The following is a 1,153,433-nucleotide window of genomic DNA, read 5'->3' on the forward strand; positions in this document are numbered from 1 at the left end:
AATGTGTTTTCCTACTTCCAGAGAAAACTAACCTCTATGAATTTGGTACGGTCCACAGTAAGTGGGTACCTACTCCATGGAGACTTTGCTGGAGAGAAGGATAGGGAAGAAGTGATGTAAGGATTTATGTGTAATAAGCACCTCTAAGGACACCGATGCATTCATCTTCCTCCCTAAAAAGATGAGAGGAAGTGGATATAAACGTTAAGTAGGCGGAACTCCATGTTGAAATCTACCTCCCATGACAACTAAATACCTGATTCTCAACCACCTTATGAGTAGTTTTAACCTTCCCGTCCCATTTGAATATTCTGCAAGCTTTTTCTTGCTTCAAAAATATCATTAAAACATGTTTGGTACCTTAAAGCTATTGATGGCTTCCCTTTTGCTCTTAAAACAATGATATTAGAATGAACATGACCTCTCTTCTGCCTCCACCCTTGTACTGCAAGTGCTTAATCAGTAGCTTGACACTCGTCCTGGTGAGTTTCCTCTCAATGAGCATTTATTTAATGGCTGAGGAGTAACTTACACACACAGAAGCCTGAAAACAACTCATCAAATCCTCCAACTTCTTAACTCATAATTTTAAATCCATGCTCTTGAGCAAGAGTGGTGTTTCTTCAGTCAAAAGGAAAAAAAAAGTCCAATGAATATTTTTATGAAATATTTATTTGTAGATCAGAATTTTATATTCCATCATAATGAACAGGGTGTTTGGGGTAAACATAATACTTGGCAACAATCAATTATTTCAAGGAACTTACCTGACTTACCCTATTCTATGTCTCCTTTGTCTCCCCCAAACCTAATGTGACCTGACTGTTATAAGCAAGACATGGACAAATAAATCATTGAGGAAAAAAAAAAAAACAAAACTAGCCTGCCTTAAAGCTTTCTGTATTAAATATAATAAAAAAATCTTTATTTCCTCCGCTAAAGGGAGACATAAGATTTTATTATAAGAAAGACTATTTTAGGCAAGATAATATTGAGTTTTATACGTCTTTAACCTGGGAGTTCTTTTAAAAATTGTTATTAATTCCACTTCCCTAAGGAATAGAAAGGAAGCAATCCGTAGACATGTTTTCTAGTTTGGATGAGTGCCTTGGAGGGTTAGGTTGAAGCACAGAGAATCCGAGAACCGTTCATTTGGCTCAAAGTAGTTCATTTCTTCTTCTGGATCTGACAAACTCTGAATACAGGTGATCCAGTCTTCTCGGGTCTTCGGTAAGGAATACTGGGAAAATCCATGGGCTAGTGAGGCAGGGCCAGCACTGAGCAGGAATCTGAAGCGCCAGGTTCAAAGCCGGAACTGATAATGTGGTAGCTGTTTCTGTACTTTACTTGGCAGAGCAAGAAGCCCCGAGAGAGAATGAGCTGTTTCTAGCGGTTAGGTAGAACACCACCATCACCTCTTTTCTTTCTGGTGTTTCTCTTAGTCACTGTATGGTATGTTTACATCCAGGCCTTTTTTTGAAGGTGAAAGGATCAAAGAGAAAGAAATGAGAGGATTTATTAGGATGAATAGAAGTGAAAATCCACAAAAGGAGGAATACCTTTGAGCTGATGTGAGAAAGTCTCTCTTGTCTTCTTTTCCCTGAGCCTGAATAACACTGGGGCTCAAGAGAAAGCACAAGAGAGTGGAGGGAAGAATTCTGCCAGCGCTCCATTTTACTAAGGGAAAGAGACCCAAGTGGATTCTGTCCAATTCTTTATTTGAAAACATTCTAAAAGTAGTCAAAACAGCTTTCCTTGATCCATTAACTAAAACAGTGCCACAACCAGGTTTTCTATTGACCCTTTCAGAAAATTTTCATATTCCATTCTATTGTTAGAAGTGATTTTTTTTTCAAGCTTGACTTTAATAGTTGATCATGATTAACAGTCCTAAACCTGTGGCTTCTCTGAATGCCCTGTTGAAACCTTGCAATATAGTTTATAAGCCTAGAGCTGTCCTTCTGGTCAACTGTTTTGTCACTTGTGTGTTTTTTCATTAAAAAAAAAAATCAACTCACTATTTACTCTCAAATGTTGAAATGAAAAAACAGAAATGTTATGATGAGTAGATCTATAAATTCATTGTGTGAATTAATCCTTCTGTTGGACTTGGTTGTAATTAAGTTACACTTGCCTTTTGAACTCTGGTATGTCATTAAAGCATGTGGGTTTAACTTCTTACAGTAAACTCTTTCATTCAGGAATTATGCTAAAATTATTAAGCATGTGTAGAGTATGCAAGGGCTTCGTTGGTGGCTCAGTGGTAAAGAATCCACCTGCCAAGCAGGAGACCTGGATTCAACTTCTGGATTGGGAAGATCCCCTGAAGAAAGAAATAGCAACCCACTTCAGTATTCTTGCCTAGGAAATCCCTTGGACAGAGGAGCTTGGAGGACTACAGTCCATAATGTTACAAAGAGTCATACATGACTTAGTGAATAAAAACAACATAACATATTAAATAACCACACCATTAAAGCCCAATGTTGATAAATATTGATCCACTACTTTTTTTTTTTTTTAAGTCACTCAGTTGTGTCCGACTCTTTGTGACCCCATGGATAGTCCATGGAATTCTCCAGGACAGAATACTGGAGTGGGTAGACTTTCCCTTCTCCAGGGGATCTTCCCAACCTAGGGATCGAACTCAGGTCTCCTGCATTGTGGGCAGATTCTTTACCAGCTGAGCCACAATGGAAATCCAAGAATACTGGAGTGGGTAGCCTATCTCTTCCCTTCTCCAGGAGATCTTCCTGACCCAGGAATCGAACTGGGGTCTCCTGCATTGCAGATGGATTCTTTACCAACTGAGCTATCAGGGAAGCCCCCACTATTGAGTTAATATAAACCATTGTGATAATATAAGCTTCACCTCCAAAAACTATAGAAATTGGATTAAGGAACATAGCTATCTATTTCTAAGATGAAAGTATGAAAATCTAGGGATGCAGTCATTGACTGCATTTCTGTTTCCACTTAGTCATATAAGATCTGTGTTATTAATTATAAAAATTGTTTACTGTATATAATAGTTATATACTAACTATATAAGTTGTTAGTGTAATTCATCACCATTGTAGAGTCATCATTTCAAGTCTTTATCTGTCCTTTGGAGGCATTTTGCAAATAACGAACATCCTTTTAACATGCTTCCATGCTAAGCAGTTTAGACTTTATCCTGTAAGTGATGAGAGACAGTTAAGAATTTTAAAGCAGGCGGTGTCTTGATCAATGGATATTCCTAAGAGATCCCCCTAATGTAGTGTGCTGGATGCATGGGAGGGAGTTGAGTCTAGACATTGGAAGAATGATTATGGGTCTATTACAACAGCTCAGGGGAAAGCTATGGAGAGCTTGGAATGAAATTGTGAGAGTAGAGAAGTTAAGGATAAGATAGATTCAAGAGATATTCATGAGAAAGAATTAGAGTAAGAGGTGTGAGAGAGGGGCAAGTCGGATTCATCTTCAGAATTTTGAACTGGACAACTGGATAAATGCTGATATTATCCCCAGTAGGGAATACAGTAGTGGAGGAGGACTTGACAAGGGAAGAAAGAATATGGATAAGTGTGGACATGTTGAGTGTGCAATGTTTCAAAGACCTCAGTCTTCTGGGCAGCAATCTCCAGTGCATTTGAAAATGTGGCTCTCAAGTCTGGAAGAAAGGCTTGGCCTACGGTACAGGAAATCACTGGAAATCCCAGCTGTACAGTTTGGATGTTGGAAACCATAGGAGTGGATGAGATCAATAGGAAGTGATTCTGCAGAGGTCATAGTGCTGTTTCAGTGAATTTCCTAATGCAATATTTTTTTCCTTAATAAGAATAAAGCTTCAGAAAGCACAGGGAATTTCTTAAGATGAGGCTATTGTTTCTTTAACTTTGAAGTGGTGGATGACTGTGCTGTCAGAGAAAAGAGAAATAGTTAACATTGTTGCAAGAAGGAACATGGCCTTTTCCTCAACAGTGCTCCATCACTGTGAATTTTTATTTATTTCTATTACTAGTGAAAGCCTCACTAGGATGCTTATAGCGTGGCTTCTGAAAGTATTGCTCAATAATGTATTATTGGAATAATAGTGTGGATTTAGGTTGCTAGGTAGTACTATACATTTTATGATCGCTGCTCCATGGAAAGCTACCACACGAGCCTTTTCTATACTATATTTGCTAACCCTGTAAAAACATAAACCCAAATCCAACCTTACTCAACTTCTGTAACACAGGTCAGCCTGGGTGATTCACAAAGTCAAAACACTAAAGTAACATTGCAAGCAAAATAGAAATTGATCAAAATTTCATTGAATCAAGACTAACTTAGGGCGATGTGAATTTTCTGGGAGTTTATGATAGTTAGGAATTTATGTAAGTGCTTCTGTGATAAATATTTTAAAATAATTTAATATAAAAATCTTCAAAATTAAAGTTTTATACTAGGGAAAATGTGCAAAATAAAAGTGATGGGTATAATTTGAATATACAAATGTAAAGAAAATAACTATAGATAAAATCAATATTTCTTCTCCATAGAATGACTGACCAAAGAAGATGAGCAAATAATTTGCATAGAGGATGAATATTAAATTAACAAGCTTGATAAGAGCTATAGAAAAATATATTAAAGGAGATGCTCATAGGAGATACTCCTTGTTATACATTATATAAACAAATATAAATAAAATAATATAAAGTAAGTTTGCAGGGCAGTGAGAAAGAGGTGCAAATAAGATTTTGCAAACTCATAAAGTATTCCTAGATGAGAATTTCCTGGTGGTCCAGTGGTTAGGAATCAGCACTTTCACTACTGTGGCCTACGTTCGATCCCTGGTTGGGGAACTAAGACCCCACATGCTGTGCAGTTGGGTGCCCCCCCAAAGAAATCTCCTTAGAGAAAAGTTAGAAATGAAGTCAATAAATGTGATAGTACTCAATGATCAATAATCCCACTTTGGGGGATGCACCCAAAGTAAATATTTCTAAGAGAAAAAATGTATATTTTTGTATCCAGCTGTAGCAGTAGCAAATTACTTATCACAGTAAAAAATTAGAAACAAAATTTAAGGGATGGATTAGCAAATTATGACCTTTATCCTCATCAAGATATGATTTATGTAGATTACTTAGAAAATAATATAAAAAGTAGATTTAAGTTAAAAAAGAATACAAGTTATGTAATCATATATATTACAACTACATAAAAATTAAAGATATACATGCTGCTAAGCCGCTTCAGTCGTGTCCGACTCTGTGCGACCCCATAGACGGAAGCCCACCAGGCTCCCCTGTCCCTGGGATTCTCCAGGCAAGAACACTGGAGTGGGTTGCCATTTCCTTCTCCAATGCATGAAAGTGAAAAGTGAAAGTGAAGTCGCTCAGTCGTGTCTGAGTCTTAGCGACCCCTTGGACTGCAGCCTACCAGGCTCCTCCAGCCATGGGATTTTCCAGGCAAGAGTACTGGAGTGGGTTGCCAATATCTATAAAAATAGAAACAAATAATACAAATAGCTAGTGTTTTGAAATTAAGGCATAGGCTAAAGAGTTATTTTAATGTAAAAGTAATTAGAAATACTAGTACAAAAGAAAATATTTTGAATCTTTAGTAATAATTTTAAATTTAAGTTCCTTTCAAATTAAATGAGATGGTCAGTCTTTTTCAGGGGTCAAGATTAGATGTAAAGTAAATGTCCTGCTTAACCAAAATCTTAAGAATCTTGGTGTCAAGTGTGAATGTACTCTTTTAAAAACTCAGAAAACCTATAGCATAATAGCACATGTCTTTCGAGGCCTTAATTAATTCAGTCCATTGTTCCTTCTGCAATCATGTTAGTTAATTGTTCTTTCCTTAAATGTTGACATTATTAGATAGCTATTAATTTTTTAGCTCTAACGTATATCATGCCATCAAATCTGATGTCAAGGTACAGGAAAACCTCATTAATTTTGACCTTACTCAGTTGAAATTTGTGATAATTTAAGCAAAATGTACTTAAATTCTCTTTGAATCTAGTTTTACTAGATCAGGCAAACATTCCTGTGGCCAGATTCTCTGGGACAGCAGATATTCTGAAGACCACTCCCTCCAGTCTTCCTTATCTCTTATCTGTCTGAAACTTGTAACAGAGCATGGTGCCTTGGGATGGGGGCAGGCCTTCCCCCTTATTCTCTACTTTTGCTCTTCTCTAAAGCTACCCCACGTCCGAGGTCAGGGGCGGCGGCCGAGAGGAGCAACCCCAGGTCCAAGGAGCAGCGGCTGCACGGTCGCAGGAGGGCCAAGAGGAGCTACTCCACATGAAAGGTGAGGAGGGGTGGCAGTGAGGAGATACCCCTGGTCCAAGGTAAGGAGCAGCGGCTGTGCTTTACTGGAGCAGCCGTGAAAAGATACCCCACGTTCAAAGTAAGAGAAACCCAAGTAAGGCGGTAGGTGTTGCGAGAGGGCATCAGAGGGCAGACACTGAAACCATACTCACAGAAAACTAGTCAGTCTGATCACACTAGGACCACAGCCTTGTCTAACTCAACATAACTAAGCCATGCCATGTGGGGCAGCCCAAGATGGACAGGTCATGGGGAGGTCTGACAGAATGTGGTCCACTGGAGAAGGGAATGGCAAGCCACTTCAGTATTCTTGCCTTGAGAACCCCATGAACAGTATGAAAAGGCAAAATGATAGGATACTGAAAGAGGAACTCCCCAGGTCATTAGGTGCCCAATATGCTACTGGAGATCAGTGGAGAAATAGCTCCAGAAAGAATGAAGGGATGGAGCCAAAGCAAAAACAATACCCAGCTGTGGATGTGACTGGTGATAGAAGCAAACTCTGATGCTGTAAAGAGCAATATAGCATAGGAACCTGGAATGTTAGGTCCATGAATCAAGGCAAATTAGAAGTGGTCAAACAAGAGATGGCAAGAATGAACGTTGACATTCTAGGAATCAGCAAACTAAAATGGACTGGAATGGGTGAATTTCACTCAGATGACCATTATATCTACTATTGTAGGCAGGAATCCCTCAGAAGAAATGGAGTAGCCACCACGGTCAACAAAAGAGTCTGAAATGCAGTACTTGGATGCAATCTCAAACACGACAGAATGATCTCCGTTCGTTTCCAAGGCAAACCATTCAATATCACAGGAATCCAAGTCTATGCCCCAACCAGTAATGCTGAAGAAACGGAAGTTGAATGGTTCTATGAAGACCTACAAGACCTTTTAGAACTAACACCCAAAAAAGATGTCCTTTTCATTATAGTGGACTGGAATGCAAAAGTAGGAAGTCAAGAAACACCTAGAGTAATAGGCAAATTTGGCCTTGGAATGCGGAATGAAGCAGAACAAAGGCTAATAGAGTTTTGCCAAAAGAACACACTGGACATAGCAAACACCGTCTTCCAACAACACAAGAGAAGACTCTACACATGGACATCACCAGATGGTCAACACTGAAATCAGATTGATTATATTCTTTGCAGCCAAAGATGGAAAAGCTCTATACAGTCAACAAAAACAAGACCAGAAGCTGACTGTGGCTCGGATCATGAACTCCTTATTACCAAATTCAGACTGAAATTGAAGGAAGTAGGGAAAACCACTAGACCATTCAGGTATGACCTAAATCAAATCCCTTATCATTATACAGTAGAAGTGAGAAATAGATTTAAGGGACTAGATCTGATAGCGTGCCTGATGATCTATGGAATGAGGTTCGTGACATTGTACAGGAGACAGGGATCAAGACCATCTCCATGGAAAAGAAATGCAAAAAAGCAAAATGGCTGTCTGGGGGAGGCCTTGCAAATAGCTGTGAAAAGAAGAGAAGTGAAAAGCAAAGGAGAAAAGGAAAGATATAACCATCTGAATGCAGAATTCCAAAGAATAGCAAGGAGAGATAAGAAAGCGTTCCTTCACGATCAGTGCAAAGAAATAGACGAAAACAATAGAATTGGAAAGACTAGAGATCTCTTCAAGAAAATTAGAGATACCAAGGGAACATTTCATGCAAAGATGGGCTCAATAAAGGACAGAAATGGTATGAACCTAACAGAAGCAGAAGATATTAAGAAGTGGCAAGAATACACAGAAAGTGAAAGTGAAAGTGAAGTTGCTCAGTAGTGTCCGACTCTTTGCGACCCCGTGGACTGTAGCCCACCAGGCTCCTCTGTCCATGGGATTCTCCAGGCAAGAATAATGGAGTGGGTTGCCATTCCCTTCTCCAGGAATACACAAAAGAACTGTACAAAAAAGAGCTTCACAACCAAGATAATCACAATGGTGTGATCCCTCACCTAGAATCAGACATCCTGGAATGTGAAGTCAAGTGGGCCTTAGAAAGCATCGCTATGAATAAATCTAGTGGAGGTGATGGAATTCCAGTTGAGCTATTTCAAATCCTGAAAGATGATGCTGTGAAAGTGCTGCACTCAATATGCCAGCAATTTGGGAAAACTCAGTAGTGGCCACAGGACTGGAAAAGGTCGGTTTTCATTCCTATCACAAAGAAAGGCAATGCCAAAGAATGCTCAAACTACCACACAATTGCACTCATCTCACATGCTAGTAAACTAATGCTCAAAATTCTCCAAGCCACGCTTCAGCAATACGTGAACCATGAACTTCCAGATGTTCAAGCTGGATTTAGAAAAGACAGAGGAACCAGAGATCAAATTGTCAACATCTGCTGGATCATGGAAAAAGCAACAGAGTTCCAGGAAAACATCTACTTCTGCTTTATTGACTATGCCAAAGCCTTTGACTGTGTGGATCACAAGAAACTGTGGAAAATTCTGAAAGAGATGGGAATACCAGACCACCTAACCTGCCTCTTGAGAAAGCTGTATGCAGGTCAGGAAGCAACAGTTAGAACTGGACATGGAACAACAGACTGGTTCCAAATAAGAAAAGGAGTAGTCAAGGCTGTATATTGTCACCCTGCTTATTTACCTTATATGCAGAGTACATCATGAGAAACGCTGGACTGGAAGAAGCACAAGCTGGAATCAAGATTGCCAGGAGAAATATCAATAACCTCAGATATGCAGATGACACTACCCTTATGGCAGAAAGTGAAGAGGAACTAAAAAGCCTCTTGATGAAAGTGAAAGAGGAGAGTGAAAAAGTTGGCTTAAAGCTCAACATTCAGAAAACGAAGATCATGGCATCCTGCCCCATCACTTCATGGCAAATAGATGGGGAAACAGTGGAAACAGTGTCAGACTTTATTTTGGGGGGCTCCAAAATCACTGCAGATGGTGATTGCAGCCATAAAATTAAAAGATGCTTACTCCTTGGAAGGAAAGTTATGACCAACCTAGATAGCATATTCAAAAGCAGAGATGCTGCTTTGCCAACAAAAGTCCGTCTAGTCAAGGCTATGGTTTTCCAGTGGTCATGTATGGATGTGAGAGTTGGACTATGAAGAAAGCTGAACACCGAAGAATTGATGCTTTTAAACTGTGGTGTTGGAGAAGACTCCTGAGAGTCCTTTTGATAGATCCAACCAGTCCATCCTAAAGGAGATCAGTCCTGGGTGTTCTTTGGAAGGAATGATGCTGAAGCTGAAACTCCAGTACTTTGGCCACCTCCTGTGAACATTTGACTCACTGATGCTGGGAGGGACTGGGGGCAGGAGGAGAAGGGGATGACAGAGAATGAGATGGCTGGATGGCATCACTGACTCGATGGACATGAGTTTGAGTGAACTCCACGAGTTGGTGATGGACAGGGAGGCCTGCCGTGCTGCAATTCATCGGGTGCCAACAGTTGGACACGACTGAGCGACTGAACTCAACTGAACTGAAAATACTTAGATAATAGTACTTGATGCACAGGTCCTGAGTCATTTTGCAGACGTAATAAACCTATCCCCTCTCCAAAAAATGGAAGTAACTACTTGAAGACCGTGAGCACATGGCCCTGAGCCTCTGGAGCCTAAGGACTGATAGTGTTAATTCCTGTGACACCACCGTGCTACCTCACCATCAATCAGTCAGAGAACTGTGAACAATTACGGACCCTGTGACTGTCTCCACCCCTAACCTGGCTTTTAAAAGTGTTTTGCTGAAACCCTTTGGGGAGTTTTGGGCTTTTTAGGGCAGGAGCCACCCATCTCTGTGTATGGTCCTGCAGTAAACCTTTCTCTGCTCCAAACTCTGACATTTCAGTTTGTTTGGCTTCACTGTGTGTAGGGCACATGAACTTGGATTATCAAAATTACCTTTATAATGTAAAGCTTTGTTATCAAGTAGCACCCCAGGTTCAATCCCTGGGTCAGGAAGATCCCCTGGAAAAGGGAATAGCTACATACTCCAATATTCTTGCCTGGAGAATCCATAAATGAAGGAAGCCTGGTGGGCTGCAGTCCATGGGGTCCCAAAGAATGAGACCCAACTGAGTGACTAACACTTTGCCTTTTTTTTTCCCCCCAGCACAAAGGTACTGTAAGTCAGAGATCACAGTCCAGACACTTCCAAGAAGCTGTGTTTCGTTTGATCCATATGGTGTTTGTGTGTTTCTCCGAAATTTGAAAGCTTTTGGATGGAGCGTACACTGTTCAGTTCAGCATACTCCTCATCATCCTTACCTCATGTTACTTCGTGCATTTGAGTTCACCACTTCTTCAGCGGTTAAGATTGTCCCAGAAAACCGTTTTGAAAAATTCCACATGTTTTTCTTCTGTGATCTCTGGAATAGTATTTCCAATGAGAAGGGCGCATTGTCACATCTTTTCTGCTGCTTTGCTTTTGTTTATTAACATTTCACAGGCACAGCCTGGTGTCTTAATGAAACTGTACCTCCCTGAGGGCAGGGATGGGTGTTTAATTTGTTCTGTATCTTCTACAGTGCCCAGTGGGCTTCCTAGGTGGTGCTAGTGGTAAAGAATCTGCCTGAGACACGGCTCAGTCCCTGGGTTGGGAAGATACCTTGCAGGAGGGTATAGCAACCCACTCCAGGATTCTTGCCTGGAGAATTCCATGGACAGAGGAGCCTGGTGGACTACACTCTATGGGGTCACAAAGAGTCGGACATGACTGTGCAATTAAGCTCATATGCACAGTGCCTAGTAGAATAACGTTAGTGTAAATGCTCCATGACTATTGAATGACTGGCTAGTTGATAACTGAGGGTAAAGAGTCTAATACCAGATAGAATGATACTACTCATGCTGTGCTTTAAAGTTTGCAAAGCATGTGGATTATATTGTTGGATCTTTTCAGTCTCTCTGGACAGGAATAAGAGTGGTGAAGGGGATCAGAGCATGAACACCCTAGATTCTGAGAAGGGAGGTAGAAATTAGGATATATGAGTATACATGCTTATCCAAAGACATTTTGAATTAGTGCTTTCACCTTGAAATTGAGCTTTAAGACTCAATTGTCTAATTTCTGGTTGTTAGGGGAGAAACGGGCTGAGGAACTAGGTATCATTGCCGCTCACAAAATGTAAGGATCTGCTCCTTCTAGAAAAGATTACACTTCCCAGCTCCTATGGAGCTGGGATTGGCCACCAGACTAGTCTGTCTGATGTGCTGTGGGGACAACATGCACATACACACCGACCCTAATGAAATTTGCTTAATTCACACAGTTTCACATTAATTTCACATTTATTTTGTGGAACCACTGACTCCATGTTGTGATCATCTCACACCCTGCAACTCTGTGTTCTCTCAATAGGCTGCCCAGGTCTCCCTGCAGCCTCTTCATCCCCTCAGCTCCAGCAGGAGAACCCTACGCTGCTTTGTTCTTATTTCCTTTATTTAATTGGTTTCCATAAGAGGTCTCTTGCTTACAAATGCAGAGGGTACAGGGTAATGGCAACAGAGGGGCCAGCAGAAATGGGCAGAAGCATGATAAAAGGAAGGCGGCAGGAAAAAGAGGTGGCATCAGCCCAGAGGATGATGACAGGGACTGTTCTAGGAGTAAAGGACCACTTGGAAGGAGGCAGATGCTAAAGTGGAAAAAGAAATTGGGGGCCCAGACGCGTGGCTTACAAAGAAAAACATTAAAAGTTTCAGACAAGAACGTGAAGTGACAAGAGAAAAGGCAACTAGTGAGAGAAGAGTTATAAAATTTATCTCCATTTTGTTTTATCATTTGCATCATTATCCGACTGCCTCTGGTAATAAGATGTTTCAAGATGCCTTCAGATGGAGACGGAGTCTCTCATCCATATTGTCTGAGTAAAAGACATTGGGGCACATTTCTCAAGAAGCTTGAACAATCTGATTCTGTATCATCAGAAGAGTGCATCTTCTCTTCATCATAATGGTGAGATGAGAGATGTTTCCCCTCCACCCCCAAAGTGTTTAGGTGAAAAAAAATAAAAAGACCTTTACAGGTGTCAAAAAGCAAGATTCCAAAGAACTACTTTTTAAAAAGAAAAACAAGCTGGGGCAGATACAGTGTTGTCATATTTTTGCTATGTTGCAGGAAGGGAAAAAACAATTAATAAGGCAGTGCCAACTCTGACTGTGCTTAATAGGGGGTTATTTCCATGTGGGGCGTGTTCTCACAGGAGTTGAGTGATGCTAGAAATAACACCATGCAAATTCTTCCCCTTCTCTGTTACAGAGAACTCTTACTACCACATCGCATCACACCATATCTCCTGCTTTCCAGATTCAGTCTTCGTTCTGAAAGTCTTATTTATTCCTCCCTTCTGCCCCCATTGTATAATCTGGAGAAGAAAAGGGCCTATTTGGGGATGTATTAAAGAAATATTCCCCTGAGTACACAATGTAAATGTCTAGAAGTGTATTGTTCCCAATATATACAACAAGCTCCAAAAACCGCAGTGGATAATGGAGACTTGCTTTCATTGTTGGAGGACAGGCAGGTCTTCACACAGGGATGAAAGCTGTTTATCCCTTTGAAAAAAGACTGCCCAAGTTGAATAATTAATATCATTATGATAAGAACAAAACAGAGATTCTTTTAAAAGAGTAATGATGGTAGAGTCAGAATCTTAGTATGCTTGTGAGGGTGATTAAAATTGAATGCTCTGTCCATGTTTCCTGTACACTCCAGGAATTGCAAGCAAAATAAGATGGATTGGATTCAGCTAAAGGCATTAATATGCATGTTGTCAACTAAGCCTTTAACCAATTATTTTTTCAGAGATAATAAACATTTGACTGTTTTCTCTAGAAACCAGAAAGCCTGTTTTACTTGAAGTAATGAGCAGGGGCAGGCTGACTTTGAAGCTAATGCAGCTTCAGACTCTCAGCCACTCACCTGGGCCCTTTCTAAAGCTGTGAGAGAGGCCCTAATAACGTGTCCAAATGTTTTAGTAGAATTTGTGAAAGTAGCATATTTTAATTGCAAATAATTTAAGATTGCTATCTCTTTCCACTTCAATCTTCTCTGATTTTTCCCTTGAAGGAGGAAACAGACAGAGCTGGACTCCATCTTAGGCCAGGCTGCGAACTTTAGGCTACACGCATGGTAACCCTCCCAAAGGACACTGAACTTTGTGCCCGGTGTCTATAGAAATGGCATACCAATGGAAAACCAGACCCCCGGATAAAAGAGCCTCAGGACCTGGACTCTCCGTTGCCTAAAAGAATATACTAATCATCTCTGTAACAGAACAAAGTCGTAAATTCCATTAAGTTTATCAGGATATGACCACAGTCCTGTTAATAAATGTCCACTGTTTATCTAGTCTTGTGACACATGAATCATGAGCTAACTTTGATCATATCTCTCTCTTTTAGCTTGTCCAGACTAGTTTCAAGGAATTTGGGGAGGTGGGTTTGAGCAAGTACACTTAGGGTATATAAGGTTTTCACAAAAGTCGGTCATTGTCCTCGGCTAAGAGGAGACTCTGCCTGGGGCCCGCCGGTGTAATAAACTGCCCTCCACTGTCTGCATTGTCTTTCTGAGTGAGTTTGTTTCCCAGAACACGTGGCTACAACACCCTCATGTTGAATGTCCTTGAAATGGTGGTGAGCATCTTTGAGATGACGCTAAGAGGAAGTTGAATTAGGAATAATTTAATTTGGATTTAGTGAGATATATTTATGCAGCTTGCAATCAGTTTCCTGTGAAGTTATTGCCAGCTGTCCCAAGGAAAAGCTTCCAAGAAAACACCACCTGCGCCTTGTACCTACTCACCCAGGATTGCGGCTTGGAAGAGTCACAGAACATGTACTCTTTGGGTCATTCCTTTTCTCGTTGGAAAACAAGCTTCCCCACCTCACCTGACGTTGTTGACCACATTTGTATTTTGTCACAGCTTTTTTCTTTCCATTTAAATTTTCTCCCAAATAGAGTATGTGACCACTTAGAATTTTTGTTAAAGAACCAAAGCGTTATGTTTCCCACGAGAAAGCTGCTCAAGCTTTGTAACATGTATACATTAGTATCAAGGCGCTAAGATTTTTCATCGGCTGGGAAGAGAAACCCAAACATGGAAATGTAAAAAAAGTTTATTCAAAGAGTTGATAAAGCTTGATTGCACCACTTAACCTGTAATTTGGAAAAAACATTTTGAGATATTTTAATAAAAGACGTGAGAAATTACAGACTGCTGTTTGGGACATATTTGAAGAGTTCCTTCTTTTATAATCTACATTTATTTATCAAAGAGTTGAGAGAAAACTTAGATAATAATTAAAGGACTATGAAACAAAAAAGAAAAAGATTAGCTTTGACATCAATGGAAATCAATCTGACATTGAGAAGTGAATTGCAACCTTTTTCTTTTTTTTTTCAAATTATACTTTAGTTCTTTAAGAAGAAAAGAGAAATTCTGAATAGAAGTAATGAATAGCCCTTTGGATTGTTCGATAATCCAGTTAATGAAGGGGAGTGAATCATCTGTACACATTGGGAAATGATTTAAGTTTCTGGCAGGTTTGAGGCAAAATACTAATATTGATGAAGATCATGTAAAACTTTATAATACATTGCAAACTTGTTAATGAGTGCCATCAGTCCAAAGGACATATAAAGTGAGTTACTGTACAGGAAAACTGGAAAATCTTGAAGCCTTACAATTTATATAGAAAGAAATTTGAGAAAAGATTTTCTCCAATTCTACAACAATTCAGAAAAAAATGTACATTGCACTACTACCAATAAGTAAGAAATCTTTCTGAATAACCAACGATTAAAAAAACACAAATTTTGAATAAGCATCAAATTGGATTCTTTCTATTATTTTTATAGAAAACGATATAAATCATGATGTGAAGAGGTGTTCAAAGAGTATAAAGCTAAAAAAGGTAGAAAAGCAAATATTACCAAAAAGTCAAATAGCAACTAATAAAACCTGTTAATTTTTAAAAATGTCACATTTATAAATATCAGAATTCTTTAATTGTTGTGATTTATTTTCTCATGTTAAGTAAGGATTTACCTTCACATCAAATTTTCTTTTCCTTAAAGAAGGACCCTGAATTGTAAGCTTCAGGCCCTACCTTTTGGCTTTAGTGTTTGATCTGAAAGCTGCTGTGAGATAAATACACGTCTTTCCCCCCAGACTACGCATGGGCTTTGCATCTGCTGAGTGGGCCATGGACAAGAGTCTGCATCTCCAGGGTTCCTCTGGGTCAAGTGAGCTGGCAGAATACCTCCAACAGTGTCATGAGCAGCCTGGAGCAAGAGATTTTACCTCAATAAACAATGCTGTGAAATACAACCCAGCATCTTGTCATGCTAGAATATTGCTTTCTGAACTGTCGGACTAGGAGTTAGGAAATGCATACTTGCAACATTGAGAAATGGTGTTTCAGATTTCATGAATCCAGATGATCTTTGAAAACAGTTTTATTGAAAGGCATGTGGTCCTTGGAGGCAAAGGTTGTTCATTAGCAGGGTAAGTGAGTGACCAGAAGTCAGAAATAACGAGAGAGGTCTCCCCTGTTAAATAGGCAGTGAACATCAAAGAAGTGATACCACCTTCCACTCATAAGCTGCATTGTCCCTAGAATCTGCTCTTCCAGCGTCCGCAAGGCTGCTTGGAAAGTGGTTTCTAATAGACATAAAAATTTCCTTAAGATTTATTGAGACTCCACTGCATGTATGGAATTGCACCACTGTTGGACGAGATCATTAAGAGGATGTGACCGCCAGTGGACCCAGGCAATATAAAAACTCCTTACACCCTCCCCGGTCTTTGGAATATTCATTTCACCCACTGTTCTTACTCAGAGCCACTTCAAGGATGTAGCCTTGAGAGGACGTGTTATTAAGATCATCTGGAATGTATAGGACTTCCCTGATGGCTCAGTGGGTAAAGAATCTGCCTGGCAATGCAGGAGACACAGGAGATGAGAGTTCGATCGCTGGGTTCAGATGCCCTGAAATTGTTTCAGGGCAAATGGCAACTCACTCCAGTATTCTTGCCTGGAGAATCCCATGGACAGAGGAGCCTGGAGGGGTCACAATGGGTTGGACACAATTGCGTGGCAGAGCACCTTTGCACGCTGGAATGTGTATGTGCCTGAACTCCATTAGAGCTTCTATGTAGGGCCAGTAGGAATGGAGATTTCATCTTGCAGCTGCCAAAGACAGCAAGCCTAGTATGTGAGTTCCTTTCCTTATTAAAACTGTCACCTGAAAATACACAAAGGAGAAAAGACAATCTCTTTAACAAGTGATGCTGGGAAAACTGGTCAACCACCTGTAAAAGAATGAAACTAGAACACTTTCTAACACCGCACACAAAAATAAACTTAAAATGAATTAAAGAGCTAAATGTAAGACCAGAAACTATAAAACTCCTAGAGGAAAACATAGGCAAAACACTCTCTGACATAAATCACAGCAACATCCTCTATGACCCACCTCCTAGAGTAATGAAAATAAAAGCAAAAATAAACAAATGGGACCTAATTAAACTTAAAAGCTTTTGCACAACGAAGGAAACTATAAGCAAGGTGAAAAGACAGCCTTCAGAATGGGGGAAAATAATAGCGAATGAAGCAGCTGACAAAGAATTAATCTCAAAAATATACAAGCAGCTCATGCAGCTCAATACCAGAAAAATAAACGACCCAATTAAAAAATGGGCCAAAGAACTAAACAGACATTTCTCCAAAGAAGACATACAGATGGCTAACAAACACATGAAAAGATGCTCAACATCACTCATTATCAGAGAAATGCAAATCAAAACCACGATGAGGTACCATCTCATGCCAGTCAGAATGGCTGCAATCCAAAAGTTTACAAGCAATAAATGCTGAAGAGGGTATGGAGTAAAGGGAACCCTCTTACACTGTTGGTGGGAATGCCAACTAGTATACCTGTTATGGAGAACAGTGTGGAGATTCCTTAAAAAACTGGAAATAGAACTGCCATATGACCCAGCAAGCCCACTGCTGGGCATACACACTGAGGAAACCAGAACTGAAAGAGACACATGTACCCCAGTGTTCACTGCAGCACAGTTTACAACAGCCAGGACATGGAAGCAACCTAGATGTCCATCAGCAGATGAATGGATAAGGAAGTTGTGGTACATATACAAATGGAATATTACTCAGCTATAAAAAAGTGCATTTGAATCAGTTCTAATAAGGTGGATGAAACTGGAGCCTATTATACAGAGTGAAGTAAGTCAGAAAGAAAAACACCAATACAGTATATTAATGCATATATACGAAATTTAGAAAGATGGTAATGATGACCCTATATGCAAGACAGCAAAAGAGACACAGATATAAAGGACAGACTTTTGGACTCTGTGGGAGAAGGCGAGGGTGGGATGATCTGAGAGAATAGCACTGAAACATGTATATTACCATCTGTGAAAGAGATGACCAGTCCAAGTTCAAAGCATGAAGTGGGGCACTCAAAGCTGGTGCTATGGGACAACCCGGTGGGATGGGATGGGATGGGGAGGGAGGTGGGAAGGCTTTGGGGATGAGGGACACATGTACACCCGTGGCTGATTCATATCAGTGTATGGCAAAAACCACCACAACATTGTAAAGTAGTTAGCCTCCAATTAAAAGAAACTAATAATAATAATAAAAAAAACCCTGCCACCTACCAATCTGGAGTGGTCTGCCTCTTCCTTTGGTCCCTCCTTGCCCTCCATGTATAAGGCCATTTTGAATCACCCCAGGGGAACTCCTGTGGTTGCTAACTAACAGTCCGTGCTGGGAATATATGGATACCTAGATGCTGGTCTGTCTCCCTAAATAGTCAAAGAACTAGTTGGGAAAACTAGAGGTGGGGATGGTAGTGAGGTGCCAGACCTCATTTAAAAATCTTTGAAATTGGTACAGAAATCAATTCAGGCTGGGTTGACAGAAAAATACCCTCTGTGGAGGTGGCACTTAAGCCAGCGAAAGGGAGAGTGGGCTTCATGGGGAAAGGGGGTCTGACAGCTCCTCCCTCCCTCTGCACTTGCAAAAGTGAACAGGAGGAATGGGACTGCTGGGCCCAGGAGAGGAATAAAGGAAGAGAAGTGGTCCAGTTTGGGTGAAGGGGAATTGGGGATAGGAAGGGGGTGGTGGGCTCTGAAGTGAAAAAAAAAAAAAGCCTTGAGTGAGCTTGGATATTATTTTGAAGTTAATGGGCATTCCTGGAAGACTCTGGGAAAAGTATTTCAGGAAATTCCCACAGGGCCCTGGCTCTCCTCATCCTACACCCCTCCTGGAATCCACACTTCTAACAACTGGAAATGTATGTATAGAGGGGCCTGGGCTGGGTAAGCTGTTGTGTGTCAAGGGGCACAGCAATTCCAGATGTTTCTGCTTTTCTCCAAAGAGGTCGAAGATCAGCTCTGCTGTGTGTTAGCCGCTCAATCGTGTCCTACTCTTTGCGACTCCATGGACTGCGGCCTGCCAGGCTCTTCTGTTCATGGAATTCTCCAGGCAAGAATACTGCAGTGGGTTACCATTCCCTTCCGCAGGGGATCTTCCTAGCCCAGGGACTGAGCTTGGGTCTCCCGCATTGCAGGTGGATTCTTTAGTCTTCAAGGGAAGCCCAGACCAACTCTACCTTGACTTTAAAAAAAAAAAAATAGCACTACTATTACTGAGAAAGAGTAATTTGCAGGTGAACACAGTGTGTTTGTGTTTTCACGTAATACTTCTGTGTTTGTCTTAAAAATCTTACATTCAAAGATTCGGCCTATCAAAATGAGGAAATATGAAAGAATTAGCTCAGATATACTGGGGGTGCTGTCTGGTTTAAAGGACTGCATTCTACAAAGATCAAAGCGCCCAGCTACTAGGTGTAAACACTTCACATAGGACTGTGACCTGTGTGTGTGTGGCTCCTTCTCAGAAATGGGTGAGAAGCTCATGATATCACCAAAATGAAAATGTCCTACCACCATAACATTCTGTATCTCTGAAGAGACAACGGATCTGAATAAAAATGATACCTGCCCAAAGATATTAATATTAAAAATAAACGATACTACAGGTGGTGAAAGTACTGCTAAAATAGCAGCTTAAGAGAGAGAAATGAATAGATAAGTTTGCTTTTCACAAGAGGGCGGGTTTGCAGATGCCAGGAAATCTAGTTTTATTTAGGGATTATTCATCTGTCTCATCTTCTCCTCAAAGTCTTTAAATACCAGCATCTACTTTAATAAAAAATTCCAAATTCCTCAAACCTTCACTAGCAGTCCGCAAAGCACAAATGTAATCCGTACTATACAATTTAGCCCTTAATTACATTTGCCTTGCTTTGATTCCCATTGTTTCAACGCGTCAGCCTCCTGTGCTCAAAATAGATCTTAAGCTTCTTGAAGGCAAGAACCCAGCTTTCAACTGTTTGCAGCACGCGGGCACTTAACGAAGCCAAGGCTGATTTATGGACAATCAAGCCAGGATCTTAAATTTCAAACCTCAGCCCCGCCTAGGGAGACGCTTACCTGCCGCGGAGCCGGGCCGCCCACCGGGGGCCCTGTCTCGCTCCCCCCAACCCCCGGCCGCCCTTCCTCGTCGCTGTTCCCCAATCCTGCCAGCAGGAGGCGCCACAGACTCGGGTTAAGCCGTTTCCCCCTTTTTCCTACCCCACTTCCCCCAGCACATGACGTGGGAAGTGCCTCCGCCAGAGTCTTAGCAATAGGAGTGAGGGGGTGACGGGGTTTGGGGGTGGGGTGGGGTGGGGGGTGTGGAGAAAGAGGACACGCGCGCACACACACCTTGGGAGAACGAGCGTCTTCCCCCAGCTTCGTGGGTTTCTCCGCCCACCGGGGCAGTGTGTGAGAGGTAGGGTGTGTGTGTTGCGGGGGGGGTGGGGGGGGGAACGTTTTTGAGTGTGAGACCCAAATCCAGACCAGGCGACCTGTGATCTCCCGCCCTGCCCCCGCCCCCGGTGATTAATCCCCCTTTTTCTTACTCTCCCCATCCTCCCCTCGTCCTCCTCTCCCTCTCCCGCTGCCGCGCGGTTGACTTGCACAGCCTGCCCCCGCCCGCTTCCCCTCCCCCGGCTCCCATCACCACCAACTGGAATCTGGGCTCCTGCCTCTCCCCCACCCCCCACCTTTTTGGAGAAAGGCAGGTCCCCCACCCCCTTTGGAAAAAAAAAACCCACTTCCTTCGGCTTCTTCACCTCTAGGAAATCGCGGGGCTTTGCTCTATCGCAAGTGCTCGTCTGGGCGGTTTTTGAGCACCACCATCCAGAAGTGCTGGCGTCCGGATGCATTTGCCTTTGCTTTGCAAAGAAGAGTCGTGAACTTCAAGACCCTTCGAGATGGATAATTAATCCTGCTTTGCAGGAAAGGGAAACCCTCCATCCCCAGCCACCCCCTCTCCGGAGACCCTGCAATCGCCCAGGAGCTCCGACCCGGTACGTAAATATTCGCCTTGGAGTCTCTTGTCTCAATTTTGGGGTTTGGGGGATGTCAGGAAGATAAAGGGTCGAGGCGGTGGAGCCCTTAACCAACCTGGTTATTAGGTAAGGCTCTTAAAGCCGGCGGAAACCGGCACTTGCTCATTTGGACGTGGCTTTTCTTTCTTTCTTTCTTTTTTTTTTTTAAGATTTTTCAGGGTAGAGGGGTAGGGCACTCTGTGGTCCTTTGTTGCGGGGGTTCGTCCCCTTACCGAGCAGAGAGGCTGGGCATCGGTGCCCGGGGCCGGAGCCGCGCGCCGCGACCATCCGTCCAATAGACACGTTGCAGGTGAAGCCCCGTGCGCTGCACATCAGCGCGGCGGCGGCGTGAGTGTGCGCGCGGGGGCGCGTGCGCGCCGGGGGCGTGTGTGTATGTGTGTGTGTGTGTGCGCGCGCGCGTGTCAGTGTGCCCCTTCCAAGGAATGCCCAGTGTGCACCCGGTGCACAATCAGAACCCACTGAGCACGAGCCCGGGGTGGGAGGAGGCGCTGCTGCTGGAGGCGATGGGGACGGCGAGACAGACATGTCGGCAGCACTGCAGATGGGGCTGGGGGCCGCAGTTGCTGGCGAGTTAAGTGGGGCTTGTGTTTCTGCGTGTGTGTGTGAGTGTGTGTTGCTACAGGGAGCCGCTTCTCCCTCCCTGCTTCCCACTTCCCTCCTTCGCTCCCTCCCTCTCTCTCCCTCTCCCTTCTTCCATTCAGGTTGGCTTTCCCACCTCGCATCCATGCCTGTCCCAGGAATGGTATAGCCAGACCTTTTCTGAATTATTTATAGACCGGTGCCAGCTGTTTTCCATTCCTCTGGTGTGCACTCTGTGGGAAATGCAGGGTTTCCTCCCCCCTTTTCCTTAAAACGAATTGATTTCTTTTTTTCGGAATGCATTTTTCTCATCCTCTGGGGGACACTCGAATCAAACCCTGACCATCTCTTTTTTCCCCCTTAGGAAGGGGACGCTTTGGGAATGACCACGCTCCACGGAGGGACAGATCCCGTCCCCAGCTTCTCTACACAGAGCCTCCTCCACTAAAGCTCCAAAAACCAAAAACCGTAATTGCCCGAAGAATTGTTAAAAAAAAAAAAAAATAGTCCGGCCACTAACCTCACATGCACACGGAATAATCATTCTGGATTCTGCATTGTGAGCTGTTCTCCATAGCCTGAATTACCTTTGAATTCCATATTTTTTTTTCTTTGAATTTGCCTCTCTTCAAGACACAAGATTAAAACAAAATTCACGCTGAATTGGATTTTAAATGATCTTCCTTTTCTTTATCCTTCATCTTTCTTATGTGGATATGCAAGCGAGAAGAAGCGACTGGATATTCCCACCATGCTCACTCCCTTAATCTGTCCGTCTAGAGGTTTGGCTTCTACAAACCAAGGTAGGGCAAATCCGATTTCATTTTCTTCTCACCCGGGGTAGGGATTCCTTGTTTATCTCTCTCTTCAAGTCCCTCAAGTGGATTTTTTTTGGGGGGGGAAAGAAAGGGTAACAAGATACTCAAATAATGCTGTGTGGGGGTAAAGGCTTGTTACAAAGGGGGAGATCTCCCATGTTATTTCTTTTCCTGCCTCATCAAACAGGTTTGGGGTTTTTTGGAGGCATGGGGCTGGATATATGTAGGGACAGCCGTTGGATGGCAGAAGGGCTGGGAGACCTGTGTGATTTTCAAGTCAAATTGCAAATTTATTCACCCCGAGCTAAAGCTCTGATTTTTATGGGAATCGGGAAAGCTTTTTTTTTTTTTTTTCTTTTTTTCAGGCTGCCTTTCCCCCTTGCCACTTCCATGTCTCTCTAGCTCCTGTCTCTACCTTACTGGGCATCCTTTTTATGCCCTTTTTAAAAAATGGAGTAACGAATGAGGTTCTTGTAGCTGTTGCCCCGAAGTCCGCTTCCTGTGTAAACGCCGACCCTCGGCCAGAGATCCCGGGAGGCCTGCTGCAGAGGGGCAGGTCTGGGTGGGAAATCAGCCTGCTCTCAGAGCACCTGGAATTGGAGGGTGCTGCAGGTTAAGAGGACTCAAATTTTAGGCTCGGAAAGGAAGAATTCTGTCAGTATTCTGCTTTTTCATTTGTATTTTTTGGTGTGCTATTATATTTGAGCTATAAATTTCTCCTTCTGTCTACACATCTATTTATACCCACACATCCTCCAAGCAAACTGTTACTTGCACACTCTTGCAAAATGGCTATCTTGCAGAGTTCTAAAATGCTGTGCGTGTGGCAGGGGTGCAGAATTTGACACGTGAGTCTTTGTGTTAAACAAAGAGATGTGCAGTTTGCTTGGGTTAGCCATGGACCCTCCAAAGAGAATGAACACTTACATTTTTTCTCCCTCTCATCGAATTCTGCAACATGAGCAGTGTGGTTTGGCGGTATTTTCATGGACTTGAAAGGAGAAATAGCAGGAGAAATGGAAAAGACTTAGCTAATGGCTCTTCAGCTAGCCACTCATGCAATCCAAGACTACTCCTAGGAAATAAGATCGTCCACGGACTGGAGGGCCAGGGTGGTGAGCTGGCTACTCCACTGACCATATATTCCCAAACTCTGAAGGCACCCAAGGGTAGGAATCGGGTTGAGATAAAGATTTTCAAAATAATGTAGCAGAATCACTAGTACCAATAATCTTCCTGAAAGTATTCCACCTCCAAATCTTTTTTTCCAGTATTTTTTTTAATAATACTTTTAAACAATCTAAAATACGAAAGGGAAGTGGGAGAAGTCCTGGAAGGTCCTTATCACTCAACATCACTTTAGAGGAGAGTTAGTTCTTCATTGTCCAGAAAGAATGGATGGAATCGGATTCCCTGCTGCCCTGCCCCAGGTTTCATTCTTCTGAACATTCCTTGCTTCAGCTCTCATTTGTGACCATGATGTTATCAGAGTGACAGGTTGGGATCCCGCTTGGAGCCACACTCTTGCCACGGCTACAAACAGCCGGGGTGATCTAGTTGTGCGCTCACCTGGGACACCTGAGTGGTTCTCCGTCTGCTCTGCTCCTTCAGGCGGGAGGATGAGCTCTGAATTTGACTTCAGAATGGAACAGAGGTCTGGGTGGCAATAGCAGCTCCATGTGCAATGATCCCATAGGTGGGATGAACCAGTCGAGATGGGCCTCTGCCTCGCTTGCATTTCTGAGGCCACCCCAGTGCTCTCCACCAAGTAGGTCCTTCATCAGGTTGGTTGGTGATGAGGTTGTCAGGAGGCCTTTCACGCAGAGTCTCAGCCCGGTTTGCCCTGAACGCCAATGGGGTGAAGATAGGCTCCAGGCCATCCTTAGCCGGCTGTAAGCCTGGGCAAAGGACAAGACACTGAAAGGGGAGGACTAAGTGGTGGGAAAGCCACAAAGAGGAAGAATGGGATCTATCCGGAAAGAGCTTGTTGGGATTCAGGGAGAAGTCACCACAGGTGGTCCATGCCTTTCCACATCCAAAGCCCTTTTGGAGACCCTGGGAGGAGGCAGGTGTCCCGGTCTCGAGAGCAGATGTCCTGAACTCAGTGGTGTTCTGGGGTGTCTCGGGGCCATTGTTCTTCCCCCCCACTATCCCCGCTTTTTTCCCCCCCTTACTGTGCAAAATGCTGACTGGGTTCTATTTTGTCTTCTTTCCTCCTGTCAACTCCCCTGATGGCGTGGGCTACGTGGGAAAGAAATGTGGCTCCTTGTGGGAGGAAGAGCACATTTAATTCCAATCGAGGTGCCTCCATGATATGTAATTAAGAAAAAAATTAATAGGAAATAAAGACTTCCCAGGAAAGCACGGTTAAGGATGTTAGACTGGTGATTTCAAGGGAAGCAGAACAACATGGTGTCTTCCGTGTGTATGTTTCAGGTGTGGCAAAGCACGATGGAGCTGGGTACACAGGACGATGTGGCAGCTTAGAATAGATGCTGGAAGCAAGGAGGGGGCAGGGTGTGCCCAGGAGTGTCTCGTTTCTTCTCTCCGTTGGTTCCATCCCTGGGAAGCCTGTCTGTCTGAAAAGCCTTGCTTTGCCACTCTATCTGTATAATTTATCGGGGGAGGGGGGTGGTTAGAGGCAGAGAGACTAAGGAAGGAGGGGGAATGACAGAAAAGGAGGAGGGAGAGAAAAGATTCCTCTAGTCACTACTTTGCACACCCAGTGCCTTTCTGTTAGGCTGAGGGAGAAGAGAGACTTCCTCTGGTGAAGGGATGAACAGCAGGTACTTTGATTTTGTATTCCTGCTTCACCTCCAGAAATTTGGTTTCAGAACCTTGACCGTCTTCCTTGACCTTCACATTCACGCACCCAGACTTGTGTGTGTGGAGGTGGGGGCGCCAATGGGCATCTGGAGGGTGGACACATGGGCTAACATTGGTTGGTGGGGTGAGTGGAGACACAGGACTGAGCTGGGTTCAGTCCTTGGCCACATCATCATTACCTTGAATAACCAACTCCCATCTCCTTCATGAATATGATGAACTCAGGATATAGAGTTTTTTTCCCCCACTATTTTCTTGTTCAAGGATCTGAAAATTGAGATAACATATCGTCTAGTACTGACAGGCTAAAGCAAAAATTTAGTTAATATTTACAGTCTGTGAAATAGAGAAGGAGGCAGGGGAAAGGACAGGTTGTGTGTGAAGAAACCAGAGCAAAATAGCAGCTTATAGGAGGCAGGTGGAGCTCGTCATTCTGAAGGCTGGGAAACTATTGTTCTGAATGATGGCCTTCTCTCTCTAGTGATGGACAGTATGGCTGACAAAATCAGCCATCATCTTGGCTAACTTGCTGGGGTCAGAAGTGGATAAGCTCCTTTTCCTCACTGCCATTCTGCACCCTCCTTAAGAATTCTAGAAATTTCTTCCTTTCAGTAAACTACATTTGCAGTCTCTGCTACGGTGCATACAGTTGGATCGTAATATCTGCTCTCTCTGTAAATAAATATGAATCCAAAGAGTTACTGGTCTAATGAATTGTTCACATTTATTAAAGTGTGTCTCCTCTTTGCAACCACAAGAAGAAGTCTCCAGGGAGAGTGAATTAGTGGTTGAATTGATATTATCTTTCGTAAGGTTGCAGAAGATAGAATGTGAAGGAGCAGGCATAACTCAGAGGAGGTGGGTTTCTACAGCAGACCTGTGGCTGTTAATGAGGTTCCTGCAGCCAGGACCCAAGACCCATGGTGTGGATCAGCTCTTAGGGTTTTGTGAGCCCAGAGAGGTGTGTTCGGAACCTTGCAGTTGGTTCCTCAGTGACTTCCAACCATGTCATTTTTGTGTTTTCACTTTCCACTGCTTTCAGCTGAGGTTGGCAGAGAAGGGACCTGGTGCCTATGTAACCTGTCGTTGAAATCCTCTGTGACTACCCCAGGACGTTCTGCCTTCTCTCCATCACTGCGTGCAGATGACCATGAGTACACTTTATCCTAGTTTTGTTTATATGCCCTGTTTCCCCTAAGAAGTTTGTGGGCCCCTTGAGGGCAGGGAGGGGTTTATTCACCTTGGAATCATTTTTTACTTGGCACAGTGTCTGGCACATAATAGAGACTTGGGGAAATAGTAAGTAAATGAGTGTAGAGAAGAAGTGAACTATTAATTAGTGAAAGATGCTACTTGTTATTCATTCAGGTGGGTTTAGGAATGGTTCTCAGTTAGGATGTTAGAGGAGATCAAGAGTTTGAGAGCTCTGCGACACTTACGAAAGCATCTTCTCTGACCTCACGTAATAGATGAAGACACTGAGATCCAGGGACATTAGGTGATTTGTTTAAGTTGGGTAGCTGCTCACTGCCAAGGCTTTGTGCACTGCTCCTCTTAACAGAGAGAGATGTGGGGGTTATTTGTGGATTTCAGATGTCTGCATCAGCACTTCTCAAACTTTATTGTGAATAACAATCACCTGGGGACCTTGTTAGGATGTCCATTCTGAATCAGTAGGTCTGGGCTGGTACCTTAGATTCTGCATTTCTAGCCATCTCCCAGGTGATGCCCAAATTACTTGACCATGGATCGTGGGTCTACATCATTCCTGAACCCAATTCTGAATCATTGTGAACATTGGCAGTTCCACATGTGTTTCTGTTCCTTTGGGGAGTTCCAGCCTTTCTGCTTTGTTCTTAAAAATAGAAAGGAAAAAAAAAATCAGAGAGGAGGTTTTGTATTTAAGTTCACCCTTGTCCTTTCTTCCTTCTCTCTTCCACCCACGTATGTCGTTTGCCTCTTTGCCTCCGGTCCTCTCTGGTTTCTTATTCTGGTCCTTCTCATCACTGATTCTTCTCCTTCTTTTCTTGTACTCCAGCTTCTGAGTTTATTTATTTTTTGGTTTCTTTTCTTTCACACTATCTCTTCTTTTAACTTCATTTATTTTTGTGACTTTTGCTCTCCTCAATTATTCAACAAACATGTGTTAAGAACCAATTTTTGTCAAGCACTGTGTTATGAAAAAAATTTAGCTCTGGCTGTGCCTTCCAGTAGTTGGGCATTTAATGGGGGAGACACGTAAGGAGACCACCATGTCCTTGGGTAAGAGATGTAAAAGAGAGCAGCCTTGGAGAAAGAGGTGGGCTTCATGGAGGTGGTGACATTTAAACTACATCTTTAATTAGGAGTTTCCTAGAAGAAGGAGACGATGGTCGTTTCAGGAGGATGGAGCACAGATGGGGAGGCAGGTGTTGTCATGGGGCAAGCCTCCCGCTTTCGCTCACATCCCTTAACTTGGGGAGAAGATCAGCACATCATTGTGCTGGTTCAGTGATTAGGAATTTCAGATTCCAGACGATGAGGGCAGAGGATAATGTGAGGGTCTTGTTGAAAGAAGAGGGAAGAGAGTCCTTTCTGGTTTAGTGGCTCTACAGTTAATGAATCCTAGCCCTGTTTATTAGGCTTGCCTCTGGAATGAGCAAAGGACACCATCTTCATCTCAGGCCACGGCTTGCTACTAACTTTGCTGATGGCCGTTAGAAAGAAAGGGACAGCTGTTAGTTGGTTTGTAGCCAGGGAGAGAGCTGGATCCTAGCCCGGGCCAAGCTACTGGGAATGAAGGCCTAGCCGAGCCCCATGTGTTTCTAGAGGAAGGGAGGCAGGGAGAGGCCATGCCAGGCGGACACTAGCTGCTTTCTTTAATGGTGAAGGGGATTGATGAAAGAAGAGGGGCTCAGTTACTTGCTCTCAGGACATTCACAAAATGTTTTGGTGGCCTCTTTAGAGGGCTTCTTGTTTCAGGAGTGTTCTTCATGAGGCTGTCCTGGTGTAGACATGCTCAGAAGACACCTGCAGCTACCACTTCAGTGAACTGTAGCATTGGAGCCTAAGGGGAGATGGATTGGCAATGAATGTTCTGCTAAATTTTATTTGCGTGTCTCCCTGCTCCCCATCCTTCTCTACCCTTTTCCCCACACTTTCACCATTTCTCTGGATATTATGGTCTGTATATGTTTCATTAGCAAAAGGAACCTAAGCTCAGCCTGAAGAGCCACAGGTAAAGAGAGCGTACACCTGAGGGTGTGTGGATGAGCAGGTGGCACTGCTGGGTGGTGGGACTTTCATTTCGCGGTGACTGGAGGGGCAGGGCAGGGAAGGCATAGAGACAGGGCTGTGCTTAGAGCAGCGGGGCCGGGGGCCAGGAAGAGGCCAGGCCCAAGGGAGTGACAGGCCTGGAAGGAAAAAGAGGCCCAGTTTTGGACCCTGCTGGGGATCCACCCTTCTAAGGGGAGGTATCTGCCATCTGTCATGGAGAGCTTCCTAGATCAAGACAATTGAAGGTTTCAACTGGTTAACTCGCACGACTTCTAACAGCCACACCGCACTCCACACACGCCATCGTCTGTGGGTTTGCTCACCGCCTCATTCAGACCACAAATCTCCTCCTTTAGAAAGAAATGTCAAGTCTCAATTTCCTGTGACTCTTTAGAGAGACCCTCTCAGAGCTTCAACTGGTGAGAATTTCTTAGGAAATCGGATCTCATTTCTTTCGGAAAGAAGGGACTTCAAGGGCCGGATGAAAGCTGCATTGTTCGGGGAGGGGAGGAGAGGCTTGGGAGAAACCTGGAGCTTAGCTGATGTCTTCAGTCCTTTCCCCAAAGCCCTCTGTACCCCATGAGAATGCCCAGACATTCTGGGTTGACCCTCTCACCTCCCAGGGGTCTTAGTCTGGTCACTTTAGATTAGAGAGCAGTGTTTTTTGTATTTGTATCCAAATACACACACACACACACACACCCCACATGTTTGTGCAGGGACTTACCTGCCAAACATTAGTCAAAGATTTTCTTAAATGTAGTGAATGTGTCTGTGCATTTAGGTACAGTAATGCATGTGGGGTGTGTGTGCATGAAAGAAATGGGATAAAGCATATTAATGCTGACAGGCTCCTTGGAGATTAACTATCTTCCATAGGCCCCATTTTGAAGCTGTGACAGTATTTCGAGGTTAGCCACGGGGTCTAAAGCCACGTGCATGTGGCAGAGTCAGGTCCACGGAGTCCCTTTTCGGTGCCTCCCCTCCAGTGCCCAGCCCCGCTTGTCTCTTTGGGCTGCCTGGCCCTGAAGCCAGCCAGTGGTGAGCCCTTGGCCCCATCTTCAGAGCCCAGGGTATCCTGTTCCCCCTGGGTGTGTGAAGGGTCTTTACAGAGTTACGTTTTCCCAGGGTGTCCTCCGTGGTGGTGGGGGCGGCGGTGGTCTTGGCAATCAGAAACTCCTTTTGGTTTCTGCTTGTGTTCTTTTCCCCTGTGACCATGTGGCCCCCATGGATGCTGGGCATTGACTTCCGCATTTCTGGAAGAGCAAGACAGGCTCGTTAATCAAGCAAGACGGTGCTCCTTAGCCCCAGGTCAGTCACACAATCACCTGCAGAACTTTGGCAAAAACAAATACAGACAAATAACACCACCCCATGGTCATGGATGTCCGTGCCCAGGCTGACCCCGAACAGTTCAATTAAAATCTCTCAGGGCAATAGCCAGGCTGTGGTCATTTAAATACGTTTCCCAGGGAGCCTCATGTGAGGCCATATTTGAGAACCACTGGGCGAGATGACTGACAGGGCATCTGTTAGCTCTAAGCATCCTGCAGCTCTAGTATTTGAATGTGCAAACGGAGATGCTAAGGCTGTGAAATGGTCCCATGACCAGCAGAGCGTCCCTGAGTCAGAGGTCAGAGGAATTGATTGGAGTGTAAGGACCTCTAGTATACAGAGTGCGCCCAAAGGGTGGAACTGGTGTGGGCTTCAGAGGAGAGCTATAGTAACCCTGTTCCTGGGCGCTCTTACCAGTGACCTGCGCTGGGAACGGGGTGGTTGGGGGGAGGGGGAGGGACTACTTTCCTGGACACCCTTGACACAAGTGTGCCTGCCTGCAAGTAGGGTGCGTGGCCCCATGCCCTGTTCCACTTAGTCTGTATTGAGGGTGCCCCATTTCTCATTTCGGAGCGAGAGCCTCGTTTCACTCCTGAGTAACACTGTAAATGTAGGAAAACTATTAATAAATGGGGCTGGCTGAGCGGACCCTGATTGACTGGTGAGGGGTGTGAATGGGGCAATTATCTGAGTGCGGTTGGGACCCACTGGCCCCCGTCCCCTCCCTCTCAGCGCCTGGAGTTGAATATTAAAGGCATGAAGAGGAGGAAGAAGGTGGGAGGCAGTAAGCTTCGTTCTTCTGTGACTGTTACTTTAATCACTGACTGTTAAGCTGGCTGGCTTAATAGTTTTCTCACCTGCTTCCTTTTTGTCTCCCCATTTTAAAATCATTGTGAACCTAAATGTACAGAGGTGAGAGGAGAAAGCAGATTTATTGGATCTGTGTTCCTTTAAAAGGACAAATCATAAGAAAGTAAAAATAGTTCTGTTTTGGACGTCTGCTCAGAGCAGTTGGAGAGAAAGGTGATGAGCGTGGTTTGGACTCACAGTGGAGTTTGGTGTGATGTGCAGAGGTGTGAGCCGATGATTGTCTAGGAGAAACCTGAGCAGTGGACTCACTGATCTGCATTTCCCAGTATCTATTGGTTGGTCCTTTGGAAGCAGAACATCCGAATCATGGAGATACTACAGCCTCTTGCCTTGGGTTTGTTACCATGCAGACCACGCGTTCCGTGGGGCCAGAGTTGATGTCTTTGGGGTTCATGGCTCTCCTCTCGATCACCTTGTTAGAAGCTCTGAGATTGTTTCTGGGCTTAAGGGGAGACGGAACTCATTTCAGTCCGGTGCTGATCTCGTTTACGTGTGTGTCCTGGTTTTTCCTTCAGCTCACAGAGGAAGAGAGACTGCAGAAGAAATCTGACCCTGGCCAAATATAGGTGCTCAGATTTAACGGAAGGTCTTTCTTGGGTAGGAGAACATTGACCCCTTGGATTTTTGGAGGAAAAAAAAAATTACTGGGTGGGTTTTTTTTTCCTCCGTATAGAAGAGAAATCACTTTTGCTTGTTGATGAATTTGCCGTTTTTCCATGAGAATGAGACTCCTGCTTCCTGCTTTATGTCAGTTTAAGTCCTTGGTGCTTAGCAGAATGCTCTCTGCACATGGGCCTTGCTCAGAAATGCTGCTTGTCCATACTGATGGTGATAGAAATTAACATGCATTGAGGGTAAAGTTGACATATTTATACCCCTAACGTTTTCATCTCCTGGCCATCCAAGCACCTCGTGATGCTTCCGGTGTGTTTCACTAGAGCTGTATGGATGCGAGTATCTAGTGCTTGCTACAGACTGATGATGAAAACTCACCCATTTCTCAGTGCCTCACGTCTTTGAGTTTCATTTTACACTGTGTTTAATAAGGGCATTTCTTCCAAAAGCGCTCCCTTATCGCTTAATGTGCTTTTCCCCTTTGCTGCAAATTCCATGAAAATGCTGTCATCCTTCCAGGTCCATCTCTAAGACTCTCCTCCACCAAGTCTTTCTTGAGCTTCCCAGCTAGAAATAAGCCCTCTCAAGTCATCTGCATACATCCTCTTTTTATTTGCTTTTCACCATTCTCATGCTAACTTTGGGGGCAAATTCCTAGGAAGGACTTTTCGTCTCATGTGCCCCAGTTGCCTTCACTGCTCCAGGCTTTCTGGAATAAATAGGAACATGGTTACTCACCTTCCCAACCTCTCCTTTTTATTCTGTCGCTCTTTACAGAGAGGCTTTGATTTCAAGATGAAATTCAAAGTTGGTTCTGAAACTTACGAATGTCTTTCTACCACCCTAGCAGGGAATCTCAGTTGTTGGTCAGTCTGCGTTTATGTACCTCAGTTTGAGGTTAGGGAAGGAAATGAGAAAGTCCTGAAATTAGGTGGCCAGAAGTTGTAGATCATTTGGGAGAGAAATGGTGGGATGAAAATACTAAGAATTATTGATGTCAGTTTAAGTATAATAATCATCTAAAAGGAATGGCCTCACTTTTACTTAGGACAGTTTCAATTTTCTGTTGAAATTGGGCCTTGAATTGGCAATAGATATTTGTGGTTACGTTATATATGTAATATTCTGGCTTACATTACATATGTTATCTCATTCAATCCTTACCAGCAGGCTGACATTATTTTCTTTTTCTCAGATGGACAGAGTGAAGGTTAGAGAGCACAAGGGCACCCAGCAGTCAGCAAGCCAGGATTCCAACGGACACCCTTGGATTCTAATCCCTGGCTCTTGAAACTCTATAGAGCCACTGCCATGTAAAAGGCGGGGAGGGTTTATGTCGCATGTAGAGGACCCCATAAGCACATGTACTCTGAAACTTAGCTGAAGTGACTTCCTTCTGATCCTTTCTCTTTGGACTTCGCTCTTGGGAAAAGACAAAGTTGTTTTCAAGTAGAAAAATGCATCCTACAAAATAGCCAATTTCTGGACTGTAATTTAATTTAGTGAGGACAAGAGGTGAGAAAGTCATGGCATTGGCAATCAGCGTCTCTTTTATTTCACATGATGGTTAATGCTTGGACACCATCTTCTTAGCCTGTTCCTGCTGCTGCTGCTGCTAAGTCACTTCAGTCGTGTCCAACTCTGTGTGACCTCATAGACGGCAGCCCACCAGGCTCCCCTGTCCCTGGGATTCTCCAGGCAAGAACACTGGAGTGGGTTGCCATTTCCTTCTCCAATGCATGAAAGTGAAAAGTGAAAGGGAAGTCGCTCAGCCTATTCCTACCCTTCTGTAAATATCCTGCACCTCCAACTTGAAGATACCTCTTTTAAGAGGAAACAGTCCCCTTTGAACTTATTTAGTCTTGGACGTTCCGATGATTACCCATTTTCTCCCATCTATGTCTTTCTCAAACCCAGACTACCACTTTGAGTGCTTAGAATAAGAGAATGGTGATCAAGCATCCTGCTTCATTGTTGGGTTTTTACTAGCAGCAGAACTCACGATTATTATTCCATTAGATACACTTGCTTCATTCCAAAAAGGATATGAACTCTTTTCGTTTCAAATATCTGCGTTAACTAGTGACTCAGAGGGCACTTTTTTTTTTAAGTAAACATACAAGATAAAGATTCCATATCCCTGTTGTTGTTGCTCAGTCACTAAGTCATATCAGACTCTCTTTGACCCAGTGGACTGCAGCACGTCAGGCTCCCCTGTCCTTCACTGTCTGCCGGAGTTTGCTCAGATTCATGTCCATTGAGTCGGTGATTCTATCAATTTCCTGTGTCTTTTCTGCTTAAGAAAGGAGGTTGTTCCTTGGTGTTGCAGGGCGTTCTGGTGCTTAGCTTTGTCACGTGTGGATCTTAAAACTACTTTTCAGTAATTCGAAGCAGAGTGGTATTGGGGAAGGAATGCGTGAGGGGCCAGGAATCTGGTCCCATCTCAGCCCCACGTGCATGCTGTGGGACTCCGGCAAGTTACCCAACCTCTCTGAGTTCACGTCCTCATTTGTAAAATGAGACCTTTAGGGGATACAGGGATTGTGTTGTGGAGCAAGTGAGGAAATGTAAAGAACCCCTCAAACCATGAGCTTAATACACACACAACATCAGTGTTAATAACTCCACCCTGCTCAACATCACGGCTTTGCAACGGCCTCCAGTGCGGTGCGTGGACCACATACTCCCCGTGGGCAGGAGAAGAGGGAGCATCTGATGGGCAGGGGGCAGGCAGTGAGGCCCTGGCATTTGGAACCCAGAGCAGCAACAGGCACTGTGACCTGTGGTTTTTAATCTTTGGTCTCTGTCTCCTTCTCCGGTTCTCTTTCACAGTATTTATCTAGAAAACTAGATAAATGCCTGTCAGAAAGGAGAGCAAGACTAATCTTTCTAGCTTTATGTATAGAACCATTTTTCCCAGGCTTATCTTTTATCTTTACACAATCCGAGAAGGGGAGAGATGAAGATGGCGACGGAGGCAGGGGAAAAGGAAAATGTGAATGGCAGTCTCAGGCTCCCGCCTTTGCTCACACCTCCTGCTCTGCCGCGGTGCCCTCCCCACCTCCGCTCACCTGCCTCACTCCCGTCCTGTCTTCAAGATTCCGCTCAGGACTTCTCTGCCCCAGGTCCTCCTGGCACCCCCAGGCTGGAGTCACTGCCTCCTTGCTAACCATGGTCCTCTAGTTTGAAGTGACTCTTACCGTGTCTCCATTCCATCCATCCTGCTTTCTCAAGAGCAGAAAACACCTCTGCCCTCTACCCCGGGGGAGCCTAGCAGAGTTCTTGCATGGGGTGGGCATGTACCAAGTGGCTGGTGGTGTGATCTGAGCACTGACAGCTTCTGGGTTCGGTGCTTTCCGTGCATGAATGAATCTGACAATCCCAACCCCACCGCCCCCCCCCCCCCACCACCCCTGGAAGTGTCTGCAGTTATTGCCTGCATTTTATGGAAGAGGATACCTAGGACACAAAAGAGCCGGGATTTGAACCCAGCTGTCTGTCTGGAGCCCATGCTCTTAAGCTTTATGCTCTATAGCTCTGTAGTAAATTTTTATGGCCGACTTGAGTGGTCAGACACTTAGACATATTGTGTGTCCAGTTCTTCGTAATGAGGAGAGTGCACAGTGGAATTTGCAGGGTGGTTGGGACCGTGCTCCTTAGATACAGGACACGCCTAGCACCGTCTTCCAGAAAAGCAAGGGCATGTGTTGGCATCATCAGTGAGGAGCTTTGCTGTGGGTGGAATGGGCTGCACTTCTCTGCTTCTTGCTGTCATCACCTATTGGTGCCTAAAGGTTTTCTGGTCACCATCTCTGCCATTTTTGCCTCAGGTGTTCTGAGGGGACCTGCTAACCTGCACACCCCTCCGTTGTTTCTTATCACGGTCTAACATGGTGGCAGGTCCAGAAAACAGTGGTTGAAAACAAGCACTCAGGAGTCAGACAGCCAGAGCTTCCATACAGCTCCTTTGGTTTACTGGGCAGAGGTCTTCATTTCTCTGTAACTCCAGATTCCTTACCTGTAAGAGGGACTTCCCTGGTGGCTCAGATGGTAAAGAATCTGCCTGCAATGCAGGAGACCTGGGTTTGATCCCTGGATTGTAAAGATCCCCTGAAGAAGGGAATGGCTACCCACTCCAGTATTCTTGCCTGGAGTATCCTATGAACAAAGGAGCCTGGCGGGCTACAGTCCATGGGGTTGCACAGAGTCGAACACGACTGAGCGACTAACACTGACTTTCACTTTTCAAGATGTTCAGTTCAGTTCAGTCGCTCAGTTGTGTCCAACTCTTTGCCACCCCATGGACTGCAGTACACCAGGCTTCCCTGTCCATCACCAATTCCCCGACCCTACTCAAACTCATGTCCATTGAGTCGGTGATGCCATCCAACCATCTCATCCTCTGTCATCCCCTTCTCCTCCTACCTTCAATCTTTCTCAGCATCACGGTGTTTTCAAATGAGTCAGTTCTTTGCATCAGGTGGCCAAAGTATTGGAGTTTCAGCTTCAGCATCAATCCTTCCAATGAATATTCAGGATTGATTTCCTTTAGGATGGAAATTCAAGATGAGGTATTTATAGTTCTGGCCTTTCAGTCATTATGAGAATTAAGTGACTTATTTCACTTTGAACTGTATTTGTGACAGAGTTAGCATTCAGTAAGTAATAACTAGTATGACAGCCCCTGGTCCCCACCCAGTCAGAGCCAGTTTGGTGGTGAGGATGTAATGCATAGTTGTCCCATGTTTGGGGCAGTCATTTCTGGCTTAGGGCCTTGCAGATCAAGACTGGCACTGACCTCTTTGAATATCTTATTAGATCATAGATGGCAAGAGAAGAAAGTATGGTCAAGAGCTGACATGTTCCTAGAATATTAAGAGAACATGAATTCTAAGTCAAAAAAAAAAATACAGATCATATGCATAAATAGGCCCCAGTTAATCAAGAATTTAAAAGTTAAAGTGAGCTTTGGGCAGAATGAACTGATCAGAGGAGAAAAATAGAAAGCTGTAAGGAAACCTGTAAACAAACAAACAATTTGAGCAAGAAAGGGAAGTTTTCAACGAAAGAAGGAAACAGAGGCCAAGACAAACTGACTTGTTTGTAATAGTAATAATCACTTACATTTTTGGAGTGCTGTGTAGTTTCCCAGGTGGTGCAGCGGTACAGAATCTACCTGCAACAAAGGAGACTTACAGGACACCTGGGTTCAACCCCTGATCAGGAAGAGCCCCTGGAGAAGGAAATGGCAACTCACCTCAGTGTTCTTGCCTGGGAAATCCCATGGACAGAGGAACTTGTCATGCAGCAGTCCATGGGGTCACAAAAGAGTTAGACCTGATTCTTGTTCATTCGGTAAGTCGTGTCTGACTTTGGACACTGGATCCCAGGGACTGCTGCATACCAGCCTTCCCTGTCCTTCACTGTCTCCCAGAGTTTGCTCAAACTCATTCATATCCTTTGAGTCGATGATGCTATCCAACCATCTCATCCTTTGCCGCCCCCTTCTCTTCCTGTCCTCTATCTTTCCCAGCATCAGGGTCTTTTCCAGTGAGTCGACTCTTTGCATCAGGTAGCCAAAGTATTAGAGCTTCAGCTTCAGCATCATTCCTTCCATGAATATTCATGGTTGATTTCCTTTTGGATTGACTGGTTTGATCTCTTTGCTGTCCAAGGCACTCTCAAGAGACCCTTAGCGACATGACTTAGCAACTAATTAAACAAACAAAACAAATTGTTTGGGGCTTTCTCACGTTTTCTTCCCCACATATTTTTATAGTCCTGGTGTAGGAGAAATTCTGGGCAGAAACTGTTATCCCAATTTTACAGATGATGAAATTGAGGCAGAGAGTGCTCTAGTGATTATGCAAAAGGGTACAGTTGAAGAGAAAAAAAGAGATGGAGCTCCATCCCAGCTTTTGAGAATCCCAAGTCCAGTGTTCTTTCTTCTCTGCCTCCACTTTGAGAGAGACAAGGAGAGATGCTCGTTACGTTGGGTGAGAAAGCCAGATTGAAGAAACAAAGAGGAAAAATGATTTTGGTGAGCCGGCGAGCCTATTTAGGAAAAGTGAAGGTTGTGAAACCTGAAAAGATCAGGCCAACATTCTGTGCAAAAGACAGCAGAGTTTAGGGGAAGCGAGTTATCATTTTACTTCTTTATATATTTCTTTACTTTCCAAAGTTCCACAATAAAGTGAATTATTCAGAAAATATGCTATAGGAAATAAAAAAATAAAGACTTAATTATATCAAGAATTAGGTAAATGTAAAGGGGTAAAGATCATCACCATAAGGGCCAGAAGTATACCCTTACTTTCTTAGAAAATCATTGGGTACTGGTTACTCACATACAATCACATGTGTGTATTTGTGGGTTATGTGTGTATATGGGTGGGTATAACCTGGGTTCTAGCGTGGGCTAGGGAACACAAAACCACGTTAAAATTGGAGGGGATTTTGAAACATTAATTAAGAAGAGTATAGTGAATAACCCCAGGTCTTAAAGGCAGATTCTAAGCTGCCTCTAACAAGAAAGTGGTCACTGAAGGGCAGAGGCTGCCATTTGAGAAAATCACAGAGGACTGGAAAGACGTCTGAGGGCCAGCTTCTAACCTTTTTTAAAAAAGAGATGATGACTGAAAGTTACAAACTCAGGAACGTAAATGTTACAGTGGAAACATATTGAACGTCCCAGTCTTTTTCCAGATCCTTAAAGAGACCAGGCCTTCGCAACCATCAAAATGGCTTTTCAAGGAACAAACCTTATTAGAACTGTGGTTTTCTGAGAGGGACAGGCTTGGCAGACTGTAGGCAACTGATACGTTAATTAAGAAGAAGTAATGAAAGTTTTAGATTCTGACTTCCCTGGAGAATCTACCTTTTAAAAGAAAAATGGGGCGAGGTGAATAGATGGTGCTCAGAAGGGAGTGATGGGCAGCAGCGGCTGGCCCTGGAGATGCTGTGGAAGCGTGACTGCCTCTCACCTGGGGGCACTTGAACTCAGCCTCTGTTCTGTCCTCGACAAGGCGGGATGGTGAAGCCAGCGCTTGGCCTGCCCCTTGGGGACTGTTCCCCTGGCTGAAGGGTGGCAGTGTTCCTCCAGAGGTGGCTCTGCAGCTGTGGTGTGGAGAGCACCCTGCTTACAGCCTCTGCAATTCCTGCCACGACCCCCGCGCCCCACTTTATATTTGCCACCACGCCTCCCACTCCCTGCCCACCCATGCACTTGATCAGTGATTTCTAAAATGTGTCCTCTGGACTCTCTTCCCCGAAAAACCCACTTGTGAGCTAACTCCTCCAACTCCACACCAGAGGTTAGGCATGGGGGCCATGAAGGCCAGGTTCAGAACCCTTGCCCTAAGCCCTGTACCCAGGACACACCCTGGCACATATTCCTCCACTTCTTTGTCTGTGGAAAGGAGTGGGCTGTGGTGAAGAATCTTCCTGGAGGCTCCAGCTCCTGTGTTCTTCCAGTTTCAACCACCCTCATGGGTTCGATTACAGAATGTTTATGCAGGCTCGAGGTCAAGTGCAGGGCTCCAGGCTCTCTTTGCTGTGGAATCAGGCATTATGGCTGTTCCTCCAAGCGCCGACAAGCTAGGAGCTGATACTAGAGCACAAATGGCTGAAGGAGCAGGCAGAATTGAAGTTCAAGGTGGTCTAAGCAAGTGATGTAGGAGCCTCGGCCATCTGGCCAGACACGAGCCGGTTAGCATGGCCGCTTGCGGGCGAGGGGACTGGAGTACTTTGGAAGTAGTGGATGTGATTCAGACAAAGTAGATTCTGGGCAGAAACTACCACCTCATGCCTCTCCCAGTCTACCCCAGCTGACTCCTGGACTTTTGTCTAAGGCTCTGAGGGCAATGTCTAACCAGAGACAAATTCTCCTTTGGGACCCAGGGTAAGGATTTTTTTAGGTTTCTGAGAGGACTCCCCTCCCCTCCCAACAGAAGGGACAGTCAGTGAAAATAACTTTTTTGGATCCCCTTCTTCCCCTTCCTCCTGGTGGGAGCTTTGTATTTTTACTGGGTGTCAGGCAGTGCTTTTCCAAGCTGCTTGGGGCCAGCAACTTTAGGATTTCTAGGCTGGAACCCCTGTGGCTTTTAAACCAAAGCAAACTTGGAGATTTTGAATAGTGCCTCTGGAGGGAAAGGCCAAAAGCCACTCTAGCTTTGCCCAGATCATCAGCCCACAGGAGTCAGTGGCCAGGTCTTTGACGTCATGGGGCCTTGGGTTCAAAATCCTGAATTTGCCGCTTGCCACTGAGTGACCTTGGATTAGGCGTTTCAGTTTTTGGCCCCGGTTTCCCCTCTTGTGTGAAGTGCAGGTTATGTGAAGGTTCGATGAGGCGAAGTGTTATATAAAGTACCTGGAACTTTAGCTCCCGGGCCTCTGCCATCCACACCCTAGGAATAGGGCCGGGGAGTTCTCAGTAGGGCAGGACAGCAGAAAAGTGACGCTCCTCATTGGTCTTCTCCGTCTTCTGATTCTCCTACACAAACGCCTTCCCCAGCCTATCCCTCAGCGATCCTTCAGTCCTGCTCTCGTGCACAGAGGAGAAGCAGTACAGAAGCTGGGAGTGGTGTTTTTTTTTTTTTTTCCGAGTATAAGAAAGGCAGAGGAAGCATGTGAAACCTGGTGGCCTAGGATGACCTTGGGGAGTGGGGAATGTTTCTAAATTGGTCCTGAAGATAGTGGGTTGGGAGTATGAATGCGCTGTCCAAAGAGAGCTGAGCCTGGGATCCCAACGTTATGAGAGACAATGGCAGCAGCAAAGAAAGAGGGAGAGACAGAAAAAGAGAGTGGCAGAAGGGAAAAGAGGGAAGTGGCACGTCCAGTACATCAGCTTCAATCAGTTTCTTCGGCTTCTCTTCCCCTTTGTGTGTTGAGGACGAAAAATACAGGGAGGGCGAGAAAATGGGAGGGGGGCGGAAAGGAAAGGGCAGTAAGGAGGTTCCCCTTTCCAGACCCTGGGGACGGGACTTGTGTGGGCAGAGTGTCTGTCTGAGGTCAGACTGTAGTCCCCCAAGAGAGGGGACGCCCCCACTCCCCCGCCTGCCCACCTTGCCTGCCTGGCCGATGATGACAAGGATGGAGTCATCTGCAGTTTTGGCAGACTTCCGGGGAGAGTCGGAGAGCGACAGCTGCTCTCCTCCACCCTGGGAAGTTCCGTCTGGACTCCAGGGGTAGTTTTTGCAACCTCTTGGTGGAGGTCAGCCAGCCTGTCCACTAGGCCAGCCTCTCCTGGGCTTCCTTGGGCATCACAGCCACGGGCCAACCTGCTGCCCAGCAGACATGTGCTGGCTGCAGCCTGCTCCATGCCCATCTCTCTCTCGGTCTTGCCTCTAAATGGTGGCAGACAGACATTTTGGGAAGGAATTAAGCGTTATGAGTTCATTGAATGTCAAGCATTCAAACGGCAAATAGAAATCACCTTGGACTTTTCCCTTGGTTTTTGTCACGGTGTCTACCGGTCGCTTAGACAATCCAGGGTTAATTTTATACAGAATGAATGCCGTGTGTGAATCTCTGAGTTTAGTACCTGCAGGCTGGTGGGTTATTGGTCTTTGTGAAACCCTTCTGTTTCCATGGAAGAAGAGGTGGATGTGTTGAAGGCACTGGGTCCTGGTCTCCCTTTGGTGTCCAAATCAGGGAATCAGGAGTGGAGATGAGGTGGGCGTGGAGGCAGGGACCGCCTCCGGGTTCCTCCGTGCTTCTGGGCTCCAGCCCGGATGCAGCTGGAGCACGGAGCTGCTGCCAAATGAAGCCGTGCTCTCTGCTGCTTGCTATGTGAAAGAGCCAGCCTGGTGCATGTGTGTGTGTGTGTGTGTGTGTGTGTGTGTGTGTGTGTGTGTGTGTGTGTGTAAGACAGAGACGAAAGACACAGAGACAGAAGGACAGAGAGAAGATGAGAATATGAATGAAAAATCATTCCTTTGTGGGATACAAGAAGCCTTAGAGAATGTTCCCTGGGGCACCGATTCCAGGTTCTTCGTCGGGCACCAGGATATTTGAAATGCTGCCCAGGTGATTCTGATGGACAGCCAGGCTGGAGAATTGCTCCTCTAGACTTGCGCCCTGGCTGCTCTCCCCCACCTGCTCCTTTGTCTCCGGTGCTGCTTTATCACCCACACGGCCCTTTGCAGCATCTACTCCAGGTGATCGAGTCCCCGGTTTCTTTGAAACTCCTGGCCATTCTTGTCTGCCTGTCCGGTGGACCCGTGTTTCTAAAACACATGGTGGATTGATTAAATAAATGCTCTTAACCCTGTAATTTTATGCACACGGCTCTACATGCTGTGGAAATAACGGTTCTTAGATTTGTTATTCTAAGCGGATTTTTCAAATCGCCCAGAGGGAAAGAACTTTCTCTAATTTTAATAGAACAAGTGTTTATTTAGTTACTCAGTTAAAATAGTCAACGTTTTTACTTTTGATTCCTTTTTCTGCTATATTTCAAAATACACACTAAAGGAACTTGGAAATATGTTGGATTCATGGGTTCTCGCATGTTTCCTTGGCACATCAACCCCTTACCCACTGAGACATATTCTCCACTTTGTGTGCCTTGCACCTCAGGTCTCCAGCAATGTCCCTTCCCTAAATTATCATGTCTTTCTCACCCCCTCCCCCCGAAGACCTCAATTTGCCCTCTTTGTGACTTTCAGGCTCTGCTTCCTCCATTTCACTTGGATCCCCTGACTTGACCATGTGGAACCCTTGTTGCTGCTCTCCCTCCCTGCTCGACCACTGGAGTTTCCTCACTCTGTTTAATATCTCCACCACTGACCCATCGACCTGCAGTCGTATCTGCTTTTTCTGTTCTGTCACTCACACTACTAAGAGAGGATGACAAAAGTTCCAGAAGTCTCATCTCACTTGTCATGCTCAGAGTCCTTCCTTCCAAAACACCATCATCCCTGAAGGATGGGGGTGACCAGCCTTTGTCTGCGAGCCCCAGAGTCACATGCTCACCTCGTCCTGAAAGCATCACCTCCCCAGGCATTCACTCCAAACCATTGTTCACGGTCCTGTCTCCTGACACTTGGCTGAAAAAGTCAACACTCTCTGATGTACGTGTCCACCATCCTCCTCTTCTCAACACAAACGGTCATGTCTGTCTTTTGTTTGCTGGAAATTGCAGAGGGGCCTGCCTTCTGTCTTTCACGACGTGGGCAAGCTTTTTATTTCTGGCCCAATCCATCTTTTCATTAGAAGTTTTGCTGTCACGTTCAAGGCTCCTCTCCTGACATGATGAAATCCTGTCTTCCCACGGCTTCTTCACTGCTGCTTTCAATGGTGACTTTTTAGGCGGTTGCCCTAAATCCTTTATTTCTCCAAAGTGACATTCATTTTCCCCCAACTCAATCCTCCTTTCTGAAGTCCCCCTGTCTCTCTCTCAGAGCCTCAGAGCTGGCACTTCCGGGAGCCTATGCATCTCCCCAGTGCCTTGTCTCCAGCCCTCATGGGCTCTGTCTTCAGGACATTTTCACATATGATTCTTCCTTTCCACGAAAACGCTGGTCAAGCCTCATGTTAACAGATCATGGACCTTGAAGCTAAACTGCCCAACATTGTCAGTTCCTAGCAGTGAAACCTTTGAAAAAGTGTGCGACCTCTGAGTGTCCGTTTCCTTACTCATATAATCGGGGTAATAATAGTATAGCTGCTTCAAAATGTTTGGGACTTAAATTACTAAATATCTCTTAAGTGTTTAAAACTGTGCCTGATGCACTGTGAGGGTCCAACAAATAAACGTTCGATGTTACTATGACCTCACATCTGTAGTTCTCAGCAGGAGACCACGTGGCCTCTTGGGAGGCACTTGGCCACACTTGGAGCTAGTTTTGAATTTCACAACCAGGGAGAGGAGGGCTCCTGTCTCTTAGTGGGTGGAGGCCCCAGATGCTGCTCAGTTCAGTTCAGTCACTCAGTCGTGTCTCTTTGCAACCCCACGAACTATAGCACGCCAGGCTTCCCTGTCCATCACCAACCCCTGGAGCCTGCTCAAACTCATGTCTATCGAGTCAGTGATGCCATTCAACCATGTCATCCTCTGTAATCCCCTTCTCCTGCCTTCAATCTTTTCCAGCAACAGGGTCTTTTCCAACGAGTCAGTTCTTCATATGAGGTGGCCAGAGTATTGGAGCTTCAGCTTCAGCTTCAGCATCAGTCCTTGCAATGAATATTGAGGACTCATTTCCTTTAGGATTGACTGCTTTGATCTCCTTGCAGTCCAAGGGACTCTCAGGAGTCTGCAGTGTCCTGTAAGGCATGGGACAGCCCCCGGAAACAACAGTCCAGCCACAATGTCAGTAGAAACTCTGCCCTGCATCTTGGCCCAGACCCTGCCACCGCCTTCTCAAGGTGTAATCTAGTGTCTGCTTCTGTTTTATTCCTCAAGCCTCAGGTCTTTGGAAGACTCAGTTTATCACCTGGTTTCAGTGACATATTGATTCCCATGGTTCTGAAATCTCCATTTCCAGCATCCTAATGGCATCTCCAGTGGTTTTTCAGAAATATCTTCCCTGGAACATCCTCCCAATATTAGAAGATGTTAAAGAAAAAAACATTAATTTTTTTTAAATTGGAGTATAGCTGCTTTCCAATATTGTGTTAGTTTCTGCTAAACAGCAAAGTGAATCAGCCCGATATATACATATGTCCACTCTTTTTAAGATTCTTTCCCATATAGGTCATAGAGAGTGTTGAGTAGAGTTTTCTGTGCTGTACAATAGTTCGTTATTGTGTGTGCTGTGCTCAGTCATGTCCGACTCTTTGCGACCCCATAGACTGTACCCCACCAGGCTTCTCTGTCTGTCCGAACTCCCAGGCCAGAATACTGGAGTGGGTTGCCATTTCCTCCTCCAGGGCACCTTCCCAACCCGGGGATCAAACTTTCGTTTCCTGTGTCTCCTGCACTGCAGGTGGATACTTTACCCGTGAGCCTTCCAGGAAGCCCAGGTCATTATTAGTTATCTGTTTTATACATAGTACTGTGTATATCCATCCCAATCTCTCAATTTATCCCCCTCCCTTACCCCCTGGTAATCATGTTTGTTTTCTACATCTGTGACTCTATTTCTGTTGTGTAGATAAGTTCACTTGTACCCATTTTTTAGATTCCACGTGTAACCAATATCATATGATGCATGCACTTGTCGGACTTACTCCACTCAGTATTCCAGCATCCTAATGATGTCTCCAGTGGTTTTTCAGAAGGATCTCCCCAGGCACATCCTCCCCAAATGGGAAAATGTTAAAGGGAAAACATTAGGAAAAAAAAGACCCCTTCCTTCACCGTTCAGATGACCACACTCACAACGTTGCCCCGTTGCCAGTGGCACACTGCCCTGGCCTGGGTTCCCACTGGCTGTCTCCTCTGGAGCCCCTTTCGGCCAGTGTTTCCTTCGATCCTTATTTCCATTTCAGTGGCTACTGCCTCGTGCAGGACTCACGCTGCTTTGCCTGCCTTCCCTCCTCACCTCCATCCTTCACACGGCTGCTAGAATTGTCTCCATTAAACACTGTTTTCCTCTGCTCAAGAGTCCACAGTGGCTCTCTATTACCACTTATTAGCAAAAGGAAATTCCCCCACAAAGCCCATCAAGGCTTGACCTCCCTGTTGCTTGGGGCCCCAACTCCGGCGGCCATTAGCCTCTGTATTACTGCCCACCCCCCAGGTCTCTGGGCGCTTACCTGTCTGATCCCCTCTCACCCCGTCCTGTCTTTGCTATTTGGCATCTTATAATCTCCTGCCCTGGAAGGCCTTCTTCTCTCTCTTTTTGCCCAAACAGCTCCATCACCTCTTTCAAAGGCTGGCTCAATTTTGAACTCTCTGAGGAAGCTCCCTGAATAACCCACCGTATTCTCCCAGTTGTCTTCCTCTGGCTCTCGTTTTGGTCTTAAGTGCTTACTAGATGCGGTCTGCGTTAGTTTACACACGCTGAGCTGTATAAGGAATCCCTAAGTATTTTGAAAGCCTTTCTGTGTGTGCGTGTTTCGTTCCCTCCACCTTTTCTTGGGTCGTGCCTCTATTTTTTAAAGCTAATTCCCACAGCTCAAATAAAGTATACTAGGCATTGTAAGACTTCAATAAATGATGTCTCTGAAACTGTCTTCTCCATCCCCCTCCTTCTGAGGGCACTCCAGGAGGACCTCCAAGATTGTATTTTATGGGTGACTTTAAAATAACCTTCTCTTCTCTTTCTGTGTGGGGAGGAAGAGGAGGAGGAGGATGGAGGGGGGAAATTTGGTTTTGCCAAACACAGCCAACAAAACAGCTCTGCTAAAGAGTCAGCTATCAAGAGCAAGGATGTGGTTGTGAGAAAAAACACACTAGTGCCACGACCCGGGCACTTGTAATCGAGATGCTTCTTGGGGATAAAGAGGAGAAGATGGAACCCTAAAACCCTGTGCATGCCAGGTGCTTTAACTTCTGAGGGTAGCACCTAGCTATTGTTGAGCATTTTGCACCTAACAGCAATTTTTTTTCCCCATTTTGTTGAGAGATAATTGACATCCATCACTGTATCCATTTTAGGTAGATGATGGTTTGATTTGCATATATTATGAAGTAATTACCACAATAGGTGCAGCGAACATCCATCTTCTCACATAGTTCTCATGAAAGGAAATGGAAATAGCAAGGAATGAAGGGGAAAAAACACCCTTTTGGGACTGAGAGCTTTCAGAACTTTCTCTGCTAACTTTCCTGTATGTCATGAAGCAATGTTAGTGTGATTTAGGAGGTAGATGAAGACATTCCATTCTGCAGCCGAGGGTTGAAACTGAGGGCTGGAGAGATGAGGGACTTGCCTCTGGTTCTCATGACTGTTGTAAACTCAGGGTTCACCGCATGGGGCCCAGTGCCTCATCTTACTTTGTCAGCTAAGGTGTTAGGGGTCACACATCCCATTCTGTTGTGCTTATCATCAAGGTTGGACTGCTAAGGGATTCCTGGATGACATTAAAGCCTGTAGGAAGGAAAGTGGGGCCTTTAATGAACTTCCAGTTAGTGCTGTTGTCAACCCTACCCTTTAGTCCTAATCTCCATAGGCCTCTTCATGGCAACCTTAAGACCAGTGCTGTCCAGTAGGACTTTCTACCGTGAGCGAGGTGTCTTGTATCTTTTCTGTCCAATGCAGTAGCTCTTGGCCACACATGGCAAGTGTGCCTGGAGAGTTTCAGTGTAAATAGTCACAGGTGGCCAGTGGTTCCCCACTGGGCCTCAAAGCTCTAGAGTCGCTATTTCCTTATACTCAACATAGTCAGTAATTTGTCTAATCTGAATTTTTAATCTCATCTGCCTTCCCTTTTTACCTCTTGGGAGGTCCCAGTTTACCATGAAGAACTGAAGGTGGGAGCTTGCTGGGGAGCAGTGTTATCAGAGCCTGGACCATCTGTAGGAGGAGAGGCGAGTGTTGAGAGTCACCTGCCATCCTGGGTAGGGAGGGTTTACAGAGAACGAACCACCAGTTCCTGGGTCCCCGCCCTGTCCCCCGCCCCCAGCAGTCCCAGGCCAGCTTAGCACTCACATCTGGGGAGCCTCAGCCTCTTCCCAAGGGGCCCAGGCTGAGGGAGGCTGGACCGCATGGAGGAGGGCTCTGCGGGACCCATGGTCCCGCCATCACCATGTGGTCCGCGGGAAGGTTATTGAGGAGATGCAAACAGACTCACAGCTGCTCCTGTCTCCAGTGTCTATGGAGACACACCTCAGGAGTCCCTGTGGTTGAAGCCTTTCTTTACAGCTCTCCACCTCTCTTGTGTGTGTCAGTGTGTGTACACACATACCTTCCTGCCCACAACTTGCATTTCTCCAACAGTCCTCGTGTTTCCTGAGTCTGGACCCCCAACAGAGGCTCCCGGAGGCAGATATGTTGTTGCCAAGTCCAGCGGAAGCCTCAGAAAATGACCCCCCACTCCCAGGAGAGGAGCTAATGAAAGTGATAGGTTGATGTCCTGGCCTGACCTGACCTGACCTTCTCTTTGTGTGTGTCTTTCCCCTTTCTTCTTTACATATTCTACTCAACTTGAATTTTAATCTGATTCATTATTTATGCCTACAACAGGAAATACTGAGTTGTCTTTAACCTATGGGACAGAGGCTTTGGGAGCTCTCATCCTCCACAAAGGGAACAAACACATGGAAATGGAGGGGAAAGGGAGAAAGGGCTCTGCTCAGAAACCCAGCCTTTAATTTCAGGCCCAGAGGGAGGGTTCCGAGCTCTGATTCTCTGAGTCCAGAGAAATTGTGGAACCAGATAACCTTGACATTAACTGTTTCAGGCACATTCGTTGTGTTCAGTCACTAAGTTGTGTCTGACGATGTGACTCCATGGACTGCAGCACGTCAGACTTCCCTATCCTTCACTGTCCCCCAGAGTTTGCTCAGATTCGTGTCCATCTGCGTCTGTGATGCTGTCTGACCATCTCACCCTCTGCCACCCCCTTCTCCTTTTGTCTTAATCTTTCCCAGCATCAGGGTCTTTTTGTTTCTTCACGTTGGGTGGCTGAAGTATTGGAGCTTTAGCATCATTTAAGGGACATAGAGGCTACTTATCCAGGTAAAATGTGTCCTTTGGCTCCTTGTTGCTGTGGACGTTCATAGAAAAGTAGAAGTTGGTCATTCAGCAGCTTTCCGGTGAACTCTCAGGGGACACTCTGGGTCTCACCCGTGATGTCACAGCTGATTGCTGGTGCTGTGACACCACCCAGGGCTTCCAAGGTCCACACGGAATGGACAATTGGAGGCAGTGACTTGAAGAACAAGGTTCTGGGTTTCAGAATAAGGCGTTTAAAGCAGAACCAAGGTGGGAGTATTCAGGGCAGCTATGACGAAGAGTTATTGCCTTGATAAGGGATCCACCTGCCAATACAGGAGACGCGGATTTGATCCCTGGGGTCAGGAAAATCCCCTGGGGAAGGAAATGGCAACCCACTGCAGTATTCTTGCCTGGGAAGTCCCGTGGACAGAGGAGCTGGTGGGCTGCAGCCCATGGGATTGCAAAAGAGTCAAACACTACTGAGCGATTAAACAACAAACAAGAGATTTTTGCAGAATTTTCTCCCAGGAATGTAGATTTTTAAGAATGATTTTTCCCTGGCAGTCCAGTGGTGAAGACTCTGCACTCCCGATGTAGGGGGCATGGATTCTGCCCCTGGTCAGGGAACTACCATCCCACATGTTGTCAGTGAGTGGGGACAGGGGTGGGGAGGGAGAGAAAGTAACTCAGATTGCCACAAGCTGTCTTTTAAGTCACAGATCTAATAGCATCTGCCTTCTCTGAAAGCTTTCATGGCTCATTACAACCTGTAGACCCAAGTCCTCGCTGTCCCCTGCTCGTGGCCCAGGCACCAGCGTTTGACTCTCACAGGCTAGGCAGCCTCCTTCCCACTGCATTGCCTTCTTCTTTGTCCCCTGCTATCGTCATCGACAGGTCCTCAACAGCCTTTCTCGCCTTGGCGCCAACAGCTCATCTTCTGGCGCCCCTCCACTCTTGGCTTAGTCAGAATTCTAGCCGTTCTTCAAGGTCTCATTGGAGTCCCACCTCCTCTAAAAAGCCATCCCATAGCCATCAGACGGGTGGCACCTTCTCTCTTCCGCAGTCTTAAGCGCCCCTCTCTGTCCTCTACGTGGCGTTTGTCACTGCCGAGTCTGGTTTCAGATGATTAATACACACGTCTGACACCCCCACTGGACGGCGGGCCCTGGACGGCCTGGCTGCCTCTGTTCATCTTCATGTTCTGCATGGGATGTAGGAAGGCACATTGCATACGGGGAAGTGAAAGTCACGCAGTTGTGTCCGACCCTTTGCGACCCCATGGACTAATCCATGGAATTCTCCAGGCCAGAATACTGGAGTGGGTAGCCTTCCCAACCCAGGGATAGAACCCAGGTCTCCTGTGTTGCGGGCAGATTCTTTACCAGCTGAGCCACAAGAGAAGCCCAAGAATACTGGAGTGGGTAGCCTATCCCTTCTCCAGCAGATCTTTCCGACCCAGGAATCAAACCAGGGCCTCCTACATAGCAGGCAGATTCTTTGCCAGCTGAGCTATGAGGGTAGCTTTTTGCATATGGTAGGCACATTAAGTGGGTCTGTCCTTTGTTTCTTCGCTGACGCTGCTGGCTGTTTACCTGTAGCGCTTCCTCTGCCTTTTATGCCTGATTGATTGTTTCTAAGTATTGTATAACCTGTCCAGGCCCCAGCGTAGAATCAGGTAATGGACGAAAGCTGCCCCCGGGTCTGTGATGAATTCTGCCCAGTTCATCTCAAAATCATTCAGAGACAAATAATTTTAACTAACGAGAATAAATACATTTTGCTCCAGTTAGAACTTGTTCCTTGCTCTTTAAAGCCATCACTTTAAAGTTTCAGATTTGAATACAATTGGCCCTTCGTATTTTAGGGTTCCACTTTCAGGGAAGCAACCAACTGTGGATGGAAAATACCCGGGGTGGGAGTGTGGATCCCAGTAAGCTTCGAAAGGCAGGATTTGAATTTGCTGCTCACTGACTACTACTTACAGAGCATTTCCACTGAACTTTTTACATAGCAGTTCCATTGTATTAGGTATTGTGAGTAATCTAGAGATGATTTAAAGTAGAAGGATGTGCTTAGGTTTTGTGCAAATATCATGTAATTTTATACAAAGGACTTGAGCATCATGGAACTTTGGTATCTGCAGAGGGGACAGGGAGGGGGATGTCCTGGAATGAACCCCTCTTGTGCACCCAGGGACAACTGTACTCTGTTCAGTTAGAACCAGGGTGGCAAATTTAGACAAAATTCTAAGTGAAAGTGAAACTGAAGTTGCTCAGTTGTGTCTGACTCTTAGCGACCCCATGGACTGCGGCCCACCAGGCTCCTCCGTTCATGGGATTTTCCAGGCAAGAGTGCTGGAGTGGGGTGCCATAGTTGGCTGCAAATGTGTGGTAAGGCTTCAGTTCTCGTTGTTAGCCTTTAAGCATTTTTTAATCAACTAGAGTGTTCCTGATTTACAAGATTGTAATAGTTCCAGGTGTACAGCAAAGTGATTCAGTTATATATACATATGTATTCATTCTTAAGATTCTTTTCTCATCTGGGTTATCACAAAATATTGAGTAGAGTTCCCTACAGTGCTATACGGTAGGTCCTTGTTAGTTATGTCTCTTGTGCATAGTAGTGTGTGTGTACGTTCATCGCAAGCTCCTAATTTATACCCCCCAACCCCCACTTTTCCCCTTTGGTAACTGTAAGTTTGTTCTCAATATCTGTGTGTCTCTTTCTGTTTTGTAAGTAAGTTCATTTGCATCATCTTTTTTAAAAGATTAGATTCCACATCTAATGGAATGATATCATGTGATATTTGATATCTGATATTTGTCTGTCTGAACTTCGGTTAGTATGATAATCTCTAGGTCCACTCATTTTTCTGGACATGGCATTATTTCATTGTTTTTTTTTTAATGGCCGAGTAATATTCCATTGTATATATGTACCATGTCTTCTTTGGCATTCCTTTGGCCATGGACATGTAGGTTGTTTCAGTGTGTCAGCTATTGTTAACAGCACTGCAGTAAACATTGGGTGGATGCATCCCTTCAGATTATGCTTTTATCTGATGGGTGCCCAGGAGTGGGATTGCTGGATCATATGGTAGTTCTATTCTTATTTTTTTAAGGAACCTCCTTCCTGTTCTCCATAGTGGTTGTACCAATTTATATTCCCAGCAACAGTGTAGGAAGGTTCCCTTTTCTCCACACCCTCTCCAGCATTTATTGTTTATAGACATTTTGATGATGGCCATTCTGACTGGTGTGAGATAATACCTCATTATAGTTTTGATTTGCATTTCTTTCATAATTAGTGATGTTGGGCATCTTTTCATGTCCTTTTTGACCATCTGTATGTCTTCTTTGGAGAAATGTCAAATCTGTCCATTTTTCAATTGGGTTAACCCATTGGGTTAACATCTTTAATATTATTTCAGGGTGTCGGTTTTGGATGTGTGTTTTCCTAGACTATGTTTCCGAATGGTATTTAGATTGATTAACAGGTCAAATCCTGTTATAAGAAGTAGCTTGAACATGAAAACCTCTCTACTACCAAAGAATGCCAGGAATAAAGATCTAACTGATTTGTCTCAAATACTATTCAGTCGAATAGAACATTGTGCTTTAAAATTTATGATCAAATTGTAGTTTACTGAAGTATTCAGTTTCCTTCCTTCACATATCTTAAAGATGTTATGTTAAATCTACAATCAATTTTGTTGATCTCTTGAGATGGGAAGAGGATGAGGGGATGGGTGAGTTGGCGGAGGACTCATTTTACAAGCAGACTTCGCTGATGCTGAAAGTTTAGCCCCAGACCACTGCCATCAAGTGTGCGTGTGCTGTTTCTAAGTTGTGATCCCCTCTTTGCTGCCTCAGGGACTGTAGCTCGCCAGGCTCCCCTGTCAATCAAGTGAGTATTGACGTCATGTCGTGTGATGTTTTTGGTTACCCAGTGCATATAAAATTATAGTTACACTATACTGTAGTCTATTACATGTGCAAGAGTCTATTACGTTTTTTTTGTATCTAAATAAAACAATGTAGAAACCTTAATTACAGAATACTTTATTGCTAAAAAAGGGGAACCATCATCTGACAATGCAGGGTTGGCACAAACCTTCAGTTTGTTAAAAAAAAAAGAATGCAGTGTCTATGACTCACAATTAAACTGGGGTGCCTTTATATGCACCTGAAAGAAAAGAGGGCACTAACTTGCCTCTGCCCCTGTGTCCATCAGCTCCGTCATGAAGGCATTTCTCTAAAGTGGAAGTTTTCCCTTTTGATTGGATTCTTGGCAGGCTCATTGCACAAGGTTTTTAATTTCTTTTTTTCCAGTTTTGCGACAACCTATGCTCCTCTTACGTCATAAGAATTTTTTTTCCCCTTTAAAAAAGGAAAAGAAGAAAAAGTTCTTTTTTCTCTGGTTTGTATGTCCCCAAATGGTTCCCCTGATCTTGGATGGTGCTTGGTCCGCAGATGGCCTGTGTACAGGTCCAGTGGCAAACACTGTCATGCTTTTATGTAGAACTGAGAAGCCAGAGCTGACCTGAGCCTGGTAGCCTTGGGCTCCATCCTCTGTCTCACCCTCAGCAGCACCTCACCAGTGCTCATTGTCGTGGGCAGGCTCCTGCTGTCTCTAGCCTGGCTAGTTCCTTTTGTTGAATCATGTAGCAAAATCATGTTTGTTTGTGATGGTCATCTTTTTTAGAGCTGAGATGAGATGCATAATCAGGGTCAGTGTAGATTTGGCCTGAATCTAGTGGGCAGATTATATCTGAAAGATAAAGGCATAGAATGTAAATACAAAGAGGGACCACTCATTGTATGGTTGAGGATACTAAGACTGTACTGAGCAAGTGTCAAAGAACAAAACTAGTGCCTGATCCGAGGCCAGAACTCAGGCAACCCGGCTCCCATTCCACATCTTTTTGAAAACTACATTGATGGTTGACACGTTGTTTTGATCCCACATTTTGACTAGTAAAATGTTTTGGAATATTTACCCCCAGTGTGTATATACTTATTACATTGCTAGGAAAATAAGAGTCCACATCAGGTGGTTTGATAAAGGGAATGGAAGAGCTGACACAATAAATGGGGCATGGCTGATGCCATATCAACCCCAGATAGCAAAACAGGAAGTCAGTACTGACCTTTGAGTCACAAGGAACAGGAGGGAAGCTGTCCAGCGGGAGCTGGAAGGCATGGTGGCTATTTAGCTATACCTCCAAGGAGGAGGTATAGTCCCTGAGGTGTGCTGACCAGTGTGGAATATCCCAACTTCTCCTGGCTTTGGTACCCCTCCATCTGTGGGCAGTACCTTTATTGTTTAAACCTGGCCAGAGTTCGGATTTCTCTGGCAGCCCAGTGATTAAGTCTTCTCGCTTCCACTGCAGGGGACATGGGTTAAATCCCTGGTGGGGGAACTAAGATCTTGCAACCTAGCTGGAGTCCATGGCTGCAAAATCTGGGGAAGGTGGTCCACAGGGTGTGCCCCCTACCAACCAGGGCAGTGGAGGGGAAGTGTACGGAGACAGACCTTAGAGCCAAACAGGAAAATGGAAGTGGATTACTTTCCAAGGGTGACAGTGACACGGCCTCCCCTCCGTGCTCTTCTGCAGTGTGAGCTGGCTGCTCCCCTTTGCGGGTGGAGCCTAGTCCCCTCCCCTGTGTCTGGGCAGCTTTATGATCGCTTCCATCAACTGGGTCTGGAGAGAGATCCTAGGGGACTTCTGGGGAGAGGTTGCCTAGTGGCTGTCATTTGGTTTCTTGGTTCACTTGCTCTCTGGACCCTCCAGCTTCCGGGCAGTGAGAAGCCACCTGCAGAGGCTACTTCTGTGCTGCAGGCCAGGGTCCCTGCTGAGCCCTGTCCTGGAGAAGTTCCAGTCAATTATAGCATCTGGCCCTCAGAATCACCTCCCAGCCACTTGAGTCTTTCTTGCTCGGCCCCCAATGCTGTGGGTCTGAGACAAGCAATCCCACCGAGTCTTGTCCAGACTCCTAACCCTCAGAATCTGTGAGCATAATACAAGGCCTGTTATTTTATACCACTAAATTTTGCAGTGGTTTCTTCCATCTATCTATAATTGGAACACAAGTGACCAAGATGTTTATTTAGTACATAATTATATGTGTGTGCTGTCTAATATGTGGTGTCCATTATAAAGCACACAGAAAACCAGAAATTAAAAATGGGTGAGATAAATGTAAATAGAAGTTCTCACATTTTCTTCCCGTGCCTAGTGAATGGACTCGCCCAGAACCTGGGATTCTGGAGAGTATATATTATTCTATACATTAGATTCACGTCCAGAAGAGGATGGAATCATGGCTCCTTAGAAGTTCTGGTCTTCTTAGTAACCAGGGACTACTTGAGCAGTCTGTGAGGAGGAAAGACAGGGGGGCAGTGTCAGAGATGGGAAAGACATGATACAGAGGTGCCCAGGGAGGTAGGCAGTGAGGAGGGGAGATCCCATGAGGTGGAAGGCAGGGCTCCTAGACCGGTGATTTGTCCTGAAGCAGTGTGAGGCTCTGAGTCTTTGAGTTAACTTTCATTTCTACAGTGCCATTCTCGACCATCACATCACCCAATGTTGGTTCCTATGGACATGGTACTTCTCACGGTTAGTGTGTAGAGATGTGTTACAGTCTAATTAACCCAATAGGAACCATGACTGAGAGCTGATTCTAGAATTGAGTGCTTCAGTCATCTGAATATTTCTAGGAAGAGACTGCATGTGTGCGTGCTAAGTCTCTTCAGTGGTGTCTGACTTGTGACCCCAGGACTGTAGCCTGCCAGGTTCCTCTGTCCATGGGATTCTCCAGGCAAGAATATTGGAGAGGGGTGCCATTTCCTTCTCCAGGGAATCTTCCTGACCCAGGGATCGAACCCACATCTCTTACGTCTAGTGCATTGGCCGGCGTGTTCTTTCGCACTAGCACCACTTGAGCCATCTCAGGAAGAGATTGGGTGGAGTCTTTTGTCCAGTATGTCTCATTTCCTTTAAGGGACCTCTAGTGGATTCCATCAGTACACCTGGTATGCAGATATAGGTGCATACTTAAGGCCCTATGTACAACTTCATCCTTACATCACTGTATACATGCAGTTCTACCCCGTACCCCAGCTCCCAAAATTGACAGAAGGTTTTGGAATTTTCCTTTCTGCTTATATATACACAGATGTACTGATGAAATAAAATGTACTTATGTAGAAAACCTGTACAAATAAACACATCTAATCTATTGAGTATTGAGGAGAATTAATAAAAAATGGATGTTTTTTCTCCCTTTTCTGACAATCTGCATAAAGCCTATTTATCACCTTTTCTTAAAAAATTTTTTTTATTTTTATTTTTGGCTGTACTGGGTTTTCGTTGGGCTTTTCTCTAGTTGCAGCCAGTGGGGGCTACTCTCTAGTTAAAGGTGCACAGGCCTCTCATTGCGGTGGCTTCTCTTGTTGCTGAGCACGAGCTCTAGGGTGCAAGGGCTTCAGAAGTTGTGGTTCCCAGGCTCTAAAGCAGAGGCTCAATAGTTGTGGCTCACAGGCTTAGTCACTCTGCGGCCTGTGGGATCTTCCCGGATCAGGGATCAAACCTGAGTCTCCTTCACAGGCAGGTGGATTCTTTACCACTGAGTCTCCAGGGCAGCCCCTGTTGCCTTCTTACCATGAATGAATTACCTTTCGGGAACTGTACAAGTCCCCCAGCTGTACTGTGGGGTCAGCACTATTGGGGTGTGGGTTCACAGATGATGTCCTGGCCCTGGAGGAGCTCACAGTCTGGAAGGAAAGATGAATAGATGGTGGTTGAGACTGTTTTGTGTGGTTGGTGCTGAGACGGAAGTGGTGGGTGTGATATGCGGGGTAGCTGGACAGACACTTAGTTTCCATGAAGTCTTCCTAGAGTTTTGACAAATGGGGGCAATTATGCAGCTCTATCAACCATGAATTTCATATGCTTGGCTTTTGGGTGCATTGAGCTTTCTGCAAACAGACTGGATTATTTGACTTGAATATCTCTTAATGAGACAAGCTAATTTGCCCAAGGGGACCTCTTCACCCCTTACATTTAGGCTAAATGCTTTACATGTTGGATTTTCTTATTCTGGCTTCGGGGTTCCCATCTTCCGCTGGCATGAATTCTCTCTGGCCAGCCTAGCAAGCAGAGAGACTGTCTGGGGGCTCACTCTGATTTTTCCGTGTTGCCAGTCCATTCTTGGCCTTGGCTGGTCGGCACATGGAAAGTTTACCCGTACTGTGTCTAGGGTTGCCACATTTAGAGCATTAAAAATACTTTAACACTCAGTTTGGTTTACATTTCAGATAAACAAAGATCCTTTTTTTAGTATATGTTCCAAGTATAGCAACATTTGCATACTTATACTAAAAATATATGTTGTTTGTCATTGAAATTCAGATTTTATTGGGTGCCCTGTATTTTGCCTGGAAAGCCATATCATCGTTCTCCCTTGTCTTTCTTCTTCTTTTTTCTAAAAAAAAAATAATAATATTAATTAATTAATTTGGCTGCACTAGGTTTTAGTTGCAGCACACACGATCTTCGATCTTCCTTGCAGCATGCAGGATCTTTAGTTGTGGCATCTAGTTCCTTGGCCAGGGATTGAACCTCTGCACTGGGAGGGGAGAATTTTAGTCACCAGACCACCGGGGAAGTCCTGGCTTTATTCTTCTTGGAATGCTCACAAGGGAGTGAGAAATGTCTGCAGCTTTTATCTCTAGAAGCACCCCTTCTGGAGTGGAGTCTTATCCTTTGTTCTCTTTCCTGATCCAGCTTAGCTTTTTCCTATGCTGAGCATGGTTTGACCTGTCAGTCAGAGCGCCTGTGCTGAGCTTGCTTCTGACGGGGACTCTGGTGATATTAAAAATCTGGCCTTTGGTTGAACTGCATCTACCCAAGTGATATTGTACCTAAAACTTATCTTGTCCCACAGACTTTAAGTGGAAAGCTCTTTATAAGGAACTGTGTTGGAAGCCTGAGTCAGAGGCGGGAGTGAAGGCTCAGGGAGCAAAGAGCATTCACGGTCAGGCAGGAACCCGAGACATCTCATCTGACACATCAGAAGTGCTTTTTGTTTATTTCTTCATTGGGCAAGTGGCTCCTGGACTGGCAAGGAGCCAGATCCAGGCAGCACCGGTAATTTATTGAGCTTGCCGTCCATGCCAGACACTGCGCTAAATGCTTTCATGAATGTTCTCATTTGATCCTCACACTAATTTGATGAGGTAAGTACTCTTGTCACCTTCGTCTTGTAAGTGAGGCAACAGCTGAAAGCAATTGAACCACTTGCCCCAGGCCCCAGGTAAGTGGGCAAGCTAGGAAGTGAACCCTAGTTAGTTCTGGGGTCCTGCTTTTAACTATGATGCTTAGGCCTGGGCTGTGTGGTGAGTGGGTCTCAGTAGACCTTTGTGGGTTGATTTACTTGCCCTGTTTTAACGATTTCTAACAAGGAGGGATACATGACCCCCTCTTTAGTGACTTCTTCTGGTGTGGGAGGCCCCATTTTGACGGGCGGCTCTTCTGTATATGAATAAGACATCTTCCCGTCCACAGTAGAAAACCATTCCTCAGTATCAGTGGGAGAAGCAACCTGATCAGCCTTTCTGTGTAAAGTAGTGGCTCCTCTGTTTCCTCCAGCCACCTCTGGCCTTTCCTCTTAGTTTCTGTAGTCATCATGATCAAAGATAATTCAAGTGTCTATCTCTTAATGCTTAGTACCTTCTGTCGCTTTCTTTTGAATTCCTCCTCAATTACATGGATTAAGTGCATAGTGAATATGAGTTCAGTGGATTTGGATCTTGTGTCTTATGTGCTACAGATGCAGCCTAGCTGGGTACACATCGAATGTTGGGTCTTGTCTTTCTGTATCCATCTCTTTGTTTGCTTGGCTGCTTGTGCACGCCACTGAATGTACCTTCTTCTTGGTGTTGTGGTTTGTGAGCTTACTCAACAATACCTGAGCATGTTAAGTTTGGAATGCTTAACTCAACAATACCTGAGCATGTTAAGTTTGGAATGCTTGATTTGTGGAATGCACAAATTAAGTTTGTTAATAATCCTGTGTCCACCATGGGATGCTTGACACGTGGCACAGAGACCAGTGAGAGTGCAGATGTCACGTGGGGTGTGGTCATAAGAGCGTAGCGCCCCACACAGCCAGAGAGTCCCACACCAGTGGCTTGGAGCTGCTTGCAGTCGCCCCAGCACCTTTCGTGCTTTAAGTCCTGTAAAGACTTTAGGACACCCCATGGTCTCTCTGGTTGAGTGTTCAGATTGAGGGTCTTGGGAACCTGAGCAGCTCTGGGAAAAAAGGAGTAGAGAGGAAAACTGCTGTTGATGATCTCAGGGAGCCTGGATATGGGAGAGCTCTGGCACTGGAACAGTTGGGAACGTTCTTTTTGAAATTGCTCTGCAGCGGCAAGTTGCTTCTGAGATGTCTCTGATAATCATTCTTTTCCCCAGCTGAGGACTGCTTGCTGGCCATGCCAGAGTGAGAGCGCACAATGACCTTCCCCGCTGTTTTCTCTCCAGAAACTCTGGGTTCTTTAATCTGGGGACACAGCCCTGATCTGGAGCCCTGAGCGCTCACTCTTGGAGCTGAAGCAGAGATCCCCTGATGTCCAGCAAACACCCAGATACTCCTGCTGTTAGCCATTACAGGGACTCTCAGCCTGCTCTGCTGGGGGCCTGAGATACAGGGAAAGTCATAGGGTCTCTGGGAGCATCCTTTACAGGGTCATTCAGCTAAACGCTCCTTTCCCAAGCACTGAGTTCTTTCCAAGAAAAAGTGGTCCTCAGCAGTATGGCAAGTCTGTGGTCCCTGGGTTGCCCAAGTAGCTGCCCATCAGTTCAGAGGGTCCAAAGTGCCAGTCATTCTAGATGTTCCCTGTGTGCGCAGAATCCGTCCCCACTATTCTCATGATTCACCGATCAGCCTGCTTACATTGAGGCCTTTCTGGAGACTTGCACCCTCCTGGGTCTTGGCTGTGAATTAGGACGCAGCATCTCTGGTTTTGCTGATGGCATGGGTGTAACCTGCATTCAGAAGAATTTCAGATTTTCTAACCAGAGGTAGAGTTGCTTCTCGCAGGATCCAAGTCTCTTAGGTCTGGACCCCTCTCCCCTTCAGGAACATGGCTTTTGAATGAATAGACTTTGTTAAGTCACCAGTGTTGGCTGTGTCGCCACCAACTGTGCCACAGTCTTTGGCATCAGAGCAGAACTGGATGACTCTGGCAAAAATGAATTGGAGAGGATCTAAAAAATTAAAAAAAAAAAAAGAAATCTAAGGCCCAAATCTGTAGGACTGTGCTTTATCTGTGAACAAAGAAAAATAGGACTTCTTTGCTATTTACAGTGCTCTCTCAGCAAGGCACACACTTCTGCATCTTCAGTCCCCCCAGAGGGCTTGCAGAGGTTTGCTGTTCTTTCATCGCGGTGCATTTTTGAATTTAGCATTTAAACATATGGGGCAGGGTTGGATTGATCCTTATGAAAAGAAAGCATTTACCCGAAGTATACCCGCTGGCAGGGACTTTCTTTAGGCTTTTTCTATGAGGCACTGTGGCTGTGTTTGCCCCAGAACGATCTTTTTTGTTTCCATCCAACAACAGTTTGGCATTTTGTACTGTATTTACCCGTGTGCTACTTTTTGGGTATACCGTCTTTCCCTCCCCCAATAGCTTTCTTTTTTTCTATATTTAACTGAAAGATAGTTGGCTTTCGTATGAATAAGTGCCACTTTAAGGGTCTAGCTGGAACTATGGCAATGTTTGTCATAGTTTTCTTGTAGAGATGTCCTGGGGAGAGTGCAGAGAACAATTTCAGTTTAAAATGTGCTGCTGCAGAAATCACAGTGCTAAGATTAGATATTTTTTTGTGTGTGTGGGTTTTTTTTTTATTTTTTTAATTTTTTAAATTTTAAAATCTTTAATTAGTATACTGGGATTACAGGTAAACCTTTCCTCTCTCCTTCCTATGCATTAAAAACATTTCTATTGCTTTTTAATGAAAATAACTGTTATTAAAAGGCATCATTGAATTTTTAAAATGTGCTGCTTTCTTGGTTCTGGGACAGGCCAATAAGCCTAGAGGGTGATAGATAACGAAATTCACATCGTAGAAGTGATTTGGAGGAGAATCCATGCTTCATCCTCAGCTTCACGCTGGCTGTTGGTATGGTGGTTGCCATGGTGATGCTTCAGGTGTCATCAGCAGAGGATCTGGGCAGGGACTGCGAATGAGCCACAGCCACAGGTGGGGTCCTACAGGGTCCATGGCCACAGTTTTTTATGTCAGAGTTTCAAGTTGGAGAAGAGAAGATGGAATGGATTATTGAAAATACAAGACACAGGCTGGAGAATGTCCATGGAGATGTTGAAATATTACGTTGCAGGGTGTGGGAGAGGGTTGCTGTTGGATGTGTGTGTGCATGTGTGTTTGTGTGTCCGGGGCTGTGTGTGGAATTGTGGCTGTCTTTGCTCCTGTTATTGATCACAGTCCTCCAGTGACGGAAAGCTTATTTCTGAGCTATGTTCCAACTTGCCTGGCAAAGGCTGGTTCATGGACTCTGCTGCTTGCTGGGCCAAGCTGTTGACTCTCCCCTGCTGGGAGATAATGAGGAGAAGAAAGCAGCACACAGTCTTGGTGGTGTAATCCCAGGATCATTCACAGACATGGCGAGCCTCAGCCTTTTCCTACCCTGGGTGGATACATACATGCAACTTCAGGATTTATTAGCGTCACTGGCTGCACTTAGGTCAGCAGGAAAGTCAACAGGTCTTCGGTGCTCTAGAAGTTCTCCAGCACAGCATCCTTCAAGCCAGAGAACAGATGCTTTTGTGAGCTCATGAAGACATCCCAAGGAGTATGAAGGCAGGGACAGTGTTAAGGGACTGAATTTCCAGATCTCCAGTTTTCTAGTATATTCTTTCCTAAAAAGTTATCTGCTGGTGAAAGTGCTCTCTCCCTTTCATGGTTGTCCTTGTCTACTTTACAAAAGAGAAGGTTCTGTCTCATTTTCTTAGCATTTTACTATATACATTGCCCTAAGCTGAAAACCCTTCTTGGGCAGAGTGCACATAAAGGAATAATTAGAAATACTGGAGGGGCTTCCCAGGGGGCTCAGTGGTAAAGAATCCACCTGCCAATGCAGGAGGTGCCAGAGTGCGGGTTTGGTGCCAGGGTTGGGAAGATCCCCTGGAGTAGGAAATGGCAACCCTGGGAAATTCCATGGACAGAGGAGCCTGGCGGGCTGCAGTCCATGGGGTTGCAAAGAGTCAGACACAACTGAACGACTGAGCACAACACACACAAGAAATACTGGCGTCAGGGGAAACTTCCTTTATTCAACACAACATAAACTATCCTGTATCCAGCTTACTAAGAGATATATTTCAAATAAAATCTTTTTATAGTAGTTTTTGTTCAATTGTAGCAAAATGCATGTAACATAAAATCTAATAAGATTTTGCTATTCATGTTGAATACCCATCTGTCAAAATTTATCATGTATTTATGTTATTTTCCCTGAACGTTTACAAATAATAATTGTAATATTATCTCAACCCACAAAAGAACAGTTAAACACTTAGAGTTCATGATTATAGGTAACACACAATAGTCATAAACTTCAATTTATTTTGATTGCAAAGAAGCATGATAGAGAGTGATCATTCAAGTATTAATACTTTTGAGCATGATATATATTGTACTACCACACAATCTTGTGGGGGAAATGAGACAGAAATACAATGTAGGGAACCAAGGAAATGGTATAAAATTTATGGCACTTAAAGAAGAGCTCCACCTTATATTTTGAAAGTGCATGGTGGTAGATATGAAGTTACTCTGGTATTTACACTCCATTGAATACATTTGAAAGAGTGATGGAACTGTTTTTCTTAAAGTCTGTATATTTACTGTATGGCAGAAATTGTATCCTTTGGAACATTAAGACTATGGTGAGAAAAAACTTAAATGTCAGTTTAAAATCGGGCACCAGGGTGCATCATTTTAAGGAATCTTTTTTGTGGGTAACTTAGCAAAAATTTTGAAGACATTATTCACATGCTGCTCCCCTTATTCCAAATTTTATATATTGATACTAATTTCAAAGCCTAACTCTCAGTGAGAACCTACTATATAGCACAGGGAACTCTCCTTGTTGCTGAAACTCAGCTTCTGCTTCCCGGTAGGTGCTGACTAGAAATGCAGAGACAGAGTTTTGGGTGAAGTAGAAAAGAGTAGCTTTTATTGCTTTGCCAGGCAAAGGGGGCTGCCCTGAAGACCGGGTGACCCACCCTGGAGGCGCGGTAGTGAGGAGTTTTATAGTGTTCAAGAAGCAGGGCGTGATCCGCTCATGGACAGTTCTTGGATGGCTGGCATCAAGGTGAAGTTTCAAGCATCATTAACCTTCTGGTTTCAACCAGCCTAGCGTCTGTGCTCTTGTGGTCAGCAGTTTTCATCTGGAGGGGGTCTACTTCCTGTATGAACCATTCAGGACTGTGCGTCATTCTTTTATCTTTATCTTCACATTTCCCAATCATTAACTCTTGAGTCAGCCCTTCCCTTCAGAAGACAAGGACAGAGGGGCTTGTACACGGTTCTTACTCAGTGCTCTATCCCGACCGAAATGGGAAGGAAATCCAAAAAGAGGGGATACATGTATACATATAGCTGATTCACTTTGCTGTACAGCAGAAAAATAACAACATTCTAAAGCAACTGTACTCCAATAAAAATTTTAAAAAATGAAACAAAACCAGAAGCCTGACATTCCCTGTTTCACCCTCATTGGTGGAAATGAATGAATGGCCCACCATTCATTTTACTCTGTCCCTTCATGCAGTGGTCTGCACGATCTCCAGACTGTCCCACGGGGCTGCTCACCTCCGTTCCCAAAGGGGGCTTGTTCATTCACCCCTGACATCTCTGAGTTGTGCACTACAGGCAGAGGTTTCTCGTCTAAATCTTTTCCCTGGCACCTGCGCAGGAATTGAGTCTGGTGATGGCTGGCTTACTTCCAAGTCCGAATGCATCATACTTTGCTCCTGAAATTAAAGCCAGGTGAAGAAGCAGTTGCTTACATTACCTTGGCTAAGACACTTCAGCTGGGGTTGGAATGATCTGTTTTGCCACTGTCCTTTTTTTTTTTTTTTTTAATCTTTTTATTTTGTTTTATTTATTTGGCTGAGCTGGGTCTTGGTTGAAGCATGAGGGATCTTTAGTTGCAGCATGTGGGATCTAGTTCCCTGTCCAGGAATCAAACCCAGGCCTCCTGCATTGTGAGCTCAGAGTCATAACCATGGGGCCACGAGGGAAGTCCCACTGTCCTTATAGTCTTGATTTGACAGCTAGGCTACTTGTGGCATTCATGGGCATCTGAGCCAGTCCCCATCATTGACTCAGGCAGCCCATATCACTGCAGGCTTACCACCCTTCTGGGTACTGATGTGTCTGCTGTGCTTGGTGGGAAGGCTAGTTTTGGAGAGAGAAAGGTGAAAGTGAGTAGAGAAAATACGTTGCCATTGAGTTCACAGGGACTTAGTGCTGTCCTAACAGTTAAGACAAGGGGCTTCCCAGGTGGTGCTAGAGGTAAAGATCCTGCCTGCCAGTGCAGGAGATGCGGGTTGGAGACTTCAGTCCCTGGGTGGGGAGATCCCTTGGAGGAGGGAGTGGCAACCCACTCTAGTATTCTTGCCTGGAGAATCCCTTGGACAGAGGGGCCTGGCAGGGGTTGCCAAGAGTCAGACAGAACTGAAGCAACCTAACAGGGAACAAGACAAAGGCTCAAGCGTAGCCCCTGTAATTCGTCCCTAAAGAAGCTTTCCCCAGGATCACAAGGGCAGAGCCAGACTCTAGCAGTAACACCCAGGACTGTGATGAGAATCTGTAGTGATACGGAAATCACCACTTCTTCGGGAAAGGAAGTGTAGGTTAGTTACAAAATTGTAACACCTCAGAAAAATGCTTACCCTGGCACTTCTCAAGGAGAAGGCAATGGCACCCCACTCCAGTACTCTTGCCTGGAAAATCCCATGGATGGAGGAGCCTGGTAGGCTGCAGTCACGAAGGCTCTTTCTCAAGTCCTAACAATGATACAGCCAATGGATTAAGCCTGTGGAGCAAGGAGAGTAGCAGTTACTTAGTTGCATTTTGTTTGGGGTGGGGATGCCTGTAGCTTCTTTTTTTTTAATTGATCAGCCTCCTACCCCCTCCCTTTCTGTCAGACCTTAAGCCTCTAAGCCAATGCATATTCATAGTGTAAATTTAGGAACTTGTGTTGAATCCCTCTATTCTTGAAAAACACATGATACTAGTAAACCAGTTTATTCTTCTAGCCACAGGCGTCTGAGAAGTGAAGTGATGTGTGATGAACAACTCACAGTTCCAGGAACCATACAGATAAACTTACCCAACTGTCCAGCTTTTGGAAAAATTAAAGCTATGAACATGTTAGAAAGAGTTAACCACACTGATGGCTCCAGCTCTCCTTCTCAGCTGGGAACCTGTATATTTCTTTTGTAGTCTGCATGATCTATCCTGGGGACTTCCCTGGTGGTCTGGAGGCTAAGACTCCACACTCCCAATGTAGGGGGTGGGGTGTCCTGTCAGGGAATGAGATCCCACGTGCCATAACTAAGTCTGGGAGCAGCCAAATAAAATTAATAAAATTAATTAATAAAAGTTATTAATTATTTAAAAAATATAAAAAGTCCTGGTCTGAGACACATATTAACTGCATGAAGAACACTTGAACAATTAGGCAAAAGCGTTAATGTTTACCTCTTAGAACGGAAAGGGATGTTTCTTCCTTGGCCTTGAGTCAGCGCTGGGTTCAATCATTGTCCTTACTAACTTTGTGATCTTGGATCATTTGGTTTACTTTTTCTGATAGCATTCACTTTTATCATTTGTAAAATGAAAAGTACAGGGTCTGCCTTTGTAGTTGAGAGAAAACAAGGGTGAAATGCAGAGTAGGTGCTGAGCAATCAGGACCATTTTCCTCAAAGGCATCTGAATATGAATCCTCTGTGCAGGAGCTGAGCTGGAAGCTGAGCTAGAAGCTGGCGTACAGAGCCGGACAGCTCTGAGACTGGACAGGCCCCCGGCTCTGAGACTTACCCAGCAAGGGTGAATACAACTGGGGCAGAGGATGGACTCTGCCTGTGACAGCCTTGGTCGTCATTTGGTTATTTAGGCTATGAAATCTTGGGTTGTGTGACTAAGGTAGTAGTCTTGAAATTGTCATCCCCGTCCCCCCACTATGTGGTGGAGAAAGTTGTAGCAGATCACTGAAGGCACTTCTGGGAAGTGGGGAGCATGTGGCAGGTCAGCGGATAGTGTTTTGGATTTGAGAAATGAAACAAGAGAGGACCTAAATGGGGCTTCCCTGGTGGCTCAGCCGGATAAAGAGTCCACCTGCACTTCAGGAGACAGATGCAATCCCTGGATCGGGGAAGATCCCCTGGAGAAGGAAATGGCAATCCACTCCAGTTTTTCTTGCCTGGAAAATCCCCTGGCCAGAGGAGTCTTTCGGGCTACATACAGTCCATGGGGTCACAGAGAGTTGGACATGGCTGAGTGACTAACATTAACACTTAGAAGGGAATGGAAAAATCAGATAAAATGGGTATTGAATAGCCCATCTGCATAAAATTGAGGTTGTCTTTCTTAGCTTTGTTTTACAAAGGAAAAGTAAAGGTAAGGAGGCAAATATGGATCTACTGATAAAAGAATTTAACTACATGTATTCATTCATGGACAGAGGAGCCTGACGGGCTACAGTTCATGGGGTTGCAAAGAGTCGGACACAACTGAACAGCTAATACTTTCACTCTTCCTTCATTCATTCAGTTAACATTTCCAGAGTTTCTGCTATGTGCCGAGAACTGTCATAGTGCCTGCGATTCCACAGTGATCAGGCCAGACCAGCTTCCTGCCCTCGTGGACATGTTGCTGAAATGGGGAAGACAGTAAACAAACAGATGTGAATGTACTGATGTCAGAGGGTGATAAGGGCTGTCAGTAAAACTGAAGACAGATGAAGGGACAGGAAGGGATGGATGTTTCTATTTTAGGGGGATTGGATAGGGAGAGGCCTTTTGGAGAAGGTGACACTGAGCAGAACCAAGTGAGGAGCTGGGTCATGGAGGTAGAGAACTGGGCTGAGAGTGTCTCAGACAGAGGCAACAAACACGCACAGACCTTGGAGCAGAAATACACATTCTTGTTCAAGAAACAGCAAGTCAGCTGTGCGAGAGGGCAGTGAATGAACAGAAATAGGGGAGGTGGGCCGCAGACATAGCCAAGGGCCAGTTCACGTGGGGCTTTGTGAGTCACGGCAACTTGGGATTTCATTCTAAATTGAGTGGGAAACCAGTGGTGAATTTTGAGCACAGGCATGACTTAACGATCCTTTACATAAGCAAATGATCATCTCAAAAGTGCTGTCTTTAAATTATCATTTCATTTGCATAGCAAGCATGATGGAGGGTTCCACTCCCCACGTGAAGGTCGCATTAGAGGCCAGCAGTTACTGGCCTGGACTTTAGCTTCAGCAGACTTGGACATGACTCTTGACTCTACTTCCTAAGGTTTTGTAACTTTGAGCAAGATGCTTATATTCGGTACTCTTCTCTTTTCTCAGCCTTAAAATGGTGGAATAATATTAAGATCCACCTCAGGACTATTTTGAGGGCTAACTGAAATATCCCTGCAGCGCTGGCACATTGCTTCATGGATGGTGGCTGATGCCCTTCTCCTCAGAGAGGAGAGTGAGCAGCTCTGAGACTAGGGGTCAGGTCCTTCATCAGGGTTACCCCCTGCTCCTCCCTCATAGCTACCCCATACTGCATGCCACTGAGGATATGCTTTTTCTGGAACGGTGATGGGGAGGACCTCTTCAGGAGGGGTCAGGGAGGATAGTGGGAGACACAAGATCAAAATGCCCCCACTGTTGGCTCTCAAGATTCCCTGTGATTGATCCTCACAGGGAGACGGGTAATGAAATGGTGCTCCATCCCCCGGTATAGTGCTGTGTGTGCAGCAGGCCCTGGGTAAATATTTGTGGAAGATGAGAATCCTTGAAAGTGATTATTGTCCTTATTGAAAGATACCGAATGGTAAATTCCCATTAATTTGGATCCTTTTCATTTGTATGATGTCAGAGCTGATTTTTGTACTTTTTGCAAAAGAGTTGGAAATAGGTGACTTACCTCAGGTCTTTATAAAAAAAAAAAAAAGATTCTTAACGTAATTTAGGCTGATCAGGGCATTGTTAATTAATTTGCCTCATTTTCTTTTACTTAGTATTCCTGTGTATCTTCCTTTAAACTGTTATTTGTACAGCCACCGAAAGTCATAAAGTAATTATTTCTGAAAGATTTGAGTTTTCATTAATTTTGGTAAGATATTCTAGCCCTTCTTGAAAATTGCAAATGAACTCGATTAATTATGTTATTCAGTTGTACAAGTTAGGTTCTGGCAGTCAGTGCCCTGGCAAAAGGAAGAGCTGAGAAGGCGTGTGAGGGGCGCAGTTAGGATTGGAAGAAGAAATTTTCTCAAGTCCAGGCTAATGTTTCTAGGGCAAGAACTGTTCGCCGTTCAAGAACAGTGAGGGGGCTGCTGCCTAAGAAGTGGATCAGGAGGAAGCTCTGGGCTGTTCTCCCACTTCCATCAGATCAGCTGTCCCAGTGGACAATTCCAGTCCCTTCCCCACAAACACCCACTAATGAGGTCTATCTAGGGTCTTAGGAGCCTTTGGTATCGGGGGCAAGGTCAAAGGGGTAGTGAGGGAGAGGTTTGTCTGCAGAAGACGGTGGAAGGCAACGCTGTTCAGAGAACAGTGGATTCAAGATTGACTGCCTTGGGGCAGGCAAACTTGAGCCAGTTGTGACTCACGCATCTGCACCGTCTTTGACCTTTTGCCCAGGAGAGGGCAGTAACATGCTAACATTTAAGCTTTTCCAAGTGGTCCTCAATAGATGCTGCAGGAGCCTGCATAGCGTTAGTCACAGGTGAGCTTCATTTTCATTCTCACCGGATCAACATTTAGTCTTAGGTTTGTTTTTAGCCTGCGGTTCCCATGGTCTGCAGGCACACAGATCTGGAAGTGACACTTTCCACCCGTCCATAGACGACCGACATCCTGGAAACCTGCAGCGAGGCTCTGCTGCATTTAGTGCTGTGAGTGCCGCAGCCCTCGGCCACCACGTCCCCGAGGATCAAGTTTAAGGGCAGATTATACTGCTCTGTGCCCGCTGTGAAGGTGGCTGTCCTAGTCCCGACTTGACTAGCAAATCACACTGTCCAGCATTAGAGTCTCCATCCTACTACAGAGCTGGGTGCCTTGGAAACAAGAGATCCTGCCAAATCCCATGCATTGCACAGGGTTTGAAATGCAAGTAGCATTATTTTCCTCTTGTCCCTTAGTCTGTCTTCACTGCCAGAAGATTTGGTGCCCTGACCCCATCTTATCATGCATATGACTAAGACAGTCGACTTTCCGAGAACTTTTTAGCCCCAAGGTCTGTGAGGAGCTCTGTGCTGGTTGCAGGCATTTTTAGCTTTTGACCAGGCTCAGTATGGGAACATAATGTAGTCTCAATGTACTAAAAATAGGAGGAGGCATTGGAATATAAAATCATCCTCATTATCTAGCAACACTGTTTTGATTGTTGTTGGTAATTGGCTTAGCTTTATCCAAGAGTCACACACCAGTGTGAATTTCCTACCAACCCGTCTACCCCCTTCCCCCACCTGCCTGGGGCCAGCGGTACTGTTGGGGGCGGGGTATCATCTTAAATATAGTGGTTTATGAAAGAAAATGTGAGAAATGAAGGGAGAGTGGACAGGGTGAGTGGTGGGAGATGAGGAGGTTGATGAGGTAGTAGATAGTTAGGAGAGAAAGGGTCAGGGTGAACTGGAGCCTGGAGGGCCCTGTGAGGTGCCTGGTGAGCCCCCTGCTCCTGGTCATCATATTGGAAGGTGTGTGGAGAGCATGGATGCTTGTGAAATGGGCCTGTATATGAGAAGGCTGGAGGGAGAGAGAGAGAGAATGAGGATGAAGACAGAAACATTCACTCATCACGGACTTACTTAGCAGAGCAGTTCCGGGACGTCACCTCTGCTCCCTTCTGGCCACCTGGCCAGGCCCCTTATTTCCCATTGTTGAGTACGCGGTGATTTCCAGCCGGACGGCTTCCCTGGCCTCTGTTCTGCTAGCTAGCTTCACACTCTGTTGAGTTTCAGATATCTCTTGATATTCAGCCTACACGTGCCTTTGCTCAATTTCACCTCTTTGTGAGTCAGTTATACCCCCTGTGCCACCCTCATAAATCAATCTCTTCCCTCACTTCATCGTTTTGGTGATTGGGAGCCTTATCTGTTTCTGTGTTTGTGGGATGGGTCTGGGAGAATGGGTTGAGAGCAAATGAGAAAATGAGGAAAAAATGCAAAACACTGGGGAAAAATGCCTTTGGCTGTGCTCCTTGGAGTTCTTTAAAGGTTGCTGCTGCTGCTGCTAAGTCGCTTCAGTCGTGTCCAGCTCTGTGCGACCCCGTAGACGGCAGCCCACCAGGCTCCCCCATCCCTGGGATTCTCCTGGCAAGAACACTGGAGTGGGTTGCCATTTCCTTCTCCAATGCATGAAAGTGAAAAGTCAAAGTGAAGTTGCTCAGTTGTGTCCGACTTGTAGCGACCCCATGGACTGCAGCCCACCAGGCTCCTCCATCCATGGGATTTTCCAGGCAAGAGTGCTGGAGTGGGGTGCCATTGCCTTCTCCGACTGGAGTGGTTAGGTTTCCTTATTCCGCTCTTCCACAAATCACAAAGCAGGTAAATCACATCGCAGTGGATCTGGGGACTGTATTCCTCTGCCAGCTGATGTAGGGGAGTGCTAATGGCATGGGGGTTGCTGAGGGGAACAGAGTGGCAGCTTGAAAAGCCAGCCCCCCGTGCCCCCCCACCCCCCGGCAGAAGGTGATCTTGGTTTCATTTACACTACTGTAAGTATCTTAGGGGACTTGTGAAATTTAGTAATATAATCTGTGGATTTCTGACTCTTTCTTTCACATTTCATAAGCTCGTGATAAACGTTCTCCTGGACTGTCAACATGTGTCTGTGGGTTTTCAGGTCACTGTAGTAGCTTTTCAGCTCCTACCTCGAGGCTGGAGCTAACACATAGGGGGCCTTGTATTCTGTGCAGTCAAGTTGGGTAACAGTGTTTCTTGGATTAAAAACACTTGTGTTTTTGAACTGCTCTGGTTCCACAAGAGAATTTTAGAAGCAATTAGTAGTCAACTCTGGAGGAGAGCATGGTATCCCACTCCAGTATACTTGCCTGGAGAATCCCATGGACAGAGGAATCTGGCAGGCTATAGCTCATAGGGTTGCAAAGAGTCAGACACAACTGAAGTATCTTAGCATGCATGCACGGTACTCAATTAAGCTCTTCTACAGATCAATAAAGTTGTTCAGTAATAGTAATATTAGGTGGTAATTCAAAGACTGCATTCAGAATAGCTAGGGGATGGGGGAATAGTTCAATTGTTTTGAGGTGAGTTTTAATTTTATTTAATCCTCTATTTCTCTTTCCTGGATGAATGTGAGTTAATCAAGTTTGATGGTGATGACAAAAAGAAGAGAGAAATGTTTAGTTGCCTTTATTTAAAAATTAAATCAATTTTATTTAATTAAAATTTACATAAAATAAAATTTAGATATTTTAAACGTATAAGGTCAATAATCTTTGATAAATACATGCAACTACGTGATCACCCCTCTAAGTAAGAAATAGAACATTTCTGTCGTCTCAGAAGGTCCCCCTGCCCTGTTACAGTCGTTTTACTCCCCAGCTCCTTCACCCAAGGCAGGTATTAGTCTGATTTGTAATCTCTAAGGATTGGTTTGTCTATTCTAGAATTTCATATAAATGGAATTAAACATTATGTAGTCTTTTGAATCTAGCCTTTTTGGCTCAGCAAAGTGTCTGTGAGATTTATCCATTTTGTTGTATAAATCGGTGGTCTGTTCCTTTGGCTGAATAGTATTTTATTTATGGATATACCATAATATGTTTATCTTTTCACCTGTTTATGGACATATGGATTATTTTCAGATTTTGGCTATTATGACTAAATCTGTAAAGAACGTTCACGTCAAAATCTTTTTATGGACATATGTCTAGAAATCTTAGAAATACTGGATCATGTTGTTACATGATTTCGTTTTTTAAATTATCTTACTTTCAGCCTGAATATGTCTTTATTTTTAAAAATGCACGCTAAGTTGATTCAGTTGTGTCTGACTGTGACCCCATGGACTGTCACACGCCAGGCTCCTCATGGGATTCTTCAGGCAAGAATACTGGAGTGGGTTGCCCTGCCCTCCCCCAGGGATTTAAAAGTGCATTCCTTATAAGTAGCATATAGCTGCGTTTGCGTGACAGTCTCTTCCCTTTAACTGGAGAGTTAGTATATTTATATTTAATGTAATTATTGCTTCGGAAGTGTTTATGTCCACTGTCATGCTACTTGGATTTCGTTTGTCTCTTTTGCTTCTCTTCATTTCTCTGCTGTTTCTTTCTATCCTCTTTTAGGTTAATAAAATGTTGCTTAGTTTTCCATTTTATTTCCTCTGTTTACTTCTTAGTTATACCTCTGTTTGTTGATTTTAGTTGTTGCTCCAGGGCTTGCTCTATGTGTTCTTAGTTATGGTAGTCTATGTAGAGTCAACATTACATCTCTTCATGCTTCACGTATCACATAGTTTTCCCATAGTTTCTCCTTCCCGCTTCTTGCTTCAGATCTGTCACTTTCCAGTTCCCGCTTTCTGTTTCCTGATTCACACTTCCCACTTCACTAACTTAATAACCTCACAACAGCAACATTTTATTTAACTGCACACTTCATTCTTTGCAAGACTGTCTTATCTTTTACTTTTACCTATGCTGTAAGACTTTTCTTTATAATGCTATAATTATTTTGGCTTTAATAAACAGGACTATTTCTTGTAACTTATGAGAAGAATGAGAATATAGTATTTTATGCTTGCTCATTTGTTATTTCCAGTGGTTCTCATTCCAGTGGACCTGAGTATTTTCATCTGGTATTATTTTCCTTCAGCCTAAAGACCATCCTTTCGCCCAGCTTTTATTTGTTTAAAAATGTCTTTATTTTATCCTTATTCTTAACATCTTTTGCTAATAATAGAATTCTGGTTTGACAGTTATTTTCCTTTTAGCACTTTAGAAATATTGTTCCATTGTTTGCTGGTGAGCAATCATTTTTCCCCTTGTTTCTCTGTTCATCATTTGTTTGCGAGCTGCTTTCAATATCTTCTGTTTTTTCAGCTTGGTCTCCAAAAGTTTGGTTATGATTTATGTATTGTGATTCCCTTTATGTTAATCTTGCTTGGAGTTTGCTGAATTTCTTGGAATTGTTAAGTCAGTGTTTCTCAGTGTACTGGGGAAGTTTTTGGCTGTTGTTTCTTCAGATATTTTTTTCTGCTTCAGTTCCATTCTCTTTAAAGATCATTCTTTTTATCATTTGAGACTCCAATTATATGTGTGTTAGATCATTTGGTACTGTGCCAAATATCAATATGCAGCTCTTTCATTTATTCAGCCTTTCTCCCTGCTTTTCCTTATTTTTGTGCTGTGCTTGGACTCCAGTTCTCTTTATTATGGTCAGAAAATTGTCTCTAGGCAGAGAGCCAGGATGAAAAAAAAGACTAAATCAATGATGTTATTAATCTGTCTTCAAGTTCACCAACTCTGTCATCTCCAGTCTTCTGTTAAGCTGAACGAGTGATTTTGTTTTTGTTTCAGTTATTGTACTTGCTAGTTCTAGAACTTTCATTGGCATCTTTTTGCAATTTCTGTTTGCTACCGAACTTCCATATCTGTTCACTCATTAATACATTTTCCTTTAATTATTTGAACTTTTTTTTTTTTTACTTCTTTGAATGTAATAACTGCTAATAGCTACTTTAAAGTGTTTACTTACCAAGTCCACAATCTGGATCACATTTCCCATTTTCTTTATGTCTGTCAGTGATTTTATTAATTGAATGCTGGACATTGTGGATAATATATTTTGAGACTCTGGATTCTGTTATTTTGTTTGGGAAAGTATTACTTCTTATTTTCTCTTCAGTTGAAATACTGACTGATCACAGTGAGTTTGTGCCGACTTGGTTCTATGCTTTGTTGTTAAATGTCTATTCAAAGCCCATGGCTTTCCCCAAGCGCCTCTAGTTTGGTGGAAATCAATCTCTAAATTCTATCTCCATGTGGGTCTTGTTGGGGTTTAGAATTAGTCTTTATTAGAGTGAGACTAGAGTACATCTTATTTTAGGGTACAATCCTTGTTCCTAAAGGGCTTCCCAGGTGGCACAGTGGCAAAGAATCCGCCTGCCAATGCAGGAGACACGAAAGACAATTTGATCCCTGGGTCAGGAAGGTCGCCTGGAGGAGGAAATGGTAACCCACTCCAGTATTCTTGCCTGGAAAATCCCACGGACAGAGGAGTCTGTCCATGGCTACAGTCCTTGGGGTTGCAAAGAGTTGGACATGACCGAGCCACTGAGCACCTTGTTCCTTAGGAGTGATATTTCTGGAAATCTCCATTCAGGAAGGGCTGGAACTCCAGCAGAATCTAGCACTTCCCTGTTCCCAGTGGCACTCAACCTCTAGTGTTTCCTTTACTTCCATCTTTGTAGGAAATTCTATCAAGAAAATTATGGATGTCTTGCCCAAGATATATACCCAGCCCTCACTTACGAACTTATGGGTTCCCCTTTCTGCAAATTTCTCTCTGATACACTTCCGCTCAGATTCCAACCTTTTTAGCTGCCAGGAACTCTGACCTCTGCCCCCTCAGCATGGTGTGACCAGCGTGCTGTGTTGGAACTTCAGCTTTCTTTACTTCTCCAGTCAGGAAACTGACTCTGCAAAAGGCCAGAGAAATCACAGACTTCTCTCATGAGTTTCCCTTTTCTCAGGAGTTGAAATCTTACACAGCTTTTTGTCCACTGCCTGGTAACAGTTCTTCATGTACTTTGTCAGTTTTATACTTGCTTCCAGGAATGGAATTCCTTCTGTCATCTCTGCCTTAAAGTCCCAAAGACTTTTGGCTCTCCATCCTTAGACCCCTTGAGTTTCCTTTTGGAGCACAAATGGGAATAAACATTTCATCCATTTAGGCGAGAGGAGAACAGAAGAAACAAGGCATCAAGCTGCTGCCTGCGGTTGGGTTTTGTTAGCTGGAGGCGTGGGAGAGTCTTCCATGTGCAGGTGTTATTTTCTGGTTGCTGTTCACAGCAGCCTTGACAGATGACCAGGGGATAGGCTTGTGTGAACATGCTGGGATCGAACCAAGAGACTTACCTTTTGCATAGCGAGCTGGTGAGCCTCACTTGCAAGTGTGTGCAGCAGCAAATAGAAGCCAAGATTTAGGGCTCAGCCATGTGTGTGGGAGGTGGGGGTCTTGGTTCTGTACCAGTAATTCAGCCATGAGTTATGACCAGGTGCCCTGTTATATCACTCCATCATGATATGTTTGTTTGTTCATCTGTGGAGGAAGGGGTGTTAACCTGGGCCTGAGGGAGAGGTGAGCTCATAGAGAAGCAGTGTGGGGTCACACACACAGACCTGGGTTCTAATTAGAGTTAAAATCACTACAAGTGCTCTTGGGTAAATTACTTAATTTTTTGAGCCTTGGTTTCATTAATTCTTAAATGGGAATCATAATGCCTGTTGTATCCAGTCTTAAAGATAATTGTGAGAAAATAAAAGTATGTTTGAAACTGAGTGTTAGTTGCTCAGCCTTGTCCGACTCTTTGAGACCCCATGAACTGTAGCCCGCCAGGCTTCTCTGTCCATGGGATTTTCTAAGCTAGACTACTGGAGTGGATAGGCATTTCCTTCTCCAGGGGATCTTCCTGACTGAGGAACTGAACCCAGGTCTCCCACATTGCAGGCAGATTCTTTACCGTCTGAGCAGTAGCCCCTAAAAGTATGTTCATGAAAACTATTTTATCTAACCCTGTTTCCAAATCATTTTCTGAGAGTAAGAGAGTCAACGGCATGAAACTTCTGGCAATTTCATTATTGTTTGTTTTCTGGATTTTAGAAAAAAGTGTAGATGGAACCAGTTGGGTGGGAGACTTAAGCGTTCACAGAAGAAAGGAATATTAGGATTGGGGTCTGTGAGAGTAACCGAAGTAGGCGGCTGAGATGAGGTGGTGAGTGACCAGGCCTTTTCTGAAGCCCTCCTGGTGCTCAGCACTGTGCCAGAGGCTGCAGAGAACAGAGCAGAAGAGAAGGTAGATTTCCTACCCTCTGTGGGCTGTAGTGTCCTCAAGGAGTAAGAGTGGGTCCTGCAAACAGATGCTTCAGGAGAAGCAGCCGTTTGGGAAGATTCGTGACTGGGCGATATTGAGAGGTAAGAGGAAGGTCTGAGGAGGAGGCAAATGCCTACTGTTGCCTTTCCCAGCCCTGTTCACCTTCAGGCAGTGTGAACCTCATTCTGTCAGCTTCGATCAGTTCCTCTCCCATACCTGGCTTTACCAAGGCAGGTAGTTCTCTACCCTCCAATCGGTAGGATCGTGATACAAATCAGGCTCCTCCAAGCTTGGGATAGACTTGGGCCACGTATGTGCAGTCTTCCTTCAGCATGTCGTGTGCAGTCCTGCCATGAGTCTATTGATACTCTGCTTTCTTGATTTATCTTCCTGCATCTCGGTGGGGCAGGAGGCCATCTTTGAGCTGTAGTCAATTGGCTAGGCTGTACTTTCTCTACAGAGGTGCAGCACCTCTTGAGCCATGACATGGAATGGATAGAGTTGCATTTGGGAAGCCAGGATAGGTGGAAGTTGAAATTAGGATAGAATTATAAATGTAAAGCTGTTTGAGTGGGACTATATCGGGTAGATGCCTGGGGAAATGGTGATGCAATGGGTAATTAGCTGGAAACAAAAACAGATTGTTGTTAATCTGCTGGTCTTAGAGTTCAAGTAGTGGGCAACTAAAGAAAGGAATGGTCCTCACCTTAAGTTGATTGGCTAGAAAGCGCTGCCCCAGGTAAGGAGCCGTCCTTCAGGCTTTAAGGTTTCGGTCAGGGTCCTGCTAGGAAAGTGATGAATACTCAAAGGGTTTAATTGAAGAGAGCATGATAAGGGGACTGTTAACAGAAGTATGGCGAGAAATAAGGGACTCACCATGAACTGATGAATACATTCAGAGGCTAGCAACAGCCGGGAGATGTCATTATACCTGACAGAGGGAAGGGGAAAGACCAATGTTTAAGAAACCTGGTGAGAGCTGTGTCTATGGGAGGGGCTGCCCAGCATGAACTGTGGCTACACACACACAGACACAGACACACAAAGTCCTTCTGAATGCAAACACCACTTTTAACTGTTATCTTGGGATACCAATAAACACATGTCAGTCGTTTTATTTTTTATTATTTTTAATGACAAACATTTATTCTTTTTTAAGTTTTTTATTAGAGTATGGTTGATTTACAATGTTGTGTGCGTTCCAGCTGTGCAGCCAAGTGAATCAGTTATACATGTACTTATATCCACACTTTTTGAGATTCTTTTCCCATATAGATCATTACAGAGTATGGAGTGGAGTCCCCTGTGCTGTACAGCAGATTTATTTCATATATAGTAGTGTGTATGCGTCAGTCCTCACCTCCCAGTTTATCCCTCCCCCCCGACCCCCTGGTAACTACAAGTTAAACGTCAATGGGGGTGGCCAACAACAAGCATAAGTTCCCCCAAACAGGACCAAGCCTGTCATGTTTGAGTGTAGCAAGAAGGTCAATGTGATTGGAATGTAATGAACATATGAACATTAAAAGATAAGACCGGAGTGAAAGGGACAAAATCCTGTGGTGCCTTCTCGGCTGTGGTAAGAAGCTTGGATTTTATTCTGTGTGATAGAGTCATTGGAGGACACGCTCTGATTTATATTTTAATCCGGCTACAGTGTTTCAAAATACAGGTGAGAAATGATGGGGATTAAAGTAGAAGCCGTGAGATGGTGGGCAGTGTTAGATTCTAGATATGTGTTCCTTATGGAGCTGACTTAACTTGCATGAGGATTGCATGTGGACAGGGCTGAAGGAGCAAGAGGAATCCTGGGGTGACTGTGCAGTTGGGAGATGGTGGTGTTATTATCTGAGACAGGGGAGACTTGAGGGAGCAGAAAGAATGCAGTATTTTTGTATAAAGCAGCTTGAGGTATTTCTGATTTAGAAAGCTATTTGAGTCTTGAGTTTGGAAGAGGTCAGGACTAGAGATATAAATTTGGGAGCCAGCATCACAGATAGTATTTTAAACTATGAATTTGCATGCAGTCACTTAGCAAGTGACCCTAGGTAGCCAGGGGAAAAAAACCTTGGAGCATTTGTTATGAAACAAAGAGGCAGAGAAGGGACAGCAAAGACTGACCACTGAAATAGGAGGAAGCAAGGATACTGCAGTGTTACTGAGGCCAGAATAGACGTGTTTCACAAATCAGGGGCCAGTCTACACTGTTGAATGCACGTGAGAGATGGGATGGTAAACTGACCCTCGGATTTGGTGATATGAGGATCACTGGGGACCTCTCCATAAGCAGTGTTAGTAGAGTTAAAGGAGAGTGGAATGTGAGTAAATGATGTTCTGCAACTATTAGGAGATGAATGCCTCAGTTTTTCTCTTTTGTACCCACTGTATATACTGTTTTTTTTCCAACTGTTTCTACCAGGATATAATTTTTAGATTTTTCTTAAATTTTTTCCTGGTCAACCACCTCTAAATGAGCTCAGGTGTTTCTTTTCTCTTCTTTTTATTTTTTAGTTTTAATATTTCTTACTTTATTTTTATTTTTTTTTAGACATTTTTATTTTTACTTTATTTTACTTTGCAATACTGTATTGGTTTTGCCATACATTGGCATGAATCCATGTTTGGGAACTCAGGTGTTTCTAAGTAATGCCCAGAACTGAATATGATACTCCACGTGTGATCTGTCCCATGTGAAATATATCAGGGAAATGATTCTTTTCATTCTCAGTATTTTCTATGACTCCTGCCTAAGATAGATAACATTTCTTTATTTTTTTATTACAGACAGATTGAACTTTTGATTGATAGTTATCATCTAAGAGCTCTAAATCTTTAACACACTATTTCAAAGCCATTTATCCATCCTGTTATTAAATGGATGGTGTTTTCTCTCATTTGTTTGTTTGTTTGTTTGTTTGGATCCAAGTGCTGTACATGTAGCTTGTCACTGTTTCACTCATCATGTTTGTTTGATTTGGCTTGTTGAAGTTTATCTTGGGTCCATATTCTGTCACTCAGGGACATCCTTTTATAAACCAGTTCCTATTCCTTCATCCAAGTCATCAATAAACATGTTAATTACTTCTCATACTTTGTGAAAATGGGTGGGCATACATTATCAATTGCTGATGTATGTGCTGTGTTTAGTCGCTTAGTCATGTCTGGCTCTTTGCGACCCTGTGGACTGTAGCCTGCCAGGCTCCTCTGTCCATGGGGAATTCTCCAGGCAAGAATACTGGAGTGGCTTGCCATACTCTCCTCCAGGAGATCTTCCCAACCCAGGGACTGAACCCAGGTCTCCCACAGGTGGATTCTTTACCATCTGAGCCACAGGCAAGCCCAAGAATACTGGAGTGGGTAGCCTATCCCTTCTCCGGGGGAACTTTCTGACCCAGGAATCGAACGTGAGTCTCCTGTATTGCAGGGAGATTCTTTACCAGCTGAGCTACAGGGAAGCCCTATAAATTACTGATAGATACACATAGACAGGCCAAATGCTGTTTAAACACAATTTAAGAGTGAGGAAGGCCCTACAAAGTCAGAAGGTCTGGTTCTTACTTGCTCAAGATCATAGGCAGGAATGATGCTTCTGTCACCTGGATGTGTCTGATCCGGTTCCCCAAAGCTCTTTCCGAGCTGCATTGTCCTCTCCTCATCCTATCGTGAACCTCTCTGGCTGGGCTATTATCCTGCCCATCCTGCCCATAGTTTCAAAGGTCTCATGGGAAACCTGGCTTACTGTCCCACTAAAATCAAGATTCTTTATACTTTTCTCTGAATCACATGTCCAGCATCCTGATCAACAAAAGTTACAGTATGGTTCTAATTAAAAAAATAAGAAAGTAACTTCTAATCATTAATGTTTGTTTAGCACATTGTCATCTTCAGAGCGCTTTAATCTGTGTTTTCTCACTTACCTGTCACACTGAGCCATCACAATAACCTAGTGGCCTAGGATGCTTCATTTTGCAGATAAATTCATCATCAAAAAAGATAATAGCTTAGCCTAGGTTTCAGGACTGCTTATGAAGGGCCAGCCAAACTAGGATCCAGACTACTGACATGGGAGCCTGGGAATGGGGACCTGGACAGGTGGTGGAGGTCACCGTTGTTCACAGGTGATGGGGGGGGGGGGTGAGGAAAGCTGAAGCTTGGTGCTCCCCTGGACATCCAGGCTCTGTTGGACCAAACAGAGTAGCACCAGGTATGTGGCAGAAGACTGTGCTCAGATGTCCATCACTTATGGGGAACTCTTCTTTGGCACATCCTGGGGCCTGCCTTTCCCAGGCTCAGGATGGAGCTGAGCGGAGACCATATTGTTTGGATGTTATTATACTGGTGAGCGCCGAAGAATTGGTGCTTTGAACTGTGGTGGTGGAGAAGACTCTTGTGACGCAACTGAACTGAACTGAACTGATACTGAGTGGGGTCAGGGCAGAAATGAACCAGCAATGAACGAGTGCTCATTCCTGATGATCACGTCTTTCTTTCTTTCTTTTTATTTTAAAGCAACCACATCATTTGTTTATCAGTCTGATTTGGAGCTTGTCTATGAATCTGCAAGTTAGAGCCAGTCGTATGCCAGTCTTCCACTTAGAGGTCCGGTTCTATAAAGGATCAGTGATAGTGATTCTTGAACAAGTCTTCAGGTTACTGAAATGTCCTTATAAGCAGGATTTTGGTATTTAGGCAGACTTGAGTTCAGAACTACGTCTGTACTTACTGGGAACTTGGACAGGTTTCTTAAACTCTGATTTATTCATCTGTAAAATGGGGGATAATGATAGTGCATATAGGCATACTTGGTTTTATTATGCTTCACTTTACGGTGTTTCCCAACACTGCTTTTTTTTTAAAACAAGTTGAGGATTTACAGTAAGCCTGCACTGAGCAAATCTTATCAGTGCCATTTCATTCCAACAACATTGCTGACTTCTTTTCTCTATGTCACATTTTGGTAATTCTACCAACATTTCAAACTTTTCATTGTTACTCTATTTATTTGGTGACTTGTGCTCAGTGATCTTTGATGTTACTTTTGTGACTTGCTGATGTTTCAGATGATGGTTAGCATTTTTTAGCAACAAAATTCTTTAAAATTAAGGCATGTACATTTTTTAGACATAAGGCTATTGCACACTTAATAGGTTACAGTGTATTGTAAACATAATTCCTTTTTTGGCTGTGCTGCAGGCTTATGGGATCTCAGTTCTTTGACCAAGGATTGAACTTGGGCCACTGCAGTGAAAGCCCAGAATCCTAACCACTAGGCTACCAGGGCACTCCCTAAGCATAACTCTTACATATACTGGAAAACAACAACAAAAAAATGTGTGTGACTCGCTTTATTGCAATACTTGCTTTATTGTAATGGGCTTCCCTGATGGCTCAGTGGTAAAGAACCTGCCTGCCAATGCTGGAGATGTGGGTTCAACTCTTGGGTTGGGAAGATCCCCCTGGAGAAGGAAATGGCAACCCACTTCAGTATTCTTGCCTGGGTAATCCAATGGACAGAGGAGCCTGGTGGGCTACAGTCCATGGGGTCACACAGAGTCAGACCCCATTCAGCGACTAAACAACAACAAACACAACAAATTGTCTGGAATGGAATCTGCAATATCTTTGAGGTCATACACACACACACACACACACACACACACACATATATATATATGTACTGTATGTATTGAAGAAGGAAATGGCAACCCACTCCAATACTCTCGCCTGGAGAAGTCCACGGACAGAGGAGCAGGATAGGCTGTAGGCCATGGAATCACAAAAAGTCGGACTGTGCAACTAACTTTCACTGTATATATATGTATTATATATATATATATATATATATATACATGTACTGTATATAGATACTATATGTATAGTTAGTGGGGACTAATGGGGAAGGCAATGGCAACCCACTCCAGTACTCTTGCCTGGAAAATCCCATGGAGGGAGGAGCCAGGTAGGCAGCAGTCCATGGGGTCACTAAGACTTGGACATGACTGAGCGACTTGACTGTCACTTTTCACTTTCATGCATTGGAGAAGGAAATGACAACCCACTCCAGTGTTCTTGCCTGGAGAATCCCAGGGACGGGGGAGCCTGGTGGACTGCCATCTATGGGGTCGCACAGAGTTGGACGTGACTGCAGCGATTTAGCAGCAGCAGCAGCAGCAGCGGTGGGGACTAACTTAGTTAATCATATCAAAGTGTTCAGCATGATACACTCAGAATTCAGTGAACACTGACCATTGTTGTTGAGTTGCCATCATACACTCGGTGTTAGTTTAAGGGACTGGCTTCTTCTTTACTGTTTCTTTTCCCCTATCAGGTTTGTTTCATCTTAGCCCCATTTGCCTTACCCTTTTCAGTCTGAGGATCATTCACCTTGGTGGAAGAGATGAAAAGCAAGAATAAAGTTGAGTACCTCTGCCTTCTCTCTGTCATCTTTTAACTTTCCATCATCCTAAAAAGCTGTTTATATCACTTCCTGGATCATTTTCTTTTGAACCCAACTTTAACAAGTCTTTCAACCATTTTTTTCTTAGACTTGAGCCACTTTTCTTATAAGTTCATCCTCCTGTTTTTGTAACTGTCCTGTTTTTATATATTAGAAGTGTATCCTACTTTTATGGGCTTCCCTGGTGGCTCAGATGGTAAAGAATCAGCCTGCAATGCAGGAGACCTGGGTTTGATCCCTGGGGAAGATCCCCTGGAGCAGGGTATGGCAACCCTTTCCAGTATTCTTGCCTGGAGAATCCCATGGACAGAGGAGCCTGGTGGGCTACAGTCCATGGGGTTGCAAAGAGTTGAACATGACTGAGTGACTAAGCACACACATCCTACTTTTATACATTTTCTGATAAAATCTGATTTAATCACAGACTTCCTAGGTATCCATATTGTCTCTCTTTTTTTTTTTTTCATATTGTCTCTTAAATATCTGCATTGGGATTATTACCCTTTCCAGGTGGCACAGTGGTAAAGAATCTGCTTGCCAATGCAGGATATGCAAAAGATGCGGGTTTAATCTCTGGGTCAGGAAGATTTCCTGAAGAAGGAAATGGCAACACACTCCAGTATTCTTGCCTGGGAAATCCCATGGACAGAGGATCCTGGCGGGCTATATAGTCCATGGAGTTTCATAAGAGTCGGACAGGACTGAGCTACTGAGCATTGGGCTAATTAGCTATTAAACAGCCAGAATCAAATCACTTAAAGCAGTGTGTTACATCTCTTTTGAATCACATTGCTGTTTTAGAAATGTCTGTAGACTCAAATGCATTATTTCCAACTTTTAATTTAGCCTCAGAAATCATCTTACTAAATGACACGTCTTGTTCTTCACCGCATCCCATTTCTTTAGTATAAATTCCAGGAGGATGCGGTCATTTTCTCATAGGGATATCATTAATTCTACATAACCATCTAGGGCAAGCATCCTTCAACTATAGCCTGCAGAATAAATTGGGTCTGCTATTTGTTTTTATAAATAAAGTTTTACTGAAATACAGCCTTGTTCATTTGTTTACCTATTGTCTGTGGCCGCTTTTGCATTACAAAGGCCAAGATGAATAGCTGTGTCAGAGCCTGTATAGCTCACAAAGTGTAAAATATTTCCCTGTACAGGGAAAAAAAAATTGGCTGGCCCACTGCTAGGGCTTCCTGAGGGAGGAACCTTAATCCCTCCTTCGTAGCAGCTCTTCTCAAAGATTTCCTAGCCTTCTGGAAATACTGCTGTCAGAAGGAAAAAATCAGATACCCTGTTTTAAAATAATTAAACTTATAGCATGTCTAAATAATTGAAATCTCATCTCACAAACATATCTTGCCTCTCTGCCAGTTTTGTGATCTCTTTCAGGAAATATTTTCAATATCCTCTGTCAGGCTGAGATGCTCGGTGGTCTCGTCTTACTGTGACACTATTTTCTGTCTTATTTGCTCTTTGATGCAAATGCTGTCTGCCGTGGATCCTGGTTTGTGAATTTCCAGACAAGTCGACAACACCTTAAATGCCTCCTTTCCATGTTTGTGCTTCATAATGCCAGCAGAGCCAGGTGGGGGCCGAGTCTTTGACTTAGTTCATTTGTCGCTTGCCAGCAGAGACAAACACATTTGTCTGCTTCCTATGCTTTCATTGTGGGATAGACTCCCCTGCTGTCACCAGTTTCCAGCCACCGAGCAGAATGGTACTGGGGAGAAGCTGAAACCAGAGGGTCATTGTATAAGGTGGTCTCTATGTAGTGTTGTCAACTGAAGAAAGAACACACTAGCCAGGACAATAGCTGCTTCTGCTGCCTGGCGAGAAAGGACTGGGTACCTTGTTAAGCTTCCCTGGTGGCTCAGAGGTTAAAGCGTCTGCCTACAATGCGGGAGACCTGGGTTTGATCCCTGGGTCAGGAAGATCCCCTGGAGAAGGAAATGGCAACCCACTCCAGTATTCTTGCCTAGAGAATCCCATGGACTGAGGAGCCTGGTGGGCTGCAGTGCATGGGGTCCCAAAGAGTTGGACACGACTGAGTGACTTTACTTACTTATTTACCTTGTTTAGGGATGGATCATGTCTTTGGAGGACGTAAGCAGGCAAGGCGCAGTGGCTCAGGCATTAAGCCAGGTCCAGAGCTAGAGAGATGAACCTGTTAATTCATCAAACAGATCAGAGTGGGGTGCTGTTTTTTGGTGTTGGGTGTGTATGACTGTGGAGAAGGCAATGGCACCCCACTCCAGTACTCTTACCTGCAAAACCCCATGGACGGAGGAGACTGGTAGGCTGCAATCCATGGGGTTGCTAAGAGTTGGACACGACTGAGCGACTTCACTTTCATTTTTCACTTTCATGTATTGGAGAAGGCAATGGCAACCCACTCTAGTGTTCTTGCCTGGAGAATCCCAGGGACAGGGGAGCCTGGTGGGCTGCCGTCTATGGCGTCACACAGAGTCGGACACTACTGAAGCGACTTAGCAGCAGCAGTGTAGACTGAAGCAGGTGCAACTCCTGGATGCTGATGGGTCCCTGCCCCTGCCATTCCATCTCCATCACCATCACCCTCCCATTTCTGCCCTCACATTGCTCTTCTCTTCTGCTCCCTTCTTGGTCTGATTGTGCCCCTGCTGGATTTACTTCCTCAGTAAGCCACCACTGCATACAAACAGAAACTCAGAGTCCTCTTCTTCTTGGCTCTTTTCCTTTGCCTTCTCTGATTCGCAGTTGCCAAAATGTATTCTTTGTGTGTGTCTCCATTTTATTTATCCATGAACCCTTCAAATCAAAAGGAAAAAAGAATATTTCAGTTGGGATAGAGTTATGAGAAAAGAAGAGTTAATGGCTTCATATAAAAGCCAGTTATTCTGTATTTTAACAATAGGTCATTCACAGGGCTTATTGCAAGAACCATTAAAATCATTAACAGGTCATTAATGCTGACTTTGAACTAGCTCATCAAAATCTCACTATTAATAGCTTTAAAAACTGTTTGTAATGCTTGAATTTTAACTGTCAGGGATTAAAAGTGGAACAGACGACTATGGGGCTCCCTTGGTTTTAAGGTCCCAAGGGAACCTCAGGGTGTTTGGGGTCCTTCCTGAAAGCCTGAGGCCAATGTCATGGAGGGCAGTGGATGAGTTCGTTCATAAACCATCTCCTGGTGCCCCTGTCAGAGCAGAGATGAAGCGCATGACGTACCAGTGATTCTGTCCTGCAGAGCCGTGCACACAATCCTGTCTAGCACGCATGGGGATGGGTTGGAAAAGGAAGCTGTGTTTTGAAGATTCTGTCAGCAGATGCTCAAAAAAGGACAGCCTCCCCACTTTCTAGTGCCGCCCTTTCATGACGTAACACCTGTCATCTTTCGAGAGCCTCTTCTAACACCGTGCTCCTAAATTACCCTATAATTTCTTCCTGTTATCCTTGCCCCGACACGTGCTGTGAAGAGGATTTTGTAGGGGTCGGAGTCCTGGATGGGTCAAGTCACACGGGAGGCTGGGACTTAGTCTATAGTTAGAGACAAGGAGGTGCCGAGAGAGGTCCCTAAGGTGGAGTCGGGCCGACAATGTGGGCGATGCCAGGTGGAGGGCAGTGCTGCCAGTTCTGCCAGGAAAACAAAGAAATGCAAGGCTGGCTTTCATTCTGGGTGTACCTTAGAGGATACCTGGGTTCTGTGTTGTTAAAGCAAAGATTAGCAAAGATTTCCTTTTCCTTTAAGGTATGTAGGATATTAGCATTTCTATCATCATCTTCCTTTTTCCTTTGTAATTAAGGAAGCTTTTGTTCTTTTGATATGTGGCAGGGTGGGGGGGGATGATGGAGCAGGAGGAAATACTACTTTTGCATCCTTTTCCCCAATTTTATTTTATATACTGAGAAAATTAAGGAAAATGTAGATTAGTATTTAGGGAGGGTTGATACAGAAAGTGAAGAACTTAAGAGCCTCTTGATGAAAGTGAAAGAGGAGAGTGAAAAAGTTGGCTTAAAGCTCAACATTCAGAAAACTAAGATCATGGCATCTGGTCCCATCACTTCATGGCAAATAGATGGAGAAACAGTGGAAACAGTGGCTGACTTTATTTTTCTGGGCTCCAAAATCACTGCAGATGGTGATTGCAGCCATGAAATTAAAAGATGCTTACTCCTTGGAAGGAAAGTTATGACCAACCTACACAGCATATTAAAAAGCAGAGACATAACTTTGCCAACAAAGGTCCATCTAGTCAAGGCTATGGTTTTTCCAGTGATCATGTATGGATGTGAGAGTTGGACTATAAAGAAAGCTGAGTGCCAAAGAACTGATGCTTTTGAACTGTGGTGTTGGAGAAGACTCTTGAGAGTCCCTTGGACTGCAAGGAGATCCAACCAGTCCATCCTAAAGGAGATCAGTCCTGGGTGTTCATTGGAAGGAGTGATATTGAAGCTGAAACTCCAATACTTTGGCTGCCTGATGCGAAGAGCTGACTCATTAGAAAAGACCCTGATGCTGGGAAGGATTGAGAACAGGAGGAGAAGGGTAAGACAGAGGATGAGATGGTTGGATGGCATCACCAACTCAATGGACATTGGTTTGGGTGGACTCCAGGAGTTGGTGATGGACAGGGAGGCCTGGTATGGTCATGGGGTTGCAAAGAGTTGGATACAACTGAGCAACTGAACTGAACTACCTGGTGCGATGGTAAAGAATCTACCTGTGAATGCAGGAGATGCAAGAGAAGTAGGTTTGATCCCTGGGTTGGGAAGATCCCCTGGAGTAGGAAATGACAACCCTTTCCATCCAGTATTCTTGCCTGGAAAATCCTATGGGCAGAAGAGCCTGTGGGCTGTATTCCACGGGGTTGCAAAGAGTTGGATACTACCGAGCACAGTAGACAGCCCTGAAGATCTTACAGAGAGTAAAAGGTTGAAATGAACATCACGTCCTTTGGAGGAAGATGTGAAAAGTTGTCAAGGTGTGAGATAAGAAAGAGATCTCAGTATAGATATGGAGATGAGTGTTCCTAGGTTTGTCCCTCCAGACCCACTTTCCATCCTTCCACTCGTTTTTTCGTTGACAAGGCAGCTCCTTCTAACTCCAAACCTGTGTACGTGAGTCATCATGGAGGCAGAGTAGGGTTTGCTGATGATGGAGAACAACAGCAGCAGCTGCTGGGCTGGCCTCACCCCTAGCCTTCACTTCCACTTTGGAGCCTCGGTGGCTGGGGTTTCTGTAATCAGCAGGTGTGGCACTTAAGCCTGGAGTGGCTTTTAGTCTCCAGCAAAGATGGTGGCCTCCTTATAGGTGCTCCACTCAGGAGAGCAAGGCTGTTGGAAAACAAAGCTGGTGTCTCCTTAGCATTCATCCCTTTACCCTGAATGGCTTGATTTATTTTTATTACGCTGCTTCTCCAAACCCCATTGGATTTCTTCTCTCCTTTCTCTCTCTCTTTAAATAAAGTGTGTACCTAATGATTCAGACAACGTACCGTAGAGGTCACTCACCGTGTTGTACTTTGCTAATGTCTGACGGGTTGCATTTTATGCAATATAGAACTTTAATGGCATTTAGAAGTGCCTCATTTCACTGAGATTGCCTGTCTGGTCCTCTGCTTTCACCTTAGTTCTACGATCAGGTGACTTGTTCTGGTGCGTGAATATTAGAATCATTCCTTTTGCCCAGAAAAATGTCAACGTGAATTTCTTTCAAGTCGAATCAAAACGCTCTGATTTTTAGATCACTTGCGTTGTTTCTTGTGTTAATGTCTGAAAGGGTATTTTGAGAATTGCTGGAGGGTCAGACCTGCAGATTTCCAGTCACTTCAGATGCCGTAGAAGCTGCATCTTTATCGATGGGACTTTTTGGTTGCAGTCCACAGAAAATAGTATTAACTCATATAAAGGGGAAAAAGATGTATTTTAGATCTGAAGGGAAAGGAAAGGGAAGAGTGTCACAGTGCTTCCAAGGATCTGGGTAGCAGGAATTAATAAATGCATTTTCTTTCTCTCGGAGACTTTATTCTCAGAGAAAATGATGCTGGATGGCTCTGTGATTTCTGAAGTCACTATGGTGCTCCATTTAAGATTCAGATTCCGGGGGGAAAGGATGTTTCTGGTCTAACATGGGGCATCCTGTTTAACAGTCCCATGGAAGTTTTATCCACTGGAGAGGGAGTTGTTTCCCAAAACACAACTTGGGTGTTATTACCACCAGCCGGAGAATGGGGGCCCGGCAGGCAGAGACAACAGATGTCCAGTGCAGCGTCTGTCTTTAGTCTTCTGTTTATCTCTCTTCCAGATCATTAAGTAAGACATTAAATAAAACCGGACTTACCCTGGGTGCCACAGGCTCCCCACCAGGCGTTCCTCTGACTCTCTACATTATCACTGATAATTGTTCATTTGCCTTTAGTGAGGTTTTAGCCTCTGTGATGAGCTTCACACTCCTGCCAGTTTAAATTTCATGTAAGGAGTAAAGCTTCCAAGAGCTGCTGTATCATCTTTTTTTTTTTTCTAGAGTCAAAATGTGTTATTTCATTGACTGTGTGCTCCTCTCTACTAATCTTGTAATGCGACCCCAAATAACAATTCAGTGTGGAAGACTGCCACGTGGCCAAAACATCAGCTTTCCCTAGCCAGCTTCCCTCGTGAGAGCGAGGGCTCGAGCTAGGACAACCAGGGCACTCTGCTGTCTGCCATCCTGGCTAATGAACTGGAGACATGATTTCTATTTCAGATGACCTGCTGAAGCACTTTAGTGCTCTCCGAACCATTGAGGAAAGATTGAATTAGCCTCGGTATGGCAGCATAATCCAAGCATATTTGAGGCTATTTCAAATCCAGGGGACATTGGTAATGTTAAGAGCTAATAGTTATGGGGCGCTTACTATGTGTCAGACACCTTGTTCGTCACCTGAACCTTAACAACCCTATAAAGAAGGTACAATTATTAACCTCCTTTCCCCAATACAGAACCTAAGGCTTTGGGGCAAAATAACTTGCCCAAGGTTGCTGCTGCTGAGTCACCCCAGTCGTGTCCAACTCTGTGTGACCCCGTAGACGGCAGCCCACCAGGATGCCCCATCCCTGGGATTCTCCAGGCAAGAACACTGGAGTGGGTTGCCATTTCCTTCTCCAGTGCATGAAAGTGAAAAGTGAAAGTGAAGTCGCTCAGTCGTGTCCGACCCTCAGCGACCCCATGGACTGCAGCCTACCAGGCTCCTCGGCCCTGGGATTTTCCAGGCAAGAGTACTGGAGTGGGGTGCCATTGCCTTCTCCATTACACATTTACAAATACATATTTTATGTACTGTAACCTCTATGCTGTGCAGCCACTCAGGCTAGGTAAATACTTATCCATCCAGCCATCTCTTCACTGATTGCTCAATTCAGTGACTAAGATATGAATCGAGTGCTTAGGATGGGCCAGCGTGTTGGAGGCACCAGGTGTGGAAGGCAGAGCTGGTTAGACGCGATGTCTTCTCTGCCAGGAGGGAGCTCACATTCTAGTAGCTAATGTGTACGAAAACCCAGGGACTTCCCCACTGCCTGCCCTTCCCCACTGCCCGCCCTTCCCCACTGCCCGCCCTTCCCCACTGCCCGCCCTTCACCACTGCCTGCCCTGACTGTGCTGTTCATAGGGTATCCCCTAGGCTGCCTTGCCATCTAGAATCCCTTCGGAAACATGGGAGAAGCTTCAGTAGGCAGATGGGTAGATAGAGAGATAGGCAGATAGATGGATAGACAGATAGACTTATGTGTGTCACGTCTCCAACTCTTCCACCAAGATAGGCATGATTGCCGAGAGTGGAAACACGTTCTTCAGATTCTGAGTGTGTGGTAGAATGGCCTTCTGCAAGAGTTACATTCTTTGGTTTTGTATATTATCTTAAGATTTTGGGCTTCCCTGGTGGCTCAGAGGATAAAGCCTCGGCCTGCAATGCAAGAGACCCGAGTTCAATCCCTGGGTTGGGAAGATCCCCTGGAGAAGGAAATGGCAACCCACTCCAGTATTCTTGCCTGGAGAATCCCATGGACAGAGGAGCCTGGCGGGCTATAGTCCACGGGGTTGCAAAGAGTCAGACACGACTGAGCGACTTTGCTTTCACTTAAGATTTTAGTTCCTTTGTAAACTGAAGCATAGTTGAATTACAATGTCGTGTTGTTGTTGTTCAGCCACTAAGTTGTGTCCTACTCTTTGCTGACCCATGGACTGCAGCACGCCAGGCTTCCCCGTCCTTCACTATCTCCTGGAGTTTGCTCAGACTTACGTCCATTGAGTCAGTGATACTATCCAACCATTTCATCCTCTGTCACCCCCTTCTTCTCTGGCCCTCAATCTTTCTCAGCATCAGTGTCGTGTTACTTTCAGGTAAATAGCAGATTGATTCAGTTTTATGTATAAATATACCTTTTCAGATTCTTTTCCACTATAGGTTATTACTAGATATTGAATATAAGTTTCCTGTGCCTTACAGTAGGACCTGTATTGTTTATCTGGTTTATATACAGTAGCGTGTATCTGTTAATCCCAGACTCCTAATTTATCCCTCCTCCCCTTTCCCCTTTGTAACCATAAGTTTGTTTTCTCTGTGAGTCTAGTAAAATTGTATTTTAAAATGCCCCTTTCCCCCATAATATTTCAGTGATTATTTTAATGTAAAAATAAATTCCTAAAAGTAGGCACTGCAGAGTAAGCCGTGGCTCAAGGATAGGTACTGTGTTTCTGGGCTGTTTCTGTACCCCCAGTGCCCTCGGGGGCTGGTCTGTGTACTCGGATTTGAGAAGCGTGCAAGAGTCTAGTGTGTCAGCCAGGAGTCTCAGAAGCCTCCACAGCTGTTTTGAATGGCAAGTGGTTTAATACCAGAAATTCAGGGTTTTGGAAACCTTTGAAAGGCTGGTGGGGGGTGGAAGGCCAGGAAAGCTCTGTTCGGGAAAAAGGTGAATTCAGGGACTCGAGTGAAGCCCATGGGTTAATCTTAGATGTCTGGTGTCCCAGGCCAAGTCCCCTTTGCCGGGTGCCAGCACTGGATCCTCATGTCCAAGTGTTCCCAGATGATAGTCGCTTCTCTTTCTTTTCTGCTTCCCCATCTCACTTTGCCTCTCAGTGGTGGAGTCTAACTGGAAACACGCTGACCAGGGCACCTAGGAAAGGCAGTTTCTAAGTTCTGGAGAGCAGGTGTGTGAGGGAGAGCTTGGACCACATCCTTTTTTCTTTCTGGCCACACCGCGAGGCATGTGGGATCTTGGTTCCCTGACCAGGGATCTAACCCGTGCCCCTTGCAGTGAAAGCACTGATCTTAGCCCCTGAACTGCCAGGGAGGTCCCCAGCAAATAATATATCCTTACTGCACAACCAAAAGTGACGTTTGGCCTAGGGTAAGGCAGTAGCCATTCCTTTTTTTTTTTCTTCTACTGCAATCCCATCCCTTTCAGCCTTCCCTTTGAGCAGCTTAAAGTGCCAAGGAATGAGGTTCAGTAAGAAATGTAACCATGGTGGGGAAATTTAGTTTCATTGACTCTCTTCCTTTTTTATTTCACGTTTCCACTTGCCGCCCTCCTGGTTCTCCCATCCTCTTCTTTTAGGGAAGAGAAGGGCTGTTAGTCTCAGGATCGTGTGTCAGTTCCTTGGGGGAATTTATCATCCGAACCCTCTTCAGAGATAAACTCTTTAGGGAGACACGGTGAAAAGCTGAATTGATTGAAAAGATTTGTGGGGTTTTCCTCTGAAGGAAGGGACTTCCATTTTGTTTCAGTCGGTAAAGAATCTGCCTGCAATGTAGGAGACCCGGGTTCCGTCCCTGGGTCGGGAAGATCCCCTGGAGAAGGGGACGGCAACCCATTCCAGTATTCCTGCCTTGAGAATCCCCATGGACAGAGGAGCCTGGCGGGCTACAGTCCCTGGGGTCTCAGAGAGTGACTGAGCGACTAACACGCGGACACCTCTGAATGGATGTGACTTCCTCCTGTGGTAAAGAGTTAAGTGCTCCAGCCAGTCCATTTGCAGCATCTGGGACTGCGTCTTCAGGACGCTACTGATATGAAGCTAAAGAAGAAGGTCTGTTTTCTTTTAGCCCCTGAGGTCCTAACCACCCTCAGAATGGGGAGCCTTTCCACTCCTTTTCAAGTAGACTTGCTCTCCTTCAGCTCCCAACTTCTAAGCCAGATCTTGGCCAAAAGCTTTCGTTGGTTCATTCTGATGCTTCCTCACCTTTATGTAAATGAATACCACCATTTGTTTTTTTAACTCACACGAATTAAGTTGATGGACTGTCTTAAAAGACTGCATCACATGGTTTTTTGTTTTCTGAATTATTGTTAGAACTGTCATTAAGCCTGTAAGAAAAAGAAGCCATATGGCCTCTCTCTGGCATCGCTCATGTCAGACAGGGCCATTGTTTCCGTAATGTTGGGACCATTCCAAAAGCATGTATTAGAGAACATTAGCTTAGAAAAGAGTTTGAATTTTAGAAAAGTTGTGAGAGAAGCGAATGATTTAATTTATGAGCAAATGTTTCATTGGAAGAGTTTGAATAGCATCTATGAAGAATACTAATTTATAATCTTAAACTTGGCTTTATTTGCTTTCTGTATGGATTGTCTGTTGGGACTCCTATAACTATAGGCTCTAAACCACATTCAGAAGGTCACCAAGAACATAGGCACTCTGACTTAGAAGACTGAAGGTCTACATGTCTGTTTGTGGGAAGGTTTGATTCTGTGTGCATTAATACACTGAAATAAAGCAGGTAAATGTTGAGCTTTTGGGTTCTGCATGTGCAGGTAAAGAAGCTCAGGCTGTTGGTGGGAATTCCCCACCAAAGAGATTTAGAACAAGTGAATCTCTCTTTTTAGCTGAAGTTAGAAGTCTTTATTCCTTTTGAGAACAAGTGAGGTATTAAATAAGTGAAATAAATAAGTTAGTTGGACTGTCAATAGTTCTGAGTGGGTGGAAAAGATTGAGAAGGATCTGGACAAAGAAAGCTGACTTTCAAGCTGATTGTTCCAAAAAGAGATCGCAGGAGGAGGGGACTGAGGAATTCTTTTCCAGCTTTATTTTGATAAAGTTATTCATTTTTGGAGCTACAAACCCTGTATAAAGCAGGAGACCCCCACCTTCATAATGGGTAGTCTGTGAGTCAGTTGTCCACAGGCTTTTAGTGGGAGGAAGCAAATAACCACCCTTCTAATAGATTTTCTTTTTCCTTAATCAAGTCCCCATTGCAGGATATGAAACAGATAGAAAATGCTAGGAACTGGGATTCATGTTTTCAGTCTGTGACTGATCATTAGGCAAGTGAGGAGAATCCAGGACTGTTGATAGCTATGTGCCCATTTTATTTAACATTCAGATTTCATAGAGACACAGACACAGAGAACAAATCTATGGATACCAATGGGGAATGGGGGTGGAGTGGTGAATTGGGAGATTGAGATTGACATACACACACACACACACACGTGTATGTGTATGTATACAGATATATGTATATTTTAATACACTATTGATACTATGTATAAAATAGATGGGAACCTACTGTATAGTTCAGGGAACTCTACTTAAGTGCTTTGTGTTGACCTAAATGGGAAGGAAATCCAAAAAAGAGGGGATGTATGTATACATATAGCTGATTTACTTTGCTGCACAGTGGAAACCAACAATATTGTAAAGCAACTATACTCCAATTAAAAAAAAACAAAACATAAAAACAACTACCCCTAAACATCTAGGCCATCAAACTCCTATTATGAATCAGTGCATGGTAGTTATCAGAGTCAACTGAACCCAGATTTATTGTCTACTATTTTCTACTTATAACATTGTCTTTAATCTTCCTAGCGATACTGTGAGGTGTCCCTGCTATTCCCCTTTTACAGATTAGAAAATTGAGGTCCAGAGGAGTTAGGAGACTTGTCTTTTTAGATGTGCATAAGGAGAGACGAATGGACCTGTCATACCCAAAGCTGAATCCGAGGCTGTCTGATGGCAGGTCCTGGGTTGCTGCCACAGTGTGCCCTACTTGGTTTCTGGGGACCTGAATTCTATCATTGATGTTGCCAGCTGACCACTGTGATGTCTTTATTTGGGAAAATCCACCCAGCATGTCCCAAAAGCCTGGTGAGGTGACCTAATTTATAAGACAATACAAAAAAAAAAAAAAAACTCTACCCAAAAAATCCAATACTTTTCTAGCATCTGGAATAATAAGAAAGCAGAAAGAAGCATTTTTGTATATTCTGAAATTGTCACTTAAAATGAGATATTGTCATCTAATGAAACAAATGTTTCTCATCTAATAATTTTAGGCTAGTTTTGAGTATATGTTCATCTGTAATATTGTATAGTTTCCTGTGAATATTCTAGCTTGGGGTAAATGTACCTTCTGAAAACTAGTGTCCTCAATAAGCATGGCTTAGAAGATCAACTTTAGGAATCTAATATCATGCCAGAAGAAAGTCCAGCTAGCCCACACTTACGTTGGTCGTCGCTGTCTTTTTCTTCTTCTGCATCATTCCAGCTACTGTACTTTGCAGCCGCTTTTAACCTCCTGACATTCCTCTCATTACATCAGCTATCACTTGACGTCTCTTCTCTCTTTTATAACAGTACTACAGCACTTCCCAACACAGCCAGCCCACCCTGATGGTCCTCAGCTCCCTCTAAAATGTTTGGATCATCATCCAAAATGGCTACCTCCGGTGGCAGTGAGGGGTCTATTTTCAGAAAGAGCAAACACCATTCATAGGGATGGCCGGTTGCTGGGGCTTTGTATAAAGAAGCAGCATCCTTGATGTGGGATTTCGTTAGCAGGACTCAACTTGGAGCCTTCCCATAATGGGGCATGACCTGAACGGGCCAGATGTTCTTGGGCTGGTGGCTTCCATTTAGAAGAGGGCTCAGGTAGCCAGTGAAGACTGGGAAGACGAGAGACTTCTGAAACCAGGCCAGTTCTGGAGCTCATCCCGGGTGTGGAAGACTCGTTCCCCTGCTGTGGTTTTGTCCTCTTCTGGAAGCGCAGCTCTTCCCTCTCCCCTTGTTGCCTGGTGTACTTCTTTCTAGTCTTCAGTCCCAACTCAAGGCCACCTCTTGGGAAAGCCTTCCTTGACTTTCCCTATAGAATGTCTGTGCTTCCAGGCAGCTTATGTGGGCTGTGTATCTTTTACATGGTAATTACTCATTTATAAATTTATCTCCAACTATGCTTGGCGGAGAAGGCAATGGCCACCCACTCCAGTACTCTTGCCCGGAAAATCCCATGGATGGAGGCGCCTGATAGGCTGCGGTCCATGGGGTCGCTAAGAGTTGGACATGACTGAGCGACTTCACTTTCACTTTTCACATTCATTCATTGGAGAAGGAAATGGCAACCCACTCCAGTGTTCTTGCCTGGAGAATCCCGGGGACGGGGGAGCCTGATGGGCTTCCGTCTATGGGGTCGCACAGAGTTGGACATGACTGAAGTGACTTAGCAGCAGCAGCAGCAGCTGGACTTGGAACCCTATTGTCTGTGTCTTCCTGGGCAGGTGGTAAAGGCTTGTTATTGTTGTTCAGTTGCTAAGTCATGTCTGACTCTTTGTGACCCCATGGACTGCAGCACGCCAATCTTCCCTGTCCTTCACTGTCTCCCAGAGCTTGTTCAGACTCATGTCCATTGAGTAGGTGATGGACATATAAATGGTAAAGGCTTGGTAGATTTCTATCAAGTGAGCAGATGTACTTTCCCTTATTTTCTCTCACTTGGACTGTGATGTTTTGATTTTGCCTAGAGTAAGTGAATGAGAACGATCCACTAGACACATTTAATACCCTGGATGAAGGTCATGACTCTATTCAAGGTTTACACATTCCAAACAAGAGGACAAATCCTCTCTCTCTCTCAGCCCCCTTAGGGCCAGTCTCAGTTTGGCAAAGATGATAATTTGTGTAGGATATGAAACCTAACAAGCTTTCTGATTTAAAGTAAAAGCTAACTTAATATTCTTTATTGCTTCCTGGAATCTGATCTTGGCAAGATTAATGTAAAAAACATTGTGAAGTAAGGTAATTCTTGTAGGCTTTTGACCTAGTGAAATTAAATTGCCAGAGATCTCATGTTTGAAAAGGTCCCCAGCCATTTGCCCCTTATCTTCAGTCAGGGTACCGCCTTTTTATCACTGGCCTGAAAGCTCTGCCCTTTGGTGAGATTCCCCACAAAATAATCCCACTGCAAGCAAAACCCTTAGCAACTATTATTGACAAAAAGGTAGCTGAAATTTACATACATTCCCCCAAATACAGTGAACCAGGGAAATGCTGATTTTTACCTGCATGTTAAAAAGAAGTCTTCTGGCTGCCTCATGATCATGGAGGGCATTGGAAATAGCCGTAGAGTGACCTCATTTTCCTGCTTCCCCAAACCAGTCCCGGTGGAAGTAGCAAAGTCCCAGCACAGATACCAGCCAGCCGGTTGGAAGGGTTGTGATGTCTTGCTCGGAAGAGTGGCTGGAGTTAGCACTTTGGCATCAACTAGGGGTGGTTCTAAGGGTGTGTTGTCCAGTATGGGATACAGTACCCACAGATCATCTTTACATTTAGAATTAAAGTTAAATGAAATAACAGTTGAGTCTCTCAATTGCTGAGATGTATTTCAAGGGCTGCATGTTGGCCCCCGCGGATAGAAATGGCCGTCGCTGCAGGAAGTCCTCTTGGGCGGTGCTCCTCCAAGAGACCTGGATGCCTTCAGCATTACATCCGCAAGATGCCTGACTGTTCCAGAATGGCCAGGAGCAGTCCCGGGAGGCACTGCTTAAAATAGAGAGGACAGCAAATGGTGTTGGTTTGCCTGTGGCCAGGACTTGGGTGATGCCCTTAGGTCCCACTGGCAGGTCTGAAACAGCTAGTGGAGGGTGAGGAAATGGAGTGGCTCAGATTCAAGTTGAAACTGACCTAAGTTACCGTGTGGCTAACGCACACCAGGGCCTATGCTGGTTGCTTTCACCTCGCTTACCTTATTTCTGCCTCTAACATGGTGGCTCCTTGCCTGCTTTTTATGGATGAGAAAACTGAGGCTCAGAGGCATTAAGTAATGTGTAGAAGGCCACTTACTGGCAGGGCCTGAGATGGAACTTGGTGCTTCTAACTCAAGTTCAGTGGTTTTCTGGCTTTAGGGCTAGGGAGAGGGAGGGGGTGTAGGTGGGCAGAGAACCGGTCCAAGTGCCATTTATCGAAGAATTCAACCCAGTGGCTCCATCTAGTAGTCTCTTGGAGCCTGGTCAGAGGTTAGCCACTTGCTCGTGGCCTGTTGTCAGGGACTGTTGCTGAGGTGGGTTTTCCTTCCATGGGAGGCTTAGTGAATGGAATGAGGAATTTAGAATTAAAGATGAAAATACATCAGCAGTCATGACGATAAGAATAATTAGGTAGTCGATACTGTTCAGAGTGCCAGCTACTGTGCTGAGGGCTTTGCATAAGGTAACAAATTTAATCCTGTGACTACCCTAGGAAGTAAACGTTGTTTGTACCCCTGTTTTATAGATGAAGAAACCAAGGTTTGGAGAGAGAAAGTCAGTTTCCAAAGGCACAGGCAGCGAGGGGGTGGCACCTTAGAAACTACCGTCTCCATTTGAGGTATCTCAGATGGCCCTGGAGCGGGTGCAGGGTGGGTAATGTCGGGAATAGTGGGGCAGGAGTGCATGCCCAGCCCAGTGCTCTCTAGTCACATTAAACAGCATCTGCAGCGCCTCTGTGCGGAGAAGGCAATGGCACCCCACTCCAGTACTCTTGCCTGGAAAATCCCATGGACGGAGGAGCCTGGTGGGCTGCACTCCATGGGGTTGCTAAGAGTTGGACACGACTGAGCGGCTTCACTTTCGCTTTTCACTTTCATGCATTGGAGAAGGAAATGGCAACCCAGTCCAGTGTTCTTGCCTGGAGAATCCCGGGGACGGGGGAGCCTGGTGGGCTGCCGTCTACGGGGTCGCACAGAGTAGGACACGACTGAAGCGACTTAGCAGCAGCAGCACCTCTGTGAGCACCCTCCCCAAAGCTCATCTGCAGGTGGCACCTTGCAGACCATTCATTTTTCAGATGTTGAACTGGAGGCCTAAAGGGTCGAAATGACTCTCCCGGTGCCTCAGAGAGTAAGTGGCAGCACTAGTATTCCAGGACCCCTTATAGACCTCTCCCTGCCTCTCAGACTCCAGTTCTGACCCTTTCTTGGGATAGCGGGTTCTTAAAGGCAGCACCACATAGAAGTTTCTGGAGATAATCTGTGTGTGTCAGAGTATGAGTCTGTCCTCCACCATCCATTTGACTCCAGCCATTCCATGTATGTCTTGGGTTGTGCTGAGTATTCAGGCTGATATAAGAAGGCATAGGAGGTGTCGAACAGAAGATTCTAGTCTTAAAACCCATGTTTTAGTGCTGCATCTGCCTGTGCTCTGTTGGATCTTCCCAGGGTGGCGCTAGTGGTAAAGAACCCACCTGCCAATGCAGGAGACGCAAGAGACATGGGTACGATCCCTGGGTCAGGAAGAAGCCCTGGAGGAGAGCACGGCAACCCACTCCAGTATTCTTGCCTGGAGAATCCCATGAACAGAGGAGCCTGGTGGTCTGTGGTCCATTGGGTCGCACAGAGTCGAAGTGACTTAGCACATACGCACGTGCTGTAATGGGACTTTTGTTTCAGAAAAGAAAAGGAAATGTGGTGAACATGGCTTGTGCAGAACTATGGATAGACGCGGGGCATTCCATCCAGGCCATGTGGACTCTGGGTATTGGCGTTATAGTCTTTCTACCTGGACTCTGTGATGCTCACTGCCATTGTTACTCTTGGCTCAGGTGTAAGGAGGAGGGCACACTTGTTTTTTTTTGGGTGGGAAGATTGCGGAGTAAGGTGAGACGTTATCCAGCCCCCTGAGCCATAGGGCTGGGACTCTTGCCTGTGGGACCAGGAGACTGCCTACCTGCTCTCCTAAGCAGAGAACAGGAGGAGGAGCCCCAAGGGTCTGTAGTAAGTGTTCACACCCTCCTACTCTTCTACTTCCTGCTTTCCTATGGGTTTTTTTTGGCTGTGCCTCACAGCATGTGGGATCTTAGTTCCCCGGCCAGGGATCGAACCTGTCACCCTGCACTGGAAGAGCACAGTCTTAACCACTGGACTGCCAGGGAAGTCGGTTGCTTCCCCAGGCTGGGAGTCAACCAGAGCGGACACTTTATTGCATGTTTCAAAATACATATGCATAGATTCATCCCAGACAAATCTGTGAAGGGTATTATATTCAGCCCCATCTTAAAGATAAGGAAACCGAGACTCACAGAGGCCAGTCATACAGCAAAAGTAGTCTGAACCCGGCACCCCCAAATCCTAAGGCCACGTTCCTTCCACACTGTAGTCACCTTGGTTCTCGCAGTGTTAGTTGCTCAGTCGTTCACACCTCTCTGTGACCCCTTGTACTGTAGCCTGCCGGGGTCCTCGGTCCATGGAGTTTTCCAGGCAAGAATACTGGAATGTGTTGCCATTTCCTTCTCCAGGGGATCTTCTTGACCCAGGGATCAAATCCGGGTCTCCTGGATTTCAGGCAGATTCTTTATCATCTGAGCCACCAGGGAAGCCCTGATTCTCACAGAGGGCAGTGCTAATTCAGACACCACCTGAAACCCAGGCTGCCTTCACGTGGTCTCATCCTGACCCTGTGCCTGCAGGTAAGTACCGAGGAGGCTCAGGGGGGCTCCTGGATGTGCTGTGCTCTCTGAAACCCTCAAGGTGGTTTCCTGCCAGTCGTATTAAACATGCACTTGGACAGAAGCACGAATTCCTTCCTAGTGTCGTTCATGAAGCACCTCCTTTACATGCGAGATGTCATTCACTTTCTCCTATCTCTTTATGCCCCACTCATGTTCCCCTTCACCTCTGATCGTCTCCCCTATCCTTTGCACTCCTCTTTCTCCTATTGCTCTGGGAATAGCAAGAGAGCCTGGTTGGCTATTGTTCAGGGCATAGTTGTTGAGTCTCACCGGAGTGAGCATCAGACTGTGATGAGGGGCAGTGGCATCAGCTCCATCCTAAGACCGCCCTGTGCTGATCAGGGTGGGAAGCCCCAAGGGGCCAGCAGCAAGACCCCTCCCTATGGAAGGGGGAGGTGGCCCTGGGTTACAGGGGACTCCGTTAATCCTGCTCCTCCTTATTCCCCGTGCCCTGTGCTGGGGGCTATTCTAACTTCATCTGCTGGCCTGTGTGCACGGTGGAGGGCTTGGGGGGTCAAGCCTGCTGTTCTCCAGCTAAAAACTTTCTTCAGGAGGAGCTGGAAAAAGCCAGAGAAGGAGGCGAGTAAAAGAGGCTGAAATGAACGGGTAACAGAGGTTCGTGTGTCCCGGCAGCTCCACCTTCTGCAAGGCGGGGACCACGCTGACCCTGGCCTCCTGTGCTTGGTGGGGGGTGCCTGTGTGCGAGGGGCTGGGGGGAGTCTCAGACCTAGATGGAGCTCCCAATAAGGGAGAGAGACTATCTTCCCACAAAACTACAGAAGATAAGGGGCCTTCCAGAAAGCCAGCAGATTGGGAGTTTGATGTGTGGCCTGTAGTGAGCAGCTCCCCAAGGAGAACCCTGTAAAGATTAATAGATGACACAAAGTCTACAGGGCTTGCAGGCTGGTTCCGGTTTTCCAGGCTGGGAGGCCAGAGCAGATCCCGGAGAGGAATTCGCTTCCTAGCTGGCACCCTTGTGCTTGTATGCCTCCCCTCTCCCTTCCCAATTCCAGCTTCTCCAGAACCTTGGAGTTCACACTAGGCATCCAATCCTTTCCTAAGATCTCCTCGAGGCTGGACCACCAGTGATCCTTCATACATTCTTTCTTGGGGGCTTTCTGGGTCTGTGTTGCTGCATGTGGGCTTTCTCTGGCTGCAGTGCGCGGGCTTCCCATTGTGGTGGCGCCTCTTGTTTTTGGAACATGGGCTCTAAGCGTGAGGGCTCAGTAGTTATCGACAAGCTTCATTGTGGAATCTTCCTGGAGCAGGGATCTACCCCGTGTCCCCTGCATTGGCAGGCGGGTTCCTAACCATGGACAGCCTCTTCATTCATTTCTGTATTCAAAAATATTGTTTTATTTTGCTTTAGGTTCATTTGTTGTCGTTCAGTCACTAAGTCACGTCTTTTCGACCCCATGGACTGCAGTACGCTCCTTAGCTCTTATTTTTTCTTTATAAATTCTGTGTCAGTGCTAGAGATGCAGAAAGGAATGGGATCCAGTTGTTTTCTAGAGTTGTTTCTGGTCTAGTTGAGATAGCCTAGGATTGACACAGAGCTGTCACAGGAGACGTACCTGTAGGGTCTCGCCTGAGAACAGAAAGAGGCCTGGAGCAGGGCCAGCCCAGGGAAATGCAGGAAGGCTTGAAAATGCATTTCGCAAGAAGGCGACGCTTGAATTGCTCCATCAGGAGAGAAGGGCAAGGCAGCCCAGGCCCCCTGGGTCGTGAGTTAAGGTGGGGAGATGTGTAAAAGTCCAGCAGATTCAGGAGCCTTCAAGTCAAGGACAGTAGGCTTGAGGAGCAGTGAGGTGAGAATGAAAAGTCTCTGAAAGATGCAAACCGCAAAGATCATTTCTTGTCCTGCGAGGGGATTAATTCAGACTATATCCTGAGAGCTGTGGGAAGCCACTGAAGAATCTTTAAACAGAAGAGAGTGACATGGTGAAATTTACATTTTATTAAGAAAATTCCTTGGGAGACGGTGTGCAGGAGGATTGCTCAGAGCGGTGAGGCCTTTACAGTGATCCTGGCCGGAAAAGATGAAGCACTGAGCCTGAGCGGCAGCGGGAGACGAGATGGAGGGAGGACTTGGATGGAAAGATTAGCTATGGACGGGAGGGGGGTGCACCTTCTCTGGGGCGGAGGGAAGGGAGAGAGCAGACTGCATATTGCTGGAATAATTCTGTCCAAGCATTTCTTCCCTTTTCGTCAAATGAGACCAATTCCGTTTTCTCCCCTGCACCCAGCACCAAGGCGTGGTAATGGCATTGATTTTTGTAAGTACTCTGGCAGAAATTTGGAGGTGTTTATTTGTGTGTCCTATCGGTTTTATAAGACTCTTAAGCTCTTCAAAGGAGAGCACACGATGTATTTATCCATCTATTATGTGTGCCATTCAGCACACCAGGGAGACTTAATAAGTATTTAATAATAATAAGATCTAAGCCCCAGGAGCTTTATTGTATTTGTCAGTGAAGGAAGGAGGAGGTTTGGAAGCACTCTGTTTAAGTTTAAAAATTATAAGAAGAATCTCAAGTATTTGAACTTCTGAACACATTAACATCCATTCCTAAAATATAAATAGCTTCTGCTCTTGGTTTTCCTAGGTAAATAGTTTTAGTTGCCTTTTAGAGATTGTTTCTTAAAATGCAGGAGATGGTATTTCATTGTTGTGCCTTAATCTCTGACAGTCAATCAATCTATCTTGAGAAAGAAGAGGTTTTTACAAAGATGGCTGATGTTTTCTAATCTGGGTCCCTTTTCTCTTCTCTGATGTTTTATATAAATCAGAAAAAACACCATTTGTTTGTCTCTTAGTGGCAGCCTCCTCCTCTCTCTCGTATTTATTCCTTGTCACATTTATCTCCGTTACTCCTGGGTATACCTCCAAGCTTACAGCCCTCTTGTTCGCATCCTTCTTTCTGAGTATTTCTAGTCTCTGTTCCAGTTTAGGGACCAGTCAGATATCAGCCATCAGGCTGCTGGATACAGTGCATTTTCCCAGTGCCTCAGGTGCTAGACTTGCCTGTGCTCCTGTCTGTCGCGATGTATCTTGTTCATATCTTTCCCAGAGACTTTGATAAACCTGGTCAGGAAGTTTTACTGGATTTAAGAACAAAGCTGTTTATATCCTGCTCCCCTCCCCCCCTCCTGTTTGGACTCTCCATCACTAGGACACACCGCATGTATCTACTGGCCCGTTGGAGGAATATCGTTACCAACCATCCCAATAGGCTTCTGACCACCCTGTGTTGAACCCAGGTGGTCCTGATCCAAGATAGGCTCGCACAAGTGAGCACTGCTCATCTTTATCCACTTGGGTTGTCTCACAGTCAGCCATGAGTTTTCACAGCGACTTCTATGCATACGAGAGGTATTGGTTTGGGTGACAAGTTCGTTTGGGTTTTTCCTTAACATCTTATGGAAAAACCTGAATGAACTTGTTGACCAATCCAATAGCTATCCGACATGGCCTGCCTGACTGTGCCATGAAATTTTGAGCTCCAAAAGTTTGCTCAAGGATCAGTGGCTTTGATCAGGCTTTAGGAAAGTAGAAGGTGAGAAGAAAGTATCTTCACATTGCTTTCCTGGAGCCGTCCCTTGTTGCAGGGATGTCTATCCTGAGTGTGGTGTGTGTGCAGTATAGGGTAAGGGAGTCAGAGAAGGCGAGGTTCGGAAAAAGAATGAGACCAGCACTTTATAGGAACAGATCACCTTTAATAAGGTGAGAAGGGGCAGCAGTCAGATTAGTGAGATGCTGCACCAACCCAAGGAAAGAGTAGGTATATATAGGCATATATGTGGAAATCCACTGACTTAAGGGGCTTGTTCTTCTCTAAGGATGCTCGGAGTAGTTATCTCTTAAACTGCTGGGGCAAAGAATTCTGGAGATCGGCCAGAGGCTGGACGGGCTGGGAGCTGGGTGTAATCAACCTTAATGTCCATTTTTTTTCCTTCGGATAAGAGAGTTCTTTGTTTTGCATAGAATTGTGGGGAGGACCTGGAGGGGAGTTTTAACTCCAGGCTATTTTGAGCCGTGTCACTTTCCTTCACACAGTCCCAGGGCTTCTTCCATGACCTACGAATCATTTCTATCTTCTGTTAAAGTGGTTCTTCTCTTCTGGAGCAGACTAGTAGTATGCTTTGTGTTATATACATTTCAGACCACTTGGAACATCTTTTCTTACATTTCCAGGCAATCACTGAATACACTGGGGTGCGTTTTGTGTGAGGTTTTAAGCAAGCAGACATGACTTGAAACATGTCATATTAAAAAAAAAAAGTAGGGTGGGGGAGGGAACTGTGGAAAGTGGTGGCGGTGTTTAATCTGTAGGAGAGGAGATTGGGGCAGGACTCGACAGTTTTCTTCAAGCATTTGAAATGTTGTCATGTGAAAGGGGATTAAAGTTATTCTGTGTATCCCTCAGGAGCAGAACTAGGTGCAAATTAGAGGGAGGACATTAGAGTTCAGTCCATTATAAGGAAGAATTTTAGAGCTCGATGGTGAAGAATTTTTGTTTTAGAATCAAGCTTCTTAAGTTTAAATCCACCATCTGCCAGTTACTAACCACACTTGGATAATTTTTTTTAACTCTTCTAATCTTTTTTCATTTAATGTGGTTAATATTAGTATCTATCTCATGAATTTCTGTGGTTATTTGATAACATAATACTAGATAAATGCTCTTACCATGATTCATAGTGAGTACTTGATAATACTGGCAATTATTAACAGTCCAAACTGTCTCAAGATAGAATATGGGTTTAATGATAGTTTCCATCATTTCCATTGCAATTGAGCATTATAATTTTTTCTCTTCACAATTGAAATTCTTTAGAATATTTATGTGTTGTTTTTAAATCTTTTATTCCTTTGATGAAGGAGGTTGGTGGTGTCAGGGAGGAAGAAATTTTCTTCTACCCTTCTAGGTTCTTGCTGATGTAAGAGTGAAATCAACCTGAGACAGATTATTAGGAGAAAATCAAATATTTAATAATATGTATATATGAGGGAGACCCAGGAAAACAGAGCAACTAGTTACTCTGGGTAGTAGTTTGGGACTTCACAGGGGAGGAAGGCAATTTATATGAAGATGGAAATGCAAATATTTCATAAATAAATGTTTGCTGGGCCACACAGAGACTATGAGACACAAAGTGGACTGAGATCTGTAAGGTCCTGCCTGGACTTTCCTCCACCACATCCAGCCCATATTCTTTGCAGATATGTCTGGTGACAGCTCTATTCAGCGGAACAGGTCCTTAGTCTAAACTCTTTTAGGCCATTAAGGGGAAGATCAAAGTTTTTTCCTGAGTCTTTTGAGCCTTGATTGTTTTCACCTTAAAATAAACTACATGCTAAAGAGACATTTTGGGGTGGCAAATTTTGCTCCCTACAATGGAGAACTGAGAAGCTTAGCTTCCAGGGAAAGTTAAATTGCATAGATATTCTCATAATGTTTAGGAAATCAACTCTGAATATTCACTGGAAGGACTGATGCTGAAGCTGAAGCTCAAGTACTTTGGCCACCTGATGTGAAGAGCTGACTCATTGGAAAAGCCCCTGATGCTGGGAAAGATTGAGGGCAGGAGGAGAAGGGGAGGGCATGGAGTGGATGGGAAGGGGAAGGATGAGATGGTTGGATGGCATCACTGACTCCATGGACATGAGTTTGAGCAAGCTCCGGGAAATAGTGAAGGACAGGGAAGCCTCGTGTGCTGCAGTCCATGGGGTCGCAGAGTCAGACATGACTGAGTGACTGAGCAGCGACAACAACAGTGTCTTGAATTCAAAATAATGGGAGCATCAGGGAGAATGGATGAGGATGCCACTCTGACCTGGCAAAAGTTGAGTGAGGATTTCTTTTTTAAATAAAAGAATTAAGCTTTAAGACTTAAAAACATCATACGCATTTCTAACTAAGGCATTCACGGGTGGTAATAAGTAAAATGCCATTCATGCTCATCTTTTTTTAAAAAGAAAAGGATGAATTGTTTTTATCTTTTTATAAACATTGATATAATAAAGTCTATAACTTTTGAGTCCTTGTTTATACACTTTAAAAACCTGCGGTATAAGTGAACAAATATCAAATATCACGATCGATGAATGTTTATGTATATATATACTTACAGAACCATCACAGATAAAGATAAAATATTATTGTTGAGCCAGAAAGTTCCCTCATGCCCCTTTCCGATCAGTATCATCCCAGGTAGTGATATAACCGGTATTCAGACTTCTGTCAAGTGTTAGATAAGTTTTGTCTATTCTTGAAATGCATGTAAAGGAAATAAGGCAATATGTACTCTTGTGTCTAATGGCTTTTGCTTAACAAAATCTGTGAGATTCTTTCTTATTGTTGCATGTAAAAATATGCAAAAAACTTATTTCTAGAATGTTTGTTCCATTTTTTGTATTTAATTTATTTAAATTTTGTTTTCACTGGAATATAATTGGTTTACAATGTTGTGTTAGTTTCTGCTGTACAATGAAGTAAATCAGTTGTATGCATACAAATAGCCATACTCTAATCTTTGGAAGAAATGTGAGAGTATAAAGAGTTTTACACAACGTCACGCCTAGGCCTGTGATTAACAAATGAAGCATCTGATTCTAAATTATGTTAAGTAACTGTCATAGTTAACTCATGACCAAGTGACGTAGTATGCTGTATCTTCACCTAGATGCGTCTATTGCAAGCTTTATTCTGTGAGAATCATATACACAGTGTCTGAATTACATACAGAATTTGAATTATTTAAAATTACTTTGATACAAATCAAATCTCTTTGCTATTGGACTGGATCCTTAGGTTGTATACACACGTTTTGACAATGACATTTTTTGAACAGTTTATTCTGATTGTCCAAATAAGGAAATCATTGTCATCGTGCCCATTCACAGTCATAAAGCTCTAGGTACAACAAAAATGGAATCAATTGGTCTAAATCTTAACCCACTCATCCTCTCTCTTTCCTGTTCTTACTTTCTCTTATGTGCGTGCACGTGACCACAAACACACATGCACACACATACTCACAAGCACACGTATACCACCTTCAACAGACCCTGTGAAAACCACTTATTACTGAGATATAACCACTCATTGCTATGTGATTAAGTGGGTCACTGTCCCCCCGCAATAGTATTGTCTGTGAGACTCAAAATGTTATTCTTGGAATTGACTGAATGTAGCAAAACTGTATAGCGAGAGGATGGGAGAAGACAGAAGTCTGGTTGAAAATTGCCCTGCAGTGGGCAGTGCCCTTTAAGCTTTGATACTGGAGGATTAGGGGTCCAGGCAAGAATACCTGAGTGGGTTGCCATTTCCTTCTCCAGGGGATCTTCCCAACCTGGTCTTCTGCATTGCAGGTAGATTCTTTACCATCTGAGCCGCCAGGGAAGCCTGCAACAAAACCAGCACCAGCCAGAAGAAACACTGGGCAGAAAGGCCAGCAGCATCTTCAGACTTTGTGATCATCAGACACACTTTGTGAAACAGCCATATTTACTAGATTTAAATTGGTGGCAGGTTGCTGAAAGTCAGTAGCTTTCAGTTGGAAATGGCAACTCACTCCAGTATTCTTGCCTGGAGAATTCCATGGACAGAGGAGCCTGGCAGGCTACAGTCCATGAGGTCCCAAAGAGTCAGACATGACTGAGCGACTAACACTTTCACTTTCGCTTTTTGTTGCACGCTCCTTACTGAAAGTGGAGGGCAGGAAGTATTTCTGCAACTTGGTGGGTGACACCTTCTTTTCACCCCAAAATAATTTTAAAATGGCAGAACTCCTTATGTGAAGAAGAGTTGGAACTGTGGCAGAAGGAAGCAAAAGCATATGAGGATGGTAATGAGCCAGTCTTGGTCAGAGGGATATCAAATCAAAGCCAGCAATTTCAAATATTTTGAACACAGCTCCTATTCAAAGGAATAAAGAATAGTGCTCTCAATCGATGTGTTACTGCTGATTTCCAGACGACAGGACAGCACTAGGAGAACCCAGCCCCAAATCCAATTGTTGTTCCATTGCTCAGTCATGTCGGACTCTTTGTGACCCCATGAAGTGCAGCACACCAGGCGCCCAGTTCTTCCAATGAATAGTCAGGGTTGATTTGCTTTAGGATTGACTGGTTTGATATCCTTGCAGTCCAATGGACTCTCAAGAGGCTTCTCCAGCACCACAGTTCTAAAGCATCGATTCTTCAGCACTCAGTCTTCTTTATGGTCCATACATGACTACTGGAAAATCCAGTGGCAGCCTGTATATTTTTATCCAGATTCTAGATCTTCAGGTAGTTCTGTTATTGTTCAGCCATTGTCTCAAACTGGAGCGGAAGTGTTTCGGAAACTCTGCAGTCAGCTCAGGGATACATTGGGCACTATTTGTCAGTATCAGCAATACCCAGTTGAGATTCTGGACTGTTATCAGTAGTCATCCAATAAAAGCATAATTGGCACCAGAGTATGTCACCATCTTTATGGTAGCTCAACCAGGAACTAACTACCCATCCTATTTGTAAATCAGGTAATATGCTTAAATTAAATAGATGCAGTATTGAAAACTGTGCCATCAAAATATGATTTAAAATCAGGAATGGATGCTGCATAATGGTAAGCTATTTAAGATTATAAACTAGGCCAAGTGTTATGAGTTCTTGATTGGGAAAATTGCTGAGATGCTATTGTAGCTTTTATTTCTGGAAATATGCCTTCATATATTTAGTTAGTGAAAAAAAAACTCTAAAAAATAATAGGTAGTGGTAATAGATAATATTTATTGATCTGGTAATATTTATTAGGCTTTGTGCTAATTGCTATGCATAAATTAATCCCATTTAATTTTTAAAAATCTCTTTGAAGAAAGAGTTATTATTATCCTTCCTTTATAGTTGAGGAAAGTGAGGCTCACAGAAGGGAAATAATTCACTTCATGTCACACAGCCGGCAAATGTTAGTTCTGGCATTTTAATACAGACTAACACATACTTTATATATATCTGCATACGTGCATTTGAGTGTGTCGTATATAAACGTATACTCTTAAAAAAATCGAAGCATTGCCTAAGTGTGGCAGTTTTCAAAGTATAATCTTTAGTCTCTTGGAGTTTTCCTGAGAGTCTCAAGGGTTTGGGAGTCAATACTATTATAATAACAAAATATCTTATAGATACTATTTTCCTCTTTCACTATGTTGACATTTGCACTAATAATTCAATGGCAGTGATGGGTAAACTGCTGGTGACTTCATATAAATCAAGACAGTGGTACCAAGCTATTCTAGTAATTTTTGTTTTTAAACACCACCATGCATTCACAATAAAGCAATTCCAGATATATTATGTTTATTTGATGAAATATTAAAATTTTGTTTTGTTAATGCTATACCTTTGAATATGTGTTTAAAAAATAGTTTGTGTGATGAAATAGGTAGTATGCATAAAGCACATCTTTTTCTGAGGTATCATGGATATCCTGAAGAAAAGTACTTGGTGATTGAGTTGTGAGCTAAACCACACACTTTTTAAAAATACAAGACTGTTTTCAGCTGAAAAAGAACAGATCAGAGCTTTTAGAAGCGAAACAAAAACAAAAAAACCCTGAAAGTGAAAACTCATATGCTTGATTTACTAAGTTTCCATATAGCTGAAGAGAGAATTAGTGAACTGGAAGAATAAAAGAATAATCAGAACTAAACTGAACTGATTGCTTCTACCTAACTTCTCTCAGCATTCCTAGAACTCTGATTACAAGCAGAAAAGGTCTTTACTTTCTCATCCTATCCTTCACGTATTTTAACCTCTCTTACACATTTTCTTTTGTTCAAGGGGAACAGTGGGGAGGGTCTCATGTCCATTGAGTTGGTGATGCCATCCAACCATCTCATCCTCTGTCTTACCCTTCTCCTCCTGTCCTCAATCCTTCCCAGTATCAGGGTCTTTTCTAATGAGTCAGCTCTTTGCATCAGGTGGCCAAAGTATTGGAGTTTCAGCTTCAACATCAGTCTTTCCAATGAACATTCAGGATTGATTTCCTTTAGGATGGACTGGTTGGATCTCCTTGCAGTGCAAGGGACTCTCAAGAGTCTTCTCCAACACCATAGTTCAAAAGCATCAATTCTTCGGCTCTGAGATTTCTTTATAGTCCAACTCTCACATCCATACATGACCACTGGAAAAACCATAGCTTTGACTAGACGGACCTTTGTTGGCAAAGTAATGTCTCTGCTTTTTAATATACTATCTGGGTTGGTCATATTTTTTCTTTCAAGGAGCAAGCCTCTTTTAATTTCATGGCTGCTCTCACCATCTGCAGTGATTTTGGAGCCCCCAAAAATAACATCTCTCACTCTTTCCATTGTTTTCCCATCTATTTGCCATGATCTTAGTTTTCTGAATGTTGAGTTTTAAGCCAACTTTTTCACTCTCCTCTTTTACTTTGATCAAGAGGCTCTTTAGTTCTTCTTCACTTTTTGCCATAAAGATGGTGTCATCTGCATATCTGAGGTTATTGTTAGTTCTCCCGGCAATCTTGATTCCAGCTTGTGCTTCATCCAGTCTGGCATTTCACATGATATACTCTGCATGTAAGTTTAATAAGCAGGGTGACAGTATACAGCCTTGACATACTCCTTTCCCTATTTGGAACCAGTCTGTTCCATGTCCAGTTCTAACTGTTGTTTCTTGACCTGATAACCATACAGATTTTTCAGGAAGCAGGTAAGGTGATCTGGTATTCCCATCTCTTGAAGAATTTTCCACAATTTGTTGTGATCCACACAGTCAAAGGCTTTGGTGTAGTCAAGAAAGCAGAAGTAGATGTTCTTCTGGAACTGTCTTGATTTTTCAATGATCCAACAACGGAAGTTGGCAATTTGATCTTTGATTCCTCTGCCTTTTCTAAATCCTGCTTGAACATCTGGAAGTTCTCTGTTCACATACTGTTGAACCCTGGCTTCAAGAATTTTAAGCATTACTTTGCTAGCATGTGAGATGAGTGCAATTGTGCAGTAGTTTGAACATTCTTTACCATTGCCTTTCTTTGGGATTGAGATGAAAACTGACCTTTTCCAGTCACTCTGCCACTGCTGAGTTTCCCAGATTTGCTGGCATAATTGGGTAAAAGCAATATATTTGAAGAAAGTAAAAAGTGAAGTGATGCAGTCGTGTCCCACTCTTTGTGACTTCATGGACTATAGCCTGCCAGGCCCCTCTATTCATAGGCTTTTCCAGACAAGAATACTGGAGTGGGTTGCTGTTTTCTTCTCCAGGGAATCTTCCTGACCTAGGGATCAAACCCAGGTCTCCTGCACTGCAAGCAGTCTCTTTACTGTCTGAGCCACCAGGGAAGGCCTAATAGGGTAGAAGCGATATATTTGAAGAAATAATGTCATATATCACAAGCATAGATCCCACAATTGCGTCATAATGATAAAAGTTCTACCAGAAATATATACCAATTTAAAATTTGTATATACCTAAAACAGTGACCTATAGTAGCTATATATCTATCTTGATCTGTTTATACTTATAAATTAATAGTTTTCTAAGAGGAAAGAACAAAATATACAGACTCAAGAAGTATAAGTGAGGTCGCTCAGTCATGTCTGACTCTTTGTGACCCCGTGGACTGTAGCCTACCAGGCTCCTCTGTCCATGGGATTTTCCAGGCAATAGTACTGGAGTGGATTGCCATATCCTTCTCCAGCGGATCTTCCTGACCCAGGGATCAAACCCAGGTCTCCCACATTGTAGACAGATGCTTTACTGTCTGAGCCACCAGGGAAGTCTAAGAAGTATAATGAACACTAAAAATATGAATATGTGTATTTTTAATTTGTATTTCAAAATGACTTGTGCAGTAATCAACCCCACAGTGGTTTGTGCAGCAGAAAATCAAGTATATAAAAAATATTTTAAAAATAAGTCATAGAAAAATGGTGGGATATTATGAAGAAATGACAAGCAGACTAACTCCCGATTTCTCAACAGCAACAACAGAAGCCGGAAGATAACTAGAAACTTAACATGCTGAAATAAAGTAATGGGTATGTTAGAATTTTATGCTAGTGAAAATACCATCTAAGAATGAAAATAGCTGTAGGCCTTAAGCAAAATGAAAAGTAAAATTTTAGTCACTAAAGAACATTCTTAAGGTTATCTTTTAAGCAGAAGGAATAGGAGCCCAAAAGGTAAGGTCTGAGATGCAAGATGAAGTGAAGAACAAGTGATGAGCATGTGAACCTAAATGAATATTAACTGTATACGATCATAAAAAGAATAGCTAATAGTGAAAAAATAAAACTGGGGAAAATGAAAACAAAAATGTGATGAGAAAGTAATGGCGTTAAAGTGTCTTAAGAGTCTTATATTTTCTGAGAGAAGGGTAAAGAACTGTAAACTTTAGTAAATTATGTAGGTATGTTATAATTTCTAAGATAACCACTAAAACAATAGAACTGTGTATAATTTAAAGTAGCAGATGGGAAACAGAATGATAAAAATATTTAATCATCCCAAAGAAGCCAGAGAAAGAGGAAATAAAAAAAGAGAAACATAAGTGAGGTGGAACAAATAGAAAATGCAAAATAAAATGGTAAACTTAAGCTCATCAATTACAGAAACTAAAAATGATCTAATTAAAGAGAGTTATCAGATTGGATTAAAAATGTGATTATTTGCTATTTTTAAGTGACATATCTAAAACATAAGGCTAATGAAAGAATGAATATAAAAAGTTGGAAAGATATATACTTTATAATACTAACCAAAAGAATGCTGAAATAGGATGTAGAGAAAATGGAACCCTCCTGCACTGTTGGTGGGAGTGTAAATTGGTGCAGCCACTAGGAAGAACAGTATGGTGGTTCCTCAAAAAAACTAAAAATAAAGCTACCCATATAATCCAACAATCCCACTCCTGAGCATATATCCTCAGAAAACTCTAATTCAAAAACATATACACACTCCAATGTTCATAGCAGCGCTACTTACAATAGCCAAGACATGGAAGTGATGTAAGTGCCTATTGACAGATGGATGGATAGATAAAGAAGGTGTGGTATATATACACAATGGAATACGAAGAAGTAATGCTATTTGCAGCAACATGGTTGGACTGAGAGATTATTGTATTGAGTGAAGTAAGTCAGACAGAGAAAGATAAATGTATGATATTGCTTATATGTGGAATCTAAAAAAATGCTATTAATACAAATGAACATATTTACAAAACAAAAATAAACTCACAGGCCTAGAAAGCAAACTTATGGTTGCTATAGGGGAAATGGGAGAGAGGGATAAATTAGATGTTTGAGATTAAAACATACACGCTCAGTTCAGTTCAGTTCAGTTCAGTCGCTCAGTCGTGTCCGACTCTTTGCGACCCCATGGATCGCAGCACACCAGGCCTCCCTGTCCATCACCAGCTCCCAGAGTTCACTCAGACTCACGTCCATCGAGTCCGTGATGCCATCCAGCCATCTCATCCTCGGTCGTCCCCTTCTCCTCCTGCCCCCAGTCCCTCCCAGCATCAGAGTCTTTTCCAATGAGTCAACTCTTCACATGAGGTGGCCAAAGTACTGGAGTTTCAGCTTTAGCATCATTCCTTCCAAAGAAATCCCAGGGCTGATCTCCAGAATGGACTGGTTGGATCTCCTTGCAGTCCAACGGCCTCTCAAGAGTCTTCTCCAACACCACAGTTCAAAAGCATCAATTCTTCGGCGCTCAGCCTTCTTCACAGTCCAACTCTCACATCCATACATGACCACAGGGAAAACCATAGCCTTGACTAGACCGACTTTAGTCGGCAAAGTTAATGTCTCTGCTTTTGAATAGACTATCTAGGTTGGTCATAACTTTTCTTCCAAGGAATAAGCGGCTTTTAATTTCATGGCTGCAGTCACCATCTGCAGTGATTTTGGAGCCCCCAAAAATAAAGTCTAACACTGTTTCCACTGTTTCCCCATCTATTTCCCTGAAGTGATGGGACCGGACACTACTATATATGAAATAGATAACCATTATGAACCTACTGTATAGCACAAGGAACTCTCCTCCGTATCTTTTAATAGTCTATAATGGAAAAGAACCTAAAAAAGAATATGCATAAGACTGGATCACTGATAATACCTGAAATTAATTCAACTTTGTAAATCAACTATATTTCAGTACAAATTTAAAAAATAATTAAAAACACTAAAAGAAACCCCCAAAGAATGCTGATATTGGTATGTCCGTTTCATACAAAATAGATTTTATGCAGGTGGATCACTTTAATGATTAGTATTTTGGTTTACTAGAAAGATATAAAACTTAGATTATATGGACCTAGTAAGTGAAAGTGAAAGTGGCTCAGATGTGTCTGACCCCATGGACTGTGGCTCAGATGAACCTAGTAATACAACTTCAAAATATGTGTTATAAAGTTTAACATTTGTAGAAGGAGAAATAAAAAGATTCAAAATTATGATAGGAGATTAAAACATACTTCTCTTAGTCATTGATAGAAAGAGAAAACAAAAGATGCATATGGTTATAGAAGATTTGACCAATATGATTAACCAATTTGACAGAACAGATATATGCAAAACACTGCAGTACAAATCTGTGGAATACATGTTTTTTCAAGCACGTACAGAACATTTAAGATACCATTTGCCAGAACTTAAATCACATCTCAGTAGATTTCAAAGGACTGAAATCAAGATAAAAAGGACCTTATTTTTTCTGACCACAATTAAGCTAGAAATCAAGAACAAAAGGATAGCTAGAAAAATCCCATATATGTGGGATAAAAAGCTCATGTGTTAAAGGAAAAATCGAAATAGAAGTTTAGAAAGTATTTTGAGGTGACAGTGACAAACATGATGGACTTACCTGGTGATCCAGTGGTTAAGACAACATGCTCCCAATGCAGGGGGCCCGGGTTCTATCCCTGGTCAGGGAATTAGATCCTACATGCCACATCTAAGAGTTTGCCTGCTGCAACTAAGACCCAGTGCAGCCAAATAAATGAATTTTTAAAATGCTGTATATTTATACACAGAGGATGCAAATAAAATAGACCTTAGGAGGAAGTTTATGGTCTTTATTGCTTGTATTATAAAAGAAAAAGACTAAAAATTAACAAGCTAAGTATTTGTCTCATGAACTTAGATAAACAGAAATAAAATAATCTAGAAGAGTATAGAAGGAACTAAATAATCAAGAGTATAAATGAAAGAAATTGATAATATATGTGAAGTATTCACATACTTACAAATGTCTGGTAATGCTAGTCGTGAAAAAATGATAAAGGGCATGCATAAATAATCTAGGGAATGAAAAAGAGAATAAATTATAAATTCTGCATAAAATAAAGAGATAAGAAAATGGTAATAAAATCTGTATGCTGATGAGTAAGAAAATTAAATTAAAATAGAAAAATTATTAGAAAATAGAGCCCACCAATTTGTTGTTCAGTTGCCCAGTCATATCTTTAATATATATTAAAGAAATAAAAATCCAGATTATATAAAGGATACTTCCATATATCTTTATAAGGTTTCCATAATTTGTAAAGAAGTGAATATTTTTATATAATGAAGAAGAAAACTTGGTAGTAAAAAGGCTTTAATAGGCCCTTCCTAGAAAACGATACCTAAACGGTCAGTAAACATCTGAAAAGGTACCAACCCCTCAAGGAAGCAGAGGAATACAAATTAAAAACGTTATAGACTCAGGTTCAACCTCTGGATCGGAAAGATCCACTGGAGAAGGGAATGGCTACCCACTTTGATATTCTTGCCTGGAGAATTCCATGGACAGAGGAGCTTGGTGAACTACAGTCCACAGGGTTGCAAAAGTCAGACACGACTGAGCAGTTAACACAAAAACATTTACAAGTTGCTGCTGTATGTTCAGTGTATGCTCAAATGATTGACTAAAATATTTTGAACACCATCAAGTGTTGGAAACGTCTACATTCCTTGTAGAAATGTAATAGCCCAATTTTGAAAAATAGTTTTGTATTACCTATTAAATCTAAAATATATAGAGGATAAGTTTGAAGTTCATAGGGAACAGGTATATATGCATACGTACATACACACCCATGTGTATATATCCCTGCTCTGAATCACACATGCAGGTAAAAATCTAAGAGTTTCATCCATTATCATACCAGGGTTTCTTGGATGAGCGTTTACATGGCAGATTAGCTCCAAACTGCAATCAACCCAAAGGTCTTATCTGTATTCTAATGTAGAGAGTATTGATATATTGAATGCAGCAGTGTATAGCAATTAAGGTAAGTGAATCACAGCTGCATGGCTAAATCCCACAGGTGTGATAGGAAAAGAAGCAGAATGTGAAATAACATACACGGTATGATTCTATTTATATAACAATATAAAACAACTAAACCATACTCCTAGGGATTTGCCATAAGGTGAAATTTATGAAGAAAAGGAAGAAAATGATTAATATAATACTCAGTAGGCTGGTGGTTTCCTCCACTGGTGCAGGAGATGATCAAAACAAGGAAAGGGCTTACAGGGGTCTTTTGGGGGTAGTTATCATATGCTGTTCTTTGACCTGAGTGTTATAGGAATGTTTGCTCTAGAATTACTTGGAAGATTGTACATAAATGTTTTTTCAACTTTTGCTATGTATATTCCACAATAAGAAAGGAAGCCCTAAGCTGGGCTTCCCAGATGGCGTAGTGGTAAAGAATCTGCCTGCCAGTGCAGGAGACGCAAGAGATGCGGGTTTGATCCCTGGGTTGAGAAGATACCCTGGAGGAGGAAATGGCAACGTGTTCCAGTATTCTTGCCTGGGGAATTCCATGACAGAGGAGCCTAGCGGGCTACAGTCCATGGGGTGACAAAGAGTCGGTCACAACTGAACTGAGCACACACAGGCCACTTATATATTCTGGAGTATATTTGAAAAGAAGTTATATATTTAAGCCTGATATGAATAGAGATGGGGAAAGATCATTCTAGGATCAGAACATCATGAAAACAGCATGGAGGTGGGAAGACATGCCTATTTTGCGTCCTGTCAGTGGTCCCAGCATCCTTTATGGAAAGGTGGAAATTGTTGGGAAATTATAAGGCTGTAATGTAGGTTGGAGATGTATCTATCATGGGAGGTCCTCCTAGACTTGCAATTTTGAAATTATTCTTCAATAAGAAAAAGCCCTTCATAGATAAATACATCATCTTCTGCAAAACATATCTGTGGATTTCTTGAAAGAAAACAAGACCACGGCCATAACCCCATTGGCATCAGGCAGAATAAGAAAAGTTTTCAGCATCGTAACATGTTATTCTTTGTTTATACCACCTGACAGGAAGTGGACAGTTGGCAGTTTCCCCATTTGATTTATTTAATTATAGATGAATCATTTGCTTAGTTTATTATTTTGACGTAGAAAGCAATCATATCTAGTATTTATAGATTTCCAACTGTGTGTTTGGCATTTTTAACTGCCATGCTATGTTGTCTAGCAGAGCTCCTTGGGGCAAAAGTAGACACCACTCTGGATATTCCTGCCTAAGTTCATTTTCATTTGGATTGAACATGGCTTATGTAAGGCACCTGCCCAATAGCTCTGTGACTACACCGTCTTCAACTTGGCACTGACCCACTTATTGTTGTCAGGTTATACTGTCTTATCTTATTTCTACTGAACGTTATCCAGTCTTTTTCTTTTTAAGGTCAGTTATTCCATTTTAAAATTTTATATATATATGTGTGTGTATATATATATATATATATATATATATATATCTTTAAAATAGTTACATATACATATCTGTAAATATAGCTATATATATTTAAATATAGTTATGTATATTTTATATCTTATGTGTAAAAATATATATAGTGGGTGTGTTAGTTGCTCAGTCATATCTGACTCTGAGTGACCCCATGGACTGTAGCCTGCCAGGCCTCTCTATCTGTGCAATTTTCCAGGCAAGAATACTGCAATGGGTTGCCATTCCCTTCTCCAGCAGATCTTCCTGACCCAGGGATCAAACCGAGGTCTCCTACATTACAGGCAGATTCTTTACCATCTGAGCCACTAGGGAAGCCTATATATATATACATGTATATATATATCAGTTCAGTTCAGTTCAATTGCTCAGTTGTGTCCAACTCTTTGCAACCCCATGAACCGCAGTACACCAGGCCTCCCTGTCCATCACCAACTCCCAGAGTCCACCCAAAGCCAAGTCTATTGAGTTGGTGATGACATCCAGCCATCTCATCCTCTGTCGTCCCCTTCTTCTCCTGCCCCCAATCCCTCCCAGCATCAGGGTCTTTTCAAATGAGTCAGCTTTTTGCATCATGTGGCCAAAGTACTGCAGTTTCAGTTTCAACATCAGTCCTTCCAGTGAACACCCAGGACTGATCTCCTTTAGGATGGACTGGTTGGATCTCCTTGCAGTCCAAGGGACTCGCCAGAGTCTTCTCCAACACCACAGTTCAAAAGCATCAATTCTTCTGCACTCATCTTTCTTTATAGTCCAACTCTCACATCCATACATGACCACTGGAAAAACCATAGCCTTGACTAGACGGACCTTTGTTGGCAAAGTAATGTCTCTGTTTTTGAATGTGCTGTGTAGGTTGGTCATAACTTTCCTTCTAAGGAGTAAGCGTCTTTTAATTTCATGGCTGCAATCACCATCTGCAGTGATTTTGGAGCCCAGAAGAATAAAGTCAGCCACTGTTTCCACTGTTTCTCCATCTATTTGCCATGAAGCGATGGGACCAGATGCATGATCTTAGTTTTCTGAATGTTGAACTTTAAGCCATCTTTTTCATTGTCCTTTTTCACTTTCATCAAGAAGCTCTTTAGTTCTTCTTCACTTTCTGCCATAAGGGTGGTGTCATCTGCATATCTGAGGTTATTGATATTTTTCCCAGCAATCTTGATGCCAGCTTGTGCTTCTTCCAGCCCAGTGTTTCTCATGATGTACTCTGCATAGAAGTTAAATAAGCAGGGTGACAATATACAGCCTTGACGTACTTCTTTTCCTATTTGGAACCAGTCTGTTCTTCCATGTCCAGTTCTAACTGTTGCTTCCTGACATGCATACAGGTTTCCCAAGAGGCAGGTCAGGTGGTCTGGTATTCCCATCTCTTTCAGAATTTTCCACAGTTTCTTGTGATCCACACAGTCAAAGGCTTTGGCATAGTCAATAAAGCAGAAATAGATGTTTTTCTGGAACTTTTGCTTTTGCGATGATCCAGCGGATGTTGGCAATTTGATCTCTGGTTCCTCTGCCTTTTCTAAATCCTGCTTGAACATCAGGAAGTTCACAGTTCATGTATTGCTGAAGCCCAGCTTGGAGAATTTTAAGCATCACTTTACTAGCGTGTGAGATGACTGCAATTGTGCGGTAGTTTGAGCATTCTTTGACCTTGCCTTTCTTTGGGATTGGAATGAAAACTGACCTTTTCCAGTCCTGTGGCCACTGCCGAGTTTTCCCAATTTGCTTGCGTATTGATTGCAGCACTTTCACAGCATCATTTCTTAGGATTTGAAATAGATATTTTTTTTTACTTTGAAAAAGGTAAAGACCCCGCAAAGGTTAGTGTCATATGTCAATTTAATTAATGTAGTCTTAATTCCGTATCCAAATCTTTAATAATATATTTCAGGATGAGTCAGACAGTGTTGGGCTCTAAATTCATCTCCACTTTACAAGCTGTTTTGACCTGAGGCAAATTATTGGCTTCTCTAGATTTTAAGTTTCCTTATCTATAAAATGAGTGAAATAATTCTCATGTAAGCCTAGGACGGTATCTGACAAAATGTAATTTTCGTTAAGCAATGGTGGTAGTACTAAGTAGTATTAATAGTAATAATAGAAGTCATTATTATTGGCACTCGAGAATATGCCAGGAAATGCATTGAGCAGACAAGGAAGAGTTGCATTTGTGCTCTGTCTCTTGATTTCTCTCCACATCTAGCAAGAAGGATGCTCTGGCCACAAAGTACCAGTTCAGTGGCAACAGAGTTCTCTCCTGTGGTTAAAAGCATCAGCCTGGGAATCATACAGGCCTGGGTTTGTATCTTTACCCTGACTTTATTAGCTGTGTGACTTTTGCTTAATAACATAACCTCTCTCTAAAAAGCTTTAAGTATTAAAAGCAATTCTATGCATAAATGTCATAGCATAGTGGCTAACATAATTATTCAATAAATATTATTATTGTCAACTCTAGAAATAGTAATATTAATCAAGAATATAAGGCACTAGAAATAATGACTGGGGAAAAAAAAATCCCTCCATCTCAGACTCTGACCCTGATGGATCATTTGCAGCCTGTGGTCTTGGTTAGCTCAGAAGGAGAGGAACATAAGCAGCTCTTGTGGGTATTTATTATCATTGTTTCCTTTCTATCTCTCTTTGTCTCACCATTAAAGCAAGCCTTGTTGGCAGAGCCAGAGGTGTTTTAACATCTCTCTTTCTTTATTATGAAGAAGATGGCAGTGGGAGGTGGGAGGTAGGAGATGGACAATAAGGACCAAATTATTGATTTATTTTCATTGTGGTAAAAAGCACATAGCATAAAAGGTATCATCATAATCTTTTTTAAGTGTGCCATACAATGGTGAGTGGCGATTGTGCGGTGCTGGAGTGGCGAGTGGCCGGGCAGAGAGGGGATACCCCATGTCCAAGGTCAGCAACTGGGGCTGTGAGGAGATATCCCATGTCCAATGTCAGGAGCGGGGCCATGAGGAGATACCCCACGTCCAAGGTGAGAGAAAACCCAGTAAGTTGGTAGGCACTGAGAGAGGGCATCAGAGGTCAGACAGACAGAAACCACAATCACAGAAAACTAATCAGTCTAATCACTTGGACCACAGCCTTGTCTAACTCAAAGAAACTATGAGCCATGCTGTGTAGGGCCGCCCAAGATAGACGGGTCATGGTGGAGAGTTCTGACAAAATGTGGTCCACTGGAGAAGGGAATGGCAAACCACTTTAATATTCTTGCCTTGACGAACAGTATGAAAAGGCAAAAAGATAGGACACTGAAAGATGAATTCCTCAGGTCGGTAGGTGCCCAACATGCTACTGGAGATCAGTGGAGAAATAACTCCAGAAAGAATGAAGAGACGGAGCCAAAGCAAAAACAGCACCCATTGTGGGTGTGACTGGTGATAGAAACAAAGTCCGATGCTGTAAAGAGCAATATTGCATAGGAACCTGGAATGTTAGATACATGAATCAAGGCAAGTTGGCAGTGATCAGACAGGAGATGGCAAGAGTGAATGTCGACATTTTAGGAATCAGTGAACTAAAATGGACTGGAATGGGTGAATTTAACTCAGATGACCGTCATATCTACTACTGTGGGCAGCAATCCCTCAGAAGAAATGGAGTACCCATCATAGTCAACAAAACAGTCTGAAATGCAGTACTTGGATGCAATCTCAAAATGACAGAATGATCTCTGTTCATTTCCAAGGAAAACCATTCAGCATTATTGTAATCCAGTTCTATGCCCCGAACAGTAATGGTGAAGAAGCTGAACAGTTCTATGAAGACATATAAGACCTTTTAGAACTAACACCCAAAAAGTAATCCTTTTCATTATAGGGGACTGGAATGCAAAAGTAGAAAGTCAAGGAACACCTGGAGTAACAGGCAAGTTTGGCCTTGGAGTACAGAATGAAGCAGGGCAAGGACTCACAGAGTTTTGCCAAGTGAATGCACTGATCATAGCAAACACCCTCTTCCAGCAACACAAAAGAAGACTCTATAGATGGACATCACCAGATGGTCTACACCAAAACCAGACTGATTATATTCTCTGCAGCCAAAGATGGAGAAGCTCTATACAGTCAGCAAAAATAAGACTGGGAGCTGACTGTGGCTCAGATCGTGAGCTCCTTATTGCCAAATTCAGACTTAAATTGAAGAAAGTAGGGAAAACCACTAGACCATTCAGGTATGACCTAAATAAAATCCCTTACAATTATACAGTGGAAATAGAAATAGATTTAAGGGACTAGATCTGATAGACAGAGTGCCTGATGAACTATGGACAGAGGTTCATGACATTGTACAGGAGACAAGAATCAAGACCATCCCCCAAAAAAAGAAATGCAAAAAAGCAAAATGGCTGTCTGAGGAAGCCTTACAAATAGCTGTTGAAAGAAGAGAAGTGAAAAGCAAAGGAGAAAAGGAAACATATACCCATTTGAATTCAGAGTTCCAATAATAGCAAAGAGAGATAAGAAAGCCTTCCTCAATGATCAATGCAAAGAAATAGAGGAAAACAATAGAATGGGGAAGACTAGAAATCTCTTCAAGAAAAGTAGAGATACCAAGGGAACATTTCATGCAAAGATGGGATCAATAAAGTATAGAAATGGTATGAACCTAACAGAAGCAGAAGATATTAAGAAAGGATGGAAAGAATACACAGAAGAACTGTACCAAAAAAAACTTCACTACCCAGATAATCACGATGATGTGCTCACTCACCTAGAGCCAGACATCCTGGAATGTGAAGTCAGTTGGGCCTTAAGAAGCATCACTATGAACAAAGCTAGTGGAGGTGATGAAATTCCAGTTGAGCTATTTCAGATCCTAAAAGATGCTGTTGTGAAAGTGCTGCACTCAATATGGCAGCAAATTTGGAAAACTCAGCAGTGGCCACAGAACTGGATAAGGTCAGTTTTCATTCCAATGCCAAAGAAAGGCAGTGCCAAAGAATGCTCAAACTGCCACACAATTGCACTCATCTCACACACTAGTAAAGTAATTGCACTCATCTTACACACTAGTAAAGTTCTCCAGGCCAGGACAATATGTGAACTGTGATCTTCCAGATATTCAAGCAGGATTTAGAAAAGGCAGAGGAACCAGAGATAATTGCCAACATCCTCTGGATCATGAAAAAAGCAAGAGAGTTCCAGAAAAACATATATTTCTGCTTTACTGACTATGCCAAAGCCTTTGACTGTGTGGATCACAATAAACTGTGGAAAATTCTGAAAGAGATGGGAATACCAGACCACCTGACCTGCCTCTTGAGAAACCTGTATGCAGGTCAGGAAGCAACAGTTAGAATTGGACATGGAAGAACAGATTGGTTCCAAATAGGAAAAGAAGTACATCAAGGCTGTATATTGTCACCCTGCTTATTTAACTTCTATGCAGAGTACATCATGAGAAACACTGGGCTGGAAGAAGCACAAGCTGGCATCAAGATTGCCGAGAGAAATATCAATAACCTCAGATATGCAGATGACACCACTCTTATGGCAGAAAGTGAAGAAGAACTAAAACAGCCTCTTGATGAAAGTGAAAGAGGAGAGTGAAAAGGTTGGCTTAAAGCTCAACATTCAGAAAACTAAGATCATGGCATCTGGTTCCATCACTTCATGGCAAATAGATGGGGAAACAGTGTCAGACTTTATTTTGGGGGTCTCCAAAATCACTGTTGATGGTGATTGCAACCATGAAATTAAAAGATGCTTACTCCTTGGAAGGAAAGTTATGACCAACCTAAGTTCAGTTCAGTTGCTCAGTCATGTCTGACTGTTTGCAACTCCATGAATCACAGCACACCAGGCCTCCCTGTCTATCACCAACTCCCAGAGTTCACTCAAACTCATGTCCATTGAGTCAGTGATGCCATCCAGCCATCTCATCCTCTGTCGTCCCCTTCTCCTCCTGCCCCCAATCTCTCCCAGCATCAGAGTCTTTTCCAATGAGTCAACTCTTCGCATCAGGTGGCCAAAGTATTCGAGTTTCAGTTTCAGTTTTAGCATCAGTCCTTCCAATGAACACCCAGGACTGATTTCCTTTAGAATGGACTGGTTGGATCTCCTTGCAGTCCAAGGGACTCTCAAGAGTCTTCTCCAACACCACAGCTCAAAAGCATCAATTTTTGGCACTCAGCTTTCTTCACAATCCAACTCTCACATCCATACATGACCACTGTAGAAACCATAGCCTTGACTAGATGGACCTTTGTTGGCAAAGTAATGTCTCTGCTTTTTAATATGACCAAACTAGACAGCATATTAATAAGCAGAGATATTACTTTGTCAACAAAGGTCCATCTAGTCAAGGCTATGGTTTTTTCAGTGGTCATGTATAAATGTGAGAGTTGGAGTATAAAGAAAGCTGAGCTCAGAAGAATTGATGCTTTTGAACTGTGGTGTTGGAGAAGACTCTTGAGAGTGCCTTGGACTGCAAGGAGATCCTACCAGTGCATTCTAAGGGAGATCAGTCCTGGGTGTTCATTGGAAGGACTGATGTTGAAACTGAAACTCCAATACTTTGGCCACCTGATGCGAAGAGCTGTGTCATTTGAAAAGACCCTGATGCTGGGAAAGATTGAAGGCGGGAGGAGAGGGGGACGACAGAGGATGAGATGGTTAGATGGCATCATTGACTCGATGGACATGAGTTTGGATAAACTCCGAGAGTTGCTGATGGATAGGGAGGCCTGGTGTGCTGCAGTTCATGATGTTGCAAAGAGTCAGACGTGACTGAGCAACTGATCTGAACTGAAATGATATAATATTGTTAACTTCATGTGTATAGTTGTGCCACTGATATCTAGAATTTTTTCATATCATTAATCAAAACTCTGTACCCACTGAACAACAAGTTTCCTTTCTTCAATTCCTCCAGCCCCTGGCAGCTGCATCCCTACTGCCTGACTACTTGAGGCACCTCAAGTAAGTGGAATTGCACAAGATTTGTCATTTTGCATCTGGCTTATTTCCTTTACATGATGTCCTTATGGTTTGTCCATATGATAGGATATTCTTAGTTTTGTAGGTCCTTTTTTAAAGTTTTTGAGGAACTTCTATACTGTTTTTCCATAGGAACTGTACCATTTTACATTCTCACTAACAGTGCACAGCAGTGCACAAGGGCTTCACTTTTTCCATATCCTTGCCAACACCAGTTATTTTTATTTTTCCTAATGGCCATCCTATTGAGTGTTAGGTTATATCTTTTGTAGTTCTGATTTGTATTTCCCTGATGATTAGTGGCATTAAGCATATTTTCATATGCTTGTTGTCTGCGTATATTCTTTGAAGAAATGTCTATTCAAGTCCTTTGTCCATTTTTAATTGGATTGTTAATTTTTGTTGCTGTTGTGAGTTCTATATTCTTTATGTATTCTGGATGTTACCTCTCATCAGATATGTATTAGTAAATATTTTCTGCCATTCCATACATTGCTTTCACTTTGTTGATTGTTTCCTTTGCTGCACAGAGTTTTCCAGTTTGTGTAATCTCATGTGTCTACATTTGCTTCCATTGCCTTTCCTTTTGGTGACATATCCAAGAAATTATCACCAAATCTAATGTCATGAAGCTTTCCCACTGGGTTTTCCTCTCGAAATTTTATAGTTTCAGGTTCTTAACATTTAGGTCTTTAATCCATTTTAAGTTAATTTTTGTATGTGGTGTAAGTTAAGGGTGCAGCTTCCTTCCTTGTGTGTGGTTATCCAGTTTTTCCAGCACCGTTTATCAAAGAGACTATGCTTTCCTCATTGTGTAGCCTTGGCGTTCTTGTCAAAAGCCATTCGGCCATATATATCAGGATTGACTTCTGGGCTCTCTTCTGTTTCATTGATCAATATGTCTATCTTTATGCCAGCAACATACTGTTTTGGTTACCATAGCTTTGTAATATGTTTCACAATCAGGAAGTGTCTGAGGCCCTGAGCTTTTTTTTTCCTGTCTCAAGATTTTTTGGCTATTCAAAGTCTTTTGAGATGGCATATGAATTTTAGGATGGTTTTCTATTTCTGCCAAAGAAAAAAAAAGGCCTTTGGAATTTTGATGGGGATTGCAATGATTCTGTAGATCACTTTGTATAGTATGGATATTTTAACAATGTTAAATCTTCCAATCTATGAATATAGGATATATTTTCATTTATTTGTCTTTTCTTTAATTTCTTTGAGAATTATTTTATCATTTTCGGTGTGTAAGTCTTTTGCCTTCTTGGTTAAGTTTACTTCTAAATAGTTAATTTTTAATGATAATATGAATTTGTTGTTTTTAATCTCCCTTTCAGATTGTTCATTGTCAGTGTTTAGAAACACAACTGACTTTTGTGTGTTGATTTTATATCCTGTAACTTTGCTGAATTCATTTATTAATTATAACAGTTTTTCTGTGGAATCGTTAGAGTTTTCTGTAAATAAGATTATGTTAAGTGTGAACACAGATATTTTTATTTCTTTTTTTTTTTCAATTTTCATGCTTTTTATTTAGTTTTCTTGTCTGGCCTTCGTTAGAACGTCCAGTATTAAACCAAGTAGAAGTGACAGAAGTAGGATTCTTGCCTTGATCATGATCTTGGAGGAAAAGCTTTCAGTTTTTCAACCTTTGGATATGATGTTAGCTATAGGTTTCTCATGTTTTTCATTATGTTGAAGTAGTTTTCCTCTATCTCTAGTTTGTTGAGTGTTTTGATCAATGAAAGAGTGTTAAATTTTGTCAAACACTTTTCTGCATCAGTTGAGATGATCATGTAATTTTTATCCTTCGTGCTGTTATTGTGGTGTATTGCATTAATTGATTTTCATATATGAACCATCCTTGCATTACAAGAATAATTCTCAGTTGGTCGTCTAATTCTTTTAAAAGTGTATAATTCTTTTAAAGTCTCATTTTGGTTTGCTAGTATTGTGTTAAGAACTTTTGCATTAATGTTCATCAAGGATATTGGTCCATAGTTTTCTTGCAGCATCTTTGTCTGACTTTTGGTATCAGGGTGATGAGGGTATCATTATCAGGGTATCTGACTTTTGGTATCAGGGTAATGGCCTGATAAATGAGTTTGGAAGTGTTCCTTCTTCAATTTTTCAGAAGAGTTTAAGAATGGGGGTTAATTTGTCTTTAAATGTTTGATAGGATTCTCCAGTGAAACAATCAGGCTTTTCTTTGTTCAGAGGTTGTGACTACTGGTTCAATCTCCTTACTAGTTATAGCTTTGTTCAGAGTTTTAATTTCTTCATGATTCAGTCTTGGTAAGTTGTAGGTTGTGAGGAATTTGTCCATTGCTTATAGATTGTGTTATTGATTAGTGTGTAATTATTCATAGTAGTCCCTAATGATCATTTTTATTTCTTTGATATCAGTCATAATGTCTCCTCTTTCATTCCAGATCTTTGTTAATTGAATCCTTTCATTTTTCCTTTGTCTAGCTAAAAATTTGTCAATTTCATTGAGGTTTTCAAAAAACCAACTCTTCATTGATTTTTTCTATTTTTTTATTCTGTATTTTGTTTATTTCTGATTTAGTCTTTATCTCCTAACTTTGAGTTTAGTTGCTTTTCTAATTCCTTGAGGTGTGAAGTTAGGTTGTTGATTTGAGATTTTTCTTCCTTTTTAATGTGTTTGGTACAATAAACTCCCCGCTTAGTACTCCTTTTATTTCAAACCATAAGTTTTGGTACGTTGTGATTTTGTTGTCAATAAGGATCAAATTACTAAACATAATCTGGGTGCAGGGCATAATTCTCCAGCCAGTAGAACTAAATAATTAAAGCATACTCAATTATTTGTATTTTCCAGTGAAAATGTACTCTTGTTATGTATCTATCATCTTTTGATCTTCTATCTAAATATAGTTGACCCTTGAATAACATGGATTTGAAGAGTGCCAGATTCACTTGTATGCAGATTTTTTTCAATAAATATGTGCTACAGTACCATACAATCAGCAGTTAAGTGGAGGTGCAGAATCGTTGAGGGACAGTTGTAAAGTTCTTGGGCTCTGCAGGAGTCAACGCTCCTAACCTCTGCATTGTTTGAGTCAGTTGCATTAATCTGTCTATTAGTCTGTCTATCTATCTCTGAAATGGACTGTTAAGATTACCTAATACAGCATTTTTATTTTCTAGAGGGAGAATCCATGCTCAGAGAGAGAAGTGTCTTGCATGAGATCCCATAGCCTGTTACCTCTGAAGGTCTAAGGACTTCTGACTCAGTGGGGAGCCTCTACAGTCTACAGACTGAAAACAAAGTTAGCATGCATGCAGACACTCCAGAAAATTGTTTTGGGTAATGGTAGGTAAGGAGGTTAATAGTTTAATTTGAATTCTTGTCGAATATTAAAGATTTGGGAGTCTCTTACCGATTGCCTGATGCACTTTCGTTACACAGCAGTCTCTGTCCTCTGCACATGCTCATTTGTAACTTTTGGCTTTAGCAAGGCAGTGGGGCTTTAGCAAGGCAGAACTCTATCATGTTCTTTCATTGAGAACATGCTATCTGTCAGAGAAGGTGGTGGAGTGATTTGGATAGTGTCTGCAGCAAGGCTCTGGCTAGTCTGGGTCATGGTTTCCCTGCACGAGAGAGGCATGAGTTTGGCTGATTACGCGAGAAGCTCTGAGGAATTGTGCTCAGTCAGTGAGAAACTTTCCTAAGGTATCAGCTTTTCCGTATTTCTTGTGCTTTTCTCAGAGAGTTGTAGGGAGTGCAGGAGAGAATGGAATGATGCTTCTTTTAGGGCAGTCAAAAAGAGCAAGGGAGGATGGGGAGGGAAATGGGAGGGAGATTCAAAAGGGAGATATATGTATATCTATGGCTGATTGATGTTGAGGTTTGACAGAAAACAACAAAATTCTGTAAAGTAATTATCTTTCAATTTAAAAAAAAGAGCAAGGGAAGGAGAATTTTAAATGTTTGCAGTATTTTAAGTAAGCAGCATTATTATCATAGCTCATCATAATTATTATCATAAGTAGTGTCTGTTATGGGGGCCAATGTAACAGGTTTCTTTCTAGATACTTTACATAAATGATCTCAATTAATTCTCCCAGGAGTTCTTTAAGGTGGATATTATTATCTCAGTTACTGATATCTTTACAGATGAGAAAACTTGGTTTAAAGAGTTTACTCAAGACCACTCATGTCAAAGCCTGGTCAGCTCTGTCTGTAGTCCTTGCTAGAGAGTGAAATATGTAGATAAGGCTTAACTTGCCCATAAAGTGATAATAGTCTTTATATATATGGATTTCTAAAGGCCACCCCCAAAGACATTTTATATTCTGGACTTTTCTTTCTCAAGGACTTCCCTTGTCTACAGAGCCATGAGATCACCATGTGAGTATGATAAAATGATGAGATGGATTTTCTAGGGTGATTTATGGAAATCATCACCGTGTAGTTGTGCCTTCGTTCATTTTGGAGATGTGTTGCAAATTTTACCACCACCACTGTGGCCTCAATGATAAGCTTCTTACATCGTCTGTGTTTTTGTGACTGGATTCTTTGCATACCCTCTCTGCCAGTGGTGATGCCGCAGACCTTTTGAAGGACTTACTGCATCACTTTGCTCGTTTCATTGGACACCCTCTCCCCTTCTGAATTCCATTCCAAATATCTGCCTTGATCTTTAATTGCAATCCACTATGTACTTGTCATAGCCAAGCTCATCCTGCACCTTAGCTTCGTCAGCTCTGCACTCCTGTCCAGTCCTCTCACTATTACTCATTTCCCTTGGCACCATACTCCTGTCCTCAGCTCTGAATTTAGTGCCAGTTAAAGGAGCCTCCACATTGGATGAGCCCTCCATTACACCCCACCTCTTCTCTAAAAGCCCACTGTAATCCTCTACATGCATTATTTTCTGTTACATCAATATTGAGTTTCTAAACGTAGAAAATGGGCTTCCCTGGTGGCTCAGTGGTAACGAATCTGCCTGCCAATGCAGGAGATGTGAGTTCGATTCCTGGTTAGGGAAGATCCTCTGGAGGAGGAAATGGCAACCTGCTCCAGTATTCTTGCCTGGAGAATCCCATAGACAAAGGAGCCTGGTGGGCTACAGTCCATGGGGTCATGAAAGAGGTGGACATAACTTAGTGACTGAACAACAGCAACGACAAATGTAGAAAATATTTGCAAACGGAATTTGCCAAAATGGTATAGACGAAATATATAAGGTATATGCACCAACTATAATATGCACACATATATTTGGTAAAAGCCCACTGGGTATGAATGGAGTTGACAAGTTCTGCCAAAACGGTTTAAATCCTGATTTAGTCAACCTCTGCTACGTATAAGGATACCCTGATTAATATGCACAAGGATTCTCAAGCTGAAAGACACTTCCTTGTACCCCAAAGTTGGAAGAACTGATACAGCAGGAAAAGATCTAAAGATCCACATTCAAAACCTTTTTCTGAAGCCCTCAGATAACAAGCCTAATAAGTCACCTTGAAATACTTTACATATGCTAATCACAGCCACCAAGAATCACAAGGCAGGGCTAGCCAGCCTAATGCTGTACAGGAGCAGTAAAATATTTATTATCTGCAGAGTTCAGTTTACATTATTAACCCACTTTTCTGTCATTCCTCAAGAACGTCTCAAATTCTTGGCCTTTCAGATTTTTGGAAAGAGCCATTTTGATCTTACAATACCCATAAAACAAACACTGTTTTAGCCTCCACTTTCAGTTCATTCTGCTAATTGAGCAATTAGTGACCACCCAAGACCATTACACACAGATCAAAGCTTCCAGTCACATGCTCCCAAAAGCTTTTGAAGTCCCTTCAGTATACTGAGTGGATAAGGTAACAGTGCTCATTTTCTGGGTAGGATATGAGTAGGGCGTTACAGTAACTTTATTTCAACTCTCTAGTTTCTTAACAGTTACATTCCTGGGGGATAAACTTGGCGACCCGGTCAGTGGGAAACCTCCAAACTGGTCGTCCAGCCGCACTGGCTTTGCCACTGACTGTCAAGTGACCCTGAGCAAGGCTTTTTAGCTTCATGGTTTCTTTGGGTCTCAGTTTCTTCATCTGGCAAGAGAGAGGGTTGAAGTCAATCAACCCATACAACTCTTAGTTGCTCTTATATTCTTTAGTATGTGTCTACATGTTGCAGGCACATCCACATTATTTATACAATATACACATGCCTTCATAGGCTCAAAAAGGGGATGTGTATGCCTGCTAAGTCGCTTCGGTTGTGTCTGACTCTTTGAGCCCTATGGACTCTAGCCCGCCAGGCTCCTCTGTCTATGGGGATTCTCCAGGCAAGAAAACTGGAGTGGGTTATCCTGCCTTCCTCCAGGGCATCTTCCTGACCCAGGGATCGAACTGGCATCTTTTATGTCTCCTACATTGGCAGGCAGGTTCTTTACCAGTAGTGCCATCTAGGCAACCCCCAAAAGAGGGTGCAACCCTTTAAATAAACTTGAAAACTCAGAATTAGATCATGAATCTCATTCAACAGAAATGGTTCTTTCCAAAATGATTCATTCTGTGATTCCTTTAGGTCAGAAATAGGAAATATGTGACCCTGAACAGATTTATGCATCCAAGTTAATTTTATTCAGCTAATGGGGTAAATATTTCATATGCTTGCAGTTGCTAACACAACATGGCCTTAAAAAATTTAGAGGCAGTGCCTAAAAGGGGACAGGAAGAGACTCCATTAATCTGTGTCTCTGCCTTATTTCAGTTTTATCCATTTCTGTTTTTATCTTTTTTAAAGAAATTAAATGGTTGGTGTGAATAGTTGAAATGTAATATATAATTTTAATGTTTTTTAATATGCAAGTAATATATACTCACTGTGAAATATTTGGGAAAAATGAAAAAGTTGTCAGAAAGAAAAAAAAATCACTTAAATTCCAATAAAGTAATTGTTGTTAACATTTTGATATATTTCCTTGCAGCATTTGTGTATGAATTTTTATATAGATGGAATCATACAATATTTTTTTGTGCTGGATTTTTATTTAACATTGCAGCCATAAGGGATTTTTCTGTTATTAAAAATTCTTGGTAAACATAATTTTTTAGGGTATTTAGCATTGTGTCATACAGCTATCGCATAATTTACTTAACCACCTTCTTACTGTCAGCCATTTAATTACTTTGAATTTTTCACTATTATAAATGATGTTGCAGTGAACATTTTGGTGCATGAAGCTTCTCTGTCTCTATTTTACATTTTTTTTTTTTTTAGGATAGATTCCCAGAAATTAAATTACAGGGTCAAAGGTATGAACATTTTTAAGGCTCTTGATCCATAATGCCAAATGGCTTTTCCAAAATGGTTTTTTATCCATTTATACTTCCTATAGCAATATGTGAGAGTGCCTTTTTCTTTTTTTTACCATATCCTTGGCTACTCCCCTCTAAAAATTAAATTCAAAATATCTTTATGATCTGTTGGGTAAAAATTATACTCCTTTGCTGGGTTAATTCTTATTTCTGTAGCTACCTGTGACATTGAACAATTTTTCGTGTTGGTTAATCATCTGTAGTTTCTATTTTGTTAAAATTTCTGCTCTTATCTGCAGTATTTAAAAAATTCTTTATTATATTTATGAACATAATGGCTTTCAAATATCTATGTAATAAACATATAGAATTAAGTATAATGTGTAGATTTCAAAACGTGTCTCTCTATAAAGTGAGATACACTCGTGTATATTTTTTCACAGATTTCCAGGTAGCTGGAACCTTAAGTTTTTGCAGTTCAATGTTAGTTATTATAGTAATGATTAAACAAAGAATTAAATGAATGTTTTTCATCTAATATTTTGGTATGTTTCTTTCTTTATTTCTATGCATTATTCTATTAATTTGAATCTCAATTTTTTCTCTCACACTTTTCATTTGACATTACAAGTTTAGGATTTTTTTATGACTACCAAAAAATTCCTCAGGAAATAACATTTTCAAGGGTTTCTGTTACCCACTCCTAACTCACACCATCTGTCTTCTGCATCAGTCTTTACCAGCATAGGGAAAACCGAAGGCACATTTCTTCGGTAGTTGGCCATATGATTAGAAATCAATGTGTGTACAAGCTCCATGAATATTTTATTGATAACAGTGGTGAAATAGAGTGTGCTCGCTATTTTAAAATATAGCTGCTCAGATGTAATTCAAAAGCTGTTCGAAGCAATTTAATCATCTTTATTTGTATACAAGCTCTTAGATATGGGCCAAGTGCTAGTCATTGATCAGTGTCAATCAAGGTATTTGCATAGCGAACAAAGCTGGAAACCAACTGAATGGTTCTCAAGGGATGGAAGTGTGCGGTCAGGCCGCCTGTCAGCTCTGACTCCAGGTCCTCATCCTCAAGCGTGTTGCTCTGAGCTTTGGATCTACTGGTTCTGTGGAAGAGAAGATGCTTTCAGGATGTTAGGTGAATTCTTCTGGAGCAAGCTTTAGGATTCATTCTCAGAAATCTTCGTTGTATGATGTCTTCCTGGAGGGCTAACCGGATAACCTTCACTCCCCTGAAGTCCTCAGGAGAACTGTGTGGTTAATGTGGACCATACTTAGCCCCTGAGACTCTCATTGGAAGCCCTCGTGTCTTAGTGTATTCTAGGCTCTCAAGAGTGTTATGCATTCGCAGGGAGGAACATCTTTATCCGAGGTGGCAGTCTTTGCCTCTCTGACCTCTGCAGAACCAAGAGGGATAAACAAATGGTTGAGGAATAGAGCCAGTGGGAGATAGAGGTTCATTTTTCACCAATGTGATGTTTCAGCTCATGGCACCTAGAAATCTTGAGACTTCATCACCCCCTGAGATGCTTGTGCATCTCAGTGCCCGACTCTTTGTGACCCTGTGGACTGTAGCCTGCTAGGTTCCCCTGTCCATGGAATTATCCAGGCAAGAATACTAGAGCTGGTTACCATTTCCTACTCCAGGGGATCTTCCCGACCCAGGGATTGAACCTGCATTTCCTGTGTCTCCTGCATTGGCAGGCAGATTCTTTACCACTGAGCCACCTGGGAAGCTCTTGGGAAGTTTCATTTATTCCATTCCCAACATAGGAAGGATAAATCTAGACTGTGTGATATTTCATTATGAGAATTTGAAGTAGCTTTTTTAAAATGATATTCCTTATAAAGGCACTAGGACTAGAGAACCATGAGGCTATTTTATTGAATTTGACATGTAAGCATTAAATACAAATTAGAACTGGGCCACTGGGAGGTAGAACTTCTGATTCCTTTCTTCCCCTGTGTTATTATAGCCCTAAGTGTAAGCCTTTTCTGAGAGCTAATTTAAGGATCTTATCTTGGTTCTTTGGGATAGTTGTGTTTAGCCTATGGAATTTTAACTCAATTCATTTAACAATTATTATTTTTTAAACCTTTTTTTTTTTTTTTTTTACCACACCACAAGGTGTGCGTGATACTAATTCCCCAACCAGGTCTCGAGCCTGCGTTCCCCTGCATTGGAAGCATGGAGTCTTAACCACTGGACCACCAAACAACTATTTATATATGAGTCCCTAGGATGGTTTTTTGGGGGTTGAACCTGGCCTCTACCATTTTTTAACTGTAAGATTGTGCTGTAACTGTACTGCAAGTACTGTTGTCATAAGGAACCTATGAAGCATTCCTGCTGAGTTGTCGAGTATGATGCAAAAATAAGTGCCAAGTGAATATTGGTTCCTGTCATTATTTTTATTAGATCGTACCCTTCTAAGTGGCAAGGCTGATCTTCAGCTGTATTTTTAATAACTCAGAAGGGTGTCTTGTACATAGTAGGCAAATCGTTGCTTGACACGCTTAGTTTCTTCAGCTGCATCTCCTGGATCTGAGCAAGTCTTTTTCTCCTTGTAGCTTTGATGATGGCTGTGGTGGTGCTGGTGGTGGTGGCTCTGGTTGCGTATGTAAGATACATGTGATTTACATTGTTACTGTTGTTCAGTCACTAGGTCATGTCAGACTCCTTGTGACCCCATGGACTGCTAGCCTCCTCTGTCCATGGAGTTGGCTATTCTGAGGCTAAATAGAGGGCTCACTTTTGCAGGTGCCAGTCTGACACCTTTTACCAGTTCCATTCTAAATATCACTTTAAAAAACTTTGTAAACTGCATTTTTTTTTCTTTAGAAAGGTTATGTGGCTGCATCTGTACAGTAGGTGAGAACACTTAAATTTAGAATTACTAAGGAGACTGTCAGATTCCATGAGGTTAAGAATAAAATCCCAAATTGGCAGTGAAGGAGTGTGACCCTCATTGCATTTGTAGCACACTTATTGAAAGGCACTAAATAATGTCTTGGAATGACCATTATAGGTTTAAATGTAATTCAGTGGCACCTGTAATTTTCTCAGGGCTTTGAAGCTTAGTGAAGTTACAAGCTGGTCAGGACCTTGAAGAGAAGAGCAGGAGAGCACTGATGCAGAGGGACATGAGGAAGATGCTCTTCCTTCTTGAATAAGAATCACAGTCCCATTAAAAGAAAAATGCCAGCATCTTGGCTCACGCATATTTGCATATTATTCACATGCATTTGCATATCAAGTTCAAGAGGCTCTATCTTCAAGTACATAAAATAAATAGTGTAGTCTGCTGCAGTTGTGTTCCAATCCAGGTTCCAGGGCACTGCACAGATGAAGTACATAACACATTTAAAAGTCACATTCCAGGAGACGAAAGATGGCAGTCAGCTAAAGGCAGCTGCACATCAGTTATGCTAACAGGGAGCAGAGATCGCCTGGCTTGGCTCAAGTGGGACAGCCACTGCCCTAGAGCGTCCTCACCTGCAGGGGATGCTTCTCGAATGGGTCCTGAACACTCTGGGCGTTCCAGAATCAGAGACCATGGTGCCCAGGGTGTTGCCTCTCTCCCAAAGTGAAAAGTCTGCATGGTGCCCAATAGCACTGCTTTCCATGAAATCCTAGCTGAGCTGGGTGGGAGTTGCACCATTCACAGGGCTGTGGACCAGACATCATCATCCGCTAGATTTCACTGACTCTTCCAACCATAGAGACCTAAACACTCAAGATGGTTCAGGTGACAGCAAGGAGTAAGGTGGGGGAAACATTATCCCATAATATCTACAAGCCATCCTACAGCACTCCTTCACCTCAGTAAACAAGTAAACACACACCAAGTAAACATAGGGCTTGCTATGTAAATGCTGGCTTACGACAAATCCCTTAGCTTCATTTCTCACCAGACTGGTGCTTCTAAGCTTGTCTTACATGAGCATTCTAGTACTGCCAATGGTCGCACTGAGGAGCACATACCCCAGCTTCCTTGGTGGCTCAGATGGTAACGAATTTGCCTGTAATGCAGGAGACCGGGGTTCAATCCCTAGGTTAGGAAGATCCCCTGGAGGAGGAAATGGCAACTCATTCCAGTATTCTTGCCTGGAGGATTCCATGGACAGAGGAGTCTGGCAGGATACAGTCCAGGGGATTGCAAAGAGTCACGTACAACTCAGTGACTAACACTACCCCTAGTCAGCAGTAGACAGATGATAAGACTCAGTTGAGATGCTGTGGTTTACAGATCCCTGTATGGCTTTCAGAAGTTAGAGAATAATCTGAGAATAACCTGGACTCTTCTGAGTCCAGAAGTCCCTGATGTAGATAGGCAGGTGGTTAACCAAAAGGGTCTGAGAGAAGGGATTGATGGAGCAAGAGGAAATTCCTGGAGGTGACAACAATGTGCTGGTAGTAAGGAGTGGCAAATACGTGGGAGAGAGGACATCTGCATTGAAATAGTGTCCTTCATGTTTCACGTTTATAGTTCACAGAGATTTGACTTTAAGGATGTCGTGGGATCCTTGCAGTAGTCGTTGGGAAAAGGGAGGATGAACATGGTGGCAGAGGTCAGGGAAAGTAGAACTGATTCAGCAGTAGAGATAGCTTCAAAAAATTATTTCAAAAGAGAGGGACAGACAGACACACACACAGGAGGAGGAAGCACCAATTGATAGAGTCTGAATAGGTCCAAGTTTCTGTTCATTTAGAAAGGAGAAACCGTCAAGAGCCACGCAGAGGGTCAGGGCTCTTATTTTGTGACTGGAATTCAGGGCAAGCCTCCTGCTGTAACAGGCGATTGTGGGGTGATCAAGGAGGCAAGGTAGATCTGCCAAATGGGCAGGACGAGCCCCACAGCTGGGCAGCAGGGTCTCAGTTCCGCCCAGGCACCAGGAGAACAGAATTAAGATAGGAAGACCCGCTTGCCAATGCAGGAGATATGAGATGCAGCTTTGATCCCTGGGTTGGGAAGATCCCCAGGAGGAGGGCATGGCAACCCACTCCAGTATTCTCGCCTGGAGAATCCCATGGACAGAGGAACCTGAAGGGCTACCATCCTTGGGGTTGTACAGAGTCACACAGAACCATTTCAGTCCCCACTAATTGAAGGGACACAGACTGATGCCTTGGCCAGGCTTTGCTCAGAAGCCTAAAAAAAGATGAAATCTGTGGATGGGCAAGGCTATAGAATGACAGTGACTGATGGTAAGCTTTTGTGCCCTGCTTGTACAAGGAGATCCAACCAGTCCATACTAAAGGAGATCAGTCCTGGGTGCTCTTTGGAAGGACTGATGCTAAAGCTGAAACTCCAGTACTTTGGCCACCTCATGCGAAGAGTTGACTCATTGGAAAAGACTTTGATGCTGGGCGGGATTGGGGGCAGGAGGAGAAGGGGTCGACAGAGGATGAGATGCAGGGATGGCATCACTGACTCGATGGATGTGAATCTGAGTGAACTCTGGGAGCTGGTGATGGACAGGGAGGCCTGGCGTGCTGCAATTCATGGGGTCGCAAAGAGTCAGACACGACTGAGCAACTGAACAAACAGAACTGAACTGTGCTTCTCTGTTCGTATTACTACTGGGTGTTTTAGTTTTCCCAGGCTCATATTTACTTGTGGGAAGTGTACCTCTTTTTGTCATTTGAATGAAAGCCAGTTGTGTGTACCTTTTACTAAGTGCAAAACTCCATCCCTGGTGCCATTCCATAAACACTTGGAGGTTGAAAACACAAGCAGTTTGAAAAATATGGGTTTGGCATGGTCTTGGGGAACAGAAATTCTTCATTGCTGTTCCCATTCTGATTTCACGTGCCTGCTTCTCTTCACTTTTAGGTAAGTTATGTAAACTCAGGCACTTGATTTGTCCATTTACGGTAGGTGTTTAATACATTCAGACCTTGTGGAGGTTTGGTGAAAATTAATTAGGTAAAGGTTGTGAAGTATTTGGAAGATGAAGCCCTCAGTGATATTAAGTTGGGTGATTAGATCGTGTTACCTAAAACTCCCTGAGCAGCTCAGATAGTAAATGTTTTTTAATGCATATCCTGTGCTAATAATGAGCTACCCTGGTGGCTCAAATGGTAAAGCGTCTGCCTGCAGTGCTGGAGACCCGGATTCGATCCCTGAGTTGGGAAGATCTCCTGGAAAAGGAAATGGCAACCCACTCCAGTATTCTTGCCTGGAGAATCCTGGTGGGCTACCGTCCATGGGGTCGCAAAGAGTTGGACACGACTGAGCGACTTCACTTCACTTCATTTCTGTGCTAATAATAGGTGATGGCAACCTTGTTTTCCTTGCCTAGAGATGCTATATATGTTAATTTCAGGGTTAAATGCAACTGTGTCTCTGTCCCCTTTATTCTTATTCTGCTAGTTCCTGTTGCCTCTCATCTCTCTGCCTTCTCTTTCCAATGCCGATTCAGCTGTTCTGTTGTTTGCTCAACTGACTTGGAATTGGGACAAGGGAGCAAACAGGCTTATGAAAGTGGATGAAGGTGGACTGCAGACTGCATCAGTCCATGGCCACTAAGGCAGCGAGATTGTCCCCCTGCATTTGAGGACACAGCATGGTTTCCTTCACGTTTCAGCGTGATGCTGCTGTGTAAAGGTATTAATAGTACTTACCCCAGAGCAGGCTGTTGAAGTAAATACCTAAGAGCTATTGGACTTCTCTCCTTCTCAAGATTGTTTCAAAGAAATAAAATCCATGAGATTCAGAAACCCCCAGTCTTCATTACTCACGTTGTATAATTATTACGTGTCCTAGATGAGTGGGTAAGTGTAAGTAAAAGTAAGTCTGAAATAAATCCCCAAACTGTTTTGAAACCAGGTCACTTTGACTAAGAATTGAATGATTCTTTTAGGAGTTGGGATTTCCTTTAATTTATTTTTTCTCCTTCCATTCATGCTGTCTTTTGCTAATTTTTTTTGTAAGAGTCCTGTTGAATTTTCTGCTTTATCTTCCTGCCCCTCTATATTAGGTTTTTTTCTTGTTCCATTTTTCTTTTATTAGAACTTTTTTTAAAATTAGAGGATAATTGCTTTACAATGTTGTATTGGTTTCTGCCATAAACAATGCAAATCAGTCATAATTATTAATATACGTATATATATATATATCCCCTCCCTCTTGAGCCTCCCTTCTACCCTCCCATCCCACCAATATCACACATTTTAACACATATATATGAAATCTAGAAAAATGGTTCCGTTGAAACTATAGGGAAAGAATGGGGGCTTAGATGTGAACGGACTTGTGGACACAGCAGGGGGATGGGGGGCTAGGACAAGCTGAGAAAGTAACACTGACACACTTACACTGTCGTGTGTGAGACATAACTAGTGGGAAGCTGCCGTATAACACAGGGAGCACAGCTTGGTGTTCTCCGTATTAGTTTTGTTTTTTTTTTTAAATTTTGATTTAGGAGTAGAGAGAGCAAGCATCAAGCATCCCCATGATAATTTCTCTGTATTTAATTACAAAGGCATTAAAAAACTTCAGTGGTAGTTTATTTGATAAAAATTCATTGAGCTGTGTGCATACTTATAATGTATGTATTCTTCTGTGTAAATGTTATCGCTTAATGAACAGTGTTTTAAAAGTCACTTACGTTAGGGACTTCCCTGGTGGTCCCGTGGTTAAGACTTCACCTTCCAAGGCAAGGGGTATGGGTTTGATCCCTGGCCAGGGAACTAAGATCTCTCATGTGCTGTGGCTGGAAAACCAAAATATAAGACAATACAGTATAGCAAATTTGCAAAGCAATATGGTACCAAATTCAAGACTTTAAAAGTAGTCCACATTAAAAAAAACTTTTAAAAAGTCAGTTATGTTATTCATATTTTTGTAATCTGTTTTCTTCTTTGTGTTTTGGTTTCTTCTGTCTCACTGAAGAGTTTTTAAAAGCATTTCTGTTCATTTTTGTGATGGTTTTCTAGCTTGAAATTGTATTTCTTCTCCTCTGCTGGCATCAGCTGTGAATGTGCTGGTAGATGAACGTGGGGACCCATTGGCTTTTCTGCACTCCGCTAATGGGCACTCCCTTACGTATAGTGTGGGCTCCCCCAGAGGCTCAGTGGTAAAGAATCCACCTGCAAGGCAGGAGACGTGGGTTCGATTTCTAGGTTGGGAAGTCCCCTGGTAGAGGTCATGGCAATCCACTCCAGTATTCTTATTGGGAAAATCCCATGGACAGAGGAACCTGGTGGGTTATGGTGCATGGGGTTGCAAAAAGTCAGACACTACTGAAGCAACTGAGTATGCACACACGTACCTAGAGTACACAACAGGATCATGTGGGGCACTTGTGAAAAACACAGATCTCCAAAATTTATCTTCAGAAATCCTGCATCACCTTTTCTGGTGTTAGGCCTAGGTATCTATAGCTTTTGCCAAGTGCTCAAGTAGTTCTGAAGCAAGGTGCTTGCCGCTCATCTTTGGAGATACACAGCGTTGGATGTGGGTCCTTTAATAAACAGTAATCCTTGCCCTCCTTTTCATCCTCTCTGTGCAAGAATACTCTGTCTTATGAACAAGTTGTATTCAGAAAATTGGTTCTGAGACTTTCATTCAAAAGAACTTAAGAATACACCTCTTTTGGGAAGGTTGGTAGATTCCTAAAGCCAACATGTAAAAGCCTAATTAAGCTTTCTGGTTTGTTACCAGCTTTTCCCAGACCCTGTTGCTGGCAGCACCGGTTATAAGTGAAGTAGGGGTTGGGATGGAATGTGGATTATAGTTAGGGACAGCGTTGAAGGCCCCACCACAGTAGAAGAGCTTTTATATAAAGAGCCAAGTGGACATGAAGGAAGAGTGAAAATTCTTAACATTAATAGGGAAGAAAAGTTCATTTGGCATAGTTTCTAAGCATACCAGGTAGACAGCAAGCTCTTCTCTTAAGGATGTGTATTTGTGCTTTCAATTTTGAAAGAGGTTTCATCTCCATTTAGTTGTCACTTAGATTAGTTTTTTGGGGGCTCTGACTGCGTTTTTTCCCTGTGGTATAGTATTTATCCTTCATTCTCTGTAATATTTTTTCTACAGCACTATGTACAGCTGACACCTGGAATTTGAAACGGAATAAACAGAACTTGTTCCCTAAGTTGTCTTCCATCATGGACTTTGCCTTTCAAACATTGCTGTAGGGGACAGTTTTAGTACAATTTTAGTTTCCCACCTTTTCCACATCTCTGTCGCTCAGTTGTGTCTGACTCTTTTTGACCCATGGACTGCAGTACACCGGGCTTCCCTGTCCTTTGCCATCTCCAGAAGTTGGCTCAAACTCATGCCCATTGAAACGGTGATGGTGAGTCACTGAACTATCTCATCCTCCGTCGTCCCCTTCTCATCCTGCCCTCAATCTTTCCCAGCATCAGGGTTGTGTCCAGTGAGTCGGCTCTTCGCATCAGGTGGCCAAAGTACTGGGGCTTCGGCTTCAGCATCAGTCCCTCCAATGAATATTCTGGACTGATTTCCTTTAGTATTGACTGGTTTGCTCTCCTCGCTATCCAAGGGACTCTCCAAGTCTTCTCCAACACCACATCTTACTGCGTTTTATTCCTTGATGCGTTTCAGATCTGTTTTCACTTCTCCAGCTATTTTTTTATAGCCTGATTATCTTCTATGTGAATAGCTATAACTTCCTTGGGGAGGCTTCTCACTTTCTGTTATACTTCAGTCAATATGATAAATTCTAACCAGAATAACCCACTCCATCTGTACCTCTCTTTCTTTTCAAATCCCTGTGAGCAGCCAAGCTCATAGACAGAATTTTGAAGCAAAGGCACACACACAAAATTGTTTTTTTCAGTAAAGGAAACAAAACCTCCTAACTTTACATACATGTTCGTGACTTTAAAAATCCATGAAACTAGAACTGGAAGGGAACGTCCTCAACCTGACAAAGGGCATCTATGAAAATCCTTACAGGTAATATCCTGCCTAATGCTGAAAGACTGGATACTCTACCCTGAAGATTAGGAACAAGGCAAGGATGCTTCCTGTACCACTCCTCTGAGCAGTTGTATTGGGGGAAGTCCTAACCAATGTAACAAAATAGAAAAGGAAGGGGAAGGGAAAAAGAAAGGTGTATTTATGATCATCTATGTGGAAAGTAGCAAAGAATAGACCAAAAAACTAAGAAAATGAACCGGTAAGTTCGGTAAGGTCACAAGACCAATATACCAAAATTAATTGTATTTATAAATGCTATTAATGAACAATTAGAAATGGAAATTTAATAGTTTGCCTCTGCTGATCCCAAACTCCCATTCTGTCCATCCCCTAATCACCCCCCTCCCTCAACCACAAGTCTGTTCTCTGTATCTGTGAGTCTGTCTTTGTCCTGTAGATAGGTTGGTTTGTACTGTAGTTTAGATTACACATATAAGTGACTTACTCTGCTTAGTACAATAATATCCAGGTCCATCCATGTTGCTGCAAATGGGATTAGCAGGTGCAAACTATTAAATACAGAATGGATAAACAAGGTCCTACTGTATAGCACAGGGAGCTATATTCAAGATTCTGTGAAAAACTTAATGGAAAAATATGAAAAAGAATATGTACATATGTTATATATATATACAATCAAATATATAGTATAACTGAGTCACTTTGCTGTACAAAAGAACGAAGCACAACATTGTAAATCAACTGTACTTGAATAAAATTTTTTAAATAGGTAGAAATGTAAAAAATAAATTTATGACATCAGAAACATTATACTCATAGGGATAAATGTTATAAAATTTCTGACTTGGTATTTTTTTTTTTAATAAACGTTCTTTTTTTAAAAAAATTATTTATTTTATTTTTGACCGTGCCGGGTCTTCATTGCTCTGAGGGCTTTTCTCTAGTTTCGGCAAGCGGGGGCTACTCTCTGGTTGTGGTGGGCAGGCTTCTCATTGTGGTCAATTCTCTTGTTTTGCAGCAGGGCCTCTAAGGCGTGTGGGCTTGAGTAGTTGTGGCTCCCAGGCTCTAGAGCACAGGCTCAATAATTGTGACACATGGGCTTAGTTGCTCTACAGCATGTGGGGTCTTCCCGGATCAGGGATCAAACCTGTGTCTCCTGCATTGTCAGGTGGATTCTTTACCACTGAGTCACCAGGGAAGCCGAGTATTTTCTTTTTAATTTGTATCTTTATATTTAAAATATATATTTTTCAAGACAACACAAAACCAAAGTATACAACTCAGTGAATTATTATAAAATGCAAAATGAATACCCACGAAATCATTTCCACCACCAATTCAGTATTGTTAGGAAGTCAGTTCTTCTCAAAGTTTTGTTAAGATTCAACACAAGCCCCATAGAAATCCCAGCAGACTTTGTTTTTTCGTAGAAATTGACAGATGATTCTAATATTTATATGAAAAGGCAAAAAAGCCAAAATAACTTTAGGATGAAAGAGTAAAAACTGGAGGACATACACTGATTATGAGACTTACTATAAAGCAATAGTAATCAACTTAGTGCAGGAATGGCATAAGAATAGAGATAGAGATCAGTCAGGCTGCAGAGAGAGTTCAAAAGTAGATTCACACATGTGGGCAGTTGATTTTTGACAAAAAAAGAACCTCTGCTCATATTTTTTGTCATGTAAAAAATTAACTTAAAATGTATCATAGAAATATAACTGAAACTAAAATATTTTTGGAAGAAAACAGGAGAAACATCTTCGGGTCTTTTGTTGAGGTAAAGGCTTCCTACATGTACAAAAGCATGAACCATGAAAAAAAAAAAGCTGATAAATAAGATTTCATTAAAAAAAGAAACTTCTGTTCTTTGAAAGTCATTGTTAAGGAAATGATAAGATAAATCACAGGGTGGAAGAAAACGTGCAAAATGTTTGTCTTCTGTGAAGAACTTGTATTAATACGAAGAACCCTTACTACTCAATAGTATGACAAACAACCTAATTAAAAAGTGGGCAAAAGACATTTGATGAAAATAGGGATACAGATAGTAAATAAGCATTTGAAAAGATTCTCATCATCATTAGTTGGCAGGAAATTTAAATCAAAAATGTAGTAAGATACTGTTAAACGTCCAGTGGCATGGATGAATTTTTTTTTTTTTTTAGTTTATAAAAGAGGTAGAAGGAAGAAGGAAAAAGGAAAACTCACAAAATCTAATGTTGCTAAGAATATGGAATAACCGCTGGTGGGAACACAAAATGGTATAGCCACTTTAGAAGAGTTTGGCAATTTCTTATAAAATGAATATTACTCTTACCATATAACCCAGCAACTTCATTCCCAGGTACTTACTTAAGAAAAATGAAAACATATGTCCAAGAAGTGTATGTGAAAGGTATAGCAGCTTTATTTTAAAAATCATGAAAAGTAGGTAGATAAATACTTTCATACAAAGGAATATCACTTGTCAGTAAAGACAACCAAGTACCAACATAAGCCCCAATACTGAGAAGTCTTTAAAGCCACTATGTCAAGAGAATACATGGAATCTAGAAAGATGGTGCTGATGAATTTACTTTCAGGGCAGCAATGGAGAAGCAGATATAGAGAACAGACCTATGGATACGGGAGGATGGGAGGAGAGAGGGGGTAAGCTGTATGGAGAGAGTAACATGGAAACTCACAATACCGTATGTAAGATAGAGAGCCAGTGGTAATTTGCCGTATGATTTAAGGAACTTAAACAAGGGCTCTGTGACAATCTAGAAGGGTGGAATGGGGAGGGAAATATGAGGGAGGTTCGGAAGGGAGGGGATATGCGTGTACCTATGGCTGATTCTTGTTGATGTTTGACAGAAAACCACAAACTTCTATAAAGCAGTTATCCAAAAAGTGGCAAAAAAAAAAGAGAAAAAGTCAGACATATGATACGACTACATACAGTATGATTCTATTTATAAGACATTCTGAAAAAGGCAAAATTACAGAGACCAAATCAGATTCCAGGGGTTGGGGAGTAAAGTGATTGATTATAAAGGAGTACATGCAGGGAAATTTTTGGGTGATGGAGATATTCTATAATTTGATTATAGCGATGGTTACTTACATGCTGTATAAGTTGGTAAAACTTATATAACTGTACACTTAAAAGAGCTAATTTTAATATATGCAAATAATACTCCAGTAAACTAGACCTAAAAAAATTGTTATTAGTTAAAATTTACATACTGATGTATGCACCAATGAATAATTTGTCAGTTCTATTTAGTAGTAACAGACTTCCCCATTTGCATGGTACTTTTCAATTTGTATGCTATATTCATACCTGTTTTCTCATGTAAGTCTCCTAACCCTGTGAAATTGTGTTATTTTCACATCCTTGTTCACAGTTAGAGAGGACCTCCTCTCTGACCTTTAGAGAGCCTAGGTGATGTGCTCAATGTCACATGGTAAAATTTTTTCAAATTCTGGGCTTTTCCCACAATTTTTCAGTGCCTCTTTTTTTTGCTGGGGTGGGGGGGGGTGTTTTAATAATTGTTTATTTTTGGTTCTGCTGGGTCTTCGTTACTGCATGCGGAGTTTCTCTGTTTGTGGTGAGCAGGGTCCACTCTTCATTGCGGTCCACCAGCTTCTCATTGCAGGGGCTTCTCTTGTGCAGAGCGGGCTGTAGGCACGTAGGCTTGAGTAGCTGTGGCGCTCAGGCTTAGGTGCTCTCCGGCATGTTGGATCTTCCTGGACCATGTCCCCTGTATTGGCAGGAGGATTCCTATCCACTGTAGCACCAGGGAGGTCCTCAGTGCCCCTTTATTTATTACTTTATTTTTTGGCCATGGCTCGTGGTCTGCATGATCTAGTCCCCCAACCAGGGATTAAACATGAGCCACCTGCACTGGAAGCCTGGAGTCTCAATCGCTGGACCACCAGGGAAGTCCCCAGTGCCTCTTTAACAATTGCTTCTCATTATGGGTTACTGGATGTTCTTTCTTCCCCTGGACTCGCTGGGAGTTCCTGCTTTGGTGCCTTGCACTCCCGGGAGCTTCCTGGCGCTTCACTCAGTCTCTCCCCCTCTCACACGAGCTCTGTCAGAGCCCTTTCTTTTCCTCCAGACTTTAGGCCTCCTGGGAAAATGCTCTTGATGAGATCAGTCACTTCAGGAACCCACTGTGCCCTCTTCCTTTTGGCAAATATGACACATACCGTCATTTGTGTTGGCTATAACTAGTGGATCTCTGTGTTATTTCTTCATCTGTCGCTTGGAGAGATTTGTGTAAGAAAGAGCCTGTTGATTCTGGACAAGGAGACAGATGGAAATTTGGAGAACTGGCGTGGGAATGACCAAGTGCATGGCTGGGAGAAGAATAAGTGAATTTCCAGGCAAAATGATTAATTAGGTGCAGGGGTAAAGGCTCAGCAGACTGATCACTAAACTCTGTGGAGTTCAGACTGGATCTGTTGGGTTTTTGTCAAGCTACATCACTGAATGTCTGTGTAGGCTCTAAGGGGAAGAAGAGACTAAGAAATGAGATGTCAGGTTTTAAAGAAAAAAACGTTTTTTGGCAACCAGGAGGAGTTGATTCTGATGGGGATATTTTGATGTGGAGTGAGAGAAGAAGTTGGAGGAAAGATGGTTGTATGAAGACATTAAGAACTCACATCAGGTGATGAGAAAAGACTTTGGTGCCAAAATAAAGTAGCAAAGTCTGACTTAGATCTGAATATAAATTAGACAAAGGAAAATGACAAGGGCATGCAAAGAGCTGTGAAAGCATTTCAGATATGTCGACCTTGAAGTGACGCTGGGCAACCAAACAGATGGAGAAAAGTATAAAATGAGGCCTTTCTTTAACAGGTTAGGACTGAGTAAGATTTGAGTCACCAGCTCAGTTGAGGGAGGGAAAAGTATTAAATTCCGGGTAAAAATGGAGCTCTCTGGAGAGATGGGATGAGGAAAGAAAAAGAATGGTCAGAGAAACTAAGAGAGGAGAAGCAGAGACACTTGAGTGCAAACAGGTCAAGGTAAGCAAGGCGGTTAGGCTTCCAGAGAGATGATGACATAGGGGAGAAACAGATGATGAATACTGTCAAGCACAGTCAGGGAAAATAGAACAGCAGAAACAAGGAGGCAGCCGGAGATTTTCATGAACATATTGTTACTGACTCCTGTCAAGGTAGTTTTAGTCAAATGGAGGGGATGAAAGTGAGAAGACGCTCAAAAAGAACTTGGGACTAGAAAATTCAAAGAAAAAGGGAAAGCAGATTTGAAGAGCGAGGTGAGGAGTGCCATGAAGACATTGGAGAAGGCAATACCAAATGAATGAGAATGAGATATTCCCTGTTGCTCTGTAATCCACACACAGATGTGCACACACACGCTGAACCTCATACATTTTCGTTGGCCACTGTGAAGCCAGAGAGAATTTGCAAACTGAAAAAAAGCTGCCTGAGGATGAAGGGTTTCAATGAGGCTGTGAGATAGCCTTTGAATGAGCAAGTGAGGGTCCTAAGCTGGAGGAGCTGAGGGACTCACCTTAGGATGGAGATGAGAGAAGGAAAGAGACATCTGAGCCCAGGGGCAGTTTCAGGCAGTGGTCCAAGGCCATGGTGGTGAAGTTCGTCTTACCAACAGGGAGATGTTCCTGTTGAGAAGAGCACTGTCGCCATGAATAGAATCTGAATTAAAAACACTTCCATGAATGACATTTCATTAACACCTCAGTTTCTTAATCATCACAAAACTGGGGTCTTCTCAACAGTGGCTTTTCCAATAGCCATGTATGGATGTGACAGTTGGACCATAAAGAAGGCTGAGCACTGAAGAACTGATGCTTTCAAACTGTGGTGCTGGAGAAGATTCTTGAGAGTCCCTTGCACAGCAAGGAGATCAAACCAGTCAATCCTGAAGGAGATCAACTGAATATTCATTGGAAGGACTGATGCTGAAGTTCCACGACTTTGGCCACCTGATGCAAAGAGCTGAATCATTGATGCTGGGAAAGACTGAGGGCAGGAGGAGAAGGGGTCGACAGTGGATGAGATGATTGGATGGCATCACTGACTCAACGGACATGAATTTGAGCAAACACCAGGAGATAGTGAAGGACAGGGAAGCCTGGTGTGCTGCAGTCCATGAGGCTGCAGAGTCAGACATGATTTAGCAACTGAACAATAGCAAGAACAGTGGCAGCTATTATCCGCAGCAGAGCAGGAGTTGGCATGCTATCATAGGCCAGCCTGGTTGATTTCCCAAACAGCACTGGAGTTTTATTTGCCTTGGCAGTTGAGAATAAACTGGATCTCATGACCAGATATCTATTCCTCCCTTCCCGTTCTTCTATAGTGTCTTGTTGCCTCTCTCAGTTCAGTCGCTCAGTCGTGTCCAACTCTTTGTGACCCCATGAATTGCAGTACGCCAGGCCTCCTGTCCATCACCAACTCCTGGAGTTCACCCAAACTCACGTCCATCAAGTCGGTGATGCCATCCAGCCTTCTCATCCTCTGTCGTCCTCTTCTCCTCCTGCCCCCAACCCCTCCCCACATCACAGTCTTTTCCAATGAGTCAACTTGACACATGCAAGTACTAGAGTTTCAGCTTTAGCATCATTCCTTCCAAAGAACACCCAGGACTGATCTCCTTTAGAATGGACTGTTTGGATCTCCTTGCAGTCCAAGGGACACTCAAGAGTCTTCTCCAACACCACAGTTCAAAAGCATCAATTCTTCAGTGCTCAGCTTTCTTCACAGTCCAACTTTCACATCCATACATGACCACTGGAAAAACCATAGCCTTGACTAGATGGACCTTTGTTGGCAAAGTAATGTCTCTGCTTTTTAATATGCTGTCTAGGTTGGTCATAACTTTCCTTCCAAGGAGTAAGCATCTTTTAATTTCGTGGCTGCAGTCACTATCTGTAGTGATTTTGGAGCCCCCCAAAATAAAGTCTGACACTGTTTCCACTGTTTCCCCATCTATTTCCCGTGAAGTGATGGGACCAGATGCCATGATCTTCGTTTTCTGAATGTTGAGCTTTAAGCCAACTTTTTCACTCTCCACTTTCACTTTCACCAAGAGGCTTTTTAGCTCCTCTTCACTTTCTGCCATAAGGGTGGTGTCATCTGCATATCTGAGGTGATTGATATTTCTCCCGGCAATCTTGATTCCAGCTATGCTTTTTCCAGCCCAGCGTTTCTCATGATGTACTCTGCATAAAAGTTAAATAAGCAGTGTGACAATATACATCCTTGACATACTTCTTTTCCTATTTGGAACCAGGCTGTTGTTCCATGTCCAGTTCTAACTATTGCTTCCTGACCTGCATATAGGTTTCTCAAGAGGCAGGTCAGATGGTCTGGTATTCCCATCTCTTCCAAAATTTTCCAGTTTATTGTGATCCACACAGTCAGAGGCCTCTCTAGCAGTAAGTAAAGTACCTTAGCTGAGTACCCAGATTCCTCTTGTCCTTTTTCAGCTTTATCTCATGACCGCTCTTTCCATGAACTCCTCTTCAGCCGGACCACACTGTTTACTATCCCCGATCAACTTTGTGCCTCACAGTTTCACCACCCTAGTGCTGCCTGCTTCGTTTCTGTTCCTGCATCTGAGCCCAGTTTCTCACCTCAGATACCCTCAGAGCTGCTTCTTGAGAAAGCTGTCCTCACTTACCCAAGAGCCAGTCTCTCTCTGTTCATCTCTGTCCTTCTTTTTATCCTTCATGCCTCCTGATGGTCCAGTGTTGGGGAGTCTTTGTTGTCTCCTTGCTGGGGTGGGTGGTCCTTGTGAGCAGAAGCCCAGTCCTTGACTGCCTGGAACACTTCTCTCTGATCTGCAAAAAGAGTGAGTCTTCAGTAAGGATCTGTTGATTCATTGGACATTTGAGGGGAAAGGGGTAGGAACTGGTGTGTGAGGTCAGGGTTTTTGCTCTAGAATCTGTTTTTTCCCTAGGTTTCTTAAGATATAATTGACATACAGCACTGAGTAAGTTTAAGGCATATAGCATAATGACTTAACTTATTGTGAAATGATTACCATGTAAGTTTAATTAACATCTGTTGTCTCCTATATCAAGTTCTGACTTTAACGGGAAGGCCTCAGATACCCTGAGTGCACTCCAGATATCGGATGCTCAGATCTTGGCAAGTGGATTCCAGTATGGCCTGTGGCTGAGTTGTATCAGAGAGGAGTTTCGTTTGCCCTGGACCAGGCCTGGGAGGGGAGGTACAGGCCTGGCCAACTGGCCCTGTCGCTCCATCTCTATGGTGATGGAGGACATGGTGATGCAGGCCTCATATATGTGCTTTTCCAACAGTGCAAAAATGCTGGACTTAGGCAGAGAGAACAGCTTTGCTGTTGCTCCACTGTTAAGTCATATCCGACTCTTTGTGACCCCCATGGACTGCAGCAGGCCTGGCTCCTCTGTCTTCCATCATCTCCCAGAGTGTGCTCAGACTCATGTCCCTTGAATCGGTGATGCTATCTAACCATCTCCTCCTCTGTTACCCCCTACTCCTTTTGCTTTCAATCTTTCCCAGCATCAGGGTCTTTTCCAATGACTCTTTGCGGCAGCTAGTCAAAGTATTGGAGCTTTAGCTTCAGTATCATTATTTTTTCAAAACAGTATGAAATGTGAAGGGTGACGAGATTGCAACTATATTGTTAGCATTACAGCATCTTTTCCACTTTAAGAAAAAATGGAAAAGAAGAAAATATACAGAGTTAACTGTCATGTTGCCTTGAAATATCACCTTTATGGTTTCTTGTGTTGCTATATTTCTTTATTTACAAAGAAATTATTGGCTTACAATTTGACAATGAAAATTGACTCTAAAACTCATTTTTTCATGAAACAGATTCCATCCAAATCAAATCAAATGAATGAAAGTTAATGTTTCCTTACCCAGTTTGTTTCTTTGGTAACATAAATTCCCATTTAATGACCACATCTTCCTTCATGAAAAGACTTGGCCTTTCTCTGGGTTGTGCTTTGGAATCAGTCTGATAATTGCCTGGTGTATTTTTCTGATGTGCAGTGCTTTTACAGTCCCCACTCTCCAAATGCTAGCTCCCAGCTATTTTCTTGACATATTCTACAGACACTTACCCATCCTTTGCAGGGGAGCCAGTCACTCAGAGAATGTTACTGTTTATCACGCTGCTGACCAAACCTGGGCCTGAAGATACACAGGAAGCACTAGCAGTAGAAAATACAGTCTAAAGGCAGTCACAGTCTCTACTTAAGCCCCTATTCTTTGGGTACAAGTGAAAGAAAGTGAAAGTGAAGTCACTCAGTCGTGTCCGACTCTTTGTGACTCCATGGACTGTAGCCTACCAGGTTCCTCCATCCGTGGGATTTTCTAGGCAAGAATACTGGAGTGGGTTGCCATTTCCTTCTCCAGGAGATCTTCCCGACCTAGGGATTGAAGTTCGATCTCCTGCATTGTAGGCAGATGCTTTAACATCTGAGCCACCAGGGAAGTCCCTAGCAAGAGAGGCCATACCTTCAGGAGAGGCCATACCTTATTTAGTGATGGATGGGGTGGAGGTCAAGTCCTGCCTTTGCCATTTCAAACCTGAGAGTTTTCTAGGCATTATACATGAAATGCAGGAGGAAGCTGTATCACTTATGGTCAGAGTAGGAAACAGATAGCAACCTTCAATTGATTTAATTTGAAGAGAATTTACCAAGATGTCGGCAATGCACAGAAACCACAAGAGGTGGTATAGTGTTCTGAACTAGAAGCGACTTTGTGAAGTTACCACCACCTCTGGTCCTGAAGGAGGAAGTGGGGGAGGGATTTCTGGAATCTGGAGGGGGAACCTGATGGAGAGAGTCATGTGGAGAAGGATGTTTCATGAACTCCATGACCTTCAGTCAAGTGATACAGCCAGCCCACAGGGAACCCACAGGAACGGAGGCACAGAAGGGAAACAGCCCAGTCTTGGCTTTCTTATTCCCTTTCCTTTTGTCTGTGCTATCTGTTGGGTCAAACCCAACCGAACACCGGAGGGCTAGGATGTCCATGGATGTGCTCCAAGCAGGACTGCCTCCCTGGGCTCAGAGAAGAGTAGAGAGTTGAACTTGAGGGAGAAATGGACGACAGAGCGATTCACAGAATTTTAAAGCTGGAAGAGACTTTGAGAACAACCAGTCCATTTCTCTCATTTCACAGATAAAGAACCAGAGTCACGGAGAGGCTGAGCAGTTCTTTGTGAGTCTCCTGGCTCATTCATGGCAGGCTTGTAAGAGGGCCTGGGGGCTCCTAATCCTCAGTTCTGCGTCCCTTCTACTCTGTGTTTGTCTCGTACGTTTACGTGGCCAGCGAGAGGGGGAAGGGTGAGTGAAATTAGAGAGGAATGTTTCTCCTTATAAGTAATTCTCTGAGTAGGTGCTCAGTTCCACAAATAAGGTTAGAGAGAAATTTAAGTGAGCTCAGTTATGATTGGTTGCATGGTTAACAAATATGAAAATCAATGGCAAAAATAGAGACAGCATTATATATTAAGAAACGCATGACTGCATCTGAAGTTGGCCTGCGAACCAGGCTGCTCAGATGGTGTGGCTTTTGTCTCCTGTTGATTCTGGCCCTGCCACCATGCTCTCTTTGGGATCTTTTATGGCCTCGGGGTCTTGTTTTAAACCTTTGAGTGAAGGCTGAATCATGTTTGGGTACTATGCTTCAGCAGCAGCAGCAGCATCTTACAACTCAGAGACAAGGGAAAGAGGACTAATTTGTTAACGTATTGTACATCGCCAGTATAGGCACTGATTTACGCACATAGTGGTGGTTTAATCACTAAATTGTGTCCGACTCTTGTGACCCCATGGACTGTAGCCTGCCAGACTCCTCTGTTCATGAAATTCTCTAGGAAAGAATACTGGAGTGGGTTGCTATTTCCTTCTCCAGGGATCTTCCCAACCCAGGAATCGAACTCAGGTCTCCTGAATTGTAGACAGGTTCTTTACCAACTGAGCTACAAGGGAACCCCTACGCATACCAATATATATGCAAATGAACACTCAGATACATAGGCAATTATCAGCTAACAACACTGACCTAAGAATGACCCTGCAGGATATCAAGAGTTTGGGAATGGTATTGGTGTTTATGGTATTCCCCTCATATGTCAGTAACCCTTGGGAGAGAAGGATCTAAACCTTCCTTTATGTGTCAACAGAGATGGAGAGAGTCAACTTATTATTGCCTTTCTTAGGTACTTATTCACTGTTTCATGAAGTAATGTCATCAACAACCATTTATTGAGTACCTATTATATGCCAGACACTCTGCTAAGTACTGGAGGTAGATAAGGAAGACACATGTAATCCTTGACTTCACTTCATTAGGGTTTTCTAGAAAAGCATTTTATTAGCCAAACTAGTGAGAATCGGGTTCCCCCTTCCTATATTCCATGTAGGGAGAATCACTGTTAGTAAGTGAAGATCTGGTGATTAGTAAGTGAAGATATGATGAGATGGCTGGATGGCATCACCAACTCAGTGGACATGAATTTGAGCAAACTCTGGGAGATAGTGAAGGATGGGTAAGGAGAAGCCTGGTGTGTTGCAGTTCATGGGGTTGCAGAGAGCTGCACATCACTTGGCAACTGAACAACAACAGCAAAGTGCAGATACGGGTTCCAAAGATAATAAATGACTGTTTTTATGTAGTTGAAGTTATTGCATTACTTTGCCCCAAATTTGGTGGCTGTTTTGTGGCTGGTGGGAGATGGGGGAGTAGGTTCTGCTGCTGGTTGGTTCTAGAGTTTAAAGTCTAATTTAAATAATATTGTTTATATTGGATATCAGGTTGTTAGTTATAGACTAACTTTTGATGGAGCAAAGGTGTTTTATTTTTTTTTTAATTTTTATTTTTACTTTATTTTACTTTACAATACTGTATTGGTTTTGCCATACATTGTCATGAATCCACCACAGGTAAAACAAGCTATGTCTAAGATTAGTAGAAATTGTACTAAAGCTGGAGAGAGGGATGTGAGGGAAGCAGTCTTTGACTTCGAAGTAATTCAAGGCAAAAGAAGTTCCTTATCTGTCTCTGAACTGAATATATTCATATTCAGTAAATAATATCAGGTACCTGTTATTTGGGAGCTTCTCTGGTGGCTCAACAGCAAAGAATCTACATGCAATGCAGGAGCCACAGGAACCATGAGTTCGATCCCTGGATGAGGATGTGGCAACCCCCTCAAGTACTCTTGCCTGGAGAATTCCATGGACAGAGGAGCCTGGCAGGTTATAATCCACAGGGTCACAGAGTCGAACATGGCTGAAGCGACTTAGCACAGCACAGCACCTGTTATTGGGGCTTCCTTGGTGGCTCAGATGGTAAAGAATCCTCCTGCAATGCAGGAAACTCGGGTTTGATCCCTGGGTCAGGAAGATCCCCTGGAGAAGGGACTAGCTACCCACTCCAGTCTTCTTGCCTGGAGAATCCCATGGACAAAGGAGCCGGGCATCACTGACTCAGTGGACATGTGTTTGAGCAAACTCTGGGAGATAGTGAAGGACAGAGAAGCCTGGCATGCTGCAGTCCATGGGGTTGCATGGAGTGGACATGACTTAGTAACTGAATAACAACACCTGCTGTTTGCTAGGTTTAATTTTCAAATAAATTGTTTATTATTCCTAACAACTCTGGGGGTGATGTTAAGCATCTCCATTTTGTTGGGTTGGCCAAAAAATATTTGTTCAGGTTTTTGTGAAATAGTATATGAAAAACCTGAATGAACTTTTTGGCCAACCCAATACAATGAAGAAAATGAGGTCCAGGTAATTGAAGTTATTGCCTCCTCTGCACCTAAGGGGAGTAAGTGTCAAAGCCAAGTGTCAGTCCTACATTTTTTGACTTCTAGTTCCTTGCTTTCTCCTCTGTATCATAATTTCCTTCTAACTAATATTTTATTCTTTGCAGTTGTATTATATTATTTTCATTACTGTTTCCTGTTTTCTGTTGGTGAAGGAAATGGCAACCCATTTCAGTACTCTTGCGTAGGAAATCCCATGGACAGAGGAGCTGCAGTCCATGGGATTGCAAAAGAGTGGGACAAGCATGCATGCTTACCTGTTAGTAATTAGCTTGTTAGTCTCTTGGTCTCCCAGGTGGATTAGGTGGCCTCATGGAGCACCAGGTATGCTCTTTGCTAACTCATCACATTGTACTGTGATTTCCTATTTATTTATTTGTCTTGGACACTGGACTAAAGGCTCTTTGTAGATTGTATTCTATCCCATGTTAGGTCCCATCTCCTAGCACGTTCTTTGGCACATGGAAAGTGAAATGAAAGCTGCTCAGTCATGTCTGGCTGTTTGCAACCCCATGGACTATACAGTCCATGAAATTCTCCAGGCCAGAATACTGGAGTGGGTAGCTGTTCCCTTCTCCAGGGGATCTTCCTAACCCAGGGGTTGAACCCAGGTCTCCCTCATTGCAGGAGGATCCTTTACCAACTGAGCCACCAGGGAAACACATGGAAGGCATTTAATAAACATTTGTCAGATGAGTGAATCTTCACAGTTATCCTGTGAAAGCTGTTACTATCTCGAGTTTTACAGATGAGGGAGCTGAGGGTCAGAGAGGTAAAGAAACTGATCTCAGATCACATAGTAAGTTGAGAGTAAATGAACAGTGTGTTCTTAACTCCAAAGTTTTGCTCTCTTTGCCACAACACAGCACAGTTATCATAGGTGTTGCAGGAGAGCTTGGTAGAAGGTTGCAGTAGCTAGGGATATGCATAAGCAAGTAGAGTGATCATAAGGGACACTTGGAAATGGCCCTTCTCAACACCCCATTTTTAATTCTGTTTTAGTGCAGGCTGTTTTTCTTTAGCTCAGAACACCAGTGTTTTCTGGTTGAATGCATAAAGTTCTCGTGGTCCTTGCCCCATTCCTGGATCACTGTTATCTTCCCAAGGTCTTTGACCTCCTTTCCAGTAGATATTTTTCCTGCTACCCTGTTCCCATGATTGTCGTTCCTATTATCCATCACCCATTTTTACTGCTCATCACCCCTCTTAATAGTCAGTGACAAGCCAATAATTTTTATTAACACTTGAAAATGCTATTTTGCTGTTAAACCAATACACACGATTGCCCTAATCTGCTGCCAAATGGTAATAATCAGAATCAGGTTTCAAAAGGTTTGGATTTCACCAAGGCTGCCCACACTGTCCTTGGAGGCATATAAATTAATTATAATTAAGAACTGTGTGCGGATGTTGCAAGAGAAATTTTGAACAATTTTGGTGTCTGCTCTTGCAGAATATTAAAGAGAAAAAAAATCTATGACTGGCTGTTGCTGGTGAGAGTGTTGATCATCATCTATGTTTGTATTACAAATTCCTATGAAAATGCACACATGTAAAGTGACTTATAATCCTTTATTAGTTGCCTGTTCAACTCTAATGTCAAGAACTTGGGTGACAGTAGAAGTGACACTTCTGCTTTGAGCATACAGAAGGAAAGAACAGATGAGATAGAAAAGCCAGGATTTATCTACTAAAGTATTGCAGAACAAGGAGGTAGGTTGTATTAACAGAACAAGGCTGAGGTGGTATGCCTGCTTGGATTGAGTAAGAACAAGAAGGCTCTTTGGTGACAGAGGTCCTAGGAAAGCAAATTTCCCTGCTGAGGAATTCATGCTACACTGGCCCTTTCCAACGTGGGGACCACCTTTCCATAGGGTCTTGGGGACTGGTGGTCTTTGGAAGGATATCCTTTCCTGCATTTTGCAGGAAGACTTGATGGAGCCATCTACTCCCTAGTTTAGTAGTTTATCTACTAAAGTAGTTTAGATAAATGTTACCTGTATCATTTTCCTTTCTCCCGTTGATCCTGCTCTTCCCTGATCGAGCCCTTTTCCAGAAGTGATTTAACTAAAGGCTCCCTTTTCTTTGATTTTTATATTTACAATATTGCTTGTGGCTATGGTATGTTGAAATGGACTTGGGATTAGCTCGCACAGAAGTGTTTTTAGATTAGCTAAATACCCCAGCAGGACCATTAAACTGTTGTTACCATGTTGGTGACTACATTAAAATTGGGTTCGGCATGTTTATAGAGTGTACAGGTAGACTTTTATTTTGTCGTTCGTTTCATAGGCACAGTCTCAGCCCCCAAACTCCAGACCACCAGGATTTCTTACTTTGTTCCTTTTGAACAAAGAGCAGGGGCAAGGGAACTCAGAAGCTCCAAGAGTTTGGATGATAATAATAGTATGAAAAGGAGCAAGATGACAATATAGGGAGAAGCTGTAGGTTCTAAGTACACTAAAATTAAAAGTGTGTGCCTGCTCAGTCATGTCCAACTCTTTTCAACCCTGTGAACTAGAGCTCACTAGGCTCTTCTGTCCATGGGATTATCCAGGCAAGAATACTGGAGTGGGTTACCATTTCTTTCTCCAGGAGATCTTCCTGACCCAGGAATTGAACTCTCGTCTCCAGCTTGGCAGGTAGATTCTTTACCACTGCACCACCTTTTATATGTTATTGGTACAGATTTAGATGAAATTTACATGGATCTTGAATGCATCTGGAGGATTGAAATTGGGTTTCCAAATGCCTTGAATATGTAGATGGCATTTGACTTCAGAATGGCACTGGATAGTAGACGTGTGACATCAGTTATACTTTTTGCTTCAGATGATTAGTGAACACATTTGGCTAAGCTATTATTCTGACTCAAAGGCACCTCTTTGGTTCAACATTTGCTCTGGTCTTACAAATTTGAATTTAGGAAGTATTTAACTTAAAACCCCAAATTGACTTGGAACATAAACATTTTTTAAATGTTCTTAATAAAATTTTTCTTTTATTTTGGATCTGTTCTGCAGTGTTAAGTTAATCATACTTCTCTGTTTATGGCACACTTTCATTATTGGTTCAGATAAGGATGTCTTGCTCAGTTAATTTGTTCTCTATGTACGTTTATTCTTGTGTATATCTCCTAGAATAAGATAATAAAATTCCTTTAAAAATCCTGCTGTTATTTTGATAGGAATTGCCTTGAAGTTACGGATTAATTTGAAAGAAAATAGAACTCTCTAAATATTATGTTATCCCCTCTGTGAATGTGGTGTATGATTGCATTGTTCAGGACTTCTTTCATATCCTTTAATAAGAGTTTCAGCTTTTCTCTGCAGAGGTCTTGTGCATTTTTGCTAATTCCTAAATAATTTATAGTTGTTTTTGCTGTTATGACTGTTAACATTTTCTGGTTGGTTAAAAGATCTATTGATGTTTTCTCCGAGTAGTATTTATCTGGCAATCTCATTCTCCCCATGTTAATGTTAATAGTTTTAAAATTCTGTTGGATTTTCTGTCCAGATAACCATATTATCTTATACTACTATTTTTCTCTATCTTTTCTAGTCTTAAAACTTCTGTTTTCTTGACTTATTTACCAGGATGCTCAATATGATAGCACTAAACTTGCCTTTTTCTCATTGTCAAAAAAAAAAAAAATTTCTTAAGAGATTTTGGAGGAGTAGGATGGGGAGGTAGGAGAGAGGCTCAAGAGGGGGTGGATATATGTATACTTAGGCTGCGGTCTGTGGGGTCGCTAAGAGTTGGGCACAGCTGAGCGACTTCACTTTCACTCTTCACTTTCATGTGTTGGAGAAGGCAATGGCACCCCACTCCAGTGTTCTTGCCTGGAGAATCCCATGGGCAGAGGAGCCTGGTAGGCTGCAGTCCATGGGGTTGCTAAGAGTCAGACATGACTGAGCGACTTCACTTTCACTTTTCACTTTCATGCATTGGAGAAGGAAATGGCAACCCACTCCAGTGTTCTTGCCTGGAGAATCCCAGGGACGGGGGAGCCTGGTGGGCTGCCGTCTATGGGGTCGCACAGAGTCGGACACGACTGAAGCGACTTAGTACCAGCAGCAACAGCTGATTCATGTTTTGAAACCAACACAGCAGCATAAAGCAGTTATCCTCCATTTGAGGAGAAGGGAAAAGCTACCTACTCCAGTAATCTGGCCTGGAAAATTCCATGGACTGTATAGTCCTTGGGGTCACAAAGAGTTGGACATGACTGAGCAACTTAAACTTTCACTTTTTTTTTCCAATTAAAAATAAATTTTTAAAAAGTTTGGGGTATATACTCTTACAGGTAGACTGATGATCTCCTTTATTTCCTGTCATCAAAAAGTTAAGAAAATATTCTAACATTTATGTCATAAATAGGTGTTGCCCTTAATGAAATGTCTTCATTTTTTGAGATATTCATGCAAATGTCTCCTTTGGTCCATTAATGTGGTAATTATTTTTATTTATATTCTGATATTAAACCACCCCTGCATTTCTTGCGTAAACCACACTTGAATATTATTATTATTACTATTATTAAATATATTATTTGTTTTGTTAGCTAATATTTTGTTTAGGATTTTTTTGCCTTTATGTTCATAACTGAAAGAGACCTATGATAACCTTTTCTTGTACTATAATTATCTGGATTTATATTTAAACTTTTCTTCTTTCTCTGTTTTGTTCAGCTTGTACGAACAAGGCTCATTTCTTTCATATTTTATTACCTATTTTATTTCCTTTTGTTTTGGCAAAGGAAGGGTGAGTGTATTTGGTGCATTTGGATTGGGGACTTTTGATAACCATTTTATTTTCTTTAATGATTATTATTTTATACGAATTTCCTGCATTATTTTGAACCTCTTTTTGCTTTTTAAAATTAGATTTTATGCATTAACTTTAAAAGCAGCTAGCTTTCATAATATTCTTTTATCTTAAAATTTTTATTGTATATATTGCTATTGATTCTTTTTCCATTTCATTTGCATTTTCTCTTCCATTTCTCTGATCTTGTCAGAATTTTGTCTAATGTAGACAAAGGATCAGCTTATGGTTTTGTTTTTTCCTTGCTTTCTGTCTTATTGATTCCTTTCTTATCTTTTCTTATTCAGTTCCTTCTTGGGGTTGACTCTGTTCCTTAATAAGGGAAAATTTAATTACAATTAGTTACATTTTATTTTCTTAAAAATGAATTTAAAGGTATAGATTTCTCTCTAAATTGTTTCAGTTATGCTCTAGAAATTTTGATATTTAATATTTTCATTGTCAGTCTAGTCAAAGGATTTTTCATTTCTGTTATGATTTCCTCCATAACCTTAGTGCTATCGTTTTTAAAAACGTTTTGGATGTGGGACTTCCTTGGTAGGCCAGTGTCTAAGACTCTGTGCTTCCGATGCAGTGGACCCAGGTTCGTTCCCTGGTCAGGGAACTAGATCCCACATGCCACAGCTAACACCCAGTGCAGCCAAATAGATAAATTAAAAAAAAAAAATTTGGATGTGTGATACTTTCAGCTACCTTTAAAATTTTATTTGTAAATTTAATCATGTTATAGAAACTGCCGATCATTTCATATTGATTCTTTGGAATATACTGAGGCACTTTTGTAGAATTACTATTTTTCATGTGCTTAAAAATATATATTCTTTGTTGTATATGTGTTGCTAGATATCTGAAATAGTTGAAGCTGATTACCTATGCTTGGATTGTTTTGGTTTGGCGTTTATCTTTTTGATCGTTTGCCACTGTTTGCGTTTTTCTGTTGAATGTACCTGTTACTCCGTAGTGTGATTTTAGTTGCTGCGTTATACATGTTGTACCTTTATTTTTAGATTCGTATATATTCAGGATTATGGCATCTTCTCGGACCTAGTATGTGACATCTCTCATTGTCAATTTTAATATTTTCATCTTCAACTTTATTTTGTCTTGATACTAAAATTTTGATGGACATTCTCACATTGCCCTCCGTAAAGGTTGCATTCATGTATATTTCACTTGACTTACACTGTGTGAGACTTCTTTCCCCTGCGTTCTCCTGTGTAACAGATTTTAAGGCCTGTGCATCTGAACTTTCTGTCTTTATTGCTATCTTGGTAAACTAGACCTGATGTATGGTTCTGGCACTTTTAATCTTCAATTTATTCGCTGTCTGTCATATTCTAATCACAGTTGCCTTAATTGGGTCACTCCGAACACTGTCTTGACTGCATTAAGGATGGTACTTGGAGAATTTGACTTAATCATCTATTAAATCACATTTTATCCTTCCTGTTGGGGTTGCCCCAGGACTCAGTTTTCTCTGAGGACAGGATTGGTCCAGCTTCTCACTCAGATATGTCTTCCCTTGGAGTCCACTGTGGGCAAAGTGTAGACTGGCTCCTATTAGAGTTACCCGGCTCTGCTCATAGGCAACAACGCAAGCTGCTGTGGTCTTCTGCTTGCTGTAAATCTAAGGGCCACTCATCTCAAGCCACAAGGACGCAGAGGACCAGGAGGTGAACAGCTAATTCTCTAATCCTGCTGCTTTCTTGTTTCTGCTTGTGAATGCCTGGGTCTAAATTGACAGCATCATTTGAGGGGGTGCCGAACTTCATTGATCCCCATTATTGTCCCTGGCTCTAATGACTCTTGAATTCTGCTACACTTGATGGTAAGCTGTCTGGGGAGTTTGCTGCTACCCTCAGGCCAGTAAGCAACATTGTCTTCAGGGAGTTAGAACATCATGGAACTCATAGCTCCTACTGCCCCTCCTGCCCCCCACTGTGAGGCTCCTCTTAGCTTTCCTCTCAGGTTCTGCCAGCCACCGCACCCCCCACTTTCCATATGCCGACCTGGTACTTTCATAAATAGCCAGGTTCCTTGAACAACTTCTACAGAAGCGGAAAGGTAACATCCTTTGCATCTATAGAGCATTTTATATTCTTCAAAGCACTTCCAGCTGCATATGACCATTTGATCCTCACAAAAAAAATTCTTTCAGGTATTTAGGTTAGGTATATTATCCAAATTTCACCTGTGAGGAAATAGAGACAGTGATGAAGACTTGACCATCCCCAGGTACTTAATTAATGTGGAACTGGTATGAGAACACAGCTTGGTTTGGTTAGTGAACTTGTTTATTTCTTCATTAATTCACACACATACTGAGAGGGAGCAGGATGGAACCAGCAAAGGTTTTGGGGACCAACTTTGGTTTGAAACTTGATGACATCCCCTCTTAGCTGTGTGATCCGGTTCGTGTACTTGACCCCTTTCTCAGAAGAGCAGTTTCCTGATTTGTGCCTGTGCCATATGCTCAATTGTGTCCGATTCTTTGTGACCCCATGACTGTAGCCCACTGGGCTCCTCTGTCCGTGTCCGTGGAATTTTCCAGGCAAAAATACTAGAGCTGGTCGCCTTTTCCTTCTCCAGGGGACCTTTCCCACCCAGGGATCGAACCCACGTCTCCTGAATTGCAGATGGATTCTTTACCTACTCAACCATTCGGGCAGCCAATGCAGGGGAAAATTATATAATGTTCATATCTGATTTAATAATCCATGAAAATTACCTGGCAATTATAGTGTTTGGCATAGGGGAGATTATAGGTAAAATGTTACTGTAAATATATAATGTGTAAAATAGGTTAAAAATACAGGTATAAATGGCCAAATATTGATAATTTCATAATGGTAGGAACTCAGTGGTTCAGTCTTTTCTTGTTGTATCCAAGGCCCTGCTCGGCCCCAGGAACTGCAAATACAGGCGAGGTGAGGTTTTCTCGTGTGTCTCTATCTTCTAGACTGTGGTCCTGGAGGTTAGAACCTATCTCCATTGCCTCCCAGACGACAAGAACAATGTCTGCTAGGGAGGAGGTGCTTAATAACTGTTTACTGAACTGAAAAGGTTCATGCCTACCAGGAGATGACCAGGCAGTGAAGATAGGCAGATGCATCATCATATAACGCTAATACATTGTAATAGGTATTTAGATAGACACGCAACAGGCGATGGCAAGAGTCCAAGAGACAGGATGCTCAGTTCTCCTGGGGGAAGGGGAGTGCAGTCCAGAGGAGGGGCTGCGGCTTCATAAAGCAGGTTCCTGAAGACTGACCGTGGTCTGTGGGTGGAAGGGAGAAAAACCAATTTGCTTATCTTGGACTACAAGCTTTCTCTGCACCAACCCCCTTCTAATGTGTGAAATTGAGTTTGTATTCACGGCACTTCTTTGTTTGTCTCACAGTCCCTCTGTTACTGGTATCGTCCATAATGTATTGCTTTATAAAGTGCTTTGCTCGATCCTGAGTATAAAAGAGATGCTCAGTAAAACCAGAGTCTATTCTTCGAGTGTCACCAGTCTCCATCGCATACAAAGTGTAATATATTGTGTGAGAAGAAATAGAGGAATGTAAGAGGTGTCTTAAAGAGAGCAAATAAAACATCAGAATGGGAGAGGGAAGTGCATTAAAGTTAATAAACTGTCATGACGGAGTGGACCACTTTTCAGTGTGAAAGAGTCTGATGTAGTGACTGATGATGGTAGGATTAGAGCCCCACTTTAATGAAGTTAGTTGCTACTTTTGCCAACTTCTAAATCTTTTGGTTCTCCTTGAGAGTCAGTCCTTGAAATTTAATAGATGTGATGCCAATAGCTCTTTGAGATGCTGAACCCATCTGTCTTCTTTTGAGAATTCAGTGCTGCTGGACTCTGTATAGTGCTGCTTGGCTGGGAGCTCAGGGATAGAGAATTCAGCCCTCAGCTGCCCTGCCCTGTTGGGGACAGTTCAGCACACAGGTTTCCAGGGCCTCGTTGTCATTCCCTGTTTCCACAGAGACATAGCCAATGAAGCAGTCAAGAGCAAACCTTGCTCAGATGTGTGCCACTGAGCCACTCCTCTACCTTGCGCGCACAAGAAAGACAACGCCATCGATACAAGGCTCCTTCTTGGCAGTGGAAGGAGGACCACAACAGCAAGGGTTCCAGAATGTTTTCTGCCAAGACCTGGATCGGATTTGTGCTTCTTCAGCCACAAAATGTCCCCAGCATCTTAGCCTCAAATCATTAATGCTCTTTGCCGTCAGCCTGCTCTGCCTGAATACTGCGTTATCTTGCTTCACTCAACACCCTCATCATTATTGTTTTCTTTTTGTTAGTTAGACTCTCAAAGCTTTTAGATTCTTAATATCTTACTTCTCCTCCCGCCCCGGCCCTGCCCATCCCGCACCACCCCCCCACCCCCGCCAAACAAGCAGGAGATATGAAGCAGCATTTTCATCCTTGGTTACACTCTCTCTTTGGAGAAGAATGAAAACCCTAGTTTTGGTTTGGGGTGCAGTTTGTAGACTATTTCCTTGGAGTATAAAGATGCTATGTGTCTGTATTGGCATGCTGTTGTAATATCATTGACCTTGGCAACATCGCATAAGCGTTGTTGAGCTTCAGTTTCTCTGTTTGAGAAGCGGGGATAAAATGACTAGTTTAGGAAGACCAAAGAGATTGCATAGGAAGACATGCTTAATACGGTGCCTAGCACATCCCAGACGCATAACAAATGATTATACATCTCTGTGGAGAGCTGCACCCTCCGTCTGGTGCAGAGTTTAATACTTAGGGGCATATGTGAAAGTAAAAAGGCAGGAGATCTTTGTAAAAGGTAGAAAGTGGTGAATTGTATGCAGACATGAAGTCAGTCATTTCAGGAAGGAGACTCTATCAGTAATTTAATAGCATTTGTCAAAATCACCATACTTCGATGCATAATCAAATGGGAATAAAACTATCCTCATAGTAACTGATGATGTAAGAGGCAGTGTGATGTAAACCGGCCTGAAAGCTGGAAGATCTGGGTGCATGTTCATTTCATTTAATTGGCTCACGGTCTCGTACTTCTTAGGCTTTGCTTCAACACCCATAAAACGGTGATAATAATGTTTTTCTTATTTTCCCCCTGCTGGGTTATTGTAAGGATCAAAGGAGATATTTTTAAAAGTACTGCCCATGTATGGGTTGCTTTTGATTTAGTAATAAGAGCCAGATGGATTGCTGAAGAATCTGCAGGCTCTTTTCCTCTTTGAGGTGAATACGAAGTCCAGGTAGCAAGAATGGGGGCTTCAGTGTTTGTAGCTTCCTATATCTGGCTGCTCCAGGTCATGTTTTGTTGGTAGCCTCTGCTGAGCCCATTTTGCTGCTCATTTTGCCTGGCCTTTGCCATCCTTTGGCCTCAAGAGCCATTAAACGATGGGTTGTGACTCGGGTACCAGGGATCTCACAGCAACAGTTAGACCCCTTTTTGGAGAATCCTGTGTTGGTATACTTGGCGTGACTGCCTAGACCACTTGCATCCTCTTTCCATGGCTTGTCCCTGCCTGTCTGCTGATGATGGCTAAAGCAATAACATCTCTTACTGTCATGCTCAAGGATTTCTGATGCTTTGGGAAAGTTGTTTTTTTTTTTTTTTTTTTTCCCCTCTTACTCTACTGCTCAAACACAAGAGATAAGAAACCAAACCAGAAGATAAAAGTTGGGTTTGAGGATCAGGAGAAGGAGATAAGTTCCCTGACTTGAAGTATCCAGCCTCTCCCCAGACAGTGTGGGTTGTGGTTTAACCTCTGTTGTGTGTATGTTTCCAGGGAGTCGACGAGTTGAAGATGAAGCCCAGAGCGGAGTGCTGTTCCCCCAAGTTCTGGTTGGTGCTGGCTGTCCTGGCCGTGTCCGGCAGCAGAGCTCGTTCTCAGAAGAGCCCGCCCAGCATAGGCATTGCTGTCATCCTCGTGGGCACTTCAGACGAGGTGGCCATCAAGGACGCCCACGAGAAAGATGATTTCCACCATCTCTCTGTGGTGCCCCGCGTGGAGCTGGTGGCCATGAACGAGACGGACCCAAAGAGCATCATAACCCGCATCTGTGATCTCATGTCCGACCGGAAGATCCAGGGGGTGGTGTTTGCTGATGACACAGACCAGGAAGCCATCGCCCAGATCCTTGACTTCATTTCAGCCCAGACTCTCACCCCCATCCTGGGCATCCACGGGGGCTCCTCGATGATAATGGCGGACAAGGTAAAAGTGGGTCGCGGTGAGAAGAGCCTGAGGGCTGTGCTTGTGTCTAGAAGCTCCTTTCGTTTTGAATGGGTTGTGTGTCCATTTGTTTGTAAATGAATTTACCGAAATGGCTAAGAGATGTTGAAGCTGGTAGCTCGGTGATAAATTTTTTTCAAATACATGAATGAATAGCTCCTTCCAAACTCTGTTCTTCCTTGATAGTATCCTTTCTCTCCCCATACCAATTTCTGGAATCTAAAAAGCAAAATACCTTGAGGCAGATAGTTTATCTCCTTGGAGATACGGATGTCCTCGAGAAGTACTTCTTGCTAAGGTGTCGAGGCTCAACACGCATCAATCTGCACATATGAATGGATTTAATCCATAGAACCAGTCATAGCTGTGTTTTTCTCCAGGTTGAGCTTTGAAAGGCGGTGGTTCTTAACCTTGACCACACATTGGAATTTCCTAAGAGCTTTCTGCACAACCAGTGCCTGAGTCCTACCCCTAGAGGTTCTGGGGCACAGTCTGGGCTTCAGGATTTTTAAAAGCTCCCCAGATCATTCTAGTGTGCAGTTAAGGCTGAGAACCACTGCTGCAAGGCCACAAATAAATCATAGTCTCTGCTGCATTAATATTAGATTAATTGTCACATGACAAAATAATTATCCTGTGACACTGATACTTACCCTCTAACTGCAGGAAAAGTGTTTTGTCTGTAGTTATGTTTTGTTTTTACATTTTTCGCTTAGTTATTTTTCCTTGCTTTATACAATGGTTACTGCTTATTGCTTAAGTACTGTTATTTTCACATACATATTGTCTTTGCAGTCATTCATATCATAGTCATTCATATCATAGCATATCATCTTAGAATGATTCATTTCACAGATGCCGTATTTGTTTTGTATCACTTTGGGTTTCTTAAAGTGTTTCTACTTTTGCATTGTCATCTTAAACTTCTTAATGTCATTTTCAAAACTGCCTTCAGTTTTGTACTTAAAAGACATGTTGTGGGGTTAATGATGTTTGCAAACATCTCAAAACCTAGCACGGACACTGTAAGCCTGCAACTTGGCAAGTAGAGAACCATCAGGGTGCAGGGCTTAACACAGTGAAATAACCTTGCATGATCCCTATCGCCATCTGTTGGCAGCAGGCGGAGAGGACTCACGTCTGTTTAGGAGCTTCCTTTATTCAGTCTAGGAAAGGTCAAGTGGAAAGCACTAAGTGGAGGAACTTCAGTACCATATGAGAAAGATATTGTCCCATTCGCATGGATAAAGGCACGGGTAAGGATGTTAGAAAAATGTTGCCACAAAGAGCCCATGTAAGGGGAAGTGGGATAAACTTGAACAGAATGGAAACTATAGACTGACTATAGCAGAAAGTTGCTTCCCTGATAGCTCAGTTGGTAAAGAATCCGCCTGCAATGCAGGAGACCCCAGTTGGACTCTTGGGTTGGGAAGATCCCCTGGAGAAGGGATAGGCTACCCACTCCAGTATTCTTGGGCTTCCGTTGTGGCTCAACTGGTAAAGAATCTGGCTGCGATGCGGGGGACCTGCGTTCAGTGTCTGGGTTGGGAAGATCTGGAGAAGGGAAGGGCTACCCAGTCTAGCGTTCTGGCCTGGAAAATGCCATGGACTGTATAGACCATGGGGTTGCAAAGAGGCAAACACGACTAAGTGACTTTAACATAGCAAAAACTTCCCTGGTAGCTCATCTGGTAAAGAATCCATGCAGGAGACCTGGGTTCGATTCCTGGGTTGGGAAGATCCCCTGGAGAAGGGAACGGCAACCCACGCCAGTACTCTTGCCTGGAGAATCCCATGGACAGTGGAGCCTGGTGGGCTCAGAGAGTTGGACACAACTGAGTGACTAACACTGTACTATACTATAGCAAGAACTAGGGCTTCCCAGATGGCACTGGTGATAAAGAATCTGCCTGCCAAGCAGGAGACATAAGAGCCATGGGTTCGGTCCCTGGGTTGGGAAGGTGCCCTGGATGAGGGCGTGGCAATCCACTCTAGTATTCTTGCTTGGAGAATCCCATGGACAGAGGAGCCTGGTGAGCTATGGTCCGTAGGGTTGCAAAGAGGTGGATACAACTGGAGTGACTTAGTCACACATAAGCACACATAGCCAAACTTACTGAGGTTTTTACTCTAGGAAGATTTTTTTTGTCCTTAGTAGATTATATTTTAGCAGTGGTATTTTGAGGGCACAATATGCATGGAAAGAATACCAAGATGGATGAGACAAATTTTTGAGTGATAAAGAAGTGCAAAGTTACTGCGAGAGCAAGACAGGTGGAAATGATTGATTGATTTAGCATCTGTGGGCTTTAGTGCATCCTATGTTGTTTCAGGTTCAGCCTTCCCCAGTATAAAAGGTTGTTGGCTAAACTGGTTGATTGTGTCTCTTTTTTGCAGTTATTTGTTACGTCTCTTAGAAATGCATAATAATAACAGTGTAATAATTTGAGGAACGATGCAGTGGTGTGGAGAGACTGGCCTCTTTTGTTCATTGATGTATCCGAGTTGCTTTGAGTGTCTACCATGTGCTGGGCACATATTGCTTTGCCTGCATTATCTTATTTAACACTCTCAACAGCCCAGTGAGCTAAAGTAGTAGTATTCATTTCCATTTAGCAGATAAGAAAACAGGCTCAGAAAGGTTGAATAACCTCCCAAATGATGCTGCTAGTAAGTGACATCCGGAACTTTAACATTGGTGGCTGGCTCCATAGGCCATGTGCTTGATGACCTTTCAAGAGAATGGAGAGGCTGGCTAAGGTCTCACATACCATGATATTCTTTACTTCTTCCTCTGTTACCTAGTGGTGGGAGATGTCATCTCATGACAGGGGATCCATTGCTTGATTCATTGTGGCAATATTGGAGTCTGACTAGAGGAGAGGATTAATGAGATATGAAATACTGGAAGCTTGCTGCTACTGCTGCTACTAAGTCGCGTCAGTCATGTCCGACTCTGTGTGACCCCATAGACGTCAGCCCACTAGGCTCCCCATCCCTCGGACTCTCCAGGCAAGAACACTGGAGTGGGTTACCATTTCCTTTTCCAATGCATGAAAGTGAAAATGAAAGTGAAGTTGCTCAGTCGTGTCCGACTCTTCGAGACCCCATAGACAGCAGCCCACCAGGCTCCTCCGTCCATGGGATTCTCCAGGCAAGAGTACTGGAGTGGGGTGCCATTGAGTAGCATAATTCTGTAGGGGGCCCGTTGGCTACCAGCTCCAGGGGTAAAAACGCACGATGGAAGCCAGTGAGGAAGCCTCTTCTGGGTCATTGTAATGAGAATTCCCCTCTGATCTCACCTCCTATACCCTCCCCTCACACCACAGTCACACCTCCAAATCCCATCTTATCTTTTTCTCTCTCCATCAACAAAAGGAGGTAGGTGATGATTTTTAGGCCGCTGCTGCTGCTGCTGCTAAGTCGCTTTAGTAGTGTCTGACTTTGTGCGACCCCATAGACAGCAGCCTACCAGGCTCCTCTATCCCTGGGATTCTCCAGGCAAGAACACTGGAGTGGGTTGCCATTTCCTTCTTCAATGCATGCATGCATGCTAAGTCACTTCAGTCGTGTCCGACTCTGTGCAACTCCATGGACACAGCCCCCCAGGCTCCTCTATCCACGGAACTCTCTAGGCAAGAATACTGGAGTGGGTTGCCATTTCCTTCTCTATATTTTTATGCACTTCCCTCAAAATAGCCTACATAATATCTAACTGACTTTGGACCTGAAAAGAAGTTTCTGAAAGGCAGGTAGAAAGAAGAAAAAGGAGAAAGAAGCAAGCAGGAAGTCCTGGTGCCACAGAAGTGGGAGGGTTGAAGGTTCAGTCCCGGGGGTGAGAAGCCCCGACGGGCAGGGGGCGACTGCAGCGGCAGGCATAGGGGGGGGCCCAAGGACCACCGGGACCCCAAAGGCAGCAACACCGAGACTGTGGGCAGCCGGGAAGGAGGGACACTCACAGGCTGAAGAGGCTGAGTGGAGGGCAAATGGAAAGAGGCCCCCAGAGCTCCAAGAAATAAGCTTTGGGGACAAGTTTTAAAAATAAAATAACTTCACATTCTGAGGCCAGCTTTTTTTTTTTTTGATAGAAGTGTATTTTTGGTACCATGACCATATTTTACCAACATAGAATGGAGACATGGAGTTTGACAACACTGAATCAACTATGGGGGCAATAGGGCAACGCATTTGAAAGTGGAACGAATGCAGAAAAATCCAAGAAATACAGCTTTACTGCATGTAAGGAGTAGTCTTGAAGGTGCAATTGCCCCCTGAAGGATGGTGACTAAGCCTTCTCTTTTGCTTTCTTCTTCTAAGAGATAGGAAATTGCCACTGTTTTGACTCGGTTTTTTGTTTGTTTGAAATACAGCTCACTTATTACGTGTCTTTGTGGAAGATTGCTTTACAGGGATGAAATTCCCGATGCAGGGAGTCTGTGATGGAAGGAAGGTAGCACATGGAGTTATAAAGACTTTTTGGCACAAGTAGGGAGACATGAGCTCAGCATCTGGTCAGCTCACTTTTTTGCATATGCTAATTAATCACAAATATTAATTAGTGCTGTACTTTCCCTTTGAGGAAATGCTCTTGTACCATGGCAGAAAAAAGCATGGGAGCTGGTGGAGCAGCAGTCTTTTAAGCTCAGAATTCAGAGTCAGAGCAGTTTTAATAATCACTTGCTAGGTGTGAGGATCTGGCCAACTTAACAACCACTCACTCTAAGCCTTGGTTTTCTTGTCTATATCATGGGGACTATAATGTATTCTATTACAGGGTTGTTGAAGATTAAATGAGGTCATACAGAGCAGGTGCTTCACTAAGTGTCCAGCAAAGCATTCAGTAGGCTAAGCTGAAGGGCATATGGAGCAGAAGAAAGGGAGATGGCTTCATGATACAGGAGGAGAATTGATTAGAATCATAGCCAATTATATAGAACTGCAGACCAACCAAGGAGGCAGCTCAGGTGAAAACCTGGGAATGGGCTCTGAGGTGTGGTGGGAGCTTCAGTCTCACCCCACCAGGGAGGCCGAGACTCATCCGTGATGTAGCCCCTACAGGGCCAGCCAAAAAGGGACACGTTCATTTAAGGGAAAACTCTAATGAGGAAAGAACTGCTAGGCGCTTGTTGCAAGAGACTGTTTAGAATAGTAGCAGAACCCATTTAAAAATGTATGAGGTGATTTTTGGCAGTTCCCCACCTGAGAATAAAGTGTAGATTTTATTTTGCCTTTGTTATAATTGCTTTTATTCTCCCTGAGATGCTGGATTTAGGATGCCCGTCTGAATCCAAATAATGAACTGAAGCTAGACATAAACTTTCATTTCTTTCCAGGAGGTTTCTCTGCTGATTTGCTGAACTCTTGCTTGGGTTTTCAGATTTTAGCTCAGATAGGTTAAGTAACTAGTCCAAGATATCACAGCTGATGAGCAATGGGACTGGGATTCAGATCCCAGAAGTACCTATTATGAAGTCTGTGCTTTCTATTTATACAATTCTGCCCAACAAAGCTCCGCACTAAGAATTGTAAGTTGTGAGTTGTTTCAGTCTCCACTCTTACGAGCTTTGGGAATTGAGACAAACAAATTGCTTTAGCTTTATGATACTCATGGATACTCCATGATACTTCTGTTTTATAAGATTTAAATTTTGTTTTCTGCCCTGTGCACTTTACAACATTTTGAAGATAAAATGAAATAAAATAGTTGGAAAAGTGCTGGGCAAACAGATACTTTAGGTGAAGGAATTAAAAAGTGGCAATAGGGAATGACAGTCATTGACAGCTGCTTTGTCACTATCATTAGGACCAATGAAAGAGCCTGGGAGGGTTGTAGGAAGGAACCCAGAAAGAGAGACTTGCAGTAGGATCAGGCCAAAGAATAGAAGATCCAGGCTCTAATGCTGCAAGAATGGAAGAGAGCCGGTGTGCCGCTGAGTAAAGGATCAGGGTCTGAAAATAGATGCATTGATCAGACACAGAACCGTAACTAAGATGTGTGTCATGCTCCATACCTTGCTCCTCCCTGAAGGACAGGTGAAAATATTCTTACTCTGGCATCTGTTGCTATGATTCCTTCACTTCTAAATTTCTTGGCTGAGAATTCATACTTTGACTAGCATTCTGATTTTCTGGGTAGAGAGCCACGCTTTGGAATCCACCTGGGCTGAGGAAGATAGCCCTTATTCTCCTTCGTCCCCATCTCCTCCTCTCACTCTCTCTATGCTCCTTCCTCCTCCCCCTGCCTAATGGAAATAGGTTTGGAGGGGGTGGAGCCAGCGGTGGTGTGTGACCCTGTAAATCAGTGGTCCCCAACCTTTTCGGCATCAGGGACAATCTTCCATGGAATCAGGGGTGGGGGGATGGTTTAAGGAGGATTCAAGTGCATTCCTTTACTGTGCACCTTATTTCTATTACTATTACAGCAGCTGCACCTTAGATCATCAGGCGTTAGATCTCAGAAGGTTGGAGACCCCTGATGTAAATAGTCTTAGCGCTTCCATCTGCTCTTGTAGGTTTCCATCTCCAACAGAATCTTGAAACCAAGATGGCCAGGCTGTTCATAGCCCACTTTATGCTTCTTCCCTATGTTTCAGTGACTTGGAGGTTTTACCTTGCTTCTTAGTTGTTTGTGATACGGTATTTCTTGGGACAGCATTTGGTATTTCTTGCTCTTTCTTCAAGAGCAAATCTGGTGTTAGAACACTCTTGGGGGATGAGCAGAATTAAGACATAGAGGTGGGAGGGACAAGACTGTAACAAAGCTGATATCATCAGATGCCAACTTTGTGCCAGGCATGGTGTTAATGAGTATGTTAATTCTTAAGCAGACCTATGAAATATGTATTATTATTTCCTTTGACAGGGAAAAGAAATCAGAGAGAGTTTATGTATTGTGGCCAAAGTCACATAGCTAGAAAACTTGTGGGTCTGGAAGTTTTAACTTTTTTGATTGACTTTAAAATTCCCAGTCCACACACTGAGGAAGTCAGGGCTCATTTCTGGGGTTCTCTTGACATTTTGATCATGGAAATGAGGAGGCTGCTCTAGCTCTAGGTATCCCACTCATACCCAAAAGCAGGGACAGGCAGAGGTGGCTATTAAATCAGGAAAGTCTTCCCCATATCCTGGATCTCACGACCCCATATCTTATCACATGGCCATCCCGTGGGGGTTGCAGGCTCACTGATATAGTGGCAAGGGGGCAAGTGTTGGGACCAGCTTTGAGGTTCATCAGCAGTATCTCTCGAAGGAATTTAAGTGATCACCTGGGAATACAACCAGTATCTGTGTAACTCTAAGGCTCAGCATCTCTCATCTGTCATTTCTCCTCCTTCATACCAAACTACTTTTGTGCCATGTGTCCTCCAGAACTAGGGCCTTGGCTTGTCAGTTATGTCCCTTTTCCTTTTAATTATCCACTTCTTCCTCCTTGCTGGAATCTGCCCTCTAGCTTAGTGGTGTGTGTGCTCCTGGTATCAGTGCTTAGAACCCAGAGGCCAGGCACGTTGTGTCCTGAAGTACATAGGATAGTACCACCAGTCAAGAATAGTCTTGCCCAAAATGTCAATTTTGCCCTCATTGAACCTGTTCGGATCACTCTCATATCAATAAATAAACAAACCTGCTTTCCTTGACCCCAGGTTTTCCTCCTTCGCTGTTTCTTTTCATAGTTAAATTCCTTAAATGCTCATTTGAAATTGCCATTTTCACGTCCTCATCTTTCCCTTTATCCAAGATGCCCAATCCAAATGGGCTTTTCAGGTCGTTGGTGACCTTCTGCGGCACTGAACACTGTTGACCCTTTTAGTGCTGTTACAAATGTGATGACAAGAGTCGTGAGATTTGTCACAGGTTTGGTGACAGCAGGAATGAGGCTGAGTAGGGTTGAAACATGGTTAGGTCACAGAAGGGGACATGTCTGGGAAGCAGCTGGATTTGGGACTGGAGGTTAAAGAGAGTGATTTGGGCTGGAAATTAAGAGATGAGCCTTGTTAGCAAGGAGAGGATCGTTGGGAGTAGGAGGGTGGAGGAGAGGCTCAGAGCCAACAAGGGGACTAAGCGGGAAGTGTGTACAGAATAGGGATGGCCAGAGGAGGGGGAGATGGGAGAGAGCTAAAAAAACTTCTTTAAGATAAGAACATGAACAAGGGGAAAGAGAGGCTTCTATATAAAGCAGCAGGGAGCAACTGACCAATCTGGAAACTGACCGGGCCCTCACCTCCCCTTAGGACAGTTCTGCCTGCAAACAGTAAAGAAGCCTTACTTTCGGTTACTAGGGAGGGAAGGATGAGGGGAAGGGATAGTTAGGGAGTTTGGGATCGACATGTATATGCTGCTTTTTAAAATGGATAGCCAATAATGTCCTACCATATAGCACAGGGAACTCTGCTCAATCTGTGGCACCCTGGATGGGAGGGGAGTTTGGGGGGGAGACTGTGTGTGCGCTTAGCTGTGTCCGACTCTCTGTGGCCCCGTGGACTATAGCCCACCTGGCTCCTCTATCTGTGGAATTTTCCAGGCAAGGATACTAGAGTGGGTTGCCATTTCCTCCTCCAGGGGATATTCCCAACTCAGGGATTGAACCCGAGTCTCTTGCATCTCCTGCATTGACCAGCAGATTCTTTACTGCAGTAGTGCCGAGACACTCAGCATTTGAGAGGAGAATGGATACGTGTATACGTACGGCCGAGTCCCTCTGCTGTCCACCTGAAACTGTCACAACATTGTTGATCGACTATCCTCCGACATAAAATAAAAAGTTAAAATAAATAAATAAAGCCTTGCTGTGGGTCCCCTGCCCTCTGAGCACTCCTGCCCTCTATGCCTCTCACCACACGGCAGATTACCTGTGTGATTCTTTAGGAACTCAGATCCAACTGTGACACACTTTCATTTAAAACTTTCCCCTGGCTTTGCACAGCTGAGACTAGGACACCTTCTGGGATGTGGTCCCAGGCCACTCCTCCAGGATTTCCTCTTCACCTCCTGGCCCTCCCATGTCATGAAGACACACTGAGTTAGTCACCGCTCCTTGGACTGGTCCTTGATGGTTTACAGCTCTGTCTTGGGGCCTCCTCTTCTCCTGTCCACCCTGAAGAACCTACTCACTTTCCAAGAGAAATCATGGCACGTCTGTGCGCCCTTTTCTGACTCTGATCTTCACAGACTTTCTTATTTCTTCTTTTGATTTTTTGTTTCACCTGTGCCCTATTTTAGGGCCTTATGATAACCCATCTTGTTTCCTTATCTGTCTCATTTGCTGTACAATGGGCCCACTGTGGTGCAGGCCAGGCTTTACTAACTTTTGCGTTCCCAGCATATGCCATAGTGTCTGGTGCATAGCAATAGCCAATTTAGCAGAAAAGCTATGACAAACCTAGACAGCATATTAAAAGCAGAGATGCTGCTTTGCCGACAAAGATCTGTAGAATCAAAGCTATGGTTTTTCCAGTAGTCATGTACAGATGTGAGCATTGGACCATGCAGAAGGCTGAGTTCCCAAAGAACTGATGCTTTTAAATTGTGGTGCTGGAGGAGACTCTTGAGAGTCCCTTGGACAGCAGTCCTAAAGGAAATCAACTTTGAATATTCATTGGAAGGACTGATGCTGAAGCTGAAGCTCTAATACTTTGGCCATGTGATGCAAAGAGCTAACTTATTGGCAAAGTTCTGATGCTGGGAAAGATTTAGGGCAGGAGGAGAAGGGGACGACAGAGGATGAGATGGTTAGACAACATCGCTGACTCTCTGTCAGATATGACTTAGTGACTGAATAACAACAGGCAGCTGTTATTGCATGATTAGCAGTTATAATAATGGATACTCTCTATACACACTCCAGTGGATTGAATGCTGGCCCCCCAAGATAGATCTGTGTGCTAACTCCTGGACCCTGTGAACGTGGCCTCATTTGAAGAAAGGATCTTTATGGATGGAAATTAGGTTCTTATGATGAGATCATCTTGGATTAGCCAGACAGGCCCTAAGTCCAGTGACACATGTCCTTCTAGGAGATGGAAGACGGGAAGGCGTGGCATGGAGTCTGGAGTTATTTAGCCACAAACCAAGCAAACCACCAGAAGCTGTAACAGGCCAGGGAAGATCCTCCCTTGGAGCCAATGCTGTATTTAAAATGGATAATCAACAAAGACCTGGTGTAGAGCTCAGGGAATTCTGCTTAGCCTGGCTGGGAGGGGAGTTTGGGTGACAATGGATCCATGTGTATGTGTGGCTGAGTCTCTTCGCTGGGCATCTGAAACTATCACAACGTTGTTAATTGGCTACACCTCAATACAAAATTGGAGAAGGCAATGGCACCCACTCCAGTACTCTTGCCTGGAAAATCCCATGGGTGGAGGAGCCTGGTAGGCTGCAGTCCATGGGGTCGCAAAGAGTCGGACACGACTGAGTGACTTCACTTTCACTTTTCACTGTTCACTTTCCTGCATTGGAGAAGGAAATGGCAACCCACTCCAGTGTTCTTGCCTGGAGAATCCCAGGGATGGGGGAGCCTGGTGGGCTGCCATCTATGGGATCGCACAGAGTCAGACACGACTGAAGTGACTTAGCAGCAGCAGCAGCAATACAAAATAAAGAGTTTTTTTTTTTTAAAAAAAGAAGTAACATAATCCCTCTGACACTTGATTTTAGGCTCTGGCCTCTGGAACCGTGAAAAAAATTTTTTCTATTGTTTTAAGCTGCCAAGTGTGTGATGCATCCCTTAGGGCAGCCCTAGGAATCTGGTAACACCAACATCTCAGTGAAGAGGGGCGCCTTGGAGTCTCGTTGCCTGGATGTTTCCTGGCTCCACCATTTACTGTGTGATCCTCGGCAAATAACTTGACTTCTCTGAATCTTGGATTCCTCATCTATAAAATGGTGGTAAATATAGACCCTGTTTCTTAAGGTTATTAGGTAAAGCCATTAAACAGCACTTAGAAAAGGCCTGGTAAATAGCAGGAATCGGTAAGAGTGGGTCTGCGAGAGGTTTTCAGTAAGTCTCCATTGAATACATGAGTGAGTGAGTATAGTGATATGAATATAAATGCAAGCCATCCACGACAGGATCGGAGCTCACCGAGCTCCGTGGTGACTGGCTCATATATTCTGGATCCCTGGGACCCGGGGCAGTGCTGAGAGGTGAGGCGATACAGTTAGGCAGCTCTGCCTTGGTGGAACTTCAGGGCAGCGAGGCTCATCTTGAGCACCCTTTTCTGTGCTGCTGTCTCCTTGGGTTTGCTTTTGCTTCTCTGTTCTGTGTGCACACGAGCATGTGTGTGTGTTTCCCGCCGCGGTTGGTTGCATGTATCTTTCTCTTCTCAGTGCTCAGGACAGAGGATCTCACCTAGGCTGCCCTCCTCATCCAATGTCCTGCTTTCAGATTTTTCTTATTCTCTCCCCTGAAATAAAAATTTTTGCCTCTCTCCCCTTTATGCTCTTTCATTTCATACTTTTCATCATCTTCATCACAATTGTAATGAATCGCCATCATTTTTTATTAGCTGCCTGTCTTGCTCAACTACAGGCTTCATGAGGACAAAGGACTATGTCATTTTCCTTTTTGTATCTGCAGATCCTAACATATAACCTGGTACAGTCTAAGTCCTTAATATACACTTGTTTACATGTGTGGCTGGATTCATTATTTCAGTGCAGCAGCTGTCAGTAGCAATTAAAAATATTTTAAACCCAATGAAAATGGATGCTAGGATTCATCTCTGGTTACTGGCAAGTTACCTTCCTTATCTCTGTCCAGGCTGCTATCTCTCATCCTTCCATTCTTCACACCTGCCAGATGCCAGCAGTCAATATCTTGGCACTCACATCCACTTAATCTCCATCAGTCATGGCAAGAGGACAGTCTCAGGTCAGGGTGCATTCTGGGGTGGCAGAGCAAAGCTTTTATCATGCAAAGCAGATGGGTGCTGATGATTATCTTGACTTTATTAGCTTGTTTCAAAGGGAGATGCAGAAAGAAACAAACATTTTCAAAAAGTTTTGAAAGATAAACGTATGCAATTCCTGCGACATGCAAATCAGCCAGGTAACACCAGGGAAATTTAATCAGTGCAATTAAGTTTCCAATGGTAGAAGGAAGGGATTTTGAAACTTGCTTTAGCAAACAACAGCTTTTCTCCTTGATTTATTCATTCATTCCAAAAATATTTATTAAGTGTCTGCTGGGTGTCAGGAACTGTTCAAGGTCTTAAAGACATAGTCCATAAGAGAGGTCTTGTCCTCATGGTATATTGAGTGACAATAAACAGACGCATAAATGGAACAATGTTATTTCAGGCAGTGGTGACTGTTTTCATGAAAATAGCAGAAAGGGATGTTGTAGGCTGTTTTAGGGTTGTCAGGGAAGGTCTCTGAGGAGGTGGCGCTTGAGATTTGTATGAGAAGAACACGAGAATCTGAGTCTTAGCAGAAAGATGGGTATTTTTAATTCATTCTAGAAAGTGTAAGAAGGGAGCAGTGTAACTTGACTTAGCATCTTTTCAGTTGGAAGCAGTAGAGTGTGGTGGACGGGACATATACCCTGGTGCATTTTCAGCCCTGGCTCCATCTTTAAGAAGCTGAGTGACCTCTGCCTTGTTCTGTGACTTCTGTGATCTGTTTCTTCTCACCTCTGTGATGGGGTTAATACACATCAACTTCAAAGAGCTATTATGAAAGAAAAGAAAATAACATTTACAGGTCTCATTACTGTTAGGAACACTCCTGGTTTTAATAAATCAATGCTATTATCATTTCTGGTATGATTGAATACAAATTCCTCTGGAATTGGACATCATTTACTCTTGATATATGTACCAGTGATGTAGTTTTGTTGTTTTTACAAAATGTGTTTACTAACTTGGGAACACATTAGCTCTGCAATGGAAGAAGTTAGAAACATTGAGATTGGCTTTCCTCTCCCTAAGTAGTTTCCTGTCCTTTTGAGTTCATAGAGTTCCCAGTGGCCAGTGGCCAGTTCCTGGATTTGCATCGACATCATTGCAGCCCAATAGAATATCCCCCCTTTCTGAATGGGGCTTCTGGCTCTGAGAACAGTGCCACAGGGAACAGAGCACCCAGGGCAACATTTGGGGGTGAAGGGTGTGGGCACTGAGGGTGGGAGGTAGTGTGATGGCTCAGCCAGTGTAGCCTGCCTTGGGCTGAGGATTCCTGGCACAGCCCTAAGATGTCATGGCTGGCTACCATGTGTCCTGGATGCATTCTGTTGTCTTGAGAATATGTGGTCCAGGGTTGTAGAGAGCAGCAGCCTTCAGTCTTTCAGCATCGCGTTGCCATGACAACAGACCACTGTAGCCAGACCTCACTGTAGTTTCTCCACCATGCTGTCACCCACCCCTCCCACCTACCCCTGCCAACACCTGCCCCCTCCCTGTCACTCTTATTCCCACCTGCCCTCCGTGTGCATTCTCACACCTTCTGCCTCCAAAGGTCCTCATCTGCGTAGTCCTTCCGGTTCCCTCCAACCCCTTTGCCTTTCTTTCTCTTACCATTTCTGAGTTCTCATTGCTCATATGAAAGCAAATATAGTAAATTCTCAGGAAATAAAGCCACATGGCATCATAAGTTGAGAGGGTGATGGGAATGAAGGAGCTAAAAGATCATCAGAGAAAAGGGGGGAAAGGAGCTTGATAGAGTTTTGCAGTTTAGTTGTACAGTCTATGATCTTAAACTGACTTGAACTTAGAAGCAACAGAGAAACTTTAAAATTTTATTGTTATTATTATTTAAAAGTAGAGCATCTCTGATCCCATACTCAAGGATTCTGATTTAATAGGTTTGGAATAAAGCCCACTAATGGCAATTTTCACAAACTTCACCCAAGGGACTGTGAGGCACAGCCAGGTTTGGGTACCACTGAGGAGTAGAACATGGCGTGTTTTTAGGTTGTAAAGTTTTGCGATGGGTTAAGGTCTCTCCATTGAGTTTATTTTTGTGGTCTCCAGTGCAGTGTATTCGTGTGGCTGCTGTGTAACATTTAAGGAGCAGGATGAGGGATTGGAGAAGAATGAGAAGAAGCTAAAGGAAGTGAGAAGAGGAAAGAAAGTTGGAAGGGAGGGAGGAATGTGAAAATTATAAGGTGTGGGGCGGGGGTGGGGACAATCAGCCATCAGACACCAGGCTCCAATGCCCTTGCCCCCGCCTTTCAGCTGGAGTGCAGGCTCTGTCTTGGTCCGGAAGTAATTAACATGCTTTTTGGGATGTATTTTGATTCTAGATTTTCCCTGGTTATTGAGAGACTGGGGAGGACTAGATCTGGAGTTCCAGAAGAAGTCAGCTTCATTCTCTTTTCCCCTTTGAATAAAACAAATACCTCCTACAATTTAGGGCTACACCTTATATGAGATAGTGCCTGCTTACATTTAGCCAGTTTAACTCTCAAAGGAACCCAGGGATTTAGACAGTAGGATTGTTCTTTTTCTTTACAGATGAAGAAACTGAGGGTTGGAAAGGAAAGTGGCCAGCCACGGTCATGCGCTGGCAGTGGCAGGGTGAGAACGAGGACCCTTGTCTGATGAGAGTGACGTTCCGGGACTTCAGCGGGGGGCTGCACTTGCCCGGGGTCACTAGCATGGACTTGGTTTTCCTGAAACATCCAGCTTAGCCTGTGTGAGGTGACTATCCCAGCCGCCCAGAGAGCGACCAGCTGGAGCTTGACCTTTAAAGTTGATTCTTCTTCTAGTAGGTCTTGATTAGGACCTAACTGCTCCAAACAAGATAACAGCTCTGAAGGAGAGAAGAGATTGAGATGAGAGACAAGAAGCAGAACGGGCAATCCAGTGGTTAAGACTTCACCTTCCAGGGGTACGGGTTTGATCCCTGGTTGGGGAGATAAGATCCCACATGCCTCTCAGCCAAAAAGCCAAAACCTAAAACAGAAGTGATATTATAACAAATTCAATAAAGACTTAGAAAAAAAAGGTTCAAAAGAGGTTTTTTTGTTGTTGTTGTTGTTGTTTTTTTTTTCCTTTTAAGAGAGGTACGGGAGGGTGGCCAAAACTGCGGGTTGGTTCCCAGCCTGGGGGTGCCAGGGACCGAAGTCTCCGCTCTCCAGTGTGGACCTGCCCCCCTTCAAGCCCACCTGCTTCCAAGTGGATAGCCCAGAATTTGACTCCTTGATCATATCAGACTTTTCACTGACGTTTTGGGGGATTGGAGGATTATGTTTTTCTAGCTAGCTGTGTGTCTGGAGAATGTGAAATCAGATATACATTGGTCTGAGATTCCATCTCAGCAGATGAGAATTTGACAAAGAAGGAGGAATATTTTTGCTTTGCTGTCCTGGATGGCTACAGGTCGTGGAGAGAATGGTCTCTTCCTACTTTCTGAATAGTCACAGGAAAATCAGCTGTGACTGTCGCTGTGAGTATGCTAGTCACTCAGTCCCGTCTGACTCTTTGCAGCTCCATGGACTGTAGCCCGCCAGGCTCCTCCGACTGTTGTTGCTTTGGACCAGTCTCAGAGGGTGTCGCCTTCCTGGGGGTGGTAGTCAGAGGCCGCTCCCTGAGCCCCTTCGTGCCGTTTCTCTCTATTTGCTGGGCCTTCAACACCCACACTTGCCCTGTTAGTTTCCCTGATGATCAGAGACTGGTCTGTTTATGGGCAAGGGTGGTATTCAGGTGTGCCAAGGGTGTCTGTGTTGGGATGGAGGGACAGAGAGAAGGGTGGATGCAGGCAGCACCCAGGAGAGGCATGGCGTTCTTACGGTGTGACAGCCATTTCCTGAAGAGGACAGTCCGTCTGTCTCCCCGTCCCGTGGTTGGGGCAGCACGGAGCACTCATGGTGCACTCAGTACATACTTCACTGTGAGGAAAGAGCCTTTGCAGTCGGATGGGAACAGGACTTATGTTCCTGGAAAGGGGCCTACCTCGCAAGGTGGGATGGATGAGTGAGGTGTGTGTCTGCAGTTCTTTTCATCTCTACCATCTGTGAGCCTGTGACTAATTCTCCTCCCCCTGACCCAGACTGGCCGCTTGCCTGGACTCTCTCTGCCACAGCTCTCCCCCTGCAGCCCCTCTGAGCGGAGATGACAGAGGGTCTCCTACCCTGGATGGATGGTTCTGGAAGGCAGCGTTGATACGGAGAGGAGGAAAGGTCTGGATGCCGGGGTTGGAGCCCAGAGACAGGAATTGGGGCAGGATGTGTGAATGCATAGTCCTCAGAACCAAACAGGAGAGAAGTGGGGTGCATCAGTTGAAGTCCTCTCTGGCAGCAGCTCCGGTTGCACTCCTGGGGGCCAAGGAGGGGCACGGGGAAAGCAGCAAGGCCCCACGACTGCTCAGTGAGGTGGGGAAAACAGTGGTGGCCAGAGTCTAGTTCTCATCCTGCCTGCCCCACGATCTTCCCAGACACATCTAACCCGTCTGTATCAGAAGAATCCGTAGATTCAGATACGTTTCTCATGAAGCCTTGGTCTTTGATCATTGCTGCCGAGACTAATATTGATGGCTAATTTCCCCAAGGAAAGTAATGTGGGCTTTGGGGTTCTGAAACTTCTGCCATTCATCCCTGAAGTTTCTGTGTCCAAGGACAAGTCTCATTGGTCAGTGGAAGGGGACACCTGATAACACCTTGAAGAGTTACTGAGGTCACTTTGGTGCCTTCTGGATAGCCGTGTCGTGATTAGGATGGAAACCCGTCTGTTCAGCTGAGGAGGGGCCAGGAGGAGGCACCTCCTCATCCTTCGCTGTTTTCTATTCGTCTGCCCTTTCATCCAATAGTGAGGCTGCCCCATCATTACCGTAAGGGCTTCTGCTTCTAAGAGTTGCAGATATCTGGAACTGGTTTCCTGTGCACTAGGAGAGGGCAGCAGGGCTTGAATAGGGTTCTTTTTTTGTGTTTTTGTACTTTCAAGTAGCAACCAGGGCCACCTTTGTCATCCTGACCTCCGTGGTGTGTCCTGAGAAAATGACGCAATTGGAAAATAATGTATTTTTAATCTTCTTTTTAAACTCCCTTTTCCCATGCTCCTCTCTCCTCTTTTGACAGCTGCCACCTTGTTTAACCATCCTGTGTCCTTATTCTGCCTCTTGGCTGCCCAGAGGACGCCTAGCTCCCTGCCTCTAGGTCCCTGCTCTGCTCACTGATGGGGCTTCCCCCAAGAAGCATCGTATGATTCCATCTTCTGTCCTCCAAGGAGTGCCACCGCCCACTCCCCCCACCACCCCCCACCCCCACCCCAAGGATGTCCTTCTTGTGGGTCCCTGTTTCATTTCAATCTGGGAGACAATCTAATCAGTTAAGTCCTTGCATGGTTTTAAATAGACAAAAGCAGCTGATGTGTGACCCTTTCCATGGGCATTTATTTATATTTTAACTCAGAAGAAGGACTGAACTCATGGAGTTTCAGATACCATATTGGGCCATAGGGCAAATGCATATTTAAACGGGAAGGTACTTCCTTGACTCCCACAAATCCTGCCATTCGCAGGGAGCCTCGCTTCGGCCAGCATCAGACTAGGCTCCACTAGGGGACTTGGTTGCAAACAGAAACTAAAGGGAAGCCACTGGAGAAGGGTGTCAGGAAACCCCGACTGGCACAGCACACAGCCTGCCTTGGGGAGCATCTTGGCCAAGAAGCCAAGAGGCATCTCAGCTCACTCTGAAGAGTGGAAGAGAATCCCGTAGAAGAGGAAGCCCAGACTCCTCAGTGGACTCTAGTTCTAGATGTTTTAATTTTTCACACCACAGAGAAGTCTCAAATCCTACTGTTTGCACTAAGAACCCGGAGCTGTCCTTGCGCGCCCCTAGGGCTCTGCTCCCCGCCTGTCTGGATCTGGGTCCTTCTTTGCTGCTCTCGCTCTTAGACTCTCGGTTTCTCCTTCTCTCTGTCCTTCCCCCTCCTCTCTGCTCCCTGCTCCCCTCTCGTCTAGGTTCTGGCGTGTGTTTCTCTGTCCTTTTCTCCCCTTGTCTTCCCCCTGTATTCCATGACCCACTCTTCCATGTGACTTACCCTCTGTGTGGTGCACGCAGCCACCTTCATGCTTCATCCTGTCAGCATCCGGGTCCCTCAGTGGCCCACCTTTGGACCTGGCATAGTTAAAAGTTCCCAGGTGGTCTGCTCGTGGCCGTCAAACAGTCCTTTTATAGGTTGTGGCAAGTGGGTTCAGTTGGTCAGAACCTGGTATTTAATGAGGCCAACCAAAGATATGTCTTGTCTCTGTAGGAGCCACTCTGCGAGCTGCCTCTTTCATATCCACAGCCTTGGTCACAGGGAGACGGTGGCTGAAGGGCTCTGGTGGAATCCGTGCTAATTTATTGATAAAGGACATCAGTAATAATATTATATGTGTCTATTTTTTAAATTATATTTTTACGTTGAGATTATTGTAGATTCGCATTTTATGTTGTTAAAGGTCTGAAAAAGATTTGAGCTCAATGTTATGGACAGAATTCAGGCTCAGACAGCCCTGGACTCAGATTCTGGCTCTCTGTGACCTTAGCCTGGTTGCTTAGCTTCTCTGTGCCTCAGTTTCCTTAGCAGTGAGGCGAGGGCTGTGATGACAACAAAGCGCGCGTGGCCTCCGGCAGCCTCCCTCTGCCTGCACGCCTTCCCCTGTCTCTTCTGTTGCTAGGTCTTCAATTATGCTCTTTTCCTCCTTAAGTCTTTTTTTTTTTTAACCAAAGTCTCTAGAAAGTCTGCTTTTCCTCTCCCCTCCTCTTCTTTTCTGTTCTCCCTGTTTTGTGCTTCTCTTTCCATTTTCCTCTTGGCCTGTTCCTCATCCTAGTTTCTTGCTGTCTCCCCATCAGCCCATCTCTGAATTTTCACTTCCTTTCCAGGGCACGTGTCCTGATCCATTTCCCCCTGTCATTTACTCTTCTAGGCCCTTTGTGGTTTCTGGGAGAACGTACAGCCCTGCATTACTTATAAGCAGGAGAGAATAATTACAGAACTGATTTAATTACCTTTTCCACATAGATCCTGGGCTGGATGATGGTGGAGTGGAACATATCAGCTGGCACTTTTTCTATGAGGAAAAAGGGTTGTTTTGAGTGGCTCTGAGGTGGAGATGCAGCTATAAGGAGTCTGTAGGTGGTTCAGTGGTAAAGAATCCATCTGCCAGGGTAGGAGACATGGGTTCGATCCCTGATCTGAGAAGATCCCACACACTGTAGAGCGGCTAAGCCCGTGCACCACAGCTATTGAACCTGTGCTCTAGAGCCTGGGAGTGGTAACTATGAGCCCACGTGCTGCAATGACTAAAGGCCCCCAACCCTAGAGCCTGTTCTGCGCAACAAAAGAAGCCTCCGCAGTGAAAAGCCGGTGCACCATCAGAGAGGAGCCCCTACTCAGCACCACCAGAGGAAAGCCTGCACAGCAGTGAAGACCCAGTGCAGACAAACAGAAAAGTCTATAGCAGACTTAATCATGTTTGTCAAAGAACTGAAAAAAAAACATAGGCAGTTATACCCAGCTCGCACTATAAAAGATACGTATCGCCAATATCTGAATTTGAGGGGCTAAGTTTTTTTAGAAACCACTTTGAATCATAGAAGCCATGGAGTCGATGGAAGACTTCTGCTCATTTTTTGGGGAGGAAGATTGTATCCTCTTTCAGCTGCTCCATGGGGTTGGATAGAAATCTCACTTAGTGGTAGCTGGGGTTACTGCAGAAAGCCTAGACTGAACTACAGAGTTAGGAGGCCTGGTTCTCAATCTTCCTTCATAACCAACTACAGCTGTTTGACTGGTCATATCCCTTGATCTCTCTTAGTTTTAGTTTTGTTCATCTGCAAAATGGAGGGATGGGGATTCATAACGTGTGGAATGCTTCCCTAAAGGAGAAAATGGCACAGACATTAGAGGAGGAAAACCAAATTTGATCAACCAAGATTTGGGAGGCCTTCATGAAAAGTTCACAGCAATGAGCTACACAGGCCAGGCAGATGATTCATTCTAGAAGTTTCTGATAGGATGTCCAAGAGAAGCAGATGGCAATTACAGGGAAGCCACAAAAAAGAAAAGGAGTCAGGATGAGGAGATAAAAGTAGACAAAGGCAGTGAGGGACAGTGGTAAATATGGACACATGTGGTCAGACTGAGTTTTCAAGCTGCATCCTTTCTGATAGATTTTGAGGTTTGAAATAGAGGTTGCAAAGAGAAGGTTGTAGCTCCCTTCACTCGGTGAAGAAGGGAGAGGGCATTTCTGAACAGAAGCTCTCTGTGTTTATCTTTACCCCATCCTAGTCCCCACCCTTCTGCAGAAGTCTGGGTGCACATGTTACCTTGCATCCTGTGTGAGAGACCAGTTGGCCTGGAAGCAGTCTCAGAGACTAGAGCACTGTCCTTATTTCATGGTAGAGGAAACTGAGGCCAAGGAAGATTAAGTGGCTTGCCTGAGGCCACACTCAGTTGTCTCCTGGAGTTGGCCTGATTTTCCAGATTACCAGGTCAGTCTCCAGTAGGACTTTTACATCCACAAATCACTAATCCTGTTTACTAGTTCACGCTCCAGCAGATAATGTGATGTAATGAATTGCAGTCTCTCCTCTTTCCTGGCTAGAGGTGAAGGACAAGGGCAAATTCAAATTAGGATAAGGGGAAAACTTCTTTTCTTTTTTACCATTTTTGTGCACTGAATGTGGTCTGAGGTAATTGATTACAAGTATTTTTAACAAATCTGTCAGATATTGATAAAAGTAAATATTGAATGAATTTTTGAACTATGGTAAAAGACCTGTAACCCACTCCAGTATTTTTGCCTGGAGAATCCCCTGGACAGAGGAGCCCAGTGGGCTACAGTCCATGTAGTCACAGGTCAGACACAACTGAAATAACTTAGCATCCACGCAGGCATCCAACGCACACAAAAGACCTATATATTGGGGGTTGTGTGGATTTATGATAATCAAGGTATTCGGATGGAAAGTAGGTTTAGATAAAGTAAATTCCATCTCGGTGAGACTCCTCAGTGATCAAAGAAGCAGGTATCTTCCAAACTACTTACAGGTTGAAGGTGAAGATGAAGTTGCTCAGTCGTGCCTGACTCTTTGCGACCCCGTGGACTGTAGTCTACCAGGCTTCTCCGTCCATGGGATTCTCCAGTCAAGAATACTGGAGTGGGTTACCATTTCCTTCTCCAGGGGATCTTCCTGACCCAGGGATCGAACCAGGGTCTCCCACATTGGAGGCAGACGCTTTAACCTCTGAGCTATCAGGGAAGCCCTGGTGGTAACCTGTAACCTAAGAAAATACACATTTTTCTCCAAAAATGGTGCTTTGGGATTACCCCTCTTACTTTTCATTTTGAACCGTTCTTCTCACTAAGATGACTAGGAAAGCAGGACTCACATACACATGGACATTTGTCTGCAAAGGGGGATTCCTCCTGGAAGGGCAGGGAAGCCTCCAGAAAGAAAGAGCGTAGAAGAGAGATGAGAAAGAAACTCATCAGTATGTGTGGTTAGACTATAACCAAATCTTACATTTTACGATATTCTGCACTTTTCAAAGACAATTTATGTACTTTATCTTAATTTGGTACAACAGTTATACAAGATGGGAAGTACAGCTTTACCTTGTCTCTCTGAAGAATACAGGTAACCATAAGCATCATTTCCCTTCTCCCAGATATGGAAACAAAGAATTCAGGAAGTTAAATGATATATCAGAGACGAAAAAACTATAGGCTCCAGCACTGGAATCTAAGCTACTGCCTGGGAGAGGAGAGAACCAGGTAAACTGCCCTGAAGGGTGCTGAGTGTGGGGTCAGTTGGTGTCATGGGGAGTCACACAGAATCCAGCGCAGGTCGCCACAGGAGTTCTTGGTAGACCTTGGCTGATGAGATTTTAGTTGAATGAAGAGCTCAGGTAGAATTAGAGAAGATCAAGAAGTTATTTAGACGGGAGAAAAACAAGCCGTGATATGTTAAATCTGTATGGACATATCAGAAAGGTCAGGCCGTATCTAGGATGGGGAGATCACAGGTAAAGCCCATACAAAGGAATTTTAAGGTAAGGACAGGGATTAAACCTCAACATTCGTGAACGACAGACAACATTCGAGCAAAAGGTGGCAAAGCCGACAGTACAACCTCTCACTTTATCTGTCCTCTCTTGGCGGAAAAAAAGAGCCGCTAGTAGAGCTTTTTACCAGGGTACACTTGAACCTGTTCTGAACAAAGCTTAGAATGGCGGGGACATTTTCCCTTCATTAACACTTCATTAAGCTTTGTCAGATGTAAGCCTCCTAGCCAGATCCTGGCAAGGGACTCGTACTGAGGTGATAATGAGGAGAAAATGTACTAGGTTTTGGCCTACTCCAGAGCTGTTGAATGTAGGCTGAAATATATTTTGATAACATTGGCTTTAACATGGATATTAAGCACTATTTTATGCTGGGCAGTATAAATAGAATACATAGGCACAAGCAGAAAGAAGTGTGCATGCCAGTATAACATGACACATCTCAGAGAGATTTGGTGATTTGTTGCAAACGAATGATAAGAATCTGAGTCCTGTTGGATCCAGAAAATGCTAGGATCTTGAGAGATCTGCAACTTTTACCTATTATTTAAAAACTGCCTCTTTCAAAAATAGACATAATAATCTTGTGTGATTCTTGGGATGTTGGTGCTGCTAGCCCTCATCGATGACTTCTGGCTATGTAATATTTATCAGCTACAGGTGCTCTTAGAATTAAATAGCACTCACTTTTCAGAAGCATTCCCAGTGCTCCTAAAAGTCCTGTTACACTGTCTTAATATACCATGAAAGCCTGAAGGTGCAGACATTTTAAAAGAAAAAAGATGTATTTAATTTTAACTTTGAAGAAGCTTTTGATTTGATCATCCACACAAAATTGGAAAAATTTAAAAACTGGGTCAAATGTGAACGGCCCTTAGAAGTATTTGATGTGGACACAGGTGTCTGGAAGATATTATATTTATAATAATTAGCAATGTGATGCCAACCAAGGGACTTCCCTGGTGGTCCAGTTGTTGAGACTCTCTACCTTGATATTAATTTCTCATATAAGCTTTCTTCTCTGCAATCAACCTCTTGTGTCTTTTCAGTCTTCTAAGTTTATTAAGACTTTCAATGGCTCAGTCAAAGATCTCTCTTGGTAAATGTCACGTTGTACTTGAAAATATGTGATTATTTGCAAATATGTTTGATATTGATTTGTAACACAGAGGTTAAAGCATCTGCCTGGAATGCGGGAGACCCAGGTTCAATCCCTGGGTTGGGAAGATCCCCTGGAGAAGGAAATGGCAACCCACTCCAGTACTCATGCCTGGAGAATCCCATGGAGGGAGGAGCCTGGTAGGCTACAGTCCATGGGGTCACAAAGAGTCGGACACAACTGAGTGACTTCACTTTCACTTTCCTAGTGATAAGAGGACAATCTCTGCAGGATTTTAATACCTTTAGACCATGAAATTTTTGCTCCTTGTTTTATGTTCCTGGATGTGTTCCAATGTCTCCTAGTTTATAATCTATGCGACTTTGAATGGAATGTGTACCCTACTGTTGCGTGAAAATTGTATAAATCTTAATTATGGTGAATTGGTTCACAGTGCTTTTCAGGTCTACCGTATCCTTCTACTTTTTCATATATTCATTCTATTAATTTTCGAGAGTTTGATATTGAAACTCCAATTAAAGATCTTGATTTATCTACTTAAAAAATAATTGTAATAGGTAGTGGGACTACATGTAACTTTGGTCTGTATTTAAAAAATAAAGAAAGACTCTATAATTCCAATGCAGGATGAGCAAGTTCGATCCTTCATGAAAGAATGAAGATCCCATATGCTGTGCAGCCAAACCAAAACGAAACAAATTCACTTATACGATGTCAACCAAAATTTTGGAAGAGTGTGGTGTGCGTGGATGTGTGTGTATTCTGAAGAACGTAACAAATAGTGAAAGGGTATTTTCAAGGTGTTTTTCCTTGGCCTGGGGTTGATGCTATAGACTTTTTGAAAAGCAGTGTTGTGACTGCACCAAAGTAGATTTTCTAAAAAAGAAAAAAATAAATCATCCTGGCTTTCCTACAATAAGAAGAGGGCTTGGAAAGGGAAGATTTGTGGAATCCTTGCTGGGTACAAAACTTTATCTGTGTTATGTCATTATAATTATCTTAATTACTTTTGCGGTGAAAACTCATCACTTCCCTGAACCTCACGTTCAACCTTTTTCTATAGTGAACTGTAGACATTAGCTTTCTTTCCAGGTCTATGTTCACAAAAAATGTCAACATTTTGATAATTTCATTGAATGGTTTTAGGATTAGCTTCTTAGAAAGTGGTCTAGGATTAATTATTTATTCATTCAGTAAATACAATTGAGCATTCATTATGTGTTAGATCTGGTGCTTGTCACTGGGAGCACCATAGTGAGGTTAGAGAAATAGATGGAGAGAAATATAATTTTAATCTCTAGTAACATGCAGAACACCTCACGAAAGGAGAAAACGACTTGGAAATTAGATGAAGAAGACCTAATTTGAGAAACTAAAGTGACCTGTCCTGAGGTCAGCATGAAAAGTTTGTAGCCATGAGCTGCAAAAACCAGGCAGGGTCACTATGAATACTTTGAAGGCTTGCTCAGAAAAATGATGCCTGTAAGAGCTGCTGATAGCCATATTGGTGCTTGGGTAGGTCATTACCTACCAGTGTTAGTTGGATATGAAAAATGGAAGCAAAGAAATTAAAACCAAAATCCCAAATGTAACATAGTGAAAAACCTATGTAACTAAGTTCAGAAGATACTGAGTGGTGAGTGTTGTGCTGGACTACGGTTTTATATGCACTCAGTCACTCAGTCGTGTCCGACTCTCTGCTACCCCATGGAATGGAGCCCGCCAGGCCCCTCTGTCCATGGGATTCTCCAGGCAAGAATCCTGGAGTGGGTTGCCATTTCCTTCTCCAGGGGTTCTTTCCAACCCAGGGAATGAACCTGCGTCTCTTGCCTCTCCTGCATTGGCAGATGGATTCTTTAACACTGTGCCACCTGGAAAGCCCATAGTTTTTTGATGCCTGGGGAAGTCTTTTGAACATGGCAGTGGCGGCCCTTCCCCGGGCCTCACTTCTGCTGGGAGTGCCCCAACCTCAGGGGAGACTTTAGGGCTTCTTGGCACACAGCCTGTGCTGCCTGCTGCTAAGAGGTGAGATTCCTGGTTTCCTGATCCACAGATTCTAATTATTTTATAATCATGATGACAGTGGTGGCATGATAGAGCATGGTGAGTCTTCATTTTCCTGATTAAAGGTACATTTTGCAAACCCTGTACCAAATTATTTTCTAAAAAGAAAGGCCTTGGATATTTACTAAAAACAATGCTAGGAACTACATGATCTCAGAATAAAGGAGAGTCCTTTAAACTGAATACATTTAGCAGTATCAACACACGCTGCATTGTTCTTCTTTTTCTCATTTCTCTGGGCACCAATGATAACTTCATCATGGACTGTCATTGATCCATGGACTAGTGTTTGGGAAGCACTGGTGTAGATATTATTGCTAGAGGCGGCGTTACCAAGGAAATTACTTCTAAGAGCAGCAGATCCAGATGCGTCCCCTGAACTGTTGGTCTGGAGCTTGACAGGTTAGAGGCTTCACTCATATCCTGTTTCTCTGCCAGAAATCACATCGCTTAATAAAGAGTGTTGCACTGGGATTCTCCGGGGTATATCATAATCTCCTTCAGTGACTGACTGATGAGGCTCATGCCCTGGGGGCAGTGATCGATGTACTCTGTCTCAACTTTAGCGAGGCTTTTATTTCTGTCCTGTGTGACATATTCATCAATAATCTGAGAAAATAAAATCTAGGCACAACTTTCTGGTGGGAAGGTTATCTCACAATTGTGGTGTTGAGGAGGTGGGGGCTCGTCTGAGAGTCCCACGTCCTGGGTAGGTGTCCTGGCTCTGTCCTGGCCAGCTGAGTGACCTTGGACAGGTCACTTCATTCGTTGGTCTCAGTTTCCTTATCCATAAGAGAAGAATTGTATCCCCTGGGGCCCACCAGCTTGTCTTCAGTGTCCAAAAAACCCAATAGCAACTTTATGTTTACCTGCAACAAGGGCTTCTCTAGCAGCTCAGATGGTAAAGAATCCACCTGCAATGCAGGAGACCCAGGTTCGATCCCTGGGTCAGGAAGATCCTCTGGAGAAGAGTTGGCAACCCACTTCAGTACTCTTGCCTATAGAATTCCATGGACAAAGGAGCCTGTCCATGGCGGGCTACAGTCCATGAGGTCGCAAAGAGTTGGACTTGACTAACACTTTCACTTTCAGGCTATTTAGGCTAAGGAAAATAGTATGTTCCTTTGCTTTGAGTTACCAATATATAAGCTCACTGATGTATGGTTATCTCGTACTGCTCCAGTACCTATTCATAAAAAGAAGAAAACTATGATTACACATGGATAAGGGTATTATGTCATCCCTGTAGTGAAGGATGAGCTGCCTTCACTTCTTACTTCTGGCCCCTAGAGAATCAAGCTGAAGAAGAGATTCATACATTTACTCTTTAGAAATGTGTTAAAAATGACAGGATAAACAATTCAAGGCTCAGAGTGGAAAGAAAAACAAAAAAACAGAAGATGTAGCACATCAGAGATTAAAAATCAGTCGTGTAGTATTATTATAAAATTAAATCAACAAAGAAATATTCAGTGCTTTTGGACCTAGTTAGGAAAGGGATATAACTTGAACTGAAAAAGTACTTTGTTGAGTACCTGTTCAGCTCAAAATATATTTTATCAAATCTGATTTTATTTTTTACTTGTATTATTTGGGCTTCCCTGCTGGCTCAGTGGTAAAGAATCCACCTGCCAGTGCAAGAGACTTGGGTTTGGTCCCTGGGTTGGGAAGATCTCCATGGCAACCCACTCCAATATTCTTGCCTAGACAACCCCTGGACGGAGGAGCCCCAATCCACAGGATTGCAGATAGTCAGACATGACTTACTGACTAAACAACACCATTATGTTATTTATTCTATAATCTTACTGGTATTTTGGTTTCACTATAATCCTGTGAGGTAGATATTATTACCCCCATTTTATATAAATGAAAACTGAGGCCAAGGGATTTCAAGTGGTTGTCCAGGCTGCACATCAGGTAAGAGGTGCAGCCAGGAGTTAAACCAGGCATCTTGGCTCCAAATTGCAAGATATCCCTGCACTGATACATTCATTTTTGCCACTTCCTAATGCCGAGTAAGTGTCCAAGGCGCTTTTCTCAGCATTGGAATCTCTTTGCCTGTCTCATTCTGCTGTGTTTCCTTTCCAGTGAGATGACCTTGAGGTCCTTTCCAGCTGTATGTTTCTAGAATGCCTGGATTCTTACCGAGTAAACAAGTTCCAGGGGAGCAGAGCTGGCTCCAGTGATATGGAGGGGTGCACTGGGGCAGAACTGAGAGGCACAGAATGAAATAGAGCAGTGCGTCACACACTGTGGTAGCATACCTAATGTCCTCCTAGAGATGATGAGAACACAGCTCACCATTTGAGTTATGAGTGGTTCGGTCCTTCATTACAGGATAAACTTTCTCTGGCGAGGTAGGGGAGAAAATGATATGTTTTATTCAGAAAGATTCTCAAGTGTAAAAATATTCCATGATTCCTATATAAATACACACATAGGCAGATTTTCTATTATGGAGATGCTTTATGTTCATTAAATGAGCTATACTGGTCCATTCAATAAAATCAAAGCTTTGACCTGGGTTATTAGTCACTAAAGAAGCTGCATTTTCAATAGCTAATTGATGCTGTTGGGTGGCTTTTCATGAGCACATTATTCTTGGATCTTGGGCTTTTCTTGCGCCTGTCCTTGTTCCTCCTAGGACTGGGGCAACAGGGGCATAAATTTGTGGTGTGTAGTCACCAGAGCTTTGTCCGACACGTGGGTCTTCCACTTGGCTCTGCTTCTTGCTGGCTGTGTGACCTTGGGCAGATTATTGAAGCTCTTTGAGCCAAAGTTTCTTTGTCCATGAAATGACATTGGATGATGTAACAATTAAAAATGAGATGATACACATACGAGTGCTTTATTAAGCTATAAGCACTCTACAAGCATTAGATGTAATTGTCACTCTGGTTAGAAGGAACTGAAAAGAACTTGGGAATTTTCACCACAGTGATTGTGTGTGAGGTTACATTTCACCCCTTTTAAATTTCCATCATCCAGGAAAAGTTCTCGCCGCCACCTTTCCTCTGTGTAAATAAACCGTGGTAAAGCGCCTCCTGGGCTCTCTCACCCTCACTCTGTCACTTCATAGCCTTTATTCAAACTCCGCTCTTTTGTGCCTGTATATGTGACATCATACGCGTAATTAATTATACATGAGGGGAAATCAGCCTGCCAGACCACTGTGGAAACCACTGGATTCTTTGCTGTTCCTCGTAGGCTCATTCACCTTTTTGCACATGTGGGCTTCACACTATCAGAGCGGACTTGACCGGCAAGTGCCATCAGCACGTTATAAGGGTCCCTGGTGGCACCTTTTCTGCCACCTGTTGGCCAAGTGGATGGGTGCAAGGGTTGATCAAAAAGCAGCTCGGGTCCTGGGGCCTTGCTCAATGATTGCAGATTTGGTGAGCTCCCCAGAGGTGTGCTTCCAAGTGAGTGAGTGAGTGAGTCAGGTTATCAAAGAGGGTGAGTAGTGATTGGCTGGTAAGCAGGGAGACTGGTTTTATGCCATCTTGCATCACCGGGGAGCCAAGAGCAAGCTGCCAGTTCCCTCTGTATGACAGCCCTAAAATATATGTATCTCTTGAGCAAAACATCTGGTTTTTGTAACCACTCCCCCTGCACATGTCTTGCCCGTTAAACAGCTCTGAGGCCATGTTAGAAATCCTCATGTGTCACACCTGATCATCAGTGACTACAGGCTGAATGAGTGGTTTGACTCTATTAGTCCTTGAATAGGTGCAGGTAGAGGCCAGAGGGTTGGCAGTGTTGTTGCCAGATGAAACGTCTCGTGATGAAACAATACAAAGATAATTCAGTTGTTTTTCAAATGCAGGTTAATTCGCCAGAGGAATGGAAAGAGAAACAGGAAGGTCAGATAGAAAGAATAAGAGATTGGCAAGAAAAACAGCGCCAGAGTCTTTGAGTTCTAGGGGACTGGGGTACACAGACATGGGAGTTTCTGTGGGTCAAATGGACTGAGTTAGACTAGGAGTTTTTTCCTTAGAGAGTGAGGCTTCCAGGGAAATAGCAGGGGCTTTGAAGCGAGGCGGGGAACGGAGCATTTTGGGCCACGTCTGGCTGTATTCCAGGCATTGTACTAAGTGGGATTTTAAGTGGTGAGTTTATTAAACACTTAACGTTTTCCTCTCTCCTTTTCCCCATTTGCCATTTGTCTCATTCTCTCCTAATCTCACCCCTCTAATAGGCAGCCTTTTGCTCGTCTAAATTTTATAAAAACAAATGGTTTCACATTTCCTCTTGTATCGCCTTCCCAAATCTTTAAATCCCTTGCTAATTCATGGAGCTCCAGTTGGGAAAGTAAAAGCAGAATTGCTATCAAAGAATCCACGACATGGCACTTTCTATTAAATAGATATTGATTTGCATTTATCCATCAGCTCTTCCGTCTCACCCCAAATAAACCCACATAATAATAAGTGCTGATTGTGCTATGAAGTACAGTGTTGGCCAACACCTGAAGCCCTACGTTCTGATCAGACCGCCAGCCCCGAGTGCTTCTGTGTGGAAACCCTGAGCCACCGTTGAGAGTAGGGTGGCAGTCAAGTGCAGTGACTATGAAAGTCAAAATCGGGGTCTGCCCACTCCTAGCTCTTTGAACACAGGGAGTTATATAACCTCTTAGAACCTCAGGCTCTCATTTTAAATTAGAGTCATAATACTTTGTGGGGTCGACAGAGAAGGAAGTGCCTTATGGTTCTTGGCACATACACACACACACACACACACACACACATACACACACACTTGGGGACCCCCTTCTCACTTTAGTCTACACTTGGGCTTCACTCTTACACAGATACCTTATTCAGTTCCCCTAGCAATCCTAGGAGGTGGAGATTGTTGTACAGGTGAAGACATTTAGGACTCAGGGGGCTTGTGGTTTGAGTCTGTGCACAGGAAGTAAAGAGGGGAAGCTGCAGTATAAGTGGAGGGGGTGGGCGGGGGAGAGGGTGTTGATGGAGGGGTAAGGCCTGGTTTTCTTTGGCTTGGGATCTCGTGAGGCCTCCTGGGGGCCTGAGGTCTCTGCCTGGAGGCATGGCTACACAGGACTAGATGGGAGCCCCCAACTGGGCTGTGGGATGTTCACGTAACAGGACACTTTCTGAGAAGTCACAGCAGAGCAAGTGGAAATTTAAGCTTCACCTGTCAAGAAGAAATCTATGGGGCAAATGATGTGATGTAAGCAGATGAGCGAAAAGAGAGGGAGGCCAGGCCTGGGGAAACAATATACTTCTGCTTTTATTATTCTTGTTGCGGTTACCCGCATTGGGCGACCGGTGACACCTTTCCCCGCCACCCCCTTCCCCCTTGGTCATCCGCTGGAGCTGCTGTGTTCTCCTGTTCCATCCAGGGGCAGCCCGAGGCCCTGACGGAGGAAAGTGCGGAAGGGCAGGTGGGCAGGGTCAGAAGGGACCAGGCGAGGGGCATTCTAAGAGGAAGGGATACAAAGCAATGTGGAAGATAAAGACGGCTGAAGATGATTGAGAATTAGTTGCAAGGTAAAATAAATGCCGAACATGACATGCATAATTCAAGCAATTAACGTTCCAGATGGGAGAACAATTTTATATTCTTACTCATATTTTCAAAAGGTTCAGAGCCACTCGGTAAACTGTTTCCTGAATTCCTGTCATCACTGGCTTGATCCCAAAGAACCGCACATGGCATCATTTCATTTAGACATGGTTTCCAGGTGGATTAAACCTTTTTTTTAATAAACAATTTTCCCTCCCTTAGGCCACAATTCCCAGCCAGTGTGCCATGAATCGGTTATAGATGTGATTCTCCCCAGCCCTGTGGGCTACTGGATTCCCTTCCTTTTTGGCACAAGACCACGGTCCCCTTGGGGGTCCTAGCCCAGAGAGCAGCTTCAGTGTTGGGGCAGCAGTTCACATGAAAAAGATTTAAATACTGAATTAATAACTTTACGCCTTCGTTACAGGTTGTGTGCCTAAGTCACTTCAGTCGTGGCTGACTATTTTGTGACCAAATGGACCGTTGCCCGTCAGGCTCCTCTGTTCTTGAGATTCTTCAGGCAAGAATACTGGAAGGGCTTACCATGCCCTCCTCCAGGGGATCTTCCCGACCCAGGAATTGAACCTCGGTCTCTTAATGTGTCCTGTAGTAGCACGCAGGTTCTTTACCACTAGTGCCACCTGGGAAGCCCAAGATACAGGTTAACTCTAGGCAAATACAGCCCCCAACCTGCCCAAGTCCCAGGGGAAAGATCCTTCTCAGAACCCGAGGCTTCACTTAGCAAACCTCCCTTGAAGAACAGCTGGGCCCTGGGTAGCGTGGCCCTCTGGCCCACAGCGACTCCAGACCTCTTTCTTCTCTCTCAGACCCCCTACACTCTTCTCTCTCTTCTTCTTCATAGCTGAACTATTTAACACGCTGTTTAAAGATATGCCTGGCTGCCTCTTGGAGATTCAGAGTTGCCATGGCAATGTGGCCTGTTTCTCCAAATTAGGACATATTCCTGCTGCCTTTTTTTTTTTTTAACGTGATATGTTTTCTCTCTCACACAACTCCTTTGCTTCTTTAAATCCTTCCCTCTCTTTTTCCCCCAGAATGCTAATTTAAGTGCGTGTCCCCAGGACCAGCTAGGTCCCCAGCTTAAGGGGGCATTTTCCTGAGGTTCATCCCTACCCCAAGCCCCCACTCCTTCATTCTACTGCATGAGGGCTTGTGTCTGTTCCGGTCATTTCAGTGGCCTTCACACAGTCCTTTCTGCTGGGTTCACTCCTGGCTTGGCTCCTGTTCTCTCTGGGCTGAGCTCATAGCAAGTAAGTTTCTGTTTTACATCAAGGCTGCTGTGAATGAGAAACGGTAAGATAGAGACAGCTGAAGCTGAGATGTTAAGTATTCATTCTCAGAAACGTCTCACTAAGCACATAATCACTTTAGGGGATGTTCACAAGATAACCAGGATTCTGGATAAATGAGCGTGCGTGCATCTTGTCTCTTCCCTTATGACCCGTTTTAGGATCCTGGGAAAATATGAGCTTCAAATCAAGAAAGCTTAATAATCTGAGAGTAAGGACAGAAGTTGGCCAGTACTTTAAAAAGGGGGCAGGGGGAGGTATTCTTTTCCTTCAGGATTATTTCTGGTCCTTAGATGGTAGACTCTCTTTAAGTCACTTGAATTACAGCCTATGATGAAAATGGGGGAAGAAAGAGAATAAGAACAGGTCACAGATTTAACCCTCCTTTTCCTCCTCTCCATTGCTGGTACTCTGTCCTCGGCACATAAATGTCAATTAGAGAAGGTTCCGGGTGCCCAGACTCCACTGTACTTAGGAATCACCTGGAAAGTTAAAAAAATAAAAAAAGAAATACAAGTGCCTGCATTGTTATGCAGGCCCATCCCACCCTCAGGCTCTGATGTCATTGTTTTGGGGTGCACCCAAATGTCATTTTTGAAATCCCTCCAGGTGATTCTAATGTGTAACAGAGGTTGAGATTTACAAGCTTAGCTGGTGATTGTTTGGGAGGAAGTGATCCTGGCTTCTATACCCTTAGCTGTGAAGCAGCCATCTCTAAAATCTTTGGGGAAAAGAGGCACAGAATTCTCAGATTTAGTTCAAACCTTCCCCTCCCTCTCCACAGATCACTTTTAGAAGATGTAGGGTCTTTGTGAAACATGACCACTCTTTAACCCGTGAAAGCAGTGAAGGGAGAACACCACGCAATTAGCCAGATAAACAAGCGGGAGCTGCCCTAGGGTGAAGGTCTTCCAGCCGATGTGATGACAAGATGGGAACCCAGGCGGAGTCAGGGGTGCCTAATGTGAGGGCGCTGGGGGCGGGGAAATTGTGCGCTCTGGCGGTCCCTCAGGTCGAAAGATGATGCTCTTCGTGGTGAGCCTGAAAGAAACGTGACTCGGCATTTTGATGTGCGTCTGGAACTTGACCTAAAGCTGCTGATGGAGCTTCCTGTGGAAGGGTGTCTTCTCACTCGAGACATTGTCAGATGGAAGAACTGTGTTTCATCTTGCTCTCTTTTCTTGCTTTTGTCTGTACTCAGTGGACATAAGCAAAAAGTGGCGAGCCAGAATTTTGATCACATTCAGGAAGCATCACTAGAATGGCCATCAGCTTCCTTTCTTTCCTCTGTGAGTGTCATGGAGGAGGAACCATAGGGCTGAAGGACTTGACACCTCTTTGTCATCATAAGCTGTGACGCTGTGGACCAATCCCTTATCTCCTGGGACCTCACTTCCTAACCTGTAAAAAGAGCGAGAATGGGAGCGAGATAGGACCGTTAGGGCCTCTTGGGTTCTAAGGATGTTGTTTCCATCGGTCTCGCACTGGCAGTTTTCATGTGCTCACAGATACCTAGCAGGTGGCCACACAGTGACAGCCCCCTCCTGGACCCGGACGAGAGAGACACCAGATGAGAGGAATTCCGGATTTGGAGCATCTTGGGCTCAGGGTTCGTTCAGCAAAACCAAATCAGAAAACAAATTTATAACAGTTTTATAACAGAACTTATAGTTTACTCAACTAGTTTCATGAACAGGATTTAGGAATCAGGGACAAATCATAGAGTAAAATTAGAAAAAGGCCAAGGTTCCAAGGAGACAGAAAGGAAGAATGTTCTGAGGCCCATGGTGGCTGTCCTAAGGCAGGCTCTAGAGTGTTAATCCCCTGGACCAGGCCCAGACAGTGGGCCTAATGATTCTTACATTTGAATGCCTCCAACACTCTGAATGGTTAAAAATTGTAGGATATCTTAGTGGTCAGCTGTATTCCAAGGTCAGATTTATGGTATGTTCCTGGGTCAACACAGATCCACAGCACCTGTCTACTTTCAATTCAAGAGATAATTGTTTTTAATACTATGTGTAAAAGAAAGTGTGTTAGTCACTCAGTTGTGTCTGACTCTTTGCCACCCCGTGGACTGTAGCCCACCAGGCTCCTCTGCCTGTGGGATCCTCCAGGCAAGAATACTGGAGTGAGTAGCCATTCCCTTCTCCAGGTATCTTCCCAACTCAGGGATCGAGTTTGGGTTACCAGCATTCCAAGTGGATTCTTTACCATCTGAACCACCAGGGATTCCAAGTGCCAAATGCCCTGCCAGGCACTGTTTTCAAGAAGTATGCAAGCCCAATAATAACTCCAACTTTAATAATAACCATCATGCCAGCCATTGTACTATACCACTGTACTTTTCAAGGTACTGTACTGTAAGATTAAAAATGTTTTCTTTATTTTTTTGTGTTTGTTTTATATGTATTATTTGTCTGAAAAGTAGTTCAAACCTATTACAGTACAGTACTATATGACTGATTGTGTTTGTTGGGTACCTAGGCTGTGTTGGACTTAACAACAAATTACGAAAACATTCTCATTTGGAACTCATTCGTATGTATGGGACTTACTGTATTGTTTTTGGAGAAGGCTTGAAGGAAGGGTGGGCTTCCTATAAGTGGAGATGGTGCGGAGGATGGAAATGAGATAGAGGAAGAGCAGGGCTACAGAGTACAGCTGGCCTGGGAGGAGCAGCGAATATCCATTTTGGCTTTTCTGTCAGTTAGATGAGGGGAGAATAACAGAAGATTAGGGTGGTAAAAGGTGGAGAATTGACTTTATCTCTTTGGCAAGTAACATGATTTTGAAACTTTGCCGAAGAATACAGGAAGCTCAATTTCACTGATATCAAAAAATTCAAATTCAGACTGTAATGAGATACTACATTTTAGCCATCAGAGTGACAATTTTTTTCTTCATTAAAATACTTACTTTTGGTGAGAGTATAGGGAAATAGACACTCTCATAAATTCATGGTAAAAATATAAACCAGAATGACCTTTCAGGAAAACAGTTTGGTAATTAATGCCTCAAAAATATGTATACACATTACAGCTGCTGAACTTACAGAAAAAGACCCTATGACAATGCAAAAAATATTTATCTGAAAGATGGTTATCAAAGCATTATTTATCATAGTGATTTGAAACATTTTACACGTTCAGTGATGGCTACTTAAATTACGGCATGGAGGATAAACAACCATTAAAAATTGCATTAATGAAGACAAAAAATTAATGAAATGGTAAAATGTTATATTCAATAAATACATGAACAAAGAAAGTTGTAATAGTCAACAAATACTTTTTGATTCCCTATTGTGTTCAGCACGCAGTATTTACTGTGATATGCAGGGGATGGAGTGTAAATAAGAGAGACAGACAATGCACTCTAGGAGATTCCATCCAGTGCGGACTGGGTTGCATGCTGAAAGTTTTACCTGATAGTGGTGTGGTGGCGTGTACTGTATGGAAAATGATGCACAGTGTGGTGTGTGTTTTGTTGAGGTGGAAACTGACCTTAGGAGGAGGACATACTTATAAAAATGAATACACTGTGATGCTATGAGCAATGAGAAAAAGACACCAAAAACAATGTTATGATCACCAAATGAAGATAATGGACATGGTTTCAATGTTCTTCTGTATGTTCCTTATAATTCCCCAATTTTCCACATTACTAGATATAATACTCTTGCAATAAGAATACATATTATGAAAAAGAAACAGGTCCTAGGAAATTTGCTAAATTGTCCTGAATTCCATGTTTGTTTATGAATAGTACCTGCCTGCCCTGGTAGGGTTTTTAGATCTGTCTATATGGCTTATATTGTCCTATAGCTTAGTTTCTTAGCCTGGAGGTGTGTGTGTATGTGTATATGTGTGTGTATATATATGTGTGTGTGTGTGTGTGTGTATATATATATAATATGTGTTATATATTTTAACTTTTTCTTTATTCCTTTGATAAGGCATGTTACAAAGATAAGCTAATGCTAGTGTTTGTTCCAGAGAAGATGACAGTATTTGTCTTTTCCTCCAATTATATTCTCTGTAATTTCTCTACAGTTTTCTCTTTCATTAAGATATGAAAGACACATTCTCTTTGGGTTTGTCTGTATAGGATCATAAAGCTGGAAGTCTTATATCGAAACCATGTACTCCTCAGGTAGAAGCCTGAGTAAGTTAACCGGATTTGTTTCAGTTTTTGCAAGACTTACAGTTTTCTTATCTTAGTCTGCATTAATGAGTTATAATTCAAGTCACAAAAATAATAGAATTGGGTCATAACCCAAGGCGTAAGAGTGAGCTGACTAACTTGGTCCTGCCCTGGTTTGGCCTCTTCTTGGGCTGTAGGCCCTTACTTTCTGTAACATAATGTCTTCTGTAAGGTTCCTTGCTTTTGTCGAGTATGTTTCATGTGGGTGTCTTAAAGGACTTGGGCTTGGTGACAGGCCTCAACCATTTTCTGATCACAGGGTAGCAGACTCACCATCTGTGTCTGCCAGGGAGTGGGTGGGTCTTGGGTGCTTTGAGTTCTTTGATCCGAACCTCCACACACGCTCTCCTGTCTCATTCCCTCCTGTAGCCCTTCTCCCGCCAGCACTCTGCACCCCTTCTCCATGCCTGTACCTTCTTACACATTTTGGAAAGAGGAGGAGGACACTTTCTTTGAGGTGGCCCTTTTCTTTGAGACAGAGCCCCGGCCTCGCAAGGACGCCTTCATGTAAGCATGGGGCAGCTGCTTCTGTAAGGGAAGTCCTCCTTTCCTGCCCTGAATTCAGGAATAGCCTCATCTGAGACACAAAGAGAAAGGCTGCTGGAAACTGGCAGGTGGACTCGCCACGGCTGGTATTCTCTTGCCTCCTGCACCTCCCTCTTAGAGACTGGCATCCCAGAGGATCCTAATTTTAATTTGGATAAAGATAAATCTCAAATATTCAACCAGGATCCAGTGAAATCTGCATCATTCTCAGGTCTCAAATTGATCTGTTAGGCCAGGGCTGCACATAATGAAGCCGGAGTGGGTGTGTTGAAAGAGCAATTGGAGAGAAAGGGTGTCAGCCTCTCTGAGGACTCAGTTCCTCACTGTGTTTTCTTTTCATTCTAGACCACAGTCTGTTATCCATGTTCTAAATTCTAATTAAAAGTGAATTATACTATTTATTCAACATATACTTATTGAATACCTAGTACAGGCAGGTATTCTTGTGGCTGATGGATATTCAGGAATGAAGATACTTGTCTCAGGTCTCAGGTCTCATGGAGTACCCCCCTAATCTTGGGGGTACTCAGATAATACACCAATAAACAAGATAATTTCAGATAATGGTGAGTTTTATAAAGGAAATACAATGGAATCTTTTAATGCAAAGTGACTGGGAGAGTAGCTAGCTTAGATTGAGTACCCAGTGAAGATACTGAGGAGGGAAAGTTTGAATATTTAGTTTTTAAAAATTTATTTCTTTGACCATTCTGGGTCTTAGTTGCAGCACACAGGATCTGTTTTAGTTGTGGCATACAGAATCTTTCCGTTGCAGCTTGAGAACTCTCAGTTGTGACACATGGGATCTAGTTCCCCAGCCAGGAACCAAACCTGGGCCTCCTGCATTGGGAGTGCGGAGTCTTAGCCACTGGACCACCGCAGAGATCCCCAAGGAGGTAATGTTTGGACTGGAATTGAATGACAAGAGGCCACTTATGTGAAATCTATGGTAGACACACCCTAGTAAGAGTTAGCAGCAAGGTAAAGGCTCTGGTGAGGAATTGCGGAGAAAAAGGAAGGCAAATGTGGCTGAAGTGGAGTAAGCAGAGGATGACGGGTAGGCGATGAAGTCAGAAAAAAAAAGGCACTAGATCACGTACATCCTTAGAGACCATGGTAAAGACTTTGGATTTAATTCCACTTGTCATATGAAGCCATTGAAGGTTTCTTAGCAGAGACAATATGATATAATTTAACAGCAGTTTAATATCAAAAATGAAAAGTATGAGGCTTCAGCTCTCAGCCATGAAGGGGTAAGACAAGCTAGAATTAGCCCCCCACTCCCCGCCATAAAGAACTAGAAAATTGAAAGGAAAAAAGAAAATGGCTAATTTTAAACCTTGGAAAATAAGCAGCATAGGACCTGTCTTTCTGGGAAAAGTGAAGTCAGGTTATCCTATTCCGCTTACCTGGAGGTAATTCCATGTCTAAAGCACTGGGAGGGTTGACCTGAGTCGAGTTCAGCAGTCTCACTGAGGTAAGGAAACAGACATCATACTTTCAGGAGGCTGGGAAGGATTTCTGTGGGATTGAACACCTGAAATGAGAAAGAGCTCCAGAAATATGCATAGGGCTCCTCTTGAGTCTTTGTCCAAATATCAATCTGCATATTTCAAGAGAAACTCCCTGAGGTTGGAAAAGAACAATTTCTGAGGAAATAACAATTATCACGGAGTTGTAAGAAGAACTATGTCATGACTTAGGTAGGGCCGGGGACCTTTCTAGTTCCTTTAAGCCAGAGTGGAAAGACTACTGAATTCAACAGAAATCTCAGAAGGACCATGTCTTAGAAGTGGGGTTAAATTCATGTTAAAATAAGGGTTATTCTAGAATGTCATCAAAAGGAATAAACTGACCTGTAAGTAACTCTGCCAGAAAAAAATCTCACCTTTTTAAAAGGAATTCTAAAATTTAATACACACACCAGGAAAATATGACCTGTAAACAGGAAAAAGATTCCAACAAAACTTTAGAGGCGGAAATAACAAAGATATTCAAAGCATAAATAAAGGATGCTAAAAATGCTGTTATAAATACGTTCAAGGATATAAAGGAACATATGAATATGATGAGGAAGAAAATGGACGATTCTTATATTGTCTGAATAGTGGTATAATATTTGAAGAAAGAGTAACATAGTTTAAAGATGAATATTGCAAATCCTAGAGAAACCCGAAATCCAAAACAATGACAGTCCAAGAAAAGGCAGAAAATAAAAAAAAAGGAACAAAGAATAGATGTAAAAAGTAGGAAGCAAAGAGCAAAATGGTAAATAGAGGCCCAAACATTATTAATAATGCTAAATGAAAATGGCCTCAATATTTTATCGAAAGACATACATTGTCAGATTGGATAAAAACCGAGAGCTATATTAAGAAACTCTCTTTAGATATAAAGACATAGGTAAGTTAAAAAAAAGATGAAACAAAATATGCTATACAAATGCTAATCAAAAGAAATCTGATTAGGCTGTATTAATGCCAGATAAAAATTCAGGGCAAGGAATATTAAGAATATTACCAGGCATAAAAAGAGACATTTCATGATGAAAAAGTGTCCTTTTTTCCCAAGAAGATGTAACAATCTTAAGTGTGTGTGCATCTAATCACTTAAAAATACACGAAATAACCACTAATGGAACGCTATTGGTAAAGAGAAATAAACAAAAATACATTAGTAGTTTGAGGTTTCAGCACTTCTCTTTCATTCATTACAAAACAAGTATGCCAAAACATATTAAGTATATAGATGACTTGAGAGCATTGCCCATCATCTTGACTGTATGACTTTTGTAGAACACTTTATTCAACAACAGGAGAATATACATTCTTTTCTAGTACATATCTAACATCAAGACAGACAATATTCTGGGCCATGAAATAAATATCAATAAACTTAAACTGATTGAAGTCTTACAGGATGTATTCTGTGACCACATTAGAATTAAACAGAATTGTAGCTGGAAAATACTCAAATTTTGAAAACTAAGCAACAAACTTCTAAAAATAAATGGGTCTAAAAGAAATCACAAGGGTAATTAGGAGATACTTTGAACTGAATTAAAATGAAAAACAACACATTAAAATTTGTGTCATATGCTAATAAAGTGGTTAAAGGGAAATTTATAGAATTAAATGCTTATATTAGAAAAGAAGTGAGGTCTTCAGTCAATTAAGATTTCAGCTTAAGAATCTAGGAAAATAAGATCAATATAAATCCATAATAAACAGAGGAAATGAAATAATAAGAGGAGATATCAATGAAATAGAAAATAGATAAATGAGAGAAAAAAATCAAGGTAATCCAAAAACTGTATCTTCAAAAAGATCAATAAAATTGATAATCCTCTAGCCAGACTGAGAATTAAAGAGATTAAATATAATTGTCAATGTCAGTCATGAAACAGGGATACCACTATAGATCCTGCAGAAATTAAAAAATATTAAAGGAGTATCATAACCAATTTTATGCTAATAAATTTGACGACTTAGATAAGTGAATGAATTCCTTGAAATGTACAAAACTGCCAAAATTCACTCTAGAAGAGAAGGTAACCTAAGTAACTCTATATCTATCAAAGAAATAGAATTCCTAGGTAAATCCTGTCATAAAGATAATGCTGAATCCAGGTGTCTTCACTGTTGAATTCCACTGAATTATTTGAGGAAAGAATAATATAAATTCTACGCAAACTCTTTTAGGAAATAGAAAAAAAAGGAACATTTAAACATCAGTATTACCTTTGATAGACCCGGGAGACCCAGGTTCGATCCCTGGGCCAGGAAGAGCCCCTGGAGAAGGAAATGACAACTTACTCCAGCACTCTTGTCTGAAAAATTCCATGGATGGAGGAGCCTGGTAGGCTTCAGTCCATGGGGTTGCAAAGAGTCAGACACAACTGAGTGAATTCACTTATTATCTTTGGTACTTAAAATGAGATATTATAAGAATACTATGTACACTAATATTCCTCATGAACACAGAAGCAAGCATTTTCAACAAAATAATAGACAGTGAAAATATAGCAAGAAATAAAAAGGATAATACATGATATCCAAGAGGTGTTTCTCTCAGGAATGCTGCTGCTGCTAAGTCGCTTCAGTCCTGTCCGACTTTGTGCGACCCCATAGACGGAAGCCCACCAGGCTCCCTGTCCCTGGGATTCTCCAGGCAAGAATACTGGAGTGGGTTGCCATTTCCTTCTCCAGTGCATGAAAGTGAAAAGTCAAAGTGAAGTCACTCAGTCGTGTCCAACTCTTAGTGACCTCATGGACTGCAGCCCACCAGGCTCCTCCATCCATGGGCTTTTCCAGGCAAGAGTACTGGAGCAGGTTGCCATTGCCTTCTCCGCTCAGGAATGCTATGGTAGTATAAAATGTGAAAATTAATGTAATTTACTATATTGACAGAAAAAGAAGAGAAAAACCATATGACCGTCTTAATAGATGCAGAAAAACATTTTGGAAAAATTCAACTCTCTTTTCTGATAAAAACTCTCAACAAACTGAGTATAGAAGGAAACTTCCTCAACCTGATAGACAAATGGTAATTGAAAAACCTACAATTAGCATTGTACTTCATGGTGGAAGAGTGAATCCTTTTATCTTAAGATTGGAAATAAGGCAAGAATGTTTGCTCTTACTGCTTCTACTTAGCATTATACTAAGTCTTGTGACATACTGAAAAAGTCAAGAAAAAGAGAAACTATACAGATGAGAAGGGGAGAGATGAAAGTATCATGACATGATCTTAGAAAATTCTAAGGAATAGGAATAAAATCAGTAGAACAAGTGAATGGAGCAAGATTACAGGATTCAAAATATGTAAGAATCAATTGTATTTTTATATATTACCAAAGAAGAATTGGAAATTAAGAAATTTCAATAAAATACTATTTATAATAGCATTAAAAATGTGAAATAGTTATAGAAAAGGTAACAAAACATTGGTAAGACTTCTGCATTGAAAACTGTGAAGCATTACCTAGAGCAGTTGAAGACTTAAGTAAATGGAAAGATAGACTGTGATCAAAAGATTTACTATTTCTTTTAAGATTCAGATTTTTTCACCCTAATCTTTAGATTCATCTAAATCTCTATCGAATTTCCAGGGAATTTTTTGGTATAAATTGACAAGTTATTATGAAAAAGCTTATGGAAAATTGGAATTACAAGGGACCTAGACTAGCCAGTAAAATTCTGAAAAAGGACAAGGTTGGAAGATTTAGACTTCTTGATTTCAAAACCTACTAATACAGACCACGTGGTTACTGAGTACTTGAAAACTGCTAGTCCAAATGGCCATGCACTATCAGTGTAAAATACAAACCAAATTATTTTAGGACAGTAACCAAAAAAGATAAAATCTCATTAAAATAATTCTAAAACGAATACATGTTGAAATGATAACATTTTGGATGTATTAGGTTAAATAAAATATGTTGCAATACTAAAAAAAAAAAAAAAAAAAAACCTACTAATACGTTATAGTAATAAAGAAAGTGTGGTGTTGGCATAAGATGGATATATATAGATCAATGGAATAGAATAGGATTCTTAAATGGACCGTATACTAACATGTTCAGTTGATTTTCATTAAAGACGCCAGAATAATTCAAGGAAGAAAAGGCTTTTCAATAAAAAGTGATGGAACAATTGGATAGTCAAATCATGAAAGAAATTATTCTCAGCCTTTGGCAGGTATCTTAAAGGGATTAAAACTAGTAATTGTAGATTATGGTCTTTGTCATTTTTGTAAGAAAGATAGGAACTCTAGTCATCAAATCAACAATCAATGAAAAATATATCAAAAGATTAGCAAATGGATGCTCATTTATATATTTTAGCTTAAAACAAGATATAAAAGGTATAAATATTACTTGCTTCAACCAAAGTTTTCTGTCTATCCTGATATTATCAGATAAGAAGGCTTCTAGAGTAGTTACTTTGTATGGTTATTATGAGACTCAAGTGTTGTAAACTACTTGACACACAGAGCTTCTCAATAAATAAAGGTCTGTTTTAATACTACCCCTTACTTTCATTTCTTTGCCGTTCATATCATCAACCTTCATCTGATTCTGTCATATTTTAGTTACCTCTCCTCATAGGCACACTTTATTTTATCAAATAGTTTGTAAGTCCATGGGCTGTGTGCTTTTTGTAACCTCTAAACCATCCATCCCCCTGTGCCTGATACGTTTTAGGTGTTTGACTACTGCATTACAGACTGAGAGGGCTAAACCGCTTTATGAATGTTTTTCAGAATCTGTTAGATTGGTTGGCTCCTTTTGACCAAATAAGTTAGAAGGGTGGTACCATTATTTTTCATTAAATATGTTGCAAGTGTGGTTCCATAATTTCTTCATAGAGTTCTCCCTCTTTTTGCACATCCAAATTCTCTTCTTTTTTTTTTTTTAACTTTTATTTTTCTTTTTTTTTTTTTTAATTTTTAGTTTTTTATTTTTTAAACTGGAGCCGATTATACAGAGTGAAGTAAGCCAGAAAGAAAAACACCAAATTCTCTTCTGAAGCGCCTGTTAGTAATTCATGAGACTTTAGGCCCAGCCCTTTAGGAAACACAGTGCAGAAAAGAGAGTGGAGTGACAGAGCAAATTAAATCGCTCTGCATCTCATTCCTTTAGTTGCATTTGACTTGTTCTATGTGTTAAGAGTTAGGACGTATTTCATGACTAGGATTGAGAATATTTATGGGCAGCTTCTTACTGCTTCATTGCCTCCCATATTTATTCTGTTTAATGGAGAAAGTTAGTAATGTTTGAAGTCTCAGAAACTTCCAAGGAGTCCAAAAGTCCAAGGAATATATTTCCTTCATTTTTCACTCAAGTTGGTAGAAAACATCTGGCCCTGGGTGGGAGGACAGGCTTGTAATTCTTGCGAATTCAATTACTTACTTGATTGTAAGCTGTTCGAGGATAGTAACTGTGTCTTAATCATATATGGCTCCAAAGGAACATTTCACAGTGCCTGGTACTAAATTTTTCCTAAATGACTGAATGATCAGGGTCTCTGCTACTATTGGGTTGACCAAAAGGTTCGTTTGGGATTTTCTGTAAAATGGAAAAACTCATACAAACCTTTTGGCCAGCCCATTACATGATTCAGTGTTGATCTGAAAGTGAAAGTGAAAGTGAAGTCACTCACTCAAAGTTTGTTTTATATTTCTTTCTACCTCTCTTTGGATGTAGCCCCTTTCTTCCTCTCTGATTTCTTCTTCTTTCTGGACACTCGTTGCTTTCTATTGCTCAGCTGGTGATTAACTAATCCCTGATAACAATTCACTGATCATTAGGTTAGCCTTTGCTTGTGATATATCTTTTAGATATTAGCATTTTAACAAGATCTCCTCACACACAGAGGAGTACATTTCCCTGTTTTGAGTTTGGGGCCAGAAATGACCTCTGCCAAGTATATGTTATGTGTAAGGGAGGAAGTGATCCCTTCATTCTGGAACCTTCCTTGACTATATTGCTTGGTTTCAGAGAAAGAGAATGAGTTTGCCTGAAGAGCTGGAGAGGCTCCATATAAGAAATGATATTTGAGCTGGGTGCTGAACAATGAACAGTGGGTTTTTTCTCATGGGGAGGTGTTTGCAGATAGAGAACAGAGGTAGGAAAGAGGAGCGGTAATTAGGCATTATAGAAAGAAAAAAAGGAACAGCATGGAGAGAGACACAGAGATGAAAGAGCAGGTGTATTTTAGGAACATGGAGCAGTCTTGGGTAATAGGTAAATGTTGCATAGTAGGAAGTGCAAGGAGAGTGGAAAAAACAAAAAAGCAAACAAAACAAAAACCAGCTTGGGCTGGATTGTACAGGGTCATGTTCGTGATCCAGAGGAATTTGGTCTTTGTCAAAGGGCAGTGAAATGATCCAATTTCTGTTTTAGAAAGCTCTCTTTGGTAGCAACGTGGAGTGTGAATTTTTGTGTGCACGGAGATCAGTTATCAGACTGTTGTGGTAAATAGCCAAAAGTTAGTAAAGGCCCAGCTCTGGGAATAAAGAAAGAAGGATTGCCTTTAGGTAATTAAAAACATGTAGTAACCAAGTTCTCTATCATTGCTGTTCATTTGTTCATTAATCCAATCAATGTTTATCTGGACCTCTAATATAGGACAAGCATTATGAACTTGAGAACTAGAAAGGACATGGCTTCTTTTCTGTAGCAAACTCAAAGTTTAGTAGGGGAGGTTGGCATTTAACAGGTAAAATGCAGTGTGGTAAGCACTATAGCAGAGGTAAGCAATGTGTGCTGTTGGTATACAGAGCGAAAAGGCTTCTGAGAAGTTCCGTGAGGGTAAATTTAGTGTTTATTCACGGTTGTATCCTAAGCACTTGGTTAAGTTGAAGAATCTAACAGTTATTTAATATTTATTGAATAGATATTTGTGCTTGGGTGTATGTGTAATGACAACCTTGTTGTAGGCTAGAGAGGAACCTTTCTCTTGGTTTTGAAAATAGAAGGGTCAAAATGGATAGGATCATGTCTCCAGGTGGTGGGCTTAGGATAGCACTAGTTACTTGGCTTTGGATCTTGTTTCCTCTTTCCTATTGGGATGTGTATTATTTAGGGGGCCCTGTTAGCCACTGAGAGCTAGATACCCAGAGTAGAGTCAGAGTAACTATTTGTCCCCCTTTGGTATTTAATAAAGTTTTTTTTTGTTTGTTTTGAAGTTCTCAAAAGGGAAACTAAAGGAAAGTGTTTGTCCAAACTTTGCCAGAGATTTAAGAAGTATTCACCCAGGGCCAAGAGCTAAACTAGGAGAATCCAGTGAGGAAGGAGAAACCTCATAGCAGAAAGTTTATGTTGCTCATTGGTTGCTCCTATTCACCAGAAGAACCTCCATTTAATTCTCAACTCTGGAAGTTCTGAATTTCATTTATTAAGGGAGGTGGATTGAGTTCATGATCGCTTATTTGCTGGGGAGAAATCCAATATATTCTGAAAAACAAAGCATTTTGTTTGTGTAGTTCAATTATGGTTGAAGTCTGATCTAATATAAATTCATTTGGCAACAAAATCTGACCTAAAGTGATGTGAATCAATTTATAGTCTTAATTTAATCTTACAAGTGTTCAGTTTTTTTGTTTTGTGGGGGGAAACATTTATGTGTTTGATTATAGGGTCTTGTCCTAGACAAGGGGGGCTGTTGTGTAATATGCGGGAAATGTACCACCATGTTACTTTTAGAATTTAAAAAAAAATTTTAAGTGATCAACCATATGCTGCTCCTGGAGTCTTAGATATAAGGATTGTGGATTTAAAGCCTTTTGGACAAAATGAGTGTGAGCTGGGTTTTGAAGATGTACAGAATCTTGTTTTGCTTCTCAGCCAGAGGTGGTATTATCTCCTGTATTGGTTCACTAGGGCTGTGATAATAAATGCCACAGGCTGGGTGGCTTAACCAACAGAACTTATTTTATTAAAGTTTTGGAGGCTAGAAGTTCAAGATCTGGGTGTCAGCAGGTTTGGTTTCTCCTGTGGCCTCTTTCCTTGCCTTGCAGATGGCTGTCTTCTTGCTATAGGTCCTCTTGTGACCTTTTCTCTTATGAACATGTCCCTGGTGTCCAGATCTTCTCTTCTTATAAGAACACTGGTACTGGCCATTCAGTTCAGTTCAGTCGCTCAGTCGTGTCCAACTCTTTGCAACTCCATGAATCGCAGCATGCCAGGCCTCCCTGACCATCACCAACTCCCAGAGTTCACTCAGATTCACGTCCATCGAGTCAGTGATGCCATCCAGCCATCTCATCCTCTGTTGTCCCCTTCTCCTCCTGCCCCCAATCCCTCCCAGCATCAGAGTCTTTTCCAATGAGTCAACTCTTCACATGAGGTGGCCAAAGTACTGGAGTTTCAGCTTTAGCATCATTCCTTCCAAAGGAATCCCAGGGGACTCTCAAGAGTCTCCAACACCACAGTTCAAAAGCATCAATTCTTCAGCGCTCAGCCTTCTTCACAATCCAACTCTCACATCCACACTACTGGAAAAACCATAGCCTTGATTAGACGGACCTTAGTCAGCAAAGTAATGTTTCTGCTTTTGAATATGCTGTCTAGGTTGCTCATAAATTTTCTTCCAAGGAGTAAGCATCTTTTAGTTTCATGGCTGCAATCACCATCTGCAGTGATTTTGGAGCCCCCCAAAATAAAGTCTGACACTGTTTCCACTGTTTCCCCATCTATTTCCCATGAAGTGATGGGACCAGATGCCATGATCTTCGTTTTCTGAATGTCGAGCTTTAAGCCAACTTTTTCACTCTCCTCTTTCACTTTCATCAAGAGGCTCTTTAGCTCCTCTTCACTTTCTGCCATAAGGGTGGTGTCATCTGCATATCTGAGGTTATTGATATTTCTCCCAGCAATCTTGATTCCAGCTTGTGTTTCTTCCAGTCCAGCGTTTCTCATGATGTACTCTGCATAGAAGTTAAATAAGCAGGGTGACAATATACAGCCTTGACGTACTCCTTTTCCTATTTGGAACCAGTCTGTTGTTCCATGTCCAGTTCTAACTGTTGCTTCCTGACCTGCATACAGATTTCTCAAGAGGCAGGTCAGGTGGTCTTGTATTCCCATCTCTTTCAGAATTTTCCACAGTTTATTGTGATCCACACAGTCAAAGGCTTTGGCATAGTCAATAAAGCAGAAGTAGATGTTTTTCTGGAACTCTCTTGCTTTTTTCATGATCCAGAAGATGTTGGTAATTTGATCTCTGGTTCCTCTGCCTTTTTTAAAACCAGCTTGAACATCAGGAAGTTCACAGTTCACGTATTGCTGAAGCCTGGCTTGGAGAATTTTGAGCATTACTTTACTAGCATATGAGATGAGTGCAATTGTGCAGTAGTTTGAGCATTCTTTGGCATTGCCTTTCTTTGGCATTGGAATGAAAACGGACCTTTTCCAGTCCTGTGGCCACTGCTGAGTTTTCCCAATTTGTTGGCATATTGAGTGCAGCACTTTCACAGCATCATCTTTCAGGATTTGAAATAGCTCCACTGGAATTCCATCACCTCCACTAGCTTTGTTCATAGTGATGCTTTCTAAGGCCCACTTGACTTCACATTCCAGGATGTCTGGCTCGAGGTGAGTGATCACACCATCGTGATGTACTGGTCGTTAGTGGCTCCGATAATGACCCCACTCTAATGGCCCCATTTTAACTTAATCACCTCTTGAGAGGGCCTGTCTACAAATGCAGTCATATTGTGAAATTGTAGAGGGTGGATTAGGGCTTCCACTACATGAACTTCAGAGGAACACAGTTCATCTTGTACTAAGCCCTTGGGATGTTTTGAAATGTGTGAATGCAGATTAGAGGTTACGATGACTGTGACATTATTCTCACAGAACTGCTAAACAGCCTGTAGTATAAGAGAGCGCCCCTCTCCCCTGAAGGCCTAGCATGGAGGGAGGAGCCGAAGAAAGACCTGGACCCTGGGATGAGGTATGTCAGGGTGGTCCCGCCTTTGCTGGGAAATTGAGGTCATCTTCAGGGAATGGATATTCTCTTCTTCAGTCCAATGGCCACTCTCCCCTCTTCAAGCCCTTTTTGACTGGTTCCCTTAGGCAGCATTTCTGGACTCTCTAAAGCAGATGTCGTGAGGAAGTAGATTGAAGCATATGAGGTTTGGGCTGGAGTTTGGGCTCCTCAGTCTCTAGGAATAATGAGAAATTGACACTTTCTGTTTCCTCAACTCACCTGTGACTCTTAGACTGAAATAACACCCCTCTTTGAAAATAAATCCTGCTTTGTCTATAAGCTTGCAGTGGTATGAAATAAGACTGCATCCAGAGCTCAGCACTGTGCTCAAAAGCCAGAGCAGGAATTAGTGCCCGGAAATGGGCCTCTGGCATGCGTGGGGGCCAACATCTTCCTGAAGTGGCCTTTGGTTCCAGCACATCCCAGGGCTTTCCCACTGGGTTCTGTGCTCCTTCCTGCCCTGTGGAGAAAATGAAGAGATTGAGACAGTTCAGTCCCTTTCACATTTAGAACATTGAAATGCTCTACAAATTTTATCATGTTCATTAACACCATTATAGGTTGCTAATTAAATTATAGACCGGGGCATCACACAAAAGTTAAGAAAAACAACAAAATGACCCTATTTCATAGGCATTCATTGCCCAGCCAGTACTCCACTTAGGTTTTCTTGAGTCATGCTGAATTATTCAGTCTTCTTTTTACAATTTCAACATCCAGGAGAAACAAAAAACTGTAGCAATTGCCACTACAATACATAAATAAAAATGAATAATTCAGAACTCCTGTGTAATTTTACTCCCCCTTGTCTAACTCTGAGTGATCTTGGCTTTGCTTTCCATTTCACAATCCTCAGCAAGGCAGGCGGAGGAGACTTTTCAGGTGAAGCAATAAAGACATAGAACATTTTAGTTGTTGGCCCTGAAGATGCATTCCTGGGCTGCTGGAAACTCAGGGCCTGACTTTCATCCTCTCTGCTTATGTATATGTGCCCTCTCTGCTCTGAATTCCTCATCAGGTGATGCTGAAGGGGTTAAAAATCACAGCCCCATCTGTCCCCATCAGCAGTTTTCCTCTCCTTTGCTACCTTTCCTCACAACAGTTTTACCAGGAACTGTAGCTTCAGGCTCTTCTCAAATGTAGCGCTTTTGTGCATCTGTGCATTCCATGGGCGGAAAGGTCAGTGTCTCAAGTACATTTTATCAGGTGGGAAAAGATCTGAAGACAGGAAGGGGATTCTGAGGGTCCAAGCTGGAGTCCCCTGGCTAGGCCAGGAACCGTCCTGCCGTGCTCTGTCTAGTTTCTGAGCATCTCAGAGGAGTTACCAGCCCCTCTGAGCTCTCGGCTGCTCCTGGTCCACAGGCATCGCTCCAGCTCGACCAGAGTGCATATTATCGAGCCAGATTGTAGTCCTGTGTGCTGCTGGCCGGCTGTCACTCAGCCTTCAGAGGGGCCAGAGAGAAGCACAAGGGACACAAAACTTGTGCAGTCACCCATGCTTTCTTCTGTTGGAATTTTCTACCTGATTCTAGATGGCCCTTTCTGAACTTACATTCTGTTTTCAACATTCTGACCAAGGGATGGAGACTGAGAAAAAAATTCCTTCCAAATCTCCAGTTGATCACCCATACTAGCAATTAGGGGAGAGGCCCATAGACATTCTAGCAGTTAAATCCTTTATATTTGGACACCGGCATTCTAGGCAGACAAAAGAGAATCAGAGAACTGACTGCATGAGATTAGTAAGCACATCTTTAATCCACTACTTGATAAGATTTTTTATATTTCTGCAACTTCAAGTTTCGGGGTTTGGGGCTTTTGATTTTTATTTTTCTCCTTTTTATTCACCACCTCCCTTCCACCCCCAATGAAAGAGGAAGAACCATCTGATTTTTTTTCTTCTTCTTTCAAGGATATTAATGTATATTAATATCACCAGGCAGAAGCCCGGTTAGGGCTCCGCTTTCTCAAAATACCTTTAATCATTTGTGAGGGGTTGGGGGCATGTGATAATGGAGGTGGGTGTGGGAGCAAAAAAAGGGAGAGATGCTTCAGTTTGAGAGGGCCGGGAGGCAGAGTCGAAGAGAGCTGTTTCCATGGCAGTGCTATGGAAACCAGGTTCTGCCGCTCAGTCCTTCCCAGAGTAGAATTTCCATGCTTCGTATAGCATGCAATCCAAAAAAGGGTGCAGCCTCTTGCCCAAACTGTGACTTTTCATTGTAACCTCATTGTAATGTATTGTTCTGGTCTCTTATAAGTGGAGGAAGGTGGGAAAAAAAATAGGAACCTAGTCCAAATCACTGGTAGAAACTGTAAACCTTAAATCTTCTGTGAATTTTCTAATAAGATGGAAAGAAAAATTTTACCATATGTTGGCTGTCTTACCCGTATGCATCCACTTTTCCGGGTTCCATTTTATGGCATTGTCAAACCTCATAGTTTTACAGGTGTTAGCTGCTCATACCCGTTTGTTTGTTTTTTTAAATAACCCATTGGAATAAGGATACAGGATCTGACCCTTTAGGGACCTGTTATCTCTTCTATCTGTGCATAGACGGTGGTCTTAGCCATCCTATGATATGTATGTGTGAACTGATTTTCACAAATGGGGACCATGAGACAGACCATGGATGATTCTTCACTCTGCAAACACCTCTCCTGTGTATGCACTGCTGGCTGTTGATTTGTAGCATCATTTCATACACAGAGAACTGCAGCTATTTGTGTGTTTGTGTATGTATGTGTGTGTTGGGTCTCTTGAATCAGGGTGTTGATTTACACTTGCAATTATCACCTACTTGTGTTCTTTTAATGGAAAGATTATTGTGTAAGGAATGACGTCAAATGAAGCCCATGAATACAAGTAGCAGAAGAAAGCCTAAAGTCTACAAGTCCATTTTTAGAAGGACAGGCAGAAAATGTATGTGCGTTTTAACTCATCTTTCCACTTCAAAGAGAGACTTAATGGACTTTCATGAACTATACCAAGCCAGATTGTTTGCAGTGAGAGCTTATTTTGTTAGACTTTAAAAACTGGCAATCTTTCTTTCTTCACTTCTCCAGTTCTCATATTACACAGATACATCCCCAAAGACCCATTATTAGACTGTGAGCACATCTCTTCTCCAGATTCTTCAAATATCTCTGGTACATATCTGTAGAGCTTCCTTTTCTAACAACTCCATTTACCCCCTCAATAAGCAACTCACCCTTCAAGATTTTTAATCATTTTCTGCTCCAGGAATTTGTGAAACCCTGGATTCTCCATGATGATTTTATTCTTATAGTGTCAGGATTTAATATATATTGTCTGTTCTGAACGGTGCCTGATACTAGATTCAGTTGAAATCTATGCCTGTTACATGTTTTTTGATTTGAGAGGGTTTTGCCTCATGGCTTAACCTCAATATCAATTATGTTTGTCCATTGATTTGAAGAAAGTTGCCTTGAGTAATGCTTAAGTTACTTGCTGGCCACCTAAACTCATCATTCATTTATTTGGTCATATTCATTTGTTCCTTCACTCATTCAGCCTTTCATTCATTTATTGAACCGCAGATGGTTTCTGTGTGCATAGCTTTCTTTGTGTCTTGTATCAGTCATACCAAAGAAGCCCAGGGCACATTATATAGAGTTGAACCATAGGAAACTGCCAATATTCCACTGTTTTTGACCTGTAAAAGGGCAATTTTAAGACTTTAACCAAAGATAAAGGTGCGGTATAAAAAGACCTTGAAAAACAAGATTGACATTTAAAGATAGATTTTAAAAAATCCGAGAGCTAAAAGTTAAGGGAAGAGTTGAAAATAGCTTTCAGAGACAGGAAGAATTAGGAAATAAGAGCCGAGCCTGCTCAAAGTTCTAAAGTTTCTGCCATGGCCAATACAGTAATCACTCACCACCTGTGGCTATTTAAATTTCAATTTAAGTTACTTAAAACTAAGTAAAATTAAAAATTCAGTTTCTTAATGGTATAAGCCACATTTCAAGTGCTCGGTAGTCACCTGTGGCTAGTGGTTCTTACACTAGGTAGGTAACATTCCTGTCATCACCAGAGGCCCTGATGAACAGTGTTGCAAGGCAGAGAGGGTATTGGTCATGGCAGAAAATACAGGTTAAAGCAACTTAAACTTCCTAAAGAATATCTGTAATGATAGAGAACAGGTTTGGTGACTTGATGGAGACTCAGGTTATTCACTGAAATTCTTTCATTCTCTCCTTGGGTACTAAGCTTTATGACTGTTTCATAACTCTTAGTGGTCCCAGTGGGACTGGTCCTAAATCCTAGAATACATAAACTAAGCATCACATTCCAAAAATGCTTGTGGTGATTCTCTCCTTTGCTGGCCATCTCAGCCAACCCTAAATGTGACATGTGGGGTCTGACCTGGCTCTTCTTCTCTTGGACCCCTGTGGCTGGGACTGCACACTGAGAAATACATTGGAGAGGGAAGTTCTCATTAACCTGCCTTCATCGCTTTTGAGAACATCTTGTAATTTAGATTTAAGTTCCTAAATCCAAACACTTCCCAGGTTAACTGGAAACCCAGATATTTGGTCCTTACTCTGAATCTTTGCTGTTTCCTTCCTTGTGACTTTTTAACGTCGGTGGTAACTTTCTTATTGTATCTAAAAGGAAACATTTGGGGAAATCCTGAAGTGGTGACATGTCCCTGGTTTTTGCCTCTTAAGTCATTGTCCACACTGATCTGAAGACTCAGTTGATGGAGTGTAAGAACACATGTACACAGAGGCATAAACACTGTCAGCCTTGAGATTTTCCAGTTTCCCCAAAGGTGGGACTATACAGCTTCATTAAAACAAGACTGAGAAAAAGAAAGCATTTTGAGAAGGGTAATTTTGTTGCTTATTCTGTGATATTTCCTATTTTTATTACCCATTATTGACCTGTAGGTGCTCACTTCAGAAAAGGGATGTGTTCTAAATTCTTGACTTCTTTTATGCTTCATTGAGTGAATTAACACTTAGGAGGCAGCGCCCACCCACCCCCCCCCCCCAAAAAAAGTGAAAATGTTAGTCCCTCAGTTGTGTTCAACTCTTTACAACCCCATGGACTGTACAGTCCCCTCTGTCCATAGGATTCTCCAGGCAAGAATACTGGAGTGTGTTGCCATGTCCTTCTCCAGGGGATCTTCCCCACCCATGGATAGAACCCAGGCCTCCTGCATTGCAGGCAGATTTTTTACCACTGAGCCACCAGGGAAGCCCAGGAGGCAGGCACGCTTGGGTATAAATCCTTCATAAATGACTTCTGACAAGTGCCTCCATCTTTCCTTCTGTTTCCTCATTTGTTACAGAATCTTGTACGGTGGTCATTCGAATAAAATGAGAGTATGTGTCAAGCACTGGCACATAGTAGGTTGCTCATTAGTTATTATTATTTTTGTGGCTGCTGTTGTTATTGCTCTGCCTCCTCCCCCCCAATTTTATCCTCCCCGTTTCCAACTTCCTGTAACCAAGTCCCGGAAGTGTAGTGTTTGGGATCCACAGCAATCTCACATGCTTGCTTCGCCATCTGGTTCTCATTTTTGCCCACTCTTATTCTAGCCTTCTATCATAATTCTGATGTCCAGTATTCAAATGGATGACTCTTTAAATAGCTTTATTGCTTCGTCTTTACTTTTCTTGAGTTCCAGTTTTACATAAAACTTCCCCAAACTTCTCAATTGCTTACCTCACTGTAGCCTGGATTCCAGTTTGCCATGAACTGCCTTTACTGATTTCTACAGCAATCCTCTAAAGGCGAGTCCAGTGTCTTTTCACTCCTAATTGACATGGTTTCATGGTTTCAACATCATGTGTCTATGGTAGACACCCTGATCAGCATCTCTATCTTACTATTAATTTTCTTATTTCTTTTCCTCACTTCCGTTTCTTTCAGACATTGCCATTTAATCTCTTGCAGCTGCCTCAGATTTAATAGAGAAAAACAGAATTTTTTTATTTCATTTGCAGTTTTTATTTGTTTCATTTTATACTGTTCTTCTTATATGAAATGCAAAGCACTGTAGCAGGATTTTGCTCATGGAAAATGTTCAAAGTTGAAACAGATTTGGTAGCAGATGAGAAGAGGAAAAATGAAAAAAAATATGTACAGATGAAAATCGAGGTTGGGGAGAGTCAATAGTGGGAAATGCAAATGTAACAGGTGAATCATATTCAGTCTAAATGCCTGATCCCAGAAGTTATTTCAGTCAACATTTTGCTAAGAACTTTATTCCTACTTGAAAAGAATACTAACATTTTCTCGAAATTTCTTCTGTCAGGCACACTCCCGTGGGCATGCTGCTACACAGTATATCTTGCAAGTCTGAGACTTCCCAAATATTTATTGAATTGATTTTTATGGTTGCATAGATTGATTAACACAAAAATTGAATACTGCCTATGAATACCACTATATCTTACGAGTTACCAGGAATCCTACCTTTTCTCTTTGGAGACTTGTGGACATGGCTTACAGAGCCTTTAAAGACCCTAAAGGAAGCTATAGGCCCCCTTTCCAGGAAAATATCCACAAACCCAATTCTACGTGCAGTTTCAGGGGCTTCATGAACTCCTTGAGGTCCACTCAGAAACCCCAGGTTTAGCATCCTACTTTCTATTCATAGTTCACCCCTATTCATAGATTCATAAATTCTTCCTCCTTCCTTAACTCCATTGAAAGGTGACCTCTGTGGCCAGTTCCAAACTGAAAGTCTTAGTGCCATCATCCACTCTCTGCCCTCCAAGCAGGCTAGTGTGTTAGTTGCCAGACTTCGTAGCTTCATCGAGCCCAAGTTACTCTATTTTATGAAGGAAAACAAAAAAACCTGCTGAAGCATTTGTAAGTAATATTGTCCAGAAGGTCACTGTGCAGGCATAGAGAGGACCCTTCTGGATATCTGGCTGTATTTTACAACCATTAAAGAGGGTCTGTCCCTTGAAGAATGGGAATGGAATCATGGGGGGGTGCTTGGTTTCCATACTGTCATCTCTGGTTTGATTTGGCATCTTCCTCATTAGCTCCTTCCCCAGTTATACGTGCCCAGAGTCCACCGACTGAAACAAGGCCACTGTTCCCTTCTAGTTACCATGGGTGGCAGCGGCTCGTGATTAGATAAATGAATCTGGATGCTGGATATGATAAATGAACCCTACTCAATGCGACAGGCGGCCAGTCCTTCGTTGCCCACTGGTACGTTAATTCCAGTCCACACAGTGAGATTTCCCTCCACAATGATTATTTGTGGAGATGTTTTAGGGGTGCTGGAAAGAAGGAGAGAGGCCTTCTGTGACCCCCTTCTTAGACAGTTTGAACAACTGGCCCAGTTTGGGGATGTACTGACAGAGCAGAAAGGCGTATTATTCCTCATTCCTCTGTTTTCTCTGATAGTAGAAGCCATCCACATGTTTGGGGGTCTGCTGTGTGCCAGGCACAGTGCTGGGCATTAGGCAGAGGCGTACAAGCACCACCAAGAAGGACGCAGTGGCTGTTCATTCAGGAGTGCCTGGGGTTACTCATTGCTCATGAGCCGGTGCTCAGGGAGGTGGGCTACTGGCTCCACTCACCAGTAAGGAAGTCCTTTAGAATGAGCGTGTCTGCAGCTCAACTACGTTCATTCGACAAACAGGTGCAGATGCCCGTGGCTGGCTGGCCTCTGGGGCTACTGAGTGGACAAGGCAGAGTCCCTGCTTTGAACTTACATTTTCATGAAGGAGACAGAAAACAGATAACACAAAATCTAGTTTGGGGCAGAAGTTAAGTCCTGCAAAGAAAGGAAAGAAGGTAATGGGATAAAGAACAGCGGGTGATGGAGAGGGAGTTCGTTTTGAAAAGATGGGTGAAGTAGGTCTCTCAGAAGAGATGGCACCTTAGCAGAAGCTTGAAGGATGGGAAGGAAGAGGCACTTTCTAGGTTGAGAGAAGAGCCAGTGGAGAAGGCTGGAAACAGGAAGGCATTTGGCAGTTGCAGAACGAGCTAGAAGCCTTCCTGGATGCAGCAGAGTGAACGGGAAGGAGCAGCAGTTCAGGTTGGGGAGGGGGATAGGCTAGACCCTCAGGCCAGGTTGAGAAACCTGGGTGCTGTTTGAAGTATGCAGAGAAGAAATGGGAGGGCGTTAACGTTTACAGAAGAGCGCTCTGAGTGCTGGGGGAAGATGAGGTGGAGGCATAGAAGTGGCCAGGAGGCCGGTTTAGATGGTCATGCTTGCAGTCCTGTTGTGCAGCTATATCCCCGATGTTCCCAGCCTCAAGGAGCCCAGCTTCTGGAGGGTCTTGCTTAGCTCTCTCTTCCTTTCCTTCCTTAAACCATTTATAACAAAATTTCATGGTGACCAGCCAAGGTGGCTAATGTTTCACTTTACAAGTTCTCTCCCTGTCTTTGACATGTGATCCTCTGTCTCAGATTCTCTGTCTTGGAGTCTAAGAGTTTGAGTGCTAATGATTGCCACTGTTGGGTTTTCTTTTCTTTTTTTTTTTTAGATTTTTTTTTTTAACGTGGACCATTTTTTAAGTCTTTATTAAATTTGTTACAGTATTGCTTCTGTTTTATGCTCTGGTTTTTTGGCCACAAGGCATGTGGGATCTTAGCTGCCTGATCAGGGATCAAGCCTGCACCACCTACATTAGAAGGCGAAGCCTTAACCACTGAACTACCAGGGAAGTTCCATCACCGGTTTTTAATATCTCCTCTATAACCACATGCCAGGCATATAGTAGTATATGTTCTAATCCTCATAAAGTAATTAACCTCCAATTAAAATAAATAAATTTATATTAAAAATAAATAAATAAAATGGCAAAAAAAAAAAACCCTGTGCAGTGAAATGCTGCTCATCCTACTGAAGCTCAGAGAGATAAAGTCCCTCAGCCATGATCACACACTAGCACACGCGATAGCTGGGACTTGATCATAGACCTCTTGACCTCACAGTCTCCCTGCCACACCATAATGTCTCTCAGCTGAAAGGCGTGATGAGCTTAATTGGGAAAAGTTAGGAAATGGGTTTTTCTGAGATTGCACTTATTCTAGAGCTGTGGTTCTCAAGGGAAAGGGGTTTTGACCCTCAGAGACATTGACAGTATCTGGTGACCTTTTGGGTTGTGACAAGGGTAGAGGGTGTTCCTGCCATCTTACAGGTAGAGGCCAGGGAGACTGCTCAAGCATCTATGGGGCCGAGGCCGACCCTGCATAAGAATTATTTTGTCCAAATTGTCAATAGAACCAAGGTTCAGAGATCCAGTTCCAGAGTCATTTTCTGTATTCCTGATTGGTTGGTCCCTTTGATCAGTACCCATCCCCTATATTGCTCATCACCTTGATTGTATTTCTTTGCTCTGATTCTAAGGAGAAATTAGGATACACCTGAAAAAGAGCGACCTCTGTTGTCAAGCAGCTTTTTGTTTCGCTTTGGTTAATGAGTGGTTGTCTCCTAGCACCACTTGATCTATTGGTTGCTGGTGACCTGGGCTCTGATTTCTAGGGCTCAGGAGCCCCTGAGCCATTCTAGTGGAATCCTGGGGCCCCTTCACTGAGCTGCCATTGTTCCACGCTGGACTTCCTTTGGAGGGGTGCACGTCACTGGAAAAAGTGCTTCTGCCATGCAAATTGGGAGCAGGTCAACTCTGACTCCTTCCTGCAACCAAATTCAAAGTGACCTCAGCAGCTCTGAAATTGGGAACATGGTCTGGTGAGCAAATTGCCTTCTACCAGATAACGTGCACCTTCAAAGTTTAAAAATGTCGATGCATGCCCTCTGTGCTCCTCCCTGCAACAGTGCACGCATGCAATCTTTATGGGCATGCGATCTTTTTGGTTTTCTCAGTCTGGACACTAACACAATTCAGAGCTACTATAGTAATGACCCTATAAAAGCAGCAACTTCTCCACATGTTGCATTTTATTTTATATGTACTGTGCACTTAGGAATTTATTAAGAAGATAGATCTCATGCTAAATGTTCCTACCACAATAAGTTTTTACAAAAGAGAATGGTTTATAAAATTGAATAAAACATTGCCATTTGAAGCAATGTGGATGGACCTAGAGAATATTATACTTAGTGAAGTAAGTCAGTGAAAGATAAAGACTATATGATGTTATTTCTGTGTGGACTCTAAAAATTAATACAGAAACTATATACACAAAACAGAAACAGACTCACAGACACAGGAAACAAGTTAATGGTTACCGAAGGAGAGAGGAAGAGAGGGAGGGACAAATTATGAGCATGGGCTTAACAGATACAAGCTACTATATGTAAAATAGGTAAGCAACAAGGATGTACTGTATAACAGAGGGGATCGTATTCAGTATCTTGTAATAACCTCTGGGTGTGTGTCCATACATTGGATTTTAATTGTGCACTGCATGAAATAACCCCAGTCATCTGACTCTCTCTAGGGCACAAGGCTCATTCCATTACTTAAAAGGATCAAGGACTATGCACTATCTTGCTGCTTCTTGAATTCTCATGGAAGGCACGGTCCCCAGCTGGCCAGGCTGCTTGCGGCCCTGAAGCCATGACCGTCTTTCCCTGGGAGAACCTTGGTGTGGAAGCTGACGAGGGTCCTCGACTGGATGCCCTTCTCTCGGCAGCTCTTGGCACCTTTGCTTTCCTTCTGACTCGCCTGAGTACAAAAAATCGCCTCCCGCTTAATAAATGGCAACTTGTAATATTCTGAAACAAGGAGGCTAATCAGAGGCCCTGTTCTACAGAACAGGACGCTAAATGACAAGATTAATTTCCGTAATCAAGCAGCTTAATTTGGACACTTTCCCCTCTCTGTGGCTGATTGAAATTGAGGCGGATTTCGCTGTGGTGAGATTCTCCCCTGGCCTCGTAAATCTCACTTCCTGGGATGAGAAGAGAGGAGGCAAGGTGACTGTGGTCAGAGAGGAGATGGGAGGTGAGAGGGAGTGAAATGTGAACAGATGCAGAGAAGCAATTGGCATTTTCTAGGGCCCTTTATTAGACACTGTGTCAAGCGACTGGCCCAGTTGTCCAACTGATGACCACCCACCTACCTGAAATGTTTCCATCATTTCAACCAATCAGCATTGCAACCATGTAGATACACACAGTTTGGGCAGGAGAACATCATAGAAGTCTTCTCATGTGCCTGCCTCTTTCCCTAAAACAGCCCCAGAGACCTTAAGGAACTTGTGCCCTGTTCAAGCAAAAAGTCAAGACAGAAAGTAAAGAAACGAAGCCATCTCATGGGGTTTGCAGGAAAATAAACATAACACAGTGATAGATCTCACATTCATATAAAGTATTATCATTTATGAAGCACTTCCAGGACATTTGAGTGGCAGTCTATATTGCTCAAATTAGGATTTGAACTGAATATTTTTAGATCTTTAATAACACACATGATAATGACCTGCTTGCTTGTTGTTTCTTAGAAAAGTAAACACCTTACAGCGGAGATGCAAGCAGCTTCCTTTCTCTGGTGCTATAGTTAGCACTGAAGAGTATTACTTTCAAGGAAGAAAAATCACCAATCCTGCAGTTTGGGATAACTGTTTGGATTTGTGACCTTCAGGTTTTTCTCAATCCAGTCTTATTTGGGTTAGGAGGTTCTTTTATGCTGAGCCCTGAGCCCTGGTTTCTGGTGGGAAATGTGGTGAGGTGGGAGAACCTGCGGGCAAGAAATTTCAGTGCTGTAGGGTTTAAGGTTGACATTATCTTTGCTCCTCCATGAGTCATAGACGTTTTCTGGGCTTCAGTTTCCTGATCATAAAAGAAGGATGACAGTACCGATCTGTCTCACAGAAGAGTAACTAATAAATGATTACAAAGCTCTTCCCAAACATGAAGTACGAAATAAACACTAAAAGATAAAGTAAATTGACAGTCAAGGCCAGATTGAAATTAGTAGTTAAACAGAAAGGCTGTGTGTGTGCTGGGGGTAAGAGAGGGGCCACTTCTTGCCCGGAGAATCCATGAACTCTGGGTTCACTGTGCACACTGGCCTTCATCCTCATGGCCAGGATCATGGAGAAACACATTTAGGTTTATTTGTTCATTCATAAAATAATATTTGAGGACCTCTTAAGGGCAAGACGTTATTGCCTCAAGACACTCTTCTAGACCTCATGGGGTTTAGAATTTATTGGAGGAGATAAGACATAACCAAGGGAATATAATATATATCTTTATGAGAAGCGCTGCAGGAGCTATAAAACTAAGTGTTATATATGAATGCAGAGGGAAGCTTTAATTAGTGTGATCAGAAAAGGAGGTGGTATTTGAATTTCATGGATTTCCAAGGGCAAAGAGGGCGACAGTCTAGGTGAAGGAACCAGCATGACCAAATGTGAATGAAAGTGGAATAATTGTCACGAATGAGGAGTTTGGATGACTTGCTTTTGGATTTATGTTGAAGGACTGAAGAAAAAGGACTGAAAAATAAGTTGGATTAGAATGTGGAGAAACCTATATGACTGTGGAACACTAAAAGGCTTAAGAATATGTGAATGGGGACTTTCATGGTGGTCCAGTGGCTGAGACTCCGCACTCCAGTGCAACAGGCTGGGGTTCGATCCCTGGTCGTGGAACTATATCCCACATGCCACAACTAAGATTCAAATAAATAGAATAACTATTTTTTTAATGCCTTTAAAGGAAGAATATATGAATTTACAGGTTTTTAGGAATAACAACCTAAAACATGAAGAAAGCTCTGATCTTCAGGAAGAGGAGAGTGAAAATCAATTCATTAAATCTAAGTAATGCACAGTGTAGGCTGGACAAAACAGACAATAGAGGATTGAAGCAGCATTGAAAAGATTGCTTATCTCAATACAGTGTCTTGCTAACAAAAAGACTCTGCAAAAACCACAAGACACAGTGAGATCAGAGAGAAGAGGCAGAAGTTTGACAGGTTCATACTTGATCACACAGGAATGCATATCACAGCACAAAGATATAATTTGCCAGGTTCAGAGAAAGATGAAAATGGGTAAATAATGAATAAAGCACTTAGTGAAGTGACAGTTCCTACTGAGCACAATGTAATTCCATGGACTGTACTTTAAACAGAATCAGAGGGGCATAAAATGACCGGTTGGCAAAAACATAACTGCAGGTTCACAGGCAGAAAGGCAAATACCCATCTGGTTGACTTTCTCCATCAGCTGAGACTTGGCTGTGGGTAATTCTGCGTGAATTGTTCCCACATGAGTGTCTTCTGTTTTTTTTTTTTTTTTTTGGCTTCCTGCTGTTCCTACCCCTCCCTGTCTCATCAGAGGCTTTAGGGGGCTTAGCTATAAGCTCAAGTGAAAGAAATTTCATTTAAAGGCACTTTTTTTTTTTGCCTATTCACAATCCCCTAAATTTTATTTAAGGTATTCTGTTGGTTTAAAAAATGTTTTCATTTGGCTTATAAAACTCTTTGTAACATCATAGTGATATCAATGAAAAAAAGTCTGATTTTAGGGAACAAGTAGTATGGACTAGCCAACAGGGAGGGAAATAGCAGTTTGAGAACCTGATTTCTTAGCGCAACTGCTGGTTTACCAATTGTCTGACTAGGTGAGTCACTTAATCTCACTCATTGTCTGCAGGACTGTGAAAATTAGAGATTGTGTATGCACAGACATCCCCCATGCCCAGCACAAGATATGCACTTAATTTTCTTCTAGAATGAAGTGTAACTTAATTTTTTTTTCTTATTACAAAAGCAATACATGCACATGGGAGAAAAATTGGAAGAGAAGGGAAAAATGAGAGCAGACATCGTCTCACCAGATAGCAGCGCTGCAAACATCTCTCAGTGTGTTATGCACAGTAAAAATGAGGTCATACTATGCATATTGTTTTGTATCCAGCCTTTTCTTTTTATCGACATACAGTGATTATTCTTTCCTGTCAGAAGCATCCTATATCATTTCTAATGACTGCAAAGAATTCTGCAGTTTAACCAGTTCTCTATGGTTCAGCATTTTACTTTGCTTTCAAAATGAAGACTTTTACAAATAGCATAATGATGCATAGTCTTGTATATAAATCATTTTCTCTGTCCTTAATCATTTCTTTAGTATAAGCTTGTAGAACTGGGTTTACTTAAGGTCAAATAATATCAACATTTTGTGACTTTTGGTATGTATATTATCAAATTGATGTCCAAAAATTTAAAACTATTATATATGTTTGTGTAAGTGTATATGTTTGAGAATATCCAGTACTCTGACCTTTGCATTGAAGGCAAAAAACCTTTTCATGTTTAAGAAGGTATAATGTTATTGCTTAAAACTCAGAAAATAAGATCAGACTTGTGGTTACCAGAGGTGAAGGGCAGGAGGAAGAGAAATTGGAGGAAGGTGGTTCAAAGGCTCAAACTTCCAGTTATAAGGTAAATTGGGTGGGGGGGGGTCGGCTCGCAATATAGCTGGACATGAGTTAGTGACTGACCAGCAACAGCAGCACCATGATGACTATAGCTAGCACAGCTGAATGATATATAGGATGTTATTAAGAGAGTTAATCCTAAGAGTTCTCATCACAAGGAGAATTTTTTCTCTCTTTTTTAAAAATTATATTTAGATGAGGAGATAGATATTAGCTAAACATGGTAATCATTTCACAATATGTATAAATCAAACCATCATACTGTGTGCCTTTACTGTGTGCCTTAATTTAACACAGGGAGGTAGGTCAATTATTTCTCAATATAATGGGGAAAATGTTTAAATTTCTATTTAGTTGATCTTTCAATGAGCTTGAATTTTAAAAATATCCTTTTTAGCCATTTGAGTTTTATTTCGCTTTTGTGAATTGTCTGTTATTCCAGTAGGAGTTTCAAGTGGAAGCTTTCTTCCCCTGGGTCTGTCTTCATGATTTCACTTCAATAAATTATTAGTCTTTGTTTACATGTTTATTACTTTGGTGACACTTCAGATTCCTTCAGGCCAGCATCGTATCTTATTTGTTTCTATCCTGAGCACCAGCATAAGGACTCTTCTGGTGGGTGTGTGAAGAGCTGGTTCTCAAGTGAATGGAAAGATAGGAAGCAGTGTATGAAGCTGAGGGGCTTCCCAGGTGGTGCCATTGGTAAAGAACCTGCCTGCCGATGCAGGAGACATAAGAGACGCAGGCAGGTTCACTGCCTGGGTTGGGAAGATACCCTGGAATTGGGCATAGCAGCCCACTCCAGTATTCTTGCCTGGAGAATCCCATGGACAGAGGAGCCTGGAGGGCTACAGTCCATAAGGGTCGCAAGGAGTTGGACACAACTGAAACCACTTAGCAGGTGCACGCACAGACACATGAAGCTGAACTGGATTGAATGCCGCCCGCCTGCTCTCCTAGACTTGCACTAAGCCAGTGTAGGTAGGCCTCCTCTATGCCATGCTGGTGAGCAGAGCTCTTAGCTGCTCCCAGGGACAGACTGAAAGGCTTAGTTTGACTACAGGTGGGTGACATGTAAGATAGTGAGTCAGTTCAGTTCAGTTTAGTCGCTCAGTCTTGTCCAACTCTTTGCGACCCCATGAATCGCAGCACGCCAGGCCTCCCTGTCCATCACCAGCTCCCGGAGTTCACTCAGACTCACGTCCATCGAGTCCGTGATGCCATCCAGCCATCTCATCCTCTGTCGTCCCCTTCTCCTCCTGCCCCCAATCCCTCCCAAAATCAGAGTCTTTTCCAATGAGTCAACTCTTCGCATGAAGTGGCCAAAGTACTGGAGTTTCAGCTTTAGCATCAGTCCTTCCAAAGCACATCCAGGACTGGTCTCCTTTAGAATGAACTAGTTGGATCTCCTTGCAGCCCAAGGGACTCTAAAGTGTCTTCTCCAATACCACAGTTCAAAAGCATCAATTCTTTGGCACTCAGCTTTCTTCACAGTCCAACTCTCACATCCATATGTGACTACTGGAAAAACCATAGCCTTGACTAGACGGACCTTTGTTGGCAAAGTAATGTCTCTGCTTTTCAATATGCTATCTAGGTTGGTCATAACTTTCCTTCCAAGGAGTAAGCGTCACAAGAGAGTCAAGTGGCCAGCAATTCACAGAAAGACCTGAATGATCAGTACAGGTTCAAATGAGGCACTGCGTGTCCACAGGACTGCATTTCTTTTATTTTGTCAAGGTTTTTCCCATATGACACTTTGGAATTGTTATATCTGATTTCCTCAATTGATCGATCATGTCACCTAGAAGGAACTCTTTAAGTATGAAGATTCTTCGCTCTGTTTATTCTTGAGAAGGTCATTTTCATTTGCTTTCATAGTGGATGGTGGAGCCTGGCTGGGACATTGTCATAAGGTTCTCTGTCCCCTCAACCTTTGGAGAGGCTGGTGGTGGTGAAGCTCCTGGAGGAATTCTTCTGGCTTTCTCTCTCTGGAATCTTGTCTGTTTTGAGGTTCTGGTATTTACGGGAATAGGTACAGGAATGAAAAGAAGGAAGGACGTTGACACTAAATAATAAATCATTGGTAGATTTTTACGGAGTTTTGACACAGAGGTCACAGATTGTCATTTGAACATACTGTGGCAGAGTGTTTTATACAGTCTCTGTGCACTGGTAATATTTGCACAATATATTTGGCATCAGTTCAGTTCAGTCGCTCAGTCAGCATTATGTGCTTAATAAGCGTTTACTCTCCCTACTATGGAGCTTAATTCTAAATCTATAGTTACTGTCAATGAGTATATGTTGACATGACAGCTTTGGACTTATTACAGGTTGTCTATTGTTTGCTGGTTGTTGCTTTAGTAGGGGCAGATAGTTTTATAAATCTCCTGCTTATTAGGCATTCAACCAGAAACAAAAGAAAAAAGAAGATAAAGCTCCTTGAAGAATGCATTCTTAATCTGTATAAACTGTTAGCAAATGCTAACCTACTAGAATATTCTATTTGAAATATATATATAATTATATAGAGAGAACTTACATCTTACATCATTTACTTACATATTTATATCAGAATATGATATGACATTTAAACTATGTCTATGCAGTAGAAAGTGAATTTTTGATATTTACTTAGTTTATTGGATCGCTGTGGACATCCAAATCTTCTGAATGTTATGATCTGTTCATGGTAAGTATTCTTTTGAGCCTGTGACATCCAATAGGTCGCCCACAGAAGCAAAATCAATGAGGTAATAGCTATTTTTCTCTTTTTAAGTACATGCTTCCCAGGAATGCCATGTTGGTTTCATCTTGTAAATCTGCTTGTGGGACCAGAGGTGAAATTTATATCATACAGAAGCCCCAGAAATGGGCACAGAGTGACCGTTTGGACAGATAGAGGAGATTTAAGTAAACTTGCCCATGAAGAAAAATCATGAGAAATGTTATTAACTTTGAAAGTGACTTTAGTAAAGAATGATAAAACTGGTCAGGAGTTTGGATGACATGAGCCAAACCAAGGTTCACAGATATACCATGGATGAAGGAGGGGCTGGGAAAGGAAGATGAGCATGGCTATGCCCACAGTTCAGTGGACAGTATAACTCTCCCACTATAGGAGAGGGCAAAGAGAGGGTAAAAACTATACCCAAACCTAGCAAAGGCAGCAAAAAGTGGGGTCGAAAGGGAACCTAGCTGTCCTTAGGTCCTGAGGCTGTTGCAATGGGGAACTTCCTGTAGGGGGCCTTCACTTGGCCCTCTACCAGGTACAATCCTGGATACTGAATTGAGGGACAGAGTGGCATGCTTCAGTCGGGACTGAGGGAGTCGCTCTATACTCTTGATACCAGAAGTCTTCATATTCTGGTGCTGATCTTCCATCAACATTGAACCGATGGCTCGTGCTGGTCAGCAGGGTCCCCTGGGAGAAGTCAAGTGTTCTGGAGCTGGGACGTATCCCAGGCAGGCAGCAAGTTTTCAGGTCTGGCAGAGTTTCGTATTAGGATCCTTCATTCCCTCCACGGTGGCTCAGATGGTAAAGAATCTGCTTGCAACGCAGGAGATCTGGGTTCAGTCCCTGGGTCAGGAAGATCCCCTGGAGGAGGGCTTGGCAACACACTCCAGTATGCTTGCCTGGAGAGTTCCATAGACAGAAGAGCCTGGTGGGCTACAGTCCATGGGGTCACAAAGAAGTGGACTTGACTGAGCAACTAACACACACACACAGGTTCCCTCCCAGCCCCTGCTTAGCACATTCTCCTGAGGCTTCTCTCTCTAGCACTCTCACCGCAGGGGGCATCTTTAACATGCCCGCAAACCCCTGCCATCCTTTGACAGTCCATTTCTCAGGGAAACAATCCAGGATGCTCCTGACCACCTCCCCTCCTCCTCCCCTACTCCTCTTCTCCTCCCTCCCTCCCTCCCTCCCGCTGATTTGTTATTATGTACTGCAGCTGCCCGGAGGATCTTAAATAGACCCATAATGGCACAGCAGCGCCTCTTGGAAGTTTAAATATAACCTTCTTGTTAATCTTGTCTGTGGCGGCAGCGGGAACAGCACCTGGAGAAGAAGGCAAGGGGCAGGAGATGCCCTGGGGCTCTACCCTGAGATCGTGGCTTAGCCATCTCTCAGGTGTCCTGTGATCTGAAAGCCTTTGGACTCAGCCTCATGGTGGCAGTGCCTCTGCTTAAGTGGATTTGGTCCTAGACTGACAGTCCCTGGAAATGGAAGCACAGTGTAATACCAGAGTGAATGAGATGCAGCGAACGGCGGTGAAAACCCTGAAGTTCCTCTCCACCGTGTGCCATCCTCCACCGCCCTGAGCAGCTGACTGTGTTTGCGTTTCCTTTAGCCTTTGGCCTGGCATGGGGGCCTGCGGTGGGAAGGGCTAATTAGTGTCAATTCCATGAGTGGCCATGATTCTTAAAGAACAAGTGTATAAATCATAAGTGCTCCTGAGGCACAGCATCAAGGTCAGCTTCCAGGGGATGTGAGGGGTGGCCACCCTGACATGGGGCAGTGAAATTGTTCACGAAGAGAAGGAGGGCTAGGAATCCTGGCTCCAGTTCCCAAACATGGCAACATGTTCTTGGATTTAACAAATGTCAAGTGAAAGAAAGCGAAAGTCGCTCAGTCATGTTCAACTCTTTGAGACCCCATGGACTAGACAGTCTATGGAATTCTCCAGGCCAGAATACTGGAGTGGGTAGCCTTTCCCTTCTCCAGGGGATCTTCCCAACCCAAGGATCGAACCCAGGCCTCCTGCATTGCAGGCAGATTCTTTACCAACTAAACCACCAGAGAAGCCCAGGAATACTGGAGGGGATAGTCTATCCCTTCTCCAGCGGATCTTCCCGACCCAGGAATTGAACCAGGGTCTCCGCATTGCAGGCAGATTCTTTACCAGCTGAGCTACCAGGGAAACCCTAACAAATGTCAAGCCCTAATATCAATTCAGTCATTCAGTGAAAGTTTATTGAGTGCCAGCAGTTGTGGGGACTGTTCTGATCAGTGGAAGGAAGGGGCCATGGGGAAATGAAGTACCTTGTTAAATTCAAAGAAGATCTTAATGTTGGAATGAGAAATGATGCAGAGCAGAGATTTTTGGAGGATGTGTCCTAGTATATCCATCTGGTTTGATTTTTTTTCTTGTGGAAATGTTCTAGGATGTACTGCCTATCCAACAACAGGAGAAAAAAAGAGATAAGACGTTCAATGAAAGAATTTAACTTTCATAAGGCGTAAAAATCTATGCTAAACTCTTAGTTTTGGAAGAAGGGAAAAAAGTGATTTTTGTTAGCATCAGGCAGTTTACAATATAAAAGGGGAGCCCAAAACAGATAGGAATGAACACATTACATGTTTTTATATTAATAATATATTTTGGAGCATGTTGTGAGTTCTCATACATAGTTCTGCTTTATGCTTACGCTTCCCTGTGAGGTAGACATTGTTATCCTTATTTTATAGGAGAAAAAGCTAATACAGACAGATCAGGTAGTTTTCCCAAGGTCAATCAGCTAGTATCCTGTGGGACCATGACATCTGTCTCCAAGTCAGGTTATGTGTTGTTCATCTCTGTCTTCTTAGGGTCTGCTATGATATGTGCCTTATCCCACATTCTTAAATATTTTTAACTAAACAAGTGACTCCATCGGTTAATTTTCATAACACTGCAATCATAAGTTCATTTTACAGTAAACACACAGAGCATCTTAAACATTTCAGTAAATAGGTGCTGAGGAAAGGGGGTGAGTGAGAAATAACATGGGTCATTAGGCAGACATAGTAGGCTGCAGTTGACACATACACATACATGCCAGTAAGGATAATGATGAAAGAGAAGGAGGAGAGCGAAAAGGTTGGCCTGAAGCTCAGCATTCAGAAAACGAAGATCATGGCATCCGGTCCCATCACTCCATGGGAAACAGATGGGGAAACAGTGGAAACAGTGTGAGACTTTACTTTTGGGGGCTCCAAAATCACTGCAGAGGGTGATTGCAGCCATGAAATTAAAAGACACTTACTCCTTGGAAGGAAAGTTATGACCAACCTAGATAGAATATTCAAAAGCAGAGACATTACTTTGCCGACTAAGGTCCGTCTAGTCAAGGCTATGGTTTTGCCTGTGGTCATGTATGGATGTGAGAGTTGGACTGTGAAGAAGGCTGAGCGCCGAAGAATTGATGCTTTTGAAGTGTGGTGTTGGAGAAGACTCTTGAGAGTCCCTTGGACTGCAAGGAGATCCAACCAGTCCATTCTGAAGGAGATCAGCCCTGGGATTTCTCTGGAAGGAATGATGCTGAAGCTGAAACTCCAGTACTTTGGCCACCTCATGTGTAGAGTTGACTCATTGGAGAAGACTCTGATGCTGGGAGGGATTGGGGACAGGAGGAGAAGGGGATGACAGAGGATGGGATAGTTGGATGGCATCACGGACTCGATGGACGTGAGTCTGAGTGAACTCCGGGAGATGATGATGAACAGGGAGGCCTGGCGTGCTGTGATTCATGGGGTCGCAAAGAGTCGGACACTACTGAGCGACTGGACTGAACTGAAGGATGATCCCAGGTGACAGTAGACACACTGCAGTAATTAGACATCTAAGGTCATAGGAGTCATACTTGGGGAGTTATGGAAACATCGTGGGCCAGAGTAGACACGCTGGGAGTTTTAGAGAGATACCCAGGTCAGAGTAGATACACCTGGGAAAATGGGAAGACATCCCAGGTCAAGGTTGGGTTGGGTTGTTGGTTGCAGCATCCATATTTTCAGGGACCTTATTAGAAGTGTAGACTCTTGGGCTGCACCTCAGATCTTCTGAATCCAGCTATGACTTAAAAGACAAGCTGGGTGTGGTGGAGTTCGTGTGGAGGCTCTGCGCAGCCTGAACTAGGAATGTTATTGGAGATAGGAGATCAGTGGTGGTAAGGAATTAAGCTTTGCTAGAACATCATGGTCATAAAACAGCAGAAAGTAAGAGAGGATGCAGAGGCTCACAGGAGGCATATTCCAGTTCTGTCTTTGTATGGAATAATGGCTGGACCATTCAAGTTGGACAGCATTATTTTATTTAAAAAATCAAAAATTTTTCTCTTAAATTTGTTTTTATAGTTAAATTACAATGTTGTGTTAATTATTGCTGTATAGCTGTAATACTCTATTATAGCTGTATTACTCAGCTATAAAAAAGAACACATTTGAGTCAGTTCTAATGAGGTGGATGAAACTGGAGCCTATTATATAGAGTGAAGTAAGTCAGAAAGAGAGATACCAATGCAGTATATTAACACATATATATGGAATTTAGAAAGACGGTAATGACAACCCTATATGCAAGACAAGCCCTATATGCAAGACAGCAGAAAAGGTGTAGATGTAAAGAACAGACTTTTGGACTATGGAGGAGAAGGTGAGGGTGAGATGATTTGAGAGAATAGCACTGAAACATGTATATTACCATATGTAAAATAGATGACCAGTGCAAGTTCGATGCATGAAGCAGGGCACTCAAAGTCGATGCTCTGGGCCAACCCAGAGGGTTGGGTTGGGGAGGGAGGTGGGAGGCGGCTTCAGGATGGGGAGACACATGTACACCTGTGGCTGATTCATGTCTGTGTATGGCAAAAACCATCACAGTACTATAATGTAATGAGCCTCCAATTAAAATAAATTAGTTAATTAAAAAATTTTTTAATTTCTTTTTGCTTTTATAGTTGAATTACAATGTTGTGTTAATTCCTGCTGTACAGTGAAGTGACTCAGTTATATGTATTTATACATACGTTCTTTTTCGTATTCTCTTCCGTTATGGTTTGTCACAGGATATTGAATATAGCTCCCTGTGCCATACAGTAGGACCTTGTTTTCCATCCGTTCTGTACGTATCACTTTGCATCTACTAATTCCAAAGTCCCAGGTGGGTGGTGGATAGAATGACTGTCTCCCACTCTGCCCCGCCTTTGGCACCACTAGTCTATTCCCTACGTCCGTGATTCTGTTTCTGTTTCATAGAGAGGTTCATTTGTGTTGTATTTTTGATTCCACATACAAATGACGTCCTATAGTATTTGCCTCTCTTTCTGATTTTCTTCCCTTAGTGTGATAATCTCTAGGTCCATCCCTGTTGCTGTGAATGGCATTATTTTATTCTTGTTTATGGCTGGGTAGCATTCCATTGTATATAGTACCCCATCCTTCTTTATCCATTCATCTGTCAGTGGACATTTAGGTGGCTGTTCCCATGTCTTAGCTATTGTGAATAATGCTGTGACCATACAGGTGTATCTCCCTTTTTGAATTACAGTTTTGTAGGATACACGTCCAGGAGTGAGGTCACAGGATCATATGATAATCCTGATTTTAGTGTTCTGAGGAACCTCCATACTGTTCTCCAGAGTGACTGTACCAATTTACATTCCCACCAACAAGGTAGGAAGGTTCCCTTTTCTCCACACCCTCTCTGTAGCATTTGTTATTTGTAGACTTTATAAATGATGGCTATTATGACTGATATGAAGTGGTACCTCATTGTGTTCAATAATTTTGGTTTCTAGTTCTCCAATAATTAGTGAGATTGAGCATCTTTTCATGTGCCTATTGATCATCCGTATTTCTTCTTTGAAGAAACGTCTTTTGAGGTTTTCTGACAGCATTATTTTATAAGATTTGTAAAGGCAAAGACCATACCACATTTTTTTTTAGTTTTATGCCCAGTGAATAAAGATATTATTTCTGCCTTATGTACCATGAAACTCTTGTTGCAATTTATTTTAATCCTGTATGAAAATGGAGAACAATCAGTTGTTACTCTAGTCAATATGTATAGCTTTCCGCCCACTTGCATGAAGCTGGGCTAATTTGAAAATGGTAGGTCCTATCCATATTCTGTGAACCTTAGGGATTTTTCAAAATTATTAGCACAATTAGATCTGATGTGAGTGAAGCAGAATAAATCAATCCTTGTCCAATGGGTCTTGGTTCCTCTCTTCTGCACTATTATTTCGATAAGGGTACAATAGATTTGTATTTAAATTTCTTTTATTGGAGTACAGTTGATTTAGAGTGTTGCGTTAGTTCCTGCTGCACAGCAAAGTGAATCAGTTATACATACACGTATCTCCACTTTTAGATTCTTTTCCCATGTAGGTCATTACAGCATCTTGAGTAGAGTCCCTTGTGCTGTACAGGTTCTCCTTTGTTGTTGTTTTCCAGTTGCTCAGTTACATCCGACTCTTTGCAACCCCATGAACCGCAACATGCCAGACTCCCTCCTGGCATTACTATCTCCCTGAGATTGCTCAAACTCATGTCCATTGAGTCAGTGATGCCATCCAACCATCTCATCCTCTGTCATCCCCTTCTCCCCTTGCCCTCAATTTTTCCCAGCATCAGGGTCTTTCCAATAAGTCAGTTCTTCTCATCCGGTGGCCAGAATATTGCAGCTTCAGCATCAGTCCTTCCAGTGAATATTCAGGCTTGATTTCCTTTAGGATTGACTGATTTGATCTCCTTGCTGTCCAAGGGACTCTCAAGAATGTTCTCTAGTACCACAGTTCAAAAGTGCCAGTTCTTTGAACTGATTCTCATTAGTTATCTGTTTTATACATAATAGTTTATACGTACCGATTTAATCATCTGTTTATGGCTGAGAGTGAGAAATACTAAAAGTTGAATGCTTTACCTACCTTTAAGGACCTTGTTGGGGCTTCCCTTATGGCTCAGTGGTAAAGAATCTGCCTGCAATGCAGGAGATATAGGGTCGATCCCTGGGTCAGGAAGATCCTCTGGAGAAGAAAATGGGAGCCTACTCCAGTACTGTTGCCTGGGAAATCCCATGGACAGAAGAGCCTCATGAGCCATGGGCTCACAAACAGGCAGACACGACTGAGTGACTCAACAACAGCAACAACGGCAAAGGAGCTTGCAGTCTAAACAGAAAGAAGTGAAACCATCATATTCCTTGTCGTCATGAAATCTTTGAGGTGAGAATGAACAGGCATGACGGGTAATCAGAAAAACCAGGCTATCGTACCAGTTTTGCCACTAAATTGGCATTCTTGGAAAACACCTTCATTTCTCCTAGTCTCAGTTCCTCATCTGTTAAAATGAAGAGTTTGATCTGGGTGGACTTCAGGGTCTCTGCTATTCTCCTCCCAAGCCTGCAGGGGAAGTGGCGAGTCCAGTTGTGAAATGATGATGGGAAGGTCTAGCACACCAGACGGGAGAGGCGGACTGCAACAGGAAGCCTGTTTCTCTCACAAAGGTTTTTAAAAAATACGTGGATCCTTTTCCTTTTCCTTTATAAGGTGACAATATTTGCATTACTAATTGCCTGCTTTCAAGGTTAATGGACACTTCTATTTAAAATGGTCCTGAAAGCCTTTTGGAATTGGGGAAGGGCTTGGCTTGTCATTTGCAAGCCCAGCTACAGCTGATCCAGGTCTGTGCCCTGTGGTCACAATTATGTTCCCCTTTGGCCCTCTTCCTCCACTCACAAAGTGAGGTTAAACGGAGAGATTGCCAAGGAGTCTGGCAGTTTCCCTAGGCTGAGCCTTGTAAAACGGGGCAGGGACACAAAGTCTGAGGGTCCCACCTGGTCCTTAGCTTTGTAGGTCTGTGGTTGGTCATATTTCCAGGAGACGTTTTTTACAATATTTAAAGTGTATAAGACTTCCCAAGAAAATTGTACAGTATGTTTCCACTCATCTTTCTTTGGCAATGTCAGGAATAGGTGTTCCATGAACAGCTAACATTTACTGAACTCTTATCCTTGCCATGTACTTTAAAGCACTTTATATACATCACCTCACTGAATTCTTATAAAATCTAATGAATTATGTATTATTATTATGTCCATTTTATAGGTGAGAAAACTGAGGTTCAGAGAGTTTATGCCAGGTGGCATAGTGAAAACGCATAGCAAGGTCAAATCCAGTTCTTTGAGGTGTAAGCCTGTATTTTATAGTATTGTTTTGTTCTTTGTCATTGCCCAAACCTGACTTCTTTCTCTAGAAGAGACCTGTAGGGGAGCAACATTTGCCACTCCAAAGTTTTTCTTTGGCATGTGGATTACTTTCAGTTGAAATGATTCAGGAAGATGCCTTGACCTTCCCCCTAACTACTGACAGAATGTTTAGGATCTGGTCGAGGAAGGGAAATAGCTTAGATCACTATAGTATGGAGACAGGGAGGAACCTACCAAAGTCTGTGAAGAGCCCCAAGGTCTCGCTAAGACCCTGCCAACACTTGCCTTTCCATCTCCATGTCAACTGTCTTCCTCCCTTTTGTAGTCCCAAACCATTTCCCTCGACATCGTCTTTTGGCTTTAGCTGAAGGTGGTATTTAAGGTGAAGGTTTTAGCCATTTTGGTGAGTTGACTTCCCTGGTGGCTCACACAGTAAAGCATCTGCCTGCAGTTCAGGAGTGCCATGTGCTGTGCTTAGTTGCTCAGTTGTGCCCAACTCTTTGTGACCCCATGGACTGTAGCCCGCCAGGCTCCTCTGTCCATAGGGATTTTCCAGACAAGAATACTGGAGTGGGTCGACATGCCCTCCTCCAGGGGATCTTCCCAACCCAGGGATTGAACCCAGGTCTCCCACATTGCAGGTGGAATCTTTACCAACTGAGCCATGAGGGAAGCCCCCAAAATACTAGAGTGGGTTGCCATGCCCTCCTCCAGGGGATCTTCCACCCAGGGATTGAACCCAGGTCTCCCACATTGCAGGCGGATTCTTTACAGTCTGAGCTAATAGGGAAGCCCCCAAAATACTAGAGTGGGTTGCCATGCCCTCCTCCAGGGGATCTTCCACCCAGGGATTGAACCCAGGTCTCCCACATTGCAGGCGGATTCTTTACAGTCTGAGCTAATAGGGAAGCCCCCAAAATACTAGAGTGGGTTGCCTTGCCCTCCTCCAGGGGATCTTCCACCCAGGGATAGAACCCAGGTCTCCCACATTGCAGGCAGATTCTTTACAGTCTGAGCTAATAGGGAAGCCCCCAAAATACTAGAGTGGGTTGCCATGCCCTCCTCCAGGGGATCTTCCACCCAGGGATAGAACCCGTGTCTCTTATGTCTCCTGCATTGGCAGGCGGTCTCTTTACCTCTTGTTTGGTAGGAAGCCTATAATTCAGGAGATCTGGGTTCAATCCCTGGGTTGGGAAGATCCCCTGGAGAAGGGAATGGCAATCCACTCGAGTGTTCTTGCCTGAAGAATTCCATAGACAAAGGAGCCTGGTGGGCTATATAGTCCATGGGGTTGCAAAGAGTCTAACATGCCTGAGTGACTAACACTACACTGCTACACTCTCATGCACACGTTATTAACCTTTCATGTGGTTTTTCTCCTGTTAATCTGTCTCATGTCAATTTAGTTCCTAGACAAGCCAGAAGAACCTAGAAGGGCAGATGGAACTCTTTTCCACTCTGACAGATCTAACCATATTTAAGGATAATAGATCCCTTCTTATGTCTGCCTTGCACTCTGAAATTCAGATATTCTGATCTAACTTGTTCTTACCTTGTTACATCACTAACTCATTTGGCTTATTGTCCAGTAAATGTTCCTGGACCTTTTTTTTTCTCTGCCTAGTACAGACTGACTCAGCCTCTTTGTACCGAGAGGCACTTTACTCTTTTGGTTCTGATCATGTCACGATTGTGTGCTACAGTAATTCCAAATTCTGGTGGGTGAGCCCAGCTGAGTTCTGACTGCTCCTTTAGGTCCTGAAACATCAGAGTTGCCTGAAGCCATCCTCAGGCTCTGTAGCCGTACCCAGCCTTCCTGGGGGCTGGCTATGGGCACAGTGAGTTCCTCTCCTGGCCAGGCTAGCTGGCAGCAGAGACTCGGAGTGCATACCTGCAGTGCAGTCTGGCTTCTGTGCCCAGGAAGACGAGATGGCTCAGTGTCCATCTGGACTCACCGATCACCTCCTGGGAGGACAAAACCTGAATTAGATTGTCATGGCTGAACAGAAAAGGGCATTTGTGTATTCTGAGGCTTGGCGATGAGAGAAGCTCTTGCCAGCATTTTGCTGAGCTACGTCTTCCCACTCCATGGCTAGCATTATTTTTAGCCTCATTTCTTCTGATTACTCAATTGTCTTCAACAACTTTGTGAGGAAAAATGATGTCTCTGTCAGACAGTCTTAGAGGAATTTCTTGCTGGAGCTGCGCTGATGTGAAAACATTCTGTGTTCCTGTTGTCCCTGGCTCTCTGTGACCTCTCGGGTTTGGAAGGGGGAGGTGTGACAGTAAAGGGATGAACCGGGGGACGACTGTTCTGGTGATAGCACGTCTTGATTTGGTGTTTGATTTGGTGGAGCGGAACTTTTCCAGATGTGCTGACGTGGGCCTTCTGCTCTAGAGTCACCTACTGGCCACGGGCATAGAGAATGGAGGTGGTCTTTATTCAGGAACACAGAAGTAAGTAAACTACTCACCTTTCCTTTGCTTTAACTCTCTTCTACTTTCGTGAAGCAGTTGAAGACACAGATGTGAGCAGAATTAAAAATTTGCCCCCCTCCGCTTCTATATCCCCCCATAAGTATAATGTATGTATGTTAGTCGCTTAGTCATGTCTGACTCTTTGTGACCCCATAGACTGTGGCCCGCCAGGCTCCTCTGTCCGTGGAATTCTCCAGGCAAGAATACTGGAGTGGGTTGCCATTCCTTTCTCCAGAATCTTTCTGACCCAGGGATTGAACCCTAGTCTCCTGCACTGCAGGCAGATTCTTTACCATCTGAGCCACCAGGGAAGCCCAAAAGTATGATGGTGAGGCAGAAATTGTTATGTGCTCGAATGCTGAGACAGGGTTGAAAGAGCCCCACTGGAACACACGATTCAAATAGGGGCCAAACCATGGAGAACACCAAGGCCAGAGAGGGCTGGTCTACCTCACGGTTGTCAGTGAGGAGAGGGGCTGAGGCAAGGTTACTGGAACCCTTTGGGGAACTGATGCAGAATGGATTCAAATAAGGAAACAGAAGCCAAAGAGGAGGAAGAGAAAAACGACCACATTCAGCAGCATCCTGGGTCCTCAGCTCCTTCTGCTTGGAAAGGAGGGAGGGTGCGGAACAGACAAAGTGTGTCCTGAAATTTCCTCGAGGACTACAGATTTATGAGTCTCATCACTTTATCCAGAAGACTGAGGTCCACACTGGGCTTAGTTTGAATGGCGGACATTACAAATGCAGCAGAAATTAACACAACATTATAAATAAACTCTACTTTCCAAAAAAAAAAAAAAATGCTGTTAGGAGTACAACCGGTAGCACTGACTTCCCCAGGCCTCTGCACTCTGAGTGTGTATGTCAGTAACAGTTCAAATCACATCTGGTTTTGAAAGTGGAATGAATTGGGAGAATGGCATTGACATATATACACTGCCAGGTGTGAAATAGATGGCCAGTGGGAACGTGCTCTCTAGCCCAGGGAGCTCAGCTCAGTGCTTCCTGATGACCTCTAGGGGTGGGGTGGAGGGAGGTCCAAGAGGGAGAGGATATTTGCTTACATTATAGCTGATTCATGATGCTGTACAGAAGAAACTAACACAACATTGTAAAGCAATTATTCTCCAGTGAAGAAAGAGCATCTGTTCTTGCTTCCTTCTGCTCTTGTAAGACCACAGTCCCCACAAAGCTGTTATCTGCTGGGGTGGCTTGGGAAGCCCCCAGGAGGGCACGTCACAGGTTCACAGCTGGTTCTGATACCAGATTTGCTGCCATTTTCCAAAGTTTCCTGGACTTCCCCCTTGGTGCTGCTGCCGTTTCCTCTTGTTTTATGTGCACGGCAATGGAGTTCTGTGGCATCTGCCTTGCACGTCGGCCTCTTTCCAACCCTGCTGCCTCCTCCCTTGGGGACCACAGTCTCCCTGTGGATATGATGCTTTCCCACTGAGCACCTCCTCAAGTTCACTGGGGCCTTCCTCATGCCAAGGCGTCAGCATGGGCTGTGGAGAAGTGTCTGGTGAGAGCTCTCGTCCCCCGTCGTGTTATAAGCTATTACTACGGCCGCAGGCACGCTCGTGACATAATTTCTTCTAAGGTTTTAATGAAACAGCTTTTCAGTGTTTACTTACATCTCCTACTTTCTCATTCCCCGAGGACCTGCAGTCAGGCTGGGGGAACTTAAGCAATAACCATTACGATGGCTTCCAAGCTGCTCCTCCCACCCTGTGACTACAGCCTTGTGAGTGGATAGCATTTATTTGGTTGCTTCTTAAGGAAAATTTTCCCTCAGGGTGCTCCTTCGTTTCTCGTGAAAATAGACTTTTTTTAAACATATAATAAAATTCATTTATTCTAAGAACACAATTAAATGACTTTAGTAAATGTGTACAGTTACAATCTATTACTACATTTCAGTCTTTATATTTTCATCAGCCTCCAAATGTTTTCTTGATCCAGTTTTCTTTTCTTAAAAAAACTTTATTGGAGTATAGTTGATTTACAATGCTGTGTTTGTTTCTGCTACACAGCAAAGTGAATCAGTTATACATATACATATATCCACTCTTTTTTAGATCGTTTTCCCATATAGGTCATTACAGAGTAGTGAATAGGGGTCTCTGTGCTATACAGGAGATCCTTAGACACCAAGGAGATCAAACCAGTCCATCCTAAAGGAAATCAACTCTGAATATTCATTGGAAGGACTGATGCTGAAGCTGAAGCTCCAATACTTTGGCCACCTGGTGTGAAGAGCCGACCCACTGGATTAGACCCGGATGCTGGGAAAGATTGAGGGCAGGAGGAGAAGGGGGCAACAGAGGAGGTGAGATGGTTGGATGGCATCACTGACTCAATGGACATGAGTTTGAGCAAACTCCGGGAGATGATGAGTGACAGAGAAGGCTGGCATGCTGCAGTCCATTGGGTCTCAAAGAGTTGGAGATGACTTAGGACCAAACAACAACAAAATTTTATATATAGTAGTGTGTGTGGGTCAATTCCAGTTTCTCAGTTTATCCCTCCTCTCCCCCCCATCCCCGCCCCAGCCCCAGCTTTCCCCCCTGGTAACCCATAGGTTTGTTTTCTACATCTGTGACTCTATTTCTGTTTTGTAAATAAGTTCATTTGTAAATAAGTTCATCTTTCTTAGATTCCACATATAATATATGTTGTTCTTTCTGTCTCTGACCTCTTCACTCAGTATGACAATCTCTGAGTCCATCCATGTTGCTACAAATGGCATTATTTCAAAACCAAAGGGGATTTTTTTCAGAAGTCTCTTTTCATTCAGTCATAAAAGAATGAAAATAGTTGTCCGCAGAGCCCGCCCTCCAGTTTCCAAGACCTGCCTGAACATTGAAAACACATAAGATGGCTGAGGCTGAGTCAGGACCTTCATGGGTTCCAGGCCAGCTGCTGCCCTTTAAGGCGTGAGAGAGACTCTGCCCTCACTTATGGTTGGCAGCTGAGGCTGACTGGAAAGAGCATGGTATATGGAGTTAGACTTTGTGCCCTCATCCCACCTCTGACACCTACCCACTTCATAGCCTTGGGGCAAGTCCTTTAGTATCCCTGAGCTTCAATTTCCTTATCTCCATATTTGAGTTAAACTTTCCTACCCACAAGTCTGTTGAGAAAATGTAAAAGTTCATAATGACTGGTATTCTTAGGGTGAAGTCAGAGAATTGTAAGAAAATGATAACCTGTAGCTCAAGTGATAAAGAATGTGCCCTGCAATACAGGAGACTTGGATTCAGTCCCTGGGTTGGGAAGATCCCCTGGAGAAGAGAATGGCAACCCACTCCAGTATTCTTGCCTGGAGAATCCCATGGACAGAGGAGCCTAGCAGGCTGCAGTCCATGGGGTTGCAAAAAGTCAGACGTGACTGAAGCAACTAAGACTTTCACTTTCAATCCTAACTCTGCTCAGTGCTCTGTGATGACCTAAATGGGAAGGAAATCCAAAAGAGGGAATGTGTATATATATATATATATATACATGTACAGCTGATTCACTTTGCTGTACCGCAGAAACTAACACAGCACTGCAGAGCAACTAGAGGCCAATGAAAATTAATTTAAAAAACAAGAAAACACCCTCCTGAGGATGGACCGCGTCTGTCTATGGTATACTCTACACTCCTGTGGTTCTTTTTGCTGTTAAAATTCTGTGACTCTTTCACAAGAGGTGGAATGTTAAGCCTGTTGTCAGGAACACATTCCAGTGAAGCCCCTTCATTGTCTCCGCACTGTTGTTCTTTTCTGTAGTTATTATACAGTCACCGTGCTGAGATTAGTAAGGACCATGTAGGGGGCTCCCTGAGCACCTTCTTCTTTGCCTGAGGTGGGGCCAGGGCTGTGACACCCCTGTCCTCCAGGTCTCCCTGTGGGGTGGAGCTCTGGCCTCCTCTCTGGCCCTAAGGGCAGCCCCGGCCTTGCTTGACCTTTCATTCCTGGCCCCGCTCTCTGGGTCCTTATTGCAGCCTCAATCTTGCACAAACCAAACTGCCCACCTTGGGCCCTCTTTCAGCACTGGCTTAGGTCCTAACAAAGGTGCTTATTTCACTTTCACATCTTCAACAACAGGGGCATGTGTCTTCTCTGGACCTACGGTTCCTACTAAAATTTTACAAAATCGCTGCCAACAGGTACTGCCCACTGCCCACTTCCCACTGCCCTGCCACTATTGCCCCTGCCAAAAAACAGAATACAAAAAAGGAATCAGTCAGTCAGTTCAGTCGCTCAGTCGTGTCCGACTCTTTGGACCTCATGAATCACAGCACACCAGGCCTCCCTGTCCATCACCAACTCCTGGAGTTCACTCAGACTCATGTCCATCGAGTCAGTGATGCCATCCAGCCATCTCATCCTCGGTCATCCCCTTCTCCTCCTGCCCCCAATCCCTCCCAGCATCAGAATCTTTTCCAATGAGTCAACTCTTCGCATGAGGTGGCCAAAGTACTGGAGTTTCAGCTTTAGCATCATTCCTTACAAAGAAATCCCAGGGCTGATCTCCTTCAGAATGGACTGGTTGGATCTCCTTGCAGTCCAAGGGACTCTCAAGAGTCTTCTCCAACACCACACTTCAAAAGCATCAATTCTTCGGCGCTCAGCCTTCTTCACAGTCCAACTCTCACATCCATACATGACCACAGGAAAAACCGTAGCCTTGACTAGATGGACCTTAGTCGGCAAAGTAATGTCTCTGCTTTTGAATATGCTATCTAGGTTGGTCATAACTTTTCTTCAAAGGAGTAAGCGTCTTTTAGAGAAGAGAAATGATTTTCCACAGAGTGTTCATGTGAGATGGCTGTTATAAAATGCAGTGACCCCTAAAGTTATGGAAAACTTGAAAAGAGACCTCTGGGAGCTGCTGATGCTGGCTTTAACTGTCCATAACAATTTGCACCTCTTGAAAAGGAAAATAAAAACATTTTCATCTGGGTCAGGTGGATGCATGATTAGGGAATAGTGTAATAAAAAGAAGGGATATGTGTATACATATAGCTGAGTGATTTTGCTGTATAGCAGAAAGTAACATAGCATTGTAAAGCAACTATATACTCCAATAAAATTTTTAAAAAATGTTTTCTTCCTTTATAAATGAAATCTATGTATTCAAGGATTTGACTCTTCCCAGGTGGTGCTAGTTGTAAAGAACCCGCTGCCAATGCAGGAGACCTGGGTTTGAGACTTGGGTTCAATTCCTGGGTCGGGAAGATCCCCTGGAGGAAGACATGGCAACCCATTCCAGTATTCTTGCCTGGAGAATCCCACGGACAGAGGAGCCTGGCGGGCTACAGTCCATGGGGTCACAAAGAGTCGGACACGACTAAAGCAACTTAGCAGAGCACATATATTCAAGGAAAGCAGAGATAATGAGCTCAAAGAGAGATGATTCAGATCAGAAGGGCTTGGGGATGAGTGGGATCGGGGAAGCCTGAGGAGCCAAGTGTTCAGCTGAGGAGGTCGCTCCCTGCAGTAATATTACACAAGGGACCGAAGGCCCTACAGGCTGAAGCTTAGAGAGGTTTACTGCAGAGGTACTATGTGTGTGATGGACAGACTGGTGGAGGCCGGGAGAGCGCAGGGCAGATTCATACCTATACCAGGTAGTGCTTGCTCACCCAGTTTCATAGGAATTCAGAAGTTTGAAAGCTGGGTGGACAGCTCATAGGAGGAGTGGTCCCCCGCTGATATATCAAGTATCAGGCGGTGTGTCAGAGCCTGTAGAGCGAGGGTGATGAGGGTGTGTTTCTGCTTTAAACTTATGCCAGACTAGCTGAGTAGAATTTGCTTCTGATTTGCCTCACCTCTGGTTATGGGACCCCTCCACATGTCAATAAAAGCCAGTTGTGTGAAATCACCACATGGCCTCAGAAGCTCTGTGGTCTGAAGATGGATGGAGCACTGCAGACAAGCCAAAGATTGTCCTCCCACTCCCAGCCTCCTGGCCAGCAGCGTGATCCCATCCCCATCTTCTGGGTGATGGTACTAGCAAGTTACCACCATTCGATACCAGTGGTAACGTGGAACGTTGAAGGAAACCTTATTTCAACAGATTGAAAAAACAATGGCAGCTATCGTTTACTGAGCCCTGACTTCTTGTACTCATCCTTGTCCCCGATCATTTCATCTTTCCAGCAGTTCTTCCACAAGGAAAGGGACCACTATCATCACCTTTGCAGTTGAGGGAACTCAGTCTAATAGTGGTCAGGCAATATTCAGAGCCACTAACAAGCTGACCTTGTACTGGCCCTCAGGTCTAACAGCAGGATGTTTACCACCAAAATAGTCTTCTTCATTCTAGGGTGTCTTGAGGTTTGAGAAGGCCTGGCCCAGGGGATACCCTGAGAAGCAGAGCACCCTCAGCTCTTGCCCCTTTTGTCCTCCTCCAGCTCCTTTCAGCCTCAGCCAGCTTCTAAAACCTGTTGCTGGAATATGATGGCACACCCACTCAGTTTAATAGTAACATTCTTTTGCAGTTAGTGCCACTTAAGATCTCAGCTGGTGACAGGGAACCATTATTGCACCATTGTCACAGTTTATCATTGTGCTGCCCTGGCACGCATCCTGTCGAGGCAGTTGTTGAATATAAGAGTTTATAACCTCCGGCATGCAAAGCTATGGATAAAACACTATTTGACTGTTTTAAAAACATTCTCTCTTGCTTAATGAGGTTTTTAAGGGTATACAGGGGGAAAAAAATTAAGACTCTTTAAGAAGCCTTTGGCAAGAAGCTCCAGAGGTTTAGCTGGGGCTGACTTGAAATGTGGAGAGGAGCCATTGATCATTTGGTTAGCAAATGAAGTGAGTTGGACACTTGCAGGAGTTTTATTGCTCTCTCACCAGTGTCTTCCACTTGCTTAGGAGGTTGCGAGTGCAGAAGGCCTGATGCTAAGGGCCAAGGATGGCCTTCCTTGGAGAAAAAGGAAAAAAGAGTTCTCCTGGCTGCAGAGAGAGTTCCAACGGAGTCCTCAGAGTTCAAAGGGAGATGCCTTGGGTGAAGCTATTAATACCTTCTCTCAGATAAACAACCTCTGTGTCTGGGAGTGGCATTTAACTTCCAGGGGGAGCATCAAGGCAGAGAAATGACAGGCTCCTGAAAGAAGAGAAACCAAAGTTTATATAAGAGGCACATGTAACAGTGTCCCCAGTGGACACCAGGTAATTTCCGTATCTAAGTAACTGGGGTACTTTCTGGAAATCACTCAAGTTTTCCATCTTTTGATGACCTTGTATTTAAAATGAAGGTCTTGAGGTAGATGACCTCCAAGGCTCCATTGAGTGCAAAACTTCTATGGTTCTAGAAAATTCTAGAGTTGAGTATATTGATAAGATGATTGTACTTAGATTTTTTTAAAACTTTCTATAATTAGTATGTGTCTGTTAGTCGCTCAGTCATGTCTGACTCTTTGCAACCCCATGGACTATAGCCATTGGATCCTCTGTCCATGGGGATTTTCCAGGCAAGAATACTGGAGTGGGTAGCCATTCCCTTGCCAAGAGTTGAGTCTATGGATAAGATCATTATAGCTAGATTTTTAAAACTGTACCTTTCTATAGTTAGTATATAAAATCAGTTAAATTGGTTAAAATCAGTATTATGAGAGAAATGTGGTTATTTTATGAGTGATAGTTGCTGGAAAAGTTAGACCTGCACTCAGCATTCTGTTGAAAGGCTATAGTGGCCTCCCCTACGTTCCAGGGGTCTAGTTCTGTCCCTGAACTCGGCATCTTTTCTTAGGATGCAGGTGGAAAGCTTCATCACATACTGCCTCCCTTCCTTTGATGTTCCCTGGCTTTAGGAGGAATCTTTCCACGTCTCTCACCAGAGTCTCTCTCCAGCTACCACAGTGATGGAACCTGATATGTTTTTCACTTTCTCCACCATAATTTGCACTGAGATGTCAGGATACTGATACCAAGGGGACTTTAAGATTCAAGGGGCCTCCATGGGGTGAGGCTCAGAGAGGCCAGAAGCTCTTAGGAAGATTCTTCCCAGTGTTGTTGTTGTTTAATCACCAAGTTGTGTCCAACTCTTTGTGACCCCACAGACTGTAGCACACCAAGCTTCCCTGTCCTTCAGTGTCTCCCAGAGTTTGCTCAGATTCACACCCATTGAGTTGGTGATGCTATCTAACCATCTCATCCTCTGCTGCCCTCTTCTCCTTTTGCCTTCAATCACTCCCAGCATCAGGATCTTTTAAGATGAGTTGGTGTTTGCAGGCTGGCCTGAGTTTGCAGTCACCATCTATTACACTGGGTCAGTGGGAGGATGCTTTGGAGTTTCTAAGGGAAACTTTCTGGAGTAAACTTTTGGAATGTGGTGCATTTGTATATTGGGGAATGACCAGTCAGTCTTGTTAGAGAGATAAAGAGAGCGAGATCTGACAAAGACATTGTCATATTGAATGAAGTAAGTCAAACAGAAAAAGATAGATACTGTGTGATATCACTTGCATGTGGAATTAAAATAAAAAGATACAAGCGAACTCATTTACTAAAGAGAAACAGGCTCACAGATATAGAAAACAAACTTATGGTTATCAAAGGAGAAAGGAGGAAGAAGGGATAAGTTGGGAGTTTGGAATTAACAGATACACACTACTACATATGAAATAGATAAATGAGGACCTAGTGTACAACCCAGGAAACTACAATATATTCAGTATCTTGTAATAACCTTTAATGGAAAAGATCTGAAAAAGAATACTTATATACGTCTATGTATTTATATATGTGTAACTGAATCCCTGTGCTATACACCTGAAACTAATGCAACATTGTAAATCAACTATATTTCAATTTAAAAATAAGGTGAGCTCTTTTTCTTAGCAAGGTAGATTACATGTTTATGCTGATTGTTCGCCTTCCCTTTTCTCTACCATATCTGGAGTGAATAAAAGGAGATTGGACACCTTATTTACAAAAGATTGCTCCCACTGACCTAAACTGTCTCCCAACATGTTAAAGAGTCTGTTACTGGAGTTAATCTTAGTTGTGCACCTTAGGAGAACAACAGGTTATATGAAATCCTTAGATAATTCACAAACATTATGAAAGGTCATAATTCTTGCTCTTTCCCTCCATGAGGTCTTCTTCTAGCTGAACTGGCTATTGTTTGTATGTCATTTCACTGGGACTGCCCACCTTTTGGCAGAGGTGCTCATAAGCCTGCAGAGTGGGAGGAGCTGGGGGAGAATCAATGGTTCTGTTAAGTCAGACTTTGAGGAAAGAATGACTGAACGAATGCACATCAGCCTGAGAATCTGGAAATTTCTCTTCTAAGGGCATTCCCAGCAGCAAAGACCCATCTTATCTGCTATTACCTCCCTCTCTCCTGAACTGAATAGAATAGCATTCACCTTTTCTTATGATACGTGTGAGATAAGCAATGAATAACCGAAGACATCTGGAATTCAACTGAAGTTCCCCTTTAATACAGGTGTGTACCTGCATACTAAGTTGCTTCAGTCATGTCCAACTCTTTATGACCCTATGGGCTGTCGCCCACCAGGATCCTCTGTCCATGGGATTCTCCAGGCAAGAATACTGGAGGGGGTTGCCGTGCCCTCCTCCAGGGGATCTTCCTGACCCAGGGGTTGAACCCAGACCTCTTATGTCTCCTGCATTGGCAGGTGGGTTCTTTACCACTAGCGCCACCAACGTAAGGGCTTCTCATAAACTTGAGAAAGTTTTCCAAATAATACTGAGTGGATACCTTTCCCAGCCTAGGTGAAGCCTGACCTTCTGTTTCATCCAGTCACTTGTTACGCCTATTTTATAGGTCTTAAGGAAAAAAAAAACAAAAACAACAACCCTCTTACATGAGCCGGAATTGGGCGATGCAGAGGATGGACATAAAACCACAGGAAGAGCTGTCGATCAAAGGTTCCTTGGAGGAGGTGGATCAGTGTAACATTTTCTGTTCTCCTTTGAAGCCTGCATTTGTTGTCTGTCTTTTGTGGAGAGTCTCAAACTGGGAGGACTAAGCGCTCTTGAATAGACCCGTTCTCCCGAGCCCTCGGCAGCCCCTGCCACTCGTGGTGGCAGCTCGCACCCGCTGGGCAGCTGCGTGGGCAAAGAAAGGAACGGGCACCAGGCACAGCGGCCAAACAAGCTGTGTCAGTTTCTCTTCCTTCCCATTTGAGTTAGTAAAAGAGCTATTTCTAAACTTACATGGTTCACCTGAGCTTGTCGTCAGCGCTTTTTTCTTTTATTCAGCCCTGATTCTTGCAGTCAAAATGTGCCATATTCTTGGTTAGCATTCTGCTATAGTCTTGGTTCATACTGCTCTCTTTGGCTTTAGCCTCTCGAGACTAATAACGACCGGCCAACTGCGGGCCTGCTTTCTTAAGAGTGCAAGTGTATGCCTCAGGACCAGAGACAACCCTGGCTGACATTCTCTGTAATTAAAAGGGAGCACAGTTCTTGAAAAGCAAGTCTTGATATATTCAGCTTTGGGGTGCTCTTTGGGAGATCAGTAACTAAAGCAGGGGGTTCTTCCCTGATGGCTCAGAAGTAAAGGATCTGCCTGCACGGCCGGAATTGTTGTTCAGTCGCTTAAGTCACGTCTTTGTGACCCCATGGACTGCAGCACACCAGGCTTCCCTGTCTATCACCATCTCCTGGAGTTTGCTCAAACTCATGTCCATTGAGTCAGTGATGCCATCCAACCATCTCATCCTCGGTCACCCTCTTCTCCTCCTGCCCTCAATCTTTCCCAGCAACAGGGTCTTTTCCAATGACTCGGCTCTTTGCATCAGGTGGCCTTAGTATTAGAGCTTCAGCTTCAGAGACTCAACTTCAATTCCTAGGTTGGGAAGATTCCCTGGAGGAGGATGTGGCAACCCACTCTAGTATGCTTGCCTGGAAAATTCCGTGAACAGAGGAGGCTGGTGGGCTGCAGTTCATGGGGTCGCAAGAGTCAGGCAGGACTGAGTGACTGAGCACAGCACACCTAAAGCAGGACAGAATGAGGTTAGCATGTTTAAGGCATCAGTGTGACCTGTGTGGCCCTACAGAACTAGACACAACTGGGAGTGTGGGAGATTTAGTTCATTTATGTATTGAGAGTGTTACTGGGTGGACTATTCTTCACATGTGAATCAGATGAAGCCAAAATTTAATTTGGTTTTAGATTCAGTTTCTTCTTCTAACTTTGCAATCTTGGCTGAAGTGCAAAGGATAAGTCCAGCAGCAGCAGAAAATAAAATCTACATGTTTAGTTCAGTTGAAGCATTCTAACTTAAAAAAAGAAAAAAAAATGGGCAAAGGCGAAAATGCACATGCTCTGCTGGGGATACCACACGGCAAATATATTTTCCCTGGTGGCACAAAATTAGCATAAGATTGGAGGATTTGGAGTCCTTAATTCATGATCTGGTTCTGCTGATGACTCTGAGGCCTTTGGGCAGGTCATTAAACTCCTTTGTGCTCTCATTTATTACAATAAATATGGGAAATTAAAATGAAACCATGAAGTAGCTTAGTGTTTTTACTCCTGGAGTCCTTGATCCACTTTTTAGCTCTGCCACTTGGTAGATATTTGACATTGGACTGATCAACCTCCTGAGTCTCATCTGCTTGTCTATAGCATATAGATAGCATTAAGAATAGCTGTGCCCTAGAATTGATGCGCTGGTTAAAAGAGAAGGCATTTGGAGTGCTTAACACAGGGCGAGTTCATAGTGTATGTTTATTAAATATTACTACTGGCACTGTTGTTATTATGATGTCACTTTTATTACATAAAGATACAGTGGGAGATTAGGATAGCGTCTGAGTGGGTGACTTGTGTGGGAGTTTGGTGTTTAGGAAATTGCAAGCCTATGAAGCAAGTTGGGCAGAAACATGAATGTGGAGACGGTGGGAATATGGAGAAACACAGGTGTCCTGGGACATGAGGCATTGTGGGGGTTGCAGTCTGAGGCCAGCCTGGGAAGAGGCGTTGGGACAAAAGTGCGAGAGACGTGACTGGCTGTGTTTTGTAGTTCATGCTTGGTTCTGTGCACGATGTGAAAGGCTTAAATGTTCTGATGACAGGCCTCACTTGTTCACACACATGTTTTGTGATGATAATTCTTACGTGTTAAGATGGGATTAGAGCAAAGATGGAGGCCTGAGGACCAGCTAGCGACTGATTTTACTAGAAAAACAGATAAAAGTGAGGACTTCCAGAAGTTAGAGGCAAGTAGATGGGAAAGAGAATGGGCATTTAGAGATAAGTTATTATTGAATGAATGATAGGGATTCCTTTTTATTTTTCTTTTGAATTAAATGATTAGAAGTGAAAATATTTCACAAGGATTTAAAGGCAAGGTCAATGATAAAAGCAACATTTAGTGAGCGATGTCAGTTTGCTACTGTTGGATAGAAGCCACTATCCAAAACTTAGTGGCTTGAAACCGCAACCATTTATTAATACTAGGAGTCAACTGGACAGGACTCCTAGGAACCTAGGAGTCAACTGGACAGGACTCCTAGGAACCTAGGAGTCAACTGGACAGGACTTCTGGTCTCAGCTGGACTCAGGCATGTATCTGTGGTGAGCTTTGTGTTGGGTTGAACATCTCGGCCGAGTTCCCTCATCTGTGAGTGTTGGCTGGCTTTAGGCTGGTCTAGGATGACCTCAGTTGGGACAGCTGGGCTCTTCACCATGTGATCTCTCATCCTCCATTATGCTAGCCTGGGCTTATTCTCAAATCATGGCAGGTCCCCAAGAGAGAAAGCAAAAGTATGCAGAGCCTCCTGAGGCCTAAAGTTGGAACTCTCACATTGACACCTCCTGCATCATATGCACTGAAATGAGTCATTAGGCAAGTTTATTTCAAGGGATGAAGAGCTTGACTATCCTTCTCAATGGGAGGAGCTTCAGAGTCATGTTGCAAGGGGTGGATCCAGGTAAGCCATTGATGAAAGCCATTAGTACGTTCATTCTGCCGCATAGGGACAGCTCAAATTGAGCTCTTGTAGTCACGTAACAAACATGTATTAAGCACTTACTATATTCTAGTCACTACCGCAGGCATTTCCTGCCTTCAGTAAGCTTCCTATTGAGCAGGGAGACAGGGACCCCATAACTAGCTAGGCTGCAAAGGGATATGTTCTGTGTTAGTCATGCATTCATTCCTGTGCTCCTCTGATCTGCTCAAATGCAGACTCTGAAGACACTGAACCCTGAGGCTCAGCATCTCCTAGTTCTTGAGTCGGTTTACGCCAAGTCCAGCCAACAGGTCCTAGAGCTTTGCTGCTGGGAGTGGGCTTCTTTGTTTATTCAGAATAAATTTATTTCCTGTCTTTTCTGAGATCATTTGCTTCGTCACAGAGAGACACAGTTTGTCCCATGGAAGAGCCCAAAGTCCTTCATCTTGCCAGGAGTTCACAGACCTCAGTCAAACTCCCTTTGTTCATATGCCCCAGATTTTTGTACCTAGATCATCATGTCTTCATTATTAATATCATGATGTTTTAGCCTTTGAAATACTTTCTCTGTTAACACCCACCCAACTCTGCCTAGTGCTTGGAACAAAGGGCTGCATTTCCCCCTACTACCTGTGGTTTTCTAAAAATCCATTCATGCTAGTATTTCTCTTGTCTCATATTTTGGACATCAGTAGAATGTCCATAGCTTATTACGTAGGGAAGCCTGTCGTTTATAAGCTGAATGTAGGTATTGTACATGGAATGACTATCTTACTCCCCTCTTTCTCCCTAGGGCATGAGTCCTTCTTCTTTTCTTTTCTTCTTTTTTTCAGTATCCTGCTCCTTTGATTATTGAGATGGGAGAAGGATGAACTGATGTAGAGGAGACCCAAATAAATTTTCAGTGAAATTATTGAGTAAAGTGAAACTTTTCCTTTTTTTTGTAGCATATTACAAACTTGTTAGATCTTTCTGTTATTTAATGTTGAAATTGAGAGTACAAATTGTAGGGTTTTTTAATACTAAATAGTATTTAAAAGATCTCCCACTCAGTCTTTGAAAAATTTGATTTCTTTTGGGATTGATAGTAGACTTGTGTCAAATCATTGGTTCTCTCTAAATGTGACAGAGCTCTGGGTGCTCATACAGTATATGCCTCTTTCTATGAAGAATGGAAAGATCTGTTTTTCCCATCTCCATAGACTAAAGGATGGACACCTTCCATATCACTACCTTCTGAGTTTTTAGTGTGCTGATGAGCTGCAGTCTTGACCTTTAGTGGAGAGTTACAGTGAAACCAGGAGTGTGATGCGGAGATAAAAATACATGGGTGACTCGGGTCTGGAACAAAGAACCTCCCAAGCTTGATTCACCAAAGTGAAAGCTAGCTCCAGAATGACGTGCAAAGTGAAACTATAAAGTAGGGAGAGATCTTTTCTCAAAGCTGCAAGAAATGAGCCTCATTATCTTACTTTCAGAAAGGGAGCCATATTGAATCATCAATTTTAAAACTGGAAGGGCTGAGAGATGAAATGGAATTCTTTCTTTATTTTATTGAAGCCTCCACTCCAAGACAAAAATGATATCTGACAATCTGACAAATTCACCCCTTGAGAAAAGGAAAAATATAATACTATTCTTAACCTCAATGGCAAAGATCATCTGGATATAGAAGGGGAACGTTTGCTGTCAAGCTGCTTAGAAATGTTGACAGTCCAAAAGCCTAGTCCCTGGATGCTACTGGGAGAGTGAGTGTGTGTGTGTGTGTGTGTGTGTGTGTGTGTGTGTGTGTGTGTGAGAGAGAGAGAGAGAGAGAGAGAGAGACAGCCCCCTCCCTTCCTTTCCCCTGTGTACAGAGAAATGAACACCATTCCTTTTCCTCTGTACCCTTTTTCCTTCCCTTGACAAGCCTGCTGACTGACCTCTGCTTTCTAATTATGGAAAAGTGAAGGCTATTTCATCAACTCAGATAAATTCTGATCATGTTCTACATTCAACCTCGCTAGCTCAAAGTCCAGCACATAACTCGGGTGACATAATTGATCTACAGATATGGAAGAGCTGAGGTTTGAGTCTAGTAATAACGTATGTCCCCAGGCAGCACTAGTGGTAAAGAGCCCACGGGCCAGTGGAGGTTAGTTGTAAGAGTCTCAGGTTTGATCCCTGGGTTGGAAAGATCCCCGGGAGAAGGGAACAGCAATCCACTCCGGCGTTCTTGGCTGAAGAATCCCATGGACAGAGAAACCTGGTGGGTTACAGTCCATAGGTTGCAAAGAGTCAGTAGTGACTTGGCAGCAGTACAGTACTCTGTAATACTGAAAGTGTTATTCACGCAGTCGTGTCTGACTCTTTGCGACTCCATTAACTGTAGCCCATTAGCCTCCTCTGTCCATGAAATTCTTTAGGCAAGAATACTGGAGTGGGTTACCATTTCCTTCTCCAGGGGGAAGGAATCTTCCTGACTCAGGGATCTAATGCAGGTCTCCTGTGTCTCCTGCATTGCAGGCAGATTCTTTACCTTGTGAGCTGCCCGGGAAGCCATATGTGTAATTACCTCACAGTTTAATGTTATAGAGTCAGACAGAGCTGACTCAGTTTGTCCACATTTCACTACATAAATACCATGCTAGCAGAGTCTCACAAGGAACCCAAAATATCATTTGGTTCACCATCTCACTCAGCGCAGGAATCTCTGAGATGGAGGTGGTCCTGAGACCCTTTTTGTTGGAATGTCTCTGGTGGCAAGGAACTTACCTGAATGGTCAAGAGCATCTATTCGATTCAGGTTGTGCAACGTTTTCTTTATATTGAGGCAATATCTGCTGTGTTATAACTGCCATTTGGAAGATTATATTCTATCTGCTGGGGCTTCCCTCATGACTCAGTGGTTAAGAATCCACCTGCCAATGCAGGAGGCTCATGTTTGATCCTTGGGTCAGGAAGCTCCCGTGGAGAAGGAAATGGCAACCCACTCCCGTATTCTTGACTGGGAAATCCCATGGACAGAGGAGCCTGGTGGGCTCCAGTCCATAGGGTTGCAAAAGAGTTGGACATGACTTAGCAACTAAATACAACAATAATATTTGGAAGGGTCAATCATGGTGAATGCTTTCCTCTGACTAAACAGTCGTGAAATACTGGCAAGAATTCAAGCATAGAGATGGAAGTTGCTTACATAAATTAGGAGACTGGTTTAAAAAATAATTTGATGGTGAATAAATAAAACTTCAGATAAATTAACCAGGTAAATAAAAAGTATATTTTCACTGTCTGTACTTGGGCTGTACTTGGCTGAATTCACTTTATGTTACATTCAATCCATTTCGGTCAGGATAGGCACCCTCTAATTAGCTGAACATGTAAAACTGTTCTAGGTCATTATTTCTCCAATCAAAAAAAAAGGCAGAGGCTGGACAACAAGTTCCTAGTGAGAGAAGTTATTCATGCTTAAGGGAAACTGTAGCCTGTAAGTTCTCTAATTTTATATAATTTGCACCATCATGTAATATGCCTAGAGGAAGCTGTATTCTCCAGAATATCTTTCAGAGAGATTAATTTGTATTTTTTAGAAGAAGCAACTTGAAAAATTTGCCTGGGGTAGAAACTGAGTTTGAGGGACTTCAGGGTCCAAGAAATGGTTCCGCTTGGTGTATGAAGAATTATATGAGGAAGGTATAAATATATATAAAGAGAGAGAGGAAGGGAGGAGAGAGCCAGATGTGAACCAGCATGGAAAGAGTGCTGGTCCATTCCAGCAGTATTGTGGCCCTTCCCTAGGTCTACCAAGATCTTATGTCAAGTTACTGAGCTCACAAGATGGATGAAACAAGTGGGTTTTTCCCTCCTTTATATAGATTTCAATTAAGGCTGGACTTCAGATTTCAGTTGGTCTGGGTGGAACAGCAGTGGGCAAACAAGGCAGACATGGGAACTTGAGGGTACAGGAGGTGGTAGAAGTTCAGGAAAGATGGAGCATGCCAGTGTAAGAACTGATACTTGGGCCAACATCAATAAGACTGTCCCAGAGGAGGGAAGCATTCGCTGAGATGTTGGGCATAAGCACACCCTTTAAATATGTGCGTATTTTCTAAATATCAGTGTTCTTTGAGAGGGAGGAACAAAGGAGAAAGGCTTATGAATAACAAGGCTTTGGAGGAGAAATCATTCTAGGTGATGGTGATAAGTGTGTGCTTGCTAAGTTGCTTCAGTCATGTCTGACCCTTTGTAACCCAATGGGCTGTAGCTCACCAGACTCCTCTGTCCATAGGATTCTCCAGGCAAGAATACTGGAGTGGGTTGCTGTGCCTTCCTCCAGGGGATCTTCCAGACCTAGGGATTGAACCCTGTCTCTTATGTTTCCTGCATTGGCCACTGGGTTCTTTACCACTAGCGCCACCTGGGGAACCCCGCCAGTGATAGGAAGACACTAAATGATGTGAGGTCTTCTCTCCTTTGGGGACCTTTCATCCCAGTCGATGTGGATCTTGCAGCTGCTGTTGCTCTCATTCTGCAGTGGGCTGGCGGGTATTGCAGAGAAGCTCAGGGAAGTGAGGGTACAGACCTCCTGAACTTTCTCTTCTGCTGCCTCTCCTCTCCTGACTGACTTGCCTTTTCTGCGGTTTCCTGGCATAGGTGAGGCGGGCTGAATTTGGGGTGAAAAGATGAGGTTCAGAGGAGGCTGGAAACTCTTGCATGGTCAGGTTGTAGATGAGAGTTTGGTTAGGTGATCACTCTTGAGCAGAAGTGTCCTTAAGGAAGTTGGCGAGAGGAAGCCCTTGGCTCCCATTCACTCCTATTCTTGGCCTCCGTCTTAACTCCATTTTCTCTGTCTTGACCTTCTGTTCTTGGAACCAAGAGGGGCCATTGCAAAGACGACTTGGCGAAAGGATCCACGTCCAGAAGCTGTTCTTATTCAGGTCCTTCTTTTTTTGCTTCCAGGTCAGGACAGAGACAGGGCCACTAGGTTAATGGAATGGGGCTCAGGATTACCTTGGCTTTGGAACAGTGCCCCCTGGGGACTCCCATTAGCGTGTCCTTGCTCTCTCCTTCCAGCTTGCTCTCCCCGCCCTCTCCTCCACATCACTGTGCAGCTCCAGTCATCGAGATAAAGCTTATTTGTTCAAGTACAAACCTGGGGGATGAAAAGAAACAAACTATATGAAAATTTTCTTATTTTATTTATTTTTAAGTTGATTTTTTTTTTTAATTAGAGTTGATTTACAATGTTGTTTTGGTTTCAGGTATACAGCCAAGTGAATCAGTTATACGTATCCATATATCCACTCTTTTTTAGATTCTTTTCCCGTATATGTCATGACAGAGTATTGAGCAGAGTTCCCTGTGCTGCACAGCAGGTTCTCATTAGTTACCTAGATCATGTATAATAGTGCGTGTATGTTAATCCCAACCCCCCAATTTATCCCTTCCCCTGTATGTAAATTTTAATTTGGGAGCTTATTTCTCATCTACTTCCTTTCTTTGCCTTCTTTTGGTAATCACATTGTGCTCACTGTCTCCTTTTCTCTTTATTTTATTCCCTATTCCTCTTTCTGTCTTAAAGTTTTCAACGTATTCTCTTGTCTCTATTCTAATCCATTCCTGCTCCATAACTCCCATAAATTTCCCTTAGTATTAATTTAGTTTATTTCTGTTCTTTCCTAATAATGCGACACAAAAGGACCAAGCACATGCACACTGTAGTGTAAAATCATATCAATTTGTCCCCCTCTCAGTAATTTTCAAGCACATCACATCTTTGCTCTCTTTGAGTCCAGTCTCTGCAAAATTCCCATTTTTCCCGCCTTTAAAATGGTAATGCCATTTTATGTGAAGAAAAATGCGCACATCTCATACACATGAAAAATGTTTGCATCACCATGATGAAAAATACAGAAATGAAAAAAAATGATATATCATTTTCATCTTTAAATTGGCAAAATTTTAAAGAATATATTAACTGTGGAGTATAGTGAGGTCAGTACTTTCTTACACTGCTTATAAGAGTGTGAAATGATACAATGTTTTTGGAAAACAGTGTGTAAAAAATACATTAGTGACTTAAAATTAGTATCCTTGACTTAGTCTTCCCAAGTCTTACTTCTAAAGAGACTCTTATGACTTCAGATATTCTCATAGAAGTACAAAGATATATATTCTTTTTAAAACAATTTAGTTTGTGGAAGTAGAGTTAACTTACAATGTTGTCTCAGTTTTCACTGTACAGAAAAAGGATTCAGTGATTCATACACATACACACACATATCCATTCCTTTTCATATTCTTTCCAATTATGGTTTATCACAGGATAGCGAATGTAGTTCCATGTGCTCTACAGTAGGTCCTTGTTGCTTATCCACTTCATATGTAATAGTTTGTATCTGCTAACCCCAGACTCCCAATCTATCCCTCTCCCCACTCCGGCCTTGACAACCATAAGTCTGTTTCTATGTCTGTGAGTCTGTTTCTGTTTTGAAGATAAGTTCGTTTGTGTCCTATTTTAGATTCCACATGTACGTGCTATCCCGTGGTATTTGTCTTTCTCTTTCTGACTTATTTCACTTACTATAAGAATCTCGAGATCCATCCATTTTGCTGCAAATGCCATGGTTTCATTCTTTTTTATGACTAGTATTCCATTACACACACACACACACACACACACACACACACACTCCATTTTGTTTATCTATTTATCTATTGATGAGCACAAAGATACTCTAGTACTATTCACTGAGCACTTGTTCTGTGTCTATCACCATACTAGGTGCTTGACAGGTGTCATCTCATCTACCCTATGAAGCAAGCACATTACTGACTGATATTACAAATGAGGAAACCATGCCAAGAGAGGCTGAATAACTTGCCTACATTAACAGCTTGTTGGTGACTGAGTCCCGTTGCCACCTACATGGTCTAACCACAGACCTCCTGCTCTTAACCTCCAAGCTGCAGCACAATAAGACTGTTTACCTTTTGCTCAGCCCCATGAACGTTTAGGCAAGAAGCTCCTGTCTCCGTCCCCAGCCTCCAACCCAGTGTTTGGCATTCATTAGGCTCTTGATGAATATCTGCTGAAGGAATAGTTTAATTGAACCTTTATTGTCCTCAGAACCAAATTCTCACCTATGCTTGAACTGCTCCCACCACTAGAATCAGCTTCTCACCCTCTTAGTACCTGGTTGTTATCACCACTGCCACCATCGTCTTACTTCTCCGCTGTGAAAATTTTCCCCATTCCTGATCATGTATTATCCTTTTCTCTTCTAAACTCCGTAGCATTTGTTTTAATTCACTTTGTGATAATTGCGTTACAGTTTGCATTATTATCATTAGTGCTTTCCAGGCGTCAGAACTGTAAATTCTTTCTTATCAGGGCTAATTTCCCACAGCTTATTGTATCCTCCTTAGTGCTTAGTATGGGATCGTTCATGTACTGTATGCTCAGTTCAGTTCAGTTCAGCCGCTCAGTCGTGTCCGACTCTTTGCGACCCCATGAATTGCAGCGATACATGTTATGTCTTTAATAATAAATAGACAAGGCCAGATTATTCATAAAATACATCCTCCAACTACAGCTCTTGATTCAAAAAGAACTTTAGGAAAACACTGTAACATTATGGCACTGTTTTGGAAAATGATATTTGCTCTAACTTTGTACATTAGACTTTGGCAAAGTTAGTAATCCAGTAAGTGTTAGCCCCTTCTCTGATGCCCTTGTACCCTAGGGAAGGCCTGTAAGATCAGATTAAATACCTGCTCTAGACTAAGAATTTCACTAGTCCAATTCTCTTGAGTCTTATTTTCTCTCCCAGGGATGAACATTCTCCAATAAAGTTGGCTTGGAACCACACTGGTTTCAGAGTATCAGGCAAATGAGCTATAATTAGCCATCTGGATGTTCACCTTTCCCCTCATTACACTTCTTGTTTTTCACATTTTGATAAAAATCTACTAGCAAAATTAACTAAATTGAACCTAAAGTGGTTCTATCTTTATCTAAAACGTGTAACTAGTTTTATGTCCATATTTGTACTAGTCATCAGCTTGGGTTGAAAGAAGGGTCATATATATATTTTTTAATTTACTGTTAAAATTCCCTCATACCCATATTGTCAGGAAAAACAATTTTTCTCTCTGAAGGTCTCACTAGTAACCATGCCAGGTTATTCAAGAACACAAGGAATTTACTAGACCTCAGGAGGAGAGAGAACTGGACAGTCTGAGCAGTCTACATAGTATATCCCATTTTGGTTTGGCCTTTTTTTTCCCCCTGACTTGTCTTGGGCTTGCAGTGCTTCAAGTTACATTAATTTGCTCATCCACTGTTCCCAAGACGGGGTCATTGTCCTGGGATGTCTGTATCTAAAGGACTTCCAGCTTCAGCCTTATGCCGTTTTGAAACTGGTCCTCCTCCATGAACTTCTAGTCCCTTTCAAGTTGAGCAGGGTTCATGGTGCAGACTCCCCATTGCCTCATGGAGAGCTCCACCATTTTCTTTCCTGTCAGTGGTCTCAATCTGAACTATATCCATCTACAGAAGAATGTCCCGTAATTCTGCAGGAGTTCGGTGATACCAGTCTCTTTTCTCCCAGCTGAACCCTTGACCTGCATTACTTTCTCCATCTCTTCTCTAGAGATCACAGTTTTCCATACCAAGAGGGATACTTTGGGATGCCCCAAAGCCTTCGTTTGCTTCTCCTCCAGGAAAGAAGCTGCTTGTTTGCCTTAGGGAACTTCTGGGAGGATGCAGACTTCTTTCCCGAGGTCCACCTTAGTGAAGAAGCAGTCAGTGGCTTCTTTCACTAAGCAGTGTTAAGTTCCACCTCACCATGACCCTGCCTCATGTGTATTTAACAGATACTTTGTTGTTAATTCTCTCAGTTATGTCCAACTCTTTGTGACCCCATGGGCTGCAGCACACCAGGCTCCTCTGTCCACCTTTATCTCCCAGGGTTTGCTTAAATTCATGGCCATTGAGTTTGGTGACACTATCTAATCATCTCATCCTCTGATGCCCCTTTCTCCTTTTGCCTTCAGTCTTTCCCAGCATCAGGGTGTTTTCCAGTGAATCTGCTCTTCGCATCAGGTGGCTAAAGTATTGGAACTTCAGCATCAGGACCAGTCCTTCCAATGAATATTCAGGGTTGATTTGCTTTAGGATTGACAGGTTTGATCTCCGTGCAGTCCAAGGGACTCTCAAGAGTCTCCTCCAGCAGGACAGTTCAGTTCAAAACCATCAGTTCTTCGATGCTCAGCCTTCTTTATAGACCAACTCTCACATCCATACATGACTACTGGTAAAACTATAGCTTTGTTTATATAGACTTTGGCAAAATAATGTCTGTGCTTTTTAATATACTTAGTTTGTCAGAAACCGTGTCCTATGCATTGGCAGGCAGATTCTTATCCACGGCGTCACAAGGGAAGTCCAACAGATATGTACTCTCTCTATGTAGATCTTTCTGTATTGACTTCCTTCTTCCTATTTTGCACATGCGTGCACAATATTGTGCAGTTGTGCACAACTGAGAGCACACTAGCTATTTCAGAGAATGTAGAAATTAAATTTGAGAAAAACAAAAAAAAGTGGGCCTTTGAGTAGAGGGGAAAAAATGCCTCTTTCTTCGAGCTTTGCAGTTTCTACATGGATGGGAAAGAACTTACCAAGCCTATATTATGAGTCACTAGGTGGGCACATGGTAACACCAGTCCCTTCTGCAGTTCTAACCATCATCTCCAACCCAACACCTCAGCAAACTGCAGTTGTTCAAGAGTTCCCACTCTGCTAGTGTTTCAGTGTGAGATTCACAACTGTAATCAGTGACCTCTCTGGACCCTCCCAGAGAATAGACCCTAGAGCACTTACTTCACCACTGAGGATGTGGGTAAGAATAAAGGTTCAGGCTTTGCTCGTTGAGAATACATTCATTAGAGAGCCGGGGCTGGTTTTGATAATGATTAAGAGCATTGAAAGGGGGCTTCCCTGGTGGCTCAGACGGTAAAGCGTCTGCCTGAAATGTGGGAGACCCAGGTTTGATTCCTGGGTCAGGAAGATCCCCTGGAGAAGGAAATGGCAACCCACCCCTGCACTCTTGCCTGGAAAATCCCATGGACGGAGGAGCCTGATCGGCTACAGTCCATGGGGTCGCAAAGAGTCAAACACGACTCAGTGACTTCACTTCAAGAGCATTGAAAAGTGTGATTATTTTTATAGACCTGTGAAGATATTTAAAAATTAGTTGATTTGCGAAAGAAAAACAAAAAAAGACTGTACAGGGCTGCTATGTTGCCTGTGATAGAAATGGATTATGTCTTAAGGGATTCAGATATTTAGAATTTCAATTTATTATTTCTGCCTTCTCTCTTCTTGCTGTTAGTTCAGGTATTTACTCCATGAGGGCATGATTTAAATACTGCTTTTTTTTTCCCTCAGAATTATTTTGCATGCTTTATGTGTATGCTAGAGAGTTTTATAGTCTAGAACTTTGACCAGCAGACATGAGATGGTTATTTCATTGCATTCATGCTGGCTGGTGAGTCATGAAAGAGAAGCAAGGGAGTAAGGTGCATGCTGAACCATGGGCATGAACTGGAGTGAGAGTGGGGAGTGTTAGTCTTTTTTTTATGTAAATTTTATTTTTCTTTTATGTGGAAGAGGACTGAAGGTCTGAATTCAAAGCTTCTATGAAGGTTCCTTGGTCATCAGGCTTTTTACTGTTGTTCTTTTGTGTGTGTTTTGCTTGTTTGTTTTGAATCACACAAGCATGTAGGATTTTAGTTCCCCCACCAGGGATTGAACTCGAGCCTCCTGTGGTGGAAGTGCCTAGTCTTAACCACTAGACCACCAGGGAAGTCCCTAGTCTTTCTTTATGCTCAGAGCAAACCAGCCTGCAGATGAGCCCAAAGCTAACGGTATTCTTCAGACTGGGGACAGAACTTGGGTTGGAGCAAGCCGAGAGGAAATCTGTGATTTTCACACAGGAAGAGAGGGACAGTTTTCCTTATGATAGTGAAGAGGAATTGTATCTGGTAAAATAAGGTAACCTGTTGGTAAAGAGCCGCCGAAGTGGCACCTGCCAGTCAGACCCAGTAGAACCTCTTCCACCTAAGATCCAGTGCTAGGAACAATGGCTGAAAAAGATGACTTTTATGAAACTATAAGATGAGTATCATCCATGGGCTGGCGAATGTTGTTGACTGGAGGAGCAAGAAAAAGGCAAGAGTATGTCTCTTGGTCTGGAAATCAGCAGCCATTCAGTTGAGCGAATGACTGAAGTCATGGAAGAATCAGTAGGACCCATGTCAAGACAAGAGAAGATGGAGTGTTCTCACACACTCAGAAAAGGACAAAGTGGGAGCCCAGCTCTTATGGGTTGTATTGGAGGTCCAGTCAAACTTGGAAGCTGTGTTTAGTCAATTATAACTAATGCTTGGGCTCCCCAAGTGGCACTAGTGGTAAAGAACTCCTGCCGATGCAGGAGACTTAAGAGATGTGGGTTCTATCCCTGGATCGGGAAGATCCCCTGAAGGAGGGCATGGCAACCAACTCTAGTATTCTTGCCTGGAGAATCCCATGGACAGAGGAGCCTGGGGGGCTACTGTCCATGGGGTTGCAAAGAGTTGGACATGACTGAACAACTTAGCACACAGGCACACAACTTATGCTTAGGCTAGAAGGACAATAAAAATGATGATGGATTTGTCAACGTAACCAATTTGTAACTATGTAAATACATGTGAAATAAACCTCTTCCTTGACTGTGTTGTTGGTCATAATATATGGTAAATAGACTCACACTTACCAAATCTGAGAATTTAATCTGTGCCAGGCATTGTAGTCGCCACTTTCATATGTGTTATCTCATTTGATCCTCTTTACAGTTCTATAAATGAAGAATTCACCCTGTTATTTTGTAGAGGAAAATAATGCTTGGAGAAGTTAAATTACAATCAAGATCACAAAGAAGTATACAGATTTGAATCTGAATTCCAGATCTGTTTTTTTTTTTCCCCCATAGCCCTCATATGCGTCTTCTCTTTTGTACTTACTGCTTTGCTATGTTGGTTTCTTCCTTTTAAAACCACATACGTTTTTAAAGGGGCTTCCCTGATAGTTCAGTTAGTAAAGAACCCACCTACAGTGCAGGAGAACTAAGTTCGATCCCTGGGTCAGGAAGATCCCCTGGAGAAAGAAATGGGAACCCACTCCAATATTCTTGCCTGGAAACTCCTATGAATAGAAGAGCCTGGCGGGCTATAGTCCATGGGGTCGAATGAGTTGGACATGACTTAGCGACTACACCACCACCACCACCACCAAGTTTATAAAGAGCAAAATCTAAATTTTAGATGTTCACTTAGGGGTCTTTATGAAGTGGTGGCTATGGGAAACCAGTTACCCAAATCACAAAGAAGGTTGAGGCATCTGGGATTGAAACCAGCGAGTTAATGTTTGCAGAAATCTCGGAGATCAGGACCAGCTGTTCTTGTCAGACAGAATTCATCACAGAATATATTTAGACCATTATTCTCAGAGATAAATAATATATATCTGTCTTTAAGTGTGGTCAAAATGGACCAGGTTTGCAGTTTGTACATCAGGGGTGTTGAGATGCTAATGCCAAGGGCTAAATTCATGTTTTTTGTAGTTTGTTGTTCAGTCATGTCCAACTCTTTTGTGATCCCATGGACTGCAGAGCACCAGGCTTCTCCATCCATGGGGTTCTCCAGGCAAGAATATTGGAGGGGTTTGCATTTCCTCCTCCAGGGGATCATCCCAACCTAGGAATCAAGCCCATGTCTCCTGCATCTCCTGCACTGCAGGCAGAGTCTTTACCACTGAGACACTGGTTTGTTTTAAACTTTAATCTCAATGCCAGCAAATAACTCTGGAAACTCCTCCATGTACCAAATTTCAGTGAATTCTATTAAATATTCTGGAAACTAGCCTTTTTGACAGCTACTGAGCTACCATTTCACAAAGGGTTATACCCTCCGAATGAGCCAAATTTGGTCAAAGTCAGTGCACATTAAGTTTATTGACTTGATCGTGGACAGATAGGCCACTGTGAAATGCCCCGTAATTCAGAAGAAACAGAACACTAACTTTCTCTCGTCCTAAATGTATAAAGATGTAGGAAATGACTTGATGTAAACAGAGTGAAGTGAAGTGAAGTCGCTCAGTCATGTCCGACTCTTTGCCACCCCATGGACTGTAGCTTACCGGGCTCCTCCGTCCGTGAGATTTTCCAGGCAAGAGTACTGGAGCGGGTTGCCATTTCCTCCTCCAGCGGATCTTCCCCTCCCAGGGACCTAACCCGGGTCTCGCACATTGTAGGCAGACGCTTTACGGTCTGAGCCACAAGGGAAGCCAGAGTACACACTAGCTTTCTGTGCCATGAGAAAAAGTCAAGGACTGGCATGAATTTGGCTTCATTCAGGGCATATGGATACAGGACTTAAGTTAGCAAGGCAAGATGAGAGAAATTTCATTTTTTTGTAATGGTGCAGAATGGGATGTATTGAAATTTCAGAAGCCGAGAGCCATGTTCAGATTAGCAGAAACCTTTTAAAAAATAGAAGTTCAGGTGACATACATAGCTTACTTTCTCAGCTGTTAGATGTTGGTCTGATACTGCAGGAGTAACCTTCCCCAGTGCCCGACAGAGGTTCGTGTAGGTCCCCGTGGCCTTAGAGCATGTGGAGGCACTGTCTTGTTGCTGAGTTATGTGCCTGTGCTTCTCATTTTTCATTTTGCGTGTACAACCTGTGCACAATAATCTGAGTTACCTGACATCATCGACTGGCTTGCTTTATTTCTTTGGGAGCCTGTTTGCAAGCAACTTATGGTTAACCCTTTCAGTGCCTGTGAAAGGTTGTGGTTTTGTGAACATCCAGCATATCAAAGAGGCATAACTGCTTCTGCCTCTGAAAGTCACTCACTGAGTGACTGGAAACCCTCTTCTAGTACATATTTAATACAAACTGAAAAATAAAGCAAAAAACAATTAGGTATCCAAGGCATTTTACTGTGACCACATCAGGAGGATCTTTGCCTTTATGGAAAGGAAATGAGAGGGGAATCTGGGGCATTATTCTCCTTATGGAAGAAAAGAAGGAGAGAAATTGAGAGACAATGCCCAGTGTTGCTCACCAAGTTCAGGCCAGCTGTTCTAAGGAGTTTTCTGTCTGGGGGGTGGTATGGGTGGGGATAGAAAAGGTAAGCAGTAAGACTGAGATGATTTGAGCTCATGCAAGGAAAATGGTCTCATATCCTAGGAGACTGGAGAAGAATTTAGCTTATCTCTCAAGCCTCAAATTTAAATTTTAAAGATAATGCAAGTGTAAAAGATACCAGATACACATTTCTGATAAGTCTCTTATTTTATTGTGAAGGACCTTAGTAAAGAACAGTGGAATGCTGAGGCTTGGAATGGGCACATTTTCAAGAATCTGTCTGAGAAACTTGAATTTCCAGATTTCCCTGTAGGCTGTAAACTGGCAGAAGTTTTCATACTTGCTAAAGAAGAACCCTTCTCTTGCTTTTCCTGATGAATTTAGAGGAGTACAAGCACGATCCACTTTAAAAGATGCATTTGGACTTCAGATTTAAAATGTGTGTTCTTTGAAAGATATTGCTATAGAATAAAAAGATGCACACACACACACACACACCCCCCCCCTGCCAAAAAAAGAAGTTGAGAGAGATGAACTTATGCTTTGTCACCAAAGATTTGAATATTAAGAATTTAGTATAACTAAGCAACTGATTCCATGGAGGTCCTTGGTAGGAGGTCTTTTGAAAACTCTGTCTGGATAACTTAGATAATCTTTGCATCTTTGTGGGACTCAGGAAGACAAATACAAGGAGATGTTTTCTTATGAGCCAAGACGTTTCTTTTTTATGTGAAGCATAACTTGCAAACTAAACTGATTATTTCTAGTAACTTTGCTAATAAGTGGTTATATATGTAGCCAACATAAGCCTCAACACACAAACAATGACATCGTCTCTCACACCAGTTATACCTGAAAGCATCTCTGGTTCAGATGTGTCCTTTTTAAAAATTTTGGTTTATTTTTGCAAAAGGTGAGAAACTGTGTCACTGTGTGAATACTTGAGGATATGCCATTGCTACTATGTATTCGTTTAATTTCATGGAGCCAAGAACAAAAGCAGATCTTGAAATATACCCTTTGTTCATCAGTAGGCAAATAAGATTAAAAAGAACTTTATGTTAATTTAAGAGACATGGTGGGAGCTTTGAAAATTGATAAGTGTTTGGGTAGTTGTCTGTGTATTTTTGAATGAATGGGACATAGAGACTAATAAATTGAACTGAAGAAAATTTGATGTCAGGCTACTTTTGCGAGTAGCTTGGATCTAATTTTGCCATCATAGGTCATCTTTATGCAAGGAATGCTAAGATAGTTGATTGATCTCTTGATTGATACACACAATTATCGAACTCTGTTGAAGGGTCAGAGGGAAAAGGCCAAAGTAGAGAAAAAATTCATGGAGAGAAAGGAAAGAACAGAAAGTATCATTCCCCTAGCTCTTCTGAAGGAACTCTGAAAAGAAATCTTAACAAAATCAATTTGCAATCATTTGAAGAGAGAGGGTTTTTTAACTGAGTAGCTTGACTTCATAAAGGACAAGTCCTGTCATACTAATCTAATCTTCTGAGATGAAAATGAAAGGCTGGGTAGATCAAGGAGAAAGATTTATATATAATTCATTTAGACTGTGGAATGCTTTGGGTATGATACTGTACGGTACTTCTATCAGCCCTTACATCGCTGCCTGAGAGAGTGGACATCAGAGGCCCGTTGTCCACCTGAGGACAGATTGTCTAAAACTGAGCTCAAGGCCAGTGCTGCTTATATTTCTGTCCATAGTCTGGTATTTGGATTAAAATGCATAGGCATTTAATTTGCTCACGGCACAGAGCTGGTGAGAGAACTGGCAAAGAAAGAGATAAGTAAAAAGAAGCTTAAAAAATAGAGCTCTCCAGCCACACTGAATCTATGACAAATATTCTAAGCCTCATGTTATCATTTAGTTTAAAAAAGTCATCAATTCTTCTGTATATTTTGATCTTATTGTCCAGTTAGTTCACTCTGAGGATGAGGATAAAGACTTATACCTTATCTCTACTTGTTATAGCACGTGATGGGTATTTAATAAATATTTGATTGATTAGCAAACAACTAATAAGATCATAAAAAACCAGTTGTATGACATTCAATAAAAGAGGAAAGACAATGCCAAAGAATGTCCAAACTACCACACTTTGCATTCATCTCACACGTTACCAAAGTAATTGCTCAAAACTCGCCAAACTAGGCTTCAACAGTACGTGAACGGAGAACTTCCAGATGTTCAGGCTGCATTTAGAAAAGGCAGAGGAACCAGAGATCAAATTGCCAACATCCGTTGGATCATAGAAAAAGCAGGAGAATTCCAGAAAAACATCTAGTTCTGCTTCATTGACTATGCTAAAGCCTTTCACTGTGTGGTTCACAACAAACTGTGGGAAATTCTTAAAGAGATGGGAATACCAGAGCACCTTACCTGCCTCCTGAGAAATCTATGCAGCTCAGGAAGCAACAGTTAGAACCAGACATGGAACAACAGACTGGTTCCAAACTGGGAAAAGAGTATGTCAAGGCTGTATATTGTCACCTTGCTTATTTAACTTATATGCAGAGTACATCATGCAAAATCCTGGACTGAATGAAGCACAAGGTGGAATCAAGATTGCTGGGAGAAATATCAATAACCTCAGACATGCAGATGACACCATGCTTATGGCAGAAAGCAAAGAGGAACTAAGGAGCCTCTTGATGAAGGTGAAAGAGGAGAGTGAAAAAGCTGGCTTAAAACTCAGTATTCAAAAAATGAAGATCATGACATCCAGTTCCATCACTTCATAGCAAATAGATGAGGAAACAGTGGAAACAGTGAGAGACTTTATTTTCTTGGGCTCCAAAATCACTGTAGATGGTGACTACAGCCATGAAATGACTCTATTCAGTTCAGCTCAGTTCAGTCCTTCCATGCTTGCTCCTTGGAAGAAAGGCTGTGACCAACCTAGGCAGCATATTAAAAAGCAGAGACATTACTGTGTCATCAAAGTGTTGTCTAGTCAGAGCTATGGTTTTCCCAGTAGTCATGTGCGGATGTGAGAGTTGGACCATAAAGAAAGCTGAGCACCAGCGAACTGATGCTTTTGAACCGTGGTGTTGGAGAAGACTCTTGAGAGTCCCTTGGACTGTAAGGAGATCCAACCAGTCCATCCTAAAGGAAATCAGTCCTGAATATTCACTGGAAGGACTGGTGTTGAAGCTGAAACCCCAGTACTTTGGCTAACCTGATGCAAAGAACTGACTCACTGGAAAAGACCCTGATGCTGGGAAAGATTGAAGGCAGGAAAAGGGGATGACAGAGGATGAGATGGTTGGATGGTATCACCTACTTGATGGACATGAGTTTGAGCAAGCTCTGGGAGTTGGTGATGGACAAAGAACCCTGATATGCAGCAGTCCATGGGCTCTCAAAGATTTGGACACAACTGAGCGACTGAACTGAGCTGAACTGGATAGGGCGATAACGTGTACCAGGTCCATCATTAGTTGGTAGCATAACTATGCTAGTGGTTGGATACATAAGCTTAAAGACTCATGAAAATAGTCTGTGTACTATGTGAGGCTGGGATTAGACCTTTAGTAGATGACTGTGATCATTCTGTGGTTCACAATTAAAACAGGAAGTGTAAATTGTTCAGATAGGAGCCACAGAGATGATTTACAGAAGCTTGAGGCTGTGTGGTGTGGTGGTTGAATAAGCACACTCTGTAGGCAGACCCAGCTAGATTCTCAAACTAGCAGTGACCTTGGGTGTGTTACTTCTCAAAAGCTTACTTCCTCTGTTGCTGAAACTGAGAGAGTAATAGGGGTTACTGCATAGAGATATGAGAATTAATGAAGGTAATACATGTATAAAACACCTAATACACTTTAAACTCAATAAATATTGTAATAAGAACCATAATTGCTGAGACATAAAGGGATCAGTTTAGTCTAAGGAAGAAAAGGTTGAGAGTAAGTATAATAATCTTTACACACAAAGCAAATCACAAACCATCTTCTAAGTTGACATTGCCTTAATTTAGTTTGATAAAATTTTTGAGGACCTTTCATCAAGGAAAGACTTTCCAGGTGGCACTGGTGGTAAAGAACCCGCCTGTCAATGCAGGAGACATAAGAGACGTGGGTTTGATCCCTGGATCGGGAAGATCCCCTGGAGAGGGAAATGGCAACCCACTCCAGTATTCTTGCCTGGAGAACCCCATGGACAGTGGAGCCTGATGGGCTACAGTCCGTAGGGTCATAAAGAGTCAGACACAACTGAAGCAATTTAGCATGCACACACCAAAGAAAATATGAGAGCCAAAGGGTTGCATCTGCGGCATGATGGAATTGAGACAGAGCTAGGGAAGACTTTCTGAAAGTCAGGATTGCTGAACTCACTGGCCTGTGTAACTGAGGAAGAATGTGGAATTTTCTTTGAAGGCTTGGGAAATTGTCTAGTTCCTCCTCCCATTTTCCTGAACTGGTTTAATTGTATGTGAGCTGGAGAAGTGTCTTCTCAAGCCACTCAGGCTAGTGTGTCTTTTTTGAGATCCCAGGCTGGCATTTATTTAATCGAGCATTTAGGAAATGGCAACCCACTCCAGTATCCTTGCCTGGAAAATATCATGGACAGAGGAGCTTGGTGGGCTGCCGTCCATGGGTTGTAAAGAGTCGGGCATGACTGAGCGACTAACACTTACACTTATGCTGTGCTTACCCAAGGTCAACGTATTGGCACCTTTCAAGCAGTACCGAATTAACATCAACATGTCACCGTGGACCATCAGGATCCGCCATTTTGTTTTTGTCAACCTGGATCAGAATTCACAGCCAGCTGATAAAAGCCTGATAGGTGAATGGCTTTTCTGCCAAGTCTAAAGATAATGAGACCGTGTAAGAATCCTACTTGTCTGGGATGATTCATCTGTAGGCAGAGGCCCCACTGTGAAGAACCTAGATGAGAGATTAATAAGTGCCAGCATCTGATTGTAACCATGGCTCTGTACTACAGAGATGCTGATAAGGACGGGTGAAAGGCTAAGCTCTGAGTTTCTTTCTGTTTGAAACGCCAGTTGGCATTTTCTTTTAAAGAACTCTTTTTCTGCTCACATGCTTCCATGAAAGGAAATGTATTTAGGTGAAGTATATGAACTATAGAAAAGTAGGAGACCATTGAATGTGGTTTTAAAAACAAACAAATATACAAACTTCAAAAGAACAATGTATGTATCGCCCATTCCTTTACTCATCCGGTTCTTGTCTATAGAAGCGATCTTGCCACCTTTGATACTGCCCTTGTTGTGATGGCCACTGCCAGTCTTTCAGAATCAGATTGAGATACTGACAGCATTTCAGCTACCCGTGGCCCCAGAGAGGAGAATGGAAATGCTGGGCTAAAGGTGTAGGCCAGTTGTGGGTGTATTAATTGCTTCAGTCATGTCTGACCCTTTGTGACCCCATGGACTGTATAGCCCACCAGGCTCCTCTGTCCATGGGATTCTCCAGGCAAGAATACTGGAGTGGGTTGCCATTTCCTTCTATAGGGGATCTTCCTAACTCAGGGATAGAACCCGGGTCTCCTGCTTTGCAGGCAGATTCTTTAATGTCTGAGGCGCCAGGGAAATCTTCCAGTAAGGTCTTCATCTGTGGGACTAACGCTGTGGGGAAAGAGAGACAGCAAAGGAAGAAGCCTCAGCCTGAGTTGCATTGCTCAAGACACCAGTGCCCAGGACATCAGTGGCAAGATGGCCAGGATATTGGCAGAGTTGGTACTGCTGCATTGGTGGGGGGAGGGGCAGGCTGGACCAGAGATGGTGACCCTAGACTGCTTTGGAAACTGGATCTGTAGCATGGTACGTTCTCAGCCAAGTATTCCTTCTGTGTGTGGATAGAGAAATAGACAGGTGTTTTCTAGGAACATAGACAGGATCCTGTGGTTCTTCCTTTGTCCGATTGGGCACTAGATGTTAGTTCCAGCCAATGAAGCTTTGCACTCAGTGAGACTTCATATACCCACATGTCCCAGAGCTGGAGGGAAAGAAAATGAAGGGTAAGCAGTTAGGAATTCTGAACTCTTAAAGAGCCATTTGTGCTATTAACCCATAGGCACAAAGGAGGCATAGCTAAAGTGAAAGTTGAAAAATTCCAGCAAAAGAGAGTGATTTGCAGCATGAAGTGAACAAAGAAAATTTCAGAGAAACTTAGATGTAACCGATCCAGCACTGGACACCACTTTCACCATTTTGCAAGCCAGGCATTCTGGGGTCTAAACAAGTCTAAGGAGAGGCCAAGGGTGGGGAGATAGTGGACCTCACCTTGTACACTGCCTGCCGCAAGGGAGGAGCCAGCGAGCTCCAAAAAACCTATGTACGTGCATGCAAAGTCAATTCAGTCTTTGTGACTCCATGGACTGAAACCCTCCAGGCTCCTCTGTCCATGGCATTCTCCAGGCAAAAATACTGGAGTGGGTTGCCGTGCCCTCCTAGAGGGCATCTTCCTAACCCAGGGTGCAAACCCATGTCTCTTATGCCTCCTGCATTGTCAGGTGGGTTCTTTACCACTAGCACCACCAGCCCTCCAGAAAAACATATTTCGAATCAAATAACGCACACTTGGTGTGATTCAGGATGGTGTGGGAATGCAGGGGTTTGATACAATAGTGGACAAAGCAACATAAACTTCTTATTGTTAAGAGCAGGAAAGGGTGTCCAGTCTCTGTTGGCACCTGGATATAGGGAGCAGGGAGTGTCCAGCATCAAGGGTATTGGCAGGGACTGTGCAGAAAGTGGGAAGGTCTAAGTAGGGCTGTTCATCTGGTAGGAAGTGAAAGTCGCTCAGTTGTGTCCAACTCTTTGCAAACCCGTGAACTATACAGTCCATGGACTTCTCCAGGCCAGAATACTGGAGTGGGTAGTCTTTCCCTTCTCCAGGGGATCTTCCCAACCCAGGGATTGAACCCAGGTCTCCTAAATTGCAGGCGGATTCTTTACCAGCTGAGCTACCAGGGAAGCCCAGTCTTATCTGGTAGAGACAGGAATAAAAGTCACGCAGAAGTTTGGGTGGGCACTTAGTAAGTCTGAAGGGGGGAAGCCTTCATCTTCTGCACCCAGCCAGGCTCACATCATGTGCTCTAAATTCTGGAGTTGGAGCAGCCCAGTCAGCTCTAGAAGATGTTCTGGTTGAGGATGGGACACAACCAGTCCTGCTTTAAAGGGTGGAAGGCACAGCTGGTGGCCAAAATTCTAAGTCCACAGTCAAGTCAGGCAGAGCCAGGCAGGTGATGACAAGCAGTTGAAGATGTATATGTATATTTAATTTGCTTGTATGCAATTTTCTTTTCATTTCTGGAGCCCTTCAAAATGTGTTGCCTATTTTAGACAGAGGACCAAATTAGTTTGGAAAAGTGAAAGTTTCAAAGCTATGTTAATTGTGAACAGCCATCCTTGGCTTTCTGTGAGGAAGTAGTGATCAGTTTCTCAGTGCAGGGACCTGGGGAAACAGATCACTGGATATTTGTTGGGAGAAACTTTTTCAGGAAACTTCTTTCTGCCCCTGGAGGCAATGACTTGTTCAGTCAGTTCAGTCGCTCAGTCGTGTCCAACTCTTTGCGACCCCATGGACTGCAGCACACCAGGCTTCCCTGTCCATCACCATCCCCCAGAGCTTGCTCACATTCATTTCCATTGAGTCGGTGATGCCATCCGATCATCTCATCCTCTGTCATCCCCTTCTCTTCCTACCTTCAGTCTTTCCCAGCATCAAGGTTTTTTCCAGTTAGTCAGTTCTTCATGTCAGCTGGCCAAAATATTGGAGCTTCAGCTTCTGCATCAGTTCTTCCCATGAATATTCAGGACTGATTTCTTTGAAGATTGACTGGTTTGATCTCCTTGCAGTCCAAGGGACTCTCAAGAGTCTGCTCCAACACCACAATTCAAAACCATCGATTCTTTGGCACTCAGCTTTCTTTATGGTCCGACTCTCACATCCATACATAACTACTGGGAAAACCATAGCTTTGACTATATGGACCTTTGTAGGCAAAGTAATGTCTCTGCTTTTTAATATGCTGTCTAGGTTGGTATAGCCTTTCTTCCAAGGAGTAAGCGTCCTTTAATTCCATGGCTGCAGTCACCATCTGCAGTGATTTTGGAGCCCAGAAAAATAAAGTCTCTCACTGTTTCTGTTGTTTTCTCATCTATTTGCCATAAGGTGACAGGACTGGATGCTTTCTGAATGTTGAGTTTTAAGCCAGCTTTTTCACTCTCCTCTTTCACTTTCATCAAAAGGCTCTTTAGTTCCTCTTCCCTTTTTGCCATAAGCACGGTGTCATCTGCATATCTGAGGTTATTGATATTTCTCCCGGCAATGGCTTGTTGACCTGTGCCAAAGAGCACCATTGGTCCAGATTCTCAATTCAGCAATGTTTCATCTTTCTCTGTAGAGCAGCGACAGAAGGACAGAGACCTTTTTGTTTTCCAGGAATCTTTTGAAGAGACCCATGTGCATGAACATAGCTACTGTATTTAGAACCAGGGCTTTGTTATTTTCAGCAGCATGTAAGGTACCAGCACTCTTAGCTTTGTCAAGTATAAAATGCCTTTCCTCCTCATCTCCTCTTGTGAGCACCTCCCCAATTCTTTACTCCCATTGGTATATGAATATGATGCTCTGAGCAAATACATATTAAGAGATGAGAACATTAATATTTTTGAGACAAATGTCTACAGCTCCACTCTGAAAAATGCTGCTGATGCATCCAGTACCATCACTGGTCTCTACTTCACCCTGTTCTTGATTAACGAGCACATTTCTTCTGTAAACTCCACCCTCTTGGCTTAAGTGAAATAGAAAGATTTTGATGGTATAAGCAGTTTTGATTTTGGATTGCGTGCCTAATAAAATTTTTCTTTTCTCTTAGTTCTGTGGTTTAGTTTTACCATGCCCTTCTTTTTATCTATGAAATGCTTTTTTTTTAAATTCATGAAAATGCCCAGATCTATATCACTTGATTTTGTAAACTTGTCTAAATAAATTTAGTCTGATATTGATAATCCTAATTAATACTGTTGGTTTGATGTTTATACTATTTTCCTTTATTTCATTTTCCCCCCAACTTTTCCTATTCCCCTGCTTTCTCCACTTGCATTTATTTAAAAGTATGTTTATTCAGTCACAGAACGTGGTGATTGTTGAATATGTCAGCTCATTCTTTTATAGAAAAGGACCCCGTAATAAAAATACAAATCAGTTCATCTGAGAGTTGTTTTGATGTGCAGAAAACACTGGCCATAGTGAAGAATTTTAATTGAAGGTGAAATGCAATTGCCTTGTTAGGATTTTGGTGTCCTGATACCTTATAGCAGAGCCCAAGCACATTCTGAAAGTCCTCTTGGTATTCTCCAGGCCTTTTGCTTCCTGACTCAATTCTTTCACTTGAGTATCTTAGTGAGAGGGAACTGGCCTTTTTATTCTTCTCCTCTTATTGCCCTGTCTGTTGCTGGTAAGCTTTCTTCTTGCTAAAAAATTGTCCCTGAGACCTAGAATAGGAAGGACCTTGTAGACATTCTCAAAGTGAATACTTTTAGTTTGTTTCTCAGCTGTGGCTTAAATTCAGCGATTGAAGCACATCCAAGAGGGAGATTCAGGGAGGAAACTAGGACACAATTCAAGGAGAAAGCAAAATTATCTTCTGAAAGAACAAATAAGAAAAAGAATGCCGGCTTCTGGGGGAGTTGTTTAGCTATCCAGAATGGCTGTTAGACTAGCTCAATCTGCTTGAATGTCTGTTCATGGGCTTTTGAAAACCCAGAGCATTCTCTTTGTGTGCAAGGGTTTACTGAGAATGAATCTAGCGTTTAACTGGCAGGAAAGATCATGCTTCTCCACCAGTGAGCTTCCTTTGTGTGTTTCACTCATGATATTTCTGATTAATGGTGAGAACATCGGGTGTTTTTTTTCTTTCTTGAAGGGCTCACAGAATTGACACTAACCAAACCCACTCTAAATAGCTACACCAGCCTTAGTCATCTGAAAAAAAACGATGGTTGGTATCAGAGTTTATAGTCACCAAAAAGGGGATCTCTTGGAGTTGGGAGGGTAGAGAAAATCCTCCCTTTGTGTTGGGAGAGGAGAGATTTTTTGTCCCCATATTCTGCTTCTACTTTGTGCTCGGTGTGGAAGAAGTAGAGAAGAAATACCCAGGACTAACCCAGCTTGGAGGAACCTGACCTCTTAGCCCGTCATTTCTACACTTGCCTTCTAAATCTGATGGGTAGTGGAGGTTTTCAGCAAAAGCCTAGAGGTTCTAGCCTTTTTTCAAACACAGATCCTTCTTGAGAACTGAATTTAGAAGGAAAATAGAAGGAGGGGAAAGGTCAAATTTATTTAATCTAAATTTGCTTTAATGTCCTAGCAGGCTTGTAATCCCTGGGATGTTATACAGTGCTAAGATTTGTGCAGCATGAGGGACCTCAGAGGACATATGTATACCTACGGCTGATTCATGTTGGTGTTTGGCAGAAAACAACAAAATTCAATAAAGCAATTATTCTTCCATTAAAAAATAAATAAAATGCTGGACAATGTTATCAGTTCAATAGCCAACAAAAATAAACTACGTTTGAAAATTATCTATGGCTTCCCAGGTGGTGCTAGTGGTTAAAGAACCTGCCTGCTAATACAGGAGACATAAGAAATGTAGGTTTGATCTCTGGGCTGGGAAGATACCCTGGAGGAGGGCATGACAACCCACTCTGGTGTTCTTGCCTGGGAGATCCTATGAACAGAGGAGCCTGGAGGGCTACAAACCATGGAGATGCAGAGTCAGACCCGACTAAAGCAACTTAGCATGCATGCATGAGCATTATCTGGATGCAACATCAACTGCCACTCTTGTAATTGAGGTGTAATTGATATGTAATTTTATATTACATTTTGAGCATGCAATATAATGATTCCGTATTTGTAAACACTGTGAAATGATCACAGCAAGTGTTGTTACCGTTCCTCACCAAACATGTTACAAAACCTTTTTTTCTTTGTGATGAGAACTTTTAAGGTTTACTCTCTTAGCAGTTTTCAAATATGCAGTACAATATTATTAACTATAGTCATCATGTGGTACGTTACATCCCAATGACGTGTTTATTTTTTAACTGGAACTTTGTACCATTGACTTCCTTCACCCATTTCACCTACTCCCCATCTATTGCCTCTGGCAACCTCCAATCTGTTCTCTGTATCTATGAGCTTAGCTTTTTTTGTTTTTCTTTTTTGGTTCCATTTGATTTGTTTGCCTTTTTTTTTTTTTTTTTAAGAATCCACATATAAGTGAAATCATATGGTATTTGTCTTTCTCTGCCTGATTTATTTCACTTAGCATAATGCCCTCAAGGTCCAACCATGTTGTCACAAATGGCAAGATTCCATTCTTTTTTATGGCTGAGTAATACAGAAGCAAAAATAAACAAGTGGTACCACATCAAACTAAAAAGCTTCTGCACAGCAAAGGAAAACATCAACAAAATGAAAAGGCAACCTACTGAATGGGAGAAATATTTGTAAATCATATATCTGATAAGGTTTTAATATATGAAATACATAAAGAACTCATAATGCTCAATAGCAAAAAAAAGCAAACAATATGATTAAAAACTGGACAGAGGGCTTGGATAGATGTTTTTCCTGAACATGCAGATGGCCAATAGGCACATGAATGATGCTCAGCATCACACATCTTCAGGGAAATCAACTCAAAACTATAGGAAGATAGGAGCCCATACCTATTGGAATGACTATTATTAAAAAGACAAGAAATGACAAGTGTTGGTGAGGATGTGGAGAAGAGGGAGCCTTCGGGTACTATTGGTGGGAATGTAAACTGGTACAGCCACTCTGGAGAACAGTATGGGGGTTCCTGAAAAAATTGAACATAGATCTACCATATGACCCAGCAGTTCTACTTCTGGGTATTTATCTGAAGAATGCGAACACACTAACTAGAAAAGATACATGAACCCCACACCCCCACAGAAAAATGTGAACAAATACAAACACAAACAATGGCAAATTACTACTTTTTAAAATTCACCAGCTGTTTACTGAGAGTCCACTTTGGGCCAGGGCCCATTCTAGGTGCTGAGTTACAGCAATAAACAAATAAATTGATGCCGGCCTTCATGGTGTTCACATTCTAGTTGGGAAGAGGCAAACATTCATGATAAATACATTGTATTATGTTTGATGGTGGTAAATGAATGCTGTGGCAAAAATCAAAAATGGATTCATAATTAAGAGTAGGTTTCATATGTTGGCAGGATAAGAGGACTCAGGCCTACCTTTGATGGGAGAGAGTGACTATTGTATCGTATCGCAGGCTCAGGATTGAGCTTTGTTGAGAAGGTGAGGTCTTAGTGAAGACTTGTACCAGGTGTGTGTGTTAGCCCTGTGGGTACCTGGGAAGCTGGATGAAGTGTTTCAGGCAGAGGCTATAGCTTGAGTAAAGGTCTGGGGTGGGAATTAGTGTATTTAAGAGCAATCAGCATGCTTGGAGGAGAGTGAGAGGTAGAGTTGGAGAAGGTGGGATCTGAGGGCCAGTGGGGTTCCAATCCTGGGTGTCAGCTTTTTCCTTTTAGTGAGTTGGGAAGTCATTGAAGATTTGGGACCAAAGATAGCATCTTATGATTTAAGCTTTCAAAGAATCTTCTTGCTTCTTTGTTGTACATGAGACTGGGGCAGAGGCAGGAGGGCCAGTTAGCAGGCCTTTCAATGACAGGTGAAGGATGAGGGTGGCTCAAACAACGTGGGTGGTCAAAGGCTCTCAATGGACAGCGTTTTGAAGGTAAGGCAGTCAAGGTGTCCTGGCTGATTGGATGTAGAAGTCCAAAGAAAGAGAGGAGTTGTCAGTAGGAGGAGAGAATTGCCTTGAACTGAAATTGGAAACATTTCCATTTTGGATATGTTCAGAGATATCCAAATGGGGATGTAGAATAGGCAGTTTGATGTGTCAGTTTGAAGTTTTGGAGAAAGAAGTGTGAGAGCAATCGGCATCGAAATGGGATTTAAATCAGGAAACTGAGTGAGATTTCTGAGAAGGGGAACAAAACGAGGATCAAGGATTGACTCTGGGGCACGCCTGCTTCAAAAGATCAGAAGGAAGAGGAGGAACCAGCAAAGGAGATGGGAGAACAGCTACCAGTAAGTTAGGAGGACAGTCAAGTGAATATGAAACCCTGGAAACCAAGGGACGAGAGCATATTTAGGAGCCTGTGATGACCCAAGTCAAAGGCTGCAGATGGACGTTAGAGTTGGCAACACAAATGTCACCACTGCATTTCACAAGACGATCTTTTGGGGAGGAGGAGTGGTGTTGGAAGTGTGATTGGAATTAGTACAAGAAAGAATGGGAGAAGAGTTGGAAGAAGTGTAGATGATGCTTCATGGAATTTGCCGTAGAGAAGAATGAAGAAATGACTGGTACACTTCCTGCCTCTTGGGCTGGCTCCAAGGTGGATCCCCTTCACTTTTTGTACAAGTGCACAACCATTCAGGCATAACTGCAGACATGTGCCATCAGCATAGAAATTTGGAACCAGTTGAGACCATCAAGGTCATTTCAGTTCATCTCCCACCCAACAAAGGAATGTACTTTGTAATATTAATACAACAAACATTTAATTTTTTTTCACGTGCCACCTGGAGATTCAGAGATGAATAAGGTGCAATTCCTGCCCTTGAGAAATGCACAGTTTTTAATGGGACGAAGCATGCATATATGCTTCCCATGAGAAAAGGGAATCCTCAAACACCGTTGGTGGGAATGTAAATTGGTGCAGTCACTATGGAAAACAGTATGGCAGTTCCTTAAAAAATCAAAATAGAACTACCATTGCTGTTGTTGTTCTTCAGTCCCTAAGCCGTGTCTGACTCTTTGCCACTCGATGGACTTTAGCACGCCAGGCTTCCCTGTCCTTCACTGTCTCCTGGAGTTTGCTCAGACTCATGTCCATTGAGTTGGTGATGCTATCTAATCATCTCGTCCCCTGCTGCTCTCTTCTCCTTTTTCCTTCAGTCTTTCTCAGCATCACGGGCTTTTCCAATGAGTCTGCTCTTCATATCAGGTAGACAAAAGTATTGGAGCTTCTGCTTCAGCACCAGTCCTTCCAGTGCATATTCAGAGTTGATTTCCTTTAGGATTAACTCGTTGATCTCCTTGCAGTCCAAGGGACTCTCAAGAGTCTTCTCCAACACCACAGTTCAAAGCATCAATTCTTCGGCACTCAGCCTTCTTTATGGTCCAACTCTCACATCCACACATGACTACTGGAAAAACCACAGCTCTGGAGGAAGGAATGGCAAACCACTCTAATAAGCTTGTTGCAAGAACACCACGAACAGTATCAAAAGGCAAAAAGAACTACCATAAGACCCAGCAGTTCTACTCCTGGGTATATATTTGAAAAAACCCAAAACACTAATTTAAAAAGACACGTGTATCCCAGTGTTCATGGCGGCCTCATGTACACTTGCTAAGATATAGAAGCAAGCTAAGTGTCCATCAACAGATGAATGGATAAATAAGGTGTAGTCTGTGAGTGTGTATATATATACACACACACACACAATGGAATACAATTCAGCCATAAAAATGAATGAAAATTTGCCATTTGCATCAATAGGAATGGACTTGAAGAGTATTATGTTAAATGAGATGTCAGACAAAGAAAGATAAGTATTGAATAATATGACTTATATGTAGAATCTTAAAAAAAAAATACAGCAAGCTAGTGAATATAACAGGGCTTCCCTGGTGGCTCAGAGGTTAAAGTGTCTGCCTCCAATGCAGGAGACCCGGGTTCGATCCCTGGGTTGGGAAGATCCCCTGGAGAAGGAAATAGCAACCCACTCCATTATTCTTGCCTGGAGAATCCCATGGACTGAGGAGCCTGGTGGGCTGCAGTCCACGGGGTCACAAAGAGTCGGACACGACTGAGTGACTTTACTTACTTACTTACTTAGTGAATATAACAACAGAAAGGAAACAGACTCAGATACAGAGAAGAAAGTAGTGATTCCCACAGAGGAGGGAGTAACAGCTACGAACTATGAGGTATAAAATAAGCCAGCAGGAAACATTGTACAACACGGGGAATATAGCCAGTATTTTATAATAACTATAGATGGAGTATAACTTTTAAGGTTGCTAGTCACTGTATTGCACACCTATAATTTATATCATATTGTACATCAATTACACTTCATTAAAATTTTTTAGATAAATAAATATGGTGATGGGGCATGTATAAAATATTGTGAACGCACAGAGAAAAGAGAATTGACTTGGGAACGTCAGAAAAGACAATATGCATAAAAAAAGCTGACTTTTGAAATAGGCCTGAGAGATGAGCCTGGCATTTTCCGCATGGAGTGCTGGGGAGAATCCCTTTATCTGTTAATAATCCAGCTCCTTTTTGAATGTTCATAACGACAGCAAGCTCCTTACCTTACGAGGCCCATTTCATTTTAAACAGCTATAATTGTTGCAAATGTACTTTCTCCATTGAGCCCAATGGTGCCTTTTACTATTTCTGCTCACTGGTCCCAATTTTCTCCTCTGGAGCCAATGGGCAGAGACGTAGTTTTCTACCATGTAAGTCATTTTTATATTTGAAAACAGATACCATGTTCACTTTCAAGTTGTCACTTTTCCACATTGGAAAAGGGAAATGGATAAAGTCTCCAGCTTGGTTCCCTGAGAAGGTGATCTGAGGTGAAGTTGGTGCATAGGAGGTTTAGGAGTGAATGCTCTCCAGTCCCACACGCCCTGAATGGAAAGGCAGGAGTAGACAGAGGGAGAAATACAGTGTGAGACAGTATTTTCTTTCTTTATTTCTGACTGTGCTGGGTCTTTGTTGATGTGCGCAGGCTTTCTCTAGCTACTGCGAGCAAGGGCTACACTCTAGTTGCGGTGTGCCGGCTTCTCACTGCGGTGACTTCTCTTGTGGCAGAGCATGGGCTCCAGGGCTCACTGGCTTCACTAATTGTGGTGCACTGGCTTTGCGGCCCTGCAGCATATGGGATCTTCCTGGCCCAGGAATAGACCCTGTGTCCCCTCCATCGGCAGGTAGACTCCTAACCACTGGAGCACCGAGGAAGTCCTTTGATGCAATATTAACGGAACCTTGTGGGAAGTTCTGAAGACAGACACATCCTTCAGAGTTGCCCAGAATTAAGGCAGGAGGACCAGGTCTTTAGACTCCATGACCACCGGTCCCTCCGTACACTCTATCCACTTTGGGTGAGGGTCTGCTCTTCAGCTGAGGCAGTTCCCAAGGTGAACTGGCAGCTGAACCCCATTGCTAGTATATCCTTTATGTCTGAAGCAAATCTCTAAGGGACCTCAGTGATGTAGAAGAAGAATCTCATGTACTGCTAATTTTCTAGGCAGCAATTTTCTGAGGCAGTTAGTAGAATGAAAATAGGACTTGTTTTTGTCTCTTCTTATTAGCAAATAAACACCATGAACACCGACATGATGGGGTTCACCATAACAGTTCCAGACTGACAGGCTCTAATGTCCCATCGTAGCTTCCCTGTGCTGGCTGTACCTATTAGTCATAGCAACCCTTTATCTTGGACTGCTTTAAAGGAGCTCTGGAGGCAAGTTGAAGAAGTACATTCATATAATAAATTTGACTGGGAATCTGAGGAGACTGCTCCAAGGACCTGTGCACATAACATTTTGTAATGACACCAGGAGATAAAAATGTTAGTGGGGAAGCATAGTGAGCTGAGTTATATCCCTGTCCTTCATCCTAGAAGATGCTACTTCTTGTGGTGATCACAGTGCATGCTGGGAGCCTGCCAAGATGGATGCATGGCCACAGTCCTTTCCACTCCATGCACACATCAAGATTGCTCTTTGATTTGTGGCTGTGACCATAATTTGCAAAGGCTGTCACTGCTTACAACTTATAGTTAGCCCAAAGCTTTGTTGAAAAAGAGCTGTTCCGTTCCCGACTGCTATATACCAGATTGATGTGTCAACTAAATTAATAATGCTGGACCACTCATTATACCAGGAAACATTTGTCCAAGCTATAACTTTGTCTCTTGATTCCCATTTGGTTTCATTAACCTCCTCTTGGTGCCCCAGATAAAATCGCCTTGTAAGGCCTCCTTATTTAATGAAGGATTGGCAAGATAAGATGGTTGAACTGGGCATTGACAGGAGTGGAGGAAATCAGAAAAGTATGATCATGGAAGATGATAGAATTAGTAGGTAAGATAAGGATGTGGTGGAGGTAACTTGAAACCATATTAATTTTTCCTTTTTTTACTTTCACTGTTTATTGGCTTTCTTCACATAATAGCTGGCAGTTTCTTTAAGAGCTCATTTATTTTTGTGAGGGAGTTTTAAGAGAAGACTAAAAAGGAGAGGGTCAGGTTGGTATACAGTAGATTGGCTGTCTTTTAAATTCAGTCTCATTAGCATGGGCTCATTGACTATGGATGCCCATGGGTTTTCCTTCAAGGCTATCTCTAGCTGTGTTTTGGAATCAGCTGTGGCTTCACTGTGGCTGGAGCTTTGTGGGTGTTCAAGAACCTCCTTGTGATATGTTCATTTAGCATAGAATGGGCAGTAGTTTTACCCATCTAATCCTACGCCTGTGCATTTTAAGGTATATTTGGATGCATCTGTCCCTTAGTCATGTCCACTGGGCTGGTGAAAACTCAAGTGATAATGCATCTCATTTGAGAATCTCCCAAACTCCCCAGTTTAGCTGAAAGTAACAAGGGAAACACATGGCTGTCACTTTAAAGTGATCACAACCATTCTGGGTAAGTTGTTCTGTCACGGGCCTTCCTTTCCTGTTACTGTGGTTTTCTGTGGGTCCCTGACAAGTCTTGTCATAATTAAGCTTTGCTGTCTTGGATTCCCACACTATATTGTAACCCAAGAACAAGGTCAGTGTCACCTGAAGAGCAGTGTATACTTGGCGTTGAAGTGGAAGACGAGGAGCAGGGGCTGGGTGCATTAAAAAAAAAGAAAAATCACTATTCTGTTCCGTGTAGGAATGCAAGGGATTTCTGAGTATTAATTTTATATCTTGCAACTTTGCTATAGTCCTTAGAGGCTCCTCTTTGACTGTCTGTTTAAGCCAGGGGAGGGAGCCATTATAAACACCATTTTACCCTTAGCTCCAATAATTTTCTGGTGGCATCTTTAGGGTTTTCTATATGTAGTGTCAGTCATTTGTAAACAGTGAGAGTTTTACTTCTTCTTTTCCAATCTGGATTCTTTTTCTTTCTTTTTCTTCTCTGGTCGCTGTGGCTAGGACTGCCAAAACTAGGTTGAATAATAGAGATGAGAATGAGCACCCTTGTCTTGTTCCTGACCTTAGAGGAGATGGTTTCAGGTTTCACCACTGAGAATAATGTTTGCCGTGGGTTTGTCATGTATGGCCTCTATTATGTTGAGGTATATTCCTTTAATGCCTACTTTCTGGAGAGTTTTTTTTTTTTTTTTAATCATAAATGGATGCTTATTTTTGTCCAAAGTTTTCTCTGCATCTATTGAGATAATCATTTTATCTTTCAATTTGTTAATTTTGTGTATCACATTCATTGATTTGCGTATATCAAAGAATCCCTGCATCCCTGGGATAAAGCCCACTTGATGACGATGCTTTTTAATGTGGTGTTGGATTTCGTTTGCTAGAATTTTGTTGAAGATTTTTGCATCCATGTATATTGGTGAGATTGGCCTGTAATGTTTGTGCGTGTGTGGCATCTTTGGTTTTGGTATCAGGGTAATGGTGGCATTATAGAATGAGTTTGAGAGTTTTCCTTCCTCTGAAGTTTTCTGAAAGAGTTTGAACAGAATAGGTGTTAACTATTCTCTACACTTTTGGTAGAATTCACCTGTGAAGCCATCTGGCCCTGGGCTTTCTTTTATTCTGAAATAATTTCCATTCCCTCCCCCATGCATTCCTGGTACCCCACCCTGTCTATATCCCTGAGTCCCATGATCCTAAGAGGCTCCTCTTGGACTGTGTGTTTAAGCCAGAGGAGGGAGCCATTATAAGCACCATTTTACCCAGAGCAGAAGGAATTAACCCCACATGACTGAGCAGCTCCTGTTTCATTTGGATCACTTGGAAGAAAATGTGAAGAGTTCAAGCCACGTGAAGCACACCCAGCCCTGGCAGAGCCTTGGGCTGGCAGCTCTTGCTGCCGAATCAGGGTCTTTGGATACCAGCTGGATATCTCCCAGCCTGCATTTTTTTTTTTCAATAGCGAGTGCCCAAAAAATACTCAGCAATTTCTCAGCTATACAACAATATGTTTCTGAACTAAGAAATCACTGCATCATTTTGTTTAAAAGCCTGATCTCTTGTAACCATGCTTCAAAGCTCTGGTTTTGGGGATAAAAAAGCACTGCCCCCTTTGAATTAAAAACACAATTTTGTTAGCTTGGATAGTTATAAAATGGAGATAAACCATCATATAGGAGACAGGGGCCACTGACCAAGAAAAGAGACGCCATTACCCAGGAGGAAATCAGGGGAAAATAGACTGAAACAGAAGGACGAGGCCGAGAGGGTCTTCATTTTGTGGTTTCAGATTCTTCTAGCTGTAAGATGGAGATAAAACGCAGGGCCTGACATGTCCAAATGGTAGGTGGAATACAGCTTCAAATGGGAGAAATGTAAAAGGGCTTCTCCCTCACAAAGTGGGAGAAAACATAAGATGCTTAGAATTGACAGAGGGTTGTGTGTAATACACAGGTCAGACGGAGACCCTTGGCATTATAGAAGAAAGAGAAAGAGCTATTCTCTACACGCTGTTCTCAAATACAGGCTTAATCACAGATGACCTTGAAGACAAGTCATTGTAACTTGTAGCTTACATAGACTGACTGTGCCTCATTCTAACCTATATGCCTCATTACCAGAGTAGAAGACAGAGAGAAAACTCCATGTGCTATTCATTTAACAGTTATGTCTTTATAGACAATGCAGAGATCAAATCTTGTGCTACAGTGCACTTCCCAGCTCACCATACCTGAGCGCCACTCACCTGCTGGACCACTCACCTGCCCCCTCCCTACTTGAGGTAGATTTAAGGGCAGATTGAGGGCATTTTGGATTATTCCCCGAATTGAATGAAACACACCCACAACTGATGAATCCAAAAGTCTCAAAAATTGGAAAGAGCAAGTTTGTGTTTATATAACTTATTTGACAGCAAACCCTGACCTCAACTGACATGAGGCCATTTAGTCTTTATCCTGCTTTTTGTGACTCTTCCTACATTTTGCTCTAGAAATACTAACATATTTGATTTTGAGAGGCTGTCTGGGGCTCTGCAGTAGCCTCGAGGACTTCAAAGAGAGCATAGACCCAGGTTGGTTTTCTCCAGGGGAAGGTTTTAAGAAGGAGAGTATTACAGATGTTTGCAATTCAAACATATCCCTCTTTAAAGGCATCAGTGTGGAAAGAGTAATTGACACAAACAAACCTCTGTATCCAGCTGGTTCAGGCTCTCCCTCACCATCTTTGTTTTGACTTTTCTCTCTCTTTTTCTTTCTTTATGTTTCCCGCTCTAGGATGAATCCTCCATGTTCTTCCAGTTCGGCCCGTCCATTGAACAGCAGGCTTCCGTGATGCTCAACATCATGGAGGAGTATGACTGGTACATCTTCTCTATCGTCACCACCTACTTCCCTGGCTACCAGGACTTTGTCAACAAGATTCGCAGCACCATCGAGAACAGCTTCGTGGGCTGGGAGCTGGAGGAGGTCCTTCTGCTGGACATGTCCTTGGACGACGGGGATTCTAAAATCCAGAACCAGCTCAAGAAACTCCAGAGCCCCATCATTCTTCTTTACTGTACTAAGGAAGAGGCCACCTACATCTTTGAAGTGGCTAACTCAGTAGGGCTGACCGGCTACGGCTACACGTGGATTGTGCCTAGTCTGGTGGCGGGGGACACGGACACAGTGCCCTCGGAGTTCCCCACCGGCCTGGTCTCTGTGTCCTATGATGAGTGGGACTACGGCCTCCCTGCCAGAGTGAGGGACGGGATCGCCATCATCACCACCGCGGCCTCCGACATGCTGTCGGAACACAGCTTCATCCCCGAGCCCAAGAGCAGCTGCTACAACACCCACGAGAAGAGGATCTACCAGTCCAATATGCTGAACAGGTGAGCGCGCGGCAGACGGCGCACCGACTGTGGACGTCGGAGGGGGGCTCCGGAGACCGGGTCGGAGGTTCACGTGCCGGGAAGAGCCGTTCACCGTGTCTGTGGTTGAAGGCTGCCCACTGGGAGGGCCAGTGAGGGTGGGGGCGACCCAGCTTCAGAGCTTGCTGTGCGATTGTTCTTGTTTTAAGAAATACAGAACAGCTCCCCTCCTTCTCGATTGCTTCCCATATGCCTGGTCTTCCTCTTAAGAGTTTTGTGTGTTCAACCTCATTTAACCCTCAAGGCAACAACTCTACCAGGCAGCTTTTGAAAATTGCTTGCATTTTAGGATATAAAAGAATAGGCTTGTAGGTGTAAGCTGTCTAAGGTCATGCTGAGACTAAGAGGTTGAGTTTGGAGTTGAACACAGATCTCTCCGATGGCTACACACCTGATCACTGGGAAAGATGAGACAGGCATAGATGTGAGAGAGGACTGGCTCCTTACCTTCGGGATGATGCTGTGCCTGAGTCTGTAGGCACGTGAAGAGAGTTCGTCCCTTGGCTTATTTTTGTTTTCTAATAAATACTCTTGATTTTATTGAAAAAAGTTAAAAAATTAGTAAATACAAAGAATTTTACAACAAATAACAGTGTTCTCACCACCAGGAATTAGTTATTAATAGTTTGTCTTTACAGATATGACATTATAAATATGACAGAAATAGATGTTACATGTATGGTGATGTCTTTTTCTTTTTGGCTCATTGAACGTTTATTGTTTTTATTATTATTACATAAAATTTTTTTTTAATTAAAATTTTTTTTTTTGCTTCTCCTCTCTCTGCCTTTGAGATTAAGTGAGAGCACCATTGTAGAGAAAACTTTTATGGTTGCCCTTGTTCAGGTTTACTGAATGAGAAGGTATGGGTGGAATTCTGCTTCCCTGGCCTCACCCCTCCCCATGGACAGAGAAGCCTGGTGGGTTACAGTTAGAATCCAGCTTTTTGGCAGGACATCCTCATAGGGACCATTGTATAAACGAGTCAGGTACAGGTTCTGTATCTGCTTCTGTGGTTTTGTTATTTGTCCAAAGCTGCTACAGGTGGTGACCTGGATGGGTGGGATGTTGCGGGGTGGGAGAGGGGTCCAAGAGGGAGACCCTTCTCCAGGGGCTCTTCCTGACTCAGGGGTGGAACCGGTATCTCCTGCATCTTCTGCACTGGCAGGCAGATTCTTTACCACTGAGCCACCGAAGCCCAATAGCCGATTCATTTCATTGTACAGCAGAAACTAACACAACTTTGTAAAGCAATTATACGCCAATAAAAATTCAAATAATATGGAAGAGCCCCCCCCAAAAGTAAAGAAGACCTTAAATCTGAAGAAACAATCATTGCTGAAATAATCAATGGCCATCTTTCTAACTAGCTCCCTATGCATGTGTCCCTGTGTGGAGATGAATCTACAGTTTTACATAAATGAAACTCTAACCAGACATACTGTGCAATAACCTTGCTTTCTTTCACTCAACAATGTATTTTGGGTATCCATTTCACCTTTATTGTGAACTATATCAGACACATAGAAACATATTCAGAAAAACTTAATTCATACTTAGGTACCCTCCGCCCAGCTTAAAAAAAATAAAATATTAGAAAGTGTACTCTGGAGAGGTTCAAGTATATTTTATTTACAGGAGGTTGAATGTGTACCAACTAATGCTTATTTAACTTCTGGAAGGGACTTGAACTCCATAGCCTCTCAACTACTTTGCCAGTTCAGAGTTGGAACTAAAGGTAGTTTCTCTGTGACTGGACCTGGGATCCAGCCCTGACATTCCCCCGCCTTGAACTCCCTGCTCTCTCTGTCATTCCTCGTTATTCCCACTTGTTGCCAAAGACTATCTTGGTTTTCTTCCTGCCTTCCTGGCAGATCTGTCCTGGCCTCCCAGCTTGTTTGTTTCTTTACACTTCTCTTAAATGTTGGTGCCTCTCAGGGTTCTGTCCTAGCCACTCTGCTAGATTTCTCATCCATTGCTGAGAGTGCAATGTCTGTAAATTCCCCCAAATTGATGTCTCTGGCTGCAGAGTCTCCCTTGAGCCCCATATGTATCCCTCTAACCATGACCACATCTGTTCTCCTTTGGATGCTGTGAGCCCTAGAGCACACCATATCCAGAGCTCAACTGCTGTCTTATCTCCCATCAACCCTCCCCATGCTCTTCTAGCGAAATTGGCACCTCTTATAAAGGGATGTTGTTATTTAGTCACTCAGTTGTGTCTGACTTTTTGTGACCCCATGGACTATAGCCTGCCAGGCTCGTGTCCATAGGATTCCCCCAGGCAAGACTACTGGAGTGGATGGCCATTTCCTACTCCAAGGGATCTCCTAACCCAGGGATTGAACCTGTATCTCTTAGGTCTCCTGCACTGGCAGGCGGATTCTTTACCACTGAGCCGCCCAGGAAGCCCCTTATAAAGAGTACCTCTTATTACCCAGTGCCTACAATAAAAATATCCAAGATGTCCTTGGTGCCCCAGCCTTCTCTTACTTTGACCCGTGCGCTGCATCACAGCCCACCTCTGCTGACTCGCATTGCTACAGGGCCTCCTAAACACCTTCTGGCTCCCAGTTCTGCTTCTTTTAAATCTCCTCTGCAGTCAGAGTGATCTAAAATGAAAATGTGATTTCATCACTCTCGTGCTTAATACCTTTCAGCAGCTTTTCATTGCTCCTGTAATAAAGTCCCAGCTCCTTAATATGGTTTATAGAGTCTTCCACAGCGTGAGCCTTCTTGGCTTTCCAAAACTGTCTCTTGCAGTTCTCTCTCTTCAATGCCACCTTCCTGCCAGGCTGAACCTACCATGCCCTCCCTCCCTTCCAGCCCCTACTGCTGCCTAAGTGTGCTCCCCAGGTGCCCCTGCCCTCTTCTCCTGCCCCCTTTTCATCGTCCCTCAGGATTCAGTCTTGGCATCCCTTCCTCTGCAAGCCAAGCCCTGGGCTGACATCACTCTGTTACACACCTGCCCTGCATCCTCTGCCTTTCCAATAAAGACGATCGTCATTATGTGCTTTATCACCTCTCTTCCCTGTACGCTCTGTGGAATCAGGGACGCTTCTGTCTGCCTTGTTCACGCAGCATGAGAACGATCCTTGGATCGAATGCAGGACGTATCTCCGAGATGCCCATCACCCAGTACCTCCCTGCCCCACAGGAGCGTCTCTGCTCTGCTCCTCTTTTCAAGACAAGGGGCGTTTCCTTTAAAATCTTACTATGTGTTCAGTTCTGTACATTCATGCTTTCTCCTCATTGTCAGTGTTAAATTCAAATCTGATTCAGATGATTTTTCCAAATATTTGTTCATGAAAACCAAAACTAATAACGAAGGAATAGTGAGATGAAAACATCTGCCAAAGAACCCAAGGAAGTCAAGTGGGTATCACCTTAGGGTCCATGAATACGGTTTAGGAATGCCTGCTTTTATCTTAAAACTTCCTCTAGGTGAGCTGCCATCTGAAGATAGTACCTCTCATCTGGCTGACTTCATGTTAGACTGTAAAAGTTATCTGTGAAGCCTGGTTTCCAATCACCATATCTTTGAAACCATAATTGTTCTTAACCTTGTTGCCATCTTTTCTGGCCACTAAGGCAGCCTCTTTCATTCTCTGTGCTCTTTTTTTTTTTTTTTTTGTCCACAAAATGGGATCTTGGTAGCCCCACCAAGAATTAAACCTGGGCTCTAGGCAGTGAAAGCTCAGAGTCCTAACCACCAGATCACCAGGGAAGTACCAGTCCTCCGTCCTCCTTGCTTAAAGCTTATTGTCAAGAGGACCACAGACGCCCACCTTCACCTTCTTGTGCACAGTGGTCCTAAACAGAGCAAAGATGGCACAGTGCAGGCTATTCACACTTTCCTTGAGACCAGTGCAGAGCAGAGAGACAGTCCGTCCTCCCTCAGTTTGCCAAGTGCCGCATGTAAAGGGCTCACCAGGCTTACCAGAGCGCATCTCCACTGTTTCCTCCGTGAAGGTTCTCTTCTGCTCCTGTTCCCTGACTCTTCCAGGCTTCTGTCTCTGACTGCCTGCTGGGCATCTCCCCTGGACAGGATATCTCCCCTGTCCATGGACCCGCAGCCCACACACTTCTCCGTTGCCTTTTCCTTCCCCTTCTCCCCAGTGCAGCTGCCCCTGGCTCTAGAATCCAATGCCTAGCCTCTCTTAGTATTTGAACACTAGTATTCGAATAGTTTTTCTATTAGGATCCAGAAAGGATTGGGATTGACTAACAGGGACTCTTTAAGTTCATCAGTGGAATTCAATTAGGCATCCTTAGTGCTCCTCCTCCTCCTGATCTGAAATCAGCCCCTCCCCACTCCCATCAGAGCTCTGGTCTCACTAGGGTCACTCTTTTAAATAACAAACCAAGCAGCCACCGCATTTAGCCACAGCAGGAAATCTTGCAAATGAATTGTTGCAGATGCTGAGCTGTTTTCCAAGGAGGACTTTTCCTTTGGCCTGATGCTTAGCTCCCCGCAACAGCAGCAGCCCCAGGAAGGCTCCTCGGGATATATCCGGGGGGCACGTAGCCCCTGGTTGGCACCACGAAGACAGAGTCAGGAAATGGCTTCTTGCCTCACCTTCTGAAAACCCAGGAACATTCACAGACCCTGTAGTCCGTCCATCCCCAGCAATACTGCAAGGGGAGGGAAGGCCCTCATTCATACCTGACGAGACTGTGGCTTTCTTTCCACATGAGGGACGTTCCTAAGTCTTGACTTGGGGAACACAGACAGAAGGCTCTATGCTCTCCCTGAATCCCAAACAGAAACACATATTCGAAGGGATTTACTTGTTATTTAGGCTTCCCAGGTGGCTCAGAGGTAAAGAATTCTCCTGCCAGTGCAGGAGATACTAGAGACTCTGGTTCACTCCCTTCATCAGGAAGCTCCCTTGAAGGAGGAAATGGCAACCCAAATATTCTTGTCTGGAAAATTCCATGGACAGAGGAGCCTAGCGGGCTATAGTCCATGGGGTTGTGAAGAGTCGGACACGACTGACTGGCTGAGCATGCACACACTTGTTAGTTGCAGGAGGAAAAAAAATTTTTTTAATGATATATAAGCATTCTCACAAAGAATCCTTAAAATGAGCGATTTCCTTCACTGTCAAATGAATGTTATTTATCCCCCATCAATCCAAATTCCTTATTGATAACTTCTTAGCTCTTGGAAGCCTGGGGCCTATATCCAGACAGACTCCTGGACAAAGCTGTTTACCAGGATTGTAAGAAAAGTACAGAAACCCAGTTAAATTTGACCTTCAGATAAATGACGAATTTTTGTAAGCGTAAGTCTGACTCAATTATGGCATGGGACATACTAATATTAAAAGATAATGTGTTGTTTATCTGAAATTCAAATGTAACAGGGCTCCTGTATTATTTTTTCTTTTTTGGCCAAGTATGACAATCCTACTTGGTATACTGATAGGAATTCATTTTCTGTTAGAACTTTATAGCATTCATCTATGCCTTATTAGTAAATGTAGTACAGAGCCCTTATACCAAGACATGCTGAGAACATTTTGTTCCAACTGGGAACTTTATTTGGTTGAAAGAGTTGGAGGATTTCTTATGCCATACATGCTTGAAGTGAAGAATCTTAGTTGCCCAGAGAAGCCTGAAAACCTTTTGCTACAGGATGATCTGGAAGTGTTTAGGAAGTGATCAGGCAAGTTGTCTAAAGCCTCTCTTATCCCCCTGAGCTAGAGAAGATTGGTAGCTTTTAGTAGGCATGAAGAGCCAACTCTCTGGAAAAGACCCTGATGTTGGGAAAGATTGAGGGTAGGAGGAGAAGGGAATGACAGAAGATGAGATGGTTGGATGGCATCATCGACTCAATGGACATGAGTTTGAGCAAACTCTGGGAGATGGTGAAGGACAAGGAACCTGGAGTGCTGCAGTCCATGGGATCCCTAAGAGACACGACTGAGCAACAAGAAATAGGCACGTATCTGTGTGTTTCCTTTATCATTTCCCTAGGGAAACAGGTGACGGTGAATTTCCTTCTGAGTGGGCCTCCAGTACCTGGCCAGCATATTTCTGAAACTTGATGGTGTACCTGCTGCTCACCTCAGGGCTCCCCTTCTGTCTTGAGGACCCAGCACTCTTGTTTTTCATCCATAGCAACTTTGGGGACTTGTAGAAAGAGCAGTTGCTCTTTGAGGTCTCAATATAGAAAATCTCTTATCTTATTGTTGCTGTGCTCAGATGTGTCCAGCTGTTTGCAATCCCATGTTCTATAGCCCACAAGGCTCCTCTGCCCCTGGAATTTTCAGGCAAGGCTACTGGAGTGGGTTGCCATTTCCTTCTCTAGGGGATCTTCCTGACCCAGGGATCAAACCCTCGTCTCTTGCATCTCCTGTATTGGCAGGCAGATTCTTTACTACTAGTACCACCTGAATCTTGCTTAATTATTTTCCCCTGGTGTCCTCAGCTTTCCTACTCAACAAATGTTTTGTGTTAACCCCCGCCACCCCCAAATTCTTCCTTCCCCGTGAAAGTTGTCATCTCAAAAGGCCAGAATCCTCCTCTAGTGAGGTCTTTGAGGGATGAGGATGCGAAGGAAGGTTCTTTGTTAGGTTCTTTTTAAAAGAGCTGTGATGAACACGATCTTCCTCTAACCTTGGGGCAGATGCCACATCCTTCAAACCATTATGTTAGCGGGATCGTTCCCATGCGATGCCTCTTTGACTCTCCTGGCCTGAAAAATGCTGAGAGGTTAAGAAATGAACTAGGAGTCGAGTCAGTTAGTTTTCAGGCACTGTGAGCAAGACCAGCTTGGTTGATCCTATCTCTTGTGTGCATGATAAGTTGCTTCAGTTATGTCAGACTCTTTGCGACCCTGTGCACTATAGCCCACCAGGGATGGAACCTGCATCTCTTGAGTCTCCTGCCTTGGCATGTGGGTTCTTTACCACTAGTGCCACCTGGGAAGCCCCATCAATCTCTTATTGTTGTTAAATATGAGGGGCGTGCCAAGCACAGGCAGACTGAAGGTAAGGCAAATAGTTATTATAGGTTCATTTCGTAGAATTTATATGTGAGTCAAAAGTTTCCACAAATGCATTGTTCTAAGTGGACTGTTAGGCATGGTGGTCTTTACCTGATTGAAGAAGTCTACCCTGGTGGCTCAGAGGTTAAAGCGTCTGCCTCCAGTGCTGGAGACCCGGGTTCCATCCCTGGGTCAGGAAGATCCCCTGTAGAAGGAAATGGTAACCCACTCCAGTATTCTTGCCTGGAAAATCCCATGGACGGAGAAGCCTGGTAGGCTACAGTCCAGGGGTCGCAAAGAGTCGGACATGACTGAGCGACTTCACTCACACTCACTCACTAGAACCTAAGGAAAGCTCCATTTTTCACAAGAAATGTTTAGTAAGGCAAGACACAGTCTGTGTATAGAGAGACTTTAGCTGCTCAGTGGTGTAGCAGGAAATAGAAATTTGGGAAAATAACAGAAGAATCTAATAATCATAAAAGATATATTCATTGCTGATTGTAATTCAGGCAAAGCAAGCTTTAACTATTCATGGAGGAATGGCTGAATGTGAGGGTTATTCAAGCTCTCCTGTTTTTCTGTAGTCTTTCACCTTCCTCATGTCAGATATATAGATGGTCATTTCAGTAAGTGAGTCTGACTCCTTTTCCTTAAATTCAGGGAAGAGCATTCTGAACTGCTTAACACTGAGACCCTCTGCACGATTCCTTCCTTAGTCACTATTGAATTCTATGGCTGACGTTACTTACCAGTGACATAGTTGGGGCTTCCCTGGTGGCTTAGATGGTAAAGAATCTGCCTGCAATGTGGGAAACCTGGGTTCAGTCCCTGGGTTAAGAAGATCCCTTGTAGAAGGGAATCAGTCCTGTGCCGTGCTAAGTCGCTTCAGCCATGTCTAGCTCTTTGTGACACTATGGACTGTACCCCACTGGGCTTCTCTGTCCATGGGATCTCCAGGCAAGAATACTGGAGTGGGTAGCATTCCCTTGAGAAGGGCATGGGGTCTCACAGAGTCGAACATGACTGAGTGATTAACACATTTCATTACACACTGTTACAGTTGGTGTTTCTTTCCTCTTTCTTCTCTTTCGTTTTCCTCCTCCTCTTCCTCCTCCTCTTCCTCCTCAGTCTCTTCTTTCCTCCTCTAAAAAATTATTTACAATTTGGAGGAGAAGGCAGGAAATAGAGAGGGGGAGTGAGTGGGAAGAGAATTCCATTCCACTGAGGACAGTTTGGGGAGGGGATGGGATGCCCACTTGCTCTGGGCGAGAAGGCATAGGTGGTCCAGGATCTATGGGGAGGAATAGGATGGTGTCAGGAGAAAGGAAGCAAGAGCAGTGCAGGGCTGTGGCTTTCCATGAAGGAAGCAGACAGACTAATCCTCAGAGCACGCTTAGCCTCAGAATGTGGGTTGGTGGCGATGGTCAGGGTTAAGAAGATGGTCATAAGTACATGCTCAAAAGCAGCCCCATTGTCAGCCAGGCTGGCAAAGTTAATAACTCCAGTGTTGACTGCCTTTCTGAATGCGTTCTGCACACCCGGCATAGTGCGGTTATCTAACTGGATCCCTGCAAAAATCCTGATCCACGCAAATGTCCTTGGGAAACGTTTTCTTATCACCCTTTTAAGGGCAGCTTGTCCTTCCCACCCTCCCAAGCTCCCTGTCCCCGTCTCCTGCTTTTTTTCTCTCTGTAGCACTTATCTGACATGTTGTATAAATTTTATTTTAAAATATTTTGTTGTCTGCATTGTAGGCACTTGATAAATATTTGTGCATAAAAGCATGAATGAAAGCGGGAGCCATTATGCCCATTTTATGTTTGTAAGAAGCCCGAAGCCCAGGCTCGGGCAATGTGATGTCTGGGTCTGTCTGGGGTGCCTGGATTTCAGCCCCTCCCCCTGCTGCATAGTAATCAAGCTTTAAAGAAGCCCTGGCTGCCCTTAGAATCAGAGCATCATCGCAGCTGTGAGAGGCCTCGGTGCTCATCTCATCCAGCCCTTTCAAGGTACGTATTCTCGAGGGAGAGAGAGAGAGAGTAGGTAGGATGGTGAATGGATTTCACAAATGTGAGGACAGAATCTCAGAGCTGTCCCTTGGCTGTTGGAGGCAGGGCAGCGGCAGAACCCAGGGGTCCCACTGGGAGGAGCCACACTCTGCAGAGAACACACCCCCCTTGGCCGCCTGACCACAGACTTGGAGGAGCTGGCAGGCAGCCAGGGCTCCCCAGGTAACCTTTGGCCAGGTCTGGCAACGTCCCCATGATCCTTGCTCCCTTGTTCTTACCCAGACAAGGGTGCAAATTCACAGTTAATGGGAATCGAAGCTGGTGTTATTTCGGAATTGAGTGGGAGTCATTTCTCCATCTGCTCTCTCTTCCCACCAGAGGATAAAGGCTGGCTGGGTGGCGGTAAGGACGGAGGCGAGTTGCCAGAAAGCGCTAGTGCTGTCATTTATGGTTACAGACATGGGCTGGAAGCCCGAGTGAGGGCTGGACCACGGCCGGCCAAGGTCAGCTTAATGAACACAAGCTTCTTGAGAGTAGAGAGGGTTCTGTGGCTTTGGCATCTCTGTAAGACCTCGCACGTTTTAAATAAGTAATGGTTTGAGCCTTTCTCCGTTTCCTCTCCAGTGGAGCTGTCATGGATGCATAGATGGTCATCTCTCGGAAAGAATCCTCCAGGAACTGGTGTGGCTGATAAGGATCCGGAAGAAGTGGGGTGTTGGGCCTGGCTGACCTTGAGAAGGGCTTGCTGAGGGAACTGACCCCATGCTGCAGACAGGGGCACCCGGAGAGGTGGAGGAGGAGGGCAGTGGCTGGGGCTGGGGGTCAGGAAGCCCTCCCCGGCCCTTCAAGGTTTCATCAGTGGCACATTCTCTTCCAGGAGGGCCCAGTGGGGTCAGTGGGCCCAGACTGGCACCAGTCCCCAAGCTAGGCTGGCCGATCACACATGTAGGGACTGCTGCTGACAGATTAGAGCCCCTGCTGCTGGAATCTGTTCCCTCTTGTCCGGCTGCCAGCAGCAGCAGCAGGCGGGGGGCTGCCGACTGACTGCCTCCCTCGCTGCTCCGGCTTCACTGTCCCTCATTCATCGCTGCCTCACACCGCTCCCCACCTTCCTGCTTATTCTTCTCCATCTTTCTCTGTAGGGTGTTCTGTTCACTGATCTCTTGCTGCCCCTCTCTCTTTCTTCCCAGCTTTCCCATCCAAGCTTTAAAAGCTTTCTTGTATTTAGCTTTCTGTGGTCATACGTGACCCCGTGGAGTTCTTACACATGGACACACAGGCATGCACATTTATGTACATGTGCGTTAGATATCCACACAGCATGGACTTTTGTGTGTACCCTGCCCTGGTGGCTCAGACAGTAAAGAATCTGCCTGCAATGCAGGAGGCCTGGGTTCTATCCTTGAGTCTGGGAGATCCCCTGGAGAAGGAAATGGCAACCCACTTCACTCTTCTTGGAGAAGAGTGAAGAATTTCATGGACAGAGGACCCTGGCAGGCTACAGTCCATGGGGGTCTCAAAGAGCCTGACACGACTTAGTGACTCTCACTTTTGGCATCTCTCAGGTGAATAAAGAATTATTCAAAGAACTGGGTGAAAATATTTCACATAGAAAATGTCTCCACTTCTTCCTGTCACTGAGACCGTGTTGTTGATTGCCCGCAAAGGGCTGTAGATGGGACAGAAGTTGGGAAGAATCTTTCTATGTGACTTGCCTGCAGTTAGCTCTGGTGAATATCAACAAGGTATTTCCATCCACTCTGATTTCATTTATAAAGTCTTGGTGGCTGTAAGACTGGTTGCTAAGTAACCCCACATTTACTGTTTAGGTAAAGGAGATAGACGTAGTAGGCCAGTGGGTCTGTATCATGAAGTCCATAGATATCTTCTTTTTGCTGAAGGAAAGATCTTCCCTGGTGAAGCAGCAGAAATAGCCATGGCAGCCACACTGTAACCGTATCATATTCATTCTAAGCAGTCCTTTTCAGCACTCCTTACAAGAGGTCAGGGTGGCATCCAGATGAGGATGTGTGGTCCAGGTGAGGATGTATGTCACAGACCATTTAGTGTTTGACATCAAACCTGATTATCAGTACCTTCAGTTCATTCATGATCATGGCTGATGATGATCAAAGTGACCATTTTAATACACGGAATCTTCATGTCCATCGTCTCACAGATTCATTACAACAGAGCTGTGAGGGCTTTGTCTGATCACTGCACAGATAGACGGTGGGGATCAACAGAGGAAACTCTGACACTTACTTTCTTTTCATTTTCCCACCAGCATTTCCAGATATTCCTACGTACTTTTCTTGGTCATTGAACAAAAATCTACCAGAAACTTTTGTTCAAGTGAAATAGCACAATAGAATGGCATTATAATATAATTCATTATTACATAGATTATACTAATAAGTCAAATTTCTCTCATTTTGAGTAGGTAGAGAAAAAGCCAGGTATCTGAGTGTATTATAGATTATGACTCAAAATGGTGAGTGATCCCACAGGCTGTGTGTGTGTGTGTGTGTGCTCAGTCGTGTCCGACTCTTTGTGACCCCATAGACTGTAGCCCACCAGGCTCCTCTGTCCATAGGATTCTCCAGGCAAGAATACTGGAGTGGGTTGCCATTTCCTTCTCCAGGGATCTTCCCGACCCAGGGATCAAACCCTTGTCACCCGCAAGTCTCCTGCATTGCAGATGGATTCTTTATCACTGAGCCTCGTGGGAAGCCCAAATAAAAATTTTGGCAGTTCCACACTGCATGTTGGATCTTAGTTCCCCAACTGGGGATTGAACCTGCACCCCCTGAGTTGGAAGTGCAGACTCTTGACCATGGGGCCACCAGGGAAGTCCTTGTTGTTCAGTCGCTCAGTTGTGTACAACTCTTTTGCTGCCCCAGAGACATTACTTTGCCAATTAAGGTCTGTCTAGTCAAGACTATGGTTTTTCCAGTGGTCATGTATGGATGTGAGAGTTGGACTGTGAAGAAAGGTGAGCACTGAAGAATTGATGCTTTTGAACTGTGGTGTTGGAGAAGACTCTTGAGAGTCCCTTGGACTGCAAGGAGATCCAACCAGTCCTTTCTGAAGGAGATCAGCCCTGGGTGTTCTTTGGAAGGAATTATGCTAAAGCTGAAACTCCAGTACTTTGGCCACCTCATGTGAAGAGTTGACTCATTGGAAAAGACTCTGATGCTGGGAGGGATTGGGGGACAGGAGGAGAAGGGGATGACAGAGGATGAGATGGCTGGATAGCATCACTGACTCGATGGACATGAGTCTGAATGAACTCCGGGAGTTGGTAATGGACAGGGAGGCCTGGCATGCTGCGATTCAAGGGGTTGCAAACAGTCGGACACAACTGAGCAACTGAACTGAACTGAACTGAACCACAGCCCACCAGGCTTCTCTGTCCATGGGATTTTCCGGGCAAGAATACTGGAGTGGGTTGCCATTTCCTTCTCCAGGAGATCTTCCTGACCCAGGGGTTGAACCCACATCTCCTGCATTGCATGTGGATTCTTTACCACTGAGGCACTAGGAAAGCCCCCCACAGGCTATGTTTTGTTCCCACATCTCACGTGTGTTCACATACAGACTTACCTCCTTTACCTGAGAGAGAAGGGGTCATAAATTCAGCAATAGGTTGCACTGAACATAACCAAGAATCCCAAAGAAAGCAGAAAAGGGCTTTGAGCTAAAACCACGGACACAAAATCTTACCATAAAATGAATGTGGCCTATTTTATCTAAAGAGTTCATATACTGTAATTTTAATACATATTTCTAAGAAGCTTGTGGGACAGTTGGTTTAAATGTGGCATAGAGTATATGTAACCCCTTCTCCTCCTGCCCCCAATCCCTCCCAGCATCAGAGTCTTTTCCAGTGAGTCAACTCTTTGCATGAGGTGGCCAAAGTACTGGAGTTTCAGCTTTAGCATCATTCCTTCCAAAGAAATCCCAGGGCTGATCTCCTTCAGCCCTTCAGTTTAAACAAGATTCATGAACATATTTTTGGTGGTTTGTCCAGAACTGGTATGGTGGCTGCCTGGTCATCAGGCCCCAGACTCCTCCTGTTAGCTTTCTACTCTTTTGTTTATAGGGTGTGGCCTTTATCCCCATGCTAAAGATGCCTGTTTTAAGCAGCAGAATGAAGTTAGGAAGGAAGGAGGGCAGGTTGTTTCCTTTCAAAAAGAATACCCAGAAGGCCCATACTTTACTTCTAGCCCATCTGTCAGAAATCAGTCAAATCAGGGCACTGCTAGCTGCAAGAGAAGCTGGCAGTTCAGCTTAGTCTAGTATAATTTAGTTTTTGCCCTGGGTAGTAATAGGCCCAGTTAAAAATCCAAGTTCCCTTAACTAGAGAGACAAAGTCAAGGCTCTATGTTTGGTAGGTGACCATTTGTGTCTGGAGATAACTAGCTTCTCTGATTTCCCGGATGACAAGAGCTTAGAAATAATAAATAGGATGGGAGTTGGGTAGGTGAACTGATGGCATTAAGAAATAAATACAATTATGAGGCGCAGAAAGTATTAGGAAAATCCAGTGGAAGACCTTGAAAGGAACATTTGTCTAAGATCATTTGGGGCAGACTGCCTTATACTCCTTAGAAAACATATACCCCCTTTAAAAGCATCCCTGTAGAGCAAAACAGCATAGGCATTGTTAAGTCATCAATAAGAGCTTAAATTATATTGATTATCTTTTGTTTAAGGCATCAGTGAACTCTATACTACCTTTCTGAAATTTTCCATTTGAAAATGCTTCCTATAATCAAGAAAAAGCTTGATACTTAAAAATACGAAGCTTCAGCAATTTAGAAAATTTACTTTAAAAAAGATTATTGAGTGACTACTTTGTGCCAAGTGTTTTATATAGCCTTATTCATTTTAAAAGTACTGCTCAGAGGCATTATTACTTCCATTTTTCAGAGAAAGAAACTGAGATCTGGAAAGGTTCCATCACTTGCCTACTCCACATACAGATAAACTTGAGTTTCAAACCCAAGTCTTGATGGGTTCCAGGTGTACTTTGCCTCACGCTGTCCATCTTTCTGTGACTGAGGAGGTCAGATGGGCGTGACCTTGTTGGCCAACTCATGCGAAGAGTTGACTCATTGGAAAAGACTTTGATGCTGGGAGGGATTGGGGGCAGGAGAAGGGGACGACAGAGGATGAGATGGCTGGAGGGCATCACTGACTCGATGGACCTGAATCTGAGTGAACTCCAGGAGTTGGTGATGGACAGGGAGGCCTGGCGTGCTGCAATTCATGGGGTCACAAAGAGTCGGACACTACTGAGCGACTGAACTGAGCTGAACTGTGATGTAGGTGAACACATCATTAGCCTTGGGACGGAGAAGTCTGATAATAATATCCTTTCTTGACTGCTCTGCTGAATTCTTGTCCTGAAGCCGTGATCAACCTGGAAACAGTCCAGGAAGAGATATCTGTGCACATGTGTTCAGGACACCCCAGACCGAGTCTTTCTTTTCCTCCCCTTCCCAAGCTGTGTCACGTCTCTATTTATCCAGCCTTGCTGCGGTCTGTCTTATACCTTCCTTTCCAATGAGAAAGGTTGATTTTCCCCCCATATTCCTGTATTCCAAAGTCCTTTAAGTACGCCTATGAAAAAGCAACCACTTGTAGTATTCTTGGACCTGAAAGTCCTTTGAACTGAAATGAGAGCTGACTTTCTGTTCTGAGATCCAGCAAGGCTCCTGGAGGTGACATACATGTGGAAAAACACTGTCAGGGGCTTGTAATAAAACAAAACAAGACCTTGGCCCCTGTCATGATTTACAGATGTCCTCCAAGGCTGCTCTTCATTTTTGACAGGTCAGATAAGTTTGGATTTGCTTAAGGGTAATACTTGACTGCGGCTACTGCTGCTGCTAAGTCGCTTCAGTCGTGTCCGACTCTGTGCGACCCCGTAGACGGCAGCCCACCAGGCTCCCCCGTCCCTGGGATTCTCCAGGCAAGAACAGTGGTGTGGGTTGCCATTTCCTTCTCCAATGCATGAAAGTGAAAAGTGAAAGTGAAGTCGCTCAGTTGTGTCCGACTCTTGGCTGGAGACTGGGTAAGAGGGAAAGCAGTGCTTTGGGAGCGAAAGAAACATGATATGAAGAAGGTAGCTTTCTCTACTTCTTAATATCTCATTCACTGTTAGTTTTTGACCCCTTTTTATGTCCTGCACACTGTGCTGGGCCCTGGGTGCTAGGCATACAAATGACACGCCATCCATTTGCTTGGCATCACTAGCGGTGGAGCATCCACAGAAAGTTCTTTCCGTCTCCTTGTTTAGACTGATTTTTCTTATAACAGAGTGAATTGCTGAAGAGGCTAGAGGAATGAGCCTCAAAAACCAAGATCAAAATTTCAATATACATTTGTTAAAAGCTTCCAGAATTGCCTGATCCTTCTGACACAAGACTGTGATGGATCTCCTCTGATAGAGAACGAGATAGTGGAGTTGAGGAGGAGCAAAGAATCCTTCTGATATCGCTGATAGCAGCTGAATTCTTTGATCTCATGGTCACAGATTATTAGCCACCTGCAAACTCAAAACCTCATAAAAGAATATTCTTTGGAAAGGAATCGGATTCCCCTCCCCCACACACACATGTCCTGTGCTCACTCTCCAACAAGCTTAGAAACAGGAGCCACTGTGCTGCTGTGACTCCCAGGCTGCTGCTGCTGCTGCTGCTGCTAAGTCACGTCGGTCGTGTCCGACTCTGTGCGACCCCATAGACAGCAGGCCACCAGGCCCCAAGCTACTAGCAGCCTTCGCTTGCCTGTGATTTTACTTTGATGCCCAGTTGACCAAGGCTCTGGCTGAGAGCGACCTCTAGCGGCTGGCTCAGTCCTCAGGGAAGCGCTTCCGGGAACAGAAACATTCAGCAGATTCCAAAATTCACCCAGCAACCGTCAGTTCCTTCTCTAAGTCTTAGAGTCTGTTTCTGTTTTGTGACTTCATTTGTATAATTTCTTTTTATTGCCTACATGTAAGGGATGTCGTATGATATTTCTCCTTCTCCGTCTGGCTTGCTTTACTCAGTATGGTTGCCCGGGGAAAGGATAGGAGGAAGGGAGAGTTAGTTAGGGAATTTGGGATGGACATGTACACACAGCTATATTTAAAATGGATAATCTACAAGGACCTACTGTAGAGCACAGGGAACTCTGCTTAACGTTATGTGGCAGCCTGGATGGGAGGGGTGGTTTGGGGGAGAATGGACACATGTATATGTATAGCTGAGTCCCTTCGCTATTTACGAAACTATCACAACATTTTTAATCAGCTATACCCCAATACAAAATAAAAAGTTAAAAAAGAAATTAACCCAGACTAGCCGAGTGGAACACTTGTGTGTTCTGAACCATCCTCCATGTGATCGGCTTTTTACAGATTCTTTCATCAGCACAAGGAACAGATTCTTTCGTCAGTCGGTACCTACTATGTGCTCAAAACCATGGGGACCGGTCCAGAAGCTGAGTCTTGCTGGGGAATGAGTCCTGAGTCCCACAAACATTTCCCGAGAGCAGGGGCGGGGTGGCTGGGGTAGAAGCAGTAACAGAGAGTGAGGTAATGCAAATAAGCTGTGTTTGCTGTGATCATCAGAAGTTAACCTTTTCCCTTTCCAAACACAGGAGGCTTCTCAAATGTACCACCTGATGCTGACTCAACAGCCTCGGGGAGGTACTGATGTACTGACTTGCCACCAAGCTGTCTTCAGTTCCTTGTGTTTGGAGTTTTCCATGTCAGTGTTTCTGAGTCCTGACTATGTGTTAGGATTTCCCTGAAAGGTTTAAGAAACTGTACAGATCCCAGGGTCCCCCACAGCAACATTCCGATTTCGGTGTGTAGGATGGGGTAAGAGCCTGGGAATGCATGCTAACTTGCTTCAGTCGTGTCTGACTCCTTGCAACCCTACATACTGTAGCTAGCCAGGCTCCTCTGTCCATGGGATTCTCCAGGCAAGAATACTGGAGTGTGTTGCCATGCCCTCCTCCAGGGGATCTTGCCGACCCAGGGACTGAACCTGTGTCTTTTATGTCTCCTGCAATGGCAAGCAGGTTCTTTACCACTAGCGCCACCTGGGAAGTCCAAGGGCCTGGGCATGCACATATATGAAAAGCTCCTAAGTTGATTCTCAGAGGCAACCAGGATTGCAAGTCATTGTTCTCAGTTCAGCTGCCATTTTTATAGCCCCCCAAACCAGAATGGGGGCACAATGGTAAAAGGATCTGCCTGCCAACACTGGAGACTTGGGTTCAGTCCCTGGGTTAGGAAGATCCCCTGGAGGAGGAAATGGCAGCCCACTCCAGTATTCTTGCTTGGAAAATTCCATGGACAGTGGAGCCTGGTGGGTTACTGTCCATGGGGTCACAAAAAATCAAACGAGTACACACAAGAGAGAATGAACAGAATAGGGTGAAAGACAATGCTAGCATTTGCACAGACTTGAACTTGGTGCTAATGGGAGAATTTTCTTTTGATTCTCTCCTGAGGACCAGTCTAAAAAGTGTGATCCCTATCAGTGCTGTGAAATTTGAATCCCATAAATTTAAAGTTTGATTCAGAAAGAGTAAATACAGGAAACAGTAGAAAGGACACAGAGGATCCAGAAAGGGTGCCTAGAGGGGCATGCACTGCTGGCCCTCTTGCAGGTGGTCATGCTTTCCTTATACAGTCTTGGGTCCCTTTGCTGGCACTCTGTGTGTCTGTTTTATGCACAGAAATGAGTCTCCATCAGGAAAGCCGGCAACGTGAGCATCAAAGCAAATCTGACTTTAAATGGCATTTCAATTCCCCTGTACTTAGATTACCAACTCCAGAGAAAGAGAACTTTAATGCTTCAAATTTGATGTCTGCTGGCCTTGATGAGAAATGGCGGCTTTACTAAATTTTGGAGCACACAAGTGGTTTTAAAATTAAAGTTATTAGCACTAGAAAATGATGTTCTTTGTATTACTACACTGTTATTACATTTAATAGAATTGCTCCCGAAAGTGTTAGAGAATGAAGGGAAAAGCGGTTTAGAATGAGGAAGACACAGGGTAAGAGGTAAGATAAGGAAAAAAACAGTGGGCTGTCTTGATCTTACAGCTCTACCCCTGGAGGCCAGGGGAGCTCTCCTTCATGTCAACCCACTGAATTGGGCTTGAGAATATTCTGGTTGGGGGAGGGGTAGATTGCAGGTGGTTTCATAATATGTGGTATTCTGACTGCTGTGAGCCAGCAAGAAAGCTAGGCCAAGACACAGCTTTGAAATTGTATATTAAGGAGGACAGAATTTTTCAAAATAGAGTGATGCCATCCATCTTATTAAAGACACCGCAGGACAGAAGAAACTGTCCAGAGGAATAAGAAGAAGAGAAAGAAATGCTGCTTTATTATTGTTAAGGTTTTTTGTGATTTGTGAGTGAGAACTGTGACAGTCTCCAAACATACTTCCCAAGCAGGTGATTATTAGGTGACTGTGATCACTGGCCTCGATGCCCCGTCTTCCACCCACCCTGCCATTTCTCCTACATTTATCGTATCTCCTGGCGGAACACATGGCATTTTGCAGTGGACCCTTAAGGCCTTCGGACTTGGGCTTTGTCGAATGAACAGGAGGGAAGGAGTGCAGAACACCTGTGCTCCCCTGGTCTCCAGCTTTCAGATCTGGGCTCTTAAAGGAAGGCTTCTGGTGTCTCTACACTGAGAGCATAACAGGAGGGAGGAGATAATCACTATTAAGAAGAGTTTATTAATTGTCACCCAACACGTGTACCTCTTTGGGGCTCGACCAGGCATGTTCTAATAGAAAGCTGGTTCCTTAAGGTTGATTGAGACTGTCTCGTGAAGGCAGTCATATCTTTATTTTGCATTTGCCCAGTGACTGGTGATGTAAGTAGGATTATGTGTTTAGCTGTCTGTTTCTAAGTATGTAGAGTGTTTTTTTCCAGATTTCATGGCAGGGATGCACAGGACAATGTTGGGTTCTGCAATGGCAATGAATGGCAGATAAAGGGAGGTGTAGTTGCCGCCCCGCACTGCAAACCTCAAACAGTTAGGCATCCGTGGCTCTTCGTGGCCGAGAACCCGTGGCCCCTCTTAATGTTTCTTGTGCTTTACAGCAGTTTCCTTTTCCTTGCAGCCATTGTTTTCATATCAACTTTATTTCACCCTGGCTGTTTGGTGTTGTCTTCACAACCAGTCAGCAAGGAGAAGGGCCATCAGGGTTAATCCCCTTAGAATAGCCCACCGTCCTATCTTGCGTGTTAAGTCCAAAAGGTGACCTAGAGACTTCCAAACCAAGTGAATTGAGTCAGCCAAAGACAGAAACCATATGATATCACTTATATGTGGGATCTAAAATATTACAGAAAATAACATCTACAAAATAAAGCAGATGGATGTAGAAGACAGACTTGTGATTGACAAGGAAGAGGTGGGTGGGGGAGAGACGGATTGGGAGTTGGGGTCAGCAGATATAAACTATTCTATATAGGGTGGGTAAACAACAGCACCCTACTGTATAGCACAGGAAACTATATTTAATATCCTGTGATAAACCAGAATGGAAAAGAACATGAAAAAAAAATGTATATATTACTGAATCCCTTTGCTCTACAGCAGAAATTAACACAACGTTGTAAGTCAGCTATACTTCAACAAAATAAAAATGAAAAAAAAGTAAATTAGAGAACTTGCCAAAAAAAGGGTGACCTATAAATTTTATATTCTCTTCTGGAGGAGCTGGGGATACATCGGGAGTTGAATGGTCACCCGATGCTTCTTTTTCCTCTATTTCTGTGGGAGATGATGGTTCATGTGTCTTGGTGTCAGGAAAACTGAAACATGCTTCTTTTTCCACTGGAAAGGTAAAATTGGCAAGTAGGCAAAGAAAGCAAGTACAGCATTGACTCAGGCCTCGAAATCTTTTGGGTCCCGTGTAAAGAACACACATTCTACGTTTGTCAGCCCTACCAGGGACACGTGCTTCAGATTGTGAGCTCTTTTTTTTTTTTTTTTGGAAAAAAAATAGCCTGTCTTCCATGCCTTCTGAGCCTGGGAAAGGATCCTGCTTTCTGCACACTTGGTCATACCAGCTGTCGAATCAGTCACTCTGGTTATTAGTAAGCAGCAGGGAAATATGTCTATTAAAAAAAGAAATTGACAGGAGATGTAAAGAAGGAACAGGACATATCTGAGGGGGAAGAGACTTTTCAGAAATAAATGAGACTGGGGCATGATCTTGTAATGCCTGGGTACTGAGAGCCTGATCACAGAGCCCACAGATCTTACCATTGCTCCAGCCTTTGCTGGCCCACCCTGATGGTGTGGAGAGGAGTAGCATTAGGCAGGGGAGCAGTCTGTTCAATGCAGCAGCATCGTGCCTTCGTGGATTCATTTCAAGGGTGTGTGCTCCTGAAAGGGGCTGTATGGTCATAGTTCCTCAAATATATTCTGCTTTCCTTTACAAAGAAAGAACCAATGGTTGACAAGAATGGCAATGGTCCCAGCAAGCATATTCTAGGACTTTACTGCCGGATGGCTACCCTGAATGGTGGAAAACCCATCACCTTTGCATCTGTGCTTTCCTGGGGGTGGAGACATTGCCACTGAAGGCCTCAATGTGGCTAAAGTAATCTCTCTCAAATCAAATTGGGATTGGGAAGAAGTTGCAACCATGACTTGCTGAAGCAGATAATAAATAGGATTTCAGTGACCTGCAAAGAATGAAGAATTGGATATTGAGAGCAGGAAGCTAAGTTTTCCACAAATCTCTGTTGGTTTCCTTTTATCTACTGGATGCTGCTGCTGCTGCTGCTAAGTTGCTTCAGTCATGTCTGACTCTGTGCATAGATGGCAGCCCACCAGGCTCCCCTGTCCCTGGGATTCTCCAGGCAAGAACACTGGAGTGGGTTGCCATTTCCTTCTCCAATGCATGAAAGTGAAAAGTGAAAGTGAAGTCACTCAGTCGTGTCCGACTCCTAGTGACCCCGTGGACTGCAGCCTACCAGGCTCCTCTGTCCATGGGATTTTCCAGGCAAGAGTACTGGAGTGGGTTGCCATTGCCTTCTCCAGTATGTGATATATATATTTCTTAGCCAGCCATAAAGACCTTGAATATCTGTGTCTAATTTTTTTTAAAACAGTGTTTAAAAATTATTTATTTATTTGGGTGCATTGGCCAAATACATTATTTTAGTTGTGCCATGCAGGATCTTCATTGTGGCGCACAGGCTTCTCTCTAGTTATGGTATGCAGGCTTAGTTGCTCTGTGCCATGTGGGATCTTAGTTCCTCAACAAGGAATCGAACCTGCATCCCGTGCATTGGAAGGTGGATTCTTAACTACTGAGCCACCAGAGAAATCCCTGGATCTAACTTTTACAATTGGGCTTATCCAACTGCTTCCCTCTTCCAACTCCCTGCCTGGCCCCAACATACCCTGCTTGTGATCCAGCAACATCCAATGGCATGACCAGCCATACTCTAAATGTAACAGTTTCTTACTATTCCTTGCATCCATGTGGTTGTATCTCTAATATTCCTCTTTCAACTTCCGTGTTGGATACATGACTGTCCCTTAAGATCTAACTCGTGTCACCTCCTCCATGAAGCCTTCTCTAACAGTTCCAGGCAGAATTTGTCATCCTTCTCCTTGTGTTCCCACAGCCCCATGTTCACAACTGCTATTATCACACTTAGATGTGCGGGCGGTTCAAATTAAAAGTAGATCTGGGAGCGCCTGAGGCTGGACTGTCTCACTCATTTTCACAGGCACCCCAGGATTCAATGCCTAGAAGACTCACACATTTTTTTTTGGTGAATGAAAATGTGATTGAATCAATAAAGATGAAAGGTGGGGCTCATGCCTGTGGAGTGAAAAAGTGATTATTCTTTTTAAAAATTCAATATGTTATCCGTCATGTGTGAAGGTGATATTTCTGATTCATTGGCAGTAAAATGTAGACTTTGGACTAGTTTTAAACATCGGCTTTATGTGCAGAGTGCTCACATAGCCTTCTGCCTTCTAATCAGTAACGTGAACTTGGAAATGAGTTCTTACTGCCCTTCCTGCCTCTTATAAATAGTCAGACTCCATCATTCTTGCACAGCTCCCCAAAGTTGTCATTCTTTCCTCTCTACTTTCACAGCCTCTGTCCTCGTTAGCTTGTGCCCAGATTCCCATAACAAGCTGTTCTGGGTCTCCTTTTTATTAATATCACAAAAATCATCTTACTCACCATCAGGTTTATATTTTTCAAATATCATTTGGATCATTTTGCCTACATGATAAAGGATGGATGGGGACTTCTTTTAGCCACATTGAAAGTCATCCTCCCTAGACAGCAAATTTCTGCTTTCAAAATCTGATCTCAAATTAATTTTCAAAAGGGACTTCTTTTCTCGGCCTGCTCTTCTCTTTACCATCCAGCGATGCGGTCTCTTGCGTGGAAGGTGCACTGTGCTGAGAACACGCGTCTGTTCCCGTTAACTGTGTTATGAGTCATTTTACCTTTCATTTTACCTTTTCAGACTTTGGTTTCCTCATCTATAGGATAATGTCTTGGGAAAATGATTGCCTGGAAAGAATTGGGAAAAGATGAGCCCTGTGTTCCTTCTGATTAGGTTCTTTGATTCTTTGATTTTTATGAGGTATTGAACTTCCATGTTTCCTTCCAGCACTGTGATCAAGACTTGAATAGGTCTGAATCCAGAACTGTGGCCTCGTTCCCAGCACACACTATGCAGTAGCTGACTGAGCACCAGGAATAGAGTGGAGTCAGCGCTTGTGTGTTAAGCTTGCCCTTTGCATGCATATACACACCAGGAGCCATCCTTTTTCAAATGACTTAGTTTTCCGTTCAGCTAAGCTTTTGATTCACTTGATAAAGAAAAATAAATGGGCCAGATTTGATTTTCTTGGATTGAAAAGATCTATTTTGCATTCTTCCTGTCTCAGCAAACACTAACCTGCGGTTATTCACAGTCTAGTTACCCAGTTCTGAGCTGTCTGAGCTCCTTGATTCTGCTTTTCTCTTCTCAGGCCCAATTTTGGGTGGAGCATTTTCTCTTTAAGAAACATCATCTGAAGGTGAACAGGATAAAAGTCAGGGCAAGAGCCTCAAACTGCTTCTTGTTGACTTTTCTTATTTGATAAGGTTCTAGTAATGAGCTATTCAGCCTGCCCAAGGCTGAATTTTCTTGGCATCAATATAATCACTTCAACCTTGCCCTCCAGTACTTCCCTTCATCTCAGAAGAATGGCAGGGTATCTTTACCATTGCGTGTATCAGAAATTTGCAGTTATCTTTCTTTTTTCTCCCTCAAATGCTTCATCTCATCAACTTTCTAATTTTACTGGTTCTATAGCAAAATATATTTCTAATCTGTCCACTTCTTCCCATTTTTCCTGGTGTGTGTGTTAGTTGTTCAGTTAGGTCCAACTCTTTGCAACCCATGGATTGTAGCCTGCCAGGCCGCAGGCTTCTCTGTCCATGGAATTCTCCAGGCAAGAATACTACAGTGATTGCCATTCCTTTCTCCAAGGGTTCTTCCCCACCCAGGCATGGAATCCAGGTCTCCCACATTGCAGGCAGATTCTTTACCATCTGAGCTACCAGGGAAGTCCTACTTTTCCTAGAGTCCTAGTTAAGCTGGGCCTTCCCCATGGCTCAGCAGTAAATAATGCACCTGCATTGTAGGTGATTTGGGAGACATGGGTTTGATCCCTGGGTTGAGAAGATCCCTTGGAGGAGGAAATGGCAACCCACTCCTGTATTCTTACCTGGAAAAAAATCCCATGGACAGAGGAGCCTGGGGTCCATGGGGGTCTCAAAGAGTCAGACACGACTGAGCAACTAAGCATACATACCCACCTAGTTAAACACATGCTCACACTTAGTGTATGTAATTGCTTAATGTTTGTGTCTTTCTCTGACTAGACTATTAGCTCCATGTTGGCAGCAATATATCTGTTCCACTCACCATTGCATTTTAATGCTTGGCACTTTAACTGGCCCAGAGCAGGCACTGATTAAATATTTGAAAACGAGTTAATTAACTTAAACTAATTGGAAAATTAAGCTTTGTATTATCTATGGACTTGATTTCCTCCAGGCCTTTGGTTTATCTATTTAAGACTTTGTTTCAGGTTGTATTAGAGTCTTTATGTTTTTAACAAATAATGCAGTATATCTGTGCACAGAGCTATAGTTAGTGTGAAGGGCAATACAACAAAAAAGACATGAGCTAATTCTCTTCAAAACTTGAGTTTAGTTGAAGAAGCAAAGGCTGCATACATGAAATTTTTGAGTAAAAGTTTCAGACAAAATATGATTTAGTGCCTCAAATGGGTAATACAGTTCATATGTTACAATCAAACAATATTAACTACTTGCAGCTTTGAAACACTGGAAGAATTAGAGGCAGTGGAACGTGACCTAGACTTTGAAGCATATGGAATGTAGGGGCCCAAGGGTAGGTGACTTTCTCCAAGTGAGAATGATAGCATTAACTAATATTTGGACTTGACACTGAGCATGTGAGGGTTATATTGGGATCAAGTTCATCTGAATGGAATTGTAGACAAGAAATGGGAAATAAGCGTGGGGTTACCATGGGACAGAGTCATTTTCAGGGAAGGTTAGGGTTGGAAAGGTACTGTATTGGGAGTTGACATCTAATTATGTGACCTTAATCAAGTCATTTAGTCTGTTCAAATCTCATTTTTAAAATAGCACGGTAAGGAGCATGCATCAGTAAAAGGTAAGGATACATCAGCTTTTAGTTAATACATGTTATGTTTCTGTAAAGGAGTTGAAACGGACACCACTGAGGTATCTTTCTGCTTTAGAATCTTCTTTCTATGAAACAGCCTATTTGGTTTTTGAATCCATGCTTTGGGCTGAATGAGTATGACTGCTAACCAGTAGGCTGTGGAAAAGCCTGAAAACTAGATTGATGTCATTTAACTTTATCCTGGGAGGAGAGACTTGATGGAATGGTTATGTTGAGAAAATTAATCCTGAACCATTGCATGAAAGGAAGGAAAGAGTAGTGACCCAAGGTGGGAGACAAGTCAGAGCTACTCCAAATGCAAGGTGACAAAAGCCAGGATTTTGGTGACCTCAAAGATGGCAAGAGAATTTTGAAGAACACTACTCTCGGATCTGGTAGTGCCTTCCATAGAGATAATACAGGAGATGAAATAGTCAAAGCTGGCTTTTAGGTTTTGAGGTTGAACGGCTGGTGATGAATCAATGGAAATGAAAAAGTTGAAGCAAAAAACCTGTTTTTCACGGAAAACATGTTAAATTCTGAGCTGAGGGCAGGATGTGCCAGAGAGGATGTCTTGCAGTTCCTCCAGCTAATAGAGTCTGGAATCTGAGGTTACAGATTTGAAATTCATCAGAGTAGTGTTGATACAACTGTCAGTGGCCAGCTGAGAAAAGATCTGCTCTCTCAGGAGAAGAGTATGTAGGGAAACGTAAAGTGAGACTCGGCTGAGCCTTGAACACCCAGGACAGCTGGAGGGACAAGGAAGCAGAATTATTCAGTGAAGGTCACAGGCCAGTAGAGACAGGGAGGGACAAGCGGTGTGGTCTGCTCTGTAGGGGGCAGGGTAGTGAAGTCAAAAGAAATAAGTAAAAAAAGCTAAAAGGGTCATAGCGTCAAGTGTGGTAGAGAGGGCAGACACATACGGTCTGTACGTAGCTTTTATTTCTTCTTTCATACCATTAACTGTCATTGATCAAGGAATGATTATTTAGGTTTTTGATTATTACTCAAGTCAGTTGCCTATTTTTTTTTTTTTTTTTTGCCAAAAAAAATCTAGGATCTTAGTTCCCCAACAAGGGATTGGACCCATGCCCTCAGTATTGTCAGTGTAGAGTCTTAATCACTGGACCACGAGGAAACCCCCCCTTATTTCTGATAAAGGGCAACTGGAGCGGCCAAGATGGTGGAGCCAAAGGACTCTGGGCTCATTTTATTAGTTTTTAAACAGTGTAGGGAAAGATTTAAAGGGAAGGGAAGGATTCAAACATTTTCTCTTCATTTCCCGGTATAGGAAAATGTTGGTGGGCAAGGAGCTTAATACTCACTGTTGGTAAAATAAAATTTGGGTCGTTTACATGATATGGAAAACCAGAGGTATCTCTCAACATTCTGGCCCCATATTTATCAGCTGTGCAGCCTTGGCCAAGCTACCTAATCTCTCTGAGCTTGCTTCTTCATCTGTAAAAACAAGGGTAGCACTAACAGCTTCCTGTTGTCTTCATACTGGTTAAATGAGAATGTATGTAAAGTGTGTACAAAAAGACCTATACAAGCGCTCAAGAAAATGTACTCATTGGTTTTGTTATTATTGTTTGATGTTATTTGTTTTATTGGACTGTCCCTGCTCTGTTGATGTCAACAACTGAAAATGTCCTGGTCATCCAGTGGTTAAGACTCCTCACTTCCAACTGCTAGGGACATGAGCTTGAGTCCCAGTCAGGGAACTAAGATCCCACATGCCATGTGGCAAAAAAAAAAAAAAAATGAGAACTGTATTTAGAAAGTGTGAGCATTAAAGATTGCATTTCTTTTCCTCATTTCTTCCCAGGAGGGACAGATTTCTTCCACTCTAGTTTTGTGAGATGAAATCTACATGAAATCTGGACAGGGACTTGCCCCTGAATATTCCCTGCCCTGGGCTCCCAGCATCAATTTATCTAAAGGGTGGTGATGGCACATTTATGAAGAATGCTGAAGAAGGACCTGGACATGCTATATGATAGCAGAAATGAAATTGTCTTAGTCTCTCAATTCGAAGTGTTCTGCTGATGTGGGAATGGGGAATCATCTTGAAAAGGAAAAAAAAAAAAAGATGTGTACATTTCTGAGAGCAAAGATGCATGTGATGACAGTTTAGAGTTTTGCCCAGAGAGGCTGGCATTTTCCTCTGGGGGCGGTTCTTCTGTTTCCAACAGTGTTCCCGCTGCCTTCCGTGTTCTCTCCTCCTCACCCTTCTCCTCCACCCCCTCCCCATATGTCTTCCTCTTTGTCTCACCCACCCTACTCCTGGTTTCTTTCTGTCTCTCTCTTCCTTTGTAGGTTATTTCCCTTCAGTAGCAAAATGAATCCTGTCATAGAACAGACGATTACTTTCCCCAAATCCACTCTCCGTCTCATCACCTCTTTCTTCTCTGAAAGTTCTGGAATGAGCAAAAGAGGTGGGAAACAGTTTTTTCTACAGATTCGGTTGTACTTCTTCCTTGGTTTCTTGCCCCACCCCCTCCCCGATCATTCCAAACTTCTTCTCTAATGCTCTTTCTTCTCTTCTCCTCCAAGACTGTCTCTCCGTGAATCACCTCTTCCCAACTCAAGAATTATCTGGCCTTGAAAATCTCCATCTCTCAAAAATTGGGTCAGACAGGGAACTACCCAAAATTGGGAGGGACAGAAGGAATGAAGTTCTCTGAGAAGGAGTTCAGACATGGGTATCAGTAACCTGAACTGCCAGATGCAGCTGTTGGAATGGCAATGAATTATCTGGACAAAAAGAACAGATGGCAGGACTTGCAGAGACTAATTTATGTTACCTCCCACCTCCACTCAAGGTAATCTGCAAATGCTAGGTTATTGTTAGCCTGTTTTATTTTTCTCGTTTTGAAGCACAGGGTAACTAGTGTCAAATAAATGACAGCAAAAAGAAAACATCTGTCTTTGACTTTAATGACATTTCTGATTTCATCTCTTACTCAGATGAAACACAATACAGTGAATGAAAACCCCATTGTATTTTGTTGTTTATTGTGTGAGAAGACACTTGTGTATATAGAGGGTTTTACTGTTGGATGGTGAGGGAGACAGTTTTCTTTTGAATGATTGAATAAAGAAGGTGATAAGTAAATATCAGTTCTATACAAAAAATGTCAAGAGAGAATTAAGGGGAAAGAGCACGGTAGCTTACGAGGACATTCTGACCAGAGTTACAGATGACTGTTGACAGTGGTGGCAATAGAAAATTGTATTCTGGGACTTCCCCTGGTGGTCCAGTGGTTAAGACTCCATGCTCCCAATGCGGGGGGTGTGGATTCAATCCCTGGACAGGATACTAAGATCCCACATGCCACAGGGTGTGGCCAAAAAAAATTTTGTAAATATATTCTGTCCACCCATTTATCCATCCATCCACCCAATTTTTATTGAGCACTGTCTGTGGGCACAGCCAAGTGCTAGGTGCTGTGGGAGCTCTACCAAGTTTATGCTTGCTTCTTGTCACTAAGGAATTCTCAATATTCTCATTATGGAAGAGTGCACAAAGAATGTATTAACTGGCATCTCCCCCTCCAGGGCCTTTCTTATCCCCACTTCCTTTTTGAAAATTGTCTTTGAAGCCAAAAACTACAACTCTCTGAGTGTCTCCTCAGGATTAAAGTGCCCTTCAAGACGAAGTGCTGGACTGAGTTTTATAAAAACTTGATTTAGTTTTTGCTTTGTAATATGTGAAGGAGAGCATTGTGATGTAGAGGGAGTTATGGGCACCTTTGGTGGTTGGGTGATCAAACACTGGAGAACTATCAGACAGTGTGTCCTCACAAACAGGTTCCAGGCTTCATTGTCTCTTCTCACTCTTCCTGAAAATTCCATTGCCTCCCCAACTCCAACGCTAGCCCTGCTGACCGCAGCTCTGGGAGGGTTACTTCAGAACACCCTTAGCCCTGGGCTGCTGAGTGAAAGCAAAATGGTTGCAATTCAAGGACGTCAAAAGAGCATTCATTCATTCCCTATTCCCCACCCATTTCCTGGACGCCAACCACACTGCTGGCTTTGTAGATAAAGAGATAAAAGGCAAAGGTTCCTGCCGGTGAAGGGCTCCTCATGTCCACTGTAGAGGTAACCGAGAGAACAGCAGAAACACCACATACACTCAGGTTTGATACCTGAGGTTTGCCCGCAGTGCTACAGTAAGGGTGGCTGTGAAGCAGGTGAAGGTGTGTATCCCAGGTCTGGGGGAAGGTGGCCCTGCAGAGGCATGTCTCCATGATGCCCAGTTTCTCTATTACTAGCCTCACATTTTGCCCTGCCGCACCATTATCCAGAGCCGATAATGACGAGAACATGCATTTCCAGCTTTTACCCTCAGCCTCCCTGATTCCCACAACAGCCGTCTCAGCACCAGATACTTCCACCTTAAGATGACCATCCGAGTCTCTATCCTTATCACCATTTCAAAATGTCTGCAGAAATCATGGGTGAAACCTGGTGTTTTCGACAGTGCTAATCATCAGCGTTATAACTTTAGGGTTTACAAGTTTCTTACAATGTGTGGGGCTATACCTCCCATATACCAGCTAGACTTTCCAGAGAAGAGAAAGAACATGTCAGGGTCTCCCAGCTGATCAGGAGCCCTAGATTCCCAGATCACCAGATTCTAAAGCCCCAAAGGACCAGGTGCAGAGCCTTAAGATGACCCATGTGTTTCTACACAATCTGGGTAAAATGGTGATCCACAGTGATATTATAAATCTGCAGGTCAGTTGTAGAATTCATGGGAAACCGCTGCTGAAATATAACCTAAAGGTGAAGACTGTCGTATAGAGCCTAGCCATGGGATGTTGGGGCAAAATCATTGAGCTGGAAATCGGAAAACCTGCCTGCCAGCCTCAGTGTGCTTATCTTTGCTAAGATCACTTAACGTTTTGTGTCTGAATCTCCCCTTCTGTAAAATGAAGGGAAGGGGTGAAATGATCCCTCAGGTTAAGACGTTTTTTAGGGCGTGGACTTCGGAGCCAGACTTCCTGGTTCTGCCACTTTCTAATTGTATGGCACAAATCAAGTTGTTTAGTCTCATTGAGCCTCAGTTTCCTCATCTGAGAAAAAAATGAAGTACTATACCTAACTCACAGAATTGTCATGAGTATTCAATAGGTTAATAATTTCAAGGGCTTCAACACTGTGTGTGGCTTAGGGTAAATGTTAATTGTTTCCTGAATTTCTTTAAAAAAAAAAATGGTCCCTTCAGCTCTAGGGTATCATGATTCTTTGAAGCTTAGTTATTACTGGATATGGATAAAGAATGTGCAGATTACAAAGGACTTGCCTCTAAAGAAGAATGCTGAAATGGCAAAGAGTTAGGAGGACTGCAGTGGGAACCTCAAAGAAGGGATGTAGTGTAAGAAGAAATTAGCTGTTTCCTTGATGGAGCTGGAAATTCATGGGCAGAGATCTTTGTAGGGAAGCAAAGGGAGGTGGTGTAAGACTCTCGATTTTCCAAAAGCAAAGCAGAACCATAGAAGGTGTGCAGGATATATGAGTCTGGTTGCGTTGTCTGGAGTATCATGGTCAAGTTCATTGTGTAGTTAACAGCAGCTGCCTTGGTTCTCTGCCCTGGTTCTGGGCTGCCTCATCCTGGTGCTCAGAGTTCAGAGCTCGGTGAAGCAGGTGCTTCTCTTCACAAGCCTTTGTACCCTCTTCCCTGGAAACTACTCCATCTCTAGGTGGCACTAGTGGTAAAGAACCTACCTACCCATGCAGGAGACATAAGAGATGTGGGTTCGATTCCTGGGTTGGGAAGATCCCCTGGAAGAGGGCACAGCAACCCATTCCAGTATTCTTGCCTGGAGAATCCCATGGACAGAGGAGCCTGGTGGGCTACAGTCCATGGGGTCGCAAAGAGTCAGACAGGACTGAAACAGACATGACTTAACAACCACACCACTTGTTAAGCAGAGAGGGGAAATGAAAATATTCTAGTTGCCTGCATTTCAGTTCTATGAATTTTCCCCATAAATTGGTATTTCCAAATAAGTCCGAGCTCAACGAGGCAGAGGCCTTAAGCATCAGTCTGTCTGCTCTGCTCGGTTTCCCTTATTCTCAAGTGAGCCCTGTCTCTGGTTCTCCTGGTGGCACCACCTGCCCCTCCTGACTGTCAGGTTAGCTTAGGAAGCAGGTGTTTAAGACAGGGACCCTGAGCCTTGACGTCCTCATCCGTGTGACAGGAGAACACCTTGCAAATGTATTGTGATGATGAAAGGCAATCAGATGTGTGAACTCCTCAACCGCAGTGCTGTATCCTCCTGTTTCCCTCCTCCCCCTCCCCCGCCTCCTTTCCTTTCTGTCTTCTTCTCTTCCTTGTATTCAGAGCGACACAGTCTGGTGACTAACTCCCAATCTGCTCTTTGATTTCCCCAGAAGGGGAAGCAGTCCCTCCAGGGAACATAGTTAACCTGAGGCTATGTAGTGAGGAGGGAGACAAACCATGTGCGGGGGGAGGAAAGCAGAGTCAGGGCCCCTCAGCCAGAGTGGGTTCCGAGGGGCTGTGGGGCGCACCGAGCAGAAGAGGTACTGTTCTGTCCCTAGGAGGTGTTTGCCCATAACTGCCATCCAAAGTTACTGATTCAGGGGAAGGGAGAAGGGAAGGAGAGAGTTGTCATCTAATGAGGACCCACTGTGTGCTGGATGGACATGCAGTAGGAGGTATTGCGCCCTATCATGTTTGGAGTCAGTGACAGGAATAGGAGCAGCCTTGGGATTCTCTGCCTGGCCTAGAACTTCTGCTCCTTGGAAGCAGCTCTTAGTTTTTGCACGGGGAGTTTATGTGGAAGTCAATCCTAAGGGAAATCAACCCTGAATATTCATTGGAAGGACTGAGGCGAAGCTGAAGCTCCAATGCTTTGGCTGCCTAGTGTGAAGAGCCAACTCACTGGAAAAGACCCTGATGCTGGGAAAGATTGAAGGCAGGAGGAGAAGGGGACGACAGAGGATGAGATGGTTGAATGGCATCACCAACTCAACGGACAGAAGTTTGAGCAAACTCTGGGAGACAGTGAAGGAAAGGGAAGCCTGGCGTGCAGCAGTCCCTGGGGTCTCAAAGAGTCAGAGATGACTTAGTGACTGAAAAACAGCAATAATCTTGCGGAGCAGATAGTAGGGACCAGGAAAGGGGGAGAGTGAAGGAGGGAAGCCAATGAAAGGAGCTGTACTGAGCCAATCTATCCTGTGATGACCAGTGCTTAACCGCTCCAGCACTTTCTGGAAGAGGCTTCAGAAATCACCTCAGTGCAGTCACGTGATTGGTTTCAAGCTCGCATGGTGCTTCCAGCCTGACATTCTCACCCTACTAGTCTTCTGACCCCGGATTCTGCCAAAGTCATTCCATCGCCCACTGCCTCATTCCCTGAGCCACCGACTCAGGAGCATATTAGCAGTGCCCCAAGGAGGCTTTGCCAGGACCTTGACCCTCGATTCACAAGCAGGCACTCACGTGCCCACAAATTCTCTATCGTTCTTACCCACCCGGACTTAGGAGCAGAGTCATACTGAAAGGCACCTGCCTCAGATGAAGTCCTAGCAGAATCTCTGTGAAATGTCAGATCTCTTTCCTTTGGTGAGGAAGGAGGGTGGGATAAGGCTATAAGTCTGTATCTCTTGCCTCCCTTGAGGTTTCAGGAATACCCTCCTTCCCTGTGGACTCAAAGGCCCCCATGTGGGTCTCAGGGTCCCATTCTTTTCAGATTATTGTCACATAAGAGATAGTCCAAGATTGTGCATTTAGTCTCCTTTGTAGCGCTGTCATTGCTACTGGGTCTGCTTTTCAGCAGTCTGCCTATGGCTGTATGGTGTGAATCTCTTTATCCATGGCTGTCCAGGTTTCACAGAAAGCCTTGAGTGGATAGTTGGCTGACTTGATCTTTTCAGTTTTCTTTTGCAAAATGTGCAGAATATATCGACAAATCAGCCAGTTGCCCACATGTTTAAAGACAAAAGAGCCACCACACAACCCCATATGGCATTCTCTACCTCCACTCAGTCCCAGGCCACTGCCAGGGAGATTAGCATTTGTGAAGTCACACATGCCAGGAGTTACCACTACTCTGCTTACCCCAGCAGTGAGGTCTTCACTGCACCCCACAATCCCATCTTGGGGCTCTGATTTCTGTAACTCTTCTTAATACCAGCAGGCTACTTTGAAGACAGAGATTTAGGCAAAGACTTATATGTAGGTAGGTTTTTAAAAAAGCAACCCCAAAGAGCAGAAGTTAGGGACCAGAAGGGTGAGATGAGGAAGAAAAGAATGCTGAAGCAAGGGTGCATTATTGGATTGAGCACTGATAAAGGCCGGCGGTCCTTCATCCTAGCAGCATCCTCTAAGGAGTCTGAAGAAATATGTTTTAGATCTGTGTACTGGAAGGGGGAGCCTTATCTGTAGGCTCCCAGGCACTCTCCCACTGCCAGCTTGCACCAAGCAGTTCCTTCCTTAATATACCAGGTCATGGCAGCAGAGAAGCCCAGGGGGCAAGAAGCCAGAGCTGGACAGGATGTGCCCGGAGCGAGATCTGCATGTGCTGGCTGGTGCCTAAGCCCAAACAGTCACCATATTTGTGACTGAAGAGCAGGGAGATGAGAGGATTTAAGTGGTGCCCAAGTGGTGCCTGTTACAGCCCTGGTTGAACTATTTCCTTTTTTAAAAATTTTATTGAAGTCTAGTTGATTTGCAGTGTTGTGTTAATTTCTGATGTTCAGCAAAGTGATTCAGTTGTACATATGTATATTCTTTTTCATATTATTTCCCATTGTGGTTTATCATAGGATATTGAATATAGTTCCCTGTGCTGGACAGCAGGACCTTGTTGTCTATCCATCCTGTATATTCGTTTGCATCTGCTAATCCCGAACTCCCAATTCTTCCCTTCCCCTTGGCAACCACAAGTCTCTTCTCTATGTTGTAAGTCTGTTTCTGTTTCGTAGATAAGTTCAGGGTGTCATATTTTAGAATCCACATATAAGTGATATCTTATGGTGCTTGCCTTTGTCTGTCTGGCTTACTTCACTGAGTATGATCATCTCTGCGTCCACCCATGTTGCTTCAGATGGCATTATTTCATTCTTTTTGTGGCTGAGTAGGCCGCCTCTTCATGCCTGCCTCAAAGCATTTGAACGACTGCAGTTTCTCCTCCCAAGCCGAAGAAACACAATCATGATGACAAAGCCACAGTTCTCAAACTGCGACTTGATCCTGCCCAGAGCTCCCACCCCATCTCCTACTGTATTAACTTGCTCCCACTCCAAAACCACTTCTCACTCTCGCTTCTCACTTCAAACCTGCTACATCTCTCCGCTCCCTGATTAGCACTCTCTGCTGGTAAATCTGCCTTCAGAATTCATTGAGAAAGTGGAATTATTCTGCCAGGAACTCCCTCATTTTCATATTACCAAATCTGCCAGGGTACCTGCATCTGCACCGCTGCCTTCTGCCTTTTCTCCAGGTTCTGTGGACGAAGCTCCCCTGTCTCGTAGAGACCAACCCTCTACAAAGAGCACAGTCTAAGAGAAAGCACGAGTTTGAATCCAGATCTCTTGAATTCTTAAATACTGGCTCCTAGCCTTTTTCCTTTCTCAAAGACCTTGTGTTTTTTTATTTTTCTCTGTCTCTACTAGACCATTTTCTCCAGCCGTGGATAAGTTCGAATACCTCCTATATTAAAAATAAAACAGGGATTTCCCTGGCAGTCCAGTGGTTGAGACTTCATCTTCTATTGCAGGGGATGCGGGTTCAATCCCTTGGTTGGGGAGAAAGGTCCCACATGCCTAGCAGCCAAAGAACCAAAACATAAAAAACAGAAGGTATATTGTAACAAATTCAATAAGGACTTCCAAAAAAAGGTCCACATCAAAAATCTTGAAGAAATAAAACAATACCAAAAATCCACATCTTCCTCTGACTACCTCCACCTTTTTCTGTTCCTCGTAATAGCAAAACTTTTTGGAAGAGTTGTCTATGATCGTCTTCTGTCCTTCTTCACCTCCCATTCCAGTTGGGATTCCATTCACACCATATTAATGGAATGGCTCTTGTGACTCTTGCTAGAGTCACCAGTAATCACCATTTGCCCAAATAGAGTGGTTACCCTATTGTCATCTCCTCCTCGCTTAGCATTTGATACAAGTCACAGCTTCCTCATTGAAATCCCTGGTTTTCATGAAGCCACACTTCTTGTGATATTTCCTCCCACCATATTGGCTGGTTCCTCTCAATCTTCTTTGCTAGCTTCATTTTTTTCCCTCTCCATCTCTAAAGGCTGTCCAAAGGGCCCTGTTTGGCTCCCTTATTATTTTTTTTTTAATGTACACAGGTTTTCTATGTGATTTCATCTAGTTGATCACTTTATACATCTTCTTTATGCAAAGACTTTCAAATATTCATCCTCAACTCAAACCGCCACCTCAGAACCACATAGTTACCTCCCAGACATTTCTGCACAGCGTCTGGAAGGCCTAACATTGCCAAAAGAGAACATTTCTCCCCTTTCAAATTGTTATCTCTTTTGTCTTCCACATCTCAGTCAATGGGCAACCAAATTCACCCCATTGCATTTCTCACTCTTACATCCAAGCATAAGCAACTACTCTGGAGCCTTCCTTCTCCTCATAGAAAGCAATCCACTCGCCTTTCCACCAGTCGCCCTGTCCAAGATGCCACTGTCCTTTCCCTGGATTACTGCAGAACGCTTGAGGCATCCTCTCCACACAGCTCCTGCTGCTAAGTCACTTCAGTCGTGTCCAACTCTGTGTGACCCCATAGACGGCAGCCCACCAGGCTCCCTCATCCCTGGGATTCTCCAGACAAGAACACTGGAGTGGGTTGCCATTTCCTTCTCCAATGCATGAAAGTGAAAAGTGAAAGTGAAGTCGCTCAGTCGTGTCCAACCCTCAACAACCCCATGGACTGCAGCCTTCCAGGCTTCTCCGTCCATGGGATTTTCCAGGCAGGAGTACTGGAGTGGGGTGCCATTGCCTTCTCCGACTCCACACAGCAGCCAGAATGAATTTAACAAGAAGAACTCAGGGACTTCCCTGGCAGTCTAGTGGTTAAAACTTCACTTTCAAATTCAGGGGGTTTGGGTTTGATCCCTGGTCAGGGAATTAAGGTCCCACATACCTCAGGGCCAAAAAAAAAAAAGATCATAACAAAACAGAAGTGATATTGGGATAAATGCAATAAAGACTTTGGGATAAATGCAATAAAGACTTTTTAAAAATGGTCCACATCAAAAATAAGTAAATAAATCGAAGAAATCAGATGATACCGCTTCAAGATCCTCCCGTGGCCTCCTGACCCTCATGAGGTATTAGAAACCCGGCGCTTACTCGCCATGTCTGTCTCCTACTCTGTTTCCTTGGCTGCTGTGTGTTCAGTCTCCATCAACTTTCTTTCTTTCCCTCTTTCTTTCCCTCCGCCTGCGGAGCTTCTTCCTGCCTCAGGATTCTTGAACCTGCTTCCTCCTCTGGGTGGCATGTTTTTCACTGAACCACCTCACTCTTGCCATTTAAGTCTCAGTCTAACTGGTATTTGCTGGGAGCAACCCTTCCTCTCTGCCCTGGTCACTCCATCAAAGGGCCCTAATTAATTCTCCAAGGAGCAGCCATTCTTAGTTACTGTCTCATTGTCTCAATGTTGTGTGGTGGTTTTTTTTTTCCTTGTCTGACTCTCTTTGTAGACATAAGTGTCCTAAGTCCAAGTTCCAAGTCTAACTTGTTCACATCTGTTTCTGAAACATTTTTTCCGTCCCAGTATAGAGTAGATAATATACACCCAAAGAGCAAAGAAGTAAAAATTGTGCACTGAACAGGAGCAACTTTAAGACAAATCATTTGGTCTTGCTTCTACCAGTTTTCTGCCTCTCATCCCAGCTCTCGTTATGTAGAAATTCTAGGAGCCCAGACTAAGAATAACATGCTTATTTGTTTGTTTAGGGAAAAGTGAAAGTGAAAGTCACTCAGTCATGTGGACTGTTAGCGACCCCATGGAGTATACGGTCCATGGGATTCTCCAGGCCAGAATACTGGAGTGGGTAGCCATTCCCTTCTCCAGGGGATCTTCCCAACCCAGGGATTGAACCCAGGTCTCCCACATTGCCGGCAGATTCTTTACCAGCTGAGCCACCAGGGAAGCCCTAGTACTTGACCAGAATAAACTTCAGAGGATGAAGGGCCTTTGAGGAGCAATGGTGGAGTTACCCAAAGGCCAATGGCTCAGATGGTAAAGAATCTGCCTGCAATACGGGAGACCTGGGTTTCAGTCCCTGGGTGGGGAAGATCCCCGAGAGAAGGAAATGGCAACCTGCTCCAGTAATCTTGCCTGGAGAATTCCATGGACAGAGGAGCCTGGCGGGCTACCATCCATAGAGTCACGAAGAGTCGGATGCGACTGAGCAACAAACACTTTCACTTCAAGGGCCCACTCTAGGTTTTTCCAAGCCTTCAGAAATCTGCCAGTGGAAGGAAGGAACTCACAGGCATCAGTACATATTTCTTCCACAACTTGCTTTCTGATAACACTGAGCCTCAGCTCAGTGCCCTGCTAGTGAACATTCACAAGGAAATAATTGTGCCATCAAATTAAGTGCCTTCCTTAAGACCTCCGCGAAGACTTGTCAGCCCTCAGCACTCTCCCTACTCAGTGTCGTTAGTACCACTCCCTTCCCATCACATCCATCCTGTGCACTGGTGTAGACAGTCTGACACGGTGCTGGAAAGGCCATGTCATTTTTAATTGGAAATGTAAGAAAAGAAAGCCTGCTTGGTGGAATGTGCCAGAACCAAGGAACCAGACACCCCATGACAGGTGCCAGGCCACATGGGGGCTAGGAAAGTGGTATAAGTGAGGTTATTTTTAAAATTAGATGAAAGCAGACTGACTCCGCATTTACCCATGTTTCCATGAGCCCTGGGGACCGAGACTCAGACCTGTCTTTTTTGGCCCTGTCGGATCTCCCCTCTCCCGTTGCTGTAAGCAAAATATACCATCCCTGGGCGAAGCTCCTTCCTAGCTTCACATAGGAATGGTGGTTTGGGTTAATTGTCCCTTTTATCCATTGAAAGATGCACAAGGGAGTGAACCGGAAGTCTCCCATAGTTCTTGCAGCGGTGCTGTGATTGACAGTTGGGGTTCTCGCAAGCAGAGGCTTCAGAATCTCTGGAGCATCAATTAATGAGAGAGACTGCTGCAGCAAACTGCCTTCTGTTTCTATGAAATAAGATAACAAAAGAGCTGTCTCTGAGCCTGTGGCCCTAGAGCAGCTACATTTCAAAAGGGACAAGTTAGCCTGCAAATGGATTTCTGAACCAGAGTCCAAGGTCAAGATGCCAGAAGTAGCCACATGAATTTGGTAGCTCCGTTTAACACAAGCTTTTATGCATGGAAAAGAGCCCTTTGGATAATAAACAGAAATGTGGGCGTGGCATCGCTGGACCCCATGCACATTGTACTGTGATGGTGTCCTATAAAAGTGCCGCTATGTGACTTGTCACACGGATGAGGCGGTAAACCAGAGGGTCACCATCATTTTGGTGGTGTGGAGGGGTTTTCTTGACTGCACTTCCATATGAAAACAAATATTTGTTAAAATATATATCGGAGAATCTGGGCTTCTCAGGTGGCACTAGTGATAAAGAACCCGCTTGCCAGTGCAGGAGAATAAGAGATGTGGGTTCAATCCCTGGGTCAGGAAGATCCCCTCAAGGAGAGCATGGCAACCCACTCCCCCCACCAAGTATTCTTGACTGGGAAATGCTGTGGACTGAGGAGCCTGGCAGGTTACAGTCCAGAGAGTCGCAAAGAGTCATACACAACTGAAGTGGCTTGGCATGCATGCGTCGTAGAATTTAGACATTTTTCTGAAAAGAAACTATGTTCATGTGTTGGCATTTATAACAAAGAACAGGGGTGATTTTCTGATACTTGTCTGGTTTGTGTGGATCAGTGAATGGAGAAGTAAGTCTACACTCGAATGTTCATTTGAGTGGGAAAAAGCCAGCACAGCTGAATCATAGGTTGCGCTGTGGCCATCTGTACACCTAGGATAGGTTCGGTGTGCCACAGGGAGGCGAGAGTGCCGGGCGTGAGCAGGGATAGTGAGTGGTCTCCTTTGGCGACGGTGGGGGTAGGCCAGCTTTTGGCCTCTGGAAATGGAAGATGGTGGGTGATGAGGGGTGACAGGGAGTGTGTGTAAGTGACCCTAGTGTGTGAGGGGCTGTTGGGGAGGATTTGTGTGAGAGCAGTTGTGAGGGGTGGATGGTGGCCTCTCACCAACTCCACGAGTGGTGAAGGCTTAGCAGGCGTGGGCCAAGTGGGCGGGCAGTGTGGCTCCGTATTGAGAGTGGGAGGCCGGGGGGTGAAGGCGTTGGTAGGCATGATGCTTTGGGCTGAGTTGGAGAGAGATGCGTGTTAGAGCATGTTTTCTCCTCTTCGCTGTCAGTGTGAAGGCAGCCAGTGACCGTACTCCTGTTTAAATTGAACACATCGAAGCCATATCATCAGTGATAGTGCTGTGAGCTTTCTCAACCCTCCTAACCTCAGCCTCACGCCCCAGGGATTGCCTCCCCAGGATGTCACATGACTGACTGAAGGGGCTTCCAGGCCCTCGTTGGAAGTGGCTGTTGTGAGGCGGCCTTGCAGCTTCTCTCCTGCACATTTGTATCATCTGTGGTCTCACAGGAGTTGGCAGGCCACGCTTCCCGACACCAGAGAGGTGCTGTCGGGCAAGGTGAGCGTTTTCCACTCGGGAGTAAGCCAGCAGCAGCCCCACCCCCCCTTCACCTCTGCAGCCACCTTGGTCCAGGTGTTCGCCCTTCTTTCCTCGGGACCCCTCCTCACATTTGGATCCCCTTGGGGACGTTCATCGGAGAAGGCGATGGCGCCCCACTCCAGTACTCTTGCCTGGAAAATCCCATGGACGGAGGAGCCTGGTGGGCTGCAGTCCATGAGGTTGCAAAGAGTCGGGCACGACTGAGCGACTTCACTTTCACTTTTCACGTTCATGCACTGGAGAAGGAAATGGCATCCCACTCCAGTGCTCTTGCCTGGAGAATCCCAGGGACGGGGGAGCCTGGTGGGCTGCCATCTATGGGTCACATAGAGTCGGACACGACTGAAGCGACTTAGCAGCAGCAGGAGCAGTGGACGTTCATAGCTGCCACTCTTTCATGAAAACACTCTTAGCTGAGTTTCTTGAATGATCAGCCTGAGAGGCTTTGTCTCTTCACCTTAAAGGAGGGAGAAGGAGGAGGAAGAGCAGCCTGTGTAATGTGTGTATGTGAGTGTGTGTGTGTGGTGTGCAGGTGGCAGAGATGCTGTTCTGGGCACTGGAGTTCTCCCATGGCCCTCTGGAGAGTCAGCCAGGAGCTGGATCTCCACCTGGGGTGGGGAGGGAGAGAGGTGTGTGTGTGATTGTGTGTGTAGTGTGTATCATACATGTGTGGTATGTTTGGTGTGTGTAGTGTGTGTATGTGGTATGTAGTGTGGTGTCTATGTGTGTGTGATGTGTGTCTGTGTGATCGTGTGTGTAGTGTGTGTGATGTGTGTGTGGTATGTGTGATGTAGGGGGGTGGTATGTGGTGTGATGTGTGTCTGTGTGTGTGATGTGTGTCTGTGTGTGTGATGTGTGTATGGTGTGTGTGTGGTATGTGTATGGTGTGTGTAATGTGTGTGTGTGTGATTGTGTGTGTAGCATGTGTGATGTGTGTGCATGATGTGTGTGGTTTGTGTATGATATGTGTGATGTATGTAGAATGTGTGGTGTGTGTGTGTGGGGGGTGTGCAGAGGGCAGAGATGCTGTTCTGGATACTGGAGTCCTCCCATGCCCCTCTGGAGAGTCAGCTAGGAGCTGGATCTCTGCTGGGGATGGGGAAGGAGAGAGGTGTGAATGTGCGTTTGTGTGTGTGCATGTGTGTGGTGTGTTTGTGTGTGTGTGGTATGTGTATGGTGTGCAGAGTGTGTGTGTGTGTATGGTGTGTATGTGTATGTGGTATGTGTGTGATTGTGTGTGTAGCATGTGTGATGTGTGTGTGTGGTTTGTGTATGATATATGTGGTGTGTGTAGCGTGTGTGTTGTCTGTTGGGGGTGGCTGCAGAGGGCAGAGATGCTATTCTGGGTACTGGAGTCCTCCCATGCTCCTCTGGAGATTCAGCCAGGAGCTGGATCTCTGCTGGGGATGGGGAAGGAGAGAGGTATGTGTGTGCATGTGTGTGGTGTATATGGTGTGTGTGTGTGCGTGTGGTGTGTATGGTGTGTGTGTATTTGGTGTGTGTGGTGTGTGTCTGTGATTGTGTGTTTGGTTTGTGTGGCATGTGTCTATGTGGCTGTGTGTGTAGTGTGTATGCTGTGTGTGTGGTGTGTGGGGGAATAGTGTATGGTGTGCGTGTTTGTGCATGGTTGGACCAGGTCCCAGGATGGGAGGCTGACATGCCCATGTGAAACTTGGGGAGAAACCAGCTGCCCACGAGATACAAAAGACTTTGCTTCGTGAGGAGAAGCAGGAAGTTACCATTCTAGATTCCAGACACACAGAGTGGTGGAGGAGGGAGATGAGCCAAGAGGCCCCAGAGGAAACGGAGTCCCTTTCCCGATGGAGGGCGAGCCCTCCACCATGTGCTCCTGGTGGGATTCACCTGCCTGGTTCTTCCTTTAAGAGAAACTGTGGCCGTGGGGGAAGCGACCTCAGGGGATGAAGAGAAAGAGACTGATTTGCAGAACAAGGACAAGTCTGTTTTCAACTTTGGAGCCCCCACCCACCCTCAGGCTGTGTTTTTACCTCCACCTCCAGTGTCTTTGTGTTTTTCACTTTGGATTTATGACAGCGAAGGCATAGGTAGAATGATTTCTGAGGGTGGTGGAGAGATCGGAAATTCTTAACACTAAGTTGACCATCTGTTACACTTTTGCAAAAAGAAGATGGTTCTTCTGGGGTTTCTCGCTTCTACTTCATTATCATTCAACAAATATTTACCCCTTGCCTAATGCAGATTCTGTTCCAGAAGTCCTACTGTACCAACTACAGAGTTAGATACATTCACAAAGGCACTAGATTTAGTTTGTGATGCTGTTATTTGGGGCAGTTAATATGCCATTTTATAGAAGAGAAAACTAAGGCTAATAAGATAATTTGTCCAAGGGTTGATGAAGGAGATAGTGTTCAAACAGGGCTTTCTGAGTCTCATTCTCATGATCTTTTCATTATTCTGCACACCATGCTTTTATTTCAAATCAAAACTTTGTTTTGCTATCAGGAATTGTCAAGCTCTGCCTGTTTTCTGAGCTGTAGTGTATTTTAGGGTCAGCCAGACCTGATTATGAATCCCAATAAATCTACTGGGGTCTACTTGGATTCATAAACACCTACTATTTAACTTGTATAAAATTATCTGTACCTCAGGGTTACCAATGGTTAAAAAAGAGAGTTATTAATTCCTTATTTTAAGGCTATCTGTGAGGATTTTGTGAATATGTACATATATGCTCAGTCATGTCCACCTCTTTGCAACCCCGTGGATTGCATGCAGCCCATCAGGCTCCTCTGTCCATGGAATTTCTCAACCTAGAATACTGGCGTGGGTTGCCATTTTCTACTCCAGGATATGTACACACATACACATATATACACATGTGCATGCATATGTACAATACATACATCATTTTGTGTGTGTGTGTGTGTAGCTTAATATCATATATGACACACTTATTATATAGGAAACGCTAGTGCTCTTTCCCTCATTCCCCCTTCTGGTGAGAAATTCCCTCTTCTTATTTCCTGTGGATGCATAAAATTGAACAGTTTTCCATCATTCTTATTCTTATGCTTAAAGAACCAAGCCCTTGAATATTTAGTCATCACATCAAGATAGGCAGAGTCCTCATAGGTGATGAATAAATGGGAGAACTAACATTACTACATGTATGCACAGAACAGGACTAGAATGATAGAAATAACTGGTTGTAAACTCCTTCTATTTTATGTTTTCCCAAAGAATATTACATGACATTCATTCCCAGAAGACAGATTAATCCTTTACCTGAAGTTGTGAGAAAGGAGTTCTTTCACTGAAACCATATCTTTCTTTCTGACTTTCTTCCTCACCTTCATCCCATACCCCTGTCTTTAATCCTTTTTGAAAAATGTAGCCTTGATCTCTTATATGGTGATGCTTCTCACTGCATTGTCTTTTGAAGCATCTCATATTTTATCTGCCATGGTCCACTATGACAGCAACTGTACACACCTCTGTCCAGCATGGTCCCTCTGAAAGAGTAAGATACTGAACATCAGAAAAGCCTTGAGTAAGGTGCCACTGTGGGATTGCCATGAACCGTGGGAGCTTAGGGCTTTTTCTTTCATTTATTTATTGTTGGCTGCCCTGGATCTTTGTTGCTTCCTCTAGCTGCGGTGAGCAGGGGCTACTCTCTCGTTGTAGCGCATGGGCTTCTCGCTGAGGTGGCTTCTCTTGCTGTGGAGCATCGGCTGTAGGTTCACGGGCTTCAGGAGTTGTGGCACCTGTGCTCAGCCTAGCCCACAGCATCTGGAATCCTCCCAGACCTCAGATCAAACCTGCGTGCCCTGCATTCGCAAGCAGATTCCCTACCACCGGACCACCAGGGAAGTTCAGGGCTTTTTCATATTAGGCACTTAAATTAGCACTGGCTGATAACACAGTTATCAATATCTTTATCAATTGTTATTGATTTATCGATAACAATTATCATTTATATTTATCATTTATAATTATCAATAGCAGTTATCATTTATCAGTATATTATTTAAGTCCTCTGTCCTCCATGAAGTCCACTCTGACTTCACCTCTCCACACTATGCTCGCCTGTCTCTAAACTTGCACAGTATTTATTGCCTGTTGCATCACCTTAGTCTCAGGTCTGCATTTAATCAATGGCAGTTTATTAAAAGATTGTTTCATTCAAAACTTGGTCTTATATTTGCTGTAGATACAGAAGTAAGTTAGGTATATTCTTATTTCTGAAACGTTTTCAATCTTTTGGTCGTTTATGTCACCAATGGTCCATTGATACTTTAGTTGTAGATTTTTTTAAAATCCTATAGAAATTATTTCATGGCTCAGTCATGTTGGACTCAGATCATTATGGACAAGGTAATGATTTGGGGATAGATATTGTGGAGGAAATAAGTGAACACTGATAGAGACACACTTCATCACCACTTTGCATTAGAATCAAATTCTTCTACTTCCACAAATCATCTGGTTAAAATTGACATGAAAAATTTTAATGGCTTACAAAAGAGCTTGCTCTTATGAGATCATTATGACCAATTTGCTTGGCTTTGTCATCAGGGGGTCATATTTTGCAATTCTGGAGCTCATGCAGCCTTGCATTGCTCATTTGAAGAATCAGCGTCCAGGTTTTCTGAGATCATTCTTTCAGAGCATAAGCTCCAGATTCTTAAATGTGATCTTTTTTTTTTTTTAACCTGTACAATAGTTGCTATTCTAATTAGCAAAGAAATATAGTTCAAGGAACCATTCTTCGTTTGCTCATTCACTCATGGGTTTCTTCATTCATCTTACAATCATGCCTGCATTCATTCAAAACATTTACCAAGTGTTTCTTGAATGTTACTTGGAAGGTGAGGAATGAAGGCAGTGCTTTAACCTTCGGTTCAAGATTATTTCTGAAAAGCTCAATATTCTTGAACACTTTGGTAGCTCCTAGTTTGTTAATTCCATGCAGACAGAAAGATATTTCTCAGTCTAATGATATAAGAAGTTTAGCATGAATGTTGTTAGCTTGACTCCTGGAACTCACTTTCTGCCACATCTATATTGTTCTAGAAGTGAGTGTGACATGGAAGGTAAGAGTTGAGAGGTTTCAGAAAAAGTGAACGATGAATAAATACATAAAAACCACTCTCAGAATAATTCTCAGTTCATTCTGTCAGGTCATTAAAAAAAAAAAAAACACCTTGGCTTAGTCTCATTGTCTCCTTCATCACTCTTACTATTGGTACCAACATCAGCTGCATCATTCATCAGTGTTAGTACTATCAGACCCATAGCCCACCAGCAATGCGCTAGGCACCATGAATGAGAACATGTACTGAGGAGGCTGGACCACTGTCTTCAGGAGGTTGGCACCTAATTTGATCTTAGTAATAATAATGTGAGTATAGTGCATAGAAACATATTTCTTAGAATTCCGAAATCTCTTGGCTGAATATTTAACTTTGGTTCACTCAAGAATTAGGTCCTAGTGTCAAGAAACTTATTTTCAGAACATTTGCTCTTCTCAGTCTTTCGCTCTTCTCAGTCTTTCTAATCCTTTTGCGGGTGGATGGGAGGCTTGGTACCCTCCCAGAGTTTCCCCCTGGGCTTGAGATTAAGAGATAGCACTGATATTATTCATCAAAGTTTAGAACCCACAGAATACTTAGGACTCAGCAGGACTTTGTGGAATGGGGGCATTTGACAGAGAAGATATGACCTCCTTTTCAAAGAGCTTGGAGTCTAGGTCAGCTTTAAATCATAAGCATAGAAACATAATATTTCTTAGAATCCCAAAATCCCTAGGGAAGCTATTTCTCTCCAGTTTCTCTAAAGAAAGAGCTGTCCTTTGTTTAAAAATCTCCTCATATCAAGCCTCTGTCATGGACTATTTTCTTTTTTCTGCCATATCAGAGGAAGCATCTTACTGAACAGATCTGCCTTCCTCCTGTTTGCTGGGGCTTATTAAAAGAGCTGACTGCAAACAGATTTTTACTGCCTCAGTGTGGCCTTACATCAGGTAGCACCCAATAAGACTTGACAAGCTGACATCTCTTATCCATCAGCAGTGATAGGTAGGGAAGGGACCAGAGGGAGGAAAGAATTCTATTCCCACCCACTTTGCAAAGATGGACTTTGGTTGCAAGATAGAGGGTCCATTTTTAGAAATCTGTTTAATTTCTAGGTTGGAGTTTTGGGGGATTTTGTTTCTGGCTGGAAACAATACCCATTTTGTCACTGTTAAAAGGAAGCTAATCCTTCTGACTATATTTTGAGATAAGGCTTTTATAGAAGTAATCAAGGTTAGATGAAGTTACATGAGCATCAATCTTGATGCTGAAGCTGAATCTCCAATACTTTGCCACCTGATGTGATGAGCCGACTCACTGAAAAAGACTCTGATGCTGGGAAAGATTGAAGGCAGGAGGAGAAGGGGGCAACAGAGAATGAGATGGTTGGAAGGCATCACTGAGTCAATGGACGTGAGTTTGAGCAAACTCTGGGAGATAGTGAAGGAAGGGAAGCCTAGCGTAGCTAGCGTAGAAGTCTATGGGGCTGCAAAGAGTCGGACATGACCTAGTGAATGAACATCAACAATACTATCTTACTGATATCCTTAGAAGAAAATGGAGAGACAGCAGGGATATGTACACAGAGGAAAGTCTGTGGGAAAACACAATGGCCATCTGCAAGCCAAGGAAAAAGGCCGAGAAGAAAAGTACCCTACCAGCATCTTTATCTGGAACTTCTAGTGTCCAAACCTTTGAAGAAATAAGTTTCTATTGTTGAAGCCACCCCATCTGTGGTATTCTGTTACGGTAACTTTAGCAAGCTAATACCATTACCTACTGATTGATTATTCAGTCTATTAATTACATAGGAATATCCATCTCACCATTGTTTGGAATGTTCATGTCCACTCTTTAACACATAATTTTGAAGAATTTTGCTAACTTAGCTTTTAAGATATTTTAAACTCAATATCCCCCTTGTATATTTTGAGTTGGTTTTCAAATGTTTCTTTTCCACATCAGTTTAAATAGTTGTAAGGATTATATTTTGTAATAAATTTTATAGTATATACATGTATTAAATCATGCATTCACAATGAAAAATGAAAACAAAAAGGAAGCTGAAAGTTATATACCCTTTAGGTCACAAAGAAAGCCATAAGAATGAGTCCTTAGGAGGAAATAGGGAAAAACTTACAAACGCTAGTGCTAGAGCATCACGCTGCATTCTTCTCCAGCCAGGTAGCCTAACAGCTCTCTGTGGTTAATACTGATGACAAGCTTTTCTTTTTCAAAGAAGGAATGATCTTATAAACCCAGATTTCCACCAACTTTTGGCTCATCCTTGCCTTAGTTTTCTTTCTTAGTCATTGGTGACACTGATTTTTGGGGCAAAAAAGCAAATCTACCACCAGATTCTGACTTGTTCACTTACAGAATTTTCATTTAATGTGGAGTGAAATACTGGTGCATGTGACTTCTTGTTTGGCTTCCCTGTTGACTCAGTTGGTAAAGAATTTTCCTGCAATGCAGGAGACCTGGGTTCAGTCCCTGGGTCAGGAAGATGCCCTGGAGGAGGAAATGGCAACCGACTCCAGTATTCTTGCCTGGAGAATTCCATGGACAGAGGAGCCTGGTGGGCTACAGTCCATGGGGGTGCAAAGAGTTGGACATGACTGAGCAACTAACACACTTCTTGTTCTATCAAGAATTTGTCACCAACAGTGATGGCTCATCCCTAGGAAAGAAGTAAGTCATGGCTGCTGTTTCTTTGGAAGAATGCAAATATAAATACCTATTTCTGCTTAATTTTTAGGATAATTAGATTCTCTTATTCTTTTAGGAAGAAGTTAGTGCCTCTTTAGGTGGAAAATCACACTGGTCCTCTTATGTAAGCTGGGACCTCTTAAATATGTGAAGTTTACACCAATAAGGTCAATGTTCTTTGAAGATCACTTGCTTAAATTATTAGAACTAATAGGAACAGAAATTCACTGGAATAAAATCATCAATGTCTGCTAATTATGTTTGTGAGGGAGCATAAAAATGGCACATCAAATGCGCTGAAAGTGGGAGTAAGAAAGTCACGTTGTTAACAGAATCCCTCTCCACCAAGAATGTTAAGAGAAGTACCTAACATTTCTCAAGTTTATTGTGAAGCTTTTGTATCTCATTGACTCCCTATTATGCGTTTTAAAATTCCTTATATTCTACCAATATTTTAGTTTGGTATTCCATTATCTTACTGTGAATAATAAGCATCTGGAAGAGTAGACTGTATGCCTTCTATCTTGTATTTCTTACATTGCTAAGCACCTGACCTTGCACATAGATTTGGTCAATAAATATTTATTAAAATGAAGTAATAAGTGGCACTGGAGAAGACTCTTAAAAGTCCCTTGGGCTACAAGGAGATCAAACCAGTCAATCCTAAAGGAAATTAACTCTGAATATTTATTAGAAAGATTGATGCTGAAACTGAAGCTTCAATACTTTGACCACCTGATGCAAAGAGCCGACTCATTGGAAAAGACCCTGATGCTGGGAAAGATTGAGGGCAGGAGGAGAAGGGGGTGACAGAGGATGAGGTGGTTGGATGGCATCACCAACTCAGTGGATGTGAGTCTGAGCATGCTCCAGGAGATAGTGAAGGACAGGGAATTCTGGCGTGCTACAGGCCATGGGGTCACAAAAAGTCAGATACAACTTAGTGACTAAAGGACAACCAACAACAACGTGAAGTAAATTGAAATGAAAAAATATTTACACCACATAGACATATTCTGAATGTAAAGCACCAAGAGAAGCTATGTCTAAGAACTGTTGAAGATGTGAAGGTGACTAGAACTTTGGGGGATATTGACCATACTAACTTAAGGGTTTAAAATTTAGATGTTAGAAATCATGTGCTTGTACTTTATGGAAAGATGGTTCAAAAGCCAAAAAAAAAAAAAAAAAGATTGGCTTAAATGATACTCAGAGACTCTAAAATATGTTTTAAAAATAAAATTCTAATGAAAGTAAGTACACTAGGTTTTTCAATATATATTTTAGGTGTGAATTCAGTGACTTTTGACAAATGCCTTTTTAGGTATAATCCACATCTCCCAAAATATGGAATGTTTTCATGACTAAATGTTGCCTTATGGCCCTTCCCAGTTGATCCTACCACCTCCCAGCCCCCATTGACATGCAATATTAACCACTGATTTTTTCACTATAGACTATTTTTGCTTGTTTTAGAACTTAGTATGGGCATACAACATACATTATTTTGTGTCTGACTTCTTTTGCTCAGCATAATGTTTTGAGATTCATCCATGTTTTTGCATTTATAAATAAATTGCTCCTTTTTAAAGCTAAGTAATATTCCATTATGAATATAGTAGAATATGCTGTTTTCTGCTGACAATCATTTCAGGTTTTGACTTTTGAATGAAAATGCTCTGAACATTTTTGTTCATGTCCTTTGTGGACATGTTTTTTTTCATTTTTTCATTTTTCATATTTTTTTCATTTCATTTCTCTACTCTGAGGGTAAATACCTCAGAGTAGAACTGTTGGGAGAGGAGAGGTATATATTTAACTTTGTAAGATACAGACAAACCATTTTTCAAAGTGGTTAAATCATTTTACATTCCACCATAAACGTATGAATATTTCAGTGAACAGGAGCGAATGTACTGTAGAAAATTGGAGGAATGAAAGAACAAAAAGAGAATACTGAGAAATAATGCCTGTAGGAACAGCTATTAGAAAACTCTAATAAGGGTTGTGGTTAGAACTTCATGTTTGGGAACGCCTGTAAGAATTAAAGATTTCAAAATTAAAAAAATAAAAAAATAAAAAAAAGAATAAATCAAAATAAACCATGAAAAAAAAAAAGATTAGAGGAAAACGTATGTCTGGTGCCATATGAACCTGATGTGTTACTTAGAGCTTTAAGAACGATATACTGCCCAAGTACTCTTGTTAACTTTAAGTCACTGACTCTTCTGCCATTAACTTTCTTGTCACTGAGTCTGTTTGGTGGTATTTTCAATTATAGAACTTTCATTTGCTTTCTGTTGCAAACTTTTGTTTCAAGAGTGTTTGAGACTGCTTGTTTGAGTATTTTTATAGTAGCTGCTTTAAAATCTTCACCACATAATTCTCATATCCCTGCCAGCATGTTGTTGACATCTGTTCATTATCTTTCCCCACACAAGTCAAGGTTTTCATGGCTTCATGTGTTATGAGGAACTTTAGGTTGGGTTCTGGATCTCCAGAATGTTGTGTTCTGAGACTCTGAACCTTGTTTAGAGTCATTAGTTTGATGGGACTTTGCATTCTGGTGTTCTTCCCAACCTGCATGTCGATGTTTGATTTTCAGAGATCTCAGATAGTTGTTTTATGCATTATGTCTGGGTTTAATAGCTGCTTTCAGTGGGAGAGAAAAGTTGTCATGTATGGTCTCCATTTTATCTTACTGGAATCAAACCAGTGAACTTGAATTTCAAAAGCATGCATTCACAAAGCAAAAGAAAATCCAGTTGCTCATTTATCTCTGGTTAAGGGCAAGGATCTTTGTCATATTACCAATGTATCCCAATACTCAAAACACTGTCTCAGTTCAGTTCACTTCAGTTCTGTCACTCAATCATGTCTGACTCTTAGCGACCCCATGAATTGCAGCACGCCAGGCCTCCCTGTCCATCACCAACTCCCGGAGTTTACTCAAACTCAGGTCCATTGAGTCAGTGATGCCATCCAGCCATCTCATCCTCGGTCGTCCACTTCTCCTCCTGCCCCCAATCCCTCCCAGCATCAGAGTCTTTTCCAGTGAGTCAACTCTTCTCATCAGGTGGCCAAAGTATTGGAGTTTCAGCTTCAGCATGATTCCTTCCAAAGAATACCCAGGGCTGATCTCCCTCAGAATGGACTGGTTGGATCTCCTTGCAGTCTAAGGGACTCTCAAGAGTCTTCTCCAACACCACAGTTCAAAAGCATCAGTTCTTTGGTGCTCAGCTTTCTTCACAGTCCAACTCTCACATCCATACATGACTACTGGAAAAATCATAGCCTTGACTAGACGGACCTTGGTCGGCAAAGTAATGTCTCTGCTTTTGAATATGCTATCTAGGTTGGTCATAACTTTTCTTCCAAGGAGTAAGCATCTTTTAATTTCATGGCTGCAGTCACCATCTGCAGTGATTATGGAGCCCCCAAAAATAAAGTCTGACACTGTTTCCACTGTTTCCCCATCTATTTGCCATGAAGTGATGGGACCAGATGCCATGATCTTCGTTTTCTGAATGTTGAGCTTTAAGCCAACTTTTTCAGTCTCCTCTTTCACTTTCTAGAACTAAATAAATATCAAAGGCATTCAATAAATATTTCAGAATGAACAAAAAATAAGCTAGTAAACAAGGAAGAATACACTAATGTTCACTGAGCAGTATTACAAGAAGCCAATTAAAATAACCAATACCTGTGCCATTTTACAAGTTAATCAGCTTCTCTCTGTGTGTAGGTCAGTGTCTTCTTTTATATAATGAGAAAATTGATGTTTATTTCATAGTAGAAAAAATATGGAATTATCTAGCACATAGTAGGTACCAAGAAAAGAAAAAGCACAGATTCAAAATTTATTTTTCATTCCTCTTCAAACACAGAGCCAATAACCATAGCTTTTAAAATTGAGAGCAAAAATAACCAAAAGATGGGTTCATTTCATGGGGCAGTTGGTTTTGTGTTAACAGATGGCAAATGGAAGCAGAAATATTCTACTGCCATTTTCCTTCCATCTTCTCTATTAAGGAACATGAAAAAGGTAATACCATGGCTTTGAAGTAAGTATGAAGCTTCATAGGTGACTTTTGAAACTTTCCTCAGGTTAAGTCAAATTATCTCTGTAAAGCGAGAATCATAATACGTACTCCCATAGAGCTGTTCTAAGTGTAATAGGATAAAAATTATGAAAGTTTGGGGGCAACAGGAGAATATAGGCTTTTCTCATTTCCCAGCCTGTCAAAGAGAATCTTCTAATTGCCAGCTCATCTCCAAACCAGTTCTAATGGGCAGGCGTAAATTGGCAACCTTATTCCCTTATTCATTTCACTGCTGTTGACCTTTTGGTCCAGCAGAGCTGGGCTAAGTTTGACAGAACTCTGCCTGCTGAGTCACAGCCTACTCTGCCTTACTCCTACTGCGTGAAGCCTGCAATTTCTTTGGGACCTGCAGACCAAAACTCCATATCCATCAGGCTTCCAGCTTTGCTTGGAAACTCAACCTGGATCCACCTTGCAGCAACCCTGTACCAGAGCTCTGTGATAGACCAGAAGCCTGTTCCTCTTACCTGTTAGATTGCCCAGTCACCTGGCTCAGTATTTCGCCTGTTACTAACTCTCAGTACATCATTTCTTAACCAAAGAATTTTCTCTTTTTCATTCCTTCATTCCCGATATTGAATGGAAATATCCTCAATAACACTTCCAAACAGCTGAAGTAATCAATTTTTGACAACTGCTTCCACCCAGCATTCATATGTTACCCATCTCACATTTTCTACCTCGCCCATGCCCTGCATGAGGTGCTTAGTGAAAGTTTCAGGCTTTGCGCAAGAGATCTGGCAAGTGTTCAAAAATATGCCTTGGTTGCCTCAATTTAGTTGTTCATGGATACAACACTATTTAATTATTCTTCAGACTCCTGCAGACATTCTGAAGTCTACGGGAAGATGCTGTTAACATCTTGCAAACTGTGTGAATGTGTAGCAAATGGACATCTCTGTGAGGATCGTCAGCTCTGTTTATTACTCTTTGGCGTCAGAGCTGCTGAAGTCAGGGAGAGGATATAGGGATTAAATATGCAAAGAGGGGGTTAGAAGACAGTGAAGAAAGTGAAAGTCACTTAGTTGTGTCCTACTCTGCAATCCCATGGACTGTAGCTTGCCAGTTTCCTCTGTCCATGGGGTTCTCCAGGCAAGAATACTGGAGTGGGTAGTTGTTCCCTTCTCCAGAGGATCTTCCCAACCCTGAGATGGAACCCAGGTCTCCTGCATTGTAGGTGGATTCTTTATGATCTTAGCCCCCAGGGAAGCCCAGAAGCTAGAATCACAGGCTATCATTCAAAATATATCCTTTGGAACATGTGAGGAGACCTCCTTCATTGGACACAGTCCAGTGTAGAGATCTCCTGAGATGCCAGCTGATGCTAGGGTATACCTGCTGTTTGCCTTTTTAAAATTGAAGTATAGTTGATTTACAACATTGTGTTAGTTTCAGATTGTACAGCACGGTGATTCAGTTATTTGTTATTGTTGTTTAGTCACTAAGTTGTATCTTTGTGACCCCATGGACTGTAACCTGCCAGGCTCCTCTGTTCACAGGTTTTCCCATTCAAGAATACTGGAGTGGGTTGCCATTTCCTTCCCTAGGGGATCTTCCTGATCCAAAATCAAACCTGCATCTCCTGCATTGGCAAGAGAATTCTTTACCACTGAGTCACCCTTATAGATTATTAAAAAATATTGAATATACCTTGCACTATACAGTAGGTCTTTGTTGGTTGTTTGTTTTATAGTAGTGTCTGTATGTTGTGCTTCCCAGGTAGCTTAACTGGTAAAGAATCCTCCCGTAATACAGGAAACCTGGGTTTGATCCCTGGGTTGGGAGGATCAAGGGCATGGCAACTCACTCCAGTATTCTTGCCTGGAGAATCCCCATGGACAGAAGAGCCTGGCAGGCTGTGGTCCATGGGGTCGCAAAGAATTTGACACAACCGACCAACTTAGCACAGCACAATATAACCCCAAACTCCTAGTTTATCCTTCCTCCACCTTTTCCTTTTTGGTTAAACAAAAAACTCTAGGATGAAAAAAAGAGACTATAAGGACCTCATTGGTAGGGTAAATGGTGATAGGATTGACATTTGATAGGTTCTTCAGGAACAAAAACAAAATGAGACTTCCATTTACTGTCTCAGAGGGGAATTAAGGCCAAGGAGACAAACCAGACTCTGAGAATATTTATTAGAACCTTGAGTTTAAAAAATTCGTTCCCATTTGTATAAGGCCATAGTGATTTTTTTTAAAGATCTTTGAACAGAAAGGGGCTTATATATTGGCCTTCATGGGCAGCAGGAAGTGAAGGATTGGAGAGACTGATTTCCCTTGTATAGTCCTTGAGTGAAGAGCTTTTACAGAGGATAAGGAGCGTGGGGGATATTCCTGAGAGCTGGGGAAGGAGACTGTCTTGGGCACTAGCATCAAAGGAAGAGAAGATGGCCGTCTGGTCCATGGGCGCTCTCAGAGCCTGGAAAGATGCTCCGGGATGTGGTAGACCGACATTCCTCCTGCTGTTGTGGACTGTTGGTTCTGGAGGTCAGTCAAGCAGACATGAGAGAGCCCTCACGGGTGCAGTAACTCAGATGCAAAGGCAGTGATGAGGTGAGTAAGATGTGCACTCTGGGTTGAAGGGGTCTGGTAAAGCTTCAGAGAGAAGGTGGCATCTGAATGGGATTTTAGAGATGGTGCAGACTTTGAGGGTCAGACTTGCGGCTTTGGGAGTCCCAGGCTCAGGCTGGAGGAAGAAATGTGCGAGACTGCTCTCCATGTGGGCTTCTCCGATAGCTCAGTTGTAAAGAATCCTCCTGCAATGCAGGAGACTCGAGTTCAGTTCCTTGGTCGGGAAGATCTCCTGGAGTAGGAAATGGCAACCCTCTCCAGTATTCTTGCCTGGAGAATCCCATGGACAGAGGAGCCTGGCGGGCTATAATCCTTCGGGTTGCCAAGAGTCGGACACGACTGAGCACACACACACTTGCTGTTAATATAACTGCACTGTGTAAAGCCGGGGCTTAGGATATGTGACACATGTTGGTTTACTGGAAAATACAGATAAATAATGATTTTACTTTGACCTCTTCATTTTCTCTAGCGATTGAGTTCTGCTTAGGTCACTGAAAGAAACTATTTTATTTCTAACCATTTAGTCTCCCACTGGGAAAATATGAGTTCATGCATTTTTCTTTTGATCTTAATAGCACTAGAATATGATCATATTGGAAGATGGCACGTCTGATGTCTATTCAGTCCTTAATTCTACTGCTAATCCCTGCTCTTCCTCAGCCTTATTGACCCTTAGCCTTTTGCCAGTTCCAATAATTTCTGTGATCAATGAAACACCAGTAAACACTGTGAGAGTCATCAAATGAAATAGTTGTAAAGGACCTCTGGAGGTCACTGTGCCTATAGGTAGATGAGTTCGAAACCCACTATAGATAAAAGAGTTGTTTATTAGCACTCCAGGGATGGAAGCTGGCAGCCTCCCTTAAGTAGCTCATTCTAGTCATTAATCAGCTGGAAGGTTCTTCCTTGTGTCTAATTGAAATCTTTCCTGATTTAATTTCATTTGCTCCTGTTTTGTCTGCTTGGGTCAGGACTGCCGATGATTGAAAAAAGTGTTAGTTGCTCAGTCATGTCCAGCTCTTTGTGACCCATGGACTGTAGCCCGCCAGGCTCCTCTGTCCACGGGTCTTCCCAGGCAAGAATACTAGAGTGGGTTGCCATGCCTTCCTCCAGGGGATCTTCTCCACCCAGAGACGGGACCCATGTCTCCCGCACTGCAGGCAGATTCTTTACCTTCTGAGCCACCAGGAAAGTTCAGCAAATGAGCACTACACACTAATAACAGCTTTTCATGAATTTGAAGACAAAAACCTCATCGCCTTTCCACCTCTCTTCTCTAGATGAAACAACTCCAGTTTCTTACACTGTTCATCAACTGTTTCTTTTCTGTATCTTCAGCTATTTTTATTAAAGTTTTCTCAATTCTTGAGTTTCTCTACATTGTCTTAAAATAATTACTATAGTGAACATTCAGAGAAGGCGATGGCACCCCACCCCAGTACTCTTGCCTGGAAAATCCTATGGATGGAGGAGCCTGGTAAGCTGCAGTCCATGGGGTTGCTAAGAGTCGGACACGACTAAGCAACTTCACTTTCACTTTTCACTTTTCACTTTCATGCATTGGAGAAGGAAATGGCAACCCACTCCAGTGTTCTTGCCTGGAGAATCCCAGAGATGGGGGAGCCTGGTGGGCTGCCTTCTATGGGGTCAAACAGAGTCGGACACGACTGAAGCGACTTAGCAGCAGCAGCATAGTGAACATTAACTTAGACTGAGTGCAGAGTAACTGTTTGGGAGACCTCACTGATGACTTCCAGTGTGACAAGAATCATGGGCCTTTCTCAGTGAAAATTAAAATGACTGCTACTAGGGCCAGATTTTAGGTAGGGCTATTGGTGACACAATGCATTACAAGTTTCTGTTTTTTAAAATTGTTTTAAAAGACTTCATCTCATTGTGGTTCACCTGCATTTCTCTGGAATTCTCGTGGACATGACCATGTGCCTTCTTTCTGTAAAATTACTTTTAAATTATAAACCTAGAGAAGACAGGGCACTATGCCTTATATTGTGTGTTGTTTTTTTTTAATGTGATCAGTTTGGGAGTGGTTAGTGTATTTTAGAGTATCTTGTCCAAAGAACCTGAAATCATAGACAAATAACTGGGTAAAAGTGTATGACTTTATTTCTTCATGAAATGGCTTTGGGGTTCATGGAGAGAGTAAGGGGCTAAATAGGTAATCAGGATGCACTAAGTAAACAGATAATCAGGATTTCCTTCCTGGAGAAGGAAATGGCAACCCACTCCAGCATTCTTGCCTGGAGGATTCCACAGGGTTGCAAAGAGTCAGACATGACTGAGCACACACATACACAAGGTTGGGGAGCAGGGGGGTGAGATTCACCATTCATCAGATACCTCCCGTGTGTGGACATTGTGCTAGGTCCCATGGCTACACAAAGATGGGCAGAGATAGCACATCACCCTCAGGGGAAAGGATGACGAATGGATGGGATGTTAGAATCCAGGTATGTTTGTGTGGCAATACTATGGCACTTGGGCAGTGGAGGAGGGGCTGTCCCAGGAGGTACGGGCTGTGGGGCTATTCTGCTGAGATCAATCATTTGGCACTGATTTTTCAGGCGGGAGGAAACTGGCACCTCAAAGTTAGGGCTAAGTAAGAGATGAGGAATGAAAGTGCCAATGGCATGCATTTTACCTGTAAATGAAGAAATCACTGTAATAATGGTTAAGTTTTTCTTACTAATTTTTATTGGCATATAGCTGCTTTACAATGTTATGTTAGTTTTTTGCTGTACAGAAAAGTGAATCAGCTATAGGTTTAACACATATCCACTTTTTTCTTAGATTTTCTTCCCATTTGCTACTGCTAAGTCACTTCAGTCATGTCCGACTCTGTGCAACCCCATAGACGGCAGCCCACCAGGCTCCCCCGTCCCTGGGATTCTCCAGGCAAGAACACTGGAGTGGGTTGCCATTTCCTTCTCCAATGCATGAAAGTGAAAAGTGAAAGGGAAGTTGCTCAGTCATATCCGACTGTTTGCGACCCCATGGACTGCAGCCCACCAGGCTCCCTCGTTCATAGAATTTTCCAGGCAAGAGTACTGGAGCGGGGTGCCATTGCCTTCTCCATCTTCCCATTTAGGTCACCACAAATCATTGAGGTAGAGTTCCCTGTGCTATACAGTAGGTTCTCATTAGTTATCTATTCTATACATAGTAATGTATATATGTCAGTCCTAGTCTCCCAGTTCATCCCACCCCCTTTTCCCCACTTCGTAAATAGTTTTTCTTGAGGTTTCACAGCATCCCAGGTAAAGTTCTCAGTCCATCTACATGTATTAATTTACTTAACCCTCACAGCAGTACTGTGAGGCATTACTGTCTTAACTCCATGGAATGGAGGTACAGATGTGGAAATGAACAGGGAGGAGAAATCTCATGGAAATTCCTGGAGCGGTGGGTCTCAGTAGTGGGGTCAAAGTTCACTTGGAGACGATGCCAGTAGCATTTAAAGAGATGGGGCACCAGATGAGCAGGTGTGTGGCTGCTCCTAGGGGATTGGGGCTCGCTGAAGGGTGATGTGATGACCAGGAAGGACTGTAATGCTGCAGGCATTATTTCAGCATATTTCTGAAAATAGATAGTTGCAGAATGAGGGATGTGTGCTGGCTGAGTCATCAGAGATGCTGGGTGACTGCCGTGCAGGGATTGGCCATTCATGAGTGGGCTTCACAGAGATAGAGTCCTTCCTCTCTGTGTTAGCCTGTGCCCCTCTCCTTTCTGTCCTACTGATCTCTCTTCCTCTAGGACCACCCCCAGAGGTCAATTCCTTCTGGCCCCAGCCCTGGCTCTGCATGGCTATGAGGTGGCTCCCTGTGTGTGTGTGTGTGTGTGTGTGTGTGTGTGTGTGTGCTCAGTTGTGCAGTCATGCCCAACTCCTTTGGACCCTAGGGACTGTAGCCCATCAGGCTCCTCTGTCCATGGGATTATCCCAGCAAGAACACTGGAGTGGGCTGCTGTTTCTTCCTCCAGGGGATCTTCCTGGACCAGGGATCGAACCTGTGTGTCTTGTGTCCCTGCACTGGCAGACTGATTCTTTACCACTGTGCCGCCTGGGAAGCCCCATGGGGTGGCTCCCTATTTGACTCACATCATCCTCATATCATCATTTCCTTGGAGTATCACTATCGGCCTCCCAGTCTCAGCATCAAACCCTTTCTGACTAAGGCTGCAATGCCTTCTTCTCTTCCCATAACTACAGATGCTACCCTCATGATCCGGTCATTACTTTCTTATCCTTCTGATGACTTCCATTCCACTGGAGCCTTCAGAACTCCTCTCCTGCCTTGTTCCCATCCTCGATCACCCCTAGACCCATCCTACCCTTTCCCCTTCTTTGGGTGCCAGATATAGTGAACACATGACCCTGCCTATGGCCTGAGTTTCTATATGAGTTCAAGCTTGAATCTGAACACAGCTGTGAATGGAAGTGCCAGTGTAAGGGTCTGTACAGAATGAAGAGTGAATTTGTGCTCTTTTGTCTATTTATATAGTTGGTCCCAGGATGGGAAGAAGCAGCTTGAATTAAATTGATAAGACATCAAAAGAATCCTGTGGTCAGGCTTACTTAAAATAAGGACAAGGTGAACTGCATAAAAACATGCCTTGGAAGGTGATTATCCAGTTTTTGTAAACTGTATGCATCCTTGATTTTTATTACTGTGTCCATATCTATGATGGGATTAATTACGCTGTGGCTCATCAGTCAATGAATTATGAGTTCTTCCAAATATATATTCATTCTTATGTGTGTGTGTGTACGTAGAGAAAGGGATGGAGATTTAAAGTGAAAATAGAAGGTTAGAGCAGTTGCGTATAATGTGATGTATATTTTTATTGTATTTACATATTTATGCTTCAAAAGTATCTGAGCATATTGCTAAAATAATAATGTGGTTACCCCCAGAAAGTGAAATTATTTTTCTTAGTTGTGTTTTCTGATTTGCTACAGTGAACACATAACATGGGACTAAGAAAAAATATAAAATCATGAGAGGTGACAACAGTATTTTAGGAGTAACATAAATATGAAGAGTGGGCAGAAATGGAAGAGGTCATTATTACAGACAAATAAGGGCTTCCCAGATAGCTCAGTAGATAAAGAATCCACCTGCAATGCCGGAGATGCAGGAGATGCAGGTTTGATCCCTGGGTTGGGAAGATCCCCTGGAGGAGGGCATGACAACCCACTCCAGTATTCTTGCTTGGAGAACTCCATAGACAGAGGAGCCTGGTGAGCTACAGTCCATGGAGTCACACAGAGTTGGACACAACTGAAGCGACTGAGCATACAAGGGAGGATTATGAAGCCTGGAGCTCATCCTCCAGCTCACCTTACTTTGGGGCACAAAATATATGCCTAAAAGTTTTCCCCAGTTAGAAATTTATTTGAAGTGATAAATACCCCTGGAAGGGCAGAGATTTTCCAGTGATTCACAGGACATTTTAGCCCACAAGTCATCTTTGTGCAAATTGGAAAAAGATGTCCATTCCTTAAAGGCCTGCCAGGTGCTGGAGAATTGTCATAGTGAAAACACTCAGCAGTTGTATTCATGTTAGAACAATCCTCCTGAATGTGTACAGTGCTCTCTCTGCACACACATAACGGGCCATTCCTTCACCACTGTTTGAGTTAATAACATGGAGGTTGCTTTCCTCCTAGTTTGGCTGAGACCATAGCTTGAAAGGAAGATTGTCTCCAGGAGCACAGAAGCACATGGCACAGCAGGAGAAGCAGTGACCTTGGAGCACCTTGCAGGAGGTGTCTTAGAGCTCTGAATCCAGAAACTCTGGAGAGCCTGAAACCGCAGAGGGCACTAACCCAAAGCACAAAGAGGGACCTGGGCACCCAGGGTCTGAGAGCAGAAAGCAAAGAGATGGGGAATCCAGAAGCTGTCCTTCAGATTCTTGGTGCTGGCCCATGGTCTCCAGAATTCTGAAGGTCTTGGGACACTGTCCTTGAATTATTGTGGGGCCCCTCTTCATGGAGCTTTGAAAGTGAGCTGATTCTCCTGTTTATATTGGAGCTACATCCCAGGGATGAATAGACTTGTTGTGCTAATAGTGTGTGGCCCCCTATGGAGGGCAGATTAATGTGATCTATTTCTGTGTTCAAGCCATAATGTTCATTTAGCAGCTGTGCTTCTTGGTGTAGTTTATAGCCACTTATGACAATTTCCATCCTAGAGCTTTTCATCCATCACTGATGTAGAATCATTCAAATTCACTGAAGTCAGGAGCCTAAGAGCGACCAGGAAGCCAATGGATATCTGAGCAGACAGACTCTGAGCCTGCACTCTGGCTTTGTGTCCTATGATAAAGCGCTCCTTGGCTCCAGGCAGTTTTGATTGTTGCCAGTCATCAAGTTATCTAGTAAAAAGTGGATACCCTGAGACTCCCTCTTTAAGGGAAAGATCCATTTTTGGACTATTAAATGGTAGACAATTTGACAATTATGGTTCTGTTACTTTGGGTATGATGGTAGCAGCTGAGAAGAGAACAGGCCAGGGTCCCATGGGAAGCAGTTTCTGAGACTGATAATGGAAGAACTAGGATATACATGAAAGAGGTCCATGAATTCTAAGATTATGCTCATTATACGAATCTTAATTAGTGTGATTATTGGTTGGCAGATTGCTGAGGTTCTGTTATTGCTGAGATAATTCAAATTAAAAAAAAAAAAAACACTAAAACTTTCTTGGAGTTTGAATTGGCCAGTATTGGTCTGTGTACCAAAGACTCTGAACTCACTTAGAAGAGTTCCATGTAAATTTCTTAGTTCTCCAAGGATTCCTCTCACAGTTCCTGTAAACTCCTGCTTTGCGTTTGTCTTTCATCCAAAGGGCCCCCAGACCTGAGGGTATATCCAGGAGGATGGGAGCAGTCTTGCCTGCCTCTTGGGGTGCTCAGCTTAAGGAAAACCCCTAGGACCTGGTGACAGCATTTGAACAGGCATCTCAGCTGTGAAATTCTGGGCTCCTTCTGGTGGGCCAGCCTTCCGCACCAAAACAAAACCTCCACTGAGATCTGGCCTGAACTGTAGTGGTGGTGGTGGCTTAGTTACTAAGTCATGTCTGACTCTTGCAATCCTGTGTACTTTATAGCCCTCCAGGCTCCTCTGTCCAGAGCTGTAGTCAATGCAGCTAGAGCAGACACTGCTGTTATCATTAGAAAGATGAACTGGGCACCTACCAGACCGAGAATCCCGGGAGGGCAGGAACTGTGTCTGGTTTAAAATAACAACCAATAAGCTGATAGTTTTGCTATTTGAGAAGGACTCAACAAGGATAGTGTATTTTTCACTCCAAGCAACCTCAGTTAGTGTTTGACTCAAGCTGGTGGGTCTAATTCCAAGATGGTTCACTCAGACTGGTTCTGTCTGTCAGCTAGGAGTCATCATGACTCAGTTTTCCTCCAGGGGGTGCCACCACTTGGCTACTTGGGCTTCCTCAGAGCGTGGCTGTTGGTTCCACCTGGCACAGTGCCACTTCTGCTGTGTTTTCTTATTCAAAGCAGTCACAGGCCCTGCTCAGATTTACCAGGGCAAGGGAAGGGAGAGGGGATGGATAAGAAATATACTACCTCTTGATGGAAGAAGCACAAGCTGGAATCAAGATTGCCGGGAGAAATATCAATAACCTCAGATATGCAGATGACACCACCCTTATGGCAGAAAGTGAAGAGGAACTAAAAAGCCTCTTAATGAAAGCAAAAGAGGAGAGTGAAAAAGTTGGCTTAAAGCTCAACATTCAGAAAATGAAGATCATGGCATCTGGTCCCATCACTTCATGGGAAATAGATGGGGAAACAGTGGAAACAGTGTCAGACTTTATTTTGGGGGGCTCCAAAATCAGATGGTGATTGCAGCCATGAAATTAAAAGACGCTTACTCCTTGGAAGGAAAGTTATGACCAACCTAGACAGCATATTAAAATGCAGAGACATTACTTTGCCAGGTAAGGTCCGTCTAGTCAAGGCTATGGTTTTTCCAGTAGTCATGTATGGATGTGAGAGTTGGACTGTGAAGAAGGCTGAGTGCTGAAGAATTGATGCTTTTGAACTGTGGTGTTGGAGAAGACTCTTGTGAGTCCCTTGGATTGCAAGGAGATCCGACCAGTCCATCCTAAAGGAGACCAGTCCTGGGTGTTCATTGGAAGGACTGATGCTGAGGCTGAAACTCCAATACTTTGGCCACCTTGTGCAAAGACGTGACTCATTGGAAAAGACCCTGATGCTGGGAGGGATTGGGAGCAGGAGGAGAAGGGGATGACAGAGGATGAGACGGTTGGATGGTATCACCTACCCAATGCACATGAGTTTGAGTGAACATCGGGAGTTGGTGATGGACAGGGAGGCCTGGCATGCTGCAGTTCATGGGGTCACAGAGTTGGACACAACTGAGTGACTGAACTGAACTGAACTGAACTGAACTGAATCTCTTGATGGAGGAAGTGATAAAAATTTGTAGCCATTTTAACTGAACTCCAAATGTTCACTGGAGAAGATCTATTCAGAAGATTTGATACTAAAGTTGAATGTTCATTACATTTTCTTCCTTATAGAAAAGTTTCAGTTAGCTAAATTATATAGCCCAGAGGATGGGACTTGACTTCCTTAAAATTCCCATCAGCTCCCCTTCCAAGCCCTGGCAAATAAATGTACAGTCTAAGTGGGACCCATTTATTATGCAGATGTCTTTTTAACAAAAGTCCCAGTCTGCCATCATCGCCTAATCCACCCTCCCCACACACAAATCACATACGTTTCTTCTTTTATTGAAACACTGGAGCTGCCAGGACCCAGTTACAAGAAGAGCCCCTGGTATGCAGAGACCAAGGGAGTGAATTCCATGGTATGAGAATCTATCTGGTGTCACGAAAGTTGTGGTATATCCATCTCAGCTGTCATGTTACTTGTCAAATGTATTTATAACAGCAACAACAAAAAGCTTTATTTGTCCCTCTATGCTAAAAAAGTCATCAGCAAATTCACGTACATTAGTTTTTCTTCTAGAGATTTCAAACACATTTCCTTGATCAGTTCAATCTCTCTTCAGAGATTTTCTGCCCTACAAGTTGCAGATGTTTATTTGATTCTTCAGCAGATTCCTTATTCCGTTAGAATCACCCTGGTAAGTGTTCCAGAATCTGCTTGTTTTTCTTGAATTTAGGTGACTCGAGTAGCAACCACCTATCAATGGCCTGTCGGTTCCAGGCATATATGTGTGTTACACTGTCTCCAGGCAGCACTGCAAGGCACCGGTGGGTATTTGGAAAAGAAGGGGTGTCTGAGAGGCCAACTCACCTGAGGTCCTTAGTGCTGCCTCCAGGTGTGAACTCAGTCTTCTTAAGTCCACGGTCTTTGTGATGTTTTATGCAAGCCCACATCAGCCGTGATAGGTCCAACTGTACTAGTTTACCTCTCAGAGCCAACTTCTCTCCTTATATGGAGGCACTTGGCCCTATCCCCCAATAAACTGACTTAGCGAGCCATAATACTGAATCCATTTTTTAAAAAGATAGATAGATGAGATAGATGATTAGATAGAAAGGTAAGTAGAGGACAGGTAGGTAGATAGATAGCAACAATAGGAAAATTGGAAACAAAATAAAATAGACTTATTTTCCCACCACCATAAGACAAGCGTTTTAATTTTACTGTAGCCTTTTACCTTGCGCCCACAGATTTTTATACAATTGCCATTACAGGCATATACCCAATTTTCATTATGCTTTTCAGAACATGTTTTGATATTGGACTCTCCCCCAAGTTTTTACCTTTTATAATAATAATTTATATTTGCTAGTGTAATAGTCTGGGCGGATGACCAAAGTAGATGGATGGTTTTTTGGTTTGTTTTTAAAATATTTTTTTCTGTCTATAAAAGCAATTCATGTGCATTATAAAAGCATTTGAAAAATCTACATAAGCCTAAGAAGAATAAAAAGATTTTTGTTCTACTCAGAGATAATATTGTTACAGTTCGGAGTATTTTCTTCCAGGCTTTAAAAATACGTTATAAATACATTTTGTTTATATAGACACACATATGTCATTTTATTGTATGCAGAAGTGGGACAATGCTGAAAGCCACAATTTCAGCTAATGTTTGCATGTCTCCACAAAAGGAATTTTTTTTTCCCCCTGATGCTTTGATTTTCTAGAAGGACTCTCCTTTTAGAGAGTTTCATTGTTTCCCAGGAATTCCCTGGGATTTTTGAGACGTTCCTCAATGTGAAATTACTTCCTCCCAGGTTGGGCTGCATCAGGATAGAGCAGCACACACACGCTTCCTTTAGCAGAGCGTGTTATGCATTCATTGCCTCATAAACCATGGAGCAGGGCTGATAATGAGGTGGCGAGGTGACCTCTAGCTAAATGCTGAAGCTGGGCGAAACGATGCTATTCTGCGCAACTGTGGTTGCCTCTGGACAGACAATGCCCCAGCCTCTCACGAAGGATGCTGCAGACCTCATGGAGGAGAGTGTGCTGGGTCTACTTCATCCTACCTGTGAGATGGACGAGCAGATCTTCCCTGTTGTGGTTAGTCACTCAGTCCTATCTGACTCTTTACCACCCCATGGACTGTAGTCTGTCAGGCTCCTCTGTCCATGGGGATTCTCCAGGCAAGAATACTGGAGTGGGTTGCCATGCCCTCCTTCAGGGGATCTTTCCAACCCATGGATCGAACCAAGGTCTCCCATACTGCAGACAGATTCTTTATGGACTGAACCACCAGGGAAGCCCAGCTTCCCTGTTACTTTGGTGCATATTTCAGAGACGTGAGTTAAATTGGGTATGGGCGCTGAGTTTCCAGTAGGAGTAAATACTGTACACATAGCAAAATACATATCTTAGGATCAACATTCTCTACTTTAACTCTAAAATAGTAGAATGGTACAAGTCACCGGTCTTTTGTGTTCCATACAGGGTAACATTTTTAAAATGCAAAATTCTCTAAATGCACAGGGAAGTACAGAAAATACTAACTTGGATACCATGATTCCATTGCACAGATTTTTTTTTTAATTTACTTATTTATTTTGGCTGCTCTGGGTCTTTGTAGCTGTATGCAGGCTTTCTCTAGTTGCAGTGTGCAGGCTTCTCATTGCTGTGGCTTCTCTTGTTGCAGAACACAGGTTCTAGGCATGCAGACTCCAGTAGTTGTAGCATGTGGGCTCAGTAGTTGCAACTTGGGGGCTCTAGAGCGCGAGCTCAGTAGTTGTGGCACCCGGGCTAACTTGCCCTGAGGCATGTGGGATCTTCGTGGACCAAGGATTGAACCAGTGTCTGTTGCATTGCAAGTTGGATTCTTAACCACTGGGCCACAGGGGAGGCCCACTCTACACAGATTTAATCAAGATCAGTGTGGTCCATATTTGCTTTCTATCTCTCTGAAAGACAGTATTTCATGCTGGGTATACCCTCCCAACACACAATCTTGGAAAAAAGTCTTTTGGCATGAGGACTGGGAGCCGGGGCATCTTGTCAGCCTCTCCACTCTAGTTCCTGCTCTCAGAAGGTCACTGTGAAGTGAAATGATTCCCTCCGGTGACTACAGAACCCACAGGAGAGAAAACAAAGGGTAGAACAAAAGGAAAGATGAAGTCAGGCGTTGCCCAAAGCCTAGAGTGACGAGGGGGAAGGGGGTATGGTGGGAACACCGGCTGAGCTGGATGTTAATTGCACCATCTGTAAGTGTGTTAGAAGCCCCGATAGACGCAATAGACTGGTTTTTTTTTTTCTTTTTTTTCCCATCACATTTAGAGACAAGCTGCTTCCTGAATTGGATGAATTTTAAGGTTATGGTTGCACATTTAAAAAGTGAAAATTGAGGCTTCTCCCATTCTTTGCCTCTCTCCTGAGTTGTGGGAGTAATTCACAGCAATTCAGAATTTACATCTTGGAGCAAACTTGATGATTTGTCTTCATTGTATTTGAGGGAGAAAAAGAAGCCTCATCAGCCAGGGTCTGATTTTCCAAGAGCCTATCATTCAGTCACTTATTATCCATTTTATGAAGTTTCTAGGTCTTTTGCTTCCCCTGCCCCCTTCCACCTCCTGCTGGGTTTCGGTCATTTTTGCTGCTAGTTAGGACTTCTATCAGGGTGTGTGGAGGAGCAAAGAGAATGGGCAAAGCATTATTAAGTTTTGCTTCGTGATAAGAGCTCTACAAAGGACTCAGTGGGGGAGAAATGTGAGCCTTTGCCTACAACACGGTTTGAGTTATCTGTTGATTTGGGTTATGTATGCCTCCCTGTCCTCCTTTAGTCCTGGTGATGAAGAGTTGACTTGTGGAAAAACAGCTACAAAATACAGCTGAGAATCACAGTGAGCCTTGACTTCAGCATGGTCCTGTGATAGGACACCAATGAGAGGGAGGCTGCATCATCCATCGGAGTTCACTGAAGGGTCGAATTGATGTGCAGGCTTTGTCCTCATCCGGAATAGGCACACAGTAAAATAGAAGCTTTCAATAGGAGAGAGTGTGTTTGGAGGGGTAGAGTCTAGAATCACTTGGGACAACTTTCTCAAACTGAATGCAATGACTTCTCTGCATGCTAACTTTTGAGATAGGTCTGGGTATGGACTTCGGGTTGTATATCATCTTATGCCCTGACATGTAAAGTGAGAGGAATTGGAAAAGAACACTGAAAAGAGTTGAAGGAATTCCAAAAGGAGAAGGAACCTGGTTTCTCAGACCTGAGTAGAATACTACTTAGCCATGAAAAAGAACAAAGCGTGCCATTTGCTGCAACATGGGTGCTACTAGAGATTATCATACTAAGTGACATAGGTCAGGAAGAGACAAACAGATGCCATGTGATATCACTTCTGTATGGAATCTAAAATACAGCACAGATGAACCTATCTACCGAACAGAAGTAGGCTCGCAGACATGGAGATGGGACTGGTGCTTGCCAAAGGGGAGTGGAGGAGGGAGAAGGGTGTACTGGGGTGGGGTTGGCAGATGCAAACTATTACGCTTAGAATGGAAAAACAACAAGGTCTGACGGTACAGCACAGGGAACTATATCCAGTCTCCTGGGATAAATCATAATGGGAAAGAATATTAAAAAAGAACGTACATATGTGTATAACTGACTCATTGTGCTGGACAGCAGAGATTGGCACAACATTGTAGATCAACTCTACTTAACAACAACAAAAAAGAATTCTCATTCCTGAAGATGGGGGGCTTCTAAGTTAGCTAAATAAGTGTTGTCAGGTATATCTCAGGTCGCTTATGGGCGGCCGGCTCCCCACTTTTGCTAACATAATCTTCCAATGTGTGGAATGGCCCTGTTGCCCCCCGTCTTGGTCTTTTTTTTTTTTTTTAGTTTTTTATTTTTTTAATTTTAAAATCTTTAATTCTTACATGCATTCCCAAACATGAACCCCCCTCCCACCTCCCTCCCCATAACATCTTTCTGGGTCATCCCCATGCACCAGCCCCAAGCATGCTGCATCCTGCGTCAGACATAGACTGGCGATTCAATTCACATGATAGTATACATGTTAGAATGTCATTCTCCCACATCATCCCACCCTCTCCCTCTCCTCTGAGTCCAAAAGTCCGTTATACACATCTGTGTCTCTTTCCCTGTCTTGCATACAGGGTCGTCATTGCCATCTTCCTAAATTCCATATATATGTGTTAGTATACTGTATTGGTGTTTTTCTTTCTGGCTTACTTCACTCTGTATAATCGGCTCCAGTTTCATCCATCTCATCAGAACTGATTCAAATGAATTCTTTTTAACGGCTGAGTAATACTCCATTGTGTATATGTACCACAGCTTTCTTATCCATTCATCTGCTGATGGACATCTAGGTTGTTTCCATGTCCTGGCTATTATAAACAGTGCTGCGATGAACATTGGGGTACATGTGTCTCTTTCAATTCTGGTTTCCTCGGTGTGTATGCCCAGAAGTGGGATTGCTGGGTCATAAGGTAGTTCTATTTGCAATTTTTTAAGGAATCTCCACACTGTTCTCCATAGTGGCTGTACTAGTTTGCATTCCCACCAACAGTGTAGGAGGGTTCCCTTTTCTCCACACCCTCTCCAGCATTTATTGCTTGCAGATTTTTGGATCGCAGCCATTCTGACTGGTGTGAAGTGGTACCTCATTGTGGTTTTGATTTGCATTTCTCTAATAATGAGTGATGTTGAGCATCTTTTCATGTGTTTGTTAGCCATCCGTATGTCTTCTTTGGAGAAATGTCTATTTAGTTCTTTGGCCCATTTTTTGATTGGGTCGTTTATTTTTCTGGAGTTGAGCTGCATAAGTTGCTTGTATATTTTTGAGACTAGTTGTTTGTCAGTTGCTTCATTTGCTATTATTTTCTCCCATTCAGAAGGCTGTCTTTTCACCTTGCTTATATTTTCCTTTGTTGTGCAGAAGCTTTTAATTTTAATTAGATCCCATTTGTTTATTTTTGCTTTTATTTCCAGCATTCTGGGAGGTGGATCATAGAGGATCCTGCTGTGATTTATGTCTGAGAGTGTTTTGCCTATGTTCTCCTCTAGGAGTTTTATAGTTTCTGATCTTACATTTAGATCTTTAATCCATTTTGAGTTTATTTTTGTGTGTGGTGTTAGAAAGTGATCTAGTTTCATTCTTTTACAAGTGGTTGACCAGTTTTCCCAGCACCACTTGTTAAAGAGATTGTCTTTACTCCATTGTATATTCTTGCCTCCTTTGTCAAAGATAAGGTGTCCATATGTGTGTGGTTTTATCTCTGGGCTTTCTATTTTGTTCCATTGATCTATATGTCTGTCTTTGTGCCAGTACCATACTGTCTTGATGACTGTGGCTTTGTAGTAGAGCCTGAAGTCAGGCAAGTTGATTCCTCCAGTTCCATTCTTCTTTCTCAAGATTGCTTTGGCTATTCGAGGTTTTTTGTATTTCCATACAAATCTTGAAATTATTTGTTCTAGTTCTGTGAAAAATGTGCCTGGTAGCTTGATAGGGATTGCATTGAATTTGTAAATTGCTTTGGGTAGTATACTCATTTTCACTATATTGATTCTTCCAATCCATGAACATGGTATATTTCTCCATCTATTAGTGTCCTCTTTGATTTCTTTCATCAGTGTTTTATAGTTTTCTATATATAGGTCTTTAGTTTCTTTAGGTAGATATATTCCTAAGTATTTTATTCTTTTCGTTGCAATGGTGAATGGAATTGTTTCCTTAATTTCTTTTTCTACTTTCTCATTATTCGTGTATAGGAATGCAAGGGATTTCTGTGTGTTGATTTTATATCCTGCAACTTTACTATATTCATTGATTAGCTCTAGTAATTTTCTGGTGGAGTCTTTAGGGTTTTCCATGTAGAGGATCATGTCATCTGCAAACAGTGAGAGTTTTACTTCTTCTTTTCCAATTTGGATTCCTTTTATTTCTTTTTCTGCTCTGATTTCTGTGGCCAAAACTTCCAGAACTATGTTGAATAGTAGCGGTGAAAGTGGACACCCTTGTCTTGTTCCTGACTTTAGGGGAAATGCTTTCAATTTTTCACCATTGAGGATAATGTTTGCTGTGGGTTTGTCATAGATAGCTTTTATTATGTTGAGATATGTTCCTTCTATTCCTGCTTTCTGGAGAGTTTTTATCATAAATGGATGTTGAATTTTGTCAAAGGCCTTCTCTGCATCTATTGAGATAATCATATGGTTTTTATTTTTCAATTTGTTAATGTGGTGAATTACATTGATTGATTTGCGGATATTGAAGAATCCTTGCATCCCTGGGATAAAGCCCACTTGGTCATGGTGTATGATCTTTTTAATGTGTTGTTGGATTCTGATTGCTAGAATTTTGTTGAGGATTTTTGCATCTATGTTCATCAGAGATATTGGCCTGTAGTTTTCTTTTTTTGTGACATCTTTGTCAGGTTTTGGTATTAGGGTGATGGTGGCCTCATAGAATGAGTTTGGAAGTTTACCTTCCTCTGCAATTTTCTGGAAGAGTTTGAGGAGGATAGGTGTTAGCTCTTCTCGAAATTTTTGGTAGAATTCAGCTGTGAAGCCATCTGGACCTGGGCTTTTGTTTGCTGGAAGATTTCTGATTACAGTATCAATTTCCGTGCTTGTGATGGGTCTGTTAAGATTTTCGATTTCTTCCTGGTTCAGTTTTGGAAAATTGTACTTTTCTAAGAATTTGTCCATTTCTTCCACGTTGTCCATTTTATTGGCATACAACTGCTGATAGTAGTCTCTTATGATCCTTTGTATTTCTGTGTTGTCTGTTGTGATCTCTCCATTTTCCTTTCTAATTTTGTTGATTTGATTTTTCTCTCTTTGCTTCTTGATGAGTCTGGCTAATGGTTTGTCAATTTTATTTATCCTTTCAAAGAACCAGCTTTTGGCTTTGTTGATTTTTGCTATGGTCTCTTTTGTTTCTTTTGCATTTATTTCTGCCCTAATTTTTAAGATTTCTTTCCTTCTACCTGTCTTGGTCTTTATTCAGGCTCCAAGCTCCCTTTCCCTTGTGACTCCCCAGTCTTCCTTCTTCGCTGTCTTCTAATTTGAATAAGAACCAGTCAATTCACAACGGAGCCCCAAGTCCTAAGAAGGTTGTCATTTTACTAAAGAAGATCCTAAATACAAGATGCCGTGTCCTGAGAGTGGCCTACAGAGCTCACAGCTGTACTTTTTCTCCCTGTAATGAGTGGGAGTAGATGATGCAGCCAGACCCGCTCCAGTTCACATCCTGCGTCCATCCACACCATTCACAGGGTCCCTTAGATTGCCCCCCTGCATTCAGTCTCCACTTCTACTCCTAGGCTTCACATTCACATGGTTTCTCTGATCGGGACTATGAGCCCCTTAATGTGTCTTCATGCCAAGTGTTATTTTTCCCAACAACAAAGAAGTTAAATAGAAAGATGATTTGGCTCACTTATCTGCCCCATTTAAAGACTTGTCCTGGATTCTTACTTATAGGGATGGAGTATCATGTCCAACACCTTCCCTCATGACCTCAGTCTCTTCCCAGGATTAACCTTGTCATTGCTTCTTTCCACTCCAGTGACCTTATTCCCCTTCCTCCACCCTGTCCTGTGGCCACGACACCAACATTCCTACAGACTCTCCAGCCCTTTTTTCCCCAAACAACTCATTAATTAACTTTAATTTTTATTGGAGTATATATACATTGGTTTACAATGTTGTATTAGTTGCTGCTGTACAGAAAAGTGAAATCAGCTGTACATATACAAATGCCCCCTTCCTTTTGTATTTTCTTCCCACTGAGGTCACCACAGAGCATTGAGTAGAGTTCCCTGTCTGTACCATTATGTTCTCATGAGTAATCTGTTTCATACTTAGTATCAGTAGTGTATGCATGTCAATCCCAGTCTCCCAATTCATCCCATACCCCCTTGGTATCCAGACGCTGGTTCTCTACATCTGTATATCTGGTCTCTATTTCTGCCCTGCAAATAAGGGCATCTGTACCATTTTCCTGGGCTTCCCAGGTGGCACTAGTGGCAAAGAACCCTCCTGCCAATGCAGGAGACATAAGAGATACCAGTTTGATCCCTGGATCTGGAAGATCCCCTGGAGGAGGGCATGGCAACCCACCCTAGAATTTTTGGGCTTCCCCTATTAGCTCAGACTGTAAAGAATCCACCTGCAATGTGGGAGACCTGGGTTCAATCCCTGGGTTGGGAAGATCCCCTGGAGGAGGACAGGGCAACCTACTCCAGTATTCTTATCTGGAGAATCCCAGGGACAGAGGAGCCTGGCGGGCTATGGTCCATAGGGTCACAAAGAGTCGGATGCAACTGCAGTGACTTAGTACCTACGCACACTATTTTTCTAGATTTCACATATATGCATTGCTTTATGGTATTTGTTTTTCTCTTTCTGACTGACTTCACTGTATGACACTCTTTAGGTCCATCCATACCTCCAGGAGCACCTCAATTCATAAAGCAAATGTTAACAGCCAGAGAAGGGGAAATGGACATAAACAACTCATTCTTTGGAAGCCCCTAAAACAGCTCCCCCCACACAGCTCCTTCCATCAGTTCATTTCCCACACAGTTCCCTGAGTCCTCTAGGTTCTCCGCTCCTGGTAAGGCAGCCACAGTGCTTAACACTGTGTTGGTGAGTCTTCCCTCTCCTGGGCAGCGCTCCCTGCTGGGTTCCTCCTTGCTATGCTGTGTTCCTGGAAAATGAGGCAGTTGGCAGTCAGCGCTTGGAGAAGCAGAGAGAGGGGACCAGCAGGTGAGTGAACACATGTAGGTTTCCTGCAAGGCTTGCCTATCCTGACTGTGTACCGCCAGTGGGACGCACTCCCCAATGCAGATTTCTTTTTTTGGCCATGCTGTGAAGAATGTGGGATCTTAATACCCTCATCAGGGATCAAACCCGTGGACGCACAGAGTCTGAACCACTGGACTGCCAGGAAAGTCCCCAGATTCTTTTATTTCCTTGATCAGGGCTTTGCGTGTGTCTTTTTCAGTGAGTAGAGTGGGACAGTGTAGCTACTGCAGGAATCTTTTTGTAGCTTTCCACAAAGCACCAGGCTCCACCTCTTCCACAGGACTCGCAATCCTCTGCATTCTTCAGAGCCAGTCAGTACCTCTCAAGGGCATGCATAGCCTCAAGTCTTGTGAAAGGGGCTGAACTAAAGGATAGGTAGGCAAAGGGAGCCAACATACGAATATATTCCTTTACTCCACCCTGGAAAGGCTTTCTTCCCAGTCTTCAGCTCTGAACAGAGGAGTGGGAAACATCTCTTGTCTCTTCTCAGAAAGCATTAGTCGCTCAGTCATGTCCGACTCTCTGCGACCCCATGGACTGTAGCCAGCCAGGCTCCTTGGTCGATGAAATTCTCCAGGAAAAGAGTACCAGAGTGGGTTGCCATTCCCATCTCCAGGGGGATCTTCCCAACCCAGGAATTGAACCTGGGTCTCCTGCATTGCAGAAAGATTCTTTACCGTCTGAGCCATCAGAAGAGGTATTTTTTCCCCCATGATAAGTCTATGTGCCTGTTCAGGGATTGAAGTAGAGGGGAAGAGTGGACACGTGACTGGCAATATGAATTTTGTACACACATTTCTCTGTGTACCCCAAACTGGGAAAGCACTCCTGTGGTAGATTTTAAAAGTATCATTTAAGGATCAGACACACCTCAATTTTAATTCCACTTGTCATTTAGTAGCTCCGTGAGTTTGAGGAAGTGAGTCACCTTTCTGAGTCTTAGTTTCCTCATCGGTAACAAGAGATCACATGAGGTACCGTCTGCAAGACACCTGTGATAGAGTGAGTGCTTGGGAGACGCCAGGAGCTTCTGTCTGTATTCACCATGTCTGACACATCACAGGGTTCCATCAGCTTGAGGTTGCTCCTGTCAGAGGCCTCACCTCGTAAATTTTACTTCTTTATAGGCATGATTGAGTTAGTTTGGGAAGTGCTTCTTCAGACGTTTGGTAGTAGGAATCAGGATTAAAAGGCTGGTGTTACTGAAAGATAACGGAGTTTTGAGATAAGTGACGTCAAGGGTGACATTGAGCAGGGGGCAAGGAAGAATGCAGAGGAGTGCCTCTGTGGGTCCAGAGAAGGATTAAGGGTACCTGACTTTCTCATTTGAAACTTAGCTATTTATTTTACCTTGCTTCTGCTAAGTCGCTTCAATCATGTCCGACTCTGTGCAACCCCATAGACGGCAGCCCACCAGGCTCCCCCGTCCCTGGGATTCTCCAGGCAAGAACACTGGAGTGGGTTGCCATTTCCTTCTCCAATGCATGAAAGTGAAAAATGAAAGTGAAGTTGCTCAGTCGTGTCTGACTCTTTGCAACCCCAAGGACTGCAGCCTACCAGGCTCCTCTGTCCATGGGATTTTCCAGGCAAGAATGCTGGAGTGGGGTGCCATTGCTTTCTCCGTATTTTACCTTAAGACCTAACTATTCTCAGTTACTGTCCAAGCCCTCAGTGTCAACGGTGTTCCCTTTCTCCCAAGTTCAACCTTTTCCCCCCACCATTTATAAGAGTGATTCCAAGATCAAACTCTCTTTCACAGGAATGTTAGCAAAAGTTCATGTGCCTGACATGCAATTAGGCCGAACAAACTAAACTGGGGCATTTGGAGCAGAGAAAGGTGTATTGCAGGGCTGTGAGAGAAGACCGGTGGCTCATGCCCTGAAAGTCCAGGGCTCTCCTGGAGGGTTTTGGCAAAGCATTTTCAAAAGCTGGTGGGGTCTCAGGGTGTGTGGTCAGCTTGTGCACAGTTCTCTGATGGGCTGATGGTGAGATCGCAGGGAGGTGTCATAGGGGTTAACATTATCAGTCCAGGCTCAAGTAGTTAACAGCTTCCATTTGTTGGAGAGGGGGACATTTTTCACATCTGCAAAACAACTCGGGAAATGTGCCTCAGATATTGCCAAGAGGAGCTAAAGCAGACCTAATGGGAGAAGGGCTTGTCCCTGGAAGCCCCCATAGGGTTCCACTGGGTTACTGGAGTAGGTGGTGACCAGCCCTGGTCTCAGACCCGTTTTCAACACAGAATGACGTTTTTCTGGCCTGGAGAGTGAGGGGTAACTCTCTGCCAGGCTTGAGGGTTCTGCCATTGAGGGCTGAGGAGAGGCTGCCTTCAAGCTTTTTGGAGAGGCAGGTGGTGGTGGTTTTGTTGCTAAATAATGTCCGGTTCTTTGCAGCCCCATGGACTATAACTCACCAGGCTCCTCTGTCCATGGAATTCTCCAGGCAAGAATCCTGGAGGGGCTTCCCATTTCCTTCTCCAGGAGATCTTCCCAATCCAGGAATTGAACCTGGGTCTCTTGCATTGCAGGCGGATTCTTTACTGACTGAACCTGAGAGTAGGGGAAGTCACAAGAAAGTGAGGGAGGGAGTTCGCTTCCTGGGATGGTCTCTACACCCAGCTACAGTACAGAACCACCAGGGAGCTTTAAAATGTACGTTCCTCAGACTCTTCCCAGGCACAGTGAAGACCTGTCTCTGGAGCGTGGCTCACAAATTCATATTTTTAACAGGCTCCCCAGGTGAGCACTGGGGCTTCCAGGTGGCTCTAATGGTAAAGAATCTGCTTGTCAAGGCAGGAGATGTAGGTTCGATCCTGGGTGGGGAAGATCCCCTGGAGGAGGCTATGGCTACCCACTCCAGTGTTCTTGCCTGGAGAATCCCACAGACAGAGGAACCTGGCAGGCTACAGTCCATAGAGTCACGAAGAGAAACGACTGAGGGCCTGAGCACTCGCACCTACACACTTACCTATATGTATAGCTGACCACTTTGCTGTACAGCAGAAACTAACACAACATTGTAAAGCAACTATACTCCAATAAAAAATTAACTTTAAAAAATGTAATGAGTTTGGTGAGTCGAGATCACACATTTCAGGACTGGAGTTTGCTGGGAAACCAGAGAGAGATGAAGGTCCCCTAAAGTCCTGTTAGGGAGCCTGGGCTCCACCCTGTAACTCAGTGGGCAAATACTCCTCACTTCAGATCACTGGGTGACTTGCTGAAAACAGGAATTTCTGAGCCCTACTTCAGAGTGTAGGGTTTCCCAGGTGGCTTAGTAGTAAAGAATCTGCCTACCAATGCAGGAGATCCAAGTTTGATCCCTGGTTTCGGATGATTCCCTGTAGAAGGGAGTGGCAACCAGCTCCAATGAATGCCTGAAGAATTCCATGGACAGAGGAGCCTGGCAGGTGACGGTCCATGGGGTTGCAAAGAGTCAGATGCAACTGAGCACACACACACACACACACACACACACACACACACACACACACACACACACATCCAGTGAGCCTCAGAGACTCACTGGGTCCCTGACTCAGGTAGAAACCTGTGTGAAGTCCACATGAGGCGCTAGCCTGGGACTCCCCACAAGGCATGAAAGTCCTGGGGCTCTTGGTGGTTCTTAGATGTGATGTCCTAAAGTTATAAAACATGGACTGATTCTACATTATTTTCAGATTCAGAAAATAATCTCTCCAAGCACCTAAGTTTTCCAGGGACATCTGATTCTATTTTTGATGAAGCTTCTTCCGATGTTACAGGGTTGGATTCTCCACCAGGGGTAGCCTAGACCACCGGTGTAGAGACTTGGTACCTGTCTTACACATTCAACAGCATCTCCATCAGTGTTGTTGTCCCTCTTTAGGTCAACTGAAGAGTGAAAATAAAGCTATTCCTTCTGTGCATATTTCTGGAAAGAAAAAAAATAGTTGGGAAAACAAGCTATGGGCTATGGGGATCTTATTCACTTCCCTCAGGAATTTTTTTTTTCTCTCTCTTGGCTTTCCTGGGGGTCCTTAAGCCTCATTCCTAGGATCCCAAGACCTTCCTGGATGAAATTCGGATTTGGCAGCAGCCACACATCAGTTGCATTCTCACTCAAGTAGGACCTTTGGGTATGGTTAGAGAAAGAAACGAGAAGAAGAGTTAAGCTCCAAAGAGGATTCATCTCCTCTAGCTGGTTTTTGTCCATTGCTGAGTTCTTATCTCCACTTCCCACCAACACCTACTTACTTGGATCTTGACTTATTTTGGCAGTTCTCTGCGCGCGGACTGTGGTTGCCATGGAGATGTTATCCCGCGTGCCGCATGCTGTCTCATCTCCATCTCTTCCTTTCTCTCCAGCGTGCGCTCGCTCCCTCCATCCTCTCTTGTACACTCAGCCTGGCCCCGTTGTAACTGAGGACATCAAACACCGCATCTCTTCAAGCTATTTTGCCACTCTGCCCCCAGTCACACTGACTCTGTTTTAACTTTAACATATAATCAAAGCAACCTGGGAGTGACTGGAAGAGAGGGGAGGAAATTGACTCAAATGCTAAATTCCTTTACGTTATGCTAGGATGCTCAGGAGTTTGAGGGAATTCAGGCAAGAGTTAATCAAATTAACTTCCTTCTGCTTTCACAGGGATTAAACCTTTGCTAAGGTTCAGAGAGACTTATTAACAGTACTTTTCTGTTTTCCACCTGGACTGTTTCTTCATGTCCTGGTGTTATCTACAAAGGAGAAAGCCTGAGCTATTTCAGCTCCTAATTTCCCATCCATGAAATAATTCACTTTGTGCATTTTCTGCACTGACCCGAGGGTGTCTCGGAGGAAAGATATTGACATCCTGGGTTATCAAGAGTTGAGCCAGACATAGAAAAGATCTTAGTGTGAATAACTGAAGATTTGCCCTATTTGAATAACTACAGGTATTAAGCATGTTTGACTATGTGGACATTGGGGGAAAAGTTCTCTCCCTCCCCCACTGAGGTCATTTTATTTTATTTTTAAATTTACTTTTAAAATTGGAAAATATTAGAAGATAAATAACAAATTCTCCTTTTGTTTTTCTGTTTTTTAAAAAAGATCTTCCGATTCCATTGTTACAAACAAAGTATTTTTCTCTGTCCCTAAACTAGCGAAGTGAATTTATATTGGTAGAGAACACCCCCAATATTATATTTTATATATATTTCAGATTCCCCTAGTGCTTTTATTTTTCAAACTAAAAATCACTACCAGCAACTCTGTTATCAAGAAGTTCCTTTTGCTTTCTTATGGAATAAGATTTGAGTAAGTTACATGATTCTCAGAGGCAAACAGATGTTTTATGGACCATTCAAAGGGGAGAATGGTAAGAACATTCAAAGGGAAGAAGTTTAAAAGTTTAAAAACATTTCTGCTTGTGCAGAAATGAAGTCATCCCCACTGTTTGATTCATTGTTTTCCGAAAAGAAAGATTATAGATGTATATTCTTTAGAAGTTGCTCTTCTTTAAATCAATCTTTGGAGGGGTCACTTTCTACAGGGAATCAATACTGAGTGCTGATATCGATGCACTGCCGTCTGTGTGTGTAAGAGAGATGACACAGAAAGGTGGGTGTGAGCGGTGGGAAGTAAGAAGGCAGAGGAAAGGCTTTCAGGACTAGTCTTCTGGAAGTTCAAAAATAAATCAGTAAGTATTCATTGACTGCATACCGCAAGCAAGGCACTAATTTGGAATCTGCAAAGGATAATCGAAGGACAAGATTTGATACTTACCATCTAACAATGTCTTGTCTATCCAGACACACAAAATGATGAGTAACAAAAAGGAATAAGAGGAGCTCTGTGACAACCTAGAGGGGCTGGATGGGGTGGGAGGTGGGGGGGAGTTTCAAGAGAGGAGACATATGTATACCTATGACTGATTCATGTTGATGTATGGCAGAAACTAGCACAGTATTGTAAAGCAATTAGCTCCCAATTTAAGACAAAAGGATTTTTTGAAAAAAGGAACAAGATAGGTCAGTTCAGTTCAGTTCAGTCGCTCAGTTGTGTCCGACTCTTCACGACCCCATGAATCGCAGCACGCCAGGCCTCTCTGTCCATCACCATCTCCCGGAGTTCACTCAGACTCACGTCCATTGAGTCGGTGATGCCATCCAGCCATCTCATCCTCTATCGTCACCTTTTCCTCCTTGCCACCAATCCCTCCCAGCATCAGAGTTTTTTCCAATGAGTCAACTCTTCGCATGAGGTGGCCAAAGTACTGGAGTTTCAGCTTCAGCAACATCCTTCCAAAGAACACCCAGGGCTGATCTCCTTCAGAATGGACTGGTTGGATCTCCTTGCAATCCAAGGGACTCTCAAGAGTCTTCTCCAACACCACAGTGCAAAAGCATCAATTCTTCAGTGCTCAGCTTTCTTCACAGTCCAACTCTCACATCCATACATGACTACTGGAAAAACCATAGCCTTGACTAGACGGACCTTTGTTGACAAAGTAATGTCTCTGCTTTTTAATATGCTATCTAGGTTGGTCATAACTTTCCTTCCAAGGAGTAAGCGTCTTTTAATTTCATGGCTGCAGTCACCATCTGCAATGATTTTGGAGCCCAAAAAGATAAAGTCTGACACTGTTTCCACTGTTTCCCCATCTATTTCCCATGAAGTGATGGGACCAGATGCCATGATCTTCGTTTTCTGAATGTTGAGCTTTAAGCCAACTTTTTCACTCTCCTCTTTCACTTTCATCAAGAGGCTTTTTAGTTCCTCTTCACTTTCTGCCATAAGGGTGGTGTCATCTACATATCTGAGGTTATTGATATTTCTCCCAACAATCTTGATTCCTGCTTGTGCTTCTTCCAGCCCAGTGTTTCTCATGATGTACTCTGCATATAAGTTAAATAAGCAGGGTGACAATATACAGCCTTGACGTACTCCTTTTCCTGTTTGAAACCAGTCTGTTGTTCCATGTCCAGTTCTAACTGTTGCTTCCTGACCTGCATACAGGTTTCTCAAGAGGCAGGTCAGGTGGTCTGGTATTCCCATCTCTTTCAGAATTTTCCACAGTTTATTGTGATCCACACAGTCAAAGGCTTTAGGTCAACAGTTAATCAAATGCTGACATGTGGACTGGAGGCTAGAAAGGGCAGGAGGAGAGAAGCGGAGACAGGGAGCTGGGATGGTCAGGAATGGAGAGGGGGAAACTGGATTGAGACCACAAGCATGAGTAAGATTCCTATTGAATTCAATGGGAAAAAATAGAATAGAGGCAGGGAAATGCAGGTAATGGTCAGGGGACAGTGAAGAAGCCTCTTGGCTTCAGCAGGAGTTCATACAACACACAGAGAGACAGGGCCAGGGCAGAGAGGACTTTGATCATGGGCAGACTTTTTCTGTACGTAACAGAGAGTCACTGGGGTTCTTTGAGCAAGCAGCCCTAAGAGGTCTTGTCATAAGATGAAGTGCAGGTAGTATCTGGAAGGTGGGGGCGATTGATATCGGGCTGATGGCCCAGTAGAGGGCTGCTTTAGGTGTTCGTCTACCAAGTGACGAGGTCTAGTCTAGGATGAAGGTCATGGGACTTGAAGGGAAGGGCCAGATGCAAGAAGTATGTTGTAAAAACGGGACTGTTGTGGGGGAAGGGGTGGGTCGCTGAACATGGGAAACTAGGAAAAGGAAGATGGCAGAGACTCCTGGAAAGTTTCAAGACCACAGGAATGAGGCCAGTTAATATTCACTGTGAGCTGGGTCATAAAGAAGGCTGAGTGATTAAGAATTGGTGCTTTTGAACTGTGGTGTTGGAGAAGACTCTTGAGAGTCCCTTGGACAGCAAGGAGATCAAACCAGTCAATCCTAAAGGAAATCAACCCTGAATATTCATTGGAAGGACTGATGCTGAAGCTCCAATACTTTGGCCACCTGATTTGAAGAGCCAACTCATTGGAAAAGACCCTGGTGCTAGGAAAGATGGAAGGCAAGAGGAGAAGAGGGCTACAGAGGATGAGATGATTGGATGGCATCACCGACTCAATGGACATGAGTCTGAGCAAACTCTGGGAGATAGTGAAGAACAAGGGAGTCTGATATGCTGCAATTCACGGGGTCACAAAGAGTGGGACACAACTTAACGACTGAACAACAATATGCACTGTGCTCTGGGCAGCATCCCAAATGCTTGGTAAATATTAACCAAGTCAGAGAGAGGAATTAGAAGGTCAGTTAGTGTGAGGAAGAAGATAAAGCAAATGCATTTCCAGCCCTAAGAGTTTGTAACCGGGGAAATGTGAGCAGAAATGGTGATTGAAGGGTGAATGTGGGTGATGGGAAAGAGGTGGGAATGCAGGTGTAGAATCAGAACTCAGAGGAAGAGTTGGTTCCCTGAGGACGGCTGAAATGAACAGAGACGCTATAATTTCAGGGTTCCTACAAATTTTCTACAAAACCTCAAATAAGGGAAAAGAGAAATTAAAGCAGCCAACCAAGAAGGGAAAGAAGGAGCAATGGCAAGTAAAGGAGAAGAACCAAGATAATGATGAAACTTAGACTAGACACGTTTCCAAAGGCGGGGCGTGTCATGTGGCTTAAACCTGGGACGAGATGCAGTGGATGAGCACCAAGGATAATCAATGTATTTGATTGTCCAGATCATAAGTACAGTTCTGCCTCCCTCATGGAGGACTGCTGAGAGTTGATTGCAGCTCCAAAGCAATACTTTAAATATTGTATTTTTTAGGTCCAGAGAGAGCTTGAATATTCTGTGCCAAAGCAGGATAAAGTTTTTTTTTCCCCATCTTATCTGAGCCAAATAAATATTCTAACTCTTGTTGTCTGCCTCTAACAAGAGCTCCAAGAATATAGTCTTAGACTTTCATAACTGACTTCCTCCCAGAGCGTGATCTGAGAATTAATTTCTCTATAAGTTCAGTCAGGCTTACTGCTTTGTGGTCTGTCTCCTGTTTTCTTATAAAGAAAATTAATTCCATTTCTAGACTGTTTTGGGGTTTAGTGCTTGTGAAATGACAGACTGACAGACCCCAGAGATCTGGAGTTCTCTTGTTATTCTGTGAATGTATCTCCTGACCAGCAATGTGCCTCCAGTCTTCCTCAGGGCTATGAGAGCCCAGGTGGTTCTCACCTCTTCCCTGAAAACTTTCCTTAATGGTGCTGGCTTAAGGGACAGTTAGAAGCAACCGATGGACTGCTCCTTGGTGGTCTACATAGTGACTGAGTACTCAGGCTTTGAGCCATTCAGAACTGGGTTTAGATTTTTGTTCTACCATGTTAGGAGTTGGGAACTTACTTCCCTCTTCCCTGACCATCACTTCTGACAACAGTATCGTTAGTGGGAGGAACATGGGTTTTGGAGCCACTCAGAACTGAATGCGGTCAACTCCCTGTGGCACCAACCTTGGGTTTTCATTATCATGTGATCTGTCATTTTATAGCATTGCTGTGACAATATCATATAATGCGAAACATCCAGAACAGAGTTTGGCATGTGCTCAAAAAATGGTAGCATTTGCTAGAGGTTTTATTTTTATTTTTTAATTGAGTGACCAGAGCAGAAATATGACTTCTAAGCAATTTCACTTATAAGCTAGAAAGCCATGAGATTCATTTACCTTGGGGAGACAAAATTCTGAAAAAAAGGGGGGAAAATATCCATCAGCTTATTTTGTACATAATGGTAAACTCCAGCTGGTGATTTAGCTGATTTGACTGGTTCTGAGAAAGCAGCTCATAAGAGCAGCCTGATCTTTGTGCTCATGTTGCAAAGATGAAAGCACAACAGAGGGAGGAGCCAGAGCTGTGGCAAACTGTCAGACCCTAAGAGTGGTGGTCTCATCGCCAGAAGACAGGGGAACCTGGCCTGGCCTTGACCGTGTTAAGTCTGACCTGATAACTGAGCACTCAGGTAGAATGGTCCCACCAGGAATATAGAACTGAATGAAGGTCAGAAAGGAGATGGGAGCTCCAATGGAGATTTTGGAGGCCTTGGTATCGAGGTGATGATGGTTGATACTTGGCTGTGAATGTGTCTTCGAGAGAGAGCAGCGGTGAAAACCTGAGTCTTGAGTGCCCCAAGTTAGGGATTTCCCAGCAAAAATGGACAGGAGAGGGAGAGAGAACTGGTTCTAAAGGTATAGGAAGAACCAAGAAATTATCCTACTTTAATCCACAAATAAACAAAGGAAAGGGGAGTGCTGAAAATGTGGGAGTGTCATCTGTTAGTTGTATAATGTCAGGAGGAATAATGATGAAGCAAGAGCTACTGATTTTGTTTTGGTTATTGATGACCTCGTAAGAACTGTTTCTGTAGAGTGATAGAGACAAAAGCCTAACTGCAAGGGTTAAGGAGAGAGGGCTGATGAGGAAGTTGGGGCATCAAGTCTCAATTACTTTTTTTTTAAGTTTGTAGTAAAAAGAGGTAGAAAATGGAATTACTTTGCAGAAGTTGGAAAACAAATCTCTTTGTGACCTCCCCTGGCTGAGAAGGAGTTAATGTTAGATCTGCACAGTAATTTCAGAAGCATTAAAGAGCATGTTTCCATGGCAACATCAACCTACAGAGGGAGAGAAAGAGCTAGGATCCCCTGACAAAGAAGGAACAGCCGAGTTCTAGCCCCCACATGTACAGCAGGGAGAGATGATTACATGTTTCTTTCAGCTTCCCTGTGAAGATGCAGTTGGGGTTCATGTGCGCTGTCCTCTTGAGGACCAGGAAAGAGGGAAATGGGGTTGGATTTAAATAAACTCTTGCTCTCACCTTGCTTCAAATTCTGACTCAAGGGTCAAGCCACGTTAGAGTTATTGGAACAGATCAATGAATGTCTCTAACTAACTATCTAAAAATAGTTACATAAATAAACAAGTTTGATCTTCCCCTGACCTCTCTGCTCTAACTTGATCTAGAAACTGTGCTATGAAACACTGTGCTTCAGAGCAGCACTCATAGAAGCTCTAGAAACACAGGCTGTGTTTGACTGATAACCTTGGCTCAGCACTTTTGCACTGTAGTTTCTATCTTGATGTTTTCTCCTTGACAAGATATACATTTCATCTTACTATTTTCAGGTCCCTCGTATCCCTTTTAATACTGACAGGTGTACATTTCCGGTACCTTCAAACTCAACCAGACTTTAAGAGGTGGGTCCTCTTGCGGCACTGAAGCCAAAGAAAGCTCTTTTGCAGACCATGCTGCAGGAGCCACATCAACAAACTCGTTGTCGCTAACTTTCCCAACAGGTCACTTTCTTCACATCCATATTTTGTTCCATGTTGCATCTGGGACGTGTGTATCTTCCATTCCCCTGGTCTTTCCTTGGACCATAGACTCAGTAAATCACTTCACTTCCTATATGAAAGGGCATTATCCTTGGGACAGGCGGTTCATGACTGCATCTTCTGAAATGAAGATGTGCTCTGGAATGAGGCCACAGCCTCCACCACCCTCTGCCTCGCATCTGTAGCATGATGAAATTCTGAGACACCCGTCTCCCTGAAAGACATCATCTTCACCCAGATAACCTGAGTCCTCTGTCTGTTGGAAATCATCTCCTGCCCCTGGAATGTCTTCCTTCTTTTGACCACTCTTTTCCTTTCATTCAGTGCAATTGCTTCTAGAAATTTCTACTTAAAGATCTGTACCAACTGCTCCTGAAAGACTTAAGTCAACTCCCTTTTTCCATGGATGACAAGACAGTTCCTCGTAACCTCATTCCCAGTCCCTGTAACTAGAGTCATCTCACTAATTCCTTTGCTTACCTCTTCTTCTTCCCTTCCATAGAGCTGTTGCAGGGAGCTGAGGAATTAAGTGCATCAGAGCTACAGAGCGGCTAGGTGCTTTGTGTATGGAGGGATTGCCAGTCTGTTGGTCTTGTTGGCCATCTCAGGTAGAGGAGAGGGTAGAAACGGGCTCCCATGGCAAAGCAAACTGAGGAAATGGAGAAAGGTCAAAAGGAAGAGAAAAACCTCCTTCTCCCCTCGCTTTCATGCCCAGGTCACTTTGGATTTCTGACCAGAGGTTTCTTCTTGGGCATATGTGACCAGGGTTGCTTTCAATTAAGTCAGAATGGTTCACAGGTAGGAAAAGGCTTCTGAGCAGAGCTGGATGTCCTAGAGAAATCTTTGCCAGTCATTGTTTGGCTGATTTTGGCATAACCCCTGAGTAGGTCTGCCCGCTCGTGAGCTAGAATGGATGTCCGCAAAATATTAGTAGGCATAAAGTTGAAATCCCTGAAAAATATTAGTAGGCATAAAGAAGAAATACCGAATACTCAGTGATCAGCTCCCCTTTGATCTGCCTTGGCATTTTCTCTGGGAAGGTTCACTGCTTAGTTCTGATGGCCCACGCTGGGCTATATTCCAGTATATTGAGCACATCGTCTAGGGAAGAGAAGAGGGATTTTATTCAGGGCTTTGGAAAAAGAAAGCGGCTTTAACTTACATGCAACGTGAAAACATGAGCTTAAAATGAATCCAGGAGAGTTATTTGATTCCTTCCCACTGGGACTGTCACCTTTCTCAGTGCCTCTGATGACTCTGGGTTTCCCGTCACACCTTCACTCTCCTCACCCATCGCAGAAGTGATAAAGGGCCGTGGACATGAATACCAGGAGGAATTCCTTTCCCGTCTCAAGTTCTGTGCACAGTTCCCTAAGCTTTGGTGTCCAGCACTCTTGATTAATTGGCATCGCCAGTTTCTAAGGAACCCACAAGCAGAAGCGTGCCCCGCCAAAGGGAATTTTAAAGAGAATTACATAGTGTTCCAATCAGGGCTCTAGAAGGTCATAATGGGGGTCATTTCAAGGAGTCATTTATTCTAAACTAAAATTATGAGGTTATGAGCTCATCTTTTGCCTTCCTCAGAAAGCGAACTTTACATTGAAGTCGTACAATTAAATGATTCCCCACTGCAAAATACCTCACAGGGATAACCAATCACAGGAGAGACAACAGACATCCCCAAGCCTGAACAGCTGGAATATTGTGGGGGTGGGATGAATGTGCTGTTAATGGAAAAACAGATCCAGAGACTGGGAGACCAGACTCTGAACTTATCCTGCCAAAGAGTGGCAACATCTACCCAGGCAATATCTTCTGTTAAGCTTTAAATATGGAAGGTCAGACTGTGATCCAGAAGTCCCTGCAAACTCTAACATTCTCTGGTATCCAGGCAATACTGTTTTAAAGGTAATCATAATAAGAACACCAGCAGCAGCTAAAACTGAAGGCTCATTATGTACAGGTGCGTGTGCCCTCACAACAGTCCTGTGAGGTAAGTACTATTATTGTTCACATTTTCATAGTGAGGAAACTGAGGCAGGGAGAGATTAAATAGCTCATGAGATCACGCAGCTTCAGAACTGGCTGAGCAAGGACATGAGCAGAGGTCAACGGGCTGCAGAGTCCTTGCCTGTCCACACCGCGCTGCACTGCACATTGCTAATATTGGCGGTGTGTGTGTGTGTGATACATACTGCATTTCTCTCATCTTCACTTCACATATTCTGTTTCTCCCTGTGTTTTATCGTCGCTGTTTTTTCGTTTTCTTTTTTATTAAAGTATGGTTGATTTGCAGCATTGTGTTAGTTTTAGGAGTACCATTTCTCCCTTCTATGTTCTTTCTACTCACTCCTCATCACTAAGCATTTGAGGCATTCAGGACTTTTCATTCATTTGAATGTTAGTATCTTATAATGAGAACAAGCTCCTGGCTTTGACCCCAGATGAAAGAGTCCAGAAGAGACTTGTCCCCTGGCCATGACCTGCCACATTGACCACGCTTGGTGAAAGGAGACAGACATGAGGGTGAAAAGGTAGACAGCAGGCCATTGCAACTGGGGGCAGAACCTCTTGGAGCTCACTGAGTTTACATTTGGAGGAAGAGGAAATGCTCTCTACCTTCTTATATATCTGAGCAGAGATTGTCAGCAACTCTCAACGATGCCCCTCTTTTTCTTTTCATCTTGTGTGTGCTCAGTTGCTCAGTCGTGTCCAACTCTTTGCAGTCCCATGAACTGTAGCCCACCAGGCTCCTCTGTCCATGGCAATCTCCAGGCAAGAATACTAAAGTGGGTTGCCATTTCCTCCTCCAGGGAACTTTCCTGATCCAGGGACTGAACCCACGTCTCGGGCACTGGCAGCTGGATTCTTTACCACTGAGCCACCTGGGAAGCCCTTCTTTTGTTTTAGATAAAACTAATTCATGGCATTCAGTTGTGAAACAGAATTTGGGTAATAGAGCTCAGAAAACCTCATTGTCAGGCTCAGGGGTCTGAGAAGACTCTTTCCCTGCAATAGTTGGGAAGTTCACGCATCACCACTTACCCTCAGCCAGACTGCTAAGGGGCTGAAACACAATCCTTTTTCTTAAGATACTTTAATATCTCATTAGTGTTACACTACAGATTTAGAATTTCAATAACTGAGTTATGGACGAGCCCAAACGTGAAGCTTTTATGATTTGTAAAGAATGGTTCATAAAATGAATGGCATAAACACTACTTCAGAGAAAGTGTTTAGTCCACTGGCAGACAAACTATTTTTAATTTGCCTCACGTAATGATAAATTAATATTACAGTCTGCTCTTTAAATTAGTTTTTCCTGAGGTTCTAAGTATCATTTTGCAAAAGTGAGAAAAGGCCTGCACTTGACAGCTTGGGAAACTGGTATTTCTAATTATTTTGTTCAATAGCATGGTTTAGTGTTTTTATATTTGACATTGTGGCTCAAAGGAAACCTTTAAAACTTCTTCAAACCCCTTTTCCTCAAATAGAATACCATTGATGACCAGAATAAAATAATTCACGTGCCTTGAGAACACTGTCACATAACCTAGGAACTGACGGATCTAGAATTTGAACAGAAGTGGTCTGATGGCAGCATCCTTACCTTAAATGCCATGCACACTGGCTGCTGCTGCTGCTGCTGGTGATGGAGTATTATTTAGAGCACACTACATTCATTCCCCTCTACTTAGCTTATTTTTCCTATTTTCACTTAGTTTTCTTTCTACCAGCATTTAGGGGCATTGTCTATGTTGTTCACGTGAGTGCAGGATATCTTACTAATGAGTTACTTCTTCTGAGTCTGATCCTAGAAAAGGCTATTGGTAAATCCTAGAGAGAATTGTTCCCAGGCTATGGTCTGCCACAACGACCACATTATACTGAGTTGGCCATTTTAGATTCATTTTAATTATTATGAATTTCTATGCTGGGGAAAAGTCAGAACTTTGTTTAATTTCCCAAACCATCACAAGGAACATCTGAGTTTTAAATATTTACCTTTGTCTCCTAATACTGGTCTCTAACTAAGTAGCTTTTCAATGTTTTCAGTTCAGTTCAATTCAGTTGCTCAGTCGTGTCAGTCATGTCCGACTCTTTGCGACCCCATGGACTGTAGCATGCCAGGCTTCCCTGTCCATCATCAACTCCTGAAGCTTGCTCAAACTCTTGTCCATTGAGTCGGTGATGCTATCCAACCATCTCATCCTCTGTTGTCCCCTTCTCCTCCTGCTTTCAATCTTTCCCATCATCAGGGTCTTTTCCAATGGGTTAGTTCTTCACATTAAGTGGTCAAAGTATTGGAGCTTCAGCTTCAGCATCAGTCCTTCCAAAGAATATTCAGGACTGATTTCCTTTAGGATTGACTGGTTTGATCTCCTCACAGTCCGGAGGACTCTTAAGAGTCTTCTCCAGCACCACAGTTCAAAAGCATCAATTCTTCAGTGCTCAGCTTTCTTTATAGTCCATCTCTCATATCCCTACGTGACTACTGGAAAAATCAAAGCTTTGACTAGACAGACCATTGTCAACAAAGTAATGTCTCTGCTTTTTCATATGCTGCCTAGGTTGGTCATAGCCTTTCTTCCAAGGAGCTAGCATCTTTTAATTTCATGGCTGCAGTCACCATCTGCAGTGATTTTGGAGCCCCCCAAAATAAAGTCTCTCACTGTTTCCATCGTTTCCCCATCTATTTGCCATGAAGTGATGGGACAGGATGCCGTGATTTTAGTTTTTTGAATATTTACTTTTAAGCCAGCTTTTTCTTCTTTCACTTTCATCAAGAAGCTCTTTAGTTTTTCTTTGCTTTCTGCCGTAAGGGTAGTATCATCTGCGTATCTGAGATTATTGATATTTCTTCTGGCCATCTTGATTCCAGCTTGTTTTTCATCCAGGTCAGCATTTCACATGATGTATCCTCAGTTCAGTTCAGTTCAGTCGCTCAGTTGTGTCTGACTCTTCACGACACCATGAATCGCAGCACGCCAGGCCTCCCTGTCCATCACCATCTCCCGGAGTTCACTCAGACTCACATCCATTGAGTCCGTGATGCCATCCAGCCATCTCATCCTCGGTCGTCCCCTTCTCCTGTCCTGCATATAAGTTAAATAAGCAAGGTAACAATAATCAGCCTTGACGTACTCCTTTCCCAATTTGGAACCAGTCTGTTGTACCGTGTCCAGTTTAACTGTTGCTTCTTGACCTGCATACAGTTTCTCAGGAGGCAGGAAAGGTGGTCTGGTATTCCCATCTCTTTCAGAATTTTCCACAGTTCGTTGTGATCCACACCATCAAAGGCTTTGATGTGGTCAATAATGCAGAAGTAGATGTTTTTCTGCAACTCTCTTGCTTTTTCGATGATCCAGTGTTTATGTTGGCAATTTGATCTCTGGTTCCTCCTTTTCTAAATTCAGCTTGAACATCTGGAAGTTCACAGTTCATGTATTGTTGAAGCCTGTCTTGGAGAATTTTGAGCATTACCTTGCTAGCATGTGAGATGAGTGCAAATGTGCGGTAGTTTAAATATTCTTTGGCATTGCCTTTCTTTGGGATTGGAATGAAAACGGAACTTTTCCAGTCCTGTGGCCACTGCTGAGTTTTCCAAATTTGCTGGTATATTGAGTCCAACACTTTCACAGTATCATCTTTTAGGATTTGAAATAGCTCAGCTGGAATTCCATTACCTCCACTAGCTTTGTTCATCCTGATGCTTCCTAAGGCCCACTTGACTTCGCATTCCAGAATGTCTGGCTCTAGGTGAATGGTCACACCATGTGGTTATCTGGATCATGAAGATCTTTTTTTTTTTTTTTTGGTATAGTTCTTCTGTGTATTCTTGCCACCTCTTCTCAATATCTTCTGCTTCTGTTAGGTCCATACCATTTCTGTCCTTTCTTGTGCCCATCTTTGCATGACATCTACTATTTCTAATCTTTAGAAATAGAGATTTCTATTTCTAAAATTGTAAATTGTAAAACATTGTTCCTATTATTTTCAGGAGGACATGCATATGATACAGGAATTGTTAAAGAAACCGGCAAAAGCTTTTTGAAAAATCTGTGTTTGTTTTTTTTTTTCTCTTTCTTTATTTACTTTTGGTGCCTGGGCAGGGACTTAAACCCTGGACTCTCAGATTAAAAATTGGTTTTTGTCATTTAGATGATGGAGTTTAGCAGTGTAATAGCTGCAGTATTAATCAGGTGAAGCATCAAGACAGAGAACATCTCCTAGGAGTTGTGTTCTTCCCACATCAGGCAAGTGAGGTAGTCTGAGTTTTATAGATGATGGTCTATTTTATAGATAAAGGAGCTAAATGCTTTAAAAGGTAAGTGACAAACCAAAGACACAGTGACAAAGTTACAGGTTTTCAGAGCTGGAAAATCATAAGCAAAGGGGTCAAGAATTTGAGTCTCTTCCCTGGAACTGTGTTTCCTCCTTCATTACTTTGCTCTGAATAGCCGGAGAATGGAAATTTAGAGCTATGAAAAACTCCACATTTTTTAATAATTTTTTTTATTATTAATGGAAGGATAATTGCTTTAGAATTTCATGTTGGCTTCTGCCATACATCAACATGAATCAGCTATAGGTATACATCTGTCCCCTCCCTACTGAGTCTCCCTCCCACCTTACACCCCTTCCCACTCCTCTAGGTTGTGACACAGCCCCAGATGGAGTTCCCTGAGTCATACAGCAAATTCTTACTGGCTATCAATTTTACATATGGTAGTATATATGTTTCCATGTTACTCTCTCCATTCGTCCCCACCCTCTCCTTCCTCCCTTCTACTCGTGTCCCCGAGTATGTTCTCTATGTCTGCATCTCCATTACTGGCCTGCGAATAGGTTCATCAGCACCAGTCTTTCTAGATCCATGTCTGTGTGTGTTAGGTGCTCAGTCGTGTCTGACTCTATGTGACCCCATGAACTGTAGCTGCCCAAGCTCCAGTGTACATGGAATTCTCCATGCAAGAATACTGGAGTGGGTTGCCATTCCCTTCTCCATCTAGATTCCATGTATGTGCATTAATATATGATATTTGTTTTTCTGTTTGACTTACTTCTGTATAAGCTGTATAATAGGCTTTAGGTTCATCCACCTCATTAGAACTGACTCAAATGTGTTCCTTTTATGGCTGAGTAACATTCCATTGTATATAGGTACCACCGTTTCTTTATCTATTCGTCTGTTGATGGACATCCAGGTGGCTTCCATGTCCTAGCTATTGTAAATCATGCTGTAATGAACATTGGGGTACATGTGTCTTTTTCAGTTTTGGTTTCCTCAGAGTATATCACACACCTGTGGGCACCTTACTTTTGACAAAGGAGGCAAGCGTGTGCAATGGGGAAAAGATAGTCTCTTCAATAAGTAGTGCTGCAAGAACTGCATAGCTAAGTGTAGAAAAATGAAATTAGATCACTTTCTAACACCACACACAAAGATAAACTCAAAGTGAATTAAAAACATCTATGTAAGACCAGAAACTATAAACTGTTAGAGGAAAACATAGACAGAACACAGTATGACATAAATCATAGTCAGATCCTCTATGAGCCGCCTCCTAGAATAATGGAAATAAAAACAAAAATAAACAAGTGAGACCTAATTAAACTTAAAAGCTTTTGCACAGCAAAGGAAACTATAAACAAGGTGAAAAGACAGCCCTCAGAATGGGAGAAAATAATAGCAAATTAAACAACTGACAAAGAATTAATTTCCAAAATACACATCTAACTCATACCACTCAATACCAGAAAAACAACCAAATCAAAAACTGACATTTCTCCAAAGAAGACATACAGATGGCTAATAAACATGAAAACATGCTGTGTCGCCCATTATTAGAGAGGTGCAAATCAAAACTACAATGAGATATCACCTATCACCAGTCACTAATGGCTATCAAAAAATCCACAAACAATAAGTGCTGGAGCAGGTGTGAAGAAAATGGAAGCCTCCTTGCACTGCTGGTGGGGATGTAAATTGATACAACCACTATGGAAGATGGTATGGAGATGCCTCAAAAAAATGAGAATAATTTCACATTTTTGAGACATGATGTTGAGCAGAAAGATCACTGGTGTGGGGTGGGGACACCTGGATCCTCTTTCCAACCCTGTCATCTGATCTTGGTGAAAACACAAACCCCTCCAGACTTCATCTGCTTCATCTGAAAATGAGAGGATCGTCTGAGAGGATAGACTTGTCTCTCTTATTACCACATTAAAAGACATTCATTAAAAAAAAAAAAAGTCCCTTGTGAGAATCTGGAGGGCACAATGTGAACTGTGGTGCCAGGGCACTTGGTTTGCTGGGGAGATTCTGGCAGAGCCCTCTCGGACGCCTCCCACACATGGTGTACTGCTAAATCATTGCAGCGGATGAGCTCTGAGTGGCACGGTCAAAGTCAAAGAGGCACACAGGCCTTTTACCTCAGCTTGACCCCATTCAACCCAGCGGAGGATGACTTTGGCCACAGGCAGCAAATGTGTTGGACCTGAGCCCAGCAGGGTTCCAAGACTTTCTCCACAAGCCAGAGTCAGGCCGGAAATGCGATCGGTTTTACTTTCTGCAGTTTGTATGAGGGGTCTCTGTAGTTGAGGGCACATGATGGTGATGTAAGAGTGGTAAGAGGCCCATCTGAGGCTCTGATTTACTGATTTCACTTTACTTACTGAGGTAACAAAAAGAACCCTGAGCTTGAAATAAGAAGACTTGAACTCCAGTCCTGAACAGGCAAGCCACTGTGGAAAGTCAGGTAATATTGGGGAACCCATTTTCTCCTGTCCAAACTGACAGTTCTCAATGGATGGTTTTGAAGTTTTCTTCTAGTTCCAGTAATCTGAGATTTCTGCAGTGTTAGAACTTTATGAGATAAGCCATCATTTGGCTTATGGGTCAAACTACATCCCAGAGACAAATCAAGCAATATTTTTTAATATACCAAGCCTTGATGGGCCTTCCAAGGGACTAGGATCTTATGGGCAGAACTTCTGAATTTGAGTGCCACTTGAAGCTAGGCTTTCTCATTACATTCTTGAGGATGACATTTTCAGAGACAAACAGAATAGCTGTGGCATCTCTTAATAATATAGTCAAATCCTTTACTGAGGATTCATACACAGACGCTTTGAGGTTTTAGTTAATATTCAAAATTGACAAAGTGCCACCAGATGCAAAGGTGATTAGGTATTTTCAGATCTTATGGAAATTTGAACTGATTAATATGACCAGTTGACCTAGTTTATCCTCCATATGTGGGAGGCAGATTCCATTTCTCCCATGTGTTCCACTGACAGTTCAGTCTTGGTGAATATAATCATCCCACTTTTACTCGCTGAGGTCCAAAATCAGGCAAGTTCCTTGCCTTTAGATAATTCTAATCAGGCTAGTATATTATTTGTGTCTAAATGTTTCCTACTATATAACCTTGTATTTGTGTCATATTTTATATAGTTTTTCTACCCGCTCTTTCAGGTGATCATCACAACCTGATAAACTAGAGGTTAAAAAAAAAAATGGTGTTTCCATTTTAAAGAGGGAAAAACTCAGGTTCAGGGCCAAGGTCACAGGTCTAGAAGTGACTGCACTCCCGATTATGTTTTCACACTCTTCATTACCAATGAATGGAGTGGTCTGTCCCACTATTCTAAGGGCATCCTTGCTCAAGGCAAGTGTGTATCTGCAAGCTCCTCACTAATAGCTAAAGGTTGGCACGTCTCAGGGAATTACTCAGAAAAACACAATGTGAATGATGAATCTTTACACTGCTGAAGGATATGAATAATTAAAGGATACTCTGCAGGAGAGTATTTTGTGTACTGTCATAACATTTTATTAATATTTTTGATAAGTAAAATATATGGGAAATGTCAACACAGAATAAAATGAACATTTAGAACTGGAATAAGGTGAACATTCTAGAGAGAGAAAAATATATAAGGAAAATCAAAAGGATTGGGAGCAGGAACAAGTAGAGGAATTTAACTGCAGAACAATTACCCATCAATGTGGTTTAATTTTCTTAGAGTTTGAATTTCCCAACCTACCTACTCAATTCAAGGCTATCCCTTTTCAACGAAGTCATCTTGAGAGGCCATATGCTTATTCCATTCATGCTGATAGTTGCTTATATGATTTGGGGGCTTCTCTTTTATAATTGCCTTCTGAAATGGACACTTTCTTTGAAATATTCTTAATGGTGTTTTAGATAAAGTCAGAATTACTCAGAGACATGTCTGGTGAAAAGGAGGGTTCATTAGCCAGATAATTTCCATCTCTCCCCTATCCCTTCCTCCTCCTTCCTCTCTTTCTCTCCCTTTCCTTTAATCCCTCCCTCTCTTCTCCCTTCGCTCCCCTCCCTCCCTTCCTCTCTCCCTTCCTTCCTTCTCCCTCTCTGCTTCCTCTCTTGTGTTCTTCCAAAAAAGAGTCAAGACTAATTTTTTCCTATAAGTCACATACACTGCCTCTGAAAACTTTCAGAAATTAAAGTATAATGCCATATTGATGTAGTAAGAACCTATTTTCCAAATGGATTATGTCTGATGCTTAAATTCTGGTCTGTTAGTTTAAAATCATACTCCCTGAAATGAACTGCTTGGGACTTAGGTTAGACAATTGAAGTTGTTGTAAACTACTCGAATATCATCTGCTCACTACTGATGGGCGGGAGCAATGAGCTGAGAGGAGGAGCAGCGCAGAGGGTGGAGAAGATACAGATGGAGCCTTGCGTTGTTGAATCAAGGATGTTACATGTTTACCAACTGAAGGTGTCCAGAGATCACAGCTGAGAGGGTAGAGGGAGTGGGTTACATCATGGCACAGTGTAGCTTGGTGCAGGATCTCAGATATTAAAGCTGCTGTGGCGTGTGACAATCAGAGTGGGATGCTAGAGAACACATGGGACTGGGAACAGCTCTTTTTTTTAAATATAAATTTATTTATTTTAATTGGAGGCTACTTTACAATATTATAGTGGTTTGGCTGTACATTGGCATGAATCAGCCACGGGTGTATGTGTGTTCCCCATCATGAACCCCCCTCCCTCCTCCGTCCCCCTCCCATCCCTCTGGGTCACCCCAGTGCACCAGCCCCGAGCACCCTGTCTCATGCATTGAACCTGGACTGGCGATTCGTTTCACATATGATAATATAGCTCTTAAAATGTTATTTCTGCTCCCAATTAGCTGGGGGCAAATAATTTGACCTCTTTGTGCTTCAGTTAGTTCCCTATCTATCAAGTTAAAATTATAGAACCAAATGAGCTCATAGTTTCTTCAAAGACTAAAATTCATTTCATAAGGGATTCGTTGTTGTTGTTGAGTCACTAAGTCATGTCTGACTCTACGACCCCATGGACTACAGTCCACCAGGCTCCTCTGTCCATGGGATTTTCCAGGCAGGAGTACTGGAGTGGGTTGCCTTTTCTTTCTCCAGGGGATCTTCCCAACCCAGGGATCAAACCTGTGTCTCCTGCATTGGCAGGCCCATTCTTTACCACTGAGCCACCTGGCAAGCCCTTTATGAGGGATACATGATGAATATCTTCAAATGCTTGAAGAGCTCCCATGTGGAAGAAGCATTAGACTAAGACTGTATAACTCCTAAGGAGGATACCAGGATCTAGAGGTAAAAGAGGAGCAGATTTCACCTTTAGGTAAAAAAGAACTGCCCAACAGTGAGGTGGCTGCCTTGGGTTAGGGAATACAGTGATGAGCTCCCCATCAGTGGAAGTATTCAAGAAGAGCTGAGAGGGCTGGTTTTATGATGTCATAGAAAGGAAAGATAAACTGCGGGAACTGGGCTCGTTGATTATGAAGATCTCTTCCAATTTTGAGATTCTAGGGATCTCTGCTCTTTTGTGACCTCTGTTTTTTACTGCATTTGCCCTGGAAATGACAGGTTGAAAAGTCCCAGGCAGCTTTAGAAGCAGGAATGTGGTCCAGGAGGATTTGGTTCACAGTACCTAGACATATTTAGAATTTCCTGAAAGACCTACATCCTAGCAACCCTAGGTTGCTTAATCTAATGTTGCCTGGTAGCCTCAAAGAAGAGGCTCACAGTTTTTGTTAAATGAGAAGACTTAAAGAGGACCCTTTAGGCTGCCTTCTGCTCATTCTTCTTCTCCCCTGCAGTGAAGTAGAGAGCCATGGTTGGTCGAAGTTTTGAAGCCTGTCAAAGACTCCAGACAATCCCAGGATGCCCATTCTGCTTCTGAACAGAGACAGGTCTCACTGCAGCATCAGGTGCAAGGCTCCAGTGTAGCATGTCATGTGAGCGTGGAGCTAGTCATCACTGACTCCTTGAGCCATGGTGGTGGAGGGACCTGAATTACCATCAGCATGGTTGCACTGATGCCATGGGAATGAGCATGCCTGTGGGAATTCCCAGTGAGGGAACTTCATCAGGTCAGAGCAGCCAGAAGGGGAGAATGGGGTGAGCTGGGGATACAGGTGTGGAAAGACAGCTCCATTGGTCTGACTCTCATTATTAGCGTTTTTGCTAATTTACGTATCTGAACCTGAAGCACTCTGCGAAATGTCTTTCCCTCCTCCCTGGACCCCCACCCCACCTCTGCGATTTTCTGTTCACTGTAAAAGTGCAAAGAGACATCACTTTGCCAACAAAAGTCTGTAAAGATAAAGCTATGATTTTTCCAGTAGTCATGTTCGGATGTGAGAGTTGGACCACAAAGAAGGCTGAGTGCCGAAGAGTTGATGCTTTAAAATTGTAGTGCTAGAGAAGACGCCTGAGTCCCTTGGAGAGCAAGGAAATCAGCCCTGAATATTCATTGGAAGGACTGATGCTGAAACTGAAGCTCCAATACTTAGGCCACTTAATGTGAAGAGCCGACTCATTGGAAAAGACCCTGATGCTGGGAAAGATTGAAGGCAAAAGGAGAGGAGGACAGCAGAGAACGAGATGGTTAGATAGCCATCACCAACTCAGTGAACAAGAGTTTGAGCCAACTCCAGGAGATAGTGAAGGACAGGGAAGTCTGGCCTGTTGCAGTCCATGGGTTGCAAAGAGTTGGACTCAACTTGACAATTGAGCAACAATAATAACAAATAAAAGTTCAGTATCCCTGGTTTCCAGATGAGTTTGGAAGAACCAGATCCCTGACTTGCTAGACTCATTAAGTATGGGCTGGACAGAATTGTCGCAAGAGTTTGAAAGCATCAGTGTATCTCTGGGAGAGGAAAGACCCTAAACTCCAGCCTCTCTGAGCAGGAAGCTGTCTTGCCCACTCCCACTGTGTCTTGTCTCTACCACCCCACCCTTGAACTCACCTCCTTTTTTGAATAATCGTCATTAACACTTAATGAGGATTTGCTCTGCCCCCTGGTCAGCTATCTCATTTAAGCCATACAAACCTAATAGAGTAGGTTCTTTATTATCCCATTTTTGTCAAATTGTGAAAAAAACAGATATTCAAAAGGCTCAATAATTTGCTCAGTCATAGCTGCCAACTAAACTCAAGCCCATTGCTCTTATGTCAAATTTTTACATTATCTTTTCTTACCATTCCTATAATGTGAAAACTTGGATGGCAGTTATTGGATAATGAAATGGAAGCCCGAGGGACACAAGCTTTACGTGATATTTATAGAGCTATCTACACGTCAGTCTCCATCCACCTTTCTCTCTGTCTTCTTGACTGTCTTGTTCTGGCATACCTTCTTCATGCTTGTAACCTTCTCTTCATTCTCTCTTTACAGGTATCTGATCAATGTGACTTTTGAAGGGAGAAATCTGTCCTTCAGTGAAGACGGCTACCAGATGCACCCAAAGCTGGTGATCATCCTTCTGAACAAGGAGAGGAAGTGGGAGAGGGTAGGACATGTCTTTGGCAATTCTTGAGCTAAGTGGAGGGGTGGGGATCAGAAATTTTGCAACACACAGGAGGAAAAGGGCCACTTGGTTTTGGTCTCTGAGCTGGAGATCAATACTTTGAGAACATAGAGGAGGCCATTTCTCAAACGTGCATCTTCATTTTCTTGCCACTTTGGTCAATCAAGAGATGATTTTCCCTGTGTATTACCATTTTTATTGGTAGCTGTGCTGTCTGCAGCATGACTCTGTTTTAATGGAAGAGTGTGCAGGCACGGGATAACACAATTAAATGGAGAAACCGAATGATGGTGTAGGAGCCGTGTCCTACAGGGTGTACTGGGAGGCCTGTGAAACCTAATTTATGAGTGCACAAATTTGGATTTCCTGTGATTGGAGGCTTGCTCTTAGGACCTCTCCCACTGTCAGCTGATCACAGTGTCTGAAATTCTACTATTAGGCATTAATTTACATGGGTGCCAGACTGCCTGGGTTCAATTCCCAGCTCTCTACTCACTAACGTGGCTATTTACAACCTTGGGCAAATCTCTTAACTTCTCTCTGCCTCTACTTCCTCATCTGAAAAATGGGAAAAATAATAGTGTCAGTATCACAGGGTTGCTATATGGATTAAATATATTGATATCTGTAAAGGACTTAGAAGGGTTCTTGGCACATGGTAAGCACTCACTAGGTATTGGCTTTTATTGTTATACCTGATTCCTAGTTCAATACAAATGTTCCTGAGAGTCATTTCATTACACATGTTCATGAGAATCAGGACACTTGTGCCTTGAGATGCTTTGCGGAGAAATGGTTTCTCAGATAAATAAGATTAAGGGGTACTGTCTACTGTGTCTCACTTTGGAAGAGTCTCCAAACACATATTAATTTGAAAGTTCAGAGGTGTCCTTTTTGCTGAGGTGTCATTGACATATATCATTGTACTAGTTCCATATGTACAATATAATGGTTCAATATTTGTGTATATTGTGAAGTGATCACCACAGAGAGTCTAGTTAACATCCATCACTGTGCATGGTTCCAAATTTTTTTTTTCCTGTGATGAGAACTTTTAAAATCTACGCTCTTAGCAACTTTCAAATATGTAAGAGTATTATGAACCATAGTCTTCGTGCTCTACCTTACATTCCCATGACTTCCTTTTATAACTGGAAGTTTGTATTCCTTGACCAACTACCAGTCTGTTCTTTGTATTTATGGCTAGATTTTTTTTTCTTTTTTTTAGATTCCACATATAAGTGAGATCATGCAGTATTTATCTTTCTCTAACTTCACTTAGCATAAATACCCTCAAGGTCCATCCATGTTGCTGCAAATAGAGGTGTCTTAGCAAAGGAACATCTTTAATTTTATCTAATTTGGCATTTCCCCAAATGAGTTTTATCACGAGACCCTTTAGTTTGCGGAATCAGATTCTGTGAAACATGTTGAGGAACTCTGATTTAAGGCAATTTCTGCAGACTCTGTGGGCCAGTTGGCTGAGAGCAGACTTCAGGATGTCAGCGTGGCTCTGACTAGGATGGAAACCAGGCGATATATTTTCCGAGAGAGTAGCCAGGAAAAGAAGCCAGAGATAAACTTCTTGAAATTCACAATCTTGTCACAGAGAGACGTGGACAGGTGAAACAGGGCATGTGTGTCTCAGGCAGTGGGACCCAGAGCCTTGCCCTTCAAATGAAAGACGTCTTCCTGTCATGTGTTCCTCCAATAAGGGCTCAGCTATAAGGCTAACATCATACCCGGCGTCCTTGATTGAAGTTATCATTTGTTCCGAAATGGCTGTTCTCTGGGCTCCTGCTCTTCACCCCAATCAAGCTGCTTTTCACTGCTGCTGTGCAGACATAATAATTTAAGAAGTGTTCTGGGGCCGGCGTGTACACCAGGCACTTCTGTAGATCTCCAGAAGAGGAGTTATTAAAAACTGAGGCTTCATACGTGGAACAGAAGACGTCCAGCTGGGGATAGCTTTTATGCCGTAGACTCATGATTACTGACTCAAGTATGGGGCCTCTCACAGCCATCCTGTGTTAAAGAGACACCACTTCTACTCATTGGTGCTGCCTTCTCTTCCTTAGGCTGGAATCTGAGGCCTGGGACCCCTACCCCTTTCCACAGCTAGTTTCTCCTTCCTGGGGGTTGAATCCCTCCCCTCCTTATCAATTCTGCCTTTACTCTCACTCTTATATGTATTGCTTATTTTTATTTGATCCAAAAACCATGTGGATCATGTTTTAAATGGACCTCCCTCTCTCTGATGCACACACACTGTCTTATTTTTTTTAATTGTTTTTCTTTTAGATATGTTTTATTTCAGAGATCATTGGCATATTCAAGTGGCATCAGTAATCATCCATAAATAAAATTAAGCCCTAGCTGACAAAAATAAAGATTCAGATTGTAAAATGATGTGTTTTACTCAAAGATAACACTTAGTGAAATTTTTAATTGCATTGGCTCCTTATTAACTGGGAGCCCATGTAAGCATCAACCACACCTGGATCCAGGTGTTCAAAAAAGATCACTCGGGATGACACCCACTTTTATCCATTCAGCTCAGTTCTGGACATGGCTTCTAGAATGAACTTCCGAAGGCAGTTCTGGTTATGTTCTTTCTCTGCTCCAAACCTGCTCCAAGCTCCTGTGGTTTGTGAATTGGGCCCAAACTTTATCTCTTCTTGCATTGAAGGCACCGGTCTGTTTTCCAGCACCATCTTCTCTTTCTCGGTGTGTCCTGTATCACCATCAAGCAGCACCGGGTCCGTCGCTGTTCTGAGAAGGTGCCCCTGTACGTCTCGCTCCCTGTACGGCCTGTCATGATGTTTCCTTTTCCTGGAATGAATGGTCCAATTATACAAATCATAATCATCCTTTGAAACCAATTAAAATGCTGCTTTTTCCTTGCCTGATCTTTGACTGGGATTTCACTTTTTGCTCCCGTATCCCCTGTAGCATTGGTCCGCACCCATGTCAGCAACACTCGTGACAGCTGCCTGTGTCAGAGCTGTGTGTGTGATGCTTCTGCAGGGCAGAGGCTGTGTCTTCATATCGTCGTGTCCTCATGGGAACCTGGAGGAGCATGTCACACGGCTCAATAAACATGCCGAACAACTGAGAACCATTACATAATGCAATGGTCTAAAATCCATCATTAAGAATCCAAGTTTATGTTGTTGCCCTTGATACAATAGCTGAATTTTTTTTTTTTTTGGCAAGAGGAGATAAAATCTTTATGTAGATTGAGTTTTCATAGATCGTATTTTAAGTGTGCTAAGGGAGCTTGTTATTTAAAGAAATTTTGTGGGTAATCCTTTGATAAAGCATTTTGGGGGGATTGGGATCATACTAAACAGAATAGAATATTTCACACTGACTTGGTTACATCAGAGAACGCTGCTGCAGAGAGAAGTCAGTATTTTTTGGCTTTATGAGCCTCGTGGCTCCCAAACATGGAAGCCCCTTTGAGCAGGGAGGGGCAGCCAGGCTCAGGTGAAAGGCGTGTCTGGGAAATGGTGAAATTGAACATCCTTTTCTTCCACCATCACCCTGGCCCCCAGAACCCTTCTGCCTCCCCAGGATTCCTAATAGTGTTCTAAATGGTTCCCAGTGGTCCTGGGAAGATTTGGAGCTCAGAGAGGCAGGCCTTAGAGTGAGGATTCTACAGTGAAGAGATGCTCACTGGGGAGATGATCGAGGAGTGAGTCTCAACTTGCAGAAGAAACATGGGCTAAGGGACGGCGCTGTCGGCTTCTAGTGACATGCCTAACTCATGCGTGATCTGCTCCTTTCACTTGTCTAAGGGCTTTCTTTCCTCACGTCTAGAATGGTGGCATGAACAATGGGTCCTTCTCAGCTCTAACTCCTGAGATTACAAATTCATGCTGTAAAGAAATAGGACCTTGGCGTGGAAGTTGGGTGAGAGCTGGAACATACAGAGGAAGACTTTGTTTTCAAAGACAGTAGCTCCCAAGTCTTTCTTGTCACTTGGGTAAATATCATGACCTGAGCTGAAGCAGCCACGCAGTCAGGTTTATGTTTATTTTCTTCAGTATACTTGTTATCTGATATTTCGCTTATTTGTCTGCCTGTTTACTGCCTGTTTTCTCACACCAGGAGGCATGTTGCATGGGGCAAGGGCCTCTTTCACCTCTGTAATACCAGCACTTAAGAAGGGTGCTTGCCTCACTCCAGAGACCATTGTTCAATAAACGAAGAATCTGTATGCTTAGGGGGGTTGGAGTAGTGACTAGCCATTCACTTCTACCTCAGGCTCTCCTGTGCAGATGGAGTGGTTTACTGAACAGCTCGCAAGAGCACATACATCCCTGCATTTAGGGTGAGTGTCCCCAAGGACCAGCGAGGGACTCAGGGGCCCTTCGGGGAGGCCTCATCTCCAGACAGGCGTGCCCAAGCAGTGCTCGACAAGACCCCTTGGGTGGAGGAAGATTCATTAAGTTGTCAGTGTGAACCCCATGGTAGGATTTCACAGGATTCTTCCAGGTTTTTACAAAGCCACTGTCTTATAAATTCAGTTCCTTCCGAAAGACCCAAAGTAAAGGCAGGATGGTCTAGAGAACTGAGCTTGGTTTTGGAAATGATAGAGAGCCCAGTTCAATGACCCACATAGTTTTTTTTTTTTATCAACTGTGTTAGCCGAGCCACTGATATTACCTGAGTTAATTTTCCTTCTGTAATATAGGGCTTTGCCTAAGGCTATTATACAGATTAAAGGGGATTTTACAGTAACCAACTATAAAGGAGATGATAGTAAAACTGGTTAATGGTGGCTAAAACATAGCCAGTATTTTACGAATATCAACTGGTAGTCTCCACCCTCTTGGTACAATTTTTTAAGATACTATCTGCACATGATAAAAGTCAAATGATGCAAAAGAACATTCAGTGAAAAGAATGTCCTTTTATCATCTATGAGCCTTGGTTCCCCAGACTGCTCCTCAGAGCAATTGTTGTTCCCACTGTCACGTATTTGCTCTGAAAACACGCCAAGCATATACAAAGTTTCTACATCTACTCAACCTCCTTTTTTCCTTTTAAACAAAGGGTACATACTTTTGTGACCCTTTAATGGGATCCTGTATAAGTAGCCATTAAGGAGGCATGGAGGCAGGGAGCTGAAATAGCAGAGATCTCTGGATCAGAATTATATTCACAGAAAGCCAAGTACATATCTCTGGTAGGTAGAAATGTGAGGAACATTTAAAGAGGACTACACATACATACAGACATAGCCTGGTGAGTTGGAAAGGATAGGGGATGGTAGAAAAATATTTGTGTGCAGAAGGGTTCATTTCTAAGTCTCTCTAAGAGGGGGGCAGATGCATAAACTTGCATTAAAAATAGTCTGGCACAGAGAGGCAGTTCCAACAAGCATTCGGGCTTCTGTCTTTATCTGAGCCTCTCATGATTTGCTTCATTGCTGCTGCTCCCTGCTTCCATTTAATCGTTCCTAAAATGGGGATAATAAAAATGAAATGCAGTGGGGGTGTGTTCTGAGCAATGACTTCAAGAAATGATGATGGTGCATTTTCAAGCTGTAAGATATAAACAGACCTTAAAGGGACTGTCTAGGTCGGAACTGCGAGGATACGTATGGTTTTCACCTCCTCTATCCTTTCTCCCAAAAACACCAGACGTGTATTTTACAAGCCCACTCCCTCTTCCCTGCTTCCATCCACCAGAAAATACTCCTCCTTGTATAGAGTATGGCATTCTGTTTGTCCAGGTCATTCTTTGGGCTCCCCAAACCTCAGATGTCATTTTAGGCTTGCAGTCCTAACAGATTAGAGCCACATTCACCAGTGAAAGAAGGACTCCAAGAGAAAATGGTTGGTTGGAAATGCTGGGTCAGTAGTCTTATTTGTGAATTAATGTCTGGATCAGTAAGAGAGAGGAAGGTTAACCAAACTGGTAGAAAGATAACTCCCAAGAGCTGCTGCAGCAGCAACATCATAAACCAGAAGGTGCCACTGGCATTTGGAGCCTGAGATGAATGAGTCAGGTTAAAGGATGCTTCTGGTCACCCCGTATCCAGGAGACAGCACTAACCCCAGGCTGTGGATGCCCTGTCATACTGGTACCTGCGGTTGTTGTTCAGTCACTCAGTCATGTCCAGCTCTTCGTGACCCCATGGACTGTAACCCGCCAGGCTCCTCTGTCCATGGGATTTCCCAGGCAAGAACACTGGAGTGAGTGGCCATCTCCTTCTCCAGGGGATCTTTCCAACCCAGGGATCAAACCCGCATCTCTTGCCTTTCAGGTGGATTGTTTTACTGCTGACCACTGGGGAATCCCTTGAGGACTAGCAAAATCATATTCCAGGATGGTCAGTTTAGTGGTGATATGAGAAAGGTCGATCACTGCCGTGACACATTCCACTTGAAAGCCATTGACTCTTGACATGAAACAGCCTCTGCATCTCCCAAGCATGTGTGTGTGCTTGCGTGGGCTCACACACACACACACACACACACACACACACACACATACATCATGGACAAGCTGACGGGCTGCTCACAAACACAGGAACCACATCTGTTTGGTTTTCCACTAGATGTCTGTACCCTGCCTTAGACAGTGCTCAGCAGGCCAGTAAATACTTGATGATGGCTGGAACACTCCTGCCCCCACTTCATTCCACCTCCCACCCCAGGGGAGGAGCCACGCGCCATCCGCAGTTTCCAGGCTCACAGAAGGCATCTGAGGAGTGAAATAGGAACTCCTTCCCGTGTCGGTGTGTTTGCTCTGCCTCTCTCCATACCACCGCTTAACGGCATGTTCTTTTTGCTGACTTTGAACTGCGTCCTAATAGGCATCATTGGATTAAGGGATTAAGAAACAGACTCCATGGAGAAAGGCTGTGGGAATTGGGGTCATGGAGGGGAAGGAGGAGAGCAAGGAGGTGATGACTTTCTTTAAATCTATGAAGAATGATCGGACCAAGTGTTGACATCAGCTGTTCACTCTCTCTTCTCCTAGACAGAACCAGAGTAAGTGCGCTTAAGATCCAGCAGAAAGGATCTCTACTAGCTCCCAGGAGAATTTCTTCGAAGAGAGAAGTGTATAGTGCCAGAACTGTTAACCACGCCAGGGGCTGACTTTGGAAGAACCTAAAATCTGGGATATCTCTTAGGAGGCAGTCCGGCCCTGACAAGGCGTGGCCTCCAAGGCGTTGAGGGTTTTGAGTCTTCCCTTCTTTCTTACACATAATAATTGAGCACCTACTATGAGCCTAGCACTGCTCCCACCAAATTAGTCTTGTCATTTTCCTAGTTGCTGGGGAAAACAAAAAAAAGTACTGCAAGGAGAAGGATGCTGATTGTGACACAAAATTTCTGTAACCTAAGGTGATTTTTAAACTATCGTCTAATGTTTGGGTGGCCTTTCATGTTGCCTGGTTAGTAAAGACCGTGCATCTATATGACCCTGGCTTATAGACATGGCCTCTGGGTTGCATGCTTTTGGTTGTCTTTCCAAGTTGTTGATAATCACAGACTCTCACATCCAAGTGATGTGGCTCCCTCAGCTCCAAGAGCCATGGCCCATGTGGCTTTTTGTCTACACCCTTTTCTGAGGTTCCAGAAAGAGACTTGTGGGGTGGGGAGGTGTGCGCTTAGCCCTCAAAGTCTCCGCAGCCCTGTTAGTCCACAAAGTCAAGCTGCTGCCCCATGTACGTTTATAAAATAATTTGAAGAGCAGAGCAGGATGTATTGGGGGAATAGACTTCAGAAATGTCATTTCAGAAAGGCTGGTTGTCTTCATGTGCTGTGTTCAGCCACTGAATGAAAAGGATAAAAGACCAAGATAACCTTGGTTGACTTTGCTTTTGAAACCTATACCCGCTTATTGGGTTTGAGAAAAGCTGGACGGAGCTTGGAGACAGAAGTGCTGGCTTGACCTTGGCTTAAGGAAACACAGTAAAGAGAAAAGTGTCCCCAAAGCTGAAAGATGGCTTTCATCCACCTTGTTTACATTTTATTGAAATTTTTATTTCATGACAGGTGTCTCTGGTTGGCTCCTGAGTCTCTGAACCATCTTTCTAATTCTGGCTTATGATGTTTTTTCAGTAGTAGTACTGAAGAAGAAGTAGTGGTGTAGGGGGTAGTTACAAGACTCTTGTGTTGACAGACAAGTTAAAAACACTTATGATTTTCTTATTATAACATTTGTAATTTTCTTATTTGCTTATTAAATGTATTTAGGGGACAAAATAAAATTTACCCATTTCCATACCTACAAAGAACTAGCATTTACATTTCTTCTGTTTCTTATCTGATGCTTTTTTCTGTGTATATTATAATACAGTGGGATACAATAGAATTGGAAACACAACGTATGAACAGTTTGCAATCTTCTTCCTTTCACTATGATATTGTGGCCATATTCTTATTTTATTAATGTCATCTGAAAGCATGAAACTTAATGACTGCCTCATGTCCCATTGTAAAGATGTATTGTACTTTTTTTTTTTTTTTTTTGGCTTCATCGCATGGCATGTGTGTTCTTAGTTACCCAAACAGGGACCTAACCCATGCCCTCTGCAGTGGAAGCACAGTCTTCACCAGCGGACCACCAGGGAAGTCCCTGTATCATACTTCTTTAAACTAACTTCCCATGATTAAGCATTCACATGTGTATTCAATAGAGACTGGTACTCAGATGAGAATAATTTCAGAGTTTTTTGATAATCCAGCTTCGATGCCGTAAGATTGATGTCTAAGGTGACAAGGTTTGGTCACATTTTTGTTGTTGTATAATGACCCTAAACATTCAAAATGACATCCCCTTAACCTGAGAAGCTTGGGTTATATTAATTCAGTAACAGGAAAGTAGACACATATGTGGTGGGTATGTGTCTCTCCTTGGTGGTTCCTGGTCTGCTGGGAATCTCAGAGGGTTTTCTCTTTCTGATCATCTGATCCTCTAATTTCGCTGATAAGAATATTTATCATCTTTGTCAGTTACAACACACAGAAGATGGGGTTGGTCATGTGGTTTGTGTCTGCATTTTTCATCATGCTAGGACCATTTCCTTGCAAGTTAGAGGCCTTCAAAATTCAGGCACATGTTCCCAAGGAGCTAATAGGACTCATGCTTGTTGTGACATCATTTCTAGTGCTATTTCCCTTCTCTGTGCCCCAAGTGACCCAGAAAGACGAGAGAGCAGTCCCTTCTTTCACCAGTGGGGGCAGCACCTGGCTGACTCACAGGCACAGGATGATGTGCCTCAGGACTGTCAGAGGCCATCGTGGCAGAAGCCACTCCTTTTGAACCTTGATGTATTTTCTACTAAACTGGCTACTTTGTGCATACATTAATAACCTATTAACTTTTCCTGAAGTTTGGCATTAAAGCTGTAATATCTGAATGTCCTTCATATACAAGCATACCTCTGTTGATCCACCACCAGATCTTCTGCTTTGAGTTCTTCCTGTAGCACTGATGGATTTGTGCAAGTTCACACACAGTGTCTCTATCCGCAATACCTATTTCTGAGAGTTCGCTGAGACCAGGGTAGAGCAATTTGTGTGTACAGGAAGGGAAGCAACTGTCCTTGGCTTGTTAACTCTCCTGATTGGTCCCTAGTACAGAAATTTAAAGGGAAGTCCAATTAAGAAAATAAAGGCTTCCCTCGTGGCTCAGACAGTAGTGCATCTGCCTGCAATGCAGGAGACCTGGGTTCCATTCCTGGGTCAGGAAGATCCCCTGGAGAAGGAAATGGCACCCCACTCCAGTACTCTTGCCTGGAGAATCCCATGGACAGAGGGCCTAGTAGGCTACAGTCCATGGAGTCGCAAAGAGCCAGACATGACTGAGCCACTTCACTTCTACCTTTAAGAATGAAAGCTATTAATAAAAAACATGAATATAAACATCCCGCAACAGGAATAGAAGTCACATTATTTGGTATGATTTTTCTTTCTCTATTAGAATGATTTCTGTCCACAATTTGGTGAACATTTCAGTTCATTTTGAGAGTGAGTTGGGGGAGGGGGGGCTCTCACACTTTCTACCCACTCTCCCTCTCTGTGATCATGTGACCCAGCTGTTCTCTCCTGCCCGTAAAGGCTGCCAATTGCTGTTTCTACAAGCATTCCAGGTCTTAGTTCTATCAGCCAAGTGTTCTTAAGGTTTAAACTTAAAGCACCAAGGGAATGATGAGAATGAAAGTGTGGTCTTGGGGAGGCAAAGCAAGGAGAAGAGCAGAAGCAGAAGGTTGGGGAGAGAGTGATAGACCCCACGGGGAAGAGGACCAGTCTCCTCTGCTGTGCGTTCCAAGTGCACCATATTCTCCTTTTACACCAGACTCCACGAGATCAGGGATGGGGGAGCTTGGTGGGCTTCTGTCTATGGGGTCGCACAGAGTCGAACACGACTGAAGCCAGTTAGCAGCAGCAGCAGCCACTAGATCTCCTTTCCTGTTTTTCTAGTCTTAGAGTTTGATGTGTGATGTCTTCTGAGATCATCAACTTTGGCTCTTCTCGTAATAAAACATACCATTTTTTTTTTCACTCATCCTATAAGGAGAGAAACTTGCTGGTGAAGAATTTGAATACTACCGACCTCTTAGAATTTCTGGTGGATGTCTAAGTCTCCTTAACATTCTCTTCATAGAGCAGTGAAAAACATCTGTTCTCCCTATAGGTTCTGAGGAAGATGTATAGTTTCTAGAACACCGTAGCCTGAGATCAAAGGATCTTAGGAAGATTTGGCCTCTCGCACGTCTGACATTTATATGGCCCTTTAAGAGCAATGTGGTTTATGAAGAGTTTTATCATACAGGATCTAATTTTGATTCCGGTGAAAACTTTGGGAAATACTTGTGCAGTTACATAAACTGAGGCTCAGAAAAGTTGTCTGACTTGCCAAATTCATACACTTCAGGAATGGCAGTGCTGAGTGTAGATATTTACATCTGGCTCCATTTAAGTTCAATATGCTTTTTGCCTTGATACACAGACTGTAACTAGGCTAATGGGGTCAAAGTGTAGCAATACCAATGGGAATTCTTCTGTAGACCAGAGGACAGACCGCACCATGGACACATGTGAGCTCTATCACATGAGAGTGTTCAAACGAAGTGTTCACAAATGATCCTGTACTGGGAGGAGGGAGAGGTTGGTTCAAAATGTGATCGGCTGTTTCAGGGTAATATTTTCCTGAGAGGAACACGAAATGAAAAAGTAAGGTGGGGAGGAGTGGAAGAAGGGAGAGAGGCTGGAAAGGTAGAAGGAGCAACAACAGAAAAGCTTTTCTGCATCCTTACATCCTTATACCTTTTTGCTATTATTACAGACACCTGCTTCCCAGGTGGCAGGTGGTGATAAAGAACCCACCTGTCAGTGTTGGAGATGTAAAGAGACGTGGGTTTGATCCCTGGGTTGGGAAGATCCCCTGGAGACAGAAATGGCAACCCACTCCAGTATTTTTGCCTGGAGAATCCCATGGACAGAGGAGCCTGGTGGACTATGGCCCATAGGGTTGAAAAGAGTTGGACACAACTGAAGCAACTTAGCACGCATGCACACATTACAGACACACACACCTAAAAATACATCATGAACACACGCATCCATATTGTCTTTTTTTTTTTCAATTAGAACAATAACCTGTCTCTTCAAACTGAGGACAGAACACCTTTCTCCCAATAGCAAAGGCCACAGCTACTAGGCCACAGCTGTCTAGGTTCTGAGGGCATAGGGGGGATTTTGTAGCAAAGAGCTCACTTCTGCAATTGAAAGCTCTTCTAAAATGCAGCCACCGTGGCAGTGGCACTGTGGCCGTGCAGCCCCATTGATCAGACACCTGCTGGAGGTGCAGAGAAATGTTGAACCACCAAGGAGAATTTAAAATAGCTGACCTACAAAACAGTCCTCAAATCTTAGCAGGAGAGTGACATGAAATTTTAACTTTGTTTTCTATAAAACAGAATCAACCAAATATTTTATGAGTTCAACTAGCTAAGAGAGAGGAGTTTGAGGATCTTCTATAGAGCTAGCTAAAGATCCATTGAGAGAAATACACACAAATATATAAAAGATAAAGTAGAAGCCAAATTTGATAGCTGAGACCACTGGTCTGTGATTCATCACTGCCACTTCAGTATTTCCCAAAGTGTGATTTTGAGTTTCACTGTGGTACGTAAGTTAAGAAGAATGAGTGTTCTTTAATTTAAATAATCTACTTTAAAGTTTTTAAATTTGTTTTTGGCTGTGCCACGTCTTCGTTGCTGTGTGTCGGCTTTCTCTAGTTTTGGCAAGCAGGGGCCACTCTGGTTGTGATGAGAGGGCTTCTCTTTGCAGTGGCTCTCTTGTTGCAGAGCACAAGCTCTAGGGCATAAGGGCTTCAGTAGTTCTGGTGCACAGACTTAGTTGCCCTGAGGCACGTGGGGTCTCCTCAGACCAGAGATCAAGCCCCAGTCCCCAGTCCCAATACAGTATCCTGTATTGGCAGGATTCTTAAGCTCTGAACTACCAGGGAAGTCCTATTTATTTTTATAGTTATCTTCTCTCTTTGGCAAGTAACGCTTGTCTTACATTCACAATAATGATACGAATTTTTTAATAAATGTATTTTTTTAAAGAAGGTTATTTCATATATTAAACTAAAAATAGTGGAAATGGTGCACATATGTTACAAAAATTAGAAGAGTAGTTCTTGAGTGAAATTTGGGACATGCTTCCAGAAGGCAAAGGGTGTTACTGACCCCCGGTTCCCAAGTCACAGGGTCAGGACTGCCCTCTCGTTCCCTCCGCTTTCCTCCTCACCTCTCTGTGTTGAGTCTACACACCAGCATAATTGCGACAGCACCTTCTCCCAAACTCCTGTACTTTTATGGCTGCATGTCTTGTCTTATGCTTTCTCCTTAACCTTGGATTCTTGAACTTGTCCTTTGGGGCATAGTTAAAAGCTGAGAGGCATCATATCTTGCTGCCCCTCTGCCTAAAACAGTGAATCATACAAAGCAGTGTAAATAAATGTTGCTTCAGCTTTCTCATCCCTTTCTTCCCTTTCTTCATCTATAAATGGGAAGGATGGTAGCACCTACCTCAAACTGTTGCTGTAAGGATCAAACGAACTTTAATTCATTTAAAATTCTTAGCACAGGATCAGGTGCAGGCACTGTGCAAGCGTTAACTGGTCTTGAACATGTCTTTTCTTCTCGTTTTATTGAGATAAAATTGACAGTGTAAGTGTGAGGTGATTTGACTTCCATACATCATGAAATGATGATCATAATAAGTTTGGTGAACATCCATCATCTTGCATAGACTTAGCATTAAAGAAATAAGATTAAAAAGTCTTTCTGCTAATGACAACTCAGGATTTCGTCTCTTCACAATTTTCATGTATATCCTATAGTAGTATTAATTATATTTATCATGTTGTACACTACATCCCTGGGATTTATTTATCTTACACTTAGCAGTTTCTACCTTTTACCGCTTTCATCCAGTTTCACCTACCCGCACCCTCCGCCTTTGGTAGCCACAAATCTAAGCTCTTTCATATGAGTTTGTCTTTGAAGTATAATTGAACATATGTTAAACCAGTTTTAATACAACTGAAATTGGGTTCTAGAAAACAAGAAAATGAAGAAAAATGATCCATATGCACACATAAGAACATGGCTGGATTTTGGCCTTAGTTGCTGAAAGGATGTAGCTAGGAAACAACACATAGAATCCTTGACACACTTGATGATAAACTGGTCATGAATACGCTTCTTCCTTCATTCTTGAACAATGTTTTAACAGGGATTTTTAAAAATTGAGTCTTACTAATAATAAAAGAGTAGCAAGAGAGTTCCAGAAAAACATCTATTTCTGCTTTATTGACTATGCCAAAGCCTTTGACTGTGTGGATCACAATCAACTGTGGAAAATTCTGAAAGAGACTGGAATACCAGAACGCCTGACCTTCCTCTTGAGAAATGTATATGCAGGTCAGGAAGCAACAGTTAGAACTGGACATGGAACAACAGACTGGTTCCAAATAGGAAACGGAGTACATCAAGGCTGTATATTGTCACCCTGCTTATTTAACTTCTATGCAGAGTACATCATGAGAAACGCTGGACTGGAAGAAACACAAGCAGGAATCAAGATTGCTGGGAGAAATATCAATAACCTCAGATATGCAGATGACACCACTCTTATGGCAGAAAGTGAAGAGGAACTAACAAGCCTCTTGATGAAAGTGAAAGAGGAGAGTGAAAAAGTTGGCTTAAAGCTCAACATTCAGAAAACGAAGATCATGGCATCTGGTCCCATCACTTCCTGGCAAATAGATGGGGAAACAATGGAAACAGTGTCAGACTTTATTTTGGGGGGCTCCAAAATCACTGCAGATGGTGACTGCAGCCATGAAATTAAAAGACGCTTACTCCTTGGAAGAAAAGTTATGACCAACCTAGATAGCATATTCAAAAGCAGAGACATTACTTTGCCAACAAAGGTCTGTCTAGTCAAGGCTATGGTTTTTCCTGTGGTCATGTATGGATGTGAAAGTTGGACTGTGAAGAAGGCTGAGTGCCAAAAAATTGATGCTTTTGAACTGTGGTGTTGGAGAAGACTCTTGAGAGTCCCTTGGACTGCAAGGAGATCCAACCAGTCCATCCTAAAGGAGATCAGCCCTGGGATTTCTTTGGAGGGGATGATGCTAAAGCTGAAACTCCAGTACTTTGGCCACCTCATGCAAAGAGTTGACTCATTGGAAAAGACTCTGATGCTGGGAGGGATTGCAGGCAGGAGGAGAAGGGGATGACAGAGGATGAGATGGCTGGATGGCATCACTGACTCGATGGATGTGGGTCTGCATGAACTCTGGGAGTTGGTGATGGACAGGGAGGCCCTGTGATTCATGGGGTTGCAAAGAGTCGGACACAACTGAGCGACTGAACTGAAAAGTCTGCAACACAGCACAGCAGTCCGTGCTGGGCACATCGCCCCCAAAGTGGGGGTTGGAAACATGTTCAGCTTCGATTTAGGACCTTGTGGTTCCCAGTAACCATTAAATAACCACCAAACCACAGGAGGCAGTTGTGACTACTCCTGAAACCTCATATATAATGTGTCCTTGTGCCATGTGATCTCCTTGGCTTTTGTTTCATTGTAATAAACCACCGCTTTGTGGTTGATAGTAAAGAACAGCCAATCTCTCCTTTATGGCTTTCTAACTGTGCAGCAGGTAGGTTGACCCACAAGTTTGAAAGGAATTCCTCCCACAGGGGATGGTGGTTTATGTTCAAAGATAAGTCCCAGTCAGGGTTGACTGTAAAGGGGATGGTGGTGAAGTGGAGAGTGAATGATAGTAACAGTTGATGCATGAATAGTCTTACAGTTCATACCAGTGGTTCTAAAAGTGTGGTCCCCTGGCCCGCAGCAGCAGCATCACCGGGGAACTTACTTGAAATGCAAGTTCTCAGGTCCAATCTCTGAAGCTCCAGAGATGAGACTCCAAAAATCTGAGTTTTGACCTATAAAATGCAGGGGTATTTTACCACAGATGTTGCTTTTTCGCAAGGAGAAATGTCCACTTAATGGATATTGAATTCTGCCACTTTGTCACTGTTCTCTGTTCTCGTTTTATTTTCCAGCCATTTACTTTGAAATAAATCCGAATCTTTATCCCTCCACAAAGTTAAAGATAGAGCCAGAAGCCCAGCAGGAAAGAGTTAAGGCCTGCACCTCTCACTCCAGGAGATTCTGAATTATTCATGGTCTTCAGCTGCTGATACAGAGCTCCAGGATATTAGGCTGATTGTCTGAGGCTATTCATTCAGGAAATATCTCCTGAGCCCCTACTAAGTACCAGGCACTATTCCAGGTGTGGGGTAAACAGTACTGAATAAGATCAATAAATTTCCCACCCTCAATGAATTTATGTCTTGGTGAGGAGATGAGACAACAAACACATCAACAAATAAGTAACTGTCATCACTTCAAATAATATCAAGTGCCATTAAGGTGGTAAGATTGGGTACAGTGGCTCTCAACCACGTGACACCAGCCACCAAGGGGCTTTTAGAAATACCAGCCCCCAAAGCGGCTTCCCGGATGACTCAGTGGTAAAGAATCTGCCTGCCAGTGCAGAAGATTCTGGTTCGATCCCTGGGTTGGGAAGGTCCCCTGGAGGAAGGAATGGCACCCCACTCCAGTATTTTTGCCTGAAAAATTCCATGAGCAGAGAAGCCTGGAGGGCTACAGTCCATGGGGCCACAAAGAGTTGCACACAACTGAGTGACTAAGCATACACAAAGGGGCTTATTTAAAATGTATTAATTTTATGTCAATGCCACTCTCCCAGATCAACCCACCCTCTCCCTCTCCCACAGAGTCCAAAAGACTGTTCTATACATCTGTGTCTCTTTTGCTGTCTTGCATACAGGGTTATCATTACCATCTTTCTAAATACCATGTATATGCGTTAGTATACTGTATTGGTGGTTTTCTTTCTGGCTTACTTCACTCTGTATAATAGGCTCCAGTTTAATCCACCTCATTAGAACTGATTCAAATGTATTCTTTTTAATGGCTGGGTAATACTCCATTGTGTATATGTACCACAGCTTCCTTATCCATTCGTCTGCTGATGGGCGTCTAGGTTGCTTCCATGTATAATATCATATAAGAAACTAATCGCCAGTCCAGGTTCAATGCAGGATACAGGATGCTTGGGGCTGGTGCACTGGGATGACCCAGAGGGATGGTACAGAGAGGGAGGTGGGAGGGGGGTTCAGGATGGGGAACACGTGTACACCCATGGCAGATTCATGTTGATGTATGGCAAAATCAATACAATATTGTAAAGTAATTAGCCTCCAATTAAAATAAATAAATTTAAATTAAAAAACAAACAAAAAATGTATTATTTTAAATAAGTTGTTAGATAAATTTCTAAGGAGTATACCCAATGGCTGTTATTAATTTAACTGCAACTTAAGGTAAAAACCTTTCGGATGGTGCCCATATATCCCCTGTTTAAATGTTGTCTAGCTGCTTTGTTGCGGAGAAGGCAATGGCACCCCACTCCAGCACTCTTGCCTGGAAAATCCCATGGATGGAGGAGCCTGGTGGGCCACAGTCCATGGGGTCCCACAGAGTCAGACACGACTGAAGCGACTTAGCAGCAGCAGCTGCTTTGTTGAGACTCCAGACCCACTTCCAAGCAACAGGGAAAATGTGGGTAGTATTTGATCTATCGTTTTTCCCATGACTACTCAGTTTAAGAGAATTGGGATATGAATTTTTATAATTTTGACACACTGGGCTGTGAACATTCCACTTTTTATGCTTGATCTTTCCAAAGAGTCAGTAAGTGTTAACCCTCTTTGTTTACTAAGAACTGCATCTAGTCACATACCCTAACCTACTGTTCCAAGTGAACATGACATTGGGCTGTTGTGTCAATTATTTCGCTCCATCAGGTGTCTCCATTTGACCCTGTGGTGACATGACACGAGGACTTGGTGAGAATGTTTAGGAAAGGTAATAAATCACAGGATGGGTAAAACATGGATCATAGACATGTTCTACGTGACCTGGGGTGTTGTATTGAAGATTAAATTGGCTCTACCGTTTAAAATTTTATAGATTACCCTGAAACTCCAGATTTGTGGGTTCCTAGAAAATCAGGAGAGTGACCACCCTGGGCTCGCATTCTGCTGGGACTGAGGGGTGGACCCTCCTTGGAATGGAATGCATGCTTGCTAAGCAGCTTCAGTGATGTCTGACTCTTTGTGACCCTATGGACTGTAGCCCGCCAGGCACCTCTGTCCATGGGATTCTCCAGGCAAGAATACTGGAGTGGGTTGCCATGCCCTCCTCCAGGGGATCTTGCCTACCCAAGGATGGAACCCATATCTCTTGTGTCTTCTGCATTGGCAGGTGGGTTCTTTACCACTAGTGCCACCTGGGAAACCCCAGGAATACATGCTATCAATTCAATGCAGCCCTCTGGGGGTCCAGCCCTGTATTAACAGTCTGCCTAGTTCCTGCAGCCATTGGAGTCTGCAACTCCTATAACAGGAATGAGTTCAGAAAAGATGCAATCCCTGCTTAAAATTTAAAACATGTACCTCGAAAATGGGTACATTAAGGGTTAAGGAATTGGGTAAAAATGTAGAGGACACAACCCTTTGATTGCTTGCTGCAATTCTCCTTGTGGTCCCTAGGGGGCAGCTGAGAATTCTGAGCACTGTATTAAAAACACATCAGCCCCATAGCGCATCCACAGTTCTGGACTGTACTGAATCCTCAAATTCACCTTAGAATTGTAGAAGGCAAAAGACACTACCTGTCAAAGGGCTTTCTATTCGTCAGACAATGAAATACAGGAATATAAACTTCTAATGTCTTTAAAAGTTTTAGGCATGTGTGAATTTGTCTTTTCTCTTGGCAAAGTCACAAATAATTCTACCTAGATGAATATCCTGGAAAGGCTTCATAGACAAGAGCTTTCAAGGGGAATTTGAGTGATCCAAGGACATGTACCTGGCAAAGAAAGAAGGCTTCTGCAGAGAGAAATCTCAGCCAGGAGACCAAGAAAATGAAGGAAAGTGGTGGGCAAATGAAAGGAAAGAGATGTGGAAGGGGAAAAATGAAATCAGAATTGAAGGTAGGGGAAATGTCACATCTTAAGAATAGAAACCTGATGGCGATTAAAGACAGAGCAATAGAGTCTGAGTGTAGGGAGAGAGCCAGATGACTCCCGTTATGCCAGTCTGCTTAAACTAATGCAGAAAGAAAGGAAAAGTCAGCAGAGTCAGGGCAAAAGGAGGTTGAGGTTGTCCAGGCAGGAGAAGAGCCACACTCAGATGAGATTCCGAGCTTTCAGCTTTTAAGGCAAGGCAGGTTCATCATGACGGTATCAGCAGGGGTATCTTGATCTTCCTGCAAGTGCTAAATAAGGATGTAAAGGAGGGTGCTTGGTTTCTTTCTGTCCTGGAGAAGAGGAATTGTAGGTTTCTGGGCCCCCTGCCCCACCTCACCCCAGAGGTGAGAGACGCTCCCATCTCAGAACAGAATTTCCTATATCCAAAGAACTTTAGTGAGTAGGCAGCATCTTACTCTACTCTGCAAAGTTCAGATAAACAAACCTTTCTTCTTGGATCTCCACTGGCATCTCTTCTTTTCATGTGAGAGCAGAATCTCAAAGTCCACCAGAAGGCCTTGCTTTTCCTTCCTGTATTCAGTTACCGCTTCCTGTATCACACGGCTTCAGTTCAGTTCTGCGAACGTATTCTGAAGGGCTTCTCTGCAAAAGACTCTGTACCGGGTTCTAAGAGGAAATAAAGGTAAACAAGACACTCTGTCCTCAAGAAATGCATGCTGTTGAGAATATCACACAGGTATAATGTAGGGAAGAATGTGATGATAGTAGGCAGCCACTAAGGAGACCCCTCCAAATCTCTATGTATATTTTTATTCTCCCCATGACTGCTTGGGCTACTTAAGACTATACTTATGTGAAAGCCCAGAGGAGGAAATCATGGTTTTAAATGTATTGCACACAAAGTTGTGAGGATCTCTTTTTCAGAACCAGAGGAATCTCATTTCATCTTTAGTAATAAACCTCTCTTTTATGTACTGATATTTGTTGTTTATGTCTGATCCAAAAGTTCAGCAGTTGTTCACTGAGAAAAAGTTCATAAAATAGAGAAAAGCATAAAGAAAAAAATAAACTTCACCTCAAATTCTATCACCCAGAGATAATTTCTATTTATATATTAGGTTCTATCATTCCAATCTTTCCCACCATGCTCTTCCAGATTATAAATGTTTTATAAATGTAAGTGTGTATTTTTAGAAAATTGAGATAATATTATACGTCCTGTTATGCAATCCATGCTTTTCTATAACAATATGTTGTGACTGCTATGCTGTAAATATATATCATTAAAATATAAGAAATAAAATATGATAGAAAATATATCATTAAATATTTATCAAGCCATTAATTGATCTATTATCTACATATTGTTGTTGTTCAGTCACTAAGTCTTGTCCACCTCTTTGCGATCCTATGGACTGCAGCACACCAGCCTTCCCTGTCCTTCACTGTCTCCCAGAGTTTGTTCGAATTAATGTCGATTGAGTCCGTGATGCTATCTAACCATCTTATCCTCTGTCATGTATGCTTATGCAGTTGGTGATGCTATCTAACCGTCTCTATTCATCTGTTTATTTATCACGTAACTTTTGGTGCTAGGTATTATCTCATTAGTTAGAATCTGTGTGTGTAGATATATGTTACCAAAATCCTTCTCCCATCAATGCACCCCTTCCTCTTCCCACACCCCTGCCCCCGTCATTGACACATAAGGTGCAAGATTTTGGCCATGGCTCATTGGTCTGAGCATTTTAGCAGTAGGGGGGCTGCCCTTTTGGGGGTTTGCCTCCTGCATCTCTCACTTCCAGGTGACCTGCTAGAGGGGGAACACCAACAGGTGCTCCGGGAACGCCGGGCCGCCTGCCCGTGTTGGCCCTCCCTGCACCACTGAACGTGAACTCTGCTCCTCCTCTGAGCAAACACAGCCCTCCTGGGACTGCCGCTGTAGTTGCAAATCTGTCTCCTGGTGCTCTTTCCTAAATGCCTTTTTAAACATGTTCAATAATAGATGAGCACCTGGGCCCTTCTTCTAGGAGAGCTCCAGTGGTTTTCAGAACATGAAAAAGCTATTTGGCCCTTTAGAGCCGAGTCTTGGAACATCCCCAAATCCCCGTGACAGTGTTTAATAACCAGTCGCTCCAGGACAGCAAGTGGTTTGCCTGGTGGGTTTTTTTTTTTTTTTTTGCCAAATGATTTATTTTATTTTATTTTTTTTTTAAATTTTAAAATCTTTAATTCTTACATGCATTCCCAAACATGAACCCCCCTCCCACCTCCCTCCCCAGAACATCAGGGAAAGAGACACAGATGTGTATAATGGACTTTTGCCTGGTGGGTTTTGTTGCTCCATTTCCTCTCTGCGTTACTTTTTCAATCCTGTCCTCAACTCTCATTGAATCTCTGAAACCAGTCTGCTGGCATGGAAGTTCCTGATCTCTTCCCTTGCCCTTTTCTTTTTAAAAAAGTCTTTATTTATTTGGCTGCATCAGGTCCAGTTGCAGCATTCGGGATCTTCCGTCGCGGCTCATGGACTCTCTAGTTGCGGGGCGTGGACTTCAGAAGTTTCGGCATGTGGGTGCTCTAGTTATGACACGTGGGTTCAGTTGCCCTGCGACCTGTGGGATCTTAGTTCCCCAACTAGGGATCGAACCAGTGTCCTCTGCATTGCATGGCAGACTCTTAACTACTGGTTGGACCACCAGGGAAGTCTCTCCTCCCTGCTTTCTTTCTTTCTCTGGCTCCTCGCTGCTGTCTGCTTCAAGCAGGGTGTCCAGCCCCAGTGGGCCCTAAATTCCCAGATACAGGCAAGCCCATTCCCCTTGGCCTGTCCAGACTTGGCTCCACCTCCATCACTGCATGACCTTGGACAAGTCACTTAAGGTCCTCGGGCTTCAGTTTCCGTATCTATAAAGCAAGAATCCCCAGGATCCCTTCTAGTTCAGGCAGTTTGTGGTTTCAAGTACATACTTGGATTTTCCACAGTGTTCTGACTGTGCCATGGTTTTAATGGCGTCTATTTATTCGTTAATTTGTTGTAAGAATTGCTTATTTTTGGAACTTTGTTTCCTAGGTGGGGTAGCTCTGTCCTTGGTTCATAGGCTTTCTTAATGGCCACCTTTCTGGGATGGGAGCTGGGAAGGGGGGTTGAATTTTTCCACTGCCCTGCTTCTCTGGTCTTTTTAGTAATTGACAAAATAATGGTAGAGGGCAGGCTTCTTTGGGACCTGGCTCCTGAGCACTTGGGGGGAAGTTCTGATGGTCTGCCTTATGAGGTTTGACTGTTTGTGTCTCCTTCATGGAAGAGGCATGGGTGGCTGTGTTGCCTACATGTAAGTGTCACGGTTACACACACCCCCACTGGAAACTTCTCTCTTTATCTTTATTTTGTGTTTCTGGATATTGTTTGATAAGTGATCACTTATCTCTTTCTCTGAGATCCCTTCCTTCAATATTAGGAATAACTTATAGGTTATTTTTTTTTCCTTTATATGTTTTGAAGTCACTATTGTATTCTGAGACTAAATTGTATGTTACTGCTCTGGTTTACCATTGGTTGGATGAATTTTTAATTAGTGCCTGCCATGTGCTGGATCTGTTCTCCAAGAAAGAAGAGTGAGGGAAAATGGACAGAAAGATGGAGAAAGCAAGAGAGAACCAAGGAAAAGGGTCCTCACCACAAGAGAAGTTAGAAAGGGTGGACATTTCTCGAAAGGGATAAGGAATAGTGTAGACTGCACCCAGGACAGAAAACAGGAGAAATGAAGGGAAGAAATCAGAAGACTTTGGGAGTCAAAACCCTAGTTTGTGCCAGTTCTTCTAAAGAAGATTCTCGAAAGAGACAAGAGCCCTGGCTAACAGATAACAGTTAGTAATAGCTATCACTTCTGCAATATGTCAGTAGCATAGCCCAGGCCCTGTTCTAAGCAGATCACTTATATTAACTCATAGTAGTCTTCACAGCATTGGTATGGAGCATTATTTAGGGACAAAGCAACAAATCAAAAAATCATGAGGCCCAGAGAGGTATAGTGGCTTTCTGAAGGTCACACAGCTAATAGTTGGAGGAGCCAGGATTTGAACCAGGCAGTCAGACTCCAGAGATGGTATTGACTACCGCACACCATTACATGTATCATAAGGAAAGATCTGGTCCCACTCATGGCCCATTGGTGGGGCAGGAGACAGTATGGATTAATGCTCTAGCTTCTAAGTGTCCTGATGCCTGTCTCCTTCCCCATCAGTTCTCGCTGCTCTGAAATTCAAGCCTCATGCTGCATGTTTGCCAAAGGTGCTCAGCATGTTTGCTCTGGCCACAGGCATTGAGTATAATCATTGCTAGTTGGGCTGAGTGGTTCTATTCTGGGCCAAGTCTGGTCAGGAGAGCAAGTCTGAGAAAAGAGGGTATTTGGCCCACATGTTTGCTTGTACAGAGAGAGATGAGAACTGTATGGGTTTTGAATACCTTGGCTATCTTATGCCTGCTGGTTTCATGTAACTGAGAGTATGTGAAATGTAGAAAAATGGTAGTGATGAACCTATTTCAGGAGCAGGAATAGAGATGTGGACACAAAGAACAGACTTAGGGATACGGGGGAGTGGGGATGAACTGCGAGGGCAGCACTGACATGTATACACTACTGTGTGTGTAAAGCAGATCACTAGTGGAAACTGCTGTATGGCACAGGAGGCTCTGGCACAGGAGGCTCAGCTCGGTGCTCTGCGACAAGCTAGAGGGACGGGATGGTGGGGTGGGAGGCTCAAGAGGAAAGGGATATATACACACACATTGGAAGGACTGATGCTGAAGCTGAAGCACCAGTGCTTTGGCCACCTGATGCAAAGAGCTGACTCACTGGAAAAGACCCTGCTGCTGGGAAAGATTGAGGGCAGGGGCAGAAGGGGGCAACAGAAGATGAGATGGTTGGATGGCATCAGCAACTCAATGGACATGAGTTTGAGCAAAGTTCAGGAAATAGTGAAGGACGGGGAAGCCTGGTGTGCTGCAGTCCGTGGGGTTGCAGAGTCAGACACAACTTAGCAACTGAACAACAACATAGATCAGAAACTGGCACAGCATTGCAAAGCATTTGTATTCCAACTAGAGAAGGTGGCTCAGAGGTTAAAGCGTCTGCCTCCAATGCGGGAGAACCAGGTTTGATCCCTGGGTTGGGAAGATCCCCTGGAGAAGGAAATGGCAACCCACTCCAGTTTTCTTGCCTGGAGAATCCCATGGACTGAGGAGCCTGGTGGGCTGCAGTCCACGGGGTCACAAAGAGTCGGACACGACTGAGTGACTTTACTTACTTACTTACAACTTAGGGAGCTGCTTGTTTATTTCTTCAACTCTCAGAGAGAAGGCTGACATTCCCAATTCCATTTCTTCAGTCAAAATAGTGTTCCTCGTTGTTCCTGCCATCTCTGACAGTTGGAAGCTTCTGTTTCTCTTATTTGCAGATAAATAACCAGAACCTAGGCTAGAATGTCATCCTTCACCTAAGACCTGTTCTTAAGCCTTGGACTGGGCTTTGCAGAACTGGAGGCAGACCTAGCCTCACTTTCTTGTAATTGCCACAGTAACGAGTAGACAGGATTCCCAGACCCTTAGGTTTCAGGATTGTTCCAGCCCAGAAAAGCAAAACATATCAGCAGGATGGCCAAAACTAAACTCCAGAGCCCTTAGCAGTTTCAGCTCCAGAAGAGAACACAGTCAGTACTTGTTGTCTACAGAAACTCAGCAAAAATGAAAATAAACTGTCAGAAACAGAATTAGTTGACTCATGGGCAGCAAAAGTTTAGGGGAGCCAGTGCTAAGCTGCCTTGTCCATCTTCCCATGGGCATCACCCTGCAAGGCTATTGTCTGAAAGTTTAAGCAGAGACCCCCAGCTGTAAAGTGTTAGCAACAGATTTCTTAAAAGATGTGCTCTATGTCAAGATTCTCTCTTTGGTCTTTTCACGTACAAATAAGCAAATGGGATTAGTTCACCAGCACTGAAGCCTTTCATTCTCCAGTTTTCTACTTATTTCTCAACAGTCACACATTTTCAAATATTTTCCTACAACTTCTCTGCAAAGAACCCAAGGAAGCTTTTCTTTTCCTGGCCGCCACCTCCTTCTTCTTTCTCTCTAGCCCTGCAGTGAGCTTCTCATTACACCTCTTACCATGATAATTCCAGAAATAACATCTCCCTCTTCCCTCATGCCTTTTGTCTGTGGTTTCCCATTGAGCCACTCAAGCAGTGAGGGCTGCCCAGCAGCCTAGTGACCAGTGCAGTGTTCCTCTGCTTCTGGGCCTTGGAGGAAAAGTGCTGGAAACACAGGTGTAGCCCCTTGGTGTTTTGAGCATCAGAGAGGAGGGGATGTGGGAAGGAAGCAGCAAAATTGTGCAGCCGTCTTCTTGATCATTTTTGACAAAAGCAGATACCTCGTCCCAAGTCTGACTCAATGGATAGAAATTTGGGGGTAAAAGAACCATAGACCTATCCTGCAGAGAAGGGGGATGACAGACGATGCACGTGACCAGTTAATGGTCATAGACAAAACTCACCTGCGGTCACTGCATGGAGACACACTTGTTTGAAACAATGGAATATTATTCAATCCTTAAAACAGAAGGAAATCTGCAATATTCAACGGTGTGAATATTTTGTCACAGAGGGACAGACTTTGCATCATTCCGGTTATGTGAGGGCTCTAAAATAGCCACATTCATAGACTCAGAGAGGGACGGTGGCTGCTAGGGGCCAGGGTGTAGGGCATATGAGGCGTTGCTAACCGATGAGCATAAAGTCTGTGTAATGCAGGATGAAAAAGTTTTAGAGATCCACGGTGCAACATCGTACCTGTGGTCAATACTGCTGTATTGTGCATTTCAAAAGGTTAAGACAGTAGATCTCATGTTGTGAGAATAGAATATTTTTTTTAATTAAAGAAAATTTTAAGACATAAACTTATTTCAAAGATAAAGTCACAATATTGTCACTGTATATACCCAATGAGCAGAATGGAAGTTGTCTCACTTCCAACACTTGTCATACTATACAATGTGCTCCCGTTGTAGTGGCCTTTCCCTAGTGACACTGTGACTTCCTGGCTCTCAGTCCAGTTAATCCACTTATTTCCTTTCTGACCTCTCTTTGAGAGCTGATTCTGGTGACCCCTCTTTCGTTCTTGTGCCTTCCCCTCTGTTTGTGTCTCCTTCCTTCACTGGCTTACCTTTCACTCTTGTTCTCACCTTGCCACCCCATATTCACTGTGTACATCCAGGGTTCTGTCCTTAATCCTCTCATTCTCTCACAGATTGATTTACACAGACGTTATGGACAGCCTGTGTCTACAGGTGATAACTTAAAAATGTCTATACCCGGATTTTTCTCCTGAACCCAGACTTAGACTTAAGTGTCCAACCACCTTTAGTCTTTTTTTTTTTTTTCCCCCAGCATGGACCACTTTTTTTAAAGTCTTTATTGAATTTGTTGCAATATTGCTTCTCTTTTATGTTTTGGTATTTTGGTCACAAAATATGTGGGATCTTTGCTGCCTGATCAGGGATTGAATCCATACCCCCTTCATTGGAAGGCGAAGCCTTAACCACTGGACCACCAGGGAAATCCCCACCTTTAGTCTTACATCCCACAGAGACCTCAAGCCCACCAAAACCAAAACTCTCGTCTCCTCCTCTCTTCTCGCATCAACACTGCCACCACCATCTATCCAGTTATCAAGGTGGAAACCTGGGAACCATTCTGGGTTATTTCTCTTTCTCATCTATCCCTCTCGTATCTGCCTGCTTCTCCTTCTTTCTTCTCTTGTCATTTATTGCATGAGTCAGTGCGCTTTCCTCCTTTCCCTGACTCTTATCCAGTCCTGTTCTAATCTACCCTTCACACAGTGTTAGAGGGATCCTCCTAAACATAAAATTATTCACGTCTGTGTTCCCTGTCTCACACTTTGCCCTAGCGCTCCAGCGACATCAAGAGGAAAACTCAAAGCTACTCTGAGAAGCTTTGATTCTCATGTTCTGGCTCCAAACTCCTGCCAGCCTCTTCATTCTCATTTTCCATCATTCCTCCCCTTAAACCTGATCCTCTATCCACAAGAAACTGATTATGGTTCTCTGAATCTACCAGACTCTCGCCTCCCTCTCTTAACCTGCTTTTCCCTTTATCTAGAAGGGTCAATTCCTGTCTCAGGACTTTTCCACTTGGCTAACTCTTTTTTTTTTTTTTTCAGTTCAGTTCAGTTCAGTCGATCACTTGTGTCCGACTCTTTGCGACCCCATGAATTACAGCATGCCAGGCCTCCCTGTCCATCACCAACTCCCGAAGTTTACTCAAACACATGTCCATTGAGTCAGTGATGCCATCCAGCCATCTCATCCTCTGTTGTCCCCTTCTCCTCCTGCCCCCAATCCCTCCCAGCATCAGGGTCTTTTCCAATGAGTCAGCTCTTCACATGAGGTGGCCAAAGTATTGGAGTTTCAGCTTCAGCATCAGTCCTTCCAATGAACACCCAGGACTGATCTCCTTTAGCTTGGGCCAACTAATCAGTTGGTCTTAATTTTTGGATAAATATCTCAGTCAGTCACTTGCCTAACTCTTAATGACTCCTCAGGGTTCAGTACAGAAGTTGCCTCCTCTGGCGAGCTTTTCCTGACTTTTCTTGACGAGTAGATTACAAACTGAGTATGTTTGTCCTGGAACCAACTGATGCGTACCTTCATCCATATGCTTATCACACTATACTGTGCTTGCTGATGTGTGTCTTTCCTGATGTGCTTGCTTGAGTGTGTCTTTCTCCTGACTGCAAGTCCCTGCCAAATAAGAATTGAGTCCTTAATCTCTGTGTCCTCAGTACATGATGCAGCCCAAAACATAGTAAAGGCTCAGTAAATGTTAAACAAACGAATAAATGAGATCTTAAATGATCTTAAATGATCTCATTTAATCCACACAACTTCTCATTGGGTAAATGTTGTCCTTGTTTTATAGATGAGAAAACCTAGATCTGAGGAGGTTAAATAACTAGCTCAGGATCATGCGAATATCATGTCACAGAGCAGCTTGGGTCTGTCTGAACCTCATGGAGAGTTTGCATGGGCACTAACAGCATCTCCTTGCACTCGAAGCAACTTCTGATGTAGAACAGCTTTGAGCATGGTTAGGAGAAAGGTAGGGAAGTAGGAAAGAGTCATATTAATAAGTTAGGGTCAGAGTGAGGAAAGTTAGCAATAGATCCTAAAGCCCAGTGAAATGGATGGACTTTATGCTGGCCTTTATTTTAGTCACAAAATTTCTGTTAATGCCTATAAAATCAACACCAGTGCTCCAATTCACTAGCATTCACTGAGCCACTGTTATATGCTTGACTCATTGGAGAATGTAAGGCTAGCATTGCCGCTGCTGGAGAAAATCTGCCCTGAGATATCTTTCTTCCCCCTCTTCTCTCATTTCTGTCTCTCCCTCAAAAGATATTAAACTTCTTCTTAGGCTCCTCTTTCCACTGGGTTGCAGGAAAGATGTTAGAGACCCACTTGTCTACACATAGTTGATGACAAATTTGATTGATCACAAGGCCCATTTTAGTGGAGGACACAGTCACTGCCGAAGACTTGTGCTTCTGCCTGAATGCTGTCTGGGTCTGTTTGCATACCTGTGGGTCCATATCACCCTTTCTCCTTGCATGAGGAATTCAGTCTTGTCACCCTCTCTCTTTATCTTCCACATGCTAGTCTGGCCTGGGTGCTGTCTCTACCATGGGTTAGGAGTTCTACACCAGCTGAGCTCAAGGTTTCTGAGATGAGCAGTATGCTCCAGCTATCTTTCTCATTCCCTTTTCTCTGCCACTGGTGGATGTGCTTCAAAATGGACTTTCCCCTTATTGAGTGGAATGACCTCATCTTCATGGAAATATGTGGTAGATAAAAGAACAGACAGTAAAAGGCCATATAAACCCTTTAGGTTAAATGGCATTCTTTGCATTGATTTATTCACTCAAAAAATTTATTAAGTATCTACTATGCACCAGGCTCCAGTCCCATCACTTCATGGGAAATAGATGGGGAAACAGTGGAAACAGTGTCAGACTTTATTTTGGGGGACTCCAAAATCACTGCAGATGGTGATTGCAGCCATGAAATTAAAAGATGCTTACTCCTTGGAAGAAAAGTTATGACCAACCTAGACAGCATGTTCAAAAGCCGAGACATTACTTTGCCGACTAAGGTCCGTCTAGTCAAGGCTATGGTTTTTCCTGTGGTCATGTATGGATGTGAGAGTTGGATTGTGAAGAAGGCTGAGTGCCGAAGAATTGATGCTTTTGAACTGTGGTGTTGGAGAAGAGTCTTGAGAGTCCCTTGGACTGCAAGATCTAACCAATCCATTCTGAAAGAGATCAACCCTGGGATTTCTTTGGAAGGAATGATGCTAAAGCTGAAACTCCAATACTTTGGCCCCCTCATGCAGAGTTGACTCATTGGAAAAGACTCTGATGCTGGGAGGGATTGGGGGCAGGAGGAGAAGGGGACGACAGAGGATGAGATGGCTGGATGGCATCATTGACTTGATGGACGTGAGTCTGAGTGAACTCCAGAGTTGGTGATGGACAGGGAGGCCTGGCGTGCTGCGATTCATAGGGTTGCAAAGAGTCGGACACGACTGAGCAACTGAACTGAACTGAACTGAACTGATGCACCAGGCTTAGTTTCATTGAGTTAGACAAGGCGGTGGTCTGTGTGATTAGATTGACTGGTTTTCTGTGATTATGATTTCAGTCTGTCTGCCCTCTGATGCCCTCTCGCAACACCTACCATCTTACTTGGGTTTCTCTTACCTTGGACGTGGGGTATCCCTTCATGGCTGCTCCAGCAAAGCACAGCTGCTGCTCCTTAACTTGGATGAGGGGTATCACTTCACCACTGCCCCTCCTGACCTTGAACATGGAGTAGCTCCTCTTGGCCGACCTGCACCTGCACAGCAACATGGGGTTGCTCCTCTCGACCACTGCCCCTTGGGTGAGGGGCCACCCAAGACGGGCGGGTCATGGTGGAGAGGTCTGACAGAGTGTGGTCCACTGGAGAAGGGAATGGCAAGCCACTTCAGTATTCTTGCCTTGAGAACCCCATGAACAGTATGAAAAGCCAAATGATAGGATACCAAAAGAGGAACTCCCCAGGTCAGTAGGTGCCCAATATGCTACTGGAGATCAGTGGAGAAAGAACTCCAGAAAGAATGAAGGGATGGAGCCAAAGCAAAAACAATACCCAGTTGTGGGTATGACTGGTGACAGAAGCAAGGTCCGATGCTGTAAAGAGTAATATTGCATAGGAACCTGGAATGTTAGGTCCATGAATCAAGGCAAATTGGAAGTGGTCAAACAGGAGATAGCAAGAGTGAATGCCGACATTCTAGGAATCAGCAAACTAAAATGGACTGGAATGGGTGAATTTAACTCAGATGACCATTATATCTACTACTGCAGACAGGAATCCCTGAGAAGAAATGGGGTAGCCATCATGGTCAACAGAAGAGTCCGAAATGCAGTACTTGGATGCAATCTCAAAAACGACAGAATGATCTCTGTTCGTTTCCAAGGCAAACCATTCAATATCACAGTTATCCAAGTCTATGCCCCAACCAGTAACACTGAAGAAGCTGAAGTTGAATGGTTCTATGAAGACCTACAAGACTTTTAGAACTAACACCCCCAAAAGATGTCCTTTTCATTTTAGGGAACTGGAATGCAAAAGTAGGAAGTCAAGAAACACCTGGCGTAACAGGCAAATTTGGCCTTGGAATACGAAATGAAGCAGGGCAAAGGCTAACAGAATTTTGCCCAGAGAACACACTGGTCATAGCAAACACCCTCTTCTAACAACACAAGAGAATAGCCTACACATGGACATCACCAGATGGTCAACACCAAAATCAGATTGGTTATATTCTTTGCAGCCAAAGATGGAGAAGCTCTATACAGTCAGCAAAAACAAGACCAAGAGCTGACTGTGGCTCAGATCATGAACTCCTTAATACCAAATTCAGACTGAAATTGAAGAAAGTAGGGAAAACCACTAGACCATTCAGGTATGACCTAAATCAAATCCCTTATGATTGATTATACAGTGGAAGTGAGACATAGATTGGGGGGACTAGATCTGATAGATAGAGTGCCTGATGAACTATGGAATGAGGTTCATGACATTGTACAGGAGACAGGGATCAAGACCATCCCCATGGAAAAGAAATGCAAAAAAGCAAAATGGCTGTCTGGGGAGGCCTTACAAAGAGCTGAGAAAAGAAGAGAAGCGAAAAGCAAAGGAGAAACGGAAAGATATAAGCATCTGAATGCAGAGTTCCAAAGAATAGCAAGGAGAGATAAGAAAGCCTTCCTCAGTGATCAATGTGAAGAAATAGAGGAAAACAACAGAATGGGAAAGACTAGAGATCTCTTCAAGAAAATTGGAGATACCAAGGGAACATTTCATGCAAAGATGGGCTCGATAAAGGACAGAAGTGGTATGGACCTAACAGAAGCAGAAGATATTAAGAAGAGGTGGCAAGAATACACAGAACTGTACAAAAAAGATCTTCACAACCCAGATAATCACGATGGTGTGATCAGTCACCTAGAGCCAAACATCCTGGAATGTGAAGTCAAGTGGGCCTTAGAAAGCATCACTACAAAGCTAGTGGAGGTGATGGAATTCCAGTTGAGCTGTTTCAAATCCTGAAAGATGATGCTGTGAAAGTGTTGCACTCAATATGCCAGCAAATTTGGAAAACTCAGCAGTGGCCACAGGACTGGAAAAGATCAGTTTTCATTCCAATCCCAGAGAAAGGCAATGCCAAAGAATGTTCAAACTACCGCACACTTGCACTCATCTCACACACTAGTAAAGTGATGCTCAAAATTCTCCAAACCAGATTTCAGCAATACATGAACTGCGAACTTCCTGATGTTCAAGCTGGTTTTAGAAAAGGCAGAGGAACCAGAGATCAAACTGCAAACATCCGCTGGATCATGGAAAAAGCAAGAGAGTTCCAGAAAAACATCTATTTCTGCTTTATTGACTATGCCAAAGCCTTTGACTGTGTGGATCACAATAAACTGTGGAAAATTTTGAAAGAGATGGGAATACCAGACCACCTGACCTGCCTCTTGAGAAACCTATGTGCAGGTCAGGAAGCAACAGTTGGAACTGGACATGGAACAACAGACTGGTTCCAAATAGGAAAAGGAGTACGTCAAGGCTGTATATTGTCACCCTGCTTATTTACCTTATATGCAGAGTACATCATGAGAAACACTGGGCTGGAAGAAGCATAAGCTGGAATCAAGATTACCAGGAGAAATATCAATCACCTCAGATATGCAGATGACATCACCCTTATGGCAGAAAGTGAAGAGGAATTAAAAAGCCTCTTGATGAAAGTGAAAGAGGAGAGTGAAAAAGTTGGCTTAAAGCTCAACATTCAGAAAATGAAGATCATGGCATCTAGTCCCATCACTTCATGGGAAATAGATGGGGAAACAGTTGGAAACAGTGTCAGACTTTATTTTTGGGGGCTCCAACATCACTGTGGATGGTGATTGCAGCCATGAAATTAAAAGATGCTTACTCTTTGGAAGGAAAGTTATGACCAACCTAGACAGCATATTAAAAAGCAGAGACATTATTTTGCCAACAAAGGTCCAACTAGTCACTGGTTTTTCCAGTAGTCATGTATGGATGTGAGAGTTGGACTGTGAAGAACGCTGAGCTCTGAAGAATTGATGCTTTTGAACTGTGGTGTTGGAGAAGATTCTTGAGAGTCCCATGGACTGCAAGGAGATCTCTCTAGAGGAGATCAATACTAGGTGTTCTTTCGAAAGAATGATGCTGAAGCTGAAACTCCAGTACTTTGGCCAGCTCGTGTGAAGAGTTGACTCATTGGAAAAGACTCTGATGCTGGGAGGGATTGGGGGCAGAAGGAGAAGGGGACAACAGAGGATGAGATGGCTGGATGGCATCACCAACTCGATGGACATGAGTTAAAGTGAACTCCAGAGTTGGTGATGGACAGGGAGGCCTGGCGTGCTTCAATTCATGAGGTTGCAAAGAGTAGGACACGACTGAGCGACTGAACTGAACTGAACTGAACTGGGGCACCATGCTCTTATATAGTCCTCTAGCACTAAGATTTGGTCACAAACCCAAAAGACAAAAATGTCTGCTCTTATGGAATATCCTTTATAAATAGGGTGACAGAAAACAATGGAACTAAGTAAATTATACTGTATGCTATTTTTTTCAGTCGCTCAATCGTGTCTGACTCTTTCCAGCCCTTTGGACTGTAACCCACCAGGCTCTTCTGTCCATGGGGTTCTCCAAGACAAGAAGAAGAATACTCAAGTAGACTGTTATTTTCTCCTCCAGGGCATCTTCCAGATCCAGGGATCAAACCCTTGTCTCCTGCATTGCAGGCGGGTTCTTTACCACCTAGCCACTGGGGAAGCCCATACAGTGTGTTAGAGATAAATGCAAGAGATAAAGTGAATGAAGGACATTTGTCGTGTAACAGGGAAGGTGTTGATATTTTAGATAAGGAGCTAAAGAAGTCCTCACTGAGAAGGTGACTGAGGTGACCATTTCTGCTTTATTTGTAAGGGGAGTTCTTGAATTAAGAATCAAGCGGGAGAATCCAGAGTGAAGCGCTTCTATCACAGATTGTGGCTCATGGTGAATGCTCAGAGACCACCATTGAAAGCCTCCCAGAAGGGAATTGCTGGTTATCCAGGAAGGGCCATAATAACATGCATAGTTTTTGAATCCTTAATCCTATAGTTCTCATCCACATGTAAATGTTCAACTATTAGAACTAGATGGGTACTCAGAATATGTCTCTAACCCCTTATTTTACAAGTGAGAAAACAGAGGGCCAGAGGTTTGAACAACTAGGGCAGCTTAGCTGATGAGGAAGATGGGCCTCTTCTTTCAGAATATTTTCCCAACAGCCTCTTCTGGGGACTTTTCAAACCAGTGCTTAATGAAAGCTAGTATGGCTGTCTGTTGTGTTACTCTCCCCAGATTATTTATTTTTCGTTTCTTATTCTTCTCTCCCTTGTGAAGTCAACCACACAAGGCATTTATGTTAAAACCAATAGCCTAATAAGTTAAAGGAGAATGCTGGACTCAAGGACATTCAGCCCCAAGGCTCCCACATTTCCTGTGCCTCTTAGGTTTTTTATTTAGCATGTAATTTAGTCTTTCTCAATCATCGGATCCTCCAGGTCAGGGCTTTGTTATCTGCATTCTGAAGTTCTCACTGAACACTACCTATGTATGCCTTTTTCTTGGAAGGTGAAGATGATAAAGTCCAGAAGTGTTCATTGATCTCATACCCCTTTTCAACTAAACCCTGCCTGCTATCACAGGAGGTCCCTGCAATAAGATCTTTCATCCAGGAAGAGGCTGTTTCCTTAGAGGCAGTGGGAGGGAATCTGAAATTCTAGGAATTCTCATAGCACATGACAGTCTGTCCCTTAGGCCTTTCATACCTGCTACCTGGTCTTCTCTTCTCTGCTGGCTCAGATGCAGGGTGCTCAGATGCTCAGAATCTGCCCACAATGCAGGAGACCCAGGTTTGAGCCCTGAGTCAGGAAGATCCCCTGAAGTAGGAAATGGCAACCCACTCTAGTATGCTTGTTTGGAGAATTCCATAGACAGAGGAGCCTGGTGGGCTCCATGGGGTCGCAAAAAGCTGGACATGACTTAAGCGACTAACACACACACCTGGTCTTCCAAGTGGCTTAGTGTTACCTAACTGATTACATTAGAGCTGAGGCTGGCAGTGCTCTTCGTTCTTGCCTGCTCTAGAGATGACCAGTTCCAACCATTGGGAAGTCTGCTTAGTTATTCATGTACACCCTTCTCTGTCTTACTGGATTATAGATTCTGGGTGGGGGTAGTTAGGGCTGTGTCTCACCCCTCTTCACCTCACAGTACCCAGCCCTGGGCCTGGCATGGGATAAGTTCTTAACTGTTTGTTGAGCTCTTTCTGAAGCTGTGCTATAGAAACTGAGCATTATGATGGGTTGGGGAGAGCTAAGATTTAGGCTGCTCCCTCTATGCTCCCACGTAATTTGGCATGTCAAGATTTTGATACACTTAGTTTATTACAGTTCCAGTAATTTAACCAAGGCACATATAAAGTACAGTCCAACTCTGCCCAACAGCAGACAGGCCTAGCCAAGCCTAACCAATGAAATTTCAGCTGTTATAATCCACATCAAACAAACAGCCCCTAAGATATCTGAACCAACGCTCCTTGGCTTGTCAAACTCAAAGTCAGCCTCCTGCCATCCTCCTTTCATCCAACCCAAGCCAAATATTATTGAAGTGAAGCTGCGGGATTCATTGTTACCCAGCATTGACCGAACTTTATTCATCAGCCCCAGGCTTCTGCCTCCGGGGTACTCCTGGTGGGAAACTCATTATTGTGATTCTCAGAGCTTTTTTTCCTAGGTGGAGCCATTCTTTTTTGGAGAACATTTATTTAATTCCCTTTTGAGTGGGTGAGAACCTCTCTCTCTGGGGCAAGTCAGACAGCTTCCTCCATTCTAAGCTTCCCCATTTGGCCTTCTCCTCTGCCTCAAGGGTGAAGAGTAAGCAGCATTCTTCCACATCAAGGCCAGGGAGGCAAGGAACACACTATTATACTTCAGGTCTTTCATTTTAACCTTCAAGACCATATCCACTAGAGGTTCATAACTGCCAGAGGTCATATCATAGGCCAAATGTGGTGATATTTCATCAACAGTGCCAGTGAATGAGAAGAAAAGTGTGGAAAGGCATCATGCTGTATTGGAAAGCATTTGACCTTTAGCTTTACGGAGACTTAAGTTGAAATATGAGTTCTGCTGTTCACTGGCTTTGTAACCTTGACCAAAGTCACTTAATTTCTCAAAAGCTTGCATATTTAGGTCTTCAAAGCTTGCTTTTCTCTTCTATGAAATAGGAAGAGGAATTATAGTAGTTTTCTACTGCTGTGGAACAAATTCCCACAAATCTGGTGATTTTAGTTGAGGTAAACTCATTATCTCAGTTTTTGGAGATCAGGAGTCCAGGGTGTCTCTAACTGGATCTTGAACTGAGGGTCTTACAAGGCTGCAGTCCCAATATTGGCTATGCTATGTTTCCATCTGAAGGCTTGAATGGAGAAGAATCCCATTCAAGCTTGTTCTGTTTTGTTGGCAGGATTCATTTGCTGTGGGCTTCCCTGGTGGCTCAGATGGTAAAGAATCTGCCCCCAGTACAAGAGACCTGGGTTCAATCCTGGGTTGGGAAGATATCCTGGAGAAGGAAATAGCTACCCACTCCAGTATTCTTGCCTGGAGAATTTCATGAACTGAGGATCCTGGTGGGCTACAGTGCATGGAGTCGCAAAGAGTCAGACACGACTGAGCAATTAACACTTTCACACTTTGTTTTCATTTGCTTGTGTCTGCTTGGCTTGAGATTCTTGCGGGATGTGGTCTAGAGGCCCCTATGGTCCTCTCCACAGGCAGGTTGACAGCATGCTGTTTGCTTCTTCAAGGCCAGTGGGAGAGTCTCTCCCTCTAGTCTGTAAAGAAGAAATCTTATGTAACATAACATAGTCATAAAAGTAACAGTTGTATCACCTTTGCCATTAACGTAACCTAACCAAGGAAGGGAGGAAGGCAATGGCACCCCATTCTAGTACTCTTGCCTGGGAAATCCCATGGACGGAGGAGCCTGGTGGGCTGCAGTCCATGGGGTCGCTAAGAGTCGGACACGACTGAGCGACTTCATTTTCACTTTCCACTTTCATGCACTGGAGAAGGAAATGGCAACCCACTCCAGTGTTCTTGCCTGGAGAATCTCAGGGACAAAGAAGCCTGGTGGGCTTCTATCTATGGGGTCGCATAGAGTTGGACACCACTGACGCGACTTAGCAGTAGCAGCAGCAACCAAGGAGGGAGCATCTTACCACTTTTTGCCATATTCTACTGGTTAGAAACAAGCCCTCAGGGAGGAGATTATACAAGGTTACTCAGTAGGAGTCACCTTAGGGTGTATCTGCTGAAATAATATCTGCTCCCCCTACCCCCACATTCAGTTATGGTGAGGATTCAGCGAGATAATCTATGTAAAACATATGAAAAAATATATCAGTTCCTTTCTTCCTGTCTGGAAGAGTGATGTTTGGAGAATCTTGTTCAGTTGCTCAGTCATATCTGACTCTTTGCGACTCCATGGACTGCAGCTTCTATTCATAAGCTTCTGACTAGAAACATTACATGTATTTCTTTGGATTATTCTTTTGTAATTCCAGAGAGAGGAGCTTCAAATCATTAACCTCTTATGGTTTGCTGCTGTTCATGTTCTTGTTTTTTGTTCTGGAGAACAGCCACTGCAGACTGTTCCCTTGTTTATTAGTGAGCATTGTCTGAGGAATTAAAAAAACAATTCTCAGTGTCTTAAGGTGACTGATTAGAAAAACACAAGTTTCTGGGGCAAAATGATGCTTTCTGGTTTCTTCTAATCATTCCTTTCAAATATATGTCTTTCTTTTTACTCTTTCCCGGATTTCACAACAAGGCCTATGGATGTCTCCCACCTTTTCCCTGCTGTTTAAATATTTATTTGTGTAGAACTTGCCTTGCAGGAAAAATTCAAGTGAATCGGAGAAATCAGTGAATAGGAGAGTAGAAATGTTATGGAAGGTCAGGGAAAGGGGCTGTTGACATCATTCCTCATACCTGGAGCCCAATCTGGTAACTGTGGAAAAGAAAAATCAAGGTCTGGATGAAAAAAGGAGGAGGAGGTAGAGGAAAGGGGGGTTGGGGAGAAAGAGGAGGAAATTGTTTATTTCTATGATGAACTTAGTACCAAGAATTTGATTTTTTAAAAATTATGATTGTTTCCAGACTTAGAGTCAAATATCTTAAAATAATTTACATATCTACAGTGAAAGAAAATTCAGAATGACGTTGTCTCCACCAGCTGAATTAAATGGTCATTCATCATTGAAAAAGAGAGACAGTCCTCTATAACATAGGGAAGCATTTTAGTTGATTGCTGAAATAATCGATGGTATTTTCTTTTAATACAGATACTATACTGAGTTTGAACAATAAGTTATGTTGAAAAGGAACATACCAAATGGAAAGAGTACAGAAGACAGAGTCTAAAATCCTGACTTTGAAACTTCATAAATTTTTATCTATGGTTAAGTTACTTAACTGCTTCATACCTCAGTTTCTTCATCTTTAAAATGCAATAATAGTAACTGCTCATAGGAAGGTTGTAAGGATGAAATATATGTATATATATATGTATGTATGTGTATATATATATATGTATGTATGTATGTATATATATATAAAGAGCCTAGAAATCCAAGTTCAAGCCTGAGCTTTGCCACAAACAAGTTTTGTTGCCTTACACAGTCACTCAACCAATCTGAGTCTCAGTTTCCTCCTCCTTCAAGTGGGAATTCTGAAAGAGGCTCCTGTATTGATTATCAGTGATGTCACAAAGAAATGACAAGCATCAGGGCACACCTCATACATACCTAGCACTCAAGTACTTGAGAATGCACGGAGAAGGCACACATAAGCAGATAAACATGCATTTCTGGCAGATAAATTCCAGATGATGTTGAAGCTAGTCTAAATTTTACTTCTAAAATGTATTCAGAGTTGTAGCATTATATATACGTGTCATGGGAAAAGTTTATAATCAAAGAATGTGTGTAGCAATTTGCCACTGAGAATAATTAGGCCCTTCATCACGAGAGAATCACAGCCTGTCAGACAGGAAGGCACATTTGCAGGCATCTGATGGGAGCCCCTCATTTACTGATGAGGATACAGTCCAGGCTGGCAGAGGTTAGGTAATTCACCCAAGGTCACATGCTGAATGGCAGAGATGGAGCTGGGAACCAGGGCCTTGCCCTTCCCACCCAAGGCCCCCTCAGCAGGGCAGAGGGTGTGAATGACTGATTCCCAGGGAAGAAAAGTGAAGCTAGGTACTGACTTCTACATTCAAAACAATGAGACTTTTTTTTTTTTTTTTTAGAAAAAAGGTATGTTTTAAGCAATGATTTTGAGTATTTAATTTGACTTGTAAGGTCAAATTACTGACTTGAATTGTCAAAAATGTCACAAAGTCTACCCCAGATTCTGAAAAGAAGAGAGGCTTCTCTTTTCTAAACATCATTAAAGCACCTGCACGTACACTTCTCTTGACAAGTAAACACATTAAAGCTAGGTCTTGTGCTGGGCCCAGCCCTGGACCCACTTCTAGTTAAGCCTGTCATCAATGACTTGGATGCAGCAAGAGCATACTCATTAAGTTCATGGATGAGACTGAATCTAAAGTGGAGGCTAAAGCCTTGAGGGATGCGATTAGAATTGGAAATGGTCTCAACAAGTTGGACAAGTAATCAGAAGCTAACAGGATGAAGTTCAGCCAAGACAAGGGCAGAGGGAAGTCGAGGACTCAGAGAAAATCAAGACAAGAAAACTCTGAGACATGGACATGGCAGGTCGGGCTGAGAACTGCCAGAAGGTGTGTGGGCTACAGAGAACCTGGAAATAAACGCGACGCAGTTGTGGAGCATGAAGTTATGTGGTTACGGAGGTCACCCTGTGCAGCAATGCAAGTCAGTGTCTCTCTGTGGATCCTACGTTTTATGGAAAGGAGAATGGAGTCTGAAGTTTTTGTAGGATGTTTATGTCCTGCTCTGATCTTCTTGTAATAGAATTATGTCCACCAAAAAGTAATCTGGAGTAAGAGCCAGTGGTTAATATTGCTCGCAAATTTTAAAACCTTTAGCTAAAAAAAAAAGAAGAAAACCATTATCTTCATTATCTGGGCAGGTAGTGAGTGTGGCCCCTACCTATGAGGTAGGCTCCTCAGTTACACATTTGGTTCCTGCGGGTATAGGGCAACCTGGCCATTCTTTGATTCTAAGTTCCTCATTTTTCACAGATAATTCAGAATGGTCCAGAGGTATTTAATATTGTTTGTCTCACCATTATTTAAAATCAGCATGTCACTGAAGTGCTTGAACGCTTTGTCTGTGTGCAGTATTCCGTGATGTCTAATTCTTCCCACATAAGGATGGACTCGGAATAGAGAAGTCAGCCAAAGGGAACCCATAACACAGTGAGGGGGACGAGATGAGCTGGATTCTGAGCCAGGAGCAGAGACAACAGCTAGGAGAGGAACGGAGAGAAGGGTGGAATTCACAACAGCAGGGCAGCAGACAGGACGGAAGTGGGGGTTTTGTCTTACTTCCTTCCAAAACCCTGAATTGAATTTACACAGATGATCTCGTGTAATATTCAGATCTAGATATGAATACCGTTGATAAACATGCTTTACCAGTGGGAAGACTGAGGGCATGGGGTCACACTGAAGGAACATTGAGTCTAAGCCCAGTTTTTGAACCAGGTTTGTGTGACATCAATTCCTGTATTTTTAAAACCAACTGCTATCGTGTGTGTGCTCAGTCGTGTCCGATTCTTTGTGACCCCCTAGACTGTAGCTCACCAGGCTCCTCTGTCTGCAGGAGCTCTCCAGGCAAGAATACTGGAGTGAGTCGCCATTTCCTTCTCCAGGGGATCTTCCCAACCCAGGGATTAAACCCCAGTCTCATGTCTCCATATTGGCAGGCAGATTCTTTACCACTATGCCACCTGGGAAGCCCCAAACTGAACCAACTGGCCCCTAAACATATGAAAGAGGAAGAGCAGGGTGAAGAAACGATTGTGGCAAATTTAAAAAGTGAAAGAGAGAAAGATGAAAAGAGAAAATGACTAGAGAAAAATAGAACAGGGGTAGAAAGAAGGAGATATGGTAGGGGGAGATAGGTTAAGAAATGGAGGGAAAGGAGGCCTCAGTGAAATGAGGAGAGGGAGGTGTGAAACCCCAGCAGAGGATGTGCCGTGCATCTGACAAGCACGTTCTCAATGTTGATCAAGACCTCCTTCTTCCAAGACGCACTGCACTTTCCCAATCTCCCCAGAGAACTGGATCCCGTGGAAAACTGTAGACTCCACAGGAATTAAAGAGAACCTGGTGAGTATCTGCTGGAAAGTAAGAGGATGATTAAAAGGATGGTAAATGGAACACGTGTGGCAACTTAAAAGGAAATGGGACATTGGAACATTGAGAAGTGACCTATTAATGGTTTCCAGGTATGAAAAATCTGTTAACACTGACTGCCCAAAACCACAGGAGTTAACCGGTATTAGAGCAAACCACCTCCCTCTCTGTGAACACAGTGACAGCTTTTACTGCCTCTGCTGATGCAGGATCTTTTTATTTTCATGACCCATCCAAGGCACTTTCTGGCACTGGGATCTGCTGCTGACGGGCTGCCATGGTGTGTGGATCAAGAAGCATTGTTCCTGAGATTTCTCTGGGACCTTGAGTAGGATAGGCGTGATCAGAACCAGGACTTGCCTGGTGGCTCAGTGATTAAGATTTTGTCTTCCAGTGCAGGGGGTACAGGTTTGATTCCTGGTCAGGGAACTAAGATCCCACGTGCCGCAGGGTGTGGCCAAAAAAGTTTAAAAAAAGGAACCAGAGTGCCTTCCCTGGGAAGAATTGTGGCTTTTGGGGTGTCATCTGGGTTTGAATTTTGACACTGCGACTTTTGGCTCAGTGCCCTTGGGCAAGTTACTTAATGTTCCTGAACATCAGTTCTCTCTTCAGTAAAAAGGAAAAAATATAACTTACCTGGCTGGGTATGTAGACCTTCCTCAAGTTCGGAAGATTGGAGGTATTCCATAAATGCTATCCTTCACTTCCTGTTTCCTTCCTTTGGGGTACAACAAAGGGGAAGAGAATGCCTCCGCTTCACCATCACCTGCCATAAGCAGGGGAGTCAAGAGTAGGGAAAGAAGAGGGGTCACATTCTATGCCCAAAAAATTCACACTCATTCCTTTTCATAGACAGAGAAAGGATGGGGCTTGCCATCCTGTGGTCACCAGGAGTTCAGTCCTCAGTGTGACATGACTTACAAGAAGCTCACTCCACTCTCACTTGCCAAGTGGTTCTTCAGTGTTAAAGGCTGACGTCTATGCTCTGTTACTGGTATTATTAAAGATGGACCATTATGAAATGAGAGTTTAAGCACCCTTCCATAAAAAGAGTTGGACTCCTATGTTCTGGAGATGTGTTTAATTTGCAAATTATGAAGACCCTTTCTTGTGATGACTCAGATGGTAAAGAATCAGCCTGCAATGCAGGAGACCTGAGTTCAGTCCCTAAGTTGGGAAGATCCACTGGAGAAGGGAATGGCAACCCACTCCAGTATGCTTGCCTGGAAATTCCTGTAGACAGAGGGGCCTGGCATGCTACACTCCATGGGGTCACTAAGAGTCGGACACAACTGAGCGACTACACTTTCACTTTTTCACTTTTGTGCTATTGACTGAGGACTAGATTGAAAGCTACAAAGCTCAGCTCCACTATCTCTGGAAAACGAGACTTTCCCTCCAAGATGTTACTTTCTTTCATCAGTGTCAGTGCCCACTGACTGCCTCTGCCAATAACTCCTTCTGCCCGCACATACCTGTCTATCAGTGTTCATTCACCGGGATACTACATATGCCTATGGACGTATCTTGGCCCCGGTCTACTCCTTACCAAAAAAAGAATCATCATCGTCACTGAGTTCAAGTCCTTTAAATCTATCATTGTCATTTCCCAGTATTGTGGGAAACCTAGTACTAGTTCTTTTGAGGATTTTGTCGTTGTTGTTAGTTTTGTTTTTGTTTTTGTTTGTTTTCAGTTATCTTATATACCATACTCTAGAAAACAGGGTCAAGGGAAGTGTCCTTGTCTGGAAAATGTTTTGTGTACTTAAGCCACTGGAGATGGGGTTTTGCTCAGTTTCCTTGGGCAGATCTTGTTTATCCCTTTATTTTCTCTTACATCGTCTTTGGCTCAGGTCAAGGAGTACATAACTCTCACCATCTGGGACAGTGGAAAGATGACAGCAGGTCTCTGAAGAGCAGAAGCCTTCCTTCCCATTTCAGTGGGAAATCTGATCTTGTGTCTTTTAAGTCCCATTTGCCAGTCAGACCTGTATACTTATTTACAGGCCAGTGACATCATTTTGGCCTCAACTCTTAAACAAGCTCTGTTTGAGTTAGTGATACAATTTACTGATGTCGCTTGGACTTCAGTGATTTGGCACCCAAAGTAGAAGGGAAAAGGAAAAGAGTACTGAAATATTTATTTGATGGACTATGTGAACAGGGATCTTCATATGTCCAGCTTCTATGTATATTAAAGGATCTACTGACCTAAACAGGGAGGAAACCTAGTAAACCTTTTCATCAGGGTCCCATTTACACTTGGGTTATGAAGGATAATGGTTTCTTAGCTTAGATAAGGCTCAGTGTCATGATTATTGTTTTGAGAAAATGCTGACTAAGCCATGAACCATTTCTTGCTGCAGATGCAAAATGTATGGAAATTCTGACATTTCCTTACACTGATGGATGCCAGAACTTTACCAAAGATGGGACATCTCATTGAAAAGGACGCACTGATGTTTTTCCTAAGGAAATGTACACAGATGCACAATTCTTTTTTTCATTGTCCTTTTCTATGCACGTATCTTTTTTAACCTGCTCAGTGTGGGCCACGAGTGTCATGACCAGAAATAGACAAAAAGGAGTGTGAGCATAATTATGAATGGAATTTCTTCCCCCAGGTTTCAACTTAAATCTCAGTTGCTCAGGGAAGCCATCCCTGTGCCCCCAAGTCTCTAACTTAGCACCTCTTCTTGTGCATGACTCTGCCGCCCTGCCTTTCCTTGTTAGCTTTCAGAATGCATTAATTTCTTGCCCATGACCTGTATTTTTTATTGAAGTACAGTTAATTTACAATGTTGTTACGCACGTATTTATCCCAAACTCCTAATTTATCCCCTGCCCCCTCTGCTATCTCTTTTGGTAACCATAAGTTTATTTTTTATGTCTGTGGATATATTTCTGTTTTTGAATAAGTTCATTTCCATCATTTTTTTTTTAGCTTCCACATATAAGTGATATCATTTGACATTTGTCTTTGTGTGACTTACTTCACTTAATATGATAACCTCTAGGTCTGTCTGTATTGCTGTAAATGGCATTATTTCATTCCTTTTTATGGCTGAGTAATATTCAACTGTACAAGGTCTTAATAGATGGCGTCACCATTCACCCATGGCCCAGACCCCAAACCTCAGAGTCATCTTTTGTTTCTCTCTTTCTCTCCATCTCATATCATGTGTCAGCAATCCTGTCATCTTTACCTTCCAAATGTATCCTGAAAGTAACCAATTCACACTCCCTCTATTACACCACGATGGCCAAACTCACCACCGTCTCCTCACTTGACATCTCCGTCTACTCTTGCGGCCAGAGTCAGTGCTCTCTGTAACAGCCACAGTGGTACATTCAAAACAGAACATTTCATGTCAGTGACTTGCTCAGAGCCCTGCAACAGCGGCCCATCAAACACAGATGGTCTAAAGCCTCAGTGCATGGTCCCACCAGACTCATTTCCTGCCACTCTTCCATCAGATTCTCCAGTCATATTGGCCAACTTCCTGTCCCTTAAACACTCCAAAGAGATGCCAGTGCAAGATTGATGCCCGTTCAGAATTCCACCTGAAATTCTCCTCCTTTAGGTATTCACAGGACCCTCACTTCATACAAGTGTCTGCCCAAATGCCACCTCTTTGGAGAAAACCTCCCTGACCACCCTGTGTCCCATCACACACCTTCCTCTTTCCCACATTTAATTTTCTTAGTAGCACGTCACTCCAACTGACCCTCTATTATATGCTTGCCTACTGTCTGCCTCCCTCACTGGAGTGTAAACTTCTAGTGGGCAGGGGGTGGATTGTTCACCTCTGTCCTCAGAACCTAGAAAAATGCCTGTGTTCTAAGTGGTGTATAGTTGTTGAATGAAGGAATGAACAAAAACTTGTATTCTAATTATAACTCTTGGTATATGAAAGCTTTTTCCTGAGCTTGTGTTTCCACCATCAAATGCCAGAGGTGTAAAATATCTTCCCCAGCATAACGCATGGGAACTCAAGCACATACTCATTTCCTCCCTGCCACTGTCTAGGTGAAGCAGAATGTCTTACTTAAAGCAAGCAAACGGCTCTATTCAGGGCACCAAGTTAAAGAGCCCAGGTTCACACGTTTGCCAGTTCTTCTGTGCTCACACTCAATCTTTTGATGACTACTTACATCTGCTGTTTGCAGCAGACGATGAGTGTCTGTTGATTCCAATTAGACAATTATCTTTGCAGAAAAGCAGCAGGTGGGGGGAGGTGTTGCAATCCCAGATGTGCACTGCTCTTCCATCTTCTGCTCCTCCCTGTACCCTGAGCTAATAAAGTGGTGTCTGGGAAAGTGCTGGCAGGGTAGCGAGGGGGAAAAATGAGATAGGTATCTGGTCTTTGCCCAGAGGGAGCTCTTAAGGAGAGTCTATTGATTTCCCTTCTTTGTAGAAAACAGGAAAAAGTGCAAATGGCCCTCTCTCCATTACCAGTCCCTCTTTAGTCCTGCAGACTGTTTCATCATCCTGCACTCTTCCATGTGAAGAGGTTTGTTTTCTCGTATTTCTCTACACTCTGTTTTAACTTTTTATTTCATTTTGTAATATAGCTGATTAACAATATTGTGATAGTTTCAGGTGGACAGCAATGGAACTCAGCCACGTGTCTACATATCCATTCTCCCCCAAACTCTGCTCCCGTCCAGGCTGCCACATAACATTGAGCAGAGTTCCCTATGCTAACAGTAGGACCTTGTTGGTTTTCCATCTTAAATACGGCAATATGGACACATCCATCCCAGACTCCCTAACTAACTCTTCCCCCCATCCTTTCCCCCTGGTAACCATAAGCTTGTTCTCTAAGTCTGTGAGTCTCTTCTGTTTTGTAAATAAGTTTATTTGTATAATTTTTTTTAGATTCCACATATAAGGGATATCATATATTATTTCTATTTTTCTGATTTACTTCACTCAATATGACAATCTCTACATCCGTCCATGTTGCTGCAAATGACATGCACCCCACTGTTCATTGCAGCACTGTTTACAATGGCCAAGACATGAAAGCAACCTAAATGTCCATTGACAGGTGAATGGATAAAGAATATGTATATATATTCAATGGAATATTACTCAGCCTTTAAAAAGAATGAAATAATGCCATTTGCCTCTGAATTTTTAAATCTCCTTTTAGCATTAACATCCCATCAGGTCCCAGAACACACATTCATTCAGTGTCCTGCCTTACTGGACCACTCTCGGCCCAGGCACCAAAATGAAATCCATCACTTCCTGTTAAGTGCCAACACCAAAGTGTTTTTCAAGCATTGGCATTAAATAATGAGTTACTGGCTGAAAGGAGGGAAGTAAAGATATCAAGAAGCATCATAATAATACCCATCCCTGGTATGGACTGTACTGAATGGTATTCCCTAGAGGTCTGGGAAAATCCAGGAAGTAGCCATAAGTACAGATACTGAGATCTTCAAAATTCAGGATAGAGGGGACACATGTACACCCATGGCTGATTCATGTAAATGTATGGCAAAAACCACTGCAATATTGTAAAGTAATTAGCCTCCAATTAAAATAAATTAATTAATTAAAAAATAAAACATGAAAATGGGAAGCGATGAAGCAAGACCACCATATACAGAGCAAGCATTTACCAATCTCCCTACACCTGAGCCTCACACTCCCTCCCCAACCATGCTCAGTATGGCAGAGGGTGTCGCTGTTTACCAAAATGTGTTTGCTCTTCAACTTGGGGTGTGTAACTGGACTCTCTTTTCCAGATTCTCTTATAGTTAGGCATGGCCTTGTGACTAATGGCCCACCAATGCAACATGAACAGAAGCAATGTGTGTCATAAAATCCTCCCCCGCAAACTCAACTCTGCTCCTTCTATCTCTGTCTGGCTACAAGGGAAACACCTCCATGGGGATCTTGAAAGCCTCCTGTTGAAGATGGGAGAGTCTCCACTGGCCCCAAATACCTACATGGAGGAGGCTGCTCTGGCCTCCTCAGTGCAGTTACATGAATTAGAAATGGAATTCTACTGTGTTGGAGTTATAAAACACTTAAGAGATTATTTGTTACAGAGCTGATACACCAGATGCTGTAAGGTGGTTTTCAGTATGTGTATTGCTTTTTCCTCCATTTTATTGTGCCCTCAGCCCTCCATTTCTTTGGGTTCTATGTCCTCAGATTCAACCAGGATTGAATCCAGCCAACTGGGGTTGTTTGAACCCACAAATGTGGACCCTGCAGATGTGAGGCCCAACTCAGGGGCTTGAGCATCACAGATATGGTATCTTTGGTGGACTCTGGAACCATTTCTCAGGGGACCCCGAGGCACGACTGTAAGCTTCTTGAAAGAAGAGTCTGTGTCAAGCATCTTCTATATCCCCCATGGGGTCTCACATGCAACCTGGCCCAGCCCACGTGATCAGTAAAGAGGTGTCGGTCAGAGAGCTTATCTCTACATTTTATTGTAGGGTGAGTTAAAACATGAGTAGGAACATGGCCAAATCATATGGGCTTTTCATTTTGCTTAGAAATCCATCTTGGGGATGAAGGATCTCTTCTGTATGTACAGGAGCTCAGAACTGACATGGTCAGTGAAGTGTGACACACATTTTTTATTATCCCTAAATGGATTATCTGCTGTGACCTGGCTCTTCCATCATCTCAGCACATTCCTCTTGTCAACAGCTGTGTGGTAGGCGCTGAGAAGGGCCCTGAGCCAAGGGAGGATGAGAAACAAGTTGGGGAGGGTATTTGGGGATGAGTGCTGGTGTCATTGACTGGGTACGAGCAGATAAAATGTTATCTTTTTACTATTATATGAATTTCCTTATTATCTATTATGAGACATAATCAAGGGTTGAAATAGAAATACTAAAGTTAACAGCAGGTAGGGTTCTGAAATAACCCCTATCGTAGGCAAAACTGGAGCTTTAATCAAAGCAGGAATGTATCAGTTTGACATCGCAGCTCTTCAGGGAAGAAAAGGCATTTTATTTTCACCAGTTAGCTGTAGCCAGGCAGGTGACACATGGTAAATGTCAAAATCCTCATTGTAGACAGACATTATGTGTTTTACCCTGCGGTCCGTGATTCGTCCAAAGAAAACCCAGCCATCCTTCATCCTCAGTTGCAGGGGTCAGTGTCCTCATGAGCCTCTTACTGCCATCCGCACCCACTCTACTTCCTGCCACTAAAGACCCGCTTTTGAAAACTGATGCTCTAAATCAGTGGTTCTTTAACATCAGTGTGCTTCAGGTATGTTATAACCCAGATTTCTGGGTTCCACCCCCTGCCCCCACAGTTGCTGATTCATGGGGTCTGGAGTGAAGCCTGAGAACGTGCCTTGTTAACAAGCTCCCAAGTGATGCTGATGAGGCTGCCATGTGGACTACATTTTGAGCATCACTGGTGTAAATTCCCTCAGCTTCACTTCCTGTTAACAAAGGCATGTCCTAGTGTGACAGCCTGACAAAGGGAAGGATCCCAGGTTCTGATAAATGCCTTTCCCTTAAAGCCAGATTGAATCTGTGCATGCAGAGTGAGGCTGCTCAGGGCAACTGAGTGAGACATCCACTACCACCTTTGGCCCCCACTGGCTCTCTGCTTTGCTTCCCCATGTCTGCTCCCAAGTTTCCCCCTCAGTAAAATGAAGAGGTCACCATAGATGCTGTTGTTGTTCAGTTGCTAAGTTGTGTCCAACTCTTTGCGACCCCATGGACTATAGCACTCCAGGCTTCCCTGTCGTTCACCATCTCCCGGAGTTTCCTCAGACTCATGTCCATTGATTCGGTGATGCCATCCAGCCATCTCGCCATAGATGCTACTGCTGCTGCTAAGTCGCTTCAGACGTGTCCAACTCTGTGCGACCCCATAGACGGCAGCCCACCAGGCTCCCCCGTCCCTGGGACTCTCCAGGCAAGAACACTAGAGTGGGTTGCCATTTCCTTCTCCAATGCATGAAAGTGAAAAGTGAAAGTGAAGTCACTCAGTTGTGTCCAACTTTGCGACCCCATGGACTGCAGCCTACCAGGCTCCTCCATCCATGGGATTTTCCAGGCAAGAGTACTGGAGTGGGTTGCCTTCTCCTCACCATAGATGAGTGGACCTCAATCTTGCTGCATGCGGGAATCTACTTGGGAGATTGTTAATAATACTTTGTTTAGACTACATCCTGAAATTCCAAGATTGAGGTTGGGGACAGGGCCCAAGAATCAGCATTTTTTATGGGGCTAAATCTTTATTGAATCTGTTACAATACTACTTCTGTTTTATTTTTTGGATTTTTGGCTGCAAGGCATGTGAGATCTTAGCTCCCCGATCAGGGATCAAACCCGAAACCCCTGCATTGGAAGGTAAAGTCTTAACCACTGGGCCACCAGGAAAGTCACAGGGATCACCATTTTAATAGCTTTACAGGTGATTTTCACATACAGCCTGGTTGAAAAACACTGAATCTCTCTAGATTGTTTTCAGATCTAAGAGTCTACCCTTACCACCTCCCTCCCTCATGGAGTCTCACCTGGTCTCTCCACGCTAAGCCCAGTCCCAACCCTCAAGCCTCCCTGACTCTTTGCCCTGACCCCTTTCTATCTTTCCCCATGTACTTTATGTTCTATTCACTGGGTGACATGAATGCACTGCATACCTCATTAACTTCCTCTACTTAATTAGGCAAAGGACAAGTCCCAAACAACTGCAGAATGCATGGAAATTCACTGACAGAAGCATAAACAATGAATTAGGAGCACTTTTAGAACCCTTCGGAAATGTTAAGTGTGGAAGCAGAGACGGGACTCATTCCTGGAAAGTGACTGTGACTCATGAGGTCACAGGAGAGCCAAAACAGTACACATGGCGTTTAACACTGGCTCCATATTATTTATTCCCCTAGGCTGACCCGTTCCCCCTTGTTGTGATCCCAACAGATTGTACACATACAGTTGGTCCGCCATATCTGAGGATCTGAGCACTAACTGTACTATGTTATTTTATATAAGGGACTTGATCATCTGAGCATCCCTGGATTTGGGTCCCGGGGATGGGAAGAGAGGAGGCAATCCTGGAGCCAATATCCCATGGATATCAAAGGATAACTGTACTTTATATTTACTGTAACTCAAGTAAGTATAGTGAATCCCTTTTTCCTAAACAACCCTTTATCCTTTAAATGGGCTTCCCAGATGACACAGTGGTAAAGAATCCATCTGCCAATGCAGGAGAGGCAAGAAACTTGGGTTCAATCTCTGGGTCAGGAAGATTGCCTGGAGGAGGGAATGGCAACCCACTCCAGGATTCTTTGCTGTAAAATTGCTTGGACAGAGGAGCCTGGCGGGCTACAGTCCATGGGGTCACAAGAGTTGGACACGACTGAGCACAACATGAAATATCCCTTAAATAAGCAGAAATGAACTGGAAAATGGAAGCAGTGTCTGGGTGCCTTAGCTTTTCCCACACTTCCACTGTAACCATGCAGATAGTGGCAGTGAACTGGTGGCTTCACTTGGAAGGAATTAGGATGTTTCCGTTTTATTTCCTTAGTAGGTGCAGATTTGGAATTGCTCTGACCTTTTGTCTCGAACTAGAAACACTGGAAATCGCTTTCTTTTCTGGACTACACTTGAAGCTTTAGTTGGTGGAGCCTTTTCAATTTGATTATCATTCTCAATGAAGTGGTTTTTTTTTTTTTTTTTCCCTAGTCAAGTCGCTTTAGTTAAGTTACATGAAGGGCACTGGGGGCTTCCCTGGTAGCTCAGGTGGTAAAGAATCTGCCTGCAATGCAGGAGACAGTGTTCAATCCCTGGGTTGAGAAGAACCATTGGAGTCAGAAATGGCAACCCACTTCAGTATTCCTGCTTAGAGAATCCCATGGACAGAGGAGCCTGGTGGGCTACATCCATGGAGTCTCAAAGAGTCAGACACGACTGAGAGACTAACACACGCACACACACACACACACACAGAGGCACACTGAGGCAATATAGTCATTTAATCCCACCACGTGCTCTGGACAGAAATTCAGGGCTGGGGACTGGTGCCTCTCTGCTAATTAATCCTGCATGTCAGGCATCTGGAAACTGGCCTCTTCTGCCTCATCTGAGTTGACTAATTAATTAAGCTGTGTCTGTAAACAAGCCGTTTCTCCCCCAGCACTTTTTTGATCATCTGTTTCTTTAGCCACAAGCTGGTGACCCCATTTAATGGTGAACTACCTGGCCAATAATCTTGCTTTCCTGTGGGGCTGAGAAGTTTCCATCTAGAGGCTGTCCAGAACTATACAAGAAGCCCAGGCTTTGGAGGGAGGCCGATTAGGATTTGAATCCAGTTCAGCCGTTTATTAATTATGTGCGTGTGTACGTGCTAAGTCACTTCGGTCATGTCTGACTCGTTGCTACACTGTGGACTGTAGCCCACCAGGCCCTTCTGTCCATAAGATTCTCCAGGCAAGAGTTCTGAAATGGGTAGCCATTTCCTTCTCCCAGAGATCCTGCCAACCCAGGGATGCAACCTGGGTTTCCTGCATTACAAGCAGATTCTTTACTGTCTGAGCCACCAGGGAAGCCCTTATTAATTATGTGGACACAGGTGAATAATCTTGCATCTCAAAATGTCAGTTTCCCCATTTTCCCCTTGCAAAACCTACCACATGGTCCAGTGCCTGGGCATTTTCTCAATACAAATACTGCTAAATAAATAAATACTTTAATCATCAGGTTTTTTCTACTTGCTGCTACCTTGACCTTGTGCAGGGTATAGTCAGTTTCAAGACATATCCACACACAGTACCACATTTGTCTCTCTTGAACCCAGTGAGGGAGCTTGGGAAAATGTCATTACTCTCATATTTTACAGGTAGAGAATCAGGCTCAGGAAGGTTAAGGGACAAGATCCCAAAGCTGTTTAGAAGTAGAGACCGAGCAAGTCTCCACACCCCTGGCCAAGTGCTTTGAGATCAGTTATCACCCAGTCTGTAGTGCATGCTGTGAAACCAGATTATAAATACCAGGGGAAGAAAGAAAACAGTTTCATGAGATAGCGAAGACCACCTTCTACAAGAAAATGAAAAGATAGCGCTAATATAAAAGGTGTTGAAATACCTACTAGAGAAACATTATTTGATCCATGGAAACATGATGACAGTTTAACTTCCAAATTTCCCTCACCGTTCACCCTGCTTCTGTTGGCTCAGGGGTGAATTGTTAGTCATTGTTGGGAACCAAAGCTATTAACTAATTTCAATCACATTAATACTCACATTTGGACAGTTTGTTATATACTTTGGATTTTTCCACCAGCCCTGTGGAAATATGTATACATGCATATCGCTCTACTTTGCTGATAAAGAAGTTCAGACTCCAAGAGGTTGAGTGATTTGTCACATTCGCAGGGCTTGTCAGGAGTAGCGCTGGGCTTGAAATTCAGGTTTTCTAACTCTATGTTTAGCACTGTTCCAACAGTGCTACAATTAAGAAGGACTTACGTCAGCACTGTACTTATTAAAGAACTCTAAAGAACTTCGTGCTATTTTGTCTTTTAATTCTATCTCCATTTGTCTTGCTTCTTATCTTCTCCACTGGTTTTGCTTGCTAGCATAGCATTTTTCCAGAGGTGGCTATATTTCAGTTAATAACCTCTGCTATGTAACCACCACCCAAAACTCAGTGACCCTGAGACCACCACCATTTTGTTACTCGTCATTCTTTGGGAGAGTCTGGATTAGTATAAGCTGGGTGGTCCTTGGTCCGTGTATCACTCATCTGATGCAGTCAGGTGGCTCAACCGAGAGTGGGTAATCCAAAATGGCCTCACTCGTGTTTAGCTGTTGGTACTGGCTGTCGACTGAACCTCTTTCTGTGTGTTTGCTCACCCTCAAGGAGGCTGGTCCAAGTTTTTTCAGGGTTGCCAACAATAGTTGAATAAGGAAAGACCCTCTGCACTGCCATTTGTCAAATCTTTACACATGTCACATTTTTTGGTCTCCTTTTGGTCAAAGCAGGTCACAAGGGCATGGCTCCTGAGACATATGATTCATTGGGCGCCACTGACGCCTGCGTGCTGCTGCTACTGCTTGGTTGCCCAGTCGTGTCTGACTCTGTGCGACCCCATGGACTGTAGCCTGCCAGGCTCCTCTGTCCATTGACTTATCCAGGCAGGAATACTGAAGTGGGTTGCCATTTCCTTCTCCAGGGGGTTTTCCTGATCCAGGGATTAAACCCAGGTCTCCAGCATTGTAGGCAGAATCTTCACCATCTGAAGCACCTGAATAGCCCAACATCTACCATAAGTAGGTATAAACATAATATCTACCCTGTAAGATTATATTGAGAATTAAATTTGATAATGTGTGTGCATTGCTTAGCATGGATCCTGACATATAGTAAATGCTCAGTAAATACTAGTATTATCTCCATTAGCCCTTATTAGCTACCAAGAGCAGATTCTCCTTTTGAAATCCTGTTCACTTTTACATTCAGCTAAATTTTACTGAGTGCCCATGATGGTACTATTCTCTATGCTGGGCATTCAGGAAAAAAGAAATATTATTCAGCCTCTGCCATTGAGGAACTCATAGTCTGCTGAAGCAGAGGAGACGCACAAGCAAATAAATATAGTATCCTACAGCAAGTTCAGTGATTAAGATTTGCTCAGAGCATTTAGAGAGTATAGGAAGTCCTCTACATAAGAACCTTCAAGTTGTGAACTTTCAAAGATGCAAATGTGTATTCATGTGTCCAGTCACATAAGTTAGTTTGCACGTCTAGCGTACATTGTCACATGTGTATATCCTCTACAAATGGTGGAACTTTTGCGTGCTGTAAGATTAAAAATATTTTCTGTATTTTTGTATTTGTTTTTATGTATTATTTGTGTGAAAAATATTATAAACCTATACTACAGGTCAGTACTGTATAGCCGATTGTGTTAGGTACCTAGACTAACTGTGTTGGACTTACGGACAAATTGGACTTATGAGCATACTCTTGGAACAGAACTCCTCCGTATGTAGGGGACTTGCTGTACCAAAGAAGGATACCTAACCCCTGAACCCAGCCTGGAGGTGGGGTGCAGAAAGGCTTCTTGATACTATATAAATTAAATCCTAAAGGCTATGTGGCTTTCGTCTAGAAGGGCAGGGGTTTAAGGTAGAGAATATTATAGCATGAGTGAAGGCATTAGGGAAGAGTGTAGTGTGTTGTTATCAGAGTTAGAGATGAGGAACCTGAAGAGATAAGCCAAAAAGAAGGTATGAAGGCAAGAAAGACAGAGAGAGAGAAAGGGAGAGGGATGGAAGGAGGGTGGGTAGGAATGGGAAAGACAAAGTGTGGGAAATAAATGCATCCTCTTCCAAGGAGGTCAGGGACTTTTCTCTAGGTTAATGAGGAGGCATGAGAGGTTTTGTAAAGAGCTGGGGTGGAGTCAGATCTGTATATTAAGAAATCTAGGGCCAAGTGGGGAAGAAGGCAATGGGAACCCACTCCAGTACTCGTGCCTGGAAAACCCCATGGGCGGAGGAGCCTGGAAGGCTGCAGTCCATGGGGTCGCCAAGAGTTGGACATGACTGAGCAACTTCACTTTCACTTTTCACTTTCATGCATTGGAGAAGGAAATGGCAACCCACTCCAGTGTTCTTGCCTAGAGAATCCCAGGGACGAGGGATCCTGATGGGCTGCCGTCTATGGGGTCACACAGAGTCGGACACCACTGAAGCGACTTAGCAGCAGCAGCAGGGCCAAGTAGAGGAGGTAAGACTGGAGGAGGGCAGACACCAGCTAGGAATAATCCAGAACCCCAGGCAAGTGATAGAATATCTGAGAATGGAGGCCCGAGTGAGATTCTTTCCAGCCATTTCTACCCTGTGAAGCTGGGGAAAGTCATTTCAATGAGAAAAGGGGTGATTTCAGATATCCAAGTTTGGGACCGCATAGTCCAGAATATTCTGGAAAAGAAAAGCTATTTTCTACATATGTAACAGGTATGAAAGTGAAAAGTTGGAAAGTGTTAGTCACTCAATCATGTCTGATTCTTTGTGACCTCATGTGAGCCCACCAGGCTCCTCCGTCCATAGGATTTTCCAGGCAAGGTTACTAGAGTGGGTTGCCATTCTGTTCTTCAGGGGATCTTCCCAACCCAGGGATCAAACCCACATTTCCTGCATTGCAGGCGAATTCTTTACCATCTGAGCCACCAGGGAAGCCCATACTTGTCTACAAAAGGGACATTTTTCTGACTAAGGAGAGGTGGTAGACCCTCGACACCCTTAAAGTGTCTAATGAAGAATTTTGTCTTCTTGTGCGTGGTCTTAGTGAAGTGTGAGCAAACCATTCTGTGAATTCTCTAAGGGACCTTCTTGGACACACATCTTCAAGATTTTTTTCTTTTCTCTGTGGTCTAGTCTTTTAGAAATTTTAATACATTTTCAATGACTTTGACCTCTTCTGATTGTGCTCCCTTATTGCTTCAGTTATTTTTCTGTGACTTTTCAATGTTTATGCCTTGTTTCTTTTCACATATATTCACAACCTTATGCCTTGGATTTCCTGAATGATCATGCTCTCAACTCTGCTGTTTCCTTGTCCCTGAAAACACATTCATAATCATCAGACTTTACATCCAGATTTGTGGTCTGGAAAACATTGTCATTATACTTACACAATATATTCCTTTCCCAGAATTCCTCCTTATACTCTCTTCTCGGCTCTTGTGCGCAAGCAGCCTGCAGTGCTGAAAACAGCTCTCCGCAGCCTCCCCTGATGAGGCCCTGTTCCAGCCCTGGCCATTTTATTCCTTAGCTCCTGAAGATTTGCATGAGACCTCGATTTTGCTGGTTTGGTTAGTTCAGTCAACGTGCAACACTGGCGTCATTTTTCAGTGTCCTGAGATGTACTTGATAGAGGTTCTGGCCTTGTGTGTCTAAGATTTATGGGTAGATGCTTGCATATTTTCAAATAACCTTGTCTTTAAACATTAAATACGTTTCAAATTCAGAGAAGGATTATGATGGAGGATGTGATGAAACTCATCAGGAGGCCAAGGGCAGAGCGATCGGGGATCTGGTTCAGTAAACATTTGAAGAGCAGTGTAATCGCCTCTAGCTTCCAGAGGTCTTCCATGAGGAGCTGGTTTCTTCTACATGGTGGTGCTGCTTCTGCTTCATGTCTTCCATCCTGCTGCTCCTCTGGGCTCATAGGACATGGACTGTCTAAGAGTAGGGCAGGTAGGCTATTCTGCATCAGTACCATTCAGTTCAGTCACTCAGTCATGTTCACCTCTTTGTGAACATGGAGTCCCCCATGGACTGCAGCACACCAGGCTTCCCTCTCCATCACCAACTCCCAGAGCTTGCTCAAACTTATATCCATTATTTGGTGATCCCATCCAACCATCTCATCCCTGTCGTCCCCTTCTTCTCCTGCCTTCAATCTCTCCCAGCATCAGAGTCTTTCCAGTAAGTCAGTTCTTTGCATCAGGTGTCCAAAGTATTGGAGCTTCAGCTTCAGCATCAGTCCTTCCAATGAATATTCAGGACTGATTTCCTTTAGGATTGACTGGTTTGATCTCCTTGCAATCCAAGGGACTCTCAAGAGTCTTCTCCAACACCACAGCTCAAAAGCATCAATTCTTCAGCATTCAGCTTTCTTTATAGTCCAGCTCTCATATCCATACATGACTACTGGAAAAACCATAGCTTTGACTAGACGTACCTTTGTTGGCAAAGTAATGTCTCTGCATTTTAATATGCTGTTTAGGTTGGTCATAGGTTTTCTTCCAAGGAGCAAGCATTAGTACCATTAATTGAGCATTATTATTTGAGTATCAGTTATCAATTATTAATTGAGCATGAGTACCATTAATTGAGCATTATTACTACATGTTTCGGAAATGGCAATGGCACCCCACTCCAGTACTCTTGCCTGGAAAATCCCATGGATGGAGGAGCCTGGAGGGCTGCAGTCTGTGGGGTCGCTGAGGGTCGGACACGACTGAGCAACTTCACTTTCACTTTTCACTTTCTTGCATTGGAGAAGGCAACCCACTCCAGTGTTCTTGCCTGGAAAATCCCAGGGACGGGGGAGCCTGGTGGGCTGCCGTCTATGGGATCGCACAGAGTCGGACACGACTGAAGTGACTTAGCAGCAGCAGCAACTACATAGTTCTTGTATGTCTTATCCAGTAATTAAGGCAGTATAGAGCAGTGGTTCCCAACCTTTTGGGCACCAGGGACCAAATCTACCACTTAACCCAGTGTCTGGCACATCCTGAGTAGGTGTCCATGCATGCTAAGTCGCTTCAGTCATGTCCCACTCATAGGCCCCGCTATGGGCTGGGGTCTGCCAGGCTCTTCTGTCCATGGGCAAGAATACTGGAGTAGGTTGCCAATCCATCCTCCAGGGGATCTTCCTGACCCAGGCATCAAACCGGAGTCTTTTATCTCCTGCATTGGCAGGCAGATTCTTTACCACTAGTGCCACCTGGACAAAGATATGGCAACCCCCTCCAGTATTCTTGCCTGGAGAATTCCATGAACAGAGGAGGCTGATGGGCTGCAGTCCATGGGGTCACAAAGAGTCGGACATGACTGAGTAACTGACACTTTCACTTTCAGTGCCACCTGGGAAGCCCATCTTCAGTGTAAATAAACTCTAAATAAATATCTCTAAACATTGGGTATTTTCTGCTTGAAAATAGAAAGCATTCTACTTGCAAGGAATAGTCAGTTTCAAGACATCTCCACACATATTATCATGTTTGTCTCTCCTGAGCCCTAGTTGGGGAATTTTGGTAAATATTGTTACCCTTATATTTTACAGATAGAGAGTCAGGCTCAGGAAAGTTAAGGGACATGGTCACGCAGCTGTCTAGATGCAGAGCCCAAATGAGTCTCCACGCTCCTGACCAGGTGCTCTTGCTTTGAGACCAGGTATGCCCCTGGCCTTTAGGATGATGTGAAACTAGATTATAAATACCAGAGGAAAAAGGAAAGGAACAGTTTCATGGAAGATGATTTTTCTGTGGACTTGGAGGAGAGAGGGAGGCAGGGATGGTTTCAGGATGATTCAAGCACGTTACGTTTATTATGCCACGCTGATCTGACAGGAGGCGGAGCTTAGGCGGTAATGTGAGCAATAGGGAGCAGCTGTAAATAGAGAGGAAGCTTCGCTGTCCCACCTGCTGCTCACCTCCTGCAGTGCAGCCTGGTTCCTAACTGGACTGGTACTGGTCCATGGCCTGGGGTTTGGGCACCCCTGATACAGAAGAGTGGTAAAAGCAAAGACTCTGGTGTTAGAATGCCTGAATTCAAATCTTGTTCCTGGGCTTTTGAAACCTCTATATAAGGATCTTCTTGGAAGCTTCTGGTTATGAGCTATTGATCCTGGAAAAGGATTTGTGGGCAGAGTCCATGGAGAACAGAAACAGAGGTGAAAGGAATGAAAATAACTGGACCTGGAAGCACAGTTTAGCATGTGGGCCAATGGGTAAAAGAACCTTCCAAGTGAGATTGTCTGCAAGTAGAGACCCTGTGATTAGCCAAATTACCCCCAGCCCAAGGCCTGGAGACCAATGGTGGATGCAGCCACAAGTCACTGTGAGACTTGACCTCAGGAACTCTATTGATCAGCTCTTCTCATACCCAAGAACTTGGTCCTGCTTCTGCTTGGTCCCGTGCAGGAAGTGCTTATTTAGGAATGACGGTGGGATCTGCCTGTCACTGGTGACACAGCCTACTTGATGTTTACAGCTCAGTCCGCGGATGGACTGGGAGACAGAGTAACATGGCAGCTCTCAGAGAACCACATGGCTGGAATTAAGGAAGCGGCAGTTCACAAAGGGAGAGACTGAGCTAAGAAAAGGGGTCGGGAGAGAGAGTGGGTTGATGGGGGAGTGGTTCAGGCAGAAGATCGCTGGTTGGTAGCAGATATCTACAACCCAGAATTTAAAAGGTTAGGTAATTTGTCCAGAGTCACACACAACCAAAGCCAGGACTCCAATTAGGCCTTTTTGAGTTCAACACCTATGCATTTAACTAAGATGGTGAATTAGAATGAACTAGTGAAGTAAGTGAAAGCCTGAGTGCGCACATATGTACGTATGGAAATACCACTTCAGACCTTGCCAAGTCAGCTCTCAAATCTAGGAGTGTGTTAGCCTCTCAGTGGTATGCGACTCTTTGCGACCCCTTGAACTGTAGCCCACCAGCCTCCTCTGTCCATGGGGATTTTTCAGGCAAGAATACTAGAGTGGGTTGCCATTTCCTTCTCCAGGGGAGCTTCCCTTCCCAGGGATAGAACCCAGGTCTCCTGCATTACAGGCAGATTCTTTACCATCTGAGCCACTAGGGAAGCCCTCAAGTCCAGGAAGCCACATTCAAAACCTTCTGGTACTGTGGACTTTGGCTCTATCCTACCAGCTTGTAATCCAGGGTCAAGGTAGCAATGAGAGGGGAACCTGATGGTAAGTAATGTCCATGACTAAAGCCTGTAGCCAAGTCACCCCAGCAGGTCATTAACCCACCCTCATATGTTAGTCAGTCCATCAGCATCCGTGTTCATCTGTGTTCTCAAGCAACCAAAGCCTTGGGTGTGTTGCACACATGTCTGGAGCCCCACAATACAGGAGAAAGTTGATTCAGAGAAGGTGGGACACAGATTGGTGCTGATGAAGTTCAAGAGGAGATGGTTCAGGATTCAGTTTTGATGTTCAAGAAGAGGGGCCTTTTAGGGGGCAGGAGAAAGGTGGATCAGAGGAGAAGGTGGAGCTCAGGTCTGGGTAACTGAGCCCCTGTGAGTCCTGGAATGGACTCCGAGGGTTACTGTCCAAGGAGCAATAGTCAACTTGGGAAGTTTCCAACCCTCAGAGCAGGAGGACATCAGATACTAGAGGAAAACATGACGTATCCTTCAGCCTTTTTGAGCCTATTTAGTAAACTATTTACAATATCCTCTGATTTAAAAGAATTACTATGTTTTCTAAACTATCCATCTTGCCCCAGGGAGGGGCTTATGGGAGAGGAACACCTGGCTAGATGGCATTCGTTGGGTTCAAGGCCTCAGGTAAACCTAGAAGGATCATAGCAATTTTGTTCACATGATCTATTTTATTTGCACCTGAATGAAACTATTGCGTGAAACCGGAAGAATTGCATAGAGTTTACTCTGACATTTTGAAACACATCAAGTTGAGGATCTGAGAAGTTGGAGTGGTTTAACATTTCCCGTTGCATGGGGGAAACCATGTTTCTGAGAGGAGAGCGGTCATGTTGAGGAGCTGCACTGATGTTTCTGGGAGCAAGAGTGATAGTAACAGCAAGGAGGGGGAGAAGGAGGAAAATAGCAAATACTGGTTGTGTAAAACCACCACACACCATGCCCAGAGACGAAATCACTCGCCAGAGGTCACACAGCTTGCCTGTGTCCTGCCTCCCACAACCACCTGCCACAATCCTGTCGATGTCCCCCACTCCCAACAGACTTGGGCTGACACTTGGTGTAAAGTCTTCAGACACAACTGTCAACCCCAGTTTCTGCAGGGCTGAGATGAAAGTGGGAGGCTGTGGAGCTGAAACAGACTCTTCTCCAGACTCTTCCCTCCTAGAATCACAGAAGGGAAGGAGTAAAGAGGTCAGAAATAGTCTCATGGCAACATGGCATTATGCAAGAAACTTGGGCTTCCAGAGTCAAACAGATTAGCAATAATGTCCTAGACCAGATATCCCCAACCCCCAAGATCTAATGCCAGATGATCTGAGGTGGAGCTGATATAGTAATAATAGAAATAAAGTGCACAATAGATGTAACACACTTGAATGATCCTGAAACCATCTCTCCTCCACCCCCGTCCCTGGAAAAATCGTCTTCCACGAAACCAATCCTATGCCAGAAAGGTTGGGGACCATTATACCTAGACCCTTGATGAGCCTCAGTTTTTCATAATACTCACCTATCTGGGAGTTGGTGCTTGTGGAATGCCATCAGTCTGTGAGGTGCCTGGCACAGGGCCTAGCCTAGAGTAGCCACAGTGACTCTAATGCCATCGCAGTCTCTCCCCATGGTATTATCTGAAATGACCATAACTGTTGTCTGGTGCTGAGGGAATTAGCACCTTCCATTCCTGGACCCAGATTCTACCCCAGCATGCCGCTTCTCCATTCCTTCGCTCTCAGAGCAGGAGAGATGGAGGGGGAAACCATGGAGAACAGCGCCCATGCAGACAGCCATGACCAGCAGCAGCAGTGGGCCTGCAAAAACCCCAGGGAACCCCGGGCTCTCTCCGAGGGGCTGGAGTCAGCCGGGGAGAGCAGCTGAGGCCTGCAATGACAACTGACTCTCGGTGCCTCTGGGAGACACACGCAGGTGCCAGGCAAGAGAGGTTGGATGGGTGTGTGTGTCCAGAGCCCCCACTCCCAGCTTAGTATGTTTCAAAGATCAGGGCAGTCACAGATCAAATTTGAATATGGAAATAATTTTCTAACACATTTTTTTCAAGGCAATAGCTTTCCAGATCTTAGACATCGCTGAGTATGCACATGATGAGAGGATGTATGCAGCAGATAATGTGGTTGTACATGCAGCCATCCACATGGAACTGAGTCTGTCCAGGGCACCTTTATAATCTAGAGACAGAATCGAGAGACACAGTATGTGGGGCACCTCCTACCTCCTAAAGCCTCTCCATGGAAGAGCACTGGACTGATATCTAGCACTGGGGGCTTTCTGAGGATATGAAATATTTTCCCCCTAGTGAGTGACATTATAATTTACCAAGAACACACAGTCAATAATTTACCGAGAATACACTTGTTCAAGCCAGTACAAGGGACAGAAAGAGGTCAATAATATAGTCTCTGCCCTCCAGTGCTTAAAGATACATTCAGAGAAAGGAATTTGTGAATCAAGCTATAGCTAACATTTTAATGTAACTGCCCAGGGGAGCAGCTGACCCACAAAATGATGATGGAAGATTACATCGAGCTTCTTCTCTGGGCAGGGTGGCCAGGCACAGCATCGTGGTGGTCCTGAGACCCGAGGAGGGCTGGGAAGACGGCAGAGCGTTTGAGAAGCAGGGAAGGAGATGATGGAGGAAAGATTGTGCAGCCCTGAAAGCAAAGCTACCACACACAATACAGAAAAAGCTCGTGCAAAACGGAAAAACAAGGAACACTGGGAGGAGACATAGAAAACCAACTTGTGGTTACCAAAGGGGAGAGGGAGGGCAGCAGGGACAAGTTAGGAGCATGGGATTAACAGAATAAACTACTGTACATAAGATAAATAAGCCACAAGGACCTGCCTATAGCACAGGGAATTATATTCAGTATCTTGTAATAACCTATAATGGAATATAACCTAAAGAAATATAACTGAGTCATTTTGCTATGTGCTTGCAACTAATACAGTATTGTAAGTCAACTATCCTTAAAAATAAACAAAAAACAGTAAAGACTGAAATATTACAGCAACAAAGCCAAATACATCATGTTAATTAATATAAATGAGCAAAATTTAGTTCTTAATAAAGACTTTCAGGTTGGCTTGTACAGCAAAAGCCAACTTATGCTATACTCTAGAGTCACACCAAAAACAAATTTGTACTTTTATATTTTTTCCCAGTCCCTTTTAGTTATTTTCCATTGTCAAGGTTCATAGCATATATATTTCATCTTATAATGTTAGCTGTTTTATTATTTATTCCTGGCTCTATGTTTAAATTAGTATTGCAAATAATACTTCCAAACATTAAAAAAAAAAATGCTATGAGAGGAGGTAAATTTTTTTTTAAGTAAGAGTATGGAACCAAACATTCTATGTTAAAAGAGGCATCCAGTTCAGTTCAGTTCAGTCGCTCAGTCGTGTCCGACTCTTTGCAACTCCACGAACCACAGCATTCCAGGCCTCCCTGTCCATCACCAACTCCCAGAGTTCACCCAAACCCATGTCCATTGAGTCGGTGATGCCATCCAACCATCTCGTACTCTGTCGTTCCCTTCTCCTCCTGCCCGCAATCTTTCCCAGCATCAGCGTCTTTTCAAATGAGTCAGCTCTCCACATGAGGTGGCCAAAGTATTGGAGTTTCAGCTTCAACATCAGTCCTTCCGATGAACACCCAGGACTGATCTCCTTTAGGATGGGCTGGTTGGATCTCCTTGCACTCCAAGGGACTCTCAAGAGTCTTCTCCAACACCACAGTTCAAAAGCTTCAATTCTTCGGCGCTCAGCTTTCTTCACAGTCCAACTCTTGTATCCATACATGACCACTGGAAAAACCATAGCCTTGACTAGATGGGCCTTTGTTGGCAAAGTAATGTCTCTGCTTTTTAATATGCTCTTTAGGTTGGTCATACTTCACTTCGAAAGAAAAACCAAAAGTAAAATTTTGTGCATAAAAATTTACCAAAAGCAGTCAGAAGACAAATCTTAGAACAGAAGAATGTTTCAAGTATAAAGGGTTCCTGTCATGCTGTATATCACAGCTTGGAAAGACAAACAACTCAATAGAAAATGGGTGAAAAATGTGAACAGAAGTTTAAAGAGGAAAGTCAAAACAGATGTGCAAAGGTGCTCTGGCCCATTGCGAGTCAAGGAGATGAAAATTAGAGCAGTTAGATACCATTTTTTTATTCTTCAGATTAGCAAACATTAAATAGGGATGACAAGCTAGTGCTGGCAAGAATGTTAGCCAGGTGCACTCTTGTGCTTTGCTGATGGGAACTTCAGTCACTCTAAACCTTTAGTAAAGTATTCTTTCTGGCAACATCAAGCACATTTTCATTCTGCCTTTTTATTACTAGGAATCGATGCTTTGGATATACCAAGATACGTGCTAAGTGTTTTGGTTAACTTTTGGGGGAACACCCTAAATGTTTATCAGTAAAGGTATGACTGGATAAATAGGGTGCTTTCATTGTTAGGAAGTACTGTGCAGCTAAACGGCTTCCCTGGTGACTGAGCATAAAGAATCTGCTTACAGTGAAGGAAACGCAGGAGATGTGGTTTTGATCCCTGGGTTGGGAAGATACCCTGGGGGAGGGCATGGCAACCCACTCCAGTATTTTTGCCTGGAAAATCTCATGGATAGAGGAGCCTGGCAGGTCACAGAACATAGGTTCACAAAGAGTCAGACACGACTGAAGTGACTAAGCACACACGCAGGCATGCAGCTATTAAAAGGAATTAGGTCTGCCTCTATTGAGTTGGAAGGAAGTCCATGGCATATAATTAAGTGGGAAAAGCAAATCTGCCAAGACGTGTCTACTACGATCTGATTTTGGAAAAATACATACATACTCACATATACTCCTTCCTCAAATGTATGTGCATTCTGTGTGAATATAGAGAATGGATGGTTATATACCAGAAATTCACTTGGTTACCAGGAATGAAGGGAAGAAAATATTGAGCAAAATGAAGTGTTATCAGATACTTAACCTTTGAAACCCTCAGAGCTGAGATGCATAGCTCTGTTGATGTTCAGTCACTAAGTCATGTCTGACTTTGTGACCCCATGGACTGCAGCATGCCAGGCCCTTCTGTCCTTCACTGTCTCCTCAAGTTTGTTCAAATTCATGTCCATTGAGTCAGTGATACCATCCAACCATCCCATCCTCTGCCACTCCATTCTCCTTTTGCCCTCAGTCTTCCCAGCATCAAGGTCTTTTCCAATGAGATGGCAAAGGAGAAAACAGGAGGAGAAACAGGAGTGCCCTGCTCTCCTCAGATTTCTGTCCTGTTAGGAGTCTCAGGTCTGCCCCAGGGCAACCCCCACCCACGGTCAGGGACAGCTGCCTGATGGACGTCACTTTGGGATGGGATGGAGGTGCAGATTTCCCATCGCCTGGCAGGGACTATGCTGGTCCCTTCCACTTGCCCAGGGAAATGCCTTGTAGTTTGAAATTTTGCATTCCAACAGTCAGAGGAAGGCTTCAAATAAGCAGCGAGCATTTGCTGTTAGATCCAGATGTCATCTCCAGCCAGAAACAAAAATGCTCTGATTTGGGAAAAATAACCTCTGACGCTTAAAGAGGCTCTAATAAGTGCTTTTGTTCCAGAATCTTGAGAGATGACTTTGCCTGTATATGAGAGAGGGCATCCGGGAAGAGCTATGCCCTTTGCTCTCTGAGCAGGGACTGCAGCAGCCTTCGCAGCAGCCCTGCCTGGGCCCTTCTTCTCTACAAGGACACATTCCCCCAGGGGACAGACCCAGGGACTTCCAGAAAGAATATGTTCCCTGTGTGTCCCAGGGTGCCGACGGCTGCCACCTTCACTGCTGCTGGCGGAGGAACTCTAAAGCAGGAGGAAGACTTTGATGTCTCAAATCAGCACAGATTGGTTCTAGAATTTTCCTGAAGGAAGGCTTATGGCATAACATGCTATAGTTTTGTGAGGCAGACTTTCTTCTGAGGAGACTCCCCGGCCGAACAGGTGTTCAGCTTGTACTGTGAGAACTGATCAGAAACCCTCGAAATGACTTCGTGTTTCCCTGCGAAAACTAATCAGAGATTTTTTTTTTCTCTTGAGGAAGATGATTTCAGGTCTCCAGAGATCCTCTGAAATGTTTGTGTGGCAGGGAACTGCATTTTTTATAGACAGATGTTGTTGTTAAATGTGTTTGTGGAGATGATGTTTGCTTAGTGCCGCCCTCTGAGGAATTCAGGGCGCTTTACAGACATTTTCTTCATTATTTCTTAAGGATTTTTCTTTCTCCTGAACATATTTTACTCCTTGACTATAAATTTTTCATTCGGCGTTTCTCACTGGATTTTCTCTGAAATATTTCCTGTTTATTTCATTTCCTCCTACTCTCTGCATTTCCAAGATGATATACTCATGCTGGTTCAGCCATCCTAGAAAAGACTTCAAGATTTTCCCTTTCAGAATCTCAGGCTTCTCTTTCTGAATTTACTTTCACAACCCTTTTATAATGTTTTCACCATACTTTCCCCCTCTTGAAAGAATTGCTTAAAACATACCTTATTCTTCCACATAGATAGTCCCTATGTTAACTTTATTTGTTTACTTGTTTCTAACAGTCTTGCATCACAAAGAAGTTGAGGTAACTCTTGGGTTGGCCAAGAAGTTCATTTGGGATTTTCTGTAACATTTTTAACCCAACAATTTGTGGTAACTAAACACATTCTTTGGGCTTCCCTGGTGGCCCAGCAGTAAAGAATCAGCCTGCAATTCAGGAGATGCAGTTTGATCCCTGGGTTGGGAAGATCCCTTGGAAAAGGAAATAGCATCCCACTCCAGTATTGTCGCCTGGACAATTCCATAGATAGAGTAGCCTGGTTGGCTGCAGTCCATGGGATGCAGAGTCGGATACAACTTGGCAACTAAAACAACAGCAAACAGCAAACACGTTCTGAAACATGAGTACTGTGTATTGGCGTTGCAAATCTGATATTCATAGCAGAATTGTGTTTTTTTAAACCTGGTTCTCCTTTCAGTCCTAAAGGAATTTGTTAATTTCCTTCCCACTGTCATCATCCTTGAAGAAACAACCAAGAAAAGAGTATCACAACTGTAAGACAAGCTAATCTTCTGTAGACACAGGTCAGATACTTCTCTCCCTTTAGGAAATAATCTCTAAGAACACCTTTTTACTGGTCTCTCATCAGATGGAAATGTAGTAGGGAGCCTGTGTCCTAAAGAGATCTTGGAAGCATGCGAATATATAGAAAGCACCTAGAAATTACTCCATATTTTACAGATGTGGAAAGTGGAGCTTAGAGAGTTATAGAAATTTGTCCACAGTCATAGTAATACTTAGGGACATGTTCAGAATTTCATTTGGGAGACAAGACATCTAAGAAGTCACTAAAGACAGTAGTAAAGAGTGTGAAATAATGATTTAGTTACACTGGGCAGTGGTGAGCTGGTAAATGTTTAACGTCTGGGGGTCTGGGTGAGCAATGCATGCATGCTCAGTCACTCAGTCATGTCTGACTCTTTGCAACCCTGTGGATTATAGCCTTCCAGGCTCTTCTGTCCATGGAAATTTTTCAGGCTAAGATGCTGGAGGAGGGGTGCTACTTTGGGATCTTCTGACCCAGAGATTGAACCCAAGTCTGCTGTATTGGCAGGCAGATTCTTTACCACTGAACCACCTTGGAAGCCCATGTGTTTACATATCTGTGTGCTGGGAGTGGGCAGAGGAAGCCCCAATGTCAATGTCATGGTGCCTATGGCCAGTTTCAAACCACCAACCTGAAGCCATCGAGCAATGAGTTGGGAAGAGATGGGTGCAGGCCAGCTGGGTGTCAGGAGGAACAGTGATCTTCTCTGTGGGGGAAGCGGATCTGTAAGGAGGAGAACTGAGCAAGACCAACACTCCTCTCCACACATGTGAAGGACCATCTTTGGTCTCTACATGGAGCACCTGCAGGAATCTGCATCTTTGCTCTTGCTTTTATTTCAGCAGATAAACTGCTCTTCGTCCACTAAGCCATCACTTCCGTTTCAAGGCCCAGCTTTAAGAAAGGGTCCTGGTCAAAATATTCCCTGACACTTTCAGAAATAGTCACTACTACTCTGAATCCCAGAGTAATTTTTTAATACCTTTTATTAGGGTAATTAGCAAAGCCTGATTTGATACTATCGTCAGTAGCTAATGTCTTTCCCTCATAGTAGCCCTTATAATAGCCCTCATAGTCAACAGAAGAGTCTGAAATGCAGCACTTGGGTGCAATCTCAAAAACAACAGAATGATATCTGTTCGTTTCTGAGGCAAGCCTTTCAGTATCACAGGAATCCAAGTCTATGCCCCAACCAGTAACGCTGAAGAAGCTGAAGTTGAATGGTTCTAGGAAGACCTACAAGACCTTCTAGAACTATCACCCAAAAAAGATGTCCTTTTCATCATAGGGGACTGGAATGCAAAAGTAGGAAGTCAAGAGATATCTGGAATGACAGGCAAATTTGTCCTTGAAGTACAAAATGAAAAAGGGCAAAAGCTAACACAGTTTTGCCAAGAGAATGCACTGGTCATAGCAAACACCCTTTTCCAACAACATAAGAGAAGACTCCACACATGGACACCACCAGATGGTCAATACTGAAATCAAATTGATTATATTCTCTGCAGCCAAAGGTAGAGAAACCTTATACAGTTAGCAAAAACAAGACCAGGAACTGATTGTGGCTCAGATCATGAACTCCTTATTGCCAAACTCAAACTTAAATTGAAGAAAGTAGAGAAGACCACTAGACCATTCAGGTATGACCTAAATCAAATCCCTTATGATTATACAGTAGAAGTGACAAATAGATTCAAGGGATTAGATCTGATAGACAGAGTGCTTGAAGAACTATGGATGGAGGTTCCTGACGTTGTACAGCAGACAGGGATCAAGACCATCCCCAAGAAAAAGAAATGCAAAAAGGCAAAATGGTTGTCTGAGGAGGCCTTACAAACAGCTGAGAAAAGAAGAGAAGCAAATGGCAAAGGAGAAAAGGAAAGATATACCCATTTGAATGCAGAGTTCTAAGAAACAGCAAGGAGAGATTTAAAAAAAAAAAAAAAAGCCTTCCTCGGTGATCAATGCAAAGAATAGAATGGAAAAGACTAGAGATCTCTTCAAGAAAATTAGAGATACCAAAGGAACATTTCATGCAAAGATGGGCTCAATAAAGGAAAGAAATGGTATGGACCTAACAGAAGCAGAAGATATTAAGAAGAGGTGGCAAGAATACGCAGAAGAACTATACAGAAAAGATCTTCATGATCCAGATAACCACGATGGTGTGATCACTCACCTAGAGCCAGATATCCTGGAATTCAAAGTCAAATGGGCCTTAGGAAACATCACTATGAGCAAAGCTAGTGGAGGTGATGGAATTCCAGCTGAGCTATTTCAAATCCTAAAAGATGATGCTGTTACAGTGCTGCACTCAATATGCCAGCAAACTTGGAAAACTCAGCAGTGGCCACAGGACTGAAAAAGGTCAGTTTGGATTCCAATCCCAAAGAAAGCCAATGCCGAAGTATTCAAACTACCACACAGTTGCACTCATCTCACATGCTAGCAATGTAATGCTCAAAATTCTCCAACTGTGGCTTCACAGTAGGTGAACCGTGAACTTCCAGATATTCAAGCTGGATTCGAAAAGGCAGAGGAACCAGAGATCAAATTGCCAACATCCGTTGGCCCATAGAAAAAGCCAGAGAGTTCCAGAAAAGCATCTACTTCTGCTTTATTGACTACATCAAAGCCTTTGACTGTGTGGATCACAACAGACTGTGGAAAATTTTCCAGGAGATGGGACTACCAGACCGCCTTATCTGCCTCCTGAGATATATGTATGCAGGTCAAGAATCAACAGTTAGAACCAGACATGGAACAACAAACTGGTTCCAAATTGGGAAAGGAGTATGTCAAGGCTGATTGTTGTCACCCTGCTTATTTAACTTATATGCAGAGTACATCATGAGAAATGCTGGGCTGGATGAAGCACAGGCTGGAATCAAGATTACCGGGAGAAGTAGCAATAACCTCAGATACACAGATAACACCACCCTTATGGCAGAAAATGAAGAAGAACTTACAAGCCTCGATGAAAGTGAAAGAGGAGAGTGAAAAAGTTGGGTTAAAACTCAACATTCAAAACACAAAGATCATGGCATCCGGTCCCATCACTTCATGGCAAATAGATGGGGAAACAATAGAAACAATGAGAGACTTTATTTGGGGGGGGGGGGGTCTCCAAAATCACTGCAGATGGTGACTGCAGCCATGAAATTAAAAGACACTTGCTCCTTGGAAGAGAAGCCATGACCAACCTAGACAGCATATTCGAAAGCAGAGACTACTTTGCCGACAAAAATCCATCTAGTCAAAGCTATGATTTTTCCAGTAGTCAGGTATGGATGTAAGAGTTGGACTATAAAGAAAGCTGAGCACTGAAGAACTGATGCTTTTGAACTGTGGTATTGGAGAAGACTCTTTAGAGTCCCTTGGACTGCAAGGAGATCAAACCAGTGAATCCTCAAGGAAATCAGTCCTGAATATTCATCAGAAGGACTGATCCTGCAATTGAAACTCCAATACTTTGGCCACCTGATGCAAAGAACTGACTCATTGAAAAAGACCCTGATGCTGGGAGAGATTGAAGACAGGAGGAGAAGGGTTGGATGGCATCACTGACTCAATGAACATGAGTTTGAGCAAGCTCTGGGAGTTGGTGATGGACAGGGAAGTCTGGTGTGCTGCAGTCCATGGGGTTGCAAAGATTTGGACATGACTGAGCAACTGAACTGACTGAGTGCTTTCCCAGATGACGCTAACGGTAAAGAACCTGCCTGCCAATGCAGGAGACATAAGAGACGCAAGTTCGATCCCTGGGTTAGTACGATCCCCTGGGAGAGGGCATGGCAATCCACTACAGTGTTCTTGCTCGGAGAATCCTATGGACAGGGGAGCGTAGCGGGCTACAATTCATAGGGTCTGAAAGAGTCAGACATGACTGAAGGAACTTAGCACAGTGTCTTTCCCCAGGAGACTGTCCTTGAAGGACAAAGGACCATGTCTTACTCCTTCATTTTCCTAGAAGCAGTGCAGGGTGGTGGGTGGGAGCCCAGGCTCTGGAGTCAGACTGGTCAGCTTCAGAGCCAACACTGCTCACTTACCTTGATACCATGAGCAAGTCATCAGAACCCTCTGCTCTCGCTTGTAAAATGAGACCTTAAATTGCAGCCTCCATCTCACAAGCTCACTGTGACAATTCATGAGATTCCTGGGTGTGTTTGGTACTCAGCACATACTAAGCCCTCAGTAAGCATTGCCGGTGTTATTTTCTCGAGCACGTAACTCAGTGCCTGGCACAGAACTGATGTGCAGTTGATGTCAGTTGTGCTGCATTGAAGTGAAGCACAGATGTGATCCAGCGAGCTTGACAGGAAGTTGGGGAAAAGAGTGCTAGAGGAGACTGTGTGAGCACATGATTGCTAGGGAAATGAGAATGAGATAGTAAATGAAAACCGATGGATCATAGAACTGCAGGATCAGAACCTAGCTCTCCAGCTGTGATATGATGAACACACAGAGCAGGGTAGGATCACCTACTCCCTCCCCTCGCCCTGCATGCTGAATGCTCTAAAGTCTGGAAATATCCCATTTTTCATGGCAATAGCTTGTGTAGACTGCTGTTCCTTGAAATAGCTCCTTTTTAGTACTGTACAGTTGCTTTAAAAAATCTGAATGCTAGACATTAGTATAAATACTGTTGAATTTTGTTCCATTCCATTCAATCCATTATTCCAGTGAATTTGTGTTGCTTCCTACCTTAATTCTGCATTGCAGTCTATCTTCTATCCATTCTAGTTTGTGTTATCTGCAATTGGGTGAGCATGACTTCTATTTTGTTTTCTGAAACACTATACAGGCCACTTCTAAAAACAGCGTCTCCAGACATGTTGCTAGAGACCTCTTTCTGTGATAGCATTGATTCATTAAACGATCTTGTATTTTTTTTTCTCTTCGGGTATAGATTTTAGACTCCTTTCAAATCTATCAAGTATATGAGGATCTGTATTATATTCATTATTGTTCACAAGTTTCATGAAAAAACTTGCCAGCATGCTATGTCTGCAGCATTTTTGTTTCACCAATATAGCAAAGCTGTCAGAAAAGAAAATGCAGGCAACTTGTTGAAACCTGTTCCTGATTAACCTATGTGAACTTCCTAAACTGACTTCCTTTTCTGATTTTAACAAGAGATGTGTGTCTCAAAATAGTGAAGTTAACGGTACCAAGATAGATTAGACTCAATGCCCAAACCTCGACCATCTAAGTGAAAAGCCTGGACACAATCCTGAGAGTTGTGGAAGGCTGTTGAAATGTTTGAATAGGAATTATATGATGATACGATGTTTTAAGAAGATCCATCTGGCAGCAGAGTCCATGGTGGATGCTAGCAACACGTTATGTGAGGTTTAATGTTGCTCACAGTGATCCCAAAATAGGCTTCCAGATCACTGGACTAGCAATAAAGATGGAAGAGAATACATTTGGGTTTAAAGAAGAAAATCCAGGGAGACTATTGGGGTAACACAGCAGCAGTGAAAAAAAATAGATACTTTGGGGCTTCCCAATCTTTTTCACATAATGGAACCTGCAGAAAATGTCAATTTGGCCACTGGGGTAACTAGGGCTGCTTGGACAGGGCCATGACCCAATGTCATCGGCCCCCCAGGGCTGGGGCCTCCCTTCTTCAAGCCCCACCTCCCCCATATAACACAAAAAAGACATTATTAAGATCTCCACATAGACATTTTTGTTTTAGAAATAAGTAGTCTTAGCAATATGAAGCTATTTGGACATTTTCATTTTAGAAATGAATAGTCTTAGCAATAGGGAGAAAAACAAACTTGCACCAAGGTCAGGACCAGCAGTATGGAAGAGACTAGATGTGTAAAGGGAAGCCATGTTTGCTTCAGGGCCTAATTCTGAACAGATGTGAAACGTGGCTGATACTCTTGGAAGAAAACGAGCATCAAGGTTAATGCCAAACAAGAGAGGCCAGGCCACGAAGCCACTGCCCATGCTAGCTGACACAGGAGAACAGAGGCGGTGGCTATACAGCCTAACTTGGGCATGAAAGTAGGCAATACCCACCAGACATTTTCGGGGGAGGTATAGACCACAGCTAGGGGAGCGACGCAGCAGCAGCAGCAGCAGCAGCAGCAGGGAGGCACTGGGTAGAAACTGAGGTGAAGACAAACGCAGAAACAAAGCAGTAACTGAGTTTTGTATTAATGTGGAATCTAAGCCCGTTTGCTTGGAACTGTATGCAGTCCTGCCCATTTATTGCTCCTTGTTGGTTTTCGAGGCTCGTAAATTAAGGCGTTCTGTAGTTTTGGAGCCTCACCTGTGCTACTAATTTGCTTTGCTGCATGGAGCAAATTATAGACTGAGAAAAATGCAGGAACTTGCCATCTATGATTCCTGGCACTAATTGAAGATGTTTGGTTATAGAAAATTAAAAGGTGTTTCCTTTTTCTTCAGTAAATTCAATGATAGAGTGAAAGCAAGAATCTTACCAACAAGGTGTGCAGATTCTATTATAAAAACAGGAATGAACGGCTCTTTTATAAAGGAATGGAACCCACACATTTCCCCCAGTGCCTGGCAGCAGGGCCACCATGCGCCTGATGCCAGGGGCACCCACCCTTACACTGGAGTGTGTGACAGGGGGGCACACGGCCACATGTGACAGCTCACAGGGAGACCTCTCTGATTCCCCTGGGGCACCCACCCAGTCCAGCAGGTGCTATCTGCATTGATCTGTGACACTCATCACCCCCACCACCACACTCCCGTCCCCAGGCAAGCTGTGCTCTAGTCTTTTATTCCAATTCACATCCACCCAGTTGTCCACATGGCTTCCCCCTGGACCTCTGGCACAGGCCAAAACACATCCTTCTGGATTATTTGCTCCAGTCGCTCTGTTGACCTTTCCAGAAGTACGCTCTGCTCTCATCGTCCCACTCCTCACTACAGATAAGGAGAAAACACCGGCAGGCACTCCAGGCAGGCAGCTCTGGCCTCCTCCCAGCACTGGGCAGGCATCAGTTTTGCACTTGTCACTGGGCACTGTAAACATTTGATTACACTTTGACTCCTTCACTCCATGTGAGCTGGATGAAGGGCAGGGCTTCTTTGAGCCCTGGGGCTTAGCAGCATATCCAGCAATAGTAGGCCCTCTTTTCACGTTTTGTACATGGGTGAGTAAATGAATATCCTGCCTTCCTTAGACAGAGAAGGCAATGGCACCCCACTCCAGTACGCTTGCCTGGAAAATCCCATGGACGGAGGAGCCTGGTAGGCTGCAGTCCATGGGATCACAAAGAGTCAAGACACGACTGAGCAACTTCACTTTCACTTTTCACTTTCATGCATTGGAGAAGGAAATGGCAACCCACTCCAGCGTTCTTGCCTGGAGAATCCCAGGGACGGGGGAGCCTGGTGGGCTGCCATCTATGGGGTCACAGAGTTGGACATGACTGAAGCAACTTAGCAGCAGCAGCAGCAGCAGCAGCCTTCCTTAGATCTAGACACAATATTCGCATCCTGAGCACATGGTCTAAGGAGGATCCGTCTCTCTACTATGGACAAAGCCAGCATCTTTCACCTTCGTTTAACAGCTGACTGGGTGATGCGAGGAGAGGCCACCCTGTCTCTGCCAGTGGTTTCTGAGTCTTTCCTTTACCCCTGTGCAGGTAGGGAAGTGGAAAGACAAGTCCCTGCAGATGAAGTACTACGTGTGGCCCCGAATGTGTCCTGAGACAGAAGAGCAGGAGGATGACCACTTGAGCATCGTAACACTGGAGGAAGCCCCATTCGTCATTGTGGAGAGCGTGGACCCTCTGAGTGGAACCTGCATGAGGAACACGGTCCCCTGCCAAAAGCGCATCATCTCCGAGTATGTCACCTTCCCCGGGGCTCTGGGGAGGGAGTGGGGCCCGGGACAGGCAGATTGGCCCCAGCCGTTGGCACCAGGCTGGGATCCAAGACACAGAATCAACTGGGTGCCATGTCTGAATCCTGTTACTGTTGAGTGATGGGGTTTCTGGCAGCCCTGTGGCCTGGCATCTGGTTCTATCCAGATCGTGACCCAGGAGAATTGCTGCTAAACTACTGTTATCATTTCTGAGGCTTTGCCTGGGTTTCCATGAGATTCAAGTTCATAGAGATTTAAATTTACATTGGCTTTGAAGGATGTTTTTTCCGGTCAGCATGTCCTGACATTGTGAGATTTAGAAACATTTTGGGAAATAGATAAAACTAATCTTATATTGTTAGAAGTCAGGATAATGGTTCGTTTTTGGCGAGAGTGGAAAAGGTCTGGAAGGGAGATCAAGAGGTCTCTAAGGTGCTGGGATATCTGTACTTTCCTAATGCATTTTATACTTCAAAGGAACATTGAAAATTATAAGAAAACATGGTCCAGTGTGATGAGATAATGAGATTATTTTAGTTCTGTGTTCTGATTTATGTCTTCATTCAGGCCTGATATAAATTGTGCCGAGCTGTGAAGGGGTGCCTGCTTTGTGGTTGGAGTTTTAATGGCAAAGGGTAATATTTTGCCTCTTGTATAAAAGCCTGGTTTTTGTTGTTTTTTGTTTCTTTACCCGGTTAGAAATAAAACAGATGAGGAGCCAGGTTACATCAAAAAGTGCTGCAAGGGGTTCTGTATTGATATCCTTAAGAAGATTTCTAAATCTGTGAAGTTCACCTATGATCTTTACCTCGTTACCAACGGCAAGCACGGGAAGAAAATCAATGGAACCTGGAATGGTATGATTGGAGAGGTGAGTGTCAGGAGTTAAGGGCCGTTTCCATGTTTCATTTATTTCATCCAATATAAAAAATACTTATTTCACAATCAGCATTTTTTAATTGGAGTATAACTGCTTTTACAATATAGTGTTCATTTCTGCTGTATAACATCATGAATCAGTTGTATGTAAACCTGTATCCCCTCTCTCTTCTGCCTCCCTATCACCCTCCATCCCACCCCTCTAGGTGATCACAGAGCTCTAAGCTGAGCTACCTACTCTATACAGCAGCTTCCTGCTGTTGTTGTTTAGCCGCTCAGTCATGTCCAACTCTTTTCTACCCTATGGACTGTAGCCTGCCAGGCTCCTCTGTCCATGGAATTTCCCAGGCAAGAATACTGGAGTGGATTGCCATTTCCTTCTCCAGAGGATCTTCCTGACCCAGGGATCAAACTCTCGTCTCCTGCATTGGCAGGCGAATTCTTTAGCACTGAGCCACCAGGGAACCTCCCCGCCCCCCTCCACCCCCCAGCTATCTAGAAAATACAAAATAGTATAGTTGACTCTTGAACAACATAGGTTTAAACTGTGTGGCTCTATTTATGCATGGATTTTTCTCAATAAATACATCATCGGCCCTCCTTACCTGTGGGTTTTGCATCTTGGGATTCAGCCAACCACAGATCCTGTCCTGTTTACTAGCGGCAGTTGGTGGAATCTGAAGATAAGGAGGGCTGACTGTGGGACTTAAAGATCCTCAGATGTTGGAATCCACAGCAGGTATTGGTACCTGGCGACACTGAGGGATGACTGTAAATGAAATGTACTGTTCCCACCATGCAAAGGGAAGCACTGTAGGACCCAGAATATTTTCCCCATGTTGACCCTTCACCTCCCTGGGCACTCTTAACTGGAGCCTTGCACCTTTTTTCCTCAGGTGGTCATGAAGAGGGCCTACATGGCAGTGGGGTCGCTGACCATCAACGAGGAGCGATCAGAGGTGGTCGATTTCTCCGTGCCCTTCATAGAGACTGGCATCAGCGTCATGGTGTCACGCAGCAATGGGACCGTTTCACCTTCTGCCTTCTTAGGTGAGTGATGGGCTTGTAGGTGTGAGGAATATGGATGCAGGGACAGGGAGAGGAAATGAAGAAGAGGTACAGGCCAGGCTCTCTCAGTCAAGAGCTGGTTTGCCAGGAGCTTCCCTCAAAAATTCCCTCAATTTCCTTGCGGGGACCTCATCTTTCTCCAACATGGAAACTGAAGAACACCCTCAAAAATTGGAAGGTATCATTCCCTATTTAAAAAAAAAAATGCAGGACCGGTAGCAAGGGATCCTACTTGAGTCCCACTCCTGCCACTTCCTGCCATTTAACCTAGAACAAGCTTGCTCCCTGCTGGGACCCAGTTTCTTCATCCATTATTGCTGCTGTTCAGTGCTAAGTTGCGTGCTGCTCTTCCTGACCCCGTGGACTGCAGCACACCCGGCCAGACTTACCTGTCCTTCACTGTGTCCCGGAGTTTGCCTAAATTCATGTCCATTGAGTCAGTGATGCTCTCTAACCATCTTATCCCCTGCCACTTCCTTCTCCTTTTGCCTTCAATCTTTCCCAGCAGCAGGGTCTTTTCCAGTGAGTCAGCTCTTAGCATCAGGTGGCCAAAATATTGGAGCTTCAGCTTCAGCATCAGTCCTTCCAGTGAATATTCAGGGATGATTTCCTTTAGGATTGACTGGTGTGATCTCCTTGCTGTCCAAGGGACCCTCAAGAGTCTTCTCAGGCACCACAATTTGAAAGCATCAGTTCTTTGGCACTCAGCCTTCATCCGTAGAAGAAGGCATTTTGACTAGCTGATCTCTGAAGCTGCTTCCTGCTTTAATAACTTCTAATTCTGGATATCATTCAAATACCTATTTATTTCAAATTATCTTCAAGAATGGAGCTCAGTGCTACCAAAACAAAAAAAAAAAAAGGTTTTCTGCCTTCATATTAATTTTCAGAGGCTGCCAAATCAATCTATTCTGACCCTAACCTATCCCCCACCCTTCTCCATAGGAACCTGTACCTCACTCTCCAGCGTCACTTATGTGTCAAAAGCCTTCCATATGATATAAGACTGGATGAGGTGAGGCCAAGATTTCAATTAGATGAGGTCTTTTGTGAGATCATACTCCATATTTTTTTGCAGGGACTGTGAGAGCAAGAGATTGGAAAATAAAATGTCACCTTGAAAACAGACCACTGGCTAGGAGATAGGAAGCTGGTTTGGTCCTAAACAAGCTGAAGGCCCTTGGGCCAGTCACCGTCTCTCTAAAGGGCATTAATACTTTTTTGTGAGGATATTGGAATAGACAATGACTAACACTTCTTTCAGCTCCAATCTGGGGGAAATTATTGGAGGAACATACTCCAAGGCAGAGTTACAGATTCCAGAGAATTTTTCTATAATTACTCAGATTTCTCAACTAACCTCTTACTCACAGTAAAGTGACTCTCACCCTGCCAATTTTATGTGAAATGTTATTGGATAGCACACACCATGTATATTAATCCTCAGAGCAATTTTACCTATTTTATTTGCTTTTTCTCCTTTACAAGGGTAAATGAAACATTAAAAAATACAAATAAACCATATTGTAATTCTCACCTTGTCAGCCCAGCACTAACCTTAATTTCTGAACTAGAAGACCCAGTGACACTTCAGTGTAGCTCTAGGATGACATAGAAATGCCAGGCGAGGGGTGTGTGTGTGTGGAGGAGGAACAGTCAGTTAATTACAGGAGTGAGAGAAGTCAATATTTATTGAACACTTATTATGTGAAGGCCTAGGCATCACTATACCAATTTTGATTATATTATTTCATTGGCACTATTAACATACCCAGTTTATGGCTTACAATCTCATTTATGTAATTTTCCAGCAGTCTTCCAGCTAGTAAGGAGCAGATCCAGGATTAAAGTTTAGATGTGGCTGCCCTTGCAGCCTGTGTTCTGGTACATGTCGGGCCATTTCAGAGCTCGACTCCTAAATCAGGAACCAGTCCAGTGGGCTGGGACTAAGATGTGATTTTAAATGGCAAAGCACAGACTTTTGCCCTCAGAAGCCCTCAATGTTTATAACCTGGCCCTGCAACCTTCTGAGTATGAACTTACAAAGGGCTGGGACCGTTGAGTCTTAGTTTACTGCTCGGTAAAATACATATAATAATCCATAATGAAAGGGCCGTTATTAAAGGACCATAGAAACTATGTGGGGGAAAACCCCATGGACAGAGGAGCCGGGTGGGCTGCAGTCCATGGGGTCGCGAAGAGTCGAACACAACTGAGCAACTTCACTTTCACTTTTCACTTTTCACTTTCATGCATTGGAGAAGGAAATGGCAACCCACTCCAGTGTTCTTGCCTGGAGAATCCCAGGGATGGCAGAGCCTGGTGGGCTGCCATTTATGGGGTCGCAGAGAGTCGGACACGACTGAAGTGACTTAGCAGCAGCAGCAGATAGAAACTAAGTTGTGTAGACCAGTACAGATATTTTTTGTGTTTTATGTACTGAAAGTTGCCCTGGGCCTAATGAGGGGAAAGCCTAGAGACAGTGCTTTTACTCCATTATTCCCTAATCTCAGGCAAAGTGAGATTGGAGTAGGGTTGCAGTCAGTCAGAACCAAGGAGGAGAGGGTTTCTACTCCACTTTTTTATTATTCAGTCGCTCAGTTGTGTCCGACTCTGTGACCCCATGGACTGCAGCATGCCAGGCTCCTCTGTCCTTCACTATCTCCCACAGTTTGCTCAAATTCCTGTCCATTGAGTTGGATGGTTGGCCATCCAACCATGTTGTCCTCTGCCATCCCCTTCTCCTCCTGCTCTCAATCTTTCCCAGTACTGGGGTCTTTTCTAATGAGTCAGCTCTTAGCATCAGATGGCCAAAATATTGGAGCTTCAGCTTCAGCATCAGTCCTTCCAATGAATAGTCAGGGTTTATTTCCTTTAGGCTTGACTGGTTTGACTCTACTGTCTAGAGGCTTTGAAATGTACGTTCCACCCTCACATCTCTGGCTACCACGGAAAGGTTTTGCATTTCACAGTTGGAGTGTGCCTTATCAAGGTTCTTTTTAAATTAATTAAGTGACTAGGCTGTTATAATTCCCTTCGGAGTTCAAAAGTAAAGTAGATTTCAAAGTTAAGGAAATATTTTTGAGTTTCCAGTCCGTTTTCCCCATTTTCAGTTTCATCTTTATTAATGACTTGGAAGATGGAGAAAACAGCATGTTAATTCACGTAGCTCAGAGTTTACAATGAGATGTGACAGCTATTAAAGGCCAGAACTATTTTGAGGCACAATTGAGGAAGCATTGTACTGTGGGACTGAAGAGTGATTGTCCCTTTTCACAGGCCTCCAGAGAGAGAGCCACTGGAATTCAGTGTTCAATTACTGGATACCTCTGAGCCAGAGAGATTTAGATCAGCTGGAAAAGAGTCTCCAAAAATGATTAAAGAAATTAAAGAAAGCAAGTGTAGAACATTCCTGCTATCTTGCCTGGTCTTGTCCCATCAACCCTGTCACCCGGAAATAAGAACTAGATTGTGCTTGTATTGTTAATTATCATGTTCCTCTGTTATTTGCTACATTCCCAGTGTTGTAGATACTGATATTTAATTTAGATTGATTTTTTTTTGCCTGTATGACAACTTTATTTTTTTTAAGTTTTTTATTTTTTAAATTTTAAATTTTAAAATCTTTAATTCTTACATGCGTTCCCAATAACATAGTCTCATACACTAATGATATCTAATAAAATATACCATATCCAAGCAGGTTGAAAAAGTCAATCTAGGCAGGAAAGTTTAAGAGAAGTGAGGCAAGGAGGCAAGGGAGTCAGTCATTGTACTCAAGTATTACTGAACCAATTCAAGCCTCCAAGAGTGACTGAGTTTGTTGAGAATGAGCTTGGCCATAAGGCTTGAAAATGTTACTGAAAGCTTTCCTAGGTCCTGCTGTGGGGTGTATAGATGAGGGTGTAAACCAAGAGTGGGTCCCACAGGACTCACTTACTCCATGTCTAGTGTAGGGTTGGCCAAAAAGTTCGTTTTTTTCTGTAAGATGTTATGGAAAAATCAGAACGAACCTTTTGGCCACACGAGTGCAAGCTCAGTTGCTTCAGTCCGACTCTTTGCGACCCTACGGACTATAGCCCACCAGGCTCCTCTGTGCTTGGGATTCTCCAGGCAAGAATACTGGAATAGGTTCCCATGCCCTCCAGGGGATCTTACCAACCCAGCAATCAAACCCACAACTCCTGCAGCTCCTGCACTGTAAACGGACTCTTTACCACTAGGCCACTGGGGAAGCCCAACTTTTTGGCCACCTCAATACTTAATCTAGTTCCACTGTTTACTGAAAACCCAGATATCGGTCTCATCGTGGCAGAAACTCTCTGCAGTCTCAAACAGGACATGCAAGAGGCTGTCCTCACGTGTTTGAAAGAAAATAAATTTCCGCGTGCCTATCAGGGGAATGGAAATAGTCAGACACAGCCTCTTACTCCTCCCTAACCCAGGCCCTTACTCCTCCCTAACCCAGGCTCTCTGAAAGGAGCACACACCTGTGGTTTGTGTTTCCCAAAGAGACGCCTGGCACGGAGTGAAGGAAGACATGACTAAATCAGGACCCGTTCGTTCTGTTCTAACCGCGAGTGCTGGTGTTCTCCTTCCCCAGAGCCATTCAGCGCTGACGTGTGGGTCATGATGTTTGTGATGCTCCTCATCGTCTCGGCCGTGGCCGTCTTTGTCTTCGAGTACTTTAGCCCCGTGGGTTACAACAGGTGCCTCGCTGACGGCAGAGGTAAGGCGGCCGTATCCGCTGCATGTCTGCCTTTTCCTAGCTCCCGACCCTGAATCTCTGTGCCCCTCACCTGCTGTCTGCCTCCTCCCTAACCCCCAGTCTTCTGGGTCGTCCTCTTGGTGACTTGTTAGAAAGACTCCAATTAAGATGCTAGTTTGAATCTGTGTGTCCCCTCCCCGGCTTAAGCCTGACCCCAAGCCCAGTTCCACCCCTGGGCAAGTGAGAGCAGAGCTGGCAGGAGATACGTGTAACATAACCGTGTTAGAGGAAACTGTTGCGATAACCTTAGGCTGTGATAAGCAGTCTGTCTGATCAGATGGGCTAACAAGGCAGATGAGATGCGTGTATCAAGAATAAGAAAAAAAAGTAGACTGAATCATGGAAAAGCAAGGGCTAGAATTAGTTTCAGAATTTTCCAAATTCAGAGAATAAAACATCTAGAATGGTTAAAGAGAGAGAGAGAGAGAGAGAGAGAGAGAAAAGAAAAAATAGGTCATCCCAGGGTACATACCAGGGTAGTTGTGACTGAAAGAATTCTCCACAGCCAAAGGATCACCTCTGGTCTCTGCAGCATGTATCCGCAGCTCACATCACTCTGTCAAGAGGTAGAGATTTGGGTATTAAATAAAATGACTAGGAGATAACAGTCCTCACCCACAGCTACTTTGAGGGTGGTGCATCCATCTTCCTGGCTATGAAGGTCCACCCATGTGTTTGAGGCATTTGTGAGACTTCACACAAAGTTTACTGGGATTTCCAAAGGGGGCCAAGGGATTCTTCTAAATATCTCTTCTAAAACTTCCTGAGAACCCCACGATTAGGAAATATTATGCCTTCTCTGAGTCTTTTCCCATCCATAATGTGAACTTTATCCTGGAATTATGCCTCAAAGAGCAGAGATTCTTAATACATTAACTATAGGGCACTTAAAAGACAAAGATGCAAAGACCTCACATTCCAATATTCTGAATATTCAATATTCAAGTCCAGAGTGGGACTTGAACCACTATATGTTTCAAAACAGCAGTTCTCTACCTTGGTTGCATGTTAGAATAACCACTCCACCCCACGCCAATGTAATAAGAATCTCTGGGGATGCGGTGCCAGGCAGCGATATTTTGTCAAAGCTCCCCTTGTGCTTCTGCTGAATTTGCAGTCTAGGCTATGAACCACTCCTGTGCTGAAGGATTTCCAGGTGCACACCTACATTCTCATCTGGGGTGTGCATTCTGGGCTGGAAATTTGAACGTCTCCACCATGCAGAATAGTCAAGTACTTCCAGCTTGTGCCAGAAGGTCACCCAAAAGCCGTGACTACTCCCCATCCCAATTAGTAACGAGTGAGACATTGGAGAAGCACAAGAGTACCTACATATGTTGGCAATGTTAAGAACTGAAGCCAGCATGTACCCTCCGCGACCCACAAAGAAAATCAAAGCAGCAAATATTCAGACGCCAAATTCAGAGCAAGAACTTACAATGACTCACTTTACCAAAGGATGCTTGTCTTCACCAAGGAATTCAACGTAGGGCCACTTTAAATATCAAGTCCCCTTGGGGCATCTTACAGTGTACAAAACTTTGATTTAGACTCAACTCTTTCAATATGCATCTGCTCCATGAGATAAGGTCCACACACAGAGATGTGTGTGCGCAGTTAGACCTTAGGCCTGACATGTGTAGTCACTGATGATTTAGGCGGCAGAGCAGATGCTCAAAGGATCGCAGAAAGCATCGTAAGACCTGTGCTAATGTGCTGTAAAACTGTGTGTGCAGATGTTCGTTTCTGAAGCAGAGGAGCTGCCAGCAGACGCAGGGAGCAGGCGAGGTTTCACCATTGCCAAGCAGAGAAAGCAGAGAGGTCACAATAAATTTATGGGCAGAAGCCTTGCATGATCTACATAAAGTTTGGGTGGAGGACAAAGACAACCTACCTTTCTGCCTTTAGATTCATATGGCCAAGCCAGGGATCTGCGGCTTACTCTCTGGGCCTCCTGGTGTTCTCTTGTAAGAACAAAAGGCAGGCGCTGCTGAAGGCAACCTTGGCATGGGAGTGAGGTCAAGATTGTCTTTGAAAGACTGAATGCTGAGTGCTAGAAGCCACTCCAGAAAAATCAGGATCAACTGCATTCAAAGCAGTGTCAGTTGATAAAATTGGGGGAGGTCTGTGACCAATGGGCAGAAAAGACCCTGCATGGTTCTTGCTCATCTTCTTTGAAGTTTAATTGCTTTCTTGATACATACAAATATAAATTTTAAGGACAACAGTAATGAGGATGCAAAGGTGACCACAGTGGGATGGTTGCCTTTGTTACTCAGTTTTGATGGGATCTTAATGGTCTTCCATCCGTCAAGGCAGAAAGCTGGCTCCTCCATTGTCCTGGTTGAGTTATGGTCATTGGTTGGAGTGAGATCCCCCACACATCCCAGGCCTCTGGTTTTTCTCTTCTGCCTTCCGGAGGGCCCCAGAAGAAGTGAGACATGAACTCTCAACTGAAAAAGCCACCTATGAAAGGGCTGGGGCTTCACTGGCTGGTGTCCAGTCTGAGCAGGAATTTATCAGCCAATGTACTTGTAGGTTTAAATGGAACCAGTGAGTCTGTTTTGACCTTCTGTCCTTGTCTTTTTTGCCCCACCAGAGCCAGGTGGCCCATCTTTCACCATCGGCAAAGCTATTTGGTTACTGTGGGGTCTGGTGTTTAACAACTCCGTCCCTGTGCAGAACCCCAAGGGTACCACGTCCAAGATCATGGTGTCCGTGTGGGCCTTCTTTGCCGTCATCTTCCTGGCCAGCTACACTGCCAACTTAGCTGCCTTCATGATCCAAGAGGAGTATGTGGACCAGGTTTCCGGCCTGAGTGACAAGAAGGTAAGAGCGCCACTTGAAACTGCCCATCTTTCCCCTCAGTCCCGTCCTGAGCCGCACTCAGAGCTCTCATGGACCTGTTAATTTTCTAAATCTCTAAAATCGACCGTTCTTTCTTATGACTCCTTAAATTGGGACGCGGGAGCAGAAATCAGTGTCCCCACTGAAATAATATCACTGCACATTCGCCTTCTCATTTGTGAAAGGTCAGCACCAGCAGGCTCTGGGCTGCAAATGAGGGTCTTGGTGTGTTAGCGACTTTCTGAGCGCAGGGCTCCTGTTGCTGAGTACGCTCAGCACAGAGCGGTGAATTTGGGGTGTCATTAGAGGGCTGCCCCGCGCACGCACACTGAGCGCACCGGCTCCTTAGGCCTTCATTTTCTACCCAGGGCCGTTCGCCTGCACGTTGCGCCTTTGTTCTGCGCTCTCGCACGTTCCCAGAGCTGGGAAGGAGGATTGTTCTCATTGTGTCCTGAAGAAAAGTAGCTGCCCTTTAGCTAGATGATTGTCCAGGGTGGGAGGTTGGTGCACCCATGAGTGGGCTGTCCCCAAACCCAGCGCAGGCCTCGTTGCGGGCCTGTGCCACGGTTGGGGTCGGGGGGCGTGTTTGCCGGTAGCCATGATCTCTGGGTGAGGATATGCTCAGCACCTGTGACTCTCTAGGTCTGCTGGAACCACCAGTTTCCATGGAGCTCTGTCACCTGCACTTCTGGTGACTGGAGTGGTCCAACCCTGGCACGAGGGGCTGCCTTCCCGAAGTGCCCAGCAAAGCTTCTGGACACCTCAGAATCCTCTGGAGATTTTCACTTACCACAAATCTCCTCCTCTCTGCTTTCTTAAGATTTAGAAACCGTGATTTCCCGTCTCTACCCCCAGGAGAAACTGTGTGATACAGACAGACCTGTGTTAGACCAGACAGGTCACATGTAGTTGATGGTTTATCACATGTGCAGCTCTCCTCAAGATAAACCTAATTAACCACTGAGCAAATGGTTTGGGAAGAGGGAAAAGGAGAAGATGGTCTCTTTGGAGGCTCCAGTTATGGTTTCTCCATCGACTCATCACTACTCATCAGAACATTCAGAAGCATGAAGAATTTAACAAGCTTCTTAAGAAAATGAATATATATATATACATATATTTGTATACACACACAAAAGGATCACTCACGATGTTTTCCTCTTTATGTCAGCTCTTTCTCTGCTGTGTCTTCCTTTTCACTTTATTTTTCTTCCTTACTTTTTAAGCTATTCCCTCTCTTGTATTTCCTTCTCCTTTACTTTTAAGCTTTTTTGTTACTTTTTTATTCTAACTCCTGATTTATTATGCATTTATTCAGATATTCATCCATCTATTACTTCGTTTGTTTTAAGCCTTTCTCACCTTGTTCCCTGGTCAATATCCTTCCTTCACCATCATGATCCCCTCAGAAAATCTGAGCTAGACCTCTCCCCTCACTCCCTTCTACAACTGCTTTTTGTGCCCATTTCTGTAACCTGGGCAGTCATGGGACTGAGAACAGCTGATCCCTCAGGGCTGCATACCTGGACCTGCCCTAGCTGCAGTGGGCCGTATGTGTGTGTGTTAGTCGCTCAGTCGTGTCCAACTCTTTGTGACTGTAGCCCGCCAGGCTCCTCCTTCCATGGGGATTCTCCAGGCAAAAACATTGGAGTGGGTTGCCATTTCCTCCTCCATGGGATCTTACCAACCCAGGGATCAAACCCGGGTTTCCTGCATTGCAGACAGATTCTTTACCCTCTGAGCCACCAGGGAAGCCCTTGTCTCAGGTATAGCAAATAAAGTCCCTTGGAAGCACATGCTGTCCAGGACACTTAAATACCTGTTGGTTTTGTGGTGTGTACACTTAATTGGTGGTGGTGGTTTAGTCACTCAGCCATGTCTGACTCTTGCAATCTCATGGACTGTAGCCTACCAGGCTCATCTGTCCATGGGATTCTCCAGGCAAGAATACTGGAGTGGGTTGCCATTTCCTCCTCCAGGGGGTCTTCCCAACCCAGCAATTGAACCCTGGTCCGCTGCATTGCAGGCAGATTCTTTACCCTCTGAGCCACCAGGGAGGCCATGCCCCTCCTCTAACACAAACGTGACAGAGGCATGCAGGGCTCATCCCCACATGTGGGTCTGGCAGAGGTACGGAGGACCGTGTCCTCACATCAGGGGATGGCAGAGGTGTGGCCAGTCCTGTCCCCATGCAGAGGGTGGTGGAACCACGTCCCTTTGCAGTAAACAACGTGCTTGTGGTCAGGGCACTCTGGGCTGTTTGGTGAGGGAGCCACCACTTTTATCACATTGTTTTCTTCCAATGCCTCCGAGAATTCATTAGGACACTGTATTTATGTTTTCCATCCTCTCAAGGGCCATCCGGCAACAACTGAATGATTTTCTACTTGAGCTAAGCATAATTGAGATGGAGGGAGATTGTTTTCCCTTCTGCGACTTTGAAAGAACATACCGTTCTGGGCCACACCACTTGAACAGAGAGGCTCTGCCCCTGTCTGTCCTCCACACCATGTTGGTTATGTTCTGAAAAGATGGATCCCACCTTTGCTTGAAGAACTCTGTGGCTCCATTGTTTACAGTGTAAAGGTGACTTTTTTCAGATGTGGCTTTCAGAGCTTTTACTAATGATCCCCAGTGTGTGCCAACTATTGCATCTCATCTCATGTGTAGACTCATATGCCCTATGTTCCAGGCATCCTTGCCTCCTTCTCCTTCCCAACCACATGCCTCTGCACCTGCCTGGGTTGTTCTCCTCACTTCTGCACTCACCACACTCCTACTGAAATGGCAAGACAAATTCGAGATCACTTTATTTGTAAAGCTTTCTCATCTGGGAAGTTAGCCATTGTCTTCTCTGTCCTGGCAATCATTTGTACCCTTGTTATAACCCTTGTCTCCCACATTGTAATCTACACACCTGTACCTGACCTGTACTGTATCTGCCTCTTTTTTTTTAATATTTATTTTTGGCTGCACTGAGTATTAGTTGTGGCATTTGGGCTCAGTAGTTTCAGGACATAAGCTTAATTGCCCTGGGGCATGTGGAATCTTAGTTCCCTGACCAGGGATCATACCCACATCCCTTGCATTGGAAGGCAGATTCTTAACCACTGGACACCAAGGAAATCCCTCTCCCCCTGTTTGACCATGTGCTCCACAGTGTCAGTGACCATAACTTGGTTATCATTTTTATAAGAAGTCTGTGGGAAGAGAAGGAGAGAAGTATATTGAGTAGTCTCTTGCACAGAGCAATGGACTGAGCATGACAGGCAAAGAAAACAGCAAGAGAAAAGAGCCCTTTAACAGCTGTTCAGCTTGAACATGGTGATCTGATCCATTTCAGAACTCTGCAAATGACAAAATAGGAAATGGTAAGCATCCCACCAGAAAGTGTCAACATCATTCACATAATTATAGAAAACACTCAAGTAACTAATAACACACGACTGCATATCAGTGTCAGGAGCAGTATGATAAATCAGAGTTTTCTGACAGTACACTTAAAATGTCAAAATTCTTATTAGTTTTCCTTCAGAACTAAAAGCTAAGTCTTGGGAATGACTTTGCATGAGAGGAAGTCTATCTTGTGAATTTAGGAAAAAAAAAAAAGTAATAAAGCCATCAAAGCCATAACATTTTGCTTTGCAAAGAAATGAGGTGATTTTGAGGATTCTTTTTTCAGTGTAATTAAATTTTCATCAGGGAAGGTAACATTTGAAGTGGAGAAGGGTTTCTAAACTTGTTTTGACTCTCATAGATGACATATCTTCTATGTAAATCAGACCAAATTGTAAATATTGTGGAGCGATGATGGGAAGGTATTTGCCATCATTAAATCTATATATTTTAAGAAATTAACTTCAGTGTTTGCAGGAAAATGTTCCTGGGTCTTATTTATGTCAAGGTACGAAGTCAGAGTGTTCAGAGTTAAATTTCCATGGCATCCTATTTGGGGGTTCCTTTTTACTGGATGACTTCCGTCTTGCAAGAGCACATTGCATCAGTGAATTCAGAATGATTCCGCTGCATCTATAACTAGAAATGGTTGCAAGTTCTGACCTTTAGCAGCCCTACTGTACATTTCTTCAGCTCCCCCAGTGGGAGGAGGCTGTAAGGGGGCTGGTGACGTCTTTCTTCTCTTAACAAAGAGCCACAATGCTCATTCTCATATTCTCAGCTCTCCAGATGGGTTTCGCATTTTGCAGTCTGCCAACTACCATGTGGAGGGGAAAGAGCTTGGCCAGACAAACAGAAGACATAGTCTCTGGGTATTGGATACATTAAGTATTTTGCATCTATGTTACACAAATGATTTCCATGAGGTATGATTATTCCCATTTTACAGATACGAACACTGAGGCTCCAGAAAGTTTAGTGATTCCATAAAGCCCTACATTATCAAGGTTTGAGTTCAGAGCCAAGGTTTGTGCTCCTATGTGTCGGCCTCTAAAAAGCACTATGCCAGGATGTCTCCCTAGACAACATTAAGACACAGCTAAGATTGGTATTAACACCCTGCACCCACTTCTTCATTTAATCTCCCGTCTTCTCATTTAATGACTTTCAGTTTGGGTTCCGCTTAATCTGTCCCTTCTCAGGTCACCATACACCACCACTGCTATGACTGCTACAACTACTTCTACTGGTAGTAACAGTTATCATTATTATTAATAGAACTTCAACAGTGATGTCTCTGTGAACATTTTTCAGCTCTTAGGAACCAGGCATAATGCCAAATACATTACATAGATTATCTTATGTAATGGTGCTTTTAATATCTTCATTTGTAGATGAGAAAATTGAAGCTTGCAGAGGTTAAGTCATCTGCCCTTCTGATGTTCCTGGCTGGCTAATAGCCCCTAAACAGCCTGTCACCATGTCTAGATCCCAGTGCTCTTTCCAGCTAATCCTTTCTTCCTAACCTTCCCATCTACCTTTCTGATGCTTAGCAAGTGAGATCCTTCTCCTCTATAAAGAGTAGCTAGCTATCTAATTAACTCACCCCAAGTAATTAGATAGTGTTTTAGCATTTGCCTTTTATTTCATAAGTTTTTCAGAGGCATGCCTTTGAATGGAGGGTGATATTTCCTGGGTTTGAGCAGACTTACCGCCCACAAGATTGACTTTAGCCTGGGCCTTCTGTGACCAGGAGCTTTAAGCCATGGTTAGAGGGTGGGAGAGGGATGGGAGCAGGGAAAGAGGTCAGGGGCCGAAGGAAGCCTGCTGGGGGTGCGGAGGCTGCCAAGGTCACTAGAGGCTGCTGTCAGGCCGCGGGCTCCTGAGGGTACCTGGCTGCATCCCACCTCACGCATTCTCACCACATGAGTGACATATGCCTGCGTTGTATTTTGTTGGTTCTTTTCCTCGGGGAACTACAGGAACTTTATTTACTTGAAATGTCAAGAAGGTGTTTCTCTAATTAATGAGGGCAGGCATCTTCGCTTGCAGCATTGAAAGTGCCATCAGGACAGCCTTCTTAAAACTGAGGACTCCATGGCTTTTCTAGACAATGACTCTTCTGAGTTCCCGAGAAGTTCCACAAGCGTCTGGAAACTGCCTCATATCCTTCTGGCAGACAGGCACTGTATGACTTTTTAAATCAGTGTGCAAATGAATGTGTCAGTGTGCATTCTGGAAGAAACCCAGCCTGGTGAGGAGTGCATTTACACCGCAGTTACACTGGTGTGTGATGCTTGGGGGGCCCTTGATCATGAGTCAGGAAATGGGCCTTGCTTTCCCCTGTACAAATGGGACTTTCTCGCCCTATTAACTTTAGGCCAGGAGCCAGTGGGAGACAGCTGATCTCAAGCCTGATCTGTCACACGCTGGTCCTGGCCCAGGCCATCTTGGTTAGGTCCTGGAATACTGAGCTAAAAATAGCTCACCAAGGCACACAGCAGGCATGAACTACTAGCTGGGGACCTAGAAATGAGGGCCTGGGCCTGGCCTTCAGGTAGCTGAGCAAAATAAGGGAATGATTTATTGTGTGGTGTCCCCCAGAGTTGTCAAACCTCTGGTGCTTTTGTTGGAACTGGTCTAGAGCAGTTCTGGAGGGGGACTTCCCTGATGGTCCAGTGATTAAGAATCTGCCTTGCAATGCAGGGGACATGGGTTCGATCCCTGGTGGGGGAACTAAGATCCCACATGCCACGGGGCAACTAAGCCTGGGCACAGCAACTACTTGGCCGTGAACTCTGGAGCCTGAGAGCCACAGCTAGAGAGTCTGTGTGCTACAAGGAAAGATCCCACATGACATAATGAAGGTCCCACATGCCACAACTAAGACTCGACACAGATAGACAAATAAATTTTTTGAAAAAGAGGGCAGTTCTGGAGGAAATGACAGGAGAAGAAAACTCCCCAAACCCTGGGGTGGTAGTGGGTACAGGACACACATGGCTTCGGGGAGGGACACCAGCCCCTTTGCCTCCTGATTAGCTAGCTGAACCAGTCTACGCTATCCGTGGACCACCGCCCCCAGTACCACACCCCCTCATTCCTGCCAGGCCCCATCCAGATGGGTCCAAAACAAAGCCCTGGGGCTTCAGCAGCCCCCACTCTGTTACTCAGGGTTGGCTCTCACCACGTCTCCAGGATTATTTGAGAATGGGACTGCTTATGGTCCCCAGGTGGCTGCCGTGAACTCTTGATTCTCAATTTCATTCTTGACTTGACTGGCTGCCTTAACTGAGGCATCCAGTGGAGCTTAGCAATGGTCACCCTCCCTGTCCTGGGATACAGATGTCCTGGTGTTGACTGTGGGGCTCCCAAGGGGGCCCAGAGTCCCCTTCCTCTCCTTGTGTCCCCTTCAGTGTCAGGCTTCACTCTGTCCTCTTCTCCTTGCATGACCAACTGCTTCCTGACCTTCTGTGACTTCCCCATGTAGAGGTCCTCACCTCCCACCTCTGCTATACAGTAAGTTCCCTACGTATGAACAAGTTCCATTCCACAAGAAGACATGCATAAGTCCAATTTGTTGGTAAGTCCAACAGAGTTAGCCTAGGTACTCAACTAACACAATCAGCTATACAGTGCGTGTGTGTGTGCTCAGTCGTGTCCAGCTCTTTGCGACCCCGTGGTCTGCAGTCCTCCAGGCTCCTCCAGGCTCCTCTGTCCATGCAGTTCTCCAGGCAAGAATGCTGGAGTGAGTTGCCATTTCATACTCCAGAGGATCTTCCCGACCCAGGAATTGAACCCCCATCTCCTGAACTGGCAAGCAATTCTTTACCACTGAGCCACCAGGGAGGCCACCATAATAGGTTTATAATACTTTTCACACAAATAATATATAAACAAACACACACACAGAGAAAACATTTTTAATGTTATCGTACAGTACCTTGAAAAGTACAATAGTACAATAGAACAACAGCTACAGCGTACAGGGGCTGAGCAGGTATCCAGTACAGGCATCGAGGGAACAGTCAGGAAGAGTTACTGACTAGACGGGGGAGAGCAGGTGGGAGATGGAGGAGCTGAAGGATCGTCAGCCATAGGAGACGGAGGGCAAGCTGCAATTTCATTCACACCTGACGTTGATGCTACAGGTTCTGGTTCCTTGCTGGTTCGCATCTTTAAAAGCTCACAACTTGTAAGTTTGTATGTAGGGGACTTACCATACTGTCAGGGTTTCTTGGGATTGAACGGTGGTCCCCTAAAAGCTACGTCCACATTCTAATGCCTGGAACCTGTGAGTGGTGACCTTGTTTGGAAAAAATAATCTCTGCAGTTGTAATTAAGTTGAGGATCTCAAGTTACAATCACCCTGGATTGCTGCTAAATCCAATGCAAGTGTCCTTACAAGAGAAGGGCAGAGGGAGAAAGCTGACACAGAAGAGAAGGCCAGGAGGAGTAAGAGGCAGAGATGTGGCAGCCACAGAAACCCTGGGATCCGCAGGAAGCTGGAAGACCCGGGCATGGACTCTCCCGTAGAGCCTCCGAAGGGAGTGAAGCCCTACCATTGGTTTTGGACTCCTGGCCTCTGGACCGTGTGAGAATAAATTTGTATTGTTTGAAGCCACCAGGGATTTGTTACGGAAGCCACAGGAAGTGAACATGGAGTCTCAATACCCTCCCATAACCCGCACTCTCAGGGGCTTGCCCACCCCCACCCCCACCACCCCCCACCCACCACTCAAATCCCACTGCTTCTCTGGTCAGCCACCCACCCCTGTCCTTCCAAGCAGGTATTTCTCACCCCAGAATCCAGTTCCTCTCCCCACTAATCTCTTTGCTAGGAAGAACAGATCTACATCACCCTGAAGATTTGCAAAGATATGGCTTAAACCCAGAGGGAGTCTTCTCCCTGCAGCTTCATTTTAAGGAGACAATAAAAAGCCCCATGTGTTGCTGTGTGCTCACGTTTGCTGTGTCCTTGAGCCTGATTACTGATAGTTTATCCCCAGATGTAACGTGTGAGCTGTGTGTGTGCTCCACACGCAGGCTCTGAGCAGGAAGGTCATTGTCAGAGGGGACGGTGGACATGTTTTTGGCAAGGTGTATCATTTTCACAACTCTTCTGGGGAAAATATTATTCGTGCAGCCCTCTTAATATTCTGGGTTTTGCTGTGCTGCTCAAATTACAGAGCTGAAAGGGATGCTTGTTGGTCATCAGGCACAGGTGCTGTTTTTCTCATCAAAGGCAAACAGGTGTCCATGTTGATGAAGGTATCTTCCTTGTTACATAGGAAGGCACACTCATATGCACGTACGTGTGTGCATATGTGTGCACATATATGTGTGTATCTCTAGCCTCCAAAATTGTTGTTGTTCAGTTGCTAAGTCATGTCTGATTCTTTGCGACCCCATGAACTACAGCACACCAGACTTCCCTGTCCTTCACTATCTCCCAGAGTTTGCTCAAACTTATGTCCATTGAGTCTGTGATGCCATCCAACCATCTCATCCTCTGTGCCCCCCTCTCCTCTTGCCCTCAATCTTTCCCAGCATCAGGGTCTTTTCCAATGAATTGGCTCTTCACATCTGGTGGCCACAGTATTGGAGCTTCAGCTTCAGCATCAGTCCTTCCTTCCAGTGAATATTGAGGGTTACTTTCCTTTATGCCGACTGGTTTGATTTCCTTGCTGTCCAAGGGATTCTCAAGGGTCTTCTCCACCAACTGAGTCTGAAGCATCAAACAACTGGCTAATTAGGAACGTGACATTTAACAGAGCTGCATAAGGAATGTAAGTTTCCCATGTACGCAGAACTTAAGAAAGTTGTCTTTGCCTGGAAAGAGAGAAAAGATTTGTCTCGTTCTGCTTTCAGTGGAATCATCATTTTGTGAAAGGAAACAAAATGGAATGAAAGAAGGAAAAAGGAAAGAAAAGAAAGGAAGAAAGAAAAAAACGCACCTGAACCCAGTTGTAAACTAGATCTGCTCCATCCAACTCTTTAGAAAAGTGGTCCTGGGCAAGATATAGGAGAGTTAGACACCTTCCTGGAGCCATAGCTGTTTTTAAATTGTTATTACACAGATTAGCACGAGGATGAATCAATCCTCAATTTCCCCACCTGCATTGAATTGGGCTGGGCCTGAAATAGAAGCCAGCAATAAACAACAAACACTTTTATTAGCAGAAATCCAAGCATGTTCCACTGCATGCAGCACTCAAGTGCTGAGTGCCCTGGGAGTGGGAGGAGACAGTGCTTCTCTGAACTGATTGGATCCTTCAATTTATCTGCGTGGCGTCCAGTGTTGCTATTGTTTAGTCACTAAGTCGTGCCCAGCTCTTTGCGACCCCATGGACTGTAGCCTGCCAGGCTCCTCTGTCTATGGGATTTCCCAGGCAATAATATTGGACTGGGTTGCCATTTCCTTCTCCAGGGTATCTTCCCCACCCAGGGATAGAGCCCGCATGTCCTGCATTGACAGGTGGGTTCTTCAGCCACCAGCGAAGCCCTGTGGCTTCCGTATCGGGCCGTGTCGGGCCGTGTCTTCCAGTCGGGCCGTGTCTTCCAGTCGGGCCGTGTCTTCCAGGTCGGGAAGAGCAAGTGACCCTGGAGACTCCCAGAGAAGTTGGAATTTACTAGTGGTCCAATTTCTGGTTCCAAGAGAAGGGAGCTGTTGAATTTAGCTGACAGTTGAAAGCAGAGTCTTCACTCTGGAGTTCACTGACATCCAAGAAAAATAAGGGAGTTCTTCAACATCCTTTTCTGTCTGGTTAAAAGCAAACATTAGAAATAAGTGTTTCAGTACAAGGGAGCTCAGCTTTCACAAGCTTATGAAATCTTGGCTTGTGGGTTGAGGACTTATTAAGAATTACTAAGTTCAAGTCCTTCGAGACAAATTAATGCAGCCATGAAAATTTATATGTGGCCAAAGGCATCAAGCCTAAAATAAATCAAGTTTTAGAGGTGTCAGAATTGTATTCACAGTGAAAGCTATGGCCTGGACTGGCTCTGGGCTTTTGTGGATGTTTCAGCCTTTTGGCTCTTCCAGTGTTCCTCTCCCTGTTTCTATGAAGATGGCAAGAGAATAGACAAGGGGCTCAGTGGGCCATGTGTAGTCTCTTGTACTGTATTTTGGGAAGCTTTCTGCATAGCTGGGCATGTGCTCGGGGTAGGGTCGGGGAGCAAGGGTTGAGGGCAGGCCTTAGAGTGCCTGAAGCTGGAGAAGACCAACCATTTAGTTCAAGGGCCCCCAACCCCTGGGATCTAAAGCCTGATGATCTGAGATGGGGCTGATGTAATCATAATAGAACTAAGTGAAAGTAGCTCAGTCATGTCCAATGCTTTGCAGCCCCGTAGACTGTAGCCCACCAGGCTCCTCTGTCCATGGGACTCTCTAGGCAAGGATACTGAAGGGTAGCCATTCCCTTCTCCAGGGGATCTTCCTGACCCAGGGACTGAACCCAGGTCTCCCTCCTTGCAGGCAAATTCTTTACTGTCTGAGCCACCCGGGAAGCTCTAATAGAACTGAAGTGCACAATAAATGCAATGAGCTTGAAGTGTCCTGAAAGCACCCCCTACCTTCCCCTGTCTTTGGAAAAAACTGTCTTCCATGAAATCGGTCCCTGGTGCCAAAAAAACGTGGAGGCCCGTGATTCAGTTTACAGTTCAGGGTCAAGTTCTCCATTCTGGGCCAGTCACAGAGAGCCATGGAGAGACCAGTCATGCTCTATAGGCTCCGGGTGTTGTTGTTTAGTCGCTAAGTCCTATCCGACTCTTTTGTGACCAGACCCTCAGACATTTCCTCTGGTGTTTTAATCCAGCTCTAGCTGGGTGGCTGTGATTCAGAGCATCAAGGGCAGTGGCTCCAGGCCAGTGTGATCCTCAGAGCTGCCCACATGGCGGATCCCCAAGGTATGGCAGCTCAGACTTTCAGGGGGCAGAGTCGGAGGAAGATTGGAGTCTCATGTCCTCTCTGTAAACATTACAGGGTTAGTCTCTCCGTGTAGACCTGTCTGTGGTGTGAACACTGGGGAAGAGGTGGGTAGAGCAGGGTGTTGGTATCAAAGTCACTCGGGGAACCTTTTTCATCCAATTGGAAATTAAAGTCCAGGTGGAAGAAGGTCCCACCTGAGCAGCACCTGCCAGCATGCAGCCAGGAAACCGGCTGTATGAAGAGGGTTGTGAGAGAAAGTTACTCTGGGGAGGAAGTTATTGGAGGACTATGCCTCCTCTTTCCTCCCACCCGTCAGACCTACAGGTTTTGGGTGATCCTTGGAAGAGCTTGAGATTCACCCCCTGCAATTAGAATAGGGGAGAGACTGGCATTTCACTCCAACTTGAGAAGACCCAGGTGACGGGTCTTGGCTGGTGGTCCAGGGGGTGGTCCAGATGCCCACCAAGAGCTGCTCATGTCTACCTGCCCCAGGTCCAGGCCACACGGGCAGGAGGGGCCAGTCTGGGCGGGAATGGAGGGAGGTGATGTTAAAGATACCTGCCCATGGGCTTCCCACTCAGGATGAGGCAACCGCTAAACCAGAGATATGTAGGAGGGGTGGGCAGCCCGTGGAGGAGCTGAAGGGGCTGATGTAGACAAGTGACTGCCTTCAGGGAACCAAGACTGAGTGCTCACTAAAAAGCCCTCGGGAACTCCATGAGCCTGCCTGACCAGGAGAAGACTCTTATCTTGCACAGTGCCGGGTCAGGGTCCCACCCATCCTTGGCTCCTCTTTCCCTCTGCCTTCCACCCGAGCCCCCCGACCCCGCCAGAGAACAAGGGAGAACAGCTCAGGGTCAGGTCCCAGAAAAGCTGACTCGGCCCCCCTGCCAGGGACTAGGGTTCTTGCAGCCACATGTGCCGTCCTGGCCCTTGTTACTGAACAGTGAACTATTCAATGAACACGTACTACACGCCAGCTGTTGGAGTCTTCGTGTCTGTGGCTCCTTGCAGCCTCATGCCCACCCTGTACAATAGATACTACCAGTGTCTTTCTACAGACGAGGAAGGTTGTTTCAAGGATAAGTAAGTGCCCTGAAGTTACACACAACCAGGTGAGGGGGTTGGATCTGATCCGGGCAGAAGTGACTCCAGAGCCCACAGCCACCCCATGTACTCTCTGTGTGGACATGGGGACAAGGGACACACTCCTAGAGGCATGGCCCTGGGGTGGCAGAATCCTGTGTAGCCCCCGTCATGGGACCCTCTTTGGCCTGGCTTCTCGGATTCTTAAGGAGATGATTAAGGACCCTCACCAACCTATTAGGAGTGGGTAGACCCTCTACCCACCTGTGGATGCACAGGACCCTAGGAGAGTCTTCTGTTCACTGGGATCTGGGCATAGCCAAGGGCTCTGTTGTCCTTGTTTCCGAACTCATGTGTGTGCATGTGTGCCTGGTCACTTCAGTAGTGTTCAGCTCTTTGTGACCCCATGGACTATAGCCTGCCAGGCTCCTCTGTCCACGGGTTTCTCTAGGCAAGAATATTGGAGTAAGTTGCCATGCCCTCCTCCCTCCAGGGATCTTCCAAATCCAGGGATCGAATCTGCGTCTCTTAAGTCCTCTGCATCGACAAGAGTGGTTTGTTTGTTTGTTTGTTTGTTTTTTACCACTAATGCCACCTGGGAAGCCTTTCTGAACTCATAGCCCCTCGCATATTTAAGAGCCACTTACTTAATGTTAACTGGATGAATGAATGTTGTCAGACGCCATGTTTTCTCCCTTCTTCGAAGTAACTAATACACATACTTACTTAATCCAGCTAGAAAGGAAAAGATCCTACTCTTAAGAAAGAGGAAAGAATTGGAGAGGTGAGATGTGCACCCTTCTCCCCATTCGATCCTCTTCTTAAGAGGGAACTAAAGCAAGAACAGTGTTCACTTACTGCTTCTGAATTGTGTCCAAGAGACCCAGAAGAGCTTAAGTCTAGAAACCACCTCGACAGTAAAGGTGCTAGATGGATGCTTAATTCCTTCAAAGGTGCTCACCCATCTCCCAGCTCATCACTAGCACAGTAGTGGGCTCTGAGTTGAGGACAAGGCAGTTTCATTTCTTGCAAGAACTGATTGCCAGCAGACCCTGAGACAGCTGGAGCTCAGCCTTTTCTGGACTGAGTACAAAAGAGCTGTTGAGCTGCATGTCATCCTGGTACTGAAGAAAGAAGGCCGTGATGTCTAATGATGTCTCCTAGCAGCCTCAAGTCCAAGTTGAACAAGATGGCAAACAGCATTGCATTAGGAGGGACAATGCAGCCGTGGACCTCCCAGGCAGAGGTGCCACTAGGGAGCAGTGCCCTGCGTGGGGCGGGGGGATGGGGGGGAATGCACTTGAATATCCAAGGTTATCCTCCTATGTGCCTTTCTGGGGCACATTCACCCATCACTGCCAACACACGCACACACCCGAGGGTGCCAATGCAGGCTTGACAGGGAGTGCTGAGCCATTTCTGCTTTTTCCCTTTTCTTCTTGTAGTGTGGAGGTGTTAGTGTCTTCAGTTGTGTCCGACTCTTTGCAACCCCATGGTCTGTAGCCCGCCAGGCTCCTCTGTCCATGGGGCTCTCCAGGCAAGAATACTGGAGTGGGTTGCCATGCCCTCCTCCAGGGGATCTTCCCAACCCAGGGATCAGATGCATTTCTCCTTATAAAAGCACATCAAGTTAATTGTGGCCAGTTACACCCAAATTCCTTTCTCTCTGCCAACCAGGGCTCTCTCACCTGCTTCATTATGCAAACTGATGTTCAGATGCTAAAGCACAGAGCAGCTTTCAGCATGGCAGTGATTCCAGGTCGTGATTAGGAGAGGTGGCTGCCGGCATGGACATTGTGACCCTCTGATGCCAACAGAGGAAGCTGAGGAGGTTCAGGCGGGGATGGAGTCAGAACTGACACCAGCTCCCCAAGCACCTGCTACCTTGGTGCGAATTGGATCCTGATGTGGGAAGTCACTGCTAGATCTGTCAAGATTAGGGCTGATTTGGAGTCCAAACAGTATAGGCAGAAGAGCTTAATTTTTTAGATACCCCAGTGGTCTGACAATCATAGATACCATTCCACGAGATACCTGGGCATCCATAATCTGGGGGTCAGGTGTAACCATAAATGTATCCATATTCAGAATACCTGGAGGGACTTCCCTCGTGGTCCAGTGGATAAGAATCCACCTGTCAATGCAGGGGACATGGGTTCAATCCCTGGTTGGGGGACTAAGATCCCACATGCCGAGGAGCAGCTGAGCCTGGGCCCTGCAGTTACTGAGCCCACACGCTCCAGAACCTGCAAGCCACAACTAGAGGGTCCATGTGCTGCAACAAAAGATCCCACATGACATAATGAGGATCCTGCATGCAGCAACTGTGACCCAGTGCAACCAAATATATAAATGATTGATTTAAAAGAATACCAGAAGTCAAAAGCAAGCATGACCCACCATGTAAAGAGCACAGAAGGATCAATACACACACACGAAGAAATCAGTGGACAGTAAGATCTCACAGGGGCTTCCCAGGTGGCTCTGGGGTTAAGAATCTACCTGAAATGCAGGAGCCTCAGGAGACGCAGTTTCAGTCCCTGAGTTGGGAAGATCCCCTGGAGGAGGGCATGGCAACCCACTCCAGTTATCTTGCCCGGAGTATCCAATGGACAGAGGAGCCTGGCAAGCTACAGTCCATAGGGGTCACACAGAGTTGGACATGACTGAAGCAACTTAGCATGCACATGAGATCTCAGATTATGAGACTGATTTATTTGCAAAAGGCCAATATAGTTAATTCAGGAGCCCCTGTATGCAGAGTAGGAGTCTTCCCAATCATTACAGTGGGGAGGGTTGACTTCTCTCTTGTCCGCTCACTGTGTCACCTTGCCCCGGCACTTCAGAGCCTCGTCTTGAGTTAGGATTACAGTCTCTCCTCTCAATCCTGTCATTGGAAAGAGGCTTTTAACAGAATTATGTAATTGTCACCCTGGTCTTCTCTGCTGGAGGCGACCTGGGCCCGACATAGCTCACAGCAGTGGGGGCATCTCTGCTTGATGGTGCGGTTGGTTCCAGTGACGGGAACAGGGCTGGGATTTGCGGGGGAGGAGGGATGTCAGGATTCAGGGCAGTTTTCCAGCCCCTCCTGAATAGTCTTCATGAAGTGCCCTCAGTTCTTTGGTTTGAAGGGTCATGAAATCGCACATATCTCTGCACCCTGGATGAGTCCCCCTGGGTTACAGATGACCCAGGCAAGGCACCATTCCACTACCAGTCCCCCTCCCCCACTGGAAGCCCATACACGTAAAAAGAACAGCAGGCACCCTTGCAGTATCTGAAGGACGCGGTTCAGTGGTAAATGAAGAGTCCTTGAAAGACGGGGTGCGGGGGCAGTCCTCAGGCAGGGCTGAGGAGTCTGTGTGACCCCTGCTGTTTTAGAACATTTTCGTGTGCTTTCTAGTTTAAACATTTATATAGAGGACTAAAAAAATTTAAACTATCTGCTTCTTCAAATGAGATCTCAGGGACATTGAGTAATAGTTTAATCACAAGTTAGTGACATTTTTTTTGTGATAGTTTCAGGTGAACAGTGAAGGGACTCAGTCATACATATGCATGTATCCATTCTCCCCCAAACTCCCCTCCTATCTGGGCTGCCACAAAACACTGAAAAGACCCTGATGCTGGGAAAGATTGAAAACAGGAGGAGAAGGGGGTGACACAGGATGAGATGGTTGGATGGCATCACCAACTCGATGGACACGAGTTTGAGCAAACTCCAGGAGATAGTGAAGGACAGGGAAGCCTGGTGTGCTGCAGCCCATGGGGACACAAAGAGTTGGACAGGACCGGACGACTGAACAGCAGCAGCCCTGTGCTGTACAATAGGGCCTTATTGGTTATCCATCTTAAACATAGCAGTGCGTACCTGTGTGTATAATGTGTACATGTCCATCCCAAACTCCCGAAATAGCATCTCCTCTCTGCATTTCTTCTGTTTTGTAAGTAAGTTCATTTGTATCATTTCTTTTTAGATTCCAGGTGTAAGAATCGCACTTGTTTCATAGATCATCTCCCCTTTGACACCTAAATTCCTTTGGACTGAAAACAAAACAGACTTTTGGTCTTACAGACATGGGTCATACATGGGGACTTTGGGATGCCTGGAAGGGATCTTAGAAAAGCAACAGGGCCCAGAAAGTGGGGTCTGACCACAGAAAGGGAAGTGTGAGGGCCAGCCCTGACCCCAAGCAAGGGAAACTCCTTCCCCTTCCTCCAGGACTTCATCACCATTTCCCACCCTTCCCCCACCCCAGATACCCTGCCCCTGTCCTCTGACCACAGTCAGAAACCATCTCTGCCACCCTCCGTTAGAACCGCTGATCAAATGACCATTTCCTTCATCACACTGTAAGCTCCTTGAGGCAACAGACATGCTTTCAATAAAATAACTCTGTTCAGCTCCTGGGCTTGTGCCTGGTACATCACAGAAGGGTGTTAAGTGAATGAGTGTTCCCAGAACAGAAGCTAATAATATTAACACTAAAGTTCTGCACTCTTATGGATTAAATTGCCCTTAATGAGCTAAGCATTTACAGTCTCCTTTCTCTGGGGAAATGTATTTCTGTTTCCGAACAGCTGACTTATAAATGAACTATTGAGGACAATGTGTTCATAGGTTGGAGGCTGCCTATTAAAAATTGCATTTCCAAAGCCAAAAATAAACCAATTTTGTGTCGTGTGCTCCATTGCCATGTGAGCAACTGTGGCCGTCGTCCACGCAGTCCCTGTCAAAACCAAAATCTGGACTTCCAGTCTCAGAGTGGGCCAGTCATCCATGCCAGGAGTGGCCTTCCTGGGCTAGACGCTCTGCATTCTTGGTCCCTTTTACTTCTCCTCCCAGACCTTTTAGGCAGATGCTAACTCTGCTTTCCAGAAGGGAAATCAGAGACTCAGCTGCTGAAAAGTATGGCTTCACAGGTGATTCACCGGCAAAGGATCTGCCTTCCAATGCAGGAGATGCAGGTTCAATCCCTGGGTTGGGAAGATCCCTTGGAGGAGAAAGTAGCAACCCACTCCAGTATTCTTGCCTGGAGAATCCCCATGGACAGAGGAGCCTGGCGAGCTACAATCCATGGGATGGAAAAGAGTCAGACATGACTGAGCATGCCGCATATACACCCTGGAAAGTATATGATATGGCCAACTTACTAAGCCCCTCTGATGCCTCAGTTTCCTAATTACAAAATGGGGATAAAAATATTACCTACACTATAGTTGTGTGTTGATTAAAGATGTATAGTACTGTGTACTTACAATAACGTGAAATGCTTAGAAGAGTGTGTCCTAATCCCTCAGTAAATATTCGGGCAGATTCAGGGTTTGCCAAAATCCATCTTACAAAACCCACGCTGTTTCCATTAGATGATTAACATGTGCCCGGAAAGCCATAGACAAACTGCTCTCGATCCATGATAGACCTCCCCATGGTCCTCCCTCGACTCTCCCTGCACTTTATTTTGGTGAGATTCTGACATAGGGGAGTGGGGAGGACCTGTATGTCAGGGCTGTATGAAACGTATGCAGGGCAGGATGGAGGTGCCACCCTGCAGTGCTTAGACCCCCTGAAACTAGCTCTGGGTCCAGGGATGCCTGGAAGGAGGGTCTCTGCCATGGGAAGCAGGCACCAGATGCCTCTTTGCAGCCATCCTGTGGGAATTTTGAGAGTGAGCGCTAAGCATCCTTTCCTAGGTGCAGAGTGAGAGTTCAGTGGACGTGTCTTTTTATTTTTTGGTGTGCTGGGTCTTCATTGCAGCACATGAGCTTCTCTGTAGTTGTGGCACATGGGCTTTGTGGCCCCACAGCATGTGGGGTCTTAGTCCCCCTACCAACCAAGGACTGAACTTCGCGTTGCAAGGTGGATTCTTAACCATTGGACCGCCAGGGAAGCCCCTCAGTGGACATTTCTAAGTCTATGTCTTTCACCCACCACTGTGATAAAAAGCAATTTCAAATATCATTTCCTTAGGCAAGTGATCCCTACCACAAACATTTTCTTGGACAGTTTGCAGACCTGGGTTCCTCTTTAGGCCTTCTCTGCCTTCATGGTCCATATTTATTATTGCCCAGGAAGGGTCTGTCCTTCCAGATTCCCAGAAAAAGTAAACCTAACTGCTTCTACCTCAAGGTCTCTTATTAAAGAAGTGGGAATGGGCTTTAGCTGCACTGCGAATTACTGATGAAAACAGAGCATGTATTACACTCCTGCTTTTATTGTTAATACACATTTTGACTAGTTTAGCAACAGAAATTATGTTCTTATTGTTCTAAATGGCGGCTACTCTATCATAGTTTGTCTTCTAATAAAGGAAAGACTGATGTTCCCCGATTACTCCTTGCCGTTTAAAAGATTACCAGAAAATCAAGTTTGATGTGGGTTGGAGAGAACCTGAAACCCAGCGGTTTCCTTCCCTGAAGCTCCTAGTCTCAGTTGCTAAGCCAGGGAGCTCTCTCCCCGCTTTCTGCACCACTTAGGGTGTCTGCTGTCCGTGTCACGCTGAACACACGCTGTGTTATTGCACCTTATCTTGGGCATCTCTGTGATGCAAACCTAACGTGATGGTGTTCTCTCAACAGTCTGTTTCACTGACTCTCAGTCCTCATGTCTACTCCTCATTTATTCATTCAGCTGCTGCTGCTGCTGCTAAGTCGCTTCAGTTGTGTCTGACCCTGTGCGACTCCATAGACGGCAGCCCACCGGGCTCCCCCGTCCATGGGATTGTCCAGGCGAGATCACTGGAGTGGGTGGCCATTTCCTTCTCCAATGCATGAAAGTGAAAAGTGAAAGTGAAGTCTCTCAGTCGTGTCCGACTCTTAGCGACCCCACAGACTGCAGCCCAACCAGGCTCCTCCGTCCGTGGGATTTTCCGGGCAAGAACGCTGGAGTGGGGTGCCATTTCCTCAGCAGTAATCATAAATCTCTCCCACTGGCCCATCACAGGGCCTGACCAGGTCCTTCCCACCTGCCACGTTTCTCTTTAGCTTCACATTACAGGCTCCCCATTTGAATAGCAGCACCATGTTGTCAGCGCATGTTGCTTGTGGTCCACGAGGGCCCCACGATACTTTCTGACCATGCTTTGACAGAGCCAGTTCCTGCCCCTTCTTGCTCTGGGACACTGTGATTTTACATCCTGTCAAAGTTCCTTTGTACACTCTCTAACTGAACTGTATCCCTTTAATATCTTCTTTCCTCATGCCAGACTTACTACTTTGGGGTTTAATTCTATTTCCAAATGGCCAGCCATCCAATCCAATTTAGTGTCATCGCAGATTTAAGGAGCAAGTTTTCCATTCCATCATCTAAGTAATTAAAGAAAATGGGACCTTTCCCTGTGTGCTTAATAAGTGACCCCCCACACTCCCCACTCAAGCACTCATGTCTGCCTTTTCACCAGATGTCTCATCTGTCTTTTCATAAAGAGAAATGTCTTTCTTTACAGTTTGCTTTGGCATTGAGTAGAAACTGTGGCTCATACGGTAAAGAATCTGTCTGCTGTGTTGGAGACTGGGGTTTGATCCTTGGTTCGGGAAGATGCCCTGGAGAAGGGCATGGCAACCCACTCCAGTATTCTTGCCTGGAGGATCCGATGGACAGAGGAGCCTGGTGAGCTACAGTCTACAGGGTCACAAAGGCTAGGATGTGACTGAGTGACTAACACTCACACAGAGACTTTTCTTCCCTTCTGTTAATTAGCTCCTGATTTGAAATTTATAGACTAGTTTTACAGCAGGCTAGGTTCTTTGTCAAACCGTTGACAAAGGGAACATGACACACGCACTTAGAACCATTGAAAGGACCCAGTGGGCTGGTATCTTAAAAGAATGGTCATGGAGCTTGATAAGGAAGCTGGCGTAACTTCCTACTAGGTAGCTGATTCAATAGCCCAATTAGTGCACCCATTTACCTCTAATTATGTACACCCAGATAAGGGTCTTCAAAATAGAACTGTGACATGAAACTCATCTAGATTGTTCTCCCAAATATATATTGCAGTTCATAAGCAAGCTACCCTACTAGTAATTCTCTCTCATTTGCTTTATTCTAGAAAAAGTCTCTCTCCAAGCCTGAGATGAGACACACCTTGGGTTTTAAGTGGAAAAATAAATTTTAATGTGTCTTCTCTAATGCAAACTTGAAGTTGTTCTTCTGAAAATTCACACCAGACCAAGACTCAAGGAGGAAGGCTGTTACAGGAAAGTGCATTAATAGAGACAAGAGTTTCCAGGGAATAGTGACTTATTATATGTCCCTAAAAGACAGTCTAAGCCCAGGACATCCTGTAGGGCAGGTCCTCAGTTAAGCAGGCACCTAAAATCTGGAAGAGGTTCTAAAACAGGTTTTTCCCTCCCTGTGTGTTTTTCTCCTTTTTTCCCATTAGTGGAAATTATGTTATATGGCGTGATGACCAATCCTTCTTCCTTCAGGCAGCAGGCAGCAACTGCAAATGCCATGCCAGTGTTGGCTCATGCCAGTGTTGGCTCATGCCAGTGTTGGTGCTCTCTGGCTCATCTCTAAGTCCTATCTGCTTTATGAGTGATTTGTGCATGCATGCCATGTCACTACAGTTATATCTTGAGTCTTTGCAACTCTATAGACTATAGCCTGCCAGGCTCCCCTGTCCATGGGATTTCCAGGCAAGAATATTGGAGTGGGTTGCCTTTTCTGACTCCAGGGGTTCTTCCTGACCCAGGGATCCAACCCACATCTCTTGCATTTCCGGCATTGGTAGGCGGGTCCTTTACCATTAGCACCACCTATTTTTACCATATTTACGATGTTTACTTGTCTCTCTCTACTAGACTATAACCTCCATGAAAGCAGGAATTTTTGTCCTTATTTACTGATATATTCACAGTAACTGTAGAATAAATAGAATCTGGCAAATACATATCCTCAAACATTTGTTGAAGGATGAGTTAATGAATTATTTAATCAATGAATGAAATGAGTGAGAAGATAGTTACATAATTCATAGTGTTCATAGAGTAAACCAATACTTCCTTTTCTTTATTAGCCATTCAGATGTGAGGAACAGTAGAGGATAGTTTAATCACTAATGATGAGGAAGAGAGGGTAATGTAGAGAAATATTGGATATTTGTAGTCAGAATTTGCTCATCCTGTGATTGCTACTGTCAAATCATCTAAATCAAATAGGTGTACAAGAAGAATACTGAATAATACCACTATTGTGGCTCACTAGATCTTAACTTACAAAGTGATTTCAGGATTTATTTGATTTAGAAAGATTTGTTTGGCAAGATATTTGATTTTCTCCAAAGTCCCTGATTGCTCCTCATCTCGTAAGTGAGCAGGGTACAACAGGCTCTCTGTGTACCCATGTAAGTGCTTTCTGCTTTCCCATCACTGATGTAACAAGAGGGTGCTGTGCTTAGTCATTCAATCGTGTCTGACTTTGCAACCCCATGGCTGGTAGCCCACGAGGCTCCTCTGTCCATGGGAAGTCTCCAGGCAAGAATACTAGAGTGGGTTGCAATGCCCCGCTCCAGGAGATCCTCCCAACCCAGGAATCAAACTCAGGTCTCCCACATTGCAGGCGGACTCTTTACTGTCTGTGCCTCCAGAGAAGCCCAAGAATACTGGAGTTGTTAGCCTATCCTTTCTCCAGGGGATCTTCCCGACCCAAGAATTGAACCAGGGTCTTCTGCATTGCAGGCAAAATAACTATAGCAATGCCACTTGCCACTTTTAGGGGGGAAAGAGATAAATCATGATTAAACCCAGCTTATATGAAGGAATTATTAAAAGTGAAGCCAGTTTCAAAGATTTTTCTGGCATTAAACACAATCTGTTAAACCACTTTTCACCTTTCGGTTCTACTTTCCTGTGCCCGATCCACATCCAGCAGCTGGAGGCATAGTGGTGCTCACCGAGCATGACTGACAAAAGTAACCCTAAAGAGGAGTGTGTTACCAAAAGTTCGACTGATCCTCAGCCAAAAGGTTGAAAGTAAATGAGCTTTTGGCTTAACCCTGTCAACTGGAAAAATCAAATCCATTCCTCTCCTGATGTGGTTATTGATCTTTTACTGCTTTCCTTGTGGTTCAGACGGTAAAGAATCCACCTGCAATGCGAGAGACGTGGGTTTGATCCCTGGGTTGGGAAGATCCCCTGGAGGAGGGCATGGCAACCCACTCCAGTACTCTTGCGTGGAGAACCCCCATGGACAGAGGAGCCTAGGGGGCTACAGTCCATGTGGTCTCAAAGAGTTGGACAAGACTGCGCAACCAAGCACAAGCACAGCAGTCACCATAAAATAGTGATGTCCACCTTGTAGCTGGAGGCCCATCAAGGAGGAGGCAGTCACACTGGGTCCTCATTATCCCCAGGCATAGAATCCTGTCCCACTAATCACTGAGGCTCGCGCAGCTTCTGGTGCTGAGTTACTGCTTAACACATGTGTGGTGACCAGATGAGAGAGGGGATGGAGGGGGCAGGAACTGGGAATGGCCCTGTGGCCCTGGATAGGTCAGACTGCCCAGGCCTCTGCTTCCTACTCTGTACAGCTAGGACGTCACTCAATCGGCATTTCTCAAACTTTGTTTCACAGCCCACAATTGTCCTGGGAGACATAATGGGTATTCTTTTTTTTTTTTTTTTTGGAAGTTATTTATTACTTTACAATATTGTATTGGTTTTGCCATACATCAACATGTATCTACCACAGGTATACATGTGTTTCCCATCCTGAACCCCCTCCCTCCTCCCTCCCCGTACCATCCCTCTAGGTCATCTCAGTGTACCAGCCCCAAGTATCCAGTATCATGCATCGAACCTGGACTGGCTATTCATTTCATATATGATATTATACATGTTTCAATCCCATTCTCCCAAATTATCCCACCCTCTCCCTCTCCCAAAGAGTCCAAAAGACTGTTCTATACATCTGTGTCTCTTTTGCTGTCTCACATACAGGGTTATCATTACCATCTTTCTAAATTCCATATATATACATTAGTATACTGTATTGGTGTTTTTCTTTCTGGCTTACTTCACTCTGTATAATAGGTTCCAGTTTCATCCACCTCATTAGAACTGATTCAAATGTATTCTTTTTAATGGCTGAGTAATACTCCATTGTGTATATGTACCACAGCTTTCTTATCCATTCATTTGCTGATGGACATCTAGGTTGCTTCCATGTCCTGGCTATTATAAAAATTCATGGCAGAATGTGTCCTGGGAAATGCCATATCAAGATTAGATATGTCCCTTTACTGAAGGACGTATCGGAGCCCACTCCCGTGTGGGTCCCTCGTGAACCCAGAAGGGGATACAGTGAGCACTGTGGGGTCACTGAGCCCCCTCCCAGCACCAACACTCTACAGTCTAGAATGTCCCCTGCTGGGGAGGTCGACTCCATTGATCAGAGCAAGGAGTTCTGCTCTGTGTACACTGGGCAGTGTGAATGTGTGAGCATGTGCTGGGGTTTCCATTTCTCAGTCTGGAATTGACTGAGCTGATCAATGGCCAGGAGAGCAGACATGTGTTTGTCTCCTCACCATGCCCCTCCCTGGATTCCCAGCCCTGCCCCGGCACAGACCTCAACTTTGCCATCCCCAACTTTGTGTCTCTAAAGCTGTTTTTACTGTGATAGGAACCTCAGGTTGCCATGCTAATAGCTGGCATGCTCCTAAATTCCCAGGGCATCTTGACATATGGAAACCCTGGTAGTAATCCTGAGCAAGCAGTCTCCCCCAGACTGTGGACGAGCTGCTGGAGCTCTCCACGGTGAATCCATCTGTAGCATTTACTTAACATCTTCTTTTAAGGCTGTGTCTCTTTGCCAGCACCCACAACTTTCATAAGAATACCTGCACAGTGACTGCCCTCTCACAGGTCTGTCTGGGGGTCAGCATGAGTGGACAGAAGGCCATCATACCTCTTTGTAATGGTCTCACCTAAGAGGAGGTTGAAGAAACACCACCAAAACCACCTGTCAGGCGCAGGATGACTTCAGGATGAAACTCAAATGCCTCAGCCCTTCTGCCTCTGGTTCCTTCATCCCCATGTTATCAGAATCATCTCCAGCTCTGTCACATTTTTGGTGTGAAAGAAATACCCACACGCACTGTCAAGTCCTAATTTGACAAGCTCCCCTGGGATCACAGCTCAGATGTATTTTTTGAAGGGAAAACAGAGACGTGGCCAAGAAAGATGTCCTGCGCTGCTGTGAGGATGTTTTAACTCCTTATTCACCAGGGATACAAGAAGGGCACCTGCTCTGAGCACCGGTCAGTCTCAACCGAGCTGCTCGGTAACACACTTGAGGGATTTTTTAAAAATATAATAAATAGGCTTTATTTGTGCTATTTAATTCATTCACTCATTTAGTCCTTCAGTCATTCATATGGAGAGCCACTAAGTCTGAAGTTCTGTTTTAAGCGCTGTCTGGTGACACAGCAGTCACACAGCAGATCACAGTTCAGTCAGTCGTGTTGACTCTTTGTGACCCCATGGACTGCAGCATGCCAGGCCTCCATGTCCATCACCAACTCCTGGAGTTTACTCAAACTCGTGTCCATTGAGTCAGTGATGCCATTCAACTATCTCATCCTCTGTCAGCCCCTTCTCCTCTCGCATTCAATCTTTCCCAGCATCAGGGTCTTTTCAATTGAGTTAGCTCTTCACATCAGGTGGCCAAAGTATTGGAGTTTCAGCTTCAACATCAGTCCTTCCAGTGAACATTCAAGACTGATTTCCTTCAGAATGGACTGGTTGGATCTCCTTGCAGTCCAAGGGACTCTCAAGAGTCTTCTCCAACACCATAGTTCAAAAGCATCAATTCTTCGGCACTCAGCTTTCTTCACAGTCCAACTCTCACATCCATACATGACCACTGGAAAAACCATAGCCTTGACTAGACGGATCTTTGTTGGCAAAGTAATGTCTCTGCTTTTTAATATGCTATCTAGGTTGGTCATAACTTTTCTTCCAAGGAGTCTTTATTTCATGGCCACAGTCACTATCTGCTGTGATTTTGGAGCCCCCAAAATAAAGTCTGACACTGTTTCCACTGTTCCTCCATCTATTTGCCATGAAGTGATGGGACCAGATGCCATGATCTTTGTTTTCTGAATGTTGAGCTTTAAGCCAACTTTTTCACTTTCCTCTTTCACCTTCATCAGGAGGCTCTTTAGTTCTTCTTTGCTTTCTGCCATAAAGGTGGTGTCATCTGCATATCCGAGGTTATTGATATTTCTCCCAACAATCTTGATTCCAGCTTGTGCTTCCTCCAGCCCGGGATTTCTCATAATGTGCTCTGCATATAAGTTAAATAAGCAGGGTGACAATATACAGCCTTGACATACTCCTTTTCCTACTTGGAACCAGTCTGTTGTTCTATGTCACAGCAGATCACAGCAGTGATCAAAACAGAAAAAAATCTTGTCCTTCATATGGCTTGTATTCTAAAGGGGAGGGGGCAGAAAATGAAAGAAAAAGACAATTGTATACTATCTTATGGACAGAGGGGCCTGGTGGGCTGCAGTCCATAGGGTCGCAAAGAGTCAGACACAACTGTGTGACTTAGCATGCATACATATACTATCTGAAAAGGTGTTCACTGCCGCAGAGACAAGTAAAACAGAGAAGAGAGAATTGACAGAGGAACTGCAGTTTGAAGTAAGGTCTCTGACCTGAAGTTAGTGAGGGAGCGTTGAGTGTGTAGGACTTCTGGGTGGACAGCAGAGCAGGCTAAGGTGGGAGGTTGCCTGGTGGGTTCTAGGAACTTCCAGGAGGCCAGGGTAGCCTCAAGGGGCCAGCGAGGGGAGTCGTAGGAGTGGAGGTGATGGGGCTGAGCCCCTCGGCCACATCCTCTCTTTCCTCCTTCTAAACATGGAGGCCAACTTAGATTCCGCCGTGGCCTCTGCTTAGGTGTCTTCTCCATATATTCCTTCCATTATTGTCTCCTGGAAATTGGACTGACTGCCAGTGAACATTCCAGCCCAGGCCACTTATGTCCTTCAAGCTGTTGATTTAGCTGCATAATGATACTTAATGCTGCGTCCTTCACCGGCCTGACCACGCCCCGTGCTCTGAGTAGGGCTCCTGCCTGGATGCCAGCGCCGTGGTCCGCAGTCACACGTTCAAACTTTCTTTCCATCTTCCCTTGAGACACCTTGTTTGGGTCCCTCTGTGTCTTTACTCTTGTCTTGAGTGTCTTCACTGCATGTCTGCCTGTATAAACCTTGGCCCATCTGTAGGGGTTGCTCCATTGCTGCTTCCTCCCTGGAGTCTCGCAATGATCTCTACTCCTCTAAACCTGCAGAGCCATTACTTTCCTTTTGTCCCTCTTGGAACTTGGTATATTCCTTAGTCATTGGGTTTTCCTACTCTACATGTTGGCTGAGCACCTGCTCTGTGTATCTAGAACTCTGTGCAGTGTTTTGCAGTTAAGGGTGAGGACCCTGGACTGGAACCCTTGTTGTACTAGTTTCCAGCTAGGTAATCTTATTCAAGTTACTTACCTCTCTGGGCATCAGTTTCCAGGTCGGTTACCTGGGGATAATAATACCTTCCTCACGGGGTTGAAGGCTTCTCAGGTGGCACTGGTGGTAAAGAGAATCTATCTGCCAGTGCAGGAGATGCAAGAGACACTGGTTTGATCCCTGGGTTGGGAAGGTCTCTTGAAGTAGGAAACAGCAACACACTGCAGTATTCTTGCCTGGAAAATTCCGTGGGCAGAGGAGCCTGGCATGGGGCCCACAAAGTATCACACATGACTGAGCACGTAGGGTTGATGGGAAGATTAGTGAGTTACTATATGTAAACCGTGTATGCATTAACATGGATGTGTTAGCTGTGTCTGTGTTGTCTTAACACTTTTATTTCCAGTTGAACTATAATGTAGGAATTGTATCTACTGTCCCATTTCATTTCAGATTCTCATTTCAGAGCTCAGCAACGTATGTTCGGATGATTCCCCTGAAATGTGTGTTGATGCTGATACTTTATGGCCAGACACCTAAGACCTCAGGGTACACACACTATAACGTGGTAAAGTGAATACAGGAATCAGCCCACCTGTTCTGCTCTACCAGCTCAGGGACCAGACCTCAGCAAGCTAACATGAACTAGAATGCTACTATCTAATCTTAGGACATATTTTAGGAAATATTTATTAAGGATTCTAGATGCAAACTTTGCAAAATACAAAAGAAGTGACTGTTTTACAATGAGAAAAAAAAAAACTGGTCATTAACTCCTTTCTAGGAATCCAAAGAACTGATATTTTCTTTTCTACAAGCTCTTGTTTTGGCCACAGCAGGAGGGTAGCGACAGGAGGTGAGCCAGTACTGTGCCCTCCATCACGCTCTGCTCTCTGCAGCCTGTCATGGAGCCCCAGCTCCACGTTGAGCTCAGAGAGGTAAGGTGTGCCTTCCCCAGAGGCACAGCATCCAGAGCTGTGAAGACTACTTACCAGGCTTCTTACAGACAAGGGCAGGTTTCTTTTTTAAGTTTTTATTTTGTGTTATGGTATATCTGATTAACAATGTTGTGATAGTTTCAGGTGAACAGTGAAGGGACTCAGCCATACATATACATGTATCCATTCTCCCCTAAATCCCACTCCTGTCCAGACTGCCTCATAACATTAAGCAGAGTTCCCCGTGCCCTATACAGTAGGGCCTTGTTGGTAATCCATTTAAAATATAGCAGTGTGTACTGGCAACCATAAGTTCATTCTCTAAGTCTATATCTTTCTGTTTCATAAGTTCATTTGTATCATTTCTTTTCAGATTCCGTAAATAAGGGATGTCATGCAATATTTCTCCTCTCTGTCTGCCTTACTTCACTCAGTATGAAATCTCTAGGTCCATCCATGTTGCTACAGATGGCATTATTTCCTTCTTTTTATGGTTGAATAATATTCCATTGTATAAGTGCAGGTTTCTTCACATGCAAATTTAGGTGTGTTTGCCACTGTAGACAACTGCAGGACTAATATTAATAACAAGAGAAAAAAAGAACAAACATGACTAAGGTGTTAGGTTCTTCCTGAATGCTAACTCCGTTTCTGACGGTAGCAAAATGGAATCTTTCTCCAGGTACCCAGGGAGAGAACTGAGTTACTTTGGGCAATTTGATGAAATACTTGTATCTTCTAACTACATTCTGTGTTATTGTTGTCACAGTAATTGTTAATCAGACACCTATTCCAAATGAATTTGAACAATATTCTCTCCAATGAATAACGTAGAATGAAATATAAAACCAAATTTCTTTCCTCCACTTCCATCAGATTCTAATTCTCATGAACAGCTTGCCTTTCTAATCTGTCACTGCATATCCACAGCCAGCTTGTTCCATGGCAGGTCCTCGGTGGCTACCCTGGGCCCCAGGTTTGAAGTGGAGGATCTGTAATGAGATGCTGTTCATTCTTTCTGCTCTTAGAACACTGTCGATATTCAGTTTCAGAGCTAAGTGGTTTGTTTATGAAGTCGCTTAGTTAATAAAGGGTGGAACTCAGTTTTGAATTTAGATCTTCTTAGCCCATGACCCATGTTCTGACTTACTGTTCCATCACTACACTGCCTTTTCCAGCTAAGCACATTGTGCCTCCTTTCCACATCTTCCTGAGCACTGACAGGCCATCAAACAGTGAAGGTCATACCTGCAAGGAGTCTGGTCTGTGTTGTAATCTCACCTTCTTCTCTCTTTGGGCAAACAAGGGGTCACTGATCACCACGGAAGAGGACAGGAACCACTTTCTCCAGCCATTCTCTTCCACCTTCAGGGGTTACTTAGAGTCTGAAGTCACACACGCACAACTACATCATCCTAGATAAGCTGTAGGATAATATTATGGAAGAAATGAGAACCAGGCAGAATAATAAGATAATAATCATGGATGTACTTACTTTACATGGTGGTTTAGTTACTAAGTTGTGTCTGACTCTTGTGACCCCGTGAACTGTAGCCCTCAGGCTCCTCTGTCCGTGGAATTTTCCAGGCAAGAATAACTGGAGTGGGTTGCCATTTCCTTCTCCAGAGAATCTTCCTGACCCAGGGATCAAACCCAGGTCTCTTTCACTGCAGGCAGATTTGTTACCAACTGAGCTAATTTACTTTATAGTTCATAGGGAAAATGGAAAGGTCAAGAGAGAGAAGAGATGCAAAAAGAGGTGCGCTTGAGGGAGGAGGTCCCAGGCAGGAGGGTGACTCATGACCCAGAGCTCCCACTCCCAGGTATTTACCTTCAATGAAAATTTATTTTCATACTAAAACTTGTACATCCATGCTCCATTCATGATTATCCCAAACTGAAAGTAACTGAAATGTCCTTCCATGGGTGAATGGATAAACAAACCAGTGCAGCCACACAGTGGAATTCTACTCAGCAATAAATAGGAATGACCTTCAGATACAAGCAGCAGCATGAATGAATCTCAGGGGTGTTATGAGAAGAGAAAAGCCCGTCTCAATAGGTTACATGTTGTGTGATTTCCTTTGTAAGACAGACATTCTGGAAAAGACAAAACTGTGGAGACAGAGGACAGAGCAGTGGTCGCCAGAGGCTAAAGGTGGAGAGGGAACAACTCTAGAGAAAGAACATACAGGAGTTCTTGGAGGTGATGGACTTGTTCTGTGTCCTGTCCTCCTGCTGGTTACAAGATTCTGTACAGGGTTAGGGCTTTCCTGGTGGCTCAGTAGTAAGGATCCACCTAATAGTGAAGGAGACATGGGTTTGATCCCTGGTCTGGGAAGATTCCACATGCCTCAGAGCAACTAAGCCCGTGTGCCACAACTCCTGAGTCTATGCCGTAGAGCTCGGGAGCTGCAACTACCGAGCCCTCGTGTCTCAACTACTGAAGCCCAAGCACCCTAGAGCTCATGCGCCCCAACAAGAGAAGCCACCGCAAGGAGAAGCCCATTGTGCAACTAGAGAGTAGCCTCCACTCACTTCAACTAGAGAAAAGCCCAAGCAGCAACAAAGGCCCAGCACAGCTAAAGAAAAATAAATTTTAAAAAAGATTCAACGCACGATTAAAGTTCATTGAGTGAATGGGGAGTTATTGTTTAATAGGCACGGCGTCTCAGTTGAGGAAGATGAAAGATGTCTGGAGATGGATGGTGGTGATGGTGCACGACAGTACGAATGTATTTAATGCCACAGACCTGTACACTTAGAAATATTTAAAATGGTAAATTTTATTGTTAGAACAGAGGGACGGCTCTAAGAAGATTAAATGAGTGCCAAATGCATTTTTTCCTATGAATAAATAAAAGTAGCACAAATTCTTGTATTAAAAGCAAAAGATTCTCAGATTGGATCCCAAAGCAAAACCAAGCTATCAGTAATGGATTAGAAGATAGATCAATAACAAAAAAGAGTCCATTTTATATATGTGTGCAGGCTCAGGCGCTTCAGTCATGTCCGACTCTTTGTGACCCTGTGAGCTGTAGCCCACCAGGCTCCTCTGTCCGTGGGATCTCTCAGGCAAATACACTGGAGTGGGTTGCCATTTCCTTCTCCAGGGGATCTTCCTGACCCAGGGATCGAACCCATGTCTCCTACATTGCAGACAGATTCTTTACCGGCTGAGCCACCTGGGAAGCCTTCATTTTATGTACGTGATGGTGGTATTAGTCTCTCGTTCGTGTCTGACTCTTAGCAACTCCACAGACTGTATATTGATAAAATGAATGAATAGAGTAACAAAATTCATAGAACTGTACATCAGAATAAAGGAAGTCAATGATAAAACAGTCCTGTGGAAACGGAGGGCACTGATGCTAGTAACAGCGATGACGGGATGCGACTCGGGTAGGTCACGTGCTCCCCGCCAAATTCTGCTGTTCTGCCACCTCCTCTTCACTAGCACACCACCAAATGCCGCCCTTGCTGCCTAAACCTTCCCACCTTTTCTCCTGGGTGCCTCAGACGGCTGAGCTGAGCTGCATCTGGGCATTGATTCTTTTTGTGATTCAAATGTTAAAGCAGGAGTGCTGGGATGAATATTTATGCATGGGATTGTCAAGCTTTGCAGACAAAAGCCCCCAGATTCTGTCTCACGTGGATGGACTCTGCAAACAGGACGTTACAATATCCATCTCTACAAGGTCACAGTGCTGGTTTGTCCTAATTTGCATATGCTGATGGGACTCTGACTGAAGGAGAAAAGCCATCTTGCAGGGTCCCCAGCTACCCCTGAAGGGACTTATTGCCACCCTCTTCCTTTCATTTGCCTGCTGTCATTCCCAGGATCTAATGCTAAGGAACTTCGCTGGGCTGTGTCTGGTGGTCAGCACAAAAGCCTGGGTGCCATCAGCATGTAGAACGGTTTGTGTTTTCTTTTTTCCTGGCATCATGGCCTCAAAACTTCCCTGTGAGGACCTGTTTCCTCTCTCACTGTGGGAACAGAGCTGGACGAGGAGTGTCTTACAGTGGCTGTTTAGTCGCTCAGTGGTGTCTGACACTTTGCGACCCCATGAACTGCATCACACCAGGCTTCCCTGTCCTTCACTATCCCTCCGACTTGGCTCAAACTCATGTCCATTAAGTCGGTGATGCCATCCAACCATCTCATCCTCTGTCACCCCTTTCTCCTCCTGCCCTCAATCTTTCCCAACATCAGGGTCTTTCCCAATGAATTGGCTGTTCGCATCAGGTGGCCAGAGTAAGTATTGGAGCTTCAGCTTCACCATCAGCCTTTCCAGTGAATATTCAGGGTTGATTTCCTTTAGGATGGACTGGTTTGATCTCCTTGCTATCTAAGGGACTCTCAAGAGTCCAGCACCACAATTCAAAAGCATCAATTCTTCAGCACGCAGCCTTCTTTATGGCCCAACTCTCACATCCATAGATAGCTACTGGAAAATCCATAGCTGTAACTATACAGATCTTTGTCTGCAAAGTGATGTCTCTGCCTTTTAGTACACTGTCTAGGTTTGTCATAGCCTTACTTCCAAGGAGCAAGTGTCTTATAGTGGAGGGTTCTTCTAATGGGATGGGACATTCATGCCCCACCTCCACCCTTCCAAACCCAACCCACTCTTCCAGCTTAAATCCAGCCTCCTTCAAGAGCTGTCCAGGAAGCCAGGTTACTTGTACTTTCTCCTTTGGAGTTTCAGTGGCACTGGTGTACACCCTGTGGTGCTAATTTTATCTAGCTGTGCACGTGGTGTCTTTCACAGTCTTGGATGGTAGGGAATTATCTACAATGTTCCTGCTCTCCTTGTTTTCGCTGGCACCCAGACCCTCATCCCAGTGCATCTCCTTCTCGGCTCCTGTCTCTCTCCTTTATCCCTGCATGTCTCAGGGCTCTTTCCAGCACAAAAAACCCAGTCTTGACACTCAGCCAGAATTCTCTGGTTGCTTCTGATAATGATGATGATGACAGTTATAATAGCTAATCTAGTGTGTTTAACTTGTGCCAGGCACTATGCCAACATGTTGCCCAGATTAACCTGTTGAATGGTAAGAAGCTCAATGAGGTAGGTAGCATTATTAGCCCCATTGTACAAATATGGAAACTGAGGCACAGAGAAGTTAAGTGAGTTTCTCCAAGTCACACAGCTATCAAGCGACAGAGCTGGAGTTTGAACTCGGGCTGTTTGGCTCCAGGGGTTCTACTGTTTCTTTTCCCTTAGAGCATGGACTTTGTGCAGAATTCAACTCCCACTGGGACCCGGCACCGCCTCCCTCTTCAGCCCCAATGCCCCCTGGTTACCATGGCCGTATCTGTTAGTCTCCAGTAAAGACAAATGAGAGGAAACTCAGCAGGGGCCACAGGACTGGAAAAGGTCAGCTTTCATTCCAATCCCAAAGAAAGGCAATACCGAAGAATGTTCAAACTACTGCACAGTTACACTCATCTCACACACTAGCGAACTAATGCTCAAAATTCTCCAAGCCAGGCTTCAACACTACGTGAACTGTGAACTTCCAGATGTTCAAGCTGGTTTTAGAAAAGGCAGAGAAACCAGAGATCAAATTGCCAACATCCGCTGGATCATCGAAAAAGCAAGAGAGTTCCAGAAAAACATCTATTTCTGCTTTCTTGACTATGCCAAAGCCTTTGACTGTGTGGATCACAATAAACTGGAAAATTCTGAAAGAGATGGGGATACCAGACCATCTGACCTGCCTCTTGAGAAATCTATATGCAGGTCAGGAAGCAACAGTTAGAACTGGACATGGAACAACAGACTGGTTCCAAATAGGAAAAGGAGTATGTCAAGGCTGTATATTGTCACCCTGCTTATTTAACTTCTATGCAGAGTACATCATGAGAAATGCTGGGCTGGAAGAAGCACAAGCTGGAATCAAGGTTGCTGGGAGAAATATCAATAACCTCAGATATGCAGATGACACCACCCTTATGGCAGAAAGGGAAGAGGAGCTAAAAAGCCTCTTGATGAAAGTGAAAGAGGAGAGTGAAAAGGTTGGCTTAAAGCTCAACGTTGAGAAAACAAAGATCATGGCATCTGGTCCCATCACTTCATGGGAAATAGATGGGGAAACAATGGAAACACTGAGAGATTTTATTGTGGGGGGCTCCAAAATCACTGCAGATGGTGATTGCAGCCATGAAATTAAAAGACGCTTGCTCCTTGGAAGAAAAGCCATGACCAACCTAAACGGCATATTAAAAAGCAGAGACTACTTTGCCGACAATGGTCCATCTAGTCAAAGCTATGATTTTTGCAGTCATGTATGGATGTGAGAGTTGGACTGTGAAGAAAGCTGAGCGCTGAAGAACTGATGCTTTTGAATTGTGGTGTTGGAGAAGACTCTTGAAAGTCCCTTGGACTGCAAGGAGATCCAACCAGTCCATTATAAATTAGATCAGTCCTGGGTGTTCATTGGAAGGACTGATGTTGAAGCTGAAACTTTAATACTTTGGCCACCTCATGCGGAGAGCTGACTCATTGGAAAAGACCCTGATGCTGGGAGGGATTGGGGGCAGGAGGAGAAGGAGACGACAGAGGATGAGATGGCTGGATGGCATCACCAACTCGATGGACATAAGTCTGAGTGAATTTCGGGAGTTGGTGATGGCCAGGGAGGCCTGGCGTGCTGCGATTCATGGGGTTGCAAAGAGTCGGACACGACTGAGCGACTGAACTGAACTGAAGTGAATGACAAGTGCAGAAAGGGAATGCAGCCTCTCTCAGGGCCCTGTCCGACTGGTGTCTATCTAGAAACCCTTTGGCTCCTCTTGCCCTGCTAGAAGACTCTCCCTTCATCTCTTAGCCCCAGGGCTTCAGCCTTTGTAGGCCTGTTCGGGACAGCGCCACTTGCTCTGGGCTCCTCTGTCGTGGGCACGCAATTCTGTGATGCCCCGCACGTGGCTCCTGGCCCACTAGCCACACCAGGCTTGCCTCCTTGTCTGGCTTTGGTGTTTGCTGTTCCCTGCACTTGCTGCACTTTCCCCTGATCTTCACATGCCGAATTCCTCCTCTCATCCAGGGCTTTGTTCAGATCCACCTTCTCAGAAAGGCCTTCTCAGGCCAGCTGGGCTAAACTCGTCTTCCTGCCAGTCAGTCACCCTGTGTCCTGTGTCCAAGCTGCGTCAGTTTCTTCCCAGAACGTGGTTTTCACTACTTGAGATCACCTGTGGGCTCGTGATCTGTGACTGCACAGCAGTCTACCCCAGCACTTGGTGGCTTAAGCAAGAGCCATTGCACTGTATTTCCCCAACTTGTGAGTCAGATATGCAGGCAGGGTTGCCTGGTACCCCGACTGGAGCATTTGGAAGGTTGGGTTCAGCCAGGCCTGGAGACAGAAGTGCCTACACATCACAGCTCTGACATGGAGCCCATGGGGGTGTTGATTTCTTACAGAGGCCCAGGTGGAAACCACAAAGCTTCTTATGACAAATCCTCAGAAGTCCCAGTGTTCTTTCTGCACATTCTATTGGTCAAGCAAGTCACAAGCCCAGATCAGAATTAATTTTGGAGAGTGTAGGCTTCATCTCTTATACAAGGACTGGAAAAGAATCTGTGGCTGTGTATTAGTCAACTACGCATTATAGTTTATTTTATTTTGGGCTGCACTGGGTCTACATTGCTGCATGTAGGCTTTCTCAAGTTGCAGTGAGTGGGTGCTGCTCGCCTTGCGGTGGTGTCTCTTGTTGCAGAGCACTGGCTATGGGGCATTCGGGCTTCAGTAGTTATAGAGCAAGGGCCTAGCTGCCCTGGGGCACGTGAGATCTTCTAAGGTCAGGAATCAAACCTGTGTCCCCTGCATTGGCAGGCAGATTCTTAACCACTGGGCCACCACAAAGTCCCCAGCCCACTACATTAAAAAAAAAAAAAAGGTTTATTATCTGTCCCCTATGTTTACAGTATGAACTCCTTGAAGGCAGGTTCTTCCTCTCCTGTCACATTGCATCCCCAGCACCCAGAATATGGTGATAGATACTGTAAATATGTGCTGAATGTCTATAAGAATGAAATGATGAATGGATGAAGAAGTAAAGGAATGAAAAACTGAATGAATGTTTACATCCCTCTCTGCTATGTAAACTTCCTGAAAACAAGAGTCTGAAGTTTTCATCTTTGAATCCTCATAAATACAGGCTCTGCACTATTAGATGCTCAGAATATATATTTATCAAATAAATGGAGGCATTTAAACTGTTATCATTAAAAGAGTTGAGAGAGTTTTTCTCAGCACATACATAGGGGTTGAGTACCAGTAGCTGCTATGAACAAATTAATAATGCCATATACATAGTAAAATCGGTTTATGTATTTAATAAACAAGCAAAATGGACCAGATCTCCACTCCCTTGTTGTTATTCAGTCACTCAGTCATGCCCAACTCTTTGCAACCCCAGGGACTGCAGCACACCAGGCTTCCTTCACCTTCGCTATCTCCTGAAGTTTGTGCAAACTCATGTCTATTGAGTTGATGATGCCACTTCCTTGACATCTTGCCTTTTCCCTTTCTCTCTGAAGGGTGCAGAAGGGCCTCTCTAATGGGAGGGATTACCCCAAGTCCCCTCATCTCTGGGTTGGGGTGGAGCCTTTTTCTTGCCTCCACACCTTTCCCCTCCCTGATAGCCAAGATTCACTCACTTTGAGGTCATTAATGTGAGGGCTCAGATAATCATCTGAGCCTCTCAGATGGCTGAATTCTGATTCCCAGCTGCTCTCCAGGAGGATCAAGTGAGATTACAGGTCTCTTAACATTCTGGCACCTTCCTGCCCTTGGGTGAGAGCCTGCTTACAATTATGGCTGGATTCCCTGGGTTGAACCCTGAGAGGGAGTTGGCGTCTGATATTCCAGGAAGGGAAAGGTGCCCTCACCAGGTGGCCCCACATACACATGCATAGAGTCCCTCGCTGGTGAGCAAACATAGGACCTGGCAGCTGGTGTTTGAGCCGCGGTTGGAGGACTCAGCTCAAGGGTCAAGCCCCATAAGCTGGTCCTCCTATTTCACTCTGTGGCCTGGAACAACTCCTTGGTTTCTTCAGAGCCTCAGTTTTCTCATCTGTGAAATGAGACTGATCCCCAAAATTTCTTCATTTCTGTGTTTTTGTTCTTATGTTTTTTTGGTGTCTCCTGGTGGTTCAGCAGGTAAAGAATTTACCTGCAATGCACCAGACACAGGAGACCCGAGTTCGATCCCTGGGTCAGGAAGATCCCCTGGTGGAGGAAATGGCAACCCACTCCAGTATTCTTGCCAGGAGAATTCCATGGACCAAGAGCCTGGTGGGCTACAGTTCATAGGATCACAAAGAGTCGGATACAACTGAGCAACTAAGCACATGTTTTTATAATCTAGAGAAACATTCCAAGTTCAAGAAAGCTCTGTAATAGCCAAAGGTGACTAATAAGGAATAACTATATAAAATTCCCTGTTTTAAAATCAGACCAAGCTTTTTAATTCGATGCTGGTTTCCTTGGTGTATTGGGGGTCTTTAATTTAAAAAAAAATTTTTTTCTCAGAGTCCTCCCTGTTCCATGGATTTTAAGACCCCTGGTTCTGGACAGTACTAAGTTTTACTCCTTCCCCAAACCCCAGGGAGCACTGACTGCCGTTCAGGCTAAGCAAATGCCATAGAACACCTCACAGCTTGGAGTAAGTTTTATTATCGGGCATTTATTGGAAACATCAGGTGGTATTTGGAAGATCCTTCCTTTTCCTTCTTTCCTTCACCAATCTGGGACAAGAATTTTTCAGAGGAAAAGGCTGGCTTACTTCTGTTTCCGCTCTGGCTGATTCTGGGATGATACACTCACCCGTTTGGTCCCCAGACTGGCCAAGTTTAAGGAACAAATTAGGAAACAGGAGTTTTCCATCTTAGGGGACATAATCTAACATGGGATAGTTTTAGCTATGAGAACTTCACCCTCTTGGAAGCAGTTAATAGTCTTGAGAATTCGCCATGTGCCAGATATTGTGTTAAGTGATCCTAGATATTATTGTAATAGTAATTTAAAAAAAATACTTCCAGGAAAATAGGGCTCCATGAAGTTAAAGAACTAGCCCATGTTCATACAGTTGGTCAAAGAACTGGAATTTGAATCCAAATTGTCTGCCTTCAAGATCAATGCTTTCCATAGGCCTGTGCCTCCCATTCTTCTTGTGTTGGCTATTTCTGACTGTTTTCTTACAGAAGATGCTGTCACCATACAAGAGTCTTGCACTGTTGTTATATACTCCTTTATATCCTTAATAGTTTTAAACTGTTTTTAGAGATTTTTATCTCGCCAGTGGCTTGTCTTTCTGTGATCTTAACGGTGCCTTTCAAAGAGTTCTTCATTTTAACAAAGTCCAACTTACTTGTTTTTGATGTTGGATTATACTTTTGGTGTCACATCTAAGAAATCTTTGTCTAATTCAAGGTGACAAAGCCTTTCTCTAATATTTTCTTCTGGACGTATTATAGTTTTAGGACTTGTGTTTAGGTACATTGATCCAGTTCAGTTCAGTCGCTCAGTCATGTCCGACTCTTTGCGACCCCATGAATTGTAGCATGCCAGGCCTCCCTGTCCATCACCAACGCCCGGAGTTCACTCAGACTCACGTCCATCAAGTCAGTGATGCCACCCAGCCATCTCATCCTCTGTCGTCCCCTTCTCCTCCTGCCCCCAATCCCTCCCAGCATCAAAGTCTTTTCCAATGAGTCAACTCTTCGCATGAGGCAGCCAAAGTACTGGAGTTTCAGCTTTAGTGTCATTCCTTCCAAAGAAATCCCAGGGCTGATTTCCTTCAGAATGGACTGGTTGGATCTCCTTGCAGTGCAAGGGACTTCTCAAGAGTCTTCTCCAACACCACAGTTCAAAAGCATCAATTCTTCGGTGCTCAGCCTTCTTCACAGTCCAACTCTCACATCCATACATGACTACTGGAAAAACCATAGCCTTGACTAGACTGACCTTTGTTGGCAAAGTAATGTCTCTGCTTTTCAATATGTTATCTAGGTTGGTCATGGCTTTTCTTCCAAGGAGTAAGCATCTTTTAATTTCATTGCAATCACCATCTGCAATGATTTTGGAGCCCAAAAAAATAAAGTCTGACACTGTTTCCACTGTTTCCCCATCTATTTCCCATGAAGTGATGGGACTAGATGCCATGATCTTTGTTTTCTCAACGTTGAGCTTTAAGCCAACCTTTTCACTCTCCTCTTTCACTTTCATCAAGAGGCTTTTTAGTTCTTCTTCACTTTCTGCCATAAGAGTGGTGTCATCTACATATCTGAGGTTATTGATATTTCTCCCAGCAACCTTGATTCCAGCTTGTGTTTCTTCCAGCCCAGCATTTCTCATGATGTACTCTGCATAGAAGTTAAATAAGCAGGGTGACAATATACAGCCTTGATGTACTCCTTTTCCTATTTGGAACCAGTCTGTTGTTCCATGTCCAGTTCTAACTGTTGCTTCCTGGCCTGCATACAGATTTCTCAAGAGGCAGGTCAGGTGGTCTGGTATCCCCATCTCTCTCAGAATTTCCCACAGTTTATTCTGATTCACACAGTCAAAGACTTTGGCATAGTCAAAAAGCAGAAATAGATGTTTTTCTGGAACTCTCTTGCTTTTTCCATGATCCAGCGGATGTTGGCAATTTGATCTCTGGTTTCTCTGCTTTTTCTAAAACCAGCTTGAACATCAGGAAGTTCACGGTTCACATATTGCTGAAGCCTGGCTTGGAGAATTTTGAGCATTACTTTACTAGCATGTGAGAATTTCCTATATCTTGTGAGATGTGGAATGAAGTTCTCTTTTTTACATATAGAGTTCCAATACCATTAGTTAAAGACTGTTGTATCTTTACTGAATTGCCTTTGTACCATATGTGTTGATCTGTTGAGGGCACTCTGTTCTCATGATCTCTTTACTCTCTCTGTGTTAATGTCCCACTGTCATGATGACTACAGCTTTGTAAGTCTCAAAGTCAGGTAGTATGAGTCTTTCAATTTTGTCCTCCTTTTTCAAAATCATCTTGGATATTCCAGTTTCTCCATTATTTCTTTAGTTTTTAAGTATTCAAAGATATAAAACAGCATCTAGAAGTCTAAAGATAATTTAGAAATCAAAGTTAGTAAAGAGTAGCCCAGAAAACTTCCATAATCTAGCTTTATCAGGACATGAGGCCTTCTGGATATCACATTCCATTTGATTTGGTTAATCAAAAATTGTCATATCTATAGAGAGCAGATTTGTGGTTCCCAAGGGGAAGGGCTCGGTGGGGAAGGGAAGAATTAAGTGTTTGGGATTAGCAAATGAAAGCTGTTATATGTACAATAATAGAAAAATAAGGTCCTACTGTATAGCACAGCGTACTACATTCAGTATCCTGTGATAAACCATAATGAAAAAATATATATATAATGAATGGGCTTCCCAAGTTGCACTGGTGGTAAAGAACCTGCCTGCCAATGCAGGAGACATGAGACTAGGTTTGATTCCTGAGTCGGGAAGAACCCCTTGAGGAGGAGATGGCTACCCACTCCAGTATTCTTGCCTGGAGAATCCCATGGACAGAGGAACCTGGTGGGCTACAGTCCATAGGGCTGCAAACAGTCGGACACAACTGAACTGACTTAGCATGCATGTATAACTGAATCACCTTCCTGCAAAGCAGAAGTTAACACAACACTGTAAATCAGCTCTACTTCAATAAAAATATTTTTAATTTAAAAATAATTATTATATCTATCTTATATTGACTACCAATTTTCAAAAAACTAGAATGTAAAAATTTATACCAACATTGTACTGGACATGATTTCAACTTTCATTGATGTTTCAGAAAATACTTTAGACCCTAGAGTATCTCGGTCATTGTAAGCATCAGTTCTCACTGTCCTAACAAAATGGGAAATTACTGATTAAAGAGAGCACATTTGGTTATATTGCTGCCTGCCATGGTATCTATGAATACTCTACTTTTGACTGGGGGACACTATCTTTCAAATATCTGAAGTGTTATAACTGGCAGTTCTATGCATAGCATTCTGTCTCTTCCAATAAAGCATATTCATATTTACTTTAAACTTGTTATCTGCTGGGAACCATAAGAAGTACTATTAATTAAGGCAGTTGATTTCTGATAAGGTTAGCCATCACTGCTGTAGTATGACATTGAGCAGATAACTCGTCCTCTTTGGGCCTCTGTCTTCATTTGTAAAATTAAAGTTTAGACTAGTTAACCTTGAGTGGTTCATACAACTCTAAAATTCTTTGACTCTTTTGTAGTATCTTTATTTTCTTAAAAATCACAATCCCTTAAAAAATTATTAAACAAAAACTCTTAATGGCAAAAAGCACTGTGGTAAGTCAGAAAGTAGTGATTTTTTGATGCATCTCAGATTACCTAACCCCCCTGCATGACCTTACTTTTAACTACGGCCAACTCTAAGTAATGAAGATGGCATTTATGGTTACTGGTGCTGTGACATTTAGTGGCCCATGAAATCCCCATATTCTGAGAAGCTATAAGTGTCTCAGGTCAAGGGAAGGATAAAGGAGAATGGTTGTAAGCCCAGACAGCTCCAGAGCTTCAGAGAACTCCTAAGTTAGGCTTTTAAAGGTATCTTCAAAGATTTTTAAGATATCTTCACTTAGAAATGGCAACCCACTCCAGTATTCTTGTCTGGAAAATTTCATGGACAGAGGAGCCTGGCTACAGTCCATGGAGTCGCAAAGAGTTGGACACGACTGAGTGACTTTCACTGCACTTCACTTAATGTTGAAACCAACTGGACTTTAAATATCTACATTGGCTTTCCTATACCAGGCCACAGCATATATGACTGTGAACGCCAGTCATACTCTAGCTGATCAGTGCTGTCCTAATAGAATGATAAACTTGGAGAGTATGAAGTTTCCTAGAGAATGTAAAATGTAGGTATGAATTTAAACTGATATAAGAAGTCTTTATTGAGCACTTACTGTGTGCAAGATGCCGTGTCATGTACTTCCAATGCATTGTATTGTTTAATACACACAACAATCTTGAAAAGTAGACAGTACTGTCTTTCTATTATATATGAGGAAATGATGCACAGAGAGCTCCTGTTACTTGCCTTGGTGGCTCAGATGATAAAGAATCTTCCTGCAATGTAGGAGACCTGGATTCAGTCCCTGGGTCAGGAAGATCCCCTGGAGAAGGAACTAGCAAACCACCCCAGTATTTTTGCCTAGGAAACCCCATGGACAGAGAAGGCTGGCAGGCTACAGTCCATGAGATCGCAGACTTGGACACGACTGAGCGACTAACACACACTCAGAGCTGGTCTTCAATCCATATCTGTCTCAATCTAGAGCTTCCTGACTACCTCAGAGACCAGCTCTCAGAACTTGGTCAGCTTATTTAGAAAGTAAATGAATTTGTAGTATTAATTACAAGAATCTAGACCAAGAACACCAAGTACCGATGACTCACTCTTGGGTAAACCTGATGGAAGAAGGAACTCATAGAAAGTGTCCTGAAGAAATTGCTCTGAGTTACATGAATGAGGTGAAGGACATGAATTGGCTCAGGGAGAAAGGTGAGATCATGCTGAGGGAACAGACTCTCGGAGGCCATGAAGATACAAATGCCCGAATTGTGCATTCAGGAAGCAATATAAAGACTGATTACTGCAGGGCAATAGCCAGAAACAAAGCTGATGTCATAGGGGTGAAAATTCAAGAGATTTCCCTTTATTATGCTATGCCCTGGCAATCCACTCAGTTCTTAAACACAAGAGGGAACATAATTAAAATTGCATTTGCTTTTACAATTTATCCTACAACTCATGTAGGATACATATGGGCTTTTAAAGCATCAAGGAAAGTAAAGAGAGAATTTCTTAGCAAAACATATTTGCTACCCAACAAGTGATTTTCAGGAGTATGATGTAGCTTGCCTTACATCCTAGAGCCTTAATAGTCCAATAATGGGGCCTGGAAGCAGATTTTACACAATTTTCAGAAATAAAGGTAACTAGCCCACTGCAGTTAAGCTAATAGCTCATTCCCATCATCCCTGGTTTTGTGCAGTGTGCATACACAGGGCAGACGAGAGTGACAGATTCAAGTCAGGGGTGGGCAGTTAGAAAGCTCTCAACAATATGGATTAAATTGAGTTGAATTGAAGTTCACTTTCAGATAGCAATTGCTACTCCTGAGCAAGGGCTAATGTTTGGTGAACTCTCATTGGTCCCTTCCATGATAAATCCACAAATGTTAACTTAATATCTCTCCACATTTTCTGAAGCATTCATCTTCTCTGTCTCTCTTTAACTCTCTTTTTAGTTCCAGAGACCTAATGACTTCTCACCCCCTTTCCGCTTTGGCACTGTGCCCAATGGCAGCACGGAGAGGAATATTCGCAATAACTATGCAGAAATGCATGCCTACATGGGGAAGTTTAACCAGAGAGGTGTCGATGATGCACTGCTCTCCCTGAAAACAGGGTAAGAACTGCTTCCAAGCTCAGAATCTTTGCTGTGTTGCTCACATTTCTCAAACATCCGTGGAATAAGATGCACCGTGTTTGTGTGCCACACCAAGTTCAAGCAAAGACTGCATTTGCACTTTGTGGGTCTCCAGGTTAAACTGATGGTATAATTCAGATCCGTGTATGGAGATTCCACTGGTATTATTCACTTGTATATATTTTCAACAATTTTTACTTTACTTGCATGAATGTCACAGTGAAATAAGAATGTAATAGATATAAAAGTCAAACAGGAGAGTCAAGGCTAAAGTTCATGTGTTACACACAAAATAAAGACCTGCTGACCTGAAAGTGAAATTGATTTTGGTGTCTTATGGACAAGGGAGAACGAAACAATGAAAAGGGTGAAAGCTTTTAGATAACAAACAGTAAGAATATGTTAACTGATCTCCAATTCCAACAAAATTGGCACTCTTTGATCCAGCTCTATAATCTAGAGTGGATTGTTCATTCAGAAGAACTCACGAACTGCAAATATGTTGGCTTACATAATCTCAGCCATGGCGGTTCCTTCCCTCAGAAGCCACAGCTGTGGAATAAGACAGACAGTTGAGCCTGAGAGTTGTTGGAGTTTAGGTCTCATAGCTGATTTCCTGTGTTGTAGGACGACTGACAGCCTTTAGGCCTCCTGGTGGCTCCTGTTCGGAATGAGCCTCCCAGAGGCATGTTTACTTAAATACTGTTAGACTCTGGCTTATCGTTATAAAGTCATAGCAGATTTCAGAAGGTGGGATCTGAATTTGGGGGACAGATGACTCTGGGTTGTCTGGCCCCTGGTGCGATCACAGTTCTCAAGCCCTTCAGAGCTTTGACTTTCTGATAGACACCCTTCTAAAGGATACTCATGGACCTTTGGAAAAAAATGTTCTGTTTTTTGTCATGCCAGAAAAGGCTTCTTTTTTCTTAAGGAGGGGTAAAGCTAACTGAACTGCACTTGAACAGCTCAGGTCATGATGCCTGCCTTTCTTTCTTGCAAACCTCTCTATTACCTATATGAATATATCTGAATTTCTTCTCCATTTATTGTGTTTAAATATGGACCTGTACCTTCCTGAACTTGCCCCTAGCCTTTCCCCACTCCCTGCCTACTTCTCCTTGCAAAGCACTGTACATACAATGAGATTCTCATATGTTTGGGAACATGAGACATCTGAATTCTCCTGTATGTTGCATTGGCCGTGGCTTCACACATTCACTGTTGACCTGAGCCTATAATGCCACCACCCGCAGCAATTTGCTCCTCTCTTTGTGCTAGAAAACAAAATACTGAAACCTTTCTGACCGCCAAAATAGCATTGCCCATCCAGTACTCCTCGTCCACCTACACTTATCCCCACTCTGGACTGTAATGAACTGAGAAATGAAAAATGTTACGTAAGTCTAACCCATGCTATTTGTTGCTATCATTGTGATGGTTCCTTTTCATTATTTCTGTTATTATTTTTATTGATTCCTTTTTACTCCTTCTCCTTTTCAGACACAGCTTATGAGTTGGCTCCAGGCCCAACTTGCATTCTCATCATTCCCAACAGGAGGGAAAAAAACTCCTCCTTTCAATCTGAAATCATACAAAGAACCACCTGGGAGTTAGGCTTTAGCTTCTGGCTGAGTTCCACCTTGAGCCCTGCTTTGAACCAATTCTCCCCATAGTCTGCTGGAGTCCTACTTCTTCCTCTTAATGGCCCCATAGGTAGTTTTGGACTCGAATTCCTCCACTGGACTTGGTTTGTTTGCTCCTTTCTTGCACAGGAAACTGGATGCCTTCATCTATGATGCAGCCGTGCTGAACTACATGGCCGGTAGAGATGAGGGCTGCAAGCTGGTGACCATTGGCAGTGGGAAGGTCTTTGCCTCCACTGGTTATGGCATTGCCATCCAAAAAGACTCTGGATGGAAGCGCCAGGTGGACCTTGCTATCCTGCAGCTCTTCGGAGATGGTGAGTTAAAGAAAGGGAAAGTGTCTACTTGGCCTCTTCCTACAGCCAGTCCAAAACATCACCCTTCTTCCTTCCCTGTCCCTCTAACCTCTGCATTTCCATTAAGCATTTCATAGTATGCTAGGACATTGGGCGGTATATGTTAGTTTTCTAAAGCTTCGTAATGAGGTTGTTGTTATTGTTCAGTGGCTTAGTCATGTCCAACTCGTTACAACCCCATGGACTGCAGTGCACCAGGCTTCCTTGTCCTTCACTATCTCCCGGAGTTTTGCTGAAACTCATGTCCATTGAGTCAGTGATGGATGCCATCCAACCATCTCATCCTCTATTGCCCACTTCTCCTCCTGCCTTCAGTCTTTCCCAACATCAGGGTCTTTTCTAATGAGTCAGTTATTCACATCAGGTGGCCAAAGTATTGGAGCTTCAGTATCAGTCCTTCCAATGATTATTCAGTGTTGATTTCCTTTAGGATTGACTGGTTTGATCTCCTTGCAGTCCAAGGGTCTCTCAAGAGTCTTCTCCAACACCATAATTCAGAAACATCAATTCTTCAGCACTCAGCCTTCTTTAGGGTCCAGCTCTTGCATCCATATATGACTACTGGAAAAACTGTAGCTTTGACTATACAGACCTTTATCTCCTCTCTCTGGTCCCAGAGAAATGGCAAAGAAATCCATTCATGGCCATTTGCTCATCCTTCCCTCTCCTGCTTTGCCTCTCTCAGTGGAAGAGATAGGAAGCAGGGCCAGGTCCTCAAAGACAGACACTGGAAAGTACTCACTCGCCAGAGTGATTCCTAGAAGAGACAACTTGCTTTGAGAAAACCTAATCTCCTATTTTTATTTTGCTCACACCTTCCACATCCTGCTTCACTTTATTGTCTAAAGGACCTCCTTCTCCTGTTAGTCTCACAGAAGCTAATCTTGTTACAACGAGCAGCCTGACTGTACTTGGCCCCACAGGCCATCAACTCAGCAGTTCCCCAGTTGTGTCTGCTGAATCTTTGCTGGTAGGGAGAAGACAACATAGCTGGATTGGTAGACTCCAGGTGAGGTCAGTTGTTCAGTTAGGAAAATCATCCAAGTTTGATCCAAGAAATGAGCAAAAAGTGATTTGATGAATGCTGGAAAGAGGATGGGGTTCTAGGTGGAATGTTCCAAGCCATTTTAGTGTAAGAGCTTCTGTCACGGTGATGTAGCTGTCACTTCAAGGCAATAAGTGAAGAGCAGCAGTAGAGACGATTTGCAAAAGTTACCAGAGATTCCTGGGCTTCCCGGGGGCTCAGACGGTAAAGACTCTGCCTGCAACGTGGTGGACCCAGGTTCAATCCCTGGGTTGGGAAGATCTCCTGAAGAAGGGAATGGTAACCACTCCATTATTCTTGCCTGGAGAATTCCATGAACAGAGGAACTTGACAAGCTACAGTCCATGGGGTCACAAAAAGATGGACATGACTGAGCGACTAACACACACACACACCAGAGCTCCAGTCAGACTACGCAAACAGATTTCACGTTTTAAGCCAAAACTGGCAATTTTCTTCATGAGATGTTCAGATTTTTGCTTCTCTAGAGTTACATGTATTCTCAGGCTCATGGTTTCTTTTATTTTCCTCTTGCCTACAATTTCTACCTTTCTAGTTCCTAGTATCCACTGAAGTGGATCAAGGTTGTTGTAACCTGGCATGACTTGAATTAATCAAAACTTCTCTAAGCGGCATTAAAGGGAGTCAGGTCCAAATTTGGTGGTCTCATTTTATTCCAGCTTCCTCCCTTTTCCTGTGAATATTTATGTTTTCACCAAGAGATCAGGAAGTCTGAGGGCCTCTAGGGAATCAATCAATCTCTCCACCGATTTGTCTCTGTCTCTCCTCCCCCAACTCGATCTGCTTTGCACATTTCGTGAGAGCAATTTTCTGAATCGCTTCTTCCATTATGTTGTTCCTTGCTGTCTACAAAAAAAAAAAATAAAACCCGTGCAAAGTGCTTAGTCTGATACTCAGGTGCTCAGCAATCTTTCATCAACCTTTTGTATTCAGCTTCTTTTACCAACTGTTATTGTATTTGAATTGTTCTGCCAGCCTTTCCCAAATACGGCTTGTGTTTTTCTCCTTCCTCCCCTTGATCATGCTCTCTCTGCTGCCTGGAGTGCCTTTTTGTAAAATATCAATAAAAATTCACCCATTCCCCATGCCCACCTCCAAATCCTACCTTCCTCATGAAAACCCACTGGCCACCGTATCTACAAAATTACCCTGACTAATTCAGGAAGCTTTTATTACTTACATACAGCTTGTCATACTGATTGTTTATATACCAATTTACACTGGGTAGCTCAGGCTTACCTGGCTCAGACGGTAAAGAATCTTCCTGCTATGTAGGACGCCTAGGTTCTGTCCCTGGGTCGGGAAGATCCCCTGAAGGAGGGTATGGCTGCCCACTCCAGTATTCTTACTTGGAGAATTCCATGGACAGAGGAGCTACAGTCCACGGGGTCTCAAAGAGTCTAAGCAACTAAAACTTTCATACATTCATACAGGGCACAGAGGTAATGTCTTCTATCTCTGTATCACCTCTGGTACCCACATTGTGTTTTCATTGACCGCTTGTTGAATAACTTGATAAGTTTAACAGTATTAATAACATTACTAACTTTCTCTCTTGGTTTTCTTTATGCCTGTTTCCCTCTCTCTCATGTTTTCCTCTTTTCCCAACACCCCTCTCTCCCCCTCTCTTCTCTCCTTCCTGCCCGGCCCCCAGGGGAGATGGAGGAGCTGGAAGCTCTGTGGCTCACAGGCATCTGCCACAATGAGAAGAACGAGGTCATGAGTAGCCAGCTGGACATTGACAACATGGCGGGCGTCTTCTACATGCTGGGGGCCGCCATGGCTCTCAGCCTCATCACCTTCATCTGCGAACACCTCTTCTATTGGCAGTTCCGGCATTGCTTTATGGGTGTCTGTTCTGGCAAGCCCGGCATGGTCTTCTCCATCAGCAGAGTAAGTGGTTTGATTTAGGTGCCTGGAACTTGGGAGAGGAAGCTTAGCCTAGCCCATGCAAAGCAAAGAGTCCAGAGGGGCACTAACTCCAGCCTGAGGCTGTGAAAGCAAGAAGCCACATCATGTACATTTCCCCAGGGGGTAGTATGACATCATTTCAAGTGGCTCAGAGAACAGGTGATGCTGTTTTTCCTTCAAGAAATAGCTTTCTGTGTGGGGTTTGGGCATTTGGTTCTTAAAAAGAACTGGCAGATCTATCAGAATGAAACATTTGGCCTTTCCCCAGGTGCCTTTCATCACTATTAGTTAATTCTGCATAGGCTGGATTAATCATTTAATCCTTTTAAAAATCACATTTCTGTATAAATCATGACATATATCTCTCTTATTCTGACATGCAAATGTATATTGGTCATTTCACCATCCCGCTTTATATTTTAACCATGTATGCATTTGGAGCATTCAGGAGCTTAACAGAACTTTCAAAAATAAGTCCTGACCTGTTAAGAAATTTGCATTCCAGAAACTACCTTAATTGGAGCAAGAATACCACTCAAGTCCTTCTTTATTTAGTTCTCTTCTACATGACTAGTCTAAATGAGATTTGGAGCACAGTGTTGAATATGAATAAAGGGTCACGGGGAAGAGGGTTTAGTTTTTTTTTTCTTTTCTTTTCTTTTCTTTTCTTAAAAAAGCAGACTTTTTGATTTTCTTAATAAAGTTATGAGATTCATTCACAATAAGTGAACTCAGATGTCCTCTTAGAATAGAGGTCTAGGCTTCAGATGTAACCAACTTTGTCTCTAATGGGGTTATATAAGAAAATGGAGTACTCATTAAGTTGTCCCATCTTTTGATCATTTTCCTATAGTATTTTAGTTCTAGAGAAAAATGTCCTCTCTGGCTGTGAGCTGCTTCAGGCCATTCAGTTAACTGGAAGCAGGAGGCTGGGACTTGTGGTCCCTAAGCCACCTTTTTGCACCTCGTGGCACTTCCCAAGACCCCAGACAGGGAGCTGGACACAGCACAGGAAGCCTGTAGTAGAAATCCTATTTGTCGCCCCTCAACATAATCAATGGCTCTGAAGAGGACAAGTGCATTTTCTCCTGGCCATAATCAAGAAGGGTCAGAAAGGAGAAGAAAGCAGGGGAACTCTCTATTTTTTTTTTAAATGGGAGTATAATTGCTTTACAGTGTTGTGTTAGTTTCTGCTGTACAATGAAGTGAGTCAGCTGTATGTATACATATATCCCCTCCCTCTTGGACCTCCCTCCCATCCCCACCCCATCTCACTCCTCTAGGTCATCACAGAGCACCGAGCTGAGCTCCCTGTGCCAAACAGAAGCTTCCTACTAGCTACTTACACATGGTAGTGTATATATCTTCTCTTCTGCACTCAGTCATGTCTGACTCTTAGCAGCCCCATGGACTATAGCTCGCTAGGCTCCTCGTCCATGGGATTTTTCATGCAAGCACACTGGAGTGGGTTGCCGTTTCCTACTCAGGGAATCTTTCCAACCTAGGGATTGAAACCGCATCTCTTGCATCTCCTGTATTGGCAGGCAGATTTTTTACCACTGTGCCACCTGGGAAGCCCCTATTGTGTGTGTGTGTATATATATATTAATCTCCCAATTCTCTTGTAGATCTTTTATCTTGTGGCTGCCTCCAGGGCAGGGATGCTCATCTCATGCAAACCATCCTTCTTTCCCATCTAGCTGCCACTCTACTTTTGAATCTTCTCTCCTCTCATCCTCCTCCCTCAATCGGGACAGCCCCTTTCCAAATGAATCCCCCTTGTTTTAAAGACACTGTTCAACCAACTTCTTCTGCAAAGACCTTCCCTTGCCAGGTGGAAAAGTTCCAAATATGTCCACCTTTCAAGGCAGGGAACTAGAGATTGGCAGGAGGTTGGCCTGACTTTAGACTTGAGCCCAATCCTCTCCCTCTCTCGGACAGGGCTCTACACAAGAAGCTGCACACAGGGAGTTCTCAATCAATACTAATGTTAAGATACTATTATTTATGATCACAGTGAGTGAGAAACTTGAAGGAAGAAACCTGGAGCTAAAGAGAATAAAAGAGAGCATTCGACAAGGGAATTCTTTTAAAATTCATTTTATTGAAGTATAGTTGATTTCCAATATAAAATTTCACTGTACAGCAAAGTGATTCAATTATACATGTATATACATTCTTTTTCATATCTGTTTTACATTATGGCTGTTTACAGGATATTGAATATGGTTCTGTGCTATACTGTAGGACCTTTTTGTTTATCCATGTTATATATACTAGTTTGCCTCTACCAACCCCAAACTCCCACTCCACCCCTCCCGAACTACTCCACTCCAGCAGGGGGGTTCATGATTGCTATTTAGTCCTTAATATCTGTCCCAGGTCCTCCCTCCCATGGTGTAAGGCACAGCAGCAGAAATATCCTTCCTTGACCTCAAAGCTGCCTAATTGTCCTGTTGAATTTGGTTCATGCTTGGCTCAGGGAGAGAATTGCTCAGCTGTGATCTGATGATCAAAATCCTAAAAGCTGCTCAAAATTTGTCAGAGCTGATAAAGAGTGGCAATTGTGAGCGCCTGGGCTCCCCAGTCTTTACTGCCAGCCAGGGGTGACCAGCCAGGGCAGAACAACCCCAACGTCTGTAAAGCATTGCTGTTGATTTCCAGAAGGCTGACAGTGTTGTTTGCTATCAGTTGATATCATGGCCTCATTTCTGTGAAGCAAAAACCTCAGTGTAGAAAGAAAAATCAGTACAAATCAGTGGCGGAGTGAGGCATGAATCTCATGTCTTGCGATTCCAGTCCATTTGCTTAGATAACTTGGTGTATGCAGTGAGGCCCCTTTTGGAAAGCCAAGCCTATCTAATCAGACCCCAGCTTATGATGCATGCTACATTCTAAGTTGCTTCAGTCATGTCCGACTCTTTGTAACTCTATGAACAATAGCCTGCCAGGCTCCTTTGTCCATGGGGTTCTCCAAGCAGGAATACTACAGTAGGTTGCCATTTCCTCCTTCAGGGAAATCTTCCTGACCCAAGGATGGAACCTTTGTCTCTTAACATCTCCTGCAGTTGGAGGTAGGGTCTTTACCACTGGCCCCACCTGGAAAGCCCTAGGGTTCATGATGAGACTTGCTAAATGCTGGTGAATACGGCAAGCAAGTGGCAACCCACTCCAGTGGGTTCTGGCCTGGAAAATCCCATGAAACAGAGGATCCTGGCAGGCTACAGTCCATGGGGTCCCAAAGAGTCAAACATGACTGAAGGAGCGCACAGCACAGCACAAGGCAGGCAAGCTTCTAGACACAGGTTTCTATGAGTCTATAAGACCACCTCTTTCATGTTTTCCTGGACTTGTCTCAACCATTTAGGCAGTTATCGGGGGTGGGGATCCACTTGAGAGTCCGTTCCAACCTCACGAGAGATCTAACCCATCTCATCCACTTTGCAGGGTATCTACAGCTGCATCCACGGCGTGGCCATTGAGGAGCGCCAATCCGTGATGAACTCCCCCACCGCCACCATGAACAACACGCACTCCAATATCCTGCGTCTGCTGCGCACGGCCAAGAACATGGCCAACCTGTCGGGTGTGAATGGCTCACCGCAGAGCGCCCTGGACTTCATCCGCCGCGAGTCGTCTGTCTATGACATCTCCGAGCACCGCCGCAGCTTCACGCACTCCGACTGCAAGTCCTACAATAACCCACCCTGCGAGGAGAACCTGTTCAGCGACTACATCAGTGAGGTGGAAAGGACTTTCGGGAACCTGCAGCTCAAGGACAGCAACGTCTACCAGGACCACTACCACCACCACCACCGGCCCCACAGCATCGGCAGCGCCAGCTCCATAGATGGGCTCTATGACTGCGACAACCCGCCCTTCACCACGCAGCCCCGGGCCCTGGGCAAGAAGCCCCTGGACATTGGCCTTCCCTCGTCCAAGCACAGCCAGCTCGGCGACCTGTACGGCAAGTTCTCGTTCAAGAGTGACCGCTATGGCGGCCACGACGACCTGATCCGCTCCGACGTGTCAGACATCTCCACCCACACGGTCACCTATGGCAACATCGAGGGCAACGCGGCCAAGAGACGGAAGCAACAGTACAAGGACAGCCTGAAGAAGCGTCCGGCCTCAGCCAAGTCCCGCCGCGAGTTCGACGAGATAGAGCTGGCCTACCGCCGCCGGCCGCCCCGCTCCCCAGACCACAAGCGCTACTTTCGGGACAAGGACGGGCTGCGGGACTTCTACCTGGACCAGTTCCGTGCCAAGGAGACCTCGCCGCACTGGGAGCACGTGGACCTGACCGACCTCTACAAGGAGCGTGGCGAGGATTTCAAGCGTGACTCGGTGGGTGGTGGAGGGCCCTGTACCAACCGAGCTCATCATCTTAAGCACGGCACAGGCGACAAGCACGGCGGGGGGGTCGTCGGCGGGGTCCCGGCCCCCTGGGAGAAGAACCTGACCAACGTGGACTGGGAGGAGCGCCCTGGGGGCAACTTCTGCCGCAGCTGCCCATCCAAGCTGCACAACTACTCGACGACGACAGCAGCAACGGCGGTGGTGGCTGGCCAGAACTCGGGCAGGCCGGCCTGCATCCGCTGCGAGGCGTGCAAGAAGGCCGGCAACCTGTACGACATCAGCGAGGACAACTCGCTGCAGGAGTTGGATCAGCCGGCCGCCCCAGTGGCGGCCGTGACGTCCGCAGCGTCTAAGTACCCGCAGAGCCCTACCAACTCCAAGGCACAGAAGAAGCCCCGGAACAAGCTGCGGCGCCAACACTCCTACGACACGTTCGTGGACCTGCAGAAAGAAGAGGCCGCCCTGGCCCCACGCAGCGTGAGCCTCAAGGACAAGGGCCGCTTCCTGGACGGCAGCCCCTACGCGCACATGTTCGAGATGCCAGCAGGCGAGAGCGCTTTCAGTGGCAGCAACGATGGCAAGGCGGCGGCGCCAGCCGCGGGACATCACCACCACGGCAATCCCGGCGGCGGCGGCGGTGGCTACATGCTCAGCAAGTCTCTCTACCCCGACCGGGTCACGCAGAACCCTTTCATCCCCACTTTCGGGGACGACCAGTGCTTGCTCCACGGCAGCAAATCCTACTTCTTCAGGCAGCCCACGGTGGCTGGGGCGCCGAAGGCCAGGCCGGACTTCCGGGCCCTTGTGAGCAACAAGCCGGTGGTCTCGGCCCTGCACGGGGCTGTGCCGGGCCGCTTCCAGAAAGACATCTGTATAGGGAACCAGTCCAACCCCTGTGTGCCTAACAACAAAAACCCCAGGGCTTTCAATGGCTCCAGCAATGGGCATGTGTATGAGAAACTGTCTAGTATTGAGTCTGATGTCTGAGTGAGGGAAGAGAGAGGCCGAAGGTGCGTCCGGGAGGGTCTGGCTGTGGGCGTGTGGCACGCATGTCACGGAGGGTGAACGGGGGGTAAGGGGGTGAACTTGGTTCCCATTTGCTCCTTTCTTGTCGTTTTCATTTATTTTTGAGATCCTGGAGTTCTGATTCCTTCTGAGGGTGAGCCTGGTGACCAGCACCATTTCTGCCTCCTTTCCAGCACCCTCTTCCTACTTCCTCCTCCTTCTCGTCTGTCCATCCTGTCCCCGTTCCCAGTTCCCGCGAGAGGATACGGTAGGCTGTTGTTCCCAGTTCCGGAGAGTGGATAAGTGGGCTGGCTCGGCTAGAGCCGAGAAGGCAGTGGCCACAGGGGATCTTGCTCCTGGCGTGGAAGGACTCTTTGCCACCCGGTTGGAGCGAAGCCAAGGAGAAGCAGGAGGAGGCCACGGGGAACGCAGGATACCTCTTGCTGAACTGATCTGTATGTGTAGGTGAGGAAGCAAAAGCATCCCATAAGATCTATTAGCGGCGCACTGCCTGTGAATGAAAAGAGGCTTTTGCTAAATTCTTGTTGCTTAGATGGGTGTGTTTGGGGATCAGGTGCCAAGCAGAGGGTGGGAAGCCCTGTGTGTTTATATATAAGCCAAAAAAAAGTTTTCTCCAATTCCATGATGATGGTGAACTGGAGTGAAAAGTCATTGACAGATGATTAAAAGAACATTAGAGCAGTGTTTCGTGGCACATTAGAGACAAAGAAGGAGGGACTGCCTGTGCATGTGTGTCTGTATACACTTGCACACCTATTGTCTATACACACCTGTTGTCAGAGGCCTATTTGTGTAGAAGGCAACCTTGACCCCATAAAGCTGTTTCTTCAGTATCCCTAAGCAACAGGCTTTTTTTGGCTTGTATACAAACAAAGATGGTCCTATGTTATCTGAATTATGGCTCTGTCTCCCCCTTCACCCTTCCTGAATAAGGAGAATGGAAGTTCTTGACGAGAAGTTTCTGTGGCCTAGACAAAACATGTGGGTGAACATTCCTACAAGAGCAACATATACAAAAATAATTCTTTAATGGTTGCCAGGACTTTCAACTAGTCTTGGCCAAGAGCTTTCCAGGAAGGCTAAAAGGAAATAGAAGCAGCCAGGATTCTTTTGCACATAACCGAGGGCAGAATAGTGGGCAAAGCTCATTTGAGCTTTTGAGACCCTCAGCTGGCTATTTTGCGGGAAAGAGCTAAAGGAACGCTTTGAAGGGCAAGGGGCATCATTTATGATAGGATAAGTGAGAAGGGGGATGTTTTCAATGCTTTGATCCCTTCTTACTTAACCTGGAGCTAGGTGAGCAGGCTTGTTACCCCCTGAATTGGCCACAAGTGATATGGAACAGACAGTGCAGAGCTTTGAGCTTGCTCCTCAAGTACAGCTCAGGAGACAGGAGAGGAAAGGGAAGAGATTTGAAAGAGGGGACGGGAGACGGAGAGGGACTCCCCTGCTACCTCGTTGGGTCTGGCTCCCAGAGAATGTGACATTGAGCCCAGTGTGGACACTCTGTAGAAGCCCCTCCTCCTTCCTGCAGCACCTCCTTCATCTCCCAGGTCGTACTATACAAGAATAAAAAAGTATGTGTGTGTGTGTGGGTGTGTGTATATATATATATATATATATATATATATATATATATATATACACATATAAAACTCCAGGGATGAGGGTACTGGCAGACAGGAAGCCCCCTTCACTCAAAGTTGAAAACTTGAGAAGGGAAACGACTACTTGTCACTGCCAGTCCCGAAACTTGGGGTAGACGTGTTCCAGGGCTCAGTTCCACTCTTCTGCCAACCTCCCCTCTCCCCAGGTGGCAGCCAAAAAGCCGGGTCAGTTTAGAAGCTTGGCCACAGGATCTCCATGTTACACACAGGACATATAAACCAGAAAGGTGCTCATCCTCCTCTGAAGGAAGCTGCCATGTCTCTTGGAGAAATCCCATCCACCCCGACTCACCTCCCTTCCTCACCTCCCCACCCCGTCCTTGACTGCGACCTCTGCCCTCCTTGATTTTTACCTCAGTGTCTTTCATTTTCAAGCCAACTGAAGGCCTTGTAAAGCTTTGTTTTCTTTCAAAAATGAACCTGGGGGCAAGGGGCTGAACCTCTCACAGATTTGGAGAGAGGAGCACGGAGTGCTTTACCTTAGATTCAAGGAAAGACTCGGAGCGAGAGGACAGAGGGCGTGAGTGTCTCCAGGAGGAGGAAGGCGAAGGGCCATCAAACATTCTTCACCCTGACTCGATCCCAGGTCAGGGGCTCCTCCCTCACTCTTCCTCTTACCTCACCCCTTTCAAATAAAAAACCAAACCAACCATAGCGAACAGCAATCTAGAACAAAGGGGGCTCTGTTGTCTCCCGCTGGTGATAGAAATCAAGATGGTGTTTATTTCATATGTAAATATTTTGTTTTCTAATTCATTTTGTATAGATAAAGTGTTCTCTCTCGTGAGTATTCAGGGTGTTGGCTGGAGGGAGCGGGGTGGGGATGGGAATGAAGGGGGAAGTGTTTTTGTTAAGGGGTTTCATTTTCTGTTGGGGGGGGGGCAGTTTTGTACGGCTTTGGCTGCAGGGTGTCTGAGGTGAGAACAGTGAGCGGAAATGGAGGCCACAGTGGTGACGAAGCTGGGGAAGGGCTGTGGGTCCTTGCCGCCCACCTCACCAGTCTTCTCACTGGCCTGTGAGAGGTAGTCATAGACGGTGGGTGTGACTGGGCTTGGCTTGGGTCCAATTTGGCTTCAGGCAAACCCCAGGCCCAGCTTCTGTCTTCCAGGTGGCCCACAGATCACCAGCATCCGTGCCAGGTCAAGCTGGTGGCGCCATATTTCTCCTGTGGGCACCTAAGGTAGGAAAGATTCCCCAAAGGGCTTAAACCAGAACTGAGATCAAATCAGTCTCTCCTTGATGTGGCTAAGAGATTTCAGGAAGCTCCATCTTGGGAAATCTCCCCGCAGCTCAGTTTTTTCTCCCTAGTACCTGGGCTCCAGCCTTCTTCCTGCCCACTTCCTTCCTCCTGAGAAATCACCACCACAGGCACACCTGGAAAATTCCCATGAAGTCTCCTTCCTGGAAATACGTGTTATCTGGTTATGGGAGAGTAACTCTGGATCTGTGTCTTACAAATTTGCATGCTTTCCCGGAAGATTACCAGATCTGCTCCAAATTCAGTGGCCAGGAGATTCTCTTAGAAAGGTTACAAAGTTGGTTTTAGAGGTGGAAGGGTGAGTCTGGGAAGGGTGGTGCCTGTAGTGACTTTATATCTGCCTTGTCCTCACTTCCGCCATCAAGAAAGTGCTGTTTGTCTCAAGCCAGGTGTTCAGAACCTGACCTGGGGTTGACCAGACAAATAGAATTTCTTTCACTGGATTGTTGTCTCTGTGAAGGGTGGCAGCCTTCTCTCTCTTTGTACCGCAGGATGAAATTTCCAAATCCATTTTACTGGGATATTACATTTCTGTCCAATCGTCCCATCATCAAAAACTGTTGGCTGGTTAATTTCATTTCTCTAAAACCCTCTTTGGCCCCAGTTGGCCACTTCTCTTCAACTGGATGTTTGAATTGAGCCCAAATAAGATATTCACAGCCTGCCCAAGAAATCTTACAGAAAGGAAAGCTGAGCAATGCCAAGTTCTAGATGTTACTTCCTTTCAAATCCATGAGGATGAATTCCGCTGTCAGCCCCATCTCTTCCACAGATGGGTCTGGACCAGGACTCAATCTATCCAAACTGTGAGATTCCACAGACACCCTCAAGAGGGCTAATGGTTCCAAGTTTCTTCAGAATCCGTGATTTCTATCTCTCGTGTCCTCCATCATTCCCTTCCACTGTGGAAGTGAGTTGGTAGGTGTTGTCCTGTATCCCTCCTCTCGGTGGCCATGCTGAAATTTCAGCGTTTCTACCGACTTCAGATAATCTGACCCTTGAATTTGCCTGAATTAAGAGTGTGCACACCCTTCAGAGTGACGCATGTACAGTGGATCTTGTAATTTCAAAAAATGTCACTGTGTATCTTCAGCCAGAATGTGGGAAACATCCTTGATGTGGGTTTCCCCTGTACTGGCCACAGCCATGTTGTATTGAGGGAGAGAAAAATTCCCAAATGATTCCATTAAATGTTGGTGGTGTCAGTAGTGCCAAAACGCATGTGTAATGTGATACAAATAGGAGTCGTCTAGAAAATTAAGGGAATATCACCCGCCCAGTCTTCCGTGGCCATCAGAGAGTCTCCCATGGGTGAATTCTCTGCATGGGAGGTGAAGACACTGTGTTGCCAAAACGCAGCGTGCTGGTCACCTGCACATCTCATTTAAGAACTAGGGTTTCTTTATTTTTGTTTTTAATTTAATTTGTTTGTTCTTTGCTTATTTCAGGATTTAGGCACAAAATAACCAGATTGTTTGGGCAATAGCCTTTGGAAAAAAGCTATTCCAGAACTCACTTTATTCTTTTAATTTCCATCTCTTAAAAAAAAAAAAAAAAAAAGCCCTGTCTGTTTGACACTCTGTGTGTGTCTGGTGTGTTAAGAATGATTCAGATGTGTGCATAAATGATGCAACTGCAGTGCTACTGATGAATGTATTAGGGATTTCTAGGTATGTGGGCATACCTTCTATGCTGTCTGAACCCAAAGCCATATAAGAAATGTGTGCTCAGTAGGTTGCCAAATACTGGTTGAGCGTGTAATTCTTTGCTTGAGTGTCAACTCCTCCTTGTCTAAGGAACTCTGTGGATGAGAAGCAGCTCAGGGTAGGCAGTTACACTGGAATGGGTCTGGCGTTACAAATGGCATATGGCCCATGGTGTGACTTCAGGGGTCCTGAGAAGACCTTTCCTTTTTATTCCTCAGCCTCACTCCAACTACTGTCTTCCCACGCAGAGTTATCCCTTTAGCCCTGAGCTGCTCATCTGGGCATTTAAGTGAAAGTCATCCCAGGAAGGGTGCCATATTAAGCCATATTAGACATTTAGATATTGAAACACCTAGCTTACATTAGGGTTCTCATTTCCTTTCCTGGGAATAAAGTGATGGTAGAGGAAAGAGGGAGAAGGTAAAGAATGCTGAGAGTTACAGAGTAGGGAGGAAAGAGAGAGATTCCAGAGTGTAAAGACGTATAAACCATCTCATCTTTCTCTCGCTTTTATTTAAGGCTCATGTGACACAAAAATAAGACTCCCAGTTGGGAATCATTTCCAATAAGCTGTCACACGAGTGTGCAGTTTATAAATTCCTAACATTGTAACGGGTAGGACAAGCCAAGGGCTTTGACTCCTTCTGTAGGCAGTGGAAGACTGATGTTTCTCCTCTATTACAGGTTACTGAGTAGACAGCTGGAAAGACCAAATTACAATAGCAAAAAGTTACTGTCTGTCCCAGTTCAATTAATTTTCCCATGTAACTGGGTGGTTCTGGGTTTTCCACTTTCTACCTTCACAGAGGGATGATCCCAACACACACTAACTGATAAGGAGTTCCAGGACAAGGTATAGTTTAACCAGTGGGCAGTTCTTTTTTAGACCTACCAGGTGTTTCGGACATCACTAAAATGTAGATTCATCAGTCTGAGAACTTCTAATAATATTCTAGGTCTAGGGTTTCATTCTTGTTTGGAGGTTCCAGTATTATGTAAAATCCCAGGATGTCTGCATATATCCCCCCTCCAGCCCATTCCAACCACATTGACTTAATCACCCAGGGGCCCAATGGGTACTATGACCTATGTGCTCTCCTGACAAAGAATATTCCCAAGAACCTTAAATGAAAAGCAGTGCTCTTTCCATGCCTTGGAGAGATTAGTTTGGGGCCTCTAATTTACAATGCTGAAGACAGGAAAGAGAATTTTGCCCAAAGGGTGATAGATTAGGCTAGCAGTCCTGAGCATAAGTGGGCAGAATTAGGAGTCATCCATGTTTATCTGCCAGTCTGTCTATTTGCATCTATCTTTGAGCTCATCACAGTGAGTTTCTGGTTCTGTTCTGTGCTTTACAATAGAATTGCTGGTGTGGTTATGAGGGTGAAGACTCCTGATGAGAACTGAAGGTAGAAAGCAGAGCAAACGAGTAGAATTCCCCAGAGCCTTGGGACTCGTGTGTAGAATTTGTGCTTTGGCAAAAGTGAAAGAAAGGGAGCTTACTGCGAGGATTAAGGGTACAATTAAAAAGCACAACGCCAAGTCCATTACAAATCCGTTACTTAAAAGATCTGGTCTCTGCAGTTTAAACCTGAACTCTCTTTTTTTTTGTAATTATTTTAGTATTGTGGTTTACAGGGTAGAGCAGATTCCAGTACTACACAGGAGAAAAAAAAATTAAAATTCTGGTTAAATGTGTTAGTGCAATTAAACCAGTGTCTACTGAATGCCTATTATGCCCCTGGGCTGGTGCTGTGCAGAATATAAGAGAGTTTAAAATGGAGTATATTATACTCACATGTAATATGTGAACACAAAAGCATACAGTATTTGAATGTATGCACTATGTATGTATAAATAGGTGTGCATAAATGGGTAGATTTATACTTGCAAGTTTAATTTTTTCTGGCTTCAAGGTATGAGTCAAATATATTATGCATTATATTATCTTAAAAACACTGCAGAGATCCAGCTCTCCCAGAATGGCCATGCCCAAATCCTTTCAGAATTATTCTGCCTCCCAGTGCTTAAACTCTGAAGATTTCCTCTCTGCCCACTACCTAGCCTTTTCTATAATCCTGTCTGCCTTTCTTTGCGGTCCCTCGGTTGTTCTGGTCCATAAACCCCTCTGATTTCACTTACTTCTCTCCTTGGTCTCACCCTGCGTTCACCCATATCAACAACACCCTCCCCAGCAATGTCTCTTCCTCTCACCTTCTCACCACACCTACTTTATTTTTGACTCTGCATCCCATTCTCCCAACATCCACTCCATCTCCAAAACAGAAGGTCAAAATCTATGCCAGAGTGTGCAGCTCGGATCCATTTAATTGCACCTAACCCCTACCCAGCTCAGACATCTTTTTTTATTTTCCAATCTTGACTCCCCATCACATCTTCCAAGGGTTTGTTAAATTTGTTTTTATGTTCATTTTCACCTCATCTCTTCCTACTGTATTACTAACAAAATGTACCAGATTTTACACATTTCTCAAATGATCTCTCCTGTCTACCTTTAAATTTCTCCTGTGCTTCATTCGTCTTTACCATCCTCCCTCCCAACGTGGTGCCCCTCTTCCCGGTACTGCTGCTCACCCTTTGATCTCTTCTGTGGCACCCCAGCCAATAGCAATTTTTTCTGTTGCATCTTTAATCTTTTTCACACACCTGCCTACAGCCGTCTCTAAAAACAATCAATCCTACCATCATCTCCAAAAGCAAATCCTGCAACAGTCTCTAAAACCAAAACTCTTGTCAATACAGTTAGATCCTTGAATTCCTATCCTATCTCCAATTCTTTCACTTATAAGCTTCTCAAAAGGGTCATCTTTCTTTCTTCATTTCCTCCCTTAATGCTGGTGATTTAACTTTAAAATCGGGCTTCATCCTGTCACTCCACTTAAACTACTGTGGTAACCTTCCAGTGAATGTCTTAGACTTCTTGTTATAAAATCTAATAATTTTTTGTTTGTTTGTTTTATTTCTGCTCCTCAGTCTGATGAATACTACCCTAAATTTACTGCTGGGTAGCACCACATTCTGTAGAGTCTTTTTTTTTTTTAATTGAAGGATAATTGCTTTACAGAATTTTGTTGTTTTCTGTCAAACCTCCACATGAATCAGCCAAAGGTATACATATATCCCCTCCATCTTGAACCTCCTTCCCATCTCCCTCCCCATCCCACCCCTGTAGGTTGAGTTTCCTGATACATACAGCAAATTCACCTCGGCTATCTATTTTACATATGGTAATGTAAGTTTCCATGTTACTCTCTCCATACATCTCACCTTCTCCTCCCCTCTCCGCATGTCCATAAATCTGTTCTCTATGCCTGTTTCTCCATTGCTGCCCTGCAAATAAATTCTTCAGTACCATCTTTCTAGATCCCGTATATATGCGTTAGTGTGTGATATTTATCTTTGTCTTTCTGACTTCCACACTCTGTATAATAGGCTCTAGGTTCATCCACCTCATTAGAACTGACTCAAATGCATTCCTTTTTATGGCTAATATTCCATTGTGTATATGTGCCACAACTTCTTTTTCCATGCATCTGTCGATGGACATCTAGGTTGCTTCCATGTTCTAGCTATTATAAATAGTAGCAGCACGTTCTGATTTTGATCCTAGCCCTCTGGCCCTCTCTGTGTGTTCCCTCACTGATTCCTGCTCTTAGTCCTGTCCCATCAGCATCGACTTGCTGGGATGTTCTGAGCTTGACCCTCTTCTCCTTTCCTCTATGCTTCTATGGCAATCTTTCTGTTTTCCACAACTTCAACAACTCTCTGGATGAGGATGAAGTCTAAATATTCCCTTCTAGACCTGACTTTTTGCTTCAGCTTAATGCACAAATTTCCAGCCATGTCTTTAAATGTGAAGGGATTCATAGTATGGGAAGGTCACCTCTGACCTTATGGCCCCCCTGTTCGTTTAGCTTCTGAGCCACAGTCATCTTTCCCACCACCTTGTTGGTGGTCTAGTGAGCAGTCTATCCTATTCTTTCCGGTCAGTGTCATTGCTGTTTGACTCCCTGAACAAACTCTTAGAGCTGGTATTGTCTTTTCACTCAAGCTGCTCTGGTGACCAATCATGTTCCCTTCTCCTGACCAGCCTTCTCGATAATTTTCATTTTGCCGTAGAGCATGAGTTATTTTTCTGTGGGAGGCATCTTCTGCCACTGTGTGCTAATTTAAAGCATCCTTTAGAGAACCAAACTCAAATACATTACAGGCAGTGACAAGTCTGTTCTTCAAAAAAATGAACAAATTTCATTCTTCACTGAGACAGGAGGGGCTGGAGGAATTATTATGGGCAAGATGGGGCAGAATGAGACAACTTGGGAGGCACCCTAATGAAAATTAAAATGTAAGTCTGGGGGAGAAGTGTTCATCTCAAAGGCCTCGTTAAGTCTAGATGGTCCTATTTCAGGGAATGGGGATAGTTTAATGTTTAAGAACAAAATCCAGCTCATTCTGTTATGACACTTTTTTTAAAACCAGTGAAAGAAAGTCTGATAATAGCTGGTGGAAGGGTCGAGAGGTGCCATCCTTGTGAAAAAGGACATTAATGAATCTCTCTTGGTCAAGTGGAATGGAGAGACTTCCAGGGAACTCAGTATATCCAGAACATCCATGAGGTGTTCATGTCAATTTTTTTTTTTTTTTTTGGCCTACAAATACTTAAGAGAAGTGGAGGAAAGTTAGCGTAGGAGGAAGGGAAAGCATGGAGGCCTCCAATGGAGCATGGTTTTGTCCGGTGCCAGGAACTGCACCTGAGTCTCTTAGGCCCCTCCCGTTGGTTACTGGTGTTGATGGTAGCTTTGGAGACTCAAAGCTGATGACCTTCTAGGTGTCTGTTCCTTTGATCCTTCCCAGGGCATGAAAATTCAAACTTGGACCTTGTTTCCTGGGTATAATTAAAGTAACGATGGAATCATACTTCTCATTTTCCCTCTCCGCTTGTAATCTGAGATGCAGCAGGTTCAGAAGCACTTTCTGAAGCAGCTTCCTGCCCATGTGTAGCCTGGAAGTTGTTTGATCCAAAGCCAGAAATACCAGGGAAGGTAACAGCTATACAGGGAGGTGCCAGGGAAGTGAGAACCCCATCACAGCAGCCTTCAGCTGTAACCATGCCCCTCCCAAGGAGGGAGAAACCTGGGCACCACCAAACGTGTGCCGTCCTGGATGTCCGCAGGGAGTCAAGGCACGCAGGCCAGCCCTAAGCCCAACCCGAGGCAGAGACGGGGTAAGAGGGAGCCTAAGTCCCACACTGTGGCTCCATCCCCTTCTTTGTGTTTAGATGCATAGTCTCCGAGATCTACCAGGAGCAGAGCATCATGGGATGCGGTCCCAGGACTCTGAGTGCACTGGGCCGCCCGCTGATCTCAGATAAGAATATTTCCTGTTTCTAGGGGGGAGTTTTTTTAATTTTTTGAAAGACTAAAACATGCCTGCCTGAAACCTCAGTCTTCTACAGAGTCCTCTTTGTAGTTAACTCCCAATGTCATCATCATGTTTTCATTGTCTTTGATCATTTTCTTTCGAAATCAAGGGCTATTCGAATGTTCCCTTCGGCTGTGAGGTAGAAGCATCTGAAAATCAGAGGCTCAGCCTTGCCTCCTCTGTCTGAGCTGTGCTCTTTGTTGCTTATAAATTGCTTCCACAGATTCCCCCCAACAGCACGACAACACGTAATTTGGTCTCTCTGTCATGCTTGTGCACCTCCCCAACACACATCACAAACATACATGCACAGGCTCACTCTCCCAACAATCAGACCTCACAATGCCAACGTCACTCACATTATCGGGAAGCAGGGGTGCATCTTTGGTAGATGAAAGTGTTCATTTGGAACTCAATGGGTATATTACAGCCTGTGATTTCTCTGGGCTCTTCCTAGCCTGTGGATGGCTGTTACCTCAAGGTCTGACAGCATGTCTAGGCTTTATGTGAAGGGAGCATTTCTTCCTAAGAGAACAACGTTTTTGCCCTGCTGCCAGTCCCTGTTGAACCCTGTGGAATCCGTGTGGTCCTCTGATGTCTCATTAGTGCTTAGTGCTAAGAGGATGGAGATGCAGAAGCCATTCTCTGCAAGGACAGACAGGCTTGCTGCTTAGATAAATACCTCTCCACATGTGCCCGCATCTCCTCTTTGACAACAACATGAGCGGGGGTGGTGAGGTCTGCCTTCAGTGGGGACGGAAATGGCAAACATACCTTGGGAGATTCAATAATCTTTCTTCTCCCAGGGTTGAGAGCCGGGAAAATATCAAGACTTCATGTCAGCAGGAAGCAAAGAGGCCAGAGAAGCATCCAGACAGAACTCTTATTGCGAAAAACATAAAATGGCAAAAAAAAAAAAACACCTTTATTTCACTCGGATGCAATTGGAAGACAGCCAGGGCACTTACAGCCATGTTTATCCTTGCTCACATGTCCTCTTACATTCTTGTTCTCAGTTCAAGGATCTCAAGGTGCTCTATATTCTAACTTAACCCTCAGAACAGCCACACCCATGCACACATACAGTGTTAGAATGAGACTCTGAGAGAGCACAGGGCTGTCACGTGTGCTTGGTATTCATGTTTTCAAACCAGAGCCCAGCAAACCTAGTACAGTCAGCCCCACAGCATCTGAATGATGAAGGACCACACTTGCTGCATATCATGTGTACTTAGGATCCCAGAAAAGAGAACAGCTTTATTACTAGACTCCTCCTGGGCACTGGCAGTGACCAGGGCAAGTGCATTGGTTGTTTCTTGGTAGCAGGTGCAAGAAATGGGGCACATAGAAACTTGAGGATTCATTGCTTGAACATTCTTAGCTTAATTCCCATGTGAAATGGCCCTGAGCTATGGCAGTTTCTAGCCTGACTGTGCTCCCCCTCCCTGGAGAAGGATGCGGTTCCCAGGGTCACCAACTGCTCAATTACACCTCTACCATAACCTTCCCTCTGAATGGCTTCCTTTGGCATGGGAATACGATTGTCTTTTAATTTTATAGATGAGAAAGCTGAAGCACAACAAAATGTTATGCTTAGTTAAAACTAAGGTTATATAGGAAATTCTTGGAAGAACCGAAACTTGTCTGAATTTCTAACTCTCAGCCTAGGTCACAGAGTAATGTTGCCTGAATTGTCCACCACACCCTATGTTCAGCATCTAATGGAAGAAAAAAATCTTCATACCATACACACACACACACATTTGAGTCTACAGAGATCAGGAAAAAGCTAAGGAAAAAACTTCAGAAGGAGGAATGAGTAGAAAAGTTTCTGTAATGAAGATGAGTTGAAGGCTAAATCACAAAAAATGTTTTTGAATTTTGTGGAGTAACACATTGTGAATAATTTTTTATCCTTAAAAAAATTTTTATGTAGCATGAAACCCACTCAAATAAAAAGGTCAAGAAAAACTGAGACAGAATTTCTTCCAGAGTATTCCATGGGGACAGGAAGCCATGACACTCTGAAGGTGTCAGCAGATTTAATCAGCTGATAGTGAAGAGGGCAACCCCAAGACAGAGCCTTTTAGCCTCTTCTGGGTAACTCAGTCAAGTTCAAACACAGCAAACTTGAGGCTAATTTGAAGGCAGAAGTTAGTGCTGGAAGCTAAGTAGAAACATAAGGAAGTTCACATATACGATGAATTTCATAAGGAAAGAGTTATTCCCCATAATAATTATTGCTGCCTAAAGCCAGGAAGAAGGGTGGCATGGATGTTGCAAAGACTAATAAAGGTCTCCTGAGAATTCTTGTGAAGCCTTCATTTTGCCCCAGGATTATAATGGTAAAATCTTTAAGCAAACAAGGGCCAGGGAGTCCTGCAACCATCCTCTTTTGCAATCCACCCGCCCACTGATGAATGGTTCAAGCTCAGGAAGTAATCATCAGTCTTTCCAAAGAGAACAGTCTTTAGGTTGTGCCACAGAACAGATGTTGGTTCACACAGAGCATTCGGCTTATACCAAGAGCCATGAAAGAGCTCTTAAGTGTCCTAGTTCAATGTAGAAAGTTGTTTGTTTGTTTCATTTCATCAGTCCAGCCTGCCCCAAAGGAAAGACAGGAGAAGAAGTAGGACGTTGGAAAAGTAATAGCTGACTGGGGCAGTGGGGAGAGGGTGGGGGAGGAGTTCTGTACATCAATTACACAGTGTGGTCATTCCTCAAAGCCTGGTTCAGGACTCTGAGAGAGAATATGGGCAGAGAGAAGAGGTGAGTTTAATTCCTATGTACAAGGATGATTAGAGGAAGACACTAGAGCCCTCCTTAAGCTCAAAGTTTAGAATCAAGCCAATTACAAATATCCTTTCTCTCCTGTCTGTCTCCTGATATGCTGCCTGAAATCATGATGGTATCACAGGAAGCTAAGAGAGAGACAGGGGTTCCATCTTGAGTCCCTGGGAGCGTCATCCTTCACAGGAGTGATGTTACAGATACTGGGTCCTGATGCTCCTTCATAAGGAGTAGCAGAGCCAACGGCTGCTCATTGAGAGCATCTTTCATGCCTGGGATGACTATTCCCTGCTAGACTCAGCTCTCTTCATTGGAGGCAGAGAGGGGAATAAAAGGATTCCTGGGGACCCTCAGATCGAGAAACAACAGAGAATTATTTAGTCAAAACTACAGAGATGTTGTGCTTAGTATTAAAGATTATGGTAGCAATGAAAAAGCCAACCCTTCAGCAAAGCTGCCAAAAAGATAGCTCATAGAAATAGATAGGAAACATTATAACAGCAGAAATTTACAAAGAAAATCCACATCTGCACGGGACTGGAGTTGCTGAGCCAAGAGGATATGTACCTTCTCATTTGGAGTAGGTTTGAGTGGGCCTGGGTGCTAGGTGTCCCATGGAGAAGCAGCAGAGAGGAGAGTCCATTTCAGAGTCCAGGTATTTCCTGGGGCACCAGACTCCTTGTGAGTTTAAACACCTTCTCACTGAGACTTAGGGTAGGATGTAAGTTCCTCTGGGAGCATGGTTTCAATTTCTTCTCAAGATAGGGTTGCCCATTTGGTCAGCTCACATGTCTCCTTGGCCTCTTGCTTTCTGCAGCTGACTTGAAAGAATTATCTACATGATAGTTCAGGTAATTGGGTAAAGCCTGATGAGTGAAAAGATGAATAAGATCAAGCACAGAACTGTGATCTTCTGGGGCTGTGTTCATCCTTTTCTGGTTTCCTTTTTTTTCATTTTTCATTTGCTTTGGCATATTGCGGGGAAATCTACTTGATCATCACTGAGCAAATATCCTTCTGGCAGAGTTTGGTGGGAAAATTCACAGAGTATGAGTAGAATCAGTGTATTTCCTTTAATCCCAACTGTCTGTGGGATCTTCTTCTCTTCTCCAGAGCCATCTCTTCTTTGGGGCATTTGCTCTCTTCCTTTTCTGGCACTATGATGCCAAAATCAATTTCAGTGGTTGGCGCAGGACAAGAAGAATGGTGACTGTAATAGGAAATAGACCAAAATACCCATGTTTTTAGCCATTGCAAGCTGGTTTTTCTCACTGAACCCTTCCGATTTCTTACATGGAAACTATTCCAACTCTTCCTCACCTCTCAGCCTTCTTGGTGGTTCTCCTGGTCCTCTTCATGAATTTGGATCCCCCTCCTTAAGGAACGATCTATTCCTTAGCCTGCATCATTATCTAAACTCTTAGATTGTTCAAAGAAACTCTTAGTAATTTCTCATGGTTTTTTCCTCATTATTTTTTTTTAAACTTGGGAGATGGAGAAGCTTTAAAAGGAGAACGATAAGCAAAGAAGAAGTGTCTTATTGCCAGATGTCTCAACTCAAGGTCAAGTGCTGGGAAAGTGTGTGCCTGTCCCAAGGACAACCTCAGGTTCACCTAGTGGAGAAGGGCTACCCTGGTCACTCACAAGATAAAGACTCTGCCTGCAATGAGGGAGACCCAGGTTTGATCCCTGGTTTGAGAAGATCCCCTGGAGAAGGGAATGGCAACCCACTCCAGTATTCTTGCCTGGAGAATCCCATGGACAGAGGAGCCTGGCGGGCTACAGTCCATGGGGTCGCAGAGTCTGAAATGACTGAGCGGCTTTCACTTTCACTTTTTTTTTTTTTCCCCCACCAAATGGAGCAGAGATGTGCTGTAGAATATCAGGCATCCTCTGTGAGGATGTGCACCAAGGCTTTGATCAAGGGCACAGAAGCATTTCATGGTTGTCATGGGTATCATCTCTCTTTTTTATTATCTCAAAGCACAAGCCCGTGTGACAGGGCATGCTTGCATTCCAGTCTGAATCTTCCAGCGATATGACACTCTCCACAGCTATCCTTGGCCCAGAGGCCACAGACTCTAAATATCACACCCAGTGAGCTGTTGTACATTATATTTTTTAATCATTAACATTATCTCTCTATTGGAATGAAAGACAGAAGGTGAACTAGGAACCAGACACAGTGACAAGTAGATTAAAAAAAAATCTTTCTTCCAAAAAATGCTCTTTGCTGAGCATTTGAAAAAATCCAAAAGCAATGAGGTGAAATCAGGGTAGAATGGTCTGGGGGGAAGAGATGGTGACACAGATGCTCTGGTTTATTCTATAAGATTTGTTTGCTGTTCCCTATGAGCTGAGGCAGCAGGAGAAGCTGTGCAGATATTGATTGTTCAGAAAAAAATGGGGACATTGACATTAGAAAGAGACATAGGTTTCCTTCCAGGTAGACATGGGTAAACATACATCTTAACTCTTCCAAATGGGTCTACAAACCCTTAGGGTGGCTCCTCTCAAACGATTTCCATTCTCCAGTCAAAACTGTTCTGAGTGGAACAGTGCGAGCCGCATCATGGTTACGTTGACTTAAATTGGGAAGGCAAAGGGTGCTGGGGAGAATGAAATATATCAGGGGAATAGAGTTAGCTGAAGCTTTTCAATTTTGGAATGATTGTGGATCACAAACTTAGGTTACCTCTGAGAAAGAAAATCTTTTAAATAAAATTATATCTTCCCATCCCCAGTGAAAACACCAGGTTTCTAACCAGATTACTATTTTCTTCAGGAAGGAAATTGGTAGATTTGATTACAAATAGGCTTTTTTTTTTTAACAGATCGATTTAATCCTGAGTCTTACACATATTAACATAGAATTTACTGACTCAGACATGATCTTCTAAGCTATAAAATTGTATTGAAAGGCAGTAGATCTGTGTGTTCTGAGCAAACCAGAAATGCTGAAAAAGTGTTAAATAATCCTCCCAAATATTGAGTCTCTATAAATTCTACCAGACCCCCAAGGAATTTAAGAGTTATGCAACCAAAAGAGAGATTTTTAAGACTCAAGGTGATTTTTTTTCTAAATTATTGAAAAACACAGTAAGCCCAAGGACAATTCTTAAATCAGAAAAGCTCATAGAAAGTGAGCTCTACCCTTGTCATTTAGAAATCTGTTAAAGTTTAGAGTTGATAACCAGATTTTTGTTTTTGACTGAAACTCTTGTTTTGGGGAGACTTGGCCTGCAGTGTAGGAGCATGTTTTGGAGAGATGGTTTATTGGTGTGGTGATATTTATTGATACTTAAGAACGTGAGGTCTGTGACCTCCTGAAGCTTACATATTGATGAGAGGAAACAGGCAAGAAATCAATAAATGTATTTCATGTCAGACACTTCAATGCACCATGGAGAAAAAAATGAAGCAGATTGAGTAGGGGGTTGGGGATGATAGGGTGGGTGTGGTCTTGCTACTTCGTATAGGTTGGAAAGGAAAAGTTTCCATAAAAATGTGACAGTTGAGCAAAGGCTTAAAAGGAAACAAGGCAGTGAGCCTTGGAGTTTTCTAGATGACAGGGTTTTCAGCCAAAGAGAAAGCAAAGCCCCTGAAGTTGAACACACTTGAGGAACTTGAACATACTTGAGGAACATACTTGAAGAACATACTTCCTCGGGTGTGCTGGACATATTTGAGAAAGAGCCAGGAGGCCCATGAGTGAGGAGGAGAGTATGGCAGACGAGGTCAGAGAGTTGGCATTGACCTACGGGTAGGGAACTTACAGGCCATTATCGTAAGGGTTTTCACCAAGAGCAAGATGAGAAGTCACTGGAAGGTTCTGAGTAGAGAGTGATATGAGTTGGCTTCCGTTTCAAATGCAGCTTTGTGACCGCTGTGTTGGGAGTACCCTGTGAGAGAGAGTGGGCATTGGGAGAAGCAGCAGGACCACTTGCAAGGCTGGTACCTCCATCTAGGTAAGAAATGTAGTGGCTTGGGCCATGGTGTTAGTGAGGGAGGTGAGAAGTGATTGGATTCCAGAAATATTCTGAGGGGTTTGTCGAGGCCCTAGATGTTGAGTAAAACAAAGAAAAAGTTCAAGAATGAGCCTAGAATTTTTGGCCTCATCTACTGGAAGTTTGGAGTCACCATTAATGAGATGAGAATCTTGGGGTTTAAGTAGGCTGGGAAAGATCCTTCATCTAAGTGAGGTTCTGATATCTATCAGATGTCCAAATGGAAATGTTGATGAGGCTGTTGGATACTTGAACCTGGAATTTGAGGAAGAGGTGGTGCCTGAAGATATAAATTTGGAATTCAGAGGCATCCAGATTGTGTTTGAATCCATGGTACTAGATCTAGGCATCAGGACAGATCTCGGAATACAGGTCTAGTGAGTGCAGGTCTAGGAGTGAGTACTTCCCTGGTGGCTCAGACAGTAAAGAACCTGCCTGCAGTGCGAGAGACCCACACTGGGTCCCTGGGTTGGAAAGATCCCCTGGAGAAGGGAATGGCTACCCACTCCAGTGTTCTTGCCTGGAGAATCCCATGGACAGAGAAGCCTGGAGGGCTAGTCCCTGGGGTCGCAAAGAGTCGGATATAACTGAAGCGACTTAGCACGCAAGTTCAATGAGGGCAGCACAAAACACAGGGTTGAGGGCAACTGCAAAATGGTAATGATGCTTTGCCCTGGAATCAAAGCCAGGTGAGCGAAAAGTGAGCCTTTGTAAGGAACTGGAAATAATGAAGTGTAGTAGGGGGAGAGGACTGAGATGCAGGCTGGGGTCACCGAATGATTGAGCCAACTTCCAGAAAGAGTAATCTGGAAGGTGGAAGCTGGTCAGAATGTGTGATGCTTCAGACTGCAGTTTTACGGAGGTTGGAGTTACTGGTTGGGGGTCTGGTATGGGATGGGGGCTGCTGTTATGTAGAGGAAAAGATTATTGAAGGAGTAGAGGCCAGGGAACCGAGTGGCATTCTGGTGCCTCTTCTTCAATCCTGAAGGATTTGTGTGTGTGTTGTTTTTTGTTGCTGTCTTTAATGTTCACTAAAAACCCCATTGCCATCTGTGGTAGGCCACATCTATTTTTATAGATGTCAGCAAATGTGATCGTGGCTTGAGGCCGCACTTTGACTGTTTGCCCTAGAATGAACACATTTTCCCAGTAAATCTTGTCCTTTCTATTTTCAAGGTTCCCAACAAAGTCAGTTTCCTTGGGGGAAATCGTAATTCTTTGTTCACCTTTCTCTTCATTTATCTTTAGAAAAAGTCAAAGTGAAAAGGATTAGAAAGCAGCTTTGCTTCTGCCCAGTTCTGCTCAATGAAAGTTTTCTCTCACGGTTCGTTTTTATTTAGTATTTTCTTTTGTGACAGAGAGGAATATAAGGAAATGATGCAAAGTCTAAAAACCCTGGGTGAGAGATTTGAAAGATCAGGAGTGGGTTAGGAAGAAAAGGGCTTTTGAGTGGGGCTGCATGAAAAAGGGACAAGTGAGGGCTTTTAAGAAGGGCTGAAAAAAATCAGAAATTTGGCCAAGGGAGGCAAAAGGAAAAAGTCCACTTGCATCGGCATTTAAAGATTTAGCAAGAGCAACCTGGAGTCTGTCCCCAGGAATGTGCCTCTGACACAGATGGTGTGCTCTTTCTATTGTATATCCTGTGCCCTTAAAGAAAAAAAACAAAAAACAAAAAACTTTCATAATCTGAAAAACAGATAGAAGCTGTTCAACCATTTCTGGTGCACTAGTTCTCCAAACCATCACAGAACCTTGGGCAAGGCATGAATTTCATCACATCACAGCTACCACTGATTCAGCCTCTCTGTCCCCCAGTGAAGGGACCCCTGAGCTTAGTCATGCCCTGCCTGGCATTTTCCCCCAAAGATTCAACTGTGTTCACCCTGGCTTGTCTGATGCCATGTCTTGAGTTCTTGTATTAGGGGGATATTGTGACCAACTCAAGGGGGTACATCGTGCTTTATGCACTGAAGACTAAGAGGACCTTGTATAGGAAGGAAGAAGGAAGCAAGGGAAGAAAGCCAGGGACGGGGTTGTCACACTCTGTTTGCTTTCTGACACCTGGGAATGGAACCTTCCAAAGGTGAGCAGAAAACAACGTGGTTTCTAGTGCCTGGGTCTCAGATTTTTCCCTAGTTCAGGTTGCCTCCCACACCTGATTCAGCAGGTGCACCTGTTTGTTCAGGGCATTTGCAGGAGTGCCAGCAAGGGGCAAATCTTAGTAGGAGCCTGGTTACCCAATGACCATCCAGCATTAATATTTCTGAGTAGCTGGAAACTTTGAGGGAGCTAGACGGCATGTTACAATGGAGATCAGAAAGGGACGAGATGGAGCAGTGAGCCCTTGTCCCTAAGGGCACCTCTTCCTCTACTTGACAGAAGCCGGTGCTCCAGCGCCATCTTCATCACACTGAGCCACAATGACGCGCATGCGTGTGAGTGCCTGTGAGTCTGTGCGCGCATATGTGTGTGAGCATGGGGGTGAGGGGGGGATGATGGAAACCACAAACCACAAATTCACCGCATGATTGGGTTGCAAAACTCAGAGCCGCAGCCCTCCAGAGGCTCCATGGCAGAAGGGACACGTTTCTAGCTTTCCTGGTGTGGTACCCTCCCCAGGGAAAACACAGAGGATTCAGGTTCACCTTGACTCTGTGAGGCCCAGCCTCCCTCCCTGGGGTGGGCTCTCCTTCCTCTTGACTCTCAGATCCCCAGCCCATTCACCTCCGAGTTCTCTTTTTTGTTTGTTTTGTTTTCGTTTTCTGTAAATATATATTTCTTATTTTGGACGTGCAGGGGTCAATTGAGATTCTGGAGTGGGGGGAGGGGGCGGATGACTGGGTCTTTTTATTTTTTTCCTTTCTCTCTTGGATTTTGGTGTTTGAACTTGAAAAAAAATAATTACAAGTATATATATAAGCAAATGACTTACCTTTAAAAAAACAAAATAAGTTGATTTCATTCTTTTAATTTATCTTGTTTCTCATTGGGGTTGGGTGGGGGTGGGGGGTCTTTTGGGTGGAGGGCTTTTTTGTGAGCTGTATAGATTTCCAGTTTGGACTTGTTCAAAATGATGCAGGAACAAAAATTAAAATGAATTTAAAAAAGACACAACATAAAAACAAGAAAAACTTTGTGATGTATAAAAGCTGTAAATAGTCAAAGATTCTTTCTCTTTTCTAATGGCAAATTATTTCTGTCACTTTATATTCAAAAAATAAAGAAACCTACCACAAATTATCAGGGTAAAAAAATCAGAATCAGTGTTTTTTTGTTGTTGTTGTTCCTTTTGGTCTCTGTGCTTTCTTTACTGTGGCTTGGAAAAGCTTGTTATAATAAGATCCTGTTCAGAAAAAATTCCTTTCCTACACAGTTTTTCATGGTCAGTGGTAGATTGGACTGGTGAGTCCAGTTAAGTTAGGTGTCTGTTTCTGCTAGCTGATGCTGAAATTGTTGGTAATACTGAAAATTATGTTGGTAAGGGGTTGGGAAGAGGCTAAATAATTATGATCTTAAAGCAACTTTTTAGTTTCCATAACATTCTTTCCTTACTACACAATAACTGTCTTCTACTTTTTTCTTTTCAGCATGGAAAATTTTAAACATATTCAAAAGTAAAAAGAATGGTATAATAAACCTCCATATAGCCATTATCCAGCTTCAGTAATTATCAAATTATGCCAGTCTGATTTCAACCATATCCATATTTCCCCTTCTATATTATTTCAAAGCAAATTCCATAATGACATAATTTAATCTGTAAACATTTTACTACAGATCTCTAAAAATCAAAGCCTCTATTTTAGAGTAATCGCAATACCATTGTGACATAAAAAAAAATAAGCAATAATTCCTTGATAACATATCTAGTTACTGTTCAAATTTCTTGTCTCAAATATAATACTGTTTTACAATTCAGGCTTTTTTCTTATCATAAGCCAAATAAAGTCCACACAATTGGTTGCTCTTTCTCAAATTTCTTTTGAATCTGTAGTTTCACCTCTCAGCTTATTTTTTGAAATCTATTTGTTAAAGACATGGAATCTTTTATCCTGAAGGCATTCCGACAGTTGGATTTTGCTGGTGGCATCCCCAGGGGCATGACGGACATATTCCTCTGTCGTCTGCATTTTCTTTCAATTGTTAACTTTCTTACTCTTTTTTCTTTTTTAAGGTTTATTTATTTATTCATGGCTGCGCTGGGTCTTCGTTGCTGCCCACGGAGCCTTCTTCAGTTGTGGCAAGCAGGGGCTGCTCTTCACTGCAGTACAAGGGTCTCTCATTACAATAGTTTCTCTTGCTATGGATGGAGCACAGGCTGTAGGCCTGTGGACTTCAGTAGCTACGGCTCACTGTCTCAGTAGGTATGGCACACAGGCTTACTTGTCCCTCGGCATGTGGGTTCCTCCTGGACCAGGGGCTGGACCCTTGCCTTCTGCACTGGCAGGTGGATTCTTTACCACTGAGCCACCAGGAAGCCCTCTTTCTTACTCTTTAGTGCATTTCTCTTCCGTTGCTCAGAAATATCAGGAAAGTGAACCAACCTGCATTTTGACCAGTGTGCAGTGCATTTCAAAGAATTAGCTACTCAGATAGATCTTCCAGGTGGTTGGCAGTTGGGTGGATCTAGTCACAGTGTGACCAGGCTCCTCTCACAGTCAAGACAAGAAACAGTGCTCAGTCTGGCTCTTCAACCAGTCCTTCTGAGCTATTACATTTGCCTGCATGGTCTTTTTCTTCCTCCTCTAGTCCCAGTTCTGTCTTCGATTGTATATGTAAGGATACTGGGTGATTTCCTTTACTATACCTTGATTTCTAAATTATTCAAATTAAATGGTTTTTCTGATGATAAGAGAAATACATTCAGCTTTTCAAATGAAAATCATAAAGCACATTCCAGCATCACTTTATGAAGAGCCATGTGCTCCTCCTATAATCCTAGTGCTGAAAAGTACTATAGTGAGAACAGTTACTAAAACCCTATCTTATGACGTGGGGGCCTCAGCAAGTTAACACATGTGGCAAAGTCTTGACTAGAAGTCAGCATTTCTGGTCCTTGGTTCTGAGCATCTTTCAGCCCAGATAACAACCTTCCCCCCTCCTCTAACACAGGTTACCTGGAGCAGTGGTCCTCAATTCTGGTTGCATAGTGGAGTCATCTAGGGTGGTTTTAAAACACTGATGCTTGGACTCCCCTGGTGGTCCAATGGTTAAGACTCCATGCTTCCATCACAGGGGGCTCAGGTTCAATCCCTGGCCAGGGAACTAAGATGCCTCATGGTGTGGCAAAAAAAAAAGAAAAAAGAGTATGGGAATAAAATACTGATGCTTGAGTCTCATCCCCCAAAGATTCTTGTTCAATTATTCTGGGGTGCTGCCTGAACATCAGGCATTTAGAACTTCCCTGGGTGATTTTAATATGCAGCAGAGTATGGGGAGGAGAGAAGGTCTCATATTTACCCCTAATTCAACTCTGTGCTGTAGCTGCTGCCTGCTCCCATTCTCAAGCTCACTACAGACCACCTCACCACTCATGGCACATGGCACAGATGACCACCTTCTGGAACTCCTAGACCTGTTTTCTCCTCTCTCAGAGCTGCAGAATGAACCTAGGGAAGGCTCAGCTTACTCTTACAATCCAGTTCTTTGATTTTGCCTACCAACACAATCCACAGCCAGATAGAGATAGACTGAAAAGTTTGTCTACCCACAGGAAATTCAACACAGACATTTTAAATCCATGCACACACATTAAATACTATTCCCAAAACAAACACTATGACATCTAGAAAAATGGTAATTAATGAACCTATTTGCAGGGCAAGAATAGAGATTCAGACATAGAGAATGTACCTGTGGATACAGTGGAAGAAGGAGAGGGTGGAACAAATTCAGAAAGTAGCATTAAAACAGATATGTTACTATGCGTAAAATAGATAGCTAGTGAGAAGCTGCTGCACAGGGAGCTCAGCCCAGTGCTCTGTGATAATTTAGAGGGGTGGCATGGTGGTGGGGTGGGAGGGAAGCTCAAGTGTGAAGGGGTATATGCATACCTAGATAGCAGATTAAAAAGCAGAGACATTACTTTGCCAACAAAGGTCCGTCTAGTCAAGGCTATGGTTTTTCCAGTGGTCATGTGTGGATGTGAGAGTTGGACTGTCAAGAAAGCTGAGCGCCAAAGAATTGATGCTTTTGAACTGTGGTGTTGGAGAAGACTCTTGAGAGTCCCTTGGACTGCAAGGAGATCCAACCAGTCCACTCTAAGGGAGATCGGTCCTGGGTGTTCATTGGAAGGACTGATGCTAAGGCTGAAACTCCAATACTTTGGCCACCTCATGCGAAGAGTTGACTCACTGGAAAAGACTCTGATGCTGGGAGGGTTAGGGGCAGGAGGAGAAGGGGACGACTGAGGATGAGATGGCTGGATGGCATCACTGACTCAATGGACATAAGTTTGAGTAAACTCCGGGAGTTGGTGATGGACAGGGAGGCCTGGCGTGCTGCAGTTCATGGGGTCGCAAAGAGTCGGACACGACTGAGTGACTGAACTGGACTGAACTGAACAGCTGGTTCGCATTGTTGTATGGTAGTAAAACAATTATCTCCAATTAAAAATAAATTTAAAAAAATTAAAATGACTATTCCCATGATCACAAGAAGAAAACCAAAAAGTGATACCTATTCTAGGAAGTTGTTTTATTGGATGTCTCATTGTTGCTGGATTTATTCCAAAATTTGGAATGATCAATGATCTTCTAAGGACCAAATGCCTCTAGATAGTATCTGCTCTTGGGCTTTGTAAAATCCCTGTCAGTTACCATTACTTGTCTCACCTTAGTAGGTAATTAAGTGTACCGCACTCTCCTTCTTCCATGCCATCTGCCCTCGACACACACACGTACGCAAGTCCGATCTACTAACTGAAGTCCAGTCTACTAACTGCTGCAACATACTCAACAAGTTGTACTGGCTCTACGAAAATAGCATTTCTTATTTCAAGTCAAAGCGGTGACAGTGTTTGGTTTTCCCTCCTGTTCTCTGTGCACCAAGATTCCTCCAATGACTAATAAAATGGTACACTATATGACCTTCTACAATGTTTAAGTATACATACCCACAATAACTTTAAATATCAAGTTTTTTTCCTTTCTATGCTGCTTCCTTTTGAGATTAAATTTAATATTTGGACAGATCCTTCTTTATTCCCAGTGCATATGGCAGTGTGAGTTTTGTCCTATCTAGAAAACCTCCTGGACATCAGAAGAGAAGGTATTTTTTCCTTTAGTTAGACCTAAAAAAAACCACAGCGTTTATGTGCACCTGTTCTGTTCCAGGCCCTTTATTCACCAACTTATGTAATCCTCTTGGAACTTCACTAGTGGTCCAGTGGCTAAGATGCCGTGCTCCCAATGAAACGGGCCTAGGTTTGGTCCCTGGTCAGGGAACTAGATCCCACGGCCAAAACTAGGAGTTCACATATCACACAACTAAGACCTGGTGTAGTCAAATAAATAAATAAAAATAAATATTTTTAAAATGTATTTTAAAAAAGTATGTAATCCTCTTAATAAGTCCGGTTTCACAAATGTTACTATTGAGGTTCAGAGAGATTTATCAGCTTGCCCAAAGGCACACAGCTATCATGGATAAAGAAGACAATTTATGTGATACAAACTGCTTTAAAACCTCATGAAGCAGACAGTCTCCATTCCCAAGGGTCCAGAGAACTGTAAAGTAAGGCAGAAGGCAGGGGAATGTTTATGGGATGAAGAATAAAAAACAGGACGTAAGTATAGAGCCCAAAAATGCCTTGGTGTTTGGAGATTGGCTGACTAGACACGCTGTCAAGCAGAGCATTCACAGGGACACAAACATTGTCTAAGGTTTGGTTTACTGCCATGCCCCCCTCCCTGAGCAGAAACAACTCCATACTGAGCTTAGAAATGTGTGTCAAAGATCAGCAGTTCAAAGCCAGCAAAGCTGATCCCAAACATCCCACTCTCACCATTAAGTCAAATAGTCTGCAGATCTGTTCAAAGGAGAACACAATACATGTGAAGCCATTCTGAAAACAGAAGCATGCTCCAGATAAACGGAAGGTCATGCTATCATATCTATTAATGGCTTGGTATTCACTTGCTTGTTTCTGATACTCAGCTTAGTTACTGCTACTCACTTAGGCGATGCTCCTGACAAATCTTGCCCCTTTGGATGCTGTAACACTCTGCTTTTCCAAAGTGTCACATTTGGTAGGCATTCTGAGAATGTTATGCAGAAGTGGTCTTTGCGTGTGAAAACAGCCACTACTTCTGTCATTATAAATCCAGTCTATTGAGGATTTAATTTACCATACCTGTGCTAAATATTTCACACGTGTCATCTTATTTGCTCTTTCTAATAATGTTGGGACAAATCATATTTTTCTTTTCATCTCTCATCTTACAGGGAAGGAAACTGAAGCTCAGTGGGGTTACTTAATGTGTCTGGAATTTCACAGGTAGACCTCTCCACATAACCCGCAAATCCTCCCACTACTTTAAAGGTTTCCAGTGCCCCTAAAAACATTGCTTTTGTGGCAGCCTTACTTCTTTTTTTTTTTCTTTTCACCATGAGCCATGTGGTATCTTAGCTCCCTGACCAGGGATTGAACCTGCACCCCCTGCATTGAAAGGTGAAGTCTTAACTGCTGGACCACCAGGGAAGTCTGGCCTGCCTTCTTGACACTGCTTAATCCAGAAATTTTCAACTCTGGCTGCCTATTAGAGTTACCTGACCAGATTTCGAAAATTCAAGTGCTGACTACTCAGTAATTTGTAAAAGCTCATTGGATGATGCTAAGTTGGAGCCAGGGTTGGGAACAAGTGGTTTCATTTAATACCAGCAAATAAATCAGGGTCACAAGATGGGGAAGAGGCTGGAACACGTTCCCACAGCCCAGTAAAAACAGAGAAGTTTTCATGGCTAGAATACATAAAACCCAGAAATACTTTTTACCCTATGAGCCCCTAGGTATGTGAGAGCTATTGAGTCTTGCCTCCAAGCTCCACGTGCACCCGTCTTTGCTGCTTTGTGAATCCGTGCTGCTGCTACTGCTAAGTTACTTCAGTCGTGTCTGACTCTGTGCGACCCCATAGATGGCAGCCCACCAGGCTCCCCCATCCCTGGGATTCTCCAGGCAAGAATACTGGAATGGGTTGCCGTTTCCTTCTCCAATGCATGAAAGTGAAAAGTGAAAGTGAAGTCGCTCAGTCATGTCCGACTCTTAGCGACCCCATGGACTACAGCCTACCAGGCACCTCTGCCCATGGGATTTTCCAGGCAAGAGTACTGGACTGGGATGCCATTGCCTTAGCGGGTTCATTTCTACTTGACCAATCAGCCGATGTTAAGCTCTGCCAGTAGAGGACGCTGGAGAAAGAAGAAGACTTGCTCAGTCAGCAAGCCAGCCTCTCTGTGTGCAGGTGACCCCCAAGTCTACACCACACTGCTGGGCAGTTCCCAGGGTTCTAGAACCACCCTGATCATGAGGCCAGGGCGCGCCGCCACAGTGGTTAAGTCTCAGCTTTGCAGGTTCTCCTTAAAGAGTAAAGTCCCTTCCCTGTTCACTCTCCCCTCAGTCCCAGGGGTGGAAGCTCTTCTCTGCAGGGGTCTCTTCCTCTCCCCAGTAAACAATTATAGTCAGTCCCCTAGATACAAATGAGTTCTGTTCCAAGAGCATGTTTGCAAGTCCAACAAGATTAGCCTAGAAAGCCAACCAAGACAATTGGTTATAGAGTACTGTACTATAATAGGTTTGTAATACTTTTTCACACAAATAATACATAGAAAACACACACACACAAATTTTTAATCTTTCAGCACAGTATCTTGAAAAGGACAAGAGCTAGCACATGGGCTGGCATCAAGTGAACAGGCAAGAAGAGTTACTGACTGCAGGAGGCGGGAGATGGTGCAGCTGAAGGATCGTCAGCAATAGGAGATGGAGGGCAAGCTGAAATTTCACTCATGCCTGATGTTGATGGCATGGGTTCTGGTTCCTTGCTGGATTCAGTTCTGTCTAGCCACTTGAAAAAAATGATCCAGTGATGTCTGGATAGTAGCTCTTCTTCTCTCATCATAGACGGGATGGTAGCACTGAAGTGCATTCTGAACGGCTGCTGCGCCCTTCCTGTGCTGTTCTGCATTTGAGACCTATGCCTCAAAAACTAACAGAGCCTCCCCGAGTAGAAGTGACTCACATGACTGGACGTAGGAATGCCTGTTCACACCTTTGAAAGTTCACAACCTAAAGGTTCGTATGTAAGGGACTTACTCAGCTACTCAGGAAACATTCTTCAAGTTCCGTTTTCTCCATTTAGATAATTGGCTGTGGTTTCTCTTTCATTACTGAACCCCAATGGCTACGTTAGTAAAAGTCTCTCAGTTGTGTCCAGCTCTTTGCAACCCCGTGGACTGTAGCCTGCCAAGCTCCTCTGTCCAAGGAATTCTCCAGGCAAGAATACTGGAGTGGGTAGCAGTTCCCTTCTCCAGGGGATCTTCCCAACCCAGGGATAGAACCCAGGCAGGTCTCCCGCATTGTTGCTGGATTCTTTACCAGCTGAGCCACAAAGGAAGCCCAAGAATGCTGGAGTGGGTAGCCTATACCTTCTCCAGGGGATCTTCCTGACCCAAGAATTGAACTGGAGTCTCCTGCATTGCAGGTAGATTCTTCACCACTGAGCTACCAAGAAGCCCTATGTCTACACTGGGTTACATCAAAAACTTGTTTGCCGAATCCATCACTCTTTTGGTAACCTGGCTGCCAGATCACAAAGTGGAGATGGAGGAACATCTTCTCACAGGCTCCCCCGTGAAGCCTGAATAAGCATGTCCCTTTTAGACAAATAACAGATGTTGTATTTCTGAAAAAAAAAAAAAAATCTCCTGGGTTTTGTAGGAATATGGGGATCTAACTCAATTGATGATTTTAGTGAAGAAAAGACTCCATGAGGTATAGACTTCTTTGTGACAGTTAACACTGCAGTTTTGCTTTGCTTCCATTGCTTTATCACATCAGTAGGAGAATTCAAGTTAATTAACTTGCAAGCTGAATATTATTAGGAGACATTATTTCCTGACAACTTTATATAAATTATATTTACATAAGATGAGTTACATAATATATAATTTATAATTAATTTTCTACATGACTTAATAATAATTTATATAAGTAAATGCTTATGCTTTCATGTTTTATATTGATTCTGGTGATTGTGGTGGCAGTGGGGGAGAGAAAAGGAAGCCTTAATTATTTTGTCTCTGTCTATTTTTATTAGAGTAAACTTATTGGAAATTTTTGATAAAACTGGTGGTAGTGGTGGTTTAGACTCTTGTGACCCCATTGACTGTAGTCTGCCAGGCTTCTCTGTCCTTGGGATTTTCCAATCAAGAATACAGAAGTGGGTTGCTATTTCCTCCTTCAGGGAATCTTCCCAACCCAGGGATCGAAGTCTCCTGTGTCTCCTGCATTGGCAATCAGATTCTTTATCACTGAGCTACCTGGGAAACCTAAAAGCAGTGGTTTAAAGCAGATGGAGGCTGACTCAATGAGGCTGTCTTCTCTTCTCTGTCATTCTGTGCTGAGTTATGTCTGACTCTTTGTGATCCCATTCATTGTAGCCCACCAGACTCTTCTGTCCATGGAATTTTCCAAGCAAGAATATTGGAGTGGGTTGCTCTTTCCTCCTCCAGGGGATCTTTTCCATCTGGGGATCAAGCCCACATCTCTGGCACTGGCAGGCAGATTCTTTACTGCTGAGCCACCTGGAAATCCCTTGCTAAAGCTAGTCTGCTCCAAATCAACAATGATCACAAAACTTGGGTGAGGACTCTGGGGAGGATTCATGGGTGAGGCTTACATGAAGGTTCTAGGGGGAAAAACTGGGTTTCCACTGCTTCTACTTATTTTTATTAATTCATCCGTTTACTGTCTGCTGTACACCAGACATTGTTCTAGAGGTTAAAGAAGAAACAACCTGGAAAAAAAGAAAAATAGTCTTTCCATCAAGAAACTCCCATGCTAGTTCTTAATTGGGCAGAGCCTTGGAAAATCATTGTGGTCCCAACAAACATTGGGATTGACTTCCAGGCAGGACACTGTATCTGGCCCCACATATACTGGTCACAAGAAGTGTTCACTGTGCCTGGGGTGCCAGCTCCAATGGAGTGCCAGCTCCTGGGATATCAGCCTTTGCATCTGGAATGATGCATTAACTCCTTTTCAGGGAAGGGGTTCTCTTCCAGACAGATTCATTTTAAGGACAGCCTCCACAACAGAGGATGAAAACCATACCTGGATGGAAGTGAAAAAATAGATACATGGATATATGAGTATAAAGAACTCTGAAGTTGGGGGTTGGAGATAGAAAGAGGTAAGTGACATAGGAAGAGAAATTGCTTCCATGCAGTTGTCTTTCTGAGTCTCACAACATCCCTGACAGATAGGCAGGGAAATAGTATTGTTATCATATTATGGATGAGAAAACTGGGGAGAAGGGGCTGTTCCAAGATGAAGCTGTGAGTAAAAAGTGAGTCCCAGATTTTCCAGCCCAGTGTTCTCTGCATGGCACCAGGCTCCTTTCATGATGACTGACTGACATGGACAATTGCAGGACTTTTTTTTTTTGTTTAATGTAACATAAGATGATGAACGATGATAAGACAGAAGTGAAGGTGAAATGGAACCAAGTATGGCGATGCTTACTCCCTGGAAGGAAAGTTATGACCAACCTAGACAGCATATTAAAAAGCAGAGGCAGTACTTTGCCAACTAAAGTCTGTTGTTGCAGTCCTTTAATGGACCAGAACCTGGTGGTCCAGAGTCGACGATAAGAAAGTAAAGGAGAGAAAGAGGCTGATATTCCTTGGTTTACACAGAAAGCCAATAAAGCCCCTGCACGGGGCTTGCTCTGTTCACAAAGGCCTCAGGTGCCCTCTCAATGGGTGAAGGCGCAGAGCACCTTCTCAAGAGGGTCTCAGAAGCCCGGGCAGGAAAGTGAACTCAGAGAGCTTCTGTGCTCCAGGTGATCAGCCTGAAAAAGAAAGGGAGAGAGAGAGAGAGAGAGAGAGAGAGAGAGAAAGACACAGGGACCAGAGCTCTGAAGGAGCAAAGGTGTTTTAATTAATGTGGTGTGTGTATATATACTGTCTTACAAAGTTGTTATTCTTAGCAAAGATAAAGATTAAAATTCCAGACTTACAAAACATAGGCAATCCATATTAAAGAGAGAGATTTGTAAACAATCACTTTTACCGTAAGGTTCACAAGGAGGAAGAGGATACTTATCACTGTATAGAAAAACTAATGAAGGAAATGCCTGGATTCTTCAGCCCCCGGGAGAGGCTTGCCTCTCCTCTTAATTCCTGAGTATTCAGGAATTAATAAGGAGCAGAGAATTCCTGAGAGATCCAAAACACCACACAGGAAGCCTCCTGTTAAATATTTCCTGACAGTCTGTCCAATCAAAGCGATGGTTTTTCCAGTGGTCAGGTATGGATGTGAGAGTTGAACTATAAAGAAAGCTGAGTGTCAAAGAATTGATGCTTTTGAACAGTGGTGTTGGAGAAGACTCTTGAGAGTCCCTTGTACTTCAAGGAGATCCAACCAGTCCATTCTAAAGGAGATCAGTCCTGGGTGTTCATTGGAAGGACTGATGCTAAAGCTGAAACTCCAATACTTTTGCCACCTGATGCAAAGAGCTGACTGATTTGAAAAGACCCTGATGCTGGGAAAGATTGAGGGCAGGAGGAGAAGGGGACAACAGAGGATGAGATGGTTGGATGGCATCACCGACTCAATGGACATGAGTTTGAGTAAACTCTGGGAGTTGGTGATGGACAGGGAGGCCTGGCGTGCTGCAATTCACGGGGTCGCAAACAGTCAGACACAACTGAGCGACTGAACTGAACTGAACTGATGGAGACAGATGCACATTTTCCTTATGACTTTGACTGAGTCACTACTACAAGGCCTTCAGATGAAGAAAACAATCTGGCAGATCCTTTCAAAACATTTGCCCGCAAGAGCTGAATCGTATGAAACCACAGAACTCATGCTGGCTCTTCTGAGTTGTGGTGCTGGCAGGTAACGGCACAGAAGCTCCTGGGGAAACAGTGAAGCGAGGGCTGCCGTTTAGCTACAGTTCTGCTCATCTTGCAACCCGAGCTCCCCCATATCTGAGCTTGTCCTCAGGCCCCGGGTTGCCCAGTGTCACTCCCCCGCCATCCTGCTAAGTCAGCAAATACAGATGTTGTCCTAGGGGCTACAAATGTGCCAGATTCTTGCTGGGGCACTGACTTGCTAGAACCTCCTGGTATTTCAGGTTCTAAACTACCTCTTCCCTGCCCTTTAGCACCTGTAGGTTGGCAGTCAGTCACTTCTCTCCCATGTCACTCTGTGACCTACTGCCATTCCTGTCTAAGTGGGAAAGAGGGATGAATGAGGTGCTCCTAGGCTGCCCACAGTCACCGGAGGATTCATGTCATCCTCCCTAAACCCAGCCTCAGCCATCGAGATACTCTCAAGGCACACTGATGACCAAGGGGACCGAGAATATAGGCAACCGTAAGTATCAGAAGATGAAGCTCCATTGCTCTCCCACCCTGTCCTCACCCCCGTGGGTTCTGAGCCATGATGGCTTTGACCTACCTGGGGTAAACCCTAAAGAAGTAGAATTCAAAGGAACATTTGCAAAAATGATTGACAGGAGGGGAACAGCAAAGGCCACAACTCACTTGGGAGAGGGATCTTCTCAAGAGAGTCTGGGGAAAGGATTGAATGCTTCACTACACAATTACATGAGGCTTGAAGAAGGGAGGGGAGAAGAAAAGCAAATGTCGGCACAAGCATACACCCTCCCCCGTGCTTAAGGTGCCCTTCCCAGTAACAGAACAAAACTCAGCCATGGAAAGTCAAATCATCCTTTTGCATAGGAAGGTGACTGTCAGACATGGGTCAGGCTTCTGTTTTTTATTTAAACCTTTCTCTTCCTTCGGAGCTTTTGTCTCTAACATGCCTTAGGCTGAACTCGTCGAGAGTTAAGAGAGAGAATCCTAGTGTCAGAATCCCCAGGAAGGAAGCCGATGGGCGTTCTCCACAGTTACAGAGCCAGACAGACCCAAGACCTCAAGGGAATGCTTTCCTTGTTAGTGCAGGCTGGCACCCTGCCTGGCTGCGGGAAGGTCAGCCCAGCCCTCCCCTCTGACTGACTTCTTGCCCTTGGAGTCTTGGCTTCTGAAACAGAGCAAGCCGCAGTGTGAGCATGGAGGCATGTTAACTCCTGCGATGTTTCAGGAAGGGCCATGGGAGCCTCCTACTCGGGCTTCTCCCTTTGCAGCCTGGTCCCCTTCTCCCTTCAGTTTGCACTACCTTCTTAGTAACTCTGCCAGTTGAAGGAGAGCCCTGGTTTTCAGGCTGTAGTGGATACAGTGTTTCCCATCTTCTGCCATTGCTTAGGGCCGAAGCTTATTCCTTGGCATCAATTGGGAAAGTAACAGGCTTCCTGAACCCCCATCACAGCGGCCACTGCATCACATGGGGGCCGGGACTCGGCAGGTGGTATTCAACCCATAATAACTCCCTGTTCTTTTCCCAATTATCCCAAACCAATAGGTCCAACGCAGGCTCCACATTTTGCCTTTGCAAATTAGATGCCACAGGTAGCTTCCTGTTTGGATGGTTGAGAAAGGAAAATAACAAGCTTGCTTTGCTAGCGCTGCTGCGGTGGGTGTTCAGCGTCCTGGGGCTTCACAGCCTGGGTCTATCAGACCCATTTAATGCCCTTTCTTTCCAATCACAAATGCAAACCCTTCCTGGGTGGAGTTTGGTGGGGGTGGACCATCTGCAGCAGAACAGAGCAGAGCCACCACCGGAGGCCAACAGCAAGGAGGAAGTGGAGCACAAAGGAAACAGTGAACGGAGGCTGAGGCCTGGGAAACTGGAATCGGGCCTGATCCTGAGATCCCCCGACCCGCCCCCACAATAAATAGCACCTCCAACAGGACAAGCCCTTTGTGTGCACAGACCAACTGTGTTTCCACCACATCCCTGTGAGGCTGGGGGTTCAATGCACACAGCAAAAACATTGTCTTCAGATGTTCATGCTGCCTTGTCGGTTGGTGGAGGTTAGCATCAACCACTTCCAACGGAAGGAGAAACTGAGGCATCCTGGGTTCAGGGACGTGCCAGAGGTGGCTCAGTTCAGCAGTGAGGCAGTCCTGCCTCACTGACACAGATGCTCGGTTCAGACGTTCTGTGTAACTGCATCTCCTGTACCCCAGGATGGCTGAGGGGTTGGATGCATGAACTGACTGGGAGGCTGACTTCGGTATCCCAGTCCTAAGGCTTCCTACTCAACATGAGGGTGAACCAGATGGAAGCAGCGTGAGTCCCATCAGCTCAACAGGCAAGGCTGCTCCTTGATTCCCCCAAAGGGGCTCTCAGCTTAATGGACTAGAACTGAGCTCCATCCCCACCTCGGCCTTGAGGTGAATGAATTCCCAGCAGAGATGGGGCCTTTCCCCTCTTTAAGAAAACTGGAACTTAGGTGCAGAGGGGGCTATGCTCTTGAGGGCTTACTGCAGGGCAGTGTTCTTGAGGTGGGGTCTCAGGAGAGCCACAAGGCGGAGCCCTGGTGTCTTGAATGAGGGTGTTTTTAAAGTGATAATGTCCGCATATCTTGGTATAGTGGGGATGGATGTGTGGTTATTAGCGGTGTTTGATTAAAATTTAACTTCAGAGCAAAAGGGAAAAAACGAGAGTGAGTCACCTGGAACTTTGGGGATAGATAAGTTCGCACACCCTCTGCCTCTTCCTCCCTGAATTCTGTTTCCGTTCCTCTGCGCATCCGGGCTCAAAGTCGGGGTCGTCTTTGACTCTCCTCGTGCCCCTGGGTCAGTCAGTCATCATGTTCTGTCACATCTGCTCCTGGAACACGCCTAAATGCCTTCCCTGCCCTCCCTTGTCCGGGTCAGGCCCTCCAAATTTACCAGGGACAATGGCAGTGATGTCCTGAGGGCTCTTCCCCTGCCAGAGCCCCTCATGCCAGCCTTCCCTTCAAATTCGCTAGGCATGGGACTTCCCTAGCAGCCCAGTGGCTGCTGCTGCTGCTAAGTCGCTTCAGTCGTGTCCAACCCTGTGCAATTCCGTAGACTGCAGCCCCCCAGGCTCCCCCGTCCATGGGATTCTCCAGGCAAGAACACTGGAGTGGGTTGCCGTATCCTTCTCCAATGCATGAAAGTGAAAAGTGAAAGTCAAGTCACTCAGTCGTATCCGACTGTTAGCGATCCCATGGACTACAGCTCACCAGGCTCCTCCACCCATGGCATTTTCCAGGCAAGAGTATTGGAGTGGGGTGCCATTGCCTTCTCCAAGCCCAGTGGCTAAGACTTCCCAGTGGCGAAGACTTCCCATTTCAATTTAGCCGGTGCAGGTTCGATCCCTGGTCGGGGAGCTAAGATCCCACATACATCATGGCCAAAAAACCAAAACATGAAACAGAAACAATATTGTAAAAAAAAATCAACAAAGTCTTTAAAAATGGCCCATGTTATAAAGAAAAAAAAAAACAACAACAACAAAAAAAAACCCTACTAGGCTTGCCTTCCAGCACCAAGTGACCCCGGCCGTTTTCTAACAGAAGCCACCTAGCTCCTGACCACCTCCCAGTGAAGTTGGACCTCTCCCCTGACATCGTAACCTGGCCTCCCTCTCTGGCTTCCTGCCTAGCATCCACATTCTTCCGTCACACCCCGTACTGCCTGCTTTCATGCAGGTATTCCTGTGTACACCCCAACCCCCACTGTGTAGGGAAAAGCCCTCCTGTATGTCAGTTCTCCTCTACTTTGTTACTGACACTTCCATGACCAGACGGGTGGGATCTCCGCTCTTCAAGCCATGTTCTACAGTTCGGCTCGGTTCAGATGCTATGACCTGGGGACAGCATCAGGTCCTACAGGCTAATGACTCAGTCCCACAAGACTGTCCTCTCCCTCCACCGCAGATGCCCATTGTAAGTCCAGGTTGCCACTTATGCTTCTAACTGACCAGCTATCAATCAGAGGTTACTAGGAACTCCAAGGCAGTTTCGATTAATTGGCTAGAGTGGCTCACAGAACTCAGTAGCAGTTTACTTACCAAATCATTGATGTTTAGTCACTAAGTCATGTCCAACTCCTCTGTCCATGGGATTTCCCAGGCAATAATACTGGAGTGGGTCACCATGTCCTTCTCCAGGGGATTTTCCCAACCAAGGGATCAAACCCACGTTTCCTGCATTGGCAGGCAGATTCTTTACCACTGAGCCACCAGGGAAGAATTTACCTGATTACCAGTTCATTATAAAAAGACACAACTCAGGAACAGCTGGATGGAAGAGATGCTCAGGGAAAAGGGTCACTCTCCTAGCACGGCTGCCTGGTCACTAAACCAGAAGCCCTCCCAAAACCGTTGTTCAGGATTGTCACAGCGGCTGCCTATGTCAGCACGGCTGATAAACACATGGGCCGTTGCTGATTAAGTCAGACTCCAGCCCCTCTCTCTTCCCAGAGATGGAGGTGAGGATGAAGTTCCTCGGAAAGTTTCAACTCTGGTCACAGAGCTGGTTCCCACCCTGCAGTTTTCTAGGGGCTTTGTAAATATCACCTCATGAACATAAACTTCCCTCGCAGCTCAGTTGGTAAAGAATCTGCCTGCAATGCAGGAGACCTGGGTTTGATTCCTGAGTTAGGAAAATCCCCTGGAGGAGGGCATGGCAACCCACTCTAGTATTTTTGCCTGGAGAATCCCATGGACAGAGGAGCCTGGTGGGCTACAATCCATGGGATCCCAAGAGTTGGACATGACTTAGCGACTAAACCACCACCAACATAAACTCAGATGTGTATTATGGATAACAAAGACACCTTTAGCTCTCTGATCAGTTATGAAATTCTAAAGTTTTAGAAGCTCTGTGCCAGGTAAGGGGATGAACACCAAGTATACATCTCTTATTATAAATCACAATAGCCTACTTCCTCTATCCCATAAAATGCCACCTAAAATGTCTTCCATAAGACATTGGCAGGCAAATTCTTTATCACTGAGCCAGTCATTGGCGTCTCCTTACTGTGATCTCTCTCACGCCACTTGCTTCCCTCCTGTTCTCAGAAAGACCACAACCAGATCTGGAGGTCCTGAGTGATAGAGACCACTAACTCATTACTCCAGGATGTGACCAGGGGCTCAGCAGAGAGTAAAGATGGAATCAAAGTCTGTTAAGTTAAATGGAAAGTTTGGGGGCAAAAATGTCAATTTTGCCTTTTTTTTCATACCTTTATCATCCCTTTCATCTCCTCCTTTTCTTCCTTATGTCAACTAAGAAAAGATGCAAAATGCGAGAGTTTCTAGTTAAATTTTATTTGAGGCAAAATGAAGACTGCAGTATGGGAGACAGCACCCCAGATAGTTCTGAGAAACTGCTCCAACCAGGTAGTGGAGGAGGTCGATATAATTTTGGTGAGGGGGGAGTTCAGTGCAATCAAGCACTTATTTTACAAAAGGGTTTCTGCTCATCCCAAGGAGCTGATGTCAACATGAAGGGATTTAGTGCTTTTATAAATATGAAGAGATGCAAGGATTGGGATCATGAAACCACGAAAATATCTAACTATCTAAGGACCTATTCCACCAATTTCTTGGGAGCAGACTGCCTTACTCTCCACCCTGAACTCTCTTCAGGGCATGTTGAAGGTCAACAGCTTCTGCAGCAGAGGGCTCAGTCTTTGCATAGGCAGATGGCAAATGCTCTTGGCAAGTGCCAGTTTGTAATTTGCACCTGCAACAAATAACTGAGTATCTACTATATGCCAGGTAAATGCTTGTTGCTAAAGATACAGCAGTGATTAGACTTGACAAAAATTTTTTCTCCAGCAGAGCTTAAGGTCTGATGAGAGGGAGGCAAAAGATAAACCAAACATGTGAGAGACTTAGTTCACTGAATGATAATTAATGTTGTGTTGGAAAGTAGAACAGGAAAAGGGGGAACAAGTCCAGGGGGTGTGGCCAGAAAGGCTTCCCAGAGACGGTTCCTCAAGAGCAGAGAAAAAACGAACCATGCAGCATCTTAGGGAACAGCATTCTGTGAACCTAAAACAAGAAAACAGCCACTTATCTTACCAGCAAAATGGGTTTATTCAGTAGCAACAAAGAATTGCAATTCACGACATGCAGCTTCGAGGACCACAGGCAAAATTAGTGAAGCAAAGGAGAGGAAACTGTTTTATAGAGAAGGGGAAGTTGGGAGGGGCTATTGTAAACAAAAAGTCTATTGGAGGAAACTAGGAAGTTGAAGTATAGTGATTTTTCATTGGCTGAGCTGTTGCCAGGGAAGGAGAAAATCTTTCTTCCTCCTGCTGGCAGCTGTACAGTCACTTCCTGCTGGAGCCTATATCCCAGTCACTTCCACTGGGATCTGTGCTTCAAACGGCATGTGCTTGAGAGCGCCCCCTTCTGGCCTGCTGCCTCCATTTTAGTGAGTTTTCCTTTTATTAGTTTTCAGGTTTCTGAGCGGAAAGAATGGCCAGTGCAAGACTCAGTGGCTGGAATATGCATGATGTGTGGGAAGCGCTGGGTGAGAAGGAAGGAGAGGAGAGAGAATTTGTTTGAATTCTTTCTTCTTCCCTTCTACCTTCACTGTCTTCTAAGAGAAGCTCACCTTCACGGCAGGAAATCAGTATCATCAGTGCCAGTGGCTTAGACTGGTCAAAGCCTGGCTGCCGTTCCCTGCATCCCAGTCAGTGGAAGGCACACCAACCCTGGCTATGTGATATAACAGAGGGCCTAGATTCTTTGAAAAGTCCCCATTTACCAGTTAATTTTGGTGCTAACATAGCATTTGGATTAGTGCCCAGCTTTCTCTAGCTATGGCATTTCAGCACATGGCATGTGACTGATTCCCAGGTGCAGAGTATCTGGATGCAAAGGGAAATCAGATGGGAATGGAGAAACCAAAGGGAATGGCAGAAAGCCCTGCAGCTAGTGGAGGGCAGGGAACACATTCGTAAACTTCAGGGACCATGCAGTAGCTGTGTCCGACAGAGCTGGGTTGACCAAGCCAGCAATACCAGGGTATTTGGACATGGGTCGCTGCTGGATTCCTATGTTGATGCTGGGCAGGCGCCTGATCTTGGGTTCCCTCTTTATACGATGAGGGAAGATCTTACCGGTGGCCTGCTCTGCCCATGCTTCTCCTGACTTGTCTGGATGTATCTTTACTTCCAACCTCTTTCACACCAGTGTTTGTGTGTCTGCTTAATTATGTACAACTCTTTGCGACCTCATGGACTGTAGCCCGCCACACTCCTTGGTCCATGGGATTTCCCAGGCAAGAATGCTGGAGTAGGTTTCCATTTCCTTCTCTAAGGATCTTCCCGACCCAGGGATCAAACTCGAGTTTCCTGTGGCTCCTGAACTGCAGGCAAGTTCTTTATCACTTGAGCCACGGAGGAATCCCTTCACACCAATGATTCTGGTGCAAAGCCATCATTGCCTAGGAGGGTCTGATCACCCAGAGCTCCATGTCACAGGGTCAGTCTGTGCAGGGTCTCTATGTCCAAATCCTGGCGATGCTGGCTGGACTGCAGACAGCCCTGCTTGAAGTTGTAGAGGCACGTTGTCTCTTAGTTTTAAGGATTTCTATCTGGCCCTCAATGGAGACCCACACACAAGTGTTCCACCTCACTGCAGCATCTGGCACCAAGATTTCTCACCTGATGGAAAGTAGCCTTCAACATTTTCATATCTGCCTTCATAATGTGTGGTGCTGTGCTCTGCTAAGTCGCTTCAGCTGTATCTGACTCTTTGTGACCCCATGGACTGTAGCCCACCAGGCTCCTCTGTTCATGGGATTCTCCAGGCAAGAATACCGGAGTGGGTTGCCATGCCCTCCTCCAGGGGATCTTCCTGACTCAGGGATCAAACCTACATCTCTTAAGTCTCCTGTATTGGTAGTTGGAGTTCTTTACTGCTAGCGTCACCTGGGAAGCCCTTTGCCTTCATAAAAGCCACAGTCAAACTGTCTACAAAGATATAACACCAGCTCCTTATGTCACATAATCCCCACCAGGCTGTGGGCGAGGCTTTGCTGTTGTTGTTCCGATTTTCTAGATGAGAAAGTGTTATGTAAACAGCTATGTAATACTCTATGGATCTTTGTGTTTATCATTTTCATATCATTAAATGATTATATGCTTCGGGGTTCTTCGAGATGAGAAAAAAAATAATTATTCCATATTTAACTGAGTATCAGACAGCAGGTTAGGTACTTTGTATTTTCAAGTTTAATCACACAGCAACGTTGCTGATGGACAGGGAGACCTGGCGTGCTGTGATTCAGGGGCTCGCAGAGTCGGACACAACTGAGCGACTGTTCTGAACTGAACTGAACGCTGTGAGATTACCACCCCAGCCCTTCCCTGGTGGCTCAGTGGTAAAGAACCCACCTGCCAATGCAGGAGATGCAGGTTCAATCCCTGGTCTGGGAAGATCCCCTGGAGAAGAAAATGGCAACCCACTCCAGTATTTTTGCCCAGAAAATCCCATGGACAGAGGAGCCCAGCGGGCTACAGTCCATGGGGCCACAAAGAGTTGGACGTGACTTAACAACTAAACAGCAACAACAATGCTATTATTCTCATGTTCACCATGGAGGAAACAAAAGCTCGGAAACGTTAAAGAGCTTTTTTGCAGCTGCACAGCTCGTGGGTGACAGAGCTGGGATTCAGGTCTGTCTGCCTTGTCAGCCCGTGTGCTCCTGTAACACCGCCCCTCCAGAATCTGGAGAAGGAAGACCCCTACCAGTGGAGGAAGCATGGAAATTCTAAGATGATATGAAAACATCGTGCTGGGACTTCGGGTGAATGGTCACCCTAGCAATGGGTGTGCTCCCTGTGAAGTGTGCCAACACACACCTGGGGGTTACTCTAGGGGTGACAATGAAGCCCTGCATCCAGAAACAGATTATAAGAAGAGAGTGAAAGATAAAGGAGCACAGGAGTTCAGGTGCAAGGTCATTCACTCAAAAGTGGGTCTTTTTTTTCATCTCACTGAAGCCTCAGGTAGCTCTGATGCACAGCTGCTCACCCAGAGGTGACCACGGCCCCTTCCCTGGTCTCCAACTCTCCTCCTGACAGCTCTGGTTCTCCTCTGCCTGCCTCCTTCTTCCTGGTACACAGTCTCTCCTGTATGGAGAAATGCCTGTCCTCCAGGCCTAGGTCCACACTCAGCTATACTCGGATCTCTTAATTTCCATCGCAGACAAGTCTCAGGAAAAGTGGCCACTCTTGTGTAGTGAGCAGTGAAGAGGCTCTGTCCACTGGGCCAAGTGAGTTACACTTTTTTTTCAGTTTCTCACAATGACCCAGCGAGACAGGAACTGTAAAGTGAAAGGAGAGTGGTAGTCGCTCAGTCATGTCTGACTCTCTGCAACCACATGGACTGTAGCCCACCAGACTCCTCTGTCCATGGGATTTCCCAAGCAAGAATACTGGAGTGGGTGGTCATTTCTTTCTCCAGGGGATCTTCCCAACCCAGGGATCAAACCTGGGTCTCCCGCATTGTGGGCAGATCTTTACCGTCTGAGCCACCAGGGAGATAGGAACCTTAGGAGGACAAAATTGGCCACATCAAAATATCTCTAGCATGCCTGTTATTTCAAGCTGAAAACAATCAAGGCTCAAAAGATTCAGGAAGACCCTTTGACCTTCACCCTAACTGCCTGAAAGAATTTAGATTGAGGGCCTGTTTCTAGAATTTCCAGGGGATAATTACCAGAGAGATCTGCAAAGAATATGGGTTGGGCGTGATGGGGGACACTGGGCAGTGCCTGGAGCCCAGGGTCCTCTCTGTGTCCTGTGGTCTCTGCAGGGTCCAGCAAACATTTGTTTACCAAACATCTGCTTTTCCATCTTTACGTCAATTGCCTTCCTCCCCTTTGAAGTTGCAAACCACCACCCCCAACATCTGCTTTTGTCCTTAGCTGGAGCTGCTATTTAAGAGGAGGGCATCAGACATTTTGGCTCTTCTGTGTGTACATGTTAATAAACTTTTGTCTGATTTTCTCATGTCAGTTTAATTTGTAGACCTCTCAGAAAGAGTCGCACATGACTGAAGGAACTTAGCATGTATCACACAGCAGAAGAACCTAGAAGGGACAGATTTTTTTGTCTCTGACAGCACTATTATGATACCCACTTTAGGGACTGGCAAACTAAGAGTAAGGGACTTCCCTGGTGGCTCCTACAAGGCAGGAGACTAGGGTTTGATCCCTGGGTCAGAAAGGTCCCCTGCAGGAGGAAATAGCGATCTACTCCATTATTCTTGCCTGGAGAATCCCACTGACAGAGGGGCCTGGCGGACTATAGTCTGTGGGCTCGCAAAGAGTCAGACACAACTGAAGCGACTGAGCACGCACGCAAACTAAGAGTGACTTTAGTTACATGAGGGACTTCCAAACTCCAAGATCTAATGCCTGATGATCTGACGTGGAGCTGATGTAATAATAATAGAAACAAAGTGCACAATAACTGAAGTTGGTTTAATCATCCTGAAACTGTCCCCCACCCCCCCCCCACCTACAGTCCACTAAAAAATTGTTTTCTATAAAACTGGTTCCTGGTGCCAAAAATTCTGAGGCTTTCAGCTCAGTTGAGTCGCTCAGTCGTGTCCAACTCTTTGAGACTCCATGAACCGCAGCACACCAGGCCTCCCTGTCCATCACCAACTCCCGGAGTTCACCAAACCCATGTCCATTGAGTCGGTGATGCCATCCAACCATCTCATCCTCTGTCATCCCCTTCTCCTCCTGCCCTCAATCTTTCTCAGCATCAGGGTCTTTTCAGATGAGTCAGCTCTTCGCATCAAATGGCCAAAGTACTGGAGTTTCAGCTTTAGCATCAGTCCTTCCAATGAATATTCAGGACTGATTTCCCTTACGATGGACTGGTTGGATCTCCTTGCAGTCCAAGGGACTCTCAAGAGTCTTCTCCAACACCACAGTTCAAAAGCATCCATTCTTCATCGCTCAACTTTCTTTATGGTCCAACTCTCACATCCATACATGATCACTGGAAAAACCATAGCCTTGACTAGACAGACCTTTGTTGACAAAGTAACGTCTCTGCTTTTGAATATGCTGTCTAGGTTGGTGATAACTTTCCTTCCAAGGAGTAAGTGTCTTTTAATTTCACGGCTGCAGTCACCATCTGCAGTGATTTTGGAGCCCACAAAATAAAGTCAGCCACTGTTTCCACATCTATTTGCCATGAAGTGATGGGACCAGATGCCATGATCTTAGTTTTCTGGATGTTGAGCTTTAAGCCAACTTTTTCACTCTCCTCTTTCACTTTCATCAAGAGGCTCTTGAGTTCTTCTTCCCTTTCTGCCATAAGGGTGGTGTCATCTGCGTATCTGAGGTTATTGATACTTCTCCCGGCAATCTTGATTACAGCCTGTGCTTCCTCCAGCCCAACGTTTCTCATGATGTATTCTGCATATAAGTTAAATAAGCAGGGTGACAATATACAGCCTTGACATACTCCTTTCCCAATTTGGAACCAATCTGTTGTTCCATGTCCAGTTCTAACTGTTGCTTCCTGACCTGCATGTAGGTTTCTCCAGGTGGTCTGGTATTCCCATCTCTTTCAGAATTTTCCACAGTTTATTGTGATCCACACAGTCAAAGGCTTTGGCATAGTCAATAAAGCAGAAATAGATGTTTTTCTGGAACTCTCTTGCTTTTTCCATGATCCAGCAAATGTTGGCAATTTGATCTCTGGTTCCTCTGCCTTTTCTAAAATCAGCTTGAACATCTGGAAGTTGACAGTTCATGTATTGCTGAAGCCTGGCTTGGAGAATTTTGAGCATTACTTTACTAGCATGGGAGATGAGTGCAATTGTGTGGTAGTTTGAGCATTCTTTGGCACTGCCTTTCTTTGGGATTGGAATGAAAACTGACCTTTTCCAGTCCTGTGGCCACTGCTGAGTTTTCCAAATTTACTGGCATATTGAGTGCAGCACTTTCACAGCATCATCTTTCAGGATTTGAAATAGCTCAACTGGAATGCCATCACCTCCATTAGCTTTGTTTGTGGTGATGCTTCCTAAGGCCCACTCGACTTCGCATTCCAGGATGTCTGGCTCTAGGTGAGTGATCACACCATCGTGATTATCTGGGTCATGAAGATGTTTTTTGTACAGTTCTTCTGTGTATTCTTGCCACTTCTTCTTAATATCTTCTGCTTCTGTTAGGTCTATACCATTTCTGTCCTTTATTGAGCCCATCTTTGCTGGGGCTTTAGCCTTCTTGTTTTTGCTGTGCCAGTGCAAGCTCACACGCACGCGCGCGCACACACACACACACACACACACTCATTTACATCTAATGCTTTAGCTGCCAATCAGAACCTATTGTTTTCAAATCTATACCTGTAAGCAGACCTACATCTAAGCTTCAGAATAACATTTCTGCCCGCCTGTTACATGCATACCTGGGGGTCTCTTTGTAGGCTCAGATGCTTCCTCTCTAAAACTTGTTGGGACTTCGCTCATGTGTGCAGTGGTTGACACCCTGCTCCCAGTGTACGGGGCTAGGGTTCAATCCCTGGTCAGGAATTAGATGAAGTGACCATAGTCTGAAAGTAGGAGCCTACGTGCTGCAGCTAAGAAAGACCCGGTGTAGCCAAAGAAATTTTAAAAAATTTTTTTCCTAAAATAAATGGAATTTGTTAGTTTGTTCCCATCCCCGCTCCTCCTGCACCGATAGCTTGGCAAATGGCCCAGTCATCTGCTGGGCCACCCAAAGCAGAAGCTAGGAGCCACTGTCCACACCTTCCACACTGTCACTCACTCTGGCCACTCAGCTGCTAAATGGCTCTCAAACCTGCCCCTCGCCTTCACTTCCAGTTTCGGTTTCACCCACACTGCACACACTCTCACATGCTTTCCTGAAATACTACATTCTCTATGCCATTCAACAGCCAAACATTCTGTCACAGCCCCCTGTCACCTGCAAAATACAGAATGAACTCCTTGTAAGTCACAAATCTTCCTAATCATGACCTGTCCACTCTCCTTGCTCTATGTTCCATTCTCTCCCCAGCCCCAGATGCTCCACTGATGGTCTTGCCTTCACACCATTTCTTCTACGTGGAACATTCACCCCTTTCTCCCCATTACCACCTTCCCATCTTCTCCAGATCCTCACTCTGTAGAAAATTCCTATTGCTCAGCAACACATGGCCCCACCGTCATCCCTTTGTTTACTGATATGGCAGGTATTCTCTTCCTTCCCCCAGGGCTTACTGGCTCACCAAAGGCTGTGGCTGCAATCTCTGACATTCTTAGTTTATGGATATGGCAGGGAATATTCCATTTATCACTTCAGTTTAAAATTTAGTATCACTGTGCCCCAAAGGAAAAATGTCCCCCCCACTGAGGGAGGGCAAAGTGAAGGCTTCCTTAATTGTGCCTGAGGCAAAAGGTGACAGGAGTGACACCCTGAGAAGAACTGATGGTGGGGGCCAAGTCACAGTCTTAGTGAACCAGTAAGCCCTGGGGGAAACTCAGGAAGGGAAAGAATACCTGTCATCTAGCAGTAATCAGAGAGCTTCCCAGGTAGCTCAGCTAGCAAAAAATCTGCCCGCAATGCAGGAGACTCCGGTTTGATTCCTAGGTCAGGAAGTTCCCCTGGAGGATGGCATGGCAACTCACTCCAGTATTCTAGCCTGGAGAATCACCATGAAGAGAGGAGCTTGGCAGGCTACAGTCCATGGGTTGCAAAGAATTGGACACAACTGAGCTACTAAGCACAGCACAGCAGTCATCAGATTGCAGCCACTCCCTAGAGTGAGCCCTGAGGACACTCCTGTGAAAACACAGGAGACTTGTCCCAGATAGCTGAGGTGCATATCAGAGGAATGATCTCAGTGAGCCCAGACTCTTGCATCTTCCTATACATAGAAAAGCACTAAATTCTTTAATTTGACAAGTCTGATTTTCTCTAATTAACGGTAATTTTTTGATGCATCCGTTCCCATCACTTCATGGCAAATAGATGGGGAAACAATGGAAACACTGACAGACTTTATTTTCTTGGGTCCCAGAATCACTGCAGATGGTGACTGCAGCCATGAAATTAAAAGATGCTTGCTCCTCGGAAGGAAAGTTATGGCAGAACTAGACAGCGTATTAAAAAGCAAAGACATTACCTTGCCAACAAAGATCCATCTAGTCAAAGCTGTTGTTTTTCCAGTAGTTGGACCATAAAGAAGTCTGAGTGCCAAAGGATTGATGCTTTTGAACTGTGGTGTTGGAGAAGACTTTTGAGAGTCCCTTAGACTGCAAGGAGATCAAACCAGTCCATCCTAAAGGAAACCACTCCTGAATAGTCATTGGAAGGATGCTGAAGCTGAAGCTCCAATACTTTGGCCACCTGATGCAAAGAGCTGACTTGTTAGAAAAGACCCTGATGCTGGGAAAGATTGAGGGCATGGGGAGAAGGGGGCAACAGAGGATGAGATGGTTGGATGGCATCACTGACTCAATGGACATGAGTTTGAGTACGTTCCAGGAGATGGTAAAGAACAGGGAAGGCTGGCTTGCTGCAGTCCATGGGGGTGGCAAAGTGTCAGACATGACTGAGCGATGGAAGGACAACACCATAAATCTTTTCATGTTCCCGACTACCTGCTCTTTGTTGCAAAACTTCTATATATCCTAACCCTGTCCCCTCCCCCCTGCCTCCTTGGAGCTGTTCTCTCATCTCAGGGTTATTTGACATACTACCTTCCAAGTTTGAAGTCCTAAAAATTCCCACCGAGTAAAACCTAACTCTCAACTTTTCTTAGTTGACAGACGACAGGGACCAAACATCTCCATATTACCAGGGGCCATCATGAAAGCTAACCACAGTGCTTAGCTTTGAAGCACTTTAAATGACTCTTTTCCAAATAAAAGAGTTAGCAAGCTGTAACTAAATGAAGGACTAAACAAGGAAAAAGTGAATTCAGAGATCTATCTACTTACTGAAGGGTTACTTAGTCAGTGCGGTGTGGAAGAGAAAAGATCCCAGGATGGGAAACCAGTTTGGCTCACAGACAGTTGACCTCTCTGTAATTATATTTCTTGTTCAATTAGAATTGTCTTAACTAACGCTGCAGCAGCCCTGTAGCTGGGTTACTTGTAGTTCATGAGGGAATATGTCATTTAACTTACGCTCGACATTGTGTAATTAAACAGCAACTTCGTGCATCTCATTTCCCACACATACCAGTTAGCACACTTCCTTTTTTAAAGAAATGAAACTTGGTCTAGTGACTTGGGAGAAGTGGGGAAGGATTGAAGTCTTTCATCTATTACAGCCGAGGGAGGTGGTTAAACACATTGGTTAGAGTGCTGTTTTTTTCAGCTTGCAAGTCTCAACTTATGAGGAAGTTGTGAAATCAATTTAGGGAGTTCCATCTAACATTGTTAATGAACTCGAATAGGATAAAATGTAAAAAAAAAAAAAAGAGAGAGAGAGAGAGAGAGAGAGCATTGTACACAGCAAAGAGAATTATTAGCTTGTGATACTTTCATTTCAGATGCGTTTATTTGTCCTAGGTGGTAGTGTTATATTTCTTACGATAGATCACTGTCCAAAAGTTAGAAAACACTAGTTGAAAGCATGAACTTTAAATTTTGTTGCAATTAGCTCTACTGCCAACTATGACACCTGGGTGATCTTGGACAATTGTTTAAGTTCTCTGAATCATAGTTTTCTCTTCTATGACATAAGACTAATAAAAACTACTCAGTTCTTGATGTTATTATGTGGATTAAATCTTTGAAACATGTAAAGAAATTGGTTAGAATAGTGCTTGTCACAAAGTAAGAATTATACAAGTTTCAACATTATTATTATTATGGTCTCTAGTGAACAACTGGGCTGGACGTGAGCTATTAACCTCATAAAGAAGAAAGAAAAGGGACTTCCCTGGTGGTAGAATGGATAAGAGTCCACCTGTCAATGCAGGGGATGTGGAAGATTCCACATGCAAAGGAGCAACTGAGCCCATGCACCACAGCTACTGAGCCTGCCCTGCAGCTACTGAAGCCCATGTGCCTAAGAGCCTGTCCTCTGCAGAAGGGAAGCCACTGCAGCGAGATGTCCCCGTACAACAACTGCAGAGCAGCGCCTGCTCTCAGCAACCAGAAAAAGCCCAGGCACAGCAATGAAGACCCAGTTTAGTTCAGTTCAGTCACTCAGTCACGTCCGACTCTTTGTGACCCCATGAATCGCAGCACGCCAGGCCTCCCTGTTCATCACCAACTCCCAGAGTTCACTCCAATTCACGTCCATCGAGTCCGTGATGCCATCCAGCCATCTCATCCTCGGTCGTCCCCTTCTCCTCCTGCCTCCAATACATCCCAGCATCAGAGTCTTTTCCAACGAGTCAACTCTTCTCATGAGGTGGCCAAAGTACTGGAGTTTCAGCTTTAGCATCATTCCTTCCAAAGAAATCCCAGGGTTGATCTCCTTCAGAATGGACTGGTTGGATCTCCTTGCAGTCCAAGAGACTCTCAAGAGTCTTCTCCAACACCACAGTTCAAAAGCATCCATTCTTCGGCACTCAGCCTTCTTCACAGTCCAACTCTCACATCCCTACATGACCACAGGAAAAACCATAGCCTTGACTAGATGGACCTTAGTCGGCAAAGTAATGTCTCTGCTTTTGAATATACTATCTAGGTTGGTCATAACTTTCCTTCCAAGGAGTAAGTGTCTTTTAATTTCATGGCTGCACTCACCATCTGCAGTGATTTTTTTTGGAGCACAAAAAAATAAAGTCTGACACTGTTTCCACTATTTCCCCATCTATTTCCCATGAAGTGATGGGACCGGATGCCATGATCTTCATTTTCTGAATGTTGAGCTTTAGGCCAACTTTTTTGCCCTCCTCTTTCACTCTCATCAAGAGGCTTTTTAGCTCCTCTTCACTTTCTGCCATAAGGGTGGTGTCATCTGCATATCTGAGGTTATTGATATTTCTCCCGGAAATCTTGATTCCAGCTTGTGTTTCTTCCAGTCCAGCATTTCTCATGATGTACTCTGCATATAAGTTAAATAAGCAGGGTGACAATATATAGCCTTGACGTACTCCTTCTCCTATCTAGAACCAGTCTGTTGTTCCATGTCCAGTTCTAACTGTTGCTTCCTGACCTGCATACAGATTTCTCAAGAGGCAGGTCAGATGGTCTGGTATTCGCATCTCTTTCAGAATTTTCCACAGCCATAACCTAAAAAGGAAGTAAGTAAATAAAAAAGAAGAAGAGAACATGCAGGAATGCTTGTTCATGTGAGAAATAGAAAAAGATGCTCTTGATATACTGAGACAGTAATTCAATTCGATAGACATTTACTGAGCATCTACTACCCAGTCTCTGTGCTTAGGAGGTTGGATGCTTTATTTGTACTGCTCCAACTGGCAGGAAAGCACTAAGCCAAGCCTGGACCAGAATACCAAGTTGTGGAATGACGGTCCTTGCCCTTGAGCCCTTAAAACCTAGTCAAGTAGCTGAGATCCAAGAACAAGCGTCTCATTTACTAAAAGGCAGTATGTAATAAGTACCACATAAATGTTATACATTGTGCCACCAGAGAGCAATGAAAATAACTTCTGGCTAATGACATTCACGTGTGGGGAGAGGAGAGCGGCAAAGGAGGATCCCTTTGAGGAGGACTAGAAGAACAAGCACTACTTAAATAAGAGAAGACTGAAGCAAAAGGAGCCAGCAAAAGACAGTCAGAGGTATGGAGATGCGAGATTGTGATGCTGGTTTAAAGGAGCATGGTGTCTGTCATGAGGGCTGTAAGAGGCAAGAATGGAAGCAGAAGGGACTTCCCTGGCAGTCCAGTAAGTAAGTCTCTGTGCTTCCAATGAAGGGAGCAAGAGTTCAATCCCTGGTCAAGGAACTAAGATTCCACCTGCTGCGTTGTAGGCCCCAAAAAAGGATGAAAGCAGAAGGAGAACTGGGTTGATACCTTTGACTTTGTTGTCATTGATAATTGCCTTTTCTCCAGGTTCCAGCAACCAAGCACCTCTTCCCATTCTCACAGCTCAACTTCTTTGCATGACATTTAGCTATTTTATTTATTTATTTACTCATTTATTCATTTATTAAAGTTTTGTTGAGGTATAACTGACAAAACTGTAAGATATTAAAAGTGTACATCATGAGGACTTGATAGACATACTCACTGTGAAAGGATTCCTGCCGTCTAGTTAATTAAAACACTCATCACCTCACATGCTTACCTCTAGGGGTGGAAGGTAAGAACATTTTAGTTCTACTCTTTTTGCAGATTTATAGTCTACTATACAATATTATTGACTATTTTCACCATGTTTTGCATTAGATCCTCAGCTCCTAAACATTTTAGAGCTGAAAGTTTATTCCTTTCCATCAACCTCTCCCCACTTCTCACACCTGGAAAGCACTTCTTTACTCTGTTTCTATGGGTTTGATTTTTTTTAATGTCATGTGTAAGTGATATCTGTATTTGCCTTTCTCTGTCTGGCTTATTTCCCTTAGCATAATGCCCTCTAATGTATTTATTTGGTAATGTCTACCCTTTCCTCCCCTCCCCACCTGGCATCAGTACCGCTTGTATAGAGCCTGATGCCCAGTGAGAGGGGAGGAAAGGGTAGACATTACTAAATAAATACGTTACTTGGCATCATGCTATGGGAAGGGGCTTCCCAGGTGGCACTAGTGGTAAAGAACCCACCTACCCATGCAAGAGACGTAAGAGACACGGGTTTGATCCCTGGGTCATGAAGGTCCCCTGGAAGAGGGCATGGCAACTCACTCCAGTATTCTTGCCTGGAAAATCCCATGGACAGAGGAGCCTGGTGGGCTACAATCCATAGGGTCACAAAGAGTCTGACATGATTGAAGTGACTTTAGCACAGCATGGCACAGCATGCTAAGGGAAATATTCTAGAGACTACGTATGTTTCTTCCTGCACAAGAGATGACACAATGACTTTGGGGACTCATAATTTGGTGGGGCAGTGATGTGGAAAAGTCTCCTCCTTCTCCTTCAAAACCCCAGACTGACCTCTGACAGACTTTGCTCACAGAACCCTATCATACAGCCTTTCTTCTTTCCCAACACTCCTCACCTGCATGATTTCAGCTGCCTTCTGACAGTCTCTTCTCTCATACAATTCATTCTACACACCGACATCCATCCTCTTAAAATGTTACTGTCACCATATTGCTTTCCTGCCCCAAATATTCATAGGTTTCCCACAGTTCAAAGAATAAAGTCCAAAATCCTTCTCCTGAGGCAAAGAAGCTTTGGCAATGGCTGTGAAAGCTGCCTGTGGATATAGAAAGAAACACTAAGTGTTTCTGGTCCAGAAGCTGGAACACTCTGAGATGAGTTATTTCTCCCTTTGTAGCCCAAGTGATTTCTCCAACAGTGTAACTGAAAATTTAATACCAATGTCCCCAGAGTAGCATCTCCTGCCCACCAACCCAAAACCTCAGAGCAGAGCTCCACAATAAGTCTCACCACGCAAAGGCAAAGGTGCTTCGAGATAATATAAGTGTTCCAAAAACACGAAGTTCTTCCAAAGTTAACCTGGAGTGTTTACCAAGACTCCGTGATAACTTCCTGTAGAGGAGGCTTTGGTAGATTTGTTGAGTGGTCCAGTATGCTTTTTCTCCTTCCATTCTTCTGATTCCCATCAGTCTGGACCAGGGGGTCTATGCTAACCACACATTTGAATAAGATGGAGAGTTTTTAAAAAATTACAATGCCTGAGCCCCACTGCAGTTGACTCAAATCAGAGTCCCTGTGGTGGGACCCAAACATCAGATTGTAAAAATCTATGACCCTCTGATCAAGAAGTGAAACAGAATGGACTTGTGAGAAGGAAGACTTTAGGGAGTCCTGACTCTTTCTAGAACATCAAGTACCAAACTTTTAAGAAACTACATGAGTATGGGCTGAGGGTGGAGGAGAAACGTAATGGAGAGAGAAGGAAAGCTGATACGATTGAACTAAAAGCTAAGATATTTAAAAGCTAGTATATATCAAGGAGGCAATGATCAAAGGGCACTGACTTCCTTGAAGTCCTATGAGAAAAATCTCCATTTTACAGATGAAGAATCAGAGGCATGGAGAGAAGGTGAAGTATCTGCCAAGGTCAGCAATGTAAAGCTGGGAAAAATGAGGAACTGGGCTGCACACACTTTACTACAAAAGATTCCAGGCCCTTGGGGGCCCCTTTTGTTGTTTCTGGGTCCATTACCTTCCTGGGTAGGGTAAGCTGTTCATAATACAGCTCAAATCTCCTCATCCCAGCAGTACACTGTGCTCTAGTCCAGACCTTCCTCCTTCCTACTCCTCTGTCATTATGTGCCATCTGAAATTTCTCTGATAAAAATTGCCTAAATGTGTGAAGGAAACTTCATTGAAAAGTGCCCATCCCGGGTCTACGAGGAGCCTGCTTTCTTTCCATCTGTTAAATTTACCCATTGCTGAATTTCCCATCTGGTGCTAATGAGTGAATGTTTTCTCCTTCCCGTGTCATCATACTTCCATTATTATTGATACAACTGTGGCTTTTGAGACATGGCAGCCATTAACGATGGGAATCTTGGTACCTTGGCCAAGTTGGAAAGTGTGAATTCAATTGGGTAGGCAAGAGGAAGCTTTAGGAGGTTTCTGAGCAGAAGAACAATGTGGGACCTACTTTCGAAAATCAATCGGGCAGAGATATGTAGAAGGGATTGGAGCAGGGAAGGGAACAGTTGGTTGGAACATGATGTCGCAAAGCCAAAGGCTTGGAAATGTTGGCACGGAACACGTGGATTCGTCAGCACTAACCGTTCTCGGCAATGAAACCGTGGTCAAAGAGCATGGCTAGCAGATGATGCACTTGTATTAGCAGGACAGCACTTAAAATGTGTGTCTCTCCTGAGCTGCTTTTATCTTCAGATACCATATTAGGAGAAAGCTTCCATACATCTGTCATGACTGAGTGAGTGGCCTCCTTGGTGCACTAAAGCTTCTATTTTCAGACTTGAATGTCCCCAGCAAGTCACTCCATTTCAAAGGAATGAGGATGCTATTTCATCTCTCTCTCTGTTATGGAGGGTTGGATCCAGGCAGAACTTTCTTCTTTGACCACCTCCCCATGCATCGGCTCTTGCCTTTCCTTGGCCACTTTATTCATCTCTGACCCCAGGCTAGGCTGCTGGGTGTAGCAGGGGAACCACCCTTTCCCTCTCTGTGCCTTGTCTTCCACTCCTCCCGCCCTCTTCCCCAGTTCAATGGAGGCATGTACCATGTACTTGAGCTCTGACCCTGGTGTACTGACAGACAACTTCAGGGGCTAATGGCTTGAGATCCCGCCCCCTTGAGAAGGGCTTTTCTGACCCGATGGCCACGTCTTGCCATGGTCTACACTGCTGTCTGAACACAGTGGTCACCACGCTCATGACACAAGAAAGGCCTGGACAAAGTACTTGTGAACCTGTGTCCGATGTTTCTGCAGTTTCTTTCCATCTCTTCAGCCTAACAGGAGGAAGACCTCCATCAGATCCTCCCATATTGTAGCTACCGTGCCTTGGTATAAAAAGCAGGGTATGTAACCATCAATAGTGTGGGAAACTCAGATTTCTTTGTGCTCAGTCACTCAGTCGTGTCTGATTCTTTGTGACCCCATGGACTGTAACTGGCCAGGCTCCTCTGTCCATGGGATTTCCCAGGCAAGAAAACTGGAGTGGGTTTTTATTTCCTACTTCCTATTTCTTTAATGATTCAGAAAAAAAAAAAAGTTTCTAACTCACCATTCAGGCTAATTTCTCTGTTCCATCACTACTCCAGGAGCAGCAAATCAGCTTTCAAAATTTTCCCTCTGCCAGCCACTAACCGCAAGCAGGATCTAAAAGTCACCTCTTCCTTCCTTTCCCGTCTTTCCATCTTTCTCTCTTTTTCCGTTATTCTCTGTTGTGCGTCACCCTACTTCTCTTCCTTTCTTTAACTTCCAGTCTTCTTCTTATCCTCAAACAGAACAAGACAAATCACTCTGCTCCTTTTAAAATCTTTCCTATCGCAGCATAAAGTGGCAGTGTTAGTTACTCAGTCATGTCTGACTCTTTGGGACCCCATGGACCATAGCCCACCAGGCTCCTCTGTCCATGGGATTTTTCAGGCAAGAATACTGGAGTGGGTTGCTGTTTCCTTCTCCAGGGGATCTTCCCCACCCAGGGATCAAATCCACGTCTCCTGCATTGCAGAAAGATTATTGTCTGAGTCAGAAGGCAACTTCATTTGCCCAAGAACCCAAGGCAAAATCCTGGAGTTTATTCTACTGAGTTTGGTGATCATACTTGAACTTGTATCTGAATCCCCTGCAGAGCTTCTTAACATGCAGATTTCTAGGGCTTCAGCATCACGGTTAGTAATGAGGTAACTGATTTGAAGGTCTGAGACAGGCCATGAAATTTGCATTTTCTTAAGAGTTCCTAGGTGATGCTGATGTTGCTGGTCCAGCTGTCACACTTTGAAAACCATGGTTCCGGAAGCCTCCTCATTGTCCTTTTCGCTTTTCCCCCATCTGGCAAATAACCAATCAGGTTCCACTGATTTCTGTCTCCAAATTAGTCTGTCTTCTCCCTGCCACCCCTGTCCTAGCTCTGGCTTTTGCCATTCTTTCTTGAATGATTCCAACCACCTGCAAGCCAAGCCCTCCACCTCCAGTGTTGCCCTTTCCATATATACCACTAGTGAAATAATCCATCTAAAACTGCTCAGACCCCAAGTGTCCCCAGATAAAACCCAGAAGAATAAGGTTAGCTTTTTCAGCATGGCATGCAGTGTCCCAAGGGAACTGGCTCTGTCTACCTTCCCATCACTCCCTGTGGTGCAAAGGCGCTAGGACTTCGTAGCCCCTGCATTTCCATGTTCTGCATTTTCTGCATGTTCTGCATTTCCATGTTCTCTTGGATCCCGGTACGTTTTCTAGACCACTCCAGAAATGCATTCTGTCTGTGCAGCTGGCTCTCAGCTCAGCTTCCAATTGTTTAGGAACACTTCTTTTAAAAACCACCAAAGTGGGACTTCCCAGGTGGTCCAGCGGTTCAGACTCCCAGGCTTTCAATGTGGGGTGCAGGTTCAATCCCTGGTTGGGGAAATAAGATCCCATGTGCAGCTTGGTGCAGCCCCCAAAAAAACCCCAACATGACCTCAGTGACCCCATGCTCTTCTCCCAGGATTCCCTAGCACATCTTTACAGTATTTCTAAGCACCTGGTACTGAAATGTTCTGTTTGCACATCCTCTTGTGGCAGGAAATTGAGGGAGTTTTGTCTTGGTGAATGCTCTCTGAACTGATTTCCTCCTACAACTCTTCTCCTTCTTCTCCTTTTTCATCCACCCACTTCCCCTCGATCCTCACAGAAGAGATCAAAGATCCTGAAAGGGCCAGTAAGGGCTAAGCTTCCACCCACCACGGGCCCTCCTTGTCAGTCTGTGAAACCTAGTGATATTTTCTCATGTACCCTTGACAAGACAACAGGTCTCCTTTGCACAAAACTGGCCTTTCTCTTCACAGAGCTTGGGGAGCTCTATAGCTCTGGCTCTGCCATCCTATGTGGAACCCAACCCAGAGAAGAGTGGCCAAAAGCAGATTATTTGAGAGGCTGGCATGTGTGTTAAGTCACTTCATCGTGTCCGACTCTTTCTGACCCTATGAACCACAGCCCACCAGGCTCCTCTGTCCACGGGATTTTCCAGGCAAGAGTACTGGAGTGGGTTACCAAAACTGCCTCCCAGGAATCTTCCCAACCCAGGGACTGAACCCTCATCTCTTATGTCTCCTGCATTGGCAGGCTGGTTCTCTCCCACTAGTACCACCTGAGAGGCCAAAACCCTAAAGGAATACAATTCTTTTGCTGTGTTCATGGGTCACTGTGGCTGCAGGAATCTCCAACTCTGCAGAATTTGGTATCTCTCATGTTTTGCGTCTAAACTTGAATAAAATCAGGCTGGAGCATGCTGGTTCATATGAGCTGCTGCCCTCAGAGCATGGGGACAGGTCACAGAAATCAGGCATAGTCTCCTATGTCAAAATGTCTTGTCCACTGCTGTCTCTCAAGTTCTTTCTGCTTCAGCTTTTCTGAGCAGGAAATGACATTCTCACAGGAAGATGCCCCCAGCTTCTTAGCCATCTATAGGGTGTTGTGCTCAGTTGCTTCCGTTGTGTCTTACTCTTTGCAACCCCATGGACTGTAGCCCAATAGGCTCCTCCGTCCATGGGATTCTCCAGGCAAGAATACTGGAATGGGCTGCTGTGCCCACCTCCAGGGGATCTTCCCGGACCATGGATCGAACCCACATCTTTTATGTCTCCTGCATTGGCAGGCAGGTTCTTTACCACTAGCGCCACCTGGGAAGCCCCTATAGGGTATTAAAAGATAATAACTTTGACACTAAAAATGTAAATGGCCCAAATTGATGAGATTGGGAGGAGGCTAATGTAATATTTGGGATTAAAATTTTAAACTAGGCAAGATGAATAAATGTTGGAAATTAATCACACAAAGGACAGTGTTTCATCGAACCATTTTATGGACTCAGTACACTGTGCACATCCTCTTCTGGGCATATGCAAATGCACAAACCTCACATATTAAATAGACTAGAGGAGGAGAAGTGCTTTAGGTGTATAAAATATGATCATTTTCATTATTACAATTATTGCAAACCTGAACACTCTTTATTGGAATTGTTCTTTGCTTGGAGAAATTTGCAGGCTTTGGCAACTTTCCACCATTGTTATGAATTTCTGTGTCAAGAAGCAGGGTCTTTGGAGGGGAGAAGGGTAAAGGATGCAGAGAACCAGTTGGAAAAGAATCCTGTTTATTATCAGAGCTTCTCTGGCCTGACTGCTGAATATGTGGGCCATTAATAGTCTGGAGGCATCTATCCCATACCTTCCATCTCTGAGAAATAGCCACTGTATTCTGCACTATGTTGTCAGATCTTGGGAGACTAACAAGTTAAGAAATATGAGGATTCTTGCCAGTAGGAACTGCCTTGATCTATAAGCATCAGACCTAAGGGAAGCCCTGAGTTCTTTGTTCTAAAGCATAAGGAGGAATGACTGTGGTTGCCAGTTTTGAAAGAGTTGGACATGATTGAAGGGACTTAGCCCAGCACACAGCTGGCTTTGAAATGTTGGTGGAAATTCAACTTAAGGTGCAACAAGGTGCCCATGCTGCCACTGGTTGGGACTTCTTAGTTGGCCAGTAAAATGTATGGGAATTGATGGCAATGTGTTCACAAGAAGAAGGGGAAGGGAAGGATGAGAACCTTTACTCTAAGTAGCAGTGACCTCAAAAAGTCCAAGCTACATCAAATGCAGCAGAATATTCAAGGAGAATCCTTGATGTTTTATCATCCCCTCTAATCCCTTCTCCTTCGTTTCTGGTTCCTAAGACAGAATATTTTCAAACAATGATCATCATAGCTATGAAATTGCAACCCACTCCAGTATTCTTGCCTGGAAAAATCCCATGGACAATTGAGCCTGGCTGACAACAGTCCATGGGGTCACAAAGAGTCAGACCTGACTGAGAGCCCTGAGCACACAAGACACACTTAGGACTGTGGTACTCATTTTCCATGCATTACAGCATTAAAGTCATGCAGTAATCTTGTGGAGTATATACTGTTTTAGCCCCATTTTACATACAAAGAGACAGGTACAGAGAGGTTGAGTAACTTGTCCATGATCACACAGCTAATAAGCGGAGGAGGCAAGATGTGAATCCAGGTAGTCTGACCAAAGAGAAATGAAGAAAGTAACACAGTTTCCCTATCCCAGTGGAAAGATCAAGACTGATTGAAAAACAGAGACATTTGGATCCTCTAGTTGCTAAGAGTCTGATACAACCGAGTGACTTCACTTTCACTTTTCACTTTCATGCATTGAAGGAAATGGCAACCCACTCCAGTGTTCCTGCCTGGAGAATCCCAGGGATGGCGGAGCCTGGTGGGCTGCCGTCTATAGGGCTGCACAGAGTCGGACACGACTGAAGCGACTTAGCAGCAGCAGCAGCAGGAAGGACTACATGGTGGAGTTGGTCATGTTCTGAAACTCTGGGAGCCACAAGTAATCTGTGTCCTGCTCCAGGCTCAGAAAACACAGGAAACATTTCAATGCGGGTGTGGTCACCAGCCCCCAAGGTGGTGCCCAGAGATCCTGTTTAGTCGCTGCCATCACATGCCAGGGTTGGTCTATGTGACCAACAGAAATGGCAGAAGTCATGGTATGGCACTTCCAGCTTTAATCAGGGAGGCCTCTGTGATGTCTGGAAAGAGGCTTTCGTAGTCCCTCAGTTAGTGCTGAATCTCCAGGACATGAGGAGTAGATGCTGGATTCCTGAGCCATAAACAGAGAAATCAGTCAAGATCACCCAGAGCTCAGTCTATCCAGAGGAAGAGGTTAGTAGAAACTGGCACCTCTGCCACCTTGCAGAGAGCCCTGACTGGGGTGCTGAAATGCAGCCCCGATTCAGGTGTAATCTCTGCCTAGGGCTGCAGTAACACTGCACCACACACTGCTGCTGCTGCTGCTAAGTCACTTCAGTCATGCCCAACTCTGTGCGACCCCATAGACGGCAGCCCACCAGGTTCCCCCATCCCTGGGATTCTCCAGGTAAGAATACTGAAGTGGGTTGCCATTTCCTTCTCCAATGCATGAAAGTGAAAAGTGACAGTGTAGTCACTCAGTCGTATCTGACTCATCACGACCCCATGGACTGCAGCCCACCAGGCTCCTCCGTCCATGGGATTTTCCAGGCAAGAGTACTGGTGTGGGGTGCCATCGCCTTTTCTGGCACCACACACTAGGTATCTTCAAACAACAGATATGTGGAGTCTAGAAAAATAGTACAGACGACCCTATCTGCAAAGCTGAGATAGACACAGATGTAGAGAACAAACGTATGGACACCAGGCAGGGGAAAAGAGAGGTGGGATGAATTGGGAGGTTGGGATTGACATATATACATGACTGTTTATGAAATAGTTAACTAATGAGAAGGGCTTCCCTAGTGGTTCAGTGGTAAAGAATCGGCCTGCCAATGCAGGATACCTGGGTTCAATCCCTGGATCAGGAAGATCCCCTGGAGGGAAAAATGTCAATCCACTCCAGTATTTTTGCCTGGAAAATCCCATGGACAGAGGAGCCTGGTGGGCTATAGTCCATGGGATCTCAAAAAGTCAGACACAACTTAGCGACTAAACAACAAGAACCTACTGTATAGCTCAGGGAACTCTACTTAATGCTCTGTGGTGACCTAAACAGGAGGGAAATCCAAAAAAGAGGGGATATATGTATATATCTAGCTGACTCACTTTGCTCTATGAGCAGCAGACAATAACAACATTGTAAAACAACTATACTCCGGTAATTTTTTTAAAAAACAATGTAAATATGTCCTCACAGTTCTGGAGGCCAAAAGTCCAAAATCAAGGCATTGGCAGGGCTGTGCTTCCTGCAAAGGCTCTAGGGAAAAACCCCTGCTGGACTCTTCTAGCTTCTGGTTCAGTTCAGTTCAGTTCAGTCGCTCAGTCGTGCCCGACTCTTTGCAACACTATGGACTGCAGCATGGTGATGGCTTCCCTGTCCATCACCAACTCCTGGACTTGCTCAAACTCACGTCCATTGAGTCAGTGATGCCATCCAACCATCTCACCCTCTGTCGTCCCTTTCTCCTCCTGCCTTCAGTCTTTCTCAGTATCAGGGTCTTTTCCAGTGAGCTTCCGGTGGTTGCTAGAAATCCTTGGCATTCCCTGGCTTGTGGACACATCCCTACATCCGATCTCTGCTGCTGTCTTCACGTGGCATTCTCCTCTGCGTCGGTGTCTCTGTGTCCATCTGTTGAAATATCCCTTTTATTATGAGGACACGTGTAGTACAATCTGTAGGGTCCACCCTGTCTTAACTAAGTAACATCTGCAAAGACCCCCAAATAAGGTCACATTCATGGCTTTTATGTAGATGTGAATGTGGGGGACATTATTCAACTGAGTTCATCAAGTGTGAGCCTGTTGTGAAGAGTCTTCTTGCCATCGATTTCAGGCAACCCTGGTCAAGTGTGGCAGCCAGGCTGGATCCCCTCCAAGGGCTCAGCTTCTATTTCTCTGACCTCTGCTTATGCTCTCCCAAACTCCCTCTTCCCCATCTCTCTTACCATCCTTTCCAACTGCAGAGTGGCCAGCTGACATAGCTCTGGTCAGGAACTGAGATTAAGAATCTTGTTCCAGCTCTGTTGTTATGTGAGTTTTTCCATCTGTCAGCTGACCATTTATCAACCTTCTGCATCCGCTAAGGGTTAATGGTGTATTGAGTACGCATAGTCCCTTGGCTCTAATGTCACAGGATTATTGAAGAAATTGACAAAGAAATCATTCAGTATTTGCCTCTTTTTACCTCTCAACAGATTAATATTATCAACACTGATATTATAACCTTCTAGATGCCTCTATTTTAGATCTGCCCTTGTCTCCTCCTTTCTTTTCTTTTTTGAAAGATCTTTGGAGGCAGGCATGTGGGATCTTATTTCCCCGGCTAGGGATCCAACCCGAGCCTGCTGCTTTAGAAGTTTAACCACCAGACCACCAGGGAAGCTCCCCCCTACCCACCTCTCCTCTGGCTTGAAGATCTGGTAAGTACACACAAGGTCCCTACAGAACCATGACCCAATCACTACAACCTACCAACCGATGATGCTAAAGCCTCTGGTGCCAGCATTCCTCATCCTCACAGAAAGGCCCTGCCCTCCATGTTGGGGGAGCAGGCAAACAGAAACTGTCTCCCCATTCTTCTAAATCTTGGCACATTAACTTCTCCCCTTTCCTTTCTGAAAGGTTGAGCCACTGGCTCCCTCTTGCCTCTATTCCCGGTCATGAGAATCTGAGCTCTGCCACTTCCTCTCCCCACAAAGCATTCTGTGTCTCAGCAGAGCTTGTGCTGGTATGAGTTTGAAGAAAGCTCATTGCAGCCCAGGGACTGAGTAGGGAGCTTGCAGGGTGCCGCTGACCCCTCCCAGCTTCTGAGGTTGTCTGTGGCCGCACAGCTGAGATTCCCCTGCCTATGTTCTCTCTCAGCGTGCCACCCTCCAAGAGAAGCAGCTGACTGTAGGCTGTTAGCAGAGCGGGTTCTGAACCCCGAGACCTCAATTCCAGCCTGGACACCTCAGGGGAACCTGTTCCCTTGGAGCATCGTGTACCACTAAGTTTCCAGTTTTATGTTAGCTCTCAGGCAATTCCAGGTAAAACTAGGGTAAGAAGACAGCATATAAGCTAAAGGTTTGGTTTCCATTCTCATACCTCTGAAACCGAGGACCACAGTCTAGCACCTGCAGGAACCCAATCCTTACTTTGATGAAATGGGAATTCAAGGAAGGGAGGAATTAAACTCTAAGCTCCTTCTATTAATCAGAAAAATATATGTAAACCCAGTTTGAGAGTGAGCTCAAAACTCTACCTGAAGAACTGGGTCTTCTTGGAAGATGAAGGACCATTCCTGTTCTGAGTCCAGCAGACGGTCTGGGAAGCACAAAACCCATGTGGAAGAAGCTTCTCCTTCATCACAGGCCTTCAGCGTTCAGGCCAGACTGCATGAGGTGCAAGTAAAGCCAGTGAGGGACATGTCTGGGTGGAAATCCCGTGATGCTCAACGTCATGGTCTCAAGTCAGTCCAAGCTGGAAGGGTCAGTCTCTTCTATAGCAATGCCAGGAGAGGATTTTTGTTCATCTTCTAAGACAACTTTTTTTTTCATATTTTACAATACCTGAAACCAAGTTGCCTCTTATCAACCTAGTGTCTAAGTGTTAGTCACTCAGTCGTGTCCAACACTTTGCAACCCCATGGACTGTAGCCCACCAGGCTCCTCTGTCCATAGGATTCTCCAGGCAAGAATACTGGAGTAGGTTGCCATTTCTTCCTCCAGAGGAATCTTACCAATAAGACAGCTTGTAAACTTAGGGGGTAGGGCGCTAGCAGCACCTATGAAACACCATTCTCCATGCATTTACAGGGTTCCGCTGTTATTTATATTGCTCCTTTGATGGGTTGTTACTTTTTGTGAACAGAGTACATTGTGATTTGACTTTTTTCTTAAATAACAGCTATATTGAGATATAATTCATATATCACAAAATTTCACCACTTTAAAAGTAGACAATTCAGTGACTTTACCCCTAGGATTACAATACTTTTTTTTTTTTCAGTTTTACATGTATTTTTTTTCAAATTCTTTTCCCATTTAGGTTGTTATATAACATTGAGCTGAGTTCCCTGTACTACACGGTAAGTCCTTGTTGGTTATCCATTTTAAATATAGCAGTGTGTACGTGTCAATCCCAAACTCCCTAACTTCGCTCCCCTCAGCCTTCTCCCCTGGGAAAAAAAAAATGAAATTAGAACATTCTTTAACACCATACACAAAAATAAGCTCAAAATGGATTAAAGACCTAAATGTAAGACCAGTTATTTTTAACAGCCTTAGAGGAAAACATAGACAGAACAGTCTCAGTGGTCTGACTTTGAAATGAAAACTTACTTTGTATACACAGAGCACTATCAAAACAGAATAGTGGAGATTCACTGGCTAATATGGGAGCAAATGTTTGATCCTGGAGGAGTGACCACAATTCTTTGTCTTCTGGCGAAGCAACACTAAGTGCCCTCCAAGACATAGGAAAGGAAGATGCTTAATAGTAGACAAAGCTTAGTTGTGTCCGTTCATTGATGTGTGAACAAAAATCAACACAGAAATCACCGTTTTCAAAATTTTCAGAAGGATTTCAGCAGCTTAGAAGAAAATCCTCCAAGATAAATCTCTTGAGAAATTCTACATCCCAATGACCCTGATGACGCAGACACTGACATTGCGGGGAAAACACAGATATTGATAACTTCGAGCTGAAAACAATTTTAAAAAGTCAAGTTCTCAATATGTCACAGTTTTCGGAATTCCTTAACCAAGTCATCTACCTTATATTTTCTTCCTGATGTGTATGTGTGTGTGTGTGTGTGTGTGTGTATATATATATATATATATAATGCATGCGTGCGTGTGTGCATGCTAAGTCACTTCAGTCATGTTCAACTCTGTGTGGCCCTATGGACTGTAGCCCATCAGGCTCCTCTGTCCATGGGATTCTCCAGGCAAGAATACTGGATTTGGATTGCCACTTCCTTCTCCAGGGGATCTCCCCAACCCAGGGATCAAACTCGCATCAATTGTCTCCTGAATCGGCAGGTGAGTTCTTCACCACCAGTGCTGCCAGGGAAACACTATATATAGTCAAGGCTATATATTGTCACCCTTTTTATTTAACATCTATGCAGAGTACATCATGTGAAATGCTGGGCTGGATGAAGCAGAAGCTGGAATCAAGATTGCTGGAGTAATATCAATAACCTCAGATACGCAGATGACACCACCCTTATGGCAGAAAGTGAAGAGGAACTAAAGAGCCTCTTGATGAAAGTGAAAGAGGAGAGTGAAAAAGCTGGCTTAAAGCTCAACATTCAAAAAACAAAGAACATGGCATCTGGTCCCATCACTTCATGGCAAATAGATGGGGAAACAATGGAAACAGTGAGAAACTTTGTTTTGGGGGGCTCCAAAATCACTGCAGATGCTAACTGCAGCCATGAAATTTAAAAATGCTTGCTCCTTGGTGGAAAAGCTATGACCAACCTAGACAGCATATTAAAAAGCAGAGACATTACTTTGCCAACAAAGGTCCATCCAGTTGAGCTATTTCAAATCCTAAAAGATGATGCTGTAAAAGTGCTGCACTCAATATGTCAGCAAATTTGGAACACTCAGCAGTGGCCACAGGACAGGAAAAGGTCAGTTTTCATTCCAATCCCAAAGAAAGGCAATGCCAAAGAATGCTCAAACTACCACACAATTGCAATTGTCTCACATGCTAGTACAGTAATGCTCAAAATTTTCCAAGTAAGGCTTCAGCAATACAGGAACCGTAAACTTCCAGATGTTCAAGCTGGATTTAGAAAAGGCAGAGGAACCAGAGATCAAGTTGCCAACATCTGCTAGATTATCGAAAAAGCAAGAGAATTCCAGAAAAACATCTATTTCTGTTTTATTGATTATGTCAAAGCCTTTGACTGTGTGGATCACAATAAACTATGGAAAATTCTGAAAGAGATGGGAATACCAGACCACCTGACCTGCCTCTTGAGAAATCTGTATGCAAGTCAGGAAGCAACAGTTAGAACTGGACATGGAACAACAGACTCGTTCCAAATAGGAAAAGGAGTACGTCAAGGCTGTATATTGTCACCCTGCTTATTTAACTTATATGCAGAGTACATCATGAGAAACACTGGGCTGGAAGAAGCACAAGCTGGAATCAAGATTGCTTGGAGAAATATCAATAACCTCAGATATGCAGATGACACCACCCTTATGGCAGAAAGTGAAGAACTAAAGAGCCTCTTGATGAAAGGGAAAGAGGAGAGTGAAAAAGTTGGCTTGAAGCTCAACATTCAGAAAACGAAGATCATGGCATCTGGTCCCATCACTTCTTGGCAAATAGATGGGGAAACAGTGGAAACAGTGTCAGACTTTATTTGGGGCGGCTCCAAAATCACAGCAAATGGTGATTGCAGCCATGAAATTAAAAGACACTTACTCCTTGGAAGGAAAGTTATGACCAACCTACACAGCATATTAAGAAGCAGAGACATTACTTTGCCAAAAAAGGTCAGTCTAGTCAAGGCTATGGTTTTTTCTGTGGTCATGTATGGATGTGAGAGTTGGACTATAAAGAGAGCTGAGCACCAAAGAATGGATGCTTTTGAACTGTGGTGTTGGAGAAGACTCTTGAGAGTCCCTTGGACTGCAAGGAGATCCAACCAGTCCATCTTGAAGGAAATCAGTCCTGGGTGTTCATTGGAAGGACTGATGTTGAAGCTGAAACTCCAATACTTTGGCCACCTGATGCGAAGAGCTGACTGATTTGAAAAGATCCTGATGCTGGGAAGGATTGAGGGCAGGAGGAGAAGGGGATGACAGAGGATGAGATGGCTGGATGGCATCACTGACACAATGGACATGGGTTTGGGTGAACTCCGGGAGTTGGTGATAGATAGGGAGGCCTGGCATGCTGCAGTTCGTGGGATCGCAGAGTTGGACACGACTGAGCAACTGAACTGAACTGAACTGAATCAAAGCTATGGTTCTTCCAGTTGTCATGTATGGATGTGAGAGTTGGACTATAAAGAAAACTGAGCACCAAAAAATTGATGAAAAGACCCTGATGCTGGGAGGAGGACAAGGGGACGACAGAGGATGAGATGGTTGGATGGCATCACTGACTCAATGGACATGAGTTTGAGCAACTTCTGGGAGCTGGTGATGGACACCAAAGCCTGGCATGCTGCAGTCCATGGGGTCACAAAGAGTTGGACACAATTGAGCAAATGAACTGAACTGAACTGAATATATATCAGTAAGAAAAATTATGCTTCAATGAGCTTTAAAAAAAAACTTTTTAGAAGTCTTAAATAAAAATCCAATGTAACAATGCATTGTGTCCTAATTTAAATGGCAGCATTCTTTTTTTTCCTGGTATGTAAAATTATGGTGTGCCTTAAAATTTGTGATTTGTTAGAGCTGATGTAATGTGGTATGTGATATTTTGGATTCTCATCACTCCTCTTTTGTATGACTTAATTATTCAGTAAAGTTTTTAGAATCTTAAATATCCTTCACAGTCCTTTTCTTCACATATTTAAATTTCATAGGCACAATTTATAAGCTGGTATAATCATCACAGAGCTGTGGGCAACTACTGCAATACTAATTTGGGGGTCTCTGTGGTGACCTTTTGTAAAATTAGCTTGTATGTGGAGTTCATGATGAAATCCCAGGATTTGAACTCTTGAGTGAATGAAACCTCATATGTTAATGGCAAAAAAGAAAATAAACTCCTAGCCTTGAGAGAGTATTACCGCACATTTCAAACATCAAAGAAATGACCTCCTTTATAAACATGGAGGTTGTCTGCAGCATGTAAACATCGAATTCTTAGCTACTTGGCAGAATCTACCAAATTTCTTTCTCAGAAAACCAGCATTTCATTTCTAGAGGGCAAGCTGGGTGTCAGCTGGGATAATTCGATTTGCTCCCTGGCTATGTAGTTTATCTGGCACAGTGCCAGGCACTTAAGAGGCAGTTAATAAATATTTTTGAATGAGTGAATAAAAATCACCCCTGCTCAGTCTACAGGGATTACACACCAATTCTCAGTTCTTAGACCATGTAGGACAGTGAAAAATGTGCGGATTTTGGAAGAAGATGGATTTGCCTTCTGGTCACTTGTTAATAGTAATAGAACATATGGGTTTATGGGGAGATCCCCGGTGGCTCAGCAGTAAAGAATCCTTCTGCAGTGCAGGAGACATGGGAGATACAGGTTCGATCCTTGGGTCAAGATGATCCCCTGCAGGAGGGCATGGCATCCCACTCCAGTATTCTTGCCTGGAGAATCCCATGGACAAAAGAGCCTAGAGGGCTATTGTCCATGGGGTCGCAAAGAGTCAGACATGACTAAAGTGACTGAGCACAGCACAATTAGTGTAGTATTGTAGAGCATATACAGGGAATGAGGAATGCACAGGAAATGCTAAAAATTATGATTATCCTTATTATGATGGAGAATATGACAAGGACTCTTCTAGAAATACAGTCTGGGTGAAATGGACTTATTGGAGTAGACTAATTCCAGACCCCACCCACCAGTAACTGTGCTCGATTATATATTGTTAGGGCTCAGGGCCTAGACTGAGTGAGCTTGGGGGAGTACAAAGAAAGGATAACTAGATAAGGACAATCACACATCTGGTGACATAATTAAAGGTATCGTTGGTGTTTAGTCTCTAAGTTGTGTCCAACTCTTTTGTCTCTCAACCCCATGAACTATGGTGGCCTGGCTCCTCCCTCCATGGGATTTTCCAGGCAAGAACACTGGAGTGGGCTGCCATTTCCTTCTCCAGGGGATTGACCTGATCCAGGGATCAATCCCATCTCCTGCATTGGCAGGGGGGTTCTTTACCTCTGAGCCACCAGGGAATTAAATTGATAGGCAATGCTTAAGTTTATAGATTTAATTGAATTTAAATGAAATAAATTTAATTTATTTGAATTTAATATATAAATTAAATTTATAGGCTATGCTTAAGAATTGCACTGTCCGATATGGTAGACATGAACTACACGTAGCTATGGAAATTATAGTGTCAATTTATTACTTTTTAAATACAACCGAAAATTCAGTTCCTCAGTCACACTAGCCAAGTGCTAGTGACCACCTGTGGCCAGTGGCCAGTATATTAAACAGTGCAGCTATAGAACATTTCCACCAATGCAGAAATTTCTATTGGGCAGCATTGCTTATACTATCAGAGAAGGCACTGGCAACCCACTCCAGTACTCTTGCCTGGAAAATCCCATGGACGGAGGAGCCTGGCAGGCTGCAGTCCATGGGGTTGCTAAGAGTTGGGCACAACTGAGTGACTTCACTTTCACTTTTCACTTTTATGCATTGGAGAAGGAAATGGCAACCCACCCCAGTATTCTTGCCTGGAGAATCCCAGGGACAGAGGAGGCTAATGGGCTGCTGTCTATGGGATTGCAGAGAGTCAGACACGACTGAAGGGGCTTAGCAACAGCAGCTTATACTATAGCCTCCAAATCCTCTTACTATCCATGAAAATTGTTACAGACCATCCATAAAAATCTTTGTGGGATTTCTTGCTTCCTATAATTTTTTAAGAAGTAGTTCTAGCATCTGAGTAATACTATTGGTCAGTCTGAGGCAGTATGATGAGGAGGAAAGAGCACTATTTGAAACAACAGCTGGGCAACTTGCCTGACCAAGTCACATTACCCTCCTTCCTCAGTTTACTCATCTTTAAATGAATGAATTGGCCTGGATATCAGTCATTGATAGCTCTTATGCTTGTGGATTCCAGGAAACAGCTGTTGGCTGCATGCCATCTGCCATTTTGCAGCTGCAGCACTGCAAAGGAAAGTAGCCATGGTAAACAGCATTATTATGGACCACATATTTGTGTCCCCCCCAAATTAATACACTGAGGTCTTAACCCTCAGTGTAATGGTGTTAGGTGAGGGCTTTGGGAGGTGATTACATCATAGAGGTGGAGGCTTTTGAACAGGATTAGTGCCCTTATTACTTCCCTGGTGGCTCAGACGGTTAAGCGTCTGTCTAAAATGTGGGAGACCCGGGTTCGATCCCTGGGTCGGGAAGAACCCCTGGAGAAGGAAATGGCAATCCACTCCATTACTATTGCCTGGAAAATCCCATGGACTGAGAAGCCTGGTAGGGTACAGTCCATGGGGTCGCAAAGAGTCAGACACAACTGAGTGACTTCACTCAGTGCCCTTATTGGGCTTCCCAGGTGGCTCAGTAGTAAAGAATCTGCCTGTCAATGCAAGGAGACACAGGAGACAGGATTTGATCCCAGGTCGGGAAGATCCCTGAAGGAGGGCATGTCAACCCACTCCAGTATTCTTGCCTGAAACAAAAGTGAAAATGTTGGTCATTCAGTTGTGTCTGACTCTTTGGTACCCCTCTGACTCTTTGTAACCCATCAGACTTCTCCGTCCATGAAATTCTCTAGGCAAGAATACTGGAGTGGGTTGCCATTCCCTTCTCCAGGGAATCTTTCTGACCCAGGGATCGAACCCAGGTCTCTTGCATTGCAGGCAGATTCTTTACCATCTGAGCTGCCAGGGAAGTGAATCCCATGAACAGAGGAGCCTGGTGGGGTACAGTCTATGGGGTCACAAATAGTAAGACATGACAGCCTCTGGCTGACCGATTGCCTTTATTAAAGAGATCTCGGAGTGCTCTCTGACCCCTTTCCACCATGTGAAGACACAGTGACTAGGATGCAATCTACGAACCAGGAGGCAGGTTCGCATCAGATACAAAGCCGTCAGCACCATGACTGTGGACTTCCCAGCTCCGTGACTATGAGGAAGAAATTACTACTTAAACCACTCAGTTTACGGTACTTGGTTATAGCAGCCTGAACGCACTAAGACAACTATGAACAGCAAACTAGGGCTGTGTTCTATCGCAATACTCTTCACAAGCTCAGAAAGCTCTACCATCAACCCCTCTCTTAAGGCAGTCCCATGTATTGTGTACATATCTTTCTTGATATTTATTTCACTGCTCTCTCACTACCACATTCTATAAATTATGAGTTTCTTTAAGGTAGGCTCCTGGTTTCTTCATCATTATTTCTCAAGCCCCCGGTGTACAGAGAACTTGAAATGTTAGCCAATGTCTGAATAAAGATGGATCAGGCTTCTTTTGGGTCCTCATGATTAAAGTCCCTTGTAATGGATCACAGATGTCAAACCACTTGCTAAAGGTAGGGGGAAGATTCTGGAATCCAGGACCAGGTCAAGATGATGCCAAAGCCCATCTTATTTTCCTCCTACCACACTGCTTTGTTGAAGTCCATGTGTTTCTGGGATTTTAATTTGTTTTCCACATGGTTGTTGACTCTAAGGACTTCAGATGTAGTGTTTTGTCTCATCTTTCCATCTGTGAATTCATTAGACTCAGTCTGTCACTCTCTACATATATGTCCCCAATGCCTGTAAGCCCTAAGTCCAGCCTGGTCAATGTAACCACTGAGGCGAAACCATTTAAAATCTCAGTGAGGGACTTCCCTGGTTGTCCAGTGGTTAAAAATTCACCTTCCAATACAGGGGTTTGACCCTTGGTCTAGGAGCTAAGAACCCACATGCCTCGGGGCCAAAATAACCAAAACATGAAACAGAAGGAATATTGTAACAAATTCAATAAAAACTTTAAAAATGGTCCACATCAAATAAAATCTTTAAAAATCTCATTCATTTCTGTAAGAATACAACAGTTACTCACATGTGCTTTGCTGTATCTTCATTTCTCCTACTTCCTGCCACTTCCAAAGTTTATAGACCAAAGAAAGGTAAAAAAAATCTCAAGTGCTCAGAGATGACTCAATGTATTGTTTCAAGATCACAGTATTCTGTGTACAAAAGAAATGGACCCATTTCCCCCTGAGAAATAAGAGAATGAGCAGCTCCAATAAATAAGAAGACTGTATCAAAACAGAGATCACTGGAGAAAGAGCTGACCCGCAGCTACCCTGTCCTCTATGACGGCTTCATTTCCAGGCATTTGCACTCCTATCACATGTCTGTTTCCACATCTAGAATTTAGGTGTGTTCTAATACCCCATTGTTGTCATGGGCAGAAGAAGGGGGTTAGAAAACCACTTCTTTCCTAAATTCAGAAGGAATGGGGCCTGGCTACGTTCTTAGGAAAACAAAATTGTCATCAGAAAGTAGTACTTGGTAAATTAATAGAAATTTGTTAATTTCTATAATTGTATGATACTTTTTCATTTCAATTCATATGAATAAAGAAATTGTAGTACATATATACAACGGAATATATATTGGAATATATATATATATATATATATACACTCAGCCATAAAAAAGAAACCAATTTGAGTAAGTTGGACTAGAGCCTCTTATATAAAGTGAAATGAGTCAGAAAGAGAATATATATGGTATACAGAAATTGTAAAAAGAAATGAATTTGAGTCAGTTGGCCTGAGGTGGATGAACCTAGAGCCTGTTACACAAAGGGAAGTAAGTCAGAAAGAGACTATATATGCTATCTAGAAAAATGATGTTGATGAAGCTGTTGCAGGGCAGGAATAGAGATGTAGACCCAGAGAACCAATGTGTGGACACAGCAGAGGAAGGAGAGGGTGGACCGAAAGGATAGAGTAGCCCTGACCTATACACACTACCATGTGTGAAACAGATAGCTACTGGGAAGCTGCTGCATAGCACCCAGAGCCCAGCCTGATGCTCCTGATGAGATGACCTGAGGGGTGAGATGGGAGCAGGGAAGGGAGGCTCAAGAGTGAGAGGGTATATGCGTGAGTTAACGGCTGATTCTTGTTGTTGTTCAGAAACCAACACAACATTGTAAAGCAACTATCCTACAATTTAAAGAAAACACAACACATGAGTTGGATTGGCAGAGTCTGTGGGCTCCCTGGTTTTGTGGAGTTTGTTGGGGTCAGATGGTAAAATAATCAAACTCCAGGTAGATTCGGATTGGCACAGCTTCCAGACCAGGTGAGCCCCCCGTGTTTTTCTGTCTCTCCCTCTCCACCATCCCAATGCTTCATTTTCACTCCACAGCTGCCTGCTTCTCTTGGATCTGGAGCTGGTCCTGGACTTCTAGTTGGGGAAAGCCCTTCCTGATTCAAGCCATAACTATGAAAGTCCCACCCCAATGGCACCAAACTTAAAAATATTTCCTTTTAGGTACCACCTTTCCCCACCTGTAACTCTCTAGACTGGCTTTGCATGTATCTTCCTTGCTGCGTGCCATCATTCTGAAGAATTCCCTTTGTTGATTTTTCAGGCTGTTCTCCTTCAGTAGCATCAATTGCTCCAAGCTCACCTGCCCTCCTAGTCTTTTCCCCTTTTCTCCTTTCTCTTTACCCCAAAATCTAGCTATAAGACTTAAATGGCCAATGTTATCTTACCTTGAGAAACCATCCCCAATACAGCAAGTCCCTCTGAACCCAGGAATTATCAAGTCTTTTTTTTTTCAAAGACTCTTTTGGTTTTTTTTAATGTGTTTTTCTTTGATTGCCTTAGGATTTCCTCCAGTTTTTAGCCTATTTGCAGGGTAGAGATTACCGTGGGGCTAAAGTCTAATCAGATCTCCTGGGAACCAGGTTCTCTTTGATGCCTCACCCAGAGGTGGTCTTGCAGAATCCTCCACCAAAGAAGGAAGCTCACCAGGAAAATGCATGTCCACTCTATGGGGAACATTTCTAGTCACTTACTAAACTATGATCATTTGGGATTTAAAATAGAACTCCAGGGCCCTCCCTTGAAGATTAATATTTAATTCATAAATTATTTATTGAGTAACTGCACAGCTTGGTGGTGTAGGGAACTGCAAAAATAAGTAATACAGGTACATGCCTTAATGTGGCTTAGAGTCTAATAGGAAAGGTGAGATATAGATTCAAATACCTATATTATGCCAAGTGTGAGTATGTGCTCAGTCCTTCAGTCATGTCTGACTTTTTGCGACCCTATGGACTGTAGCCCACCAGGCTCCTCTGTCCATGGGATTCCCCAGGCAATAATACTGGAGTAGGTTACCATTTCTTTCTCCAGGGGATCTTCCTGTCCCAGGGATCCAACCTGTGTCTCCTGTGATTCCTGCATTGGCAAGCAGATTCTTTACCACTGAGCCACCTGAGAAGCCCTTATATTGTGCAATAGAAAATGATAAATACTATAGACAAGATATAATTTCTAGGGAGTCCCAGAAGAATGGGAGTATTAATCCATTTCTGGGAGTCAGGAAAATCTTATCATTTGAACCTGTGCTTGAAGGATGGTAGAATTTCAACATGGTGTGGTCACAGGCAAAGGCTCCCCCAAAGTCAGGAATAGAACATTTGAAGGTCACAGCAAGTCTTCCCATTGGGCTGGAAACATGGGTGTGGTGAGGAAGATGAAAAAGGAAATTGAAGACAGAGCTCACAGTTTCTTGAAAGCCAGAAAAGGGGGGCATTATATTTGTGGTTGATGGTGAACTATTGATGGCTTCCAACTGAGGAACAGTCTGGCTTGCAACTTAAGATGATGACCCTGACTAGATGTACAAAGAGAACCTGAGGAGGAAGAGACTGAATGTTATTAGGTTAAGGTGAATGACAGCATGAACAAACAAAACTCAAATCTCTGTGGCTTAAACCAGCACAGCTTCTTTCTCATCCTTAGGCACGTCTGCATCACACTGGCGGGGGCTCCCCCGCATCCTCATCCAGGACCCCATGGGCACAGGCTTCACTTTCTGGAATGATCTAACCCTCTATCATAGAACAGAGAGGGCAGAAGACACTTCATTACTGTTCAGACTTCTGTTAAGATTTCTGTGGTCAGAAAAAGGTTTGAGTTTATATATTAATACTTCCAGGAGGCATCAAGTCCAGGGGAGCATGATCCTGGTGAGCAGTAGTTATGTCTACCTCTTTGGGGAAGGGACATAAGTCAGGAGACTGATGCCACCATCCAGGATAGGAGTGTTAAGGATCTGGACTAGAATGTGTGTGTGCGTGCCAAATTGCTTCAGTAGAGTCTGACTTTTTGTGACCCTTGATGGACAGGGAGGCCTGGCATGCTGCGATTCATGGGGTCACAAAGAGTCAGACATGACTGAGCGACTGAACTGAACTGAACTGAACTGATGGACTGTAGCCTGCCAGGCTCCTCTGTCAATGGGATTCTCCAGGCAAGAATACTGGAGTGTGTTGCCATTCCCTTCTCCAGGGGATCTTCCCAACCCAGGGATTGAACCTGCATCTCTTTATGTCTCCTGCATTAGCAAGCGGGTTCTTTACTACAAGCATCACCTGAGAAGCCCTCTGGACTAGAACAGTGGCAGAGAACATGGAAGGGAAGGAAAATATTCATGAAATATTAGGGGGATCAGCAGCACTTGGATGTGCAGAGCTAAGGAAAAAAAGTACTGCCAGCTGGAGTTAAGCTTTTGCAAGTGTTGGTTACAGAGTTCTGGACTAAAAATAGAAATATGGGAAAAGTGCCCCCAGGATCTTCTGTGTTTTTCAATAGCACCAAGAGCACAGGAACCCTCCCCCTAGGGAAAGTGTTTATTTTGTGTATTCTTTCAATAATTTCACTGACTGGCTGAAAAATAAAAATTGGGGTGCTGAAGATCATAATAAAAAATGACTTATAAAGGGAAATAAAAATGATTACCCTTCCCAGAAATAAACATCAACCTTTAGTTCTGGATTGCCTTCAATGAATGGATACAATAGTTATGACATGGATTTCATATTCTTAAGTTTAAGTTTATATTAATAGATAGTATCTGATATTTTAGGGACCATGATAAAAGGAATCTTGAGGAACCAACTGGAAAAGTGCTGGAGTGTTCACTGATATCTTTATTTTGGTTTTGCATTTCATACTGGAGATTACATAACTCCTACAATTAATGCTTCTCAGTCCAAATAAATGACTCAGACATTTTTGAGATGTTGGGGTTTTTTTGTAGCACCTTTTCTAAATTAAATATGAAATTTAAGTAGTATTCAAATCTCTCTGACTTAGAATCTTCTAAACAACAGCAATAAAGAGATGTCAAAACCCATTCTTTCTGACTTTTTTGATGTGGTTTGTTTTTAAAGTCTGTATTAAATTTGTTACAATACTATTTCTGTTTCATGTTTTGGATTTTTGGCCACTAGGCATGTTGGATCTTGGTTCCCTGACCAGGGATGGAACTGACATCTCCTGAATTGGAAGGCGAAGTCTAAACCACTAGACCACCAGGGGAATCCCGTCAAAACTGATTCTGTCCATAAGCCACCTAGACAATATTTTCCATGATGACTCCTATCTAACTCTTAGTGAATAGTCAAGAGTAAAAGACACTTTGAGATTGATTCACCCTTCTTTCCATTTCCCCAGAATATCTGAACTAATTCTGAATTTCCAGGCTATGCAAAAGCCACTGATGCTGTTTTCTGGAAAAACTTCACTGAAAGTGTTGCTGGTTACCTTCTGTTGAGTGCTCATTGACTCACAGGGTTTTAGCCATGACCTTGAAGTCCAGGACTGTCCTGTCTAGGGAGGCTACCAGGGGGCCATGGAGCTAAAGAAACAAACTGTGTTCTCATAAAAAATGGGGGCCGCCACTCTTGCCACCCATCTTTCCAGACTCAGCAAGTAGGATACTCGCCTCATTATTGAGGTAAATGGCCCCCATCCTCCTCTTCCAGCGGGGGCCAGGAGGAAGTCTCCTTGAAGGGCAAGTGCATCATGAACACAACTGCTCGTAGAAGGTTGCTAAGCTGCACAATCGGGTTGCGTGTGAGCCGTGGGCTTTGCCCTTTTCTACATCTTCACCTGCACGTGGCTGCCAGGAAGAATCAGACACAGACACTGCCTTTCATCGCCCTTTCTCGGGGGCTGCTCTTCCCTAGAGACAGACTCTGCTGGGGCGTTTCTGAGCTGAGTCCAACAGACCCAGAAAATATGGCAAATGAGAGAGCCAGGATTTCTGGCAGGAAAAAGGAAACCAGCTTTCATGCTCAACGAGAGGCCCATCACAAATGGAGTGCAAGTGCATCAGGCCACAGCTGAGAAAAATGCCAAACTAGCAGGAACCTGTGCTTAGTTTTCTAGAACATCAACAGATAGAAGTACGGTCATGGCGCCCTCAGTCTTCTTCATCAGGGCTGACCAAGCAGAGAGACTCTTCAGCCCAGGAGACAGGGTGGGCAGAAATCCAAGGGAACAAAATTCTCTACTTACCAGCAGAGCCAGACACGCGCTCTCTCCCCCATGTTTATGCAAACAAGGCACAAGTCAAGCCATGTTTTTTCTGGAGAAAATCTTTTCCCATTTTTTTCTGTCAATAAAGAATCCACCTGCAATGCAGGAGACCCAGGTTTGATTCCTAGCTAGGGAAGATCCCCTGGAAGGAAGAATGGCAACACACTCCAATATTCTCACCCAGAAATCCAACGGACAAGGGAGACTGGGAGGCTATAGTCCATGGGGTTGCAAGAGTCAGACATGACTTGGCAACCAAACTACCACCACACATACTTCATTTTTCACAAGTTTGTGGAATGGGTATTACTAGTCCCATATATAAATGAAAGAAGTGTGTTTCAAAAAGTAAAGCATATTGCCCAAGATCATACAGCTTGTTAGTGAGGAAGGTGGGTTTAATTTTTCATTTTATTTCTTTTTGAAGGTTGTAGTGTTTTTAGTTTTTTAAATTAATTTTTATTGGAGTATGTTGTGTTAGTTTCTACTGTCCTGTGCTGGAATCTTCCTGAAACCATTCCCTACCCCTGGTCCATGGAAAAATTGTCTTCTGCAAAACTGGTCCCCAGTGGCAAAAACACTGGAGACCACTGTAAAGAGTTCGGGTTATTTACTTTGTTGATTGTCCCACAATTTAGAGTTATGTGATTGTTTTCTCATAAATATATTAAACATTTTTGCCAAGAATATACATAGGTGATATTGTGACTTCTTAGTACATCAAATTTGAAGTTTGTCCATTTGTCCCTTGGTTGGTGATGCTGAGTGTGTTCAGTTAGTTGAGGGGGTGCCTTCTGGGTTTCTCCATTGCAAAGTGTCACATATTTTCATTTATAGCTAATACGTATCAGTGGCATGATACGTTCAGACTGTGTGAATGTCCTTGTCCAATAACGTTCTCCCAGTAGCTTTATCATCCATTGATGATACTGACTTATTTTGGTGATTATACAGTGGTTACATTGTAACTTTATCATTTCTTCTCTATCTATTCCCTGGCATTCTTCTATTAGAAGAAACACCTCCCTTTTTTGTAGAAATAGTCTGGATTCAGGGATTCCTTATTTTATTAAGTGTATTATTATAGCCCATCAGTATTATTATTCTTGTGAATGATTGAATTTTACCAAACTGACTACTTCAAATCCCCTCCTCTGTACTTTTAACACATTCCCCTCGACTTTTTCCCTCTTGGTTTTTTCTCAGACTTTAAATTCTTTATTTTGTATTGGAGCATGGCCAATTAACAATGTAGTGATAGTTTCAGGTGAACAGCAAAGGGACTCAGCCATACATATACCTGTATCCATTCTCCCCCAAACTCCCCTCCCATCCAGGCTGCCACATAACACTGAGCAGAGTTCCTCTCCACAGTTTTTGGGCAATTCATTACTTTCTGATATTTCCTTACAAGACATTCCAGAACTTGAGGTTTCCATGCCGCAGACCTGGAATCAACCAACCGCGACTCCTTGGTGCCCTGGTTCTGTTTAACAGCAAGTGTTTCATCTTGCATGTATTCAAGACAAGTAAATAAACATATATATATATATATATATATATATATATATATTCTTTTTGTTGTTGTTGTTATCAGTTGCTCAGTCATGTCTGACTGTTTGCCACTCCGTGGACTATACAGCCTGCCAGGCTCCTCTGTCCATGGAATTTCCCAGGCAAGAATACTGGAGTGGGTAGCCATTCCCTTCTCCATATATATATATATATATATATATTTATTTATTTATTTATTTATATATATAGTTAGTTACTTACTTAGTCTCATGCCACTTTAAATCTAGGTAAAGAAGGCATTTTGAGGCATTGCGTTTTGGGGAGATGTGCCTCACGCTGGGGATCCCTCTGCTGTTCGCTTGAGTGTCACGTTTTGCTCAGCAGAGTGTTTCTGAGGGGATGTGGAACACAGAGTGGGGAATGTTATTTTTGACTGATCAGTTATAATAATTTGATCCGTGTCCAGTGAGTTTTCCCTCAATGCTAATCACACCGTAAACTGAGCCATAAATAGTAGTGTATATATGTAATATACACATTCTTAAATCAAATCTATTTATATACATAATGTACATTTATAAAATTCATTTACATATGCACATTGTGTATAACTATGCTTATATACACAATAGTCTTTTTTTTTTAATTTTATTTTTACTTTATTTTACTTTACAATACTGTATTGGTTTTGCCATACATTGACATGAATCCGCCACCGGTGTATACAAGCTCCCAATCCTGAATCCCCCTCTCACCTCCCACCTCCCACCCCATATCATCTCTCTGGATCATCCCCGTGCACCAGCCCCAAGCATCCTATATCTTGTATCAAACATAGACTGGCGCTTCATTTCTTACATGATATTATACATGTTTCAATGCCATTCTCCCAAATCATCCCACCCTCTCCCTCTCCCTCACAGTCCAAAAGTCCATTCTATACATCTGTGTCTCTTTTGCTATCTCGCATACAGGGTCATCATTACCATCTTTCTAAATTCTGTATATATGTGTCAGTATACTGTATTGGTGTTTTTCTTTCTGGCTTACTTCTCTCTGTAAAATCGGCTCCAGTTTCATCCATCTCATTAGAACTGATTCAAATTTATTCTTTTTAATGGCTGAGTAATACTCCATTGTGTATATGCACCAAAGCTACAGGCCAATATCACTGATGAACATAGATGCAAAAATCCTCAACAAAATTCTAGCAATCAGAATCCAACAACCCATTAAAAAGATCATACACCATGACCAAGTGGGCTTTATCCCAGGGATGCAAGGATTCTTCAATATCTGCAAATCAATCAATGTAATTCACCACATTAACAAATTGAAAAATAAAAGCCATATGATTATCTCAATAGATTCAGAGAAGGCCTTTGACAAAATTCAACACCCATTTATAATAAAAACTCTCCAGAAAGCAGGAAGAGAAGGAACATACCTCAACATAATAAAAGCTATCTATGACAAACTCACAGCAAACATTATCCTCAATGGTGAAAAATTGAAAGCATTTCCCCTAAAGTCAGGAACAAGACAAGGGTGCCCACTTTCACCACTACTATTCAACAAGTCATATTTAAATAAATTTGTATATGTGTGTATTATATATGTATTATACATATATACATATATAATACATATATCTATCCTTGGATATGGAAACTGAGAAACCTTTCAGGCACTCTCAGCTTTTTGAACTCCAATCAATGTTCAAGACTTTGGACTAAGAGATAAAGAGAAGTGAGAGCTAAGGGATCTTTCTGTCTTGGCAATCCATCCGGGGCTTTAGCCAACAGCTTCTTGAAGAGTTCAAGTATATTCGTACACTTGCTCTCGATCTGGCCAGAACAGCTAAATGCCTTTCTTTCAGTCACCTCCCAAATAGTGACTCCAGGCCTCTTCTCATCTGGTCCCATCACTTCATGGGAAATAGATGGGGAAACAGTAGAAACAGTGTCAGACTTTATTTTTGGAGGCTCCAAAATCACTGCAGATGGTGACTGCAGCCATGAAATTAAAAGACGCTTACTCCTTGGAAGAAAAGTTATGACCAGCCTAGATAGTATATTCGAAAGCAGAGACATTACTTTGCCGACTAAGGTCCGGCTAGTCAAGGCTATGGTTTTTCCTGTGGTCATGTATGGATGTGAGAGTTGGACTGTGAAGAAGGCTGAGCGCTGAAGAATTGATGCTTTTGAACTGTGGTGCTGGAGAAGACTCTTGAGAGTCCCTTGGACTACAAGGAGATCCAACCAGTCCATTCTGAAGGAGATCAACCCTGGGATTTCTTTGGAAGGAATGATGCTAAAGCTGAAACTCCAGTACTTGGGACACCTCACGAGAAGAGTTGACTCATTGGAAAAGACTCTGATGCTGGGAGAGATTGGGGGCAGGAGGAGAAGGGGACGACTGAGGATGAGATGGCTGGATGGCATCACTGACTCAATGGACGTGAGTCTGAGTGAACTCCAGGAGATGGTGATGGACAGGGAGGCCTGGTGTGCTGCGATTCATGGGGTCGCAAAGAGTCGGACACAACTGAGCAACTGAACTGAACTGAACTGAACTGAACTGAATGCTCACTTGTAAGAATTGAGTCGCCAGTCTATGTCTGATGCAGGATACAGCATGCTTGGGGCTGATGCATGGGGACGACCCACAGAGATGTTATGGGGAGGGAGGCGGGAGGGGGGGTTCATGTTTGGGAACGCATGTAAGAATTAAAGATTTTAAAATTAAAAAATAAAAATAATAAAAATAAAAAAATAATAAAACCTAAAAAAAAAAAAAAAAGAATGCTCACTTGATTTCCCTGCAGTAGACACTGGCATCCAGCCCATGCTTAATCTTAGAGTACAGCGGCGGGTAAACGTCTTCCTATTGGTTCCAGGATTGAAGCTGCTTTTCTCTCCTTGAGGTTGACTGCACATCTCCTCCACTTCACACGTCTTAGAGGACCTTCATCATTTTTTTTCCTTGTTATTCTCAAGTTAATATTTTTTCTCTGTATATATAACAAACATTTTTATCTTTGGAGGTTACTTGGTTAATGTTATTCAGTATGTTTAGATTAAAATTATAAGCTCTTAAGTCTCGATTATGATTAAGATGACTATAAAATTTTAAGTCTCATGGGATTCCAGCATCCTGAATGACCTCAGTCATTTCCAAAAAAATATACCTATTCTATCATCCATTTTGTTATTGCTTAGAACTTGTATGGCTTTTTGTTTAAAGGAATAATAAATTCACTTAAATTTAAAATGAAATGTCTTATAGTCTCTTTTATCTATAGCCCAATTCTTAGTTTTCTTTGAAATTTTACCAGATGAATTTGTAGAGATGCAGAATAGTTATCAGCCTAGATCTAAGTGGTGCTGCTGAGCGCTGGGGAGTATGTCTTAAGATTTAAGGCTGCCTGTGCGCCACATACTAGGCTTCTTCTCCAGGAGTCATGTACAGATGTGAGAGTTGAACCATAAAGATGGCTGAGCACCAAAGAATTGATGCTTTCAAATCGTAGTGCCGGAGAAGACTTTTGAGAGTCCCTTGGACAGCAAAGAGGTTAAGCCTATCGATCCTAAAGAAAATCAACCCTGAATATTCACTGGAATGAATATGAAGCTGAAGCTCCAATACTTTGCCCACCTAATGCCAAGAGCCAGCTCATTGGGAAAAGACACTAATGCTGGGAAAGATTGAAGGCAGGAGGAGAAGGAGGTGAGAGAGGATGAGATGGTTAGACAGCATCACCGACTCAACAGGCAAGAGTTTGAGCAAACTCCGGTAGATGGTGAAGGACAGGGAAGCCTGGCATGCCGCCATCCATGGGGTCACAGAAGGTTGGACATGACTTAGTGACTGAACAACAGCAACCACAGAAATCTGGGAAAGGTTCACTCTACTCTTCTCCTTTCATCTGTTAGTGGGCTCAGCTTCTTGTCTCTTCACATTCCTCACGGCAGGAATCATGTCAGCTTCCACGTCTTCATCTCAGAAAAAAAAAAAGAGCAAGATAATTTAAGAACCCCCAAGCACCTCACCTGCCCTGGCTGCCTCCTGAGGCTTGACAATTAAACTTCTCAGGGGGTGTTGATAGAAATGATATTGTTGTGATATTTGAATTACAGGCTCTGGACTCTTTCCCTGTGAACCCAGATGTGTTGTCAGGAACACAGCGGGCCTTCGTACTGTACTAACTTAACCATGTGCAGGTCCCATGGCACATATAAAGACTCCCCCGAAGCATAGTCTCAGCTAGATTGGGCATGAATTACAAGGAAATCCTACTGAACCCTACAGTCTGCCTGCACCACCAAGAAAGGCATGAACTCACAGTATTTGCGGCATGCATGAGTGTGTGCTAAGTCACTTCAGCAGCGTCAGACTTTTCGCAGCCCTACAGATTGTAGCCCGCCAGACTCCTCCGTCCGTGGGCTTCTCCAGGTGAGCCTACTAGAGTGGGTTGCCATGCCCTCCTCCAGTGGGTCTTCCCAAATCAGAGATCTAACCCATGTCTCTTAACGTCTCCTGCTTTAGCTGGTGGATTCTTTACCACCAGCGCCACCTGGGAATCCTATTTATGGCATGAGTACGGTATCAACATGTGGTTTTAGCCAGAGGAATTGTGTCAGCATCTGGTTACTTCAAAGAACAAACCAGCAAACATGTGTTGAGGGCCTATGGGCACATCTGCGTGCTAGTGAGAGTCGACAGAGTCAAGTAAGTGGGACGGTGGATCTATATTCACGGATGATTCAGAATGAATATCAGACACGGAGGGAAAAGGTCTGGAAGGATATATACTTAGATTAGGGGTCATTTGTAGATTGCCCTCATGGTCAGTGGTGGGTGGCTGGGGAGGACAGGCCCCAGGAGGAGTGAACAGACGCCTGACACACGGGAGGAGCTCATTAAACATTTATTGAACGAATGATGCTGAAGACATGCAAGAATGCCTCAGACTGAGGTTCCAGAATCTGTTGGGGGTCCAGTGGTTAAGAATCTGTCTGCCAAGGCAGGGCATATGGGTTTGATCCCAGGTATGGGAAGATAAATAAAAAGGAACCAGAATGTCCATGGTTAAGCATGAATTCTGCACTAACGGTTTGTTCTGGTTATTTGGATGAAATTGCTCTCTCTGATAACTGGTCTTTCTTCAGTTTCTAAGACAAACACAAATTAAGCCACAGGGTTGGCTGTCGGCTCCAATGTGGCCATGACAACCTGGATGAGGGAAGGCGTCCTGTCACCAGCGAGGTATTTTGAGGCATATTCTTCCAGTTAGTCTTGTGTTTCTTAGTGGGTTTTGTCTCTCCTCAATAGGATTACTCTCCCTCTGTTGCCTCAGTGACAAATTTCCCTGATTATACACATAACATTTATAATGACAAATACTCCAATAAGAACCCCTTTGGCTGATGGTACAGAGCAGGCAGACTGTAATTATGACATAAAGTGAGATGACGGGGATTTCATAGTATTGGCTAGAATCCATTTGCAAATATGCTGTGCCTGTGTCTCCTCCCCCATTTCAGAGTAAGCTTTCATGTTCTGAGTTGCACCCTGAGAAGAGCAAGCCTGTTGCCTTTGAATTTACATGATGGGGAGTCCCATCCAAGCCCACCGAAATCTCCTTGTGAGGTGAGGGCTCAAAGGACTGGGAGCTGAAGCCCAGTGAGGCTCTTGTCCTGCTGAAGAGTAAGCTTATCCACCTACTAGAAATTCAGCTTTGTGTGCCTGTCTACAGACTGCACACTGCAAGGGCAAAGGCTATGCCTATCTTGTTCACATCTATGATTTGCTGCCATGTTAATACAGTAGCATCTTCATAAGTATGTGTTTATATAAAGCAATGAAGAAATGATTGGCATGGAACGGCCATAGTAAAGGGCTGCCCTGAGTAGTGTGCCCTTAGTTGCTCAGTCGTGTCCAACTCTGCAATCCCATGGACGGTAGCCTGCCAGGCCCCTCTGTCTGTGGGATTTCCCAGGCAAGACTACTGGACTGGGTTGCTATGCCCTTCTCCAGGGGATGTTCCCCACCCAGGGGATTGACTCTGTGCCTCCTGCTTTGGCAGGCAGTTTCTTTACTGACGCGCCACCTGGGAAGCCCTGAGTAGATAGAGCATCTCTGAACACTTCTGCCTCCCTTTCACACGTGTGGTCCCCTCTCTCTGCCCTAGATCTCCCAGGGCTTATTCCATGTTCTAGAAGCTTGGACCATCTTCCAGCTGACAGTAAACCTTGACATGTTAGCTGACCACAGAGCATAACGTCTAAGGCTTCCAGAGGGCTACCAACAGTTTAAAGGAGTGACTAGATTTACAGTGCTGGGACTTCTGACACTGTGATCACCATCTGTGATGATCCTCAAAATGTACCAGGTGGGTGGTCCCTGTTCTGCCTTCTTATAAGGCTAGCCTGAACCTGTGACCTAACCTCCCTGCCTCCATTTCTCATCCCCCCGCCCCAAATAGGAGGATTATCCTCGTCTGAAGACTTTCCTCAACTGATTTTTTTTTTTTTAGTGAATTTTTCTTGATACTTACAGAAAAGTGTAATAAAAATCATGAGTTTAACTCAATGGATTTTCACAAAAAGGCCTCACCCGAATAACCTGCACTTAGCTCAACAAACAGAACCTTCCTAGGACCATGGATGAACCACTGTAGTACCACCTGGTTACTGCCCCCAAAAGATAATCACATCCTGACTTTTAACAGCATAGATTGAGTTTGGCCCACCTGTACTTTGTGTGAATGGGTGCGTGTATGCTCAGTCACGTCTGATTTTGCGACCCCATGGACTGTAGCCCGGCCAGGCTTCTCTGTCCATGGGATTCTCCAGGCAAGAATACTGGAGTGGGGTGCCATTTCCTTTTCCAGGGGATCTTCCCTACCCCAAGATCGAAACCCTGTCTCCTGTATCTCCTGCTTTGACAAGCAGATTCTTCACCATTGCACCACCTAGAAAGCCCCATATGAATGGGTACTTTATATGATTTGGTGATTATGATGGTATATAGTGGAATCTCACTGTGGCTTTGAGTTGCAGTTCCCTGATAACTGCTGACATTTGGCTGTTTTTCAAATGGTTATGAGCCATTTGGACATCCTTGTGAAACACTATTCGAGCATTTTACTCATTTGGGGGGATAGTTATCTTTTTTATTGATCTGGAAGAGTCTTTTCTATATCTTGGGTACAGAAAGATATAAAAGTATATTGCGAATATGTTCTCCCACTCTGTGGGTGACACTTTCCTTCTCTTAACATAATAGTATTTTTGAAGAATGGAAGTTCTTAATTTTTATAAACTCCAATTGATCATTTCCCCCTTTGTGATTTGTGTTTTTCTATTTCTATCTAATAAATTGTTCCTTGTGCCAAGCTTATGCAGACCTTTTCCTATTTTTTTCTTCTAGATGCTTTAAAAATATTTAGAGCTACAATCCATTGGGAACTGGTTTTCTGTGTATGGTGTAAGGTGGGGTAAAATTAATATTTCCCATTTAGATAGCCGATTCAGGTGGCACAATTTCCTGAAAGGGCTTCCCAGGTGGCTCAGCGGCAAAGAATCCGCCTGCCAATGCAGGAGCCACAGGAGATGCAGGTTCGATCCATGGGTCAAGAAGATCCCTGGAGGAGGAAATTGTAACCCACTCCAGTATTCTTTCCTGGGAAATCCCATGGACAGAGGAGCCTGGCATGAGGTCACAAAGAGTTAGATATGACTGAGCTCACAAGAAAAGGAAAAAGATTTCATGAAAGGATTATTTTTCCTCACTACCCTACATTGTTACTTTAGTGATAAATCAAGTGAACTCATATTTGTGATATATTTCTAGACTCTATTGTATTCTATTTGTCTATTTGTTTATCCTGGATCAACACCACACTGTTTTCACTATTACTTTATAGTAAGCCTGAATACACAGTGGTATAGCGGCTCCATCTTTGTGTTTCTTCAAGAATGTCTTGCCTTTCCTCATCCTTTTGCACAGTCTTACAAGTTTTAGAATCAGTTTGTCACTTCACACACACATACACACAGCACGCACAATTCTGCTGAAACTTTGATTATGACTATGTTGAATGTAGTCCCTTGGACTGCAAGGAGATCCAGCCAGTCCACCCTAAAGGAGATCAGTCCTGGGTGTTCATTGGAAGGACTGAGGCTGAGGCTGAAACTCCAATACTTTGGCCACCTCATGCGAAGAGTTGACTCACTGGAAAAGACCCTGATGCTGTGAGGGATTGGGGGCAGGAGGAGAAGGGGACGACAGAGGATGAGATGGCTGGATGGCATCACCGACTCGATGCACATGAGTTTGGATGAACTCCGGGAGTTGGTGATGGACAGGGAGGCCTGTCATGCTGCAATCCATGGGGTCGCAAAGAGTCGGACAGGACTGAGCGACTGAACTGAACTGAACTGGTGTTGAATCTATAGATCAATTCAGGGAGAATTCACATCTTTACAGTATTTCAATGCATTAACATAATATGAATCCCTTTATTTGTATGGGTCTCTTCATTTGCCTCAATAAAGTTCTAAGGCTGCAAGTGTATAATTTTGTAAGATTCATGCCTATGTATTTTATATTGTGAATGCTTTTCAAATTGTAACTATTGAAAAAAATTTAGCTAAAATTTTTATGCATAAATATGTAAAATATAAAAATTTGTTATTGATCCAGAGTCCAACATTCTTTACTTTACTTATCATTTCAGTAGTTTATCTGTAGACTGAAAAAAAATTTTTTCCTACATGAATTGTTATGCCGTCTGCAACATTAGTGGCTTTATTTCTTCCTTTTCAATCATTGTCCCTTTTTTTCTTATTCTTAGTGCCTTGACGGGGACCTACTATACTACTGTTTAGTTTTCAGGATCAGGCAGCCTTGACAGAGTTTTTTTTAATCATTTAAGTTGAAGCAAGGCCTCTCCTCATCTCAGGTCAACATATCTGAGCTTTCAATAAGCTGTGCAACAGGATAAAAGAGGGGGATGGGATGCAGAAGGAGACTTTGCCTTAGCAGAAATGGTGCTGGAAAAGGAGATGGAGTTCCATGAGCTGGAGATGAGGATGTGTTGGTCCTTGTGTGTGTGTGTGTGTGTGTGTGTGTGTGTGTGTGCTCAGTCATGTCCAACTCTTTTGTGACCCCATGGACTGTAGCCCACCAGGTTCCTCTGCCCATGGAGTTTTCCAGGCAAGAATATTGGAGCGGGTTGCCATTTCCTACTCCACAGGACCTTCCTGACCCAGGGATTGAACCCAAGTCTCCTGCATAATCCCCCCAGTGTGGGAGAATCTGACTCAACAGAATCACCAAATCCTAGTCTTGGAGAGCATCTCATTCATCTTCTACCCAAAGCATGGGTCCCTGGGAATATCTTGAAAAACTTGGGATTGGAGGACAATTGTCACCTCCATTACTAAGAGCCTCTTCAGAAACAGCCCATCAGCACTTCCATGGTCCCTGCCTGTTCCTTTCCACAGTTTATGACCTCACAGCGTTACCTGCCCACCACCTCCACCTTCTACCGAGCTGGGAATGGTTCTCACATTTTAATTCCGCTGCTTCATGAAATCTGGACCTGCCCCCTACGGGGGCCTGGGTGAGGTGCCCGTGGTGAGCCCGGCAGTGTCTGTAGGGGCTGGGACTGACTCCAGGGGGTGCCCCACTGATATGTCCTGTTGAGGGAGCCCCTTACCCTCTGTAACACTCATCGTATTCCTGGGCACTCTGATCCCGGGCTTCACTGAGGTCTGGTGGGACCCTCCTCCAGGCAGAGCAGATGGCAAAGACCCAATCCACTGCAGGAAGAAAGCCAAGATGCTGATGAAGCAACTGACATCAAGTTCCGCCTTCTCAGTGATTACACTATTGGGTAAGTTGGAAGGTGTCCCACCCTGCTTTATGCCCACTTTGGTTTTTACCAGCCCTTTTCCTTTTTCCTGGTCAAATATGATGACTAGTTTACTGAGGGAGACACCCCTCCCCCCGGCCCCCACATCCTGCCTCCCGGGTCACACCTGTGCCTCTCCGATCTTTCACTGTACTTGCTCCACAGGAGGCTTGCACACCCCAGAACTCTGCTCTGACTCCATTGCACATCCCGACAAATGCTCTGGACAAGAGGAAAGCCTGAGTCCCAGGGGGCTTTGTCCCGGGGGTGTTACACGGCCCTGGTCCAGGCTCCCATCTTTCTCCAGAGCTCGCCTGGGGAGCAGGAGAGTGTTCACTCCCTGTGGAGAGAAGCAGGAGGCCCAAGCTGCCAGCAAAATCTTTGTTCCCCATCAGTGAGGATTTCTCTTCATGCAAGAAAGAGAGATTGAATGGGGATGACAGATCATAGGTTCTCTCTCTTCTTTTGTATCCTGTCTCTCCTCTCTCACCCCTCCCAGCCCTTCTATGGCTGCTTTCAATTTCTCAGACCCTGAAGGAGGGAAACGAAAAAAGCAGTGACCTCCAGGGCTGCAGAGAACGTGCAGTTACTCAGAGAGAGGGAGGGAAGTAGAGGAGGGCGGGGAGGTGCAGTGGGGCTGGGCATGAATGGAGATGGGGGTGCCATTCAGGGCCTGCTGGCCCTCCCTCCACTTCACCCACGTGTGCATTCATTCCCCGCATCACCACCAGCACTAGGACACGAGCTGAGAATAATTCATTTTTATTGAAAGGGTTTTTTTTTTTTTTTCGTGTGCAGACATTGTGTTCTGCTTTTGCCATGACTATAAAGTCTCCAGTATAATTCTGGATTTAATTATAGTCCTATTTCGAGGGAATGAAAAAAAAAAATCACCCTGTGTCAGAGGCACAGATAATTGGTGGTGCCAGGTGGAACTGAGACACGGATTCTGGGGACCAGAGCAGTTGCTTCCGGCTGATTCAGATCTCAGAACCAGCTGGGCTTTGGTGGGGTTCAGGCCTCTCTGCACTCCAGCTTCAGAATTAATTAACCTGGGGCCCAGAGGGACAGGGAGGGTGTGACTTCTGAGTGGGCTACAGACCTACTCCTGGCCCTGCCCCCACTCCTTAGCTTGGCACCCCCACTCCCCAGTATTCTGATGACCTTAAACCAGGCCAAGGTTTTCCCTTATGGTGTGATTGTTAAATCCTTAGACCTGGGCAGAACCCTGGAATCTGAGTTATGGACATTCCCTTTGATTCTTGCAATTAGACTTGTTTGGAAACCCTTCATGAGGCAAACGGCTTGGCTTCTGAGGGTGAAGCTGGTGCTTCTGAACATGAGTCATTAGGAGACAGGAGACTCGAGCAGGAGCAGATCCAGGACTGCGAGAAGGACTAGCTCTGGACATCTGGTCCAGGTGTGCGATGCTTCATGGACACAGAGAGAGAGAGAAGTGACAAGAGAGGGACAGGGAAGAGGGGACCAGAAAGGAGAGGACGCTTAGTCCACCACAGAGAGCCTGGGTCAGCAAGAGAAGCAAGAGCGCCCAGGATGACACCGAGGGGAAGGCAGACACACAGTCAGGGCCAAACATTTGAACACTGACCATCCCAAGAGGAGGATTCAGAGAGGTGGCATGAGTCAGAGCTGGAGGTGTCCAGGAAAAATGCTCTCCACTAGAGGAGTTATTTATGGGTAATCTTCATTAAGCCAGCTTTACCTTTTTCCACAAAATTTCACAATTTATGTCTCTCTTTGGCAGTCAGCCTAAAATTATGAGCCCATATTTGAAATCTATCAGGGGAAGGAAAGAAACAAAGACGAAAGCAGTGGAAGCAGAAAGAGGGAATGCATTAAATGAAGGGGGACTGAAATCAGCGATGACTGAGGAATCAGGGAGAGACCCTTGGATGGACTAAGTCAAGGAAGAGAGACATGAAGGAACTGGAGCCCTAGGAGGGAGAGGGACATTTGCTGAGATTCCGAGAGTCAGAGGGAAAAAGAGAGAGAAAACAGTAGATAATAATAAAGCTCCCCCAAAGCAGTTATGTTTGCTTCCTCTCCTTGGTTTTCCTCTTCATCCTCCAATTCAGTCCCCCAGCGGGCCGCTTTGTTGGCTACTCCAGAGGGCATCCATCATAACGTAATCAAATACGTTCCCTGTGAGTGGTGCCCCCTGGAGTTGTGCACAGTGATTGTTCTGCCTCTGTCCATCTGTTTTCCTTTCTTTCACCACTTCCCGCTTTGGGTCCTCTTGCCGTGCTAATGGCCTGTGGCATTCCCACTCAGGGAAGTGAGTGCCTCAGAGCTGGTCCTGGTAGCTGGAACAAAAGTCCTGGGTGGGCTGCACCAGAATGGCACCTGGATCACAGCAGAGGGGACAGACTGCAGTCACACACGTGCCCCACCTGCAGAAAACACCATAGTCACATATGTGAAGCTACAGAGCTTAGGTGCTGAGAGGTCAAAGATGGTAGCACTTAGTGGCAACTACGAGGCAGTGTTCATTATTCCATGTGTATTCTGTCTCCTGGGCTTCCCAAGGGGCTCAGCAGTAAAGAATCTGCCTGCAACGCAGAAAGTGCAGGAGACACCATGGGTTCAATCCCTGGGTCGGGAAGCTCCCCTGGAGGAGGGCATGGCAACCCACTCCAGTATTCTTGCCTGGAGAATCCCATGGACAGAGAAGTCTGGCAGGCTACAGTGCATGGGGTCACAAAGAGTCAGATACAACTGAAGCAACTGAGTACATTCTGTCTTCTACATGAATTTGTAAGCTCTTCCAGGATGAAACTCTATCATGGAAAGTCTCTTTAGTTCTATTTTATTTGTGTGGTTAAGAAAGCTTGAGTTCAAAAAGTGTATCACAAGAACAATTGTTTCCATGGGAAAAATGGGTTAAAGACTAAAGCAATTCAGCCTTTCAATTAAAAAAAACAGTTATTCTCTGGCAGGAATTTCAAAAGTAAACCCTTTTTATAGCTCTGAGTGGGTAGCTGTAAAACCCAAACATCCCTGAGTAAATCCAACTTCTGATTATACGGAGCTTTTCTATAGAGATGCACCCAGCCTCTTCCTTCCAGCAGCCGTGGTACCCTTAACACATTCTTATCACCTCGATGGTCTGTGTTACTCCGACAACACCTCCCAGGACCAGTTTAGGGAAGGTGCAACAGGGATTGGTCTATGTGGCATATTTTATACCATTCAGGAAGTGGATCTCTGGCCCCTTAAAATAATCTTCCCTCAGAATTTGGGGGAGAATGGATACATGTATATGCATGGATGAATCCCTCCCCTGTTCACCTGAAACTATCACAACATTGTTAATTGGCTATTGAAAGTGAAAACATCGGTCACTCAGTCATGTCTGACTGTGCAACCCCATGGACTGTAGCCCACCAGGCTCTTCTGTCCCTGGTATTCCCCAGGCAAGAATACTGGAGTGGGTTGCCATGCCCTTCTCAAGGGGATCTTTCTGACCTAGGAATAGAACCTGGGTCTCCTGCATTGGGGGCAGATTTTTTACCATCTGAGTATACCCCAACACAAAATAACAACAAAAAAAATTTTTTTAACCTTTAAAAATGAGGATAATATGACAAATATTTCTGTCTATTGATCCACCCCAGATTGTTGTCTGAAGGCAATTCCTAAAAGTCTCAGTAGATTTGCTTAAAGAGAATTGGATTGATATCCAGTCAGTCTTCACTCAAAATAAAACAGGTATTGTCTTCAGTCAAGATTATGCAAATAATAATAATAAGCTTTCCTCACCTGCATCCCTGCCCAGACAGTACCTGACATTTCTCCTGGACCACATGCTCTGTTCCTTACTTTGAGATAGAACTTAAAAAATAAAAAACAAAAAACGCTTGGCATGGGCACAGACTAAGACTAAAGGGCCAATGAATGTTAATGTCCCCAGAGCAAGAGTGGGGAGGGGACATTACAACAAGGTCTCCCAATTCACACCTGTGGAGGGACGGTGCCTGGGCACCTGGGCATCTCCTCTGCAAAGCATTCCCAGCCCCTGAACCCCTGCCCTGGGTGAACTCATCTCCAGCTACTTAATCAGGCATCACCCCTTCATGATAGATTTCAGTGTCCCTCCTCCGTGCCCCAACCACTCCCTGGGCAGCATGTCACCACCATTTTCCCCACATCACACTGAATGAACTCTCCACGATGTGTCCTTCCCCATAAGAACACAAGCTGCACCAAGGCAAGAATCGAGCATTCTTCATTGAAGGGTCCTGGCGCTGGCATCTACGGTTCCTGGTACACAGTGGGCTCTTCATAAATGCTCCTTTTAAGCTGAATTTAGCAGCAGCATCATAGAAAGACTGTGAGCCTTGGAACCAGTGGTGGTCTCAGAACTTGCCAGCTTCATGACCTTGAGCAAACAGTGTAACTCGGAGCCTCTTCAGCACAAATGGGCAGAATTAGACCTCAGGTGGTTGAGGATTCATGAGACGATGAAGATGCTTCCATCAGCACAGGTGTTCCCTGGTTGTTTGTAATATGAACAGGAATCCTACAGTGAAAGTTGATGATGAGTCATCAGCCCTGCAAGTGTGTGTGTTGGACACCAGCTGTTTATACACTCCCTGGAAGAACATCTCTCAACATATGCTCGAGAGAGTGATCGAGGGACAGAGTCAGTCAAAATCAGGAATAAGAATGGAACGTGGCCAGTTTGAGGGAAGTCTCAGCCCTGTCAGATATAATCTACCTTCCAATCTCCTTGTGTCTTTCTTTTTAATAACATCTTGGGTTTTGTTTCATCATTCTAAGGTTTTTTTTCTTTTCTCTTTTTTAATTACTTGTACTTAAAACTGAGAGTTTAAGCTTGATTTACACCTTCTAGAAGTTCAGGGTGAGTTGAGGTAAGGAAATGCAGTAGCCTGCATGCTTGTGGGCCCCCAGACTCACGTATTAAATCCTAACACCTGAAGTAATGGCTTCAGGAGGTGGATCTTTGGGAGGTGATCAGGTCATGAGGGTGGAGCCATCACGAATGGGATCAGTGCCCTTACTGAGACCCCAGAGAGCTCTCTTGTCCTCTTCCATCATGAAAGGACACTGAAAAGACAGACATCTATGAAGCAGGAAGCAGGCCCTCGCCAGACATCTAACCAGCTGATAGTGGACTTGATAGTGGACTTCCTGGATCCTAGCACTGTGAGAAATAAGTTCTGCTGTTTCTAAGCCATCCAGGCAGGTCTAAGGCATTTTTGTTATACCAGCTTGAATGGCCCAAGAGAGGGAAGCTCAGTGATGCTACCTGGCACCTTATGCTTTTCATCAGCAGTTTTGAAGTGGACAGAGAGGCACAGTCTAAACTGGGAACATACCCCCCCCACCTCTCTCTTCAAAGTCTAGCTCTTCCAGGGTGGTGGAGGGCAGGGGTGGGCAGGGCAGGAGCAGGGCTCAGAAAGAATGAAGTGGTGCCAAGGGTGGTGTTATAACTGACAGGCTGGTGGGAGAGGTGGCCCTGGTGTGGATCTGAGATGCTTGTGCTAAAACTCTGAGTGTGTTTTCCAGGCCTAGAAGGGTTTTTGGTATGTGTGAGCGGACGGTGCACACCAGAGAGAAGACTCACTGTGTGCAAAGCACAGAGGCACAGGAAAGCCTGCCCTGTTCCGAGGAAGATGAGCACTTGGAAATAGCCAGAGAGAGCCTGGGATGAGGGGCAGATAAAGCAAGCAAAGGTCAGCTCAGGAAAAAGCACTTTCTTGGGAGACTTTCCCTAGTGGTCCAGTGGCTAAGACTCCATGGTCCCAGTGAGCGGGGCTCAGGTCTGCTCCCTGGTCAGGAAACCAGGTCCCATGTGCCGCAACTAGGAGTTCCCATGTCACATGGGAACCCCTGCATGCCCCAGTGAAGACCAAAGATCCCGAGTGCCACAACTAAGCCTGGGCACAACCAAATAAGAAATAAATAAATACAAATGAATATTAAAAAAATAACCTGGGTTTTATCCAGTAATGATGAGCAAACACTGAAGGACATTGAGGCAGGATGTGGCATCCTGGGAAAGTCTCCCAGGTAGACCTTGGCGGGCAGGTCAGAGAGGGTGAGTTTGGAGGGCAGGTGACCTGCACCAGATGTGGCGGGGAGCTCAACTCTGCTGCTTCGCTGAGGGCTGCCCCCCTCCACCAGATGCTCTCTGACAGACCCGTTCAAGCGGAGGTTCCGCCTGCCAGTTCCAGGCCACTTCCTCCTGTGCCCACCCCCACTGGCCTCCTTCCCAGTACTGCCCCAGCACAGGGCGGCCAGGAGAAACACCAGGCTCCCTGTGCAAAGTAGCACTTGCCACCAGTGAAGGAAGGTGGCCTTCCTTTTATGGGAGGCCTGGAATTCTTCCTTGACAACAGTTCTTAGATCCTTGCTTAGTTACAGAAGATCCCCCTCCCACTTTTCAAGTTCTCTCAAGAGCTGCTCCCACACAGGCCCCGCCTGCCTGATCTCAGCCTGCCACAGGCACCTCCTACTGATGCTGCAGAATCGACTCTCAGCAGGGGCCCTTTGAACACACACACACACACACACACACACACACACACACACACACAATGACCCCACAAGGCCAGTGGAGAGAAGCACTCCACGTGGGAGGTCCAGGAGGACCCAGTGTGATGGAAGTGGTGGCGGGTGGTGTTGGATCCACACAAATCCACACAAAACTAGGGCATCCCACCTAGAGATGATCATCCTAAGTGGAGTAAGTCAGAAAGAGAAAGACAAGTACCATATGATAGCACTCACACAGAGAGTCTAAAATACGACACACATGAGCTGATTGACAGAGACAGACTCATAGACCTAGAAAACACACTTATGGTTACTAAAGGGGTAAGGGGGTGGGGGAAACTAGGAGTTTCAGATTAGCAGATAAAGCGACTATATATAAAATAGGTAACAAGATTTTACTGTACAGCACAGGAAACCATATTCAATGTCCTTTAATACATCATAATAGAGAAGAAAATGAAAAAGAATACATATGTGGAGATATATATAAATATATATATTAGGCTTCTCAGGTGGCTCAGTGTAAAGAATCCGCCGGCTAATGCGGGAGCCACAAGAGATGCGGTTTTGATCCCTGGATCCGGAAAATCCCCTGGAGGAGGAAGTGACAACCCGCTCCAGTATTCTTGCCTGGAGAATCCCGTAGACAGAGGAGACTCGCGGGCTACAGTCCATGGGGTCTCAAAGAGTCAGACATAACGAGCAACAGAGCATGCCCACATACATATACATAACTGATTTATTTGATGTACATCAGAAAGTAACACATTATAAACAACTATATTTCAATTTAAAAAAATTAAGAAAAAACTAAGGGAGTCAAGAAAAAAAAAATCCTGAAACAAAATTCTAGGGTGCCCTAGATTCCTACTCTGCCTCACAGCTACCTTGTCAAATGGACAGATTATTTAACCTTTCTGAGCCTCCATTTTCCCAACTGTAAAACAGGAACAATATCCACCTTTCAGGATGATTTTGAGAACTAGAGACACTTTTTGTAAATATGCCTTTCTTAGCATTGTATAATCAGTTAAAACCACTAACGTGACGGACATTTCCACCCACATCAGCATTTGAGGCCTCCCATGAGGATTCTGTGCCCCACCTCACACTCTAAGATGTTCTGAATCAGTTTCATTTATTACGCTTGTTGAAATGCTACACTTGTTCAAAGCACCATCATAAACATTATAAGAAATAAAATATATAAGATAATAATGGTATCCTTGGGTTGTTTACAAAGGATGTGAGAATGGAATGTTTTGCTTAGAGGCTAGATTTTAACAGAGGCTTCATTTATTCCTTCCTTAACAGATCTTTTCAGACTTGACTTTTAGGGCCTGTGCTTCCCCCAAAGGAAAGGAAATAAGAGAATATATTGTTCTGTTTAACCCTAAGACAGAAATTCTTAATATTTAATGCTTTGGTGATTCTTTATTTTTTAATATTTCTATATAACTTTTAATATATATATGTATTTATTTATTTGGCTGTGTGGGATCTTAGTTGCAGCATGTGAACTAGCTGGAGCACGTGGAATCTAGTCGCCTGACCAGAGATTGACCTCCGGACCCCTGCACCGGGAGCATGGCATCTTACCCACTGAACCACCAGGGAAGTCCCTGGTGTTTTTCAAAAGTGTGGACCCATGTTCATCTGAATGTATATGTGAGAGCAAAAGAAAGGTGAAAGTTATTGCCAAGAACTAGGCCGATCATATAGCAGGAAAATCACACACGCACTCTGACCACCACCCCCACCCCCCCACCACACACACACACACCCTGCCGTCTTAGGACTTAGGAGGCCAATTACTAAACATTGGATCTTGAAGAAAACATTTAACTTCTCTACAACTGGCAATCATAATCTGTTCTCCAACTGTGTTAGTCATTGAATCCAATAAAATAATAGTCATAAATATTTCATAAAAGAGAATGTTAAATCGCTAGCAAAAGGTGATCAAGAAGTTGAACAGAAGCCAGACTTTGTACGAGTGAAGGTTAGAAGGTGAGTATGTGAGATGGGGAAGGCATTTTAGGCTACTTCTGGTAGAACACAGAGATCCAAAATTGACACCCACACAGCCTGGAGAGGGAGGAAAAGGACAGGGGACATGCGTTCTCTCTCATCAAAGGAAGAGGCCCAACTTCACCTAATACTCACTGATGGCCCCCTGGTCATTTTCCCCCATCCCTCCTGCGATTATCTTTTCTCCTTGTCACTGACATCCTCAATAAGACTGCCTATAGACTGCCTGATGGGTTACTGGCCAGTCACTATCTCCTTCATCAATACCTTGCACATGAAGGGCCTCTCAGAGGGAGTGACCACTACATTCAAGGTTCCAATCCAAAACCCTTGTCCGTGGAGTCAGCTTTTCTAACCCATTAGAATGCTATGATAACAACAACAACAAAAATTATTAGACGTTACTATGCTCCACGGTGGCTCAGTTGGTAAAGAATCAGCCTGCAATGAAGGAGACCCAAGTTTGATCCCTGAGTGGAGAAGATCCCCTGGAGAAGAAAATGGCAAACTTCTCCAGTATTCTTGCCCAAGAAGTCCCATGGACAGAGGTTCCTGGTGGGTTACAGTCCACGGGGTCACAAACAGTCAGACACGACTAAGTGACTAAACCACCACCACATACTCCATCTCTTGGCTAAGTCCCTTACGTGTATCACTCATTCGATTTCCACGCCAGTCCCCATGAGAGTTCTGCTATTATCTTCATTTCACTAGTGAGGAAACTGACATGTAAAGAATCACATACTGGGACTTCCCTAGTGGTTCAGTGGTTAAGGTTTTGCCTTCCATGCAGGGGTTGTGGGTTCGATCCCTGGTTGGGGAGATAAGATACCACATGCCTCATGGCCAAAAAGCCAAGCATAAAACAGAAGCAATATTTTAGCAGATTCATAAAGACTTAAAAAATGGTGCATGTTCGAAAAGGCCTTTAAAAAACTCACCCACCTAAAGTCGTGCAGTAAGTAATTGGGAGACCTGAGTCTGAATCAAAAGCTCATGCTCTTCTCTACATTCTATGAACTTGGAACCAAGTATGACAGCCTTGTACCCTAAGGTCATCTTGAGGTCATTAAGGGATTCAGCCCCTTCTTTGGAAAGATAAGGTCAGAGGAAAAAAGGAAACAGAAATCTCTTGTTTCATATGTGAGTAAGGGAACCAGAGTTGGAAACAGCGGCAATTGTGGGGCAGGCCCCCTGATATAATAGAAAGAGCATCCTCTGAAACGAGAAGGATGCTGTCTAATCTCCCTTCTGATTCAGCTGGAAAATTATGTGTTCAGGAAACCAGGGAGGCCCCTTATCCTGGAGGAACATCTTTAACAATCTCTTTTCGCCTCTGTGAAGTCTGGCTCCAAAACACAGAACTGACAGTTGTCATTAACCATGAGAAGACGAACAGAGAGGATGAGAAGAAAGAGACATCTAGAAACTCTTTTTTGGAGGTAGATATTTTTTCTTTAACTTTTCCTTCTGGCAACCAAATAACACATCTTGTCTCAGAGAGGCTTTCATGGCGTATAATTTAAAGCCTATAAATAGATGCCTGTTATTAACAAACACACACACTCACACACACATACATTTTTCTCTCTATTCAGACACCAGGAGAAATATTGCAGATGGAAGAGATAAGCTGTTTAAAATGGGAGGCACCTTTTCCTCTCCTCCACCAGCTGGATGGATGCCTCTGTCTCTTCCTCCGCCCTTGCTCTCAACTCTTTCTATTCTTCTCAGTTTTATTTCCATCTCTGTTCCCTTTATGCTGCTAAACTGCACCCTTCATGCTCTGACTGTGATCTTTCTGGAACACTCGCGACTTCCCTCTAATCTTTGTGCCTGAGTCTCTGCCTCATGAGTGATCAGTCTCCTTTCTCCCTTCCCAAAGGCAACTGAAAACCTTATCAGATTTCCCTAAAATTCTATCTGACACAGAACACAGAGGTGTGGCTACAACCACCTTGGTAGAAAGAACCAGAAGATAAGGTTTACAGAAGTTCCAAAAGAAGCTATGTCAAGAAATAAAAATGACAAGAATGACAATAAAATCTGTGTGCCAGCCACTATTTATTGCAGAAAATTTAAAACAGGATCTCTGATGGGGTAATATAAGATGATGAATTCATTAATGGTTAATATATTAAAATGTGCATTTATATGGCATAACAGATCCCAAAGAGCTTTTAAGTACATGATTTCAATTCATTTTCAAACCAATAAGCTAGAGGGCAGAAGGGACATGGTAACTGAGAGTGTATCCTCTTTCCTCAGGTACCATGGCCAGTGAGTGGCAAAGCCAAAGCCAACACCCAGTTTTATGTGACCCCTCCGCCCAGGAAACATTTGGGCTTCCCAGGTGGCTCAGCTGTAAAGAATTTACCTGCCAACACTGGAGACACGGGTTCAATCCCTGGGTCAGGAAGATTTCCTGAAGAAGGAAATGGCAACCCACTCCAGTATTGTTGCCTGGGAAATGCTATGGACAGAGGAGCCTGGTGGACTACAATCCATCAGGTCGTGAAAGAGTCAGACATGACCGAGTGACTACGCAACAGGAAGTACTCAGGCCTATGTCTTATTCCATTTTAGCCTTCATCACGATGAGTTATAACTGTCTGTTTACTTGTCTTTCCTCTCCACTCTTCTGTAAGTACTTTGATTGTATTCCAAGCACTAGGAAAATGCCTGACTCAGAGAAGGAGGGTAATAAACACTTCTTCAGTGGATGAATAAATGAATAAAGGAAAGACTGGGTGAACGCTCGATGCACGCACCTGTGTTCCCCAAATGCCAATGTTAAACTAAGTGGTAAACAAGGCGGAGTTTGCTGTGGGAGATTCTTTGCATCACCTCACACCATCCTGTTGGTTATAGGCTGCAACACTAGATCAGTTCAGTTCAGTTCAGTTCAGTGGCTCAGTCATGTCCAACTCTTTGCGACCCCATGAATAGCAGCACGCCAGGCCTCCCTGTCCATCACCATCTCCCGGAGTTCACTCAGACTCATTTTCTACTCAACCACCAGGGCCCCATTCCTTGAGTTCATTAGCTCCTGTCCATTCAGACAGTCTCAGCTCCTTTTTGCCCATGTCTAACTCTAGCTGTGGGCTTCCCAGGCGGCGCTAGTGGTGAATAACCACCTGCCAATGTAGGAGACATGAGACGCGGGTTTGATCCCTGGGTTGGAAAGATCTCCTGGAGGAGGGCATGGCAACTCATTCCAGTATCCTTGCCTGGAGAATCCGCATGGACAGAGGAGCTTGGAAGGCTATGGTCCATAGGGTCGCAAAGAGTTGGACATGACTGAAGCAACTTAGCACAAACACACAAAACCAGTTGCATTGTGCCACAACTTTCCTCCTATTACAGACTTTCAGTTTCTTAAGTAGCCATGTCTTACTTAATTCCCTCATTCATTAATTAAAGGAGGAAAACTAACATGAATTACATGCCAGACATCGTGAACTTAGGAGAATTGTACTTTAATCTTTATTTTATTGATGAGGAAACTGAGGCTCTGAGAACTTAGATAATTTATCAGAACATACCATAGGATCTTAATACATATTTCTTCAATGAAGGGGAAAAAAAAGATGGTGCAGGTAATAAGTGATTGATCAGGGATTCAAGGCCAAGCCTTTCTGATCCCAAAGCCCAACATTTCTCCAGTAGAGGAGCCTCTTCCAATTCTCATTCCAGCTGAAAGATTCCTTCCATTTCAAAGACACCATGAAGGATCCAGGAAATCACTGAACTGAAAAATCAGCCCCGAGTCTCCAGGCAAGTGTAATCATAATAATAATTCTTTGGAACTATTTTAATATTTTCTTCCAGAGAGCATAAGGAATAATATGCATAGTGCTTATCCCTGACTTGATTTTATTTACACACAAGGGGACTTGTTATTAGTTCCATTTTTCATGCTAAGGCATAAAGCTATTTCCTGTGTGACCCATGGTTACCAAGTGAGTGAGGATGGCTCTGGGGGATGAACTATTTCTCTGACCAGAATCATATACCCTGGTCCTTTCACTAACCCAACAGTTTCTTTTATTTGATTTTTAAAATAGCTTAGTTTTCATGTCTCCAAAAGGAGTGCATTAGCTGCTCAGTTGTGTCCAACTCTTTGCAACCCCATGGACAGTAGCACACCAGGCTCCTCTGTCCATGGAATTCTCCAGGCAAGAATACTAGAGTGGGTTGCCATTCCCTTCTCCAGCAGATCTTTCTGACCCAGCGATTGAACCTGGGTCTCCTGCACTGCAGACAAATTCTTTACCAACTGAGCCACCAGGAGACCTGGGGGCTAAAACAAAGGTGGTCAGCCCTCTCTTCTTTCAGAGATTCGGCTCTCAGCTGGCACCCTCTGGTAGTCAGCTTCTGCACATTGTAATCAAGAAAGATCCTGGAGTTCTGTAAAATCCTAATAAATCTTCTGAGCAGGCAAAGACAGACTAAATTATTTTCTCTCTTGATTTGGTATTGCTTCCCGGGTGGTTCAGTGGCAAAGAACCCGCCTGCAATGCAGGAGACACGGGTTCCATCCTTGGGTCAGGAAGATCTCCTGGAGAAGATGGCAACCCACTCCAGTATTCTTGCCTGAGAAATCCCATGGACAGAGGAGCCAGGCAGGCTGCAGTCCGTGGGGTCTGGCACGACTGAGCCTGCACGCAGGCACCTGGTGTCAGGATTAACTGAAGTTCAATATCTTTTTTTTTTCTTTTTTTTGAAGCTCAGTTTCTTTTGTCTTGGTGCTGGAAGAATTCAATGAGACGTAAATAGTGAGTTTACTAGCTTAGGATTCTTTTGGGAGATACAAGAGAGCAAGCAAGGGAGCACAGTAGCTCTGAGAACAAAGAGGACTCCATTTTATAATCAAAGAGAAAGTGGGGAAGGGGAGAAGATCGCCCTCTATCGCATCCTTGGGCAGACATCAAGGCTTACTGGTCCTTCTTTGGCCCTGTGTGTTTTAACCAGCACTATCACGGCATTGTTTAAATCATATGTATATTAGTCAAAGGGTAGTAACATATACTAAAATATGGTAATACTCACCTCAGGTTTTGGTATAATGTCCTCTTTCACCTAGTTTATTTCTCCTCTCACCTACATTTCTATCTTGGTTACATGCACAAGGACTATTAACTCTCTAATTTCATGCAACAAGATTCAGACCCCATATCTGTTCTCCTGTGTTTTAACAATCAGAGTTTGTGACTTGAGTGTGTCTGATCCTTGGCTGCACCTGGTCTTCCTTCAAGGTAGGTCAGCTGTCCCCAACCATTTAGCCACCAGGGACCAGTTTCCTGGAAGACAATTTTTCTACAGATGGGGTAGGGGATGGTTTCAGGATGATTCAAGCATATTACATTTATTGTGCATTTTATTTCTGTTATTATTACATCAGTCACACCTCAGATCATCAGATGTTGGATCCTGGAGGTTGGGGATCCCTGGTGATCATTGCTAGGTTACTGAATCCTTTGCTTGAGTGGTCGTTAGCTTATAACAGTTTACCAAACTCCCTTAAAATTCCTTTTCTGTCTTTAATCCCCTAGTGGGATTTCTAAACCAATTAAATAGTTGGTTTAGAAATCCCATGAACAAGGCTGAGCTCCAAAGAACTGATGATTTTGAATTGTGGTACTGGAGAAGATTCTTGAGAGTCCTTTGGACTGCAAGGAGATTAAACCAGTTAATCCTAAAGGAAGTCAACCCTGAATAATCATTGGAAGGACTGATGCTGAAGCTGAAGCTCCAATACTTTGGCTACCTGATGCGAAGAGCTCACTCACTGGAAAAGACTCTGATGCTGGAAAAGATTGAGGGCAGGAGAAGGGGGCAACAGAGGATGAGATGGTTGGATGGCATCACTGACTCAATGGACTTGAGTTTGAGCAAACTCTGGGACATAGCGAAAGACAGGAAAGCCTGGCGTGCTGCAGTTCATAGGGTCACAAAGAGTTGGACACGACTTCGCAACTGAACAACAACTCTATCCCTATTACCAGAAACACAAAATGAATAGTAGATTAATTTCAATCCCTTGAAATGTAAATGTACAAATGCTATGAATGATAAACCTTTCTTTATAGATTGAACTCAGCCTCTAATAATCTGAATTAACCAGAAAGAACTCTCCATTACTCAGACTTAACAGACAACAGAGACTTTGGGATTCCTACCGATTGGACCAGCATCTCTTTGAAAGCATGTACTGGGGACAACAGGTCAGGCCTAACAAGGACCTTGGTCTGCCATGAGGAACAAGGGAGCCCCAGTGAGACACAAGTATCCACGTCTGATGCTCAGCCCTGCACAGTGAGTAGGGACATGAGCAGGGGGCGGTGCCTGAGGCAGACTCAGAGCTGCAACTCTGTTCAGTGTCCTGGGCAGCGCACTGTCTCAATCATAACGCAGCAAATTTAGGACTGTGCCAATGGAGACAAGAACCTCAGCACCTCCCTTCCCTTTGCAGCCTGCCGGATGCCTGGCATCTGGGCCACAGTCCCTCTGCGGAGTCACTCCCCTTCCTGGAAAACGAGAGGTTGTTTGGACAGTGGGTTCCTGCAGATGGTTTTACTGCCTCATTCCAGCAAAGGTGCTGTATGGGAGACTGGGGCTCTGGTATCTTTTTCTCAAGGCTGACGTGTGTTTTGGGTACCAGTTCTTTCCCCCTTTCCCTCTTGGTCAGGTTTTGTTGGACACCAGTGACTGACAGTCTCGCAACAGTTACAAGCCTAAGCTGCCCTCTTGGGTTTTTGAATTTTAATGTAGTAAGTCATGTATTCGCTAAAAATAACATTTTAATCAAATGTTCTCTAGAACCGAACCGCACTGGGGCTGTAGCATTACAAAAGAAGAGACAAGGAAGCCTAGATCTAGATGTCAAAGTCGGTCAGAACCTCCTCGTTTCCAGTCTTCACAGCTGTAAGGAACTCCTATCACTCCACGTGTCATGGAACAAGACTGCCAGGTTAAAGCACAGCCTTCTTTGGAACGGCTGTTAAGGATAACAGAAGCTTCCCATGGGAGCCGTCATTTTCATACCTGGCTTTCATGCAGGGGTGAAATTCTGTATTTAAATTAACCACCAAGGCTGGGCTCTGATTAACAGACTTACAGATAATTCCGATTTCTGTTCACAAGCGCATGTCTCATTTTTTATGTTTTTCTCCCTGCTTGTGTATGTGCATAATTCAATACATAACTGCTGAGCCTAGAAAAAGGAGCAATTGTGCCTCTGTTTCTTCCTCTTTTTTTCATAGCTAATGTTTCAAAATACTCTTTTGAAATGCTAAGAGACTCTGAAATATTTAAGGAAACAGACTATTAGGATGAGAACGTAAGTGTCAAACAACAAAGAGGCAATGTAGCAATTTGCTATTCGGGGGAGACAGAATTCAGAGCTACCTTGCAGGAGACAAAAAAATAACAAATAAACTCTGCCTGACAACAGACCTCCCAAGCAGATCCCACAGAAAAGCTATGTAACACCAAACAATAACAAGAACAACAACAGTAATTTCCTTGGTTGAGACAAGCTGATTTGCATAGACATTAAACACTTTTCTGGCCATAATGACGGAGAGGGGTAGAAGCTTTCACCCCCATTTTCCAGATGAGAAAACGGAGTCTCAGGGAGGTTGGATAACTTGCCTAAAGTCACACAGCTAAGTAGCAATTCAGCCAGTGCTAAACCCACATCTTTTTACTCCCAAACTCAGTGCTGTTTTCAGGACACTCTGCCACAAGTGGAAGGCATTACCGACCTCCCATTATTCTTCGTTTCGAGGTAAACCTAGAGGAATAGCTCGTGCGGCCCTTCGTTTCTGGCTGCTTTAGCCTGAATGAAACTTATAGGATTATTCTTTTCCTAGTTCTTTCTTGGCAATAACTCTATTGAAAAAAAAAAAAAGCTCTTGTACAAAAAAAAAACAAAAACAAAAAAAGACAGCTAAAATTTCAAAGCAAGACTTCAGGTTGCTCTGTCTCACACCAAATGAGATATCTGTGGAAGACTTTAAAAGTAGAAAAATACTATATAAATGTAAAGCATTATTGTTGCCTCCATGTTTCATGAGCCCCAATAGAAATACTTTTTCCCCCTTTAAAAATTTTTTTTTGTTTAAATACAATGGATTTACAATGCTGTTAGTCTCGGGTGTACAGCAAAGTGCATCAGTTATACATATATTGACTCTTTTTCAGATTCTTTTCCCGTATAGATCATTACAGAGTATTGAATAGAGTTCCCTGTGCTATATACAGGAGGTTCTTATTAATTACCTATTTTATATATGCGTGCTCAGTTGCGTGTGCTCAGTTGCTTGGTCCTGTCTGACTCTTTGCAACCTGCCAGGCTCCTCTGTCCATGGGATTTCCCAGGCAAGAATATTGGAGTGGGTTGCCATTTCCTTCTCTAGGGGAGCTTCCCAGCCCAGGGACTGAACCCGGGTCTCCCCTCTGAGTCACCAGGGAAGCCCCCAAACACATGTAATACAGTTTAACAAATAAATGAATAAACTAAGAGAACACCCACATAATCCACCAGCCAGGACAAGAAAAGGAACACTGCCGGAGTCTTAGAAGCTTCCGAGAGGTAGCCACTGTGCTGGCTTCAGTGACTGTGATACGTTTCATTTTCTAAACTTTGGCTTCTCAATTTTGAAGTCTGTGGAAATGGTACCATTCTATAGGGAGTGTTTCATTCAGCATCGCGCTTGTGGGATTCATCCTTGGGTATACCTGTGATTGTGCTAGTCCTCTGAGTGAAAAACTACAGAGTAATTCCTCTACTCTATTGCTGATGGATATTTGGGTTGTATCAAAGTTGTATTATATACAGTGCTGCTATGAATATTCTTGGATTGCTTTGTACCCATATGAACAAGGTTTGCTACATTACTTTTCCAACTAAGGTCCATCTAGTCAAGGCTATGGTTTTTCCAGTAGTCATGTATGGATGTGAGAGTTGGACTATGAAGAAGGCTGAGCACCGAAGAATTGATGCTTTTGAACTGTGGTGTTGGAGAAGACTCTTGAGACTCCCTTGGACTGCAAGGAGATCCAAGCAGTCCATTCTGAAGGAGATCAACCCTGGGATTTCCTTGGAAGGAATGATGCTAAAGCTGAAACTCCAGTACTTTGGCCACCTCATGCGAAGAGTTGACTCACTGGAAAAGACTTTGATGCTGGGAGGGATTGGGGGCAGGAGGAGAAGGGGATGACCGAGGATGAGATGGCTGGATAGCATCACGGACTCGATGGACGTGAGTCTGAGTGAACTCCGGGAGTTGGTGATGGACAGGGAGGCCTGACGTGCTGCCATTCATGGGGTCTCAAAGAGTCGGACACGACTGAGTGACTGAACTGAACTGAACACCTGGGGTTACATTTCTGGGTACTTCTATTCAGAGGTCATATATTAAATAAAGTCAAACTGATTTCCAAGTGGTTGTACCAACTTCATTGACATCAGCAGCCAGGGAGAGTTCAAAATGTTCCATCACCCCTTCACTGTCAGACTTCAAGCATTTCTTATTGAATTGAGTATGGAAAGAATTTCATTGCTATTGTATTTGAGTTCAAAGATCGTATTCTCATATTTACCAGAAATTTCCTTTTTGTGAAGTGTCTGTTTATACCTTTTACACATATTTCCTATTTAACTTGTCTGCCTTTTCCTTAGTGAAATGGAGGAATATTTTTAAGTATTTTGAATACTAGTCTGTTGTTTGTTTTGCATGTTGTAAATATTATCTCCAACTTCATGGTTGATATTTTTACTTTTGATACCATTTGCTGAAGAGGATGTCTTGATTTTACTGTAGAAAAAATTTACAATTTTTCTTTATAGTTTGTGGGGTTTATGTCCTGTTTAAGAAATCTTTGCCCCAAGATCATGACAATATCTTTCCTTATTGATTTTCCTTTCAGCTTTAGTCTTTTATCCACTGAAATTGAGGTTTTTTGGTATGGTACAAAGTAAAGATCCAGTGTCTAATCATCTCAGCAATTTGTTGAAAAATTTTTATTTTCCTTGCTGATCTTTAAATCTGGTAGAGTCAAAGAATTCTACTTCTTCCAGAATATCTTGGATTTTTTTTATTAACCCTTTGCATGTTCATATAAATTTTAAAAACAGCCTGCTAATTTTTTTTTAAACTTTGGAATTTTGCTTGAGTAGGCATTAAATTTATAACTCAACTTGAGGACAAATGGCATCTTTGTAAAAAATTAACTATTCTGATTCATAAACTTGGTATGTCTTTCAACTTAGTTTTCTTTTTTACCATCTCTCAATAACACTTTATAATTTTCTCTGTGGATGTCTCAGACAAAAATATTTTGTTAGTACTATTCCCAAGGATATCATCTTGTTTTATGCTCTTCTCAATGGTAGCTCTTTTATTTCATTTTCAAATTGTTGCTTGATTATATGAATTAAATGTGTTGTTTAAGTATTGAACGTGAGCAGTACAATCGTGTCAAACCCCTATAATAATTACGGTAATCTCTATGCAGAATCCTTTGGATTTTCCACACATAATGAAATCATCTGTGAATAATGACAGCTGTTTCTCCCCACTTTTCAATTCTCATACCTTCTATTTCTTTTTATTATTTCACTGAGCTGGCAAGAGCCTCCAGGACAAGGTTGAATAGAAGCAGCAATCATAGGAATTTTTCCCTTGCTCCAAATTTCAAAATGAGAGCTCTCAAAGTTTCAACATGTGATGTCACATTTGCAATAAGGTTTTCATAGGCATCCTTTGTTGGATTAAGGAAATTTCACTTTATTTCAATTTTGCTAAGAGTTTTGTTATGAATGAATGTTGATTTTACTTAAGTACTTTCTTTGCATCTCTGTGATAATCACCCCATTTTTTTCTGTTTTTTCTTATAATGTGGTGAATTACATGATTTTCCAAAGTTACGTAATCATGCATTCCGAAGAGAAATGCAAATTAGCCATGATGTATTTTTTTTTTATATTGCTGGATTCAGTTGACTAATTGTAGTTCATGTTTTGCATTTACATTCATGAGTGAGATTGGGCTCTAATTTTTCTTTCTCATTTTGCTCTGTTGAGCATTAGAATCAAGATTAGGGTAGTATCACAAAGCATAATGGAAGATTTGCCCTTTTATTCTATTGTCTGAAGGAATGTGTTTAAATTGGAAATATTTCTTGAACATTTATAGAACTTACTGGTAAAACCATCTGTGCCTAGAGAGTTCCAGATAAGAAGTTTTTGTTTTACTAACTAAAAGAAAATTCAAGATACTTATTTCTTCTTAAGAAGGGTTTTGGTATGTTATATTTTTCTAGGAATGTATGCACTTTGCTTTTATTTTCAAACATATTGGGGTTAAGTTTTTTGTATATCCTATTATATTTTCAGTATTTGCGGTGTCTGTAGTAATGTCCACTTTTTCACTCATAATGTTGATTATTTGTGCATTTCTTCTTTATTTTCTTGATTAACCTCATCAGTGGTTTGTTAATTTTATTCATAGTTCAAAGAGCCAACTTTAGGGTTTGTTTGTTCTCTTTATTATATTTCTATTTTGTTTAATATTTTTCTATGACATTAATTTATCTTCTTAATTGTTTCTTTCTTGGATTTTACATTGCTTTGTTTTTCCTAGTTTCTGAATTAGAATTTCCAGCGTTTCGTTTTTCCTAATCCATGCTTTTGAGGCTATAAACTTTCCTCTATGTAATATTTTAACTGCATCTCTTGGTCTTCTGGTAACTAATTTGCAAAAGAAAGATAGGAAGGAAGGAAGGCAGAAAGGAGATAAGGAAAGAGGGAAAGAAGAGAAGGAGAAGGAAGAAATAAGGATGAAAAGAAATGAAAAAGTCCTGCTTTACAGCATGCCAATTTTATATTTATGTGTTTAAGTGCTTCACCACGACTGATTTCAAGCTAGTAGTGGGTTAATAACCAGCTGGAAAATTCCTAAATATCTAACATTCAACTCTTGCAAGGCAACTCTAGTACACCTCTGGCTATGTGTCTCAAATTTTAAATAGTATTTTCATTATTGTTTTCAAAATACGTTCTAATTAACACTATACAGTTGATCCTTGAACAACTCTGGTTTGAACTGTATGACCTTATTTATATATTTTTTTCAATAGTAAATAGTACAGTTCAACACCATCTACAGCTGATTGAATCCGCAGATGGGGAACTATGGATGTGGAGGACCTAGCCATAGATTTTCTTTTTATTGTTCAGAGGATCAGTTCCCTAATTTGCCCTCCCACTTTACTCAAATGTAAACTGTCTTTTCTCTTTAAGCCGAACTTCTTTGACTAGATGGAAGCACATGTCTAAATTTCCAATTACATGCAAATATTTTAGTTCATTTTTGCTTTTTATTTCTAGCTTAATTGGATTTTTATTGGAGATCACACTTGACGTAATTTCAATTCAGTGAAATTCATTGAGATTGACCCAAGGTCCAGAAATACTTGATTCACATGAACATCATACATGTGCCTAAAGGGAGTAGGTTTTCTGCAACTGTTTGATGCAATGTCTATAAGCATCCATTATGTAAAATTTTAAAATCTGGTTTAAATGTTCTAGACAATTATGATTGTTTCTTGTAAGATGTATCTCTGACTTAGAGAGATATACAGCATTACAGTCTACCACCTGGATGGTTATTATTTCTCCTTTTCTATCAATTTTTTTTTAATTTTTATTTTTACTTTATTTTACTCTACAATACTGTATTGGTTTTGGCATACATTGACATGAATCCGCCACGGGTGTACATGAGCTCCCAAACATGAACCCCCCTCCCACCTCCCACCCCACATCATCCTTCTGGATCATCCCAGTGCACCAGCCCCAAGCTTATATACTCTAAAGCTTAATTTTTTTAGTTTTACTTTTACATATTTTAAATTATAGTGTTTTGTTAATTAAAATGTGTCATTGTAAAATTTATACTCTTTAGTAAAGTTTCAGTTCAGTTCAGTCACTCAGTCATGTCTGATTCTTTGCGACCCCATGGACTGTAGCATACCAGGCTTCCCCGTCTAACTCCCAAAGCTTGCTCAGACTCATGTCCACTGAGTCAGTGATGCCATCCATCCATCTCATCCTCTCTTCCTCTTCTCCTGCCTTTTCAGTCTTACCCAGCATCAGCATCTTTTCCAATGGGTCAGTTTTTCACATCAGATAGCCAAAGTATTGGAGTTTCAGCTTCAGCATCAGTCCTTCCAATAAATATTCAGGACTGATTTCCTTTAGGATTGACTGGTTGGATCTCCGTGCAGTCCAAGGGACTCTCAAGAGTCTTCTCCAACACCACAGTCCAAAAGCATCAATTCTTCGACACTCAGCTTTCTTTGTAGTCCAACTCTCATATTCATACATGACTACTGGAAAAACCATAGGCTTGACTAGACCTACCTTTGTTGGCAAAGTAATGTCTCTGCTTTTTAATATGCTATCTTGGTTGGTCTTAACTTTACTTCCAAGGAGTAAGTGTCTTTTAATTTCACGGCTGCAATCACCATCTGCAGTGATTTTGGAGCCCAAAAAAATAAAGTCTGACAGTGTTTCCACTGTTTCCCCATTTATTTGCCATGAAGTGATGGGACTGGATGCCATGATCTTAGTTTTCTGAATGTTGAGTTTTAAGCCAACTTTTTCACTCTCCTTTTTCACTTTCATCAAGAGGCTCTTTAGTTCTCTTTCTGCCATAAGGGTGGTGTCATCTGCATATCTGAGATTACTGATATTTCTCCCGGCAATCTTGATTCCAGCTTGTGCTTCATCCAGACTGGCATTTCATATGATGTACTCTATTTACATGTTAAATCAGCAGGGTGACGATATACAGCCTTGCTATACTCTTTTCTCGATTTGGAACCAGTCTGTTGTTCCATGGTCAGTTCTAACTGTTGCTTCTTGACCTGCATACAGGTTTCTTATGGAATTTCTATTTCATATTAATGAACTCTCCTAAGATATCTGTTAATTAATATTTGTTACCTGTATTTTTTCCTATTATCTTTAACCTTTTTGTATCCTTATGTTTTAGAATTTTTTCTCTTGAAAACAGCACATATAGAAATGTATAGCCAGAACACCTTTGGAATTTTTGTTGTTTTTTCCTGGAGAGTTTAATTCATTCAAGTTTTTTTAAGTTCTAACACTTCAGGTTAAAAATCCACATCTTAATTTATGCTTATATTTGTCCTACTTCCATTTGTTTTCCTTTTCTTTATTGTCTTCTTTTTATTTATTTTTTTATTATTTCTATTTTCGTTCTATTAGAGAGTTATACATGCTGTTTCTATTCTTTTAGCACTTACCCTAAAAAATTCAATGTATAAAATTTTAAAGTTACAGATAGTATAAAGACTTTACAACATTTAGCTTCATTTTCCCTCACCATCTTATTGAATATTTCTATTCTTTTTCTTCTTTTCAATCTAATACTATTGTTGTTGTTTCAACAGTGACATAGTCCTATATAGGAACACATATTCATAAATTTTCTCTTTCTTTCTTCTTGCAAGAAGACCTGCCTGAGAGCAAGATATGCATCAGAAGGATGGGAAATCTAAGACAGAGATGGTGAGACAAGACAGAATGAAAACCAGTGGCTTGGCCTGATGGAGCCAGATTCAAGGGGAAATCTGAGAGCCCATGGTCAAACAGAGCTGGGGGCAGAGTTAGGTGAGATAAAAGAAGTCAGAGAAGTCAAGCTAATGCAAGAAGCCAAATCTTTTTTTAAAAATTAAAGTATAGTTGATTTACAGTGTTGTGTGAATTTCTGCTAAACAACAAAGTGCTTCAGTTATATAGACATTCCTGTTGATATTCTTGTCCATTATGGTTATCACAGGATATTGAATATATTTCTCTGTGGTCCCCAGTAGGACCTTGTTTATCTATTCTATATAAAATGCTTTTTTTTATCTGCTAATCCTAAACTCCCAATTCATTCCTACCCCATCCCCTCCCTTTGAAAGAAGCCAAATCTTGAAAAAGACAAATATCATATGATATCGTTTACATGTGAAATCTAAAAACTGATATTACAAATAAACTTACTTACAAAACAGAAACAGACTCACAAATATAGAAAACACATTCATGGGCATCAAAGGGAATATTGGGGTGTGAAGGGGAAATACATTAGGAGTCTGAGATTAACATATACCCATACAATGCTGTGCTGTGCTTAGTTGCTCACACGTGTCTGACTCTTTGTGACCCCATGGGCTGTAGCCTGTCAGGCTCCTCTGTCCATGGGATTCTCCAGGCAAGAATATTGGAATGGCTTGCCATGCCCTTCTCCGGGATACACACTACTATTTTATTAATAGAATAGGTAAACAACAAGGACCTACCTACTGTATAGCACAAGGAACTGTTCTTAATATTTTGTAATAACCTATAATGGAAAAGAATTTGAATCACTTGAAACTAACACAACATTGTATATTAACTATGCTTAAATAATAAATAGGTAAAAATTTTAAAAGAAGCTAAATCTTAGATGAGCAGTTGGGAACTAAGGGTCTGGGCAAGCAAGGCACAGAAAGTACCCAGTGAGTGGTCCTGACCACAGAAAGAAGGCATCACAACCAGAAGATCCATAATGAAGACAACTCCCACTTCAACAAGATAACATTTTATGCACCTTTTGCTGAGAGAGGCCCAAGCCCACAGACATGGTCAGTAAGTCAGGGAGCTGAAGGCTGAAGAGAAATAGGGGTGAAGAGGAAGAGCAGATCTTATTTCATCTGTGGACACTTTTCTGTTCAAGTATTGATCTCCCCAGCAGAGCACAATGCCCAGCACTTAATAGGCACTCAATAAATAGATAGCTGTTCATTTATGTATTGACTCTCATTGAATCAGTGGGACTGTGGCAGCCTCCAGAAGGAGAATAACACAAATCAGACTTGTTTCCTAACCTTGAGGCACTCAAGCCTAGGGCTTGAGATCAACATTTCACTGGAACATAAAGCAAGATGATGTAAGTGCTAAGCAGAAGTTAAAATGCCAGAATAAGGCCATTAGCTCCAATTAAGATTATCAGGGAGGACTTCATGGAGGAGGTGGCAGGATTTGGGGAGGGTCAACATTACAATGACAGCCATAGGGGAGAGTGTGAATCTCCTGAACAGGAGTTCAGATCTCCTGAGTTATTAGCCCTGCAGGTCAAACCAAGGACATACAGAGCTCTTGAGGAACGTCTGGAGAACACCAAAGAGAGACTTCTCCTTCACCCCTCCGTCATCCACCAGTGCTGTCCATTCCGCTTCTTTCCTTCCCGTCTTGCAATGCATGTCACACTCTGCCTTGAATTCCAGATGGACAAGTCCTGGGGCAGTCTAAGCTTCTGAGACTAGGAAATAGACCAAGGTAGATTGTCAGCAATTCCCAAAGCCCTGATGATAAGCATTACTGAGATTCAGCACTGGGTGGATGGTCAGCCACTCTCCACTCCCAGCCCAGACTCTGATGGTGGAGTTTTCACTGCAGCAAAGAAAGCAAGTGACAGGCATACCATGTAGCATCCACATTCTGTATGCAAGAACCCTTCAGGTCTGCTCCAACACTCAGCCTTCTCATAATCCCATGTTAGCACCAGAGAGGTTTCCAGAAGGGGAGGCAACACACAGAGCCTACCTAGGATCGTCTCTCCTACCTCTTCATGCCTGTCAACAGCACCCTAGGACTCCTGGTTGAGCACTTTCTCTGACTCTTTAAGGTCCACTTAAACATGGCACCACGAGCAGGGACCATTAGATTATTAGTGTGGGTCCCTGTGTCGTCAGCTGGCTCAGATGGTAAAGAATCTGCCCGCAATGCAGGAGACCTGGGTTCGATCCCTGAGTCAGGAAGATCCCCTGAGAAGGAAATGGTAACCTACTCCTCTATTCTTGCATGGAGAATCCCATGGACAGAGGAGCCTGGCAGGCTACAGTCCATGGGGTTGCAAAGAGTCAGACATGATTGAGTGACATTTTCACTTTCACTGTGCTGTCAAAGAAAAGGGGGTAATCTTTACCTGAGCCACTTTACAACCTGCCCACCCCTCCCCAAGACCGTCCCTCTGTAGCTCCTTTCTCCTTGCTTTCTGGACATCTGTGTTTGGAAACTTTACATTCCAACTTGTAGTTACACGAGCACAAAGATCAGAAGTTTCGGAGGCAAAGTCATGGCACATCTGTGTCATCACAGGTAGGACTGTGCTACACTCAGAGAAGATGCTCTGTAGAAAGACCATTGATCCTGAGGTTTGATTAACGTATTAGTTTCCTGGGTCTGACGTAACAAGGCACTAAAAACTGGGTTGCTTAAGAAAGCCTAAATGCATTATCCCACACTTCTGGAGATCGGGAGCCCAAATCAAAGTGTTGGCAGTGCTGGTCCCTTCTGACACACTTGGGGCAGAATCTGGTCTGTCTCCCAGCTTCTGGCAGCCTCAGGCACTCCTTGGTTTGTAGGGAGCATTCTCCCTATACCTTCACATCATCTTTCCTCTGTACATGGCTGTATCTGAGTCCAGATGCCCCTTCCTTATAAAGATGTTAGCTGCAATGTATGAGGCTTGATGTGATCTTGATGTGAACATTTGCAAAGACTTGATTTCTAAATAGGGTCACGTTTATTAGTACTGGGCATTAGGACTTTAGCTTCTTCTGCGGGGTACCATTTTACCCATGATAAGGAATATTTGGACATTTGCAGAGGGAAAGGCATTTCAGGCTGTAGGTAGAAAATAAGCTAAATCATGGAGATGGGCACGGAAGTGGTTTTATATGCTTGAAAGAGCGATTGGCTTCATTTAACTCTGAAATTAAAGTAATATCATGAATATAGATGCTTCTGAAAAGTGTGCCCATGTACATGAAATCTGTTTATATACAAATCCCCAGTGTAGACAGACTCTGACTCACTTTAGCTCTCTGGTTCTGCATTTGCCTTTCGTGTGAGTTTCAAGAGACTACAGTTGGCATGACAATGCTGCCTCAGTGCGTTCAGCATCTCCCTCAGTTTTGCAGAGGTGAGGCATTGCCTGATGGGATAGGGCACCCTTTGTGCCAGGTTGGTGGGACCTTTGATCAGCAACAGAGACGTCAGCTCAAATGGGCTCACAGAAAGGGAGACCGAAGCCTCGTCCATTGACTCCTCCAGAAACATTATGTAAACCAGGCTCATTTCCCATTCTGTAAGCACTGTGTTCTGTCCTGGATTGACAGCTCCTGGGAGACTGGCATCTGCAGCCTGCTTCAGGCAAGGAGGAGAGTTTGTCACATGTCACCTTCACTCAGGCACCACCTAATCCTTCAGCACGCCCCAGCTGTGACCCAGCTGCCACTTTGGAGAAAATCCACATGGCCACATGCAAACAACAGATGCTTTCCGAAAGTTTTCTGGTGCTGATGATGGTGGTGCTGATGGCCAGGGTGTGGGTGGAGGTGCTGGTGGTGGTGGCAGAGCTATGGGGGTGACAACCACAGTGCTGGTGACAATGCTGGGAGATGCTATCTCAACCCCTGACTTTTGTGAGCGTCACATAAGCCTGAAGCTTGATAAGAAGGGCAGTCAGGCTGTAGAACTTTTTATATCCCTCCTAATGCCTAGCCCGGGCTTCCAAGGTGGCTCAGTGATAAAGAATCTGCCTGCAATGCAAGAGACCAGGGTTTGATCCATAGGCCGGGAATATCCCCCAGAGAAGGAAATGGCAACTCGCTCCAGTATTCTTGTCTAGGAAATCCCGTGGATAGAGGAGCCTGGCTGGTTTATAGTCCATGGGGTCGCAAAAGAGAAAGACAGGACTTAGTGACTAAACAACAACAATGCCTAGCCCAGGACTTTTCCTACAGTAGCTGCTAAATCAGGATCCAGCAACTGAATAAGTAAATATTCAATATGATCATTTCCTATCAAGTTCACAGTCCCATACTTAAGAGTTGAAAACTCACTGTACAACGTATTATTCTGTGACCCTACAGAGTGTACGAGAACAAATCTCTTTCTTAAATTTATTTTATTGAAGTATAGCTGACATTGCAGGGCTTTCACAGTGGCTCAGTGGTAAACAATCTGTGTGCAGCGCATGAGCCGCAGGAGATGAATGTTCGATCCCTGGATTGAGAAGATCCCTGGAGGAGGGCATGGCAATCCACTCCAGTATTCTTGCTAGGAGAATCCCGGACAGAGGAGCCTGGCAGGCTACAGTCCATAGGGTTGTGGACACGACAGAAGCCACTTTAGCACACAGGCACACATAGGTGATTTGCAATGCTGATGTGTGCTGCAAAGCAAAGTGATTCATATATACACACACATATATATATAATATGTGTGTATATGTATATATATATATATATGTATGTTCTATTTCATATTCCTTCCCATTATGGTTTATCATGGGATACTGAATATAGTTTCCTGTGCTATATAGTTGTTTATCCATCCTATGTGTAACAGTTTGCATCCACTCATCCCAAACTCCCAATCCATCCCTCCTCCACCCGCCTCCTTGGCAACCACAAGTCTGCTCTCTATGTCTGAGTCTGTTACAAGAACAAATCTTGACTCTCTCTCTGGACACAGTAAGCCTTCGATTAATGAGCTCTATTAGTAGTGTTGTGGTCCTAATTTGGAATTTATAAAAGGAAACACAACAACCACTTTTGCAGACACAGAGCTGTGAGCCTCTTTGTCCACTTTAAACACCGGCAGAGCAGTAGACGAGTTCAGGAGAAGCTAGTGGGCCCCGCCGCTGGTATTCCCACCTGCTTCTACTCCTGCAGGATAACTGTTGGGGTACACGAAGGCTGGTGAGGTTACAACTGACCAACATGCCAATAAGTGACTCAGCAGTAAAGAAAGTACAGCAACTGTGGTTATTGACTCATACATCAAAGCTCACTAGCCGTGACTAACATCTCTAGGCCATTTGTCTTGGGGAAGCAGGGACTGAGGTTCTGAACTCAGACACCACCTGAATGTCCCTACTTAGCCCTTCTCAGAGAGGGAGAGTGTCAAGGTGCAGAGAGGGGTAAGTGCCCCTTCCACAAAGGAGACTCTGTCCTCTGGGACTGGCTTGCCTTTCCCATAGTTTCTTGTCCATTTCTTTTTCTTTTTCTGCTGTTTGTCTACTCCTTTCTATCTTCTCTGCATGTCCTCCATGAGGCATTAGACTAACTCATCTCATTTCTGCCCAAATGAGAAGGCAAAGTATTCAGAAAAAGGCCCAACTCCATTCAAAAGACCACATCAAGGCATTTTGGGTCTTTTACCACTGAAAAATATTGTGCTTTGAGAAGTCTTTGCACAAGTCTTAAGGCTGTGCTTTGCAGGCATTCTAAGTTTCTTCAGTCGCGTCTGACTCTCTTCGACCTCTTGGACTGTAGCCCGTCAGGCTCCTCTGTTCATGGGATTCTCTAGGCAAGAATACTGGAGGGGGTTGCCATACCCTCCTCCAGGGGATCTTTCCAACCCAGGGATCGAACCCATGTCTCTTAATGTTCCCTGCATTGGCAGGCAGGTTCTTAACCACTAGTATCATCTGAGAAGTCTCATTTTGTGTCTTTAAAAAATAAAGTAAGTAGCTAGCTCAGAGGAGGCATACTGCCCATCCCTGGTGCTAAGTCAGATATTACTCATCAAGATGGAAGATTCTCTCTCTCTCTCTCTCTCTCTCTCTCTCTCTCTCTCTCTCTCACACACACACACACACACACACACACACACACACACACACACACTTCAGATTTGACAAATGTTTGCTAAGCAGCCCTCAAGGGTGAGGTGATAGGTTAGCAGAGGGGATGAGAGCCTAGGACAGAACTGTGCCCTAGGCAGGTGATCACTGCTCTGATGGAGGTACCAAGTTCCCTGGGAGAATCCAAATGAGTCCAGCTGGGAGGCTTGGAAAAGTCAGCTGCAGCCCATTTCAATCAGGGCTTTGTTTTCTCCGGCTTTGTTACTGGTTGATTGTCTCAATTTGGGTGCGATCTGAATCAGCTGTCAGCATTGTGGAACTAAGCAGATCAGCTCTGCTTCTGTGTTCCTTAATCATAGCTCACATTTATTTAGAGCAGCTTTTCCACACAATCTCTCCATGCAGTATTTCATTTTATCCTCCCCCTGTCTCTGTGAACTAGCTCTGGCAGAAACCAAGGATGCCCAAGGTTGTGCTAGGTGCTGCCTCCCAGTGAGAACTCACTGTGCTTTTTGTTGAATGGAGTCAGCTGGCTGGATGCTTGAAGGATGTTACCTATTGAGGTTAAGTGACTCTTTCAAAATGCAAAATGCTGTGGGTCTTTAAAATCAGAACTGGGACCTTATTCCAGCCTTTCAATGTTTCTGCTCCCTGTTCCTCTCATTCCATCTTTAAGCATCATGCAGTCAGGGACCAGCTATTCCCAAAGTCAGGATAGCCCTCTTCCCTGAAACTCCCGAACCTACCAGAGTTAGCATAGTTTTCATAGTGGGGCATGGTTGTTTTCAGTTTCCATATTTATTTCAGGACAGCAGTCAAAGAAATATTGCTTTCTTTTGATTATTGGGCTTTCTCTTATGGCTCAGCTGATAAAGAATACGCCTGCAATGCAGGAGACCTGGGTTCAATCCCTGAGTTGGGAAGATCCCCTGGGGAAGGGAAAGGCTAACCACTCCAGTTTTCTGGTCTGGAGAATTCCATGGGTTCAATCCCTGGGTTGGGAAGAACTCCTGGAGAAGGGAATGGCAATACATTCCAGTATTCTTGACTGGAGAATTCCATGGACAGAGGAGCCTGGCAGGTTACAGACCATGGGTCTGCAAGGAGTTGGACATGACTGAATGACTAACACTTTCATAAGATACATTGGATCTCGTCATTGATTCAGTTCAGGTCAGTTGCTCAGTCTTGTCTGACTCTTTGCAACCCCATGGACTGCAGAACACCAGGCTTCCCTGTCCATCACCAACTCCCAGAGCTTGCTCAAACTCATGTCCATTGAGTCAGTGATGCCATCTAACCATCTCATCCTCTGTCATCCCCTTCTCCTCCTGCCTTCAGTCTTTCCCAATATCAGGGTCTTTTCCAATGAGTCTGTCCTTCGCATCAGGTGGCCAAAGTATTGGAGTGTCAGCTTCAACATCAGGCCTTCCAATGAATATTCAGGACTGACCTTTAGGACTGACTGGTTCAATCTCCTTGCAGTCCAAGGGACTCTCAAGAGTCTTCTACAACACCACAGTTCAAAGGCATCAGTTCTTCAGCACTCAGCTTTTGTTATAGTCCAACTCTCACATCCATACGTGACTACTGGAAAAACCATAGCTTTGACTAGATGGACCTTTGTTGGCAAAGTAACGTCTCTGCTTTTTAATATGCTGTCTAGGTTGGCCACAGCTTTTCTTCCAAGGAGTAAGCGTCTTTTAATTTCATGGCATTGATTAAAATCACCTTTTTATCCTTCCATTCTTTTGCCAGACAGACTTCTCACTACTCATAGCCCTAAACTTCAAGCAAATATTTATTTTATATTAATTACAGCTACATCTACATTTTTGTACAAAATATTATACAGCCATAATAGATATATGTATACGTATGACGGAGTCCCTTTGCTCTCCACCTGAAACCATCACAACATTGTTAATCTGCTATCCTCCAGCACAAAATTTAAAAAATTTTGAATATATGGCCACAGCTTAAAAGACATAGAAAATATCAGTCAAACTCCTACAGCATTGATGCAGGGTTTATTTTTGCATATCACCTTACCACATTTGCTATAGTGCAGGCAGTAGTTACAATGATAGTTTCGGACTATTTTTAATTTTCTTTCATCAGTTCCAGTCTATCATAAATATTTCTCATATTGCTCCACAGACATTATAATTACCATTTTAGTAACTACATACTATCCCATCAAGAGATGCATCGTTTATTGAATCTTCTACCTCATCCTTGAGTATTAAGTTATTTCCAGTTACTTATCATTATAAACAGCATTGCAGTGAAGATATTTTAATTACAGACCACAGTGTTTATCTTTGTTGCCCACAACTCCTGAGGATGCCCTGATTGTGAGCTTGACTTGTATAAAGAAGCAATATTCACTGTATAGTTTCTATATGCTTAACACTGTGCTACAGGTTCTAGAATATCATAAGGCACAATTCCCTCCTTCAAGAAGTTTACACTTTTAATGCATGGACACCAAGGGGAGAAAGAGGAGTGGAATAAATTGGGAGATTGAAATTGACATATATATATATACTACTGTGTGTATAACAGATAACTATTGAGAATCACGGGGTGGGGGAAAGGTACAATCTGTAGGACATATAAGTTAACCATAAAAATACCTTCCAATGTACATTAGGTATGGACAATTACTGTCTGATTCTGCTTATAAGAGGAACCTAGAATAATTAAATCCATAGAGTCAGAAAGTATACTGGTAGATGCCTTGGGCCCTTAGGGTTGGGAGGTGAAATAGCAAGTTAGTGTTTAACGGGGACAGTTTCAGTTTAGGAATGTAAAAAATAAAATTCGGGAGACAGATGATGGTGAGAGTTGTACAACGTGAATTTAGTGCCACTGAAATGTCCAGTTAAATAGGGTTACGACAATACGTTTTATATTATGTGACTTTCACCGCAATTAAAAAAAAAAACACTTTTAAAAAGGAAGTTTACATTTTGCTGAGAATGAGATAAATGTACTTTAGACCACCGGAAGCTATGGGAAAAGCTATGGTATGATATCCTCATGCTGTATAAAGGCTGGGGGGCTTGGAGCACTTTGCAAAATGTGTGAGTCAAAGGAGATTATTGGAAAGTAGAGTATGGATTGCAGTGTCTGCCGTCTCAGCATCCTCACCTCCCCAGGGCCCTAGCAACTATACCTCGTTTCTGTGCTGACTGATTACCAAGATCAAAGATATTAGCAACAGGGACCAGGTAAGCCCCAATTGTCAGAGAGAGGGCAGAGATGAGAGATCCAAGGATAGGGATGACTCTTAGAACTGGATCTCATACATCAGTAACACTGTGTCCCTGAGCAGAGCCTAACCAGGTACATCTGATGGAGGGGTTCACACTGACTAGGACAGGAAACATCCTCAGGACCAGGGCAAGATGCTCTGTGAGAACTAGCATGCTTGTTTGCCTCACTCTTCCCAAAGTAGAAGAACCACCTGGAAGCACGTTAATTCTATGGAATGGTAGGATGATATTTCATCTGGATATCTACTTAACAAGCATTTATTGGATATCCATGGGGCCACTGTGTTTGGGGAGCTGTGACAGACTTTGGGGCATATATCTGAATAATGTATGACTATTTTGAAGGCTCTTGTAATCCACTGAAGGAGACAGACTCATCAACAAATAATTGTCTTACGCACATGTGAGTGCTCAGTCGCATCTGACTCTTTGTGACACTATGGACTGCAGCCCATCAGGCTCCTCTGTCCATGGGATTTCCCAGGCAAGAATACTGGGGTGGGTGGCCATTTCCTTCTCCAGGAGATCTTCCCAACCCAGGGATTGAACCTGTGTCTCCTGCATTGCAGTTGGATTCTTTGTTGCTAAGTGATCAGGAAGGCAATGTGTGAGATAGAGCACAATAAAATAAGCGTTAAACTTAGAGAAGCAAGTGGTGCATTTTCAGTGGGATATTCAAGAGAAGAGAGAGGAGATGTGGAATTTCCATGGGACTTTGAAGACAGTGGCGTTCAATAGAGTGAGAATGGGGCCAGCAGCAGGAGGGAGCCCCTAGGTCAGGAATGAACAGGATACACGGAGAAGAGAAGCTGAGCCTGGAGGTGTGGTGATGCCAGGACGATGGAAGTAGGTGGAGCCAGGTCAGAGAGGAACCATCAGTGCCAAGGGTGTGAACTTGGTTTTCCATCGATGGTGAGCTAGTGAAGCTTCAGGAGCCCTTTAAACCTCTGGACTGAGCTGGGGCTCACTCCCAGGTCTTATTCTTCCCCCCCCAAAACTGTCCCCAGGCTATGATGCTCACTGGGGCCCCAGTAGACTCTGGAATGTTCTGGAACAATGGCAGCCTCTGATTCTGGCCACCCACCAGTGGCCCTTTGCCCTCACATACTAGTCTGGAGCACCCATCCTGCTGGGCACCCATCTCCTGGCTCCCAGTCATCTTCCTTTTGCTACAAAGTGTGAGTGCAGAGACCATCTCCAGATGACCAGGTCCACCATGTCTCCAGGAGGAAATAGAGCAAACCCTGGATAATCTAGGTCACCAAGGAACAGAGCCACCATGTGACTCTGAAACAGCCCTTCCCCAGGAATGCAAGGTCTGGAGGCTTCCAAGGAACTCAGTCTGAGCTTTGCTTTGATTTTTCCAATGCATGTGGGGTTGGGCACTGTGCCCAGGACACAAAGAGCAGGGGCTGTGAAAAGGCCACAGACTTTGGGATAATTCAGAGCCAAGAACAGAAAAGGCTTCTTTCCTAGTCCTACAATCTAAGACTCATGGGGGCCTCATTTCCCTGGTGTCTTCTTTGGGAAATGTGGTCACGAAACTACAGTTAATTGAGTAATTAATATATCTGCCCAGCATTGTTTTGAAGGTTCTTTCAGATGCTGAGGTGAAACAGACACAAATCTTTCTCTCAGGAGCAAATAGTTTGTAGAAAAGGAGACGTCGCCTGCAGAGAATGCAGGTGACGTGCCATAACCTTTGAGAGGAAGAATTGATTTCTTTCAGCTTGGAGAAAGAGAGAGATGCAGGCAAGGGTAGCTTCAGAAAGAAAGTGATATTTGCATCAGGAGAAAGGAAGCATTGAAACATGGGTTGAAATGGGGCAGGTAGAGATGGAGGGTAGGGGAAAAGAACATTCTAGGTGTGGGGGATGGAAAGGTTAACAAACCAGAGATGAGAAAGGGCAGAGCTTGCAAACAGTTTGGGATCCAAAATGTTGTTTTTGATTCATGAACCTTCAATGCCTTGCCCAGTGGTTCAATAATTGTCTATTGAATAAATGAATGAGTGAGTGAGTGAAAAGTCCTGTGATTTAGTTGAAGCATAGGGAACATGGAAGGAGTAATGAGAAATTGTGTTGCAAAGGCCATACCTTGAATGTGGACTTGATTCTGTAGGGAACTGGGGAGCCATTGAAAGGTTGTTAGCTGGGTTAGGGCATGATGAAAGCTGTGCTTCAGGCAGATTAACCCCATAGGCAGGACTGATTTGAGGGAGGCAGAGAGACCACTTGGGAGATTTTGCTGTAGCCAGGCAAGAGGCAATGAGCCCTGGGCAGCAGCCATGGGGACAGAGGAGGGGAAAGACCTGAGAGAGAATAGGAAGGCAGAATTGACTACAGACAGGTGATCAGAGTGCAGGGGAAGGAGAGAGAAAGAGAGGAGCAAAGATAACAAGGAGATTTTGAGCCTGGGTGGTGGGGAGGATGGTGATGCCATTAACAAAAATAGGCAACTCAGATGCTGAGAGGGAAGAATATGAGTTCCGTGTTGCACACACTTTTCAATCTGTACCACGAATCGAGTCTTCATCAGGAAGATATGTGAGCAGAGTGAATGGGCTCCCCAGGCCAAACCACAGCACCGTCTCATTTTTTTATGGACGAGGTCAAGACCCAAGTCATTTCCTGAAGGCTGCTTTTTCAGACAAACTCTAATTGTGCTTCACGCAGAGAATATTTTGGGAAAAAAATATTCCATTTTCATAATGATTTGAGATAAAAATTAAAAAAAAAACTGCCAGCCTTCTTCCTTTTCCTCAGTATTAATGAATTAGGTGATACTCAGACCCAATTAAAAACACATAAAGTCCCAGAATCATCTTTCAGATCTTCTTCACCAGTCAGTCACTTTCATTTTCTAAAGCTAGAATTTCTCATTTTTAAATATTGCATGAGAGCAGTATTTGACTATACTTCTAACACTAATTCAACAACAAAGAAAGTGTTGAATAAGCACTCTCTATGGACTGGTACCTTCCCAGGTGCTGCGAAAAGAGTGGTGAAAAGAGAAAAAGGAAAGCATCCCCCATCAGAGAGACCACAATCCAGGGCAGAAGATAAACAAAAAAACCGATGAACACATATAGCATCATATGTGCCAGAAGAGAAAGGCAAGCAGGCAAGAAATTTGAGACTTTTTTATTCTGTCTTCGGAGAAGGCATTAGGGAAGACTTCATGGAGGAGGTAAATGTCAAAGACACTTGACAATGACTTTGGAAAACTACTGTGGGACCATGATAGAAAGTTGTTCTGTGCAAAGGTAGAAGATGAAGAAAGTGAAGATGATGATAAAGTTTAAGAAGGAGGAAGGGAAGAGATAGGAGGAAAAACTGGGGCCAGATCATGAAGGCCATTATTGACGTCAAATGCTGAGACACGTGAACTTTATTTTGATGAGGTGGTTAAATTTACCACCTAGGTGAGTCGCTGTAACAGCATCGTGGAGAATGTTTCTGACAGATGAGATAGCTTTGAGTTAGTCCCGTGTGCCTTCTAAGTTGCTTCAGTCATGTCTGACTCTTTGTGATCCTATGGACTATAGACCATCAGAGTTTTCTGTCCATGGGATTCGCCAGGCAAGAAAACTGGAGTGGATCGCCATGCCCTCCTCCAGGGGATCTTCCTGATCCAGGGATCGAACCCACATTGTCTCTCGTATCTCCTGCATTGGCAGATGGGTTCTTTACCACTAGAACCACCTGGGAAGTCCTGAGTTAGTCTCACTAAACTATACTTCATCTGTAAATATTATAATACAGAGAAATGCATTGTTTTAAGCCATTGAAGTTAGATTTTCACTCATGAGAGTATAACTGGTACTAGACTTTTTTTTTCCCATTGGGGAAAAACTACCACACTGGAAAATACACAAAACAACTATTTTTCAGGCAATGAAAATAGCAAACACTGAACTGTGAGCTTTGAGAAAAGAGAAACGCACAGGGGACAGTGTGTGATCTGGCCTCAGCTGTCATGCGGTGTCCTTTGTTTTTGTTGTCAAACATGCCTGCCCCAGTTCAAGCAGTGAAGACATAGATTCTACCTCTTGATAGAGAAGAAAGAAGCAAGTGTCAAAAAGAGCCCGTGGGACTAAAGATACTCTGTGGTCACATTTGGAAAATGCAGTCTGTCATATCTACCCCATGATTCAGCAATTCCACCCCCAGGTATTTGCCCAAGAGAAATGAAAAGTACATAAAAAGACTCTTACACATATATTCATAGTGGCATTATTCATAGTATGTACATTCAATCCAAATGTTCATCAATAGGAAAATGAATAAAGAAATTGAGGTAAATTCATACAGCGGCATGCAACTCAGCAAAAAAAAAAAAAAAAGGATGGATTACTAATACACATGATAACATGAGTGATTCTCATAGACGTTATCCTGAGCCAAAGAATGAAATAGTTTATCTATATTATTACCTCATTTATATAATGTTCTAGAACAGACAAAACTAATCTTTGGTGAAAAAAATCAGAAAAATGGTTGTCAATGGGAGATGGCAGTATTGACTGGAAAGGGCTTGAGAGGATTTTCTGGGGTGGTGGATATATAATATCATGATAGGCGTATGGGATATATAGGCATTTGTCAACTCAATAAATTATATGCTTAAGTTCTGTACACTTGTACTATTTGAATATTTTCCCTGAAAAAATACAAATGTTGAACTCTAATTAGTAAATTTAGTTTCAGCAGTGGCACAGGTTAGGAGTTCCCAAACAATTTTCTGTTTATTCTAGGGCTGAAAAAGAAACAAGTAAATATATTGAGGATAGTAAGAGCCAGGGTTCTTACTGTTAGAAAAGAGAATCATATGTAGAAATAGAGGAGAAAGACTATGTCTCATAGGACACATGATTTTACTACATATGTATATGCGAATCAACTTTTCTATCATATATGTATATATATTCTAGCTCTGTCTCCTGAGAAAGCCTAGGAATAATGATATATCAGGAACACTAATTGTATATAGACCCAGCTTCTGGCTTCTAAATACCATCGTCTATTAAAAGGAAAGGGCTGATTCCAGGCAAGGAAAAGACAAGATAAGCCTGAAACATCTTGTTGCATAAGAAAGTAAGAAAATTCTCGAAACAATGTTGGGGATACATCCAAAGGACAGGCATGTCTCCTGGAAGGAGCTTCCACTGGCCAAATCAGGGCAATTTAAACAACAACAACAACAATAACGGTAATTTGTTATAACCCGTTGAATGAAATAAGAATCCATACATTTTTATGAATATGAATAAATACATGTTCCTTAAAAACAGTCCCAATGAGTAAATATAGAATGAATTAAAGAGTTTAGAAATCAATGGATGTAAAGACTTGTGGGTGAAAGTTTGATGAACGAGGAAATTTCCAGACTTCCCTTGTAGCTCAGCTGGTAAAGAATCTGCCTGCAATGCCAGAGACCCCAGTTTGATTCCTGGGCCAGGAAGAACCCCTGTAAAGAGAGATAGGCTATCCACTCCAGTATTCTTGGGCTTCCCTGGTGGCTCAGATGGTAAAGAATCTGCCTGCAGTGCAGGAGACCTGGGTTCGATTCCTGGGTTGGGAAGATCCCTGGAGGGAAGCATGGCAACCCACTCCAGTATTCTGATGACTGGAGAATCCCCATGGATAGAGGAGCCTAGTAGGCTACAGCCCATGGAGTTGCAAAGAGTTGGACATGACTGAGAGACTAAGCACAGACAGCCCAGCACAGGAATTTTCCTATCCTCAAGCTATTTCCCCATAAATCACGTATTAGTTACAAAGGAAGAAAGTGTAACTTAACAGATGAAAACTGGCAGATGCCACCTTAAACAAGTAATCAAAGTTAGCATCACCAGTACTGGGACAAACCGACACTGTGGGCCTGCCAAATGATATTCCTGCCAAAACTGACTAGCCTGAATTTACTCACGAGGAAACATCCGACAAACTTAAATTCTGTAGTGTTCTACAAGATAACTCGCCTGTACTCTGAAAAATGTCAAGGTCAAGAAAGACGAAGAAAAGCAGAGGAACTCTTTCTGATTCAAAGAAACTAAAGAAGCATGGCATCTAAGTGTAATGTGTTCAATCTTGGACCAGGGAGAACAAATTTTATAAAAAGAACATTATTGGGACAATTGATAAAACTTGAATATGGAGTGTAGATTAGATACAGCTGTCATGTTTTTCAGTGGCTAAGTCCTGTCCAACTCTTTGTGACCTCATGGACTGCAACATACCAGGATCCTCTGTCCTCCACTATCTCCTGGAGCTTGCTCAAATTCACGTCCACTGAGTTGGTGAAGCTGTCTAACCATCTCATCCTCTGCCACCCTCTTCTCCTTTTGGCTTCAATCTTTTCCAGCATCAGGGTCTTCAGGGTTATATCAATATTCAATTTTCCACTTTTGATGATTGTGCTGTGGCTATGTAAGAAAAGCTTCTTGTTCTCAGGAAATATGGAAATACAGAAAGAAGTATTTAGTTGTCAAGGGGTATGATGCCTCAAGTGGTTCACAGGCAAAAACCACACACACTCACACGGAGTAAGAGACAGGGAGAGAAAGAAGGAGGGAAAGAGGGAGAAACAGAGGCAAAACACAGACAGTTTGGGCACAGGTCATATGGGAATTACACAATTATTAATACTTTTCTGTACAGTTGGAAATTATATGTACATGAAATAAATTAAGACTGAGAAGAAAAAGGAGGTGACAGATTTTAGACCACTATAAGGAGTGGATGGAATAGGATACAGAAAATCATTGGAATGATTGGGTAACTCCTAGGTTTTTAATGGAGAAACTAGATGAATCATGATGTTATAAGCACACATCTAAGATGGGGAGGGTGGGAGTGGGAGATGAGATGATGAGATCACCTGGGCAGAACTGAGTTTGATGGCTGGTGGGATACGGCAGAGTTCCTCTGTGCAGCCATCATCCATTGCTCAATGTCTCCTGAAAGAAGGAAGCACAGAGAAGCCCCAGTTCACACACGCACTTGTTTCCATTTCCCATAGCCTGACTTGGTCATCCCAGGGCACAAACCGAAAAGACAATTGTGGTCCCAGACATGTAGCTCCAGGAATCACATTTTGAAATTGGAATGAGTTTGATGAAGATAAGGATTTGATGAATGATTGAACAGAAGTGGGGGTTAGTTGGTGCCCCAGATGCAGGATGCGGCATTTTCCCCAGGATGGGTTAATACAGGCTCACCCAGCACAGCCTCTCCTAGGAGGTCTCCTCTCTCCACCTACTTTTACGTCTTCTGCTTCCCACTCCCCCACCCCAACCTAAGAGGAATAACTTGACCTAAGAGCCCAACATTCTTCAGACAGACCACAAGATGCTAACCAGTGTGGTAGAGTCTTGTTAGGATCCTATGAATGTCTAGAAAACCTCACCAAGCTCCCACTTGTCTGGTCCAATAAAGACCTTTACTCTTATGATCTATACCCAGTTCACTCACGGGGCTCCCACTTGATAAGTTAGTCTCAGCAGTGTCACACGGACACACTTTGCCTCCAATTCAACACTTACTGGGTTTTTACATATGCCAAATATGTAGCCTACTTTTCAGGTAATTATTTTCTAGTTCTAGATCAGGCCCAGAACTCTGCAGTATTACTTCGCTCCATCCTAGCTGTGTTAAAGAAGTATGAAGTAGTTCAGATGTACGAATGTTTACAAAGAACAATACTATGAATTCCAGTGTGTGTGTTAGGTGACTGCATGATAAATTGCCACACACTTTGAAGTTTAAAACAGCACCTGTTCACTGGCTCACAGTTCTGTAGGACTGCTGTGTAGTCATCCATGTGGCTTGGTTTTCTACCAGGGTCTCAGAAAGCTTATATCAAGGTCTCAGCCAGATTTGCTAATTGTCTCATCTGTGGCTCGGGGTCCTCTTTGAAGCTCACTCATGTGGTTAACAGAAAGAGTCCCTTATTCTCAGGCCTCAGGTTCTAAAACTTTTCCCAGTTGGATTGTTCTAGAAGAGGTAGAGGGGGCAGTGAGATCCAGGATGTTGCCCTCACAGCAGTCTGGGGGAAGACAGTCCCTCATGATCAGCTACCTTGGGGATCAAGCCCTTAACTGGAGAATTAGATGGGCCTGGCCCCATGTTGTTTCTTGGGGGCTGTTTTGCAGTCTGGCTGTGACTGACTCACTTCCCAGAGAATTTCCATTTCCCACCTGCAAATGCAGAGATGGAGCTTGGGGACCAGAGAGAGCAGGAAGAGTCTGGAAGGGTAGACAGAGCTTCAGATTCAGCGTGGCTTCAAGAAGAAGAAGTTTGCAGGACACTAACTCTTTTCTTGGACTGCGAAGTATTTGCTTCTCTGTTAGATGACAGATTTGGTTCCAGTCCCACCCAAGCCTGGGCTTCCCTGGTGGCTCAGCGGTGATGAATCTACCTGCAATTCAGGAAATCCAGGTTCGATCCCTGAGTTGCAAAGATCCTCCCGTGCAGGGCATGGCAACTTACTTCAGTATTCTTGCCTGGAGAATTCCATGGACAGAGGAACCTGGCAGGCTATAGTCCTTGGGATCACAAAAGTGTCAGACACAACTTGCGGCTAAACACCACCACCACCACCCAAGCCTGATTTCTCTCCACGACTCACTCCATTAAGCGTCTGACCTATGGTAAGGGTAACAGAGTTTTAAAATGTGCTTCCTCATGCCAGCCTTCCAGGAAAACATTCAAATACATGCCTCGGCTAAATAGAAAACTAGCAAATGTTATTACCCTTTGGGGTCTCTGGCAAAGAGTCAAAACTATAAAAATATTAACAATGTTGATTGAAATTTTCTGATTATAAAAGTGATATGTGTACATTTTTCAGAGTGAAATGTTCAAAATCCATAAAGGGCAATAAAAATTACCCATAAACAGTGGTTAATATTTTGGGTGGTTCTAATCTTTTTATATGTAAATAGATAATAAGATCACATTATGTGAATCCAATTTTGCATCTCAGTTTTTATACTTTACACTATGAGCATTTTCCAGGGTCATTAAATATGCTTCAGAAACATGATTTGTAATCGTTTCATAAAATTCCTTCCTATGAGTACAATATAATTTATTTAACCTTCACCCATTTGGGGACACTTGTGCGTGCCATTTCCTACTTTTCTCTCTTATAAATAATGGTGTACTTCAGTTGCCTGTATGAATTTGTATTTCTTTCATTAAGGTAGATTCCTAGAAGTGAAATTACTGGGTCATAATTGTCAGGCCTTAGTAGCAAATAGCAGAACACGAAACTCAAGCTATCTTAAACAGAAAAGATTTTTGTTGTCACATGTAAATGAGAATTCCAGGAGGAGGCCAGATTTCATACTGACTGATTCAACAATGTGGTCAGGGACCCATTTTCTCCCTCTATCATCTATCAACCACAAAGGCAAGCCCTATCCTTGGCCAAGTCCCCTCGTGGTTATCAGCTACAATCCGGGCTACAGACATCATCAGTTACACTTAGCAGGAGGGTGTGCACTTCTGTCTCCACATTCCAAGCCTGCTTTGAGATTCAACCTGATGAGAGTATCTGTCCTACACCCATTCACACACCAATGACTGTGGATAAAGGGCTGAGCATTCTGATTGGTTTCAGTGAATCAGACTATCCATGAAAGTAGGGAAAGGGTGAACTCAGTCCCTGCTGAGGTCCAGCAGGATGAACATAACTAACTTCCCATCCTGACAAAGCTCTTTGCTCCCTGCCTTCAGTGTCCAGGAAGGAGAGGGAGAGAGATCCTGAGTAGCCATCCACCCCAGAAACTCAGCTTGCAGCCCACACCCTCTTGGGATCAAGCATAAACTTAATGGTACACGTCAGCAGGATACACGAGAGATGAGGAACTAAGTCCATTACCCCAGTAGAGCTTAATGGAATTAGACTATGGTGGAGATTCTCTTGGGTATGGAGCTTCCTTGTGATATTCTACAGACAAAAGCAAGATGAGGAAGAGGGTCTTTTCTCTAAGCTGTTGGGGAAGAAGCTCTTCAATTGAGGGAGCTCAGTGATAACCCTTGGAGCACCCTCTGATTTCAGAGATTTGTCATTCTGAGAGTTCATCTTTAAATGTCAGGTTTCAACACAAAATATTAGTGATCAGAACCTTTAGAGGCACTCTGCTACTGGTGCTATGCTATAAACTGGGGAAGTTACAGGATTGTATCTTACCTACATTGTCATGGCAACCAGCACACAGTCTGAGAGCACTCCTGGCAAAGTTCCCCAGCAACTGGTGGGCAGAGAATGTTGGACTCTGTGTGTTACTGGTTTATTGAGCAGTGAGAACTCAGTGGGGTGTGTTCATAAAGTAATTGTAATTTTTCCAGCTGCTGCTTCTGTCTATGCTCTGTAGAATCTCCTTTTCCTAATACATAGCACATCGTTCAACAAGATGGGGGGCAGATTCCATATTTTTCTGGTCATTTTTGCCTCCTAAAGTACAGTCCAGGTTCAAGTTGCAGCGGTTTTAAATCATATCTCTTTTCCCTCCAACACAGTTGGGAGCTCTGTCTTAGTTTCCTGAGTCTGCTGTTGTGTTAGTCACTCAGTCGTGTCTGACTCTTTGTGACCCCATGGACTGTAGCCCACCTGGCTCCTCTGTCCATGCGATCCTCCAGGCAAGAATACTGGAGTGGGTTGCCATGTTTCCTTCAGGGGATCTTCCCAACCCAGAGATCAACCCCGGTTCTCTTGCATTGCAGGAGGTTCTTTACCTCTGAACCACCTGGAAGCCATTACCAAGTATGATGAACTGGGTGCCTTAGAACAATAAGAATGCATTGTCTCATAGTTCTAGAGGCTGGAACTCCAAAATCAAGTCGTGAGGAGGGCTGTGCTCGCTGGGAGCCCCTTGGCCCTTGGCTCGTAGAATATAATTCCAGTCTTCACGTGGCATTTTTTTCTCTGTCTCATCACCTTGTCATCTCTCTGTGGATGTCTGTCTCCAGATTTCCCTATTATAAGACACTGGTTGTATTATTAGAACCCACCCTAATGACTTCATTTTAACTCGATTACCTCTGTAAAGATCCTATCTCCAAATTAGAACACATTCTGAGGTGCTGGGGTTAGGATTTCAACATATCTTATGGGGACGTAAAGTTCAGTGCACAATGAACTGTGGTCTAAGACAGTGATCTGACTCCAAGACCCCTCTTATGCCTCAACTCTGCAAACCCTGGCTCTTATAGGGATGGTGGGATGGGGGGAAATGAGAGGAAGGAGAAAAAGTGTCTCTTTCTGAGGCTGCGCCACCGTCTTGGTCTCTGCTGCTTGTGGCTGCTTCCCTAGCTTCTGCAGGTGGACCATGGAAGCCCTCCATGCAGCTGGCTCGCAGCTGAGGGCTGTCTCTCCTGGGACACATGTGTGACTCTCTAAGAGTGGCCTAGAAGCCACTTGGCGGCACAACCCTCTGATATTGAAGATGTAGTTCAGACTTGATCTCTTCCAACTGGGCATCCTCCAGCTCTCAGACCTGTGCATCACCTACACCTCCCGTCTCCTGATGGAGAAATCTGGACATCTAGGAATTGTTGCACCCCAGACACAAATTCCAAGACAGTAGGAAACATTTCACTCACCACCCTGTTATGTATGACAGACAGTAGGTAGATAGATAGACAGAAAGACTGGCAGACAGATGGGTAGATAAGTAGATAAATAGACCAACAGATAATAGATAGATAGATAGATGGATGTTGTTGTCATTCAGTTGCTTAGTCATGTCCAATTCTTTGTGACTCTATTGACTACAACACACCAGGCTCCTCTGTCCTCCACTATCTCCCAGAGCTTGCTCAAACTCATGTCCATTGAGTTGATGACATTATCTAGCCATCTCATCCTCTGCTGCCCCCTTTTACTTTTGCCTTCAAACTTTCCCAGCATCAGGGTCTTTTCCAATGAGTCAGCTCTTCACATCAGGTGGCCGAAATATTGGAGCTTCAGTATTAGTCCTTCCAATGAATATTCAGGGTTGATTTCCTTTAGGATTGACTAGTTTCATCTCCTTGCAGTCCAAGGGACTCTCAAGAGTCTTCTCCAGCACAATTCAAAAGCATCAGTTCTTCAGCACTCAGCCTTTCTTACAGTCCAGCTCTCACATCCATACATAACTACTGGAAAAAGCATAGCTTTGACTATATTGACCTTTGTTGGCGAAGTGGTGTCTCTGCTGTTTAATACACTGTTTAGGCTTCTCATAGCTTTCCTTCCAAGGAGCAAGCGTCTTTAATTTCTTGGCTGAGATCACCATCCTCAGTGATTTTGGAGACCAAGAAAATAAAATCTGTCACTATTGCCACTTTTCCCTCTTCTATTTGCTATGAAATGATGGGACCGGATGTCAAGATTTTAGTTTTTTTAATGTTGAGTTTAAAGCCAGGTTTTTCACTCTCCTTTTCTACCCTCATCAAGAGGGTAGTTCTTCTTTACTTTCTGCCATTAGAGTGGTATTATCTGTATATTTAAGGTTGTTGATATTTCTCCTGGCTATCTTGATTCTAGCTCATGCTTCATCCAGCCCAGCATTTCACATAATGTACTCTGCATATAAATTGAATAAGCAGGTGACAATATACAGCCTTGTTGTACTTCTTTCCCAATTTTGAACCAGTCTGTTTTTCCATGTCTGGTTCTAACTATTGCTTCTTGACCCACATATAGGTTTCTCAGGAGACAGGTAAGGTGGTCTGGTATTCTCATTTCTTTAAGAATTTTCCAGTTTGTTGTGATCTGCATAGTCAAAGTCTTTTGCACAATGAAGCAGAAGTAGATGTTTTGCTGGAATTCCCTTGCTTTCTACATGATCCAAGGAATGTTGGCAATTTGGTTTCTGCTTCTTCTGCCTCTTCAAAACCCAGCTTGTACATCTGGAAGTTTTCCGTTCATGTACCACTGAAGCGTAACCTGAAGGATTTTGAGCATTACCTTTTAGACAGATAGATAGACATAATCTCGCAACTAGGATATAACTGAGACAAATCAACAACAGATTAAAATCTCAAACGATGTAGAAGACAATAAATTAATATCAACCCAGAATTAGTGGAATTGTCCATGGGACTTTACTCTTGTTTTCTAAGGCTGATACATTTTAAACATCATTCTCATGAACTAAGAACATCTCATAGAAATAGTTGAAGAAATGTGTGCTGATTATGGGTGGACATTAGCAAAGGACACGTAATGATTGCTGCCATTTGCCAATTATTTTCTACAAGCCAGGCACTATGCTGGATGTTTTTATAAGCATTTTCTAGTTTCTCCCTCAAGCCCTGTTGGATAGGAACTGTTGCCTTCTCTGTTCTATAGGAAGCTGCTTAGATCAGCAAGGATCATGCCTCAAATCAAGCAGCTAGTAAGATCTGCAGCTAAAGTTGAACACAGGCAGCCTGATTGAAAGCTTACATTCATTCCCTTGTAACTTCCTGCCTTCCTTGGAATTCACACCACATACATGCTGCCGCTGAATCCTGATGACCTAGACAACTCTCCCAGATTGTTTCCAAAATTTCTCCTGCTCACATGACTATGCCTCAAGTTCACAGAACATTCAAATAAGTGCTCAATCAACAGAAATGTCCATCAACGGATGAATGGACAAAGAAGATGTGAGATATATAAAATGGAATATTACTCAGCCATATAAATCAATGAAACAATGCCATTTGCAGCAACATGGATAGACCTAAAGGTTATACTAAATGAAACAAGTCATAGGATAGTAGTTAGTAGTAGTAGTAGTTCACTTGCCCAGTCATGTCTGACTCTTTGTGACCCCATGGACTGCAGTATGCCAGACTTCCCTGTCCATCACCAGCTCCCAGGGCTTGCTCAAACTCATGTCCATCAAGTCAGTGATGCTATCCAACCATCTCATCCTGTCATCCCCTTCTCCTTCTGCCTTCAATATTTCCCAGCATCAGGGATTTTTCCAATGAGTCAGTTCTTCCCATCAGGTGGCCAAAGTATTGGAATTTCAGCTGCAGCATTAGTCCTTACAATATACATTCAGGATTGATTTCCTTTAGGACTGACTGGTTTGATCTCCTTGCAATCCCAGGGACTCTCAAGAGTCTTCTCCAACACCACTGTTCAAAAGCATCACTTCTTCAGCACTCAGCTTTCTTCACAGTCCAACTCTCACATCCATACATGACTACTGGAAAAACCACAGTGTTGACTAGATGGACCTTTGTTGGCCAAATAATGTCTCTGTTTTTTAATATGCTGCCTAGGTTTGTCAGAGCTTTTCTCCCAAGGAGCAAGCATCTTTTAATTTTATGGCTGCAGTCACTATCTGCAGTGATTTTGGAGCCCAAGACACTAAAGTCTGTCACTGTTTCCATTGTTTTCCCAACTATTTCCCATGAAGTAGGACTGGATGCCATGATCTTCATTTTTTCAATGTTGAGTTTCAAGCCAACTTTTTCACTCTCATCTTTCACTTTCATCAAGAGCCTCTTCAGTTCCTCTTCAGTTTCTGCCATTAGGGTGATGTCATCTGTGCATCAGGGGTTATTTATATTTCTCCCAGAAATATTGATTCCAGCTTTTGCTTCATCCAGCCTGGCATTTCACATGATATACCCTTCATATAAGATAAATAAGCATAGTGACAATATACAGCCTTGACGTACTCCTTTCCCAGTTTGGAACAACCAGTCTGTTGTTCCATGTCTAGTTCTAACTATTGCTTCTTGACCTGCATACAGATTTCTCAGGAGGCAGGTCAGGTGGTCTGGTATTCCAATCTCTTCCAGAATTTTCCACAGTGTGTTGTGATCTACACAAAGACTTTGGAGTAATCAATAAAGCAGAAGTAGATGTATTTCTGGAATCCTCTTGCTTTTTTGATGATCCAACATATATTGACAATTTGATCTCTGGTTCCTTTGCTTTTTCTAAATCTGGACATCTGGAAGTTCACAGTTCATGTACTGTTGAAGCCTGGCTTGGAGAATTTTGAGCATTACTTTGCTAGCATGTGAGATGAGTGCAATTGTGCAGTAGTTTGAACATTCTTTGGCATTGCCCTTCTTTGGGATTGGATGAAAACTGACCTTTTCCAGTCCTGTAGCCACTGCTGAGTTTTCTAAATTTGCTGGCATTTTGAGTGCAGCACTTTCATAGCATCATCTTTTAAGATTTGAAATAGCTCAACTGGAATTCCATTACCTCCACTCACTTTGTTCACAGTGATGCTTCCTAAGGCCCACCCGATTTCACACTCCAGGTTGTCTGGCTCTAGGTGAGTGATCACAGCATCATGGCTATCCAGGTCATGAAGATCTTTTGTGTATAGTTCTGTGTATTCTTGCCACCTCTTCTTAATATCTTCTGCTTCTGTTAGGTCCATACCATTTCTGTCCTTTATTTTGCCCATCTTTGCATGAAATGTTCCCTTGGTATCTCTAATTTTCTAGAAGAGAACTCTAAACTTTTCCATTCTATTGTTTTCCTCTATTTCTTTGCATTGATTGCTGAAGAAGGCTTTCTTATCTCTCCTTGCTATTCTTTGGAACTCTGCATTCAAATAGGTATATCTTTCCTTTTCTCCTTTGCCTTTAGCTTCTTCTCTTTTCTCAGCTATTTGTAAGGCCTCCTCAGACAACCATTTTGCCTTTTTTGCATTTCTTTTTCTTGGGGATAATGCTGATCACTGCCTCCTCTACAATGTCAGAAATGTCCATCCATAGTTCTTCAGGCACTCTGTCTATCTGATCTAATCCCTCGGATCTATTTGTCACTTCCAGTGTGTAATTGTACAGGACTTGTGAAACAATTCATACAGAGAAAGAAAAAACATGTGATATCACTTATTTGTGGAATCTAAAAAATGATGCCAATGACCTTATTTACAAAGCAAACTATGGTTACCAAAGAGGAAAGGAAATTAAGAGGCTGAGATTAACATGTACACACTACTGTATATAAAATAGGTAAACAAGGACCTACTGTATAGCACAGAGAACTCTACTCAAGGTCCTGTAAGTACCTATAATGGAAAAGAAAATATATATGTACTGATACGCATATGTATGTATAATTGAGTCACTTTGGTGTACCATTGAAATTAACACAGCACTGTAAGCTAACTATACTTCATCTAAAAAAATAAAGATAAAAAATCAGCGGGTCGTGTCATCTTTCTTCCCACATTAGCCTCTGCATCTCACTGCCTCTGGCCTCTAAGGAATCCGAAGAATTTGCATCCACCTCTACTGAATTGAGCTGTAGTTCCTGCTAATGAATGCTGAGTTTGAAATAGAGTTCATCAGTATTGTAGGTTTAAATAAGAGTGCAGGGGACAGGGAATAAAAATAGACCCCAGGAGGAAAAAAATAGTCCCCCTGAATGGAAACTGAGGGAGGGAGGGAGGGAAAATCATCATATTAATTCCTTTTACCTCTCACAGGTCAACTTGAAATATTCAGGCTAGAAGAAAATGTATGTCGTGTTGCAGAGACCATGTGCAATTATAATTAGCTCTGGCAGTAGTTGTGTTGCGTTGAAAGCATCTTTGAATATGAATTTTGGAGAAGCAAGAAGATAGAAATGAGAGAGCTGGAAACTGAAAAAAGTGAATGGGAGAGAAAGTCTAGACTGAGGCCAAGTGAGGGGAGGGAGCGAATTCAAGTACCTCTGGCCTTTCTCCTCAAAGCATCACCTGTCAAGTGAAGACCATCATTGTTCAAGGCTCCAGCAATGCCTACAATAAATGTCTAGCCACCATACAAGGTTATACATAAACGGATGAATGTAAACAGAGAGCAGGGCAAGAGAATTGGGCAATGTTGGAGTATAATGTACTCAAGTTCATGATTTCCATTCCTGCTGTATTTGGATGGAAAACAGAGTTTGCAATTCACAGTAAGCAATGAGCCTGGGTCGTCTTACAAGGAAGAAGATGCACATTTTGCCTCTGAATGGAAGGAGGGCTAAAATAATTACACACACACACACACACACACACACACACACACACACCTCCTTTCAGACACACTCATTGTTCCTTGCTAGTGACATCTGACTCCCTGACTTTCACAGCTAAACATTCCATGCAGATGTACTGAATCATTTTCATTTTCTAGGAGATGTAATAGACTGAGTTTGGTCCCTAAAGTGGTCAAAAAGTGGTTAATATAAAAATTCTCACAAATGAAAAATTCGCTCAAATATGTGTTTCAAGGAAAGACATTGTATTGGGCAGCTTGGATCACTGAACCATTGAAGGGAAAGGAAGAGAGGTGAACCTCGTGTAGATGACTCATTTTTCAAGCACTTTCAAAGATACAACATCCACATCCTCCTTGGCAGTCTTCGCTCAGTATCTATTAGCCTTTATGACTAGGAACGGCTTTGTTATATCCAACTCAAGTCACTCTTATCAAAGCCCAGATATGTGTCCTCTTGCAATGACCATTCACTGATATGCAGCTATTACAAAAACCACCACATTCCATCTCATCTTTATTTTCTGATCGTCTTTCTGACTGGATATTAAAAGATTCTTCCTATTCTGTGGAAGTTGCACTGCACTTCTGAAGGCCTCCATCACTTTTATAGTTGTTGTTTAGTCACTAAGTCGTGTCCGACTCTTTTGGAACCCCATGGGCTGTAGCCCGCCAGGTTCCTCTGTCCACAGGATTTCCCAGTCCCGAGTACTGGAGTGGGTTGCCATTTCCTTCTGCAGAGGATCTTCCTGACCCAGGTATCTAACTCAAGTCTCCTGCATTGGCAGGCAGGTTCTTTACCACTGAGCCATGTGGGAAGCCCCTCCATCCGTTTATCCATATTCAAAATTATGAAGTACTTAACTTCATAATGATATGAAGTGGATCATATCTTGGGAGGCATACAAAGGCAAAGGTACAATACAAGGTCCCCACCCTCCAGAGCTCACAACCTATGCCCTCTAATTGTTGAATCAGAGTATTATAGAAATATGAAGTCACGAAAGAGACTAGAGTCTTGTTGAAGCCACCCAGCATTTTTCAACCACACACACCAGTGTTTCTGATATTTCAGTGAGCCGCCAGTATTAGTGGGCATGTCACAGGCCGGGAGATATGTCCATTTCCAGGTAAGCCACCTTTCAAATGCAAATGCAAAGCATTTATAAATGTAGATACTCTCTTACCATTGATAAGAATACTTTGAAACATCTAAGTTGAAAATTATTCATCTAACTCAATTTCCTCCCAAATGTGGGGGCTGGGGGGGTGGGTGGGGGTGGTTTCTATGATATCCATGACATGGTTATCCAGATTTTCACCAAAAAGCCTCAGGACCAGAGGGTTCCTTAGCTAATGAGACTTACTCCATAGCCTTTTCTTTTTTCCTTGAAATATAGTTGTTTTACACTGCTGCACACTCCCCTTCATTCCCTGTATTTACACATCTGTCCTCCATGTCTGCATCTCTATTCCCGCCCTGAAAATAGATTGTTGTTGTGGTTCAGTCACTCAGTCGTGTCCTACTCTTTGGGACCCTGTGGACTGCAGCACACCAGGCTTCCCTGTCCAGAATTTGCTCAGACTCATGCCCATTGAGTCAGTGATGCCATCCAGCCATCTCATCCCCTGTTGCCCCCTTCTTCTCCTGCCTTCAATCTTTCCCAGCATCAGGGTCTTTTCAAATGAGTTGGTTCCTTGCATCAGGTGGCCAAAGTATTGGAGTTTCAGCTTCAGCATCAGTCCTTCCCATGTATATTCAGGGTCGATTTTCAGTGAATATTAGAATTGACTGATTTGATCTCCTTATGTCCAAGGGACTCTCAAGGGTCTTCTCACACATCACAATCCAAAAGCATCAATTCTTTAGCATTCAGTTTTCTTTATGGAAAATAGATTCAGCTGAACCATTTCTCAGGCCTTTCTTGGTGGCTCAGTGGTACAGAATCTGCTTGCCAATGCAGGAGGTGCTAGAGACGTGGATTCAATCCCTGGGTGGGGAAGATCCCTTGGAGAAGAAAATGGCAACCCACTCCAGTATTCTTGCCTGGGAAATCCCGTTGTTAGAGGAGCCTGGTGGGCTACAGTCCAGGGGGTTGTAAAGAGTCAGACACGACTTACAGATTGAGCATGCACCATTTTTCTCGATTCCATATACATACGTTCATATATAATACTTGTTTTCCTCTTTCTGACTACATTCTGTATGATGGAATCTAGGTCCATCCACAACTCTAAAAATGACCCAATTTCATTCTTTTTTATGAAGATGTGGTACATAGATACAATAGAATATTATCTAGGCATAACCTTTTCTTAACTCCCCCCATGTTGACCTCCGCAGAACAGTCCACACAGTTGAATTGTTAATGCCTCTCTGCCTTTGAGTGATACACACTGCCCCAGCTCTGCTCTGATTATATTGATCCCATCTTGGTTGATATCTCATTTGCCAGCCCTACATGTAGTCATAGCCTAAGGTTCAGACTTTGACCTCTGTCTCTTCTCTCTCGATGCCTTCTCTTTGGCAGCCATCCATTCTGAGTAAAGCCCTCTCAGACATACAATTCCCTGCCCAAGTTTCGCACTTAGCTTTAATTTTACATTTACCTGTGCCTCTGAACATTTCTATGTGAAAATCCTTCTATTACCTTGAATTCTATGCATTTAAATGAAGTGCTTCGTTCTTTCCACACAACTGAAATCTAACCTCCCCTTCTCCCTAGTTCCTAAGCTTGTCTATATGGCGTTGCCTGTTGTTATTCCTGGAATATATGGAGCATTCTAATATTGCTCATTGATTATGTATTATTATCCCATTTTAGGCTGTAAGAAATCTAGCCAGGGTCTTGTCTTATTTGTCTTTGCATTTTCAACCTCTAAGCCCAGCATCTGGTAAATCGCAGGTATTCAGTTAATGACAGACAGTGTATGTGTGTAGGTGGGTGGGTGTTATTGAATCCTCCTGAAATCCAGGCACAAAATATTTAACACCCACATTTGACCCTTCTCTCTTTTCAAGCCCATGTTCACCTGGTCCTAGAAGCTTGTTGATTTTTCCTTTGCTGTTTCTCATGTATGTCTATGCACTTTCCATTGTGAATAGTCACCTCTGCCCTTACTAGATCCTTCTAGCCTCATGCTTGGACCCCTACATCAGCCTCTTGAAGAGCTTCTCCATTTTTTAAAAGATTTTTTTCTTTTTAGATGTGTACCATTTTTTAAATCTTCATGGAATTCGTTGCAATATTATTTGTTTCATATTTTGGTTTTATGGCCATGAGGCATGTGGGATTTTAGTTCCCTAATCAGAGATCGAACCTGTACCCCCAGCACTGGAAGGCAAAGTCTTAAGCACTGGACTGCCAGGGAAGTCCCAAGCTGCTCCTTTCAAAGCCATTCATTTCACTGCCAGACAAATCGTTCTGAAACATCACACCCCTACAGAAGTTTGGTCTCTTGATTGCACAGAGGATGATATGTAAACTCAGTAAGACAGCTTTCACTGCCTTCATCATCTGGTCTTAATCATCCTCTTCTGTTTTTAGAGAAATTTTCTTTCTCTTCTGTTTTTTTACTTTTTATCTACTCCAGCCAATCTGGTTCATTTGTTTTCCTGCAACAGACGCTTTTCTTTCCCTGCCCCTGTACTTTTATGTAATTTTCCACTCTTCCTCCCTAATAAGGTCTTCTCTCATCTTCCATCATATTTTTAACCAATCTTCCCCATCCTTTCAACACAAGTTTAAGTCCTAAGTCTTCTGGGAAGCCTTCCCAGCCCACCTTTTTTGAACTCCTAAAGTTTTTACTATCTGTAGCATTCCCTGGGTAATTCATCACACAATGCTTTCTGACATCACTTGTGTTGGTCTTGTCTTAAGCTGCTACTTAACTGTCATAAAGTTATTTACTTTTCACTAATTTATGTCTTGTCTCTACAGCTAGATAAAAAACTTGCCGAAAGCAGAGACCCATTCTGATGTCTTTGTATTCCCCATAGTATTCAATCTAGTATCTTACACATAATAGGCACTCAATAAATATGTTGATTTATTTTCCCCCATCCTTCAAACTCCTGTTAAATACCACCTCAATCATAAGCCCTTCTCTTCAGACTTCAGCACATATATGTTTTCCTCCCTTCAAATTGCCTTGTACTTACTGCCTGTCCTGCGTAATGCGTGCATTGGGAAGGAGAATCCTGTTTACATCATCTTGTGTATAAACTGTGTTCATCCTACTGGATGAATGGGTCATTATCTTAGAATTTTCCTATATTCTTCTCAGGGCTAGGCACTGGTTAAGTTCCCAGTGAATAGTTATCCATTGATCTGAAATAGTTTCCAGTAAGGTATAGTTAAACAAGACAGACATTAGACAAGATAACCCAATAAGACTTGAATTGGTTATGAATACATATACATTATCACAGCTTGATGGGACTTCCCTGGTGGCCCAGTGGTTAAGACTTTGCCTTCCAGTGCAGGAGGTGTATGTTCGATCCCTGTTTGGAGAGCTAAGACCCCATATGCCTCGTGGCCAAAAAACCAAAACAGAAACGATATGTGACAAATTCAATAAAGATTTTTTAAAGGAAAAAAGCAAGTATTATCACAGCTTGATATAACTTAGTTTATAAGTAGGGACTTACAATGTTACGTATACACACAGGACATATATTTTCTGAGTCTGGGCTTCTACTGCTATGTAGATATATTGAGTCACTTGCCTGGGATCTACTTGGCAAGTTAGAGACAGGCTTAAGCAAACATAAATAACCACAGAATGATGGGTTTGAACCAACTAGCTTGTACCCACTGATGGATGCTCCTATAGACATCATGTGCTCAAAAGGCGGCTTTGGTGGCTAACGTGAAATAAGGCCTACCCCTCAAATTCTTTGAATTTTATTTAGTAATAGATTCATCCACTGATGTGTTCATTCCAGGTGCTGTGTTAGCATTGTTGTACAAAGGTGTAAAAAATAGCGTTAGCCCCAGCCCTACAGGAAAAGAATGACATAACAAATAACCACAAACAAATAGCAACAAATGTTATAAAATAAATAACTGAAACTTATTTGATGTGATTTGTTGGGGGCAGATCCGCAAGAAAGCACATTTAAGCCGGGGCTTAAAGGACAAAAATGAAGAAGAACTCAGCAAAGAGCATTCCAGAGAACCACATATGCAAAGGCCCTGAGGTTGATTTAGAGAGCCGAAGGAAGATTATGGCTGAAACATAGTAAATGAAGCCACTTTTATAAAGAACATACATTTACTACATTAAAAACATCACATTCTTTCATCCTTGCTGAGGGAGACACCTCAGGCCTTCCTTAATTCAATCTAGGGGCAGTGACCCAAGTGTAGTTCTATAGGTTGTGGTTGATAATGGAGGCAGTGGAGGAAGGAGAAAGGTTTTGAACTGTGTTGCAGAAACCTACTTTTGCCTGGAAAATCCCATGGATGGAGGAGCCTGGTGGGCTGCAGTCCATGGGGTCGCTAAGAGTTGGACACGACTGAGCAACTTCACTTTCACTTTTCACTTTCACGCATTGGAGAAGGAAATGGCAACCCACTCCAGTGTTCTTGCCTAGAGAATCCCAGGGACGGGGGAGCCTGGTGGGCTGCCGTCTATGGGGTCACAGGGTCGGACACGACTGAAGTGACTTAGCAGCTGCAGAAACCTAGATGTGGATTCAATCCATAGGTCAGGAAGATCCTCTGGAGAAGGAAATGGCAACCCATTCCAATATCCTTGCCTGAAAAATCCCATGGACAGAGGAGCCTGGTGGGCTACAGTCCAAAGGATCACAAAGAGCACAATTGAGCGACTAAGCATGCGCGCGTGCACACACACGCATATTAACACACATAAAGACCTGAGTTGACTTCCTTCTCTCCCTTAGATACTGTGTCAACTTGGACAATTCATTCCACCATGGTCTGAAATAAATGATTACTGATTCATTCTATTAAACAGTTATATACAAAGCACCTACTATGTGACAGGACATATTCTAGGTAGAGAATATAAAGAACGGAGATATGCTGCTAAGTCACTTCAGTCGTTTCCGACTCTGTGCTACCCCATAGACGACAGCCCACTAGGCTACCCCGTCCCTGGGATTCTCCGGGCAAGAACACTGGAGTGGGTTGCCATTTCCTTCTCCAGTGCAGGAAAGTGAAAAGTGAAAGTGAAGTTGCTCAGTCTTGTCTGACTCTTCGTGACCCCATGGACTGTAGCCTACCAGGCTCCCCCATCCATGGGATTTCCCAGGCAAGAGTACTGGAGTGGGTAAATGTATATATAATACATGTACTATACATACATGTGGGCTTCCCAGGTGGCGCTAGTGGTAAAGAATCTGCCGGCCAATGCAGGAGACATGAGAGATGTGGGTTCAATCCCTGGGTCAGAATCATTCCCTGGAGGAGGGCATGGAAACCCACTCCAGTATTCTTGCATAGCGAATCCCATGAACAGAGGAGCTTGGCGGGCTATGGTACAAAGGGTTGCAAAGAGTCAGACATGACTGAAGCAACTTAAAACATACACACACATACACACATGTGTCTTATACACACATGTACTGTACACATATTATGGATAGTACAGATTCTTTACTATTTGAGCCACCAGGGAAGCCCGCTATATACATATGTACCATATATATATATATATATATATATATATATATATATATATGAGTGAGGGTTGCTCAGTTGTATCCGACTCCTTGCAACCCCATGGACTATACAGTCCATGGGATTCTCAAGGCAAGAATACTAGAATGGGTAGCCTTTCCCTTCTCCAGGGGATCTTCCCATATATATACATATACTATATATATATATATATATATATATATATATATATATATATATATAGTACTATATATTGGAGAAGACAATGGCAACCCACTCCAGTACTCTTGCCTGGAAAATCCCATGGACAGAGGAGCTTGGTATGCTGCAGTCCATGGGGTTGCACAGAGCTGGACATGACTGAAGTGACTTAGCAGCAGCAGCGGTACTATATATAATCAGTGTATAGTACACGTGTGTGTAATACAGAGAATATAGACTAAGAAACAAAACAGGCAAAATTCCCGCCCTCATGGAGCTTTCATTCTAGCGGAAGTAGGCTAACTATAAACTATATACGTTTCATTCTCTCTCTCTCCACGCGTGCATGCATGCACAATGTGAGAAGTCAATAAAACAGGGAGGGACTCAGTGGCACTGGGGCACAGTAGGGAAAGCCTCATGGAGAAGATGACGTTTGAGCCAAGACTTGAAACAGGTGGGTGTGTAGGCCAAGTGGCTATCTGAGGAAAGAGTGTTCAGCCATGGGGATAGCAGTCAAGGCTCCAAGGCAGCAGGGTGCTGCTGTATTCAAGAAGCAGAACAGCAAGGAGCTTGGTGGTTCAAAGTGAGAAGCAGAATGATAAGATTAATCATGATGGGTTTTGTAAGTATCTTCTGCAAAATCGAGTGGTTCCATGGAAATCTGCAAGGGAGATTATACATGATTGAAATTGACATGTAGGCAAAATGCATGACAATGTTAGAATCATAGGCCTCCCTGATTCCAGGGAACAGAGTGTCTAACCAGGAGTGGGTGATAAAAGGCAAAATACAATGAAGAGACATGAGCCATAGGCCATCCGCTGTGGGAGGCTCTAGAGGGAGGGTGGGGATGGGGCTGATGGTGAGGGATGCTGGTAGAAGGTGAGGGGTGGGGGCAGGGTGAATGAGGTCAAGATATACGAATATGGAGGGAATGAATTTATCCCAGGGGAGACCATAATCAAGGCCCGGTGGACTAAATTCCTTCAAACAGGGAAACTAACTGACCTTAGCCTGTGTGGCTTCAAAGAAATAAGTTTACAGATTTTATGGACATGTTTTAAACAACGAAACAGAATTAAAGGAATTAAAAGAATTCCCAGAAAAGGGGGATTCTTCCCAGGAAAGTGAATCAACTTTTTTAAATCTAGTGACTTCCCTGGTGATCAAGTGGATAGGACTCTGTGCAGGGGACGTTTACTGCAGGGGGCATGGGTTCAGAACTCAACTGGGACATTAAGATTCCTCATGCCATAAATAAATTAAAATTTAAAAAAATTTTTAATTGATGTTTAACTAAGTTTCTTCCTTGATCACCTCCTGATAGCAGAGCTTTGCTGGGTGATTCACAGGTTTTATTTCATTTAGTCATTGGTCAAGCCCTATCCAATAGGCATCATTTCCCCCTTTTGATAGGCAAAAATGTATGGGGGCTCTTCATACCCTCTGTCTTCAAGGCCGAGCTTCCTGGCCTGTGCGCATTGGCGTGTGAATGTGCCTCAGATGGATTAGGGGTTTGGTGATGTATTACCAGCCTCCCCTTCTCCTTCTCCTTCTCCCAGGTGCTGGGGTGGCTGGAGGCCCTGGGAAGTAACTCTAGCCTTGGAAAGCTCTTCAGGTTATCACTTGTTACATGTGACATTAAAGGAAAAAAAAAATGACTGGCATTCATTTGAAGATTCTTAAAAAGAAGGGGGTTAGGAAATAATATTTTAGTGTTGAATTGTTTTCGTTTTTCCAAAGCAAGGTAATGATAGGGGCGGAAGACAAAAATCCTTGTTTTCTGAGCACATGATGACTATACATTTGGAAATGCAGGTCTGAGTAACAAGGAAGTGGACAGTGACTTAGAGATCCACAGGAACTGGAGGAGGGAGCAGGGATGTGGGATGTGGGGAGACCAAGTCTGGGCTCTGTGTGAAGCAGAGAAAGAGATGAGAGGCTGTGGATTAGCAGATGGAAAGACTTGGAAGAGATCTGTTCGTGGGAACTCATGGGGTTTTCTGCAGAAGTGTGTGATATAAACCCTCCTCTGATTCTCTACAAAATCTTCAGTAAACTCAAAGCAGCTCTATAGTTCTACAGTGTGGGTGGATCCACTGGAAAGAGAAAGAGGTGCTGACTCCTATTGGCTAAGCTGAGAAAACATCAGTCTGCCTGGAGGAGTGGAGCCAGGGTGGCTGCCCACACGCAGTTGGGGAAACTGAGGCTCGGAGAGTGTAGGCTACCCTCCCAGAGTCGCACAGGTAAAGCTGCTGAAAACTTGCAGTTTTCAAAGCAGGGGTTCTGCCCACTCCAGCATGCAGTGTGTCCTTGGACCATTTAGGTTGGGAACTTGGCAGGTACCCCCCAAATTCTGGCCTTGAAACATGTTTGTTTGTTTGTTTCCACCCACCTGGCCAGTAGGTAAAGCCACATCTGCACATCATTTTTTGCCTTGTTTGAATCAGCACAAGCTGAAAACAGAAAAGGAAGCAAAACAAACAAAAACTTACGAGACTTTAATTGGAGCTCAAGTGAACACAGGTGAACACATGAGAAGTGGAAAGGGAGCCTCAGTTTAGCTATAAATGATAGGAGATTGAGAAGAGATAGCTTTTGACTGTCTTTCATTTAAATAAAGAGGACAGCAGAAGTGGTCCTTCAGGAGAGACCGTTCAGAGGATTTGGGAAGTTGCAAGTCTGGTAGATCATAAAAAGTATATTTCCAGGGACAGCACATTTAGTAATATAAGTAAATCATTATTATTGTTTTTTTTTTTAATTTTAAAACTGACTTCCTTAAAATCGAGCCAGAAGGCTAAGCAGGGAGAATATTGAATCAGAACCTGAAGACTGGATGCTTTTTATTTTTTTCTTGTGCTCTTGTCCTTGGGCTTCTGCTGGGACAGGACTTATGCATCATTTGAGGAGCAAATAGCTTACCTGAAGGATAGTGTCTGCAGCTGCTGGCTGATACATTCTTTTTCTATATTGCTTACACAGAGATGTAAGAAAGTATGGGAAAGCAAGAAGAGTCTGCACCTATAACAATGTATCTTAACTTTTTTCTGAACTCTTTTTCAGATCTCTTTGGGTTTCCCTAATAGCTCAGTTGGTAAAGAATCCGCCTGCGATCCAGGTGACCCTGCTTCGATTCCTGGATTGGGAAGATCTGCTGGAGAAGGGCCAGGCTACCCACTCCAGTATTCTGGCCTGGAGAATTCCATGGACTGTATAGTGCATGGGGTTGCAAAGAGTTGGACATGACTGAGTGACTATCACTTTCACTTTCACTTTGGAGATCTGAAAAAATATAAGACTGCTGTTATAAAACAGCACAGAGGTGACTTCCCTGGTGGTCCAGTGGCTGAGACTCTGAGTTCCTAATGTAGGGAATTCCCAAATTCAATCTTCAGTCAGGGAACTAGTTCCCACGTGCCACAGCTAAGAGTTTACATGCCACCACTAAAAATCCCACATCCACACTGAAGATCCTGTGTGTCATAACTAAGACCTGGAGCAACAAAGTAAATAAATATGTTTTTTAAATGGCACAGAGACACATACGTTAAAAGTTTGTGTATAAGTTGTCAGGAAGTGCGAGTGGAAGGATGGGACCCAGAGCAGAGAACGCCTGAGACCTCCTGGGCAGTTCTCACAGTGCAGTCCCAGGACCACCTGCATTAGAGAGACCTGAAATGCCAGTTAAAAGTGCGGTCAGCCTCTCTGCCCCACCTCCAGACATACTGAGGAGGAATCTGTAAGTTTTAGATTCCAGGGTCTGCACTCTTCTCACCCTTCCAGTGACTCTTCTACACACTGTAGTTTGAGGACCTTGCCCTAGCATGCCTGTGAAGCCCAGGTTTAAATCTCCTGCTCTAGAACCATCTAAGCCTCCTGGTTTAAAATGCAGATTCATGCTCAGAAACTGTGATGGAGAAAGGCTAGGGTGGAAAGAAGAAATCTGCATCTTTATCGTATGTGTGACTGTGGTACAGAGACTCCAGCACCAGGTTTTCAGCAATGGACTGGAGAGTTGTCCCCTAGTTTTGTTGTCCCTCATGTGCCTGGTGCTGGAGCTAATTCAGATACCCAGACTTCCTCCATTATCGTGTGCAAATCAGTGCAATTACTTTGGAGGAAAATGTGGCCATATACAGTAATGCTGAAGACGTACCTAGCTAACCACCCAGCAACTCGCCAAGAAAAGTGTCTGCTCCACATCTCATTCTCTGATAGCCAAACCCAGCTGACAGTCATAACAACTCATAAACATTAAAATTTTGTGTCGTGGGTAATATAATTTCAAAAGTATTTCTATTTATCAAGGTCAGCTTATATCTTAACTTCTAGCAGGGACTGTTTGTTAGGTTTTCAGGTCAGAGATGAAGTCATATATGGATGTGAGAGCTGGGCTATAAAGACGGCTGAGTGCCGAAGAATTGATGCTCTCAAATTGCAGTGCTGAAGAAGACACTAAAGAATCCCTTAGACAGCAAGGAGATAAAACCAAGGAGATAAAAGGAGATAAAGGCAATAAATTTTAGATATTCCTAAAGGATATCAACCCTGAATATTCACTGGAAGGTCTGATGCTGAAGCTGAAGCTCCAGTACTTTGGCCACTTGATGCGAAGAGCCAGTTCATTGGAAAAGACCCTGATGCTGGGAAAGATTGAGGGCAGGAGGAGAAGGGGATGACAGAGGATGAGACGGTTGGATGGCATCACTGACTCAATGGCCATGAGTTTTAGCAGACTCCAGGAGATGGTGAAGAACAGGGAAGACTGCTGTGCTGCAGTCCATGGGGTCACAAAGAGTCAGACATGACTGAGTGACTGAATACAACAACCTGGTTGTTTAGCCCAACAATTCTACCACCACTTGACCAGAGTTGAAGTCATCTGAGGATGTAGACTATGGCTTCTTTAGCTTTGTATGGGCATCTCTGGTACAACTCTTAAAACATGATCAGTGCGCAGTAATTATTATTTAACCTTCAGATTCACTGAACATGGGTGGGCATCCCACCCCGTGTCATTGGTGCTCTTTAGAACAGCTCCTTTCACATAAAATTCTGCACCTGGACATGTCTGGGAAGCAGGACTCAGTGATCAAAGTCTTGCCCAGAGTAGAAGACATCCTCCTTTTTCCAATCCCCTCCTGGCAACAGTTCAGTGACTGAAGGGAGCAATCCAAGATGGTTTCCTTTCCTCAAAAAGTGGAAGGCGGATAGAAGTAAAGAGAGATGAATGCAACCACCCTCAACAATCCTTAGAACCAAATAAATGGTCTGGCAGGTCTTTGTGCTCCCAAATGAGCAGCTTGGAAGGGCTGCAAGAGAGAAGACAGCTTCAGAAAACCAACTGGTCTCCAGAAAGTTTCCTTGGAAACTTAGTTGAAAGTCAGCTTGGATCAGAACCCAGCCTCATTGATTAAACACTGGCTGAAAGACCACAGGGTGGTGATGAATTGCCAAGGAGCCCATTTGGGGGTAAGTATCTAATTGGCGCCACAGGATTTAGGGATTTAGGGTAAGAACCTGTCTTCCCTCACAGCTTTATTAACGATCTGGAAGTAGTTAGAAATGATGTGTTCATGCTCAGCTGGGGGCTGGTACAAGCAAGAGAACAGGAGAATAATGATACAAACAGACTCAACTAACTAAGGATAACCACGTGGCGTTCAGCTTAGAAAAATAATCTGCAAGATTTTTTATTTTTTTTAATCGGGGGATAAAAGAAAGCAAAGAGAAGAAAATGGATAATGGATATAACAACCTGGGCTTCCCAGGTGTGCCAGTGGTAAAGAACCCACCTGCCAGTGCAGGTCAGGAAGATCCCCTGGAGGAGGGCATGGCAGCCCACTCCAGTGTTCTTGCCTGGAAAATTCCATGGACAGAGGAGCCTGGCGGGCTCCAGTCCATAGCGTGGCAAAGAGTCGGACAGCACGACTGAAGCCACTTAGCACACATGCACACATAGCAACGTTCTAATTGAATGGTTCTAAAATCCAGGGGATCTTCCTTCTATAGAGCCTGGAATGTCAGGTCCATGAATCAAGGCAAATTGGAAGTGGTCAAACAAGAGGTGGCAAGAGTGAATGTCGACATTCTAGGAATCAGCAAACTAAAATGGACTGGAATGGGTGAATTTAACTCAGATGACCATTATATCTACTACTGCGGGCAGGAATCCCTCAGAAGAAATGGAGTAGCTATCATGGTCAACAAAAGAGTCCAAAATGCAGTACTTGGATGCAAACTCAAAAATAAAATGAGCTCTGTTCGTTTCCAAAGCAAACCATTCAATATCACAGTTATCCAAGCATATGCCCCAACCAGTAACGTTGAAGAAGCTGAAGTTGAACAGTTCTCTGAAGACCTACAAGACCTTTTAGAACTAACACCCAAAAAAGATGGCCTTTTCATTTTAGGGGACTGGAATGCAAAAGTAGGGAGTCAAGAAACACCTGGAGTATCAAGAAACACCTGGAGTAACAGGCAAATTTGGCCTTGGAATGCAGAATGAAGTAAGGCAAAGACTAATAGAGTTTTGCCAAGAAAATGCACTGGTCATAGCAAACACCCTCTTCCAACAACACAAGAGAAGACTCTACACATGGACATCACCAGATGGTCAAAACCGAAATCAGATTGATTATATTCTTTGCAGCCAAAGATGGAGAAGCTCTATACAGTCAACAAAAACAAGACCAGGAGCTGACTGTGGCTCAAATCATGAACTCCTTATTACCAAATTCAGACTCAAATTGAAGAAAGTAGGGAAAACCGCTAGACCATTCAGGTATGACCTAAATCAAATTCCTTGTGATTATACAGTGGAAGTGAGAAATAGATTTAAGGGCCTAGATCTGATAGATAGAGTGCCTGATGAACTATGGAATGAGGTTTGTGACATTGTACAGGAGACAGGGATCAAGACCATCCCCACGGAAAAGAAATGCAAAAAAGCAAAATGGCTGTCTGGGGGAGGCCTTACAAATAGCTGTGAAAAGAAGAGAAGTGGAAACCAAAGGAGAAAAGGAAAGATATAAGCATCTGAATGCAGAGTTCCAGAGAATAGCAAGAAGGGATAATAAAGCCTTCTTCAGTGATCAGTGCAAAGAAATAGAGGAAAACAACAGAATGGGAAAGACTAGAGATCTCTTCAAGAAAATTAGAGATACCAAGGGAACATTCCATGCAAAGATGCACTTGATAAAGGACAGAAATGGTATGGACCTAACAGAAGCAGAAGATATTAAGAAGAGGTGGCAAGAATACACAGAAGAACTGTACAAAAAAGATCTTCACAATCCACATAATCATGATGGTGTGATCACTCATCTAGAGTCAGACATCCTGGAATGTGAAGTCAAGTGGGCCTTAGAAAGCATCACTATGAACAAAGCTAGTGGAGGTGATAGAATTCCAGTTGAGCTCTTTCAAATTCTGAAAGATGATGCTGTGAAAGTGCTGCACTCAACATGCCAGCAAATTTGGAAGTCTCAGGAGTGGCCTCAGGACTGGAAAAGGCCAGTTTTCATTCCAAACCCAAACAAAAGCAATGCCAAGGAATGCTCAAACTACTGCACAATTGCACTCATTTCACACACTAGCAAAGTAATGCTCAAAATTCTCCAAGTGAGGCTTCACAATACGTGAACTGTGATCTTCCAGATGTTCAGGCTGGATTTAGAAAAGGCAGAGGAACCAGAGATCAAATTGCCAACATCCGCTGGATCATCAAAAAAGCAAGAGAGTTCCAGAAAAACATCTACTTCTGCTTTATTGACTATGCCAAAGCCTTTGACTGTGTGGATCACAATAAACTGTGGAAAACTCCTAAAGACAATGGGAATACCAGACCACCTTATCTGCCTCCTGAGAAATCTGTATGCAGGTCAAGAAGCAACAGTTAGAACTGGACATGGAACAACAGACTTTCAAATCAGGAAAGGAGTACATCAAGGCTGAATATTGTCACCCTGCTTATTTAACTTATATGGAGAGTACATCATGTGAAATGCCAGGCTGGATGAAGCACAAGCCTAAATCAAGACTGCTTGGAGAAATAGCAATAACTTCAGATATGCAGATGACACCACCCTTATGGCAGAAAGTGAAGAACTAAAGAGCCTCTTGATGAAAGTGAAAGAGGAGAGTGAAAAAGTTGGCTTAAAACTCAACATTCAGAAAACTAAGATCATAGCATCCGGTCCCATCACTTCATGGCAAATAGATGGGGAAACAATGGAAACGGTGACAGACTTTATTTTTGGGAGGCTCCAAAATCACTGCAGATGGTGACTGTAGCCATGAAATTAAAAGACGCTTGCTCCTTGGAAGAAAAGCTATGACCAACCTAGACAGCATATTAAAAAGCAGAGACATTGTCAACAAAAGTCCATCTAGTCAAAGCTATGGTTTTTCCAGTGGTCATGTATGGATGTGAGAATTGGACTATAAAGAAAGCTGAGCCCCGAAGAACTAGTACTTTTGAACTGTTGAGTTGGCAAACACTCTTAGGAGTCCCTTGGACTGCAAGGAGATCCAACCAGTCCATCCTAAAGGAGATCAGTCCTGGGTGTTCACTGGAAGGACTGATGCTGAAGCTGAAACTCCAATACTCTGGCCACCTGAGGCAAAGAGCTGACTCGTTAGAAAAGACCCTGATGCTGGGAAAGATTGAAGGCGGGAGGAGAGGGGTATGACAGAGGATGAGATGGTTGGATGGCATCACTGATACGATGGACATGAGTTTGAGTAGGCTGTGGGAGTTGGTGATGGACAGGGAAGCCTGGCGTGCTGCAGTCCATGGGGTCACAGTGTCAGACACAACTGAGCAACTGATCTGAACACATAACAAATCTAGAAATACTCAGGTAGGATCGGAAGTGAGCAGATCTTTGGAGGGTTGGGCAGCCAGAGGTCGCAATTATTTTAGGAACAATGAAGGAGGGTAGGAAGAGACGGAAGCAACCTTGTACCCACTTTACACCAATGCTGACTCTAGTGGTCCCATCCAGTCCCTGTGAGAGTCTTTCCCTAAGAGATGGATGGATGCTGATACCTCCACTCGATGACAGCTCTGTAACAGGTATGTGGATTCCTGAGAATGGAGGCCAAACATCTTGGATCTGGTGAGAAAACAGAGCTAGACAAGGGTGCCCAGGCCTGCCTGGAGAAGGTTTCATACTGAAGTGGAACAGTTTTCTTCGGAGAATACTGAAGGACACCCTGACACCAGGAGGAAAGCCCAAGAGGACTTAACATGAAATTCAGTTGAAATAGTTAGATACAATCAGAAAATCAAATATACAGTGCTGTAGACTAAGTATTTCTGTCCTTCCCCAAATTCATATCTTGAAACCTAATGTTCACTGTGATGGTGTTAGGAGAGGGGTCCTTTGGGAAGCGATTAAGGCCCTTAAAAAAGGAGACCACAAGGACTTCCCTGGTGACCCAATGTTTAAGGCTTCGCCTTCCAATGTAGAGAGTATGGGTTTGATCCCTGGTTAGGGAGCTAAGATCTCACATGCCCTGTGACCCAAAAAAAAACCCCATAAAACTGAAACAATATTATAGCAATTTCAATAAAGACTTTAAAGGATTTCCCTGGTGGTCCAGTGGTTAAGAATCCACCTGTCAGTGCAGGGAACATGGGCTCTATCCCTCGTCCAAGAAGATCCCACATGCCATAGGGCAATTAAGCTCATGCCCCAGACCTACTGAGCCCCAGCTTCTAGAGTCTGCTCTCTACAACAAGTGAAGCCACCTCAATGAGAAGCCCGCTATGAAGAGTAGCCCCCACTCACTGCAACTAGAGGAAGCCCATGGCTGCATCCAAGACCCAGCGCAGCCAAAAATAAATTAATCAATTAAAAACATTTTAAAAGAATATATTTTTAAAAGCCTATGCCTTTGGCACTGATAAAAATGTGGCCATATAAGCTTGGTCTAGCCTCTTGGTTACTCAGAGTAGGCTAACGCCTATAGCAAACAAGACCCCAGATGCAGTACAAGCAAAGTGTGTCTCTTACTCATATAAAATCCAAAATGGTGTTCCTGACCTACAGGCAGCTCTCTTTTAGGAAATAACACAGAGATCCAGTTCCTTTTATTTTCTGCCTCTGCAATTTTTAGCATTCAGCTGTCAAAGCTTTACTGCCCAATTGCCTCAAGCTGGCAGAGGAGGGCTTCCCAGGTGGCACTAGTGGTAAAGAAACCTGCCAATTCAGAAGACGTAAGAGACGCAGGTTCAGTCCTGCGTTGGGAAGATCCCCTGGAGGAGGGCATGGCAACCCACTCCAGCATTCTTGCCTGGAGAATCCCCTTGGACAGAGGAGCCTGGCAGGCTACAGTCCATGGGGTTGCAAAGAGCTGGACACGCCTGAAGCGACTTAGCACACAACAGAGAAGGAAAGAGCATGGAGGATCCTGTGTGGGAGATGATCCAGGGCCTGGCCTGGAAGTAGAGCACTTGATTCTGCTCAAACTATAGATTAGAACCCGGTCTAGAGGTCACACCTAAATGCAAGATGAGCTAAGAAACACAATCATTTTCTGCATGCAGGTTTGTGAGAAAACAGCTTTCTGAAGCACTGACCACTCTCTGCCCCAGGCTTCTTTGGCCAAGGGTGTTCAGCCCCTGCTCTTGGAAAAGCAGAATAAGAATATTTCATTCTCTTTGGAAACAACCTAAAGCCATTAGCAAAGAGAAGTATGATGGGAAAATAGGAAGGGATGGTTGTGTGTTTAGATGGCTTTGCTGTATACAAGGAGCTTGAAAGTGAGGACAGAAATGCCAAGGGGAGTGTATTAGGTTGAAGAGTGTCCCCTCCCCCCAAATTCAAGTCCAACCAGAACCTTAGAATATGAACTTATTTAGAAATAGGGTCTTTGCAGATGTAATTAGTTAAGAAGATACCATACTGCACTGTGTGTGTGTTGTGCTAAGTTGCCTCAGTCATGTCTGACTCTGTGTGACCCCATGGACTGTAGCCCACCAGGCTCCCCTGTCCATGGGATTCTCCAGGCAAGAATACTGGAGTGGGTTGCCATACCCTCCTCCAGGGGATTTTCCTGCCCCAGGGATCGAACCTGGGTCTCCTGCATTACAGGCAGATTCTTTTCCACTAAGCCACTGTGGAAGCCCCCGTACTGCATTTATAGCAGACCCTGATTCAATGACTCGCGCCCTTACCAGAGGAGAAAACAGTGACGCAAACGAGCAGGAGAATATCCTGTGAAAAGAAGAGGCAGAGTTCGGAGGGATGTGTCTACCAGTCAGGTCACGCCCAGGGTTGCTGGGAAGCACAGAACCAAGGAGAGGCAAGAAAGAAGAATCCCCAGGAACTTGGGAGAGCGCATGGCTCTGCTACATCTTGATTTCAGATTTCTAGCCTCCGGAACCGTGAGAGGAAACATTTCTGTTGTTCCAAGCCACTCAGTTTGTGGTTCCTTGTTATGTCAGCTCTAGGAAACGAAGCATGGAGTAAGATGGGTTCTAGCCACAACAAAGCTTGTTATGATCCAGGACAGCGAAAAGCCCTGCGTCCTGGTGTGCCACCAGGGCAAAAGGGAAGATCCCAGCTGGAAATCCTAACCCACCAACTGGGTTGGTGCCTGAGAATACACTTGCACAAGAGAGAGAAACAAACAAACAAACTCACCAGGAATTCGAATTCTTATTCTTAGATGTCTATACTGGAGGAAGAATAGGAGTAGTAATATTTTGTGAAAGTGAAAACATTAATTGTCCAGTCGTGTCTCTTTGTGACCGCATGGACTGTAGCCTGCCAGGCTCCTCTGTTCATGGGATTCTCCAGGCAAGAATACTGGAGTGGGTTGCCATTTCCTCCTTCAGGGGGTCTCCCAACCCAGAGATCAAACTCACATCTCTTGCACTGGCAGGCAGATTCTTTACCACTCAAGCCACCTGGGAAGCACAATTGAGGCAAGAGGAGAAGCCAAAGGGAGAAGTTTGAGGACATCCAAGCAAACTGCTGGCGTCACGATTCTACCATCTGGAGCTTGGAAATTTCAGCCGCAAGCAATTTGGAGAGTCACAGCTGAGTGCATATTAGTACAGTTACTTGTCATGTCTGTCTTGCCTCAGTTTACTTACTAAGCTGTTTCTCTCAGAACAGCAGAAAGCAGTGGCCACCACAAGTTGCTCATATAATATGGTTTTTGAATTGCTTTTCCCTGTCCACCTGTAGTTCTCTCATTTTTGTGAGAAAGAAAGAAAATCTATCTATCCACAGCAGGTGTACCTGTTTTCTCTCAGCCCAGAGTTGAGTGGACTGCTTACAGAGGAATTTGAACTGCCTGGGGGTTGGTAGTCTCAACCCAGTCTTCGGTTTTTGATCCCCATTTCAGAGCCCAATCTGGCTGGGCTCCAAGTAGTGATGCCCAGAGATGCAGCTGAGCTGTCAGGGTGCATAGACGGTGAGAGTGGAGAGGGGCACAGCCACTCAGCACGGACCTTTCACACAGGTGGGAGTTCAGCATTAGCTCTAGACAGTGTCTCCTACCCGTTCCCGGGCAGAAGAATCAACTAGGATGCTAACTGGTGGCACAGATTCTGAAGCTCCAACCCCAACTTGCTAAATTAGATTCTCAGGGGGTCTAGGAATCTGCATTCTTGCCACCATCTCAGGGGTGTCTATGATCAAGGAAGCCTGAGAACCCACCCCGGGGGCAGCAGGGAGCCTGGGAGGGTTTTAAGCCCCTGAATGAGGCAATCGGATTTGGGATATCTAAGCATCAGTCTGGAAGCAGGGAGGGGAGGACTGGAAGGTGATGAGACCACAGGTGGGGAGACCATTTAGGGAGCTGTTTTAATAATGCAGGAGAAAAAAAAGATGAGAGTTGAACTAAGGTAGAAAAGCAGTGGGAGCTGGAGGGGCGTAAAGGCAATAGAATCGACGGAACTCGGGAAATGAGCAGGCACCTCTCCGAGGTCCGCCGCTCATGCTGAGACCCCTCCAGGAAAGGTCTTGATCTACTGGCTTCATTAAAATAAGAACCCGTAGGAAGCAAGCGGCTTCCTGGTACTTTGCCGAAAGTCTAAATGTGCTGAAACACGTTCTTTAGCTTCCTGACCCATTTCCCATTCTCTCTGATTTCCAGCCAGAATGGTTTTCCTATCATAATAACCGCTGCAAGTTTCTACACCTCCTGACTGACTCCAGCCTTAAGCCCTCTGGCTCCTCTTTCCAGGCTTCTAGTCCTGCTTTTTCATGGGATTCCTTGGTCCTCCAGCCAGACCTCTGGGTGGAACAGTGCAAAAACCTTGTTTACAGCTCCTCGGGGCTCCCTGGTGCCCAGGGCCGCATGGAGGGTGTGTGGATCTGGTTCTCCACCTGCTCCAGCTTCCACCTGGGTGCTCAGACTTCCTACCCCCCGGCTCACAACCTTATCAACCCCTGCACTCAACAGTCTTCTCCCAGGCATTTCTTTCTCCTGTGCCCACATCTCTGAATTTTTTCTTTTGCTTCTGTTACTGACTCTGCGAATGAATGTTTTCATTAAGTTGTCAGAAAATCCTCCGTGAGGCTGATTTTCTTGAATCCCACGTGGGTCGGCCACCCCATGTTGTGGCACTCGCACAGACCCTGCTCTGCTGAGAAAGTGGTCTGACCAAAGAAACCTGGGGGTTTAGCGGGTTTTCTCCATGGGGATCTGCCAGGTAAGGCAATGCAGTGTTGGAACCGGCATCTTCTGAGAGGTGAGAGGAAATCTCCGGAGGGGCTCTTGGTTCATCGCAGGGAGGGAGGGAAGATGTTTCTACAACCTCTTCTGTGTTGTTTTTTCTCTTGTTTTGGTTGTTTGCGGGTATTGTTCTTCTTTTGCACTTAATCCCGATCCAACAGCTGTGTGCAGGATGACTGGAGGAATACTTCAATGTTCAGAGCGCCTGGGCTAGGGCTGAATTCCCAATGCTTCCAAAAGAATGAGGTAGGGTGGCAAGGGGCAGGGGACAACCTGCAGACAGGCAGGGCACAGCAGGGAGGTTCAGGGGAGGCGAGCGGAGGCCCCCTCTCCCTGGGCTAGGTATGGCCAGGCAGCTGGTGGGTTGGCACCATGGCAGGAAACGTGTCCAGGATGGGAGGCTGCGAGGCCTCAGTCTGTGGCACCACGTGGCAGCTGCAGAACGGCTGTGGCTGCCTCACCTACAGCCATGCCCTCCAAGGGGTCGAGAACTGTCCCAGGCACGCAATGCGTCCCTCCTGGCACGCTCAGGCCTCCTCTTGCTATGAACACAATTTGGCAGGGACCCTTTCCTTGAAGCCAAAAGAAAATTTATTTACAAAAGGAGAGATAAGGGCTTTTTTTCTTTCGCTCACCATCCCACTCATTTTTCTTCCCTGTCTCAGATAAGGGAGGCAGAAGTGTTTTAATTATGTTTTCAGCATGAGGGCACAGATGCTTCTTCCGTGCGATGCCCAGAGTCCCTTCTGGAGCTGCGGGACTTTTGTGCAGGGCTGTGTTCCTGGAGAGAAATGAAACAGCTTCTCGGTTGCTGGGAATGACACTCCAGCCTCAAGTGGGGGCCGGGGGACCAAGCCCAAGGGGGCTAGGCACAGGGAGTGTGAGTGGTTAGCACTCTTGGTGGTTTCTGAAGCAAGATTCTCAATTGCAAGTGGCAACTCTGGTCTTTGAAAGCCCAAAGCTGAGTCTGCCATCAATACGCCTGTCACATATGAGGCTTTGTCCTAGTGCAGCTGAAGATCTGGCTGTCTTGTCAGGGTGGCTACGATTCATCAGTGCCTTGCGTTTGTATTATACAGCCTTCTCTTGTGTCAATGCAAAACAACATGCCTGTGGTCTGTGAACCTTCCTGGGCATTCTGTGAGGTGGGAGGGCAAGAATAGTAAGCCCCATTTTACACATAGAGAAACTGAAGCATGGAGACAGGAGGCGACCACACACACACAGCCTACCACAATCCCACATGGAATTAAAAGTAAAAGTAATACCTTATCATGAGTATAAAGAAATCTGACAAAATGCTAGTCTTTCTGTCTACCTTGGTGGCCTTGAAAAAAGTGAAATATAGTAGTTTTTTTCTAAAATCACACCCCTTGAGGAAACGTGGTATGTGTACACACACACACACACACACACACACACACACACACACACAATGGAATACTACTCAGCCATAAAAAAGAATGAAATTTCCTCATTTGCAACAAGGATAGACTTGGAGGGCATTATGCTGAGTAAACTAAGTCAAACTGAGAAAGACAAATATTACATGATATCACTTATTTGCAGAACCTAAAAAATACAACAAACGGGTGAATATAACAAAAAAAGAAGCAGACTCACAAATATAGAGAACCAACTAGTGGTTGCCAGCGGGAGAAGATCCAGGGTAAAAGGTTAAGACGTACAAACTATTAGATATAAAATAAGCTACAAGGGTATATTGTACCACATGGGGAATATAGCCAATATCTTATAACTGTACATGGAGTATAATCTTTAAAATTTATAAATCACTATATTGTACAACTGTAACTTACATAATATTGTACATCAACTGTATTTCAATTAAAAAAAAAAAGAAGTAAATAAAATCACATCCCACCTGTCCTACTCCGCTGGCCCTGGATGGGAAAAGGGGCTGGGACAAGGTTTGCAAAGTAGAGGGTGGCCAGGGCGAGACTACACAAGGACCATCCAGAAAGGAATGGGTGGGTCTAGATCTGCGAAGAAGGCAGGGAAAGGACACATCAGCTCCTTCCCCACCCCGCGCCCACTATGGTCAGCCAAAGGCGACAGTGGGGCCAAGGCGCGTGGGACCCCTCAAGACCAGGGTGCAAAATTCCAGCAGGCCAGCGACAACAGGGAGAGAGTGATGGGCGGCAAGGACACACGCAGAAGATAAAGCCACAGTCCCGTTCACATTAAATGCTCTTTGGTTTTTATCGTAATTAAATGTTTTTTTAAATGTTAATGGAATAAATTGAACTTGACTTCCCCCATTTTCTCCAGATCCTGCAATTATGCTCAAGGCCTGTCTTGAAAGGATGCCAGAGGGTGATGGATTAACTCTAAAATAAATCAGATTTCCCAGGCTCCAGAGTTAGGGAAATCCAATAAGGGTTCCGCGCTGCCTCTGCGATGGAAGGACCGCCTCGCCCCTTCCCCCGGCCATTCGGGCGAGGGGCGGCCCAAGCACATACACCAAAGTCCATCAGGGGCAATGAACCTGGGCTGCTGCAGCCCAGTGGGGGAACGAGCCTGTGTCACCATTTCTGCCCAGCTGTCTCCTCTTGCCAAGCCTCCCTCCCAGTAAATATCTAGCTAGCGAGCTCTTGGAAATGAGCTGGGCATGATGCCAGCCAGACTCCCAGCCTGCCAGGATGGGTAGTGCAGGGGGCCAGGCACCTGCTCCCTCTGCTCTGCCTGGCGTGAGGTTTTTGTGCCCGGGTTTGCTGACTGGGGATCGATTTTTGGGCAGGAGCCAGGGGAGTCTGCACATGGTCTGCTCCCAAGCCTGAGTCAGCAGCAGAAGCTCCCACCTGTGCCTAGAGATACTGACACCAGGACCTGGGCTGGGAAGAGTCCACTGAGTCAGTGGACGTAGGATCATCTGAGTTCATCAGCAGTGGGGATACAGACCAGGCAAATGGAAATGAAGCCAGGTTTCCTACACTTTAAAGCCTCCTCAGTTTACCTCCAGCCTCCTATCTTCACACCCTCTCTTTACTCTCCTCACCTTAAATTTTCTCACTTCTCTCCATTAAAAAAAAAAAATGTTTATTTTTATTTGGCTGCACCAGGTCTTATCTGCAGAATATGGTAACTAGTTCCCAGGCCCCCTGCATTGGGAGCATGGAGTCTTAACCACTGTGCCACCAAGGAAGTCCCCCTTCTCTCCTTTCACCTTTACATATGTTGTTGTTCAGTCACTAAGTCGTGTCCAACTCTTTGAGACCCCATGGACTGCAGCACTCCAGTCCTCCCTGTCCTTCACTATCTCCCAGAGTTTGCTCCAACTCATGTCCATTGAGTCAGTGATGCCATCCAACCATCTCATCCTCTGTCACCCCCTTCTCCTCCTGGTCTCAATCTTTCCCAACATGAGAGTCTTTTCCAATGAGTCAGCTCTTCACATCAGGTGGCCAAAGTACTGGAGCTTCAGCTTCAGCATCAGTCCTTCCAATGGATATTCAAAGTTGATTTCCTTTAGGATTGACTGGTTTGATCTCCTTGCTGCCCCAGGGACTCTCTGACAGAACCTCCAGAAGTGTTTGTATGGAACAGGAATCGAAGCCTTCAGCTACAGGGACTGCTCACAAATGGGGAAGTTTTAGGATGGCCAAGAAAGAAGCTTCTGGCCATTAAAGGTTTTTTTGGAGTTTTTCTGAAACCAAACTGAGTATAGAGTTTCCCTTTCCACCTGCAAGGCAGACCTCTGACAATTTCCACATCAGCTGCATGTTGACTTATCGGTCCTTGTGTGTTGGGATTAGTTCAAACCCAGCATTCTCCATCTCTGGAGAACTTTACATTGAGCCCTAAGCCAGTCCTCCAGAGCTTTCTCACACACATGCTCCTTCCACCTTTGAGGAAATCAGAGAAATCTCAGACAGCTTCACACAGTGATGCCCTCTCCATGTGACTCCTGAAATGGCCCCTCGATGTTTCTTTTCTCTTCCTTGATTGAGAATGTTTCAGGTCATTTTATTAGGAGTTAGTTTCTCTCTGCCATTTCAAATGGTCCCAGCTTCTTAGCATGATGTCCAGAATGGAAGGCAAAATTCCCAATGATATTGGACCAGGACAGTACAGAATGGAAGATCATCTCCTGAGCTGTGGACTCTCTGCTTTTATTACACTCTATTATAGACTCTATTATTATAGTCCAAGATCCAAGCAACCTTACAGGAGACTTCACAAAGCAACTGCAGATTCTGTGGACACACTGCTAAACCTTTCCACATGAAATGCTGCTAAGCTATGCTTTCTCTTGCAATCACACTATTAGGGGCATTTGATAAATATCACCTTGCCCAATTTCTATCTTGAACTCGGACTTTCAAAAATCTTCCCATCTATCATCTATCAATTATCTCTCTGTATGTATGTGTGTGAGAGAGAGAGGGTTTACTCAGCTCCCCATCTTCTGAAAATATATATTACTCTTTGTGGCATGGCATGGCGTGTGCACTCAGTTGTATCCAACCCTTTGCCACATCATGGACTGGAGACTCCCAGGCTCCTCTGTCCATGGGATTTCCTAGGCAAGAATACTGGAGTGGTTGCCATTTCCTACTCCAGTGAATCTTCCAAGCCCAGGGATCAAACTCATATCTCCTGCACTGGCAGGCGAGTTCTTTACCACTGTGTCACCTTAAGTCCCAGATAATAAACTTGAATGCAGCAGAACAGAAGGAGGGCTTCCAAACAAGGCACCTACAGATGATTTTTCTCCACGTTCATTAAAGCACACCTTCAGTGCCCAGATGTTCAGCTAGTTACCAACAGGTTGATATATGCATGTATCCAACCATGTGTTTCTCTCTGGTCCATGAAACAAGACCATGGGAGCCCTTGTCACTCAGCTGACTGAAGTCCGCGTGTTCCCCCCTGACCAGCCTAACATGACCTTTGCAGATAAGGATGTCCTGCTCTGGTGTGCCCTCCGTAGATGCAGGCTGGATCCACGAAATCTTAGAATATTTTTCCAGATGCTACAGAGCAACCCTTCAGTAGGAAGGTTTGGCTATGCTTTGGCATCAAGCTCACAGGTTGTAGCTTAGAGAATACGTTGCCCCTCTGGCTAATTAGGGATGGTGGCAGACATTAGGGACAGACAATTAGGGTGGCAGACAATTAGGGATGGTGGAGGACACTGTCATTTGCTTCTTCTTCTCTTTCAGGCCTGGTGCCTTTTTTGACACAGGTGTGCCCTTCCCTCCAAGTTGTATGTTAGACTTCAGCCCATGAAGACTCCCCATGAACAACAGTGAAGCCCACACTAGGGGAAAAAGAAGTTTGCAATGCATGGGTGTGAGTTATCCTTGAAGGTCTTGCGGCTAACCACTGACTAGCCTCTGATTCACTTGGTGTAATGATGGTGAGAACAAGGCAAGGGAAATCTCATAAAAAGCCTAGAATCCAGCATTTGCCATCACCTTTCAGATATTTCTACTATCCTTCCTGTCTTGAGTCAGTGTTAATCTCAGTCCCCTCCTGCAAGGCCTTGAGTCCCTGTCCTCAGCAATATCCTTGGTTAGCCAGGTCACATGCTGGGAATGTGAATCCCTAAGGATGGACTAGGATGGGACAAAGTTCATGAAATAATAGGAAAGAGATGGGACTCCCCTGGTGGCCCAGTGATTAAGACCCCACGCTTCCAGTGCAAGGATCTCAGGTTCAATTCCTGCTCAGGGAACTAAGATCCCATATGCCATTGGGCATGGTCAAAAAATAAAGAAATAAAAGGAAAGAAATGAAGGGAATCATGCACCCCAGGAGGAAAAGAAATTACCTGAAATTTTGAAGAAGGAAATGGCAACCCACTCCCGTATTCTTGCCTGGGAAATCCCATGGACAGAGAAGCCTGGTGGGCTACAGTCATGGGGCCACAAAGAGTCAGACACAACTGAGCAACTGAACAACAACAAAAACCTGAAATTTACCAGGTTAGGACTCTAGGTAACCTACTCCATATACTTCTTGGGGGAAATGAGTCACCACTAGGGCTACTGGAGGGGTGGGAGAGGCTGATGTGAGGGGCACCCCTACAGTTTTCAATCGCTGGAACAATTCTCTTACCGCATTAAGGAAACAACTTGGAGAGAAAGAGGCAGAGGACAAAAGAGCTTGCCAGCTGCTTCTGAAAACAAACAAACAAACAAACCAAGACCTCCTAAGTGTAGAAAATCTGTCCTGTAATTCTTTTCTTCCCTGTGGTATTTTATAGGACCACCTGCAGAATTTCCACCTTTACCTGGTCAGAAGAGTCATTTCAGGCTTGAGCAATGCTTCTCTGTACCTTCAGGGCACTTAAAAAAAAAAAAAAAGAAAGAAAAAACCCTGATGCCTAAGCCACACCCCAGACCAATTGAGCCAGAGTTTCTAGAGTTGGGATCCAGGCCTTAGAACTTTTTAAAGCTCCCCCAGGGGACTCCAGCTTTCAACCACTGTTCCTGAGCCTCCCCCAAACCCAAAAGAATTAGACTCTCCAGGCATAGTGCCTAAAATTAGGATTTTTAAAAAGCACCTTCTGTGAGTTTCATGATGACATAAGATGGAACACTGCCCTAGTGAGACCTCTTCCTCCCTTTAAGGCATTCCCTAACCCTCTGTATTTACACTTTGCTTTATTTGCCAGGACACAGAGGTGGGAAGGATGGAATGCTTTGCCTAACACATTGGGATGTCAGAATGGCCAGTAATGAAAACTGTAGGGTGAGGAAGGCCGCTGGAATTCTGGAAGGGTAATTACTCAGGAACCTGACAAACTGACAAATGAAGCACTCTCCGTTTCAAGCAGAAAACCAAAATAAGACCAGAAGCATTTCCAGGCATCAGGAAGAGGCGGGGTGCAGTTTAGCTCAAGTTGCTCCAAGGACTCACCTGTACCTGTTTTTTCCTCCTACCCCAGGTTCAACACCGATACCCACCACGCAGGGCCATGGGCACAGGGGCATACCTGTAAGCATGGGTCACCCACACAGCACAGAGCCTGGAAAGAGGCTTACAGAAGCCCTAGCATGGGCCTGAGACCATCTGGGCAGGGAATTCTGGGCTTCAGGTGTAAAGCATGACAGCACATGGTGGTCTAGGTTATAGCAGTGGAGGTGCCCTCTGGCCATGTACACCCTTTAGCCTGGTTAATCCCTCACTCAGGGAATGGAGATGGGTAAAAGAAACAAAACAAGAGGAGGGCAAACTTGGGACCCTGGGGACTACAGAACCAAAGACAGAGGCTGGTTGCCCAGGTCTTAGGACAGCACTGCCCATGCAAGAAAAGGAAGGAAGTCTCTGTGCCCAGTGACTCCGCCCATTGGTCCAGTGGGGTGGAGCCTCCACAGGGAGTCTCAGCTTCTCTCCATAGACCTTGTTGCCTGGCAGGAAGTTTGTGTAAGACCCACAGGCTCTGGCCACCCAAGCCTCAGAAGAGAGCAAGATCCAGCTCCTTTTGTCTCTTTCCTGCCAATGAATACTCCCCTGCCTCCTCTAGTGGGTCAAGTTTTCTCATTCTGAATAGTTTTTCCTCCTCTAATTCCTTCAACAATATCCTCTAAATCAGGCGTCCCCAACCTCCGGGCCATGAATGGGTACCTCCTGTCAGAGCAGCTCTGGCATTAGATTAGAAGTAAGAAAGTGAAAGTGAAGTTGCTCAGTCGTGTCCGACTCTTTGCGACCCCATGGACTGTAGCCTACCAGGCTCCTCCGTCCATGGGATTTTCCAGGCAAGAGCACTGGAGTGGGGTGCCATTGCCTTCTCCAGGGGAGCTTCCCGACTCAGGGAAGTAAAGTGCACAATAAATGTAATATGCTTGAATCATCCCCAAAACCATTCCCCTCCCAGGCATCCATGGAAAAATTGTCTTCTAAAACCAGTCCCTGGTGCCAAAAAGGTTGGGAACTGCTGCGAATGCTTTCATTCCTGTCCTGTGTCCCTAATCCAGACTCTGGCCACACCTGACCTGGTTGCATTTTCAGACTATCCACCCATCTATCTTTCCCTCCACCAGGCTGTGTCCTGTGCAAGCAACCTTTTCCCATCCAGGGGCATTCTTCATCCCTCAAGGGGAGCTGTGTGTCTCAGGGTTTGCAGCCAAACCTCCTCCCTCTTTATCATCTTTGGCTAATATCCTGCCTCGTCCACTCCCTTGACCTGCTCTCTTTACCTTTGCCCCATCATATGAAAAGAGGCTCCTAGGCAAGGTGTCTGAAAACCCGAACTTGCACCTCCAAATAATTGCTGTCTTCAAACCGGTGACCTGCACCTATTTTAATAACATTCTCATTTCTCCCAAATGTTATTACAGTTTCTCTTTTGAAATTGCCTTAGAGAAATGAAGCGCATGCTTTTGAGGATCCTAGTCCTGGCCAGGCCCTGTCCACTGTTCAAGAACTTAATGTTCTGAAGAGCCCTCTGTTTCGTTTGGAGCAAAAGGAACATGAAGTCAGCTCTGAGGGATCAAATTAAGAATTTAGAAGATGAAGGATAGATTGCCCAAGCTTATCCTAGGAAAATAAATCTGGATGTGTGAAAAAGTTAAGTGAAATGGATCCCAGAAGAGTGAAACAAATGAAGAACAAAAAATATATATATACATCTAAAAAATGTTCAACTCTCAATGATTGAGTAAATATAGTAAAGTCATAGAATGGAATACTTGGAGCCTTCAAATTATTAAAGACCATGGAAAGTCATGGAACTGTATATGGAGGGGGGTGCGGGTAGGGTGGAGGGTGTGGTTACAGAAGGAAGACAGAGGCATCCTCATGTTGTTGGGCCTGCTCACCATCCTACTGTGGAGGTGGATAAATAACCTACACACACAATCAGATGGAACTAAATACACACACAAAAATGAGGACAAGTAAAATGAAAAAAATCTGAGCAAAACCTGTGGATTGTACCAATGTCAATATTTCAGTTGTATATTGTACTATAGTTTTACAAGATGTTACTGTTCGGGAAAACTGGATAAAGGACATAGGGTTTCTCTGTATTTTTTTCATAAATCCATTTCAATTTTTTTCAATCCCAAATGCTAGCCAGTAGACTGACTAAACGTTCAGTAGCATGCATGCGTGCCACATTGCTTCGGTCATGTCTGACTCTTTGTGGCCCCATGGACTGTAGGACACTAGGCTTCTCTGTCCATGGAATTTTCCAGGCAAGAATACTAGAGTGGGTTGCCATTTACTGGAGGAGGGCATGGCATAGATAGAGAAGCCTGGTAGGCTAGAGTCCACAGGGTTAGAAAGAGTCCAACACGACTGAAACAACTTCACACACTCACACACAGACCCCCACATTTATAAAGCTGACAGAATGAATTTCTTCAGAGCAAGACCTATATAATAAGGTGAGTTAGACCACGTGGTCAGATTGAGAGCTAATACCTCCTTAAATTTTGCATCTGGGTGCCTCTCTCTGCTCACCCTAGTCCCGAGCCTGTTTTGAAATTTTGCTTTTCAGTGAACTAGGGGTGAAGAGGCTCTCCAGGAAGTGGGCAGCCTGCAGTCTCCGACTCTGCAGGTCATGCAAGCTGTGTTATGGATTTCCACTCCAGGCTGATGGAGGAAACAGATGAAGAACAGGGCTGAGTGTACACAAAGCGGCTCAGTACAAGTCAACAGCAGACGAATGGACGTGGCCTTCTACACTCAGCTGAGATGCTCCTGTTTCTACCATTTGCAGTTTTCCATAAATATTTATTAAGTGCCTACTGTGTGCAAGGCATTTTTCTGGATAACAGGAAGACCACGCTGAACGATTCTCTTCTTTCACAGAGCTTAAATGTCCTCATTTTGGGACTGCACCCCTCATTTGGGGACAATTTTAAAAGTCCCACCAAGAGGGGGAAGGAGTGTTGGGGTGAATTGGGAGATTGGGATTGGCATATATACACTAACATATATGAAATAGATATCTAATGAGAAAAAATAAATTAAAAAAATAGAAAGTTCCCAGAGAGTGTTCTGGGCTGCAACAAGGCTACAGCTTTGGGCAGGAGTTTAGCCTCTGCGGTGTTATCTCATTTTGTCCAATTTCACAGGCTTTGATGTGTGGACAACCCATGGGATTGCAAAGTGTTAACAGATGGAGGGGATGGGAGGAAGCAGAAAGAGTGTCCCTCCCAGATGGAGAGATTGATTTATGTTAACCACATACGGCTACCAGGCAGGTGTCACTGTGGGTGGGAGTCTGGAGCCCTGGCAGCAGGCACTTTGGTGTGAGCCTGGCTCTGCCTCTTGCTTCTTTCCATGGAATTCGGCTTTCTCATATGTAGGTTGGACACAGGGGCTACACACCATCTGAGGCTGTTGTGACAGTTTGGGGTTTTTTTGTTTGTTTGTTTTATTGAAACAAAAATTGACTTACAATATTGTGTTAATTTCAGGTGTACAGCAAAATGATTCAGTTATACATAAACATAGATATTTATATACACATATATATATTCTTTTTCAGATTTTTTTTCCATTCTTGGTTATTACAAAATATTGAATATAGTTTCATGTTGTACAGTAGGTGCTCAGTTATCTATTTTATATATACTAATGTGTATCTGTTAATCCTCAACTTCTAGTTTATTCCCCCCAAGGGCTTTTTAAATTTCTTTCAATTTCAATTTTATTTTATAATATATTTGATTTACAATGCTGTGTTGGTTTCAGGTGTACAGCAAAATAATTCAGTTATACATACATATATATCCATTCTTTTTCAGATTCTTTTCCCATATAGGTTATTTCAGCCTGACATTTTTCCCAAGCACTTCCTTCTAGAGCTCAGTAGAACAAATGGCACAGTTAACACTTACAGATTTTAGTTCAGTTCCCCAAGTATTCATGGATCCAAAGGTTGTGCACTGAGCTCTTGGGGTAGAGGAGGGGTATTTCTGACAACTAAAACATTTCTCTTTGGGTTCAAAACAATTAGACTCTGAGCAACTAACAGTCCCACATAGAACAATAAAATGCATGTCAGTATAGGTCCATGAAAGGAACTGGGAGAAGCATTATCATTGTTCTAATCCACTGGTCAAGCACACTCTGTAGTGATGGCAGCACACTGAATGTCTTTGATGTGTCAGACACACGTGCTTCCAGAAAGAAATACTGAAGCTGATGCACTTAATGACCTCCTCGTCCAGCAGAAGAGACGAGTAAATAATTATAACTCTACTATGATTAGGCACAACGAGAGAAATTTGTATAGGACTCCCAGGAAAGAATGGGTGAGTTAGAAAAACTTATAAGACTCAATAGACAGGTGCAAGCTCCCCAGTGGGGAAGGCACTCTAGACAGCTATGTCTTTGCATGTGCAAAGTAAGCTGATGGTCCAACATTTTGGTACATTGGGAAAGAGCAAGCAGGACAGTGTGGCTCCAGCCAGATTTGAAAAGCAGGAAATAAGGAAATATGAGGGTGAGGTGTAAGGATCCAAGATCATGGAGGTCCTGTGATGCTCCATTGAGGAATTTCTCCTGTAAGCTGAAAGGATCCCTGCAGGGTTTTGAGGAGGGACAATCAAATTTACTTTTTAGAAAGAGAATGATTTGGGCAGGGAAGAGAAGATGAACTGGAGATGGAGAGAACAGTTTCTCCAGATGACCATTTCTATGGTGATTAAAAGTGCTTGAACTAAAACAATAGGGAGGGAAAGGAAGAGGAATCAAGAGATATTTACAAGCTGGAATTCCAAGGGCTCAGCGACTGATAGGATGGATGGGGTTGATAGGAAACTGGGAATGATTTTGGCTGCAAGTCTTCCCAACTGGCTCAGATGGTAAAGAATCTGCCTGCAATGCAGGAGACCAGGGTTCTATCTCTGGGTTGGGAAGATCCCATGGAGAAGGGAACGGCAACCCACTCCAGTATTCTTGCCTGGAGAATTCTATGGACAGGAGCCTGGTGGGCTATAGTCCATGGGGGTAGCAAAGAGTCGAACATGACTGAGTGACTAACACTTTCACTTTGGCTAAAGGCATTAAAGAAGACCATTGAATACTTATGGAAAAAATAGCTGTGGGGGCAAAGAAGCGATTGCATTTCAAGGAGGCTGCAGAGCTCTGGGAGAGAGGCACGCAGGCCTGTGTGTGGGACACTCTCCTGTCTACAATGCACCAGCTGCCTCAGGACTTGTGATGTGCAGCCACGTAGAGCAAGCCCTGTAAGAGCATCTTTGGGGCATGGCCATACCATGAGCACGTGCCGCTCCTCCCTGGCTCTGTCACATTTTTCTAAAGGCTCTCACAAGAGCCCACTGTTGGCAAAGCCACATTCAGAAGTCAAACTTGATAATTGATGCTATAATCCCCTGGATTCCCTCATTAGCAGCTGCTAATGGCTGGTGTGTTAACGATTCAATTAGGGCTCTAATAGGCCCATTGTCAACTGCATCCCTTCAAAGGAAAGGGCGGGGCTGGGAGAGATGACTGGAGCCAGCAATGAGGTCCCCAACAGCACCAGAGCCCTCCCCTTCCTGCTGTCCTTGACAGGGTTACCCTGGTCTGCATGGCACCCTCTGGAAGGCCAGCCTGGTGGAAGGATTGCCAGCCAGGAACCTGGAGACTTTCCCTGCTGCAAAAGAGGGCCCTTCCCTGGTAGTCCAGTGGTTAAGAATCTGCCTTGCAATGCAGGGGGCATGGGTTTGATCCCCGGTTAGTGAACTAAGATCCCACACCTCAGGGCAAATAACCCTGAGCACTGCAACCAATAAGCCCATGCACCTCAGCTAGAGAGCCCATGTGTCACAAACTACAGAACCCACACACTCTGGAGCCCTCGTGCCACAACTGGAGAACCTATGGGCCAGCACAGAAGGTTCTGTGTGTTGCAACTAAGACCCAAAGCAGCCAAGTGAATAACTCAATATTCAAAGTAGCTATACCATTTTTGAAAAATTGTTTTGACAATTATAATTCCTTTGCCTTTCCTTGTGAATTTTAGAATAATCTTATCTATATAAAAAAGTCTTGCCAGTATTATAAAAAAGGGAGTGGGGGCCCTCCCAAGTCTGAAGACCCAGATCTGGACTTGGGCTATGACTTGAGTGCATGCTAAGTCGCTTCATTCGTGGCCAACTCTTTGCAACCCTATAGACTGTAGCCTGCCAGGCTTCTCTGTCCATGGGATTCTCCAGGCAAGAATGCTAGAGTGGGTTGCCATGCCCTCCTCCAAGGGATCCTCCCAACCCAGGGATCAAACCTGTGTCTCTTACATTTCCTGCATTAGCAGGTGGGTTCCTTACCACTAGTGCCACTGGAGGCTGTGACTTACCCTCTCCCAATCCAGTAACTTGGGAGAAGACTCTTGAGGGTCCCTTGGACAATAAGGAGATCAAACCAGTCAATCCTAAAGGAGATCAAACCAGTCAATCCTAAAGGAGATCAACCCTGAATATTCATTGGAAGGACCAATGCTGAAGCTGAAGCTCCAATACTTCAGTCACCTGATGCTGGGAAGGATAGAAGAGAGGAGGAGAGGGGGGCAACAGAGGATGAGACAGTTGGATGGCAACATCGACTCAATGGACATGAGTTTGAGCAAACTCTGGGAGATGGTGAAGGACAGGGAAGCCTGGCATAGTGTAGCTGATGGGGTCACAAAGAGTTGGACACAACTGAGCAACTCAACAACAACACCAGCAAAGTTGGTGAGTTATCTTTACCTGACCACACCCACAGCCCTAACTCAAAGGCATAGACTCAGAAAGGATGCTATTACAGCACCTTCTCCAGCATTTTCCCTTAGGTCTTGGTCCATTGCCATCTCTCTGCCACTTTTTTCCTGCAAGCCCTTTGTTTTGGGAGATTAGCAACATGTAGAGTTGTTGGATGGAAGTAATGGTGTCAATAAACCTAGGGCCTGATGCAATCTAAGAGGCCCAGAGGAGAGCTCTGTGTGTGGCCTGAGCTTGTGGTTTATGGAACCAGATCTAAAAAGATCTGACTTTTTAGAGCCGAAGTTTCTCCTCAGCAAAACTTGGATATCTGGGTGGTGGTGGTGGTGGTGGTTTAGTCACTAAGCCAAGTCGCTAAGACTCTTGTGATCCCATGGACTATATCCTGCCAGGCTCCTCTGTCCATAAGATTCTCCAGGCAAGAATACTGGAGTGGGTTGTCATTTCCTTCTCCAGGGGATCTTCCCAACCCAGGAATCAAACCAGGGTCTCTTGAATTGCAGACAGATTCTTTACCGACTGAGCTATATCCAGGTAGCAGGCATCTAATTGGAGGGAGAGTCACGTGTATTTTCCAGTGGTGATTGGAAGAGAAGTAATCTCAAAACTTCTTAACCAGCCTTTTATTTAGTCCACCCATGGAAATGGAGGCTGGTACAATTTTCTCTGGTTCAGCATCAGAACTGGTTCAACAACAGACTTCAAGATCATTACCTCTCATGGTTCTGTTTTTCCCTTCATCTTCTCTCTCTTTTGCTCTTTTCATCCTCACTTCTGAAAAAAATAATCAGATAATATAAATGTTGCTGTTTAGTTGCTAAGTTGTGTCCAACTCTTTTGCAGACTGTAGCCCACCAGGCTCTCCTGTCTGTGAGATTTTCTGGGAGAGGATATTGGAGTAAGTCGTCATTTCCTTCTCCAACATAAATGCAAATGTTCCTTAAAGCATGAGCTATCCTATCTCATATCCACCAGCCTTTTCAGTTCCTACATCCAACCCTCTCCTCTCCCACAGGCCTCAGATCTTCCAGTGTCACACTGGAGCAGCCTAAATGGACTGGGACAGTGAGGCTTAAATTTCTGCAATGGGTGGACCCCAAAACGCAACAGCCCAAGAATAACAGAAGGTTTTTTCTTTTTCATCTTATGACATAGAGCAGGAAGCCAGGGAGCATTATGCTCCAAGGACTATTTAAGGGATCCAGACAGATGGTGGCTCTATCATCTCCAACTCATGGCCCCCAAAGTTTACTGGGAATCCCCAGTTATTGTCACCCATCAAGGTGGTGTGGTGGTAGGCAGCAGCTCATAAATAAGGTGTACAGCCAGGTCTGAAAGGAGCTCATGTCACTTCTGCTCACATTAGAGAGGGAGTTGGTCACGAGGCCATGCCTGGTTCCAAAAGGAACCACAAACGAGTCCTTGGCTGAATAATTACCTCTCAGCTAAAATTCTATTATGCAGCATTTGCTGGGAAATTAACAGTGGTTTCCATCATAGTATACACAGAAAAGTGCTTAATACCTAGGAAGCTGGTGCTTAATATTTCCTAATAAGCCCAGCTCTTTGAATTAGGGAGTTTCTACTGGGGAATGTGGAGGTGACTGGCATCATCCCGTATCCTTATTTCAGAATTCTTCAAAGGGAACCCTTCTATGCTATTGGTGAAAGTGTAAACTGGTGCGGCCACGGAGAACAGTATGGAGGGTACTTAAAAAAACTAAAAATAGAGTTAACATATGATCCAGCAATCCGACTCCTGGGCATATATCCAAAAAAGATTCAAAAAGATAAATACACCCCAGTGTTCACTGCAGCACTATTTCCAATAGCCATGTTGTGGAAGCAACCTACAAGCCCATTGATAAATGAATGGATAAAGAAGATCCCATACGTATATGCGGTGGTTTAGTTGCTAAGTAATGTCCAACCCTTGCAACCCCATGGACTGTAGCCCGCCAGTCTCCTCTGTCCATGAGACTCTCCAGACAAGAGTACTGGAGTGGGTTGCCATTACCGTCTCCAGAGGATCTTCCCGACGCAGGGATCAAACCAGGGTCTCTCGAATTGCAGGCAGATTCTTTACTGCCTGAGCCACGAGGGAAGCAATATATATAATGGAATATTACTTGGCCATAAAAAATGAAATAATGCCATTTGCAGCAACATAGATGAACCTCAAGATGATCGTACTAAATAAAGTCTGACTTAGAAAAAGACAAGTATCATAAGATATCACTTACATGTGGAATCTAAAACATAATACAAATGAACTTATTCACAAAACAGAAACAGACTCACAAATATAGAAAACAAACTTATGGTTGCCAAAGGGGAAAGGGAGCGAGGAAGGTATAAATTAAAAGAGTATGAGATGCGCACAACTATACATGAAATAAATAACTATATATAAATAAAAATAAATTAATATTTTAATATTAAAATATTATATAATAAAAACAACTAGACATAAAATAAATAAGCCACGGAGATCTAATGTAGAGCACAGGGAACTCTATCCAATATCTTGTAATAATCTGAAAATATATATATATAATAAATATATATATCTGAATCACTGTGCTCTACACCTAAAACCAAAACAATGTCATTCATCAGCTATACCCCAATAGAAAATAAAAAGTTTTAAAAAAAAAGCAAAAATTCTTTTTAAATAAAGGAAAATGAATTTTTCAAAGCTGTTTGAATCTGCTTCTCCTGGACTCTTTTGCTGCACCTTCCCTTCCCTATATCAGATATATTCATCAGCTGATGCCCTTCTGAGGCCTCTATCTCCCCCAGTTCACTGGCCTGCCTGGAATCTGGCCATGTGTCAGCCTTGCTCTTCATCACCAAAGGACTTCAGCAGGAATGTGCCAAGAAGGCTGTCAGCCACAGGCAAGCTTTCTGGAAAGCATGTGTCAAGTGCAGCATCAGAAAATGCAGCTCCCTTGAATAACTTAATATTTGAAAATTTAGCTCCCTCACTCCTTATCGTGTTACCCGGGTATTAGACTACAAGTGCAAGGACAAGGCCAATGCAAATTAAAATTATGTTCTCCTCATAAACTGTACAACTAGGGCAGGCCCTATTACCTAAAATCTTGGGATTTTGGAAGGCCCCACTTTCAACAGACCAGAGTAATCTTGGGAATAGATGAAATTTTCTAGTTTTGTTTTTTTTTTTCCTTTGCACGGAGCAACTACTGATAATGCACATTTGAATTATCATTCTTTGAATCCCAAGCCCAGAAAACAGCTGCTATAAGCTAAGTTCTACAACTCTAGTTTTAGGTTTTATTCCCACAAGCATGAAGCCCCGGACATGGCCAGTTTGGGGTGACAAAGGGCTGTCAGTTCCCATATGAGTGCAACTTAGCTTTGGAGCTGGGTGTGGGAGCGCGCCACCGTGTCCACACCCGTGACCACCAGATGAATAGCTGTCAGACACCAGCTTCGGACTAAAATCTGAAAGGATGCTTCTCTTCAGTGGACCATCTCAGGAAACCTGCTATCATGTTAATACTGTAGCCAAGACTCAGAAAATGAGTGTGTTTTGATTTAAAATAGACCTGAAATGAGACAGCCTTCAAAAGGCTGGCAAAATCTAGCCAGAGAAATAATTTTATTTCTGCTATTATACACTGACTTTTTAATTAAGATAAATAGGTTGACCAATAATAATAATTCGATTCTGACCTGGTCTTAAGAAGAAAGAATCCTTAGAAAGGAAAAAAAAAAAAAAAAACCCATTCTGACAAGAGCCTCTGGTCCATCTGCTGTGGGGAAAGGAGGACAGAGTGGAAGAAGTCACAAGGAGTGGAGACCCCCTAAGACTGACACCTGCCCACCAGGGACCTAAGATCCCAGGGAATACAGCTTTGTTTTATTGCCGCTTCAAAAAGTGAAAGTGTAGTTGCTCAGTTGTGTCCAACTCTTTGCAACCCCATGGAATGTAGCCTGCCAGGCTCCTCTGTCTGTGGAATTCTGCTTTGAAGCTCAACTCAATTCTGATCTTCTTTCTCCTACTAAATAAAAATTGGAGACCACATCCTCCTTAGAACACCTGAAGTGTAAATATGACCTCATATTGGAACCAGATGCAGGACATCAAGTGTAAGGTGGGGATTATTCTCTTTCTCTTTTCAGCACTCTGGGCATTAGGATGCTTTTTTCCTTTTGCTCTAGAGTTTAAAGCACACAATGCAATTGAAACATTGGTGGGCTAGGAAGGATTTAGGCGAACTGGTCTTTAATATCTCAGGCTAATCCCAAAGCCACTGGTAACAATGTGAACACACACATTGACCCCTCCCTCCCTTCCCATAGATGGACCTCTGACCCTCAAGCTCCCAGGGGCTGCAACAATGGGGAGGCAGGAAGGAGCAGAAGGTGAGCTTTATGCTTCTGGCCAGCCTCTGAAGATAAATCTATATGACTGAAAAAATGTGTAAATTTTTAAATTTTCATTTTAAAAATTAATTTTAATTAATTTAAATCTAATCATTTACCATTTAATTTTAAGTTAACTTAATATTTAATTTAATTTTTTAAATTACATTCATTAAACATCAGCATAGTCCAAAAGCGTAACCTGGGTCTAGATGAACTGAAGCTCTCACTCCAGATTTAAATAGGCTTAGTTTCAGTTGCAAGCTCCTGTTCTACACCAAGGTTCTTGAGGCCCTTCATGGCGGTTCCTACATCAGGGACAAACCTCCTTCTCCTCCTAGTTCTCTTTCTCTACTGTGCCCTCCCTTAGAATGAGGTGTCCTACAGAATTCACTCTCAGGTCTGGCTTCTGGGACAACATACTTACTTTCTGAGAGAGTGTGGGGATCATCAGAGCTTGAACAGTACTCAGGTTCCCAATTACAGAGCAGGCAGGGGCTCTGTCCAGCATGAGATGAAGTTCTGGCTTTCTTTCCTCTAGAAACTTTTTTCAGCTTCTAGATCCTTCTACTCAAAATCTAGCTTTCTGCCTTTGTTTAGTGAGAAATCTTTCCTGTGTCAGTGACTGTCTCATAGTCTGTGTGACATAAGCTCTTAGCTGGGGACGTGGAGTCCTGAATTTTACTCTCAGTTTCTGCCGCAGTGGCTCAGATGGTAAAGAATCTGCCTGCAATGCAGGAGATCCAGGTTCGGTCCCTGGATCAGGAAGAAGGAAATGGCAACCCACTCCAGTATTCTTGCCTGGGGAATCCCATGGACAGAGGACCTTAGTGGGCTACAGTCCATTGGGTCACAGAGAGTTGGATGTGACTGAGCAAGTAACACTTATTTTTTTCTGCCATGAATGTACCATGACCTTAAAAAAATCACATGACCTCAAACAAGTCACATGACCTCTCTGGGCTGAGTTTTCTCACCTGTAAAATAAGGAAGCTGAGTTTTCCTACCTTTTAAAACCTCTCCAGCTTTCATTTTGCTAGAAAATAAGTTCCTTCCTCCTCTAGATTCCCAGGGCATATTATTTATCCTCTGTAGACATGTTATTAGAGCTTATCTCTGTAAAACTATTCCCCCCACTGAACTATGAGCCTCTCAAGAAGAAAGACTGTACCCTAGTTATCTTTGTTTCCTCTGTTTCTGGGGAGAGGGTGGAAAGGAGTACTAACAAATGTAGTATTGTAGTAGTACCATTTTTGTAGTACCAAAATGTTAGTAGTATTATGTTTAGTAGTACCAAAATGTTGGAGTAGTACCAACATTTTTGAACTCTTATTAAAAGGGAACACTATGGGGCACATCATGCATAAAGTATTTATTTTAAAAGCTCTATTGCAACCCCTAACCTGCAGATGAAGCAACCCAGAGGTTGATCATCCCAGATCACAGAGTTGGATGCAAAATGAAACCCAGGTTTTCCTTTTTTGTCCCAGGACCCATCATGAAGCTGTAGGGCTTTGCTAAGACTCTCACAGCATCTAGAAGATTCTCAATAAATACTCATTAAGTGAATATTAAGTAAGTTCCTTTGTTTGACTTTTGGTCTTCCTGAGATGGGGCTTCCCTGGTGGTTCAGTGGTAAAGAATCTGCCTGCCATTCCAGGAGACTCAGGTTCAATCTCTAGATCAGGAAGATCCCCTGGAGAAGGAAATGGCAACCTATTCCAGTATTCGTATCTGGAAAATCCCATGGACAGAGGATCTTGGCAGGCTACAGTCCATGGGGATCTCAAAAGAATTGGACATGATTTAGCCACTAAACAACAACAGCAACAAATGACAGCCTGAAATGCCCTTTGATTCTTACCACCACTGAGGTGGGAGGGGGCAGAGTTGAGAGATGGGGTAGGAGATAAGTGCTCAGAGTGAAATTTTATTACAAGGATTCTTTAATTAAGAAGGGGGCAGGGCAGAACTCTTACTGGGTATGAAGAAATAATGATGAAATATTCTCAAGGTCTGGGTACTTCACCCTGAAGAAGAAGCCAAAGCCCTAATTTGCATCATCACTCAAGCTCCAAGTTCATAGAGGACACGATTGTTTACACAGCCCTGGAAAGTCACATTATTCTTTCTTGCTCGGGTGCCCCTCACAATTCCATACGGGCGACAGAAAGAGGAATCTATATCAAAGCCTCGAAGTGTGAGGAGCTTCCAGCTCCAGCAGCCTACAGGGTGCTTGGCCCAAGACCATGGCAAACACCGTGGGCTCCAACATGTTCCCCAAAAGTCAGCAATAGTGGAATTGAAATGGATTACTGTCTTCAGGGCACTCTAGTCCAGTACCCACACCTCAGAAAGGCTCTTTGGTTCTAGTTAATTTATCTTAAGCACAAATAAATTCCAAGAGCCAGCTGAGTTAATGTTTGCCTCGGGGAAGAAAGGAAAAAGAAAAGAGCTCATCTTTCCTCAGGGTGTCTTAGGATGGTGCCTGAAGCTCTTCACCCTCTCAGGACCCACTTCAATCTCTCAGTCTTGCACAGAGGCAGTTGATACTGTTGTAGCAAGGAGTGCTGCAGAACCATGAGCAGAAAGAGGTGTCTAGTGATGAGTTAACGCCTGCTTGCAGGCAAAGTACCAAATGAATAGCACATTACATTGAGTTCTTTTTTAAACAGAGTACTGCTTTAATGGCTGGTTGGAGGACAGGGCCATTTATGAAACGAAGAACAGGTCCTAAAATCTCAGAGAGGTGGAGGGTGCTATAAGATGTCCTATGAATCTAAATGCCATACAGTGGCCCTAAACTTTGTATTTTTTTGGCTGTTTAACCATGTAGTGGATTTTGTGCATCCATTCACCCAATAAACCTTACCGAGCCCCTGCCATGAGAGGTAGAACATATGAATCATTAGGAGTGTGGATTCTGGGGACTTCCCTGGTGGACCAGTGGTTAAGAATCTGCCTACCAACGCAGAGGACACAGGTTTGATCCCTGGTCCTGGAAGATCCCACATGCCGCAGGGCAACGAAGCCCCCACACTGCAACCACTGAGAATTCATGCTGCAATGCTGAAACCTGCAGGCCCTAGAGCCTGGGCTCCACAGTAAAAGAAGCCGCCACAATGAGAAGCCTGAGCACCACAAGGAAGAGTAGCCTCCACTCACCACAACGAGAGAAAGCCCACATGCAGCAGTGAAGACCCAGTACGGCTCAAAATAGTTAATGACCTTTAAAAAAGAATGTAGATTCTGAAATCATACTGTTTGGATCTGAATATGGAAATAGCTACCAGATAAATCTGTGACTCTGGGCAAATTACTTACATCTCCTGTGCCTCAGTTATCATATCTGTAAAGTGGGGATAATAATAGTCCCAATTTCAGAGGGTGGTTGTGATGATTAAATTAGCTAATATGTAAAGCACTAGGAACACGTCTGTGACATAGTGAGTGCTGTGTGTTGGTTATTACTGCATGCCAAGTGCTGAAGTCAAACCTGTCACCCAGGCAATTAAGATCCTTAGCTTAAAGATACTGTTACTTAATGGACTGGATTGCTTAGGTGGGTGGAAAGGACAAACAACAAAAGGACAAAGTACACCTTTGTTGGTGATTTTGGGAAACTTTACAGGGTAATACAGTATTTTTCCAAAAGTTTGATACATGTATGCTAGCTAATAAACCAGAAGGTTGTACATAGTATAGGGAATTTTTTTCCTTAAAATTATAATATATATGCAAAATCATGTGACAAATATATGTAAAACATGAAAAATGTCAATGGATATTATTATTATTTAATAGATTTTGCCTAAAAAAAGAGTTGATTTAAACAGAGAACTTCTAGTTTCTCATAGGATAATGGCAGCTACTTAAATCTAAACTTCTCGTATATCCCTCAGAACAAACGGACAAGTAGAAGTATAGCTAAACCTGCGGTCTTAGTACATCACTTAGTACATGAGACAGAGTATAGTAGATTAGATGATTTGACTCAGTTTAGTTCAGTTCAGTTCAGTTCAGTCGCTCAGTCATGTCCGACTCTTTGCGACCCCCATGAACCACAGCTCACCAGGCCTCCCTGTACATCACCAACTTCTGGCGTTCACAGAAACCCATGTCCATTGAGTCGGTGATGCCATCCAGCCATCTCATCCTCTGTCGTCCCCTCCTCCTCCTGCCTTCAATCTTTCCCACCATCAGGGTCTTTTCAAATGAATCAGCTCTTTGCATCAGGTGGCCAAAGTCTTGGAGTCTCAGCTTCAACATCAGTCTTTCCAATGAACACCCAGGACTGATCTTTAGGATGGACTGGATTGCAGTCCAAGGGACTCACAAGAGTCTTCTCCAGCACCACAGTTTGAAAGCATCAATTCTTCAGTGCTCAGCTTTCTTTATAGTCCAACTCTCACATCCATACATGGCTACTGGAAAAACCATAGCCTTGACCAGACAGACCTTTGTTGGCAAAGTAATGTCTCTGCTTTTTAATAGGCTATCTAGGTTAGTCATAACTTTCCTTCCAAGGAGTAAGCGTCTTTTAATTTCATGGCTGCAATCACCATCTACAGTGATTTTGGAGCCCCCCAAAATAAAGTTTGACACTGTTTCCACTGTTTCCCCATCTATTTGCCATGAAGTGATGGGACCGGATGCCATGATCTTAGTTTTCTGAATGTTGAGCTTTAAGTCAACTTTTTCACTCTCCTCTTTCACTTTCATCAAGAGGCTCTTGAGTTCTTCTTCACTTTCTGCCGTAAGGGTGGTGTTATCTACATATCTGAGGTTATTGATATTTCTCCCAGAAATATTGATTCCAGCCTGTGCTTCATCCAGCCCAGTGTTTCTCATTATGTACTCTGCATATAAGTTAAATAAGCAGGGTGACAATATACAGCCTTGACATACTCCTTTTCCTATTTGGAACCAGTCTGTTGTTACATGTCCAGTTCTAACTGTTACTTCTTGACCGGTACACAGGTTTCTCAAGAGGCAGGTCAGGCGGTCTGGTATTCCCATCTCTGTCAGAATTTTCCACAGTTTATTGTGATCCACACAATCAAAGGCTTTGCATTGTCAAGAAAGCAGAAATAGATGTTTTTCTGGAACTCTCTTGCTTTTTTGATGATCCAGCAGATGTTGGCAATTTGATCTCTGGTTCCTCTGCCATTTCTAAAACCAGCTTGAACATCTGGAAGTTCACAGTTCATGTATTGCTGAAGCCTGGCTTGGAGAATTTTGAGCATTACTTTACTAGTGTGTGAGATTAGTGCCATTGTGCAGTAATTTGAGCATTCTTTGGCATTGCCTTTCTTTGGGATTGGAATGAAAACTGACCTTTTCCAGTTGTGTGGCCACTGCTGAGTTTTCCAAATTTACTGGCATATTGAGTGCAGCACTTTCACAGCATCATCTTTTAGGATTTGAAATAGCTCAACTGGAATTCCATCACCTCCACTAGCTTTGTTCGTAGTGATGCTTCCTAAGGCCCACTTGACTTCACATTCCAGGATATATGGCTCTAGGTGAGTGATCTAACATCGTGATTATCTGGGTCATGAAGATCTTTTTTGTACAGTTCTTCTGTGTATTCTTGCCACCTCTTCTTAATATCTTCTCCTTCTGTTAGGTCCATACCATTTCTGTCCCTTATTGAGCCCATCTTTGCATGAAATGTTTCCTTGGTGTCTCTAATTTTCTTGAAGAAATCCCATGTGTTTCCCATTCTGTTGTTTTCCTCTATTTCTTTGCATTGATCGCTGAGGAGATGATCATGATCATGATGATTTGACTACTGTTCACCAAATAGTCACTCTCCCTCCCAACTAAGAAGCACTACCACCACCACTGACACTGAGCATGGAGATGTGACTTACTTCAACCAATCTCATGTGGGGAACGTGATGCAGGCAGAAACTTGTTGTGTGATAACATGGTTGCGTTTAGTCTTTTGCAATGAAAAAAATATGCCTTATTTAGTAGCTGGTCCCAAAAAGATGAGAGACACTTGAAGAAGAACTGGTTGTTACCTGCAGGTTGTAACCAAACCCACCCAAACACAGACTACATCACCTGAGTCTCAATCAACATGCAAAAACATAAGTGAAAAATAAGTATTATGTTATACTCCTGAGTTCTAGGGTTGTTTATTTGGCAGCAATAGTTGACAGACATAGAAATTAGTACCAAACAATATGGTACTGGGACAAAGATAGAAATATAGATTAATGGAACAGAATAGAAAGCCCAGAAATAAATCCACACACCTATGGTCAATTAGTCTATGGCAAACACTGCAAGGGAGAAAAGACAGTCTCTTCAATAAGTGATGCTGGGAGACCTGAACAGCTATATACAAAAAAAATGAAACTAGAACATTCACGATACACAAAAATAAATTCAAAGTGGATTAAAGAACTAAACATAAGATCAGATACTATAAGAGATGTTATGGGGAGGGAGGTGGGAGGGGGGTTCACGTTTGGGAACGCATATACACCCGTGCTGGATTCATGTCAATGTATGGCAAAACCAATACTGTATTGTAAAGTAAAATAAAGTAAAAATAAAAATTAAAAAAAAGAAATGGAAGCATTGTAAAATCAGAAAATTATGATTACGTATTACTGATGCTATAAAATAAAAATAAAGATATTCTGAAAAAGATTTAAACGAAAAAAAAAAAGATCAGATACTATAAAACTTTTAGAGGAAAACATAGGCAAAACACTCTTTAACATAAATAGCAGCAATACCTTTTTTGATTCATCTCCCAGAGTAAGGGACATAAAAACAAAAGTAAACAAATAGGACCAAATTAACCTCAAGAGCTATTACACAGCAAAGGAAATCACAAACAAAATGAAAAGACAACCCACAGAATGAGAGAAACTATTTGCAAATGATGCAACCAAGAGATTAGTCTCCCAAATTTACAAATAGCCTATGCGGCTCAATATCCAAAAAATAAACAGCTCAATCAAAAATGGGCAGAAGACCTAAATAGACATTCCTCCAAATAAGATATAAAGACAGTCAAGAGGCAAATAAAAAGATGCTAAACATTGCTAATTTTTCAAGAAATGCAAATCGAAACTACAATAAGATACCACCTCACACCAATCAGAATAGCCATCATCAAAAAATCTAAAAACAATAAATGCCAGAGAGAGTGTGAAGAAAAGGGAACCCTGCTACCCTGTTGGTGGGAATGTAAATTAGTAGAGCCACTGTGGAGAACAATATGGAGTTTCCTTTAAAAGCTAAAACCAGCTACCATATGATCCAGCAATCCCACTCCTGAGCATATATCAGAGAAAAACATGATTCAAAAGGATACATGCACCCCAATTGTTCATTGCAGCACTGTTTACAATAGCCAACACATGGAAGAAACCAATGTCCATCAACAGATGAATGGATAAACAAGATGTGGTCCATGAACAATGGAATACTACTCAGCCATCAAGAAGAATGAAATGAAATAATGCCATCTGCAGCAACATGATTATTGTACTAAGTGAAGAGATTATGAGACTAAGTGGAGTAAGTCAGACCAAGAGAGACAAATATCATATATACTGTTTGTAAGAAGAAAAATTTTTAGATGATACAAATGAACTTATTTACAAAACAGAAACAGACTCATGGACTTATGGTTACCAAAGGGGAAGGGTTAGGGAAAGGAACAGATTGGGAATTTGGGATTGACATGTACACACTACTATATTTAAAATAGACCAACAAGAACTTACTATAAATATGTGTGTATATACATATGTGTGTGTGTGTGTGTGTATATATATATATATATATTTCCTTTTTAAAGAAATTAGTACCAGAAGTGAGACGCTGCTGTAACAAAAACCTGAAATATTTTATATTAATTTGGGGACTAGGAAATAGGCAATGAGGAAAATGTTATAAAATGACAATGAAAAATAGTGTCTATGTTATACAGTGGCATATTAGTTCATAAATATTACCCGCAGTATCTTAGAGAGCAGAAAGTGTACCTAATAAATATTTAGTGTTTGATGAAGTTTTGAGGTAGAATATTGAAAGCGTGAACTGGTTGGGACTAGTTGATACAGTAATGCATGAAAGTGATTAGATCAGAAAAAAATACTACCAGTTGTCAAGCAATATTTAGAAGAAAAGTACAGGGTTGGAAAATAGAAGTACTTATTACTAAATCAAAGGTGCTACCATTATGAGACAGCCTCAAAGAAAATGCAAGATCCAGGTACTTCCAGTAAAATATGACCTCAGGATAAAGATCAAATCAAAGGTGTGGCTACAATACTTGATTTTTTCCCTAAAGAGCCTGTGTGTGTGCTCAGTCACTCTGTCGTGTATAACACTTTTGAGACCCCATGGGCTGTAGCCCACTAGGCTCCTCTGTCCATGGGATTCTCCAGGCAAGGACACTGGAATGGGTTGCCATTTCCTCCTCCTAGGTACCTTCTTGACCCAGGGACTGAACCTGCATTTCCTGTGTCTCCTGTATTGGCAGGCAGATTCTTTACCACTGAGCCACCTGTGAAGCCATGTCCCCGAAAAGATGAAAGTAAAGTCTATCAGATCTTTTCAACTGAAAAAAAGGACAAGTATAAAGCTGGAGACCATGGTTCCATAGTAGAATGGTGGGTCCAAATTTGCTGCAATTTAAGTGTAAAAAAAGAAATGCATGTATCGTGTGTGTGTGTGTGTGTGTGTGTGTGACTTTTGTCATTTGTGTTGATAGGAATCAAATGATAAAGCAAGAAGGAACTCCCTAAGGGTAGAGCCAAGCATAGTGAAGAACAAAGGTCTTAAGACTCCTCTTACAGGAGAGCACCAAGGCCTAATGAAGGAAAATTGCCACGTCCAATACAGAAGAATCTGACAACACAAGACCAGCAGGATTTCAGAATTTCTATGGATTGGTGACAACATCCTATGTGATTGCTATTCTCTCTCTTTTAAAATTAGAATGTTTGGAGTGTAGTTAGTCAATGAGAGTGCAGTTTACCTGCTTCTGGTCCATCTACACTGGCTACATGTGGAGTGGTGGTAGAGAACAATTTGCCTTCTTAGTTCAGAAATCTCTGGATCAAGAGAAGAAGCCGAATTCAGATTCAGTGTGGACTATGAGATCCTGGACTTCAAGCTCTATGCCATGATTTGGTAAGAATCTGGGGGCTCTTGGGACAAGAGTGAGTTTATTCTGAATATGGGAGGGACATAGATATTTATTTATGAACAAGAGGGAAGCCTATGGTACTAGTGTTCAGAAAATATTCACTCCTTGTCTTTTCCAACTTCCATGGAGAAAACATGTTTTTCTGTCTCATTGATTTTGGGTTCACTCATATGTCTTTCTTTGGTTAGTGAGGTGTGGTGCAAGTAGAGATTTGAAATATGTTCTCATAGATGGGCTTGGCTTCTTGAATTCCCGTCTTTTGTCATGAAATAACATGCTTTCCAGAGCCACAAGGAGGATGAAAGGCACATGGAATAAACCTGGATCCAATCCACATTAAGCTCAGCCAAATTTCAGGAAACCCAAAGATGATTAAGCAAGAAATAAATGCTTGTTGTTAGCTGCCACATAAGTGATTTCTTACATGATAATAGCTTACTGATACAAAAAGAAAGTTGCAAGCTTCATTTTACAAGTAAGTGGGAAAATAAACATCTAAACCAGCGGAACTACATCTGTAGCTCTTGCTAGAGCAGCGGTTCTGGGGAAGATTGTAAAGAAAAGAAGAGTGCAGTGTCCTAGAGATGGCAGAAGAAATATAAATATTAACTTCAGAAAGTGAAGATTTCATCCTGAGCTGAGAAATGCTGAGAAAATGTCCGGCATAGGAAATAAGACTACTGGCAACTGAGGGCTGAAAATAAGGGTGTTGAAAGGGTATATTTGCAAAGCTGGCAGTATTGGAAAGACAAAACTTCTGGGAGAGAAGACAAGTTGAGAAAGAACATGTCTGTATCAGTTATCAATTTACTGTTTCCCTGTTCCAAGCCCACGCTTCCTTGACCCACTTCATGATACTGAAGCTAGACCCTATAAACATGTCTCTTTTGCCAGCTGACACAAAATAAAGCTTTATCTACAGAGGATGCTGGATTAACACCAAGGTGATAGCCATATGAGCAGACTCTTCTTCCAGATTCTAGTTTGCCATTTTTTATCCAGCATTGCAGCCTAGTGGCAGTCATGGACCCACTCTAATTGTGTCCTCAGGCCACCCTGTCCCCGTCTAGTAATCACTTCTGACCCACTCCAGTGGGCCACTTGTTTGCTAGCTCCAATTGCATCTTCAAACCATCTTCTCCCCGTTTAGCGGCTGGTCTGGTTGGTGCCAGTGAGCCACTTCCAGCAGCTACACGCTTGGCAACTGCATCCCCACTTGACCCGTGAATTCCAGCAAGTCTCGTCATTACAGGCAGGCTGCACATCCCTCTTTAGATAAATCTGAGTCTCATGCTTGAAGGATATAAGGATGTTCTTCTAAGTCCTTAATTGCTTTATTTCTATTTTTTCTCAGCCTTAAAGTAGTAGCTGACATCTTTAACTTGCTTCTTCTAGAATCCTGAGAGTCCTCTTTTATCCCTTAGTAGTTAGCTACCTATTACTAGATAACAATTCTTTATATTAGGTTTTCAGTTTCCAATTACTGGTATATTTTTTATCTTCTGACTTATCTAGTGTCTCTTGGAGTGGCTTAGTGATAAAGGGAAAGTAAAAAGTGAGAAGTTGAAAAGAGTTCTACAGAAATAATGGAAGACTTCATCAGAAAATCAAGAGCATCCCTCTCCCCAAATAGAAAGATTTTTAAAGTGTACTTCACTCTATTAAAAAACAAAACAGCAAAGACACATGGCAAGTCAGTCAACTCCTCTCTCTCCTCCATACAAACCTCTGCTGTTTAGAAAACTTCCAAAACATTTTAAAAATAAATGGAAAATATCAGGAAACACCATGCAAAGCTGCTGCAGAAAGAAAATAGAAGTTGAGAAACTTTCAAATGATTAAAAGAAAACATTCTCTCCCAAATCAACCATGAAGCAGAGGCAAATGGTAACATAGTGCCTCAACATGAATTAAATATCATCTAAACAGCATTTGTGGAAGAAAGGTCTCTTTCAAACAGAAATTAAAAAATCTCAATACAGACTTAGAAAAAAAAGCCATAAAGTGAGAGTTGGCTGGACATGAATTTGGCAAAAAACAAAAACAAAAAAAACCCTGAAGAAATCAGACAAAATCTTCTCAGAAATGAAGACTAGATTATAAGGTGTTCAGATGAAAATAGATTTGGTTGAAAGGATATTAAGTGAAACTGAGAAGAGAAATGAAAACAGCTAAGAGAATGATTAGAAAATAAATAGGTAAAAAGTTTTAGAGAGAAAGTGATAAATGGCACTGGGATGACCTAGAGGGATGGTATGGGGAGGGAGGTGGGACGGGGGATTGGGAACACATGTACACCCATGGCAGATTCATGTTGATGTATGGCAAAACCAATACAGTATTGTAAAGTAAAAAACAATAATAATAACAAAATAAAATTTAAAAATAAATAAAAGGCACTCAAGGATGACTCTTGAAAAAGAAAAAAAGAAGACCCAACATTTGTATAATTGAAGATTCCATAGAGGAAAGCAAGACAAACAAAACAAAAATATCTAAACTACATTGCAAGAAAACTTTCCAAAAAAAAAAAAAAAAAGAACTGAATCTGCATGTTCAGAGTATCTATCAGTTCAGTTCAGTGCTTCCCTGGTGGCTCAGAGATTAAAGCGTCTGCCTCCAATGTGGGAGACCCAGGTTCGAGCCCTAGGTCGGGAAGATCCCCTGGAGAAGGAAATAGTAACCCACTCCAGTATTCTTGCCTGGAGAATCCCATGGACGGAGAAGCCTGGTAGGCTACAGTCCACAGGGTCGCAAAGATTTGGACACGACTAAGCGACTTTGCTTTCACTTTCTTTCACATTGCAAGACAACTTTCCAAAAATCAAAAAAGAAAGAACTGAATCTGCATGTTCAGAGTGTCTATCAATTCAGTTCAGTTCAGTTCAGTCGCTCAGTCGTGTCCGACTCTCTGCGACCCCATGAATCACAGCACGACAGGCCTCCCTGTCCATCACCAACTCCCGGAGTTCACTCAGACTCACATCCATCGAGTTGGTGATGCCATCAATCATCTCATCCTCTGCCACACCCTTCTCCTGCCTTCAACTTTCCCCAGCATCAGAGTCTTTCCCAGTGAGTCAACTCTTCACATCAGGTGGCCAAAGTACTGGAGTTTCAGCTTCAGCATCATTCCTTCCAAAGAAATCCCAGGGCTGATCTCCTTTAGAATGGACTGGTTGGATCTCCTTGCAGTCCAAGGGACTCTCAAGAGTCTTCTCCAACACCACAGTTCAAAAGCACCAATTCTTCAGCGCTCTCACATCCATACATGACCACTGGAAAAACCATAGCCTTGACTAGATGCAGAGTGTCTATATTATATCTCAAAACACCAGAACCCAAATAATGAACACTAGGGCATAGCCTAGTAAAATAAAACACTGAAGCTAATGAAACTTTTTTCTGGGACTACAGACATAAAAACTAAGTCATTTACAATTCATGGATACCAATTTAGCCTCCAACTTCTCAAAAACTCAGCAAAGCAAGTCAACAATGAGAAAGCAACATTTCCAATAACTCAAGAAATACAAAACTGATGACTTTTTTACATGTAGATTTCACCTTGATACAGCTTTTTTTTTTTAATGGAACTAAAAATTAATAGCAGATTCTGGGGGAAATCAGAAGGCAGCAATAGCATAGTTTTGTTTTTGGTTTTCAACCTCCCTGAGTCCTCACACTAAAACAAAAACAACTAGACAGCAAAACCAAGAGTTCACAGACAATATGAGAAGAATGTAAAATAACTAACAGGTGTTTCTGGGAAAGTTTGTGACAAAAGATCCTGAGACAAACACTTATTTTTCCCGCTCAGTTGTGGGTGAGTACAAGTGAACTGCAATAGGTTCAAAGGTAATGAGAAATCCAGCATCCATAAACCCGCAACACTGACCACTTTACAACCCTTTCCCAAAGGGACTCAGACTGAAGAGAAATCGCTGGGGTGAGATTAAAATTGAGCAGAACAAGAAAACTAGAGAAAAAAAATGCAAAATAAATTGAGAAAGGGTAACACAGCCAGCAGACTTCAGAAAGTGAAGTGCTATTTATTCAAGCTACACCAAACCACAGAAGAGAGAGCCTTGTGAAGTTAGAAAGACTATCTTGACCTGAGTACAGCTTTTTTCCTAAAATATCAGAGACACTAATTTCATATATATAAAAGCATACGAAAAGTATTGAGGTCAAATCCCACACAAATAATTATAAGAAAAAAAAATAAGAATAAATACCAGAATAATAAGCCTTCCAGGAGGAAAAAAAAAAATGCCCACAAACAGAACAAAACTGTGATCTTCCATTTCAAAACTAACTGAAAGACATTTAAAAGTGATGAAAGAGATGAATGAACAGCATTAAGTCAGAGCTGCTCAGAAGTGGAGCTACAGAACTCAGGAAACGATAACAAAAGAATAATTCCCCTCAAAAGTGAGAGCTAAACAAGGAAGAACACGTGGGGGAATAAGTACAACAGACAGCTCCTTAAGAGACAGTAGAGGTGAAAAGAAGCAAGGTTTTGAATCAAATGGGAATAAAGAAAGGAAAAGTGAGATAGAGAAAACCATTAAATATAGGCAAAGAAACTGCAGTATACAGATAATAGAAATTCCTGAAGAGAGAAATGAAAGCAAAAGAACATCATAATTGGGGAAAAAAAAAAAAAGATAATCCAAGGAAACTTTCCTATAATTGGAAAAAAATATTGAAAAAGCATAACTTATATCTGAGCATATCAACTCAAGGAAGACATATTCATACAATTACTTGACTTTAAAAATGGGGGTGGGGAGGAGCAATAACTAGATGAAAAGTGCAAGTGACTTACAAAGGAAAGAAAATTAGATCATTATCAGATTTTTGCCAGCAATGCTTTATGCCAGACCAAAAAAAAAAAAAAAACCCATCATTTACATTGAGTGAATAACAAGTTAAACTCTGACTTCTCCAACAATATATGTAATGTAAGACAGATGCAGTCTTCTCAATAAATTTAAGAAACTTAAAACTTGTGAATTTTACTGCATGTACATTATACTTCAATAAATTGAATTTCTTTTAAAAAATTGAACAACAACAACAAAAAAAAGATAGTAAAAGACAATGGAGAAACATCAGTAATATAGTCAAGGAAAGAAAGAATGACCCAAGGATTTTACATCAAGCAAGACTAGCCTTCAGGGATGAAGAAGACAAACTGTTAGTAACATACAAGAACCCAGAGAATATTGTTCTCATGAGCACCTCTTGAGAAATCTAGCAGAGAACAAGTTTCAGACAACCAAAATGACTATAGCACCTTTTACGCAAGCTTTAAATATATAAGTTCTCTGTCCTTGAAGGTCAGGTGTCCATGGGATAGCAAAGAGTCGGGCATGCCTGGAGAGACTCAGCATGCATACACACACAGACTGAATAAAACTCTACCAGGCAAACAGCCTAGATCTATAACCATAAATTTTAAGTAAAATAAAAGAATGATAGGAGAATCTATAAATGGAAAAATTCATTAAAGACATACATGTTTCTATAAAGAGCAAGACTCCTATGTTCAGGGATACAAATTAGGATGATAAAACTGTAAGGAAACACCCAAAAAGTTGAGATAGTGGTTACTTGTAGGAGAAGGGAAGGGAGTTGCGGTTGAGACACAGAGGGAGGAGGTTCTGAGATAGGTGAAAAGTGAAAGTTAGTTGCACAGTGGTGTCCAACTCTCTGTGACTCCATGGACTGTTGCCCGCCAGGCTCCTCTGTCCATGGAATTCTCCAAGCAAGAATATTGGAGTGGGTTGCCATTTTCTCCTCCAGAGCATCTTCCTGACCCAGGGACTGAATCCTGGTCTCCTGCTCTGAGGGCAGATTCTTTACCAACTAAGCCACTAGGTAGCAAAGTTCTATTTCTTGATCCAACATAGACCTTGACATATATTTCAAAGATGTTTGCCTTCATTAATTAATGCATTTGTTTGTGTGGCTTTCCATAAGTGTTTTTCATCTATGAAATTTTTCTGTTGGGGAAAGGAAGTTGAGTTAAATATTTAATACATAATCATTCAGGCAACATGTGGATTTGAAACAAAGTCATAAGAGTACCTAGCTGCCTAAGGTTAAAAAATACACTAAAATAGTGTTTAAGAGCTCAGGTCCTGGAAAGCCACAAATCAGGGTTGAAATTCCCATTCTGTTAACTATTGACTGTATGACCTCTAAGCTTTGATGTCTTCACCTAAGAATCAATATAATTATAACAACCTAATAGAACTGTTGCAAGGTATAAATGACATAACCCACATAAAGTACTCAGCCAATTGCATGCCACATGCTAATCACTCAGTAAATGATATTTGTTGTTATTGAGATTATTGTTTGGGGTAATGATAGAAAGTTTTATCCAAGTGTCATTTTCATGGATCACTGGGAACTCTGCGAGATCACTTTTGACATCTGTTACAGCAATTGAAGTTTTTTTCCTTCTCTGCTGCTCCAATGATAGTTCTGAGAAAATTCTGACTTCATTTCTTTAAACACTAAATGCTTTGGGATACATAGGAAAATGAAAAGTGTTATAGATTTCCAAACTATATTAAACCAATATAACTTGTTGCCCAGCTGCCACAGGGACCAGCATGGCAGTAACCACTAGATTGATGGGGACCAGAGAATTTGTGAGAACTCATTTAGCCTATGGCTAATGTGCCTACCATCTCCCCTGGTATTAGGAGACAATAGTTATGCTAAATCTCCCAGGGTGGGTCAGTATTTGGAGATGTGGCCTCTAAAGCAATTACCCTGCTCAGCATACTGATACATTTGTCAGTTTTATTACATATATATGTAAAGTGCATGGCCCATCTGTATTCAGCAGCCAACTGCTCCAACTGACCCATCCTGCATCACTGCCTGTTACCTAATTCCAGCAGCAAGTAGGGAGATGCCCTCTGGGATGGAATGCTTGCAATTAGTTTTGGTCCACTTTGGCCTAAGGGATAAGGTGTATAGGGTTATTTTATAAGCATCGCCACTTTCTATACCCTGCCCTTGGGGGCATACCTTCTATTCCCATTTCCCCTACCTGAATTTTCACAGCCAAATCAGCTCATGTCTGTTGTTATTTCACATCTTTTACTTTGCCTGTTAAATTTTGCACAGTGCTTTCCTCCTTGTCATTTCAACTGTATCAGGCAAGGATTATTAACCTCTTTTATTTTTTACAAAGAATCCCATCACCTGGTGATTCATGCTTGCCCAAAGTTCCACATGGCAGGGCCGGGACAGTTGCAAACCTCTCTCCATTACACATCTTACGTCTATGATTTCCTTTCACTTCCACGTGTCCTGCAGACACTGCATTCTCTTACAGGTAAAATTTAAGATACTTTATTTATGTATGTACCTATTTATTTCTACAGTTTTCTTAATCAATCAATTTTTTCTTTTGGCTGTGCTGGATCTTTGCTGCTGCGCGGGCTCTTCTCTAGTTGCAGCAAGCAGGGGCTACTCTCCAGTTGCAGGGCGTGAGCTTCTCATCGCGGTGGCTTCTCTTGTTGTAGAGCATAAGCTCTAGGCATGAGGGCATCTGGAGATGCAACTCCGGGGCTCTAGAGCGCAGGCTCCATAGCTGTGGGGCACAGGCTTAGTTACTCCATTGCATTGGGATCTTCCCGGACCAGGGATGGAACCCAGGTCTCCTGCATTGACAGACGGATTCTTTACTGCTGAGCCACCAGGGAAACCCTACTTACCTATTTACGTATGTGTCTATTTACCTATTTGTTGGTGGCTTATTTTACATATAATTATATGGCTATCTGATAGAAAAATAAATATGCAATTAAATATAATCTAAAAACAATTACTAGACATTTTTAATAAGTAATTAAACCAGATTTGCAAGAAAGTGTCATCATAAAAAATACATATACTTCTAAAACTCTATCAGAATGCTGACTTTTTCCTTTTTTCTTGGGAATGTATTCCATTTTCAATCCAATTATAATATTTTTTAAATAGTTGAAACATTCCCAAAAGTATGAAAGCTAATGAACACTTGTGTACTCAATACCCAAATGTCATCCATCTTCCCTTCAGATCTCTCCTTTTCTTGAAATGAAGTTCAAAGGAAAGGTTGAAGGCTCCTTTGTTCTCTTTTTCGAGTGCTATTCCTCTCCCATCCCACAACAAACCAGTATCCTGAGGGTAGTTTGTATCTTTTCCATTCATGTTTTAAAATATTTACTATGCATGCATTTATCCGTGACTGACATTCATTTATATAAAATCTTTACACAATGGCATCATCAGCCTGTATATATCAACATGCCATTTGATTCTTCCATTCAAGATGATGCTTTTGAGATCTATAATAGGTGAGATTAATCCTCTTCATTTTTGTGTCTACTAATATGTTTGAGCTTATTTATATCTTACTTTGCTTCTTTTGTTTTTTGTTTGTTTTTTTTTTTTTTTTTTTGCTTCATTGTCCCTCTTTTTCTGCCTTTTGTTAAATTAATAAAGTTGTCTTAGTCCTAATTTTCCTCATTTACTTCCTTGGAACCTGTAGACTATATTTCTGTTTTTTTTTTAATTGTTATTCCCAACTGTTTTAACAAACACCCTATTTATATAAAGCATAAAATTATTTCTATCTTTCTCTTTAACAAAACAAAGACTTTACCATACTTTAACCAACTGCTGAAAACTACCTCCCACTGCTAGAATTTATTTCTGCCTTTTTTAAAAAATTGGAGTACAGTTGCTTTACAATGTTGTATGAGTCTCTGTTGCACAGCAAAGTGATTCAGCTGCACACATGTATATATCCTCTCCCTCTTCAACCTCCGTCCCACACTTCACCCCATCCCAGCCCTCTCAGTCATCACAGAGCACTGAGCTGAGCTCCTTTTGCTACACAGCAATTCCCTACTAGCCAGCTATTTCACACACGGTAGCGGATATACGTCAGTCCTACTCTCCCAATTCGTCTCACCCTCCCCTTCCTCCTCCTTTATTTCTACTTTGTTATACATTACTAATTTTTACACTAATCCATAGCTGAGTACATTAACGTATTTTACTGGCTTGTTGTTCATGTTCTTTTTTGCTTTCTTCTAACTCAGGGTTTCTCAGCGGTGGCACTATTCACATTTTGAATGGACTCTTTCAAGCTTTCTATTAATAGATTCCTTTCCTCCCTCTTTACCTGTCCCAATTTCTGTGCCATCCTCAAAATCTGCTTTCTTTGTTAGCACATTTTCATTGGTTTAATAATTAATTTTAAAAACACTGAGATTTTGCTATGTTTTAGGTCTGGACAAGACTCTTGAGAGTCCCTTGGGCAGCAAGGAGATCAAACCAGTCAATCCTAAAGGAAATCAGTCCTGAATATTCACTGAAAGGACTGATGCCAAAGCTGAAGCTCCAACACTTTGGCCACCTGAGGCGAAGAGCTGACTCATTGGAAAAGACCCTGATGCTGGGGAAAGTTGAAGGCAGGAGAAGGGAACGACAGAGGATGAGATGGTTGGATGGCATCACTGACTCAATGGACTTGAGTTTGAGCAAATTCTGGGAGAGAGTTAAGGACAGGGAATCCTGGTGTGCTGCAGTCCATGGGATCAAAAAGAGTTGGACAGAGCTGAATGACTGAACAACAACAATAAGGCTCTAAGATGAGAAAATACATCCATGATTCAGATGCCAATGGTATTCCGAAGAAGCTTAGCATAAAATAGTAGTTAATGCATGTACAGAAATAATTATAATACACTCTGGGGATGCAGAGAAGGGGGAAGATTCATGGAAGAGGCATCATTTGAACAGGATCTTAAAGGAAGTAAGATTTGGACATGAGATTAAAGGAAAAGAATCCAGGTTAAAGAAGAATTATCAGTGATAACACAGTTACCCTTCCTAACTACAGCTCCCAGTCCTTAGGGATAGGAACCAGGGGTCTTAGTTTTGTATCCCTCCCTATGCTTTACGTAGGTCCATATAAAAAAGAGTTCAATAGACACTGAATGAATAGTTTTATTAAATATAGTGTGAAATGTTTCCCCACAGCTTGATCTCTAACTCAGGAAATGTGTTACACGTTTTTTAATTCATTCTAGCAATATTTATCAGTGCCTAATATATGTTAGCCACATGAAGGGTAATGATGTAGAAATGAGCAAATCAGGCATTCCCAGCAAATATCTCAGTCTCTTGGAGGGCCTCAGGCCCTGAGGCTGGAAGTATGCTGGGAGTTCAGCATTTAGCCCTTCCATGTGGAGGGAATAAGGGCTTCAATCAAGCAATTGCAAGCCTCTGAGTTCACAGCCCTCCCAACCCTGGCACTTCCTACTGACACTGAGGAGTCTTTGTTACAAATATGAGGGATTTTCTAGTGAGAAAGCAGCCTAGGGGCACATTTGCCCTGGGCCATCTCCCATTTGGCTTTACCCAGGGAACTGATGGGCTGAATAACCCCAGGATGAGAGCCTGAAGGGCAGCCCTGGAGGCAGGGGCTTTGTCTCCAAGCCACACAACCAGCTGTTCTTCGGACACTCTCTGCCCTCTTGTGTTTGAACTTGAGTTCTCAGAGGCCATCTTGCTCCCATGCAACTGATGACATCAGGAAGCCAACACAGTTATTCAGTTACAAAGATTGTGTGTGTGTGTGCGTGTGCACACACACACGTGTGTTTGTTGTTTCTTTAGTCTAACCCCTAAAAGATATATGTGCCAACAGGCTTTCCCCAAATTTTTACCTAAACCTACCTTCTGTTAAAATAAAAAGGAGACCAGGCTTAAAAATCCCCCAGAGAAAATCAGTTCAGCAACATAATAAGCAAGATAATCTAGTCTATTTCATGAACATAAGTGAATCTTACTCTATTTATTTTAGATGATTCTGATAATTATAAATAAAACAGGTTATCTTCCTGGAATGATAAAAGATAATTGCTTGGAACCAATCTCCCACCATCTGGAAACCCCCATTGTAGTAACCAATCATTAAAAAGATTAAATAACTTTCTCCTTTTCACTTTATAAGTTGTCAGATAACATCATGCCTCTGAGTTTCAGACCAGTTTCACTTTTGAAGTTTCTCTGTTCACAAATGGTTTGTTTGCTGCTAATCAAATATTCATATCAAGTAAAGCTCTCTGAATTGTCTTTGGCAATACAGAGGCTCATGTTTTTAGTTTGAAAGAATTCTTCATCCGTTAACTACACTAAATTTTAATTCTGAACAACCCCCTGCCAAAAATAAAACCCTTGCATTAAACCTTCTGCCGAACCTAACCTAATCACAAGACACAGTCCTAGGGTCAAGAATGGCGAGTTTTGGTAGAACAGGGAAATGAAGTCACAGCTAGAATTTGGACAATGCAGGTCTGAATTTCGACTGTGCGACTTTTAGCAGCGTCTGTGGATGTGGACTGAGATGATGGGCATGTGAATTTACACTCTGGACTTGTTTTTGCATCTGTAAAATAGGAACAATAATGCCACAATGCAACAACGGGGTTGTTGTGAGGGTTAAAAGCGAGCCTGCTAAATCTTCAATAACTCGTGACAATTTTATTCTTCTTATAATTACTACAGCCGTCCAGCAGCCGGCTCCAGGGCTGCAGGAGCTGTTGGTTCCTCCCACTCTCCATCTGCTTCCTCCAGGATCTGGGAAAGGGGGCCCCTGGGCTCAGACTCGAGAAGGGGGCGTGGTCAGGATGCAACTCCGCCCAGTCTGCCCCTTCTGAGCGCAGGCCCCACTTGCCCAAAGACAGGGCACACATCTGGCCCAAAAGACACAGATCCGGGCAACGGAATCGGCCTCACCAGTCTAGATCCCTTCCCTCCTACTGCGCGGTTTTGATCAGCAGGTTGCAATTTATCCAAGCTGCTGTGAACGTGGAAAACCGTCAGTTCTCACATTCTTGAAAAGCTAGCTCTGGGTCTTTAAACTAACGATGCCTCTGTGATTCACCCAGAAGCTCACTGTCCCCACTTCCCAGACAACCGGAAGGTGCGGAGTCACCAGGGACCCCACTCCCAGCCCACCATACGGGGTGGAATGTGCTCACCAGGCCGGGGGAGGGGGACCCGGGAGAGACCCGCTGTTTCCCGTATCCAGTCCCTCCCTGGCCAGAGCGCTTCGCAGATGGGGTGTGCCTTCTGTCTGCCGCAGTCTGGACGCCGTGTTCTTCACAAACCCGACATGAATTAACAACAGACCCTGAAAACGAGCACTCATTCTTTGCTCTCCCCGTTTTTCCGCCCCCACTCCCAGCCGCTTTCTCTCCACCTCAGGCATCTTCACAGCCTGCCTGATTAGAGTCAAAAAAAAAAACCCCACAAAACTGGCCTTTTGAACATCTGGAAAGCATCTGTCTGCCATGGTGTAAATGACTGCAGGTGGTGCTGGGGGGAGAGAGTTAATAATACTAATGAATAAGCCTAATTGATTATTAAGCTCTATTAGCCTGGCAATAATACCACCTTGGCATTCTGCCAATCCCTGCAACTTGGTTTCAGGCAATCCTTACTTTTCTGAGGATCAGGAAACGCAGGATGGATCAGAATGTCTGAACTAGAAAACTGCAGCGGACTGTGGATACCAAGAGAAATAAATGTGAGTAATGTAAGTATTTAAAATGTATACATCAATTGCATCCCCAAGGATCTCCAAGCACCGGAGCAGACTGAACCTAATTATGAATTTGTCTACCACCTCTTAACTTCATAGTTTAGCTACATGAAAGTGAAAAGTGAAAGTGTTACTCGATCTGTCCTGCTGGACTCTTTGCTATCCCATGGACTGAAGCCCACCAGAATCCTCCGTCCATGGAATTCTCCAGGCAAGCTACCCTTCTCCAGGGGATCTTCCCGACACAAGTCCCCGGCATTACGGGCAGATTCTTTACCATCTGTGCCACCAGGGAAGCCCTTAGCCTCATACAAATGCACAGTCAACTTGGAGAGTCAGAATGAGCTAGATTCTGCTCACTGCTGTGGTAACAAACATCCCCCACTCCTCATTGGTCCACAGTAGCAAAGGTTTCTTTCTCACCCATTCTACTGGTCCACCCCAGAAGGACAGCCCTGTGTTCCCCATCTCTACCCTAGGTCCTAGGTCGACAGAGAACTTCTGGTTGAGAAAAAAAAAATCTCATGGCAAAGGAAGAAGAGATCATCGGGACCCATAAGCTGGCTCTTGAAGTTTCTGTCATTTTTCATTTCCATCTCATCAGCCAAAAGAGTCACATGACCAAGCCTGGTAGGTATCCCGGCTAAGGGCCAACTTGGGTGACTCCACGTGGCTATGTGCTATAAGCACGTTTACCTGTGAGCTCCCCTCTAGGGTGACACTTGCTTCTCTGTGTGCCTCCTGTTTCCCTTCTCCAAGCCTTTGGGAGAAACAGATATGAGATTCTGTTACATGAGCGTACCATACTTTGGCCATAAGTACACAATCATGTGTGATTATGAGGAATATCCAGGCTTCATGATGAACTAGGAAAGGAAAGAGATGCCTACCTTGACCCAGAAAGGCTGATGGTTTGCTCTGTCTGGAGAAGAATGGTAAATCTGCCAGATGGTGAATGTTGTGAGAAGAGGGCAATCTTATGAGTTTGTGGTCATTGCTGTGGTGCCCTGGGGAATCTAATACATCCTACTTTGAGCTCTTCACCTAGATCCACTCAACTTAAGTCTTTAACAAGTGCTCCCTTGTATGACACTAGATGATTTTCTTCACTTTGGGCTCTGGAGCACAGACTAGCAACCAAGCCTGAGGGCCAAATCCAGCCCAAGGCCAGTTTCTTTATAGTCCTTGAGCTGAGAACGGTGTTTTATGGTTTTAATGAGAGAAAGAGGAAGAAGGCAGAGGAGGGAAGGAAGAGGACAAGACTGAGCGAAGTTGAGGAGAAGGAGCACGAAGACCATATGTGCCAGCAAAGCCTCAAATAGTTACTATTTGGCCCTTTTCAGAAAATATAAAGAAACTCTTGTATCAAGTTCATAAAATAGTTTAAGAATCTATGTTATCTGCAGCAACTCATACAAAGCAGATCATTTTTTTAAGCAGCAATTTAAAAAATATATTTATTTATTTGGGTGCATCAGGTCTTACTTGTGGCACACAGAATTCTCATTGCCACCCACAGGTTCAGTAGCCCTGAGGCATGTGAGATCTTAGTTCCCCTACTAGGGCTCAAACCTGCGTCCCCTGCATTGAAAGGGGGATTCTTAACCACTGGTCCACTAGGGAAGTCAAACTAGAATAATCCTCCAGAAGAAAGGAAAACTCTCATTATTTTTGATTCACAAAGTCAGGGAGCTGTTCCCGTTTCTGTAGTATCAGGTAGTATTTTGCAGGTGACCTCTTAGACACAAACTGCTATCCAGTGGTCCAAGGTCAAATTCACATCTTTAGTCCCTGAGCATCAGGCATAGGGAAAGGCAACCTCTCACAATCTGTCAGGTAGCCCAGCCAAACCTGTTGAAGAAGGATTGGGGATACACCCAGGGGAGATGCACACCCTCACTGCAGCCTCGGGTTGCAGAGATGTCCAGCACCCCTGGATCCAGCTTGGGAGAAACAGTTATAAGGAAGAGCAGGAGTCATGACATTACACCCATCTCTGTGCACCATCTTGAGCCTCTTACTGTTCAAATAATTCAAGCACACTCAGCACACATGCCATGATGGGCTAAGCCCCTGAGGGGGGGCACTCGGGCCTGTGTGCAACGTAGAAGCTAAGCAAGATGAGAAATACAGGGAAGCATACACCCACCAGGAAACAATGGAGAGCCTGGCATTGAATGATGATTGTAAATTGTCCCACCCCTCAGGCACTGGGCTGGCTTCAGTTTCCTCTCAGGGAAAAGGTTTGCATTATTTGTCCTGGGTATACCAGCACCCACTCCCAAGAGAAGACATTCTGTCTTGGCTTCTGTGTCTGCCTCCAAGTTCACACTCTGCATGTGGCATTCGGTTGAGGCTGTTCTTGCCTCCGAGCCTTTCGTCAGTCTTCTTGTGGACACACTCATGGCTGTGTGCTCATCTTTTTGTCTATAGCAGTGCAACAAGACAGAGATCACTGCTGGGGCTTCGACATCATGGACCATGCAGGGCAGTGATAAATGAGGGGCCTCTCAAAGGATGGCCTGTTTTTTACCCATCCTGGTCTGTCAGCTTCTGTGGCTGCCATAGACATGCTTCAGCAGTCATCCAATAACTTAGCTGTCCTTTGAAAGCAGCTATATTATTTGATTTTGTGGCCTTCACTTGGCCCAGAAACTTGGCATTGGCACTGCTACTTTGGAAACAGAATATCTGTTCTGGGAGCCTTTCTAAGGGTTTCTATTTCAAATAGAGCCAGAGCTCCGGGTTCAGCATCTGCAGCCCCTTGCCTTCATCAACATCTGAGTAGGAAAATCCGGGGCCCTCTCTGCCCTTCTGGGGCCAGGCTCTAATCACGTTCTCATATTTGGAAGTTGCTTGCCCACCTTCTCGTGTGATCTCCCTAAGACTTGCACATCAGGGGTTGAACTGGCTGCAATTTCCAAAAGTTACCGGGGAAACTCAAAATGCAGTAACTTGAATTTGCTCATCTTGGCAGGGCTGGGCAGGCCTCTGGGGTGTCTTTCTACCCATGTTGTCATTGTTGTTGTTGTTTTTATTGTTGTTGATGTTGTTTAGTCGCTCGGTCATGTGCAACTCTTTGTGGTCCCATGTACTGTAGCCCACCAGGCTCCTCTGTCCATCAGATTTCTCAGGAAAGAATACTGAAGTGGGTTGCCATTCCCTTTTCCAGGGAATGTTCCCATGTTGTTGTTCAGTCTTCAAGGCTTGTCTGACTCTCTGTCACCCCATGGATTGCAGCGTGCCGAGCCTCCCTGTCCTTCACTATCTCCTGAAGTTTGCTCACACTCATGTCCATTGAGTTGGCAATGCCATCCAATCATCTCTTCTGTCTCTCCCTTCTTCTTGTGCCCTCAATCTTTCCCAACATCAGGGTCTTTTCCAATGAGTTGACTCTGCATCAGGTGGCCAAAGTACTGGAGCTTCAGCTTCAGCATCAGTCTGGAAGTAAGTGGCTAAATTCAATCCTACAGGAATAGCCAAACTCCTCCCTAATTTGCCATCCTGGCTCCTAGCTGTCTTTCAACTCACAGGGAGAAGATTTCCCAGCCCTTGTCCAAAGCATTCCTCTTTCCCTCCCTCAGGATAACCAATAGTAGGAATATTTCTTATCTTTAGGGAAAATTCCCACTCTTATCTGTGAAGTATAACCCAGCCTTGTGATCAAAGCAATCATGATACTCTGTATATATCTCCCCAGAGGTCAACTGTCCAATCTTGTGTGAAATATGGAGGACATCTCATCTCCAGGCTGGGTAATGCGAGATCAACTCCTAGAGCCCATTCACAGTCTTTCTCCAACATGAGTGATGAGAAACTCAAACCAGTAGTTGGAGATTTCCCCCCAAAATACAGCAATTTCATGAACAGACCAATCTAAGTTCATAGGAAGAAAACAATCTCATCATTTAGAAGGTTCTTCAGGTGAGAGATGCTGGTGACCTGGACCACCAAGGGTCCAAGGGAGTGATGAAAAGAAAACAGATGCTGGAGAGATCTTAGGGTAAAAATCAACTGGCCTTGGCAAGATGGGTTAAGGAGGTATGAACCTTCAGGTATAAGATGAACTACTAGGTATAAAATAAATAACTGGCAAGGATGTAATGTACAATACAAGGAATATAGGCAATATTTTATAATACTTTAGAGTATAATCTATATAACTCACTATAAAAATCACTTTGGGGACTTCCCCAGTGGTCCAGTGGCTAAGACTCCATGCTTCCAATGCAAGGGACACAGATCCATTCCCTGATCAGGGAAATAAGATCCCACATGCTGCACTGTGAAGCCAAAGTAAAATAAAATAAAATAGTTTTTTTTAATTTATGATATTTTGACTCCACTTGACTTAGTATGAACAGAATGCTAGATTTCTAATTTAAAAAATAGATATGCAACAAGCAACAAAGGTTTACTGTATAGCACAGGCAACTATAGTCATCTTATAATAACCTATAATGGAAAATTTCAAAAATAATATATGTGTATACGTATAACTGAATCACCTGTGCATCTGAAACATTGTAAAGCAACTATATTTCAATAAAATATATATATTAAGAAATACAAAAGAATCTGCCTTGCAGGGGATATGTGTTCCATCCCTAGCTGGGGAGCTAAGAGCTCACACGCCATGTGGCAACTAAGCCCACATGCCACAACTGGAGAGCCCACGCACTGCAGGGAAGGTTCTGCATCCTGCAACTAAGACCCGACACAGCCAAATAAATCAATCAAATATCTTTTAAATAAATAAAATAAAAATCAAATCTGCAAGCAATAAATGCTGGAGAGGGTGTGGAGAAAAGGGAACCCTCCTACACTGTTGGTGGGAATGCAAACTAGTGCAGCCACTTTGGAAAACAGTGTGGAGATTCCTTAAAAAATTGCAAATAGAACTACCTTATGACCCAGCAATCCCACTGCTGGGCATACACACCGAGGAAACCAGAATTGAAAGAGACACATGTACCCCAATGTTCATCGCAGCACTGTTTATAATAGCCAGGACATGGAAACAACCTAGATGTCCATCAGCAGATGAATGGATAAGAAAGCTGTGGTACATAAGAAAGCTGTGGTACATATACACAATGGAGTATTACTCAGCCATTAAAAAGAATTCATTTGAATCAGTTCTGATGAGATGGATGAAACTGGAGCCGATGATACAGAGTGAAGTAAGCCAGAAAGAAAAACACCAATACAGTATACTAACACATATATATGGAATTTAGAAAGATGGCAATGACGACCCTGTATGCAAAACAGCAAAAAAGACACAGATGTGTATAACGGACTTTTGGACTCAGAGGGAGAGGGAGAGGGTGGGATGATTTGGGAGAATGGCATTGTAACATGTATACTATCATATAAGAATCGAATCGCCAGTCTATGTCTGACGCAGGATACAGCATGCTTGGGGCTGGTGCATGGGGATGACCCAGAGAGATGTTATGGGGAGGGAGGTGGGAGGGGGGTTCATGTTTGGGAACGCATGTAAGAATTAAAGATTTTAAAATTAAAATAAATTAATTAATTAATTAATTAAATTAAATAAAAATCACTTTGCTGTACTCCTGAAACTAATATAATATTGTTGTCAGCTATACTACAATAAAAAAGAATAGTCCAAAAAAAAAGCCTCAATCTCATAAAGGCATATTTGCTAAAGGTGCGTACTTTACATTCATAAATAATTTAGTATCTCAGTTTGCCTTTGGATTCAGGTCGGTCATGAATTTACACTTTCCTAATAGGTAGATATTCAACATTACGTGGCCTGTCAGGGCCCCAGTATAAGGAAAGCACTACTGATGCAGCCTGTCTTCTATATGTGACCTGTGGCTGAACCATTAAGTGGATATGCTCAACCAAAGTAGGGTTCTGCCAATTCTCATTTGGATGAAATGTGAAATTTATGACCCCCTTCTGATCCTCTGCATGATATAAAGGCACTCTCTCTTGAATGGTGCTAATCAGAGCCTAAGTTCTGCTCAACAGTTACACTCTTGAATTTCAATAGTTCTCTATACAGAAGTGTTATATCAGGTTAAATCATATGAAACTGCTGACATTTGATTTTTTTTTTTACCTCCAAAAATTGCAATTTCATATGATTCCACATAATAGTCAGAAAAGCACTTGCAGTTGAGAAGCTGGGTTCTGAGACGTGGCTGTCCTGCTTAGTAACTGCGAAGATGTAGCAAGTCACTGAGCATCTCTTTGAGCTCAGGTTTTCAAATGGAGCAAGCTTATGTCTGTTACATGGGATTACTGTGCAGATTAAAGGACCAACGGAAACTGACATACTCAATACATGGCCACTGAGTTAATGGTAAAACACTTGTTCATTTGTTACTTTATCTGATCTTCACAATAATCCTATGAAGCAGACACAGAAAACACAGTCTATTATTGAATTGCAGAGAAGAGGAAACTTGATACAGCGCAGACTCTAAATGGTTTATGCAGGATTATCCAGCTTGCAAGTTGCAGAGCTAGAACAACTGACACCTCAATATGTTTGTTTCTTGATCATGTAAGCACATATGTAAGCACATATAACTCACATATTGTGCTTCTTCTCCAGACCATGGCAAAAAAAGAAGAAAAAAAAAATAGACAAACCGAACAACTCTGCAGGAGTTAACTAAACTCTACAAAATCCTAAAGCCATGAAATACACAGCCAAACTTGAACATTCTGGAATCTTTTTTGTTTTTGAAGAAGCAAGGACTTAGTGTGCATCTTGTTAATGTTCTACCTACATTTTTATCCCTTTTATCTCTACAGTAAACTGCTGAGAGGGGTGAGAAGTTTTCATTTTCCAAATAAGAAAGCGGGGGCTCAGAGCGGTTTTGGTAAATTGTTCACACATCCTCATCCATTCTTACACATTCTCAATGACAGTTACTTCAAGAATCAATTTCCACTGCGTGGACAGTGGCCCACAATTTCCTGTTCACTAATCTGATGGGAACCTAGAAGCCTGACTTGGAATTGATGTGGTCTCTGATGGCCACGTTCATAAGGTTTCATAGACAGGAGATCAGAAGTTCTGGGTTCTGTTGGTTCTGACTCTGTGACCTTGGGCCGATTACTTAACTACTCTGAGCTTGCTTCCCTCTGTGTGAACTACAAAGTTGTCTTTTTCTAGCTTCAACATAGGGCTTCCCCAGTGGCTCAGTGGTAAAGAATCCACCTGCAACACAAGAGCCACAGAAGACACAGGTTCAGTTCCTGGATTGGGAAGATCCCCTGGAGGAGGCCAAAGAAACCCACTCCAGTATTCTTGCCTGGAGAATCCCATGGACAGGGGAGCCTGGCGGGTTACAATCCATTGGGTCGCAAACAGCTAGACACGACTAAGGCAACTTTAGTGCTCACACACACACACAGCTGCAACATGATCGACTCTATTCTTTAGAAGGTTCCATGACACAAACACCTGCACCTTGCTGTCCACATGGAAGTTACTGTAGGATGGACTTGGGCTGCTCCAAGAAGGTTTGTGAACCCGGCCTCCACTGCCACCAGCTGTGGGAAGAATTAATTGTGTCCGTCGATGTCAAAGACCAAGACAGGGAGCACTTGGAGAGGATTTTAAGTGAACTCTGGGTTCCCATAACCTTGAGGAGAAATCAGATAAAAGTCTAAGAAAGAGAATCCCTAGTAGCTTCCCTGGTGGCTCAGAGGTTAAAGCGTCTGCCTCCAATGCGGGAGACCCGGGTTCGATCCCTGGATCAGGAAGATCCCCTAGACAAGGAAATGGCAACCCACTCCAGTATTCTTGCCTGGAGAATCCCATGGACTGAGGAGCCTGGTGGGCTGCAGTCCATGGGGTCACAAAGAGTTGGACCCAACTGAGTGACTTTACTTACTTACTTTACTTAGTAAATATCCTGATCAGCTTAATACTCTAGGGAGGGTCCATTTCCAAACAACTACTTGCCCGGGTTTTGGGGAAATCATTCTGTCTGGAGAAGCACCGCCAGTGATCACCTTCACACTTCCTGCTGCCAGCCTTCATTTAGAATCATCTGCCAACCCTTGAGACAGGAGACCTCACAGTGGGTGTCATTGGAGGGCACGTCAATGCAGCTGGGGCTGGAATAACAAATTCCCCTGGCATCTCATTTCTCTCCTCAATTCTGGGGCCATGCAGCTGTTTTCTGGAGAGAAACTGGCAAAATGCTCCAGTTATCTCCATATCGACAACCTATCTGCTCTGTTCCTTCAACTTCTTAAGGTTTCAGAGATGTTGGTTCTTTGCTTGGACTGGTCTTATATATCTTACTGACATCCACCTCCTGATTAACTTACTTGGCAGCAGACACACCGCTACCCTGATCGTATCCTTCCCTGAGCTCCTGCATTCCCTTTTCTCTCTTCCTCAGATCCCCTGACCTGATGCTGCTCCCAGCATGGCCAGGCATCAGGGGTGCTGCCTTTTAACCCATGCCTGGTCGCTAGCCTCTTTCTTATTTTTATCTGGAGGTACATGACTCTGTACGGACGCTTGTCACCCTGCAGGCATGGCATTGTGGGCAGAGAATATACCAGCCCTGAAATAAATGCCATGTCCTTCAATCCTTGGGGGCAGGGAGCCACAGTAAATTTGCAATCCAAGTTGTGGTTCTGGTAATTAAGAAGGAAGCTGTCTAGCTTCTGCCTGAAGCCTGCTACTGTCTTCTAGAATGGCTGTGTTTCCTAAAGTCATCATCCCCAGGGAACAGGGATGCTGGGTAGTAGTAACGCCAAGGTTCTGATCACACTCTGACATGATTAATTAGATTCTTCCAGACCCAGTCACTCCACATTGTCCAGATGGATTTAATTTTCTCCTAATCCCCTTTACTGTGTTTTATGTAAAGGCAATGAAACCTTGCATTTTTCCATTAGATTCTGTCATCCCCTGGTTGTTAAATGTACTTACCCTTGGTTTTGTTCAGAAATCCAAACCAGAAAATTCAAATACCAGACTTATTTGCAGGCCTCTCTAATGATAGTTGATGTTAATCATAATAAATTAAAAGCACTGTGAGATCCTGAAGTAGTCTATGAATCATCTAAGGAAGAGAAAAGCACCTTCTGACCCATCCTAGAGATGAAATTATGGTTCTGTCGGTTCATTTATTTAATGAACACCTACTGTGTATAAGACATGTGGCAGTATCTAGGGGGCTGACAGAGATGTATCTGTCACAAAGTATACATTCAGGGAAATTGTGACTAACTGGTAAGATAAAGTAGATGTAAATGATAATGGCTTAAAGGAGAAAATCATTTCCTCAAAGAGGCAGATATCAAGAATATGAGATGTCATGTGCAAAAGACCTAAAAAGACATTTCTCCAAAGGAGACATACACATGGCCAATAGATGCATGAAAGATGCTCAATCTCTCTAATTACCAGACAAAGGCAAATCAAAACTACCATGAGGTATCCCTTCACACTGGTCAGACTGGCCATAATTTAAAAGTCTACAAACAGTAAGTGCTGGAGATGGTGTAGAGAAAAGGAAACCTTCTTATGCTGTTGGTAGGAATGTAAATTGATTAAGCCACTATTGAGAACAGTATGGAGATTCCTTAAAAACCTAAAAATAGAACTACCATATAACTCAGCAATCCCACTCCTTAGCATACATCTGGGGAAAGCTCTAATTTGCAAAGATACATGCACCATAAAATTCATAGTAGCACTCTTTACAATTATCAGACAGGGAAGCAATCTAAATGTTCACAACCGATGAAAGGATAAAGAAGAAGTGATACAGATACACAATGGAATATTACTCAGTCATGAAGAAGAGTGAAATACTGCCATTGGCAGCAGCATAGACGGCCCTAGAGATTATCACACTAAGTGAAGGAAGTCAAAGACAAATGTCATATATCACTTACATGTGAAATCTAAAACAATGACACAGAGGAACTTATTCACCAAACAGAAACATGCTCACAGACCTGGAAAACAAACTTGTGGTTACCAAAGTGGGGGTGATCAGTTAGGGCTTTGGGATCAGCAGATACAAGCTGCTATATGTAAAATAGATAAACAACAAGGTCCTACTGTATAACGCAGGGAGTATTTTCAATATCTTGCAATAACTTATGATGAAAATGAATATATATATAAAACTGAATCACTTTGCTATACACCATAATTAACATGACACTGGAAATCAAATATACTTCAATAATTAAAAAAAAAAAAGAAAATATTCTAGAGGAAAAAAAAAAAAGACTATGAGATTTCAGAAGAGGAAGATATTAGTAAAACCAGGAGGTAGGGGAGAGGGAGAGGTTGAGGAAGACTTTCTGAAGAGGAGGGAACTGACCTGAGTCTTCAGAAATCGGCACGATTTGAGGATGCAGAAACAGGGAAGAAGGAATTCCTCTGTGGAGGGAACACCAAGCATGGGGACCAGTCAGGATATTTATGAAGAAGAGTGTGAGGGGTGCAGAGGGCACAGAAATCGGTGTAAAAATAGATACATTTAGGAGCGATCATGAGCAACCTTGAGTGACAGCTTTCTTCTGTGGGTTATGGGAGGTTATTGAAGGGTTTTTGTTTGCTTTGTCTGTTCAACTTGCAAGATCTTAGTTCTTAAACCAAGGATTGAACTCACACTCCCCGCAATGGAAGTGCAGAGTCTTAACCACCAGGGAAGTCGTGTTATTGAAAGATTTGAGCTGGGGGGAAATGAGTTGGTCTTCAAGAAGATTAACCTGAAGAGAGGGTAGAAGAACCAGAAAGGTTGAAAAGGTAAAGCCATCATCCAGAGAAGAAATTTTCATTCTCTGATAATTGGATTTTGTGTTCATATCCAGTTAATCAGAATATTGGCAATTGAAACCACCTCCCCTCAGCTACTCGAGAGAAAGGGAAGTGCTGTAAGTGGTGAAGCATGCGGTGGCGAAAGGTCACGCGTCCTGAAATAGGACATCCTTTAGTGAGTGTGAAGCACGATTCATGGTATCACAATGAATTAAGCATCGAGTTATGAAAACCTTCACCTTTCACATTCTGATTCACTTTAAACAATTATTTGGTCTCCGGCTTTGAAAAGATGACATTTCATTAAGCCAGAGAGACTTAAAATGCTAAGTAAGGCAGATGAACTCAACAAAGAGCCCTATGACAATTCCAATTCAGAGACCTGTTTAGCTATTGTCGCTGTCATCAGACTGGCATCCCACACGGCACAGAGAGATGAGGAATCTAGCTGCAGATTAACTCTTGGGTTTAAATCACCAGTTTAACTCTTGGGCTTCTCTCTCTCTGCTTCATGTGCTGAAACAGCTTGAGAAACTGGAGTATTTTTAATAAATGTCATCTATGACTGAATAAAGGTGTCATACCAAAGCTGTTATTTAAAATAGCTTAGCACTTTATTATATATTTTAAAAATTTTTGTTAAGGTATAATTGATTTACAATGTCGTGTTAGTTTCAGATGTATAGCAAAGTGATTCAGTTGTATCTGTCCATGGAATTTTCCAGGCAAGGATACTGGAGTGGGTTGCCATTTCCTTCTCCAGGGGAATCTTCCTGACCCAGGGATCAAAACCGGGTCTCCTGCATTGCACATACTTTACCATCTGAGCCACCAGGGAAGCTTGATATAGATATAGATATAGATATAAAACTTTTAAATGACATATATATATTCTTTTTCAGATTATTTTCCTTTATGGGTTATTACGAGATATTAAGTATAATTCCCTGTTCCATACAGCAGGACTTTGTTTATCTATTTCATATATGATACTGTGTTTATGTTAATTCCAACTTCCTAATTTATCCCTCTCCTTTTCCTCTCCTCTTTGTTAACAGTAAGTTTGTGTTCTATGTCTGTGAATCTCTTTCTGTTTTGTAAATAAATTCATTTGTATCTTTTTTTTTTAGATGCCACATATGGCATCTAAAGTCATCAAAGAAATAGAGGAAAACAATAGAATGGGAAAGACTAGAGATCTCTCTAAGAAAATTAGAGATACCAAGGGAACATTTCATGCAAAGATGGGCTCAATAAAGGACAGAAATGATAAGGACCTAACAGAAGCAGAAGATACTAAGAAGAGGTGGTAAGAATACACAGAAGAACTATACAGAAAAAAGATCTTCATTACCCAGATAACCATGATGGTCTGGTCACTCATCTAGAGCCAGACATCCTGGAATGTGAAGTCAAGTGGGCCTTAGGAAGCATCACTACAAACAAAGCTCGTGGAGGTGATGGAATTCCAGTTGAACTATTTCAAATCCTGAAAGATGACGCTGTGAAAGTACTGCACTCAATATGCCAGCAAATTTGGAAAACTCAGCAGTGGCCACAGGACTGGAAAAAGTCAGTTTTCATCCAATCCCAAAGAATGCTCAAACTACCTCACAATTGCACTCATCTCACACACTAGTAAAATAATGTTCAAAATTCTCCAAGCCAGGCTTCAACAGTAAGTGAACTGTGAACTTCCAGACGTTCAAGCTGCTTTTAGAAAAGGCAGAGACACCAGAGATCAAATTGTCAACATCTGTTGGATCATAGAAAAAGCAAGAGAATTCCAGAAAAACATCTACTTCTGCTTTATTGATTACTCCAAAGCCTTTTCCTGTGTAGATCACAACAAACTGTGGAAAATTCTGAAAGAGATGGGAATACCAGACCACCTGACCTGCCTCCTGAGAAATCTGTATCCAGGTCAAGAAGCAACAGTTAGAACTGGACATGGAACAACAGACTGGTTCCAAATTGGGAAAGTAGTAAGTCAAGGCTATATATTGTCTTTCTGCTTATTTAACTTGTGTATCATGTGAAATGCTAGGCTGGGTGAAGCGAAAGCTGGGATCAAGTTTTCTGGGAGAAATATCAATAACCTCAGATACACAGATGATACCACCCTTATGGCATAAAGTGAAGAGGAACTGAAATGCCTCTTGATGAAAGTGAAAGAGGAGAGTAAAAAGTTGGCTTAAAACTCAATATTCAAAAAATGAAGATCATGGCATCCAGTCCTACTTCATGGGAAATAGATGGGGAAACAATGGAAATAGTGATAGACTTTATTTTCTTGGGCTCCAAAATCACTGAAGATGGTTACTGCAGCCCTAAAAGGCACTTGCTCCTTGGAAGAAAAGTTATTACCAACTCAGACAGCATATTATAAAGCAGAGACATTACTTTGCCAACAAAGGTCCATCTAGTCAAAGCTATGGTTTTTCCAGTCATGTGTGGATGTGAGAGTTGGACTATAAACAAAGCTGAGTGCCGAAGAATTGATGCTTTTGAACTGTGATGATGGGGGAGACTCTGGAGAGTCCCTTGGACTGCAAGGAGACCCAACCAGTCCATCCTAAAGGAGATCAATCCTGGGTGTTCACTGGAAGGACTGATGCTGAAGCTGAAACTCCAGTAGTCTGGCCACCTGATATGAAGAACTGACTCATTTGAAAAGACCCTGATGTTGGGAAAGATTGAGGGCAGGAGGAGAAGGGGGCTATAGAGGATGAGATGGTTGGATGGCCTCACTGACTCAACGGACATGAGTTTGAGCTGGCTCTTGGAGCTGGTAATGGACAGGGAAGCCTGGCATGCTACATTCTATGGGGTTGCAGAGTCAGACACGACTGAACAACTGAACTGACTGAACTGACAGTATCTATGATGTTTGTCTTTGGCTTTCTTCACTTAGTATGATAATCTCTAGGTCTATTTATTTTATTCTGATGATCATTTTTTTCTTTTCCCTCTTACTTTTTTTTTTTTTTTTTTTGGCATCCCCCATCACATTCCTCCTCTGCTCAGCATGTTGCCGCCTGCACCAGAACAATTTTCAAGATTAAGCCCCGAGGTGTCAATTCCCTCTCTTCCTTGATTCCCCAACTGACTAATCTCCCGCTCTCTCATTACTTCCTCCCTTAATGAGGATAGGTAGGAACATCCTCCAGAGACCATGCTACCAACATTTATATTTCTTCCAAATGAGAAGAGTAGGCACGTCTCCAGATCATAAAGAATATATTTATTTTAAGGTACAGTGGAGAGAACACACAGAAATTAAAGTTTGCTTAATGAGAGCCTTAGTCGTTTGCAGAAACTGTAGCTTATGCAGACTGCCTCAGCTTCATGCCAGCTCCAGTCTTTCCAACCTGGTGCTCTGGTTCAATAGTCTCATAATCCGGCCTTCAGGGTTCAGTTTACGAAACAAAGTGGGAGTTCAGAAGCAGAGATAACTCAAGAAACGTATTCTGAGTACAAGTTTCTGTCCTCTCCAGTGCTCTGCTTTCTCTTGGTGTAACTCTCTCTCTTTAAGGCCCTCCTTCTGTTTTATCATCCCTGCATCAAGACCCCTTTACGCTTCTCTGATTTTTAGGCTCCTAGGTGTTGTTCTGTCCCATCTTATCAGAAGCTTTGAGCCCAGCGACCTTGGTCAAGGACCCACATTTCCAAGTATTCTGGAGTCCCTCATCTGCATTCACTGTGGATGTCACTGAATGCATTGCCCCAAGCAAATGTGGAGACTCAACCCATTACATGCCAGCTGCCAAGTGACCCTGACTTAGGTGAGCTCAGTCGGTCTCCTCATCAACCCTGTGAAATCCATACTATAGAAAGGAAATTACATGTGCTGGAGAGATGAAGCAACTTACTGGGATTGACCCTTTGCACCAGACTGCTGACTCTCCCGGTTAGAGCCATGTGTTTATCTATGGACATTTGCAAACCTTCTTTTGTAGCCTTTAAAGATAGAATGGATGCTTCAGGGGTTTAAGAGGGGTTGAAAGTGAAAGTGACAGTCGCTTAGTCGTGTCCGACTCTTTGCCGCCCAGGTTTGCAGCCCCAGGAACTATACAGTCCATGGAATTCTCCAGGCCAGAATACTGGAGTGGGTAGCCGTTGCCTTCTCCAGGGGATCTTCCCAACCCAGGGATCAAACCCAGGTCTCCCGCATTGCAGGCGGATTCTTTATCAGCTAAGCCACAAGGGAAACAGAGGGGTTACGGCTTATTAGATGTACCATTATACTGAGGGGACATTCATCTATTTCAGGTCCAGAAAGTACTTATTATTGGAAAAGCTAGAGATTCAAAACACAGATTTGGAAAGTTGGTGATTTGATAATAAGATAAAGCATTGGGACTTCCCTGGTGGTCCAGTGGTTGGGACTTTCCTTCTAGTTGCAGGGAGTACAGATTTGATCCCTGGTCAAGAAGCTGGGATCCCACACGTACATGTATACGTGTATGTGCTCAGTCATGTCCAACTCTTTGTGACTCCATGCACTGTAGCCCACCAGGCTTCTCTGTCCATGGAGTTTTCCAAGCAAGAATACTAGAGTGCATTGCCATTTGCTTCTCCAGGGGATCTTCCTGGATTGAACCCACATCTCCTGTGTCTCCTATATTGGCAGGTGGGTTGTTTACCTCTAGCACCACCTGGGAAGTCCAAATCCCTCATGGTCAAAGGGCCAAAACATAAAAGAGAGGCAATATGGTAATAAATTCAATAAAAACTAAAAATGGACCATGTCAAAAGCAATCTTTAAAAAATGGTAAGTCAGAGCATCTATTGGTTGGGTTAGGGTCCTTTGACTTAAAGCAACAGAAACAGATTCTTCCTAATTGAAGTTAAAAAAAAAAAAATAGAGAAGGTTTTGGAAGAAAGGGTGGTAGCTCCCAAAATTGAAGAAATGCCTAAAGATGTGGAAGAGATCTGGGAAGGGCAGAAGCCAGGGTAACTCTGGGAATCGAGGTAACAGAAGCCAATTGACTGACTTATCAGGGTGCAGCCATAGGATAAATTAGCTCCACTTGTTGTTGCTGTGTTTTGTTTTGTTTTGTTTTTCATCTGCCAAAGATTCTACGTTCTCGGAGGCCGTCCAGTGGAGAACCTCGACTGATGGCCTCACCAACATGTGGAACTGCAAAGCACGTTGAGGGTCTCAAGCTGTAGCTCAGTTCCTTCTCTTCTTCCAGCTGATTACAGTGCAGTTGCTTCCATTTTACACAACCCTCTGGCAGCTGCCCACTCTAGAAGATTCCTTCTCCTCCATTACTGCCCAGAACAAACACCTTCCTATGCCTGTGCATGCATGCTCAGTCGTGTCCGACTCTTTGTGACCCCACGGACTGTAGCCCACCAGGCTCCTCTGTCCATGGAATTTTCCAGGCAAGAATCCTGGAGTGGGTTGCCATGTCCTTCTCTAGGGTAGCTTCCAAACCCAGGGATTGAACCCACATCTCCTGTGTCTCCTACATTGGCAGGTGGGTTCTTTACCACCTAGCCACCTGGGAAGGCCCAGCACCTTCCCACCCCAATGTTAACCCAGGAGGTTTTGCCTCCCACTCTCTGCTCTGTTTTCCAAACTTGAGGATGGCCAATCTCTAACAAAATATTGACTCACAACAACTGAGGAAAGATGGGTAAATTAATCTTTATGCTAAGTTGGTGTCATCATGACTGCATCAGAGCAAGTGGCCAAAGAAGGCGTGAATGTTTAACCAGTGCACTCAGAGGACCGGTATGAGTGAACCCTCATCCCCAGGGGATTAAGACAGTGGTCCTCTGCCCCCAGATTCTCAACTCCACCCCGTGCAAGATCTCAGGGTGCTACTCCCTGCAGCTGTAAACCAGGGTGACCTATTCTTTTGAACACCCTGATTTCTCTGCAAAGAAACATGCCTTGAGTCTGATTACCTCACACTGATAAAAATAGCTAATTCAGCTTTGTGCCGCAGACCAAAAAAGAAAAAGAAAAAGTCACGTTTCCCTGCAATTCACTTTTTGGTGACATGTGGCCCCCTTTGGTTTTTATTTGCTCCTGGCTCTTTGCTCCTCTGGGAGCATTTCCTATGTCCTTCTTTTCCTTTGTTCTCCATTTCTGTTGTGCCTCCCCCCTCCTTCATTTTTCTATCTTTTTCCTCTTGGTATATCTTTTTCTCCTTTTCGACTCAGATTAAAAACTAAACTGCAAAAGTCACTGGCTGAAGCTGGGGAGAGGCCTTGTGGGATCAGCCATTACACCAAGGATCGGATCTTCCTCTTTCCCTGGATTCCACATCCTCTCCGGCGTGCCTGTGGACCTGAGCTCTGCAGATTTTCACACTTCCAGCTGGCTTCTCTGCTGAACCAATTTCTTCATGTATCACCAGGGAAATAAAACCGACAGTGAAAATGATAGTATTGGTTTTCCATTTTACTTTACTGGCAATAAAATTGCAGAACTCCTCACAGAAAGAGCCCCTGTGTACTTGAACCACAAACAACACTGGGGAAGGGGAAGCCTTCTTCTGATACTGTAAAGCCACAGGCCAATTCAAACCTGAACTCACTGGAGATGTTCCTCAACTCAGAACAATTTGTATCGGGTGAGGCGGAAGCAGCAGGAGAAAATAAAAGTCTCCCGAAAGTGATCCAAGACCACCTCAACTGATCTGCTATGCTGAGAAATTCTGAAGTAGTAGGCATGGAAGTGTTTAAATGTTTTTGGAAGGATCTATTAAGACGGTGGGGCATCCCAAGTGGCTCAATGGTAAAGAATATGCCTGCCAAGCAGGAGACACGGGTTCAGTCCCTGGGTGGGGAAGATCCCTTGAAGGAGGAAATGGCAACCTACTCTAGTATTCTTGCCTGGAGAACCCCATCATCAGAGCAGCCTGGCAGGCTACAGTCCATAGGGTCACAAAGAATCAGACATGATTTAGCACCTAAACAGCACCAGCAGAATTAAGATAGTGAATCAGTAGAGAACTTGACTGAAATTTGATGCTGGCAGATGGAAAAAGAGTGTTTTAAAATCTGCTCACACGGCTAGGTTGTTATGTGATCGTCCTGCGTCACTTAACCTCGCTGGACCTCATTTCCACTGTTTATAAAACGAAGGAGAAGAAAACGTTGGGACTGACGATTTCTAACAACCTTTCTAGCTCTAAAATGCTATCATTCTAATCAGGACTAGAAGACTGTGGCTGACACTAAAGTGATTTAAAGTTTTTTCCTGTAGCCACCAGAGGAGTGGTAGGTAGTAATAGAGGTGAAGCCTCAGCAACCGTCTTGCTCCTTCTCATGAATCTCTGGCTTCTGGATGATGACGCTAAGAGGTGACTTGTTTGTCCTGGACTTCCCCTTCCTACCTATCATTCCAACCAAGCGACTGATGAACGAACTTGCTAGTCAACTGCAGGAATCAAAAAGCATGGGAGGAATGTGGAAGGAGGGTCCCAACTGAGCCTATGGGAAGCACTCTCTGCTCCAGACTCGGTGGGCCTGCAGGAAGAAAGAGAAACAAAGAATCTAAAACCTGATAGGACCCTATGTCTATGTCTCTACTTCTGCTTTGCAAATAAGATCATCTCTACAGTCTTGGAGACACAAGAGACATGGGATCAATCCCTGGATCGGGAAGATCCCTCGGAGAGGAGAATGGCTACCCACTCCAGTATCCTCGACTGAAGAATTCCATGGACAGAGGAGCCTGCCAGGCTACTGTCCATGGGGTCAGAAAGAGTCAGACATGACTGAGCATGCACGTACAATTTTTCTAGTTTCCACATATATGCATTAATATATGGTATTTGTTTTTCTCTTTCTTATTTATTTAGCTGTGTATGGCAGTCTCTAGGTCCATCTGTGTCTCTACAAATGACCTGATTTCATTCCTTTTATGGCTGAGTAATATTCCTTTGGATATATAGATGCAGAGATCTAATGTATGGACACCAAGGGAAAAGGAGGATAGCGATATGAATTGAGAGATTGGATTGACACATTTACACTCTTGATACCGTGTATAAAATAGAGCTTCCCAGGTGGCGCTAGTGGTAAAGAACTCACCTGCCAGTGCAGGAGACGTAAGAGATGTGGGTTCTATCCCTGGGTCAGGAAGATCCGCTGGAGGAGGGCACAGCAACCCATTCCAGTACTCTTGCCTGGAGAATCCCATGGACAGAGGAGCCTGGCAGGCTACAGTCCATAGGGTTGCACAGAGTCAGACTTGACTGAAGCAACTTAGCATGCATGCACACACAAAGTGGATACCTAATGAGAACCTACTGTACAGCACCGGGAATTCTATTCAGTATTCTGTGGTAATGTAAGTGGGAAGCAAATCTAAAAATGAGAGGATATATATGTGTGTGGCTGATTCACTTTGCTGTACAGTAGAAACTAACACATCATTGTAAAGCAACTATACTCCAATAAAATGAATAATTAAATTGTTATAAAACTTGGTAGGCCTCAAGACAAAAAAATATAGCTTCAGGAAAAAGAAAAAAAGAGGGAAGTGGAAGCAACCTTCCCCGCTTAGAGGAAACACTTTTTAAGAGAGCTGAGATTCTGTGTTGGTCATTTGCCTATTTACTCTCAGATGCATTCCCTAACTTTCTCTCGCAAAATCTATTTCCCAAGCTCACTTGCCAATGGTTTTCTCGCTGGGTTTGCTCATGGAAGGTACTAGCAGAGGATCAGAGGAGAGGATCAAGGAAGAAGACAGACTCTCTCCCTCTCTCTTATTCCCATCCTTGTGCTGGGGCTACTCTGTGATCCAAGACAGACCACTAGCATGTCTGTCTTCTGGCCACTGATAATAATTACCGCCTGCCCCCCCGTTCTCTCCCACCCGAGTTGGCGGCTGACCGTGAATGTTACTGTTCCTAGGCTGTCTCTCTGTTCTCTCCAAGTTCGCGTCTCAGCCTCTGCATTACCTTTGACATGCACTCCCCGTATAACATCTCTTCTGCAGGATCCCCTGGCCTGGGCTTTCTTTTCCTGGCCACATGCTGGTGGATGCCTGATTCTGACCGTGTGCTGACTCTGACCTGTCGTCTGTATGCAGGAATACTTCGGGTACTACTGTCATACTTTTCTGGTACAGTTCCCAGGGACATCACCTCCTAAAGCCCTCCCGACCTTGGTGAGAGAAAGATGGTCAGCTCAGGGCCTCAGTGGGGATGAAGTGACACCGAGAGTCACCGGACAGGTGGGCCAACTTGGCACCTCTGTAAGTAGCACACCAAGCCCACCTGAGAAATTGCACCAACTGCCCTTATAGGAACAGTTTAATGTCTGCCTTTGACTGCCAGTCACCTGGACAAATCAACCCAGAAAAGAAGGACGATATGAGAGGTTCTCACAGTCCAGAGCCAAGTACTAAAATTATTCCCACAACCCTTGACAGTTCTCACTCACAGTGCTATTTTCTAAGAGAGAAAAAATGCCAACAATAATTTGCAAAGCACTTTCAAGCTTTTATATCATTTGATACTCACATCCATTTCAAATGAAGGTTTAGATTTTCCAAAACACTCCAAGCTATTAAGTAACACAGGTTAAACCCAAATGAGAGTTTTCTGACCCAAGTTTCCATGCTTTATGAGAAGCGCATGGCAAGCGACAGTGAGGAATCCCAATAGGTTGCCAAGGACATACACAGAGGACATGCGGATTCTGGAGGCCACGTTCAACCTACACATATGTTTAGAGCAGTACCTGCCATACTGAATGCACACTTAGACATTTCCGTCTCTGTCTAGGTTGTGAGCTAGAGAGCAGGGACCTAGCTTTAGTTCATGTGAATTGCAGCGTCTAACAGAGCTTAAGACCTGGTAGCATGTTAGTGCTAGTCTCTTGGTCATGTCAGACTCTTTGAGACCCTATGGGCTGTACCCCACCGGGTTCCTCTGCCTGCGAAATTTCCTGGGCGAGAATTCTACAGCAGGTGACCATTCCCCTTTCCAGGAATCCTTAAGGTCTGGTAAGTACCCAGTAAACATTTGTTGGCTGCAAAAGATGAATCAGGGCAGAGCAAGCCACTGACTAGGCTGAGACAAATATCAATGGAATTTGCAGTTAGGATGTGATAATAGAGTCAGTCCAGTAAGTGGGTCTTGTGGAAATAAAAGGCTTCCTAGATCTTAGGATGTAGCAAGTCTCTTAAGGTCTCATCTTACATCTCCTCTTAGAACTGGAATTCAACCAGAAGACACCAGTCCTTTGGTCCTTGAGAGTCTCTGTGACAAAGCCAGTGTCTCTGAGACTGAGAATAATGATGAGACTGACTGAAAAGGAAAAAAGAGAAGATTCTGAGCAGCCCTACTTGGGTATTTGCCCTACATATACAGCTGCTGGTGGCTCAGAAGGTAAAGAATCTGCCTGCAATGCAGGAGACAGTAGAGACAGAAGTTCGATCCCTGGGTCAGGAAGATCCCCTGGAGAAGGGATGGCTACCCGCTCCAGTATTCTTGCTTAGAAAACCCCACGGACAGAGGAGCCTGACAGGATACAGCCCACGGGGTTGCAAAGAGCTGGACATGACTGAGCAGCTAACACCCCCACCCCCACATACACACATACACCTGCACACATATGAAATGAAGTATTGCAATGTTGCAATAATATTTTTAATTGTGGTAAGAGTCACAGAATATAAAACATACTGGTGCTGCTGCTAAGTCGCTTCAGTCGTGTCCGACTCTGTGCAACCCCATAGACGGCAGCCCATCAGGCTCCGCTGTCCCTGGGATTCTCCAGGCAAGAACACTGGAGTGGGTTGCCATTTCCTTCTCCAATATAAAACATACTATTCAACCCTATTTAACTGTACAGTTCCGGGGCCTTAAGTGCATTCACACTGATGTGCGACTCTCACCATCATCCGTCTCCTGAATTACTCACCTTCCTGAACTGAAATTCTGTCCCCATTAAACATTACATCTCCATCGCCCCCTCCCCACCCACCCCGGCCCCTGGAGTCTACCGAGGTACTTTCTGATTCTATGAATTTATTCTAGAAAGTACCTCATACAAGTGAAATTGAACAGTGTATGTTGGTGCAACAATACTTTTAATGGCAAACTGTCAGAAACCCCCCCCACCCCACCCCATCAAGGGAGTTGGTTAAATAAACTGCAAGACTTTTCATGGATTTATTTAAAAAAAAAAAAAGAATGAAGAAGCTCTTTATTGATTGATACAGAATCATCTCTAGGATATAGTGTGATGGGGAAAAAAAAAACAGGATGGAAACAGGACTTAAAATGTAAACTTTTGTGTAAGAAAGGAATGGAATAAGAATATGAATTCTTATCTGCCTTGTTTACGTAAAATAGCCCTGGGAGAATTCACAAGAAACCAATACAAAAACTTAGCTGTAGGGACTAGGAGTAGGGGATGGGCTGGAAGGGAACTTGGTGACAGTAAGACTTACTATGTGTCACCTGAAACTGTTTTGATCGCCGGAGTGTATTAACTAATCCAAATTTTAAATTCAATTTACTTCATTTCATTCATCAAAGACAAGTTATTAGTACTCTGGAATTCCTCTCCCTCTCTTGGTCTCCCAGAAATATGTAACTGTCAACCACTTTCCCCATTTGGGGGCTGGTGGGGGTCCACCTTTCCCCGTTATTCCACTTGCTAAAGTTGCCAGATACGGGAATGATTGTGCCTGCCTCAATCATCAGTGGATCTTTCTCAGTCACCAGGTTGTCATTCCCTAGAGAGCAGAGTACATGACTGACTCCTCTTTTTCGTTCCTGTCGTTCACAGCATATAAAAGTACTTTAAAATTAAATAAACCTCTGTTAAATGGAATTGAATTTTTCCTACTGCCAAATCTAATTCTGCCTTCAAAATCCTGAGCACGAGCCAGAGATTTCTCCTTCCTGCTCCTCAAATAGCAATTTTAGAATTCGTTTAGTGAAAGCACACTTGTTGGTTTCCGAAATGGCTTTTATAGTCCCCCAAAGTGGAAGGGGCTGTCTCTCCACACTACAGACAGTGGTGGTAGGGCAGACATCTTGGATAAAAAAGAGGCAAGTGACTGGGAGGCCCTTGTAAGCACATGCTTGCTTGAAAACACTGAATTAACTGAAGTACTGCAAACGATAGAGAGCCCAAGACTCAGAGTCCAAAAGGATGATGTCTTTCAGGTTTTGTCCAGATGTACCAGGACCCCAAGGGGCCTTGGGGTGGGGGCAGGCCCTTCACCACGTCTTCTGCTCTAGCTCCTCTCTGAAGTACCTGGATAACAGTATTTGATGCACATTTCCTGAGTTGTTTTGCAGATGTGAAAAAACCTTTCCATCTCCAACAAATGGACGATGTTAACTACTTGATGACCATGGAGACTGCAGCCTTGAAATTAAAAGATGCTTGCTCCTTGGAAGAAAAGCTATGATCAACCTAGACAGCATATTAAAAAGCAGAGATATTACTTTGCTGATAAAGGCCCATCTAGTTAAGGCTATAGTTTTTCCAGTAGTCATGTATGGCTATGAGAGTTGGACCATAAAGAAGGCTGAGTGCCAAAAAATTGATGCTTTTGAACTGTGGTGTTGAAGAAGACTCTTGAGAGTCCCTTGGACAGCACAGAGATCCAACCAGTCCATTCTAAAGGAAATCAGTCCTGAATATTCATTGGAAGGACTGATGCTCAAGCTGAAGCTGCAATCCTTTGCCCACCTGATGCGAAGAACTGACTCACTGGAAAAGACCCTGATGCTGGGAAAGACTGAAGGCAGGAGGAGAAGGGGACAACAGAGGATGAAATGACTGGATGGCATCACTGACAGGATGCACATGAGTTTGAGCAGGCTCCAGGAGTTGGTGATGGACAGGGAAGCCTGGTGTTCTGCAGTTCATGGAGTCACAAAGTCAGACACGACTGAGCAACTAAAGTGAACAGAACAGAGGACCGCAAGCACACAGTCCCAGGCCTCCTGGAGCTTAAGGACTGATAATGTTCACCCCTGTGACACCACCCTGCTCCTCACCATGAGCCAATCAGAGAATTGTGCACAAGCCAATCACAATCCCTGCAACCCCTCTCCCTCCCTCTAGCTTTTGAAAGTGCTTTGCAGAAAGCTTTCAGGGAACTGGGGGCTTTTTAGTGCATGAGCCACCAGTCTCCTTACATTACCCTGAAATGAACCTTTTTCTCGGGTCCCCAGGTGGCACTAGTGGTAAGGACCCCACTTGCCAGTGCAGGAGACACACAAAGAGGTGTGGATTCAATCCCTTGGTCAGGAAGATCCCCTAGAGAAGAAAATGGAAGCATTCCAGTATTCTTGCCTGGAGAATCCCATGGACTAAGGAGCCTGGCAGGTTACAGTCCATGGGATAGCAAAAGAGTCAAACACGACTTAGCAACTAAACAACAATAGCAACAAACCTTTCTTCATTTGGTACTCGAGCATTTCAGTTTGTTTGGCCTCACTGTACATGAACTTGCTTTAATACAGACAGACAAGTGCCCTTCTAAAAGGCCCTCCCCAGTGAGGGGACATAGGAAGTCAGAAAGTGTTTCTGTTCATTCATTCATGTATTCGCTGACTATCAACTACATTCCAGGTAGGATGGAAGGTATTGGGGTTTTAGCATTGAACCCTGTAGGACATGCTCAAAGTCAGGCAGGCAGTTGGAGCAGTATTACCAGCAACAGATAACTTCATATTCCCAACCAGGGCCTGAGCCTGCAGAAAGCAGAACCCAGCCACCTGTCCTCAGGGTATGAGCTGGTGGGGGCTTGGTAGGGCATCAGTAAAAGTATCAGGCTCTCAGTCATGTCTGAGTCTTTGCAACCCCATGGACTGTAGCCCACCAGGCTCGTCTTGCCCATGGGATTCTTGACACAAGAATACTGGAGTGGGTTGTCATTCCCTTCTCCAGGGGATCATCCCAATCCAGGAATCAAACCACTATCTCCTGCATCACAGGCAGATTCTTTACTGTCTGAGCCACCAGGACATCAGGGTCCCACATAAATGATTCAGTATTCAGGCCAGGGCTCCAAACGGAAACCCAATCATAAAAGTGATCACTGCAGTCAAAGAAGGCCAAAGAGGGCAAGGACTTGATGGGTATAGAATTTCCCACAGCTCCTATCAGACACTTGGGCCACCTGAGACTGTGGACAACTGGTCAGGACTGGCTTGTGTACTAGACAGAGCTAAGCTTCTGCGGAGAGGAATGAAAAAGACAGAGCTGGAGCCTAGAGCCTTAATACAAATGTTCTCATCTTATAAACACCCCTGTGAGAATCCCCTCTCCTGTTATTTCCCTCCCATTTCACAGTGCCCTTTTGTGCCCACTTCCAGTAAAAGCACCTGATTTTATCCTCATAAACACGGTAATGGGGCAAAGGGGAGAGTGTAAAGCCTCACAGCTTTACCAAACACACTTCCGTTGCTTTGATGTTTCTTTTGTAAGCTTACTGATATGTTTTCAAATCTAGAAAACAGGAAGTCTATATACCGGGAATCGAGGCTTCTTTGGTGGCTCAGCAGTAAAGAATCTGCCTGCAATGCAGGAGACACGGGTCCTATCCCTGGGTCAGGAAGATCACTCAGAGAAGGAAATGGTAACCCACTCCAGTATTTTTGCCTGGAGAATCCCATGGACAGAGGAGCCTGGTGGGCTACAGTCCATGGGGTCACAAAGAGTCTCGGACAAGACTGAAGCAACTGAGCATGCTTGCAAACATACTGGGAATCACAGACGGTGACCTTACTACTTCATCATTCAAAATCAGTAAGCACAGAAGGCTGCGGATTGTGTCCTGAATCAGTCATTAGTTAGCTAAGTGACCTAAAGATATCAATGGACTCTGATTTGTCCCATGAGAAATGGGAGCAGCCATGCCTGCTTTGACATATAAGGAAAATATACTTGATGTGAAATTTCTCCAGAAAGGAAGAAACACTATACAAACATGTAACTTTAAAAAAGATCATTACATTCTAAGTTATATAAAAGTAAGGCTATTTGAGATGAATCTGATAACATTCTCTTTGTGGTAGCAAGGTGGGTGCCTAGAAAGACAGGTTAGAGAACATTGTTTGGTGTTTTTAAAAGCTGCCTTGTTCATTATCTGTGACAATAATAGATTGCTTGAGGACTTAAATATCTTCCTGTGTTAAAGATTTTTGTTTTTATACCAGATGCTAGGATAGGACACAAAAACAGTCAGTGCACAAGGTTGAAACAAAGCTGATGGCTTTGCTACCTCTGAATATTTTTAGCTCTACTCTACCACCTTCAAAGTATCTGCAGACAGGAGAGACAAATATATTAGCAACTCAGAGAATGGCTTCAGAAATAATCAAAGCATCACATGCCGTATCCGGAAAAATTTAGAGATGTTCTTACAGGGGCACAGACAGTGTTTTATGAGCAAATAAAAAACACACAAATATCAAAAATATTGATGTTGTGTCAAAAAGAGCTCTGCCCTGAATAAACGGATGTCATAGAATGACACCACATAATTTAGGGGCAAGCCCCTCCCCTCCACAGAGAAGTCTCTGACACAGACTTAGACCTAATTCATTCAGCACTGTTAACTGAAAGGCTTCTAGGCTTCAAGCACTGTTCAACGTGCTGAAAATTCATTTGTGCCTAAAGTCCCTCCCCTCAGAAAGCTTATATTCTTCTAGGAGAGACAAAAAGAAACAAATATTTACTGTAATGTGATGTAGTTAGAAAACAAACTTACACTTACCAAAGGGAAAGGGTGGCGAAAGGATAAATAAGGAGTTTATCCCTGGTGGCTCAGATGGTAAAGAATCTGTCTGTAATGCAAAAGACAGGGATTCAATCCCTGGATTGAGAAGATCTCCTAGAAAGGGGAATAGTAACCCACTCCAGAAGTCTTGCCTGGAGAATTCCATGGAGAAGCCTGGTGGACTACTGTCCATGGGGATGCAAAGAGTTGGACATGACTGAGCAGCTAACACTTTCACTTTCATATATAAAATAGATAACCAACAAGGACCTACTGTATATAGGGAGCTATACTCAATGTCTTGCTATAACCTATAGTATAAAAGAACCTAAAAATTATATATGTGTGTGTATGACTGAATCACTTTGATATACACCTGAAACTAACACAATATTTGGAGAGGGCAATGACAATCCACTCCAGTACTCTTGCCTGGAAAATCCCACGGACAAAGGAGCCTGGTAGGCTGCAGTCCATGGTGTTGCTAGGAGTCGGACATGACTGAGTGACTTCACTTTCACTTTTCACTTTCATGCATTGGAGAAGGAAATGGCAACCCACTCCAGTGTTCTTGCCTGGAGAATCCCAGGGACAGGGGAGCTTGGTGGGCTGCTGTCTCTGGGGTCACACAGAGTCAGACACAACTGAAGCGACTTAGCAGCAGCAGCGGCAGCAACACAATGTTATAAATCAACAATATTTCAATAAAAAATGTAAACATACTGTAGAGGGAAATGCTATTTTAAAATATAGCAGAACTGTTTATAATAGCCAGGACATGGAAACAACCTAGATGTCCATCAGCAGATGAATGGATAAGAAAGCTGTGGTACATATACACAATGGAGTATTACTCAGCCGTTAAAAAGAATTCATTTGAATCAGTTCTGATGAGATGGATGAAACTGGAGCCGATTATACAGAGTGAAGTAAGCCAGAAAGAAAAACACCAATACAGTATACTAACACATATATATGGAATTTAGGAAGATGGCAATGATGACCCTGTATGCAAGACAGGGAAAGAGACACAGATGTGTATAATGGACTTTTGGACTCAGAGGGAGAGGGAGAGGGTGGGATGATTTGGGAGAATGACATTCTAACATGTATACTATCATGTGAATTGAATCGCCAGTCTATGTCTGACGCAGGATGCAGCATGCTTGGGGCTGGTGCATGGGGATGACCCAGAAAGATGTTCTGGGGAGGGAGGTGGGAGGGGGGTTCATGTTTGGGAATGCATGTAAGAATTAAAGATTTTAAAATTTAAAAAATAAAAAACTAAAAATTAAAAAAATAAAAAATAAAAAAATAAATAAAAAAATAAAATATAGCAGAGCATAGAGAGAGAGTAAGGGATGCTGTTTGAAACAGTTGTCAGCGAAAGTGACTCTGAAAAGGTGGTCCTTGAACAAGAGAGAAATGATGGAGTGAGCCATGGGAGAGTCCTTATCTGGCCGACATAAACATTTCATCTCAGGACGAGAGACCTTCAGCACATTGCCAAAAGGCATTTGACTGCAGACAAGCAGTCTTCAGAGAAGGCTGGAAACATCTTCAAAATGTGCCTGTGGACTGGGCTTGTATTCTTGCGCCTCTGCCATCAGCATAACAAGAGCTTTCCCTGGGGCCTGACTGCCCCAACCATGTAACCCCCAGGATGGAATCACATGGAACCCACCTAGTCCTACCCGCTGGGAGAAAGACAGACCGGACCTACAGCTGGCAGCAGAGCTCAAAGCCAAACCCGGCCTCAGCTGACCCACAGATGTGCAAGCATGAAAAATAAATGACTGATGTCACTGAGTTTTGAGAGCCTCATACTCAGCACTAGCCAATTTTCACAGTGTGAAGACAGTGGCAAGATGGTGATAAGTCTCAAGATAAAAAAACAAAAGAAGGAAGCAGAAAGGGCAGTTTTCATGGGAGCATGATGTATTGAAGATGACCAGAGATGGCCCCAGTAAGGAAGTGACGTGGGAGCAAGACCTAAAGGAGATGAAAGAAAAGTCCCTCAGATTTCTGGAGGAAGAGGATTCAAAGAAGAGGGGGAAGCACATGGAAAGACCTTGAGGCAAGAGAGTGTCCCAGTCCATCACAGAAAAAGGCATCCTGAGTGGCTGGAACAGAGTAAGTGCAGGGGACAACAGATAGAGGCGAGGTCAGGGAGGAAAAGGGACAGATCATGTGGGGACTCTTAGGTCCCAGGTGTAAAGTTTGAGCAGGGGAGTGGCGTAGCCTGACAATTCTAAGAGGATCGTTTAACCCCTTTGTGCCATGAACAGGGTGTAGAGTGGACCTGGGGGATTGGTTGGGAACAAATCACAGTAATCCAAGGGAGAAATCATGGCAGCTTGAATGGAGGCAGCGGCAGCAGAGGTAATGGGAAATGATCAGAATGTAGACACGGTTTCAATGTCAAGCTAATGAGACCGCAGTTGTCACCAATATGGATTATGAGAGACAGACTTCAGGAACAGCTCCAGCAGCGCGAAGGCTGCAGCTAGCACTGGCTATGATGGGGAAGACTGCAAAGAGAGTACATATGGGAGAAGGGCCTCAGCATCGTGGGTTGATGCTATTAAATCTGAGTTATCCATTAGTCATCCAGTGGGAAAGAGAGGAAGGCAACTGACATCTGGAGTGAAGATGTCATTCCAACTAGAGAGTAATCAGCGTATGGATTAAGTTCTTTCCCATGCCAATAAAGAGCTAAGGGAAGGGAGGAGAGACCAAAATGGAAAGCTGAAATCCTCAAGAGCTGAATGGCTAGTATTTCTACAGGCTCTTCTCTAGGCCATATGCAAATAGTTTAAATACCGCTCCGTTTAGCTCTCTTTCTCTGGCTTTGCCCTAGTCTGGGCTTGCCTTCCTCTCTGCTACACTTTGATGAGTTTCCCCTCAGCAACTGAGGCAAAGGCCAAACTCAGAGTTTATGAGACATGAACGACTCTGACTTCCAATGTCTTATTAATCAGGACTGATGCACTGGGAGCTTCGTATTATATTAAGAGGAAAGAGAACACTGCCCAGCTATGTTTGGGGCTAGAAAGAGGGAAAAGGGGATCTCTGATTCTGTAGACCTTCCTGAAGAGGTGTTGTCTCCTCCATCTGTAGGGGTGGCATGCCCTGGCTTTATCTGTTCATAAACTATAATGGGTTAGGGAGCAAGAAACAAGGCAACATTGCCCTGTTTGAAAAAGTGATACTCCCAACTGAAAGATTGGGACTGACATATACACACCAAAGGGAATGACAACCCACTCCAGGACTCTTGCCTAGAGAATTTCATGGACAGAGGAGCCTGGCAGTCTACAGTCCATGGAGTCGCAAAGAGTCAGACATGACTGAGCAACTAATACTTTCACTCTCACTTTCATGTATAAAATAGATAACTAATGAGTAGGGGGTGGCTCAGCAACAAAGAATCCGTCTGCCAATGCAGGAGATTTAGGTTTGATCCCTGGGTCAGAACAATTCCCTGGAGAAGGAAGTGGCAACCCACTCCAGTATTCTTGCCTGGGAAATCTCACGGACAGAGGAGCTTGGTGGGCTACGGTGCATGGTGTCATAAAAGAGTCAGATGCGACTTAGCAACTAAACAATGACTAGGTACCATGAGGCACAGAGGGGAAAAGGGAAGGTACAATCTGTGGGACATCTATTAAGTTAACCTTAAAAATGCATTCCAATATACATTAGGTGTGGAAAAATACAGTTTGATTCCACTTATATGGGGTACCTAGAACAGTCAGATTCATGGAGTCAGAAAATACATTGGTAGATACCAGGGGCTCCAGGGGAGGGGTATGAGGTGTGGATGAGGAGTTGTGTTTAATAGGGACAGAGTTTCAGTTTAGGAGTTGCACAAAATGTGAATGTGTGTAGTGCCACTGAACTGTACAGTTAAATGTGGTTAAAATAGTATGCTTTATATTATGCAACTTTTACCACAATAGAAAAGAAAAAGAAAAAAGCGATACTACTGTGCCCAGCTGAGACACCAAAGTTGGAGGAGAAATCTATAGAGAAAATAAAAGTGACCAACCTATGGCATGAAATGAGAACTGCAAAATAAATGCCCACAAGTTTGTAAAATCTCTCCAGAAACAATTGTTCAATGCCTCAAAGCAAGTTTTAAAATTTGATTCTGTTTTGCTGCCATAATCACAGATCTATTGCCAATAAGCTTCAGCCTCATAAACTTGAAAATGTTTTGTTTAGTTTTCAAACTTGGTGGCCTAGTAAACAAACAGAAGCTACAGGGAACAAATGTTTAAATTTATTTATTTATTTATTTATTTGGCTGTGTTGGGTGTTAGTGCATAGGTTTCTCTAGTTGCAGCACCCAGGTTTAATTGCCCCATGGCATGTGAGATCTTAGTTCCCTAACCAGGAATTGAATCCACGTCCCCTGCACTGGAAGGTGGATTCTTAACCACTGGACCACCGGGAAAGTTCCACAAACACTGAAATTAAAATGATCAAAAATGGGCTACAAACTTTGCCTTAGAAGTAGCCAATGTACATAAACTCTACTGAGGGAATAGAAGCCACTGAGGAGATTAACTTCAAAGAGAAAGGTCACATTGAAGAGTCAGGAGAAAAAAGATGTTCAAACCAGTTTTGGAATCACTGCTGAGAGGCCCTTTCACAAATCTCTAACACTGCTATAAACTGGATAGTGTGTCTATTTCCCTTTCACCTTGGGATAAATAGAGATCTTAGAGTTTCATGGCTTTGCTCATACATTGTAACATTTCACCATTCTTAAATTATGACAGAATCCTTAAAGGCTTAGGCTTATCAGGGACTTTGCATTTCAGGGAGTGCTGCTGCTGCTGCTGCTGCTAATTCGCTTCAGTCGTGTTCAACTCTGTGCGACCTCATAGACAGCAGCCCACCAGGCTCCCCTGTCCCTGGGATTCTCTAGGCAAGAATACTGGAGTGGGCTGCCATTTCCTTCTCCAATGCATGAAAGTGAAAAGTGAAAGTGAAGTCGCTCAGTCATGTCCGACTCTTAGCGACCCCATGGACTGCAGCCCACCAGGTACAGGTGGGCATAAAAGTCTGTACTACCCTCCAAAGATACATTGTAACCAGGCTGCAAGATCACAAGTTCAGTGTGCACTGGCCCCAGTGCAGGACGCCCAGTTAGGGAGCATCTCAGTTGGGTTCTCTCTTTGGGCCTTTGCCTCTAAACTAAACTAAACTAAACCCAAGTAAAGGAGATTCGGACAGCCTAGCAAGCCCAAGACTTTCACTCTCTGGAGCATCTCCTAAGGATAATTTCAGTCTCTTCCCTGGCCAACAGACAAAGAGAAATATAAGAGGGGAAAGGCAAATAAATGCGGTTCTTGAAATCATTCATAAAGGATGAAAAAAATTTTGAGAGGAAGAAAAAACGAACACTGGTCAGCCAGTGTGTTTTTGTGTGGGGGTCAGCAGTGGAGAAGACAGAAACACAAATCATTTCAATAAGGAAAGAAAGATTTTTCTGAGAAAATTATTCAGTGGTGGAAAAGGCTTCCTCAAAAAGCAGAGAGCAAAGCTACTGAGGGTGTGGGTTTCCCTGGTGGCTCAGTGGTAAAGAATGCAGGGGACACAGGTTCGATCCCTGATCCAGGAAGATCCCACATGCCTCAGAGCGACTAAGCCCCTGCACAATACAGAGCCTGTGCTCTAGAGCCTGGGAGCCGCAACTGCTGAGCCCCCATGCCCTAAAGCCTGCGCTCCAAAACAAGAGAGGCCACCACAATGAGAAACCCGTGCAGCGCAGCTAGAGAGTAGTCCCCACCCAACTGCAACTAGAGGAAAAAGTCCAGCAACAGTGAAGACCCAGCACAGCCAAAAAAAAAGAAGAAAAACAGTGACTGAGGATGCATTAATTCCTTTCTTTCTTGCTTGTAGGCACAAATTTATTTAGTAAACTCTATCATGAACCAGACACTGTGCTTTCATCTATATTAAGTTGTGTCTATGTGGTTCTTGGTCCCCACTCCTACCCAGGATATATTGAACCACATGAACTTCTATTCAGTCTCATTGCCCTGTCCTGAGCACATATAGTAAACATGTCTATTGGACGGGGAATGGCAGGCAGGGAGGAATCAACTACAGATGGGATTTCTGCGTTTGATGAGATGATTGGATTCGTTGAAATATTATTAATTTTAATCACATCCACCAACACAATATGGAAACTACTACTTAAAAAAAACACTTGACATGATAATTTTCAAAACTTGAGTAAATGAAGGTGAAAGACGCCTTTCCCATTCCACATACTTCGGTTAGACAGAGTTCAAACCCTGTCTGCCCAGATATCAAGGAAGAGCACTGCCTGTTGGACCACACTTGAAAATAAACAGGGCAATATTTTGCTTTCTTCTCAGTTAATCAGATTGTCACCAAGTAGGAACCCCTGGGAAACCAGTCAGGCTTTTTTGCACTTGTTTTCCTCTTCAAACTATGATCCAAATCACTGTAGCAGAAAAAGCCTCCATCACAGCCATAGAGCCTCTTCCGTATCCTCCCTAGGTGATGGAGAATGAACCCCAGTGAGCTCAGTAATCCATAGACTCACACCACGTAAGCATTAGAATAAGCCCTGAAGCCTTCTGTTCAGAGAGCATTAGAGAGCATGGAACTAAGACCAACAAGGGAGCATCTTTTCTTGTGCTACGGCAACGCCTCACTTCCACACAACTTGGGCAAAGATAAATGGACCACCTGCTCTCCATTTGTAGAGCTTCCCTGGTGGCTCAGATGGTAAAGAATCTGCCTACAATACCGGAGACTCGGGTTCAAGCCCTGGCTTGGGAAGATCCCCCTAGAGAAGGGAATAGCCACCCACTCCATGGAATTCTTGCCTGGAGAAGTCCATGGACAGAGGAACCTGGTGGGCCACAGTCCATGAGGTTGCTAAGGGTTGGGCACAACTGTGCAACTAACACTTCCACTTTCCTTTCACCCTCCATTCACCCTCTGCTTCCTGACAACTTTCCCACTGTTTTCACCCGTCTCCATTTCCATCTCAGGACTTTTCACTCTCCACGGGCACCTCTACCTAGGCTGCTGAGAGCTGTCAGCGCAGAACTGACTTGTCAATAGACTCAAGCAGTGATGAGGTGGATGGTGAAGGCGGGATGCTCTCTTGACCCCACCACCATTAGCAGCGCTGGCAAGCAGGGGAATGGAAAGAGCCGTGGGTAATTGGCCAGAACTTCTATGTATCCAGCCAGCGGCCATAGGGATGTGTATGATTACTGTCCCTCTGGCTTATCCCTTCATTTCCTAGCTCTACAAAATCCCCACCTCCATCTAAAAGAGTCTCCTCCCAGCCCAGCACAGAACTCATCTGCCTAAGCTAAACCATTACTGAATTCTTTCAACTCACCCTTGGCAATCATTTTTATTTAAAATTACCTCCGGCTTCTAACCTGGTCGTTAGCCGTCCCTGCTGAGAGCAGACTGGCTGCTAAGTGAGTTGGTACTCACGGATCCTGTACTCCTTATGTCTCTCTTCCTGTGACAGGGGACTCATGAGAGTGACTGCATGCAGCGACATGCAAGGTGTAAGACCTCCGGTCCACCCCTTGATGATTCTGCCTGGCTGCATGAGTTTGGGGGTGGGCACAAAGATGTGTTTCTGTCCAGTTAGGATAAGAAACCTCACGAACAGCCTCCATCATTAGGCCACTTTATTCTGCCTTTTGGAGTCACCAAAACATTCTAAGGGCTCCCCCGTGGCTCAGCTGGTAAAGAATCCACCTGCAATGTGGGGGACCTGGGTTTGATCTCTGGGTTGGGAAGATCCGTGGAGAAGGGAAAGGTTACCCACTCCAGTATTCTGGCCTGGAGAATTCCATGGACTGTATCATCCATGGGGTTGCAAAGAGTCAGACACAACTGAGTGACTTTCACTTTCACTTTTAAACTTTCTCAAAACTGGAAGATCTCAGAACACACTGTTTCGCATAATCTTCTTATTGTAGATGGGAGGAAATTTGTCTTCACAAGAGATCTTTTCAGAGATTTTGATTACTCAGGTTTTTAAAATTCCAATTGTGAATCCCCATACCCAGTTTAGAGGTGACTAACCTGGGAAGCAGAATAGAAGAATCCTGGGTTATTTTGGGGGTGATAACTTACCATAAAAGGTGAAGAAGGAGTACACACCCAGTATGAAATAAGTAGTCTCAGGCCAGATCTTATGAAAGTAGGGCATAGAAGGGACATCCTCGGCCTTCCTTTCCTAGGAGAGCAGGAGCATTGTTTTTTTTTTTTTTTTTTTTTTTTGATACAAAAGTGGTGTCCACTCACTGTGATCTTCCCAAAGATCAGGTCAAATGAACTCATTTTCTGGCTCAAAAATTCAGTGATTCAACCCTGAAAGTGAAGGTGTTAGTCGTTCAGTCATGTCTGACTTTTTGTGACCCCATGGACTGTAGCCCGCCAGGCTCCTTTGTCCATGGAATCTTCCAGGCAAGAATACTGGAGTGAGTGGGTTCCCATTTCCTCCTCCAGGGGATCTTCCTGACCCAGGGATTGAACCCAGGTGTCCTGTATTGCAGGCAGGTTCTATACCATCTGAGCAACCAGGGAAGCTCTACATCCCAATTAACTTCCAAACTCCTTAGTCTTTGCAATCTAACCTTACATACTCTCCCATCCCACTTCCTAGCCCTTGTTTACAAACTGAACCAGCCAAACTGAACTATTCTTACTCTTCTTTCCCTATTAAGTCCCACACTCTCCCACCTTTATTTGGGCTTTGTTCAAGCTGCCTGTAATGTCCTCCCTCACCTCTGGCCCATCTCTACAGGTCCACATCCCCTTGTCGTTCAAAAATAACGGGAGACAGAAATTGACTCAGAAGGAATTGATTGGAAAGACTGAAGGATATCTCATGAAAACGAAAAGGACTGACTACAATTGCATCTTACAGGGGACTAGCAAAAGACACAAGAAAGCCTCAGGAACAGTGATTCCTTTCTCTCATTCTGCCCCTCTCTCCCACCTGTTTTCCACACAGGCTCTATCTCTACTTCCTCCCAGGAGTCTGCTCTGCTGCCGTCAGACTCTGCTTTTTCTAGCTTTCCATATATATTGACCAAACATAGCCACAAAAGGCTTTCCCCTGTTTCTCATCTCCAAGCCCACCAGCCAGTTAACCAGCATCCTGCCGTGTATTCCCATTCCCAATGGATGGGGAAGGAGGTGTCATTGAGTCAGCCTTCCCAGTGGACTATCAGCTGTTGAACTCATCTGCCCAGCACTGGCCAAGGAAGGGAGGATCGTCGGGTATAATGACTGAGCTCTGTACAGGTATACCTGTGATGCTATGAGGGAGACAGTCTCATAGCTCCTTCTCAAAGCTTTCTCTGATTCCACCATCTAGTCCTCTCCTCCCTCTGAGCACCTGCATCACCTGTAGGTGACAGTCTGAGGTCCTTTCTCCTGAGCATCTTTCCCCTCCATGTGTCTTCTTCCAACGGATCCCTCCTTCACACCCAGACTCAGAAGCAGACCAAGCCATGTGCAGTTACTCACCCACCTTGCCTTGATATAGTGCCCAGAAATAGGCTGGTAGGAGTGACAGCCCCTGAGATATGAAATAATGTGAGCTGGTAAAGTACAAGGGGAGTGTAAGCTACTTCCTCCCAGGCTTGGATGTCACTACTTCTGGTAGCCTCTTCTAAGTTATTCTAAGAAAAAGGCACTGCAAGATTGGTGCACGCGACCTGGGTGGAAGAGAAAGGAGTAGTAACAAGACGATGTGGTTAGAGCTTAAGGCAGAATCCTAAAAGCTGTGTCCCTATTTAGGCTTCCCAAGAGCTGTCCTTAATTCTGTCATTCGAAGCTTAATCTATGATCTCACAATCTTAACAAATCTTTTTTTTTTTTTTTTTGCTTACAGAAGCCATAGTTTGCTTCTAGCCAATGAGAAGTGGGCAGACACAGTTCTTTTTTTTTTTTAAGCTTTTTATTTTGTATTGGGTGTATAGTTGATTAGCAATGTTGCGATAGTTTCAGGTGCACAGCAAAGGGACTCAGCCATACATACACGTGTTCATTCTCCGCCAAACTCCCCTAACCCCCATCTAGGCTGCCACATGACACTGAGGAGAGCTCCACGTGCTACACAGTAGTTCCTTGTCGGTTACCCATTTTAAATATAGCAGTGGGTACATGTCGATTCCCAAGCTCCCTGACCATCCTTTCCCCCATCTTTCCCCTTAACCCCTCTCCCACCCGTAAAGGAAGTTTGTAACTTCATTCTCTTAAGTTCCTAAACCTTTGGTGTGATGCTCATTACTTTTTCCATTGAATTTTCCTTATCTGTCTGCATGCCTTCTTTCTGCCATGAGTCTATGATGTCCCTAAAGACAAGGCTTTCTAAATGTCTCCAAAGCCTCTATCATGGAACAAAATGAAATTTTATAGTATGTTCACTAAATGAAAATGTACATGTCTTATTCCTATGACTAGGCACCTCATGAATTGGGGGAATAGCTGTGAATAAAAGGAAGTGACCAGTGTTGTAGAGGATGATGGTACAGTGTTCTATCTGGTTCCTGAGTTCCCCTTGCCTGTCTCCTCCTACAAGTCTGTGCCCAGGGAGATGCCAGGATAAAGAGAGGTGTGGCCTTTTGTTTAATAAATCTAGCATTTGACATGCTCCTGGGAGAAATGAATGAGAGATGACCCTTTACTGAGCAGAAGAGAAAGAACCTTCTTTCTGTTTGTTTTTTGATGTTTGTTTGTTTGTTTGTTTTTAAACAGCCTCCTGTGTCTATGGAATTCTCCAGGCAAGAATACTGGAATGGGTTGCCATTCCCTTCTCCAGGGGATCTTTCTGACCCAAACATCAAACCCAGGTCTCCTGCATTGCAGGCAGATTCTTTACCACCTGAGCCACCAGGGAAGCCGAAACTAATTTTTATTGGAGTATAACTGCTTTACAATGTTGTGTTAGTCTTTATTGTACAGCAGAGTGAATCAGCTGTGCATACACATGTCTCCTCTCAGAAAGAGTGTTCCTATTTCCCCATAGGCAGGAACATTGCCTCTTGAGAATCCCAGTCTCTTGCATGCTGAGTACATGGGCTTGGTTTCAGTATGGTTCAAGATAAGCCCCAAACACAACCAACTCCTGTCTAAACACCACAGATACAGTGGTTTTACGGAAGGACCTGGGCTTGTGTCCACTTGCTTCTGGAAAATTCCAAGGTCCAGGAAAAAGTGCACTGGAAATTTAGAACTGGGGGAGGAGTCCTAAAATCTTGTCTAACTTTCAGCTTCCTGCCAGCATGTGTTCCTCTTATCAAGTGCCTTCAAAACCCCACTGAAGGATTCAGATGTGTCCTTCTTGGTTGAGGAAGCTGCTCTCTCCCAACCCCTGGAGGTGCTATAGAACCTCCATGCCCAAACTCATCTGTCAGCCACCCTCATCACCCACAGAGCCCAGGCTGGCAGGGCCAAGCCATGAAGTTTAAAAAGAGCTTCCCACCACCCTTCCCCCACACCAGACCTCTGCCCTCAGCTTGCTCTGAAACAAGCGCTCAGGCCATCTTGGGCGCACCAATGGTGCCAGCCCCTGGATTCCACTCAATCCCTCCCTCCCCAGACCTCAGCTGGCCTTTATCTTCCCACACGCTTGGCATCTGACAAAGCCGTCTCCCTCAGGACCATTCAGCTGTGACATTTTCCCAGCGTGTCTTCTCCTTGTCAACATGACAGAGGGCAGGCAGCCTTTCAAAGGGAGAGAGAGAGGCCAGAATGCACAGGCACGCGCACACATGTGGAGAAGAGAGTGGGAGAGAAAGACCTCAGTGAAAGAGCCGCACAAATGGGAATGTACCCTAAGTAGCAACAGCTGAGCTCCGCACGCCCTTCTGATGGAGAAGACAGGGAGGGTGGAACCTCTGAACACACTTCCCAAAAGCCAGAAAGGGCTGGGAGCCATCTCAGTGGGGCTAAAACACAACCATTCTTGGGACAAAGCTTCCACTGGCCTTAAGGCTGCTTCCTGCCCTCTGATTTCACACCCATGTCCCTGCCTCGCCCAGCCGAGGGGGAAGCCAGAAGGGCATGAAGGCTCTGGGGGTGGGGGACAGCATGCACAGGTGGCCCAGATGATCCAGAAATTGGATTAAGTCAGTGGAAGCAAGATCTTAGAGTCTGAGGTAACCAGCAGAGGAAGAAGTTTCTGTAAAAGTATCTCTGGAGAGAAAGTAGAGCCCCACTGCCCAAGGAATGAAGGTCCAGACCAGAATTATTTGCATTTCAAAGGAAATAGCTAGCACCTGGGTTATGAAGGTTTATAAAGTCCACACTTACCTGTGTCTGTGTCCAGGTGTGTCCATGCATCCTTAGAGTGGACTAGGGGAGGGACAGGGTGAGAAGAAGCCAGACTTAGAAGTTTAAACAGCTGGATCCAAGTCAGTTCGGCTTCCCTGGTGGCCCCAACAGTAAAGAATTTGCCTGCAATGTGGGAGACCCACGATTGATCCCTGGGTTGGGAAGATCCCTTGGAAAAGGGAATGGCTACCGACTCCAGTATTCTTGCCTGGAGAATTCTATGGACAGAGGAGCCTGGTGGGCTACAGGCCTTGGGGTTGCAAAGAGTCCCACATGACCGAGCAACTAACACTTTCACTTTCTGAATCAGCTTGGTCACTAATCTTGGATGAACCAGTGAGTTGATCCGGTCCTCGGCTGCCTCACATATAAAATATGAACCTGAGCTAGATAACCTTGATGATTCCTATCAGCTCCAGTTTTTCAGGGGACACAATCTTCCATCCCACTGTGCGCCGACCGCTTGGGTTCATCCTTCCCCCATTAGATGACTTCCACCTGCATTTTGGTAAAGTTGATGAGCAATGTCAAGGCATCTCAATGCCCTGACGTGAATCCGCTGATTCTCCCCCAACAGAGATGGAAAGTGGAAAGAACCCCTCGCTTTGGGACCACAGAGCAGCAGGGCTGAGGCACAGGCCAAGCTTAGAGCTGAAGTGGAGGAAGTCAAGTCACTGTACACAGTCATCTCCCAGGTTATCAACAAAACCAGCCCCAGACCCACATCTGCTCTCTGAGCTCCCCACCCTGCGTCATACCATTAGTTCTCTCCCGTCTCTCATTGAGTGTTTGTTTAATAGTTGCTAAGACTCGGGAATAAGGAATCAGGGAGATAAAACTTTCAGGAATAAAAGAATGTAAGATAAAGCACTTTTGGCCTCAGAATTTGCAATGGAATTGGAATCTCTCCATCTCCCACAATTGCTTTAGTAATATCTTCCTTAGCAAGTAGTGGGATTTTCCTGGAAAGCTATTAATTCAAAAACATTCTCATTAAGTGCTAACTCGATTCCAGCACTGTGCTATCCTCTGAGGATAAAATGGTGAACAAGATAAGTTCTTTATGGAATTTGTAGGCTACAAAGGGAAGACAGGCTTTATAAAGTAGCAACTACACCACTTCAGATGATCAGTTATGACTGTGGTGTGTTGTTATATATAATATGGGGGTTGCAATGGTTAATTTTATGTGTCAGCTTGACTGGGTCATGGGGTACACAGACATTTGATTACATTTATTTCTGGGTGTGTTTATGCAGATGTTTCTGGATGAGTTTAGCATCTGAATCTAATCCAGATTGTCTTCCCTATGGTGTGTGGTGGCCTAGATGGTAAAGAATCTGCCTGCAATGCAGGAGACCCAGTTTTGATCCCTGGGTCAGAAAGATCCCCTGGAGAAGGGAATGGATAACCACTCCAGTATTCTCGCCTGGGAAATCCCATGGACAGAGGAACCTGGCAGGTTGCAAAGAGTCAGACACAACTTAGGGCCTAAACAGCATCGGGCATGAGAATCATTCAATCCATTGATGACTTGGTTAGAACACAAAGGCAGAGGAAAGGAGAGTTCTTGCTCTCCTGGCTGACTGAGCTGGGACATCCATCTCTCCTGCTCTTGAATGAGGATCTACATCAGCAGTGCTCTTGGCTCTCAGGCTTCAGACTCAAACTGGAAGGACACCACCAGCTTCCTGGGCCTCCTGTTCACAGACGGAAGATGTGACACTCTCAGCCTCCATCATTACGAGATCCAACTCCTTTGAGTAAGTACCTTTCTTATACACTTATCATTTATTTTACATACAGCTCCTACTGGTTCTGTTTCTCGGGAGAACACTGACTAATATGCAGCATAGGGTGTCAGGAAAGTCTTCCTTTTATGCTGGTGTTCATGGACTGCAGCACACCAGGCTTGCCTGTCCTTCACTGTCTCCCAGAGTTTGCTCAAACTCATGTCCATTGAATCGGGGATGCCATCCAACCATCTCATCCTCTGTCATCCCCTTCTCCTCCTGCCTTCAATCTTTCCCAGCATCAGGATCTTTTCCAATGAGTCAGCTCTTCGCATCAGATGGCCAAAGTATTGGAGCTTCAGCATCAATCCCTCCAATGAATACTCAAGAGTGATTTCCTTTAGGATTGACTGCTTTAATCTCCTTGCTGTCCATGGAACTCTCAAGAGTCTTCTCCAGCACCACAGTTCAAAAGCATCAGGAAAATGTTCCTTAAAAACGTAAATTTAAGCAGAGATCTACAGTGGAATGTGAGTTAGCTAGGTGAAGGAGAGGGAAAGGGAAAGGGAATGAACAAGGGAGAGAAATTAATGTGAGCAAAGGCCATAGCCACTTTGGAGAGCTGGAGGATGAGTGGCTTGGCTGGGCTGTTGAGAGCCAGGAAAATATTGATGAGAGAAAACCAGAGAAATAGAGAGGGACCAGACCATGCAGGACACTGTGGTATTGTTAAGGAGTTAGGACTTTATCCAGAGAGCAGTGGGAAGTCATTTACAATTTCTAAGGTCTCCAGGAGTTACAGGCATCCTCCATGTTTGTTTATTTCATTGCAGAATCTAGGCCAGTCTTGGTTTGAAGCGACGCCAGATGTACTGTCTCCGGAAAAGCTCCCCTGGGCTTCTAGAAGGCACTGTGGACTTCCTCCCGTCACAGTCTGTCTTTCCACCACTGAACCCATTCGCTGTGTGACAGACTGTGAATGGCAGGAAGGCAAGCTGGGAGGTCCAGCAGCGGGATTTCTCTTGACCTCTGTGGACTCCTGTCTGCCGACTGGAAAAGTCCAAGACCTCGGGTCTCTGTTTTTGTTCCTCCATACCTGAGTCTGCTTCACATCCCTTGGATGCTGGGGGAATAAATACGTGAAAGATGTGTGAGACTTTCCTGGGTGTTGAGGTTACACCAGTGCTCCTGTAGAGGACACATGGCCACGGGGCGGCCCCTGACAGCTCCCCTCAGTGGAGCCCACGAGAGCTGCCTGCTGGCCGGGGCTGTGTCTGTACGGCTGCAGCCTCAGTCACGCCCACAGAGAGGGCGAGGAGAGTGGAATGGCTTTCCAATAAAATGTAGTACCAACGGTGTGCTGGGCACAGGAAGTGAGCAAACAGATGACTTCCCTGAGGTGCAGAGTGAACCATAAGGCTTTCCTGGTGGCTCTGACAATAGAGAATCCACCTGCAATGCAGGAGATCCAGCTTTGATTCCTGGGTTAGGAAGATCCCCTGGAGAGGGGAATGGCTACCCACTCCAGTATTCTTGCCTGGGAAATCCCATGGACAGAAGAGCCTGGCAGGTTACTGTCCATGGGGTCACAAAGAGTCAGACATGACTGAGTGACATACTTTTTCATAGAAACCACAAATCAAAAAAAAATTTTGTTTAATAGCAATCAAAATTTCCCTGGAAGTGTGAAAATATATATATATATATACACACATACATATATACACAGGTTTCCTGAGTGCCAAGTAGGAGACATGGGTTCCATCCCTGGGTTGGGAAGATCCTTGGAATAGGAAAGGAAAACCCACTCCAGTATTCTTGCCTGGAAATCCCATGGACCAAGGAGCCTGGTGGGCTACAGTCCAGGGGTCACAAAGAGACAGGACTCTGTGACTATAGAACAACAGAATATATTACATATCATATATACAGATAATACATCTGTATGTGAATGGATAATATATATGGATGGATGCTACATATGGATAATATATATATTTGGATGGATCACATATATATATATGTATAATACACTTATACATGGGTGGATACATGTATATAAAATACGTACATATATATAAATATGTGTTAAAATTAGGCAGAATAATGGCTCTGCAGAGATGTTAACATTCTAATCCCTGGAGCCTGTGATTTTCTGTCTTCCAATGCAAAAGAGACTCTGCAGATGTGAATAAGTCCAAGGACCCTGAGAGGCAAAACTTTCCCCCTGCATTGGAAGTACAGAGTCTTAACCACTAGACCACCAGGGAAGTCCCTGGAAGGCGCTGAATCTGAATGGATATGATCGGTAGCTAGAGAGAGAAGATTCAGAATTCTTAGGACTTTTCAGACTTGGACAACCAGGGAGTAGCTCTTGACAGTCCCTAAACTGGAAAAATTTAAGAGTTTAGGAAATATAAGCAGAAATTTTGGGACAAGAAAATAATTTTGGCTTAAACCTAATTTCAGATACTTGTGGGACACACAAATAAGATGTCCAGGAGGAAACTGGGCACTGTTGTTTGGAGCCTGGTGGGGAGCTGGGCTGGAGGCATACATTCTGGGTCAGCATAGGGATGATTGAAATCCAGGGCTTCAGTAAGATTTCTCAGGAAGAATCTGAAGAAAAGAAGAAGGCTGAAGATGCATCACTGGGCAAGAGTGATATTTAAGGGTAGTAGAAGGTACTATGGACTTCAGGGGTCCTGGGTCTCACCCCAGGTCAATGGTTTCAGTTTTACTCTGCTGCTGCTGCTGCTGCTAAGTCGCTTCAGTCGTGTCCGACTCTGTGCGACCCCATAGACAGCAGCCCACCAGGCTCCTCCGTCCATGGGATTCTCCAGGCAAGAGTACTGGAGTGGGGTGCCATTGCCTTCTCCGCAATTTTACACTAGACCCAAACAAAGATGAGAGGAGGTTAAGGTATGCTGTGTGAGTCTGTGACCGTTTCCACAACTGAAGTCTCGCCCTACGTGGACTACTGTTTCCTTCGCTGGACTCAAGTGGACCAACTAGTTTGGCTCCTGGCCTGCCCTGCCCTGTGTCCCAATTCTAAGAGACATTGTGCTGCTATAGTGACCTCAGCTTGTACCATGTAGCTCTTTCCAACTAGGGAAGACTGATGAGACAAGGGCCATCAGTATGGATCTGGCCCTCAGCATACGGCCTTCAAAACTTTGCGTAAAATACAAGAGTTGTGTGGGAGGGGGTGGAAGAGACAACGCTGCAAGACTGGGCATTTGGTGCTTAGGGCCAGTAAGAACACAATGACCAAGAGTAAAATAGAGCTCTCGAGTCCCAGAACACTACAGGCCGACAGAAGAAGAACTGGTTAAAAAGAAAAAGGGACACGTGTCAGAGAGAAACAGAGTTGCCATGAGCAAGGAGAGGAGGAAGAGCCTTACTTAGCTGGGTATGTGCAGGGCCAGATGTCAAGTTCATTCCGCTAAACCAGAACATATTAAAGCTTCATCATGAGAGACCTGACGTACAGTTGCCATGGACAGATATCTACAGACAGTCCTCACTGGTATGAATGTAGGCATGCACAGACATGCAGGCTCTATTTTTAAAAGTAATTTCATTTATTTTTATTTTTGGCTGTGCTGGGTCTTGGTTGCTGCTGGGCTTTCTCTAGCTGAGGCGAACGTGGAATTCTCTCTAGTCGCGGTGCACGGGCTTCTCTTTGCCGCGACTTCTCTCGCTGTGGAGCAAGGCTCTCGGTGCTCGGGTTTCAGTAGGTGCGCCTCACAGGCTCTAGAGCTCAGGCTCTGTAGTTGTGGTGCCTGGGCTTAGTTGCTCCACGTCACGTGGAATCTTCTTGATAAGACTCTATTTTTAAAGCTCCATGAAGCGCTGCATCTGTTTAGAATCTTGGTGGAGATGAAATTGCAGGTGTGTGTAACTTGTCCAAATTCATCCAACAGTTGTAGGGTTATAATCCTCACGCAATGCTCCTCCATCCACCCCACACCCAATTTTGTCTTGCAGCAACGAAGTCCAGGCTGGTGGAACACCATGAAGAGGTTCTGTTTGCTAGAATTATGCCAACGTGTGGCAACCTAGATAGCATATTCAAAAGCAGAGACATTACTTTGCCGACTAAGGTCCATCTAGTCAAGGCTATGGTTTTTCCTGTGGTCATGTATGGATGTGAGAGTTGGACTGTGAAGAAGGCTGAGCGCCAAAGAATTGATGCTTTTGAACTGTGGTGTTGGAGAAGACTCTTGAGAGTCCCTTGGACTGCAAGGAGATCCAACCAGTCCATTCTGAAGGAGATCAACCCTGGGATTTCTTTGGAGGGAATGATGCTAAAGCTGAAACTCCAGTACTTTGGCCACCTCATGAGAAGAGTTGACTCACTGGAAAAAACTCTGATGCTGGGAGGGACTGGGGGCAGGAGGAGAAGGGGACGACCAAGGATGAGATGGCTGGATGGCATCACGGACTCGACGGACGTGAGTCTGGGTGAACTGTGGGAGATGGTGATGGACAGGGAGGCCTGGCGTGCTGCAATTCATGGGCTCACAAAGAGTCGGACACGACTGAGCGACTGAACTGCGGTAACTATCTCCCCACAATGACTTTTCACTTTGCCAGCTCTTGCAACAGAATCCTTTCTGTAGTTAACACAAGGATAAATGCAGCTTGGATAGCCCTCTCCAAAGGAACCCAAATTCTAAATTGGGTCTGAATTAATGAGGTTTTATAAACATATCACAGGCATGGGGCTCACCTCTGTAAATAGCAATTGGCAATTTCATTAATTGGGGTCAGGATCTGGTCTGTACTTCTCTTGTCAAATGCAATCAGTCGTGGGAAGTAGGATCTTCATTTATCATAAACCTGGTGTGCTTCTAAGTCAGAAGCTGTGTACTGGAGTTTCCCAGGAATGTAGTAACCAGTCTCAGAGATCTCTTCCTGGAATTAAAGTTCCCACCAAAACATAGGAACTTTCTTGGGCAAGTGAGTAATTATCTTTCAGGGGAGAGGATAGATAAAGACCTCTCTGAGAAATAGATGTGCAACAGTTAGTGCCAATGTATTTTGGATATTCGTCCAAAATCAAAGATGAAAACGCAGAAGAAATTCTCAGTAAATGTTGCAGTTGAGAACATAAGACCAACACCTCCCTTGGAAGTGAAGTGAAAGTCACTCAGTCATGTCCGCCTCTTTGAGACTCCATGGACTATACAATCCAGGGAATTCTCCAGGCCAGAATACTGGAGTGGGTAGCCTGTCCATTCTCCAGGGGATCTTCCCAACCCAGGGACTGAACTTGGGTCTCCTGCATTGCAGGAGGATTCTTTACCATCTGAGCCACCAGAGAAGCCCTAGGAAGCTAACTATTAAATCAGACTTTGGCAATAGGAGCCTATTATGTTCAATGGGGAACAGGATTGACCTATGGTATATCTGAGTTGATAAGTATGAGTAGCTCTAATAAATATATGCACAGCTTAACTGGATATGTTCGGGGTAGACTTCAAGTTCATCCCTCTACACTAGGATACACAAATGCATCATCATGATATACCCGACAAACACTTGCCATGAGCAGATCTTTACCAAAAGAATCCTTGCTGGTATCAATGGAGGCACAAACAGACATGCAGATTCTATTTTAAAATCTCCATGCAGCGGTGCATCAGTTTAGAACCTTGATTGTGGTGATCATATCACAGGTGTAGGCACATGTCCAAATTCGCCAAGATGTGTACATTAAATGTGCGCGGTTTTTACATATCGGTTGTACTACAAGAAAGTATATGAAGACTCTTGAGGGTTCCTTGGGCTGCCAAGAGATCAAACCAGTCAATCCTAAAGGAAATAAATTCTGAATATTCATTGGAAGTACTGATGCTGAAGCTCCAATACTTTGGCCACATGATGCAAAGAGCTGACTCATAGGAAAAGACTCTGAGGCTGGGAAAGATTGAGGTCAAAAGGAATAGGGGGCAGAAAGGATGAGATGGTTGGATAGCATGACTGACTCAATGGACATGAGTTTGAGCAAACTCTGGGAGATAGTGGAGGACAGAGGAGCCTGACGTATATATATATATATATACATATATATATATATATAAAACGCTGAGCAAACAAAAGAAAGCTGCAGAATGATGTGTACAGTGTACAACTATTCATATAAAATTTAAGACATGAAAATCAAGTCCATATATTTTTATGACCATATATATAGTAAAAGTTGTTGGTTTTTTTTTTTAATGTGGAATGATAAACACCTAACTCAAGGTGTTGGTTACTTCTAAGAAAGGAAGGAGAGAAACAAAATTAGGGAGGAGTATCCAGTGGATTTTAACTGTATTCATAACATTTTCTTTGAAATAAATCCTCCTGAGATAAAGGGAAAAAAGCATTTGTGTGTCTGAGTATATATTTCCACATACATAATGAATGGCTCCTAGATATTCTTCAGTGGTTGAGACATACCTGTCAGAACTGAAACCTTGAAATCTAGGTGCAGGCAGAAATAGAATACCTGGTATTTACATCTCACCTGGCACTTTTCAAAGCATTTTCATCATCTTAGATATTTTAAAATCATAAGTAGGCAAGTTCTGCAGATGTCATTATCCAATCTGACAGATGAGGTACAGAGAGGTAAAACAGAAGGACGAAGATGGAGAGCTGAGTTTTTCTCGATTCACAGGAGTTTTTCCTAAGTTGCCAATAATCACAAGCCTCTTCCTTCCCTACACAGCCTTCGGCATCCAAGTGCCTCCAGAGAGGAAAGCAGGCCTATGTCACTCTGAACTCCAATCTAGCCCGCCAGGCTGCTCTGTCCATGGGATTTCCCAGGCAAGAATACTGGAGTGGGTTGCCATTTTTTCCTCCAGGGTATCTTTCCCAACCCAGGGATCAAACCCATGTCTCCTGTATCGGCAGGCAGACTTTTTTAATTTTTTTTTTAAACCACTGAACCATCTGAGAAGCCCCAGTGATTCTAATACTGGGGGCCAAATGTCTGATCAGAAGCCACAGTTGACCCTTTTCCAATAGAGCTTCAAGAACTTTAGACGTATTTTGAAAGTAAAATTGTCTCTTAAAATGCCAGTGTGTGTTGTGGAAAGGATGTTACTGTGGAAATCGAGATGAATTAGATCCGTGGAATGAGACTGAGAATTTCTTTTCCACATTTGGAAAACCTGCATTTATTGAGCACCCACTGTGTACTTCACAGCCCTGAGCTACCTGGACTATATGATAGTGGAGGGGGGAAATATTCAAGTGAAATAAGCATGAGTCTTGCCCTCAACGGATGTTCACACTAAAGGAAATAGGGTTCATAAATAACTGGAGCACAGATGCAGTTGCCAGAAGGAGGTAGTGTGGATCCTCTAGGCGGGGGTCTCCAACCTGCAGACCGTGGACTGGTACCTCCTCTCAGATCAGCGGCAGCATCAGATTTGAAATAAAGCATACAATAAATATAATGCACTTGAATCATCCCCAGACCATCGCCCCACCTCCAGTGAATGGAAAAACCATCTTGCATGAAATCAGTCCCCGGTACCTGGCTGGGGACTGCTGCTCTAGGGCACTGAAGCGGGTATGAGGTGGGGTCTGCATTGTGTGCACAAGAAGAAGGTAAGAGGAGAGGCTGGCTAGAGAAAAGGCCTCAGCAGGACCTCAGAGAGGAGCCAAGAGAGTGAAGGTCCTGGTGTTTTCTCAGTCAGATTCAGGGTCCTCTGTCAAACAGGTGAAAACTAGAGCTTTGCTGTCAACAGAGACCAAAGCCACAGACCTGGACCCCAACAGGAATGCTCTTAGAAGAGGAATAATAATATATATATTATTGTTATATATATGTGTGTGTATATATATATCATTAGCATCCTCATTTTTCAGCACAGGAACGTGAACCCAGACTGGTTAAACCATTAACCTTATAGCACACAGCTGGCCAGTGGTAGCCCTGAGGCTCCGCCTCACTCTGGCTCTGGAGTCTGTCCTCTTCATCACTGGAATGGCTGCAGACACGTATTTGGGAAGCCTGCTAAACCCATGCTATTTGCTTTGGAATTACCAATCTGCCCAGGACGACTGGATCTGGAGTGGACAGGTCCAGCCGTGGGCTGGGATCAGCCAAGCAGATTCTCACCATGAAAAACAGAGAATGATTTCAGTCCCTGACTTTCCAGTTTCAATCCTAACCTATCCTGTTCTTAGATATCTGTTAGACTGTCTGAGATCCTTAAAATAGCCAGCTGCCCTTCTCAGTTGAGTGGTTTCTGTCCCTGTAATCCGATAATGCCTGTTGAAACCACATCCTCACAACATCCCCAAAGCGGATTTCTTTTCAAGATTGCTGATCATCACCTCTTAACAATGGACTCCAGTAGATCTTAAATGCTCTTATCACAAGAAAAAAAAAAATCGTAACTGTGGATGATGATGGGTGTTAACTAGACTTCTGTGGCAATCATTTCACAATATATACAAACATCAAGTCTTGTTTGCACACCTGAAGCACATATAATGTTTCAATTGCATCTCAATAAGAGAGACCAACTCCAGGGGCCTCTTCGTCCTGCTCCGGCAATTGCAGCTATGCGCCTAATCACTCTGCCTTACCCACTCTGTCTCTCCTCTGAACCTATATGTGGTCCCTCCACTGATTTCTTAGGCGGGCTACCTCTCATCATCTATACGGCTTAGGGATATCTACCAGGAAAGAGTCCATGATTCCTTAAGGCTGGAAATGCCCTCTTCTGTGCTCCAGGGGCCCTTCTGCAAAGGTATGTACCTCCCCTATGAAAGGGATATGACCAAATATTACATCCAGGCATGCACAGTCGCTAAGTCATGTCCTATTCTTTGTGACACTATGGACTGTAGCCTGCCAGGCTCCTCTGTCCATGGGATTTCCCAGGCAAGAATACCGGAGTGGGTATCCATTCCCTTCTCCAGCGGACAAACTCCTGAGCAAAACTAGCAAGCTACAGAAGACAGTGGCTCATGTGCCCCCTTTTATGGAAAAACTTTAGATGTGCATGTAAGAAACATAAGCAGGTCATGTCATCACTTGTGTAAATCTTCCACTGATGTTCAGTCATATAACAAAATGCAAAGGCCAGATCTAGCTTATGAGACCCTGGGGGATAGAATGCACCCATCCCTTCATCCCCACCTCTATTTTTTTTTTTTTTTTTTGCCTCACTGACTCCTTCTTTTTAAAGGCTCCTTGACTTCTTAAATTAATGGAGGCATAAGGATATTAAGGAAGTTCACTACCTGATTTCACCCCTGCCCCCATGTCTGGGCTTTTGATTCTTGTGAAACTGAAATGCATTGTATTACGCTTTCCTCCTAGGACAATGGGCAAATGTATACTCCCCTTAGATCCACTGTTGAAATAAGCATATGGCAAGAGGTACTTCATCAGAAGAGGATCTGCTCCTAGGTAACGTGAAACAAAAACACCCTGCAAATGTTAAATAAGTAAACACACCAAAAATATACATACATGTACATGCATGGATACATCGTTACAAAAATATTATAGTAGGTTGTTTTGGAGCAATGGGATCTCAAGAGATGCTTATTTTCTTTCTCTACCATTTAAAGATTTTACAAAAAAAAAATTAGCACTTTATAATAGAAAAAAGTGTTTTGATGTTAAAGGAAATACTGCAAAGATCTGGAGAGTGGACAGAAGTCTGTTCATGATATTCTAACCTCTTTGTGTGGTTGAGTCCTTTCTTGTTTCATTTATGTACTGATACCTTTTAATCTCTATTCTGTACTCCCTGTTCTCCCCCACAGGAAATAGCTCTAGTACTTTTGACATATATCTTTATATCTGGATAGAATATTGGGGTAAGTAGCCATTCCCTTCTCCAGGAGACCTTCCTGACCCAGGGATCACACTCAGGTCTCCAGCATTGCAGGCAGATTCCTTACCGTCTGAACCCCCAGGGAAGCCCCTTTCACTTTTCACTTTCCTACACGTACAAAGTACACAGTGCTATTTTGTGTCAGTACATATTTTTTATCTATGGAATTGTTTTCACATATTTATTTGTCCTAAAGATTCTATAAACTCCTCCCCGCAAGGAGTGAGAATTTATTTATATTTGGAGCTCTGTGGTCCACTATGGCATTCGGCATAGAGGAATAACACAGTAAATATTAGTGGAGCTGAACGAAATTTTACCACCCTTTTTTCTTAAAATCTCACCTTTACTGAGCTTCAGGAATTCTTCCTTCTCCTGGCTTCCCTCCTGCTTCCCTGGTTGCCTGAAAGACTCCTCCTTTCTTCCCATCCCTTAATTATGGGCCCTATCAAAGGTCCCCTCCTTGTGTCTCTCCTCCTTTCCTTCCACCTGACCCACCACGATCCACCTCTTCCATGCCTGTGGGTTTCATTATGATGTTGGCATAGCTGTCTCTCAAACCTTCATCTTGAGCTTTAATCTCTTAGCCAAGCTATTGACCCACATCCTCATCGAATAGCTGGAAGTCCCACAGGCAACTCACGCTCAATGTGGAATCATCACCTTACTTACCTCGCCACTTGAGACTCTACTTTCTCCTTTGTCCCTTCTCCTAGGGCAGGCATTAGCATCCTCCAGTCCCTCCATCTTTAATAAAACCTCTCCCTTCTCCACTCTCTATATGGGATAATTCACCAGAACCTTTCATTTCTACCTAACAGCTAACACTGTCATTCATAGCCAGGAGCTTTACTTGGTCCTGAGAATACAGGGATGAGCAAGACAGGTAAGTTTCTGATTCTTGGGAGACAGACAATAGGTAAATAAGCAGTGTGTTGCAGAGTGTGGTCAGTGCTGTGAAGGAAGGAAGCAGGGTGATGTGAATAATTGGGGCGATGAGGTTGGTCAGGAAGGGCATCTGCGTAGGATGAGAAGGGAATCTCTCATCAAAAGACCCAGGAAGAACAAGCAATCCAGGTTCCAGAACCAACAGATGCCAAGGCTACAGGCAGAGAAGGCGTTTCTCATGTCCAAGGAGCAGCAGTGAGCCCTTCACGGCAGGTCTTATGGAAGGGGGAGTCCTCATATTTGGATTAGATTGAGGGGGACCTGAGATGAGAACAGAAAGGGCCTTGGAATCCACTCAAGGTGTTTGCGTTTTCTTCTAAATGTGATAGGAACTCAAATGGCAGCATTTATGTAGAGCATGGAGTCTGAGCTGATTTATGCTTTTCCAAGTTCACTTTCATGGATGGGGATTAGGTGGATTATGGGGCTGGAGTAGGGAAGCAAGTTCAAAGTTTTTGCATAAGGCCAGGTAAGAGAGAGTGACAGCCTGAACTACAGGATGCCAGTGACCGCAGTGAGCGATGGACCAATTTGAGACTCACGTTGGAGGAGAAATTGATAGGACTTGCTGATGGACTGGATATGGAGGTGGGGGGAAAGGAGGAACCCAGGGTGACTTCTGCTGTAAGCAACTAGGTGGATGATCATGCTGTTTCATGAGTTGGGGACATATAAGAATAAACAGGGCCAGCTGGCAGTTGAGTACAGCAGGGAATGAAGAGTTTGTTTTAGACATGCTAAATTTAAGATGCCAGTGAGACATCTTGGTGGTGATGTCAAGTTGACGGTTGGATACAGCAAGCTGGAGCTCCATGGGGAGAGGTCCATTTAGAAGACATCGTTGTAGAGATGGCATTTATACCACAGGCACGCACAGAAGAAGGGAAGAAAACAGACAAGCCAGGAAGAGAAGAGGAAAGGAAAGAGGATGAGTCTGCAAAATTGCATGAGAAGAAGAAAGCAGTGATTACAGAAAAAATCCAGAAGAGCTTCTTATGAAACTAAGAAGAGTGTTTCATGAGGAGGAAGGGGTCAGGTATGCCAAATATTACTCAAAGACCAAGAATAAGCCAGAAAACTAACCATTTGGGCTGAGCAGGATAGAGACTGCAAAGTAATTTTGGCAATGCAGTGCTGTGAGCCAGACTGGAGCAAACTGAATAGCAATTTGTAGGTGAAGAAATGGAAGCAGTATGTGCAGACAATACTTTGGAGAAGTTTTACTATAAGCGGGGCTAGAGGTAGGGAGCAATGTCGCAACAGTCGAAGCTTTGGTGGAGATAGGGAATAACAGAGCAAGCTTTTATGTTGGTAGGAATGAGTATTAAAGAGGGAGAGACTGATCATGCAAGAAAAGGGAACCACAAAGAAGAAAAACCTTTCAAAAGAGCACAGGGGAGGGGAGCTTCCTGGTGGTCTAGTGGCTAAGACTCCACGTTCCCAGTAGAGAGGGCCTGAGTTTGATCCCTGGTCGGGGAACTAGATCCCACATGCAGCAAACTAAGACCCAGCACAACCAGACAAATGAAATTTTAAAAAAGCAGAGGGGAGGCACTGACCTCTGACAGGGGGCAGCTTTTGCCTCCCAGGAGGAGGAAAGATGGAGACAAAGGTAGCTACACAGGTAGAGAAACTGACCTGGTGGCTGGGAGAAGAGGGAGCGCTCCTCCAATAGTTTCCATGTGTTAATGAAGAGTGATGGGAGATTACCAGCTCTGATGAGGGTGGAAGGGAAAGAGATGGGGAAGGGGGAATGCAAGCATGAAGCCCCTGCTCTTGGTTTCTCTCGTTCTCTTTCCACTCCTAATGCAACAGCTCTACTCAAGACCTGACTGTCTCCGCTCTACCGCCGTGATGCCGATCTTCCATCCTGGCCACCTCCTAGTCTCTAGGTCCCTTATCTGCCCATCTTTGAAAGAATCCCCCTAAACCACAGATCTGCTGTGCCATGGGAACCTTTGATAGACTTTACTGTGTAAAGGCAATCCTGGCTCCTCATCCAGGCAGGCAGAGCACTCCATCTTCTGGTCCAACCTCCCTCCACTTCCTAGCACTCAGTCCACCCCTTCCTCTGTACCTGCTGCTGAACCACAGCTGCCTACTCATTACTCTCCCCAAATGCTATGAAGTCTCTCACTTTTATGTTTCTGTTCAAGCTCTTTTTTCCCTCTAGACAGGTCTTGTTCCCTCTTGCAGAAGCCCTACCCATCCCTCAAGATCCAACTTATATCTCACTCATTTCAGCAAAGTCCCCAGAACCTTCCATTAAAAGAAATTCTCATAGCTCCTTACCCCATTAAAATGTATTATTTGGGCTTCTCTGGTGGCTTACATGGTAACGAATCTGCCTGCAAAGTAGGAGACCCGGGTTCAGTCCTTGGGGCAGGAAGATCCCATTGAGAAGGGAATGGCAACCTGCTCCAATATTCTTGCCTGGAGAATCCCATGGACAGAGGAGTCTGGTGGGCTACAGTCCATGGGGTTGCATAGAATTGGACAAGACTGAGTGAGAGACACAACTGAGCAACTCACACACACACACACATACACAAAAGATCTAAGTCCATTTTATAGTGTCAGCATGTCTTCATGCTTGTATCATTTTCTGTATGTGTGCTCACATCTGTCTCTAAGAAAGGAAGGAAGAAACAGAGGGAAGGAGGGAAGAGAAGGGGCCAGAGAAATAAGAAGGGAAAGCAGAAGTACCTCTGCTGGTTCACCTCACTGCCTTGCATCAAACCGCTCAGCAGTGCTTCCCAGGACTGGCGAAGCCATGGCCAGCCCCCAGGCTCTCTTCATTGACAAGCCCCTGGCATCCTGGGCAGCCGCATTCTTCCTGCTCCCCTCTGCTCCCTTTCCTCCCTCCTCCCACCTTGTGCCTCCATTTTAGATGCCCAGTAATTGCCTGAAATCTTAAGCATCTCCACCTCTGAAAAGAGCAGTGGGAGGGAATGGAGAGAAATAGGGCAAAGAGATGAAAATGTAATGTTGAAAAATTCATATGTTATAGGCAGCACGTGCTCCACCTCACCCCACACCACCCCCCGTGCTCCCCTCCACACTCCTCTGCATCCCATCTGATAAAATTCTGGCGCAGACCAGGCAAGGCTGGGCCAAGTCTGTCTGGGGTGACAGAGCAGTCTCTGGTGAGCTGCGAGCGTCCACGTGTGCGCAGGAGGAAAAGCAGGACTTGGCTTCTGGGGGCCTGGGCTGTCTACCAGGATGGGGATGCCAGGGCGGGTAATAAGAAGACAGGGCTGGGAGAGATGTCCTCCCCTCCTAGAGCAAGCGCAGCCCTCCTCTCCCCATGATGTCAGGCCTGGCGGGGGTACTGCCCTCTGCAGAGTCACGGGCCCTGTGTTTTCCCACGCCTGTATTCCCTTCAGGAATCCTGAAAAGGCAGAGCACGACCCTGGGCCAGGGCGAGGGACTGGTCTCGCTCCTCTTGATGGAGCCCTGTTTGCTCCGAGTCCAGGGCGGGAGAGTTGAGGCGGCTGGGCTCTAGGTACCTGAAAAACCTCGATCTCCGTTCGCAGCCCTGCTCTCGCACTCCCCTCGCTGAGCACTGCAGAGCTGCGGCCTAATGAATGCCGCGCGCTGAGATCGGCAGGAGATGGGCTTGCGATTCCAGGCAAGCGGTCCCTGCGGAGAAGAGGCTCCGCCTGCTCGACCGCGACCCCTGGCGGCCGCCGGAGAAACTCTCCGCAGAGCTTCCGAAGCCAACGGGGCGGCTGGACAGGAAGCCAAGGGAGGATTTTCAAGAGAAATAGGGGTAAGAAATACACGCGCACACACACACACACTCCGCAGATGCTGCAGGCCAAGGAGATGGAGAAGGAAAAGAAAGCCAATTTTTCTTACTTGTAATCTAAACAAGAAGGCAGGGAACAATCTGTTAGAGATGGTGGGGGCTGATGGAGGGAATGGGGCGGGGAGGAGGAAGGTGGAAATGTGAAAATCTGTTTACAGTTGGAACAGAATCTGTTTAATATGATGCTTACACAAAATAAGACGTATAAGTTTTTCCCTGCTCTGAACTCTGCTTCCTTCTTTATTTCAACTAGCAATGGGCTCTGATCCGATTTTTTTTCTTTCACACTCTCAAACCAGCTGTATTTTGGAAGAGGCATCTATTCAGGGAAATCAAACATACTCTGGCTTCCTCCAGGGAGCCTGAGTCACAGTAGCCAATACAGGACAGGAGTCAAGAGCCTGGCCACTGGAGCCACAGTGTAAAGAAAGTAAGTCCCAGATAGGTCACTCACTAGCTGGGTGACCTCGGGCAATTTGCTTAGCCTCTCTGAACCTCCATCTCCTTGTCAAGAAAATGAAGGAGCCAGATGCCCCTCCAGTATTGTGATGACAAGGAAGTACTGGTGCCTGTGGTTCTTCTCCCCTCCTCTCGACATTCAGGACAGAGAAGCTACCCCAAGCTGGTTCTGCCTTCTCTTCCCGGGCAGGACCCCTTTGAGCCATAACTATGGTACCCTCAGTTCAAGAACAGGCCAAGTGCCTATGAGTACAGGCAGCTGAGTCCTCCATCGCTTTCCCTGACTCCCTCCCTTTCTTTCCCATCAGTTCACACAGCCCTCAAGCCCATGCCTTGCAGGCTGGGCAGCACCCACAAAATGGTAGGTGTGTGAGCACAGGTGTGTCTGATGAGCATGGAGCTTCTTGGCATGGAGCTGACCCCAGCTTGTGGTGGAGCCTGATGCCTTTCACCAGCTTCTCAAGGCTCTGACCAGTGTTAGCACTGCCAACATGCAGTGCTTTGAAATGCAGGGCACCCTGCTAGGGGCTGCATGAAGAAGAGGTTCTGTGGGAGGCCCCTGCCCCTAAAGAGCATAGTCTAGTCGGAGAGGTGTGATATCCACACGGGAGAAACCAAACAATGAATAAGGATTATACACAGCATGTTGTTGTTCAGTCGCTCAGTCGTGTCCGATTCTTTGCAACCCCATGGACTACGGCACACCAGGCTTCCCTGTCCGTCACCAACTCCCAGAACTTGCTCAAACTCATGTCCATTGAGTCGGTGATGCCATCCAATCACCTTGTCGTCTGTCATCCCCCTCTCCTAGCAGGTGTTAAGGGTCAAATGAAGACATCACTCAGTACTACAGGAAACCAGAGGATGGAAAATGGATTCAGATCAAAGTTGAAGGTTTTCCTGAGCCCCAGGAGCCATGAAAAGTGGTCCCGGTGCTTTGATGAAGGGGGCGGGGGGCCGAGCTCGTCCCTCTAATTCAGGATACATCCCTAGAAGGTTGTATCAGAGAATCTGCCGTCCATGGTGGGGGGACATGTACAGAAAGTCCAACTCCTCCAAGTCTCCCAAAGAGGCCGGACCCTTTAGTCCCAAGGGCCTCGGGGCTGACTTTGGGACATGACTCTCTTCTAAGTCTCCACGGCTGGCAGTGTGAACCCTCCTGCCCCTTCTTCTAGGGGCAAAAACTGAGTTGGTGCTAAATTCCTCGGGAGAAACAGGAGGAAAGAAGATGGGAAGCCAGTTCTTCATGATTCTTTATCCATGCATTCGTCATTTCTCTTATATAATCATCCATCTATCCATTTATTCACTTAATCCTTCATTCACTGTTATATTTAGCAATTGTTTTATGCCCGGCCAACCCACTCCAGTGTTCTTGCCTGGAGAATCCCAGGGACGGAGGAGCCTGATGGGCTGCTGTCTATGGGGTCGCACAGAGTCAGACACAACTGAAGCGACTTAGCAGCAGCAGCAGCATATGCCTGGCACTGTGTCCCAAGCTATGAGTCCAAAATAATTACCGATTTCCTCCCCTTCTTCTACCCTAAGCAGGAGTCTGTGTTACCCCAGTTTTTAAGAATCTCTTCTGTCCCACCCCATCTCAGGGACCGGATGTACCATGAGACTCACTTGAGTCACTCTATGCACTGGCAGGACCCTAATAAATGCAGGTCCCAATGCTCTGGTCAACAGACTCTCTCATATTGAATTGAATAGTTTCGGTTTTACAGATCCAGATCCACCCGCTAGTTCGTGAAGGGACAAAGAATAGGACCCAATGTGCTGGCTTCTTCGAATCAGATACAGAGCTGTGTCCAGCTCTGGCCTCTCACTGGATGTCTGATGCCTGACATGCCAACTGATTCTAGCCTGCCCTCACAAGCCCCTAGTCCCCGGGGCTGTCCACCTAGAGTCATTCCAGTTGCCTTTTATCCTTGCCTGCTGCCTCTCCCTCCCACCCCCTGACTTCATGGGTTTGTGACAATCGTGCTCTTTAAACTATTTCCTGGAGGATATTTGTGTATCTTTAGTGGTGGCAGAACGCTGTATAATTATCTCCCAATTCATCAGGCTCCTTAACAGGCAAATGCCTTTTTTTCCAATAAGTTTTTCTGGCTGAGGCACCAATAGGCCTTGTTGCTACGGAAACCAGAACGGTTCTGTCTCTATTTTAATGGTATGTTGAAAGCCCTGTGTGTCCGTGCATCACACATATGGCAGCTGTTCACTTTCTCAGCTCTTTTTTTCCCTTCCTTCCTCTACCGGCCTGTCCAGCAGTTCCCCTACAGCCCATGTTTCAGAACATGTCCTCCTCATCCGCAGCCCCTGCCAGACCCCTTCCTGCCTTTTCCTGTGCCTCCACCTCCCCCTCCCCTTCCATCTGGTGTTCTCAGCTGTTTAGAAAGAGATACCAGTTGGCTTGCCTGAAATCTCAGAGGGATAGAGAAGAAATGGGTAATGGTGGGAACAAAGCTTTGCAAAAACCTTTGACCAGCCAGGTGTTTCCTGCTGGAAGACTCATGGCCTCACTTGGCCACCTCCCTGGAACAGGGGGGCTTCTTCTTCAGAGGAGAGGAGATGGAAAGTTCAGCTCAGGGCAGGAGTGATGGGAGGAGCATCTTCAGAAGTACCATCTGCTGCTGCTCCTGGGTGTGGACTAACATCCTCCACCCAAGTCACCAGGTTTGGTTCAAAGACTGTTGGAGGTGGGGAGGGCCCCGCTGAAATGAGCTGTTTATGCACTTATTCCACAAACATTTACTGGACACTTAAAATATGCCAGACACTATTCTAGGCACTGGGAATATGCCAATGGTCCCTGTCCTCAACCAGCAAGACTAGTTTACAGATCACTGTTAAGACAACATGGTAAGTGGTGAGAGTTGATGTCATAGTGAGGCACTTAGGATCTGAAATCAGACAGACTTGACTATCAGCCTTGGGCCAGCATCTTTGAGCTGTAACCTTGGATAAATAACTGAACCTCTTTAAGCTTCAAGCATCTCATCCATGAATGTAGCATTCCAATTAAATTGTTTTCGATGATGCTAGAGAAGACTCTTGAGAGTCCCTTGGACAGCAAGTTCAAACCAGTCAATCCTAAAGGAAATCAGTCCTGAATATTCACCAGAAGGACTGATGCTGAAGCTCCAATACTGTGGCCCCACCTGATGCAAAAAGCCAATTCACTGGAAAAGACCCTGATGCTGGGAAAGATTGAAGGCAAAAAGAGGAGGGGGAGACAGAGGATAAGATGGTTGGATGGCATCAGCAGCTCAATGGACATAAGTTAGAGCAAACTCCAGGAGACAGTGAAGGGCAGGGAATCCTGGCATGCTGCAGTCCATGGAGTTGCAAAGCGCTGGACATGACTGAGTGACTGAACAGCAAGCTGATGTTGAAGTGAAAGTAACAAGCCTCTATGAGCACACTGCCCGTCACACAGTCCACCCTCAATCTATCTTCATTACCATGGCTGACATCGCGATACGATTACCATTGTCGAGGTGGTCAAGGGGTCACGATAACGTGGAAGGTGGCCCGGAAGAGGGGTTGGACTGGACACTTTCTACGTAAGGAAAGGGGAAGGGCGTTCTAGTCAGCGGGACCAGGGGGTGCAAAGGCAGGTGGCATAGACGGCAAAGTGCTTCTGTGTGGCTGCAGAGTCAGCTACCTGCGCCTGGGGACAGGGATGCAAGGGGCTTGTCCTGGGCTGTGAGGAGCTGGATTGGTACCCTGAGGGGACTAGCCCTGCATCAGCCCCCTTAGTGGGAGCGACCGGGAGACGCTTAGGTTTAAGAGTGACACAAGCAGATAAACCGTCCAGAGGGTTTTTCCTTGTGATACACAAAAATGCAAACATTAAGGGACTCCCAAGCCTTTCCTTGCTTTAAGAGTAAGTGATTCCAGGTGATCAAATGTGCATCCCTTGCTCCAGCACTGTCCAGGTCACCTCTCCCTGGGCATCAGGACATCAGTGCAGCAGCCCCAGCTGTGTGGCCTTGAACTAAGCACTGATATGATGGGCGGAGTACATAAGATGACTCTGCGAAAGGGCGGGGATATACGTATATGTACCATTGATTCATTGTGCTGTGTGGTAGAAGCTAACAACATCTCAAAGCAACTATACTCCAATAAAAATTAATTAATAAAAAACTATAACCCTGAAGTCTCTTCTAGCTCTTGATAACATGACTCCACAAAGAATTTAAAGGAGTGGTTGATGGCACTGAAGATGGAGTGATTCACAAAGGACAAAGATGTTGTGTGTGTAAAGAATAGTGTGATGAAGACGCAGAACACAGATTTGTGATTGCCAAGGGGGAGAGAGGTGAGGGAGAGGTGGAGGGGGATTTGGTATCAGCAGAGACAGACTATTATATTTTAGGATGGATAAACAACAGGTCTTATTGTATAGCACAGGGAACGGTATTCAATATCCTGGAATAAGCCATAATGAAAAAGAACATGAAAATGTATTAAAAAATAAAGCAAGTAAGATTTTGAAAAAAGAAGAGTAGTGTGATGATTGGAGAAGCAGCTTAAAGGGTGGAGCAGACTTGAGGTGTAGAAGGAATAGGCGTGATTTGGTGACTGAGAAGGTGCAAGAGAGGAAGGAGGAGAAGGGTCAGGGATAACTTGGAGGCTAATTCTGTTGTGCTTGGAAGCAAGTCAAGAGTAAGACTGGATGCTCTGTGGTCTTCTTAAAAGAGAAACAGCAGACCTGCAAGATCTGCTTTGAGTCACGTGGTGCATCCACTCTCCGCCCTCCACACTGAGCAAGCATTCCTGAACTTTGCAATCTAAAATGATGCCAAATTTTCTTTAATCTTGAGTTCAAAGTGAGACAATAATATCTGAAAATAAGTGTCAGCCTGGAGCTTCAGAATCAAAAGGAGATCAGAGCTGACCAAAGGATAGGGCACAGGGTCACATAACCTACCCATCCACAGCCACTCAACCTTAACAGAGCTCTGTAAGGGTTACAATGAATGCTTATATCTCTTTATTGAAGTATAGTGGATTTACGATGTTGTGCTAATTTCTGGTGCACTGAAAAGTAATTCAGATATAAATGTGATGCTATGGACGGTAGTTCACCAGGCTCCTTTCTCCATGGAATTCTCTAGACAAGAATATTGGAGTGGCTAGCCATTCCCTTCTCCAGGGGATCTTACCAACCTAGCGACTGAACCTGGGTCTCCTGCATTGCAGGCAGATATTTTACTGTCTGAGCCACCAGGAAAGCCTATATATATATATATATATAGTTTCTTATCATATATAGTTATCATTTATATATGATAAATGATTTCTTATCACTTATAGTTTATTACAGGATGTAGAATACAGTTCCCTGTGCCATACAGTACAACTTTGTTGTTTATCTACTTTATATATAGTATTTTGTATCTGCTGATCCCAAATCCTAATTAATCCTTTTCCCTTTGGTAACCATAAGTTTGTTGTTTATGTCTGTAAATCTGTTTCTATTTTACAAATAAGCTCATTTGTGTTATATTTTAAATTCTCTAGTACTCTTGCCCGGAAAATCCCATGGACAGAGGAGCCTGGTAGGCTGCAGTCCATGGGGTCACAAAGAATCAGACATGACTGAGCGACTTCACTTTCGCTTTTTACTTTCATGCATTGGAGGAGGAAATGGCAACCCACTCCAGTGTTCTTGCCTGGAGAATCCCAGGGACAGAGGAGCCTGGTGGGCTGCCATCTATGGGGTCGCACAGAGTCGGACACGACTGAAGCGACTTAGCAGCAGCAGCAGCAGCGTATAAGTGACATCTTATGGTATTTGTCTTTCTCTGACTGACTTCACTTAGTATGATCATCTCCAGGTCCATCCATGTTGCTGCAAATGACATTCTTTCTGAATGTTTATATTTTCAGGTGTGCATTTTCTCTTAAGAACTCACAGGGGCGCCATGGGGAAGGAGAAGAGACTGCTGCCGATTAAGGAGGCCTTCCAGCTGGCGCAGCAGCCTCACCAGAACCAGGCGAAGCTGGTGGTGGCGAAAAATTTACAAAAAAAAAAAAAAAAAAAGAACTCACAGGGAAGGGAGTTTTTGTTGTTTTTTTTGTTTGTTTGTTTTTGTGTTTTTTTGGTCCATTGACTAATTTGTATTCTGCATTCTTTCAAAACCATGATAATGAATTACTTCTGGTAATTCAGGAAGAAATGTATACACGTATTTTTCAGTGGGCTTGATGAAACTTCAAAAAATCTATGGCAGTTGGGCATTGGAAAGTGCACCATATGTATTTATAGAATTAATAATCAACACTTAAGAAACAAAGATCTATGGTAAAATTGTCCCTAAAGTGAGGAAAGGGAGCCCTACCTCGTGCAGAGCATTTGGTGACACTCTCCATTTATATAATCTCATTTTGACCTCACAACATCCATCTAAGATAAATATTCTTATACCTTTTGACACACCAGGTAAATGAAGTTAGTTAGTTAGTGTTAGTCGCTCAGTCGTGTCCGACTCTTTGCGACCCCATGGACTGCAGCCCACCAGGCTCCTCCGTCCATGAGATTTTCCAGGCAAGGATACTGGAGTGGGTTGCCATTTCCTTCTCCAGGGGATCTTCCCAACCCAGGGATCGAACCCGGATCTCCTGCACTGCAGGTTTTAAGGTCAGTTGAAAAACTTGCCAAATCGGTGAAGGAACTATGGTCACATCCCTGTTTGCCTGATTTCAAAGCCTCCAGTATGTTCACCATGGATCCTACAGAAAAGAATGAGAGGACATTTCTTGATCAATAGCAGGGTTGACCCTTGATGCAAATTCACAGAAATTAACACTTTCACACCCTGGGACCCCTCCCTAGAATCTGTTGGGTCACCAAGTCACTTCACCCTGTCCTCTCATCGTCCCAATTTCCCAGGCTCCAAAATTATTTTTCTCTTTCTCTGAACTCCAGCTTATAGCTCTAGACTCCTGTTGTTAAAAAGTAAGTAAATTGATTTAACTGATGCAACAGTGTGAGAATTTGTTGACTGCGCTTGTCCTTCCCTAGTAGTACTTACTTCGTAAAATCTGATAGAATCAAATGATATCTGATGAAAGAAGTCAAAGACAGTGAAAGAAAACAAAATGATAAATTTCAGGCAGAGGAGAAGGACACATGTGGGGCTCAGTGGGGGTTTTTTTTAATCAGCTTTTATCAAGATGTAATTGGCATACAATAAGCTACCTGTATTGAAAGTGTCAATCTGATAGGTTTGGGCATATGTAGACATCCATGAGGGCTTCCCATGGCTCAGCAGTAAAGAATCCGCCTGCAATGTAGGAGACCCAGATTCTATCCCAGGGTCAGAAAGATACCCTAGAGGAGGGCATGGCAACCCACTTGAGTATCCTTGCCTGGAGAATCCCTTGGACAGAGGAGCCTGGTGGGCTACAATCCATAGGGTCACAAAGAGTCAGACACAGCTGAATCAACAGTGCACACACACGCACAGACAACCATGAACCAGCACCACACTCAAGATGATAAACCTCTTTATCATGCCCCAAAGTTTGAATTTTTAATTTCCCAAAGTCAGACCAGTTTCTAAGCAAGGTGACTTTGTGGATAAAAGTGGCTCTGGTGACCACTGCAAAGCTCAATGACATTTCTGTGAACTAAATGCAACTTCCCAACCAAGTGATTTTTAAATCTGTTCACAACTGCGGAAATAATTCTGGGGAAAAAAATAAATAGGCTGTGCTGCTGCTGCTAAGTCACTTCAGTCGTGTCCAACTCTATGCGACCCCATAGATGTCAGTCCACGAGGCTCCCCGTCCCTGGGATTCTCTAGGCAAGAACACTGGAGTGGGTTGCCATTTCCTTCTCCAAGGACCTATTTAAAAATAAAAATCATGTTAGGGTCCTAATCTCCAAAAAATACATACTATACCTGATAACATATTCTACACAAGTTCTTGTTAAGAAAATACATTTGTACTTAACATGGGTAAACTATACATTGGAAAATTCTAGCAGAAGTGAGTCTGCTATCCAGGCCCCATGAGCCAACCCAGCAGATGTCAGGTTAAACTCAAGATTGAGGAAGAACCTATCACTGGACTGTCCATTCCTCAAGGACAGGAGGCATGCTTATTTAAGTTGGTGTTCCGGACACCTGTATTTCCTAGCTCAAGCCCAGAAGTGTTTGCTGGAAAGAAATGCTGAACTGCTCACTGGGATACCTAATCAGCTCCCCTGGTGGCAGAGTGGATTAGAGTGCAGAGAACACAGGTTCAACCCCTGGTCTGGGAAGCTCCCACATGCCGCAGAGCAATGAAGCCTGTAAACCACAACTGCTAAGCCCACACGCTACAACACTAAGGCCCAGGTACCTATACCCTGTGCTGCACCAGAGAAGCCACCGTAGTAAGAAGCTTATGGACCATAACTAGACAGCAGTCCCTGCTCTCTGAAACTAGAGAACGCCCACATGCAGCAACAGGGACCCAGTGCAGCCAGAAAAACAATAAAGCAGTGAAAGTGAAGTCGCTCAGGCATGTCCGACTCTCTGCGACCCCATGGACTGCAGCCTACCAGGCTCCTCCATCCGTGGGATTTTCCCGGCAAGAGTACTGGAGTGGGTGGCTATTTCCTTCTCCAGGGGATCTTCCCGACCCAGGAATCAAACCCGGGTCTCCTGCATTGTAGGTAGACGCTTTACCATCGAAGCCACCAGGGAAGTCAAAGCACTGAGTACATGTCAAAAAAAAGTTGTTTGAAATGCAATGCTCTCTGGTTTCACATAGGCGTGGGGATTCTCGATGAGGCTACTCATAGAAAACAACCCCTGCAGACACACTCTAGAGGTGAGCTGGAAGGAAACTCCTGGGAGAAAGGCTCTTGCTAGGATCTTGGGGTTCTGTGGACTCCTCACACTGAGCAGTGACTACCAGCAGATACTGTGCAAGGTTATGCTTTGGTGGGAGCGACAGCCAAGCACCCAGGCAGGGAGATGGGGGCCAAATGCAGGTGGAGCATCTAACCCACCATGGAGAGTCATGGAGGACCTCCCAAAAGCTCTGACCTCCACCCCTCATCCCAGCTCCCGGACCAAGTGCTCCCTGATTCTCCCCTTGGTCATCATAGCGTTTGTAGAACATCACGCTCTACCATTTAGCTTCCTTGCCTAAAATAACAGCCTACTCCAAGAATTAATACACTGATCTTAAGAAAACCAATCTTATCCTGGAGTGAAATAGCACGTTGAACAGATGCCAGGTGAATAGCAACATGGGATGGGACGTGAGAGCTACTGAGGGGCCCAAAGTTGAATAGATGGGGGTTAGGTTCCTCGGTGAAATCCTTCTGAGTTGTGTTCTTGTTTTTATCAGAATGGTGACATCTGTCTTAAAATATGTTTCAAGAAAGCTTTGTGGAGAAGAAAAACAGCAAAATGGAGAAAGTAAGACGATAACAAGGGAGAGAGAATAAAGAATAAGATGTGCTTATTCACTCAGTCCTGTCTGACTCTTTGTGACCCTTTAGACTGTAGCTCACCAGGCTCCTCTGTCCATGGGATTTCCCAGGCAAGAGTCCTTTGGTGGGAGGCCATTTCCTTCTGCAGGGGATCTTCCTGACCCAGGGATCAAACTAGTGTCACCTTCACTGCAGGTGGATTCTTCACCCACTGAGCCATCAGGGAAGCCCAGAGGATAAGATGGTGGGTAGGATACAGAGAAGAAAGAAGCACGAGAGAGAAGAAAGCAGGTTGCAGGGTAAGGATGGAGAGAAAAGGCCAGAAAATTGCTGAGAATTAGAGAATTAAAGAGACAACAAAGATAAAAGGAGGAACCTACACTGATGAATACACATTAGAGGAAATACAGGACAGAGAACAAAGAAACTGATGGCATCAGTGAGCCGAGGAGGGGGCGGCAGATCTCGGGCAGCCTGGTCCTCCGCGCTGCCGGAGGAGCCACCTGCTGCCTCTAAAGAAAAGTGTGGAGCTCGGAGCACAAGAGGGCTTTAACAGATCCATGATCACATCGGCACGACCCAGAGCCCCCTCTGAACATTCCTGGGGGCAAACTGCAGATAGCCACTTGTGTCACAAGAGCCTGCGTGAGCCCTGCTCCTAAGGACATCCTTATCCGTCCTTCACCAGCTCCAGCATGTCCTCTGGCATCTAAGACCAGATGGCCAAGAGAGGCCAGAGGCTTCTAGAAGTCTTCCGGGGCTGGCCTCTTGACACTGCAATGAAATCTCCACCTCAGCAGGCTGTGTCCAATCCAATCAGGCCAAACTTGAGAACAAGTGCCTCGTGAAGATTTTTCAAGTGTCGCCAAGACAGGATGACTGCCTGACACTAAGCTGTCCTCCAACTATGCAAATCATGAAACAGCAAATGTTCCCCCCTTAAGAGTCTGCGTAACTTTCTTTCTTTTTTCATTTACTACCTCCTTAGCCTGTTTGCAGTTAGAAGACATGAAAGGCATCTCCTGAATGGTGGTGCAGTTGATTGGAGAATACTGGTGTTGGTGTAGCCATCATGCTCCTCATAGCCAAAACTGCATTCCTAAATCATCAGTACAGATAAGAAACTAATAGCAAGATTTGAACGATATGGCTGTGTTTCAACAGGAAGCTAATAGGACCACTGCAATTAAACAGAGGACACTAATAGAATTAACCAAATTTACCAGCTATTATGAGGTCTTTGTTGCTCAAATCTAAGAGTCTCATGGGAGAACTCAAGCTCTTCAGTTCGGCTTACTTCACTGCCAGGGAGTGTGTGCTGTGGGCTAATTCGCTTCAGTCGTAGCCGACTTTTTGCAACCCTGTGGACTGTAGTCAGCCAGATTCCTCTGTCCATGGGATTCTCCAGGTGAGAATACTGGGGTGGGTTGCCATGCCCTCCTGCAGGGCGTCTTCCTGACCCAGAGATCGAACCCTCATCTCTTATGTCTCCTGCATTAGCAGGCAGATTCTTTACCACTAGCGCCACCTGGGAAGCCAGGGAGGACAGTAAACATCAAAGATAATATGACCTGCTGAGGTCATATAGCTGGTCATCCATCAGAAGATGGAGTGCTCAGTGGTCAGAGCAAAGGTGACACCATTTCTGTTTAATTCCATCTCTTGCTAAGGGTGGTTAAGACAATACCCAGGGCTGCCCTTTGGAAAGGATTGTCTACCCTTTGAAAAGTCAGGTGAGATCCAGGGGACCTCAGAGGAAAGGGGACAATCCCACTAGAAGAAGGCTCAGGGAGGCTAGACAGCCAAAGACAGGACAGGATAGAGCCAGACTGACCTCCACCACAATAAGACGCTGTTCCTTCTGGTGCTTCAGTAGTCCCTTGGGAGGCATTTTCTGGTAGGATAATGATAACTCTTGGGCTAAGAGTAACAAGTTCCACCTGTTGGATTGATTGTGTTTGCTCAGCAAGAGAATGTAGGAGACCAGGACCAAGCATGCCAGGATGCAGAACACCAAGGTCCCTTCAACTCTAAAAATCTATAAAAAAATAAATAATAAAAAAAATAAAATAAAAATCTATGACTGGGGAGGGACACTTGACCTCTTCCCTAGATCCCAGGGAACCAGCAAGTATCAAGTCAGAGAAGCAAAGAGCATCAGCTCAGCAACAAAAAAGACACAAGCGGAAGCCTACATGCTATTGTAACTCCACGAGGAAAGTTTACTTTTTAATCAATCATTGAGTGTCTTCTATACACTTTTAAAAATTGCTTACTGAACTAAAAATAGAGTTGCCATATGACCCAGCAATACAACCTCTGGGCCTATACCCAGACAAGACTAATTTGGAAAGATACATGCACCCCTCTGCTCACGACAGCACTATTCACAATAGCCAAGACATGGAAGCAACCTAGATGTCCAATAACAAATGAATGGATAAAGAAGCTGTAGTATACATGTACAATGGAGGCCTGCTGCTGCTGCTGCTGCTAAGTCACTTCAGTGGTGTCCAACTCTGTGCGACCCCATAGATGGCAGTCCACCAGGCTCCCCCATCCCTGGGATTCTCCAGGCAAGAACTCTGGAGTGGGTTGCCATTTCCTTCTCCAGTGCATGAAAGTGAAGTCACTCAGTCGTGTCCGACTCTTAGCAACCCCACGGACTGGACTGCAGCCTACCAGGCTCCTCCGTCCATGGGATTTGCCAGGCAAGAGTAGTGGAGTGGGGTGCCATTGCCTTCTCCAAACAATGGAGTACGACTCAACCATAAAATGAATGAAATAATGACATTTGCAGCAACATGGATAGACAGAGATTATCATACTAAGTGAAGTAAGTCAGAAAGAGAAAGGCAAAAACCACATGATATCACTTATATGTGGAATCTAAAATATGACACAAATGAGCTTATCTGTGAAACAGACTCACAGACACAGATAACAGACTTGTGGTTGCCATGGGAGAGGGTTGAGGGTAGTGGGGGGGACGGACTGGGAGTTTGGAATTAGCAGATGCAAACCATTATACATAGAATGGATAAAAAACAAGGTCCGACTGCATGGCACAGGGAACCGTCATCCGTACCCTGTGATAAATCATAACGGAAAAGAATTTTCAAAAGAATGCATAACTTTGCTATATGCCAGAAACTGACACAACATTGTAAATTACCCGTATTTCAATTAAAAATTGTTTATTGAGTGTCTGCTAAGTGCTTTATATACGCTATATCATTTAGTGTTAGTTGCTCAGTCATGTCTGACTCTTGGACTGGAGCCTGCCAGACTCCTGTGTCCATGGGATTCTCCAGGCAAGAATACTGGAGCGGATAGCCGTGCCTTCCTCCAAGGGATCTTCCTGACCCAAAGATCAAAGCCAGGTCTCCTGCACTGCCAGGAGATTCTTTGCCATCTGAGCCACCAGGGAAGCTCTACAAGAAAGCTGTTATTATACTTAATCGACAGGTGAGGAAACTGAGGCACCAGGAATTTAAACATCCTGTCCAAGGTGGCTGAGCTGGGGTTGGTGTGACTTCGCAGCCCAGGACTGCCACACTGCCTGTCTTGGAGAACATCCACAGACCATGACTGAGTCTGTCCTTCGGGTCCCAGAACATCCCCAGCCCAGCCCTGGACAGCTGCACACCCTTCTGACTCTCACTAAGGGAATTTTTCCCAGCCAGGTGCATCCTGGCTGGCCAAATGAGACATGATTGGGAATAATTGTGACATGACATGGTCTGGAATGAAGAGCAGATGGGGCTTGAGTGCACAAAACCCTTTGGGGTCCAATTTCAAGGGAGGGAAGTGTGGCCGTCTTAACGATTTCCAGCGCGCTCTGGCAAGAGAAGTCAGACAGGAAGGGTGACAGCCACGGCTGATGTGGTTTGCAACAGCCAATGCCAAAAACCATCTTCTGCCTATCCTCGTAAGCCATCCTTCCAGGCATGACTTGTCTGGGAGCCTGGAACCAAGAGGGGTCATGCGGAAGAGGCTGAGAGATAAGGCTAGGCGGAAGGGGCTCTCTTTGGGAAAGTTCTAACTATTATCAAGACGAACCCACGACAGTTCAGACCTTGCAGCAGTGGTTGAACTGAAAGCAGAGGAGAGGGGCAGAGGCATGTTGAAAAGAGCATTGAATTGGGGGATCTTCTGAAGACCTGGTCCCCAGCTCCATTTCTACCCTAACAAGGTATTGAAATCACTGACTCTCCTTGAGCCTTAAGCAAAGGGGCTAAGTCCCTTATAACTCTAAAATATTTTTAAAATCAATCTCTATTGGAATATAGTTGCTTTACAATGTTGTGCTGTTTTCTGCTGTACAGCAAAGTGAATCAGGTATACATATACATTCACCTCCTCTTTTTTGGATTTTCTTCCCATTTAGGTCACCACAGGGCATCGAATAAAGTTCCCTGTGCTGCACAGTAGGTTCTCATTAGTTACCTAGTGTATATTCTAAAATATTTTGCTGCTGCTGCTGCCGCTAAGTCGCTTCAGTCGTGTCCGACTCGGTGCGACCCCATAGATGGCAGCCCACCAGGCTCCCCCGTCCCTGTGATTCTCCAGGCAAGAACACTGGAGTGGGTTGCCATTTCCTTCTCCAATGCATGAAAGTGAAAAGTAAAAGTGAAGTCGCTCAGTCGTGTCTGACCCTCAGCGACCCCATGGACTACAGCCCACCAGGCTCCTCCGTCCATGGGATTTTCCAGGCAAGAGTACTGGAGTGGGGTGCCATTGCCTTCTCCCTAAAATATTCTAACCTGAGCCTATTAAATAGTCTGTAGAAAGGTATCCTTTCTGTGGAAATCAAAACAAAGGTACTTCTTATAAGAAATACAGAAATACAGGGGCATAGATGGGAGTCTAGCTTGCCAGCCTACGAGCAGAGAGGAATGGGTCTCTTCCTTTTTTTCTCCCACATATCAGACAGGCTACCTTTGGTTGCAAGTAAGAAAATGCCCTGATTCAACTGGCTTAAACAATGTGAAATCTATTCCATAAGAAGTCCAGAAGCAGGCCAGCTCCAAAGTTGGCCACATCCTCAAGGACCGAGATTCTTTCCATCTCTTCCCTCTGCCGTCTTCCAGGTGTGACTTTGTCCTCAGAAGTAGGTTCCCCAGATGGTGACAAAGATGGTTACCACATTTTCAGATGTCATTGCCAGGCATTACAAAGTCTAGTAGAAAAATTAAAACAGTCTCTTCCCAAATACCAAAACTTTAAGAGCAAAGAGACCTTTTCCAGAAGCTCTTTCATATCTCATTTTCCAAACGTAGTCATATACCTCAGGGGTCCCCAACCTCCAGGCCATGGACCAGTACCATTCCATGGCCTGTTGGGAACTGGACCACACAGCAGGAGGTGAGTGGCAGGTTACTGAGAGAAGCTTCATCTGTATTTACAGCCACACCCCCTACTCACATTGCCACCTACCTCCTCCTCCTGAGATCAGCCGCAGCACTAAATTTTCATAGGAGCTCGAACTCTGCTGGGAACTGTGCACATGAGTGAGCTAGGTTGTGTGATCCTTATGAGGATCATCCCCAAACAATCCCCACCCCAGCCTCCGTCCATGGAAAAACTGTCTTCCATGAAACTGGCCAAAAAGGCTGGGGACCTGCGATATACCTAATCCCAAGCAATCACAGGGAAGGAGAGCGTACACCGTGACTAACATGACGGACTCCACCCGTGCAGCTGCAGAACATGGGGAAAGGCAGAAACCTGAATGACCTCGGGGCGCCAGTCGCAGTGAAGAACTGGGGGCCTCTGTGGAGTTGATCCCTATGGCAAAGATAGCTACTTGCTTCCCAATACCCATTTTCCCTTTTTTCCTTAATGATATTAAACCCTAGTGCTTAACTGGGCAGTTAGTCAACCAGAATAAAGATAACGTTGGTCAGCTTTACGTTTTCACCCCTCTGTGTGGCTGCCATGTCATTGAACTGTGGCCAATGAGATGTTAGCAGGGGGCAGTGTTGACATTTTGAAATGTTGTTGAAATGGAGTTAAGTCAGCTTAAGAGACCTGTCAGCTGTATTTGTTTGCTTTCCTCTTTCTTCCAGCCGATAACCCAAATGTGATGGCTGGATGTCCATCTGCCATCTTGTACCATGATTCATCCCTAAGAATGGAAACAACATCCTAGGAGATAGTAAAGCAGAAAGACAGAAGGCATTGAGGTCTCTGATGATTCAACAGCCACCATGTCTGCCCTAGACAACCCATCCTCACTAATGAGAGGGAATATATTCATGCATGTTTAAGCCATTAGTGTCTGGCCTGTTGCTTAGCACTAGTGTGATTCTTAACTGGCAAGGAATGGCACACTCCATCTACATAACTACCTATATTAACCCTATGTAAATCATATAGATTAATTGAGTTTATTCTCTGTTTGAGAAGGCATGCCACATAGGATAAGGCAGTGAGAAGTCTTAGACGCAAACTGATCTGAGTACAAATCCTGGCTTTGTCACTTACAACCTGTGTGATCACTGGTAAGTGACTTCACTTCTTTGAGCTTAGTTTCACCATCTCTAAAATGGAGCTGGCTATTCTTACTTCCAAGGGTGGACTTGAGAGTTCAGTAAGAAAACATTTGCAAAGCAGCTTGTAATTGCATGTGGCAGACACATAGTAAGTGGTCCTGAATGTCTTAGGAAATAATCATAGACTCTCAATGACTTGGAGATTACCTAGGCCAATCTGCTCATGTTTGTAGAAAAAGAGAGCACCATAGGGATGAAATCTGGTCCCCAAAGGGTCCCTGAGGTCCCCGTTGAAAGGCACAGCTGCCATGACTAATCGCATGAAGGATGCATTCATCATTGCGTGCCCTGCATAGCATCTACACCGCTGATGGCTCTGGTGCTTCAGAACTTCTCTTTAGGCCACACGGCCCAGCCTCTGACGATGATCAGCAGCGAGAACCAGCCACTGAGAGGGTGTTCTTTTCCTGCACTGATATCATCAGTCACATCATGTGGTATTACTTTAATTGCAGTCCTATTTTTGGAGAAATAGATGGCTAAACATAAGCAGCTTTTTTTCTTAGCTTTTTTTTTTTTTTTTTTTTTTTGGTTACTGAAGCAAAGTGCTCAGTAAATAAGGACTGATTTGCATGGCATTTCGCATGAATAGCGATGCTGAACGAACAAGGTAACAGACTTTGAACTTTCATAGGCATTCTATTCAATGTTAAAATGTTTTCTTTGTTGTTGTTAACTCCCAGTAGATTTCCACTGACATTAAAATCGACCACAATTTGGGAGGCCTCTGGTGGTTACATTGGGAAAATACAAAACCGATTATAAACCTGTGTGTGTTTGTTAGCTGGGTGAAGTGAGTGCTTGTTTATGCACAGGGGGTTAGAAAGACTTTCCAAGGCATGGGAACCCTGGTTATGCTTGAGGAACCACCCGAGTTTTGGGCACCAGCAGGGTCTTGCTGGGAGCTGAAGAGGACCCATGCCATGCTTCCTCGGGGCAGAACTGGACAAAACAACACCCACAGACCTTCAAGAGCAAGAAACCAAAGTCCAAATTAACCACAAAATTTATATTATAGAGATAGTGATCTATTCCATCAGGGTACAAAAAAGATAGCAGGTTCTACTCAAAAAATAACTAAATAAAAGACTTTGGGTGTCTTTTCCACATCCACAATCAGAACCCTCCATCACTTGATAAACTTACCCAGCACGACTGTTCACATAACTCACCCCAGGGCCTAATTGTAGAGCGTAGCCATGACAGATAACTAGAAGAGAACAAATAAAACATAATCATAATTCTACTCGGGATTTAAATAATGCTTTTCCTCCCCAGAGGTCTAAGTGTTTTCACATAGATTAGAAGGTAGAGGTGAGTATTATGACCCCCATTTGTGGGGAAAGAAATAGAGTCAGAGATGTAAGCTGTCTGTCCAGAGATTTAGAATAAAACCCTATTAGATGTGAACAATCTCTTTTGATCTTATCTACACGTAACCCCTTCATTTCTCAGGTAAAGAAACTGAAGTCAGGATGGCAGCGTGACTTTGCCAAGGCTTCACCATAGGTGGCCACACCTAACCCTTCATGGAGGGTTACAGAAACAAAAGTTAAGCCTCCTGACAACCTGGTAAACAAACTGTTCCAGCTTTGTCAGGAACACAGCACCAAAACTGGGATTTCCCAACCAGCAACCCAAGAGCCGAGTCTCCTCGGGGTCACCAGCGTCTCGGTCAGAGTTGATGTCTACCTCCAGAAAATCGGAGAGGACCAACCAGGTAGGGAAGTTCCTTCACCTCGAGAGTAAGCAGCAGAATAACTGAAGAGATCTCACAGGAGCAAACGTGCCCAAAATTCATATAAGGATCTCCTCTCCGGGTCATCTCGGCTTCCCAGGTGGCTCAGTGGTAAAGAATCTGCCTGCCAACGCAGGAGACGTAAGAGACCCTGGTTTGATCCCTGGATCAGGAAGATCCCCTGGAGAAGGAAAGGGCAACCCACTCCAGTATGAAGAATCCCATGGACAGAGGAGCCTGGTGGGCTACAGTTTATGGGGTTGCAAAGGGTCGGACAGGACTAAGAAGCTGAGCACGCACTCCGTGTTAAAACACAGCATTCAAACTTCCCACCCGATTCCATCTTTCCACCAGCCTCAGAGTCACCCACATCCCAAAAGAAGATGCTGGGATGTTACTAAGAGCGTGGGATGAGCCTGGGTGGGTGTTTGCTCTCCGGGATTCTCCTCTCTGAGGCACCAGCCCACGGAAAGTCCCTCCAGGATCTGGAGATCCCTGAAGACCGCACTCTAGGGCTGCGCCGGGTGTGGCACGACACTATGATGGCCGGGGCTTTGCTCACGGGCTGTTGGGCTGCAGGAGGCCTAAGGAGCAGCTGTCAGGGCTGAGCTGTCACAGGCTGTGGAGGAATGGGCTGCGCGACGAGATAAGAAAAGGAGCTGTGGCACCATCTTCTTCTGTGAGGTGCTGTTCCAACAGCAGATAAGGGTTTGAGCAGAGGTTAAACCCACACAGAGCCTGGCCTCTCTCCTCTTGCCAGGGGCTGGTCCTCTTTCTCCACATGCCCTGGCTGCAGACAGTTCTTTCAGCCCCGGAGCATCTCCCTGGGATCTGGGGTAAGCTCTGTGTGCCCCTACCATCGAGGAAGGTAGAGGACTTCTCTGGCAGTCCAATGGTTAAGACTCTACGCTTCCAATGTCCAGGATGCAGGTCCCATCCTGGTCCAAGAGCTAAGCTCTCACATACCACTGTGCAGTGCTACCAATAAATTAATTAATTCAATTTTAAAAGAATAATAGAAACGTGAAAAAAAAAAGGTAGAAAACACTAGTTACTCTCTGCAGCCCCATCCCCCCACGTGTGTGTGTGTCTGTGTGTGTATGCTCAGTTGCTCAGTTGTGTGCAACTCTTTGTGACCCCATGTGCTGTAGCCCACCAGGCTCCTCTCTCCACGGGATTTTCCAGGCACGAATACCAGCCTCACTTACAGCCTCCTTAGTCAAAACCCATTTCCTCTACTGATAAAAGAAAGAAGGGGCACTCATGAGACTGCACATCAGGGCTTCTCTCAAATCTAAATGTTCTTCCCAGGGTCCTGCATCCTCACATCAAGAATAGATCCTACTTAGCAAAAATGAAGATGATAAGGAATTTCCAACTAAAGCACAGTATGTTCTAAGATACACAGGCATGCATGACATCACCGCTAATTCAGAATGGGGCTTCCCTGGTGGCTCAGCAATAAAGAATCCGACTGCAATGCAGTAGACAAAAGTTCAGTCCCTGAGTCAGGAAGACCGCCTGGAGGAGGAAAGAGCAACCCACTCCAGTATTCTTGCCTGGGAAATCCCACGGACAGCGGAGCCTGGTGGGCTGCAGTTCATGGGGTTGCCAAAGAGTCAGGCACGACTTAGGGACTAAACAGAAACAACAACAGCAGAAACAGAGATGATAAAGGCCTTCCAGCTAAATCACAATATGTCCTAAGTTACACAGGCATGGACAACATCATCACTAATTCAGATAATTACATAAATATTTACCACCCGAAGTCACTCTCCAGGGGAACAGAAGAGGAGGGGAAGGGTGATGGTTATGAAGTTGTTTGTTGAATTTCTTTACCCCACTAGCTCACTTTAGCTCACCCCAGTTTTGTTCCCGTGTTCCCCTTCCCCATGTAAGCTTCCCCAACAGGGTATTTTGTCAAACTTCTCAAGACCTGTAGACTTTGTAGGGTGCCCTTGAACCCTGAAGTTCAATGACATCTGCACCTATTATGCCCCAGAATTCTACCTCCCATCCCTCCTCCGTGGGCTTCCCTGGTGGCTCAGCTGGTAAAGAATCCGCCTGCAATGCAGGAGACCTGGATTTGATTCCTGGGTTGGGAAGATCCCTGGAGGGGGGCATGGCAACCCACTCCAGTATTGTTGCCTGGAGAATCTCCATGGATAAAGGAGCCTGGTGGGCTATAGTCCATGGGATCGCAAAGAGTCAGACACGACTGAGCAACTAAGGACACACACACAACAGCACACCCTTTCTCCTGGTCCCCACCAAAGTGGCAGCCAAGATGGGAAGGACACAGACATTGCAAAGCTCATTCTGGGTTTCTTAGGAATTTAACATCTATGTGGATAGTTCTCCAGACCTCTGCTTTTCCTTTCTCTCTCTCTTGCTGTCCACTTTTGGGCCATTTCACTGCTTGGTAACACTTCTGGTAGAGGACATGAAAAATTAGATGCAAAAATCTGATCAGTCTATTGTGCTATTTTCCAGAAGCTGAGGTGAATGATGGGCTGCAAAAGAAAGCAAAGCTATTAGCTACTGAAATCTGTAGATTTCAATTAACCTTATTTCCTCACAGATAATTGAGAATTGACATAAAGTTTTTTTCAGGTTTTTTTTTGCAACGTTCTTCAGAAAGAAAAAAAAATTTATTTCTGATGTGGATTTCCTGCTGGGTTGAGATGTCAACTTCCTGCTGGGTTGATGGAGACCCATTAACAATCCACACCTGCTGGTCAGAGCTGGGAGAGGGAGGCCTCAATCGAAGACAACCTACAGTCTCTGGGATCCCAGGTCTTCCCTGGTAGCTCAGCGTGTAAAGAATCCGCCTGCAATGCAGAAGGCCAAGGAGAGGGTTTGATCCCTGGGTCAAGAAGATCCTCTGGGAGAGAGCATAGCAACCCACTCCAGTATTCTTGCCTAGAGCATCCCGTGGAGAGAGGAGCCTGGTGGGCTACAGTCCATAGGGTCACACAGAGTCAGACTTAGCATGCACAGGGAAGTGCAGTCCACCCTACCCTCCTTTCACTGTGCTCTTTGTGCCCACATGTGCCACCACCAATGCCATGTCATTCCAGCCTGCCAGCTCCAGGCCAGCCCTCCTGCATGGCCTCGAGGCCCCCGACCCCGTCACCCAGTCAGACAGGCCTCTCACTGCCCCTGATCACACCTGACCTGCTCCAGCCTCCACTTCTCTCTTCCTTGCAGGCCCCTGCCTGAAGAGCTCAATTCCTGGGACTTCCCTGCTAGCCCAGTGGTTAGGACCCCATGCTTCCAATGCAGGGGACATGGGCTTGATCCCTGCTCAGGATATTAAGATCCCATGTCTCTAGATGTGAGCAAAAAGTGGAAAAAAAAAAAAAAAAAAAGAAGAGAAAAGAAAGCTCAATTTCTTTCCCAAACTCAAGCCATCAAGGCCTGGTTCAAGCTCAAAAGCATCATGTTAACCTCAGGATCATACCAGTCAGCATTGCTTTGAATTCTCCCCAACAGCCCCATCTTCTCCTTAGATGCATTCCATGGGCAAGTCCTGTTGTTGTCACAGATTCAAACAAGCACCAGAAAAAAGAAGAAGTAAAAACAGACACCCAGGACAAGGGTAGCAGCAGCCATGTGCCCAGAGGCCAGGCCCACTTGGTGCAAACCCAGCCTGCAACTTCCTCAGTCTGCCCACAAGTTAAGTCCGCCTCAGTTTCCTCTTCTGTAAAATGAGACTGGAGATAGAATCTACCTTCCAGATTTATTCTGAAACCTAAATAAGAAAAGATTATAAAGCCCTTGGCAAGGGTCAGGCAGAAAATAAGTCCTAGGTGCATGGTGATTATGGTCACTGTTAGCCACGTTCCCACCACCCCAGGGTCAGCTTCTGCCAGGAGAGCCCAAGGGTTGTATGGCTTGTAGGCTCGTACCTCCCTGCCTCCTGGGATTTTGGTAAACATCTCTTCCGGCGGGGTGAGGGGAGCATTAACAGATTCCTCTCTCTTCGCCCCTGCAAGACGCAGACATGTATTCATGATTCAGGAGCCACTTTCAAGTCGTTCCAACAATGAGCAGGGATTCCCAGGTGGTGCTGCAGCACCAGTGGTAAAGAACCCGCCTGCCAATGCAGGAGATGCAAGGGACAGGGGTTCGATCCCTGGGTCAGGAAGATCCCCTGGAGGAGGAAATGGCAACCCACTCCAGCACTCTTGCCTGGAAAATTCCATAGGCAGAGGAGGCTGGCGGGCTAGGCAAAGAGTATGGACCTGTCTGGGGCGCGCAAATGAGCACAAAGTGATCCAGCACCAAACTGGTTCTGCTCCTCAAAGCTCCATCTTTCCTTGGGAGGAGTTCATCCTAGAAGCGGCCTGAATCTCATGCAAATAGGCTACGAGGAGACCCAGCTCATTCAGTTTTCAGGCATCTCCAGATGTTCCCTATCTGAACATTCTTAGATTTTGTTCCCACCTCAAAACAATCCGAATTCAATTACACCCTCTTTGAAACTGACAATTTGTTAGAACCATTAGAACAAGGCCACCACCACTGCTCAGACCTCCCCCCACCCTCCACCCTACGTTCCCATCCTCCTCCCCCAGCTTCCTCCCAAGGACCCTTCCCCATTCTTGGCACAGGACCACCCCTCCCTCCCGGGCTATGCAGGCAGCGCCACCTTCTGGACTCAAGCTCTGCTGCACCTTCTCCTTCCAGTGGCACAGGTCAGAGGTCAAGAGCTGGTCCAGACATACCTTATATGTGGAATCTAAAAAGAAATGATACAGATGAGCTTATTTGTAAAACAGAAAGAGACTCAGAGACTTGGATAATGAACTTATAGCTTCCTGTATTTAAGATGGATAGCCAACAAGGACTTACTGTGTAGCACAGGGAACTCTGCTCAATATTATGTGGCAGCCTGGATGGGAGGGGAGTCTGGGGGAGAATGGATACATGTATATGTATGGCTGAGTCTCTTGGCTGTTTACTTGAAACTATCACGAGGTTGTTAATTGGTTACACTCCAATACAAAATAAAAAGTTTAAAATATCAAATAAAAAATTGTTTTTCAAAGATCTGGCCTGGAATGAATGGGTTTTCTCCCTCCTGCTAGCCCTCCACTAAGTGGACAGTTAGGCTGCAGTTTTGCAAGAATTCATATTTTCTATTTAAAAAGCAACAAGAAACATAATGCAAGAGAAGAATGAAAGGCCACATGTAAACAAGTCCTATAAATTAGGGAAAAGTGGTTCCATTTTAGACAGTCTTTTACCTTAAAAATGTGAAGTGTTAGTGATGACTACACATTCACATTTCTTTCTTTTTCTTTTATGCAACCTCCCGTGGAAAAGTATCAGCTTCATAATCTGACATTATGATACACCATTTGCCTTGGGATAAGAATAATTACTGGGAGAAGGACATGGCAACCCACTCCAGTATTCTTGCCTGGAGAATCCCTTGGACAGAAGAGCCTGAGGGACTACAGTCCATGGAACTGCAAAGAGTCGGACATGACTAAAGCCTCTTTGCATGCACCCAGAAATAATTTAGTCTAGAGATGCTTCCTAAGAAAAAGACAAAAGGATATAAACCCTTCTAGCGATGTCTAGACTGGAGAAGGCAATGGCAACCCACTCCAGTCTTCTTGCCTGGAGAACCCCATGGGCAGAGGAGCCTGGTGGGCTACAGTCCGTGGGGTTGCAAAGAGTCGGACACGACTGAGTGACTAAACCAAACCAGCGATGTCTAGAAGTAGGCTTGGGTTCCTCCCTTAACCGTAAAGCCTTGTTAGTATGAAAAAAAAAAAGAAAACCATCTTATGCACAATGTCTCCTTCTTCCCACCAGGTCTCAAGAAAAAATCCAGGATGGTTTCCTAGCTACCCTGTTAAACTACAGTTTTCAGAGTAAGTCACCTTAGGGGTAGGCAAGGTCTTTTTTTCTGAAAAGAGGATTTCTAGTTGCAGTTTTCCTCTCAGTGGTGTTGAATTTATTATTTGTAATGTATCATGCTTTGTGAATAAGTAATTATATTATTGGCAATTTTAAATTATCAGAATTGATGACAGTAGTAGCTGTTACTGAGCACTTGCTAAAGTATTTTATTCTAAAATCCATATAAGTCTTGTGTGGATACTAAGTTGCTTCAGTTGTATCTAACTCTGTACAACCCTAAGGACTGTAGCCTGCCAGGTGCCTCTGTCCATGGGATTTCCCAGGCAAGAATACTAGTGTGGGTTGCCATTTCCTTCTCCAAGGGATCTTCCAGACCCTGGGACAGAACCCGGGTCTCTTACATCTCTAGCATTGGCAGGTGGGTTCTTCACCACCAGCGCCACCTGGGAAGCCCATGCATGTCTTAGCTTATTTAAATCTTACAGCTACTCACTGCGGTGGTACTATCACCTTAAAAATAGGGAAACTGAGAGGAAGAATTGATGGCCCTAAGTCCCACACAGCCAGGATCTGAACCCAGCAGTCTAGCTCCAGAGTTTAACCGTCACCACATTCTGCTTTATACTAGATCAGCAAGGTGTGTCCAAGGTGACATACTAGTGAACTTTCCAGGAAAAAAGAAGGGCCATTCTAACTCCATAGCTCTCTCTTGCCCTTTACTTTTCTAATCCATTCACCCATCTATCCATCCATAATCCTTATCCTAATCCTAAATACATTAGTTAAATACATGAAAATAGAGGTAGCAAGGGAAAGAAAGAGAGGAGAATGTGAGTCAAGGGACAGAAGACAAGACAGACAACAGATGAGATTCTGACCCAGGGTCCTTAATCTGGAATGTGTGTGATTCGTGGATCTCTGAGGTTATATGCAAACACACAACGTATGTGCATATTTCTGGAGAAAGAGTCCATCACTTTCTGAAGCTCCTCAAAAGTGACTATGTCCAGAGAAGACTAGGAGCTCCTAGTGGCAGAAAAAAACAAAATGGCGCACACACCAGGCCTCTTCCCTGTTCTTTCATGTGGGACCATCCCCTAAACCAAGGGTCCCCAACCTCCAGCATCTAACACCTGACGATCTGAGGTGAAGCTGATGTCGTAATAATTGAAATAAAGTGCACAATAAATGTAATATGCTTGAATCATCCCCAAACCTTCCCCCCACCCAGGTCCACGCGAACGTTGTCTTTCACGAAACCGGTTCCTGGTGCCAAAAATGTTGGGGATCACTGCCCTAGGCAATCCAAATTCTCCCTCTTGCTCAAAAAGCGAAGGAAGACAAAAAAGAAGCTTATATTATCAAGAGACAGGAAGACTTGTCTTAAGAACTCATCAACAATGTTCTTAGCTACTCCCAATAGTCAATCCAGTAGAGAAAAATTCAAACATAAGAAAGAAAGAGGAATCAGTGTTTGCTAAGGAACTGCTCTATGCTTTTGTCATGTAGTCACCACCATGTCCAGCCCTTTTGCAGCCCCACGGACTGTAACCCACCAGGCTCCTCTATCCCTGAGACTTCCCAGGTGAAAATGCTGGAGTAGGTTGCCATTTCCTTCTCCAGGTGACCTTCCCGACCCAGGGAGCAAGCCCGTGTCTCCTGCTTGGCAGGCAGATTCTTTACCATCTGAGTCCTGGAAGCCCAGGACTTGGTTGATTTTTCCACCAACACTATGTTGTAGGTGTCATTGTTATTGTTGTCATATGATTAGTGTTAAAAGGCTTTGAGAATATGCAAATCATGTCCAAGTCCAGGCAATCAGCAAGGGACTGCCACATGAATCAAAGGCAAATCTTTCCAAAGTTATAACCTTGGATTCTTTCCCCTGGCACTTTCTGCCCTGAGAAAGGCAGGAAGGGTTAATCACTGAATGCATCTCTACAGACCTCAGCAGACCTTTTCAGGATCTGCTGAAATGAATATTGGTATGTGTGTACATGCGTTCTTGTGACAAGGTGGCAGTAATATCTCTGATGCAACAGATACTCAGAACTTAAATAACTTGAGGCTGTTATTGCTTCTAGAATCTGAGTCCTTCCATTAAAGTATTACCTGATTCCATTAACTATGCTAAGCAGCTCCCTATGCTAGGCCCTGGGTAGGGCCTAGCATGTCATCTTATAACACCCCTTTCAATAGGCCCCACAGTCCCTGCCCTCAGAAGATTCAGTGTCTAGCCAAGTCCACAACCATGTGACCAAATCATTACAATTCTGTGGAATACGAATTCGAACATTAGAACGTGCTGGGTTCAGTGGCCAAATAGAAAGGGATTAAGATGTTTAGGCTAGACCTTAAAGAATTAGGAGCTCACAGACAAACAGTGAATGTGTCCATTTGGCTGGGCCTCGGTGCCCAGATGTGTGGTCGGACATTTTCTGGATGTTTCTGGGAGGATGTTTTAGATGAGATTAACATTTAAATCACTGGACCTCGAGTAAAGCAGATTGTCCTCCAAAATGCAGTCCGGTCTCATCCAATAAAATGAAGACCTGAATAGAATAAAAGATTGATTTTCCTGAACAAAAGGGAATTCCTGCAGATGACCTGCAGACTTGAACTGCAGCATCAGCTCTTCACCTTACAGACTTAGGGCATGCCCACCTCCTTCCATAAACATAGGAGCCAATTCTTTAAAATAAATAAATAAACTAGTATATACAGAAGGCAGACAACAAGGTCCTCTATATAGCAGAGAACTATTCAGTATCCTGTGATAAACCATAATGGAAAAGAATGCAGAGAAGAATATATATCTATATATACATATACATACAACTGAATTAATTTGCTATGCAGCTGAAATTAACATTGTAAATCAACTATACCGCAATAAACTTTAAAAACAACCACTACTTTAAAAATAAATGAATGAGAGAGGAAGGGAGAAATATGTATATATTTCAGTATATGCGTTTATTTTGTTTCCATTGGTTGTGTTTCCCTGGAGAACCCTGATTAGTACACAGTGTGAGCAGGGATATTCTGGTAGAAGGAACAGCATGTGGAAAGGCGCAAAGGCAGGAAGCTGCATTAGGCAGCCCTGGGCACCCTCAAGAAGTTCAATCCATTTTTGCTCTTTGTTTTTTGCATGGGTGAATCTTTAATGCGTATTGCTAAGTGAGGGAAGCCAGTCTAGATGGGATACATACTGTATGATTCCAACTTCATGACATTCTGGAAAAGGTAAAATCAGAGAGACGGCGAAAAGATCATTGATTTCCAGGGCTCCGGGGGAAGCGTAGGGGGGAAGAATAGTAAAGCACAGAGCATTCTTAGGGTGGAAAGCTATCCGGTATGATACAGAAATGGTGCACATGTAACTCCATGGGTTTGTCAAAACCTGTACAAAGAGCAACAAAAGGCAAACCCTAATGTAAGCTATGAACTTCAATTAATAATAAAGTTATCAGTATCAGCTCATCAATTATAACAAATGTACCACATAATGCAAAATGTATGTGAAGTGAGGATTTATTGGAATCTCTATACTTTTGACATGACTTTTCTGTAAACCTAAAACTGCTTTAAAATATTCTATTAAAATTAAAAAACGATCAGAAAAACTCTCCTTTCTTGAAATTATCGACCTCTGTGTGTGCTGCATGCTCAGTCTGTCAGTCGTGTTCAACCCTTCGCGACCCTACGGACAGCGGCCCCCCAGGCTCCTCTGGCCATGGAATTTTCCAGGCAAGAATACTGGAGTGGGTTGCCATTTCCTACTCCCGGGGATCTTCCTGACCCAGGGATCAAAGCTGCATTTCCTGCATTGGCAGGGGGATTCTTTACCACTGAGCCACCCAGGAGATTAGTTGACCCCTAGGGCCATCATTCCCCCAACCCATTAGGGAAGAACCTCTAAGCTTCCTTCCTTGTCAGTCAGCTTATTTAATCCTGTTACTGATTGACCTTTGCTCCCTCAAACCAGATTCTAGGAATTTGATCTTTTTAGTCTGATCATCCTAGTGCTTTTTAAAGTGAACAACACATTGCTCAGATTTCCCTAAAATAATGCTTCTCAAGGAACAGTTGGAAGATTGATCAATTGGAACGAGCACAAATTTTATCCGTCACCTTGGCAGAGGCACATTCAACTACCACTGCCAGGAACAAGATGTTCTCCGGACATCGCAGTCTTTTTGCCACAATTTCAACATCAATGCCCCTTGAGGAAAATCTGTATCAGTCAAGATTCTCCAGAAAATAGAACCAACAGGATGTATGCAGTTTGAGTCCTGAGGCAGTCTGCTGGCAGAATCCCTTCTTGCCCACCATTTAGCGACTCATGGAGACAGTGAGATGAGTCACAATCATATCCTGTCAGAGAGTCTCTTTAAAGGTATCCAGGGACTTCCCTGGTGGTCCAGTTGCTAAGAATCTGCCTTGCCATGTAGGGCACACTTGTTTCCCCGGTTGGGGAACTAAGATCCCACATGCTACAGAGAAACGAAGCCTGCATGTCACAACAGCTGGGTCCACATGCGCCAACTAGCGTCTGTGCAAAACATCCCGCAAGCTGCAATTAAGACCCGACACAGCCAAATGAATGATAAAAATAAATAAATATTTTTAAAAGGTATCTGAATGTGTGCTTGCGCTGTGAGTGAGATTGAAGAAGCTCATGAAACCCTTGAAAATGTTTGTAAAATTGTGAATGCGTGTACAAATATCCAGAGAAAAGATTACAGCTTGTATCATGTCTTCAGTCTACACTCAACCCCATCCAAAGAAAATAGATAAACGAGATAAGAAGCTTTAACCATGTACAGAATCATGTCATCTGCAAACAGTGAGAGTTTTAACTCTTCTTCTCTGATTTGGATTCTTTTTATTCTCTGATTGCGGTAGCCAGGACTTCCAAAGCTATGTTGAATAGTAATGATGAGAATGGGCACCCTTGTCTTGTTCCTGCTCTTAGAGGAAATGCTTTCAGGTTTTCACCATTGCTGTGGATTTATCATATATACTTCAAATAATTTTTTTTAATGAAACTTTAGCCAGCAAAAGATCATTTGGTTATATTATAAAAAGACAGACCAGAACTACAGCTCTGTGACCCAGGTAGCTTGACATACATGTTCAGTGACATTCCAGAAATAATAACTTGCAAAAATGGATTCCTAGATGGCTACAGCTTCATTCTTCTTTGTTGGATTCGTCTCCTCTTGAAGCCTTTGGCCTGATGAACATGTTTCCTTTTTTCCGCCATGGCCGTATCAGGATCAAGGACCAAGCATTAGCACACTTGGATTCAACCTGGTCTTGGCTCTGACACTCACCTGCTGTGTTTCTGACAATTCTTCCATGGCCCTGAGCTTTGCTACATCGCAACTGTTGAGTTAAATAATCTCTCTAAGGTCCTACCTGCCTCTCAGGTACTGTCAGCAGTGATTCTGAATTACTGTCATCTGCATGTTGCTGGCATTGCTTCAGGCTGCTCTTCAATTCTCTGGACAGGTGACATCGTAGGTCTTCCTTCTACCTGCCCCTCTAATAAAGCTAGACAGCCATGCCGATTAGCAAAAGCCATGCAAATTATTTTGACTGGGAAAGAAATGCTACTCTGCAAAAGGAAGAATTTTAACATAACTCAAAATTATGAACCACAGAACGTAGCCGAGGATTCTTGAGACTGTGAATACTCACTGCTATTAGAGGAGCCATCACCGAATGATTAGGAGTAGAGAAAGACCAGTGCCTATCTTGCAGGATAGTTTGAAAAGTATTCTGATTATTATTTTTATTTCATATGGCCCATTAAGTCTGTTCAAAAGAGTCCTCCACAAGAGGTGAACCGTAATCATTTTTATTAGCTCTTCCACGTCTCATACATGAGCTTTATTTCACAATCAAGAATTTTCAGTTGCTACAATGAAAGCCATGGTTTGAGACAATGAAAAAAAATTAGATTAGGAGTTCTGAGACCTGAGTCGTGATCCCAGTTCATCCATTAAATAGCTACGGACACAGCTCCACGTACCATGACTAGCATGGATTCGATATATTTCTCTCCTACTTAACTGGCAGTTCCTTGGGGTCAGAGGCCTTATCTCATCTAAACTCATCTCTGTATCCTGGCTTCTAGCACAGTATATGTTACTTTGCAGGCATTTAGTAAACTTGCTGGCTGAGTGACAGAGAGAACAATGGATGAGCGAATAAAATTGCACTCTCTTTAGGGCTCAGTTTTCTTATCTATATAATATCTGCCATGTAAGGGTGTCTGGAAAATCCAGTGAAACACTCTATGTAAAGCCTCATCCTGCCCTGGTATCAGAAGAGACAAGATCATCCGAGAAAACCAGTCTCTGCTGACGGACTCATGGTTGACAAACCATGGTGTTGAGGCATTAACCCTCCCAGAGGATGTCGGAATTTTTGAACTTTGTTCCAAAAGAGTCGCGAAGCTTGTATTTTCACATTCTCAGGTTGAAGGAGACATCTGGGGACAATCTCCCATTCCCACCAATTACTCCATGGTGGACACCACCCTCGACCATCTTATCTCCAGATCCTGCATCATACTACTTTTTTTAAAGATTTATTTTAATGTGGACCATTTTTCAAATCTTTATTGAATTTTCAGGTGGCTCTAATGGTAAAGAACCAGCCTGCCAATAGCAGATGCAAGTTCAGTCTCTGGGAGGGGAAGATCCCCTGGAGGAGGGCATGGCAACCCACTCCAGTATTTTCGCCTGGAGAATCCCATGGACAGAGGAGCTTGAAGGGCTACAGTCCATAGGGTTGCAACTAACACTTTTCACAGAAAGTGATCCGGCTGCTGGAGAACACACGTAAGTGGGGGAAATGACCTCTCTGGGGTGAATTCTCTGCAACTGCCCCCTCAACCATTGCCGTAGTGCTTAGCATGTCTCTGAATGCACCTCCCCATCTCTCCCCAAGGGCATCTTTGAATACGGACGAAAGGGTTCTGCATTGCTTCCATTTTTCTGGGTGCAGAGTTTGTACACATTTTTAACTATAGATTCATTTTCTCAGTGTTTTCATTCCATTCAAAGCAACTCTGTGACAGTACATCATTTAGTGTATTTTGGAGAATGACAGGCAGCATATTTTAGACCAAAGAATTTAGTTCGAAGGAGGGGCAGAGTGGCGAAGGGGGTGGAAGGGAGGGATGTGTCATTTCACTGACTTTGTAGAGAGGCCAGCTTAGCACCTGCAGGTGACAGTGCAAAGTCAATTTTGGGAAAAAAAAAAAAAGAAAAGCAACTTTCTGATAGGCCTTGTCTGAACTCTTGTGGTGGGCATTTTGGCTGCCTCTCAACCTCCTCTCAAAAATATCTATTCCAGGGACTTTCCTGGTGGTCCAGTGGTTAAGCCTGCCAGGGGACACAGGTTCAGTCCCTGGTCTGGGAAGATTCCACATGCCGTGGGGCAAGGAAGCCCGTGTGCCACAAAAAGAGAAGCCACCACAATGAGAGGCTTGTGCACCGCTGCTAGAATGTAGCCCCTGCATTGCAACTATGGGAAAAAGCCCTCAAGTAGCAATAAAGACCCAACACAGTCAATAAATAAAAAAATATTTTAAGGTGCCATTTTTTGAAAATTGCCAAAGTGGCCATCTGAAAGAACATTGTATATATATACACACACATACATATATGTATATTTCAACCCCTCCCCTATTCCAGCTGTGAAACACTCAGGGATTTTGGTTGAATACACCCAACTCCTGGCTATAAGGGTTAGCCTTGATTGGAGCCATTCACAGTGACTGACTCAATAACGGGCAATGAGTTGAGGTATTAAGTCAATTAGCACATGTCAATCCCCTGATCAATCAATCCTAGCACATGTCACCTTGGGCAGAAGATCCAAGGTAGTTTTAAAATAATAATAATAGAATAAACAAAAGGCAGCTGCAGGACCCTCCTTCCCTCTAGCCCTGGAGGAAGCTTTGGTCTCTTTGCTGCTGGGAGTCATTACTTCATTCATTCTTCCCTCCAGCCTTGTGGTTTATTTTTTTCGAAGACTTTTCACTTTATATTGGGGTTTAGCCAATTCGTAATGTTGTGACAGTTTCAGGTGAACAGTGAAGGGACTCAGTGATACATACAGAGGTATCCATTCTCCCCCAAACACCACCTCCTAACCAGGCTGCCATGTAACACTGAGCACAGTTCCCTTTCTACAGGGTAGGTCCTTGCTTGTTATCCATTTTAAATATATCCAGCCTTGTTTAATCAGTGATCTATGTCTCAAGCACAGTTCACTTCTAAGTGTTGGAGATACTGTGTCTTCAATCTCGCAATCCAGTGAAAGAGGCAGAAAATAAAGAAACAGAGAAATTCATTGTATATTGTCAAGTGAGAAGGTCTTGGAAGAAAGAAATAAAGCAAGATAAGAAAACAGAAAGTTATGGGGTGTGATACTTAAGTAATTTAGGAGAGATACAACCAAAGAAACTGAGTGTCTTGGTGACAGCGTGGGGGATTAGCCTGAGCTGAGTAATACAGGAGGAGACATTTGGAAAAGCCAGAGAGAGAATAGGAAAAAGAGATTGAACGTGCAAGACAGTTTGAAAATAAGTCCATTACTTCATGACAGATTAGATTTGGGAGTTTAAAAAGAAAGATGAATCAAAAATTATTTAAAGGCGGTATTTTTAAAGCTACCATTCATATATCTTTAGTGGATCACAAAATCAACTTAATGGGTCACAACCAGATTTTTGTAACGGAGTAGATTAGAATAAAATGGATTAGAAAGCAACACACACAGTAAGGGGAAGTACTATTTTGTGAATTTTGCTTCAGTTGTATGTGTGCGTGTGTGTTGCATGTGAATGTAGAGCAGCCATGATGTGAAATGTATTTCTTACAGTGGGTATGGTAATTAAAAAAATGAAACAATTGAGTTAGAGGTTTTTAACCTGCATCCATGTAAGACTCCGGTATCTTTAAAAAAAAAAAAAATAGACAGTAACAAATGCCAGTGGCTTTGAAGATGAAAACTTTGAGTTTAAGGTTTCAAAAGAATATCTAAACAGAAAGGTGCAAAGGCAGTTGAAAACGTGAGTCTAGTCAGGGGAGATATCAAGGCTAGAGACAGGTATTTGGGATTTCCTGCAGAGAAATTATATTTGAAACTGCAGCAATAGATAAGTTTACTAGAGGAGAAAGTGTAGGAAATGGGGGAAATGTCAAGGATAAAGCCTTAGGCAATAACAGCATTTGGAGGAAAAGGGTGGGAAAAGAAAGCTACAAAAATGTTAGAGAAGGAACAACCAGAGGGTCAAGAAAAATCAAGAGATGAAAGACCAGGAGAGCGATGAGAGAACAGAATCTTAATCATGTCCAATGTTCTGAAGGGTCGAAGAGGATGACGTGAATTAAGAAAAGGCTGCTGGATGTACCACATAGCAACTTGCAGAATACTGATGGTTTTCAAGAGAACTCTTCTGCCAAGTGATGGAGCTACAAGCCCAGGTGATTAGAAGACAGAATGTTTTGTAGCAAAGGGAAGCATATGGCTTCAATTTCCAGCTTCATCAGATGTTTCCAAGGAACAGATCTCAGACTCATGGTCACACACTTATTTTGAGCCCTAGACCATTTCTTGAAGAACCTCAAATTTTTCCTCCAAGTGATGATCATCAACAACATCAAACAAGCTCCATGGGCTCAAAATAAGTGTGTCTCGGTCAAGGGATATGATTTTGATATGATTAATGCTAGTGGAGAAGTCCTAAGCATCTGGAGGGTCTCCCACTTCCTGCAGCCCTAGATCCATCCTGGGAATGCAAGGGGAATTCCTCTTTGGCAAGAGACTGTTGTTTTGCTTGGGAAATTCTCAAGTGGGACTTGTAGTCATGCAGAAGTGTACTTCAGTCCCCAAAGTGGGTGAAGGGATTAAGATCATGAAGACCCAAGGCATCTACATAGCAAAAGAGGAAGGTGTGTCTACCTTGAGTGCAGAAACTGTCGTGCTGTTTCCTTATTCTTGGCTTCCTCGAAACTCAGAGATTGACCCTGTGGTCCAGGATGGTGGAGGAGCGGGGGGAATGGGAGATGAGAGAGAGGAGTATATAAATGAGGGAAGTGTGGGGCTCCAGCAAGACTGTGGAGGCTGAGGACTAAGGAGAAAAACAGCCCGTTGGAATCTGTGGGTCAAGAGAGCGGCTAATAATGGACTAGAGATGAGCATACCAAGTGGAGTAAGTCAGAAGGAGAAAGACGAATACCATATGATGTCACTTATACGTGGAATCTAAGTGAAAGTGACAGTGTTAGTCGTTCAGTCGTGTCCGACTCCTTGCAACACCCTGGACTGTAGCCCGCCAGGATCCTCTGTCCATGGGATTCTCCAGGCAAGAACACTGGAGTGGGCAGCCATTCCCTTCCCCAGGGGACCTTCCCAACCCAGGGATTGAAACTGGCTCTCCTGCATTGCAGGCAGATTCTTCACTGTCTGAGCCACCAGGGACGCTAAACTATGACACAAATACACTTATCTACAAAACAGAGACAGACTTGAGAGAGCACAGAGAACACACTTGTGATTGCCAAGGTGGGAGAGGGATGGACTGGGACTTTCAGGTTAGCAGGTGCAAACTACTTTATATAGGATGGACAACAACAAGGTCCTATTATATAGCACTGGCGACTCTATTCAATAATCTATAGTAAACCATCAGGGAAAAAACAGGAAAAAGAATACACATGTGAATGACTGAATCACTTTGCTGTGCAGCAGAAATTAACACAGCATTGTAAATCAACCATACTTCAATCAAATTTTAGAGAGAGGCCAATGAATTCTAGCAGCAGCAGTGTCTCATACCCAGTTTCACACTGTTCTTCCCAAAGCTATAATTTTCCTATAATCTAAAGTCTTCAGTAAAGTTTCTCCACAGTTACAACCTATCACTACTAATAACTAACATTTATTGAGGGCTTACATTGTGCCAGCTGCTCTTCTAAGGGTTCCACATATTATTAAGCCATTAATCCTCACGGCAACTCTGGAAGGAACTATTATTATCATCCTCATTTCACTGAAAAAGAAATCCAGGTACAGAAAGGTGACATTACTTGCTTAAGACCATCAATCAGCAAGGGTCAGAGCCTGAATTTCAACTCCTAAAGTCTGACTGCAGAGCTACTTTCTGATCTTTGTTTAGAGTCACGTTTGCCTGGGAAATAAATGAAGGGAGAGTCTGTGATGCCACTTTGGGAAGGAATGTACCAGACATGTTGGTGCACCAGGGAGATGTAGAAATGAGTTGGCAGAGAAATCCAGGCTAAATTGGATTCAAGAGCTTGGCAATGACATTAGGAATATATATGCAATTCCTGGAGAAAGGGGGTACAGTGAATTGGGAGATTGGGGTTGACATACACACACTACTGATATTATGTATAAAGTAGATAACTCATAAGAACCTACTGTATAGCTCAGGGAACTCTGCTCAAAGCTCTGTGCTGACCTAAATGGGAAGGAAATCCAAAAAAAAAAGGGTTTATACGTATACGTATAGCTGATTCACTTTGCTGTCCGGTAGAAACTAATGCAACATTGTAAAGCAACTATACTCCAACAAAAATTAATTTAATTAAAAAAAACACACACAAAAGCAATTCCTGGGAACCTCAGAAGCCCCCGGGAAGGATGCTGAGCGCCTGCAGTACGTGAACAAGGACTTTCTCTGGGGGGATCTGCAGGTGGAAAGGATGAGTACCCCCTCCCCTCAGCCCCATGAACTGTGATGACATAGGCATCATGTCTGTCACAGGGCTCAGATGCTCAGTGATGGGTTGCTATGTATGTTAAGTCTTCCTGCCATCCTTGGAGCCTCTTTCTAAGATCCCTTGAAGAACAATCCAGATTTTCACTCAGTTACTACAATTCAGCTCCTCTTCACTGCCGATAACTGGCAGGTCAGCAAGATGGCCCTGAGACATGATGACTCCTTTTCTATCAGCATACTTCTCAAGCATCTTTGCAGCCTCCTAAGACGCTTTACATTCTGCAAAAATAATTCTATGTCTACAGAGATAAATCAACCAGGACAAAATCAGTTTTGCCCCGCTAAGAAAAAAGATATATGTAAATACGACTTTTGATCAAGGGAACTGAAAGCGGGTGGAAGAATAGGAAGTTTGTATGAGCAGTGAATGGTCAATTCAGCAGAGGTGAAGTGTGGTGGACCTAAACAAAATGGGGCAGAATAATATGTGTTCACTGCCTGTGTGTCTGTGGAGGAGGAATGCCAATGAGAAACTTCAGTGTGGAAAGTGAAGATAACTGCCGTCCCCCCAACCCAGAAGGAAAATAAACTGCTTATCAGGCAGGGTGCGTCTATGGTATATGGTCAGCCTTATTAGCATATCTTAATTGGAATTAGACTGTCATCACAGGACACATTGTGCGCTGGAGACTTAGGAGACAACATCGTTCATTTAAATTCCAAATGCTCGTCTCCTTTCCTACCTATTTCTTGAGTGTTTCCTTTTCGCTTTTCCTTTTCCCCACTTTATTCATCTCCCTTCTTCCATCTACAGTCACACTCTCACTGTTTCTGTTCGCCGTCCTAATCCCTCCCTTTCTACCATCACGTCTGTGATCTATTTCTGCAGTTACCAGAAACCACTGCTCCATGTCTCTCCCTTCTCCGTTTTCTTTTCTCTCTCCTTCCCATTATTCATCCTCATTCATCTTTCTCTTTATCTTCCCTGCTCTCTCCCCTCTCTCTCCCTCTTTTCCTATCTACCCGTCTGTCACTCATTCACCCAAGCTCAAGCTGACATAGGAATTAATTTATAATCTAAAAACATTCTCTGCTGGTGACAAGTTCTATTCACGGAGCTTATACACGGGATGGAGGGTGGCGTAAGACTGAATGCATCCCACAGCCATTGCTCTGAGATGCAGAAGTTTTCTTTCTTTTCTTTGTTTTTGGCTACACTGGGTCTTTGCTGTTGCCGTTTGTTGCTGCACTGGGAACTTTCTCTACGGATGGCAAGCTGGGCTACCTTCATTTTGGTGCCCAGGCTTCTTATTGCAGTGGCTTCTCTTGTTTGCAGGGCATAGGCTGGCAGGCTCAGGAGTTGTGAAGCACAGGTTTAGTTGCTCCACGACATGTGGGATCTTTCTGGAATCAAACCTGTGTCCCCTGCATTATCTTTAGAACAGGGCTGAGAGGATCACCCCGCTGAATATACATTTGGCCAAGACAGCGTCTCTCTTAAGGAAGACATTCTTCACCTTCAAAATGGAGCACACTGGCTCTAGAATCACAGCCTCATCTAACAGGGTTTGCATTGCTCTGCACTTGGCTAGCTCATTGCAGCAAGTGCTTGGCGGGTATCCTTGATCCTGAACGCAGTGGAGAGTCATGAAAGCTATTGAACTTGGCTCCTCTACAGCCTAGGAGCGAGCAGCCCCAGTTACTCCAGGACCCACGGCAGTACTGGTGGGTGGCGTGTTTGAAAGAGACTTTCAAATAAAGCAGAATAACCATACACCATACAACTGTTTCTCTCATAGACTCAACCTGGTTGTAAGAAGAATGTGCTGAGACATGAAGCATTTGGCAAGGAACACAGAAATGCTATAAATGGAGGTTTCTGCTTGATCCTCCTGGGTGGTGGTCTAAACTCCAGGGCCATGCCCAGGAGCTTGTGTCTGCTGGGAACAGAGTATTAATTATACACTGTCTTATGGGTAGAGAGTGGGGCTATTGGAATAACTCTTCCACAAGTTTGCATAAGCATGGATCTGACCCAGGGTGGGTCTCCGGGAGCACTTACATCGTGGTGAACTTGAAGATGCCAAGTTCCAGCTAGTGCCCTCCAGAAACTCTGGACCTTGGTCCAAGGATGATTTTCAGGGTCTCCAACAGATCACTGCCAAGTGAAATTTCTCCTGAACAGACACAGAGAAGCTCCACTTAACTGGCTTTCAAAGTGCTTAAGATCCAAGACTGGTTTGGGATTATTTAAAAGCAAAAACAAGGGACTATGGAAGCCTGCATTAAACCCACCAGACTCCAATTTCTCTAAAAATGACACTCAAGTATTTAGTTGATGGGGCTTCCCAGGTGGTGCTCCTGGTAAAGGACCCAATGCTTGCCAATGCAGGAGACATAAGAGATACAAGTTCAGTCCCTGGATGGAGAAGATACCCCAGAGGAAGAAATGGCAACCCACTCCAGTATTCTTGCCTGGAGAATCCTATGGATACAGGAGCCTGGCGGGGTGCAGTCCAAGGGTCGCAAAGAGTTGAACATGACTAAGCTACTTAGCACACACACATTTAGTTGACATGGCTATAAGTCACAGGGCTAAGTGTTTATGTCTCACTCATTATATCACATGGGGCAAGTGGTTGTATATTGTATTTGTTGTTCAGTCGCCCAGACTCTTTGAGACCCCATGGACTGCAGCATGTCAGGCTTCCCCGTCATTCACCATCTCCCAGAGTTTGCTCAAACTCATGTCCATTGAGTCAATGATCCCATATGACCATCTTATCCTCTGTTGCCCCTGTGGTTGCCCTTTACTCCTCGGTAGGACATGCCCGTGAGAAAGTATATTTCTCCACCCAGAAATGGAGACAGAGCCCAAATACTGGCTCAGTGGCTCCCAACAGTCTCTCCAGATGGTTTGGGTCTCCCATTGATGTTGTGTTGTTGGGACCTGGCCTGATATTACCCTGTGTACGGAACCTGACAGTGGGTATTCCACAACTAGCCTCCTGCTGCTCCCTTATGAACAAGAGGAGGATCTTGTGCATAGAAATTAGGTATGTCAGCAATCAGAACAGTAGGAAGGCTGTTGTCTGAGTCCAGAAAAATGTCCTCTCTAAGAGCCAAGAAAAATGATAGAAGGCCATGCACCATATGATGCTGGTCTTGGGGTGTAGGTCCAAAAAAAAAAAAAAAAACAGATCCCAAGTACATAACATCACATTTGATTTTTTCTAAGATAATTGGCATTTTTCTGAAAAAAAAAAGTTCAGTTTTGTTGATGTGTTTCAATGACTTCGTTAGAAGCCTAATTTGTGGGTGATATTGGAAATCAGATATTTCCAAGTTTCAAGTGAGAAAACTGAGACAAAGGTCATTAGGAGACACCACAAAGTGACTCAGGGAAAAGATAAACTTATGTATCTGGTTACTGACTCTCCAGGACTGTGTTGTGTTCATTAGATAGTCCTGAGTCCTTTGTCTAAAGATTAGTTGGGAGATTATACTGCCCAAGGCTCTTCTGTCTTCAAATATCCTGTTCCAATATCACCATATGTGCCCTCTTACTTCTTAGACCAGCCTGGCTGAGCTCTGGAAGACATGGAACTCAGTCTCAGCATTTATACTCAGCTACACATTAAGTAAGTGTCACTGACCAGCTATGCCCGTCAGTGTAATCAGCAAAGCAAACACCATCTCTGCACTATAGGAACTTAGAAAAGTGGCAAAGACGAGTCTGTAAAAGGAAATCATACCAATTATAAGGCACAATGTAGCTGTGATGGTGGAACCATGAACAGCGGTGTGTGGGCACCGTGGATTTCAACACGAGGGTAGGAGTCAGCAGTTCATGGGAGCCAGCATTTGAACTGGCTTCGAGGGGTGTGCGATTAACCTGGCAGGCGAACATGAAGGGAGAGCATTTCCAGTGGGGAGAATAACGTGAAAGTCGATGAAGTAGCAGAGTGTTTTTGGAGAAAAGTCAAGGGACCGTACACGTGAGAATGTGTACGAGAGGAAGCATATGAGTAGAAGAGACTGGAACTGGAACGGCAGATTGTGCCCAGACTTTGAAGTACTTGGGACGCCAGGCTGAGGTGATGAGACTTCATTCTTCATACACTAGAGCATCATTGAGTGTTTTCTAAGCAGACTAACGGCGTGACACAATCTGAACTTTCGAAAAGGGATGAGAGGAGAATGTGCATGGGAGATCAATTTAAGGGTGGTTTCTGCAATGGCCACCAGGGGGCACACTCACACTGACAATTCGGGACAGAAAAGCAGCAGGCCCAGGGTGGATACAGGAGCCAAGAACCCGAGGAGAACACAGAGGAGAAGGGGTGAAGGCGAGTAGGGTAATCTAGGGGGAACTTGGAGCTAGAGGCATGGAGTTTTATCATTTTAGGAAACAGTGGAAACAGTGTCAGACTTTATTTTGGGGGGGCTCCCAAATCACTGCAGATGATGACTGCAGCCATGAAATTAAAAGACGCTTACTCCTTAGAAGAAACGTTATGACCAACCTAGATAGCGTATTCAAAAGCAGAGACATTACTTTGCCGATTAAGGTCCATCTAGTCAAGGCTATGGTTTTTCCAGTAGTCATGTATGGATGTGAGAGTTGGATTGTGAAGAAGGCTGAGTGCCGAAGAATTGATGCTTTTGAACTGTGGTGTTGGAGAAGACTCTTGAGAGTCCCTTGGACTGCAAGGAGATCCAACCAGTCCATTCTGAAGGAGATCAGCCCTGGGATTTCTTTGGAAGGAATGATGCTAAAGCTGAAACTCCAGTACTTTGGCCACCTGATGCAAAGAGTTGACTCATTGGAAAAGACTCTGATGCTGGGAGGGAATGGGGGCAGGAGGAAAAAGGGACGACCGAGGATGAGATGGCTGGATGGCATCACTGACTCAATGGACGTGAGTCGGAGTGAACTCCAGGAGATGGTGATGGACAGGGAGGCCTGGCGTGCTGCGATTCATGGGGTCGCAAAGAGTCGGACACGACTGAGCGACTGAACTGAACTGAGCTGAACTGAACTGAACTGAGGCAACTTGAGATGGATTTGTTTTATGGGCAAGAGATAATGGAAAATCACATTTATTGAATTCCTAATACATATCACTATTGGAGAAGGGAATAGCAACCCACTCCAGTATTCTTGCCCGGAAAACTCCACGGACAGAGGAATCTGGAGGTCTATAGTCCATGGGGTCACAAAGAGTCAGACACGACTGAGAGACTAACACTCAACAACAACACACCACTGGAGAAGGGAATGGCGCCCCACTCCAGATTCTTGCCTGGGAAACCCCATGGGTAGAGGAGCCTGGTGGGCTATAGTCCCTGGGGTCACAAAGAGTCAGACACAACTGAGCCACTTTCACTTCGATACATACCAGAGACAGTTGCTAGGTGCTTTTCTTTATATAAATATATATATATATATATATATATATATATATATACAATTTTTATTATTTCTTGGCTGCACCAAGCAACATGCAGGATCTTTGTTCCCCAACCAGGGATCGAACCCAGGCCCCCTCACTGGAAGCACGGAGTCACAGCCACCAGACCACCAGGGAACTCCTGCTCGGGGCTTTTCTACTATTGCTGGTCTATACAGGATTTCTACATGATGACTGCACATAGTCCCATTTTATAGCCAGTGAATCTATCTGAAAAGTTCATTCACGGGACAGTTATTGAGCATCAACACCATGTCAAGCACTCTTCAAAGCCCTTGGGAGCGAGATAACCCCATCTCTCAGGAGGCATATGTGACATGGTGGGGGTGGGTGTCAAAAAAGCAAGTGAACAAGCGAACGAAGTGATCTGGATAGTGAGAATTGCTATCCGGATAATAGCCTGATAGTGTGATCGAGTCCAGCAGAGAAGCACTTCCTATAAACAGGTTGATAAATGAAATCCTCGCTGTGCTGGGGCCATTGAGCTGAAATCTGAACAGTGAGAATGAACCAAGAAGTGAAGACCTTTCTGGAAAAGAGGATTCCAGGCAGGGAGAACAGCAAGGGCCAAAGACCCCATGGAGGGAATAAACTTAACATTGTCCTGGGACAAAAAGGCCTGAATAGGCTGGGTATATTGAGAAGGGGTAGATTGGTAGCTGAACTGGAGATGTAGGTGGTAGACCAATCCCAAAAGGTCCTATAGGCTATTCTAAGGAATTTGAATTTTATTTAAACTTATAAGAAGTGTCCGGGCCGATACTCAACATTTGCAGCGCTCAGAACAAGACTTTATTTATTTTATTTTTGTCTGCACCGAGTCTTTGCTGTTGTGTGTGGGCTTTCTCTAGCTGTAGCAAGCAGGGGTCACTCTTTAGCGGCAGTAGGGGGGCTTCCCATCATGGTTCACGGGCTCTAGAGCACAGGCTCAGTAGCTGTGGCCCACGGGCTTGGTTGCCTTGAGACACTGTGGAATCTTCCCAGATGAGGGATCGAACCCATGTCCCCTGTATTGACAGGCAGATTTGTCATCACTGAACGACCAGAGAAATCCTGGACAAGGGATTAAGGGGAAGCCTCAAGCTTCCCAAATTTCTCTTCCACTCTGCTCCACCCTGCACCATAAGTGGTTTCACACACACGTGTGTGTAGACACCCTTAACCCCACGTGTAAGCACTGTCATCTGTCCCCTCAAACAGACATCCCTTGCTCACCCCTCAAGCCAAGAGTCCAGGTGGTCCATCCTTGGGAGGATAAACCTGGTGATGGGAAGGATGCATCCAAGAAGGATGCTTAGGTCTCTTTGGGCAGAAAGTCCCTCATACCCAAAGTGTGGTCTAGGAGGGGCTTGAGCTCCAGGCAAGAATGTCCTCTTGGCCCCTTGGACTTCCCCCAGAACAGAGCCATCTAGTCAGGACCCAAGACATAGGCCCAGGTTGTCCGAGTCTAAAGGGATATTACCCAGATCTATGTGACTTCAATTCCCAGCCGCTTTTCACTAAACATGTTTACCATGTTAGTGGGATCTCCTCTGAGACTTGGGTTCACTAAATCTAACATGCCCAGACATCCCATAAACACAGGAAGTTAAATGGTGGTGAGCTGGACATTCTGGGCCAACACCTAGGTCTTTAGAAGTTTCTGGCCCAAATTACAAACTGGCAAAAAAAAAAAAATATATATATATATATATATATGTAGGAACATAGTTGGTACTCAACCCAAAAGTGTTGACAGCTTTCAGTTTTTCAGGGTTTTCAAACCCTCAAACAATTTTTTTTTTATACCCTACATTGTGAACTCATAGACACCCTTGCTAATTAACACTCCCAGGAATCCTCTCCCTAAAAGTGACTTAGTAGGGGTCTCCTTCAAACCATCAGCCCCACTACTTGCCTCCACCCTGGCACAGATATCACACCACAAAGTCTTTTCTTCATCCATATCCACTGTTGGAGTACTAATAACCTGCAAAGAGACATCTCTACTAACACCTAGTGGGCAGCTGAATGCCAGTGAAAACTGGTTGACTACGTGAGGAAGCTAAGACACTTCCAGCTGTCAGCAACAGAGGGCGTTGCTCCATCACAGTGGTCCCTGAGTTCAGTCTGCAGGGCAAACTGCATTCACGAGACTTACATCAGGAACAGACTATTCTGTGAGAAGTGGAGATCAGAGTCTTGATTGACCTATTGGAGAAAGAATAGGTGAGGAAAAGTATATTAGTTGCCTACTGCTGTGTAACAAACTAGCGGCCCAAAACAGTGACACTTACAATTTCATGTAGTTTCTGAGGGTCAGGAATCTGGAAGTAGCCAGGGTGGGTGGTTCTGGCTCAAGGTCTTTTATGAGGCTGTGGTCCAGATTTTAGCCAGAGCTCCTATCAGGTTAGACTGGGGCTGAGAATCTGCTTGTAAAACGGCTCACTCACTCACATGGCTGGTGAGGTGATGCTGAATGTGGGCGAGAGGGTTCGTCACTATGTGGAGCCTTCATTGGCCTGTTGAAGGGCCCTTACGACCTGGAAGGTTGTCATTAAACTACATAAAGCTCCATCTCTAGGTGGAAGAGAAAAAGCACAGATGGTCCTGTGGGAGTTCAGGTTGGGTAGAAGAAAAGTAAGTGAAATGAACCCACCAGATACCTGTCAATACCTGGGCAAGTTACTTAACATCTCTGCCGCCGTTTACTTATCTGACGCATCAGGCTCATACCGGTACCTATATACTTAGTAACACATGCGTGCTCAGTGTGTGTCCGACCGCGACCCCATGGACTATAGCCCGCCAGGCTCCTCTGTCCATGGAATTTTCCAGGCAAGAATACGGGAGTAGGTTGCCACTTCCTCCTCCAGGGGATCTTCCCAATCCAGGGATTGAACTCAAGTTTAATTTACCTTCCAAATTGGCAGGCAGATTTTTTACCACTGTGCCACCTGGGAAGCCCCCGTATACTGAGTAGGGTTGTTTTAAGGTTGAAATGGATTGACATTGAAAAATCCTTAGAATGATGCCTAGCATATAGTATGTGTCATACGAGTGTCTTTTACAAATAAATCAGTAAATCAGTCAGCAAATCCATCAATAAATCAATAATTCTGATAACCCTTCATAGTTTTATTCTTGTCTGAGTAATCTTCTAATCCTAGTTACCCTGGGAAATTGCCTCTACTCTTTGTCCTCATCAGTTTTTTATCTGAGAGTTCCAGGAGGATAGAGTTGTCAAGATTGCTATATAGGACAACTAGCAATCGTTGTAAATATCTCTCATGAACTTGGAATGATTTGCTGGCATGTCTGTATCCTGTCTTCATTGTGAGCTTTCACAGAAGCTCTGTTTTCTTTTCCATGCTCCCTGTGCTTTGTACAACATCCAGCTCACAAATAAATGGACACACCCATATGACATTAATAATGCTATTTTTGATGATGATGATATAAAGGCTTCCAGAATCACCAAGAGGCCTCCTGGAATGTCTTTCCACAGGCGAGGCTGCAACATCACGTCTGGGTGGACCCTCCTCCTGCTGCGGGAGTGCTATTTTTAACTTGGGAGGGTAGATGACTGGCTGTTTCCAAAGGGTGGTTGAGAACACGGTGGTCATGCCCCTTTAGAGTTGGAGGTGGTGGGGGAATGTACATAATGGGGGAAACTACGTCCCTTTTTCTGGCTTTGTTCTTTGCCACTGTCCTGCCTGATTCCAGTTCCCTCATATTGCCGTCTTTCAGGTCAAAATTTTTAAAAAAGAAAAAATAGAAAAAGAAGAAAAAAATGTTTTTGAATGGGGCATAGTAATGAAAACGCACATTTTTTTAATTACGGCAGAAAGCCTGCTAAGGGGCTGAGAGCTTTGGGAATTTGTCGATATAACTAAAGCAGGTTAAGATTTAGCTACTCTGCAGTAAAACCACAGTTTTACTTAATATCATTTAAAACAAAATACCAGTTTTACAAAATGAAAGGAGCTACCACAGAGTATTGGAATGATCTTGTGAGACTTTCTTGTAATTTTTAATTGGTTTGGCTGTTTCCTAATTCATTAATTAAAAGGATTATAGGAACACGACCATGCTCTGTCTACCGTCGTTTTTTCCTCAGTGAAATTGAATATCTTTTGTAATAAAGTTGAACTGATGGTTCTGCTCTCCCACCCACCCCCCAAAAAGATATTTCTCCGCAATGACCTTGATCTAACCCTTTCTATAAACTAGATCCAGCTGCAGCTAAGTATGTCTAATAGAGCACAAGCAGGGTGGTGATGTTTTGACATAAGAACCCTGGTGTCCCTAGGGGCTCACGGTGGGAAATTTGCCAGTCTTCAACATCTGATTCCTCTCTGCAGGCAGCCTTCCTTTCTGCTGAAGCGGTGTGAGTCCTGCAAATTAGAACGCTAAGTCTTTCCCTGACATCTAGTGTCAATGTGTGAAATAACAGACCGGGAACCAGCCACTCTTTAGGATGAAGATACTCATCACCGAGCACTCCTTAAGGGTTGGCTCTTGGCCCCAGCCCTGAAAGATCCATCAAGAAGCATCTGGCAACTTCACACCTCACAGGTAGCCCTAAGACAGAAGGTCGAGGAGAGATCTGAAACATGGAGATGCATTAATTTCCTTCTTGTAAAATAAGCCTGATTGACCCAAGACTGGCATAGCATCCTTTGGGCTGATAAATAAATAAGTAAGATAAATAAATCTTCTGGCAGGAAAAAAAAATCAGAAATCATGGCTTCTGTCTTCATAAACTGTTTTCTTATTGCAGGTCCTTTTATTCTGAGTCCTCTCCAACTCATTCTCTGCCTTCACCTGACCTTTTTACTCTGGATTTCTCTGCTATATGGAATTTTTATAGAATGCACAATATAGGTCAACACATGTCAATGGAGAAAAAGATGGGTGGGAGCAGTTTCTGACTTCCGTTTCTTGACACTTGCTATCTAGCCCCAGTAATGATGTACTGATCGAACCCAGGTCTCCCACAATGCCGACAGACGCTTTACCATCTAAGCCACCAGGGAAGTCCCACTGTATTTTTTAGCAGAGGGATCATTGGCCGCTTGTGCTTTAGTTTTTCAGCCTCCTTGGCTGATGACATCATTGATGTAATTTAGAAGGTATCATCTCTGCTCTGAAAATGACTGCCAGGACCATACTGTCAAAAATGCTGCAGAACGCAAGGCTCCTGTACCGCAGTGACCATAAGGAAATTAGAATCATCCGGGAAATAGACACAGCCAGTTAGGGGAGCAGGGAAGAGGGGAAGCTTCCTGAGAATCAAAACCAACAACGTCAAGAGAAGAATGAGAGGCTGTGAGTAACTAGTCTGTGCCCTCCTCCAGGCAGCCCACTGAAATCTCTTCAGTACAGTTGACATGTGATCACGGGTCTCTTTAGATTACATGAAACTGACTCAGTAACCCATAACAGACTTCAACAATATTCCCTGCCAAGAAACCCCCTGCAAATATAGCCTATATCCCTGATGCTTCAATGGAAGTCTATTTCTCCTTCATCTTAAGTTAAAATTCTTTCATCCCTTCTCTTGTTTAGTCGGTTCAATGAGTATTTATTCAATGTCTTCTTCTACATGATCCAGGCAATGTGGTGGACTGCAGGCAAACAACGGACAAAAAGTCATTGAACAAGCACTCTAGGTACTTACAGTCAAGGGCGGCGGTGGAGGGTGGGGGGGTTGGGAGGAGGTTGGGGAGAAATACCTGGGTTAATTAGATCACGTGTCAGTAGTTTTTATGATCTGGCCCCAACTCAGAGCCCCTGAAACCATTATTTCTCTGTTTCACAGCCCAGAGATCTCTAAGGCTATCCTGCTTGCTTTTTACAACCTTTTGCTCACTTTCTGCCTCTAAATAATCGTGATCTAGTCTGGTAGGAGGCTCCACCAGCTTCTGGGCTCTGTCTATGGATGGTCAGCTGAGCCCACGGTCCATAGGCAGGCAGCACGGGTAGGGGGACAGGTCAGGCAAGAATGCCAACCCCCCTCCCTCTGAGTTACAGTGTTCCTGCCTGATGGGGAACAGGGTTGGGTCTATTCTCTCTGCAGTCTTGACTCTGATTGTTACCCAATAGCTACTTTAGGTAAATATCCCTACACACCTGTGTGATGGGCAGCAAGAAGCCTCCTCCAATGACATCTCGTATATTTCTCCTGGTGATCAGCCTGATCCGCATCTATGATGTAGCGTGTTGCCTTCATGCATGTAAATAATAAATTCTTTAGCCTTTCAAAACAAACAAAAAAAAAAACAGCAAATTTCCTAACAGCAGCCTTGTTACCGCAAATTTCAAGAAGCTAATTCCAAAAAAGGGAGGGAGTGCAAGGAATATAAATAAGGAAAAGATAGGAAAATCAATAAACACTAAAGGTCAACAACTGTCCCCAGAAAACAGCAAAAATATCTTTGAAGACTGATTATTTTTCTTTATTATTTTCCAGAGATGAGACTTCAAGTGAGTATATGTAAGTCTCTCACTTGGACGAACATGGTGAATTTGTCTTAAATATGGTGAAAATTGTGCTGACCTCATTGGAAGAAACACCTTTTTTAAAATCCTTCTGTATTTCAAATTTAGTGGCTCCAGAATGTATATTTGTGAGCCAAATGGCACAGAGAAAGACTCCCTTGAAACTCAGAATAGGAAATTCTTATTTTTTTTTTAAGCACAATTAGTTCTTTTTATTTTAGTTTAATCCATTTTGCAATCCAAAGGCTTTCCTTCAACATAACGAATGATACTAGCCATCATTAGAAAATCTAGAGAAAGTAGAGATGAAAATACAGATATTAAGTTGAAGTACATGCCACTTTTTTAATTGTCCTGATGGATAGCCCCATATGTTTAGGGCATACATGGCAAAAATAGAAACTCAGATCCTCGGGGAGAGAGGAAATGTATAAACAACTAAAGTTCAAGCAGTGTGATTTGAAAGCCAGCATCTGTCCCTCTCGTCCAGAGCGTCTCGTAATTTACTGCAGAGTAAACAGCGAGCATCGATTTCTGCCCCTCAGCTTTCTGATCTGCCATTTACCACCGTTTACCTCCCAGAGACTCGATGCTAGAAAAGCACTGTTCATCGGGCCTTTCCATAACAGCATATTAGAAGCTACAGAAAAAGCAGAGTTCAATCAGCTTCATGTCATGATGCCTTCCCCAACCAGTCAGCATTCAGGGTCAGCCTAAAGCCAGTTTTTCTCCTCCTGAACTACTTTTGCTATTTTTTCAAATTTTCTATTTCTTTCTTTATTTTTTGTTGCACTGCCTGACATGCAGGACCTTAGTTCCCCCACTGGGGATGGAACCCACGCCACCTGCACTGGGAGCACAGAGTCTTAACCACTGGACCACCAGGGAAATCTCACCTCCTAGACCATTTTAAAAGGGAAGATTCTTGGACAGGCTCTTGTAACTAACTCCAGTATATTCCTGTTTTTTAATCCATATATTTCTTTTTGCTCAAGCTTCGCAGTATTATGAGACTTTCTAGGCTGACTCTAAGAGCTTTTTTGAGAGGACAACTAAATTTTATATGAAAACATAGTAGCAACCTCCCCCCCCCCCCGCCCCCGTTCCTTAACTGAAAGTGTTTCAAAGATGTCCTACTTTGCTCAAAGGGCCAAGATCCATTAATCTATACACTGTGTCCGGTTCTCACAAAACTCATTTAACCAAAGATTTAGTAGAATCAAAGTTATAGTAAGAGGTTGGAAAAAGCATCAGATAAAACTTGCCTCAGAAAGTTAAATGTCTAAACCTAAAGTCAGAAAGGAGTTTCTTACGTAAAAATTTCAAAGGACTGGTAGAGGCTCCCTGGAACTCCAAATGAAGGACGTTTGAGGGCTGGCCCAAGCTCCATAGACAAGAGTGATGTGATTCACTACTATATATAAAATAAATAACTAATAAGGGCCCACTTGGGGCTTCCCTGGTGACTCAGCCATTAAAGAATCTGCCTGCAGTACAGAAGACAAGGATTTGATCCCTGGGTCAGGCGGATCCCCTGGAGAAGGGAATTGCAATCCACTCCAGTATTCTTGCCTGGAGAATCCCATGGACAGAGGAGCCTGGCAGGCTATAGTCCATGGGATCGCAAAGAATCAGACATGACTGAGAGACAGCATAAGAAACTCTACTCAGTACTCTGTAATGCCTTATATGGGAATAGACTCCTAAAAGATGGGTGTATGTATAACTGATTCAGTTTGCTGTATAGCAGAAACTAACACAACATTGTAAATAAACTATACTCCAATAAAAAAATTAATTTAAAAACTTTTGAAAATAGACATAGTCAAACAGAGAGATATCCAGTTTTTTCTCTCTTCCAGAGAGATTTAGGCCATTCCCCCCAGAAGTGTATGAGAAGTCTGGCCACTCCATTTCCTTACTGGCATCTGAAAACGTTGTCTTTTTCATTTTACCCAGCCCTGTGAGAATTGAATAGTATAATTTATGGTTTTACTGATTGTTTCCTCACCAAATAAAAAATACTGAACTCCACCCCACCACCCCCTCACCAAAAGAAAAAGGGCGTTGTGATTAATTGGTAGTGTCTGCCAAGAGTAAGGCAAAATGTTGACTCTGGTCTAAATTACCCAAGATGGGGCACTTTTTCATCTCTTAAGGTTGCTCCCAATCTTCCTCCATTTTGCATTCTACTTCTATCTTTCCCTTATCCCTTATAAATCCCTTGTAAAGACCTTTCAGAATCATGCCCCACCTTAGTCTTCTCGTCCCGAGACATCAAAAAACCTTTTCATCTTTCATCCTGGTACCTATTTTCCAACCCTTTAATCATCTTTGTTGCATGTTCCTACAGTCACACCAAACTCTTCACATCCCTTTGAACCACGGTGACCGATGCTGAACACAGTCCTCTAATTCAGACTATAATGTGACTAATTCAGAACATAGGGAAACTGTTGCACCTCATGCGAGTATTTCTCCATACGTCCTGGTACCACGTGGGCCTGTTCATCATATCACCTGACTCCTGTTCATGCCAGGTTCCTGTTGCCTGTGTCTAGGCATCATTCTGGATCCCCCATTGGTGAGATGGGTGTTCAGAGGCTTAACATCAAATTAGTTTGTCCCAAAATAGTTTGTCTCCATGTTGAGGATAACAGCATTTGGACAAAAGTAAAAGATGTCTTTAAAAAGGAAAAAAGACAAGCACTTTTAAAACAAAAGCAGATGTTAAACATGTCCAAAGGGAAAGCTTGTAAAAGGTAACATTTCTGATAAGCAAACTGAAGCAAATCGGATATTTTGAACAAGAAGTTTTGTAGGATACCAAGTTAAAACTCTGCGTCTGCCCTGGATCCATGCCCTGTTCTCTTTTCATCTTGCCATGGTTACCCCACCGCAGCGGCCTTGTTATCCCATGGAGAAACAAGATCGGGTCTAACACAGACAAAAAAATGACACTAATTTGAGGAAGCTCAATGTGGCCATTAAATCATTTAAAAGTAAAATTTTAAGGGTGGGACAGCTGAATTAAGAAGTGTCCCCTGTCCCAAGCAAGTTGGTCCAGAATTGACAAGTATACCCAGAAAAATATGCATGCTCCCCAGAGTTTAAATTCTGGGATGCTTCAGAGACCTCCAGGACTACTCTAGAATGGAACTCTTCAAGAATTTTCTAGAACCTCTTTAGCTTTGAAAGAGTGTGTGTGTGTGTGTGTGTGTGTGTGTGTGTGTGCGCACTCAGTCGTGTCTGACTCTTAGTGACCCAGGGAAGTCGACAGCTTCCTAAATGGCCAGCTTGCTCCTTATACTTTTCAGGTCCAGATCTGAGCTTATCATCTTCTCCCTCAAATTAATTCTTCTTCCAGCTTTCCTGTTTCATTAACAGCATGGCCAGTTTCCCAAAGTCCAGCCTTGTGACATCAGAATAATCTTTATTGGCTTCTCCTTGAATTCCTGCTAAGTCACTGGGTGACTAAGTCATGTCTTCTGCCTAAATCTCTTCCATCCCCACCCATCTGTCTAGTTTCTTCAGTTGTATTTCTTTCATCAACCACTGCACGCACATTTCCCTGTCTTTTCTTTTGCTTTGGAACCCACTCAATCATCTGCCAAAGTCATCCTCTCAAAGCACACTCCAATTATGTCATGCCCCCCACCAAAAAAAAAAAATTAATTACATCCCATGATCCCACACAATCAGCTTCAAATTCCTAACTCAGAGTTGGCCCCTTTTGCAGCAGAAACCCCAGTCTACCTTTCCAAATAAGTCACTTGCTCTAGCCAGCTTTCTACCCCCCAGGCTTTTTTCACCCCATCCTTCTGAACTAGCTACCCTCTTTCCCCCATAAGTACAACTTCCAAAATTTTACCTGCCCTTCAAATTCATCTCAGATGCTCCTCAGAGGCACAGGTGGGTGAGGGTCAGAGCAGATTTCTCTAAGACAGTCCAAAAGGATGTGTTATATAGGAAATCCGTGGATGGCTCCAGGGGAATTTGTCAGTGTCCTAAATGTCATGGAAAAAAAGTATGCACATTTTGCAGAGATGGGTTTTTAAAATCAAATTTAATGACCCCAAGAAGGTTTTTAAACACCCACCTAGGGGCATCTTTGGGATCCCTGGTGGCTCAGATGGTAAAGAACCCACCTGCAGTACAGGAGATCTGGGTTCAAACCCTGGGTCAGGAAGAGCCCCTGGAGAAGGGAATGGCTACCTACTCTAGTGTTCTGGCCTGGAGAATTCCATGACAGAAGAGCCCGGCAGGCTTGAGTCCATGGAGTCACACAGAGTCAGACACGACAGAGCAACTAACACGTAAGAGCCTATATCCCCGCTCCCTTCTCAGTATTAATCACGCAGCGCCTGCATTGGAACAACTCGTCCAGGTCTCCTTAGATGGGGTCTGTGACCCATCAAGTTACCCCCCAGCACCTCCCCTGGCATCTCTCACCCAATTATATTAAACATCTGCTAATTGCCAGGCAGAGTGCTACATGCTGACAGTAATAAATAGGTGGATTCCCTGCCCTCGAAGGGAAGCCATGCAGTTAAACCCACAATTAAAATAGTTTGTGAAAAACATTCTGATGGAATATGCACAGGGTATTATGAAGACATTGACAAAGGGCATCCCAGTAGGGCCTGGGGTTTGCCTGGCCACTCTTCCAGAGATGAGGAATATGCTGAGTCTTGAGGGATCAGAAGGAAGCAGGGAAAAGGGAGTAGCATGGGGAAAGACTCCCCACAGTGTGGAGTAAGTAGTATGTTTTAGTTCCAGGATAGAATGAGGTTGGAGAGGAAAGGTGGTGATGGACGGGTTCTGAATTTTATCATGAACAACACGAAGGCGCTGAGGAAGGATTAAAAGCATGGGAAGGATACGATGGAATTTGCATTTTAAGCAATCCTCTTTGCAACAGAGTGGAAAATGAGTTAGGGTCATGAATTCTTAAGAGACTTTTCAGCTCCTTTAAATAAGTGCTATTAAAGGTCTAAACTAACATCACAGCAAAATGGTTAGAAATAAAGGGAAAGAGTCTAGAAATATTCAGGAGTTAAAATCAACAAGACACAGTTACTAACTGGATGTAAAAAATGAGGGCGAAGGCAGAATCATGAATGATGCTCGGGTTTCTAGCATCTAAGAGCATCTAAGTGATGGGTGGTTGTTTCCTGAGACTAGGGACATGCAACGGGGAGGAACATACTGGGTTCTGTTGAATTCTTGGTGCTTATGGGACTGGAGCCAGAAAATCGGTCTGAGTCAAGATGCAGATTTTGAAACCATTACAAGATCAGTGGTGATTCATTGTATGAATTTTAATTAAGTCTCTCATGCAGAATACAGAGATAAAAGGAACAGGGGTTCAAGCAAAACAGACTAAATAAACCAAAAAAGATTGTTCCCTGGACTAGAGACTGTAAAGGATCCATTGACCCATAAGAGAGCAATTGTTTCGGAATGATGAGGGGAGAAGCTTGAGTGAGGCTGTAAAAAGTGAGTGAGGAGTCAGGCTGGAGAACCAGTGCCCTTAGACCAGGTGAGAAGGCCTTTCCCAGGCCAGTGTATTATGGCTCTCTCTGCCCCTCCCCTAGCCACATGTCTACGTCGACAAGAAGTCCTTGAACTTGGACTTAAAGGAGCATTCCCAGTGGAGCCCACACTCTCCTTCCAGATTATATTCTGATTATTCAGGACCCCAAGTTCCCTGCCCAAAAGTCCCCAAGCTCACTTGTAGCCTCCCTCCCCTGTGCTTCCTCTCAAGTCCACTCCATACAGAGGCCAGACCATGCCACGAGTGTGCATGCTCTTGGCCCAAGAACTGGCTGAGGGGTGGCCATTTGCAGGATGGAGAAGAGAGGAAAGCTGGGCTTGGATGTGTGGGCCAGGGTCTCCACAGTCAAGCCCTCAAGGTCCCTCAGGATGACGGATGGAGCCATAAGTGACAGGTAAGGAAGGCAGGCTGGGAAGCAGAGACCAAGCACCAAGCCTCCTCTGCAAAACCATGTTCTACCCCAGAACCCAAGGACTCTGACAATTCTAAACCCAATCCTGACTTTCTAGACATATATTTACCAAGGTAGAACCATGGAATACACTCTTTATTTAGCAGCACGTTAACTTGATGTGTAACATTTTAATATTGAGACATGGGAATTGTCTGGCAGCCCAATGGTTAAGGCTCCACATTCTCACTGCCAAGGGCAATTCAATCCCTAGTTGGGTAACTAAGATCCCACAGGCTGCAAAGCACAGCTAAATAAATATTCAGGCAAGGTGTGCAGACCTCCATTTGTACTCTCACTTGGGGCCCCACGGACAGCAAGAGGTAAAGTATTAGGGTAGAAAAGAGTGTTTTGTTTTGTTTTGCTTACAACAAGATAAAATTAAACATATTTTATCTACAAGAGAACATTTCCAGTAAAGAGAGAGAGAGAGAGGTTGGAGAAACAGTAAGAAGGGATGTGCCAAAAAGTATCCTTAAGGAATTAAGATAGCATGAAAATTCAAAAACTAGAGGTAAGAATGGGAAGGTTCACGGAAAGGTCATGGGAATGAGTGGCTGAAATGAAGTTAAGAGTTGTCTGCAATGAAAGGTTGTCTGCATTTAGCACTGTTCACAATAGACAGGACATAGACCAATGGATAAGAAGAAGTGGTACGTATACACAATGGAATATTATTCAGCCATAAGAGGAATGAAATCGCATCATTTGTAGAGACATGAATGGACCTAGAAACTGTCACAGTGAGCGAAGCAAGTCAGAAAGAGAAAAACGAATATCAAACATTAATGCATACATGCGAAATCTAGGCGGCTGCGACGGCACACAAGTACGACCTAGAGGAGCTACCCCAGGCCGGAGGTCAGGGGTGGTGGCTGTGCTTTGCTGGAGTAGCCCTGAAGAGAGACCCCACATCCAAAGTAAGTGAAACCCACATAAGATGGTAGGCACTGAGAGAGGGCATCAGAGGACAGACAGACTGAAACCACAATCACAGACAACAGGCCAATCTGATCACACGGACCACAGCCTTGTCTAACTCAATGAAACTAAGCCATGCAGTGTGGGGCCACCCAAGACAGATGGGTCATACTGGAGAGGTCTGACAGAATGTGGTCCGCTGGAGAAGGGAATGGCAAGCCACTTCAGTATTCTTGCCTTGAGAACCCCATGAACAGTAGTATGAAAAGGCAAAAAGATAGGACACTGAAAGATGAACTCCCTGGATTGGTAGGTGCCCAATACACTATTGGAGATCAGTGGAGAAACAGCTCCAGAAAGAATGAAGGGATGGAGCCAAAGCAAAAACAACACCCAGTTGTGAACGGGACTGGTGATAGAAGCAAGGTTCAATGCTGTAAAGAGTAATATTGCATAGGAACCTGGAATGTTAGGTCCATGAATCAAGGCAAATTGGAAGTGGTCAAACAGGAGATGACAATAGTAAACATTGACATTCTAGGAATCAGCGAACTAAGATGACTGCAGTGGGTGAATTTAACTCAGATGACCATTATATCTACTACTGCGGGCAGGAATCCCTTAGAAGAAGTGGAGTAGCCATCATAGTCAATAAAAGAGTCCGAAATGCAGTACTTGGATGCAGTCTCAAAAACAACAGAAAGATCTCTGTTCGTTTCCAAGGCAAACCATTCAATATCACAGTAATCCAAGTCTATGCCCCAAGCAGTAACGCTGAAGAAGCTGAAGTTGAACAGTTCTATGAAGACCTGCAAGACCTTCTAAGAACTAACACCCCAAAAAGATGTCCTTTCCACTATAGGGGACTGGAATGCAAAAGTAGGAAGTCAAGAAACACCTGGAGTAACAGGCAAATTTGGCCTTGGAATACAGAATGAAGCAGGGAAAAGGCTAATAGAGTTCTGCCAAGAGAACGCACTGGTCATAGCAACCACTCTCTTCCAACAACACAAAAGAAGACTCTACACATGGGCTTCATCAGATGGTCGACACTGAAATCAGATTGATTATAGTCTTTGCAGCCAAAGATGGAGAAGCTCTATACAGTCAGCAAAAACAAGACTGGGAGCTGACTGTGGCTCATCATGAACTCCTTATTGCCAAATTCAGACTGAAATTGAAGAAAGTGGAAAAAACCACTAAATCATTCAGGTATGGCTTAAATCAAATCCCTATGATTTTACAGTGGAAGTGAGAAATAGATTTAAGGGACTAGATCTGATAGATAGAGTGCCTGATGAACTATGGATGGAGGTTCGTGACATCGTACAAGAGACAGGAATCAAGACCATCCCCATGGAAAAGAAATGCAAAAAAGCAAAATGGCTGTCTGAGGAGGCCTTAAAAATAGCTGTGAAAAGAATAGAAGTGAAAAGCAAAGGAGAAAAGGAAAGATATACCCATTTGAATGCAGAGTTCCAAAGAAGAGCAAGGAGAGATAAGAAAGCCTTCCTCAGCGATCAGTGCAAAGAAATAGAGGAAAGCAACAGAATGGGAAAGACTAGAGATCTCTTCAAGAAAATTAGAGATACCAAGGGAACATTTCATGCAAAGATGGGCTCGATAAAGGACAGAAATGGTATGGACCTAACAGAAGCAGAAGATATTAAGAAGAGGTGGCAAGAATACACAGAAGAACTGTACAAAAAAGATTTTCACGACCCAGATAATCACAATGGTGTGATCACTCTCCTAGAGCCAGACATCCTGGATTGTGAAGTCAAGTGGGCCTTAGGAAGCATCACTACAAAGCGAGTGGAGGTGATGGAATTCCAGTTGAGCTATTTCAAATCCTGAAAGATGATGCTGTGAAAGTGCTGCACTCAATATGCCAGCAGATTTGGAAAACTCAGCAGCGGCCACAGGCTGGAAAAGGTCAGTTTTCATTCCAATCCCAAAGAAAGGCAATGCCAAAGAATACTCATACTACCACACAATTCCACTCATCTCACATGCTAGTAAAATAATGCCCAAAATTCTCCAAGCCAGGCTTCAGCAATATGTGAAATGTCAACTTCCGGATGTTCAAGCTGGTTTTAGAAAAGGCAGAGGAACCAGAGATCAAATTGCCAGCATCCGCTGGATCATGGAAAAAGCAAGAGAGTTCCAGAGAAACATCTATTTCTGCTTTATTGACTATGCCAAAGCCTTTGACTGTGTGGATTACAATAAACTGTGGAAAATTCTGAAAGAGATGGGAATACCAGACCACCTGACCTGCCTCTTGAGAAACCTGTATGCCAGTCAGGAAGCAACAGTTAGAACTGGACTTGGAACAACAGACAGGTTCCAGATAGGAAAAGGAGTTTGTCAAGGCTGTATATTGTCACCCTGCTTATTTAACTTATATGCAGAGTACATCATGAGAAACGCTGGACTGGAAGAAGCACAAGCTGGAATCAAAATTGCTGGGAGAAATATCAATAACCTCAGATATGCAGATGACACCACGCTTATGCCAGAAAGTAAAGAACGAAAGAGCCTCTTGATGAAAGTGAAAGAGGAGAGTGAAAAAGTTGGCTTAAAGCTCAACATTCAGAAAACTAAGATCACGGCATCTGGTCCCATCACTTCATGGCAAATAGATGCGGAAACAGAAGAAATAGTGTCAAACTTTATTTTGGGGGGCTCCAAAATCACAGCAAATGGTGATTGCAGCCATGAAATTAAAAGATGCTTACTCCTTGGAAGAAAAGTTATGACCAACTTAGACAGCATATTAAAAAGCAGAGACATTACTTTGCCACCAAAGGTCCATCTAGTCAAGGCTATGGCTTTTCCTGTGGTCATGTATGGATGTGAGAGTTGGACTATAAAGAAAGCTGAGCACTGAAGAATTGATGCTCTCAAACTGTGGTGTTGGAAAAGGCTCTTGAGAGTCCCTTGGACTGCAAAGAGATCCAACTAGTCCATCCTAAAGGAGATCAGTCCTGGGTGTTCATCGGAAGGACTGATGTTGAAGCTGAAACTCCAATACTTTGGCCACCTGATGAAAAAAGCTGACTCATTTGAAAAGACCCTGATGCTTGGAAAGATTGAGGGCAGGAGGAGAAGGGGACGACAGAGAATGAGATGGTTGGATGGCATCACCAACTCGATGGACATGGGTTTGGGTGGACTCTGGGAGTTGGTGATGGACAGGGAGGGCTGGCGTGCTGCAGTTCAAGGGATGGCAAAGAGTTGGACACAACTGAGTGACTGAACTGAACTGAACTGTGAAATCTAGAAAAATGGTGAAGATGATCTTATTTGCAAAACAGAAATAGAGTCACAGACATTGAGGACAAATGTATGGCTACCAAGGCGGCAAGTGGGTTAGGAGATTGGAATTGACATATATACACTATTTATACTAAATATAAAATACGTAACTAAGGAGAACCTACTGTACACCTCAGAGATCTCTACTCAGTGCTCTGTAGTGACTTAAAAATGGGAAGGAAATGCAAAAAAGAGGGGATACACACATACATAATGCTGATTCACTTCACTGTACAGTAGAAACTAATAGAACATTGTAAAGCAACTGTGTGTGTGCAGTTGTGTCCAACTCTTTGCGACTCCAAGGAGTGTAGCCCACCTCTGTCCATGGGATTCTCCTGGAGTGGGTAGCCATTCTCTTCTCCAGGGGATCTTCCTGACCCAGGGATCAAACCAGGGTCTCCTGCCTTGTAGGTGGATTCTTTACCATCTGAGCCACCAGAGAAGCCCTGTAAAGCAACTATACTCCAATAACAATTAATTTTTTTATTGTTTTAGCTTACAGTGATTGATTTATTACTTTTTAAAAATATAAATTTATTTATTTTAATTGAAGGCTAATTACTTTACAATATTGTAGTGGTTTTGCCATACATGGATCCACCACGGGTGTACATGTGTTCCTCATCCTGAACCCCCCTCCCCTTCCTTCCCCATCCCATCCCTCTGGGTCAACCCAGTGAAGTTGTCTGCATTGATCTTTTATCTGGCCTTGCTCTGACAAACATTAAATATAATGAGAGGTAAAGAATGTTAATTACTCTGGAGAAAGAAATTCGTAAAATCAGTTCAAGTATGCCACGTTGAAGTGAGTTTGACAACTTGGTTTATGGAGGCAAATCTGTATTTAAATATTACTGCCAGAATGATTTTAACTTTTTAAAAACAAGGTGACCAAATGTCAGATTCATTTGTGTAATCGATCACACTCATAAACCCAGTGCTATAATTCTCCAACTTGATTTTGCAAGGCCTAGTTACCTCAAGAGCTCTTGCAAATTGTGTTCAAATACTCAAAACAGGTTTACTTTTGATTCATCTTCAAAATTATAGATATGTGTGCCCTTTGTAATTATTTTATGAGAGCGAGGGTAAGTTGTGAAATCAAACTAAAATAGTAAGATTTCATCATTTCCAGAAGCCTGTCAATTATTGTACCAAGGAATAGGAATCATTCTAATGTTTCTAGGTAAACTGGATTTAAGCTATTGATATGCTAATAAACATAGGGAAATTAAGATTGATTCTAAATCTTGCAGTTGCAGAATAGAACAAGCACTCCCAGTTTAAGAACCCCCAGTTTAAAAAAGTACATATTTGAAGCCAGTCAGAGTCATGCTACATACCACTTTCTCCTATATTCAATGGTAAACTCTGACATGACCAGGGAAGAGAGATTCCCAGGCAGCCATGCCCACTTGGCGACTGACTCCTATTCATTTCCCATCTCTGCCTCTATCAGATATACTCCTCATGCAATGAAGGGTCTGGAGGGGCAACAGAGGGGTACAGGTTTCAAAATCTGACTAACTCATTTCCCATTGAAGATAACAATAATAGTTAAATCATTATTAGACTTATTTTCCAGGCTAGACTTACAAAAGTCATTTTAGCCCATATCATAAGTAAGATCATTTCAAATTGTCTCTATGGACCACATGCTGTGAGTTCCAGACAATCAGCTTAGGAAGATAACTTTTGGAACCGACATACATAGGTCTCTAAGCGGCTATCAATAATCCATGCAATTTGATTAATTTAATTTAAAATATGTCCAAGTATTATTTTCAGCTTTCATTGTGGGGTTTTTCTGTGTGTGCTTTACTCTGTGCAGTGATTTCATCCAAGGACACAGGGGACTAAAAGATGACCTGCTCCACATTGAAAGCACTCATCATATTGGTGTCAACATGAGATTGGGGTAGGCAGCATCAACTCTGCTTTCCACTCTTGATTCCAGGCCTCACTGCACCCAGAAAGCCTCGAAGCTTTCCTTCTGTCATACAGGTACGTCCCAGGTTGTGCAATGAATGGGTTCATGCAAAAGTATGTGATACACACCTTTGCGAATTGCTTTATATGTTGAAGACACATTAGTGGAGTTGACTATTTCAAAGAAAATTAGCAAGTGTCTCATTTCTTAATATCATAAGCCATTCTAATTCAAGATAATAACCTCTCTCTAATAGTTTGTGAAGTTCCTTTTCTTTTTTTTTTGTTTTTTGCTTAAAAGGCTTAATGAAAGCAAGATGAAAGTATAGTAACATTCAGTTGTCTGAAAGTGTTATTGTATAAATGCCTAATGCATTACCAGAAAGTAGCTTATTACATCGGATAAATGCCAAGTTGTCCAAATCAAACTGATTGACAACTTAATTAGGGGAAAATGTCATACATTTTTAGAAAGAAAACACCCACACAGTATAGGGAATCAGAATCTGTTTTTATATGCCTAGAGTTATAAACATTTGTATCAAAATATTTACAATTATAGTATATGAAATATCAATCTATTAAAGAAGAAGCCAAATACAGTACTAGAACAACCCACCACTGTAATGCAAATTACATGAGACATAAATGGCACAGAAACAAAGTAAAAGACCAGGGAATACATGGTTCACTCCAGTCATAGTTTAACCTTTTAACACAGTGCTAGTATCTCTTTTGGATATATCTGATACGCAAATCTGCCTCTGCACTCAAGACAGCCTTCTATAATCATATGATCATTAAATCATAATTAAAAAGTTCATCATCCCACAGTTTTTTGCTTTCCAACCCATTTACCCCTAGTCCAGATAATTTGGTGGCCCACCCTCCACATTCCCCTAACCAGAATGAACATAAAGAAATAAACTTAGTAATAATCCTTTTATATAAATACCAGCAATTGTGGCATAACAGCTCCCCTAAAGGAAAACTATATAAGAAATGGAATGAAAGGGGAGCTAGAAGAAGAAAAGTAGGCAAGATGTCTCAGATTCTCCCTAGGGTAGATCTTCTCAAATTGATAAAGGAAGTGTCTTCCACCAAAACAAACCCTTTAGCCAGAATCTGAGATGGCTTAAAAATACCTGCGCCAGGCCAGAGCAGTGACTGCTTAACCAGGATTACCATACTAATACCATACTTCTAAGTCCTACAAAGAAACACTCTTGTGGCAGCAGAGAAGCTCAATGACCATCGGACTGGGCACCACAAGAGTTTTTAGGGGTTTTTGCTTTTCCCTTAAAGAAAATATCTGCCCATCACCTACATTTTTATTTCTCTCACAGAAATTTTCTTATTTTCCTGGAAGTACAGACACTCTCTTCTTACTGTGACTGAAATCTAGTATGCTTAATACTTGACAATTGTATAGCACCTTTCACCCAAGGATGTGTAGTTTGGTTTGCATGTGTTTTAAGAAGCTTCCAAAATTGCCTTGCCTCATCCGTATTGTGGAACAGGCAGAACCTCTGATAGGCGACCCCTTCAGCTCATAAAGCTAGAGCCATCTCTGAACCCTGATCCCCAACTTGGCTAATCAGATAAAACTTCCTCAAAAGGGTATAATTTAGGGGGAGAGTAACAGATTGAGTTGCAAGGATCTATGTCCATCTCTCTCACATCTTATACTTAAACATGATTGCACCGAGAGAGGTTCCTAATAACATAACCCTAATATAATCCTGCTGTAGGACTGCCCCCTTTTCCCATAATTTGTGTGGTGCTCCCACCACTGAATTGGTTGTTAGTGGCTTTACAGAAATTCCAGAGTGCTGCCTTGGCTTTAAGCGAGAGACCAAGCAAAGTCCACGGCAAGAGGTCTCCACAAGGGACAGCTGTGTGAGGCCAGGTCTGGGTTCTGACCATGCCCCAGGCCTTCCACTGTGAAAATTTCTTTCTCAATTTAGCTAAGCCACCAACTTGGCCTTAATCACTATGTCTCTTCTTCCCATTTTGTCACAAATACCACAGAGTTAAATCTCTGCTTAACAAGAAGGATCCTGGCACAGTGGCCAAAGTCCTCCCTTGAGCCCTTCACATGGTGATGTTTTGCTTTGGGTCAGAAGGGCGGGGTGGCTTCCAGGCTTGGCTTATTCCACACAAAAACAATATCTGCCCTGGCCGGAACCTGTACCGCTGTGTTAACTGGGTGCAGTGAGTCTGAAGACTGAATTCACCCTCGGAAGTGGAGCCAGTGATGTGGCAGCTGCTGGGACCCCAGGCAGTGTGTGTAACGGAGAACAGCTGGAGGCCAAGCCCAGTGCCCGGAGGGAGGCCCCCTGGCCCACATCCAGGGAGCACCCGTCCCAGCCAATGGCTTTCTCCCAGGGCAGGGGCTGGACAGTACAGGACCCCCTCCATCATGTTTGGATTTCAGCCCCTCCCCCCTTCCATCCCCTCCCCCCCTTCCCTCTCCTGGTTTTTCCTGCTTAGCAACTTCCTCTCCCCTCCCAGATTCAAGGGCTCCCTCCTCCCCACCCCCCAGGTCCCCAGTAAATGTGTTCAGCCTTATTTCTTTCTCAGGACCAGATAAAGGATGCCGACGATGAAGCTGAAGCAGAAGCAGATCCAGGTCAGGATGAAGGAATAACCGTGGTGACTCTTCTCATAACCGTTTTTAGAGCTGTTGGCATAGTGATGAGTGTAGATGGAGGCCCCCACCATGACGCACAGCCCTGCAGTGGGGAGAAATGATTCACTGTTGGTTTGGTTTCTTAACATTCAAAGCGAGAAAAAGATTTATAACTTTAGAAAGATCCTATGTTCCTCGTGGGTGATGGGAAAACGAAATCTGAAGTTTGGACCCCAGCGGTGGTTCTGTTGATTGGCCCTGAACCAGGCTTGATGGTGATGTTGCTGTACCATTGGTGTCTGAGTTCTCACACCTGTACTGGTTTGTATGGCTGTGAAGTAAAACACAGCTCCTCTGGTCTTCCCCACTCCTCTCCACTGGCCTTCCCATCTAGACCCCAGCACACTAGGACAGGCTGCCCTGGGGGGATGCAAAAGAACACACCTTCCATCAGACTGCGTGTATTGGGAGAGAGGGAATGGCCATCAGCAATTTCACTATCTGAGGACTCCCACATGGCCTGCCCCTTCAACTGTCTTGAATACAAGCTCTGGCTTCCCAGGTCGCTCAGTGGTAAAGAATCCACCTGCCAGTGCAGGAGACACAGGTTCAATCGCTGGGTCAGGAATATCCCCTGGAGGAGGAAATGGCAGCCCCCTCCAGTATTCTTGTCTGGAAAATCCCATGGACAGAGGAGCCTGGCATGCTACAGTCCATGGGGTCATGGAGTCGGACACAACTGAGCACGACCCCATACAAGCACTACAGCTGGGCAGACCCCGGCTCCTTGGTATCTGCCCAGGAGCCCCAGGTTTAAACAGTGAAGCTGATGAGGGTTCTTACTTCAAGTGGCTATCAGGGGTTCTCCCCAAGAGCACAAATAACCAAGCCAGTAAATTGTACAAGGCAGTTTCACTGCCCCTAGTGCTCAACTGTCCACGCCACTGACAGCCCCCATGGTAAGATCTACAGGAAAGCTTTTTCTGAGTAAGCTGATACTCACAGCACACCAGCAAGGTGGCCCCGGAGAGGAAGAAGCGGTTGCCTTTCTCCATGGTGAAGAGCTGGAACACGAAGACCACAAGGGAGATGACGGAGAATATGATAGACAGGATCATGAAGGCCTGCACAGCCTTGAGGGCATCTACGGACAGAGAGCAGGGGGAGTGAGGACGTCAGGCTACCCAGCCCCCAAGGGGCTGGCCATTCCTCAAGGGCGCTAGGTACAATATCTTTGCACATACCTTCACCAGCGTAGGAAAGGTTGTCACCACAGCCACCAATGGTACAGTTTTTCCAAAGACCTACTGATTCCGCTCTCAAATCTGACACCACCCAGACCTGAAATCAAAAAGACATAAAGGAACTCTTCTCAGTACTCTGTTAGGTGGGAAAAGAACCTGAAAAAGAGTGGATATATGTACATGTATAACTGATTTGCTTTGCTGTACACCTCAAGCTAACACAGCATGGTAAATCAACTACAGTCCAATACAAATTAAAAAAAATTTTTTTTAAATCTGTTTAAAAACTAACTCCCTGGCTTGAAAGTAAAAGAAACAACCATCAGCTTGTGTCGGGACTAAATATATGCAAGATGCCATATTTAGCCATTAATACAGCTAAGAAGCTCATCTCTAGGTGGAAATAATGTCTTGCTAAAACTGAAGTCACAGAGGTCCCAAGGAAAAAAAGAGAGAGAAGAACGTACGACCGAGGAGAAGTTACCTCACTCTCTGGACTTCCCATTTCTCATTACTTAAAAAAGAAAGACGTAATTCAACCATTGGGGTTTTTTGGTTTTTGGTTTTTTAATCATTCTAAGGCTCTAAGAAATGGAAACTGTGCATGAGGAAATTGATTTTTAAGATGTACAATTCATACACCCTACAAAGACTGTGTCCAATAAAGGGCCTGGCAAAGAAGGTGAAAAAAGTTAAGGAAAAAATGTTCAACTGGAAAAAAGTAAGAAACATAAGGGGCAGCAAAGAACACAGCCTTGAGACTGGGAGATCAACAAGCCACGCTCATCTAACTAGAAGGATAAACCTTGATTGTCGCAACGTGAAAAGTAATCTCATAATAACATAGTCCAGGCAGACCTGTCCTGTGGGGGCAGCTGAAAGTCGAAAAACAACCCAAATCTATTCACTGAGGCTCACCACAGTGCCAGCACCCCCTCCTTCCAGGCCCAAGAGAAACAGTTATCCTTCTGGGATGAAAAACACATGCCCGGCCCTGTCTACACAGAGTGTCTGTTCAAATGCGAGTTACTGGAAAAGCAGGGCCGGGATGTCCAATCGCCTGCCTGTTCTTGATTTAATAAACAGCTGTGTGTTCGGCCCCATGTTAGAGGCTGATAATTCAGATTTCAGCACTGGGCATCCACTAAGACAGTTTGGAGCCATTTACTGGACCTGGTAAACTGAGAGACTTGGTGGGGGGCGGGTGTACAGAACAGCTAAATTCAAGTTTGGAGGCGTCCACACAGCGAGGGCTCTGTCATCACGGTGAAATTTCGTTGAATCTTGCTTAGAATCGTACCCACCGATATTGGCAAAACTCTTCTCTGAAATTTAAAACTCATTATCCTTCAACTGTAACAAGGACCCACAGAGATTCCGGGATCAAATCTATTTATCTAGTGATGCATGGCCTTGATTTTTAGGTCCAAGGAGTTGTCTTGTTTTTGTTTTTTCTGAGAAAAGCAAACTGGACTCTGCAGACTACCACTAGAGGTCAGAGGAGCCCCAGATTCAGAGAGAAGAGCCTGTGGCTTACTCTGTTTTCAGTCTGTCTTTTTTTTTTTTTTTTTTTTTAGTTAATTCAGGCAAACGAGGTTAATCTTGCATAATTCCACTCTCACATGCTATTCTCTGCTCAGAACTTGTATTTGTTGATCGGACCACCAAAGCATTTCATCCATCATCTCACTCCCATTTCTCCTTCTAATCAAGGTTCCCAGAAGGAAGTTGGGCCTGCCACATGGTGTCTTCATTATGTCCTGAATAAAGCCTGTCCCTCCCACGTGTACTCCCTGGCTGAGCACACCTCCTGGAATGCTTCCCAAGTTCCTTTCACTCTGCATCTCTAGCAGCGAGAAACCCCACCCATCTACCCATCCTCCAAGCTCCACCTCCCCCGAGAAGGCTCACTGTATTCTCCAACCTGGCGAGATCACTCATTTGGACACTTGTTATTAATATTTAGTTGTTTGAAGTGCAAGTATGTGTTTAATTTTTTCCACAACTAAGCTGTCAATTCACAATGGCTTAAACATCTTTTGTAGCACTTTGTGTAAATATTCAAATAACTCCCAAATGAATGAATGAACAGAACAGGACTCACGTTGGCAATGGTAGAAACAAATAACATGATGACGGTGGCAATGTGGACCACAAAGATACTCGCCAGTAACACCAACATCTTGGCTTTTCGTTGGCTTGAGGGTGAAGGGAGCTCTGAAAAGAAAGGAGAACACGAAAAGAAAAGGAGAGGTTACTCTCTCATTCAATGCATTATATCAGCTTTCCCCTGTGGGTGGGTTCTCTGCTAAAATCAAGAGGAGTTACAGTAAAAATCATCATGATTCCATAAATTTCTGCCAACACCTAATTAGTTAGCCCAGTTCCCCAAGTGCTTGTTCATCTGTTTATATAGATCTAAACAGAAAGAAAATTCTACCTCAGATATTTATATATTCATCCCTCTAATACAGCCTGTTTCAAAACAAGAAAAATTTTATGGTAACTGTAATTATTTTGTTTGCATTGTACAGGTGAAAAGTAGGACTTTGGTTTTTAAAAGGCCTTTCACAGCTGTCATTTCCAGGTCTCTATGCAACAATGTCATATAAATTTGCATTTTCCATTAGGGAAGTTGTCCACACTTCTATCAAACTGCTCACCAAGCGATTTTAATTGAAGCGGATGCCTTCCTAAGACTAGCAGCTATTACTCAATGCCCAGAGACCAAATGAGCTATAAATTTGATCCCGTATGAAATATAAAATGTGAGAGCCACAACTTCCACTATAATAATGCTGTTTGATATTTAATAATTATAACAACCCAATTACAGTTTAATGGTCTGATCACCTACCAATGGAATATTTAAGACTTGTGTTGCACCTGAGTCTTTGGGCTACATCATGGTAGGGACTCTGCTTTTGGTCTGGGGGCAGAGGGTTATATTTCCTGCAACTCAATATGACAGTTCTGAGGGCTGGGTGCAGCGGGAGGGATGAAACGTGCCTTTGGCTTGTGTGTGACATTTACCCAAACGCCAATCCTTCTGGACTCAGTACAGCCCATCAGCAGATGCATCCATCACATGGTGGATGGGAGGATGGGAAACCAACAGATTAAGAATGCGCATGGGTAAATGGAAGCATTCAGTCATCATCTCAGAAGTGATGAGGGGAGCCCATGGATCATCAAACCTAGAACATAATGGAAGTGTGAAGGATGCGTGAGGGGGCGGCTATTTTGATTGATGGCAGTGGCAGGAATGCTTTGTCACACCCAAGACAGTTAAGAGGTGGTGCAGGCTGGCTGGAACTTCAGAAGGAAAGGGTTCACATTACTCACACCCTAGGGAGGGTGGACGTGTGGCTGTCCCCTCCCAGGGAGGAGATGGCTATGAACATCCAGTACCTGTCCCACTTCTGTCTTGCTCCCTCCACCTCAATTAAAGCTTTGAGCTTGAGTCCCTTCCACTTCAGACAGGGTACTTATTGGAGAGCGTGGATGCAACCATTCCAACACTTCCAGTGCTTTTGATCTCTCCCTTTCCTCATCAGGCACTCCAAATCCAGAATGATCTACTGTACTCTGGTGGGGGGAGGGAGGAGGTTGCTGTTGACAAGCCAAGAGTGAAAGGCAGACACTGGCCTCCACTGCCAACCCTGACCCATTCCAACCACTCCCGCCCTCCTTCGCCATCTAAGCACTTCCCTACCACCCAGCCTCTTTCTGTAGAAATTTCTCCAATTGCAAATGATCAGAATGATGATGTTTACCATTCGGCTTCAGGGCAGACCTTAGAGCTTTTGTGCCTGTTATTCGTAATCTCCCCATACATTCCAGTGCATTTTTGCTTTTCTCAGATCCTTGCACACCTCCTCAGTCACACCTCCTCAATTTTCTGCTTGACTTTAATGCACAGTGAAAGGAGATTTTTTGAATCAGACAGAGGTTGAGTTAGAATCACATAAAGTTGTTTGACCTCCTGGTGTCAGTTCCCTCCTATGAAAGGTGGGGATTGCAATGCTCATCGTACAGTGTCACATTTAATCCTAGATGGAGAACTCCCAACACAGTGCTTGGCGCTTGGCAGATACTAATGGGGTTACTGTTACTGTTATTGTTATTGCTATTATATGAAACTGAGTGGCAACTGAGTCATCCGTTCACCAGGCTTCCCCATGTGAAACAATAGGATACCCGCTATCCAGTTCACAGGCAGTGTGAATAAAACCATTTTGGTCCTCTTAGAAATTATCTCTACACCTAACCTTGCTCCTTGCAGGGAGGGACCACTAGGGACCACCCTTGGGGATGAAGAGGAGAAACTGACTCTTCTCATCCCTGTGTTGGTCCCCTCCCCACTCCCCCCAGACTCACACCATCACTAGATCCTGATCCCACCCCTCACGGGGAAAGGAACAGGCCTGAGTTAATTCTCTGAATGCAAGGAATTAAAACATTATATAACGAGATTGTGCTTAATCCTCCTTGGGCTGTGGAAATTACTTTTTTTTTTTCCTTTGCTCTTAATTGACAAACATCCTCCTCCTAATAGGGGTTGAGGGGCCAGAGATGGAATACAATACACCAAGCAAGGCCTCTTATATGAGGTCAAGGGGAATGTTAGGAGTTTCCTTTCTGACACACTGCTGGGGATCCAGCAGAATTCGCTGTCTCCTTAGACGGCTCTGTAACCCTCCAGTGTTGAGCCTGATTCTTTTTGCCCCTGCTCACACTCTCCATTTTGATAATTTGAACATTCATGCTTTCCAAATACCCTGCTCATCCCCCTTGGCTAGTTCAGTGCCTCACCACCACCACCATCACTCCACATACCCGAGTTCCTGCCCACCAGTTCTCACTTCTTATCTAAACCGCAACCCTGCCTGATCACCATTCCCCTGTGAGGTTCAGGCGGGAGTGGGTGAGGGGATCAAGCAAGATAGCAATTTCCTTTCAGGATATTTAGATTTCTGTTATCACACCATGGTTTTTCCAGTAGTCACGTATGGGTTTGAGAGTTGGAACATAAAGAAAGCTGAACACTGAAGAATTGATGTTTTTGAACTGTGGTGTTGGAGAAGACTCTTGAGAGTCCCTTGGATAGCAAGGAGATCCAACCAGTCACTCTTAAAGGAAATCAGTCCTGAATATTCATTGGAAGGACTGATGCTGAAGCTGAAGTTCCAATACTTTGGCCACCTGATGCAAAGAACTGACTCATTGGAAAAGACCCTGATGCTGGGACAGATTGAAGGCAGGAGGAGAAGGGGACAACAGAGGACGAATTGGTTAGATGTTATCATCAACTCGATGGACATGAGTTTGAGCAAGCTCCAGGAGTTGGTGATGGACAGGGAAGCCTGGCGTACTTCAGTCAATGAGGTCACAAAGAGTCAGACATGACTGAGAAACTGAACTGAACTGAATCACACTATATCTTTCCACCCAAAAATGGAGCAAAATGCCTTGGATTAGCAAGTGTTCTTAGTGCACAGAACACACAATTTTATCTGCTTTTGGCTGTTGTATCGAGCCAGAAGTAGAAGCTGTTTACTGGAGCTATCACATAACACAGGTAGTAGCTTCTCCATCTTTTCATTGCCTGAAATTTGCCAGGTTTTATTGGGATCATCCATCGTCAGCTTAGAAGGGCTTCCTTGAATTTCAGTAGCCCTCCGCAACACATTTGGAAGCAGAATTAACTATCTTCTTAAATGTCTATCCCTATACTATAGGTTGCCCCTCTCCCAGCAGAGAAACCCCTAGATGGGAAGATGGGAGGTAATTCTTGAGATCTTTAGGGACCAGCATGTGTGTGTGCTCATCCATGTCTGACTCTTTGCAATCCTATGGACATTAGCCCACCAGGCTCCTCTGTCCACGGGAATTCTCCAGACAAGAATACTGAAATGGGTTGCCCTTTCCTCCTCCAAGGGATCTTCCCAACCGCGGAATGGAACTCTTGCATCTCCTGCATTGGCAGGTGGATTCTTTACCACCGCACCGCCTGGGAAGCCCACACACTGGGCAGGTGAGGCGAGACCTACCAAACTGGAGAGGAGTTTGGGTAGAAATAATAGAGGACCCGGTGCTCTTGAGATATCTACCCACCCATCACATGCAGGGCCGCTTTCTGAGAGCCTCATTCCCTGCCCTCATGTGAATCTCGCTTCATATAAAAGTACTGAAAAGGGACCACTTCTCAGCATTTATATCTTTGGAAGTATTGGCTGCTACAGCTTTCTGTCCTGGCAGTAGGTTTCACTAAAGCTGTCATTGATTTCTCTCTCTGACCTCATCAAAATGCTATGGATGCGTCTGCGTGTTGCTCTATTGGTGACAACAATTGAACAATACTCATAAAACATAACTGTTCTTGAGTAATAATTATCAAAGATTGCAGTTGTACATTTAGAAATTAAAGGATTATAATTTTACAGCATTTGAAATGAAGCATTTTAGGGAGGTTCAAAAGGGAGGGGACATATGTATACCTATGGCTGATTCAAGTTGATGAATGGCAGAAACGAACACAATATTATAAAGCAATTATCCTTCAATTAAAAATAAATAAATTTTTTAAGAATGAAAAAGCCTTCTCCAGTGGAAAGCAGACACTTTGTCCTAGCTGGGGAGCTCCAGACTGCAACGGAAAACAGCATGGCATTTTTGAAGTTCTAAGAGACAGCTACCCCCTCGTAGAGCATGGAAGCTCAGGCCCAAAGCTCATCATGTTGCTGGCGGGGCTTCCATAACAACGTTATTTGTGGTGCTTGGAGTTGGACCCAGGCCACCAGAGCTACTGAATCCACAGCATTCTCAAGGGATAGGATGTCCACTGACTGTTCTATACAGGGTGCCAGAAACAGGCCCCCCCACTGGAAGCAGGGTAGGATCCCCCTTCACCCTCACCCACCCAATAGACACGGGACAGGGTTGATCAGGGCTCCATGGGGCTGGGTGGGAAACTGAGAAAAGTATTGGAGGCATGAATGCTGATGGTAGCAGAGAAGTGACTGTCAAGATAAATGGAGGTTAGCCACTTCGAGCTACACACAGGCTCTCGTTATCCCTTTCCTGTTCCTCTCTGTGCCCTAATCGACAGGCCACCAGTTCTCTTTCCTCCACCGCCATCCTTGTTCCTGACCACACTTCCCCTTTCCTTCCCACATCACTCAGACCACAGTAGGGCAGCGGTCTCTTTACACTCCTGTCCCTGATACAAGCCTCACAGCCACTGACCATTCCAAATCTGGAAGAAGATCTTTGCTAATAGGACATTCATTGCAGTTAGTGAAACAACCTGAAGATTATGCTTGCTGGTGACTGGAGCTGTAAATGCCCAACTGATGTAGGGGAAGGGCTGACAGCCCTCTCTAGCTGGCTCCCTCCATTTCAATATTTATTGGTTTCTTATCTCCTCCCACAAAATGAAAGAAACAGAGGAACAAAGCCCTGAGGCTGCCTGCTATTGCTTCTTCACCCTTTGCAGGCAACCTAACACTTTCAGGGTGGTCTGCCCATGAGAAGGGCTTCCCTCGTGACACAGTGGCAAAGAATCTGCCTGCAGTGCAAGAGATGCAAGAATTGAGGGTTCCATCCCTGGGTCAGGAAGATCCCCTGGAGGAGGGCATGGCAACCCAATCCAGTATTCTTGCTAGAGAATACTGGACAGAGGAGCCTGGTGGGCTATAGTCCATAGGGTCGCACAGGGTTGGACATGACTGAAGCGACTTAGCACACATGCACAGCCATGAGAAATTAATCAGATCTCTGTGGACACCTTTCCTTTTCTGATGGGTAACTCACAGCAGAGACATTGAGAATCATCGACTTCTAGACAGACAGTCAAGATGTTGGTAATTCGGCATGATCACTAAGCCAGGGGTCAGATTGCTGACTGATAACTTCTTCCGAACCCTGGGGTCTGTCTGTTTATTGAGCAGCCACCACAGTCTGGGGAAAGCAGGGCCTTCGAGTAGTCTGAGGAACAGGGATTGGAAGCAATACAACAGAACAGAGCCCCAAGACCTACTTCTCCAGCAAAGGAAGTGATGGAAATCCTGGGCTTGAGTCACTGAAGAACTAGCCAGAGACCGGGGGTGTCACATGAGCAGAAACAGGGAGTCGGGGGCTTGTGTGAGTGATGGGAGTGGGGGGGGTGCAGTCCACAGAGCTCAGATGTCTGTGACTCACTGGGAGGGGTTGAGAGTCTCCCAGACAAAGGCAAAGTGGAAGCATCCTCGACCAGATGGCACAAGATAACTTTCTGAGAAGCACGTGGATCTGTCTCGAGAGCCAGAAGACAGTTTAGTCATTTCCCTGGCAGCCAAGACAGCCCAGACTTTTCTGGGGAGGCAGGAGCAATAGTGACCCGCTGCCGAAGTCCGCATTGCTCCTTGCTCTCATCCCAGGTTTTTACTGCCGAAAATAACACCGTCAGGTCACGCATGCTTCCTCCAGTACTTGTCTCCTGCGCATCCTTACTTGCCACTCACACTGTCACTGTCTAGCTGGGGACCACCCGCCTCTCCTATGATCCTCTTTCTGACCCTCCCTCTTAAGTATATCCTCAGTACCACTGGGTTATCTGACCAGGTCACTCCTCTTCTCAGATCCTCCAGACACACCACCACCCCACCACCAATCAGGAAAGAGGCTCCACACTGGCCCTGGGAATCCTAGGAAGTTTAAATCCTAGGATTAAAAACAAGTTTTTTTTAAAGGTCTGTTTTTATAGCCTTCCTCCAGTTAACTATCACACTGTTTTCAAGGAAGTTTAAATTCTGCCTCCTCTAGGAAGATTTCCCTGATACAGAGGTCAAAAGCAGTCATTTTTCTCCTGTTATTAAAATCATTAGTGGTAGCCCACCTGGTAACAGAATTATCTGTGGAAATGTTTGGCTCCCCAACCCCCAAGATTCTAAGTTTCTGAAAGGAGAATCTTTTCTATGACATGTGGCAATTATCTGTTCAGCCAGCAAATAAAAGAATCAAGAAAGGCAATATTTTCTTCCCTGTAGAAAAACAATGAATGTCAAGATAACTGAAGTCTTCATAATAAACAACAGAATTCTTGAGAGAAAATGATGCCCCCCTACTTTTTTTAATCTAGGTGAATTTTAGTCCCGTGTTATTTTTAGAAATTATTTCTATACCCTGATGCTGGGAAATATTGAGGGCAGGAGGAGAAGCGGATGACAGGATGAGATAGTGAAGGACAGGGAAGCCTGGCGAGCTGCAGTCTATGGGGTTGCAAAGGGTCGGACACAACTTAGAGACTGAACAACAATATGTATTGAACATCTTACTATATGCGAACTCTGAGAATATTCCCTGAGTATCTTTGACATTTGAATATGCAAGGTTATATGTGTGTTCCCTCTTATTCAAGGAGAAACAGGTCAATGCAAAGAAAAAAATCTTAAACTTCTAAATACTATTTTATCTACAGATTTGACTTTCCTATCTATTTCTTTCAATTACAGAAACTCTGGACTGAAAGGAGGCTTTAAAATCCCTCCCCAGAACATGAAACTCATCTACAAATCTATAACCAGGAACTACCTAAATCATGCTTAAACTTCTCCAGTCACGGGTAACTCACTATCAACAAAAATTTCCCCACTCTTTCATCAGAAAGGTCCTGAGAATGTATTAGGGGCGGCTCTTGGCAATGACTACCTCTATCCTACTTTTGCCCTTTGTCTAATGCTTCGTTAACAGCATTTTTCTGAAGTGGTCACTTTGCCAGCAGAACTTCCAGGTTATCAGGCTATTAGCCAGAGATCGCCCAATCTCAAGTAAATCATAACACAGTCCTGAGAAGACCCGACTGCCGGACAGACTCTGTCTTTTTGTCCATTGATGCTTTCAGTGAAATTCCCATCTCTGGATAACTGCAGACTTTGAAGAAGGCTTTCTCAGACCAAGACACAAGGCTTTCTCCAAAGCACAAGATGAGAGGCAGAGCCACTCCCAGTCGTACGATCTCCATGAGTCAGCCCCCATCTGACCGTCCTCCTTGGCGTCACACCCAAAACTGCAGCTGTGTTCCTCCTAGGAACACGGCGCGGGGTGGTGGCACTGATGCCTTTCTGTCCTCTACGCGTCAGGATCATTTTGCTGTTGTTGGTTTGTTTTGATGTGTTTATTTCCCACTGAGGATCATGTGGGTTGGCAAAATTAATATGCACTGAACGCAAAAGCAGAAGAGGAAATACTGTCTTTGGGGAGCAGCCGGAGAGGATGTATCCGCAGGAGGAAAAGGCTGGGATTAAAGACAGGCTCAGTGAATGAGACCTTGGATGAGGTTTTCTGACCATTGTTCTTGTTGTTTTATATCAAGTGTACTTTTCCATTCTAAATATTGTTTTTACATGAGGGTGGGGAATGGGGGGGCGTTAATTTATCCGTGGGAAACACGTGGAAAGAAAGAATCCTAAAGCACCATCTCCTCCTGCTTCTGGATGTCTGGATGTTTGGTGTGGCAAGAAAGAACTTCGGGCTGTACTTCACTGTGTACACTCATACTGGGGGGTCTGTTTTTCTTTTTTCTTTTTTCAAATGTGGGGCAGTTTTTTTTATGACCAGGAGAAACGTCAGCAGTCAAGCAGCAAAAGCAACAGGAATCTACATGCTCCAAAGAAAACAACTATTTTGTTTTTCATCATCCAGGAGGTGAGGGAACTGCACCTCCCACCTGCAAACAGCGTATGTTATAGAAAGGGTGGTGCTTATCTGGCCCTGGTGTAGATTGGCATGATTCTCACATAGTTAGGGATAAGAAAGTGGAGGTGAGGTAGTGGGACAAGCGTGTTCTTTAAGGGGAACCAAAAAGAAAGAAAAAGAGCACTTCTTTGAAAACCTGGCTTCAAAATTCTGACTCTTCTGACTTTGGGAAAATGACATATCCTCTCTGGACAGTAGCTCCTGGAGAGACAGAGTAGTGAATAGGAAAAAAAAAAAAAAAAAAACCATGAATTTTGGGTGCGACTCCTGACTGCACTCCTTTTTTAAAAAAGTTCAGATTCAATGGGTATAGTTGGCACATAAAATTGTAAGCTACTTGAAGCATACATCGTGGTAACCCCAGCCCCTTTTAACTGTCATCTGCATACCTCACAGCCTTAGCGTGAGGACCAAACGGCCCGTGCCTGATACACAGCAAAGGCTGCATGGCTGCTGGTTATTTCTCTTGTTCATTTATGAATCCGGAGAAACTTAACCCAGTGAAATGTGCTTGAAACTTCTCAGGCAGAATCCGAGGGCCAGCAACTCTGCTAAAAGCAAACAAGCAGCTTGAATCTTGTTTTGGCAAATGTTCCCAGAGAGAAAAACCTCTCTCTCTCTCTCTCTCTCTCTCTCTCTCTGGTTTCCCCTTGTCCTCTTTTGTGTCCGGGGAAGGGCTGGGGCTGGGTGACAGCTGCCAAGGCCAAGGCCAGACCTGGGTGGGGTGACCTAGGCCAGCCTCCGCCCCCAGACCACAGCTGGTCAGGCCATCAGGCGATGTCCCCAAGGCAAGGATGGAACCTTCGCTGTCTTCTACTGCTGACAAAAGAGGAGTGTTCTGGCGGCCAGAAAGTCTCCGATAGACAGACTGCCAAGATAATAACTAGGGTTCTGGAAGAAACTCAAGGTGTGGCCCAGCCCGGGGCTATGGGGGTTGGGGGGGGGAGCGGGATGGCGCTTGGGCGGGTCTGACAGTAGGTGGCGGCAACAGGCTTCAACCAGCAGGCTGTAGTCTGGGAGGTAGTGGGGCCCCCAGGGACAGATGCGGGTGTAGCCAGGGGCACTCCGGTGCCTGGCGTGGGCTGTGGGCCTGTGGCTCTTTCTGCAGGCAGTTGGTTGTTTAGAGGCTTAGCAGGGTTGAAGTTAATCAGTCCAGTTCCTTGACAAAAGTGGGGAAGCGAGTCTCCAGAGTGAAAGCAGAATCGGGATGAAACCCACTCCCTCGCATCTTCTGGGCCAGGCTTTCCCCACTGCAGCATAGCTTCTTTCCTACTTCTGGCAGAATTCTAGAACTTCTCAGATCTATTGCTTCATTCTGTCTCTCCAACCCCTCCTAGTTAATCAGAGGGTCAGCACAGACTCTCCAAAGTGATGCCACTGGAAATAAACAAAGGGCCTTTGGAGGGTCACTGCTTCTTCCTACTGAGTTGCTGAGAAGATCCACCAGCAGAAACAGCCCAAGCCGAAACAGCCCACCCTGCCAGCACTGCTGGCCCCAGAGGAGCTTCAAACATCCACCCCAGCCCCCACCCACAGCACAAGGCCCCCTCCCCAGCAGTGAAGCCCAGCCAGCCAAGGGAAGCTTGAGGTCTCAGCTTCGTTAGAATGTGGACACACCTGGCTGGCCTGACCTCTACAACCTCTCCCCAGCTCCCAGCATCCAGCCTCCCAGGCAGGGTTCTTTGATTATTTGAAAGAAGACATCAAAGTATCAAGGACCTCATTCTGCTGTCAGTCCTGACCTGACCCTTCTGGAAAGGGAAAAAAAAAAAAAAATGTCCCCAGGGAAAGACGACCACTGCACAAGTAATCCATAGAAATTCTAATATTGCCTCCTTAACAACAGAAGGTTCTTCACAGCGGAGGAAAGAAGAGGTGAGACAAAGAACGAAATTCTTGGCCCCAAGGACTATCCTGACATTGAGGGTGGGTGGTTCCCAACTCAGAGGGGAGGGAGTCAGGGGGACAGCATCTTCACATTTCTGCCCTCTTCTTTCGCCCTCTCCCTGGCTTCCTCTTTTCAGTTTCTCCCTCTTAGTGTTGTTCAATCTCTAAGTCCTGTCCAACTCTTTGAGACTCCATGAACAGCAGCATGCCAAGCTTCCCTGTCCTTCACCATCTCCCAGAGTTTGCTCAAATTCAAGTCCATTGAGTCGGTGATGCCGCTCAACCATCTCATCCTCTGTTGCCCCCTTTTCCTCCTGCCCTCAATCTTTCCCAGCATCAGAATCTTTTCCAGTGAGTCAGTTCTTCGAATCAGGTGGCCAGAGTACTGGAGCTTCAGCTTCAGCATCAGTCCTTCCAATGAATATTCAGGACTGATTTCCTTTAAGATTGACTGGTTTGATCTCCTTGCAGTCCAAGGGGCTCTCAAGAGTCCTCCAGCACCAGTTTGCAAGCTTCAATTCTTCTCCCTCTTCTAGGCCTTTCCATCTGCCCCCCTCTCTCAACAGGTCTAAGAAACCTCAGGCAGTTCCTTTGCTCCCGACCCCTTTCCTCCTGGCACCTCCCCTTTCCTCCTCCAAGCCCAGCTCCCCATCCATTCCCATCCACACCTTTTGGCCACACCCTCCTTGAAAAGAAGGTGAGGCTCCTTTCCCAGAACCACCTTTGTGTCTCTGTCTCTGGAGCCTGGTCTGGGTTCATTGGTGGATCACTTGCTGTTGTCAATGTCCCCGCAAATCTTCGCTAACTAGGCACTGCTCAGGTTTCATAAATCAAACCTCTTTCTTTCCTTCCGAGAGCTGGGTGAATGCTCACTGCTACCCAGTGGTAAAGCCCGCGGACATCTGTACTTGGAGAATCTCAAGTGGATGAAGCAGAGGAGTCCACCTGGGTCCTCCATCCTCCTGTTTCCAAGCAGACATGTTACATCATTTCACTTTCCTACCAGTGTTTATGCATTAAACTTGCTGTTGGCATAACCCACGGGACTTCTCCCAACAGGAACTATCGGATCTTAGAACAATAGGGTCTCAGGGCCACAAGGGTCCGTTCCCTCTCTTGAGAAGGCAAATGTTCTGCCCACATCACATGGCAGATTCAGAACAAGACCAAGCCCCTCAAGCCTCCTATTTAGCCATCTTGCACCTACCAGAGGGTTCCAGCCACCAATTTCAACCCAAGCCTAGCAGGTTCTCAATTTTAATTACCCCATTGGAAGAGAGAATTCATGAAACAGGCCTGGGAAATATGAAAACTGCCACATCCTCAGTAAGGCCAGGGGCACCAGTAGAGGAGTCCAATTTGGTTCCAGAGAAATGCCATTTCCACAGCAGAGAAGGAAAGAAGGAAATTGAAGTCGCTCAGTCATGTCCAGCTCTCTGCGACCCCATGGACTGTAGTCCACCAGGCTCCTCCATCCATGGGATTCTCCAGGCAAGAATAGTGGAGTGGGTTGCCATTTCCTTCTCCAGGGGATCTTCCTGACCCAGGGATCGAACCCGGGTCTCCCGCATTGCAGGCTTTAACCTCTGAGCCACCAGGGAGGCCCGCAGAAAAGGAGAGGTGGATCCAGATGTTGTGATTAAAATGAAGAGAGAGAAGCAGCAATCCCCACATGGGCTTCTGTTTCCATCTTTGTGGTTCAGTTTCAGCAGATTTCCCAGTTAAACTGAGAAAAATGACTTGTAACTGAAGTGTTACTTAGTGTGGTTTTGAGACTTGTGTGTATGGGGTATAGGGTATTGGGAATCCAAGCAAACTCCTAATTAGAAGCGTATTTCAGCTCCCTTGGTTACTAAATAGGAATCCAGGGTCATCTGGGCACAACTGAAAGGAGTATGGGAAAAGGGAAGTTTATGGTCAGAAAATTCCAGTTCTACACTACTTAAGGATTATGAGCCCTTTCCAAGGAGCTGGACATCCAGATTGCCTGCCGGCAATCAGACCGAGGTTATGTTGACTGGCAGCCTGTTGCTGTACTTACCATTACAGGAAGTAACAGTGGCAAGGCGTGGGCTCCATGAACTACAGACCAAGTAAAGGGACCAGCCCCACAAAGCCAAGTTTGATGCCTGCGTCTCTGGCATTGCATTGATTTAACCATGGCCTCGTGGTTGTCACCGGGTATCCCTCTGAGTACATATATCTGAGAGTCTCAGGTGGCTCTGGGCTTTTGTGCTAGGCAGCTGTGTATGCAGTCAGTTCAAGAAGAAACCACACGCTTTGCTTAGGAAAAAAGAGACCTCAGAATCAGATCACCTGGGTAGGGATGAGTATGTACATAGCCTCAAAACTTCAACAAGGTTCTCTGCTCTCTCTGAATCTTCAGTTCAGTTCAGCTTAGTCGCTCAGTCGTGTCCAACTCTTTGTGACCCCATGAATTGCAGCACGCCAGGCCTCCCTGTCCATCACCAATTCCCAGAGTTCACTCAGACTCACGTCCATCGAGTCAGTGATGCCATCCAGCCAACTCATCCTCTGTTGCCCCCTTCTCCTCCTGCCCCCAATCCCTCCCAGCATCAGAGTCTTTTCCAATGAGTCAACTACTTCGCATAAGGTGCCCAAAGTACTGGAGTTTGGGTGGTCATAATAATAATAACAGCAGCACAGATCTATCAAGTTATATCCATCAAATACTAAATAAGAGTCAAGTGTCTAGAAGATAAGGAGCATTGGATGGATCAACAGCAACAGCAAAAATGGAATAGATATTTTCAGGACTGGAGAACTTGGAAGAAAGTATACAAGTTATAGAGAAGCTAATTTTGCCAGATCTAAGAAACTCTAGCTATGAGAGTTGTCCAGTGAAGCGGGGTGGGCATGGAAGTACTCTCTAAGGTGCCAAGTCCCTTCTCTGGAAATTGTAGGAAAGTATAAAACACTCATCCATCCAAGGTGGTATGAAAATAAGATTTCTGCCTATGGCAGGTTGACCTCCAAGATCTGCACCAAACTCCACGCACAAATCAATGATGACACGTAACTATATTTGCCCTGTGCCTTTTTCTGAGGCCGTTTTTCAGATATATTCCCTATCTGATGCTGAGGCGCCTACAGAGAAGCCCTTTGGGTTCATCTCTCAGCCTTCTGAGGCACTGGCTGCTTTCTCTCCACTGGTCCCAGTGGGTCCAGGTACCAGCTGAAACCCCCAGAGCCACACAGCCAAGCAAAGACGGTCTGCATCCCCAGGGTGGGCTCTATGGAGCTCCTTCCCTCGATCCCCCAGAGTCTGGATGTCTATGGGAACTGGACGGGCCAAGTCTGGCCTAGCAGGGGAGCAGGAAGAGAGGAGACAGTCCCAGTCTTTTCCATGGTCTGTGGAAGGGACGTCTCTTCCCCTCTGAGACCTGAGGACCTCTCTTCCCCTCCTGGCAGGGAGCCACCATCTGCCCTGGGATGTGATCTGCCCTGGGTTGGTCCTCGAAGGCCTCCTGCCAACTCCCAGGACAGTTTTGTATCCTCAAACAATGTAAAATCTGGGGCATCCTCAGACCAGGACGCTAGACCAGACATCCTGCCGGTCTGCCCCCAACCCCTGTCTCAGTCCTCAGAGTCTGGGGTGGAATTCAATCCACCCCCGAGGGTGGGAGACAGTAGCAGGAAAAAAAAAGAAAAGAACTCCCGGTCCAGTCTTGTCGAGCATACATAGCTGAAATCTAGAAAAAAACCCACAGCCAAGGAACTCTCTCACTAATTGTTGGAGGAAGATGGGAAAGCAGGAATAAGAACAGCATGTTTTAAATTGCCCTTAAACTCCAAGCAGTAACACACAGCACACCTTTCTCTGCATAAAACTCCAGCGTAAAGTGAGACACCGTACAAACAGTGAGATTCAGGACAGTTTACGTGCCCACAGTTGTCAGTGTTTTCTGTTTCCTGACTGGTTAAATCTTTCTTACTAGTTTCAGCCTGCATAGGCTCAAAGATTTGTTTCTAGCTTCTCAGGATACCATTAATGACAATGGCCTCCCCAATCCAGGTCGATGTAATCTAGAAATAATCAACACTTCAAGCAAAGGTGGGAGTCCCCTGCACCTTAAAAAGTTGCCCTTGTACTAACTGAATCGTCCCCTGGAGGGCAACTTTAGCAGGCACCTTGCCTGGATCCAGGCTGATTATGTTTGAATCTTCTCTTCCAACGAACCACATTTCTAAAGAAAAGCTTAATTTCATCAGACAAGCTGTATCCTGTCATTCTCCTCGTCTTCTGTGCAGAGTGGGGTGGCAGGGCAGGGAGATACACCAGTATCTATGTTGAAATGGGCCACACCTCAGCCAACCAACATGCTAACCTTGAAAAGAAAAAGCAAATAGAAATCACCCTTCTTCCTTTTCCAGATCCTTTCATGATTAGCACAAGTGTTTGCGTTTGTACGGCCATGTTTTGGAAAGAGTGAGAAGTTGAATGTTCCAAAACAATCACTGCCTGGCATGCAGGAGAAAAAAAAAAAAAACACCTCACATCTACCTAAGAAAATAAAAATTATTTTAATATTTCTGATAGGCTGTCTTTTTGCTCTGCACCGAACTTGGCAGCTTCTGGGATAAAAGCATAAAGTGATGCAGAGTTTTGTTTTATTTTAAATAAGAACAGATGAAGTTCCCCCAACCCCACCCTGCCCTCCAAACCCAACTTTTCCCTGAGACCCCACCCTCCACATCTGGCCCAGGAGAGAGCTCTGAAATCCTCATCAGGCACCAGGAGCCCCCTCCTGCATTACATTTCAAACTTAAAGAGAGAAAGTTTCCTCTTTCTCCCTCCCTCTCTCCCTCTAACGGTTTTCTTTAAACAAGCCCACCCTGCTCTCCTCCTATCCCGTGGAAAGAAAATAAAAGAAAAGAACAAACATTTATTCTTTAACAAAAGTGAATGCACAAGCTAAAGGACAGCCGCATAAAATCCACCAGGAAAATAAACTGAAAAGCAGATGCTACCCACCCTCACCCCCAAAAGACTGGCAAGCAGAGAAACAACTCAAGTCCTGAGCAATTTAAATCACAGCAGAGCAGTTGACAAAGTCTGGCAAGCAGCCCACGGTGCAGTCTGGTTTCAAAGGTACGTCGGGTTTCCTCCAGAAAGCAAACGCTATCCTCTCATGTTCCAAAAGTCCCTGCTCCCAACACACTTTCAGAACAAGAACCCCGTTCCTGCAAGACATAATCACGGCCCAGACAGACTGATTGCCCCAACCCTGGGGCCCCCGTGAAACTAGATTTTACTGAACCTTAAGGGAAAGAGTTGTATCAATGCCTACTTTTAGCTGAAAAGCTTGAAAGACTCAATTCAAGGAGTCCTAGAGAAATAGCACAGGAAATAAGAAAAAGCTTCAGTAAGGTCAGAAGGAGGAGAGCAGTGGGAAGCAAGGAAAGTTCTCTGGTTCACTGCTTCCCAGCAGTGTCGGGAACTGTCCTACCTGAGGGTCCGGTCACCAAACCGAGGCGCCCTGAGTGGCAGGAGCTGGTGGCAGGCGTCCGCTCTCCTGGAGGTTTGTGACCACAGTGAGCAGAGGGCTGGCCTCTCGAGGTTATAAGTTTCCTGAGCTGGTGTGCTGGGGTGTGTGATGGGCGGTTTCTTTTTACTGTTTTAAAGGAGTTTCTATGAATCAGTCCGGCTTAAAAAAAAAAAAAAAGTGTTGGTAAGCTACGCCCTGCTCAGTTGGCAGGCAGTCAAGACAGGCTGGGAGGGAGCCATCAATTCAGAGAAGCCAGTTTAGGCTCCCTGTGACTCAGACACAGAGACCACAGTGGAAAAAGGAGTGACATGGCTTCAAATGGGCAACAGGAGTCACACAAACAGATCTGTTTACCGAAGCCCAGTCCTCCTCACCATAGAGAGTGGGTTGCCATGGATACAAGTAAAACACAGGTGATCAGCCCACACTTTTATCTGGTGGGGGCAGGAATAGGGGGACTGTAGTGCTCTGCCCACTGACATCCCAGCTAATCATCCCACAAATGTGCCATTATTCCTCTCCCATCAAACACATCCACAGCAGCTCACGGTCAGGAATGATCAGGTTGACTTCTGATTACTTCCCTGCCTGACCCTGGACACTGTCCTGGGGATGGGCAGGGGTGAAAAAGGGAACACACCAGGAGCCCTCGGAAACCTGTCTCTGAATGATGGAGGGCTGGCTGAACAGCCCTGTGATTAGGCTCCAGGAATGCCCAGCAGGGCTTCTCACATTCACAGTAGTCAGGAGGAAGTCGTCTAGTTAAGGACTTTGCTCTCTGATCTCTAAGTAATAATCACCTGGACCTTGCTCCACAATTGAGCACCTCGTGCATAATTGTCCCAGCCATCTCCCTGTCCCACTCCTCTCTCACTCAGCACCAGAGCCGGGAGGGGCCTTTAGAAGTCATGTCACCCCAAGGCCAGGCATCCGCTGGAGCCCAGAGTCCGGCTGCTCTCCACTTAGCCACGTGACTGTATGCCTGTATTTCCTGGGGTGTAAATGTGGTAGATAGTACCTCTCATGGAGTTATGGTGAGAAATACGTGTAGAGAGCTTATCGCATGCGTAGCACCTAATAAGCCCTTGATAAATATTAACTAGAATTAGTATTTTACTGAAGATGGAACCCAGGCCCAGAGAGGTGAAGTAACTGATCCAAGGAGAACAGCAAATTAGCAGGAGCAGCTGAGTCACAGATCAGCCACACCCAAAGCAACTCCATTTCTGCTGTTCTCTACTGTATCATGACAACTTATTTCAATTCAAACTATTCTTCTAGAACTTACTGATCCAGCCTATATATTTGCACATAGCCATGCACTAGCACTCTGTTTAGAGCACAGGGTCACAGATGTGAGCAAGATCTCTGTCACCTTGGAATTTATATTCCATAAAAGAATTTATATTCCGTAAAAGTGGGCTTCCCTGGTGGCTCAGAGGTTAAAACGTCTGCCTCCAATGCAGGAGACCCGGGTTCGATCCCTGGGTCGGGAAGATCCCCTGGAGAAGCAAATGGCAACCCACTCCAGTATTCTTGCCTGGAGAATCCCATGGACTGAGGAGCCTGGTGGGCTGCAGTCCACGGGGTCACAAAAGAGTCGGACACGACTGAGTGACTTTACTTACTTACTTACTTACAAGAATAGAGTAGGGACTGATGGCTGTTCAACTAAATGCCAATGAAACGAGGTGGTAAAATCGTAGGTGGATTTTAGTTTCTTCTGGGATGCATTTCTGTGTTTTCCAAATCTTCTGCCATGAACCTACATTACTTTGGTTTTTAAGAAAAGATATATTTTTTTAATATTTAGAAGGGAATATTATCTGACATGATTGATGAAGAAAAAACACAAATGCACACACACTTACTCCATCACTCATCTGATATAAAAATGCCTCTTTGAGAAACTCCTCCAGCAGTGGTTCAAGAGCAGCCTAAGTCTAGGGAACAGGGGTGTCTGATGAAGAGATCTGGAGATCTTCACGGGCTATAAGAGCAGAATGAAGGCGCAGCATCCCCGAGCTGCAGTTTGCCAGGCCACCCTACCTGCAGGCCTTCCCCCCACAATTCTGGGGCTTGCCTTTCACCTCCAAAGCTTTCTGCCAGTTTCAAATTCTCCCATGCCCCAGCGGCACGCGAAGCGGGGCCGGGTCCAGGAGCAGAGTCCAGGGATGCTGAGGGAGGGGTATGTGGTCTGGTTGCATTTTTTTAGAGAGAAATCTGGGGCTGGGAAACAGTGAGGTGGGGGGGACCATCTCCCTCCTGCCTCCCTCTCACAGTAAACAAATGGGGGGAAAAATCAGAAACTTGTCTTACGGTGCTTGAGCAGAGGAGTCATTTGGTCCTTCTGGACTCTTGGATTCCCAAACTTGATCTGCAAAGGAGAGGCAGTGAATTGAGAAAGGGGCTCTAGGGACTTTCTCCATGGTCCAGTGGTTAAGATTCCTTCTTTCACTGCCGGAGGCGTGGATTTGATCAGATCCCACATACCGCAGGGTGGGTACCGCAGGGTAGGTACAGCAGGTGCAGCCAGAAAGAAAAAGAAAGGAGTTCTGAGGACAGAACTCAGAAAACAGTTCTAGTTTTCCTCTCCCACCACCTGGTGGTGGGGAGGCAAGGGGGTGGGTCAGGGAATGACAGCTGTCCTGCAATTCAACCTTAAAATGAACCCATGTCATAGCTTCTAAGTAGGCCTGGTGAATCTCACATTCCTTTGTACTTTGAGAGACGTTCAGAGCTTGGAGAGAAAATGTTAAATGCCTTGATCTCAATACATACACACACACAGTGGTTATGTAAATACAATTGTCCTTGGGATCCAGTGGGAAGAGTGCTTCCAGGACCCTAAGGATACCAAAATCTGTGATGCTCATGTCTGTGATAGAAAATGGCATTCAGTTCAGTTCCGTTGCTCAGTCATGTCCAACTCCGCAACCCCATGGACTGCAGCATGCCAGGTTTCCCTGTCCATCACCAACTCCCAGAGCTTGTTCAAACTCATGTCCATCGAGCTGGTGATGCCATCCAGCCATCTCATCCTCTGTCGTCCCCTTCTTCTCCTGCCCTCAATCTTTCCCAGCATCAGGGTCTTTTCCAATGAGTCAGTTCTCCGCATCAGGTGGCCAAAGTATTGAAGCTCCAGTTTCAGTATCAGTACTTCCTTTAAGAGAGGTTGATTTCCTTTAAGACTGACTGGCTTGATTTCCTTGCAGTCCAAGGGACTCTCAAGAGTCTTCTCCAACACCACAGTTCAGAAGCATCAGTTCTTTGGCACTCAGCTTTCTTTATGGTCCAACTCTCATATCCATACATGACTACTGGAAAAACCATAGCTTTGACTAGATGGACCTTTGTTGGTAAAGTAATGTCTCTGCTTTTTAATATGTGGTCTAGGTTTGTCACAGCTTTTCTTACAAGGAACAAGCATCTTTTAATTTCATGGCTGCAGTCACCATCTGCAGTGATTTTGGAGACCAGAAAGAAAGTCTGGCACTGTTTCCATTGTTTCCCCATCTATTTGCCATGAAGTGATGGGACCAAATGCCATGATCTTCGTTTTCTGAATAGTGAGTTTTTGCATATACTCTGTGAACATCTTCACATATACTTCAAATCATCTTTAGGTTGCTTATAATACCTGTGCTGTGTGCTATGCTAGGTCACTTCAGTCGTGTCCAGCTCTTTGCAATCCTGTAGACTTTAGTATTCCAGGCTCCTCTGTCCATGGGATTCTCCAGGCCAGAATACTGGAGTGGGTTTCCATGCCCTCCTCCAGGGAATTTTCCTGAGCCAGGGATCAAACCTGCATCTCTTACATCCCCTGCATTGGCAGGCAACGTAAATGCTAAGTCAGTCATTGTAAATACAAGCAAATGTTACCCAAATAGTTGCCAGCAAACAACAAGTTCAAGTTTTGCTTTTTGGAACTTTCAGTTGGTTGAATCCATGGAGGTGGAACCCTCAGATACAGATAACCTGCTGTATTTCTAAAAGACGAATGCCAATCGTAGATTTCTGTTGTTCGGTTGCTCAATCGTTTTCGCCTCTTCGAGACCCCGTGGACTGCAGCATGCCGGGCTTCCCTGTCTAGCGATTTCTAAAAGCTTGGAATTAACCCTTGCCGTGTCAGTGAGCTCTCTTTATAAAATTATCAAGTCTGGGCAGGAAACTGGATCTGTCCCAGTGGAAGCTCCAGCTTACTCTGCCTCTGGATGTGATGAAAATAGCTTGATTCTCTTCCTGGCCGTGAGCTGGTGGTAAAGGGGTATAGAGCCACATGGGGCTGAAGGATGCCACTCCACTCTGTCTGTCACGCAGCTTCAGATCATCCAGGGTGATCTGCCTGTCCACTCTCAGTCCCCATTTCCCCCACTTGGCTTAGACACATTGGTTTTCCACATGGCAAGAACTGGGCAAAGTTTCATCTGACCTCAGTAAAGCCCTGGGAAGGAATGTCCCCTCTGGCCCATTTGCCATACTATGGTGCTCACACACAGGACTACATCCCCTCCTCCTCTGAAGCAACAGGCATCTGCTTCTGGCTCGATGCCATCCAGGGCAGATTTTCAAGTACGAACTGGCATAAATACTTTAAATGGATGTGTAAATTCAGGGCTTTTCAGGACAAGATACAAGGATAGATCATCTAAGTTAGGTCTGACCCCTTGTTGCTCTCAGAAAAGAAAACTCATAAGAGCTTGAACTTGCTCAGTTAGCCAAAAAGAATCTCAGACATGTTCCTCAAAGCTGTTCTGCTACTGCTACTGCTAAGTAGCTTCAGTCGTGTCCAACTCTGTGCGACCCCAGAGACGGCAGCCCACCGGGCTCCCCCACCCCTGGGATTCTCCAGGCAAGAATACTGGAGTGGGTTGCCATTCTAGTGGTAAAGAATCCACCTGCCAATGCAGGAGATGTAGGAGGTGAGGGTTCAATCCCTGAGTTGGGAAGATCCCCTGGAGAAGGAGTGGCAACCCACTCCAGTATTCTTGCCTAGAAATCCCATGGACAGAGGAGCCTGGCACGCTACAGTCCATGGGACCGCAAAGAATCAGAAGCGCCTGAACACAAACAAAGCTATTATATGTGCTGGGAGTGTCCAATGTTCATTTTAGCACTGTTTGAAAGGTAAACAGAAGTAAATGAAAGTTATATTGTTGCTGTTGTTCAGTCGCTCCGTCATGTCCAGCTGTTTGCAATCCCATGGACAGAAGCGTGCCAAGCTCCCCTGGCCTCCACTATCTGTTGGGGTTTGCTCAGATTCATGTCCACTGAGTTGGTGAAGCTATCTTCTCCTTTTGCCTTCAGCCTTTCCCCCAAAAAAGTTATATAGTATCTTCCAAAGTCAAATGAATGTTACTCCTTGCCACTCTGGTTTAAAAGTTTAGGATTTACCAAAAATGTCATGTTCCTCCCTCTTCCTTTATTTCTGCTATGCCTCTGCCTTCATTCCCTCCACCTACTCTTTCCTTCCTGTTCTTATTGTTTACTTTCTAAATTCCTCTCAGTGAAATATTTGAATATGATTTCATGAAATGAGAGGTCTCTAGGTACCCCCTGCATCTTCCCCTTTTTTGTCTCTGAGCAAGCTTATCCTGAAACTACTTTTGAAAGATTAAACTGATGAAACTCCAAGAATTTCCCAGAGCACAGGCTCTTGGCTGAGTATTTCTCAGCTGCGTGGAAAGTCTTGCTAGCAAAGTGGTATGATGCAGGTATTAATAATTATAGAATAGGGAGGGCTGTGTTGACAATGACATCTGAACTTGGCCGGAGAAGTGAGCCGACCCTGCCACCTTGGACAGCTGTTACTGTTGCTGAGTTGTTAAATCGTGTCCGACTCTTTGCAGCCCCATGGATTGTAGTCCACCAGGCTCCTCTGTCCGTTGGATTTCCCAGGCAAGAATACTGGAGTGGATTACCATTCCCTTCTCCAGGAGATTTTCCCGACCCAGGGATTGAACCCTCGGCTCCTGCCACATCCCCTGCATGGCAGGCAGATTCTTCACTGCTGAGCCACCTGGGAAACTGAATAATTACAATTACCAGACTGTTATAAATCGCCATGATCTATTTTTCAGGATGTGTATGGGTGGTCAGAATGGCTAAAAGAACAGATCTCCTGATCTGTGGCTGCTTGGTTACAGATTCATAACCAGAGAATAACAAGCATACAAATAAGCAGTTGTGATCAAAATAAAAAGTGAAAAGATTCTGCCTTTTTCCAGCTAATGCCAATAGTAGCCCATTCTGGAAGGTAAATATTAAAGGTATATCACCTTCACCACTTGGCCTCTCATGAATACATTATCCCTACTGCTTAATGGACCATTTCAGGTAAAGGACTGAATATTTATAAGGAATTAGAGATTTGACTATCTCTCCCTTTGCCTTGAAGGCAGCAAGCCCAGAGGGTGGAGGCTGACCACATAGCCTGTGTTCCATTAAAGTCAACCAAGTGTCCAATCCCCAAGTAATGGAATCTCATGTCCTCCTTCAAGATTTACCCCTTGAACTCCAATACTGGTCAGAGCAAACCTGCTCGCTAAACCCCCATCACTGTGAGAAAAGCAGTTAGAACATACCTTTGAATTTTCCTGAAGAAAACTGTCAGAGGAAGGGATATAAAGCTGGACAGTCCAGCCTGAAAGTCTTAGAATGTATTTCCCACTGGGAAATTGTGTGGTCAGCAGAGCACACAAGACTTCAGGACCCTCTTGAAGTGATCTTTGAGACCAAGCTTTAACAATTTCAGAGACCCAGATCATTTCTTGGTGAAAAAAAAAAAAAAAAACTGAAGTGACTCAATCCAACAAAGGTCCGTCTAGGCAAAACTATGGCTTTTCCAGTAGTCATGTATGGATGTGAGAGTTGGATCATAAAGAAAGCTCAGCACTGAAGAATTGATGCTTTTGAACTATGGTGTTTGAGAAGATTCTTGAGAGTCTCTTGGGCTGCAAGGAGATCAAACCAGTCAATCTTAAAGGAAATCAACCCTGAATATTCATTGGAAGGACTGATGCTGAACCTGAAGCTCCAGTACTTTGGCCACCTGATGCCAAGAGGTAACTCACTGGAAAAGACCCTGATGCTGGGAAAGATTGAAGACAGGAGGAGAAGGGGAAAACAGAGGATGAGATGGTTGGATGGCATTACCAAGTCTATGGGCATGAGTTTGAGCAAGCTCCGGAAGTTGGAGATGGACAGGGAAGGCTGGCATGCTGTAGTCCTTGGGGTCGCAAAGAATCAGACACAACTGATCAACTGAACAGCAACAAGAGTGACTCAATAATTCATCCTCACTGGAAATTCTTTCTGGTTAAATTTAAGGAGAATTGCTTAGAGTAATATTTTTAACTGTTAAGTCTTGCAGGACTAAAGAGATTTCTTTCAAACCCTCATGACTTGCACACATGCACACACACACACACATACACAAGGTAATCTGCTCCTCTAAACGTACAGATGCCAGGGCCACCTGACTCTTTGTGGGTGGTATGTAAGAAGTGTCTCAAGGATCTGGAGCCTGGCAGGGCTTGTTGCCGCAGAATTCACAGCCATTCTTCCTTAGCAGAGCTAGGTAAATGCTGACAAACACACAGAGCTCCTTTTCCAGACCCTTTGCCAATCATCCCCACCTTGGTTTCAACTATGCTTCATCCAAATTCCAGGGCTATCCCGTGCAATTTATTCCATTTCATCTTTCTACTTATAAATTCACTTTAACCATTCTGGTCTGTGACCCAGCCTCTTAATTACAGTTGGGGGATACCTACGTCTCTTCTGCCACCCATTGGTGCCTATTTGTAGAGTGGTCACTTCCACAGACTCAAACCAAATACGCCCAGTCTTCCTAATTTTTTACTCTTAAAGAGAGGTTTATCTCGATGTTATGGGGACCTCTTAATCTACCCCTGGTCATAACAATTTCCATTTGAAAATCCATCATGCCCTCACTACAGTTCTTTTTTCTGGATGGTGTTCTGGGAAGCACTCACTGAATTTTGAGGGGAGAGCAACTCCAAACCAGCCAGATGTGGGGACATTCACTGTCTGCCTCCTGCAGTCCTCACAGGATCCATGACAGCAAGGAGGATGTCCGATTTAATCAGCTTCTCTGATTATAAAAAACATGATTTCTGAACAAAATTCCAACAGTATGTGAAAATGTAAATAAGAAAGTTAGAAGTCATCCAAAAACCTCACTCTGAGGTAATTATTACAAAGACTCCTTTTTATCTGTTCATACACATATGTGGGCCTCCCCAGCGGCTCAGCGGTCAAGAATCTGCCTGTAATGCAGGAGACGTGGGTTCTACCCTTGGACTGGGGAGATTTTCTGGAAGACGGCATGGCAACCCACTCCAGTACTCTTGCCTGGAGAATCCCATGGACAGAGGAGCCTGGTGGGCTATAGCCCATAGGGTCACAAAGAGTCAGACATGACTGAGTGAATGAGCACGCACACACACACACACACACACACACATACGCATACGTATGTAAAATTTTACCCCAGGTGATGTATATGTTACATTGACACCTACTATTGCCACACAATAGAAAGTCAACAGAAGTGACCTTCTAGCTAAGCCCCACAGCTTCCCATGTCAATAGATGTAGGCACACATAATCGTTATTGTTTCATTGCAGTATAGGCATCACAGTAAGTCCCCTACATAGGAGCCCTCAAGTTGTGAACTTTCAAAGATGCAAATGTGTATTCGCGTGTCCAGTCACGTAAGTCAGTTCATGTGTCTGTCGTGCGCAAGCACCCTCTGCAAGTGGCTGGGCTTTTGTATGCTGCACAGTGCAGTGTAGAGTAGCACTTCCCAGGTGGCTCGGGTGGTGAAAAATCCTGCTGCAGGGCAGGTGACCCAGGGCTCGATCCCTGGGTCAGGGAGATCCCTTGGAGAAGGGCATGGCAATCCACTCCAGTGTTCTTGCCTGGAGAATCCCATGGACAGAGGGGCCTGGTGGGCTACAGTCCATTAGGTCGTGAAGAGTCAGACACGACTGAGCAACAGGGCACGGGAGCGCACGTGCACACACACACACACACACAGTATAGAGTACAAGAGTACAGTATCTTAAGCCCAGGATGTCTAGAAGCGAGCAAAAAAGCAGCAGTGATGTAGCTGGCACTACTGTACTTTTCAAGGTACTATACTGTAAGATTTAAAATGTTTTCTTTATTTTTTGTGCTTGTTGTGTATGTGTTGTGTGAAAAGTATTACAAACCTATTACCGTACAGTACTATGTAGCCGGCTGTGTTAGCTGAGTACCTAAGCTAACTTTGCTGGACTTACTGAACAAATTGAACTCTCTCAGAATGGAATTTGTTCGTAGGTAGGGGACTTACCTTATTTGTAACGCCTACAAAATATTCCATCACGTGCCTTCTATTATGAAGTATTTAAACAATTCCCTATTAATGGAAAAATGGATATTTGTGTTGCTTTGATTTTTTTGTCACTAGAAAGCAGCACTGTGGTAAAACTCTTTGAACATAGCATATCTCTACATGGAATGTCATATTTGCTATCTTATTAAATATTCTGTCCCTCATTCACTGGACAGGCATGTAGGATTGATTTCATCCCTCAGAGGTGTGCACGCAGGCTTAGAAAATGTCTTAAAGCTCTCTGGATCCTGTTCCTCGTGATTCGGAGGGCACCTGTGAGGCTCCATATCTTACGGCCCCTTTCCCAACTCTAAAAGCTCATGTAAGGCATGTATGAATGGATGCCAACCAGCTCTCTCTGGCCTCTACCTTCTCTTTTTTATCCCATAAACAATGATGGACCATTCATATTGTTGTCCTTCTGATCTTTCATCTAAGAAAATGGAGCCAAATCAGACCGCCCAACCCTAATGATATAAAGCTGGGTGGCTGCCAGGAATTTGAGATGTGAAAGATTCTGTGGCTCTGGCTACCTCTCCATTCGTGTTCTCAGCTGGAGGACACCCATTTCCCGAAATTCCAGGCTCATGGCGTCATCTCACCCATTTTGTGCCTTCATCCCTGGTTTCAGGGTGTGACCCTTTTAGATACACAAGCTACAGCTCACAGAGTTCTAGAGGGGGCACAGGAGGTAAGCCAGTGACCTGTCTCTGACCAACTTCTAGCTCGTCGTCTCTTGGTACCATGGGGTGCCCGCAGCAAACTGGGGGCAGGGAGACAGACCAGTCTGTGCTGCTGGAGCCCTTGCCAAGGGATTTCCAGCCTGCACCCAGAAGTAATAAAATGCAAGATCCCTGTTCTGGCGGCAAGGTGACAGCTGCATGGCTTCCTCAGCCCAGGGCTGACGGGCTGGTGAGCAGGGCAGGGGTGGTTGGCTGGTGAGCAGGGCAGGGGTGGTTCGCCGGACACTGGCTGTTGGGCTGTCCTCAGCCAGTGGTGGGGGGGAGCTCTGGGGCAACTTTGAGGATTCAGGTCCAAGACAGTTGTGAACTCCAGAAAAGAGGCCTGCTGAAGATAACAATAGTCAAAAACTTTCATTTGCATAGCATCTTCTAAATATACTTTCCTTGCATTTAACATCTTCCTTTTCCCATGTCATTTCAAGGGTGAAATTGAGGCTCAGAGAGGCCTAATAGCTTGATGAAGACCACAGAACTATTAAGGAATAGCATTGGGGTCTCTTAGGTATGTGGGAAAAGGGCCTTTGTTTATTTATTCTGGGCTGTGCTGGGTCTTTGTGGCTGCATGAGCTTCCTCTAGTTGCGGAGGGTGGGGTGCTCTCCAGTCACAGTGCCTGGGCTTCTCACCGAGGTGGCCTCTCTTGTTGTGGAGCAGGGGCTTCGTTGCTCTTCAGCATGTGAGATCTTCCTGGACCAGGGATTGAACCTGTGTCTCCTGCATTGGCAGGTGGATTTTTATCCACTCTACTACCAGGAAGTCCAGGTCTGTTTCGTTTTTTTTTTTTTAACTCTTTGTTAACTATTACTGTTTTTCTTTCCCCTATGTTGCTGAGTTTTTTGAGGCTCTTGGAAGCTATAAAGGGTCTGCTACAAATCTAGGATGGTCCAAAAGGCTTCAGGATTTCCAGACATCTGAGATGGTTTTGAGCTACTCCAGTTGAACACTGTCCAAATTAGAGCTTTCTAGACACTCACAGAGGAGCTGTGACTCCAAGAGGGCTCTAAATTCAGGTTCTCTGGGTGAGGAACTCCTTCAGCACGAATGACCCATGCAGGCTTATCTTGGCGATCCTGGGCCTACCTTGCCTGCCCTGTGATCTGGTGGGGGTCAGCCTCCCCAGGAACATTTGCCTGAGTATCCCGCTTTACCAAATTCACATCAATGAACCAGCTCAAGCTTGGGTTCCAGGCATGCTTCAGACTACCTGGAGACCTACCCTTCACCCCTCTAGAAAAGACTCTTCGTTGAGGGCAAAGAATGAAAGACTAAAAGGTCTTTATCACAGAAGGTATATCTGGTGGATTGGTCCACGGGAGGGTTAAAGACACAGTTAAGGACTTCTCTGGTGGCTCAGTGGTAAAGAATCTGCTTGCCAGTGCAGGAGATGTGAGTTCAATCCCTGATCTGGGAAGATCCCACGTGCCGCAGAGCAACTAAGCCCTCACACCTCAACTGCTGAGCCTGTGCTCTGGAGATGGAGAGCCACAGCTACTGAGCTCACGTGCCACTGCTACTGAAGCCTGCACGCCCGAGAGCCTGTGCTCCACAACAGAAGGAGCTGCTGCAAGGAGAAGTCCAAGCACTGCAGCTAGACAGCAGGCCTGGCTGACCACAACTAGAGAAATCTGTGCAGCAACAAAGACCTGGCACAGCCAAAAATAAATAAATGAATGAATAAAATTTTAAATAAAGACACTGTTAAATTGTCTTCTCAAAAGAGCATAATCGTTTTCAGAGTATTTTGAGGAGCGGCCTTCTAGTTATGGTCTGGGAAAAGGCTGTAACCTTGATATTTAGAGCTTGGGCAAAGTACTTAAGGTTCTTTTGGGAACAGTGGCACTCCACCTGCTTGGGTAAGAAGCCTGGCACACTGCTGACAATCCATGGTCAAGGACTGGAGAGTCTCAGTGAGGGAGAACACAGCCTCCCTCTTGAGAAAGAGCTGGAGGGAACATTCTCCTGGCCGGGAGGTGCCCTTCCATCTATGCACACCCCCAGAGAGCAACAGAGAATTCAGTGAGAGCAAAACCATTTAGGCTGCAGGGGAGTCACGCTGCATGAGCATAGGAGTCCTTCTCTGTTCACGGATGCATTCCAAGCACCTAGGACAGTTCCTGGAACAATTACTGTTTTTCAGTCAATAAATCGTGTCTGACTCTTTGCGATACCACGGACGGTAGCATGCCAGGCTTCCCTTCCCTGCCCTTCACTATCTCCCAGAGTCTCCTCAAACTGAAGTCCATGGAGTCAGCGATGCTATCTAACCATCTCATCATCTGCCACCCGATAATTATTTGCTGAATGAACACAGAAGGCGCCTGATAATTATTTGCTGAATAAATGAAGTGAAACCTTGCCTGCATTTTGAAAAAGAATGTGGGGTGAGCAGAGGAAGGATGTAGAGTGAGTAACAGAACAGAGAATTTTCCCCTTAAACATTTAAATTGAAAAACCCTACAATAATAATCGTCCTTTGTTTAGCTGCTTAGTTGTGTCCGACTCTGCAACCCCGTGGACAGTAGCCTGCTAGGCTCTGGATTTCTCAGTCCAGTCAAGAATACTGGAGTGGGTTGCCATTTCTTTCTCCAGGGCATCTTCTCAACCCAAGCATCAAACCCAAATCTCCTGCATTGACAAGCTGATTCTTTACCACTGAGCCACCAGGGAAGCACAATAATAGTAATAATACTTAAACCAGATCGTTCACCACAACAGCAATGAGCAAACTGGAAAAAAAAAAAAAAAAAACAAGCCCAGGTTCCTTTTACAAATATTGCAACACCTAAGATGAATAACTAGAGGGAAGGGAGGAGGGAAGGGAGGATGACACCGGTCACGTCAGCATCTTTGGTACTCTCGGCCGTGTACCCACTTGCGCTGACCATTTTAACAAAGGGCAAGGGAAAACGTGATGCAAGAAAGGTATGTGCCGTATGTCTGGACTTTTCGCTCACAAAGCGAAAAACAACAGAGAGAAGATCAGATCACAGAGGAGATGGGCTGTAGGTAAGCTTCAGTTCAGACACATTCCAAATCAGACTCGCTTGCACGTGCACGTCTCTGATTTCCTTTATCAGCAGAGCCAGCCCGACATCTCGCTTTCTAAGACCGGGAGAGGTGTCCCTCCGAGCCCACAAGTCCCTGGGCGCCTTCCCTCCAACAGGCCTCCTCTCTAAATTCCAGCTCCTCTCAGCAAGGTCCTGCATGTCTTAGTCCTTGCTGTATCTCAGCTCCCAACACAATATCTTGCATCTATTAGATTCGTTGTTGTTCAGTCATTCGTGTCTGTCTCTTTGCGACCCCAAGGACTGCAACACACCAGGCTTCCCTGTCCTCCGCTATCTCCCAGGGTTTGCTCAAACTCATGTCCATTAAGTCAGTGATGCCATCCAATCATCTCATCCTCTGTTGCTCCCTTCTTCTCCTGCCCCCAGTGTTTCCCAGCATCAATGAGGTGGCTCTTCATATCAAGTGGTCAAAGCATTGGAGCTTCAGCTTCAGTCTAACAGACACTCAATATCTAATTGTCCCCAAGTTAAATGAATGAATGAGTCCATCATTTGCCCAGTCAACCTGGAGTCCTCCTTTCCGCCTCTACATCCAAACTCAGCAGGTTCTTCATTTTTAAAAAATATTTATGTACTGTATTTATTTGGCTGCACCAAGTCTCAGTTGCAGCACTGAGGAGCTTCGGTCTTCACTGCAGCAGGCAGGATTTTTTTTGGGGGGGGAGAGGGGTTGCAGCATGTGAACTCTTAGTGGAGGCATATAGGATCTAGTTCACTGACCAGGGGCCAAATCCAGGCCCCCTGCATTAGGAAGACAGAGTCTTAGCCACTGGATCACCAAGGAAGTCCCCAAACTCACCAGGTTCTATTTAAGTGAATTTTAAAGTAAATATTTCAGGTCTGCCTCCTCTTTACATCCACCACTATGGTCTTCGCTCAGGCCTCTTATTCTGTCTCGACTAGTACAATGGCCTCCTGATACTGGTTTCCTTGTCTCTACAAGATCTGTATTACAAGCCAGCCTCCACACCAGGGGTCACAAACAGCCCACGTACACAATTTATTTGGCCCAGAAAATGTTCTAAAAACAATCCTCACCTTTAAAACCAGAAAATTTCTAAAACATTGGTTTTCCAAGGACTCTTTAAAAATCACAGGGAAAGGCAGCAAAGGGCCTAGATGAGCTGGGAAGAGCTGGAGGTGTGAAGCCTGCCACCCTCAGTGGGGAGGGGACATCCCTTCCCCTATTAGGCCTGATCCTTTGGTTTTAGGGGGCTGGTCTCCTTTAGGCATAGATATTTTCAGCCCCTGCTGTGTCCTGCCATCGGTTATCTGTGTGGAACACAGATCGGATCAAATCAGATCACATGGCTGCCACTTAACTTTGTCTGCAAGATAAAATCATGCATGCAAGACCCATCACACACGGGCCCCACGCTGGTCCAGGCCACCTTTCAAGCCTGGGCCCTCCTCGAACCCACTCCCCTCTTCAAAAGTGCTGGTCCTGTTTTCTGAGACTGTGTTCAAGCTCTGTTCTTAAGTTTGAGTACCTGGCCCTGTGCTGCAGTGATCGAAAGAACATGCTGGAATCAGACTGCTTAAGGGCAAACCCTCCCTAAGCCTTCACGTCCTCAAATGAGGATGATACCAGTTGACACTTCATGGTTTTATTGGGAGGGGCAAAGAAGTAGTATCTGTAAATCTCTTCACACAGGGCCTGGTGACTAGCCAGGGTTTAGCAAGTGATACCCGTGGTGTTATTGTTGCTGTCCAGCCCTTCTTGCCCTGAAGAAATGCTGTTTAACCTCTGTAGCCAGTTTAAATGTCGGTTTCTCAGTGAAGCCTTCCTCATCCCTCCATCCCACCCTAGCAATGTGAGTAATCCCTGCCCATGAGCCAGGAGGCTCTGCACTCACCTCTGGGACGGCATGTGCCACGCCATCTCACCTTTGACTGCACAGTATCCATCCCCTCTGGGTACCACTCACTCCCTAAGGGCCAGGATGGGCATCCTCAAACACCCAGTGCCTAGACCCTGTAGGTATTCATGTTTCCTGAATGAGTTGAATTGGATATGAACAAAAAGCAGCCAGAGAGGTAAACAATTTTTTTTTCCCCAAAAGATCACCAGGTGATGCCACTGCACCTAAATTCAGTCCATAAGACAATAAAAAGGATAAAGATAAATTCCAAGTATTAACAGTAAGCTACACCACTTAGTTGTATGACTTTTGCTTCTCTGAGCCTTGGTTTTCTCATCTGTGAGATGGAGATAATGCCATTCCCACCTCAGAGGAATAGATGAGGGTCTAATATGGGTAATGGGCTTCCCAGGTGGCACTAGTGATAAAGAACACCCCTGTCAATGCAGGAGACATGAGAGACATGGGTTCGATCCCTGGGTCGGGAAGATCACCTGCAGAAGGGCATGGCAACCCACTCCAGTACTCTTGCCTGGAGAACCCCATGGACAGAGGAGCCTGGAGAGCTATAGCCCCTAGAGTCGCAAAGAGTCGGACATGACAGAAACGACTTAGCGTGCACACATACACAATATGGGTAACACAGGTGACATTTTACAGAGTATAAATCCTTCCGTCCAGTGCCCAGCACAATCTGAACCCTTATTCAATGACAAGAACTGGAGGGTACAAGAATGAACTTCTTAAAGAAGCTAGATTATTAACCAACAGTTAATTATAAAGCATGGGTGTGGGTAGGAAAGGGAAGAATTAGCTCTTCCAACAAATACCAAAATCTGCAATGGGACTTCACCCAGAGCACTGGGCTTGGTTTGAAGCCCAGCTTTGTCACTCTGAAGGACTCTGAGCAAGTTCTTCATCTTTCTGAGCCTCAGCTTCTTCACTTCTAAAGTGAAAAGAATCAAAGCCATCCCAGAAGGTTGAGAGGAAGAGAAATGACATGACCTACATGGAAAGTTTGAACACAACTGCCACTGTTTCAATCACGTCTGTAGACTTAGACTCTGTTGATGATGATCAAAGGGTATTTGATATCAGAACACTAGAAATACCAATTTGAATTTAAGGATAATGCTAATAACACTAAAATGAAGGCTTAGTATGTGTTTTCTGATTTGGGACAGAGGGATCTCTACCCAAATCAAATCTGCCCAAAGCACAGCCCTGGTCCTGGCCACTCACCCGGATCTCTGCAGTCACTCCCTATCTTGTGTCCTCTCCCCATCTTGCCATCCCTCCCCACTAAAGGTGCACTGCTCTGATTCTTCTCTGCTCTTCTGAGTGACTGTCCAGGGCCACCATGACTCTCCTCTATGGAAAGGCATTTCATGGCACGCCACTGTTGTTGCTAGGGTACAATGCAAGCCCACTACTCAGGCAGCACACAAGGCCTTTCATATTTGATCATATCTCGGTCTTCAAGCCTCACATCCCCGCCACATGGTCCCTTCAATGTCCCATCTGGATGAAATGCTTCTTCCCTCTGACCTGGTCTTCAAGACTCAGCTCAGTCATCAACTTCCCGAGGAAGATACCCTCTGCCCCAGTGAGGATTTGGTACCCCTCCCGCAGCTTCCAAGCACACCTGTCTTAATACTCATCACAAGGAGATACAATACCCATTTACTGGTCAGTCTCCTCCTTTGCAAGATCCTAGATGACAAGAATGGTCTTTTGTGTTTGAATCTTCACTCATTACCTGGGAATTTTCTGCTAGTCCAGTGCCTAGGACTCTGCACTTCCATGACAAGGGGCGTGGTTTGGATCCCTGATTGGGGAACTTAGATTGCACATGCCAGAAGGAAAGATATGAGTCCTCACTAATTATCAACCATGCCTAAGCGTAGTTCTATTATTATTTTTGTATTTTAATTGAAGCATAGTTAATTTACAGTTCCATGTTAGTTTCAAGTATACAGCAAAGTGATTCAGGTTTACACAGATGGATCTATTCTTTTTCAGATTTTTTTCCCATTATAGGTTATTATACAATAGTAAGTTTAGTTCCTTGTGCTATACAGTAGGTCCTTGTTGTTCACCTATTTTATGCACAGTAGTGTGTATATGCTAATCCCAAACTCCTAATTTATCTTTCCTCTCACCCAGTGCTGTATTATTTTTATTGAACAAAACTTGCTTATTAAGTGAATGGAAGATTGAAAATGTACTATGAATACATTCATCTCTATGCCCTCTTTTAAAAAAAAAAAAAATCACTCATCTCCTGTCTAAAAATTCACTTTTACAGACATAAAGAAGTCAAACCTGAAGCGATGGTAGATGGTAAGGCTGTATAGCATTCTGCTCGAGCACACAGACATTGGCGTCTGAGGCTACTAACCCTCAGGCCTGCCTATATTGTGTAACCTCTTAAAAGCTCAGTTTCCTTCCCTGCAAAACAAATATAACAAGAGCACAAGCTTCATAAAGTTTTTATGAGAATAAAACAAGATAGTGCAGGCAAAGCACAATGCCTAACACATAATAAGTGCTCAGTAAGTGTTAAAAAGAAATGATGGGTTAAGCAGTCCTAGTAACGGCCTTGTGGATCAATGAATCAGCAAATAATTGAATGCCTGTCAGACAGACCTGTGTGAAGCCAAGAGGGGCCCTGGTGCCATGATGTTACAGGATTTCTGGATGGTGCGTGGGAGGGACATGTGCAAAGCCTTAGACATGCCTGTCCCCTGGAGACCAGGCCTCAGTGATGAGCACGCATATTGGCAAAGTGGCTTAAACATTCAGGGAGCCCCAGTTGGGAGGTTTTCCTACCACCCAGAAAGTCACCGTCTCCATCAGACCCTTCGGACTTTTCCTTTGCTCTGAAACACTCTGCTCTCTTCTCCCCAAGCTTTATTTATGAACCTTCCCAGTGCTGTCTGCCCTTCTTCTTTTTCTTTCTTTAGTTATTTATTGGCCAAACCATGAGACACGAGTTCCTTGACCGGGGATCAAACCCGTACCCCCTACAGTGGCAGTGAGGAGTCAGTCACTGGAGCACCAGGGAAGGCCCTCTGCCCTTCTTGACTCCCTCGCTAGAGCCTCCCTCAGGCCTTCTCCAGGCCAGTTGTAAGTGCCTGAAACGTCTCAGGGTGTCCTAATTGGGTTTATCAGGGTTTTATCATGTGGCTTTCGAACATTCACATGAGTGAACTGTCACGATCAGGAAGAGAGAGGAAGAGACACTGCTTGGCAAGACCAAACTGCCAAGGCCAGCTCCCGCCAGGTCTCATCCTGAGGGACCCTCCCGGGGAACGACTGATAGGCGATCGTCGACTCTGCGACGAAGCCGGGGATGCAGCACCCGCTAAGGCTTCCAGGAGCTTGCCGCCCCAGGGCTGATGTCCCGTCTACCTGCTCCCTGCCTTTTCTCATTAGCAGTGGAGTCAAGGCCCTCAAAACGCTTTCTTCCCTGAGGACCCAGATCAGACTGTGCAACCCCATCACACACTCCCCGCACCCTCACCCCCAGTGCCTACCGTCAACAGTGCATCATTTAACCTCTCATTGTCCCCACTTAGTCACTCACGCCAGGCTGAGTGCTCTCCACTGAACTACGAGTTTAACTACTGTTAACATCCTTCAGACTTATGACAAGATTCCACAACAACCATACAGAGCCCATCTCTTTATTTCACATAGTCATGCGATTCCATGACACTAATAATAATGGAACTTTATGTATATCTCTTACAACAGCTATGCTCTAAAAAAACAAAAAAAGGCTGGTATCCCCAATATCAAGATGAGGAAACTGAGACTCAGAGAGGGAAGTATCACATCTGGATTAGGAACTGGTTGAGCAAGACTTGAACCCATATCCCCAAGGCTGAGAACAAAGCATGTGCTCTTCTGCCCACACCACCACCCCAGTGGGCATCCCCGGAGCAAGGGATGCTCCCACACCCGTACTGCCTTCCAGTCTCAGATGTCAGGATGGGCACCCCAGGACATCCCTGGTAAATTTCTAGATCCCGATGTATTTATCCAAAGGGTGTAATTATGCAATATAATCGTTTTTCTTTAAAGTATTGCTTTACAATGTGGTGTTGGGTTCTGCATTACAACAATGTGAATCAGCAGATGTGTTCTCTTCAGCACCTCCGATCTTTCTTTTCGAAAATATTTATTCAACTTGCTTATTTTGCTGCACCAGTTCTTACTGATAGTTGTGGCACGCGGAATCTTTAATGTTTGTTGCAGCCTGTGGGTTCTTTATTTATTTATTTATTTTTTAGCCGCATCATTCAGGATCTTTTAGTTGTGGCTTGTGAACTTAGTTGTGGCGTCTAGTTCCCTGAGCAGAGATCGAACCTGGGTCCCCTGCATTGGGAATGGAACCACCAGGAAGGTCCCAACACGACATATTTTTCCTCGCTACTTTTTCTCCTAAGCAATTATCCTCTCCAGCATGTGATATAGCCTTACTTATTTCTCCTTGTTATTACCTTTTTAGCCCGTCAGCTCCCTGAGGGCAGGGGTTTATGATTTTTTTCACAGCATTCTCCAGGGAATGCCAAGTTTGAATGCTTGGCATGTTTTCTTTCCAGTTGACTGGAGTTGAGTTAGTTCTCTCTCTATTAAAGTCCCCAAAGATAGCAAAACAGGTCTTATAAATCTGAATGCCCACAACACTTTGGGAGGTGCCAGGCAGATAGATGTTATTTTAAAACCCGCTTGCCTGATTGACTGAGTAACAGATTAACACAAGTGAGGACCATAAGCCCTCTATGGAGGGACATAGATGTTTTTTAGCATTGTGAATTTCCCTCTGTTAGGAGAATTTTAAGGGCTTCTCAGGTGACTCAGTGGTAAAGAATGAACCTACTAACACAGGAGATGAGGGTTTGATCCCTGGGTCAGGAAGATCCCCTGACAGAGGAAATGGCAACCCACTCCGGTATTCTTGCCTGGAGAACCCCATGAACAGAGGAGCCTGGTGGGGTACAGTCCATGGGGTCACAAAGAGTCAGACAAGACTGAGCGGCTGAGCACGCTCGGAGGATTTAACTCACATACCAACGACATACCAGTTGGAGGTGGGGTGTAAAAACTGATTTCTCCTTTATTCCCCAAGATTAACTGCCAGCAAATCCTTTGTTCCTTCTCAAAGTAGTTTGCTCTCCTCCCAGCCTTGGAAGACCACTGGGTCCCTACGACACCTGTCACTCGGACAGCTCCCTCAGGCCAAGTAGGCTTCAGTAAATTGTACAAATTTTTGTACCTAGCCAGTCCAGGTGGGATGCATTTTCCTCAAACCATAGCAGGAGGGCCAACTCAGAGGGCAGAGAGATTTTGCCCCAGCCTTGCCTTCTCAAGCCAGGGAGCCAGGAGGTCTGCACGTGACTGGCTGTGCCACAGGGGATGGCAGTTTTCCGTGACGGTGTCACCTACTCTGTGCCTGTGTGTGCACATGCAGGGCAAGCTGGCTCTGCCTGATTCGCTGCCCCACCCCCACCACCAAGATGGGCTGGCCCCCTGGGGAGCACCGCGGTGTTGCAATCCTATGGGAGGGACCGGTCTTGACCTTATATGAGCATTCACAAGGTGCGGAGTCAGAGGACTAGCTCCATCTGCCACCACCCAAATCAGGCCACTAGTGGCAGTGGGCAGACAATGAAATCATCTTTTTTCTGGCTCCGGTGGTTACTATTTTTAACCATGTTGAATGGCCAGGAAGACCCTAAGGGGAAGGTAACCAGAGCTGCAAACACCCAGCCCAGGCATTAGTTTCCTGTTTGACAGAGGAGAGCTGTGTTGGGTGTGTGGGGAGGGCTGTTAAGTCTATCACAGTTTAAATTTTTTGCAACACTTCAAGAGGAAACCTTCAACTCTGCCCAAGCTCAGCCCTCATAGCAAAACTTCTATTGCCGAGGGTGAGGAGGTTGATGAGCCAGAGTAAGAAGAAGGAGGAAGAGAAAAAACGGAAAAATATTAAGCTTTAGTGAAACAGGATGTACTTAAAATTCTGTCTGTCTGTTAGCCGTGCAAAAACTGGCCTTTCTATGGGTGTGGGAGCCTCTGCAATTTCATACATATTTATAGTACTGGGCAAATTTGTGAACACAAGTCTAACAATGTACTTTAAATGAAGCTAGATGAAACGCATTCCTAATCCATGGGAAAGTTCTTTTTTTTTTTTTTGGTTATAATATGGTGTGGAGAAACGATGCTGGCTGAAGGGTCACAGAGAATCACATGGTTTAATACCAGCATGAGTCTGGATGGGAAGCTGGCTGATCCCAACCAGAGTGGGGCTCCCCAGAAAAGATCCAACCATTCACACAGGCCTGATCATCCCCAGATCTTGGAGCCCCCAGGAGCAGGGTGTGACTTCAGGAACCCCCCAACCCCTACCCCATCCTCTGCCTACCACGTTTCCCAGTGGCTTTTTGATGACCTGAATCCCTCCATCCAGATTAACCTCACTGCAAAGTAACTCTCCATCCACCAAAGGTCTCCAAGAGTCAGATCTTTCTAGACTCAGAATGCAGAAGTCATGAGTTCAAACCTTACATTCTGCTTCCTCTGATCTTCCTGTAATTTTACAGAAGTTTCTGTGACTGAACCTTAAAACTTACATTATTGTCTAAATAAGATAAGGGCCTGGTTCAACTTCACTGCTGCTGCTGCTAAGTCACTTCAGTCGTGTCCGATTCTGTGTGACCCCATAGATGGCAGCCCACCAGGCTCCCCAGTCCCTGGGATTCTCCAGGCAAGAACACTGAATTCTGTATGTACAGCTTCTTTACAGACTTGGCCTGGGTTTCCTCATTTATAAAATAAGGATACTGGACTAAAGTGTTAGGCAACTCAATAATTCAGAAAAGATTCGACCAAAACACACTCAATATCACTCCTCCATAGCCTATTTTTTTCCCCTTTTTACTGAGTCCTCCTAATTCTTTCTCTTTCTCACTTCCTGTTTTGAGGTCTTTTCCTCCATTCCAAAGGTATCATCACTGCTTCATCCTTTAAACTTCTTCAATTCAGTTCAGTCACTCTTTTGTGACTCCATGGACTGCAGCATGCCAGGCTTCCCTGTCCATCACCATCTCCCAGAGCTTGCTCAAACTCATGTCTCTTGCTAGACATGATAACATGTGTAGTATTCTGTTTTCTATTTTTTTAATTAAATGATACCATATGTAGCTGGTGAGAATAACTAGTTTCAAAACCATTTTGTACCTGATTCAGGAACTGTGTATGGCTTCTTCCTCCTTTAACCCTGTGGTGCTGGAGAAGACTTTTGAGAATCCCTTGGACTGCAAAGAGATCAAACCAGTCAATCGTAAAGGAAATCAGTCCTCAATATTCATTGGAAGGACTGATGCTCAAGGTGAAATTCCAATACTTTCACCTTATGTGAAGAACTGACTCATTCGAAAAGACCCTGATGCTGGGAAAGATTGAAGGCAGGAAGAGAAGGGGACAACAGAGGATGAAAGGGCTGGATGGCATCACCGACTCAATGGACATGAGTTTGGGCAAGCTCCAGGAGTTGGTGATGGACAGGGAGGCCTGATGTGCTGCAGTCCATGGGGTCACAGAGTCAGACACAACTGAGCAACTGAACTGAACTCCTTAACCCGATCATCACCTGCTTCAGCACAAACAGCCCTACAGGTCTAGTCTGCTTCTTTCTTATCCAGCCCTTCATGCATCTCGGAGATTCCCACCCCTTTGCCTGAAAACTAACATTTCCATGTAGCTTCCCCTTCTCTCTGAACCATTCTTTGTCCATCCTTCCTTCAAACCTTGGCCTGGAAAGCAACACCCATTCATTCCCTTCAGTGTTCCTTCATGCTCTTCTCTTTGCCATTTTGATGACATACTCCATGTCATTCTCTACTGGCTTCATGCTTATTTACTGACCTTTTCTCTAAAGAAAAGTATGAGACCCTGCCTGCCGTTTCTTCTGTACAAGTTAAAAGCTGAACTGTCACAGCCTCTCCTTTCTCTCCTTGGTGTCCAGTGCCACCCATGGCATATAGATGCTCGATAGTATTGTTGGATGATGGTTAATGGTGAAAGAACCCAGCTGATCTTGAACTCTCAACTAATTCAACAGCAATTAGACTCACTCCACTCTGCTAACTACACATGCTCCATTGCAATGAGGTTTCTTATCCAGGGTTGGGAGTGCAAACAAGTCTCATGTCCTGAGCCCAGGGCTTGGATCTGGATGCCAGGTTAGTGAAGGCTAAGCTCTCATCATGTTCTGCTGATGACTTATTCCTCAACTGTGACCTCTCTCAGTTTTTATTCTTATCTCTGCAAATTAGGGGTCAGATGGCCAGGCCAAGAAATCCTATGATGAAAGACTCTCCACAAAGGTATCATTTCATTTCTGTAAATATGATACTGTCTGTAGAGTCAACCAGTAAAGCAGTTTATATGGGGTGATAAGAATTCCTAGATGTTTGCTCATATTTCCTGAGCAAACTTCACATTTAACCTGAAGAACAAGAGACTTCAGTGTCTCTCTCTTAATACTACCCTATCATTGGCAAAAAAAAAAAAAAAATTGCCCAAAAGGAAGATCCTGGAAGGGTATGGCCTTCTCTCCTCGGTTTGCAGATAATAATGGATGAAAAATCACAGGAGACGTGGGTTTGATCCCTGGGGCAGGAAGATCCCCTGGAGCAGGGAATGGCAACCCATTCCAGTATTCTTGCCTGGAGAATCCCATGGACATAGGAGCCTGGTGGACAATAGTCCATAGGGTTGCAAAGAGTCAGACATTACTAATTAGCATGCACACACAGATGATAAGGCACTTTCCTAAAAGTTCGTTCTGAAGGCTTAAAAATTCAAACCTTTCCTCAAGTCTTTTTGGATTTGATCTCCTCGATGCCATGAGAAAATTTTCCTGTGCATCCTCCAGAAATACCAATTCTCACAATAAGACTTCAGAGTTAGACTGTGAATTTCAGCTTTGGACTTCTGTCAGAGGACTGTGTGACCCTCTCAGGACTGTCAGCAGAGTCATCCATGGCAAAGTCTGCAAACTTATCACTGGGAAAAATGGCATTGCCAGAGCCTCACAGTATTACTTGTGCAGCCTCGAGTACTCTGTGGAAGGAGGCAGGATAAAGCTGTAAACCTACACTGGACCATGCTTCTCTAGACTTACCCAGGCTTGTTCTCCAGAGGCCGAGAGGGATCAGTGTCAAGGGTGTCAGGGGGTATGCACAAGGAAATAACCTTGACGGAGAAGTGGTTTGTATTTTCTTGCAATAGAAAGCACCATTTTGCTACAAGTTCTAGAAAGAATATCTGCATTTTCAACTGTTTGATGAAATGAACTTCCAGCCCTTGTTCCTGTACATCTCACTCGGTCTTTGTTCTGCCATTCAGGACCTGCCAGCTCAAGACTCTGCATCCCCAAGAGCAGGGCCATGAACCTAGAAGGAATCTCCTCCATCAGGTTCAGCTGCAGACTTAAATCCACCCACCAAATGAAAGGGCGGTGGAGGGTTCACACACCTATGGCCAAAGTCACTCCAGTGGAAACATCTAATGTGTAACCTGAAGTCTTCCTTCCAGTGTAGAGAGGGCAATTTCCAGCCTTTCAGGCTATAACCCTCTTCTCCTTCCTTTCACTTTATTACTATGAGACCTATAAGCATTATTGTTTTTATTAATGCACTGAATTGAAACAGGTGGGTTTGGCCATTTGAGAATTTCTTGAAATAACAGAAGACCTCTTGGGGTACCCTGAACTAGAACTAAAAGTCCTTGGAGAAGAGGCTCTGGAGTCACATGAACCAGGTTTCATCTGATTTCCAGCTGCAGTGACTTGAGCAAGGCATTCAGCCACTCTGAGCCTCAGTTTCCTCATCTGTAAAATGGGGAGAACACCATGTAGCTAGTTGGGTTGTTAGTAGCAATAAATTTGATAAACATGAGTCAATTTCTTGGCACGTAGTTATATAATAAATGATAGATTTAACTCAGTGTAATAGGGAAGAGCAAATCTGACTTCAGATTGGCTCTGATTCTTTTACTTTACCCTTTGTGTTCCATGACTTAGAATGTTGCCTTAGCCTGAAATGTACAGGAAAGCCCATTCTGAAGGCTCTCACCTTTCAGGGTAAAACACTTTTCCATTCATATAGAGATTAAAAGTTGCAAAACAGAGAATAACATTTGTCCTGTTGGAGGTTTATAGGAACATTGTGACATGACCCACATAGACAGCTGTAAGAACAAAGAATTCTGACGCCGAGAAGTTTGCAAAAACCAGCAATACCCCGTCTTCACCTGGTCTTTAATAATGTTTTGCTGGAACGCTTTGGGGGTTTTGAAGGTTTAGGAACATGAGCCACCAGCCTCCTTGTGTGGTCCTGCAACAAACACCTCTCTTCTCCAGACTCCGATGTTTCGGCTTGTTTGGCCTCACTGTGCGTCAGGCACCTGAATGCGTGTTCAGTAACACCAGTGCATTAATGTCAGAGGAATAGATGCAATAGCAGGCAGGGGAGAAAACTCATGGATGCTGAACAGCTTATTCCTGCGGCATTTCTCTAGCTTAGGTCACCAAAGGATTAGAATTAACACGTATGCGAGGGCAGAGGTAAGCATAGCAGATAGGTGAAAAGAAAGGAGGAGAACAAGTAAACAGAAAGGTACATTCCAAATGAAATTACACAGGTGGGATCCAAGGACAAGGGCTAGGCTTTTGAGCCTTAGTCACCACTGAGGAGTAATGGGCTGGGATTCTCTCTCCAGCAGGGGTGGAAGTTCTGATAGGAGAAAAGCCTTATCCTTCCTCCCTGAACAGGCCTGCTTGAACCAGGGTAGTAAGCAAACCCGAATACCATCACTCCCAGAGCAGATGTGTGACTCTGTGAAAAGCCCAGAAATAGAAGGTGGAAAAGCTTGATAACACAAAACTTGAGCAAAATGCCGTGATTAAGGATCCACAGGGCAGTATTTGGGGGCAAAGTAAGCTACTTGTAACACCAGGCTTTCTAGAATCTTTCTAAAATAACAATGAATACAACCAGCTTACAAGAACTTTCAATCAACATGGCCACCCAAAATGCCAAGCAGAAATCTATCCAGTTCAGAAGCATGAAATACATAAGTTGGTGATTAAAAGCCAGGATGAAGTGTAGACATTTTCTGAACCACACACTGAACTTAGCCTAGCTTTTTATTTGCCTAGGCCTAAAGCCAATTCTAAGTGGGTTTACATATAAAAACTTAAAGATGTACATTCTAGTGAACCAGGACAGAATCAATTTTACAAAACTGGACAAGGTACTAATTGGAATATCGTATTGCCCTTAGAATCAAATATAAAACAAACAGTAGCTTGAGAATTTAACTCAACTTAGACTAAAACAAAGAAAATAGGGCTTCCCTGGTGACTCAGTGTTAAAGACTCTGCCTGCCAATGCAGGAGACACAGGTTCGATTCTGAAGAAGGCAATGGCACCCCACTCCAGTACTCTTGCCTGGAAAATCCCATGGACGGAGGAGCCTGGTCGGCTGCAGTCCATGGGGTAGCAAAGAGTCGGACACAACTGAGCAGCTTCACTATCACTTTTCACTTTCATGCATTGGAGAAGGAAATGGCAACCCACTCCAGTGTTCTTGCCTGGAGAATCCCAGGGATGGGGGAGCCTGGTGGGCTGCTGTCTATGGGGTCGCACAGAGTCGGACACGACTGAAGCGACTTAGCAACAGCAGCAGGGTCAATTCCTGGTCTGGGAAGATCTCACAGGCCACGGAGCAGCTAAGCCTACACGTCACAGTGAGTGAGCCTATGCTCTGGAGCCCTGGAACCATAGCTACTGAGCCCATGCAGTGCAACTACTGAAGCCCACGAGCCCTAGAGCCCTTGCTCTGCAATAAGAGAAGCCACCACAGTGGGAAAACTGAGCACCACACCTGGAGAGCAGCCTCTGCTCTTTGCACTAGAGAAAAGCCAGTGCAGCAAGGAAGGCCCAGCACAGCCTAAAAACGTATAGATAAAATGAGGGAAATAGAGCATTTGCCATTAGCCAACAATGATGCTGATGGTGATGATGATAATGATAATGATACTGTTACAGAACCAAACTTGGAGACACTTCCCGTGCACCGTGAAGCCAACCTACGGGCAACGGGCTGCGGTGAAGGGAAGTATGTGGTTAATGCAGGTCCAAGTAAGGGGTCCAGGACAGCTAGTGCATAAAAGATGCGGGCTTGCCAAGGGGTTTCAGGGAAAGGCTTATAAAGACGGGATGAGGGAGGGGGGTTGTGAGGTATGCGATCAGTTTGTGGACATTCTTCTGATTGATTGGTGGTGAGGTAATTGGGAGTCCGCATCTTCAGCCTTCTGGTTCCAACTTATCTGGGGTCTGTGTGCTTAACTTCTTCCATCTGGTGGGAGTTTCAGTTTCTGCAACAGCTCAAAGAACATGACTCAGAATGTCACCTATAGTCCTTGAAGGAGAACTAATGGTCCTTAACTTTGTTGAATGGCTTAACTATTATTATTTTGTCTTGCTCGACTGTTTTCCTTTTTTCCTGCATTTCCTCAGTTCTCTGATTAAATTTATTCTTTTTTGTAAAGTTTCTCTAAAGACAAAAGGCAGGTAGAGGACACTGGTAGGGGTCTATTCTGGAAAGGCGTCATAGGGCCCTGCTCAGTTACAGTCCTATACTTCCTGGCACTTGATTCCCAAAGTAATGACATTTATCTCTGTGCCCAGGGTGCGCCACTCCTAACTTTACTCTGCAATGACCTCAGTACCTTGTAAGTGGATAATCTAACCTCTGACTGATGTGAGCTTTGAAAAATGTGTTGGGCTGCAGACCCAGGGAACATTAGATACCACATAGGAAAATGAGAGAGGCGAAAAGCAAAGGAGAAAAGGAAAGATATAAGCATCTGAATGCAGAGTTCCAAAGAATGGTAAGAAGAGATAAGAAAGCCTTCTTCAGCAATCAATGCAAAGAAATAGAGGAAAACAACAGAATGGGAAAGACTAGAGATCTCTTTAAGAAAATTAGAGATATCAAGGGAACATTTCATGCAAAGATGGGCTCGATAAAGGACAGAAATAGTATGGACCTAACAGAAGCAGAAGATATTAAGAAGTGGCAAGAATACACAGAAGAACTATACAAAAAAGATCTTCACGACCCAGATAATCATGATGATGTGATCATTAATCTAGAGCCAGACATCTTGGAATGTGAAGTCAAGTGGGCCTTAGAAAGCATCACTACGAACAAAGCTAGTGGAGGTGATGGAATTCCAGTTGAGCTCTTTCAAATCCTGAAAGATGATGCTGTGAAAGTGCTGCACTCAATACGCCAGCAGATTTGGAAAACTCAGCAGTGGCCACAGACAGGACTGGAAAAGGTCAGTTTTCATTCCAATCCCAAAGAAAGGCAATGCCAAAGAATGCTCAAACTATGGCACAATTGCACTCATCTCACATGCTAGTAAAGTAATGTCAAAAATTCTCCAAGCCAGGCTTCAGCAATACGTGAACCGTGAACTCCCTGATGTTCAAGCTGGTTTTAGAAAAGGCAGAGGAACCAGAGATCAAATTGCCAACATCCGCTGGATCATGGAAAAAGAAAGAGAGTTCTAGAAGAACATCTATTTCTGCTTTATTGACTATGCGAAAGCCTTTGACTGTGTGGATCACAGTAAACTGTGGAAAATTCTGAAAGAGATGGGAATACCAGACCACCTGACCTGCCTCTTGAGAAATCTGTATGCCAGTCAGGAAGCAACAGTTAGAACTGGACATGGAACAACAGACTGGTTCCAAATAGGAAAAGGAGTACATCAAGGCTGTATATTGTCACCCTGCTTATTTAACTTCTATGCAGAGTACATCATGAGAGACACTGGGCTGGAAGAAACACAAGCTGGAATCAAGATTGCTGGGAGAAATATCAATAACCTCAGATATGCAGATGACACCACCCTTATGGCAGAAAGTGAAGAGGAGCTAAAGAGCCTCTTGATGAAAGTAAAAGAGGAGAGCCAAAAAGTTGGCTTAAAGCTCAACATTCAGAAAACGAAGATCATGGCATCTGGTCCCATCACTTCATGGGAAATAGATGGGGAAACAGTGGAAACAGTGTCAGACTTAATTTTTGGGGGGGCTCCAAAATCACTACAAATGGTGACTGCAGCCATGAAATTAAAAGATGTTTACTCCTTGGAAGAAAAGTTATGACCAACCTAGATAGTATATTCAAAAGCAGAGATATTACTTTGCCGACTAAGGTCCGTCTAGTCAAGGCTATGGCTTTTCCTGTGGTCATGTATGGATGTGAGAGTTGGACTGTGAAGAAGGCTGAGCGCCGAAGAATTGATGCGTTTGAACTGTGGTGTTGGAGAAGACTCTTGAGAGTCCCTTGGACTGCAAGGAGATCCAACCAGTCCATTCTGAAGATCAACCCTGGGATTTCTTTGGAAGGAATGATGCTAAAGCTGAAGCTCCAGTACTTTGGCCACATGCAAAGAGTTGACTCATTTGAAAAGACTCTGATGCTGGAGGGGATTGGGGGCAGGAGGAGAAGGGGACAACAGAGGATGAGATGGCTGGATGGCATCACTGACTCGATGGATGTGAATCTGAGTGAACTCCGGGAGTTGGTGATGGGTGATGGACAGGGAGGCCTGATGTGCTGCGATTCATGGGGTCGCAAAGAGTCAGACACGACTGAGCGACTGAACTGAACTGAGGAAAAGAGATTAACTAATAAATTAATTGACTCTTTTTTAAAAATTTCTTGAATATTTTATTATTTTTTAATTTAATTTTCATTTTATATTGGAGTATAGTCGATTTACAATATTGTGTTAATTTCAGGTGTAAAGCAATGTGAATCAGCTCTACATATACATATATCCATTCTTTTTTCAGATTCTTTTCCTATATAGGGTATTGCAAAGTACTAAGTTGAGTTCACTGTGCTATACAGTAGGCCTTTATTGATTATATATTTTACATATAGTAGTGTGTTTATGGGAGAAGGCAATGGCACCCCACTCCAGTACTCTTGCCTGGAAAATCCCAAGGATGGAGGAGCCTGGTGGGCTGCAGTCCATGGGGTCGCTAAGAGTCAGACATGACTGAGCAACTTCACTTTCACTTTTCACTTTCATGCATTGGAGAAGGAAATGGCAACCCACTCCAGTGTTCTTGCCTAGAGAATCCTAGGACAGGGGAGCCTAGTGGGCTGCCATCTCTGGGGTCACACAGAGTCAGACACAACTGAAGCGACTTAGCAGCAGCAGCAGCAGTGTGTTTATGGCAATTATCTTTTTCAACTGAGCATTCATTGTGTTATTAGCATACTGGCCAGGGATTGTGACTGTGTGCTTGCGTGTGTGTGAGTGTGTGTGTGTAATCAGTATGTAGGAGTCGTTACATGCACACATGTTTTAATAATACACATAATTAACAACTTAAATGTACTCATTTTGTTGGAATGTATTCCTCAGATTCTGGGACCCCTTAGAGGGAAACAGAAACATGGACCCCACTAGTGGGACCAGCGCAGAGTGAGTTATTTGTGTTGCTGAAACATATCGGGAAGGGTAAGAGGGAATGCATGGCCGAGAGTGACACGGACTCAGGAACTTGAGGATGGTCCTTACGTGGAAGGAGAGGAAGGCTTGGGAGAGTGGCGGGGCACGGGGGCGGGAGTGGTGTGTGGAGAAACAACAGCACGCCACGAGCAGTGATCTGGGACATCTTCCAGGAGGAGGGAAAGATGCTGACCGAGGGAAATAGAGGGGGTGTACTCCCTGCAGCCAGGAGTTGGACAATGGTTCTGGCTTCCACTGATTCAACGGACTTGAATTTGAGCAAACTCCAGGAGATGGTGAAGGACTGGGGAGCCTGGCGTGCTGCAGTCCATGGGGTCACAAAGAGTTGGACACGACTTAGCAACTGAAGAACAACAACTGGCTTTCAGAGATGTGACAAACCATGATGACTCGGTGCACACGAGCTCTGTTTTCTGTGCAGATTTACTCATCTGAGAAACAGGGAATGTCCCAGCCCTGCTGAAACAATAAACCAGGTGAGGCCGGAGAAAACGAGCTGCTGATTCAGAGGCTGGGGGAAGGAAGGACCAGGCAGTTTCTGGCTCCTTCTTCCGCATTCCAGCCTTAGGTTCCCTTCTGCCCTGTGCAAGACTCCAGGTGCCTGGCCTGCCCTGCCCTGCAGCCTCACGTGGAAAAGTCCTCTGTGGGGCAGATCAGATTCATTCAGCAACCTGAAGGCACAACACCGTCTCAGTTTTCTCTCCAGCAGCGCAGTATGAGGTGTGGCCTCCACAAGGACCACAGATTGGAAATGTCAGCTCACGTGGGAACGGGCACCTCAAATTCGTCTGGTCCTGTGTGGCAGAGTTTAGCTTGGATTCCGTTCCCCCTCATCTCTTTCCTCTTCCCCCTGTCCTACTTTCTCCCGTGGCTGCTAGCGGTTTTTCCATTTCATCCTGCAGACATGTGAGGCCACTCGCTCCCCAACCCTACTCTCCCACACATCTGGAAGAATCATGTCCACATCTGGACTCCATCCTCATCTGGAAGATCTTTTTCGACATTCTTTTCTTTGAAACTCAATCCGTGTAAGCTCTTGCTCAAAGGGCCTCTGAACCACTGGAATCGTTTGCACAGGCTCAGGAAGAAGGCTTTAGATGCAGCCCTACATGGTGGAATTTATGATTCAAACCAAACCCAACATGATGCTTCTGATGACTTTTTTTTTTTTTTCTCCATAGTAATTAGTTTTTCTTAGCTTCATGCTGAAAAGGGCTGAAAGTCTAGTCTGGGAGTGAGATGCTGGGTGATCAGAAGGGTAAGTAGAGTTTAGCAGCTCTGTGACATTGAATGAGATAGTCATTCCATCATCCATAAAATGGAGGCTTACTGTTTAAAATGAGATTAATAACCCCAATTTGCTACCCCCTAGGATTCTGCAAGGATGAGTGGGAGAACGAATCTGAGCATGCATGGTTGGGGGAACCTGGGAAAGATCAGGGCGGATGGAGAAAGAGAGACTGACTGTGCTTTTGCACATGGACTTCTCCATAAATCCATAGAAGACCCCAATTCTATGGCTCTGTGATGCTCCACTGACCAGGCAAAGGTAGGATTCTGTGGGACACCAGTCCCATTGTCAGCCAGGTGCCCTCATTCTAACCAAACTGACAGCAGAGTATCTGATCCAAGTCTCAAACTTAATGTGCACACAAACAACCCAGCCATTCTGACAAAAGGCAGATTCTGGCTCACAGGTCTGGGGTGGGGCTGAGGCTTGCGTTTCTAACAAGCTCTCAGGTGATTCCTCTGCTGCCAGTCCCCAGGTCAAATTTTGAATGACATGGTAATAGGGAGGTGGATCCCCAACCCTCAAATGCCACCTCTACTAACAAGTGAGTTTGTCATTTTTGCAGAGTCTAGGGCAGGAGAAGCCTGGAGGGAAATGAACACATTCCTGAAATGCACAAAGACCTGTTCAGCTCAATTTTGATCCTCTCTGCCAGAAGGCTAGGAACCATGTGGTCTCTTGGGTGTGAAGGGAAAGCTACCTACTTCACACCACTCCCTGCCTTCGAATATTTCCCCTCCTGAGTCAGGTTCATGCCTAGAGGAGAGAATGCCACAGCCATGGATGGCTGCCTTTGACCTTCAGCATGTTGCCCAACTCCCGGAGTTCCTTACCTAGGCACTTCCAACCAAACTCTTTTGCCCCTGAGCTATGTTGTCTAGCAACCAGAGGCAGGAGAAGGACAAGGAGGTAGGTAAAAAGTCAGGGAGGAAATCGGGGTAACTGAGGAGACAGGGCTGAAACCATCTGAGAGCTCCTAGCCACACAGACACCCACACCCAGCACGTGGAATGTTAATTAGCCTCAGAGGGAGGGCACCCCTGGGTGTGAACCTAGAAAGCAGGAGGGCAGAAGTTTACAAACATTCATTCTTTCCATCATATTATTTTAAAGCTATTAATAATAAAAGAAGGAGAGAGAAAAAACCCTACTTCTTAGATGTGTTGGCAAGACAGGAGGAAAAAACTGAAAAACTGCTTATAAAAACCAGGGGAACCATTCAAGGGTGTGGAGGGGGTGCAGAGAAGTTGGTAAAAATCCCATATGAAAAAACTAAAACATGGCTTTAGAAGTAGCCAAAAAATAGTTTATAGGAAGGTCTAAAAAGCTGAACTGAGACGCCACCCAGGCGTGGGCTTCTAGCGGTTCCCGGGGGAGGAGGGGCTGCAATTCCACGAGGCCACCCCGCTGCCCCAACACGAGGACCAGCCGTGCATCCCGGGCCGGGGACCATCCAACCAGAGAGAGGGCACTGAACCGCAGACAGCAGCAGGCCCAGGCGGCAGCTAACGTGGCAGGAGGGCTTTTGATTCCAGTCACTGGTATGGAACTTGTTTCCTCCCAGGATGAAAGCTTTCGTTCAGACCCGTAGACGGCTGTACCCGGCGCTGCTCTCGTCCTCCATCCTCCGGCTTCCTGCCTTCCCACACTCAGCGCCCGTTTCACATCGCAATAAGGATGCGCCTCCTAGAACACGGATGGAATCACGCGGCTCAAAAACTTTTCATCGTTCTGTTGCCAACAAAGGAAATTCCAATCTATTTAGCGTGGCATTCGATGCTTTTCACAGCCCTGCCCTGGTCTACTTTTCCAGAGTCATCTCCAGCTTCTCCTACTTGCCCCCAACCATCCTCCAGTTCAGTCCCTTAAGCCATACCGACCTCCTCCAAGCCACGAACGTTTTACTCTTCCAGGCCTTTGTGCCTTGCTGTAATTCCTCATTTGGTTTATCATTAAAACAAGCCCTATTCATTTTTTTTTTAATACAAAGAAACAGGGACTTCCCTGGTGGTCTAGAAGGGAAGACTCCATGCTCCCAACGCAAAGGGTCCAGGTTTCATCCATGGTCAGGGAAGAAGATCCTACATGCCTCAACTAAGAATCCTGCATGCTGTGACTAAGACCTGGTGCAGCCAAATAAATTACTTAAATATTTTTTTTTAATACACAGCAAAAAAGTTTTAAATTTTCAAAGGAATACACATGATTAATTTAATCTCTTGCCCTCCTCTTCCCTCCGCCTCTGAACTACTTCAACTAAACTGCCTTTCACTCTTTAAAATTTTCTCTCCTTGTGGTTACATTCATTTCTCTAGGAACTATTTTTGGGTTTCTAGAAAGTCATTTCTTAATTTAGCAATTTTGCATAATTTTTTTTTTTTTTTTTTGCATTCTGACTCTAATAAGAGTGCTTAGCATACAGGACACATACTAAAATTTTTATTTTCTTGGTGGAAACCATAAATCACTTTAAGTTATGAGACGAAGTAACATAAGATAAAAAAAAAAAAGTAAGTGTTCACTCTCTGAAGTTAGACTAATTGGGCCCAGATTGCCAGCTTCAACTGACTTAACAATTCTGTGTTTATGATGTCTTTATAAATGGCAGAAAATACAAATCCAAGTTTCCTTCAGCTGTAAAATCTGTACTGATCTCTCGTTAGACCTACAGCAAAAATGTCATCTACATTTCTCTTCCCGCCTGTCCAAGCTGCAGGTACTGCTTCCAGAATCCTACGTCTCCTTCTGGCTTGCTTTACTCTCTCCTTTTGCAGCTGTGTCCTCAAATGACTTCCTTCAAAGATGTGTGGAATTAAGGCTTTTCAACACTGCATTTGTCTGAAAATATCTTTTCTTCTGCCTTCAAAATTCACAATTATTTTTCCTGAATAGAATTCTAGTGAAAAGGAGCTTTCCTTCATAATACAAAGCATTTCATTACAGTCTATCATCTAGAGTTGCTCTTAAGCCTTCGGTGCCCATTTATTTGTGGGTTGTTGTTTTTTTTCTTCATTTCTGTCCCTGTCTCTGTCCCTCTCTGGAAGCACTTAAGATCTCTCTTTTAATATCAACATTCCAAAATTTTAAGTGATGTTTGTGCTATCTTTTATTCGTTATGGTGGGGAGTAGGTAGACCCTTCTGTCTTAACTTTTATATCCTTTGACTCTGGGAAATTCTCTTGTAATATTTCTTTGTAATTCCTTCCCACATATTTTTCTTTTGGATTGTCCATCAGCTGGATATTGAGCCCCTGGGTTATTTTAAAATGTTTTTGTTGTTGTTGATCATTTTATGCTCTTTTTCTTTTGGTTTCCTCTATTTTATCTTCCAACATTTTAATTAGCATTTTCATAGCATCTTCTTGTTTAATTGATGTGGTGTCTTCATAAATGTCTCTGAGGATACAAATCTGTTTCTCTCAAGCTCCTTATTTAGCCTGAACTATCTCTTGTGTTCCTATGAGATAATTTCTCTATTCCACAATGTTTCCTTTTCATGTATCACTATTACCCCAAATACCTAGTCACTGGTGGGATTATTAAAGCTGACTGTGAACTCGATGTGGCACTGTTGGCTATTGGGTTCCATTTCAGGGTGAATGGAAATGGAGCCCAGATGTGGCATTAGTTCCAACACGAAGAACAGATTGTTCATTTTCTTTAGACAGGGACGAACCTGTGGTTTCAAACCCAAGTTCCTGTGCCTTATGCACAGTGAGACCAAACAAATGGGAACCTCAAAGTTTGGGGCCCAATATGCTACTGGAGATCAGTGGAGAAATAACTCCAGAAAGAATGAAGAGACAGAGTCAAAGCAAAAACAGCACCCAGCTGTGGATGTGACTGGTGATAGAAGCAAAGTCCAATGCTGTAACGAGCAATATCGCATAGGAACCTGGAATGTTAGGTCCATGAATCAAGGCAAATTGGAAGTGGTCAAACAGGAGATGGCAAGAGTGAACGTCGACATTCTAGGAATCAGCGAACTAAAATGGACTGGAATAGGTGAATTTAACTCAGATGACTATTATATCTACTAGAGAGGGCAAGAATCCCTTAGAAGAAATGGAGTAGCCATCATAGTCAACAAAAGAGTCCAAAATGCAGTATTTGGATGCAGTCTCAAAAATGACAGAATGATCTCTGTTCATTTCCAAAGGAAACCATTCAATATCACAGTAATCCAAGTCAATGCCCCAACCAGTAACGCTGAAGAAGCTGAAGTTGAATAGTTCTCTGAAGATCTACAAGACCTTCTAGAACTAATACCCCCCCCCAAAAAAAAAGATGTCCTTTTCATTATAGGGGACAGGAATGCAAAAGTAGGAAGTCAAGAAACACCTAGAGTATCAGGCAAATTTGGCCTTGGAGTACAGAATGAAGCAGGGCAAAGAGTTTTGCTAAGAGAACACACTGGTCATAGCAAACACCCTCTTCTAACAACACAAGAGAAGACTCTACACATGGACATCACCAGAGGGTCAATACCAAAATCGTATTGATTATATTGTTTGCAGCCAAAGAAGGAGAAGCTCTATACAATCAGCAAAAACAAGGCCGGGAGTTGACTGTGGCTCAGATCATGAACTCCTTATTGCAAAATTCAGACTTAAATTGAAGAAAGTGGGGAAAGCCACTAGACCATTTAGGTATGACCAACATTAAATCCCTTATGATTATATAGTGGAAGTGAGAAATAGGTTCAAGGGATTAGATCTGATAGACAGAGTGCCTGAAGAACTATGGACGAGGTTCATGACATTGTATAGGAGGCAGGGATCAAGACCACCTTCAAGAAAAAGAAATGCAAAAAAAGCAAAATGGCTGTCTGAGGAGGCCTTACAAATAGCTGTGAAAAGAAGAGAAGCGAAAAGCAAAGGCAAAAAGGAAAGATATACCCATTTGAATGCAGAGTTCCAAAGAATAGCAAGGAGAGATAAGAACACATTTCTCAGTGATCAGTGCAAAGAAATAGAGGAAAACAATAGAATGGGAATGACTAGAGCTCTCTTCAAGAAAATTAGAGATACCAAGGGAACATTTAATGCAAAGATGGGGACAACAAAGGAAAGAAATGATATGGACCTAACAACAGCAGAAGATATTAGGAAGAGGTGGCAAGAATACACAGAAGAACTGTACAAAAAAGATCTTCATGGCCCAGATAATCACAATGGTATGATCACTCCCCTAGACTCAGACATCTTGAAATGCGAAGTCAAGTGGACCTTAGGAAGCATCGCTATGAACAAAGCTAGTGAAAGTAATGGAATTCCAGTTGAGCTATTTCAAATCCTAAATGATGATGCTCTGAAAGTGCTGCACTCAATATGCCAGCAAATTTGGAAAACTCAGCAGTGGCCACAGAACTGGAAAAGTTGGTTTTCATCACAATCCCAAAGAAAGGCAATGCCAAAGATTGCTCAAACTACTGCACAATTACACTCATCTCACACGGTAGTAAAGTAATGTTCAAAATTCTTGAAGCCAGGCTTCAGCAGTACATGAACCATGAACTTCCAGATGTTCAAGCTGGATTTAGAAAAGGTAGAGGAAGCAGAAATCAAATTGCCAACATCTGCTGGGTCATTGAAAAAGCAAAAGAGTTCCAGAAACATACCTGTTTCTGCTTTATTGACTATGCCAAAGCCTTTGACTGTGTGGATCACAGCAAGCTCTGGAAAATTCTGAAAGAGATGGGAATACCAGAACACCTGACCTGCCTCTTGAGAAATCTGTATGCCAGTCAGGAAGCAACAGTTAGAACTGGACTTAGAACAACACACTTGTTCCAAATAGGGAAAGGAGTATGTCGAGGCTGTATATTGTCACCCTGCTTATTTAACTTATATGCAGAGTACATCATGAGAAACGCTGGGCTGGATGAAGCACATGCTGGAATCAAGATTGCCAGGAGAAATATCAATAACCTCAGATATGCAAATGACACCATCCTTATGACAGAAAGTGAAGAAGAACTAAAGAGCATCTTGAAGAAATTGAAAGAAGAGAGTGAAAAAGTTGGCTTAAAACTCACCATTCAGAAAACTAAGATCATGGCATCTGGTCCCATCACTTCATGGCAAATAGATGGGGAAACAGTGGAAACAGTGACAGACTATATTTTGGGGGGGGGCTCCAAAATCACTGCAGATGGTGATTGCAGCCATGAAATTAAAAGGTGCTTACTCCTTGGAAGAAAAGTTATGACCAACCTAGACAGCATATTAAAAAGCAGAGACATTACTTTGCCGACAAACGTCAGTCTAGGCAAAGCTATGGTCTTTCCAGTAGTCATGTATGGATGTGAGAGTTGGACTATAAGGAAAACTGAGCACCGAAGAATTGATGCTTTTGAACTGTGGTGTTGGAGAAGACTCTTGAGAGTCCCTTGGACTGCAAGGAGATCAAGCCAGTACATCCTAAGGGAAATCGGTCCTGAATATTCATCGGAAGGACTGATGCTAAAGCTGAAACTCCAATACTTTGGCCACCTAATGCGAAGAACTGACTCATTTGTAAAGACCCTGATGCTGGGAAAAATTGAAGGCAGGAGAAGGGGACGACAGAGGATGAGATGGTTGGAAGGGATCATCGACTCAATGGACATGAGTTTGAGTAAACTCCAGGATTTGGTGCTGCAGTCCATGGGTTCGCAAAGAGTTGGACACGACTGAGTGACTGAACTAAACTGAACTAAAAGTTTGGGGCAGAGAAAGAGTCAAGCAGGGAGGGTGGGCAAGTCATGCTCAAAAGACCCAAATACCTGATGATTTTCAGGGTACTTTTTTAAAGGCAAAATTTGGGATGAGGGTTATAAAATGTATGACTCTTCCTGATTGTTGCCTCTGAGGTGGCTCAGTGATAAAGAATCCTCCTGCCAGGTGCAGGAGACACAAGAGATATAGGTTCAATCCCTGGGTCAGGAACAGCCCTGGAGTCAGAAATGGCAACCCATTCCAGCATTCTTGCCTGGAAAGTTCCATCGAAAGAGCAGCCTGGTGGGCTATAGACCAGGGGTCGCAAAGACTGAATGACTGAATGGCTGAGCATGAAGTGATTGGATGGTGTCCCAGGAATCCTGTGCTCAGCCTGAAATTACCATCCTCCACCTGGATAAGAACCTTAGTTCCAATAGAAGAACTCTACAGGATTTGTATCAGATAGTTATGTGTCCATATACCCCTTGAGGAGGAGCTAGCACTCTGCTTTATTGCTGCACCATTGTTCCTTGGCTGTTTCTCCTTTGTTTCTGCACTCCCTCCCTTCTCTAATTAGTAACTGCTGGAATCTGCCCTTTGGAACTCAGGGAAGGTCTAGGAGACAGGAATTTTTTCCCTACAAACAAGAATATAACCCATACAAATGAGATTCTGAAAAAGGGAAATCCAAACTATAGGGACAGGAAATAGTTGAGTGGTTGCCTGGGGCTGGATATAGGGACAAGAGATTGGTGACAAAGGGGCATGAGGAAATTGTGGGGATGACAGAAGTGACAGTGGTGGTTACTCAAAGGTATAAATTTTGAAACTCGATGAACTGTATTCTTAAAACGAGTGCATTTTATTGTATGCAAATTGTACCGCAGTTAAATTGGTTAAAAAGTAAATGACAGTACATACACACACACACAGACAAAAGAAACTGGGGACATGGTGGGAGGGGTCGGGGGTGGGGGTTGTACTTGGAAGGGTTTTTCAGGATGCTACTCAGTTTCAATCCTTCCCCACGACCTCAGGGTGGAGAAGGTGGGGGGTTCTCAGCCTATCCCTCCCTTTTGTGCTAAGTCACATCAGTTGTGTCTGACTCTTTGCAACCCTATGGACTGTAGCCAGCCAGGCTCCTCTGTCCATGGGATTCTCCAGGCAAGAATATCAGAGTGGTTTGCCATGCCCTCCTCCAGGGGATCTTCCAGACCCAGGGATTGAACCTGTGGCTCCTGCGTTACAGGCGGATTCTTTACCCATGAACCACCAGGGAAGCCCATGTCTCCCTTTTGCCCACCATCAAATCTAGAGCTTTCGAGTCCTGAACACTTTTAGGATTATTCAAGAAAAACCTCCACTAACAGTCACCCACACTGCTTACGTTCTTCACAAGACCAACTTCTGTCTCCTTCAGCTCATCAGCCCCCAAGCCTCCTCCCGAAACCAAGCTCCCCTAAGACCAAGTTCCCCGGTGGAGCTTACAATAACTTCTCTATCCAAAATTTAATTCCCTTTCTTGTCCTGCCCCTGTCCCCCTCAGGACTGAGGGATATCAAAGAAAGGAAGGATTAAAATTGAACAGGACCCCACCGGACCCTCCTGGGTATAGAAGTCTCCCTGAGTCCCTTGTTTATTATTTGCAGAAAAATGCTTTAGTCTCCTAGGCCCTCCCTGAGTTTCCACTTATCAGAGAAGTGAGGGAATGCAGAAACAAAGAAGCAGTCAAACAAGAAAAGTAATGATTGCTTAAACAATAGCGCAGCAACAAAGAATCCTAGTTCCTCCTCAAGGGATAAAATACCAGTCTGACACATTATCTTTGAGCTGTTCTGCAGAAACTAAGACCCCCGGCCAGGTGAAGGATGGAGGCCACATGCTGATCACAAGTGCATGCTGCTGCTAAGTCGCTTCAGTCATGTCCGACTCTGTGCGACCCCATGGACTGCAGCCTACCAGCCTCCTCCACCCATGGGATTTTCCAAGCAAGAGAACTAGACCTCAGATAACCAGAAGGTTCATGATTAAGATTCCCCAAATATCACCCTGTTCCCTCGCCACCAACCGATCAGAAGAGAGTCATGCACCCCACAGCTCTCACCCCCAAATATTGCCTCCCTGAAAGTCATCAGGAAGTTCAGGCCTTTTGAGAACAAGCTGCCTATTCTCCTTGCTTGGTGCCTTTGATAAACACTTCACTGACACCACGGTGCTGCGTCAGTAGACTGGCTTTGCCACATCAGATGAGTAGACTCAAATTCCTTTTGGTAACAGTCCTACTTCCTATAAACCACATGTCACATAATCGCCTATCTTCTGAAGACTCTTTCCATGTTGTCTATGCTATTGGAAGTTTATACTACATTTTTATTCCTTTGCTGTCATGTCATGGGGCTCAGAAGGTAAAGAAAGTAAACGTATTGTAAGAAACCAAAAATGACAATTTTAAAAGTTGCCAGGGAGAAGATACAGATCACCTCAAAAGAAACAGGAATTCTTAATATCTACCATAAACGCTGGCCAAGAGAATAACTTCTTCAACGTTGAAATTCAAGAACCTTCAGCCTAGAATTTTAACACCAATCAAACTATTTAAAATTGGGGACAAAATTAATGGTATAGCAGGCATACATAAGACTTCTCTTAATATTCTCTCGGAAGAAGTACTCCACTAAGAAGAACTCACTATGAGACTTATGTCAATTAAGAATAAATAAGTAAACACCATATATATTTTTATTTTTCCTATAAAGAAACAAAAAAGTGAAAGTTGAGGTATAGAGTAGGGAAGAATTGAAAACACTTACAGAGTGTTATTATTATACAACGTAGATAAGCAGAGGAATTCATAACCTAATGACATTATAGTGAATTTTTAAAGTGCAAAATTATATGTGGAATCTAAAAAAATGATACAAACGAATATATTTACAAAACAAAAATAGACTCACAGACAGAAAACAAACTTATGGTTACCAAAGGAAGAAGGGAAGTGGGATCAATTCAGTCTGGGATTAAAATATATACTCTACTATATATAAAACTGATAAACAGTAAGGACCTGCTGTATAACACAAGGAACTATACTTGCTGTCCTGTAATAATCTATAAAGTACATGCATAGTCACTCAGTCATGTCTGACTCTTTGTGACCCTACGGACTGTAACCCACCAGACTCCTCTGTCCATGGGATTTTCCAGGCAAGACTACTGGAGTGGGTAGCCATTCCATTCCCTAGAACCTATAATGTAAAATAATCTAAATAAGAATAGATACATACATTGTAAATCAACTATACTTTAATAGAATTTTTTTAAGAATGTGAAAATATACAATTTAATAAAATGACATTTTATGTGACTTAACTGAAAAACAGTAATTAAAATTTAAAAATAAACTCATTAAAAAATAAAAGTGTCAAATGAGCAAAGAATAAATGTAATACTTGCATAGATAAATAACCATTATAGAAGTGAAAATGTCAATCACTTTATGAGGCTAATAAGTAGAACCTTGATTCCATAACTGAATGAGAACAGCACAAATTATATTATCTACACTGTAGATAATTACATATTTAACTCATAGGACAAACTCTTGCAAGTCAACGTGAAAAAGATTGGAAATTCAAGAGAAAAATGAACAAAACATGTAATACACAATTTAGAGAATGGATACCAAGGATGAGATATGTATTTCTAGGAGAGCATAGAAATCAGAGAAATACAAACTTTTAAACAGTGACATACTGCTTTATTCACATACACATACACAATGCACAAAGATTCAGTTCAGTTCAGTTCAGTTCAGTCACTCAGTCGTGTCCGACTCTTTGCAACCTCGTGAATCGCAGCACGCCAGGCCTCCCTGTCCATCACCAGCTCCCGGAGTTCACTCAGACTCATGTCCATCGAGTCAGTGATGCCATCCAGCCATCTCATCCTCGGTCGTCCCCTTCTCCTCCTGCCCCCAATCCCTCCCAGCATCAGAGTCTTTTCCAATGGGTCAACTCTTCGCATGAGGTGGCCAAAGTAAAGATTACAAGGCTGGATAATACCAAGTGATGGAGAAGATTCAGGGCAATAGACTTGCCCATGCATTTCTGGAGCATCACCAAACTGGCACAAGCATTCTAGAGAACCACCAAGGAGTATTCAATGAAAATGGAGTACTCATACACCTTAAAGTACTCATACACCTTAAAGTACTCATACACCTTAAAGTACTCATACACCTTAAGGTACTCATACACCTTATGCCCAGCAATGCTCTGTGCTGGGCGGGTGCCCAGGGATGCTCTTGCCGAAGCCATAGCAACACAGGTTCAAGGTCGGATCGTTGAAGACTGTCAGATATGAGTCAATGATCGGCATTTGGGGGAAGTGGGAAATGAGAAAGAGAGTGGAAGAGAAATAGGAGTGATGATCAGGGATTAAGGGGGAAACAACCAAGATGAAACCAGACTCTGACCTTGCACAGCCTGTGAATGAATGGAGGAATGTGTTCAACTCTGAATCTGAGGACCCTATCATGGGTCAAGGCATGTGTAGTAGAAAAATACATGGATAGCAGCCACCTGACTGCTCCACTTGCTTTGACCAAGGAAGTGAGCTATGCAATGGAGGTGACACGTTCCTTGACCTTCCGACAGGCTCCCTCCCCTCCCCCCACCTCCCTGTCCATTCAGCTGGTCTCACCCTCTACAAACAAACCCCTCCCTAGTCCTCAGTAATCTTCAGGCTTAGGGTTTCCCACCCAAATCTCATTTCCTCCCAGAACACTTGTGGAGCAGGTTGCTCAACCCCTGAGTAACCCTGCCCACTTTACCCAGAGTCACATCAGACTAGTGCCCACCTCTGTCCCCTAAACTCGCCTGAGCCTCACTGCAGCCATCTCATGGGTCTCCAACCCTCGTGCAAAAGAAGCACTAAGGAACCAGATGGAGGGAAGATCCCGTGTTTTCTGGGGGAAAATAAATTACTTTCTCAGCAATTACTGGTGTACCTTCCTGGGTAATCAAACCAAGCACCTAGATAGAGAAGCCCCGCCCCCACACAGATAAGGATCAGAATGGACTTGTTGAAGTGAGTCGGTAAGATGGAAAAGGCAGTACAAAGGTGAACTCTAAGAGCTGGAGGAGTTACAAGAGATAAAGTGTTTTATGGGAATATTTCTTGTCTATATGCCTGCACCAGACTACTCTTTCAGACTAAATCCTCAGTCCTCTTCCCCCTAGATGTCTATCTCATGGCTCTGGCCTCACCTGGTTCCCTGGCGGACACGTGCTGTCCCATCTTTCCATTTCCTGCAGCCCACCTGGCATGGGAACCCCAATCTGGGACTTTGCCAGACTTCAGACCACGAATGTCAGAAAGTGTCAGTCGCTCAGTCGTGTCCGACTCTTTGTGACCCCATGGACAGTAGCTCACCAGGTTCCTCTGTCCGTGAAATTCTCCAGGCTAGAACACTGGAGTGGGTTGCCATTCCCTTCTGCAGGGGATCTTCCTGACCCAGGAATTAAACTCCAGTCTCCTGCATTGCAGGCAGATTCTTTACCATCTAAGCCATGGTCCTAAATCCTTTCCCACTTGTGTGTCCTCAGCAACCAAATAAAATAGCCAGTCAGCATCCCAGTGAAGCTCCTCTGATGAGCAAAACAGCACCCTGAGCCCTTAACAAGGAAAACCATAGAAACAGAAGGAGCTTCCCAGGTGGCTCAGTGGTAAAGAATCTGCCTCCCAATGCAGGAGACATGGGCTCAGTTCCTGGGTGGGGAAGATCCCCTGGAGAAGGAAATGGCAACCCACTCCAGTACTCCTGCCTGTGAAATTTCATGGACAAAGAATCCTGGTGGCCAACAGTACACGGCATTGCAAAGAGTCAGACACAACTGAGTGCCTGAGCACTGCTACTACTTTAGAAACAGAAGTTAAAAACACTGCCTTAAAGAATGTGAGCTAGTGTCTGCGAGTTCCCTGTTAAGTGTTAGCCATTATCCCAAGCACCTTCATACATTTTCTTTGATTTTTTTTTCACAATGACCCCAGCAATTAAAGCCCCATTTTCTCTGTTTTCCAGATGAGTAAACTGAATCTCTTCAAGGCTGAGGAATGTGTCTCAAGTAACAGCTGGTGAGTGACAAGTCCAATACTTCTGATTCCAAGCCCAGACATTTTCCAGAGCACCAGAGTTGCATTAAAGAGAACCCATCCGGCTTACAAATACAGAGCACTGTGACCTGAAATAGAATGTGTGCAAAAGAGCAAATGCTTGAAAAAATCAGCTCCAAGCCTGTGTGTTCTGGTCTCGCTGAACAAGACGGGTTCAACAGTGAAAGATTCAGAAAGGCAGTTCAACGTTTGAAATCTAGTTGGAAAGGGGGCTATAGATTGGCAAGGAAGAAAAAAGAAAGTTGGAATAAGCACCTTCCCTTAAGATTACTTAGACATTCCTGCTGCCATAAAACGAATTTTCCAGTCTGTCTCCCAGAGTAAGAAAAATCATGCTGAAACGTGGCAGGGTGAATTCAGGTTAAGACTACAGAAATATTTCTGGTGATGAGGTGGTTAAATACCAAACCATTTCATTAAAGGAAGTGGTGAAATGCAGAATTTTTTTTCCCCTCATGGATGATTTTGGCTTATTCCTGTTGGAGACAGGAGCTAAAATATATGAGCTCTAGAAACCTCACTTGGAGATCGCGATTCTACAGCTATAACTTAATTATGCTCGCATGAAAAGGCTTCAGGGTGAGCCATATAACAACAAACTATTACTCAAGCCCAGACCCTCCCAGAGAGCTGGTGTATAGCTTTTCACCTTTCCTCCCTGGTTCTCATACTCCAACAAGCATGAACCAGAAAGGGCCTGAGTCACTGGGTCACATGACTGAAAGTGCATTCAGGGCCTCTCCACTGTTGGCAGGGCCACATGAAACCAAAATCGCCCGTGCTCTGCGAGCCTGGGAGCACCAGACACTTACAGGTTCATGTTCAGAAACACCCCGGGGCAGCCGTCCAGCCGTTGGAGCTTTAGAGAAAATCCATCCCTGAAAATACTTCATTCCAAGGCACACTGGCCTCGCTGCAAGACCAGTCTAGCTGGCCACGTACATTACTGTCACTCATACGTGGGGTCCACTGAACGGCTGCAGATCTGGGATTGCGGGGGCTATTTCAGGATGCCTCTGTATTTCAGTATGCCTCTGTATTTCGGCATTATTCGCTGTTTTTCACAGAAGAGGACGTTTGCAAGGGCTCCATTCCTACCCATTCAGGTGTGTGCTGGCCAGTCAGTTGATTTGTTGGGTAGTTAGTTGCTTCATTGGTTGATAGGTTTGTTCATTTTGTAAGTAGCACAAGAGCACAAACCACCTCTGAGAAAATGATGTTTCACAGACTCGTTCACGATTTCACTGCCCCGGTGGGAAATCAGAAGAGGCCTTGAACAGGAAGTCCGCCTGAAGAAATTTTTCTCCTGCTCTACGATTTCCATTTTCCTACCAATGAAGGACTCAGAGACAATTTGGGTTTAGTCAGACCTTAGGAATCGTCTAGTACCATCTCGTCATCCAGGAAAGGAGGCCCAACCCTGGAAAGATGAAAGGACTCGCCCAGGTCACATATCTGGCCAGTGCCCTTCACTGGGGAGCAGACCAGCCCACACCCAAGGTGAAGGAGGAGGGAACAGTCCATTTCCTGCATGTACAGTGCCCTTCACCTGTCCATGTCCCAACTACCACCATCATCACCAAACGCCCACCTACGTTGCCTGCCTTACTGCTTCTAAGAACTCATTAAGCCTTTGATTTCCAGAAGGCTTTAAATAGGTACCATGGTGTCCCTTCAGTAGACATGGAGATGGCTTCCTGAACACAGAGGAAGGAACCATCCTCAGCAAGCTAAGACTGGGTGGCAGTTTTGTGTCGTTGCTTTCATCATTACCTTTTCCCCCTCATTCTTGCCTTTCAATTCCCAGAACCCACCTCCCCGACACTCAAGTGGATCTGTCAAGTATAGATCTTGGGGGTGCTTCAAAAAGCTGGGGTTTTCACATCAAAAAGCCTAGATAATAATATCAGCTGCACGGTCTCACTCCAGATACCTAGTGATTGGCATCTTTAAATTGGAGACAGTAATGCTATGGCGCCATGAGAATGAAATGACATCATATTTTGGGAAAGCCGGTTTGAAATTGTTATGAGAGGGAGTGTAAGGGATTTTCCTCACTGCCTTCAAGCTGCCCCAGGCCTGATCATGGGAGTAGAGTTCACAGCCCAAAGGAAGGGTGTCAGCAGCTGGGCTGGGCCAGAGGCAGGGCTGGAGATGGGAATGCGATTTACTCCACCTGTGTACACAGGAAAGAGATTCGTCCCACAGTTCTCGGAGGGGGTGTGGCTGGGGGCGTGGCAAGGGCTCGAAGGGGCTGGAGCCCAGAATGCACTGGGGGCAGTTCCAGTCAACCCCTGAAGCTGCTCTGTGTGTGTGTGTGTGTGTGTGTGTGTGTGCGTGTGCGTGCTCCAGTCAACCCCTGAAGCTGCTCTGTGTGTGTGTGTGTGTGTGTGTGTGTGGGTGTGTGTGGGTGTGTGTGGGTGGGTGGGTGTGTGCGTGCTTGCGTGTGTGTGTGTGAGTGAGTTTCTGTGTGCGTGCTTGGTTCTCATGGCTTCTGGAGCAGTTTAAAGAGGCTGCGTCACTGCTGGCCTGGCAAACAGGGAGCTTGCTCCAGGGCAGCAACTCATTTTTTTCCCCATCCTGGGCTTGTGCAAGTGGAGAGTATCTGGCATGTGGATGCCTCTTCCTTCTTACTCCAGATGCTCCAAGCGCTCACTTCTTCCTCCCACTCTACCTATCTTAAGAAGTCTTGACGAGAAATGATCATCTCCTAAGACGAACGTCTAACCTTCCTGCTCCAGCTCCAAAGACTTAGTTCCTTCCAGAAAGAGCATCCTCCTTTTTTTTTTTTTTCAATTGGAAGCAATGATATAGATTTAGCCATGGCAATGATGGGGGTTAAGAACAGTCTCTTTTTACTAAAGAAGAAAAGTGATGCTGTGCTGTGCTTAGTCATGTCCGACTCTTTCCAACCCTATGGACTACAGCCTGCCAGGCTCCTTTGCCCATGGGATTCTCAGGGCAAGAATACTGCAGTAGGTTGCCATGCCCTCCTGCAGGGGATCTTCCACACCCAGGGATGGAACCCAGATCTCCCACAGCTGCAGGCGGATTCTTTAGTGTCTGAGCCACCAGGGAAACCCAAGAATACTGGAGTGGGTAGCCTATCCCTTCTCCAGGGGAACTTCCCAATCCAGGAATCAAACTGGGGTCTCCTGCATTGCAGACGGATGCTTTACCAGCTGAACTGAGGAAAAGTGGGGGGAAGGGTAAATTAGGAATTTGGGATTAACATATATAAAATAGATAACTAATAGGAACCTACAAACTCTGAAAAATTCTTAAAGAGATGGGAATACCAGGCCACCAACCTGCCTCTTGAGAAATCTGTATGCCAGTCAGGAAGCAACAGTTAGAACTGGACTTGGAACAACAGACTGATTCCAAATAGGAAAAGGAGTACATCAAGGCTGTATATTGTCACCCTGCTTATTTAACTTATATGCAGAGTACAGCATGAGAAACGCTGGACTGGATGAAGCACAAGCTGGAATCAAGATGGCCAGGAGAAATATCAATAACCTCAGATATGCAGATGACACCACCCTTATGGCAGAAAGCAAAGAAGAACTAAAGAGCCTCTTGAAGAAAATGAAAGAGGAGAGTGAAAAAGTTGGCTTAAAACTCAACTAAGATCATGGCATCTGGTCCCATCACTTCATGGCAAATAGATGGGGAAACAGTGACAGACTTTGTTTTTCTGGGCTCCAAAATCACTGCAGATGGTGACTCCAGTCATTAAATTAAAAGACGCTTACTCCTTGGAAGAAAAGTTATGACCAGCCTAGACAGCCTATTAAAAAGCAGAGACATTACTTTGGCAACAAAGGTCTGTCTAGTCAAAGCTATAGTTTTTCCAGTAGTCATGTATGGATGTGAGAGTTGGACTATAAAGAAAGCTAAGTGCCGAAGAACTGATGCTTTTGAACTGTGGTGTTGGAGAAGACTCTTGAGTGTCCCTGGGACTGCAAGGAGATCCAACCTGTCCATCCTAAAGGAAATCAGTCCTGAATGTTCATTGGAAGGAATGATGCTGAAGCTGAAACTCCAATACTTTGGCCACCTGATGTGAAGAACTGACTTATTGGAAAAGACCCTGATGCTGGGAAAGATTGAAGGCAGGAGGAGAAGGGGACAACAGAGGATGAGATGGTTGGATGGCATCACTGAATCAATGGACATGAGTTTGAGTAAACTCCGGGAGTTGGTGATGGACAAGGAAGCCTGGCATGCTGCGGTCCATGAGGTCCCAAAAAGTCAGACACAGCTGAGCGACTGAACTGAACCAAACTGAAGAACCTACTGTAAAGTACAGGAAACTCTACTTAATATTCTGTAATAACCTATATGGGAAAAGAATCTGAAAATGAATGGATATATATATAGATATAGATATAACTGATTCACTTTGCTGTACACCTGAAGCTAATAGAACATTGTAAATCAACTATTCTCCAATATAAAATATTAAACTTAAATTTAAAAAAATTTTAGAGCACATCTTCTTTTACTCAACTCAGCCGCATACCTTTTTCATCACTTCCTGAATCCTCCTCCCTCAATAAGCATGGCACACGCCACCTTCAGTTTCTTCTCTCCACAGATTTTTTTCTCTTTTGCTTATAAACACGTTTAGACTTCTAATAACTTGAGGAATGTTCCTCTATACTTTCTCCATGATTTGCAGTCCTATTTTTATTTTCTTTCCATTGCCACACTTCTTAAGTCAGTGAGCGCTATAAGCACTCTTCTTTTCTTGAAGGAAACGGCAACCCACTCCAGTACTCTTGCCTAGAAAATCCCATGGACAGAGGAGTCTGGTGTCCATGGGGTTGCAAAGAGTTGGACACAACTGAGCGACTTCACTTTCACTCACTTTCATGCTCTATAAAATCTTTTCTCCCAAAGTTCGCCAAGGAGCTGTCTAAAGGTCAGTAACTGATTTTCTGGTCTCATTCTTCTTCTGCCATGTTGATGTTTCATTCAGTGGGATTCACTCTCCCCGTGGCTCCTACGGATGACCGTCATCTCTACTTCTTGTGGATCCCATGTCCCCCTGGGATAATTCCTCTTCCTTTTACTGCCTCCTAAAAATAGACGTTTGTTCTCAGGGCCTCTGCTGCTCTGTTTATTCTCTTTCCCTTATTAATTTCATTCACTCGCTTGGATGGATGTTTGCTTCATTCTGAAGACATGTCCAAAACCCTTGTTGGGGCTGGGGGCGAGATGGAAATGTAGGAGGTGAACTGAAAGATGCTGGGTTTCTCCTGAGGTCATGAAAACCTTCTAAAATGGACTGTTGTGATGGTTGCACATATCTTTGAATAGTCTAAAAGCATTAAATTGTGAATAAATACTTTAAATGAATGAATTGTATGATACATAAATAACATCTCAAAAAAGCTGCTAGAAAGTCAGAAGTCTGTAAGTAATAGACAATTAGAAAGCTTAATGGAAAAAATATCATCCATAAAGTCAACAAAATCTATAAATGAATAAATATTTTGTAAAATCTTTATTTTAAAAATTACAATACTGTAGTTCATATGAAAAGACCTGACTGAATGGAGAAATAACATATGTCTGTGAATGGAAGATTCAATATTGAAAAGACATTAATTCTCCCCAAATAAATTTATAAAAGAAATGAGATTCTATTCAAGTATTTATTCAATTCTACAATTCACATGTAAAGGAAAGGGGTTAAAAGGGTTAAGTCACTCCTAAACTAGATATAAAGTGAAAGGCAGGCTTGCCCTACTAGAGATCAAAACTTGACTATAAAGTCAAATTATTAAGAGTATATTAGTAAGAAATGGACAAATAAGCCAATAGAAGAGAGTAGAGAACTCAGAAGTAAACGCACATGTAAATTAAAACTTGGTATATGAAATAAATGACCTTAAAAGAAATCAATGGAGATATTTAAAGAAAAGATGGGATATTTAACCAGTGATCCTGATATGATTAATTGCCCACAAAATTATCTCTCTCTTCCACCAACCACAGAAATAAATTCCAAGTGAATTAAGGCATAAACTAGATTAAAAAAAACCTCACAAGTTTTAGGAGAAAATTGGGAGAATGTCTTCTTGATCTGAGTAGAGGTTTTCTTAAACAACAAAAAGCATGAATTTTTATTTTTTTAAAAATGGATTGTGGTGATGGTTTAGTCCATAAGTTGTGTCCAAGTCTTGTGACTCCACGAGCTGTAGCTCTCCAAGTTCCTCTGTCCATGAGATTCTCCTGGCAAGAATACTGGAGTGGGTTGCCATTTCCTTCTCCAATGCATGAAATGAAAAGTGAAAGGGAAGTCATTCAGTCGTGTCCAACTCTTAGCGACTCCATGGACTACAGCCTACCAGGCTCCTCCATCCATGGGATTTTCCAGACAAGAGTACTGGAGTGGGGTGTCATTGCCTTCTCCAAAAGTCTGCAGTATTACAAATATAAAAGCAAAGTGAAAAGGCAAGTCACAGCCTGAGAAATTATATTTTTCAGTGCATGTTATTAACAAAGGATTAATGTCTAGAAAACATGAAATGCTTATATAATTCAATATGAAAGAAGTAACCAACATAAAGCTGGTTAAAAGATACAAATAGAATATACACTGAAGGAAAAATCCAAGTGGCCAATGTATTTATGAAATGATGTTTAATTTCACTAGAACCAGGAAAATGGAAACTTAAAAAAACAATAATTAAAGCTTCTCAAGACCAAACCTTCTCAAATGTGCAGAGAATTGGGAATTCTCACTAATCGCTGGGGAGAAGGTAAATTGGGACAATCCGCTATGGATTACAATATGGCTGCAAGTAGTAAAATTGAGAACGTAGATTCTCTAAGACCCAACAATTCTCCTTCCAGGTATATATGCCTTAGTGAGCCAGGAGGCTTATTTTAATTTTTTTGTATTATCTGCAATAGCAAAAAAACAAAAAATGCTAAATAGAAGAATGAATAATTATGATTAAATATCTCTAGCAGTTATTTTAACATAGATAAATCCTTTAAAAAAGATTAATTGGGAACAAAAAATTAAAGAGAATCGCCTCCTGAATGACACATGCAGTATGATACTGTTTATATACATTTTTAAAACATGAAAACATCTTTTTAAACATCTTGTTCATAATATCTTAAAGTCACTCAGTCGTGTCCGACTCTTTGTAACCCCGTGGACTGCAGCCCACCAGGCTCCTCAGTCCATGGGATTCTCCAGGCAAGAATACTGGAGTGGGTTGCCATTTCCTTCTCCAGGGAATCTTCCCCACCCAGGGATCGAACCCTGCTCTCCCGCATTGCAGGCAGATGCTTTAACCTCTGAGCCACCAGGGAAATTCATTATCAAAGAAATTCAAATAAAAATAAGTAGATATCATTTTCTCATATTAGGTTATCATAAATATTTTTCTTGGTAATAATATTGGCAAAGGTATGATTCCATGAATGCTGATATACTTCTGATAAAGGTATGAATTATAACTAATATTCAGAAAAACTATTTGGCAATTTGGATAAAAGTGTCCATAGTTTTTTACTTTGTAATTATACTCTTAGTTACTTATTAGGAGCAAAAACAAGATTTGTGCTCGGAGATGTTATTTACAAGAGCCAAAAAGGAGCAAACAGAAAATATCCAAAATAAGGTAATGTTTAAATAAATTACAGATTATAATTTATCTGTAAGATAGACTATTAGTAGTCATTTACTTAAATGATGTTTATAAAGATTTCTTAAAGACATTGAGAAATAACTGTCCTTAGAATTAAGTAGCAATATGGAATATAGACCTGTATTAAAGTGTTATCCCCACTACATAAACATACACCAGGGTCCTCATTATCTACATAGTCATAATCTAAGTCATCAGAGTTCTAAGACTTAATGAAATGAAAGAGAGTCTAGAGAGCACAAAATCACTTGCAAAACTGCTAGCAGAAAAGAATTCAGAGAGTTAGATCAATAAAAAATTGAAGATAAAGTTAACAAGGGTGATGATAAAATGTGCCATACAAAAGAGAATAATCTGACTAGTAAAATATTCTGAGAGGTCCCTAAGGAAATTGATGAACTCTTCAAACATTTCTGCAAAATTGGTCTTCTTTATGCCTATGTTTCAAAATAATCCAATATGAATTGAAATGTGTAGTCTTAAACTATCTTTCGTTTTCTTTGTAATAATTATCTCCCAATCCCCTCCCCTGTCACTTCATTTATTGATATTTTCTTCTAAGAACTGGTGTATAGTTGAAAGTATAACCTAAATTTCATTTTAAGAAGGCTTGTGATAAAATTTCTTTTACATCTTTCATTATACTTTCTAGATGAAAAATCATAAGGATCCTTTTTAAGAACTATTATAAGATTCCATATATGTGTGTTAATATGCAATGTTTGTTTTTCTTTTCCTGACCTACTTCACTCTTTTGACAGATCCTAGGTTCATCCACATCAGTATAACTGACTCAATTTCATTCCTTTTAATGGCTGAGTAATATTCCATTGTATATATGTAGCACATCTGCCTTATCTATTCATGTGTTGGCGTAGAGGGTAGGAGGGAGACTCAAGAGTGAGGGAACATATGTATACATATAGCTGATTCATGTCATACAGCAGAAACTAACACAACATAAATAAATAAAATTTTAAAATTGAAAGTGTAAAAAAAAAAACAAAAAGGAACTGTTAAAAGACAAATGAGACATATTAAAAATTTTAAGAGGTTATTGGAGCAAATATTTGTTGGGATCAGCAGCACCAAACTGGAAATGATTAGGAGCATTCCAAAGTCAAAAGCCAGGGGAAAGAGTGACATAGGGAGCCTGGAGGCAAAGAAAGGAAATTGGTTATAACAGAAGCCTGGGTGACTCGATTGGTTTTCTTAAAGAGATGGGAATACCAGACTACCTGACCTGCCTCCTGAGAAATGTGTATGCAGGTCAGGAAGCAACAGTTAGAACTGGACATGGAACAACAGACTGGTTCCAAATAGGAAACGGAGTATGTCAAGGCTGTATATTGTCACTCTGCTTATTTAACTTATATGCAGAGTACATCATGAGAAACACTGGGCTGGAGGAAGCACAAGCTGGAATCAAGATTGCTGGGAGAAATATCAATAACCTCAGATATGCAGATGACACCACCTTTATGGCAGAAAGTGAAGAAGAACTAAAGAGCCTCTTGATGAAAGTGAAAGAGGAGAGTGAAAAAGTTGGCTTAAAGCTCAACATTCAGAAAACTAAGATCATGGCATCTGGTCCCATCACTTCATGGGAAATAGATGGGGAAACAGTGGCTGACTATTTTTCTGGGCTCCAAAATCATTGCAGATGGTGATTGCAGCCATGAAATTAAAAGATGCTTACTCCTTGGAAGAAAAGTTATGACCAACCTAGACAGCATATTAAAAAGTAGAGACATTGCTTTGCCACCAAAGGTCCATCTAGTCAAGGCTATGGTCTTTCCAGTGGTCATGTATGGATGTGAGAGTTGGACTATAAAGAAAGCTGAGCACTGAAGAACTGATGCTTTTGAACTGTGGTGTTGCAGAAGACTCTTGAGAGTCCCTTGGACTGCAAGGAGATCCAACCAGTCCATCCTAAAGGAGATCAGTCCTGGGTGTTCATTAGAAGGACTAATGTTGAGGTTGAAACTCCAGTACTTTGGCCACCTGATGAGAAGACCCTGATGCTGGGAAAGATTGAGGGCAGGAGGAGAAGGGGACAATGGAGGATGAGATGGTTGGATGGACTCACTGACTCAATGGACACGGGTTTGGGTGGGCCCCGAGAGTTGGTGATAGACAGGGAGGCCTGGCGTGCTGTGGTTCATGGGGTCTCAAAGAGTCGGACACAACTGAGCAATTGAACTGAACTGAACTGAACGTTTCAGTTTGATAACCTTGGGGCATTTACAGGTTGAGATTCTGATCTCTTTACATAAGCCACCTCGACATTAGAGCCGCTTCAGCCTCACAACCTCTTTTTCAACCAATTTAATGGTATTTATGAAACTTCTATTCCTATTTTAATTGAGTAACTTCAGATGATTCTAGGTTTAACAGTCTTCCTGGTTGTTATGTATAGGAAATAAAAAGTAGATAGCACCATCAGATAGAAATATAATGCGACCCACTCATGTCATTTAGACAAAATTAGTTTAAGATATATTATGGTTAACACAATTTTCTAAAATATTGTAATTTCTATACATCAGTTCAGTTGCTCAATTCATGTCCGACTCTGGCTCCCCATGGACTGCAGCTTGCCAGGTTTTCCCTGTCCATCACCAACTCCCAGAGTTTGTTCAAATTCATGTCCATCAAGTCAGTGATGCCATCCAACCATCTCATCCTCTGTTGTCCCCTTCTCCTCCTGCCTCCAGTCTTTGCCAGCAGCAGGGTCTTTTCTAATGAGTCAGTTTTTCACACAAGGTGGCCAAAGTACTGGAGTTTCAGCTTCAGCATCATTCCTTCCAAAGAAATCCCAGGGCTGATCTCCTTCAGAATGGACTGGTTGGATCTCCTTGCAGTCCAAGGGACTCTCAAGAGTCTTCTCCAACACCATAGTTCAAAAGCATCAGTTCTTCTGTGCTCAGCTTTCTTTATAGGCCAACTCTTACATCCATACATGACTACTGGAAAAACCATAACTCTGATTAGCCAGACCTTTGTTAGCAAAGTAATATCTCTGCTTTTTAATATGCTGTCTATACATTTATATATATAATCAAAACATAATCAATATAAAAATTATTAGTAAATCTAATAATAAATAAATTTCACTAACTCTCCAAAATACAGCCTGTATTTGACACTTAAAGCACACCTCAATTTGGACTAACCTTATTTCAAGTATTATATAGCTCAGGTCTAGAAGGAAATGCATACAAAGTGGTTATGTATAATTGAGGGATTAGATGTGAGAAAATATTTTCATGATTAACATTTTTAAACTTTGGCTTCAAGTATATCAGATTTTTAGCCTTCTTTTTTCTCTTACAAAGTGTAGTACTTTTTGTACATCTCTCATTTATGGCTGTGATATTTAAACAATACATTTTTTTTCTGCTATTTTTCCCTAACGTTCTTCACTAGTTGCATTTCATTTCCTACTTTGGCTTTTCTGGTTTTCTCAGCAAATTATTTCCATTTTTTTCCATCCTTTTCTCCGGTAGCCTGGCAAACTTCCACTTCTGAGATCATTTTACAGCAACCCTTGGCCACACCAAGTTAATTTCTTTCTACCCTTCCCTGCTTTCTCATGGGTCGAGATCGTTTTTTCATATGTTATTGAAACCATATTGTTTTCTTATGAAACAAACAGTTCTCTTAGATGTCTATGTCTTAAAAAAAAAAAAAAAAAACCCTTCCCAGGAGACTCTTTAAGCTACCGGAATTCACTTTGTTGATTTTCATTCTTTCTCTCCTTCAGGTTTCCTCCTGTCCTTCAGAATCATATGTTTTAGAATGCATCAGCTAGGTTGCTAAATTAAAATCTGAAATACTTGATCCTTGAACACGAGTATCACATCAAAAGTTCTGTTTCCAATCCAGTGCTTTAACTTCTCCACATCTTGCCATAAAGGGCTATTTTTCATTAAATGAGCCCAAGAGCTTCTTTTGTATCACTTCCGCACTATCCCCTTTCACAGAGACAGACACAGAGACTGCCGGGCTGCACTATTACATTCTGTAATGAACATTTTGGGGCAAGTTGTTCAAAGAAAAATGGAGCTTGGTCAGGAGACGCTGTATCATTTTCTTGAGGGTAAATTTCACTTTTCTGATGTCCCTAAAATCTCTGAGTTCGATGAGAAAAGCACTGTCAATATACATATTGGGTTGGCCAGAAAGTTTCTTCAGGCTTTTCCGTAGCACCTTGTAGAAAAATCCAAACAAACTTTCTGACCAACCCAACATAAGCAAAATAATGTTGAAATCTTCCTAATATATTAAGACATGTATTTTTATGTAAATATTATTGATTGTACATCAGGAATGATATATATTCCTTACATATCATTAGAGCTTTCCCTGTGGCTCAGAGGTAAAGAATCTGCCTGCAATGCAAGAGACTCAGGAGGCCCAGGTTCAATCCCTGGGTGGAGAAGTTCCCCTGGAGGAGGAAATGGCAACCCACTCCAGTATTCTTGCCTAAAAAATCCCATGGACAGAGGAATCTGGCAGGCTACAGGCCATGGATGGGGCTGCAAAAAGTCAGACACGACTGAGCACATTCCTTACACATTATTACTGCAAGACACTACACACTCAGAATATAGAAGGCACTTGTGTGTGCTCAGTTTAAATAACAGAAAAGAACAGAAAGGGGGAAAGTAACAGAGGTGCTACTCAGGTAGCAGCTTCCGGAATACTAATACATTCCTGAATACTAACGACTTACCAAAGTGATTCAGACACAACTTTAGAGACAAAATCTAATTCTCAAAACATCTGCTTGGAAACCCTCAGAGGCCACCCACAAAAAAACAAGATCTTTTTTCTCCCCTCGGGGCTGGGAGAGGAAGGCTGTGAATAATAGCTTCTTAATGAAGGAAATGGAAAAATAAAATAGAACAAACATTTGAATTGGGGGTGGAATGAATTCATGATAATTTATATTTGATATGTGATGGTGCTCAGGTGCTCAGTATCGTCCGACTCCTTGTGACCTCGTGGACTATAGCCTGCCAGGTTCCTCTGTCCATGGGATTCTCCCGGCAGACACTGGAGTGGGTTGCCATTTCTTCCTCCAGGGCATCTTCCCAACCCAGGGATCGAATGCATGTCTCCTGCATTTCCTGCATTGGCCGGCAGATTCTTTACCACTAGCACCACCTGGGACGCTCCATTTGATATGCACTGTGGGTAAAAGTGGTGAAACAGATCAAATGAGGTCATTTGAGAGAAGCGCGTTATCTGTTTATGTTCTGCGCCTCTCTATTTAAGGCTTAAAAGGAGACAGGTAGCCATGCTGAAGATGGTAACATTTTGAACGCATCACTATTTAGGAGCAGGTGGGACTTCCCTGGTGGTTCAGTGGTTAAGCCTTAGCCTTCCAATGCAGGGAGTGTGGGTTCAATCCCAGGTTGGGGAGCTAAGATCCTGCATGCCTCATGGTCAAAAAATCAAAACATATAAAACAGAAATAATATTGTAACAAATTCAATAAAAGATGTTAAAAATGACCCCCATTCAAGAAAAAGTGGAGGGTAAAGTACAAACTTTAAAAAATATACTTAAGAAGAGGTGAGAAAGACAGAAAAAAAGAAAGAAAGAAGGGGAAGGAAGAGAGAAAGGAAGAAATTTCAGTTAAGTATATTTCATTTGTAGAGTTGGTTTCCTGAAGGGAGGGATAAAACAAGACAAAATATTGGTTACTATTTGATTAAGTTAAAAAAAAAAACGTTTATTAACTACCTGCTCTGTCCTAGGGCTTCCCTGATAGCTCAGATGGTAAAGAATGCACCTGCAATGTGGGAGACCTGGGTTCTATCCCTGGATTGGGGAGATTCCCTGAAGAAGGGAATGGCTGCCCACTCCAATATTCTGCCCTGGAGAATCCCATGGACTCTATTGTCCATGGGGTCACAAAGAGTCAGACACAACTGAGCAACTTTCACTTTGCTCTGTCCTAACTCGCGCTGGGTGCCGAGGAGCGTCACAAGATAACTGGTATGAGAAGATCTCCGCGTAATGCATAAACATGTCTTCCTTCCCTCCATCACACGCTCACAGAGGATAGTTTAGTTTTTAGCCCACCACAAGGCAGGAATCCACATTAGGATGGAGCCTAAACCAATGCCAGGTCCTTCTGAGCAAGATCCATCTGGGGGAGTCTCAGAAGGAAGGTATGATTCCAGAATCCATCTGAATCTTGCAGAGTCAACTTTCATCTAGAATTATTGTCAGCGCATCTAAAAGCCATCTCTGACCATTCCCAGGATTCTCTCTGTCTTCTCATTAACCTCTAAGCTGGCTAGAGAGGAGCTCTGGGGAATGACTCAGGCCAGAACAGAATATTTAAGGAAGTGTATAAAGCATTACACATGACTAGTAGGTGCCACCTACTTGTGGCAGGTTACTCTCTTCCCCAAGAAAGAACAAAGGTGCTATAAGTTAAGGGAAACTGTGTAGTGCCAGGGATGAAAAAAGGAAGAAGAGGGGCTTCCTGGTGGTCCAGTGACTAAGGATCCACTTTCCAGTGCTGGCGTTGCGGGTTCTATCCCTGGGCAGGGAACTAACATCCCACATGCCATGGGGCAACTACACTGCAGGCACAACTAGAGAGCCACAACAAATGAGCCCCTGTGCCACAACCAAGACCTGAGACAGTGAAATAAATACATCTTTTAAATTTTAACTAAAAAAATTTTTTTTAGAGAAAGGAGAAGTAGAGTCTGGGGAAAGCCAAGAACCCTGGATTTGGGAGCCAGTCACCAGCTGTGCACCATTAATAAACTACTCAACTTTTCATGTCTGTTTTCTCAAACTCCAAATGATAATATTACCTATATTATTGATGATTAAATGAGTGAAGAGACCTGAATATTCCAGAAATGTCTAATGTAGATGTTAATTAATATTTGTGGAATTATGAAAGAGATATCTGGGTGGGTGAAAGGATCGATTTCTTAACAGCAAAGGGAGTGAGCTGGAGAGACCAGAGTTCTAAGAGAGCCTCTGGAGACAAAAAAATAGGACTAGACGCAGAAAGTTGGAAGCAAGCACCTGGCTTAATGCATCCCAGGGAGAAGTTACCCAGATAATTATATGCTGCTCTTTAATTTGGGAATCTGGGGTTATATCTGTATAATCCTATTAGACCTAAACTCTACATGCTGTCTGTGATAGAATTATGAGCAAAGGACACCAGAAGGGAGCCTAAAATCCACCGCTGTCAAGGGCTTTACAGTCTGGGGAGTGTTGTGTTCCAGAAGTAGTAAACATGGGCGGGAGGGAGCTGCCTGCTGACAGCCACCTGGCTACAGTCCCACCACACCCTCATCCCCATCCTGTCTGAAACTGCCCTCCTGGGGCTGGCCTGAAGCTGGACCAGATTCCACGTAAGCTGGGATGCAAAGCGCCTTTCCCTGGACAACCCAGGGAGACTCGGTATTTCTTCTTGGGTCCCAGTCCTAGGTTTCTTTCCTCCTTGTCCAGTTGTTTAATTTTGCCATTTACTCTGTTGCATATTTTCAGCCCACACAATAAAGCTGTGAGGAAACCAGTCCTGAGCTGACAAACAGGGCTGCAGAATTGAGCTAAAATGGTCCTTTGGATCCCACTCCTGGTAAATCCTAGAATGACCAGCTTTTCCCTTACATCTGCTTCCTCCTGTCAACTAAATGCCAACAAGGATACATAGCCTCAAAAACTTACTTCTATTTTGCAGACTGTTGCAGAATTCCAAGACGCTGTAAGAATTTTGAACAACCTAATGCAGGAATCGTTAAAAAGCAAACTGCAATTGGCTTTGGACAATTAATCCAGGTCAACAGGGACTTCACTGGTGATTCGGTGGCTAAGACTCTCGTGCCCCCAGTGCAGAGGGCACAGGTTCAATCCCTGGTCAGAGAACTAGATTCCACATGCCAAAACTAAAGATCTCACATGCCGCAAAGACCTGGTGCAACCTAATAAAAAAATAAATATTTTTTAAAATCTGGGTCTATAATAAGGTGATAATATTTAATGTTTAAATAGCAGGTTGAAGTTTATAAAATGTTTTACACCCGTTGCCTCACTTGATGAAAGCTGTATAGGCGAGGCATGCGTTTACTGTAGGCACCCTCTGATGGCTCAGGGGGATTCTAGACTCCTGGCATTCTTGCACTCCTTTAGCCACTCCCACATTGAATAGAGCTGACCACCATAAGAATGTTGCAGAAATGACGGAGTGTCACACTTCATCAGGACATTGTAACTTTCACCTTACCCTGCTCCTGGATCACTCTCTCTGGGAGAAGCCAGCTGCCATCTTGTGAGAACATTCAACAGCCCTGATGCCTAATTTTATGTTGTTAATTTGAAGGGGCTAAAGGAATGCCCAGATAACTGGAAAAATGTGATTGTGGGATATGTCTGTAGAGCTTAGCATTTGAATTAAAAGACCAAGGAAAGAAAATTGCCCTCACCAATGCAGGTGGGCATCACCCAATCCACTGAGGACTTGAATAAAACAAAAAGATAGAGGAAGGGCAAATTTCATTTTTCTGCTTGAGCTGAGACATCCATCTTCTCCTGCCTGTGGACAATGGCACTCCCCATTTTGGGGCTCTTAGGCTCAAACTGGGGTTTATACCATTGGCCTCCTGAATTTTCAAGCCTTTGGGCTCTGAATAACATCACAGGCTTTCCTGGTTCTCCAGCTTACAGACAGCAGATATTGGGATTTCTCAGCCTTCATAAATGCATGAGTCAATTCCTATAATAAAATAAATGTCTTTCTATGTCTGTGTAACTATTGGTTCTGGTTCTCTGGAGAATGCTGGGTAATTCAGCAGCAATGAAGAAGTCTACTTAATGGGGAACAAGGGCCTTCTGATAACAGCCAGGAGCAACTTGAAACTGGATTTTCCAGTCCCTATCAAGAATTCAGGTAATTACCACCTCTCCCTACATTTTTTCTTAAATAACAGCTATATTGAAATATAATTTACATCTCAAACAACTCACCCATTTAAAGTGTACAATTCATTTAAAGTGTGCAGTGTCTCTTAAGTATATTCACATGTATGTGTAACCATCATCACGGTCAGGGTTAAGATGTTATCATCACCTCAAAAGAAACTTTAGGTGTTACCTCCCTATGACCCCATACTCCCCAGCCCTAAGTAACTAGTAACCTATATTCTATTTGGGGACATTTCATTTAAATGTAATTATATAGAGTGTGGTCTTTTGTGACTGGTTTTCTTCACTTAGCATAATGTTTTCAAAGTTCATCCATGTTGTGGCATTTATCATTACCTCAATCTTTTTTACAGATGAATAATATTCCATTAAATGGTTATACCACATTTGTTTATCCATTCATCAGTTCATGGACATTTGGATTATTTTCAAATTTTGCCTACTATGAATAATGGTACTATAAATACTCATATATAACTTTTCATGTGGACATATGCTTTCATTACTTTTTGGAAGAAATGAAAGCATATGTCTACTCCATCATATATATAGGAGTGGAATTCTTGGGTCATACAGTAACTTTGTGTTTAACCATTTGGGAAACTGGCAGACTGTTTTGCAAAGCAGTCAAATTATTTTATATCCCTAATAGCAGTATATGAATATTCTGATTTCTCTACACACTCATCACTTTTTGGTTCTAGTTACCCTACTGAGTGTGAAGTGACATTTCACTGTAGTTTTTATTTGCACTGCCCTTACTCCTTGGAGGGCTTCCCTGGTGGCTCAGAGGTTAAAGCGTCTGCCTCCAATGTGGCAGACCCGGGTTCGATCCCTGGGTCAGGAAGATCCCCTGGAGAAGGAAATGGTAACCCACTCCAGTATTCTTGCCTGGAGAATCCCATGGATGGAGAAGCCCGGTAGGCTCCAGTCTATGGGGTCACAAAGAATCGGACATGACTGAGCGACTTCACTCCACTTCACTTCTACTCCTTGGAAGAAAAGTTATGACCAACCTAGATAGCATATTCAAAAGCAGAGACATTACTTTGCCTACTAAGGTCCGTCTAGTCAAGGCTATGGTTTCTCCTGTGGTCATGTATGGATGTGAGAGTTGGACTGTGAAGAAGGCTGAGTGCCGAAGAATTGATGCTTTTGAACTGTGGTGTTGGAGAAGACTCTTGAGAGTCCCTTGGACTGCAAGGAGAGCCAACCAGTCCATTCTTGGAAGGAATGATGCTAAAGCTGAAACTCCAGTACTTTGGCCACCTCATGCGAAGAGTTGACTCATTGGAAAAGAGTCTGATGCTGGGAGGGATTGGGGGCAGGAGGAGAAGGGGACGACAGAGGATGAGATGGCTGGATGGCATCACTGACTCGATGGACATAAATTTGAGTGAACTCTGGGAGTTGGTGATAGACAGGGAGGCCTGGCGTGCTGCGATCCATGGGGTTGCACAGAGTCAGACATGACTGAGCGACTGAAATGAACTGAACTGAACTGAATGACTAATTATGTAGAGCATCTCTCCATGTGCTAAGTGGTCATTTATACATCTCCTTTAGTGATATGTCCATCTGTTCAATTACTTTGCCCTTTTATTAGCTGAGTTATTTGTCTTTTAATATTGAGCTGTAAGAGGTCTTTACATATTTTAGACACAAGTCTCGTAACAAATATGTAATTTGCAAATATTTTCCTCCATTCTGTGGTTTGTCCTTTTACTTTCTTGACAGTGCTTGTTGAAGCACAAAAATTTTAATTCTTATGAAATCCAACTTATTCATTCTTTTCTTTTATGGGTTGTGCTTTGAATGTCATATCTAGGAATCCATTGCCAAATTCAAGATCATGACGATTTACCCTTGTGTTTCCTCTAAGAGTTTCATAGTTTTAACTCTTACAGTTAAGTCTTGGATCTATTTTTAGTTAATGTTTGTGTGTAGCATGAGATGAGTCCAGTTTCATAACTTTTGTGAATATTCAATTGTCTTAGTAGTTGGTGTGTCACACACACACAGCTATCTGAATAGAAGAGAAACTATACACTTAACTCTCCTTATAATGCCTACAGCGGAAGGCTCAGCTGACTAGGGCAGACACTGGTGGTTTAAAAATAAGCAATAGCCCAGAAAGCTGAGATAACGCTTCCAAAAAAGCTTCCTCTTATTTCTCAATTGAACAACCAGAGCATACGCCCAGATGTCTCCAAGCAGCCATTCTCAGGGCCAGAAAGAGAGGCTCAGACTATCCTCCCCCATGACCTGAAGATGAAGAGAAGGCTGACAGAAGGACCGTGGACGGTAAACAACCTTTAGGGCAACTTGGCTTCTGAACCAGGAATGTCAGCTTCTTATTGCTACAATTCAACCAGGGAATTTCAGAAGGTGAAAGAGTTAGGGTCCATTTCAGAGCAACACATAGAAAGAACTAACTGGCCACCCAAAACCTTATCTGAACCTAAAATGTTCTGCAGAATTGGGCAACAAAGTTGAAAGAAACAGCCTCTTCCTTGCAGGCTGTTAGTGCCAAGACTCCTTCTTGTACACTTGTAACTGAGTGAATACAGGAGCCAAGAAAATTAAATGGAATTTTTGGAACTCGAGACTGGGTGTGCTGCAAGCTGAGGACAGAAATATTCAGGTTGATGAAAGTGGGGTGTAGGCTTGTTTTCTTTAGGGTCCTTCCCATCCTCTAGCACTCTGGCCAATGTTCATGGAGTCAAGCTGACTTCCAGGCTTCCTTGCAATGACCAAAGTTCAAAGTAATATGTCCCCAAACTTCTCCATTTACAGCAGAAAATATTAACTGACAACTTCCTTTAAGACAGACTAGGTTCTGAAACTCCATATAACCAGGAAAACTGGTTCAAAAAACTGAATTTGACACCATATCAAAGAAACAGATGCAAAAGTACTGATAAGATAGTGATATGGGCAGACTCAAAGGCTACTGCAGAAAGCAAAGAAAAGGCCAGGGTGCAGGCCCTACATCTCCCTTCAGCCAGAACACACAGCTTTCTCTCTTCATAAACGTGGGCTCAGGAGAAGATTTAATTTGAGGGGAAAGGATTCAGATAAATGAAATGAATAGGTGATAGATAGATAGATGGTAGACAGATATGAAATCCATAAAACATAAAAATCCCTGGTGGTGTAGAAAGAACACTGCAGTGAGAGTTAAGAGACCAGGCTTCCAGTCCAGGCTGCCACTAGTGCCAGCTGGCCTTCAGCAAGTGATCAAAATGTCTAAGGCACCATTTTTTTTAGCTGATAAATGCCCAGTGTGTGCTAAAATTCTCTAACAGTCTTTAGGTCCAGCTCCAGAGTTGATTCCTTAACTACAAGAAAGCTCTCTCTGCCTTTAATGACCATAGTTTAAATCCTACCCTAGTCACCCCGTCTTGAGAAGATGGAGTTTTACATGGAGATAAGCCTGAGAAGTGTTAAGTCATCTCTTGGCTTAGAAAACCCCTGTAATGGAGCACAAAATTCAGTTTACAGATGGAATCAGCACACTGTAATTTAAAGAGAGCTATATGGTACCCTGGGCCATAATAATACCCCCAATAATGGTAATAATAAAAGCATACTGTTATTGAGAACTCATCATGGGTCAAACATGGGTCCCAACATCTTATACTTTTTGACTCCTTTAATTCCCACAACAGTTCTATAAAACTAGAACTATTAACATTCCCATTTTACAGATGAGAAAACTAAGGCTCCAAGTAGTTAACTGGCTTATCCATGATCACAGTGCTGCTAATAGCAGGAACAGACTTCAACACCAGACAGGCTGATGTCAATAATCTTGATGACTGCCCTGTTGGAAGAGGAAACCAAGATGGCGACCCTGTTGACATTTGAAGACTCATGAGAGAAGGGAGGAGAAATTGTAAAAGCAACAAAATACATTGTCTAGCAAAGAGGGAGCTACTCGATAAAAATTGGAATCCAGAGGGCTGCCTCAGAGATACTTCAGCATAGGCTGGCCAGACACACTGAGTTATTAAAGAGCAGTGGCTCCAAGGACAGAGGAGATACAGAGTGAAAAGGAGTTCTCCAGAGAAATGATGAAATCAGATTACTGGCTATTGGCAGAACAAGGGAAAGATAAATAGGCAGGCTCCAGCAGACAGGATGAGGGAGGCATGTTGGCAAGGGGAATTGCCAGAAATTCACACCAAGTATCCAGGAGTCTGTCTGCATTGCTTAATGGATCTAGGATAATTTGAATGGGACTTGTACACTGCAAGGAGATCCAACCAATCCATTCTGAAGATCAGCCCTGGGATTTCTTTGGAAGGAATGATGCTAAAGCTGAAACTCCAGTACTTTGGCCACCTCATTCGAAGAATTGACTCATTGGAAAAGACTCTGATGCTGGGAGGGATTGGGGGCAGGAGGAGAAGGGGACGACCGAGGATGAGCTGGATGGATGGCATCACTGACTCGATGGACGTGAGTTTGAGTGAACTGCAGGAATTGGTGATGGACAGGGAGGCCTGGCGTGCTGCGATTCATAGGGTCGCAAAGAGTCAGACATGACTGAGTGATTGAACTAAACTGAACTGTACACCACTCGATTCCTGGTTTAGATCTAAAACAGGGTTGGTTCTGGATCACGTGAGCTGACAGAGAGTGCTCTCTTCACCTGCTGAGAGAGCTTATCTTCCATATTTGTGCTGAATTTTGGTGGAAGAGGAGAAAGCGATGTAACATGAGTTAACATTTAAGACATTCCCTCTGACACTGGACTGAGTTTCTAAGACATTCCCTTCCCTGGACAATCTACACCTTCTAGTCCAGAATTTCTACTATCCTAATCTTTCCCTCACTCCCCTTGAGGTTAAATGCATATTCCACATGACTTATTTCTTTTGAAAAACTTTCATCCCTTGCTTCTTTCTAACCTTGGCAACAAGGAAGCATCGTTGTCTTTCTAGCTTTCTGGAAAAGCTAGTCTGCAGGACAGAGAGAAAGGGTCCACCCCAGGGCTGAAACTAACCAGGAGCTGATGGCAGGCCTGGTGCCTCCCAGGTGCAAATGACTCAAGTTATATTTGTAGGAAGAAGGAAGCAAGGAAGGAAAGGAGGGAAGGAGGGAGGAAGGGGAAAAGGGAGGAAGGAAAGAAGAGTTATTTTGGTTACTATTATAGCTGATTTAAGAATTTGATGATCTCCAGACCATACTAAGGGACTGACAGTCCCTTTCAGTGACAGAAGCCACTGAAAATTATAAAATGCATTAGGTGCATGCATGATAAGCCCCTTCAATCATTTCCAACTCTTTGCAACCCTATGGACTGTAGCCCACCAGGCTCCTCTGTCCTTGGGATTTCCAGGCAAGAATACTGAGGTGGGTTACCACACCCCTCTCCAGGGGATCTTCCTAACCCAGGGATCAAGAGGAATGTGGTAGGCTACACTCCATGGGGTCACCAAGAGTCGGACACGACTGAGCAACTTCAGAATGTATCTTTGAGTTCAAGCTTATAAATCTCTCTTAAATGTACACATGGCTTCGGGGAGGAGTACAGTCTTATCTTGATCATTCCGGAAGTGAGCAAGCTTATCAGACTCATAGGAGAGAGTGAATAACTGTGACACATTTTGAGAGCCCATGATTATTGGCCATTATTTAAGTGCTATTGCTTCTGGAAGTCCCTAAAGGTACAGTACAGAAGATGATGCTTTGGAGTGGGACAAAGGCAGGGAGAGACTGGAGAAGGCAGAGCTAAGGAGGACCTGAGGGTGGGTGACTAGAGGAGGGTGAGGACATAGGGGAACAAAGAAAGAGGATCATGTCCAAGGATAGGGAAGGACCCTGGAAAGAAACTGGATTCATTCACATATTTGTACAGGGCTGGGCTGGCCCCACCCTTTCCTTCCTCCTCTCCACCCACCATCACTTCTCTGCTTGAACTGTTGCTTCCTCCCCCTCCTCTTTCCCTCCTATGTCCTCAGTTGCCACTCGTAGAACGTATTGTCTAGGTGACAGAGGAAATTCACATTCACAATTGCTCAGAAAGGTGCCCAGTACCTCTATGGCATTCAAACAGATGAAGGTCTGGGAGGGGAAATTGGGAACAGTCACGCTGATGTTCTCAAGAAACCTGGAGTGCTAGGCTGGTGGCAAATGGGTTGGCCCCACCTTTCCCTGGCATTTAAATAAGCCCAGTGCTAAAATTATCACATTGGTATGGTGGTTGGTGACTCTCTGGAGGGCCCCTACAGCTGTTACATGATTCTCTGAGGCACAAGTCTATTTGTTAAGAAGCAGAAGAGAGAAGTAAGGGTGTGTTCACTCTCTGATCACATGTACAATGCTCAATTCTTGTTTGTGGGATTTGTGCCAGAGGCTGCTAGTTGCCTACTGTAGCATCTATTTTCACCTTGTCAACTAGAGAAATGACAGCATTTCCCAGGCTCCATTAAGTTCTGACCAATGCATTATAAGCAGAAGTAGTGAGTGGCAGCTTCCAGGAAATCTCTATAGGAAAGTTGCCAGGTGCCATTTTCCCCCACCTTTCTTAATTGTTCCTTCTTTCTGCTGTTGGGAGTGTGGATGTGATAGCTGGTGCTTGAGCAGCCACCTAGGGTCATGAGATGGAAATCAAATGCTGAAGACAGCAGAGTATTAATGTTAGGGGAAGCACACTGATTGAAACCGCCCACCTTGGCCAGGCACCATAGTAACCATTTGCATGAGCTGTTTTATGACAGGAGATCTTGATAAGGAATACGGGACTAATAAGCCACCACCAACTGGAAGAGTTCGGGGAAGGTCAAAAGGAGACACCGCATGTCCATCCATTTCCAAGAATCCCTCTCGCTAGCATCCATCTTGGCTGAGCGATGCGTGCACCACCAGGAAGGACTCTGAATTAGAATGATTGGTCAAAGACCACTCAGAAACTAATCCCATCACCATAAAACCCGACATTGATTGCGAGCCACGCGGCAGAGCAGTTCTCCTGGGTTCCCTTACCCTACTGCTCTCCACCCAGGTGCCCTTTCCCAATAAAGTCTCTTGCTTTGTCAGCACATGTGTCTCCTCAGACAATTCATTTCCAAGTGTTAGACAAGAGCCCAGTTTCGGGCCCTGGAAGGGGTCCTCCTTCCTGCAACATTAAGACCAAAGCCTGAGTTCCTGAGACTGTGCATGATTGTACCAACATTAGACAGCTTACCCCTAGACTTCTTATATTTAAAAGGAAAATAAATTTCTATTTTTTAAAAACACTGTTATTTTGGTTTCTTTGTTATATGTGACCTAATCTGATTCTAATTGATAAAGCCTCCTTTCAAGTTTTAGATAAAATACATAAGGTGCTCAGTTGTGTCTGACTCTTTGCAACCGCATGGACTGTAACCCACCAGGCTCCACTGTGCATGGAATTTTCCAGGCAAGAATACTGGAGTGGGTCGCCATGCTCTCCCACAGGGGATCTTCCCAACCCAGGGATCGAACCAATGCCTCTTGCGTCTCCTGCACTGGCAGGCATAGTTTTTTACCACTAGCACCACCTGGGAAGCCCCAGAGAACACCTAAGTTATCTTTATAAACTCTTGTCCAAAAATTCCATTGTCATTTCCTTAATTTCTCCAAGGGTTCTAAACAGGAAAATCCACTTCTCCTTCTTGCCAGGGATGTAAAAAAGGCCACGTTTGCATGGTTCCGGAAGATGCTCATCTCACAGTCTGAAAGACAAAGCAGAAAGTGGTGTATCACCTAGGCTTCCATCCAGGCCAAACTCTGGTCCAGATTTCCAGAGAGCATCTGTGTTACAGTCTGACTACTAAATAAGCACACAAAACCCACCGCCATTTAGACCATGAGTGAGCTTGGTAGTGATTCAAAGTTCCCAGATGACTTGGTGACCCTTAGATGACAAGAGGCTTAGGAAATAGAAACGCATCCTTTTCTGCTAGAGAATACCACACAGTGAGTCAGAACTGGTACAGCAGGACTGCGGCAAAGAATGGTTTCTCTGGCCGTTTCAGGAAGTAGTGAACCCCGGAGGGAAATGGCCAGTGATGAGAAGGGAGGGTGGAGGTTGGCGGGCTGGGAGGGAGCGAACACAGTGTTCCTGATCTCTCTTCCCTCCAGCTATGCTAGCCACGTGGTGTGCTTTGGTCCTTAATGGTCTTGCCCTAATGAACCTCTCTTCTCCAGTAACTCCCCATCTTCTCCACTACCATCCTCCCTGTCCTAAACATAAACTCGAGATCTTTCCCTGAAGAAACTCCCATAGCTACAGGTCTGTGTATGCTATTCTCTGTGTTTAGAACGCTCTTAACCTGTTCGAATGACATTTCCTCAGAGCAGCCTTCCTAGACTTTCTACGGCAATGTTAGAACATTGTTCCTCTGTGCTTTCAGAGCGCCTCGTATGTTCATACAAATTTCCTTCTTAGGGATAACGAAGGGCTGTCTCATATGCACTATAACTTGCGAAGATCTAACTGCACATGCTGAGTAAACAAGAAGAAGGAAAAGAAAACAAAGAGAAAGACATCTTTTTTTTAAATTCCCCACCCCCTGCAAAATATACCTTAGAGTCATAGGATTAAAAAAAAGGAAGTTCTAGTTGAAATGCAAAGAAAAATGCAGGAAGTTTCTTAGAGTCAGTTTCAGGGATTTTTATCGGGTGACTTCCCTTGGTCATTTCACGTTATGTGCTGACTTTGGACTAAATCTCTGAATAAGATGTGACGCTCCTGTACAGCATCCTGTGGTGACTTCTCTCTGAGTGTCCTCAGACAGAGGGCTCCAGGCTGCGAGCTTCTGAAGGGCAGCGACTTGTGTTCTTCATTTTGGGGTCTCCTGGGCTTAGAACAGTGTCTGGTAGACAGTTGATGCTCACTGAAGGTTTGTTGGAAGAAAGATTGAAGGATTCCAGCATTTCCCATTGGCTACACTATTATGTAGCGAAGCTATCACCCTCGCCTGTAACATTTGTGTCAGTGATCTCCCCAGCAACGGATGGGCCTTGGGATCCCACCTGCTGTGGCCTCCGCAGATTGCCTAGTTCAGCGATACTCAAGATGAGGAACTCGTACCAAAATGTAATCACAAACAGCTTCTTTCACATAAAGCAGAGATTGGCAAACGTCTGCGTCTCTCCACCCCAAGCCACATTCAACCCGCTTTCCATTTCCTGCCTTTACCAACTTCTGTTTTGTTTTGCTTTTTAATTGTATTGGAACACAGTCACACCCATACGAGGTATGTCATCTATGGCCATTTTAGTAGCATTGACTAGTTGTGATAGAGACTGTTCAGCAAAGCCTAGATTTTTTTTTTTTTTTTTTTTGGCCGCAATGCGAGGCATGTGGGATCTCAGTTCCCCTACCAGGGATCCAGCCAGTGCCCACCCGCAGTAGAATTGTGGAGTCTTAACCTCTGGACTGCCAGCGAAGTCTTCCTAGAATATTTTTCTACCTGACCCTTCACATAAAAAGTTGGTCAAGCTTTGATCTAGAGGTCCTATTCTAAAATGTCAGTAGAACCTAGCAGTGTGCTTAGTGACATGCGTGGTTGGCATTTTCGGTGCAAGCTCCTTCCGTGGGGTAGACAGACCTAGACTACTAGGGGTTTGTGGACTGGCTGGCTGCCTTTGACACTCCAGTCAACCGAGCAGTGGGGAAGGGTCGCTACTACCCATCTGTGGGTTCAAGGCTCAGGCTCCAAAAATGCAGAGCCACCACTCTACCCTCATAAATGCAGTCACCCAGCACTACAGACGCCCGGAACACTCCGCCATCTTAGGCGCCATATTTAAAAGATAAAGGTGTTGAGAAGCCGCAAAGCAGAGGCCCTGCCTGCAGGTTATTTTGATGAGAGGAGCACTTATGTGTGTTTATGCTTGTTTATCTTCATTATAATTAGACTGCTAACTCCTCAGGCTAAAACTTGTCTAACCATAAGCTTCTGAGTGTATACTTCATTACTAAGGGTAAATAAGTTAATAACAGGAAACCACCAAACTCTTTACTAGGAAAAAAGTTTTATTTTTATTCAATGCAGACTTTTGTGAAGTAATGGCCAATAATAATAATCTGGGTATAATTTTCCCAGTGTCTCCGAATTTTAGTATCTAATTAATTTCTTGGATATGATGGTATGAGAAGCTTTAGAAGAGATGGAATGCTGTTTGCTTTGTTTCTTGGTGTGTGTGTGTGTGTGTGTGTGTGTGTGTGTGTTTTAAATCAGAAGTGACAAGTAGTTTCAGAAATATAGTTTAGATTCTAAAAGTGAAAATGTTAGTTGCTCAGTCATGTTTGACTCTGTGCAGCCCCATGGACTGTGTGTAGCCCACCAGGCTCCTGTGTTCATGGTATTCTCCAGGCAAGAATACTGGAGTGGGTTGTCATTCCCTTCCCCAGGGGATTGTCTGGATCCAGGGATTGAACCCAGGTATCCTGCATTGCAGGCAGATTCTTTACCCTCTGAGCCACCAGGGAAGCACCAGATTGATTCTGGCTCTGCTTCTAATCCTGGCTCTGCACAAGCTGTTCAGCTCAACCCTCTCTGGCCTCCTGGGCCCACAGGCTTCCCTGACACAAGGATGACCTTGCCGGAATGCTGCCCTGTTCTGAACCAGTCCCTCTCTGCTTGGTCAGATTCACCTCTCTGTCCTGACACCCATGGTGTACTTGACTCACTCCCCCAGCCAGGCTGCAGCAGGGCATGAATGCCTGGAGGAGCTCTTTCATAGCCACACCTCCTGCAGCCCTTCCAGAAAGGCCCCTCAAGGATTCCAGCAACCAGCCCTTCCAGTTGGGCAGAAATTTCCTGCCTGGGCAACTGAGAAGCATTATGTGTTGTTTTATTTTAAATGCACGGTACATCCCCAGGCAGCCCCACCCTTTGTTCTAATTCCATTAAATCGATTCCTTTTGGCCCTTTATTTTCATGCATTAGAAAGGGGCCTGGGAGAGAGGTGGGGCTTCCTTGATGCTCAGACAATAAAGAGTCCACCCGCAAAGCAGGAGACGTGGGTTCAAATCCTGGGTCAGGAAGAACTCCTGGAGAAGGAAAAGGCTACCCACTCCAGTATTCTTGCCTGGAGAATCCCATGAACAGAGGAGCCTGGCAGGTTCCAGTCCATGGGGTCCCAAAGAGACACGATGAAGTAACACCACTTTGGGAGAGAAGTAGGGAGAGAAACTAAAAAAAAAGAGGTTCTCCATAAACAGATGAGCCTTGAGGGTCCCTTGTGCTCCTATGCTCTTTACTTTCTCCTCTCTTGAATGTGTCACCACCTCTCATCAATAGCAAGCTTGTGTCTGGTCTCCTCACCCCGAGGAGTACGGGGCTGCCTTAATTGAGCTGAAATATATAATGTCAAAAGAGTTGGCAATAATTAAAGGACAAAGAAGACATCTGTGTTTTCAGAAAATAACACATATGCATACTGCTTTTAATTTCAAACTAATAACAATGTCATGTTAATATAATTAATGTCTCATTTATTAGGTCTAGTGGGAAATGAGCTGTTCTACATAATTGATTCTCCCAGATTCCTAGAATCTAAAATTTTGGGTCTCAAATTCTTTCAACATTTTCCATTGGAACTCTTTCTAAATATATGGTATCATTCTCTATCTTTCTAAATAGAACTCACTCAATCATTTATTTATAGGTTTCCCTGGTTGCTCAGTAGTAAAGAACCCACCTGCCAATGGGGGAGACTCAGTTTCAATCCCTGGGTTGGGAAGATTCCCTGGAAAAGGAAATGGCAACTCACTCCAGTATTATTACTTGGGAAATCCCATGGAGACAGGAGCCTGGGGGGCTACAGTCCATGGGGTCACAAACAGTCAAACGTGATTAGCAACTGAACAATAAATAATAATATATTTACCCTCCATAAGTGAAAATGAAAGTCGCTCAGCCATGTTCGACTCTTTGCAACCCCATGGACTGTGAATTCTCCAGGCCAGAATACTGAAGTGGGTGGCCATTCACTTCTTCAGGGGATCTTCCCAACCCAGGGATCAAACCCAGTTCTCCTGCACTGCAGGTGGATTTTTTATCAGCTGAGCCACCAGGGATACGGACAGAACTATTCCTGTCATTATGATCTCATACCTGGTGGCATCCCCAGTCTTCCAGTATATGTTGGTAGAACAAATAAATGATTATAACCTCCAGTAGGGAACTTTGATGTTCAAAAATAATGAACTGTTGGGCCTGCAAATTATAGAGGGCTATTTGCTTTTACCTTGAATTATGTTTCTTGCATTTTTATTTGTGCTTTTATCATTCTTCTGTCTCCTCCCTCGCCATAAAGTTGCCAGCTTCTTGCTTCTGTTTCTAAAAATTTCTCCCTGCCCCATGAATGCATTGATTCTAATCTGCTGTACAGCAGAATTAAGCTTATTAGATCATGCCTGAAATAAAACAGAATAGTCTCTAAAAGAGGAGGACTCACTCTATGGATTTTTGATGCCCCTATTGGCTACCCCAAACCCCACATTTTTGCTTCCTTTCGGTTTCTCAGCTGTGTTTCAGATGGTTGCGTCTGTTGTATGAGTAACTCCCAGGTAAGTCAAGCATTACCAGAAAGCGATGATAGAAACTCATAGAAAATGCATCTTACATGGGTTAGAACCTCAAACCATCCAGGAAAAGAACGCTTCTGATCATAGGCTCTGACATCTAAAATAACTGGTTCTTCCAGTTTTATGAACCAAAGCCAACAGAACTCACACCCCAGACAATGAGGGGGCCCTGATAGGTTACACGAATCCTCAAAATTCAGAAGTAAACCCAATCTTCCATTTATCGGTGCTTTGAGTCTACTAGGTTTTCCCTCCCTGGGTCCTGGAGATTTCACATTTATCATGCCATCACTTCCTTGGTGGCTCAGACGGTAAATTGTCTGTCTACAATGCAGGAGACCCAGGTTCTATCCCTGGGTCGGGAAGATCCCCTGGAGAAGGAAATGGCAATCCATTCAGTACTATTGTCTGGAAAATCCCGAGGACAGAGGAGCTTGGTAGGCTACAGTCCATGGGGTCGCAAAGAGTCGGACACGACTGAGCAACTTCACAACTTCAATCCAGCAGTGCTAGGCACTTCCCAAATTTCCATGGAATGGAGAGAATCTTTGTGCAAAAAGACAAAACAGATGAAAAGCACATGGGTGGAAATCCTGATTTTGAGTTCACCAAGAAATTATTTAGGCTTCAATCATACATTCTTTCACTCACAATAAGTTCAATGAGGAGAACTGGCCCAAAATAGTGAGGGAGGAAGTGAGGAGGTGAGCTTAGTATCAGCCTTGTTGGATCCTACCCTTGGTATGCATCTTATATCATCTTGGTTCCAAAGCAGACTAGCTAAGGCATGAGTTTTGCCCCCTCAATGGTCTGATTTAGGGCCAGAGAGTTCCTTGTTGATTAGAATAAGTGAGGGAAGGGCCAGGACACAGAACTCAGGCCTCAGCACTGTGTCAGTGACTGCCCTAACAGGTGACCCTGGGCTGGCTGTCCTAGCACTTCTGGAGTCCAGTTCTCAGTCTGTAGAGGAAGTGATGATTGTATCCATCAGCTCCTAGGATGGTGGCGACTTTGTTCATTGGTGTTTGGAAAAGCTAACATCATTGGAGGAAGGCATTTATAAGTTTTACCCCCTATTCTTAGCTGAGTCTCTGTACAGCTGGGTTTTCTTGGCTGTGGTAATGGGGTTTCTATAATTTTCCTTTGGAGAACCAATTCCATGACCCTAAGAGTGTCATGGTGAACTGATGCCTTTATAAGCATCTTGTGTTTTCCTCAGATTCCTTTCTCATCCTATAGATGATCAACACCACTCCTCAACTCTAAGAAAAATTCTTTGAAAACTTTTTAATTCTAAAAATGTGTGGTATAAACTAGATTTTTCTGGATTGAATACAGGAGCAAACTGTGTTTGCTTAAATTTTTAAATTTTGAATCTTTTAGAAATGATTATGTTTTTCTAAGTGCATAGCTATCTTCTGCCATCGTTTTTAACAGCCATATTGGGGTATAGTTGACATGTAATAAAATGCACTGTTTAAATTGTACAATTTGAAAAGTACAGACAAAGATATACATCCACTGAGCCATCACTCTAATCAAGATAATGAACATATCCATCACCCCCTAAACTTTCCTTGTGCCCTTTGTAATCCCTCACTGTCTTCCCTTCCCCCATAGTTTGCATTTTCTAGAATTTTATGTTCAGTTCAGTTGCTCAGTCGTGTCCGACTCTTTGCGACCCCATGAATTGCAGCACACCAGGCCTCCCTGTCCATCACCAACTCCCGGAGTTCACTCAGACTCACATCCATCGAGTCAGTGGTGCCATCCAGCCATCTCATCCTCTGTTGTCCCCTTCTCCTCCTGCCCCTAATCCCTCCCAGCGTCAGAGTCTTTTCCAATGAGTCAACTCTTCACATGAAAGGAACAGAAAATATGTGCTTTCTTTTGCCTGGATATTTTCATTCAGTATAACTATTTTGAGGTTTATTCCATGTTGTCTGGTATACCATAGTTCATTCCTTTTTATTGCTAAATAATATTTCATTGTATGGATATACCACTTTTGTTTATCTCTTTGAGTATTATGGGCTTCCCAGGTGGTGCTAGCGGTAAAGAACCCGCTTACAAATGCAGGAGACATAAGAGGTGTGGTTTCTATCCCTGGGTGGGGAAGATCCCCTGGAAGAGGAAATGACAACCCACTCTAGTATTCTTGCCTGGAAAATCCCACAGACAGAGGAGCCTGGAAGGCTACAGTCCATTGGGTCACACACAGACACGACTGAAGCGACTTAGCATGCTTGCTCATGGAGTATTATAAACATCTGGGTTATTTCCAGTTTGGGGATAGGAATAAGCTGTTATGGACACTCATGTATAAGTCTTTGCATTGATGTATCCTTTCATTTTCTTGGGTAAATACTTAGGAGGAGAATGGCTAGGTAATATGGTATAATATTAGGTTCTGAATAGATCCTAAATAAATAGAGATTGTGGGCTTCCCAGGTGGTGCTAGTGGTAAAGAACCCATCTGCCTGCAATGCAAGAAATATAAGAGAATATGGTTCAATCCCTGGAGGAAGTTCCCCTGGAGGAGGGCATGGCAACACACTCCAATGTTCCTGCCTGGAGAATCCCATGGACAGAGGAGCCTGGCAGGATACTGTCCATATGGTCACAAAAAGTCGGACAAGACTGAAATGACTTAGCATGCATGCGCGAAAATAGAGATTGTGTTTGGAGAAAATCAGGAGCTCCTACATATAGTTCTCTTAATGCCTGCCAGTGTTTACCATGAAATTTTAAAAAACCCAACTTTCTTTTTCTTATATTATATTGATATTATATTATATTATAATGATAATGATTATATTATAATGATAATTATAATGATATTTTGCTTTTGTGTTACACAAAGCAATTTACAAAATGCCTTTGCATATGTTGTCTTAACATATCCTCACAAATAATTTCTTCTTCTGTTTCTCTGATTCTCTCCCATTGATTATCTCTCCCTGCACAGCAATGACATCTCCAAGACTGAATAAAATATTCCAGATGCTTTCTCAGAAGAACTACATGTTCAAATTGCTTTTGCTCCCTTTTTTCTCAAACCCTGCGTCATACCCTCTTGCCAAAAGGTACAGTGTCCCTACCTCAAAAGTGACTCCACAAAGTGTAGACCAGACCCCCCATTTGCCTGCTCTCAGATGCTGTCTTCTCTCTCTCTCTCTCTCATTTCCATGGCTACAGACTCATTAATCAGTAACACTGCAGGTTTTATCCTACAAACTTCATATTTGGGTTCTAACTCATTCGCAGACATCACCACTAAAAAGTACAGATGCTGCAGTTCCCAAACTCTAAATCATCTTACCATGTTGTTTAAGTTAGAAAACAGTATTATTTAGGAGATGCAACTAACCCTGCATGTTCACTTTTCTATACCAGGAATCATTCCGTTCAGTTGTTGCAGAAAATTTTAGAGAGACCTTTAGAATCTCCACTCCAACAGTCTCATCCACTCTCTCTCCATCCCCTCTGCCCTACCTTCTGCCTTTTCTCTGTTCATTCTTCCAACTTCTCCTATGATTTGGAGCAAACTCAGTCAAAGACTACAGCAGAGAATTCTAAAAAGAATGTTTTGCTTTGGGAAAACTGGTTTCCACACGGCAAAAGCTAGATTATATCCCTCCCTATATAAAAATTTAATTTATTCTGTAAACCAATATAATATTGTAAAAAAAAGTCATTGTCATAAAAAAATTAATTTAATGTGGATTTAATATTTTCTACATAACACTACCAAAGCACTCAAAATATGAAATGTAAAAAGTAGTACTAGAATGAGAGACGTCCCCCTAAGCAAATATAGCACCGAGAATGAATAAAGAAAATTTTTGATAGATTGACTATGTAAATTTTCCATTTCTGTGTGTGAAAGATATCATAACACGGTTAGAAAGTAAGAAGCAGGTTGAGAAAAAATACCTTATATATATATGTGTGTGTGTGTATATGTGTATATATATATATATATGTTTAGAAAGATTGCTACTGTTAATATACAAAAAGCTCCCTGCACTGAAACCCTTAAGATGTGTACATTTTACTGTTTGTAAATTTTACTTCAAAAAGTAAGAAGGCCTGTAAACAAATATTAAAGTCTGTTAGTGATAAACATCTAGAGTATTTAGAGTATAGATAGTGACAACTTATTCTGAAGTGCACAGAAATAAGGTGGCTTGATAAATGAAGAAAAGGATGGATGGAAAGATAAGTGATAAAGTAAAAATAGCAAAATGTTAGTGATAATTAAATTAATACATTTTAAATGGTGGGTTCATGGATGTCCGCTACACAATTCTTTCTGTTTTTCGGTAAGCTTGAAATTTTTCACAATAAATATTGGGAGAAAGCCCCTGAAAATAAGAAAATGCATATAACTCCGAAGAACAGTAAACAAAGCAAATTAACAATTTGGAATAAAGAAAAGCAAATGGACCAAAAAAGCCGGGGTCAAGGGAGATGTTTAATCTCACTCAAAATAGCAACAAGTTATAAGGCTTGATAACATCCAACAGAAATACACACACATAGGAAAAATATATGTGTAAGGACATTTATTGATTTTTTTGTTTAAAACAGAAAATATAGAAAGAAAAAGAAAAGGTGGAAAGGAAAGAAAGAAACAAGCCAAACACCCCTCCCTGGGGAAATGTTTAGTTACTGACGACTCCATGGTACAGAGGAGACTTAAGAGACACGGGTTCCATCCCTGAGTCAGGAAGATCCCTGGAAGAGGGCACAGCAATCCACTCTAGTACTCTTGCCTGGAGAAATCCATGGACAGAGGAGCCCGGTGGGCTACAGCTCATGGGGTCACAAAGAGTCAGACATGACTGAACGACAAAACACATACTGTGATAAACCAAAATGGAACGGAATGACTAAAGGGGCTTAGCACTCCATGGTGCAGAAACCTTGGCAGTACTGGAGACGAGCGAGGTAGTTCTGGGTGCTCTGACGTCAGATTTCCAAGGTCTGTTGAAAACATGAACGTCACAGAGTGAATCGTGTAAGATGACCGTTTACGTAAAATAATAACAGTAATAGAATTATGGGCATATGTGGATGCACAGCAAAAAATATCCAAAAGGAAAGTCAATCTGTGATTCATCTTCCTGCTGCTGCTGCTGCTAAGTCGCTTCCGTCGTGTCCGACCCTGTGCAACCCCACAGACGGCAGCCCACTAGGCTCCTCTGTCCCTGGGATTCTCCAGGCAAGAATACTGGAGTGGGTTGCCATTTAGGAAAGAGTAAAATTGGAGGGAAGGGAGAAAAATCCAGAAGGACATGAAAGTTTCTACCCTGTAGACTCTCATCTTATTTGAATTTTTTACAACAAGTTGGCAAACTTTGGTAACTTTTTAAATTACCTAAATTGATCCAAAATGCTAATAATGACTATTCTCTAAATATCCCTAAAACACCCTGTGAAGCTGCAAAATTCTGTCAAGAATCCACACATTTTCCCGGACTAACATCAAAAGCCTGAAGTCTCACAGACAAAACATCTGGTGATCTTTCATGGGATTTTTCTTTACTTTTCCTCTGAATGTCTCGGCATTCATGTCAATTAAGTCAAAATGGTCACAAGCCTATAAACCATGTGAAAGTCCTTTCTTCTCCCAATTACTCTGCTCGAGGGCTGAGCCCAACCCTGGACGCAGAGCCTGGTCTCAGAAGAAACTCCACTGAGAGAAAAAGATTCTGTATTCTGAGCTAAATGCCAAACAGTAGAGGGGTCAGGGAGGGGGCAGTTTTATAAAAACACTGCGTCAAAGGAAGAGAGGCAGAGATGAGAAGTGAGAAGACACAGAAGGAAGAGGGAAGCAGAGGCAGCAGAGAGGGAGGACAGGGTTTTGATTTCAAAGGGTGAAAATCCTGATCTGTGAAAAGAAATTCAGGTGGCATTTCACCAGCTTGGCTCACATGTGCACTTATGCATATTGGCTGCACACAGGAAACCAGAAGAGACTTTCTGGAGATTTCAGTCGTGTCTGACTCTGTGACCTCACGAACTGTAGCCCACCAGGCTCCTCTGTCCGTCATATCCTCCAAGCAAGAATACTGGAATGGGTTATCATGCTCTCCCAGCTCAGGGACCAGAACCCACACCTCGTGTCTCCTGCCTTGCAGGAGGGTTCTTTACCACTAAAGCCCTTCTGGAGGCAGGTGGAATGGTAAATCAAAGTGAAGTTTCTGTCCATGTAAATATGCAGACGTGGATAGAGGAGTAGAAGAGCTGAGTGGGGATACACTTTCTGAAAGATTATATGTCCATGATGAACAGGCTCTCTGTCCAGGGAAAACCTGAGCATTTCACAAATATTTTGTCATGACGGGGGAGGGCATTCAGCTTCTTGCCCTCCTGTGGCTTCTCTGGTGCAGACTGGATGGCTTGCATCTAGAATCTGCCAAAAATACCTCTGTCTAGGTGAAGATGTGATGTAACCAGTACCAGAATGTCCGTCATTCCCAGAGCACATGTCTCTGCTGAAGGAAAAACTCCCCCTGTGCTTTTGAGGGAGGCAGGGGTGCCCAGGTCAGCACGTCCTCATGTTACACCTCGGTTCACTCAACACACGTGTACTGAGTACCTAGTTAATGCCAGACACTGCGCTTTGCTCTGGAAATGCAAAAATGAGTGGCATGACCCACTCCTCAAGAATCTCACAGTCTGCAAGGTAAATATTTGCAAGACAATGGATGTTTGCAAAAGGTGCAGCGTCAGTACAAAGTCAACAGAGATCAACTGCTGGGGAAGGGAAGAGACAGGCCAAATGTCACAGAAGGTAAGCGCTCTTTAAAAATGAGTAGAAACTCAAGAGAATGAAAAGATAAGCTAAAGACTGCAAGAACATATTTGCCAAGGACGTGTCTGATGAAAGACTGTTATCCAAATATAGAAAGAACTCTTAAAACTCAACAACAAGAAAAGAACAACCTGATTTAAAAATGAGCAAAAAAATCTGATCTGACACCTCCCCTAAGAAGATATACATATGGGGAATTAACATATGAAAAGACATGCCCCGCCCCCGCACCCCCCCCCCCCCCGCCATCATATGTCATCAGGGGAATGCAAGTTAACACAGTGAGATACCACTATGTACCTACTAGAATGGCACAAATCAAAAACACTGAGAATGCCAAATGCTGGTGAGACTGTGGATTAAAAAAAACCTTCATTCATTGTTGGTGGAAACGCAAAAAGGTACAGCTACTTTGGATGACAGTTTGGTGGTTCCTTAAAAACTAAACATACTTTTTACAAAGTAATCCAGCAATCACAGTCCTTGGTATTCACCCATAAGAGTTGAAAATACATGTGCACCCAGAAGCCTGCACGTGGATGTTTATAGCAGCTTTATTCATAATTGTCAAAAACAGGAAGCAACCAAGATGCCCTTCAGTAGGTGAATATATAAACAAATTGTGGTACATCCAGAAAATGGAATAGCATTCAGCACTAAAAAGAAATGAGCCATCAAACTATGAAAAGACATTGAGGAACTTTCAGTTCAGTTCAGTTCAGTTGCTCAGTCGTGTCCGACTCTCTGCGACTCCATGAATGGCAGCACTCCAAGCCTCCCTGCCCATCACCAACTTCTGGAGTTTACTCAAATTTACGTCCATTGAGTCAGTGATGCCATCCAGCCATCTCATCCTCTGTCGTCCCCTTCTCCTCCTGCCCACAATCCCTCCCAGCATCAGAGTCTTTTCCAGTGAGTCAACTCTTCGCATGAGGTGGCCAAAGTACTAGAGTTTCAGCTTCAGCATCATTCCTTCCAAAGAAATCCCAGGGTTGATCTCCTTTAGAATGGACTGGTTGGATCTCCTTGCAGTCCAAGGGACTCTCAAGAGTCTTCTCCAACACCACAGTTCAAAAGCATCAATTCTTTGGCGCTCAGCTTTCTTCACAGTCCAACTCTCACATCCATACATGACCACAGGAAAAACCATAGCCTTGACTAGACGGACCTTTGTTGCCAAAGTAATGTCTCTGCTTTTCAATATGCTATCTAGGTTGGTCATAACTTTCCTTCCAAAGAGTAAGCATCTTTTAATTTCATGGCTGCAGTCACCATCTGCAGTGATTTTGGAGCCCCCAAAAATAAAGTCTGACACTGTTTCCACTGTTTCCACTCTTTCCCCATCCATTTCCCATGAAGTGATGGGACCAGATGCCATGATCTTCATTTTCTGAATGTTGAGCTTTAAGCCAACTTTTTTACTCTCCTCTTTCACTTTCATCAAGAAGCTTTTTAGTTTCTCTTCACTTTCTGCCATAAGGGTGGTGTCATCTGCATATCTGAGGTTATTGATATTTCTCCCGGCAATCTTGATTCCAGCTTGTGCTTCTTCCAGCCCAGCGTTTCTCATGATGTACTCTGCATATAAGTTAAATAAGCAGGGTGACAATATACAGCCTCGATGTACTCCTTTTCATATTTGGAACCAGTCTGCTGTTTCGTGTCCAGTTCTAACTGTTACTTCCTGACCTGCATATAGGTTTCTCAAGAGGCAGGTCAGGTGGTCTGGTATTCCCATCTCTTTCAGAATTTTCCACAGTTTCTTGTGATCCACACAGTCAAAGGCTTTGGCATAGTCAATAAAGCAGAAATCGATGTTTTTCTGGAACTCTCTTGCTTTTTCGGTGATCCAGCGGATGTTGGCAATTTGATCTCTGGTTCCTCTGCCTTTTCTGAAATCAGCTTGAACATCTGGAAGTTCACGGTTCACGTATCGTTGAGCCTGACTTGGAGAATTGAGGAACTTTAAATGCATACTACTAAATTAAAGCCAGTCTGAAAATCCTACATTGTATGATTACAACCATATGATATGCCAGAAATGATAAAACTATAGCAACAGTAAAAAGATCAGTGGTTAGGAGGGAAGGATGAAGAGACAAAGTGTTAGTTACTCAGTTGTATCCAACTGTTTGGAAACCCATAGACCATAGCCTGTCAGGCTCCTCTGCCCACGGCATTCGCCAGGCAAGAATACTGGAACAGGTTGCCATTTCCTTCTCCAGGGGATCTTCCCAACCCAGGAATCAAACCCAGGTCTCCTGTATCGCAGGCAGATTCTTTACCATCTGAGCCATCAGGGAAGCCCTTCAAAAAGGAATTTTTAGGGCAATGAAATTGTATTGTGTGATTCTCCATTGGGGGATGCATGTCACTATACATTTGTCAAAACTCATAGACTGTACAACACCAAGAATGAACCCTAATTTAAACTATGGACCTTGGATGATAATGGTATATCAAAGTTGGTTCATCAGTTTTAATAAATGTACCGTTCTGGTGTGGGCATTGCCAGTGGGGGTAACTGCAAGGGAGAAGCATGGAGGGTACAGGAATCTTCTGTACGTTCCACTCAGTTTTGCTGTAAATCAAAAACAGCTCTCAACAATAAAGTCCATTGGAAAAAAAAAAAAAAACATGAGCAGCAGGTACAGCACAGTTACCACGCATGCCAGCATGGGCTCTTCCTGTAGGTAAGAGACCCAGGCAAAGTCAAGTCCTCTGGATCGTACTTGAAGCGCTCCCAATACAAAGATAGATCTTAAAAGGTGACAATTATATTAGAAATATCGTATGATATCACTTATATGCAGAATCTAAAAAAATATATACAAGTGGACTTATTTATGAAACAGAAACCGACTCACAGATGTAGAGAACAAATTTATGGTTCCCGGGGGGGAAGAGTGACGGGGTGGGATAGTTAGGGAGTTTAGGATTGACATGTACACATTGCTATATTTAAAACAGATAAACAACAAGGACCTGGTTCTCTCTATCGCACAGGGTCCTCTGCTGAATATTCTGTAACAAACTAAATGGGAAAAGAATTTGAAAAAAAAAAATAGATAGGTATATATGTGTAACTGAACATATGCTGTCCACCCGAAACTAACAGGACATTGTAAATCATCTGTATCCCAATACAAAATAAAAAGCTGAAAAACAAAATAAATAGACAAATAAATAAATTTCCTGAGATTACAAAAAATATATGACAGTTATACTTGATGAGTTGGGGAAAGGCAGATCATGAATATCAAACACTGTGTTGAGAACAGTACACGGTGGCTGGTATGCTTGTTACCACCCTCCTCTGCTTCGTCATCTTCCTCCTTATTATGAACACCATTCCACTTTGGGGGAATGTGTTTAAGGCACAGAAATAGAGCACCCCACAAATCTCTTGGGACTTCACAGGCCATGTTGTATCTCTGGAACACAGGAATGGAGGTAAGAGCAGGAGGAGACAGGCCAGGTCTTGCTGAGCTATAAAGACCTTGGAGCTTTATCCTCCACCTAAACAGAGATGGTCTTAAGCAAGAGAGTCCAATAGATCAGATTTGTGTTTCTGAAAGACTGGGGGTGGGAGCCAGCCCCGGAAGGTGCTGCCATAGTCAAAGAGAGGAATTATGTTTTCCTGGGCCAAGGAGCAGAGGTGAGAGCAGAGTGGACGGAAGCTAAGCTGGTGATGCTGATAGACTTTCAAGACCACTTAGATGTCACAGGTGAGGGGGAAGAGGGGCTAGGGTGGAATTGGGGATTCCGGTTTTAGTGAACAAGAATGATGGGGACCTTAAGGGGAGGCACGGATCCAGACAGGGCAGTGAGATGAGGGGAAGTGAGCAAAGGGCATAAGAGTTCTCAGTCCCTGAGCACTTCCTGGATGGCCGTGGGCATCCTGGCCCCACCGATGATGAGCAGAGGCAGCGTTTAGGAAGCTCTGAACATGATCCCATCACCCTGCAAGGTTTCTGCATGCATTATCACGTTTAATCCTTCCATCAGCCTCATGAAAGGGGACACTGTTGTTATCCTTGTTTACAGAGAAGGATGTTGAGGCTTCAGTCGCCTAAAGTCATAAAAAGTAAGTGGTGAAGCAGAAATCTACATCCCTGTCTCCCTGACTGCAAAGTCCACATCCCCTAAACCAAGACACTCTACGGACTCCATGAATTATCATCACCTCCAGCCCTTTCTCCTCTGTGTGACCTAGAGACACGTGGCCTCGTCTTCCTAGCAGAGCCAGGCCCCATCTGGATGCATAGCTTGGTGAGGCAGCCCCCATCCTGAGCTGGGGACCCCCGGCAGGGGGCAGTCTGAACAGCTGCACTCGGGGTCCCCCAGCCCCATTTCCTAAGCATGGTTCCCTTGCTGACACCCAGAGCAGGATCAGGCCCCAGTGAGGACATCATGAGTCTATGAAGGGATTTCAGTGGCTATAGGGCGTCAAGTTTCACTCTGGTTAAAGGACACTTCCCAGAAGAGTGGTCCTTTTCTGGACTTGCTGCTTGCTACCTCCCTTGCCTGGGTGGTGTGCACTGCCCCAGGAACTAAATAAGCCCTGCTGATGGGGTGGGGTTTCAATTTAAAAGTGAGAAGTAAAACTAGGGGATAAAACTTGGACCAAGAAGAAATAAAAGATAGCTGTATATTTGGTACCATGGTCAGGAAAACCTTTGGGACTGTGAAATTTGCTTTCCTCAGCAATGTGGAGCAATAAAAATTGCTCCAGTTAATTAATGGTTCTGACTTTTAGCATAGCAGTTTCTAAATGCCAGTCCTCAGGCCAAGTAAGTCCACGATGAAGTGTCATGGCAAGATGAAATGGGAAAAATAAGGGCAAAGCAAAATGCATGTGTGTGTGTGTGTGTGTGTGCATGCATGCACACACGCATGCGTGAATGGACTATAATATACAGACTACATACATTTATCCATGTCAGTATAAGTTTTCCAACTGCCTTTCTTGGAAAGAACTCTCCTTTATTCTGAGACTATTATCTTCCCATTTTTAGATTATTTTTTTTACCTTCCAAGCAACAAGGCCAAGATTCTGGAACAACGATTACAGTTAGCAAACCTTATTTAATCAATTAGCCAACACTCGTTAAACATCTACCGTCTGCAGAGCTCTGGGGATGTCCCAGAAGCCAAGACCAACAACTGCTGCACTCACAGAGGTCACTCAGCGCAAAAGCTGAGTGCTGATGATGTCATCAGGAGCATAAGGAATATTGTGAAGGAGAACATGGGGAGTGACGGGAACATGTGACAGGCAGCAATGCCTCGCTGGGGCTCTGGGGAGGCTTCATGTAGAAAATGGCACTTAGGCTGAGCCCTGCAGGGTGGGGAGGAATTAGCTGGTTGTATTAACCCTAAGTGGCCGCAAAGAGTGAAGCAATGTTGGAATATTGCTCAGTCATAAAAAAAAGGAACAAAACTGGGTAATCTGTAGTGATATGGATGAACTTAGAGTCTGTCATACCAAATAAGTCAGAAAGAGAAAAACAAATATTGTATATTAACGCATATATAGGGAATCTGGGAAAATGGTATAGATGAACCTATGTACAGGGCAGGAATAGGACGCAGATGTAGAGTACGGCGGCAGCTGACGGAAGGGGAGGGTTAGGTGAACTGGGAAGTTGGTATTGACATGCCTGCACTACCAGGTGTGAAATAGATAGCTAGAGGGAAGCTGCGGAACAACACGGGGAGCTCAGCTCCGTGCTCCGTGATGACCTAGAGGGGTGGGATGGGGGGGTGAGGGCGGGAGGCTCAGGATGGAGGGGATATGTGTGTGCATACGGCTGATTCACTGTGTTGCACAGAAGAAACTAACACAACATGGTGCAGCAATTATACTCCAACGATAAATAAATAAATAACGGTTTTTTAAAGAGTGAGGCATTTTTTGAGGAATGGAGGCAAGGGGGTGAGGCTGGCTGTGTCACAGGGGCACTTTACTGGTTTACATCAGGGTTAGACCGTATGAAGTGCTATGTATAAAATAGATAAGCAACAGGAACGCACTGCAGAGCACAGGGACTTATGCCCATGATCTTGTAATACCCTGTGGTGGTGGTTTAGTCACTAAGTCATGTCCAGCTCTTGCAACCTCACGGACTGTAGCCTGCCAGGCTCCTCTGTCCATGGAATTCTCCAAACAAGAATACTGGAGTGGGTTGCCATTTCCTTCTTCGGGGATCTTCCTGACCCAGGAATCCTACCCAGGTCTCCTGTATTGCAGACAGATTATTTACCGATTGAGCTACGAGGGAAGCCCTGTAATAACCTGTAATGAAGTATAATCTGCAAAAAATACTGAATCGCTGTGCTGTACACCTGAAACTAACACTATATTGTAAATCAACTATACCTCTTATTTGAGGGTTGGGTTAAATAAGCTCTAAGGTCTACCCTGGGCAAACGTTCCGTAATGATGAATACATAACAGCTGCCATTTATCAAACATCTGAAAATTGAGGTCATGGTGGTAGGTGTTTTATGTATGTTATCAACTGTCCACATCACAGCCCCATGAGACAGGTGTTACTACTACCATTTTACAGATAAGAAACTCTGAGACATAGAGCAAAATTTCCCAGGTCATCCTCTAGTACCTAGCAGATCCAGGATTCAAACCCAGTTCTGCTTGATTCCCAGATTCATGCTCTTGCCACGAATTGCTGAGCACACTACCATCAAGTCTTACCATGCTCTGTAATTTAGTGGTTGTCCCCTGGGTATTCTACAACCTGGCATTCAGAGTCTCTTCTGTGACACTCTTCCCCTTGGTGCTAATCACCCTGGCCTCTGGGTTGGCCCAATATTGCCATCCCCCTGCAGCACTCTGCTCATAATGTTCATCCTTCATCTCCCCATCACCTCCTCCCTCTCCCACTGGAATGAAATCAAGTAAGCAACTGGATGATGACCCAGAAACAAAACACATTTGACACAGTCATACAAGCACATGAAAGGAGGTGTTACAGGAAAGGATATTTGAAGCCCAACTGGTCTAAGTGGCCTTAGTAGAGGGAATGAGATGACAATGCTCTTGATGGGCAGGTCACTATCAGGAGCTCCTGCAACTGTGACAATTGGACCAAATACAGAGGGGTAGGAGACACCCAGAGTCAGGCATGATGCTGACCCAGCATGGGAAATGGAATTCCTGAGGCTGTGGAACTGGGCTGAGAACCAAGGCAGGCATGAATGCAATGAGGAACAAAGCAAGAAACATCACAAGAATGGAGCCCAAGATTAGACCTGGCTCCAAGGGGCAAAGAAGGAGCCCAGTGCTTGACGAGGGATGCCTCACGTGAGCCAGACCAGCAGTATAACTTTCCAAGTAGGATGAGGGCTGGTTCTTTGTGTTGGGAGAAATTTGAGTCTGCTATCTTAGGGAACCAGCGAGACCATTTCAGTGATCTTGGCTGCTTTGGTTCCTGTCTTACCCCTGATACTAACTAGCTGGGTAACCTTGAGACAGCCATGGAAGACAGATCTTCTTGGGTCTCTTGTAAGTTTACACATCATATGAGAGAGGCACTGACAACTCTTTATTCCAGATTTATCTTTTCAAAGACATTGGTATAATATACAGCCTTGGAAGATAAGTCTCCCTTTGGAATAAAAATCAAGTCTTATTTCCCATCGTAAAAGATTTGCGTTCCCTAAGCTCAAGATTTCTTTTCTGTAATGAAACCCACTTTGTGTGCAGGTGCCATCCGCCCACTTTGCATATTTACTCAACAAATTCTTTGTCTTCTTTTCACCATCTGTCTCAGAGAGACAATACAGAGATCGTAAAAAGAAGTCACTGTAAATACTAGTGAGCTCCATTATTATTATTAATAGCACAAATTCTACAGCTTTTCCAAGTTCCAGCTCATTTCTTCATCTCCACAATGACCTTCCCCAGCCCTCCAGGACAGAGATTAGTCACACAATTTATTCATATCGTCAGACATTTTTAGGCTCATTTCTTGAGTGTTATTTTTAACTCCTGGACTTTATTAGTGTTTGAGGGCAGAGATAATATCTCCCACCTCTTTTGGATCCAGCATTTGCACTTAGCTTTATGGTAAAGATGACCAGTAAACATTTGTAAATTGATGTCACCATTCTACATACCTATTACCAGGAGAAGCTTAAGAAAAGTCAATAAGAAAGAATGTTAATTGTTTTTAATCAGTTTTACTGTCTCTGCGATACAGGTTTTATAGCCTGGAGAGAGGGCAGGCTGTTAAGAACTGTATCTGAAAGGCTGATTTAGCAGCTCGTGTGTTCATGGGATATTTACATCAAGGGTATTATTAGGCTCAGACTTAAGTATTTATATATGCAAAGCAGAATGCAATAATTCATACAAGTTCCTTTCAGCAGCTCATCATGTGGAACAGACCATCTGCCCACCCACAGGAAACAATCAGGGTCAAACCTCAGAAGCCACATCCCTGTTCCTGGGATCTCTGAGGCACAAAGTGTGTCATCTATTCAAAAACAATGTTAATGGAATTAAGTTCTTCGCTATTATGGTCAGCAAGCAATTACTCTTCTGAGCAAAAGCGAAACTAAGGCGATAAGAACCAAAATTAAGCTGATACTACAAATATTTATGATGCTATTGACATCATTATACACGTTCAGAATATGCAGACAGTTTATTGTCTCTGAGATACTTGTCCTGCAAGGTGGGTAGAGGTACCCTGGTCACAGTCTCATCGTCTAATAGTCATGCATCTCAGACACATGATTTACAAAGTACTGAGAATGTTCTCTCAATGAACTGTGCAAAGATGCTAAATTATTTCTACAGAGTCACCAGGACAAATGCAAAAGGCTACTGCCATCGGGTATGACAATCTACAAAGTAATATGAGTCTATCATTTCACAAACCTGCAAAGGAGGATTTGCACTCCCCAAGTGTTAGACTCTGACCGCATGGCAGCATCTCCCTCACCTATGAGCAGAGAGAAATGAGGAGGTTCTACAGAGAGCATCTTCCTGTCCCTTTATCTCCTGTGTTCTGGTCTAAAGTGCATATCATCTGTTATGTTCCTTAACTTGGATTTTCAGAAAATACCAAGATTCTCAAGGAACATCACAACCTGTGAAGTTAAGTGAAATCATGTATGTAATATGTCTGATTCATTATAAGCACTCACCAAACATTAAGTCACTTCTATCTGTTCTTATCCCTGAAGAAACCAGAAATTAGGAATAAGAATTTGCTGCCAAGGTACTTGGGCTTCCCAGGTGACACAGTGGTAAAGAATCCTCCTGCCAATGCAGGAGATGCAAGAGACACAGGTTCGATCCCTGGGTCAGGAAGATCCTCTAGAGAAGGAAATGGCAACTCATTCCAGTATTCTTGTCTGGGAAATCTCATGGACAAAGGAGCCTGGCAGGCTACAGACCAAGAAGTCACAAAGAATCAGACACAACTGAGCACGCATGCACACACACACACACACACACACACCAAGGGACTTCCCTGGGTGTCTAGCTGTGAGGACTCTATTCTTTCACTGCATGGGGCACAGGTTTGATTCCTGGTCAGGGAACTAAGATTCCACTTGCCATGTGGAACAGCCAAGAAAGGATAACTTACAATAAAAAAAATTTAATAAAAAAACTAAAGAATGTGCCACCAAACCCAAGAGAGCCATGACAGAAACTGCAGATCACTTCATCGAGTGCCCCATCCCGCCAGCCACACGAGGGGCAGAGGGCAAGAGGGGACCCAGGCATTTGTTGCCTCTGAAGATGGGAATACACGTCTTTCAAAGTCTGCTGCATGACGAGATCCACCCAGACTAATAGAATCTTTCCTAGAGGGTCAGGTTATCTATCCCCAGGCAATGGCACATGACACATCCTACTGGGAGTGTTCACGTGAGCCATCAGGAAATGGAATTTTAGCATCTCTTTCTTTTACCAGGTCACAAAGGATTTGCAATGTGATTGAATACAGCCTCTGACCATCACAGTTGTGCATGTGACAACCTCCAAATCACCCACTAAGCTGTAGGGAAGCAAAATTTGCTCCCTCCCCCAAAATGTACCTCTTTGGCCTGATGATTAATTTAGGCTGCTTATTTTTGGGAAACAGAAGACTCAGGAACTTTGATCTTCCCCATAACTGCCTAAAAGAATTTAGACAGAGGGACTTTCCTGGTGGCCTAGTGGTTAATACTCCAGGCTTCCACTGCAGGGGGCATGGGTTCCATCCCTGGTCAGAGAAGTAAAGATCCCACATGCTGTGTGGAGCCAAAAAAAAAAAGCAAAAAAAGACGAATTTAGGTAGAGGGCATGTTCCTGGAATAGAGCTGTCATCAGAGGGATCTGTGAAGAGTATGGGCTGAGTGGGGGAGATTCCAGCTGCAGAGCCTGGAGAACAGAGCCCACTTCAGGTCCCATCATTTCTGAATGGCCCAGCAAACAGTGGTTTACCAGGCATTTGCTTTCCTAACTCCATGTGAATTGTTTCCCTCCCCTTCAAAATCCCAAATCCCTACCCCTAACATTCTCTTTCATCTTTAGCTGAAGATGAAATCCTTCTTTAAGCTTCCCTGGTGGTTCAGACAGTAAAGAATCTGCCTTCAGTGCAGGATATCTGGGTTCCCTCCCTGGGTCAGGAAGATTCCCTGCAAGGAATGGCAGACCACTCCAGTATTCTTGCCTGGAGAATTCCATGGACAGAGGAGCCTGGTAGGTTACAGTCCATAGGGTCGCAAGGGAAGGACCTTGGCCAACACTCTGGTGAGTTACCTTGTTTTCCTGGGTCTCTCCCATGTATACTTGTTATTAAACTTTTGTTTCGATTTCATTCTTGTCAACTTCATTCTTAGACCAACTAGAACTACCTAAGAAGGGTAGAGGAAAATTTCTACCTTCTCAACAATGCAATCACTTCCTTCCAACCATGCTTCCCAGAGCTGGGGCCAGAGCAAACCTCCAGCATTTCCTTGATTGAGGAACGTTGCAGAGTTAATTAAAAATCAGAAACAAGGAGACTGATCTCACAAACCAATATATCATGCTGGTTGTTGTTTATGCCTAAGAGGTGAAATTCTAACCCTGGGTAAGTCAAAATACTCTCTCTATAAATTATGTGCAATTATGTCTGACAGCAGATAGAGCTATGTCAAGAATAAAGAGCTTTGAGATCTTAAGATGAAAGGACAGTTCTCTTTGCTGTCTGTGATGTTATTTTGCAGGAATCCCAAGTGACTACCTTTGTCCTCTTCTGTCCTGCACCTTCCTTTTCTCCCATCTGAGGAGATGGAGCTGAAGGGAGTGCTCAAAACCGTTCTCTCTGGTTTTCCAGAAGGGAAGGGGGGAAAAAAAAGACTCTGGATTGAGCTTCTAAATTTAAAAATTACTTAGAATACGCTTTTAAAACAAAAACTTCAGATAACAAGCAATTACTACAGATAATAAGCTCTATCAGAAGGACTTCTTGTACCTGCCATGTAAATATCCATGTTTTAATGAGTGTTTTGGCTTCATTTATCCAAGGGCCTTGGAATAATTCTTTAGCATGAAAGGCCCCAGGAGCCTGAAAGGGATTAATGACAGACTTTCAGTGTTATTATCTTCCCACTAAGACACCTGCAATCTGGGGGGCAAAGGTGAGTCTCCAGCCTGAAGCACTCAGATGAGCTATAGTTTTTGCTGCTTCAGAAAAGCTCTCCAGCTTACTTCTACCAACAGCATGAAGAAAAAAAAATGGCAGAGGCAGTAAATGAAGTGAAGTGTTAGTTGCTCAGTTGTGTCTGACTCTTTATGACCCCTCGGACTGTAGCCCACCAGGCTTCTCTATCCATGGGGATTCTCCAGGCAACAATACTGGAGTGGACAAGATTGCAAAGTAATTAGCCTCCAATTAAAATAAATAAATTTTTTTACAAAAAGAATACTGGAGTGGGTTGCCATGCCCTCCCCCAGGGGACCTTCCTGACCCAGGGATTGAACCTGTATCTCCCGCATTGCAGACAGTTTCTTTACCATCTGAGCCACCAGAGAGAATAAAAACGCTTATAATGATAATGGCACCAGAGAGACTTCCGTGTCACGAGGTGCTGTCCTCAGCATCTTCAATTTCATCCTGACAACAGCAGTAAGATTTTACATTTTCCAGATGAAGAAACTGAGGCACAGAGAGAGTAAGTAACTTGCTCGAGTTTAAATATCTGATAAATGGTGCAAGACAGGATTTGAATCTAAGTTGGCTGAGTCTGAAGGCTAAGCCCTTGACCAAAAAAATCAGTCAAGGCTATTTAATCCTGCCCATCTCATAAATGGCTTCACCAGCTCAATTCAGTTCAATTCAGTCAGTCAATCGTGCCCAGCTCTTTGCAACCCCATGGACTGCCGCACACCAGGTTTCCCTGTCCGTCAACAACTCCCAGAGCTTGCTCAAACTCCTGTCCATCAAGTCAGTGATGTTTTACCAGCTCAGGTGGTCTTTAAGCCTTTGTTCCTCTCTCCACACCTCCGTTCTTATCACTGATGTACACCAATCCTGTCCACCATGTCCAAGAAAGCATGTGAATGTGTTGCAAGCCAAAATCTTGGCTGTCTCTTGCAACAAAAGGAAGCTCAAGAAAATAAGAGGGTATCTGCTGAGCCTGTTCTCAGGTCTGTATAAGAAGCTGCTGTGTCAGGTCAAGGTGGGAGATCTAATAGCTGAAGGCTAAAGGAGGACTGCTTTTAGTTCCAGGCAAGCACTTTCAAATACAGACAAAGTGAAGCTCTTTCAGAAGAGCAGCCCAGGTGGCAAAAGACCAGGAGACTACAAATAAGAAATTGCCAAAGGAACTAGAATGATCTAGCCTGATGAAGAAAAGACTCAGCAGGACAGGAGAACTATCTTCTAACACCAGAGCTGTTCCTGTGGGAAGAAGGTTGAGGTCCTGCCTGATGGCTCAGTGGAGAAAACCCACCCAGAGGCAAAGAAGCTGATTTCAGCTAATGCTCAGAGCTGTCCAGAGACGACTGCACTGCCAAAACTGGGCAGGACCCTATGGGGCCTTCCCAGGTACAAAAGACTTTCCATGTCTCAGTTTCTTATCTATAGGGAAAAGGCTGCAGTCTCCTAGACCTTCTCTGAGTTCTGAAGGGCAGATTCAAGCAGTTACTAATTAGGAAAGGGAGAGAATGACGAACCAAAGAAGAAGTAGGCAAGAAACAATAATGCAGTGATGGAGTAGAGGCTTGGCCCTCCTCCAGGGATGTGCATAACAGTATCTGTGAGCTCTTCTGCAGGCCCTAAGACCCCGCTCAGGTGGAGGATGGTAACTGCAGGCTGGGCACACAATTCCTGGCGCACTGCCTGGTTACCTCACCACCAACCAATCAGAAGAAAATGACACACCCTGCAGCCCTCACTCCAAATGTTGCCTATAAAAACTCTTCAAAAACCATCAGAGAGTTTGGGGTTTTTTTGAGCATCAGTTGCCTATTCTCCTTGTTTGGCCCTGCAATCAACCTATCTCTGCTCCAAACTCTGACGTTTCAGTTTGTTGGTTGGGCCTCACTGTGCATCAGGCACACGAACTTGAGTTCAGCAACACCACCTAGTCTTGTATTCAAGTACACACTAGAAGACCACTGGCATCGTTGATAGCAATGCATTCTTTCAGCTGGTTTGGGTCTAGACTGTTACCGAAGGGAGACCCCTTCCAGAGCCCGAGAGTGGGGTCTTGTCTAACACTCAGAAATGAATTATCCAAGGAGACAGATGTACTGACAAAGCAAAAGGCTTTATTGGGGAAGGGCACCCAGGAAGAGGGCAGCAGGGCAAGAGAACCCAGAAGAACTGCTCTGCCATGTGGCTCACAGTCACAGATTTTATGATGATGAGGTTAGCTTTCTGGGTTTTCTCTGGCCACTCATCTTGACTGTGCCCACATTTGGTCCAATTCAAGGCCCTTCCTGCTGGCAAACACATCTCTCAGTCAAGATGTTTCCCAGCACGAGCGTTTTAGGGAGGTTGGCAGAACATCTTATGGGTTGGCCTCTCCTCCCTCCTTTTGGCCCCTCCCAAATTTTCCTGGTTAGTTTTCCAGTGGCAGTACCATGTCCCTTATCAGAACAACTCATGCAAGTGGTTATTTTCATGCCTGGCCAAGGCGGGCAGTTTCGGTCAATGGTTCCCTAACAAAATTACTGGTCACCAGAGCGAGAGAACACAGCCCTTTGGCTCCCGGATAACTTGGGTAGGTTGCAAAACATTTCCAAGCATGTAATTTTTTAATTTAGATGTACCAAAATTTTTGAGATAATAATCTTATGAATGATTTGTAACTATAAAGAATATACTCCGTATCCACTTTTCCATCATTTCCATTGCGGTAACTGAGCCCATTCCTTCACAGGCTTGCTCCGTTTTCCTCTATTTGTGAGCTCCCTGCCAGCAGAGAGAGGAAACAGCCCTGGAATGTTGTGCTGAATGGAAAAGGCAGGAAAGCACTGTTTGACTTGGAATTCCACGACATGTGGCAGGCAGGGTGGAGGAGAGACCAGGCTCACTGAACAGGGTGTTCTTTGGGGTCTAGGGAACTTGGTGAAAGAATCTAAGCTCAAAACAAATGGGAGGGAAGAGCAGAAGGGATGAGCAGGGACCAGCCTGGTGTCCTGACATGCCTGTCAGAAAACAGCACTTGGGATGAAGTTGCCTTGCCACATGGCTGCACGGCTTTGCTTTGCTTCATGCCTTTTTTTTTTTTTTTAAGAAAATACATCATAAACCTAGGGACTGAAATAGTTATATTTAATTACAGTGTATAGGGAGGGAGGAATTACGAGTAAAAGCAAGCAAAAGAGAGAGAGAATGAAAGATAGACTTAAAAGAGACCTCGTTGAAAGAACATCATTTAGGAAGATGAAGTAAATAGACTTGCACCCAGTCTGGGTACCAGGTCGATGCTGCCTTAATCCGGAGGTATAGTCGAAGCTCTCTCAGGTTCCCTTCTAGTGTAAGTAACATGCTTTGATTATTGCAAGGAGAAATTTCAGCCACTCACAATGTGAGAGAGCAAGGAGCTGGGAGCCACTTCATCCCCTCCTTTGCTATGAGGCTTTAACTGAATCCCCTCATCTCTTTGAGGCTTTGAATCCATGTGTGTCCACATGAAACTTTTAGGACAGCTGTTTGCAAGGCCCTTTCTAACTCTGAAGTTCAGTGAGTCAAACTTTAAGGAAATTATAATTTTTTCGAAATAATGTCCCCATTTTTTTTTTCATTTGAAAAGTCTTTGTTGAATTTGTTGCAATGTTACTTCTGTCTTATGTTTTGGTGTTTTGGCCACGAGGCATGTGAGATCTTAGCTCCCTGACCAGAAATCGAACATTGAAAGGGGAATCCCAGCCACAGGACAGCCAGGGAAGTCCCTAGAGGAAGTTATAATGGTCCTGGAATTATCTTCCTCCAGGTAAAATAAGGAAATGGAGAGAGTAGCAGGAAGGGAATTTGTCTCATGAGCATCTTGGTGTATTTGTAAAAAAGAACAGAGTCGATGACAAATATAAGCATAAAAGTCTCTAGACTTCTCTAGGGGATCAGTTACCTCTATCTACCTTTTTCTTGGGCTTCCCAGATGCCTCAGTGCCAAAGAATCCACCTGCCAATGCAGGAGTCACAGGTTCAATCCCTGGGCTGGAAAGATCCCCTGGAAGAGGAAATGGCAACCCGCTCCAGTATTCTCACCTGGGAAATCCCATGGACAGAGAAACCTGGCAGGCTACAGCCCACGGGGTCACAAAGAGTCAGAAACGACTTAGTGACTAAACAACAACAACAATCTTTGTCTTATATGTCCAATGGGAGGAGCAAAAGCAACCTCAGATATCCCCTTCTCTTCTGGAAATGTCCTTGAAAAATGAGGTGATGGGTGATAATAGTGACAACCAATAGTGTCCCTTCTTCTGAGGGACCTAGGAAGACATAATTGACCTACAACACATCAGTCACCAATTTTGTCATTGGCCAGGTCAGGGGTCATACTCCAAGCACCAGGTGTGCAAGTGGGTCACCCAAACCAAGAGTGAAAGAAAGAATCTGGAAGAAGCCTGAGGAAATGTGGAGTGGCCTGGGGGTGGGTAGGGTAGAAACACTCACAGAAGCATGTGGAAGACCAGGAAGCCAGAACAATGAGGGAACGGTTACCCTCCCACAGGAAATTCTGCTCTGGGCTCCTCAACTGCACCCCCAAATACAGCCAGGTGCTGCCTAAATGCTTGCCCGTGGCCGCACACAACACTAAGCAGAACAGTGATCAGTCAGTGCTGAAACACGAGGTTTGGGTCTGGATTGCTTTGTAAAAATTGATAGCACAGTCTGTGAGCTGGAGAGAGCACAGCCCTGAAGCCCTCTGGATAGCACCCCTTCCTGGAAACCAGTGGAGTCCTCAATGCTTCAGAAGTAGCTGATTATCATCTCTGGGCAAGAAGCCACCAAAAAGACCCATGCCTGTAGGGGTGGATGACATCATAATACACTTTTCTGGACCCCCTCCTGTGTATCAGTGTACATAGCTTTTATGGATGCCTTCTCACTGGTACTTGAGACAACCCCAGGAAGCAAATAGAAATGATATTATCACCCCTGCTTTAAAAATAAGAAGATGGAGGCTCAAAATAACTTAATGACACACTCCAGCTCCCACGGTTAGGGAGTGTCAGAGCCTAGACTTCAGTCTCTACATTAATGAAAGGCACTACTTCAAAAAAGAAAGAAAGGAGGCATACCTAGTCCTTCGGACTTCACTTCAGAATTGCTTTCATTCACACCGCTGTGGATGTAACCCCAGAGAGAGAAGTGCGTCCTTTCCCAAATAAGAGGCTCCCAAACAAGAGAGCCTGGTCTGCTACAGTGCATGGGGTCCCAAAGAGTCAGACACGACTGAGCAACTGAACAACAATCCTGGCAGATCTTTAGCATCTCCCTTGCTGACTCCCCACGTCCCCTACACACAGCTCCCCAGAATCACACTTGGTAGAAAAGTGAACAATTTCTGCTCTGCTCTGGCACCAGTGAGTAATTAATAGATTGAACACCCATGCCATTCTCACCAAGCCCCACCTGGCTCAGTGGCCACCAAGAAATGCTGTTGTTATTCTCAAGGAATTTGCAGTCTTAGCAAGTAGAAGATGCATATCAAGTTACACACAGAGCAAAAAGCTTCACAAAATGTCAGGATTCGTAGGCATACATAAAGTCGAAATAACAGATGGACAATGTCTCAATTAGGGTTTGGGTCGTACTTCTACGTCTAAAGCCAACTGCCCGAACAAGCGCCTTTGCTTTGCTCACTGTCACTAGTTGATAAAAACGTGTTAGCATGTTTCACAGACTTGCTTAGATATTGCTAGCCTTGTACCTACTACTACTGCATCTGTTACAGAAAGGTGGAATCCAGCTGCTCACCACCAATAGCCAATAAACAGGTTGGATTGGTGGAAAGTTTGTTTTATTTCAGATCCTGGCAACTGGAGTGGGAAGGGCGATCATCTGTCCAAAGGCTGACTCCCCCTACCCTGCAAAGCAGAGGGTGAGAGCTTTTATAGGTTAAGGGAGGGGCTACATGCAGAAACAGCAGTCAGCTCTGACAGTCATCTTCAAATTGGTCATCGGTGGTCTGATCAGCGTCACCTTCATTATTTTGGGCGCAGTTAATCTTCAGTTTCAGGGTCGGTTTGCTTTCATTTCTTTGAGGCCAGTTCTCAGAAATGTGGCAGCTTATGTCACAGCTACATTCTGGTCACCATGCAGCTAACTCCTCCAACTAGTGGGAGTTTCCATATCTATAAGACAGTTAACAAGATACAGCTCAGACCCTTAAGAAGGAACTAAAGGTCCTTGACTATGCTTAGTTCAGTCCAGTTCAGTCGCTCAGTCGTGTCCGACTCTTTGCGACCCCATGAATCGCAGCACGCCAGGCCTCCCTGTCCATCACCAACTCCCAGAGTTCACCAGACTCACGTCCATCGAGTCCGTGATGCCATCCAGCCATCTCATCCTCGGTCGTCCCCTTCTCCTCCTGCCCCCAATCCGTCCCAGTATCAGAGTCTTTTCCAATGAGTCAACTCTTCACATGAGGTGGCCAAAGTACTGGAGTTTCAGCTTTAGCATCATTCCTTCCAAAGAAATCCCAGGGCTGATCTCCTTCAGAATAGACTGGTTGGATCTCCTTGCAGTCCAAGGGACTCTCAAGAGTCTTCTCCAACACCACAGTTCAAAAGCATCAATTCTTCGGCGCTCAGCCTTCTTCACAGTCCAACTCTCACATCCATACATGACCACAGGAGAAACCATAGCCTTGACTAGACAGACCTTAGTCGGCAAAGTAATGTCTCTGCTTTTGAATATACTATTCAGGTTGGTCATAACTTTTCTTCCAAGGAGTAAGCGTCTTTTAATTTCATGGCTGCAGTCACCATCTGCAGTGATTTTGAAGCCCCCCAAAATAAAGTCTGACATTGTTTCCACTGTTTCCCCATCTATTTCCCATGAAGTGATGGGACCGGATGCCATGATCTTCGTTTTCTGAATGTTGAGCTTTAAGCCAACTTTTTGCTCTCCTCTTTCACTTTCATCAAGAGGCTTTTTAGCTCCTCTTCACTTTCTGCCATAAGGGTGGTATCATCTGTATATCTGAGGTTATTGGTATTTCTCCTGGCAATCTTGATTCCAGCTTGTGTTTCTTCCAGTCCAGTATTTCTCATGATGTACTCTGCATATAAGTTAAATAAGCAGGGTGACAATATACAGCCTTGATGCACTCCTTTTCCTATCTGGAACCTGTCTGTTGTTCCATGTCCAGTTCTAACTGTTGCTTCCTGACCTGCATACAGATTTCTCAAGAGGCAGGTTAGGTGGTCTGGTATTCCCATCTCTTTCAGAATTTTCCACAGTTTATTGTGATCCACCCAGTCAAAGGCTTTGGCATAGTCAATAAAGCAGAAATCGATGTTTTTCTGGAACTCTCTTGCTTTTTCCATGATCCGGCGGATGTTGGCAATTTGATCTCTGGTTCCTCTGCCTTTTCTAAAACCAGCTTGAACATCAGGGAGTTCACAGTTCATGTATTGCTGAAGCCTGGCTTGGAGAATTTTGAGCCTGCTTAATGACTACATTATTATCACTTGTTCTCCTTAAACTGTTTTCCTTTGTTTCTGCACGTCTTATTTCTTTGATGAAACTTATTCTTTGACTAATGTTTTCCACAGACAAAAGGCAGGCATAGGACATGGAGGGGAAGGATCATAGGGTCCTGCTTGGTTTTACTATCATCAGTAAGATGCTGCACAATTCCTTTACCCATTTAAATTCCTTGTATGTCAATTATGACTCAATAATAAGAGCTTTCATGAATGAGATGTTTACGCCTGACACTATTAAATGTTTTGTATGAGTTATCTCATTTCATTGCCTCTAAGACTCCAGGATCTCCACTGTTTAGACACAGAAACTAGAGAGATTTTGAATAAACCAGCTCCAAGTGCTATAAGTGGACCAAGTAGATTAGAACCCAGATCAGTCTAAATCCAAAGCTCTTAAGAAGTTCACATTTCCTCATTTTAGCTTTACAACATACTCATGAAATAAGTAGGAAAGATTTTAGTAACCTCATTTTAAAGACAAGGAAACAGATTTAGTCAAAGTTTCAATGACTTAACCTAAGAGTTTTGGCACTAACCCTATAATTCCATTCTACCTAAGATCTATTCCACCATCTTTATACAGTGCCAGCAACTACTTATATCAAGAAGAAAGGACAGACTATTATAATTGACTTGGAGACGGAAGTATCAGCTGCGTTTTAAAAAGTTATTTATTCACTGATTTATTTATTTGGCTGTGAGGGGTCTTAGTTGCTGCACACGTAATCTTTGACCTTCACTGCAGCATGCAGGACATTTAGCTGTGACACTTGAACACTTAGTTGTGGCCTGTAGGATCTAGTCCCTAACAGGGATTGAACCCAGGCCCCCTGCATTGGGAGCACGAAGTTTTAGCCACTGGACCAGGGATGTCCTCAGCTGCATTTTTTAACCATGCCTTTTTTTTTTAAACTGTTCTTTGCTACATGGCTAATATTACCTCCAAATGTTTAAATTCTACCCTTTACTCAACAGAGAATGTAGATGGTTTAGAATCTTCAAAGCCAAGCTAGAAATGACCTACATTTGAGAAAACTCCTCTCTCTTAGCCTCTCTCAAAGCCACATGTTGCCAGAGATGGTTGGAATCCTGAGCAGACTTTCTTGAGCCCTTATCCACTTAAAACTGGTTATTTTGAAATCACTGATGACTCAACTGACTCCAAATTCCGCTGGAATTCCTCTCCACAAGCCCTGTCCACTCTCAGTTTGCCTCCATGAAGATTCACCTTCTCTGGACTTCTGTCAAATCTTTTAATCACCGAGCTAAGCTGGGCAAAATGTGTGTCCAGGTCATGCTTGCATAGCCCTCCACTTAGATCTGCAACCCTACCGTAACTTATCAGAAAGGCATGAGTCATCCTCACGGTCACATCCTCAAGGTTACCCACACCAGTAAAACAATATGAATAAGACTACCTGGCTGCTGCGTGGGGATTAAATGAGACAATGAGCCAAATTAATGATGAGGAGTTTAAGTATATTAACTTTTATTAAGGAGAGTATGACTAATAAGTACATGCAATCAGATTCTTCTTTTAAATTCTGAACTAGAGCCCTTCTCAGCCAAATAATGATTTAAGAAAGAAAAAGACAGGAGGTAGAATTATTCACAGAATCAGTTTGGATCACCTTGAGCCCCTGATGTCTGGATGGATCAGAGAGAGAAGGCATGGTTGGGAACTACCTAACCTTCTGTATTAGAGGGAGGAAAGGTTGGCATGAAGAGGTTGTATTTTGCAGACCTTTGCATGTCCCTACATTTTCTGTTTTCCTTTGTTATAAATTACAAGCAGTAAGGCACAGGGCCTTCCCTGGTGGTCCAGTGGTTAAGACTCTGAGCTCCCAATGCAGGAGGGCTGGGTTCAGTCCCTCGTCAGGGAACTAGATCCCACATGTCGCAGCTAAGAGCTCAGATGCCATCACAAAAGATCCTGCATAAAAGATCCACTAAGACTTGATGCAGTCAAATAAACAAATGAATAAATGTGTTGTTCAGTCGCTAAGTTGTGACTGACTCTTTGTGATCCCATGAACTGCAACGTGCCAGACTTCCCTGTCCTTCACTATCTCCCAGAGTTTGCTTAAACTAATGAATAAATAAATAAGCAATAAAGCACACACCTTCCTGAAAGAATGTGTATAAGATGGGAGGGTAAGGAGGGCTGTTGAAGTCATTTCACTGTGTTAGTTTCTGAAGGCTCCTCTAACAAATTAACACAAAACTTGAAAACCTAAAACAGCAGAAATTTACTTTCTCATATTTCTGAAGCCACGAGTCTGAAAGTTGTTTCACTGGACCAAAATCAGGATGTCAGAGGGGCCGTGTTCCCTCCGGAGGCTCCTGAATCCTTCCCTGCCTCTTCCCACTCCAGGAGTGTGGCTGCCAGCATTCCTTGGAACATCACTCCAGTCTCTGCCTCCGTGGTCCTGTCATCCCCTTTTCTGTGTGTGTCTAATTACCCTCTACTCCTTCTTATAAGGAGTCATGTGATTGCATTTGGAGTCCACCTGATGATCCAAGGTCATCTCCCTATCTCAAGATTCTTAACTTCACTGTATCTGCAAAATCTTTTTATAGGATATTAGGTGACATTCACAGGTTCCAGAGATTACCACGTGACTATCCTCTTTTGGCGGGAGGGGTCCATTTTGAGGCTACCACAGCCACTTTATCTGCTAATCACTGCACCCAGCACTATTTACACCATTTTCGCCAGATCCAAAGGGGAGATCTTGGAGCTGCTGCTGACTAGACGACTCTGCTCGACCTTCAGGAAGTTTTTCTGTATACCACCCCACAAACTTGTCAGATACTAATACTACTGGATTGGCCAACAAGTCTGTTTAGACTTTCCTAAGATGTTACAGAAAAACCCAAATGAACTTTTTGGCTAGCTCAATAGACCAGTATGGGCTCATCCAATTAATTTCAAGTCAGCAAATGATAATTGAGTAAGTACACTGTGGGGATTTCAGAGACAACTAAGGTTTTGTTCTTTGCCCCCAAGAAGGTAAACTAGAAGGTAAACCAGGTAAACTAGAGGAAACCATGGTTTCACTTTCCTTTGAACAATAACACGATAAATGAGAGATCAATAACGATGAAGACCAGGAGTCACAGACAGACAAATCCCCTCGTTCCAAAGAGGTCTAATGGCAACTCTAGATGAATTTCCGAAGCATAGCCAAGAACTGTTTAGGAGTCTCTAGAACTTTTAATATTTTTTGGAGGGGTGAGAGGGGGACAGAAATAATTTAAAATTCATGGGGAAATTGCAATATAAATAATACAAAGAATAGTCCTCTTTCCCCAAATTTATCTATTGGTATAATTTTATCTTATTTGCTTTATCATATGTCCTCTCTCTCATTGATAAATAAATTCTCTCTCTCATAGATGAATACACTTTTCTAAATCTTCTGGTAATAAATTGCTTACATCAGGACCCGTTCCTCCTGAATACTTTGTTGTTTATTTTGCAAGAACAGGAATATTTGTTCACACAACTGTAATGCAATTAACAACTTTAGTGCATTTTGCACTAATATAATACTTGTATTTAATCAGTTATCAGATTTTTCAGTTATACTATTGGCTCAATAAAGTTGTTTATCATTAGTTTTTGTTTTTGTTTTTGTTTTTTTTTTCTCCTTCAGAACAAAATCCAGCCTAGGATCAGAGATTGCATTTGATTGTCATGTCTCTTTAATTCCCCTAATCTGAAATATTTCCCTAGATTTTCTTTCACTTTTGTTGACTCTGAAGTTTTTAAGGAACATAGTCCAACTTTTTAAAATAGAATGTTCTTTTTTTTTGGCCATGTCTTGCATCACATGGGATGTTAGTGCCCCAACCAGGAATTGAACCTACATCCCATCCCCTACATTGGAAGGCAAAGTCTTAACCACTGGACTGCCAAGGAAGTCCGAAAATAGAATGTCATTTATTTATCTATCTGCCTATGTTTTTATCAGTGGGCACTTATTAATTCCTGTTTTTTCAATGGTTTATCATGCAATGCAATGCAATGCTTAAATCATTTTGGCCTCCAATTGTACCAGATTTAACTGGTAGGAATCCCTTCAAGGTCCTTCCTGTGTCCTTGTGAATACCCCTCATCATTTTTTGTTATTCAAGAATTTCTTTGCTTTCTGGCAAAATGTTCCAAGTTCATCATGTACCTATCTTGTCCCAGCTCTGGAATTGGCCATTTCTTCAAAGAACTCTTGGAATTAGAGACCAAGGTTTGAGTGTCAGGTGCTCGTTGTTACCGGGGAGTCTTTGCTCCTAGGACCTTTCAGTAGACAAAGCTAGAAAATATACATGTATTTATATACATACATGGGCTTCCCTGGTGGCTCAGAAGTAAAGAATCTGCCTGCCAATGAAGGAGACATGCGTTCAATCCCTGGGTCGGGAAGATCCCCTGGAGAAGGAAATGGCAACCCATTCTAGTATTCTTGCCTGGAAAATCCTATGGACAGAGAAGAATGCTCACGAGAATGGATAGGCTACAGTCCATGGGGCCACAAAAGAGTTGGACAAGACTTGACGACTAAACAACAACAAATGCACATACATACAAACATAACACCCATATACCTAGTATATATACACACATATGGTGCATGTTCAGTCACTTAGCCGTGTCCAGCTCTTTGCAATCCTATGGACTGTAGCCCTCTAGGCTCCTCTGTCCATGGAATCTTCCAGGCAAGAATACTAGAGTACTTGCCATTTTCTCCTCCAGGAGATCTTCCCGCCCCAGAGTTGGAACCTGCCTCCCCTGCATTAGCAGGTGGATGCTTTACCACTGCACCACCTGACAAGCCTATACATACATGTACATGAATACATACACATGTGTATATATTCATGTGCACGTGTGTATAGATGTGTGTGTGTACATACGTGTGCATGTGTGCGCGGGTGCATAAAACCATGAGTTAACCTGCTGTCTCTAATTTCAGTCCACCCCCGTAGGGCTCCTTCCCGCCTTTCCCAGGTCACATTTTGATGTTTGTTGACTGAGCAGCATCCCTGGTAGCTCAGATGGTAAAGTGTTTGCCTAAAATGTGGGAGACTCGGGTTCGACCCCTAGGTCAGGAAGTTCCCCTGGAGAAGAAAATGGCAACCCACTCCAGTATTCTTGCCTGGAGAATCCCCATGGACAGAGGAACCTGGCGGGCTACAGTCCATGGGTTCACAAAGAGTCGGACACAACTGAGTGACTTCACTTTCCCCGTATAGAATTTCTCACTCCCGACTACATTAGCACATTCCTTCATTTGCCCAACACCACAGAACATCTAAAATAGTTTCAAAATTGCTTGACATATCTTCCCACGAGATAATTAAGAATATATACTAAAACAAGTTCAAGAGTTGGTTGCCGTTCTACCTCAGTCAAGATAGAAGGTAAATAGTCAAGCAACCTTTTCATGAATGACTAGATTCTTTCTTTCTTGTGCTTTTTTCCCCTTCAGTGTGATTGAAATACAACCGGATTCATTCGTTTTCAGTTTAGATTCTTCTTTCCCTTCCCGTCTTGCTTTAACTTTATTTTTGAATATGTAGAAGACTAGCATGCTTCCAGAAGTCAAACTATACAAACAATATTATTCACAGAGAAGTGTCACTCCCTCCTGAATCACTTCCAACCCCTCCCTCCAGTAAGTAATCAAGTTGATTGTTCTCTGATTTATCTTTCCTGTGTTTCTTTTGGTAACAATAAGGTATACGTATGTTTTATTTCCGCTCCCTTTTTACACAAAAGATGGTGTACTATGTATCCTCTTTTGTACTTTCCATGCTTTCAGTTAGTATTTCCTAGAAATCATTTGATATTAATAGTTCAGAGTAATCGCCCTTATTTTGTGGGGTTTTTTTCAAATACAGATCACAGTATTTCATTGTGTGTATATACCATAGTTTATTCAACCCATCTCCTATGCTTGGAGATATAGGTAGTTTCCAGTATTTTACAATTATAAATAACACTGCAGTGAACAACTTTGTGCATATTTATTTTCATACCTTTGAGGTACATCTTCAATGGGGAATTCCTAGAAGTTGAATTTCTGTGATCAAGGGAAGAAGCACTCATCAGTTCAGTTCATTTCAGTTCAGTCACTCAGCCGTGTCCGACTCTTTGCAACCCTATGCATCCCAGCACACCAGGCCTCCCTGTCCATCACCAACTCCTGGAGTTCACTCAGACTCATGTCCATTGAGTCAGTGATGTCATCCAGCCACCTCATCCTCTGTCGTCCCCTTCTCCTCTTGCCCCCAATCCCTCCCAGCATCAGAGTCTTTTCCAATGAGTCAACTCTTCACATGAGGTGGCCAAAGTCCTGGAGCTTCAGGTTTAGCATCAGTCCTTCCAAAAAACACCTAGGGCTGATCTCGTTTAGAATGGACTGGTTGGATCTCCTTGCAGTCCAAGGGACTCTCAAGAGTCTTCTTCAACACCACAGTTCAAAAGCATCAATTCTTCGGCGCTCAGCTTTCTTCACAGTCCAACTCTCACATCCATACATGACCACTGGAAAAACCATAGCCTTGACTAGACGGACATGTGTTGCCAAAGTAATGTCTCTGCTTTTTAATAGGCTGTCTAGGTTGGTCATAACTTTCCTTTCAAGGAGTAAGCATCTTTTAATTTCATGGCTGCAATCACCATCTGCAGTGATTTTGGAGCCTCCAAAATTAAAGTCTGACACTGTTTCCCCATCCATTTCCCATGAAGTGATGGGACCAGATGCCATGATCTTAGTTTTCTGACTGTTAAGCTTTAAGCCAACTTTTTCACTCTCCACTTTCACTTTCATCAAGAGGCTTTTTAGTTCCTCTTCACTTTCCACCATAAGGGTGGTGTCATCTGCATATCTGAGGTTATTGATATTTCTCCTGGCAATCTTGATTCCAGCTTGTGCTTTTTCCAGCCCAGCGTTTCTCATGATGTACTCTACATATATGTTAAATAAGCAGGGTGACAATATACAGCCTCGACATACTCCTTTTCCTATTTGGAACCAGTCTGTTATTCCGTGTCCAGTTCTAACTGTTGCTTCCTAACCTGCATATAGGTTTTTCAAGAGGCAGGTCAGGTGGTCTGGTATTCCCATCTCTTTCAGAATTTTCCACAGTTTATTCTGATCCACACAGTCAAAGGCTTTGGCATAGTCAATAAAGCAGAAATAGATGTTTCTGGAGCTCTTGCTTTTTCAGTGATCCAGCAGATGTTGGCAATTTGATCTCTGGTTCCTCTGCCTTTTCTAAATCCAGCTTAAACATCTGGAAGATCACAGTTCACATATTGCTGAAGCCTGGCTTGGAGAATTTTGAGCATTACTTCACTAGCATGCGAGATGAGTGCAATTGTGCGGTAGTTTGAGTATTCTTTGGAGAAGGCATTGGCAACCTACTCCAGTACTCTTGCCTGGAAAATCCCATGGACGGAGGAGCCTGGTAGGCTGCAGTCCATGAGGTCGCTAAGAGTCGGACACGACTGAGCAACTTCACTTTCACTTTTCACTTTCATGCACTGAAGAAGGAAATGGCAACCCACTCCAGTGTTCTTGCCTGGAGAACCCCAGGGATGGGGGAGCCTGGTGGGCTGCCGTCTATGGGGTCACACAGAGTTGGACACAACTGAAGCGACTTAGCAGCAGTAGCAGCAGTTGAGCATTCTTTGGCATTGCCTTTCTTTGGGATTGGAATGAAAACTGACCTTTTCCAGTCCTGTGGCCACTACTGAGTTTTCCAAATTTGCTGGCATATTGAGTGCAGCACTTTCACAGCATCATCTTTCAGGATTTGAAAGAGCTCAACTGAAATTCCATCACCTCCACTAGCTTTGTTCATAGTGATGCTTTCTAAGGCTCACTTGACTTCACATTCCAGGATGTCTGGCTCTAGATGAGTGATCACACTATCGTGATTATTTGGGTCATGAAGATCTTTTTTGTATAGTTCTTCTGTGTATTCTTGCCACCTCTTCTTAATATCTTCTGCTTCTTTTAGGTCCATACCATTTCTGTCCTTTATCGAGCCCATCTTTGCATGAAATGTTCCCTTGGTATCTCTAATTTTCTTGAAGAGATCTCTAGTCTTTCCCATTCTGTTGTTTTCCTCTATTTCTTTGCATTGATTGCTGAGGAAGGCTTTCTTATCTCTCCTTGCTATTCTTTGGAGCTCTGCATTCAGATGCTTATGTCTTTCCTTTTTTCCTTTGCTTTTCACTTCTCTTCTTTTCACAGCTCTTTGTAAGGCCTCCCCAGACAGCCATTTTGCTTTTCTGCATTTCTTTTCCATGGGGATGGTCTTGATCCCTGTCTCCTGTACAAGGTCACGAACCTCCGTCCATAGTTCATCAGGCACTCTATCTATCAGATCTAGTCCCTTAAATCTATTTCTCACTTCCACTGTATAATCATAAGGGATTTATTGTCAGGCTTTTCCGCTTTGTCAATCTGACAAATAAATGATTTTCTTGTAGTTTTAATCTACATGACTCTTATGATAAATGAAGTTGAACATCTTTTCATGTATTTAGGGCCATTTATATGTCTCTTTTTGTGCCTTGCCTGTTTCTGAATTTTGCCCGTTTTTCTATAGGCATTTTGGCCATTTTCCTTCCTTAATTTTTATAATTTTTTCTATATATTAGGGTTATTAAGCTTTTATCTGTCATACATATTACCGATATCTTCTCCCAGTTTGTTTTTTGTTTATGGTGATTGTTGCCATGAAGTTTGTTTTGTTTTTCAGTGTGGTCAAATCCATCTTTTTTCTAATAGCTGTATTTTTAGACATAGTTAGAAAGCCTGGTGTATGCAGTTAGAATCTGCATGCAACGCAGGAGACCCAGGTTAGATCCCTGGGTCAAGAAGTTTCCCCTGGAAGAGGAAATGGTAACCCACTCCAGTATTCTTGCCCACAGAATCCATGGACAGGAGAACCCGATGGGCTCACAAAGTCCATGGGGTCACAAAGAGTCAGACAGGACTGAGCAACTAACACTTTCACTTTTCAGAAAGCCTTTATTTACATCTAAGTTGTAGAGAAATTTACCCATGCTTTCTTCTGTATTTGTATAATTCATTTTTGCATTCAGATCTCTAGTTCATTTGGAGTTTGTTTTTATATATGGTATAAAAATGGATATAATTTATAGTTTTCTAAATGGCTATCAGTTTGTGGCAACACTATTTGTTAGAAGATCATCTTTGCCCTGGTGATTACAGACATCAGCCTTGTCAGATGCTGGGGGTTTATTTGTAGCTGTGCTTATTTCTGGACTTTCTCTTCTCCTCCATTGGTCTGTTTATCTAGCCATGCACCAGTTAGTACCATGTTATTTTAAGTGTAGAAGCTTTACAGCATGCCATATGTTCGGGCTAATCCCCCTCTGACATATTAAAGCATGCTATAAAGTCTAATGGCAAGGTAGTAGAGAATCCACCTGCCAGCGCAATGCAGGAGATGCAGAAGACATAGGTTCAGTCCTCGGTCAGGAAAATCCCCTGGAGGAGGAAGTGGCAGCCCATCCCAATATTCTTGCCTGGAGAACTCCATGGACAGAGGAGGCTGGCGGGCCACAGTCTAAGGAGTCACAAAGAGTTGGACACGACTGAGCACACACACACAACCCCCCCTCTGAGCTCTTTCCTTCCAGTGTTTTCCTAGCTAGTCTCATGCATTTATTTTTCCATAGGAATTTAATATCAATCTGTCTTGCTCTTTTTAAATGCTCCTTGGTATTTGTATCAGGGTTCCATTAAATTTATAAATTAACTTAGGGTGACCTGACATCTTGATCAAACTGAGATGTGCCAAGAACAAGGCGTGTTATTCCTTTTGTTCAAGTTATTGCTACTTTTAGATCTGATGTTTTCTCTTGGACATTTCCTTAGGTATCAGTCCATTCAACAAAATAATATTTGTTGAGCAGCTATTACACCCTTAGCACTATATTAAGCACAACAGAAATAAAGAAGCAGGTTCTGTCCTCCAACAGCTTAAAATTTCATAAGCGAGATGGGCTAACATTCCTGAAACAAAGCAAGCAGTGTGAGAGCCCGTGGAAGAAAGCCCCCCACAGCACAGCGAGACCGTCCATGCAGTGCAGGCTCTGAGGGCAGGCAGAGAAATGATGGCTAGAGTAACAGGGTAAGACTTTGTATGGAATTTAGGGTGGAATCATATGCCCTGAAGGTCATGTAGGACTTAGGTGGGGTGACAGGAAGAAGAAGGAATCTCAGTGAGGGGTACCTAGGTAAAAGCTCAGAGGTGGACTAAGCATGGCACTGCACAGGGCAGAAAGCCCCCAGCCGGACCCTTGGTTGGAAAATGCTCTTCAAGCCTCAGTGTTAACAGCTCCAATCCTCATTATGTACTTATTAAAATAACATTAGTGAACATCTACTAGTTTCTTAGTTCTTTAGAGTGCTAATTTCTGTCCATCACGACCTTCTCTGGGGATGCTCCAGAGCTGAGCTGTCCAGTAGCTACCAAGCTCTTTAAGCCCTTGGAGGAGTGCAGCTGAGGCACTGGATTTCTAATTGTATTTCATTTTAATTTACATTTTAAAAATGGAAGCAGGACTTCCATGGTGGCCCAGTGGTGAAGAATCTGCTTGCCAATGGAAGGGACCCAGTTTCCATCCCTGGTCCCAGAAGATCCCACATGGCGCAGAGCAGCTAAGCCTGTGCACCACGATGACCAAGCCAGAGCTCTGGAACCCACGAGCCACAGCTACTAAGCCATGTGACCTAGAGCCTGCGCTCTGCACAAGAGAAGCCACAGCAATGAGAAGCCCACGTGCTGCAGCTAGAGAGGAGCCCCACTCGCCACAACTAGAGAAAGCCCACCAGCAGTACAAAGCCCCAACACAACTGTAAATAAAATGATATTTTTAATAGAAGCTCCTAAATCCTCATTATGTACTTATTAAAATAGCAAACTAGTCTAAATGAACTAGAACCTTTCCCAGTGTAGATGACTTTTCCATTGGACTCAACTTTATTGAGGGAGGCCTGCGTTTGACATCAACAACAGCGCTGCATAAAATATCATTGTTAGATTGCAGTGTGTGTCTCAATTTTACTTTGTTTTCTAATGTGGCGACTGGGAAAGTTTAAATTACATCTCTGGCTCATATCGCATTTCTTTTGGGCAGCACTGGTCTAGGGTCTTACAACCCTGTGAGGGCTGGTCAGTGTCCCGTGGGAGCCATTCCCGACTTTCAGAAGCTGATAGTTTACTAAGATGCCCAGGTGATTCTTATGCACAGCAATAAAAGCATAAGATCTGGAGGACACAAAAGACATGCTGGCCTCTGGGCAGTAACCCCAGAGTGGCCCCAGTCCTTCTGAGGGTGGGGGGAGGAGGCAGAGTGAGCGGCAGGGAGACCCCTGCCTGCCACTGTGATGTCACAGAAGCAGCCTCCTGGGTCAGCCAGCCCCACCCCAGCGTGTCCTGGTTATGAGAGGACACCCTCTCCAGCCTACCTCATACCACCTGACCCCTCTGCTGGCAAGAGGGGCTCTGATTCATCTTCACACTCAAGGCTCATCCCACGCAACCAATTAAGACAGAAGGAACACTGAAACCCCTCTGCCTCATAACTTCAAAAGTGAATGAGCAATTCCTCTCAGCTGATTCAAAATGTTTGTCTCACCCAGAAGGTAGGTACCTTAAATTTTGAAATCTCATGACTATCTCATGTGTAGTCCCTTACTACTGGATGTGTAATATGGGTTATACAAACTCATCGTAAGGAGCTTGAGAACACTTGGTAGGGTTATCCAAAATGGAGTAAAAATGTGTTACTTGAGCCCCGTTTTTATTGATAAGCCCAGTGATGGCCCTACCCTGGCCTCTTGTTCTGTCATCATGTTCCATTAAAACTCCCATTTCTTTCTCCTTTGTCTCTTATCACACCTTTCCTCTGCTCCCAGGGCAGCTTAACGTCTTCTAGGTCTTTTTTCCCTCTCCATCTGTATGATTTCTACTACAAAATCTAGTCCCTGGAAAAGGCCCAATGGCATGGAAGTGATAGCAGTGATAAACCCGTCTATCACTCCAGTGAACTGAAAGAGATGCTGAGGCATTCCCATGACCAGCTCCAATCCAAAATCTGCTGGAACTAAGAAAGGACAGCACAATCTGGGGCTCTTCCTGGTCTCAGAATCTGCAGAGACACTTCCAGACCCAGAAAGACACTCATAGCCAACAAAGACATCTTGGCTTGTTTAGCGGAGAAAGCACATCTGGAAGTGACTTGCCTTCCATTTTGAGAAAGTTGGCAGCTCCCAGCTCGCAGCTCACAGGGTTACTAAAAAGAAAAAAGAAATGATGTTCATTCTCCTATATCTTACCTTTCCCAGGGGATAAAAATGAAACTTACAATTAGCTTGAGAAACAAAATACACACACACACACACACACACACACACACACAGAGCAATGTGGTGCACTGTTTATGGGCTGGAAGTTAGAGATCTCAGAAAAAAAGGAGTTTCTAAAAACAAAAAAAAAGACACTTCCGGAGCCTCAGAGAAGAGCTCACAGTTCTGAAGAACCACCAGATTATTGGGTTCAGCCCACTTCCCTGGTTCAGAATCTCCCTAAGCGATTAGATCATGAATAGGCCACCCCTCAGAAGGGAATACAGCTAGGACTAGCCGTAGTGAAAAAAAAAAAAAAACTTTATTGGTTTACGAGGAGAGATACAGAGGAAATGATGGGAGAGTCCGTTTATCAGTATACACCCGTGAAGTTTAAAGGAGGCAATCTGTTGCCTCATTCTGAATGCGCTCTCATAACTGGGCCACGGGTAAGGGTGACCAGGCCTCGCCTTGACCGAGGGGCGGCCTGGTCTTGACTCAGGAGGTTTCCAAGTTGACTCTGCGTTTACGAGCGTGTGGCCTTGAGACACTGGGGTTCTGACTTCTCTGGGTAGTGAGGATTAAACGTCAGTGGAGGGACTGCCAAACCGTTTGGGACAGGGACGGGGTAACCGGGGAGGACAAACTCTCTTTAATTCGCCTCTGAGAAAACAGTCGCTCAGGGAGGTTAGGGAACTTGGCCAAAATCTTTAGCAGAGTCGTGGGGTGGGGCAGGGACTAGAACTCAGATCTGCTGTGGGTTGGTGGCCTCGAAGTTCCGTCTCTCGGACCCACGAAATGAGGCAGAGACAAGGCCTTTCTGCAGAACAGGAGCCGGGGCGTAACTTTGTGGGAAGGGGGCAGGGTGCGCGGAGACCTTAGACTTGGGTTTCAGCTCCTCCCGACCCACCGGCTCATGAGCGGAATTCAGTGGATGAACGGGGATCTCCGCACTCCCTCCGCCCACCCCGCCTGAGAGGACCCTCGGGACGCCGTCCCCGTCCCCCTCCAGGAAGATGGAGAGGCCCTGGTCGGGGAGCCCCACCCGCTCGGGACATCCCGGCGCTCTGCCGCAGGGCTGGGCCTAGCCAAATGATTCAAAACAGGCTCCCGCCCGTCACCTTGGCAACGCTCTCCCGTTGCTAGGCGACCGGGCGCCGTAGTAAACCGAGGGCGGGCGTGTTACTAGCGGATGGGAGGAGGCCCGCGGGAACTAGCCCGACGTTCCGGCCCTGAGACTGCCGGGGAAGCTGGGGGAGACGGCAGAGAAGGAAGGGACGGGGTCGGGGGCGCATGCCGGATGCAAACGGGGGGCACCCCTGTAGAGGCCACTCCCTTTAGGCCCCTGCCCTCCCAGCCTGTCCCTGACACCCCACCACCCCCGCCCCGCCCCAGCAGTCCCCGAGAGCTCCGTCACCCCCGCGTGAGCGATTGCCCCACAGGATGCCCAGATGGGACTGCCCCTCTGATTCACTCCAGCTGCTTGAGGCATGAAGGAAGGCGGCTTCCTCTCCTGGAAATGACTGCATTTGCAAAAGCCCTCAAACAATTCCATTAAAAAGAGGAACGGGAAAAGCCACAGAGAAGAGAGCCCCCCGCAAATGATTTTCTTTGGCCCTCCCCACTGCACAGAAGTAGGTGTTCCCAGAACTCGGGGCCCATGTCAGGAAACTGGAGTCTTTTTCTTATTCTGTGAGTGTCTGGGGCCATGTGAACATGAAGCATGGTTGCATTAGGAATTAACCTGAAGCTGGGACACCTCGGAGCTCAATGTCCTGTAGCGGCTTTAGTGTTTTGGACACTTGGCATGGGCACTTTAGTGATGTTAGTTTTCCCATTAGGGCTGGGAAGTGGATATCAAAATGTCCTGAGCAAACGTTGCTAATCGTCCTTAGTAAATGTGTCATGTGTGAGGCATTGAAGTAACAATTGTAGTAAGGGCTACAGAACCTCAGAACTTTGGACATTCGAGATCTACCATCCGAAAGGGCTCCAGCCAGGAGGGAATCACAGGGCTTGGGAAAGGATATAACATTTCCAGTCTGTCACTGGCTTCTGAGCAATCTGATTGTACCCTAGTCTCTGTGAACTGAAGATAATACTTGCTCGTGAGATCACTGCTGTTTTCTGGGCTTGGCGTATCAAGCAGCAGGAATGTTTCCACAGGTGGGAGGAAGCATACTGGCACAGGGTCTATTTGATGAAATTCAGGGCGCTTCTGTGTAGGAAGGCCTAGGGTGTGTCTGTGAACCCTCTTTGCAACTTCTCCCTGCTCTTTCCTTTGTGAAGCAGGAGGATCCCTGTCCCTTTCACCATAGGAGGCTGTTTGGACACTTCTTCAAGATCATATCTTCAGCCATGGTCTTCCTAATTGTATCTGTGAGCCGGGTTTCCATTACGCACTTCATTCATTCATTCCATTCATTTGTGGCTGTTGGGGCTAGGCTCTGAGGATCAACAATGAATAAGACATAGTTGCCACTGTATCTAGAAAGTTAGTCAAGTGAACAGACCAGCCAAGTAAACCATGTGATGAGTTACAGGAGAAGGCACACAGAACAGAGCAGTGTAGACCACAGCCAATAACAACCGCAACATTTACACTGTATTCCAACCTTTCGTCTACTTAGTAACAGAAAAGAATTAGTTAATAGGGTCTGGGTCAGAAATCTGACTCCTGGGAGGATAGAGAGTATACTATCTATGTCCCAAACTAATGGAAATCAACTCTGAATATCATTGGAAGGACTAATGCTGAAGCTGAAGCTCCAATTCTTTGGCTACCTGATGTGATGAGCCAATTAGTTGGAAAAGACCCTGATGCTGGGAAAGATTGAGGGCAAGAGAAGAAGGGGACAACAGAGGATGAGATGGTTGGCTAGCACCACCCACTCAATGGACATGAGTTTGAGCAAACTCCGGGAGATAGTAAAGGACGGGGAAGCCTGGTGTGCTGCAGTCCATGGGGCAGCAAAGAGTCGGACACGAGTGAGTGAGTGAACAACGGTCCCAAACAAATCTTTCTTGGGACAAGATGCCAGAATGGATATATGCAAGAATTAAAAAAAAAAAAAAAAACTGGAATCCATAGCCCCAGGCTTGGACCTGAGGGAAGGGCTGTGCTTTGCAATCTTTCCTGGTTCAGGGAAGCCTGGCGTGCAGTCTGTGAGATCACAAAGAGTCGGACACATCTGAGCAACTGAACTGAACTGGTTCAGCATCTCAGCGTTCTAACCCACTGTTTTAATCACTTCTAATCTCCAGAGTAGACACAAACCAAATTGAATTCCTGTTCACAAAGTATGTGTGGGTGTCCCAAGACCAGTTTCTCTTTTTTTCATACCTAGTAAACGTGTTTTTGGACAGTGCAGGGTACAGTAACTGAGGACCTTAACAGTGATAAGTTGGTCCCAGCCCTTGGCTTTGTGATGTCACAAACGTTCAGTTGCACGTACATCCCTGTGGAGGTGCCCTGAGGGGGATCAGAGTCCAACACACCAAAGTTCAGTAATGTTCTGAGACATGGAATCTTCTCATCTGTGTTGAGTCAGGAGCTTCTGAGCCTACTCACATTATATTTATGTGGCATTGACTAGCAATTACTTTAAGAGAAGAAAGAGAAGGAACAAAACCTTAACATGCTCAAATTACAATGAAAGGAAGTGAGTGGGATACTCAGCTCTGATTTTTGTGGTCAGGCAGAGAAACTCATGCTTTGTCAAAAAGAGGAAATTGAACATTGTGGCCCAGGGTCCTTGGGGAGGGGATTGGGGCGGGGGGCGCGGTCTCAACATTGATAGCAGCTAGGAGCCAGCCAGTCAAACAAGCACGCACACTAAATGCACAGCTTCCTTCGGGTATGTGCATGTTAAGTCACCCATGTCCAGCTTTTTATAATCCCATGGCCTCTAGCCCACCAGGCTCCTCTCCCAGAGCTAGGCCTTAGTGTTAACCTCTCAGTCGTGTCCAACTCTTTGCGACCCCATGGACTGTAGCCCACCAGGCTCCTCTGTCCATGAATTTCCCAGGCAAGAATACTGGATTGGGTAGACATTTCCTTCTCCAGGGGATCTTACCTATCCAGGGATTAAACCCAGGTCTCCTGCATTGCAGGCTAATTCTTTACTGTCTGAGCCACCAGAGAAGCCCAGAGCTAGGTTTGGGAAGGCTAAAATAATATAATTTGGAAGGCCCTCTTTAAAAACAATAGTACAAAATGACAAGTACAAATTAAATAATAAGCGTCTTGGAAGGGGCCTGAGTAAGTAGGGGACCAAAAGCTAAAGTTTCATCAGCTCCACTCTCTAAATCTACCTCTAGACTTCCTCACATAACCCATCCGAGACTCTCATCTCCTTGGTTACAGACTCATCTCTCAATGGTTACGTGACTTCCTCCGTAACCCATCTGAAACTCTGCTGCTCCCATCTCCTTTTCCCTGGAGAGGGGATATTTCGGGCTATTAAGGTACAGGGGGCGCGGTTTATGAGCAGAGGCAATAAAAACCAAAGACAGGACTGTGCCAAAGGGTGACTCAAGCGGGATATGAGAAGTGTCTCCAAGTATTTGCAGGGTGGAAGCAGAGAGAAGGGAAAAGAATCGGTCACTGTTCTGGGGTGGAAAGGGAATGAGGATACGATTAAGTCAAGAAAAATGTGCACAAAACTCATCAGGAAACATTGTCGAACAGTATTTTCTGATACCTCGGAGTTGTATTTCCCATGGAAAGTATTTGAGGACCTACTGAGTCACTGAAAACTAAAACTGGCCACAGGAAAATGTGCCACAGGAAACAATCTTACAAGATGTCCTCGAGGGAGCAGCTGGATGGCCCCGGAGTTCACTGTGAGCCCTGAATTCCAGAGAGCTGACACATGGCTTCTATAGCTTACTGTGTGGGGAGGAAGCCAAGTCAAGAAAAGAGCGGGTGAGCCTGTGGGGTGGGGCAGCCACCTCCACCCACCTTTGCTGCTGGTGGGGCAAAGCATGTGATTGAAGAAGGAAAATATGGGAAGATAGTGCCACCCAGCGTTGAGATGAAAACTGCAGCCAGAAAACAGCAGCCGATTCAACGGTGAACAGGAATCAGAAATCCCCCGCTCCCTTTTCTTGAAGGAGAGGAGGGACATAAAGGGTCGTTTGGGTGATACAGACATCACCCCTGGACTGAAGCACACGTGCGTCAGACAAGGTGTTAAATAAGGCTGATAAATAAGGAGAAATATGGTAGGATACCCCTTATATGTGGGATCGTATAGTGAGTAAGTGAAAGACACTCAGTCGTGTCTGACTCTTTTCTACCCCACGGACTATACAGTCCATGGAATTCTCCAGGCCAGAATACCAGAGTGGGTAGCCTTTCCCTTCTCCAGGGAATCTTCCCAACCCAGAGATCAAACCCAGGTCTCCTGCATTGCAGGCGGATTCTTTACCAGCTGAGCCACCAGGGAAGCCCAAGAATACTGGAGTGGGTAGCCTATCCCTTCTCCACAGACCTTCCTGACCCGGGAGAAATCATATATGCGGAATCTAAACAGAAATTATACAAATGAACTTATTTACAAAACAGATACAGACTCACAGACCTCATGGTGGATGGGGGAATGGAAGGATCAGGGGAAGGGATAGTTAGGAAGTTTGGGATCTACATGTACACACTGCTATATTTAATATAGATAATCAACAAAACCATATACTGTACAGCACAGGGAACTCTGCTCAATGTTACCTGGAAGCCTGGATGGAAGGGGAGTTTGGGGGGAAATGGATACAAGTGTGGTTGAGTCCCATTGCTGTCCACCTGAAACTATTACAACTTTGTTAATCATCTATACCCCAATATGAAATTAAAAGTTTTTTAAAAAAATAGCATAGAGAATATATCGGGTGACAGGATCAAGATCAAAGGAGACTAATTGGGCCAGAATGTGGACTAATTCAAATGCTCCAAGGGGAGCCTGCCTTTGAGTCCCCAAACCAACTGCACAAACATAGGATGGGAGGATCATGACTCGGCTGGTGGCAGATCTGGTTGACATGGCGGAAGGGCAGGGCAGGGCAGAGAGGCTTTCGATAAATGTCAGCCCAAAGTGAGTCAAACAGGTGTGATTTTTATGACACGTTAATTCCCTGATTATATAGTTTTCAGTCTGTTCAGTTTTTTTACTTGTGTGATCAGAGTGGTGACTCCCAAGTTCCTCGCATGTGGAACCGGAAATTCAGAAGTCCAGCCCTGGGTGTATGCAAAAAGTTTTCTAAAATTACGGGTTCCTGGGCATCACCCCAGAACCACTATGGCAGCTCAGGATGGAGCCTGGGAATCTGCATATCTTCCAAAGTTGCAAAGATGGTTCTGATGCTGGTCAGAATTGAGCCCTACTGCTCTCAAATGTGGAGCCAACTTTGAGGACTTTACAATCAAGACAAACAGCTGGAATATAGAAAGCATCATGGGAGCAGACAAGGACAGAGAAGAGGGAACGGTCCTTAGGAAGAAGCATTTTCAAAGAATGGGTGACTTGAGTTCATCCTGACAAGAGGCAGATCCTTAGGTAAGAAGAGAAGACATTCCAGGAAGAAGGAAGGAAGAGCATCAGCCAGGACGAAGAGGATGAAGTCCCTGGGTATTCAGGGGAACACAGCAGTCTCCCCACCTTCTCAACCCAATTAATTGGCACAGCTTTTGAGGACAGAAAGCACCATTTGTATTTCTAGGGGACTGACAACAAAAGATATGCAATCAAACCCCTATTAATTTGCCAGGTTTGTTTGCTTTTTGTTTAAGTTTTAGAAATGTACTTTAAAAAAAAAAAATTTATCCCTTTACCCAAAGATTGGGAGAGACATGGTAGATAGCCACAGCACTGCTAACCCAGGGATTTATTTCTCTCCAATCCTCCTCCCTCTGTAGGCTTACCCCCAACACTACCTTACACAGATGGTCTCAGGATGTTATAATAATCCTTACTAATGTCACTTACTGGAGAGTGGAGACCACCCGAGACACCAGGAAGCCTTTCCATACCCATGGCTCTATGAGGCCCCTGACATTGCAGATCACAGGGCTTATGAAGGAGACGGAAAATCGGACACAAGGGAATGGGAACTGACAAAAGTTACTACAAAGCAATGGTGACTCTACAATGTTTTGTCTGCCATAAAATCAAGCCCAATCCATTCTCACCAGTTTCCTAGGGAGTGGCACTGAGATGGACACTCAATCACTGTGCACTTTTTTAATATATTTTTTAATTGAAAGATAATTGCTTTACAGAATTTTGTTGTTTCTTCATTCTGCACATGTAGGTCCTTGCGTCTTTGTGCTGAATCCCAGAGCCCCAGTGGCAAGCTCTTCTGTGTAATCGCTCAGGACAACTGGACCATGAGTGCCTTGTCAATTTTTAAATGCCCAAGTTCCCTGCAAGGCAGCATTTAATCATGAAGCACTCCAAAATATATGACAGAGGGGAGGGCTGGGAGGAGGTGGGAGGGGAATGGAAAGGGAGTTTTCCTTCTTCCAACACTAAACCAAAGGGATTTGGAGCACAGATGGCATCTGCAGTCATTCTGGACAAGCTGTGAGACAAGGACCATGGTCAAGGTAACCAGCTTCCCTCTCTTATTGTTTGGAACATGCATTTCATAGCTGTTTTGCTCCCGATTCTTTTGAGATGTGCCAGTCTCATCCATTTGTTGTCCTCACTAGTCTGTGTTAATCCTGAGGTTTTGCCATTAACCTATGTTGATGGAAGAATCACAGAAAATTGGTAGAAATTAATTATTGAAAAGTATAGATTTTCAATCTGTATATTTCCTAGTGGTCTGAGCCTGTGTCTGAAGCCACACACTGTCCCTTTTTTAGAGACTGAAGATTCCCCTCGTCTTGGGGCTTGTCAGTACATGCAAAGATGGAACGTGTCTGTGGCCGCTATTTCCTCTCCACGATCCCCTGAAGGAAACCACTGCCAAATTAGACTGTTCTTCTAAATCAAGAGCAAGGCATTTTTAGGGGGAAGAATAAAATATGTAGTGAAGGGTATGGCAGTGTGGGTGTTGAAGACAATTCTTGAAGATTCTTGAATGGATTCTCATTCAGTTATCAAGATAATCGTTGAATGAGGTTCCTTGAGTCTGTCCTTGGTAGACACTCCTGGGAACAGCGTCTTTGGACTTCATTCCAAGCTCTTTTTCTTCTCTTTTCAAAACTTTTTATTTTATATTCGAGTATAACTGATTAACAGTGCTGTCATAGCTTCAAGTGCACGGCAGAGCGACCCAGCCATCGTATACGTGTATCCATTCTCCCCCAAACTCCTCTCCCGTGAAGGCTGCCACATAACACGAAGCAGAGTTTCTCGTGCTATACAGTAGGTCCTTGTTCGTTATCCATTTTAAATATAGCAGCGTGTACATGTCCATCCCAAACTCCCTAACTATACCTTCCCCTTACCCTTCCCCCTGGTAACCATAAGTTCATTCTCCCAAGCTCTTTTTCATTCTCTGCTTCTCAACTTCTTAAGTTGGTTGTCACCTTAGTGCTGCTACAGAGTGGCTGGACTGTGGTGAGGGATTCATGACTCTTATTTTGGAATAACCTGATGAATAATTTGTGAATAGGTATGATTTTAAATGGATTGAGGGTAAAATAAAAATCTGGATGTGATGGGATAGTGGCTAAATCTCAGAGTTATATGGGGTCGAAAATAAAGTTGTCAAAAATGTAGAATTGCCCGAATCCTTAGTTCCATCTTTATACAGAAGAATGGATGAAGATGTTGTACCTTGAAGTCTATTTCCTATTCAAGCAATGGATATAAAAATAGAAAGGGTAACTAATTAAGAATAGCAGAACAATGACAAAAACAAATAGGATTTTCAAAACTAAAAAACAAGATGACAACATTCTTTTGGGGGAACAAAGGGGGCTCATAATGACTTCCATATCTGTCAATATAAGATCACCCCCGCCCCCTTCCAGGTATCATGGCTTTTGAGTCCTCACCAAGGTCACCCAGAGTCGAACCAACAATTCTTGCTGGAGTTAATTTGTTGAGTGCTTTAAAAAAACAAATCTTATTAGCAAATTGCTTTACAGAAGCTGTTTTATCATACATTTTGCTTACTGGCTTCTATCTACATATGAATCTGGTATATTTCTTATTGCCATAAAAAACTGCACTTTGTCGTGGCATGTACTGTTTTAGTCCCTGAAAATTATAAAGAACAAACTGTTATGATTCTAAGATAAAGTTGCCTGTTTAATGTAGAAAATGTTCAGCTGGAGATGATGAGAGAGGCAGATTTATGGGCCTGTCTTATTTAGCTATGGTTTTATTTACATCTCTTAAACTAAGCAGATTTGGGTCTGATTAATTCTGATGTAAGTGATTCCCCTTAGAAAGCTCAAGATGGTTTACTTTAGGAAGTGTCTGTCAGCAACTAAGTATGGGCTTCTTTTCCGTTCAGTATATATTAATATAACAGTACAAACTGCTTCGTAATGCAAAGTGTGAGACCTGTCAGATCTCTTTATTTTTATTAATAAATCAAATTCAGTCTGGCTCCATGCCACCACTCCCCAGCACTGAAACATCTAACTTTGGGACATTTTCATCTCATCCTTCTTTTAGGCTAAAAATGACAAGGTTGAGAGCTCCAGCCAAAGCCACGGGGGCTGCATTCATTCTGCAGCCACCCACCGGGTCTCCCCAGGCACTGCAATTGCACTGGGCTGTGGGGCTGCACCTGCAGGTTCCTTGTCCACCCGCCAAGGACACCCTCCCTATGGCTCCAAGGCCAGAGCACTCAGTGTCCCGCCTCCATTGGTACCACACAGCCACCCTTCATTTGAGATTCTCTCAGTTCAGGCATAGTGGATGGAAGCTGCACTCAGATCTCCACCTCTCTCAAAACCCATCACTCTATTTCCTCTCCAAGGGTTGCAGCATCCCAGTTGGTTCTCTGTCCTCCTACCCTCAAGAGCCCAGTGCCTCTATCTGCTCCCCTAGGGAGCATCCTCTTTATCATTCATTAGTAGGATAAATGGGCTTTTCTGGTGGCTCAGATGGTAAAGAATCTTCCTGCAATGTGGGAGACCCAGATTCGATCCTTGGGTCAGGAAGATCCCATGGAGAAGGAAATGGCTACCCATTCCACTATTCTTGCCTGGAGAATCCCATGGATATATGCCCCTTTACTCCTCTCAGAGGAATCGAACACAGGGAAAAGTGAAAGTGTTAGTCACTCACTCATGTTTGACTCTTTGAGACCCCATGGACTGTAGCCTGCCAGGCTCCTCTCTCCATGGAATTCTCTAGGTATGAATACTGGACTGGGTTGCCATTCCCTTCGCCAGGGGATCTTCCTGACCCAGGGGTTGAACCTGGGTCTCCTGCATTGCAGGTGGATTCTTTACCATCTGAGCTACCAGGGAGGAAGACATCAAAACCTTATATAGCTTCCCTGGTGGCTCAGAGGTTAAAGCGTCTGCTTGCATTGCCGAAGACCTGGGTTCGATCCCTGGGTCGGGAAGATCCCCTGGAGAAGGAAATGGCAACCCACTCCAGTATATTCATGCCTGGAGAATCCCATGGACAGAGGAGCCTGGTGGTCTATAGTCCATGGGGTCGCAAAGAGTCGGACACAACTGAACCACTTCACTTCACTTCACTTCATAAATTAAAACCCATTTATAACTAAAAGGAGTATAAATGGGTTTTTTTGTTAGATTGGAGCAATGGGGAATTTAACATGTGAGACATTATTATATGTCAGATAAGTGCCCAACATTTTGTTTGTATTATTTAAGTAAATCCTCGTAACAACAACAACAACAACAACAAATACCTCTCCACTACCTTTCCCTGACGACAAAACCAAAGATTACCAGCAGGAACATCTGGTGATCGCCTAATCCTTTTTCTCAACCAGATGCACACTAGCTCAGTGGCTTAATCACGTTACTATCTGATGCTTGTTCAGATTATCCCCAATAAGCGTTTTACTATAATAAGGTCCGGCTGAAATAAACATCATCGCTTCAGCGCCTGCTCCAGGCCACTCCTGGAGCCGAGCTCGCCCAAGGCTGCTTGGAGAAAACTCCTAAGGGCTGGTCGCGCCCATTGTGTTGGAGGAAAGCAGCTCCATGGAGTTTAGGGAGCCTCGGGGGAGGGCGCTGATCTCGGATCTCAGATGAGTCTCTAACATCAGGCTCCACGCGTGTGTGTTTTATTACAGATGGGGCTCCCGAAGGGCTTCTCTAGCCAACGGACATGCCTATCTGCCGTCCTCAACATGCTATCACTCAGCCTCTCCACAGCATCCCTGCTCAGCAACCACTGGTTTGTGGGCACACAGAAGGTGCCCAAGCCCCTGTGCGGGAAAGGTCTACCAGCCAAGTGCTTTGACGTGCCGGTGCCCCTGGATGGGGGCGGCAGCAACGCATCTTCCCCGGAGGTGGTGCACTACAGCTGGGAGACCGGGGATGACCGCTTCACCTTCCATTCCTTCCGGAGCGGCATGTGGCTATCCTGCGCGGAGATCATGGAAGAGCCAGGTAGCTGCCTCGCCCCCGGCCGCCTGATTTCTTGTCCTCCCCGGCAGAGGGAAGTGTGTAGCCCTCGTTCACACCGGCAGGGCTCACCCCTAGCCTCAGCGTCTCCCCCTTCTCCATTGTATCCCTTCCACATCAGACTCTTCTGTCATAAGGCCCAAATTCCATCCATCTGGCATTTCACCTCCAGACACTCGCTGGCTTCAAACAGCATCTCCCTTCAACAGTTTCACGCAGACTTTGAAGGTTATGAGACTTCCCATTCCTGCCAGCTAGAGTTGCCATTTAGAGACAAAACAAGGAGAGTATCGTAGAAAAAGCCTGGGCTCTGACCAGCTGGAACCTTACAGGAACAACTTCACTCCTACAGGCTTTGATGTTCTCATTTGTGAGATGCAGGCATCAGAGTCGATGGCCCCTAAAGCATCCCAGAAGCGTGTTCTCATTCTAAGTGTTATTGTTGCCACTGAAAAGACAGGGCAAGTGAAGCCCAGGGAGGATAAATACATCGTGGAAGTTCTCCCCAGAGGAGCCGCAGACAGACCCTCTCAGGTCTCAGGTCGCAGGCGTACACTCGCAAAGCAGGCGTGATGCCAGCATGTTAGGTAGGGGCTTGTCCTTGGGCAAATAGCAGAGGACGCTCCCTCGTCCCTGCTCAAAGCTTGCAAAGACCCCCCTGAGGTGAGGTTTTCCTAAAGCCCAGAACTGTGTACAATTTGCAGTCTACAGCTTCTCCCAGTTTGGGCTAAGGTGAAAAGGAGATTGGAAAGGATTATAAACTCTTGGGTATTTCCATTTATTTTTACATTTTTAATTAATTCATTTATTTTAATTGGAAGATAATTACTCTACAATATTGTAATGGCTTTGGCCATACATCAATATGAATCAGTCACAGGCATACATGTGTCCCCCCAGCCTGAAGCCCCCACCTTCCTCCTCACCCCATCCCTCCAGGTTGTCACAGAGCATTGGCTTTGGTTGCCCTGCATCATATATCAAATTCCCACTAGCTATCTATTTTACATGTGGTGAAGTATACATTTCCACATACATGTAAAGTACAGAGTTTTGGACTCAGTGGGAGAAGGAGGGGATGGGATGATTTGAGAGAATTCCATTTATATTTATTATTGTGCCATTTAGCACTGCTGTGACTCCAGTCCAGGAAACAATTTAGAGCCACTCAAGTCAGCAGCAGGAGCAGAAGGGGCGGGGGAACCAATGCTGGAAACACCCCCTGGGTGACTCGGGGAGTGTCCTCTTCATAATCAGGACTTGAGGCAGAAATTAACCTTGGATGACTCTGGCCTATTTTGTTCATCCATCCTTGCATCCTTTCCTGCTTCCAAAGAGACATTTATGGGCTGCTTCCCATGTGCTGGGCAGGCCCCCAGGATGCAATTAGGAAAAGCCTGTGTCCCTCCAACCAGGGCAGCAGCTCACCACCTTGTACCTTGTCTATTTCAGGGGAGAGGTGCCGAAGTTTCCTTGAACTCACACCACCAACCGAGAGAGGTGAGAAAGGACTACTGGAATTTGCCACGTTGCAAGGCCCACGTCACCCCACTCTCCGATTTGGAGGGAAGCGGTTGATGGAGAAGGCTTCCCTCTCCTACCCTCCCTTGGGGCTTGTGGCAAGTATGTGGGTTTGATAAGAAATTTAGTTGCCATTGAGTTGGGCCTCTGGGGATCTAAACTGTACTGTGATCTCCTGCTTTTCTTTTCTTCTGAGCCTCACAGAGTGACACTAACTCCCACTAGGCTGATTCAAACTCCCACCTGGCTGACACTCATCCCTAGGCAGGAATGCAAAAAAGCAACAGCAGGGACAAATAAAGTTCCCAAACAGAAATCTACCAACAGCTCTAACCTACTCCTGTTGCCAAGTAACCATGTAGAAAGCTTGAATTTTTCCTTTTCCAATTTTTTTTTTTTTTTTTGCATTTCAGTAACTTTATTGAAAGGTATATATCCCTTAGTATCAAAACATAATGATAGTTGGTTAGGTTATCTCTGCTAATGCAAAATTAACACTGATGTAATGCATTTTTTTGTAACATAGAAAGAAAGGAGTCAAGGAGGAAGAAGAGAAACAAAAGAGATGGTTCCAGAATTAAATTTTTTTAAGAAAAGAAACAAATAAGTAGCAAAAGTTACATCCCTAAAAGATTTGGTGGAAATTGGATGATTTCTCCTCCACTCTCCCTAAGAGTACTTACAGTGAGTTAAGCATGGTTGATTGTGTATGGGATACTGAGTAGAGTGAGAGCTGATAGCCAAGAACCCCCTGGTCAAGGACTGTCCCAGCTGCTTTCAACTCTGCCTTCTCCTCTGGTGCTAATGAGGCTCTCCACTCCTCATGGGCAGCAATTGTTCACCGCTCGTTCAGTTATTTAATTGCCAGGGTGAGGGTTCTTCTTCCTCTGGTTTCTGCAGAGATCCTATGGTTATCACTGGGAGCCCAGTTTGCCTACATTGGACTTGAACTCATCAGTTTCCTCCTGCTACTAATGGACTTGCTGTTCACGGGGAACCCTGGCTGCAGCCTCAAGCTGAGTGCCTTTGCCGCCATCTCCTCTGTCTTGTCGGGTGAGCAGTGTCTCAGGAGCTACAGAGGGGGTGGGTGTCCCCTGTTGCCTTTGAAGCCCAGCCGGCAGCTGGAATCTCTGTCCTAAGGGAAGGAAGGAGCCCCAAAGAAAGCTAAAGAATGGAGGCAGGAGATACAGCACACGCATCTTTAATTTTAAACTGAAACAGCATGCAAAATGCTAGATTACATCATTACGTACTTTGCAAAATCATTTCTCTCTGGGTTCTTTCTACTTGCAAGTTTTCTCATTATATACAATACGGTTTGGTTTATTACTTCTGAGTCATGCACACAGCTTTGCCAGACTCTGCTGGATCAAGTAAGAGATGCCTGTAGATCAGTGGTTCCCAAGCTTGTTGGCACCAGGGACCAGTTTTTTATGGAAGACAAATTTTCCACAGATGGAGGCAGGGGATGGTTTGGGGATGATTCAAGCACATTACATTTATTGTGCACTTTATTTCCTTTATTATGATATCAGATCCACCTCAGATCATCAAGCATTAGACCCCAGAGGTTGGAGCCCCTCGTGTAGATGATGAAGGAGAGGGTTCACGTTGGGGATGCAGATGGGAAAGACCTAAAGGGAGGAGCAGCCCAGCATGCAGCATTGACTAGAAATGTTCCCATAGCTCAAAACCTAACATCTGGGGAACCAACAGCAAACACGCCTTCAAGGAGGGAGCCCCCAGCGCAGGGTAGCCCTGAGGCCAGATAGGGAGTACGATTTGCTCCCAAATCGTATTCCCTATAGATAGATGGCAGTGCCAGCCTTTCTCTAAGGGTGCTGCCTCCCTGTGTCTTTTGCAGGCCTTCTGGGGATGGTGGGCCATATGATGTACTCACAAGTTTTCCAGGCAACGGCCAACTTGGGTCCAGAAGACTGGAGGCCACACGCTTGGAACTACGGCTGGGCTTTCTAGTAAGTGCTTATCACCTCCGCCACCTTTCTCTTCCTCCCCGGTCCACCTCCACTAAATGGCAGCCCTCAACTAGGCGCTTGCTGTCTGTCCTCCTTCCTTCTCTCCATCCCTCATCCCAGACACCTGTCAATCATCCAGAGGGCTGGACCAGCAGGCCATACCCATTCTCTCCCCACCTTCCAAGGAGAGGGACAGAGTGGATTCCTCCAGCTTATTTTTCATGGGGACATTGTCAAGTTTTTCTGCTGATAAAGCTATTAATAAGTGCTTCTACACCTGACATGTAGGACGTCCTAGGGAAATGAGACTGATTTTGCATGGTTTATGGAAATGAGGCTCTACACTTTATATATTCTGTTGCCCATAAAGTTCATTCAGATTTTTTCATAAAAGCTTACAGAGAACCCTGAACAAACTTTTCAGCCAACCCAATATTTTATGATTCAAAATACTTGGGCGACAGAGAAATGAAGAAATAGCCTTGAAATCTGGATTCCGTTTCTGTGAATGGCTGCCCACTCTCCTCCTATAGTGAATAAGTTCATCCTGCCTCCATTCTTATTCCACCAAACTGTGTTAGAAATGAAACTGTCTCCCTCTAACCCTTAAAGAACTAAGGGTTCAGTTAGTTTAGACTTCTCTTATTATAAAGGAAGCAGAGACCATGATGAAACACTCACAGTTCAAGGGTAACATCCCCTTTATGTGGGTTTCTCAGCTTCTCCCTTGAGGGACACTCTCCATTCACTACACAGATGTTGACTTAGATCTTCATGAACCATCTGGACTGAGTGCTAAGCACTTACCAGTGCTGGAAAGACAGTGCCAGACTTGAATTTCTGTGCCGAAGAGGCACATGGAAGCCTATGCCTGTCTGTCACAGGATCCCATCCCCTTTCCTCATGGTATAATACGGGCTATTAGATTCGGGGGTCTCTCATCTTTCCATCAGCCACCCTATCACAGTTTAGCTCATTTTCCAGACTCATCATTTCTCAGCTTTTGTCCATTTTTTGAGCCATTCTTGGCATTTCAACTGCAGGGCTTAGACTTCAAAACTCCCAGCAAAGTATCTTTGTCCATCACAGGCAGCAGAGGGGAACACACAGCAGCGGCGTGTGGCCTTCCACCGTCACGGCCTCATGAAATCCACCCCCCAACAATGCCCCCTCAACTCCTGGTGTCCCGGGCTTCCCACGATTGTGAGACACTTAGGGGTTTGACTTTCCTGGTTCTGAGGAGTGTGTTTGAATGGTTCCCTGGTGTCTTTTTCTCTTTGTTGAATCCGTCCAGCTTCTCTTCCATCCTTTACAAATTTCTTTGATCCAAGAACCACACTGTTTGCATTGTAGGCCTTGTTTCCACTGGAGAAGTCTATACTAATGCCTCTGGATGTGTACTCAGGATTTCCTGAATGCCTCCCAGAGGCTCAACTCTGGAGACTCTATGACAGCTAGGGTCACAACTAGGGAAGACAGAACAGGTATCTGAGTGTAGGAAAATCTTGGGCAGGAAATATGTGTGTATCAGGCTTCCCTGGTGGCTCAGATGGTAAAGAATCTGCCTGCAATGCCGGAGACCCAGGTTCAATCCCTGGGTCAAGAAGATTCCCCTAGAGAAGGGAATGGCTACCCTCTCCAGTAGACTGGCAGACTATAGTCCATGGGATTGGACACAACTGAGTGACTCACACACACACACAAACACACACACACATGTTAGGGAAAGGAAAGAGGTAGTGCATTGGGCTGCATGTACTGTGTCAGCTGAGCTATAGGTCTGTGGAATTGTTGAGATTATATGAGGGTCTGCAGCTTGGGAAAGTGCAGTAGTCCGAAAAATTGTGTGTGGCGGGGCAGGAGTGAGTGTGTGTATGTGTGTGTGTGTGTGTATACACATATACACAGAGTTTCCCTGGTGGCTCAGATGGTAAAGAATCTGCCTGCCAATGCAGGCAATGCAAGTTTGATCCCTAAGTGGGGAAGAGCCTCTGGAGGAGGGAAATGGCAACCCACTCCAGTATTTCCTTGAAAATCCCATGGACAGAGGAGCCTGGCAGGTTACAGTTCATGGGATCGAAAAAGAGACAGACACAACTTAGTGACTAAACAACCACACACACAAACATACACACAGATAAAACAGGCTGCCAGGTATAAAAGAACGAATCGGTGCAGTAAACTCCTGACTTTAACACCGTATAAATCATGGTTTTTTACTACAAAACATTCAGAACTTACCCTAGGACAGACCAGATTCAGACCTCTTGCCCACTGCTCTTTATCTACATGTGAAAGGTGACACCCTCATGTTCCTAAATCCCTAAGAGGCATCCCCTAGTTGACTAGTAGGAAGGGACCTTGGTATTTTCCTTTCAAGCCCGTAAGAAAGCGTCTTTGTTTCCCATCTTCCGTGTCTGTGTCCCTAGCGCGGCCTGGGTCTCCTTTACCTGTTGCATGGCATCGGCGGTCACCACCTTCAACACCTACACCCGGCTGGTGCTGGAGTTCAAGTGCAAGCACAGTAAGAGCTTCCGCGGAGCCCCAGGCTGCCGACCGCATCACCACCAGTGCTTCCTGCAGCAGCTGGCGTGCACCGCCCACCAGGGGGCGCCCGTGACCAGCTACCCCCAGTTCCACCGTCAGCCCATCCGCTCCATCTCCGAAGGGGTGGACTTCTACTCAGAACTACATGACAAGGAACTTCAACGAGGCGCCAGCCAGGAGCCCGAGGCCAAAGCAGCTGGCTCATCTGTAGAAGAGTGTTAGGAGTTAGGGGGTTTGGAGAGCAGGCCGAAGCCCTACCTTACACGTTGCTCTGTGATCAACACGTGCTCAAGCCACAGTCTGTTTCCTGAGTGTGACTTCCAGAGGTTAAGAACAAGGGTATTGAAAGTCTAAGTCCAAGGGGTGCACGCCCAGATGCCCAGTGCCCTGGCTCCCTCTTCCATCACAGCTCAGTCTCACCGCCCCCACTCCACCGCCCCTCACCCCACATCTCACTCATTCAGAAGTTCTTCTCGATTCGATTGGTCATTATGTGCCAGGTTCTGGGAGATTAAAAAAAGGAGTAAAGCAGAGATCCTGCCCTTTAGGGGCAATCAGGCTGGTCAGGAGAACAGAGATGGGTGGTTGATAGGGGCTCGGCTCAGCTGTGGCGCACTTGACTTTAAAGCCACACACTGGCAGGCAGTACTAGGGGCTATGTATGCCATGTAGAGCGGAGGTCCTCCACGCTGCCTGCCACAGCGTCCTGCACCGGTGTGGTAAGGACCACATCATACTATGTTAATTACACATTATCCTTGGAGAGACCAGGAGACCAGGACACATGAGAAGGCTCCCACAGCCTGCAGGGACAGGCCACCCCCAAAACAGCCCCCCTGAAGTCCCCTGGTGGCCTCATGCTTAGCAGGCCAGGCTTTCGGTGCCATGGCCTAGGTTCAATCTCTGGACAGGGAACTGAGATATCCGACAAGCAGTGGGTGCAGTGAAACAAAAACAAAAAAACCAGCCCACCGAGGCCACGCGGACAGGACAGCGGTTCCCCAGTGGAGAACCCAAGGGACGCTTCCCCAGAGACCAGGCTGCAGCTGACACTCCTGAGACCCCGGCTCACGTCCGCACCCTCGCGGACACACCGTCCGCGAGGCTGGGAATAATGTGAGCAGCACACACGTACGCTTCTATACAGTGTTTATTTGTTCTGTAACAATTCACATTTTAAACAGTGCTTCCTGACAACGTACCAGCTGGCTCTCCTTAAACACGGGTACTAAGGATGGCCATTCACATTCGAAGGGGCGGGGGGAAGCCACCGACCACACGAGGAAAGGCGGCAGAGACCCTCTGGGAGGGGATGGTGGGGAAGATGTTATCTAGGGTGGAGGGTTCATAAGGGACGTAAACAGGAGATGCTGGGAGAAGGAACAGCCTTGTGTTCTCAGAAGTCAGTACCGTTTCTAAGTAGTGGTTGATGGGCTCTGCTGGCACCCCGAGTGGAGCGCAGGGGAGGAGAGGAGCCCTTCCTGTCTTAGACATCTGGTCAGGGGGTTGCCTGAGAAGAGAAGGAAGTTCAGGGACATGTTTGACAATAGCCCAGCACCCACACCAGTCAGATGAAGCTTCCTCGATCTTCATCCATCATGTACACCCCACTGTACTGGCTGCAAGAGAAAGAGGAAACCTGTGTCCTGCTGTTTTAGCCAGAGAGAGATTCAAAGTGATCAAGGTCAAAACAGTCTCTGTTAAGTTGGTTTGCAAACACACCACAAAGAATTCAGGGACTTTTTTCCCCCTGACTGCTACTGATGTATTTCTGGGACACGCCCAGCATAAATACACTCTCCCGCCCTCAACAGTCCCTCTCAAACCAGATCCTCAGTAAACAACTCTGCATTTGACTCTTGCCCACAGTGGGTGGCTTCCCAGGAAGCGTCCATGTGGCAGGGCCCCAGGTGGCCCAGCCCCAGGCCACATGATGGCCACTCAGGCTTTAGGTATTCAGCTGACTGTGAATTAGTCCTTAGAATTCTCTCCTAGACCAAATTTGATCCTACATCCTTCTAGCCAGGCAGATTAAAACCCTAGAAGTGAATCTGGAATCAATCCCTTGCTCCTGGATATCTTCTAATTGTTCCCCTAAGTTTACAATAAGCTGGACCCAAACATGCCTTTCAAAGAGCTAGAACCAAATTTGCTTTCAGAGGGGATGGGAGGGCAGAAACCTGATTAAAAGACCAGTCTACAGGCTGGGCACCATGGTTGCTTAGAGCTCTGGCTACCAACTTTCTGTTAGGTCACAATGCCTACCAGTGGGCAATTCAGACAGATCCCTTTAAATCTGGCATCCCAACTTTCTGTAATCTCTGAAGTCGAGTAACCTATTAACACAAGCTAAAAAGACACAGGTTTAAGTCAAGAGAGAACCTGAGTGTACTCAGGGATGACTTATCAAAATTATTCCAGAACAAAAGTGGTTCTCCTCCGGCTCATGTGGGATTCCCTGCTGTATGAACAATGGTCTAGACGTTTAACAGAGAACCTGATAAAGTAACATATCCATACAGAAGAAGGAAGAAGGAAGCGCTAGAGATAACTCTATAGAATTTCACCACTTATAAAAGCTATAGTATTTACAGAGACATTTTCTCAAAATACTCTACTTCAAGGGTTCTACAAGGAAGAGGAGTGTACACGGCAGAACGTTTGCATGCTGGGCTCAAGAAGCCAGAGCCAAAGTCCTGAAACAGCTTGGCTCTCGCGCAAGCAAAGCAGAAATTTCCCTGAATAAAAGAGCAGAAAGGAAGATGCCCATGAGGAGAAGATGCTGAGAAAGCAGAGTGGAGATGAAAGGGGGCTGAGGCTGCCTGCCTCAGTTGTTCCTGACTTGAGTTTTCCTCTAAGCTGAGGATGGCATACACATAAGCACATCCGCAATAAACACGATAAAAATGACCACGAGAGGCAGAATGATACCAACCGAGACATAGCCTCTGGACCTTGCTGGGGGAGGGGCTGGGGGGAGGGGGGGATTTAAACCACTTTTGCTCCCTTTCCAATAGTCAGAATGGGAGGAAATTATTGCAAACAAAGCAATTGACAAAGGATTAATTTCCAAAATCTATAAGCAGCTCACAGCTCAACAGCACAAAAACAACCCAATCAAAAACGGGCAGAAGACCCAGACAGACGTTTCTCCAAAGAAGATATGTTATTGTTGTTCAGTTGCTAAGTCATGTCTGACTCTTTGCAATCCCATGGATTACAGCACATCAGTCTTCTCTGTCCTCCACTATCTCCTTGCTCATCTCTCTCCATTGAGTCGGTGATGCTATCTAACCATCTCATCCTTTGCCGCCCCCTTCTCCTTTTGCCTTCAGTCTTTCTCAGGAAGAAGACATACAGATGGCCTATAAACACATGAAAAGATGCTCAACAACCTCTGGGCCACCAGGGAAGCCCTCACTCATTATTAGAGAAATGCAAACCAAAACTACAACGAGGTGTCGCCTCACACCAATCAGGGTTAATCGTTATGGTCATTACACCTACAGAGAAGGAATATGTGAGGAGACGAGACAGGAGGCCTAAGATGAGGAAGAAATGAGAATTCTGGCTGGCTCATGCTATCCCGTGTCAGTCTTTCTTGCTGCTGCCAAGGTCAGGGGCCAGGCGAGGTACCAGCAGGGGGGACTAGGAGAGAGACCAGCAGAGGGGGAATAGGGGAGAGAGGCTGAGGGGCCCTCCAAGTCAGAGGTGGGCTACCTGTCTCAAGAGGACCCAAACCAACAAGATGTGTTTCAGGCGGATGAGAACCTGGGAGCTTACGATGTGCGTATCTAGAGAAGGCTTCATCACCACATGAACAGACAGATACACGCTCAGGGCGTTAGGCACAGCAAAACGTTCCAGGGAAGGACTTCACTGGAATTTCCCAGCCAGGGTTCATACATTAGACAAACAGAAAATAAAACAGTAAGATTCACAGTTCCAAACTATCCACACAGAGTGCCTAGGAGAAGGGGTTAATTCAGGGGTCGGGCGGGCAGGTAAGATACCCCAGCCAAATGGGTGGTGCTGTTATCGAAGAATTCCAAGTGCCTTTCGAAGTGCCTGGCGACGGTCACGCAGAGGAGGTGGAAGGGGGTGACAGAAGTCCTCCTCTCCAAAGCACTATGTTTACACCCGCTGGGGAGGGACAGTGCCACTCCGTTCACTTCTTCTGGAACTGAAGAGTCCAGCAGCCTAGATCTAGGGAGAAAAGGGCACGAATCAGTGACTTTAATTTTTTTCATGGTAGAGACATGGAAGGACTCTCAAGGTAGAATATCCCTCTATTTCCCTATCCTTTTGTTTTAGCCTCCAAAGTTTACAAGTGTCCCTCCAGAAAGGCCCAGAGACTTTATCTTTTTCCACGATTCATTCTTGAACATTGAACTAGGCTGTCATATTGGCTAGGGCAGGGGGTGCGTTTTGAGCAAGACAACCAGTCCGTCCTACAGGAAATTAACCCTGAATAGTCACTGGGAGGACTGATGCTGAAGGTGAAGCTCCAATACTTTGGTCACATGATGCGAAGAGCTGACTCACTGGAAAAGACCCTGATGCTGGGAAAGACTTCAGGCCAGGAGGAGAAGAGGCCAGCAGAGGATGAGATGGTTGGATGGTGTCGTTGACTCAATGGACATGAGTTTGAGCAAACTCCAGGAGATGGTGAAGGCCAGGGAAGCCTGGCATGCTGCAGTTCATGCGGTCAAAGAGTCAAACACAACTTAGCAATTCAACAACAACACTAAGAGTTCTTCACAGCAGGTAACTGCCACAAGCCCTGCACGAAGCTGGCATCACCAGCCTTACCCAGGAAAGACCTGGAGTAACAGCAAAAGCTATGATCCCACACTTCCAAATGTCTCCTCTAAGAAAGAGGGTACCATTTCCAGCTCAGAACAACCAAGCAATAGTTCAAGGTCATCACTCACCCCTATGAAATAATGCTGGTCCAAAACAGCTATTTCCTGATACCTAGCAACTCAAGGTGCCCACCCGCACCCCTGACCTTCTAAAGAGCAGACTTGGAGTTGGCTGTGTTTGCCCTTCACCCTCAAGAGTAACCACACACTTTCTTTCCCAAGCTTGTCACCTGGTAGGGAGAGTCGACGAACTTTATCCTCGAGAGGAATCTGCGCAGCTCCCCGCGGCCGATTTTGGGGGTGGTCTCCTCCAGCTGGACCATCTGGCCTTCCATCAGTGCCCACCGCAGACTGAGCTTGCTGACCACCAGGGGTGCCGGGTGCCCTTCAGAGCTGGGCCCTGTTGTCCTGGTAACGTAAAAGGCGTCTTTCCACAGGTCGTTGATCCCAACTGAGGCAGGATACAAAGGAGAGCAGTCAATGAGGACAGAAGACTTGGGCTCACAGGAGAGTGGCTGGGCTCAAGACTCATTCACCCATTTCCTCCTCTGCTGATTCATGCAAGACGTTTACTGCGTGCTAATCAACACAAGGGACCGACTAGACTATGGGTGCACACTGGTGAGCAGCTGGTGGCCAGCAAAGCGGCAAATCCTCTGTTTCTATACCTGCGCTTCTCCACAGCGGCTACCTTTTTGCACTTAATAATTTCTTTATCTTGGCTGTGTTGGGTCTTCATTGTGTCTCGTGGGATCTCTCATTGCAGCACACAGACTCTCTGGTTGTGGCGCACAGACTTCAGTAGTTGTGGCACAGGCTTAGTTGCTCTGTGGCACATGGAATCTTAGTTCCCTGACCAGGGGTCGAACCCATGTCCCTTGCATTTCAAGGTGGATTCTTTACATTGAGCTACCAGGTAAGTCCCAAAGCTGCTTCTGAGAAAGCCCAAGATCAGGAAGTGAGGGGACTGGCCAACTGCGGTAGAAAACGGAGCACAACAAACTAGAAATTCTGGTAACTCCTAGATTGTCAGTGCCTCGTGGCCTAATCTCTGTACCAAGTTAGTGTTTATTCTGCCTCATCTATAAACCAGGTGTTGCAATAAAAATGGTCTTGATTCTTAATTACCATTATGTAATGTTCATTGGAACAATGATTGGTTCAAAATTGGGAAAGGAATACAATAAGGCTGTATAACTGTCACCTTACTTATTTAACTTATATGCAGAGTACATTATGCAAAATGCAGGGCTGGATGAATGATAATCTATAATCAAGACTGCTGGGAGGAATACCAATAACCGGAGATATGCAGATGACACCCTAATGACAAAAAGCAAGGAGGAGCTAAAGAGCCTCTTGATGAGGTTGAAAGAGGAGAGTGAAAAAGTTGGCTTGAAACTCAACATTATAAAAACTAAGATCATGGCATCTGGTCCCATCACTTCATGGCAAAAAGAAGGGGAAAAAGTGGAAAGGGGAAAAGTGGAAGCAGTGACCCTGGGCTCCAAAATCTCTGTGGACAGTGACTGCAGCCATGAAATTAAAAGATCCTTGCTCCTTGGAAGGAAAGCTGTGACAAACCTAGACAGTGTATTAAAAAGCAGAGACATCATTTTGCTGACAAAGGTCAGCACTGTCAAAGCTATGGTTTTTCCAGTAGTCATGTATGGATGTGAGAGCTGGACCATAAGGAACGCCTGAACACCAAAGAACTGATGCTTTTGAACTGTGGTACTGGAGAAGACTTGAGAGTCCCTTGGACTGCAAGGAGATCAAACCAGTCAATCTTAAATAAAATCAGTCCTCAATATTCATTGGAAGGACTGATGCTGAAGCCGAAGCTCCAATATTTTGACCACCTGATGCCAAGAGCTGACTCACTGGAAAAGACCCTGATGCTGGGAACGATTGAGGGCAGAAGGGGCAGCAGAGGATGAAATGGTTGCATAGCATCACTGACTCAGTGGGCATGAATTTGAGCAAACTCTGGGAGCTGATGATGGACAGGGAGGCCTGGTGGGCTGCAGTCCATGGGGTCACAAAGAGTTGGACACAACTTGGCAACTGAACAACCACATGAAACATCATTTGCCAATGTTAGTGGTTATGAGTGGTCAGACTGCAGGTGACTTTTCTTCTTCCCTTTTCCTCTTGGCTCCAGTTTCCATGCACTGGGCATGTGCAGTAAGAAAGTCTCTATGGAGACTAACCCACTCCAGTATTCTTGCCTGGCAAATCTCACAGAGGAGCCTGGGGGGCTACAGTCCACGAGGTCGCAAAGAATCGGACATGACTGAGCCTAAACAAATGCCCTGAGGAAATATCCTGCCTCTGTTTTATCCTTTGCAGTGAGTTCTGGCTCCTAAGCTCCTACAGGGTTGAGAAACTACTCTGATTTGTATTCCCAGCACTAGGCGCAGTGCCTGGCCCATGGCTGACGACAGGTAAACGGCTGCTGAAACATTAGCTCCCTGAACGCTTGGGGATGGGATAGCACTGCCCGGTAGCTTCTAGCATTCTAGAATGTTCGGGGACTGTGGGTCCTCACCCTGTGAGCCAGGTACAGCCTCAGAGGGCACTCTTGGGCAGTGGCCCCAGGCGCCATGGTACCAAGGGAAATGCAGGGAGCCGCTCAGGGCACACGTCCTGCTCTCATCCACAGCACACACCTCATCCCCCTCACCCAGCCAGCACGTCCCCTCCCCTCCTCTGCATCACCCCCAGGGACTTACCCTCTGAAGCTGTCACAGTGCCAGTGGCATTGGCCAGATCCAGGAGGATGGAGGGGAAGGTGGGATGCAGGAGGTATAGGTGGTGAAGGCTGGGTGGCCCAGTTCCCAGGACAACATCCTGATGATGAGAAACAGGGAGAGCAGAGGTCAGTCCACATTCCCTTGTACAACGTTGCTCAGATGAAGGGACGGCAGAGATGGTGGGGGTTACTCATCTACTATGAGGCCAAGCCCCGATCCCACTCCAGGGCATGTATGAGAGAAACTCCACGTACGAGAGACATGTCATTTCAAATCTCAAAACACTGGCTAAACACTAACTTCATCAAACCACCAGAGCTGGAAAACGCTTTCTCCCTCATAGGAAACAGGAAGGAAGAAAGAAAATAGGCATGCCCCAGGAGAGAAAATGATGGAGCCCTCACAGTCTGGTGCCTCGGCGAGTATCAGGAACAGTTCTTCCCTGGCAGCAGGAGGGGCTTGTCAAGGGAAAGCCTGCTTATAAAAACACGGTGAACCAAAGACTCCTGCTTTTACTGGATAGCAAAGCCAACTGCAAGTGTCAAGCTAAAAAATAAATTCATGAAAATCTTATCTATTCCTGAAATAAATAAGACATGGATCAGACACTCATTAATTACAAAAACAAAAATCCCAAGATCTCATTGTCAGTCTCCTGACCCCCTAAGGCAGAAGCAATGCACACTGGAACTTTCTTCACCATCTGACTGCATGCAAGGTTGATATTCTGCAGACACAACACCGTACAGCACAGGAACCCCGTGAATGGGTACCCAGTGCCTCCCCTCCCGGGAGTGAGTGTCAGCCCTGCTCCTCCACAGTCAGCAGGGGAGGGGTCACTTGGGCGGGAAGCTCACAACCCCGCTCCCACCAGTACCCACAGAGCATAAAAGGGACTTCCCATATCCAGGATCCCAGCACCATGGGCAGCTCACATGACAAGAAAATAGCTTATTCATGTCACAGACACCTAAGTTACCAGGGGAGAAGGCTAGGGCGAAGGGATAGTTAGGGAGTTTGGGACTGACATGTACACACTGCCATATTTAAAATGGATAACCACGTGTGGCTGAGTCCCTTTGTGGTCCACCTGAAACTATCACAACATTGGTAATTGGCTATAGTCCAATATAAAAAGTTATTTTGAAAAAAAAAGGATAACCAAGAAGGGTGTACAGTATAGCACAGGGAACTGTGTTCAACATTCTGTAACAACCTAAATGGGAAGAGAATTTGAAAAAGAAGAGATACATGTATGTATATATAACTGAATTTCTCTGCTGTACACCTGATACTAACACATTATTAATCAACTATGTGAAAGGGAAAGTGTTAGCTGCTCAGTCAAATCCCACTCTCTGCAACCCCAAGGATTGTAGTCCGCCAGGCTCCTCTCAGTCCATGGGACTCTCCAGGCAAGAATACTGGAGAGGGTTCCTGTGCCCTTCTCCAGGGGATCTTCTCGACCCAGGGATCGAACCCGGGTCTCTCGCATCTCCTGCATTAGCAGGTGGGTTCTTTACCAGTACCACTCCAAAAATTTAAAAAAAGAAAGAAAGAAAGGACATAGCCAACGTCCCTCCTCACTGCCTACAGAATGGAGCCCAAACTCCTTCGCATGAAAACCATGTAACCTAAATCAGCCTTTCCCAGCCTCCTATGATTATCTGCCTGCACATCCATGCTCCAAGAAGGTCTGTGAAACAAGCTCACACTTCACCAGGCTTTACCTGTCCTTGGCCAATTTCATTTCCCCTTGGACATCATCCTCAAGAGCCACTCTTCCACATTAAAACACTTGTCACGAGGTCTCCAACTCGATGCCACCTCTTGCGTGAAAAGCTCCCTAATCGCCTCCCCCCTCCACAAAATGAAGACCCTCCTCCTTTGGTGCTTCCATCTAAACTTTGTATCTGCACCCCCTTAGAGCATTTGTAGCCTGCTTTTGTTTTGTGCTTGTTTGTAGTTGCTTACATTTGACAGTCATCTGGTCTGAGTCCCTCGTTTTATTAAATGAGGAAACCAGGAAGTTAAATGTTAGGTAGAATGTCCACGGTCATACATTAGGGAACTTCAGAGTTAGGACAATCATCATTGGAAATCTTATCCTAAAGCGAGGGACTATATTAGCATCTGCATTAACAGATAAAGAGCGTGAGACTCAGAAAAGGTAAGTTCTAGAGTGCATGGCTGATGAACTCAGGACTCCCCCTCCGTCAGGCTCCCCATCACCCAGGATCATCTGCTTGTCCTCCAGATGGCAGCACTGTCCCCAGTTTATCCTGAGGTCCCTGGCGCACAGTAGGTGCTGGTCAACTTGGGTTTAACTAAACTAAATCAGAGTGAGTCTTACTCAAAACCCCCTGGCACCCGGCAGGGGCAGCACGCCCATCTCCTCAACCCCATTAAAGCCCCTCAGGATAGTACTGAAGATGTTCTCAGGGCTTCCCTGGCGGCTCAGTAGTGAAGAATCTGCCTGCCAGTGAAGGAGATGTGGGTTCGATCCCTAGTCTGGGAAGATCCCGCGTGCCAGAGTGCAGTAACTGCTGAGCCCATGCACCACATCTACTGAATCTGTGCTCTCGAGCCCGGGAACCACAACTACGGAGTCCACGTGCTGCAGCTACTAAAGCCCGTACGCCCTAGGGCCCATGGGAAGCCACTGCAACTGAGAGCAGCGCCCACTCACTCCAACTGGAGAAAAGCCCGCACAGAGACGAAGACCAGCACAGCCAAAAATTAAGTAAGTAATTAAATCAAAAAGAAATCTGTTCTCGAATCTGCCTTCTGCACATCAGAACGTCTCTCCTGTGAACCCCCAGGGGAACCTTCATCTTCAGCCGATGGAGAGAGTCAGAGATGACTTAGCGACTAGAAACAACAACATGGTTTCCTCACAACACTGAGATGGTTTCTGCTGCACAGTGAAGCGAATCAGCCTTATGCACACACACGCCCTCCCTTCTGGGTTTCCCTCCCATCCAGGTCACTGTCTCTACCCACAACCGCTCTGAAGAGAGCAGGTCTAACAAGACCTCCAGACCCGGTCAGCCTCAAGAGCAGGTGCCGTCTGACATTAGGCTCACTCACAGGATTGGGCGATGCAGCTGACAGCCCTTCAGCCCAGAAGAGGAAGACAGATTTCTGCTCCACAGTGGCTGCTGATGTGGCCGGAGTTTCTTTCATGTGACACGGGATGCTGTAACTCCACGTGACCAGGCCAGAGTCTCCGTCCACCACCATCACCTGCAGAAGAGAAGGCGATGAGTATGACCCATCCTCAGAGAGACAGCAAAACGCACAAACACAAAGCCAGACAAAAACCCACAGACACGCAAACACCACACACATTAACGGAGCTTAAACCAGATGCAAACAATGGGGTGTTCAGGGAGCGTTACGTAACAACTAGGTTCAGGAGTCTGGGCAAGGACATGAACTTGGGCAAACTCTGGAAGACAGAGAGGGACATGGGGGCCTGGTGTGCTACAGTCCATGGGGTCACAAAGATTCGGACATGACTTAGCAACTCAACAACAACAACCAGAAGTCTAGACAGAGCCTGAAGGACTGAAGAATTCCCGGTGGGAGGGGACATTACAAATCATCAAGGCCTCCTCTCATCGTCAGATGAGGAAACAGAGGCTCAGAGACAGGAAGTGACACCGATTACTCTGTACTTGGGGCGGTCCTGGGCAGAGCAGCCATTCCGCTGTGGAGGAGCTAAAACCCATGCCTCGTCTCTGTCCCTTCCTGCTGGTGACCATGGCCAACCACAGTTAGGGGAACACGATCAGGTGACAGCTCAGTCCTGTCCCCTGTGCTTTAGAGTCTCACTCTGCTATGTGCAACCTGGCAGGTGCAGCTCAGCCCAAGGGGAGCCGCAAATTTACAAGAGCAAACTCTGAACAGGCAAAAAATTAATAAATTAAGAGAAAATTCACTCAGCTGTATCTCTCAAAAGATAATTAAGGGGAATTCAAAATCCCTGGCTGCATGCATACTTCCTCATCACCCCAAATCCCTCATACTGCACAGTTCTAGAACAAAACAGCTTCCCATCTGCCAAAATTCCAGGGACTTCCCTGATGGCTGAGTATGGCTGAGTGGGCAAAGAATGTGCCTGCAATGCAGGAGCTGCAGAAGACTTGGGTTCAATCCCTGGGTCGAGAAGATGCCCTACAGGAGAACAAAGCAACCCACTCCAGTATTCTTGACCGGGAAATCCTATGGCTAGAGGCATCTGGCAGGCTACAGTCCATGGGGTCGCAGAGAGTCAGACACGACTTAGCGACCAGATGACAACAACATTGGTGACCTTGGAATATACTCCACCATACATCTCAGGGACTCTGAGCTCCTGAGTGGATCTGCCCTGCTTCTAGAAATGCAATTCAACTGCCAGGCCCTGATAACCTTTCCCTCCTTCATGAAGTCTTCCATGACAACCCACTGCCCCAGCTGGCCTACCTTCTCTGAAATCTCAGTACATAAACTGAAGTGGTACATTTATTGGTACCAGCCTTTCCCCAGCAAGAGACTTCAGAAAGCACATGGACACTGAGAATCCACAAGGAACTGCTATACAAGGAGTAGGGCAGTGAGAAAAGCTTCTGCTGCTGTAGATGTTAGCACTGCATTGTGACTGTTCATTTTACCCATCCAGCTACACTTGGAGTTCTTGGAAGGAAGGGACCGTGTTTTAAGGTTCTTTCTATTTTTCATGATGCCAAGCGCAGGCCTGGACACCACGTTCATTCTGGATATATGTTCTGACTGATCTTCATCCCCAGGTTTTACCTTTTTCATCCCAACTCCATTTGGTATCTGCAGAAGGAAATCTATCGTCTCATCATCCGTGAAATACCCCGGAGTAGGCTGGCTGCAAGTGAAAGCAATGTGAGTGATAGGAAGTGAAGGACCAAAAGGGGAGAATGGGACCCCCCTCCCCGTGCACCGGCTCCAGATATTAACATCAAGCAATGGTTCCGCACGGTTTTTTTTTTTTTCAACGCTAACTGTGTAAGAGGTCTTTTCAGGAGAAGACGACTTTTGTCTTCCCAGAAGACAAAGCCTCTAATTTGCTCTATGAGGCAGATAGCAACCCCAAACCACAGACAGGTTGGGACCTGCGCAGGCCTCAAACCGCACGGTTTTGAGTGAGTAGAAGCACATCACTAACCTGTGCGGGCCTTGCAGGCCCAAGACCCAGGAACGGGTGAGGTTCTGCCCCCGAAGCAGGACGAGGCCTTGTCTGGTTGTGATCAGGAGGTTGCTGCTGTTGGAATCCGGCGCCTTCACCATCTGGAGGAGCTCCACCCCATCGCTGAGTTAAACGAGAGACCCCGACAGTCTCAGCCTGGGGTGAAATTCCTGCCCATATATTCTGGCTAATCCTCTAAGTGCAGATGTCTGTACAGACCCTTGCATTAGTCTCCTACCAGGATCTTGTCTTGGGACTTTCCTGGTGGTCCAGTGGTTAAGACTCCATGCTTAAATTGCAGGTGACATGTGTTTGCTCCCTGGTAGGGGGAGTGAGATCCCACATGCTACATGGTGTAACCAAAAAAAATTTTTTTCTTAAAAAGAGGGGTACTCTTGCTGTTTCATTTGAATCTCTTTTTCCTGGTTTCTTTAGAAATCAAGGAGCCCTAGAAAATTTATGCAATTTCAGAAGGAAAAGACAAGAAAAGTGCCCCTCACACTGGATGCTCTGAAAAGATAACAGAGCTGAGAACAATCACAGGGAAGGAGCCAGAGGTGGGGACAGGATGCCTGAAACTGTCATTACGCTTGGACAGCAGCTCATTCTCGTCGTTGCTGTTGTTGTCACTAAGTTGTATCCGACTCTGTGATCCCATGGACTGCAGCACACCAGGCTTCCCTGTCCTTCAGCATCTCCCGGAGTTTGCTCAAACTCATGTCCATTGAGTCAGTGATGCTATCTAACCATTTCATTCTCTGTCACCCCCTTCTCCTCCTGCCTTCAATCTCTCCCAGCATCAGGGTCTTCTCTAATGAGTTGGCTTCCCCCATCAAGGGGCTAAAATACTGGAGCTTCAGCACCAGCTCACACTCGACACTTCATCAAATTATTGGGTTTGTCAAAAAGTTCATTTGGGTTTTTCTGTCTGACTCTGTGCGACCCCATAGACGGCAGCCCACCAGGCTCCCCCGTCCCTGGGATTCTCCAGGCAAGAACACTGGAGTGGGCTGCCGTTTCCTTCTCCAATGCGTGAAAGTGAAGTTGCTAGGACCACTCTATTTAACATCTGTCAAATGCACTGACACAATGTGATACTGCCTAAGACAATGCTGGGTCCCCAGTGGCTCAGCAGCGAGAAATCCACCTACAATGCAAGTGACATGGGTTCAATCCCTGGGTCGAGAAGATGCCCTGGAGAAGAAAATGGCAACCTACTCCAATATTCTTACCTGGGATATCCCATGGACAGAGGAGCCTGGTGGGCTATAGTCCATGGGGTTGCAAGGAGTTGGATAGGACTGAGTCAGACACACTTAGCACTGAACAGCAACAAAGAAAATGCTAGAAGATGATCTGAAGCTTCTGGTAGAAAAATAACAAAGAAAATTATTACCCAGGCCCAGGATGAAATGGATAACATCCACTGCATATGACAAATAACAAGCTTTTAGTTAAGAAAAAAATGAGGCAAAAAAAAATAGATTTCGTGGATGTTATTTTTTTCCTCTGCCACAATGATTCTTTAAGAGAAAAACACAGGAACACAGCAGGGCTGATCCTTCAGCAGAGTTTTACAAGCAATTCTGTTAAATAAATCCCATTTCCCTACCTGAGGTTCCCCAGTCTCAACTGCCCTGCTCTGACTCCCACTCCAAATACCCTTCTCTGCCCGCTGTGTGCAAAGTGATCACCTACATACAGACATCAACACATTATGTTGCCAGGAGAAGAGCATTTCTAATTCCTTGTAACCAGATTAGGAGGTGGTCCACAAAGGCCAGGCACCATTTTTACCCCCAAACCTCTGCCCACGTGTCTGCCAGCCCACCAGACACCGAGATTCCAGGCAAGCGTGGGCTCAGGTCTCACCATGGCAGGACCAGACGGCTGCCCACCTGTAAACATCAATGAGCTCAGACAGATTGACGGATCTCTGCTTCTCCCACTCAGGTTCCTCTATCTGCAGGGAAGGTGGTAAGTTGTCTCGATTTTGGGCCTGGATGAAAATATCCCGCAGGGCGACAGCCTGGATATTACCTAACAGCACAGAAGAACCAACATGGAGAAGCTGAACTCCATAGAACTTTCCCAGGGGGAGGACAGGAGTGGGAGACCCAGAGCCCGGGAGGAGGGATGGGTTCACACAGGGAGCCAGTAGGGAGGTGGCTAAGCAGATGCTGGGCAGTCTTCTCATTGGAGAAGGCGGCCAGGGACAGCAGAGTGAATACCCTGTGGCAGGGGGTCCCCGGCAGAGGAGGTGACAGAGGGCTGGTGTTGGAGACTCCAGGCTTTCTCCCCATCGTCCAGGGAGACCACCACACACCCATGGGGACAGCAGCAAAAACGAGCCTCACTTCTTACCAAAGCCAAACAGGATGTAGGCGGCCCCGCTGGCAGTGATGTAAACCTGAGGGCCAATCAGGTTGCCCACTCCCACGATGTTATACTTCACAGGTCGGCCCACGGGGCTCCCTGTCCGGCCAGACACCAGCAGAAAACACAGATCCTGCTGATACAGTGAAAGACCGGGGTTGAGTCCATAGAGACCCTGTTGCTACCGAATCAAGTCCTGTCTCCACAGTCATTCCTTCTCGTCAGCTAAGGGGTCAGAAACACCTCCCAAAGTTGAAAAGCCCAAGGCCACACCTGCTTTGCCGTATTTCCCAGGAAGTTAGAAAGTGAAGCAAATGCCCCATTCCCTTGTAAGATACAAGCCAAGGGCACCTGCATGGTGATTTGGGCAACTTCTCCAAAGTACAGCTGTTGCTGAGGAGCAGTCTCCTGAAGCACTGAACTCTAGCCTAGAGCTACATACAGGACCTACCAGTCACTACCCACCCCTATACCCATAAATCCCCAGCAATATGTGGTCCCACAAGAATCAGTGCAGGCCATGTGCTCCCATTATAACACACATGTCTGGCCTGGCCACTATCAACCTCACTCGCAAGCAGACATCAGCAAACCTTTTCTGGGAAGGGCAAGACAGTAAACATTTTATGTTTTCCAGCCAGGTAGTTTCCACAGCAACTACTCTACTCTACTCTAGTGAAAAAGCAGCCATAGACAATATGTGAATGAATAGATGTGACAATAAAACTTTATTTACAAAAACAAACAGTGGGCCCAACTTGGCCTGCAAGCCATGGTTTACCAACCCCTGCACGAGAGGGTTTTCTTTTGGGAATAGAGGCACTGGTTGAGAAATACAAGGACTACATTGCTGTCTTGATTTCAGTAAAGCTTTTGACTGAGTTTATTGTCATGAATACTTATGGACAAGATAAAGAGATATGGTTCTCAGTGTACCCCAGGAAGGGGCCAGTGCCAACCCAGAGGGAGTTTTGGTGGAATGTCACTTCACCCAGCTATTATCTTATTCCTATTGCTCATTCTTTTATCAAAGACATGAATGAATAGAATTCAGGTTTATCACAAAGCTGAGAGAGATAGCTAGTATGCTATATGACAAACTGAAAATTCCAAAAAGTCTTAGGCTGGAAGATGGGTCAAAATCTGAAAGAAAAAAATTGGCCCGTTAATTAAGACATGGATATTTCATGGTAACAAGACTTACTGTGGTGATCATTTTGAAATATATACGAATATCAAATTGGTATGATGTATACCAGGAACGAACATAATATTGCAGGTTAATTATATTATACTTCAAAAACAAATTCGTAGAAAAAGAAATCAGATTCATGGTTCTAGAGGCAGGGGGTGGGAGGAGGGGGCATTGAAGGAAGGTAATTGAAACTGACAAACTCCAGCTCTAAGATAAATAAGTATTAGAGATGTAATATACAACATAATAAATATAATTAACAGTTATAAGTCATATATCCTAAGAGTTTTTATCACAAGGAAAAATTTTTTCTATTTCTTTAATTTTGCATCAGTATGAGATAACAGATGTTCGCTAAATTTATTGTGGTCATCGTTTCATGACGTATGTAAGTCAAATCATTTTGCTGTAACACCTTAAACAGTGCTATATGTCAGTTATACAGTGCTATTATGTCAGCTATATCTCAATAAAACTGGAAGGAAAAAAGAATGGGAGTAGTGGGAAAGATGTGGGTGTTTTAACTGATTATAAACAAAAACAGGAAGGGTATCACCATCTTTGGCTGCATTTATACATATATGGAGTCAATATCAGAAGAAGTAACAATTTCTTTATTTTATATAACTGGTTATATTACAAACAGAATACTGTTTTCATTTATCGGTACCACATAAAAGAAATACAGACAAAGTGGAGTGAAAAAAGAAAGAAATCAAGAAAGAAGGGGTCTGGATCATGTTGCATGAGGAACAGTATGAGAAACTAGCTATTCAGGCTTCCCTGGTGGCTCAGGTGGTAAAGAATCTGCCTGAAATGTAGGAGACCTGGGTTTGATCCCTGGTTCAGGAGGGATTCCCTAGAGGAGGGGATGGCTGTCCACTCCAGTATCCTTGCCGGAAGAATTCCACAGACAGACGACCCTGGCGGGCTACAGTCCATGAGGTCACAAAGAGTTAGACACGATTGAGAGACTAACACTTCCTCTTTTTTTTAAGCCTTGACAGTAGCAGGCTTTAGAGGGACCAGGCTTCCAGCGAAAGAGCGTTCATGTAGAAGAGGATTAGATTCATTCAGAGTGCTCTACGGGGCTGATGTGGGCACAGTGAATGGAGGCTAGGAGAAAGCAGGTTTCTCACCCATAAGACAGAAATTTCTAGAGAAAACCAAGAATGAAATATACCAGGTCACAAATCAGTGCTATTGCCATCAGCCTGAGGACTCAGAGGGTATGGCTGCCCACGTGTCTGGAACAGTGCATCAGTGACTGCAGCGCAGCGTGACAGCGTTAACGTCATGGCTTCCAAGGTCCACTCCCTCTGACGTGCTAGCCCAGGTGCGCTCTGTAACCCCAGCCGGGTCCCGACGTCCCAAGGCCGCCTCACTCTAAGCCCAGATCTAAGAATGCTGCCCCTCGAAATCAAAGACCTGACACGCCTCATTCCCCCTTCCATGCCTACAGCGGACAGCAAGCGTGTTCCTCGGGTTCTTTGTCGCTGGTACAGAAGTCAGAAAGGTCAGTATGAAGATGAAGCGATGGCTCTGAACCCACCACTTCTCCCAAGACTGCTACTCCTGCCTATCACTTTCCAGACAGAATGGAGACTGGTCCACATCCACATCCCTACCCCCACCACCAAAAAAAAAAAAAACAGGCACAGAGTAGGACTAGGTGAGAAGTCAACTCTTCTAACAGAGCCTCCCCAGCATGGAGGGCTCCTCAGTCAGGTCCCAGCCATCGTCCTGTCCCCTGCTCCTGGCCAGCAAGAAGCCAGACGGAGGAGTCAAGGCCAAGATTTATAACCTTGTTCGCGACATGCAAATCTGTCTGATGTTTTGCTGTGCTTCTGCCAACAACCATAGTTCCTTAAAACAACAAAAAAACAAAAACTAAACTCCCCATACTTCTCACTCCCTGACAGATGAACCTTCTGAAACTCACTTCCTGATGAATGGAATTGTTAAAATGTTCCCGACTCCCCAGTCTCTTCATTCACAGCAACCAGAATGAAAAAAGATTATGTGCAGAATTCTAGACATTTTGGTTCAATCTTCTCTGAGACCAACTGGCCAACTGAAGAAAAACAAACAGAAAGGACCCCTAAAAGTGACTCATCTTTGGAAATTTCCCTCATGATCTGTCTTCTTTTCTCTCATCTCATGAACATAAAGTATCATCTGAAGTACTAGGGCAGGGCTCCTGAAACTTGTGACTGGTAGGGCACTCTGAGTTAGTTTATGGTTCTCTTGACAAAAAACCATAAAGTACTGACAAGTTTAACTCCATTCTAAATAATTTCATTTGCATATTTTATACTAATAACTCCATTCCACGTATGCATTACAAAAACCATGAGGTCTCATCAAATTACAATAAGCTACAATGTTCTACAGACACATCTGTCCACAAATATTCTTGGCCAATTGTTTAATTCTTCTGTCCATGAGCCTTTTCTGGCAGATGCAGGCTAGAGAGTCCAAGAAAAAGTCTAAGAGAAAGTCTGACAGAAGTTCTGAGAAAAGCTTCAGGAATGAAAACTTAAGACTGAGACAATTCTGGCCATTAATATATTCTTTCCTGTGATTTAGGGAACATACTATTATTTTATCTGTGCAGAGAATAGCTAGTTGCCAGGCACTGGAATTCCAACAAAGCAAAAATTGAGGAGCAAAATTTAGGGACTACTGTACCAGAGTGAGTCTGCAGTCACAGCCTAAACAACAACTCTTTTTTTTCTGGTCCCTGTTGTTATTACTTGTTGCACTTACAATTATATATATGTGTATATATATATATATCCTATGGACTTTCTATCAGTCTATCTCACTGGTTTATAGTTGCAATAAAAGTTAAACATATTAATATATTCCCATTCCTTTTGTCACTTATGTCTGAATGCGATAAGATGATAAGAGGCCAAACCAACATGCCTCCACAAACCTTAGTTTCTTCACTGACGCATTTTTAACTGGTTAATGCCCAAGTTCACATGTCAACCCTTGTATGTCAAATACGAAGAGACAAAGCTCCACTGTAAAATCAACAATACAATACATACTCTTGGTGAAAAATAGGTACCACTTCAGGCATTTGAAATATGTTAGTTCTAATTTTCATAACAATCCTGCAAGTAGAGTAACATCCCCACTTTACATACGATGTAACCAGAGCTGGGACAGGCTCTGTGGTTTACCAAGAGCACAGAGCAGTAGAGCGGGAATTCAAACACAGACCTATTTGGCTCCCAAGCTCCACCATGCACGTCAATGGAACCAGGTGAATGGGTTCATACTGGCAATTTATTCACCTGAACTCACAAAGAGAATTTATTGAAAGCTAGTAGCATATTCAAAAGTAGAAACATTACTTTGCCAACAAAGGTCCGTCTAGTCAAGGATATAGTTTTTCCTGTGGTCATATATGGATGTGAGAGTTGGACTGTAAAGAAAGCTGAGCACCAAAGAATTGATGCTTTTGAACTGTGGTGTTGGAGAAGACTCTTGAGAGGCCCTTGGACTGCAAGGAGATCCAACCAGTCCATTCTGAAGGAGATCAGCCCTGGGTGTTCTTTGGAAGGAATGATGCTGAAGCTGAAGCTCCAGTACTTTGGCCACTTCATGTGAAGAGCTGACTCATTGGAAAAGACTCTGATGCTGGGAGGGATTGGGGGCAGGAGGAAAAGGGGACGACAGAGGATGAGATGGCTGGATGGCATCACTGACTTGATGGATGTGACTTTGAGTGAACTCCGGGAGTTGGTGATGGACAGGGAGGCCTGACGTGCTGCGATTCATGGGGTCGCAAAGAGCTGGACACAACTGAGCGACTGAACTGAACTGAACTGAACTGAAGCCCTTGTAATGAGGCGGTTTCAAGCAGCGTTTCTAGTAATGATACTAGGAAGTGACCAAAGTTGCCTTCCCTGTAAGAGACAAGGACAGCTGAGCATGGCACATACCTGCAACTCCCCAAAGGCCAGAACCGCGAGGTCTCTAACACCATCTTCATCCACATCTGGCAGTACCACGGCCGGGGCGGCCAGGGTCCCGTTGGATAAGTAGTTTGGGTTTAAAGTCCACATGGCTTTCCCTGGGGAAGGATCAAATTGCTGATCACAACGAGCGCTTTCTGCCTCTACAAAAGGCAGATGCTAGGCTCCCAGGCCAGAAAAGAGACTCAAAAGGGCTGAGTGACAGACAGAAACTCCTACACACTTTTCCCTTTAGTTTGTATCTTGCTGGGGAGAAAGGTAGCAGGGAGTGTGAACTGAAATCTGCAAGTATTTGGCTATCAAGTCCATATAATAACCCAACACCTGGGTTTTTTAGGTAATAGGGACATGATGAAGTTTTTTCAAGAAAGAAAAGCCCCCTTGTCTGGAATGGAGGAATTGATCTGTTAAAGATGATTCCAACTACTAAGGAACTGTCCAAGGACAGCCAAACAGAAGCCCAACTCCCTCCCTCTGGCACATGTTCAGAGGAGTAGAGAAACCGTAAAAGATGACCTCAGTTCTGGAGTTAACTCACATGCAAAATTTTTCCTTCACTCAGAAGAACCCCATTCCCAGACTCCAATCTTTACACCTAGGAAGGAGGCTACTTACCCAGCTTTATTTGAGTCCAAGGTTAAGAGCACACTGGAAGTGTAAGACTCTGTAAGGAGGCTCCATAATACTTGATTTTTTTCTCTCTCTTTTGTCACATATGTCTGAATGTGATAAGATGAGAAGAGGCCAAACCAACAAGCCTCCACAAACCTTAAGTTTTTTCACTGGCCTACTTTTAACTGGTTAATGCCCAAGTTTACATGTGAACCCTTATATATCAAATACAAAGAGACAAAGCTCCACTGTCTTCTGTACAAAGAACACAGCAGGGAGATTATTTCAAAACCGAAAGCCCTAGGGCAGTTTCTGTTTGGATAACTCAGTTTAGCCCTATCCTATCACCAAACAGGTTGAACCATGGATGTGCTACTCTACTTAAACCCTTTCTCTTATTTCCCTCAATATCCACCTTCCAGAGCAGGAGATCAGACCTCCCACCATGAGAGAGCGGAACGTCCCTTCCCTACCAGACTGCTCTAATCGAAGATGAGGGCTGCCAGGAGCAGGGCCCTCTCGTGGCCAGCGATCTTTACCTGACGTCCCGTTGAACGCACTGAGCATCTTGTGTGTCCCCGTCACCAGGCAGACAGTTTTGGCCATGTCCCCTGGTGTCAGATCCAAACAGGTAATATCTCGGGCTTCCTCGGGGAGGGGACTAGACCACAGCGTGCTGCCGTTCATCCCCGAAAGGCACACGAGGACAGCAGGGGGTCTGGAGACACCTAAAAGCACACAAGAGACGGCAAAGGGAGGAAGCCAAGGAGATGAGAGGGAGATATGAGCAGGGGAGCAAGAAAGCTAAAGGACCTGTGTGCTCAGCTCCCCCCCCCCCCATATTTCTGGGAAAAAGGTCTGCGAACGGGGCACCTGTCACATCTGTTCAACACATCTCTCATGTAAGGTGAGCTGCCGGGACCTCCTCCAGACGACCTGTGTGCACCTTCACTCTCACACCCTGTCTATTGACATGTCTGTCGCCTTAGTCCTGCTAAGCAGAGGTATCCTTAAGGCTAAAGCCTGCCACGTTCATTTTTGCATCCTCGGTGCTTTGCAAAGCACCTGGCACATAAAGCAGCCAACTGCTTTCTGAATAAAAGGAGCAAAATCAAGAATATGAAAAAGGAGTGGTTGGAAACAAAACAAACAAAAAACCCAGACGGCAAGGTTATGCTCAAAAATTCAAGAACGATCTAGGGACTTCCCTGGTGCCCCAGTGGTTAAGGCTCCGAACTTCCAATGCAGGTGGTGCAGGTTCGATCCCTGGTTGGGCAACTAAGATCCCACATGCTGCATGGTGTGGCCAAAAAACACGAAAATTAAGACTGATGTAGAATATGTGGAGAGAAGGGAGCAAAGTGCCTGAACTGTCATCACTGCTAGCAAATGCAGGGAGCAGAAAAGAATCTTTTTTAAAACTAAACCGGAAGATGACACACAGCGATGCTCTCAGGAGGTCCCCTGGTCTGGAGTCCCATGGACTCAGCTGATCTGGTCCCAGGAATACTTGGGGAAACTTAGTACTGAGGTCCAAGGACAGCTGATAAAGGATACGCGCAGCCCGCTTCTGTAACAAACAATCCTCTGCGTCACGCAGCAGCCCTATCAGAAGCATCATGTTCGCTCTCGCCAGTTTCACACTCACTTTCAGGACGGGCAGAAGGCCCAGCTCACTTCCCCACTTCTAGCAAGAGCTAATAAGGACTGGACATGTAGGTTTTACAGCTTCACTGTGCCTAGTCCTTGAAACTGTTAATTAAATATATACAACCAAGGGGACTTACTGGGGGCATGGAGTGGTTAAGACTCCAAGCTTCCACTGCAGGGGACACAGGTTCAATGCCTGTTAGGGAACGAAGATCCCACATGCCACATAATATGCTCAAAAAATTGAAATAAACAAACAATCTAAAAGCAAGTAACAAACTGGCTCACTCATTCAGACCTTGTTGCCAGAGCTGCAATTTACATGGTAAATCGTGGCAATACATGTTATCTCCCAGACTTCCCAGGGACGCTCTCATTAACAGACTTGGCTGTCCTTCCCTCTTCAAATCCCTACCAACTCCACATCAACTGTGTGACTCATCTTTTTCTGGGTGGTGATGGGTGATCCCTTCTCTACCAGACGACGACTCCTTGAGGCAGAGACCACTCTCCTTGGTAGCTCAACAGAACCAGTGCAGCTCTATGCAAGGAGCACAGCAGGTCATATAAGAAACGCAGTCCTCCTCACATCCAGTGGCACAGACCTTTGAACCCACTGGCTGGGGTTACGGGCACAGCAGTCTGACATAAGGGTCAAGGTCATGAACTCCCCAGAATCTCCAAGCTGTACAATTTGGATCCCAGTTTTACCACTGCCACTGTGGGGCTTCAGGTAAGTTCCTTCACCTCACTATGCCTCAGTTTTCCCCATCTGCAAATAGGGATAATAACATTAGTCTGTCTTATAGGAACACTGAGGGATAAATCCATTCATAATATGTATATACAATAGTGCATAGCACATAGAAAGTACTATGTGTTCACTTTATTATTTTTTTTTTATAATCTATAACCAAATCAGGCTGGTCCATCTTATGTCCAAACTCAAATCATGCAAAATACCAAATGACTAAAAAAAAATCTCTAAAAAGTGAATGGGGGGAGTTTTTACTTCAAAAGCTGATCAGTCATAAGCAGAAAAAATATATAAATATAATTAAAGTTCAATCATATAAGTCAATTTCTAGGCTAGAGGTTCTTCCCATAAAAAAAAAATTATACCCAAATTGCTTCCACATATTGCACAAGCCCTGGGAAGATATTTCTCTACAATGTACCTAAACTTTTATTTCAGGGCCTGAATGATTAAAAAGTAGCTAGGAGGTTGTGCATGCGTGCTCACTCACTGAGGTGTGTCCGACTCTTTGTGACCCCATGGACTATAGTGGGGCCAAGCTCCTCTGCCATGGAATTTTCCAGGCAAGAGAAAATTTCTAGGCAATTTTCTCCTACTGAAGAGGGTTGCCATTTCCTCCTCCAGGGGATCTTCCCAACCCAGGGATCAAACCCGCATCTCCTGAACTGGCATCTCCTGTGTCTCATGCATTAGTAGGCGGACCCCTGGGAAGCCCTAGGAGGGCGTTCTCTGCCTCCAACCATAGCTACTGTTATCAGTTTACAGACTGCAGCTCAAATCCACTTAAATGAAGACTGCAGGGCAAACCCAAAAGCCCCATGAACCTATGCTGAAAATGTAATTTTTTTGTTTCTGAAGTTGATATGTATCAGCTGGGGTCCCCCCAGAAAACAGCCCACTCAAGTAGGGTAAGTTGTGAAGGTTTAATAAAGACATAAAGATGTGGTCAGGGTGTAGAGAAATCACAAGAGACAGTACAGTCCCTCAGAACTGTGACCACTCCCAGGACCCAAGAGACAGGGGAGGAAGGAAGGAGTCTCAGAAGCCAGAAAAAGAAGGTCCGTGGGAGGACCACCTTGAGACAGACTGTGACCTCTGATCAAGGAGACCCAATGGGGAAAGCCCGGGAAATAAATACCTCTGGTTACTCTGCCTCTCCTCCAGCTTCTGGCCTGTGCTCCCCACTGGCCAAACCTAATGGAAGCCTGCAGACCGGCGAACCTGCTGACTTAATGCATACAGGTCCGCTTCTCATCCCTCAGGGAGCAGGATGGGGAGCAGAGACAAAGGAGCAAACAGATGGGGTCAGAGGAAAACACCCAGGCAAGACGTACATGCGTAAGGATATGTTAGAACATCAGTAACAGCTTTCTGCCAGGGATGAGAGCCTATGTTTATTATCATCTAAGAGGCCAGGGAGGACTGACTCAGGGAAAATTCAAGCAACCAAAGCGCTGGTGCTATTCAGGGCAGGCGTGTGGCCAAGAAACCTTGTCTCTGGATCTCAGGGTCGTCGCTGAACAGGGCGGCCACTGAAAGTGCCCTGCAGCTCTCACTTGCCATGACTTCTTCAAACAGGCATTATGTACAAGCTCCTGCATGAACCTGACTTATGTTTAATGCCCAGGGATTCTAGCTGCCCTTAGTGAGAGGCACAGTCAGAAGTAGGTCTGTGTATCATATCTTATCTAGGGATGACCAGGTTCATTGGGTACGAGGGATTGCCAAGGGCTTTCTCCTCACTGTAGACTCATCAGCTCACAACCCCAATGCCTCCCTTATTTCATACCCTCCAATCAACCAGCTCCTCCCACCCAGGCCTCCAAAAGCCACCCTCTTACCGGCCGCACTCCCGTTCCCTGACGGCACGAAGGAGAGGAGCACGTCTCGCAGGCCGTCTCCATTTACATCCGCCAGGTCCAATGGCGACAGGTCCCCGCCTGATGGACACAAGAGACACAGAGCCCTCAGCAAGTGACACAGACCAGTTCCCTGTTCCAGGCTGGACAGGGAACGCTCCATAAAAACCAGGCAGATCTCAGCTCCTAGATGAGACACACAGACCCAGTTCTGCCTGTGCCTCTCACTAAGGACAGCTAGAATCCCTGGGCATTACCCGTAAGTCAAACATGAGAAGATTCTGGAAGGAGGAGAGAAGGCAGATCGGCTGGGAATGGTAAGCCCCGAGGAAGGACAATCTGGGGGTTCCCCTGGGCTTTCTTTGACCTCACATATCCCAGGGAAGGTGCTGCAGAAGCTGGCATCCCAGAAATGCCAACAGGGACACACAGGAAGGCCCCACAAAAGCTGGTCTCCAGCCAAAGGATAGGAAAGGCACAGCCCAGCAAGACGAAGAAGTGTTCAACAATAACCATTCTACTCCAAAAACCACAGATAAAACTGTGGCCCCACCCCGGCCCACAGGACAGGCCAAGTGGAAACCCTTTCCAGGTAACAAGGCCCCTCTCACCCCAAGGTCATGTCAGAGAAGTTGGGTGAGGAGGCTGGACTCTCATCCTCACCTAGCAGCACTCAGGCCTCCACATACAAGGGAAGCCTAGAATCCTACCTCCACCAAGCGTTCACGGGGCAGCCCCCCGCCCCTGGTGTCCTCAGAGGCCTGGACTTCCTCCTCCACCGAGCAGTGACAAGGTAGGCAGCATCACCCCTCCACACACACACACGCACACAGCGTGCAGTCAGAGGATGACTGTCAAATTCAGAAAGAATTCACACGTGGCTGCTGGAAGTGTAAGCTGGTACAACCACTATGGAAAATGATTTAACATAAACTCCTAGACGTGTGGGCTTCCCAGGTGGCTCAGTGGTAAAGAACCTGCCTGCAAAGCAGGAGACACAGGTTTGATCCCTGGGTCAGGAAGATCCCCTGGAAAAGGGAATGGCTACCCACTCCAGTATTTTTTTGTTTTTTCCACTCCAGTATTCTTGTCTGGAGAATCCCATGGACAGAGAAGACTGGCAGGCTATAGGCCATAGAGTTGCGAAAGAGTCGGACACAACTGAAGCAACTTAGCACGCACACATGCCTAGACATACAACACGCCCTGCCAACCAGCAATTTCACTCCCGGGTTTACGCTCAAGGGAAATTCTTATACTCCACCAGGAAGCACAGTCAGGAATCTTCTTAGCGGTATTGCTGCTGCTGCTTAGTGGCTAAGTCGTGTCCAACCTCTTTTTCGACCCCGTGGACTGTAGCCTGCCAGACTCCGCTGTCCATGGGATTTCCCAGGCAAGAATACTGGAGTGGGTTGCCATTTCCTTCTCCAGGGTAGTCGTACTACTTAATTTTTTTTTTTTTGTATTATTTACTTTTAAAAAATAGAAGCCACCTAAATGCTCACCAACAGTAAAATGGATTGCTAAATCACGGGATATTCACACCATGGAAAATTACTGGTGAAAATAAAGAAACTCTAGTGACAGTACATTGATAACAGATAAACCTCAAATATTTTCTTTAAATATGCTGAACAAAAAAGCAAGTCACAGAAGACCGCATGATTATATTTATATGACGCTCAAAAACAGGCAAAATTAAAGGGTGGATCATTTAGGGATACAAATCTATGTGGCAGAACTTTAAACACAAGTAAAGGAATACCTACAGGAAACTCAGGACAGTGGAACCCTTTGGTGGACAGAGGGGGATAAGGTGAGGAGGTGAAGGACACGTGGGGAATTATAAGGTCTACGTACACAGATTTTTCTCGGCCTCAATCTCAGGTAATAAGACTGTTCTTTTCTCCTGCTATAGGGAGAGCGTCTTTCTCCTGGGAGTTTCATCTCCTGCTTTTAGGAAGGCTCGAAGGTCGGCGGCCCTCTTGCACCTGCTGTTGTTCAAACGCCTTCAACACAAAACAGCCAATCCGCCAAAGTGCCACAGTTGGGCTTGTGTGTTCTGAGCCCCTTCTGCCTGGTACAGTTTACAAGAGACAGGAGCACTCAACACTAACAGTTAGATGGGATCTCCAGACCTGATTCAGAGTAAGCTGTGTTAAAGAAACCTGCTTTACCACCTAAGTGTCCATCGCCAGGAATGGATAAAGTTAAGATGTGGTACACTGCTATATTCAAAGTGCATAACCAACAAGGATCTCAATAAAGATACAGCACATGGAACTCTACTCAAATTATGTGGCAGCCTGGATGGGAGGAGGGTGTGGGAGAATGGATACATCTGTAGGTATGGCTGAGTCCCTTGGCTGTTCACCTGAAACTGTTACAACATTGTTAATTGGTTATATACCCTGATACATAATAAGAAGTTTAAAAAGAAAAGATATATATATACCTTGTATACAAATATGCATACATATATACAATGGAATACTACTCAGTCATAAACAAAATGAAATTTGCTATTTGCAGCAACATGGATGGACTTGGAGGGTATTATGCTAAATGAAATGAGGCAGACAAAAGACAAATACTGTACAGGATCACTTATATGTAGAATCTCAAAAATACAACAAAACAGTGACTCTAACAAAAAAAGAAGCAGACTCACAGCTACAGGGAACAAACTAAAAGTTACCAGTGGCTAAGAGGAAAGATGGGCAGAGCAACAAGGAGGATTTTTTTAAAAGCGGTTATTATGGGATTATAGGAAACTACAGGCGAGAAACTTCTGAAAACTGTAAAGCACTGTAAAATTTAAAGACTCTTTCCTTCAATAAAAAACATAATAAAAATAAAAAATAAAGAAACTTGCTCCAAAATGAGTCAAAATAGCCAGAATTACTTCAGTAGCAACATTCCAACCATTAAGAGCAGGAAAAAAAAGTTACTGCAACAAAGCAACTCTCTTTTTTCTGGAAAAGAAATTATTTCATAAATAACAATGTCCTACTGTAGAGCACACGGAACTATATTCAATATCCTATGATAGCTCATAGTGGAAAGAATCTAAAAAAGAAGCTATATAGATAAAACTGAATCACTTTGCTGTACAGCAGGGACTAATACAACATTGTAAATCAACTATGAAGGTGAAACTGTTATTCCTTTTGTCATGCCCAACTCTTTGTGACCCCATGAACTGTAGCCCACCAGGCTCCTCTGTCCATGGGATTCTCCAGACAAGAATACTGGAGTGGGCTGCCATTTCCTCCTCCAGGGGATCTTCCCGACCCAGGGATTGAACCCAGGTCTCCTGTACTGCAAGCAGATTCTCTACCCTCTGAGCCACCAGGGAAGCCCCCCAAATCAACTATATTTCAATAAAATATAAATTTTAAAAAATTATTAGAAAATTCAATTTAGACCGGGCTTCCACGATCAGCGACTGCCCAAGTGCCCTACAGGAGCCCTACATGGCCTCTGGCCTGGCCGGGATGGGAGCTTCGCTTTCTCTGTGAATCTTCCTTCCCCCGGCTCTGTCCTCCCCTGATCCAGCCTCAGCTGCACATCTGGATCCCAGCAAACCACGGCTTTCTTCTCTCTGCATCCAAATAAGACCTTCCCCAGTAGAAACACAGCCAGCCATCCTCCCAAGATTTTGGAACCATACCAATCCATCTTTTTGTCTTATGTCCAACCTTAACTTCCAAACCGTCTCTGCACACAGCAAGAGAAATGGTAGGTGACATGCATTAACATGTAAAGACTTGAAGGAAATTTTCAGTGTCATCAGGCACTTTCCAGAATGACAGGCGATGGAGTTTTACAGACTGAAACCCCCCACCCTACCCCCCCAGCCGCTTACCTCCCTGGGGACCCAGGTGGCGGCTCCATGTGCTGTGCAGGTCTCGGGGGGGACAGGGGATCAGGAAAGCACACACGAGCACTAGGACCATGGAGACCACCAGCATCAGCAGAAAGACAGATGTGCGCACGTAGGACGCGACGGAGGAGGCCGCCTTCTGCTCCAGGGCCCCCAGGGGCTCCAAGGGGTACCCCTCGGGGGTGACCTCAGAGAGACGTGGCTTCCCAGCCCCTGCAACCTCGGCATCCGAGTCGGGCTCCGGTGCCTCCCCCAGTGGGCTCTTCCCGTTCTTGACCCCTCCGTTCTTCTGCTGCAGGTTAAGCACCAGATCATCTTCACTCTCATCACTGTCGGCCTGTGTGAGGGGGTCATACTCCCCCAGGTCCGGGCTTTTCTTTCCTGAAAAGACAGAAAGCCAGATGGTCAAGGGGGCTTGCAAGGAAGACCCTTCAGTCAACACATGGAAACTGGAAACACCTAGGAGAACACACAGAACAGAACAGGTCTAGGCTGATAAGCCTGGACCGTGGAGCCATCTATAAAAACAGATGCCAGCAATACAGGGGAAAGGATGGGGGAGAAAAAGAAAGAAAATCACAGTGCTCTGGAACAGGGCTCCCCAACAGAGAACCGGGTCACACAGCAGGAGCTAAGAGGTGGGTGAGCAAGTAAAGCTCCATCTGTATTTATAGCCATTCCCCATCACTCAGCTTCCCCTGTGGCTCAGCTGGTAAAGAACCTGCCTGTCAATGCACGAGATAAGGAACCCCTGGGTTACGAAGATCCCCTGGAGAAGGGAATGGCAACCTGCTCTAGTACTCTTGCCTGGGAAATCCCACGGACAGAGGAGCCTGGCAGGCTACAGTCCACTGGGTTGCAGAGAGCCAGACACGACTGGGCGCTCGTGCACACACACACATACACACTCCATCACTCACATCACTGTCTGAGCTCTGCCTTCTGTCAAATCAGTGGCGGCATTAGATTCTCATAAGAGTGCGAACCCTACCGTAAACAGCCCATGAGAGGGATCTAGTATTCCACCAAGCCAGTCCCTGGTGCCAAAAAGGTTGGGCACTGCTGTTCTAGAATTATCACTTTCATGAGTTTAAGAACATTCTAAAAGAAACAGAAAATAGCTAACTTCAAATACTAGTTTTTTTAAAAAAGTTCTGTTAGTTTGTGTGATTCTCAGTAACGAAAAGACCATGGCTCTTCCATGGGCCTTCAGTTCAGTTCGGTTCAGTTCAGTCGCTCAGTCGTGTCCAACTCTTTGCAACCCCATCAATCGCAGCACGCCAGACCTCCCTGTCCATCACCAACTCCCAGAGTTCACTCAGACCCACGTCCATCGAGTTGGTGATGCCATCCAGCCATCTCATCCTCGGTCGTCACCTTCTCCTCCTGCCCCCAATCCCTCCCAGCATCAGGATCTTTTCCAATGAGTCAACTCTTCACATGAGGTGGCCAAAATATTGGAGTTTCAGCTTTAGCATCAGTCCTTCCAAAGAACACCTTGCATACACCTAATGTGTATATTTCCTTTGATTTTCTTAGGGTGGTGATGTTCCAATCTGTCCCATGACTCCTCTAAACTTTCTGAACCATTGTTCTCTGCACACCGCTCCTCACAGGCCAACATGTGCGACTTCGCAGCTGCTTCTGGGCTTCACAGGTGGCACTAGTGGTAAAGAACCCTCCTGCCAACGCAGCAGACGTAAGAGACTCGGGTTCAATCCCTGGGTCGGGAGGATACCCTCTAGGAGGAAATGGCAACCCACTCCAGTATTCTCGCCTAGAGAAGTCCATGGACAGAAGAGCCTGGTAGGCTACAGTTCTTGGGGTCCCAAAGAGTCAGACACAACTGAAGCGACTTAGCAGACAACTGTTTCTATGCAAACCACGAAGAAAGTCAAATGCTGAAAGCCACCTGGAGACATCTTACCAAAAACTTAGTTTTGAGAACCTTCCTGAGAGTCTAACACCATTTCAGTACAAGTTTCAATAAACAGTGGTTACCTGAAAATTGCTATTCTGATCCTGCAAGCTGGGAGTGGTGGAATCTAGCAGGCATGTGGAGATGGAGGACTTGTCTTGACACTGCTTTACACAATAAGCACCCCAGTTTTATTTAGACCATATCTTTACTGGGGTGGCAGGAGGCGGACATTTACGGGGGTGGGGGGGTTAAACCTTCCTCCTCCCAAGCCGCCCCCTGCCCTAAGTGCCAGCAACTGGAGGAGTTTATGCCTTTATTTCAGGCTTATTATGGTTGTTTAGTCACTAAGTCGTGTCCAGTTCTTTTGCGACCCTATGGACTGTAGCCCACCAGGCTCCTCTGTCCATGGAATTTCCAAAGCAAGAATACTGAAGTGGGTTGCCATTTCCTTCTCCAAGGGATCTTCCCAACCCAGGGATTGAAACTGTGTCTCTTGCATTGCATCTCCTGCACTGGCAGGCAGATTCTTTACCAATGAGCCACTGTCATGAGGATTAAATAATACACACATGGTTCTCGGTGCTGACGTAAGAGTCAAGCTCAGTAAATTTCAGCTTCTGTTATTACTGTTGGTATTCTATCTCTTCTCTGCCCTCATCCCTTCTCCTCATCCCCAGGTTAAATATCTCTACCTCTTCAACCCATTACTTGAAGAAGCATTATTTCAAGCGTCCATGACACCTTGGTCCCTCTCCTCTGGACACAACATGCCCATGCTCTTCAAAGGACAATTCCCAGACCTGAATATGGTCCCAGGGGTGCAGTCTGACCAGGGGAGGGCAGACGGGCCACTACAATTCAAAACCTGTAACTAGGATCAAACCAGTCAATCCTAAAGGAAATCTACCCTAAATATTCATTGGAAAGACTGACGCTGAAGCTGAAGCTCCAATACTTAGGTCATCTGATGCAAAGAGCTGACTCACCAGAAAAGACCCTGATGCTGGGAAAGACTGAAGGCAGGAGGATAAGGGGGCGACAGAGGATGAGACGGTTGGATAGAATCACTAACTCAGTGGACATGAATCTGAGCAAACTCCAGACATAGTGGAAAACAGGGAAGGCTTGCGTGCTGTAGCCCATGGGGTCACAAAGACTCACAACTTAGTGACTGAAAAACCACCACCACCACCTAGGATCAGGCCAGCTTTCTTGGTCGTCCCATCACTGATTCAGCTAACACTGATGCAACACCTGATTCAACTAAAACTCCAAAGCACTTTCTACATACGCTCAAGCCGTCCTACAATTACATGATTTTTAGCATCAAGTGAAAAATTCAGCATGGACACTAACTGAATTCCATCTTCCTAGTCAGTTTCCAGCCCGCAACAAATACAGCCTAAAACAGCATCTCTGCCCAAAGTGAAATTATGACTGTAATACTAGTGAATAAAACAGTTTAAAGGAAATCCATTTTCATTTTATGATATACTATCACAGGGAAGAAGAGAACTTGACTGCAAATGCTGCAGAGACTTGTAAATTTTTTAATAAATCTATAAATTACAAGCATTCTTTGAAAATCAAAGCCTCTGTCAAACTGGTCCCTCTAAAAAGATTAGGTGCTGCTAGTTAACGAAGGCAAAGGATGGCCTTTCTGTCAGTCTCTCCCTAACACCAGAGGGGAAGAAAAAGAAACAAAAATAGAAAAAGAATAAAAAAGGAAACAGCCACATCCCCAAACTGTAATTTATGAAAAGTCATTGCCAAAGGCAGCGAAACTTGCATCCAACTGAGGGAGTATAGTAAGAATAGGGACATACATCTCAGGTCTCCAGCAAGGAGCCGAGTTCACGGAATTAATAATAGTGACGACATGGATGACCAATGGAAATGTACTAAGAGCTAGTATGCCAGGCACTGGTCCATGCGCTTACAGGGGTTAACGCATTTAATCCTCACAACCACTCCAGGAGGTAGGTGTCATTATTATCCCCATTTTATCAACAAGAAGATTAAAATATAAAGAGGTCAGTTGCCTGAGATCACAGAATTAACAAGAAAAGCCAGGATTCAACCTCAGGCAATTTGATTAGAATCCATGGCTCTAACCAATCAGTTGCGCTGCCTCCCTTGTTCCCCAGATACAAAGCCAAACCAAATAATCTTCTCCTCAGAAAGACAAAGCTTGGGGGTCCCAGAAGCATCAGTGAGCCTCATTCAACACCATGGCGTGAACAGCCAAGATAAGACTGAAGAAGAAAGAGAACGAGCTTTTCTCTTTACAAGAAGCAGGCTGGCAGTGCGACAGGTTAGAAAAGGTAACATTGGCAGTTCTCAAGGGGCGGATTTTTTTTGGACAGTGTGGGTCCAATCAGGAGACAGAAACCAGCCACTAATTCAAACAGGACAGTTTCATGCAGAGAATGATTAAACAGTGAAAGGAAAGTAAATATAAATCTGGGAAGAGAAATCCAAAAGGTATCCTAGAATGGGGAGGCTGTAGCCCAGAAGGACAAACGTGGTATTTAAAGGGTCCAGATCCACGTTTACAGATGAGACAACAAAAGTGAACGTGGAGCTCAGGGTCAATAAACTGACAGCTGGCACAAGTAACAAGGGACTTCCCCAAGGGCTTACAGGGTAAAGAATCCGCCTGCAATGCAGGAGACACAGGACATGCGGGTTTGATCCTTGGGTCGGGAAGATCTCCTGGAGGAGAAAATGGCAACCCACTCCACTATCCTTGCCTGCAAAACCCATGGAGAGGGGAGTCTGGTGGGCTACCATCCATGGGGTCACAGAATCGGACATGCCTGATCATGCACGCAGAATAAGAAACAGAAGTAAATGCTGAACCAGCACTCTGAGGCCCCGTGACAAATGCCAGCCTGTGATGAAGCAACCTCCACAAAGGAAGAGCACTGGCGGGAAAGGAATTTGAGTTGACAGCCTAGATTAGGTTCCAGCCTCAGCTGCCCAAATTCATTCAGCCTCTGCCCACCAGGCAGCCAATAGCTGGCTGTAAAACAGCCGCCCATCTAAATACGAATAGAAATCAGAACACAGCCGTCATTAGTACTCAGTCCATAAGCTACTGCAAAGTTCTACATTCAAGAAAGAAATTATAACAAAACCCAGCAAACAAAAACCCAGCTACAGAACACATGCTGGACAAATGAAACCACAAAATAGAAGAAACAGTGACAGATACTTCCCCCTAGAATCCAAGAAATTCAAGCAATTATCTTCTCTGAAATAAGGGTTCATGGAAAAACAGAACATTTCTAAGAAGAAACGATGATTCAACAGAGAAGATGAAAAGTAAACAAGGAGGACTCGGGAAAATGATGGAAGAAAAGAATAAAACAGTCTTACAATAAAACAATCCCCTTATTGGAATCGGCAAAAAGAACCTAAATGGCTGAAAAGAGCATAGAGATGTTAAGGTTAGACTGTGAAAATCAAGCGAGATGAAATGGAAATAACAAGGGCTGGCAGTTTTGCGCACTTACTATACTCTCTTTCAAGCCCTTTAACTGCCTTAGCTCAGTAAATTATCACAGCAACTCTTTGAGGCAGACACAATATTATCTCCATTTTATTTATTTTTTTTTTTTTTGACTTTTGTTGGCAGTATGATATCTCTGCTTTTTATTTTTTTTAATTTTATTTTATTTTATTATTATTTTTTTTTTAGTTTTTTATTTTTTAAATTTTAAAATCTTTAATTCTTACATGCATTCCCAAGCATGAACCCCCCTCCCACCTCCCTCCCCTATTATCTCCATTTTAAAGATGAGGAAACTGAGGTTTGGAAGTTTAAGTAGCCAGCCCATAGTTAAACAGCAAATAAGTGATAGTCCAAGGATTCAATCCCAGGCAGTCTGGCTTGAAGGCTGTACTATCGCGGCACTTCATAAGAAAAATAGCAAGGTATTTAAAAGGACTAGAAAGAAAAGGACAGATATAGAGGGACAAAAGTGATCCAATCGACATGTAACTGAAGAAGAAAATAGAAAAGAAAATGAAACCAAAAATGATTTAAAAGACATACAAATAAAGCTCCTACAGTTAAGTGTTAGTTGCTCAGTCATGTCCAACTCTCTGGGATCCCATGGACTGTAGCCCATCAGGCTCCTCTGTCCATGGGATTCTCCAGGCAAGAATACCGGAGTGGGTTGCCGTGCCCTTCTCCAGGAGATCCTCCCAACCCAGGGATCGAACCCAGGTTTCTGCATTGCAGGTGGATTCTTTATAATCTGAGCCACCAGGGAAGCCCATACGAAAAAGGTTCCTGCCGTAGAGCAAGACCTGAAACTGCAGAATAAGGTGCCCACTGAGTCTCAAGAAAAACTGATACAGAGCAATCAATGCTGAAATATATCCTAGTAAAGGCAAAGAACTCCAAGGACAAAGACAGACTCCTGTGAGTGGCAGTCAGCCCAAGAGAAAAAGAAGCAAGTCACGAACGGTGGGAACAAAAATCAGGCTGACTTCTCCACAGCAAAACACATTACTAAATGACAGTGCGGCAATATGGAAAAATCCTCAAAGAAAGAAAATGAGACCGCAAAATCCAAGAACTGACCCAGACATGATATTTCTGAAATATAGAGGCAAGCACAAAAGATCACATATGCTTTCTTTAAGGGACCACAGATTACAACCAGTGCTTGGCCAAATTACAGAGGAAAATAAATATTGACTTTTTTTACTATTAATATGTATTTTTCCAGAACATGCAAAAGCAACCTTCCACTTAATTATTACAGCAAGTTTCAATTACAGAAGTCCTAAGTAAAATATGTTTTCTATCTATTCACAGAAAAAGAGTGAAATATATAGTACATCACTTGCCTAAAGTTATACTCAGGCTGAGGAGTAACATCCAATCCATGCTTCAAACCTCAGGGAATTTTACCAACCTCTTGTCTGCTGATTTCAGCCACCACCCACATTTTTAGTCAATGAAAGGTTTTCAGAAAATAAAGAGAGGACACTGATTTCAGAATGTGCTTAGACGCTCAGCTGTGTCCGACTCTTTGCAACCCCATGGACTGTGGCCTGCCAGGCTCCTCTGTCTGAGTGGGTTGCCATTTCCTTCTCCAGGGAATCTTCCTGACCCAGGAATAAAACCGGTGTCTCTTACCTCTCCTGCATTGCCAGGTGGATTCTTTACCACTAGTTCCACCTGGGAAGCCCGATTTCAGAATACATCACTGTAAATAAGCTTCCCACGACTGTCACTTTTAGAAAGACAGGATGCTGGGCAAACAGCAATCCCAAAATGAGATAGAGGAAAATATCAATAGGAAAGAGATGCAAGTGTACCAGCCCCAAGTGTTTTCAGGAAAACATACTATAATGTATCCTACTCTGTGACATGCACTACACTTTACACAGACTATCGCCTACACTCTACTGCAACTAAAGGTAAATCACTCCCATCATGAATTAGTTTATCCAAGGGCACAGAATCATTCCAAGTTACACATAATAAAACAAACCATTATAATAACATTATGCTCTTCTATTCCCTTCAGTGTTTGACCTTTAAACTTTTAAATGAACTAAAAATATATATTCTAAGAGATAAGTTGCCCCACCAGCTGCTTTATGAATCTCACATTGTCCTTCTGTTACTAATTAACTGCATTCTACGCATGTCGGCCAAACGTCTTTCCATCTTGAGCTTGATGAAAGGATATGGAACTGAAAGACATCCCAGGGACTGTTCTTTCTTCACCAGGTTGATGGACACTGGCCATGAGCACATTACATCAGGCCTCCCTCCAGTTACCACATTTGCAAAGATCATAGTGCTGCTGCTGCTGCTAAGTCGCTTCAGTCGTGTCCGACTCTGCGCGACCCCATAGACGGCAGCCAATGAAGCTCCCCCATCCCTGGGATTCTCCAGGCAAGAACACTGGAGTGGGTTGCTATTTCCTTGCCCAATGCAGGAAAGTGAAAAGTGAAACTGAAGTCGCTCAGTCGTATCCGACTCTTAGCGACACCATGGACTGCAGCCCACCAGGCTTCTCCGTCCGTGGGATTTTCCAGGCAAGAGTAACTGGAGTGGGGTGCCATTGCCTTCTCCAGATCATGGTGCTAATGATGAAGATAATAATGGCTGACCCTTACTGAATAATTAACATATATCAAAGATCAACAAACTTCTTCAGAACATCCATCTCTTACTATGCCAAATAACCCTACTGTGTGGCTAACAGTGAAAGGTTCCATAATAATATTATTACTACATATGAAGAAACTAAAGGTTAAAGAGAATCTGATAAAGAGTGGATTAATCCAAGTCGCTCTCATGCTCTTCACCACCATTCTATTCTGCGTCCTTACACATAAAAATAGTGAGGATGTCATTGTAGTGATTCTGCAGTATCTACAAATATCAAATTATTAGTACACCTGAAACTAATACGATGTTACATGTCAATGATACTCAGTGTAAAAAATAAATAAATAAATAGTGAGGACGTTAACTAAAGTAACATGATACAGTAGCCAAAACAGGATGACAGCTTCACACACCCACTTACAGAGTACCCAAAAAGGGCTCTCAGAAAGCAACTTCTATCTAATATAAAAGCTAACAGTTGTATTTGTGGTAGAAGGGAGAAAGGGCAAGAGGGAGAAAAGCAAAAGCATGAGGATAAAACCCGAAAGACCCACATCACCTAAAAAAAAACATACAGCCTTTGTTCCTGGGCCTAAACTCAACATTCAAAAAAGGAACATCACGGCATCTGGTCCCATCACTTCATGGCAAACAGATGGGGAAAAAGTGGAAACAGTGTCAGATTTCATTTTGAGGGGGCTCCAAAATCACTGTGGACAGTGACTGTAATCATGGAATTAGACGACACTTGCTCCTTGGAAGAAAAACTATGACACCATATTAAAAAGTTGAGACATCACTTTGCTGACAAAGGTCTGTGTGGTCAAAGCTATGGTTTTTCCAGTAGTCATGTATGGATGTGAGAGTTGAGCCATAAAAAAGGCTGAGCACCCCAGAATTGATGCTTTTGAACTGTGGTGTTTGAGAAGACTTTTGAGAGTCCCTTAGACTGCAAGGAGATCCAACCAGTCCATCCTAAAGGAAATCACTCCTGAATATTCATTGGAAGGACTGATGCTGACCCAATACTATGGCCACCTGATGCGAAGAACTGACTCACTGGAAAAGACCCTGATGCTGAGAAAGATTGAAGGCAGGAGGAGCAAGGCGACAACAGAGGATGAGACAGTTGGATGGCATCACCAACTCAATGAACATGAGTTTGGGTAAGCTCCGGGAGTTGGTTATGGACGGAAGCCCGGCATGCTGCATTCCATGGGTCACAAAGAGTCGGACATGACTTAGCGACTGAATTACAATCACCTGGACCCAAAAGTATCAAGAGTACCTGAGTGCTCAGGGCCCTACTGCCGTCCACACACACAGGTCCAGGACCAGACTGTGCTTCCCCTACCCGGTCAGCTGACACACTTACTGCATCTGAATAGTCCAGGAGTAACGATGAAGCCTCAGCATGCAAAAGAGCTCAAGAGTTCCCAAAGCAAGACTTTTTGTTTCGCATTTCCAGCCTTTGAGAATGACAATTAGCTATATGTGAGGGGGCGAGGGGCTTCCCTTGTGGCTCAGCTGGTAGAGAATCTGCCGGCAATGCAGGAAACCTGGGTTTGATCCCTGTGTTGGGAAGATCCCCTAGAGAAGGGAAAGGCTACCCACTCCAGTATTCTGGCCTGGAGAATTCCATGGACTGTACAGTCCATGGGGTCAAAAAGAGTCAGACACGACTGAGCAACTTTCACTTCACTTCAGAGGGGGCGCGAGGGGGGAAAGAATCTAAAAGAAAAGGAGAAACAAAGCTAAATATGTCTGACATCCCACTATCCCTTGGGAGGATAGCTATGCTATGCTATGTAGGTGTGCTCAGCCATGTCTGACTCTTTGTGACCCCATGGACTACAGCCTGCCAGGTGCCTCTATCTATGGGATTCTCCAGGCAAGAATACTGGAGTGGGTTGTCATTTCCTCCTACAGGGGATCTTCCCAACACAGGGATCGAAGCCAAGTCTCCTGAGTGGAGTCTTTATCACTGCGTCCCCTGAGAAGCCCATGGGAGGACACTATCCTACACTAAGGATATACACAGCTACTCTCTTCAAAATAAATCCTGCAGGTAAAGGGTTATCCCCATTCTATTCCAATGTTACATACACACTCCAATAGAGAGATCAGCGTTCCTTCCAAAGTTATAATGAGACCATGTGCAAAGAAAAAGTGTCTAAAGTCATGAAATCTGGGGGCAGAAATGCAAATTCATATCAAATTCACAACCAACCCAGTGTCAGTCATGGCACAATATAGCAGACTGGAAACTCCTTGAGAACAGGGACCTTCCACTGGGTATCTGCCAGACACCCAATCAGCCCTTTCTACCCCTGCTAGGGAAGCAACTGTGTTTCTCACTAACAACTTACCAGCAAACAAAGTTTATAGTTTAATGTTTAAAATGTATTTAGGTGGGACTTCCTTGGTAGTCCAATGGTTAAGACTGCCTTCCAACGCAGGGGGTATAGGTTTGATTCCTGGTCAGGGAGCTAAGATCCCCCATGCCTCACAGCCAAAAAAAAAAAAAAAAACCAAAACAAAAGCAATACTGTAATAAATTCAATAAAGACTTTAAAAATGGTCCACATCAAAAACAACAAACAAACTTATTTAGATAAAAGCATACATTTTTCTAAAGCCTTAAAATCTAAAATTTATTTGAGCAGAGTAAATATACTTTTATTAAAATAGCAAGTTTCTAGCAGGACAGTTCCATTCTGGAGGTTTAAAGGAAAAACAAAAACTTGGAGCTGTTGCCCCCAAGTACTGAATTAGCTCTGACTTCACCACTAGTGCCTCCTTAAGAGAATATTCCGTCCATTACCTGCAACTTACCGGTGCAAATAAATTATCCTCATAAATGCTCAGGCTTGAGAGCCCGAGGCTGAACAAGTGGAACCCAAGGCCCAGAATCTAAAGTCAGAAGACCTCGCATGTTCAAGTCCAGGCTTTTTCTATGCTGTTTGTGCGACCCTGGACAAGTCAATTTGACAATTTATATTTTAGGAGGGGAAATACCTGTTCCACCTACCTCACCGCATCAATGTTGTCATTAAATGGAGAAGCTGCTCCAAAGGGGTCACTCGCCATCCTGCCGCCCCCGTGCCCCCAACCCCCAGTCCAGCCCAAGACGGAAGAGTTGGAGACCCTCCTGTAGGTCCTTCGCGGCGCTCGGGAAAGGATGCTAATCTCATCGCCCTCCCCTGGGGACAGCGGCGACGCGCGCCCTGACATCCGCTGCCGCCGCCGCAGCGCCAGGCCACCATCCCGGCGCGCCTTCGGGGTCCTTCCCCCCGCGTTTCCCAGGTTCGCCCCGCGCCGACAACCCCCGACCCGCCGGGCGCCTCTTTTGCCCCCTGGTGGCGCGTGGACCCCAGCCCGCGGGGGGGCTGCACCGTCTCGCCTCCGCGCGCCTGCAGCTCCGCTCGGGTTGGGGCCAGACTCCGATAGGCTTGGCCCCCGGGAGCCTGGAGTCCTCACCTCCCCAAGTCCGGCGGGGGCGAGGTGGTCGCGAGGTTGCAGCTTACCGGGGAGCTTGAGCGCCCTGGACAGCACGGTCGCCATGGTGGAGGCCCCGGTGCGCGTGCGCGCGCTCGCGTCCTGCCGGGAAGTGTAGTTCGCAGTCGAGGTGCGCGGGGCCGGGACCTGAAAAGGTGGGAGCCGGGCGGCGTGGCAGGGCCTGGAGGAGGCGCCCGCTGCCGCCTCCGCGCCCACGTGCGCGCTCCTGCCCCTCCACCCCGCCCCCTCCGGGACAGATGCCTTACTGGGCAGGTCAAGTCACCGCTCTGAGCCTCACTCTCCCTCCCCATGAAATGGCGAGCTGATACAGCCCACGGGCTTGCAGTGAGCACGGAATGAGATAATAGATAGGAGGCAAGGGTTGTGAAATACGCCTGGGCTTTGGAGTCAGACGGGTTTGAATTCAGCCCGCATCCCTCGCTGGGCCATCTAGGGCAAGTCACTTGTATGACTAAGCTTCGGCTTAGATATGGAGATAATAGCACCTACTTCAGGAGCATATTGTGAGGATGATATTACATAATCTATTTAAAACGCATAGCACACAGCAGGCACCTAGTAAGTGTGTTTTCTCTACGTTTCTCAGGTTAAAGGCGAGGTTTCCCCTGGAGCTCTAAGCTTCATCTCTGGTTACCAGTTCTTTACAGGGATCCACTCAGCACCCTACCCCGCAGCCTCCAGCTTGAAGGGTCTAAGGACGCACGACCAGTCCTGTTTCTTCCCCTCAGGCACCAAGAGGTAGGCATTTTAGTCCAGGAATGCTGAAGACAGTATTTATCTTAGAACTGAAGCAGACCTTAGAGACTCCATGTTTTACTGAAGAGAAAACTAAGGTCTATAAAGGTGATGTGACTTCTTAGTGGCAAACAAAAGTTCTAAGAGCTCTCTCACTTGGACTGCCTTATTTGCATGAGAAACAGTCTTAGGACTGTCCTCTGGGGGCATTCCCAGCATTCTAACAGTTATCTCCACTGCACTTTACCCCACACAAAAATATAATATCACTCACGTCGACAGAGGGAAGATTCTGGAGCCAGGCCGTGCTTGCATGAGCATGAATGCTGAGTCACTTCAATCTTGTTCCACTCTTTTCAACCCCATGGACTGTAGCCCAGCAGGCTCCTCTAACCATGGGATTCTCCAGGCAAGAATACTGGAGTGGGTTGCCATGCCCTTCTTCAGGGGATCTTCCCCACCCAGGGATCAAACTTGGGTCCTCCATATTACAGGTGGAGTCTTTACCTTCTGAGCCAACAAGGAAGCCCTCCTGAGAATTAAATGGAGACATGCAAAGCACACAGAACCATGTGTGGCACTGCGTGTTTTGTGTTAGCTCTCCTTTTTATTAATAATTTATTACTTTTTGACAATGAAATAACAATAATAAATTTAATAATACTTTAATTAGTTAAGTTGCTCAGTCATGTCCAACTCTTTGCAACCCTGTGCACTGTAGCCCACCAGGCTCCTCCATCCGTGGGATTCTCCAGGCAAGAATACTGGAGTCAGTTGCCACTTCCTTCTCCAGGGGATCTTCCTGACCCAGGGATCGAACCCAGGTCTCCCACAATGCAGGCAGACGCTTTAACCTCTGAGTCACCAGGGAAGCCCCCTAATAACTTAATAATAAATTTAATAATACTTTAACAGATTAGTAAAATTAGTTGTTTATTCTTTGTGTGTACTACCATTCCCAAAATGTCCACTGACACTTCTCTGGAGGTATGATTAAAAACCATGTTTGACATCTATGTGGGTCATCTAAGAAAAGCACCATGACTGGTCACAGTAAACCAGTAGAGGCTTACCTGATATCAGATTAGCTAACTGGAACACACTCTTGAGATCTAAAGACTGAGAAAAATAACCTTTAAGCTAAGTAGAATCAGTTTCTGCTGTAGGATAGGAACTTGGGTTTCTGGGAGAGGATGCCTGTGAGCTGAAATAGCCAGAAACACAGGAGAGCAGGGAAGGAGAAAATCTGTCTATTTTTCTTTTCATCACATCCCTTTTTATGTGATGAAAGTAAAATAAATTGTACAAGGGAATTTCCTGGTGATCCAATGGTGAAGACTCAGGCTTTCATTGCCTTGGACCGAGGTTCAATCCCTGGCCAGGTAACTAAGATCCCAAAAGCCGCACAGTATGGCCAATTTTTTTTTTAATTTTTAATTAAATTGTACAAAGTTTGATTAAAACTTTTCTTAAAACTATACTGTTGGGACATCCCTGGTGGTCTAGTGGCTAAGAATCCACACTTCCATTGCAGGGGGCACAGATTTGATCCCTGGGTCAGGGACCTAAGGGTAAACACTCCACCTGCAATGCAGAAGACCTAGGTATGATCCCTGGGTGGGGAAGATCCCCTGGAAAAGGAAATGGCAACCCACTCCAGTATTCTTGCCTGGAGAATCCCATGGTCAGAGGAGTCTGGCAGGCTGCAGTCCATGCAGAGGCACTGAGCCACGAATACCTTCACTTTCACTTTTCAGGAAACTAAGGTTTTACACAGGTGTGGCCCCCCAAATAAATCAAATAAATAAAAATAAAATTCTAAAAAAGAAAAGAGAATAATAGCATGCATTAAAAAAAAAACTATCATCACCCATAGCACTTACATTTGTGCAGCACGTGTGTGTAATTGTATGTGCATCCCACAGATACGGCATCTCTAGCCCTTCTTATGCCTAATCTTTTGGGCATTCCCCCTTTCCCCATCATCCCCCCAGCTCTGCCAAAATGATTTTCAGGGGGACACAGATGCCAAGGAGTCCGTCCCTCCTGGCTCCCTGACCTTGCCTCCTCTTTGGCTCTCTTAACTCCAGAAATCTCTCCCATCCCCTCCACTTTTCCCCCTCATTTTAACAACAAGAACCACAGGTTAAAACAGTGTTTCTCACATTTAATGTACTTTCGTTCAATTACAGGGAAAAATCCAAAGCAGCCACCGAACAAATCAGAATCCTCGACTTTTACCTAAAGAAAACCTGTGACATGCTCTCTAGTCACCTGGCGGACTTCAGTGCCTTGCTGTGCAAACTGCCCCCCCACCCCACCCCCGACACTGAGGGCACCCTGGAAAATGCAAACACCTGGGCTTCCTGGCTTTCTTACCTGACCTCTCTAGGAGGAGTGAAACTAGGGGGGCTGGGGAGACAAGCCTGAGGACAGCCCACCCTGTCTGACCACTGTGCCTGCCGTGAAGAAAAGAAATTCTATATATGACAGTCACAGCTGAAACCGCAGAACCTATTCTGGTCTCCCTACAAGGATCTGCAGTGGGACTGTTCTTCCTCACCTTCTAGGCTTCCAATACTTTGTGGTGGAAAACAGTATTTGCTGATTTTTATGACCATCGTGATGCCCAATGTGTTAGCCCTTCAGTTGTGTCCAACTCTATGACCCCATGGACTGTGGCCCACTAGGCTCCTCTGTCCAGGGGATTCTCCAGGCAAGAATACTGGAGTGAGTAGCCATTCCCTTCTCCAGGGGATCTTCCCGACCCAGGGATTGAACCCGGGTCTCGAACACTGCAGGCAGATTCTTTACTGTCAGAGCCACCAGGGAAGCCCCGCTGCTGCTGCTCAGTCGCTTCAGTCGTGTCCAACTCTGTGCGACCCCATAGACGGCAGCCCACCAGGCTCCCCCGTCCCTGGGACTCTCCGAAGGCAAGAACACTGGAGTGGGTTGCCATTTCCTTCTTCAATGCATGAAAGTGAAAAGTGAAAGTGAAGTCACTCAGTCGTGTCCGACTCTTAGTGACCCCATGGACTGCAGCTGACCAGGCTCCTCCGTCCATGGGATTTTCCAGGCAAGAGGACTGGAGTGGGTTGCCATTTCCTTCTCCAATGCATGAAAAGTGAAAAGTGAAAGTGAAGTCGCTCAGTCGTGTCCGACTCTTAGTGACCCCATGGACTGCAGCCCACCAGGCTCCTCCGTCCATGGGATTTTCCAGGCAAGAGTACTGGAGTGGGGTGCCATTGCCTTCTCCGCCAGGGAAGCCCTAGTATTGCTCAAAAATCTCCAAGCGTCCTCCATGGGCTCACAAGCAAATCTGATCATCTGGTACTTTCCCATTCTCTAGACAATACGTTCCGTTCTACTGGTCATGACTCTCCTACAAGCTTTTACCACTTCCTCTTGAAATCGGTACCTCACAGCAGCTGCCACCCCTCCCTCCTGGCACCGCTGGAGCCGTCCCAAGCCTCATGGCCATTTCCGCCTCCTTTCAGAAACTGTTACTTCTTCCTGTATCTCCCACCAGCCAGTGCCACCTCATATTTGAGTACTGTTGAAATGTCAAAGCTGTTCAGGGCAGTGGCAGGTGGGGAAGACTGTCCTTTCTGTGTTAGACACTTGATTAGAAAAACAAATGCCACGCTGCCTTTTCCTCAAGGTCAAATGTAGTATTTTCATTAAACAGTGCTATTTGTTGTACCCAGTGAGTCAGTCTGGGCAAGGTTATTGCCATTATCAACAATCTTAAAACTTCAGTGGTTTTCAAGAATCAGGTCATTTCTGCTCATGGCAAGGTCAAGGTGAAGGTGGGGATAATCAGCCCTGAGACTCTATTCCTCCAGATCATTCAGAGAACCAGCTTCTTCTGCCTGGTGCTTCTTCCTCCCTAAGGCCTTCAAGTCCCCAATGGATCATCTGTATCTTATGATCATGCAGGAAGTTTATGGGCCAGGACTGGAGGTGATATATGTGACCTCTGCCCACATTTATTTAGCCAGAACTTAGAAACAGATTGGGCTTCCCTGGTGGCACAGATACTAAAGAAATCTGCGTGCAATGCAGGTTTGATCCCTGGGTTGGAAAGATCCCCTGGAGGAGGAAATGGCAAATCACTCCAGTATTCTTGCCTGGAGAATCCCATGGACAGAGAAGCCTGCCGGGCTACAGCCCTGGTGGGCTGGAGTCGCAAAGGGAGTCAACACAACTGAGCAACTAACTAGATGCAAAATAGGTTTGCCAGGGAGATATAGGTGTAGGAAGGAAAGGAAACAGTTTGGTGAGCTTCGAGCCAGTCTCTGCGACCCCAGTCACCCCATATCTTTACAGGATACAGACCTGAGTCCTCAGTTTGGGGGAGGGTCATCAGGCTCTGCTCTACTTAGAAACATTCTTCTTTTCTAGGGACTAAAGCTTCGCTCTGGAACTGAGCTTGTTGTCCTGAGTTAGGACTTGCTGCTGCATCTAAGGACAAGCTCTCCTGGGAGGTTCCTCAGCCTCTCCACGGATGACCATTCCTCCATCCGTCAGCAGGGCCAGGGCCAATCTGAACTCTCTGGCAGACACACCTCAGGCTCAGAGTATTGTCCCTGCTGCTACAGGGGTGCCAAAGAGATTGAATCAGGGAGCAATACCTATGAGATCAAAAAGGAAAAATACTGTGGGCTTTCCTGATAGCTCAGTTGGTAAAGAATCCGCCTGAAATGCAGGAGACCCCGGTTTGATTCCTGGGTCAGGAAGATCCCCTGGAGAAGGGATAGGCTACCCACTCCAGTATTCTGGCCTGAAGAATTCCATGGACTGTATAGTCCATGGGGCTGCAAACAGTCAGACACAACTGAGTGAATTTCACTTTCTTTCTTTCACTATAGCAAATAACAGCGATAGCATGGGGACTACATTGGTGGCGGAGAGGATAAGAATCCACTTCCCAATGCAAGGGACACAGGTTTGATCCCTGATCAGGGAAGATCCCACATGCCAAGCAGCAACTAAGTCCAGGCTGAAACTACTGACCCCGAGCTCTAGAGCCCACACACCGCAAGAAAGAGTAGCCCCCACTCTCCATAACTAGAGAAAAGCATGCCAGCAGTAACAGACACCTAGCATAACCAAAACTTTTAAAATAAATTATTTTTTTAAAACAGCTCACTGTCCCTCTAATGTTTAAGAAATGACAGCAGGGAGATGGAGAAAAACAAAGGAAGTGCTCAGCAAAAATCTGGGGATGAGGTGCAAATGCCAAGGAGCCTATGATACCAGCCTTGCATTTAGAGCAGGAAGTTTGAAAAGGGGAGGTACAGGTGGCACATTTACTTCCCATCACAGAGAACCTCACTCTCTGATCAAGAGTTGCATGGCTAATCACGGAGACAAACAGGTTTATGTTCGGAGTTTAGTTCAGTTCACTCGCTGAGTCTCGTCTGACCCCATGGACTGCAGCACTCCAGGTTTCCTTATCTGTCACCAACACCCAGAGCCCGCTCAAACTCATGTCCATTGAGTTGGTGATGCCATCCAACCATCTCATCCTCTTTTGCTCTTTTTGTCCCCTTCTCCTCCTGCCGTCAATCTTTCCCAGCTTCAGGGTCTTTTCCAATGAGTCAGTTCTTCACATCAGGTGGCCAAAGTATTGGACCTTCAGCTTCAGCATCAGTCCTTCTAATGTATATTCAGGACTAATTTCTTTTACAATTGACTGGTTTGATCTCCCTGCTGTTCAAAGGACTCTCAAAAATCTTCTCCAACACCACAGTTCAAAAGCATCAATTCTTCGGGGCACAGCTTTCTTCATGGTTCCACTCTCACACATCCATATATGACTACTGGGAAAACCATAGCTTTGACTAGGTGGACCTTTGTCGGAAAAGCAATGTCTCTGCTTTTTAATATGCTATCTACGCTGGTCATAGCTTTCTTCCAAGGAGCAAGTATCTTTTAATTTCATGGCTGCAATCACCATCAGCAGTGATTCTGGAGACCAAAAAAATAAAATCTCTCACTGTTTCCATTGTTTCCCCATCTATTTGCCATGAAGTGATGGGACCAGATGCCATGATCTTAGTTTTCTTAATGTTGAGTTTTAAGCCAACTTTTTCACTTTCCTCTTTCACTATCATCAAGAGGTTCTTTAGTTCTACTCTTTCTGCCATAAGGGTGATGTCACCTGCATATCTGAGGTTACTGATATTTCTCCCAGCAATCTTAATTCCAGCTTGTGCTTCACCCAGCTGGGCATTTCGCATGATGTACTCTGCATATAAGTTATATAAGCAAGGTGACAATATACAGCCTTGACATACTCCTTTCCAATTTGGAACCAATCAGTTGTTCCAGGTCTGGTTCTATTGCTTCTTGACCTCCATACAGGTTTCTCAGGAGGCACGTAAGGTGGTCTAGTATTGCTGTCTCTTTAGGAATTTTCCACAGATTGATGTGATCCACACACTCAAAGGCTTTAGTGTAGTCAATGAAGCAGAAGTAGGTGTTTTTCTGGAACACTCTTGCTTTTCTGTGATCCAGTGGATGTTGGCAATTTGATCTCTGGTTCCTCTGCCTTTTCTAAAACCAGCTTGAACATCTGGAAGTTCTCAGTTCACGTACTGCTGAAGCCTGGCTTGGAGAATTCTGAGCATTACTTTACTAGCGTGTGAAATGAGTGCAATTGTGTGGTAGTTTGAGCATTCTTTGGCTTTGCCTTTCTTTGGGATTGGAATGAACACTGACCTTTTCCAGTCCTGTGGCCACTGCTGAGTTTTCCAAATTTGCTGGCATATTAAGTGCAGCACTTTCACATCATCTTTTAGGATTTGAAATATCTCAACTGGAATTCCGTCACCTCTACTAGCTTTGTTCATAGTGATGCTTCCTAAGGTCCACTTGACTTCGCACTCCAGGATGTCTGGCTCTAGGTGAGTGATCACACCGTCGTGGTTATCTGGGTCATTAAGATCTTTTTTGTATAATTCTTCTGTGTATTCTTGCCACTTCTTCTTAGTATCTTCTGCTTCTGTTAAGTCCCTACCGTTCTGTCCTTTATTGTGCCCATCTTTGCATGAAATGTTCCCTTGGCATCTGTAATTTTCTTGAAGAGATTTCTGCTGTTGCTGCTAAGTCACTTCAGTCATGTCCGACTCTGTGCGACCACATAGATGGCAGCCCACCAGGCTCCTCCATCCCTGGGATTCTCCAGGCAAGAATACTGGAGTGGGTTGCCGTTTCCTTCTCCAGAGAAGAGATCTCCACTCTTTCCCATTCTGTTGTTTCCCTCTATTTCTTTGAGGAAGGCTTTCTTACCTCTCCTTGCTTTTCTTTGGAATTCTGAATTCAGATGGATATATCTTTCCTTTTCTCCTTTGCCTTTCACTTTTCTTCCTTTCTCAGCTATTTGTAAGGCCTTCTTAGACAACCATTTTGCCTTTTTGCATTTCTTCTTCTTGGGGATGGTTTTGATCACTGCCTCCTGTACAATATTATGAACCTCTGTCTATAGTTCTCCAGGCACTCTATCAGATCTAATCCCTTGAATCTATTTGTCACTTCCACTGTATAATCATAAAGGATTTGATTTAGGTCATACTTGAGTGGTCTTGTGGTTCCCTACTTTCTTCAACTTAAGTCTGAATTTTGCAATAAAGAGTTCATGATCTAAACCACAGTTAGCTCTCGGTCTTATTTTTGCTGACTGTATAAGCTTCTCCATCTTTAGTCGCAAAGAATGTAATCAATCTGATTTCAGTATTGACCATCTGGTGATATCCATGTGTAGAGTCATCTCTTATGTTGTTGGAAGAGGGTGTTTGCTATGACCAGTGAGTTCTCTTGGCGAAACTCTGTTAACCTTTGACCTGCTTCATTTTGTACTCCAAGGTCAAACTTGCCTTCTTGACTCCCTCCTTTTGCATTCCAGTCCTCTATAATGAAAAGAACATCTTTTTTGGGTGTTAGTTCTCGAAGGTCTTGTAGATCATCATTCATTTCAGTTCAGTTGCTCAGTCGTGTCTGACTCTTTGTGACCTCATGAACCGCAGCACACCAGGCCTCCCTGTCCAGCACCAACTCCTGGAGTTTACTCAAACTCATCTCCACTGAGTCAGTGATGCCATCCAACTATCTCGTCCTCTGTCATCCCCTTCTCCTCCTGCCCTCAATCTTTCCCAGCATCAGGGTCTTTTCCAATGAGTCAGTTCTTCACATCAGGTGACCAAAGTATTGGAGTTTCAGCCTCAACATCAGTCCTTCCAATGAACACCAGGACCGATCTCCTTTGTAGATCACTGGTTGGATTTCCTTGCAGTCCAAAGGACTCTCAAGCATCTTCTCCAACACCACAGTTCATAAACATCAATTCTTCAGCCCTCAGCTTTCTTTATATTTCAACTCTCATCCATACATGACCACCGGAAAAATCATAGCCTTGACTAGATGGACCTTTGTTGACAAAGTAATGTCTCTGCTTTTGAATATGCTATCTAGGTTGGTCATAACTTTCCTTCCAAGGAGTAAGTGTCTTTTAGTTTCATGGCTGCAATCACTGTCTGCAGTGATTTTGGAGCCCAAAAAAATAAGTCTGACACTGTTTCCACTGTTTCCCCATCTATTTGCCACCAAGTGATGGGACCGGATGCCGCGATCTTAGTTTTCTGAATGTTGAGCTTTAAGCCAACTTTTTCACTCTCCTTTTTCACTTTCATCAAGAGGCTCTTTAGTTCTTCTTCACTTTCTGCCATACGGGGGGTGTCATCTGCATATCTGAGGTTATTGATATTTCTCCCGGCAATCTTGATTCCAGCTTGTGCTTCTTCCAGCCCAGCATTTCTCATGATGTACTCTGCATATAAGTTAAATAAGCAGGGTGACAATATACAGCCTTGACGTACTCCTTTTCCTATTTGGAACCAGTCTATGTTCCATGTCCAGTTCTAACTGTTGCTTCCTGACCTGCATACAGGTTTCTCAAGAGGCAGGTCAGGTGGTCTGGTATTCCCATCTCTTTCAGAATTTTCCACAGTTTAGTGTGATCCACACAGTTGACTACTGGCATAGTCAATAAAGCAGAAATAGATGTTTTTCTGGAACTCTCTTGCTTTTTGGATGATCCAGCAGAGGTTGGCAATTTGATCTCTGGTTCCTCTGCCTTTTCTAAAACCAGCTTGAACATCTGGAAGTTCACAGTTCACGTATTGCTGAAGCCTGGCTTGGAGAATTTTACACATCACTTTACTAGCATGTGAGATGAATGCAATTGTGCAGTAGTTTGAGCATTCTTTGGCATTGCCTTTCTTTGGGATTGGAATGAAAACTGACCTTTCCCAGTCCTGTGGCCACTGCTGAGTGTTCCCAATTTGCTGGCATATTGCATAGGTAATCACAGAGCTGTTCAACTTCAGCTTCTTTGGCACTAGTGCTTAGGGCATAGACTTGGATTACTGTAATAATGAATGGTTTGCCTTGGAAACGAACAGAGACCATTCTGTCTTTTTACAGACTATGCCCAAGTACTGCATTTTTTACTCTTTTGTTGACTATGAGAGCTAATCCATTTCTTCTAATGGATTTTTGCCCACAGCAGTAGATATAATGGTCATATGAATTAATTTTGCCCATTCCGGTCCATTTTAGTTCACTGATTCCTAAAATGTTCACTCTTGCCATCTCCTGTTTGACCACTTGCAATTTACCTTGACTCATGGACCTAACATTCCAGGTTCCTATGCAATATTGGTCTTTACAGCATCGGACTCCACCTCCATCACCAGCCACATCACAACTGGGAGTTGTTTTCGCTTTGGCTCTGTCTCTTCATTCTTTCTGGAGTTATTTCTCCACCATATTGGGCACCTACCGACCTGGGGAGTTCATCTTTCAGTATCATATCTTTTTGCCTTTCCATACCGTTCATGGGGTTCTCAAGGCAAGAATACTGAAGTGGCTTGCCATTCAGTTCTCAGTGGACCATGTTTTGTCAGAACTCTCCACCATGACTTGTCCATCTTTGGTGGCCCTGCACAGCAGGGCTCACAGTTTCGCTGAGTTAGACAAGGCTGTGATCCAAGTGATCAGTTCGGCTGGTTTTCTGTAATTGTGGTTTCCATTCTGTCTGCCCTCTGATGGATAAGAGTAGGAGGTTTGTGGAAGCTTCTTGATGGGAGGAATTGGCTGTGGGGGAATCTGGGTCTTGCTCTGATGGGCAGGGCTATGCTCAGTAAATCTTTAATTCAATTTTCTGTTGATGGATATTCCCAGAGCATCCCTTAATAAAACACAGGGGCTCAAGGTCATGCTACAATTGTTCTTACTCTGATATGGAGATGCTACAATTGTTCTTACTCTGATATGGAGAAGGAACAATTTAACTCAGTAATCACTGAACATGTGGTACTGCGGTAAGTACTAGGGACAAAGAGAGGATTGTCTTCTCCTCTGTTTGACTTCTAATTACTGGAATATTTCATTGCTCAATCCTGAGATTTTTATTCTTATCTCAGAAACTGTATGTTCATTTCTTTACATCTATTATTCCCCATTTTATCTCCATCTAAATGTCTCCATAGACTTCCAAGCTTGTGTATACCAACTGGCTACTTGAAATACATATTTGGTAATGTCATAGATATCATAATTAACATGCTCAAAATAAAACTGTTGTTTCCCCACTCATCAAAAATAAATAAACATAAAAAAAAAACAATAGGGCTCATCCAGCTTAAACTCATATAGACTTCCAATCAATAGAATTTTCTAGACTAGTCTAGCATAACCTAGACTATAAAATGCTTTCTGGGCCCTGAGATTTAAACAAAGTCTTCTTAACAACTCCCTAGCTGGCACATATGTTGAAGAGTGACAATTGTAAAAAGGATAACCAACAAGGACCTACTGAACAGCACATTGAACTCTACTCAATATTCTGTAACAACCTAATCAGGAAAAGAATTTGAAAAACAATAGATACATATATCTGTATAACTGAATCACTTTGTCATCACACCTGAAACTAACACATTGTTAGCCAACTGCTGTCCAATATAAAATAAAAAGTTTACAAAAAAAAAAAAAGGACAGTAATTAAGGACAGATCCACCAGAATTGACACTTCCAAACTGCAGTGCTGGAGATTTCTGAGAGTCCCTTGGACTCCAACGAAATCAAACCAGTCAGTCCTAAAGGAAATCAACCCTGAATATTCATTGGAAGGCCTGATGCTGAAGCTGAAGCTCCAATAGTCTGGCCACCAGATGCAAAGAGCTGACTCATGGGAAAAGACCCTGATATTGGGAAAGACTGAGGGCAAGAGGATAAGGAGGAGACAGAGGATGAGGTGGTTGTATGGCACCACTGACTCAATGGACATGAGTTTGAGCAAACCCTGGGAGATAGTGGAGGACAGGGAAGCCTGGCATACTGCAGTCTATGGGGTCGTAAAGGGTCGGACATGGCTCGTCAACTAAATAACAACAAAAAATGGAAAACTATATGCTTCACTTATAGCATACTAGCCAAAGTAAAGTGAAAGAGAAAATGAAGTCGCTCAGTCGTGTCCGACTCTTTGCGACCCCGTGGACTGTAGCCTACCAGGCCGCTCCGTCCCTGGGATTTTCCAGGCAAGAGTACTGGAGTAGGTTGCCGTTTCCTTCTCCAGGAGATCTTCCCAACCCAGGGATCGAACCCAGGCCTCCCGCATTGCAGGCAGACGCTTTACCATCTGAGCCACCAGGGAAGAAGAAGCCAAAGTAAAAACCCCTTCAAAATGGTAGCTGATCCTTGATAGGTATTCAGTGTTGAAAGTGACTGATATTTGGCCAACAATTGTTCTAACTGGTTGAGAATTCCTAGCTGATTAGTCAGACATGTTCTTATTTGTCAGGACATGTACTGATTTGTTAATATTTATATTAGACCTTGGTTAAGTCTTTACAGTTCTAAACTTCCTGTTCACTGGTTGACTCCTGAGTAATGCTCTCAAAGTCAATAAGTTAGGGTACCGCTGATTATATAACTAACATACTAGAAGACTTCATTTTTCTTCTTTCTCAGAGGATTAATCATAAGCAGCAGTGTTGTAATGATTTGAATATCTGTCTACCACAAAACGTTGAGTTATTTAAGAAAAGAAGTGAGGTGTTTTTTTTTCATCTTTTTTAGTCCTACACAATGCGAAGCACGTTGTCTCAGCTGTCTGTTGGATAAATTGGAATTCATGAATGAACATCACGTTGTAGAGAAGAATAAAGTCGTCAGAAAAAAATCAATTTTTAATCAGGGGATACCACTTTTTAGAAATGTTTTCTGCTTAAGTTCACATTCCTTGATTCCTGTAATCCAGATATTCTCAGAGAGATCCAGGGAGCCGTGGTGCCCCCAATTCTTTCACTGCACCTCTTCATATCAGTGCCATGTCCAAGCACCCATCTTGTTTGACTTCAGGAAAGCCAGTCCCACTGCACATGTAGCCCTCAAAAATGCTTATACACTCCACACATGCCTCATGACTGCCAACTGGCCCTCCAGTTAGGTGGACTCAGCTTTTCTAATAATCACCTCTGGTCATCTCTGCGTCTCCACAGGACATCATAATAGAGAGTAAGCAACACTGACTCTTGCTATCAAGGGACCTAGAGTCCACTGGTTATATCCTTCTGAAGGGCCATGCCTGGCCAATTCTTTCCCCAGAGTTGGATATGAAGTAGTGAACAAATTCGGCAAGACCCTTCCCTTCAAAGACCTAGCAATCTAGTAGGGGAGACAGACATTAAGCAAGTTATAACTAGTCTTATCATTTTGAATGGTGATAAACACTATGACTGAAAGGAACCCAGTACCATGAGTCAGTTACACGGGGAACACAGCTTAAGTGGGGGGTCGGGGCGAAGAAATGACTCTCTGAGAAATTAAGACGTAGAGAATGGGTAAAAGTTGACTGTGCCCCAGTCAGAACAGAGCTTGGTTTTCTGGAGGAGAGCAGCGGGCCTGGAGGACAGTTGTGCAAAGAGCTGGTGATAAGAAGTAAGAGGTAACAGGAGCCAGATCATACAAATGACCTCAAGGCCTTGACTCTGAAAGACTTTTATCAATAAACGTGGAATCAGCTTGTTTTGTTGTTCAGCCACTCAGTCGTGTCCACTCTTTGCCACCCCATGGACTGCAGTATACCAGACCCCACAGGGCTGCTTTCCTGTCCTTCACCATCTCCAGGAGTTTGCTCAAACTCATGTCCGTTGAGTCGATGATGCCATCCTACCTTCTCATCCTCTGTCGCCCTGTTCTCCTCCTGCCCTCAATATTTCCCAGCATCAGGTTCTTTTCCAAAGCGTCGGCTCTTCCCATCAGGTGACCAAAGTATTGGAGCTTCAGCATCAATCCTTCCAATGAATATTCAGGGTTGATTTTCTTTAGGATTGACTGGTTTGATCTCCTTGCTGTCGAAGGGACTCGCAAGAGTCTTCAGCACCACAGTTCAAAGGTATCAATTCTTTGGTGCTAAGCCTTTTTTATTGTCCAGATAGCATCTAGCTAGCTCCTATGTGGAGAAAATAGAGGAAACCAGAAGTGGAAACCAGGCACATATTCTGACTCTTTACCTGCTTTTCTGTTTTAGCAAGAAGGAAAATGTGAGCGCTGTTTATCTTTCTATTATACAACCTGTTAACCCTTAAAAAACTCACATTCCTTCTCCCGGGAGCCTGGCTGTAAACGCGAGTTATCTACTCCTAGCCTGACACATGCCTGCCACTCCAGCAGCCAGGCACCCGCAGGACTGAACCATCTGAAAAGTGAAAGTGAAGTCCTCAGTCTTGTCCGACTCTTTGCGACCCCATGGACTGTAGCCCGCCAGGCTGCTATGTCCATGGGCCCTCTATCCATGGGATTCTCCAGGCAAGAATACTGGAGTGGATTGCCATTTCCTTCTCCAGGGGATCTTCCCGACCCAGGGATCGAACCTGGGTCTCCTGAATTGCAGGCAGATTCTTTACCCTCTGAGCCACTAGGGAAGCACCATCTGAGGACTGAACCAAATCACATAGAGACACCACGGCTCCCTGGATCTCTCTCCCCTGAGTGATGCCCCAGGCATCACTATCACCTTAGGTGACAGCCCAACACACACGTATGGAAATAAACTCTTTCCTTCTATATTAATCTGTCACAAGGAAAAGTAAATGGCCATCATATGAGGTATAGTATATAAAAAGTAATTTCTTCTTAACATACAATCATAGTGAATACTAGCCAACATTCACATGCTGCATGCTGTTGCTTTGGTCGTGTCCGACTCTATGCGACCCTAGGGACTATGGCCCACCAAGCTCTTCTGTCCATGGGATTCTTCAGGCAATAATACTGGAGTGGGTGGCCATGCCCTCCTCCAGGGGATCTTCCCGACCCCGGGACAGAACCCACGTCTCTTATGTCTCCTGCACTGGCAGCTTCTTTACCTAGCGCCACCTGGGAAGCCCCAGCCATTATTCACACTCCTATACAATTAACAGTTTCAGCTTTCCTTATTTGAAGCATGTTGTAATAATGTAGGTTTTAGTTGCTCATTCGTGCCAGGTTCCTTGAGACCCCATGGACTTTAGCCCCTCAGGTTCCCTTTGTCCATGGAATTCTCCAGGCAAGAATATTAGAGTGGGTTGCCATTCCCTTCTCCAGGGGACCTTCGAGACTCAGGGATCCAACCCAAGTCTCCTGCATTGCAGGCAGATTTGTTCCTATCTGAGCCACCAGGGAAACCTATATAATAAGGTAACTTGAGTTATATTAAACCTAAAAATTATTTCTCAAATAGTTGTCATAAAAACTATTTTGTAAATATTTTTCATCATCAGCTTATTATTCCTTAAATATTTTATTATAATCTGTCTCTAATATAATCTGATAAAACCTGATTGCCACGTATAATACTTCTGGTCATTCTCCTGGGTTTGGCAACCAGCTTAGCTCATCAGCCTGGGCTTTGTCATTTCCAGGGTGTTATCTGAGGTTCTGAGAGGATAAATGGCAGAGCTGAGAGGATGTATGCAGTCATAGACTACGCAGAGGTTGTGAAACAAATGAATCTCCTCCACGTTCGCCACCACAAGTATTTTCATTCATTCTTTTTTCTTTTATTTTGGTTTCCTTCCAAGCACTTGTCCTTAAAGAGCTGAAGGCTCTGAGAAAATTTTCCAGAAACTGTGTGTATAAAGCTGCCTTTTATATATCCAGTTCTTTAAATCTCGTTCATTTTATTTCTTTCTTATCATAAATCTTCTTTTTTATTTTAGTCATCAAGACCTCTACATTTTATTCGTTCATCTAAGTAATTACTTTTTTATTCCCTTACCCCAATCTTAGAGACCACAGAGGGGGACTTACAGATGAAATTTTGCATAAAGGCATTCTTTCCTTCCCAGCACAACTGGCTCATCTATTTCTTTGTACGAGTTGGTCTTACATATTTTTATTTATTTATTCAGCTTCATTAGGTCTTAGTTTGTGGAAAGCAGGATATCCTGTGGCATGAGGAATCTAGTTCCCTGACCAGGGATCAAACTCAGATCCCTGAGTTGGGAGCCTGGAGTCTTAGCCACTGGACCACCAGGGAAGTCCTTGTATGAGGTAATCATGAAAACCTGAGTTTTATTCTTCACTTGGACAACTTTGCATGAAGCTAATCTTTCCTCTGCTTCTGCAGTCTTAAAATCCAGCACTGGTCTTATTTGAGGAGATACTTTGATATGGGTTTTTATATTTCTCTCCATCACTTTTTGGAGGAACACTTATTCCCAATCCCAGATTTCCATATGGCGGCATTTCTGCTAGAGCACCATGGAAGAAGTGTTTTCTGATTGGTGAGATCAGCAAAAAGGAAGGAAAGCATATTAGCATGGCTGCTTCCCCTTTGTATTCATTCATTCACTTTTTAAATTATTCATTCAACAAATATTTGAGTGACTGCTACTTTCTGGGCTGTATTCTAGACCCATAAACAAAACAGTGGAGCCAGGTCAGGGACAAGATAGGTAAATAAACAAAATATACAATGTATCAGATGGTGATAAATGTCATGGATAAAAATAGAATAGGGACCAGGAAATGAAGTGTGGAAGTGACTGGCAATGGGGGAGGAGACTTCCAATTTTGAATTTGATGATTAGAGAAGACTTCAGTTGGAGAAGGCAGTGGCACCCCACTCCAGTACTCTTGCCTGGAAAATCCCGTGGATGGAGAAGTCTGGTAGGCTGCAGCCTGAGGGGTCGCTAAGAGTCAGACACAACTGAGTGACTTCACTTTCACTTTTCACTTTTCACTTTCATGCATTGGAGAAGGAAATGGCAACCCACTCGTGTTCTTGCCTGGAGAATCCCAGGGACAGGGGAGCCTGGTGGGCTGCCGTCTATGGGGTCGCACAGAGTCGGACACAACTGAAGTGACTTAGCATCAGCAGCAGAAGACCTTAGTAAGAGGGTGACATTTGAACATGGATTCCAACATGGAGATGGCAGGAATAGCAGGTGAAAAGCCCGATGCATACCTGGACTCTTTGAGGACCAGCAAGAATGTGGCTGGAAAGTATGGTTCTAGGGGGAAATTAGCAAAAGATGAGCTCAGATATGGCCAGAGCAGAAACAGGTTATGTGGGCTTTGCAGGTATGAACAAAAACTGGCTTTTAGTGTATATAATAGGGAATGATTTAAAGTTTAGGGGCACAAAAGTGTTGATTTTAAAAGACTTAGATTTTATCACTTCTATGTGGAACCTAAAAAGAAATGGTAGAAATGAGCATATTTACAAAGCAGAAATGGAGTCACAGATGCAGAAAGCAAACTTATGGTTACCAAGAGGGAGAGGGGCAGGGAGGAGGGATAAATTGGGAGATTGAAATTGGCATACACACATTAATATATGTAAAAATGCTACATATTAAGGACCTACTGTATAGCACAGGGAATTCTATTTAATACTCTGTAACGACCTATGTAGGAAAAGAATCAAAAAAGTAGATATATGCATATGAATAACTGATTCCTTTTGCTATACAGCAGAAACTAACACAATATTGTAAATCAACTAAGCTTCAATAAAAATAAATAAGTAAATAAAGCTTGTTTTAAAGGGATTCTTTTGGGCCAGTTTGCTGTTCTGAGAATAGACCATGAGGATGGTAGGAGTGATGAACAACTTTTGGCCACAGCAATCATTCAGCCGAGAACTGATGGTGGTTCAGACTAGGGTGCTGGTCCCAGAGGTGAAAAGTAGTATTAAGATTCTTCATTTATTTTGAAGGTAGACCCCTGGGGAATTGCTGACAGATTGAATGTGAGGTATGAGAGAGAGAGGAACCAAGGAGGCTTTGAAGCTTTGGCCTGAGAAACTGGAAAAGAGGATCAGAGGAGAAGCAGGCTGGAAAGGGAAAGTCAGAGGTCTGTGCTGGGATGTGCTAAACTGGACATCCAATCAGACGTGCAAGTGGAAATGGAGACTGGGCAGCTGATATAAGGATCTGGAGTTCAGAGAGAAGCCCTCAGGTCTTCACAGGTGGTGCAAGCGGTAAAGAACCCGCCTACCAGTGCAGAAGCCCAAAGAGACGCAGGTTCAATCCCTGGGAGGGAAAGATCGCCTGGAGGAGGGCATGGCAACCCACTCCAGTATTCTTGCTTGGAGAATCCCCACGGACAGAGGAGCCTGGTGGACTATAGTTCTTGGGTCACAACGAGTCGGACAGGACTGAAGCTACTTAGCACGCATGCCTAAGGGAGGATGTAAATTTGGGAGGCATTAGCATATAGCTTATTATCGAATGAGGTCACTAAACAAGTGAGTATAAAGCAGAGAGGAGGGGAAGCGAAGGGAGGAGAGCGTGGGCCCTGCAGCATTTCAGCATCACTCTCCATAGCAAACAGGTTGAACCAGCCAGGCAACCAGTGGGAGTAGCCAGCGAGATCAAAGGATGACCAAGGGAATTTGGTGGGAGGCAGTGTTTGGGGGTGAAATGCTGCAGAGAAACCAAGGAAGGGAAGACTAGGAGTGATCTGCCTGCTTTGTGAGCGTGCATTTTGTTCTCCTCTCTGCTGTGGCTTAAGGAACCTGCAGTTTTCCTGCTGTGCCAGACTAAGCAAGCCTCTCTTATTCAAAGAAAGAATGTGCAAGCCCTTTTGGCCACAGCTCTAAGCTGCGTCATTCAGTTTAGCTTTCTTTCCACAGTGAAGCTGATATTTTAATCTCCATCTGCCCATCTCTTTGGTCTCTTCTCCCTTGAATCAGAGCTCTGCAGGGAACATGGGTATGAATTTACTGGCCCCCAAAACCTTCAATAACCTCAAATAATCTTTTTGTGTGTCTTGGGTTTGATAGATGTTGAGTTTTCTTCTCTTGTATTAAATACAATGGGTTTCCCCAGTATTATTTTCTCTTCTTCCTGTTCTTAGAAAGATTCTCCCCCAAACTACTTTCTTCTTCTCTAGTCCAATTTTTAACAACCAATGTAAGAGGTACAGATAGGGTTTCTTAGGCGGCTCAGTGGTAAAGAATTCATCTGCCAACGCAGGAGACGCCAGAGACGCAGGTTCAATCCCTGGGTGGGGAAGATCCCCTGGAGGAGGAAATGGGACCCACTCCAGTATTCTTGCCTGGAGAATCCCATGGACAGAGGAACCTGGTGGGCTACAGTCCATGGGGTCGCACAGAGTAGGACACAACCGAGCAACTGAGCACACAATTAAGAGGTACAGATACCTCAGTGTGGAGCCAAGGTCCATAATCCAGCCGTACAGTGATTCTTTCTTCTCAAGGGAAACAGATGAGATTAAGAAACTATTCCTAACTATCGTTCTTAACTAACATTTTCACTTTGGGCTTCCCTGTTTGCTCAGACAGTAAAGAATCTGCCTGTAATGCAGGAGACCCAGGTTTGATCCCTGGGTGGGGAAAATCACTTGGAGAAGGAAATGGCTACCTACTCTAGTATTCTTGCCTGGGAAATCCCATGGACAGAGGAGCCCGGTGGGCTACAGTCCAAGGGGTCGCAAAGACTTGGACATGACTGAGCTACTAACATTAACACTTTTCTAATTATTGTACTTAAGCAAGGTACGCTTCTTCCCAGAAGCCAGGCTGAACAGCAAACCCAAATGTCATGATTTTCTTATAGCGTTAAAAGCTGCTCTTTCTGGAAAACACCGAGCTTGTATGTTTTCATCTTTCTGAAAGGACAGGAGTAAACTTGCCCTTTGGTGACCCAAACGAAGTAGTGGATGTCATGGCACATCTCCATGAACCCACAGTACCTGCTCTGCCACATGGAGTGAAAAATAATCCAAGTCCTTGGACAAGTCACCAGGTCACACCTGCAGACACTCAATTGCCCTCTCTCCTCCATGTCCGTATGGACAAAGACACACTGAGTCTGGGTGGAGGACCATGGGGAACTTTTTAAATTTTTAACATGTATCTAGTTTCCATTTTCGGCTTTGCGGGTCCGTTGCTGTGAGCTGGCTTTCCCTGGGTGCAGTGCCTGGGCTTCTCATTGCAGTGGCTTCTCTTGTTGCAAAGCACAGGCTCGAGAGGACGTGGCGTTCGGCAGTTGTGGTGCACAGGCTTAGCTGCTCCACAGCATGTGGGACCTTCCCTGAATTGGCAGGATAATTCTTTTCTTTCCTCTTTTTTTTTTTTTTTTTTTTTTGCAGGTAAATTCTTAATTACCGGACCACCAGGGAAGTCCCTGGACCACTGGGAACTTTAAGGAAGACAACATCAAGCAGAGGACAGGAGTCATAAAAGTCACAATGATGAGAAATCCTCTGATGGCCTCTAGCTCTGGGGCTCTGAAATTTCCATCTCAAGATCAAAAAGCACCAACATATAGTTGAGCTGAGAAAGGACACTTGCCCTAATTTGGGAAGAACCTAAAAATAAAACCAAGGAGGATTATTTAGAGAGAACGCATGGCATGGGGTTACTCATCCCTGACGTTAAACATATTTCTTCTTCACTCTCTCTGTCTCCTTAACGACCTCAGGGGCTTTGGTGTTGTTTATGCCTCATCAGTATTTAACAGCTTTAAAGACTATTAGTAGGATTCTTGGGCTTCCCTTGTGGCTTAGTAGGTAGAGAGTCCACCTGCAATGCAGGAGACCTGGGTTCGATCCCTGGGTTGAGAAGATCCCCTGGAGAATACTCCCACTCCAGTATTCTAGCCTGGAGAATTCCATGGGCTACAGTAGGATTCTTAGATTTACACGAAGCTATTTTCTTATGGGCTTCCCTGATGGCTCAGCAGTAAGGAATCTGCCTGCAATGCAGGAGATGCAGGGGATGCAAGTTTGATCCCTGGGTTGGGAAGATCCCCTGGAGTAGGAAATGGCAACCCACTGCAGTACTCTTGCCTGGAAAAGTTCATGGACAAAGGAGTCTGGCAGGCTATAGATCATAGGGTCACAAAGAGTCAGGCACAACTGAGTACTTATTACCATCACATTTACTTCATTTTCATTCAACCGCCCCAAGAGATAAGATTTTATTCTTTTATACTTCCTCATTCCCATGAAACATGTTTATTTTTATGTTTCTCTTTGATACCTTGACCTTAAAGTAATGAAACTCTGCTGTCTTGTTGCAGAGATTTTTATTACAGACAACCACTCTCTCCTTCAGTAACAAAATCTTTTAAGACAAGTAGATTTCTGATAGAAACATTTCACATTAATGCTAACTTGTTCTTTCAGAATACAGATTTCTTTTCAGCCTTCAATACTGAATATCGACTTCTCTTATTGAGAAAAATCTGTGTATCTTGTTTCTCTTTCACCTTGAAACTAGGGCCAGAAATGTTACACATTGAAGAATTTCATTTTATTGCCTTTTGGCTTTATGTAATTCTTTCCAAGTGAAATTCCTGAGTCGGGAAGATCCCCTGGAGAAGGGAATGGCAACCCACTCCAGTATTCTTGCCTGGAGAATTCCATGGACATAGGAACCTGGCAGGATACAGTCCATGGGGTCACAGAGAGCTGGACACAACTGAGCAAATAACACTGACTAACTTCCAAGTGGAATAACAATTTAATTTTCAATCTGTCTTCTATGACATCATTACCCAGGTTTTAAAATATTAACCTCATTGATGACATACTATCTCTTCCAGTTTCTAGTACATGCTAAACTACGTGTTCTTATGTATAAAGGAAAATACAAAAAATTGGCCAAAAATTAAGTTTAAAATGGAATAATAAATAAAAATCTTCTTTAATTTTAATGTATTTGCCTCAGATGCTATTTGTCCACTAACTTTAATTTCATGCCTTCTGTGTAAATCTAGAATGGCAATTTCAGACTAAAGGACAAATAGCCTTCAGATAGGGACAAAGGGGGTTTCTGTTGGGGGTCTGTGCCTCAGGACATCCCAGGCTTTGAAGTTTCTTGGTGGAAGTGCTTTAAATCTCCTCCAGCACGTGGGCCACTCTATAGCACTGCCCTGCCAGCTCCAGTTTCTTTCCTTAGGGTAGCTCTCTGACCCTGCCTCCACCCACACCCAGGAATTTTTGCAGTATGTATATATATATAATATATAAGGGCTTCCTTAGTAGCTCAGCTGGTAAAGAATACACCTGCAATGCAGGAGATCCCAGTTTGATTCCTAGGTCGGGAAGGTCTGCTGGAGAACGGATAGGCTACTCACTTCAGTATTCTTGGGCTTCCCTGGCGGCTCAGCTGGTAAAGAATCTGCCTGCAATGAGGGAGACCTGGGTTCAATCCCTGGGTTGGGAAGATCCTGGGTTCAATCCCTGGGTTGGGAAGATCCCCTAGAGAAGGGAAAGGCTACCCACTCCAATATTCTGGCCTGGAGATCGTGGACTGTATAGTCCATGGGTCACAAAGAGTCAGACACGACTAAGCAACTTTCACTTCACTTCACTTCATATATTTTCTGTACACATAGCATGCGGAATCCTAATTCCCCAACCAGGGATTGAACCAGGGCCCCCTGAAGTGGAAGTGTGGAATCTTAACCACTGGACATCAGGCAAGTCCCATGCAATGTATTTTAACTCAGACTGCTTGGGCTGATGAGGCTCTGCTAGATATATTTCCTAAGGTCCTCACACCCCATTCACCAGTAGTCTATGACAACAGAGCCACACACCCCCAACACCCACCCCTCCACCATGTCCAGTGTCAGACCAGCTGAAGGGGATTCAAGTGTGTGTTTAATAGCACTGATATCAATGTTGGAAGGTCTCAGACGTCTGCAAATCTAATCCCCACCGAGTAGGAATTGCTTCTGTAATCCTCAGTCACTTCATCCCTGCTTGGACATTATCAGCTCCTGAGAGCTGGTGGTTATGCAGCTGAAATCCACTACTGGATTATGTCATGATGGTTACCCATGACCACCACCCCACAATCTAATTTTCCCTCCCAAAGCCACAGCGAACAAGGCCTAATCCTCATTCCGTATGGCAACCCTTCCGAGGCCTGAAATACTGAGTCAGGGCTCTTAAGAAATTTTGCTTGAAGTTATTTCCTCCTTTCTATCAAAAATATTTTCTCTCCCTCCTCCTTCCTCTTTCTCGTAAGTACATGAAGTTTTGTTTCCCAATGCAAGAAGTTTCCTTTGACATTAATTTCTCCTTCAGCAGTCAAGCCTCATATTCCTTAGAGAGAAGGTTTTTGATGGCATTAATTTCTCTTTCCCTTTAGAAATGTTTTCTCTCACTGCTTGGGCTTTAAATCCCTAAAGACCTTAGACATGTATTCTAAAAGCTGAAAATGCCCATTGAAGAGCAAGATTGGATTACCTAGAGAGGAGAATGTACCTGGAGCTAGTTTGACCTATGACATCACAGAAATCTCTCATTGTTTCTGTTTCTGGGCTAACCTCAAAGACCTGAGGTTTTGTTCTCACGTCTAAGAATGAAACTCCTTTCTTCTTTACTAGGCCAACCTTAAAAAAGAGAAAGCACCTTAGAGAAAGGGTTCTTGCATGAAGTTTTTCTGCCTATCCCACAGAATCCCTAACAAACTCTTTTTTAACCTTAATTTTAATCCTACATCTCTGTTTTCTTATCTGAAAAATTGAATATATTTTCCTCCACTCCCCAGTCCTAAAGATAAGAGATGCAAGAGTCTATTTGCTTCCATTACAAAAAGCATTGCTTTCCACACCTTAGCCTTACAGATCAGTGGATTTGTGATCTCCTTCAGGGAAGGGACAGAAGTTACAAAATGGCAACTTAGAAAAGAAGAGATACAACTGGGATCCATGACCAGGTACTACTTCAGTTTACAATGTTTAATTTTAAATGTAGGTATAAAATTAAACCTTAAAAAAGAATAAGAGAAGGCATGATTCACTTCAATTTGATCGTTTTGTATGTCATTTCAATTAAATAAAAATACAATTTACTAATATGTGTACAAGATGAATTTCAGCTACTCAAAATAATGACACAAATCTAAATGTACTAATATGAGAACATACCCATGATAAATTTCAGAAGTAAATCTATAATGATCTATCTTATGTGTGTGCATGTAAAAATGGTTTAATGTGTATAAAAAGGTACAATGGACTAAATATTTGTGTCCCGCCCCCCCAAAAAGATAATTCATATGTTGAAACAATCCCCAATGTGATGGTATTTAGAGGTGAGACTTTGAAAGGTCTTAGGATTAGTGCCCTTATAAAAAAGCCCTTCAGGGACTTCCCTGGTAAGTCCAGGGGGTTAAGAATCCACCATTCAATACAGAGGACACAGGTTCGATTCCTGGTCAGGGAACTAAGATCCCACATGCCATGGGGTGACCAAGCTCACAAACCACAACTAGAGAGGCAGTGTGCTGAACCTAAGACCTGAAGCAGCCGAAAATAAATAACATCTCTTTTAAAAGAGGGTTACAGAGCTCTTTCGTGTCTCTGCTGCCCGTGGACGTGACAAGTAGATGACCATCTATGAACCAGGAAGCAGGTTCACCTGCTGTATCTTGATCTTGAACTTTCCAACCTCTGGATCTGTGAGAAACGAATTTCTGTTGTTTATAAGCTACCCCAACTATGATATTTTTGTTACAGCAGCCTAAACAGGCTAAGACAGGAAAGAGAAATACACAATTGCCAAGAATGTTTCTCTCTGGGAGGTATATTGTCTTGAGTTCATGAAAGGAGAGTTTTATCAGAGAACTCTCACTTTTGACTCCATATTCACTTGTATTACTGGATAATAAGCAGGTAACACTTGTAAAAAAAAAATTTAAAGTTGCTACCAGGACAGAAGTAGAAAAGAAAAAATAGTAAGAACCTAGAGTTAATCAAGAGAACGTATATAAAATGCAGATGTTAATTTCCATTGAAATTTTAAAATATCTTTTTATATATTATTGACCTCAAATTGCGTCACCTAGTTTCATTTTATAATCTACCCCTCCTATTATTTTCACAGTGATCATATTTAAGGTTGATTGTAACTTGTCTATCGAATACTAATGAACTGAAATCTTCCCCATGCATGCTACAGCCTAGGGAAATACCTCTTAAGGACATACGACACTTGTTTACTTGTAGGAGAGCTTCAGAGGCCTTATAGTATAACATTTCTTCATGAAGGGTCAATCTTTTATTTTCTCAGTTTGTAGCTCCCAGCTTTGCTGAAACTTTGTTTTCCTGAACCTGACTCTAATCAGGTTCAGTCTCTTTGGGATGTTTTCATAGGATACTTGAAAAGAAGCAATAAACTGCAGTTCCTCCCGTATTTTTTCCTCTTGAAAAAATAAATATTCCTCTCCCTGGTTTAATTTTAAAACTCAAATAGAATTTCTGGTTCCTGGCACAGATTGTTGGCTCCCGTCCCCAAAATCAAACAAGGAAGAGCTTCAAGAGAACATAAATTCCAGGAACTAACGACATGGACAGTGAGAGACCTCTGCGGAGGTGGCTAGAGCCCAGAGCAGAAGACTGGCTGGCAGAATAGGTCAGCAAAAACAAGTTCACGTTTCCGCCAGCCTCTTCCTTATCCTGCTCTTTGTCCACCTTGAAGTTCAGACTCATCTAGCCAAAACTGTATACTAATAACTCTCCTTGGGTGTCTAATAGGCATCTCAAACAAAATGCCTCCTCAAACAAACTCTTGATACTCCCCCCAAAACCTGTGCCTTTTGCTGTCTTTCCAATCACACTAAGTGATAATTCTATCCTTCTAGTTACTGGTTCCAAATCTCTTGGTGCTGTTTTCCATTTATATCTGGATAAATTCATACGATGGAGAACAATCCTGCTGTGAAAAAAAAAAAAGTTTCCTATGTACCACTGTGGAATAAATTCCATGACACACAGCTAAGTGAAAAAAGCAAGGTGCAAGATAAAACGTATAGTATTCTACCTTTACCAAAAAAGGGAGGAAAAATGAGACATGTATGTTTTCAAAAATGGAAGAATAAATTAAAATGCAATGGGAAACGGTTGGGATCTTCCCAGGAGGCACTAGTGGTAAAGAACTTGCCAGCCAATGCAGGATGTAAGAGATGCTGGTTCGATCCCTGGGCCTGGAAGATCCCCTGAAAGAAGGCACGGCAACCCACTCCAGTATTCTGGCCTGGAGAATTCCATGGACAGAACAGCCTGCAGGCTACAGTCCATAGAGGGTTGCAAAGAGTCACACACCACTGAAGGGACTGAGCACACAGTCATGGGAAATGGTTACCTTTAGGAGGAAAGCAGGAGGTTTGAAGAAACAGAGTTAGAAGCTAAACTTCTCTGAAAATACTTTGTTTTATAGCTCTTAACTTCGAAACAATATAAATGGTTTATGTAGTCATAAAACCAAATTTAAATCAACATGAGAAAATATTAATCCTTGAAAATTGAGAACAAAAAATCAAATATATCAAGATGATGCCTTGACTATATAGAGATGATTTAATTCAATAACTTCAAAATACAGCAATTTGTACCTTTCCTATAGGGTACAGTCCAAAGGAAAAATAGAAATGCAAAGTTATCTTAAATTGTATTCAGGGGTCATATTGCTAATAATAAAAGTATAAAACTATTAAACACACATATATACATATAATGCTGCTAAGTCGCTTCAGTCGTGTCTGACTCTGCAACCCCATAGACAGCAGCCCACCAGGCTCCTCTGTCCCTGGGATTCTCCAGGCAAGAACACTGGAGTGGGTTTCCATTGCCTTCTTCAATGCATGCATGCATGCTAAGGTGCTTCAGTCGTGTCCAACTCTGTGCGACCCCATGGACAGCAGCCCACCAGGCTCCCCTCTCCACGGGATTCCCAAGAACACTGGAGTGGGTTGCCATTTCCTTCTCCATATACATATAATAGGATAAAGCAAATAAATAACTCATTAATGATGATTGAAACTATTATATACAGACATAGAATAAGCGAAAGCAAATTAAGTAATGATGCTAATAAGAGCAAAGAAACACAAATATAAAATCAAAGTTAGGTTTTGAAAATGTGATGCTTTATCTGAATTGGAAATATCAGTATTAACTTAGAAGGTATATATGTTTAAATAACACATATACGTTTGAATTGGAAATATGAGTATTAACTTGGAAGATATTTTCATATACATATATATATGTGTTTCTAGTGCTGCCCAGGCAAACGACCTAGAAGCAATGACCAGCCCAATGGGGACCCCTGGTGGCCAGATTGTATTATCTAAATCCCATTTCCCACGGAAAGGAACCAGGGCTGCTTGGGGAAAGGGATGAATTTCTGTCTGGAGCAGGAATGAGCCTGCAATACCGAATCATACTAGAAAACAAGGAAGCTCTTAAAGTTCACTGGCTTCATGTCAAAAAGTCCACAGGAGCCAGTTTGAAGGAGTTCCCAATGGTCAAAACGGAAACAATTTGAAAGCGAAAGTGAAGTCACTCAGTCGTGTCCGACTCTTCGAACCCGGGTCTCCCGCATTGTAGACAGACGCTTTACCGTCTGAGCCACCAGGGAAGTCTGAAAAAACTTGAAGGGGCTCCCAATAGCCAAGGGACTTCCCTGGTGGCTCAGACGGTAAAGCGTCTGTCTACAGTGCAGGAGACCTGGGTTCGATCCCTGGGTTGGGAAGATCCCCTGGAGCAGGAAATGGCAATCCACTCCAGTACTATTTCCTGGAAAATCCCATGGACAGAGGAGCCATGGGGTCGCAAAGAGTCTGACATGACTGAGCAACTTCACTTTCCCAATAGCCAAAGATGGAGCATTACCAATAGGAATAATGATTGTATAATGAAATAGACAAATAAATAGAAATTTTGATGAGGAAGAAGATATTTTCATAGTTTCAAAGTTAGTCTCCATAGAAAGAGATCAGATTTATGGTTTACCAGAGGTGGGAGGTGGGAGAAAATGGAATTCAATGAAAGCAGTCAAAAGGTACACATTTCCAGTTATAATAAGTACTAGAGATGTGACATAGAACATGATAAATACAATTAACACTGCTGTGTGCTATTTATGAGAGTTGTTAAAAGAGTAAATCTTAAGAGTTCTCATCACAAGGCAAATTTTTTTTCTATTTCTTTAATTTTGCATCTATATGAGATAACATATGTTCATTTCATGATGAACATAAGCCAAAGCATTATGCTGTGTGCCTTAAACATATACAGTGCTGTATGCCCTGGGTTGGGAAGATCCCCTGGAGGAGGAAATGGCAATCCACTCTAGTATTCTTGCCTGGAGAATCCTCCTGGACAGAGGAGTCTGGTGGGCTACAGTCGCTGGGGTTGCAAAGAATCAGACACGACTGAGCAACTGAGCATGAGAATGATGTCCGTGATATCTCAATAAAACTGGAAGAAAAAAGAATAATGACTGTAGTACAGTGAAACATATAAAATACAGTAAAATCCATACGTTTATAATGATACTTAAAAAAAAAAAAACCCAAAACCTCATTGATCACCTTTAGAGGATACGGAAGAACCAACGAATTTTTCTAAAAACTGGAAATGGAAGAGAACTGATACTCCACAGGGCAATTCTCCTACAAGAACAGGAGTCAGCACACACATTGCTTTCTTCTCTTTCAAGTAACAGTTCTTAGGCGCGCTCTGCGTGACTTCCCAGTATTCATCCCAGCATGAAGCTCTAGTTCTCCAGAGGGGATCCACTCACTGAGGCACTCTCAGGTCATCGTTTCCTCCTTTCCTGCTTCATTCTCCCTCCTTCTGTTCCCTAGAGGATCATCTTCCAGAACAATCACCATCACCCAAGTCCTTGTCGAAGGCTCTGCTTTTTTGAAGCACCTAGGCTAAAATAGTTGGTCCCTCCGAAAAAGGACTGTGGGACTGAATCACTAATAGGTCAAACCGTGGTAAGGACTCGATTACTGGTGGTAAGTAAGAAAGACCATAGTCTTCGGCTGACTTTTGTTCATAGCCTTAAAAGCCTTGAAGGAAAAAAAAACATAAAAATTTTAAAAGATGGGCTCAGGTTAACCGGACGACTCTAGACCTAGAGTGAAAGTGAGAAAGCCTCCGTGGCAGTGTTTGAAGAGGTTCTTACCCTTTTTCACAGGCAGCTGAACATCAAGTCCAGGATTTAACAGCCCGGCTTCTGTTGTGTTGCTCTTCAGTCACTGAGTTATGTCTGACTCTGTGAGACTCCACGGCCAGGCTCCTCTGTCCACAGGATTCTCCAGGCAAGAATACTGGAAAAGTGAAAGTGAAGTAGCTCAGTCATGTCTGATTCTTTGAGACCCCATGGACTGTATAGCCTACCAGGCTCCTCTGTCCATGGGATTTTCCACCAAGAGTACTGGAGTGGGTTGCCATTTCCTTCTCCAAGGGATCTTCCTGACCCAGAGATCAAACCCGTGTCTCCTGTATTAGCAGGCAGATTCTTTACCACTGAGCCACCAGGGATACCAAACTGCTGAGCCAGCAGAGCTCAGAGAACATTGAACAAGAGCCTAAAGAGGCCTCACGCCAAAAATTAAGGACAGGAGATTGAGAATCAGAAACTAAGATGGGGATACCTGGGTGCAAGAGCCTAACCAGCCTTCTTAATCTTCCAGGCTGGCCCAAGCTGCTCCCTCCCCTTTGCTAAAGGAGTACAGACTCCATTCAAATGGAGATCCCCCAGCAGACCATACCTGAGGCAGGTAGTTCACAAAATGCTGCTTGTTCTCCTCCAGCTCTGGCTCCATCTTGCCCATTTGCCTTCAAACCAAGGACTAGGGGCAAGTCTGAGCAGAACCCAAGCGGGGAATTATCCTCTGGAAGCATATGGCATATGCAATCTGTGAATCTGAATACCTGGCCAATATGCAGAAACAGGAACTGGGGTGTGTATGGGAATGGAACTCAAGGATGTTAGACAGGGACTTCCCTAATGGCCCAGTGGTAGAGAATTCACCTGTCAGTACAGGAGACAAAAGAGTCGGGTTCAATCTCCGGGCCAGGAAGATCCCCTGGAGGAGGGCATGGCAACCCACCGCAGTATTCCTGCCTGGAGAATCCCACGGACAGAGGAGCCTGGTGGGCTCTAGTCCATGGGGCCACAAAGAATCAGACACGACTGAGTGACTGAATACAATGTCACAATTGTATTGTATTGTACAATTGTACAATACAATTGTACAATACAATACAATATATAAAAATATATTTCCCAACCCAGCCCATGTATAGAACACATATCCAAACATGTTATGTTTGGAAAAACTATTCACCCTGAAGAACCAGAGGATCTTCCTAAAACAATTTTTAAAAATTTCAGGAGCTGAAGAAGTTATGAAGATGGAGAAGGTACAAGAAATTTGAAATATTCTAATACTGAAATTTTAATAGAGATCTTTAGCAGTTTATAAACACTACCTATGAAACACAAATTGATGATACAGCCTAGACTATTTCCCGAGCTATAACTGGAAACACATAGCATTTGTGGCTGAGAGATGAAGTACACATTCAGGCTTAGACTTTTAGGTACTTGATTAAACCTAATGAAGAAAATCATAAATATTCTGTGGCGGGACAATCAAACTAGAACAGAAAGAAAAAGGAAGACAAATGACATGCCCCCTTGTGGCAGGCCTTTCCCAATGTGCGAAGTGCACCTCCGTTATACATTAACTATATCTCCTTAACACAGGAGGACAAAAATCTGTGAGAAAAAGTTAACCCCTTTCTTCAGATGCCAGCATTGCAATGCTGTAGTTCTATGATTAATATATTTCTTTTTCTTCTCATACAAGAGTACAATGGGTCACCCTGACCAAAGTCTAGTCTGTACATGCATAATTGAAAAGAAAACTAAAAACCTTGTTGGCTGAACTATGGATACAATGTTAACCTGCCAATATGATACACAATTTCTTTGTCTCAAAAATGTATAAAACTTCATCTCTAACTCCTGATCAATGGAGCAGTTCTCAGGAGCTTCTGAAAATCTGTTTCCCAGGTTATAATCTTCAACTTAGCTCAAACAAAATTCTCTTTTCTCTCTTCTTAAAAAATAAAAGAAATAGGGGGACTTCCATGGTGGTCCAGCGGCTAAGATTCTCTGCTTCCAATGCAGGGGGCCTGGGTTTCACTCCTGGTAGGGAAACTAGACCCTATATGCCACAACTAAGACCTGGTGTGACCAAACAAATAAATGAGATATTTAAAAAAAAAAAAAAAGAAAAGAAATAAAAAGAAAGCCAGGAGAGAAATGGTGTCCTAGCCCAAGTTCATCTCATGGTGGATATACAATGGGTGCACAGACCTGCCAGTGGTTGGCAGGTCCCTGGGTGTATCCTTAGGATGGATGTATTAACACTTAGAAACAGGAAAAGCCCGCGGATTTATTCCGTTGGCCTGTTCTGTAACAGTCATTAGGGTAGAAGTGGCAAAGTGAAAGCCTCTGAAATTTCCTGCCTTCTCTTCCACCCATGATAGTATGGATCAGAAGAAATACCATATACTGGGAAGAATTACAGAAATCAGTACCATCTTCAAAGAATTAAAGGAGGCAAAGATGATGGTCCCCATCACATCCCAGTTTAATTTACCTTTCTTGACAGCTGCTGGTTCACTACTCAGTGTTAGTCGCCCTTTGCGACCCCATGGACTTAGCCCACCAGGCTCCTCTGTCCATGGGATTCTCCAGGCAAGAACACTGGAGTGGGTTGTCATTTCCTTCTCCAGGGGATCTTCCCACCCAGGGATAGAACCCGTGTCTCCAACACTGCAGGCAGATTCTTTACCATTTGAGCCACCGGGGAGCTCTACAGCTGTCCCAATCGCAGGTGCTACACCAGATGTGACACCATTATTGGAGCAGAACCACACAGCTTCTGTCAAGTGGCACACACTGCTGATCTGGCAAGCACGTTCTTCTCATTCCCTAGCGATAAAGAGGCCCAGAAGCTTGTCTCTTTCTTTTAATGCGGTATGGACAGCTGCTCACTCTCTGTTTTGTCCCAGGGCTGCGCCCACTCTCCCAGACTCTGTCATCTTTCACCACGGAGCTGTATCTTCTCCTTTCCCCAAAGTACAGAGAAGTCAAAGGAAAAGGTCTGTCAGGAGCTGAAGGAGCTACAGGTTTCTGTTCGAGGCCAACAAGATAAACCAGCAGATCAATAATGATGTATCTGAATTGCAGTAGCAACTGATGCCCTCCACTGACCTTGAGAGCATTAAAAAAACGGCTGTTTCTGCAACATGGATGGATTTAGAGGTTATCATACTAAATCAAGTAAGTCAGAAAGAAAATGATATCACTTGTATGTGGAATCTAAAATATGGCAGAAATGAACTTACTTACAAAACAGAAAAAGACTCACAGACATAGAGAATAGCCCTGTGCCAGCCAAGGGGAATAAGGAAGCGGGAGGGAAGAACGAGAAGTTTGGGATTAGCAGACATAAACTAATATATACATAGGGTGGATAAACAACGGGGTCCCACTGTGTAGCTCAGGGAACTATATTCAATATCCTGTGATAAGCCATAGTGAAAAAAGAATATTTTAAAAAATAATGTCCAAATATATATAGTGGAGTTATACACTATAACTGTTACAGGGTATATATACTGTAACTATATGTACACTATAGTTACAATTATACAACTATATATATATAACTGTATATAGTTACAGTTATGTAACTATGACTGTATAGTGTGTAACTCTCTCTGTGTGTCTCTCTCTCTGCAACATGGATGGACCTGGAGGTTATCATATAAGTCAAGTAAGTCAGAAAAAAAGGACAAATACCATATGCTATCAGTTTGTAGAATCTAAAATATGGCACAAATGAACTTATCTACAAAACAAAAAAAGACTCACAGACATAGAGAACAGCACAATGTTGTAAATCAACTATACTTTAATAAAAATTAAATTATAAAAAAAAGACTGCTTCTTCCATTCCACCTTTCAAGATCCTACACAAAATTCTTCTATCATCAACCCCAACCTGGAACCACACAAGGAAGGAAATTCTAAGAAATGTAGCTCTAGCTTAGCTGGGTTCAAATACCCCACCAATTCTCCTGAGCTCCATGGAAATCATAAACAACGGTTCTCAAGTTTTATTGTGCAGAAGTATCAGAGGCCTTTAAGCACTTCATCCTGAAACTTCTTTCTAGGGCATCTATGACAGAAATACACTCACCTCTCATATATACAACTCCATAGGGGTGGGAGGGGGTGGGAAATCCATTCAAAGCTGAGTAATCAAATTGGAACTAGCATAGCAGCTGTTCAGAGAAATAACAAGGGGGGTGGGGAATGGAGGAGAGGAGCTGGGGAAAAAAAGAAGGAATTTAAAAATGCCAGAAAAAAAATATTTCTATAGATTCGATGTAAATTTAGACCAAACATTTTGTCATGAATCATAATCAAGGAAACCCTTCAGAGATGAAGAGGGGCACTGCATAATGATAAAAGGGTCAATTTTCCAAGAAGATATACCAATTTTCAAGCCATTCAAATCCAAGCTGAATGGAGAAATAGACAAATTGCTTTTGACTGTTGTAATTGGAGACACCAACATATTCCTATTAGTAACTGACAGATCAAGCAGGCAGAAAATTAATAAGGATATAACTGATGTGAGCAGCATTATCAATCACTTGGTCCAGTTAACATTTATAGATTGTCTCATCCAACCACAGCAGGAATACACATTCTTCTCAAGCCCACACGGAACACTCACCTCAAAAGAACACATTCTGGGCCATAAGACACATCTTAGCAAATTTAAAAGACTAAAAGTCACACAAAAGCATTTATCAGATCATAATGGAATTAAACCAGAAATTAACAACAGGAATGATAACTGAAAAATGCTCCCGCCAAAACTTGGCATAATTTCTGAGATATACAGGCAAATGAAAAGAAAACAATGAACAGGAACCATGAGTAGAGTAGGCTATCATTTGTGTAATAAGGAGAGGGGAGAAGAATACATGCATGCATTTAACTGTCTATGTACACAAAAAATCTTCAGAAAAAATATATATGAAACTAACATAATAGTACATACTTCTGAGAAAGGGACGTGAGTGTTTGGAAAACAAGGGCCAGATGGAAACTCTTTATAACACATCCTTCAGAACATTTTTAGTGTCTGAAATATGTAGTTTTCTCCAAAAATATATGAAATTTTAAAAGTTAGTTTCCCTGTTACCCCCTCCCAGAGATTCTGATTTGGGGCTAAAGAATCTGCATTGATAACAGGCTTGCCAAGTGATACAGGAGATGCAAGGAGCACACTATAACTAAAGCCACATCACAGACCCACACACAAAATTATTATAAAAAAGTAATCACAAAGAAATGAAGAGGCAGAGAGCCAAAGATGAGATCCAGGCACTGATCCCTCAGAACAGGGAGATTATAACCTTGTCCTCAACAGGAGAAGATAGAAGGGAAACTTCTCAAAATAAAGGACAATCCACCCAGGCAAATGTAAGTAAGAACCAGATCCTTTCTCCATTCTAACTGCAATTTTAATATAGACCCTGCCATCAGAAATAGCTGATACTACAATTTAGTTATGGACATGTCAATAGAGTTCCTCTCTTTGGATTCCTCTTTTTCTCTAAAACTGCTGATTGTGACCAGCCTTAAGATTCAAATACGAACTATGCACAATTTTTCCCTTATTTCTTCTTTAAAAAAGTACTTAGGGGACTTCCCTGGCAATCCAGTGGTTAAGATTCTGAGCTTTCAATGCAGGGGGTACCAAGTCCAACCCCTGGTTGAGGAACTAAGAGCTTATATGCCTCGTGGCACAGCCAAAAAGTAAAAATTTATTTAAATAATTAAAAAAAGTACTTGGTATAGGAGAGAATGCTAGACATTCAGCACACACATGGACACAGTCACAGTCTCTCCAGTAATCGTGTTCACGTTACCAGCTTTTCTCCTGGAGTCCTGCCCTTTCATACCATCCCACCCCGGCCCACCTTCATTCATTCAACAAGCGCATATGGAGAACCTAGGTTTCTGGCGCTATTCTAGTTACTGGGGAACAGAGTCCTGAGCAAGGTGCCTCTTCTCGTGCTGTGTACATTCTAGTAAAAGGGGGCAGACAAAAGAAAACAGAAGTATAGAAATGAATTCTGTATGTTTAGATAGTAATAAGTGCTCTGTGGAAGGTGGAACAGTTCAGGTTCCAGCAAGCAAAGTCTCTCTGAAGAGGTGAGCCAAGAGTTGAGAGGAGGAGGCGCCAACCAAATGAACTCCTGAGCGGAAGAATATGCCAAGCAAAGGAAGAGGGATCTGATCTCGAACAAGAGTCCCTTCTTGAGGCGTGCAGAGAAGATCGGTACAGGTGGAGGATACTAAACGAGAAGGAGGACACTACAATATTAGAAGAGAGAGAGACTGTGTGTGTGCATACTATAACTCACCTCTGCACCATTCCGTCACAGAGGAATCGTGCCCTCTTTACCCCTTAAATTCTCTGTGTATATTTCCTAGGAACAAGAATGTTCTCTTACACAACCACAATACAGTCATCAGTATGGGGATCTCCAACACTGCTACATCTGTCTAATCTGCAGTCCTCATTCCAATGCAGGACTTATTCCAATAATGCTTATTCCAGTACTTTCTTTATAGCTTTTTTTTTCCCTAGACCAAGGTCCAGTCCACAATCACGACACCATTTAGTTGTCACGTTTCCTTAGTCTCCTTCATGCGTAGTCGCTTGGTCATGTTCAACTCTTTGCAACGCTTTGGGCTGTAGCCCTCCTCTGTCCATGGGATTCTCCAGGCAAGAACACTGGGGTGAGGTGCCATTTTCTTCTCCAGGGTATCTTCTCGACCCGGGGATCAAACCCGCATCTCTTGCATCTCCTGCCTTTGCAGGCAGATTCTTTACCCACTGCGCCATTGGGGAAGCTTTGTCTCCTTCAACCTGGATCAACTCCTCAGCCTTCACTTGTCTTTTAAGATACCGGCATTTTAAAAGAATACAGGTCAGTAATCTCACAGAATTTGTATCTGTGTGGTTTCTGTTGTCTTTATGGTTAGATTCAGGTGATAGATCTATGGCTGGGATGAATGACCCAGGGGTGATTTTCTGTTCTCAGGGTATTGATCCAGAGTTATATTAATTGTGGTAAATTATGATCTAGGAGAGGTAAAGTCCAGTTTCTCCACTGCACTGTTACTCTTTGGGGAAAGATACTTTGCGAGCATGTGAGTAGGTTTCCATGGTGGCTCGGCGGTAATAAAGAATCCACCTGTGATGCAGGAGATGTGAGTTTGATCCCTGGGTGGGGAAGATCCCTTGGAGAAGGAAATGGCAACCCACTCCAGCATTCTTGCCTGGGAAATCCCACAGAGGAGCCTGGCGGGCTACAATCCATGGGGTTACAAAGAGTCGGACACAACTTAGCAACTAACCACCACCACCACCAAGTACCTTACTCCTCATCTAAGGAACCCTTTAACTATAAGCACATTCATTTATACCCAACGCCCCAGACAATAATTCCTGGGTTCAATTTTCTGGGTTATTTGGGGAAAAAAAATTGTTTAACTTTAGTTTGTTTAAATCAAGCTCCAAAGAGAGTCCATATAATGTTGCTATGTCTTGTAAGTTTCTTTCAGTCTATGACCAGGGACAGGGATCGTAAATTCCCACCAATCCTTAGAAGCATGAAATTTCATGATGGAGAAGCATCATGAACACACGTGCAAGATCGTGATTCTAGTCCAGCACCTGGCACGTCAAGCTCACCAATTTTTGTTGACTATTGGGTCCTCACTTCCTCCCATGTACAGGTCACCTCCTTCTGAAGCAGGTCATGGCCCTGCTATGGTCTCCCCAGACTCTGAAAGCTCACTGCTGAGTGAGGATGAGATCTCGGGCAGAGTTCACAAGAGGGCCAAAGTCCTAGGCCGAGCCTGCTCAGAACAGGAAAAAAAAACATTAGCTTGGCCAAAAAGTTCATTCAGGTTTACCTGAATGACCTTTTGACCAACCCAATACCTGCACCACCAAATCAGGGGCCAAAGACATAAAATGGGGTTGTGTTGTGGTAGGCCTTCTCAGTCATTACCTCAGGGCTGAGCTACACAAGACCGAGTGCTCCTTGCTATGAACACTGGTGTGGAGGAGAGATTAAATGCTGAGATTTGACTGTAAAATACCTACTTGCAGGGCGGAATAGAGACGCAGACGTAGAGAACAAATATGTGAGCACAATGGGGGAAGGTGGGAGTGGGGTGAATTGGGAGAGTAGCAGTATATATACAATATATATACATATATACATATATATATATTACCATGTGAAATAGGCAGCCAGTGGGAAGAAGCTGCATGGCACAGGGAGCTCAGCTCGATGCTCTGCGATGACCTAGAGGGGTGGGATGGGGCACGTGGGAGGAGGCTTCAGAGGGAGGGATATATGTATACATACAGCTGGTTCCCTTTGTTGTACGGCAGAAACTAATACAACACTGTAAAGCAATTATAGTCCAACCAAAAAAAGTAATTAAAAACTAAATGCTGTTATCAAGAATGGCAGATACCGAAAAGACTCACTACAGACACTGTAGTCGTGCTTGGGGGTGTGTGTGTGTGTGTGTGTGTGTGTGTGTGTGTGTGTGTGTGTGTGTGTGCTGCCTTAAAGGCTTGAATGCCCTTCTGGTGCAGATGGTTTTGTTGGGGGAAACTGCTCACATGGGCAACTTTGACGAACAAATGTAAAGCAGAAACTGCGGTGGGAAAGGACACTGCTTGAGAAGCTGTGACTCTAGGGAACTGGAGGTCAGAACACTGTCAAAATGTGATGCTGATGTGAGAGCTGAGGCTGGAAGAAAAAATGTGTCATTTTTAAGTCTGAATTTAGACTTTACTGTAGCTAAAAACTCCTGGCTATTTGTCCTCATTTGAACAATTGCAACCTGGAGGTGAGTATATGAAGCAAAGGAGAATTCAGAGAGGCAGATGGACAGACAGCATCAACATCTCCCCCGCCGCCCCCACCGTTGCTGTCCTACCTGCTAGATTTTTTAAACTTACTTATTTTTGGCTGACTGGGTCTTTGCTGCTGCATGCAGGCTTTCTCTAGTTGTGTTGAGCGGGAAGTACTCTCTAGCTGCAGTGTGCAGGTTTCTCGTTGCAGTGGCTTCTCTCGTTGCAGAGCACAGGCTCCAGGGCACGGGCTCAACAGCTGCGGTGCACAGGCTTAGCTGCAGTGCACACGCTTAGCTGCGGTGCACAGGCTTAGCTGCGGTGCACAGGCGCTGAAGAATTGATGCTTTCATACTGTGGTGTTAGAGAAGACTCTTGAGAATCCCTTGGATTGCAAGGAGATCAAATCAGTCCATCCTAAAGGAAATCAGTCCTGAATATTCACTGGAAGGACTGATGCTGAAGCTGAAACTCCAATACTTTGGCCACCTGATGCAAAGAACTGACTCACTGGAAAAGACCCTGATGCTGGGAAAGATTGAGGGCAGGAGGAGAAGGGGATGACAGAGAATGAGATGGTTGGATGGTATCACCGACTTGATGGACATGAGTTTGAACAAGCTCTAGGAGTTGGTGCTGGTCAGAGAAGCCTGGCGTGCTGCAGTCCATGGGGTCACAAAGAGTCGGACATGACTGAGCAAATGAACTGATGGGGCTTAGTTGCTCTGTGGCATATGCAATCTTCCCGGACCAGAGATTGAACCTGTGTCCCCTGCATTGACAGGTGGGTTCTTGACCTCTGAATCACTAATGAAGTCTCCCTACTTGATTTTTAAGGTTCTTCATTCTCCCAGCTGCTCAGGCTAAACACCTCCTCAACATCTCACAGCCCATTACACCTGTAAAATCCTGTTAGTAGTTCCTTCAAGTTCATCCAGAGCAAAACCACTCCTCACCATCCCCATAGCTTGTCTGAACATCCATCAGTATCTCTCTCTGCATCAACTCCAGGGCCAGCTGCCTGGTCTCTCTGCATCAGCCCTTGTCCCCACCACCTGTGTTCAACAACATAGTAGCAAGGGAGACCTTTTTCATCCCTCCAGTGGTTTCTCTACTTGCTCAAAATAAAGCCAAAGTCCTTATGATGAATGATCTATGTGAACCTCACCCCCAAAACAAAGCCCACAGAAAGCTGCAGATAAGAAGAACATTTATTTGGAGGGGCCTTAAGAACATTCAGAAAACGAAGATCATGGCATCCGGTCCCATCACTTCATGGCAAATAGATGGGGAAACAGTGGAAACAGTGTCAGACTTTATTTTTGGGGGCTCCAAAATCACTGCAGATGGTGACTGCAGCCAAGAAATTAAAAGACGCTTACTCCTTGGAAGAAAAGTTATGACCAACCTAGATAGCACATTCAAAAGCAGAGACATTACTTTGCCAACAAAGGTCCGTTTAGTCAAGGCTATGGTTTTTCCAGTGGTCATGTATGGATGTGAGAGTTGGACCGTGAAGAAGGCTGAGTGCCGAAGAATTGATGCTTTTGAACTGTGGTGTTGGAGAAGACTCTTGAGAGTCCCTTGGACTGCAAGGAAATCCAACCAGTCCATTGTGAAGGAGATCAGCCCTGGGGTTTCTTTGGAAGGAATGATGCTAAAGCTGAAGCTCCAGTACTTTGGCTACCTCATGCAAAGAGTTGACTCATTGGAAAAGACTTTGATGCTGGGAGGGATTGGGGGCAGGAGGAGAAGGGGACGACAGAGGATGAGATGGCTGGATGGCATCACAGACTCGATGGACGCGAGTCTGAGTGAACTCCAGGAGTTGGTGACGGACAGGGAGGCCTGGTGTGCTGCGATTCGTGGGGTCGCAAAGAGTCAGACACGACTGAGTGACTGAACTGAACTAGGAACTGTAATTCAGGAAACATGACTGTTCTGGGAAAAAGAAAGAGTCAGGGGCCTATTGAGGCAAAAGCTCACTCAGTCATGTCTGACTCTTTGTGACGTCATGCACTGTAGCCCACCAGGCTCCTCCATCCATGGGATTCTCCAGGCAAGAATACTGGAGTGGGTTGCTATTTCCTTCTCCAGGGGATCTTCCTGACCCAGGGATCGAACCCAGGTCTCCTGCATTGCAGGCAGACACTTTAACCTCTGAGCCACCAGGGAAGCCCCACAAAGCCATAGTCTGACATAAAAAAAAGAAGTATTTGTCCTGAAGGATAGGCTGTCACAGGCCATTCCAGGGGTATGGGTCTAATAAGTGGGCAGACTGTCTCAGTTGCTTTAGGGAAAGGATTGGTTAAGTATCTTGAGCTTCTGGAAAATTCTGCAGATATTCTGGATGTCTGCATTGAGAAAAAGTGATCAAAAGGCCAGATTCCCATCCAGGCTGACATATATAAATCATACTCCCTTGATGGCCTCCAGCTCCATTTTATTTTTTTTTAATTTATCTATTTCAGTTGGAGGATAATTACAATATTGTGATGGCTTTTGCCATACATCAGTATGAACTGGCCGTAGGCATACATATGTCCCCATCATCCTTAAGCCCCCTCCCACAGCCCTCCCCACCCCATCCCTCCAGGTTTCCCCAGAGCACCAGCTTTGGGTGCCCTGCATCATACATCAAACTCACAGTGCTTGTCTACTTTACATATGGTAATAGGTATGTTTCAATACTACTCTCTCAAATCATCCCACCCTCTCTTCCCACACTGAGTCCAAAAGTCTGTTCTTTACATCTGTATCTCTTTTGCGCCACCCCGGCTCCATTTTAGAGACCTTGATTCTGCAGCATGTATACTAGAGAGCTCTCTTAGCAATACCAAGTCCATGTTTGTTTTCCTTTCACACCCACCAGGTCCCACCTGATCTGCCCTGCACCCCATCTGTGTTTGCCAGAACTCACTAGAGAAATAACCAGTATAAGACACAGATCTACATAGATCTTCCTTACAATGTGCCTGGCACTGTTCTGAGTGCTTTGTAATTATTCACCCTAGGAAGAAGCCTACAAGGAAGATATTATTGTTATCCTCATTTTATAGATGATAACCTTGAAGCACAGAGAAGACAAATAACTTGTCCAAAGTCATTCAGCTCATAAGCAGTGAAGCTGGGCCTTGAACTTAGGAAGCTTGGCTCCAGGGTCCAGTCTAAGCTATTCTTGCCAATACCTTCTCCCCTTCTCCAGTTGCACTGGCCTCTTCATCTTTCTCAATGTTCTGGATACCTTCCCACCACAGGACTTTTGTACACGCTCTTCTCAGTGACATGAAAACTTCTCCCCCAGTTATCTCCTTGATTATGCCCTTATTTCTTCAGGTCTGGGTTCAAAGGTCACCTCTCCATTTGAAGTAGCACACACTGGCACACCAGTGTCTACACACACACACACACACACACACACACAGAGCCTGGTTTACTTTATATGTATTCGTGTAGTTATTTGGGCTTCTCTGGTGGCTCAGCAGTAAAGAATCTGCCTGCCACAGCAGAAGACGCAGGTTCAATCCCTGGGTCGGGAAGATCCCCTGGAGGGGGAAATGGCAAACCACTCCAGTATTCCTGGAAAATCCCATGGACATAGGAGCCTGAGGGGTTACAGTCCATGGAATTGCAAAGAGTCAGACATGACTTAGTGACTAAACAACAACAACAACAGGATATTTATTTATTGCCTGTCTCCCCTATTGAAATGCAAACTCCAAGAAAGCAAGGATTTTTGTCTGTTTTGCTCACTGCTACAGTTTAGAACCCCAGAGCCTACTCAGGAACATAGTAGGTATTAAATAAACATATGTTACAGATGGCCAATAGGCACATTGAAAAGATGCTCAATATTGTTAATTGTTAGAGAAGCGCAAATCAAAACTACAATGAGGTACTACCTCACACCAGTCAGAATAACCATCATCAAAAAGTCTACAATTAATAAATGCTGGTGAGGGTGTGGAGAAAAGGGAGCCTTGTTACACTGCTGGTGGGAATATAAATTAGCGCAGCCACTATGGAGGACAGTTTGAAGGTTCCTTAAAAAACTAAACACAGAGCTACTATGTGAACCAGCAATCCCACTCCAGGGCATATATCCAAAAAAGATGGAAACTCTAACTTGAAAAGATACATGCACCCCAATGTTAATAGCAACATTATTTACAAAAGCCAAGGCATGGAAGCAACCTAAGTGTCCATCAGTAGATGAATAAAGAATACGCACTATTAATATATATACACAATGGAATGCTCCTCAGCTGTAAAAGAAAACTTGAAAAACATAAGAGAAAAATTGCTATTTGCAGCAACGTGGATAAGCCTAGAGATTATACTAAGTGACGTTAAGTCAGACAGAAAGTGAAGTAACTCATCTGTGTCTAAAAAATGAGAACTTATTTACAAAACAGAAACAGACCCACAGACTTAGAAAACAAATTTATACTTACCAAAGGGGAAGGTGTGGGGAGGGATAAATTAGGAGTTTGGGATTAACACATACACACAAGGACCTACTGTCAGTAGCACAGGAAACCATATTCAATATCTTATAATAACCTATAACAGAAAAGAATGTGAAGGTGAAAAGAAATATATATGTATATACACATCTATAATCCTCTGCTGTGTATACACAACATTGTAAATCAACTATACTTCAATTTTTTAAATAAATAAATGAACATATGTGAAATGAATTTGAGACTAAACAAATCACACCTTAAGAAGAACTGAGAATTAAAGGAGATGACTTTCACCTTGCAATTTGGAAGGAAAAATGAAAGGAGGTGATTGCCTAGGGAACTGATGTGTGTAGTGCTAATTGTATGCTGGGCTCTAAGAGGAGGCAGAGGTGAAACCATCGCTACTGTGATGAGCAGGGAGCAGGTGTCTCCACAAGGCTAGCCCGCGTCCATAGTCAACACCAGGTAAAAGGTGGGAGCTCCCTCCTCCTTAAGTCTCACACTCTCCCTCTCCGAGAGTCTTGGTTACATCAGAAGACATTCTGCCAATGTCAGGCAGGAATACTAATTATTTAACCATGTAAATCTTAGTGAGATGGATCCCTATCACCTTGGCAATAAATTCTAGGCTTAATAATATAAACAACCATATTCTGATGCCTTACTGTCAGTTATTATTTAATTTGCCTATGCTTTGCTGATATGGAAAGAACAGTCAGTCCGTATCTGTTCTAACTGCTACCTGTTTCATCATCACCATAACCAATTTCACAGAGAAAATGAAAGCCTTCCAACATGAGCTCCCCAAACTTTCCACTTCCAACCTACTAAATTCTGTACACTACTCAGGATCAGTCTCTCTTTCCCTCTTTTTATGATGAATAATATATCCAGGCACTTGCCTCATGGTCCAGTGGCTGAGGCTCCACACTCCCAATGCAGGGGGCTCAGGTTTGATTGTTAATCAGGGAACTAGATCCCACATGCCACAACTAAGATCCAGCACAGCCAAATAAATAAATATTTTTAAAAAGAAAGAAATATATATCTAACCTCTCATGTTCTGACTCACAATTGTTTTTAACTTCTCAGGAACATCTATCAGTCAACTATCTTGCTCCTGAATCTTTAACATCTTCCTTCTTCCCAGCTCCTTCCTTTCAAAATTAAAGCTCACTTCAGTGTTTCCCCATGTTAAAAAAAAAAAAAAAAACTTGGCCCTATCTCTTCATCGAGCTGCTGTGTATTCTCCCTCTCCTTTTAACAACCTGTGTGGTGTCCACTTTTTACCATCCAGTCACTCCTGGGGTCTGCACCCCCAGCCTGCACTGTGACTGTTCTGGCCAAGGTCAAAGGCATTCTTATTGCTACATCCAGCGGCCACTTTCCAGACCCTTTTTCTGTGAATTCTTGGCAGCATTCGTCACTGCCCATCACTCCTCTAGGAACATCCTCTTCTCTTGACTTGGCTCACCAGGTCTCTGGATTGCCCCCGCCTTGTGTCCCCATGTTCCCTCATCCTCCTTATACAGTTGTCCCCCGTCGCCTGTCCCCTTGAAGACTGGTATCCCTCAGTGTCCTGTTCTAGGCCCTCTTTTCTTGTTCTACATATACTACAGGGCAATTTCATCACTTCCAAGGTGCCAGGGACTAGCCAAAAATGCTGACGTCTTTCATATCTATTTCTCCAACCTACATCTCTCTCCTGGACACAACAGTCCTGAGCCTAATTCTCAGTCTCAGCTTTTATGGCTCAAAAACTTGATTTACCAGCACATTCAAAGCAACTTTTTCTCTTGGGGGGAGGGCAAACTAAGTTATAACTGTCATATAGTAAAGTTGCCATAGTTGAGAGGCTGCTTTCACTGCACTGATGCTACTGGTGGTATTCATCGTCAATATTAGCATATTGTTAGTATATTCATCATCAATATTTAAGTAAAATGTCAATATTTTTAACGTGCAAGTGATATTTTTGTTGGTGTTTTATAACAATGAAATAACACACGTTAATTCCCAATGTTTCTAAAGTTTCAAATTACACTGTACTAAATATTGGGTTTTTAAAGTTCCCCTATACATTTCTAGCTGATAATAAGCATTTTGAATGTTTTGACAACACATTTTAACGGCCATGCAACAGTTATTTTCCCATTAAATATTAAGATCATTTGGCATGATTTTAACTTGCATGGTCATTGCAGCAGTAGCTTAAGTAACAGCTGTAGAGATTACAGATAGTATATTTTCCATCAAGGAGAGACTCTTTTTTTTCCTCAGGCATTTAGGTAAGGGGCTGATCAACCTAAGTCAATCAAAAAACAAGCCAAGCCAGGGCTGTTTTATTAAGACTACAGTCTAACTTTGGTACAGTCTTGAAGTAGCTGGGTTCAGTTCTTGGTAGCAAAACCAACTCACTGGCTGGCAGGAAGGGTGGGGTGGCAGGGAGGGTGGCGGGGAAGGGGGAGAAGGGGTGGGGGAGCGGGACTGGAGTTGGTTGGAAGAGAGTTTAGCCCTTAACAATGTACACGGCGCTTTTAAGTACCAGACAAGGCTCTTTTAATCCACTCAGCAGCACTGTGAGTTGACATTAAAACCCCAACTTTGCAGATGTAAAAACTGAGGCCTGGGGCTTCCCCGGTAGCTTGGTGGTAAAGAATTTCACCTACCAGTGCAGGAGACATGGGTTTGAACCCTGATGCGGGAGGATCCCACATGCCCATACGACGCAACTATTGAGTCTGTGCTCTAGATCTCAGGAGCCACACCTACTGAAGCCAGCAAGCTCTGAAACATGACAAGCCGCAGCAATGGGAAGCCTGTGCACGCAACCAGAGAAAGGCCCATGCAGCGACAAAGACGAGGCACAGTCAAAAATAAACAAATAAATGTATTTTTTAAAACCTGAGGCCTGCAATCTTCTGAACAGATGTCTTCTGATTCCTAAATGTTTTTGCTACGTGACCACATGAAGAATTAGGCCCCTTTTCACTGTACCTAGTTTAGTAACTAAAATAGATGATCAGCTCTAATATCAAGACCAACTTTGTTAATCATTCGACGATCATTATGCAACCCCTGGCTGTGGTGAGTGAGGAAAAGGCTAAAGCAAAATAGATCTTTACCCTTGAAGATCTTCATTTATAACAAAAGGACATGGCTATAAGCAGCCCCTCTCAGGGGCTCTTGAGAGCAACATATAATTTCTTATGACTTGTAAGCTGCACACTACTTCACATTTTAATATCTCTGAATGCTGTAAAATCAACTGAACACCACTGTTAACTTGTTAGCATTTGTGTTCTATGTTAATGGGATGTAAAATAACATGCCTCTTAAAATCAATGGCATCTTATAAAAGTCAAGAAAATATAAAATAATTAAGTGGCCACTTATTTTATAGCAATCAACAAATATTTGTCAAAAAGCAGATGGTGACTGCAGCCATGAAATTAAAAGACGCTTACTCCTTGGAAGGAAAGTTATGACCAACCTGGATAGCATACTGAAAAGCAGAGACATTACTTTGCCAACAAAGGTCTGTCTAGTCAAGGCTATGGTTTTCCAGCGGTCATGTATGGATGTGAGAGTTGGAGTATGAAGAAAGCTGAGTGCCAAAGACTTGATGCCTATGAACTGTGGTGTTGGAGAAGACTCCTGAGGGTCCCTTGGACTGCAAGGAGATCCAGCCAGTCCATTCTGAAGGAGATCAGCCCTGGGTGTTCTTTGGAGGGAATGATGCTAAAGCTGAAACTCCAGTACTTTGGCCCCCTCATGCGAAGAGTTGACTCATTGGAAAAGACTCTGATGCTGGGAGGGACTGGGGCAGGAGGAAAAGGGGACGACAGAGGATGAGATGGCTGGATGGCATCACCAACTCGATGGACGTGGGTTTGAGTGAACTCCAGGAGTTGGTGATGGACAGGGAGGCCCGGTGTGCTGTGATTCATGGGGTCGCAGAGTCGGACACGACTGACCAACTGAACTGAACTGAAGCCTTATTATCCACAAGTAATATAGTTAATGCTGCTGCCACTGCTAAATCGTTTCAGTCGTGTCCAACTCTGTGCCACCCCATAGACAGCAGCCCACCAGGCTCCCCCGTCCCTGGGATTCTCCAGGCAAGAACACAGGAGTGGGGTGCCATTGCCTTCTCCAATGCATGAAAGTGAAAAGTGAAAGTGAAGTCGCTCAGTCGTGTTCGACTCTTAGCAACCCCATGGACTGCAGCTTACCAGGCTCCTCCGTCCATGGGATTTTCCAGGCAAGAGTACTGGAGTGGGGTGCCATTGCCTTCTCCAATAAAGTTAATATGTTACCATAAAACTGGAGACCATTAGTATCACCATTATTGATTCCCACTGCCCCGCTCAGGTTCAAGGTCTTCCATCCCAAGATACAGGCACAGCAAGAGGTTCCTCAGTTTTGGTTCAGAAAAGCCTGCACAAAGGAGGCAAACAATCAGGCTGACAATCCCAGATGACAGTGCAACCAGTGGGCAAATATGCAAAAAGCATAATTATGTTGAACTTCGGGTTTGTCCTTTGTAAAATGACTATAAAAGACGTTTAGCGGTGTGATAAGGAGAGATAATGTTTGTAAAATATTTGGTAGGGACAGCAGACACTTGGTAAGTGGTAATAAAATCGGTTAGACTGTTTTGAATAGAAGTAAATCCGAAAAGCTGTGCTTTAGGAAATTAACGTAGAATCTGTGACTAAAACGGGTTGGATAAAGAAAGTGATAAGTAGAAATTAGTTAATATGCTTTTTCAATCGTGTGCATGGAAGGTGGAAGGGCAGGGGGCAGGTGAGGGGCAAACTAGGACCTCCATTGGTGGAGATGCGGCAGTCGGGGGTCCCTAGGGGCGAGGGCTACAAAGACTGCGAACCTGGTACAGTACCTGCCTGGGTACAGAGCCTGGTGGGTGGCGGCCCCGCAAAGCACGCGAGGAATCCGGAGGGTCTGCAGCCCAAGTACCAGAGAGAGGCCGCGGAGGGGGACAGATTGGGGGTGTGGGGAGAAGGTGTTCCCCACTGCTACCTAAGTCCCGCCCTGGGGAGCATCTGTATCCAGCCAAAGAAGTCTGTCAGTACTGGAGGCTTAGACTGGCAGAAACCGGTTCCCCTGCGGGATACTGGCGGGCAGCCGGGATACTGGCGGGCAGCCGGGATACTGGCGGGCAGCCGGGATACTGGCGGGCAGCCGGGCCGAGGCGGAGCCCGCAGTCCTTGCTACGTCTCTCCGAGCGCGTTCCGAGGGGCGGAGGCTAAGACGCCCGCCCATCTTGGCCACTCCCACTAGTGGCGCCCCGCCCTCCCGCCACCCCGATTGCGTTCTGAGGGCGGAGCCCAGTGCGCGACGCCTATAAGGGCCACGCCCATCCTCCGCGCCCCACCCTCCCTCGCTAGACCGGGAGCTCTGCTCGCGCCTGCTGCGCCAGCCGGTTTCCCCTACCCCGCGTTTCCCCGCGCGTCCTGCGCACCGCGGCGGCACCATGTTGGGCATGATCAAGAACTCGCTGTTCGGGAGCGTGGAGACTTGGCCTTGGCAGGTCCTGAGCAAAGGGGGCAAGGTAGGCCCACAGGGCTGTTGAGGACCGGAAAGGGGGCTCTGCTGGGAGGAGGGGGGACAGAGAGACAGGATGGGTTTGAGGGGAGAATCCCAGCTTAACGAGATGGGCTGCGCCTGTTGAATGCACTGGTCCATTTACACATTACAAACATTCTGAATATTCGTGTACTGCGAGGTCTTCGGTTGCAGGAAGGACTGAAAAAGTGCTTATCCTTAAGAAGCTCCCAAACCGTCCTCGGTGGAGAGCGGAGTTTAAAAGAACAAGATCCGCGCCGCTTGGAGGTACCTGTGGAAGGCCAGGAGCACCTGGCAAGGAGCAGTCCAGTTCTGCCAGTGGGTGACGGTGAGGCCTTCGCAGAGGAAGTGCCTTCAGCTGGGCCTCGGGAATATGCAGGAATGCTCAGAACCGAGAAGAGCCTGTGCAAAGGCTCAGAGCTGTGAAATGTCTTGTTGGTCAATGGAACTCCCAGAACTGGGCGCCTAGAATACAGGATGAGTGAGGCATCATCGCAGTTTTCCCCCAAATTGACATCAGTGCTCACCCAGGCAGATTGGACTGCTCCCTGAAAACCAGGAATCTGCCACTGGGTGATAAGCTCCTTGCAGACAGGTACTTTGTGCTCCTCCTGGCTGGATACTCAGCTCCCCACTCAGTGCTTTTTTTGTTAAAAAACTGTGTTGTTCCAGGTCTCTGGAACCAGGAGCTTCTCTGGGGCTCCAACTCTTGCTGGCCAGGTTACCATGGTTCTAGGTTTCACCACATGACCCAGGTATGTGAGCTCAGGTAGCAGATCACCCTCCCACCATAGCCCCGTAGGGCTCTTGCAAACCTCTGGGTTGCTTCACTCTTCCCTGATGGGCTTCTCAGCTCTTTTGCTAAGTTGTTCAGTCGTGTCTGACACTGCAACCCCGTGGACTGTAGCCCACCAACCTCTTCTTTCCATGGGATTCTCCAGACAAGAATACTGGAGTGGGTTGCCATGCAGAGGATCTTCCCTATCCAGGGCTCAAACCTGCATCTTACATGTCCTGCATTGGCAGGCTGGTTTTCTTCACCACTAGCGCCACCTGGGAAGCCCCTTTCAGCTTTTTTAGTATCTGTGAAATCAATTCCTTGAGTCAAGGTGCCTCTGTTCAAAACTCTTTTTCCTTATTAGCCGCTTATCAGTACAGGGTCACCTACCATGGATTTGTGGTCTCCAGGCATAAGTGCACCTCCCTGATAAGCATCTTTCCTCAACATTTGCTAAGAATATGGGACCAGTTTACAGCAACATGGGTGGACCTAGAGATTACCACATTGAGTGAAGTAAGTCAGACCGAGAAGGAGAAATATTCTATGACATCCCTTATATGTGGAATCTAAAACGATACAAATGAACTTACAAAACAGAAAGAGACTCACAGACTTAGAGAACAAACATGGTTGCCTGCGAGAAGGATGAGGAGGAGGAATAGTTAGTCCCTGATGGATATGTACAGACTGCCATATTTAAAATAGATAACCAACAAGGGCCTACTGTATAGCACAGGGAACTCTGCTCAATGTTATGTGGCAGCCTGGAGGGGAGTTTGGGGGAGAATGGATACATGTATATTGTTGGCTGAGTCCTTTCCCGTTCACCTGAAACTATCACAGTGTTGTTAATCTGCTATACCCCAATAGAAAATAAAAAGTTTAAATTAAAAAAAAAAAAAGAATATGGGGCCATACAGGGTGTTATTAACAAGCCGAAACAAATCATTTAACCCGAATGAACCTCAGTTCGTGCAGCTTAGAAGGGGTATGAAAATATCTCCTCCATCCACTCCCAGAGTTGACAGAAATTTTATATTTGTTTGAGAAACATGAAAATGATTTATAAACTAAAACACCCTGCAAGTGTAGTGGTATTGTTATGTCAGAATTCAGCTCAGCTCCACTCTCACTAGCTTCTTTGTCCTGGGTAGCTTAACTTCTCTGATGCTGATGAGGGGGGAAAATACTTCACATCTTATAAGATTGTATTGAAATTTAAATGAGACCCAATTATAAATTGTGCAACAGAATACCTACCACTTGATTGTTAACTTTCCTTTTCTTACAGGTAATTTGGGGTAAGTTACTTAACCTCTCAGGCTCAGCTGGTAGAGAATCCATCTGCGATGCAGGAGACCTGTGTTCCATCCCTGGGTTGGGAAGACCCCCTGGAGAAGGGAAAGGCTACCCACTCCAGTGTTCTGGCCTGGAGAATTCCGTGGACTGTGTAGTCAATGGGGTTGCAAAGAGCTGGACATAGCTGAGCGACTTTCACTTCACTTTGCTTAACCTCTCGAACTCTCTGAACCCTGAAATTCCTCAACTGTAAGATGAGACAGTGCCTTGTGTGACAATTAAACATTCAAAGACTCTTATAACCCTTTTAAAAAATATATACACTTTCAGGGTGTTATCATTATGAAGAAAATGTTTTTTCTGAAATGATCTCTCCTTAGAAAGAGTCTTAAGTCAGAAACTATTGTCCACTGTCCTGGGTCAATGGATGGAGCACATGGTATGCCCCATGTAGCTTGAGGTTAGGTTCAACCAGATGTTCAGGGCTGATTCCAGGTACCTGCTGGGGGCCCAGGCTGCTGCAGACCTTATCAGGTGCCTTCTGCCTTGCCTGGAGGGGGAGAAGGACATAGAGCTCTCTGTGTGGGTTTGGGCGGGACTTGTGGGTGCTCAGTGCAGGACTGATATTACTAACCACACTGCCTGGCTTGCAATCCTGGCTCCCCTTCTTGCCACTGTATCTTGGGCATGTTGCTTAACCTCATGTGCTCCAGCTTCATCTGAAAATGAAGATGAGAACGCTTCACTGGGTTATTGGAGGGTTGAATGAATGGATCCACATAAAATGTTTAAAATAATACAGGACACATAGAAAGTACTCAGCTTGATCATCATTATTGTTATTCTCTTATGATGAGAAAGCTGTCTTCCAAAATCAGTGTGTGTACCCACCACATCAGGTGGTGTTGGGGTCCCTTAATGGACCGGAACCTGGTGGTCCAGAGTTGACGATAAGAAAGTGAAAGAGAGAGAGCCAGAGGGAGGGAGAGAGAGAAAGAGAGAGGAAGAAAGAAAGACACGGGGACCCAAACTCTGATGGAGCAAAGATGCTTTAATGATCTTTCTGTGAGTATATATAGGCTGTTGTTCAAGAAATTTCTTTCGACAATGATAAAGATCAGAAAACTAAACGTATAGCAACCATTACCAAGGGAATAAGAGATTAATAATGGTTACAAGGTCAGGAGACAATCCATATCTCAAGAAAGGGGATAGAGACTAAGCAGTTTTGTTGTAAAGAGAATGTTTACTGAAGGAGATTCAAGCCTGTCTCACATAATGACCTCAGTCCTGGGAGCAGCTTTCTGTTCCACTAGTTTCTGACAATGGAAACTGATAGGGAACAGAGGATTTATGAGAAACAGCACGTAGGAATCCTCCTGTTAAACATTCCCTGACAATTCCCCCTTATTTATTTATAATATTTCTAAAAAGGGTTCTGACCATTAGAGTTTGTTTAGTTTTAACAATTTTTGCATGAAGGCAATGGTAGACGACAAATATAATTGTTAAGACAATCACCAAAATTACAGTTCTAGACCCGATGTGTGAGCAATGCTTTGAAACCATCCATGTGGGTCTAGCCCAGATAATTGATCAGCTAGTTCAGCTAAAGTTTTCAAATTAGTGAAAGAGGGCAGATTTTTAGAAAAGGTTTCAAAGATTTCTTTTTTTAATAATTGTACATTCAGAGAGACATTATCATGTATGTTTTGTAAATGAAATTTGATTTGTTCCCAGTTGTAGGCCCTATTATTGAATTGAACAGGAGTAACACAAAATTGAGTAGAATTCCAGTCACATTTTAGCATCACCTGTTTTTGTACATCTATTAATTGATCTCTAACCCATTTGATGGCTGTTTTTAGTTCCTGTATTTCATCTTGAATGTCCTCATCTATCTGAGCCTACTGCTAAGTCACTTCAGTCGTGTCCGACTCTGTATGACTCCATAGACGGCAGCCCACAAGGCTCCCCCATCCATGGGATTCTCCAGGCAAGAACACTGGAGTGGGTTGCCATTTCCATCCCCAATGCATGCAAGTAAAAAGTGAAAGGGAGGTCACTCAGTCGTGTCCAACTCTTTGCGACCCCACGGACTGCAGCCTACCAGGCTCCTGTGTCCATGGGATTTGCCAGGCAAGAGTACTGGCGTGGAGTGCCATCGTCTTCTCCGATCTGAGCCTCAGTGGCCCACATATGAGGGCCACTTATATGAGCATCTTTAGTCCAATTTTGGATAAAATTATGTGTTTGAATTGAGGTTTGTAAAGTAACACCAGTGACAGCAGCAGTGGTGCAAATAACTATTAATCCCAAAATGCCAAAAATCAGCCATCCAATGAATCGCTTAGATCTCCAGAGCAATTTAGTAAGTAACCAGGAAGCAAGTCCAGCCATGGGATCTTCCCAGGCTTCCCAGGGCCACTGGGGATTTATTGGTAACCACAGATTATGTCGAGATTAAAGAATCAAAAGGGATTCATTTCTTAAGGAAACAGAAGAGTTAAGACAAGGATATAATTTGCAATTTATACAAGTTACAGAATATAAAGTCTTATTGAATTGTAAATTTCGTATAGCTGCAACAAAAGGGAGTGGAACACAGGCTTGTATGAAATATGATTGCTTATAGCAAAAGAAATAATTACTATGACTATGATTGGTCCCTGTGAAATGTCCAGTCTAAGTCCAAAGTCCTTCAGTGCTCTCAGCAAGTTTCCAGATGTCCCATTGTTTAGGCCCAATCTGTTTATCGAGGACAATTTGAGGGCGAAAAGGTGTCATTTCGCCATCAAGCCAGCCAAGGAGTCCTTTTCATGGAAGTGTTTCATTGAACTATTGGTAATCTTCTATGCTGCTTGAGTAGCATAGTCGCACATAGTGCTGTTAATATCATCTGAGCAGTTCAGTTCAGTTCAGTCACTCAGTCGTGTCCGACTCTTTGTGACCCCATGAATCGCTGCACGCCAGGCCTCCATGTCCATCACCAACTCCCGAAGTTCACCAAGACTCACGTCCATCGAGTCCGTGATGCCATCCAGCCATCTCATCCTCTGTCGTCCCCTTCTTCTCCTGCCCCCAATCCCTCCCAGCATCAAAGTCTTTTCCAATGAGTCAACTCTTCGCATGAGGTGGCCAAAGTACTGGAGTTTCAGCTTTAGCATCATTCCCTCCAAAGAAATCCCAGGGCTGATCTCCTTCAGAATGGACTGGTTTGATCTCCGTGCAGTCCAAGGGACTCTCAAGAGTCTTCTCCAACACCACAGTTCAAAAGCATCAATTCTTCAGCGCTTAGCCTTCTTCACAGTCCAACTCTCACATCCATACATGACCACAGGAAAAACCATAGCCTTGTCTAGACGGACCTTAGTCGGCAAAGTAATGTCTCTGCTTTTCAATATGCTGTCTAGGTTGCTCATAACTTTTCTTCCAAGGAGTAAGCGTCTTTTAATTTCATGGTTGCAATCACCATCTGCAGTGATTTTGGAGCCCCCAAAAATAAAGTCTGACACTGTTTCCACTGTTTCCCCATCTATTTCCCATGAAGTGATGGGACCGGACGCCATGATCTTCGTTTTCTGAATGTTGAGCTTTAAGCCGACTTTTTCACTCTCCTCTTTCACTTTCATCAAGAGGATTTTTAGCTCCTCTTCACTTTCTGCCATAAGGGTGGTGTCATCTGCATATCTGAGGTTATTGATACTTCTCCCGCAGTCTTGATTCCAGCTTGTGTTTCTTCCAGTCCAGCGTTTCTCATGATGTACTCTGCATATAAGTTAAATAAGCAGGGTGACAATATTCAGCCTTGATGTACTCCTTTTCCTATCTGGAACCCATCTGTTGTTCCATGTCCAGTTCTAACTGTTGCTTCCTGACCTGCATACAGATTTCTCAAGAGGCAGGTCAGGTGGTCTGGTATTCCCATCTCTTTCAGAATTTTCCACAGTTTATTGTGATCCACACAGTCAAAGGCTTTGGCATAGTCAATAAAGCAGAAATCGATGTTTTTCTGGAACTCTCTTGGTTTTTCCATGATCCAGCGGATGTTGGCATTTGATCTCTGGTTCCTCTACCTTTTCTAAAACCAGCTTGAACATCAGGAAGTTCATGGTTCATGTATTGCCGAAGCCTGTCTTGGAGAATTTTGAGCATTACTTTACTAGCGTGTGAGATGAGTGCAATTGTGCGATAGTTTGAGCACTCTTTGGCATTGCCTTTCTTTGGGATTCGAATGAAAACTGACCTTTTCCAGTCCTGTGGCCACTGCTGAGTTTTCCAAATTTGCTGGCATATTGAGTGCAGCACTTTCACAGCATCATCTTTCAGGATTTGAAATAGCTCAACTGGAATTCCATCACCTCCCCTAGTTTTGTTCGTAGTGATACTTCCTAAGGCCCACTTGACTTCACATTCCAGGATGTCTGGCTCTAGATGAGTGATCACACCATCGTGACTATCCGGGTCATGAAGATCCTTTTTGTACAGGTCTTCTGTATATTCTTGCCATCCGTTCTTAATATCTTCTGCTTCTGTGTGGTCCCTACCATTTCTGTCCTTTATGGAGCCCATCTTTGCATGAAATGTTCCCTTGGTATCTCTAATTTTCTTGAAGAGATCTCTAGTCTTTCCCATTCTGTTGTTTTCCTCGATTTCTTTGCATTGATCGCTGAGGAAGGCTTTCTTATCTCTCCTTGCTATTCTTTGGAACTCTGCATTCAGATGCTTATATCTTTCCTTTTCTCCTTGGCTTTTCGCTTCTCTTTTTTTCACAGCTATTTGTAAGGCCTCCCCAGACAGCCATTTTGCTTTTTTGCATTTCTTTTCTTGGGGATGGTCTTGATCCCTGTCTCCTGTACAATGTCACAAACCTCTGTCCATAGTTCATCAGGCACTCTATCTATCAGATCTAGGCCCTTGAATCCATTTCTCACTTCCACTGTATAATCATAGGGATTTGATTTAGGTCATACCTGAATGGTCTAGCTGTTTTCCCTACTTTCTTCAATTTCAGTCTGAATTTTTAGATACCCACATACCATGGGGTCCCCAATGAACAATGGTGTAATTGGCCATAAACATTAATTTCTCTGATTTAGCTTGACATTTATCTCAATAAACAGGAGTATATTTAAAGTCTTTATAAGTAAACCCCTTACATTTTAACTTTTATCCTTTTCCTAGAGTTTTGGTAGTATTGACATGGTTTTTATAAAAGGATAGGGCAGTAAACAGTCCAAGCAATGTGTGGAAGTTCCTTTTTTGGAGGCAGGACGAAAGCCCATGTTTGTCGATTAACATTAATACATAATTTTATTGGGCCCATGCATAAAGGAAGGATTTCATAGCCTAGAGAAATGTTAATTAGTCTTCCTTCTTCCTCAGGATGAGAGGGCTCCTCCAAGCTCCAAGGAGGGGGCATATGCATTGAGTCATTAGTGGATACGATTGGTCCTATGTCTGTCCATTCTATAACCTATAATAAAAGGGGGGGTTAGATATATAAGCCCAATAAGTGTGATCAATCAAGTCAGCCTGAGTGGGGGAAGCAAAAGCAAGCATAGTGACAAAAATATTTTCAGGATTCCGAGGCATTCCCTGTTGAGAAATCAGATTTTCAGCTTGATTAGGAAGGGGTTTTAGTCTGTCCCCAAGAAGGGAGATCATGAGGTCGATGACATCGAGTGTGGCATTTTTTGGAAACTTTAATTTTTTTATGTTTTTCCTTTTTTTAAAATTTCACTTTACAATACTGTATTGGTTTTGCCACACATCAGGATGAATCCGCCACGGGTGTATACGTGTTCCCAATCCGAACGCCCCTCCCACCTCCCTCCCCATACCATCTCTCTGGGTCATCCCAGTGCACCAGCCCCAGGCATCCTGAAAGTGAAAGTGAAGTAGCTCAGTCCTGTCTCTTGGCAACCCCGTGGACTGTAGCTTACCAGACCCCTCCCTCCATGGGATTCTCCAGGCAAGAATACTGGAGTGGGTTGCCATTTCCTTTCCTGCATCAAACCTAGACTGGCGATTCATTTCTTATATGACATTATACCTGTTTCAATGCCATTCTTTTAAAGCCGCCATGGCTTGTATTGGAATTTCTTCCTCTTGGGGTTTTTGTTGTTTCACCTCTAGTTTGAATGCTGGGGGCTCCCTTAGTTGAATCTTCTGAAGAGGAAGCCATGTGAATTTGTTGGATCCGTCTGGAGAAATAGAAGCATACCCTTTTCCCTGTAAGATTAGTTTCTTAGATTTCCATTGATTAGTTAACCCGTCTTGATACCAAGTGGGCAAAGGAAGGGAGGTGTCCTTCAATGTCTCGAAATATTTTTCTGCTTTTGTCAAAATACCTCCTTGTGGTACATTTAAAAAATTTAAAACAAATAAAGCTATATTAACAATAGTTATAGAAAGAAAGGAAAGCAATAATGATGACAACATTCCTAGGAAATATTTCATTCCCCAAAAAAAAAGTCATCTAGAGATCTGTTTGAGGACTGGTATTTGGCTGTGGTTTTGAAGTAATGAGTCGATTTTCTCCTCATTCAGTATATACACTTTTCCTGATATGAAAAGAAATGGGATCTGACTGTGTTTTGAGTGGTTTGTGTTATTTGGGGTAAAGGATTAGGAGCAAACACTCAAACATTTTTCCTAAGTGAAATTACTGAAAAGCTGATGCAGAACAGCTTGACAAATGAAACGCTGGTCACATCCAAATACCTGACCGTGTCCCCGGAAAAGAAAGGCAGCCTGGCAGCTGCTGAATCTCTCTGTTCAGTGTGTCAAGGAAGATGATTATACTTTCAAGACAGACATGAAAAGAAGGTGAATATTTTGCACATTCATACTCTTAGGAACAAATAACTTATTTGGCAAATGGTGTATTTTTCATGTTGTTTTTGTTTTGTATTGTGAAACAGGCACTGAAGTTGATGTTATTTTAAGAATCTTACAGACTGGAAATAGAAATAAAGCTATATTAACAATAGTTATAGGCTTAAAGAATATATTGTGTTGGAATCTAGTAAAGTTTCCTCTGGATAAGGAAGATAAAAGTATTCCTGTGTATTCCCTTTATTTAATTTTTTATTTGTAGTTTTAGTGTGTAATGTGTTTGTTTAATTATGTCTTGTGTTTGTGGATTATAAGGAATGTTTATAATCTGTTTAATAGAGAATGAATATAAAAATTGTTTGAATCGTTTATAAATATAGGCAGGGCCATTGTCTGTTTTTATAGAATTAGGTGTTCTCATTATTGTAAAGTAAGCTATCAGGTGGGTTATAACATGTCGTGTAGTTTCACCTCGGAGAGGTGTGGCCCCTATAAAAGAAGAATTTGTATTGATCAAGACCATGTAAGAAGGAAGAGGAAGAAAGTTCAGGGGAATGAGTTACATCCATTTGCCATACAATTTTCTTTCATTTGTCATAAACCTTTTTTATATTTTTGTATTCATCATTTTATTTGCCATTTCTTATATCTTTTTATTAAAAGCATATATCTTACTTTTCTTTAGCAACTATGAAGTGTCTTGTATGTTAGCATTTTATAGATTGGTGAATATATTTATTATATTATACATTATATATATTTATTTTTATATAAATATGTTTATATTTATTTATTAATAGTTTAAAATCTCTAGTTTTTCTGTAAAAAAACTTTTTATAAGAGGAAGTTAGTGTTCAGTAATGTTTTAAAATCTTACTTTATTTGGAAATGACCTAGCTATTTAATAAACTTTTATCATTTAGTTTATCATTTCTAAAATATAATTATTTTTAATAGAGTTTATCTAAAAGTTTTATCTTATTTATGTATTTACATATATATAAAGAGTTACCTTTTTGTTGACAAATTTAGTTTACCTTAAACCTAGGCGTAATAAAAGTATTACATAATGTTGATGACTTAAGACATGTCTTATTTAGATTAGCAAACAATTATATTTAAATTATATTTGTATTTAAATAAACATATTTAATACTGAATATTTTTCAGTTCACATGAACTTGAATTTAAATAGAGCTCATTAATTTCATATTATCCAAAAACAAAGACATATAGTGAGACATAGATAATTTTAGATAGACAGGCATAGTTTTCTGCTTGAATTTTAAAATATCCTTTTTTATTTTTTGAGTTCCACCAATTTGTTTATGGCTGGAGTCCTAGATAGAGTGGGCTCTGTATCCCAAGGACATGATACAAGTTAACTTTAGGTTTTTTCTTAGGCCTGTTTTTGTTTCCCAGGCAGAATTGGAGTTCCAAAAAAGTATTTTAACAAGTTAACCTTTTCCTAACTGCATGTGTAAGAAGAACCAGTTTTGCAGTTTCAAAAAAGATCTTATTTTAATCAGTTTTCTCTGGAGTCTAAAGAATATCATGGCCACTCAGTGTCAAAAATACCATTTCTCCTGTTTGCAGTTACAGTATATTATTAATGATACATTGCATGAGGGAATTGCTGTCACATTGGATGTTAAGTCTTGGCTACAAAATTCTGGCAAATAGTAGGACTGTTAAGCATACCTAAGGTAACACAGTCTATTGAAATCTTTTATGAGGCCCGATATGATTAGGATAAGGAAGAGAGAAAGTGAATCTCTCCCGGTCTAAAGGGTATAAAAGTATATTAAAAAGCAGTCTTGTAAATCAGTAATAATAATGTGCCAATTTTGAGGAACAGTAGAAGGTGGTAGGATCCCTGGTTGTAATGCACCCATAGGTTTCATAGATGCATTAAGTTTTCTAAGGTCTGTTAAGAGATACCGTTTGTTAGATTTCTTTTTTATGACAAAAATAGGAGAATTCCAAGGAGAGCAAGATTCCTCAATATGTTTTAATTCTAATTGTGTGTCTATAACCAGGAATGCTGAAGAAGCTGAAGTTGAACAGTTCAGTGAAGACCTACAAGACCTTTTAGAACTAATACCCAAAAAAGATGTTCTTTTCATTATAGGGGACTGGAATGCAAACCTAGGAAGTCAAGAAACACCTGGGGTAACAGGCAAATTTGGCCTTGGAATACAGAATGAAGCAGGGCAAAGGTTAATAGAGTTTTGCCAAGAGAACGCACTGGTCATAGCAAACACCCTCTTCCAACAACACTAGAGAAGAATCTACACATGGACATCACCAGATGGTCAACACCAAAATCAGATTGATTATATTCTTTGCAGACAAAGATGGAGAAGCTCTATACAGTCAGCAAAAACAAGACCGGGAGCTGACTGTGCTCAGATCATGAACGCCTTATTGCCAAATTCAGACTTAAATTGAAGAAAGTAGGGAAAACCACTAGACCATTCAGGTATGACCTAAGTCAAATCCCTATGATTATACAGTGGAAGTGAGAAATAGATTTAAGGTACTAGATCTGATAGATAGAGTGCCTGATGAACTATGGACGGAGGTTTGTGACATTGTACAGGAGACAGGGATCAAGACCATCCCCATGGAAAAGAAATGCAATAAAGCAAAATGGCTGTCTGGGGAAGCCTTACAAATAGCTGTGAAAAGAAGAGAAGTGAAAAGCAAAGGAGAAAAGGAAAGATACAAGCATCTGAATGCAGAGTTCCAAAGAATAGCAAGGAGAGATAAGAAAGCCTTCCACAGCCATCAATGCAAAGAAAGAGAGGAAAACAATCAAATGGGAAAGATTAGAGATACCAAGGGAACATTTCACACAAAGATGGGCTCCATAAAGGACAGAAATGGTATGGACCTAACAGAAGCAGAGGATATTAAGAAGAGGTGGCAAGAATACACAGAGGAACTGTACAAAAAAGATCTTCGTGACCCAGATAATCACAATGGTGTGATCACTCACCTAGAGCCAGACATCCTGGAATGTGAAGTCAAGTGAGCCTTAGAAAGCATCACTATGAACAAAGCTAGTAGAGGTGATGGAATTCCAGTTGAGCTATTTCAAATCCTGAAAGATGATGCTGTGAAAGTGCTGCACTCAATATGCCAGCAAATTTGGAAAACTCAGCAGTGGCCACAGGACTGGAAAAGGTCAGTTTTCATTCCAATCCCAAAGAAAGGCAATGCCAAAAAATGCTCAGACTACCACACAATTGCACTCATCTCACATGCTAGTAAAGTAATGCTCAAAATTCTCCAAGCCAGGCTTCAGCAGTATGTGAACCATGAACTTCCAGATGTTCAAGCTGGTTTTAGAAAAGGCAGAGGAACCAGAGATCAAATTGCCAACATCCGCTGGATCATGGAAGAACCAAGAGAGTTCCAGAAAACATCGATTTCTGCTTTATTGACTATGCCAAAGCCTTTGACTGTGTGGATCACAATAAACTGTGGAAAATTCTGAAAGAGATGGGAATACCAGACCACCTGACCTGCCTCTTGAGAAACCTGTATGCAGGTCAAGAAGCAACAGTTAGAACTAGACATGGAACAACAGACTGGTTCCAAATAGGAAAAGGAGTACGTCAAGGCTGTATATTGTCACCCTGCTTATTTAACTTATATGCAGAGTACATCATGAGAAACACTGAGCTGGAAGAAGCACAAGCTGGAATCAAGATTGCCGGGAGAAATATCAATAACTTCAGATATGCAGATGACACCATCCTTATGGCAGAAAGTGAAGAGGAACTAAAGAGCCTCTTGATGAAAGTGAAAGAGGAGAGTGAAAAATTTGGCTTAAAGCTCAACATTCAGAAAACAAAGATCATAGCATCTGGTCCCATCACTTAATGGGCAATAGATGGGGAAACAGTGGAAACAGTGTCAGACTTTATTTTGGGGGGCTCCAAAATCACTGCAGATGGTGATTGCAGCCATGAAATTAAAAGACACTTACTCCTTGGAAGGAAAGTTATGACCAACCTAGATAGCATATTCAAAAGCAGAGACATTACTTTGCCGACTAAGGTCCATCTAGTCAAGGCTATGGTTTTTCCTGTGGTCATGTATGGATGTGAGAGTTGGACTGTGAAGAAAGCTGATCACCAAAGAATTGATGCTTTTGAACTGTGGTGTTGGAGAGACTCTTAAGAGTCCCATGGACTGCAAGGAGATCCAGCCAGTCCATCCCAAAGGAGATCTTTCCTGGGTGTTCTTTGGAAGAACTGATGCTAAAGCTGAAAATCCAAAACTTTGGCCACCTCATGCAAAGAGTTGACTCATTGGAAAAAGACTCTGATGCTGGGAAGGATTGGGGGCAGGAGGAGAAGGGGACAACAGATGATGAGATGGCTGGATGGCATCACTGACTTGATGGATGTGAGTTTGAGTGAACTCCGGGAGTTGGTGATAGACAGGGAGGCCTGGTGTGCTGCAATTCATGGGGTCACAAAGAGTCAGACACGACTGAGCAACTGAACTGAACTGAACTGAACTGATTCAGATACCAGTGATGTCCATAAGGATTTTTTGATCTGTATTGCCGAATCTGCCTGTCCGTACATTATTAGAGAAATTAATAGAAATGTAAGGTAAAAGAAATAATTGAGCAATTTTGTCCCCGTTTTTGAATTGTCATAGAATCTGCGATGACATCTTAATTTGAATCTCTCCTCTATAATCTGAATCAATTATTCCAGGGTGAATAGTAATTCCTTTAGAAGTCAAACTAGACTGGCCAAGTAAAAGACCGAAGGTTTGTGGGGGCAGGGGTCCAAAAAGTCCAGTAGGTATTTTAGAAGGGACTGCTCGAGGGTAAAGGAAAAAATCATTTAAGGCTGGTATATTGACAGCAGGGAAAAGATATAGTTTGCCCCTGGTTTTTGTTGAAGAGGACCCGGGGGTGGGGCATCCCCCGCTTGAAGTTTCCTGGAATAGGTTTTCTTTCAATATCAAATTTAGATTTACAGTCTTTGGCCCAATGCATTCCGCTATGGCAGCAGGGGCAAATTTTTGTAGGTTTTTTATTAGCCTTCTTAGGGCAGTCCCTTTTTAATTGTATTTATCTCCACACTTAAAGCATCTTTCATTTTCCTTTCTAAAGGTAGCAGCCATTGTCTCAGCTAGCATTTGCATCTTTTGAGTTTCTGATCTTAGATTGCAATAAGCCTTCAAATAATCAGTAATAGTCCCAGTCTCATGAATCGGAAAGATAGCTTTTTGACATTTCTGATTTGTATTTTCATAAGCAAGTAATTTCTCTAGCTGTTTTTTGGTTTCTTCTCCAATTACAATACGGGCAATAGCAGTTTCTAATCTAGCTAAAAAATCAGCATAACTTTCATTAAGTCCTGGTAATATTTTAGTGTAGCTACCTGTAGGCTCTTCCTGAGGAGTAATTCGATCCCAAGCTTCAAGGGCTACTGTTTTTCATTGTTCATGCAATAAGGGAGGCCATTGTGTTTGAGCTTCTATGGTATCAAATTGTTTGGTGCCAGTTAACATTTCAAAAATAATTTGGTTTTGGGGACTGCCAGCTCCAGCATTGCCAGTTTTCCCAGTTTTGTTGTCAAAAAACATCTTAGGAGAGTCGTTATTAGAATCATTAGGGTCTAACAAAGGAAGACTTCTGGATTCGTGCCTGCTGGCAGAGGAGGAGCATTTGGAGCAGCCGGGGCAGGGCTAGTAGGAAAATTTTAAAATATTTTATGTTGTTCTAATTGGGCCTTTTGTAAAGTTTCATCATCTAATTCATATTCATATTCACTTATTCATAATAAGTGTTCTGTCTGTTGTCAAATATCATGAAGGCTTGAATTTACCTTGAAATGGCAGAATTACAGCTTTAATGAGAGCCCATAGAGGCCAGAAATCAACTGGAATATTTTTTCCCTGCCTGGTGGCTCGTTCAACATTTTCTTTCACCTGGTGCCAGATTTGTAAGTCAAAATGCCTCTATCAGGGAACCAAGGATTACATTTTAACCACTGTTTGAAAGCAAGCCTCTACTCATTGGTGCAAAACCAAAAGTCTGTGACCTTTAAACAAATGGTGAAGTAAAGTAGAGAAACGTTGGGGCTTTCTAGCCATTTGATCCATGTCTTAGTACTTACCGTCCTCAATAGGTCCTGACCTCAGTAAGCCTGGAGTCACTCTGTCTGAAATGCCACATATGCCAGTGTCCCTGTTCTGGGCGCCACTTATTGGGGTCCTTTAATGGACCAGAACCTGGTGGTCCAGAGTTGACGATAAGAAAGTGAAAGAGAGCCAGAGGGAGGGGGAGAGAGAGAGAGAGGAAGAAAGAAAGCAAGACGGGGACCCAAACTCTGATGGAGCAAAGGTGCTTTAATGATCTTTCTGTGAGTATGTATAGGCTGTTGTTCAAGAAATTTCTTTCAACAGTGATAAAGATCAGAAAACCAAACATATAGCAACTGTTACCAAGGGAACAAGGGATTAATAATGGTCACAAGGGCAGGAGACAATCCATATCTCAAGAAAGGGGATCGGGACTAAGCAGTTTTGTTGTAAAGAGAATGTTTACTAAAGGAGATTCAAGCCTGTCTCACATAATGACCTCAGTCCTGGGAGCAGCTTGCTGTTCCACTAGTTTCTGACGACAGAAACTGATAAGGAACAGAGATTTATGAGAAACAGCATGTAGGAATCCTGTTAAACATTCCCTGACAAGGTGGCAAGGGGAAAAACCAGCCTTGCAAAGGGTCTTGCAGATCTTATTACAAAAGGCATTCTTTCAACATCTCTGTCTGGGACTTGACTATGGTTCCCACTGAATGTTGAAAACTGGTGTTTGTGGCCACTGGCTGGAATCCTCATCTAGTAACTGGGAGCATGAGCTAGCTGAATGTCGGGCCAGGAAGGGGCATTATTTTGTTCAATGTAGCAAGGAAAGGCACTGAAGGTGTTAAATTTGAAGAACCAAATGTGCTAACAGTGTTAACTTAGATGCTTTATTTTCTGTAGAAATAGAACCTATTTAAATTCAGCTCGCTGGAGAACCAGAGTAGTTGGATAATATCCATCTCTCAAACCTGAATTTTCATAGTGATCCAGTGGTTCCAGTGAGAAGTTGTAGACATAGATGCTGTGAAAACAGGGGGTACCTGTTGGAGAACCTCCTTCAGACAGTGTGATGCAGCCTTCCTCCAAGACACATAGAGTTAGGCTAAGTGCTCATTCTCCAGCCATCTATGGTTGCCGAATTCCTTGTCATTAGAATAAAGCCAGGTTTCACTCCCACAGCCTCCATTTCCACATATCCATATAGAGACCCTGCTATATATATTAAAGACATGGTCCTCGATGCTGAGAAATAACAGTGGTAAACGATTCAGACAGTCCCTGACCCCATGGGGCTTATGGTTGCCAGTAGAAATTAAACATGTTATTATTCCATTACAATTTCCATTCTAATTATATTCCAGTGTTGCTCAGTTGCTAAGTCATGTTGGACTCTTTGTGACCCCATGGACTGCAGCACACCAGGCTTCCCTCCTTCACCATCTCCCAGAGTTTGGTCAAATTCATGTCCATTGAGTCAGTGATGCTATCTAATCATCTCATCTCCTGTCGCCGCCTTCTGCTTTTGCCTTCAATCTTTCGCAACATCAGGGTCTTTTTCAGTGAGTCAAATCCCCTTCAGGGATTAGAGCCTTGTCATGGCGAAGGGACTTGCATAACTCAGTGAAGCTATGAGCCATGCTGTACAGGGCCACCCAAGACAGACAGGTCATAATGAAGAGTTCTGACAAAACACGGCCCGCTGGAGGTGTAAAAGGTGAACCAAGTATTCTTGCCATGAGAACTCTAAGAACAAAAGGCAGAATATCATGGGGCATCTGTTTTAAACTGGGATCCCCTCTGAGGAAGTGACTTTTTAGGTTGAGACCTTTTGGATGAGTAGGAGTTCATCACGCAGAGAGAGGAAGGGAATCCCCCAGGCAGAGGGAGAGGCGGGTACAGAGGCTCTGCAGGAATGACCTGCATGGACAAAAATAGCAGAAGGCCAATGAGGAGGTGCTGTAGCGTGGTTGGCGAGGTAGGTAGACACTCGGTGGTGCCTGAGCCATCATAGGAAAGAGTTTGATGAATGACAGCTCTTAGGTGGGGGATTCATGAACATGATCAATTTATATAGAATGCTCTGTATACATTCCCAGGTGGTGCAGGTGGCGAAGAATCCGCCTGCCATGCAGGAGACTCAGGAGACTTGCCAGGGTTCAATTTCTGGGTCAGGAGGATCTCGAGGAGCACGTGGCAACCCACTCCAGTGTTCTTGCCTGGAGAATCCCATGGACAGAGGAGCCTGGCGGGCTGCAGTCCTTGGGGTTGCATCGAGTCAGACACGACTGAGCACACGGCAGCACAAGTATACGTTCCCTGGGCAACACAGCCTCATTCACAGCTTTGGTTACCCCTCTGCTGATGCGTCCCAACTGAGCCAGGCCCTGGCTGAGCTCTGGACCTGTTTGTCCAACTATGCAGTGGACTGCTTGCTTGTCCTAAGAGGCAAATGAACTGATGGATTTGTAAGCACCCTTCCAGCTCTTACTGGAGAGAGCTGGTCATTGGTTTCTCCATTTGCAAGAGAAACTGTATTGAATGACTTTTGATGCCCTTGATCTGAGTTTGACACAGGCCTACAAATGTCAGTCAGAAATACCTACCTCTGTACCTAAACAGAGAGGCTGAAAAACACTCACTTCATCCCCCGTGGAGCATTCAGCCTTGTGACAAGTGTTAGACCACTGAGTGAAAGTCACTCAGTCATGTCTGACTCTTTGTGACGCCATGGACTATACAATCCATGGAATTCTCTAGGCCAGAATACTGGAGAGGGTAGCCTTTCCCTTCTCCAGTGGATCTTCCCAACCCAGGAATTGTGCTGGGGTCTCCTGAATTGCAGGCAGATTCTTTACCAGCTGAGCTATCAGGGAAGCCCCTAGACCAGAGTCTGGGGCTTTAAATTCTGGTTTCTAGTTTCAAACGCTTAGTAGCTGTATGTTGTTGTTCAGTCGCTAAATCATGTCTGACTCTTTGCGACCCCATGAACCACAGCATGCCAGGCCTCCCTGAACATCACCAACTCCCGGAGTCCGTCCAAAGCCATGTCCATCAAGTCAGTGATGCTCCAGTCATCTCATCCTCTGTCATCCCCTTCTCCTCCTGCCCTCAATCTTTCCCAACATCAGGGTCTTTTCAGATGAGTCAGTTCTTCGCATGAGGTGGCCAAAGTACTGGAGTTTCAGCTTCAACATCAGTCCTTCCAAAGAACACCCAGGAAAGATCTCCTTTAGAATGGACTGGTTGGATCTCCTTGCAGTCCAAGGGACTCTCAGGAGTCTTCTCCAACACCACAGTTCAGAAGCATCAATTCTTTGGCACTCATCTTTCTTTATAGTCCAACTCTCACATCCCTACATGACCACTGGAAAACCATAGCCTTGACTAGATGGACCTTTGTTGGCAAAGTAATGTCTCTGCTTTTGAATATGGTGTCTAGGTTGGTGATAACTTTCCTTCCAAGGAGTAAGCGTCTTTTAATTTCATGGCTGCAGTCACCATCTGCAGTGATTTTGGAGCCCCCCAAAATAAAGTCTGACACTGTTTCCACTGTTTCCCCATCTATTTCCCATGAAGTGATGGGACCAGATGCCATGATCTTCGTTTTCTGAATGTTGAGCTTTAAGGCAACTTTTTCACTCTCCTCTTTCACTTTCATCAGGAATCTCTTTAGTTCTTCTTCACTTTCTGCTATAAGGGTGGTGTCATCTGCATATCTGAGGTTATTGATATTTCTCCCAGCAATCTTGATTCCAGCTTGTGCTTCTTCCAGCCCAGCGTTTCTCATGATGTACTCTGCATATAAGTTAAATAAGCAGGGTGACAATATACAGCCTTGACGTATTCCTTTCCTATTTGGAACCAGTCTGTCGTTCTATGTCCAATTCTAACTGTTGCTTCCTGACCTGCATACAGGTTTCTCAAGAGGCAGATCAGGTGGTCTGGTATTCCCGTCTCTTTCAGAATTTTCCACAGTTTATTGTGATCCACACAGTCAAAGGCTTTGGCATAGTCAATAAAGCAGAAATAGATGTTTTTCTGGAACTCCCCTGCTTTTTTGATGATCCAATGGATGTTGGCAATTTGATCTCTGGTTCTTCTGCCTTTTCTAAAACCAGCTTGACCATCTGGAAGTTCACGGTTCACATATTGCTGAAGCCTGACTTGGAGAATTTTAAGCATTACTTTACTAGCGTGTGAGATGAGTGCAATTGTGTGGTAGTTTGAGCATTCTTTGGCATTGCCTTTCTTTGGGATTGGAATGAAAACTGACCTTTTCCAGTCCTGTGGCCACTGCTGAGTTTTCCAAATTTGCTGGCATATTGAGTGCAGCACTTTCACGGCATCATCTTTCAGGATTTGAAATAGCTCAACTGGAATTCCATCACCTCCACTTAGCTTTGTTCATAGTGATACTTCCTAAGGCCCACTTGACTTCACATTCCAGGATGTCTGGCTCTAGGTGAGTGATCACACCATTGTGATTATCTAGGCCGTGAAGATCTTTTTTGTACAGTTCTTCTGTGTGTTCTTGCCACCTCTTCTTAATATCTTCTGCTTCTGTTAGGTCCCTACCATTTCTGTCCTTTATTGTGCCAATCTTTGCATGAAATGTTCCCTTGGTATCTCTAATTTTCTTGAAGAGATCTCTAGTGTTTCCCATTCTATTTTTTTCCTCTATTTCTTTGCATTGATCGCTGAGGAAGGCTTTCTTATCTCTCCTTGCTATTCTTTGGAACTCTGCATTCAAATGGGTATAATATCTTTCCTTTTCTCCTTTGCTTTTTGCTTCTCTTCTTTTCACAGCTATTTGTAAGGCCTCCTCAGACAGCCATTTTGCTTTTTTGCATTTCTTTTTCTTGGGTATGATCTTGATCCCTGTCTCCTGTACAATGTCACGAACCTCCATCCATAGTTCATCAGGCGCTCTGTATATCAGATCTAGTCCCTTAAATCTATTTCTCATTTCCACTGTATAGTCATAAGAGATTTGATTTAGGTCATACCTGAATGGTCTAGTGGTTTTCCCTACTTTCTTCAGTTTTAGTCTGAATTTGGCAATAAGGCGTTCATGAACTGAGCCACAGTCAGCTGACCGTCTTATTTTTGCTGACTGTATAGAGCTTCTCCATCTTTGTCTGCAAAGAATATAATCAATATGATTTCAATGTTGAAAAAGAATATATATATATATATGTCTGAATCATTTTGCTGTACACTTGAAACTAACACAACATTGTAAATTGACTGTACTCCAATTAAGAAAAGAAAAGGCATGTATCATCATGCATCCAGTCCATAAGGGTAAAGTGTTATTTTGTGAAACTTTGCTTCAGACACGTATGTCCATGATAGGGCATGATGTAAAAATGGATTTCTTGTTCTGGATTCTGGGTTTTTTTTTTAGTTTGGAAGCACTGCTCTACTGTATGTTTGAGAATGCAAAATTATATCGCGTTTGTGTGTGTGTGCTCGGTCTTGTCTGACTCTTTGCATCCCCATGGACTGTAGTCCTCCAGGCTCTTCTGTCCGTGGGATTCTGCAGGCAAGAATACTGGAGTGGGTTGTCATTTTCTTCTCCAGGGGATCTTCCCAAGCCAGGGGTTGAACCGATGTCTTAGGTCTCCTGCACTGCCAGGCACGTTCTTTACCAGTTGAGCCACCAGGGAAGCCCAATATCATAATGAGACGTCAAAGGGCAAGGAGGAGGAAGAGGGCTGGAGGAGAGCTGTGTGGGTCTGTAGGGTAAAGATAATGACTTGAGCACAGAGACTCAATGCAGGAGGAGATCACTGCCAAGGAGGAAGTTTTGAAGGGGAAGTGACAGTGCAGCTGATTTCTCAGGGGATGTGCTTAGTGAGCCGGGCTGGGAAGAGGAGTCGTGACTGGGAGTACAGTGTGAACAGAGCTACTCTGATTCTTCTTGAAAGGCAGTCCTGCTACTAGATTGAGGCCACTCTTGGGGCCTCAGAGTTTTGTGGGATTGTCATTGTAGTTGTCTGTTTCCTCCTTTGCCATTTTGTTTTCTCTTTTCCTGTGTGCATGCGTGCTCAATCGCAAAGTCATATCCAACTATTTGCGACCCCCGTGGACTGTTGCATGCCAGGCTCCTCTGTTCATGGAATTGTCCCAGCAAGAAAACTGGAGTGGGTTGCCATTTCCTCCTCCAGGGGTCTTCCCAACCCAGAGATCAAACCCTGGTCTCCTGTGTCTCCTGCACTGGTTGGCAGATTCTTTACCCTTGAGCCACCTGGGAAGTCCTCTCTTTCCCTAGACCTCTTATTATTCAGATGTTGGATCTCTTGGCGTGATCCCTTTCCTTTTCTGTTTTCTACATCTTTGCGTTTTTACTTGACTTTCTAAAATATTTCCTTCAATTTTATCTTCCAACCTTTCTACCGAATTTTTTCACCTCTGTTATATTTTTAATTTCCCAGAGCTGTTTGATCTCAGACCATTCTGTTTTTACAGCATTCTGGGGCTGTTCTGGGTGGTTTGGGATGTAATATCTTCTATTATTTCTCTGAGAATGTTGATTATATGAGGTTTCATGTTCTTGATAAGGCATGATGTAAAAATATTTCTTGTTATGGATTGTGATTTTCTTTTTAAGTTTGAAGGCGCTGCTTTACAATATGGCAAAGGGTGAAACCAATACAACGCCAATCCCACAAAACCCTGAGGCCCCAAGAGTAGCCTCAATCTAGTAGTAGGTCTGTAATTCAAGAAGAATCAGAGTAATTCAGTTCACACTGCACTCCCAGATGTGACTCCTGTTCCCAGCCCGTCTCACTAAGCGACACCCCCGTGCCGCTGAGAAATCAGCTGCCCTGTCACTTCCTCCCAAATCCTTCCTCGTTGGCAGCAATCCCCTCTCTGCTGTCTCTAGGTCTGTAAGAACTCTCAGAGTCCATTTCTTATGGTCCTTCATACTCCGGCCTGTCTCTTCCACTGTCACCAGAGTTGGGCTCATTATGGAAAGTTCCTTAGCAGCTTGTGCCTCTTGTAACTGGACTTTTACTGCTTGTAGGGGCTTCCCTGGTGGCTCAGATGGTAAAGAATCTGCCTGCAATGTGGGAGACCTAGGATCGATCTCTGAGTCAGGAAGATCCCCTGGAGAAAGGAATAGCTACCCATACCAGTTTTCTTGTCTGGAGAATTCCCTGGACAGAGGCTACAGTCCCCTGGGTCACAAAGAGCCGGACACGACTGAGTGACTAACACTCTGAGAGTCATTACAGGTTGCTCCCTTACGCCTCTTCAGTGCTGTGCCTTCTCTGCCTCCAGGGAGATGTCTTCTACGAGGAGAGGGCCTGTGAAGGCGGGAAGTTTGCCACAGTGGAAGTGACAGATAAGCCTGTGGATGAGGCTCTGAGGGAGGCCATGCCGAAAGTCATGAAGTATGTGGGAGGCTCCAATGATAAGGGTGAGTGTCCCTGAAGGATGGACTCTGGTCACGCGGGCCAGTGCTGCAGCCTCACGTCATCGATGGAAAACACAGGAAGGGCCCCCAGGACGCCTGTCACTTCCTGTTTTGGTGTCATGTGACCTTGCTGCCCTGTGTGGGCAGGGGGGCTCTGGGGAGACCCGCTGACTTCATGCCCGCCCAGTAGCACTGAGTTCATGCTTCTCTCCCCTGTATGAAGACACATGCTTTGTTTGTTTGTCTGTTATTTTTTTAACTTTACAGTGCTTATCTTTGGATTGGTGAACTGGGTAAGGTGTGTCCATGGTAAGCCAGGCCACAGAACAAAGCCAACCTCTGACTTGAGACCTGGCCAAAAATCTCATCAGCCCTCTAGTAGCTCAGATTCTGTGGGGTTCTAAAGATCAGTGAGTGATGAGCATGGCTGGTCCCCAGCTCTGTTCTGGCAAATGAAGAGCCTGAGAGTTCTTAGTCCCCTTCTGAAACACTTGACAGTCCATGGGGATTCCCTGGCGGTCCAGTGGTAATACTTAGTGGTTAATACTTAGTGCTCTCACTGCTGGGGTCCAGGATTTGATCCCGGGTCAGGGAACTAAGATCCTGCAAGCCACGTGGCATGGTCTAATAATAATAATAAGACCTGGTAGTCCATGCTGGCTGCCTCCCTGTTTTTATGATAAAATGAGAGGCCTGAAGTTTCAGTGTACCTGTTTGCATGTAAACCATATTTAAATAGGACTTTAATACTTAAGGGCTTCCCTTGTGGCTCAGCTGGTAAAGAATCCACCCACAATGTGGGAGACCTAGGTTCGATCCCTGGATTGGGAAGATCCCCTGGAGAAGGAAAAGGCTACCCATTCAAGTATTCTGGCCTGGAGAATTCCAGGGACTGTATAGTCCGTGGGGTCACAAAGAGTCGGACACGACTGAGCGACCTTCATTTAACTCTTAAGCTCTCTAACTTGGCCTGCACTTTAGAATCAGTACAAACCCAAAATGGTTCAGAGTACAAGATGAAAAAAAAATGTGTTTAATATTTAGGATATATCTCAAGTTGATAAATGAGAAAGAAGCTCGTATCAAGCTTAGTAATATTTGCTAGAACCAAAGAAATCAGGCTTTGGACATAAGTCAACCAGTAGGACATGAAGAAGTCTTTTCCTTCTTAGCGCTGCCATAAGTTTTCTTCAGAAGAAAATATGTGTAAAAATTATAAACTCATCAAACATTTTTGAAAATATCAAAACAGCACCCCAGTCCATCTTTTCTAATGTAATCATTGTCATCTTTGAATGTATTTTCAGGGCTTTTTAATAGGTTTTTAAAATGTAATCATCTTGGTGCCTCAGATGGTAAAGAATCTGCCCACAATGCAGGAGACCCAGTTTCAATCCCTAGGTCAGGAAGATCCCCTGGAGTAGCAAATAGCAACCCACTCCAGTATGCTTGTCTGGAGAATTCCATAGACAGAGGAGCCTGATGGACTACAGTGCATGGAGTTGCAGAGTTGGGCATGACTGAGCGACTCACACACAATATGTAATCGTAGTGTTTGTGCAATATATCCTGTTTCTGTTCCCTATTTCATAATTATTTTCCATTGTAGCTAACTAGTCCTAAGCATGACTATTCATAGCTAAATTGTATTGCATCATGTGCCTATGATTTACTTAGACATATTCCTCTTTTGAACATATCTCAGTTTTTCACAATTATAAGTTCTGCTGCAAGGAAAATCCTATTCCCTAAATAGCCTTTTTCATATTTTAGATTATTTCATTAAAATCAACAATTATGACTTCTCTGGTAGTATAGTTGTTAAGAATGCGCTTGCCAGTGCAGGCAAGTGGGGTGCCATGGGGCAGCTAAGCCCGTGCACAACAGCTACTGCAGCTCGTGTGCCCAGAGCCCATGCTCTGCAACAAGAGGAGCCCCTGCAATGAGAAGCCCGAGCATCGCCACTAGAGAGCAGCCCCCACTCTCTGCAACTAGAGAAAGCCCGTGCACAGCAGTGAAGACCCAACACAGCCAAAAATGGAAAATAGAAAATCAGCAATTAGACAGGAAGTACTCCGTTGTTGTTTAGTCGCTGTGTCCGATTCTTTTGCAACCCCGTGGACTGTAGCCCACGAGGATCCTCTGTCCATGGAATTTCCCAGGCAAGAATATTGGACTAGGCTGCCGGGGCATCTTCTCCAGGTACCTTCTCCAGGGGATCTTCCCGACCCAGGGGTCAAACATGCATCTCCTGCATTAGCAGGTGGATTCTTTACCACTGTACCACCTGGGAAGTAATTGGGTACTTATATATTTATAGTCTTGATATATATTGCAAAATAACTTTTTTCCAGACAAGTTTGAATCACTACCTTCCTACCTCTAGTATGTACAATTAAGAGGTACTTTATATGTGTGTGTTGATACATGCTAATCCCTGAAATGCCTATTATAAATTTCAAGAACAACAAATATTGTCTTGAAAGAAGAATGAGACCAGCAGATGGTCCATGGGCCTGAGTAGGTTCTGTCTCTAAAACCCATGTCTCTCTGTGGTTTTGTGTTTCCAGGACTCGGAATGGGGATGACAGTTCCTATCTCCTTTGCTGTGTTCCCCAGTGACGATGGGAACCTACAGAATAGATTAAAAGTCTGGTTCCGGATTCCAAACAAGTTTCAAAGCGACCCGCCGGCTCCCAGCGATGACAGCATTAAGATCGAAGACAGGGAAGGCATCACTGTCTATTCCACGTAAGGAGACAATTCCTTGGTCATCCAAGGGTAGCACTTGATTTCCATAATCACTTCTTGAATAATCTGCCATGAACATTTGCATTTAAATTATTTTTTTCCAGTTTTGAGCTATAACTGATATATAATATTGTATTCAAGTGTACAACATAATGCTTTGATTACATATTTATGAAATGATTACCAATGGAAGTTAGCATCTTTCATTTGACAAAATTCCAAATCTTTCTCCTGAAATGAGAAATCTTAAGATCTACTCTCTTAAAAAAAAAAAAAAGATCCACTCTCTTAGTAACTTTCAAACATATAGTGCAACATACAGTGTGGTTAACTCGAGTCACTTTGCTATACCTTATATCCTCAGAGCTAATTTTTTTTATAGCAGGATGTTTCTACCTTTTGATCACCTTTACCCGTATCTCCCACCCCCTTACCTCCCCACCCTATGGTAACCACCAGTCTGTTCTGTGTGTATATGAGTTCAGATTTTTTTTTTAATTCCACATATAAGTGAGATAATACAGTATTCCCCTATCTCTGTCTGTCCTATTTCATTTAGCATGATGCCTTCAAAGTTAATCCATATCATCACAAAAGGCAAGATTTCCTTCTTTCTATGGCTGCATAATATTTCATTGTACATATATTCCACATCTTCTTTATCCATTCATCTGTCTGTTCAGTTCAGTTCAGTTCAGTCGCTCAGTCATGTCCGACTCTTTGTGACCCCATGAATCGCAGCACGCCAGGCCTTCCTGTCCATCATCAGCTCCCGGAGTTCACTCAAACTCACATCCATCGAGTCCGTGATGCCATCCAGCCATCTCATCCTCTGTCGTCCCCTTCTCCTCCTGCCCCCAATCCCTCCCAGCATCAGAGTCTTTTCCAATGAGTCAACACTTCGCATGAGGTGGCCAAAGTACTGGAGTTTCAGCTTTAGCATCATTCCTTCCACAGAACACCCAGAGCTGATCTCCTTTAGAATGGACTGGTTGGATCCCCTTGCAGTCCAAGGGACTCTCAAAAGTCTTGGCTGTTGGTAAATTGGCACTCCTTTGAACATAGGGGAGCCACTATCTCTTCAAGTTAGTGGTTTCATTTCCTTCAGATATATACCCAGAAGTGGAATTGCTCGATCATGTGGTTCTATTTTTAATTTTTTTGAGGAACTTCCATACTGTTTTCCATAATGGCTGCACCAATTTACATTCCCACCAGCTTTACACAAGGATTCCCTTTTCTCTACACTTGTTACTTCTTGTCTTTTTCATAGTAGCCATTCTAACAAATGTGAAGTGACGTTTCGTTGTGGCTTTGATTTGCATTCCCCTGCTGACTAGTGATGTTGAACACCTTGTTATATACCTTTTGCCCATTTGTATGTCTTCTTTGGAAAAATGTCTATTCAGATCCTCTGCCCATTTTTTTAGTTAGATTGTTTGGAGTTTTTTAGTCTCAAGTTATAGGAGTTTTTACCATGTATTGGATATTAACCCATTACATATATATGATTTGCAAACAGTTTCTCCTGCTTAACAGTTTGCCTTTTTCCTTTGCTGTGCAGAAGCTTTTTAGTTTGATGTAGTCTCACTTGTTTAGTTTTGCTTTTGTTGCCTGTGTTTTCGGTGTCAAATACCAAAAAAAAACATTGTCAAGACTGGTGTCAAGGAGGCTACCCTCTATGGCTTCTTCTAGGAATTTTACAGTTTCAGGTCTTATGTTCAAGTCTTTTACGTACTTTGAGTTGATTTTTGTGTATGGTGTAAAATAGTGGTCCAGGGACTTGCCTGGTGGTCCATTGGTTAAGTCTTGATGCTTCCATTGCAGGGAACATGAGTTTGATCCCTGGTGGGGGAACTAAGATTCCACATGCCACACAGTGTGGGCAAAAGTTTAAAAAAAAAAAGTGGTCTATTTTCAGTATTTTGTATTTGACTGTCTAGTTTTCCTAACAGCATTTATTGAAGACACTGTCCTTTCCCTGTTGTACATTCTCAGCTCTTCTGTTAAAAATTAGTTGGCCATATATGCATGGGTTTATTTTGGGGCATTCTATTCTGGTCCATTGATCTATACATGTATTTTTATGTCAATATCATACTGTTTTGATAATGATAGCTTTGTAATATAGCCTTGAAAGCAGGAGATGTTATGCCTTCAGCTTGGTTCTTGTTTCTCCAGATTCAGGGTCTTTTGTGGTTCCATACAAATTTTAAGATTTATTTCTGTTTAAAAAGAAAATTCCATTGGAATTTTGATAGGGATTGCATTTAATCTGTAGATTGCTTTGAGTTGTATGGCCACTTGAACAATATTAGTTCTAACCCATGAGCCTGGAATCTTTTCATTTATTTTTGTCTTCTCCAGATTTTCCATTAATGTTTTATAGTTTTGGGTGTGAAAATCTTTCACTTCCTTGGTGAAATTTATTCCTGGGTATTTTGTACTTTTTGATGCAATTGTAAATGGGACTGTTTCTTAACTTCTCTTTCGAAACTCGTTGATGAATTAAGTAAGAAATACTGAGTACTAACAGTTTCTCTCAGAATTTCTTCAGCCTACAGCACACAAACATTTGCATTGTATCTAAGTAAACGCCTTTGTGTGCTGTGTGTGTGCTCAGTTGCTCAGTTGTGTCTGACTCTTTATAACCCCATGGACTATATAGCCCACAAGGCTTCTCTGTTCATGGAATTTCCCAGGCAAGAATACTGGAGTGGGTTGCCATTTTCTTCTCCAGGGGGTCTTCCTGACCCAGGGATCAAAGTCACGTCTCTTGTGTCTCTTGCATCAGCAGCCAGATTCTTTACCACTATGCCACCTGGGAAGCCCACGTGAATGCCTTTGTCTGTTGCCAAATTGATGTGGATATAGAGAATATCCTCCCAACCCCAGCTGAAGCTGGACACCTACAGTAGCCACAGCAGAATTCTGGGAGAATCAGAATATCTAGGTCAGTCTGTAGCTTGGGGTCGTGAACACCTAGGGAGCATAAGGGGCTGGAGATATCTCTAGCCCCCCTTGAACTCCCCACATTGCCCTTGAATGCCAGACGGGCAGGGAGTGTTATTCATGGTCTGTGGGCTTTTAGCAGGCCACACATGCATCCAATTGTTCTGGTGTTATTTCCAGGGCTTCACGTGGGGTCCAGGTCCCTTGACTATAGAGAACAACAGGTATGCGTGTTTTCATAATTTTATTCTTTAGGCCTCAGCCTCTCCTCAGAAGTCAAGTCTCTTCGGGATAATCAGTGACTTCCCATTTGCTAAAATCCTCCTGTGTGACAGGTGTGAAACCATGGACAGACGAGTGAGACCAGGAGCTTCACCAGGGTTCTGCTCTAGAACAACCTCGTGAAAAATATACAAATAATCTCCCACTGGACAGTTTTTGTCCACTCCTCGGGTCTCCAAACTTAGTTATTTATCTGCCCTGCTCCAGCTCCACCCACAAGGGTGCAGCTTTCAACACTGCTGCTGCTGCTGCTGCTGCTAAGTCGCTTCAGTTGTATCCGGCTCTGTGCGACCCCATAGACGGCAGCCCACCAGGCTCCCCCATCCCTGGGATCCTCCAGGCAAGAACACTGGAGTGGGTTCCCAATTCCTTCTCTGATGCATGAAAGTGAAAAGTGAAGGTGAAGTCGCTCAGTCGTGTCCGACTCTTCGCGACCCCATGGACTGCAGCCCACCAGGCTCCTCCGGTACACTAATGCTGAGAATGTAAGCTTGGCTGCTCTGGGCAGTCCTAGACTGGGTGATGCAGAGCCCCCCAGAGGACAATGTGTGCACTGCAGCTGGACAGCTGGAACTGGAACCTCCAACTCCCACCGCAGTCCTCATTCAGACTTTGCAGCCTTCACTGCAGAGGCTGCAGAGAAAGCAAACTCTACTTAGAGAATGGCAAGACGATCTTTTCACATGGCAGGAAGTAAGATGGGGAAGCGGGGTGCCTGTTGTGCAAAATTTAGGGAGGCGCTCACTCTCACTGTTGTCTAGTACATATTAGGCCCTGAGAGTGAAAGAAAAGTGAAAGTGTTAAGTCACTCAGTCGTGTCTGACTCCTTGTGACCCCGTGGACTGTAGCCCTCCAGGCTCCTCTGACCATGGAATTTCCCAGGCAGGAATACTGGAGTGGGTTGCCATTTCCTACTCCAGGGGATCTTCCCAACCCAGGGATCAAAACCAAGTCTCCTGCATTGCAAGCAGATTCCTTATCAACTGAGCCAGCAGGAAAGCCCTTATTAGCCAGAATACTTTGGTAAAGAGAACCTTCCCACATCTACTGTTTGGTTTCCCTAAGACAGAGTCACAAAGAGAAGGCCAGATACTTTCTCTTTAGCTTGATGCCTTCTCTTTATCAGTTTCCAGAATAATGACTTCTTTTCTTAACATCCTCCAAAGGGGAGATAGTGTTGATCTCTGCTTTCTGAGTATCAATATAAAGATATGAATTCAAACATAATTGATGTGTTTTAATTCTTTGCAGTTATTATTTTCATTGATGCTCAAATTGTCCCATCTTTGGCCAGTGAGAACCTCTTCAAGTTGGTTTCTTGGTCCTTTTGACATGACCCTGGTAATCTCCAGTAGCTTCCTTGGTTATTGGTAGGACAAGTTATTTTAAGCACATCTTAATGTTTCTTGCTCTAGAGCTGAAATTAGCCATTTCGCCAAGGAACCCTGCTACCCTATGATGGAAAAGGGACTCTTTAAAAGGTAATTTTCAAGCCAGGTCTGTGGAAGTTTCCTTTACTGCAATTTAAAGGAACTTCTCTCTTCTTTTAAACAGAGGAGAGTGTCTAGCATAGCTTGGTGAATTTTTTTTTTAACTTGTTTATTATCTCTGATGGGCTTTCTTGGATTTCAGTCCCTGGGTCGGGAAGATGCCCTGAAGAAGGGAATGGCACCCCACTGCAGTATTTTTGCCTGGAAAATTCCGTGGACAGAGGAACCTGGCGGGCTATAGTCTATGGGGTCGCAAAGAGTCGGACACGGCTGAGCCACTAACACTGACTTTATCTTTGATGCTTTTAGTATCTGATCGTTCCTCCACTTGCCACTTGGTGTCACTGCATAGTCGAGTGTGCATTTAAAAGTGCCTTTCTGTGGAAGGCAGTAGCCGAAGGCACAAGCACTGTTCCGAATACAATGGGTGCCAACCCACTTCAGTCTTGTCAGCTTCTCTACGACCCTGTGAACTATAGCCTGCCAGGCTCCTCTGTCCATGGGATTCTCTAGGCAAGAATGCTGAAGTGGATTGCCATGCCCTCCTCACGGGAGGGATTGAACCTGTGTCTCCTTCAGCTCCTGCATTGGGCAGGTGGGTTCTATTCCACCAGTGCCACCCAGGAAACCCTTCAGATACATAGCGCATCCTTAACTCAGTCTTCCTGTTTTGTGACCTTGTGATGTCCATTGATTAGTAGTATGTACTAAAAAACAAATGCTGCTTTTTAAATGAATAGAAGTCTATGAGGAATTAAGAGTTAACAGCTGTTCCTCTGGTCTTTTACAAACTGGTGCTTACAGGGGGCTTTCGGTCATTCATTTCCAGGTGGATGAACCCAAATCAGCAGGGCTAGTGCTGCTGCCTTTTGTCCCAAGTTTCCTGGGAGGTATCGCCAAGTAAACCTCCTCTGCGCTGTGTGTGCCGTGTTCAGTTGCTTCCGTTGCTTCTGACTGTTTTCGACCCAAAGGACTATAGCCCGCCAGGCTCCTCTATCCATTGATTCTCCAGACAAGAGTACTGGAGTGGGTTGCCGTGCTCTCCTCCAGGGGATCTTCTCCACCCAGGGATCGAACCTGGGTCTCTTATTTCTCCTGCATTGGTAGCCAGATTCTTTACCACTAGCGCCACCTGGGAAGCCCCCAAATCCCCATGCCCTAGTGCAACTCAGATTCCCTCCCACTGTGTTCTGAGCTCTGCCTTCCTAGAGGCCCCCTCCACCCTCCCCATCCCGTTCAGATCCATCCTGACTCCTCCGTCCTCCACATCAGTTGCTGGCCGAGTCCTCATCACCCCCTGCTGTGCATTCCCCTCCATCCTTAAGACCACAGTCTTCATCATCTCTTGCCTGAACTGTTGCAAGGCCTCTTGAGCATTTCTAGTTCTTCCACTTCTGCCCCTTCTGACTCGTCCCTTTGTCTCCTCCAGCCCTAAAGCTAAGGACCACCGATGGCACTACCGCCCCCTTCTGTTCGACTCTGGTTGTGGGCCTCGCCTGCCTCTGCCTGAGGCACACCCCGAGGTTGGGACCAAGCCCAGGGTAGTAGTAAAACCAGACGGGAGAGGGATAGGCTTTGGGCTGGGTCCCCGAAGGTTCCACCAGGCAGTGAATCCTACCGAGTAAAGAGCCTTGTCGTGGCACATGCTGTCCTCTACAACGCAGCCCCACTCCAGGGTTCCACCTGGCCTCAGAGCATCCCATCTCCACCTCCCAAAGCCCACTTACACCCACACGTACAGCATCCACGACCAGACCTTCACTCACTCACCCAGCGCCTCTCAGCCCCTCCCCAGTCTCTGCTCATTGGCAGGAATTGTGGTCCTGTCCGTTGCCAGCAACACAAGAGATGCTCCAGCAATAACAGCTTGATGTCGCGTCCTCCTTAGCCTCCTCCCCTTCACGTTCCAAGTCGGAGCCAATCATTCCTTGCTCCTTGCCCCGAGAGCGTTCCGTAGGTACCTCCATTCTAATCTTTTCTCCTGCCCTGCACAATTTTTGTGTTTCTGTCCTGACCACTACAGTTGGACCTTGCCGGGGCAGGAGGACTTCCCCATCATCTTTACAGCTCTCTGTTGTCAAGCCCGTGTTTCCTGCTCGGTGATGTTCAACCTGTTAAGCCTGGCTCCGTCCGATCAAATGGAATGCCATATGGTGTTACGCATCCTTCCCATTGACATGGAATTATCAGCTCTTTGTCTTAGGCTTCTCTTGCCTAGCACGGGAGCTTCCTGCGTAGCAGACTCTCCACAAATCTGTGCTGACCTGTAGACTGCGAAAGTTCTAGACTGAATGGTCAGGCTCAGAGTCATTCCATTTCTTCTCTCCCTCACTGCACTCCCTGAAAAATAACACTTGATCATTTTTTGAACTTTGAACCAGAGCTTCCATCTGCTAGCCCACCTTCATCATCCCCCTCCACCCCAACTCTTCCGGACCTTTTAGTCAGTTCCTTTTGTATTTCTGGAATCCAGGGTGTGTGTTTTCTTTCTCAGTTCCCATGGCAACCAAATTCTCAGGAATACTGAACTCTGACGTTGAATAAGATAAAAAAGACAGCCCTGGAGGTGAGCAGCTTTGAAGATGGAGACTTAGACTCTTGTTAACAGACTTGTATACAGTCTAATCTATAGACTTCTCATTTGTTTCTTTTGAGGAGCTCAGTGAGCTTACGAGCATTCCTCAACAGGTGCAAACATGCCTGTGGACTTGGAGAATGGGGCACCACACGGTTATCTTCCAGGTGCAGCGTGGAAGGAAGCTGAGCTCTGAGGAGTGAAACAGCCAGAGCTGCTCCTTCACATCTTAGGACCCTGGGCCTGGAAGGGTTTGGTGTCCTGGCTTATTTGTGCGGTTCTGTGGTGGAGGTTTGGGAGGGATGGTCAGACTGAAGGCAGGGAACACACATGGATCTTTCTGCAGCTCACCCAGCTTTGTTTGTTTCCTTGATGAAGCAATAGGGGAATTTTCATGTTCATTACGAGTGTCTCAGTCAGCCTGGGAATAAATATCAAGAGTCAAGGATTTTTATTCCGGTAATGAATGAAAGCGGAGAAGGCAATGGCACCCCACTCCAGTACTCTTGCCTGGAAAATCCCATGGACGGAGGAGCCTAGAAGGCTGCAGTCCATGGGGTCGCTGAGGGTCAGACACGACTGAGCGACTTCACTTTCACTTTTCTCTTTCATGCACTGGAAAAGGAAATGGCAACCCACTCCAGTGTTCTTGCCTGGAGAATCCCAGGGACCGGGGAGTCTGGTGGGCTGCCATCTATGGGGTGGCACAGAGTCGGAGACGACTGAAATGACTTAGCAATGAATGAAAGAATCCCTGAATGATGATGTTCTCCACATGACTCTGCTGAGTCTCCCTGGACTCAGACGGCTCCTTCTCAGTGGCCTTTTCTGAGTCCTCACCCTCCTCCCACCACCTGGGGATTAGGATTCCCGAGAACAGCGTGCCTGTTTGCTCATCACCTGGCCTTGTCTGCCTCTTGGCCATGACCGCAGCCAGCACTCACTCACAGGTGACGCCCGGGTGTCTGTCACTGGACTCATCTTTTTCCCCAATTGTTTCTCTGACTCTAGTTCTTTCCAGAGGCTGAGATTTCACAATGCCCTCCATGTGCTTAGGGGCACAGTGACTATTGCATGAATGTGGTTCATTCCTAAGAGACACCTTCATATCAACAAGTCCCAAACCAGATGATGAACCCACCCACCCTTCCTCTCCAAAGGGACCCTTAAGAATCCCTCTTCTGGTTGGCGGCATCCGTTTCCACTCAGAGACTTAACTGGAAGCCCTCGAGAATCCTCCCTTCTCCCACCCCTCGCCCTGGCCTCCCCACCCTCCAACTCACATGCCAAACTTGCCTTTGTCCAGGCTTTCATTGTCTCACATTTGGCTGTTCCTAGCCTCCATGTCTCCCTTCGCCATCCCTCTACCACCTCCAAAAGGGGTCTCTTCAAACTGCAGTCTGATAATGGCAGTCCCTTAACCTTTTTTATGGGGGTGGGTGGGGAGGGCCACATCTTGTGGCATGCAGGAGTTTAGTTCACTGACCAGGGATCGAACCCATGCCCCTGCAGTGGAAGCACAATTCTTAACCACTGGACCATCAGGGAAGTCCCTAGTCCCTTAGCTTTAAAACCCCTTCCATCTTTGTGTCTAAGGTCACGCTCAGAGTCCTTAGCATGACCTTCAACATGACCCTAGTCAGTCCACTTCCTTTGAATTCCCACCACTGTGCCCTTAGGAGGTGCTTCAGATTTTATTCTACAAGTTAGTGAATATGGAGGCCAGCAGATTCAGTGCCCTCATCTTTAGGTCTATCAGCCTAAAGACAACAACTTTGATTGTTTATCACAAAATTGTTCATTTAGCCAAGGGGTCTAATATATGTGTTAGGTCAGAATATGCTGGTGGACAAAGAGTGACCAGGATCACTGCCCTCATGGGGCGTGAGTCTCCCTACCACGGAACTCAGACCGTAAACAATAAATAATTTATATAGCATGTTAGAATAAATTATATAGTATTCAGTATGTTAGAAGGTGAGAAGTGCTGAATAAAGAAAAGGATAGGAAAGGAGGAAGAAAGAAACAGAGGGAGGAAGGGTAAGGGAAGAATGGGGAAGGGGAGTGCTATTAGACGATAAAAAGCATTTTGAGAGGAGGCCTCATTGAGAAAATGAGATTGTCATTTGAGCCAGGTCTTCGTTATTAGGCCCTGGGTTCTGGATCTTACTCTCAGTTGCCATCCTGGCCCTCAGCTTGGGAGTCAGGGAACGGAGCAGCTGTTGTGAGCGGACTGTAAAGCACAGTGACAACACCACCTGCTGTTTGCTGCGAGCTTCCTCTGTGATGGGCACGAGGCTGAGTCGTTTGCAGGGTCTTCTCGTCTGTCATCTTCACAACAGTTTTCTGAGATTGACACCCTCATCCCTACTGAGCAGATGAAGGACCAGAAGGCTAGAGACATTAAAGCACTTCCCCAAGACCAGGAGCTAGACAGACAATAGCAGAGCTAGGATGTGAGCCCACAACTATCCGTTTTGCCTCCAGCTGATGAATGAAGAAGGTTGAGGACCAACCACTACTTTGAGTGTTTCTAGAAACCAGTAGCTTAAAGAGCCAACATCGTCCATTTTCATAGAAAACAGCTCAGTATCAATATATGAGAGGGGGCCGCAGAGGCACCAAATTCCTGCCCCTCTCCCTGTTCAGCATTTGATTGGTTGCAGACAGGTGGTCCTCATCTATAGACATTCTTTGAAAATAAGCACAGCATCTTACGGGCTTTTATTGCCAAACTAGTACCTCCTTAATGTTCACCCTCTGTCTCCTCATCCAGTTTTATCTCACTGGAGCCTCGGTGAAGCTAGAACTCACCTTTCTCCATCAGCCTTACACTCTTTCTTGCATAGACTTGAAGAACTAACCGTCATGTCTCCCAAATTGGTCTCAGCCCTGTGTTCCATAGCTGTTACCTAGACACTGGAATAACCAGCTCCTTCAAGATGAAATCCTGGGTATTTGCAGATCAGTAGCCCTGTGATGTACATGCTGAATGCTCAGCAAGCCTGACTAACCGCTCATAAAAGAGCAAAGCGTGAGTCAGAGAACCCCACCAAAAATAATGCATTTGGCCGAATCTTGGCTTGGTGTGGATTCAGGCCTTTGAGTCATAAAGCTCATTAGAAATGGGGATGTCCTTTGACTGTAATAAAGATTTTAGTGCAGCCCAGATTTAGAGTGGTATATTTAGGGGAGGTCGCAGGGTGAATCTTTGGAGTAGAGGCAATGACGTAAGGAGAGAGTCATAGTCTTGAAAAGATGAGCTTTATTGTTTCTCTGTCTCCACCTTCTGCCATCAAGAGAAATGCCTGATTTAGGAAAATTCTCTTTACTTACTAGAAAATGAAGGCTTTCCTGATTTGAGCAACAGAAGGGGTTCGTTGAATCTTCCCTGGTAGCTCAGATGGCAAAGAATCTGCCCACAATGCCGGAGACCCAGGTTCGATCCCTGGGTGGGGAAGATCCCCTGGAGTAGGAAATGGCAACCCACTTCAGTATGCTTGCCTGGAAAATTCTGTAGACAGAGGAGCCTGGTGGGCTACAGTCCATGGAGTCGCAAAGAGCCAGACATGACTGAGCAACTAACACAAACACACACACAAGGATTTATTGGGCTTCCCAGGTGGCGCTAGTGGTAAAGAACCCACCTGCCAATTCAAGAGACGTAAAAGACAGGGGTGTCAGAAAGATCCCCTAGAGGAGAGTATGGCAACCCATTTCAGTATTCTTGCCTGGAGAATCTCATGGACAGAGGAGCCTGGTGGGCTGCAGTCCATGAGGTCGCAAAGAGTCAGACATGACTGAGCAACTTAGCATGGATGCATGCAGGGATTTATTCCAAGTGATTTCTTGGCACATGCTTCAAGCTTGCCTTGGAGCCCTCCCAGGGCTTCCTCGGGTCCCTATCTTTGGCTTCTCTGTATTTTAACAAAGCTGCTACTTGTCCCAGCTAGGATGTGTGAAAATCCAGTGCCCCATCTCCACCCTAACAACCCTGGTCCTCCCCCATCCCCTCCACCTCTCCCCCCACCCCCGCCCCAGCTGGAGACAGAGAGGCAGCTGGGGCAGCAGAGGGAGCTAGAGAAAACAATGAAGACTTGGCCTTGGGAAAAATTGGCCTCCCATCTCTTGGGGAAATTTCAGGAAAGGAAAGGAAGCTCACCTTTAGTATAGTACTGGTTCCAGGAACCCCGCCATTACCAAAATCCAAGGATGCTCAAGTCCCTTATATAAAATGGCATATAATCCTTCTGTATACTTTAAATCATCTCTAGATTACTTATAATACCTATCACTATAAATGCTATGTAAATAGTTGATATGTGTCATTGTGCTCAGTCACCCAGTCATGTCTGACTCTTTTGTGAACCTATGGGCAGACTGTAGCCCACCACGCTCCTCTGTCCATGGGATTCTCCAGGCAAGAATACTGGAGTGGATTGCTGCTTCCTCCTCCAGGGGATCTTCCTGGCCCAGGGATCAAACCCTTGTCTCCTAGGTCTCCTGCATTGCAGGGGGATTCTTTACCACTGAACCACCAAATAGTTGGTGGCAGGTGGCAAGTTGAAAGTTTTGCTTTTTGAAACTTTCTGGAAGGTTTTTTTTCCCCCCTAAATATTTTCAGTCTGCCATTGATTGAGTCTGCAAGCCCAGAACCCACCAATACAGAGGGCCGATGGTACTGTGTTTCAGGTTCCGCATTAGTTTTTTTATACCCGTGCTTGTAGTTAATGTTCATAATTAATTGGAAGGAAAGGGAAGCATACTCCAATTTTGGGTTCTCAGGTGGTGTTAGTGGTAAAGAACACACCTGCCAACGCAGGAGACATAAGAGACTCAGGTTCAGTCCCTGGGTCTGGAAGATCCCCTGGAGGAAGAAATAGCAACCACTCCAGTATTCTTGCTGGGAAATCCCATGGACAAAGGAGCCTGGCAGGCTACAGTCCATGGGGTTGCAAAGAGTTCGACATGACCAAAGTGACTTAGCACGCATGCACCCGGATTTTACACAGGATGCTCTGAGGCTCAGTGAGCTTCAGTCCACCCCAGTAGGAAGGGGCAGATGTGAAATCTTACCACTATAGCCTACTTGTTGTAAATAAGAGTGATGAGTAACTTTTTTGGAAAAAAAATCCCCCCTCTCTCCGAGACTCTGCCCTTTCTTAACCTGCAACTTGCTCTGTGTCCCCAGGCAGTTTGGTGGTTATGCTAAGGCTGCTGATTACGCTGCCCAAGCCGCCCAGCTGCGGTCCGCCCTGGAGAGCACAGCCACGTACCAGACGGACTTCTACTTCTGCACTGGGTATGACCCTCCCATGAAGCCCTACGGACGTCGCAACGAGGTCTGGCTGGTGAAGAGCAGTGAATGAGTCATTGGCTGAACCCCGAGCTCCGAGGGCGTCTGCATCTGTGCCTACTTCCCCTGGGAGGAAGCAGCGCCCCCGTGCCGCTCCAGCAGAACCAGCTTCCCTTCAGAGCCAGTCACTGCCAGTTTCCTGAGATAAGCACGGTCCAGATGCTGAGGCTCTGTTTCTCTTGGTGGGAAATAATGTACCCATGATACATGTGCATTCTTCTAACGCATGTGTCTATAATTGACTTATAGACAATTCAGTGGTAGGCCAGAAAAACCCAGCAGCATTTTTCCAGCTCTCTGGATCCCCTAAAAACAGATTTTTAAAAATCATGAAAACTGTATTTTTGTCAATCCACAAAAAAGTGTGATTTATGCGTGATCTTTCGTATGTAATTCTTAGAAGAGCTTTCTTTAAAAAGAAACCAAAAATAAAGATCTTTGCCTTGAAACAGCTAAAACAAATCCTGTTGTTGTTTAGTCACTTTCTCTTCTATCCCCAGAAACCCCAAACAGTGGAGCATCCTCAGATGACGAAAGGAGGACTTTCAGTCTCCTGCCCCATGGTGAGGACACAGGTAATGGGGTGGCAAACAGTGAATGAAGAAAAGACAGGGACAGCAGCCAAGGAAATATCAATAGGTTGTGTATCTTCATTCTGGATTAAATAGTGAAAAATGGAACAGAGACCAAGGTGACTGATTGTCAAGCTGTGGCCTAGTAAAGCAGTCTTTTTTCCCAACTTCAGCCCCCTTGCTTGTCTGCATATTTCCCAAAATAGAGGCTGATGAGAAGACCTTGCTCATCCCTCCTTCTCTTACCAGGGCCTACAGTAGAACATATGGCCAGTATTTTAGATTGAGATTGTTGTGTGATTAAGTTGCAAAACAGTAGACAGTAGAGATATTAGCAAATATTCAAACTGTGCTCTAGATGGAACGCTTGGGTTCACAGCCTGAAGGCTGCAGGCTCTCTGGAGCTGCACATACAAGGATGCTCTGCATTCCACCACAAACCCTCTTCCCATGCCATTAATATTCTTGTATGCAACTCAACAACAAAGAGCAAACAACCCAATCGAAAAATGGATGGAAGACCTATAGACATTTCTCCAAAGAAGAAATACAGATGGCCAATAGGCACATGAGAAGATGTCCAACATCACTAATTATTAGAGAAATGCAAGTCAAAACTACAATGAGGTACCACCTCACACTGGTCAGAATGGCCATCATTAAAAAGTCTATAAATAACAAAGGCTGGAGAGGGTGTGGAGAAAAGGGAACCCTCCTACACTGTTGGTGGGAATGTAAGTTTGTGCACCCACCTTGGAGAACCGTAAGGAGGTTGCTCGGAAAGCTAAAAACAGAATTATCGTATGATCCAGCAATCCCTCTCCTTGGCATATATCCAGACAAAACTAGAATTTAAAAGCCCCTATGTTCATAGCAGCACTGTTTACAAAAGCTAAAACAGAAACAGCGTAAATGTCCATCAATAGATGAATGGATAAACGAGATGTGGTAAGGTTTCCCTGGTGGCTTAGTGGTAAAGAATCCTCCCGCCAGTGCAGGAGACACGGGTTTGACTCCCAGTCCAGGAAGATCCCACCCACGGCGGAGCAACTAAGCCCATGAGCCACAACTATTGAGCCAGTGCTCTGAAGCCCAGAAGACACAACTATTGAGCCCATGTGCTGAGACTGCTGAAGCCCTCACATCCGAGAGCACATGCTTCACAAGAGAAGCCACTGCAATGGGAAGCCCAGGCAGCACAACCAGAGAGTAGCCCCCACTCACCACAGCTAGGAAGAAAGCCTGAGCAACGATGAGGAACCAGCACAGCAAAACTGAGTAAAATTATTTTTTTTTAACTGCAAAACTAGTGTTTAAAAAAACGTGAGATATACACACATGTATATATCACACACACACATATATAAAAAACATGTATGCACATACGCACACACACACACACACTGGAATATTACTCAGCCATAAAAAAGGAAATAATGCCATTTGCACCAACATGGATGCAACTAGAGATTATCATAGTAAGTGAAGTAAATCAAAAAGAGAAAGACAAATACCATATGGTATCGCTTATATATGGCATATAAAATATGACACAAATGAGCCTATCTATGAAACAAGCAATTGCTAACAGAACAGACTGGTAGTTGCCAAGGAGGAGAACGTTGAGGGAGGCATGGAATGGGAAGATTGAGGTTAACAGATATAAGCTAAAGAGTGGATAAACAACAAGGTCCTAATGTATAACACAGAGAACTATATTCAATATCCTATGATAAACCATAATGGAAATGAATATTTTTTAAAGTATACATTTACATATACATACATATGTATGTTGGAGAAGGAAATGGCAACCCACTGCAGTGTTCTTGCCTGGAGAATTCCACGGACAGAGGAGCCTGGTGGGCTGTAGTCCACGGGGTTGCAAAGAGTCAGATACAACTGAGCCACTAACACACACACACACACACACATATATGTATAAATGAATAACTTTGCTGTACAACAGATATTAATATTTCTGTAAATCAACTATACTTCAATAAAAAATAATGATTAGAAAAATAAAACATCCCTCAAGAAAAAAAAATCCTTGTATGTTTTGTAATCACACCCAATAAACTTTGTCCTGTATATACCACAACATAATTCCACACTCTCCTGCTTACACAAATACTTAGGGGCCATCAGGTGATTGTCTATACTGTGCAATGCTTGGCTGAGCTCAGGGTCATCACATTTTTAAGACCTCCTTCATTTACATTTGGCTTCTCCACTCTTGAGTAATGTTACTTTGATCTTGAGCACTGTAATTAAAGGTTCATAGCATGCCACACAGATGGGTATTTATTTGATTGAATGCCATAGAGTTTGCCTTCGAATTTATATCCTTGACAAGCTCTAGGTTTTCCTTTAAAGTAGTTGGTTTCTATAGCAACTATAATCCTCTAGGAATAAGAAGATAGACTGAAGCAATATCTACACATGCAGAATCAGAAACCAATCCATGTAAGGTAGAAAATGGCCAGGATAGACTGAAGGTGTGGGCTGCATAGAGTCATCTCATAATCAAACATGGAGTAAAATCTGAATCACCCTTTCTTGGCAATGAGTTAATTCAGTTGCTTCAGTCATGTCTGACTGCGATCCCATAGATTGTAGCCTATCAGTCTCCACTGTCAGTGGAATTCTCCAGGGAAGAATACTGGAGTGGTTGCCATGCCCTCCTCCAGGGGATCTTCCTGACCCAGGGATTGAACCTGTCTTTTATATCTCCTGCATTGGCAGGCAGATTCTTTCCAATTAGAGCCACCTGGGAAGCCCAGACTTTCATCAAAAAGTCATTTTATGTGCTGGCTCAAACACAGCCTTTTCTTACATCATGCCTCTTCCTCTCTCCTGGGTTCCCTTCCCTCTAGCAGAACCAGAATAAATGCCGGTTCCCCTGCAATGTCCCCCACTTTCATGCTCCATGACTTTGCTTACCTTGCCTCCCACACCTGGAATCCACCCCCCACCTCCCTATCTATCCTCTACCCATCTTTCAAGTCCCAGCTCAAGAGTCTTTGAATCTGTTAGAATAGGACAAAGGAGTCCAGAATGGGGATGGCTAAAAGACAAGGAAGGGAAAAGCCCTCAAAAATAGAACCAAGGAAGGTCTGAGGACCAGAGTGAGGACCTCAGGTAAAACAAACAGCTCTCCCGGCTAGCCCGATTTACATAGGGAAGGCCCAGGGTGGGGAGAAAAGAACATATAAAAAGAGGAGCCAAAGGGCCGGGGGTCTCTCTCTCTCTCTCTTGGGTCGGCATGCCCACATGCCTTGAGGATGTATTTTCCTTTATTTTCTAAATAAAACTGAGCTGTAACACTATCACTGTGACACGGTCTCCAAGTACATCCCTCTTCCTTAGTGACTTACAGCCCCCGGTCACCCCGCAGAGTAAGGGCAAGAAAGGGGATACTGCCTGCCATGTCAGTAAACAGAGGCTGTCGTCTTCATCAGCCAGTGAGCCCTGGGGGAACTCGGGAAGGAGAAGAATACCTGCCATCTAGTAGCCATCAGTGGAGAAGGCAATGGCACCCCACTCTAGTACTCTTGCGTGGAAAAATCCCACGGATGGAGGAGCCTGGTAGGCTGTAGTCCATGGGGTTGCTAAGAGTCGGACACGACTGAGCGACTTCACTTTCACTTTTCACTTTCATGCATTGGAGAAGGAAATGGCAACCCGCTCCAGTATTCTTGCCTGGAGAATCCCAGGGATGGGGGAGCCTGGTGGGCTGCCGTCTATGGGGTCGCACAGAGTTGGACACGACTGAAGCGACTTAGCAGCAGCAGCAGCAGTAGCCATCAGACTGCAGCCTCCCCCTACGGTGAGCCCTGAGGACACTCCGGATGTGAAAAGACAGGCCGCTGGCCCCAGATGGCTGAGATGCATATCAAGTAAATGATTTTAGTGAGCCCAGACTCTTGCATCTTCCCATACAAAGAAGAATGCTAAATTCCTTAACTTATTTTCCTTTTAATTCACAATAATCTCTTGACTACCTGCCCTTTGTTCAGACTACCAGCTCTTTGTTGCAAAACTTTTGTGTAACCTAGCTTCTCTGCCTCCTCAGACCAGTTCTCTCAGGGTTACTTGAGATACTGCCTCCTGGGTTTGAAGTCCTAAAAATTCCTGCCGAATAAAACATAACTCAACGTTTAGGTTGTGAATACTTTTTAAGTCTACAAGGGTATGTGTACAATAGATGCTCGGTCTTAATGTAGATCAGCTGAATTTTTTAAAATCAGAGTTATTGATCGCTAACATTAAGCATTCACCATTACACAAACTTGGTACATGAATTCCCTTTTTATTAGACCCCACAATCCTATGAGGGAGTCACAGGCAATACCCCGTTTACAGATAAACTAGGACAGCCCAGAGAGATTCATTAACATGCTCTAGGCTACACAGATGATACTCAACAGAGCCAGAATCTGAACTTAGGCAGTTTAACTCCAAGACCAAATGCACTGAACTCTCAGTTTAGTGTCTGTTTCCCTTGTCTGGCAAGAAAGGTAATGAGGCAGAATGTGACTCTACAAGTGAGTGTACAAGGTGGATGCTCCCTCCTCCCTGTATCATTTATTCTGAGGCTCAGCCATGTGGCAGTGCTATGATCCCTATGTCTCTAGGGCGTAAGCCACTGCCTGGAGTGTAGATGAACAAATTCCATGAGCTTATTACTCTAGAAACAGCACAGAGAACAGCAGCAACCTATTTGCCACCTGTCAAATCAGCAACCCTGTCTATCCTCTCTCTTGATTAAAAGTCAGATAAAAGAAGTTCTTGTGACCCCAATACTAACAGAGGACCATCATCCCTCCTTAAACAATGTCTACAACATAGGGACATTTTCTTCCAGTTTTAATGAGATATAATTGACATAATGGACTTCCCTGGTGGCTCAGACGGTAAAGCGTCTGTCTACAATGTGGGAGACCTGGGTTCAATCCCTGGGTTGGGAAGATCCCTTGGAGAAGGAAATGGCAATCCACTCCAGTACTCTTGCCTGGAAAATCCCATGGACAAAGGAAGCTGGTAGGCTACAGTCCATGGGGTCACAAAGAGTCAGACACGACTGGCGACTTCACTTCACTTCACTTCATAATTGACATACAGCACTGTATAACTTTAAGGTGTATAGTATAATGATTTGACTTCCATATGTCATTAAATCATTACCACAATAAGTTTAGTGAACATCCATCATCTCATATAGAAACAACTTTAAATGGGAGTTCCCTGGTTGCCTAGTGGTTAGGACTCTGGGCTTTCACTGCCAGGGCCTGGGTTCTGTCCCTGGTTGGGGAACGTCCCACACATAGTGTGACCAAAAAAAAAAAAAGGAAGGAAGAAAAAAAGAAACAACATTAAACAAATAGAAAAATATTTTTTCCTTTTGATGATAACTGTTCAGTTCAGTTTAGTTCAGTCGCTCAGTCGTGTCCGGCTCTTTGCGACCCCATGAATCACAGCACACCAGGCCTCCCTGTTCATCACCAACTCCCGGAGTTCACTCAGACTCACGTCCATTGAGTCCGTGATGCCATCCAGCCATCTCATCCTCGGTCGTCCCCTTCTCCTCCCATCCCCAATCCCTCCCAGCATCAGAGTCTTTTCCAATGAGTCAACTCTTCTCATGAGGTGGCCAAAGTACTGGAGTTTCAGCTTTAGCATCATTCCTTCCAAAGAAATCCCAGGGTTGATCTCCTTCAGAATGGACTGGTTGGATCTCCTTGCAGTCCAAGGGACTCTCAAAAGTCTTCTCCAACACCACAGTTCAAAAGCATCAATTCTTCAGCGCTCAGCCTTCTTCACAGTCCAACTCTCACATCCATACATGACCACTGGAAAAACACTTAACTGATAACTGTTAGGATTTCCTGTATAACAGATGTCAGTGTGAGTTATATTTATCCTTTTGTAGGGCTTCCCTGGTGGCTCAATGGTAAAGAATCTGCCTGTCAGTGCAGGAGACACGGGTTCTCCCCGTTGGATCCTGATCCTTCAAAGCGGGTAGGGAAGACACCCTGAAAAAGAAAATGGCAACTCACTCCAGTATTATTGACTGGGAAATCCCGTGGACAGAAAAGCCTGGCGAGCTGGGGTTGCAAAAGAGTCAGGCACAACCTAGGGACTAAACAACAACAACATGATTGCTTTACTGTTTGCGTTAGTTTCAGGCGTGCAGCAAAGTGATTTGGTTATACACAAACACATGTATCTATTCTTTTTCAAACTCTTTTTCCCATTTAAGTTATTACAGAATACTGAGCAGAGTAACACTATTCATTTCTGTACCCTCAGCTCCCAGCAAAAGCTCAGCGTATGAATGTGGGATGAATTAATGTGTTTCCCAATTCATGCAGCAGTTGAAAGCAAGCTGGAAAATGAGGGATGGAGAGAGGTAGCCAGTCCACCTGTTTGCCATCCGGCTTGGTATGCATCTATAATGCCAACAGGAAGTTAAAAAAGTTTTGTACTTTTAAAAGTACAAAAAGGCAGAAATAAATCTATAAGCTCCAGATGTATGGATCCAATGACTTGCTTGACGTTTTCACATAAGTAACTCAGATTTCTCAGATGACACAACCAGAATGGAACTTTTGGTTCAGATTCTTTAATCCCCCCAAATCTTTTTCTTCCTCCATCTTCCTGGACTCTCTGAACAGCACCACTATTCACAAACTCACTCTAGTCAAAAAGCCAGAAATCATCCTGAGATCAAGACATTTGCCCAAGACCAGAGAGCTAGTTCATAGCAAACAGCCAGACTCAAGTCGGAGTGCAAGCAAGAACTCATTTAATAAGGCTAGTATTTTTCAAGTTTTTTCTTACCCCCGATCCTCAATCAGAATGACATTTTGCCTTTCAACCCAGTACAAGTACTCACACATGTGTAACACACGTTTTATGAAGCAATACTTTCCATTACTACCAATGGCAAAGTAAAAGCAGTGGAGAGAAGGAGGAGTGAATAGATGGAGTATAGGTGATTTTTAGAGTAGTGGAACAATAAATGCTATATGACCCTGTAATGATGGATATATGTTATTATACATTTGTCAAAATCCATAGAATTTACAACAGAAAGAACAAGTGTGAACACCATAGACTTCAGAAAATAATTCCATGGACAGAGGAGACTTCCCTGGTAGCTCAGAAGGTAGAGTCCACTCCTCTGTCCATGGAATTCTCCAGGCAAGAATACTGGAGTGGGTTGCCATTTCCTTTTCCATGGGATAGTCCCAACCCAGGAATCGAACTTAAGTCTTCTGCATTGCAGGCAAATTCTTTACCATCTGAGCCACCAGGGAAGCCCTTAGAAAATAATAATATATCAATATTAGTTCATCAATAGTACAAATGTACCACACTAATTCAAGATATTAACACTACGGGAAACAAGGGTAGGGAGAAAGAAAGGGGGAGAATGGGAAATCTGTATGTTATACTCAATTTTTCTGTAAAACTAAAACTGCTCCTGAAAAACAAAAGTCTATTGGGAATTCCCTGACTGCCCAGTGGTTAGGACTCCATGTCTTCACTGCCTGCCTAGGACACAGGTTCAGTCCCACAAGCCACACAGCCTAGTCAAAATAAATAAATAAGTAATTTTTTAAATTTAAGTCTACTTAAAAAAAGCATGACAGAGACAACATTGCATGGTATTTTATTGCTATTCATAGAGAATATAAAAATTCTAAATAAATAACACAAACAAAAATTTAGACATGATTGTTACTGAGTGAACAGATTTGTTTACCTGTGTGTAAAATTCATTCCAGTGGACTACCCAAAGACACAATAACATGTACATCTGGCACACTATTGGACCTGGTTCTTTCTCTTTTTAAATCCAACCAAGCTCTCTCTCTGCAGTTCACTTCAGCTCCCTGCCACCCTCCTGTCTTCAACATGCCTGGCCCGGCCCCCAGTGGCACTAACGTGGGCTCCTCAGGGCGCTCTCCCAGCAAAGCAGTGGCGGCCCGGGCGGCGGGATCCACCGTCCGGCAGAGGAAGAACACCAGCTGTGGAGCAAGGAGCCCAGGCCGTACGACCTCAGCCGGCATTGGGGCGATGTGGCGATTCTACGCAGAGGATTCACCAGGGCTCAAAGCGGGCCCTGTTCCAGTATTGGTTATGAGTCTTCTGCTCATCGCTTCTGTGTTTATGTTGCACATTTGGGGCAAGTACACTCATTCATAGACTTGGCTACATCCACCTGTCTATCATCTGAAGAAGAAAGGAAAAAATCCCAACATATTTTGGACCAAAAACATAGTGATTTTCTGTTCATGAGGAAGAGATTTTCTGCAAGCTTACTGTTTTATAGGGAACTTAATAAGAATTAAAGAATCAATTTTTTTCCATGGCTAATAAACTTTTTAATTCATTTATACCAAGTCTCATTGTTGATGCCTGACTGCTAGGGCACTTAGTCACTCTTTAGATTTACAAGTAAATAAGTAGAAATCGTTTTGTGTAGTTTTTTTTTTTTTTGGTTGGATTGACAGTTTCTTACATGACCATGTAGTCATTCAAATCCAAGATACTGTAATTGACCTTGGCTTGTTTTCTTCTAGGTATCTCCATCCTGATGATTGTCATTTTGAGTGTTCTGTGGTTTTCAAGGAGTGTGCCTATGACTCCATCAGGCAGATCTGTGTTCAGAGGCAGCTGGTACCCAACGGAACCATCATAGAAATCATCCAGAAATCTTGGATGAAATGTTTGCTCACTCTGTTCTTTGTCTCTAAAACCACAGATAATATTTTTGCCTTTTCTTTCTTTCAGTTCTTAATCCTGTGAGTCTAGATGAGGGGTTTCAATCTATTTTATCACTTGTCGATAAACCCCTTTTGAAGTAATTCATTTGATAAATTAGATTTCTTATATAAAATTTTGTTTCATTTTGAAAATTAAAGACCTTAATTATCAGTGTGAGATACCAGAATTTCTAAACTGAGTTGTTATAATTCTAACCAAAAATAAAAATTTTGGAAGTGTCAAAAAAAAATAAATAAATCCAACCAAAATTGAAAACCCTAAAAATTCACCTAAATAGGTTGTTGTGATTGGTAATATAGTAATCTTCAATATTTAGCACTGGAAATTTTTCTTTAATCTTAATCTACATGATAAACATAATATCAGTATAAGAATTAAATGAAGTCACTTATTCTCTTCCTTGTTCAATTATTGATTTACAGTTTTGAAAAGCAAGTATCTTTTATTCACGTTTTTCATTCAAGCTTCATATTTTCCTCTAAAAAGTGTGACTGTGACCACGAGAGAAAAGCGCGATGTAAAAATGCATATCTCTAACTTTATTTCATTCAAACTGACTTTATAACATTCCATTCTATGTATTGCAATCATGTTGAAAATATGCATCAGCTAGAATTACTCCAATTCTAAAGAAAATTTAAAGATTTTAGAATGAAGGTCCTTTTCGATGGAATGCTGGTGCCTCTGAGATTACCTGATCCTTCAGGGATACATGCCTTTGGCTTCAACTAGACTGTTTTAGAACTCTTTAGAAATAAACTTGAACTTGTAGAAAACTCATAGCAAAGCAAGTATGTCTTGCATTTGACAAATACATAAATTCTGTTCAGCGAAGATTTGATTGAACTGCTGAAACAAGAGAATCCATTTCCCAGCAAATTTCCATTCCCATGTCTGGTCCTTCGGCCATGATTGCTGGGAGGCCAGGGTCAGCTGGTGAGGTTGACCAGAGAACCTACATGTAGTCGCTTGTCTGGCTTGGGCTTCTGAGAACAAGGAAGCTGTGTCTCAGGAGAAAGAACCCAGAGTATTCCAAGGGACCAAAACTGAAGCTGGAAGGCACATTTTGACCTAGCCTTGGCAGAAATCGCATATCATCACCTCCACCCCATTTTATTGGTTACAAGAGAATCACTAAGGCCAGCCAGAGCTTCAAGTGGAAGGGAATTCGACCCCATCTCTTGATGAATTACAGCCCTCTTTTAAAACTGCCACATTTCTTGGAATCTTCAAATGTGTTTGACATGTTAAAATATACCATGGTTTTCTTCCAAAACTGTTCTCAAGAATGTTCAAAAAAGCATTTAAAAGTCCACTTTTATTATCCAAATATCATGTAAATATCTGCCAAGTGAGATAGTTTTTCAACTCAAGAAATTGACATCTTATTTCTGAGTTTATATATTATGCTCAGCTTAGTACCTTCTGGCAACCAGGATTTCCACCATGTGCAGTAAGCGGATATAGTCAGTTCCAACATGTGAACAAAATATGTCTAAAAGTTTTGCTCACTGGCATTTCTTTTGATTTCAAGAAATTCATGAGGTTCAAGTAAAATATCTTTAGGTTGCAAAGCTTCATGATGAATAAACCAGGGTTGTTAGCCATTTTCAACCATTTTTTATAACTCTGCCATATTTTTGGTCATATTTGTTGTCTAAGTTTATAACTCCTTTACGGTTTTTCTAGTTTAAACAGTTGAATTAACAATATATTTTTCCAACTCAGAGATCATACCTAATCCAGTGTGAGTGAAATTAAACAACACAAGAAATCCTCTATAAAAATTGTTTTTTTCACTCATTTTGAATCTCACCAAAAGTGCTGGTAATTTTCAACAGTGCTTTTATCAAGCTGAATCACAGACTCTACATCATACTGTAATTGCATTAAAACGTTGCTTCCCTGTATTCTGTACTAATGCAGATTTGATGAACTGTTATGGGATACTAAGAGGTATAATTTTTCATTGTTAGCTGATTTATCATTTTTATCCTCAAAAATCATATTTACTATTCCATCGGGCTTCCCTGGTAGCTCAGTTGGTAAAGAATCTGCCCACATTCCAGGAGACACGAGTTTGATCCCTGGGTTGGGAAGATCCCCTGGAGAAGGAAATGGTAAACCATGCCAGTATCTTTGCCTGGAAAATCCCGTGGACAGAAGAGCCTGGTGTTATCCCATGGGGTCACAAAGACTTGGGCGCAACTGAGCAACTAATACAAAAACAACATATATCCTAAAAGAATGAATTTTTAGCAGCTGTGTGTCCCGTTTTGGTTTTTTGTCTTTTTTGCCACCTAATATATTATTGGGCTCCCCTGAGGGTTCAAGTGGGCCTTAGGAAGTATCACTACAAACAAAGCTAGTGGAGGTGATGGAATTCAAGTTGAGCTATTTCAAATCTTGAAAGATGATGCTGTGAAAGTGCTGCACTCAATATGCCAGCAAATTTGGAAAATTCAGCAGTGGCCACAGAACTGGAAAAGGTCAGTTTTCATTCCAATCCCAAAGAAAGACAATGCCAAAGAATGCTCAAACTACCGCACAATTGCACTCATCTCACATGCTAGTAAAGTAATGCTCAAAATTCTCCAAGCCAGGCTTCAGCAATGCATGAACCATGAACTTCCTGACGTTCAAGCTGGTTTTAGAAAAGGCAGAGGAACCAGAGATCAAATTGCCAACATCCGCTGGATCATCGAAAAAGCAAGAGAGTTCCAGAAGAACACCTATTTCTGCTTTTTTGACTATGCCAAAGCCTTTGACTGTGTAGATCACAATAAACTGTGGAAAATTCTGAAAGAGATGGGAATACCAGACCACCTGACCTGCCTCTTGAGAAATCTGTATGCAGGCCAGGAAGCAACAGTTAGAACTGGACATGGAACAACAGACTGGTTCCAAATAGGAAAAGGAGTACGTCAAGGTTGTATATTGTCACCCTGCTTATTTAACTTATATGCAGAGTACATCATGAGAAACGCTGGACTGGAAGAAACACAAGCTGGAATCAAGATTGCCAGGAGAAGTATCAAGAACCTCAGATATGCAGATGACACCACCCTTATGGCAGAAAGTGAAGAGGAGCTAAAAAGCCTCTTGATGAAAGTGAAAGAGGAGAGTGAAAAAGTTGGCTTAAAGCTCAACATTCAGAAAACGAAGATCATGGCATCCAGTCCCATCACTTCATGGGAAATAGATGGGAAAACAGTGGAAACAGTGTCAGACTTTATTTTGGGGGGGCTCCAAAATCACTGCAGATGGTGACTGCAGCCATGAAATTAAAAGACGCCTACTCCTTGGAAGAAAAGTTATTACCAACCTAGATAGTATATGCAAAAGCAGAGACATTACTTTGCTGACTAAGGTCCATCTAGTCAAGGCTATGGTTCTTCCTGTGGTCATGTATGGATGTGAGAGATGGACTGTGAAGAAGGCTGAGCACCGAAGAATTGATGCTTTTGAACTGTGGTGTTGGAGAAGACTCTTGAGAGTCCCCTGGACTGCAAGGAGATCCAACCAGTCCATTCTGAAGGAATCAGCCCTGGGATTTCTTTGGAAGGAATGATGCTAAAGCTGAAACTGCAGTACTTTGGCCACCTCATGAGAAGAGTTGACTCATTGGAAAAGACTCTGATGCTGGGAGGGATTGGGGGCAGGAGGAGAAGGGGACGACCAAGGATGGCATCACGGACTCGATGGATGTGAGTCTGAGTGAACTCCGGGAGATGGTGATGAACAGGGAGGCCTGGTGTGCTGCGATTCATGGGGTCACAAAGAGTTGGACATGACTGAGCGACTGAACTGAACTGAACACTGTAGACACAGGTTTGATTTCTGGGTCGGGCAGATCCCCTGGAGAAGAAAATGGCAATCCATTCCAGTGTTCTTGCCTGGAGAACCTCATGGACAGAAGAGCCTGGTGGGCTACAGTCCATGGAGTCTGCAAAGAGTCGGCCCCAAATTAGCCACTGAACACACACACAAACAGTATATTGCTAAATAGATGATTAGAAGCTCATTTCATTAATAGTAGATAACTTAGAAATCATTGATAAATTCATGTACTTTACCTTTGGAAATATGAGTGGGATTTAGTGACAAGATACCATGTTGTTTCCCTGGATGTGTTTTTAATTTTGAAGATTTTAAGTTTTCATTTATAAAGATTTCATTATAAATTATATGTTGAGTCTCACTTCTGTTATGTTTTGCGTATTTTTAAAATCACATTTAAATCATCTTCATTATAAAATCTTGCATCTACTTCTTCCTTTTCAGAATACAGCTCAAATAAAATAAATTTTTTTATTAATCAACATTTTTCTCAGTATTGTCATGTTTACACTTCCAGATCCAGAAGTTGAACTGGAACATACCTCTATATTTTTCCCATCATCTGCTGTCTTATAATAATGATAAAACAACCCACTGTAATAGCAATGTATATTAATTAGGGCTTCCCTGGTGGCTCGGTGATAAAGAATCCTCCTGCCAATGCAAGAGATCCAGATTCGATCCCTGGGTCCAGAAGATCCCCTGGAGAAGAAAATGTCAACCCACTACAGCGTTGTTGCCTGGGAAATTCCATGGACAGAGGAGCCTGGCAGGGGTTGCAAAGAGTTGGACACAACTTAGTGACTCAACAACAACATATTCATTCAATTAAAACGTTATAATATGCAAAAACTGGAGAAAAATGTCAGATAAATTCCCTCCCCCAAAGTGAGTGAAGTCGCTCAGTCATGTCCAACTCTTTGTGACCCCGTGGACTGTAGCCCACCAGGCTCCTCTGTCCATGGGATTCTCCAGGCAAGAATACTGGAGTGGGTTGCCATTTCCTTCTCCAGGGGATCTTCCCGACCCAGGGATTGAACCCAGGTCTCCTGCATTGCAGGCAGACGCTTTAACCTCTGAGCCACCAAATACCCCTATTAATTAAATAAGGCTTGGTTGAGAGTTTTCACAGTTTCCTGACCCAAATAATATACTGCAATTGTTCACAACTATTAATAACTTCACATTATAAAATGCAATTAAACTCTACAATATTAATATCCTGATAAGAAATTGATCAAGTTAGTTATCATATGCCAGAAAATTGAAGGAGATGACCAGGGCTAGTTACATAATTTGCATCAGTCAGTTTAGCCACTCAGTTGTGTCCAACTCTTTACAACCCCATGGACTCTAGTACACCAGGCTTCCCTGTCCATCACCAACTCCCAGAGCCTGTTCAAACTCATGTCCATTGAGTCAGTGATGCCATCCTACCATCTCATCCTCTGTCATCTCCTTCTCCTCCTGCTTTCAATCTTTCCCAGCATCAGGGTCCTTTCCAATGAATCAGTTATTTGTATCAGGTGGCCAAGGTACTGGAGTTTCAGCTTCAGCATCAGTCCTTCCAATGAATATTCTGGACTTATTTCCTTTAGGATTGACTGGTTGGATCTCCTTGCAGTCCAAGGGACTCTCAAGAGTCTTCTCCAGCACCACAGTTCAAAAGCATAATTTGCATGACCCAGTGCAAAATGAAAATGTAGTATCCTGCCTGGACATAAATCAATCTCCCCTTTGCAAGGGTCTATCACCCCAAACCATGTCAGACAAGTGAGCCCAGGTGGAGTGTGGAGGGAGTCTAGGGACAGGGGCAGAAATGGGGAAACCAGGGCCCCTGGGGCCCCAAGGGGTGGCAGAGAGAGGGTGGCCAAGAACCTGTCCCAGGGAGACAGGCAGGTAATGAGACACAAAAGAGAAGGGAGGCAGGATCACACATGAGCCGAGGCTCCAAGCCCCATCTGACTTCACTCATGAAACAAATTCAGGGACTTTCTGGTTGTTCAAGGGTTAAGACTCCACCTTTCCACTGCAGGAGACACCAGTTCAAGCCCACATTGGGGACTTAAAATCTCGAATGCAATAAATATATTTCTTAAAAAAAATTTTTTTAAGCCAATAGCTTTTTCATTAAAAATAAATAAAACACAAATTCAAGATTAAATTATTAAGAATTTCAAGATGGTGATGGCGGGACATTAGACTCTAAGCACAGGAGCCCTCTGTGTATTGTGTCCTAAACAACTACACTGGTGACAATCCCATGAAGCCAGACCTGGAAAGGCCAGTGAGCAAAAGAATCAGTGAGGTTCCTCCCAGCCAGATCAACCCATCGTATATAGCTGGTCCTCACATGTTTACCATGACAGCTGAGGCTCCAATAGTTTGGCCTCCTGACTCAAAGAGCTGACTCATGGGAAAAGATCCTGATGCTGGGAAAGATTGAAGGCAGGAGGAGAAGGGGACGACAGAGGATGAGATGGCTGGATGGCATCACCGACTCGATGGACACAGGTTTGAGCAAACTCCGGGAGATAGTGAAGGACAGGGAAGGCTGGTATGTTGCAGTTCATGGGGTCACAAAGAGTTGGACACTACCGAGCAACTGAACAACAATAACAGCTGTTTTGGGATAAAGGGTATATGATGCATTCTCCTAATCAACATTTTTCTTTCTTTCTGATCCTGACCCATTTGCCACATCTAAGGGCTTATTCCTCTTAGGGCTTGTCCTCACAATATGAAGCATATCAGGAAAGTAACCTGGTATAGCAGCAAGAATGGGACTAGGAGTCAGACAATGCTGGCTGTCTCCCCTAACACCCCACCCCCTGGGTACCTCCCTTCATCTCTTGGTCTCTGCCTCCCTATTGTTAAAATCCTCCTATTATCATAGTGGCTTCCTTATTCTTATTAATGAAAGGGTTAGATTAGGTCACCTCTAACATTCCCTCCAGCTTGTTTCTAGGAGAAGGGAACAACACAAAGATGTTTGGCAAAAGGCGTTTGGCCTCTTGACAGTTTTATCTCCATTTTTAATGGACTTGTTGTAATCAATATACTTTGATTCATCAAAGCCTGAGCTGTTTGGTGTGATGTTGTCACAGCATAAAAGACAAAAGGAAGGAGATGTGAGTAATTTGAATGTGTGTAGGCAAAGGGAGCCCTCTTTCCTTAGGGCCTAAAGGAGATGGGCTAACTTTATTACCCTAGATTTTAAAATAAGGATAATTAGTACTTGAGACAGTTCTTTTATCTAAGGTGCTCAAAGGGCTTTGTGGTCATTAACCCATTAATTCACCTGCCTCAAGCGATCAGGGTGTCAGGAGCAATCTCCTTAGAAGACAAGTATGCCAGGAACTCTAACCTCACAACAGTGAGGAATGCCCGTGACTAAAGCCAAAGGGGTTGACCTTCTCTGTCTCTCCTCCAAAGGTCACCAAAATGGTCATCTTGGAAAAATTCAATGGGAAATCCTCTCCTGCTGGTCTAACAGCAACTTCACCATTCACACGTGTCTTTGGGTGAATCCTCCCAGATGTCATATTTCAGCATCTGGAAAATCCCTTTACCCTTAATGTAAACTTTATAGAAAAGCTTTTACAGCTTCAGACAGACTGTGATTGTGCCCAAAGTGAGTCAAGGGGAGGACACTTCTCCCTAAAATAGTCTTCTCTTAAAGGCAGGGGCTGGGGGGTGGACACGGCTTTTTAAAGTTAAAGAGATTCTAGCTGATAGAATACCACTTCAGAATGAATTTGTCCAGGGCTTGTTAAGATTCTTATCTCAGGTGGCTTCCATTTAAAAGCATGGGTTGGAAAAACACACTAGTAAAAAGTAACTCCATGTGGCCTGGAATTCTACCCTTAGAATCCTTCCATTAGTCAATTCATCCATCACCTAGGAGGTGCTCCCTGCAGGGCCAGGTGCTATGAGGACATAAAAGGTGGAGCCTAACCCCCAAGCAGCTATAAATCTAACCAAAGGGATGAATTACAAATAAAAGAAATTAATAAATGTACTGTTTTTATTGGAAAAACCCTAATGTTGGGAAAGATTGAGGGCTGGAAAGGGGGATGATAGAGGATGAGATGGTTGGATGGCATCACCAACTCAACGGACATGAGTTTGAACAAACTCCAGGAGACGGTGAAGGACAGGGAAGCCTGGAATGCTGCAGTCCATGGGATTGCAGAGTCACACATGATTTAATAACTGAACAACAACGACAATGGTTTTTATTTATGATTTTTTAACTTTTTATTTTGTGTCGGGGTATAGCTGATTAACAATGTTATGATAGTTTCAAGTGGAATGCAAAGGGACCCAGCCCCACATGGCCCAGATCACGAAGAAACTTGAAACCACGCTATACATGTATCCATTATCACTAAACTCCCCTTCCATCCAGGCTGCCACACAGCACTGAGCAGAGTTCCCTGTGCTCTACAGTAGGACTTTGTTGGTTATCCATTTTAAATATAGCAGTGTGCACATGTTGATCCCAAACTCCCTGACTATCCCTTCCCTTCATCTGTCTCCCCTGGTAACCATAAGTTCCTTCACTAAGGCTGTGAGTTTGTTTCTGTTTTATTATTATTTACTTAAATTCATTTTCTTTCTTATGGTTATTCATAAATCGACTAATACAAATAAAATGGGCAGAAAACATTATTTCCATAACTTTGAACAGTACAGACTATGAAGTTCCCTGAGGGAGTGATCAGTGAGGGCCAGAGTGATGAGGGCAGGAAGGAGTGCTCACAGAGAAGGTAAGACGAACTAGATCTCCAAGGCAGAGAAAGTACCTGGGGAAGAAGCAGGATCAATGAGAATCGAGCACAGAGGATAAATGGGAATAGAATGAAAAGCAGTTCAGGACAGGGACAACCTCTAAGAAAAGGTGAGCAGATGGGAGGGAGAAAACTGACCTGGATGAAAAACAAGGCCTGGAGAGGAGAAAGAAACATGGTTGGACAGTGGAAAGAGGGGCCAGACCATAGGGAGACTTGAAGTCACACTATAAAGTACTGTATGGGTCTTCAGAAGCCCTCTATTGGAGCCTCCCTGGTGGTTCATCAGTTAATACTCCATGCTTCCACTGCAGGGGTGCAGGTTCAATTCCTGGCCAAGGAACTAAGATACCACATGCCAAAAAATAAATAAGTAAATAATAGTTTAGAAGCAAATATCCATATATTCAATAACTCATAATAAACCATAATGGAAAAGAATATGAAAAATAATATATATAAACAAAGTCAAGTGGTTCAGACATGAAATACAACATTGTAAATCAACTATATTTGCAATTTTTTTTAATGAATTTTAGATAAGTACTACTGTACAGTATAGGGAACTCTACTCAATACTCTATAATGGCCTATACAGGAAAAGAATCCAAAGAAAGAGAAGATGTAGGTATCTGTATAATTGATTTACTTTGCTATACACATAAAACCAACATTGTAAATCAAGTATACCCCAATAAAATTTTTTTGACTAAATTAAAATTTTAAAAATTATTAATTTTAAAAATGAAACTAAAACCTCCAAACATTTTTTAATGCAAATATCCAGGAAAAGAACCAAAGAGTAAGTAAATTTGAAGGGGGGATTAGGGGTGGCCTGTGGTCAGATAGCCTGGACCCTGTCCTGCATGCTGTATTATACATCACCACAAGGGAAAAAGAATATATTATACCAATATGAGCTGGAACTGTTAATTGCTCATTCTTCTGTCCTGGGCCCTGGGAAATCCTCAATGGAATGAGACCCAATAAGAGTGCATTCTGATAAGGGTGAGGGGAGCAAGGAGAGACGGAAGTTATACCAAAGGCCTTGGCAATCCCGGAAGAGCTGGTCCAGGTAGAGCCCCCACCTTATAGGCAGCCAAAGCTTGAGGAAGGACCTCCAAGGAGAGGCAGAGTAGGAATGTCACATTTCCCTGAAGTCACAGAGACGGCAGCCAGTGGACCTTTGAATGTGCATGATCCTTCTAATCCTTTATGGCTCAGCCAACCTTTGATTCCTTTGGAAAGGATGCTCCTTTGGATCTTAAGATCAAAATCAAGATGTGGGAAAGACTCTGGAGATGGCTTTGTAGGGAGTGGTGGTGGTTTAGTCACTAAGTCGTGTCCAGCTCTTGCAACCTCATGAACTATATCCCTCCAGTCTTCTCTGTCCATGGAATTTTCCAGGCAAGAACACTGGAGTGGGTTGCCATTTCCTTTTCCAGGGGATCTTCCTGACCCAGGGATAGAACCCGAGTCTCCTGCATTGCAGGCAGCTTCTTTACCACCGAGCCGCTTGAGAAGCTCTTTGTAGGGAGTAGGTCAGAAGAAGAATGATGTGTCCTCATGTGGCTAAAGGAAGGCCTTTTGCAGGCCCCCATCATATCGGCACCTGTGGGGAAGAGGTGGTCTTTCCTAAAGCCACACCCCCTTCAAGACCTCCCTAAGGTCAAGGTGCCTCTAGTGAGCAGTAAAATGAAAAACAGTTGTTCTCACCAAAGAAATCTCTGTAGACAAGCTGCTGGGAAACTTGAATAGGTGTGTCTTTCTGACCTTCCGGTTCTTTTTATAGGCGCTATAGGAACCCCAGTGGGTGCCTCCATCCTTCCGCCCATTTGGGGAGAGATTAAAGACGCTGAGGTTGTCTCTTTCTTACTCATTGGCAGTTACAACTTCACAGCCAGTACAGCCTCAGCCTCCAGCGTGGACACAGAGGAGGTAAGTGGGAAGGAAGGGACCATGCCTTCAGCTGTCAGCCTGGGTCACTCAAGCCAGCTGGCTCGGGAATACCCAGAAGGGAGTGGAACTAGGGGTATTCAGCTGCTAGGTACTTGTTTCCAAATGAATATACGTGATTTTTTTCCTAGACAATGCTACTCAAGACAGAGTTTGGTGCTACACTCTCCAAAAAATTAATTGAGGGCAGAGACCACTTTGTAATATTCTTTGACAAATGAACAGTGGATATTTAAGCATAATGTATTGGATTGACTTGAATTAAAAGAAGGAACAGTCATTAAAATGACTGGGAAGAGCCTGTCTCCTTTGAGGAGCACCTCATGTCTTGAATGATCAAGCGGTCCATTAATGTTGACAACCCTTGTTCTGGAGCCTGCTATAGCTGGAGTCCAGCAATCATACACGCGTTGTCACACAGCCCATCTTTATGAAAAAATTCTGCCTTAGGCTTCAAAAAGCCTTGGTAGAAATTACGACATGAAATTCATGAATGATCCGGAGTCCTCAAGTGAAGATGGTTCTCCTTTCCTAGCAGGACAGAGCTAGGAAAGTTTTGAGGGGTGAATAGTTCTGAGCTATTTCATTCAATGTATCCAGGCATCTTCATCTGGGAATCAGAGATATTACAGTGTCCTGTCCAGGACTACCCAAGAGACAAGACATTCTTGTGGGTGAAGGTAAAGTCGTGTTTGTTTCATCTTGGGTTTTGTTTGTTTTTTGTTTGATTTTTTTTTTGCAGGGGAACAGAAGATCGTTCTAGTGAGGTACCAACAGGTCAACATGTATGAGGACTGCAAGGAGTCCACTGGGGACTATTACTTCCTCTGTGACACTGAGGGGGCATGGGGCATTGTTCTGGAGTCCCTGGCAGCAGTTGGCATAGTGGTTACAGTTATGCTGCTCCTGGCGTTTCTCTTCCTCATGAGAAGGGTCCAAGACTGCGCCCACTGGAATGTCCTCCCCACCCAGTTCCTCTTCCTCCTGGGTGTGCTGGGGCTCTTTGGCCTTGCTTTTGCCTTCATCATCCAGCTGAATGAGCAGACTGCCCCCATCCGCTACTTTCTTTTTGGGGTCCTCTTTGCTCTCTGCTTCTCATGCCTCTTGGCTCACGCCTCCAACCTGGTGAAGCTGGTCCGGGGTCGAGTCTCCTTCTCTTGGACGACAATTCTGTGCATTGCTATTGGGGTCAGCCTGTTGCAGACCATCATTGCCATTGAGTACGTGACTCTCATCATGACCAGGGGTGGCATGTTTGTGCACATGACACCCTATCAGCTCAACGTGGACTTCGTGGTCCTCCTGGTCTACGTCCTCTTCCTGATGGCCCTCACGTTCTTTGTCTCCAAGACCACCTTCTGTGGCCCTTGTGAGAACTGGAAGCAGCATGGCAGGCTCATCTTTGCCACCGTGCTCGTCTCCATCATCATCTGGGTGGTGTGGATCTCCATGCTCATGAGGGGCAACACACAGCTCCAGCGGCAGCCCCAGTGGGACGACCCCGTCATCTGCATCGCCCTGGTCACCAACGCGTGGGTCTTCCTGCTGCTGTACATTGTCCCGGAGCTGTGCATTCTCTACCGATCATGTCAGCAGGGTTGCCCCCTGCCAGGCAATGCCTGCCCACTCCCGACTTACGAACGCAGCTTCAGAGCAGAGAACCAGGAGCTCTCAAGAGGTACTCTCTGGGGAACTCGGGGAGGCTCTCTTGTGAGCAAAGCAAGAGGGAAAACAGGGCCAGAGGATAAAGCAGGAAAGACAAAAAGGGAATGGTCAGGATCTAGTGTTAGTCACGCAGTCGTGTCTGACTCTTTGCAACCCCATGGACTGTAGCCCACCAGGCTCCTCTGTCCATGGGATTCTCCAGGCAAGAACACTGGAGTGGGTTGCCATTTCCTCCTCCAGGGGATCTTCCTGACACAGGGATTGAACCCAGGTCTTCCGCATTGGAGGCAGACTTTTTACTGATTGGACCACTAGGGAAGACCCATGGAGGTGACTAAATAGCTCAAGCCTAGAGAGGCAGAGTCAAGGGTAAACTTTTCTGAAAAATCAGTTCATCCAGAATACAGAGATTCATGAGCAGAGGCCAAGACAGAAATGACTCAGAGGTCTCAAATAAAGAGGGTGTAGCTCTAAGGATTCTTACTGGATAAAGAAAGGCACCCACTATAAAATGAGTTCACCAGCCCCAAATTAGGCTTTGGTTGTGCCCTTGTATGACATAGCATGCTAAGTCCAGATGCTCTGGCCATTAAGAGCAAAAGCCACCCTTGGCAGCAGTGACTGACAGTTTCAAATTTTAAGTCTCAAAACTAACTTCCCCAAACATCATAGTAGACTGATGCATACGACTCATCATCTCATTAGAGTCACAGAGCCCAATAACTTCTGGATGTCTGCTTCGAAAACCATTCACTTCTTGAGAGCCTTCAAGGTTTACAAAAAGTGACAGGAAGCGCCTTTAAGTGAGAATTCTGAGCAGAGGTTCAGATGTGTACTCATTAATAGAAATAAAGAACTTGCTTATGTGACATTTTCATAATAATTTCTGGGTCAGATTTGAATCCTTATGTAAGACCAAGTCACCTGACTGTACATCGTTAAAGAATAAAATGTATTATCCATGATAACAAGGTGACTTGGACCCCAATAACCTGGGGGAATAAATGGCTAATATCAGTGATCTGGAAATACGTCAAAACTCATTAATTCCTTTCTGAAACATCTGGCCCATTATTTATAACCCAATATCACAGTTTTGCATCCATTTCTGTGTCTTAATAGGCAGCTGATTTCTCACAATGTATTTCTAATGTGCAAAGAGGATGTTATTTTACATATTGCATAGGGCACATTATGTTCACCAGGCTCAAAAAAATTAATAGAAGCTTTCCTGTTAAGTCATACACTTTTTGGGCTGTAATCTATGGCTAACTACACATTCAAATTAATTCCTGTTCAGATAGCTGCATCTATTAATTCTGTTCAGTTCAGTTGACCATGAATCGGAAATTGACACTACACATCCTTCCTAAAGGAGTTTCTCTTTGCTTTTGATGATGTGCGGTTCATGGCAGAATTGCAGAGTCAGTCTTTCTTGAAATGACTTCTCATAGTTCTCACCAAAAAATAGGATAACACTTCTATGTCTGCTTTGTTTGCTGTCATACGTCTCTAGGAAACAAAATCAGAGAGTGAGTTCTTAGTGTTTCATAATACCCAAACACACTGGGGCTTGTAACAATCAATTTTCCATACCCCCCAAAGATTAGGCAGGTATTTAAAGTGTTCTAAGAAATGTCCTATGGAAAAACAAGAGCTTTCAAAAGCACAACGTTTCCTTATAACTATCTTTATTACTAGAGCATTGGTAGAAAATCCATTTCTGCCAGAGATAGTCACTGTCGATGGAATTTGATATTTTGTGGGAAGAAAACTCGGTGGTGTAGAAGAGAACGTGTAGATTGCTCTCCAAAACTGGGCAGAATAACCAGAAACTTAACCTTAGAGAAGGGAATCAGGATGGAGGTTACCTGGAAAAAAGTACAGATGTCAAAAATTAGAAGAATGATTCGAACTCAGGAAAATGTACAAAATGACACCTAGCTTGGAAAAAACATACAAAGAGATGCAAAAGAGATAAGAATCAGAGCAGTACAATGTAATAACAATAATGCAAAAGATTCTAAGTGTTGCTGTAGGTCAAGAGCTGGCAGTGGGAAAGCAGCTCACAGCTGTGTTTGTTTGTGTCTACTCAAGAAACAATCGCAGTGCTGTGCGGACAGATGTGTGGTCAGCAAGAACAGTCAGGCCTTTGTTCTCAGCAAGATAAGAATACCCATTCCAGCTCTGGGATCCACTGAGGAGAAGTGTGGGGATCTGGAGAGGTTTGGTGGAAAACCTCAAAGATGATGAAGGGGTTATATCATTAGACCTACATGGGAAGGTTAAGAAGATGAAAGTGAGATGGTAGTTCTTAAGCTTTAGCTGGCTTTCTCACCGACATTCAGGTTCTCTCTAAATTCTGTACCCAAACACATTTTGTTCCAGTCTGTGACTCTTCTGATTTATAGCTGTGATTGCAGTCACATAATTATTTGATTTACCACTGGGTTCTGAGACCAGAATTAATCAGTTAAAAGAAGAGTAAAGACAAGAGGGGATTAGCAAGGAATTTCACACATATGACGACTTCTCCCCAAGAGGCTGTTGTCCTGTTTTCTGTCTCCAGCTAAAGATGAAGGGTAGAAATAGACCCAAATGGAAGCACGAAGCATTCAGATTGAATGCAAAGAGTTGGTACACTGAAATAAATCAGCAAAGGGGATTAAGGATTTCATTTCCCTGGAAGTCTTTCAAAACATTAGTCTTTAAAGATTCTCTCTAAAGTGATGTATGGACTTAGTTCAAAGATATAAAAACATCTAGATGAAGAATAAAAATCCAGGCAGGCATATTCCTACAAAACACCAAGCAAATAGGTATAAAAAGTCTGCCCTGAGATATAAACATGTTCCTGAAAAACTGCATATCAACTGAATTTTTTTTTTCAACTGAATTTTTAAAATCAACTGCTCTTTTAACTGAGAATTTTTAGTGTGATATCATTTGCAAAGATCCTAAACCTAGACTATCAGGGGGACTTCCTGGTGGTCCAGTGGTTAAGACTCCATGCTTCCACAGCAGGGAGTGGGGGTTCGATCCCTGGTCAGGGAACTAAGATCCCACATGCCTCGGGATGTGGCAAAAAAAGCAATAAAAATCTAGAATATCAGCCATGAACCTTTTTTTATTAAAGGAAAGCTCCTGTTCTAGTAGTGCCTACTTTATCTGTTTTAGATTGCTTAGAATATTGTTTTATCAAGTTCGCTAAAACCAAGACCCATGTGCATTTTAAAGAATCACCTTATTGTGGGCATTTTTTCTCTCCCTTGTTTAAATATCTACAGGCAAATCTAGTATGATTTTTTGGAAGGTATTAAGACAGAAACGAGGCTATGCAATGTGAAAAATGAGTCAATGAATAGCAAATGATGGAAAACAGGAGAAAAAAACGTTCTTGGCAACACAGGCCCTTCAGATTATTTTCCTTACCGCAAATACCAGCTTTTGCTCAGCATAGAAAGTGATGATGAGGATTCAGCCCCTTCAATTACTAAGCACAGAGGTACTTCTGTGTACACAATTGTGATCTGTATGCAACCTTCCTCCGAAGCTTTAACAATGCTATCTTCTAAATCACGAATTGAAAAAAAGAAAAATGTAGCCTCAGTGGAGAATTTATTTTTAAAGGAAGGAGCCTCTTTGCAAGCCACTGAGCCCCACCTTCCTCAGGTGCTGTTTCCAGGTGAACCTCTGACACTAACCCAGACCTTCCCTCCTTTGGCTTTCAGCCCGAGACAGTGATGGCGCTGAGGAGGATGTGGCATTAACTGCGTATGGTAGCCCCCACTCAGCTGCAGGTAAATGTGCTCATCTGCATTCTCCAAGGAGGGACGGAGGAAGCCCACCTTCCTCAGGCGAGCTGTCAGGCTTCCTCTCCAGTGGCTTTCCTGACCCAAGAGAGGATAGATAGGGCAGGGTCATTCCTCCAGACACGCGGAGCCTGAGCCATCCAGACCGAATCCATACCAGGGCAGTGCGATGAAGCTAAATCGTGCCTTTTGCTTCTTCCCAAACCATTCCCAACCCCCCTCTGCCGCTGCCATTGACAATAAATTCTGATGCAGGTGAATGTCCCTGAAAGAAAAGGCAGCCTGAAGGGTTCATGTTGAGAGTGAAGAGGAGCAAGCTCACCGCTTTTCTCCTTGAGAACAAAGAGGAGGGAGGTTAGAAATATGCATGAGTGTAGGAACTGTTTTCAGCATCAGTTGTCTAAACGCATCTCCTGGACCATGCTGGCTGCCTCTCTGAGTCACTGTCTGGGCCACCCCAAGAACTGGGCTGGGTCTGTCAGGATCATCTGGACGCCCAGATGGGTGCACCCATTTTATGCCTGCAAAAACAGGGACACTGCTGAGTAGAACCAGAGGTAACTTACATTGGTGCCATGATGGCTTGAAGACAACAAAGCCAAACAGCCAAAAATACCACTTTGGGACACATTTGGATTATGGGGTCAGAAGTCATTAAGATCCAAGAGAGAAAGCCATGCCCAGACTGCTCATTCAATGAACTGTACTAGGCAACTGTAACTAGGTTAATCCCTCTGGTCTGTTATCTGACGTTGCCTTTTCCAGGAATGACACACAGGCCAGGACATAGCTATATCATTTGCTGTAATTAAGCCTCCAGAGGGTATTTACACGATGAGAAAATCTTCACTATCTCCGCCAAGAACTTCTTGGGTTACTTTCAACTTCCAGTAATTTTGCAAACAGATTCTTATTAATGGCTAAGAGCAAAAATTATGTGGGTAGACTCAACATTTTTTTTCTTTTTTGTTTAATTAACAAAGGATTAAATGGTGGTGAAATGATAATATTTCGGGCATAGTTTTGCAGAGTATCATCTCCTATGTTGGCTGAGAAAGCTATTCATGGCATTTCTTCCGTTGCAGATTGTTGATGCCACACAGAAATATCTCATTCCACGGACTAAAGGAAGCCCCCAGCAAGATGCAGAATTATAAAGTCCACAGAAAACATGAGTCCTGAAAACCCAGAAGAGCATCCTAATGTCGTCCCGATGGGCAAGAGGAAAGCCTGTCTGCCAACAAAGCATCCTTCCTCCCCTGCCTCCTGGTCCTCTCCATCCATCTGGGGCCCTGCATCAGGACATTGCCCTTCAAGCACAATTACAATCTTTCTGGCCACCCTACTGTGACTATGTGTCTCTTTCTTCATTCATGTAACTGAAAGATTCTCTTCCCCAGCAATGCCAGGACAAATTGGCACCTCTTACTAATGAGACCAAAAGACCTCAGTTTGATGAACTTAGAGTCATGCTAATGTGACAAAATACAGATGGCAGTAGCAATTTACTATTAGATCACTCCTCTAGCCATTTTTTTTAAAGGGGCCCCTAAATATGATTGACCCAAAATTTGTAATAAATGTCATAGCAGAACCCTCAGGATCTCCACAATTGTACATTTCATGGGCTTGCAATCCCGCAGGTTTCTCCCACAGCTTAAGAACTCCCATGACAGCAAGTATGGCGTAGACATGACTGAGGTCAGTGACCTGCTTTGATGAACCAGTAACCGAAAGGTAAGAGCCACCCAAGTTGATGCTCATAAAGGATTTCAGCATCGTCACCCATCCTCCTAGTTTTTATCCCCAAAATGATGACAACAACACCTTCAACATAATTTTGGTTTGTTTAGTTTCAAAGGTGAGAGGTGTTTGAGTCAGCTAACAAATTTCAGTAAACCCATTAAAGACATATAGGATGGCTAATGCTGTTTCCCAAGATGTTTCCCCTAAAATTAGTAAAGGTAAAATCAAACCTCTTTGTACCAAATTGCCTCTGAGGCTTATCCTCATTTTATCAAAATTTGGACCATGTGTTAGTTAGATTTGTGGGGTTGTAAAGCTGCAAAGTGTCTCCTTCAGGCTGTCTGAGGAATGGAATTGTAAGGTTACACCTTTCAGGAAAGAGAAAACCCTCCCTGGGAACCCTCTACAGTCCCTCAGCCAGCTTCATAGAGATGGAACACTGTCAGATGTTGAGGGGACCCTGCTTTCTCCCACCCCATTCCCGCACCCACTCCTCTCCTGACACTTTGACACTTTCCTCACTATTTCCTTTTGTGGTATTTTTACTTATCCAGCCGACTCATTTTCTCCCTGTAGGGCATAATTCAGATTCCTGAGAGAGACTCTGATTGGTTCAGCTGATCGCCCTGTCTCTGATTGGGCGCTCTTTTTCATTGCCCACATGTTAATTTATAATCACCCTGTGGATTGGCTGTCCTTGGGCCCAGTACTCACCACGGATCCCTTCAGCTGTGTTTGGCGTGATCGTGTGGTAGACTTGACTGCTTCCTCAGTGAGACACTCATGGGCAGAGAATTATGCTCTAGGCAGCTAGAGAGCAATAACATGCACCGTGAGTGACCAACTCCAGAAAGATGAATCCAGGAAAATATAATTTTACGAAAATTATAGAATATCTTCATGAAAAGATCAATTCTTTTGAGTTTATGTAGCAATTCACATAACGCTAAACACCCCAATCATCTTCTGAGTTGGGATCCATGAGGAACCACTTGAAAGAACAGATAAAACTATTAATGATTAGCTTGTGTTCTTAGTTGTTCAGTTGCTTCCAACTCTTTGTGGCCCCTCTGTCCATGGGATTGCCCAGGCAAGAATACTGGAGTGGGTTGCCATTTCCTCCTCCAGGGGATCTTCCTGGATCGGGGATTGAACCCACATCTCTTGTGGCTCCTGCATTGGCAGGCGGATTCTTTACCACTAGCACCACCTGGGAAGCCCATGATTAGCATGTTGCAGTCAATTAATCAATTCAATAAGTAGTATTTGAAGATCTAAACACACTTACTGAGACTTCTGTGGTGGTCCAGTGGTTAGGAATCCGCCTTGCAATGCAGGGGATGGGAGAAAGTTTCCATCCTTGGTGGGGGAACTAAGATCCCTACATGCCAAGGAGCAACTAAGCCAGAGAGCTGCAGCTACTGAGCCTGTGCACTCCAGAGCCCGGGCGCCACAACTAGAGAGTCCGTGAGGCACAGTGAAAGGTCCTGCATGATGCACAAATGTCCTATGTGCTGCAACTAAGACTTGTCACAGCCAAATAAAGAAAATATGTGTGTGTGTGCTAAGTCGTGTCCGACTCTTTTAGACTCCATGGACTGTGGTCCACCAGGCTTCTCTGTCCATGGGATTTCCCAGGCAAGAGTACTGGAGTGGGTTTTCATTTCCTCCTCCAGGGGATATTCCTGACCCAGGGACCAAACCCACATCTCCTGTGTCTCCTGCGTTACAGGGGAATTCTTTATCTGCTGAGCCATCGAGGAAGCCCATAAACTAAATAAATAAACTCACTTACTGGATGTGAAAGCTATCTATTCTCTTAAATATTTTAGATCATCTTCTGATTTTATTTATTTACCGAAAGAAAGTGTATCAGTGAAAAAATTCATTATAAAACACCTTTCTGGTAGAGCATAGCTGATATGCTCAAGCTAAATGAAATATCTTCCCAGGTAAAATTGATACCTTTTATCTTGATGATTTTTTTCCTGATCAGAGATTTGTTTCCCTCCACATTACATTTCATGAACTCCTCATAAGCTTAAAAGTCCTTGTTGTTGCTGTTCAGTCACCCAGTTGTGTCCAACTCTGCAACCCCATGGATTGGAGCACGGCAGGCCTCCCTGTCCCTCACCATCTCCTAGAGTTTTCCCAAGTTCATCTTCATTGCTTTGGTGATGTCGTTTAGCCATCTCATCCTCTGATGCCCTCTTCTCCTTCTGCCCTCCATCTTTCCCAGCCTCAGGACTTTTCCAATGAGTTGTCAGTTCGCATCAGATGACCAAAATCCTGGCGCTTCAGCTTCAACATCAGTCCTCCTAGTGAGTATTCAGGGTTGATCTCCCTTAAGATTGACTGGCTTGATCTCCTCGCTGACCAAGGGACTTTCAGGAGTCTTCTCCAGCACCACAGTTCGAAGGCATCAATTCTTTGGCATTCTGCCTTCTCTATGGTCCAGCTGTCACAACTGTATGTGACCACTGGGAAGACTAGCCCTGACTATACAGACCTTTGTTGGCAGAGTGTCTCTGCATTTCGATACACTGTCTAGTTTTGTCATTGCTTTCCTTCCAAGAAGTAATCATCTTCTGATTTCATGGCTGCAGTCACCATCTGCAGTGATTTTGGAGCCCAAGAAGAGGAAATCTGTCACTATTTCCACCTTTCCCCCTTCCATTTGCCATGCAGTAATGGGGCCAGATGCCATGATCTTAGTTTTTTTTTTACTATTTAGTCTTAAGCCGGCTCTTTTAAAAGGTCTTATGCCTTATTTTAGCCTGTGGTCAGGTCTGGAATAAGATCCCACATGCTGTGGAGCAACTAAGCCTGCGAGCTGCAACTACTGAGTCCACGTACTCTGGAGCCCAAGCACCACAACATTGTTGAAGTTTCCTCATTCGCTATAGCCATTATTCTTTCTTCTTTTAAAAAATGCTCCCTTTTCTTGGAATTCTATCTACTTCATATTGGCCAGATTCATGACTTCGCAGCCTTCTTTTCCTCCTTCCACCACCAGTTCTAAATCTACCTTTTCCCAGAAACTCTCTGAAGACATGGGACCAACAGGACAGTCTCACACGAAGCCTTACTTAACTTGTGGCAGAATGAAAGTCTCTTTTTTCCTTCAAACTCAGATGGTATACAAAATCGTTCTGTAGCCTCTTCCTCAGAATAAGCCTAATCATGTATTTCAAAAGTGCGCAATTCATGAGAAATAAACTAGAAAATCTTTTTCTGCTTCCTTGATACAAAAGGCTCTGTATTTTGCATATGAAGGAATGCTTCTCAATTAACATTGAATGGGAGTGAATATCCTTAACTTCTAAAAAGTCATGCTTGACATCTGAATAAAGAAAGACTTTCTCTTGAAGTTGTTTAAAATGTTCTAGTCAGACATGACCTAGTGACTGAACAGCAACAAAATGGCTCAGTTGCAAACTGCTGGCCTCCAGTGGGAGCTCTTGTTTGCCTATCTATCTTCAAAGATAGAGTAGTTATAATTAAGTTTGCATTTTAACATAAATCAGTTCTTATTCAAAGAACTTCCAAGGCATAAACATGCACCTTTACTTAAAACATTATTAGGGCCTTTCAGGGACTGTCTTCAAGAATATCTCAGGAGTCTTCCCTGGTGGTCCAGAGTTAAAGAACCCATCTGCCAACGCAGGAGATACAGATTTGATCCCTGATCCTGGAAGGTCCCACAAGCCTTGGAGCAACTAAGCCCGTGAGACACACCTATTGAGTCTGTGCTCTAGAGCCTGGGAGCCGCAACTACTGAGCTCACCTGCTGCAACTCCCGAAGCCCTTGCACTCTGGAGCCTGTGTTCCACAGCAGGATAAGCTATTGCAATGATGAACTTGTGCACCACAACTAGAGAGTAACCCCCACTAACCACAACCAGAGAAAGCCCCCCCAGCAATGAAGACTCAGCACAGCCAAAACAAATAAATACAATTAAAATTTTTAAAAGTAACCTATAAAAAAAGAATATCTCAGGAAAATCAGAAGGATTGGGTTGCTAAGATGGTCAAACTGTCAGATCAGAGAGGTGAGTTCAGGGGTGAAATTTCTTTAATGGAATGCAGCCAATTTTCTTCAAATTCTCCAGAATTTGAAGCTCCAATACTTTGACCACCTGATACGAAGAGCCAACTCATTAGAAAAGACCTTGATGCTGGGAAAGATTGAAGGCAGGAGGAGAAGGGGACGACAGAGGATGAGATGGTTGGATGGCATCATCAACTCAATGGACGTGAATTTGAACAAACTCCAGGAGACAGTGAAGGACAGGGAAGCCTGGCATTTTGCAGTCATGGGGTCATAAAGACTCAGACCCAACTGAGCAACTGAACAACAACAACTGTGGCTGGTAAAGGAGGGGATCAATAATGTCACAGCACCCTTTGGGGTGATGGAAGAAACCAGAGACCAATGAATGAGCCATGGTCGTGGCTGAAAAGACTGATGTGGGGAACGCACAGAATTATTATCTATGGTCCCTTTGAGCTGTGTAAGGTCTTCCATGGATGGATCCCAATTCTGTGTTAGGATTTCAAAAGTCAGTGTTTCCTAGAGTGAACTCAAAGCATTTCTTTTTTTAAAACTTTTTATTTTCTACTGGAATATAGCAGAGTAACAGGCAATGTTGTGATAGTTTCAGATGAATAGGAAAGGCACTCAGTCATACATATATATGTATCCATTCTCTCCCAAACTCCCTCCCATCCAGGCTGCCACATAGCATTGAGCAGAATTGCTATACAGTCAGTCCTTGTTTGTTATCCATTTTAAATATAGCAGAGTGTACACGTCCATCCCAAACTCCCTGACTGTCCCTTCCCCACATCCTTTCTCCCTTCCTCCTACAACCATAAGTTCTAAATTCAAAGCATTTCTATCCACTGCTGGAACCAACACTCTACAGAAGGAAAGATACTCTGCTGCTCCAGAGTAATTCTGCATTCATATTGGCATTTTGTATGCCTGTAAATCTTCCCTAGTGGCTCTGATGGTAAAGAATCTGCCTGCAATACAGGAGGCCCGGGTTCAATCCCTGGGTTGGGAAGATCCCCTGGAGAAGGGCATGGCAACCCACTCTAGTATTCTTGCCTGGAGAATCCCATGGACAGAGGAGCCTGGTGGGCTATTGTCCATAGGATCACAAAGAGTCAGACAGGACTGAAGTGACTTAGCATGCAAAGTGTATCTAAATATTCTTGCCTAAAACCATGCTTGTCTGCCAAGTAGTCAAACAGCATCTGACCGTCCCTGGCTGACTGCATTTGCCCCGGAGTTTCTAGATCTTCTAACATCTTCACAGTTGATTCAGTTTCTACCTGAAGCTGTTTCAATTGCACGACAATAGTGGTTCTTTTTTTCTCCCAATGCATGAGGAATACCCTCAGAATAAAGTATTTTTATACTTCCGTAGCAAAGCCTACCACATTGGTATCACTAAGAAGATCCTATTTACCTTGTGACAATTCTTTTTCATTATTTAATCTCCTTTACAGAGAGAAATTCAAGCAATGGAAAGACTAGATGCTGATCCAAAAAGTGTATGATGCTAGTAGCCAAGTCATCCCCGCCATCTTGCCAAGGAAAAGGATACACTTTTAATACTGATCTCATCCATCGCTCAAAGAACTACAAGTACACTTTGGAAATACTATTGTCTATCTTTCTAGATTTTTCTAAAGCTAGTGGAACTATTAGAATTTAAACCCTGTTTAGGATGTGGTTAAATCAACTCTGGTTTGGAAAAGAATCCTCTGGGCAGATTTTTTATTTTTTAATGTAAAAATTAAGAGTAGGATATTGACTTTTCTATGTTCTTGGAGAAACCCTTTCACATCTAAACGTTTGACATTTGATCTGAAATTTATTCACACTTTCACACTTAAGTTCTTTCATTGGAGATTAGACATAATTTTTTCATTTCAACAGGATTTTCACATGATTATAGTCACATACTCTGGAGACACAAGTTCTGTGTCATCACAGAATTCAAGACAAATGAAACTGATAGGATCTATCAGTAGACAGATCTATAATTGTCCACAAACTGTAGAATAAAGGAGTCTATACTATAAATACAGAGAAGGATATTCATTTTAAAAGGTTTAAAATAGAGGCAAAGAAAAGAGACAAAAGGTGCCATTGTGTATATATTTCAATTTATAGAACTGACATTTCTGAATTCTAACATGTTCCTTCTGTGATATAAATGCACTATGCAGAGTACATCATGAGAAACACTGGGCTGGAAGAAGCACAGGCTGGAACCAAGATTGCCGGGAGAAATATCAACAACTTCACATACGCAGATGACACCACCCTTATGGCAGAAAGCGAAGAGGAACTAAAAAGCCTCTTGATGAAAGTGAAAGAGGAGAGTGAAAAAGTTGGCTTAAAGCTCAACATTCAGAAAACTAAGATCATGGCATCTGGTTCCATCACTTCATGGGAAATAGATGGGGAAACAGTGGAAACAGTGTCAGACTTTATTTTTTGGGCTCCAAAATCACTGCAGATGGTGATTGCAACCATGAAATTAAAAGACACTTACTCCTTGGAAGAAAAGTTATGACCAACATGGACAGCCTATTAAAAAGCAGAGACATTACTTTGCTGACTAAGGTCCATCTAGTCAAGGCTATGGTTTTTCCAGTAGTCATGTATGGATGTGAGAGTTGGACTGTGAAGAAAGCTGAGCACCAAAGAATTGATGCTTTTGAACTGTTGTGTTGGAGAAGACTCTTGAGAGTCCCTTGGACTGCAAGGAGATGCAACCAGTCCATTCTAAAGGAGATCAACCCTGAGATTTTTTGGAAGGAATGATGCTAAAGCTGAAACTCCAGTACTTTGGCCACCTCATGTGAAGAGTTGACTCATTGGAAAAGACTCTGATGCTGGGAGGGATTGTGGGCAGGAGGAGAAGGGGACGACAGAGGATGAGATGGCTGGATGGCATCACCGACTCGAATGATGTGAGTTTGAGTGAACTCCGGGAGATGGTAAGGGACAGGGAGGCCTGGCGTGCTGCGATTCATGGGGTCGCAAAGAGTTGGACACGACTCAGCGACTGAACCGAACTGAAGGGAGCACTTATTAAAATTAAAGGGAGAAATTAAAATTTCTTTTTAATGTGAAATTCATCTCTTAATTATTGTTTTTTTAAGATTTAAAGATTTGGGGAAAAATGTTAAGGATGTGTATATCTTTCATCAGTGTATAGAGAGGAGGGCTGGCTTTTTAAAATATATGCTACAGAGGGAAAGTGGACTTTACATGTATTTAGGAGAAACTTGTATAGACTTCATCTGCAATTCATTTTTAAATTCCTTAACATCTAATTTAATGGCGTCATTCCCAGGGCAATTTGTTCCTGGAAAAATTGAGTTTTTCAAGTTTTGTTTTGAATATATAGCTGATTCATACTGAAAGAATGTTTTCTGCGGTTCTGTTCTTATTAAGGGTTTATTTTAAAAGCCCATGGAAATCAACAGAAAAGAAATGAAAAAAATACCTGTGGCAGGAGAAGATCTTATTAATAGAACATAAAGGTCTTTGGGATGGCTAGTCCGTTGGGCTAACAACAATATGTTTTTAAATAGAATTTACATTTCAGCATTCTACCATCTACAGAAGGTTTTCACATCCACTACCTACCTCATTTGATCTATTAGATGGGTTAGGCAATTTATTTGTGTAACTAAGACACTAAGAATCTCATCTAAAATTGAACTTGGGCCACTACATTCTGCTGTTTTTTACAATATAATCTGAACTATAAAATAAAATAGACACACACTCCCAAAAAATCCTTATTTATGAGCAGAGATGTCACTGAAAATTTTCCGAAAAACCTGTGCTTTGGGTTTTAGTTATCGTTGTTATTGCCAGGTCTCGCTGTTGATAATGCATTTTTCTGAATGCCAAAACAACTGGTAGAAAAGGCCATTTAAGAAATAAGAAAGTCAATTTTATGGAAATTGTCAGCTCTGGGAGTCATCAGTGCTGTCTGCCAAATGTTTCCAAGCTCTTCTGCCCTCCAGGAACATGGTAGGCTTATACTTTTTGTCCCTTTTGAGGTTGGGTGGGACCATGACACTAATTCTGGCCAGTAAGTTGGAGCAGAAATTATGTCACTTCCAAAGCTGATTCCAGGAAGAAACAATTCATTATTGGTACCAGACTGTCAAAAGTTTTTTCCCTCCACCACAGTGGCAAGCAGAGCTGCAAACAGTGACTGCTCCATCCATCTGGGTTCCATGAGGAACATGCGGTGTGAATAAGAAATAGAACTTTCTTATTGTAAACCCCCAGGTTGTTATTTCAGCTAGCCATGCCCAGCCTGATTGATGCAGCCGATTGTTTGGTACCTTGAAGTAAAACAAAGGAGGTACTCGCCTGAATGTTTGACTTTACTACTTGTTATTCCAGTTTTCTTCAAAGGCATCCTTAGATTAAAGAAGAACCACCCTGAACTTGACCGATACAGGCCACACTTCTGTGGCAGGCGTGTGGTTTCACAGCTATCCACGTAATTACACTTCACTGGGACAGCTGCCATCATAAGAACATGCAGAAGATGAAGTGGTAACTTAGAGTCACTGTCTCAGAGACCGAGGGCAAGAAAGACTTCCCATGGAGGTCAAAGCTTGAGCTCTGTCTTACATGGGAGGGAGGGAGGGCAGAATTCATGGGGAAAGATGTGGGGAATGATACTCAGAGCCACCACTAACAGGGAGTCTTTGTCCAAGCTAGGAAAACGTGCCCCTTCTGGGTGAGTGATGGGCTTCCCAGGTGGCTCAGACGGAAAGAGTCTGCCTGCAATGCAGGAGACCCAGGTTCAGTCCCTGGGTCAGGAAATGGATAAGGAAATGGCAACCCACTCCAGTATTCTTACCCGGAAAATCCCATGGACGGAGGAGGCTGGCGGGCTACAGTCCATGGGGCTGCAAAGTCAGACACGACTGAGCAACTAACACTGGGTGGATGAATGGGAAGACATGACTGCAGCCCCCATGGATACAGCCTCATGCCAAGCACACTGTGTGGGGAGGGGGGCGGAGCGATGGGGTGTGGGGCTCCATAAGTGGAACAGGGTTGAATTCCAACCCCACTCACCATCTCAGCCATGTATCTCTGAGCAGTGCAGAAATCAACAACTATGTGACTGGCTGCAAAGACCCAGGTTTGCAGAGCAGAAAATACCCCCAAGTAACGGTGTTGCTGTTGTTGTTTAGTCGCCAAGTCCAACTCTATCGTAACCCCATGGACTGTAGCCCGCCAGGCTCCTCTGTCCGTGGGATTTCCTAGGCAAGAATACTGGATCAGGTTGCCATTTCCTTCTCCAGGGGATCTTCCCCACATGGGGATCAAGCCTGCAACTCCTGCATCACACGCAGATTCCTCACCACTGAGCCGCCTGTAAGAGCGTACCTGCAAGGAAAGCCAAGGCGTTCCGTACTGAATCACACAAAGCGGAAAGCAATAGGAGTTGAGGCTGGAGAGCTGAGCTTCCTGGGCTCACACAGGACTTAGATCCCGAAAGCAGGAACCCAGACATGGGTGTGAAGGGCATTGAAAGGAGGGGCCAGCCGACCAGCAGCACTGTGCCAAGTCAAGCTGGAATCTGGGGTGGAGGCACACATGTGTACCCCTGGCACAGGCTTATCAACAAACCCGCCCATGTTTTGAACCCAATGGAAAAAGTTAAAAGCTCTCCAGTCAAAAAAAAAAAAAAAAAAAAACCTAGAGTTCTTCGTTGCCCAATCTGTTTACACGCCTTTGTCAACCCTCATAAACCCCTGGGAGGAACGTGGCAGCCACAGTAGCCCAGGGACCGAAGCCTGATGGGAAATAATTGTTGCTGTTGTGAAATAAAGCAGGGTCGTGAAACAAACCACGGCAGCCTGTTTTTATAAAACATCTATGTGTTGTGGATCATGGACTTTCTGCATTCATTTTTTTTTTTTTAATATTGTAATCCATCTTGGTGACTGAGGGTCTTGGCGCTCCCTTGAATTTTGTGCTGGAGCTAAGAGCCTCGATCTCCCCACCCGGGCCCCAGCCCTGTGAATGGATCAGATCTGCCTCGTGGGGAAGGGTGGAACAGAGGCTGGAGTGGGAACCCTGGCTGCATGTTAGAATCACTTGGGAAGTTCTAAAAGCTGTCCATGGCCTGACCTCACCACAGACCAATTAAATCAGAATTTCTGGGAGTGGAGCGCAGGCATGTGTATGTTATAAAATCTTTCCAGATGATTCTGTTTGGCAGCAAACCAGGCTTGCAAACCACAGCCTTAAACAGATATTTAGGTTTTAATGTAGGGAATGAGGAAGACAGAGGAGCCAGTATCCTGGCTTGGGTGACTCACAGGACCACGCTTCCAGTTTGCAAAAGAGGGAACCCCAGGTAGAGGGTCCAGGTGGAGAAACAGAGCTGGAGGTGGAGAGGACAATAAATCAGTGGTTTTGAACCAACTGAGTTGGAAGTGGAAGCACCTGAATGAATACAAGGCTGTGAAGTTGCAGTGGAGACAGAAAGGGAGGTTGGGGAATGAGCTTAGAGGTGGAGGTGGGTGATGAAGCAGGAGATGTGATCCTGGCCGGGAGGGGGAGGGGCAGAAGGAAGGGGCCCCAGAATGCCTAGCAGCGAAGAAGGCTGCTCCATCCCTAAGGGGTATCTCTCCTGATGCCTGTGTCTCCATGTCCAGTTTCAGCTTTAACCCTGGGAGGTCTCCACCAAGATCCCTCCAGGGAGGGAACTGGAGTCTTGTTTGCAGAACCACACTATGGCTCCCAGACAGGAGAACAGACTGAGAGGCTTCCTATGGATTGAGTTCAAAGGTAGGGAAGGCAAAAAGTAGGGTTTGCCTGGAAGATTGGTGAATTAGGAAAGGTGGACCAAGATGGCTAACTCTCTGATGCCTTTCCCCAGATGTGTGGTGTTGGAGAAGACTCTTGAGAGTCCCTTGAACTGCAAGGAGATCAAACCAGTCATTTCTAAAGGAAATCAACCCTGAATATTCATTGGAAGGATGGATGCTGAAGCTTCCATGCTTTGGCCACATGTTGTGAAGAGCTGACTCACTGGAAAAGACCCTAATGCTGGGAAACATTGAAGGCAAAAGGACAAGAGGGTGACAGAGGATGAGATGGTTAGATAGCATCACAGACTCATGGACATGAATTTGAGCAAGCTCCCGGAGATAGTGAAAGATAGGAAAGCCTTGCATCCTGCAGTCTATGAGGTCATAAAGCATCAGACACAAGTTAGTGACTGAACAATAAACCTGGACAGTCAGGAGAATCATCTGGGATGCCTATTGCAAGTATAACTTTTCATACCTGGACCCCGATCTACTACATCAGACCTTCCAGGAAAATCTGCATTTTTAACAAGCTTCCTTCCCTTGTGGCTCAGCTGGTAAAGAATCCACCTGCAATGCAGGAGACCTGGGTTGGGAAGATTCCCCTGGAGAAGGGAAAGGCTACCCACTCCAGTATTTTGGCCTGGAGAATTCCATGGACTGTATAGTCCATGGGGTCGCAAAGAGTCAGACACGACTGAGAGACTTTCACACTTCACATCACTTCATGTGACTCTTTAGACAGCGTGAGTTTGGGAGGTGCTGCTCTGTAGACAAGAGAAGACTTCCTCTGTGTTCTGGTTTGGAGCGAAAACTGTCCAGGTTTTTCCAATTTGGCTCAAAAAGGCAGAAAGTGATTGCTTTGATATGGCATCAGTGGAAAGATTTTATGAGTCAGTCCTGTTCCTGGGAACATTCAAATTCCCTTTGCATCTTCTTCTCTCCTCTTCTCCAGTGTAATGTGCAGCTCAGCCCGAGCCCATCCCTGCCACGTCCCCACTGACCCTCACCTGCTGCCACCCAGTCGCAATCCAGGACACACTGACCAGTTTTCCCAAGAGAAA

The 1,153,433-nt window shown here is 43.9% G+C and overlaps 7 protein-coding genes, 2 long non-coding RNA genes, 1 other non-coding gene and 1 pseudogene across 13 annotated transcripts; 6 read left to right on the forward strand and 5 right to left on the reverse strand.

The window, feature by feature from the left end:
- The first annotated feature begins 21,756 nt into the window (after positions 1–21,756).
- GRIN2B (glutamate ionotropic receptor NMDA type subunit 2B) lies at positions 21,757–525,329 on the forward strand. Its single transcript, XM_069585649.1, has 13 exons — positions 21,757–22,181; positions 164,573–165,001; positions 288,757–289,355; positions 386,706–386,820; positions 460,780–460,982; positions 461,700–461,871; positions 462,776–462,929; positions 467,551–467,676; positions 470,315–470,544; positions 513,702–513,862; positions 515,656–515,843; positions 518,603–518,841; positions 522,307–525,329. Exons 2-13 carry the CDS (start codon positions 164,591–164,593, stop codon positions 524,203–524,205), a joined length of 4,497 nt encoding a protein of 1,498 aa, XP_069441750.1. The 5' UTR covers positions 21,757–22,181; positions 164,573–164,590; the 3' UTR covers positions 524,206–525,329.
- TRNAW-CCA (transfer RNA tryptophan (anticodon CCA)) lies at positions 282,949–283,020 on the forward strand. The gene has a single exon. It is a non-coding gene; the product is annotated as a tRNA-Trp (tRNA).
- A 310,570-nt stretch (positions 525,330–835,899) lies between the features above and the next one.
- On the reverse strand, positions 835,900–857,702 carry EMP1 (epithelial membrane protein 1). Its single transcript, XM_069581275.1, has 5 exons — positions 857,379–857,702; positions 841,388–841,500; positions 839,284–839,380; positions 839,043–839,183; positions 835,900–838,142 (listed from the first exon to the last, which is right to left on the reverse strand). The coding sequence occupies exons 2-5, from the start codon at positions 841,463–841,465 to the stop codon at positions 837,976–837,978; spliced, it is 483 nt and encodes a 160-aa protein (XP_069437376.1). The 5' UTR covers positions 841,466–841,500; positions 857,379–857,702; the 3' UTR covers positions 835,900–837,975.
- Positions 857,703–969,023: 111,321 nt separating this feature from the next.
- GSG1 (germ cell associated 1) lies at positions 969,024–987,827 on the forward strand. 2 transcript variants are annotated; one of them, XM_069586490.1, is made up of 6 exons: positions 969,024–969,214; positions 981,152–981,470; positions 982,938–983,108; positions 983,907–984,059; positions 984,871–984,982; positions 987,412–987,827. In XM_069586490.1, the coding sequence occupies exons 1-6, from the start codon at positions 969,167–969,169 to the stop codon at positions 987,749–987,751; spliced, it is 1,143 nt and encodes a 380-aa protein (XP_069442591.1). In that variant the 5' UTR covers positions 969,024–969,166; the 3' UTR covers positions 987,752–987,827. The 2 variants fall into 2 exon arrangements, with proteins under 2 accessions (XP_069442591.1, XP_069442592.1); XM_069586491.1 differs by having other exon boundaries at positions 982,938–982,985.
- An 834-nt stretch (positions 987,828–988,661) lies between these two features.
- On the reverse strand, positions 988,662–1,028,598 carry FAM234B (family with sequence similarity 234 member B). 2 transcript variants are annotated; one of them, XM_069581276.1, is made up of 14 exons: positions 1,028,508–1,028,598; positions 1,028,271–1,028,388; positions 1,016,663–1,017,061; positions 1,012,777–1,012,875; positions 1,009,068–1,009,256; positions 1,007,884–1,008,014; positions 1,002,718–1,002,862; positions 1,002,252–1,002,393; positions 1,000,333–1,000,476; positions 999,951–1,000,032; positions 998,241–998,396; positions 995,130–995,247; positions 992,625–992,845; positions 988,662–991,735 (listed from the first exon to the last, which is right to left on the reverse strand). In XM_069581276.1, the coding sequence occupies exons 1-14, from the start codon at positions 1,028,550–1,028,552 to the stop codon at positions 991,730–991,732; spliced, it is 1,995 nt and encodes a 664-aa protein (XP_069437377.1). In that variant the 5' UTR covers positions 1,028,553–1,028,598; the 3' UTR covers positions 988,662–991,729. The 2 variants fall into 2 exon arrangements, with proteins under 2 accessions (XP_069437377.1, XP_069437378.1); XM_069581277.1 differs by lacking the exon at positions 1,028,508–1,028,598 and having other exon boundaries at positions 1,002,718–1,002,865; positions 1,028,271–1,028,470.
- Positions 1,028,599–1,056,506: 27,908 nt separating this feature from the next.
- LOC138437788 (uncharacterized) lies at positions 1,056,507–1,065,537 on the reverse strand. Its single transcript, XR_011256151.1, has 4 exons — positions 1,065,191–1,065,537; positions 1,057,510–1,057,654; positions 1,056,908–1,057,393; positions 1,056,507–1,056,794 (listed from the first exon to the last, which is right to left on the reverse strand). It is a non-coding gene; the product is annotated as an uncharacterized lncRNA (long non-coding RNA).
- A 10,471-nt stretch (positions 1,065,538–1,076,008) lies between these two features.
- Positions 1,076,009–1,114,764, forward strand: HEBP1 (heme binding protein 1). Its single transcript, XM_069585662.1, has 4 exons — positions 1,076,009–1,076,416; positions 1,098,761–1,098,899; positions 1,101,467–1,101,647; positions 1,114,138–1,114,764. The coding sequence occupies exons 1-4, from the start codon at positions 1,076,339–1,076,341 to the stop codon at positions 1,114,313–1,114,315; spliced, it is 576 nt and encodes a 191-aa protein (XP_069441763.1). The 5' UTR covers positions 1,076,009–1,076,338; the 3' UTR covers positions 1,114,316–1,114,764.
- On the forward strand, positions 1,114,674–1,123,282 carry LOC138931518 (protein transport protein Sec61 subunit beta-like). Of its 2 annotated transcripts, none has more exons than XM_070292365.1 (2): positions 1,114,674–1,114,877; positions 1,122,765–1,123,282. In XM_070292365.1, the coding sequence occupies exons 1-2, from the start codon at positions 1,114,674–1,114,676 to the stop codon at positions 1,123,089–1,123,091; spliced, it is 531 nt and encodes a 176-aa protein (XP_070148466.1). In that variant the 3' UTR covers positions 1,123,092–1,123,282. The 2 variants fall into 2 exon arrangements, with proteins under 2 accessions (XP_070148466.1, XP_070148467.1); XM_070292366.1 differs by having other exon boundaries at positions 1,114,808–1,114,865.
- Positions 1,123,283–1,133,063: 9,781 nt separating this feature from the next.
- GPRC5D (G protein-coupled receptor class C group 5 member D) lies at positions 1,133,064–1,140,928 on the forward strand. Its single transcript, XM_069585661.1, has 3 exons — positions 1,133,064–1,135,940; positions 1,139,659–1,139,713; positions 1,140,812–1,140,928. Exons 1-3 carry the CDS (start codon positions 1,135,046–1,135,048, stop codon positions 1,140,894–1,140,896), a joined length of 1,035 nt encoding a protein of 344 aa, XP_069441762.1. The 5' UTR covers positions 1,133,064–1,135,045; the 3' UTR covers positions 1,140,897–1,140,928.
- Positions 1,134,970–1,151,088, reverse strand: LOC138437787 (uncharacterized). Its single transcript, XR_011256150.1, has 3 exons — positions 1,150,937–1,151,088; positions 1,142,200–1,142,295; positions 1,134,970–1,137,439 (listed from the first exon to the last, which is right to left on the reverse strand). It is a non-coding gene; the product is annotated as an uncharacterized lncRNA (long non-coding RNA).
- LOC138435234 (eukaryotic translation initiation factor 3 subunit E pseudogene) lies at positions 1,145,808–1,147,120 on the reverse strand (annotated as a pseudogene).
- Positions 1,151,089–1,153,433: the final 2,345 nt, after the last annotated feature.

Source organism: Ovis canadensis, chromosome 3, assembly GCF_042477335.2.
Source record: "Ovis canadensis isolate MfBH-ARS-UI-01 breed Bighorn chromosome 3, ARS-UI_OviCan_v2, whole genome shotgun sequence".
In the NCBI taxonomy this organism is placed as follows: Eukaryota; Metazoa; Chordata; class Mammalia; order Artiodactyla; family Bovidae; genus Ovis; species Ovis canadensis.

Coding starts and splice junctions, on each gene's coding strand:
- GRIN2B (XM_069585649.1), top strand. CDS start 164,591: ATGAAGCCCAGAGCGGAGTGCTGTTCCCCCAAGTTCTGGTTGGTGCTG. Junction 460,983..461,699: donor CAAAAGCGCATCATCTCCGA/GTATGTCACCTT, acceptor TTACCCGGTTAG/AAATAAAACAGATGAGGAGC. Junction 462,930..467,550: donor TTCACCTTCTGCCTTCTTAG/GTGAGTGATGGG, acceptor CTCCTTCCCCAG/AGCCATTCAGCGCTGACGTG.
- EMP1 (XM_069581275.1), bottom strand. CDS start 841,465: ATGTTGGTGTTACTGGCGAGTATCTTTGTGGTCCACATTGCCACCGTC. Junction 839,381..841,387: donor TTGTTTCTACCATTGCCAAC/GTGAGTCCTGTT, acceptor TTTTGATTTCAG/GTCTGGGTGGTGTCAGATTT. Junction 839,184..839,283: donor CCTTTCCTACGCTGGTGAAG/GTATGTGCAAAG, acceptor CTCTGTCCGTAG/ATGCCCTCAAGGCTGTGCAG.
- GSG1 (XM_069586490.1), top strand. CDS start 969,167: ATGAGCAATTCCTCTCAGCTGATTCAAAATGTTTGTCTCACCCAGAAG. Junction 981,471..982,937: donor GGAGATCATGGAAGAGCCAG/GTAGCTGCCTCG, acceptor TGTCTATTTCAG/GGGAGAGGTGCCGAAGTTTC. Junction 984,983..987,411: donor AACTACGGCTGGGCTTTCTA/GTAAGTGCTTAT, acceptor CTGTGTCCCTAG/CGCGGCCTGGGTCTCCTTTA.
- FAM234B (XM_069581276.1), bottom strand. CDS start 1,028,552: ATGGGGAGGGAGAGTGAGGCTCAGAGCGGTGACTTGACCTGCCCA. Junction 1,000,033..1,000,332: donor GGCCTGCAAGGCCCGCACAG/GTTAGTGATGTG, acceptor TTTCACTTGCAG/CCAGCCTACTCCGGGGTATT. Junction 995,248..998,240: donor CAGCTGCATCGCCCAATCCT/GTGAGTGAGCCT, acceptor TCTCATCATCAG/GATGTTGTCCTGGGAACTGG.
- HEBP1 (XM_069585662.1), top strand. CDS start 1,076,339: ATGTTGGGCATGATCAAGAACTCGCTGTTCGGGAGCGTGGAGACTTGG. Junction 1,098,900..1,101,466: donor GGGAGGCTCCAATGATAAGG/GTGAGTGTCCCT, acceptor TTGTGTTTCCAG/GACTCGGAATGGGGATGACA. Junction 1,101,648..1,114,137: donor GGCATCACTGTCTATTCCAC/GTAAGGAGACAA, acceptor CTGTGTCCCCAG/GCAGTTTGGTGGTTATGCTA.
- LOC138931518 (XM_070292365.1), top strand. CDS start 1,114,674: ATGCGTGATCTTTCGTATGTAATTCTTAGAAGAGCTTTCTTTAAAAAG. Junction 1,114,878..1,122,764: donor GCCCCATGGTGAGGACACAG/GTAATGGGGTGG, acceptor CTCTCTCTGCAG/TTCACTTCAGCTCCCTGCCA.
- GPRC5D (XM_069585661.1), top strand. CDS start 1,135,046: ATGTATGAGGACTGCAAGGAGTCCACTGGGGACTATTACTTCCTCTGT. Junction 1,135,941..1,139,658: donor GAACCAGGAGCTCTCAAGAG/GTACTCTCTGGG, acceptor TTTGGCTTTCAG/CCCGAGACAGTGATGGCGCT. Junction 1,139,714..1,140,811: donor TTAACTGCGTATGGTAGCCC/CCACTCAGCTGC, acceptor ATTCATGGCATT/TCTTCCGTTGCAGATTGTTG.